This window comes from Stenella coeruleoalba, assembly GCF_951394435.1.
Source record: "Stenella coeruleoalba genome assembly, chromosome: 8".
NCBI classification, from domain to species: domain Eukaryota; kingdom Metazoa; phylum Chordata; class Mammalia; order Artiodactyla; family Delphinidae; genus Stenella; species Stenella coeruleoalba.
Genome location: NC_137154.1, coordinates 39,377,113 through 40,496,167, shown reverse-complemented (window position 1 = coordinate 40,496,167; position 1,119,055 = coordinate 39,377,113). Strand labels below are relative to the sequence as shown.

Here is a 1,119,055-nt window from a genome sequence, read left to right as displayed (position 1 = left end):
ATGAATAGAGCTGTTATAAACTTTTGTGTATAGATATTTGTGTGAAGATAAGTGTAGTGGGCCAAACTGGGGCCCCCAAGAAGATATGCCCATGTCTTCGTCCCTGGAAACTGTGAATGTTACCTTATCTGGAAAAAGGATCTTTGCTGATGTAATTAAATTAGGATCCTAAAATGAGCTCATCCTGGATTATCCAAGTCGGTCTTAAATCCAATGATGTGTTCTTATAAGAGATACACAAAGAGGAAGATACGCAGAAGAGAAGATGATGTGAAGACAGAGGTAGGGAGAGTCATAAACCGAGGAAGCCAAATCAGCCAGCAGCTCTCAGAAGCTAGAAGAGGCATGGAGTGGATTCTCCCCCAGGGTCTCTGGAGGGAGTGCAGCTCTCTGTCACCTAGATTTTGGAATGAGAGAATAAATTTCTGTTGTTTGAAGCCACTGAGTTTGTGGTAATTTGTTATGGCATCCCTAGGAAACTAATACAATACATTCCATTTCTTTTGGGTAAATACCTTGGAGTGGGATTGGTGAGTCATTTGGCAAGTGTCTATATTTTTTTCCTTAAGAAGTCTTTTATTTTTACAATTACCTTCTAATCTTTGTCCATATACGTTTACATTCTTGATAATTACTACCAAATAGTTTACACGTGGTATTGTGTATTTTGCTTGTTACTGCATTCAGTGTGATAAACATAATTGTATTGCTTAAGTAAGAAAAACTAATTTCGGAAACTTTGAAAAATCAATATATGAAAGAAGATTTCAATAAGCTTAATTCAACCACTATGATTTGTTTTTATTGTCTTCCTTTTATATGCATATTTTACATAGTTCTAAACTATATATTATGTTATATTTTTAAATAAAAACTTTTTATAAGAGAGTTTTAGGTTTGCAAAAAATTGAGAGGAAGGGACAGAGATTTTCCTATACCCTCTGCCTCACACATGCACAGCTTCCCGCATTATCAACATCACTCACCAGAACTATATATATATATATCTATATATCTATCTATATATATATAGAGATAGATAGATAGATTTTTTTTTTTTTTTTACCAAGGATGAACCTACACTGACACATGATAGTCACCCAAAGTCCATAGCATGCCTTAGAGTTCACTCTTGGTATTGTACATACTATGGATTTGAACAAAAGTATAATGATATATATCCATCATTATAATAGCATGTAGAGTATTTCACTGCTCTAAAAATCTTTTGTGCTCTGCCTGTTCAATATTCCCCTTGACTCCCCTGGCAAACACTGGTTTTGCCTTTTCCAGAGTGTCACATAGTTGGAATCATACAACATGCGGCCTTTTGAGATTGGCTTCTTTCCCCTCGTAACATGCACTTACGTTTCCACCATGTCTTTTCATGGCTTGGTAGCGCATTTCTTTTTAGCACTGAATAGTATTCCATTGTCTGAATGTACCACAGTTTATCCATTCATATACTGAAGGACATGTTGTTTGCTTCCAAGTTTTGGCAATTATAAATCAAGCTTCTATAAATATCTGTGTGCAGGTTTTTATGTGGACATATGTTTTCAACTAGTTTGGGTAAATACCAAGGACCGCGACTGCTGGATCATATGCTAAATGTATGTTTAGTTTTGTAAGAAACTACTAGAGAGCCTTCCAAAGTGGCTGGTAGCATTTGCATTCCCATCAGCAATGATGAGTGTTCTGCTACTTCACATTCTCGCCAAGTATTTGGTGTTGTCAGTGTTCTGGATTTTGTCCATTCCAATAGATGTCTAGTGGTGTCTCACTGCTGTTTTAATATACATTTTCCTGATGACATATGACTTGGATCATCCTTTCATATGCTTACTTGTCATCTGTATATCTTCTTTGGTGAGGTTTCTGTTAGGGTCTTTGGCCCATTTTCAAAGTTTTAAGAGTTCTTTGTATATTTTGGAGAATAGGCCTTTATCAGATGTGCCTTTTCCAAATATCATCTCCCAGTCTGTGACTTGTCTTCTAATTCTCTTGACACTGTTTTTTGCAGGGCAAAGATTTCAATTTAATGAAGTCCAACTTAATCAATTACTTCTTTCATGGATCATGTCTTTGGTGTTGTACCTAAAACAACATCACCTTACCCAAGGTAGGTTTTCTCCTATATAATCTTGTAGGAGTTTTATAGTTTTGCATGTTACATTTTGGCCTATGTTCCATTTTGAGCTAATTTTTGTGGAAGGTCTGTGTCTAGAATAATTTTTTAGCATGTGGATATCCAGTTGTTCCAACACCATTTGTTGAAGAAACTATCTTTACTCCATTGTACTGCCTTTTGTCAAAGATCAGTTGACTGTTTTTGTGAGGGTCTATTTCTGGGCTCTCTGTTCTGTTCCATTGATCTATTTGTCTATTCTTTCAACAGTTCCTCACTATCTTGATTACTGTAGATTTATAGTAAGTCTTGAAATTGAGTAATGTCAGTCCTCCAATTTCTTCTCCTTCAAGATTGGTGGCTGTTTTGAGTCTTTTGCCTCTCCATATGAACTTTAGAATCAGTTTGTCAACATCCATAAAATATCTTGCTAGGATTTTCATTGGGATTGCACTGAATCTATAGATAAAACTGGGAAGAACTGGCGTATTAATATTGAGTCACGAATATGGAACATCTCTCCATTTATTTAGCTCTTCTTTATATCTGATAATTTTCCTATCTTTGAAGTCTGCTGTGTCTGAAATTAATATATTTAGCCCAGCTTTCTTTTGATGAGTGTTAGCATTTACTTTTAAAATTGTGGTATAACTGATATACAAAATTATTAGTTTCAGGTGTACAACATAATGTTTTGATATTTGTATATATTAGAAAATGATTACTTACTTCTAGTTAACATCTGTCACCATACATAGTCACAGAATTTTTTCTTGTAATGAGAAATTTAAAGATTTACTCTCTTAACAACTTTTTTTTTTACATCTTTATTGGAGTATAATTGCTTTACATTGGTGTGTTAGTTTCTGCTTTATAACAAAATGAATCAGTTATACATATACATATGTTCCCATATCTCTTCCCTCTTGCATCTCCCTCCCTCGCACCCTCCCTATCCCACCACTCTAGGTGGTCACAGAGCACCGAGCTGATCTCCCTGTGCTATGCAGCTGCTTCCCACTAGCTATCCATTTTATGTTTGGTAGTGTATATATGTCCATGCCACTCTCTTGCTTTGTCACAGCTTACCCTTCCCCCTCCCCATATCCTCAAGTCCATTCTCTAGTAGGTCTGTGTCTTTATTCCTGTCTTACCCCTAGGTTCTTCATGACATTTTTTTTCTTAAATTCCGTATATATGTGTTAGCATACGGTATTTGTCTTTCTCTTTCTGACTTTCTTCACTCTGTATGACAGAATCTAGGTCCATCCACCTCATTACAAATAGCTCAATTTCATTTCTTTTTATGGCTGAGTAATATTCCATTGTATATATGTGCCACATCTTCTTTATCCATTCATCTGATGATGGACACTTAGGTTGTTTCCATGTCCTGGCTATTGTAAATAGAGCTGCAATGAACATTTTGGTACATGACTCTTTTTGAGTTATGGTCTTCTCAGGGTATATGCCCAGTAGTGGGATTGCTGGGTCATATGGTAGTTCTATTTGTAGATTTTTAAGGAACCTCCATACTGTTCTCCATAGTGGCTGTACCAATTCACATTCCCACCAGCAGTGCAAGAGTGTTCCCTTTTCTCCACACTCTCTCCAGTATTTATTGTTTCTAGATTTTTTGGTGATGGCCATTCTGACTGGTGTGAGATGATATCTCATTGTAGTTTTGATTTGCATTTCTCTAATGATTAATGGTGTTGAGCATTCTTTCATGTGTTTGTTGGCAGTCTGTATATCTTCTTTGGAGAAATGTCTATTTAGGTTTTCCGCCCATTTTTGGATTGGGTCGTTTTTTTGTTGTTGTTATTGAGCTGCATGAGCTGCTTGTAAATTTTGGAGATTAATCCTTTGTCAGTTGCTTCATTTGCAAATATCTTCTCCCGTTCTGAGGGTTGTCTTTTGGTCTTGTTTATGGTTTCCATTGCTGTGCAAAAGCTTTGAAGTTTCATTAGGTCCCATTTGTTTATTTTTGTTTTTATTTCTATTTGTCTACGAGGTGGGTCATGCTGTGATTTATGTGATAGAGTGTTCTGCCGATGTTTTCTTCTAAGAGTTTGATAGTTTCTGGCCTTACATTTAGGTCTTTAATCCATTTTGAGCTTATTTTTGTGTATGGTGTTAGGGAGTGATCTAATCTCATACTTTTACATGTACCTGTCCAGTTTTCCCAGCACCACTTATTGAAAAGGCTGTCCTTTCTCCACTGTGCATTCCTGCCTCCTTTATCAAAGATAAGGTGACCATATGTGCGTGGGTTTATCTCTGGGCTTTCTATCCTGTTCCATTGATCTATAGTTCTGTTTTTGTGCCAGTACCATACTGTCTTGATTACTGTAGCTTTGTAGTATAGTCTGAAGTCTGAGAGCCTGATTCCTCCAGCTCCATTTTTCATACTGAAGATTGCTTTGGCTATTCGGAGTCTTTTGTATTTCCATACAAATTGTGAAATTTTTTGTTGTAGTTCTGTGAAAAATGCCAGTGGTAGTTTGATGGGATTGCATTGAATCTGTAGATTGCTTTGGGTAGTAGAGTCATTTTCACAATGTCGATTCTTCCAATCCAAGAACATGATATATCTCTCCATCTATTTGTATCATCTTTAATTTCTTTCATCAGTGTCTTATAATTTTCTGCATACACATCTTTTGTCTCCTTAGGTAGGTTTATTCCTAGATATTTTATTCTTTTTGTTGCAATGGTAAATGGGAGGGTTTTCTTGATTTCACTTTCAGATTTTTCATCATTAGTGTATAGGAATGCCAGAGATTTCTGTGCATTAATTTTGTATCCTGCTACTTTACCAAATTCATTGATTAGCTCTAGTTGTTTTCTGGTAGCATCTTTAGGATTCTCTACGTATAGTATCATGTCATCTGCAAACAGGGACAGCTTTACTTCTTCTTTTCCGATTTGGATTCCTTTTATTTCCTTTTCTTCTCTGATTGCTGTGGCTAAGACTTCCAAAACTATGTTGAATAAGAGTGGTGAGAGTGGGCAACCTTGTCTTGTTCCTGATCTTAGTGGAACTGCTTTCAGTTTTTCACCATTGAGGACGATGTTGGCTGTGGGTTTGTCATATATGGCCTTTATTATGTTGAGGAAAGTTCCCTCTATGCCTACTTTCTGGAGAGTTTTTATCATAAGTGGGTGTTGAATTTTGTCGAAAGCTTTCTCTGCGTCTACTGAGGTGATCATATGGTTTTTCTCCTTCAATTTGTTAATATGGTGTATCACGTTGATTGATTTGCGTATGTTGAAGAATCCTTGCATTCCTGGAATAAACCCCACTTGATCATGGTGTATGATCCTTTTAATGTGCGGTTGGATTCTTTTTGCTAGTATTTTGTTGAGGATTTTTGCATCTATATTCATCAGTGATATTGGCCTGTAGTTTTCTTTCTTTGTGACATCCTTGTCTGGTTTTGGTCTCAGGGTGACGGTGGCCTCGTAGAATGAGTTTGGGAGTGTTCCTCCCTCTGCTATATTTTGGAAGAGTTTGAGAAGGATAGGTGTTAGCTCTTCTCTAAATGTTTGCTAAAATGTGCCTGTGAAGCCATCTGGTCCTGCGCTTTTGTTTGTTGGAAGATTTTTCATCACTGTTTCAATTTCAGTGCTTGTGATTGGTCTGTTCATATTTTCTATTTCTTCCTGATTCATTCTTGGAAGGTTATACCTTTCTAAGAATTTGTCCATTTCTTTCAGGTTGTCCATTTTGTTGGCATAGAGTTGCTTGTAGTCGTCTCTTAGGATGTTTTGTATTTCTTTGGTGTCTGTTGTAACTTCTCCTTTTTCATTTCTAATTTTATTGATTTGCATCCTCTCTCTCTTTTTCTTGATGAGTCTGGCTAATGGTTTATCAATTTTGTTTATCTTCTCAAAGAATCAGCTTTTAGTTTTATTGATCTTTGCTATCGTTTCCTTCATTTCTTTTTCATTTATTTCTGATCTGATCTTTATGATTTATTTCCTTCTACTAACTTTAGGGTTTTTTTGTTCTTCTTTCTCTAATTGCTTTAGGTGCAAGTTTAGGTTGTTTATTCGAGATGTTTCCTTTTCTTAAGGTAGGATTGTATTGCTATAAACTTCCCTCTTAGAACTGCTTTTGCTGCATCCCATAGGTTTTGGGTTGTTGTGTCTCCATTGTCATTTGTTTCTAGGTATTTTTTGATTTCCTCTTTGATTTCTTCAGTGATCACTTCGTTATTAAGTAGTGTATTGTTTAGCCTCCATGTGTTTATATTTTTTACAGATCTTTTCCTGTAATTGATATCTAGTCTCATAGCATTGTGGTCGGAAAAGATACTTGATATAATTTCAATTTTTGTAAATTTACCAAGGCTTGATTTGTGACCCAAGATATGATTTATCCTGCAGAATGTTCCATGAGCACTTGAGAAAAATGTGTATTCTGTTGTTTTTGGATGGAATGTCCTATAAATATCAATTAAGTCCATCTTGTTTAATTTATCACGTAAAGCTTGTGTTTCCTTATTTATTTTCATTTTGTATGATCTGTCCATTGGTGAAAGTGGGGTGTTAAAGTCCCCTACTATGAATGTGTTACTGTCAATTTCCCCTTTTATGGCTGTTAGTATTTGCCTTATGTATTGAGGTGCTCCTATGTTGGGTGCGTAAATATTTACAATTGTTATATCTTCTTCTTGGATCGATCCCTTGATCATCATGTAATGTCCTTTGTCTCTTCTAATAGTTTTTATTTTAAAGTCTATTTTGTCTGATATGAATATTGCTACTCCAGCTTTCTTTTGGTTTCCATTTTCATGGAATATCTTTTTCCATCCCCTTACTTTCAGTCTGTATGTGTCTCTAGGTCTGAAGTGGGTCTCTTGTAGGCAGCATATATATGGGTCTTGTTTTTGTATCCATTCAGTCAGTCTGTGTCTTTTGGTGGGAGCATTTAGTTCATTTACATTTAAGGTAATTATCGATATGTATGTTCCTATTCCCATTTTCTTAATTGTTTTGGGTTTGTTATTGTAGGTCTTTTCCTTCTCTTGTGTTTCTTGCCTAGAGAAGTTCCTTTAGCATTTGTTGTAAAGCTGGTTTGGTGGTGCTGCACTCTCTCAGCTTTTGCTTGTCTGTAAAGGTTTTAATTTCTCCATCAAATCTGAATGAGATCCTTGCTGGGTAGAGTAATCTTGGTTGTTAGTTTTTCTCCTTCATCACTTTAAATATGTCCTGCCAGTCCTTTCTGGCTTGCAGAGTTTCTGCTGAAAGGTCAGCTGTTAACCTTATGGGGATTCCCTTGTGTGTTATTTGTTGTTTTTCCCAGCTGCTTTTAATATGTTTTCTTTGTATTTAATTTTTGACAGTTTGATTAATATGTGTCTTGGCGTATTTCTCCTTGGATTTATCCTCTATGGGACTCCCTGTGCTTCCTGGACTTGATTAACTATTTCCTTTCCCATATTAGGGAAGTTTTCAACTATAATCTCTTCAAATATTTTCTCAGTCCCTTTCTTTTTCTCTTCTTCTTCTGGAACCCCTATAATTCGAATGTTGGTGTGTTTAATGTTGTCCCAGAGGTCTCTGAGACTGTCTTCAAGTCTTTTCATTCTTTTTTCTTTATTCTGCTCTGCAGTAGTTCTTTCCACTATTTTATCTTCCAGGTCACTTATCCATTCTTCTGCCTCAGTTATTCTGCTATTGATCCCATCTAGAGTATTTTTAATTTCATTTATTGTGTTGTTCATCATTGCTTGTTTCATCTTTAGTTCTTCTAGGTCCTTGTTAAATGTTTCTTGCATTTTCTCTATTCTATTTCCAAGAATTTGGATCATCTTTACTATCACTATTCTGAATTCTTTTTAAGGTAGACTGCCTATTTCCTCTTCATTTGTTAGGTCTAGTGGGTTTTTGTCTTGGTCCTTCATCTGCTGTGTGTTTTTCTGTCTTCTCATTTTGCTTATCTTACTCTGTGGTCTCCATTTTGCAGGCTGCAGGTTCGTAGTTCCCGTTGTTTTTGGTGTCTGTACCCAGTGGCTAAAGCTGGTTCAGTGGGTTGTGTAAGCTTCCTGGTGGAGGGGACTAGTGCCTGTGTTCTGGTGGATGAGGCTGGATCTTGTCTTTCTGGTGGGAAGGTCCACGTCTGGTGGTGTGTTTTGGGGTGTCTGTGGACTTGTTATGATTTTACACAGCCTCTCTGCTAATGGGTGGGGTTGTGTTCCTGTCTTGCTAGTTGTTTGGCATAGGATGTCCAGCACTGTAGCTTGCTGGTCGTTGAGTGAAGCTGGGTGCTGGTGTTGAGATGGAGATCTCTGGGAGAATTTTGCCATTTGATATTATGTGGAGCTGGGAGTCCTCTTGTGGACCAGTGCCCTGAAGTTGGCTCTCCCACCTCAGAGGCACAGCACTGACTCCTGGCTGCAGCACGAAGAGCCTTTCATGCACACGGCTCAGAATAAAAGGGAGAAAAAGTAGAAAGAAAGGAAGAAAGAAAGAAAGAAAGAAAGAAAGAAAGAAAGAAAGAAAGAAAGAAAGAAAGAAAGAAAGAAAGAGAGAGGGAAAGAAAGAAGGAAAGAAAGAAGATAAAATAAAGTAAGATAAAATAAAATATAGTTATTAAAATAAAAAATAATTATTAAGAAAAAAAAATTTTTTAAGGAAAAAAAAAAACCAAAGCGGATGGATAGAACCCTAGGACAAATGGTGGAAGCAAAGCTATACAGAAAAAATCTCACACAGAAGCATACACATACACACTCACAAAAAGAGGAAAAGGGAAAAAAATAATAAATCTTGCTCTCAAGTCCACCTCCTCAATTTGGGATGATTCGTTGTCTATTCATGTATTCCACAGATGCAGGGTACATCAAGTTGATTGTGGAGCTTTAATCCGCTGCTTCTGAGGCTGCTGGGAGAGATTTCCCTTTCTCTTCTGTGTTCTCACGGCTCCCAGGGGCTCAGCTTTGGATTTGGCCCCGCCTCTGCGTGTAGGTCGCTGGAGGGCTTCTGTTCTTCGCCCAGACACGACGGGGTTAAAGGAGCAGCTGCTTCGGGGACTCTGGCTCACTCAGGCTGGGGGTAGGGAGGGGTGCAGATGTGGGGTGAGCCTGTGGCGGCAGAGGCCAACGGGACGTTGCACCAGCCTGAGGCACGCCGTGCATTTTCCTGGGGAAGTTGTCCCTGGATCCTGGGACCCTGGCAGTGGCGGGCTGCACAGGCTCCCCGGAAGGGGGCTGTGGATAGTGACCTGTGCTCGCACACAGGCTTCTTGGTGGCAGCCGCAGCAGCCTTAGCGTCTCATGCCCGTCTCTGGGGTCCGCGCTTTTAGCCGCGGCTCCCGCCTGTCTCTGGAGCTCCTTTAAGCAGCGCTCTTAATCCCCTCTCCTCACGCACCAGGAAACAAAGAGGGAAGAAAAAGTCTCTTGCCTCTTCGGCAGGTCCAGACTTTTCCTCGGACTCCCTCCCGGCTAGTTGTGGTGCACTAACCCCCTGCAGGCTGTGTTCACGCCGCCAACCCCAGTCCTCTCGTGCTCTCTGACCGAAGCCTGAGCCTCAACTCCAGGCCCCGCCCGCCCCGGCGGGTGAGCAGACAAGCCTCTCGGGCTGGTGAGTGCCGATCGTCACCGATCCTCTGTGCGGGAATCTCTCCGCTTTGCCCTCCGCACCCCTGTGGCTGCGCTCTCCTCCGCGGCTCCGAAGGTATCCCCCTCCACCACCCGCAGTCTCCGCCCGCAAAGGGGCTTCTAGTGTGTGGAAACCTTTCCTCCTTCACAGCTCCCTCCCACTGGTGTAGGTCCCATCCCTATCCTTTTGTCTCTGTTTATTCTCTTTTCTTTTGCCCTACCCAGGTACGTGGGGACTTTCTTGCCTTTTAGGAGGTCTGAGGTCTTCTGCCAGCCTTCAGTAGGTGTTCTGTAGGAGTTGTTCCACGTGTAGATGTATTTCTGGTGTATCTGTGGGGAGGAAGGTGATCTCCGCGTCTTACTCTTCCACCATCTTCCCGATCGTCACAACTTTCAAATATGCAGTACAGTACTATTAATGACAGTTGCCATGCTATACATTACAACCATTTGTTTACTTTTAATTTGTATGCATCTTTATATTTAAAGTGGGTTGCTTATAGACAACATATAGTTGGGTTTTGTTCTTGTTCCACTCTGACAATCCATGTTTTTAAACTGGTACTTTTAGACTCGAAGTGATTATTAATATAGCTGGATTAATATCTACCATATTCACTATGGCTAGTATATATTTAACTTTATAAGAAACTGCCAAAATATTTCCTGAAGTGGCTGTACCATTTCGCATTTCCACCAGGCATGTATGAGTGTTCTAGTAACTCCACTAATGTGTACATAGTAGTAAATAATTGTGGTTTTAACTTAAATTTCCCTAATGACTATGACATTGAGCATCTTTTCCTGTGCTTATTTTCTATCGTTTTTCCCTTTTGTTGAAGTGTTTGTCCAAATCTTTTCCTCATTTTGTAGTGGATTGCTTGTTTTATTATTGTTGAATTTTGAGAGCTTTTTATATATTGTGGATGCAAAATTATTATCAGATATGTAATATCTGATAATGTTTTCCCCAATCTGTGGATTGCATTTTCATTTTCTTAGCAAAAGTTTTAAATTTTGCTGAAGTCTAATTTATCATTTTTTAAATGGGTTGTGCTTTGGTGTTGTGTCTTGTCTAAGAACTCTTTGCCCAACCCCAGATCCCAAGGTCACAGTGGCTTTGTCCTATACTTTTTCCTAAAAGATTTTTAGTTTTATGTTTTACATTTAGGTCTAGGATCCATTTTGAGTTAATTTCTGTATAAGGTGAGAGGTATAGGTCGAGACTAATTTCTTTGCCTATAGATGCCCAATTGTTCCAGTTGTTGAAAAGACTATTATTTAACCATTTAATTGCCTTTGCACCTTAGTTGAAAATCAATTGATCATATTTGTGCATGTGATTTCTGGACTCCCAATTCTGTCTCATTGATCAATGTAGTTATTCTTTTGCCAATACCGCACTGTCTTTTTTTTAAATTAATTTTTATTGGAGTATAGTTGATTTACAATATTGTGTTAGCTTCTGCTGTACAGCAAAGTGAATCAGTTATACATATACATATATCCACTCTTTCTTAGATTCTATTCCCAGATAGGTCATTACAGGTATCGAGTAGAGTTCCCTGTGCTATACAGTAGGTTCTTCTTTTTTTTTTTTTTTTTTTGCGGTACGCAGGCCTCTCACTGTTGTGGCCTCTCCCGTTGCGGAGCACAGGCTCCGGATGCGCAGGCTCAGCGGCCATGGCTCACGGGCCCAGCCTCTCTGCGGCATGTGGGATCTTCCCGGACCGGGGTATGAACCCGTGTCCCCTGCATCGGCAGGCGGACTCTCAACCACTGCGCCACCAGGGAAGCCCTACAGTAGGTTCTTATTAGTTATCTATTTTATATATATTCGTGCGTATATGTTAATCCCAATCTCCCAATTTATCCCTCTCCCCCTTTCCCCCTTGAATACCACATTGTCTTGATATACTTAGACACACTGTGGTGTTAAAGTAAGCATGGTAATCAGGTCGTGTGGGTCTTACAAAATTGTTTATTTGTATGTTTATTTAAGTATCTACATGTCCATTGGTCCACTCCCACTCAACTCTTATGTAGTTGTATAGAAATAGTGTTTAATGTGGGATGCAGGTGCTTCTTAGCATGATGTGGGGTGAGGATGTCAAAAATAAAAGCAGAGGGGCGGGCAGCATCTTAAAATACCCAGTCTCCCACCAGTCCCTCCCTCTGGGTGCAAAGCAGCCCCTTCTACACCAGAGGGCGCACCAAGCAGGCACTTAAGCTAGCTCTGCCAGGATCCCCTCTTCCCAGTTTGGTCCCAAGCTGGTCTCCCAGATTCACCTCTCCCTGCTCTCATAGCCTTGGTTTTCTGGCCCCTATATTTGGAATAATGACGCCTCCCACGCAGGTGTGAGGCAACGTCCTACCAAAGGTACTAAGGATTCCAGGGGCAGATGGTAGTCCTTAGGGAGGAGGGAGGCTGGAAGCTTCCTCTTGTCTGAGGGACCTTGCGAAAAGAGCAGCCGTAGTGAGACCCATTTTGTTGCCTTCTTGACTTCCCTCAAAGGACAAAGGCTGGGGCAGAGATGGAGGAGTGGCGGGAGTGGGAGGGGCATTAAGGGAGTGAACAGAGATCTCTGTATTTTGACACAGGACTGCTCCTGTGGGGGTTGAGTGAAGACAAAATAAGGGAGGTTTTTATGGAAGGCTGCGTCTTGGACTCAATGACAAAAGGCTGGTAGGGTTTGTTTTTTAATTAAAAATTAAATAACTTTTTCCTAATTATAAAATTAAAATACTCAATATGGAAAATTTAGCAACTACAGGAAAGACAACAACAACAACAAAAGGTGGGGAGAATAGTATGTTTCTTAGATATCTCATCATCCAGAGAAATCCACCGTTAGTAGGTTGGTATGTGTTATTTTTTTTAATATCTTATGTGCATATTTATAAAATTGTATCCCACCAAACTTCTTTGAAACCTGCCTTTTGCAGGGTCCATCTTTCCATGCCACTCCATGTTCTTCTACTGTATCATTCTTCATGTCCATTTCACATTCCATTGAATAAATGTGCCAGAGTTTATTTAATCAATCCCTTATATGCATGTAAATTATTTCCAGATTTTTATTCTTGTAAAAATGCTGTAACAATCAACTTTGGAGCTAAATTTCATAAAATACTCATATTTATTTCCTTAGGGGGAATGTGCATGAGCACAGTCTAGGATCATGTTAATCTAATTTTAATCTAATGGGATACCATTTTTTATTCTTTCTGGCAGTGGGATTGTAGAGTCAGAGAGTAAATGCATATGTAATTTTGCTAAGTATAAGTAATCTACCATTTTTCATCCCCCCCAGCCATGTGTAAGAGTTCTTGTTTCTCCCAGCCTTACCAGCTGGCTATGTTATCAAATTTCTGGATGACTAGACACAGGGGGACACAGAGCAACATAAACAACAGAAAACAGAAACAGACCCAGAGGCTCACACATAGGAGGAACAAATGGGAAGAGAAATGCCAGCTTAATATGGGGAGACACTTTCTGACAGTGGGAGCTGTCTAATGATAGCAGGGGCTTCTCGGGAAGTGATGGGCTCCCTGTCACTGCAAGTGTTTAAGGAGAGACCAGATGGCCATTCAGCAGAATGTGGTACAGGAGGCTTCAGCAACTTGGCGTCTGGATCAAGGACCTTTAACGCCTGGAGAAAAATCACACAACTATATTGATTGATTGCCTCAATTTAAATCTATGAGTTTTAATTAAGCCTTTATTGCTGCCAGGAAATTGTATGTCCTTAGTCCATTCACTCTCCCATTTACTTCTAGATCATTATTCACACCTTCTCCTCAAAACCTTGACACTTCCTCCACTGTCCTTATTCTCAGCCCCTGACTGTGCTTCTTACTTTCCTGATCAAATGACATCGATCAGAAGAGAGCCTCCCCAGACTCCACCTGAACACCTGTACACCACTGGTCTCTGCTCCCAGGTCCTCGTCTCCCGCTAGACTCCATAGGTGAACTTTCCGTGCTCCAAGCTAGAGCCATTTCTTCCACGTATGCACTGGGCCCCATCCCCTTTTCACTACTCAGGGCATTGCTCCAACTCTTCTCCACTATCCCCACCTTCATCTCCTCCTACTTCCCCTCCCTTCTTCGTACCCCTCCACGTCACTAGTCTCCTTACTTTTGCTCCAAAACACCAGGCACACTCTTGCCTTAGAGCCTTTGCTTTGACTGTTTCCTTTCTTTGGAAAGCTCTTCTCACAGATAACCATCTGCATAACACATAACTACTTTACCTCTATTTACATGGACTGAATTAAAAGACCAGTCTAACTACAGGCTCTTTACAAGAGGTATCTAAAACGTAAGAATACAGAAAGAGCCAAAGTAAAAGAATGAACAATCTTCCATGCAAACAGTAGCCAAAATAATGGTAGTGTAGCTATATTAATTTTGAATAAAACTGACGTTAAGGCAAAAAGCATCACTGAGATAAGGAAGGCCACCTTATAGTAGCAAAATTTAAAAATTTCCAACAGGATGTAATAATTCTAAATGTATATGAACCTAATAACAGCCTCAAAGTAATATAAAGCCTAAATCCACAATTCTGGTGGGACATTTTAACACATCTCTCTTATTAATTATCTCCTAGCATGAGATAGTCTATTTATATCTCTTTAGTAGACTGTGAGCATCCCAAGGTCACAGATTGCCTTGATCATTTATATTCTGAGCGATGTGCACAGGACTGGCCTTTATTCATTTTTTACTGGACTAAACTTCCTTCAGCATTGGTGAGGTTACTATCTTCTGAAGTAGCACATTCTTTCTGTGAGAGCATTCCCAGTGCTCTCACTCTTAGAAGGGTCTTAGTCTTCTGGATTAAAACCTGTCCTCTCCACTCTCCCAGCTTTCCTAATATGGTTTAGGCATGTATGGGTTTTGGAGGATTTCCCTCCAGGAATGGGTGTGTCTGAGACCAGATCTTTTAAACCATAGGTGGGTATTAATTGCAAGGAATTTAAAATAGATCATTTTTTTCTTTCCTACAGTCCTGGCTGGGCATGGTTTCTATTAGAAGAATCCTTTCTGGACAATTACCCATCCATCCTCAGTAATGTATCTGGGAGTTGGCATTAAGGCTTTTCAGTTATTCATATTGTCAGAATTTTTATCTCCTGGTGAAACTTCTGGAAGCTCTCATGGCAGCTGTTGCATGTGCTCAGGGGCAAAGCTAAAGCTTTTTTTTTTTTTTGGTACGGGGGCCTCTCACTGTTGTGGCCTCTCCCGTTGCGGAGCACAGGCTCCGGACGCGCAGGCTCAGCGGCCATGGCTCACGGGCCTAGCCGCTCCGCGGCACGTGGGATCTTCCCGGACTGGGGCACGAACCCGTGTCCCCTGCATCGGCAGGCGGACTCTCAACCACTGCACCACCAGGGAAGCCCCAAAGCTAAAGCTCTTGCCTTTGTCTTTGGCAGGCCCTTAGGCCAGGACTGTAAATCTGAGCCCATCGAGACCATTATAACAATTCACTGACTTTCTTGAGAGTTGTAGCACTTTTATAGAGATTTAAATGCGTGGGAGGCTGTGGGGATTGAAAGAGTTTGTAGGTCTTGGCTTTTCTCTGGGTTCCAGTTACTATCCATTTGTACTGTACACCCTCCCCCATAGCTTCTCCATCCTTCTCTGCTCTGCTCTGTGTCCAGAGGAGCTGGTCCTCAGATCACATCCCCTGGGTTATCTGGTTGGGTTTTTGCCAGTGGAGGTACTGGCTGGAGGTCAAATGGAGGAGCAGAGAGAGGTTAGAGAAGTTCTTTCCCACTTCGGTGCCATGGTTCTGAGACGACCTCTTCCATGGTTCCACCAGAGAACCCGTAAGCCATTTCCCCCCTTGCCCCTAGACTTAGAGGTGGTAGCATCTTCCCACAGTTGTCAGTACCTGGGCGCCTCAAACCAGTTGTTATTCTCTTACCCTTGACCATAAATAGCCTTTCAGGTCTCCAAGTCCCACCTAAGTGGACTTCTTTTCCTGCTGGGACCTGACTGGGAAACAAAAATATACAGAATATGCCTTCTGCCTGGAAGATGGTTCCTTTCTTTACTTTATGGGCTCGGAGTCCTTGTCAGATACACCTGAGAGGACTCTTGCACTAGGTCTCAGGTGACTCTCTGTGACTCAGAAAAGGAAAGACACTTCCTTAGGGTCACAGAGGTAAGAGAGAAGCCTCTGATTCTTATCCCCCGTGCTGTGCTCTTCCCACTAACGGCTGGGCTTCTCTCAGTGCTGCCTTCACCAAGGAGACATGGGGAGGGGGGATACATTAGGACTTTTAGAATTGTAAGCAAAAGCAAAAAAAAAAACTCAAGCCAGTTTAAGAGAAATAAGAAAAATGTTGTTAGAGTGTAGGGGTGTCTTGTGAAACCTCCAGGACAGGGAAGCTGTTGGGCCTCACGAACCAGGGGTGCAAACACCCTTCATAGGGAAGATTCTTAGAAACCCAAGTCCTTTTCCTTTCAGTGGCTGGGTTTTCTGTCTGGCTGCCTTTATCTTCTTGGCATCTGGTTCCTGGATGGTCTTGGCCACTTCTGTGCTCTGCCACAAGTGACAGCTACTTCCACCACCGTGCTCAGACCATTCCACAGAAGTTTGCTGAATATCTACTATGTGCCAGGCACTGCACTGGAAGGTAGGTCCTCCGTTCTTGTGGAGTGGGGCACTGGGGAGACAGATAATAGTCAAACAAATAAATAAACAAGGAAATTTCAGAGAGTGATAAGTGGTATTAACAGGCGAATGACAGGGGAGGGGCTCTTTTACTTTGGGTGGTCAGGGAAGAGCTCTCTTAGAAAGATGATGTGACCTGAGACCCTGGTGGAGAGAAGAATCAGGTAGAATTTTGTAAGCCAAAGAAAGGGTCTAGAACTTTTGTTCTAAGTGCAATAATAAGAAGCTGTTGGGCTTCCCTGGTGGCACAGTTGTTAAGAATCCTCCTGCCAGGTACATATATGCACTACCAAATGTAAAACCGATAGCTAGTGGGAAGCAGCTGCATAGCACAGGGAGATCAGCTCGCTGCTTCGTGACCACCTACAGGGGTGGGATAGGGAGGGTGGGAGGGAGGGAGGGAGACGCAAGAGGGAAGAGATATGGGGATATATGTATATGTATAGATGATTCACTTTGTTATAAAGCAGAAACTAACACCATTGTAAAGCAATTATACTCCAATAAAGATGTTAAAAAAAAAAAAAGAATCCGCCTGCCAATGCAGGGGACACGGGTTGGAGCCCTGGTCTGGGTAGATCCCACACGCCGTGGAGCAACTAAGCCCGTGTGCCACAACTACTGAGCCTGCGCTCTAGAGCCCGTGCACCACAGCTACTGAAGCCTGCGCGCCTAGAGCCCGTGCTCCACAACAAGACAAGCCACCGCAGTGAGAAGCCTGCGCACAGCAACGAAGAGTAGCCCCTGCTCACTGCAACTAGAGAAAGCCCGTGCGCAGCAATGAAGACCCAGTGCAGCCAAAAATAAACTAAAGAAAAAAAAAAAGCAGTTGAAGAATTTTAGGTTGGAGGAGGATGTGATCTCACTCACATTGCTAAAGGATGAGTCTGGCAACTTTGTGGTTAAGGGGTTTTAGATGGTCAGGGTTTCAACATGGAGGCAGAGCAGACAGGACAGACTGACTGGTTGGATGTTGGGGGCAGGGGGCTGGTGAGGTAAGAGGAATAAAAATTGCCTCAGGTCTTTTTTTTGATCAGCTGGGAAGAGGTGGTACCGTTTAATGACATGCCTTGATTTCAACCCACAGCCAGCTCCAGAGCCTCCCGTTCTCCAGGTGGGGAAAGGTCTTTCTTTACCAGGCTCACAGCTTCTGCAATGACTCCCAGTGCCCGCCCCGGCCACCTCTGTCCACAGGCCCCATTGCGTTCAGGAATCTGGGTCAGGTTCTTCCGGGGCTGGGAGGCAAGTCCTTCAGGGCAGCACCCTGCGGAGTGAGGTGATGTCCCAGCTGTTTCCCCTCTCACGATAGATGGTAAGCTCCCTGCAATCCCTGCCTTGGAACACTTCCTAGACGCGGGGTCAGCCCGTGTCCCCAGACTCCGATCTGGAGTCGCTAAGTCTGGCTTGTGTGATTGCTCTCACAGACTCCTGGTAAGATGTGTGTTTTTCAACTCTAGTCTGGCTACGATTGTCATTCCTAATCTGCTCCTTCTACTTCCCAGGGGAGCCGGGCTGTTCCTTCTTTGACTCCTCAAGCCCCTACCCCCATTTTTGCCCCTTTATTTGCCACAAGTCACCTGGCCTCCCACTGCAGAAAAGGCCCCTGCCCTGCCCCTCCCCCAGCCTATCTGAGCAAGCACCTGGCCTTCCTCTCAGCAGCAGGTGCACCTCTGCACTTGTGTTCTTGCACTGCACGCTGGGAAACTCGTGGACCTACGCTCAGACAGACCTGGGTCTGAATCTTTGATCTTCCACTCACTGGCTGTGTGATCTCAGGAGAGCTACTTAACCTCTCTTGCCCTCGTTCCTCACCTCTAAAGAGGGGATAGTAATAACTACATCACTGGATCGTGGTGAGACACAAACAAGGTAAGTCATAGAAAGTACTTAGTACAGCAGGTCTGTATATGGGAAGAAGTCAGTGACTGACTTCTTATGTAATAATAGTAGTTTTTTTTTTTTAATTTATTTATGGCTGCGTTGGGTTTTCGTTGCTGCGCGCGGGCTTTCTCTAGTTGCTGCGAGCGGGGGCTACTCTTGGTTGTGGTGCGTGGGCTTCTCATTATGGTGGCTTCCCTTGTTGTGGAGCACGGGCTCTAGGTGCGCAGGCTTCAGCAGTTGTGGTGCACGGGCTTAGTTGCTCCGCAGCATGTGGGATCTTCCTGGACCAGGGCTCGAACCCACGTCCTCTACACTGGCAGGCGGATTCTTAACGACTGCGCCACCAGGGAAGCCCATAGTAGATTTTTATTATTATTATTTTGCTCCTTTTCCCAAGACCTCACTTCTTCAGTTACCCTCGAAGCTCATCTTTCTCCCTGAACCCGGGGAGCACAAGAAGCAGAGGAAACAGTAGATTCATGCTGGAGAAGCCAAAGTGGTTTCTAGAGACAGGCCCTTAGCAGGCTTCCTTCCAGAAGGACACCTGAAGCTGTCCTCAGGCTGTCCAGAACAATCCCCTGAGATCCAAAGGGCCAAGGAATGTCCACTAAGTCACTCCCTTAATTAGGCACCAAAACAATGACAGAAGTAGCATTTTTCTGCCGTGTCTCTGCTGAGACTGTCCTGCTGTTTTTGGAAAGGGGCTACCCCTTAAACTTTGGAAAGAGGGCCTCTGTCTTAGCTTGGGATGCAGGGCCACAGCTCGGATGCCTGAGATTGCCCAGGAGTGTGGGGACAAGGATGCTAGCCAGGGAGGAGTGTGGCTGGCCACACAGTTGGCACCCTGATCGCTTTTCCTCCCGGCTCAACAGCGTTTGAATTCATTGTTAGGGAGGCAGAAGCTACAGCCCCTCCTGCTAGGATGGTGGTCCTCAGAGTGTAACGGGTATACTGATCACCTGGAAGGCTTGTTAAAACACAGCTTGCTGGACCCTAGCCCCAGAGCTTCTGATTCAGTAGTTGTTGGAGGAGGTCTGAGACTTTGCCTTTCCTATACGATGCCAGGAATTGCTGACGCTGCCGGTCTAGGACCACTCTTGGAAAACCACCACCCTGGAGAACTGCATATTTGCACACTCTCCTTTTGCATCCTGTCTGAGGGTGGGAAATATGGGAAAGAAAAAGGGGCAGGAATCTCGGGCTCTTATTTTCACTAACTTACTCTGTGGCTATGTTTCTCAAGATGATTTTGCTTGTAAGTAATGGGAAATAGCTTGTTACTTTAAGGAAGGGAATTTGCTGGGAGGAAAGTCAACTCTTCTCTGAATTTAATGAAGAGTTGAACAGTGAAGGCTTGGGATGGGCAGGGTAGTCCTAGGGCCAGAAGCAGCTGGAGTTCATGTGCTGAGGGCACTGCTGGCCAGGGCACTCCAGTCAGGTGATCTGGCCACTAATAACCTCTAGTCCAACTTATTAAAATTCTAAATGCTGATGAAAGTCAATCTGATTGGCTTACAAGGGGTGAGACCTTCCTGCCGTGCCTCTCTTAGCCAATGAGCCACAGCTGGTGTGTGGTGGAGAGGCTGCAGGAGAGGGTCAAGAAAAATACAGGGCTGCCTGCCAGCCCCCGCTGTCCTGAACTGAGCAGCCGTGATCCCACAAGGGGCCTACGACGGTGACCTCGACCAAGATTCCTTCCCTCCCTGGGCCTTAGTTTCCCTGTCAAATGAAGGGTTTGAGTTAGAACCTAATTACTAGATCAATTTTTTCTTAAAAAGCCCTGCATCATAATTGCTTGAGATACTTGAAAATAGAGGTGCACATGCCCCACAGCGGGCTGGGAAGTTGTCCACAACAGGCTTTCCAAAGCCAACCAAAGTGAAGCAAAACAAAATGCCCTGATTTGTAGTATTTGCCCAATTTCTGTGGTGTAAATAAATACCTCCATTATGGCCAATTTCAAGTTACCAGCATGAAGTCACTGAACATGGATTGGGAAGAGAGAGGTACCCAGGCTTCAGCTCACCACCAACCCACTGAATCAGAACCTCTGAGGGAGGCCTGGGAACCTGCATTTCACTCCCCTCCCCAACCCAGTGATTCTGGTGGGTAATAAAATTTCAGAACCCCTGCTCCCAGAGATCGCTGAGGGCCTTTCTGGTCCTTACATCCTTCATCCTAGTTACATTACAGGTTTTCACACTGGTTCTGGGAGTTGAGGGAAATTTCCCCTTTTGAGAGCATTGTAGAGGAAGGCCTGGAGAGAGATAGATGGCCCGAATGAGTCAATGGGGTGTCCACACCAGCCTATGGCCAGATTCCCCTCTCCCAGTCCTTCTTGAGTGGCCTATCCCACCATCACCCCTGGAGGCAAGACAGCATCTCCATGGGCATGTCTCAAGGCTGCAGGAGGGGACTGCAGGACTTAAGGTCACAGCCATGGGTACTGGATCCTTGCCCATCGCTCATATCTCTGGGTGGGCTGGCATTTCAGCTGCGATCGTCAGGACCTTCTGATCTGATATCTCAGTCCTCGGAAATGAGAGCCTGTCTGGTCATCAGCTATTTTTGTGCAGGTTCCTCATCTTGATAACCTTCTCTGAGTAGGTGGAGGACAGAGTGGAGGATGCTGTGTCTTACTTGAGATGGACTGAGGCAGAGAGAGCCATCACAAAGTCCAAGGGAGACTGACCAACAGAGGGCAGGGCCAGCGCAGAAGCTGGGGAGATGACAGCTGGGGAAAGGAAAGTACAGACTACTGACAGGAATGGAAATTCTTTCTTTAGGGGCCTTTCAGAAGAAACCATTTGCCCTCTAAAGTTAGGCTGCACCTTAGTTTTGAGCTGGAACGACCTCTGACTTTCTCTTATTCTATAAAGCAGTGGTTCTCAGAGCGTGACGCCCCCAGACCAGTACCATCCACATCAGCTGGGAACCTTTTAGAAATGCAGATTCTTGGGCTCTGAACGCCTCCTCCTCTTAGAGCCATTGCCTGGCTGCATGATTCCAGGTTAAATTGTGCACGTCTCTCTGGAAAAACCCCTTTCCAAAGTAGATGTCCCACAAGGTTGCCATGCTGAGCTGTTCTGAGACCACAGAATGGATGGGCTTGTGAGCAGGAGCAGTTGAGGAGTTCTGGGAGGGGAATGGGGTAGGAAATGACGAGAGACAATGGGGATCACACTGGCCATGGCAGGCCTTCTTGAGCAGTCTACTGGGGCTGCTGGGAATGAGCACCAGTGCCAGCACAGCCCCTGCTTGGAGATGTCTAACTTAGCATGGAAATTTCCAGCAGTGGACAAGTTCCTGGACTGCTAAATTCTTCTGTTCTCTTCTTTTGCAGTCCTGTTCTCCCAACTCCCAGGGCTCTGGACTTTGCGACTTGTCCTGTATCATAGCCCTGTGCCCACCCTCCTCCCAGCAAAGTCTTGCCACTTCTCTGCAAGATTGGAGCTGGCACCAGCTCCCTTGGGCAGCCCATGCTCTGTTCTGCCCGAGGCCTGGGCTCTGGTACATGTCTTGTCCTGTGGGTCCTGTGCAGCCTCATCTGGGCTGGGGGCCAGGAGCCCTCCTTGGCCAGCTCCTGACAGTGCCAGAGTCTTTGAGGTGCTACCTGCATGAGGTTCGTTCATGATCCCTTTAGAAGAGAGCACCTGAGACTTCTTCCGGTGACCATGTGCGGTGTGCTGGGCAAACTAGATTTGGAGCTGAGGCTGTGGGTTGACTGTAGTTCAGGCTGGCTGACTGAACTGTAAACCTGAAATCTGCCCTACATTTAGGTCTAACTTGTCCTTCCTGAAGTGACTCCTGAAGTTGGTGGAGCTGGGATGGGCCTTTTGGGAGGGAAGAAGAACACGGCGTCAGGCTAGAGGGGACCCTTGCCTGTTGCAGCTCTGAACCATTTCTGTGGCTTCTCCTTTGGTAGAAGGACCTATTTGTGGTTGTGCCCCTGAGAGTCTGCATGTATCTGTTTACCTGTATGTCTCCCTTTTCACTCATGAGGGCTCCCACACGTATCTATATAGAGTCTCCCTTCATCTCACAAGCTGTGAGGCCACAGGCATATGATTTAAACCATCTGGCCTCCATTCTCCTTGTCTGTATAATGGGAATAAAAATAACTTCTACAAAATGTTACCATGGTGGCAAAATGAAACAATGCACATAAGGCCCTGAGCATGGTTCCTGGTGCTCACGTGTTAGGCTATTATTACTAATGCAAGTTATTACTCCCTGTGCCTCAGTTTCCCCATGTGTAAATTAGGGATAATAGCTAACGTCCAGGAACCCAGTGTAATCGTGAGATTAGGGAAGTTGATAACTACAAAAAACTTAGCACCATGCAGTAAATGCTAGTGATTATAATACTTATTATCCTTCTGGGTATGTGTCTAGGTGAGACTCTCTGAGTTTGTGAATGACTCTGGGCATGTCTGTCTGCTGAGTGTGTATGTATGTACGTGTTTATATGGCCAAGCAGGCCTCCTGTCTCTGGGTGGAGTTTGCTGTTGGCCCAAGCCTGGACTCCCTGAGGCAGCCAGGGCCGGCGCCGGGGATGGAATTTCCATTAAGAATTAAGCAGGACGGCACTGGGAAGCCAGGCGGGCGGAGGGGAGGAGGCTGAGGGGGATGGTGCTCCAATTCGGAGCTCCCCCCGCAGCCTCAGTTCTGAGCTGCCTTGGAGAAGGCCTCTGCCACCTTTGCCTGGAGTCTCAGGCCTGCGGGGGCCATGGCACAGAAGGATGGGCAAGGAGAGAGGAGTTGCCTGCCAGGGCCCCTGTAAGGAGACTTGGAGTTGCTGCAGCCAAGACTGGAGCCATGAGAAGGCCCCCTGGGAATGGAGAGACGGCCAGCGAGGGTATAAGAGGCTGGGGCCTATGGGGCCGACATGAGCCCAGGAGGCTGGGCTGTGCTGTATGTATCTGGGAACGTGGATGTGTGTGTGTGCGTGTGTGTGTGTGTGTGTGTGTTTGGGAATGCAGGTGGGGGACATACATACCAAGTGTCCTAAAGGGAACATCTAAAAATCCAGGTCTGTTCCTCTCTTTACCTGAAACTCGGACCCAGAGTTTGTACCTGGGAATGAAATATTTCTGAAGTTTTTTGCTAGTATTTATCCTGTTCATGATCTAAGCCTCATTCCATTTCTAGCATACTAAAAACTATCTTAGCTATTCAGGTACTTTTGCATTCCTGAGCTCATCTCATACTTTCAACAACATATGAGCTAGGCAGAGATTATCATGATCCCCATTGTAAATATGGGAAAACTGAGCCTCAGAGAGTTTAAGTGACTTGTCCAAGGGCGCATAACTAGAATGTATAGAGGCAGTGTGCAAGGTTAGGTTTCTTTGAGGATAAAGTCCAGGCTCTTTTTTTTTTTGCGGTACGCGGGCCTCTCACTGTTGTGGCCTCTCGCGTTGCGGAGCACAGGCTCCGGTTGCGCAGGCTCAGCAGCCATGGCTCACGGGCCCAGGCGCTCCACGGCATGTGGGATCTTCCCGGACCGGGGTACGAACCCGTGTCCCCTGCATCGGCAGACGGACTCTCAACCACTGCACCACCAGGGAAGCCCCCCCCTCTTTTTTTTTTTACACTACCTGATCTACCAGAAATGGACTCAAAGATTCAGGAAACTGCCCATTTGAGGAAGGCTGTGGCTTCAGTGTTAACGCATAGCCAGGTGAATGGCTGGGCCTTCAAGCTCTGTCCCCGGGCCCTGAGACAGCCTTTGCTGAGATAGGAACTGAAGCCCCTCTCAAGGATCTGGGGAGTAGAATCAGGGTGTCTCCAATGGACGGAGGCTGCAGTCAAAGCTGGCTTGTCTGAGGAGGATGACTTGGGCATCTACAGAGTCTGGGGTCCCCAGAGAGCTGAGGCAGTTGAGTTAAGGTCAGGAGCTGCAATGTGTCCAGGGCCAGGGAGCAATCATCATTTTTAGCCAGGGCCTGAAAAAGGGAACACGGGTATTAGCGTCAAGGAAGAGAGGCTGAGATGGGACCTTGGAGTGATCATTGTGTCTTGGAGACAGAACCGGTTTTCCTGTCCCTGAACACAAAGCGTGAGCATATTGACATACAGTAGTTGCACATGAGGGATTTAGGTTAGATGCCAAGGAGAACTTCCTGCCAATGAGCAGGTTCAAATTTGGAAACAGTGCCCAAGGGAGGCTAGGGTCTGCTCTTCCTTGGTGGCCCCAGAGTAGGTAGAGGAACTCCAGGCCCCTGGTGGGGAATGATTCACGGCAGGGTGGAGGGGGTTGGATGGAATGCGACGTTCCTGAGCTTTGGGGTGGGAATCAGCCTTCTTCTCTAGACTTAGCCATCTGACACTAAGTGCAGAGCGGAAGTTTGATGTGCCCCAAGTTAAAACGAGTGTCTGCAACCATCTTCTGTCCTTTCTGGCAGGTCAGCGATCTTATGTGAGCGACTTAGGTTCCAAAGGGAAGCACCTGAGGGTCAATAAACCAAGTGGCGTTCCAGGCGTTTGGGGGCTGCTCAAAGTTCAGCGCTCCCTCCGCAGAGCGTGTGAACCGCACCCAAACCCCTCCTTGTTTTGTTTCAGTTCCAACGCACTCCCTTTACTCTCCAGATGTTGTCATGTGGGGCACATGTGGGCACCAGGGTCGGGACGGCTCCGAGGGTCCGGGGTGCTTACCCGCCGTGACTCCCGCCCGGCCCCGTGCGAGCCAGGTCTCTAATTAGACCTGACCGCGTCCCCATTCCAGGGCTCCCCACAGCCGAGAGCACAAAGTTTGCACTGCCAGGGGCACCAAAAGAGCCTCGCAGCCCGGCTGAGACTGCAGGCAGCGGTGGCTGACGCGGGGCAGAGGTTTGGCAGCGAGCGGACTGTTGCCGGAGGTCCTGCGGCGGCGGGCGGGAGCGGCGGGCGGGGGCAGAGCGGGGTGGGGCGCGGGCAGCCGGCGGCCCTCGGGCTGGGCCACCGAGCAGGTCACTTGCTCGCAGCCTCTGCAGCCCCAGCTGTGCCTGCCGCCGCTGGCCTGGCCGCTGCATGCAGCCGCGCACAGGCGCTCTCACTCGCTCGGAGTAAGTAGGCGGCGCTCCCCAGGCTGGATTCGGTGCCCAGCCCGGTCCGGGACAGAGCATGCTTGTGACTATTTAGATAGTAGGTGTAAGTGTATCAGTGTGAGTGCTTGTGAGTGGGAGCGAGCGCCAGTGGGAGGACGTGTGTCTGGGCTGGTATGTGAGCAGAGGGAACTTTCTAGCATATGTCCCAGGGTGTGAGTGTGTCATTATGTGTGGGAACTTCTGTGTAGGTGGGCCTGGAGTGCGCCCATAGGTGGCACGTGTGTCTGCGTGGCCCTTGCTGCCCCGTGTCTGTACGCTGGGTGTGCATTGGTGAGTGTGGTAGGCAGGCTCCTTGGGGCTGAGCGGGTCGTGTGTCGATGGCTGCATGTGTGTGAGTGAGCAGATGAAGACAGAAGCTGGGGATAAGGAGTGTTATCTGAACTCAGACTTCCTAGGGTGACCCGACTGGTCCCCAGCTGGGATGTCTTCTCTGTGGGTCACTCGGCTTTGGTTTCTCAGGACTCTGATCGGGGCAGGAGTTCAGCGCCAACACTGGACTGAATGGGGGGTCTGAGCCAGCCTGGCTGACTGGCCAGGGTTGCGGAGACAGCCCCGCTGTCACTGCAGGAGGAGGTGGGAGGACCACTCAGCCATGCCCACCCACAAACACAGGGCACCCACACCCACACACTCACAGCTGCTCATGTGTGCACACCTTCCCGCCACCCACACCAGTCTTGCACATGTTGTATCTCAGGAGGGCCGTGTAAACACTCACCTGCTTTCAGTATGTACATCTGAGGACATTGACACATATCCAACAGGTACCTCCGTGTGCAAAACGCATATGCACAAACATGCACCCTTGGCTTGACCCACTCTCAGCCTTTTAGGCCCCCTTTTCAGTCCCCTTTAGCCTACACGTGGCACCTTGGACAAGTCTAAGAAACTGGCTTTAGTAGGAAGTACCGTAAGCCGGGGGCTTTGGCTGGGGGGTCAGTGCAGGTGTTGATACAATGCCTTCAGAGTGTCCCATTTGATCTAGAACTGAGGCTGCTCTTGGAGTAGTCTTGCCTTTTTAGAAGTGAAAAGGACCGTCTGGCAAGGCAAGCAGGGCCAGTCTGGGATCTGAGGCAGAGCTCAGCACCTGTAATTTGCTCCACGCTCTAGTTTATTCTCTGGATTCCCCCTGCAGCAGAAAAGCAGTGAGCCTTCCGTGGGCTGGGCCCAGACAGTCATCTGACAGGCAGGAGAAGTGAGTTGAGCTGGGCTGATTTCTTCTCTTCTTTGGTTTTAGTCAACCCTGTTTTGAGTCTCCCATCTGCAGGTGAGGCTGAAAGGGAGAGCCTTTGCTTTGCTCCTTTCCAGTGGTTATCTCTTTTTTTGACAGAAACTTGTTCTCCCTGACCTCCTCCCCTTGGGGACTGGGGACACACGAAACTGTGCCCGGAAGAGTAGGTGCCCCAAATATTAGCTGGCTGCTGCTGTTACGGCTTCTAGACCTCTCCCATCCTGACCATTCTCCTGTGGACAGGTCTCAATGAGGTGCCCCTCACTAAATGTGCTTCCTCAGTTGGGAAGTTAGAAAGATGACACTGACTTTCTCTTTCTAAATGTTTATGGTTTGGTCTAAGGAGTGTCTGAGTTCTCACCCCACCAACTCCTCCAGTATGCAGGGGAGCAGATGGGCTTCATGCATTTCCTGAGGGGGTGCTGGAACCTACCTTTCCCTGGCCTGGTCCTCCACCTGACCTTTGGGGAGGATGGTTAAATAAGGGCAGGCTGTGGTCAGCTGGGCAGCCTTTTACAGAGTGAAGGTGGTGGGGAAGGAAGTCTCTGTGCCTCCCCTAGCCTTCTTATCTGTGGAGGCCCCCAGCCATCTTAAGACTCAGGAAAAGACTCTGGAAAATGAGGTACCCACTGTGGATCCCAGGCTGGTTCCCCAGTTTTAGTTCATCAAATACATATACCTACCAATCGGAATTTCAGAGCAACAATTAGGACTCATAGAGCATCAAGGCAACCCTATTAAGGTCACATAGTTCCAATTTAAAGAAGAGAAATCAGACAACCCCCAAAATGGTAATAATAACAACCACTATTTATTGAATCTATAATACATGCTTTATTTCATTTACTTTTCACAGCAACCTTATTAGGTTAATCGTCCCATTTTTTTTTTTCCTCTGACAAGGAAATTGAAGCTTAGAGTGCTCAAGGGATTTCTACAGGTCTGTGTGACCGCTGAGCTCATGACATCACCTGTGTGTTTACCTTCTTACTCTGGTTGCCAGGAAGCTCTTAGTTCATCATATTGCTTCATCCTAGTAAAAGTGTTCATTGGAAACATGGCTTTGAATTTTAATTTCTGCTTTAATAACTTTATATTATACCCATCTTTAGCTGTAAACTCCTACATCCTTCGTAGAGAGAGATCAGAATAAATAAATGAACAATCAGCAATTAAGCATTCTATTGGTCTCTGAGGATGAGAACCACGTTGCATGGAATTTTGGGGGGACATCTCCAATTTCAAATATTTCAACTGGTTTTCAAACCATATGTCTCAATTTTGGCTTCTGTATTTTGGGGCTCTGATTTGTGACCATGTCTTGGGGCTTTTCTTCCCAGCAGCTCTGGGAGAAAATGCCCATCTCTGTGCTGGCTCAGACAATGGGGATTGTTGTGAATGAATTGGGCCATTGATAAATGTCCCCTCCTCTGACTGCTTCAACTGCCAGCTTCTCCCTGTCTCAAAAGCATGAGTGTCTGGGTGCCTGAAGGAGTTTGACCCCTGCCCTATGCCTGGCCCTGGCCCTATGGCCACCCCTTCCTCATGTGACCCCGCCTAGGCTCAGGGCTCTGCTGAGAGGTCTGTGTCTCTTGGACCTAAGCTCTGCCTCCCTCAGAGCAGACCACGTGGACCACATGGTCTGTGATCAGGGATGGCCCTTTGGAGCCGGAGCTCAGGATGAAGAGCATGGGCACACGCGAAGGGCCCTTCTGCCCCCTCCCCTGGATCTGTGAGGCCATAGGCTAGTGCTCAGTTTTTCCTTGTCCCCATGAGGGGCTCTCAAGTCTGCCATGTGGTCAGAAAGTCATTTGTCACCTCTTATCTGCAAGAGATGTGTGTCACCAGGGTCATCTGAATGCAGGACAGGGCTCTAGCCACACTGCAAAGTTGGCGAGACCCCTAACTAATTTACTCTAAGACTGATTCTTTTAACCTGCCCAAGGCTATTAGTATTTGGAAAGGGGAGGAGTGGGGGGCAACGCTTAGCACTAAAGATTACTTACAAGGACTCTCGTGGTGGGCTTTCAGGCACTGTGTTGAGATCTTGCTTCTCATGATGCATTAAGTCACCCAATGCTGGCAGCTGTTTCCCATGTTCAAGATTAATCCTCCCAGAAGCACTTGGTTACAAAGGGGAGGAGGAATCGTTGGCCTGAGGCCTCAGGAGATGCCTGGCACTGGGCGGTGTGCTGGTGGGTCGGTGCGGGTGACGGGTTTGTACCTTCCCAGGCAAATGCCACCTCAAAAAAAAAGGTAAGACTAAGACTTGATTGATTGCATCTCTGCTGAGGATTCTGGGTGTTCCCTGGACTTTAAGCTCAACCAGGTGAAAACAGGTTTCAAATCCAGCAAGAGAGCACTGGGTGAGGCAGTCAGAACTTCTGTGGGGGAAGGCGTACTCACGCTTACTCACATTTTTTAGTGTCTGCTAAAGGCCAACCCCCTTGTTAGGCTCTTTGCATCTTTTGTTTCAGGAAACCTCTGGAACAATGCTGGGAGACAGGCGCTGCTATTTTAAAGATAGGGAAACTGAAGCACAGCAAGGTTAAATGATTAGCCCAAGGTCAGAGCCAGCAACAATTTCACCCCAGGTCTGTCTGACGCTGGAGTCTGTGGTGAAGACTGTGGTCTGTGGTCCACTGACCACTCCCCAGTTCAAAGGCCCTGAAAGCAGGGAAGTCCAGGCCTTTGGGCCAGCTGGGGAAGAGCTGAGGGCTTTGCCTTCTCTGGCTCTAGGACCTGAATATCATCAGCGTCACTGGCCTTTCCAGCCTCAGATGGAGACGGCTGCCCTGTGGGAAGCAGGGGTGGGGTGGGGAAGGCCTCCCAGGCCGGGCAGGGATACCCCTGCCAACCTCGCCCCCTCCCTGCCAACCACTTCCTTGGGGTGCGCTTCTGTGACTTCACTTCTTCCCTGGAGCAATCTCTGGGGACCGAGCCTACACCCAGACACTGTGATCCAGCCAGCCCAGTCCCCCGTCTTCCTGCTACATGGTGCCCTCAGTGCCAAGCTCTGGGGGAGTCCTGGATCCTCTGAGGATGTCTCTGGGCAGACCAGACCCTGTTCGGCGTGAGGCAGTGTCTAAGCGTCAGCAATTTGGCTGGGTAATTGTGTATAGTGTTCACTTTCTGCTGGAGAAATGGAGGTTTTGTCTTACAAACCAAATATCCTGGGTTTGGAAGCCATGTGAAATGCAGCCTGTCGTCTGGGCGTGTGGGCTGCCTTGTGGGTCTGTGTGTGGTGCTGGTTTAAAAGACATGGTCGAGGGACAGAACGATTGACTCAGGCCATATTGTTGCCTCTGATAGAGGGTCAGAGGTGGGCTGCATATACTGTCCACGTGCAGAGAAAAGAGCACGGGCTTTGCCATCAGACAGATCTGGCTCGGAGCCTGTTTCCACGTCTGTAAAAAGGCATTCCTTATGACGCAGTGGTGATGCTAGAACTGGAAAGTTTATTGAAGTGTAGTGTCCAGCACAGAACAGGTCAACTGTAAATGACGTATTCTTCCTTCTTGTCCCACCTACCTTCTGGGAAAGAACACTGGGCTGATGGCAAGAGATCTGGATTCCAGCCCTAGCTCAGCCTCTGGGTACATTGTTTTCTCTTACCCTCTCTGGGCCTCACTTTCCTCATGCATAAAATTAGAAGAACTAATTTCCCTTATTCTTCTGTATTTTTTGAGGATCGTGAAAGAGACTGAAGTCAGGGAGCTCTCTTGGAGGATGCAGAAAGTTTAGTCACTATTATTCATGTATCCATGCTGCAGTATTAACTGAGATCCTGTCATGTGCTAGGGCCCGTGCAGAGCACTGGGCATACAGGTGTCGGGAATATCCCAGTCCTCAAGGCAAGACAGGATTGTGAGCAAACAGTGACAAGCCTGTCTGTGGGACATGATCATGGCAGGTATTAGTGTATCAGAAGAGGAAGTGTCACCCCCAACTGGGGCAATCAGGGAGGCCTTACCAGAGGTGAAAATTCCTGGTCTGGATCTGGAAAGATAACAGGAAGATTCCGGGAGGATAAGAGGAGGACTTTCTAGGCCGAGAAGCCAGCACATGCTAAGGCACAGAAATGTTGCCTCGTGTGGTAAGCCTGGGGGACTTGAGGCAGCGAGGGTTTGGTCAGTAGTGATGAGAGAGAGATGGGAGACTTTACAAAGGGCTGTCGACGGGCGTCAGGCCTTGATGGCTGTGCTGAGGTGTTTTGATTTTTATCATGACAGTTGTGGGCAGCCCCTGAGGTATTTTAAGCAGCGGAGGGTCATGGTTGGATATGGGCTCACTTATTCATTCAGCAAACATAAAAACAAACAATTTTATGTCACCTTTAATTTTGATATCATATCAAATTAATGAAAATTTGCAAGACTGATAAAAGAAATCCTTCTTTATCTGTATCCCTTAATTGATTACAAGACACTGCATTTACTTCATTTTTATTCATTCTTTCTCTCTCCAACAATATAAAAAATACATTATTTTTTATTTATGTATACTTCAATTATCTGTATAATTTATACTTTATTATAATTATATATTTATGGTTTTATCATGTATATGTATATATGAATACATACATGTATATGAATACATATAAAATATTCATATTTCTGATCAATTTAAGAGTAAATCGGAGACATGGTGCCTCTGCCCGTAAATACTTAAGTGTGTATTTCCTTAAAAAAAAGATATACTCTTACTACAGTACAATTCTGTCCCAATAATGTCTCTATAGCTCTCCTGTCTCCCTCGCCCCATTCAGGGTCCAACCCACAGATGGCATTTTGTTATCATGTCTCCTGGGTCTTCTTTAATCCAGAGCAATTCCTCTGCTTTATCTTTCTTGACCTTTGTGTTTTGAATGGTATAGGCCAGTTATTATGTTGAATATCCCCCTCCATTTGGGTTTATCTGATGGTTCTACACGACTGGATCCAAGCTATGCATGTTGGGCAGTAGTAGCATGAGGTGAGGTTAGCATACCAGCGAGCACAGGCTGTGGGGACTGTCCCAGTGCTGGTGATGGAAGCTTTTGTCACTTGCTTGAGGTGATGTTCACCAGTTTCTCCTGTGAAATTACTGTTTTTCCCTTAGTAATCAATAAGTAATTTGTGGAGAGATACTTCGAGGTTTTGTAAACATCCTATTCCTCATCAAACGTTTAATCACTAATTTTATCATCATTGATACTTTTGAATCCATCATTGCTTCTCTATTTATTAGTTGGCATTTTTCTGTAGGAAAGATCTCTCCCTTCTCCCTTTCTTTCTGTCTTTCTCTTTATCTCTCTCCTCCCTTCCTCCCTCTCTCCCTTCTTCCCTTCCTTCATTACTATGAACTCATAAATTCTTACTTAATTTATTCAATGGGTTTAATCAATTTGTATATTTTATTTTGATGTTCAAAATGTACAAGATTTGATCAGTGGGAGGTTCTCAGTCTGGCTCTTGTTTCTTTTGACTTTTCCCCATGATTCTCTGAGCATTTGGTTACTGTTGCTTTAGCAAGATGTTCCAGGCTCATTTTGTTCTTTCCTTGCCCCAGCCCTGGAATTAGTCATTTCTCCAAGGAGACCTGGATCCTTTTAGTGGAGAATGGTATTAGAAACCAAGACCTGGGGCTACATGTGCTCCCTGTTACTGGCGTGTCATTGCATTTATGCCCTCTTAGCAAACAGAGCTAGTGTATATACTTATATGTCCATATTTATTTCTATAATAAAAAAATAAAACAAATTATTATAGGTTTTTAGAAAGAAGAACTCAAGTGATTGAGACAGAGAGTGAGGGGATAGGGTGGCTTAGATGGGTGGTGAGGGAGGGACTGTTTGAGGAGGCGATATTTAGAAAGACCTACAGTGTGGAATGGATGGATTGGAAGGAGAGAGAGCCTGGAGATTCTTTCAATTATCTAGGAAATAATTACAAGGACCTGAAATAAGACAGGCAAGAGAGGAAGTAGAATCAGGTAGCTGGTTGAATGCAGAAGGTGAGGGAGACGAAGGAGGGAGATAGACATCTCCAAGGCCTGTCAAGCTGAGTGTGTCCAAAACGGAATTTCTGCATTCTTGCTTGGCAGGGTCCTATTCATATGTGGTCCTCTCCAGGTATTTCAGATCTCATTGAATGGCTCCTTCATCTATACAGCTGCACAAGTCAGAGAGAGCTGGCAATCATCTTCAACACCTTTCTCTCTCAAAGCTCATATACAATTCACCACCAAGTCTGTTGATGTTGTCTTGAAAATCTCTCCCCAATCCGTCACTTCTCTCTGTCTCCACCAGTCTCACTCTAGTTCAAGGCACCATTTTCATCTTACCGGACTACTGTGAGAACTTCCTAACTGGTCTACTTATACTCCCTCCAATTTGTTGTCACACAGCAGCCAAATGTATTTTAAAACACAGCTCAGGGGCTTCCCTGGTGGTGTAGTGGTGAAGAATCCACCTGCCAATGCAGGGGACATGCATTGGCAGGTGGATACTTGGAGCCCCGGTCTGGGAAGATCCCACATGCCACGGAGCAGCTAATCCCGTGTGCCACAACTACTGAGTCTGCACTCTAGAGCCCGTGAGCCACAACTACTGAGCCTGTGTGCCACAACTACTGAAGCCTGCTCACCTAGAGCCCGGGCTCTGCAACAAGAGAAGCCACCACAATGAGAAACCTGGGCACCTCAACGAAGAGTAGCCCCCGCTCGCCACAGCTAGAGAAAGCCCAAGTGCAGCAACAAAGACCCAACACAGCCAAAAATAAATAAAATAAAATAAATTAATTTTTTAAAGGAAGCTTTTTTTAAAATTTATTATTTATTTATTTATTATTATTTTTTGCGGTACACGGGCCTCTCACTGCTGTGGCCTCTCCCGCTGCGGAGCACAGGCTCCGGGCGCGACTCAGCGGCCATGGCTCACGGGCCCAGCCGCTCCACGGCATGTGGGATCTTCCCGGACCAGGGCACGAACCCGTGTCCCCTGCATCGGCAGGTGGACTCTCTACCACTGCGCCACCAGGGAAGCCCTAAAAAAACCTTTTTTTAAAAAAAAAACAAAAACACAACTCATGTCATTTCCCTCCTTAAAAATACTTCAGTTGCTTCCTATTGATGTTAAGCTAAAGATCAACCTCTTTAATGAGCCTACAAAGTCTAATTTTTCTGACCCCTGCCTCCACTCCTACACCGTCTCACCCAGCTTCTTTCTTCACCCTTTCTCCTGGCCTTGTCTCAGTCCCTTGGGCTTGTCAGTTGGCAAGGCCACAGGCCTTTGCATTTGCTGTTCTTCTGCTTAGAACACTCTTCCTTCATGTCTTCACCTACTGAATTCCTATTTATATCTCAGCTCTCAGCTCAGCTGTCACTTCCATGATTAGGTCAAATCTCATTTTACAGGGCTTTACAACACCATGTACCCCTTCAAGGCTTCATCATAGTTGTGATTTTACATTTATTTACAATTTTTCATGATAATTAATGTTTACTTTTCCTATTTGATGATGAGTTTTGCTCATTACTTTATCCTAGTAGTTAGCATGTTACTGACACATGTCACAAATATTTGTTGGATGTATGAATGAATGAATGAAGTTTTATCAGCTGAGCAACCAGCTGGTGGTACCATTCAGTAGAATAAAAATTCTAGGGGAGAAATAGATCTGGGGAGAAAGATAATTCACTTTAGGACATGTTACATTTGAGGTACCTCTCAACCACGTCTGCCCCCCCAAACATCTTACCGTCTTCTGGGCAAACAAATTAGACTGTCGTTCAAGAGCTTTGAGGGGACTGGTGATAGGGGACAGCTAATTCCTGGGCAATTCCAAGGAGCTCCTGGAGAAGATAGCTAAATCACATGGCATCCCTGAGCTGTACCCCCCTTTCTGGTTTGTAGAGGATACAGGAGATCTGAGGGGCCTCCAGGTGGTTTGACCTGGCTTCTTGGCTGCTACAAAGGATTTAACAAACGTTTATGAAGGCTCCTTGGAACTTGAGAGTTACTTGCATGATTCCCATGGGTCAGGAATTGCCAACCTCCTCCCCACCCCTGAGACTGCACTAGATATAGGCCTAAAAGAGAATTCAGAGAGGGTCTTACTAAGCCCAGTGAGCTCTCCTTACAAAGATGCCAGTAGTCACTCCAGCTCACTCACTCCTGCATTCCTCACTCACTCGTTCAATATCTGTTTCGCCTTCACTCAGTCACTTACCCGCCCAACCACATGTATCCATCCACAAACAAGAGTTTATGTTGGATCTGTAGCAGGACTCAAGGCTGATGAGTCACCCTCCCTGCCCTCTCCTTCATCCCTCTTTCATATGGTCCTCACAGCCCAGGAGCCCAGATGAGGAGACATCAGGGTGGGGAGGTGTCACTTTACTGGTTGAAGGCCATGTGTGCTTGCAGGGTGTTATCAGGAAGAGAGGGAGATGCCACCACACCAACTGCTCCTCTTATTTCACCTCCTGCTTTTCTAGTGTCCCTTCCCCTCTTTCAATGGTGATGAGAGCTTAGGAATTAAGCTCCTTGGTCAGATAGCTAGGCTCTGCAGAGATACTTGGAGCTCAGGCTTGAAAGGGAAAGAGAGACAACAGCTCCCCATGAGCTCCACCATGGAGAAGAGGACACTTTTTTTTTCTTCTTCGTTTTCTACCAGGATTGCCCTTTTAACCCTGTGGAATTTGCAGAGAGGCTGGGGGGAGGGCGGGACAGTGGGATTTAAAATGTGGCATTTAGAAACCAGGCAGTAGACTAACCCTGGCCCCGCCCCTCCAGAAACTGCTCTTTCAGTTCTCTGAGGTTTGTCATTTACAAAGAGCCCCACAGAATGTGCGCTGTCCATCTGCCGTGACATCAGACAGGGTTGGGGCTGAGCAGACATAGGACAATGGCAGCCACATCAGATAAGAGCATCTTGGAAAAGTGCCCGAAGATGCCCAGGATCTAAGTTACAGACTCATTCACTCATTCCCTCTCTCACTCATTCATTCAACAACGATCTACTTAACACCTACTCTGTGCCAGGCATTGTTCTAGGCACTGAAGATATAGCAGTGAGCAAAACACATGCCCGAGTAGAATTGCTTTCTGATGTGGGAAGATAGTAAACAGGTTGATATATGCAAAGTGGTGATGAGTGCTGTGGAGAAATATAAAGTATGGTAAAGGGGTTCCAAGGGTAGGAGGGGACTTGTACATTTATACCAGGTCAAGAGGTTCTCTCTGATATGCAGATATTTAAACAGAGGCCAGGAGGCAGTGAAAGGGCAAGCTATGTGAAGACAGGGGTGGGGGGAGAGCAGTCAGCACTTCAGGATTCTGGGTGCCCTGTGGTCTGGGGGTTCGGAGTAAGCTTCTAGGGGGAGGCCACGTTTAAGCTGAATCTTGATGTGTGGGGACAGCAAGTCAGTCCTGAAGAATAACAGGGAACTTGCCTTGAAGCGTGAACATAAGGGACATGTCGGGGAGGACAGTTTGGTAAGGCCCAAAGAGGCAGGGTAGGCTGGAAACAGGGTCTGGAGAGTCATGAGTGCCAGGCTAAGGATTTCAGACCTGAGTTGAGGGACACTGGGGAGACATAATAGATTTTCAGCGACATGTCACAATGAGAGCTGTGTTTTAAGCAGCTGAAACTAATCTTAGAATAGGCTGGGGGCTGGGCAGCCAACAAGAAGACAATTGCCTCGCGTGAGCCTGCTTGGCCTCATGACCACCAAGGACCCTGAGGTTGGGGGGAACGCTGGATGGCCCCAGATGCACAGCGGGCAGGGATACAGTGATGTAGGGGCTATAATGGCCGACAGAAGCAGCAGGTAATGTGAGTGGTCATCACTGGGACAAACCCCAGACGTCTCCTGTAACTCAAAGCTGTCTTTGAGCAAAGAACACAGAGCAGCCTGGGTTCTAGGGCAGAGCAAGCTGGAGAAAAGAGTTTGGGTCTCATCTCTGGCCACAAATGGCTATTTTAGAAGCTTCTGGGAAGGGGGTCCTTGGATTGTAGGAACATTAGGTTCAGAGGAGAGCTTGTCTAATCCAGCCCTCTCCTCTCACAGATGGGAAATTGGAAGCCCAGAAAAGGGGCATAAATTGTCCAAGGCCATATAGAGCACGTGTGGCAGAGAAAGGTCAAGCATCTTATTTGAACTCATCTTGGAGGAATTACTATGTCTTATTTAATTACACATTTATATATACATCTTTCAGTGGAAGAGGAAATTCTAAGAAAAAGGCAATGTTTTATTCATCAACTTCTCTATCATCTGATACAGAGCCTGAACTTCTCTATCAGCCTGATACAGAGCAGATGCTCTCCTGACCTGGACCAAGGCTGATGTTAGCCTGGTCTCAGATGTGGGATAGGAGCTGCCTGTGAGTAGGGGAGAGCCTGGCTCTGGATCTCCCTCACGCACTCATGTGGCCTGGCCTGCGACCATCTCTACCTCAGTTATACTCACAGCCCTTGGCAAAGGGACCATGGATGTGAGAGAGTGTGGGGGCTGCTGTCACAAGGGTGCCTGCCAAGAGGGAGAGGTGACAGGTGTGGAGAGGGGCTGGGTGTCCTGGGCCTGAGGCCACTGCAAGAGAGAGAGGCCCTGCCCAGCTTGAGAGAGCAGACCACAGGGGGTTTCACAGTCGCTAGCTGGGCACCTGGGATGCATGTTTGCGGTGAAAGTGCAGTGCGTGGTCTGGCCTGAGGCTGGACCCCCAGGGATTTCACCAAACCCACTTTTATTCAGCCCAGGTTTTCAGCCCAACCCTGCTGTCCCAAGGAGCTGAAGGCCACAGTTTTAAGAAGAGGTCCTGTTCTTTCCCCACAGTATGCAGAAGTCTATGACTTAACAGCAGGATTTCAGACGGAATTGTCCTTTGATGTGCTTCCATCCTCACATTCAGGATCCTAGGGGGGGTGGGGGGCGGCTGAGCTAGAGACAGTTTCCTGAAAAGTCAGAGGGATTCAAGCCATAGCTCCTGCCAGCCCAGACCCCTGCATCTGTGCTGGATGAGTAATTGGTTCTTAAGCTCTTGGTCAACACAATCTGTTTGTCTTGCACTGTGGCGCTGGCAGAGGGATTTCCAGAGCGGAGTGAGTTCTATGCATCAGCACGCGGAACCTGTAGACCCAGGAAAATAAGCGTCCTAAGTTTGGCATCCCTCCATGAATGTCCTGGGGGAGGCAGTGGGGTTTTCTTCAGGTGTGGGGTCATCACCCTCTCGAAGGTAGCATCGCGGACTAGGCCAGGTTTTGAACAGAACCTGAGAGGAAGGGAAGAAGGAACTTGGATTCTAGTCTGGGTTCAGCTACAAATTGACTCTGTGACTTGGGCAAGTCTTTTGCCCTCTCTGAACCTCAGTTTCCTTTTCATGAACCACAGGGTTGGAAAAGAGGGTTCCTGAGGACCTGTCCTGTAATATTCCAGGTTTCTTGCTTACATAATACTAACAGAAATTTTGGTTAAGACCCTAACTTTGAGATTTCTATCCTCGCCCAGGTCTCTTTTACTTTGCCTGAAATTCCACCTTTGGTTCTTTTAAGAAGCTCTTATTTCCATATTGACTAACAAAATCCCTCTTATTTTTATGAGCTTGTATAGGGATACAAAGCAGTGTAATCTTCTAGTTGTATTTCAGCCTTTATAACAACTGTGCCAGGTAATCAAAGATATATTATTTCCAGTTTACATTTGAAAAAAAGAGTCCCAGAGAGGTTAAGTAGTTTGATGAAGTTCACAGTTAGTTGCTGGCAGAGCTGAGATGAGGCTGCAGGTTTCTTGGCTGTTGGCTTATGTTCTTTTGTGTTACCCTTTGGGTTTGGAAAGGGAGAGTTCTAAAGACTGCATGGGATGGGGGTTGTAGTGTTCATCAGGTGGCACAAGTATCAAGATGACAGCATCTGCCCCCGCATATCTCTACCACGTAGGCTGAAGTGTTCTTAGCCTGGGGCAGCCCACCCAACCCAGGCACAGTAGTGAGGGGCTGTGCTGGCCGCTCTGCCTGCTTATGCAAACGCAGGTCAGGGCAAAAAGCAGGCCCTCTGCAGCAACTTTCTCACTGATGATCCTGTGTTCTTGTCTGCCGTAGACTATTTTAGCAGGGTGGTGGGTATCCGGCAAAGCCCAGGTCTTTCTTTTTTTTCCTTTTTCTCCCAGCTTTATTGAGCTGTAATTGACATATAGCATTGTATAAGTTTAAGGTGTATAATGTGATCAGTTGATATACATATTTATTGTGAAGTGATTACCACAATAGGGTTAGTTATGCATCTATCACCACACGTTTACCTTTTTATTCATGTGGTGAAAATTTTGAAGATCTATTCAATACTTTCTTAGCAACTTTCAAATATACAATACAGTATTGTAAACTATAGTCACCATGCATACATTAACTCTCCAGAAATTATTCATCTTATAACTGAAAATTTGTACCCTTCAATCAGTATCTCCCCATATGCCCTAACCCTCAGCCCCGGGCAACGACCAATCTACTTTCTGTTTCTATAGTTCAGCTTTTTTAGATTCTACATATAAATGAGGTTATACAGTGTTTGTCTTTCTCTATATGACACTTTGCATAATGCTCTCAGGGGCTATCTATGTTGTCACAAGTGGCAGGATTTCCTTCTTTTTTTAATGGCTGAATAGTATCACATTGTGATATATATGTGTATATATATATATTTTTTTTTCTTTTCTTTTTCTTTCTTTCTTTATCCATTCATTCATTGAAGGACACTTAGGTTGTTTCCATGTCTTAGCTATGGCGAATAACGCTGCAGGGAATATAGGGGTGCAGATATCTCTTGGAGATAGTGATTTCATCTCCTTCAGACATACCTAGAAGTGGAATTGCTGGATCACATGGTAGTTCTATTTTGAATTTTTTTGAGAAACCTTCATACTGTTTTCCATAGTGGCTGCACCAATTTACATTTCCACTAATAATGCACAGTGGTTCCCTTTTCTCCACATCCTCACCAGCGCTTGTATCTTGTCTTTTTGATAATAACCATTCTAACAGGTATGAGGTGATATCTCATTGTGATTTTGATTTGCATTTCCTGATGATTGGCGTTAAATACCTTTCATGTACTTGTTGGTCATTTGTATGTCTTCTTTTGAAAAATGTCTATTCAAGCCCTCTGACCATTTTTTCAATTAGTTTTTTGTTTTGTTTTGTTATTGAGTTGTATGAGCTTCTTATATATTTTGGATATTAACTCCTTAGCAGTTAAATGGTTTGCAAATATTTTTCCCAGTTTCCTGTAGGTTGCCTTTCACTTTGTTGATTGTTTCTTTTGCTATTCAGAAATGTTTTGTTTGATATAGTCCCACTTGTTTATTTTTACTTCTGTTTCTTCTGGTGTCAGATCCAAAAAGTCATTGCCAAGACCAGCGTCAAGGGACTTTTATCCTAGGAGGTTTAGAGTTTTAGGACTGACATTTAAATTTTTAATTCATTTTGAGTTAATTTTTGTGAGTGGTAAAAGGTAGGGGTCCAACTTCATTCTCTTGCATATGAACATCCAGTTTTCCCAGTACCATTTATTGAAGAAACTCTCTTTTCCCCTTTGAGTATTCTTGGCTTCCTTGTCAAATATTAGTTGACCATATATGCAGGGGTTTACTTCTGGGTTCTTGATGTTTTTCCATTGATCTATGTGTCGGTTTTTATGCTAGTCCCATATGGTTTTGATGCTATAGCTTTGTAGTATAGTTGGAAATCTGAAAGGTGATGCTTCCAGCTTTGTTCTTCTTTCTCAATATTGCTTTGGCTATTTGGGGTCTTTTGAAGTGTTATATGAATGTTAGGATTTTTTTTTTTTAATTTCTGTTAAAAATGCCATTAGTTTTTTTTTTTTTTTTTGCCATTAGATTTTTGATGGGGATTACACTGAGTCTGTAGACAGCTTTGGGTAGTATGAACATTTTAACAATATTAATTCTTCTCCTCCATGAACATGGGTTATCCTTCCATTTATTTGTGTCTTCTTTAGTTTCTTTCATCCATGTCTTATAGTTGTCAGTGTACAGATATTTCACTTCTTTGGCTAAATTTATTCCTAAGTAATTTATTCTTTTTGATGCTATTGTAAATGGGATAGTTTTCTTTATTTTTCAAATAGTCTGTAGTTAGTGTATAAAAATGCAGCTGATTTTTGCATATTGATTTTGTATCCTGAAAGAAAAAAAATTACTGAATTCATTTATTAGTTCTAACACCTTTTTGGTGGAGTCTTCAGGGTTTTCTATATGTAAGATTATGCCATCTGCAAACAGAGACAGTTTCACTTCTCCTTTCTGATTTGAATGTCTTTTATTGTTAATTGTTATGCTTAATTGTTATGCTTAATTGTTCTGGCTAGGACTTTTAGTACCATGTTGAATAGGAGTGGTGACAGTGGGCACCTTTGTCTTGTTCTTGATCTTAGAAGAAAAGCTTTCAAACTTTCACCATTGAATATGATGTTAACTGTGAGTTTGTCGTATCTGGCCTTTATTATGTTGATGTATGTACCTTCTGTACTCAATTTGTTGAGAGCTTTTCTCATGAGAGGGTGTCAGATTTTGTCAGATGCTTCTTCTGCATCTATTGAGAGGAACATATGGTTTTTATCCTTTTTTTTATTAATGTGGTATATTATATTTATTGATATGTGTATGTTGAACCCTCCTTGCATCTCAGGATAAATCCCACTTGATTATTCAAACCGAATTTAACAGCACATTAAAAGGATCATATACCAGGTCTTCTTAATTAACTTTCCATTTCTCATTTTCAGAAGCTTTCTCATATGCTTGTCCTGGAGATGGGCTGGGCTTTTCTATCTGTAGAAGGGGGTTCTGAGAACAACCCTCTTAGCTGTTTCTCTCTTGCCCAAACCAGCTCAGTCTTTGCTCTGGGGCAAGAGGGAGGCTCAGGGGCAATAAGTGTGGGCAAGAAGGAGCTCTCCCCTCATATACCAGGCAGGAGCAACAGTGGGAATCACCCCAACCCCTCCCAATTCACTTTCTGCTTATGCTTTGGGATGTACATACATGCTTTCACTCTGTCTCTCCTGTTTCCTCCTCCTCTCTCATTAATCAAGTTTCCACACTTGCTTTGGTCTATTTTGGGGCTTGCTATTCAATTCTCTAAGTTTATTCCAGGGTCAATATCACATTGTATTTACTGTTTGAAAATAAATCTTACTATCTGGCAGGAAAATCCTCCCAATTTCTTTATTTTTTCAGGAGTAATCTTGGGTTTACTCATCAAGTGCTAGGAAAGAATCTTGTGGGGATTTGATTGGGATTGCATGGAATCTATAGGTCAATTTATGGCGAATTGACATTTTCCTGTCTATATACATGAAATACCTCTTCATTTATTTTGGCCTTCTTTAATATCTTTTAACAATATTTTATCATTTTCTCAATAAGGGACTTGCACATTTTAAGATTAATTTTTGTATACCTTATATATCTTTGTTGCTTTTGTTAATGCCCTCTCTTCTAAATTTCATTTTAGTTTTGTGCTGGTGTCTAGGACTATACTTGACTTTTGTATATATATTTTTAGCCACCTTTCTAAGCCTTTTCATGAATTAAAATAATTTCTTCGTAGATACTTTTGGTCTTTCCACATTGGTAATGAGGGTAACTTGCTAGTCCATGGTACATTTTTATAGGAATTTGGGAAAGATACCATGTCTGGGAAGACATAGACCCATGGAGACTTGGTTTGCCATGTGAACTGCAGGTCTGTGTCTGGTGGACCCAGCCCTGTGTATGGTGTGTGGCTGAGTGGTCACAGCAGAGGCCAACTTCAGCCTCCACTCACCCCCTTGGCTGTGTGCTGTTGCGGAAGCCCTGTGGAAAATCATATCAACTGTGAATAATGACAGTTTTGTTTCTTTCCATTCTTATACATTTTCTTTTTTTCTACACTAGCTAAGATTTTAATACAATAATGAATAGAAGTTGGTGGGAGGTGGCATTTTAATTTTGTTTCTGATCTCACAGGAAATGCTTTCAACATTAAATATGTTGTTCCTGTATATTTTTTTCTCAATAGATGCCCTTTAATTAGTTTAAAGAAGGTCTCTTTTACTCCTGGTTTTCTAAAGGTTTTGTTATGAACGGCTGTTGAATTTTATAAAATTATTCTTCTCCATCTATTGAGATAGTCATAAGGTTTTTCTTCTTTTACCTATTAATGTAGTGAGTTTCATTAATCTATTTTCTAATGTTAAAGCAGCCATGTATTTTTAGGCTAAACCCAACTTGGCCATGATTTATTATTCTTTTTATATATATAGCTGGATTCTGTTTACTAATATTTTATTTATTATATTTTTGTCTATGTCTATACATGAGGTTGTCCTAAAGATTTCCTATCTTGTGTTCTTTAGTTTCAGTATTAAAATTATGTCAGTCTTATAAAATGAAGTATGTTTTCTTTTATTCTTATTCTCTGGAATATCTTGACAAAGGAAGAGTTATCTTTCCTTTGATGATAGAAACTCATCTGTGAACTTCTCTGCACCTGGTGGTTTCCTTAAGGGAAGGGTTGTAACTATTGATTAATTTATTCAGTAGTTATAGATCTATTTCTTCTTGGTCATTTTTGGTAGATCGTATTTTTATAGGAATTTATCTAGTTTATTTATGATTTCAGTGAGACTGCAGAATATTCTTGTCCATATAATATTATCCATCATATTCTTTTATTTCTGCTGCATTTGTAGTAATAGACTCGCTTTTATTGCTAATATTGATTATTCGTGTTTCCTTTCTTTTTTCTGATTTTTTTCTGATCTTACCAGTAGTTCATCTATTTTATTTGTTTTTGAAAACTAACTCTATTGGTCATTTCATTTGTGTTTATGTTTTTGTTGTGTTTTGTTTAATGTTTGCTTCTATCTTAACTATTTTTCTCTTGCTACTTTCTTTGAAATTATTCTCTTCTTTTAAAAATCTCTCATGTTGTTAGAAGTTAGAATCCTTCCAATTTTCATATTTTCTAATTTAAGCATGCAATTTTTGCTCTTAATTTTACTTATCAGTATACTATATGATTTGTTTTTTTAAATTTTTTAGTACTTTAAAAAATTTATTTATTTTTGGCTGCATTGGACCTTCATTGCTGTGCATTGGCTTTCTCTAGTTGTGGTTGAGCAGGGGCTACTCTTTGTTGCTGTGCATTGGCTTCTCATTGCGGTGGCTTCTGTTGTTGCGGAGCATGAGCTCTAGGTGCGTGGGCTTCAGTAGTTGTGGCATGTGGGCTCAGTAGTTGTGGCTTGCGGGCTCTAGAGTGCAGGCTCAGTAGTTGTGGTGCATGGGCTTAGTTGCTCCATGGCACGTGGGATCTTCCTGTACCAGGGGTTGAACCCGTGTCCCCTGCATTGGCAGGTGGATTCTTAACCACTGCGCCACCAGGGAAGCCCCTATACTATATGATTTTTATATGTGTGTTTTCATAAGCATTCATGTTTATTTTCTAATTTCTGTTATAATTTCTCCTTTGACCTATGATTTGTGTGCTTAAAATATCCAAACATATGGAGGTCTTCATATTGGGGCAGAGATTACAATCTGTAGGATACCAGTCATTTGAAAATTGCTGAAACTTGCTTTAAGATCCAGTCACTAGTCATTAAAAAAAAATCATGGCTCATGAATCCTTGAAAAGAATGTGTATTCCTGATAAGTTGAATGCAGTGTTCTATTCATAAACATTAACTCTAACTTAATTGTGACATTCAAATCTTCTGTATCTTTACTGATATTTTTTGGCTTGAGCTGTCAATCAATGACAGAATTGTGTTGGAATCTCCATCTGTGATTCTGAACTCGTTCGCTTCTCCTTGAAATTTTATCAGTTTTTACTTTGTATATCTGTATTATTGTGATTATGTACATCATTATTATATCTTCTTGATGGGCTGAACTTTTTATTTTTACGTAGTGCATCTCTTTACCTCTATAATGCTTATTATCTTAAACTTTGTTTTGTATCATATGAATACACTGGCACCAGAATTCTTTAGGTAAATATTTCTATGGTGTATCATTTGTTGTCTTTAACTTCAAGCTGTCTTGGGTGCTTTGTTTTAGGGATATTTCTTGGAGCCAGCACATAACATACTTTCTCTCTTTCCTTCTCTCTCTCTCTCTCTCTCTCTCTCCCTCCCTCCCTCTCTTTCTCTTTTTTTCTCTTTCTCTCTCTCTGTCTGTAATGCGTGCTTTATAATCTTTACTTACAAGTGGCTAGTTTAGTTTCTCTCTCCTTACTGTCATTACTATTATTCACTGATACACCCCGCACCCCACACTTCTTTCCTCTTTTGGAATTTTTTATTACTTGTTTTTTTCCCCATCTACATATTTGAAGGGTAATATCTATCTATACCTCTATGTGTATTCTTTTGGTTGGTTACCCTAAATATTATAGCACAAATAATAACCTAATAAGGATAAAGTTAATTTACATTTCTATTTTCCTCCTCCCAAATAAAAGAAAATTAGAACACTTTAACTTATTTTAGTCATCCCCTTCTGAATTTACATATACATATACATATTTGAAATTTCTCTTTCTTTCCTTATCCCACAAATGAGGTATTATTATTGTTTCTTACAGTCAAGTTTTGTTTGTATTTACTCACCTAGTACACGTAAGTTTGCTCATCATTCATTCTTATATTTCAAACCTTCCTTCTAACATTACATTCTTTCTGCCTGAAATAATTCCTTTAGAATTTCCTTTGGTGTGGGATTTTTACTTCTTTGAAAATGTACTTATTATTTCCTTCTTATTCTTGAAAGAGAGTTTCTTTGGGGGTAGAATTTTAGGGTACTTATTTTCTGTAATCAGATATTTTCCCACTCTCTCCTGACTTTCATCATTGTTATTTAATGGTCACCTGTAAATCTAATTTCTCTCTTTCTCTGTCTGTCTCTGTTTCTCTTTTTATCTTTGGATGCTTTTAAAACTTCTCTGTCTTCTGTGCTCTTTAGTCTTACAAGTTATCTAGGATGTGTATATCTTTTGCATTTTTCCTGCTTGGGATTCATTGCGATTTCTGGATTTGAAAGTTGTTTTGTCTTTCAAAAATTTTGAGAAATGTTTCAGCCACTATTTTGGGGATATCACTTTTCCCCCTGTTCTCCCTCTTATCTCCCTTTAGAAATCTGAGTAAATACTTGTGAGGCTAATTTACTTTCTATTCCTTAGCTTTAGTTCTCTCCTGTTTTTGGTCTCTTTCTCTCTCTGGGCTGCATTTCAGATTATTTCATTTGATTTGTTTTTTTAATACACCAATCCAATCTTTAGCTGTGATTAATCTGTCCAGTGAGTTTTTCATTTTAATTACTATATTTTAAATTTATATAAGTTCTATCTGGTTCTTTCTGCAATCTGCTTGATCATATTTTATAGGCTCTGTTCCTTGAAAATGTTTCCAAGGCTGTCTTTTATTTCTTGAAGCTGAATTCTCTAATCGAGTTTTTTCCCTTCATAGACAATGTGAATTCAGGCTACAAACCTTTTTGAAGGTCATATTGTGATCATTAATTCTCAGGAGAGACTTTACTTCCCTTTAACCCAGCATCAAAGTTGGGAAAGACAACTTTTCTTGCACCTTCTGAATAGGAGATTTATTTCTCATTCACCTTTGCATTGGGTTTCTGACCTTCTAGACCACTATTTTATTGTTTCCGTAGCCCCTAGGCTTTGTCCCTTGTCTGCCCTACCCCATACCTACATGGAACAGAAGCTTAGGGAATACAGCATTCAGCAGATATTCTCAGGGCAAAAACTACCTTCAACTCTTGCTTGTTATTCTTGGTTCCTGCTTTTGCTTTCCTTTTGGTTTCTCCAGATTTCCTACATTTTTGCCAGCTAAGTGATACATTTTAAAAACATTAAAACATCTTTATCAATCCTTTAAAATTCTTCTTATGAAGAAGTATTTTAGGATATATGTTATACCATATTGCTGTACATAAAATTCCTGTGTGAACTTTCTCTATAAGAAGAGAAATCAATTATCAAGTAAAAATAAGATGCTAAAACATAGTGGCATAGTATGAATTTCCTTAAAGAGAGGGTACAGTCATTACCCTCACTCAACTTACTAGCTATGTACCATAGCAAATTATTGAATCTCTGGATCTTCATTTCCATGTCTTCAAAATGGGGATAATAGTAGTACTAATTATTTTGAATTTTTTTTGAGAAATAACTTATAAAAAGAACCTAGAAGTGTACTTGACATACAGTTAAGTGCCCAATACCATATTTCATTAAATTTAAGATGCCACAGATTGTAAGATGCCCTGTAACTTCATAAAAAAGAGAACATGCTTTCAATTAAACTACAACACAATGCAAAGATGCCATTGACTGAAATTACATCCCAATTTCATATGTTAAAATATGAAAAAAATGCATCTTAGAACCATCTGACCATACTAAATTTATTAATATGAATGGATACATATGAGCAAAGACTACAGTGATTGAGAAATGGAACCTTAGTCTCAATTGATAGGACTTTAAATGTTTGTAGGTATTTATTCCATTCTACCATTACCTCATCAACTCCTGGACTCTGGCTGTATTGTGCATGAGTTAGAGTCTGTGTCCAGAAGGCTAATTGTCAGTAGACAAACACAATATTCTACCATCTTCTCCAAGACTGAGGAGGAAGGGGGAAAACATATTTATTGAGAGACCTCTGTGCCTAGCACACTTATGAGTGACTTAAATATCATATTTACTTTAATTTTCACAATTAGGTTAATTAAGATTAGTTGGTGCAACAAACAACCCCCCAGATATTAGTGACTTAGCACACTATCTTTGTTTCTTGCTTACTACACGGACTGATATGGGTTGGGTGACTCTACTGTGATTCAGGACTCATCTTCTTCCTTCTTTTGGCTTTGCCATATTGGCCTTTCCAGATGCTCTGGCATCACTCAGGAGACAGAAAGGGGAAGAGAGAGGACCAGGAAGAAAGCATACCTTTCATTACAATATAATTTTTAAAAAATTTAAGACATCAGAGTTTGATTTATTCCTAGTAACTTGTTGGAAGAAGAAATTACTATAGGTTAGGGTGGTTGGAGGCCTCCCAGATGAAGTAGGATTAAAGCTGAGTCCTGAAACATTGATATTACTTAGAGATAGAAAAAGAAAGTTGAGGAGATTTCAGTCTGGATGTGCTGGAGTGGCATGACCAATGTGTAGAATTACGGAAGAGTAAGATGTTTTTGGAGAACCATGAAACAATCTCTTGGGGAATGACTAACATTTCCTGAGCTCCTACTCTGTGCTAGACACTGTGTAAAGTACTGCTCAGGTGCTACTGTGATGTACGGCTTCCTAAACATAATTGAGCCTCAGTAAGACAGTATTCTACGAATGGGCTGTTTTTCATGTTTGACCCACTCTGTGCCCCAATTAATTAACTCAGATAATCATATTTGGAACATGTGGTCCAAGCACCTGACACTGCACCCTCACATAGAGGATTCTTTATCTGAGGACGTTATGATAATGACAGTAGGATTTGTTGAGAATGACTGTGTTGTGCTCTCACTCTGGGTTATTCTATTTATAGTCAATGGCCCTAGAATGTGTTCTGGTTCCCTGTCTTTTGTTCCTTTTCATTAGTGAGCTGCTGAGAACCCTTTGCCCTTGTGGCTGAGCCAAAGTTCTGGTTCAGTCTGGACTCTCCTTCAAATGCCCCACACTACTTGGGTCACATAGGGTATGAACTGGGATGTTAATTGTTTCTTCATGGCCGATGTTACTGATTATAGAAAATGTCTTAGTGTCGTTGTTTGTGCTTATTCAAAGCATGGTCTCTATGTATGAGGTGTTTATCAAATCTCCTCCATGAGAAGCTTTTCTTCTTCTCAATATATGTAATATATCCTGCTTTTTAATCCCCTTTAGTGTGAAGCAGCTCTCTGGGCCCGAGGTCTGGGTAGGAAATGGATCTTTACTTAGGCACAAAGAGAGATATCATGAGACTTCCTGTGTGACACCTTTAACTTGTCTCCCTGGCTCTAAGTAGTTATGGTATTGTTATTTCACTTGCTCTTATAAGCATCATGCAGGGTACATGATCTTATGTGATTCTTACAACAACCCTGAAAATAGATTCAATTCCCATTTTCCAGATGAAGAGGCTGAATGTCAGAGAGCCCTAGTAAGAGACAAAACTGGGATTGGGATCCCAGTCCCGAGATTTTGGGTTTCCATAACCTCAACATGCTACTTTCCAGATGTTATTGAGTAACCTCCGGTTTGGAGGATTTGAGAAGGAAATAAAATCCGAGAAGGTCGGACTATCCTGGTTGTTGATGTAGCACTATGGTCTGCTCATGGCTTTAGAAGTAAGAGAAAATGACATTTGTGAAACTGCAAAAGAGTGTACCGTCTTCTCTCTTCTGTCCTCTTTCCCAAGGGTATATAGACCCCCCTCAAGCTGGGTCCTCATCATGACTCAGAGAGAGAAGTAGCTTGCCCAGTGTGACCTCTGAGCGTGATTTATGAAACAAGATGTATCCAAATTTTCACCACATTGGAGCTATTCAATTTTCTCTAATGGCCTTTATCTGAGAGTTATGTCTATTCGTGGCAGCCACGACCAGTAAGTCATTAGCTTAAAGTATACTGATTGTTAATTTTAGCATCCTGGGCCCTGGGCCCAGTGAGAGAGGACTCTTGCCTTTGCGAATTGAAGCTAAAGAACATTCGAGCAGTTGGCTGACATTTACATCAGGAAAAGTTAGAAAGAAGGGATAGTTAAAAAGTTAATGAGTAAGGAGCAGTTGACTAGCTGGACATAGTTCAGGAGGTAGCAGAATGGCCTCCATTTGGCTGCCTCTCTACACGTACTGTTTTCACCAGAAGAGAAGTGGAACCAATCTTTATATCAAGCACCCCTGGGTGCCAGGTACTTCACATACGTGATCTTACTGATCTGCCCAGCAGTGCCATGAGGAAGAAACCATCTCTTCCATTTCAACCTTATGATATAGGAATCCCACTTTACAGATAAGGAAACCTACTACCCAAGGTCACACAGCTAATAACTGATGGAGTTGGGATTTGAACCTTGGCAGTCTGCATTCTTAACCAGCAGAGCTCTGGATGGTGGTGGCCCAAAGGCCCAACCAAGTCTCCCTCAGGGGCTGCATACCACCTAAGGTCTTGGAGGTCTGGGGCACCATTTTCTCACTTATGACCCTTAGAAAATCAGCAGCTCAGGGCCAGCTCACAGATGCCAGTAACTGCAGTTTCCTTGTGTGGCTCAGGGCTTGGTGCTCCTCTCATGGGCATGTGGGGTGTCAGAGCCCTGGCGCTGGGAAGGGCCCACCCTGAGTCACAGGATGGGGGCATCCATGGCTTTCCTGGATCCAGGAGCCTGGACCTCCCTACAGGATTGTCTCTCACGCTCCTTCAGGGGAAGCTGCTGGGGGTTGGCTTTGACAAGTTGGAACCATTTGGGGGATGGGTGGTCATGTTAATCAGGGACTGGGACACATGGGCCTCAGCCAGGAAAGCTTGACGGGGCTCTTTTTCCTCCAACCTTTGGGGACTCATGGGCACCTCTGAGTCAACCTGCCTGTCCCATTCCAAGGCTGAGCTGAATCAGACTAGGAATCCCTGGAACTTCCCTGTCCACTGTCCATTCCCCTTTGCTTGGTAATCGTAGCAAAGGAGAGAGAGCAGGTGTAATTATCCCTGTTTTACAGATGGGGAACTGTGGTGCCATTGATTTCCTAGGGTAAATCGCTCTGAACCTGCATGGGTCTCTTCAGACTCTTAACAGGCAAAGTCTTCTTTGGATTTCCCATGGGAGGAGTTTATGGGAGTGAGGAGACCTGGGTGCAGGTCCCAGGTGTAGCTCAGCTTACTGTGTGACCTCAAGCAGATTTCTTCCCCTCTCTGAATGTCTCTCTATCTGTTCATGTTGACCTCTCTGTGCTTCAGTTTCCTCATCTGAAAACTGGGGACAATAATAGTAACTTACTTCATAGAGTTATTTTGAGGATTAACTGTAAAGCATTTAGAACAGTGCTTGACACACAGCACCTAATAAGTGTTTCTCCCTCCTCCTCATTTTTGTATTATTATTATCATTATTATTACAAGGGTGTAATCACTAATGCTTCCTATTAGTTTTAATACTCTAAGATTATGATGTGAGCTCCTCCAGGAAGGCTGCCTGGATTTTGGCTGGCGGCTATGGTCTTACCCCTGTCAAGTTCATGGACATATTTGTGCATATGGGATTCCTATTACTTTCCAGGTAGGGGCTGGAAAGTAGATGTATCCAGTTAATCAAGTGGAGGCTTGGGATCTTGTCTGTGCTTTATGGAAACTATTCTGGCCCCAGAATTCAGGAGCAGGGCTGAGGTCTGGGTGGGCCCCCTCTACCTGACGCACAGTCCTTCTGGGCTGTCCATCCAGGCTTTTCAGGGCCTGAGGGGACAAGGCTGGCTCTGTGAGCCCTGAGGTCTGTTCTGCCTACTTGCTGGGCTCCTTCGTCTGACAGCTGTGAGGGGCCCTTGGGGCCTCCTCCAGGGAGCCAGCGCTCTCTATATTTCATGAGGCTCCGTCCATTCAGCAGGGCTGGGTGGCAGCTTGCTTGGTTTCTTGCATCTCCCCTGGGAATAAGCGTTTTTAAAGTATCTGATCGCTGCAGGAGGCTGGCCGCCGCAGCTATCAGTACTGAAGTATCTCTGATGACTATTGCCACCCATGGGAGACAGGTCACACAGAGGCCCGGAGAGGGAGTGAGGAAGGAGGCCCGTTGTCGTGACTTCACAAAGCTCATGGCATCCCTCCTTTCCACCCCCAGGACCCCACCTCTCCAGCCCTAGGGACTTCGGGGTCCCCTGGGAGATGGTTAATGAACTCCGGCTGCTGGTCTCATTCCCTGAGGCCCATCCACTCCACTGTTCACCGTGGGAACTGAAATTCCACTCTGATTATTTCACTCTCCTGCTCAAACACCTTCAGTGGCTCCCATCATCCACAGGATAGAATCTAAAGAATCAGTTCCTTTCGTATATAGGACTATAGAGGCACCTTCCCTCCAGCCCTGGGAGAGTCCCTAATACCTGCTCCATTCTCTGGTCTCCTTGCTATGGCTCACACTGCTCTCCTGACACTGAATGTCCTTGTCCCATCTTCACCTGGCAAAAGCCCGCCCTGCATTTAAGACTCAGCTCCTCTAAGAAGTCTGGCCTATTCCCAGCTGAAAGCGACCACTACTTTTTCTGTATTTCCATGCCACTGGGATAGCTTTCTCTGAAATCTACCACCAGCCCAGAGGGCTCCAGCCTTCTAGAAACACTTGCAGTTCCCTAACCTTACCATGTTCAGGATTCTGTGCCTTACACATGCCCTTCCCTCTGCCCGCACATACTTCCTTCCCACCCCTTCTCCTTCCCTTATTCCCACATTCTTCTCTCAGCTTTGGGAGCATGTCCTGAGAAACCTTCCATGACCCCTCCCACCACCTTCCATTCTCACCTACTACTGCTTGGAGGCCCAATGGACCTCCCTTAGCATCCTCTTGGTTACCTGTTGTTGTAGTTTTCATGCAGCTTTGGGACTGTTGGTACGCCTGTCTGTCTGGAGAACCTGATGAGCATGGAGCTGGGGGTAGGGAGGGAGGCTGCCAACAGACAGGGAGGATTGCAAAAACTCAGGAGAGGCAGGTGGCTTTGTCTCATGGATGTTAGGAAGAAGAGCCCTTTCCACGCAGTGTGTATGGTTGCAAAAGGCCCTCCGACCTTTGTCTCACTGAATTCTCTCAACAGTGTGGTAGAAATAGGTACCTTTGTCTCCGGTTTACCAGTGCGGAAGCTGAAGTTCCTTCATCATTAATCATTAGAGAAATGCAAATCAAAGCTACAGTGAGATATCATCTCACACCAGTCAGAATGGCCATCACCAAAAAATCTAGAAACAATAAATGCTGGAGAGGGTGTGGAGAAAAGGGAACACTCTTGCACTGCTGGTGGGAATGTGAATTGGTACAGCCACTATGGAGAACAGTATGGAGGTTCCTTAAAAATCTACAAATAGAACTACCATATGACCCAGCAATCCCACTACTGGGCATATACCCTGAGAAGACCATAATTCAAAAAGAGTCATGTACCAAAATGTTCATTGCAGCTCTATTTACAATAGCCAGGACATGGAAACAACCTAAGTGTCCATCATCGGATGAATGGATAAAGAAGATGTGGCACATATATACAATGGAATATTACTCAGCCATAAAAAGAAACGAAATTGAGCTATTTGTAATGAGGTGGATGGACCTAGATTCTGTCATACAGAGTGAAGTAAGTCAGAAAGAGAAAGACAAATACCGTATGCTAACACATATATATGGAATTTAAGGGGAAAAAATGTCATGAAGAACCTAGGGGTAAGACAGGAATAAAGACACAGACCTACTAGAGAATGGACTTGAGGATATGGGGAGGGGGAAGGGTAAGCTGTGACAAACCGAGAGAGTGGCATGGACATATATACACTACCAAACGTAAAATAGATAGCTAGTGGGAAGCAGCCACATAGCACAGGGAGATCAGCTCGGTGCTTTGTGACCACCTGGGGGGGGATGGGGAGGGGGGGAGGGAGACGCAAGAAGGAAGAGATATGGGAACATATTTATATGTATAACTGATTCACTTTGTTATAAAGCAGGAACTAACACACCATTGTAAAGCAATTATACTCCAATAAAGATGTAAAAAAAAAAAGAACTCACCTAGTCAATCAACAAGTGTTAATTGATCTGATTGTTATGTACCAGGCACTGTCAGGAAGGGGGTGGGGTGGTGGGAGTGGGGAGGAGATACAGCGGGAGAGCAGGTCGGACCTAGTGCCCACCCCTGGGATGATCCTCAAGGGAGAAAGACGTTAAGCACTGATTTCACAGTGAATTGTTTAATTATAATTGTGATAAATTCCATGGAGGAGAAATAATGAGGGGGTACGGTATTGTATGATGAGGGACTTGACTGAATCCCTGGGTCAGTGCCTCTCCTACCCTCCCCCCCACCCCCCTTCCCCAGTTCCCATTCCTCTCTCTATTGCTGCTGCTGGAGCTTAACTGCTTCCCACAATATTTGCTGTTCTGCTCCCGTTGACAGCCCTAATGGATTCTGCAGATTAAACAATCCCAGCCCTGCCTTGAGCTGTACTCTGGCTTGGCCCATTAGACAACGGCAGAAGCCGCCCTTGCTCCTGGTTCTAATTGAATAATTTACTGTAAATAGCCTTCATTTCCTCCAGAGCCCAAGCTGGCTCCTTAGCCAAACGGAGGTGAGCAAGGGCTGCCTCTAATGGGATGCAGGAGCAGAAATGAGCAGTTGTCCCAGCAGGCATTGAATTAAATCAGAGACACTTAAGGCTTCAAGTCTTTCTTGAAAATGAGCCACTCCTGGTGGGGAGACACAGCCAAGAGTCCTGCAGAACCCAGGCTGCCAACTCTGGGGTAGGATTTCCAATGAATTAGGAAGGCCCTTGGGCTGGGGGTGGAGGTGATGGAGTTTCCTCTTTCCTGCTCACTCCTGCAGGTGTCCTTTTCACCTCTCTCGTGGGCAAGGTAGCATCTCTGCCTGAGATATATTTCTCAGCTCTTCCTTCCATGAGGAAGTATACTCCCACTTTGAGGCTAGCACGTGCCAAGTGCATGATATATTACATTGAATTATATTATATTATATTATATTATATTAATCTATAAGGGAGTTTCATGAGTGATCTCATTTAATGTTCATGAGGCTCCTAGGAGGCCGATATAATCAGAGAAACCACATTCATGAGGGATGATGCTTTCCCCAAGGTCATGTACTTATCAGGGACAGAATCAGGATTTGAATCCAGATCTACTAGACTCCAAAATTCAAGTTCATTCTGCAATACCAGTGAGGACAGATGGCATGGGGCAGAGGGGTTACCTTGAATTCATTCTTGGTTTCCTGACATGCTGAGCAGTTTTGGAGGGGTTCTACTCTCTCTGCTCAATAGGTTGAGTCTGGCTTAGGGCAGTGGGAGGGGGCAGCCACCCAGCACGCTTGAAACAGGTCTCTCTACAAAGCTGGTGACACTTTATTTATTTATTTATGTTTAACATCTTTATTGGAGTATAATTGCTTTACAATGGTGTGTTAGTTTCTGTTTTATAATAAAGTAAATCAGCTATACATATACAGATATCCCCATATCTCCTCCCTCTTGCGTCTCCCTCCCACCCTCCCCATCCCACCCCTCTAGGTAGTCACAAAGCACCGAGCTGATCTCCCTGGGCTATGTGGCTTCTTCCCACTAGCTATCTATTTTCCACTGTGTAGTGTATATATGTCCATGCCGCTCTCTCACTTCGAAAGCTGGTGACACTTTAGGCTTTAGCTGGGACTGTGGCTTCCCATCCCCTGATCCCTTTAGGACCCATAACTCTGTCCTTACGACTCACCAAAGGAACCAGCCAATGAGCAACTGGAGAGATGCCCCCACTGTCTGTGCCGCTCTTCCTCCCACCATTTGGGTGCAGTGTTTGGACGCTTCATTTTTTGAGCACTGTTCTGTCCTCTGGCTGTGTCACTGAGGTCCGACACTTAATGAAGCTGGAGGACTCATGGTTTCGGAGGTGGGAGCAGTGGGAGGCGCTGGTGAGAGGGAAGAGGGCTCATCTGTGTGTGAAGGGTAGGGGCTGGGTGTTGCCCCCATGGAACGGAGTCAGGCTTCCAGTTAGCAAATGCTGGACCTGTGTCACTTTTGTTGTGCTTATCACCTTCACCTGCTCCAGCACCTCATCTCCCCTCTGATCATAAAACCTGAATACCAGCCCTCTGTCACCTACTAGCTGTGTGATCTGGGGCAGTGCACGTAGTTCCCCTGAATTTCAGAGGTCTCATCTGCAACAAGGGGATGATGATAGTACTAAATGAGTTAATACTATATGAAGCATTTAGAACAGTGCCTGGCACATAGTACACACTCAAAAGATATTAGCAATTATTATTCTTTGCACTTTTATAACATCAGCCAGATTAGCTCTTGATAGTCCCTATCTCACCTTCCAGATTTTCTCTCTTACCTGTTCCCCATACCCAGTAAATATGAGCTGTGGCTCCTCTGAGAGCTAATCTGATTCACAATCCCAGCTTCAACCATGTAGGTGCACAGTCCCACACTGAGAAAGATGGGGTTTCAGACATCCGGGAGTTTGTCCCATTGAGGGAAAGAGGCATAAATAATACAGTCTGTGCATAGGGCAGTGATACACGTGCAGCCCAGATGTCCCCAGGAGGGCTCTCCAGCCTCTGGGAACACGTGCCATCACATGACCCAAGGTTTTGTTAGCAGGCAGCCTCCACTGGCCTAACTGCTGGGAAGCTGTGGATGACATGGAGGAATGAGGACATCTCAGCCGGATGTTTTAACAAAATCAAGATATATTAGGTTTATTGCATCCCCCTCAGCTGAGAGCCCAGCGGTTGCTAATGAAAAGGAAGAACTTGTTTGAGCGTGATTTGTTCCATCTGGGTTCTAGCCGGCTTCTCCCTGACGGGCTCATAGGCCAATGATTAGGAGTCTGTTCTAGAATTTCGTGGTCACCAAGATGTGTTTCTGGAATCTACCTCTTGGAAAATCAGAACATTCTCCTGCATTTAGGAACCCTTTCTCAGGGTCCCTCAGATACGACTTGATCAGATCCAGGAGGTCCTCCAGTATTCTAGGGTGTGCTCACAGAATCCTAACTTGTTCACACTTTAAAGGGCCTTGGAACTTCCTGTGTCCTTAAACTTTCCTTACTGTCACTTGCCTCAACCTTTTTGCTCTGCCCTCTTTCTTCTCCATGATGAAGATGGAGCTAAAATAAGATCTGCTTGCTCACTGAACTCTGATCACATCAAAGCATTCACTCTGAGATGGTGGTATTTCCCTTTTTGGTTCTTTCATCAGACTCATTGAAAACGGAACAAATACCTCATCTTGTTTCTAGCTTTTTTCTTTTGTGCCATTCTCTTCAGGCTGCTTACTCACTGGGTTCCAAAAATATACCTTCTCAATAATGAAAATAATGAAAGTAATAAAACTAATTATACTCCTGATGATAAAGAGGCCTCGTGGAGCACTGTTATTGTGCTAGGTGCTTTTTATGCTGTATCTAATTTTATGCATCTCCCCTGGCAAAGCTGACCACAGGACTGAACACAGCGCAGACTCTCAGGACATAATAATAACTATTTATTTAGCTCTCAATCTCGCCTGACACTTCTGCATTCCTGATCTTATGTCATTGTTATAATAGCCCTGTAAAACAGATACTATTATTCTCAGTTGCAGATGAAGAATTAGGGCTCAACATAAATGTATTAAAATTTCATTCCACTCATTATTTCTATAGACATATCTAGTGCTTGCTAAGTGCCCAGCCCTTGAAACCGAGTGGTCCCTGCCATCCAGGGTCTCACAGTCTAGTGGCGTCTGCAGAACAGGGAACAGGCAGTGACAGTGAGTCTCTGGAATGATCTAAAGCCCTAGTTTATTCTGGGCTTCTTCCTCCCTATACTTTTCAGATTCACATTTTTTGTCTTTTGTTCCAAGCATCACAAGGGGTACTTTATGTCCAGCCACATCACTGTTAATTAAAGTCCTCCTCCGTTCTTTTCTCATAAGGGTCACTTTTAATCATAATGTAAGAGTTTAGTTTTTCTGGGCTTGAATTGCTGCCCTCCTCAGCTGTATCCTCCCACAAGTTCAGACTTGTGTTTTCTCTGAATGTCTTGAAATCTGCTGTCCTCAAGCTCAGGATATGACAAGTGACAGACAACCATCTCTTGACCATTGCTTTACCCAGGCAAAGGTGACAGAATCTCCATTTTCCCCAAGGAGGGCTTCTTCACTGGCTTGGAGAAAGAGGTGGCAGAGAGGGAAGAATGGAGATGGGATTTCGAGGCAGGAGACAAACAGGTGGGCAGCTGATTGTATGGAGGAAGAAGAACACTGTTGTCTTGGTCTAACCTAGGAGGCACAGGCAAGCCAAGTGGGTGCTCAGTGCTGGGATTGGAGGCCCCGGAACCTGGATTGCCTTTATCAGTTAGGCTGCTTTTGGGTATACTAAACCAAAATCCTCACTTAGACAAGAAGTTTATACTTTACATACTAGGAAGCCCAGAGATGGGCCAGACTCAGCACTGGTTGATTGAGTGGCTCAGTGATCAAGAATGCAGGTGTTTTTCCTCTGTGTGCCTTCTTTCTTCTCCAGCTGGGTCCCCTCTTGATTGCAAAATGGTCTCTAGCAGCGATGGAGCGACGTGCTTCCTTGTTCAGGTCCAATGGGAGAGATACTACCTCATCTTGTGTCTGGCTTGCAGTTAAGGACAAAGTTAACTTTTCCTAGAAGCAATTCTGTCATGGCTCATTGGCTTTAATTGAGTCACATGCCTATTCCTAAACCAATTCCTGGCAGTTTGCGTGAAATTACATCATCTAAAGTGGAATGGATTTGGGGAAGCAACCACCATGCCTATTACAGGGTCACATTTCCCAGGCATAAGCAAAGTGAAGAACCTAGTACTGTCACAGTATATATTGATAGTAAGGGAATTAGCACGGAGAGTTGCCAGATTTAGCTAATAATACAGGATGCCCAGTAAAATGTGAATTTCAGGTAAACTCTAAACGTTTTAAGTATAAGTATGTCCTATGCAATATTTGCTAGTCTATGTGTCTCAATATTTGGTGTAAAGCAAAATGCGTTAGGTACGTTTTGGGCCATGAGACATAAGAAAAGATTCTAGGGGTTCATAGTGGGCTAGGGGCTTAGAATCAAGATCGGAGCTGAGTACTGCATTGCTTGTGTGAGGATAGTGGAGTATAAACTGGTTGAAACAGCAGAGGAGGGCCAGGGGGCCTTCCCTCCACACCTGAGATGAATCCCTGTGGCCAGGATTTGGGAGAGAAAATGATTGCGCCTCCTCACTCGGGCGGCCCTCGTTGACCCCACTCTGCCTTCTCTCTCCAGGGCCCCGACCGCTGTGGGCAGGCTTTGCTGCAGATTGGCGTCAACATGATGGCGCTGCCTGGAGGCCGCCACCTGGACTCCATCCCCCTGCCGGGTCAGCGGTAAGTCCCACTGCTGTGTCTCAGGGCAAGGCCTGCCCCATCTGGACTCTGGCTGAGGCCTAGCCCCAGGATCCTGAGGTTTGCAGGTGGCCCCTTCTGTCTGTACACTGTGCTGGGGAGGAGGCTTAGGACAAGATATCGGGGATGCCACAGTCACTCAGCAAATACAAATGGAACTGGGCCCTGGGGCACAGAGGAGTCAGCCACATCCTGCTCCAAGGAGCTAGTTTAAGATCCAGGCAGACAATGAAGCAAAGTGTCAAGTGAAGTGTGCTGCTAAGATAGGGGACCCCAGAGGCAGCTGTGGATCCCGCCAGGGCCAGGAGGCTGGAGCCACTGGGGGAAGTGGCCTCTCTGAGCCTCTTGGAAGAGGTCAGCCTACCATTAGGTGGCTTTCTCTCAGAGCACCAGGGACAGGAGTGGGCACAGAGCTGATCCTTGGGAAGCACTTGTTGCCCTGAGCGGCAGTGTGGGGAGGGTGGGGGAGGAGTACACTGAGCAGCAGGTGAGGCCCGGATGAGGAGCTGGGAAGGAAAGACCTGAGGCTCTAGAGCTGCCTTCACACAGGTGAAAGGGATGGGGAAGCAGGTGTAGATCTGACATGACTGGTCCTGGAGGCCTGAGACAGAAGCAAAGGTGGAGGCACCAGGGCAGCAAATCTGTGATGACCAACTGTCCCGGTTTTCCTGGGACTGTCCTGATTTTGGCTCTGAGATTCCTGTGTGCCTGGAAACTCCTCGGTCCTGGGCAAACTGGGATGGTTGGTCACTCTAATGCAGGTTTGATCTATGGAGGAACTTTGCAGTTTGAGTGCTCAAGGCTCAACCTTAGCCCTTCATTCCTTGCTCAGACATTTTGACGGGGATGTTTCGAGGCAGCAGAATCCAAGTAGCACTTGCAGGGCCGTCAAATCGTTGTTTTGTTCTGTAGTATTTTGCTTTAAATATATTATGGTACCACTACCACCTAATCTCTACTAACTCCTCACCTGAATTGCAGGGGGTTTCAACTCATTTACATCATGCATTTCTATATTGTTTGTTTGATTTTTGAGTATTATTTTATAATCAGAAAAGAGTGGAACCGTTCTAGATGAAGAGGAATCTTAGTCTTTCCATCACCTGTCCTGCCCAGGTAGTAGGTTGGAAACTGTGTATCCAGATGGGCAGCAGCAGCTGTGGCAATAGGGCTTTGGGACACCTCCACAGAACTCATGGGTGTTGGGATGGTCAGACCAGAGGCTGTGCTGGGGGCTGGGGAAGCTGTCATCACAGGGCTGTTTAGGACGGTGGTTAGGAGTTGGGACCCACTCCACCCAAACTTGATTCTTGGTTCTGCTACTTATTAGCTGTGACCTCGGGCTTCAGTTTATTGATCTATGAAATGGAGATATTTATACTTACCTCATCGGGTTGTGATGAGACTTTATAAAGATGTATAAAGATATATAAATCACCTGCCTGAAACAGAAACTGCTCAATCAACGTTAACTTCTTCTTTAAATAAAGAGTAAGTACTGCTCAATCAACGTTAACATCTTTAAATAAAGAGTATGTCCCCGGACTAGAGAATACGGAGCCAAGGTAGGTCACATCCTGGCACTCTTTCAGCCCCAGGGAACCACTGATCTCTCTCTTCCAAGCTCCTCAGAATTTTTAAAGATAAAAGAAAGTTAAATTACATAAAAATGATTTAGGAATCAGATCACTATGCTTGTCGAGTCAGTCAGGACAGGTTTTCTAACTTATATTGTACAGTAAATACCTTGGGAGGAAAACAGCAGACTAATATGGTTCCACAAACACTGCAACCTGCAAAAATGTTTGTTTAGAATGTCTTCAACCTTACAGTTCTGTTAGAGCAGGGCAGGCTGCAGAGAGAAGGTGGTATTTCCTTTCATATAGTCATAGCTTGGCATTGCCAGGGCAGACCTCCCCAGGATATTGGGGGAATCGAATCCTATTAATCCTCTACCACCCTATTGATCGTCTGTGTTCTAGAGGCATGTGCGCGAGCTACATTCACAGCGGAGGCTCATGTGTATTTACAGGACGTCAGAGGGGTCCATTTGTCTGATCTGATGCCACATTATGGGCAGACAATAGCAGCCACCTCTACTTTCCTCTTGCTCCAAGCTGTAGCCTCTCTCGTGGGGAACAGCACCGTAGTTATTGTCTCCAGATAAATAATTAATGCTGGATAATTGACTTTTTGTTGTGTTCCAGTGAGGCTGAATTTCACTCTGGAGTGCCATTGTTCACCTCAATGTACAAAATAAATAAATATGGTCAAGTTGTGTGGGATCATCTCACAGCCTGGGTGAATCCTGTGCGTTAGGCCTTTGGTATTTGAGATCCTTACAGGTAAATAGCATCAAATAGAGCTTTCCTAGGTGCAGGCTCCTGGAAGAGAACAGAGGGCAGGGAGCCACTGAGTCTGAGGCCAGGGGTTGGGATCCTGAGCTGAATTGGTGTGGGCGACAGGAAGGTGTGTGATAGTTCTCTCAACACTGACTGTGTCTGAATCTCCTGGGAGGTCTTCGTATTTAAAAATAATAAAACAGACAAGCCAAAGCACAAAACCCTACTCTTGGAAACTGTAATGCGGGAACTCTAAGTGGTTGAAAGCATATAGGCCTTGGAATCAGACTTGGGCTCAAATCCCAGCTCCGCTTCCTATCAGCTGTGTGACTTTGGCTGCCGCCTAACCTGTCCGAGCACCAGCTTTATTGTCTGTAACAGGGTGTCAGTCGTAAGTGCTTTTAAAGGTCATGTAGGTGCTGGGGTCCAGGAAGGAAGGTCTCTCTAGGCCTCAGGGTGCCAACCCACACGTCACCAGGCCATCCCTGTAACACTAACACACCCCTCCTCCCTCCCTCCCTCCGCAGTGGAAACCCTCGCAAGCTCAGGTTCAAATACTTCCCTGGAGGTTCAGGGACTTATTGGTGGGATTGCAGGGGACAGGGCCTCAGCACTCTGGGTAGCAGGAGACTGGCTGCTGTGTCTCTAGCTGATCTTTGCTTTCTTCTTGCGTCTCTGGGCTCCCCTCTTTGTGTCTGGTACAGTGATTCCCTCCATTGGCTCTGGGCTGGGTGGTAGTGGTGCTGGGACCCAGACATGGTGGTCCGGGTGTTGCCACCTGTCTGCCTGCTCCCAGGGTTGTGCTTTCTACCATCGCAGCGTAGCCCTCATCTTCTGCAGGGATCCTGACAGCCCAGTCCTTTGATTTGACCCTCTCTGTGGAGAGGTTCCTACAGGGTGGGTTAGAGGCCAGTCTGAGGGATGCACACAGGGCCACATCCAGACATGTCCTCCCTCCCTCCCTCCCTCCCTCCTTCCCTTCCTTCCTTCTTCCTTCCTTCCTTCTCTCCTTTCTTCCACTACTTCTCTTACCCACAGATCAAGCTGAGACACTGACATTTTCTCTCTGGTTTCCTGCCAGTGAGGGTGGGAATACTGATGAAAGGACTGGGCTTCACTAACCCCATAACAAAGTTGGCTCACTGTCATCCAGCATTTGCTAAAAGCTGGATGCTTTTACACATAGCAACTCAGTCCTCACGATAGCCCTTGTGTATACTTATTATTATCTCTCTTTTGCTAATGAGGGAGCCATAGTTTAGGTCCTCTGGGAAGCAGCCATTGAGATGGAGTTGAGATTTTAAGATGGTTATTAGGGAGTGCCTTTGGGATCAACACCTGTGGAAGGGAGAGGAAGGAAGCAGGCCTGGGCAGGGGGAGCTGGGGAGCCGTGATGCCTGCTTGATGATGACTCAGCTGACCTCACAGGGACCTTTGGGATCAGAGTCGTTCACTGGCCAGAGTGGCCAGAACCTTCATATCCCACCTTGATCTGTCGTTGGAGTGTGTGGGCAGGCATGACCTCAGGTGAGGTGCCTCTGAGGCAGTATCTGGGGGGGGGTCCGCCAGCTGGGGACAACAAGTCCTCCCCTGAGGGGGAATCTGAGAGGCACATACAACGTCCATCCCATGAGGAAATGAGGCTTGAGGAGTTAAGTCACCTACTTGTCCAGGACAGGCTGACAAGGATCAGAGCAGAGATACATGTTCCCAGATGGTGCTTGAACGTGAGTGCCGGCCAGCATTCTATCCTGGCTGTCTTTTCCACGACGTTCTTGAGGGCATTGCACAAGCAAATCATCCACTCATTCAAGTAGTTGTTTATTTACTAGCCTTCCACATAATTTCTCAAAATATGTATTGAGTGCAGATCACGTGCTTTGTGTGGGACTTGTGTGCTTAAGGACACGATTGTGACCAGATACGGCGTGGTCCCTTCCCTTGTGCAACTCACTAATTTATCTCTTGGCTTGATCAGGCCTGGTTTTGTAGCAAGTATACAACCTGGGGCTTTTATTTGGGGTGTCTCACTGTGAGGGAATCGCTTTCTCACAATGTTTCTGTTCAGCCTGGAATCTGAAACGAGCCAGGGCTGGATGCAGCTGCAGCTAGTGGCAGGCGGCCTCCTGGGTTGCCCCTGGCCTGCTGGCGAGGACCCGCCCAGCTTCCCTGAGCCAGTGGGGCCGTTGCAGCCCAGCCTGTCTCCAAGTAGATAATGGCTTGCATGTGTACACCCTTGGTCTGTGGCTGGTTTTCTGCTGCTGGGTTGCTTTCTGCGCCTGCGGTGAAATGTGCATACTGTAATTGTCAATGGGATAATTGGATATTTGTCTGTTGTTTAAACCAAAACGAAGGCTAATCAAAGCTAGAATCATATTCCCTTCCTTCTCCCATCTCCCAAGAGAAATCCACAGAAACACAGGGCGTGACCTTGTAAAGGCAGAGGGACGATGATTCAATAGATATTTTTAAGAGGAGAGGTTGGATTTAAATTCCCTTATGGTGCCGGGAACTGGGATCATAGAGGTATTCAATGTTGTTGCTGGAAGTTTCCTCAGAGCTCCCTGCATTATAAGATAGGGAAATTGAGGCCCAGAGAGGGAAATGGAGCTGCCAGAATACTCTTGAGGCCCTCTTCTGCCCTTTGGGGAGTCCTGCCTTTCCTGGGCTCTGTTTCTTAAGTTTATTCTCCCTCCTAGCCTCCAGCAAATTCTGGCAGCTCTGTGTCCTAGCCCCAGTGGAATCTTCTCATTAGCAATGATCTGTAATAGATATCAATTTCATTCATTCACCCATTCATTTGAATGAAATTTACTTGAGACTAAGAACTTACTCTGGGCCAGGCCTTGAGTAGTACTATAATGAGTTATGTAAATGTCATCCTTCCTACTCAGTAATAAATGTCCTGAGGGCCAAAGTCGTTTCTGATTCATATTTGTGCTCCTTTGGTTAAAATGCACACAGAATAAACTCAAAAACTGGTTGTTGAATGAATAAATGTTTAATAAATGTTTGAAAAATGACTAACAGCTGAGGAATTTCAGGTGACTGTGAGAAATTTAATTCCATAGCTTGGATTTTGTTCCTTTCTCCAAGACACTCCCCTGTCTGTCTCCAACAAGCTATTCTCATTCTTTATGGTGGAAAAGTGCCGCTTGGAGGGAAAGGATAAGCTAGAGTTTTACCTTGATTAATTTAAATACTGTTTCTGAATGGAAGTCAAAGATTTAACTGGTTGAAGGAATCAGACAGTTGGAGAGACTTTTTTTTTCTTCTAAAGAATAGCGATTTAGGGCTTCCCTGGTGGCGCAGTGGTTGAGAGTCCGCCTGCCGATGTAGGGGACACAGGTTCGTGCCCCGGTCCGGGAAGATCCCACATGCCGCGGAGCGGCTGGGCCCGTGAGCCATGGCCACTGAGCCTGTGCGTCCGGATCCTGTGCTCCGCAACGGGAGAGGCCCCAGCAGTGAGAGGCCCGCGTACCGCAAAAAAAAAAAAAGAATAGCGATTCAGAAATATTTTTAATCTTTGGTTTTAATTCATTGGGAAAAAATGTCACTGCAATTTCATCATTAAATGTCTTACAGGAGAGCACACTGTAGTGGGAGCAGCAACCAGGGACCAGAGGCTGGCCTTCCTTCCATCCTGTCTTCCTTCCTCTCTTCCTTCCTTTCCAGCCCTGGCTCTATGCTAACCTGCTGTGTGTTCTCAGACAATCCTTTTCCCTTTCTGAGCCTCAGTTTCTTAATCTGAGAATGAGGAGGTAGGCAAAAGTTTCCCCAGGGACCCTTTTAGCTCTAACTTCTAGAAGTCTGTGAGTGAGTATTGGATCGTCTTCCCTTTTCTGGACAGAAGTAGCCCACTTCAGTGCCTCAGGGCTATGAAAGAATCTCATTGACCAAAACAAACAGGGTCTTATTCCTTCCAACGAAAGTCGTGAAGAAGTTTAGTGTTGGCCTTGTAGCTGGGATGGAAACTGTAAGACATTTTAGTTTGGGAGCCCCTTCCAGCATTTGAGGGTGTGCCCTGTTCAGGTTTTATGGAAGCCCCGTGGTACAGCCTGGAGAAGTGCTCTTCTCCAGGGGAGGGGATAGTGCACCCTGCTTCGCTAGGTTATAATGTAGATAAATCCATGAAACCTAGCACTCCAACATGCTTCTTGATTTGAAGTTCTTATTTTGGACTGAATTCATTCCACCCCTCTGACTACTCTTAGCAACTTGCCGTCTTCCCAACATGTGGTTCCTCGCCTCCACTGTTCTGCACATGCTGTTTCTTCTGTCTGAAATCCTACCATCTTCCAACTCTGCTTCTTCTTCTGGTGAACTTGAAGGCGTCCTTCCAAGCGCTGGCGTGGGAAGCTTTCTCAGATACCCTAGTTTGAGATGAACATCCTTTCTGTGCTCTCAAAATTCTTTCTCCTTACTTCAAAACGCCATAGGGAGCATACTGAACCATAATTGCTTATTTACAGTCATTCATTTATTCATTCAGTAAATGTTTATTGAGTGCCTATGATGTGCCAGGTGCTGTGCTAGGTGGAGAGATTATGTCTCACTGTAATAGAAGGTCCTGCCCTCTTGGAGATCATATTCTTACCATCTCTCCTTTATAATCCCAACACCTAGCCCAATACCTTGGCCCACTGGGGTACTCGGTAAAGTTTGGAGGCCATTACCAAGTGTTCTTGGCATAGAAATGTATTCTTACAGAAGGCTCTCCACTTCGCACAGCAGGTGGAATAGAATAAGGCAGAGAAATCCAAATTCCAGATTTTGAAGGAATAATTAAAGTTTCATTCTGAGTGAAAAGTAGTTAAAATGAACCAACAAGAATGTAGGCAGAGATTTCCTTAAACTAATGACCCCCAGTGTTTTGGGGAACTCTGGATGCCAGGCCAGCAGGCTTATCTGGCAATGAGGAACTGGTATCAGCAACTGGGGACCAGGACATGTGTCTGCTGAACTGGGAAGAATTGTTCCCTTTGGCATCCGAAGGGTCAGACATAGTTACCTTCCCCCAGTGATGGGCTTTGAAGAATGAGGAGGGCAATCTAAGTGGCAAGAGCCGAGGCAGGGACAGTGAAGCGGGTGGGGAGACCCTTCGCAGCCAGAGTCCTGAGAGGGTCCCTCCGCACTCTGCACGGTCTCCCTGGCTTCCTGTTCTGGCAGTACTTCTGGTGCAAACTCGTCAGAGATCTGTGATGATGGGGCCAGTGGGCCAGGAGTTCTGTCCTGAATTTAAATAACACACACCCTACTCTCTCCCCAAAAGAAATAAGGCAAGAGTTTGAAAAATGACTAGGCATACTGTAGTATACAATCTTTAAATGATCACCATCTTTAAAAAGGCATTGATAATCACATCAGGGAAGTCCAGCATAGGAGAAAGAGCCCCAGCTATGGATTTGAGGGTGTGAATATCAGCTAAATTGCTGAAGACCATTAAAGAACACAGCATTTAGGGAAGACCAAGGTTCTGGTCTCAGACTGCATAGATTCTTGTTTCCACTTATCTACCACGAGACCTTGGCCAGGTCACTTCACCTCCCAAATCTCAGTTATGTGACCCTCATGGGATTGTTTTGAGGGTTAAGTAAGCATTAAGATTGGTTCTAGCATTTAGCACAGTGTCCAGAAAGTAATAAGCACTCAATCAATTTTAACTTTATTATGACTATTAACAATGAGGTCTTAGACAAGTTAAGTAATGCCTCTAAGCCTCAGTTTCTACATCTGTAAAATGGGTTGGTAATCGCCAACCATCAAACCACTGTGAGGGCTGAAGGAGAGAGTTCTTGGTGCCCAGAGGTGCTCTATTGTTTGTAATTCTCCCTGCTTGCTGTGTGGGTAGTTAATTCCTTCTGATTTTAGACATATTTTAGGAAGCCCATTTTTTTCATACTGTAATGCCTTAGTATAAGACTATGCTCCTCCCTTCCCCCACCCCAACTCCACCCTGGATAATTCCAGCTTAAAATAATTTATCCAACCAGTATCCTGGTATGTGAAGATGATTGTGGTTACATCTGGCTTTGTGTTTGGAAGCTGCCAGGCTCCAGAAAACCCAGATTTGGGGGCTTATTCACCTCCTTCCAGATGTCCAGGAAAGCCACCATCAGGGAGCAAGGAGCAGGGTGACTTGGGGAGTAGACATCTACTTCTCTCAGGGGCTCTTCCAGATACTGGACAGGGCTCCTGTGAGCCCCATTCACTGTTTGGGATGCCCTCCCTGCCCCACAGGCAAGGGGGCATCTTCCCAGCATCAGGCTTAGATTCCAGCTCACTGTGGAAATGGAGGAAATCCAACCCTGGTCCTGGCCCCTGGCCCCTCCAGCTCCTTGGCTGGAGACCCTACAGGCTCCTCACTGTGGTGGTTTCCACCGTGAAGGGTGTGTGACTCATTGCCAGTCCATCTGCTTTGACCTCAGTTTTCAATTCCTTCCTTTGTATGAGAGATCAGATCATCTGTACTCGCAATGGAAAGATTTCATGTATAGTGAGATGGCAGCTCCAAGTTCACGGCTGAGGATGGTTGAACCACTGGGAGTTGCGAGGTGGAGGGACAGCGGGCAGGGCCTGCTGCACAGCAAGAGCTGCCCTGTTTAACCAGATTTTTTATGTTGGGGTCAACCAGCAAATGCAGTAGGAAAGGTGGAGCCCTGAGAACCAGAGAGCTAATGACAGAGAACCTGATGAGCTATGCAATTATGGGATGCTCAGCACTGACGCAGTCCAAACCGTAAGGAGCCACAGTCCCCGGGCTCCAAAATTGAGAAGAACATCTCATTATGTGGCGGCACAGTGACGGCGGCTGGGAGTGGACCGGCTTGTGGCAGGGCTGTGCCGGCTTCACCAGGCCTGCTCTCCTCTCTGGGAAGGTGTGGGGCCTCTTTGAGGGACCCTTCTGTAGGGTCTAGACCCCACTTCTGCCGTGACCTCGCGTATCCCACTTGTCATCGTGCAACACCATGAAACCAAGCAAAATGAAAACTAACTCCTACCTGGATGGGTTTCCTGTCTCAGTCAGGGCAGCACCAGTCACACAGACCAGAGGCTGAGGAGGCAGCCTTGCTCCTTTCCCTCCTTCACCCTCGTATCTTCTCATCTCCCTCCCAGACCATTCACTTCTTCCCAGGTCACTGCCTTAGTTCAGCCTTCTGTCCTCTCTCTGCTGTATAACCATCATTTCCCGACAGGTCACCCTCCTGTATGGTATTTAACTCACTCCAGTCCATTTTCTACTGAGTCTCTGCACAGTTGTGTCACCGCCCTGCTCTAAAATGTTTTGAGTGTCTCTAAATTGCCTTCAGGATTAAACCCAAATCCCTAATCATGGTATTCAAGGTCTTTGATCAACTGGTCCCTGTCTCTCTCCTTAGGCCCCTTCCTGGCCACCGCTCATAGGCCCCTGATGCTTGATTCCAGTGAAACTTCTGGTCGTATTACTATTTTTATGTCTCTAGGCAGTTTTGCATTTATGTGGAAGTCCTTCTGTCCTTGTCGTCCTGGCCAACTCCTCTCCTCTAAGAACCAGGGCAAATGTCATTTCCTTTGTGTACATATTCCCAGGCGAAGTCAGGCCCTCTGTCTCCTATGATCCCAGACTCTCCTGCTCACAGCTTCTTGCTGCCAGTGTGGTGTTTAGTTGATGCGAGGAGAGGCTCTGGGCTCTAGAGCATGGGTCTGAGTGATGGTTCCACCACTTACCCACCCTGTGACCTCTCCCAACAGAAGTCTCCTCGTCTGTAAATGGGGGCAATAACAGTCTTCTCTCCCAGGGCTGTGGGGAGGATTAAGGAGTAATATATTGAGAGGGCTTAGAACACTGCCTGGATCATTGCTGGAACTCAACACATCAGCTACTGCTATAACTGTGACCAGATTGGATTCTTGGTGCTTTCTTGCCTGTTCGGGGTCTTGCCTGAGCTGTGTGAGCACTGGGATTTTCTCCTGTTCAGGTTTGTCCTCAGCTTCTAGAACAGGCTGGCGCTGAGAATACACACAGAAAACACCAGGACATCAGGATGCATGTACTGGCTGCAGGACCTGGTGGGACAGGCAGCTGCTTCTGGCCTCTGCATCTGGGGCTCTTTTGAAGCCAAATCCTAAGGATGCCTGGAGTCCGCCCACAACTGGGGATAGAGGACTCTTGGTCAGAGCCTGAGGCTGGGGATAGAGTGAGAGTGTGGTAGAGGAAGGGGGTCCAAGTGCTGGGGGCTGGAGGCTGATGGAGTCTATGGCAACGGTGTAGACCTGCTCTTGGAAACCCTCTAGTGGTTACTTCTGGACTCTCACCTGCCTTTTCCAGAATCCCGCAGAGGTACCAGGATGGCAGCTGACATGGAGGATATGTGAATTCTCCTAAATGTTCCACTTTGGCAAATGAAAATACTCTCCTTGAAGTAAAGAGGAAAGACAAACCTAAACCCTCTTTAGTCTACACATCAGGTCCTGTGTTACAGCCGTGAAACTTGAAGACAAGCAACGACTCAGCTCAGGCATGTGAGAATGCATTTATATCTTTACCTGACAGTATTAAACACGCCATCTGGACAGAGCACGGCCTTTCATAATGCAGTTTAGAGTGGCATTTAAGGACATGGGGTCTAGAGTCTGATGGGCTGGGTTCCGAGCCAAACTTTGCCACTTACAAGCTGGGTGATATCAGAGAGTTCATGTAAGCCTCTCTAAGCTTCAGTTTCCTCATTTGTAAAGATAAGCTGATGATAGTGCCCTGCTCTCAGGGTCACTGTGAGAACTGCATGAAGCCATCTCCTTGGTAGTTGGCACAGGGCTCAGCCTCAATAAATGTTAGCAGTAATGATTATGGAGCTTATCACAATAACCCGATGAGACGGTACGGCGGTACAGGTCATTGTTATTCCCATTTGATAGATTTTTAAACTTAATTCAGTTCCATAAATAGACACTGAGCATTTTCACTGTATCGGGCCCAGTGCGAGGGGAAGGATGCAGGGTAGGCCTGGTAGAGAGAAGCCCTGCCCTGCTTATGGTCTAGCAGATAAACAGGTAGTTAAATAATTGAGACCTGTGTCATGATGGGGGAAAGACAGGGTGCTCCAGACACATGGGACACATGGGACATAAGCTCATCTAGGAGTCAGAGACACCTACTTCAGGAGAGACATTTAGTCCAAGATTCCAAGGATACGTAGGCATCAGCAAGGTGAAGAGGAGATGGGGAGAGAGGGATCAGCATGTGAAAAGGCTGGGAGGCTGGAAGTCTCAGCAGAGGCGCTTGAAAGAACTTGGTGAGGCTGAGACAATGGTTTGGGAATGAGGAGGTCAGGGAACTGAGGCTCAGAGAGGGCAAGCGTCACATGCAAGGGCACACAGCTATTAAGAGGTGCAAGTGGGATGAGGCCAGAGTGATGGATCCGCATCAGGTGTTCTTACTGTGAGTAGCATCACGCCGGCTCTCATATGTATACTGACAATGCACGTACACACATGTATCCTTTTTAGAGTTTCAAAAGTAAGTTTTTCCTGAGTTAAGGGAAGGCCAGGGAGTACTAATTGTGTCTTCAAAATGCCAGAGTTTGATAAAGTTAATAAGAGGGGTTGCTCCTGAGTCATCAGAGAGGAGGCAGCTGTGAAATGTGTGCATGAAATTGGCTCCCTGGACTGGAAACAGTCACCTAGAGCCAAATTCATGTTCCCTGTCCTGAAACAGAAACGACAGCACACTCATGCGTGCTGGAAAGTCTGGGGAGGTAGTGAAGGCACAGGCTCTGGAGGCAGGCTGACCTGGATTGAGATCTAGACCCAGTCATTGATGACCTGCAGGGAGCTTTCTGAGCCTCACTTTTTCCTGTAAGACGGGGGATAATCAATAGCATTGTGTAACTGCGAGACAGATACTGTATGGGCAAGCGCTTGATATGTGTCTGGCATGCAGAAGGTACTCAAAAAATATTTCCTTTATAGCATGCTTGGAACTATGCTAGATTTTTAAAATATTGATTTGTTAGAGACTCCAAATCTCTTCCCTACCTTCAAGTCCTTCTATAGATTGCTGGAAGCCAAAACCTGGAGACATGGACAGGACAAAGTGACTATGATGCCAGTATCCATATCCCCTTCATAAATTACTCGCAGGTATTAGCTTCGAGGTGTATTCGTGGGCCAGCACTCCTGGGAATATCTGAAAAGCAGGATCAACTCTCTTACCGTGTTATACAGGACCGTTCAATTAACCGAAAATGTTATGGAACACATATGTCAAAAGGGCTAGGATGAATAATGAAAATGGGGATTTCTGGGGAGTGATCTGAAAACTCTTTCCAGTGCTGCAGCTTGGAGCAGAGGGTCACTGCAGGGAACACGGAGAGACAGAGGCCATCCCCAGCACAATAGGTGATGCAGGAAACATCGTGCAGATTCATCGAAGGAGAGATTACTTCCTTCCTGGTTCTGGCATTGCATGCATGGGTCAGCCACAAGTTAGGGGCAAGGCTGCTGTGAGCTGTCCAACACCATATGCTGGGGAAGGCTCCACCCTTAAAATGTGAGCTAGGAGTGGTTAGGGACAGAGATGGAGAATTGTCTGCCCCTTTCACAAAAGCCTCAACACGAAAAAGGCCTGTAATGCAGCTCAACGTGGCTCAGGAGCAGGGCAATGAAAACACTGGAAGATTTGAACGTGATCAGAGAAGCAACATTTCCTTTGGTCTCAGCTGGCTGGGTTTCACCAGTTCACCAGTGCCTTAGTGAAGAGAGGTGGGAAGTTAATTTCCTAACCATACTGTAAATTATTTACAGCTTGTTGCATAAATAATTATGCTTACATTAACTGTTCAATAAACAGTTTATAGTTCACCGCATAGCAGAGGTTAAGTCAGTCTAAATTCATTATGTGTGGTTTTTATAAAGCCCTTAGTGAGAGAGCCTTCCAGGTTGGGTTGTAGAACGGCGTAGGGGCCAGGTGGACCCAGCTGATGACAAGGCTCCTCGGATGTCTCGGGAGGAATCCTGCTGTTTACTCAGAGCGAAACCCCAGAGGGCTTGCAGTGGCTTTCAGGGCCCTCTAGGATCTAGCCTGAGTCCCTTCTCACTCCTACTGATCTTTCCCTTGCTCCACTCCATTCTGGCCGCGCTTACCTCTGTACTGTTTCTCCAGCGCCCAGGCTTACTCCCACAGGAGGCCTTTGCACCATCTTTTCCCTCTGCCCCGAAAGCACCCGTACATCAGCATGGTTGGTTTTCTCTGAAGCATTCCCTCTCAGCTTACCTTCTCAATGAGTCCTACCCTGACCCACTATTTGAAGTGGCTCTTCCCTCCCTGCCTCTCACATGAACAGTCTTGTCCCCACTTATTCTAACTCTTCTTTTGAATGGAAATTATCTGGTTTTAACATACTAGGCACTGTTAAATCGATTACGTTTATTACTATTGTCTGTTTTCCCTGCTGTAATGTACCTTTCATGGGGCAGGGCTGTTTGTTGGCTGTGTTCACTCTGTATCCCAAGCAGCTGGAACAGTTCCCGGCACAAAGTAGGCACTAAGGAAATACTGACTGAATGAATATTCAGAGTGGAATGTGTGAGGGTATGTGGGTCACACACTCTGCGTGCAGTCTGGGAGGGCCTGGAAGTTTGGGGAATGAAGTTCGATGGGAGGGCAGTCCAGTGAGAGGGATGGGCCTTCTTCAAAAGAAGAGACAGTCGTCCCATCAGACTCAACAAGTCTCAAGCCGAACCCGCCTTCCTGTTTTCTGAACTGGTTTCTCCTGTCCATTCATCTGCTTGAGTCAAAAATTTGGGTCACATCTTTGACTAGTCCCTGTTGTTCATCTTGCATCTGAATTGGTATTCAAGTCCTATCGATTTTATCTTAATTATTCTTGAGTGATTGTCTTCCAACACCACTGCTGCCACACAAATCAGGACTCCTCATCTTATTCTTGAACGTCATTTGGTTAAATATAATATCCTTGGTTTCTTTTCATATCGAATATTTTAAATATGTTACTGTACTTTTTTTCTGGTATAAAGGATTGCTCTAAGAAAGTTATCAGAGCATAATTTCCTGTCCCTTATAAATAACGTGCACTTTTTTTTTTTTTTTTTTTTGCGGTACGCGGGCCTCCCACCGCCGTGGCCTCTCCTGTTGCGGAGCACAGGCTCCGGACGCGCAGGCTCAGCGGCCACGGCTCACGGGCCCAGCCGCCCCGCGGCACGCGGGACCCTCCCAGACCGGGGCACAAACCCGTGCCCCCTGCACCGGCAGGCCGACTCCCAACCACTGCGCCACCAGGGAAGCCCTCTTTTTTTCTTTTAAAAGTCCAATAATCTTACTAGAATACACCTTGTATGCTTGTTTCCATATAGGTAGTATAGTCGGTATATATCATTTTTCTTAAAAATTTAAACTCATTTGATAATGGTTGTTGAAATATTGAAACAGTAATTTATAGTTTCCTTCTGTTTTTGAGTACATTCTCTTGGCGTTATCTCATCGTAGCAATATTATTCTGCTCTTTATTCTCTTTCTAAAATAACTATGCATGGGATGATACTTTAATAATTTTTTTCTGCTCATTTGTATGTGAAATTAGTTTCCATAAACTTTTAGAGGGAAGTAGGGCTCAGGAAATCTGTTCTAACTTCATAGAGCTCCGTCTTCTTTTGCTTTTGTGTAGGGTTCAAAATATAGTGATCTGCTTTCTAAGGTTCCTAGCTCTGTTCTGCCCCTCACATTGGTCTGAACTCTCTTCCTTCTGTCTCTATTATCTCTGTCCTTCTCAATTTCGATTTTACTCCCAAAAGTTTCTTCTTAAGGTGGTGTTTTGTTGTAGAAGAGATTCCTGTTGGGTCAGTTTTGAGAGTTCAGAGTACGTGCCTTGCACTCACCTCATTGGAGAGGCAAACCCCTTCTAATTTCAGTTATTATTCTCAAATCGTCACACTGTGCTTTCCAGTAAATACCCAGTGGCTACGTTGGGGTTCTCCTTTCCCATGTTCTCCAGATGCCGCCTTATTCTTTCCTTCTTCTTCCTCTCATACAGATGATACCGAGCAGTCTTGTACCTGCAGGTGGTTTGCCCCCCCCCCCCCGCCCCACGCTTGTATTTTGAGGTTTGTAGGAATGCTTTATCATCTAGCTTTGCTGTAAATATTATCCATGGGGTTTGGGCCTTGTTATCTAGTTGCTCTGTCAGTTTTTATATGGGAAATTGGAGTGATTGATAAACTATGCTGCCACTACTGTCATCTTTCCAGAATTCTTCCTTATTTCTCTCACGTTTAAGTAACTAAGTTCTGATGTTACCAGCTGCTTTAATTCAAATCACTCCAGAAATAACGAACACATGCAATATTGCCTATCAGGCATTATTCTAAGCAAATATTTACAAACGTTTGTATACATATGTATGTGTGTGAATATATATATTCATATATTCACTTCATTTAATAATCACAAAAAGCCTAGGAGTTAGGTACTATTATCATTCCCTTTTGCCATTGAGGAAGAGGAAACTGAAATACAAAGAGGCTTTCCCAAAGTTGTAGTTAGCAAGTGGCAGACTAGGATTTAATCCAGGCAATCTAGCTCCAGAGTTCATGCCCTGAGGGGAGCACTGGTACCCAACAGAAGCCACATGATGCCCAGAAGACCCAGTGTCATGCCTGGCTCTGATGCCGGCACAGTGGTACCTAGAAGATACAGCAGTAAGAGAAGAAGCAGCGACTATGACAGTCAGAGATGTCTAGTAGAGATCAGACAGCATGATATTACCCAGAAGGAAAGGCAGCCATGCTGGGTGGACCTGGCAGGACCTGGCAACTAGAATTATACCTAGTGTAAGGCTGCTAAAGGAAGAAGAGATGACAGAATTATCCAATGCTGCCTTGTGGTTGACTGAACCAGTCTTTTTTTTGGGGGGGGGGAATATATATATGAGACGAACTCTAGGAACTCCTGGAAATACTTGACACTCTGGTACATCATGTTAGGATGAGAATGAGGTTGGGCTATATTTGTTTATGTCTGTTTATCTCTTAGACAGTGTGAGCTTCCTAAGGGCAAGGGTCACCAGCACAAAGCCTGGCACATGATCAGCATCTGTAGTGTTTTACTGAATTGACCAGGTATTGTTTTAAACCTTATCAAACTGGTTGAGAATATTTTATGTTACAGGCATCATGTGGGGACAGGCCCTTCCTATGGGAACGCAGACCTCCCTTCAGCTACTTCTCCAAGGCTTAGCTATATATCTCCACACCTCACTGGAAAACCATTTGCCTGAAATTTCTGAGAATTGGCATAATGGTTGCTAAAGGTCCAAGCTCTACCCAACCAGAGCATGGCTTGGTGGAATATAGGAATGTTTGAACAATGCCTTTTACAAAGGTCTCTCTGATTCTGCTGACACCTGCTTTAAGTATTTCTATTTAAAACAAAAAAAGTTTATCATCATGTCTTTTGTGGTATCTAGTTACTTACCCAACCTCAAATTTTAACCACAGGGAAAAAAGTATCGCAATGAGCTGACCTATGCTTTTTCTGACATCCAAGCCAAAGACAGAGTCCACGTCTTCTGAAGTAGAGCCCCAGAAGAGAGGAAGGGGTGAGTTCAGGGATTCCAATCCATGTGCCAGGTCAGGGCGCTCATGCTCATCTTGCATGACACTCTGCTAGTTCTGGAAATATTTTCATCTGGCATGGCAAGGCTCACAGTCCGTTTCCCAGGTGGTCTCTGGTTTACTTGATTCAATTAAGTATATAATGACACCTGCTATATGTCAGGCCCTGTGCTGAGTGCTGGTGATGCTGAGATAGATCAGACAGTGCCTGCCTTTGAGAAGATCTCAAAGTCTGGTGGACGAGAGAGACAGGTGGAGAAACCATTTAGTACGGCCGCACATAGTCTATGAAATCAGGCTGCCTACATGGAGTTCTGGCTCTCTTAAGTCATGTAGGTCTTCTGCACCTCTGTATTCTCATCCGTAAAGTGGAGACAATAAGAGTGTTCACTTAATCAGGTTACTGTGAGAATAAAATACTACATGATAATTGTAGAGTCCTGGGGGCCAATAAACATTAGTTGTTATTACTGGTGGATTTTGTCTATTTTCCCTTTCCCTGTGACTTCAGAGCTGCTTTTCATCAATCCTCTATTACTTATTTTTTTGTGTTTTTTTTTTGCGGTACGCGGGCCCCTCAGTGCTGTGGCCTCTCCCGTTGCGGAGCACAGGCTCCGGACACGCAGGCTCAGTGGCCATGGCTCACGGGCCCAGCCGCTCCGTGGCATGTGGGATCTTCCTGGACCAGGGCACGAACCCGTGTCCCCTGCATCGGCAGGTGGACTCTCAACCACTGAGCCATCAGGGAAGCCCTACTTATTTGTTTTTTAGCTAAACACAATTATATTATTATCCCGATGGTTTAGTTGTAACTAGGGCAGATTGGGTACAAAGCAAGCTGGGCAAAGTCAGGCTTCATAGGTATATACATGCCTTGAGCATCAGCCCATTTTGCCCTCCACCTGCCGGTGGGCCAGAACCTCCGACGTCCTCTCTTCCCTGGTCAGAGCTGGCCTTGGACCTAAGTGGGATGAGCCACTGAGCGGGGTCAGGAGGAGGCAGGGGCCCATGGGCTTTACTACTCTGCTCATTTATTCTCTGTATGTTTGGTTGCTGCTGGGGGAGAAAGAGGAGGTATCTGTTTAAACAATCTCTGGAAATAGAAGTTATTTTAAGCTCATTCTTAAAAGAAAACCAGATTCTGCTTTCCCCACAGGCGCCCCTTGTCTGTCCTCATCTCTGAGGCTGTCACCCTGGAAGGCAGCTCCTGGAACTGCACGGCCGGGAGTGGGTTTGGCCTGAAAGCAGCAATTACATCTCTGGGGCCTGTGATCCTGGTCCTCCCGCTACCCAGAGCTTTAGGCAGAGCCAGGGCTCATAGCTTTCCTTCATCTTCCTGTTGCTGATAAGCAGCCCCTGAAGTTCTTTCTTGGGAAAATGGCCCTGCATATCTCCCTGTGTTAAGGCATCTTATCTTGCTCTCTGTTCTTCTTCAGGTAGAATAGGAAGCAGTGAAGCATGGCAGTTAAGAGTAGACTCTGGAACCAGAGAGACTAGGGTTTCAATCTCAGTGCTACTGCTTTTTCCCGGGGTGATTTTACTTCTCTGCATCTCAGTTTCCTCATCTGTACAATGGGAATGATAATAAGACCCAACTCAGATAGTTGTCCTGAGGAGTAGATCACATAGTTCATGTAAAGCACTTAGCATAGTGCTCAGCACATGGAATGTGCTCACTAAATTCTAGCCTCTATTATAATGATTAGAGGTGCTAAAGTGTTGCTATGGGGAAAGGCAGCAAAGAGGATGAACAGTTTTGAGCATCTCCTTTGTGCTATGCACTGTCCTAGGCCCTTTACGTTCACCATTTAATTTAATCCTTCCATCAACTCACTGTGGAAGGTTCTGTCATTATCTCTGTTTTACAGGTGAAGAAATTGAAGCTCAGAGAGGTTAAGAAACTTACTCAAAAGACGAATGTATGTTGTGAGAGTCAGGATACTGGTTATTCTGGTTGGGGAGTGTCCAGAAGGGGGTGCAAGGGAGGCTTCTGGGATGCTGCTAATATTCTATTTCTTTATCTGGTTCCTGGATACAAGGGTGTGTTGACCTTATGAAAATTCATGGAACTGCAGCTTGATATTATGATTTGTTCACTTTTATATACATATGTTAGTTCAATAAAAATATCAGAAAAAGGAAGAAAAAAAAAAGGCAACAGCAGTGGCAGCCTGCCTTCAATTACACAGATGACGAACAGCAGAGCCAGCTCTTTCTACCCCTGCGTGCAGACGTGCAAGCCTTGTTGGCCTGGACCTGCGGAAGCTCCTCTTACGCTCAAGGCCTTTACCTGATAAGCGGTTCTGTCCTGAGGAAGCTCTGGTTCCAGGCCTGTTCAGGCAATTAATGAGGGAGCGGCATCTTCCTGAGCCAGTCTGAGGGGCTGAACGCCAGAGGGAGGCCTCCCTGAGGTAGCTAAGCATAGAAGGCACAAGTCCAAGAGGCTGGCCTGGGATTCAGCCCTTGCTGGGCTCTAGGGCGGCTGATGGGGTCGACTGAAGGCAAAGCCAGCTAGGCTTCCACTGTTTCTTCCCCCTAGAGGACAACTTCCATCCCCTAGCCCAACTGCGGACCCTCTGTCCTTCCGCTTCAGGCTCCTTAGCCTTAACCCTCTGTCCTTAGCTTCAGGCTCCTTAGCCCCTAGCCCAACTGCGGACCCTCTGTCCTTCCGCTTCAGGCTCCTTCCCTCCCGTCCACTGGAGCTTTGATGCTCCAAGGCAGAGGTCCCCAAGCCCTGGGCTGTGGACCAGTACTGGTCTGAGGCCTGTTAGGAACCGGGCCGCAGAGCAGCAGGTGAGCGGCGAGAGAGTGAAACTTCATCTGCCGCTCGCCATCGCTCGCATTACCGCCCGAACCAGACCCCACACACCGACCCCCGCCACCGGTCCCTAGAGCAATTGTCTTCCACAGAACTGGTCCCTGGTGCCCAAAAGCTTGGGGACCGCTGCTCTAAGTCTTCTTTCTGCAGGCTCACGACACAAAGTCAGAGAGACAGACTGTCTCAGCCCATGCTTCTGGTTGGGGAAGAAGCAAGTGATGTGAGATTCTTTCTGGCGAGTTGGGGTAGAAAACACTCAGGCTTGTCTTCTGGACTCCACCTCCCTGCCGAACCTCATCTTTTTAAAAGAAATTAAAAAAAAATTTTTAAGTAGTTTTGGATTTACAGAAAGTTGCCAAGATAGTGCACGGTGTTTCTATATACCCCATACCCAGTTCCTCTGATTAGTGTCTAATAGCAGGTTGGTACATTGGCCACAACTAAGGAAGCAGCATTGGTGCTTTACTATTAACTAATTTCCAGACTTTATTCGGATTTCACTAGTTTTTCCACGAATGTCTTCTTTTGTTTCAGGATTCCATCCAGGACATCCTGTTACATGTCGTCATCGTCACGTCTCCTTAGTCTCCTCTGGCCTGTGACAGTTTCTCGGTCACCCCTTGCTTTTGATGACCCTGACCGTTTTGATGAGTCCTGGTCAGGTCTTTTGTACAACGTCCCTTGGTTTGGGTCCCCAGTGTTTTTCCTATGATGAGACTGAGTTATGGGTTTCAGGGAAAATGCTGCAGCGGTGAAGTGTCTTCATCACGTAGTATCAGGGGTACATGCTATCAACGTGGCGTATCAGCAGTGAGATTCACTTTGATCTCTTGGTTAAGGTGGTATTTGCCAGGTTTCTCCACTGCAAAGCTACTTCTTTTCTCCACTTAATAGACTCTTGCCTTTGGAATTGAGTGATTAAGTGCAGTCCATGCTCAAGCCCCACCCCACCCCATCCGTTTTTAATCATCGAGTTTCTCTGGCACAAAACCAGTAAACACACAAACTCATCTGAGTATTTACGCAGGTAGAGATACACAAACTCTCACCCAGACGCCCAGACACTGGCGCACAGACAATATAGACAGACACCCGAATGAGTTCATATCCACAAATACGGACACGCATGGGCACAAATGCACAAACATTGGGGAAATCAATAGTTTCGTCATTCCATTTCTCTTACCAGCAGAGTGATAAATCAGCTAGGATTTTAATCAACACAGCTTCTAAAATCCCACTTTCTTTCTAATTTTTAAAGATCTTAAAGAGCAAGAACTGAGTAATGCCTGCGTGTGAGTTGGGGGTGAAGGCGGGTGATGAAAATATGAGTTTGGAATCTAATCAGGCCTCCTGGGATGGGCTTACACCAGAGGCATGTGGTGGCTCTGACTCCCTTTTTCTCTCTACCTGGTTCTTCCACGGCCCTTTCCCACCCAGGCCAGAAGTAAGGGGGTGTGAGTAACTCCCCCATGAGGACCCCAGAGCTCTTCCACAGGGAGACATGCTAAGAGCCCACCCCAGCACCACGGGTTCCCTTTGTGCTGGGTGCTGGCTCCAGCTGCTGTGATTTAGGTAGGAGTCTTTCAACTCCACTGGTCTCTACCCCTGTTGCCCTGCCTGCCACCCTTGGATAGCTTCTTGTGGCTTTCAGCATAAATGCCCAACCCCTACTCTGGCTTCAAAGTTTTTCAAGATCAGGGCTTTCCCCCTTCTCCAGATCTGCCCTTCACAGCAGCCTCTTTTCCAGAATATATAATTCTAGCCCAACTAACCTACTCATTGTCCTGTTGTCTGCCGCACCCTGGAGGATTCTCCCACTGTCTTCGTGTGTCCGAACCCTACCCAGCTCTAATGCCTCTTTCTACATGAACCGTCCCCTGATCTCCAACTGAAAGGAGTAGCTCCCTTCTTTGAATTCCTAGAAAATCTTTTCTCTAAGGGATGGCACCGACTCAACTCTGCTTAGTTATTTGTGAATGTGTGCTTTAGAAAAGTTTCCTTTGGTTGCAAGCAATGGAAGTTAACTCTTGGCCTTATTTCCCAGTCCCCAAATGATGCTGGAGTTCCTGGTGGAACAACGGAATTTGCCGTCACGAACGTGACCTGCGTCCAAAAACTCCAGTCTGTGTAACTCTTGGTTCTAAGCTTCTCAGTTTGGGGAGAGGGAATTGGATTCATGCAGCTTGGTTCAGGAGCCCACCCATGGATTAACCACCAGCTATGGCCAAGGGTGTCTTCACACAGCGCAGACATCTCCCCTGGGGGACCACTCTGTGTTTGGGAGGAGGGGCCTTCCCCAAAGAGGAGAGAAACGCTGAAGTCTAGGTTGCCCCAAGAGGCAGCTAATAGAACTCGTCTTTGCTACTGATGGCAGAAGGAGGGAGAATGATGGGAAGACAAAAACAACAGATGTCCACAGCAAAGTGTTTATGGAGAGAATGAGTCAGTGAGTGAGTGACTAGTTCATTTGTTGCCCCCTAAAAGCCCCTAGGTCAGTTTGCCTCCCTGTTCTGTATCTCTAGAACATGAGGGTCATAGACTTTTCCATCCTCTATATCACCTTTCCAATCATGTTGTCGTGAATGAAAAACGTTGCCTGCCATGTCAGTAAACAAAGGATGTTGCAGCCATCAAGCCACTATAGCCGCCCGCAAAGGTGAGCCCCGAGGGAACTCAGGATGGAGAAAAACGGGCTGCCCGCAGTCAAGCCCTCAGCCTCTGCAGCCACCCTGAGGGGACGCAGGATGGGAAAGCACAGGATACTGGCCCTAGATAGCTAAGGTACATATCAAAGGAATGATTTCAGTGAGCCCAGACTCTTGCATCTTCCCATACACAGTAAAGTGCTAAATTCATTAACCTGAGATGTCTGGTTATCTTTATTTAACAGTAATGTTGTGATGTTCTGACTATTTGGTCTTTGTTGCAAAAACTCCTCTATATCCTGGTTCCTCCTTTACCTTTTTGGAGCAGTCTCTCAGAGCTGTCCTGAGAGGCTGCCTCCCAGACTGGAAGTCCTCAGTTTTGTCCGCCAAATAAAACATAATTCTCAATTTTTAGGTTGTGCATTCTTTTTAGTTGACATTGTTCGTGGGGCACTCCCTGGGGAGGTGGAATGGTGGAGGCATGTGGAGTCTTCTGCAGAGGTATGGCAGTAAATGCCTGCCGCTCTTTCAGATGTGTAGCTGGTATATGTCAGGCGCTGGTAATAAACCAGACACGAGGGATGTCCCTCACAGGACTTGGAGAGTTCAGACAAACATACAAATTGCAATAGAATGTTATTAGTGCTCCAATGGAGGATGCACAGAGAGGTGGGGGTCCTGGGGGGCAGCTGATAAGCTCTGACTGAGGCTCTTCAGAGAAAGTAACACGAGAGCCGGGTATTGCAGGGTTAATAGGAGCTTGCCAGGTAGAGAAGAAGGAAAGGGAATTCTGATCTGAGAGGAATTGTCTGTGCAAGGCCATGGGGGAGACTGTAAAAGAGAGCCACGCTTGAGAAACAGGAAGGTTGAGAGTGCCTGGAGTGTAGTGTGTCTATGGTGAGGGTGCTAAGATATGAGGGAAGGTGGAAAAGGGAGATGTGTGGGAAGGGAGGCTGGGGCCAGATCTTGGACACTCCCCATCTAAGCCTCAGGAATTTTAACTTATGGGGGAGTGGTCAGTGGGGGCACACTGAGGACTCACGCAGGGGAGTAACAAGATATATGTATAGAAAGTTCTCCTGCATTGTTCGGGGAATGGGATGCGTTGCTGCCTTGGAGAGCCAATATGGCAGCATCTATAGAATTTCACTCCTACTCCTGGGGGTCTAGGGCATAGAATGAAGATACTGGTTATATAAGGGCATATGTGTTTATAGTGGTCAAGAACTGGAAAAGTGAGTTCCCAGCAGTGGGAAAATGGTTTAATAAATTGTGGTATATCCACAAAGTGATTTTTCATCTATCTATCCATCTATCTATCATCTATTCAAATTCTTTACAAAATATAATAGCTATTTTTCATGAAGGGAGAGGGAGAAAGAAAGGATGTTGGTAAGCTTTTATTTTTAACAATTTAAAAAGCTATAAGAAACCACATGCACAATTTGCATAAACAGTATAAGCTTTGTGGTTAAAAATTACATTTAAAAACCTCATAGACAAACAGCTGCATTGTTCAGAAAGTCCTACTCCTCATTAAATAACAGTAAATATGAAGGCGTGATTTTAACCATGATAATTGGAGCATTCCGCTATCATTTCAGTCCTACTTGGTACCTTGGCCCTACTTACCTGGCCTCATCAATGCCTTCTGGGTGCTGGCTGTATTGACTCAGAATAAAAGCCAAATCCTCACCTTGTCCCACACAGCTCCATAGGGTCTGCTCACCTCCGCCCTCCACTGCTTTCACCTCAAGTCCTCCATCCCACTCTCTGCCAGGTTAACTCTTGTCTTTCTCACACATCTCAAGGACACTTATGCCTCAGGGCCTTTGCACTTGCTGTTCTCTCTCTCTGAAACAATTTCCCCCCAGATATCTACATTGCTCACTCCCTCGTGTCCTTCATGTCTTGGCTCAAAAGTCCCTTCCTCAGTGAGCCTTCTCTGAACCACTTATTTTACATTGCAATGCCTACTCCCCCTTTCACCCCCACAACTCTCTATCCTTTTTTCCTGTTCTTTTCCTTCAGAGCACTGACCACCTCCAACGTATTGTATGCATTGCTTATTTATTCTGGAAATTACTTTGGAAGTTGACTGTCCTCTCACTTGTTTGTAACCTTTACAAGGGAAATGACTTTTATCTACTTGCTTGCTCTTATAGCCCAGCTTAGAACAGTACTTGGTACATAGTAGGCACTGAATACTGTTTTGTGGAATGAGTGAATGACTAGTGGCAGGTGGAGAATGGCTGGAGGCGGGTAAGATTAGCAACAGAAAGACTAGTTGGAACACTGTTACAAGCCAAGGCAAAGGGACTTGAGCCCAGCCTTAAAGGTTAAGTGTGTATGTCTTCTTCTGTCATAATCTTCAAATGATGTTGAAATCTATTGTTTTTTAACTTCTCATTACTATGTCTTGATTCTTTAGGCAGATCAAAAGCTCCCTGAGAGGGGAGGTGTGGCATGTTGATCTCCACTTTTCCCACAGTGTCTGGCACTTATGTGATATTAAATATAATTCATTCAAGCAACGTTCAAAGCTTTGTTAATGATCTGATATTACTATTATTTGATTAAGTGAATTTTAGAGTGAATTTTATTTGACAAAGATCTTAAGATCTAATGGATATTCTCATGCTGTTGTACTAAATAGAGTTAATTTTGTTCCATTACAAAATTAGTATATATGCTTATGAAAGTAAATTTGGAAATTAGAGAAAGGTTGAAAACAAATGAAAAATCTTTTCGTTTCACCACCCATAAAAAACCACTAGCATTTTAATATTTCTTTTAAATATTTTTTCTAGAGATAGCTTTTAAACATAGTTATAATAATTGTGCTTACATTTCTGCATACTGCTTTGCATACTGTGGGTTTATTTTATTAGTGCACACATTTTTCTTTGCTATAAACTTTTGGAAAGCATTATTTTAAATAAATGCACATTATATAACCATGTAGCTGTACCATAGCTTACTTGACATAGCTAAAATTTGATATTTAAGCTATTTCTATTTTCCTCTTATTGTAAAGATAATCTGCTACTCTGTCAGATTTCATTGCCTGATTTGTTTGGTCATCTGCCCTCAAAACATCTTGCTATCTGTAAGATGGACATAATGAGAAATAAGAGGATTAAGGTAAGTGAATGCAAGAAACAGTGATGAGCATATAGTAGGTGTTTAGTAAACACCAGATGGCTTGGAATTGAAACCTTTGGAAATTGTGGAGTGTTAATAGCCTTCATGACGCTGTTCCCCGGCTGCAGGCTGCACCTGATGCAGGTGGATTCGGTCCAGCGCTGGATGGAGGACCTGAAGCTCATGACGGAGTGTGAGTGCATGTGTGTCCTGCAGGCAAAGCCCATCAGCCTGGAGGAGGATGCACAGGGCGACCTCATCCTGGCAGGTGGTTCTGGCCCCGGAGACCCCCTGCAGCTGCTGCTCAAGCGGGGCTGGGTCATCAGCACTGAGCTGCGTAGGATTGGGCAGAAGCTGGCCCAGGACCGCTGGGCGCGTGTCCACAGCATGAGCGTGCGACTGACCTGCCACGCCCGCTCCATGGTCAGCGAGTACAGCGCTGTTAGCAGGAGCTCCTCGCAGGAGATGGGCCAGGTGGGTTGCCTGGCATGGGCGTGGGTGGGCACTCGGAATGGGGTTGCCTTTTAGAAGAGTGGGTCTGAATTGTGTAGAGTCCTAACTCTTCTTGTCTCAGGGACCTCTCTCCACTTCCAATGAAGCAGGGAAGACAGTAAGGACCTTTACTGAGTATCTGCTCTGTTCTAGGAATTGTGCTAGATGTTTTGACATACACCTCATTTACCTTGAACAACCTCTGAGGCCAACATAACCACTGAGAGACACCGTGCAATGGTTAAATACACCCTCTTTAATGCCTGCCTGCTCAAGTGTCAGCTCTGTCTGCTGTGTGACCTTGCCAAGTTACTTAACTTCTCTGTGCCCCAGTTCCATCATCCTAATGAGTATAATAATAGCATTTATTTCATAGATGTGTTGTGAGGGCTGAGTCCTAATTAAATTAAATTAATTAAAAATATTAGCTAGTGTTGTTGTCCTCACTTTGTAGATGAGGAAACAGAAATTCAGAAAGCCTAAGTAACTTGCCCAAAGTTATGCAGTGAATGGTATAAGCCGGATTCAACCTAAGGCTGTGTAATTCCAAAGCCCATGGTTTTGAATCTCCTCCAAGTCCAAAGCAAACCACTGAAAATCCCCCTTTATTTCTCTTTCTTCTGGCATCTCTTTGCACCTTAGTGCTCTACCCTTTTCCTTGCTCCACTTTGCAGACAGTAAACTTCTATTCATTCTTTAAAACCCAGCTCAAATGCCCCTTCCTCTCTGAAGCTTCCCAGATCCCCCAGCATAACTAATTGCTCAGTTTTCTTTTTTTGAGCCCCCAAAGCAACTGATGATGATCTCTTTTGCCATCCATACCACACTGTGTTATAGTTTATGTGCCTGTTTTACAAATTGGCTGATTTGATTCTTCATCTTTATGCCCCAGAGGGTCCAGCTCAGCAGTTGGTCCTCGACCAGTGCTCACTGAATTGAATAAAATTGATCTATTTTTCTGCAGATTGAAAAGCTGCTAATGGAGAAGTGCTCAGAGCTGTCAGCGGTCACTGAGAGGTAAATCTGGCCTCTGGGTGAATCTAGACAGGGTCTGCCAGCCGGTCCTCAGGCAGGGAAAGGGGCTGGCATCTTCTCCCACAGGGACAGTGGGAGTGGGGAGGCCTGGTGGTGGTCTGGGAGTTTCCTTTTGCTGACTTTTATCAGCAACCTTAAAAGACTCCCTTGGGATTTTCTGCTCGCTTTTCAGGCCTGGGAGAATGTAAAAGGCAGAGGAGAGGCCTGGGCATAGGAAGAAAGAGGATTCTTGAGGGTTGGTAACAAGGAAAGAGTTTACCCCAGCTTTGGGAAGCCCCTTGATCTCCAAAGTCAAGACAAGGTGAAAGCAGACACACCTTTACACTCACATACACATTGACGAGGATTTCACAGACATGCACAGATATATAAACATACACTCACACGATCACAGAAATACACTCACAATCTCTTCTCCGTATCTCACATACATAAACACACATACGTCTACACTCAGAAACGTACACACACTCAACCTTGTCTGTATGCACACCTGGGTGCGTGTTGACACCCTCCCTCACCCCTTCCAGCCCCCAGGCCCTAGAAGAAAAGCCTGGAACTTGACATTCCTAGGACTGCCATGGAGTCTTTGGCCTTCCGTTGTGAAACATTCTCAGGTCATAGGGCTGGATTTGACCTTGGTCTTCCTGTGTGAGTGGAAAATCCCCAAAGGCTCCTGTCTGCACGCTTTAGGTAGCTATTTCTTAAAGGGTCACAGGCATTGCCATATACCTTTAGAGTGAGCAAGGCATACCTGGCACACCAGCAGCCCTCCTCTATGACTCCCGTCCACCATCCCTAGACCCTGGCTGCAATGATGGCAGGTTCTCCCAGGGAGAAGCCCAGAGGTATGGATTTGACTGCTTTCTGATGGCCTTTCTTCCTGGCAACATGGACTGTTAGCTCCTATTGCAGGCCAGCACTTCTTTGAACACTAGGAAGCCAGGGGACAAGCCAGCCTTGGAATATTCCATCTCTGACTCCCCAGGAGCTGATGTCATTTTCCCAGGCCACTTACATCGCCACCAGGCCTGTTGCAGGCCCGGATCTGTCCCCTAAAATGGCTCTGGGCTGAGTGCCTGCCCCTTACAGTGGCCCACCCAGGGTTTCTTTCTCCAGGTGCCTCCAGGTTGAGAATGAGCACATCCTGAAGTCGATGAAGGCCTGTGTGAGTGAGACCCTGAGCACGCTGGGCCAGCACTTTGGCCAGCTGCTGGAGCTGGCCCTGACCCGGGAGGTGCAGGTCAGTGTGGACTGGGCAGTGGAGGTGGGCAGAGGGACTGGGCCCGGCTCGGGGAAGCTCTAAAGTGGGCTTTCTTGGGGGACATCCTCCTCAGACCACCAAAGCGAACTCCAACACCTGAGAGACAGGACTGTCAGAGCTGAACGGAGCCTTCCTGACCATCTAGCCCAATTCTGCATTTTCAAGATGTGAAAACTAGAGCCCAGAGAGGGCAGATACTGACCTAAGGTCACACAACAAGGCAGCGGCAGGGCCCAGCGTCTCCCAGTTGCACTTTCAGTGTTGCTACCACCACCTTAAATCTTCTCTGTTGAGTTATTGTTCACAGTGCACACAATAGATCCTTATATTCCTGAAAGACTTAGGGCACCTGCTGGGAACAAGTCAATTCTGGATATCGTGGCAGTAGAGAAGAATCTAGGAAGGTCAGCTAGTCTAGCCCCTGCCTCTAGGGAAGATGGTACTTGATTTCAGAAAGAACGAGGGCTTTGGAACCTGACAGATCTACTTTCAAACTGTGGTTTATCATGGGACCTTGGTCAAATTCCTTAATCCATAGCCTCATTTTCCCCATATATAAAGTGAAGACCTTCCCTAGAAGAGAAGTGAGAGGACTAAGCAAACAACGTATGAAAAGTGCTTAGCACTTTTGGATTAAATACATATTATTTCCTTCTCTTGCCTTTTCCTATTTTTAAAAGCCTCCCAGAAAAGCTGATTCCATATGGTTTGCATTAGGAAAGGTATTTGCATGTTATTTATAGTTACAGAAATATTGTGTTACATATTTGCCATTCTTTTCCCACCACCAAATAAGAGCTTTCCACAAATAACAAATCCCTTCCCATATCGGCCTCTCTCCAAACTTGGCCTTTCTACCTATCCCAGAGTTTCCTTTCTCTCTTCCCAATGTGTCTGGCTCGTCCTGCACACAGCACAGGCCCTTCTGACCTGGTTCACTTGCTGGTCAGGGTAGCTGGCCCCGTGCAGCCTCACCCTCCCAACCCAGAAGGGTCTGCGGAGTTCACTCTCCCTGCCCCGAGAGTCTGGGACGAGGGAAGGGAAGGGCCAGGGCTGGGGCCCTGGAGCTGGCACGATGAGCAAATGTTGACAGTCACGTGTACCGGCAGGTGGTGGTTCAAGCTAAGGCCAGTGTCCCAAATGGAAGTCTAGAGGGACCCAGTGGAACATGGGGCCGAAGTGGGTGAAGAAATTGAAGGAGTGATGAGCGAGGGTATTGAAGTTAGCGGTGGGGAGGAGAGGGGCCTGGAGGAAGTTTTGAGCAGGAGCTCAGGTGCCCGCTGATGCTTTTTATGCCATTTTGGTGCCCTCTTGCCTGGCAGTACCAGGTTCATTAAAAGGGCTTAAAAGAGTTCTGTTGGATTGTAAATGGAAGCCAGCTGGGGTTGGAAGTGGTCCTTAGCTCTTTCCACCAGGGGCAAAGGGTAGCTTGTCTTTGATGCCCCAGGTCACAGATTCCTGGGAAAAGCTCCTTGGGCTGTCAGGAGCCTACTTGGGCTTTGTGGACTATGTACCTGATTTCCTGGGGCACTGCGTCCATTCTGCTTTTTCCTCATCCTGACCTTGTCTGGTGTGGAATTCCTGACCCGGTGCTTCTACTTCCCTGGCTAAATCCTGCCCCATTTCCAGTCTGGCCACCTGCCTCATTGATGCTCAGCTTGGGAGCTGTTGGATCAGCTGCTTTTCTCTTAGAATTGAGTCCCCCATTGGTCTCCCTCTCCTGGTGGGGGAAGCAGCGTCTGTCCTCCATTCCTCTGCATATTTGTTAGTTTCTTGACAACCCCCCTTCCCTCCCACATACCCAGTGGTGTCCTCTAAGCCCTCCTTTGGGCTGAGCTTGCTGTGCTCTTAATATTTCTTGGCTGACCTTTAGCATCCTTTTACATTAGAAAGTTTCCATACAAAACAGTGGTGACATAAAGAGATACACTGGCTGAAGGCAGGGTAATCTGTTCAGTGTTGTGAGCATGTGTTTCCTAAACAGGTAACTCAAATCCTGTTCTCTAGTATATTAGTAATTATACAAGGATCCTACACTTGGGGTATCTTGACATAAATGAAATTAAGCTTATTTTTTTGCATCAGCATTTCTCTTATGATGTGTTACTGTGTGTTGCAAGTCTTCTAAAAGGTCCTCACACATTCATAGTATTTCTTGTCTGACCTATAGTTTCCATAAACAGGGATTTTCTTTCTTTTGTCCATGAATATATATCTAGTGACTAGAACAGTACCTGGCATACAGCAGGCATCTAATAAAGATTTATTAATGAATGAATGTTAAGCAGTGTGTTCCAAACTTACCTAGTCACAGATCTTTTTTATTCTTAAAACACCCATTTATTCTGGGATGCTGGTGTTTCAGGAAATGCAATTTGGGAAATGCCTTTTTTGCACTAGGGAGCCATGTAGGCTTTTGAGCAGAGGAACAGTACTCTTTCCATCCGCCCTCCATGCCCACCACAAAAACACAACACATGGTGGAATGGTGCTTACAAGAAGGGCAGTGATAATATAGCACTACTCTGCACTGGTCTGCTCCATCCTGGAATGTTATGTCCAGCTCCAGACCCCAGATGTGTTATTGAGACAATGATTGTGCTCAGAGGAGCTTCCTAGGAGGACGGGGAAGGGCCGAAGATTAAGGTATGTGGGGAATAGCTGGAGGAGCAGGGATGTTTAAGAATGGAAACTCTGCTACCTCCAAAGGGAAGAAGGACCTTGGGCCAGTGAAGTGAATCTATAGGACATTCCATGGAAAAAGGGGTTGGCAAAGCAATAGGGCTGCCCTGCAGTAGAAGGGGCTGCCTTAGGAACTCCCCATCACTGAGGTGGGAAAGTCATGCCTGGGAGGATATCGGCAGTAGATGGAGGTTGGACTGAGTGACTTGCAAAGTTTCTTCCAATCTTGATAGTGTGTAATTCTATGAATATGGGGTAGTGGATTGAGCATGGCATTTGGAGGCATATCAGGGTTCAAACCCTGAACGAGCTACTTACTGCATCTACAAACTTGGGTAAGTTACTTAATGTCCTGTTTCCTCACCTCTACCTTGGGTTGTTGTTAGCATTAACTAAGACAACACAGGAGTCACTGGCACTCTTCTGATTGCATCAGTGGCTTTATTCACTACAGACCTGAGCTACCTTAAGAGAGGCTGACAACAAGCTTTGCTAAAAAGAGCCTCCTAATCCGCTAATCACTAATTGTTTATTGAGATAATTTAACTACTTGGTGGGCTTGGAAAGTTAAGGCTTAACTGTTAGGAGCCACCAATGGGAAATTAATGAACATTAAGGATTAAACTTTCTCGGATTAAAGGATTAGCCATGTGGGAGGTAAGAGAAAAAAGCTTGATTTAGAAAAGATGATTTACTTGAAGACGACTTCTAGGGGATTCTCTATTGAATAAATCAACTCTCACCTGTACCTCTGAATCCTCGATTCCGCTTCATGTGGATAGACTGTATATGCATTCATCCTTTCATGCCATCAATCAATGTTTATTTTCATTTAAAATATCACCTTTATTCTAATAAAACTGGTTAGGGACTGTATCTCTGGCTGTGTGGCTGAAGTGAACTTGTTAAAACTTCATCTCACCCCTAAACTTCCCCTTCCTGTCCCAGACAGAGCTGGTCAACCTCAGGTCTCACCTGGGGCACAAGCACCTATCTGGTGACAGAGGTCAGACCAGAGGGACACGTCCTAAGAGGCAAGAGGCAGCCGCTAAGCTAAACATACTCAGTTCCTTCTTCCAAACTCACTAACTCATCCTTGCCCTCTCGGCAAGGTGACATGGAAGGGTGGGGACTGAGGCCAGCAGAGGTGGTGTGGCTGAAATCTCTCCCTGGTGGAACAGAAGGAGTGGGGACCAAGTATTACCCCTCAGTGTTCACAGTTCTTGTCCTATTATCTTACTGGCCCCATCTATCTGGCTGTGGTCAGGCAGGAGTGTGGCTGGGCCCTTTGGAGGAGGAGGTCACCTGCCTGTGAGGCAGACTTTTCACACCTTCAGGAAGCCATCCCCCCAAATAACAAAGTCTACTCCTTTGTGGATCCTTCTGGAATCCCAGTGGGCAAATTAGACTTTGCTCCCAGAAGGCTTGGAAATGACTTAAAATATTACATTCATTAAATTGACTCTAAAGAGATTTTGTAACTAAAGCTCAAAATTTGCTTTCCTGTTCTTTTTCTCATTCTCAGATTTTGCTCAGCTATGTTGTCCAGTATAGGTAATCAGAGGCTGCAATGGGATTAAACAGTAAGATAAAGATAATCCAAACATACTTGCCAGGATGAGAAATATAAAGATGTTCAAAATGTTAAAATGGTCTTCTATCTCATTTTAAAGTTCCCTGGGAGAAAATAAAGCAAAAGAAAGAAAGAAAGAAAGAAAACCCAAATCTGAATCCCTCTACTCTTAGGAATAATTCAAAGCCCTCGATCCTTAGGTTAATAGAATTCTCTTTAATTTTCTTATTCTCCTCTTAGCCAGGAGGGTCTCATCCCAGTGTGTGTGTGTGGAGTCATGTTTCTTTGGGCAGCTACAGCCCAGGTTGTCTCTCCAGCAATGGGAGGGATTTTTTCAGGGCTTTTCAATTTGTACTGGTCTTTCCCCACGATACTTGAAAGGGTCCAAAGAGTTAGTACCTTGGATACACAATATTATCACAGCACTACTGCTGCACTCACAGAGAGTTAAAACAGGCCAATCTTCAATCCTTAGGGCAGGAATTCCAGTCAACATGTCTTCCTAAGACTCTGTCTTTAGGGTTGCTGAAGACCTTAACAGACACTCATCTGCAGTTGAGAGAAAGAGGGTGGGTGACAGATACTGTCTTGGTTGCATCTGCAACAGGATTTCAGTTTATTTCAGTTGTCCACAGTCCACAAGGATTTGTGAACATACATTCACGAGGGGAAAGCATCCACCACAGGTTAATTGTGGTACGATGCTTACCATATATGGGAGAAAAATGTCTCCTTTTTCATAGAAGGGCACGTGATACGTTTATCTTCTTCCTGCAAAGTCAGGCATTTGTAATTCCTTCACAAGGACTTGTTTGATTTGCACTCTTTGCCATCCAGCATTTTCAACATTTCTTAATTTCAAGAGTCCCTCCAAACTTTGCATTTCTGCCACCCCAGGCTACACTGATTTCGGCTGCTTGAAGTGACTTGGGCCAGTGGTCTACTGCTTCAGATGCATTGCATTCTCTGGGTTCCCAAAGATTTCCTAGGAGAAATGCAAGCACATATACTTTTAAGGAAATCAATTTCCAGATCTTCAGTTTTCATTTGTTTTCTTTCCTAGAAACAATCCTCCTAATAATACACACTTTTTACTAGCCCTTCTATTATTTTCCAAAAGAAAGGCATATTCCTCACCCATCCCAAATCTTATAGTGCATTGCCCCTTTTTGCAAAAACCTTGGAGTGCAAATGGGGAGATAAAACAAAAAAGAAGCCTACATTCATGAACCATAAACCTTTAGGCCTCCATGTATTTCCATGTTTTTAATATTTCTGTTGAGAAAAGCATTAGAAATTGTGTATTTTGTCCAGTGTGCAGATTTTCTGAATCTAGAAATGTGGTTGAATGGTAGTGTGTGTGTGTTTGTGTGTGTGTGTGTATGTGTGTATTGGAGGGTTGGTTGTGAAAGTTTCCAATTTATCTTATCCCTTCTATTTCCATTTATTCTCAAATCGTGCATACATCTTGAGGGACATTCTCCTTAGACAAAGCAAAGAGAGCACAGGTAGGACAAATCAAACACTCAAAATGGCTTTTGGGGGGCACTATTTTTTTTCTTTTTTTTTTTTTGCGGTACGCGGGCCTCTCACTGTTGTGGCCTCTCCCGCTGCGGAGCACAGGCTCTGGACGCGCAGGCTCAGTGGCCATGGCTCACGGGCTCAGCCGCTCCGTGGCATGCGGGATCTTCCCGGACCGGGGCACGAACCCGTGTCCCCTGCATCGGCAGGCGGACGCTCAACCACTGCGCCACCAGGGAAGCCCTGGGGGGCACTTTTTAAATGCAAGCAATTCCTTTCAGCTGTATCTTATGCTCAACTCTAAGTGATGTCTAAAGGTTAATGATGATGATTCTCTTAAATGTAACGAATATTTTTGAGAAAGACCACATTTTTCAAGATATACTGGGTAAAATTCACAGATACGAGTTTTGCATGATTTTTCTTTTCAGATTTGATGCACATTATTTAAGGCAGCAGTTAAAGACTATTTTGTCAAAACATTTTATGAAATATTTACACTAATTTCTACTTTCTGTTAGCAAAAGATATAGTTAATTGCTGGCAGCTGGACTAATTAGATTTAAGTATAAATACTTTTCTCCTTTAAATACATAGAGAAGTTCGATCATAAGAGCTGCAAAAGGACTTCCCTGGTGGCGCAGTGGTTAAGAATCCACCTGTCAATGTAGGGGACATGGGTTCGATCACTGGTCCGGGAAGATCCCACATGCCGTGGAGCAACTAAGCCCATGCGCCACAACTACTGAAGCCTGCGTGCCTAGAGCCTGTGTTCCAAATAAGAGAAGCCACCGCAATGAGAAGCCCGCGCACCGCAGTGAAGAGTAGCCCCCACTCGCCGCAGCTAGAGAAAGCCTGCGCACAGCAACGAAGACCAAACGCAGCCAAACATAAATAAATAAACTAATTAATTTTAAAAAATGGTCCACATCAAAAAAAAAACCTCAAAAAAAAAAGAGCTACAAAAAACAGTCGAATGATTTCAGATATTTTTATTCTCAGACCTTATTTAATTATTTCCTGAAATAAACACCAAAGTTCAATACATATACACATCTATTTACTGAAGGAATGCAGTGATTTTTATCCTATTTCCAGATTTATAATTACTTTACAATGTTAGCTATATATTACTTTGCATTATGAAAAGTTTAATAAATTGTTTTATCTTGGCTTTAGAATATACACAAGTAAATCAAATTTTATTTTAAGTCTATATTATTTTAATATTGACAGTTTTTAGCATTTCTCCTTACAGAATGATTTCCAAAATTATTTGTCAGCATTTTTTAGCATTTCTTGGAATACATATTAAAATTTTTTTAATTAAAAATGAAGTCAGGTCTGTATTGAGAAAAAGCTAAGTTGACTTGGCTGATTGGTTTGGCTTAAAGAATAGTCTTTGCCAATTAGGTTATAGGGTGGGTATTTTTCATAAATTAAATAAGCAAAAGCTGTAGCTTCAAGTTTTTTATTTGAAACACACAAAAATATTTTATTAAAATAGTATTGTTAATGAAATTAATAATATTTTGATTTTCTTAATCCTTTCTGAATAATTTGGATAATCCAAGGTGCTCTAAGTGAAAGAGTAGTGGGTATAATTAAGAGCTACTTAATATGTCTTGGTAAAGTACTTCTGGAATTCTTCCCAGAAATTGAGACAAGTGAATGAATGACTCTAATGATTGGGTGACAAATGTTTTGCAAGTCAAATGGTTTCCAGTTCTTTGCTTCTACCAATTTATAGGTGTTATCAGCTGGCAGATCATTAAAAATAGTGTTTGATGATAGATCACTGTATGATTACATAGCTCAGAATGTGCTCAAAGGGTGAGCAACTTGGCTATACATACTCTTCCCATTCCTCTCTTCACGGGATTTATGGGAACAAGATTTTTCAGGATTTACATCTAAAAATATAGCATTAAGCCAATATTCAATCATGGGTAAATGAATTAGAAAACCTACAAAGTTTACAAAGCCTCATTCATCTCATTAGGAGATATATTTATGATAAAATTTTAATTTTATGATTTATAATTATTTATCAAAATGTATCATCTATGTTGTATTGACCAATTGTACTGATGATAATTTTAATACTAATTCAAGCAAGGAGAGATGATTTTTAAACACTTAGAGCCTTATAGTCACAGGAATTAAAAGAAAATTTCAAATTTCAGTGATAAGCATGATTAAGTGTGATCAGTAAAATACTTTGAAACTTAAATGTACTACATTAAGATAAAATTCTGAGGGAGAATGGGGATGGGAATGTAAGTTTAAAGATGAAAAGAAAAGATGCAAAATGTTCAAATGTTAAAGAGATTGTTCATGTAATTTTAAATGGATGATGACGGTATCAAGTTGTTTTGGTATTTAGATTTCATGGGATACATCTAAAAGAGTGATGTAATCATTTTATTTTAGTCAATATTTATAGTCTGCTGGAAATTACATCCTTTCCAACTTTGTTCTTTAAACTTATGATGCAAAATTTTACCTGTCAAATTAAAAATGTGCAAGGGGTCATATATTTTAAAAAATTCTTTTAGGGTTAAATGAGAAAAAAAATTGACATAGGATACACAGGCGCTCTAGTTCTATAATATGGCTGCTGTCTCTGCCTCTCGCTGAGGATTGCTTAGGCCTTGAGACCCTGTCTTCTAGGAAGGGTTTTCTTTTTTCTTTTTTTTTTTTTGTGGTATGAGGGCCTCTCACTGTTGTGGCCTCTCGCGTTGCGGAGCACAGGCTCTGGACGTGCAGGCCCAGCGGCCATGGCTCCCGGGCCCCGCCGCTCTGCGGCATGTGGGATCTTCCCAGACCGGGGCACGAACCCGTGTCCCCTGCATCGGCAGGCAGACTCTCCACCACTGCACCACCAGGGAAGCCCCAGGGTTTTCTTGTTATGCTCCTGAAGTCTGTTGCCTTATGCACCTACTGAGAACCCGTCCCTCGGCCATGTGCTTCTCAGAACACCGTCTTCCCATACCTTTTGACTATTTTAGTCTTGAATAACATTTTTCTGCTATATCTTTTTTTTTTTTATTCCAGTAATGAATTATGTCTCCCTGTTAATCTCCCACTCCCTTCAGGGAGACTCAGCTGAGTTTCTCACCTTTTGCCCTGCTTCTCACGTGGGTCTCTTTTCTTATCTAACTCACAGAATGAGCACTATTTACTCATCTGAGCAGCATTCGCACTTTGACTCCTCTTTCCTTTCTGACACATTCTTTTGTTTTCCAAAAGTAATCTTTTAGATTTTAGGATTTTCCTTATTGGGAGAAATAAAATCAGTTAAGGTCTGGATCTGCCCTAAACCTTTAGTTCTAAGTGATCTTATCCATTTTTGCCTCTCTAAATTGGATATTCCCACCCAGGAGATATTTTCCCATCAGACCAGTAGCTAATCCAAGCCTGGATTCAGTTGTTATTTTGTCTGTCTCCTCTTTATTATGTCTAGTCTTTCTGAGCCTTTCTCCAAGTCCTAATTCATGCATTTCTCCAAAATGTTCTCTTGGGACACAGGCGATACTATATCCTTATGTTAAAACCTTTTCACTTGAAATTTATCTAGTAATCCTTTGAATATTTCATGCTGATCTCTGTAATTTTGTCCTGTATCTAGAACTCTATTAACACAACAGACAACTCTAACAACAATTTTTAATATTATATCTCACAATGTTAAGGGTAGAGAATTTCAGTAGGGCTTGGTTGAGTAATTCTTCTGCTCCCTGTGGCATCAGCAGAGGTCACTTGGAGGTATTCAGCTGGCAGATGGTTTAGAGAGTCTTAGAAAGCTTCCTCACATGTACGGTGCTTTGGAGGGGATGGCTGGAAAGCTGGTCTCAGCTGAGAGTAATTGATCAGGGGTCCTACACATGGCACACGGCATCTCCAGCATGACAGTCTCAGAGTTATCAAACTTCTTATCTGGTAGCTTAGGACTCTGAAAAGAATGCTCCAAGAAGCCTGAGTGGCAGCTTCAAGGTTTCTTATGACCTAGCCTTGGAAGTCCTGAAACGTTACTTCTACCGAGTGCTGGCTTCTGTTCATCAAGGAAGTCACTGAGGCCAGCCCAGATTCAAAAGGGGGGGAATTAGAACCCACCTCTCTATGGGAGGAGCAGTGAAGAATCTGTGGCCATCTTTAATCAACCCATGTATATGTAATCCCTTTGCATGGCTGGGCTGCCCTAACTATATCTAACTGTGGAGTCTCTGTCTGAAGCTTTAGAAAGAGGCTTCACAGTATTTTCTTGCCTCCTTCTGAGGAACTTATTCCAGGCTGATGTTTGAGAGTTTACCCCTGCTGATAAATTTCACTGGGCTGCAGTCACTCTTTCTGATGGAGAAACAAAAATATATCCCCCTTTTCAAATTCTTTATTTCGAGTAGTTAGATTGTGTGCATCTCCTTAACCACCCCCCCCCCCTTTTTTTAAATCCCTTTCTCCTCTTCTTCAAGATCCTATATTTTTTTGTTTCGTATCTGCCTGGTCTGTCATAAAAAAATTCTGTCATTCAGTTTAATCAGTCTATCTTCCTTCATTTTGTTTCCATTCTTTCACCACTCTTCTCATGATAGAGGGTGAAGCATAGTTTTGAAAATTCACCAATTCCTCCTCGGTTACCTGAAAAAACTTGATTTTAGAGACTGTGTTCATTTGAAACTAACACCAAGATAGGATTTGATAAGAAACATCTATGAAGGATAGAGGGAAGGAAGCAGGAGAAGCAGTGGAAAACCATGTTGCAGGGCTGATAACTGAGAGAGAAAAGGGGGAGGAAGACTTGAGTAGGAAGAGACGGAATTTTCAAGCCAAAGTCACCTGTGAGAGGAGGCCCCTGCCTGCAGTCATGGACTCACAGCAGTGCCCCTGCTGTGCTAAGTCACAGCTGGGAGTAGCTCAGGGGAAGTGTGGCCTCGGTAGGAACATGGTGGTGGATCTAGGTGGGGCTTTCTAGGTCAGCTCTGCCCCCTGCAGCAGAAGCTCTGGCTGCCACAGGGCAGAACATAGTAGATGCTAACGGAAGCCCGGGTGGAGAACTGTGCTCCAGTTTGGTGAGAGCTGCTCATGAGGCTGGATTTCCTCCTTGTTTTGAGACTTCCATCTCCACTAGCCCCTGGGAGGTCCTGCCGGCACTGAGGGACATGGATTCACTGACTTTGGTAAATAGGGAGTCAGATTCACAGGGGTTAAGGTCTAACTCCACCACGTACCATATGTGTAACCTTGGGCAGATTTCTGTGTCTGTTTTCTCAACTCGGAAGGAAATCTTGAACAAACTTTTGAGAGCCCTTCTAGCTCTGACGCCTTCCAGCTCTGACGCATTGTGATACTTAGAGCCTTGATGATTTCCGTGGAGCCTTTGATCTCTTCTCTTTCCAAATTTATCCTTGTGAAAAGGATGTTTACAACTTTTCATTGTCAGAGAGCTGACTCACTGAGACAAATCTGAAGTGTAATTATGGTATATGTGAGTATAGACGTTAACAAGAAATTATCCTCAGACATAAATGGTCTAATAGCAGAAAATGATTGCAAAAGACAGTGGGTTTGAATAGTTTAACATAATGCTAATTTGCTTCAAGTAAAAACACTGATCAGGAACATTAGGTAATTATCATTTAAGTACAGGACCCCAGGATATGAAATCTGCATTTTCATGTTAGCACTGATATCACTTATATAACTGCTTACAGCAAAGATAGGGAATGATTCTAAGTACATTCATTATACAGATTTGCAGTGACAAATCTTGGTTATTAATTTTACCTTTTGTTAAATATCTTACAAGCGGCATCTATCCAATCAGGAAATAATTTTTATATTTAATGTAGTTTGATTAATTACACACAATCTTAGACTGCTATATGTAGAAGATTGGCATATTGCTATGTGTGAAGAATTCTGAGTTTGAATAAAGAAGAAAAATGGAAGAGCTATTTACCTGGAGACTCAAACCCCTTTAATTTAAATCATTTTACAAATGGGGAAACTGAGGCCTAGGGGGCTTATCTCAATTGCCCAAGATCTCAAGATAAAAACTGTTAAGAATTTTATTTTGCTTCCATGTGCCAGATACCTTTAGAAGTTCTTTATATATATTAGCAACTTTAAAAGATGGGTACAACAACCATAAGAGATAGACACTGTGATTTCTGCCGTCTTACAGATGAGGAAACTAAGGTGCAGAAGGGCTGAGTTACTTGCTCTAGGGAGCTTAGAAGTGGCAGAGCCAGAATTTGAACCCAGGCAGTTTAGCTCTGGAGTCCATACTTTTAACCATATACATACTTGCTCATCAATGTAGTGTGTTAAAAAAGGCAGGCTGGCACTGGAACTGAGATCTCCTAGTTTCCTTGTGTCTTTTCCATAACACCAGTATGAATTTGAAACAAATCCCTTTTCATCTTTTAAAATAAACACGGCAACTGAAATTGCACAAGTGTCTTCCCAGAGGTCCTACTTTCTCGCACGAGGCCCCCAAAGGCAAGTCTCCCCAGTCTCCATCTCCACAACCTCCCAGGAGAAACTCAAGCAATGAACATTAATTAGCAGGTAGGAGTCATCTCTAATTGATGAATCACAACCTTCAAAACAAATGACTGATTATGAAGTGGTTTCAAGTTCCGTGAAAAGCTTTCTCCCAGAAATAAGCTAAACTCTTCTAGGAATAATCTTCATGTCCCATTTGTTGATGAATTTTCCATTTGCTCTTCTTCCTGAGCCTCCCAGGGTGCTGTGCTTGGTCATTCCCGGCCCTCTTACCACCAGCCTTAGATCCTTCAGCTGTCATTAGTGGCATTCCTCACTGAGCTACCCAGTCTTTGACAGGATACCAGGTTGCTGTGTTGGCCTGGCTGTCCACCTAAGGCAAATGTCCTCTGAGCAGGAAGATACTACAGAGTAGAATGTTTCTCTTGACTCATCTCCTGAACCCATCACCCAGCGGGACTTTGCCCTTAGCTAACGGCCATCCAAAATGAGCAAATTCTTTGGTCATATCTGTAGCAACTCATTGGTTTTCAACTTGATGGTTTGTTTATTTCACCGATGGTTTCTGTTCTCATCAGGAGCCAGTAGAATAGCAAAAAGTGCTTGCTGAGCCCGTCAGTGATGAGCTGAGCCCATCAGTGATGAGAGTTGATTTTCTGATTGACTAGAGTGGGGCGCATTGGTTGTCCATGCCCCAGGGGTATGAAATTATCCCATATTTCTGAAATGTAGCTCAGACCTCATCCTGATTCATGTCTTTCCCTAAGTTAGAAACTCATCACCCCCATCATGGGGTAGTGGAGATGGGGCAGGATTACCGATTTCAGGACACTCTTGGGTATTCCATTAAGGAAGGTGAGCAGAAGGTAGATGAGTGAGTAACCATCAGACTTTGCTCTCTTTTCTTAGGCACTGGTGAGAAAAATCGATGCCTCGGACAATATCTACACCACAGAATCCACCACAGGGAACCTGTTCAGCCTGACCCAAGAGGGGGCTCCCTTGTGCCGCATCATAGCGAAGGTGAGCTTCATGGATGGGGGCCAAGGTGATGGGCCTGGGGAGAGTGTGAGGAAGCTAGTTTGGTGGGGACAGCTGGCTTAGGAAGCCTGTCCTGGCTCTAGCATTTGCTTGTTATGTAACCTTGGAAGAGTTACCTCCCCTCTCTGGGCCTTGGTGTCTCCATCTTTAATAGTGGCTAACTCCTCGATTTCATTTCCCACTTGAGACAAGAAGATGGTGCCCCTGGAGCCTCTATCATCTTTCTTCACGAGGTGTCTGTTATAAATATCAACCCTCCTCCCTCATCTTCACATATCCCACCAAACCCAAACCCAACATACCTTCCACCTTAGGTTCTTGGCTGGATCTTAAAAATGCCTGCTGTCACTGCACTATGACATGAAGGAAAGACAAAATTGAGGGCGGTGGTTTTCATTAATTACATGGGAGTTGTAATTCATTAACTTCGTGGTCAATTTGCCCCTGCACTCATTCTAAGTGTTGGATCCAAACACTTAGAACAAATACAGGCAATTGGTAGCTCCCTAGGGGGCTTGCTAAGGCCTTCTGTTTTATTTTTGCCTCTTTTTTTTTTTTAAACTTGAGAAATGACATTACCATTGGGGATAGAATAATGATCTAACTGGAATCAAAGTTACATCCTTCAATAGACTTAAGATGTCAGTCACAAGAAGATGCTCCAGCTCTGTGGTTCCCAGTCCTAACCCTGCAGCACAATCCCTCAGGGAGTTTTTGGAAAACACAACATAAATGGTTTGTCGCCCTCCAAGATTTACCGAGGTCCTGGGGTAAGACCTGGGAATCCACATTTTAATAAGCTCTACAGGGGATTCTGAGGCATGGCCACTCTCAGACTCACTGATCTAAGCCTTTAAGGAGATCTGGAACAGGAGGGTAAATGCTTGTCAACTCTGGTCAAGGGAGAAGTAAATTGTGTGCAACAGCAATAGCTAACGTTTAAGGGCGCTCTCCACTGTGCTTAATGCCTTGCAAACGTTATTTCTTTTAAATCATAAAATCATCCAAACAAGTAGTTATCATGTTTTTCCCATCTATAGTTGAGGAAGTGGTTTGAGAGGCTGACTCAAGGTCACACGACTGATAAAGAGTGGAGTCAGAATTAGAACCCAAGTCTCTTTAATTCAGAGTTCATGATCCTAAAGCCCACAGTGGTGACTTCTGGTTCAATCCTTGGCCCTTCAGCTTCTTGGGCCAAAGTGTGACTCAAAAGTTCTCAACCCTGTAGGCATATTAGCATCACTAGGGAGCTTTAAAAGTCTCCACTAGTGGGCTTCCCTGGTGATGCAGTGGTTGAGAGTCCGCCTGCTGATGCAGGGGACACGGGTTCGTGCCCTGGTCCGGGAAGATGTCACATGCCGCGGAGCAGCTGGGTCCGTGAGCCATGGCCACTGAGCCTGTGTGTCCGGAGCCTGTGCTCCGCAAAAAAAAAAAAATCTCCACTAGTAAGTGGCCAAGGTGAATTTGAACCTGGCTGTTTGACAGCAAAGGCTATGCTCTTGTTTGCTGTCCTGAACTGCCTCTCAGCAGCCCGGCTCCCTCCTCTTCCTCCTGTCTGCCTTCTCCTCATCCCCATCCTCCCTTGCCTTCCTCCCCTCTCCACAATCTTTATTATCTACTGCATCCTTTCTATATGTCAAACACTGCACTAAGCTTTCCCTTCATCATCTCATCTGATCCTCCGGATAATCTAATGATGTGTTATAATTATAATTCCCATTTTTAAGAATAGGGAACAGAGGCTCAGAGAGAAGTTCATGCACATTAAATGCAGATGGGATTTTAACTAGATCTGCTGACTCCAGAATTTTAATATCAACCTTCTTCTGTCTCCAGTCCTTGGGGGAGAGTAGACGGAGGGTTGATGCAGAGAGATGATTCCATGATGACTCCCATCTTCCCAGTCTGGAAGATGCAGAGACTAGGTCCTCCAGCAAAATCGATGTTTGGGTTTCCAGTCCTGACAGTGACAAAGGGGCTGGGAGTTCCTGGTATGCCCTGCACAGCATCCTCACCTCCGATGCTCAGGAAATATGCCCAATATGGTAACAGATGTGGGGCAGCTTCCCCCAGTGGCCTTCCTCATTCACCTCCTTGGAGCCCGGTGTGGTCTGTCCTTGGGTCCTTCATCCATCTGAGCTACCCCCATGAGATGATTTGGGCAACCTGTCTGAGGTCTATCCTCTCATCCCCTTGGGTTCCTCTGATGGCCAAGAAATAAACCCAGTCCTCCCTATGACAGTGGTGGCAAATAATCCCATTCCTTCCTGAGTGCAGAGCACTGAAAACTCCCCTGTACGTTGTTGAAATTACCCCTTCCTCACCACTTCAGCTCCTCTATTATCCTCCTCCCACCACTAGCCTACACACCCCTCAAGTGGCCTCCTCCAGCTTTATGACAGCTTACCCTGAGCCTGTCTGAATAATGCATACCATTATACAGCTGGGCTCCGAGCCCAGAGCTTTCTATAAAATTAAACAACCTCCAGCCAACAGTGCGAATCCACAAGCTCAGGCAGCTCCTGGTCCCACTCTAAGCTGAGTGCTTCTTTTTGGTCCTCAATGGGGGCTTCACATTCCATCTCACTTTCTATCTCCTCTCCCTCCCACATATTCCAGCCCTTGGGACACCTTTCATGAGGGTATGAGACACCCTTCTAACCAGGATGCCTTCTGTGACCTGATCCCAACCTGGCTGTCCAGGTCCACCCACCCTCACTGGGTGCTCGGCCCTTTCACAACATTAACTCACTGCTCCTTCAACAGCTGAGTCATGTAGCTGTCTCGACCCCATTGTTAACCAAAGATTGCCAGCAGCAGAGCCAGGATTTGATCCAGAATCCCCTCAGTCTGGGTTCAGGATTCCCCCTTCTTCTCCTAGTAGCTAAAAATGCTAAGAAGACCATTTTTCACAGGCTTGGGAAAGGATGTAATGAGAATGCAGAGGCTTAAATATAGTTATGCTAGACTTGGCGTCTCCTGAGCCAAAGGAAGGCTGCCACACTGATCCTGGCTCTCTGCCTCCCATTCTTTGGCGTCATTTCTTCATTGTCTGCTCCAGACGTAAATATCTATCTAACATTGTACATATATAAATAAGATTTGTACTATATATGATTAAATACACACACATATAAACATGCATACATATATAAACATATAAACATATATATATATATATATATATATATATATATATATATATTTACATCTGGTGGGAGGTCATTAATAGCCAACAAGGCTGGCCAGGGAGACTTTAGGACTCCTGTTCTTTCTTCTTACTTTAAAGAGTAATTTGATCTTATGTCAGTGACTCTCTGGGTAAGGTCTTTATGTGCAACCCTTATCAGATGTCCCAGGAACCGTGGGAAAGTAGGCAGGCAGGGATAAAAGACTGTGGAGCAAGAATTCAGAGGGGTATGTGTCTTGTCCCCATACCAGAGCATATTTTTTATCAGAATAATGATGTGCATTTAAAATCACATCATTTTAAGTGACCCTTTGACCTTTCTATAACCATCCCCTTTCAAATTATGTCAGGAGTTCCTACTCTGTGCTCTTTTAACCCTGCAACCCCTCCCCATTTCAATACACAGCTACCCAGATTTCTTCCTGCTTTTAACGTTGTCTGCCAGACAAGGAGCTCAGCATGGACAGGGACTGAGGCAGTGCCCAGCAGAGGGTCTGGCATATAATAAACCATTAATATTTTTGTGCTGCCTGAACAAATGTACCAGTCCTTTCCCACCAAATAAACTACCCTAAAAGGAAGGAGGAATATTATAAAATGTCAGAAATTCTGAACTCCCCCAGAATTGGATACTCTCATCTTGGTCCCTGCAGTGGTGAGCAGGCAAACTCTTAGACTGCAAAGGGCCCGGGGCTTATCATCGTGGGGTGTGGGGAAGGGGAGATCTGGGGTGACATTGCAGTGAGGCTGTGCTGGGCCGTAGTGGTCATTGCTGCTTCTTCTGGTTACTCATACATGATCCTTTCAGTCATTCACTGCTACGTCCCTGGGGACACAGAACAGTGCCTGTTTCGTGCATAGTACATTTTTTGTTGAGAGAGTTCTGAAAAATCTGACTGGGGATGGTAATTTTGCTGAACCCACCTCCTTCTTCCTGTAACATCTTTCTCAGTTTGGGGAACCGAGGGCAGTGGGCATAGTTAGAGCCAGGAGTGGCGCGGTTACAGGCAAGTGCCCCTCAGGACCAAGTTCAGACCACTTGCTCGTGCATTCTTTCCTGCTGCCACTCCTAGGCACCCCTCCAGCCCTCAGGGAAGGGGAGAAGGAGGAAACAGGGCAAAGCCAGATGTGGGATAGCCAGCTTCCCCTGCTTTGGACGTGGATGTCCACGGTGGGGTTGCCCCCAGTTTGCTGGACGTGTGGTGAGTCGCCTTTGTGATCTGTTGTTCTCTCTCACTTTGCTCCGGGATCCAAGGCGGCTTCAGTGATTTTTCTGCAGAATAAATATGTCCAGTTAGGATGAGCACCTCACTCCCAGACTCTTTTCAGAAATCCTCTCAGACTTCTCCTGGGAGGTCACCACAAGGTCTCAAAAAGGAAAAGTACAGGTTCACATTCAAGAGCTCGGCAGATCAATCCTAAAGGTTTTTTTCTTTTTTCCTTTTACAAATTGGAGTGAAGCAGTGAAAACAAGACCAGTGTGGATTGGGGGTGATTATTTCACCCATCTGGACTTCAGTTTTTCCCACCCCCCAAATGGAAATAAATTATAGTATTGAGGTAAATAAGCTCCCTTTTCTGTGCCTGCCCTGGTGGTGGGAGCATCTGAGAAGTAACAGGTGGTCACCGGCATAGTGAGAACCAGCACGAGGCATCTAGCTTTCAGTTCCCTCCATCTGCCTCAGACTTGTTTCTAGAACCTGTTTCTGACAACTCTAGGCTTATTCCATGGCGGCTGCTGAGGGGTGTTGCCAGGAGTCTGGGAGCCGTGTTACCTGGGGTTGAGCCTGGCCCCAGCACGTGTGCCTGCCCTGGCCCCTCGCCTCCAGTTTAGATTACCAAGAGTGACATTATTCCTGGAGGTGGCATTTCACTGTAACACATGTGGGAGCTTGGGAGTGTGTGTGTGTGTGTGTGTGTGTGTGTGTGTGTGTGTAGAAACCAGAGGGGAGGAAACATTCTTTTTTACTACTACACTCCTGGGTTCTCTGGCTGGGGCCCTGTAAATTGGGCTGACAAAAGCCAGATTAACAAAATTAAAAAAAAAAAAACAGGTTTATTAGCACTTGCACTGTACTTATGCATGGGAATGGTCAGAGATGAGTAACTCAAAGGTTTGGTTAGAACTTGGGCTTAACGTAGCATCTTAGCAAAGGAACGGTATATTTTTAGAGAAGTGGTAAGACAAAGGAAGAGAACCTTGACTCTCTAGGGGTGGCAAATTGTGGGAAGACACATAGATGGGAAACTAATAGTAGATAAAGACTGAAGTCTGCTATGTGGATTCCTCTGGTTCCAAATCCAGGCTGATAAGGGTCTAATATTGTCTCCAGCGATTAACTCTTGTTCTTCCTAGTAGAGAGGGGAGAGGGGGTATAATCTTTTTAAATTTATGTCCTGCTTTTAGTCAAATAGGGAGAGGACAGAGATCTTATTTTGTATCTGCTTCTTCTTAATTGCCTTCAGCTCAAAATAATCTTTACACTAAAGCAGCATATTTTGGGGTGGCTATTCTGCCACCCTACAGACCCCAAAACACACCTGCTGAGTGAGGGGTATCAGTAATTCTTGAGTCGGCCCCTGGAGAGGTCACACGGTGAGTTCATGTGACATTTTCTTTTTCTTGGCAGGAGGGTGGGGTCGTGGCGCTCTTCAAGGTCTGCCGGCAGGACAGTTTCCGGTGCTTGTACCCCCAGGCGCTCCGCACGCTGGCCTCCATCTGCTGCGTGGAGGAGGGTGTCCACCAGCTGGAGAAGGTAAGGGTGCAGCTGGCTGGCTGGGTGGGGCCTGAGGTCCCTGAGCAGGTGGGTGAATGGGGAGAGCGACCTCCTGGTGGACGTCTGGCAAGAGCAAGTCCCGAGTCCCTCCTGTTCCCAGGCATCATTCATGTGGGGCTGCTGGGATCTTGACTGTGGTCGATGAAGACATGAAGGGGGCCGAGACTGAGGAGCTCAGCGGGAAAGGCAGGGTCCAGAGAGACACTCAGCACTTCCTGGGTGGAGTGGCCAACAGAGCCTGGTTGGCGGGGCAGGGTGGGAGGTGGGGGGGAACACAGCAGGAGGCAGGCAAGTCAGGTGGGGAGGGGTGTCGAGGTTAAGGGCGGTTGGTCCTTCTCTCGTGGCAGGACCCCAGCAGAAGGAAGAGGATCCAGCTCCTCCGGGGACAGGATAGGCATGAGCAGGGTGGGCATGGGTGCCTGGGCAAGCAGGTGGGCTCCACCCAAAGAGGGCTTGGGTAAGGGAAAGGGAAACTGGAGTCCAAGCACATGATGGGTCAACACCACTGGAGGTGGCCAAGATTGGAGGGCAGGTGATGACTTGACAGTCCCAGGTGCCTAGCTCCAGGCCAACCTAGGGCAACGTGACCGATTCCAGCTACCACCTCCCAATTACCCCAGCTTGTAGGGCTGAGGCTGCTTCAACACTTCTGCCTGAGTGGGTCTGCGCCTGCAGCTGGGTCCTCAGGGATGTTAGCAGGAGGGTTGGGAGGCTAGTGCCGACACTTGGGGATTTCTCAACCACATTTCAAGGAAAGATGCTGATTTTTTTTTATGGAAGAGAGATAGAAAGGCCTGGTATGACCTGGTGACAATTGTGGTGCCTGCAGGGTGAGGGGTAGTTACCTCGAGTCTGTTCTCGTGACTGGTCTAAATGGGGATGGGACAGCAAACTTCTCCCCTTCCTCTGCATCCATTTCCCGCAGTCTGGTCCTGGCTGCCCAGAAAACCTCCACCCTACCCTCAGTTTCTTTACTTTGGTCCGGACTCCTAGACAGATGGTCATTTTACATTCTACCCTGCTTCTTTCTAAATCTGCTCAGGTTATGGGACAGAGTCCCAGGATCACAGGCTCTGAGGTGCTTTTAGCTGAGGATGGAGGGTGCATGGGAAATCTGCTCAGTTTACAGATGAGAAGGCTATGGCTCAGAATGGGGAAGTAATTTGTCTGAGGTCACACAGCAAAGTGGTGAAGGAGCTAGTGCCAGCCCTCTGGACAGGGTGCCCCCTTCCCATGGGGTCAGAAGCCTTTGTGTGTGCTTGCTTAGGTGATAAAATGGAGGAGAGAGGCAGTGGCGAGACACACAGACTCCATGAAGTAAATGCATCGAGCATTTCCAGCTTCATGTGCTGAATAATCCTCTCTTCTCCCATAAAATCTTCTTCCTTAGACAGCGGGAAATGGCCATACGCGTTTGTTTCTCATCTTCTTTCATGCTGGTTGGCAGGAATAAGGGGAGGAAAAGGCAGAAGGGACTAGAATCACCAGTTCTCCAAAAGCAGTACATTTCTTGGCTTTAGAGAGTTTGCAGAGCAGCAGGGAAACCTCAATCCAGGGAAGAAAGACAGCAGGACTTTCTTTGCTCAGAGTGAAAACCTGTGCAGCTGGGAAGGCTGTGGAGGCAATTTCTCCCGCGGGGCTCCAACGCCAGAGGGCGCCAATGCGTCTTTCCCAGGCCAGGTGGGCCACCGGCCTGGGAGCCAGCCCCTACCCACCGAGCAAGAGGACGGGGGACACTCAGCGCCTGAGGGCTTACTAAGCGCCCCGTGCTGAGCTAGCCCCTTACACGCATTCCCTTCATTAACCCACCAGAACCTCGTGAGGTGAGCACGATTCATATCTTCACCTTGAAGACGAGGAATTGAGTCTCAGCCAGTGTAAGTGACTCACCTAAAATCACAGAGTAAGTTTTGGAGCCAGGATTTGGACCCCGTCTGCTTGTCTAATGCCCAGTCGACCTCACTGACTCACTGGTTTAATGGATACTCTCAGACTGCCAAAAAAAATCCCAGCCGCTAAACCCGGACCACCTTGCTCTTTCTGGCCAAAGTCCTAATTCTCCCGCCCCCAACTCGCACAGGAGAAGGTCACCGTCTCTGGGCTTTCCCCTCCTCCAGGTCAGATTACTTTCCACACGCAGATACTTCTGAAATAACTCTGTGCCCGGCAGTGAGCGGGAGGGAGTCTTGTCAGAAAGGAGCCCCCGTGTGGTCGGAAACAGCTACTACAGCTCTGCAGTCAGAACTTGCCAAGTGTCTTCACAGGCAGCCTGATTCCATTTGATATCTGCCTTGAGTGTGCAAGCATCCCCATTATACAGACAAAGAAACCGAGGCCCAGAGATGTGAAGTGACGTAACAGACAAAACCCCTGGTCCTCTTAGAGCTTACGTTTTAGCTCAGGGGGTGGCAAGTTATAGCCTGTGGGCCGAAGTCATCCTGCTGTCTTGTTTTTGACACGTACAGCCCATGAGTTAAGAATTTTTTTTTCATTTTTAAATGGCTGTAAAAATATCAGAAGAACATTTTGTGTCACATGAAAATTATGTGAAATTCAAATTTTTGATCCATAAAGTTTTAATGGATCACTGCCAGGCTCCTTTGTTTAGGTGTTCTCTATGTCTGCTTTTTCTCTACAACAGCATAATTAGATAATTGCAAGAGACCATGAGGCCCACAAAGTCAAAAACATTTACTATCTGGTCCTCTACAGAAAATGTTTATCGACCCCTATTCTATCAGGTAATAAGGACATCATGACAGTGACTAAAAGGATAATAACATTTATCGAATACTTGCTTTGGACAAGCACTTTGTTAAACCCCATCTTTCATGGCGTCACTTAATCGTTAATCCATTGGTGCTGTTATCATCCATGTGGTTTGTAGAAGGAAGGGAGACTCAGAGAAGTGAAGCAACTTGCTCAAGCGCACACAGCTAATAGATGGCCTGGCGATCATTTAATCCCAGCTCTGCTGAGCCAGAGTCAGCCTGGGCTGTGAACCATTATGCCAACCCAGGACTCAACTCCAATACGTGAGGCTAAGGTCCATGCTCTTTTCCTCCACGTCATGTTGCTTCCAAAGCTGTGAGATGTTCTAGAGACACCCAGGAGGGCCTGGATCCCCTGTCCCTCCCCCAGGTCCTGCCCACATGGGCTCTGTGATCCGGCTGCTGAGCGCTGGCCTCAGATGCTCTGGTGAGGTCACCCGTTGTCCACGTTTAGGACGGAAGGTGAAGAAATCCGGGGACAGGCTGATTCGCAGAAGCCGCAGCACGACAGGCAAGGCAGAGGCGAGGTGGGACGCAGGTGCCCTGGGGCTTTCGCCTGCTGCCCACTCACCCGGCACAGTTCATGCCCTCTTTAGATAATGTCAAAGTCCCAGCCTCCCCCTGATTTCCTGGCCTAGCCTCCTCCCTGAGACTCCCGTAATTAATTGGCAGCAAGAAATGTGCTGGATTTGGTTAAAGTCCATTTCTGTCATGCGGCTACCCACCACCGCTTCCCTCCAACCTTAAAGTGGTTCATTAAATCACCCACAGACCCCTGCGGAGTATGAGTCTAGTCAGGTCACCAGACAGCCCATCCGTCCTTGGTCCTGCTGCGTGATGCCCGAGCTCTGTTGGGCTTGGAGCATTCGAGGGGCCATAGATTCACCCAGTCACCTGTTTCTTCTTTCTGTGTCATCCAGTCGTTCACTTACTTTCAACTCACTCGTTTCCTTGCCTGCTCACTCAGTCCCTCACCATCTCATCACGCTACTAATTCATTCCGTCATCACACATTTGTTGTGAAGCAGCCCAGCTCCGGGAAAACTGTGGCCTTTGAGAGTCAGGCTCTTCTGTATGGGAATCCAGGCTTTCCCACCTACGAACTTGGACACGTTTCCCCCGGGCAAGTTACTTAACTTCTCAGAGGTGTGGTTTCTTCATCAATCAAATGCGCATGATGAAATCTACCTCCTAGGGCTGTCAGAGATAAATAGATTGCAGTAACCTGGTGCCTGGCGCCCACGAGGCGCTGAATAAATGGTAGCTATTCTGATTTTGGCGGGTGTGATGCCAGTTGCCGGGGTTTTGAATATGAGTGACCTGAAGAAGATGATGGTCTGGTGGAGAAGAGAGCTCTGGCATGCCAGCAGGAGGGGATAGCGTGACCAAAGATGCTGCCCAGGGCACAGTGTGGAGAAGTCAGTGGGGCTGGAGCACGAGTCCCTACAACCTTTCCATTTTACAGGTGAGGAAACTGAGACTCAGAGATCGTGTTCCCTCAGCTCATGAATGTGTAGTTTGGATTCAAACCCACGTCTGGCTGGTTTCTAAAGCCCATGTTCTTTATACTCTGTGACCCTGGGAAGAGCTGGCCCTTCTAAGGTGGGGACTGCAGGGCAATGGCTCCCAGGGAACCAGGCTCTGGGTACTGGTCCGGGAAGAGGGCAGACGTGGATATTCCCCGAGCAGGTTTGGAGCAGCGAGATGTCAAGACATAGCAAAGGCCTCTGCAGAGGTGCCTGAAGGGTCTTTCAAGTCTCCACGCTTTCTTTTCAGAGGTCTGGTTCATCCTGCCCACAGCCTCTCACCATCGTGCTCCTGCCAGGGCAGCGAGTTTCAGGAAGTCTATCCTGTGTCCTCAGCAGAGAGTCACCCCTCATTCCCCAGCCCCTGCGCTGGGCTCTGGGAGGAGAGACAGGCAGCTGTGTTCCCTGTCTCCCACATGGGCTGGCCAAGTGGTAGCCCCATGGCTATCAGAAGCTGCAGGCTGGTGGTACCACCTGTGCCTGGGGTGCTGGTGAAGGCAGCAGCAAGGAAGCAGTGGAGCTGGGCCCCGAGGACCAAGGTGGAGCCCCCAGGCAGGCCAGGGGAAAGTGGCCTCGGCAGAGGGACTCCACAGCTGGCTGGTAGGCCAGTGGGGCTCTAAGTCTTTTAGGAACTCCGTGCTCAGTGAGTTGGGGGAGCCCAGAAGAGGAGGCAGTGTTCTCTGAGACCCACTTTGGAGAAGATGGGATGAAGAAAATCAGGGCCAAAGAGGGAGTGAGGGCTTCAGAGCCACACAGCCCAGTGAGAGCAGATGGACCCAACTCTGTCTGGTGGCCAGGTGACCTAGCCCACCTGGACTGGTCAGGGCAGCCTTGGGGCAGAGTAGAGCTGGGAAGGTGGACTGGCATTACCAAGGGTGAGAACTGCTGGTTTTGGGGGAGGTTGAGAGGGGGCTAGAAAGTGAGTCCTCTCTGAACCTTGGTTTTCTCTTTATAAAACGGGACGCCACCTCCTCCGTGGGGCTGCCATGATGATGTGATGCAGCAATGCAGGTGGGGCCTGCTTGGAGGAAGAAATCGCCTGTGTCTGTTTCCCTTCCCTCTTTCCTGGCCTGTTTGTCTTCACATTTTCGGGTTGGTCTGGGGAAAATCCTGCAATGCTCCCAGAAAGCCTCAGTCCTGGGATTTTGCCATGGCCCTGGCAGAGTTCCAGGTTGTTCTGAGTGGGTAATGGGACCATCAGGGCACTATTGTTGCAGCAGTCAATGTTGGACAGAGCCAGGGGCCAGGATGGGGGGGGGGGGCTGGGGACTAGAGCTGGACTGGGGACTGGGGTCCAGGGAGCGGCTGGGCAGGAACCTAGAATCTAGGGCCGTAAGGGGTGGGGGGCATTCCAAACCCAATGCTCAGACAGCCTCAGACAACCTCCAAGACGGTTCTAGTAATTGCCTCTTCCAGACTTGAGACCAGAGACAATCTTGCTTTCAAAAGAGATTTTTTTTATTCCCACCCCCTCCCTCTTATTTCATTTTTTCAAATAAGGAATTCATCCTGTGTTGGAGCCAAGAGGAGAGCTTAATGAAAATCGATGGAGAAATTAATGATGAGCAGCGGGGAGGGGAGGAGGGCTCAACTTCAAGTCTGAGAAGGAAAGCGTCAGTGGCGAGGAATGGAGAAATTGCTGCCTGTCTCCAGGCAGCTCTCTCACCTCATCCCCGTTTCTTGGGATTGAGATGTCCTGACATCTGAAGGGCCAGGCTGCAGACAGGGAGGCCTGGACCCAGAGACCCTGGGTGGGAGGGAGCGGGTTCTGGGGGATGGTGGGGAGGCTCTGTCTCTCTAGCTGCTGCTTTACAGGACTTTCTCTCCACTGCTTGCCCCTTGTAGGGCTGCAGATGGTCAGAAATAAGTCAAATCTGCAAAAAAAGTAAACCGGTTTTTCTCATCCTTTTGCTCATTTGGTTCAAATGATCATTTTGCAAGGAAGGCAGGGAGAGATGGTCATGCCCATTTTACAGAAGGGGAAGTTGAGGCTGGAAGGCATAGAGACAGTGGCAGAGGCAGAGCCTGGGGCTGAGAACCCCATTTTTGCTTCTAGGTTCAGTTTGCTATGCCCCCCACCCCATTAGCCGAAAAGGACCATCGTGTGCAGACTCCAGAGCGAGGCAGCTACTTTGTCTTCATGGAGTCAGGTCTAAATAAGTAAGTGAGGCTGGGTGGGGAGAGAGGACCTATGGATGCCAGGCAAGAACTCTGCTTAATCTGACTTGAAGCGCCTTCTTTACCTTGTAGTAGTTCCTAGAGAGAGGGAGAGAGAAAATGCCTCGGAATGAGATCCAGATGTCTCCTCACCCTTCTTTGGGGCTCAACCCACCTACCCTTATCAGCTTCCGCCAGCTCTCATGCCCCCAGGTGTGGGCCTTCAACTGCCCTGGATGGCGGACTGTGCAGAGAACCCGAGGGTGCCAGGTCAGCTGTCTGTGCTGTGACTGTGGACAGGCAGACAGAAGTGGGGACTGACACTGTCACCTTCCTCAGACCTGCAAAGGGGCTTTCTAGAGGGGGTGTGGCTCATTCCCTTCCCCACCTGCCAAGTCTCCCAACGCCTTCCATCTGCCTTGAGGGTATGGGTGGGGGGACTTGAGGGAGGCCAGGATGTGAAGAGGAGAGAACAGAATTAGGCACTCTGCCCCCCTCCCCCCTCCTCTCCCTGTGAGATTCACTTAGAGATCAGGGGCCAGTATCGTCCAGACTGAAGGAAGGCCCTGCTGGCTCCGGGGCTGTGCTGCACTCCAAACCTGAGTTTGGAGAGGGCAGCCTCAGTCCTAAATGCAGCAGCGGGCGAAGGCTCAGCTCAGCCGGGCCTCGGGTCCCCATGCGCTGTGCAACAGCGCCACCTGGTGGAAAAGAGCAACAGCTGCAGCCCGGCCACGCCTCTTGTGTTGGGGAGAAGGGACGCTGTGCCGCAGGGAAGGAAGCCAGGGCTGCTCAGGGCACTGGACGGGGTGCAGAGGTGGGGCCTGCACCATCAGCACTGGCTTCCCCTTGGCTTCTGGAGTAGGGCCAGTGCCAGCTCGGAGGCCAGCAGGGGAAAGGAAGTTGCTATAGCAGGGAGGGGAGACAGTGAGGAGATTGAGGGAAGATAGAATGAGCAGGTTTCGGGGCAGAATTTAATGAGGGAGGGCCCATTTCCTGGGAACAGCCTGGCACCAACAGCACAGAGCAGGCCAGCCCTCAAAGCACAGAGGCACAGGAACCAGCAGCCGCCATCCCTTGACAGCAGGTGGTGGGTCCTTTGGTCACACACACAGAGACAGAGACGAGGAGAGCAAAGAATGATGAGAAAGAGGAAGAGACTTATAGGACAAGAGAAAGAAGGGCAATGAAAAGACCCACACAGATAATGAACACACAGTTTCCAAAGAAGTGTTTCATTCTCCCTTGGGCTACTTTAAAAGTACAAATATGGGCTTCCCTGGTGGCGCAGTGGTTGAGAGCCCGCTTGCCAACGCAGGGGACACGGGTTCGTGGCCGGTCCGGGAAGATCCCGCATGCCGCGGAGCGGCTGGGCCCGTGAGCCATGGCCACTGAGCCTGCGCGTCCGGAGCCTGTGCTCCGCAACGGGAGAGGCCACAGCAGTGAGAGGCCCATGTATCGCAAAATAAATAAGTAAATAAATAAAAGTACAAATAATTAGTTTGGGTCTTCCCTGGCAGTCCAGTGTTTAAGACTCTGTGCTTCCACTGCAGGGGTGCAGGGGATCCCATGTACCGCACCCAGCACGGCCAAAAAAAAAAAGAAAGTACAGATAATTAGTTTGAAGCCTTGTGATAGCTGGACATGCAGTGCCCTTCCTGTGGCCTGCTTGGACATAGAGTGATCTCTCATGATGGTTTTAATTTTCATCTCCCTGACAAGTAATAATTTTGAGCGATTTTTCTATGTCCTTATTGACCATTCGGTTATCTTCTGTGAAATGTCTGTTTGACACTTTTGCCCATTAAAAAAAAATGAGTTGTTTTTCTTATCAATCTATAAGCTTCAAAAATACATATTCTACATACAAACCCTTTGTCAGATACATGTATCGAGAGTACATATTCTCAGTCCGTGGTTTGCTTTTTCATTCTTTTAATGGTGTCTTCTGATGGATAGAAATTAACTTTGATAAAGTCCAATTTATTGATCTTTTCTTTTGTAGTTAGTGCTTCTTGTCTCCATTTAAGAAAGGTTTGTGTTCCCCCAAATCATGAAGAGAGTCTCCTATATTTTCTTCTAGGAGCTTTATTATTTTACTTTTCACATTTAGGTCAATGGTCTATTTCAAATTAAATTTTTTGGGTGTTCAGGATTCAGTGTTTTTCCATATGATATCCCATTGAGCCAGCACCATTTATCAAAAAGACCATCTTTTCACCACTGAATTAAAGTGGTGCTTTTGTTGTAGGTAAAGTGATGACGCAGGTATGAATCTGTTTCTGGCCTATTTTTCTGTTCAGTTAATCTTTCTTCCCATCCTTGTACCAACATGGCACTGGCTGAGTCCCTGCAGTCTATAATAAATTTTAATATTTGGTTGTATAGATCCTCCAATTTTGTTCTTGCTTAAGATTATCCTGGTAATTCTAAGTTCTTTACATTTCTATATATAATTTAAGATTTTGATTGGCATTTCTTTAAATCTGTAAATAAATTTTGGGATAATTGACTTCTTAAACAGTATAGGGTATTCCAGTCAATAAATGCAGCGTACCTGTCTAGTTATATAGACTGTATTTAATTTCAGCGATGTTTTAAGTTTTTAGTGTCGACATCTTGCATATCTTTTTTAAGACTTATTTCTAGGTATGTTTTTATGCTAATGTAAGTGTTATTTAAAATTTTTAATTTTCTAATTGTTTTTAATACATAGAAAATACAATTTTGAATATTGTGTCTAATGATCTTGTTAAATTCACTTTTTTTTTTTTTTTTTTTTTGCCTTACGCGGGCCTCTCACTGTTGTGGCCTCTCCTGTTGCGGAGCACAGGCTCCGGACGCGCAGGCTCAGCGGCCATGGCTCACGGGCCCAGCTGCTCCGTGGCATGTGGGATCTTCCTGGACCGGGGCACGAACCCGTGTCCCCTGCATCGGCAGGTGGACTCTCAACCACTGCACCACCAGGGAAGCCCCACTTATTAATTTTAATTTTAATGGTGTGTAGATTCTTTTGGATTTTATACAGGTTTGGATCATGTACACATGTACACAATCATGTGATCTATAAATTATGACAGTTTCTCTTTTGCAATCATTATACCTTTTTATTTCTTTCTGTTGTCTTGTTGCATTGGCTAGGGCCACTGTAAAATGTTAAGTAGGAGTGGCCATAAAGGCTACCTCTGTCTTGTTACTGATTTCAGGGGGAATGCTTTTGATATTTTATTCACTGTTACATTAAGTGGCTATTATCATTTTAAGGATTAGAATACTGAGGCTTAGAGAAGATGAGTAACTTGCTCATTTCACCAAGTCAGCAGGTAGCACAGTTAAGTTATGAACCCAGGTTTTTCTTACTCCTAGGCTTGTGCAACTTCCACTGTACCACAGCTACCTCTAGAAGAGAGGTGCTTAACCCAGGATCTCCATTAGAGTCACTTGAGGAGTCTTTAAAAATACTGAGGCCAAGACTCCACCCAAGACCAATTACATCAGAATTTCTGGTGGTGAAGCCCAGGCATTAGTATTTTAAAACTTCCCCATATGATTCTAATCATCTGAGAACCAGGCAAATAACCACTGGTCTAGAAGCCCATTGGCACAGTTCAGATCCCCAGCTGTGCCAGTAGCGCTTTGCTGAAAACTTGGCACTTTCACATCAGCAGATGCCTAGTGACCCTCACCCAAAGGGAAATGAACTTTTTCCTAGTGACCTTTTGACACCTTCTCACAAACTCCACTCCTTCCACTACCCAATGCCTCCAGAGCATCTTTTCGACAATCTGCTTTAAGGAAAATCACTTGCTTGACAGGGAAATTATTTTCCATTTATATTCTTAAGTGATTTAATTCTTGATTTCTTTCCACCTCAATAACTCACCTCACTGACTTTGCTGCCAAGCTGGTTATATAATCCTTTCCATCCATTGTTCCATTCCCTATTACATATTCATATTTGTTTTTGTCTATTTTGACATTTGGCTTTTAATCAAAGATTCTTGTTTGAAAAAGCAAAAGAAGTTGAGTGGGGTCTGGATGCGTTCATTTGGGAGGAAGATAGTGTTATCCTCCTGAAGGCCCGTTTCACCTTCTGTGGCTTTCTACTGGGCTCCCAGCTCTACCACCACTCCTTAGAACAAATACGTCATTTTATAAAGTGAGCCTTTAACCCCTTACATTGTTCACAGAATTTGTCCTGAACCTTGCCCTCATCAGATCCTGTTTCTGGCTCGTAGGTTCCTTTATTCCACCGAATGTTTTGCCCTGTCCCTTGGCCCACACTTGTCTTTGCTTCCCTGGGCACGACCCTGTTTCACTCTCTGACTGTACCTGAATTTTCCCTTTGGCTGTACTCTGGGCAGACAGATCCATCCATGAGCAGGATTGCAACTGCTTTGTGGTTCCCACTTGTCTTCTATTTTTTCTTCAGGCTTTTAGTGTCCAAGTGGACAGAAAGGTGAAGGAGGAAATGTGGGGGGTCTTTAGCTCATGCTCCCCCACTGAGGCTGAGTTATCACTGCATTTGCATGAATCTGTTTATCTGTTACAACAATCAACTCCTCTGCCTTTCCCTAAAAAGTAAACATGCAAAAAGGAATTAGGAAGGAGCAGACCAGCACCACTGATATATGATGGGCCTTTGTATACTAGCCAGTGTCCCTTTGATATTCACATCAAAGCCACCACTGATGCTTTTCCAAAAACCGGCAGGAGGACATTGCTCATAAATTGGACGTGATGTTTACAGTACACTTGGATTCCTCAACTGCGTGGTTTCCACACTCCTTCTCCCACTGCCCAGTAAGACTCTCCGAGCCCACCCATTCCCTCTGTAGCAGATTCCTGTTGCATCGATCCTACGGCCCAGGTAGTGACCAGGCCAGACCATCCTCACCAACACGTGAGCACGCTCCCGTGAGGAAAGCTTGTCCTCTGCCCAGGCCCATTCCACGCTAGGTAAAAGCTAATTACCTCTAAGTGCTTCCAGCAGCAATTTCTTTAGGGATGTGAAAGTGCTTTGATTAGATTGTTCTCTTGGCATCATTAAGTTTATGACTGAGGATGGGAAGTGGGCGTTTGGGGATGGAGACTTTCCAGAAATGGGATCAGGGTTGGAGGAAGTGGGATCAGGGTTGGAGGAAGCTGGCTCAGGCTGGGCTGCTCCCAGGCCCTCACTGGAGCTGAGCTGAGCGGCCCTCACTGACCTGGCCCTCTCACCGGCTTCTCACCTACGTTGCCTCACCAAAGGCCCCACAGAGGGGCCACAGGGCCAGGAGCGGGGAGACCAGGATGGGAGTCCCGGCCCTGGCGTTACCTTGCTTTGTGGCCTGGGCAGTCTCTTCCCCACCCTGTGCCTCTGTTTCCTCATCATTCAGCCCACACTTCACAAGTTAACCACTGTGTGTCAGGCCTCAGCTGGGTACTAGAGACCAGAGAAGATTCAGTACAGGAGCTGCTCTGAGCAGCTCAGATCTAGTGCAGGGATGGGCATGTAAGCTGGGGAGGATGATCCAGCACGATAAGTGCTCTAGTTGTGGACACACCAGAGTGGTGTGGCAGCTGGGAGAACAGAGACCCTCTGTCTGGGGGAGGAAGGTGCATGTTCACAGAGGAGGTGACTTCTCACCTGGGTCTGAGAGGGAGCGAGGAGGGAAGGCGGGGAAGATGAGCAGTTCAGCCGAAAGTGAACTGGGCTTGAGATGCCTGTGAAATGTCCCAGAAAATTCGTTTTAGAACTGAACATCAAGAGACCTAGTAGCAGGCTGGAAATGTAGATGTGGATCTTGGGAAAGGAGGTCAGGGCTGGAGGGCTAGGGGGTCATCATAGTGAGTCATTGAGGCCACTTGGGTTTGGGTGCTATTGACTGAGGTGGTACAAAGTGGGCTGATGGCAAAACCTGTGGCTAAGAAACAGCGGGGCTTCCCTGGTGGCGCAGTGGTTGAGAGTCCGCCTGCCGATGCAGGGGACACGGGTTCGTGCCCCGGTCCGGGAAGATCCCGCATGCCACGGAGCGGCTGAGCCCATGAGCCATGGCCACTGAGCCTGCGCGTCCGGAGCCTGTGCTCCGCAACGGGAGAGGTCACAACAGTGAGAGGCCCGCGTACCGCAAAAAAAAAAAAAAAAAAAAAAAAAGAAGCAGTTAGCTAGGAGGATGTGAGCCCAAAAGTGGGTATTGCGGAGGCCCAGGAAGGAGAGAGGCCTAGATAGAGAGAGTTCTCAGCAGGGGGAGATGATTCAGAAAGGTCAAATAAGAGAGGAATGGACAGGCTGGGTTTTGTACCAGTCAAGTTCCCCAATCCTTTTAAGCATATGATCTCTCCCTCCACCCCCCACCTTTGGTTTCTCTATGTGTCTGTCTTTCTCTGTCTCTTATTTTATTCCTGATTCATCTCTGTATCAGTCTGCCCAGTTTAGCATCTCTCACCATAAGGGGCTCAGTTACTGTTTGTTGAACATTAGAGATGCATGGGTGGTACTTTTTCTCTCTGTTCCCTTCTCAGGAATTGTAATTATTAATCTTATTGTTCCTGGTCAGGTATTAAAAGAGGAGTCACTGACCTTTTAGAAGTTCTAGTTCTGGGCTGCATGACCCAAAGTCGTCCAAGCAAGCGGGTAAACTTGTGGGCCCCAACCTACAGGGCTGAGGTTCTCCATGGGGTCTCAGGCCCAGAGGAGCCTGCAGAAAGGAGCCCTGGAGAGAAGCCCAGTTGGGAGACCTCAGCTGGGGCAGGCAAAGTGAGGCGAGCTAGGATTCAGGGTCCCAAGTCTAGGAGAGATGACTGCAACCGCCAGGGGGGGATAAGGTGGAGTGATGGTACCACCATGTGGCAAGCACTGTACCTGCATTCTCTTAGTTAACAATTCCAGATTGCAGCAGCCTCTGGGGTTGGTATTTTTATTCTCATTATATATAAAGGCTCAAAGTAGGTACCAAAAATTGTCTGGCTGGTAAGATATGGCAGCAGGATTCAGACCCAGGTAGGTGTGACTCCAGAGCCTGTGCATATTCTGACACTGCAGGCATTGGTTCAGGCACTGGGAGGCCCAGAGCCCTGTGGTAGAGGGCCCCTCAGGGGCTTCTGCTTGATAATCTGGACTGGGTTGGAGTTGCTGAGACGGTGATGGATACGGAGATCAATCTGGGCTGGTGGCAGCTTGCTAGCAGGAGGCCAAGTGGCCGGTCAGTGACATCAGAGCCAGAGGCCTGGACAGTTGGTCCACATGACAATCCAGAGTCACTTTCCTGGGGTCCATGTTCCCAAGCTGGCTGTTCTCCAAAGCTGCCCCTTCCTATAGTGGGCTTTGCTTACGATATCCCCTCCACCTGCAATGCCACTTCTTTACCTTCACTCGTCTAAAGTGTGTCCTCACTTAGGACACACCTAGGTCCCATTTTCTCTCTTGCATTTTTTCCCCTTTATTGAAAGCCTACTATGTGCAAGCCCTGGAGAAGTCACGGGTGCACAAGCTGTGGTCCCCAGGCTTGCAGAGCTTCCAGGAAGATGTCAGAGACAGCCAGACAGAAAAGGAAGTGGAGAATCACATCCCAGGGTGCTTCTCCAAATTGCTGGTGTATAAAGTCGGCTTCAGACCTTGTTAAAAAGCAGATTCCAGGCCTCGCCAGAGAGCCTGGTTGAATAGGTCTGGGTGAGGCCCAGGAATGTGTTTTGAAGAAACTCTTAGTGAATTTGGTGTCATCCACAGATGCCACTTGGAGAAACATGGCCATCCAGTGCGATAAATTCTGTTATGACAGTAGATGTGCCTGGACATGAGCTCCGAGGAGGGCCACCCTCCCCGAGTTGGGGTGTGGGCAGTAAGTCAGAGTGGCTTCCGGGAGGTCTCCCACGGAGCATCCTCACCAGAAGTCACATTGTCCAATAGTCACTTGAGGACGGGTCACTTGTCCCTGCCCCACTGCTCCAGTGCAAAGCCTGGCACTCAGCCTGTGCCCAGGAAGATTGTGCTCAGTGAGTTTGCTGAGTGGCAGTCTGGGCTGGGAAGCATGCCTAGTGTGCAGGGCCTGAGGGGCACAGACCCTCCGGGACCATCCACCTCTTGGCCTCTCTGGTGCATTCAGATTGGCCCATCTCCCAGCAGACGTTGGGGATGAGGTTTGGGTCTGACCACCGTTCCCAACTGGGTCTGAGATGCAACTCCGTCTGCATCCAAGATGAGATTAGGGAATAGGATTGGCTGAGACATTCCCCCACTAGAGACCCTGTTGCTCCCTAGCTACTGCCTTGGATGGTGCTGGAAGGAGGAAGGGGACGAACCGGATAAGCCTCAGAGGCGTCTTAGGTTGGCAGTAAGAGGGGTGCTCCCTGTTTCTAGGCCCAGAGTAGCCCCCGTGTCCTTCCCTGGGCCCAGGTGAGGCCTGTTAGTCAAACACCTGGCACGAGCCCAGTCCTGCAGGGGCTGCTGCCTCCTGTTTGCTCTTTTATTAAGCACATCCAGGTGAGTTTTATTGCGGACAGTTCCCCGGACTCCTGTTTCCACATTTGTCTCTTTTGAGTCTGAGATTGCCAAACGCTTTCACAATTAATGGACCTAAGACTCCCAAGAGCATTTAAGGGAGGCCCAGAACATGGTGGGGGTAATTAGTCAAACAAAATGTAGCCTCTGGAGAGCAGCCGAAGCTGAGTGGCAGGAAGTAAGGGAGCAGGGACAGGAGGCCGGCCCTCGGCAGGTGTAGGGCAGCAGCGCAGGCCCCTCCCCACCTCACCTCACCCCAGCTCTTTCCCTGCCTCGCCCCTCCCCACTCCGACCCCTCACAAGGGAAGGTCTCCTTGGCCCTTGGTGGCAGGGTCCCCAGGCAGGCGGATGTCCTGGGGCGTCGGAGGGCTGCAGGGGCACTGCTGAGCTAACCTTAGCAAGTTACTGCCTTTTCTCTAAACAAATCTCACCTGCTCACCTCTGCTGGAGGCTGGGGTCTGAGTTCAGGTGTCACGTCTTAGAAGGCAGTGTGATCCCTCTTCAAAACCATGGGCTTTGAGGCTAGACCACTGTGGTTCAAATCCCAGACCAACTGCTTTTAAAGTCTGCCATCTTGTGTAAGTCAATGAACCTTTCTGTGTCTCAGTTTCTTCATCTGTAAATTGAAGATAATAACAACACTGACCTCAGAAGCTTATTAAAAGGATGAATGGTATAATAACACATACGCTGTATACAACAGCACTGCCCTCAGAAGGCTGTTATGAGGACTAATGGTGTAGTAACACATGCACAGTGTAGCTGGCCTATAGCAAGCACTCAGTAAGCAGGAGTTACTAGGCCAAGAGCAGGTCCGACTGGAGCAGAACTGGAAGCTGCAGTCTTTATCTGGCATTCAGGTTCCACTCTGCCCAGGTCTGTTTCTCTCTGGGGGCAGAGAGAACAAGGCCTCCAGGGGAGCAGCCCTCTCTCTACGGGGGGAAGGTGGTGGAGGACAAGATGCGGGAGGAAAGATGCTGATGAGCTCAGCCTGCTGCCGACCCAAGGAAGGGAGGAGGGCGCCAACATTGTTAAGCATCACTTCTGGATCCAGCATCACCTGCTTCATCTCTTTAACTCCTCATACCTTGTTGGTGGATGAGAAAACAATCTCAAAGAGGCTGAGTGACCAAGCGAGAGGGAGCTAGGATGTGAACTCAGGGATGTGAGATTTCTAAGAGATTGTTCTTTCTACTACAATTCGCTCTGGTGGATGCCCTGGCCTAGCCCCTGGACGCCCGCTGATGTCCACTGTCTAAGATGCCACGGGAAGTCAATGATCTCTTTGGAGCCAAAGGATAAGCCCCCAGAGTCACTGGGGTCCAGGCTGGGCTGTGAGTCTCTCTCATTATTATCTTGAGCGTGTGCTCTCCCAGGATGCACAGGGCTGTGCCCTCTCTCCATCGGCAGGTGGATGGCGTTCTGTGCTTGGCCGACATCCTGACTGACGACAGCCACTCAGAAGCCACGCGGGCTGAGGCTGCGGCTGTGGTCGCCCAAGTCACCTCCCCACACCTGCCCTTCACCCAGCACCTCAGCAGCTTCCTGGAGAGCATGGAGGAGATCGTGACAGCTCTCGTTAGTGAGTCATCCGGGGCTGGCGGGTACTGTTGGGTGAGGAGGGCCTTGTCACAGTTGTCTTTAGGAAGGACAGGAAGGTCTCCCTGTCCACCCACCCCTCACCGCACCCACATATCTCCTGCACAGAGATCACACTAGCTGAAATCCCACCATTGAAGTATCAGAGTCAGGCCTTAAAGAGCTCTGTTGTCAAGTCTTCTATTAAAATGTTTGCAGCCCTCCAAGAAGCTCCTTGAATTGAGTTCAGATTGAGATTAATTGGCCTTTCAAATAGGAGAACAGGACAAGCCCCAGGGAAGAGTGGGGCCTCAAATGTTGAGGTTCAGATCCTTATCCAGAGAGATTCTGATGGGCTTTGTTCCTGAAATCTCAGTCTATGGTACCCGGTACCCAGCGAATGTGGCAGCAATGACTGGGGGCAAGCAGCTTCTCAGAGAGCAGCTGTTCCCCACCACCTGCTGCTTTCAGTCCCACCACTGGCCTCATTTCCTGGGGCCCTGAGAACTTTGACTCTTTTAGCGTCCCCTGTTCAGACCTGTGTGCTCCTGGCAGGAGAATCAGAGCCCCACATCTAGAATGCAATCTTCCTGCAAACACGCAGGAGCTAGGAGGACTCACCTGGATGACAGTCCTCAGGAAACTTGTTTTGCAAACTACATCCTTTCTTTGATAAGTTCTGGTAATGCTCTGGGTTTCTACTTCGATCCCTTTCTCTGTCACTTTTCTCTCTATCTTTATCTCATTGAAACTGAATGAAAATTGATCTCATCAGAAAATTTAGGGTTCGTGCTCGGAGTTACCAAAGCAGGGTTGGCAATATCTGGAATAGCACAAATTTAGGAGCAGCACAGAACAGTGAACTTGGAGTCAGAACACTTGGACTTGGATTTCTGTCTTTGATAAATCCAGCCAACAGAAAGCTCTTGACTGGCAGCCCTGTGCAGGCTGTGCGAGATTTTGCCCTGTCACATTGCAGAGCTCACTTTACAATTTTCCTATTATATGAAACAAGGGGTCAGGACCTGTTTCTCTCAAGGTTCCTCCTAGCTCTAGAATTTTCAGATCTGCAAGTACTTTGCACGCAGGAAGCATCAGTTAAGTTGATTTTTCATGGCTGACTCTAGTTACTGTGGTCGTGGCAATCCACAGGCCAGGCTGGGAGAAATCAACTTGTCAACATCTACATTGATTCAAATTTGAGAAAATGCAGAAGCCAATTGTTCAAAGTCTTGGCTGGAAGGAACGCAAGAGGCCATCAAGTTTAATGCCCACCCTATAAAAGAAGAAACCTAGGCCCAGAGGGGTTGAGGAACTTTCTCAAGGCCACATAACAGTGTTAGGATTCACTTACGCCAGCAGTGTGGTACTCAGTCATATGCCAGAGCTAGGCAGGAAACATAAATGAGGTGAAGAGGCCAGATGGAAGAAGAAAATAAGGAGATTTGAGTCCTGTATTGAAATTTAAAGCACGTGCAGTGACTAAAGAGGGGCAATCACTGATAAATTCCAGTTCATTGTTGCCATGTAGGAAAGGCCAATTTAAAAAAAAGACAAAAATCCTAAGTTTTATGGAAAACCTCCCCGTTTATAAATGATAGCAAATACTAAATCAAAACATATATATTCCAAACAACCTTTCATTATTGCCATATGTCCATTTTACTTTGCCCTGGCTGGATTTCTCCCTGGAGAAGAGGAGTCTCCCTATTTATTTCACCCTAATGAAGATGCGTGGTGGAGTCTTTTCTGAGACTCAGCAGATGGGATTTATCTTCTGGGCAGGTAGCCAGGGCTCTGTTCTTTGGTGGGAAATAGTCCTCCAATTTCTTGCCATTCCCTGGAAACATTTATAAATGAGTCACTGGAATCCTCAATTTAATCTTCCTAACACATCCCAGGTGATTCAGCCTGCAGTTCAAATAAATGTGCATTAAAATTAAAAGGCACTTAGGTGGTTGTGTTAATAATTGCTGCGTTGGCAGCAATGGTGACTCATAAGAATGAGGGTGGGTGTTCGGACCTAGAAGAAATCTTGCAACAAATTGGGCTGTGAGTTGTATGGTCCTACCTCAAACCCTGGACGTAGGGAGATGGCGTGGAAGGGCTGACCCTAGTGGTTCCCCCCAAATCAGAGGATAAAGCAGTCATTGGAAAGGGGAGATCAGAGTTCTTAATTCCTTGGCTAATGTGCTGCCCCAGCCCAGGGTGGCTAGATCAAGATGCTAAGTATTTTAATAGTCACACCTGGGCTGTGGGGAGCAGCATTGCCCAGAAGCAGGCATTGCCCTCCTGATAGAAATGAAACTAGATCTACAGAAGCATCACTGGGAATGAGGCAAAGAGGCCTAGAGACAAGAGGCAGCCTGGAATGTAGAAAGAGTGGGGACTTTGGAGTCAAGCAGTTTGATTCCAGCCCCCTCCCTCCCAAATTAGCATCATTCCTCAGTTCCACAATTTTGGGAAAATCATTTAACATTTGAATTCTCTGTTCCTTCATCAATAAAACTGTGATAAAAAATTGGGTTGTCGTGAGGATGGAATGAGTTAGTGAGGTCAAGAATGTACAGCTTCTGCTTCTGCTACTACCAGCTTCTCTGAGTCTTAGCTTCTGCATCTAAATGAAGGTGACCACTTTCTGCTCTAAGCGTGCTCAGAAATTAATGGCACTGTGTAAGACACACTACAGGGGTTCAACTAATGCTATTTTCTGTCCCTATAAAGGCAGGAACCAGAAACTGCATGCACTGGAAGGTGCCAAGAGCTGCCAGGTTTAATGCCAGAACCTAGAAGTAGACTCTTTGGAAGCAAGAACTAGAGATCAGGATAGAACACAGCTCAACTCTGCCCCTAAAGCTTTCTTTCTCTCTTGTGGCTGTTTTCTTGGAGTATGGCTTCTCTTCCTGTATTTTCATAGAGGTGCTGTCAGTAGGAGGGACCTGGACCCAGGAAGCACCTTGATTAGCGGTCAAGTTGGAGCTGAGGGTCAGAAGTCAGGTCCATTGGGTTGGGTGGGCAGCACCATGGATCCTTTTATGCCTCCTCCAAGGCAGGAGTCCATTCTAGGTCATGTGGAGCCCGTGGGGGAATGTATTAGGTGGGGAACGGATGCAGGGTTTGGGGGTGGTCCTCTCCTCCTTAAAGACCCTCAGTACAGTTACAGATGGTAAGTGGGGGGATACGGTTAGGATTGGGTTATGGCCACGAGGATCAGAGAGAAAGAGCCTGACTTTCAGAGGCTTGGTGTAGGACTCTTCTGCAGCCAGGTGACCCTGTTCCTGGGACCAAAAGGAAATCCTGAAACTTTGCTGATGGCAGCTGGAGAGGTAGTGTTTTTATGTTTTAACTTCAGCCTCTTCAAGGCAAATTCAGCAGGTCTAGTGTACGCTGCTGGAGACACACACATAGACTAGGAGCTCTTTCCTGACCAGGGCCTTTGTACATTCTGTTCCTTTGGCTTGCAGCATGCTGTTCCTCACAATATTCTCATGACTGCTTCATTTTTTTCCCCTCAGGTCTCAGCAGTAAAGTCACTTTCTTAGGGAGACCTTCCTTACGCACCCAACGGGCCTCTAGTTATTCTCCGTCTTAGCACTTGTTTATTTCCTCCTTCACATTTATCAGTTTGCAGTTATTTATATTAGCTTTTTAAAAATTCATTTTGTCTTGCCCGCTAGTAGGACGTAAGCTTAACAGGAGCAAAGACCTGACCTTTTGTTTTGTTCGCCGGCCCATCCCAAAACACCAGGGTGCCGGGTACATAGTGTTCACTCAGTAAATACCTGTTGGATGGAGTGATTAGGAAGCACACAAAAGGTTTCAAATGCCACCCCTGCTACATATGTAGGAAGATACATCTGCCTCTCCAGTAACTACTTTCTTCATCTGTAAAATGGGAATTATAACACCTGCCCACATTTTCTCCCAGAGCTATTGTGGAAACCAAATGAGGTAACTGATATGAAAGCGCTCGGCAGTGAAGCTGTTTTCTTTCTCTTCACCATCCAGAACTGTGCCAAGAGGCCTCGTCTGGGGAAGTCTTCCTGCTGGCCTCTGCGGCCCTTGCCAACATCACCTTCTTTGACACGATGGCCTGTGAGATGCTCCTGCAGCTGAAGGCCATCCGCGTCCTCCTGGAGGCCTGCAGCGACAAGCAGAGAGTAGACACGCCTTACACCCGGGACCAGGTGAGCAGCTCATGGGGAACCAGGCCCAGAACCTGTAAGCGTGAAGTCAGAGGGCAGGAGGCCAGGGCTTAGGTTCTGGGGGCAGCATGGCTGCAGCTCACTGTCGGTCCTGTTAGTAGCAATCTGGGGGAAGGTAAAGGAATATGTTTTCGACATACCTTGTTGCCCTTGGAGCACCTCCACAAGCCCATTCCCACCCTCTTCTCCCATCCCAACCACTAGAGAGACTTCCTCCATCTCCATCCAGACCTGTCCATCCTAAGACGCAGAGAGGTACCATGGGAAGATCCCTGGACCTCCTCCAAAGGTCTGTATCCAGCCGTGTGGGCACCTGCCTGTCTGACATTATACCTGCAGCGAGTTTCTTCCTTTCTCTGCCTCTGTGAAACAGGGTCTTGGAGCAGAGCCTTGCTTCTGGGCCTCAACCCCTATATCAGTCTCAGTTGGTTTTTTTTTTTCTGTATATTTGAGCTCCATGTAAAGTCTTGTTTGGGGAAAAAGGATTTTACTACTAAATGTGTTTGAAAACATTGAATGAGGGGGTTTTCAATGGCCTTTGAGCTCTGAGGTTATGGAATTCCATCCTGTCCCACCTCTGCTGTACTCAACCTCCCATTTCTCTTCCAGAGGTGGGGGCAGTGGATTGGTGGGTTTTAGTTCTCTGTAAATTCAACCAGGTGCCTGAACTCTGTGTTAGATGATCCTCCAGCCTCCAACCCAGCTCATCCCTGTCTGGAACCCAGCTCCCCAGCTCCACCTTTCGTCCAGCCTCATCGTCCAGTCAAAGCTGCCCCAACTTCACGTGCCAGCTCCTACCCCAGCAACTCTGGGAAAGCCTTCCCAGACGGCCCCAGCTCCCCGGGATCATCCTTTTCTTGGAGGCCACACCTCACAATGCAGTGTTGACTTTTCCAATGATATTTCTTCCTTCCCAGTTATTTCATGTTTATCCCCCTGAGGGCATGGTCTGTGTTCTATACTTCCCCGGGATTTCTTCAGCCTCTAGCCCAGAGCTGGCACCCTTGGCGAAATTCTATAAATGCTTGTTTAGGACGTGAAAGGGAAGAAGTAGGGTGGCACTACATCAGTTCTTTCTTGTCTTTAGAATCACCTGTGGAAAGGCAGCCAACCATAGAAACTCCCATTCAGAGAGAATTTCTAGTATATAAGCATTTGCATAGGAGGGTTCTACTAATATCGTGAGGCTGATAATATCTGCTGCATTTTACAGATAAGAGTATTGAGGTTCAAGAGAGTATTCCCCAAATCATCTGGTTGACAAGTAGCTAGCCAGCACTGAGTCCTGGCCTGACATAGACCTGGGTCTTTGACTCTCATCTGCTGCCATCTCTGAAAATGAAGAGGGGGTAGTGGAGCTATGGAGTCAGAGAGACTGAATGTCAACCTTGTCTGGGGCCATTTATTAATTGGGTGACTTTGGGAAGTCACAGCCTCCTGGGTGTTGGTTTTATCATCTACCTTGCAGTGTCCTTGTGAGGGCGAGTGAGATAATACACGTAAAGGACCTGATACAATGCTTTGTCCCTGCTAAGTCCTCAGTAAGTGACGACTATCATTATCTTTCAAACTTGATGTTGCAAGGAAGAGCACAGATAGCGAATTATCCAAAATCTTCAGTTTGGTCTTCCAAGCCTTGCTTGATGGAGTTCCAGACTTCCTTTCCTGTTCAATCTCTCACTTCTTAGTTGGACAAGCCCCATAAAGACAAGGTATGGAGTACAAAGAGATCAGGAGTGGTGGCTCACTGGGCTGGCTGTTGGCTGCTTGACGCCTGGCGGGGGCTGGCCCTTTGCAGTCACTGTCCTTGGCTGTGGGGCATGGGACTGGAGGGCTCACTCTGCAGGATCTGCCTTGTTCCCCCTCTTCTCTTCTTCAGCTAGACGCCTCCAGTTGCTGGGTCTCTCACCTACCTGACACGATTTTAGGTCCCTTTCCTTTCAAGTACCTCTCCTGTAGCCAACTCTGGTCATTTCATACAAAATCCAGTAGTGAGGCAGTAAGAACAGGGGTTAGGGGATCAGATGACATGCGGTTAAAGCTTCTCTACTACGTGATCATGTAACTCTGGGCAATTCACTCCGAGCCTCACCTTTCTCATCTGTGAGAAATAATTGAATAATACATACTTCACAGAGATAAAATAAGAATTGAATAAACTAATACAAACTTTTGGTACAGTTCCTGGAACACAGAAACTATGAAATAAATGGAAGCCACTGTCTGTTATTATTATTGGCCTTTGAATGTGTGGTACTCAGCCCTGAATGGGGAACCTTCAGAGGGGAGTGTCCTTATCTGTAAAGTGGGATGGTCTCCTCCAGCTTAGACATCCCATGGCTCTATATGTACAGACCCTTTTTCATCCTGAGGAGTGACTGGCCCCCTCTTGGAACCTCACTGATTCCTAGGAAGGAGGGGCTCAGGGTGGGGAGAGAATGGAGAATGTAGTCAAGCTCTATGCAAATGGAGTCAGGTGTTTTCCTGCCACACTCTCCCACTGCCCTGTCTCTGTCATCCCCCTATCTCCGCCCCCCCCCCCCCCCGCCCTTCCCACCACCCCACCGCTGAGCCAGGCTCTTCTCCTCTGTCCTCAGGATGGCCTCACCTTCAGCCCTGACTCAGAGCAACCACTTAGCTAGTGAGAGAAGACCCATTAAAGAAACAAATGGCTCTTTCCTTTGGCAGAGGGAGGATTAAGGTGATCAGAGGGCTCCCAGTAATGAAGACAAAGAAGATGAATTAGACTCTGAAGTGCTTACCGCCTCCTGAAACACTTAGGAGATTAAATGCCCCTGAGGCTTCCGGTAATGCATCTGCCAATGACGCCAGTGCTGTGCAGAGCCTCTGGGTCTTGGATCTATATTTGTCCGCCTCCCTTTGAACATCTCAGCGAGAACCCCTCTATCAACCCAGCAAACTGAGTCTACTTAATCTGTCCAACAAATTAAGCAGAGGGGCTCTTCCACGCCCCTCTGCTAATCTAGGGGAGCTGGATGTGGTCAGGCATCCAGAAGCACTTCCTGCCTAACAAGCCCTTTGTGGCCTGTGTTTTCATCCCCAGGAGGTATTTTCTAGGGGTCATGCTGCCCAGGGCATCCAGCTACAGGCGTGATAATAGGGTGGGGGGAAAGGGCTGGCTCATCTCTGCCCTGTCTGTCGAGCTGTGACAACCTAGGGTGAAAGGGATGCGGTTATCCTGTCTAAGCCACAGCAGAGACTTTCACTGAACATGACTTTATGGCCTTTAGAAATTAATTGCTTTCACAGAGGTGAACGGTGCTGGTATATTCACTTCTCATGAAGACACATGGTCTGCTTGGCATTTTAGAATGTCCAGATTTTGTAGCATTTCTGAGCCCTCGCTGTGAATACCATTATCGGGAGTCCATTTATCAGAAATGTCAGTTACCAGGGATTGCAATTTTGACTTACATTGCAAAAGCCCTCTATAGTTTATACAGCCCTATCACATACATATATGACATGGTAGAAACAGTACAGGCTTTGGGTTCAGGCAGACCTAAGTTCAAATCCTGACTCCATTTCCTAGCTGTGTGACCTTAGACAAATTGCTTAACCTCTCTGAGCCACAATTCCCTCATCTGTGAAATAGGGATACTAATATTTTCTCCCTCCTTGTGTCATTATGATGATTAGATGGCATAATGCTCGTAAAGTAGTTAGAACCAAAGAGATACTCAGTAATGAACAGGCCAGGGGTCTCTGATAGAACCAGAGATTGGGATGGGTCCAGACAGAGACTGTCAGGAATCTGATTGGGACAGGAAGGTAGGGTCAGCAAATGTGGTTAATGTGGTGGTGAGTGTAATGTGGCATGAGTCAATGCACGGTGTGTGTTGTTTCAATCTGTGTGTCAGTTTCTGCAGGTTGTACTGTGTATGTGTGCATGCGTGTGTGTGTGTGTGTGTGTGTGTGTGTGTGTGTGAGAGAGAGAGAGAGAGAGAGAGAGAGAGAGAGAGACTATAAGCCACTTAAAGCAGTGGAGTTCGTTTGCATATGACTATATATGCATATCTACCGATCCAGAGAGGCTTGGAGGAACCCAGGATCACAACACCCAGTCCTGATTTGCCCCAGGAACCTCTTCCTATAAAGCCAAGGGAAAACTAAGCCCAGAGAACATGGTCTGGTGTTTACATGCTCTCTAATACTGTGAGACTGACACCTCAAACTCGATGCAATTCCCAGGGAGAGAGTTTTGGTTTAGTTTACCAATGGCTTGGGACCTACATCTAAGGCATTTTTATGGCCTTTGTGGCTCTGTCTCCTAAACCCAGAGCTCAGCCCTCCAGTCTCGCGCCTTTGGTAGTGAGGAGGGAAAGCCAGGCCTGTGAGAAGACCAGGGACCAGAGAGAGTGGGAGCAGTGTCTGTCTCGGGGCCTAGGCAGGTGCCCTCCTGGTTTCCACGCTTGTCCAGCCCTCTCAGCTCCTGGGGGCCCGATCACACCTATCAGAGGGAGGGAGTGGGCTGGGCCTTCTCCCAGACCCCCTTGCCTCGCTGGCCTTGAGGGAGAAAGTGTGTTCAAGGAGACCACACCCTCCCTCTCTCCGAGCCCTTCATCCTTCAGACCACTGCTCTTGTCTTGATTCTTCCTGCTCTTTGATGGAGGAAGTGGTGTGGAGGAAAGAGGGCAGGACAGAGAAGCAGTGGGACTTCCTCTGCTGGCTGGTCTCAGAGCTGCGGTTGACATGGTTGCCAGAGCTTTAGAGAGTTAACACAGTGAGAGTAGAAATCTCAATATTCCATCAGTAGTTAAAGAGTAATTCTAATTTCAGTTCTATGAACTCTTGGCCTTTTTGTCCTAATTACTGCACAGCATAAAAGCAATCGTAACTTTTCATTAAATATATGTCAGGTTTCCTGCATTGTAAGCTCTATCAGATCAGAGCACCCGTCTCTATTTGGGTATCCTGGGTATTCCTCACTTGCCTTTTAAGTGGTATGGTCCTCAGTATTAGTTTATGACAGAGCAAAGGAAAGGCACAGAGGTAGAGTCCAGGTGTGATCAGGGCTGACTGCTGAGCCATTGTTACGGATGTGAGATGAGCCTGAGATTGGTATGTGGACAGGTGTTCCCGGAACAAGCACAGAGTAAACCTTTTCCTCCGCATGTCTGCTATCGTCAAAGGCTTTGCCATCCTCCCTCTTACCACATGGGGGCATTTCTTCTTGAATCAGTGACATGGGATTGCCCCTGTTACTCTGGTTCAATTTGCTATTTGCCTCAATGTTCCTAAGGTCTCTGGGAGGCCAGAGGAAAAACGATTTTAAAATGCCACAGAAAGTAATGAGCACAAAGTTTGTTGGGTTCTCTGCTGGGAAGGGCTTCTCCTGTTCTGGTACCTTGCCTCCCTTTGGGAGGGATCTCACATCAGCCTCACATCTTGGCGAAGCTGGGTGTTGTACCGGATGGTACTTGATACAATCTTTCAAGGCCTGGGTCCTTTCAGACTCTGTTCCCCGGGGCCAAATAGTATTCAGTTTATTTAACAAATGATCTTGGTGCTTGACAAAACATTGTCCCTTAATACTTATCACAGTCTTATTATCTTATTTTTATCTTTTGTAGTAGGCCAAATAATGCCCCCTCCCCAAACCTGTGAGTAGGCTACCTTAGCCTACTAAGGTAGGTTTGTGAAAGGGATATTTTCAGGTATGATTAAGGGTCTTGGTATAGGAACATTATCCTGGATTATCCATGTGGGCCCAGTGTAGCCACTGGGATTCTTATAAGAGGAAGGCAGAAGGGTCAGAGTCAGAGAGAATAAGATGTGACTGAGGAAGCAGAGGTCAGAGCAATGGGGTGCTGGGAGCCAAGCAGTGTGAGTAGCTTCTAGAAACTGGGAAAGGTAAGGACATAGATTCTCCCCTAAACCCACCAGGAGGAATGCAGCTCCGTCAACACCTTGATTTTAGCTCCATAAGACCCAATTAGGACTTCTGACCCCCAGAATTGCAAGATAAAATTGTGTTGTTTTAAGCCACTAAGTTTGTGGTAATTTATTTTAGCAGCAATAGAAAACGAATATACCTCATTAACCAAGGCACAGAAAGGTTAAGTAACATGGTCAAGATCAGATGGAAAGTAATGACAGAGCCAAGATTTGGAACAGGTTGGTCCATGCACGTAGCCACTATGCTATACTGCCTCTTACCTAGAACCTCTCTTGAGGCTGATACCCTCTGATTCCCCTAATAACTACAGAGGGATCAGTAGCCGCTCACTCAGGAGGAATAGGACTTAATTAAAAACCATCAGACAGGAATGACTTAGCCTGGGCCAGGGGAAAACTGTTTGTCTGGCTCCTGTACTCTCTCCACTGACAGCATTGCTATCTTGTAGCCAACAAGGTAAACCAGTTGTCCCTAAAATCTCATCCCTGGACTTGACTGTGAAGAGAAATATTGTTGATCTGCCTTCCTGTCTATACCAGGGCACATACAAGGATGTTTCAAAGGGGGGACTCAAAGCAGGGCATAATTGGCATTTATTCAAATTGTGCTTAATTGAATACTTCATCTGCACCTCAGAAAACCACATGGGGTACAGGTTCTGTAAAGAGGAAGTAATTTTCATTAACAGGATCTAAATTAGTCTGACACAAAGACCTACCTGTGCCTGTGACACAGCTAATAATTGCAGTGTAATGAACCTGATGCTGCAGACAAAGGTTTCCTTTTCCTTTTTTTTTTTTTTTTTCCGGTACGCGGGCCTCTTACTGTTGTGGCCTCTCCCGTTGCGGAGCACAGGCTCCGGACGCGCAGGCTCAGCGGCCATGGCTCATGGGCCGAGCCGCTCCGCGGCATGTGGGATCTTCCCGGATTGGGGCACGAACCTGTGTCCCCTGCATTGGCAGGCGGACTCTCAACCACTGCACCACCAGGGACGCCCTCCTTTTCCTTTTTTATGTTGCCTTTCTTTTCCTTCTTTCCTTCCTCCCTCCCTCTCTACCTTCCTTCTCTTTTGGTTCTGTATGTCAAGCAACCATCTTTATTCAGTGGCCAGGCTGATGATGGTTGGAGTGGAGCTGTCCCTTAGTGGTGAGAACAGAGCCTGTGCCCCCTGCTACTGCTCACAGCCCACAGAAGGCCAAGTGAACCGCAGTTTGGTACAGGCTTGGCCTTGTGTCTCCTTCCTCATAAGACTGCACAATTTATGCCTCTTGGGAACCTTCTATTTTTTATTTTTTAAACAAAATGCTATTGAATATTTGATGCTTTTTCTTTTTTAAAATAAATTTATTTATTTATTTTTGGCTGCATTGGGTCTTTGCTGCTGTGTGCAGGCTTTCTCTAGTTGTGTCGAGCAGGGGCTACTCTTCGTTGCGGTGCTCAGGCTTCTCAATGCGGTAGCCTCTCGTTGCGGAGCACGGGCTCTGTAGGCATGCAGGCTTCAATAGCTGTGGCACATGGGCTCAGTAGTTGTGGCTCGCCGGCTCTAGAGCACAGGCTCAGTAGTTGTGGTGCACGGGCTTAGTTGCTCCGCGGCACGTGGGATCTTCCTGGACCAGGGCTCGAACCCGTGTCGCCTGCGTCACCTGCATTGGCAGGTGGATTCTTAACCAGTGGGCCACCAGGGAAATCCCTTGGGAAGCTTCTATGTTTTGACTGCATCTTCTACCTGTATTTTTCTTCTAACTCTTTTCACTCAGCCCACAAACACGCACAATCCTGAAAGGGTAGGAAAAAAGAGCTTCCAAGGACTAACCCTCCTTCAGTCCTATTACCTTTCTAAAATGCAAATAGGAGTTTGTCACTCCCCTCATAAAATATCTGGTGGTGCAGAGTGGCCTTCAGGATGAAGCTTTTGGTGTAAGTCCTGTCCCTCCCCTGGCCACCCACCCCATCATACTTGCCCACCCAGGCCCCTTACCAGGTCCAAGCTGGAAGGGCTGACACATAAGGATGCCACAGCAGCCTAAGGAGGCATATCCCTTTCTAGCACGTATTTAGTGGGGAACGGAGGAGATAGATATTCTATAAATGTGGCAAACTTTTCCCTTCCTATAGAGATTTGTTACGTGCGTTTATTATCCAGAGTAATATGCCAATGTTGAACCCATTAAAATCTAGATAGTACGCTTTGTTGGTCAACATCACATTACTACTCATTATCCAGTTTCAGAACTAAGCTGCCTGAACTGTGTCAGGAGACTGTTAACTGGCACAGCCTCCAGTTATACCATGTGACAGGCTTTGAAGAAATCTTTCAAGAGAGATAGGCCTGCACCAAGGAAAACATATTATTTTATTTTATTATTGATTTTGATTACCACTTGAGAGTGCTGTCCACTTCCATGGAAGTGGGTGGATTTTCATTTTGCTAAATTTAATGTCAGGAGCAGTGTCATGGGTGGCATCTGAGTTAACAGGTGCCACGTTTCCAACATATTCCAGTGGTGTTTGGCACCCTCTACAGTTTGGGGTTGGTAGGAGGTCCCTTGTTGGCCCATCCTTAATCCAGTTTTGTGCTGTGAGTTCTCTGTGCAAACTTGACTGTGCCAGGGGGTGGGGTTGGGGTGGGCTGTTGGCTGCTCAGCCCACGAGGTTGTAACCAAGGGTCTGTGTTTACCTGGTGTCAGCATCCCTTTCCTACAGGCAGAGCCCTTCAGCCATGCCTGACAAGCAAGGCTTGCAGCCCACAGGCTTATAAAGTGTAGCTGAGCATGAACTCTCACCAGATTCCATACAATACCTGAAGCTTACGGCATAATGCTGCCTCCAGTTTCCTAGTCATGATCTCTGTCTTAATCTTAGTCTCCATTCATTTTGGGTTGAAAGTAGGTGGGGTTCCGCATCAGGGCAAGAAGCTGGGATTGGAGGGAACCCAATCCAGGGCAGGGGTTAGCCAAAAATCTGCCAGTTCTGTATGCATTTCAGGGCCTGGGGCCAAGCGACCCTGCAGAAAGATGATGAGGCTCCATCTTCACTCAGGTGACCCTGTTCTCACCTGCAGTGTCCTGGGGCCCCTGGGGGCCATCCCAGAGTCACATACTGAAGAATGGGCATCAGTCACTGGGGAAACACATCTGAGTGGCAGAAGCCCATGAGGATGGAAGAAAGTACCATGGAAGGATGGGCCAGGTGGACCATAAGGAGTCACGGGCTAAGGGAAAGCTTTGTAGAGCTCCTGGCTCACCTGTCAGTACAGGCGTTCCCATTTTCTTAGCTTCTCAATCCTCTTTTCCAGATTGTGACCATCTTGGCAAACATGTCTGTCCTAGAGCAGTGTGCCTCTGACATCATTCAGGAGAACGGTATGTCTTTTCAGTGGTGTGCACGCCGTACAGGTTATGTGGCTCTGTGGGACCCTGTGCCTTTGTGTTTGTGTGAAGGCCTATGTATTCGTGCATGTGGGTCTCCACACTTGCAGGAGCACATGAATGCGTGCTTATGTGGGCAAGTGGGCCAATATGTAAGTGTTTTCTTGCTTCCACGGGGCTTCAATCTAGTGGGAGGCAGACATGGAACAAAAGAAGAGAACATCAGATGCAGAAAGTAAAGCGGGGAAGAAGATAAGGTAAACCCAAGGTAGGAGGGTGGCAATTGGCTATTTCAGTCAGGGTGGTGAAGGGAAGACAGATTTCACTATGATCCAGAAGTAAAAATCTATTCCTACAAAGGATGCATTCCAACTTTAAATCATTCTCATCATATTGGGTTTGGCCACAGTGGAAAGCCGAAGGGTGGGGGATCAGGTCAGGGCAGCTGCATCCCTTGATGCCTCACCTGAGAGCATCTTTTTCCTCTTGCTCCCCTCCTCCCACCTCATGCGGACGGTGTCACCAAGGTTCGGGTGAGGTGCCCGGAAGCTGATCTAAGAGGTCTCCGCTGGAGGGCAGGTCAGCTGGCTGCCTTGCAGCTGGGAACAAAGTGGTGAGGGCTTCCTGTGACTGAGAAATAGGAGAGCAATTAGCAACCAGTTGGAAACCAAGAGATGCTAACGAGGAGTGTGCTGGGAGCCTAGGCAGCTGCCTCTGCGCCTGTTAAGCCCCTTCTCCCTGGTTGCCCCGCTGTTTTAACACATGTACACATTCCCCAACCCCCATTGCTCTATTACTAATGGAAAGGCATCATTCTGTGTTAATTTTATGTGATTGGGCTAATAATGAGAAACTTTGTTGAGCTGGCTGAGGGTGAGAGGCTGAAGGGGTGTCTTTTATGGCCTGTTCCTTCAGCACCCAGAGCCTGTAGTTCAAGTGGTCAGTGGGAGTGGGTCTCCATAGGCCAATGGATTTGGGATTGGAGTATCTGGCATCTGTGGAGGATTTTATGGTTTACAAAGTGCTATTGACGGGCTCATTCAGTAAAGTTATTGAGACCTACTAGGTTCTTGGCATTGTGCTGGACAGTGAGGACACAGAGGTAAGTTAAGTCCTTGCCTTTGTTCTAGAGTATCTCACACAGTCTAGAAGGAGACCCCACCTGGACAAAAGTGATAACGTGACAAAAGCGTGACATCTGCAGTAAAGTAATGCAGCAGAGGAAGGAGGGCATGGTGGTTGAGACTGTGAAGACTGGAAACGATTGCCTGGGCTTGAATCCTGGCTCTGTTATTTACTAGTTTTGTGACCTCCATTTTTCCATCTGCAAAATGGGAACAATAGTAATATCGACCTCACAGGGATGATGTGGGGATTAATATAAAGCATGTTAGAAGAGTGTCAGGCACAGAATGAGCTCTGTGCTATGTGTATCTGCTCTTTCAGGAAACAGTGGCTGTCTCATAGGGTTTAAGTGAAGAGAGTTTGATGAAGAAACTATTTAGCAAAGTGGGTCAGGATTTGAGGGACCAGCAGTGGAGGTGATTCAGCCAGGGATCACTGGAAGACAGTAGGACTCCTTGGTCTGGACAGGGCAAGCCTCATTATGCTTTGAAAGGAAGTCCTCCCACCAGGAGGACTCTGACATGCTTTGTCCTGAAGCCTGGTGATTTTGTCTCTGTCCTGCCCTAAACTGTGTGTGAGTGTTGGTGGTGGGGAGCTGGATGAATGGGCCATACTGGAAAGTCAGAATCTCTGACCACTGGTCACCCTTACACTGGGAGGCAGGCCAGGGCAGTCCAAGCTCTTATTTGTCAATCCAGTGGCATCAGTGTTGCCCTTTCAGCTAGTTTTGCTTCTCCCTCAGGGGCTGGGGCTGAGCTGGAGAGAATGTTGAGGAGGGAACATGGCCTTGGGACCTGGTCTCTAAGCTGTAACTGCCCACAACTCTCAGGCAACTTTTGTGGCACGGAGCCTGACCAGAACTTAGGAAACACATTCTGGATTTTGTAGGCAGCCCCAATTTCATTGCATCTTATCTTTTTCTAGATAAGACTTATAAGGTATACATTTAAAGGAAACTTTGTTTTTTATATATTTGTAAGGCTTCTAACATGAATACATTCACATTCATTCATTTGATATTCATTTCCAAATATTTGAGCTAAGCACTATTCCGAATACTTTGGATATACCCATTCAGGAAGTGGACAAAAATCCTTGCCCCCATGATGCTCACCTGGTCGTATATGAGAAACTATTTTTGGTCAGACTCTAGCTACGAAGCTGGGATTTGGAAAATGGCTTCTTTATGGGAACCTTGACCTGGAGGAATTAGTCAAATTTCTTAATCTTGTGGCACTTCCTGAAGTTGTCATTTTGGTGCCCCCTGTTTATGTCCCCATAGGCCATGCCATATATACTCAGGACATTAATAGCTATGACCTTGTCTTAGGGACATTGTGGGCATAAGAAGCCAGAAGACCGTGTTCCATTCAGTGGCCAGGGAAGGGGTTTGGAGAGAAGCCCCTTGCCCCAGGACCAGAGTTTGTGGTGGCAGAGCCAATAGGGGCTGAGAAAGGGAGGGCCTGCAGCATCCCCTGAGGCTGTAGGGGGGAGAAATGGGGCACTTACACAGCTCACCAGAGAGAGAAATGGCCCCTCCTCAGGACTGAATAACCTCAGGGTCCACAACTAAGTTACTCACTGCCCCCTGAACTGGGATCTAGGAGGCTTAGAAGTTGCATCTGGTTCAAGTAAGATTTGGAGAGGCACATGACTGACGTACTGGCCTGGAAGTGACTCCTATGTGACCTTGAGAAGTCACTTCATCTCTCCACACCTCAGGTACTCGTCTGTGAAATGGGGGAGAGAGGCAGGGGCTGGGCTAGAAGAACTCTAAGGACCCTTCGGATTCTATGGTCTAAGTTACAGGTTGCAAACTTAGATGCCTGCAGGACCCACACAGGTGATATAAATGGATGACGTGGCTCAACATGGACTGGATCAATCTCATTTCAAAGAGTAAGCTTATAATAAGCTTCAGCAAATTGTTGTTAAGCAGAAATGTGGGCCCAGTCTTCTCAGATCAGGAAGTAATTTTTCAGATGCCAGAAATCTGGATTTTTATAGAAATCTCCCAATTTGCATATTAGCAAAAACTTCTTAAAAAATTAGACACTGTGTAAAGCAAGAAAAAAAGCAAAAATACACCTGTGGGCCATATTTGGTTGAATTTCTAAGCTGGCAAGTGCCACTCTGTGCAGGAAAGAAGGGTGTGGGCTGGGGCAGCTGAGGAATACCTCCCACAGAAGATGGACTTTTACTACAACCTGCAGGATAGGAATGATTTAAATGGAGAGTGAGAGGCAAAAGGACATCCCCTGCAGAAAGAATCAGATGGGCAAAGGCATGACGTGGGAGTGGATGTGGGTGTGGTTTTGTAGGCCAATCAGAGGACAGATCTGGCTTCAGGGAAGGGTGGAGAGGTTCTCAGCTGACCAAATTCAAGCCTAAATGTCTCGGTCCAACTACTCCACTCCCTTCCAGTACATGATACCCCTCTAAAACATTTGATCTAGTGATTATCCAGTCTAGGTTTGGGTCACCTCCCACCAGCGGGACCCATTACCTCTGGACCTGTCTCAGATGCAACCAGCATCAGAGGTGAAGAGATGATGGAGGGTAACCAGATTATCTGGGTTCTGACACCAGCTCTACAGCTACTTACTGTGTGACCCTGGGCAAGATACTTCACCTCTCTCTGTGCCTCACAGTGAATTATTATATAGTGCTCAGTTTATGAGGCTATTGGGAGGTTTTAGGGTTCGTGCATTTACCGTGTGTTTCGCACAGCATCAGGGATGTAGTAAAAGCTGTTATAGCATTTAAAGGAAATTGAAAGGATATCCTCCAGCTGTCCCTTCCAGGGGTGTAGTGACTTGGTATGTGGAATCAGAGACTCCCCCAGGGCAGAAGGAGAAGAAGAGGAGGGCTTGTCCAAGTTCCTCCTGTGGTTGAGAGCCCCGAGTCATCCCAACAGCCTTTGCTTGAGCCTGCAGCTAGAGGAAGTCTCCCTGCTTGGGCACCTACCAACTGTTCATCGCTTTCCACGCAGGGGTCCAGCTTATCATGGGCCTGCTGTCTGAGAAGCCAAGGTCTGGGACCCCCGCCGAGGTGGCGGCCTGCGAGCGAGTCCAGCAGAAGGCTGCAGTGACCCTGGCCCGTCTCAGCCGAGACCCAGATGTGGCACGGGAGGCCGTGCGGCTGAGTTGTAAGTGGTGCTGGCTGTGTCAGGGGCGGAGAGGGGCGCCGGGGCTGGGAACGGTCCTGATTTCATGGTGGCGGTGGTGACAGAGGACTCAGAGCAGGGCCGACTGTGCCGGGAGATGCTGGCATGGGGGCCCAGGGTGCAGCCCCAACTTAGCCTCCTTTCCCCTGGGGCTGAAGCAAGAGAGAGGAGGAGTCTAGAGAGGTTTAAGTTGGCCAGAAGAGTGACTCACTTGTAGGCTTCCTGTTAACAAGGACCCCATTCACTCATTCATTTTCTCATTCATTCATTTACTCAGTTATTTGCATACTCATTTGTTTATTTATCCACACATTCATTCACTCATGAATTCATCATTTTGTTCATTCATTCATTAACTCATTCATTACTTCATTTATCCACCATTAACTTTCATTAAATCACACATTCATTCATTAACTCATTCATTACTTCATTTATCCACCATTAACTTTTTCATTAAATCACCCATTCGTTCATTCAGTCAGTCACTTATTTACCCAACAAATGTTTCCAGAGCACTCACTCTATGGTAGGCTCTGTTCTGAGTGCTGGGCATATAACACTGATTATAACCGCGTCCTAACCACAGCGGCCTATAGCCTAATGGAGGTGGTGGATATGGAAAGAAAAATTTACACTTGAGTATCACAGAGCAATGCTCAAAGGCTGTCAGTGACACAATTGGCACACAGAGGAAGTAGCCCACACTTATCCAGGTGGTTCAAATAATGTAACAAGGAGGTGACTCTTCAGCTGTGGCTCCGGGAGTTATTCGGCTGTGAGGGCTAGGAAAGGGCACCCAGGTAGAGGCAGGAGATGGCAGTGTTGCCAACCATCCAGGCACTTGGAGGACAGCAAGAGGTGGCCTTGGGGCAGCAGAGAGCTCTGGCTCCAAAATGACTTTACGGAGGATAAATACATACATACAGAATCTGTCTGCATACCTTTCATACCATCTTATAAGGAGTTATTTTTTTCCATTGTTAGAGTTTGAAAAAGTCAATTTGGGTTGAAAAGCAAAGTCATTTATTTGACTTTCCTCTGTAAAGGCTTAGGAAATATTAGTGTACTCAAATGTAGCCTTCTATAATCTTAGCCACAATATATTTTCTGACTCAAATGGGCAGCTGGGGGTGGAGAGGTACTAGGAAGTTGCTCTGATAAAGATGGAAATGTTAACTATAGCTGGTAAAATCAGAAGAAGCTGCATGGGAAGTTCCTTCTCAGGAAGACCTGCAATATCTTCTGTGGCTCATTCCTCCACACTGTGGGTGAACTCCATCCTGGCCAGTGTTCTGGCGCTTCGGGGTTTGGTTTTGATGCTCCAGCTCATCCTGGCCCTGACCAGGTCCATTTACACCTGAGGAAGCAGAAAGTCTTCCCTGCCGATTGGCAGCCGCCTCCCTCCACAGGACCCCGTGCAGAGGACTGTGTGTGAGAGATGGGAGCACCTCTGGGTCAGGCCTGGCCAGGCCCACCCCGACCTGGGTGTGAGGGTCTCCCCGTGTCTCACGCAGGTATGTCCCGCCTCATTGAACTCTGTCGCTCACCCTCCAAGAGGAACAGCAGTGACGCCGTGCTGGTGGCCTGCCTGGTGAGTTCCCAATCCTCCCCCAGCTTTCTTCCTGGGCTTTGGGGTTGCAGACCAGGGACCAGGGGAACAGGCTGTGCCACGACAGGCTTGGGTAAGCCGGACAACTTATTCTGGATTTCCATTTTTCTCTTTAAAAGAGTAATACTTGTTTCACTTAATTCATAAGATTGTGATGAAAATTATATGAGGTCATATACGTGAAAGGCAGAGGCCTGGGGAACCCCCATTACCACACATTTAGGACCTTTGAGGTCCTGGGGGATCTGACAGCAGGTCTAGACCAGAGGGGCCCAGCTGGCAGGATGCTGGGTGATGGTGGTGATGCTATGGTGCTTGCAGCATGTGGTAGCTAGGGTAAGATGTCTTCTGCCTGTTCCAAAGTGGACACTGTGAGAAAGCCTCCTTTCCTTCTCAGATAGAGCCGCTCTATTGGTTCTCTTCCAGCTTCGTAGCTCCCTCCTCCTTTGTGGAGTAGGACAGGACAGGACAGAGGATTATTCAGCCAGTCCCCAGGATCTTCACCCTCAACCAAGCTAGCACATCCTGGGAGGTCTCCACCCAACTTCTTGGTGCTTGGGTCCACCATGAAAGTACCAGCAGCACCAGATGGGGAACACCCAACCTGTCTCTATATCCTCCCTGCTGGGCTGTATTAAATCCTAGAGCAGAGCAGCTGGAAGCATCCAGGAGCAGGGAAGCCCACTGTAAAAGCCCTTTAACTTCCAGAAGGGGGTGCCAGATCTTTGATTTGTCCTCTTTGACTGTGCAGAAGGGATGGATCTAGAGGTCTTTCAAGCTGTTTCACAATAAAGTCCCTTCTCACCCCGTCCTTTTTTTTTTTTTTTTAACTGAGCTCATCCCATTTCTGGGAGCTCCTGACAGGCATTGTATGGTGGTAGGAGCAGCAGGCATTACAGTCAGACACACCTGTCTTGGTTTTACCATTAATGAGCCGTGTGACATTGGGTAGGTCACGAAGTGCTGTAAATTTTATTTGGTAAATATTTGCTAAGTGATTCTATGAGCCATGCACTCTTCTGGGCTTTGGGGATACAGATGTGGGGAGGAAAAAGACAAAAATTTCAGCTCTGTTGGGCCTTTTATTCTGGTACATGCAGAACAACCTTCACCCTTTTTGTGCCTTGGGTGATCTGAAGAAGCTTATGGACCCCTTCTCAGTATTAGGTTTTAAATGTATATAGTAAAATATATAGAATTAAAAGGAAAACCATCATATTAAAATAATTATTAGACTATCAAAGCAGGTGATATGTTAATATATATATATATATATATATATACTTTTAAATTAGCTCCTTAAATAAAAGCTAGCCTCAAGTCTTCACTAGCAATGAGCATAAATAATATTGAAGGTACCTCCAAAAATGTAATTTACTGAACCAAACTTGGGTCTGCTTGCCCATGCACAGTAAAGCCAATCGACTGACACCGGGTTGTGGTGAAGGAAAGTGCACTGGGTACTGCAGGTTGCCAAGTGAGGAGTCCAGGTAGATAGGGCTTAAAAGGCCCAAACTCTCTGAAGGCTTTCAGGGAAAGTTTTTTTAAAGACAGGGTCAGGGAGGGGGGTTGTGTGGTGTGTGATCAGCTCATGGACATCCTTCTGATTGGTTGGTGATGAGGTAAATCAGGAGTCAGCATCATCAACCTTCTGGTTCCAACAGGCCTGGGGTCTATGTGGGCAGCATACAGTTAACTTCTTCCACCTGGTGGAGGTTTCAGTATCTGTAAAAGAGTTCAAAGGACATGGCTCAGAATTTTATCTATATCCCCCGAGGAGGAACTAAAGGTCCTTGACTTTGTTTAATGGCTAAACTCTTATTAGTTTGTCTTGCTTGACTGTTTTCCTTTCTTTCTGCATTTTCTCACTTCTCTGATTAAATGTACTCTTTGGAACTCAGGGAAGCCTAGGAGACTAAAGTTTTTCTACAGACAAGAGACAGGTAGAGGATGTGGAGGGGGGTGCTGTTCCAGGAAGGTCCCATAGGGTCTGTGATTTCTATTGGTGAACAAGTAACAGGCACCGCTGAGACATCTCGATCTGTTGCTACATTCACACACAGCTGAAGGAAAGGCTGTTTCAGTTAGAGGCCAGTGAATGTAAAGCTGTAATTGTTTTCATGCAAGTTCACAGGCCTTCATTTTGTCTGGTCTAGTGAGTAAATGGAGACAGTTAATACCTGGCAAACACATAATCATTGGCCCCAACTACCTTATCTTCACAACTTGGGCAGCCAGCAACTGCCTGACACTGAATAGGGCTGAGAAAATGTTGAGAAACTATAAAGCTCCTTTCAGACACGTGGGCTTGCTATGACTCCTTTTCCATTTTTATCATGAGTTTGAAGGAGAGCACACAGAAGGGCGTGGCCTCTATTTTCAACCACTTGAAGGACTTTCTGGTGGTAAAGGGATTACATTTCTCCTTGTGGACAGGTTGTTGGATGCTGAATAGAGCCCCTTCCTTCTGAATCCATCCTTCATGTGGCTGCTGGCCTCATTTTCCTCATGACAGTTTACAATCATGACCTTTCCATGAGCACCCCTTCCCTGGTTCCCTGTTACCTATGGCCTACTGTCCACATACTTAGCCCTTCACAGCCTGGCTCTGACCCACCTGGGGTCTGAAGGCCGTCCACTGCCTCCAGGCCCTGTCCAGCTCGGGTCAGAATGCCCTGAACCACCCCGACACTGTGCTTTGGCCCTTGTCCCAAGCAGATGTCCTCTCTATAGCTCTGCCAGCACCGCCTTCAAGGCTCATATCAAAATCCTCCTCCTTGGGGCTTCCTGGGAGTTCTCTGCGGCTTGGACCTGCCTGCTCGTATTTTATTTTCCCCAGCAGGAAGCATGTTGTGTTATCCTGTGTTTTAGGTGTTATAAGGGGAGGCTCTTGGAATTCAAACACAGGCCTGCCTGATGCTGTATGTCTTGACTTTTTGCCCTGACCATCTTGTTTCCAGCCATGCTCTGTCCCCTTATGGCTTGTGGCCCTAGTCATGCTACCTTGGCTCATGGGAGGGGATCTGTATTTCTCCCCCTCTACCCTGGAACCTTCTCATGGCTGGGTCCCTTTTTCAGCTCTTGTATCTCCATGGGACCTTGGTTTGGTGACTGTTTCTTGCCTGGCTGAGGGACTGACGGACTTGTCTGCTCAGCCCCCAGCCCCCAGTGTTGGCGGGTGTTCGTGATTTGTCTCCCAGAAGGGGCTCCACACTTGAGTGCAGCCCCCTGGCTGGTGAGATGGGGGCTGCTTGGAGCCTGGCCTGGCGGATGGAGTTGGAGGCTACCTCTCCTGCCCCTCCCCAAGCCTTCTTCCCAGTTTTAAAGACTCTATTCAGGTGAAGGGAGGACATTTCAATTATCATCTCCCACATCTGGAAAAGTGGCAGCATGGATTGTCTCTTGCAAACAGAATTGATTTTTCCTTAATGAAGCGGCTGTCAGTGGGGTACGGGGCTTAATTCTTGCGTGTTTTCAGACTGTCTGGGAATGAGGTGCTGGGAAGGTTGTTAACCTTCTGAGGAAAGCGGAGGCCAAGTAAAAGGCTTCAGAAGGGTGAAGGACCCTTTGAGCTCCTGGATGCTGAGGAGGGGGTGCTCTGAGACCATTTGGGCTCATGATGAACCCTACACAGTTTCTGAGGACCCTGGCGAGAGGAGGGTATCTATTTGCCTTCGTGGTTTTTGGTGTCTGTTTCTAGTTCTCTCTCTCTCTCTTGTGTTTTGCTTTTGCTTTTCTCTCTGTCTAGAGGTTGCCTCCTCCCTTAGGGATGTTTCTCTCTCCTTCTTTCCCCTCCCCCATTCTTTTTAGCCCTTTAGTCCTCTCCCCCATCTCTACTACCTCTTCACCTCCTCCTATCTCTCTCCTATTATCCTCCCATCCCCAGGGTGTGCTCTCTTTTTCTCTGATACCATCTCTTTCTCTCTTGATCTCCCTGTTATGCTTGGTCTCTTCTCTTTCCCAAGTTCATCTCTCTCTCTCTTTTAAAAATTAATTAATTAATTAATTTTTGGCTGCGTTGGGTCTTTATTGCTGTGCGTGGGCTTTCTCTAGTTGCAGCGAGCGGGGGCTACTTTTCGTTTTGGTGAATGGGCTTCTCAGTGCGGTGGCTTCTCTTGTTGCAGAGCATGGGCTCTAGGCACATGGGCTTCAATAGTTGTGGCTCACAGACTCAGCAGTTGTGGCTTGCGGGCTCTAGAGCGCAGGCTCAGTAGTTGTGACGCACGGGCTTAGTTGCTCCGTGGCATGTGGGATCTTCCCAGACCAGGGCTCGAACCCGTGTCCCCTGCACTGGCAGACAGATTCTTAACCACTGCACCACCAGGGAAGCCCTCTCTCTTTTAATAGTTCCTTCTTGTTCTGTTTTTCTGATGCTGTCTCTTTTTTTCTGTCTATTATTTTCTTCTACATTCTCTCTTTTCATGGGTTTATTTTCTATCTATTTCTTTGTCTCTCTTTTTTTCTTCCCTCTCTTTTGCTTTATTTTTATGCTTGATGATGTAAAATACATCGATGGTTTTATATTCTCATATCTGTGGAAGATCCCTGGTTCCATTTTTACTGTAACAACTCAAAGGCAGTAAGGTTATTTCTCCCAGTTGGAGCCCAGAGGAATCAGAAAGTGCAATGGAGTTCAGCCTTTTAGCCCTTGGGGAAATCATACCCCAGGAGAGGCAGGACACACTAGTTAGAGACAGTCGCCTGGAGTCTCCTTCCTGCCACCATCGTCTAAGACCCTGCTCATGTGAACAGAGATGCATATCCCTTCTCCTTGAACCAGCTTGGACATGGCAGTGTCTGTTAGTCCAACAGACAACTTAAGCCATCCTCTCTTTTCACCAACTTGGCGATCTCTCAGCAATAGATTACTTCTCATGTCTAGGTAATGAGCTATATGTTTGCCTTGTACTCATTATAACCTAGTGTCCTGGGCTTGCAGCATCCTGTCTCTGTGTGTGTAGGTATGAAGGCCCTGGAGTTGGGCTGCTGTGTGATCTTGGGAAGGCCACTTTTGCTCTCTGAGTCTGTCTCCTTATTTCTAAATTGGATATCATGATACTTACCTTGCTGTATCCTGTGGGGATTAAATGAGATACTATGTAGACACTCAGTAAGAGTGGGCATTCCTCCTTCTTTGCTTCTTCTGCCACTCAAGATAGTCCCCTCTCTCTTTGTTTCCCAAGGGAAGGGCATCCTTAAGCTCCCACCTTGTTCCTTGCTCTGTTCAGGCTTGAGAAAGATGGAAGGAATTAATATTCATTGGGCACTTAGTATGCATGGCTTCAGGTAGGTACACAGGTAGGGACTAGGTAGGTACACAGCTCACGTTTATAGTTTCAGGTTACTCTAGCAGTAGAACTCAACATTTGTTTGGTTTTTTTTTTCAGCATAGCTTTGTAGATACAGAGAAAAATAAAACGGTCTCTATCCTTAAGGAGCTTAGAGTCTGGTGTGGGAATAAACACCTAAAAAACAGTTGGGGAGGGGTTTCACATCACGGGAAAGATCTGAGCAAGGGCACATGGATGTAAAACAAGATGGCATACTCAGGGAAGAGTGCAACACTCAGTGTATGGGGACCTGGGCAGTAGTTTCATTCTGCCTGCACTTCTCTTTCCTGTTCATCCCCATCTTGGTGGCAGAAATTCCATTTCCTTTAACTTTATGACCCTCCTTCTTCTCTCCCTCTCCCTTCCTTCCCATCCCAAAATGCTTTGCTCAGAACCTTGCTGAATTTATGGATAAATGAATAGCCCTCGCTGTTCTAAGGTTTCTATAAAGACCTGGAAGTGAGAATATAATTCCACTGATGCCTCTGGTAGTTCCAGTCTCTAAGATAAATCTTCAACTTAAATATGTCACTAAATTGACCAAATCCTTAAAATGACAGATCTTCAAAACAATCAGTTTCCTAAGATGACTGAAAAACCAAGATGGCAAGACTAATTAAGATCATGAAAACTTTCAGATGACATCCCCTTTAGTGATCAAGGTACCATTGAAATCAGGTGACTATGTAATAAGGTTGCTATGGTGACCAAGTGACAAAAAGGACCATATCACTAAGGTGTCAAGGTGATGATCAGCTCAAATTGGGCTGGTAAATGAGCCACTTACTGAAATGCAGCTCTCAGGGAAGTTGAAGGTGCAGTCTGATCTCTTCTGTTTTCTCCTCAGGCTGCTCTGCGTAGATTGGCCGGGGTCTGTCCTGAAGGCCTCCAGGACTCTGACTTCCAGCAGCTGGTCCAGCCCCGGCTTGTGGACTCTTTCTTACTCTGCAGCAACATGGAGGAGAGTTTTGTGTAGCAAGTATGGGAGACAAAAGGCATTCGGCCTCATTCTCAAGCCCCCTCTGAGTACATACCTGTTAACGCACCTGACCACACACCAGCCCCCTCACCTCCTTATTTATACTTAATTTATTTTTTATGTGAAATTAACAGAGGGCTAAACATTATAGCAACATCATCAGGCAGTTTGTGGTCCTTGGGAGTCTTTTTTGTTTTTATTTTTTGACTTCTGTGACTTTTCAGTTGCAGATGTTGAAATGCATAATGGCTAATATGACAGATTGTCATGGGTGATTTCACTTTCTTTTGCTTTCTCTACTCTCACTATATAACCTTGCTTCATTTTTTTTAAAACAAAATCTGGTAACAAGAGTATTTTAGCTGTCCAGCAGTTTTTCTTTTTTTAAAAGTTGGAATTGCTCTTTCTAAAATATTTTAAATGCATTTCATAGTTGGAAAGAATATACTGGAAGTTCTAGTTTTATTCTTTAATAAATGAAATCACATGAAACGTGTCTTGAATTTTCTGATTAAATTATGTCTTAGGCTAACTTCTTGCTTCCCAAGTTTTCATGCCACAAAAACTTTCTCAACGATTGAAACTGCATAGAAAGTATATTGTTTTCATAGCTGCATAAATGGGTTAATTTCTGAGTGATTTAGTGAGAAATCAAAAGTTTCCAAAGTCCCAGGAACTCAGTTTCCCTTAGCTTGCTCTTCTTTAACCTCATGGTAAACAGTATCATCAGATGAGGTTTTACTGAAAAATACCTCTTCAAAAGTATACTTGAAAGTAGTGGTGTGCTGGAGTTGGCTTATACCAGTTCACAAGGGACAGCTGTAAGGAATTCCTCCCAGCTCCACGTTCAGTAAGCTCATTTGGTACCTTGTAACTGGAAATACTGAGAGTATTTATACCACATAAATTGGAAGATGCTACAAATCAGAGGCTTTGTGTTATTTTTTTTTTCCACAGAGCTGTTTTACCAATATCATTGTTTGAAAGTATCACAAAAATCTATGAATATTTCTGAAAGATTTATTACTATTGTGATATGATTTTATGCAATTCAAGAAAGTTTTGAAATCCATTACATAAGAGGTTAAAAGAATTACATGATCATATCAATATATGCAGAAAAGCACTTGATAAAATACAATATCCTTTCATGATTTAAAAAAAAACTTTCAATAAACTAGGAATAAAGGGAAATTTCCTCAACTTGATCAAGATCATCTACAAAAAACCTACAGCTAACATCATCTATGAAGCTAAGAAACTCAAATATTTCACAAAAGATCAGGTACAAGGCAAGGATATTGTCTCTCATCACTCCTTTTCAACATCATACTGGACATTCTAGCTAATGCAATAAGATAAGGAAAAAAAACAAGTAGGTATGGTGATGGGTTAGCATACTTGAAAAACAGGATAACCACAAATCAAAAACATATAATAGACTCACAAGAAAACAAAAAGAAGAAAACACAAGCATAATACAAAAGAAAACCATCAACCACAAAAGAAAAACCGAAAAGAAAATAAAAAGGAACAAAGAAGAAATACAAAATCAAGTCAACAGAGATCCTAAGTGATATAATAGAACAGTAAGACTTAACTGATATGTTCAGGACATAGTATCCAGAAAACCAGAATACACATTCCTTTCAAGTGCACATGGAACATGCTCTAGGACCACAAACTAGGGCACAGAACAGACCTCAACAAATTTAAGAGTATAGAAATTATTTCAAGCATCTTTTCTGACCACAAAGGCGTGAACCTAGAAATCAACCACAGGAAAAGAAACAAGAAAAAAGGATTACATGGAGACTAAACCACATCCTACTAAAAAACCAATGGGTCAATGATTAAATCAAAGAGGAAATTTAAAAATACCTTGAGACAAATGACAATTAAAACACAACCATACAAAATCTATGGGATTCAGCAAAAGCAGCTCTTAAGGGGAGTTCATAGTGATACAGGCCTTCCTCAAAAATCAAGGAAAAATCTCAAATAAACAACCTAGCCTACCACCTAAAAGAAGTATAAAAGAAGAACAAACAAAACTTAAAGTCAGCAGAAGGGAAGAAACAATAAAGATCAGAGAGGAAATAAATAAAGATTAAAAATAGAAAAAAATCAATAAAACCAAGAGCTGGTTCTTTGAAAAGGCAAAGAAAATGGACAAACCTCTGGCCAGTCTCACTAAGAAGAAAAGAGAGAAAACCCAAATAAAATAAGAAATGAAAAAGGAGAAATACCAACTGATACCATAGAGATACAAAAAAACCATAAGAGAATACTATGAACAATTATATGCCAACAAATTTGACAACCTAGAAGAAATGGACATTCTAGAAGCATACAGTCCACTGAAATTGACTCAAGAAGAAATAGATAATTTAAACAGACCAATCAGTAGAAGTGAAATAGAAACTGTAATTAACAAAAAAAAAATCCCTGCAAACAGGACCAGATGGTTTCACTGGGGAATTCTACCAGATATACAAAGAAGAACTTACACCAATCCTTCTCAGACTCTTCCAAAAGATTGAAGAGGAGGGAACACTACTAAAGACATTCTATGAAGCCATCACTCTGATACCAAAACCAGATAAAGACACTATCAAAAAAGAAAATTACAGGACAATATCTTTGATGAATATAGATGCAAAGTTTCTCAACAAACTATCAGCAAACTGAATCCAACAACACATAAAAAAAGATCATACACCATGATGAAGTTAGATTCATCCCAGGGTCACAAGGATGGTTGAACATATGCAAATCAATCAATGTGATACACCACATCAACAAAAGCAAAGACAAAAAACACGTGATTGGGCTTCCCTGGTGGCGCAGTGGTTGAGAATCTGCTTGCCAACGTATGGGACACAGGTTCGAGCCCTGGTCTGGGAAGATCCCACATGCCACGGAGCAACTAGGCCCGTGAGCCACAACTACTGAGCCTGAGCATCTGGAGCCTGTGCTCCGCAACGAGAAGCTGCGACAGTGAGTGGCCTGCACACTGCGATGAAGAGTGGGCCCCGCTCTCCACAACTAGAGAAAGCCCTCGCACAGAAACAAAGACCCAACACAGCCAAAAATAAATAAATAAATTTATTTTAAAAAAAATTTTAAAAAACCATGATCATCTCAATAGCTGCAGAAGAAAGCATTTGATAAAATTCAACATCCTTTCATGATAAAAACTCTTACCAAAGTGGGTATAGAGGGAGCATATCTCAACATAATAAAGGCTATTTATGACAAACCTACAGTCAACATAACACTCAACAGTGAAAAGCTGAAAACCTTCCCAATAAAATCAGGAACAAGACAAGGATGCTCACTCTCACCACTTCTGTTTAACATAGTATTGGAAGTCCTAGTCACAGAATCAGACAAGAAAAAGAAATAAAAGGTGTCTAAATTGGAAAGGAAGAGGTAAAATTGTCCTTATATGCAGATGACATGATACTATATATAGCAAACCCTAAAGATGCCACCTAAAACCCATTAGAATTGATAAATGAATTCAGCAAGGTAGCAGGACACAAGATTGACATACAGAAAATATTTGCATTTCTTTACACTAACAATAAAATATCAAAAAGGGAAAGTAAAAAAACAATCCCTTTTAAAATCATATCAAAAAATAAAATAGGGCTTCCCTGGTGGCACAGTGGCTGAGAGTCCGCCTGCCGATGCAGGGGACACGGGTTCATGCACCGGTCTAGGAAGATCCCACATGCTGCGAAGTGGCTGGGCCCACGAGCCATGGCCACTGAGCCTGCGCGTCCGGAGCCTGTGCTCCGCAACGGGAGAGGCCACAGCAGTGAGAGGCCCGCGTACTGCAAAACATAATAATAATAAAATAAAATAAAATACTTAAGAATAAACCTGACCAAGGAGGAGAAAGACTTATATGCTGAGAACTATAAAACACTGATAAAAGAAACTGAGGATAATTCAAAGAAATGGAAAGATATCCCATGCTCTTGGACTGGAAAAATTAATATTGTTAAAATGGCCATACTACCTAAAGCAATCTACAGATTTAATGTGATCCCTATCAAATTGCCCATGACATTTTTTCACAGAACTAGAACAAAAAATCCTAAAATTTATATGGAACCATAAATGACCCAGAATTGCCAAAGCAATCCTAAAGAAAAAGAATAAAGCTGGAGTCATAACCCTCCCAGACTTCAGACAATACTACAAAGCCATGGTAATCAAAAGAGTGTTGTACTGGCACGAAAACAGGCATATAGGTCAATGGAGCAGAAAAGAGAGCCCAGAAAGAAACCCACACACCTGCAATCAGTTAATCTTTGACAAAGGTGGCAAGAATATACAATGGAGGAAAGAGTCACTTCAGCAAGTAGTGCTGGGCAAGTTGGACTGCTGCATGAAAATCAATGAAGTTAGAATACACCCTCAGACCATACACAAAAATAAACTCAAAATGGCTTAAATACAATATAAGACATGACACCACAAAACTCCTAGAAGGGGACATAGGCAAAATATTCTCTGAAATAAATTGTACCAATGCTTTCTTTTTCTATTATTTTATTTTTTTTGAATTTTATTCTTTTATACAGCAGGTTCTTATTAGTTATCTATTTTATACATATTAGTGTATATATGTCAATCCAAACTTCCCAATTCATCCCCCCCCCCGCGCTTTCCCCCCTTGGTGTCCATACGTTTGTACTCTACATCTGTCTCTATTTCTGCCTTGCAAACTGGTTCATCTATACCATTTTTCTAGATTCCACATATATGTATTAATATATGATATTTGATTTTCTCTTTCTGACTTACTTCACTCTGCGTGACAGTCTCTAGATCCATCCACGTCTCTACAAATGACCCAATTTCATTCATTCCATTGTATATATGTACCACGTCTTCTTTATCCATTCATCTGTTCATGGGCATTTAGGTTGCTTCCATGACCTGGCTATTGTAAATAGTGCTGCAATGAACACTGGGGTGCATGGGTCTTTTTGAATTATGGTTTTCTCTGGGTATATGCCCAGTAGTGATATTGTTGGGTCATATGATAGTTCTATTGTTAGTTTTTTAACGAACCTCCATACAGTTCTCCATAGTGATTGTATCAATTTACATTCCCACCAACAGTGCAAGAGGATTCCCTTTTCTGCACACGCTCTCTGGCATTTGCTGTTTGTAGATTTTCTGATTATGCCCATTCTAACCAGTGTGAGGTGATACCTCATTGTAGTTTTGATTTGCATTTCTCTAATAATGAGGGATGTTGAGCAGCTTTTCATGTTCCTCTTAGCCATCTGTACATCTTCTTTGGAGAAATGTCTATTTAGGTCTTCTACCTATTTTTTGATTGAGTTCTTTGTTTTTTAATATTGAGCTGCATGAGCTGTTTATATATTTTGGAGATTAATCCTTTGTCCATTGATTCATTTGCAAATATTTTCTCCCATTCTGAGGGTAGTCTTTTCATCTTGTTTATAGTTTCCTTTGCTGTGCAAAAGCTCTTAAGTTTCATTAGGTCCCATTTGTTTATTTTTGTTTTTGTTTCCATTACTCTGTGAGGTAGGTCAAAAAAGATCTTGCTGTGATTTATGTCAAAGAGTGTTCTTCCTATATTTTCCTCTAAGAGTCTTACATTTAGATCTCTAATCCATTTTGAGTTTATTTTTCTGTATGGTGTTAGGGGGTGTTCTAATTTCATTCTTTTACATGTGGCTGTCCAGTTTTCCCAGCACCACTTATTGAAGAGACTGTCTTTTCTCCATTGTATATCCTTGCCTCCTTTGTCATAGATTAGTTGACCATAGGTGCGTAGGTTTATCTCTGGGCTTTCTATCCTGTTCCATTGATCTATATTTCTGTTTTTGTGCCAGTACCATATTGTCTTGATCACTGTAGCTTTGTAGTATAGTCTGAAGTCAGGGAGTCTGATTCCTCAAGCTCCGTTTTTTTCCCCCAAGACTGCTTTGGCTATTCGGGGTCTTTTGTGTCTCTATACAAATTTTAAAACTTTTTGTTCTAGTTACATAAAAAATGCCACTGGTAATTTTGTAGGGATTGCATTGAATCCGTAGATTGCTTTGGGTAGTATAGTCATTTTCACAATATTGATTCTTCCAATTCAAGAACATGGTATATCTCTCCATCTGTTGGTATCATCTTTAATTTCTTTCATCCGTGTCTTATAGTTTTCTGCATACAGGTCTTTTGTCTCCCTAGGTAGGTTTCTTCCTAGGTATTTTATTCTTTTCATTGCAATGGTAAATGGGAGTGTTTCCTTAATTTCACTTTCAGATTTTTCATCATTAGTGTATAGGAATGCAAGAGATTTCTGAGCATTAATTTTGTATCCTGCAACTTTACTAAATTCATTGATTAGCTCTAGTAGTTTTCTGGTGGCATTTTTAGGATTCTCTATGTATAGTATCATGTCATCTAGCAAACAGTGACAGTTTTACTTCTTTTCCAATTTGTATTCTTTTATTTCTTTTTCTTCTCTGATTGCCATGGCTAGGACTTCCAAAACTATGTTGAATAATAGTGGTGAGAGTGGACCTCCTTGTCTTGTTCCTGATCTTAGAGGAAATGCTTTCAGTTTTTCACCATTGAGAATGATGTTTGCTGTGGTTTTGTCATATATGCCCTTTATTATGTTGAGGTAGGTCCCTTCTATGCCCACTTTCTGAAAAGTTATCATAAATGGGTGTTGAATTTTGTCAAAAGTTTTTTCTGCATCTATTGAGATGATCATATGGTTTTTATTCTTCAATTTGTTAATATAGTGTATCACACTGATTTACTTGCATATAGTGAAGAATCCTTGCATCCCTGGGATAAATCGCACTTGATCATGGTGTATGATCCTTTTAATGTGTTGTTGGATTCTGTTTGCTAGTATTTTGCTGAGGATTTTTGCATCTATATTCATCAGTGATATTGGTCTGTAATTTTCTTTTTTTGTAGTATCTTTGGTTTTGGTATCAGGGTGATGGTGGCCTCGTAGAATGAGTTTGGGAGTGTTCCTTCCTCTGCAATTTTTTGGAAGAGTTTGAGAAGGATGGGTGTTAGTTCTTCTGTCAATATTTGTTAGAATTCACCCGTGAACCCATCTGGTCCTGGATTTTTGTTTGTTGGAAGATTTTTAATCAGTTTCAATTTCATTACTTGTAATTTGTCTGTTCATGTTTTCTATTTCTTCCCGGTTCAGTCTTGGAAGGTTATAACTTTCTAAGAACTTGCCCATTTCTTCCAGGTTGTCCATTTTATTGGCATAGAGTTGCTTGTAGTAATCTCTTATGATGCTTTGTACTTCTGTGGTGTCCATTGTTAGTTCTTTTTCATTTCTAATTTTATTGATTTGTGTCCTCTTCCTATTTTTCTTGATGAGCCCAGCTAAAGTTTTATCAATTTTGTTTATCTGCCCAATGAATCAGTTTTTAGTTTTATTGATATTTGCTATTGTTTTCATTATGTCTATTTCATTTATTTCTGCTCTAACCTTGATGATTTCTTTCCTTCTGCTAACTTTGGGTTTTGTTTGTTCTTCTTTCTCTAGTTCCTTTAAGTGTAATGTTAGATTATTTATTTGAGGTTTTTCTTGTTTCTTGTGGTAGGATTGTATTGCTATAAACTTCCCCCTTAGAACTGCTTTTGCTGCATCCCATAGGTTTTGGATCATCGTGTTTCATTGTCATTTATCTCTAGGTATTTTTTGATTTCCTCTTTGATTTCTTCAGTGATATCTTGGTTACTTAGCAATGTATTGTTTAGCCTCCATGTGTTTGTGTTTTTTACCTTTTTTTTCCCTGTAACTGAATTCTAATCTCATAGTGTTGTGGTTGGAAAAGATGCTTGACATGATTTCAATTTTCTTAAATTTACCAAGGCTTGATTTGTGACCCAAGATGTGATCTATCCTGGAAAGTGTTCCATGTGCACTTGAAGAAAGTGTAATGTGCTGTTTTTGGATGGAATGTCCTATAAATATCAATTAAGTGTATCTGGTCTATTGTGTCATTTAAAGCTTGTGTTTCCTTATTAATTTTCTGTCTGATGATCTGTCCATTGGTGTAAGTGAGGTGTTAAAATCCCCCACTATTATTGTGTTCCTGTCAATTCCCTTTTTTATAGCTGTAAGCATTTGCTTTATGCATTGAGGTGATCCTATGTTGGGTGCATATATATTTATAATTGTTATATCTTCTTCTTGGATTGATCCCTTGATCATTATGTAGTGGCCTTTTTTGTCTCTTGTAACATTCTTTATTTTAAAGTCTATTTTATCTGATATGAGTATTGCTACTCCAGCTTTCTTTTGATTCCCATTTACATTGAATATCTTTTTCCATCCCCTCACTTTCAGTCTGTGTGTGTCCCTAGGTCTGAAATGGGTCTCTTGTAGACATCGTATATATGGGTCTTGTTTTTGTATCCATCCAGTAAGTCTGTGTCTTTTGGTTGGAGCACTTAATCCATTCACATTTAAGGTGATTATCGATATGTATGTTCCTATTACCATTTTCTTAATTGTTTTGTTTTTGTTTTTGTAGGTCCTTTTCTTCTCTTGTTTTTCCCACTTAGAGAAGTTCCTTTAGCACTTGCTGTAGAGCTGGTTTGGTGGTGCTGAATTCTCTTACCTTTTGCTTGTCTGTAAAGCTTTTGATTTCCCCATTGAATCTGAATGAGATCCTTGCCAGGTAGCATAATCTTGGCTGTAGTTTCTTCCCTTTCATCCCTTTAACTATATTATGCCACTCCCTTCTGGCTTGTAGTTTCTGCTGAGAAATCAGCTGTTAACCTTATGGGAGTTCCCTTGTATGTTATTTGTCATTTTTCCCTTGCTGCTTTTAATAATTTTTTTTGTCTTTAATTTTTGTCAGTTCGATTACTGTGTGTCTCAGCATGTTTCTCCTTGGGTTTTTCCTGCCTGGGACTCTCTGTGCTTCCTGGACTTTGGTGGCTATTTCATTTCCTGTGTTAGGGAAATTTTCTACTATAATCTCTTCAAATATCTTCTTAGATCCTTTTCTCTCTCTTCTCCTTCTGGGACCCCTACAATGTGAATGTTGGTAGTTTAATGTTGTCCCAGAGGTCTCTTAGGCTGTCTTCATTTCTTTTGATTCTTTTTTCTTTATTCTGTCCTGCAGCAGTGATTTCTACCATTCTGTCTTCCAGGTCACTTATCCATTCTTCTGCCTCAGTTATTCTGCTATTGATTCCTTCTAGTGTAGTTTTCACTTCAGTTATTGTATTGTTCATCTCTGTTTGTTCTTTAATTCTTATAATCTTTGTTAAACATTTCTTGCATCTTCTCGATCTTTGCTTCCATTCTTTTTCCAGTGTCCTGAATCATCTCTACTATCATTAGTCTGAATGCTTTTTCTGGAAGGTTGCCTATCTCCACTTCATTTAATTCTTTTCCTTGCATTTTATCTTGTTCCTTTGTGTGGTACATAACCCTCTGCCTTTTCATTTTGTCTATCTGTGAATGTGCTTTTCATTCTACAGGCTGCAGGACTGTAATTCTTCTTGCTTCTGCTGTCTGCCCTCTGATGGATAAGGCTATCTAAGAGGCTTGTTGCAAGCTTCCTTATGGGAGGGACTGGTGGTGGGTAGAGCTGGGTGTTTCTCTGGTGGGCAGAACTCAGTAAAACTTTAATACACTTGTCTGCTGATGGGTGGGGCTGAGTTCCCTCCCTGTTTGTTGTTTGGCCTGAGGCAATCCAGCACTGGTGGCTACAGGCTCTTTGGTGGGGCTAATGGCGGACTCTGGGAGGGCTCATGCCAACGAGTACTTCCCAGAACTTCTTCTGCCACTGTCCTTGTCCCCAAGGTGAGCCACAGCCACCACCCCCCACCCCCCACCGCCTCTGCAGTAGACCCTCTAACACTAGCAGGTAGCTCTAGTTCAGTCTCCTATGGGGTCACTGCTCCTTCCCCTGGGTCCTGATGTGCACACTACTTTGTATGTGCCCTCCAAGAGTGGAGTCTCTGTTTCCCCCAGTCCTGTCAAAGTCCTGCAATCAAATCCCACTGGCCTTCAAAGTCTGATTCTCTGGGAACTCCTCCTCCCATTGCCAGACTCCCAGGTTGGGAAACCTGGCATGGGGTTCAGAGCCTTCACTCCAGTCTGTGGACTTCTGTGGTATAATTGTTCTCCAGTTTGTGAGTCACCCACCCAGTGATTATGGGATTTGATTTTATTGTGATTTTGCCCCCTGACCATCTCATTGTTACTTCTCCTTTATCTTTGGATGTGAGGTATCTTTTTTGGTGAGTTCCAGTGTCTTCCTGTCAATGATTGTTCAGAAGTTAGTTGTGATTCTTGTGCTCTTGCAAGAGAGAGTGAACACACATCCTTCTACTCTGCAATCTTGAACCAATTTCGATTTGTACCAATGCTCTCTTAGGTCAGTCTCCCAAGGCAATAGAAATAAAAGAAAAATAAACAAATGGGATCTAATCAAATTTACAAGCTTTTGCACAGCAAAGGAAACCATAAACAAACTGAAAAGACAACCCACAGACTGGAAGAAAGTATTTGCAAATGATGTGACCAACAGGGCTTAATTTCCAAAATACTCAAACAACTCATACAACTCAATAACCAAAAACCAAACAACCTAATCAAAAAATGGGCAGAAGACATAAATAGACATTTATCCAAAGAATGCATACAGATGGCTAATAGGCACATAAAAATGCTCAACATTGTTAATTATTAGAGAAATGCAAATCAAAACTATAATGAGTTATCACCTCACACCAGTCAGAATGGCCATCAACAAAAAGTCTACAAATAAGAAATGCTGGAGAGGGTGTGGAGAAAAGGGAACCCTGCTACGCTCTTGGTGGGAATTTAAGTTGGTGCAGTGACTTTGGAGAGCAGTATGGAGTTTCCCTAAAAAGTTAAAAATAGAGTTATCTTATGATCCAGCAATCCCACTCCTGGGCATATATCTGGACAAAACTATAATTTGAAAAGATGTACCCCTATGTTCATAGCAGCACTATTCACGATAGGCAAGACATGGAAGCAACCTAAATGTCCAACAACAAATGAATGGATAAGGAAGATGTGGTATATATACACAAAGGAATATTACTCAGCCATAAAAAAGATGGAAATATTGACATCTGCAGCAGCATGGATGGACCTAGGAATTTTCATACTATGTGAAGTAAGTCAGACAGAGAAAGACAAATATCATGTGATATTGCTTGTATGTGGAATCAAAAAAATGATACAAATGAACTCATTCACAAAACAGAAAGAGACTCACAGACATAGAAAACAAATTTATGGTTACCAAAGGGGAAAGGGGGGGAGGGATAAATTAGGAGGTTGGGACTAACATATACAGAGTACTGTGTATAAAATAGATCTACTATATAGCACAGGGAACTATACTCAATATCTTGTAATAACCTATAAGGGAAAATAATATGAAAAAGAATATATATGTATATCTATAACTGAATCACTTTGCTGTACACCTGAAACTAACACAACATTGTAAATCAACTATACTTCAATAAAAAATAAATAAAAATAAAAGATTCCCATATATACTCTCCATTACAGATGGGGAAACTGAGACTTGATGGGGTTAAGTATGTTGCTAAATTCAAATAGTTATTACTAATGTGGGGATTGAAACCACATTTCTCTGACTTCAGAGGCTAATTAGAAGATAGCAGGACGTTAGCACCAGATACTTATAAGAAGGTAAATATGGCCCTGGATCTATGTAGAACAATCATCCTCTACCAAACATTATGAAGGTCTGCTCTGGGCCATGAAAGAAAAATAAAAAGGAATAAATGTTGGTATTACCTGTGAATTTAGACTGGAGGGTGGTGGTGGGTTAGTTGTCAGTAAACCACTCTCCTTAGAAAGCCTGTAAAGCACACTGGTTAAAACAAATATGAGCTCTGTAGCCCACCTCAGCTTGAATCCTGTCTCTGCTCCTTACTATCTGTGAGACCTCGATACATATCCTCTCTGTGCTTCTGCGTTCTCTGTAAGACAGGGTAATGATAGTGCTTTAATCATGGAGTTGTGAGAATTAAATGTGTTCATACATGGAAAAGGCTTAGACTAGTGCCTAATGACAAGTGCACAGTGAATGTGGCTACAGTTAAAGTTAACCAAATCCCACATTTGCATCTATGCAGGTTCCCTGACCCTTCTTACAGTGCCTCAAATATTAGACCCATAGCTTGTTAGGAACAGAGACTTTATCCCAAAAAGGATGTAGGGATTATCTAGTCCCATCTCTACATCCCATACTTAGGAGTAGAGAGGCTAGCCTAAAATTACACAGCAAATTAATGCAAGAGCTGGGACTTGGGTCCCAGAAAATTACAGCTACTATCACCACAGCTGTCATTTTTTGAGCACCTGCTCTGTGCCAGGCACTGTAACGTCCACGACTTTACTAAATTTTTAAAATGACTGTGCTAAGTAGTTATTATTAGTGCCTTACAAATAAGTAAACTGAGATTCAGAGAGACTCTATGTTGTGCCTAACATCACATAACTGGTAGACAGGATTTGAGCAAAGGCTGTCTGACACTAAACCCATCATCATTCTACTTTGGTGCACAAATGTTTTACACATAAACCCAAACACCATGTTTGATCTTAAAAACAGAAGTATAGCACTTTGTCAAATTCTGAGCTTTCTCTTTATTTGAAAAAAATGTAGTTTGCAATTTTAAAAAAATTTATTGAAGTATAGTTGATTTATAATGTTGTGTTTAATTTCTGCTGTACAGCAAAGTGACTCAGTTATACATATATATAATTTTTCATATTCTTTTCCATTATGGTTTATCACATGATATTGAATATAGTTCTTTGTGCTTTACAGTAGTACCTTACTGTTAGTTTGCATTTTTATTTAAATAATTTTTAAGCACTGATAAACTTTAGTTATTCATTTGTTAAAATTACAGTAATAGATATGAAGATTATTTCAGAGACAGTGAATGGGAATGAGACAATGAAATGTAACTTAAATAACCAAAGTAGAAATCCTGTGCAGTTTCTGATCAATACCAGGAAAATCTCTAAAATAGCTTCTCCTTAACCTAGTTTCAGAGTAAAGCATCAAAGACAAATCAAAGTAGATGCTGTATGTTATCAGTTCCAATTTTAAAGCCATGCCAGCTTTGGGGAACAATTGTTTTAAAATTCCTTTTTCGTTAGAGATCTCTGATGGTCCCTTTGTAGAGATTCTATTTATGTCCACAATCTTCTGTCTCCTTCCCTGTGATTTTTATCTGTGATTCTTTATACAGTTTGGGGCTATCCATGACTGATAAAAGCAAAAATTAGGGAATATTTATATGTGTGTGTTTGTGAGTCTCAGACTTGAGGCCCTCCAAGGAAACCGTGTAGTCCAAATAGAAACCCGTAACGGGCTATTTGCTTATTTTTCACATTTTGGCAACACATAAAAATGAGATCGGGCTTCCCTGATGGCGCAGTGGTTGAGAGTCCGCCTGCCGATGCGGGGGAAACGGGTTCGTGCTCTGGTCCGGGAGGATCCCACATGCCGCGGAGCGGCTGGGCCCGTGAGCCATGGCCGCTGGGCCTGCGCATCCGGAGCCTGTGCTCCGCAACGGGAGAGGCCACAGTGGTGAGAGGCCGCGTACCGCAAAAAAAAAAAAAAAAAAAAAAAAAAATGAGATCCTTATCATTTTACTTACATCATTTACATGGCATTTTCTTTAAAGTCCATGGTCTCTCTCCTCCACCCTGAGACTAAATTGGTCTCACTTCAGGCATATCAACCTTTCATACCGAGACATTTCTCACTTTGGTGCAGGCCATGGTGACCATGGATGGCAGGCAGGATATGGGGGTGACACTGAATGTGAGTGAGGCTCCTTGGATTTCTGCCCTCAGGGAAGGCCAGGAAAGAGAAAGAGAAGCTTTCAGAGTATTTTTCAGCTTTGTTTTTCAGGCCACTTCTGCCACTGCTCCAGCTGTGCTATGCTTTCACTTCGACCCATGCGTACCTCGAAGTACAAGTTGGGGAGAGGGGCATGCTAATTTTTGAGGTCTTTGAAAAATTTATTCTTCACATCTCAAACATGTTAAAATTTAATAATAAGCTTACCTATACTTCTACAGTGCCTCTCAAGTTAAAAGTTCATTTGGGAAGTTCTGTTTCGATGGTTTGTCTTCAGAAATGCACCATATGACCATCTGAGGAAACTCACTGCCTCACACCAAGTTGGCACTTTCCCTGTGGAAGTCCGTGCACACAATTTCCAAATTTTGAACAAGACATTTCAAAGGCCCGTGTAGCGGACAAGGAAAGTGGAGGTCTTTCCTTAAAATTCACATCCAATCTCATTTCCCAGCCCCAGAAAACAAATCCCATCTGGTTTTCCAGCATTTTCCTCAAGGGCCTGGTATTTGGAGCTTTCCCATGGGGTTCTTCAGAAAGTAATAAACATGGAGGACTGCAAAAGTAGAAGGTGCTCATGGATGCCAGATGTCACACCATCGAACAGGAAGAAAGTGGCCCTTGGCAAAGGCAGTCAATGTCTCTTTCTCTGAGATTGCTCCTAGGAAGGCTCCTATCACTCCATTCATGCTGGCAGCTCTGAGTCAAATGACCAGTAGACGTTTTCACTTTCTCTAAGAACTTGCCCAAGGTGTCCATCTCCTTATTTATCTCTTGGCACCTGTGTTCTATGGCCTTGTGGAGTAATTGCATGTGCTGGTGGGCTTTCTCCTCACTGCAGCTGACCATGTGAGCCCACCTCAGCTGTACTGTATACTCTGCCTTTAAGATCAAGACTTCCTTCACTTTGCTAAATCTCGTGTGAGTCATGGCTCAAACCCTGGACAGGGGAGGCCACAGAGCAGATGGGGTTCCAGGTTGTTCAATTGCAAGAATATCTGGGAGCCTTTCTGTAGTTTTCAAGTTACTATTTAACTCATTTTTGTAGGGTTGGCTGCTCACTGTGACTTCGGATCAGAGGACAGTGGGATCAACTTCCTGCCCCGAAGACCAGTCCAGGAGAGTCAGGGAGCAGGGCATATACCTCATCTCCAACCTCTGCCTTCCTTCTACAGGCACATCCCATGGAGCGGGATGGAACTCCCTAGAGTTCTCTCAAACCAAACTTGAACTTTTAATACTTATTCATCAATTAAAATATCTTTCCTCTCATCTTTGTTGTTTAGTGATATTCCCTAACAGTTAAGTGGCTCTCATTTTACTGCCTGAAACTTCCTTAACAATGGAACTAGCTAAGCCCTGAAATCATAAAATTGCAGGATCACAAAATACAATTAAAAATCCACATAATCTTTTCAAAGACTGGAACCAGAGAGCTCATGTAGTCCAAGCCCAAGATTCATATACCTATTATTATTTACTGATCATATGACATCTTGAACCTTGTAGATATTTTAAATTTTTGTATAGAGAGGATAGTGGTACATTTGTACAGTGAAGTACTATAAATGAAGTACTGGAAATTTGTCATACTGATACATTTCAAAACAACAATCCATATTTTAGACTAGAAAAAAGAGTTATGAAAGATACATACAGTTCAATAACACTTATATAAAAGTTTATACAGACTAGGAGACAAGATGGCAGAGTAGAAGGACTTGAGTTTAACTCCTCTCATGAAACCACCAAAATCACAACTAACTGCTGAACAAAGATCAACAAAAAAGACTGGAACATACCAAAAAAGATATTCTACATCCAAAGACAAAGAAGAAGCCACAATATGATAGTAGGAGGGGCACATTTGTGATAAAATCAAATCCCATACCTGACTGGTGGGCTACCCACAAACTGGAAAATAATTATATTCCAGAGATTCTCCCACAGGAGTGAGAATTCTGAGCCCCACATCAAGTTCCCCAGCCTGGGGGTCTGGCATTGGGAGGAGGAGACCCCAAAACATTTGGCTTTGAAAGTCAGTGGAACTTGATCACAGGAACTCCACAGGACTGAGGGAAACAGAAATGGCACTCTTGGAGTGTGCACACAAGGTCTCACTCACTGGTGTGAGATCTCCTGGAGGCCACCATTTTGTCACAAGTCCTGGCCCCAGCCAACAGCCTGTAGGCTCCAGTGCTGGGATGCCTCAGGCCAACCAACAGGGTGGGAACACAGCACCACCCAGCAGCAGACAGGCTGCCCCAAATTTTCCTGAGCCCACAGCCATCTCTAAATACAACACTTGACATGGCCCTGCCCACCAGAGGGACAAGACCCAGCTCCACTCACCAGTGGGCTGGCAGAAGTCCCTCCCACCAGGAAGCCTGCACAAGCCTCTTAGACCAGCCTCATTTACCAGGGGGAAGACATGAGAAGCAAGAGAAACTACAACCCTGCAGCCTATGGAATGGAAACCACAATCACAGAAGGTTAGACAAAATGAGATGACAAAGGAATATGTTCTAGATAAAGGAACAAGATAAAACCCCATAAGAACTAAGTGAAGTGGAGATAGGCAATCTACCAAAAAAATAATTAAATGTAATGATAGTAAAGATGATCCAAGATTTTGGAAAAAGAATGGAGACACCAACCGAGAAGATACAAGAAATGTTTAACAAAGAGCTAGAAGATATAAAGAACAAACAGATGAACAATACAATAACTGAAATGAAAAATACACTACAAGAAATCAATAGCAGAAAAAATGAGACAGAAGAATAGATAAGTGAGCTGGAAGACAAAATGGTGGAAATCACTGCTGCAGAACAGAATAAAGAAGAAGGAATGAAAAAAAATGAGGACAGTGTAAAGGATCTCTGGGACAACATTAAGCACACCAACATTCACATTATAGGGGTCCCAGAAGGAGAAGAGAGAGAGAGAGAGAGAGAGAGAGAGAGAGAGGACCTGAGAAAATATTTGAAGATAGCTGAAAACTTCCCTAACACAGAAAAGGAAATAGTCACCCACGTCCACGAAGCACAAAAAGTCCGAGGCAGGAGTAACCCAAGGAGGAATGTGCCGAGACACATAGTAATCAAACTGACAAAAATTAAAGACAAAGGGAAAATATTAAAAGCAACAAGGGAAAACAACAAATAACATAAGGGAATCCCCATAAAGTTATCAGCTGATTTTTCAGCAGAAACTCTGCAGGTCAGAAGGAAATGTCATGATATATTTAAAGTGATGAAAGGGGAAAATCTACAACAAATAATGCTCTACTCAGCAAGCCTCTAATTCATATTTGATGGAGAAATCAAAAGCTTTACAGACAATCAAAAGCTAAGAGAATTCAGTGCCACCAAATCAGCTTTACAACAAATGCTAAAGGAACTTCTATAGGTGGAAAAGAAAAGACCACAAATAGAAAAAAGAAAATTATGAATGAGAAATCTTACAGTAAAGGCAAACATACAGTAAAATAGCAAATTATCAACACAAAAATATGATATCAAAAGCAGCAATTGTGAGGAGAGTACAAATTCAGGATATTGGAATGCATTTGAAATTAAAAGACCAGCAACATAAAAGAATCTTGCATATATACAGACTGCTATATCAAAACCTCATGATAACCACAAACCAAAACTCTGTAATACATACACACACAAAAAAGAAAAGGAATCCAAACACGCCACTAAAGTTATCATCAAATCACAAGAGAAAAGAACAAAGGAGGAAGGGGAAAAAAAGACCTACAAAAACAAATCCAAAACAGTTAACAAAATGTCATTAAGAACATACATATCGGTAATTAACTTAAATGTAAATGGATTCAATATTCCAACCAAAAGACATTCACTGGCTGAATGGATGGAAAAACAACACCCCTATATATGCTGTCCACCAGAGACCCACTTCAGATCTTGGGACACATACAGACTGAAAGTGAAAAGATGGAAAAGGTATTCCATACAAATGGAAATCAAAAGAAAGCTGGAGTAGCAATATGCATATCAGACAAAATAGACTTTAAAATAAAGATTGTTATAAGCAACGAAGAAGGACACTACATAATGATCAAGGGATCAATCCAAGAAGGAGATATAGCAATTGTAAATATATATGCACCCAACATAGGCACACCTTATTGTATGAGGCAAATGCTAACAGCCATAAAATGAGAAATTGACAGTAACACAATAATAGCAGGGGACTTTAACACCACACTTACATCAATGAACAGATCATGCAGACAGAAAATCAATAATGAAGCACAGACCTTAAATGACACATTAGATCAGAGGGACTTAATTGATATTTATAGAACATTCCATTTGAAAGCAGCAGAACACACATTCGTCTCAAGTGCACATGGAACATTCTCCAAGATAGATCACATGCTGAGCCACAAAGCAAGCCTCAGTAAATTTAAGAAAATTGAAATTGTATCAAGCATCTTTTCTGACCAAAGTGCTATGAGATTAGAAATCAACTACAAGAAAAAAAAACTGCAAAAAACACAACCACGTAGAGGGTAAATAATATGCTACAAAACAAAACAAAAAGCACACTAATGGATCACTGAAGAAATCTAAGAGGAAATCAAAATATACCTAGAGACATGAATATGAAAACACAATGATTCAAAACCTATGGGATGCAGTAACAGCAGTTCTAAGAGGGAAGTTTATAGCAATACAATCGTACCTCAGGAAACAAGAAAAATCTCAAATAAACAACCTAACCTTACACCTAAAGTAACTAGAGAAAGAAGAACAAACAAAACCCAAAGCTAGTAGAAGGAAAGAAATCATAAAGATCAGAGCAGAAATAAATGAAATAGAGATGGAAAACAATAGCAAAAATCAGTGAAACTGGTTGTTTGAAAAGATAATCAAAACTGATAAACCTTTAGCCAGACTCATCAAGAAAAAGAGGGAGAGGACTCAAATCAATAAAATTAGAAATGAAAAAGAAGTTACAACTGACATCACAGAAATACAAAGGATCATAAGACACTACTACAAGCAATTATATGTCAATAAAATGGACAACCTAGAAGAAATGGACAAATTCTTAGGAAGGTTCAATCTTCCAAGACTGAACCAGGAAGAAATAGAAAATATGAAGAGACCAATCGCAAGTACTGAAATTGAAACTTGATTAAAATTCTCCCAACAGACAAAAGACCAGGACCAGATGGCATCACAGGCAAATTCTATCAAATATTGAGAAGACTTAACACCTACCCTTCTGAAATTATTCCAAAAAATTTCAGAGGAAGGAGCACTCCCAAACTCATTCTATAAGGTCGCCATCACCCCCGTTACCAAAACCAGACAAAGACACCACACTCACAAAAAAAATAACAAGCCAATATCACTGCTGAACATAGATGCAAAAATTCTCAACAAAATACTAGCAAACTGAATCTAGCAATACATTAAGAAGTTCATATACCATGATCAAGTGGAATTTATCCCAGGGATGCAAGAATTTGTCAATATTTGCAAATCAATCAGTATGATACACCACATTAAAAAATTGAAGACTAAAAACCATATGATTAATCTCAAAAGATGCAGAAAAACCTTTTGACAAAATTCAATGCCCTTTTATGATACAAACTCTCCAGAAAGTGGGCATAGAGGGAACCTACCTCAACATAATAAAGACCATACATGACAAAACCATAGCTAACATCATACTCAACAGTGAAAAGCTGAAAGCATTTCCTCTAAGATCAGGAACAAGACAAGGATGTCCACTCTTGCCACTTTTATTCAACATAGTTTTGGAAGTCTAGCCATGTCAATCAGAGATTAAAAAAAAAAGAAACAAAAGGAATCCAAATTGGAAAAAGAGTAACACTGTCACTGTTTGCAGATGACATGATACTATACATAAAAAATCCTAAAGATGCTACCAGAAAACTACTAGAGCTCATCAATTATTTGATAAAGTTGCAGCATACAAAATTAATACACAGAAATCTGTTTCATTTTTATACACTAACAACAAAAGATGCATTTACCATTGCATCAAAAAGAATAAATTTCCTAGGAATAAACCTACCTAAAGAGGCAAAAGACCTGTACTCCAAAAACTCTAAGATGCTCATGAAAGAAATTGAAGATGACACAAACAGATGGAAAGATATACCATGTTCTTGGATTGGAAGAATCAATATTGTCAAAATGACTATACTACCCAAAGCAATCTACAGATTCAATGCAATCCCTACCAAATTACCAATGGCATTTTTCACAGAAGGAGAACAAAAATTTTTAAATTTATATTGAAACAGAGATGATCCCAAAAGGCAAAGCAATTTTGAGAAAGAAAAGCAGAGCTGGAGGAATCAGGATCCCTGACATCAGACTATACTATAAACCTACAGTAATCAAAACAGTATGACACTGGCACAAAAACAGACATATAGATCAATGGAACAGAATAGAAAGCCCAGAAATAAACCCACACACCTATGGGCAATTAATTAATTGTTGTAGATTAATTAATTAAACAAAGGAGACAAGAATATTTAATGGAGAAAAGACAGTCGCTTCAATAAGTTGTGCTGGGAAACTGGATAGCCACATGTAAAAGAATGAAATTAGAACATTGTGTATTACCATACCCAAAAATAAATTCAAAGTGGATTAAAGACCTAACTGTAAGACTGGATACTATAAAACTTTTAGAGGAAAACATAGGCAGAACACTCTTTGACATAAATCACAGCAATATCTTTTTGGATCCACCTCCTAGAGTAAGGAAAATAAAAACAAAAATTAAAAAAATGGGACCTAATTAAACCTAAAAGCTTTTGCACAGCAAAGGAAACCATACACAAAATGAAAAGATAGCCCACAGAATGGGAGAAAATATTTGCAAATGAAGTGACCAACAAGGGATTAATCTCCAAAATATACAAACAGCTCATGCAGTTCGATATCAGAAAAACAAACAACCCAATCAAAAATGGGCAGAAGATCTAAATAGACATTTTTCCAAAGAAGACATACAGCTGGCCAAGAAGCACATGAAAAGATGCTCAACATTGCTAATTATTATAGAAGTGCAAATCAAAGCTACAATGAGATATTTCCTCACACTGGTCAGAATGGCCATCATCGAAATGTCTACAAACAATAAATGTTGGAGAGGGTGTGGAGAAAAGGGAACCTTACTACACTGTTGGTGGGAATGTAAATTGATACAGCCACTATGGAGAACAGCATGGAGGTTCCTTAAAAAACTAAAAATAGAATTACCATATGATCCAGAAATCCCACTACTGGGCATATACTCAGAGAAAACCATAATTCAAAAAGACACGTGCACCCCAATGTTCATTGCAGCACTAGTTACAATAGTCAGGTCATGGAAGCAACTTAAATGCCCATCAACAAACGAATGGATAAAGAAGATGTAGTACATATATACAATGGAATGAACGAAATTGGGTCATTTGTAGAGATGTGGATGGATATAGAGACTGTCATACAGAGTGAAGTAAGTCAGGAAGAGAAAAATAAATATCGTATATTAACACATGTATGTGGAACCTAGAAAAGAGGTACAGATGAACCGGTTTCCAGGGCAGAAATGGAGACACAGATGTGGAGAACAAATGTATGGACACCAAGGGGGTAAACTGGTAAGGGGTGGTGGTGGGATGAATTGGGAGATTGGGATTGGCATGTATACACTGATGTGTATAAAATGGATAACTAATAAGAACCTGCTGTATAAAAGAATAAAATAAAATCCAAAAAATAAAAATTAAAAAAAAATTCATACTGACATTTGCTGAACGCTTTGAATACCTCCCAGCCTAGGAACTAGGAATTCTGGAGCAGAACCCTCAAGAGTTTGCTTTCGATGCTTTCTGCCCTGGGCGGGTCTGGCAGCAGGCTGAGATATGCAACTTGAAATCAAATTTAAGATCTTTTGCTCACTGCCCACATTTAGCATAATACATCCATGGCAGAATGAGGCAGGACATCTAGGGTATAATTAACAATCACTATTCTGTGACAGTCTCAGCAACAAAAATGCCAAGTTGCTTGTCAAAATCCAAAGAGAGATGAAGAGGCCATGTGGTAACCATACACTACGAAGTCCTTGTTTTCTGGGCCCAACTCAGCAATTGCTCTGTCCTTGTGTAACAGGAAAGGAAATCCTGTCAGGTTCTGGTTCACTGGGCTCTAGATCACTTCCCGAATATCTCTCCAGAATCAAAATCCAATCTGACTAGGTTCTATGGACCCCTTGGTGAGTCAGTAAAGATGCAAATGGAGATCATGAACTGAGGAGAGGTAGTTCAGAGCACTAAGACACCAGGTTCCTTTACTTGGGGCTTGCTGTATACATGCTGATTGAAAGCTCTAATAGTCATTAGACTTTGTTGTTGCTTAATAAAGACAAGAAAGTCACTTATTCCTTAATAACCGCACTTTGTTTGATAGGGGAATTTTTATTTAAAAGTGGGATTATCTTTACAAATGAATGAAAAGAATTCCGTTGTGGTAAAAATGTTGAAAGCTGCTTCTGTAGATACTCATGAAATTATTTTCTCTTGGAAAGGAACTATTGATCGTGACATAAATAACTAATTTTTTCTCTCTTCTATCCCATACTCTCCCAATATAAGAAAGAGTTGTATGATGAGTTCAAATTAGATTTTTAGGCAAATATCACTCATTTTTTTCTATTGTTGGATAAAAGTCAGTTCTCAGATTTTTTTTTTTTTTTTCTGTTTAGGAGACAACTCAGATAATTGATAGTGGCTTCCTGCATGGCTGTATCAGTGGGATTTCTGATAAGAGCATGATGGTATACTCTTGGAGAGGCGACATATCAAAGTGGCTAAGGGCTTGCATTCTGGCTGCTCTGTTGCTTGCTTAATCTTGGACAAGTTTCTTCTTCATGCTTTAGTGTCTTTAGCTATAAAATACTAACTACACCTGCATCATGGAATTGTTCTTAGGAATAAATGAATGAATTTGGTAAAGATCTTAGAACGGTAACATATGTAGCTATTATTATTATTATTTAAATCATCATTAATTAGTAATGCCTGCCAGTGGTGAGGGAGGGAAGAGTAGTATAAGAAATATCAAGGATTTACTGTTTGCTCCTAGGGCATTGCTTGCTGTCTCTGATCTAAGTTCTTTTCTTCTACATTCTCAGTTTTGGTTTTAGTTTTTTTGGTTGTCAGTCTTTCTACACCTCCACACTAGTACACATTCCATTTTGGCCTCAGATAGTTGATTCTACTTTCCTACATCAGAGTGATACCTAACAGCAGACTTCTTGTTCTTTCTGTAATTCCCCAAATCCAGTTTTCACAGTACAGGGTAACACAGTCTCAACCACAGAAACCTCATCAGCTTTGTATTCTTCTGCCATTTGGTACCTAATTAAATACCTGTTTTGCATTTGATACTTTATACCTCATCTCTGGTACTTTCAATAATCTGACAAAGATTATTTACAAATGAGAAAAAGGAGGCTTAGAGAACTTAAGTGGTAATTCACCCCCAGTTAAACTGTAAACTTTGATATTTTTGGTTCCAAAGTTTGTGATTCTTCCTTTCTTACCGCATGCCACATTCTGGAACCTACTGTTGTCAGCACTTGGTTCTAGCAAGGTTAGGGCTCTGCAGTGTTTGCTCTAAGGAATATTGTGAGAGATGGGAACGTTAGCAGGAAAAGGGCAGACCTCCCAGAAAAGAAACAGGCAATTAAAGATCAAGTGCACTCAGGTGTAACCCACTTCTGTGCCAGGTATGGGAATCAGGCTGGACTGATTTGGGGTTGGTGAGGAAGATTCAGAACTCCAGATGGCATGAGCATCAGACATAGTGGGAACAGTGGGACTGGGTTTCAGTGCAGGGGACAGCAGCATGAATCAGGCAAGTAATCCTATCCTAATTATTGGAGTGTAGGATGGGGTTCCCATCTTGCTGGGTCCTAGTGCCTCAGAAGGTACTGAAGAGAGAGAAGAAAGAGGCAGGTGGTAGCTTGCCCTCCCCTTGGAGAATTCATCTTGAAGAGTAAGAGCACACGGAACTTCCATTTCTAGCAATGTCCCAGATACAGGGTACCCTGATGGGTCTCACTGAAAACAATAGATACATTATAGACAACACCTTATTAAAGGTTCTAATAAGGGAATAAGAAGCTATGAACCAAGTGAAAGTAGAAACCCAGGGGCAGGGTATTTTACCAGGAGGGTATTTGCTAAACCAGATGAAAAGGAGCTATGGCTTTCAGAGCCTTGTGTGGTATTGCTGAGTTAAAACCAAGTCCAGAGCCTGCTTGAAGTGCAGAGTCTAAAGAGAAGCTTGCCAACAAAAAGTTGGGGCTCTGGGGCTTCCCTGGTGGCGCAGTGGTTGAGAGTCCACCGGCAGATGCAAGGGACACGGGTTTGTGCCCCGGTCTGGGAGGATCCCACATGCTGCGGAGCGGCTGGGCCCGTGAGCCATGGCCACTGAGCCTGTGCGACTGGAGCCTGTGCTCCGCAACGGGAGAGGTCACAACAGCCAGAGGCCCGCGTACCGCAAACAAAACAAAACAAAACAAAAAAACAGTTGGGGCTCTAAAGGATTGCATCCTCAGTATAAATGTGAGCTATAAATAAGCCCAAACCTCTAACCCAGGAGACTGAAAGGAAACTGCCTGTCTTGATTCTTGGCACCAATACAGAGGGAAGTTTATGCCACAGGATGGTTCTCACATGAATTTGCAACCTGAATTTACATTACTTGGGTGAGTCAAAAAATATCCAAGCCAAGGATTTTAATTAAAGTGGTCCTTTAATCAGATGAAAATAAAGTTTTCTCTGGATGAAACAATTTCAAACGCCTTGAAGCATTTCTACAGGTACGGTTCCAAGATATATAAACCCAGTAAAAAAAAAAAAAAAAAGCCACAAACCCAACAAACCAAGAGGAAATTAAGCGCTGTAAGAAAGGGCCAGAAGAAAACAATAGAAGAAATAGACCTACATTGAATGTAGATATTCGAATCATCAAATACAGTATATTAATGAGAATATTTAATTTTTAGAGAAATAGAGGATTCACAATATTTGAAAAGAGCAAGACTGTTATAAATGATGAAATGGGTTTAAAATAGAAAAAATAAAACTTCTAAGAATAAAAAATAAAATAATTGAAATAAGAATTCCATAGATGGTTTTAAAAAGGTGATCATTTTGAAATGTATAGAAATACCAATCACTATGTTGTGTAACAGGAACTAACAGTGTCCTAGGACAATTATACTTCAAAAACAAACAAACTCGTAGAAAAAGATCAGATTTGTTACCAGAGGTGGGGGGGGGGGGAAGTGGATGAAGGCAGTCGAAAGGTACACACTTCCAGGCATAAGATAAATAAGTACTGGGAAGTAATGTACAACATGATAAATATCATTAACACTGCTGTGTGTTATATGACAGTTGTTAAGCGAGTAAATCCTGAGTTCTCATAAGAAAAAAATATTTTTTCTATTTCTTTAATTTTTGTTCTATATGAGATGATGGATTTTCACTAATCACTTCATGATATATGTAAATACAATCATTGTGCTATACACCTTAAACATATACAGTGCTTTATGTCAATTACATCTCAATAAAACTGGAAGAAAAAAAGCAGATTAGAAGCTGTTGAAGAGTGAACTGATAAACTGAAAGATATATCTGAAAAAAGTGTACATGTGAGAGTCTTTGATGGATAACATGTAAGAGAAGCTAAAAAAAATTGAATATAGAGTCAATAGTTTCAATATATACCAAACTGGAATTCCAGAAGAGGAAGAAAGCATTTGAAGATGTCAGGGCTCACAATTTCCCAACACTGATAAAAGATATCATAATGATTTCCCAGTAGGACAAATAAAAAGGAATACACACGTAGGGGCTTCCCTGGTGGCGCAGTGGTTGACAGTCCGCCTGCCGATGCAGGGGACATGGGTTCGTGCCCCGGTCTGGGAGGATCCCACATGCCGCAGAGCGGCTGGGCCCGTGAGCCATGGCCGCTGGGCCTGCGCGTCCGGAGCCTGTGCTCCGCAACGGGAGAGGCCACAACAGTGAGAGGCCCGCGTACCGCAAAAAAAAAAAAAAGGAATACACATGCAGATATATAAAAATGAAATCACAGAACATCAAAGATCTTACAGGTAGTCAGAGAAAAAAAATACTTAAAAAAAAAAGATAATTAGAACAACAGCTGGTTTTTCAACAGCAAAAATGAAAGCCATAGGTGAAATGAGATTGTCAATGTACTGAGTATTAGTTTTCTATTGCTGTCATAACAAATTACCACTAATTTAGCAGTTTAAAAATAACACAATGTATCATCTCACGGTTCTGTGGTCCCTAGTCCAGGCTGACTCCTCCAGTCTCTCTGCTCTGAGTTTTATAAGGCTGAAAACACGCTGTCAGCAAGCTGGCCTCTTATTGGGAAGCCCTGGGAAGAATCCATTTCCAAGCTCATTGAGGTTGCTGATATAAGCTAGTTCCTTACCTGTAGGACTGAAGTTCGTGTTTCCTTGCTGGCCCCTCAGATCCTAGAGGCTCTCTCTGCTCCTTGTGGATGGGTCCCTGTATCTCAGAGTCAGCAGCAGAGTCTCAAATCCTCCTCATGCTTGGAATCTCTCTGTCTTCTCTTCCTCTTCTGCTGCATATCTCTGACTTCAGCCCAGTAAGTTCTCTGCTTTTAAAGGCTCATGTGGTTAGATTGGACTCACCTGGATATCTCAGGCTACCAACCCCCACCCCCTCCCTTTTCTAGGATGAATAAGCTTAATTGCATCTGCAAACTCCCTTTTGCTGTGTGATGTAACATAGTCACAGGTTCTAGGCATTAGGGTGTGGGTCTCCTTGGGGAGGGAGCATTATTCTTCCTACTGTGCACTGAGAGAAAATAGCTACCTGGAAATAATTTTTAAGAATAGAAGGAGATAAACAATATCTATGAGAATTTGTCATCAAACAGCCCTCACTAAAGGAAATTCTAAAGACTGTTTTAAGCACAATAAATGTGATTCTAGAAGGAAGGTCTGAGGGATGAAGGATGAACAGTAAAGAAAGTGGCAAATGTGTGGGTACATTTTAGTGAACATTTTATAAAGCAATAGTAAGATTTTTTTGTGGATTAAGAAAACTAAAGTTAAATTAAAATATCTGTCAACAACAATGTATAAGTTGGGTGGAATGAGTGTATTATAAAATCTTTATATGTGTTCTTTGAATGCAAATAGACTTTCTGTAGTGTCTCTTTGTCACCAAATTTCTTTCTTGTTTTATCCATATAAGGTTTTGAAATCAAGGTCATGCTATATTCAATGAAAGTTATATAAATTTCTTTCTGGAATAATTTTTAAGGTAAGAAGATTTTGACTAATCAGTAAAGCTAATCAGTAAGATCTTAGTGGGAAGATTTTTTTTAAAAGGACCAATTCACTTTATTTAAGGATTATTGGACTATTCACCTTTTTTTTTAGAGTCAATTTTTGGTACACTGTATTTTTGAAGGGTTTTATAATTCATATTTCAATATTTATTGGCATAAAAATTTCAGAATATATCCTTACTATCTTTTAAATTCTACCAAATTCAAATTATGTCCTATGCTTCATTTCTAGTATTTTTGAGCTTTTATTTTTTATATCAATCAAGTTTGCCAGAAGTTTGTAAATTTTATTAGCACGTTCAAAGAACTAATTTTTGGTTTTGTGTATTCCCTTAATTTCATGTTTATTTTATATTTCATTGAAAACATCTTATTACTCCTTTAGTATGGTATTTGTAAGATATATGTTTTTCGTTTTTTCTTTAACTTTTAATCTATCTGTATTCCTATATTATAGCAATACATTTTTTTCTTTCAGTCACCATAGTAAAATTTATCTAAAATTTAGAAGTGCATAATATCTTTTGTCTAAATGAAATTTTCCAAGAGACTTGTGATTCTCTCAGTCTAGAATTATGTGCAGGGACTCACAAACAAAGTCCATCAGGCCTGAGACCACAGACATGTACTTGTTCAAGTTCTAACATGATTTCCAGGAACAGGAGGTGTTTACCAGAATATAAGGGTAAGGTCTCAAAATTCTTCTTAGATATGGAGAAAAAGTGAGAAGCCACCCAAGAGTTAATTTTATCCTTAGAGGCAGATGATTTGTATTTTTGGAGAAGTGAATAAAATAGGTTAAAATAAAGATCTTTCTAGAATGACACCAAGAGCAGAGCAATTTGTTGTGTAGGTTCAAAAGCTATCTGTCTATAAAAAGGTGGAGTCCAATTCATAGTCTCATGATGAAAATAAGTTATGCCCCTTTGAGTCACAGGAAAGGAGAAATGTCACACATCTCTACATCATTAGTGAAGGGATGAATACTCCAATACCAACAGAAGAAGGGATAAAAGAGGTATCAGGACTACTGTTCTTTGATGGAACATAATTGGATGTTCTTCAAGGCCCACTCTGATACTTTAAAGGCTATATACAAGCATTTCTGGGCACATTTATACTATTAAGAGTAGAAAAGAGAAGCCTCACACTTTTATCATATATAATATCACACTGAACTAAGGCCAAAACCAGCATCTTACCAACTGTTCATCAAAGAAGTATCATCGATGCTCACATGAAAGTAAGATGTTTTATGAGGTAGTTTGGATATCTCCGTAGGGCCAGCAGAAGATCCACATAATGAGTCTAGATCATTTCTTGGAAATGTTTTCTTTTCCAATTAAGAGTAGAAGAGGGAGACGTCACTTTTTTTTTTTTTATCAATGATATGGAATTTTGGAATACACTAGGATAAGTGCCATAAAAAGGAATATTGACCATTTCTCATTAATGAGACTACACCCAGATAAGACTAGATAGGACCTAGATAAGAGACAGATTGTTTTTCTAAGGCCCCATTGGAATAAACAAAAGCCTTTGTCCAGCATTTAATCTTGGGCACACATATTTTAGGATAACTTACAGAGTTGGATCACCTTCAGTGAAAGATACCACATTCATTCATAAAGATACACATTCATAAAGATACACATTCATAAAGAAGAAAGGTGGATAACAGTCATCCAGGAAGCACTGAGATAGACAAAGGCAGCTGTGGATTCATATATTCCAGATGTTCCTTAGGAAGTAGTAGAGGCATCCCACATTCTCCAGATCAGTTCTTGACCCACATTTTAAGTTACAGGTTGAAGGAACATGTCACTATTGTGTTCATATTTGGTCAGAGATGGAATTCAATGGATGGATGACATAATGTGATCTCAAAGAGCCACTTTGCACATTATTCAAGACTTGAATGTCAGGGACACATCAGAACAGACACTTTTCCAGATGCCTTGGGAACTGCAGTGGACTTCATAGACGTCTGTTAGAAATTTGCAGGTCATTTATTGGTTTCTTTTGTGGAATTCAAGGTTATTTAATTAATTAATTTATTTATTTAAACCATCTTTATTGGAGTATAATTGCTTTACAATGGTGTGTTAGTTTCTGCTTTATAACAAAGTGAATCAGTTATACATATACATATGTCCCCATATCTCTTCCTTCTTGCATCTCCCTCCCTCCCACCCTCCCTATGCCACCACTCTAGGTGGTCACAAAGCACTGAGCTGATCTCCCTGTGCTATGCGGCTGCTTCCCACTAGCTATCTATTTTATGTTTGGTAGTGTATATATGTCCATGCCACTCTCTCACTTTGTCCCAGCTTACCCTTCCCCCTCCCCGTATCCTCAAGTTCATTCTCTAGTAAGTCTGCATCTTTATTCCCATCTTGGTCCGAGGTTCTTCATGACCTTTTTTTTTTTTTAGATACCATATATATGTGTTAGCATACAGTATTTATTTTTCTCTTTCTGACTTACTTCACTCTGTATGACAGTCTCTAGGTCCCTCCACCTCATTACAAATAACTCAGTTTCATTCCTTTTTATGGCTGAGTAATATTCCATTGTATATATGTGCCACATCTTCTTTATCCATTCATCTGTTTTTTGTTTTTTTATTATGAATTTATTTTATATTTCTATCCTTGCAAAGGTAATACTCAGCTCATTAGAATGTGAAAAATACACTGTCAAATTTCAGAATTACATGGATGAAGAAATTCACCAAAGTGGCATCATATCATGTGTGTTATAGTTGTATTTACTATATTGACTATATTAACTATATTGTGTTAACAATATATTGTATAACTATATATTAAAAAGGCAAAATGCTGGAACTTATTTCAGAGAAAATAATTACGTTGGCAACCCCAAACAGTACATTGTAGATGGGTCCTAGGAAAAGAAGATTTAATTCACAGTGGACAAAAGGTTTAGCTTCTGTTTTCAGCCATGTGCTATTTCAAGAATTAAACATCATGAATAATACAGGATATAAGAGGAATAATGTAAAGATGCAAAAGCACATTTTGACTAGGAAAGAGAATTTAAGGTTTAAAGCCTTTTTTTTTTAAGGAAAACTGCCTTATTACAATGAGATAAGAAAATTGTTTCCTTTTCTTCCTTGCTTTCTTCTTCTTTTTTTTTAACATCTTTATTGGAGTATAATTGCTTTACAATGGTGTGTTAGTTTCTGCTTTATAACAAAGTGAATCAGTTATACATATACATATGTTCCCATATCTCTTCCCTCTTGCGTCTCCCTCCCTCCCACCCTCCCTATCCCACCCCTCTAGGTGGTCACAAAGCACTGAGCTGATCTCCGTGTGCTATGCGGCTGCTTCCCACTAGCTATCTATTTTACGTTTGGTCGTGTATATATGTCCATGCCACTCTCTCACTTTGTCAAAGCTTCCCCTTCCCCTTCCCCATATCTTCAAGTCCATTCTCGAGCAGGTCTGCGTCCTTATTCCCATCTTACCCCTAGGTTCTTCATGACCTTTTTTTCCCTTAGATTCCATTATATGTGTTAGCATACGGTATTTGTCTTTCTCTTTCTGACTTACTTCACTCTGTATGACAGACTCTAGGTCCATCCACCTCACTAAAAGTAACTTAATTTCGTTACTTTTTATGGCTGAATAATATTCCATTGTATATATGTGCCACATCTTCTTTATCCAATCATCTGTTGATGGAAACTTAGGTTGCTTCCATGTCCTGGCTATTGTAAATAGAGCTGCAAAGAACATTTTGGTACATGACTCTTTTTGAATTACGGTTTTCTCAGGGTATATGCCCAGTAGTGGGATTGCTGGGTCGTATGGTAGTTCTATTTGTAGTTTTTTAAGGAACGTCCATACTGTTCTCTATAGTGGCTGTATCAATTTACACTCCCACCAACAGTGCCAGAGGGTTCCCTTTTCTCCACACCCTCTCCAGCATTTATTGTTTGTAGAGTTTTTGATGATGGCCATTCTGACCAGTGTGAGATGATATCTCATTGTAGTTTTGATTTGCATTTCTCTAATGATGAATGATGTTGAGCATTCTTTCATGTGTCTGTTGGCAATCTGTATATCTTCTTTGGAGAAATGTCTATTTAGGTCTTCTGCCCATTTTTGGATTGGATTTTTTGTTTTTTTAATGTTGAGCTGCATAAGCTGCTTGTAAATTTTGGAGATTAATCTTTTGTCAATTGCTTCATTTGCAAATATTTTCTCCCATTCTGAGGGCTGTCTTTTCGTCTTGTTTATGGTTTCTTTTGCTGTGCAAAAGCTTTTAAGTTTCATTACGACCCATTTATTTATTTTTGTTTTTATTTCCATTTCTCTAGGAGGTGGGTCAAAAAAGGTCTTGCTGTGATTTATGTCCTAGAGTGTTCTGCCTATGTTTTCCTCTAAGAGTTTGATGGTGTCTGGCCTTACATTTAGATCTTTAATCCATTTTCAGTTTATTTATGTGTATGGAGTTAGGGAGTGTTCTAGTTTCATTCTTTTACATCTAGCTGTCCAGTTTTCCCAGCACAACTTTTTGAAGAGGCTGTCTTTTATCCACTGTATATTCTTGTCTCCTTCATCAAAGATAAGGTGACCGTGTGTGTGTGGGTTTATCTCTGGGCTTTCTATCCTGTTCCATTGATCTATATTTCTGTTTTTGTGCCAGTACCATACTTTCCTGATTACTGTAGCTTTGTAGTATAGTCTGAAGTCAGGGAGCCTGATTCCTCCAGCTCTGTTTTTCTTTCACAAGGTTGCTTTGGCTATTCGGGGTCTTTTGTGTTTCCATAAAAATTGTGAAATTTTTTGTTCTAGTTCTGTGAAAAATGCCAGTGGTAATTTGATAGGGATTGCATTAAATCTGTAGATTGCTTTGGGTAGTAGAGTCACTTTCAAATGTTGATTCTTCCAATCCAAGAACATGGTATATCTCTCCATCTGTTGGTATCATCTTTAATTTCTTTCATCAGTGTCTTATAATTTTCTGCATACAGGTCTTTTGTCTCCTTAGGTAGGTTTATTCCTAGATATTTTATTCGTTTTTTGTTGCAATGGTAAATGGGAGTGTTTTCTTAATTTCACTTTCAGATTTTTCATCATTAGTGTATAGAAATGCAAGAGATTTCTGTGCATTAATTTTGTATCCTGCTACTTTACCAAATTCATTGATTAGCTCTAGTAGTTTTCTGGTAGCATCTTTAGGAATCTCTATACATAGTATCATGTCATCTGCAAACAGTGACAGCTTTACTTATTGTTTTGCAATTTGGATTCCTTTTATTTCTTTTTCTTCTCTGATTGCTGTGGCTAAAACTTCCAAAACTATGTTGAATAATAGTGGTGAGAGTGAGCAACCTTGTCTTCTTCCTGATCTTAGTGGAAATGCTTTCAGTTTTTCACCATTGAGGACGATGTTGGCTGTGGGTTTGTCATATATAGCCTTTATTATGTTGAGGAAATTTCCCTCTATGCCTACTTTCTGCAGCGTTTTTATCATAAATGGGTGTTGAATTTTGTTGAAAGCTTTCTCTGCATCTATTGAGATGATCATATGGTTTTTCTCCTTCGATTTGTTAATATGGTGTATCACGTTGATTGATTTGCGTATATTGAAGAATCCTTGCATTCCTGGGATAAACCCCACTTGATCATAGTATATGATCCTTTTAATGTGCTGTTGGATTCTGTTTGCTAGTATTTTGTTGAGGATTTTTGCATCTATGTTCATCAGTTATATTGGCCTGTAGTTTTCTTTCTTTGTGACATCTTTGTCTGCTTTTGGTATCAGGGTGATGGTGGCCTCGTAGAATGAGTTTGGGAGTGTTCCTCCCTCTGTTATATTTTGGAAGAGTTTGAGAAGGATAGGTGTTAGCTTTTCTCTAAATGTTTGATAGAATTCGCCTGTGAAGCCATCTGGTCCTGAGCTTTTGTTTGTTGGAAGAGTTTTAATCACAGTTTCAATTTCAGTGCTTGTGATGGGTCTGTTTATATGTTCTATTTCTTCCTGGTTCAGTCTCGGAAGTTGTGCATTTCTAAGAATTTGTCCATTTCTTCCAGGATGTCCATTTTATTGGCATAGAGTTGCTTGTAGTAATCTCTCATGATCTTTTGTATTTCTGCAGTGTCAGTTGTTATTTCTCCTTTTTTATTTCTAATTCTATTGATTTGAGACTTCTCCCTTTTTTTCTTGATAAGTCTAGTTAATAGTTTATCAATTTTGTTTATCTTCTCAAAGAACCAGCTTTTAGTTTTATTGATCTTTGCTATCATTTCCTTCACTTCTTTTTCATTTATTTCTGATCTGATCTTTATGATTTCTTTCCTTCTGCTAACTTTGGGTTTTTTTTTTTTTTTTGTTCTTCTTTCTCTAATTGCTTTAGGTGTAAGATTATGTTGTTTATTTGAGCTGTTTCTTGTTTCTTAAGGTAGGATTGTATTGCTATAAACTTCCCTCTTAGAACTGCTTTTGCTGCATCCCATAGGTTTTGGGTCATCGTGTTTTCATTGTCATTTGTTTCTAGGTATTTTTTGATTTCCTCTTTGATTTCTTCAGTGATCTCTCGGTTATTAAGTAGTGTGTTGTTTAGCCTCCATGTGTTTGCATTTCTTACACATTTTTTCCTGTAATTGATATCTAGTCTCATAGCTTTGTGGTCAGAAAAGACACTTGATATTATTTCAATTTTCTTAAATTTACCAAAGCTTGATTTGTGACCCACGATATGATCTGTACTGGAGTATGTTCCATGAGCACTTGAGAAGAATGTGTATTCTGTTGTTTTTGGATGGAATGTCCTATAAATATCAAGAAAGTCCATCTTGTTTAATGTGTTATTTAAAGCTTGTGTTTCCTTACTTATTTTCGTTAGGGATGATCTGTCCATTGGTGAAAGTGGGGTGTTAAAGTCCCCTACTATGATTGTGTTACTGTCAATTTCCTGTTTTATGGCTGTTAGTATTTGCCTTATATATTGAGGTGTTCCTGTGTTGGGTGCATAAATATTTCCAATTGTTATATCTTCTTCTTGCATTGATCCCTTGATCATTATGCAGTGTTCTTCTTTGTCTCTTGGAATAGTCTTTGTTTTAAAGTCTACTTTATCTGATATGAGAATTGCTACTCCAGCTTGTGATTTCCATTTGCATGGAATATCTTTTTCCATCCCCTCACTTTCAGTCTGTATGTGTCCCTAGGCCTGAAGTGGGTCTCTTGTAGACAGCATATATACGGGTCTTGTTTTTGTATCCATTCAGCCAATCTATGTCTTTTGGTTGGAGCATTTAAACCATTTACATTTAAGGCAATTATCGATATGTATGTTCCTATTACCATTTTCTTAATTATTTTGGTTTATTCTTATAGTTATTTCCTTCTCTTGTGTTTCCTGCCTAGGGAAGTTCCTTTGGCATTTGCTGTAAAGCTGGTTTGGTGGTGCTGAATTCTCTTAGCTTTTGCTTGTCTGTAAAGGTTTTTATTTCTCTGTCAAATCTGAATGAGATCCTTGCCAGGTAGAGTAATCTTGGTTGTAGGTTTTTCTCCTTCATCACTTTAAATGTGTCCTGCCAGTCCCTTCTGGCTTGCAGAGTTTCTGCTGAAAGATCAGCTGTTAACCTTATGGGGATTCCCTTATGTGTTATTTGTTGTTTTTCCCTTGCTTCTTTTAATATTTGTTCTTTGTATTTAAGTTTTGATAGTTTGATTAATATGTGTCTTGGCATGTTTCTCCTTGGATTTACCCTGTATGGGATTCTCTGTGCTTTCTGGACTTGATTAACTATTTCCTTTCCCATATTAGGGAAGTTTTCAACTATAATCTCTTCAAATATTTTCTCAGTCCCTTTCTTTTTCTCTTCTTCTTCTGGGACCCTTATAATTTGAACGTTGGTGCATTTAATGTTGTCCCAGAGGTCTCTGAGACTGTCCTCAATTATTTTCATTCTTTTTTCTTTATTCTGATCTGCAGTAGTTATTTCCACTATTTTATCTTCCAAGTCATTTATCCGTTCTTTTGTCTCAGTTATTCTGCTATTGATCCCTTCTAGAGAATTTTTAATTTCATTTATTGTGTTGCTCATCACTGTTTGTTTGCTCTTTAGTTCTTCTAGGTCATTGTTAAACATTTCTTGTATTTTCTCTATTCTGTTTCCAAGATTTTGGATCATCTTTACTATCATTATTCTGAATTCCTTTTCAGGTAGACTGCCTATTTCCTCTTCATTTGTTAGGTCAGGTGGGTTTTTGCCTTGCTCCTTCATCTGCTGTGTGTTTCACTGTCTTCCCATTTTGCCTAACTTACTGTGTCTGGGGTCTCCTTTTTGCAGGCTGCAGGTTCGTAGTTCCCATTGTTTTTGGTGTCTTTCCCCAGTGGCTAAGTTTGGTTCAGTGGGTTGTGTAGGCTTCCTGGTGGAGGGGACTAGTGCCTGTGTTCTGGTGGGTGAGGCTGGATCTTGTCTTTCTGTTGGGCAGGTCCACGTCTGGTGGTGTGTTTTGGAGTGTCTGTGGCCTTATTATGATTTTACACAACCTCTCTGCTAATGGATGGGGCTGTGTTCCTGTCTTGCTAGATGTTTGGCATAGGGTGTCCAGCACTGGAGCTTGCTGGTCGTTGAGTGGAGCGGGTCTTGGCATTGAGAAGGAGATCTCTGGGAGATTTTCACCTTTTGATATTACACGGAGCTGGGAGGTCTCTTGTGGACTAGTGTCCTGAACTTGGCTCTCCCACCTCAGAGGCACAGCTCTGATGCCTGGCTGCAGCACCAAAATCCTGTCCTCCACACAGCTCAGAATAAAAGGGGGGAAAAATAGAAAGAAAGAAAGAAGAAGATAAAATAAAATAAAATAAAGTTATTAAAATAAAAAATAATTATTATGAGAAAATTTTTTAAATAATAAAAACAAACAAACAAAAAACGGACAGACAGAGTCTTAGGACAAATGGTAAAAGCAAAGCTATAGAAACAAAATCACACACAGAAGTATACACATACACACGCACAAAAAGAGAAAAAGGGAAAAAATACATATATCGTTGCTCCCAAAGTCCACCTCCTCAATTTGGGATGATTCATTGTCTATTCAGGTATTCCACAGATGCAGGGTACATCAAGTTGGTTGTGGAGATTTAATCCGTTGCTCCTGAGGCTGCTGGGAGAGATTTCCCTTTCTCTTCTTTATTTGCACAGCTCCCAGGGTTCAGCTTTGGATTTGGACCCGCCTCTGCGTGTAGGTTGCCTGAGGGCGTCTGTTCTTCGCTCAGACAGGACGGGGTTAAAGGAGCAGCTGATGGGTGCGGGGGGGAAAGGAGGGGTACGAATGCGGGGCGAGCCTGTGGCGGCAGAGGCCGGTGTGACGTTGCACCAGCCTGAGGCGCGCTGTGCATTCTCCTGGGGAAGTTGTCCCTGGATCCCGGGACCCTGGCATTGGCGGGCTGCACAGGCTCCCGGGAGGAGAGGTGTGGATAGTGACCTGTGCTTGCATACAGGCTTCTTGGTGGCAGCAGCAGCAGCCTTAGCGTCTCATGCTCGTCTCTGGGGTCCGCGCTGAAAGCCGTGGCTCACGCCAATCTCTGGATCTCATTTAGGCAGTGCTCTGAATGCCCTCCCCTCGTGCACCCTGAAACAATGGTCTCTTGCCTCTTAGGCAGGTCCAGACCTTTTCCCGGACTCCCTCCAGGCTAGCTGTGGTGCACTAGCCCCCTTCAGGCTGTGTTCACGCCACCAACCCCTGTCCTCTCCCTGGGATCCGAGCGAAGCCCAAGCCTCAGCTCCCAGCCCCGCCCGCCCCAGCGGGTGAGCAGACAAGCCTCTCAGGCTGGTGAGTGCTGGTTGGCAGTGATCCTCTGTGTGGGAATCTCTCCGCTTTGCCCTCCGCACCCTTGTTGCTGTGCTCTCCTCTGCGGCTCCGAAGCTCCCCCCCTCTGCCACCCGCAGTCTCCACCTGCGAAGGGGCTTCTAGTGTGTGGAAACCTTTCTCCTTCACAGCTCCCTCCCACTGGTGCAGGTCCCATCCCTATTCTTTTGTCTCTGTTTTTTCTTTTTTCTTTTGCCCTACCCAGGTACGTGGGGAGTTTTTTGCCTTTGGGGAGGTCTGAGGTCTTCTGCCAGCGTTCAGTAGGTGTTCTGTAGGAGTTGTTCCACATGTAGATGTATTTCTGATGTAGTTTTGGGGAGGAAGGTGATCTCCAGTTCTTACTCTTCCGCCATCTTGAAGCTCTCCCCTATTGTTACATATATTTAATAAACAGAGACTTCCTGGTGATGTCCCTCATCTGCGAGGAATGAAACACCAGGTTTTACAGGGGATGAGTTAAGAAGGACAAGTAGAACTTCTCTTAAATGGGTGGAACCAGGGGCTAGGAAAAAGGCCAATATTTCCCCCACATACCTGGGTTGCTATTGCAGACTCTATAAAATCCCATGTTTGATTACAGGTTATCTCAATATGCACATCCTGTTGGTATGAATGCACTTTTACAGTTGTATCCGAGATTAGTGAGCAATGGGATGCTCCAGCACACACAGTGAATGGCCAGTCTGAATACTGTTCATCATGGAGAGGAAGAGTCTCAGAAGAGAGGTATGTTTTTCTCCATATATTCTAGAAGTCCCATTTGTAACATCCGATCTACTCTTCCAACTACTTCATATAATTTTTCAAGTAAGGTTAGAATAGAAAGATTTCATGATTGACTAGTTACCTGATTGTTCAGACTCTATCTATGTGATATTTCAGTCACTCTGTCACAGCATTTTTAGAACAGTCCTATAACCTCAGCCTAACTCTTCTGAACAGTGGTCATGGAAGGCAAAATGTATATGATTTTACAGACAGCATATACACTGTTGCAGTTTTTCTTATAGCTTTAGTTTCTTGGGGAAAAAAATGATGTTTGAAATTAAAAATTATTCTAAATACCTACGTTACTAAATTCAAAATGATACAGAAAAATGTAACATCTGTTATTCATCGAGAACTACAGGGTAATCTGCAGTTTTTACATTTCTGCATTCATTTGAATCTGAATTCCTTGTGATAAAATATCCTAATTAACTAGTAGTCACTGCTTGTGAAACAATGATACTCTACTCAGTATGTCAACAATTTTGCCTTCAAAGGTATAGATATTTCATTAGCAGTTATTATTCTATCAGTACTGTAATACTTTTTCCCTTCCAGGTGCTCATTCAGAATACTCAGTTATTCTTTTGGAATGGTTACTTTGATTAAATCTTTGCCTATTACATATTAAAGTAACCTATTAAATATTCAATTAGCCACAATTATAAGACTTCATGGGTTTTTCTACATGTTCTGAGCCTTCATTTGAGGCACTGATGCCTATTTTTCTAATCTGTAATCAAATGGCCAAGGTCTCTTGACTATCTTTAGGCACTTACAGTGTAATGTTTTCACCTTCTCCATTCTATGGAGGCCTTTTTTTCTTCCTCAGCTGTGATATAGTCCTTCTTTTCTCCACCCATAGCCAATTGGAATTCTTGGTGTCTTTTGGATTTTGTTTCTTTTTCTTCAAAGTCTTTCATGGAAACTTCTTTAATAGTAGTTGGTGAATGAAGACCCTACTGTGAAAAGAAGATGGTTTGCAATAGTTAAAATAGGTCGTCTTTTGAACAGCATCCCACATGACATCTTCTTGTCTGTTTCTTTTGTTTAAGTCTTCATTGTTTAGACATGTCATTATAATCAGCTTTATCACAATACTAAAACAAGAGATTGCAACAAAAGAGATAAAGAATATCACAAACCCAAACTGCACATAAAAACTCAAATTCATTTTGCCTGGAACCACGTCATTTTAATATGTCTTTTTCCCCCTTCATTTTGGTCACAAGCATGGTTGCTAATAAAAGGCTTTTGTTTTAAAAAGAAAAATGGACATGGTCATCAGTTTGAGACCTTACCAGTAGTTCTGCTCCTTTAAAAACTCCAAACAGATCCAGAGACCAACAAGGAGACAGCATGCATGTTAATGATACTAATGACAATAAGTCGATCAGTGTGGATATGGCACGAGCTGAGCCCAGTCACATCATGCTGCTGTGTACAGCATGGTCTTACAAGACCCATCAATCTGAGAACTGAGATTTACAGGGTCTGCAAAGCACAGCCACAGTTCTCCCCTGCATTCAGAGAGTCCTCAAAATGAACCCCCAAAAGTCTTCATTGTTTAGCTCCACGGGAGTCAAAGTTTTGCCCATATAGCTAAGATTGGTGGTTTTCCAGAAATAAGAAAGCAACTTGTCTACATTGATGATCAGGTTAGCTTTTAAGCTGACCCCAGACTTCATTCCATGGCAAGTTTCCATCCATGACAGTTCACTTTTCACCAAGGAAGCTTTTCATTATATGTGCCTCCTGTAGGCATTATAGGTTCCCTATCCTTTCTCTCTCCACAGCTCTTCCTAGTAGAATTAGATGGGTCAAGCCATGGCCACTGGATTGCACAATTCCCAGGGTGTACTGTTCATATTGTAGCAGAGTTAAATGGTGCCCTGGGGGATTATCCAACACTGCATCCTTGGGCCAGGTTCTCCTCAAATTCCCCAGGGCCAAATTGTTGACTATCTGTATGTATGAAATTTTGCAAATCACCATGGTTCTTTGGTATAGTTAATCAAACTGAGTCTTCTTCAAGAGGGATGATCTTTTGGATTTTCATAATGCTAACTTCTTCATTATGCTGAAATTATTCACTAAATATTTGTATATAAATGCACTTCATGAGATGAAAATCTTTATATCAGGTGGCCTGGATGCTTTACTCTGTCCAAGAGGGTATTTTCCTGTGCTCCTGCAGCCGCCTTCATCTCAGATGGTGACAAGTCATCCTTTTAGGTGCTCTGGCTGAAAGACTTCTTTGATGGGTACCTGATCCTGCCTTTCTCTCAGAACTCATATTGAGTTCAATAGCACATCAGCTTATCTCCAACTTCCATTTAAATATCTGTATTACTTCTTTTGGACATGTTTTTTCTTTACTACATCCCATGAGAAAACTTTATAAATTGTATCTAAAATTGAGAGTTGAGTTGGAACTAACATTTAAAGAAAAAGAAAGGACAATGGTACTGAAACTATTCCAGTCCAGGGACAAACATGGAAGGCTTGCAATTTATTTCAAGAAATTAGTGTAGCATTAATGCAAATTCTGTCCTGGAAGCCTTGAACCCACAGCCTGAGGGTAGATATCCCATGTGGTGGGGTCATACCTCAGGTCCAAAGGGAGTTGTGTGGAGATCTGTTCTACTGTTGGAGGTACCTCCTGGTCAGAGATGACTGTTTTCTTTTTTGTTTTTTAAATCAGTCTGACAATATTTGTCTTTTTTTTAAATTTTATTTTATTTACTTTTTTATACACCAGGTTCTTATTAGTCATCCATTTTATATACATCAGTGTATACATGTCAATCCCAATCGCCCAATTCAGCAGAACACCATCCCCACCCCACCCCGCGACTTTCCCCCTTGGTGTCCATACATTTGTTCTCTACATCTATGTCTCAAATTCTGCCCTGCAAACCGGTTCATCTGTACCATTTTTCTAGGTTCCACATACATGCATTAATATACGATATTTGTTTTTCTCTTTCTCACCTACTTCACTCTGTATGACAGTCTCTAGATCCATCCACGTCTCAATAACTGACTCAATTTCATTCCTTTTTATGGCTGAGTAATATTCCATTCTATATATGTACCACAACTTCCTTATCCATTCATCTGTCAATGGGCATTTAGGTTGCTTCCATGACCTGGCTATTGTAAATAGTGCTGCAATGAACATTGGGGTGCATGTGTCTTTTGGAATTATGGTTTTCTCTGGGTATATGCCCAGTAGTGGGATTGCTGGATCATATGGTAATTCTATTTTTAGTTTTTTAAGGAACCTCCATACTGTTCTCCATAGTGGCTGTATCAGTTTACATTCCCACCAACAGTGCAAGAGGGTTCCCTTTTCTCCACACCCTCTCCAGCATTTGTTGCTTTTAGATTTTCTGATGATACCCATTCTAACTAGTGTGAGGTGATACCTCATTGTAGTTTTGATTTGCATTCTCTAATATTAGTGATGTTGAGCAGCTTTTCATGTGCTTCTTGGCATTCTGTATGTCTTCTTCGGAGAAATGTCTATTTAGGTTTTCTGCCCATTTTTGGATTGGGTTGTTTATTTCTTTAATATTGAACTGTATGAGCTGTTTATATACTTTGGAGATTAATCGTTTGTCTGTTGATTCATTTTCAAATATTTTCTCCCATTCTGAGGCTGTCTTTTCGTCTTGTTTATGGTTTGCTTTGCTGTGCAAAAGCTTTTAAGTTTCATTAGGTCCCATTTGTTTATTTTTGTTTTTATTTCCATTACTCTAGGAGGTGGATCAAAAAAGATCTTGCTGTGATTTATGTCAAAGAGTGTTCTTCCTACGTTTTCCTCTAAGAGTTTTATAGTGTCCAGTCTTACATTTAGGTCTCTAATCCACTTTGAGTTTATTTTTGTTTATGGTGTTAGGGAGTGTTCTAATTTCATTCTTTTACATGTAGCTGTCCAGTTTTCCCAGCACCACTTATTGAAGAGACTATCTTTTCTCCATTGTATATCCTTGCCTCCTTTGTCATAGATTAGTTGACCATAGGTGTGTGGGTTTCTCTCTGGGCTTTCCATCCTGTTCCATTGATCTATATTTCTGTTTTTGTGCCAGTACCATATTGTCTTGATTACTGTAGCTTTGTAGTATAGTCTGAAGTCATGGAGGCTGATTCCTCCAGCTCCATTTTTTTCCCTCAAGAATGCTTTGGCTATTGGGGGTCTTTTGTGACTCCATACAAATTTTAAGATATTTTGTTCTAGTTCAGTAAAAAATGCCATTGGTAATTTGATCGGGATTGTATTGAATCTGTAGATTGCTTTGGGTAGTATAGTCATTTTCACAATATTGATTCTTCCAGTCCAAGAACATGGTATATCTCTCCATCTGTTGGTATCATCTTTAATTTCTTTCATCAGTGTCTTATAGTTTTCTGCATACAGGTCTTTTGTCTCCCTAGGTAGGTTTCTTCCTAGGTATTTTATTCTTTTTGTTGCAATGGTAAATGGAAGTGTTTCCTTAATTTCTCTTTCAGATTTTTCATCATTAGTGTATAGGAATGCAAGAGATTTCTGTGCATTAATTTTGTATTCTGCAACTTTACCAAATTCATTGATTAGCTCTAGTAGTTTTCTGGTGGCATTTTTAGGATTCTCTATGTATAGTATCATGTCATCTGCAAACAGTGACAGTTTTACTTCTTCTTTTCCAATTTGTATTCCTTTTATTTCTTTTTCTTCTCTGATTGCCGTGGCTAGGACTTCCAAAACTATGTTGAATAATAGTGGTGAGAGTGGACCTCCTTGTCTTGTTCCTGATCTTAGAGGAAATGCTTTCAGTTTTTCACCATTGAGAATGATGTTTGCTGTGGTTTTGTCATATATGGCCTTTATTATGTTGAGGTAGGTTCCTTGTATGCCCACTTTCTGGAGAGTTTTTATCATAAATGGGTGTTGAATTTTGTCAAAAGCTTTTTCTGCATCTATCGAGATGATCATATGGTTTTTATTCTTCAATTTGTTAATATGGTGTATCACATTGATTTGCGTATACTGAAGAATCCTTGCATCCCTGGGATAAATCCCACTTCATCATGGTGTTCATACACGATATGAACATCATATGTTCATACATCGTACAACCTTTTAATGTGTTATTGGATTCTGTTTGCTAGTATTTTGTTGAGGATTTTTGCATCTATATTCATCAGTGATATTGGTCTGTAATTTTCTTTTTTTGTAGTATCTTTGTCTGGTTTTGGTATCAGGGTGATGGTGGCCTCATAGAATGAGTTTGGGAGTGTTCCTTCCTCTGCAATTTTTTGGAAGAGTTTGAGAAAGATGGGTGTTAGCTCTTCTCTAAATGTTTGATGGAATTCACCTGTGAAGCCATCTGGTTCTGAACTTTTGTTTGTTGGAAGATTTTTAATCACAGTTTCAATATCATTACTTGGGATTGGTCTGTTCATATTTTCTATTTCTTCCTGGTTCAGTCTGGAAGGTTATACCTTTCTAAGAATTTGTCCATTTCTTCCAGGTTGTCCATTTTCTTGGCATAGAGTTGCTTGTAGTAGTCTCTTAGGATGTTTTGTATTTCTGTGGTGTCTGTGGTAACTTCTCCTTTTTCATTTCTAATTTTATTGATTTGCATCCTCTCTCTCTTTTTCTTGATGAGTCTGGCTAATGGTTTATCAATTTTGTTTATCTTCTCAAAGAACCAGCCTTTAATTTTATTGATCTTTGCTATTGTTTTCTTTGTTTCTATTTCATTTATTTCTGTTTTGATCTTTATGATTTCTTTCCTTCTGCTAACTTTGGGTTTTGTTTGTTCTTCTTTCTCTAGTTCCTTTAGGTGTAGGGTTAGATTGTTTATTTGAGATTTTTCTTGTTTCTTGGGGTAGGCTTCTATAGCTGTAAACTTCCCTCTTCAACTGCTTTCACTGCATCCCATAGGTATTGGATCATTGTGTTTTCATTGTCATTTGTCTCTAGGTATTTTTTGATTTCCTCTTTGATTTCTTCAGTGATCTCTTGGTTATTTAGTAACGTATTGTTCAGCCTCCATGTGTTTGTGTTTTTTACGTTTTTTTCCCTGTAATTCATTTCTAATCTCATAGTGTCGTGGTCAGAAAAGATGCTTGATATGAGTTCAATTTTCTTAACTTTACTGAGGCTTGATTTGTGACCCAGGATGTGATCTATCCTGGAGAATGTTCTGTGCGCACTTGAGAAGAAAGTGTAATCTGCTGTTTTTGAATGGAATGTCCTATAAATATCAATTAAAACTATCTGGTTGATTGTGTCAATTAAATCTTCTGTTTCCTTATTTATTTTCATTTTGGATGATCTGTCCATTGGTGTAATTGAGGTGTTAAAGTCCCCCACTATTATTGTGTTACTGTTGCTTTCCTCTTTAGAGCTGTTAGCAGTTGCCTTATGTATTGAGGTGCTCCTATGTTGGGTGCATATATATTTGTAATTGTTATATCCTCTTCTTGGATTGATCCCTTGATCATTATGTAGTGTCCTTCCTTGTCTCTTGTAACTTTCTTTATTTTAAAGTCTATTTTATCTGAGTATTGCTGCTCCAGCTTTCTATTGATTTCCATTTGCATGGAATATCTTTTTCCATCCCCTCACTTTCAGTCTGTATGCGTCCCTAGATCTGAAGTTGGTCTCTTGTAGACAACATATATATGGGTCTTGTTTTTGTATCCATTCAGTCAATCTATGTCTTTTGGTTGGAGCATTTAAACCATTTACATTTAAGGCAATTATTGATATGTATGTTCCTATTACCATTTTCTTAATTGTTTTGGGTTTATTCTTGTAGTTTTTCCTTCTCTTGTGTTTCATGCCTAGGGAAGTTCCTTTAGCATTTGTTGTAAAGCTGGTTTGGTAGTGCTGAATTCTCTTAGCTTTTGCTTGTCTGTAAAGCTTTTGATTTCTCCGTCAAATCTGAATGAGATCCTTGCCAGGTAGAGTAATCTTGGTTGTAGGTTCTTCCCTTTTACCACTTTAAGTATATCATGCCACTCCCTTCTGACTTGTAGTTTCTGCTGAGAAATCAGCTGTTAACCTTATGGGAGTTCCCTTGTATGTTGTCATTTTTCCCTTGCTGCTTTCAATAATTTTTCTTTGTCTTTAATTTTTGCCAATTTGATTACTATGTGTCTCAGCATGTTTCTCTTTGGGTTTATCCTGTATGGGACTTACTGTGCTTCCTGGACTTGGGTGGCTATTTCCTTTCCCATGTTAGGGAAATTTTCGACTATAATCTCTTCAAATATTTTCTCTGGTTCTTTCCCTCTTCTCCTTCTGGGACCCCTATAATGTAAATGTTGTTGCATTTAATGTTATCCCAGAGGTCTCTTAGGCTGTCTTCATTTATTTTCATTCTTTTTTTTTATTCTGTTCCACAGCAGTGAATTCCACCATTCTGTCTTCCAGGTCACTTATCCGTTCTTCTGCCTCAGTAATTCTACTATTGATTCCTTCTAGTGTAGTTTTCATTTCAGTTATTGTATTGTTCATCTCTGTTTGTTTGCTCTTTAATTCTTCTAGGTCTTTGTTAAACATTTCTTGCATCTTCTCCATCTTTGTCTCCATTCTTTCTCCGAGGTCCTGAATCATCTTCACTGTCATTATTCTGAATTCTTTTTCTGGAAAGTTGCCTATCTCCACTTCATTTAGTTGCTTTTCTGGGGTTTTATCTTGTTCCTTCATCTGATACACAGCCCTCTGCCTTTTCATCTTGTCTATCTTTCTGTGAATGTGGTTTTTGTTCCACAGGCTGCAGGATTGTATTTCTTCTTGCTTCTGCTGTCTGCCCTCTGGTGGATGATGCTATCTAAGAGGCTTGTGTAAGTTTTCTGATGGGAGGGACTAGTGGTGGGTAGAGCTGACTGTTCAATATTTGTCTTTAAATAGATCAAATCTATCTATATTTATTATAACTATTTGTTTTTACCACCTTATTTTGTGTTTTCTATGTGTCTTACCTTTTCTTTCTTCTTGCCTTTTTTGAATTGAGTATTTTTTCCCTCATATTTTTCATGTTCATTTAATTTCTCTTCTTTTACTGGTTATCCTGGAAAAGCATCATGCATGGTTAACTTGTCAAAGTAAAAAAGTTGAACAATATATTTACTACCATCCCAAGCATTACAAGGACCTTAGAATATTTTACCTTCAACCAATCCTTGCCAGACAATTGTTATGGTTTTGGCCTATTTACCCTTGTGTTTTCCTAACCCATAAGACATAATTATATTGTTTTATATAATTAAGTTTTTTTAGATTTATATAATTACCAACTTCTATGCTCATCATTCCTACTTATATCTCAGACATTCCATCTTAAGTAAATTTTTTTAGAGAAATTTTTGCCCAAGTCTATCCGGAGACATTCACAAGGATGTGTACAGTAGCATCCTCTGCAATATCCCAGACTGGAGAAAATCCAAATGTCCATTCAGCAGTATTATGGGCAATTTGTTCCTTTCCGTGGAAATCTATAAGACAGTGAAAAATGATTGAACTCCAGCTGTGCAGAAAAATGAATAAATCTTGTTGAGCAAAAAAGGAATGTCACAAAGTTCATGCATCCATTTATATGAAGTTCAAAAATGCATAACTGAATACTATGTTGTTTAAGGATATAATAATATGTGGGAAAATCTAAAGAAGAATAAGGAAATACAAAATTCAAGATGACATTTACTTCTGAGGGGGATGGAATGGGGCTGGCATCTGAGAAGGGGACACAGGCACATACACTAATAATGTTCTTTTTTAAAAATTTGTTGATGAGTAAAAAAGTGTGTGCTCCATGCCTTCAAGTTGTAGCAGAGATATTTCATCTGTTCCCTCCCAGGTCTCTACCCCCTTGAACTTAGGCAAGGCCATGTGACTCTTCCAAGCCAATGAGCTGTAGGCAGAACTGGTGTGTGTGTGTGTGTGTGTGTGTGTGTGTGTGTGTGTATGCATGAGATTTCTGGGCCAAAGAATGGAAAAGTTGGTGTGTGATTTCCAGCTCTTTCCCTTCCATGGCTTCATGTTGAGATGAAGGGGCCACAATATCAAAGCAGCCCGAATCACTGAATTTCATTATTTTGAAGAGTTATCACAAGGAGGTATCTGGATCAGCAGTGGATTTTTGCAGAGTAAGAAATCCATGTTTGTTATGTTAAGCCACTGGCATTTCAGGCTTGTCACTGCAGTATAACCTGGCCTACATAGATGAATACACATGCTTTTACAAATGTTCTCTTGTGTTTACTCAATATTTAATAAAGTCAGTTTAGAAGGTCCACATTCAACATTTCAAACAATGCAAACAAGTAAAGAAAATGTGCTACCCAAGACTTGGGTATAAATCAGTCATAACGATTTCCAAATTCTTCCAGTTTGAATGATAATGAAAACTGATAGGCTGAACTGCTGACCTACTAGTCTAAAGAAGAGTGAGTGGGGCAGAGATAAGTGGTCATTCATTAGAATCAGTTGGATGGGGCTTGGCCCGGGATGGCATTTGCTGCCTCTGGCCTGCTTTGCATCCTGTTGAACTTGGCCACGTGTATACATCTGGGTTCCCCAGTGAAGCTGAACATTCCTTAAGGCAGGGATCATGGTGCCTTTTGTATCTCCCTGCTGTACGCATCTGGCTCCCGGTCTGTGAGTGACCCAGAAGTACTTGTTGCATTGAGCTCAGGAAGTCTACCTTTCCACTTCAGCTGAAATTCTTGACCGCCGCCGCATCCTCCCTACCTTCTCCTACTTTGCCACGCACATTTGGCCCGGAAGGCCTGCCCAACGAGACCCCGGGGACACAGTTTTCTAAGAAAAGCTGACTTCTCCTGCAGGGGGGATTTGCCAGCCGGTGGATGTCATGCGAGACAGATTGCAGACGCCTCGCAGCCGTGGCCATCAGAATCAGAAATGCTTGCCTGCCAATCAGCATTACTGTGAGGAGCTGTGACATGACAGTCGTCTGACTTGTCTTAATACGTTCTAATCTTGCAAACTAATTTTGCTCCCCCGCTTGGCCGTCCCTGCATTGTTCGTCCTGCCAGGGCTCTCACCATCCATCAATCTTAGTTAGTGGTCCGCTTCTTCTACCCTACAGCTCAGAGTGTCCCCGGTCCCACTGAGACACCCGTAACCCCTCGACAAAGTTTCCTTTGCAATCAACCCTGTAAGAATGTGGTCTTCTGGTTCAGAACAAAGATGCATGTCCTTGTCTAGGGGGGCTGACAAATGGCCATTGTCTGGTAATGTTTTTCAGGATGGCTTTTCTGGGGGGAAATATTCCCCCTGACATCAGGAGACCATTGTGGACCCAGTTGTCATTTATGAGCCAGTGAAACATGTTAAATTTGTTGGCGTCAAACTCACTGACCTTCCTTTGGACTTAAGTTTCCCCATCTGGATGTAGAGGTCTGGGCTACTTGATCTCCGAGGTATTTCTTGTCTCTGAAATTTGATGACTTTAGTCTGTCATTTTATGGCTACTGATTCTCCTGTGTCTGGTAACAGCCATTCTCTCCGTTCCCTTTAGGTTACTGTTGTAACATGTTTGAGGTGAATGGGATGTTACAAACCCCTTGAGGATCTGATGAAAAATATAAACTTCCTCCTTAGAAAAATGCAGTAACATAACATTTGTACTTGAAATTTCCTGAGGTTTGTAAACCCTAAGGCCCATGCATAGTCCCTAGATTGAGAGACAGTAATTTTAATTGTGTCCTGATTTTATCTCTTACTCTGCCATTTACTTTAATTTTAAACTGCAAACCATTTTTTTTTTGCATTTCCCCCCAACTTTTTGTTCTGAAAAACTTCAAAACTACAGAAAGATGGAAAGAAAAGTACAATGGCCATCCATATACCCTGCAGCTAGGTTCGCCAAATGTGACATTTGTTCTTTCTTTTCCCCCCTCCTCCTTCTTCCCCAACCCCTTCTTCTTCGTCACTGTCTACATCTCCTCCTCCTTTTCCTCCTCTCCTCTTCTGCCTCCTTCACTAACTTCATTTTCTTCTGAATCATCTGAAAATAAGTTGCAGAGATCATTTAAACACTTTTCAAATGCAGGTAGGCTCTAAATTTGAAATGGAGACATAGGTAACTATAATTGCCTTTGTCTGGGAAGTCCTCATAGGAAAGAATGGATGCACTTGGGGACTCCTGGACCCTCAGATCCAGCCTGACTTGGCCCCTCTGTCATGGAAGGGAGACATTCACTGCATGAAGTCACACATCCCAGCACACAACCAAAGAGCATTCATCTAGTGTATCCTAAGCACTTCTTATATAGCAAGCCTTCTGCTGGAGGCTGAGTCTTTGGAGATGAATGAAACCCAGCCCCTTCCCTGTACTCTTCACTGTCTCATGGGATGATAAGACAAAGGCACATATAATGGCAACAGAAAGCAGACCTGACCAGTGCCACATTAGTGCCACATTAGTGTCCTAGATAAAGTGCTGTAGGGAGGAACAAAACACTTCCACTGGGAATAAGGGTCTGGGGAGGGGGTAAAAAAGATCATGAAAGGGGTGACATTTACCCTAGTTCTTGAAGGATGGGTACTTGGTGTAGGTTACAGTGTGAGCAGAGACACAGAGATGGCTTGGAAGGGGTGCATATGAGCCATGAGGGACACAGATCTCCTTGAACTTGGATCATTTTCTCTCCTACTGGCCTGTCCCCAAATGAGTCCATGCCCTCTCCCGACACCCCCAAAAAACCCCTTTGGGAGCATCCCCATAAGGATGTGGCACTCATTCCTAGAACTCTTCTTTCTTTAGTGATGAGAGAGAGAAGCAGACTCTTTCTGCTTGCCGGACGCTTGGAAAAGGAGCAGGTGGTCTGTGTGGACTGGCCTCCCCGCCCCGGGCTTGACTCAGCTGCCTCCGCCAGGTCCGCCAGCCTTGAGTGTTCACCAGTTTGGAAATCCGCTGAAAAGCAAGAAACACGTGTAATTTTCTGAAGAGCCACAAGAGGGGGAAGTGTGAACACAAATGAAAAAAGGAAAGACCCAGGGGGAAAAAAAAAAAACCACCCCAGCTGGGAAATGAACAGCTTTTTGAGGCCCTCATTCCTGCTGCCAGGCTAGCAGTTTCAGTCTGTACTGTTTCTCTGTCTCTGTCTCTCTCTGTCACTGTTCTTTCTCTGCCCCTCTCTACTCGGCCTCTCACTTTCTCTCTGGAATTTCTTTGGAAAATATGTAAATCCATTTTGCTGCCTCTAGGTTTAAAAATCAATTGCACAATTCCGACATGGGGGAAAGCCCAAGATCTGAGGGGGTTTGACTTTAATCTTCATATCAGTCGATGGGGAGTTTTAGCAGCTAAACTCTTCTCTCCTCACAACAGCCAAACAGAAAAACCTAAATGAACAGCAGCGCAGTTTTGGTCACAGTAATGATAACAGCTAATACTTGTCTCAAATTCCTTGTGCCAGAAACTGCCCTCAGTGCTTTACGTGGATGAACCCCATTAATCCTCCTAGCTACCCCCTGAGGTAGGTACTATCATTATCATCATTTCAGCTGAGGCACAGAGATGTCAAAGAGTTTGGGCAATATCATACAGTTTTAGTGTCAGAGCTGAGATTTGAACTGGGCAGTTTGGTTCCAGGCTCTCTGCTCTCTTAACCTCTCCATTGTAGCTGGATCTTATGATTAATGAGTGTATAGTGTTCCCAACAACGGACATGGTGGCCCTAAAACAGTCTGCCACGGTCACAACAGATCTGAAAGCATATTTTAAGAGAGGTTGTTATACTGGGAGCTGCCGCAGATGAAGGGCAACCAGACTGATGAAAATAAGGTAATATGAGACTAATTGAATCAAGTGAGGGAGTTTAGTTCTCTAATATTTGCAGAGACTTTGAGACCTCTCTTCTTTCCCGGAGACTCAGTGACTTTCATCCTGAGGCCCATGGAGCTTTCCTGGGCAGGAGAACCATCTCCTGCTTGTTTGGTCCAAGCTTTCTGATTCTGATTTGTACCCAGACAGGCAGGTATCCCATGATCTGTGAAGAAGATTGATCTGAGGTCATTTTGTGCTCCACTCTGCTGTCCGATAAGGGTGTGTATACCAATGATGAAATGCAATCTGAGATTTACTCATGTGTCATTGCAGGCATACCAGGACAGCCTTTCTCTTAAAAAAGGTGCTGTTTTATTATTATAAACACAAAGCATGTTTAATACAGGAAATTTAGAAATTATAGAAAAGTATGGAGAAGAATCTCTCACATTGACCCACCACCCTGAGAAAGCCGGGGTTAACACTTTATTTTATTTCCTTCTGTTTTTTTTTTAATGCATATATCTTTGTCCACACTCTTCTTAATGGTCCTGAAAGGGGTCCTTCCTGGAAGAGCCATAAAGAAATCTGAGAGAAATGTCACAGTTCATTATGCAGCACGAGGCAGAGCTTCCTCCAGCCTCAGAAGAACGTCTCTGGTGGAGATATTTCCACATCATTCTGAAAGAGAGCAGTGATGTGATTTCTTCTAGGATCTCCTGTAGAGGGTAGGGATTTCTTGGGCATAGAACAGGGTGTGGGCTATTCAAACTTCATAGTACCAGAGAAAGGCATGGGGAAGAGGACATATTGCCTAGAGGCTGCTGTGGGCTAGGCACGGGGCTGGCACTGTACTCACTTGTTTACTTATTCAAGAAAGACCTGAGTACCTATAGTGATGAGCACTGGAGATGCTCATTGGACCTGCATGGATCCTGCCCCAACGGAGAAAACAGTCTTCAGAGGGAGGCTGGCAGTAATCAGTGGAGGAAATAGCCAAGAAGATAACTGGGAGGGATCTGGTCTAGCCTGAGGCAGGGGTGGGAGTGGTCAGGAAAAGCTTGCCCAAAGGAAGGGGGACTGGGTCCAAATTCTAAAGACTCCCTTTAATCCTCCCACTTTGCCCTACAGCAAAGACACCCCATCAGAAGTGGGAGCCAATTTTTCACGGGCTCTTTAACTCCTTAAGAGTCTAATTTAGCCCACAGCGTAGTGAAAGGAACATTAATCAAGATAAAAGAAGCTACATGCTGAGCTTGAAGCATAACCAAAGAAGAATCCAGAAGAGGGAGCAACTATATCTTGAAGGACAGTGAAAACTTTACAGGGGAGGTGATATTTGATATGGGTTTTAAAGGATGAATAGGAGTTTGTCAGTCAAAAGTTGTGGAGAAAGGTAATTCACTAGTATCAAGGAAAACATATGAAAGAACACAGAAATAAGAGACAGCAAGAGAGGAGATAGCAGGATACGGGAACAGGGAGTGGTGGAGGATAGGGTGGGGGATGACGAGGAGGGATAACAGGAGGTACACCTGGAAAGGTAGTCTAGATCCAGGGTGAAGATCTTTGGATGTCATGCTAAGAAGCTTGAACTTATATCTGTGGGGAAACGGGAATTAGCTGAGTTTTTCTTTTTAAACTTTAATTTCTTTATTATATGAGCAATATATATTTGTTTTTGAAGAATTGGATAATGCAGATAAACATAAAATCACTTGTAATACTACCAAAGATAACTACTGGCAAAAATTTGATCTTTGTCTCTCCAGAATTCTATTTATCTATTGATCTATCTCTCAGTCTATCCATCTTTTATCCATCTGTATCTTAAATAAGAACATACCATATATACAGTTTAGCTTTTTAAAATTTATTTAATAGAGGACAGACATTTTAAAATTGTCAACAAACATGTCCCCTGGTCTCATCCCTTTTATGACTGCATGGTATTTTATTGCATGGATGCATATATAATTTGTATTTAATCAGTCTTCTATTCTTAGGGACTTGGATGACTTTCAATTTTCTCTATTGTAAACAATTCTGTAACAAAACTCTTTGCAAGTAAATACCCGTATAATTTTCTGATTCTTTCCTTTGGATAAATCCACGGGAGTGTAATTTATAGCTCCTTAGAATTTTGGATGTTTAAATATTCAGGAAAGGTTTTAAACAGAGAAGCAGCTATAAGATTTTTTATGTAGAAAGATCACTCTGGCTGCTGGATGCTGGGAGAAGTCAGGGAAAAATCTGCTGCAGGAACTAAGTGAGGGATGATGAAGACTTGAGGAAGAGAAATGAGAGAGAAATTTAGGAGATAAAAATCGAGATAAAAATTGATAGAAATAATTGTAGTAAATGACAAAGTTAGAGAGCATAATGTAAATATCAAGTGGAAAAATTTAAGGCAGTGATATTCTCTCCTTTAAGAAATGGAGGAAGAGAAGTCTTATGGGCTTAATTGTGTTCCCCCCCAAATTCATATGCTGAAGTCCTAATCCCTAATACTTTAGAATGTAACTATTTGGAATGAGGTCTTTAAAGAAGTAATGAAGTTAAAATGAGGTCACTAGGGTGGGTCCTAACCAAATATAACTGGTGTCTATATAAAAAGAGGAAACTTGGACAAGGGTAGACACAGAGGGAAGACCATGTGAAGACAAGGGGAGAAGACAGTCATCCACAAGCCAAGCAGAGAGGTCTCAGAAGGAACCAACCCTGCCAACACTTTGATTTCTGATTTCTGGCCTCAAAATTGTGAGAAAATAAATTTCTATTGTTTAAGTCACCCAGTCTGTGGTACACTAGTCTCCCCTTATCCACGGTTTCGCTTGCCAGGTTTCAGTTATCTGCAGTCAACTGTGGTCAGAAAATATTAAATGGAAACTTCCAGAAATAAACAATTCATACGTTTTATATTGCTCACCATTCTGAGTAGCATGATGAAACTTTCACCACCCCATGCCATCCTGTTTCACGCCTTTCAGATGTGAACCGTCCCTGTGTCCAGCACAGCCTGCCCATTGGTCACTTAGTAGCCATCTAGGTTATCAGATCCGACTGTCCTGGTATCGCAGTGCTTGTGTTCAAGTCCTCCTTATTTTATTTAATAAAGGTTCCAAAGTGCAAGAATAGTGATGCTGGCGATTCAGATCTGCCAAAGAGAAGCCGTAAAGTGCTTTCTATAAGTGAAAAGGTGAAAGTTCTTAATAAGGAAAGAAAATAAAAATCATATGCCGAAGTTACTAAGATCTATGGTAAGAACGAATCACCTATCCGTGAAATTATGACGAAAGAAAAAGAAATCTGTGCTAGTTTTACTCTCCTTCCTCATACTGCAAAAGTTATGGCCACGTTGCATGATAGGTGCTTAAGTTAAGATGGAAAAGGCATTAATTTTATACAATAAGATGTTTTGAGAGCGAGAGAGAGACCACATTCATGTAACTTTTATTATAGTGTATTATTATAATTATTCTATTTCTTATTAGTTATTGTTATTAATCCCTTACTATCCTAATTTATAAACTAAACTTTATAGATATGTAGGTATAGGAAAAAACATAGTACGGCTGTCCCTCAGTACCCACAGGGCACTGGTCCCCTGTGGATACCAAAATCCACAGATGCTCAAGTCCCTTATGTGAAATGTCATAGTATTTGCATATAACCTATACACATCCTCCCTTATACGTTGAATCATCTCTAGATTACTTACAATACCTCATACAATGTAAATACTATGTAAATAGTTGCCAACACATGGCAAATTCAAGTTTTGCTTTTTGAAACTTTCTGGAATGTTTTTCTTTAATATTTTCAATCCATGATAGGTTGGATCAATGCGTGCACAACCCATGGATGCGGAGGGCCAACTGTATATTTAGGGTTTGGTACTATCTGTGGTTTTAGGCATTCACTGGGGGTCTTGAATCAGATGCCCTGAGGATAGGGGGGGCTACTATACTATGCTACCGTGGCCCTCACAAACTAACATCACTAGAAAACAAGGAGAAGGAGAGAAGGGTGGGTTGTAATTTAAAAATGTATTTTGAATCTTCCTTCTACGTTTTCTTCATAGCCACTAATGGGTTTGTAATATTTCTCCAGAAAAGAAACTCAGCAGTATAATCAAACTCTGTTTACTAAAGATATAAAAATAGTACAACTAATCAAATCAAAATGGTATTATCAAAGGAATTCCCATCAAGTTTTCTAACCATTTACTAGATAACTCTCTCATTTGATTAAAATTTTTTTCTTTTTTTATGAGCAATTGATCTTTGTAAATTTCCTGCATGTTCCCAAGGTTAAGTGTTTTAGCGTATAATTATCCTACATTGTGTTTGTGAACCTCCAACAAGCTGCCTTCCATTCTTTGTAGACAATTTCAGCCTTGGGTTTGTTTACCTGAGTATTAACACATTTAAATGCAACTGCAGAATTCTGATGCTTAATTTCGAGTTGATACGTTGAGATGTTTCAAGAGGAAATTAATGTAGCCGATAAAATAATTTCTATAATTTTTAGGTACTTTAATAGTGTATATAAGGTTACAGCAAGAATGTTATAGCATACAGTTTTGTTCATGAGATTATTAGAAACCTATTTATATCTGGCCCGAGTATTTCTGCTAAACATTCTGTAAAATGTTATCATTCAGGAAATCCTGCTAATTTCAGATGAAAGTGACAGATGGCATTTTCCCTGTGTGATGGCTACTTTGGGGGAGTCATGAGCTGGTTGGCTACTTCAGTTTCTGTAAGAGGGTTCATAGGCCCTCCCTGTTTCAGAAGAATCTGACTCAATCATCTGTCAAGGAAGAGTAACCTTTATCCTGAGCTGATGGGACAAACTATCCAAGTTTCTTCTGGCAAAAATTATTCTAAATTGAGCTCTGTTGGACTCTGGAGACTGGAGAAGCATCCTCATGGAACTTCTCTCTACCTTCTCTGTGCTGTGGAAAGTTCATGAGGCCTGAGGCTATGATTATCTGTGACTTAAGCTCAGGACCTCAGCTTCTCACTTTAGGAGGTTCCACTCCACTAACCATTTTCTGAACGCTTTGTGCCAGGTGCAGTCCTGGGCACTGGCAAGACCAACAGAAATAAATCACTTTCCTCAAAGAGCTCACAATTTTACCAACACTTTTATCATTTTCCTAATTGTCTCTGCCGAGCATGAGAGCTGGGTGATACTCTATATAAAAGATGTTTCCTGATCAAATACATGTGAGAAATTTAAGAAATGCCATATATTTTATCCCTTTCTAAGAGTCAAGGTTCTACTATAAAGATGCCCACTTAACAACTTCTAGGTAAAATATCTAGAAACAACCCAAGGAATACACTTCAGAAAATGCTAAGCTTGTGGCACCTTCCCTTTCTGGAATTTCTGCTGCCCTTGGTCAGAAGGGTAACTTCTACTGGTAACTCTGTCAAAGTTACATCTCACCTAATCTTTTGCCCAGCATTCTTGGGTCCTCGATTACGTAGCAAGTGTTTATGTAGGCCAAACATTTTTACAGCGACCCCAAGGGCTTCTTTGAATTCTTTTCCTGTTAGGGGGTGGTTTTATTGTTTTAAATATTGCTTACAGTCAGTGCGTCCCTGGCTGGGAATCTTTAGTTAAACTGAGATTTCACAGTAATAGGAACTGATTTAGTCTCTGGGGTTCATTGTGTACATCGTCAGTTGGGTTTTTGCTCAGGTTTACGCGGACAATTACGGTCCGACTGGTTTTAACCTCTCATTAGATGATGGACTCTCTGAAGGCAGGGACTGAGGTTCCTTTTCTATCTGTGTGTTGTTTGCCTGACCATCACTATATTCCCTCCTTCCCTCTGTGACTCATAGAGTACTTCCCATATCTGATGTCAAGACAATCATTTCTTTCAAGGCTGTGAGTTAGTAGCTCCCGCTTGCATGATTGTGACAATAAGGTATTCATCAAGGTCATAACATCCTTTCTCCTACCAATTTTATCTTCAACTTAAATGTCCTTCTTTTCTTGACTGAAGGTTAGGTGGAAGAAAGTGCTAGAAAACCTCAAACTTGGCCATCTTTCCGTTTTCTTAGCCTCCTTATTACTTGGGAATGTTATTTCCTGTTGTGTTTCTTGGCTCCTTAGCCCTGTTCCTGACTCATCACCATCCATCCCCTCAAACCTCATGTGTGTAACTTGCTGAGTCACCTCTGAGCACTACACTCGGTTACTGAAAGATGGAGAAGAGGAAATGAGCCTTTGAGACACTGAAAACTAATAATAACAAAAACTTGTTTGTGGATATCAAGGTTGCTCTTCCTTCTGCCTCATCAGCTCATGTTTGTGAAGCTATTTCAATCTGAAATGGCTCTATCTTGGGAGGCACAGAAAAGAATGAGACACAGCTGAGGCTTCTCCTGTCAATGTCTCAGGTGCCTCCACTCAGTGAGCTAGGCGCCCCATTCCCAATTGGGCAGCATTGTTCAGCCTACGAAGTTTGTGCTTGAGTCTCTTTGTGGCTCCAGGTATGATCCGTTCCTAGTTCATCCATTAGTCATAACTTATTTGCTGTGACCTCTGGGAGAAGAGCAAATGAAGAAAATACGGTTCCTTCCCTTGAAGGGCTCACAGTCCAATGGTGGAAGCAGATCCCTAGCAGATCACTGCAGCGTGTAAGTGTGCAAAAGGGAAAGGATGGAAGTGCGGGGTGGGGACAGAAAGGATGCCTAATGCAGCCTGGGATGGGGTGGGGGGTGTTAGCATCAGCATCATCTTTAACTAGAGCTTAAAGTAGGGGTCAATACAATTGGCAGATAGTAAAATAGTTTAGGATTTGGGACCACGGTGTCTCTGTCACAATTGCACAATTCTGCCATTATAGCAGGAAAACAGTCATAAAAAATATGTCAGCAAATGCGTGTGGCTGTGGCTATGCTCCAATAAAACTTTATTTTATGAAAACAGGTAGATGGGTTTGGTCTGCAGGCTGTAGTTTGCTGACATTTATCTTAAAGGTTAATAATGACGACAAATAGCTATATAATGCTTCCTACGTGCCAAACACAATGCATACCCATATGCATACGTAGGCACACACATGTGCTCATTTAATCCTCACACTAACCCTAGGATGCAGGTATCATAATCTCTATTTTAGAGTTGAGGAGTCTGAGGTATTAACGGGTTAAATTTGCGAAAGTGAAATAGCTGGCAAGTAGGGATTCCAACTCTAGGTTGGCCCTGGGGTCCATCCACTTAACCATTACAATATAAGGGCGTGGGCGTCTAGGCAGAGGCGGCAGCATAAGCAGAGACCCAAAGGCAGGAGACTGTATGAAGAGTGCATGGAGGGGTACGTGGGAGGCGGAGAAGGGCGAGAAATGAGGTAAGAAGGGGCAGATTGTGGGGGGCTTTGACCGCCATGCTGAGACTGAAGTACCATGCTGTTAAATACACAAGGCAGCACCCGCCACGGGGGAGGAGGTAGTACATTATTCTGAAATGTGACCCTTCTCGCGTGCATTCCTGGGAGCAATGCTTTGCCTGGAGGGAGCCGGAGTGAGTGCCAGGTTCCTGCAGAGGCAGGGAAAGCAGCCGGAAGGAGAGTCTTCTGGCAGAATTCCTGGTTCCTAGGGACCAGCACTGTTTGGGGGATAGCCCGGCCCCGGGAACTCTGGGAAGGTGGGAGCAGTCTGAGCATGGCTTCACTGGCCTCCCTCCTGGGTTGCCAGCCTGTTTGGCTTGGCAGAGGTAAAGCAGCACGGTTAGCCCATAAGGCCAAAATTCCTCTGCCAGACGTGAAGTTTAATAGTCATCAGAGCCCCGTAGCTGGGGAGAGTTTATAAATTCCCGTACTTAAGGCACAAGACTGTTTATTGAGGATTTTCTTTTTAATTTAAAGCTCCAGCTCAGGCCCCACCCACACCATTACCTTACTGAGTGAGTTATTTCTCTCTCCATCTTTTTAATGGGCCACAGTCACCCTGGTCTCTTGCCTCAGGCTCAGGGAGAGCTTTGCTGGAAATAAAAATGTCCAGCTTGGAAGGGAGCAGCCAGCTGCAGGCCAGGCTGGGCCAGTAATTGGCCGAGATGATACTGGAGGCTCGGCTAACAGGCCCAAATTGGTCCCTAATCAAGTCTAACCTGAGAGCTGCTCACTTCCCAGGGCTGCCAATTTTCTTCTCGGGGAGAAAGAGCTGCTGGGCAGGATTCCGTGCTGCCTACGTGAATGGTTCTACAATGGTTAAGGGCAGGAGCACAAACCCTCTTCAGAATCCGTTAGAGCATGTCATCTGCTTTGTCCTGGAAGGGATTCGGCTTCACTCAGCCCTTGGTTTCCTGGTGCCAAGGTCTCTGCCTAGCTTCAGGGAACTCTGGAGAGGCTGGAAGTCCATTTGATGCCAGGATTGCTGGCAATTGTAATAATCACCTTGACACCCCTTGCACTTGATGTACATCAGGGGACTCTTCACACACATGGACCCAAGGACAATTCTGTGTGTTGGCCCAGCAGGCATTATAATTCCCATTTTGCAGATGAAAGAGAATCCCCATTATACAGATGAGAGGGAAACCTCCACTTTGAGGATGAAGAAACAAACACTCAGAGAAGTCAAGCAACCTACCTGTCCAAGGTCCCACAGCAGCAGGTCCTGTGTGAAGCTGAGGCTAGACTCCAAGGTTCCTCTCTCTTGGTTTGGGCTCTTTTTCTTTGGTGCTTTTCTTCCATGTGAGCAGGCTGACTTGTGGATTTCTGGGCTGATGTGCTCTGATTAAACGGGCCCTGGGCCTGGCTTAGCCAGGGGCTGGGAGCAGCAGGAGATGTGTTGCTGGGACAGGTGGTGGCCTATGGGAGGGAATGTCACCAGAGGTCAGGGCATGTGGGTGTGTACAGGAGTAGAGAAGTGGGCATTGTTGCCAGGCAACTAATCCCACACTGCCCCAGTTACCTAGGTGATGGTGGAATGAAGAGGATCCGGATGGTCCCAGGACTGGGTATGAATTCCAGTCCTTCACTGCATCCAGGACTTGGGGGAAGGATTCCTCCTTCTTCCGCTGATTATCTTCCTCTAGTTAGCTGGTCCTCACTGCAGCGCCAGAATGCCCCTTCCTTCCAGTTATCACTCTTACTTCCTTTACCCCCATGAATGAATCTGCCTGTAGGTCCCACCCCCAACCCCAATCCCTGCCTCCCAGTTTGCCTCAGATTCTGAGCCCTGGAGGACAGAGCCCAAGCAAAATAAAGTCAATGTACATTTATCAATTTCCTGGTAAACAGGAAACCTGTCCTGGGTCTTCACATTCATTAACTCATCTAACCTGTGAGGTGGGCTTGTGCTGGCTCAGGCTGGCTTGCAAGAGCCAAGTGGGCACAGCTTCCCAACTCAGCATCCAATGATGCCATGTTGGTAACTTGAAGTCAGCTGTGATGAGAGTATTTACACCACAGAAACCAGAAAACACCACAAACCAGGACTTTTTTTAGTTCAGAAACCTGACTGTTAAACATTTACTGGCACACCATTTTAGTCTTCTACACAACTCAGTGAGAAAAGTCTTGCTATTTTCACTTCATAGGTGGAAAACGGAGACTGAGTGAGCATAATTAATTTGTTCAAGGGCATTCAAATAGCAAGTAGATTCAGCATTTGAACCAGTGCCAATCTGATCCCAAAGACTTTGCTCTTTTCATGCTACTCCATTTATTGTCCTGGTAATGCTTAAATTACAGGTATCAGAGATGGGGATGCTGCTGGTCTAAGTCACAAGCACAAGTCACATACAATTTTGAAAGCCCTTTTATATGTTCCAAATACTTTAATACTCATTATATTGCTTGATCTTCACAACCATCTTGTGAAGTAAGTATCATTAGTTCCACTTGAAGTTGAAGAAATTGACACCTGGTCACACCTGTAACAGATGGCGAATTTGAGACTGGGACCCTTGTAACTAGTTCTTGGTTTAGACTTCTTTCCATCATACAGCGTGGCCTCTAACCTTGACAAAACAGATCCTAGCTAATCAAACACTTCATCAAACTATAATTTTAATTTTTCCTCTGCTTTTTGTGGGGGGATATAAAACACAATGAAGCAGCCTCATATAAAGGATTTATTAGTAAGAAAGAAAAGATACAAACTAGGATCAGGCCATATCTAAGTCAACCAAGTCCCTGCCTTTTTCTGGGTCCTAATCTGTAACATGGTGGGAGCAGGGGAAAAGGAAGGAGTGGCAAGAAGACAAGGGCCCAGATAAGAGAACCTAGACATTCAGAGATTCTGGGATTCCCACCGCTTGTAGTCCTGGACAGTGAGAAGTGTGTTCAAAGAGGTCATTTTTGCAAGTGGTTCCTTCCTAGAAAGGCTCTAATTCACCACCTTCTTGGCACAGGCCAATACAGAAAAGAGATCCAGACATTGTTCCAAATTTATCAACTACCAAGGTTGAAATGGGAGGGCTTTCCCTTTACCTCTGAGTAAAATGGAGAAGAACATTCAAGAAAATCCCCAGGTTCAAGTTCTGGTTAACTAAGGTCGAACCATGGCTGGGTGAAGGCAGAACAAGCGAAAAGCTGTCTGTGGCCTTACGAGAAGAACTGTGGGAGTGGAGTCAGCATATACCACTGCAGCTCTGCCACGGATCGACCATGTTCACCTTGGCTTCTCTGAACTCCAGTTTCAGGCTTTATGAACAAGGGTGAATGTAATGGGCTATATATATATTTGTTTTGAGAATTTAAGAAAATGGGATAACCAGTGTAAAGGCTCACAGTGGGTATTCCATAAATGTATTGAATACATGTTTTTCCACTGAATATGTTATCCCATGGCTTGTTCTTGAGGAGTTAACTCTTGACTATTCTTTGTCAAAAATCCACTAGATGTGGCATAAAAAGGGGCAAGTTTGATTCAGCAATTCAACTGATTGTCCTCTTTTTTGCAAGCCTGTTTAGGGAATGGGGCCATTCTGCTTCCACCTCCCTGGTGGCATGGTGCCCAGCTGCTTTCTGTAGGCAATGGTGTGAAAAAGATTTTAATAGTCAGTCATGCCCTAGAGTGGGCAGAGCTTATAATTTTCCATGACTTACTATGCTCAGCCCCAATTACTCTTGATTGAATATATATATTTTTAAATCACCTCATTAATAGTGGTACTTGTGATTTCACCTTCTGTTTCTAATAGAAATCTACCATTTTTCATTTGATGGTTTCTTAGCCAAGTGGGAAAAGGACAGCTAGGATAAAAATTGATCCACTGAAAAGAGTTTATGAAAAATCTGGGCAGGAAAATGTTTTCAAAACTCATGTCAGTGACACAAAGGACTTACCCTGAGACCATTTTCTGTCCTTCTTCTACTATCTCACTATCCCAGTTATCCACCTTAGCCATTTTGGTAATCTTTTAGCCCATGAATTACTTTATTTGTGCAAGATAGTGAGCCCAAGAGCTGGAGGAAAAAGAGATTAAGAGAGTTAATGGACATGAAATGCTTGCAACTGTGCCCAACATGCAGAAATTTCATCAGTGCTCAGCCACAAGGATCTCCACTTTGAAAGTGAGTGGACAAACCTGCAAACTGAGGTGTTGGTACAGTTTGTCTTCCAGGTTTTCAGCTTGCCATCTTTATGTGCCCATACTTTCCACCTCTTCCTCAACTTTAGCCAGTTTCCCTGTATGCTCCCCACATCCTTCCCCTAAAATCCCACTCTAAGGAAAGGATCTGATGGATGTATTCACAGTGAGGAGTCCAGGAAGGATATTGTTCTGCATGATCCTGCAGTAGGAATGGGGTTGGAACCATTAGGTTCCCTTTAGAGAGAATATCCCATTGGAGTTTCAAGCCTATTGTAGTTGTAGGAATTCGCCTGGGAAAGTCACATAGTTTGGGGTAATGGAATAGGAGTTAACTCACGTAGTTTCACTGGTCACTGCAACTGGTCCTCATTGAACCAACAGGGCAATGAGCAGGTGGGCTGGGCAGGTCTCATTGAACCAACAGGGAAGGAAACAGGATGAAACAAGGTCACACACACCAGTGACCTAAGCATTTAATGAAATGATACATTCTTCTAGACCTCTGCCAAGTATGATGCCTTCCCAACACTCACTGGATATGGCTAGAGTCTCCCCATTTTCCCCAAAGAGCTTTAGAAATGTACTTCTGCTACAGTGCTCAACCAGGCCACATCTCCTGGGCTTTCTGAGTCTGCATCAGCCTTGATGAAACACTTTTAGCAGGGTTTTATGCAGCAATCTCTGTGTCATCAGTTCTCCAAATAAAAACAACCCCAAGAAATCCACAGAATGAATCAGCCTTCTCAACACTGCTCAGGTGTAGGCCTGTATATTTTGCAGGCTCAGTGTCCTTTGTCCCTGTGTCAACTCCTGTGCCAGTGGGCTCAGAGCCACCAGCAAGTGGCTGTAGTTACTTCTGCTGCCGTGGGCTCAGTATTGCCATGGATGCCCATCTGGGAGCTCTTGATGGGAAATTGGAAGAGAACTGAGACCTGAGTAGGGCTGAGAAAAACTATTCATGACATCTGCAGAGTCTGGTTGGGAGGAGTGTGACATACTGGGAAGAACACAGGCTCTGGAGTCAGGAGACCTGAGTTCAAACCCTGACTGCTTGTCACAAATCCTGTGTGAGTTGGACAAGTCTTTTCATCACTATGGACCTCAATTTTACTTATCTGTGACAAGGGAATGGTTATCTCTGCACTGATAATGCTTAAGACTTGCTTTGAGCATCAGATGAGATCCTAGCCTGATGCTAAGATCGAGGGGAAGATGCCTCTTGGCTCTGGGCTTGAGTTTTCCAAAGGAGTTGCAGAGAATCAGCTGACATTGCCTGAAGAGCAGGGAGGGGGTGAACTTGACGGCTGCTCTTCTCTCCCCAGGCCTGTGGAGCTGGGCAGAAAAGTGTCCCGAGAAAGTCTTCCCTGGCACCAGGTGAGATTTGCAAAGGTGGGACCCTTGGGCTGAGTGTAAGACTAGATTGTGGAGGGGAAATTGATAGAAATTACAACTGACAGGTCACAGATTTAAACATTTATTGACTCCAGCTAACTACGCATACTTATTCCAGTGCTACATACATTGACTTTGATCTCATACACACTCTCTCTCAAGATGTCACAAATGCTTGGATGTTACACACACTCAGCCTGTTACACAAACACACCCATGCAGATGTTACACATAATTTCTCAGATGTCACCCACACTCACTCAGATGTCACAGACACCCAATCATAGACTAGCCATACACGTCCTGTTCGGCTTCCCCACTGTCTTAGGTATTATTTGGTTACATGAGACCAAGCCCACTCAAACCAGTTTAGGCAAAAAGAGGATTTATTGGAAAGATTAAAGCTATGTCACAGAACTCAGCCAGGTCTCTTGAGGGAGTTGGGGTCCAGGGTGTGACTTTTCTCTCTTGTTCTGGTGGCAGAGGGAGGGGCACATAGGTTCTGCCTCTCTCTGAGCGTGTGGTTCATTCTTCTGTTTCTCCTCTGGCCAGTTTTCTTTTCCCTACCTCATTCAGGTCATCATAGCTGTACCTACATGTTAATTCAATTTTTATTATTATTATTTTTAATATCATGATAGATATTAATATCACCATGTGTCTCTGTTCTTAGAGACTAATCAAGGGCTACCCATGGGTCTTCCATTTTAGCATCTAAGGTAAACTTCATGTGTTTTCAATCATGAGGCAAAACTTTTCATTATAGAAAATTAGAAAAAAATATAGAAAATCAGCAAAAAGAAAATCAGTACCTATTGTTATACTCAGTGATAACTTCCACAAAAATTTTACTTATTTTCTGCTCATCTTTCTTTCTGTGTGATTATTTTTACAGTTGTGATCATATAAAATTAGTATAATTTATAAATAACAAATTTTTCATCTTCTGCGGAAATGTGGTTGAAGATATCTTCCTTGAAGCACATACTCTCAAGTGAGCCAATCAAGGCTCTCATGCCTTGGGATGGGCCCTGGTCCACCTTTGTCTCAGTGAAAGACCAGGGGTCTTTAGGCATCTCAGGTAAACTGTGTTTGACTAGGTTGGGCATCTTTCTTAACTCATTGACACACCTGCATGCCCAGGAATCCTGCTGGGCCTTCATCCCCATAATATTTCTGATTTGAGCAATTCCTGGCTTTCTAACCAGGGGTCCAGAGCTGAGTTTCAGGTTCTCAGGGAATCACTCCATAATTGTATGCCACATTTTGTAGGTTTTTATCTTTTCTGGAGATGAGACTCCACAGCTTTCATCAGATTCTCAGAGATATCCACGATTCAGAAATTCAAGAACTCCTTGTCCACCATCAATGGCAGAGACCATCCAGCCTGCAGAGGCCTCTGCCGTCCTGGTTTCCAGCCAGCAAGACCCAGCCCTAGCCAGAAAGAACACCCAGAGAAAGAAACCAGCTTATCCCTTCTTCCTCCAGTTTTCTTTTCTTAAACTTTTGTTTTCATTTTGAAGGTCTGATGCACATTATTCGAAACTGTTAAAAGGGGTGAGAACCTTCCCACACAGAAGAAAATGGAATTGGTATGCAAAGTAGGCCCAGTCTTGAATAATTAATTCTGATTTGCATGTTCAGATGAGCCTGAGAGCTGCCCTGGCAGCCAGGAGGGAATTCAGATGCAGGAAGGTGGAGGGTGGCTGCCCAGTGGGGGAGATTCGGCTTCTCTGGGGCCTCCACTGCTTTTCTCAAGTCAATTCTTTGGTCTATTGGAGCTGTGAAAACCCCAGGTGATGCAGAATTAAGGCCCAGGGAGGGAAGTGTCTTGCCCAAACTCACACAGCAGGTTAGTGACAGGAAGTATCACATGGTGGTTAATAGTATAGACCCAGGGATTCTTGGACCACCGAAATTCTCATCCCATTACTTACTAGTTATGTGACCTTGGCAAGTTACTTCTCTAGGCCTCGGTTTCCTAATCTGTAAAACAAGGTGAATAATAGTATTCACTTTACAAAGTTGCTGTAAGCATTCAATTCCACGTGCCTGGTAGAAATGGTGATTGCTCTTGTTGTGGCCCTTAGCATCGAATTCCTCTTCCTCCTCATCAGTATTTTTTAATGGTGGAACTATAATTAGAACTCAGATTTTCTTATCAAATCAGAGGCAGTGTAGGGTCTTTGGTGAGTCTTAGTGCCCCCCCCCAACCCCCTTCTAATTACCCTTGGATACTATTGTCAGGTAACAACAATAATAACATAATATAATAACATACATTCATTGGGCACTCATGTAATTTGCTAAGGACTTAACAGATCTTTAGACACCTGGGGGTGATGATTCACACGGATCCTAGACTCCAGTGTTGAGGCTGGAGAGGAGGCCCTGTCTGATGGGATGGGACTTTCTTGGAAGGTCTGACCAGCAGGGGATGTGGAGGCTGAAGCCTGAGCAGAGTACACACCCCTCCCTCAGCCCTACTGCAGAGGGGGCTGGCCAGATCCTCCCAGGACTCAGTGCTGGTCCGACTGCCAGACAGTCCTCAAGTCTGAGACCCACCGAAGCTCAATCAGGAAAATGGAGACACCAACAGACCCCAGGTGTGCATTCTGAGCAGAAGCACATGCCCTCATTGCTTCTACACTTGGAATGGAAAGGGAGTCCACGGAGGAAAGGCTCAGTTTTGGACCAGTGGGTGGAAGCTGTAGAGAGACAGATTTTAACTCTAGTTTAATTCTGTAGAACAAGAACTCTCTATAAAGATAGAATGGTCCACATTTGGGATGAATTTGTAGGCACTGAGAGGTTTTCAAGAGGACACCCTGGGATATTGCAAAGAGGTTGGATAAGATGATGCTTGAGGTCTGTAGGTCCCTGGAGTCTCTGTTCTAAATCTCCAGGATGGATGACGAGGCTCTCCTACTTTCAGAAGACATAGAACTAGGTCTTCTCTCCAAGCCCTGTAAGACTGGCGAGACCCCAGCCAGGGAGCTGGGCTGTCCCAGTAGCCCATGATAAAAGACAATCAACCCTCTTTTTGTATCATGAACCCCAGACTGGACAGATCTTTGCAGATGTGATAGGCTTAGCCACTTTTTGCCTAAGGGCTTATTCTCAGAAGGCAGAATAATATAACCTAAAGACTTAGAGTCACACACTCTGTGTTCAAATCCCAGCACTACCACTCGTAGTTTTGTGACCTTGGGTAACTTGCTAAACCTCTCTGCCCCACAGATTTCTTGGGGTTGTGTTATCCACTTGCTACATCTTTAAGAGTAGAGATAATGCTTGCATGGTGCCTGGCACAGCATTGGGGAATTCTATAATGTGCACTTATGCACGTACGCACATTATAGATATATATATTTATAAGACCATTGTGCAGACTACATAAGAAAACACACAGAAAAGCATAAATGTCACTTTCCTTTCCCCAGGCCTTTTTGGTGTGTCAAAGAATCTGTGTCCTCTGATGCATCACTCTGAGTACTCTAATCTTTCTTCAGGTTTTGCCTTTAGAAGTCCCTATTTCTGCTGATTCTGAGAGGGAGGCCAAGTCAGAACTACGATGCTGACTGAGGATTTGGATAAATGCAAGGGGAAGACACCTCTCAAATAGTGATGTCATTGCCTGCCAACAGACATGTGGGGAAATTTTAAGCATCTGCCGTAAGACCTCATGTCTCTGGAGCCCTGGGGCAATCCATTGTTCTGCAATAAGTATCGAAAAGTAGAAAGAGTGAGAACCAAAAGAAGTGTGCCTGCCCTTTACTACCCAACTTCTTTCTGCTTCTATTTCCTCTTCTCTAAAATAAGGGTAATAAATTCTACTTCTCAGAATTTTGATAAGGATTCTGTGAGATGACTGGTGGAAATATCTTGTCCAATGCTTAGTTGGCACTCAGTTTATGCTAGTGAATCTGAACCGAGGTAGTCGAACTTTCTGGATAGCCAAGGGCTAACCCTTTAAACTTTAAAAATGATTTTGCTGCAGATCTTTATACTTTTCTTCACCAGAGGAAACTAAGTGATTTAACCTCTCTTGGTGACTCAGGATCATCATGATGAACGCCAACAACTGCTCAGAGAGGACGTTTGGGAAAGTAGGTTGGCCTGTGTGCCTCCACGATAAATGGCCCCAGAATACAGTTCTGCCTCATCACTTCTGCTGATAAATCTGCAAATAGTAGCTTTCTCTACAAATTTGAGTGAGTGCCTCTCCTCTTCCATAGGCTAGGAAAAGAACATCCAAGAATTTTGTGAGTAAAATGAATTTTCAAATGCCTGAAAAGCTCCCCGTGGATAAAGTACACGGTTTGTGACAGCTCTTTTGGCCCAATTGTTTCCTCCCTTGTACCTATATGTGCTCTGAACACAAGTAGTATCAGTTATGACCCTTCCTCCACCTTGTGCAATCTTACACTGCTCTGATATAGCTTGCCTGTGAGCAATGCTAATGCCTTGACATTTTTTTAAACCATAATAGGATCAGGAATTGTTCTTTTGTGTCCATGCATGTGTGCACAATTGTATATGACTGAGATACAGCTATGTTCAGAAGTTACGGTAGTTTGGTTGACTTGTCTGTATCTGACACTCTTACATCTAGAAGAAGATTGTTTGGAAGCCCCTGACTTGAAAATTCTTAAGCTACTGAGCTTGTGCTCAAAATCACAGGGTAAATTCATCTTCCGTTAGCCTCTGGGAAGCTCTATGTTTCTGTAAATAAGAACCTCAGGCAATCATAGATACATGAAAGCTTGACTTACAAACTTGGGTTAGATTAGAAATGGGGGTGACAGATCTTTTAATCCAGAGTTGCTGCCAGGAACCTTCCAAAGTCATGGCCCTTTGCTCTCCATTTGCATCATTTATAGTCTAGATGAGTGGTGTCTGGTCTTGAGATATTTCCAGCCAGGGAGTGCTATGATTCCTGAGACACTAAGGCCTGGATATACAGAGGTGCATGCATGCATGTTTTGTTCAAAGCACACACACTGACACCACACAGACCCTAGACACAATCCACCTGCCATGCTCACAGCACATGTATGCACACAAAGGCATCTGGATGCATCTTCTTCACCTGTCTCCCCCTCTTTGCCTGGCTAACTCCTCCTTATCTTTGGGCCTCAGCTTACATCCCAGTTCTTCTGAGAAGTCTTTCCTAATTTCTCTTACTTTACGTTATATGTTCCTGTTATGCACACCCAAAATACTGTTTCCTTTTCCCATTTTAGCACTTGGCACAATGTACTCTGATTAGATACTAATTGATGTACAGAGTCTCCCTCCAGATCATAGTGCCCTGAGTAGAGATGCTTTCAAAGATTTTATAACCATTGTCACTTCACGTTATCTAGCACATAATAGGTGCTCAGTAAATATTGTTGAACGGATACAAGGAATAGTCATATGAACCCAAACAAACCCATAAAATCATTCCCATATACACCTTCTCAGAGATAGAAATGTATACACACAAGTGATATATGCACAGAGAAATGAGTTTATGCACCGTTACACACCCTATCCCCACAGAGCCGTGTACACAAGGCAGACACACACTCCCCCAGGCACACGTACAAAACAGGCCCCCCTGGGTACTATCATACACATACCCACAAACAAAACACACACACATACACAAATATACATGCACCTCAAGGAAGATATTTTCCTTGCACTTGTACTCACAACCTGTGCGTGCAAATCGGATTTTCAGAACGTTCTAATCCTTCGTTGACATTTATTAAGACAAAACAGAGGTAGGCAGACATAGCCTTTTGGCTGGGCAGACGCATCGTTGCTGCGATGTAATGTCAGAAACTGTTGATGCAGAATTAATGCTCACTTTTACGAGTTTATCTTATGTCATAGAGCTGAAAAAAACCTCGGTGTAAATATTCATCATATGGCTTAATTGGTTTGATGTACTGTAGCAACAAGCACAGCGCCAGACGCTTGCTATGGAGGCCTCCACGTTGTTTCAAAGTCTTTATTATTATGACAGCAAAGTCTTGTTCATTAAAGTTTCACAATCCATTTTCATTAGGTTGAAGCTGAGTCTGTAAATGAACAGTTGCTCTGAAAAACCAAGCCCTCACAGTTCTCGCTGGGGAGGCAGCGCGTCTGTATTAATTATCAGGACGCTGGTGTCGATCGACGATGTTAATTGCACTGATGGCTCGTTATTTGGGGAATTGCCATGCATTTCATGCAGGGATAATAAAAATGAATTTTTAAACAAAGAGACTTAAAATAATATCAAATCTGCAGAGAATACCAACATCAAAGGCGTATCTCAAAGCTTTGAATTTTATCTTTGTGGTCCAAAATGTTAAAGAGGCGCCCGCAATGCAGTTGGTTCCAGTTTGCAGTGAAGGAAAACAAAACAAGAGTTAATTAACTGTTATTACAAAGCTTTTCAACTTTAATTTGACTTTCAAATATTAGCATTTATCTATGAACTGTGCTTCTGGGTTTGACAAATTAGTTTTCACAGAACAAGTTTAATTAGGCGTCATTGTGCTTTTATGTCAGTTTTCAGAGCTCCAGACAATGAATGGATTAACTTATTAAAAGTCATCTGTTTAAAAGACTTTGTCGAATGGCAAATGGGTGGGCAAAGTTGCTTGGCTTTGCAAGAAGATGGGGAAAATGATATTGCCGGTTGGGTGTCGGGGGGTTGTAGATCAGATGAAAAGAGAGTTGGCATCCCTCCCAGCTGAAGCCTGCTTTTGGGGCACCTCTGTCTTCTAGCCCCTTCAGGTGGGGAGGGGTCTGTGGTCATTATACCAACACAGTGCCTAGGAAAACTGAGCTGAGGAAGCCTATCTGTACTGTAGAGGAAGGAAATGACATGGAGAGAGTCTGTACCATAGATAGCATTTAGGGGCAGTTCACAGGGCAATCTATACTTGACTTTGCATTATCTTCCATGATTCTCTAATTCAGAGGCCAGCAAACTTTTTCAGTAAAAGACCATACAATCTATGTCATAATCACTCAACTCTGCCATTGTCCTGTGAAAGCAGCCACAGACAATAATAGGTAAACAGATGGGAGTGGCTGTGCTCCGATAAAACTTTACTTACAAAAACAAGAGTTGGGGGCCATCCTTGGCCTGGGGCTCTGGTTTGCTGACCTGTGCTCTAGTTGAAAGTCTTGTGTTGGGCTGGCTGCACCGACAAAATACATTTAACAAAAGGGCATCTCTTCTCTACTCATGTTCTCCCAAGGAAGACCCATAACTTTTCATTCATCAAACATTTTCTGACTTTCATCTAAGGTACTAGGCATTGCTGGGCAAATGATGGTGCATGGATAGTTTTTTTTTTTTAAAAAGTGTCCTGACTTCAGGATATCACATTTGAATGGTGAAGATCTTTCTTTGGAATCTGCTATTACAGTGCCAGGATTTATTTTGTAGGAAAGCAAAATTTGCTTTGTACAAAGAGTCACCCCAAATGTGACTCTTTGGCATGAAGATTATTTGGGGCTGATTGTTTTTAAGAAACAAAATCTCAGGAAGAAACTTTGACCTTTCCCCTAACTACCTAAAAGAATTTAGACAGAGGAGCTGTTCTGAGAAGGGAAGTATCACCAGAGATATCTATACTATAATATGAACTAGGTATGGTAGGCAGGAAGGAACCTAGCAAAATCTGTTTGTTAAAATTCCTCTCTGGGGTCCCATTGTTTCTACATGGCCCAGCAAACATTTGTTTCCCAAACATTTGCTTTTTTTTCATCTTCCTGTGACTGCCTTCTTTCCCTTTGAAGTCCCAGATGCTGCCCCCTTCTCCTTAGTCCAGAAAGACATATATACCTCCTTTTGCCTGACTGTCTTTGGAATCTCCCACGTTTATGTGGATTCCCTGTGTGTATGTAATTAAATTTGCTTTTTCCCCTGTTAATTTGTTTTATGCCATTTAAATTCCGACAGCTCAAAGAACTACAAGGGGATGGGGTGAGTTTTCCCCTCCCCAACAATTTATTTTGACTTGTTGAATTAGATGACAGAGATTTAAAAAAAAATAAAGTTGAGCCTAGGATTAACCTGTAAATGCATCTGTGGAAGAAACTCATTTCTTATTACTATCTTTGCAGGCTTTTGTAATCACCCTACAAAGCAGATCATGAAAAAGGGAGAGACATATTTTACTTAGAAACAAGGGAACAGTCATGAAGGTAAGCTTGATCACTGTTAGTAGGAATACCTATAAACAGAGTTCTGTATTGGAACAAGGAGGTTTCTGCCCTTGGAGAGCTCATGATCTATAGAGGAGACAGACCTATTCAACTGCTGTCATTGAGGATGTGCAAACTGTTGTGAGAGCACAGAGGACAAAGAAGCCCATTGTACCTACCTGTCAGGGAAACCTACAGATAAGTGATTTAAGGATGGGTTTTGAAGAATGAGTAGGAGTTTTCCAAGCAGAGAAGATGGGGTAGAAGGCACGTCAAACAGAGGGAATAGCATGTGCAACAGTCTACTCACAAAAGATTGCTGTGATGTGGCCAAGGCACATGTCAGGGGGTGTGAGAGGAGGCATGCATTTCTCCTTTGACACACACCTGCGTGGGCCTTCCTTGCTGTCCTCACATGGGAGATGATCTCCTCACAAATATCCACATGGCTTGCTCCCTTGACTCCTATAGCTGTCTCCTCAAACAGCAACTCCTCAGAGACCTTCCCTGAGCACTATATTTAAAATAGCAAAGCCCATTCTGTCTCACCGTCACTTTGCTGGGGTTTATTTTCTTATTACCGCATGTATCATGTAGTATATGAGGTATTTAATTTGTATTTTGTTTGTGTCTCCCAACTAGACTATAAGTTCTGTAGTATACCCAGTGCCTGACACAGCATTTGCGTAAAATGGGTGCTTAGGAACTCATCAGATATCTACGCACCAGGAAGGGGAAGGGGGGTAGGGCTTTCCCTGGAGAGGCTCAACATCCAGTCCCGTTAGTCACATAGCAAGTGGTCACAACAGAGGGTGCTAAAAGCCAGAACAGATAATGGCCTTGAATGCCAAGTTAAGAAGGTTGGATGTTATCCCACGGGTAATGGGGTTGCCATGTAGGCCTTCCTGGGCCGGGGAGGGCAGGACTGGATTTAAGTATTCAGATCTCTGCTTATTTCCCCAGGGACTGTCAGGGGCCAAGAGAAGGTGTCCTGCTCCCGGCAGAGAGCTGAGTCGTTCTCCTCATGTCAGAGTGGCCTGTGAGAGCAGAGGATGCTGTGGCCTTGAGGATTTCCCTGGGAGCTCCAAGGACGTTCATTGCTTCAAACCTAGACCTCCTCACACAGGCCCTAGAGGGCTAGGGGCTCAGGGCCAGGACTAGGGTGTGACAAGGAGGCAAGCAGGTGTCATACTGAAGGAGGCACTCCCTCTTAGGTGCTGGGCTTGCACCTGCATGAACCTGTGAGGGAGCTCCTCCTTAAATGTACACTCTAAGCTCCTTGCCTGCCCCTCCCTAGACCCAGCCCTGGGGAGATGGCTGGTCTAGAAGGGGCATGGATTAAGTGGCGAGGCCTTTTGGCTCCCATTCAGAATGAAGAAACTGAGCTGTAAAAAGTAGATCTGGACCCTCCTGAGTTCCAGCTGCAGAAGGGATAATAGGCCTGGAAGGTGCGGGGGGGGGGGGGTGTCTTTTTTTTTTTTTCTTTTTTGGCTGTGTTGGGTCTTCGTTGCCGCGCAGGGGCTCTCTCTAGTTGCGGCCAGCGGGGGCCACTCCTCGTTGCAGTGCGCGGGCTTCTCATTGTGGTGGTTTCCCCTGTTGCAGAGCACAGGCTCTAGGCACGTGGACTCAGTAGTTGTGGCACGTGGGCTCTAGAGTGCAAGCCCAGTAGTTGTGGCGCACGGGCTTAGTTGCTCCGTGGCATGTGGGATCTTCCTGGACCAGGGCTTGAACCTGTGTCCCCAGCACTGGCAGGCAGATTCTTAACCACTGTGCCACCAGGGAAGTCCCGAAGGTGGGGGTCTTAAGGAGAGGGGGGCGGAGACAGATTCCAGGGGTGCATGTTCTAGCCTCAGAGCCATTGCTGTTCTCCCAGGTCTGGATTCTATTTCTCCAACTTCCCATTTCTGGACTCAGTACCTTCTGTGTCCCTCCCCCTGCCCCCATCCCTATAGATTCAGCCTGCTCATGTGTCCAGGCCAGTGGGTATACTGGGCAGGCAGGTTTGAATCAGCTCTGGTTCATCTCTGCCCTTGCTGGACACTGAGCTCCTGGGGCTGTACACGGAGTCTCTCATGGGGTTCTCTACCAAGCTTCTGCCTGCCCCTCCTTTTCATTCTTCTGCCCTGGGGTTTCCTGTGCTCAGAACTTGGCTTTGGTTTAGCTAGAGACCCACCCTTGCCTTCCTTGGGATGGGCTCTCATCCTTGGGTCATTCCTCCTGAGGATGGTTGCCCATCTACCTGCCCCTGTATGCCAGAGTCCCCTCCCCAGGGCCATGTTTCTCCATGGGAGCTGTCCTACTTGCAGGTTCCTCTAATGTCTAGAGACTTCTGTGTCTTGCTTGCCTCAGAGGCCAGGCCTTGGATGTGTTCAAGGTCAACCCACAGTTCCTTGCAGATTAGCCCTAGGAGTTTGCTATTAGTGTTAAACTCTGGACATAAAAATTATAGTCTGGCCGTAATACGACAGAGAAAGGGGAATATCAGACAGTATCTTGTGGATGGAATGGAGATAAATAAACATAACCATAGTCATGCAGTCACTAACTGTGCTTGAGATGAGTAGGAAAGCCTTCCTGCAGGTTCCCAATGTTTAAGATTGCTTCAGATACATCCCCTACCACTACCCCAGAGATGCCTCCACGAGAAGACAAACAAAATAATTTCATTTTATGCTTATGGCAATCTTTTGAGGATAGATTTATTATTCCCATTTCATAGATGTGGAAACTGAGGTTTGAAGAGGTGTGATGACTTGGATTAGAGAGCTGATAAATTGTCAGTCTGACCCCAAGACCGTGTTTCCCATATTTCATGGCTTCCCATATTGACCACACTCTGGAACTCACGCCAGGGGCATTTGAGCTGAGAGCTCGTTAGGGAAGTGAAGCACATAGGCACCTTCTTCTCGTGTCCTTGGTCATTCCGGGGCAAGACAATGATGACTTGGTGTACACATGCAAATGACATCCAGTTTCTCACTGCCAGATCCCCGAGCACAAGCACTTGTTGTTCATTTCTATAAATGTTAACATATCAGGATGTATTTTGACACACTACTAAGATAAGTGCTAGAGCTGACAATAATAATGTATAATTTATGTCTCTCATATTACGTTCCCATCACTGTGCTTACATTATTACATAAATTAGTTTAATGTATCTGACATTCATCAGATAATTTAAGCATTTGTTCTTTTGTCTCTGTCTCCTGCTCACAGGCTTCTAGGCTGGAGATCATGGCACCACGTTGGCACTGGTTTGCAGGAACACTGGGAAAGTTATGGAAGACTTTTCTGACGTGCATAGAGGAGATATACTTTCTGTGTGAATAACTGGGTCACAGGGTGCAGACAGCCCTGGAAGAAGCACTCACCTCTAAGATAAATTGCAAAAACGACCATGGATTCTTCCCATCCCAGTATTTACACTCCTATTTAATGTGATGTGGGAGCTTCTCCCACCCAGAGGTAGAGTCTAGCTCTCCACCTTTTGAATACGGGATTGGCTATGTGTCTGGCTTTTGCCAGAGGGCCACTGGCGGACTTGTGCACAGTGACTTGCCCTCTTGCTGCTTTTGGAAATTTGTACTTAGCATCATGTGAACAAGCGCCTGGTAGGGCATGGGCTGATGAGACCCATGACCTAGTTATCTCCTTTGCCCCAGTGATACTCTGCCATTTGCCAGACATGTGATTGAAGCCATTCCATGCTAGCTGACTGCAGCCACGTGCATGAGCCCAGCAGAGGCAGCAGAAGAACCACCCAGCAGTTCCCAGCCATTGCCGATCCACAGAATTCTGAGCTAAATGCGTGGCTGTTGTTTTAAGCCAATAAGTTTGGGGTGATTTCTTACACAACAAAAAATGACAGCTAGAAGGCTGAGGTTGATTGATAGGGGAGTCCTATTTATAGAGGATATTTCTTGAGTTCCTGTTATACCTCCAGGCTGGGCCAGGCACTTGAACGTATATTATCTCCTTTGGTCCTCACAATGGATATACTCTTTCCTTTCTGAAGTTAACGCTATTATTATCCCTATTTTACAGTAAAGAAGACTTGAGCTTTTGAATGTTTAGGTTACTTGCCCAAGATCACAAAGCTACTAAGTGGTAAAGCCAAGATTCAAACTCCAGTCTATCGTCCTGGACACCCTAACCCTGATCATTTATTGGGATTTTTTTTTTAAGGAGAAGAAAAGTTCAAAGTGATTAATTCTGAGTTTGCATTTTTGCCCAGGTGAAGAACATCCAGACAACAGCTCCAAGTGTTTGATACGATCATTAGTACAAGGATATTGGTAACAGTGCTTAACAATTGCATTATCCATCAATAAATTTAACCCAGGCTTATGAGTCAGTACTGATGTCTTTTTCTAGTTGAGGCAAATAGATTCAAAGAGGTTAAAAAATTTGCCCAAAGTAAGTAAGGGAGCCAGAACTTGAACTCAGAACTCCTGAATCCAAACCCCATGACTGTTCCTCTGAGCCAGGCCATCTCACTTTCCAGTTTTTACTGTGGGGCCTCAGGCTGGATGCCGTAACCCCCAATGATTTCATCATTGACCAAGATGAAGACAGTAGATCCAGAGACACTACCTGTGTGCAGGGCCCTGCAGTAGGCCCTGGCAGGTTGTAGGGACAAGTATGGCTTAGTCCCCACCCTCAGAGAGCTCACTTTCTGACTGGGGAGGTCATGCTCCACAGTATGTTACACTTGGATCTATGCAGTGTGCTTGTGGGGTAGCGTGTCGTCAGATGATCTGATGTATCGGCTCTTCTTTTCAAGTGATACCAATGCCTGTCCACTTAAATCAATCAACATGTCCATTTTCACCATCAATGCCTGTGACCTGCAGGGTGCCCCATGGGACCTCTCCAAAGTGCCTCACTCTGTTTTCATGTTCACAAGTGTGAAGAAGCAGTCAAAGATTTAAAACTGAAATGTCCAGTATTGGCAAAGATCAGGAGAAGCTGACAAAATTTGTAAGTTGATACAAAATTTTTTGGAGGGTGATTTGGATTAGGTAACAAGCCCTTAAAATATTCATATATTTGACCCTCAAATTCTAGAGATTTATCCTAAGGAAATCACCTACCATGAAGATGTGCAAAGATTTATTTATAATAATTTTTATGTTGATGACATTTAATTGAAAACAACCTAAATGTCCAATAATAGGTGTTGGCTAAATAAAATATGATACATTCACACAATGTGCTGTTAACCAGTGGATTAAAATGATGCAGTAGATGAATAACATGAGATCATGAAAAGAAAAGGCAAATTATAAAAATGGTATTGCAGGATGAATTCATGTAAACAAAGTATGTATAGAAAAATTCTGGAAGGTTGTGTACTAAAGTATTAACAATGGTCATTTCTGGTGGAGAGGTTAGGAAGAGGTTAGGAGTATTTTGTATTTTCTTCTGCATGTGTATTTGTATTTTTTCCATTTTCTTCACTGGTGGTGTTATGCTTTTGTAGTAAAAAGATAAAAGAATAAAAGCCTAATAAACAGCATTCAGCAGTTGAAATAAAATTTTCATAATATCTGTTTACTAAAATCTGGAAATGTGGGTGATACGCTCTAGTTTTAAATTTGACTGAATGCAGAATTTAAGAAGCGAGGGATGGGAGAAATGCTGTTAAGATATGGGTACCAATATTCCATTCTGTCTTCCCCCACGCCAAAGCTATCTGGCTTCTTCAGAGCTCATGTTGTCTCTTTTTTTGATTCAGAACAGATCTGACCATTATTTAGTGAAAAGAGAAGAGGTTTTGGCACACAGATATGGGCTCAAATCCTACCCTCTTCCTACCCGAGTGTTATTGGGCAAGTCACATCACTTCTCTGAGCATCCATTTCTTTATCTGTAAAGTATGAATATACAACCTACCTTGCAGCACTGTTGAGAGAATTAGACACACTGTGTGTATAGAGCCAAGCATAGTACCTGACATACAGTAGGTATTCAATAATTGTTATTATATTGTTGTTGCTTCGGTATTGTTATTATTGCAAAAGGAACCAGAGAGTGTGGATACTATGTGGATACTTTTTCTGGTGGGCAGATTCAATCAGCATAGAAACAGATTTTAAGGGAATGCCAGTTGGCTGTTGAGCCCAGGATTTATCTCCTCCTTGGCAGTGTCATTTTTGTTTGTTTGTGTTTGTTTTTCTGGCCTCATCACGTGGCATGTGGGATCTTATTTTCCCCACCAGGGATCGAACCAGTGCCCCCTTGACATGGAAGCACGGAGTCTTAACCACTGGACTGCCAGGGAAGTCCAGCAGTATCATTATATTTTATTTTATTTTATTTTTTATTTTTTTTACATCTTTATTGGAGTATAATTGCTTTACAATGGTGTGTTAGTTTCTGCTTTATAACAAAGTGAATCAGTTATACATATGTTCCCATATCTCTTCCCTTGTGTGTCTCCCTCCCTCCCACTTTCCCTATCATTTTAAATAGGCTCCTACACCCTTCCCAGGGCTCAACACAAAACATCTCCACTCCTGGGAAAGAATATATTTCCTTTTACAGGCAAATCAGGATTATTATCTTGCATATGTAGGAAAGTGTGTCATTTGCCCCTATAATAAACATGGCTTAGCCTAGAATGGGGCCTGGTGCCCCACTCTGCCTACCTGTGCTGATAGCAGATGTTGGTAATTGATCACTATGCCCTTTCCTATAGAGCCCAGGCACAGTCTTAGGGAATCTGCTCAACACCAAGTTTCCTACAGTTCTTGCAAATTGATCAGAGGTTGCAAACAAGAGGAAACCCACTTGCCTCTTTTGGATGAGAGCAGGGTTGGGGAGGGTGGAAGGGGAAAGGAAAGTTGAGAGTTCATCTATTTCAACCTCCTAACTTACTTCTGAGAGATTAGAAGAAGAGTTCTTCCTTTTCTGGGCCTCATTTTCTTCATCGATTCAATGAAGTCCTAGGAATAGATCAGGACTGGTGATAGGTTTCCTTTCATGAGTCTACTCTGATGAATCAGTATCTCTAGAGTATTTAGTGTAAAATGATTGAGGCCTCATTCTGTTTTGGCCAGAAGGGGCGCTGTGTTGGGTTTGCAGTGTCCCCGTGCCTGGAATGAGTTTCAGCAGAGGTAGGTGTGCCAGGTGTTTGCCATTCCTAGATTGGGCGGTTTCAGGTAGCTCTGAATGTATACTTTTCTAGGAAACTGAGGCCCAAAAAGGAAAGTGACTGGTCCAAATGAGTTTGTGGCAAAGTCAGGCCTGTTTCCGGGGGCTCCGCTCTGTGTCTGGGCCTCCTTCTACAAAGCCTCAAATCTGACGTTCCTGGGCAGCAGGCGTGCCCCTCAGGAGGAAATACAGGCTCTCGGCAAATGGGCAATGCCAGTCCTTCCTCCCCTGAACTGAGCTTGGCTGCCCCAAGGGCACTATCCCCTCTGCCTGATAGGCTTGACTGCAGCCCCGGGCCCTGGACCTGGGGGCCAGGCTGCACTGCTCCTCCAGAGCCCCACCCTGGGCTTCTCTCTGGATCCTTCCTAAAAGGCTTGGGGAAGTAAGTGATCAGATTCCAAAGACTTTCCCCTGGGGTGGAGTTGGGGGTGGGCGGCATTTCCCAGAGTGGGGCTTTGCCTAGGCAGGGGGCTCAGCTAAGAGCTACAGGCTCGCAGCAGGGGCTCCTTAAATATGCAGAGGGAGCAGCTGCCTTTGATCTCTCCAGAGAAGAAGCAGCCACTCCCCGCTGAGCTGGAGTGTGCATGTGTGCTTGAGGGTGGCATGTGCGTGTGGGTTCACATGTAAATGAAGGCAGACTGGACCCCAACATGTGCATGGTGCATGCATGTGTGCACAAACGGGCACCGCTACAGGTTCACATGTGTGCACATGCCTGTGTGTGTGCCTATCTGTGTATGTGTGCCTGTATTCATACCTGGGAGTTATCAAGTGTGTGTACACGTGTACGCCATGTGGTTTGTTGGGCTGAGCACATATCTGCACGTCAGTTCATCTGAGATATCTCTATAACACAATGATATTATCTGCCCAGCAATCCCCATTTGGGGCGACTTATAACAGTGTTACTCCTTATTCACGGTATTACCACTGAAGTCACCATAGTAGCACAACCTGGTCCTGCCTCCTGGCCCAATTTAATTTGTCTAAGGATGAGTCAATTCTAGTACCCACTCACCTGGTTACAATGGTCAGGAGACGGAGTGGTAGGCTGGATTACTGTTCAAACCTTTCTTTTTCCCCTTTCCCCCACTGATGTTAGGAATGACTGAATGACCTCCTTTGGCCAACGGAAATGAGAACCCAGGTGACACATGTCACACTTGAGTAGAAGTTCTAAGAGCCCTTGCCTGTCTTGCCACTTCTTCTCCTTTTCCTCTGCCATGAGACTTGTGATATTCAGGTAAAGGCTCTTCTGTCATCCTGGGTCCCAGACAGGAGATGCTGTAGAGCAGAGCCGTAGCCAGCCCATGAGAAACGTGTGATACAAGTAAAGTAAACCTTGTGGGAATAGACCATGGAGATTTTAGGGGTTTTCATTGTTGTTGTTACCTATATGTTGCAGCATAACCTATCCTAAGCTGACTAAACAAATGGGCACTGGGATCAATTTTCCCATCCCTTGGACTTTTGGTTTTGGAGCCAGAAAGCACTTTAGTAATTTCTATTTACCATGATCTGTGGCTAGAGATCAGGAAATGTCTGGTTACGTTTCCCATACATGAATAAAGGTCATATTTCCCTCATTTGGCTACACATATGCCTTTCACGCAAAGTCAGCCCAGATAGAAAGAGACCAGACAGATAGAGACCAAAGCAGGACATGAAATTGATAAAGTCCATAGTTCTGAGTTCGATTGTTCCTGAGACTCAGCTGTATCCTTGCTCTGCACCCAGCTTCACTATACCAGCTCATCTTGATTCTGTAAACAATGAATTCACCTTCTAATTAATGCCAACGTGAGTTGTTTCTGTCACTTGCACCAACTGTAATGTAATATGTGTGATTCTGTGTGACTACACACATATACGTTACAATGCTATGTATTTGCGTGTATATTTGTATATATTCATGTATGTGCTATCATTTACGGAATATGTGTGTCTGTGTATCCTCGTGTGTCTCTGTGTCCTGGTAATCATGTGCAGTTATATAGGTATATTTATGGTAGGTGGGTGAATTTTCCTGGCACATAGTAAGTGTTCAATAAATATTTTCAGAATAATTTATCTGTATTTCAACAGATGTGGCACAAACAGTGACTTAGAAAGAATGATGTCAGGAGGGGTTGGTTATGCATGGCAGTGTTCTGCTGGGACATCTCCCAGCTGCACTTGGACTCTGTGTGAGGACTACTCTCATACTTCCATTCCTCCCAAAGGGTTTACACATTGGCATGTCAGGTTGCCCCTTGGGCTTCTACCTGGCTGAGCTTCATCCTTCCTTGATCTCTAGACAGGAAGAAAAACAGCCTGGGCCCAACTTGCCAGTCCCTGGTGGTGGTGGGACAGTCACCATGGAGGCCCAGGAAAGGCCAGGATTTCAGGAGGCATTCCTGGAAGGACCACTTAGGTCCAGAGTCAGCATGGCTGATGTCACTCCCAGCCATCTGCTGGAGCTCTGGGTCAGGTGTTCATTGTTGAAACAGGGAATTTTAATTTATAGACTTTCTGCATTTGACTTTGCTAGTTTCACGATTAGGTGATTTGACAGAAACTTGGGACTTGACTTTTGCTAGTTGCACTGTATTTTCATGTGTTAGGAAAGTATTTTGAATTGGTGAGGTGGAAAGATTGAAGAGACAGCAGTGAAGGGTATGGGAGGCGAGATGGTAAGATTGCTACCAAGAAGGAAACATCACACTTGGGGGCTTTCTGGGTGAGAAACCAGAGCCTCCCGGGGCTTGAAGGAACTTTAAAGATCAGCTGGTCCAACCCCACCCCCATGCTCAACTCCCCTCTATAAATAGTAATTGTAATGACAGTGACTATAATAATAGCTACTATGTTGAGCTCCTACCAGCCTCAGAGGAAGCTGTCCTACTCAGGCTCCATTGGTTGCAGGGCATAGAGAGACCCAACCAAGATAGCTCGTGTCCCCTTCCCCTCTCCTCCCTTTCCCCTCTTCTCCTCTCCACTCCTCTCTTCCCCCTCCTTATGCTATGGGGATATAGGGAAGGACCATCCTTCTCCAACCAGAGCAGTGATTCTCAACTGGGAGTGATTTTGTCTCCCCCATGCCAGGGGGCATTTGGCAATGTCTGGAGACATATTTGGTTGTCACGACTGGGGTGGCATCAGATAGGGAAGGATAAGACGGGAGAACAGAGCAATAGTAATATATGGTTTGAGAGGAATATTTTGCTCTCAGAGTAAAAAATTAGGCTGCAGCGTGTGGTTTAGGCTCTTCACACAATAGCATTTTAAGGATATTTCTATTGCTTGTGGAAAGGATCCTGTCACTGGGACATTTGAAAGTCATGTTCTCAAGAGTTATAACCCATAACTGCCAGTGGGGCCCTACAGGGCATAGAGGAAGCTTTGGTGTGAACATCTTGGCACTAGGCATAACTTTTTCCAAGACTGTAGCCTGGCTATTGTATATTGAGAATTTCTCTAGGGTAATGTTGAATTTCATTTCCTCAGCAAGACTTGCTGGAAACTTCTGTCCTTGTTTAGTGGCCATGGGCCTTAGCCTTCAGGGAATGCTTAAAGATGGATCTGGAAGCGGCCAGTGTTTAGAAGAAACCCGAAGAGTGCAGGGAGGTTGTCAGATAAAGAGGGCCCATCTGGAGTCCAAGAGGTGGATGGGCCTAGAGAGCACTTTTCTGAGGATGCTGGTCAAGCATGAAGGGGGTCATTAGGAAGGGGATCCCAGGTGCCCTCACTGAGTTAGATGGGACAGTCCAGAATGGAAGCCTCCAAGTCTATCAGGAGGCACTTGTTATCTGGGGCTGCAGAGGCAGCTGATCAAAGAGAATGGATTGACACAGGATCAGACTACCTCCCAGTCTGTGTCCCCTCTCCTGTTTCCCTTTTCTCTCTCTGACTCTGACCTTTTGTCATTGTCTTTTTCTTCCTTCCTACTGCCTTGATCCTCTTTCTTTGTTGAAAGTGAGTTGAAGCCAGGTCATGGATACCAAGTTAAAGAACTGAATTTCATGCTAAATTTATTCATTAGTACACTCAGTAAATATCTATCACCTGCTAGTTCCTAGCACAGTGAGTAAAACAAATTAAATGGGTCAAGAATTATTTGTTAAATGAATATATGGATAAATGAATTTAAGTCTTAGTTTAAATGTTATCTCTTGAGAAGACTCTTTCTTAACCAAGTTATGGACAATAGTCTTCCATTTCAAGTCAATCACTATACCATTGCTACATTTCATTTCCTACATAATACAAATATCTGAAATTATGTTAAAATATATATTTTTTTGTTGGTATGTTGTGGTCTGTGTCCCTTACTAGAAAATAAGCTCTGGGAAATCAGGGAATATTTTTGGTTCACCTGGTCTGCCCAGTACCTGGGAGGATGTCAAGTATACAGTAGTAGGCACTTTCACATATTTACTAAATAAAGAGGTTTATTTGTTTCCTTCTCTTCTCTGGGTCAGGTGGTGTGTTAAGTACTGGGGATTCAGAGATGAGTGAGACATGGTCCCTGGTCAGAAGACTCTCCAACATGGGATAGAAATTCCTGGTAATTTTTGGAAGTGAAACGATTGGCGCTCCACTAGAGATTGACTCATCTGCCATCATGGAGCAAGTACTAGAGTAAGTAACCACTGACTGCTATAACAAACAACCCCAAAGATCAGTGACATAATCCAATAAAAATTCTGTTTTTCTCTCTTCACACACCTTTCAGTGAAGAACAGGCAGTTGTTTGCCAAATGTTGACTCGGGAACCTGGAGTCTTCCATTTTGTTGTCCCATTTTCAACATCAATATGTGGTCACTGTGAAATGGGAGGGGAGTGAAAGATGGCAAGTAGGGGATTTTTATGGGCCACACTGGAAGTGGCATGCATGACATTGCTCTACACTTCATTGGTCTGGACCCAGTCGTAGGCCCCATCTAACTGCAAAGGGGGATGAATGTTATCCATCTATGTCCCAGAAGGAAAAGGAAATGAATCTGGTGACCACACAGCTTTTTGTTTTTGCCATAGATAGGATGGAAGGGAGAGATCATGGACTAAAACAAGGAGACCACTTAGGAGAATTCATAAGAACCGGTACTAAGGTAATAGCAGTGGCTATAGGCATTGGAAGAGAATTGTTTAAGACTATTATGAAAGTCAAAAGTTAAAGTCACATAACAATGCACTGATTTGATGAGTCCTTTAGTAAAATCACCATGAAACTTGCATCAGAGATGTCTCCTGACTTGACTCTTGCTTCATCATTAGAAGTTATTCTGAGGAGGGCATTGTCCCTGCTGCTCTGTGAGTCCTGTTATTGATATAAAGTGACAAGGTTCTGTCTTACTGAAGTGATAATTGGAGCATGGACAAAGGATGAGAATTTGGGGCACAAAGGTTACCTCTTTTTCTGTGGTACTTCTATTTTTTTAGATTTTTAGATTTCACGTAAAGTCTTCACCAAAATGAGCGACTTCCCATTATGTGCCTAATTCTGTGCGAGATGCTGTGGGGATAGAAGAGGGGAAAGATATGAGCCTGGCTCTCAAATAACATGTTTTTCTTCAGGGAGCTTCCAGGAATTCATGTGACACCATTGTGGAAACCAAAGGCAACAAACTCTTGAGGTGCAGGTGCTAAGGGTTATGTGGATTGCTGGCAAGGTGAGATAAGTATAGGCAGCTGTTGATGGAAACAATTCTGAGGTAGGTGGCACTTGAGTTGGTTCTCCTAGAGTTTCCTCAGAAGACACCCCTCTCTTGTATATTCTGGGGGCTAACAGTGTGATTTTAGGGTCAGATAGGACTAAGTTTGGACCTGGGTTCTATCCCTTGCCAACTTTACAATATCTAGTAGGGTGAGTAAATGAGATACCATAAACACAGGGTACCTGGCACAGAGAAAATTCTCAACATGTGGGAGATGTTAGATTGTAAGAGAACAGTAAATGTATATTGCCTGAAGGCAGACTTCTTGGGTGTGAATCCCACCTCAGCCCCTTACTTTCTGTGTGATCTTGGGGCCAATCAGTTAACCTCTCTGTGACTCAGTTTCTTCATCTGTGAAACAGGTATCATGTTACTGCCTATCTTGTAGCATTGCAGTGAGTGGTATATCCATTAATATGTATAAAGAGCACATAACAGTACTATGTAAGTTGTGCTGTTGTTATCACTATTACAAAAATGTCATTTCACCTCCACAGATTATCACCCCTACACTGAAAAATAGAGGTCTTTCCTTCCTTGGAGAACTGCAGAATAATTTCAGACACATGCAGTGCACCTTATTCTGTGTGTGAATGTGTGTGTGTGTTTGCATGTGTGTGTACGTGTGAGCACCCATATGTGTGTGTGATGGGAAGTGATGGCCTGAACGATGGCACCTTTCTCACATTGTTACAATGACACATGCATTTTCTTCTTTTTTTTTTTTTTTGTGGTACGCGGGCCTCTCACTGTTGTGGCCTCTCCCGTTGCGGAGCACAGGCTCTGGACGCGCAGGCTCAGCGGCCATGGCTCACGGGCCCAGCCCCTCCGCGGCATGTGGGATCTTCCCGGACTGGGGCACGAACCCGTGTCCCCTGCATCGGCAGGCGGACTCTCAACCACTGCGCCACCGGGGAAGCCTGACACATGCATTTTCAATTAAACTGAGTTCCCGTTTCGCTCTATTCATTTGGCAGCAACCACAAGTTCACGGAAATATATGAATAGACAAGGGGAAGGTGCACAAAGAGGGGTGGGTGTGGGAGAGGCAGAGAATCAATTAACAGTTTGTCAAGACAAGGGTTTTAATGCTTCCCTTTTATAAAAAAAAAATAATGCTCTGGATCCTTGTCTGTCATGGATCATAACAGCTACAGCCATCGCTTATTGAATACTCACTCTGTGTCGGGCATGTTGCTAAGTGCTTTATAAATGCATTATCTCATTTAATCTTCATAATACCCTACTGGGTTTTCAATGGTCGGTCTCATTAAAAGAGCTTTAGGAGAGTAGCTGTCCTGAGGTCATATGGCCAGTATATGATGGAGCCAAGTTAAAAACACAAGCTTCTCTGACTCCAAAGGTCATGGTCTTAACTAGGGCTGATGTCCAGCCAGGAAATGCTAGGATGGCACAGGAGGTTTGTAACCACTGTCCTTTCTGATGCCTTGGCCCCCAGTTTTACTGGCTGTCAAATATTTCTATCACTGCTCTACTCAACCAGCAGGCAATATTACATTGTTATAATCAAAAGTGGGAGGGGGGGCTTCCCTGGTGGCGCAGTGGTTGAGAGTCCACCTGCCGAGGCAGGGGACACGGGTTCGTGCCCCGGTCCGGGAAGATCCCACATGCCTCAGAGCGGCTAGGCCCGTGAGCCATGGCCGCTGAGCCTGCGCGTCCGGAGCCTGTGCTCCGCAACGGGAGAGACCACAACAGTGAGAGGCCCGTGTACCGCAAAAAAAAAAAAAAAAGTGGGAGGGGGAAAAAAAAGACAAATTTGGAATATCTTCTTAGAATCTATGACACATTGATTTGAATCCAAAGAGAAATAAAGCTAAACTTAAAATGCACAAGATCTTAGGAATGAAGCGGTCAACAAGTGTGTCTGCAACACATAATCAGCCTGGCAGAAGGAAAGGGCATGTGGTAGGAGTCGGGGAGCTGGCTTATTAAAAACACTCCTCCCTCTCCCAGGAGAAGGTTGCTTTTGAAAAAAAAAGGGAAATGCAATAAATATATAAATAAATAAATAAATAAAGGAAAAATCACGCACCGTTCTCAAATTCTTAGCTCCTAGAGAAAACCTGGAGAACTATGGTTACCATTTTGGTGTGCTCTGTGTGTGTCTGGGTGTGCGTGTGTAATTCTAGAAATATATTTATATATTACTTCAGCTGTAGGCCGAGGGAGTTGATCTTAGAGGTCTCTTCCCTCGGAAAGCATTGCGACAATAATTCAACAGCTCCTCTCAGGGTGTCCAGTGGGAGAAGCTGGGGATGGACATTTTTGACTGTCTAGCTGGGCTCTGGTTTATCCCTAGTGAAAAGTTGTCTAAGGGGAAAATTTCTTAGTGCATAAAACTGAAAAGCAGAACTCAGTACAGTATATAATCCTAACAATGTCGTATGAAAATGCAGTAAAAATAGAGTCAATTATACACTGTCAAATCTTTTCTCTAAACAGCTGCTTAAAAGAATACGACAATTTTTCCTACAATGTAGTAAAAAATTTTAAAAAAGTTCTCTCACAATGCCAACTACACAGGGCCAAATTCATTAACACTTTATTACCTTAAACTCCATTGTAAGAGAAAACTAATATGACGCAACTAGTCACTTTTTTCTTTTCCCGGTTTTGTTACTGTGACACATTAAGATTTGGGCGCCTGCTAGTGTGTTGTGATCTACATTTAATGATCTTAACAGGGCCTTAGTAAGACATTGTTCGTTTCTCTTGCGCTGTCCCTGAGTGGGGTGTTACATGAACAGTGAGACCCAATTATATCATGGTGTAATTTACAAAGGAGGAAAAAAAGAGTTCTTTTCATGGTGTGTTCCCCAAGGAGACTAGGAGTATTGTAGCAGTTTCTTGGCTCTGCTTTGCAACAATATAATTAGCTATAATCTGAGCATTTGCATATAGTACATAGAGCAGGAATAATTCTCCGCTTGCTGGGTTAGGCTGTAAAAAGGTCTTTTGTAAGACAGGCGCTCTGATACACCTGATTTTACTTAGCACATTTGCATCTATGTGTGGCTGATCATCACAAATGGAAATAGTCACTCTCAACATGGAAGAAAAATGAGAAAATGCATTATAATGAAAGGTAATTTTTTTAACCAACAGATTTTTAATCAGGCCTACTGTGAACTCAGAATTGGGACAGAACCCTTATGCCTTTGAGATAAAAGTCTGGAGTTTATTTTCATCCAAACTTTGTCTAGCTTTGGAGTTAGCCTTATATTTTATACACCTTATAATTTATACCTGAGGATGACAAGTCCTTCAGAACCATGATATCCGGAGCCTCTAATCTAAACACAGGTCTTTACTTCCTTAAACAAAAATAAGCAAACAAGGAAACACTAGTTTGGGGGATTGAGGAACAGAAAGGAGAGTTTATTATTAGTTTGCTATCTCTTTCTTGTAAATTGTCCACTTTCTCCCACCCTCCCTCTCTCTCTCTCTTTCTCTCTTTCTCTCTCTTATATCCACCAAACTTGGTCATTAATCATAGGTCCATAAACTGGCATACTAGTTGATTTTATCAGCTGATTTTACCTCAGGGATCGTGGACGTATGGCTCCAAAGTTTAAGGCAAGAATCTCAGTCAAAATTACCCTTGAAAATCTCATAGAATCACACTCAAGAAATTTGAGAAGCTCCATTATGAGAGGCCAATGGGAAATGAGTGAAAATGAGGGGATAGTAGATTTAAAGCAATTTCTCATTTCAGGGTCCCTCCAGGACACACCCTAACCATTACTGGAATAGCCTCATGTTGAAGTACGCACAGCTCAGAACCCCTATCTCCCCATCTCTTTTCCTCCCTATTCCATCTAAACAGAAGGATTTAGTTGGCAGTAAGCGTGACCCTCATTCACTCCCACCAGAATGTAAGCTCCACTGGAATGTTGGTCATTTCAGCACTAGCACTGTTCTTGACACATAGTAGGCACTCGTTCAGTATTTATGCAAAGAATGATTAAAAAGATTTGCTAATCCTTCAACCTTCAGCCACAGGAAATATACTAGAAGACTATGGTGGATAGTCCATTGGGGAACAAGCCCCAGTGGTCATGTTCAACATCTCTATCTTACTGCTTTGATAATTCAAAAGATGGTAGAGATGGGCTGCCGATGTGTTTTCTCCAAAGTTTGATTTATTTCCTCATTGCAGGCTTGGAAATGTGAAATTCCATATCTTTGGAATGGATTGGAGCTCTGTTTTGGCCAATTTATGTATTGATTGGATATTGAGGGTTTGGGACTTCTAGAAATGTAAAATGTTACAAGGACTCTTAGAGATAATAGAGTCCAGGACTCCATTCACAGATGGGTGTTATGGGTTGAGTTGTGTCCCCCGCTAAAATTCATATATTGAAGTCCTAACCCCTTACACCTCTGAATGCAACCTTATTTGGAGATAGAGTGTTTATAGAGGTAATCAAGTTAAAATAAGGTCATTAGGGTGGGCTCTAATCCAATATGATTGATGTCCTTACAAAAAGGAAAAACTTGGACCCTGCGACACTTACAGAGGGTAGAAGATGTGGAAAGACACAGATAAAAGATGGCTTTCTACAAGCCAAGGAGAGAGAATTGGGACAGATCCTTCCCCCACAGCCTTCAGAAAGAACCAACTCTGCCGACACCTTTACTTTGGACCTGTAGCCTCCAGGACTGTGAAATTTCTGTGGTTTAACCCACCCCATCTGTGGTATTTTGTTATGGCAGCCCTGGAAAACTAATACAGTGGATAAACTGAGGCCCAAACTTGGGTACTACAAGTACCCAGGCCAGTTGTAGTTAGGCAGGACAGTCAATGCTTTTGGCCAGGCTTGATTAAATATAAAGAATCTCAGCACTAGAGGCTATTTTCAAGGCACTGTTTGGTCTCCTCCATATGTGATCCTTTCTTCAAAGAGCTAAGCTCTTTCTACTGTGATTCTGTTTTTTACTCAACCAGCATATTTGCAGAACATCAGTGAATTGTTCCTACCACCAAGTAGTAGGAAATGTTAGATTTATTTTCCCTATTTTTTTCAGCGATTTTTTTTTTTTTTTTGGGTGGAAGTTTTAAAAGCAAGCGCAGAAGGGAGCAAAGTATACAGGAAGTGGGAAGCAATGCAAAGAAATTCAAGCTATAATTTTTAATGACTTATGTACTAGCTTTTTAATTTTTAACTTTTAATAATTTTAATCTTACAGGAAAGTTTCAATAATCGTGAAAGAGCTCCTATATACCTTATACCTGGTTCACCAATCGTCAACATTTGCCTCATTTTGCCACAGTCCTTTATAGTTAATATATACCATATATAATTATAAATATGTAATTATGTATATATACATATATATATATATATATTCCTTTTTTCCTAAGTATTTCAGTGTGCTTTTCCCAAGAATGAGGCTATTTCCTTATGTAACTGCAGTATAATTATCAAAATCAAATTTAAGATCAATATTAATCTACAGACATTATTCAAATTTCACCAATTCTCTTAATAACGTCTTCTATAGCACTTTTTTTTCTGGCTTAGGATCCAATTCAGGATAACACATTGTATTTAAATTTTGTGATTCTTTAGTCTCCTTTTATCTGGAAAAGTTCCCTCGTCTGAAATATGGACGTATTTTTAAGAGTGTAAGTCATCTGTTTTGTACTGTGTCCCTCACTCTGGGTTTGTCTGATGTTTGCTCATGATTAGATTTAAGTGTACATCTCTGGTAGGAAACCACTGAGGTTCTGGTATGTTCACCCACAATGCTGGCTTTTCTCATTGACTTCCTTTCCCCCAACACCCTCTACTGTGTCGATGAAAAATAAAAACAACAGGGTAACAGTGAGTATAACTAAACATAACTTTGGGGAGGAAAATTCATTCTTTCATCCATTTATTCACCACACACAGGAATTTTATAATCTCTGAGCACCTTATTTGTACTTTTTGGAGGACAAATTTATTAGTTCTTGTTTTGTTTCAATGGATTTGGAAACCTGTTCAGGTTGTGAAATGCCTGGAAATCCGGGCCACCTTTACAGATCTTTGAAAGAACCTCTTTCTAAATGCATATACCAAAAAACAAACTGTAAAACCACTCCCATATCCTCACACTAAACAAGAAGCAAAACAATTCAATTGTCTCTGAGTTTTCCTGTTAATATCTTATTCCTTGCCTATTCATTTCGTTTCCTGGGAGCCCAGTCTAGCAGTTTAGAGGTAGACTGAAGTTTAAAAAAATTATGGGAAAAAAAGGTCATAGCTAAATAAGTGATTCTCATTACAAACTGGAGAAGTACAGCAGTGTTGGATTTTAACTGGAGAATCCACATTCAACTGGTGGGACACAAATGCCTGCAAAGAGCAAAGATGAGAACTATGGTTTTCTACCAGCATATCTTCCCAAAAGGTAGAGGGTGAATGGCTCACTAGTGTGTGGGAATCCTGGTTGCCCAGTCCCGTGGGGTGATTGGTGGGGCCTGGGGAGCTGGAACCCCTGGGCTGATTGCCTCAGACCTCTAGCAGCCTTGTAAATTTTCCCTTAAAATTATTATAATTTTCTGTGCCCATCATGAAGTAAAAAGACTGGGAAATGCTACAGTTACCTGCTTTATTTTATCTCTGAGAGGCAGGACCTGGGTCTTATTTGTCTTCTGCAATGCATAGATCAGGGCCAAGCACACAGTAGTTGCTCAAAATGTATTTATTGCATCAAAATCACTGAATGTTTGCTTCTTGCAGACATTGTGAGAAGCGCTGTGGTGATTAAGCAATGAGATACTGTCTGAGGGTCCACTTTGCCAACAGCTGTTGACTTAGAGGACAGAGAGTCTTTTAAAGCACAGCTTAAGGACACCTTGAATCTAAAATAGAGCAAATGACAAAGTGGTGAAAGAAGAGACACATAACACATTTCTGGAGAAAGACAGTGAACCCGATCCCTGACAGGATTAGCAGGTTAATTAAAGAATCTATCCTGATGACGCTGGTACATCTTCAATTCAGACTGACATTAACTCAAGGCATGGGCCCCAATCTATCTTTTCCACCAGCTGCCATGGATCTGAAATGCTTACCAGACAAGGTGATTCTTAAGAACCTCTTAGATATATGTAATGTAACCGTATCCCAGGTAGAAACCCATTGTAGAAAATCTCATGGATTAGCAGGAACAGGGTTATCTGATTAACTCTTGACTACCTATTAATGGTCAGTGGGTAAAATGGGCATTGGGAAGAGAAAGTTTAGATAGAGTGAGCAAATCAACACTCTCTGAGCATCTATAATGCTAGGCACAGTGCTAGGCACATCACACAACTTATTTCCCTTGATGTAGTGGCTAAGAGTGGCAACTATGCAGTCAGACAGACTTGGGTTCAAATCCCAGCTCTGCCGTATTCTGGCTGGATGACTCTGGGTAAGGCACTTTTCTGTAAGCCTTGGTTTCCTGAGGTGTATAACAAGGACAATAGTACCTTTGTATCAGCTTTACAGGGCTGCTATAACAAACTATAACAAACTTGGTGGCTAAAACAGCAGAAATGTATTTCCTTACAGTTCTGGAGGCCAGAAATCCAAAACCAAGGTGTCAGCAGGGTTGAGCTCCCTCTACAGCCTCTAGGGGAGAATCCTTCCTTGCCTCTTCCAGCTTCTAGTAACTCCAGATGCCCCTTGACTTGTGGATTCATCACTGTAATCTCTGCATCTACCTCCACATGACCTTCTCCTCAGTGTCTTCTTCTATTCTGTCTCTTATAAGAACATCCTTCAGTGAATTTAGGGGCTGCCTAGGTGAACCAGGAAGTTCTCATCTTGAGATCATTAACTTAATTATATCTGCAAAGACCTGTTTTCTAAATGAGGTCACAAGTTCTGGGGGTTATTATGTGGACATATCTCTTTGGGGCCACCATGAGTCCACTACAGTTTTCTTCCTACTTTTCCTTTGGTGTGAAGATTAGAGATAATATATAAATATATATATTTATATATAAGGCATTTATCTTAGCACAGTTCCTGGCACACAGTAAGCACTCAGTGAATATAACTATACAGAGCTGTGTCACACACAGTGCTATGAAGTCTGGGAAGTAGGTCTAACTAAACTCTTTTTATACATTGAAGGTGGTTCAGAGAGATTTATTACCTTTCCCGAGGTCACTAAACTGGGTTTCCTATCCAGTGTTCAGTAACCACAAAGTTTGTGTTTTGACCCCTCAACATGTAGAACATGTTGTATCCCCCAGTGCAGACCCCAAGACAAAGATTTGGGTACACGTAGATTATTTAGAAAGTGGTTCCAGGAAGAAGTGAGATAGTTGGGGGTGGTACAAGGAAAGGAGAGAAGCCAAGGAAAGGTTTGTTAGTGGGTTGGTTACTTCTGTGGGCACCTGGGCCTCAGTCCCACTGGGGCCTCCTGAGAGGTCGGTGTTTATGAGAAATGTCCATCAAGGCACAGGTGACCACCAGGGTGGGCTGGATATGGGAGGGGCACCAAGAGCATCTCCTACTCCCAGCAACTCTGTGATGGCAGAGTTCTTGGAGGATCAGGGTGAGAGGAAGTGCTGAAATGGAGAGAGAGAAAGAGCAGTAATAGTCCTAAAAAACTAACTTTGGGTAATTTTGCTTGGGCCACTCCTGTGAGGTTTGATGAGATCCCAGATTCTCAGTGCTGGAGTGGACCTTACAAGTCTATTGTCCGACCTATATAAGGTATTGCTGTACAATACCTTATATTCTCAGGTTTGTCCTCAGTGGTCATCTATAGCCACTACTTACATACTTGCAGGACCAGAGGGCTCACTACTTCCTGAGGTATTGCTCAGCCTGATTCATTGCTGTACAGATTTCATCGTGACCAAGATCTTTATGTTGAATCAAAATTTGACTCCTTGGGTCTTCCCCCAATGGGATCTAGTTCTTTTCCCTCACCCTCCTTCCTCCCTAAGAGATCTGCTTTTTTGTATGCAATTTTCATCTCTACAATCCTGCCCTGTCCCTGCCCTAGAGCTGTGGCTCGTTGGAGACTCTGTTCCACCCCCGCAGGGCTCTTGCTTATAATGGCCTAGAAAGTAACTTAAGTGGTTTTAGAATAAAATAAAACTGCACCCTCAGGGACAATTGGAGCATATGGTGCAGTAAGAAGAACTTCCATTCAACAAATGCTGAATAAGCACTTACTTTGTGTGAGATCCTCAGATCTGCGGCCAAGAGTCTGTTGGGAGATATGGACATTAAAAATGACTAAGTACAATGCCCAGGATAAAGGCAGCATAAAGGTTTCAAAAGGTCATTTTAGGAGGGGCAGAATGAGGTGCGCCATGCTTACCAAAGTCTGAAGGACTACGTGCTCTGAGCATAGACCTTTCATTAAGGGAGTTAGGGAGGACTTCATGGAGGAGGCATTTCAATTGGACTTTGAAGGTTGGTTAGGATGTTAACAGATTCTGGTATTGGCAGGAAAGGAATCTGACACAAGAAGTTCCTGGAGATGAGGCCACACATGTTTCTTCATTCAGGGAATAGCAAGTTGTCAGGTACTTCTAGAGTTTGGGGTATGAATGTATATGATGTGTTTACATTGTTAATAGCACGTGAGGCTGGCATGGTAGATGACAGAACCGTTTAGAATATTGTAGACCAGATGGTCTTGATTTATCCATTGGATGATAGGAAAGTTTTCAATGCTTTTGCAAAGGGAAGAGAAAGATTCAGTTTTATTTTTAAAGAGGTCATTCTAAGACCACTGTGGAGGACAGGTTGTGGGGAAATTGGAAACTGGGGGACAAGGTAAGAGGTGAGAGCAAAAATTCCATGTAGAAGACTTTACTCATCCATGCTTCTCTCCATCCTTCCATCCATCCACCCATCCAATTTTAAGCATTTACATGTTTATCATTGTGCTAAATATTAAGGCTTTGGAAGAAGGAAAGAGATTTTCTATCTTCCAGGGGCATATGATCTCACAGGGTTGAATGGGAGAAGTGAAGACGAGAGGAAAGATAAAAAGATGTTTCAGGGGCTTCCGTGGTGGCACAGTGGTTGAGAGTCCGCCTGCCGAGGCAGGGGACACGGGTTTGTGCCCCGGTCTGGGAAGATCCCACATGCCGCGGAGCGGCTGCGCCCATGAGCCATGGCCGCTGAGCCTGTGCGTCCGGAACCTGTTGCTCCGCAAAGGGAGAGATCACAACAGTGAGAGGCCCACGTACCGCAAAAAAAAAAAAAAAGTTTCAGAATTAAAGTAGACTCTCATCAGTGTCTAACTGCATGTGAATGGAAAATAAGAGGGAAAGTAGAAAAATGTCTTTACACTGGAAAGGGGTGCCTGAATTCTAGGCCCAACCATGCTACTCATTGTCTGTGTGACCTTGGACAAGTCCTAACCCCTCTCTGGTTGTATTTTTCTCATCCACAAAGTTTGGACTAGATGATTTCTTGCAGGACTTGACATTATAGGATTCTATTATTTTTTTACTCTGTCTGTTAATTAGTAAGAGAAAAAGCAAAGGTTAAGCACTGGTAGACCGCAGGGTGTTTGGGGTATAGGAAGTGAATCTGGGGCAGTGTGACTCTATGAGGAAATATATGGAGAGACAGATACCTAGTAAGGCTGGGTGGAATCTGGTTACAGGGGCTGTGACTGTCAGAGCAACAACCACAACTATCATTAAAGCTTTGTTCTCCCACTTCATCTTCTATTCCTGGACGTGCTTCCGCACTTCTGGCTCTGACCTCTCTGGTATGCCCCGAGCTCTCTGGTATGGAACAAGCGGCAGCTGTTCTGAAGCCAAATAACCACAGCTCACTCCCCTTCCTTTCTGAGAGGATCTGGGCCCTGAAAGGACTTGAGGCAGCTCCAGACTGACCAGTCCCAGACTAGCAGGGTGTGGATCAGGGGCCTCTTGGGCAAGGACGCTGGCCTTCCTCCTGCTCTGTAGGCTGGCTGCCTCTTCCCCCTGGGCTACAGCTTTTCACTTTTCTCCCCTTGACCTCTCCTCAGGGCTTTTGTCCAAGTTGGCAGAGAAGATACACTAAGATCATAGAGTCAGGGACCTAGGAGGACAGTAGTGGTCATTGATTCTAGTGGACTGAGACTTCCTTAAGGGCAAAGGCCATCCATCAGTGATTGCTGAATTCTCAGCCCCAACACAGATCCTGGTCCATAATAGGTGCTCAATCAATACTCAATGAAGGAAAGAATGACTGAATGAATGACTGGAAACAGTCAGGTACAAAGGATGAAACTGAGGTCCAGGATGGCCAAGTGGCTGCTGAGTTAGAGTCCAGTCTTAGTGCCACTCCTTCTTGGTTGTAGCTCTTTGAAATGAAGATCATAATACACGCCCTGCCAAGACAGCTGTTGTGAGGATTAAAAAGATATCACATCTAAAGCTTCTAGAATGGTGCTGAACAGAGTTCACACACAATTATTTTAGGCTCTACTGCAAGCCTGCCCAGAGTGTTGATGATAATACCCTGACCTTCGGAAAAGAAGAGCCTTTTTAGGAGCGACATGCAAGGAAATTCTTGTTTGAAAGGTTTTAAAGATTATAGAAAGCCTCATCCGTCTAAGGCAGCTCTGGATACAGCCTTGTTAGAGGGAGAGGGGTGGATGCAATGACCCTGGACCCTTTCCAATCCTTTTGGTTCTTGGAACCAAGGATGCATTTCTGATCCTGACCATTGGGTGGCACCAGCCCATCAGATTAGGTAACTTGAGGAGGTTGGTAGGGTCGCTCTGCTTCCCAGCAGGGGAATTGGAAGGGCTGGGGGTGGGGAGTGAGCAGTAGTGGGGTGGGGGAAGGAGCGGCTTAGAGAGTCCAGGTGTTTGTGCCTCTGCGTGCCTGTGTGTGTGAGCCTTTGTGCACGACTGGGGAGGGGAGTGGCCTGTATGAACATTATGAGGGTTTACGTGCATGTGTGTAAGTGTGTGTGTGTGCCTGTGTGTGAGAGACCTAACGACTTGGAGAAAGGGGGCCTTTGTTTCATTTCTGTTTATGTGCAGGGAAATCATTTGACCTAAATGAAATCGCTCTGCCCCAAGGATATTAGTATAAGGCAGTGGATAAAGTCAGGCTTGGGGATGTGGAATTTTCAAGATGTTAGAGCCATTAAAATTTGTTTCATCCACCCTCTCATTTTTCAGATGGGAAAAACTGAGGTCAGAAGGGGCTGTAACTGGGCCCGGGTATGCCACAGATCCTTGGTGGGCCAGGCCAGAGCTCTGGCTCCTTGATCCTCTCTACCAAGGTCTTCTGTTGGTTGTGCTTCTGGTAACCTCAGGAAAATGAGGCTAGGCCATCCAAACAAGCTGGGTGACCTCCAGGAAGGAAACCCAGCAAGGGGCCCATGAGCCCCTGCTCAGTGTAAACCATATTTCAGTGTGAGCATGCTGTCTTCTCTGGCCTATTCTTCACCCCTCACATCTAGTCCCAGAGCCAGTCCAGACAGCCCCTGCCAACTCTTGGGCAGAACCTTGAGGGCAGCTGACTTTGCTCAGTGTCCCATGATTGTCAGGTGACAGTGGGGACTAGAGGCTAAATTTCTGGTCTTGTACTCTGTGTCCTTTTCCTGCCATCTTTGTCTCTGTCTCATTCTCAGGGCTCTGTTCTATCCCTTCAGTAGCCTAGGGTTCAACCCTCTGGGGGTACCAGGCAACTCTGGCTCTACTTTGCAATGGCCCCTCAGAATGTCTCTATCCCCTTTAATAGGACCTGGGGTCATACCCAAAGTCTGATAATAGTCATAAAGATTTGTGCGTGGAATTGGCTCGAAGCTGGTAAGAATGACGATGGAAACTTTCATTTATTTTTTGAGTGTTTACTTTGTTCTAGGCACTGTTGCTGGGTTCTTTGGCTCCAGAGTCAGATTGCCTGGACTTGAATCTTAGCTGTGTCACTAATCGGCCCTGTGACCTTGAGCCAACCTCCTAACTTCTCAGTTTCTACGTTTTAAAATTGGAAATGACACCAGGGCCCACCACAAAGGGTTGCTGAGAGGTTTAAATGAATTGACACATAGAAAGTACCTGAAACTCATAAATCTCAATATATATGTTGTTATGCTTTAATTCTCAAAACAATCCTGCCAAAAATGTGAGGTATGGTGATCCCATTTTATGAATGAGGAAACTGAGACCCACGAAGGTAATGTGTATGGTTCAGGTACCACAGTTAGCAAGTGTGGAGATGCTAACAGAACCTAAGGGTGAAGATTCAGACCTTATGCCAGTCCTCGAAAATCCTTTATCGTCCAGACGGAAGAGTGGCCTCCTTTCCAAAAAAGTTTCAGTAAAAGCAGAATCAAATATTGCATGTATTTATATATTTATATATAAATATGAAAAAGTAAGAGAGAAATTAAAATGAAAAAGAGCTTCAAAACATGACCTCCTCCTAGACCTCATATTTTCAGCAAACTCTAAGTCTGTCTTAAATTCTAATAGGTGGTACCAGGGTGCTTTAGGACAGGCCTATATTCCAGAAACCCTTCCTGGTCGGCCAGGAGTTCTACACTCACAGCTCCCTCCCCTCCCAACACACCCATCCTTTGTCATTCAAATGCATCCCACAGGGTGGGTCTGGACTGTGTAGTATGATGGGTGCCCCAGAGACTCCCAACACAGTTTATAATCACTGACCCTTTATGGTCTCTGTGCAAATGCATAATAGGCTTTATATAAAACATAGTTATGAGCTCTCATTATGGCGGGAGGGAGAAATTACCCAGTTGCAGATGTGTGATGTCAGGCCACTAATGAACCAGTCTGGCAGCCTAGCAGGTCCCACCTGATCCAAGGAGGGGCCTCTGGGCAGCTTCACCCCAACCAGTGTGGAGCCTTTAAGATAAGGTGATGTTTGCTGGGCTGTAGCTTCCTTGTAGCTTCTTCCCAGGATCCCAAGTGGAGGCTGTCTTCATCCCAGCTGGACAATAAGCACCCAGCACATCTATATCCATTGATTCATCTATTAACCAATATCTTTGGAGCACCCCCTATGCATAGCACTGGGGAAACTTTGATAAACAGCATCAACTCTTTTCTCTGCTTTCATGGATCTTGCAGTTGACAATTTTCAGGTTTATAAGTGACATTAATGAGCTAAACCACTGTCTTTTGTGATCTAGAAGACCCATCTGAACCCCACTTGTGCAGAGCCAGCTGGGCGGATGGGATGGTGGCTGGAGTAGTTAGCAGCAACATTGAGTACTGGGAAGCCAGGGGTGGAGGTGAAAGGAAATAGGCAATTTGAATTGCTTGCAGAAACTTTAGGATTGGAAATAGGAACCAAATCAGACCAGACATCTAGGAGACAGTGAACTGAGTCACCAAGGTTCCATTTTTTTACCTATGGTTCATTCTTCACTTGGCAGCCAGAGTGATCTTTTAAATACTTAAACTATATCTCATTTCTGTCTTCTTTAAAGCTCTCCAATGGTTCTCCGTCATGCTAGAAATAAAATCCAAACTTCTTGACTGCTTCTCGGGCTTTGTGTCTTACCATTCTCCCTCCTGCTCATCTGCCCCACCTGCACTGGCCTGATTTCTGTCCTCGGGACACTGGCAAGCCTAGTCCAGCCTCAGGGAGTTTGCACTCACTTTATTCTCTGCCTGAGATGCCGTTTTCCCAGATTTCCTGAAAGTTGGCCGCTTATTATTCAGTGTCTACTTAAATATCACCTCTGAGAATCCTTCCCTAATCATCCTGTCAAAATCAGTTTCTCCCTGTACCTCATTCACTTTCCATGGTATCACCCTGTTTTATTTTCTTTATAGAAATTATCATGAGTTGAAGTTGTATCATTTGTTTATCGTTCATCTCCTCCCACCAGACTATAAGTTCCATGAAAGAAAGGGACTCATCTGGCTGTTCATTATGTATTCTTTAAGACTAGAAAATTGCGTGGTATACAGTCGGACCCCAGTCACATCTGTTGAATGTATGAATGAATGAATGAATGAATGAATATAAAGTAAACAGCAAGTATGGGAGTGAGATGAGAGAACTCAATGTAATTTCTGTCCGAGAACCTCTCTGGCCACTGACTCATTTTGATTTCTTATCAGCTGTGTGAGGGTCCTCTCATCTAAATATCCTAATAGATAGAAGATCTGAAGACTTGGGGAATCTGCCCAGTCATGAGAGTTCACTTAGAAACAGGCTTAAATGGTCACTGAGATATTCTTTACATCGTTTCTGGGTATCAATAACTTCTGAGTTGTGATGATGGAAGTTTTGATCTTTTCATCTTAGAATTGGTTATGGGATCACTGGAAAGACATTGCCTTACTGTGATACCCGAGATGTTTTCTGGGTCCAAACCTCATAGACCGGGGAAGCCTGCAGCCCAGCAGGAATGCTATCAGCAGTGTACTAGATGTCTGCTCTTATGACAGCAATAGGAAATGCAGAGAAAGTTTGCCATCATCCATTTTGAGCTCTTAAAAACCAATATTCTCTCAATATCCAGATATTACAATTCACCCATGATCTCAATGTCTCAACAGAGCAAATGAATTTTATTTGTCTGTCTTTTCTTCTAGGCTTTGTCCACCTAAATCAAATCCAATTATTTTCAAAATGTTCATGTGCAAGCCATCATTCAGTTGTTCAGGAAAATCTTACAAAAAGCTTAGTATATGTCAGTCCCGGGTAAGGCACTGGGGTGGAAAAGATGAATAGGACTTGACCACATTCTCCAAGTATATGTGGATCAGAAGGGAGGAAGACATGCCCCCAAGACAGAGTAGTATGATATCTGGAACCAGATCATGTGGGTTCAAACCCTGGCTGGGTGTCTCTGGGAAAGTTACTTAATAGCTTTCCATCTTATTAGCTTTCTCATCAGTAAATGAGAATGATGAAAATAATACCTCATAGGGCTGTTGGAAAGATTAAATAAGTTAATGTTTGAAAAGCGCTAGAACAGTGCCTGGGATGTGGTAAATGCTAATTATGTATCTACTAATATGATTGTTGATAAGGCAAAGTGCTATAGGCTTTGAAGAGAGATGCACAAGGTGTTATGGGGACATTTACCTGCTGCAGGAGGACAGGGAGTACTGCTTGCAGAAGATGAAGGTTTCCAAGGGGGAGGTAGCATGAGGTCAAGGCAAGAGTAGGGTTACTGGGAAAGAGAAGCTGCTTCTTCAATTCTGCCTTCATTATGTATCAGTTTTGTGGCTTTGGCCAAGTTGTTTCACCTTCTCTGTGAAATGGGTATTATCTCACAGGAGTACTGTGAAGATCAAATAAAATGACATTTATGAAGCTTCTGGTGCACGGTGGCTGCTGATCAAAGGGCACTAGTCGCTAGGTCCACAGGGAACTCATTGCAATGGGATGCTGTGATGCACAGAGTCCTGCCAGCCTTCTTTGGGAGTGGCTCTGCTGAAGGAAACTGCCTCTTCCAGGGTCATGCCTCTTTTCAGGGGCAGCCTGCATCCAAGGACTCTTGACCTGGGGGTTATAAGGGCCCAGCCCTTCACTGTATCTGGAGATAGCTCTGATGTGCAATGCCTGCTCCAGAGCTCCCCATGGGGTCACCTGAGGTCTTTATTGGGCCTGCATTACAGCTCAGTGTCTGCCTCTGCCCTTTCCTTCTCCCTTCATCTCCTGTGTTTGTCAGCTCAGGCTGCTATAACAGCATACCACAGAATGGGTGGCTTAAACAACAGAAATTTGTTATCTCACAGCCCTGGAGGCTGGAAGTACAAGATAAACTTCCTGGCTGGGATGGTTTCTGGTGAGGCCTCTCTTCATGGCTTATAGATAGCCACCTACTCACCGTGTCCTCCCGTGGTCTTTCCTCTGTGATTATGCAGAGAGATAGAGAGCAAGCGAGCACGCTCTGGTTTCTTCTTCTTCTCATAAGAACACCAGTCCTATCAAATTAGGGTACCACTTTTATGACTTTATTTAACCTTAGTTACCTCCTTAAAGGCCCTATCTCCAAATACAGTCACATTGGGGGTTAGAGCTTTAACATATGAGTTTTGGAGGGACACAGTTCAGCCTAAAACATCTCCCTTTCACAGATGTGGATCCTAAACGCACTCCATAATAACCTCCTCTCTCTTTTGTCTGTCTCAGTGTCTGCTTTCCCAGAACCCAAGCTGTGGACACACTTCTAAATCATCTTAGTGCACATAATGTCTGGAACATAGTAGTTACTCAGTTAATGTTTATGGAATCAGTTGATATTTGCATTTGAATTACAGTGTGAAGGATTACTCAGCACCAGTATTTGTTAACGGTCAACGAGAATAAAAGTCCAGCTGTTCTCTTATGAGTTTTTATTTAGATATTTATGTGTACAAACACCACAAACTTCAGCCCAGTGATCCTGGGGTCAAATAGCCTTTACTTAGAGAGTTAGGAAAGGGGTCTTCAGACTAGTCTAGGTCCCAGTTAGGAACGTCTGAAGGGAAGAATGGAGAAAGAAATTAGAAATTTCTTTTATCAACTGCTTTCTGTAAGTCAGGGCTGTGCCAAAAGCCTGGTTGGAACATGTTTTCTCACATACGTCTCACAACTACCCTATAAAGTAGGGACTTTTGTTCATTTCATTTGACAGATTGAGAAACTAAGGCTTCCTTCCCAAGGTCGCATGGCTAGCCAAGGGCAAGTTGAGAGGCAACTCTTATCCAGTATCAAAGTCCCTGAAAGGAGGTTAGGACTTTCTGATTCCACTCCCTTTCATCAGAGGCATTTGCTCCCGTCACTTCCTGCCTCTCCAGGCTGATAGTGACAGGCTTGCTCGCCCCCTCCCTCCCCATCAGCTCTGCACAGGCCCCATCCCAGCTGCTGTTTCCCAGAGGCCTTTGCAAGGCTGAGGCACCAGACCTCTGGTGCCTGACACTGGAAGTTAATGATTATCAGTTGAAACAAAACACTTGTTTACATGTTGCCAGCATCATTAGAGGTTTCAGCCCTACCTCTGCTGGGCCTCCTGCCAGATGTTTGGAGGGGGTTTTCACAAGCTGTGCAGTTTACTAAATACAAAAGCTCTCATATTAAGGCATTTTAGTATTAGGCAGTGCAATTCTGATAACGAGTAATTGAATTTCTTTATCTGGAGCAAAAGGGACCGAGACATTCTCAGAATTTGCTCAGCTGGGACTCATAGACGGTTGCTGAGGACATGGGGATTCTCTTCTTGAACCCTCCGCTGAGGAGAGCAGGTTAGTTTAATGATCCTTTGAGTGTTGTGTCTGGCTCCTGGTGGATGCTGATCCACTCTTCTTGGGGAAATCAGGGGAGACTTCACAGGAAAGTAACATATGCACTTGATGTTGAAGGATAATTTTCTTTTCCAGGTAGAAAGAAGGGAAGAGAAAGAGCATTCCAGAGGAGAGAACAGCATGTGCAAAGGCACTGAGGCCGGGAAGTCTGTCTTTTTGAGGACAGAAAGCAGCTCCTATAACACTAAGCGCTGGTTAGTGTCTGGCTGGTTCCAATCCAGACCATGGGTTCTCAGCCCTACTTGAATATTGGAATCATCTGAGAATCCTTAAAATTACCCAGTCCTCCTTTCCAGATCCTAATGTAAACAGTCTGGGATGGGATTCTGAGCATCAATATGTTTGAAAAGTTCTCCAGATTATTCTAATATGCACCCAAAGTAGAGACTGAGCCTTCCATCCTCATGGCCTCTCACTGTCCCAACTTTTGGAGAAACTTTGGTCAACTTTTCAAATTTGTTGCCGAGTGTGACTGAAGTGTGAGATGGGGCTTCCAGAGTGCTCAGCCTTGAGGGCAAACATTTCCCTTTGGGCTAGAGAGGCACGTGAGGCATCCTCTTCCCTGTCAGAGCCTGTTAGGCAAAGAATAACTTTTACAGGAAGAACTCAATGTTGACTAGCTCTGACCACATCAGTCACATAGGTAAACAAATACCAATAGGACCCCTGTGCCTTTACCTACAACTCTCCATCTGCTGACTTTCTGGATGAAGAAAAAAAGTGGTAAATTATTCAAGGTTGTGGAGAGCAGGTTTTGTAACTGAATTGTAAGACGGCTGAATAAGGAACTATGGTAGACTATACATATTTTATCCCTGTTTTTTTCACTCCCTTGCAGAAGTAGATTTCAGTTTTCGTGTCTCCCAAGCAGGACTGCTCACTTTGACATTCCCCGGGTGTCTGTAGTACTAGGCAATAATTAAATATCAGGTGCATAAGTTGCTCTTTAATTTGACATGTGTGCTCCAGGCAATAACGGCACGCAATGCCATGTGGGAGTGTAATTGCTAAGGAATAAAATCTTGTAGCAAGTGAGATCATTGTATCAGGTACGGTGTGACAGCTCATTTGATCATTATGCCCAGGCTAAAGAGTTTGCCTAATTAGTTTCCATTAAAACTCACCCTTTAATCAAGAGTTATTCTTGCATAAAGAATGTCACTCGGTCCAGATGAATGAACAATGGTTTCCCCTTGAGATTGGACTCTCGGCTGCACTGGGATGCCATATGGCTTCTCAAACAATCCACACCGAACCCTCAGCTGGAGAGCCCAAGCTGGAATGGCTGGTATGAATGGAGAGGGGGAAAGGCATTGGGAGGAGAGAATTAGATACTGCCAGCCCTGCTTGGGTGGGGCTTAGGGTCTAAGGGAAGCCCCCTGCCAGTCACAGACATCTAGGATTCCAGAGTCTTCCTTATGCAGAGAGAATGGGGACCACAGAGGGGAAGCTACTTGGTCACGGTCACACAGCAAGTTGTGCCATGGCTCAGTCTGGGACCAATTCCTCTGACTTGCAGCCTAAAGCTTTTCTTTCTTCTCCATCAAATGGTGACCTCAATTCTTAAGCTTCTTAGGAGTGAGGACATAGACCTTTCCCTCCTGACCCACTCTGAGTACTAGGCTTTGAGAAAGCAAGAATGAGAGTGAATCATGGGTACACTCAGCACTGTCGTTTTTTGTGTCCGTCTCCTTGGCCCCAGAGCCAACCTCCTCTCCATTTGAATTCCAGCTTTGCCTCTTAGCTGAATGACCTTGGGCAAGTCAACCTCTCTAAGATTTAGTTTCTTTATCTACAAGGTAGAAGTAATAATGCTTTCCTTCTGGATAAAAGGACACTTTTCTGGGTACATGACATCCAGAGATACCTCTCCCCAATTTGGGTTTCTCAAGCAACACTAGTGCTCCTGTATTCCTGGATCCCAGAACTGGGTGTTACTTAGAAGTCAGACTTTTGACAATTTGTTTCTGATGATGGTTATCTTCACCAGGTGGTTGACAGAAGCAATTTAACATCATATTCAGATCCCATTCAGAGTTATCTGATGTGCTAGCAGTGTCTGGTGGGAAGAAGATGTTACAGCTGAACTGGGATCTGACTAACAGTGAAAGCACCAAGCCAGTGTGACTGTGGGCCTTTCAGTTTTCCTCTCCGGGCCAATGATGTCCTACTTCTCCAGTGAAATGTTTCTGTCCTGAAAAAATATTTGCCAAGTTTACAAGGGGCATTATTGCTGCAATTCCATCCACTCCCATGAATGCACCCACCTCCATATGTTGATAATTTCCTAATTTGTATTATCAGTCTTGATCTCCTTATTTTTAACCCCAGACATTTTTTAAAAACATATTTATTGGAGTATAATTGCTTTACATTGCTGTGTTAGTTTCTGCTGTATAACAAAGTGAATCGGCTGTACATATACATATATCCCCATATCCTCTCCCTATTGCATCTCCCTCCTGCCCACCCCACCCTCCCTATCCCACCTCTCTAGGTGGACACAAAGCACTGAGCTGACCTCCTTGTGCTATGCAGCTGCTTCCCACCAGCTATCTTTTTACATTTGGTAGTGTATATATGTCAATTCTACTCTCTCACTTCGTCCCAGCTTACCCTTCCCTCTCCCTGTGTCCTCAAGTCCGTTCTATATGTCTGTGTCTTTATTCATGTCCTGCCACTAGGTTCTTCAGAACCACTTTTTTTTTTTTAGATTCCATACATATGTGTTAGCACACAGTATTTGATTTTCTCTTTCTGACTTACTTCACTCTGTATGACAGACTCTAAGTCCATCCACCTCACTACAAATAACTTAATTTCGTTTCTTTTTATGGCTGAGAAATATTCCATTGTATGTACATGCCACATCTTCTTTAACCATTCATCTGTTGATGGACATTTAGGTTGCTTCCATGTCCTGGCTAATGTAAATAGTGCTGCAATGAACACTGTGGTACATGACTCTGTTTGAATTATGGTTTTCTCAGGGTATACACTCAGGAGTGGGATTGCTGGGTCATATGGTAGTTCTATTTGTAGTTTTTTAAGGAACCTCCATACTGTTCTCCATAGTGGCTGTATCAATTTACATTCCCACCAACAGTGCAAGGGGGTTCCCTTTTCTCCACACCCTCTCTGGAATTTATTGTTTGTAGATTTTTTGATGATGGCCATTCTGACTGGTATAAGGTGATATCTCATTGTAGTTTTGATTTGCCTTTCTCTAATGATTAGTGATGTTGAGCATCCTTTCATGTGTTTATTGGCAATGTGTATATCTTCTTTGGAGAAATGTCTATTCAGGTGTTCTGCCCATTTTTGGATTGGGTTGTTTGGTGTTTTTTGATATTGAGCTGCATGAGCTGCTTGTATAATTTGGAGATTAATCCCTTGTCAGTTGCTTCGTTTGCAAATATTTTCCCCCATTTTGAGGGTTGTCTTTTTGTCTTGTTTATGGCTTCCTTTGCTGTGCAAAATCTTTCAAGTTTCATTAGGTCCCATTTGTTTATTTTTGTTTTTATTTCCATTTCTCTAAGAGGTGGGTCAAAAAGGATCTAGCTGTGATTCATGTCATAGAGTGTTCTTCCTGTTTTCCTCTAAGAGTTTTACAGTGTCCGGCCTTACATTTAGGTTTTTAACCCATTTTGAGTTTATTTTTGTGTATGGTGTTAGGGAGTGTTCTAATTTCATTCTTTTACATGTAGCTGTCCAGTTTTCACAGCACCACTTATTGAAGAGACTGTCTTTTATCCATTGTATATCCTTGCCTCCTTTGTCAGAGAATAGTTGACCATAGGTGCATGGGTTTATCACTGGGCTTTCTATCCTGTTCCATTGATCTATATTTCTGTTTTTGTGCCAGTACCATACTGTCTTGATTCCTGTAGCTTTGTAGTATAGTCTGAAGTCAGGGAGCCTGATTTCTCCAGCTCCATTTTCCTTTCTCAAGATTGCTTTGGCTATTTGGGGTCCCTTGTGTTTCCATACAAATTGTGAATTTTTTTGTTCTATCGCTGTGAAAAATGCCATTGGTACTTTGATAGGGATTACATTGAATCTGTAGATTGCTTTGAGTAGTTTAGTCATTTTCACAATGTTGATTCTTCCAATCCAAGAACATGGTATATCTCTCCATCTGTTGGTATCATCTTTAATTTCTTTCATCAGTGTCTTATAGTTCTCTGCATACAGGTCTTTTACCTCCTTAGGTAAGTTTATTCCTAGGTATTTTATTCTTTTCATTGCAGTGGTAAATGGGAGTGTTTCCTTAATTTCTCTTTCAGATTTTTCATCATTAGTGTATAGGAATGCAAGAGATTTCTGTGCATTAATTTTGTATCCTGCTACTTTACCAAATTCATTGATTAGCTCTAGTAGTTTTCTGGTAGCATCTTTAGGATTCTCTATGTATAGTATCATATCATCTGCAAACAGTGACAGTTTTACTTCTTCTTTTCCAATTTGGATTCCTTTTATTTCTTTTTGGTCTCTGATTGCTGTGGCTAAAACTTCCAAAACTATGTTGAGTAATAGCAGTGAGAATGGGAAACCTTCTCTTGTTCCTGATCTTAGAGGAAATGGTTTCAGTTTTTCACCATTGAGAATGATGTTGGCTGTGGGTTAGTCATATATGGCCTTTATTATGTTGAGGTAAGTTCTCTCTCTGCCTACTTTCTGGAGGGTTTTTATCATAAATGGGTGTTGAATTTTGTTGAAAGCTTTTTCTTCATCTATTGAGATGATCATATGGTTTTCATCCTTCAGTTTGTTAATATGCTGTATCATGTTGATTTGCGTATATTGAAGAATCCTTGCATTCCTGGGATAAACCCCACTGGATCATGGTGTATGATCCTTTTAATGTGCTGCTATATTCTGTTTGCTAGTATTCTGTTGAGGATTTTTGCATCTGATGAACTGATTTTTGCATCTGATGAACTGATGAATTTTTGCACTGATGAACAGCTATGTTCATCAGTGATATTGGCCTGTACTTTTCTTTTTTTGTGACATCTTTGCACGGTTTTCGTATTAGGGTGATGGTGGCCTCATAGAATGAGTTTGGGAGTGTTCCTCTCTCTGCTATATTTTGGAAGAATTTGAGAAGGATAGGTGTTAGCTCTTCTCTAAATGTTTGGTAGAATTCACCTGTGAAGCCCTCTGGCCCTGGGCTTTTGTTTGTTGGAAGATTTTTAAACACGGTTTCAATTTCAGTGCTTGTGATTGGTCTATTTATATTTTCTATTTCTTCCTGGTTCAGTCTTGGAAGGTTGTGCTTTTCTAAGAGTTTGTCCAGTTCTTCCAGGTTGTCCATTTTATTGTCATAAAGTTGCTTGTAGTAATCTCTCATGATCTTTTGTATTTCTGCAATGTCAGTTGTTACCTCTCCTATTTCATTTCTAATTCTGTTGTTTTGAGTCTTCTTCCTTTTTTTCTTGATTAGTCTGGTGAGTGGTTTATAAATCTGGTTTATCTTCTCAAAGAACCAGCTTTTGGTTTTATTGATCTTTGCTATTTTTCCTTCATTTCTTTTTCATTTATTTCTGATCTGATCTTTATGATTTCGTTCCTTCTGCTAACTTTGCGGTTTTTTTGTTGTTCTTCTTCTTCTTTCTCTAATTGCTTTAGGTGTAAGGTTAGGTTGTTTATTTGAGATTTTTCTTGTTTCTTGAGGTAGGATTTTATTGCTATAAGCTTCCCTCTTAGAACTGCTTTTGGTGCATCCCATAGGTTTTGGATTGTCGTGTTTTCATTGTCATTTGCTTCTAGGTATTTTTTGATTTCCTCTTTGATTTCTTAGTGATCTCTTGGTTATTTTATAGTGTATTGTTTAGCCTCCAAGTTTTTGTATTTTTTACAGTTTTTTTTTTCCTGTAATTGATATCTAGTTTCATAGCATTGTGGTTGGAAAATATACTTGATGCAATTTCAATTTTCTTAAATTTACCAAGGCTTGATTTGTGACCCAAAATATGAACTATCCTGGAGAATTTTCCCTCAGCACTTGAGAAGAAAATGTATTCTGTTGTTTTTGGATGGAATGTCCTATAAATACCAATTAAGTCCATCTTGTTTAATGTGTCATTTAAAGCTTGTGTTTCCTTATTTATTTTCATTTTGTATGATCTGTCCACTGGTGAAGGGGGGTGTTAAAGTCCCCTACTATGATTGTGTTACTCTTGATTTCCCCTTTTATGGCTGTTAGCATTTGCCTTATGTATTGAGGTGCTCCTATGTTGGGTGCATAAATATTTACAATTGTTATATCTCCTTGGATTGATCCCTTGATCATTATGTAGTGTCCTTCTTTGTCTCTTGTAATAGTATTTATTGTAAAGTCTATTTTGTCTGATATGAGAATTGCTACTGCAGCTTTCTTTTGGTTTCCATTTGCATGGAATATCTTTTTCCATCCCCTCACTTTCAGTCTGTATGTGTCCCTAGGTCTGAAATGGGTCTCTTGTAGACAGCATATATATGGATCTTGGTTTTGTATCTATTCAGCTAGTCTATGTCTTTTGTTTGGATCATTAATCCATTTACATTTAAGGTAGTTATCGATATGTATGTTCCTATTACCATTTTCTTAATTGTTTTGGGTTTCTTATTGTAGGTCTTTTCCTCCTCTTGTGTGTTCTGCCTAGAGAAGTTCCTTTAGCATTTGTTGTTAAGCTGGTTTGGTGGTGCTGAATTCTCTTAGAGTTTGCTTGTCTGTAAAGGTTTTAATTTCTCTGTCAAATCTGAATTAGATCCTTGCCGGGTAGAGTAATCTTGGTTGTAGGTGTTTCCCTTTCATCACTTTAAATAAGTCCTGCCACTCCCTTCTGGCTTGCAGAGTTTCTGCTGAAAGATCAGCTGTTAACCTTATGGGGATTCCCTTGTACATTATTTTTTGTTTTTCCCTTGCAGCTTTTAATATTTTTTCTTTGAATTTAATTTTTGATAGTTTTATTAATATCTGTCTTGGTGTGTTTCTCCTTGGATTTATCCTGTATGGGACTCTCTGCACTTCCTGGACTTGATTGACTATTTCCTGTATTAGGAAAGTTTTCAACTATAATCTCTTCAAATTTTTTCTCAGACCCTTCCTTTTTCTCTTCTTCTTCTGAGACCCCTATAATTTGAACTTTGGTGCGTTTAATGTTGTCCCAGAGGTCTCTGAGACTGTCCTCAATTCTTTTCATTCATTTTTCTTTATTCTTCTCTGCGGTATTTAGTTCCACTATTTTGTCTTCCAGGTCACTTATCTGTTCTTCTGCCTCTGTACTTGTGCCTTCTATTATTCTGCTATTGATTCCTTCTAGAGAATTTTTAATTTCATTTATTGTGTTGTTCATCATTGTTTGTTTGCCCTTTAGTTCTTCTACGTTCTTGTTAAACATTTGTTTTATTTTCTCCATTCTATTTCCAAGATTTTGGATCATCTTTACTCTCATTACTCTGAATTCTTTTTCAGGTAGACTGCCTATTTCCTCTTCATTTGTTTGGTCTGGTGGTTTTTTACCTTGCTCCTTCATCTGCTGCGTATTTCTCTGTCTTCTCATTTTGCTTAACTTACTGTGTTTGGGGTCTCCTTTTCACAGGCTGCAGGTTTGTAGTTCCTGTTGTTCTTGGTGTCTATCCCCCGTGGGTAAGTTTGGTTCAGTGGGTTGTGTAGGCTTCCTTGTGGAGGGGACTGGTGCCTGTGCTCTGTTGGATGAGTCAGGATCTTGTCTTTCTGGTGGGAAAGACTGCATCCAGTGGTGTGTTTTGGGGTGTCTGTGACCTTATTATGATTTTAGGCAGCTTCTCTGCTGATGGGTGGGTTTGTGTTCCTGTCTTGCTAGTTGTTTGGCTTAGGTTGTCCAGCACTGGAGCTTGCTAGTCATTGAGTGGAGCTGGGTCTTAGCACTGAGACAGAGATATCTGGAGAGGTCTCACCAATTGATATTACATTGGGCTGGGAGGTATCTGGTGGTCCAATGTCCAGCACTCGGCTCTCCCACCTCAGAGGCTCAGGCCTGATACCCAGCCAGAGCACCAAGACCCTGTCAGCCACACGGCTCAGGAGAAAAAGGAGAAAAAAAAGAAAGAAAGAAAAAAATAAAGTTATTAAAATTAAAAATAAAAAAATATATTATTAAAATAAAGAAATAAATAGCAATGAAAAAAAGAGAAGAGAGCAACAAAAGCAATAAACAAACCCACCAATGATCACAAGTACTAAAGACTAAACTAAGATAAACATACAAATCAGAAACTAGTCAGTCACATACTGCAAACCCCAGTCCACAGTTGCTCCCCAAGTCCACCGCCTCAATTTTGAGATGATTTGTTGTCTATTCAGGTATTCCACAGATGCAGGGTACATCAAGTTGGTTGTAAATATTTAATCCGCTGCTCCTGAGGCTGCTGGGAGAGATTTCCCTTTCTCTTCTTTGTTCACACAGCTCCTGGGGCTCAGCTTTGGATTTGGCCCTGCCTCTGCGTGCAGGTCGCCTGAAGGCATCTGTTCTTTGCTCAGACAGGACGGGGTTAAAGGAGCCGCTGATTCAGTGACTCTGGCTCACTCAGGCTGGGGGGGAGGGAGGGGCACGGAGTGCGGGGCGAACCTGCGGCAGCAGAGGCTGGCGTGACGTTGCACCAGCCTGAGGCGCGCCGTGCGTTCTCCCGGGGAAGTTGTCACTGGATCCCGGGACCCTGGCAGTGGCGGGCTGCACAGGCTCCCGGGAGGTGAGGTGTGGATAGTGACCTGTGCTTGCACACAGGCTTCTTGGTGGCGGCATCAGCCTTAGTGTCTCATGTGCTTCTCTGGGGTCCGCACTGAAAGCCGCGGCTCACGCCAGTCTCTGGATCTCGTTTAGGCGGTGCTCTGAATCCCCTCTCTTCATGCACCCCAAAACAATGGTCTCTTGCCTCTTAGGCAGGTCCAGACCTTTTCCTGGACTCCCTCCCGGCTAGCCGTGGTGCACTAACCCCCTGCAGGCTGTGTTCACGCTGCCAACCCTAGTCCTCTCCCTGGGATCCAAGCGAAGCCCGAACCTCAGCTCCCAGCCCCTGCCCTCCCCGGCGGGTGAGCAGACAAGCCTCTCGGGCTGGTGAGTGCCGGTCGGTACCGTTCCTCTCTGCACGAATCTCTCCGCTTTGCCCTCTGCAACCCCGTTGCTGCGCTCTCCTCCGTGGCTCCAAAGCTTCCCCCCAACCGGCCTCCTGTCTCTGCCCCGCGAAGGGGCTTCTAGTGTGTGGAAACCTTTCCTCCACAGCTCCCTCCCACTGGTGCAGGTCCCATCCCTATTCTTTTGTCTCTGTTTTTTCTTTTTTCTTTTGCCCTACCCAGGTACGTGGGGAGTTTCTTGCCTTTTGGGAAGTCTGAGGTCTTCTGCCAGCGTTCGGTAGGTGTTCTGTAGGAGTTGTTCCACGTGTAGATGTATTTCTTTTGTATTTTTGGGAAGGAAAGTGATCTCCACGTCTTACTCCTCCGCCATCTTAAAGGTCCTCTAACCCTAAACTTCTAATTGTCGACTGGACACTCTGAAACTTCAGAACAACCCACCTGATCCTGGATGTACAGCTCCCCTACTTCCCAACTTCACTTACTTTTAAAAAATTTTCACTGACTTTGGCAAACACTGAGACAATCCAAACTCAGCAACCTCAGAGCCACCATCAAGTGGGAGGATGTGTGAGACAGTGAAGTGGCTGAGCCTGGCAGTTGGAAGCCTGACCTGGGGCAACTCACTCAGCTGTCTGAGCTCAAGTTAGTTTCTTCATATTTAAGATGGGGTATAATTATACTATAGATCTCCCAAGACCCTTCCCGATCTGACTCTTGCTTGCCTTTCAACGTTAGCTTTCATTACCCTCCTTCAAATAACCTTTGCTCCAGACACACCAGACTACCTGCTAGTCCCTGGTCATAGTGATCATTTTTATTTATACCTCCATGCATTTGCACGTACTGTTTCCCTCTGTCTGAAATGTTTCTCCTTTGCATGCTCACCTAGCAAGCTCCTACTCTTCTTTTTGTCTCAGCTCAAGACTTCTCTGTCTTAAGCTTTCTGTGGGTTTCACAGCACTTTTCTCTCCTTCTCTCTGGGACTCCTATACTCCCCTTATTCTATCTTTAATATCTAGTCTATCTTTTCACATCCAAAAGCATCTTTTAGCTTTTCTTTTATATTTTCTATCATTTCCTCAGTCTGATCTTCTAATTCACTACTTCATTTTTCTTCAAATTCATCTTGCCATTTATCCCATTGACTGTATTATTTACTTTAGCTAGTTATACTATTTATACTTAACATTTCCACTTGGGATCTTCTTGATTTCTTGTTCTTGCTTCCTACGGATAACATTTTCTCCTCATATCTTCACACTTATTTTACATTTTTGGAAGATTTGTTTCAGTAATTCTGCTTCAGGTATCACTCTGTATGTTGCCTTTCTTCATAGTAATTATATGCTCAAATCTAGTTCTTTTGGTTTAAGAAGTTATGTTTCCCCGAGGCTATCAATCAATCACTTTGGTAATGCATATTGCAGAAAGAGGTCAAGTTCAGGTGTCTGTCTCCATGGGTTTAAGGAGAGGGGAACAGATGAGTTTGAGGGCAGAAAGTCCAAGGTTCCCCAGGTGCCCTAGTTGGAGTTCCACTTTAAATCTGCAAGGTGAATTGGCATGGGGAGAAGGTGGCTTCTTCAGGTTGTGTCAGGTCTGGGTTTGGGAGAGGGTGGGATTGAGGTATAAAAGCCTAAGGGCAGCAGAGCAGACCCGACCCATTTTCATGAACTTTTTTTTAAAGACTATTTTTCTTTAGGGCAGTTTTAGGTTCCCAAAAAAATTGAGAGGAAGATACAGAGATTTACCGTATACCTCCTGCTCCGACACCTGTACAGCTTCCCTCATTATCAGCATCATTCACCAGAGTAGTACATTTGTTACCAAGGATGAACCTACACTGACACATCATAATGACCCCAAATCCATAGTTCACCTTAGGGTTCACTCTTGGTGTTGTACATTTTATGGGTTTTAGGCAAATGTATAATGACATCCACCCATCATTATAATACCATACAGAATATCCTCAACGCCTTAAAAATACTCTGTGCTCTGCCTATTTATTCTTCTCGCCTTCCCATCCACCCTTGGCAACCATTGATCTTTTTATTGTCTCCATACTTTTGCCTTTTCCAGAATGTCATATGGTTGGAATTACACAGTATGTAGCTTCTTTGGATTGGCTTCTTTCACTTAGTAACATGTATTTAAAGTTCCGTGCGGAACAACATTTCAGTGCTGAATGATAGTGCATCATCTGGATGTACCACAGTATATTTATCCATTCACCTAATGAAGGTATCTTGCTTGCTTCCAAGTTTTGGCAGTTATGAATAAAACTGCTATAAACATTCGTGCAGGTTTTTGTGTGGACATGTTTTCAACTCCTTTGCTTAAATACCAAGGAGTGTGACTGCTGGATCGCATGGTGAGAGTATGTTTAGTTTAAGAAATTACCGAACTGTCTTCCAGATTGGCTGTACCATTTTGCATTCCTACAAGGAGTGGATGAGAGTTGCTGTTGCTCCACATCCTCAACAGAATTTGGTTTTGTCAGTGTTCTGGATTTTGGCCATTCTAATAGATGTGTGGTAGGATCTCATTGTTGTTTTAATTCATCAACTCTTCCCCCCCACCCCCACCAAGGACTTTCCTCCTGTCCTGTCGGGTCTGGACTTGGCTGGATAATGAAGGAGCAGGTGATGGTTTGTCCAAGGCAGTACAGCAGGGAGGTGAGAGCAAAACTTCAGAGCTTTCCTCCCACACATTGGGGGGCACCATCTTTGGGTATTGTCAGCTTCCAGCTGCAGCCACTCACCTCCTGACACACAACAGTTCCAGAACCTGTTCCCGGAGGGCTCACATTTTGTCATTATTATTATTGTTAATTCCTGGAACCTATATTTTCCTCTTGCTTCTACATTTTTTTCAGCATTAATTTTGGTGGAAGGAGGGGGAAAATAGTCAACTATTTTGGCAGAAGCCAAAGTTTTATATATCATAATACCTGATACAATCTCTACGAATGTATGTATGTCACATTTGTTAGGTGGCATAGTGGTTAAAAACAAGGACTCTGAAGTTAGACTGAGTTTTTAATTTCACTTTTTAAAAAATGTTAAATAAACTCTATGTAGATATAATTTACATCAGTAAAATTCACTAATTTTAAGGGTAGAGTGTGGTGATTTTTGACAAATACATACACCTGTGTAACTACTACCACAGTCTATATACTGAACATTACCAACACCCTCAAATTCCCTTGAATCCCTTCCTAGTCAGTATCTACCTTTTTCCCTAGCCCCAGGCAAATACTGATCTGTGTTCTTACACCATAGATTTACGTGTTTTTTCTGAAGTTTTATATAAATGGAATCGTATTGCATGTATGTTGTGTCTGGCTTCTTTTGCTCAGCATGAGGTTTTTTTAAAAAAATAATTAATTAATTAATATGGCTGCATCATGTCTTAGTTGCGTCATGCGGGATTTCACTGAGGCGTGAGGGATCTTTCATTGCAGCGAGTGGGCTTCTCTCTAGTTGTGGTGCAGCCTTCAGAGCACGTGGGCTCTGCAGTTTGCGGCACACAGTCTCTCCAGTTGAGGTGCATGAGCTCAGTAGTTGTGGCACGCAGGCTTAATTGCCCCGCGGCATGTGGAATCTTAGTTCCCTGACAAGGGATCGAACCCCTGTCCCCTGCATTGGAAGGCAGACCACTGGACCACCAGGGAAGTCCCAGTACGAGGTTTTTGAGATTTACCCGTGTTGTTGTATCAGTACTTTATTGCTTTTAGTTGCTGAGTAGAATTCTGTTGTATGAATGACCACAGTTTGTTCATATATGTTTCTATTGTTGGACATTTGGGTTATTTCTGACTTTCGGCTATAATAAATTCCCAGTCTGCCACTTTTTAGCTATATAACCTCAGGCAATTAAACTTTTCATTTGTTTCCCCATGTAAAATGGGGATAATACTGTACCTAGCTTATAAAGTTATTATGATGATCAAATGAGTTCATACATGCAAATTGTTTAGTCCCCAGCATATAACAAGCCCTCAATAAGTGCTGTTATTAAACTTGCATGCTGTACTTTTGTCTCCCACTTGAGTGTGAGATCTTTGAAAACAAGAACTAAGTTTTATTCTTCTTTATAACCCCAAATCCTGGGATGGTGCCCAGCATTCATTCCATTATTCATGTCTTCATTCATTCCTTCAGTCAATAAGTTTTAACTAAGACTATGTAGCACACTTCACGCTGGTTGCTAAGGCTATAATCAGGTCATGGTCATAGAGTTTCAAGCCTAAAGCGAGGGACAAACAAACCAGGTAGCTACAGTATAGCATGTTACGGCAAACCCAGGGGCTGAGAGTGTCATCTAATCCAGGCCTGGGAAGGAGCAGGGAAGAAAGTGATGGTTCAACAAGTATATATATGATGAATGAGAACTACCTAGCTTAACAGCTGGAGGAAGAGAAGAGTGTGACAGGTATAGGAACAGTCTGTACAAAGGCTCAGAGGCAAGAAAGGGTGTGCCTGCAAAAGGTATAGCATAAAGCTTTGATAACAGAATGAGTAATGAAGCTATTGTAATAGGCCAGGAAAGAGATATCAAAAACTTTGACATAGGTGGGCCTTCAGCAGATGAGAGATATTGATGTAATGGAAATGACTAAATAACTGATTGAGTGTGGTAGGAAAGAGGGCAAGGTCAAAGTACAGCTAAGGGGTTCTAAGCCCTGGGTGACTGGAAACATGAAATTGTCATTAAAAATCAGATGTTAGGAGGAAAGTAGGTTTTTTTTTTTTTTTTTTTTGGCCTGGGTAGTGATGGGTGTAAGGTCGGATCTTAACAAACGGCACCACGAAACAGAGGAAAGCTTCAAGTGAGCTTTATTAGGGAGCGCTCCTGGGCGAGGTTCACTGGTCCGAGAGAAAGGGGGCCAGAGAAGTCGTGCTCGGACGAGGGTTGGGCAAGATTTTATAGGGGAAGAAGGGAAAGGGGTGTGGTGAATCTGGGAGGGCGCAGGGTATTCCTTATTTGGTGGTCTTTTCGGGTATCCTGGGGGACCATTAGTCCCGCCCCTCGAAAGGCGGGAAGGCTGTGCTGGTTTCAAAATCCCCAGGTCAGTTCCTGGAACTGGGTGGTCCGGAATGTCTCCAGGGCAGTTTCTGGAACTAGGTGGTCCGGAGAATTTCGTTCTGATGCAACCTGTGAATCTGATTGTGTTCCCCTGCCTCGGGCCAGTTGGCCTTACAATGGGTTAAATACCTTTCTGGACATAGTGAACTTGAGGCACTAGTGAATTCCCTACATTGAGCATTGAGGTACTTGGGGGAAATTAGGGGAGATGTCAGAGATGGAGAAAATAATTTGAGTGGAGAGAAGCAAGTGCAGCCAACTTAGTGAACACCTCATGGGGGAATTGTAGGTAGAGCTCGACCCATTCAGGTCCAGGTACGTCTGATGAAATGATAGGGCAGCTGGCTTATAGGCACCTATTCACACAAGTTGATTATTTGCATTTGGGAAAGAAGCCTACTTGTGCCGTGAGGAGAAGGGGCAGAGTAGACCTTGCTCAAGTCTTCTGAGGTTCCTGGTCCCGCCTCAGTGATTCATGTTTAAGACTGGTGGAAAGAGGGACAAAGAAACTAGTTTTTAGAGACTAGTTTATGAGGCTCAATTACAAACAACATGGCTTGTAAGTCTGGGAGATGAAAGAATGAGAGAATGGTGAGAGAGGCCTTTTAAGAAAAACAAAACTTTTTTTTTTTTTTTTTGCCGTACTTGGGCCTCTCACTGCTGTGGCCTCTCCCACCGCGGAGCACAGGCTCCGGGCGCGCAGGCCCAGCGCCAGCGGCCATGGCTCATGGGCCCAGCCGCTCCCTGGCATGTGGGATCCTCCCGGACCGGGGCACGAACCCGCATCCCCTGCGTCGGCAAACGGACTCCCAACCACTGCGCCATCAGGGAAGCCCAAATCAAAACTTTTTATTTTGAAGTGATTTATAGACGGCTTGCAAAACTAGTGCAAAGAATGAGGAGTCCAGCACCTGGTTAAAACCTATGTGTTGGGCTTCCCGGGTGGCGCAGTGGTTGGGAGTCCGCTTGTCGATGCAGGGGACGCGGGCTCATGCCCCGGTTCGGGAGGATCCCACATGCCGCGGAGCGGCTGGGCCCGTGAGCCATGGCCGCTGGCGCTGGGCCTGCGCGTCCGGAGCCTGTGCTCCGCGGCGGGAGAGGCCACAGCAGTGAGAGGCCCGCGTACGGCAAAAAAAACACAAAACTATGTGTCATGTTTCAGGCCCACCCATAGCTAATTACAAACGCGTTACGTGGCAGGCCTCATGAGGAAGTGCTGCTCCCAGCCGACTTCATGCCCAACAATGCACTGCAGTCTCTGAAGGGAGCTGCAGTCAGGGTCTCAGGCCCCCCCCCCCCCCCCCCCCCCCCCCCCCCGCACTGGTCGCGATCTTTCTCATACTTAACATTCCTAGCCCAGGCACCATTGTTTCTTTTTATTTGAGGCTTTGGCTGAGGTTTTTTTTTTTTTTTTTTCAGATACCTCTGCTAAACGCTCTTTATTAGGGGGAGGAGAGGAAAACTTGAAGACATTTGCCCCACTCTGACTCTGTACCCACCCTGCCCCAGTTCTTTTTTACTCCTAACTTTCCTCACCTCCTACTGCTCCAGAGTCTACAAAACTACTGGGGCCTTTTGTTCTTGGGGCTCCCTCAACAGTGAGATGAACCCCACCATCCGCGCTGATTCACTTGACCTTCAACCTATGCATGGTTCCAGGGGGAGTCGTCGTTTTCTCCTCTTATATCATCAGAGTAAGTGATTAAAGGTTTAACTCTTTCATTTTTGGCTTGTTGCTTTAATCAGCTACTCAGACACCTGACAGCTCAGTGCTCTCTCCCAGCTCAGCTGAAGTCCTGACCATAGGCTTCACCTTGCTTCCCCCGCAAATGCAGGGCAGGCTGCATGGTGTACAACCTGTGTGGTCTCACTGGGCCCCATGCTCAGAAGGGCCCACGCTTGGTTTTATCCTCTGTTGCTGTCTTGAAATCTTTTAAATTTTCTACAAGTAGCCCCACGTTGTCATTTTACACTGGGCCCACCAAATTATGTAGCCAGTCCTGCCCTAATGTCAACATCTTACATAACTGTGGTACATTTATCTAAACTGAGAAATGGATGTAGTATTAACTAAACTACAGGCTTTATTTGGATTTTACCAGTTTTTTTTTTTAATTTACTAATGTCCTTTTTCCGTTCCAAGATCCAATTTGGAATACCATATTATATTTAGTTACTACATCTCCTAGTTTAATCTGTGACATTTACTTGGTCTTTCTTTGTCTTTGACGTAAAAACCTTTGCAAAGTTGGCCAGTTATTTTGTAGACTGTTTCTCAATTTGTGTTGGCCTGATGTTTTCTCTTGATTAGACTGAGGTTATGCATTTGGGGGAAGAATATCACAAAGGTGAAGTACCCTTATCACATCACATCACATCAGGAGGTACATGTTATCAATGTGATTTATTTCTGGTTTTGTCTTGGCCACTTGGTGAGGGTGGTGTCTGCCAGGTTTCCACAGTATGAAGTTTCTATATTCCCTGCTCTATACTCTATTTGTTACAAGTGAGTCACTAAATCCAGCCCATGCTCAGGGGCAGGGGAATTAAACCCCACCTCCCAGAGAGAGAAATATCAAACAATTTGTGAACAAATGTTAAAACCACCCCAGTAATAAATAAATACTTGTAGGAGACACTTTGAGACTGTACAAATAGCTTATTTTTCTTTAATGCTTTGTTCACTAATTTTAGCATTTCTCAGTGATCTTTGCCTGCAGCAATTATTACCATGGTGGTGGTGGTGTTCTAACGGTGATCTTTTATTTCAGCATGAACCTCACCTGGGAGCTTGTTGGAAATCCAAATTATCAAGCCCCACTCCAGACCTATCACGGCAGAGGCTCTAGGGGTGGGGCCCAGCAATGGTTTAATAACCCCTCCAGGTGATTCCAATGCCCACTAAAGTTTGAAAACCACTGATTCAGGGGATTCTTTAATAACAACTGTATGCCCATTCTAATTATTTATAGGAACACGAGTCCCAATGAAATCATGATCTTTCCTATAGTCCTCAATGGCTGTTCTATGGATGAAGGAATGAACTGGCTGATTGTTTAATTCAATTGAGTCAACCTGTATGGAGTGTCCCTACCTGCTGATCCAAGGTAGGTGATCCCAATGAAGCTAGATCAAGGACTCATAAATGGTGAGGGAAGGAGGGGCTGGAAAGAGGCTGAAAACGTGGGCTGGGCCAGATGAGGAGACAGCTCTGTTGTCTTGGGATCCACTCCCTGCTGGTTGCAGAGAACCGGTGTGCTGTGGATTGACAACCTATGGGACCCAGAGCACAAATTACATCTGAGTCTCCCCAGAAGGAAGTGGTCTAGAAATGTGATTAATAACACAGGCTTTGAAGTTATACAGTCTGGAGCTCAGATGCCATCTCTTCCACTTACGTGCAATTTTCAACTTGTTACTCTCTGTTAGCCTCAATTTCCTCATCTGTAAAACAGACAATAATAATCGCAGTGCTGACCAAGCCCTGACCATGTGTCAGGCACTTTGCTGAGTACTTGACATGAACTCACTCATTTACTTGTCATGACAGCTTTATGGAAATAGTAACATTAGTATTCTCATTTTATGGAGAGGAAACTGAGGTGTGGGGAGGAAAGAACTATTAAGCAGGGCAGATGGGATTCAAATGCAGCTTGCCTGTCTCTGGAGCCCACCTCTTAACCTGTCTGACTTTGTAGGATTTCTGTGAAGTTTGAAGTTAGGTCATATATGAAAAGCGTTCAGGCCAGTATTGCACTCCCAGAGAACCTTCACGAATGGTAATGGTGAGTTGTGATAACTCAAGGGTTCTGTGTGGATCTGTGGGGCTTGGGGAGCCCTGTACTAGAGTAAGAAACTTCCTATTATCTCTGGCTCTTTGGTTGGGTCTCCTGCATGCTCTAGGGCTATAATTGTCTCTTGTCACCTCTGTTCATAGGATCCTCAGAGGGTCCAACCTTCCCTAAAATGAGCCAGCTCTAAATGGACCTGGGGTGTGAAATTTGAGAAATTATGAAGAAAAGGCAGCATGATGAAATCACCCAGGAGTCAGGAGATTCTGGGCCTATCTTATCCCTAAGCCTGTGTGACCCTTGGCAAGGGCCTTCTGCTACCTTGATTTCAGTTTCTCCATTCCTGAGATGAGGAGGCTGGATTTTCTTATCTCCAAGTTTCCTCTCACCTCCTAGAGGAAAAAAGGTATCCAAGAATGCTGTAGAGTTTCAGAGCATTTCTCTTTCTGAGCATGGCTGTCCTTCTCACCGGGGGATTGGGCCTTTACTTATTTGGGCAGGTCTTTTTTTCCGGATTATGTGCCAGCCTCATTATACTTAGTTAATGCTTAGTAAACATTCCCAGCAATTCTAAACCTCTCATCTATGGGACCTGTAAGTAACCATACCAATGTAAATGATGCCATGCCTCATTAATTTGGGCTCAAAAAGTTCAGAATTAGAATCAACTTACACCTCAATAATGATGAATTTTGCTTTTACATTGTTTCTGAAGAATAACCAAGCATATGAAAAAAATGAAAGGAATCAAGGAGAAACAGCTGAACCACCTTACAATGATCCAACCCTGTGATTTGCAAAACACTATGTTTTTCCATTTAAACAAAATACTAGAAGCCACTTCAAATTCTTGTTTGAAAATGAGTGAGGAAATAATAAAATCAAATCAAAGAACTTATTAAATGTGCTCTTTATTCATTCAAGCAGGGTTTGAAAGGACCAACACCAGGCAAGCCTTAGTTATCCTAGTTTGGAGTTCCTCTAAATTCCTGGAAGAAATAATAGTATACTTATTCTAATGGCCTCTGTAATTGCAATTTACCTGAGGTAAAGAACAGTGGCAATCCCTGATATTAAGGACAACTAATGATATCTGGAAGGTGTGAGTCTCTGGTCTCCCCACAGTGGCCTTAGACTTCTTGAGGGTCTCATAATGGCCACATTGTTTTTCCAAGTCTATCTTCACCCTCACAGGTGGGAAGGCCCAGCCACCCCTCAGAGGTGAGAACAATTTTCACCCCATTTATCTCTTCGATATCAGCAATTTCTGTGTGTTCCTGACAGCAATGGATGTCATGCTGGCTAATCCTCTTCCCCTTGTGAAGGGACCTAACCAATTACCAGTGAAGTATTCTTGAAAGATCCAAGGGCAAAAGGTAGCTAATGATGCCTTTTATCAGATCTACCAATACATAAGAAAATGCACTTTGGAGAAAATACAGATTTCTCTTTACAGGTAAAGTTGTGTTACGTTTTTGAACGTGTATGTGAATGTATATGTTTTAAAAATTTTACCAGTATTAATACTAATGAATTAATTTCACTTTAAGGGCAACCTTCATCTTGTTATAGAGTCATGGGGGAATAAAAAAAATGGACTTGTAACTTCTCCTACACTTCATCCTTACAGTACTACTATCTCCCCTCCTCAGGCAGTCAGAGTGGTCTTTTGAAACATGACAGACCATATCCTGTCATACCTTAAAAATCTTCCCATGAAATCCCACGGCACTTAGGATAAAATTTGAACTTGTGCCTCACCGTGGCCTTCAAGGCCCTGCATGATTGGGCCTCTGTGCACCTCTCCAACCTGCTCTTGAGCCGGCCTCGTGTGTGCTCTGGCTCGCTGACCTTCTTTCTGACTTTTAAGCAAGCTGAGCCTGTGCTCCTCTCAGAGCCCGTGCACCTGCTGGTCCTGCAGCCTGCACACCACCCTCCTTTCTGAAGCAGGAACACTCCCATCTGGTCGCTCTGCTTCACTTCTCCTTGTTTGATGGTCTTCAGTGCATTTATTACTTTCTTAAATTGTCTCGTTTGTTCATGTGTTTAATGTCTGCCCTCCCCTCAATGTAAGCTTTGTGAGAGAGGACTCTCATCTCTCTTATCCACCACTGCATGCCCAGCACCTGGCAAAGTATCTGGACACTAACAGGTGCCCCATACAGTTGGCCTTTGAACAACATGGGTTTGACTGCACTGGTCCACTTATACACAGATTTTTTTTCTACATTATTACATTTTCTACATTATCTACATTGGTTGAGTGGATATGGAAGAACCACATATACTGAGGGCCAACTATAAGTTATATACAAATTTTCTACTGCGTGGAGGGTTGGTGCTCCTAACTCCCACATTGTTCAAGGGTCAACTGTATGTGTTTTTGAATGTCTGACAGAATTAATGGACATAAAATTGCCATCTTCATCTGCTGTGCTCTCCCTGGTGTAGTTTTTCTTTTTTGTATTCTAATTAAACTTTGGAGGAAGTACCAGCTGGCTGATCAAGTAAGAGTGAGTGCTATGTGGGTTATGGAAATCTGGCACAGAAACTGGCCAAGGCTGAATGAATCAGGTATTTAAGACTCAGGGGGCTATGGTATAAAAGCAGATCTCTCATCCTCAAGTTTGAGACTTGGGTGTCAGGGAGTTTACTGAAAGAAATATTTGCTGGACAGTCAAGAGTTATACATGTGTGCTTTCCAAACTGAATGAATGATGCCATGAACACAGGGGCCTCTGGAAGCTTCCTTTAGTGGACAAGCCCATTAATTAAATTTCTAAAATGCCTCCTGCCTCTCTTCTGACATTTTTTCCATTCTACTGCTCTAGTTAAGGTTCACTTTGTCCCTCTTCTGAAGGAGATGCTGAAGGCTCTTTCTTAAAAGTAAATGCAACTATGATAATCCCTTGTCCCTCATTGGATAAGCGGGGGAATCCTAGCCTGGGGCTGTGGGGACGGTATGTCAGTTACCATAAGATGGGATGAAAGGGTGTTTGGTGCCCTGCAGTTGTTGGTCCTTTGTGTCTATTCCCTTTGTGGCTGTTGACCCTCCTTTATGCCTGCTTGCTAAAGACAATTCACCCATACATTCACCTCTCCCGGCCCAAAGTCCCAGACTCACCAATTCTCACCAATCAGAATAGAGTAGCAGAGAGGAAGGTATTCTTTATCATTCAGCCTAGACACTGAAGATTTTTAGGAAATGTTATTGGCCCCAGGTTGCCTGCGGGAATCATGGTGCATGAACTGAATATCATGTCTTACTCCAAGAGATACTTTTAGGAAAAAGGCTTATATAAGATGTCTCCATAACATCTGGTGCAGGCATTAAAAGGAGAGACATAAGAAGAAAGGCTACAAATGTGATTTTTGTTCTTAACCTGAAGACTTTTCTTCAATGAGTTCCTATCTGGTAACTTTTATTTTTAAGAAATCATTTTCATTTTCATTTTTATTTTTATCTTTGTGAGCTCTTTGAATTCTGTGAAATAGCACTTCCCCATAAGTACATACGAATCTTCCATATAAATACAGGACCAAGGGTATCTCTTGTGTCTATGGATGTTATTTTCCATCTGGGCATCAGTAGGTGAGAGTAAGACTCAACTTACAGATAAATTGACACCTGGAGGCTTCTTATGCATCCCAATGATAGCAACTGTCCACGGAGTGGCTTTATCTTGTAAAGGCTTCCTTGAAGTTTATCTGCTTGTTTGCCTCTGGTCAGGCAGAACAGGGATCAGTGATAGTTGGTTCTTTCCTCTCTTTTTTTCATGTGGATCCGTCCACCCCTTTTTTTTTTTTTTTTTTTTTGCGGTACACGGGCCTCTCACTGCTGTGGCCTCTCCCGTTGCAGAGCACAGGCTCCGGACGCGCAGGCTCAGCGGCCATGGCTCACGGGCCCAGCCTCTCCGCGGCATGTGGGATCTTCCCGGATCAGGGCACGAACCCGTGTCCCCTGCATCGGCAGGCGGACTCTCAACCACTGAGCCACCAGGGAAGCCCTGTCCACCCCTCTTTTGTGCTCTAGGACACACATTAATGGATGGTCTGGGTTCATTACTGCAGAGAAACTTAGGGACAGAGAATGAGTAGGTAAGACTGCAGATTGTGGAGACAAGCTCTTGGGTTGATAGCGAGTATCCTGAGTGTTGCTTGATTTCTCTGTGTTTCAGTTTCCTCCTCTAAAAGGTGGGCATAATAACAATATTTACCTCATAAGACTGTGAGGGTCAAATAAGATGAAATATATACACTTTTTACAGCAACTAGTTGTAATTATTGGTATCATTGATAATGGAATAAAGATGATATTTCTGGGAGGTCAATGAACTCATAACATATTTCAGTTTTAAAACATGTATATTTCTGAGAACTCTGCATATAGTATTTTGTAAGTTATTTCTTTTAATGCAATGCACATTTTACAAAATCTACTTGCTTTGGGGAAGTTGATACACGGTTTTGAAGGTGGGTGTGGTATAGGAAGAGAGGGCCTCTTGCAAATGGGAACTTTCCCAGTCATATCCTATTACTGGTTCTTCTCTCTAAAGAAAATAAAATGAACAATGACCAATCTGGAGAAAAAAAAGGAGAGGAAAATTTAAACTCTTGTCTCTCAAGCTAGTTGCTCAATATCCCATCTCAGTTTCATTTTTATACCCACTTTTATCTTGCTCAATAAGTTTCAGTGCCAAAAGTCTGCAATTCCAATTCTCCAGGCTCTGCTCTGCTGTACGAATAACATGCAGCAGGGTCCTTTCCACACACCATTCTTTAAGACAGGGTGGGCAAAGCTGTCTCTTACCTGGTATGTGCACCCTTGGTTCCTAGGTCATGGTTACATTTGTCAGCTGGCCTCACTGTCTCCTAAGGGCTCAGCTCACCAACCTGGAGGAACCCTTTCAACCTGAGATAATAAAAACACTGATAGCTGATCATGTGCAAATGTTGAATTATAAATATTTTACAAAGCAGATAGTTTAGGCTCAATTGTGTATTTATCTTGGAAAGACTGTGGCCCAAGTACATACCTAGAATAGTGCCTGGCATATAGTGGGCACTCAATACATTTTTTTTTTAATTTATAAAATTTATTTATTTTTGGCTATGTTGGGTCTTCGTTGCTGTGCATGGGCTTTCTCTAGTTGCGGTAAGTGGGGGCTACTCTTCGTTGTGGTGAGCGGGCTTCTCATTGCAGTGGTTTCTCTTGTTGCAGAGCACGGGCTCTAGGCGCGCAGGCTTCAGTAGTTGTGGCTCACAGGCTTAGTTGCTCTGCAGCATGTGGGATCCTCCCGGACCAGGGATCGAGCCTGTGTCCCCTGCATTGGCAGGTGGATTCTCAACAACTGCGCCACCAGGGAAGCCCTACACTCAATACATTTTGAATAAAGAAACAGTGGATCTAAAATTTGCTACCATTTTTAAAGAATAAAGAGGAAAACAAACAAAACCATGGCCCTAAGCTCCATGTCCAGATAACTACTACTGTCCCCATATGAGTAATATATAAAGTGAAAAAAGTAAAACTAAACAAAAACGATTGAAGGAAAGTGCTGCCATTTCCCCCTTTGGCTCTCATTCCATCTCCCCAAAGGTAATCACTGTAAACAGTTTATTCAGTGATTCTTTCCCCAAAGCAATTATTTGTGTAAGAGCACATGTGAGTACATGGCGCCACATTATTTATATAACAAACTGCCGACACAGAGGAGCAAAGGTTTCCAAGGTGAGATCCGCTGACAACCAACACAAAGCCCAGCTGCCTCAGAAACACCTGGTTTGCTTATTAACAATAATAGATCCCAGTAGATGTGACTTGGTTGGTCTGGGCAGGCCCAGGAATTTGCATTTCATCAAGCATCTCCAGTGAAGCAACACAGTTGAAGGATCATTACTCCTGAAGGATCTACTAAAGTTCAAGGTGGTGGAGGTTTTACCACCAATCCCTTCTCATTACGGTATTGGGGGAACCCTTAGCCAATTGTGGGTAAACCAACATATCTCTGGTTTGTCACCATGTGCACCCTGACCTTATCAACCTGCTTTCCTCTTATTCCATTCTCTTCAGCACTCCTTCCTGTTCTATGTCTTCTACCATATTGGCTGAAATTATTGCTTCATTGTAATCGAAATGGCTGTTGACTGCAGATAATTCTCAGTTCTTCTGCCCCCAACTCCTCAATTTATGTCCAGCTTAAACTTTCTAGATGTAGTCATGGCCATTCCTATTCTGGATTTTTCTGCTGCACAGATCCATGCAATGTTAGAATTTCAAGTATTTGCTCTCTGTTAGCGATCGCCTTCTGAAAAATGTCTGCTTATTATTACTGTGGGAACATCTCTGTCCTTCTCTCTCTTCCTTTCACTCTCATCTGCTGGACTGAAGCCCAAGTCTGAACTTGGGTCTCTCTTTTTGCTGCTCTGCGCTAGTGGAACTTTTATAAGTTTTCCTGGATTGTTAGGCAGAAGAGGACAATCTCTAGGTTTAATGATATTGGAAACATTCTCTTCAATTGTATAGATGCCATGGGCTCCAAGGGCGACACTATTAAATACGGTCATAAAAGCTGGAGCCCAGGTTTTTTTCCCCTCTGTTCAACTCACTGAGGACAGTCTCGGCTTGGGCTGGTTAGACATCAGGTAATGAGCAGGAAGGAAGGTAAAGGGGAGGACTGCCAGCTCAGGCTCAGAAAACATCTGACTTTTATACACAAACTATCAACATAAAAGGGGATATATCCTAGCAAAGGAGCACATCCACCACCAGGATATACACGACCAAAGAATGCTTTCTCCAAGAAGATTTTGAGTGAAGGAGTGACACAGCTGATTTATGTTGAAAAGGACCACTCTGATTAAAGAATCAGCTGTAGGAGGGCCAGGGTGGAAGCAGGGGACCAGTTGGGTGGTGTCACAGTAAGACATTGAGGCTAGATATAATGGTGGCTGGCATCAGGTTGCTAGCAGCAAGGTAATGAGAGATGGCTGGAGGCACCCCAGAAACTGCCTGACTCCTGAGGTACACGGCTTCCTGAAATTCACAGACCATCAAATTCACCCAGTTCACGTTTCTATTCACATCAGAGGTGTTACTGACCCTTCTGAGTCGGTCCTCGACAGGGTCCTCCTGACTGGTGTCATCTGAGCCAACAGAACGTGACCAAGTTTTGTTCACAAGCAAAGAAAAGCTTTGTTCTTCTATGAAAGAATGGGGAGGGGCAAGCTCTCCCTCTATAGTACCTGGCACGTCGTGGGCAGGGCTGCTTTAAAGGGTTCAAGTGTGTGGGGTGGGCGGAGCTTCACGGAGCAGGCGCAGCTGTGCTGCTCGTGCTCCAGCTCGCAGTGCCGAACGCAGCCTCTCTGCGCGCGGCTCGCTGCCGCCGCCGCCACCATCTTGAATCGCAGTGTGGTGCACAGCGCTTCTGCAGTCGGTCACAAGCTGAGGCGCCGGCACAGCCGTTTCACCCTGGCAACTCTGGTCTGAAGTGCCGGGTGTGAGGCCTCTTCATGGAGTATCCTGTGAGCAAGTGAAACTAGATGAAGCACAGAGGAAAAAAAGGTTAGACTTTATTACCCAGATTCTATTTTTATTTCTCGAGAATTGTTAATTTACCTCGTCTGTCTTTTGTCCTGCTCCTCACGCTTGAGGGGCGCCGAGGAGCGCGGGTCCGTCTGTAACTGCTTCCGGGTGACTTGGGGCGTCGTCATAACCGCGGGTGGAGGAGCAGAGCTTCTCCCAGCTGCCTTTACACATGCATCATTGTCACAGGCCTCCGCCCGGGCTGTTCGCATCCCTGAGCGACCACCGTTTGGAGTTTTAGAAACTCTAAACTTTGGAGACCAAGGACACCAGACAGTTTAGGATGCGTGGCCCAAATGTTAGCAAGAGAATAATGGTCATGCACTAAAATTTTTCCTACCAATAAAGGTTTCTTGGTCTTTGCCTGTAGGTACAGGTGTGCCCTGATGTCGAGACTCTGCCGTGGCTGAATATCCCTGGTCACACTTTTGTGGTTTTTCAGGAGAGAAGCTTTGGGTCAGAGAGAGGTTCACACGAGGAGTCGGGGGGGTCTGTTGCCCCAGGTTGTCTCTCTGAGGTTGGGGGTCAGGGGCCCCCCCCTCACTCAAGTGTGATGCCCCCGTGGAGTGACCCCTGCAGCTTCAGGGCAGGATGGGTGGTGAGGATCACTGAGTGGGGTCCGGTCCTCTTAGGAGTGAGCTGATCTTGCATGTTGCCAGTTTTCCGGGTGTTTAGGTTCACCCAGTCTCCGGGGGGAAGGGGTGGAGGGCCAGGTCGGTGGGTGCAGGCGGCACCTTATCATCATATTACGTGAGGGCTTTCGTGGTTTCTCCTACCTGGAGGGTATACTTGGGTTGTTCCATTTCAAGGGGGCTAATGTGTCTCTTCTCTTGGGCTTGGGAATAGGTCTGCCATACATGACTTCAAATGCACTTAACTTTAACTTACCTCTTGGGGCTAGCTGCATGCAGTTAGAAGCAATTTAATCCAGTTTTCTTGAGTCTCCCAGCTTATAGCTTGACTAAGGTTCGTTTTCAGGTCTGATTAGATCTCTCTACTTTCCCCAGCAACTGGGGTTTCCAGGCTGAGTGCAAGGTCCATTTTATGCCCAGTGCCCTTGTTATCCTTTTTGTCACTTGTGGCACAAATGCTGGGTCATTATCACTTTGTAGGGATCCTGGGAGCTCAAACCTGGGGATTATCTCTTTTAGTAATACTTTAGCCACTGTGGCTACTGTTTGAATTCTAGTGGGGAATGCTTCTACCTACCCTGAAAATGTGTCCACTGGCACCAAGAGATACCTGAAATTGCTCAGTACTCTTGGCATGACAGTGAAATCAATCTGCCAGTCTTCCCCAGGATGTGTCCCTCTGGTCTGAATGGGGCTTATCTGGGAGCCTCTGGGGCGTCTGGTGTTGAGGTTGTTCATTGTGCAGATGGGGCAGGTCTCAACTATCCAACTGATTATACAGTACTTTTCATACCGGGAGTTACCATGACCTCAACTAACCAATTATACAGAGCTTCCCTCCTGTAGCGAGTTCCTTGATGAGCCTCTCTGATGGCTTGACAAGCTGCAGTTTGGGGAAAGAAGTATTGCCCATGTTCATTAACCAGCCACCCATGGCCTCTTAGATCTTTATTGAAGTCCTGTTTTGGGGCTTGTCTGTTTCTTCCTTTGTGTAAATTGAGGGATAATTGGATGGATTTGGCCTCTTAGATATGAGCGGTAGTTGCCAAGTTACTGGCTCTAGGGCTGCCCTTTTGGCAGTTGCCTCTGCCTTGTTGGTTTCCCTTCATTACCTCTGCATCCCCCTTTTGGTGACCCCAACAATGAATCATTGCCACTATTTTGGAAGCTCCACTGCTTCTAAGAGCTTCAACATGCTTAAACCACTTTTACCTGTTTATTCTCCCCTGTAAGCATACCTCTTTCCTAAATAGCCCTTTGTGGTTGTAGGATGGCATACACGTATCAGAAGTCAGTGTAAACATTTAAGATCTCCCTTGTCCTGAACTCTAAGGCTCAGGTGAGGGCTATCACCTCAGCCTTTTGGGCTGAAGTCCCTGGGGGTAGGCTTCTTGCATCTATGACTTGGGTCTGGGAGGTTACTGCATATGCTGTCAGCCTTTTTCCCTCTCTCATAAAACTCCCGTCTGTGAACCATTCTTTTTTGGCATTTGGGAGAGGCTCACTTCCTAGATCAGAAATAGATGGGGTGACTGGAATAGATCGTGTCCATTGTTTCTGTATGATCATACTCCAGGGTCCCCATTTCTGTGGGTAGCAGGGTGGTAGGATTTAGCCTGTGACAGGTTTTTATGGCAGCTACTGGGTTGTCTAAAAGCACATCCTGAACTTGAATTGAACTTCTGGGGGATAGCCATTCTTTTCCTTAGAACTTACTAAAGCGTGAACCTGGTGTGGAGTCTATATAGTGGTTGGCTGACGAAACATTAACTTTTCAGCCTCCTTTAGCAAGGTTGTAGTAGCTGCTACTGCCCATAGGAGTTTGATCCATCCCTTAGCAGTTTGATCTAATTGTTTAGAGAAATAAGCAACCAGTCCCAGTTTTTGAGCTAATAAGGTATCCCACTTTTTGAGCTAGTACCTTAAGGGTGATTCCTTTCTGTCTAGAATGTAAAGGTCAAAGGGTTTAGCTAAATCTGGAGGACCAGGGCAGAGGCCTGAAGTAATTGCTTTTTCAATTCTTGAAAGGCCCCTTCACATTCTGAATTCCATTCAAAAGGGTCATCATCCTTTCCTTTCAACTTTTCATAGAGAAGCCTAGCTATTAGACCATAGTTAGGGATGCAGATGTGGCAAAACCTGGCCATCCCCAGGAAACCCCTAAGCCATCTTCCACTTTTACGAGGGTGAGGCTGCAAATTACTTCTTTCCTTTCCTGGGGTAGGCTTCTTGGACCTTCTGTGAGAATGAAGGTCACCCTACTCTGTGATATTGGAGACATTTTCTTGGACATCTTATATCCTTTATCAACTACGTAGTTCAGGGTGGTTACAGTATTTTTGTCAGGCCTCCTTAGCAGAGCTGACCATCAGAATAGCTGGTTCCCTCCTCCAGGTGTAGATCTTTTAGGTCTTTAGCTAAAATTTCTTCAGAGATGGTGGGGGACGTTTTTAACCCCTGGGGCAAAACTGTCCAGCAGTATTGTTTTTGTTGCGTGTTTGGGTCCTGCCACTCAAAAGCAAATATTTCTTGTGACTCTGGGCTAATGGAATACAGAAGAAGGCATCTTTTAAATTCAATACATAATACCAGGTCCTGGTGGATGTTAGAGCTGCCAGCAGAGTATAGGGATTAGGGACTACGGGGTGTATATCCTTGGTGGCTTCATTGACTTCCCTGAGGTCCTGTATCATCCAGTACTCCTCACTGGGTTTCTTTATGAGGAGAATGGGGGTATTACAGGTGGATTGGCATGGTCTAATAAGGCCCTGGTCCATTAGGCCCTGTATAACAGGGGCAGTGCCCAACAAGGCCTCCCAGTGGAGAGGGTCAGGGGATGATACCTGAAAAACTTCCAGTTCTGCAGGATGTACCCTAACGGACTATCCTTTGGTGTGCTGGATATTTGGTTCCCCCTACCTTAGAGGTTCTGTTTTGGATTCGTTTCAAACTACGGGGAGTAGGCGGGAAGTTGGAGTGGTTTGTTGGTATGCAAGTGCCACAAAATTTGACCCCAAATAATATTTCCTCTCTGGGAAATTTGGAACCCTCACCAGACTATTAATGGATTCCTCAAAAGACCAAAATGAGGCGTCCAAATTACGTGGACTCTGATACAACTGTGGGTCGCCCTTGAATTTGTAATGGCCTGTGCTTGAGATAGTTAATCCCTCCTCAGTCAGAATATCCCACCAGAGTTTAGATGGGATTGCCTGTGAGTCAGAGCAACTTAGCTACGTTAGTTTCTGACCAACTTGGTCTGTTAGGGAGTGGCAGAGCTGCCTGAGGCGGAGGCATTCTCTTTCCTCCTTTCAGTGGAGAAGGAGGAGTTTTTGGACTTCCTCCCAGGTGAGAACTAAAAACGAGGAATTCCCACGGGGTGCTTTCCAAATCAAAGGGCAGTTGCAGTGCTGTGCTGATACCTGGAGGAGAACATGTGGAACCTCAGTTGGTAAAGAATCATCGAAGGTTCACCTCACAAGCAGAGAGGAGAGGAGAGGTTTGGTGGTGGGTGTCTCCTGTTCTTGCCTGAAGCTCACAGGGCTTACTGATAATGGGGCTCCTGGCCATGCAAGTGGTTCACAGGGCTCCCCAGCCTACTTCAGAGAAACTAGCACTTATCAGAAGAGGTCAAGTTACTGGTCCTGTACCTACTTTGGAAACTTTTTGTGTGTGGGCACCCTGGTACCTTTTCTTGAACTCAGATGGAGCATCCTTGTTCCATTTTGTCAGGTGGTCCTCATTACCTGGGCCTTTTCCCAGTCTTGCCTCTTGGCTTATGGAACTGGCCACTCTCTTTTTCTAAACTGAAAGTGACTATAGAGAATGCTACCATTGACTCCTGGAGGTCAGCAAGGAAGGCAAAAGCCCTGGTGTGGCCACTACTGCCTTGAAAAGGGGACAAGAGGGCAGCACTACCGGTGAGACAGTGGGCAAGACTGTCATGGCTCCCTCTTGTCCACAGGTCTGCACCATCCCCAGGCATCTGGCACTGTGGGAAGGCCAGCCAGAGGCAGTGGGCATACATGCATTAGTTTCAGTCTCCGATCCCCATTGATGCCATAGTGTTATCCCCTCAAGGGGGTGCAGTCCAGATGACAGTGGGGGCTACGCTGCACATGCACAACACCCAGGTATTGGGTTGCTGGACACAGTTGCTCTGAATTTGGCTGAAGGCTGCCGCCGTTCTGTCAGAGTGTACTCAAAGATCAGAGTCATTCATCCTCATGTGAACCTCCCAGAGCCTCCACTGTCGTCCTGCTGGAGCCAGGGCCAGTCTGGAGCCTAGTGGATAGGTGCAGGCAAAAGGTCCAAGGTCTGTCCCTTCATGGTTGCCCGAAATTTTGTTACCGACCCTCCCAAATCAGCTCCCACAAGGGTCCTTCTGCCCAGTGTCATTTGAGTCAATAGAACGAGACTGAGTTTGGTTCAGAAGCAAAGGAAAGCTTTATTCTTTGGTCAAATAATGGAGAGTTGCAAACTCGTACTCTAGAGCACATGCTCCCTCTGAAAGGCTGTTGGTGGAGCTGCTCTGTAGGGTTCTTGTCAGTGAGGAGAAGGCGGAGATCTGATGGGTCAGGTGCAGCTGTGCTCTCAGCTCCAGATCACAGTGCTGGGTGCAGCATCTCTGAGGTGTTGGGTGCAGCCGTTTCGCATGGGGAACTCTGGTCTGAAGGGCTGGGTGCAAGGCCTTTGCACTTGGCACCCTATGAGCAAGTGAAACTAGACTAAGCACAAAGGAAAAAAAAAAGTTGGACTTTATAACCTAGATTCTACTTTTATTTCCTGGGAATTGTTAATGGGCTTTGTGGGTGGTGAAGGCACTTTATCACAAGATCTCCTGAGACCTTCCTCTAACACGTTGAACAACATCTGGGCAAGAGAAGAACATCTGATACCCACAGTTCCCAAGTGGTTCAGATAATTTGAGTTCACAATTTGCAGTTTTTGAGCTATGTCAGTACACGCCTATGGAGTGGTGCAGTTGAGAAGCATCATAGTAGTGTGGGGAGACCTGATTTCTTGCTGTGGTCTCATTCCTGACCTGCTGTACACCATACATAGACCCCTTTTCTGGCCCCAACCTCTCTGCTATACAATGAGGGGCATGGAATGGATGCTGTCTGAGGATCCTTCTGCCTCTGACAGGCTGCAGTTCTTAATTTACTGAGACCCAGGCTCCTTGGTAAGGATTCTGGGAAGGATTTGGGCTGAGGCAACTGTTTTTTCTCATTTGTTTAAATTTCTATTTAAAAAATGAGAACAGCATCCCTGAGAACTTGCATCTCAAGTTTAAGAGCGAGTGATTGCACTCAAGCTGGTGTCACTTTGGAAGCTTTTATTCTGTATTCTTTATCAGAGAACAGTCAACCCAGTTCTACTTGGAACTTCATGGCAGTAAAGTCCTTGGGATGGAAAAAGCATTTTCCTTGCCTTTTTCATCTGGCTCAGGCCCTGGAGGACTCAGAGGCATCTGTGAGTCTGCCTTAGGACATGGCTATTTATACTGCTGGTTTATCCTTGGAAGTGATTGGAAATAATCTCTAAATGCCTTAGTGAGTATCCTCTGCAGTTTCTGCACAGCACAAATGAATGTCATACAGCTCTGAGGGATGCTAACTGCCACCTCCATGTTTGTGTGTGCCCAAGTCTGCCCAGAATAGGTGCATGTGGGTTGGTGTGCTGAGGTAGCCAGGGGTAAACATTAAGGGAGCCTTCCTTCTAGACATTTCTTGGGAGGGTTTCCTCCTGTCCATTCAAGAGAGGCAGCTGGTGGTGTGGCCTGCACCAGAAAACATCTTTGTAAATGCGTTCCACAAATTGTGGAGGCCAAGTGCTAATGAGGACTTTAGCTTGAACCAAGTCCCATGTCTCTTAAATACACCCAGGATGAGTTTGCAGTAGCAGTCTAGCCAATGCTGACTGAATAGTTAGAAGACCAGGAAAGTATGGTGATTCAGGCTTCTCAACACCTCACCTAGATGGTTCAGTGGTCAGACCTCCCCAGAATTCACAGGCTACCCTTGCCACCCAGACTCAGAACTCACCTGTAACTGAATACCAACTAAGATTTAGGCTTTCGTTTTTATTTTAATTTTTTTAATTAAAAATTTTTATTGAATAAGTTTGACATGTAACATTGTATAAGTTTAAGGTGTACAGTATGTTACTTTGATACATTTATATATTGTAATAGGATCGCTGATGTAGCTATATATATATATATATAATATTATTATACAATATTATTGTCTGTATTCATTATACTGTGTGTGAGCTCTCTGTGACTTATTTACTGCTGGTTACAAGTTTGTACCCTTAAACGTCATCACTTTTATCCACCGCCCTCCATCCCCGGTCCCTGGTAACTACCATTTTACTCTCTGATTTTATAGGTTTAATTTCTTTAGATTCCACATGTAAGCGATATCATACAGTACTTCTAACTAACATTTATTGAGCACTCTGTGCACAACACTTTACCTGATCACCTCACTTATCCACACTTGTGAGGTAGGCATTATTATTCCATTTATAGATAAGAACACTACGATTTGGAGATACAACTAAAATCACACAGTTAGTTATTGGCAGAGCATGGATGGTCTGACTCAAGAGACTACTTGAGATGCTTAGAACGTGTATCACCTAACCAGCTGATCTCCCTCAGGGGTCCACATAGCAGAGATGTGCTCAGAGACCACAGAGCAGAATGAAGCCACATGAGAGCCAGTGATTAGCAAGGGGCCCAAAGAAGGTCAAACAGAGTGAGGAGTTTGGGGGTCAAAGAAATTTTGTTTTCAAATACGTTTGTCTCATAGAGAGCAAATCTTTTTCTTATAATAAAAAAAAATTCCTTTCTATTCTAATTTCCCTGATTTTCATTTCTAATTTTATTCCTTTTTTTTTTTTTTTTAAATTTTATTTATTTATTTTTGGCTGTGTTGGGTCTTTGTTTCCGTGCGAGGGCTTTCTCTAGTTGTGGCAAGCGGGGGCCACTCTTCATCGCGGTGCGCGGGCCTCTCATTGTCGCGGCCTCTCTTGTTGTGGAGCACAGGCTCCAGATGCGCAGGCTCAGTAGTTGTGGCTCACGGGCCTAGTTGCCCCGCGGCATGTGGGATCTTCCCGGACCGGGGCACGAACCTGTGTCCCCTGCATTGGCAGGCAGGTTCTCAACCACTGCGCCACCAGGGAAGCCCTAATTTTATTCCTTTTATTCAGGAGTAAATAAGCTGGTGACTTACCTATTTCATTATTATTTCCCCCCAAAGAAATAGCTCTTGGATTTATTTCAATTCCTAGTGTATTTTCTAATTTATTGTTTTGTTTTTATTTTATTAGTTCCTTCTTTCTGTTTTCCTTAGGATTATTTCATTTTATTTTTAATTTCTTCAATTCAGTGTAATTCATTCAGCTTCATTCTTGTTTAATAATATAAGTTTTTATGACTATGTGTCTTTCTGTGTGCACTGTTTTGGCTGTATTACATAGATTACAATAAGTAGAGATTTTAGGATGCTTCATTCATTGAATAACCTGGATTCACTGAGATCCTACTTTGTGCCATATACTGTGCTACTGGCTAGGGATATGACCTTAGAAATCCCTGCCCTCAAGGAGTTAATTCAGATGAGGAAAATAAAATGAGTAAGTAAATAAAATAATGTCAGACAATGATAGGTGCTATGAATAAAATAAAGCAGAAGGAGAGTGATGGAGGAGGTGGGATAAGCTGAGAGTTAAACAGAGACCTGGAAAAGTGAGGAATCAATGAGAAGGGGAGGAATATCTCCAGCAGAGGGAATGGAACGTGCAAATGCTCCGACGCAGGACATGCTTGGTGTGTTTTAGGATCCCCAAGGAGGACAGTATGACAGAAAATGTTTAGGGAGAAGCGGATGGAGGGGACTGGAGAGGTGTGTAGGAGCCAGATCATGTGCATCAGTATAAGCCATGGCAGAGATTTTGGATATCATTATAGGCATGATAGGAAGCTATTAGAGGATTTTGAGTGTGGGAATGATGTGATCTAACTTATGGTTATTGATTGATTGGTTGACAGCTTTATTGAGGTATATAAAACTCACCAGTTTTAAATGAACAGTGTCATGAATTTTGTCAAATATATACAGTGGTGTAAACATAATCAATATATACAGAACATTTCCATACCTCAGAAAGTTTCCTTGTGCCCGTTGCAGTCAATCCCTGTTCCCACCCCCAGGCTCAGGCAACCACTGATCTGCTTTCAATGACTATAGTTTTACATTTTCTAAAATTTTAAAGGAACAGATCATATAGTGTTTTGCGTCTGACTACTTTCACTTAACAATACTTTTGAGATTCATCTATGTTATGTAATGTTATGTAGTTTGTTCTTTTTAGTGCTGAGAAACATTTCATTGTATGGATATACCACAATATATTTATTCACTTACCAGTTGATGGTGATTTCAGGTTTTTGGCTGTTATGAATAAAGCTTCTATGAACAGTAATGTACAAGTCTTTTTTTTTTTTTTTTGCGGTACGCGGGCCTCTCACTGTTGTGGCTTCTGCCGTTGCGGAGCACAGGCTCCGGACGCGCAGGCTCAGCGGCCATGGCTCACAGGCCTAGCCGCTCCCGGGCACGTGGGATCTTCCAGGACCGGGGCACGAACCCGTGTCCCCTGCATCGGCAGGCAGACTCCCAACCACTGCGCCACCAGAGAAGCCCTGTACAAGTCTTTGTGTGGACATATATTTTCATTTCTTATAGGAAAATTTGTACAAGGGGTAGTATTGCTGGGTCACGTAGTAAGTGTATACTTAAACTGCTGAACTGTTTTCCAAAGTGACTGCATCTTTTTGCTTTCCCACCAGCTATATGTGAGATTTCTAGTTGTTCTATATCCTAACACTTTGTATGTCTTTCTAATTCTAGTCATACTAGTGGGTGTTGGTATTTCATGCTTTTACTTTGCATTTCCCTAATGACTAATTATGTTGAGGATCTTTTTATGTGCTTATTTGCCATTCATATATCTTCTCTGGTAAAGTGTCTGTTCAAATATTTTGTCCATTATTTTACTGGTTGTTTCATTCTTATTAAAAGTTCTGAGAGTTCTTTGTATATTCTGATATAAGTCCTTTATCAGTCATGTGATTTGCAAATGTTTTCTCCAGTCTGTGAATTGCCTTTTTATTTTCTTTACAGTGCCTCTCAAACAACCAAAATTTTTAACTTTTAAATGTAGATGAAGTACAATTTATTATTTTTTTTATTTTATGTTTTGTGCTCTTTATGTTCTAAGAAATATTTGCCTACCCCAAGGTCACAGAGATTTTCTGCTATGTTTTCTTTTAGAAGTTTTATAGTTTTAGCTTTGATGTTTAGACCTGTGATCCAGTTTGTGTCAGTTTTTTGTGTGTATGACATGAGGTACGGGTTGAGGTTATTTTCCGCTTTTCCTTCCCTCACCTCCCCACCCTCCTCCCTCCCCCATCCCTCCCCACCGTCCTCCTTCACCTTCTTCTTCACATGGGGAAATCCAATTGTTCCACCAGTGAAAAAGAGTATTTTTCTCCATTGAAATACTTTCACATCTTTGTCAGAAATGAACTGAGGACATATGTGAGCTCTTTCTGGGCTCTCTATTCTATTCCACTGATTTATGTGCCTATTCTTACGCCATTGAAACAATGTCCTGATTACTATAATTTTATAATAAGTTTTGAAATCAGGGATTGGAGGTCCTACAATTTTTTTCTTGTTCAAAGTCGTTTTGGCTAATTTGGGTCCTTTGCATTTTCATATATAAAATCAAGCTGATTTTAGAATCAGCTTGCCTAGATTTGTGTTAAAAAAACCCATATTTTACTGGGACTGCTTTGAGTATATAGATAAATTTGGGGAGAATTTATATTTTAACACTATTGATTCTTCTGATCAATGAATATGACATAATTTGTCATCTAGTTTGGTCTTCTTTACTTTCTCTAATGTTTTACAGTTTTCTCTACATAGATATATTAAACATGTTTTGTTAAATTTACCTATAAGTTTTCATCTTTTTGTTGTTATTGTATTATATTGCTTTGCGTTTCAATTCCCAATTATTCATTTCTAGTGTATAGAAGAACAGTTGTTTTTTGTATATTGGCCCTGTATCCTGCAACTTTGATAAGCTCACTTATTATTTTTAGTGACAGTTTGGGGTAGATTCCTTGGGATTATCTACATAGGTAATCATGTCATCTTACAAAGACAGTTTTACTTCTTTCTTTTAAATATGTATGAATTTTATTTGTTTTCCTTTGTACTGGCTAGGAACTCCAGGAAAATTTAGAACAGAAATATACAAACAGATGTCATTGCCTTATTCCTGATATGTGGGGAATGTGTTTAGTTTTTTCCATTGAATCCTATGCTAGCTCTGGGTATTTCCACTGAGCCTCCCTTTTGTCTAGTTTGCTGAGTATAATGGATCAAATGTTTACATCCTCCCCCCACCCATTCATATGTTGAAATCCTAACTCGGAATGAAATGATGTTAGGAGATGGGGCCTTTGAGAAGTGATTAAATCATGAGGGCAGATCCCTCATAGATGGGATTAGTGCCCTTATAAATGAGACCCTAGAGAGCTGCCTTTCCCCTTTCACCATATTAAAACACAGGGAGAAGAAGGTCACCTATGAACCAGGAAACCCTCAGCAGATGCTAAATCTACTCGTGCCTTGATCTTGGACTTCCCACCCTCCAGAACTATGAGAAATAAATGTTTGTTGTTTAAGCCACCTAGTCAATGGTATTCTGTTATAGCAGTTCAAATGGTCTAAGACACTGAGGGTATTTAAAAAAAAAATCATAAATGGGTATTGAATTTGGTCAAATCTTTCTAGGCACCTATTGAATTTATAATATGGTTCTATTTTTGTGTGTTAATATGGATTATATTGATTAATTTTCAGACGTTAAACCAACATTACAGTTTTGGAAATATCCCACTTGAACATGATGGATTATTCTTTTTAAATATTGCTGTATCTGATTTGCTAACTTTTTAAAATTAAGATTTTATTTTTTTAAGCAATTTAAGGTTCATACCAAAGTTGAGGGGAAGATACAGAGATTTCCCATATACCCCTTACCCTAAACATGCACAGCCTTCCCCATTATCAACATCCCTCATCAGAGTGGTACATTTGTTACAGTTGATGAATCCAGATTGACACGTGGTAATCACCTAAAGTCCCTAGTTTACCTTAGGTTTCATTCTTGGTATTGTACATATTATGGGTTTGGACAAATGTGTACTGATATATATCCATCATTATGCTATTATACAGAGTATTTTCAGTGCCCTATAAACCCTCTGTGTGTTACCTATTCATCCCCCCCTCCAACCCCCTGCCCTTGGCTCCAGCTCATGACAACCACTGATCTCTTTACTGTCTCCATAGTTTTGCCTTTTTCGGAATGTCATATACTTGGAATTATACAGTGTATAACATTTTGAGTTTGGCTCCTTTCATTTAGTAATAAGCATTTAAGGTTCCGCCATGTATTTTCATGACTTGATAACTCATTTCTTTTTAGTGCTGAATAATATTCTATTGTCTGGATGTACCACAGTTTATTTATTCATTTACCTAATGAAGAACATCTTGGTTGCTTCCAACTTTTGGCAATTATGAAAAAAACTTGTATAAACATCGAACTCCAGTGTTTTGTGTGGACATAAGTTTTCAACTCCCTTGGGTAAATATCAAGTTTGATTGCTAGATCATATGATAAGAGTATATTTAGTTTTGTAAGAAACCATCAAAGTGGCAGTACCATTTTGCATTCCCACCAGGAGTGTATGAGAGTTCCTGTTGCTCCACATTCTAGCCAGCATTTGATGTTGTCAGTGTTTCAAGATATTGGCCATTCTAATAGGTGTGTAGTAGTATATTATTATTGTTTTTAATTTGCATTTCCTTGATGATATATGATGCAGAGCATCTGTTCATATGCTTATTTTCCATCTGTTAATCTTATTTGGTAGGTGTCTGTTAAGGTCTTTGGGCCATTTTAAAAATCAGGTTGTTTGTTTTCTTATTGTTGAGTTTTAAGAGTTCTTTGCATATTTGGGATAACAGTTCTTTACCAACTGTCTTTTGCAAATATTTTCTCCCAGTCTGTGGCTTGTCTTCTCATTTTCTTGGCCTTGTCTTTTACAGAGCAGAAGTTTATAATTTTTAATGAAGAGCCCAGTTTATCAATTATTTCTTTCATGAATCATGGCTTTTGTGTTGTATTTAAAAAGTCGTCGCCATACCCAAGGTCATCTAGGATTTCCTCCAATGTTATATTCTAAGAGTTTTATAGTTTTGTGTTTTCCATTTAGGTTTGTGATTCATTTTCAGTGAATTTTTGTGACGGGTGCAAGGTCTATGTCTAAATTCATTTTTTTTTTTTTTTTGCATGTGGATGTCCAGTTGTTCTAGCACCATTTGTTGAAAAGACTATTGTTCCTCCATTGCATTGCTTTTGCTTCTTTGTCAAAGATCACTTAATTATATTTATGTGGGTCTATTTTTGGGATCCCTATTATATTCCATTGAGCTATTTGTCTGTTCTTTCACCAGTACCACACTGTCTTGATTACTATAGTTGTAGGTAGTGTCAGTCTTCTAACATTATTCTTCTCCTTCAATATTTTGTTGGCTATTCTGGATATTTTGACTCTCCATAGGAACTTTAGAATCATTTTGCTTATATCCATAAAATAACTTGCTGGGATTTGCCTGGGATTGCATTGAATCTATAGATCAAGTTTCGAAGAACTAACATCTTGACAATATTGAGGCTTCTTATCCATAAACATGAAATAACTCTTTATTTATTTAGTTCTTCGATTTTATTCATCAGAGTTTTGTAGTTTCTCTCATATAGATCTTATACATGTTTTGTTAGATTATACCTAAGTTTTCATTTTGGGGTTGCTAATGTGTAATTCTTTTTTATAATTTCAAATTCCACTTGCTTGTTGCTGGTATATAGGAAAATGATTTACTTTTGTATATTAACTTTGTATCCTGCACCCTTGCTTTAATCACTTATTAGTTCCAGGAGCTTCTGTTTTTTTGTTTTGTTTTGTTTTGTCAGTTCTTTCAGGTTTTCTACATAGATGATCATGTCATCTGTGAACACAGTTTTCTGTTTTCCTTCCCAGTCTGTATACCTTTTATTTCCTTTTCTTGTCTTATTGGATTAGCTAGAACCTCCAGTACAATGTTGAAATAGAGTGGTTGCTAACATTTTTTAAAGGATTTTTGTGTCAATGTTTATGAAGAATATGAATCTGTGGTATTTTTTCTTGTAATTTCTTTGGTAGGTTTTGTTTTCGGGTAACATTGGCCTCCTAAAATAAGCCTGGATGTGTTTGCCGTTCTATTTTCTGAAAGAGTTTGTGTAGACTTAGCATTATTTCTTCCTTACATATTTGACAGAACCCTCAGTAAGTTTAATAGGTATAGAGCTATTCAGATTATCTATTTCTTCTTGAATGAGCTTTTAAAAAATATCTTTCATGGAATTTTTCCTTTCATCTAAGATATATAGAATTTGTTCATAATACTTTCTTATATTCATTATGTTTGAAGAGTGTGTAGATATATTCTGTCTTTCATTTCTGTTGTAGGCCTATTTGTCTTTTCTCTTTATTTCTGGATTGTCTGGCTAGGGATTTATCAGTTTAATTGATCTTTTCAAAAAGCCAGCCCTTGATTTTATTTTCTCAATTTTCCCCCTTGTTTTTTTTTGTTTTTGTTTTTTTTTTGGCTGTGCCACGTGGCATGTGGTATCTTAGTTCCCTGACCAGGGATTGAACCCCCGCCCACTGCAGTGGGATGGCAGAGTCTTAACCACTGGACCACAGGGGAAGTCCCCATCCCCCTTGTTTTAGTTTATGATTTCTACTGTTATATTTATTATTTTCTTCCTCTGCTTACTTTGAGTTTGACTTTCTCTTCTTTTTCTAGTTTATTAAGGTAGAATCTTAGATTATTAATTTGATACTCTTATTTTCTAATTTAAGCATTTAATATTATACATTTTCCTCTGACTCTTGTTTTAGCAGCATCTCACAGATTTTTGATATGTTGTGTTTTAACATTTGTTTCTTTCAGAATATTCTGTATTGACTGAAAAGCAAGATTGATCTTGACCAATTTGCTCAACTTAAAAAAAAACAGGGGTCCTTGAAAACTTCTCACATTTACCATCTAGGAACAAAATAATCAATGATCAACAACAAGGTCCTACTGTATTGCACAGGGTACTATGTTCAATATCCTGTGAGAAACCATAATGGAAAAGAGTATAAAAAAAGAAGCTATATGTATGTGTAACTGAATCACTTTGCTGTACAGCAGAAATAAATACAACATTGTGAATCAACTATACTTCAATAAAAAATCAATGATCAATACAAATCAACCATTTCTTTTGTAAGCCCAAAATTTACAGCCAGAATTTTTGGTAAATGCTATGTTTTGTACTCCATGGCTGAAACTGATATCTAGTACTTTGAACTAGAATAATCTTTCAGCTTTTGAACGTAATGATGACAATAATAAAGAGGATATTTCTGAAATACGGACATATGTTACCCCTAATTATGGTAAAAGTGATGGTGGTAGAAGGGAGAAAGGCATTAACATTTAGCAAGCATCTGTTATATGTCCAGATCTGGGCTAGGACACATTATCTCGTTTAGTCATTTCAATAATTCTGTGAGGTAGGTATTTAGAGATAAGGAAACTGAGGCTCAGAGGGTTGAAATTACGTTTCTAAGATTATATGTAATTCATTCTCAGGGTGGTGTGATTTCAGAGAGTAGCTTTTTTTTTTTTTTTTTTTTGCCACACCACGTGGCATGTGGGATCTTAGTTGCCCAACCAGGATTCGAACCTGAGTCCCCTGCATTGGAAGCACAGATTCTTAACCACTGGACTGCCAGGGAAGTCCCGAGACTAGTCTTTTTAATACTAAAGTGGAATATAGAAACAGTAAAAGAAAACAGAACAAAGTTAAGCATTTTTGTAGCAATTTTATGTGATAACCTCCTGAAGTAGCTCATGGTATAGCTATTCACAGGTTAGTAAAGAGGTCTTTGTTCAAAGTCTTCTTGTCTTAACCACTGCCTTGCTACTAATGGATTATGTTCTGTTCTCGCACTTGGCTTCTCCCTCCCTTCTTTGCCACATAAGTTTTATCCTTCATGCATTTAGAGAAAGCAGAAAAATAACCTGAACTATCTAACACTTCAAAAATAAAGAGCTTTATTCATTGTAACCACAAAGATATTGATTGGCACAGAATACTGTATTTGTCTGCTGGAAGTCAGATCCCAGTTTTGCTCAGTAGGCTATCAGAGGTTCCCGAACTCCTTTTCTTCTGTCTCAGCTGCATGTTTATCTTAGGGCTAGTATATAACTTCCAGGGAAAGAGAAATTACCGGGTGGAACTTTGTGGTTTCTGTGACATGGCATCTACTTTCTCTGGGTAAAATAACAGGGAAGTGAAACCAGTATGAGAATTCAAACTTGCAGAGGACAGTTTTATCATCCATACATCTATTTACTCATTTAACCTTTACTAAATAAAAATTAATTGAATGCCTGCTATGTACTAAGAACTGTACTAGGTGTTAAAAATCAGCAAATGACAAAACAGGAAACACCTGGCTTCCTTAAGTTTCTTTCTTTTTTTTTTTTTGCGGTACGCGGGCCTCTCACTGTTGTGGCCTCTCCCGTTGAGGAGCACAGGCTCCAGACGCACAGGCTCAGCGGCCATGGCTCACGGGCCCAGCCGCTCCGCAGCATGTGGGATCTTCCCGGACCGGGGCATGAACCTGTGTCCCCTGCATTGGCAGGCGGACTCTCAACCACTGCGCCACCAGGGAAGCCCCCTTAAGCTTATTTCTAATAGGTTATAATAAATAGAGGATATTGAGGACTAAAGTTATGCTAGTAATTATTCCAAGTGCTTTACATACATTACCTCACTATTGATATTCCACATTGGAGAAGAAATTGAGGGTGAGAAAAGTTAAGTAACTTACCCAAGGTCACGTAGCTGGAAAGAGCAGAGCTGGGATGTTCTCACATTGTATATACTCAGCGCCATCATTAACATTGATAAAATAAAGGGAAATAAAGGTGAGTCAGACATAGATCCTTCAAGAAGTTCACCAACTAGGAGAAGGGATAAGCTAAATCAACAACTATGACACATAGAAATAAGTGTCATTAGAAAGGTGCAGAAACAAGTAAAATTTAAGTGTAGAAGTGGAAAGAAGCATGTAATGTGAAGTTTTCAGGGAGACTGTCATGGAGGATGCTGTGTTTTTTTTTTTTTTTTTTTTTTTGCGTTACGCGGGCCTCTCACTGTTGTGGCCTCTCCCGTTGCGGAGCACAGGCTCCGGACGCGCAGGCTCAGTGGCCATGGCTCACGGGCCCAGCCGCTCCGCGGCATGCGGGATCCTCCCGGACCGGGGCACAAACCCGTGTCCCCTGCATCGGCAGGCGGACCCCCAACCACTGCGCCACCAGGGAAGCCCAAGATGCTGTGTTTGATTTGGGTTTGAGCACACAGAAATGAAGAATGAAGTAAATAAAGGAAAGTAAAGTCAAGGCACAGAAATCGGAAAGCACATTGAGAGCATATACATCAGTTTGACTAAAGCATAGGATACATGAAATACTAAGGGTATAAAGATGAATAGAGCTGAAAAAGTCCTAGACAAAATGTTGGCAAATTGTGAGCAACAGTGTAGTGAAGATATTACCACTACCTCACTGTAAGAACCTGTTCTTTAAGCATTTGAAAATGCATCATGTAACCATATCAGATTTCCAAAACACAGTTCAAGAAAGTCCATATCTATTTCAGATGGAAAAAACAAACAAAAACTCCTGTAAGTAATGTAGGTATATGATACAGTCCTATAGAATATTTACCCTAAATGAATAGCAAACATGAAACAGGTAGTGAAGTACTAAAACACAGGTTTCTCATTTTTTAAACATTTTTTTACACTCAGATGTACTTGAATGATACAACAAATTTTGCTGATGTTACATCACTCTGCAGTGATTCTAAATTGCAACTGACAGCACTTCAAGAATAGCTTATCAAAATCTCACAGGGGGAGGAGTATGATAGCTCTACTTCCATGTCCCGTGTACTGAGAGTGTATTACGCAGCCCCCTAATGGCTAGGTCCTTTTGGTTGAGAAACATTGCAGTTATCCCGATAAATAAGGGGTACTAAAAAAATGCCCACTGTCATCACTCTTATTTCACATTGTTTGAGAAGTTCTAGCTGATGCAATAAGAAAAGAAAAAAGGTATATATATTAGCAAAGAATAGACATAAAGATTTTTGGAAAAATCCAAGTGAACCAACTAAAAACACCACTCAATACAAAGATTCAATAAAAGTTCATTTATAAAATAATATTTAAAAGTAGATTTCATATGTACCAGAAAAAAAATGTAGTGAGACAGATACCATTTGTAAGAGCAAGAAAAACTTTAAAGGACTAGAAATAATACTAACAAGAGTAATTTTGCACGCCTTGTATTTGAACAAATCTATAAAACTTTACTGAGGAACATAAAAGAAGTCTCAAATAAATGGAAATGGAACAGTAGTCATGTTCCTGGATGAGAAGATTTAATAGGAAATGATGTCAATTCTTTCCAGTTTAATCTGCAAATTTAAACAGTTCAAATAAAAAAAACACTAAAGAGAGTTTTCTTTCTGAAACTTAGACTAAGTTATTTTACAATTCACATGGAAGATTATATGTAGGAAGATACTAGGAAAATTTTGAAAAATATGAACAGGAATGATGAAATTTCCCTTTTAGGCTGCTATAGGCTGAATATTTGTATCTTCTCAAAATTCATACACTGAAATCCTAACCCCCATTTTGATGGTGTTAGGAGGTGGGACATGTGGGAGGTAATCAGGCCTTGGGGACAGAGCCCTTATAAATGGGATTAACACCCTTATAAAAGAGACCCCAGAGAGCTCCCTTGCCCCTTCTGCCCTGTGAAGATATAGCAAAATTGTGACCATCTGTGAACCAGGAAGCAGCAGTTAAAACCACACTTATCCTTTCTGGATGACCTGACATTTTTATCCTAGCTCCATGACTGACACTGCCAAATGGCCTTAGTACCCTGACTAATGTTGCCTGTCTCAGTGGTTTTCAAATGCTGGTGTTGGCTTTGAAGGAATTTTTACTCATTTGTGGAAAAATGAGAGAAGTAGGGAAAATAGAGTGGTCTTCATGATCCAAAGCAAAAAAAATTAACCTTTTACTGAGATTTTGTTCATCTTAGATTTTAGTGTTTAAAATGATTTTCTGTGAAATGATGGATATGGTATTTGGATGTTTATTTTTATTATTAAATATTAATATACTAAGTTGAAAAAATAGAAAGTTGATAGCTTGGTGTTAGTGCCTCTAAGTTAATTTTTTGTTTATTTTAATGGCACACATAAACACACAACTTCCAAGTCTATGTGCCACTGGTCTATGCTTTGATCCATCTTGAAGTGGGTCAGAGAATCAAGGAATCTCAGAATTTTATGAATCTTAGCAACCAAGTATAACCTCTCTGCTAGGTTATCTTCTTAACGGCTCTGACAAAGGACATTGGGCTCCCTCCAAGGAAGGGATCATTGATTTTCACAAAGGATTCTATTCCATTTCTAGGCAGTTCCAATTGGAACATTTTCCTGTGGGACAGCAAAAAACATGATTTTTTTTTCTTTTCCAAAATACAGCCTTTCAGATATTTAAAGACAGCAGCCATATCCTGCCAAAAGCTTGTCTTCCCCCTGCTATATCACATCCCCTTCCTGTTTGCTCAGCCAACGGCCACCTGTCAGTGGTAGTTTCTATTGATACAAATACCAACAACCTTGGTTTACTTGATGATCACATTATATACTTTTTGCATATCAAACTTGTAACATTTAAACAGCTTAAGCTTATGTTTTTATCCGCAGTGACTGCTGCTGTTTAGCTAGGTATTCTCCATGTCTGTTTATGAGAAGCTGACTTTTTGAACCTATTGAAAACATTATATTTATCCTTGTCAGGTTGATAGTTGCCTATATTTTATTCAGTTATCTGACTACTCTCCCAACTTTTTGTCATTTACAAATTTTGATTGGCATGTTAGATACATCTATATAAGATTATGAGAAAAAGATTAAATAGGTTAGGGCTGAGGACAGAGCCCTATTACTAAATATGACCATAAACTCCAGAATTTCTTATCATGGTCCCAATTACAAATATTGTCTTCTATTATCTTCAGTTATTGGTACAACAAATAGTCAATGGACCTATAGGATTCCACTAGAGATTTTTTTTTGTCTATTAGTCATTATCACTTTTAATACAGATGTTCAGCAAATTCCCACATTTTCCTGATTGCAGACATATCACAATATAGTTTGTCAAACACCTGACTGAAAATAAGATATAGCTGTCTACTGACAACTCAGTGAAAAAAATGGCCGTTAGATTTGTTTGGCAAGATATGTCCTAATGGGACCTGGCCGTTATTGCTTATTTTCTAAGCTTTCAAAACCACTGATTTAATAGTTATTGTTTTGTTAGTGGTTGAAGAAACTAGCCTCAGAGTCTAGATCTACCTCTGCCTTTTTTGGAAAACCAACACATCATTCATTCATTCATTTATTAATATTTAACAAATATTTATTGAGTGTCGGTTATATGTCAGACACAGTTCTTGGTGCTAGCAATACAAGAGTTATCTTTACATGCATTCGTCTTCTCTTTAAGCACCTTTCCTTTAATTAATTTTTTTCATGATTTCTCAAAAAATCACTGTCATAAAGTAGTCCTATCCACATATTCTCTCAGGCCTGGAAACTTTTTTTTTTTTTTTTTTGTGGTACGTGGGCTTCTCACTGTTGTGGCCTCTCCCGTTGCGGAGCACAGGCTCCGGATGCACAGGCTCAGTGGCCATGGCTCACGGGCCCAGCCGCTCCGCGGCATGTGGGATCTTCCCGGACCGGGGCACGAACCCACGTCCCCTGCATCGACAGGCGGACTCTCAACTACTGCGCCACCAGGGAAGCCCTGGAAACTTTTAATATCTTACTCTGCTTAGCAGCTTTGATACCTCTGGTATCTTAGATTCATATTTTTTCTTCCACCTTCTTCCTTCTCTTTTCATCCTTTCTCCTTTATCTTCCCTTAATTCCTTCAGGCTTGTAGACTCCCTTCTCAAAGAAAAAATAGCCCGGTGAACAGGGCTATTTCAGTTGATTTTGCTGGAGCTGACAAATGCTCTCTAGGGATTGTACACTTGTTGGCAGTTGCGGGGCTGGGGCTGGGATTAAATATTGGAAGTCCCAGACACTACTTATTATTTATTTATTCTTTATTTGGTCTGTATAGAAGAAAAAAGGTAGAAAGGGAATGGAGATAGTCTTGTGAATGGATAGGGCCAAAGCTGATGAAGCCAGAATAATCTCTCCCCATTAATTCTTAGCATAGTCAACCATCTCCCCTGGTTCTCTACAATGCAAGCTCTTTAACTATCACTTAACGGGATAAACATTTTCCTCCCTGCAGTAGTGTGTGGCAAGGAATAATAGTGATATACAATACTTGAATCCAAGCAATTAACTCCACAGCATTTTATAAAAATGCAATTATTCTCTAAGTAGGAACTCTAGGGCCACTGGTGGAAGAGGTGGGCTTTGCATACTTGTACATGCGTCTGTCTTAAATGGGATGAAGGACTTTTTCTGTTTGTTCCATAACCTTGGCACATTGAACAAGTAAGGTTAGGGTTGATTTTCGCTTTGGGTGCTTGTGATGAGAGCCACACATTTACAGTGAAGATTTTGGAATGAATAGCTCATCATGGTGAATTTCAGTAACATTTGCAACTTTCTGAAAAAGGAAAAACATGCTGCTTTTCTAGAAGCTTTTTTTTCCAGTTTTACTCCCAGGTCCTCAACCTTCTCACTGGAATAAAATCCACATCTGTGTGTGTGCATATGCGCGCGTGTGCGCGCGCGCACACACACACACACACACACACACACACACACACACCACCACCCCCCCCCCCCCCCCCCCCCAGAGCTGTTGGGCTTGGAGAACATCATTAATAATGTAACCAAGTCTGGGTGCTTTTTAAAAGTCTGTTTCTTGCTTATAAATAAATGGTAATTTGTTTAAAAGCATCATTACACACAGTGTTCAGCCAGATCCCATGCATTCGATTATTTTAAATAAATGGACCATAAATGGAACAAGTTCTTTCTAATTTACAAATGATAGGAAACATTTTTCAAGAAAAAAAAAGGAAAAAGTGTAAAATTTGTTCTTAACTACATCTCATTAATGTGGAACTGTTCAATGACCTGTAAAGATTAAAGAATTAGTGAATTGGTAGAATTATCAGAATGAAAAATCTGTATAATTTTGGTTTCAATTTAAAAATCTACTAAACAGTCTAGCGACTTTAGTCTCAGATATTACTTTTTAATATCAGTTCCTACAAATGCAGTGGCATTGGGATTACAAATGAACTCAGTGGAAAGCAACAAATAGTATGTTTAAATTCACAGCACAACAGAGGAGCTAAGTGGGAAGGACGAATGCCTTGGGGGGGGGGATGGGTTATGTTTTTTCCAATAAAACAACTGAAGACATTTAATTAAGTGACCACTCTGCTAAGTGGAGCAAAAATTAATAGACATAAATGCATTTATGTCCAGGCAGTGGTGCCTTAATTAAGAAGGCTTCAAATGGAGAACCAGAGACAGAGCTATTGATATTTAACCAGCATCTTTAGAGCATCTTCTTTTTCTTAAAATTTTTCCAGCAATCACAAGTAGGAGAAGGGGCAGCAGGCAGGGAGTGGGGAAGGTCTGACACATTGGTTATAACTTAAAAGATGTAGCCATCCCAGGTGATGAGAGTCTGCTCATAGGTAAGGTGTGGCTTAAGTACCCCCTTCTCCATCCCTTTCTCACCTGCCCACATCAACCTCCTTACCTCATTATGACTCATCCCTATCAGCAAGGGATGGCTCTCTTCTGAGGTATGCCCAGGAGTCCTTTTCTGCTGGGAATCCACTTAAACTTTTTTTTTTTTTAACCTTTCCTGCTGGACTATAATCCTTTTGAGGTAATACATTATTTTTAAGATCCCTTCGTGACCCTCATCATACTAAGCTCAGGGTAGAAGTACAACGAATGTTTTTAATCTGAGATTCCAGACGCACTGCAGAACTTCGCAGAGGCAATCTGTGCTTGGGCCCTAGCCTCCTGCTCAGGAAAAGAAGGACTGGGAGGGGATTCCTTAGGGAGACGATTGGAACATACCATAGGAGGCTGGTGTAGACTGCCTGGCTTTTTGCAGGAGTCAGGACCAAGGGAAGCTTGTCACTCTCAGGAAGTCCAGTGACCTGGTGCCATAAAACTGGATATGTGTCTGAAGAACTAGGTGCTGTAACTATGGAGAGTTACATCTTTGCCCACCCTCCTGCCAGCTGGAGTCAGCAAGCTTGTAGTGCTTGCTGCTGGAAGGATGTCCAGTGGCTTTCCCTAAGGGCTCAGGTGACTGTGCAGTTCGGGAGACAAGAAACATTGCACCCCAAGCTCTTACTCCTTGACCCCCCCCCCCCACCAGGTGCCCTGAGAAATAGATGAGAGGTGGACAGGTTGCTAGGGCTCTGCTTGAACTGTGCGTACTTTGTGGGAAGGATTCTTCCGTCTGCTGAAGGGAAAGAAAGAATGTAGACCCTTTGCTTTGACAGTGACTCTTGGGAACTCTTTTTTTCCCCATCTTTGTTGAGGTATGGTTGACAAAAATTATATAGATTTAAGGTGTACAGCTCGATGTTTTGACCTCTTCCTACACACGATGGCTCATAGGACCATATAGGGCAGATAAGGGAATCCCAGAGCTTGGATCTTCACATTCACACTCACAAGTTGAACAAACAATTGCTGTCTGCCAGGTACCATGGCAGGCACTGGGGAGTACACACAGACAAGTCAGACAAGGTTTCTGCCCTCAGGGAGGTCAAAATCAAAAGAAAGTTCAGACAATTATAAAATCTAATCATGAAAGTCTTAGTCAGCGGCCCAGGAGTTTGGGTTGGTTGGGACTTCCTTCCTTCTAGCCTCCTTGAAACAAACCTAACCCCTTTGGATGTGAGATTTGCAGCCAGCACAAAGCCACCACTGCCATTACCAGGCATTCAGGATTCGGCTGGCTCACTCTTCACCACTCACTTTTGGCTGGTGCTTTAGCCTTGCCACTAATTATTCTCCTAATTTCCTTGACTATACCTTTTGCCAGGGCAGCAGCCCAGAAACTATCTCTTGGACACCTTTCACCTGTGCTGGATATTTTCCACTGCCCCTCAGTCTACTCACTCTCCTTCCACTCTGCAGGTAGACCTCAGAGATACTGTGGGTTTGGTTCCAGACCACTGTAATAAAGCAAATACTGCAATAAAGTGAGTCACACAAATTTTTTGGTTTCCCAGTGCATATAAAAGTTATGTTTAGGGCTTCCCTGGTGGCGCAGTGGTTGGGAGTCCGCCTGCCGATGCAGGGGACACGGGTTTGTGCCCCGGTCCGGGAAGATCCCACATGCCGCGGAGCGGCTGGGCCCGTGGGCCATGGCCGCTGAGCCTGCGTGTCCGGAGCCTGTGCTCCGCAACGGGAGAGGCCGCAACAGTGAGAGGCCCGCGTACTGCCAAAAAAAAAAAAAAAAAAAGTTATGTTTACACTATACTGTAGTGAATAGTAAGAGTGCAATAGTATTATGTCGAAAAAAAATGTACATCCCTTAATTAAAAAAATACTTGATTGCTAAAAAATGATAACCATCATCTAATAATGCAGGATTGCCACAAACCTTTAATTTGTAAAAAATGCAAATATCTTCAAAGCACAATTAAAGCGAAGCACAATAAAAGGAGGTATGCCGGTACTCTTTTCTCTGGGAATCTGACCCATCAGAGATGCCTCAGTGGACCCTTCGCTCCTTGAGGAAAGAATGAATTTGGGAGGAAAATGGGTCGGTGCGGGGCATTGTTCTCTGCTCCTTTCCTTCTGGATTACTGTGAGTGGGCTGTTTACCACAGCTCTTCTCAGAAGTCCCTCTCTACACAGCTTTTTGGTTAATCATTCCCTTCCCTTCCCCTTCTAGCCCAGAGGTGATAGCGGCTCCCAACTGCAGTAGTTCTAGAGTATTGCAGTCTCCTTTCCTTAAACCTTGCACACACCCTTACAAATAGTTCTTTTGTTAAACTCTCTAAATTACCAGGTCAAATGTGCTATCTCTTTGTCAGGTCCCTCACTGAGGCCACTCTTCCCACTTCATGTCCTTTGGTAATTTTTCTCCAGCCTTACAAACCATGACTATGATTAAGAGGGTCACTGCTTGGACCCTGGATCCCCACATTGTATCTCATGAGAATAGCCAGTGGCCTGCAGTTCACTTGGCGTTGTCCATTTTAACAAGATGAATAGGCCAGGAATGCTGCTAATATCCCACAATGCACAGGATAACCCCTCCAATAAAGAATTATCTGACCCAAAATGTCAATAGAGCAGAGGTTGAAAACCCCTGATCTATTGCACCGTTTCTGCTTGAGGAATTGGAAGAACTTATAGGGGTGTTTTGAGGGATTGATGTGTAAGGTTCCAGGACTCAGAGTATTCTGGATGAACACTTTTCTAAGAGAGACAGAGCAGGAGTCTGAGGAAGTGGCATTGAGTGTTCGACCTGAGAGATGAAGGCCCTGGGCACTGAATGTTGGTGCCACCCAGAGCTGCTTTGGTTGGGGGGCCAAAGCCCGGAGCCCAGGCTGAAACATGCTAGCCTGCTCCCTGCACACTCCTTGGCCTCTGTGTACCACTTCCTTCTCATGTTCATTCGAGGTTGGAACTTGAGTCCATCTGACTGCCAAGCCCACATTCCTCCTAACCTAGCCTGCCCACTCATGAGGCAAAGAGAAAAGAATTTTGAAGAGTGTGTAAAGATGTTGAGTTTTTGTTAATCAGAGAATAGAAATTCCAGACAAAAGAAAAAAGATCTGGGGAGAAGAAGATCATTGGAAGATCTAGAAAGAAGAGAGGAAACAAAGATGTCTTGGGCTGTAATCAAACAGGCTGAGCAAAATGAGCACGATCAAGGCCTGTGGGGATGTAATACGTGGATGGAACTGATTTGCCTTGGTAACCCAAATTTGTAAAAGTTGATTTGACGTCACAGAAACTCTGCCCTTTCAGTAATGAAGATGTTGCTTTTTGAGGACTTCCTCCGTGGATCCCTAGCATCTGCCTGTCCCTGGAGAAAGAATCTTTATTAATCATGCCCAGGTGGTTTTTAAGGAGAGAGGATCGGGGGCTCAGGAAGAGTTGACCTAGAGGTCGACACAGAAGATGGTTGCACTGGAGGATATATCCACAGACGCATGGCTTCCTCCGAGTGTGCAAGGGCTTCCAACATCCTTTGAAATATGTCAGTGGTCTGTCTGTAATAATTGATGTGCACGGTCCCCCAATCAGGGACCAAAGTCCAATGCCAATTGTTTCTTTTACTTTTTAATGGATTCGAACTCCATACCCGAACTTAGAAAATCAAAGCACTTCTGGAAGATATTTATTAGCGGCCAAATTATAAAAACACATAGCAAACCTTTAGTTTGCATTACAAGTGTTAATATATGCAGAGCCCCGTGAATAGCTCATCTTTCTGCCTCTCTTGTATCTTAAATTTTTCATTACAAATTTCCAGGGCTTCAAAGTAGACTCTCACAGCCAGCGCCTTTTTTCTCCCTTGCATGACAAAGAGCTGTCAAAAACGGTTCCTGGGCTGGCTAGTTTCTTCCCCTTTTTTCTCTCTTCTAAATGTCAAACAACTTAGCTTAAATAAAGCCCAGCATTCTTCGTCTGGTGCTTCTCAAAAGAAAAACACCACCACAGAAGGCATCTACAAAGCCCCTAATTAATGTTTCTCATTGATTTGGTTTTAGTGTGATGTATTTTATGAAAAAAATATGAATCCAGAAGGCACTCTCATTAAAATCATTAGCGGCTCAACATCGGCTGCAAACAGCCTGGTGCATGGTAGGGCTTAACAACCCAGACTCACAAAAACACACAGATACAGAAGCTACAACGTGCACCTGTGCATGCACATGACATACTTTCCAGGTCACGCAGGACACTCCTGGGTGTGTACACATGCAAAATAGTGTGCAAGATACGCATAAGATACCTGCACACAATGCATTCATTGATCACTGATGCCCAAGTGTACATACAGGTGCCTGACTGTTCATGGGGTGTACACGCAAGCACACCAATGGGCATGCATCTGATTACCCATGCACACCCAGAGTGCAGAATGCTGTATATACTCACACACAGAACGTGCACATACATGTGCACACTGATTATATGCCCATGAATATTTGTGTTTTGGAAGGAGAAGGAAAGAGTTACGTTTCTTGGGAAACGTAAGTTTTCCCAAACGTATGTTTGGGAAACGTATGTTTTTCCAAACGTATGTTTGGAAACATATGTTCCTGGGAGATATCAAGAAACACTAGCCGGTGGTTTCCACATTGCTCTATTGTCTCTTATTAAGACTTTTTTTTGTCCTTTCTTTTTCAGTTGGCTTCCTAATACTGTGGGCCAAAGATATTAGGACATGCACCTGTCCACCTCTTCTGCTGAGACTTGCGTTTTCTTGGGATGGGCTTGTACGTTTCTGGAGCTCTCTCTTCTGACTGGTTTCGAGACTCATGATGGGGGTGGAAAAGAGGAGAGAGGTTCTTGATCTTGATAGGGCAAGAAGGAGAACTCCATGCTTGGGAACTCCACGCCCAAAGATGTAGACTTCTTAGATGGCAGCTATTACCAGCGCCGGTTTTGGGGTTGGCAAAACCTCACATTTCGTTTCCTTTCTAGAAGTCAGTTCTCGGCTATACAAACCCTGTCTCCATCTCTCATCCTGTTTTTAAGGTGACCTTTGTTGTCTTCCAGGAGTGGACATTTTGAAGGGGCTTCCATGATTTATAGAGGGACCTGGAGGACCTTCTCAACCTCACCTCTAGGACATGTGCGCTCTCTGCTCTCATTGTGGTTTGCATGGATCTACCCTTTTTGTCTTAACAGCCAGCAAGGGGTGGGGCTAGGGAGGAGGGGGCTGAGATTATCCCAAGCATTCCTCCTCCCAGGCTGGCCTAGCTGGCTAGAGTTCAGCCTTAGAATTTGGGGCCATAGCTATTACTGTTATCAAAGAGCATTTTTAGGAACTTCCCTGGTGGTCCAGTGGTTAAGATTCTGCCCTTCCAATGCAGGGGGCATGAGTTCAATCCCTGGTTGGGGAACTAAGATTCTGCATGACAAAAAAAAAAATTTTTTTTTTTTACTCTCAAGTTAAGATGCTTTGTTGTTGTTTTTTGTACACATACTTCTTTCAAGGACTTTGCAGGGAGGAAGTTACTGAACCAAGGCATGGTTTATATATTTTCAGAGTCCATGTGTCAAGATATTATCTCACCCTAAATGATACATGAAACTTGGACTAGATGGTGATAAATTGAACAGCAAATCCTCTGAAATGAGACTCCATGTTTTACCTTTCCCTAGGGTATTTTCCCTTAAGGCCATGGGGAACCCAGGCTTTCTTTCAAGGACCCTCTTCTCCCCACTCCCCCTGGGTGCTGGTGGGGCCATAACTGCCCCTCTATACCTTACATACCCACATCTTCCTGCAAAGAAGTTGCTAACCTGAATGTAGAAAATATACGGGGGAGGGGCTCTGTGTTCAAGGAAAATATATAAGGTCAGAGCTCATGCAAATGCCCCCTTAACCTTCAACCTTCTCTTGAGCTTCCTGCCACCTCCTCACCTCTGTGACATGATCAATAGACTGGCATAGACGTCATTTCTCTCTTTCATTCCCTTAAGGTGTGAATGACTGTGGGAGCCCCAAGTTTTAGATTTGGAAGGAAGGAAGAAGACTGTGTTCAGTAGTAAGCCCTGTTCCATAATCCATTTTCACCAAACTCTGGGGCTTTGGGTTCTTGCTGGTCATTAACAATATAATTGATACTTTGCTTCTTATTTAACTAATGACCAGTGTATACCATCACTGAGAACCCCAGAAAGGAGTCGAAATGAGGACAACTTCAACCTAAGCATATATGAAACCAAACAACATTCAGTAGCGACCCATCGAGATAAAATAAGTAATGGCTACTTTAAGCATTAGAGATAGAGTGGGGGCAGGGGGAGTCATGCGCCAAAGCCTCTCCAAGTAATTAAAGAACAGTCTTCGTGTTTTGCCATTTGTAAATGTAAATATTTAAAAATTTACAAAGTGAATATTGGAATATTTACAAAGTAAAATTTGGAATATTTACAAAGTAAATATTGGAATCTTAATACTTGCGTCCTCTCAGCTAACTGTCCTTCTATGGGTTTTGCTCAAATATTGAAAATACTTGTGTAAGTCCTAGTGCAAAACTGCCACTGGAGTGATTTATGAAGAGGCATAACCTGCTGCCTCCCTGAATTCATGCATCCACCATCACAGTTCATATCAATTTTGCTCTGGTCCCCATTAGCAATATTGTCAAAAAAAAATCACAGAAAAATAACGACCCTGCAAGCCTAGAAATTTAGATCCGGATATGAGCAGTAAATCTGTATTAATTTAATAGTTAAAGTGCGTTAATGCTTTGTAATATTTTTTCTTTATAGAGAACACAATAGTGAGGTCATCTGTAATAAAGATGTTAATCCTGAGCCACCTGCTAGTTTGTTTTGCCTCTTGGGACAAGAGGACGTTAATGGATGAAATATGGCCTCATGCTCCTTAAAATGGTGTTTTATGGCAACCTCTATGCAGGGCTATAAAACACTCACTCTGAGTGATAAAGAGTCTCAAGAAGGGATATACACTTTCCATCATGTCTGATCTGACATTAGCTTTGCTTAACTTATTCCCCGTCCGCAGACATCCACTGAGCTGGGCAGCAAAGGGAGACCAGGAGCAGTCCCAGGGCTCAGAGAGTAGAACGAGTTGTCTGGCCTTCTGGACCAGTGCTTCTAGGGCTCAGGCCCCGGGGAAGATGTCCATTTTTCAATCTATTGCCTATTTTTCTCCTTGGCTCTTTGGTTTAGGAAAACGATCCAGTGTTCCATCACTGGGCAGGTTTTGTCACATGCACAAGAAAGAAAAAAAAGTCATATCATTCACCTATCTCTGAAAGTATTTCCCTTTTCACATTGCGGAGAATACACTTTGTTTAAATTTCAGTGGTTTCTTTCCAGAATAAATAAGTTAAGCCCCATGTAGAGCCTTCTCATTCCCTTTTCAGTACTCAAATTTCTTTCTTTCTTTTGGTTTGGAACAGGTCACTGACATACACAGTGACCTATTCAGATAATGTCAATCTCCAGGTTGGAAACCTTTGTTATCTCCGTAGGACCCCCAGAATTAAAGGTAATCAATTCACCTCGGCATTCAAGGTTCTTGGACCACAGCAGAGCGTAGTGTGGATGCAGGACACTTGCAGTTTGTCAAAGGGCAGGAATTCAAGGGCATGGCTTACATATCTGCCCTAGACACAGGTGGGAATTCTATCCTTGGTGTCTTTCCTAAGAGAACAGACTCCTAGTGGTCCTGGAGAGGGAAAGGCAGGGCTATCTAGAAGGTCAGTGTTAATGAACTCTCAGAGGGTTTGTTGCACAGACTCACTCATCAGTAATTGGGGGGTAGCAGGACAGGGGGTACAGCCCTTAGGTAAAAGGATGAAGTATACATATTATGAAGTACCACGAGGAAGGACAAGTGATTCACATGCAAGTGAGAGGCAGGCAAAGGAGGACAGTCTGCTCTCTACCTCAACATCCGCTCCCTGCTGAGAGCAGAGCATGGGAAACCCCTGCCAGCTGATATCTTGGCAGGATGCTTCTCCATGTTGGTGGTCTAGTAGAGTGAGAACAAAACAGTATAATATTTTTCGGAGGGGACTAATGGCTTGAGATCCGCCTAGAGGCACAAGGCACTAGCACTGCCTCTAACTGTACTTACTTTTCTGGTTGGGACAGATTTGCAAGGACGATATAGTCCACGGTTACCGTATGCACATTTGGAACACCTAGGCTGGCCCAAGGTGGATTCAGGTTGCACATCTGTGGTCATATCCCCTCTGAATGGCTGAGGAATTCTATCTTTGTCCCAAGACCAACTCACTGGATGTGCACAGGTGAGAAACTACAGGTGGTGAAGAGTCTCATCTTAGTTCCTCTTACCTTTAATTTTAAAGTCTGTCATCAGCTGCGTTGGTGAGAACTTCTAAAAGAGTGTAACACAGGCCAGTGTGGACGCAGTTTTTCTCTCGAACTTTATTTATTTTAGCTACCATTTATTGTTTATCAACTTGCTAAGCCCATCAAAAATATTATTAATCCTGAAAATACTACTTTAAGTAAATTGCTATTGCTAATCTCTTTTTACCAAGGAGGAACATGAAGCCAAGGAGGTGACTGTAATCCCCCAAGATCACAAAACTAGTCAGTGACAGAGTTAGGATTCCATCATAAGTCTGCCTGATTCCCGCACCTGTGATTAGAACCACTGACTGCACCACCCCCCACAGTGCCTGATTGCTTTGATCCTGTGGTCAGTGATCAATGTGTTTGTTGAATGAAATAGCATCAGTGACCATTTACAATCAGCACTGCCAGGTTAACACATCAGGTGGACTTCCATTTTTTTCTGTATTCATCTTTTCCAGGTCTGAATCCCTTGTGTGTCAGCTTTGAGGATTTGAAGGGCTTCCTGGAGAGATGTTGGCTTTCTTTTTGCCTCTTTTCTTTCTTCCTCTCCAAGGATCACAGCCTCTGGTGGCATTTGATTACATGTTCACTCCTAAATCTCGGCTTAGCTCCAGGCTTATTGTGATGGAATGGTTCTGTATTATTTTGCTAAGGGCCAGAGAGACCTGGGGTGTCCAGTGTCCATTTTATTAGCTCAGCCCTCCTGGCAACTACCAAGTAGAGACTGATTTCTGAAGTCCCTGGGCTGCTGAGTTTGGGGGAAAGGCCTGTGGGAATGAACACTTACTGAGTACTATTCTGTGTCAGATACTATGTTAAACTTTTAGCTATTAGCTTGATCTTCATCTTAAGCCTGTAAAGTGAGTATTGTGCCTTTATTTTATGAGGAGGAAACTGAGGTTCAGAGAGGTTTAATCACCTGTCAGAGGTCACCTATAGCAATCGAGCGGTAGAGTTAATTTGATTTGACCTTAAAGCACATGTTTTTCACTATACCATGTAAGGAAATTTGGATAAGCAAGAAAGATAACTGGATGTGTCCAATGGAAAAATAATATGCATTATTTAGAGAACACTTGCTTGAGGTTTATCTGATTTTAGCTTTTCATTGCCCTTGAGATACTGTACAATGTAAGTGTAGATAAGTGATAGCATTGCAAAATAATTCTTGTCTATAGAGATGCAAATAAACTCTATCCAGTATAGGTTTACTTAACTCTCCCCCTTCAATCCCTCAAAAAAAAAAATAACATCAATTTGTAAATTCATTTCAGCATTCCTTTACTCCATATCAATTTATAGTTCTTTGATTTCTCCTTTGAACAGATTGTAGCATCTTTTCCAATTTTTTCTTTCATATATGTTCATTTTATATTTTTTATTTATGTATATATGAAAGTCATGATATTGCCTTTTTTAGAAAATTATCTTTTAATAGCCATGTGGCCAAAAGGCAGGCTTCAGGATAGGATGGCTACCCAACCAGCCCGGTCTCTGCCCAGTTGGATTTTGTAAATTTAGAGCAGACAAGGGGAATTAAGAGACAAGAATGTCTGTTGTCTCCATCGTCCAAGATGGGCTAGATAGCCTAGTTATTGATTAAAGGACTCACAAACCACTGCTATTTATAAATCCAGGCCTCCAAAGAGAATGTTTGTTTTTCCTGCTTTTGATTATTGAACATGAGATGCCAGTGTTGTTTCGCCAACATCGGCACAATAGGTCTCTAATGAAACTCACTGAGCTACTAATAATTAAACCATCAGGCAGAAGTAACCAGTGCAGTGAGATATCAATTAACATTCTTCAATAATCACTCTTTTGTTTTGATTGTTTTAAGGAAAACTGTTTTTGATGTTATTTCTTCAATTTATCATACAGAACTTCTACCTCCGATGAAACTGAAGTCAGATATTTCCCAGTTCAAATCATTGTTCTTCCACTAACTACAGGATGAATCAGTTCACTTTTCTGAGACTGAATCCTTTAACATGGAAGGAGGAATTGATAATAATTACTTGGAAGAATTATTGTGAGGCTAAAATAGGGTGATATTAGTTTTAGAGCTGAATTTGTGCGTAGCATGTAACAGAGGTTCAGCACTTTACTTAGTTTTCTTTTTTTCCTCCCCCCCTTTCTTTCCTTCTTCCTTTCTTCCCTTCCTCTCTTCCTTCTTTCATCTTCTAGTCTGTTCTCATAAGCCTATTAGTCTCATCAGAGATCCTTACAAGTATCTCAAACTGTGTATCCGTACTCTCATCTTTGTAATTACAAGTTAGCCAGGACCCCTGCCGAAGGGATGGGTCTAGACATCTATGGATGTGCCCAGGACTTTGACAACAGATGATATTGGTCCAGTAGTAACCAATTCCTGAACTCGGTCAAGCCAATCAGAATCTCTAATATTGAGACTCTGTACTAAGAGAAAAAGACTAATTAGCTGGTGGTAGGGTCAGGGCAAGAGCTGGTACCAAGGCAAACCGAAAGCAGTGTTATCTGTCACTGTGATGGGAGAATGGGAATTGTGATATCAGGGGAAGCCATGATGCAGTGAGATGCAGACTCAAACAGTGATGAGAAACCATGTGGAGAGAGAAAGAGACAGAAATCTTCCAGGTGAATTTTCGACCTTTTTTAAGCCTAATTATACTTCCTTTAAGTGTTCTTTTGCTAAAGCAAATAAAAAATCCCCTGATTGAACAAACTAGGCACTCTGAGAATGGGGCAAGGAGAGAGAGAGAAGGGTAATAGGAAGGAGGCGTTTTATTCAAGGGTATGAAAATTGCACAGTAACATGAGAAAGTGTCATACTTGTAAGGGTGGGTCCAGTAAGCATGAAAGTGGGAGTAGGTGACAGGCCCTAGATGTGCAATGCCTGAGGCCGGCATCTAGGACCGATTTACTCATTTACAAAGAGCAAGGGTGATGGCCATTGGGAGGTGGCATGACAGGTATCATTAGCTCACTGCCTCTGGTGTGTGAGGGGGTGGGTGGGAGACAGTTTCACTTCATAGGGGCTGGAAGGCTCAGGTGGCATCTTCCTTGGGGAGGCTAGAGAAAGGCTCTTCCTAGTTTCAAGCTTTTAGTTATCTCTAAACTCATGCTTTTTTTCCCCCCAGGCATCTGTTAATGGCCAGTTGGGGCAGGGGCAGACAAATGATGTCTAAGAGAGAGAGGCATCAGTGAGGGAAAGAAGACACTGATGGGATGGAGGGATGTCAAACTTTGCCTAGTTTACAATTTAGGGGAGAGTGCTTTCCTGACCTGCCACTAAATTAAATTAAATACTGTCAACTCTGTTCAATTCAACAAACCCTTACTGAATGCCCAAAATATGCAGGGATATGTGCAGTGGCGAACCCAGGGATGATTCTCACTTCTCAAGCAAGGATATGACATGCTCACGAATAATTCTAATACACATCAGAATATCACGAAAAGTGATCAAGGACCTGATATAAAAGGGAAATTATACCACATTGGTGGGGACTTCATGGAGAAATTGAATTATAGATGACCCTTGAAGGGTAGATGGCGGGGGTAGATGGTGGTCTGAAACATGCCAGTGTGAGGGTGCAGAAAAGTACTCCAGGAGGAGGAAACATCATGTGGAAAAGTATTAAGAGAAAGTATGGGAATATTTGGAATGCAGGCAGTTCTTCGGGTGGAGTATAAGGGTGTAGACCATGGTAAGATTGGCCTGTTGTGGATCATTAATGCCTATAAGAGGAATTTGTTCTCAATCGGGCAGGCAAAGGGAAGCCTTCTTTGATTAGGGAGCAATATGATTAGAGGTGAAATTTAGGAAAATTAATTGGGCATCTGAGTATAGGAGAGGTTGAGAAAGGAAGAGACTTGATGCAAGTGAGCCAAATAGATGTCAGCTTGTGGACAGGAGCAAGTGTTTCAAAAATGGCTCAAGAAGCCCTTGTGGTGGTGGTGATGGGGAGAAGAGGGTGAAGTTCCAGGGTCCATCCTTGGTCCAATCAGAGCCATCAGAGCAGTTGAGCTTCTTTAAATTTCATAAAATGATGGTCAGAGTATGATTGTATTTGCACAGTGGTTTCCCAACTACAACAACGATAAAAATAAAGCAAAAACAAGAACACCTTAAGAATTCTGGTGGAGGCGAAATGATACTGACTGGCTTCCTTGGGAGTTCTGTGGGTCTGGAGTCTAAATTCTTGCTCGTAAATTCACTAGTGACATAATCTTTTGTGGCCTTAGTTTTCTCATTCTTAAAAATTAGATACTAGGGGCTTCCCTGGTGGCTCAGTGGTTGAGAGTCCACCTGCCGATGCAGGGGACACGGGTTCGTGCCCTGGTCCGGGAGGATCCCACATGCCACGGAGCGGCTGGGCCCCTGAGCCATGGCTGCTGAGCCTGCGTGTCCGGAGCCTGTGCTCCACAATGGGAGAGGCCACAGCAGTGAGAGGCCCGCGTACCGGGAAAAAAATAAATTAGATATTAAAACCTACCTCATGATATTGTTACAAGGACTAAATAGTATGATGTGTGGAAAAATTACCCCCAAGCCTGGCATAAAACAGACACTAAACAAATGTCCATTCCCTGTCTACCTTTCCTTAGGGAGGCGGGATGGGCAATTAAAATACTGTTTGATGGATGTCATAGGAGCCTATATACTTAAATGAATATGAATACAAATATTACATTGTTGCTATGCCATATTCCAGGCCTGTATGTATCAATCATAGCCTAAACAGAAGAAAGAAACCATTTCAGTGTTTATGTGGTGGATGGGTTTTAATACAGGAAATTTTGGAGGAGCTAAGTCAAACAGGACAGTAGTAGCCAGAGATTAGCAAAATAAGGAAGGCACTACTGTTCTGAGCCTGAAGGGACAGAGGGAGGAAGCAGCATTTTGGGTCACCCAGTGGAATCTGCAACCAAGACAGGCTTGTCTAGTATGATCTGAGGCCCAAGAGAAAAATTCAGTTGCTGCAAGAGAAGCTACCTGAGGCAGAGATACATCCTGGCCATTCCTTCCTCCTCCTCTCCAATCTCCCTCCAGTGCTTCCCATTCACTAAATCCATCTGGAGGCTAGATCATAAGGGAGCCTGGAAAGATAGCTTGCAGGGGTCAGCATCCATGTGCTGTAAGACCAGAGCCCCCCAAAAGGGAAAGGAATAGATATAAGGGTATACAGGCCCAGGATACTTGAGTAGGGTGTTGATATTGGGAAAGAATACAGTGGGCTATATAAGCCATTACGTTAGCCCCTGGGTCAGAGCAAGAAGCAAATAAAGCCCTTTTAAAATAGTCTGCTGCCTTTAGACAGCGCCGTAGATCCCTTTTCAGTGGTTGGACAGAAGGTGGTAATTATCTGCAGAGTTCTATACTTGCCCCCTTCAGGTCTGGGCCTATCCCAGATACAACTGTTATTTCATGCAAGAGTCAAATTAGAGAGAACAGCCGTATGAGTCCCCTCTCTTGGCTCTGGAGCTATTTTGTGGGAAAAAGGCATTGGTGGTTAGGGGGTTTCAGGGACTGGTTTGCTAGCAGCACCCTCTCGAGCCAGAAGACACTGTCCCTTAGAAATGACCATTTGGGAAGTCTCTTCCAGATGCATTGACCATTTTCTTCCTTAGTCTTTGCTATTAGGTCCCATGGGAATATGTTAGGGGAGCTCTACAGAGACAGAGCCTCAGAGCTGTGGGTGTCCTTAGAGAGTTTGGAGTTCAACCCTAGTTGAGACACAGCACAGTACAGCATCCAAAGTTGGCACTGCCTCAGTTCCCCTCATCTGTTTACTCCTGTAGGTCCCAGCCTAGGGGAGGGGAGGGTTCCCAGTGAAAACTCCAGCCTGGCTGAAGCAATGCAGATTCATGTCTTGGCTCTGCCTCACTCTCACTGTGCAACCTCAAGCCAACAGTTGGTTTCCCTTGGCCTCCATCTCCCCATTAGGAAGGAGTTGGCTTAGGTCACAACTGTGGGTTCTTCCAACTCCGTGTCAACCCAATGAAGAAATAGTAGAAAGATCTTGGTCAGTAAAGATGATATTGATAGCTATGGTTTATCCAGCATTCATGTGCTAAGAATTTTTCATGCATTGTTTCATTTAGTCTTCATTGAAGAGCCTCTCCTAAGTTGTGCAGTCCTGTTTGCAGCTGCCTGTTGTAGATAGTACTACAGGCCACTCTTAGCTTCTGGATCCATCAGAGCACCCCAGGATTTCAGGCCCAATTGCTTTCTCATTCTAAATCCCATGCTTCCTTTATTGAAACATTATAAATTCAACAGAGGCAGACAAGTACCATCAGGCATCCAGCTTTTGCTTCCCAGTCCAAACAGCCACAATATGTACACTCCTTTAGTCAGCCTGCTGTGTGCTCTGTGTAACTAATACCTTCTTTAGTCTCTACAACAAGGAATCAGGCCTGGCAGAGAGTGTCCCACTAAAGTATTTGCTTGTTGTTAACTTCCTTGTATAGCTTATCAATGAGGAATTGGTAGAAATAAGACACAGGGTATTTCGAGTTTGGCAAGCCGGAGCTGCACTGTGGAGTGGAACCAGAGGCCTGGATGGAATGGCCCAGCGAAAGCTCCCCTAGGTCAGTATTAACACAAACCCTGCACATCAGTCTAACCTGGCATCTCCAAGTAGTTAGGCTGGATCTACCTTGCATGTCCACATGGTGAGCCCTGAAGGTGTCTACCTGAAATGATTTAAGGGACTGAGGCCTGGAGCCAGGCACCCCATGCTGAATACTCAGTCCTCTAACCTGGTTCAAGGATATTCCACCCAGGGCAGCTGCCATCACTTCAACAGGTCCAGAGAAGGCCTGGTCTGATTTTTGTTGCTGAGGTCTGAAGGGAATGCAGATAGGTTTTTAGAGCCAACACCAGGTCACCCACAGGCCATTCTCTGCACATAGCTCTGACTTTCTCAGGAAATGGCCTAACAGCTTTTTCTTGGCTTTTCTTGGACTGCTAATGTAATAGTGCTTATTTTCAGAATCTTTGCGAGGCTGGGGGAAAGCATCAGCGTTTCATTGTAAATCCATTATGTCTTCTTTGGTTAGAAATTATCCCTGACAAGCAGTCCCACAGCAAAGTCAGTATTATTTTGCAGAATAAAAAGGGGGATTGGCCACTTCTTTTATTATTTTTTTATTATAACTGTCCTCCTTTTGGTTATGACATTCGATGTATTATTTAGCTTAAGTGCTTGGTTAAGGAAGAACCAGTGGGGAGTGGAGTGGGAACTGGAAGGGGCAGTTGCTTACACCCTGGTCTTCCTGCTCCTCGGCTTGGTAGCTGGGATGGAAATAAACTGTCAGGACCCTTTGGGGATCCCTACTTGTTACCCTCAGCAAGGAGATCATGTTCTGACTAAGGAACCTTCTGGACGTTTCTGGGTCAGCAGAACCTTGGTGCCTTTCATATACCAGAACCCTTGTGTCTTTATTAAATATTAATTTGCTGTCAATAATTAAATGCTGATTATTTGATCTCTAATGGGGTCAGGATTCCCACAGTCCCATATTAGTGTAATAATGCAAAAGTAAAAATTGCCTTTCAGATGGAAAAAAAATGTACTTATTATTCTTTCTTTGTTCGAAGTAAAATGGTTTGTCTTAAAGAGTAAACGCAGAATTTTCTTTAATCTTCGAATTAAATTAGTGCTAATTAGTTCTATTTTCTGTACAACATTCACATGCTAAAATCTCGGCCATTCCTTCAGCGTATTAATGGTGCCCTTTGGCTGTAATCAAGATTGTCTTACATTAAAAATGATACAGTTAACTCAATTATATTAAGATTCATTGTTCTCAAATCACAGGGTTATGACTAGAAGCTGTTGGAACTGTTGGAAGGGCTGAGATTGCCAGAGTGCAGAATAAAGTCATCCATCATTTCCATTTCAGAATCCTAAATGCTGGTGAGAGGTTCACAAAGCACATGAGGTTGCCAGGTATATCCCTGGTGTGGGTGGTCGGCACAGGTGCAGATTTCATGCCCATCCTGGAGACTGTGAAAACATTCATTCCTCTCCTTTGAAAGAGGAGGAAAAATGAGAAAAAGCCCAAGTGAGCCCTCACTCTGGGACAATACCATGTTTAGAGCTACCTGTTTCCTCCATACCCCTCACTAACTAGGGAGGTGGTGCCTGGATCCCGAGTCAGGCAATGACAGCAGCAACAACACATCAGCAATACGTGTATCTGCATCTGCTCCTGCTGCTGCTGCTACTATTACTATTACTACTCCACTACTATTACTACTACTACTTATTGAGGACTACTATGGGTGGCAAGTACTGTAAACCAAGTGTTGTGATATCACTTCGTTCAAACAATAGCCCTGCAAAGTCGTTATTATTTATTAGCCTTGTTTGACACTTGGCTGAGGTTCAGAGAATTTGGCTGATTTTCCCAACCTCACACAGGTAGTTAAGTGGCAGAATCCAGATTTAAACGAAGGTGTGTGTCTCTAAAACCCACACTCTTAACTGTGCTCTACTATCACAGAAATTCATTTTCAAGAGGCGTTTTTGTTTCCGCAACTGACAAGATGCCGTGTGTGTGTGTGTGTGTGTGTGTGTGTGTGTGTGTGTGTGTGTGTGTGTGTGTGTGTGTGTGTTGAGAGAGGAAAGAGAGACAGTAGGTCTGGAATTTCCGTCAGGGTAGCACAGTTACTCACATGGCCTTTCTTGGCAGAAGAATGATCCTTCTTCTCCCTCTGGGGCCTCATTTCTGTGTAGAATTGCCTAGAGAGGAAGAGGAAGATTCCGTTCCAAATCCCTAGCACTGTATAACAGGTGTGGTGTGCAATATACTAGCTCTACCCCTGAAAGAATCTGAAGGGCAAATTCTTAACTACAGCACGATTAGCCCAGACACCACCCATATAACACAGGCCCAAACCCTAACCTGAACTCAATTGCTAGGCCTCCCTGTACACAATACCTTTCAAGGTTGCTGATATCTTTGTGTAGGAACCTCAGCATTTGGAGTTCTGTGATCACGTGGATATACAGTAGCCATAATCTTGAAGAGAGGAGAACTCTTCTAGGATTTATTGAAAAGATATTTATTGCAGGATTTATTGCTTGGGGGGCCGAACCAGTTGGTTGAGCATCGTGAGTATCTTAATCTCATTCAATCCTCATAAGGGTCCTATGAGAGATGTATGGCATGTCCATTTCATAGATGAGAAAATGGAGTGTGAGAGAAGTAAAAAACTTCCCCAAGGTCTTAGAGTCAGAATTCCGTCTTATTCTACATTTTATATTCTTTCCACAACACCAGATACCTTGACTGGATAATTGTGTGCTTAGATTCTAGATAGGATAGAACCACATTAGAAATACAGATATAGATCAAAACCTGGTCTGTCTTGCTGAGGGTTCTCTTTCCAACTGAGGGCCATTGGAGGAAGGGCAGTGTTTCCTCAAGGACATCATTCACCAGGTTTAATCACACCATCACAATAGACTGAAGTAAATATGTATTTTCTTATGATTCCACACCTTAATAGGCTTTTTGATCAAACAGTGCAGATTCTGATAAGTTTCTAGTATATGTTTCCCCTATGTCCATTCTTCAAAACTTCCAGGCTTGAATTCTAGGTATTGACCAATAAATGAAGGTCTAATTCTGAATAAGAGCTGGACTGTTGGTACAGATGAGTTGGAGCTTGGCTTAACAGTGGTTCACTAGAAAATGCCTGTGGGCTTTGACTGAGCTACTCAGTAGTTTGCTCCGTATGTTCCGTTAGTCATTCTATAGCATACAGAACAAGGGATAGTCATCTCGTGTCTCTGAGGGAGAAAGTGGGAGAAGGGAAAATACACAAGTCATATAGAGAGAAACATAAAGATAGAGCAAAGGTAGTAATAGATGAGTGACAGAGAAAGAGACTGTGAAAGACGAGGAGGAGTGGGTGGAGAGAGAGACAGAGAGGGAGAATGAAAGAAAGAGATTGGTTCAGACAGAACTGCCTTTTGGACATTCTTATACAGCAATAGTGATAGGCAGCAAAATAAATATACATTAGTGCTATAGTATGAATATTTGTGTCCCCCCAAAATTCATATGTTGAAATCCTAGCCCTCAAAGGTGATGGTATTAGGAGGTGGTGCCTTTGAGAGGTGCTTAAGTCATGAGGGTAGAGCCCACATGAATGGGATTAGTGCCCTCGTAAAAGATGCTCCAGAGAGATCCTTAGCCCGTTCCAAACATGTGAGAACACAGAAAGAAGACAACATCTATGAACAGGGAAATAGGCCTTCACCAGACACCATACCTGATATGTTGGCATCATGATCTTGGACTTCCCAGCCTCTAGAATTATGAGGAATAAATTTTTGTTGCTTATAAGCCACCTAGTCTGTGGTATTTTATTATAGCAGCCTGAATAGACTGACAGTTTCATAATTTTAATAAGACCTTTCTTTCGTGTATGCTCATTTAACTAGATTTCTGAACAGTCTTTCTTGCATCAATCATTTCCATAACGTATCAGTTTTAAGTTTGGATTCTATTAAAGTGGATCTAGAATTTAATGATACATTCAAGGCCATCTGAAAGAAGACTCCTTCCAGATTTTACCACTTAACTTTCCAGAGCTGTTAGAGTTTTCTTACTTTTTTTTTTTTTGCTGTACGCGGGCCTCTCACTGTTGTGGCCTCTCCCGTTGCGGAGCACAGGCTCCGGATGCGCAGGCTCAGCGGCCATGGCTCACGGGCCCAGCCACTCCGCGGCATGTGGGATCTTCCCGGACCAGGGCACGAACCTGTGTCCCCTGCCTCGGCAGGCGGACTCTCAACCACTGCGCCACCAGGGAAGCCCTTTTCTTACTTTTAATTCACAGCAATATATAGTTATAGCAATTCTCCTTCCCAACTTTTCCAAAGTGTTTAACTTAGTTTTCATAGAAGCAAAATTTTCTTTTCTTACATTTTTATTTGATTGTGTGATATTTTATTAAGCATACAGTTAAAAACAAGTAGTATTGACACAAACAGTTTTGCAGAAGAGCATACCCAAATGATGAGAGCAGTTGTGTGGAGCCTGATGGGGAGCAGACTACTGGCTACAGAAATTCGGTGTGTGGAGGGAATCAGTCAGTGCTTTTCAGAGGGACTGAAGAGTGCCTTAATCCAGTGAGTCAGTTAAGTGGAGGTCGAATAAAAGTACTTTACACATGGGGCATGGCTGGGGCCGGAGCCTTGGTTGGGAGTCTGAGTAGCTCTTTTCAACGTGGCACATCACATTTTTGTCACAGTTGCCATGGCAGAGTTTCCAGGCTCTCATCCGGTCACTGTTTTCTCTTCTGATTTTTCACCTAACCTTTCAGTTACCCATGCTTAAAAGCAGAAGCAGATTTCTGAGTTAAAGTTTTGAAATTAGACACCAAATGCCCCATTTTCAAGTCCTAAGTTAAATGTTTTAGAAATATTTTTAATGGTTTAATAAAGATAAAAACCTGTACCTAGAAAATAAAGAGAATGTCATCCACAGAAATTTCTGCTGCATGGAATGTAGCTGGGGCCAGATTGAAGGAGGGCACAAAGTCTGACCCTCACATATTCTCCTGAGGAAGTGTTGTGGTGGCTTGGTAACAGGGTATTGAAGAAAGTTGTGCTCTTTCCTGTTTTAGAATGGCAGTGGTCAGCCGTGGGGATCATGTTCACAGCAGTTGCGGGGCACTGACCTGCAATGACATTTGTTGTGGTAGGTAGATCACCAGCATATGAACAAGCTACATGAAGATCCACACAGGAAGCTGGTGGGTGCCAGGGCTCAAAGCCAAGGGTCTGGGGTGCTTGAAATATTGATCAGTCCAAACAAAAAAACTAATATGGTCTGGTAGCTCTGCAGCACCTTCTGACAAACACCAGGATGTGCAGAGACACTTCTTACTGGGAGTGCTTTCAGGTTGGGCCCTTACCCCAAGCCTCCCAGGTGGCTGCATCTCTGAACAAATCATAACAAAATTACATCTATCCAGACCTACATCTTACAATCTAAAAGGAGAATTCTAACCACATCAGGTGGGACAGTGAGACAATCCAAAGGGAATATCTTCATCTACCCTCTCTTGATAAACATCTAGTCTTGAAAGAGCTTTTGTCGTTCAAGAATGGGAATGTAAAACACAACAGTAACAGAAAACACCTATTCAAAATGAAGTACAGAATGAAAAAGAAGAACATACCTCTGGATGGGCTGAGTAAAACCAGAAACAGAAGTAAATCTTTTACTCCTTCTGCTCTGGGGTTTTAATAAAATTCTGTATAAGACACAAGACTGAGAAACTAATGAATATGAGTGAGAGAAAGGCAAAACTGTAGAAGGGAACTGGATAAGATAAAGAAAGAATGCTGAAAACGCCCTGGCAAAACTTCAATTGTATTACAAGTTTTAAAGAACAAAATAAGCATTGCAAAAAATCTACTCAGTGGTGTAGGGGACAAATGTGAGAATCTTTCCTAAAATGTGAAGCAATAGGATAAAGAGATTAAAATATTAAGCTCTAAATAGATAGATGCAGAGGGCAGAGAATAGAAGTCTAATGTACAGATATTTTGGGTTTCCATAATAAGAACCAGAAAAAATGCTTCTGAAGCAGTAATAAAAGACACAAAATTTAAAAACTTTTGCACAGGGAAAGAAACCATCAACAAAACGAAAAGGTAGTCTATTGAATAGGAGATGATATTTGCAAATGATATGTCTGATAAGGGGTTAATATCCAAAATATATAAAGAATTCATATAACTCAATATATAAAAAAACAAACAATCTGATTAAAAAATGGGCAGAGGACCTGAATAGATATTTTTCCAAAGAAGATATACAGACAACCAACAAGCACATGAAAAGATGCTCAACACCACTAATCATGAGAGAAATGCAAATCAAAACCAGAATGAAATATCACTTCACACCTGTTAGAATGGCTATTATCAAAAAATAAGGAAAGAACAAGTGTTGGCAAGGATATGGAGAAAAGTGAACCCTCACACACTGTCGGTGGGAATGTAAAGTGCTGCAGCCACTGTGGAAAACAGTATGGAGGGTCCTCAAAAAATTAAAAATAGAACTACCATAAGATCCAGGAATTCTACTTCTGGGTATTTCTCTGAAGAAAATGAAAACACAAATTCAAAACGATATATGCACTCCTATGTTCATTGCAGCATTATTTACAATAGCCAAGATATGGTAGCAACCAAAATGTCCATCAGTAGATGAATGGATAAAGAAGATGTGGTACATATATACAATGGGATATTACTCAGCCATAAAAAGGAATGATATTGGGTCATTTGTTGAGACATGGATGGATCTAGAAACTGTCATACAGAGTGAAGTAAGTCAGAAAGAGAAAAACAAATATTGTATATTAACGCATATATGTGGAACCTAGAAAAATGGTACAGATGAACCAGTTTGCAGGGCAGAAATTGAGACACAGATGTAGAGAACAAACGTATGGACACCAAGGGGGGAAAGTGTCCTTCCTGGCATTGAGGAACAAAGAGCCACTGAAACCTGAAAACCTGACTCTTGATCAACAGTGCTTTCAGGGAAAGATCTTGATCAAAAGAGGGAAATGTAAAAATTAATAAACATAAACCTCAATTAAAACAGTTGGGAAGACAGGAGGAAGAGTTCTCACACCCTATGATGATAGCAGAGCACAGCAAGGAGAAGGAAGACTTCCTTTCCTTGCCTGGCAAGAGCTCAGCCAATTAGAAACTGTCACAGCTCAGCCAATGAAAAGCCACTATACTTCTAACTCTCAATTTCTTCTATGAACTCTTTGTTTACTGTAGCCCTCCAAACTTCGTTTTCCCCTCTTTAATAGAGTTCTCTCCTTGTTGTGCGGGGACTTGCATGTGACTCATCATGGTTGCATTCTCCAAATTGTAATTCTTTGTTGATCCCAAATAAACCCATTTTTGCTGGAGGAATAACAGGCAGTCTGTTTTATGTAAACAACCTTTTCATTTAAAGGAAGCACTTTACAGCTTCTTTTTGGCATATCTGAATTGCCAGCATCACTACTCTTGCACTTTGGGGCCATTATATTAATTAAAATAAGGGTTATCTGAACATAAACACTTCAGTACCGCAACAGATGATCTGATAACCAAGATGGCTACTAAGTGACTAATGGACAGTCAGGACAGTGGACAAAGGGATGATTCACATCCTACGTGGGATGCAGTGAGATGGCATGAGATTTCATCATGCTATTCATAAGGACATGCAATTTAAAACTTATAAATTGTTTATTTCTGGTATTGTCCATTTAATACTTTTTGACTACATTTGTCTGTGGAAACAAACTGCAGATAGCAAAATTACAGGTAAGGGGGGACTACTGTACAGAAATTACAAAGACAGAAAAATATTTCTAATTTCCTTTATCTGTTCCTTTATACATGAAAAGGTGGGCCTGGTGAACTAGATCATAGCAGTTTATTCAGGGGAGGTTTAGACCTGATAGAAAGAAAAAGAGGAAGGACTTCCCCTTCCATCCTGAGGGATTTGTGGAGATAAAGAAGAAAGAGGAAAAGTGTTCAAATTTCTCACTTCCCTGCCCATCATCTGCAATGCCCAATCTCAGAAAGGGGACATAGGAACACCCAGATTTGTTTTTGAGGCCATCAGCACAAGTGACACTTTTCTCTAGGCATCCTTTGAAGGTCCAACTTCCTAGAGGCTTTCAGAAAAGCCCTCCATGAGACATCTTCCTCTGTGGTGTGGGATGGTGGTGCAGTGGGGGCAGTGGGAGATGAGAGATAGGTAAGCCTAGGCAGTGCTCCTGGCTCTCTCTGCTCTGCTTGTATAATGCAGGTGGCTCAGGAGTTCTCATGTACCCTCAGAAGCTCAGGAGGTCTGAGAACTTCCTTGGATTGGCAGAAGACTATGGCCTGTCCAAAGATGCCATCTCAAGCAGGAATGGAAAAGGCTAGAACCTATTAGCCTCCCACCCCCATCCCCTGCTCTGTAGTTGGCTAGTTTTCCTTTTTCATTTGGTTTATATTTATTTGCATATTCTACTTTTATTTCCTGATTTGTCTTGCCAGAGAAATTTATCTTTTCTCATAGATGACTTTATCATACTGACAAGCCCTTCTTTCCCCCCACCCACTTTATCATTTTCTCCTAACTGAACTTATTTTAAAATCTAGACCTGTTAGTTCCACAGATACTCTCAGGAAGTCCACAAGCCCAAACTTCCTGATAACCCCCTAACTCCTTCTTTTGCTGAGGGAGATAGGAAGTACAGTTTTTGGAATTGATATTTCAGACCCACTCTAACCCATCCATCTAATTCAGCTCAAGATGTTGAATCTTCATTCTCTTTCCTGAATCTAATCCAGTCTCCCCACCTGGAAACCTTCCAGGGAAAGAACTGTTCCTCTGATTCTTTTTTCCCATCTTTTTATCTTGTTTTCCTCACCCTCCATTTGCTGCTTGTCACCTGTCTCTGGTGAAGTCCTCTAGAATAACTCTCCTTATTAGTTAATTTAGTAAACACATAGCCAGGTCTGAAGGGCTTGGAGGGGTGACAGGGATTTATTTGCAAGTTCATTATTTCTGCCTGCAAACAGCCACTCCTGCTCTAGCATGTGGCCCGTTTGGTTTGCTAAAAGTTCCTATTACTCAGGGTTAATTGCCTCTGGCACCACACTTTCCACTTTCTCCAGAGCACCACTGAGACTGGGTCCAGCCTTTCAAAGTCAAATTAGATTTTCTCCTCTATGAGTTATGCTATTGATATTTTTAATATTGCCTGAGAGCAGGGATGAAGTTTCCTTAGCTAATTCTGAGCCTGAAGTGGACGTGGCTTCAGAAGGTTTGGATTTAAATCTAAGCCTGCCTTAGTGGGAAGCAGCCACATAGCACAGGGAGATCAGCTCAGTGCTTTAAGACCACCTAGAGGGGTGGGATAGGGAGGGTGGGAGGGAGACGCAAGAGGGAGGGGATATGGGGATATGTGTATACATATAGCTGATTCACTTTGTGATACAGCAGAAACTAACACAACAATGTAAAGCAGTTATACTCCAGTAAAGATGTTAAAAATAAATAAATAAATAAACCTAAGCCTGCCTTTTTCTCAATACGTGGCCTCAAACAAATGACTTAATCTCCCTGAAGCTTGATTTGTTATCTGAAAAGAGAGATGCATGCCCTTTCGTCTCAGCATTGCCATAGAATTGAAGAGGCAATATCTACAATAGCACAGTTCTTAGCACACAGTTAATGCTCAGTAGATGGTTATTGAGTCTAGTCTAGTTGAAATGCCAAGATTATCCTGGGATCTGTCCTGGAGATCTGTCTCCTTGTTGTTCAGGTCTGTGCAATTCGATTATCATTCTGTGAGCCCTAATATTGAATCCTAGGTACTGTGCACAACAGGGATTTATGGAGATGAGTTAGACCTGGTCTCTGGTCCTGAATTCACAGTTCACTGAGAGAGGGACAGAGAGTTTGAAGGGACTGACAGAGGAAGGCCTTAATTAGATATGTCAGCTTGGGTACCCGCTTGGGTAAGCTGAACTACACTTTCCAGATTTCCTTTTCCTTTGTGTTTCCAGTTAGGGTGAAATTCTTGTGTGGATGCAGCCACACTCACTGTCACTTCCCTGGGCCCTGGCTGCCGCAGGACACCCACACCCACAATGTCAGAGGTCACAATAAGTGGGTTCCAGCTCATGCTTCTGGGTTCTGGTTTGTTCTTGCTATCCCCCACTTTACATCCATCTCCCCTTCCTGTCTGCACTGTTCAAGCTCAGGCATCAGATGTGAAGATGACAGCCTTACAGAGTCTGCTTAGCCATGTTACTCAAAGTTCTTCTTCTCTGACTGAACCCCGACTTAAACATCAGGCCAAAGGTTGGGGCAGGGGCCAAGGGGAGGAGTGGTCAGAGTGGCAATTTTCTGCCGATTGAGTCCTTGTGAGACTGGCATCCCAGGCCCAATGGAGATTCTGGAGCAGGAAGATTTCTATCATAATCCCGCCAATATTTTACAACTTCGATTTCTAACTTTATTTTAGTTATGGAATGCTTTCTTCAAATGAAAGCATTTGAAGCACTTCAGGTGCTCAATATAAAAGGCAAGTTATAGAGAGTTTAATTGTCTCTCCCCCAAACATATGCTCAAGTCCCAAACCCTGATACCTATGAGTGTGACCTTATTTAGAAATAGTCTTTGCAGATGTAATCAACTTAAGATACATTCATACTGGATTAGTGCAGATGCTAAATTCAGTGACTGGTGTTTTGTAAGAGAAAGGAGAGGAAGATCTCGACACAGAGACACAGACACATAGGGAAGAAGGCCAGGCAAAGACAGAGGCAGAGACTGAAGTGATGTGTCTACAAGCCAAAGAATGCCAAGGGTTGGTTGCAACCACCAGAAGCAAAGAGAGAGGCATGGGATGGATTGTCCCAGAGCTTCCAGAAGGAACCAACATAATCGGCACCTTGATTTCAGACTTCTAGCCTCCAGAGATGCAAGAGAATACCTTTCTGTTGTTTTAAGCCATCCAAATTGTGGTATTTTGTGTCAGCAGCCCTAGGAAACTGATACACAGATCAAAGCCAAGCTGGATTGGGGGTGGAGCCCCACTACTTGCTCTCATCTACTTCCCCAAACCCAGACGGCACCTGAGATGTTGCTGTGGATCTTGGACTCCTCAGGAAAAGCTTGAAAGTCCTTGTTTTAAAGTTTCTGGTTCACTAGTCCTCAAGGTCTGCCAATGGGCCCCTCACAGTAGGGGAACCTTGTACCCCTGACTCTCCAATCCCTGTAACACCCTGCAAAGTGAGCCTTTGACTGTTTCTATAAAGTGGGATGGTGTCTCTGGCAACCACATGTCTAGGGCAGGGCTGAGATTCCCAGAGTTAATCAACCCTCTGAGGACCCCAGCCTGGCTGCTCCCCAGGCTTGGTGAGCACCCCAAAGGCGTGATTATCTGATGGTTCTTTCACAACTAGCACTGGGGCCTTTTGCTTAATTAATCACAGAAACGTTCCTGCCTAACTTCAGACAACAAAATAATGAGCAGGCCTGCGAGAGGTTCAAAGACTCAGGAAAAACAAGCACTCCCTAAGGAAAGGGCCTGTTGGAACAGGGAGGTCAGGAAAATCTATTAGAACTGCTGCTTGCTTTTTGTTGCATGCCCCCTTCAATATAAATATAATGATAGTGTAAATGTGTGTATATAGAAGATTAACACATATACCACTTGGATTTTAGAACCATAAAATATTGCGTATTGAGAAGGGGTGCAGGGATTATCTGGGTTAACTTGCTCTTTTTATAGATGAAGACAATGAGGCCATTGGAGGTTAAGTGACTTGCCCAGGATCAGGTGACTGGAGCATGACAGAGCCAGCCTAGGACCCAGATCTCCCAGCTCTAAGTTTGTACAAGTGAGGATAGAGGATACTTGAGATGGAGGGTGCTTAGAAGTCACAGAGAAACACAAAGCCAGACGATGGTGGTTAGATAAGAAATTACCAGAGTTAGGGGGCAGATGTCAGATCAGAGCACAGAGCATGTCAGGGGGTAGAGGAAACGATAAGGCATTAACAAGTCAGAGGGTAGAGGTCAGGTGAAATCTTGTAGGACAGTTACAGGGTAGAGGCCAAATTAATGATAGTTGAAGGGTCTGAGCATGAGACTAGGTGTTCTAAGTTTAATGAGGCATGAAATCTATTTTCAAGGAACTCAGGACAGTTCAAGAATTAAGGAGAACGCATCTGGAATACCAGAAAGGGCTGAGTAAGTATAATAGGAGTAAATGCTGAGGAGCTGAGAGGGGTCCTTCCAGTGGCAATGTCATTGGAGCAGGAGATGTTAGGCGTGTGAATACTGGGGCATGGATGTGTCATGCAGAGGGAACAACTGAGCAGGGCATGATGGAGGGAAATACTGGAGAGTTAGGGAGACTGGGAATTCAGATTAACTAGAGCAGGAGTTGCATGATGGCAGCATCAAGTCTGTAGGGCTGATTGAAGAGGGCTTTCCTAGGGGCTTGGACTCTGTTTAGAAGACAGCAGGGAGCCACTGACCAGGACCACCCTTATCGTGTTCGCCATTATCGTGACCACCATTACTGTGCTTCGCATGGGGTGCCGTGTCTACAGGGCTGCTAAATTATGTCTATTATCATAGACATAATTTAGGTGAGAGCCTGAGGGAAGGAGCAGACTCTAGGCCTCTCTGCTGGATCCTGGAGCAGTATTGTTGAGCCCCTTCCTCATAAACCCACACTGGATCCATATCCGTTAGCACTCACATGTGTCTGAGGCTGTGCCCTAGACTGGTCATTCTCTAGATGTCCCATGAGGTTGCTTCTCAAGCCTAGCCCCCTTCGGAGGCCTGATTAATGCCCCCCACTCTACTATGCAGAGTTGCATAGAGTGTTAGGATTACACAATGATTTACTAATTTTTTTTTTTTAAACTTGAAGGATACCTTTGCCAGTAACATAGTTGAGCACAGTCCAGCTTAGGAAGAGTATTCTGGCAGCTGTATGCAGGATGAACTAGAGGTGGCAAGGCTTAAAGTGGTGAGCTGAACAAGGAGATGATGGTAGCAACTCAGGAGGCTGCTGGTGAAGCCAGTATATGAGGCGGTAAGGAGCAGAGGGAACGGGAATCTTAAAGACAGAGCAGAGTCAATCGCAGACTTCATACCTGCCCAGACTCCACATGTGATCTCACCTCACACATCTCACTTCTCTGTTTCACATGTTGAACCAACAGAACAACTCCGTGGATACACACCTCATCTATGCAAGGTTTTGAGTGTTTGGAGAAAAGCTACTTGTAAGAAAGATTAGGTAGCCAGGACATGGAAGCAACCTAAGTGTCCATCAACAGATGCATGGATAAAGAAGATGTGGCCATATATACAATGGAATATTACTCAGCCATAAAAAGAAACGAAATTGAGTTATTTGTAGTGAGGTGGATGGACCTGGCGTCTGTCATACAGAGTGAAGTAAGTCAGAAAGAGACAAATACTGTATGCTAACACATACATATGAAATCTAAAGAAAAAAATGGTTCTGAAGAACCTAGGGGCAGGACAGGAATAAAGACGCAGATGTAGAGAATGGACTTGAGGACACAGGGAGGGGGAAGGTTAAGCTGGGATGAAGTGGCATGGACATATATACACTGCCAAATGTAAAATAGATAGCTAGTGGAAGCAGCCGCAAAGCACAGGGAGATCAGCTCGGTGCTTTGTGACCACCTAGAGGGGTGGGATACGGAGGGTGGGAAGGAGACACAAGAGGGAGGGGATATGGGGATATATGTATACGTATAACTGATTCACTTTGTTATACAGCAGCAACTAACACAACAATGTAAAGCAATTATATTCCAATAAAGATGTTAAACAAACTATTGCAGAATTAAAAAACAAAAAAAGAAAAAAAAAGATTAGGCATAGTGTCCAAACCGTATACTGCTTTAACTGTAAATCATAAAATGTTTAGAAGAAGGATGATCTCACCCCTTTAGGAATGTGTGGTGCATGAAGTAAGATGCTAAGGAAGGTCTGTCTCTTCCTTCCTGTGGGCTGCACGTCACTGGGCAGAGTCTGTATTTGGGGAGACAGGCGTTCCCAGCAGCTGGGTGGTGGGTGGGCCAGGAATGACCTGATTGAGAGCATATAAGGAGCAGTTGCCAACGAGCGCATGTATTTATGAGGCAAAAAACTGCTGCTCTTTGAGAAACAGGCAAAGGCCAGGCAGCATAACCCAAAGGTTGCACCTGTGCCGTAGTAGGAATCATGGGGTAAGAAGGTAGGTGAGTAGGTAGATAAGAAAAGCTGGTTTCGGCTGTGAGGCTGGTGGTCAGTGAGTGCTGGTATGTCCAGCTTTTGCCACTGGAATAAGAGATTGGAGGACCTGGGATTGTTCCTTGTAAGCCACTAGCTAGCAGTGTAAATTCTAGTCTCTTTGGATCTCAGCTCCTACCATTTAAAAATGAGGGTTTGAAATGGATTTAGGTAATATCTAATAAACTCCTTTCGGCTCTGAAAGACTGCGATTTTTAATTTTCAAATATAAGGCAACTCTTAAATGCTGTTAAGACCATGCTGTTTCTAAAATAATATGTCTGTATCTGAAAAGTCTCTTTAAGTAGATCTTGTGCTGTGTCTCTGTCACTCTTCATAAGTCCAGCTGCTGGGCCTGTGCTCTTGTGATGTAGAACTGGCAGTTACTAATGGAATTAGAGGCCAGGGCCTTAGGGATGTTGAGTTGCCTCATTTAAACTGCACTGGTGATGAAAATAGCATTCAGCTGTTTTTAGTCCTGGCTGCATATGAGAATCCCCTGGGAATAATTTAGAAAACAGTGATACCTGGGTCCAACCCTCCAAGAGTCTGCTTTAATTGGCCAGGGTGAGCCCGAGATTTTGTTTTTTGGTTTTTGACGTTTGTTTGTTGTTTTTGTTTTAAATCTTCTCAAGTGAGTAGAATGTGCAACTGAAGACTAGAAGTAATGTTACAGATCACTGGATGGCCAGTAGTTTGCATCTGATATTCCCATTTCCCTTGATTAGGGCTAGTGCTGGCCTTTGAGCCACACCTATAGGGTCCAGTAGATGAGAGTGTGAAGTGGCATTGTCTGTCATGTCCTTGAACAAGAGGAGTGGTGGCCCCCAGAATGGGTGATCATCATCTCTGGGTGGAGAAGGGCCTGGGGAAAAGGTCTTAACATTTCAGATCTGCTAAATGACAAAGTGTAGTAAAATCTGGTGGCTCATGTTAACATGAGTATAGGCCCTCTTACAGATTGAGTTGGGGGCTCTATGTCCTCAACATGAGACATATTTTATCCTCTTACAGCATAATTTCATGGTGCTTAGCGCAGTGTTTATTTTTAAAAATGTATTTATGTGATTATTTAATTAGTATTGGCTACAAGGATCATGAGGAGGACAATGTTTTGCTCACCATTTCATGTCCAATGCCCAGGGGCTCAATAAACAGATGGCAAATGAATGAGTGAATGAAGACATTGTGTGGCAGGCTCTGTCTCAGGTACTGGCATTTGAAGCTCTTTTTGGAGGATCAGCCATGCGTCAGGGACAGGCTTTGTGCTTCCTGCTGTCTCAGGTGCTGGAGTGATGCAGCCAGAGGGCAGGTGGTTCACACAGCGTGCTGGCTTTTCCAAGCTCAGCTGAGTACCTGTTACAGTGGCAGCTCTCCCAAATAAATCAGAGATGTGACAGAAGACATGAAGAGGATGCTATTGAGTGTATGCATATCTGTATTTGCTCTGGTCTCAGGACACCCTGATATCTGCCAAATCTTTAAAGTGGATTTTCTGAAAGCAAAATTGAACTGGAGCAAAAACCCTAGGAGATGCCTTGCTTCTGCAGCCATGGCCTCATACACTTCATCAGGAACTTTCTTTGCCAGGGAAGAACAATAGGGACCACTGTGTCTTCTCCTCCCAGGGTGGCCTTCAGAGGAAAGCCCCGGGCCATGGTGTTGCAGCCTTGTGAAGGTGGGGAGAAAGAAAATGGTTCCCAGAGCAGGTATCAGTTACCTGACTCCCTCAGAAAGTTTTTAGTGGCTTCTCTCTCATTTCTGTCCAGGAATGTGGGAAGGAGGAGGGCTGGGTTTGCCTGGTCAAAGTACTACATTCAGGCAGTGGCTTTAAGGGAGGCACAGGGAGAATGCTTATGAAGTGATAATGGCTTTCTCATCACAGGGTGGAGAAGCCTGGCTCTGGGCCTGAGTCCCCAGCAGGGTACTGGAGTAGGTGTTTATAAACCTGTCCCTTCAGTACTTGGAAGCTTCCCATACTTGTCTGGGAGAATCCTGGACTCCTCATCTCTCTGTGGACATCTGCAAAGCAACTCCCACTTTACTGAAGATTCTTTAAGCAGTTCACTCATCCTGGCTATTTAGAGGCATTTAAAAAGTGAAGGAGGAGAAAAATAAAAGCCCCCTGACACTGATGAGACACTTCTCATACTTCAATAACTATAGATTCAAATAGAGTGTGGCTCTGGGCACGGACCCATCCTCCTGCTTAGGGTCATTACTGTTGCCGCTAGCCTACGTAAGGCTCAAGGGGCTGTTGGGCAAACACTTATGGAGCATTGTTTAAAGGGGTAAGATGACCCCTTCCTGAGAGAGCAGGTGGGCCCAGACTGGACAGTTGTCAGTGGGCCAGGTTAGCGGTGTGAGTCCCAGGGAGCCCAAGGAGAGACAGTCTAAGTGAGGAACTGCTGCAGAGTACTATAGGAGGAGCCAGACAAGGAACAAAATCCAAGTTCAAAGGGCCAAGTAGATGGAACCATGACTGACTTAGCTGATGGACCTGGATTGGAGTGAGGGGCAGTCGGCAAACCAGCAGAGATTCCTGAGGAGTGCTATATACGCTGTGGGGGAGCCTGGTTTGCTCTTAGATGCCAACAGATATGTCCATTTGGATACAAATGATGGGATAACAGTGGATGAAGAAAAGGGGTTCTGAGTTCTAATCCTAGATATATCCACTGCACTTGGGGATTTTGGTCAAATGGCCACAACCCCTTTCTGTACAATGAAGAGATTAGAAAGGTGGGTCCACAGGGTACCTCCAGCTCGGACATATTGGGGTCTCTGGATGAGTCCTCTTGGGCTTACTCCTGCATTTAATTTCTTTGAGTTTCCGCAAGCACTTTTTCTTGTTAAAATGATGACTCAGGGCTTCTGTCCTGAGTAAACAAAATAAAGCAAACATTTACAAAAAATAATCCTGGACCTCAAGGAATGGTTGTGTTGCTCTGAGGAACAGAAGAGCAACATTCCCCATCGTCTAGAGGCATTTTAGAGTTTGGGATGCATTTGATATGCAGGGAGGGCTCACTCTTAGAGCTGGAGATTGACCCCCAGGGATACTGAGAAGAACATACAAAACCTTGGAGGACACAAGAGGAGTTCCTAGCCAAGGCAGCTGTGGCAATAGAGAGAGGGCCAACTTGTAGCCCTTGAACCAGTGCAAGGCCCAATCTGGAAGATGAGACAGGGTTGAAAATGGGAGCAGGTAACCAGGTCAGAAGCTAGGAAGGTGTGGAGCAGCACAAACTAAAACGGAGAAAGGGGGTCTAGGTCCTAGCAAGTAGGTCAGACTTGAGATGAACAGTGCCAGTGCTGGAACCTAGGCAGTGGTACAGGGTGATACACAGGACCAGGCAGAGGTGAGAGAAGAGTTGCCTCTTGAGAAATCTGCACATCTCCTAGCTTAGACTTTTAGTGAGCTAAATATGGCTGGGGTAGCAGAAGTCCCTCCCACCATCTCCTCTGGATTGGTGAGATTTGGGAAGAAAGAGACGGAGTCACATTTGCTATATGGAAAACTCTGGAGTAAATGGAAGAGGTTGGGACTCCTAGTGTGATTTGGGCACACGTGAATAATAATCTTTCCTTTTCCTGTGATGTTTGGTCTTCAGGTTGAGCATGTGTCCTTGGTCTTACTCAGATCTATCTCATCCCATTGTTGGTCAGTCTGTCCCATTGCATTTCTGTCTGTTAGGATCCCTTCCTTCCATTTTGGCTCTCTTTGCCAATCATAAAACACTGATGCCAAGGGCAGGTACTCCTCCTCTCAAATGGGACTGCCCAGCTAACAGAACTCAGAGTGGGCACCTGGAATCCATGATTAAACTCTAATCCACCTATAGGAAGGAGAAGGAAGCTGGTGCTTCATACACATCCTTGTCAATTTCATACCCATCAAGGTCCTAAGGAATTAAAATTATTATTTTTGTCATTAGTAGTAGACCATATGGTAAGAGATTTACATGCCTGACATTTATTCTCCCCAACATCCCTATGAGATAGGAACAATTAATATATCAGTCTTACAGCTGAAGAACTGAAGCTTAGAAATGTCAAGTAAGTTGCTTAAAGTTACACAGCGCTGAGTGAAAACACAACCTCTCAGGCTCCAGAGTTAGTCCCTCATTCAGAGAGCTTAAGTGTTTGCCTGTGATCACATAGCTAATAAGAACTGAGATGCAATGAAAAGCTCTTGCTCTCTTCTGAGGGACAAGGGAATGCCTCTTCTCCTGCAATGGCATCTTTTGCTGGGAGGTGAAGGAGAAGTGTCATTATCATTAGGGGGCTGATCCCTGTCTCAGGCATTGGCTACTGAGGAGTCTCAAATGGGCAGGTCCAGAATCTATAAGTCCTCAGAGGTCAGAGCATGACTGAGCAGATCCCCCATGAGTTCTCAGCATGGTGTCATGTCTGTTTCCGCTGGAGTTGAACATATTTCTGCATCTGATCAAGCATGGATGCCCTGCCTTGAGCCCTGCTAGTCCTTGTCCTCTTAAACACAGCCCTCATGCTTGCCTGTGTGTTTTCAACGACCTCTGCTTTTCATGTCACCCTGCTCTGTTGCTACAGTTGGTGCTGCCTCACTACCCTCTATTCTCTCCCACTTTCTGCAGAGGCTCACTCTTTTGTTTTGGCCTCACTGTGTGTGTCTCCTGCTGTGAGTGCCTTAAAAAAAACTTAATTGATATTAAAAAATTAAAACTTGGGGAGGAGGGTGGAGATAGATAATTTACCTAGGGTTGCATATTCAAAAATGAGCACATAATTACTGTTTTTAAGTAAGGTGTCAGGAAGCAAGATTGATTTAAACTTGACATCTGTTTACACACAGTGAGCTGTCATTAGATGCATATGTAGGGTCAGAAGAGCTATGTTCTGTCACCATGACAGCTTAGTTTGGTTCTGGAAATTTGACTTCCTGTGTTTCTGCAAGGGGGCAGCAAGATAGCTTCCAAACGCGGCCCTCTCCCCCTCTCTCTCGATCAACCAACATTTTCCACACACGTACTACGTGCTTGATACTGTCCTAAGCACATGTGATAAAACAAGCAGTCTGAGGTAGTGGAGAAGAACATGACAAAGAGGTTAAAAAACATGGGCTTTGGAGTCAGAAAGATCTGATTCTGATTCCTAGCCGGCAAGTCAAGTCAACTCTCTAAGCCTCAATTTCCTTTTTCCATAAGGCAGAGATCATTACAATATTGCCCTCACAGGGCAACTATAGATGAAAGTGATAGGGATTCAGAACACTTAACCTAGGACCATACAAGAGTAGATGCTTAATAAATGGTGTTCATGGATATTATTAACATCAGACAGGACTCTGACCTCAGAGCACCTGGGATCTTGTCAAGGAAAGATCCGCTCACCAAGCGATCCAGTGAATGTTGGCTGGGCTTCATATGAAGCAGGAGTTCTGAGGATGGAAGTATCAGTTTTCTAGGAGGATGCAGAAAGATGTCAAGGATGAGGGGAGACTTGAGCAGGGCCCTCAGTAAGTTTCTGTGTAGGAGCAAAATATAACTTATGGGAAGTGGGATGTAAGACATCTGCCTGCCAAGCTGTTCCCAAGTGTGTTCTCCATGCAAATTCTTACTCAGCTTAAGTGAGTCCTTCTTAAAGGAAACTTCCCAGTCTCTCAATCAATCCTGAATGGGTCTGTCCTTATTCTCAGTGCATAAGCCTCATTCTATATCAGCACATCATTGATTTCCACTGTTTTATATTTAAATTGTTATGTTTGTCTCCTGTGGATATCTTTTCTTCCTTTTCCTTTCTTCAAATGTTTATATTTTTAAATCAAAGTTATACATGCACATACTTTAAAAGGCAAATGTATCTACATGGTGTGTTATATAAAAGAGCATTTTCCCGCACCCTCCTATCCTTTCCCCCCTCTCCAAAGGCAACCCTCACACCTCTTTTAGCCCATCATGTTGGCATTGACTTCCCTTCCTCTAAAAACATGGCTGTATTGCCTCCTCTTGACTTGTCGCTTTTGTCATTATTCCTTGACGTCCCCCTGTGCTGTGTGGAAGATGAGGTTTACCTTTCTTTCTCCTCCAGCCCTACCACTATACACACAGGCGTACCTCCTGTCCTCCCCATCCTTCCAATATAGCTTGTCATAACTTTGGTTAGATAAGTATCTAACCAAAAGATATCCACAGGAGACAAACATAACAATTTAAATATAAAACAGTAGAAATCAATGATGTGCTAATATAGAATGAGGCTTATGCACTGAGAATAAGGACAGACCCATTCAGGATTGGTTGAGAGACTGGGAAGTTTCCTTTAAGAAGGACTCACTTAAGCCAAGTAAGCATTTTCATGGAGAACACACTTGTATTTAAATGATTATGACTATGTATGGCAGTGAATTTTTTGTATCAACTTGGGTAGGGTATAGTGCCCAGATATTTGGTTAAACACAAGTCTAGATGTCACTGTGCAGGCATTTTTTTTTAGGTGAAATTAGCATTTAAATCAGTAGACTTTGAGTAAAACATAAGACCATCCATAATGTGGTTGGACCTCATCCGATCAGTTGAAGGTCTTAAGAGTAAAAGACGGATGTCCCCAAGCAGGAGGAAATTCTGCCTCCAGGTTGCTTTTGGACTTGGGCTGCAACTTCACCTCTTTGCTGGGTCTCTAGCCTTCTGGCCTGCCCTGCAGATTTTGGACTTGGCAAGTCCCACAGTCTTGTGAGCCAATTCCTTAAAATCGATCTCTCTGTCTCTCTAATATGTATGTATGTATGTATATATATGTATATCTATATATATAATACATAGATATAAATATATATCTCCCACTGGTTCTGTTTCTCTGCAGAACCCTGGCTAATATACTATGCAAACAGTATTCACAGCTGAGCCACGGAAGTAAACAATTACTTTTCTTTTTCTGCCAAACTTCTTTTTTCTAGAAGGAATAGTTGTCTTATTGTGTTGTTGATGTTTGCTTAGTTTTCCATTTACTCATCTCTAATCCAATCCCAATCTTGACTGATTGTCTAAATCTCCTCTTGAGACAGGCAGATGCGTGAGGTTTTCTCTTGATTTCATCTTTCTGAAGTATTCTCTAACAATGAGATGGCTTCATGGGCAACTGAGTAGTGGCACAGGACCCTCTGCTGGGTTTAATGCTCTGTTATTTTCACCCTTAAATTCTTAATAAATTTTTAATAAGGAGTCCTGTATTTTTATTTTGCACTGCACCCTCCAAATTATGTAGTCATTCATGTCTGCTAGAGCTTTCTGATTAGTTCTGACCTAGACAGGTGTGCATCAGTCAACCTGGTATTACCTAGGTATTTCCCTTCACCAATTATAGGGAATACCTGTATCCAATATTGCTCTCCTGTTCCCCCATGTAAATAAAAGTGTTTTAAAAGTAGATCCATGTTTTACTCAGTTTTATTCCCAAACACCTAGCAAAGTGTCTCAAGCATAGGAAAGTGCACACACACACACACACACACACACACACACACACACACACACGCACATACACATAATGAAGGTGAAACACTTAAGTAGATAGAATAGGAGGAGGGATGTAATAAGACTTTCTAGGAAGGAGAAATAGTATGAAGAAATCAGGGAGGTGTGGCTTCGTCTTCAGTGGATGGGAAGCAGTGAGGAAAGCAGCACAACTGTATCAGAACAGGGTATATTGGAACCAATGGGAAATTATGTTGAAAATTATGTGGGAGACAAATTGCAAAGAGGCTCGAATGCCAGACTAGGAATTTTCTATAGACTTGCTGGCCCCCAAGGACTTACTTCCCCATCTAATGACATCTGATACGTGTAGTTAGAGAAACTCCAGCTGGGTAGAATTTCACACTTTCCTTTTCTTGGCATTGAAATAGGTGAATGGAGTAGGATGGGTGGGGGGGAGCCTAGCAAGTTAAAAAGGGAGCGCATAAGAGAGTGTTTCCTGTGAATTTTAAAACTCAGTCTAGTACAGAAGCACAAGAAAAACCATTAGAACTCTGGAAGATAGCCAGGGTGGTCTGGATAATGCTAAGTCTAGGCAGAACAACCCCAAACTGGCAGGCTTGTTATCACTAAATTCACACGATTGAAGACCCACAATCCTTTGCACCTCGTAGGTGCTTCTGATCCTTATGGCACCCAACACCAAGAAAATTGGGCTTTCTGTCTGGAAATCTTCACACTGTGGTGACTGTTTCAGGTAAATATGAAGATTAGTGGGCTAATGGGGACCTCTTGCTGTTTGAACCTCAGCCACAACTTGTGTGATACAGAATCCTTCAGCTTTCTCCACATGCACGAAGAAATGAAAGCACCTTTCAGAATCCCTGGCAATATTTTTCCAAAATGTGTATCAGCATTCTAAAAGAAAGACATTTACAAGGTTTTGAAAAGAACTTAACTGATACCTGACAGAAATGCATAGATTTTCCATTCTAAAACATATGTGGAAATATATTCATTGTGGCACTAACAGCCAAAATCTGGAAACAATCCAAAAGTCTATCAACAGTAGAACTGATAAATAAATTGTGGTATTAGTCATACAATGGGATAGATACAGCTATAGAAATGAATAAGCCACAACATACAATAATATGAAGTAATCCCATAAGCATAATTGCACAACAGAAACCAAAATGTACATATTACATGGTTTCACTTATATAAAGAAAAATGTCTATTCAGATCCTCTGCCCACTTTTGAATTGGGTTATTTGTGTTGTTTTTTCTTTTCTGCTATTGAGTTATGTGAATTCCATGTATATTTTGGATATTAACCCCTTATCCGATATGTAGTTTGTAAATATTTTCTCCCATTCCATAGGTTGCCTTTTCTTTTTGTTGATGGTTTCCTTTGCTGTGCAGAATCTTTTTAGTTTAGTTTTAATTTGTTCTTGGTTTTATTACCTGCTTTTAAAGTCAAATCCAAAAAAGCATTTCCAAAATCAATGTCAAGGAGATCATTGACATTTTCTTCTAGGCATTTTACAGTTTCAGGTCTTATATTCAAGTCCATAATCCATTTTGAGGGGTCCAGGTTTCATTATTTTACATGTGGATATCCAGTTTTCCCAATACCATTTATTGAAGAGATTATCCTCTCCCCGTTGTATATTTTTGGCTGCTTTGTCAAAATTAATTGACAGTCTGTGGGTTTATTTCTGGGGTGTCTGTTCTGTTCCACTGATCTTTGTGTCTGTTTTTATGCCAATATCATGTTGTTTTCATTACTACAAGTTTCTAATATAGTTTAAAACAAAGAAGTGTGATGTCTCCAAGTTTGTTCTTTGTTTTCAAGATTACTTTGGCTATTTGAGGTCTTCTGTGATTCCATAGAAATTTTAGGATTGATTTTTGCTATTTCTATCAAAAATGCCATTGGAATTTTGATGGAGATTGCATTGAATCTGTAGATTGCTTTGGGTAGTATGAACATTTTAACAATATTCTTTTAATCTACAAATGTGGAATATCTTTTCATTTATTTGTATCTTCTTCAATTTCTTTATCATTGTTTTATGGTTCTTAGTATACAGACCTTCCACTTCCTTGATTAAATTTATTCCTGAGCTTTTATTCTTTTTGATCCTAATGTAAATGGGGTTGTTTTCTTAATTTCTCTTTCCCATAGTTCACTGTTAGTGTATAGATATGATACTGATTTTTGTATGTTGATTTTGTATTCTGCAACTTTACTGAATTTATTTTATAAATTCAGTGTTTTGGTGGAGTCTTTAGGATTTTCTATATATAATATCATGTCACCTATAAATAGAGATTACTTCTTCCTTTCCAATTTGGATGCCTTCTTTGTTTTGGTTATTCATTTGTTCAGCCAACTAGGAAATGATTAGAGGCTGGGATGAAGGTCTTTGAATATAAAATGTTTACTCAATTTCTGGGTGTTAACATTAGGACTTTTCCTAGAGGACAACTCAGATGATGTATGTATGCATTTGTAGGTAGTGCTGTAATTTTAGTTAAGCAGGTCTGAAGTCAGATGGACTTGGAATAAATCACTGAAAATCTCTCTTGGGGGATAGCCATTAGCAAGTACTCATGCTCTTAAGAACTGCTGCTTTGTTTGCTGAAGTCCTATAGGACCTGTGAACATAAACCCCATTGGCTTTCAGAGGTAGGTGATTTGGGGACTCCTCCCTTGGGTGGCAGACTTAAAAGTTGGGGCACTAGATATGTGGTCCAAACACTTTCCTCCTCAGGGAGAAGCTGGGAATTGGGGGTTTCCTCCTGATTGTATGGCTCTGTGCTGGGGGTGGGGTTTATGGTGAGAGTGTCTCACAGCCTTTCCTACCCATTTCAATATGGCTGTTTTCTCCCTTGCCTGATGTATAAGAGTCACTCAACTAGTTTCTGGATTTTTTCCAAGGGAATTGCTTCATGGGTACCTGAACATTTGGTGCATCCATGGGAGGAGGGAAATTCAGGTGTCTCCTATGTTGCATCTTGGTTGAGTTCCCTGGGCTTTTGTTATAGCACCTGAGAAGATATTGATGTCATTTACTGATTGGAATAGACTGGACAAGGAATGGGTTTTGGGCAAGATATAGGGAGAGCAAAATTGAGAGGGAAAAAATGACAAACTCAAAACTATCGATTTTGTTATTCCATTTTAGTAATATTAAAATTAAGATGTCTGTTGGACAGCCAAGTTAAGAATTCAAGTAGGTAATGGGAGATTGTTCTTTTTAATTCTGTTCCTGATTCTCATGATCATTGAATTTGATCATGTGTGTATCTCGAAATCAAATTAAAGTGGCTGAATGTTTGGAATATACCATCTGATTCTCTTAGGTTACAGGCTTATTCCTGTTCAGTTCCATCTAGACTTCAAAGATGGAGGTTGAGGATAGGGTTGTTTACCATAAGGAATTTTAAAGTATTACTAGTAGAAGAAAAGGGATGAAATTGGGCAGGAAAAATAATGGATGTTCCTTAGAAAATATTATTTTTAAAAGATGAAGATTATAATCTATGAGAAATATAACTGCTGTGAATTTTTACATGCTTAATAACAAAATCAACATATATAAAGCAAATAAGCAATCAGAAAATACAATAGTAAATATATAGAAACAAAATAAAAATAGAACATTTTCATAACACTCGGCTTAATATTTTCATATATGTAGTTCAATTTTATTAAAATTAAATTTTACTTTTAAACATTCCATATGGTTTCTGTTGGGTCCAGAGTCAATGCCCAGACATGGATAGCAAAATGCATAGTCAGGCATGTTTTGGGGCATGTATGATTACAGTCAGGAGAATAGGGACAGACAAAACAAAATAAATCTTGGGACCCCAAAAGTTGATTTGTAGAAAATCTCTAGTTGGTTCAGCCAAACTGGGTTGGAATGAATTAGAAGTCGGAATGAAGTTCTTTGAATATGAAATTTTTACTTGATTTCTGGGTGTTAATATATTAGGGCTTTTCCTAGAGGACAACTTAGATAATATATGCATTTGTAGGTAGTGCCACAATTTCAGTTAAGCAAGTCTGAAGACTGATGGACTTGCAATAAGTCGTTGAATATATCTCAGCTTCTGTTTTCTGATCTGAAAATGAACTTAGTAATGTCACCCACTTCATAGGGTCATTGTGAAGATTTAAATATATAAAACATATCAAGCATTTAATTTAGTGAGTAGCACATACTAAGTGCTCAACCATTGCCACCCATCCAACCACTGCAGGCTGGCTTTAGTTTTAACTTTAGCTCTAGTTTTAGGAACAAGCTTCTGGATCTCAACTGCCTAAGTTCAAATTCTGGCTTTGCTGTATGAGCTTAGACAAATCACTTCTCTTTTATTTTCTTTCCTCATCTGCAAAATGGAGATAAAATAGTACCTATCTTACATGTTTGTCTTGAGGCTTAATACCTAAACTTGTTAGAAGAGTTCCTGGTATATTTAGCAGTAAGTAATGGTCAGCAATTATTTTTGTTGTTGTTATTTTACTGTCTGAGTTTTCCAGAGTTCTGTCAAGTGTGATCTTAGAAGCAAAGAGTGAAATCACAGAGTGAAGCCAGGAATTAATTACTGGGCTTTCCAGTGAGCACAAGTGCCACTGAGCAGGAATGAAGTAGGAGCCAAGAATTTGGAACTAGCGGGGTATGTGAGTTAACAGAACTCAAAACTTGACAGGAGAAGAACAATTGTCTGAGCTCCTGGGTGTATGATAGTATGTATATATGAGCATGTGTAAGAAGCTATCATTTACTCTGCATCAGTAATAGATGATACACTGCTATTCATTTTCTAACCATTATCTAATTAAATCTTCCCAATAACCCTGAAAGTCAGGTATTATTATTTCAACGTATAATGAAGAAAACTAGCTTCAAGAGGTGAAGTCAATTTCTGAGGTCAAGCAGTTGGTACGTGGGGGACTGAGATTGAGATATAGACCCAACTCTCAAGCCCAGAAGCATCCTTCTCCACTAGCCTGCCTCCTACAGTGCTGAGAGCTGGGCAGTATGGGTATTACCCTTCCCCTTATTGGGGGAGTTGCCAGACCATATCGCAGAATGGGGCAGCCTGGGGTATAGTTTTGGCCAAAAACATACAAATGACTTGGATTCTTATGATAACGTAAGGCATTTATAGCAATTACTCAGTGTATTAATTGAGAGGAGAAACCCTCATGTCTTCAGAAAGTTCTCAGTGTCTACTTCCAAGATACAAGACTGCTCCCAACCAGGCCACAGCAGCACCTGGAGGACATTCTAACCTGACTCCTTCCCCTCAACTCTCCCCCACTCACCAGCATACATCTGTCACACCATAGGAATTCTGTTCCAAGGCCTTGGTGTTTTAGACTCAAGTTCCCTCATCTCTTGCAAGGCTACACTGCAAAAATAACTCCTTGATCACCATCGACTAAAACTTCTCTCTCCTTTATTTGGAACCGGAGAAGTTGTGTGATTGTTGCTACAGTTTGTGGACAACCAGGGACTTGTCTAATTTACTTCTTGGTGGACACTTTCCATCTTAGATGGTTGTATATATGGGTCTTTAATTGCATACATGTTCATGGGAGAAGAGTAGGTTAAACAAATCAAATTTGGGCCTTTTAGTCTGGTTCTTTTGGTAGGAAGCACATAATTGTCCAAGAGTTGAAAATCCTCTGGTTCCCAATGTCCAGGTGACAGTGACAGCAGTAGACTCTTCACTAAGTTCTTATAGAGTATTTGTTTGTTTTACAAAACTCTCATCATTATGCCAGTTGATCCATTCTCATATTCATTCTCATTCTTCCCCTCCCTCTCTTCTTCTGCCTCTCTTCTCTAGGGCATGATCAACTTCCCAGAAAAAGCTACAGTGTAATTCATAAGCCTAAATTGTTGTTAAGATTCACTGCATGGTGTATAGTTGCCAATTTAGGTTTTCTAAGAGAAAGAACAAAAATTATTAAAGCATTATCCAGCTTTGTTGAGACCTGGGCAGTTAGTTTCTTGAATGTTACAGAGCCATTTAAAGCATCCACTGCTTATTTGCAGAATTAAAAAGCTTTGGCTGTTATTTCTTGTTTAACAAACTTTGACCACACTCAGACTGGGAGCTCCATACAAAAGATGTACAGGCCTGAAAAAAAAATTAAAAAAAAAACCTGATTAAATTTTAACCAGCTGCTGGGCAGATAGTTTGCCTGAGGCACATTTGTCAGTTTCAAAGGGTCTTTTTATTAATTTTGCATTTTGTATTTTGTTAGTGGAAAGAGCTCCCTCTTTGGGGACTGCCAAAAGCTATAGGCTGTGAATCTTCAAGCAGCCCAAGGACGCTTCTGAGAATGCCAAGTAGATTTGGATTCCCAAGCATTCCCCATTACATGAGCTTTATCGGTCCTAAAAATATATTAACTTTAGGGGTGAGCTATTTGAATTAATGTTACAGGATCCCTACTGACTCTGCTTTGGTTAACATTAGTCTTGCTATTTGTCTGCAAGACTATGCATGACCTTGCTGTGTAAACTTGAGCAATTTGCTTGACCTCTCTGAGACTTAGGTTTTTGGTCTATAAAATAATAGGGTGAGAAGTTTATCTTTTTTTTTTTTTTTTTTTTTTTTGTTGCGGTACGCAGGCCTCTCACTGTTGTGGCCTCTCCTGTTGCGGAGCACAGGCTCCGGACGCGCAGGCTCAGCGGCCATGGCTCACGGGCCCAGCCGCTCTGCAGCATGTGGGATCTTCCCGGACCGGGGCACGAACCCGTGTCCCCTGCATCAGCAGGCGGACTCTCAACCACTGTGCCACCAGGGAAGCCCTGAGAAGTTTATCTTTGTGGTCCCTGCAGCACTGGATTAGCTGGTTTATGATTGGTTGGGGAGTTCTGACACAATAAAACTCGTATGTTTTTCTTTTTTTGTGATAATTATATTATTAATAGTAACTAGAATTTATTAAAATGTTTGTATGCCAAGTTCTATGTTCAGCACTTTATATATATTTTAAAATTAATTTTTTCAGAGAAAGCTTCTGAGACTGGCACTGTCAATTCCCATATTACAAATGAGGCAGCTTAGGGTATGAGACATCAAGAAATTTCACAAAGTTAAATAATAAGTGGCTGAAACAGGATTTGAAAACAAGCCTGCTTGATGCCAGAAGTTGATATTTAGAAAACAGTCTGTTTTTTGCTCCGGATGTAAAGGATCAGCTTCTGTTTCTGGGCTAGAAATGTGCTCTGACATCATACAAATATTTCCAAGTTTCACATTCACCTGGGATTGGTTGTGGTGAAAATACTATGCCAAATTCAAAGCTGTCCTGAAAGATTCAGACAGGCCTCTCCTGGCTTAGGCAACTCTAGGCTGGAGGGGACCGCCTGCAGCATAGAGACAATTTGTGAAAAGGAGGAAGAACTCAGGGGTTAAATGGAAAATACAAACCTCTTCTGTGATGCTGGGAATTTCATAAGTTCTACTCAGGCATCTTCAAACAGCATTAAATACAAAGTAGAAAAGTCTACCCTCAGGCTAGAATTTGTACACAACTTACCTGCAGGAGAATATGGCTAAATTTCTACCTGAAGACAAAGAATCAGGGCTTACATTTACAGAGCAGAAGGAAAAAGCAATATGTGTATAGATAGATATATATTTTTGAATGTATATTTCTGTTTTTGTATTGTAGCTTTTTATATATATTTTATACATATAGTTTCACCAGTGAGACTTTTTATGCCAAATCAATACCTGGCAGACTGACTTTTGCATTATTTAATGTCCTTACCTATTGGGTGGGACAAGGTACTATCAGCCTCAGTGTGGTCATACTTCCATGGTCTTAATTCCTGCAGAGGATTCTTTTACTTCACCTCTGAGAGCAGATCTTCTGGAGTATGCTGCCCTACCACGAATGTGGCTGTTTTACTTGCTGCTCATCTGGCTTGGGTTCTTCAATCATGTTGACTTAACCTATTGATTAAAAAGTTGGCGGGGAGGAGCAAATTGCACAGGGCTCTTCTGTGATACTTGGGGTGAGGAGTGGGCCATGTCCCAAAGGGGCTTTTTTGATTCTTTTTGAGCTAAACTCTCTTGGCTTTCTGCAATAATACTTGTCCCTGCTATTCAGTGTACTATGGAGTGTTTGCTTGGACTGGCCCAGGAACCCCAAAGAACTTCCACAGCAGTGTTAGTTAATGAAAGAGAAATACGTGCATCTGTAACAATATTTAAAAGTTATTTCATTTAGTAAATGCTTATAGACTTCAAAAAAACTTAGAAGAAAAGGAAACAAAATATGTTGGACATACAGTCACAGAAATTTAGGGATTTCAGGCTTAGGAAAATAACATAATTTACACACGATTATATGGAAAACTATACCATAGTTTTACCAGATCTGAAACTTAGGGTCTCCTTTGTTATTCTTGACCCAGTTCTCTTTGCACTGCATGTGCAAATCCCAATTTCAATATGTAGCTTGAGTCTATTATAGTAGATTCATATACGTTTAGAATTTCTGTCTTCATTGTGAAGTTAAACCTTTATCTTAAGTAGTCATCAATAAAAATACTTCCATATCTAATAATGCTTCTAGTATATTAGTTATCTTTGCTGAGTAACAAATAACCCCCAAATTAAAACAATACACACTTATTATCTCAGTTTCTATGAGGCAGGATCTGGGCGTGGCTTTGCCAGGTCCATGCTTCACAGTCTCTCACAAGGCTGCTATCAAGGTGTCAGACTGGGCTCATCTTGAAGGTCAGCCTGTGGTTGTCAGTAGCATTAGTTGATCCCTCATGGGAAGCTGGATGAAGGTCTCACTTACCTACTGGTGGTTGGCCAGAGATTGCTCTCAGTTCCTTGCCATGCAGGCCTCTCCAAGATGGCAGCTTGCTTGCTCAAGGTGTGCAAGCCAGAGAAGGAATAGAGAGTCTGTTAGCAAGACAGAAGTTATAATATTTTGTAGCGGGATCATGGAGGTGTCATTGTCTCAACGTTGCTGTGTTCTATTGATTAGAAGCAAGCTACTCAAGGAGAGAAGATGGTACAAGGTTGTGAATACAAGGAGGCAGGGCCTACCTTCAAGGACTCTTACCACATGTAGTTTGTCTGATAATAATACAAACACCCTTGCTTTTTTTCAGTTAATATTTGCCTGGTATCTCTTTTTCTATCTTTTTACTTAAAAGTTTCCAGTTCTCATGTTTTAGATATATCTCATGCAAAGAGCATATAACTAGATTTTGCTTTCTTATCCAAACTGAGGATTGCTGTCTTTAACTGGTACGTTTAATCTCTTTATGCTTATGAGGGTTATTGATATATTTGGACATGTTTTTACCTTTTTTTGTCCTGTATTTCTTTTTTATCTCCATTTTGCCTTTTTTTTTTTTTTTTTTTTTTTTTTTTTTGCAGTACGTGGGCTTCTCACTGTTGCGGCCTCGCCTGCCGCGGAGCACAGGCTCCGGACGTGCAGGCCCAGCGACCATGGCCCATGGACCCAGCCACTCCGTGGCATGTGGGATGCTCCCGGACTGGGGCATGAACCCGCGTCCCCTGCATCGGCAGGTGGACTCTCAACCACTGCGCCACCAGGGAAGCCCCATTTTGCTTTTTTTGCTTTTATTTCTGGATTGAGGAATTTTTTTTTTGTTTGCTGTTTTCTTTTTTGATATTTTCCTTCCAATAATATGGAAATTTTAAATTATTTTCCTGTTTTTGATGGTTATCTGTGATATTTGCCATTCATACACAGTGAAATCTGAAATTAATATTGTAATTCTCTTTCTGAACAACTCTCAATTTGAAACATTTTCCTGCTTATCAAGTATCTTAGTTCTCTTTTTAATATACAAACTAGATATTATTATTATTATTTTAAACAGAAAAGATTTGCTTATCTTTAATGTTTAATATTTCTTTTCTCATCCTATCTTCTTGCTTTTCAGAATGTCCTTCTGGGATAGCTTTTCTCCTCATTCTGGGATAGTTTTCCTTCTTCCTGTTTAAGATATATGAACATTTTTTTAGAGGTTTTTTAAAAGTGAATATATGTTGGTGATAAATTTTAATATAAGAATCTCTATTTTATCCATATTCTCAAAAGTAAGTTTTACTGCCTACACAAACCTAAGTTCACAGTTATTTTCACTTAACACTGAAGATACTTTGTTGTCTTTGAGCATCCATCATTTCAGTCAAGAAGTTTAGAGTCAGTGTGATGGTTAATTTTATGTGTCAGCTTGACTAGGCCATGAGGTGCCCATTTGGTCTAACATTATCCTGGGTGTTTCTGTGAGGGTGTTTTTTTTTTTTTTTTTATATATGATCCAATTTTTAAAAAAAATTTTATTTATTTATTTATTTTTGGCTGTGTTGGGTCTTCGTTTCTGTGCATGGGCTTTCTCTACTTGCGGCGAGCGGGGGCCACTCTTCATTGCGGTGCGCAGGCCTCTCACTGTTGCGGCCTCTCTTGTTGCAGAGCACAAGCTCCAGACGCGCAGGCTCAGTAGTTGTGGCTCACGGGCCCAGTTGCTCCGTGGCATGTGGGATCTTCCCAGACCAGGGCTCGAACCCCTGTCCCCTGCATTGGCAGACAGCCTCTCAACCACTGCACCACCAGGGAAGCCCCTGTGAGGGTGTTTTTGAATGCTACTAACATTTAAATCAGTAGACTGAGTGAAGCAGATTGCCCTCCCTAATGTGGATGGGCCTAATCCAATCAGTTGAAGGTCTGAACAGAACAAAAAGACTGACCCTCCCCTGAATAAGAGAGTATTCTTCTTGCCTGGCTGCCTTTGAACTGGGACATTGGTTCTTTTTCTGCCTTCAGACTCAAACGGAAACATTTCTGGTTCTGGAGACTGCCAGCCTGCTTTTTTGGGTCTCCAGCTTTAGATTTTAGGACTTGTCAGCCTCCATAATTGTGTAAGCCAATTTCTTATAAGAAAATCAATCTCTCTTTCTCTTTCTCTTTCTATCTGTCTGTTTATATATGTACATACACACACGCGCGCACACACACACACACACACACATATATATACACACACATGTATATACAAACATACAAACTGTTGGTTCTGTTTCACTGGAGAAACTTGACTAAATATAGTCAGTCATACTGTCATTTTTTTGTGAGTGACCTGCTTTTTTCCCTGCTCTCTGGCTGGTTTTGCTTCTTTGTCAGTGGCACTGCTTTACCCAGTGTAGATTTTTAAAAAAATTTGTCTTAGTTGTTAAATGTGGTGCTTCCTGCATCTATGGATTTATGTCTTTCATTAGTTATGCCTAATTCTCACCTACTTTAAAAATATTTATTTTCCATCATATCTCTATTCTCTCTTTCTGGGACTCTGATTAAATATGTATTAGACCTTCTCATTCTATCCACCATATATTTTAACTTTCCGTATTTTTGATGCTCTTGGTGTTACATTCTGTGTAATTATTTCAGATATATCTTCGCAAATTCTCTCTTCACTAATTTTCTCTTCAGTTTAATTGTATCTGTTATTTATCATATCAGTGAGTTTTTTTTAAAATTATTTTTAATAATTACAAATTTTTCTATTTTATACCTTTTCTGATCTTTCTGGCTATTTTATAGTGTTTAGTTACTTGCTTTTTTTATTTAAAAAATATTTCATATACAGTTCTCATATGTTTTATCTGATAACTGCAATATGTACAGTTCCTGATTGGCTTAGCCTAGGTTGTCTAGAAATCAAAGGTTATATGCAATTGTATTTTTAGGGAGCACAATCCTAGGGAGCAGGAATGAAGGCAGAGGGAGTGAGGCAGGGAAGAAGAGACAGTCTAAATGAGGATGTGTTACCAGCTGGCTGCCACTAAGTGCAATTGTTTGTTCCGTAGCATAGAACTATGCTATATAATAGCTTCTCAAGGAGCCATATAAACTTCTTCCCGGGATCATTTATCTAGAGGAAGGTATGAGAAAAAATTTGCCCATTGGCTCCTTCTCCTCTTGGTCAAAGGTTGACCCATGGGGCATCCACAATCCTGGTTTCCACATGTGTGGACACTGAGCAGGGTCTCTCAGTGTTTTTCACCTTTGTAGCAACAGGGAAGCCCTGGGTCAGGAGTTGAAAAGCATGAAGTAAGCATGAGGTGGGACATTTTCAGGCTGTACCTGCATGAAGTTAGTCAGAGCCCACTCAGAACTGGTCATGAGAGCAATGACCAGAATATGAGAAAGGTGAGGTCAGGTGCACCAGAATGGCTATCTAAGAGATGTGTGGTACAGGGTCTACATCTGGTATATGCTGTTTCTGCTGATTCTTACTCATGATGATTTATTTCTTTATATTCTTAATCTTTTATTATAAGTTCTTGGTTGCTTGATTTTAAACTTTGGGAATCCTGTGTAGCCTAAATCAAGGATGCTTTCTTCAAGAAAAAACTGTATTTGCTTCTTCTGGGAGCCAGAGGGTTACCGCCTACCTGGGACTCTTTAAACTTCTTCCTGGATTTCTAGCTTAGTGTGAATGTCTAAGGGCAAACAACTCTGGCCCAAGGCATATTCATCAGGATATATCACTAATATTGGCATTTACCTCAGAAAATCTGTGCCTTCCATATTTGCCTATAAATCTTGCTCATGTTTTTTGTCTTTTTTGCCTTTGAGTGGGAGGGCTGGTGCTTGGAGATTTCTCTTACTTTCTGAAGCCCAGAAGTGCACTCAGCAGTATGTTTTATACAACACATAGTTGGTGGGCATTGAGAGCACTGCTGAGTATCTGACTGCCATACTCTCGGGAGCCAAGTCACTCTTTCTTATTCTTTTACAAAACTGCAAAGGATGGGAATTACTGTGGCCAAAGAGGAACTTCAAGAGATGGTGGCATATAGCTTTGATCCCATTCTAGATATCAATTTAAAGGCTGCATTTTTGTTCTCCTGTCTACCACTAGGAATATGCTGAACCATTTCCTTGGAGGGCTGAGTTCAGGCTGGCCTTGGAAAGGAAAGGATCAAAACTAGTTCCTGCAAGCTGTTGCCTGGATCCTGCTGGGGAATTAGCCATGCTTGACACCCCTTCTCTGCAGGCTTGGCTCTGGAGCAGGTGTGTTTTCAAGACAGTGCTGACCACAGGTGTGAGTGACATGGGCAGACAAGTGTGAGATATGAAAAATACAGGCTTCAGCAGCATGGGCAGGTGTGTCAGAAGCTCACCTGCCACTGAACCCTAGGGGGCTGGACTCTTCCTGCTGGAATGGAGTGGGGTGAGCACAGAGGGAGAGCACAGCCCTGTGCTGATGCATGAGGGGGCTATTAGACCTAGGAGGTAGAGGTGGGACCTCCCTAACACTCGAAACTCTCAAGGGGCATTAAAACTGGAGGAAATGGAGGCAGGGCAGTTTGGCTGAGGACAGAAGCGAGAGAAGAAGATCTGGTCAGGAAATAGATTGTGTGCAAAGAGAATAAGATTAGGCAGAGTTTTGGAGCTGTAAAGAGACTTAAGTATCGTTTAGTCTAGTGGTTTCAACCCAGGACTCCTACCTTTGGTGGCGTGAGAAGCTTTTGTCTAGTGTAAGGGCATGCCTTTAAGTAACACTGAATCTCTAATAACAATGTTACTTCATTTTCAGATCTATTTCAGTTCTCCTATTTACCAAGAAGAAAGCTTTAGGTTATCGTTACTGTGTCTTTAACACCTCTCTGACAGGTGCTATTTTCACTTTTTAACAAAGCAAAAAGCATTTGGCAGGCAAAAAATGCCCAGCTAGGATTTAATGACATTATTTTGTATCAGTGAATTTTTTTTTCTTTTCGGTTACTTTTTAGGCTTGTTAAGTGATATGACAGCAATATAAAGTTTCCTTTGACAGTAAATCTAATTGAGTTTTTTAAAAGTGAGTCAATTTAAGGAAAATATTAAACAAAAATAATACGGATGATAATTAGATAGATAGTATGAGGATGACTAGGAATTAGGATCATTAGTCTGGTACAGTCCTCTGATTTTATGGTTCATGCACAGGAGAAATAGAGAGGAAATTACCTTCTCAGGGCCACACATCCCATTAGTATCAGAACAGGAAATGAAAACCAGGTTTCCCAACATGCAGTCCATATCTCTGTGCACCTTCCCAGGCTATGTCCCTACATTTAGCCACAGTGAATAAGGCGGTCTTTGCTTCTCATGGTGGAGGTAGAACCAAAAGTAAAAAGCCATAGTGCTCTGAGCTAAATGCCAATAAAAGAGCACAGCAAGGTATTTCGACATATAAAGCAGTGCCTTTTTGTTTTTTGCCAGTTTCCTCTCAGCATTCTCTAGCTCTTTTTAATCATGTTAGCCTTTCCTTATGTGTGCATTTCCTCAAGAAAAGATGTGACTGTCCTTAGTTTCAAAATGCTTGTGCTTTTAGGAGAAATAAGAGGACTGCAGGTATAGCCAAAATGTTAGATGCTTTGAAGAAAAAGATTCTCTCTCCTTCTCCTTGACTCCCAACTAGAAAGGATTCCCCTGGTCTTGGGAGTGTTGAAAAATGAAGGAAAATGCTGTGTGAGTAAAGGTGATGCTAGGTTCTGGAGAAGGAGGCTCAGACTCTGTCTCCCAGCCAGAGGAAGCCCTGGGGAACTCGGATTGCAGGTGGGTTTGTGGGATCTGAGAGTAGAGGGTCTCTGCTTCTCTGGCAAGGCCAAGGAGATGAATTGGCTACTTTGAGAGTGTCAAAGAGCTCCTGAACCGCAACACGGCTCACAAGTAAAGCGGGGAGTTACCATGCAGATGGGAATGGGGGAGGGATGGCTTTGCAGTGACAGCAGGGAGACATCAGTGAGGGTGAAATAAGATGAGGAGGATCTCAAAGGATAGTTGAATTAGAGGGGAAAGAAGTCACATTTCACAGCTGATTTGATGGATTGAAATTCACATCTGATTTGAGAAATATGAATTACGGGGTGTGTGTGTGTGTGTGTGTGTGTGTGTGTGTGTGTGTGTGTGTGTGTGTGTGTGTGTGTGTGTGTGTGTGTATGTGTATACGCGTGTACTCAGAGTGAAGAGCAGCTAGTTGCTAAATCCATGATTTGGGTCAACCCTTAGAGGATAAATAGGATTCCAAAAAGCAGAATCTTTGGGAAGGAATAGGCACGCAATCAACCAGTGATTTTTTTTTTTTTTTTTTTTGGTGAAGCAAAAGAATAAGTTTCCTAAGAGAAGTGCACACAAAATGCAGTGAGAGTTCAAAGGAAGGAGGGATTGATTCTCACTGGAGAGATGAGGGTACTTTCTCAGGGAATGAATGGGTCATGTTGCCCAGACTTGGACAGGTGAGTAGGGAAAACTCTCTGACTTTCAGTTCAGCGTCTGCAGAGGCAGATGCCTGGTATCCAGGAGGTGCAAATGAATCTCATGTAATGGCTTGATGCTCCCTATCTTCTACTGCTTTCTGTGGTCTTTGCAGAGATAGGATGATTTTTGGACATTGATCTACGAACAGATTATGAGGCCATGTGGTATAGGGACTTAAGAGTTCAACAAGTCAGGGCTCAAATGAATGGCCTCTCTGAGCCTCAGTTTTCTCATCCAGAGAATGGGAACAGTATAACCTCCCACATATGATTGTTGGGAGAAAAAGTTAGATAATAATAGACTTAAAGCCTGGGAAATAGTGCTTGTCATAGAGCCAGGTCCCAGTAGCGATCATCTTTTCTTCCTTCTCCTCCCAGAGAGGAGAGACTATTTCTCATCTCTGTATCCTTCACTGTGTCAGTATAGTGCCTTGTACATAGAAAGGGCAATAAAGAATTTCTTGTTTTGACGTGCTCTGATTTAAAGAGCATGTATAGGTGAAAAACAGGCAAAGAAAATCAGCACTGGTGTATCAGCCAGCTGTTAGATGAACAGATCAGAAAAAGTTTTCCATTAAGCCATGCAGTTTTTCTTTCTTTGGCTGTCAGTCAGCACAAAGGTAATCCCAAGAATCAAGGCACTGAAAAGTGAATTTCTGGCTGAACTGATCACAGCAGTCCTGACATCATACAGCTGCTGCTTTCCATAATCAATGCCAGAGCTTGGTTTATTCACCTTACGAGTCCCTCGTGAGATTCCAAACCCGGTACCTGACGGTAACATTTCCCCTAATTGATGCATGTTTGCTCAGGGAATTACATCCTGTTTGATTAGTTTTGGGTTTGATTTCCCTCCTCCCTGTGCTATGATTTTCATGGACAGAGCTGTTCTTTTGATGCTTTGCATGTGGTGGAAGGAGATGGAACTGTGGGCACTGAGCTGGGTCCTAACGCCAGCCTACTGGCTTTGGGGGAACATTTCTTAGGAAAAGACCAGGAAATGACTGACCTGGTGGATCTTGGTGGGACATTTTCACTTAGTGTTAGGAAGAGAAGGAGAGTAACACTGAGCATCCGACAGTGGATTAGACCGTTTATACCCAGAATTACATAGCCCTTATGTAAACTGAAGAAACTGAGGCTCAGAGAAAGAAAAACCATAAACCTGGTAAAGAGTGGAGCTTCTGTTCAAGTCAGGTTCTTTCCCTTCACCAAACTTTAAAAAAAAAATTAGACTAGAATAGTTTTGTAAAAACTTAGATTTTTTTGGAAAAGAAATTAATTGTCCATTGCCACATTTAGCTCTCTGATGTATTTTCTTGCTGTCTTTTTTCCATTTGCATGGTTTTGGATACAGTTTTGTAATTGTACCATTTGAAACATTATACTTCAAATCCTTAAAGAAATATTTTCTTAGCTATATTTTTGCCAGAGTTCCCAGAATTAAAATTTTTGCCTCCATTTATTGACTATTGGACAGTAGTTAAGGAAATTCTATACATAGAGATCTTCTAACTCTCATGTCCTAGCAGACCCTGGGGAGTTGTTTACTTAACCGACTACAAGGTACAGAATAGCGGCCTCACAGTGAAATAATTCTGTTGTGTCTTTCTGCCAAGGATTCCCAAATTGTAACTCCTTTTCAGGCCTGTTTGCTGGATTTCTTGAGTGACCTATCTAGTTTTACTTCCTGAAGCTATGTTTGCGCCTCAGCAAGAATGTTCAGTCTCGTTTCAGCAAGTAACTCCCCTTTACCTACAGGGTAGCAGAAAGCGCCATGACTCTGGGCAAACTACTTCAACTCAAGACACTTAGCGCATTTTCCCCAGGTATAAACAAAGGGGATAATAACACTTCTAGGCTTGGCTGGATATCAGTAAGATAATGTGGTCATCCTGCCTAAAACAATGGCCACATATGCTACTAAGAGAAGACTCTGTGTCCTCTCCTGGGTCCCTAGAAGCTCAGGGAGCCCCCCAGGGTGCAAAGATCTCCATAGGATCCAGGAGATGAAGAGATAATGGATATTGTCTGCCAGCAGTCAGCTGTTTTTGTTAAAGATGGGATGAAAGAAGGATAGAGTGAAGCCTCAGAAGAAGGATGGAGGGACCACACTCTCCAGATCCAGCCTCAAGAGTACCCGGGGAGGACCTGGAACAGGACACCCAGGACTGATACTGTGAAGCCAGGAAGCCAGTGAGACTAATAGATGATCTTTTAACCTCCGGCTGCTGTGCAAGGGCCCCAGAAACTGGTTGCAGGGCCTTTGGCTCTGAGTGTGAAATAGAGAAAGGTTGTGGTGTGACAGCACACACAAAAGGGCTGGTCTTGAGAAGCTGTACGAGGAGGGCCAGGAATTCTACAATAGCTGCACCACTGCAGGGGGTCCCCAGATCCAACTCTGTTAGGGGGAGGGCATTTATCGGCCCTGGCCTTGTCTGACTTTGGCATTTGCTGCTCAAGATCCATGCTTCAGAAAGGTCCAGCTTGGTGCTTTGGCATCCTACCTGCCCACTCTCCCAGTTCTTGTACCTGTCATGATACTCACGGAGCTGTCAGACCTCTCTGGCCACAGTCAGACTGCTTATAGGGGAAGAAAAAGGAGCTCATCAGAGTTGACCAAGATCTTGGAAAACTGCATTTTGAGATTCTTTGGAACATTCATGCTGATGCTTTGGTCAGGAGTAGGTGGTCCTGAGCTTCAAGATGACACTCTTACACACTTAAACCTGCAGGTTAACAGGGGCCATTAAAAATGGTGTGTAGAGAGTTTTCTAACTGTGCCCTGAATAAGGACTGGAGGTTAAGGGGGCAAGGTGGAGCAGCAGAGGAGGAAGGACCACTTACCCAGCCTGTAGGGAACTCACATTGTAATTTGAGAAGCCAATAGTAGGGTTACCACATCCTGGTTTGCCTAGGATGGTCCCAACTTACGCCTCTTAACCCTGTATACTTACTAATGGTGACCTCTTTCACTATAAAAACTTTCTTGATTTAAAAAAATAAACTAAAGGTTCACCCTGCTACTATTAGTAATAAGGTATTCTTAAATGAATATTCTGAAGGATAAGAAGACAAAATGCTCCAAGGGCTTGGGACAAAGAAGTTGCATTTCTCAGGATTTAGGGAACCTCAAGATGCCTGGAAGAGGACTTGCAGCATCCTAGTAAGTGAGGTAGCCCAGTGGTCAGAGCTTGTTTGGCATTTAACCAACAAGGACTTAACCTTGTCTGATATGAGCTAATGCAGCTGATACCCAGTACTATTGATGACAGAAACTTGTGATGCAGGTCTGCCCCATTAGACCTCTGGCTTTCTGTACACTGGCGTTTAACCAATTCTGTTGGCTAGTATAAGAGATTGGTATATGTTATCCTGCAGGCATTCATTTTAATGTACCATCCTTCGTGGCTTAAACAAGTTAGCCAGAGTATTGCAGTGTGGGATGAGGGTGGAGGGTGGTGATAAGAGATGGAGGATGGGGTGTGTGTGCAGCCATTGGCCCTGTTGAGCTGGGCCAGCAGATCTGCTCAGAGCTCATGTGATTTTGACCATTTATTTGTCTGGACACAGGATAGTCAGGGCTCCCATTTATTAAGGACGGAGGAGAAAGCACAGTAAGCATTGTTTCACTTAATGCAAATTGAAAGTACCCAGGGGGAAAGTAAATATATTCTGTGGAACTAGAAAGGTCATGTCATGTTTTCTGAGAGGGGGGAGTAATAAGTCACATCTCTGTGAAGCAGTTCTGAGGAAGCATAGAGGGATAATGGATAATGGAAGAACTAAACCCATTGTGGCTTTCCCTAATGCTTTTTATTCAATCAGTTGGCCTATCAATCCATCAACAAGCACATACTGAGGACCTAGTGTGGGCCAGCCCTTAAGATGGATAGAAATGATCCAAGCTATGGTCCTGTTGCTGAAACTCAGCCTCTGTTCACCGGTGCTGAATAGAAATGCAGAGACAGAGTTTTGGGTGAAGTAGAAAAGAGTAGCTTTTATTGCTATGCCAGGCAAAGGGGACCATAGCAGGCTAATGCCCTCAAGACTGTGTGACCCACCCTGGAGGAGCAGGGTGTGATCAGCTCGTGGACAGTTCTCGGATTGGCTGGCATCAAGGTGAAGTTTCAAGCATCATCAACCTTCTGGTTCCAACCGGTCCAGGGTCTATGTGCTTGTGGTCACAGTTTTCATCTGGAGAGGGTCAGCTTCCTGTAAAAACAACTTAGGAATGTGTCAGGCCTGTATCTGTATCTTTTAGGGGACTGGGTGTTTGGTGACTCTGCAGTATGGTAGAATTATAGTCTAAATTGTTACCAGTTCCCTAGCCCAACAGCTATTCTTTCTTTCTACATCTTCACATTTCCCAATCATTAACTCTTGAGTCAGCATTTTACTTCAGAAGACAAGGACATAGGGGCTTGTACACGGTTTCAGTCCCTCTTATCAAGGGGCTCATTATCCAGCTGGGAAGATGAGTAGAATATGCCAGCCCTTGTCTTCCCCAGCCACTATTAGCTGCAGACTCAACCATACTCAGTCCCTGACCCAGTTCCTACTGGACAGGAAATATTGAGTTAACGCTCAGCTCCTCCTGCATGCAGGGAAAGCCTGAGATCCAATGTGCTTGGGGTTTACCCCAGATCACCTTGACCTTTAATTGAAGACTGCTCCCAGCTCCTCCTCAGGCACAGGTTGGCCTCAGCTTCTATTTCAGCTTGACAGTTTTTGCAGAGGCAGTATGACTTATAGGACAACAGGTGGGCTTTGGAGTCTGGTGGTCCTGGTTTGAATCCTGCCTCTGTCACTTTCTACCTGTATTGATCCAATACATAACCCTTTTCTGCAAAAAGGAGATGATAATTTGCCACTTGAAGGATGTTATGAGGAATTAATGAGGTAACTGCCTATAGAGCCTAACACAGAGAAGGGATTCAACTGATGGTAGCTATTAGTGCTGTTATTATTATTATTAGTAGTAGTAGTAGTAGTACTAGTTCTAGTAGTAGGCAAAATAGTTGTAGATCTTCCCACAGAGAATGGATTCCTACTCTAGTGAATAAGGTCTGTTACCAGGTCTGTGGTCTTCCCAGCTTCTTTCTGTTGTGGCTAGATACGTCTTCTTCAGACACAATTTGATTTCTTCTTCCAAATACGCTGATCAGAACATCAGTCTGCTCCTGCTTGATGGTCAACACTAGCCTTAATCAATCATGAATTCACTGTACCTCCTAAAACATCTTGTTCAGAGCTCCTGGATAACCCAGCTGAGGACCAGCCTCAAAATTGGCATGGTTCTCCTAAAACGGTCCTATCTGGCCTCACCTACTTGTTCCTGTTGCCAAGACCCTGCCTTTCTTTGTGACAAATTCTATTTCCTTTAAGACAAATATTACCAGGAAATATGTGCTAACTGCTAGGACAGTGGCACAGAAGACTAGGTGATGGCTGCCTTTGGAAGGAAGCTGGACAGGAGCAGAATTTCCAAGGGCAGGGAGTTGCTAAATGGAGGTTTGAAATAGTAAATCAAGACAGGATTCTGGTGTGAACAGTGGTTTGGAAGAAAAACAACACAGCTGACCACAGTGTGGTCAGAACAGAGAGAAATAGAGACAGTCTGACTGGAGTGTTTTGAAGGTCACACAAAGGTGTTTGGATTTACTCCTAGACAAAGGAAAGATGTTGGACTTGAAAGTCCATGGGATTTTCCAATACAAAGATGCTTTAAAATAATCTATCTTGGAAGAATAGTCTATCCCTATAGCTTACCCAGAGCCAGTTAGTGGTCTAGAGCACTTGCCTCCTGTCCCCCTGTCCTGTATGCTGTTTATTTCCTTGAGTTCATGCCTGCTCAGTCAAGAAGCTCTTCCTCTCTGCCACCTTCCCTTACCTTCTTTTGAATTTCTTCACTGTTTTTGAAATCCACCCTGTAGCAAGAACATTCTCCCTTCACATGCATAGGTATCTATTTCATTTGTCTTCTTCTCCATTCAACTTTTAAAGTAGATTTTTCCCATTCTCTCTATGAACCAGAGATGTCAGACACAGTTGATTAGAATTTGATATCATCCTTGCTTTTCTGTAGAGAAATGAGATGGCCTGCCATGTCCAATTTGTTAAGTTCTGCAACTTTTCTTGATTAACTTTTCAGGTTTATATCATGACCACATCATGTTCTCAATAATTAAAAAAAATTCATCTGGGTTATTTTAGGAAAGATTTCATTCAACTTTACAAATATATTGCATTTTCCAATGTCTTAGTAATTAGGAGACTGGATAGGCTGAAATCTGATGGAAGTTATTTTGGCCCCACTAAGGATCTTGGGCCACAAATCCATATTCTAACTGCAGACTACAAGTGAAAGTTTGAATATTGCCTCTGAAGTAACCAGAACTTCCAAATCCCAAGTCAGGACGCAGAGTCTAAAAGAAACACTTTGTTTCTCCTTGTTTTTACAGTTATTTTTATTGAAACAAGTTATATTTATTGAACACTTAGTGATATTTCTTAATTAAAAATAATTAATTGCTGTATAAAATTGAAGCCCTCCTGGGAAATTCTTCCTCAGGGTCACACCTGGAGATTCATGGATCACTTCTCCATTTCTGAACACTTATGAATTCTCTCCCTGGCCATGGAATGTTGGAGTTTCTTGAAGCTTTTTCATGTTTCTCTTCTAACCCCATGCTTTACTCTTATATTAAGTAATCTTAACCACACATATGGCTTGAGTTACCATCTATTTACTATATGAGTCATATATCTTTTATATGAGTCATTTATCTTTTAAAAAAAATTTTATTTTTCATTATTTCCCTGCATCTTAACACCTTCATATGGCAGGGATTGGGGGCGGGGGGGAAGCATTTCATAGTGTAAGTCTTGATACAGTGGAACTTTCGACTTCCACAACCGAAGCTGGATGAGGGCAGTACAGAGTTCTGTACTGTGCAACTCCAAGGGGCTCTTATTCTCATCATAACATCTATGAATAGCTATATACTGCATAATTCTAGGGAATGTAGTCTATAAATAGCTGAGTTCTGTAAAACTCCAGGACATGCCATTTACTGAAGACTGAATGTTTGTGTCCCCCCCAAATTCATCTCTTGAAATCTAATGCTCAATGTTATGGTATTTTGAGATGGAGCCTTTGGGAGGTGATTAATTCATGAGAGTGGAACCCTAATGAACAGGATTAGTGCCCTTTTAAAAGAGACTCCAGAAGTTCTCTGCACCCTCCTCCATGTGAGGATATGATGAGAATAGAGCCGTCTACGAACTAGGAAGCAGGCCCTCACTAGACACCAAATCTGCTGGCACATTGATCTTGGACTTCCCAGCCCCCATAACTGTGAGAAACAAACTTCTATTGTTTATAAGTCACCTAGTCTATGGTATTTTTCTTATAGCAGCCCAAACTGACTAAATTAACATAAAACATGAACATGTACTCCAGATTTGAGCAATTCTGTGGCCCTGAGAAGATACTCCAGCCCACTGGTGGCTGGACTGTGGGTGTGTGACTTAAACTTGGCCAATAGTATACTCTCACCTAATGCTTTGAATCTTAACAAAGCGATGCAAAGATGCAAGGCAGTAGGGAATGTAACAGTAGAATTGCATGGTAACCACACCCAGGGGTGACAGCACTGGTACTCAGGGTCCAGCAGCAGCAGCAACAAGGCCCTGTGGCAGTGTTGTCTCGAAAGGGTGGTAACAGTGTAGCTGTGCCAGTGGTATCTTACCAGACTGATGCTGAAGCACCTTGACTGTGGGTTTTGCTGCTTCTCTCCTTTGCCTCTTACACACTGAGCAAGACCAGTTCTATAGCCTTTCTGTTGATTCTGTGGCCTATCTGGTATGCTTTCAGTGAATTGCTTTATGTTTAAATCAGAATTGCTTTATGTCTAAATTAGAATTGTTTGCAATTGAGAACCTTGTTATAGAAATTGGTAACAGAAAGAGGCATATGTAAGTGTATTTGATTTCTATTGTTGCACAACAAATTCCCACAAACTTAGCAGCCTCAAATAACAGATACTTGCTATCTCACAGTTTCTGTAGGTCAAAAGTCTGAACGTGGCTTATCTGAATTCTTTGCTTCAGGATCTCATCAGGCTATAATCTAGGTATTGGCCAGGGCTGAGGTTTCATCAGAAGCTTAACTGGAGAAGAATCTGCTTCCAAACTCATATTCAGGTTGTTTACAGAATTTATGTCCTTGCAGAGGAGCTCATGCAAGATTGCTTCTTCAAGGCCAGTGGGGGGGGTGGGTGGAGAGAGAGAGGAGAGACTTCTCCAAGTCATATACATACATATATATATGTATAATATAGTATGTATAGTGTATATAGTATATTGTAACAGATTCATGACAGTGAAAGCCCATGATTTTTGTCATATAAGGTAACCTTATCATGGGAATGGCATCTCATCACCTTTGCATGGTCTATTGGTTAGAAACAAGTCACAGCTCCTGCCCACACTCAAGGTTACACAAAGATGTGAACACCAAGTGATCTTTGGGGTGCCACCTTAGGATTTGCCACAGAAAGGAAGATGCTTTTGGCTATCTGGCTTGACTAGGATAGAAGGCATTAAAAACTTTTGTTAGTATTCAAGGATGGAAAACCTGGAGGCTCACCTCACATAGAGGCAGAGCAGTTATTACCTATAGGCGTGTGCAGTGATGTGGCCGCCAAGGCTTTGAAGACCATCTTGCTACTGACACACAACAGTACAAAGGAAAATATAAGACATTGGAGTGGAGTGGCTACTTCTGAAGGCACTGGACTGATTAATGAAGGAGAATGACATACCAAATCCCAAATTTTTGCTCAGATTTTTTGTTTTATGTATAGTCATACAAGGTCCTCAGGTAAATACAATTGGGGTATTGTATGACTGTGCTTTAAAAAAGTTTTTATGAAGAGTCGCAGGGAAGATAACCAAATTCAAGATGGCCGTATCAGTTGAATATGGATCAGCTCTTTTGTCACAATTAAAGCACTGATCGGTAAAGACTGAGTCTCTAAGACTTGGAAGGGTATATGTAGGAGGATTCAGAAAACATGGCATTGCCTTTATTATCCATGAGCCACTGTCCTCCTCTGACCCATCAAGCATCCTTTCCTCTTTGTCTCATGAGGCTATTTCTTCTTTATTTTTAGATTTTGAAAGAGGAATCAAACTGTCCTCATGTGTCACCACCCTTTATTATAGGCATATAACTAGAGTTAGACCCTAATATAACTCTAGGGTTCAGTTACAAATCAAACCTGTACCCACCACATACACATGAATTAAAGCACAAGATATCATCTCATAAGGAATGCCGAGTCCCATTTTTCTCACTTCCTCTGACCTATGAAGATTTTAAAACATAACTGCCTGATAGTGGTGAGAGTGTGTGTGAATAGACTTTCCCATATACAGGGAAAGAATGTTTAAATTTGCATAAACTTTCTGGATAATTTGGTAAAATACATCAAACAACTTAAAAATGTTTACACCCTTTGAATTAGTAATTCCATTTCTAAAAATAAATCCTAAGGATATAATAATGCAAATGTGTAGAGATTCAGCTGCAATGATGCTCATCATTCTATTAAAATAGCAGAAAATTGGATAAACTTAAATTTCCAACAGGAAAAGATTAGTTGAATAAATTTTGGTATATCTATGCAACTGAGATTCTTTACAGTTGTTAAAACATTATTATGGAAGAATATTTATTGGTATGGAAAGATTATGATATCTTTAAGATAATTCAACAGGTTATAAATAGCATGCACATAACTTACAGGTATGATTTCTTGTGTGTGTGTGTGTATGTGTGTGTGTGTGTGTGTGTGTGTGTGTGTGAGACAGAAGTAAGCTTGAACATATTCACACCAAAATGTTCACAGTGGTTATTTTCAAGAGAGGTATTATGAGTGATTTGGATTTTCTACTTTTTTCCTTACGTTTATTTCTAAATATTTCCAGAGAATTTGTATCACTTTTGTGTAAGAAATAAAAGTAATTGTAGCTACCCAAAGTCTCATTCTGCCAGAGAGATGGTCTTACTCTGATATTGGGTACAGTGGAAGGAGAGTCTTTCTGCTGCTCATTTCATCCAAGATGCTTATTTTACAAATGAGGAAATATAGGTCCACAGAGAGACTCCCACAGCAAGTCAGAACATATGGAAGAAATGCAGGTCAGAAACTCTGTGACTTTACAGTTTCCTTTTCTCAGAGATATCTTCTAAAACAAAGGCTCTAGAGTGATAATTTCAGCTTCTTGTTTACAAAGCATGCTTTTAGAACTTGAGGTGACGGGGAAGATGCCTCAGGAACTGTGGACATGGGCAGGGGGTGGGTGGAGCCCAGCCCACTTTGATTTCCTAACCAAGCTGCATCAAAAGCAGTTCCATTTTGTATTAGTCAAGGTTCTCCAGACAAAGGAGGCTGAGAAGTCCCAAACCAGGAGAGCTGGTGATTTAGTCCCAGTCTGAGTCCAGAGTCCTGAGAAACAGAACTGAAGATGTAAGTTTCAGGCCAGGTCTGAGGCCTGAGAACTAGGAGAGCCAATGGTATATGTTCCATTCTGAGTCCAAGTCTGAAAGCAGGAAAGGACCAATCAATGTCCCAGGTAGAGGAAGGCAGTTAAGCAGAGAGAGAGAGAGAATTCTTTCTTTCTCAGCCTTTTATTTTATTTAAGCCATCAGCTGACTGGATGCGGCCCACCCACACTGAAGAAAGCAATCTGCTTTACTCAGTCTACTAATTCAAGTTTAAATCTTATCCAAAGCACCCTGACACACCCCCAGAAATATATTTCACCAAATATCCTAGCATTCCATGGCATAGTCAAGTTGACACATAAAATTAACCATCACACATTTTTAGTGTTTTATTGTTTTTTTTAAATTGGGGAAAAACACAGTATTGTTTTCCTTCCATTAGTTAGTTAATATGATCTCCTAACATTAGTATGTGAGGATGCTTTAGGTTGGCAGTACTAGTAAATCTAACTCAAAATGATTTATAAAATGGGAGTTTATTTCCTCTCATAATTATGAAGCCATGATTATGATGTGGGGCAGGCTTCAGGCATTGTTTAGTTAGGACTTCTTTCATTCTGGTTTCTCTGATATACTCTAGCTTTTTCCTTCTTTATTTACTGGCTTCTTTCTCAGCCTGGCTTTCCTTATGATTATTTCTTACTTAGGTACAGGGAGAAACAGTGAATTGCCCCTCTATCCCGTCTTCCCTTCTCCAGCACCCCACTCCATGTCAACCATCCAACTAACTTCCTGATATTCACTCTGATTAGATCATTCCAGAGCCAATCATTGTAACCACTGGAATGTAATGCATCATTTGGTTTAGGCATCATTTTGGAAGAGGATGGATGGGGTTACCTTGATTGGCTTATTAGACCAGCAGTCTATGGCCACAGGCCAAATTCATCTTGCTCTTTGTTTTTGTAAATAAAGTTTTATTGGAACACAGCCTTATTTTACTTATTGCCCAAGACTGCTTGCATGATGCAGCTGCAGAATTGAGTACTATAGTCGTAACCGTCTGGCTCACAGAGCCTAATCTATTTACTATCTCACCCTTTACAGGAAAATTTGCTGATCTTTGGCTTAGATTAATCAAGTCCCATTCCTGGAGCTGGGGTAGAGTCAATCCTATCCAGACTTTAAAGCTGCTATAGAACAGGGAGAGTGGATACAGAGGAGAGAACCCCACTCCATAGTCTGTAGAGAATAATTCCTTTTCTGATGTTTGCATTGACAGATAATCCTGCAGGTCCGCCTCACACTGCACTTTCTCACCACAACAGGGTGGCTGTGTTCCGAAGTCCTCTCATTCTACAGTCCTACTTGGGGTTCAGTTTATCTCTAGCAAGTCCTGTCCCTACGCCACCTCCACCCCATCCCCTCCACTGTTGTCCTTTTCTTCTCTGGGTCTTCTGTTACTCTAGGCTACTCTGCTCAAGTGCCAGAAGTGCTTACTGAAAGTAAGACAAACACAGCTGGGATCACCCAGCCTTTCTTCCTTGCATAATGGGGCTGTAGACACCAAGCTACCCCAGATGCTCTGGTTAGCTTTCTCTGCTAAGTTTACCACCACTTTGTTGCCGTTGCTCTTAATATATTCAAATGCTGTTTCCTTCTCCAAAACCACTGTACCTGCTCTTATGGAGGTGTCAGTGAAAAAAGGTAATCAATAGTTGATCTAAGAAATAAATGGAACATTTTATTCGAGCCAACCTGAGGATTATAGTCTGGGAGACAGACTTTCAGAACGTTCTGAGGACTGTTAGAGATCAAAGCACAGTTATATAGGTTTTTGAGACAAAGGGTTATATGTCAAAGGAGGTACTGACAGCTTATACAATCTAAGTCTGCACTGCACAGTGAGTAGTGGGTCATCCTGACCCTTTACAAGATTAAGAAGGAATGTTATCTCCTAAGGAGGCCTGGTTAATGCAGAGGCACAACAGATGCTAAAGGGGAGGGAGGAGACCCAAAAAGGCAAGGAAACATCTTGTTTAAATTTTTCTTGTCTTGTGATAAAATATGAATTTTATTCATCAGAGATGACAATACTGACTAACATTTGTTGTATACTAGGCTAAGTGTGTGTATGCCTCATCTCTGCACCTTCCAAATCTCTAGGAAGTAAATCTTATTCACAGATATCCATTTTAGAGATGCAGCAATTGAGGCCTAACTAGATTTAATAATTTGCCCATTTAGTAATGGATGGGGTGGGGATTTGAAGCCGGGTCTGACTGAATCCGCAGTGCTGTGTGCTTAACTACTATACCATATTGTTTCTTCTTGTTTCCATCCACAAAAACAGCTGGCTTCAAGATATTCATCTGGTTCCTATCTAGTTTCTTCCCATTTCTAAGACCCTCAAGCAACCTAGGAAATTAGACTTGCAGCCATTCCATCCTTTACTATTGAGTTCTAATGTTGTCTTCTTACCAGGATTCAAGGGCACTCAGGCAAATAGGTTAAATCTCTTTGAACTAGAACTAGACTATGCCCTTGGAGATTCAATTTATAGACAACCAAATAAGGGAGAAACAGTTGACCAGAGGTAGACATTGGGTAACCAAACAACAGGTCCCCTATGTCTATCCTTATTTGTACCCCAGTATTCTCATCTTCTAGCAGGAGAGAAGCCCTGCCCAATGAGTCCTCAGTAGGGTTCCAGCATTCAGCCCACAGAGGGCTGAGGCAAGTCAGGTTCTCCAGAGAAACAGAACACATCTGTATCTATGTCTATATTGATTATATAGATATAGAATATTTAGATGATACAGAATATTTAGATATAAATATAGAGATATAGATATAAAGATAAGGGAATTGAAAGAGGTTTTGAGCAACTAGTTCATGCAATTATAAAGGCTGAGAAATCACACCATCTGCCATCTGCAAACTGGAGACCCAGGAAAGCCAGTGGTGTAATCGCAGTCTGAGTTTAAAGGCCTGAGAGCCAAAGGAGCTGATCAGGTATATTCCAATCCAAGGGCAGAAAACCTATGTCCCAGCTCAAAAGGCAGGCAGGAAGGAAACAAGTCCTCCCTTCCTCCTCTTTTTGTTCTATTCAGGCCCTCAGTGGATTGGGTGATGCAGCCCACCTTGGAGAGGGCAGTCTACTTTACTGAGTCCACCAATTCAAATGCTAATCTCACTGAGAAACACCCTCACAGAAAGGCTCAAAAGTAAGTTTAATCTTGGCACTCCATGGCCCAGTCAAGTTGACACATAAAATTAACAATCACAGACCTGTAGGTTACATAAAACCCAGAAAAATGAAGCTCAGAAAAGCGAAATCTTGCTCTGTGGACGCAGTGAGTTAGTGACAAAGCAGGAAAGCAGGATAACATAATGACTAAGAGCATGGGTATTAAGTTCAGGTCCATATTTGAGTCCCAGTTCTGTTATTCTCTAGCTCTGTAAACTGGCAAGATACCTCAATTCTCTCGATCTCACTTTTCTTTAAAATGGGGATAGCAATAACATCTACCACATGGGGTTACTGGGAAGACTGAGTGAGGTACAGCACATAGAGTCATTGCCTTAGTGCCAGGCACATACTGAGTGCTTATTAAATGCTAGCTGCAATTAGAAGCCAGGTGCTCTCATCTGCTATTGAGGGTTCCTTCTACTCGCTGGGTACTGTCTTTGGTTGAGGTTGTTCACATCTCTCATTTTCTTCCCCTGGCTCACCATGGGGTGCAGCCTTGTACCACCTCTTAGTGTCTCCTTGAATTTTTTAGCCCTGCCTCTGAGCTTAGTCAGGGATTCTGATGACACCAGTTGCCCATCATGGCTTCCATTAACTGTAAGCATTTGCCCTCTCCTCTTTCAGAAAGACCCTGTGACCTGGGAAATGAATGTCAAAACACCAGACTTGTTGGCAAACGGCTATTTTTTCCCCCACCTTTACTTAAGAGTTCTCAGAGGTCAAAAGAGAATAGATTTCAACATTTCCCAGTCAAGCGCAGCCCTCACAGGGCTCTACACTGGACCCACCGTGGGAGCTTTTTTACAACTTTCCCCAGCCTCTATCTGCAAATTGATCTAATAGTGACTTTCCTGTGAGGGAAGTCGCTATGCCTCCAGTCACAGTAGTCAGGAACAGCAGAATGCATCTTCCATTAGTTCTGATTAGTGGTTAAAACTACTTTTTTTTTCTTAGAAGGCGAAGGAAAAAGGAGTTTCTCCTTGGAGAAGAGAATTGAGTGGAACATTCAGTCTGTGTCTTTTTTCCCTGGGTTTGCAAGGTGTGATTGATGAAGTCAGCTCTCAGTAAAACCCATAACCAAACAGACAAATACCTAAAAATAAGTTCAAAGAGGGATAGAGAGAAGAAAAGGCTTTGGCCATAAATCACTCAGAGGGTTCTTCACACTAGCAGAATAGAAACAAGGCTGCCACTTTCTCAGAATCACAGACCACCACAGTCACAGGCAAAAACCTCCCACCCCTGCTGTTGTGGATGGGTAGACTGAGGCTTCGAGAAGGGCCGGCTGGGCTGTGGACCTCTGTCTACTCCCAGGCTTGGAGGTTGATACTGCACTGAACTTTCTCCATCACAGTGGAGACGGTGAATCTGACACGTGGCGTTAACATTTTCTGAAGCTGTTTCCCTCTTAAATAGGTCTAAAACATTGATCTCCCTGGTTTACTGGGAGGATTACTGAAAATACAGATGAAAATGTGCCTGGCAGAATCTGACACCAGCACTTCATAGGCTGACAGCACATGTATATTAAATCTAGACCAAGAACGCTGTAGTTGGCAGTACTTCTGGTGGTGAGGGGGATTATCTAATATTTTGGATTACTTCTGGTACCTTTCTCCTCTGTGAAATGCACCTTCATTTCCCTAATTGGATTTTGAGAACTCAGAGGTGCTCAAAACATTTATTGATTGTTTGAGTCCAGTTGTTTTGTCCCTGCTTCTTCCAGTGCCCACAGCTGACCTAGGGTATTTTATGGCTTTATCTACTGGCTGATTCAGAGGAGGTAAAAGATACCTTTTAACACTTGGGTTTTCTACTGTCCTAGTTTCCCTACCACAACCCTGTAAGGTGAATAGGGCAGATAGCATTCTCACTTTTATTTTTGAGGGATGAAACTTGAGATTCAGAAATTTTATTAACTTGTTCATCGTCACACAACACTTAAATGGAAGAGCTAGGGGCTAAAACCCTAAATTTTCTCAGTGGTTGACCAGGGATATGTCCACCACAAATGGGTCAAGAAACAGTAGCTTGTGTATGGCCTCCTCTGGCTGGTGATCTGTAGCTCTGCTCTGAATGTTATTGCCAGTGGACAAATCAAGTGAAATATTAACTGTCAAAATGCAATGTATTTGTAAATAGGAAGGTTAATTAGGTTAATGGAACCTAACATGGAGATGGTATTTTATAGTTTCTAAAATGCTTTCAGATGCATTATCTCACTTGATCTTAGAAACAGGCCTGAGGGTAAGTTTAATTTTTTATTCCCATTTACTGTTGCAAAAAATGAGCCTCAGAGTGGTGAAATGGCTTGTCCAAGAGCACATGGACCAAAAAATGTTTGAATCTATATTTGAATACTGTTCTTCCATCAATTCTATCATCTTTCCGCTAAACTAAACTGCATATAGCAGTGTACCTGTAAGTTATTGTTAGTAATAACCACCAATAAAGTTACTTATTTAGCACCTATTTATTCAGTTTCTACCGTGTGCCAAATCCCGTGCTGGGTGGAGTGTGATTACATCATTAATGAAATAAACCGATTCACCAAATAGGTACATTATGTTGATTAAATAAATAATACATTATGAGGTTATTATTATAAAAATGAGATAAATAACAGCTTGCACATCTCCCCTTTCATTTCCTGGGCCATGTGTTTTCTTGTTCTTTAGCATCATCGACTGACTCCTTAATGGCTTCCTTCCTGCATGTGCCTGAAGCCAACTGTGCTCAGTGCAAGGAGAGAGGAAAACCCATTGGGGTTCTGCTTCCCCCACCTCTGCCTCTAACCCTCCCACTTCCCTGTGATTCCCTGGGGAACTATGGGGGCTCTTTAACTGTGCTGTTTCTGTCCAATATCTTTGTAATGATGCCAGGCTTTGATTTCACATCTCCTCAGTATGCTGACTCCTGATCAGCCCTGTTGACTCTTTGTGCTAGTTACCTGGCTCTATGCCCAAGTTACCTAAACTCTCCCAACCTCAGTTTTCTTCACCTCTACATTGGGGGTAATAATACCTACCTCTTAGGATTCTACGGAGGATTAAATGGTTTGATACATACACAGTGCTTAGAATAAATGCTCAATAATTGCTAGCCATTCATATTTCTTTTATAACCTTCATATAAATGATCTCTTCTTCATGCCTTTCTGGGATCTTAGACCCAGGCTGGGTGTAGCACACACCCCTGCTTTTCTGTGAAAGAATCTGGACAGGATCCATGAGTAGCTAATCTTTCCAGAACAGCCTGTGTTGTGAAATTGCATATATACTGGCTAAGTACCACCTGTTAACCTCTTGTTCTCAAAACCCACTAGAACCAACCCTGGGTGCTTATGCTTAGAGCTCTGAGACCAGATCTCATCTTCCTCTTCCACATTAGAGAGGTTTCCCGGGATCCTATTCGCTCAGGACTTAGACTCTTGGGTACAGCCAGCCTGTTATAAACATATAGGACATTCCCTACCTCTGTAAGGCCGTTGGGAGTAGAGGGGTAGGGTGGTGGGAGTGGCCAGCTCTGTTTCCTTATATGGATTGCTTTTTGTTACACATCTGAGTTTATAAGGAAATGCAATTGAAGCTGCCATTATGTTTAAAAAAATCAAGACACTCAGTTATGAAACATAGAACATATAATTAACTTTATTGAGCAGAACAAAGCATTTTATAAAAACTCACTCAGACTGAATTAATATAAGGATACTTAGCATAATGTGTATAGTTTAAATTACCGCCTACTAATCATCAAGCAGTTGAGTGGTAAAGTTGTTAGACTTTCAATTTGTAAACAAGTAAAAGAAGGAAAGGCCTATTTTTACTTTCTGATGATTAGAGCATACATTTGTCCAACTGTGGTGTGGGTTCATGTCAGAGAGACAGGTTTCTGCTCTGAGTTTTGACATCTCAGGCTGGTAACATTGTTCTGCATGTCAGGTTCATGTCTACTTTGCATTATTAGTCAGTCTGGCTTCCTGTCCCATGCAGCCACTATTTCCTTATCCCTAATATCACCTAAACCTCACAAGGAGCCAAGCTCCCCTTCCTCCGACCCATATCCTAAGACCAATTCTGATCCCAGGTGAGAAAGATTTTAAGAATCATAATTCAGTGGCTCAGGCTAACTGCTTGGACTCAGTTTCAAGTTACTCTTTCTACCTGCTGACATACTTCGTTATATGGCCAGTTCACCCTTGTGGGTTTCCATGTATTTCTGATTCCAGGTGCACCACTCTGAGATTCTTCCTTCTTGATCTCCACTTCTACCTTCTTCATGTGAAAACGTTTCCATATCTCTGTTCTCTTCAAGAAGGCACACAAGGGATGAAAGTGTTACATCTTATCTTGTCCTGTTGGAGAGAGAGAGGAAAGATTTGGAATCAAGTGGGTAGAGACTAAGTTTGGGCACTGATCAGGCAAGTGAACTTGAATAAGTATATCAGAATAGGTGCATCAACTAGGAGTCTTGGTTATAAGTGACAGAAAATACTGCCCATACTGGTTTAATCAACAAAAGGGAATTTTTTCATCAACTGGAAAGTCTAAAGGCAGATCTTGCTTAGCTTCAGCTGGGCCCATGTGATGTCATTGGGATTTGACTTCTCTTCATTCTTCCTCTCTGCCATATGTTGTGATGACTCTGTTCTTAGGTAGGCTTGTCTCTCATGGATAGCTGAAATTGATTTTCACCTTACATCCTCTCAGCATAAGTTTCTCATTGGTCTAATTTGTTTTCAGGTACCTATCTGTGAACCTTGGCCAGACATTTACAGTGCACTGGTTGACATAAGCCAATCATGGTCACCTCAGGGTCTTAGTGTACTAATCTATAAAATAGACATTGGACTTGAACAGATATGGCAGAGTCTTATTCAGGGATCTAGTAGTTCTGCAGACCCCTTTTAGTGACTGCTGAGGCAGAGGGATGTGCTCCTGGCTTTTAGGAAGAGGGTGGCCTAAACCCTGTTTCCTTCTTCACCATTTCAATCATCAGGTCTTATTTCACCTGTTTTTGACATTGAAATTTTTAGTGACTGTATTGGTTAGCTTTTGCTGCATCTTGAAATATGCTAAAGCATGGTGGCTTAAAACAGTAGCAGTTTGTTTAGTTCATGCTTCTAAGGGTCAGCAATTTGTACTGAGCTCAGCTGGGTGGTACTTCTGCCTGTCTCATCAGGGCTCCCTCATGAGCCTGAGGCAGCTCTGCTGGGTGGTACTTCTGCCTGTCTCATCAGAGCTCCCTCTTGAGTCTGAGGGCAGCTGGTGGTCAGTTTATGAGAGCCTTGCCTGGGATGGCTGGGATGTTTGGACCGCTCTTTATACAGCCTACTTTTCTCCAGGAGATTAGCCTGGGCTTATTTACACGGTGATCTTAAGGTTCCCAAATGCAGGAAAATAGGACAAACTACAATGAGCAAATGCTTTCCAAGCATCTGCTTGCATCTTATTTACCAACATTCCACTGGTCGAAACAAAGAAGAGGGCCAAACAGATTTAAGGAGCGGAGACACAGACTCTATCTCTTGATAGGAAAAGCTGCAAAGTCACAATACAAAAGGCATGCATACAGGGATTAATTGGAGGAATATTTGGCCATTTTTGCAACCTACCAAGATAAACTTGAATATTCAAAGAAAGAGTGCCGTATGGTTAAAAAAGTTTGAGAACTCTGACCAGAGCATCTCTGAGAGGCTTTCTGAACTGATTGTCTCTAAATTTGATTACTCTTGTCTAGACCTTACTACTTGCCCGTTTTCCCCAGCCTCCCTCTCTGCTTTTCCCAGAATATGTCACAGCTTGGGGACCCAAAATATCAAGGCCAATTAGTCTGGTCCAGGTCTGTGACCTAATTCAGTGTAAGCCTCCAATTCATGCATACAGTAGGAAACTTGTTAATTTATAACCTGCCCCACTTTAAAAGTTCCAGTCTTAACTTGAGCCAGATTTTATGCTTTTTTTAAACTGAGGTCTTTGATCTATAGGCAAGAGCTTCGCATCTTAAATAAATAACAGGTCAAATTCATATTTAGAGACATGAACCAGGAGCAGCACAGTTTTCATTACTAACGCCTACTTTATGCTGGTTTCTAAATTAGAAACCCTTCCAAGGAGCCTGCGGGTTCTTCTTTTTCATGGCTTAGAAAGATTCTACCTGAGTGTCCTCAATGTCTCATCCATCCCTCAGCCTGACAATCTATAGGTTAGCCACAATGAACTGCTTTAGAGTTCCCTGAATGCCATGTGCTCTTCCCTGTCTCCCAACCTTCGTTGATATTTTTTCCTCTGCCTTCTAAATACTCAACTGGGTTCCCTTCTTGTGGATATTTCATTAAGGTTCTCAAGGTCCTAGTCTACATGCTACCTTTCACAATAAGTCTTACTGACTTAACACTCTACCAAGCCATGGTTAAAAGCTCTTTCTCTTTGTAACCTCGACACCTTATACTTAACCAGTCAAAGCAATTGTAAATTGCAGAAGTACTGTCCCATAAGTATTGTATACATAAGAGTATTGCCTCTTTTCTTGACTCTAGTCCCCTCTAGTCTGTGAGCTCTGAAAGACAGGGATTCATTCACACCTGTTGCGACACAGTTAGACATACAGCAGGTATGCTCACCTCTAAACCAATCAGTGGTAGGAGGAATGAGATTACATCTCAAGATTTACCTGGGAACCAGTGATAGGGCCACCAAACAGAAGGGTAGGCATGTAAACAAAATAACGGACTGCCAATAAGAAAAGGCAGGGTAGGGAGAATGGAGTTTTGGGTAAACAACTCTCAGAGTCTGCTGAAGTTTGCAAGTGGTGAAGCCAACATTCAAAAAGTAGGCAGTCTGACTTCAAAGTCTGCATTTCTATATAAATTTTAGATTTAGCATGTCAAGTTATCTAAAAATCATGCTAGACTTTTGATTGGGATTACATTGAATCCATAGATTAATCTGGGGAGAACTCACATTTTAACAATATTGAATGGCATATTTATTTTTACACTTATGTAGGTCTTCTATAATTTCTCAGCATTGTTTTTTGGATTTCTGTCTATAGATTCTGCACAGATTTGTGAAATTTAACCCTAAATTTTGGGTTTTGGTGGTATTATAAATAACATTGTTGGTTTTATTTTTTTAATTGCAATTTTTAATTATTTCTTTCAAATATTTTAATTATTTCTTTCTAGACTGTAGAAATGCCATTAATTTTTATATTTGAGCTAATAATGTCCTGTGACTTTACTAAGGTCACTTATTAGTTCAAATAATTTTTTGAAGATTTCGTGGGATTTTTTATGTAATTATGTCAACTATGGATGAGGACATTTTTATTCTGTTTCCAGTCTACATAATTTTAATTTCTTTTTCTTGTCTATTTCAACATCCAGGATGCCCAGTACAGTGTTGAATAGAAGTGATGAAATCAGACACCCTATCTTAGGAGGAAAATATTCAGTTTTTCATTATTAAATATGATATTAGCTGAAGGTCTTATACAGATCCCTTTTTCAGTTTGAGGAAGACTCATTCTATTTTTATTTTACTCAGAATTTTTTATCATAACTAAGTGTGAAATTTTGTCAAGTGCTTTTATTTATCTATTGAGATAATCTTACAGATTTTCTTTTAGAATCTGTTGACATGCCATGGTAAGTTATGTTGATTGATTTTTATTGATAGATGCTGAACCAATCCCACATTCTTGAAATAAACCCTACTTAGTCATGATATATTATCTTTTTACAGGATTTGATTTGTTAATACTTTGTTAAGAATTTTTGCTTCCCTGTCTATAAGTATTATTTTTCTGTAGTTTTCTTTTAATATCTTTATCGTGTTTTGGTATTGGAGTAAAAGAAGTCAGGAAGTGTCTTTCCTTTTCCAGTTTCTGGAAAAGTTTGTATAGACTTGGCATAATTTCTTCCTTAAAAATTTCCTGTATGCTGGAATTTGGCAGAGAGGCCATCTGAACCTGAAGGGCTTTTTGGGGGATGGGGTAAGGAGGAAGGATTTAACTATAGATATAAATTTTTAATGGCCATAGAGCTATTCAGATGATCTACTTCTTCTTGAGTGAGCTTTGATAATTTGTGTCTTTCAAGGAATGTGTCCATTTGATCTAAATTGTCAAATTTATTGACATAAAGTTTTTCATAACTTATCTTTTTAATATCTGTAGTTGTGTCCCCTCTTTCCTAACATTGGTCATTTGTGTCTTCTCTCTTTCTCTCTCTTTTTTGATAAGTCTGCCAAAAGGTTTAAGATCAATTTAATGATCTTTTCATAGAACCAGTCTTTGGTTTTATTGACTTTCCTCTCTGTAATTTTTCTTCTTTTGATATTGATGATTTTCTTTATTTTTATTATATCCTTTTTGCATGCTTCGAGTTTTACTCTTTTTATTAGCTTCTTGAGATCGAAACATGGATTATTGATTTGAGAATTTTCTTGATTTCTAATATAAGTATTTGTTGCTATTCACTGCCCTCTGAGCAAGAGGTTGAGAAATGTTTTATGTAAAAAGCCAGACAGTAAATATTTTAGACTTTATGGGCTATATATGGCCCCTGTTGAACAGTCTCCCCTCCTCCTCCTCCTTCTTCCTCTTTTTCTTTTTACAACCATTTAAAAATGAAAAAAAGATTATTAGCTTGAGGGTTATACCACCATAGTTTGTGCACCTCTGCTGTAAACACTGCATTAACTACATAATACAAATATTGATGTATTTTTATTTTCATTCAATTCAAAATATTTTCTAATTACTCTTGAGACTTCCTCATTGACCCATATGTTATTTAGGAATAGGTTGTTTAATTTCCAAATATTTGGATATTATGAAGATATCTCCCTGTTATTTACCTCTAATTTAATTTAATTTTTTGTTATAAAGCATACTTAGCATGATTTTAATTCTTTTAAATGTGTCAAGGTTTGCTTTAGGGCCCAGAATATGGTCTATCTTGGTGAACATTCATGTGCACTTGAAAAGAATATGTATCCTACTGTTGTTTGGTGCAGTGTTTTATATAAATGTCAATTAGATCAAATTATTTGATAGAACTGTTCGTGTTTTCTTTATCCTTACAGATTTTATGCCTACTTGTTCTATCTACTACTGAGCAAGTGGTGTTGAAGTCTCTAGCTCTAATTGTAGATTTGGATTTGTCTTTTAATCCTTTCAGTACTATCAGTTGTTTCTTTATATATTCTAAACCCCAGGTGTTAGATGGATACTGATTTGGCATTCTTATGTCTTCTTGGTCAATTCACTCCTTTTTGATTATTTAGTATCCATCTTTATCCCTAGTAATATTCTTTGTTCAAAGTCTGCTTTTCCCGGTATTGATATAGCCACTCCAGCTTTCTTTTGATTAGTGTTTGCATGGTATATTTTTTCCCATCCTTTTACTTTTATAGTATCTGTGCTTCTATATTTAAAGTAGACATCATGCAGTTGTTCCTTGTTTTTTATCCAATATTACATTTTTTTGCTTTTTAATCGGAGTATTTTGATCACTTATGTTTAATGTAGGTATTAATATTCTTAAATTAATTTTATCATCCTGCTTATTTCCTGTTTGTCTAGTTTGATATTTGTTATTTGATTCTTTTGTATTCTTTTCTGGCCTTTTTTGGGATTGGTTGATTTTTTTAATGATTTACTTTATCTCCATTATTTGTTTATTGGATATACCTCTTTGTGGTCACTTTAGTATACATAGTGATATATTCTGACCATATTTCTACCTCCACTGTCTGCCTCAGGCATAGGCAGAGCAAACAGTCTCATCTGTGTTTCTATTACAGTTTTGGAAGCAACAAATATTAACTTGAATGCCTAGTGACCCTGGTACGAAGAGATGAACAAGAAATAGCTCTTCTCTTTCAAAATGAACTATCTTAATCATAGAATTATTGTAATGTACAATAATTGTTATCTGTCTTTATTACTAGAATATGGCCATCTCAAAATTAGAGACAGTGTCTTTCTCCACATGTAATATAGATCCTAGCTGTGATGTAAGACAAAATTTGGTTCAAATTGCAGTACTGCTAACTGTGTCATTTTAGGGATGTTACATATGCCCAATGTCAATGGAAATAATCAATAACCAATCTATAATAAATATGGAGAAGAGTTTTATTCTAGCCACACTGAGGACTGTAGTCAGGAGACAGCCTGTCAGATAACTGAGGAACTGTTCCAAAGAAGGATGGTTTTCAGCACAGTTTTATATTTTGTCAGAACAAAGGACATCAAATATGATGGGGGTACATTCCTTCAAGATTTCAAAAAAGATCAGCACATACACAGCAAATCGTATGGCTCTGGCAGCTGGGAAGGAAGCCTTATTGCAGGATTACTAGCATTAATGTCACAGGAAGGGAAGCATTTATTTCTAGCTTCAAAACAGATATTCTTTACTTCTAGACAGTGCACCCTTTTCTTTAATGGTTAGAGCGTATGTAAAATGTATGCTTGATAGGCAGCTCTATTTAGCATAAAGTTCAAGCCAAATAATGGATAAGCCAGAATGACTTCCTCATACCTCAATAGATTCAATATCCAGAGGTCCAAATTGGACCAGTAGATTCAAGTGGTAACAGAATTCAGCTTTATACTGGCACAGGCTGGTGTCTGTGATTCAAATAAGACATTTGGAAAATGTAATTCATATTAGGAAACAGTATTAAGCATAACAGTTTGGAAGAGATGGGTAAGTCTGCACAGTGGCCAGAGTCATGGTGCTATCCAGGCTTAGAATGTAGGTGTTATTCCTTTGTTTAAAGTGGTCTTCCTGATACAGGTAAGTAAGCACTGGCTGATGTGTCCTCTGCTCAGAGATGGACAAAGATTGTTAACTAGGTAGGGAACTGAAGGTCAAGGGAGGTTGGAGGCATCACAACACTAGAAGGTTTTCTCTTTACTGCGGGAGCTCTATGACTCTTCCTTCTCAGCCGTGCCTTTCATCTCTTTCCCAGAAGTTTCCTTGGCTACTCGCCTGTCATCGTAAGCACCTTGCTCTGCTCTGTTAATGCTTGTAGCTTTCCAAGGTGATATTTGCATAGTGAATACCTGTCTAGCTCAATCTGTTATTAGTATATAGACAGCAGTAACTGAGCCAGACATGAAACCTTTTGAATACTGCTTCACCTGCTCACCAGAAGCCCCTCTGCCTGCTGGGTCTGCCTCCTGGTTCTTCCCTCATCGTCTCAGGGTGATCTCATGGCAGCTCCCAGTTCTTTGTTTTTCTGTTGCCCTGAGTTGTTATATGAAAGCATCACTCTTCTATACTGTCGTGGCTGATACTGTCATGATTGTACTTTAGAAGAAGGTGCTGAGGTCCCGGGAGGCTCAGGAGCAGGAATCCAATAACAGAAGAAACTGGGTTCAAACTTTGCAAGGGAAGTTGCTTTTGAAACGAGCTAAAAGGGTTGGCAAAGAAATTAGGGCCAAGTATGGTGGGTGAATTATAGGTGATAGTCCAGAATTAGAGGAGGAATGGAGATGATGAATTAGGTGCAGGACTTGAGGTGAAATCAGCTGAATGAGATTTGCCTGCTTCTGTTGTCTGCCCAGATCATTGAGTAAGCATAACCAACCCACACATCACATGCTCACTGCCTGTGAGGTAGCATTGCTCAGACCCTGCAACCACCCATCCCAGCCTTATTGATGTTCGGCTCCAGTTCTGCCCAGTGTTTCTTTCTTATTTCCAGTTCTGTATCTTTCTTGCCAGCATTAAATGATTAGGTACCCCTCCCTTTGTACTTCTTTATAATATTTTCTGGTTCTCAATATCTGTATCATACCAGGTCACTGCCCTGTTCTGGCTTTAAGGCAGGATCCAAATCTCCCTGTTGGTCAGCTGGTCAGTTGGCTTTGTTGATGCCCTAACCAGTCCTATCCAAGCTTCTTTGAACAGAAGTCCAGACAGCTACTACTGACAATCATTCAGTATTTTTTTATACTTAGTTACAAGCCTGTACTTGACAGATATGACTGTGTCATGGGCCCTGAGTGAGGGAGGCTAGGAAGGATGCAGTGGGTAGGTGACACTCATCTTTTCAAATTCTAATTCTTGCAGGAAGGCAGCAGCATAATGGCTAAGGCTATGCCTCCTAGAATGCACCCCAGAAAGCCTCTAGGATTTCAGCCTCTAGGGTTAAGATTCTAAAGAAGTTGCTGAGTTCTGAGGACATAACCTCTTCATTAATTGTGGTGTCATGATCCAGAGGCTCTAGGGGAGATTCTAGTTTATATGATTAGTTGTAAATCTGCTCCTAATGAGAGGGGCACATAAGATGATTGAGGGTCATGTGTGCCTTGGGCAGAAATCTGATGTGAAGCTAGTTTACAAATTGGAGCTGGCTCCAGATATTTCTTCCTTTCAACTGAGTTTGTAGAGGAGGTAGCTCACTTTAAAATATGTTGACTATATCTTCTAATTAAACGCTGAAAACTACTTTTTCATATATATTCAAAATGATAAAATAATTGCTAAATTATGTAGATTTTTATGGTGGGCTTTAAAACACGCCAATTTTTTTAAACTGGCACCTTTTGCTGATTCAAAGATGTTAATCACAGGGACCCTAATAGGCCTATCAGGCTTCCCTAATGTATTCAAATAAAATGAGCAAAATCATTAAATGCCCAAATATTGATTTAAAGTGCTCCAAGTGGTAATGAAATTTGGCTCTCCACTTGAGACAGGGCACACTGGCTGTGTACTTTAATTTCAGGGAAACTGCTGAAGTGTGAGAAGGGTGGAGATGAGTCAGAAAAAGAAGAGAGAGGGGAGAGAGAGAGAGCGAGCGAGCTGAGCTTAAGAAACGTAAGATACCAACCAGTGGGCTAGAATGAACCATTGGTTTAGACAGAGAGAAGGTAACAGTTGAAAGGATCTTATTAGCCCAATAAAATTGCATAAATATCCAAGGTTAGTGCTAAGACAGTAGGCTCAGATTGCCTTTAAAAAAAGTGATGAAGAGAGAAGAAAATGTCAGACATTGGGCTCCAGCTCTTTCCCTTTCAAGACCAGCATGAAATGAAATTCAAAAAGAATGTCAATCATAGATAAAGCAAGTCCATGCACACCCATGACCCAAACAACCATGTATTAGTTTCCTATTCCTGCCATAACAAATTACTCCAAATACTGTGGCTTAAGACAGCAGACATTTATTCTTTCAGAGTTTTGGGGAACATAAGTCTAAAATCAAGGTGTCTCCAGGGTTACACTCTCTCCAGAGGCACTAGAAAAGAATGTGTTCCGCTTCCAGCATTTGGTGGTTGCCAGCTTCCTTGGCTTATGGCTGCATCACACCAGTCTCTGCCTCTGCCCTCTCTTCTGTGTGTCTCTGTCTTCTCCTCTTCTGTCTATCTTATAAGGACACTTGTCATTGGATTTAGGGCCGACCTGGATAATCCAGGACGATCTCAAAATCCTCAACTTAACCACATCTGTAAAAAACCCCTTCTCCAAATAAGGTAACATTCATAGTTTCTGGGGATAAGGACATAGACATACCTTTTGAAGGGTCACCATTCAACCTGCTACAATTCATTTTGCTTTTAGCTCACCTTGGGCAAGTTTTCTAGGAGCACCATCTATGGGATGAAGAAGAACTAAGCGGTGTATTTTATGAAAAGTTAAAGGTCAAGGAAGAGCTAGTGCATTCATAAAGATGGATGAGGGAGAGTTTCTGGCAGAGGAAAAAGGTTATGACTAAGCCCGGAGGCGAGGGTGACAGATGGTGGGCATCTGGGAGAAGAAGGAAGAACAAGGGAGAGCAGAGAGCATGGGGGGCTGTGGTGATTGAGAGCCCATATAAAGTAGGGCCTGGCTGACTATACAGAGTTTGGTTATATGCTGAGGATAAGGGGAAGTCGCAGGCAGTTTTAATCTGAGAAGGGATGTAATTTGCATCTTAGGTGTAAGAAGGAGCCATGGAGGTAAGAAGATCAGTTGGGAACCTATTATAGTTGAGGAAACCTGGGCTGGGATTGTGGTGATAGACTGAAAGAGATGAGAATGTGTTTTTCTCATTGTTTAGGACATGAGATCAATAAGAGCAGATAATTAGCTGAATGAGGGTAGGAGAGGGAGTGGCAGTAGTCAGTGGTGACTCCTGTGTTGTGCTGTAAGCTTTGTAAGAGGTCTGGGGGCCAGCAACGCTGAAAGACCCTGTGCGGGGTGGGGCACCACATGGTCTTCCTGGTTCTTCTCTCCTCTATTCTGCTCTGTCACTGACCCTGACCTAAGGTCCTCTCTCAGACGGTCCAGTTCTTGTTTGGAAACTCACTTAAATCTGACCTATCCTTCTGTCTCTACCTTAAATTGATCCCTCGCTTTTGCCTCCCTGGAATAGGTCTTTAACCCAAGCCAGTTCTGGGCTTTGTTAATTTTTTTTGTCAGCATTAAATCCTATCCCCCTCTTCTGCCATGAGTTTGACAGCAAATACCTAGAAACAGCAGCTGGAAATTAGAAGGATTGCAAGATCAGATTATGGCTAGATCATGAGTCTAACTCTCCCCTGCCTTCTATGTTCCTATTAAAATTATCAAGAGAATAAATAAAAAACAGAAAAGCAAGCGTTACTGCTAGAAATTAGGGAAAGGTTACAGACATACAAAGTGTTAAAGACACAAAGTGGTTTTTAAAAAATTAATGAATCGCTTGTTTGGGCAGTACAAAATAATCTCCACATTGTTTCCTTTTAAACAGAAAGTGGAACCTTTTAAATATAGAATTGACCCTCGAACAACATGAGTTTGAACTTTGTGGGTCCACTTCTGTGTGGATTTTTTTCAAAAATCATACTATATAGTACTATACTATCTGGAGTTGGTAGACGCTATGGATGTGGAACCAGGGGTATGGAGGGCTGACTGTAAAGTTATATGTGAATCATCGACTGTGCCAGGTTGGTGCCCCAATCCTCCTAGTTTTCAAGGGTCAATTGTATTAGTTTTTCTCTTTTTTGACAGAATTCCAATCTGGCCTCAGGAACTGGTTCTCATTTTAAGATTCACATTTTAATAATGCATATACACCCATTACAGCCAAAAGAGGGTACTTGAATTCTGGACAGTTATTCATTATTGTGGTGTCCATACCTGCATTCGGTAAAAAACCTCTCGCTCTTCACACCAGAGTCCTTCTTTTCAGTCCAATTCTGGCCTTTTTTATACAAGCCAGGTCATAGATAATCATCAACTTCACTATTATCTCCGTAGAATTTTGACATCTTCATAATCTTTTTCATGTAGTTTGGTTACTCTGTGAACTGTTGGACTGTCTTACCCTTCAGCTTAAAAGAAAACAAATTCCCGAAACTATTCTAAATAACAGAGATGGTAGATAGATTCAAGAAAATTATCTGAGAAAAAGAAATAATTGGGGAAGGGGCATGGCAAGCAGATTCTGGAGGTCCAAAATATATAGGGCAATTCAAGAAGGAGAGAATTGTATAAACAGAAGAACAAGAGAGAAAAAAAAATACTCATGATGTAACAAAATTTGTCTTTGGATTACAGGGGCCTGCTGTGCACCAAGCAAACTGAATAAAAACAATTAAACATCTGGATTTATTCTTGTAACTTAAAAAAAATGCAGAAGTAAACAAAGCACAACAGGCATGTAGAGAAACAGTCATCAGAAAAGGAGGCAAACAACACAAGCTAGCCTGACACTCCTGGAAAAACAAGCAAACAAACCAACCCACTAAATTCCAGTAGTCAAAAAATTACTTCTACAGAATATAAGAAAAAGAATTAGGATTGTGACTGGAGGATATATAACAAATTAAGGACTTTCCTATAGGAATGAAAGAAAAATGTATTCCTGGTTCTGGAAGAGCTGAGCTGGTAAACTGCTCTTGAACCCTCTCTGAGGAAAAACAAAATGTGTGTGGTGGTGAAGTGAGGTGATGTTTATGACTTGAGGAAGTGTTTCAGCCAGGATATGAACTATAGTATAAAGAACTCGAACTGAAATATCACAGTATAAAATAACTAATGGTGAACAAAGAAAATCAACAAAGTGTAGATTTGTGTAGTATTGTACATAGACTCTAGATAGATGTATATTGAGAGGAGATAATTTTAAAATGATATGTACTGTCAGTAGTAATCCAATAATAATCAGGGTCTGAAATCCAAGATCACAGCATCAAAGGGAAAAGTATACTCAGCAAACTGGTAAATATAGAATGGATAAACAACAAGGTCCTATTGTACAGCACAGGGAGCTATATTCAATATCCTGTGATAAACCATAATGGAAAAGAATATAAGAAAGCATGTGTATATATATATATATATATGTATAACTGAGTCACTTTGCTGTACAGCAATAATTAACATGACATTGTAAATCAACTATGCTTCAATAAAAGACAAAATTTTTAAAAAGAGCACTGATTCATTCTCAACACTGATGAAAAGTCTTAAATAAAATGTAACTTGAGATAATTTCTAATAGAATAAAAAGTAATATATTCCTTTTGAAAGAGTAAAAAATAAAAATAAAAAAGACATTATTAGAAACAGCAATCATCAATCATAGCTCCCCTCTTAAAGGTTCCCTCTCTGAAAATCTGTACCCTGCTCAGAGCCCCAGCAGCCAGAATGTGCCACTGGACCCACACAACAGGATGAGTACTGAACCAAGGGGTGCAGTGCAGAGGCACCAGAGGGCTGAACCCCTCGTTCTTCTGCTTGGGAATTACATTCCCGCTGGAGTAGCTCTGTGGGTCAACTAAGCCTCAGGTGAGCTGGTAGGTAATAAGAGGTCAGAAGGCTGTGTGTAACTAGGAAAGGTGGTTTGCCAAAAGAAGCTTAAGGATGGAGCAGGCACCCAGAAGGGAGAGGTGAGTGTTTTGTGGCCATAGATATTGTCTTTCTATATCCTTTTCACCTCTTTCACCACACCGTTTCCAGCATTTATTGTTTCTAGATTTTTTTGATAATGGTCATTCTGACTGGTGTGAAGCGATACCTCGTAGTTTTGATTTGCCTTTCTCTAATAACAGGGCGGGAGGGAAGGGGGAAGCTGGGGCGAACTGAGAGTAGTATCGACATATATACACTACCGAATGTAAAATAGATAGCTAGTGGGAAGCAGCAGCATAGCACAGGGAGATCAGCTCGTGCTTTGCGATGACCTAGAGATGTGGGATAGGGAGGGTGGGAGGGAGGCTCAAGAGGGAGGGGATATGGGGATATATGTATGCATATAACTGATTCACTTTGTTGTACAACAGAAACTAACACAGTATTGTGAAGCAATTATACTCCAATAAAGATCTATTAAAGAAACCCAAAATACTACTTCACCTCTGAGGAAGTGTAATGCTTTCTGTTCCTTATAAATAAGATCCTTAAAACAAGTCATTAGGGCTTCCCTGGTGGCGCAGTGGTTGAGAGTCTGCCTGCCGATGCAAGGGACGCGGGTTCGTGCCCCGGTCCAGGAAGATCCCACATGCCACAGAGCGGCTAGGCCCGTGAGCCATGGCCGCTGAGCCTGTGCGTCCAGAGCCTGTGCTCCGCAACGGGAGAGGCCACAACAGTGAGAGGCCCGCGTACCGCAAAAAATAATAATAATAATAAAAAAAAATAAGTCATTACCCTTAGCAAAAGAGAAAGCAAGGAAACATAAAAGCAACAAATATTATAACATTAGTGATATAAAACTTAATAGCCCTCATATCAGATATAAATGAGTTAAAATTTCCTAGTAAAAATAACAATATAAGTAACAGTTCTCAGATTGCCCCCTCACTCCCATGAAAGTTGAAGAACCATCTGATTATAAGAATAAGACGGAGATGACTTTGGAAATTAAATGGCTCCTACACTCTGGGAGAGCTGGTATCTACTTCTATTCTGCTCTCCACCCTCCCGCCACTGTTTGGTACTTTTATTGTTATTAGTGCCTGAGCTCATCTTTTGAAAAACAATGAACATTTTCCTGATATGCTTCCTTCTTCCCGCCCCTTAACGAATTTGTGGTTTCCAGTAAATAATATCTTTGGTGTAAGGCGATGGATATCATGGTGAAGGCAAGAAGAAGAAACAGAGTCTCTGTAGATGTATTTTATTTTGGAAACACAGTGATGGCTTTTCAGTGTGTGTTCCATAAGTGTCCCCTGGGTCAGCTCAGGGGTTGCCAAGTGAACTTGGATAAGGAAGTAACAATTTACAGAGTGCCTACTAAGCATAGGCTCATTGCTTGGTCTTTTAAATACTTGTAACTATTCAATATCAGTGATTTTAGGCATCTGATAAAAGGTTGCTGCAGCCTTCTAAACTTTGGCTCAAGGATTGCTAAGGGATTTCTTGCTGTTTGCTCTGAGCCTTTTAAATTTTTTCTTCTCTCCATTTCTGTCTTGTTTGCTTTTATATCTGGTTTCTCTCTCTCTCCCTCTTTCCTTCCCTCCCTCCCTCCCTCTCATTTTCTCTCTCTCTTTCACTCTCTTGCTTGACTTGACTTGTATTGATGAGCCTTTCAAGGAGCATTTCCCCAGAATTCAAAGAAAACCATATTCCATTCATTGAGCAAGCAGGAACAAGCAACTACTACATGCCATGAACATTTGGTGCATTTTTTCCCCCCCAAAAGCCCTAAAGCCTCAAGCACCACCGCTGTGAATGAGGAAGAAGGCCTTTCCTTCCATATCCTGCCCCAATCTCAGGGTCACTCCCCAGTCTTATCCAGGCCCCTGCTTGCCGGGACAGGGGGATGGCCATCATGGCATCTGCACCTTAGATTTCAATCCTCATAATATTTAATCCTGAAACTTAGGTTTTAGTATCCCCGCTTTTACCAAGGAGGAACATGTGACCTAGACAAACAGAGTCAATTGCTCATGGTCCCACTGCTATAAAATAGAAGAGTCAGGATCTAAACCCAGATTTGCCTGATTCCAAAGCTTGTATGCTTCATACTCTACCACAAAATGTTCATTTATTTAAGAAGCCAAGTGAGAGAATCAAATTGAAACAAAGAGTTGTTGGTCCTCCTTGCCAATGGGTGCTGTCAAAGGAGAGCCTTCACGGTAGAACAACGAATGTAAGCATTAGAGTTCAGTGTTTCTGTGTTGTCTTCCTACCGGAAGGTGGTTCCAGAAAACCCAGCCCGTGTCTCATTTTCTCTCGTACCCCTGGACTGTGCCTAGCTTCTGGCACTTGATAAATGCTCGTGGATTTATGTGTGCCCTGTATAGGCACAGTGAGAGATGGGGCACACTGAGAAAGAGTGTAGCATCAGGCCCTGGGGTTCAACTTCTCTCCCCTCCAGTTACACACAACGCATGACCTGCCCCTCACCAGGCTGATCACATTCTTCAAGCGATTAATTATCGTGGTAGATGCCCCCCTCCCCACTGTGCCTCATATCTGCCCATTGGCATATTGTTGAGTTATAATGCATTACTAATTAAAGGTGGCCTCACGCTAGGCTGCTGGGTCTCTCATGTCAGGACCAGGCACAAAACTGGTTATCAGAACGTTTCCTCCTCCCCCAACCTGCCCTGCTCCCCCTTTCAGTTGTGTGTGTGTGTGCTAATTTCAAATCCTTTCCCTGCATCAGTGAGCAGATGAGATCCTCAGCCAGCTTTCATCTTTCAGAAAAATGAATGGTGCAAAGAGAACATTATCAAATGAGCTGTTGAAGAAGTCAGTGAATATGTCATTGAGTGTGACTGCTTCCCGAATGAATTTAGATTTATCTCTGTTATCTGCCCATTCCCTTCCACCAACCCCCCTTGCCAGGCTAGCCCTCAGGGCAGGCGGGTGCCCACCATGAATCCTGACCGACAGCTGTCTCTCCTGGCTGACAGGTCCAATAGGGCCTCAGAGCTTGTTCAGGAATTTGGTTTGTTAACATTATAAATGAGCTCATTGGGTAGCCCTGTTAAACACCTTGTATCTCCTGCTTCTGCAATTTCTTAGAGGATTCCGTTTCCATTAGGCAGATGTGGGGACAGGGCCACACTCACTCAAAAATTGTATTATCATGTCAAGAGCTGCTGAATGGCTGTGACAACACAAGCATCTATTTTCCTCTTACCTGGCTGTTTTATTGAAATTAGGGAACTCCAGTTCTTATACCATTCAGTCATTCATTTGTCAAATATTTTAGAACACCCAGTCATGTGAGGAATCATGTTAAGTGTATATATTGTTAAATAGAACAGACATGGTCCTTGCCCTTTTGTAGCATACACTTTAGTTTATGATCTACATCAGGAAGCAACTGCAGTTGATTCCAGGTTCTCAAAGGAATAGACTATCATAACCAAGAAAAGATGGTTTTGTTTAGGCAGAATGTCATCATCAGAACATGATCTTTGGGGCCAGGCAGGTCTATATCAATCTTCTTGGATAGGAAAGATATTATTGCCTCTGGAACAGGAACAGGATACCATGGATAAGAGTAGTCAGGAAAGAAGGAAACTTTAGAAATTAAAGATGTAAGAATAATATAAAAATCCAATAAAAAGGATGGAAGATAAAAGTAAGAAAGTAAAAAGAAAAGATAAAGAGATGGAAATTAGAAAAGATAAGAATATTAGAGATTAAAAATAGGGGTCTAGCACTTGCTTAACATAAGTCCCAGAGAAAGAAAACAGAGAAAAGAGAGGAGAGGAAGTTATCAGAAAAATCGTACAGGCAAATTTTCTACCATTAAAAAATACGTTTCCAGATTACAGGGGTTTACTGAGAGTTGAGAAATAGAATGAACAAAAGCCCAAACTGAGGGCACACCACTGTGAAATCTCAGGACACAAGGATAGAGAAGATTCTAGAAGCTACAGGGGTTATGGGAGAAGGGGAAGGAAGTCCCGTACTGAGGACTGGAAATAAGAAGGGCATCAGGTGTCTCAGCAGCAGCCTGGGGAGCTGGAAGACTTGCAGAGATGCTAGAAATTCAGAGAAAAGATAGCTTCAAATTCTGACCAAGCCAAGTGATCATCACATATGAGGAGAGAACAAAGGTATTTTCAGACAAACCAGGTTTCCAAAAAAAATTGTCTTCCATGTGTCCGCTCTCAGGATGCTCCTGTAGAATGTTCTTTGCAGAAGCAAAGGATAAAGCAGAAAAAGAGGAAAATGTAGCATTCAGGAAACAAGGGCTTATAAGAGAAACCATAGGATTCTGAGCAAGGGCTTGGAGAGCAGTGGGTGCAGTATACAAAAAATAGGCTTAGAATTCTGTCAGTCTGCAGATAAATGAGGGATATTAAGCACTACAGAAATATTTGTTAAAGAAATGTAAAAAAGAAAAAAATCACACACATGAAAACTGTACAGCCCATTTTCCAGGTATGGGCTCATCCCAGCTTACAAAATCACCTCATAAAGGGCATACTCTACATGATAGAGTTAAGAAGCATCATCTCTGCATGGCAGTTGGAGACCCTGGGGGACTTAGGCTTCCCATCTGTAGGACTAGAATCCTCTTTTCCCCCAGTACTGCCACCTTTCAGAGTGTAGACCTGAGTGTAGACCCATAAGGGAAATATTACCCTGGAAAAACAGAGCAGGTCTCAGCAAACTGTCCTGGGACAGAAAGTGGCAAAGTGACACACAGGGAATGCAGTGGCCTCATTCATTCATTTACCAATTATTGAGTACCTGCTGTGTGCCAGACCTTTTAGACAATATGGTGACCTCAGCTCCATAATGCCTGAATGTCTAGATGGAAAGGGGAGTTCATAGAACACAGCAAGGATGGTGAAAAGTCCCCTGCTTATTTTAGCCAAGCTGTGTGTGATCAGTGAGGATTCACAATGGAGAGATAGAAGGAAGGAATGAGGTAGAAACCCAGAAGCAGAGAGACAAAGACAGCAACAGACTCAGAGAGAGGGAGGTGGAGAGATATTAAGAAAGAGACAGAAGGAGAAAACAAGGATTTCGTCAGCAATGCATTCAGTAGTATAAGAGATAAAAAGGAATATCCAATTAACACACCATATAATTGCTTGCAGACATTCTTTTTTATTTAAAGATGAAATAGCTAAGAGTTCTAATCAAAACTAGGGTCGCAGCCTACATATTAAATGAAAGAAATTGATTGGGTTTTTATTATGCCCTGACTACTGCCAATGCGCCTAGATCACAGATTGCCATAAATTTATACTTATAAACTACTAATTGCCCAAGTCATAATGGTAACAATGGGATAATGAAATCATCCTGATCAAGCTGAAGCCAAATTCTGCTTGACAACATGGAGGCTTTGAGAGAGGGGACAGGAACGGAGGGATTGTGTGTGTGAACCCAGAATGCTCTATCATAATACACACCAGCAGCAAAAGCACAAAGACCTCTGAAGGTCCTGAGTTCTTTGCTAGGGGGGCTTCCCTTCTAACAAATCACTTAAGAAGGGGGGCGGTTACATTTATAATACAAGCACTCGTATCCTTTATTTGTCTTGAGAAACTAATGACTGACTTAATCACATTTGATTAAAGGAGATGCGTTGATGTAGTCATGTGTTTCTGATTGCATTAGGCTTGATTGAAAGTGGCAGGGAGAGTATGTAATAGTCTAACTGCCCCCTATATCTTGTCACTGGGGCTTGGCAGGCATGACGTGGGAGAATCCTGAGGGAATCATTGTGGTGAGCAGTGTCATCTTTCAACTTGGGGGAGGGGGTCTGGGGTAGTGAACTTCAACAAAAAGTCAGGGCTCTTGTATCAGAGCTGATGAAGGACTCAAAACTGACCTGCCAACACTTCCATATTTAGAGGACTGAAAAAAAAATAAGAGGAAGAATGTGCATGCACACACAAAAACATTCTCTCTCTAGAACATGTGGATGTTGAATGGCAAGCTGGGAAGATTTTAAAATATTTTTTATATTAATATGCACAAGAAGGCAAGGGCTTAGATTTAGTAATTAATAAGCAAATCCAATTTTTAAAATGAATTTATTGAGGACCTAACCTGCCTTGTTCCGAGAAAGATTTACATGGATGCAAAAAAATAATTGATCTGTAAGTCCTACATAAATGCAGATTGCTGTGATCATTCAGAGGTTTGGGACTATCAGCTCAGCCAAACCCAGATGCTGGCGTGGCTGTACTGGGCTTCTGACAACCATTCTCCTGTGTATACCTTCCAAGGAACTATGATTCCCACCCAAGGTCAGGCTGTCCTCATATCTCACCTTGACGACTGATGGGGAGGGCTTGTTAAAAATTAGATTTCTGGGTCCCCAACTCCCAGAGTCTTGGATTAAATCTGGTGTGGGACCTGAGAATTTGTGTTTCTGACGAGTCCCCCATGCTGGTGGTCCAGGCACTACATTTTGAGCACAGTGTGCTAGAGGAAATCTATATTTTGTTAATGCAGTCATGTTTCACACCTGCTTAAAATTCTTCAGGGTTTCCCAGTCATTTACAGAGTTAAGTTTACATGTATTATCATTTCATCTACAATCATTTTTGGAAGGTGACAGAGTTTGGGAACAGATAGACATGCCACATACATAACTAACCCCCTTATCCTGCCATCCCAAAGCTCTTTATCATCTAGCCTTAAATGACTTTTCTAATCAAAGTTTCTTAATATATTATGAAATAAATACATCGAATGTATGAAGAGTTTGCAATGGATAGAAAAATATAAAGAAGGAAACAAGAGTATATTTCCTGGTCAAGAAAAAAGTGTCTGCAGAGATAGACACTCAACCATTATTTATGATTTCCACTCGATGCTGGCATTCTGGATAATTTTCACCATTCTATTTGAACTTTTCTATATTGCTTTTTATGAAAAATGCTGCCATTTTCTATGAAAAAAAAAAAGAAGAGGAAATCATCTACAACCCCACCATCCAGAACAAAAAACAAAGCTAACTATTGAAACACTAATTCTTGTGCTTTTTCTTTAATGCAGCCAATATTTCCAAGTGAACAATACATAATTACCCAAGTTCAGCTTGACTCTTCTGCCCTTACCCTTCAGCTCTGTCCTATTTGTCATGAGCATCAGTATCAATAGTGACTCAGCGCTAATTGTTGGAGGTCCCAGGACTTATTTCCTGAGAAGCTCTGTAAAGGTTTCTGGGCTAGAAGACGAATCTCCAGCGCCAGCTCCTCCACGGGCATGCTGCAACACCTCACGGCGGACACAGGCTTTCGACGAGGCTTGATTTTACCTCACTCTCCAGCTGTGTACCAGTTAATTTGTCTGAACCTCAGGCTATAGAACAGTATTATAAATACTTAATGGCAGGGCTGACTATGGATTAAATAACATGTGGAAGTGCCTGGCCCACAGGAAGTATGCACTACACCCCAGCCTGTTTCGTGGACCATATACTAGAGACGTTCCCACCTACCTCAGTTCTGACGGGGCTGCATGACGTTTGGATGTGCCCTCCTACATTTTTTTTTTTAAGTAAAAAGCCTTTTGGAAGTGTGATTATTGCACCTGGATTTTGTTGGTAATGAACAGAGTCTATGAAGATGAAAATTCTGGTTTCCTATTCTCACCCAAACGCCCTCTTTGACCCACTCCCTGATCTGACCACTCCCTTACAAAGTTGTTTGGTGGCCTTCAATAGGCTGCACCCTCACCCTAGCCCTCAACTGGCCTCCCCTCCCACCTACCCATTTTTACCATGAGGCAGCTGGATTTGATTTTTTTTCCAAACCCCCCTCCCCTTTTAACCAGAGCTCTCTGAGTTCTAGCATTCTCTGATGCTATGAGCTTGTGAAACTGACAGATGAATTAATATAGAAGGAAGTAGAAGATATGATAATTGAAAGAAGGGAGGGAAGGTGGTCAGTGGGAGAGAAAAAGAAGTAAAAGGAGAAATGGAGAGAAACATGGAGCAATGAACAAACAAACCAAAATGCAGCCTTGCACATCAGCAAAAGAAAGAGGCATCAGGCGGCCCATCCGCAGAGAAGATGGACATATATTTTTCTGTAAAGCTATTTTTCACCCTCCCATACAATGAAGGCAGAGCCATAGTTAGAATTTTTAGGAGCTTCAAGCTCATTTAAACTTCATCGTTCCGTTTGACTAGCATTAAAATATCATATAGATTTTTCTCCAGCAGGTTTGTACATTGCCACATAATTGGCACCCTCAATAGCTGCTATTACTCTCTCTTCCACAATAGAGATGGTCAGAAAGTTCAGAGAAAAAAAAAATTCCCCTTCTGCATCTATTTGATTTCACAACACAGAATGAATATGAGACATGGATCTGGTTTGAAATAAATTATTAGAACCATATAATTTCTTGTCATATAATCGAGGGTACATTTCATGTGGAAAAAAAAGTGAGAAAATAATTTGCAAATAGGTTTCAGCATGAAAACATGCAAGAAGAATACCTTAAACAACTTCTGGTGATGAAAAATGTTTTATAAAATATGTGTTTGCTTAGTCTTGTCGTTTTTGCACTCTCTCCCCCACCCCTTTTTTTTCTTAGGGAAAAAATCATTTATGTTGCAGATAACTTCCCTTCACTCTAGTTATTGTTGCCATTCCTTGCATTTGAGGTCTCCGCAGTGTCTTCATTTCAGTTTTATTTTGCTGTTTGAGAATCAGATACCCAGAGTTAGGAGGAAGGTGTGGGTTCATCAGGGCTGATGTCCTGTCCAAAACTGAACACTTCTACGGCTTCTTGGGCACTTGGTCACTCTGCCTCTGATTGCATAGTTCCAGGGACTGGTCACCTACACACTCAGCAGGGAAGCATCTATTGTGGGAGGAGATAGCCTCAGTCTGGCGTCTGGGGCTGGATATGGCTCCTAGAAATATCATTTACCTGCTGTGTGACCAAGGACAAGTCATTTAACCCCTGTGAGCATTGGGTGCCTCATCTGTGAAGTGGGGATAACTTCTCTAACTCATGGAGGAGGTGTGAGATTTCAAAGAGAAAGTGGCTATGAAGGTCCTAGCACAGTACCTGGAATGCAGTAGGTGCTCAATAAAAGTGCAGCCTATTCTGCAGGCTGACACCATCCATTTCCTGCTTGACAGGGTCCCTATTCCCCAGTTAGTCTGAGGATGAGCTGAAATCTGTCCCCAGGGGACTTCTACCAACTGGTTGTTGTTCCTTCTTTGAAGACTGCACATGACAAAGCTGCATTTCTGTTTCTTCCGTATGAATGAAATTGTCAGACAAACATCACGTCCCTTTGACTCATCTCATCTCACTGAGCATCCCCAATGATGATTGAATGAGCACACTGAATAACTCAGATTGTGTTAGATATCACCAGAAACTAGCCTTAAAACATATCTAAAAGTTCATCTGTATGTGTGTAATAGAAACAGATTGTTGGGGAGGTCTGTGAAGGTATATTCTACAGACATGTCTGGCTTCAGAGGCCCAGTCTAGGAGGTCTGATAGAAACTTCTAGTTGCAAGAAGTATCTGATTCTTTATCCTATCATATTTCTCTTGCATCTGTAACAGCTTCATCCTCCAAGCACTTGCTACTAATGAATTATGCAACATACCTAAAAACAAACAACTAAGATATACAGTGACTTCTTTAAATGGTTTAATAAATACAGTATTAACCAAATGTTGATAAATAAGACTCATTTGGGGTCTTATCTCAAGAAAGGAAGAATCATTTGGAGGGAGTAGTGGTGATTAAAAGGTTGGGGCAAATGACCACCCATAATTCAGGAGCTTCTCAGGGACTCATAGGGGTCTACAGCTCCCCTCCAAGGGGGTTTTGTGAATATGCCTGCTGATTTTACCTCACTCAGATCTTTTATATCTTCTCCAGTCCCATTGTGACTGCTTTTTCTCAGGCCATTATCAAGTCTCTCTGGAAGAATGGAATAGCCAGTCTCTCTCCATCCAGGTGCAGCCGCCTCTAATCCACAGAGCTCCAGGATCACTTCTAAATCCAAGTGCATCACTCTTCTATTTAAAATCCTTTAAGGTCTGATTCCAGCTGATACCTCTGCCACCACCCTCCTTCCGTCTAACTTCTTTCTCACTGCACACACCTGGCTTGTTTCTGTCTCTACTGTGCTCATGCCATTTGCTGTGGGTGAGAAGCCCCTCCCTCCCCTTCTCCATTTGGAAAAATTCTTTTCCTCCATACCTCGGTTCAAATGTCACTTCCCCTGGGGACTCTCCATGACCTCTGCAGGTGGCCAAATCTCCCTTCTCGGTACCCCACAGCACCTGGTAGACTTCTGTATTAGAACTCAATACACCATAGCATGTGGCTGTTTCTTCTCTATTTGACTTTGAGTTCTCAGAGGGCAAAGATGGTATTTTGTTCATCTAAATTCCCATCCCTGCTTCTCATTCTTCTAACTTTACTTTTGACTACTACAGAACAGAGGATTTGTTTGGGAAATTGAGATTAAGTGGCAAAATAGGGATTTAATTTATAGCCCATCAGTCCTGGTAGGTACTGTATTTGATGCTTTAGGTTCACATTTCATTTAATTTGCTCCAAGCCCACGAGGTGGGTAACTTAGCACCATTTTACCAAAGAGGCCAGAGGTGGGGGGGTGGAGAGAGGGATGTTACAGAGTACGTTGGTGGAAAACCTTGTTCAAGAACGTTGAGTCCTGAATTTCCTGCCTTGGTATTCTGCCTGGGTTCTATTCCTCTCTCTTGCTCCTAGGTTCTCCCTTCTGTCTAGATTCTCTTTTCTGTCTAAACTTACCGTTCACTACCCTTCTGTCTTTCTCATTTTTTCCCTCTCCTCTCTTTCTTTCCCAATCTTTCTCTACACTAATTTTTATTTCCTTTTGCCTCCATTCCACCTCTTGCTCCAATTCCTATTTCCTCTTCTCCTTCCTTTCCCTTCAGATCTCTATTGTACTTTTGCCAGCGCAGTAGCATTTTCCTAAGAAAGCGGACTTAATCTGCTATCAGTCCTTTCTTGCTCTGTGCCCAGTCTTCACCCACTCCCAGTTCTTTGGCTGTGGATGAGTCTCTGGTCACTGTGCTCCACAACCTGACTCCCATTGTCGATACACACATAGCCCTCCTGACGTCTGGCTAGGTGGGCAGCTGTCCAAGGTCCACATCAAAGGATTACCCTCAGCAAAGAGAAGAGCTCAAAGACCAGATCATCTCCCTTTACCCAGCCAGTATCCCAATCCACTTAGATTAAGAGACCTATGCTATGACTTTCCCTTGGGAGCTAAAGTCTCATCAGGGTGGAGAATGATACTTAACACACAGAGTGAATGCCGATCACTACCTAAGCCGCAGAGTAAAATATGATGCAGAGGGTTCCACAGGCCAGATAATCATCAACTTCGGAGGATGGAAAAGTGATAGCTGCTTTTGGAACTCACTTGCTTGTAAAAACTTTTCTGTGAGGAAAGCTTGAAGTCCTATACGTTTAAAACACACTTGTTACGTGCTCTTTGAAACAAACACTAGAGAACCATTAAATGACACTTTTGGGGAGATGTGTTGATTATTTGATTGCAAACAATTTTGTTTAACTACTGATTAACATAAAAAGATGAAAAATTCTTGGAATGTATTTTGCATAGATTTGAACTTAAAGAATTTAATCAAAAGTAAATATAAGTTTGGGAAATTAAGCAATTTAATATTAGAGAGCTAAACACTAGACTAGTCTGATTAATACTTGTGGGTATTTTCTTTTTTCTTTTTCTTGTGGGGTAAGTCCTTGATGATTAAAACCCTGCAAGATCATTAAGGACATAGCATGGAGGAACTCAGTGCCCAGTGTCCAAAGGGAAGAGCAGAAGTAAAAGACCTGGTCCTGAAGAGTCTGGCTGGGAGATGTTTGCAGATAGAATTTGGGGATGGGGAAAGCAGAGCATCCCCTAGAGAAGTAGGGAAGTGAGAGAAAACTCAGTCATGAGAAAGTATGCAAAGGGAAATTTGGGAACTCTAGGAAAGGTGTACTCTGTAGCTCTGCTCCTTGGGACTGTGAACTCCTCAAGGGCCAGCCTGTGTCTAATTCATTTTTGCTACCCCAAAGCCTAACACAGTGCCTGGGCGTAGTAGACATTCAATAAATGTTCCCTGAGTAAATATTAGCTAATATTTCTTGAATGCTTGCTATATGTCAGGCTGGCCTAAGTGCTCTATATACATTAATTTGTTTAATTTTCACAACATCCCTAAGACAACGATACTTTCATTATTGCCATTTTAAAAGGAGGAAACAGGCACAAAGAGCTTAAGTAATTTATTCAAGGCTACATGGGTGGTAAGTGGCCCAGCCAGGATTTGAAGCTATAGAGTCTGGTTTTAGTGCTCACATTTTTGGTGATTTGTGACTTGTCACCAAAACGTAGGGAGTTCATGAACCATCAACCCTCTTGGTTCTTTGCCAGAGAAAGGGGAAATAGAATTCCATGATAATCTTGGGGGTGGTGGAATAGGGTCTTCCAGAGGCTATACTTTGTTTTCTGCCAGAAAAACAGGCAATTTAATCTCATTTAATCTTCTTAATAACCCTATGTGATAGGCAATATTATTTTCATTTAGAAAATTGAGACTCAGCAAGATAAAGAACATGTTCAAAGTCGCAAAGCTAGTGAATAGCAGAGTCAGTGTTCTTTTCATTACACCAAGGTTGTATGTCAGGTAAAAACTATAGTTCCTGGATTATCTCTGATCAGAAAATGAGGCTGGACCCCCCGCCCTCCCTCTGTGATACCCTCACCATCTGAAACTTGCTCAAGACAGTCCAGTGTGGTAGAAAGTGCAACAAAAGATAAAGGGACATTGCTTTACTGAAGAAAATGAGTGTGTTTAAAATAAGTGCCCTAGACACTGAGCCAAATGGTTAGAGAGACATGAAGGTGATTCTAAAAAGAAAAGAATTGAGTTGCTGCCTTCTGGGCTGAGCCATCATCCTGTCTGAGAGGTCCAGAGACCAGGATCCCAGCCTGTATTGTAATCACAGAAGAGTTCAGCTTCCCCAAAAGAAGCTCCCAAGAGGAATCCTGGACGCCATTCTCTTTAAGCAGAGTTGCTCTCTGCTTTGACACCTGGGTCTGAGGAAGCCCTTTGCAAGTCTGATTGGCTGAGCCCAGTCACACGACCAAATCCTAGCTCAGAACCTGGGCTCAGCCAGTCTCACAGCCCTTGACTTTGAACCTGGAGTGCAGAATGCAGAGAAGCAGACGTCATGGAGAATTTGCTGAGCATGATTCTTCGGCAGTTTTCTGAGCTCCTCAATATGCTTTCAGTAAGATACTCCCAAAGACAGATGAGGTGGTCAGGCTCATTCTGCAGCCCCGTTCTGCTGCCACGTTCAGGATTTGCCCAGATTCTTGTCAGGAGCCACACAGCCTTTAAAGCCCAAGTTGAGAAACGGGACTGGCAATTAAATAGGGAAACAAAAGCATCACCTGAAAGCTGCCTTGGTAGTATGGTACCGTGATTCTCAACACCTGAGTTGACTTCCATCCGTGTGCTCCTTTTGGAGCCACTAGCCTTCACTCTTGGAACTCATCCCTGGGCCTGTATTCATCCAGGATGCTTAGTTTCTGTCCCAGTTTGAGGAAATTGCCCATATTGGTATCTGAGTCTCCAGCCCTCCACTCACTCTACCGAATGGACCTTCAGGGGAATCTGACCCTCCCATGCATATCCACTTTCAGCTCACAGACAGCTCTCTTGAGATGGACTGAGCTTAACCACAGGGGAAGAAGGACCATAAACCTTCAAAAGCCAGGAGGAGACTTGGGCAGAAGCTTGCTTTACCTCTTAGTAGGTGTTTGTCTCAATCTCTCCAAATTTCAATATCAGTAAAATGGGAATAGAAATGGGACCTATCATAGGGTTGTACTGAAGCTTGAATGAGATAGTGTATTAAAAATCTGTTCAATAAATGATCTCTCACTTTCACTTGAATTTGTATCATGCATCTCTTTTCTGTCCATTGTGACACTAAAGAAACATCTTACTAGTGCTCCTCGAATCCCATAACTAATATACTTCATGTATACTAATATATTAGACCACATAATACACAATATACTTAGTTATTTTATACCTATTATTTCATTGGCTCTTAAGACGATTCTTTTGAAGAAAGCAGCAAGGGATTCATGTCTATTCTACTGAGGTCTGCATCTTTCAGCCTTTAAAATGCAAACAGTCTGCTCATGGGAGTGACCTGTTATTTGCTTAGAAATGTTCCCCGTTCAGCCATTTCCCAAGTTACTCATACTTTGTTGGCTTAAAGGTTTAGTCCACTTTTTGAACTGATGCCTTTGGATTTAGTGAACAGACTTTGAAATATCTACTTGATTTTACTTCTTGGGTAATCCTGTGGATTATTAAATCTCCTTATCAGACCATCAGAATTTCCCTGTTAGAGGCTACCCCGCTGCTCACTGGTTCCACTCACAACAGTCACGGGTAAGAGGCACCTGCCCCTTGGCAGCCCAGTTTCCAGCCTGACTTGGTGTTTCACCACTGGTGACCTCATTATACAGAAAACTCTTTCTGTTTAGACGGCTTTCCTAAGAGTTAATGCTGCTTCTTATAGCTCTTATACTTTTTGTGTCTTCTAATTCTCTATGGTTAGATCTTATGTATTGCTATGGTACACACACACAATCATTCCTTTCCTTCTCAGAAAGTAAACACATGGGCTCTGATGGCCTGCAGGCTCTTATCACTCTCGGTAAAATTGGAAGCCCATCCAAAATATAGGGTCTCTCTTCGTTCTCTGGTCTAGATCTCTAGTGGACAGTAGCTGATATTAACAGTGGTCCTAGGCTAGTCTGGGTTCTGGTCTAAGCTTTGTCTCTAACTCCCTGGAACTTGGGCACATTATTTCACCTCTGTAGATTTCAGTGTTTTCATCTGTAGCACTAGAATAATTATATATGCCTTGATTAATTCCCAGGGTAGTTGTGAAGATCCAAAGATATGTGAATATATTTTAAAAAATTATAAAGTAGCATATAAATGTGTGATGTTCATATTATTAAATTTAATGCTAATCAAAGTAATTGGCTAAGAACTAAAACGTACAGAGAAATGAACCATTTTAATTATTGGTCAGATGTTAACATTATCAGTTAATCGCTGAAATTCTGACTTTATGAAAATATTTTGGGAAGACTGGCTGATACTGAGCCAGTATTTATATTTTAGCAGAAATAACTAAGTAGATATTCAAGAAATATGAAATCAGGATTTCCTCTTTAGTGCTCTTTCCTCATCAGACAGGTAAATACAGAATGATGAATTACTACCCAGTTAAGAAATAACATGAAAGATTTTTTTTTTAATAGCTAAGGTTAGGAAAGAGCTTGTCACATTCCTTATATGTGCCTGTGGTGAGTTGGCTATATGAAATATGTTGCATCATTTAGTTTTGACAACTCTACCGTTCAGTAGTCATTATTGCCCCCATTTTACAGATGAAGAAATTGAGACTTGGAAACAAGTGACTTGCTTCTAGTCACAGTGTTAGTAGATGATAGAACTAGGATTCACACTCATGTCTATAGTTCCAAAAATCTCTGGACTTTTCAGCACCCCTTAGTCTCCCCCACCAGGTACTGAGGAGTCCAATATGCCACATAAGAAAGGATCTGGAGTGGTAGTAATTTCTGGGAAGGATAAGAAATTAGTGAGGACATCTGCGAAATCAGACAGACAGCTGCACAGACAGACAGGCAGACAGACAGCCACACACATACACACACATACACTCTTTTCCTTTCCCTAGTCACAGTTGTTAGTTCCACTTACATTCCAATCCAATGGAAAGGAAGAAACTTCTGTCTGTATTTTTTACTCAGGCACTCCAAGCATCTAGAACAGCATCTAATATATAACAGATCGCAATAAATATTTGCTAAATGGATGAATGAAATTCATTAGTTTACTTGGTAAATAGATGGACATGTGAATAGATTGGAAGAATAGGTATCAGTCTCTGGTACTATGTTTGCTTGATTCTGCGTAAGGTATTTGAAATGGTTAATGCCTGGTGCAGATGTTCCAATTCAACAATGTACTGGTCCTTTTCACAGCCCTGTAATCCTTCTCCTGAGATTGTTATTGCAAGCTGGAGATAAACATAGCACAGTTCAGTTCAGAATTGGGCTCCTCAGTCCCTTTGGTTCATTTCCTCCCAAATTCATGAATTCAGGAAGAGCTTGTCAACTCTCTGAACGAGACGACTGTGGCAGAACAAATTTATGAATCCAATCAGAAATGAACAGAAGTGATTCCAGTGGTTTGATGGATGTGCCTCAACAAATCCCTGCCTCCCCTGGAAGCCGGGCAGTTGAAGGAAGTTTGAAGAGAGGACATGAGAAATCTATTTGTGACGCACTATGCACCCCGAGTGAATGGGCCTGGAGGTAAGGAAGGCAGCAGGCTGCATCCATCAGCGTCGCCAACATCTGTCCTCCCTTCCAGCCGCTCCACTGAGGCCCACTGACCACAGTCTGTCACTAGATCGAGTGCTCAGATGTTCTGCTTGAGCAGAATGTTCACAGCACTAGTATCAGGGTGAACCCAAACATTAGAGGGAAAAATGGAACTAGGGCGGAGGAAGGGTATAGGGCAAGGCTAGCAAACTCCCCCAGTAATGGCCACCAGGTTGCTAAAGGAATCAGTGTTCCAGAGGACTGGATTCTGTGATGGAAAGACCTATTCCCACCCCCAACCCCCTTCACATCAGAAGTTGTGTTGACATGTGCCTGAGTTCATTCTACCCCAACTCAAGCATGCAGATTTCCCCATGCCTAACTGGTGCTGTTCAGCCACAACCAGCTTCTTGGGAATCATCATCTCAGCCAATGTATTGGATACTTCCTGTGTACCAGGTTCTGTGCTAGGCACTTCAAGACATGATGTCTTCGGATCCTCATGATTAGATAGAAGTCAGAATCACCTCTATTTCACAAATGGAGAAACTGATGCTTAATGAAGTTAAATAATTTATCTAGACTACACAGCTGGTAAGAGGGAGAGCAGAGATTCTGTCTTCCCTAGAGCCTGAACCCCAACTCACTGAGAATTGCCATTCTCTGAACTTGAACAACTGTGGGAATGCCCCATTCTCACCCCCAATCCTACAGGTTTGGCCTTTTAGCTTCTCCCAATTCCCAGTCTCCCTTATCTCAACATGGGCATTCAAATGCTTTGCACTTTGTCTACACCTATGATTTACCTCAACAACCATAGGTCCTCTGAGGCTTCTGGCCATGTTGTTCAATAGCTGCAGTTTTTCATGCACCTTCCAGTATTTCTGCATGACAGAAAAGCAAAGGGGAAGCAGAGAACTCTTTGACATTTGTGAATCAGGACTCACTGGAGTTAACGGTGTCATTAGGAATGAGCTGATGGGGTCTCTGAGAAATATGTAGCTCAGAGGGTTCTAAGAACAGTTGTAGAGTTCAAATCCTGATTTGACTGCTGTGTGACCTGGGCAAATTACTTAACTTCTTTGGTACTCTAACACCATGTCTGCAAAATGAGGAAAAGTGCTCTTACAAGACAGGACACCAGGTGCCTGTAAGGATGAAGTATGTGGGGTCCATGGCCCATTGCCTGATGCTTAGAAGATTAACCAACATTGATTTCCTTGAACCCATGTTATGAAACCCAGGCCCATTGCCTGATGCTTAGAAGATTAACCAACATTGATTTCCTTGAACCCATGTTCAAAACCCTTGAACCCATGTTATGAACCCATGTTATGAACCCATGTTATGATTTCCTTGAACCCATGTTATGAAACCCATGTTCATAACCCATGTTATGAACCCATGTTATGAAACCCATGTTATGAAAGGGATGGTTTCTAGAGAGTTCCTCACTGAGGAGTAGTCCCAATGAATAAAACATCAGGTCTTCTGTGCTAGGCTGATCCTCCTGCCCCAGAATCCAACCCCCAAAAGTACTCTCCTACCTTCCACCTGAGCTCAGATGTGCCAGTAGCATGGGGCTTACTGATCTTTGGCTCAGGGGACCCTCTAAAGGGGACACTCAAGAGGCCCTCAGAGGGCAGGCACTTCCTAGATATCCCCTTGGTGCCACAGCTCCTAGGATAGGATGTCGTGGACGTCTTCCAGCTCTTACCCAGACCTGCTTTTGCAATCTGCACAGACTGATGTCTCCTGGCTTCTTGGCGCAGAACAGAGAAACTGAAGAAGTTTCCCTGCTGTGGGAGCTCTCGGCCAGGTCCAAAGAGAAGAAGGAAAGGCAGGAGAAGGGAACTACTACTGACTGCATTCTGTTTCATGCCAGGTTCTGCCCTCCTCACTGCCTGCATTATCTCCAAAATCCCTAACAACAAGGCTTGTGGGGTGGGTATTGTCTCCCCCTTTTTACCAAGGTAGAAACTCAGAGACCTTAAGTGACGTGGCCACGGTCACACAAGTTTGAATCTAGATCTGTCAGAAGATAAGCCTTCTCCTTTAGCATGCTGCCTGACGTGGGAAGGGATGATAGGGAAGTGAAGGGACAGAGAGGAAAGGGACACTGGATTCTGATTCCAGGGCAGAGAACATGCGGCAGTGAGATCTATGGTTCTGAATGTCAGACTTGGGTCTCAGACATCCCCTTGCATGTACCTCTGAGTCTGTTTCCTTCGGCCAAGATTTCAGGAAGACAATTGTCAGATGAGGCTTGGACACCTGGTCTTCTCTGCTTGGACCCAGGGAAGGTCATCTCAATTAACTTTGTGGCACAACTCATTGGAATGAGAAGGGTATTCTTCAGTTGTTTTGTGGTGCAGAACAAATGCCTCATTAATCACAAATACATCAACCTGAGCCCAAGCACTAATAATGTGAGGGAGAATAATGAGTTGGCATCACCTGGGACACAACTGCAGCCACAGAGCCATTCTTCAAAGGAGCCCATCATGCTTGGACTTGGAAAATATTCACAGGAGGGGTGAAGGACAAGAGATGGGGGAGAGAGTTGCAGAGAGAGGAAGAGGGGCTCTAGCAGCTCTCCTTCAGAGAAATTGGGGAGCAAGGGAAAGCACAGCATTTTGAGGTCCATGATCCTGGGGCTAAGAAATAGAGTCAAGGACCAGACTATTTTGGGGTTTGGGACCCCAAACATCCCAGAAGCAAAAAATCTACTCCATGGGGCCACACTGCCGTGGGCTCTTGGTTCCAGCATAGCCTCTCTGGGCCCATCCAGACAAGAACACAGAGACAGAGATGGGACCTCTAGGTCATGAGCTGGTTTCAAATCCATAAGCTATCACTTCATTTGTTCCTTTGCTCATTCATTCATTCACTGATCTTATCACCCATTCAGTCAATAAATAGTCATTGTGGAGAGTCTTGACTTTGAACTGGAAAGACATCTGATGAATGTGGCCACCCTGGTTATCTCATACCAATCAAAAGCTCTGACTGACTGCTGGGTCGTCGTAGACTTCCCCTATGTTGAATCACAGGAGAATATCATCCCAATATCCCAATTAAATGAACCCAGTTTTAGCTATCTTTGATTTATAAAACTGAAAATAAATTACTACATAGTTGGTGCACTTTATTTGCAAACAAAAAATTTGAAACATAAGATTTAGTGGGGCTGGTGAGAATAAGACGTCCTTGGTGATAAAAAAAAAAAAAATCATCTGAATTAGCCCTAATCCCTCATTTTAAACATAAAGAGACCAGTGCCTTCTGAGAAGGAGGTTTTGCCCAAAATCAGCACAAAATCTGAGACAAAGAAGGAATTGAAACCCAGAGAGTCTTGACTCCTGGTTCCATCCCCTTTCCATCACATCATTTCATGAAACCTATCTGATGCAAGGAAGATAGGTGATCTTCCCAGTCACGATAGGACTGGCCTAAGCCCTTAGGAGACAGGCCAACTTTCCCAAGTAGAGTACATCCAGCCACTTGTTGGGGTGTCCATACGCTTGCTGGCTGTGCAGGAAGCTGTCCTAAGCTTCCACACTCCTGGGTCTCCTCAGCCTTCCTCAGCCTCATCGCAGGCCAGAAGCTGGCCCACCTCAGAGTGAAGCCACCCTTCCCTCTAACTCAGAACTCAGTCTCCAGCCATATGGGGGTCCCCTTGAAAGAACACGGGGCTCAGGAAAGAGCTTGGAGACTCTGACAGAAAATGTTGAAAGGCTGAGAAGATTTCACAGGAATCCAAAGTGAAGTAGATTAGAGTCAGCAGAAGAGAACCTTCAACTGAACAAAGATATCATCTGAGGAAGGAATTCTTTTTCTCAGTAGAAAGCATCTTTTATTTAGGTAACTGTTTCACAATACAGTGATAAATACACCTGTTGGTTTTAATATATTGAGTGAAGGCTATTAGGAGTTAAAAATATTTTTATTTTTAAAATGCAAAAAAAGTTTATATTTTAATCCAAAGGTCTAATGTGTAGTCAGTCAGACTTCAGCCCCCAAATATCACACATGAGAGAAGAAGTTGGGGAGGGGGCTTTGTTGTTGAAGTGATGGGTACGTGCAAACAAATAGTCTTTAACCTATCTTCAAATAGTCAAAATGTCTTCACCCAGGAAGGGATTCCTCTTTCAGTGACCTGGAGGGGAATGGAATGAATGCTGACTTCATATTTTGCTCCATATTAGGACCAAGTCTTATTTTACTTTGCGAGACAAGGCTTGTTGTAGGAATGGTCCTAGTATGGGACCAAATCTAGTCAGTACTTTTCAGTCCTTACTCTGCAGTCCTTGACTCTTGAGCATTCTTTCCTTTTTAAACTCTTTTCTTCCTACTGCCTCAGTGGTACTTAAATAACCGCGCGTGTGTGTTTGTGTTCCTGATGCTTTCCAACCCTCCACCCTTCTCCCATTCTCTTCGTTCAAGGCCCTAGGACTATTCCATACTCTCTTTCCTCATCTCCATTTAAAGCCTCTTACTGTATCACCATCTCCCTTAACATATAGACTCCTTAAAAATGGCTTTTTCCCCATGGTCTGTTCCATGCCTCTTTGTTCTCATCTTTCCCTATAGTCTCCTTGAATTATGTCTAGTATTTGGAATACACTTCTTTACTTCTTGCATCTAAGATTTTTCACATATAAGCCAGGTTTATAGATGAGGAAATCAGAGCTCTAAGAGATGAGATAATTTATACCTAAGGTCACATGATTGTTAGGAGGCGGCCAGAACACTGCTTTGGGTATCCTGGTTTCTTTCCTTGGAGTCTTGTGGGATCATGTAGCATGCAGGGTAGACAGATTTCGATAACCGGGCTCTCATCCAATATGGTGATGCTTTCTCCAATAGTATCCATGATTCTTTGCCCTGCCAGCAGGTGAACTGAAATCCACCCTGCTCTAGATGCAACACTGGGGAAGAGGAGAGGCTCACTGGTGCCACCTAGTGGTTAGTATACTCTATTTCACTGTGCCCTCCAGTGCAGGGGCAAAGGGTTTCCCTGTGCTTCACTCAACTGCAAGAATAACTACCCATCTGTGACCACCTAGATGGGTGGGATGGGTGGGGGGTTGGAGGGAGGTCCAAGAGGGAGGAGATATAGGTATACATATAGCTGATTCACTTCACTGTACAGCAGAAACTAACACAACATTGCAAAGCCATTATACTCCAGTAAAAGAAAGAAAGAAAGAAAGAAAGAAAGAAAAAAAAGTATGAGATTAAAAAAAAGAATAACTACCCATCTCACCCTCATCTTCTCCTCCTCCTTTTTACCTGCTGTCTCTTCTCCATCTTCTTCCACTTCTGTTGTCATCTTTCTACTCTCTCTTCTTTCTCTTTATAATCCTTCCTCCTTTTTTCCTTCTTTGCCTTCTTTTTAAACATTCCCTTTTTCTTTTCCCTGCAGTCCTCAGCAGGGCAGCGCTTTTGATCCTGACTCTCATTGGTCCTTGGCCTCTTACTTGTTATAACAGGAAATCAACCGCTCTCTCTTTTCTCCTCTGCCTCGCATTCAGTCTTCTGCAAAGGTCTCATCCTACAGCACTGTGCTGTGTGAGGCTTGAGGATCTAAGTCAGGACACATGTGTTTGTATCAGGGATTGCTTTAATTAGAGTCTATGAGACTTCAGGCAAGTCATTTCATTACTGAGTGCCTTTGCTGCCTTACCTGTTGTAGGGATGACCAAGACTACTTTGCTAGACTGAGGTGAGGATTAAATGAGACAAGACATGATGATGGCATCTTATCAGCTACAAGTTCTCAAAACCATGGGGCCTGGAACACCTGCTAATTCCTGTGGGGTAACCATCTTCCACGTGCCCCATCACCCAGCCTATATTCTAGGCACCACTGGTCCCTCACTGCCATCCTGCCCCATCATAGCATTCTGACCATTGCATTCGTGCCTTCGCCCACATCCAACTTGCGCATTTGTCGTCTGCCAGAGACCAACTCCTATGTCAGCTCTGCCAGAGGCCTTCCTTGCTGCAGCTCCTGAAACATCAGCATTCCCTCCAGCACTGTGTTCTTCACTCTATGCCAGTAGTCAGTTAGGTATAAGTAATAGACGAAGGAGAAATTATTTTCCTTTTAAATTCTCTGTGGCACTAACCTGGCTCTGAGTACAGAGGTGACTCTCAATGAGTACTTGATTTATTGATTTCCTAAAGCTCTCCAGAGTGCTGCTTAATTCTAGTGTGGGAAGTAGAAGCCTGAAGGCTCATGAGCTATGTCAACACCCCTCAATTTTTTCTGCAGAAAACAGTGCATGAAAGCATTAAAGGATCAGACAGAAATGGCTTTGAGCCCCAACTCCACTACTCCCTGGCGATGTGGTCTCAGGCATAATACTTAACTTCTCTGATCCTTATATTGCTTTTTTTTCCTGTAAAATGGGACTGTTACTAGTATCTACCTCATAGGTTTGTTGTGAGGATTAAATAAGATAATGGTTATTAGGTTCTTCCAAAAATGAGCAATAGATTCATTTTAGCTCCACCCTCTCTCCTTTTTCCTAAATGATTCATCTGTCATGATTCCCTTCCTCATAGTAGAGACTGGTCTGTCAGATGAATGGGAGAAATGAGGAATCTGTAAATACTGATGGGTCAAGAAGTCAAAGACATATTCAGAAGGGCAGTGACCTTACAGTCTAGTCATTTAGAGGCAGCCTTGCTGCTTTTTAATGCTAGAGACATTTTAACATGCCTTCTCCTCCCCATTTTCCCTTATCAAGGCATAGGGGGCTTCCCTGGTGGCGCAGTGGTTGAGAATCCGCCTGCCGATGCAGGGGACACGGGTTCATGCCCCGGTCCGGGAGGATTCCCGCGGCTGGGCCCGTGAGCCATGGCCGCTGGGCCTGCGTGTCCGGAGCCTGTGCTCCGTGGCGGGAGGGGCCACAACAGTGAGAGGCCTGCATACCGCAAAAAAAAAAAAAAAAAAAAAGGCATGGGTACAACGGATACAATCATTGCACACCTGTTCCTATCTCATCCTTGAGCCCAGCCCACATCAAAATGACCTTAGCAGAATCTCCACTGTTGTGCTAAAATATGTCTCAAGATGCAATTCCACCATTGGGGCAAGATGGGTTCCCCTACACCACCGAGCAATTCTTAGACACCAGCTGGGTATCCTATAATTCAACTCAATTCTCACACTATCTATGCAGAGATAGCTTCAGATTCCACAGGTTAACAGCTCAGTCCCACAAAACGGTCCCCACTTCAAATGCTGATCACAAGCCCAGATTGTTACCTGAACTTTTGACTGACTGGCTATAAATCACAGGTTCCCATAATCTCCTTTTGGGTTTGATTAATTTGCTAGAGCAGCTCACAGACTCAGGAAACCTGTTTACTCACTAGAATAACAGATTATTACGAAGGACATTAAAGGGTACAAACCAACAGCCAGATAAAGTGATTCATAGGGTGAGGTTCCAGACAAAGGAGTTTGTGTCCTCCTGGAGCTTGGGGCTCAGCCTGGTGGCAGGAGAACTTTTTCTAGTTCCCAACCTGGAAGCTCCCCATGTGCCCTCCTTTTGGGTTTTTGTGGAGGCTCCATTACACAGGCATTGTTGATTAAATCATTTTGGCCATCAGTGACTGATTCAACCTCCGGCTCCTCTCCATTTCCCAGAAATCAGGAGGCAAGACTGAGTTCCACCCCTCTATTCATGGTTGGTTCCCCTGATAGCCAACTTTTCCCATCCTTAGGTGTTTTCCAAAAGTCACCTCATTAACAGAAACCCAGTAGTGATGGTGGAAAAGGGCTTGTTAGGAATAACAAGACATTCATTTCAACTTTATGGCTCAGAAGAGTTTTCAGGAACTGAGGACAAGAGGCCAAATATCATAACAAAAGATTGCTCTTATCACTCAGGGAATTCCAAGGGTTTTGGGGAATTGTGAGCCAGGAGCTGTGGACAAAGACCAAATATGTATTTCTTATAAGTCACAATATCACCCCTGCCAGGGAAGGCAGTGCTCAGACCAAAAGGAGGCTGCTGGTGAGGGTTAAATACTGTTGAGATAGGGACCAAGCAGTTCTAGTAAGGGGCCCAGGCACAGAAGTGGAAACTAAAATACCAGAGGTATTTTAAAAACAGAAGTAGTTGCCACCTAGGAAGGCAAGTTAAGGAATGCCACCATCCCTCAAAGCAAGTAAAGTGGCTGATACCCCAGTGGGAAGGAAGGTATGGCCCCCAGAAATTCCTATTAACTTCTTTGGCCCCTAAATTGCAATTTTGGCAAGGTTTTTAAATTCATTTGCTCCATGAGAAGGAAGAAAAGAATTCTTTTTTTTTTTAAGAATTCTTTTTTAGATTGAAGTATAGTTGATTTACAATATTGTGTTTTAGGTGTATAGCAAAGTGATTCAGTTATATATATATATATATTATTTTCAGATTATTTTCCATGATAGATTATTATAAAATTATTATAAAATATTGAATATAATATATATAATATAATATATTATAATATAATTTCCTGTGCTATACAGTAAATACTTGTTGCTTATCTATTTTATGTATAATCACTTGTACCTTTTAATCCCATACTCCTTATTTATCCCCCCCCTTCCCCATTGGTAACCATAAGTTTGTTTTCTATGTCTGTGAGTCTATTTCCATTTTGTATATAAATTCATTTGTATTACTTTCAGATTCCACACATAAGTGATATATATTTGTCATTCTCTGTCTGACTTACTTCAGTTGGCATGATATTCTCTAGGTCCATCCATGTTGCTGCAAATGGCAATATATCATTCTTTATTATGGCTGAGTAATATTCCATTGTATATATGTACCACATCTTTTTTTTTTAAACATCTTTATTGGAGTATAATTGCTTTACAATGGTGTGTTAGTTTCTTCTTTATAACAAAGTGAATCAGCTATATGTATACATATATCCCCATATCTCTTCCCTCTTGTGTCTCCCTCCTTCCCACCCTCACTATCCCACCCCTCTAGTTGGTTACAAGTAGCACCGAGCTGATCTCCCTGGGCTATGCGGCTGCTTCCCACTAGCTATCAGTTTTACATTTGGTAGTGTATATATGTCCATGCCACTCTATCACTTTGTCCCAGCTTACCCTTCCCCCTCCCTGTGTTCTCAAGTCGCTTCTCTAGTAGGTCTGTGTCTTTATTCTCGTCCTGACCCTAGGTTCTTCATGACCTTTTTTTTTAGATTCCATATATATGTGTTAGCATATGGTATTTGTTTTTCTCTTTCTGACTTACTTCACTCTGTGTGACAGACTCTAGGTCCATCCACCTCACTACAAATAACTCAATTTCGTTTCCTTTTATGGCTGAGTAATATTCCATTGTATATATGTGCCACATCTTCTTTATCCATTCATCTGTTGATGGACACTTAGGTTGCTTCCATGTCCTGGCTATTGTAAACAGAGCTGCAATGAACATTGTGGTACATGACACTTTTTGAATTATGGTTTTCTCAGGGTATATGCCTAGAACTGGGTTTGCTGGGTCGTATGGTAGTTCTATTTTTAGTTTTCTAAGGAACCTCTGTACTGTTCTCCATAGTGGCTGTATCAAGTTACATTCCCACCAACAGTGCAAGAGGGTTCCCTTTTCTCCACACCCTCTCCAGCATTTATTGGTTGTAGATTTTATGATGAAGGCCATTCCGACTGGTGTGAGGTGATATCTCATTGTAGTTTTGATTTGCATTTCTCTAATGTTTAATGATGTTGAGCATTCTTTCCTGTGTTTGTTGGCAATCTGTATATCTTCTTTGGAGAAATGTCTAGTTAGGTCTTCTGTCCATTTTGGGATTGGGTTGTTTGTTTTTCTGATATTGAGCTGCATGAGCTACTTATAAATTTTGCAGATTAATCCTTTGTCAGTTGCTTCATTTGCAAATATTTTCTCCCATTCTGACGGTTGTTTTTTCATCTTGTTTACAGTTTCCTTTGCTGTGCAAAAGCTTTTAAGTTTCATTAGGTCCCATTTGTTTATTTTTGTTTTTATTTCCATTTCTTTAGGAGGTGGGTCAAAAAGAATCTTGCTGTGATTTATGTTATAGAATGTTCTGCCTATGTTTTCTTCTAATAGTTTTATAGTGTCTGGCCTTACATTAATCCATTTTGAGTTTATTTTTGAGTATGGTGTTAGGGAGTGTTCTAATTTCATTCTTTTACATGTATCTGTCCAGTTTTCCCAGCACCACTTATTGAAGAGGCTGTCCTTTCTCCACTGTACATTCCTGCCACCTTTATCAAAGATAAGGTGTCCATATGTGCGTGGGTTTATCTCTGGGCTTTCTATCCTGTTCCATTGATCTATCTTTCTGTTTTTGTGCCAGTACCATACTGTCTTGATTACTGTAGCTTTGTAGTATAGTCTGAAGTCAGGGAGCCTGATTCCACCAGCTCCGTTTTGCTTTCTCAATATTCCTTTGGCTATTCGGGGTCTTTTGTGTTTCCATACAGATTGTGAAATTCTTTGTTCTAGTTCTGTGAAAAATGCCAGTGGGTAGTATAGTCATTTTTACAAGGTAGGTTCTTCCAATCCAAAAACATGGTATGTCTCTCCATCTGTTTGTATCATCTTTAATTTCTTTCATCAGTGTCTTAATAGTTTTCTGCATTCAGGTCTTTTGTCTCCTTAGGTAGATTTATTCCTAGGTATTTTATTCTTTTTGTTGCAGTGATAAATGAGAGTGTTTCCTTAATTTCACTATCAGATTTTTCATCATTAGTATACAGGAATGCAAGAGATTTCTGTGCATTAATTTTGTATCCTGCGACTTTACCAAATTCATTGATTAGCTCTAGTAGTTTTCTGGTAGCATCTTTAGGATTCTCTATGTATAGTATCATGTCATCTGCAAACAGTGACAGCTTTACTTCTTTTCCGATTTGGATTCCTTTTATTTCTCTTTCTTCTCTGATTGCTGTGGCTAAAACTTCCAAAACAATGTTGAATAATAGTGGTGAGAGTGGGCAAAGTGTCTTGTTCCTGATCTTAGTGGAAATGGTTTCAGTTTTTCACCATTGAGGACAATGTTGGCTGTGTGTTTGTCATATATGGCCTTTATTATGTTGAGGTAAGTTCCCTCTATGCGTACTTTCTGGAGGGTTTTTTATCATAAATGGGTGTTGAATTTTGTCAAAAGCTTTTTCTGCATCTATTGAGATGATCATATGGTTTTTCTCCTTCAGTTTGTTAATATGGTGTATCACATTGATTGATTTGTGTATATTGAAGAATCATTGCATTCCTGGAATAAACCCCTCTTGATCATGGTGTATGATCCTTTTAATGTGCTTTGGATTCTGTTTGCTAGTATTTTGTTGAGGATTTTTGCGTCTATGTTTATCAGTGATATTGGCTGTAGTTCTCTTTCTTTGTGACATCTTTTTCTGGTTTTGGTATCAGGGTGATGGTGGCCTCATAAAATGAGTTTGGCAGTGTTCCTCCCTCTGCTATATTTTGGAACAGTTTGCGAAGGATAGGTGTTAGCTCTTCTCTAAATGTTTGATAGAATTCTCCTGTGAAGCCATCTGGTCCTGAGGTTTTGTTTGTTGGAAGGCTTTTAATCACAGTCTCAATTTCAGTGCTTGTGATTGGTGTGTTTATATTTTCTCTTTCTTCCTGGTTCAGTCTCAGAAGGTTGTGCTTTTCTAAGAATTTGTCCATTTCTTCCAGGTTGTCCATTTTATTGGCAAAGAGTTGCTTGTAGGAATCTTTCATGATCCTTTGTATTTCTGCAGTGTCAGTTGTTACTTCTTCTTCATTTCTAATTCTATTGATTTGAGTCTTCTCCCTTTTTATCTTGATGAGTCTGGCTAATGGTTTATCAACTTTGTTTATCTTCTCAAAGAACCAGCTTTTAGTTTCATTGATCTTTGCTATTCTTTCCTTCATTTCTTTTTCATTTATTTCTGATCTGATCTTTATGATTTCTTTCCTTCTGCTAACTTTGGGGTTTTTTTGTTCTTCTTTCTCTGATTGCTTTAGGTGTAAGGTTAGGTTGTTTATTTGAGATGCTTCTTATTTCTTAAGGTAGGATTGTACTGCTACAAACTTCCCTCTTAGAACTGCTTTTGTTGCATCCCATAGGTTTTGGATCGTCGTGTTTTCATTGTCATTTGCTTCTAGGTATTTTTGGATTTCCTCTTTGATTTCTTCAGTGATCTCTTGGTTATTAAGTAGTGTATTGTTGAGCCTCCATATGTTTGTATTTTTTACAGATCTTTTCCTGTAATTGATACTTAGTGTCATAGGGCTTTGGTCAGAAAAGATACATGATCGATTTCAATTTTATTAAATTTACCAAGGCTTGATTTGTGACCCAAGATATGATCTATCCTGGAGAATGTTCTATGAGCACTTGAGAAGAAAGTGTATTCTGTCTTTTTGGATGGAATGTCCTATAAGTATCAATTAAGTCCATCTTGTTTAATGTATTATTTAAAGCTTGCGTTTCCTTATTTGTTTTCATTTTGGATAATAGGTCCACTGGTGAAAGTGGGGTGTTAAAGTTCCCTACTATGATAGTGTTACTGTCGATTTCCTCTTTTATGGCTGTTAGCATTTGCCTTATGTATTGAGGTGCTCCTATGTTGGGTGCATAAATATTTATAATTGTTACGTCTTCTTCATGGATTGATCCCTTGTTCATTATGTCATGTCCTTCTTTGTCTCTTGTAATAGTCTTTGTTTTAAAGTCCATTTTGTGTGATATGGGAATTGCTACTCCAGGTTTCTTTTGATTTCTATTTGCATGGAATATCTTTTTCCATCCCCTGACTTTCAGTCTGTATGTGCCTCTAGGTCTGAAATGGGTCTCTTGTAGACAGCATATATACGCATCTTGTTTTTGTATCCATTCAGGCAGTCTGTGTCTTTTGGTTGGAGCATTTAATCCATTTACATTTAAGGTAATTATCGATACGTATGTTCCTATTACCATTTTCTTAATTGTTTGGGGTTTGTTTTTGTAGGGTTTTTCCTTCTCTTGTTTCCTGCCTAGAGAATTTCCTTTAGCTTTCGTTGTAAAGCTGGTTTGGTGGTGCTGAATTCCTTAGCTTTTGCTTATCTGTAAAAGTTTCAAGTTCTCCGTCAAATCTGAATGAGATCCTTTTGGGTACATTAATCTTGGTTGGAGGTTTTTCCCTTTCATCACTTTAAATATGTCCTACCACTCCCTCTGGCTTGCAGAGTTTCTGCTGAGAGATCAGCTGTTAACCTTATGGGGATTCTTTTATATGTTTTTTGTTGTTTTTCCCTTACTGCTTTTAATATTTTTTCTTTGTATTTAGTTTTTGATAGTTGATTAATATGTGTCTAGGTGTGTTTCTCCTTGGATTTATCCTGTATGGGACTCTCTGTGCTTCCTGGACTTGATTAACTATTTCCTTTCCCATATTAGGGAAGTTTTCAACTATAATCTCTTCAAATATTTTCTCAGTCCCTTTCTTTTTGTCTTCTTCTTCTGGGACCCCTGTAATTTGAATTTTGGTGCATTTAATGTTGTCCCAGAGATCTCTGAGACTGTCCTCAGTTTTTTCATTCTTTTTTCTTTATTCTGCTCTGCAATAGTTATTTCCACTATTTTATCTTCCAGGTTACTTATCCGTTCTTCAGCCTCAGTTATTCTCCTGTTGATTCCTTCTAGAGAATTTTTAATTTCACTTATTGTGTTGTTCATCATTGTTTGTTTGCTCTTTAGTTCTTCTAGGTCCTTGTTAAACGTTTCTTATATTTTCTCCATTCTAATTCCAAGATTTTGGATCATCTTTATTATCATTACTCTGAATTCTTTTTCAGGTAGACTGCCTATTTCCTCCTCATTTGTTAGGTCTGGTGGGTTTTTACCTTGCTCCTTCATCTGCTGTGTTTCTCTGTCTTCTCATTTTGCTTAACTTACTGTGTTTGGGGTCTCCTTTTCGCAGGCTGCAGGATTGTCGTCCCCATTGTTTTTGGTGTCTGCCTCTAGTGGCTAAGGTTGGTTCAGTGGGTTGTGTAGACTTCCTGGTGGAGGGGACTAGTGCCTATGTTCTGGTGGATGAGGCTGGATCTTGTCTTTCTGGTGGGCAGGACCGTGTCTGGTGGTGTGTTTTGGGGTGTCTGTGAGCTTATTATGATTTTAGGCAGCCTCCCTGCTAATGGTTGGGGTTGTGTTCCTGTCTTGCTAGTTGTTTGGCATGGGGTGTCCAGCACTGTAGCTTGCTGGTCGAGTGGAGCTGGGTCTCGGCATTGAGAAGGAGATCTCTGGGAGATTTTCGCCATTTGATATTTCGTGGAGCTGAGTGGTCTTTTTTGGACCAATGTCCTGAACTTGGCTCTCCCACCTCAGAGGCACAGGCCTGATGCCTGGCCAGAGCACCAAGACCCTGTCATCCACATGGCTCAGAATTAAAGGGAGAAAGAAAGAGAGAAAGAGAGAAAGAGGGAAAGAGAGAAAGAGAGGGAGGGAATAAAATTAAAAAGTTATTAATATGAAAAATAATTATTAAAAATTTTTAAAATAATTTAAAAAAAAAGAAAGAAAGGAATTAGAGAGCAACCAGACCAAAAAACAAATCACCAATGATAACAAGTGCTTGAAACTATACTAAAAAGAAAAGAAAAGAAAACGGACAGACAGAACCCTAGGACAAATGGTAAAAGCAAAGCTATACAGACAAAATCACGCACAGAAGCATACACATACACACTCACAAAAAGGGAAAAAGGAAAAAAATATATATATCGTTGCTCCCTAAGTCCATTGCCTCAATTTGGGATGGTTCGTTGTCTATTCAGGTATTCCACAGATGCAGGGTACATCAAGTTGATTGTGGAGATTTAATCTACTGCTCCTGAGGCTGCTGGGAGAAATTTTCCTTTTTGTTCACACAGCTCCTGGAGTTCAGCTTTGGATTGGCCCCGTCTCTTCGTGTAGGTCACCTGAGGGCGTTTGTTCCCGCTCAGAGAGGACAGGGTTAAAGTAACAGCTGATTAGGGGGCTCTGGCTCACTCAGGCCGGGGGGGAGGGAGGGGTATGGAGTGCGGGGTGAGCCTGCAACGGCAGAGGCCGGCTGATGTTACAACAGCCTGAGGAGCGCCGTGCGTTCTCCCGTGGAAATTGTCCCTGGATCACGGGACCCTGGCAGTCCTGGGCTGCACAGGCTCTCGGGACGGGAGGTGTGAATAGTGACCTGAGCTTGCACACAGGCTTCTTGGTGGCGGCAGCAGCAGCCTTAGTGTCTCACGCCTGTCTCTGGGGTCCATGCTGATAGCCGCGGCTCGCACCTGTCTCTGGAGCTCCTTTAAGCAGCTCTCTTAATCCCCTCTCCTCGCGCACCACAAAACAAAGTGTTAAGAAAACGTCTCTTGCCTCTTCAGCAGCTCCAGACGTTTTCCCAGACTCCCTCCTGGCTAGCTGTGGTGCACTAGCCCCCTTCAGGCTGTGTTCACCCAGCCAACCCCAGTCCTCTCCCTGGGATCTGACCTCTGAAGCCCGAGCCTCAGCTCTCAGCCCCCACCTGCCCCGGCGGGTGAGCAGATAAGCCTCTTGGGCTGGTGAGTGCTGGCCGGCACTGATCCTCTGTGCAGGAATCTCTCTGTTTTGCCCCCTGCACCCCTGTTGCTGTGCTCTCTTCCGCAGCTCCGAAGCTTCCCGCCTCTGCCACCCGCAGTCTCTGCCCTCGAAGGGGCTTCCTAGTGTGTGGAAACCTTTCCTCCTTCCCAGCTCCCTCCCACTGGTGCAGGTCCTGTCCCTATTCTTTTGTCTCTGTGTTTTCTTTTTTCTTTTGCCCTACTCAGGTACGTGGGGAGTTTCTTGCCTTTTGGGAAGTCTGAGGTCTTCTGCCAGCGTTCAGTAAGTGTTCTGTAGGAGTTGTTCCACATGTAGATGTATTTCTGATGTATTTGTGGAGAGGAAGGTGATCTCCACTTCTTACTCTTCCACCATCTTGAAGCTCCTCCTCTACCACATCTTCTTAAGCCAGTTGTCTGTTAATGGGCACTCGGGTTGTTTCCATGTCTTGGCAATTGTAAATAGTGCTGCTATGAACAGTGGGGTGCACCTATCTTTTCAAAGTACAGTTTTCCTCTTTTTCGGCTATATGCCCAGGAGTGGGATTGCTGGATCATATGGTAACTCTGATTTTAGTTTTTTTAAGGAAACTCAATACTGTTTTTGTTTTTCATAGTGGCTGCACAAATTTACACTTCCACCAATAGTGTAGGAGGGTTCTCTTTTCTCCATTCCCTCTCCAGCATATATTATTTGTAAACTTTTTGATGATGGCCATTCTGACCCATATGAGGTGATATCTCATTGTGGTTTTGATCTGCATTTCTCTGATAATTAGTGATGTTGAACATCTTTTCATGTGCCTGTTGGACACCTGTATGTCTTCTTTGAAGGGATGTCTATTTAGGTTTTCTGCCCATTTTTTGTTTGGGTTGTTTGTTTTTTTGATACTGAGTTATATGAGCTGTTTATGTATTTTGAATATTAACTCCTTTTTGGGTGTATTGTTTGCAAATTTTTTTCCCTTTCCATAGGTTGTCTTTTTTTTTTTGATGGTTTCCTCTGCTGTGTGAAAGCTTTTAAGTTTGATTAGTCCCATTTGTTTATTTTTGCTAAAAAAAGAACTCTTAATTGAATGCCTGCTGTGTGTTTGATGTAATCATATACATGTTATTTAATTACAAATACATCTATAAAATATATTTATAAAAATAGTGTGAAATAACCCCACTTCATATGACTCTGCCCTCATCTTGTTACCAAACCAAACTCAGGTCCACTTGTCTGTGCACAGCAAAGCCAATCATCTGACACCGGGTTGTGGTGAAGGAAAGTACAGTGTTTATTGCAGAACACCAAGCGAAGAGAATGGGCAGCTGACGCTCAAAAGACCTGAACTCCCTGATGGCTTCCAGGGGAGGGTTTTTAAAGGTAACATTTGGGGCGAAGGTTGCAGCTTGTAGACTTGCTTCTGATTGATTGGTAGTGAGGTGACAAGGTGATGTTTTGGGAATCTTAACCATCAAACTTCTGGTCCATCCAGTCTTGTGGTCAGCATGTAGTCATTATCCTCCACCTGGGTGGGGCATCTTTATTTCTGCAGAACAACTTGAAGATATACATCAGATTGTCATGTATATCCCTTGAAGAGGAACTAGGACTCTGTTCTGTCGATGAACTATTGTTGAAGCTATCACTGCTTTTCTTGCTTGACTTTTTCCTTCATTTCTGTGTTCCCTCACTTCCCTAATTAGTTACTCCTTGAGTCTGCTCTTTGGAACTCAAAGAAGGCCAGGAGTCTAAAGCTGTTTTCCACAAACAAGAAATGGGGGACATGGAAGGGCTTTTGTGCTCAGGAGAGCTCCACAGGGTCCTCTTCTGTTTCAGACCCCTTTTCTTTGATCTTCTCAATCCTGAGGGGAAAAAGAGTGGGACACAAAAGGGAATAGAGTTTTGGATAGAGATGTTAATCATAAACTCAGCAGGGAACTCGGTTTTACGGGGACTCGATTTCACTCTCCTGTACTCTGCTCTGCCCTCCCCCTCCCCCACTCTGCTCCACCACATTGACCTCCATCTTGTGCTTCAAACACTCCAATCTCACTCCTACCTCAGGGCCTTTGCACTTGCTGTTTCCTCTGCCTGGAATATTTTTACCCTACATGGCCTCATGGCCTGCTCGTTTCCTCCTTCAGGTCTGTATTTATATGTGCCATCTAATGAGAGAGGCCCAAATTATGGAGCTCACCCAGTACTCCATATCCCCTTCTTTACTTTCTTTTTCCCTCCTTGGTAGTCATGGCTGTGTACACACACACACACACACACACACACACACACACACATACATGTATATACTAGTGTGTGTGGGTATATATATATATATATATATATATATATATATATATATATATATATAAAACTTCTTTATTATGCTTTTTATATTTTACCATCCTCTGTTAGAACCTAAGCCCCTTTGAGGCAGGTCAGGGATATGTGCCTGGCACTTAGCATAACACTTGGCATATAGCAAACACTTGCAGAAAAGATAAATGTTTGTAGAAAGAATGAATGGATGGATGAATGAATGGGGATTATTCTTGTCATTTCATTGATGAGGAAACTGAGGCTTAGAGAGGTGAAACGCTATGGCCATGGGTATCTAGGCAGGGAGTGCCTAAACCAGGATCGAAGCACAATCTGCCCAGCCTGAGAGCAGCCATGGCCTTGGCCTCTCCATACCTCCCTCATCCAGGGCAATGAAACAGAGGCAACAGGGAATGGGATGCATTGGGCTGAAGTTAAGTGGGAAGGAGAAGTTGAGATGTTCCCACAAGACAAGTTTGAAGAAATAGAAATCAGTGCTTTGAACTCATTCCTACAAACTGTGTTGGGAGGCAAAGCTGGGGCAGCTAATGCCATAGCTTGTTTTCAAATTGAAAACCAGAAACGACCAGATATGAGGTTAATGGTTATGCGATCCACCTCATCCTCTGTGTGAATTAAATATTATCATCAGTCTCATTTTATAGGTGGGCGATTATATGCTCAGAGCATTTGAAACTCTTTTCCATGGCTACACAATCTGGGTCCTGAGACCCTCACCCCACACCCTTTCTTCTTCCCTACCCTGCCTTTCACCTGGTGCCTGATCCCTCTGACCACAGAGAGTGGCGTTCAGGCTGACCCCCAGCCCGCCTCACAAGCTCACCCCTACATGACTGGACGTGAGTTGCCAACTGGGCTCCGGGCTCCCAGCACGTGGCCAGCCTCTCTGGGCCAGTCAGCTTATTTTCTCCAGATGCAGGGAGGCATGGGAATCTCCATGGCAGGACATTCAGGTATTTTATCCTGTGAAATATCACAGAAGGCCCTACTTTGAAATCCTCACCCTCACCAATATGCAGAGGTGCTAGAGTCATTCCCATTAATCTGAATCAAGGGCAGGACAGCTGATGACACGAGTGTTGCTTAACCTTGACCCTGGGGATCTGGAGAGGGCATTCCCTGGTCCACCAGGAGAAATCGCCTCCACCAGGACCTTGGTAAGTAAGAACTTACCAAGTTTGCACTTACTTACCAAGTGCTCATTTGGATGGGAAATGGGTGGAAGTCTGTTCTGACTGTGAAGAAAGTGTTTACAAGGCTAACAAGAAGTACAGACAAGGACTGGAGGGGAATGCTGCTGCTTCTAATGTGCTTGATATGCTAATTACAAATTATGCGCATCTTTTTGTATTAAAGCAGGTCCCCTCAGGAATTTATGTTAGCTAGTTGTTCTGAGTACTTGAAAGATGGTCGATGGGATTTCTTTATATAATTTAGGCAAGTGTTACCATCTATTTAATCATTCAACTATTTATTCAATAAACGTTTACTGAATTCTTATTCTGTGACAGGGACTGTGCAGGACACTGGAGTGGAGGGAGGAAGTAGGGCATGAAACAGAGGAGGTCAGGAGCTTCTGTTGGGTGGGGAGGGAGGGGTGAACACTGTTCTGGCTGGACAGGGATGGTGTAGCCTGCTACCATTTCAGAAGCGGAGTGAGGATGTCTCAAAACATGTTGAAACATGGTGTCCATGCTCTGTCAGGCTGCAGGAGGTGGGGCTCTAGGCCGTACATTAATTGGTGCCCAGGTCCTGATAAGCCTCCCTTGAAATGCCAGAGAGATCTAGGTTCAAATCCTAACCCTGCCACTTAGTCGCTATGTGACATGGACAAGTCACATGACCTCCAGGAGACTCGGAGGATTTATCGGCAGAACAGGGATGCTAATTTGAACCTCAGGGGACTTTATGGATTAAATGAGAAAATGGACATAAAACGCTTGTCACAACATAGAAAACAGCATGTGATTGTCAGTGTCATCAGCCTTTACCTCTAAAGTGTAAGACATCCTGTAATATCCTGAGCTTTGATGTTATTACCTTTAGCACAGGTGTGCATGTGCATATATAGAAAAAACGATATATACGTATTTGTGTGTCAACACTTGCATATATCTTCACTACACACAAGTATATATGCCCATGAACCTGCAGGATAAGTATGAACGTATTCACAGATGCACACACATATCCACATGCATGTACACTTTATGGCCATTTTGCTCTTTAATCCTTTCTTCATCCACATGGACCCGGGCCTCCTTTAGTTTTCCAAATTCCAAATGTGAAGAACACCAGTTACAAGTTACTGAAGATCCTCTATGTTTCTTTCTTTGTCTGCTTTCACTCTCGCATTCACATGTGTTTCTTTATTTTCTCCCTGTAGCTCACTACCTTTCTCCGCTCCACACTCACCTCCCCTACAGGGAGACAGTCCACAGAAGACAGACATTCTTCTATCACTAGGAGGCTAGGGTTCTGAGTTTACTCAAATTGGGAATTTTCGCTCCCGCTTTTCAAGCTTTGCCTCTGGGATACCTTCTGGGATTGCTCGATTTCCCTCCAGTGAACTCCAGGTTCTAGCTCTATGGTGGGAGGAATTTGTCAGCTTAATTGTTGTACCCTATTCAACTCAGTCTCTGCCATCAACATTTCTCTTCATCCACACAAACACCTCTGGGCTTCTTCAGAATATTTGTAACTAAAGTTAGAAAGCTATCCTCTCTCTTCAGCTGTGAAATTTGCAAGATGGATTCCCCTCAGACCTTAAGCCATGCATAGATGGAAATGTATGAACTTGCATTCAGAGACATACACACACACTCTCACGTACCTTCTTTATTTTATCGTTGTTTCTTTCTACTGCCCTTTTGCCCCATTACTTCAAGTTCATGTGCTAGAAGACGGAACTTTGGTGAAAAAGCAAGTTGAACTTTACTACTTCGATGATGTATTTTTTTTTAAACTTTGAGGTTTTCTTCATGTGTATCTTTTTTTTTTTAATATTTATATATTTGGTTGCTCCAGGTCTTAGTTGTGGCACATGGGCTCCCTTAGTTGTGGAATGTGAACTCTTAGTCGCATCATGCATGTGGGAACTAGTTCCCTGACCAGGGATCGAACCCAGGCCCCCTGCATTGGGAGCGTGGAGTCTTATCCACTGCGCCACCAGGGAAGTCCCCAATGATGTATTTTATTCTGTTTCTCATTAAGTCTTTATTTCCACTCAAAGTGAACCTGAAATCCTCACTTTTTTCATTCTTCCTTCCATATATTTAGTGGAGATTGACATGTGAGTGAAATGGACGTAGGAGTTCGGTGAGGGAAATAGAGGACTGGTTCCCTCTGCAGAAAGGTTCTTAGGATCTTCCCCAGTGAGAATCAGTCTTGACTGTGAAGATTCCCTGGTGTCCTCCAAACCCCTGGAGCTGGCTCATGTAAGACACAACTCTTCCCATGTAAGGTAGGATGTAATTCTTACAACCATCCAGCGAGCATCTGGAGTGGAGTTCCAGTTCTAACGTACAGGACAGAGGTTAGCTCTAGGAATCAGAGAACAAGAAAGATGCCTTAATCTGTTCAGTAATTCAGCAAAATTTATTGAGCACCTGTTTTGCAGCAGACATCACACTAGATATTAAAGTTGGTTGACAAGACAGACTCAATTCCAGATAACACTTACAATCAAACGAGGGACCTGGGCATTAATGCAGCAGCACACTAACAGTGTTCCAGGTACAACTGTGATAAACACTAAGAAGAACAAAAGTGGGGTCTATGGCAGTGTAAAATAGGGATCTTGGCCAAGTGAGAGTTGCGATAGGGTGGGAGGAGTGTTACTTAGTGAAAATTCCCTGAGGGAGTGACGTTTTACAGTATGACTTTGAGGATACACAGAAGTTGGCCAGAGGAAGAAGTGAGGAGAACATTCCAGAAAGAGAAAGTAGCACATGCAAAAACCCTGATTCGCTAGGTGTCTAGCTCATCCACAGGGCATAGATGTCAAGTGATTGGAACATAGTGAGCAGGGCAGGGGGTTATGAGATGGAGCTGGGGACAGTGGTCGGGAGCTGAGCACTCTGTTACTTCCATAGTTCACCCTGACGACTCCTGGTGCTGCGGCCATGTCTACTGGATAAATGACACCAAGACGTATGCAGAGCAAAGGACAGCCTCTTGGATGCGAAGGTCCATCAGGATAAAAAAGATAAATATTTTATGTTCGCCTTTAGGCTTGTGCAAAATTATTTCTTTTTGTGGAAAGGCTATTTTCAAATGAAAACTTTACCTTTTTCCCTGTGTCAGAAGAGCCACATCAACATGTGATGTACCAAATCCCCTCTCTAGCTGTTGAAATGACCTTCTTAAATGGCTTTTCATTATCTCAGAAATTCCACCACAGGGCAGAGGCTCCTAGAAGCCAAACCTTTTACTTCCCAGGTTAGTGTGTATGTTTAATCCTCATCATAGCAATACAACTGTAAAGCATTTTAAGTAGTTTTATATCTGATCAAGTTGAACTAATCAGCATAGAGACCTTTAACCTGATTTACTTTCCAACAATCAACAAGCTAAAAATATTTGCTAATGAAGCTTTTTAACTACTTGTTAATGTGAAAAATAATTCTTTAAATTTCTATTATTTGTATGATAAAAATGACAGAATACTAGCCTGAAGAAGTTCAAACACATTTTCAGGAATTGGCTGCTTTACAAAAATCCATGGGTCCTTTGAATGTGACAGTTAGGCCAACTGAGGTTCTTCATGTAAATGCTGAAGAGATTGATGGCATTGTAAGAGAAGACAGAACATTAAACCCACACATGCCCTGGGCGTTTTGTCAGGCTCCAAATTCCCAGGCAACTCTTTCCCTTCCTGTCAGCAAAAATGAAGGTTTTGACGCAAGCTAGTAATTATAGAAGGTACCTTAGGTAGAACAAAGCCTGATCTATATTCACTCCTTAGCTGTGATTCCAAACCTCAACACCCATTTGAGTGTTATCACTTTTGCCTCTAACAACTGAAAAACTTTGTACAAAAGAGACCTCTGCTTCTCAGACTGGCTAGGAAAGAGCAGTTGAAATTTGTGGAAGATCCAAATTATTGATCTATTTTTTAAGCAAACGCAATTTGATTATTTATTTATTTATACATTTATTTCTTTTATTTAATTATTTTTGGCTGCATTGGGTCTTCGTTGCTGTGCGCGGGCTTTCTCTAGTTGTGGCGAGCGGGGGCTGTTCCTCATGGCTGTGTGCAGGCTTCTTTTTGTGGTGGCTTCTCTTGTTGTGGAGCACGGGCTCTAGGTGTGCAAGCTTCAGCAGTTGTGGCACGTGGTCTCAGTAGTTGTGGCTCGCAGGCTCTAGAGCGGAGGCTCAGTAGTTGTGGTACACAGGCTTAGCTGCTCCGCGGCATGTGGGATCTTCCCGGACCAGGCTCGAACCCGTGTCCCCTGCATTGGCAGGCGGATTCTTAACCACTGTACCATCAGGGAAGTCCCTAATTTGATTATTTAGAGTGCAGACCAGAATAGGACTGACTCGTGGGAAACGAATTCTGTAACTTCTGCTGTTTTCTCTCCTGGGCTCCCCAGCCTCCTGGCTCATTTGTCACAGCCCATACTATTTTTGCATATGATTTTTGGTTCACCTGTGTATCAGTTAGGAAAAAGATGACACACTTGGAGTGGGTAATTTGAGGAGACTTTAACAAAACACAAGCATTTACAAAGATGGGGACAGGGATTAAGGAGAACAAGAGCTGGTGCAGGACCCCAGAGCTGGTAATGATGGGGTACTCTTACCATGCCAGGCCTGAAGGGGTGAGGGGAGGGAGTGGCTACCTGACAGGAGTTTGACCTCTGATAGAGGGACTCAGCCAACCCTCGGTGTCTCTGCTTGGAGGAAGCTGGGAATAAATACCTGATCTCATTTCCCTTGCACGCTCTGACTCCCAGTGCTTCTAGTTGATCAAAGCAAACCAGAAGCCGGTAGACAAGGGAACACCCTGAAGTTCAGCAGCCTTCCAGAGCAGAGTGGGGTCAAGAAGAGTGGAAAGTGAATCTCAGGGACGTGGGGGTGGAGCATGGGTGAATGGAACGTCCTGCACAAACTGCTGGCCTCCTGCACTCGATCGTGAAAGCCTTTTAAACAGGGGATGTGTCTTTTATTTTGTAGCCCAAGCTCCAAACTCAAGCCCTGACACACAGAAAGGACTTAATAAATTCTGAGTCAATGAATGGATGTAAGGATGGTGAATGGATGGATGATTAAATGACTGGATGAATAAGCAAGTGACTGAATGAATGATGGTAAGATAAAGTTTTCCCTACTGGAGTCCTTTCTATGATCTGCTCTGGTAACTACCTCGGAACAATTTGTAATTAACATATCAAATTCTTCCAAAGGTCTTGAAAGACTTTGTCTCTTCTGCAGCTTAAGCAGTCTGCACAGAAGCTTGCGTACTGGATGAAATTGCTTCCTTCATAGCAGAGATAAAGCACCCCCTACCTCCTGTTCCAAAGACCTCAAATTCTGAATTAGGAGAGACATGAATTAATGAGCTCTGCGTGTAACAAGAAAAACCTCTTTTAATAACTGGGAGTTAACAGAGTTTGGATCCCTGCTGATCTTATTGGCAAAATTAAATAAAAGTGACATTCTGCTGGCCCAAGCAAATTAGCAGCCAGCCTGTGTAAAGGCTCAGTTAACCCGAGACATTGTGTGATGTATTAACCCATTGTTTGACGTACTTTCATAAGAGCAAGATGAAGTGTCCCATCCTTTAGACTCTGGTAATGTGCTTCATTGTTAAATTCAATAGGAAAAGCCATTCATACTGTGGTATGATTGAAAAGAAAATTGAATCCTTTTGATGTTATAAATGTGTCTATTACTGCGTGTGCACACAAATTTTCCATGGAAATTATGGTGAAAGTAGTGATTCTCCTCGAAAAATGCATTAGTGTTGACACGTTCAATTTTATCTGCATCAGAATATAAATACCCTTTAACCGCGGTCAAATTGTGTGGAATGTATATACCACATCTGCATAAGTCACTTGTCTATCCATCTATTGGAAAAAAGCATCGAGCTCTGAGAGCTATCCTGGTTCTCCACTTGCAGTTTTAAAAATATATATTATTGAAAGCATTGGTGCAGGATTTGTGTGAGGATCTTTCTAATTTAAAAAAGTTTCATAAAGCAAAGGTCTGTAATTTCATGTCTCGGTTACACAAAGCTAGTTTGAAGGCTTTGGGAAACCTGGCGAGTTGCAGTCTGCGTGTCATGCTAGCATTGGCCACCAGGCCATTATTGGCCATGCCCTGACCAAGTGGTCACGGAACCTTCTTACAAAGCAGTGGGTGATGTCAGGGACATATACTCAGCTTGGCTCTGTGGTTTCAAATCCCATTGTTTACAAGCTAAATGAGGACAGTAAAATGCCTGTCACCTCTTGCCTCCCTCTGCGTAAGATCTGCCGCTTTTCTGCTCTGCTCCTCCGTCCTCCTGACTGTCCTTCGGATCTGAAACTCAAGGGAGCCACTTCTCCTCTCTGGGTTTCAGTCTTCTCTTCTGCAATCAAGGTGGATGGTTTCTATGTCCTTCAAAGTTAAATGTTTGGTACTATTTGAACACATTATGCTCTTTTTTCCTTTCCTTCCTATATGTCAGGACTTTTTTGGTCACGAGCAGTAAAAAATTCAACACAGAATGGATTAAGAAATATGAGAATTCATTGCTCTTCCACCTTACCACCCCACCCTCCAAAAAAAAAACCTCAGGGGCAAATTTGGTGTTGGGCATTGACATCAGAATTGGCTTCTCCTTTAGGGTTGAGTCCATTTGCAAACTCTCTTGGTGATCTCTTCTCCTGGAGGCAAGACGGCCACACTCTTTGTTCACATCCTTCCTACTCCAAATTCAGCCACACAAAAAAATCATGAATGTATTTTTGAAAAATATTCCTGGACATGGCTCTCCTTGGCCCAAATTACGTCAGCATCTATCCCCGAACCAATCACCGCAGTCAGAGGCAGGCAGTGCTCTGATTTGCCAGGCTGGTGTCACATCCACCCTTGGAGTTAAAGGGCAAATAGACTGAGAAAGGGGGATGGGTAATCACTCCAAGAAAAATTATGTTCCTGTTATTAAAAGAAGGATAAACATGCAATGGAAGGGGATTGGGCAGGCACATCTGCTGTAACGTGTTCATGCGAGCAGTTCCTGTTTCCTGAAATACCTCTTTTTCCTTGTCAGTGCGATGAATCCTTGCTTATCCTTCAAGATCAAGTTCAAAAAACCCCTCCTCACTGAGCCCTCTCAAATCCCTACCTGACTTCTTTGCTGTCTTAGCACTGAAACATATCTCTGTTACAGAATCTGCAATACTTGTCCCATCCTTCCAACAAATATTTATTGAACACCTATTACGTACAAAGCACTTCAGGCTTACTTTCTCTAAGGATTTGGAATACCAGGCTCTCTCTGCCAACTGCATGACTTACAAGAAGAGAAATTGGGGCTAACTTAAGGAGGAGGGTGGTGGAAGTGTTGGCAGGGGAACAGAGAAACTAGCAGGAAAAGGTAAAAGAATAACAGAATAACTTGCTCTTCTAGGAGGGCACTGGCAAACCAAGACCGCTCAATACATACTATTATTGAGTATCTACTAAGAGCCAGATACTGTCTCGGTGCCTGGGGTAAATCAGTGAAAAAAACGTGCAGAAATATCTGTTCTTGTGGAGGGAATGTGGAAGAGGGCATTCCAGGCTAAAGAAACAGCCAGTGCAAAGCCCTGCACTAGGAGTGTGTTTGACTTATTAACAGATCAGCAAAATGGCTAGTGTGGCTGAGAGGGAGTATAGAAGGAGATGACATTAGAAAGATACCAGGGCCGGATCATGGAGGGACTAGTAGGCCATGATAAGGACTTTAGCCTTTACTCTTCAACCCACCATCCAAGTCCTGAAGCAATCCGGAACTGGACTAAAAAATGCATTATCAGTCCATGGAGATAATAGGGCTAGGATTAGACTTGAAGCAGGAATCCTGGGTTCTCACCAAATTATCACATTCCTCTCAGTATATCCCAGGCTATGAAAAATGGACTTCTGCCTGAGTTTCCCAATTAACAATTCTTATTGACCAGCTAGCTCTGCTGAGATCATGACATCTTTGACATAACCTATAGCTCTTGGGGGTGGCGGGGTGGAAGAAGGGTAGAGGAATGGGTAGAGTTTAATATTCAAGAACACGATCTGTGAGTCAAAGTGCTGGGTTTGGACCATGGCTCTGCCACTTATATGTGTATAGCACTGGATTGTTACTTGCTCTGAGTCTCATTTTCCTCATCTGTTAAATGGGAGCACGAAAACCTGTTCCACAATGCACTATATAAGAATGTATGTAAACAGCATAGCATAGAATTATCCCTCAGTAAATAATCATTATTACTACCTTGGATATTTCTTGCAAATCCTCTCTACCTGGGGTTGACAGAGTTCTTTATCCTTCCACTCACTGGCTGAGACCTGTTTTCTAAGCGCCATGAAGCTGCTGCATACTTGGACTTTCAGTGTCATCAGTCACCTGGGTTTTGGCCCTTTATCACCTTTGTTCCACTCCTTCCCAAGAGATGAGTTAGACCCTGTTGGCTCTTAAAGCCTGTCTGACTTATGTCCGATGGCACCATAACTATTTGGACGTGGAATATTTGGCTGCTGACCACTCCTCCAGTTGCGGAGAGCACCTGAGAATTGCCTTGTTTATACCCACATAGGTTCTGTCCTGCCTTGTCCCCATTCCCACCCTACAAGCTTGGCTGGTCCCAGCAGGACTTGTAGCCAAGCCTTAGCAGAATCATGCCACATGCCTGCTACATTCTTCCTCATCCAAAAAGCAGTTTCTCCAGGTGCTACATAAGTAACAAAACTCTTCCTTGGACTGTTTCATACAGATGTTGTCTCTAATTCACCTCCAGGCAAAACTGACCAGTGGCCCCTTTCCTAGGGAAAAACTTCCTTGTGTCATTCCTCTGCCTCTTGCTCCTTTCTCTCTCTCCATATGGAAGTCTCTGCCACTCTCCCCCTTGTATCATGTGAATGTTGCCTTGTCAATTGTTCAGAATCCAAGTCTGGGTGGGATATTTACCCAGAGCAAATTATGGCTGGATGCATTCCTATGTCAACATGTGCCATGCTTATTTCTTATAAAGTAGTTCATTATTCTGTGGGACATAAATAGTATTACCAGATTGATATGATTAAAGCTAGTGAGTTGTTAATTAGCATCTAATTAAAAGAGATGAGTTACATACCCATGTACAGTAGCTAATGTTATGTTTTCCTTGAAAAAGAAATGATTAAGTGTACAGCAATTGTGTTTTCAAAGAAACCATACCAAACCATATGTGAGGTTCTCTAGGGATGCAGGGCCAATGTCTACCCTGGGACATCAGAAAATTGAGTTTGCTGCTCCCCAAAGAAGCAGATGCCGACATGGGCTAGGATCTTCCTTGTCACAGGAAGCTGGCTAGAGCTTTGCATGGTTTCCAGAAATAGCAACAGAGGAGCCATCAAGGCAGCTTCGTAGAGCCCAAGCCCAGGCTCCAGAGCTGTGTATCCTTCTGTTCAACTTTCTACTGTGATTATCAACTCACACTGCCAAGTATTCTTACACTCTTTATCTAATTTAATTTTCAAAGAACCCATATCCCCATTTTATAAACCAGAAAACTAAACCTCAGGCAGGACTCAGTTGTGGCTCACTTGATAAGACCAGAGAATTTCTGAAGAAGCACCAGGACACATTCTGACGATCCAAGCCAAGGCCTTCTGAAACCTGATTTTTTTTTTTTTGTAAATTTATTTATTTATTTTTGGGTGTGTTGGGTCTTCGTTTCTGTGTGAGGGCTTTCTCTAGTTGAGGCAAGCGGGGGGCCACTCTTCATCGCGGTGCGCGGGCCTCTCACTGTCGCGGCCTCTCTTGTTGCGGAGCACAGGCTCCAGACGCGCAGGCTCAGTAGTTGTGGCTCATAGGCCCAGTTGTTCCGCGGCATGTGGGATCTTCCCAGACCAGGACTTGAACCCATGTCCCCTGCATTGGCAGGCAGATTCTCAACCACGGTACCACCAGGGAAGCCTGATTTTGATGTCACTATGTAACCTTCTCTCTCCCTATTCCATACTTTTCTCCAGCTGAACTGCTCTCCACTATGTCTTTCCTAATGGCCTCATTCTGCTCACAGCCAACTGAGAAGGCTTCCATGTGTCTACCTCCCACCTGAACTTCCCGGATGCAGGCCAATCCTAATTTCATCAACCTTGACTAACCTATACTCCAGTCACTCTCCCTCTCAGAGAATTCTTGGTAGATTTGTATAATAGAACTCAAATGGGAGGAAGATGAGTGTTCACTGGACTCCAGCTCTCCACAATGCAGAAGTTTCCATTACGACATCCCACAGGTGTAGCCACTGAGCCTGTTTTACAGTTTGTTGTAAGTGGGTTGTTTACATTTTTATTACTTATTGCCTCTGAGTATCCAAATAATACAGAAAAATGATCTGGAAAGAAGTGAAAGAAAATAGTGGTTACTCCTATAGAATGGATTAAGGTGGGAATAGGAAGAGAGCAGCTGAGAATGTCAAAGGGAACTTTTATTTTATTAGTACTTGTATCTTTTACATCACTATTATATTCATGTATTGCTTATGTAATAAAAAACAATAGAAAAAATCAGCATGTTCCCATTGGAGGAATCTTGTATATTTATAGAAAGGACAAATAAATAGAACAAAATATAACTCTCTTGCCTATAAATAACTGCTATTATCTATATATCTACATTTGGTATTTTTATTCTACTTTGTTTTTTATTAAATTTATATTAGATATTATGATACTGTATAAGAATTGGGAATCCTTATTTTTAATAGGTTAACATGCATCTCCAAACTTATTAAAAAGTTTTTATTAATATGAGTTTAATTATGGCATAATATTCTGTTGAGGGTTGAAACATCACTCATATAACCTTTCCCTGAGGTTGAACATGTATGTTTCTAATATTTTTGCAGTATAAATATTGCTGAGGAAAACATCTGTTTTTAATTGGGAAGTTTAAATTATTTATATTTCTTGTCATAACTGGTATGTTCATTTGTTCTTGTTCTATTATATTTGTTATATTTGATCCTTCCTTGCTGTTTTCTTTGGACCATCTTCTCTTTCATTACTTTTTCACTATGGTAGTTTTAAAGATATATATGTTGTTTTTAACTCTACTAATGTTTCTTTTTAAACTTAGTACTTAATGGTGAACTATTCAAAGTTCTCTTCTAAGGTTTCTAATCTTGTTCCTCCAGTACAATGATGACTAGCTAATCCTACGGTTAACTCATCTACCGAGTTCTTAATTTCAATCATTATATTCTATAATTTCAATTTGATATTTTTTCATAGATTGTTTTCTCTGGAATCTTAGCCAAACTGTTGCAGATTTTAGTAGATACTTTTTATGCGATTAAAAGAATTATACCATTGTTTTTCCTTAATATATTAAGGAAAAACCCGTACGCCCTTTTTGGCCAACCGAATCATTGGCAATGTTGAGTTTTACAGCTATGATATAAGGTATATTTAGATTCACAATTTTTATATCTTCATGGGGGAATTTGTCATTTGCCATTATGAATTATATATGTTTACTTCAGGTATATTTGCCTTAAAAATTTCCCTGTCTGGAATTACTGGTTATAATTCCTGGTTATATCAGCTTTTTGTTCTCTTCTTTTTGAAATACAAATGATATAGGCTGAAATGCGCTTCACTGAGTTTTAACGAATTCATATAAATATGAAGCTCATATCCCTATCAATATACAAAATATTTTCATCACTCCAGAGAGTTCTAAGTCAGTCTTTCTAAATCTTTTACAGTAGTAAAAAGAGATGAGTTATGTACCCATGTACCTTTTGCTCATTTACATATTACAGTATGTACAGTATATACTCTTTTCCATCAGCTTATTTCAATTAGAGTAACGTCTGTGAAATACATCCACATTGGTGCATGAATAAGAAACGTTTCTTTTTGTTTTGGTGTAATATTCCATCATATAAATATACCACAATTTATTTATGCACTCACCAGTTGATAGACATTTGTACTGTTTCCAGTTGAGACTACTATGAATAAAGATTCTATGAATATTCTTGTACAAGCATTTGTACAGACCTAAGTTTTCATTTCTTTTGAGTAAATGCTTAGGAAAGCGATTGCTAGTTCATAGGGTATGTATGTATATGCTTGATTTTTTTTTATTTTATTTTTTTTAACATCTTTATTGGGGTATAATTGCTTTACAATGGTGTGTTAGTTTCTGCTTTATAACAAAGTGAATCAGTTATACATATACATATGTTCCCATATCTCTTCCCTCTTGCATCTCCCTCCCTCCCACCCTCCCTATCCCACCCCTCCAGGCGGGCACAAAGCACCGAGCCGATATCCCTGTGCCATGCGGCTGCTTCCACTAGCTATCTACCTTACGTTTGTTAGTGTGTATATGTCCATGACTCTCTCTCGCCCTGTCACAGCTCACCCTTCCCCCTCCCCATATCCTCAAGTCCATTCTCCAGTAGGTCTGTGTCTTTATTCCTGTCTTACCCCTAGGTTCTTCATGACATTTTTTTTTCTTCTTAAATTCCATATATATGTGTTAGCATACGGTATTTGTCTTTTTCTTTTTCTTTCTGACTTACTTCACTCTGTATGACAGACTCTAGGTCTATCCACCTCATTACAAATAGCTCAATTTCGTTTCTTTTTATGGCTGAGTAATATTCCATTGTATATATGTGCCACATCTTCTTTATCCATTCATCCGATGATGGGCACTTAGGTTGTTTCCATCTCTGGGCTATTGTAAATAGAGCTGCAATGAACATTTTGGTACATGACTCTTTTTGAATTATGGTTTTCTCAGGGTATATGCCCAGTAGTGGGATTGCTGGGTCGTATGGTAGTTCTATTTGTAGTTTTTTAAGGAACCTCCATACTGTTCTCCATAGTGGCTGAACCAATTCACATTCCCACCAGCAGTGCATGAGTGTTCCCTTTTCTCCACACCCTCTCCAGCATTTATTGTTTCTAGATTTTTTGATGATGGCCATTCTGACCGGTGTGAGATGATAGCTCATTGTAGTTTTGATTTGCATTTCTCTAATGATTAATGATGTTGAGCATTCTTTCATGTGTTTGTTGGCAGTCTGTGTATCTTCTTTGGAGAAATGTCTATTTAGATCTTCTGCCTATTTGTGGATTGGTTTGTTTGTTTTTTTGTTATTGAGCTGCATGAGCTGCTTGTAAATTTTGGAGATTAATCCTTTGTCAGTTGCTTCATTTGCAAATATTTTCTCCCATTCTGAGGGTTGTCTTTTGGTCTTGTTTATGGTTTCCTTTGCTGTGCAAAAGCTTTGAAGTTTCATTAGGTCCCATTTGTTTATTTTTGTTTTTATTTCCATTACTCTAGGAGGTGGGTCAGAAAGGATCTTGCTGTGATTTATGTCATAGAGTGTTCTGCCTATGTTTTCATCTAAGAGTTTGATAGTTTCTGGCCTTACATTTAGGTCTTTAATCCATTTTGAGCTTATTTTTGTGTATGGTGTTAGGAAGTGATCTAATCTCATACTTTTACATGTATCTGTCCAGTTTTCCCAGCACCACTTATTGAAGAGTCTGTCCTTTCTCCACTGTACATTCCTGCCTCCTTTATCAAAGATAAGGTGACCATATGTGCGGGGGGGGGGTTATCTCTGGGCTTTCTATCCTCTTCCATTGATCTATCTTTCTGTTTTTGTGCCAGTACCATACTGTCTTGATTACTGTAGCTTTGTAGTATAGTCTGAAGTCAGGGAGCCTGATTCCTCTAGCTCCTTTTTTCGTTCTCAAGATTGCTCTGGCTATTCGGGGTCTTTTGTGTTTCCATACAAATTGTAAAATTTTTTGTTCTAGTTCTGTGAAAAATGCCAGTGGTAGTTTGATAGGGATTGCATTGAATCTATAGATTGCTTTGGGTAGTAGGGTGATTTTCACAATGTTGATTCTTCCAATCCAAGAACATGGTATATCTCTCCATCTATTTGTATCATCTTTCATTTCTTTCATCAGTGTCTTATAATTTTCTGCATACAGGTCTTTTGTCTCCTTAGGTAGGTTTATTCCTAAATATTTTATTCTTTTTGTTGCAGTGGTAAATGGGAGTGTTTTCTTGATTTCACTTTCAGATTTCTCATCATTAGTGTATAGGAATGCCAGAGATTTCTGTGCATTAATTTTGTATCCTGCTACTTTACCAAATTCATTGATTAGCTCTAGTAGTTTTCTGGTAGCATCTTTAGGATTCCCTATGTATAGTATCATGTCATCTGCAAACAGTGACAGTTTTACTTCTTCTTTTCCGATTTGGATTCCTTTTATTTCCTTTTCTTCTCTGATTGCTGTGGCTAAAACTTCCAAAACTATGTTGAATAAGAGTGGTGAGAGTGGCAACCTTGTCTTGTTCCTGATCTTAGTGGAAATGCTTTCAGTTTTTCACCATTGAGGATGATGTTGGCTGTGGGCTTGTCATATATGGCCTTTATTATGTTGAGGAACATTCCCTCTATCCCTACTTTCTGCAGGGTTTTTATCATAAATAGGTGTTGAATTTTGTCAAAAGCTTTCTCTGCATCTATTGAGATGATCATATGGTTTTTCTCCTTCAATTTGTTGATATGGTTTATCACATTGATAGATTTGCGTATATTGAAGAATCCTTGCATTCCTGGAATAAACCCCTCTTGATCATGGTGTATGATCCTTTTAATGTGCTTTGGATTCTGTTTGCTAGTATTTTGTTGAGGATTTTTGCATCTATGTTCATCAGTGATATTGGCCTGTAGTTTTCTTTCTTTGTGACATCCTTGTCTGGTTTTGGTATCAAGGTGATGGTGGCCTCGTAGAAGGAATTTGGGAGTGTTCCTCCCTCTGCTATATTTTGGAAGAGTTTGAGAAGGATAGGTGTTATCTCTTCTCTAAATGTTTGATAGAATTCGCCTGTGAAGCCATCTGGTCCTGGGCTTTTTTTTGTTGGAAGATTTTTAATCACAGTTTCAATTTCAGTGCTTGTGATTGGTCTGTTCATATTTTCTATTTCTTCCTGATTCAGTCTTGGCAGGTTGTGCATTTCTAAGAATTTGTCCATTTCTTCCAGATTGTCCATTTTATTGGCATAGAGTTGCTTGTAGTAATCTCTCATGATCTTTTGTATTTCTGCAGTGTCAGTTGTTACTTCTCCTTTTTCATTTCTAATTCTATTGATTTGAGTCTTCTCCCTTTTTTTCTTGATGAGTCTGGCTAGTGGTTTATCTATTTTGTTTATCTTCTCAAAGAACCAGCTTTTAGTTTTATTGATCTTTGCTATTGTTTCCTTCATTTCTTTTTCATTTATTTCTGATCTGATTTTTATGATTTGTTTCCTTCTGCTAGCTTTGGGGTTTTTTTGTTCTTCTTTCTCTAATTGCTTGAGGTGCAAGGTTAGGTTGTTTATTCGAGATGTTTCCTGCTTGTTAAGGTGGGCTTGTATTGCTATAAACTTCCCCCTTAGAACTGCTTTTGCTGCATCCCATAGGTTTTGGGTCGTTGTGTCTCCATTGTCATTTGTTTCTAGGTATTTTTTTATTTCCTCTTTGATTTCTTCAGTGATCACTTCATTATTAAGTAGTGTATTGTTTAGCCTCCATGTGTTTGTATTTTTTACAGTTTTTTCCTGTAATTGATACCTAGTCTCATGGCTTTGTGGTCAGAAAAGATACTTGATACAATTTCAGTTTTCTTAAATTTACCAAGGCTTGATTTGTGACCCAAGATATGATCTATCCTGGAGAATGTTCCATGAGCACTTGAGAAAAATGTGTATTCTGTTGTTTTTGGATGGAGTGTCCTATAAATATCAAGAAAGTCCATCTTGTTTAACGTATCATTTAAAGCTTGTGTTTCCTTATTTATTTTCATTTTGGATGATCTGTCCATGGGTGAAAGTGGGGTGTTAAAGTCCCCTACTATGAATGTGTTACTGTCGATTTCCCCTTTTATGGCTGTTAGTATTTGCCTTATGTATTGAGGTGCTCCTATGTTGGGTGCATAAATATTTACAATTGTTATATCTTCTTCTTGGATCGATCCCTTGATCATTATGTAGTGTCCTTCTTTGTCTCTTCTAATAGTCTTTATTTTAAAGTCTATTTTGTCTGATATGAGAATTGCTACTCTAGCTTTCTTTTGGTTTCCATTTGCATGGAATATCTTTTTCCTTCCCCTTACTTTCAGTCTGTATGTGTCTCTACGTCTGAAGTGGGTCTCTTGTAGACAGCATATATAACGGTCTTGTTTTTGTATCCATTCAGCCAATCTGTGTCTTTTGGTGGGAGCATTTAGTACATTTACATTTAAGGTAATTATCGATATGTATGTTCCTATTTCCATTTTCTAAATTGTTTTGGGTTCGTTATTATAGGTCTTTTCCTTCTCTTGTGTTTCTTGTCTAGAGAAGTTCCTTTAGCATTTGTTGTAAAGCTGGTTTGGTGGTGCTGAACTCTCTCCTCTTTTGCTTGTCTGTAAAGGTTTTAATTTCTCCATGAAATGTGAATGAGATCCTTCCTGGGTAGAGTAGTCTTGGTTGCAGGTTTTCCTCCTTCATCACTTTCAGTATGTCCTGCCACTCCCTTCTGGCTTGTAGGGTTTCTGCTGAGCGATCAGCTGTTAACCTTATGGGGATTCCCTTGTGTGTTATTTGTTGTTTTTCCCTTGCTGCTTTTAATATGCTTTCTTTGTATTTAATTTTTGACAGTTTGATTAATATGTGTCTTGGTGTATTTCTCCTTGGATTTATCCTGTATGGGACTCTCTGTGCTTCCTGGACTTGATTAACTATTTCCTTTCCCATATTAGGGAAGTTTTCAACTATAATCTCTTCAAATATTTTCTCAGTCCCTTTCTTTTTCTCTTCTTCTTCTGGAACCCCTATAATTCAAATGTTGGTGCATTTAATGTTGTCCTAGAGGTCTCTGAGACTGTCGTCAATTCTTTTCATTCTTTTTTCTTTATTCTGCTCTGCAGTAGTTATTTCCACTATTTTATCTTCCAGGTCACTTATCCGTTCTTCTGCCTCAGTTATTCTGCTATTGATCCCATCTAGAGTACTTTTAATTTCATTTATTGTGTTGTTCATCGTTGCTTGTTTCATCTTTATTTCTTCTAGGTCCTTGTTAACTGTTTCTTGCATTTTGTCCATTCTATTTCCAAGATTTCGGATCATCCTTACTATCATTATTCTGAATTCTTTTTCAGGTAGACTGCCTATTTCCTCTTCATTTGTTAGGTCTGGTGCATTTTTATCTTGCTCCTTTATCTGCTGTGTGTTTTTCTGTCTTCTCATTTTGCTTATCTTACTGTGTTTGGGGTCTCCTTTTTGCAGGGTGCAGGTTCATAGTTCCCGCTGTTTTTGATGTCTGTCTCCAGTGGCTAAGGTTGGTTCAGTGGGTTGTGTAGGCTTCCTGGTGGAGGGAACTAGTGCCTGTGTTCTGGTGGATGAGGCTGGATCTTGTCTCTCTAGTGGGCAGGTTCACGTCTGGTGGTGTGTTTTGGGGTGTCTGTGGCCTTATTATGATTTTAGGCAGCCTCTCTGCTAATGGGTGGGGTTGTGTTCCTGTTTCACTACTTGTTTGGCATAGGTTGTCCAGCAGTGTAGCTTACTGGTCGTTGAGTGAAGCTGGGTGCTGGTGTTAAGACAGAGGTCTCTGGGAGATTTTCGCCATTTGATATTATGTGGAGCTGGGAGGTCTCTTGTTGACCAGTGTCCTGAAGTTGGCTCTCCTACCTCAGAGGCAGAGCCCTGACTCCTGGCTGGAGCACCAAGAGCCTTTCATCCACACGGCTCAGAATAAAAGGGAGAAAAAGTAGAGAGAATTAGTAGAAGTATGAAGAAAGAAAGAAAGAGGGAAGGAAGGAAGAAAGAAAGAAGCAAAGAAGGAAAGAAGGCAAGAAGGAAAGAAAGGGAGGGAGGAATGAAGGAAGGAGGGAAGGAAGGAAAAAAGACAGAAAGAAGATACAGTAAAATAAAATAAAGTATAATAAAGTTATTGAATTAAAAAATAATTATTTAGAAAAAAAAAGGGGCGGATAGAACCTTAGGACAAATGTTGGAAGCAAAGCTATACAGACAAAATCTTACACAGAAGCATACACATACACATTCACAAAAAGAGGAAAAGGGGAAAAAATCATAGATCTTGCTCTCAGAGACCACCTCCTCAATTTGGGATGATTCGTTGTCTAAAGGAGGGAAGGAAGGAAGGAAAGAAAGAAAGAATGAAGGTAAAGTATAATAAAGTTATTAAAATTAATTATTAAGAAAAAAAATTTTTAAAAAAACCATGGACGGATAGAACCCTAGGACAAATGGTGGAAGCAAAACTATACAGACAAGATCTCACACAGAAGCATACACATACACATTCACAAAAAGAGGAAAAGGGGGAAAAATCATAGATCTTGCTCTCTAAGCCCACCTCCTCAATTTGGGATGACTCGTTGTCTATTCATGTATTCCACAGATGCAGGGTACATCAAGTTGATTGTGGAGCTTTAGTCCGCTGTTTCTGAGGCTGCTGGGAGAGATTTCCTTTTTTCTTCTTTGTTCTTACAGCGGCTCAGCTTTGGATTTGGCCCTGCCTCTGCGTGTAGGTCGTTGGAAGGCGTCTGTTTTTTGCTCAGACAGGACGGGGTTAAAGGAGCCGGCTCTGGCGCACTCAGGCGGGGGGCGGGGGGGGGAGGCACTGCGTGCGGGGCGGGCCTGCGGAGGCAGAGGCCGGCGTGATGTTGCACCAGCCTGAGGCCCGCCGTGCGTTCTCCCGGGGAGGTTGTCTCTGGATCCTGGGAACCTGGCAGTGGCAGGCTGCACAGGCTTTGCGGAAGAGGGGTGTGGATAGTGACCTGTGCTCGCACACAGGCCCCTTGGTGGCGGCAGCAGCAGCCTTAGCGTCTCCCGCCCGTCCCTGGGGTCGGTACTTTTAGCCGCGGCTCGCGCCCGTCTCTGGGGTCCGCGCCGCGGCTCCCGCCCGTCTCTGGGGTCCGCGCTTTTAGCCACGGCTCGCGCCCGTCTCTGGGGTCTGCGCTTTTAGCCGCGGCTCGCGCCCGTTTCTGGGGTTCGCGCTTTTAGCCACGGCTCGCGCTCGTTTCTGGAGTTCCTTTAAGCAGCGCTCTTAAACCCCTCTCCTCGCGCACCAGGAAACAAAGAGGGAAGAAAAAGTCTCTTGCCTCTTCGGCAGGTGCAGACTTTTCCCCGGACTCCCTCCCGGCTAGCCGTGGTGCACTAACCCCTTCAGGCTATGTTCAAGCCGCCAACCCCAGTCCTCTCCCTGCGCTCCGACCGAAACCCGAGCCTTAGCTCGCAGCCCCCGTCCGCCCCGGCGGGTGAGCAGACAAGCCTCTCGGGCTGGTGAGTGCCGGTCGGCACCGATCTTCTGTGCGGGAATCTCTCCGCTTTGCCCTCCGCGCCTGTTGCTGTGCACTCCTTCGCGGCTTCGAAGCTCCCCCCTCCGCCTCCCGCAGTCTCCGCCCGCGAAGGGGCTTCCTAGTGTGTGGAAACTTTTCCTCCTTCGCAGCTCCCTCCCACTGGTGCAAGTGTCGTCCCTATTTTTGTCTCTGTTTTTTCTTTTGCCGTACCCAGGTATGTGGGGAGTTTCTTGCCTTTTGGGAGGTCTGAGGTCTTCTGCCAGCGTTCAGTAGGTGTTCTGTAGGAGTTGTTCCACGTGTAGATGTATTTCCGGTATATCTGTGGGGAGGAAGGTGATCTCCGCGTCTTGCTCTTCCGCCATCTTCAAGGTCCCCTCTGATGCTTAATTTTATAAGAAACTGCCAAATTGTTTTTCAAAAAGACTGTACCATTTTACACCGCTACCAGAAATACATGAGTTCTGGTTGTTCTACATTCTCAAGCCAAGGAAGTTCATTCTATTTCCAGCTTCCTGAGATTATATCATGAATGTGTATTGAATACTTCAAATGTTTTTTCTGTAGATATTGAAATTATCACTTTTTTTCTTTAGTTCATGAATCTTCTTTAGTCTATCAATTAATATTTTAAAGTTACACAACCTTGTATTCCTAGAATACATTTCCCCTGGTCATGATACACTATCAGTTTTATATATTACTAGATTTGATTTGCTAATATTTTATTAACAACCTTTGTGTTCATGAGGATTATTGTTCTGTAATTTTCTTTTCTTGTAGTGTATTTGCCTGATTTTGGTATTAAGGTTTTCCTGGCCTTATAAAATGACTTGAAAAGTGTTTTTGTGATTTTTCTGGAGAGTTTTGGTAAAATTGCCATTATTTCTTTCTTAAAAATATGGTAAAATTTACTAATGAAGACACTGAGTATGGAGTTTTCTTTAAAATAATGTTGTCAGTTACAAGTTCAAGTTATTTAAACAGATATGGGACTATACAGCTATTAATCTTTTCTTGAGCTAGTTTTGACAATTTGCATCATTCAAGGAATTTGTCTAATTTATCCAAGATGTAAAATTTATTGGCATAAAATTTTTCATAATATGTCATTATCTTTTCGATATCTGCAGGATCCATAGTGATGTCCCCTCTGTCATTTTTTATATTGGCAAATTGTGATTTCTCTTTTCTTGATAGTTTAGCTAGAAGTTTATTTTGATAGTTTAGCTAGAAGTTTTTTTTTTGTTTTAGTTTTCCTTCAAATACCAGCTTTTGGTTACATTTTCTCTGTTGTTTATCTATTTTATATTTCATTGATTTGTTTTCCTCTTCATTATTTTCTTCCCTCTTAATTTGGTCTAATTTGCACTTCTTTTTCTAGCATCCTAAGGTGGGAGGTTAGATTACTGATTTGTTTTTCTTTTAAGTTAGTGTGATTAAAGTAGAATTTAAAATAAAGCAAAATCCATCAATTTTAGGGGAAGGGGTATATTGTTCAATGAGTTATGAAATGTGTATACACCTAGGTCTCTATCACTAAAATCAATACATTGAATATTTACATCTACTCAAAGGGTTTCCTCAAACTCCTTTTCAAGAAATCCCCCAACTTTACAGCAACCACCGTTGTGATTATTTTCCACAATGAATATTTTCTTCACTCAACACAATAATTTTGGGATTTATCAATGCTATTATACAAATTAATATTTTCTAGTATTCCACTTCATCAGTATACCAAAATTTGGGTGTTTTTGCTGACCTGTTGATAGATATTTGGGACGTTATAAATAAAGCTGATATTTTTCTTCCATTTTTATCTTTTCACCCCCTTTACCTGTTTCTCTGCCCCCCCCCCCCCCCCCGCAACCCCTTGCCTCCGGCAACCACCAGTCTGATCTCTATCTATAAGCTTATTTTTTTGCTTTTGTTTTTGTTTAGATTCTACATATAAGAAATATGATAGTTGTCTTTCTCTGACTTATTTCACTAAACGTTATGCCCTTGAGGTCCATCCATGTTGTCATAAATGGTAAGATTTCATTCTTTTTTTAGGCTGAATAATATTCTACTGTACATACAATATGCAGCAATTATTTCATCCATGCATCCATCGATGGATACTTAGGTTGTTTCCATATCTTGGCTATTGTAAATAAAGCTGCAGTGAATATGGGGGTGCACATAACTTTTTGACTTACTGTTTTCATTTTCTTCAGATAAATACCAAGGAGTACAATTGCTGGATCATATGGTAGTTCAATTTTTTTTTTTTTTGAAGATGTTGGAGGTAGGAGTTTATGAATTAATTTATTTATTTTTGCTGTGTTGGGCCTTCATTTCTGTGCGAGGGCTATCTCTAGTCGTGGCAAGCGGGGGCCACTCTTCATCGCGGTGCGTGGGACTCTCACTGTCGCGGCTTCTCTTGTTGCGGAGCACAGGCTCCAGACATGCAGGCTCAGTAGTTGTGGCTCACGGGCCTAGTTGCTCTGCGGCTTGTGGGATCCTCCCAGACCAGGGCTCGAACCCGTGTCCCCTGCATTGGCAGGCAGATTCTCAACCACTGCGCCACCAGGGAAGCCCTGGTAGTTCTACTGTTAATTTTTAAGGAACCTGCATACTGTTTTCCACAGTGGCTGCACCAATTTACATTCCCACCAAATGTGCGCAAGGGTTTCCTTTTCTTCACATCCTCACCAACACTTGTTATTTCTTGTCTTTTTGATAATAGCCATTCTAATAGATGTGAGGTGATACCTCATAATGGTTTTGAATGCATTTCCCTGATGATTAATATTTTGAGCATTCTTTCCTGTACTTGTTGGCCAACTTTATGTCTACTTTGGAAAAATGTCCATTCAGATTTTCTGCTCATGTTTAAAATCAGATTGTTTGCTATTGTGTTGTATGAGTTCTTTATATATTTTGGATATTAGCCCCTTATCAGATATAGGATATGAAAATATTTTCTCGCATTCAGTAGGTTGTCTTTTCATTTTGTTGATGGTTTGCTTTGCTGTGAAGAAGATTTTTAGTTTGATACAGTCCCACTTATTTATTTTTCCTTTTGTTGCTTTTGCTGTCAGATTAAAAAAATCATTGCCAAGACCTATGTTAAGGAGCTTTCTGCCTATATTTTCCTCCAGGAGTTTTATGATTTTAGGTCTTATGTTCAAATCTTTAATCCATTTTGAGTTAATTTTTGTGTATGATATAAGATGGTGGTTAAATTTCAGTCTTCTCCATATGGCTGTCCGGTTTTCCCAGCTCCATTTATTGAAAAGACTGTCCTTTCCCCAATGTATATTCTCAGCTCTTTTGTTGTAAATTAGTTGACCATATATATGTGGGTTTATTTCTTGGCTCTTAATTCTGTTTTATTGATCTTTGTGTCTGTTTTTATGCCAATACCATACTGTTTTGATTACTGTAATATAGTCTGAAATTAGGGAGCATGATGCCTTCTGCTTTGTTCAAATAACGGTGACTTGACCTGTCATGTACAAGCCTCTTTATGGATATATGGTTTTATTTCTCTTAAGTAATTATTAAAAAGAACTACTGAATCATATAAGTGTATGTATAACTTCATAAGAAATTGAAAAATATTTTCTAAAGTTATCATACTATTCTATACTCCTTCCAGCACTGTATGAAAGTTATAAATGTATGAAAGTTATAAATGCTCCACATCTTTACCAACACTTGATATTCACAGGTTTTAAAATTTGAGCCATTATAGTGAGTGTCTGGCAGTATCTCTTGATTTTAATTTGCATTTTCCTGATGGCTAATGTTACGGATCATCTTTTCTTGTGCTTATTGGCCATTCATATATCTTTTTTTGTGTGTGCGTTTGGAGTGTTCATTCAAATGTTTTGTTCATTTATTACTGGATTATTTATATTATTTTGATTGACTTGTAATATTTCTTCATATATTCTGGATACCAATATTTCATCAGATATATGTTTTATGAATATTTTCTCCCAGTCTGTGACTTGCTTTCTCATTTTCTTAATGGCTTTTTTGAAGAATAGAAGTTTTTAATTTTAATAGAATCCACTTCATTCATTCTTCCTTTTTATGGTTTGTGTTTTTATTGTCTTAAGTCATCTTTGCCTGCCATAAGATCACAAAGATTATTTTATGTTTTATTCTAAAAGTTTTATATTTTTAGCTTTATGTATACAGGTCTATGATCCATTCTCAGTTAATTTTTGTGTATAGCATGAAATGAGTCAAGGTTGTTTTTTATTGTTTGTTTGTTTACCACATGGTTATCCAATTGTTCCTTTTCCATTTGTTGAAAAGACTATCATTTTTCCACTGAATTACTCTTGTGTTTTTGTAAAAATTCAACTACCATATGCATGGGTCTCTTTCTGGGCTCTAATTTGTTTTGTTCATTTACTTGTCTCTCTTTATGAAAACACCATCAGGTCTTAATTACTGAGGATTTCTAATAGGTATTTAAATCAGATGGTATGGATTTTTCAACTTTGTTCTTCACTGTTAAATTCATTTTTGTTATTCTTTTCGTTTCATTGGTTTTCTCTATTGTTTGTTCATTTTATATTAATTTTTATTCTTATTATTATCATATTATTCTTTATACTTTGAGTTTAATTTCTTCTTTCTACCTTCTTGAGGTAGAAGCTGAGATCATTGATTTTAAATATTCTTTTTATTTTCTAAAATAAACAAAACTAACAAAAAGTTCTCCTGAAGCACTGCTTAGGTTAGTTGAATACACAAATTTTGTTATGTTTTATTTTTATTATTATTCAGTTCAAAATATTTTCTACTTTTCCTTGTGAATTTTTCTTTGACTTTTGTGTTATTTAGAAATGTGTTGCTTAATTTCCAAATATTTGAGGATTTTCTAGATATATTTGTGTTTGATCATTCATTTTTATTGTAATCCAATAACATATTGTACAGAAGTTAATTTTTTAAAATTTGCTTAGACTTTAATTCATGGTCCAGTATTTGGTATAGCTTGGTGACTGACTGTTTCATACACACTTGAAAAAAAAAATGTCTTCTGCAGCTGTTGAGTATAGTGGCATATAAATCTTAATCAGGCTACTTTGATTGATAGTGCCTTTCAAATCTTTTGTATTCTTCCTATGTTTTTGTTTACTTAGTTTGACTGTTGGAGGAATATTAAATTTTCCAACAGTCATTATGAATTTTCTATTTCTCCTTTCAGTTCTACCAGATTGTGTTATATGCATTTTGAACCTCTGTTATTACATGAATACTCATTCAGGATTGTTATGCTTTCTTAATGGACTGACACTTTCATCATTATGAAATGTCCCTCTTTATCTCTGGTAATAACTCTTTGTCTCAATGTCAGCTTTGTCTGGTATTAATATAGCCACTTCAGCTTCTGGTGATTAGTGTTTTCATGGTATACCATTTTCTATCTTTTACCTCTACGCTTCCTGTTTTTATATTTAAAATGTATATATTGTTGTATATTGCTTTCATATCCAATCTGCCAATCATTACCTTTTAACTAGGGTGTTAATGACATTTATATTAATATACTTACTAATACCACTACATTTAAATCTATCTTATAGTTTTTCTATTTATCACATCTGTTTTTTGACCATTTTTTTCTCCTTTTTTACCATTTTTTTGGACTAATTGAGAATTGTTTTTTAAACTCCACCTTTTCTCTTTTTTTTAACTATAACTCTTTGTTTTATTATAATTTTTTTAGTGGTTGCAGTAGGGCTTACACTATGTTTTCTTAATTTATTGTAATCTTCCATGAGTTAATATATCACTTCTCAGATAATGTACTAACATTACAAGAGTACCCTTCAATCTACCCCCATCTGTTGTGCTGTTGTTGTCATACATTTTATTTCTATGTATGTTATTATCCCACAATATATAAGTAGTTTTGCTTTATATAGTCAATTATCTCTTAAAGGAATTAAGTTTAAAAAAAAGGCTTATATTTACCTATACATTTACCATTTCTGGCACTCCTTTTTCCTTCATGTAGGTTTGATTTTCCAGATGGTGGAAATTGTTCATTTCCAAGAACTTCCTTTAATATTCCTTGTAGTGCAGGTCTGCTGGTGATGAATTCTCTTAGATTTTGCTTATTGGAAAATGTTTTCATTTTACCTTTATTTTTGAAAGATATTTTGTCTGGATAAAGAATTCTAGATTGACAGCTTTTTCTTTCAGCACTTTAAAGGTGGTGTTTCTCTGTTTTCTAGCTTGCTTTGTTTCTGATGAGAAGTTAGTGCACATGTTTATTCTGAGTGCCTCAGTGTGTGTGTGTGTGTGTGTGTGTGCGCGCGTGTGTGTTTTAAATGTGTCCTGGTTGTGGGTCATAGAGCCTCTTGAATCCGTAAGCTGATAGCTTTCTTCAGTTTTGGAAAATTCTTATCTAGTGTTACTTCAAATATTGCTTCTTCTAAATTCTCTTTCATCTTCTTCTGAAGCTTACAAATTCTTTTATACTCGACCTTTTCAAACTACCCATATATCTTGTGCACTGTGTCACTAATTTCCATTTCTATTTCATTATTTTTCTCTGTGCTTCATTCTACATATTTTACAAATATATATTCTAATTCATGATTCCTCTTTTTTGCTTCTAGTTACTATATTGTGAAACCATGTATCGAGTTCTTAATTTCAGTTGCTGTATTTTTCAGCTCTATAATTTCTATTTAATGATTTTTATAGATTCCAAGTCAATTTCTCTACCTTTTCTCCTATATTCTTGAACATATAAGTCATATCTGATAAAAAATAAAGGCCATATTAGATAATGCCAAACAACTAGATCGTTAAGTGTGCCTCTATTGCCTTTTTTCTCTTAATTTTTAGTCATTTGGTTCTTTTTCCTGAAATGCAATTTAATTTCTAATTGCTATTAGACATTTTTTTTAATAAAAATGGTAGAGGCTTTAGATGTATTATCTTCGTACATTTTTTTTTTTTTCTGAAAAGCTATGAGCAAGTCACTGTCATCCAACCACAGATTGAAGTCATTTGAGAGTGGATTTCAGGCGTCACAAGGGCTGGCTTATTTATGAGTTGTCTTAAGTATAGCTCTTCAGGTGTTTCAGCTGAAAGCCTAAGGTTTCCATGCTAGGTCTGGACTCCTACTTTTGTGGTTTTAGGGCCATGAAACTGCTGAAATTCTGTTTACCATTTTCATCCCTTAGCAGTCACTTTCTCCTTGTTGTATTTTGGTCTCTTTATGGGAGTATGTGCAACTTAAAATTCAGCTTAAGATTCAGCAAATTCCTTTGAAGGGAATGTTGGGCTCACTTCTCTGGATTCCTTTTACTTCTGGGATCTCGGCTCCTCCATCCTGGTTACCTTGAAAGCCTTGGACTCTAATTTTTGTCTTCTAGCACAATGAGACTGCCATAGACTTTAGGCTTCCACTTTCTGATCAGTATCTCTGCCCCACACTATGAATTTAAAAATACCCCACAGGGGGACTTCCCTGGTGACACAGTGGTTAAGAATCCGCCTGCCAATGCAGGGGACATGGATTAAAGCCCTGATCCGGGAAGATCCCACATGCCTCGGAGCAACTAACCCTGTGCGCCACAAGCACTGAGGCTGCACTCTAGGGCCTGAGAGCCACAACTACTGAGCCCATGTGCCACAACTACTGAAGCCCATGCACCTAGAGCCTGTGCTCCACAACTAGAGAAGCCACCGCAATGAGAAGCCTGTGCACAGCAATGAAGAGTAGGCCCTGCTCGCCACAACTAGAGAGAGCCTGTGTGCAGCAAAGAAGACACAATGCAGCCATAAACAAACAAACAAACAAACAAATAAATAAATAAATAATTTTTAAAAATGCCCCATAGGGAAAAAGCAGTGACGAATATAGGAGCCTCAATGTGTTTCTCTTCTCTCTGAAATCTTATGCTCTCATGTCTGTCTGCTTTGCTTGTTCTCTTATGCCTTCAAATGGCTAGATTTTTTTTTAGCATTTATCCAGTTTTTACAATTGTTATCTGTGGCAGAGCTGGCCTAATATAAGGTATTCTGTCATAGCCAGAGCAGAAGTCACTACTGTTATTTTTGTCAAAAAATATACTTGAGCCTATACTATGAAAGCATATATAATTATTTACCTCCTTCATTGAAGCTGGATAATACATCTTTTCCCACCCTTATTTTACCTACGACCACCAGTTTTAATTAGTGTAAGATAATTTTACCCAGTTAATTGTTGCTCCTTTTATAAATTAAGAATCTTCTCTTTCAAGAATTATTTATGACACTTTCATTCTGTTTTGTAACCGTATTTACCACAATTATTTAGAATAAATTATGTGCTTAAATGCTTTCAGTTGCTCATTACCAGTTCTTCCACACCATGACTTTACTATTTATGATTTTAAAATTTTGATTCTTTTTTTTCTTTTCAGCTGCCTGAAGTAGATCTTGTAGTAATTTTTCAGGAATAATGTATGAGTCAAGTACTTCATGAGTCCTTGCATAACTGAGATTATTCATCTGTTGACTTCATATATGAACCACAATTTTCAAGTATTTAATCATTTACCTAAAAAAAAAGAAAATCAAAGACTTACCTGGGCAAAGTATTGTGCTAGATGCTAGGAATACAGCCATATGTAAACTGTGCATGGTTGATGATATCATGGAGTTTACACTCTGGTGGGGAAAACAGACATTAATAGCTGATTCCACAATTAATTACTGGTGATCATAGTAACAAAGGAGACTAACAGAATTCTAGTCAGGAGAGGAGCAAGGGGACAGGAAAGGCTTCTCTGAAAGGGTAATAATTAAATGAAGACACCTAAACTGAACAAATGACCTCAGGTGTTTCTATTTGGGAAGGGGTGATAAATTCTAGGCAGAGGGGACAACATATGCAAGAACTTGAGGCTGGATGGAATATGAAAGAAAGACAGTGTAGATGGTAGGCAGGGTAAGGAAGAGAAGTGTGACATGTGACTGGTGAAATGGCCGAAGGCTGATGGCACAGAACCTCGAAGGCCTCATTCAGGATTTGAATTTTTATGCAGTGCAAAATTACTGAAGGGGTTGGAGCAGAGATGTGAAATGATCAGTCCTGACTTTTTAAAAACGTCACACTGATTGTACTGTGTTTAATGATTCAGAAAGGAGTAAGGAGATGAAGATGGACCAACCAGGAGGCTATTTGCTGTCGCAAAGGTTCCAATGAGAGATGATAGTGACTTGGGTCAGAGTGGTGGCAGTGGAAACTGTAAGAGGTGGATATATTTACGACATTGTTGGAGATATCTTTCGCTCTTCTCACGCACCCAACATCAAATCCATTAGCAGTCTGTCTGCTGTACCTTTGAAATATTTCCAATCCAATCACTTCTTACCACCCCCTCCACTTTCACCCCAGTCCAAGTCCCCATCATCTCTTGTCTGCAGGTTATTATTATTACATGATTATATTATTGTCGTAGCTTCCTAGCTATTCTTTCTGTATTTACTTTTGCTTCACTTCACAGAATGATCCTGTTAAAATGTAAATCAGACTAGGTCGTTCATTTCAAACCTCTCCAACAATTTCCTATTTCACTCAGACATTCTAACAATGCCCCACAAGACCAAACATGATCTAGCCTTGTTATTTCTGATATCTCTTGTCACTGTCTGTTTTGCTTATTCTAGTCCAGCTACACTGGCCTCCTTGTCATTCTGTCACCATACCCAGGGCCTTTGTGCTTGCTGTTCTCTTTTTGAGGAACACTCTTCCCCTAAATCTTTGCATGACCTGCTCCCATATATTATTCCAGGCTCTACTCAAAGGTGTCAGCTTAAGAGACATCCTCCCCGACCATCATATGAGAACTGCTCCACTGCCAGCCTCTATCCTCTGACCCTGCTTCATCTTCCTTCAGAGCACTGACGTGTTGGATAGTTTTGTATTTATTTGTATATTGTTTCTTTTCCTCAACTGGAATGTGAGCTCCTGGAGAGCAGATGTATTGCTGTGTTTATTGTTACATGGTCAGAAATATCCACCATGTAAATGATTTGGTTGAATGTGGCAGTGAGGAAAGGGACAGTGCTGAGGATGGCTCCCATGTTTCCGGCTTAGAAAGTAGGGTAACTGGGAGTGCTGTCCACTGAGATAGGGAAGTTGGAGGAGGAAGGATTTTGGAGAGATCGGGAGTTTGAAACTGGACAGGCTGAATTTAGATAACCTTAAAACATCAAAAGGAGATATCTAGTAGCCAAATGGACACATGGGCTTGTAAAGTGATCCATATATGGGGGTTCTCAGCCCTAGGTGACCAATTCCTCCCAGTTTGCTTAGGACTTTTCCTAATTTTAGCACTATGTTCCAAGTCTTGTTGAAACCCCTCAGCCATGGACAAACTGTGCTGTTTGGTCAACCTACAGTCATCACGTAGGTCATAGGTGGAAGTCATGGCATGACTGTCAGATCACAGGGAGAGTGTGCAGAGTGAGAAAAGATGCTTGTCCAAGCTTGAGCCCTGTGGAGCTCCAGTGATAAAGGCATGGTGGGCATGCTTCACCCCCCGTTGGGCTCTGGGCTCCCTGTGGGCTGGGAGGCATGATGCATGGTAGCTGCCCGATCGTATTTGTTATGAATGAAAAAAGAATTAAAGGTTGAATAAGTGAGGGACAAAGGAGGCTGAGAGAAATAGGAGTAAAGAAGAGTTTTAAAGTAAAGTTTTAAACATTGTGTTACTCCTATCCTCTGTTCAAAACTCTTCAAAGATTTTCTCAGGTAAAAATTCAAAAACCTTGCTTGCAAGGCCTTGTAGGCTCTACTTTCTCCAACCTCGTCCGTCACCTGCTTCTCTTTACCTTGTTGCCTTTGCTGCCGCAGGGCCTTTGTGCATCTCTGCCTGTTATGCTCTTCCCTAACTGCAATGCTGGTAGAAGAGGAAATTGGAAGCAAGAGGGATCTTTTCTATCTTTTAAAAACTCCCTCCCTCTCTTACGTGTGTGCGTGTGATAAGTTTCTCTAGTCATCTTGGTAGGTGTGTGTGTGTGTAGTGATATATCATTATGGTCTCAATTTGCACCTCTGTAACAAGAAATGAGGTTGAGTGTTTCTTTTGAACATTTGGACACCCCATTTTGTGAAGTGCCTCTTTAAGCCCTTTTTGTGTATTTTTCTATTGGATTGTTTTTCATTTTCTGATTGTTTTGTACAAATTCTTTACATTTCTGGATACTGAACTTTTGTCAGATATGTATTATAAATATCTTCTACTCTGTGGCTTTCCTTTTCCCCATTTTAATGGTATCATTGATAAATTCTTAATTTAAAAGTATTCCAGTGTACCAATCATCTTCTTCATGGTTTGTGCTTTATGTGTCCTACTAGAATAATTTTTTTTTTTTTTTGCCAACCTGAGGTCATGAAGATATTCTCCTATATTTTCATCTCGAAGCTTTATTGTTTTTCTTTTCACATGTAGAGCAGTGCTTTCTGGGACTCCATCCTTCCCATGCTGTACTACAGTGCGACTGTTCTTATACATCAAGTGACCATATGCGTGGGTCTGTTTCTAGATTTTTTATTCTGTTCCATTGGTTTCTTTGTCTATCTTTGGGCTAATACCACACTACGTTTACTACTGTAGCTTTATAACAAGTCTTGATGTGGCACAGGGTGTGCTAGACCTATGTTGATCCCATTGCCTCAAGTGTGAAATACAAACTCCTTACCAAGGCCTACAAGGCCCACATTCTTGTCCTTGCCTATGTCCCCAATCCCATCTCTCCACTCTCCTAACTCACTATGTCCCAGTAGGCGTTTCTGTTCCTTTGAAAACAGACATTCAAGGCTTGTTCCTGTCTTAGCACCTTTGCACTTGCTGTTCTGTTTCTCTGGATCTCTCTTCCCCAGATCATCACAGGGTTAGAGCCTTCTTGTTATTTCAGATGCCAGATGAAATGTCCCTTTCTCAGACTCTTCTGATCACCTTCCCTAAATAAATTTTCCCTCTCCCTTCTGCCCTTGCCCACACTCTGTCACCTTGCCCCGTGCAATTATAAGACTTACCAGTATCTGAAATAACATGTTTATTTATTTATTTGGCATATTATAGTTCTCCTTCCACTAAAATGTAACTTCCAACGGCCATAGGACCTTGTCAGTCTTTTGTATCCTTGCTGGATGCTTAGCTACTAGAATAGTGCTTGGCACATAGAAAGTTCTCAATAAATTTTGGTGGGAAGAATTTGCTTTTCTTTAATTCATAGGTCTCAGTATCCTCTGGAGACTTTCTTCCTCTTCTCGGTGAAGCTTTTGAGATATTTGAAAACAGCGACCATTTCTCCCTGAAACTTTCTCTTCTTAAAATTAAGTGTCTTTAGTTGCTTCCACTTATACATGGATGCATTTTGGCTTAGCTGTTTTGTTTAATCATACAGTGAGTTCATCAGCACTTTAGATCACACTTTGTACCTTCTCTCTGTGAACCTATTCCTACCATATACACACAAATACATCTTGCCTTGCCTGATGCTGCTTATGGCCAGGAGACTCAGGAAATGTTTGCCAAATGAAAGGCTGAAGGTAATGTGCTACAAGCAGAGAATCCCTGGTGCTCAGGCCTTGGAGGGTGAAAGGATCAACATGGCTTCCCTGGCCAGATTTATTACTCTCCCTTTCACTGAATTCTGTCGCCCACACTCCCAGGGCCTTTGTAAATCACTGGGTGTTATTCCTTCACTTACACATTTTTTATGACTGTCCTTTTAGGACCACATAAATCACATGTCAAATCAGGTTATTAGCGGGAGCTATTTTTTCTCTCCTGTCAACAACCTGGTATTTTAATTCACTTTGGACTTTTCTATTTCTATTTGTAACCCTTCTCTGGGATGTTGGATGCTGGCAGAAAGATTTGCTCAGAAGGAAAATCGGGGGGTGGGGGGGGGAGAGTTAGGCCAGATATCAGACAACAAGTGTATAGTCTTATAATTATGAGAATGGTGTAAATAAAGAACCTTCTACCTTTGTCACCGAAAGATGACCTTAATCCCTGGGTTAATCAGGAGGCTTTTCTTATTAGCTAAGGAAAAATGAAGAATTTCCCTCAGGAACATAGAACTGGAGAAATATTTGGTTTAGGGTGGAGATTAAAGGTCATTCCATCATTCAAGACATATTTGAGTGAACCAATAAGGAAATATGAAGAGGGAGGAAGTTACTTGTTTAAGTTAATGGCAGAGATGTGCTATGAACTCAGACCTCTTATTATTTTAGGTGTTAAAAAGAAATTTTAATGTCAAAATACTATAAAATACAAAAATTTTTAACTCCCTCATTTTCCCACTATCAACAATTGAAAGTGTTAACATTTTCACATACTTTTTACTTCTAGACCCCTTTGATTTCCATCTTCAGTCTGACCTTCACTCCCTCTCTATATATGGGCTCACTATTACGTTTTGTATATTTTCTTCCCAGACTTTTTTCTTTTCTTTCCTTTTCTTTTCTTTGCATTTATTTTTTGTGGCATTTGTTCCCGGGCCATAAATTTTTGTTTCTTCAGTTTCTTCTAGGCAACCTTCTCTTCTGGTTTAGGAACAATCTGTTCTTTTTCAGTAAGGATCAGTTCGACGTGGCAGGGAGAGCTCATGTATGGGTTGAGTCGACCATGAGCTCTGTAAGTCCTGCGCCGCATCTTGGGGGCTTTGTTCACCTGGATGTGCTCAGTGACCAGAGAATCTGCATCTAAGCCCTTAAGTTCAGCATTACTCTCTGCATTCTTGAGCATGTGCAGTAAAAATTCAGCACTCTTTTTGGGCCACCGACCGTGTGTCCAGCCCCACTGTTTGGCCTGGGCACACCTACCAACTCCACCATTGTAACCATGGAATGGCACACATTGCTTCTTTAAAGAGACATCCTTCAGATACTTGGTGGCTTTTCAGATATGCATACCCTTAATGACCTGGGCAGTTTCACCAGTGTTCTTAAAGTGAACACGAAGATTTGAACCTCTTGACTTGCATGATTTTGTGGGGTTTTCTGGATCAAGTGAATAGTGAACCATTTTTAGAGGTCACCTCAGGCCGCTTACCAGAAAAGTTCCCAGCCTTTTAAAATATGTACTTGTGCATTTTTGTGCATATCCATAGATTTCTATAGTAGTATTTTCTGTGTGCTTTTAAGATTTATATAATAATCACAATGTTTATAGCAGTATGCAACTTGTTTTTTTCACTCCACAGTGTTTTTTTAAGGTCTTTCCATGTTAATTCACATAAACCTACATGTTTATTTTAATTGCTGCATGGAAGTTATGTACCCCCAGTTTTTCCTTCATTCCTTTTTTTGATGCACATGTAGATTGTTTCTGACTTTTCCAATTATCAAATAATGATATTATGAACATTCATGTAATGGTCTCAGTGCTTATATGTATGATTATTTTTCTAGGTAAATAACTAGTCCTAGAAATGCTGGGTCAAGGGGTATGCACAGTTTTAGTTTTAATAGAAACAGTCAGGGCTTCCCTGGTGGCACAGTGGTTGAGAGTCCGCCTGCCGATGCAGGGGACACGGGTTCGTGCCCCGGTCCGGGAGGATCCCACATGGTGCGGAGTGGCTAGGCCCGTGAGCCATGGCCGGTGAGGCTGTGCGTCCGGAGCCTGTGCTCCACAACGGGAGAGGCCACAGCAGTGAGAGGCCCGAGTACCACAAAAAAAAAAAAACAAAAAAAAACAGTCAAAACTTCTCAAGAGTGGCTGTACAAACTGTATTAGCAGTGAATAGCAAATGCTTTTTTCAACAAGTCCTTGTTGAAACACTTAATATTATCAGAATATTTTAAGTTTTCCAATTTTACAAATTAAAAAAATTCTCATTTTTGTTTTAATTTCACTGAGCTTGAAATTAAGCTTTTCTTATGCTTACTGATGATATTTAAATTGTCCTATACCCTTTGTCCCATTTTTTATCTTTTTATTATTGCTTTGTGGGAATTCTTTATCTATTCTGGATCTTGAATGTTGGCTGGTTATTAGTCACTGCAAGTAACTCTCCCCATTTTATGGCTTGTCTTTCTGCTTTGTTTATAGCGTATCTTATTAAATGGACATTTTCAATTTTTAATGTAGTTAAATTTATCATTTTTTTCTTTATGACTTTGTACTTTTGCTGTCTTTTTAAAGAAATTTTTGTCACTTCTGATCAAATATGTTCTTTTTTTCTAATAATTTAAAGTTTGACTTCTAAATTTTGGAGTTTTAATAAATCTGGTATTTATTTTTATGTATAGTATGAGATAGGGATTTAACTTAATTTATTTTCTGTCTAGATAACCAATGTTCTACACCCATTAATTAAGACTATTATCTATTCTTTCTTCATTACTTAAAATGACACCTTTGTCAAATACTAGATTTCCATATATGTATGTCCTAGTCTTTGGACTCCCTGATTTATTCTATTCATCAATTAGTCTATTTTAACTTTGTTTTACTTTTAATATCTGGTAAACTGAGATACCTTACTTATTCTTATTTTCAAAATGGTCTTGGTAATGTTTCTTTTTAAAAATTAACTTTTAAAATTTATATATGAGAAAAACACACAGGTTTTAGATGTACCATCTGATGAGTTTTGATATAGCTATACATGTGTAACCACCACCACTACAAATATGTAGAACATTTCCATCATCCCAGAATATTCCCCTAGGGCCCCTGCAGTTAATATCCCACCCTACCCCAAAGCAGGACTGGAATATAATGAGTTGAGTAAGGCAACTAGGATGCAAAATTTAAGGAAGCATTTGCTCACAATTCTGCAAGTGAGTGCTTTCTTAAATCATGTGCGATAGGCTCTTCACTAGCCTAGCCCTAGTCCTGACCTTCCATCAAAGGCAACTGCTGTTCCAATTTCTATCATCATAAGAGAGTTTGTTAAGCTTGTTATGCACTTCATATAAATGAAATAATTAAGTACTCTTTTGTGTCTGACTTCCTTTGCTTAATGTGATGTCTATGAAATTCATCCATGTTGTTACGTGTATCACCAGTTGGTTAATTTCTATTGCCTACTAGTGTTCCATACTAGAATTTACCAAACAAAAAAATATTTATTCATTCATCTGTTAATGAACATATGGATTGTTTCCAGTTTTAGTTATTATGAATAAAGTTTCTGTGAATATTTGTACACGTCTTTTTTTGTGGACGTATATGTGCATTTCTCTTGAGTAATGTCTAGGAGAGGACTTTTCTGGGTCATAGAATAGGTGTTTGCTTAACTGTCAAAGAAACTGGCAAATTATTTTATAAAATGATTGGAAAATTTACTCTCCCACCAGCAATTGGAGACCTCCAGTTTTCCACATCCTTATTAACTAGTCATAGTTTGCATGAAGTTGCATTTCCCTGGCAGCTAAAGTCCAGAATCTTTTCATGTGTTTATTAGTCATCATAACTTCTGTGAAGTACCTGTATATTTATTTGATTGATTGTCTTCTAATTATTGATTTTTAGAAGTATTTTTTATATATTCTACAGACAAGTTCTTGTCAATTATTATTATGACTTTTTTTTATCCTGGTCAGTAGCTTGAGTTATTTTTAATGATGTCTTTTGAAAAGTAGAAGTTTATAATTTTAATAAAGTCCAATTTATTTTTTCTTTATTATTTTTGTGTCCTATCTGCCTACATCTGTGATTGCTAAGATTTCTCCTAAATTTTCTTCAGAAGTTTTATAATTTTAGTTTTTATGCTTTTAAGCTCTATGATTCACTTTGAATTAATATTGAGTATGGTATGAGGTAGGGGTCCAAGTCTGTTATTTCCCTGGATATGGATATCTAGTTATTTAGCACAATTTGAGGAAAGGGACATTATTTTCCCATTGAATTGCCTATTAAAATCAATTGAATGTATATGTGTGAGTCTATTTCTGAGCTCTCTACTCTGTTCCATTGATCTAATTTTCTAAACTTCCACCACTGTCATACTGTTTTGCTTTATAACAAGTGATGAAATCAGGTAAAGTAATTCTTCTAATTTTGATTTTCTTTTTAGTGACTATACATCAATTTGAAAAGAACTGACATCTTAACAATATTGAGTGTACCAATCCATGAATATGGTATATCTCTCCAAGTATTTCGATATTTAAAAAGTTTTTTTCAGGAATCTTTGTAGGTATTAGTGACAAAGTCTTACACATCTTTTATTTACATATTCCTAAATATTTTATATTTTTTGTGTTATTTTAAATACAATTTTTAAAATCAGTGTTTTTTATTACTAGCATGTAGAAATGCAATTTATTTTTGTATATTGCCATTTTATCTGTAACTTAGCTGAATTTACTTACTGATTTCAGCACTTTCTGTAGAGTTTTCAGGTCTTCCATGTAAACCAGCAATCTTCAAAACTTTTTTAAATCTCAAGAGTATTTTAGACTCTTACCAATTTTTGGGAAACCTAAAGAGCTTTTTAATATGGGTTAGATTAATTGTATACCTACCCATTTAGAAATATAATCAAAAATTATTTAAATATGTGTGCATCCTTTTAAAATAGCAATAAACCCATTGTACATAAACATAAATAACACATTTTTATTTTTAAAAAACTCTACTTTCCAAAACAAATAAAATGGTAGAATTGTTTCATATTTTTGTAAATTTCTTCAATGTCTAGCTTAACAGAAGATGGATGGATTCCTTTTTTTAAATTTATTAATTTATTTATTTTTGGCTGTGTTGGGTCTTTGTTGCTCTGCCCGGGCTTTCTGTAGTTGCGGCGAGCAGGGACTACTCTTCATTGCAGTGTGCAGGCTTCTCATTGCGGTGGCTTCTCTTGTCATGGAGCACAGGCTCTAGGTGCACAGGCTTCAGTAGTTGTGGCACGCAGCTAGGTAGTTGTGGCTTGTGGGCTCTAGAGTGCAGGTTCAGTAGTTGTGGTGCATGGGCTTAGTTGCTCTGTGGCATGTGGGGTCTTCCCAGACCAGGGCTTGGACTCATGTCCTCTGCATTGGCAGGTGGATTCTTAACTACTGTGCCACCAGGGAAACCCCCTGGATGGATTCTTGTATCTGTTTCTACATTCTCTCTGTTACAATATCACACATCATGCCTCTGGAGAACTACACTGTACACTCATGAGGCAATGTGGATAAAAAAAGCAAGTAACATCTTAGTATTACTTTGAAAATGTCTTTTGCCTCATGGACTCCCTAAAAGAGACTCAGGGACCTGCCAGGAATCCTTGGACAATACTTTAAGAAGCACTTTTGAGAGCAATTATATCAGCTATAAACAAACTAAATGAGTTTTACTCTCCCAATTCAATTTTTATATCATTTTTTTTCTTGTCCTTTTGCTTTGGCTAAGACCTCCACTACAATGTGTAACAGAAGTAAGGAGAGCAGACATCATCACCTTATTCCCAAACTTGGGGAAAAAGTTTTTAAAATATTACCATTTACTATGATGTTTTTGTAGATGCTTTTAAGTAGATTGAGGAAGTTTCCTGCATTGTAGTTTTCTGACGATTTTTCTTTTGTTTTGTTTTGTTTTATCATGAATGCCTATTAAATTTTGTCAAAATGCTCTTCAGTATCTATTGAGATGACTATATAATTTTCTTCCTTTTTCTGTTAACTATGGTAAATTACATTGATTTATTTATCATTGATGAATCAACCCCACAAATATGTACAAACCCCACTTTGTACATATTTTTATATATTGCTGGATTAAATTTACTAATGTTTTAGACAGCATTTTTGCACCAATGTTTGTAAGATTTATTGGCCTCTAATTTTCTTTTCTTGTAATATCCTTGCAATGTTATTGCATTTATGTTGACCTCACAAATTCACTGGGGAAACACTCACTCCTCTTTTATTTTCTGAATGAGTTTGGTTAGATTGCTATTATTTTTTTAAGGTTTTGATAGAATCCACCAGTGAAACCATCTGGGTCTACCTTTGTGTAAGTTCTGACTATAAACTTCTTTAATAGATATAGGCTGTTCACCTTTCCTATTTTTAGTTCTTGTGGCAGTTTTGGTAATTTGTGCTTTCCAAAAAAGTAGTCATTTTCTTCTATGTTGTTGAATGTATTTACATGAAGATGTTTACATTATTCTCTTATTACCCTTTAAAGTCTATCTTATCTTCAATAATATCTACTCTTGAATTTCTGGTATTGTTAATTTGTATTTTGTCATTAATTTTTTAAGGAATTTGTTAATATTAATAACAATTTTTAAGAAACAAATTTGGGTTTTGGTAATAGTCGCATTTTTTTTCTATCATTGATTTCTGTTTGCATCTGTACTTTTTTAATCATCAGATTTAACTTCCTTGTTTTTTGTTCCTTACTTCTTAATTCAAAGATTTAGTTCATTGATTTTGAATCATCTTCTTTTCTAATATAGGCATTTTAAATGCATACATTTATCTCTATGACTGCTCTGGTTGCCTCCTGTATTTCTTTTATCATCATTCAATGCAAAATAATTTTTGATTCCCTATTAATTTCTTATTTCATTTGTATATTATTTAGAAACGTGTTTAAATTGCAACTATTGGGGGATTTTAAAAGCATATATTACTGCTATGGTTTTCTGATTAAAACACCTGAGTTAGAAAATATACTCTATAAGATTTCAATCTTTTGATGAAAACATAGGATCTATCTTGGTGAACTTTTTCTTTTTTTAACATCTTTATTGCAGTATAATTCCTTCACAATGGTGTGTTAGTTTCTGCTTTATAACAAAGTGAATCAGCTATACGTATACATATATCCCCATACCCACTCCCTCTTGCGTCTCCCTCCCACCTTCCTTATCCCACTGCTCTAGGTGGACATAAAGCACCAAGCTGATCCCCTTGTGCTATGTGGCTGGTTCCCACTAGCTATCTATTTTACATTTGGTAGTGTATATATGTCCATGCCACTCTCTCACTTCATCCCAGCTTACCTTCCCCCTCCCCGTGTCCTCAAGTCCATTCTCTACATCTGCGTCTTTATTACTGTCCAGCCTGTAGGTTCTTCAGAACCTTTTTTTTTTTTTATTTTTTAGATTCCATATATATGTGTTACCAGACAGTGTTTGTCTTTCTCTTTCTGACTTACTTCACTCTACATGACAGACCCTAGGTCCAGCCACCTCAATACAAATAACTCAGTTTCGTTTCTTTCTATGGCTGAATAATATTCCATTGTGTTTATGTGCCACATCTTCTTTTTCCAGTCATCTGTCAAAGGACACTTAGGTTGCTTCCATGTCCTGGCTATTGTAAATAGAGCTGCAATGAACATTGTGGTACATGACACTTTTTGAATTATGGTTTTCTCAGGGTATATGCGCAATAGTGGGATTGCTGGGTCCTATGGTAGTTCTATTTTTAGTTTTTTAAGGAACCTCCATACTGTTCCCCATAGTGGCTGTATCAATTTACATTCCCACCAACAGTGCAAGAGGGTTCCCTTTTCTCCACACCCTCGCCAGCATTTCTTGTTTGTAGACTTTTTGATGATGGCTATTCTGACTGGTGTGAGGTGATACCTCATTTTAGTTTTGATTTGCATTCCTCTAATGGTTAATGATGTTGAGCATCCTTTCATGTGTTTGTTGGCAATCTGTATATCTTCTTTGGAGAAATGTCTATTTAGATCTTCAGCCCATTTTTGGATTGGACTGTTTGTTTTTTTTATATTGAGCTGCATCAGCTACTTGTAAATTTTGGAGATTAATCCTTTGTCAGTTGCTTTGTTTGCAAATATTTTCTCCCATTCTGAGGGCTGTCTTTTTGTCTTGTTTATGGTTTCCTTTGCTGTGCAAAAGCTTTTAGGTTTCATTAGGTCCCATTTGTTTATATTTGTTTTGATTTCCATTTCTCTAAAGGTGGGTCAAAAAGGATCCTGTGATTTATGTCATAGAGTGTTCTGCCTATGTTTTCGTTTAAGACTTTTATAGTGTCTGGCCTTATATTTAGCTCTTTAATCCATTTTGAGTTCAGTTTTGTTATATGGTGTTAGGGAGTGTTCTAATTTCATTCTTTTACATGTAGCTGTCCAGTTTTCGCAGCACCGCTTATTGAAGAGGCTGTCTTTTATTCATTATATATTCTTGCGTCCTTTATCAAAGATAAGGGGACGATATGTGCGTGGGTTTACCTCTGGGCTTTCTATTCTGTTCCACTGATCTCTATTTCTGTTTTTGTGCCAGTACCATACTGTCTTGATTACTGTAGCTTTGTAGTATAGTCTGAAATCCGGGAGCCTGATTTCTCCAGCTCCATTTTGCTTTCTCAAGATTGCTTTGGCTATTTGGGGTCTTTTGTGTTTCCATACAAATTGTGAATTTTTTTGTTCTAGTTCTGTGAAAAATGCCATTGGATTTTTGATAGCGATTGCATTGAATCTGAAGATGACTTTGTGTAATACAGTCATTTTCACAATGTTGATTCTTCCAATCCAGGAATGTAGTATGTCTCTCCATCTGTTTGTATCATCTTTAATTTCTTTCATCAGTGTCTTATAGTTTTCTGCAAACAGGTTTTTGTCTCCTTAGTTAGGTTTATTCCTGGGAATTTTATTCTTTTTGTTGCAGTGGTAAATGAGAGTGTTTCCTTTATTTCTCTTTCAGATTTTTCATCATTAGTGTATAGGAATGCCAGAGATTTCTGTGCGTTAATCTTGTATCCTGCACTTTACCAAATTCATTGATTAGCTCTAGTAGTTTTCTGGTAGCTTCTTTAGGATTCTCTATGTATAGTATTGTGTCATCTGTAAACAGTGACAAGTTTACTTCTTCTTTTCCAATTTGGATTCCTTTTATTTCTTTTTCTTCTCTGATTGCTGTGGCTAAAACTTTCAAAACTATGTTGAAGAATAGTGGTGAGGGTGGACAACCTTGTCTTGTTCCTGATCTTAGAGGAAATGGTTTCAGTTTTTCACCATTGAGGATGATGTTTGCTGTGGGTTTGTCATATATGGCCTTTATTATGTTGAGGTAAGTTCCCTCTATGCCTACCTTCTGGAGGGTTTTTATCATAAATGGGTGTTGAATTTTGTCAAAAGGTTTTTCTGCATGTATTGAGGTAATCGTATGATTTTTATTCTTCAATTTGTTAATATGTTTTATCACATTGATTGATTTGTGTATATTTTGAAGAATAATTGCCTTCTTGGGATAAACCCCACTTGATCATGGTTTATGATCCTTTTAATGTGCTGCTGGATTCTGTTTGCTAGTATTTTGTTGAGGATTTTTGCATCTGTGTTCATCAGTGATACTGGCCTGTACTTTCCTTTTTTTGTGCCATCCTTGTCTGGTTTTGGTATCAGGGTGATGGTGGCCTGTAGAATGAGTTTGGGAGTGTTCCTCCCTCTGCTATCTTTTGGAAGAATTTGAGAAGGATAGGTGTTAGCTCTTTTCTAAATGTTTGATAGAATTCACCTGTGAAGCCATCTGGCCCTGGGCTTTTGCTTGTTGGAAGATTTTTTTAAAAATATCTTTATTGGAGTATAATTGCTTTACAATGATGTGTTAGTTTCTGATTTATAATGAAGTGAATCAGCTATACATATACATATATCCCCATATCTCCTCCCTCTTGCATCTCCCTCACACCCTCCCTATCCCACACCTCTAAGTGGTCACAAAGCACCCAGCTGATCTTCCTGTGCTATGTGGCTGCTTCCCAGTAGCTAGCTGTTTTATAGTTGGTAGTATATATAAGCCCATGTCATTTCTCACTTTGTCCCAGCTTACTGTTCGAAGATTTTTAATCACAGTTTCAATTTCAGTGCTTGTGATTGGTCTCTTTATATTTTCTATTTCTTCCTGTTTCAGTCTTGGAAGATTGTGCTTTTCTAAGAATTTATCCATATCCTCCAGGTTGTCCATTTTATTAGCATAGGGTTGCTTGTAGTAATTTCTCATGATCCATTGTATTTCTGCAGTGTCACTTGTTACTTCTCCTTTTCTGTTTCTAATTCTGTTGATTTTTGTCTTGTCCCTTTTTTTCTTGATGAGTCTGGCTAATGGTTTATCAATTTTGTTTATCTTCTCAAAGAACCAGCCTTTAGTTTTATTGATCTTTACTATTGTTTCCTTCATTTCCTTTTCAGTTATTTCTGATCTGATCTTTATGATTTCTTTCCGTCTGCTAACTTTGGGGTTTTTAGTTCTTCTTTCTCTAGTTGCTTTAGGTGTAAGGTTAGGTTGTTTGAGATGTTTCTTGTTTCTTGAGGTAGGATTGTATTGCTATAAATTTCCCTCTTAGAAGTGCTTTTGCTGCATCCCATAGGTTTTGGGTCATCATGTTTTCATTGTCATTTGTTTCTAGGTATTTTGGGATTTCCTCTTTGATTTCTTCTGTGATCTCTTGGGTATTTAGTAGCATATTGTTTAGCCTCCATGTATTTTTGTTTTTTACATTTTTTTCCTGTAATTGATATCTAGTCTCATAGCGTTGTGGTCAGAAAAGATACTTGATAGATATGATTTCAGTTTTCTTAAATTTACCAGGGCTTGATTTGTGACCCAGTATATGATATATCCTAGAGAATGTTCCATGAGCACTTGAGAAGAAAGTGTATTCTGTTGTTTTTGGATGGAATGTCCTATAAATATCAAGAAAGTCCATCTTGTTTAATGTATCATTTAAAACTTGTGTTTCCTTATTTATTTTCCTTTTGGATGATCTGTCCATTGGTGAAAGTAGGGTGTTAAAGTCCCCTACTATGATTGTGTTACTGTCGATTTCCCCTTTTATGGCTGTTAGTATTTGCCTTATGTATTGAGGTGCTCCTATGTTGGGTGCATAAATATTTACAATTGTTATATCTTCTTCTTGGATCGACCTGTTGATCATTATGTAGTGTCCTTCTTTGTCTCTTGTAATAGTCTTTATTTTAATGTCTATTTTGTCTGATAAGAGAATTGCTACTTCAGCTTTCTTTTGATTTCCGTTTGCATGGAATATCTTTTTCCATCCCCTCACTTTCAGTCTGTATGTGTCCCTGGGTCTGAAGTGGGTCTCTTGTAGACAGCATATATACGGGTCTTGTTTATCCATTCAGCCAGTCTATGTCTTTTGGTTGGGACATTAATCCATTTACATTTAAGTTGGTTATCGATATGTATGTTCCTATTACCATTTTCTTAAGTGTTTTGGGTTTCTTATTGTTGGTCTTTTCCTTGTCTTGTGTGTCCTGCCTAGGGAAGTTCCTTTAGCATTTGTTGTAATGCTGGTTTGGTGGTCCTGAATTCTCTTAACTTTTGCTTGTCTGTAAAGGTCTTAATTTCTCCATCGAATCTGAGTGAGATCCTTGCTGGGTAGAGTAATTTTGGTTGTAGGTTTTTCCCTTTAACCACTTTAAATATGTCCTGGCACTCCTTTTAGGCTTGCAGAGTTTCTGCTGAAAAGATCAGCTGTTAACCTTATGGGGATTCCCTTGTATGTTATTTGTTGCTTTTCCCTTGCTGCTTTTAATATTTTTTCTTTGTATTTAATTTTTGATAGTTTGATTAATATGTGTCTTAGCATGTTTCTCCTTGGTATTATCCAGTATGGGGCTCTTTGCTTCTCCTGGAATTGATTATTTACTTTCCCATATTAGGGAAGCTTTCAACTATAATGTCTTCAAATATGTTCTGAATCCATTTTTTTTTCTCTTCTTCTGAGACCCCTAAAATTCGAATGTTGGTGCATTTAATGTAGTTTCAGTTGTCTCTGAGAGTGTCCTCAATTCTTTTCATTCTTTTTCCTTTATTCTGCTCTGCAATAGTTATTTCCACTGTTTTATCTTCCAGGTCAGTTATTCATTCTTCTGCCTCAGTTATTCTGCTATTGATTCCTTCTAGAGAATTTTTAATTTCATTTGTTGTGTTGTTCATCATTGTTTGTTTGCTATTTAGTTCTTCTAGGTCCTTGTTATATGTTTCTTGTATTTTCTCCATTCTGTTTGCAAGATTTTGGATCATCTTTACTATCATTACTCTGAATTATTTTTCTGGTTGACTGCCCATTTCTTCTTCATTTATTTGGTCTGGTGAGTTTTTACCTTGCTCCTTCATCTGCTTTGTATTTCTCTGTCTTCTCATTTTTCTTAACTTACTGTTTTTGGGTTCTCCTTTTCTCAGACTGCAGGTTCGTAGCTCCTGTTGTTTTTGGTGTCTGCCCCCAGTGGCTCAGGTCGGTTCAGTGGGTTGTGTGGGCTCCCTGATGGAGGGGATTGGTGCCTGTTTTCTGGTGGATGAGGCTGGATCTTGTCTTTCTGGTGGTCAGGACTGTGTCCAGTGGTGTGTTTTGGGGTGTCTGTGAACTTATTATGATTTTAGGAATCCTCTCTGCTAATGGGTGGGGTTGTGTTCCTGTCTTGGTAGTTGTTTGGCATAGGTATCCAGCACTGTAGCTTGCTGGTCGTTAAGTGCAGCTGGGTCTTCGCATTGAGATGGAGATCTGGGAGAGCTTTCGCCATTTGATATTATGTGGAGCCCTGAGGTCTCTGGTGGACCAATGTCCTGAACTTGGCTCTTCCACCTTAGAGGCTGTGGCCTGACAGCCGGCCGAAGCACCACGACCCTGTTAGCCTCATGCCTTAGAAAAAGACAGAGAGAGAGAGAGAGAGAGAGAGAGAGAGAGAGAGAAGTCATTAAAATAAAAAATAAAAAAAATAGTATAAAAAATTTAAAAAGTGATAAGATTGAAGAAAAAGAAGGAAAGAAAGAAGAGAGCAACCAAACCAAAAGACAAATCCACCAATGATAACACGCACTAAAAACTATACTAAAGAAAAAGCAGACAGAGAGAACCCTAGGACAAATGGTGAAAGCAAAGCTATACAGACAAAAACACACAAAGAAGCATACACATACACACTCACAAAAAGAGAAAAAAGAAAAAAAAGAAAAATTATGTACATGTTTTTTTTAAAAAAAGGAAGAGAACAACCAAACCAATAAACAAATCTACCAACGATAATAAGCTCTAAATTATAAACTAAGATAAACATAAAAACAGAAACAAATTAGATGCAGAGAGCAAACCCCAAGTCTACATTTGCTCCCAAAGTCCACTGCCTCCATTTTGGGATGATTCGTTTTCTATTCAGGTATTCCACAGATGCAGCGTACATCAAATTGATTGTGGAGCTTTAATCCACTGCTCCTGAGGCTGCTGGGAGAAATTTCCCTTCTTTGTTTGCACAGCTTCTGGGGTTCAGCTATGGATTTGGCCCCGCCTCTGCATGTAGGTCACCTGACGGCATCCCAGACAGGATGGGGTTAAAGTAGCAGCTGATTAGGGGGCTCTGGTTCACTCAGGCCAGGGGGAGGGAGGGGTACAGAATGAGGGGTGAGCCTGTGGTGGCAGAGGCTGGCGTAATGTTGCAACAGCCTGAGGTGTGCCGTGTGTTCTCCCACAGAAGTTGTCCCTGGATCACAGGACCCTGGCAGTGGTGGGCTGCACAGGCTCCTGGGAGGGGTGGTGTGGATAGTGACCTGTGCTTGCACACAGGCTTCTTGGTGGCTGCAGCAGCAGCCTTAGCATTTCATGCTCATCTCTGGTGTCTGTGCTCATAGCCACAGCTTGCACCCGTCTCTGGAGCTTGTTTAGGCGGTGCTCTGAATCCCCACTCCTGTGCACCCCGAAACAATGGTCTCTTGCCTCTTAGGCAACTACAGGCTTTTCCCTGGACTCCCTCGCAGCTAGCTGTGATGCACTAGCCCCTTTCAGGCTGTGTTCACACCACCAACCCCAGTCCTCTTCCTGGGATCTGAACTCCAAAGCCTGAGCCTCAGCTCCCAGCCCCAACCCGTCCCGGCAGGTGAGCAGACAAGCGTCTCAGGCTGGTGAGTGCTGGTCGGCAGTGATCCTTTGTGCAGGAATCTCTCTGCTTTGCCCTCTGCACCCCTGTTGCTGTGTTCTCCTCTGTGGCTCCAAAGCTTTCCCCCAACCCTCGCCCTGTCTCCGACAGTGAAGGGTCTTCCTAGTGAGTGGAAACTTTTCCTCCTTCACAGCTCCCTCCCCAAGGTGCAGGTCCCATCTCTATTCTTTTGTCTCTATTTTTTCTTTTTTCTTTTGCCCTACGTACGTACGTGGGGAGTTTCTTGTCTTTCGGGAAATTTGAGGTCTTCTGCCAGTGTTCAGTAGGTGTTCTGTAGGAGTTGTTCCACGTATAGATGTATTTCTGTTGTATTTGTGGGGAGGAAGGTGATCTCCACTTCTTACTCCTCCGCCATCTTGAAGGGCTCTCCTATCTTGGTGAACATTTTACATGCACATGAAAATAATATGTATTCTGCAGACATATTGATTAATTTTAAACTTTTAAACTAAGTATGCATATTAAAAATTTATAGGTAACTACTAAAAATCAAAATAGAATGGATAACTTATAAACCAAAGGAAGTAAAGGAAACTTGATGATATTAATAGAAAACAAGAATGAAAAACTAAACAATAAAGATACTGGTAAATAAAAATGACAACATAATAGAGTAAAAATAAATTAAAATATGTCAACAATTATAATGAGGTAAACAAATTTATTCTCCTATGAAAGATGGTAGTTGTCAGATTTAAAGAACACAGCAAAATTGTTATATGCTCTTTATAAGAAATGCAACTAAAATGCAAAACATAAAAGTTGAAAAAAAAGGAAAAGAAAAATATATTAGACAATTGTCAAATGAAATTATTATAGTTGTATTACTAACAGACAAAATAAGCCTTAATACAAAAACCAGTATTAGAAAGAGAGTAACTGTATAATGATAAGAGAAAAAAAATCAGTAAAATGTAAATATTTTAAACTCATACTCTTAATAATGTAACTTCAAAATAAATCATGGCACAATTGAAAGATATTTGAAGATAAATTGTTAAGTCCACAAATGCAATGAGAAGTGTTAATTCACCTCTCTCAGGGACTGATAGATAAAGCAGCCAGAAATTCTAAGGCTTTAACAACACAACTAAGGATCTATATCTAATTCTTATGCAGAACCCTAAATTCAGCTATCAGAGCAGTGGTTTTAAATTTGAATGATACCAAAATTGCCCGAAGAGTTTGTTAAAACAGAGTACTGTCTCTATCCCTAGAGATTCTGGGGTGGGACCTGAGCATTTGCATTTTTAACAACCTCCAGGTAATGCTGATGCTACTGGTCCAGGGAAAACGCTTTAAGAAACCATTATAGTAAAAAATACATTCCTTCAGGTACACATGAAATATTTTGAAAGGTTGAGCATCTACTGGTCCACAAAACATCTCAAAGCATATTCCGAGAAGTCGGTGTCATATATACCATGTACTCCGACTTCAATGAGGTTATAAATCAGTTTACAAAAGAGAACCCAAATCACCCGCAAGAACAGACATTAAACAAACACACATTAAAAAAAAACAACTCATGGGTCATAAAATAAATCATAATAAGAATTAGAAAATATTTAGCACTAAATGTTGCTAAATAAACTACAGGTCAAAACTTCTGGGGTGCAGCTAAATTATAGGATAAACAAAACTGAAAATAATAAATTGAAAACTTTTCTGACAAGGAAAAAAATGAGGGAGAGAAGGTATAAATGCAAAATGCCACAAATGAAAAAGCAGACCTAACAATAAATACAGTAGAGAGGTAAGAAATTGGGAGAAAACACCATGGCTGCCTGCATGGCCAAACATTTGGACACAAGGTTCGTCTTCCCAAGTCTGCTGCATTAGACTTATTGGGCCTTTTAAAAAATAGTGGTTCCTAGACCCCTCTCCAATGAAATAAATCAGAATCTCTGAGGGCCAAGCAGGTCATTAACCAGCAAGGAATTCCAATAGGCAACCAGAGTCCAGAGCCACTACCCTAAGCAGTTACAGGCTCAGGAGAGAAGCTCCCCCCATGCTGAGGCATCAGCCCTCTGAAGTATTGGTAAATCACAGAAGGCCCCTGCCCCCATCAACAAGACATGAGTAGCAGACCCCACAGAACCCTAAAATCTGTCACATGTCCTTCTCCATCTCCACTATGGTAAAACCTAATGTCACCATGATGCTTAAACAGCAGAGGCTACTCTTCCTCTGTGACTAATATTACTTCCACAGAAATGAGCATCATTTTCCAGCCAGTGGTCCTGGGTCTCTTTTCCTCTGAGTCAACAGTACATTTTTTATTCTCTCCTGTGTGATCCTGATTTATTCTTGAAATCAGAGTTGAGAAGACAAGTAGTACTTTCTTCAAAATAAACTTAATTAATGATGGTTGCTACATATGGAGCATTGTATATGTGATGCAGGGGAAGATTAAGACAGGCAAGTCCCTAAGACCTTACAGTCTGATTGAGTATCAAGGATTCGCATGCACACAAACACATGTGAATGCACACACATGCATGCACACGTGAGCAGACACACACATATTTATTGGGTTGTGTAAGACAGTCTTTGACTAAATGTGGGTTTGACTGGTGATATCAGTCAGGGAGCAGCTGTAGGAAAAAAAAGAAACCATTTTAACTATTTTAAGAAAAGAGAGATTTAATACAAGGAATTAGATGTTTGCAAAGTCCCTGGAAGGTCTCAAGGAGCAGGCTCTAGGCTAGATCTCCAGAGATGATTCTAGAGTGCCAATGCCTAACTGATCCACTGAGAGAGCTTCCATTTCTGCTTCATCATTTGGCAAGAAGCGATATCAGGAAACTTCTGGGCCAACTGCCAGCCCTAGGAGCACACCCACAGCGCAGTGATTTGTGAGTCATGAGCCTTGGCCAGAAGTGTTGGCTCCAAAACCAGGCTGTGGCTTCTAGATCTACTCCAGAAAAAACAAAACAAAACAAAACAAAACAGATGCTTCACTGTCATTCACAGATGCCATGCGTTCCCCCTAGTTAACTCATTTCCAAATTCTAGTCTCCCAAGAGTGCATTTTACTGTTGGAATCTAAGGCACAAGTGAAACCATAACTGTAAGGCAGTCTGGGAGGCAGCTGCTAGCTTTCCAGGCCTCCGAAGTCTGGAGGAGAGTGAGCCAGGCAAACTCCCTTACGGGAGGTGGGGCATCAGATAAAGAAGAAAACATGTGAACCAAACTCTTGAAACCTTGATGCCCTCCTCTCTTGCTCTCCCATTGGATAGATAACAAAACAAACTGGCCATCAGGACCCATCGACTTCTACTGCATAAAATATTTCACATGGGTCTCCTCTTTCATTTTCTTCTGCCAGTCTCTTTGATCAAAGTTTCTTCATATTTTGACCTAAGTCACTGCAAGAGCCTTCTGACAAATCTTTCCATTTATAATTTTATTACTATAAACCATTTTGCACAGTAATTCTACATGGATCTTTAAAAAATATAGTTCCTTGATCAATACATTCATCTAACTGTATCATAGTTGCTCGAGGTCATAAGCATTGGCTTCATTGTCTTTTGTTCTCATCTCTTGTCATATAGTAGATATTCAAAATCGTTGTTGAATGAATGAACAATAACAGCATTTCCCAAGTGTGATATGCGTATGAAAAATGATTTAAGGTGGTACATGGGTGAGTTATTTTTATTTTAACAGATATATCACTATATTAAATGTAATAGAAAATATAACCAGTACATCAAGCCTATGATATTATAGATGTCATTTAGGATGAGGCTAAAGTAAAGAGTGAGTGCATGTGAAGAAGACAAAAGGACATTAGAGTTAAACATGGGATGAAAATATCATAAAAATTCATGATGACAGAGTATGAATAACCAATATTGGAAGGAACTACTAGTGTTACTCTTTGGCTGAAAGACGTCCAAGGCCCCTAACACCTTGAGGATAACATCCAACCTCCTGAGTGGAAATCCTCTCCCACCTGTTTCCTAACTACCTACTCAGCCTCATCTTTTGTCACTTCCATTCCATTCCCCAAACTGTATATCCTACACAGCCACATGAAAATCCTTACTGCTCCCCCAATGTCATACACCCCCTTGTCTTTGCCCATGCAGCTTTCTGCCTGAAATGCTTGCTCTCCACTGCTTCTCTGTTGAGTAGGGGAATTCCTATTCATCCTTTAAAACCCAACTTAGATGTCCACATTGCAACTGTAGTAAGCTAAGATAGAGAAGCCATAGACAGACACAAGGTTGTATCCCAGAGAGGCCCTCCATGTGAAGTCAAGTTTATGTAATTTCATTATGATCTGATGAGAGGTCTTCCCATTTAGAGATGCCAAAACTCCATTTTTGTCAGCTCTCTCGGAACTGATTGAATTCAGAAGGAATGCCCCACATGAGCTCAATAAACTCTCCTGGTTCATCACTAGACACCATATCCATATCCATATATGTTATCACTAAGGCTCTTTCTTTCTCAGTGCCTTTGACCCTGTCCTCATGAGGATGAAGCACCAGTCTCTCTCCATGGGCTCACAAGTGACCCAGTCATCTCTGCAAAGTCTCAGGGGCTTCTAAGTATCAGTGCTTAGAATTGGCATTTCATAGCTAGAATAATACTATTTTTATTTTGCTTATTTTTTTGGAGTGTACAGAAGCTTAATTGAAGAAACGTTGAAAATATAAAAAATTATAAGAAATAGAAATAAATATATCACTCATCATCCCACTACCTAGAGGCAAAAAAAAAAAAAAATACTAATGTTTTGTCACATTTCCCCTCAGTCTTTTCTCCACTCCTTTCCGCCTCCCAGTTTTATATACTGTACTTTTATTCTGCTTTGCTCACTTACCATTACTCTTCTGTGTTATTAAAAATTCTTTTCAAACATTAATTGCGTTAATTAAGCATACCTTAACCACCAGCTATTTCACTATTTCCAGGATTTTTATTACACATAATGCTGCAATAAAAAATTTTGTGCATAAGTCCAGGGCTGCATTTTAGATTCTTTTCCTAGCACTGGTACCTAGTTGTGAAATCATTGGTTCATAAGTTATGAATATTTTAAGACCAAATTAGGAATACTTCTGCCTCTAGATTTCTATTTCAGGGCTTTTTCCACTTCAACAAATTATTATTCTCCTTTGTCAAAATCCCTGTGAAGAAAAAAATCACAGGAAGTTTGTCTCCCCAGACTGGCACAATATTCTCATAGCACACAATTGAAGCCACTGACACTCTAGAAGTCTCTTTAGAATCCCCCATAATGTGCTTCCTGAGTCCCTCTTGTCCTGATCTGGAAAATCCAGGTGTCCGTGCTATTGGTTTATACCTGCCTCACACTTTGGGGTTAATATCTTGGTGGGACTCTGCCATCTTTATGTTTATTTTTTCAGGTAAAGTTCTGCAGGAAATCTTGCAGTCTGGCAAGGATATTTTAACTGCCCCTCAGATATTCTGGAGCCTTCATTCCCTGGTTTCCACTGACCCCACTGGAAAGAGCTCATTGCTGCTGGACACAATTACTATAAGAACTTGTCCTTTCATTTCTGGGATGTAGGTGGCATAGTCACGTAGCTGATTCTGTACTGACTTCATGCAAATCACAATGGACTCCTCCTCTGTCTGGACACATGCTTGATGAGTGGGCTGCATTTTTGTGAGAAAAACAATGTGCACCTTCTTTCAGGTGGCTGTAGCCCTGCATCAAAGCACACTTGGAGTTCAGTCCTTGCCTGCCTCCCAGCTGGGCACCTCAGGGTCAGGGCAGTCTGCACAGGGAGGTCGGGCCCTTGGTATTATTCTCCCAGCCCGGGATTTTTCCTGGGTTATCAGTGTGACCCCTTTAAGACCCTTCTTTCAGCAGTCTTTGGATATAAGTGATGGTATACTCCTCAGATAATGTCTCTGGACAGAAAGGACAGCCTGACATGGAAGAAGGAAATAAAATGGCAAAGGTGAGAGAGATAAGGTCTTTCCTCCTATTCCTATGCCAAAGAGGATTCTGATGGGACTGTAAGAGTAGGTGTAGCCCTGCTTCTCCCTTATTCCCCTGGACCTTCCATTGTAGAGTCTGGCAGCCAGTCGCCAGCATCTGCATCTCTTTGCCTGAAGGTTTTTTTTGTGTGTGTATGTGATTGGAGCCCCATCACACCCTCATGCACAACAGGTCAGATCACTGGAGAATTAATGCCCCTCCTCCAGCAGCCCTTATCCAGTGAGTGCCAAGATGAGAATTGGTGTCAATGTAGCCCAGTTGTCTGGCCCCTCAGGTGCCATAACTCTGTAGTAAGCCCTCTACACAGGCCCCCAGGGCTCCCCAGCAGGAAGCCCAGTTCCCCACAATGGAAACTCACTTGGTACTATACTTTTTCTTGGCCTCTTCCATTTCTTATTTTACCTTCTCCTTTATTTGTTCCCTAGGATTACCTCCTGTATTAGTTTCTTTGGACTGCCATAACAAAATACCAAAGACTGAGTGGCTTAAAAAATAGAAATTTATTTTCTCATTGTTATGGAGACTGAGGGTCCAAGATCATGGTGTCTGCAGTGTTAGTTTCTCCTGAGGCCTCTCTCCATGGCTTGCAGATGGCCACCTTCTTGTGGTGTTCTCACGTGGTCTTTCATCTGTTCAGCATCCCTGGTGCTTCTGTGTATGTCCTAATCTCCTCCTTTTATAAGGACCTACCCTAATATTCTCGTTTTAACTTAATTACCTCTTTAAAGGCCCTGTCTCCTATTACAGTCATACTATGGGGTTAAGGCTTCAACATATGAATTTTGAGGAGAGTTCAATCAATAACAGCTATTCTACCAAGCTACTTGTTCCTGAATCCTTGTCCCAAAATATGACAGCAAATAAAATAGCCACTCTGAATTAGTGACTGCGGAGGAGCCTTTGGATTAGAGAGCATGGGGAGGGATCCAAACACCTTGCTGGGATTAGCAAGGCCCAGGAAAGAAGCCCATGTTGAAAATGTCTTATAAGTTTTGTTACCCTAGAGAAGGCTGGGGTGAGTGGAGAATTTACCAGCTTTGTACTCTGAGATATTGTTAAATATTGCATATTTTGATTATAAATCTTCCTAATATAGTTGTGCTGAGTAGCTCTTGCAAGATATGTGCTGGGAAAAGATCACCCCCTGGTTTATTGTAGTAATTATTTTCAATAAAAAAGATGTATATATTTAGAGAGATTATCTCTATCTGTCTATCTATCTATCTATCAATCAACAAAGCAGGTTAATTCCAAACTTCTTCAGCCAAGTTCTTTGGAGACCCGCAACGAATAACACAGAAAGAACAGGTAGTCGGTATCCCTGTACCTTGTTAATATGTTTAAAATTGGGTTAGACTCCATAAATAAATAAAGTTGGGTTTCTTGGAAGGTCCAGGACTTGCTTTTCTGAAAATTAGTAAGATTCCAGTGGATGCTGAGCAAATCTGCACAAATGGCAGAAATACACAAGGGAAGTCAAAAAGAGGCCCGGAATTCTGAAGTCAGAGGGCATAGTTGGGCAGCAGGCAGGTGGGCAGAGTTGGTAGCCATGGCTGTGGCTGCGCAGATGCCCCTCCAGTCTCGCCGGTCCCTGACCCTGTCTTCCATGTATAACGGTGCTTTGAGGCCTGGAAGTCGGCTGAGGGGCCACCCTTGCAATCAGTGAGCTCATTACCCTGGGAGATGGTTTATTCTCCTTTCAGCTCTTTTGCACATTTCATTTGCATTTCCCCAGACCTGTTTTTATTTCCATCAGCCTGGGCTGCCTCATAGTCAAGTTACCTCCTTGATATTGCTTCTGGTTGGGCCTGTTTGGGCTTGCTTTGGCAGCACAATCCCAAGTGTCATTCAGGCAATTAAATAAGGTATTTTATTTTATTCAAGGGGGCTGTATCATGCCTTTTTCAGGAGCTATTTGATGGGAAGTGGGGCAAAAAAATGTCCCTTGAAAATGGCATCCCATCTGTAGCCCGATGTGAAAGGATCACAGAATTAGCTTTTCTTTAACACTATTATATTCTTTCAATAGGGTGTAAAGTTTTAGGAGATGAACTTTCATGCTCCATGTCACGGGAGCAGATTGGTTTTGCATGTGTGACAGAGCAGGCCCTGAGACTCCAGCCATGGGGGGATAGTGCAGAAACACAGAATTCTTAAGTGAGTCAAATGTCTTTCCAAGGCCTGCATCTGCAAAAAAACTTTCCCTGGATTCTCCGTGTCTGTTTTCCCTAATTTGTTCACTTTCTTTTAACTCTAATTTGCAGAACTTTGGGCAGCTGTTCCCTGTTCTTGTCTAGAAGTCCACTTCTTTGTTAAAATGCGAATGGAACCATGATCCTATGCATGTTGAGTGCCAACTCCAAATGTAGGCCATTCCAGGTCTTTTTGTCTCTTCTTGCCTTCAGTTTCCTTGAAAAGGAATCTGCTTTGGTTTAGATTCATCTACCAGGAGACCGAGGTCCCAGACCTCCCTGTGTTTGAATTCACAGAGAGTAATCTATGGGTTTACAGCCTCACCTACTATGAGGTCATGGTTGGAACATAGGAGTCATTTATTTTGTGTCCTTTGCTCCTCTCCACCCTTCATTGTTTGTAGAATACTAAATTAATTTTTAGACTAAAACTTAAGGGATTTTGATACGAAAGTTGCCTGGAACCTGGAAAAAACCAGAATATAATATCTAGAATAATATTTGTTAAACCTTCTAAAAAATGGAACACCTTACAATAATTTATTCATAACTATAAAAATTTTCTTGCACAACAAACATAAGGTAAAAAAAATTCCAGGAGTATATAGGGCTAACAATAGTAAAGTCATCAAATTAGCTGTTAGAATAGCAAAGAGGAAACATTCTAATTGGCCTTAAAAACAGAAATTCTGGTACTATTTGAAATCACTTTGTTATTATACACAAAAAGCATTGTTTGTTTTCTTTCCTTTGTAAAGAATTACATAGCATATCTGAGTATATTAGCACTTGGCTTCCACAAGGTCTGTGTTCTAATAGATGTATATTTGTATGAAGCAAATCTCTCAATTCATGGTGAGGTGCAGTCTAGATACCAGTGTAACTACTATTGTACAAGCATTAGTTATAGAGAAGAACATTTTTGGAGAACTTCCTGGCACGAAGAATAGCAGGACTAATGGAAGGTGAAAAGACCTTTCAGAGGGGTTCTGAAAGGACGCTTTGAACACAGGAAAAGGCCAGAAAATGGTAAACTAAGCTGGCAATTCAGAAAGAAAAGAAAAATAAATTTCCCTTTCCCTTGTGTTTTTCTCTCATTATCCTTAGTGTGGAGGGAGTATAATTGAAACTCTTGGATGTTCAGTGTGTATATAGCATAGCTCCACTGCCTTCTGCCTCTGGGGGTTAGGTACTCACCAGAGTACCTAACTGGGGACTGGTCCCTGTGTTCTAGGTGTCTCAGGGTCCTTCCCCTGGGGCCCCAGTTATGCCACCAAAACTGACCTAGCTGATCACACTTTGGAACTGCCAGTCCATCAATAAGAAACATTATTGAAATCTCACTTAAGGCAAAGCACTGCTAAAGATGGAAAGAGTTTTAAAGAAGATGTCACTATGTTCAAGGAGATCCCAGTTGATTTGAGAAGATAAGGCATAATCATGTGGAAAATCAAATATGAAATTCGTAACGAGTTTAAAATATTAGTATAAAAAGTGCCAGAGAGGGCTGGATAGAACGCTTACCACTCCCCATCAGCCAGAGTGACTGAATCAACAAGCTGGCCTACATACTTCAAAAGATCTGCCTTCACATCCAAATTTTGCCCCACCCCATCACATGTTGGCTGCTAGTTGCCTGTTCTATAAGCCTTTGTTTCTTTAGGTACAAAATGCGCTTATATTACCCATAGGATTATTACCCTATGGATGTTATCATAGGATTATTAAGGATTACTAGAATAATGTACGTGAAGTCCCTGCTTTAAAGTATGAAACATAATACACATTCAAGAAATGTAGGGCTTCCCTGGTGGCGCAGTGATTGAGAGTCCGCCTACTGATGCGGGGGACACGGGTTCGTGCCCTGGTCTGGGAAGATCCCACATGCCACGGAGTGGCTGGGCCTGTGAGCGATGGCTGCTGAGCCTGCGCGTCCGGAGCCTGTGCTCCGCAATGGGAGAGGCCACAACAGTGAGGGGCCCACGTACTGCAAAAAAAAAAAAAAAAAAGAAATGTATTCACCTTCTTCCATCTACGTATATGTTGTCTTCAAAGGTTTAGGACAGCAGAGACTATGCAGGATTAAAAGTCCTGAGAAATAATACACTAGAATCCAGCTACCAGCAATTTTGTAACTACTAGTCATCAGATGGAAAATTCTGATTTAAAAAATCAACGTTCTATCCATCTCTCAGTAGAACCTAACTTTCACCCATCCCCACCTTACACTTACTATTTACACCCCTCAACTGAGTTCAGGCCAAGAAGTGCATTTGACCTGACACCTGAAGTAGGGATGTAAACACCATCATAGGTATCTAGTTCTAATGGATTATAGGATGGGGGAAGTTCTGGGGAAAGTGCTGCCCCAGTAGGAGGATAGGAATCTGCTCTAAGTTCTCATTGAACCAGTGGGTTCACTGCAACACCTCCCTGGCCCTGTCTCAGCCTCCAGCACAAGATAGAGCCTCCTGGGCTATTCCAGCTTGACCTCTGCATATTTGTACTGCCCACAATCCCATGGCCTTCCTCCACAGCCACCCTCTTGCCCACATTTTCAGCCAGCAATCACCAATCTTGAGTCCCCTGTCTGATCACATTCCTCTCTGAAGGTTTTCTGAGCTCCAACCAAACCCCAGCTAATAGACCATGGTCCCATCAATAGATGGGTCATGGTAACAGAAGTGTGATTAGTCACCTGTCCTCCTGGGTGATGTCTCGGTTCTTTGGTCTTCATGTTAAAATAGGCGGCTATCATAGTCTGGGTGAAGGGCATGGGAAATGATGATAATCACCAGGCTGAAAGGACAGAGGAGACCGGCATGTAGCTGATGAATCAGATAAGCCACTTATCCATGTAAAACCCTACAGGGGTTTCCTATGACACTTGACAGAAAATCCAAGCTCCTTCCCAGGGCCTGCAAGGCCCTAGATGAACTGCCCTGCTGCCCCCTCCAAACCTATCTGCCACTTGCTCTCTTTACTCACTCAGGTTCAGTCATGCTGCCCTTCTTTCTGTTTCCTGAGTACCTTACTCTTTCACAGCTCAGACCTTTCACTATTGTTTGCTCTCCCTAAAATTCACTTTTCCTAGACCTTCTCATAACTGACTTCCTGTCATTCAAGTCTCCGCTCAAGTGTCATGCCTCTGCAAAGTACTTTCCTGACCACTCTACCTGCCCAGTCACTGCCTAAACCATTACCCTGTTTTATTCTCATCATTGACCTTATCCCTCTGAAATGATCTTATTTATAGTTGTATACTTACTTAACATCTGTCTCTTCTACTAGAATGTCATTACAGTGAAGTCTGGGACTTGTGTTTCAATGCCTAGAACAGAGACTGGTACATAGAACAGTCTCCAAAACAATATCTGGGTGAACAATTCGCACTGTTCTAAAAGCACATCTGGCTGCCTCGTAAACTGACTGGCACTGAAAGAGCAGATCAAATAACCATAAGAGCAGCAAAGATTTCAAGTGGAGCAATGGAGGGTTGGACAGGCAAAGATTATCCAAGGAATTTTTTCCTTTGGCAACAAGATTCCAGCCACCAGGACTAAGCGTGGGGTCTTGAATGGACCAGGAAAGGGCAAGAGGGCCCCCACTCTGTCTCAGTCTACAGGAAGACTGGTATTAGGCAAGGGAATCAATCAGGACTAAGGAAAAAGGAAAAAGGTCTAATCCTGGAATGGACAAGCCAACCTAGAAGAGGAAAAGGAAGGTGTGTCATAGGCAAGACAGCTAACCAGCAATCAACCCTGAATGTACAGATTTCCAAATCTCATGGCAGGTGGCAATGGTTTGGTGAGAGTGAGCATTGCCGAACCTCGTCGGTGTTGACTCAGAAAACAGTGACCTAATTCTCTGTCCTGCCAAGAGGGGTCCAGGGATTGAGGGTAGAGAGTGAGGGATTCTAGGGAGGACAGAGCCACATAGAGGTGGGAGCTGACAGTTTCTAGCAGCCAGCCGCTGCAAGAGTTAATCAGCTCACAGTCCCAGAGGCAGCAGAAGATGAATAGCTGTGTGCTGTGATTACTCTTCCTTTTAAACTGTCGCATGGCTCCATGTTACAGGCAACACTTTCTGGAGTAAGTAAATCATGCCCAGCATTCATCTCACACATATAGACAAATATGAAATCAACATTTCTCCATGGTAGAAAGATCCTGCTGTGTCTGCTGCTGCTGGTGGGGTTCCTGAATGTCACTCCCTTCCTCTAAGGGAATAAACGGCTCAGAAGAAGGACCTGCTTCCTTGTCAGGGGCTCAGTTTAGGCATGGTTAGGAGTAACTGCCTAAAACAGAAACAGACCATTATGAAGTGGGGTCAGCTGTGCCAGTTCTGGGTAGTTTGAACTAGCTCCTGTGGAAGACTCTTCATAGCAGTACCTGCAGTGGATCTTTATTCAAACTTTAAGAGAGGATTAGTTGCGAGGTACTAAGTGTGTATTAAAGACTGTATAGTTCCCTAAATAGAGAACTTAAGCATACACGATATTTATTTGCCTTTAATTTACCTGTATAAACAGATTTCTCAGGCTGTATGTAGTCTGGCTATATGTGAACTGCAGAATCATATACAGCCTCTAGGCTGGAATGGAAACAATACAATGTCATAGAAATTGCACTGGATCTTGCCCCAACCTGTGGCTCCATGCTTCCAGCACGCCTGCATCTCAGGTGGTTATTCCAGGAGTTCCTGGGGGTTGCTTAAACAAGACTCACAAGTAAGCCCACTCTCACTGGGTGTGGCCCTGGCCCTGCATCCCTCTCCCAGCATCCACAGGGTCCTTCTGTATCCTGAAGAGCACACCATCATAATGGCACAAACAGCAGGATGCCAGAGATGCTCACTGTTTTGTCTTGTTGGCAGGAGTGCTTCTTCCCCTCTTCTTTCTTGTAATTTCGGGAAGGGTATTAATCGTAGTAATGATAACGATCATTGTAGTAATGATAGTTGTGAATTGTTGAACACGGTTACTATGTGTCACCATTCTAAGTGATTGACATGTGATTCATTTGATCCCCAGAACAACCCTACAAGACAAATGCTATTTTACTGATGAGGAGACTGAGGAACAGAGGAGGTAACTTGCCTAAGGCTACTTGTGGCATGGTATTCGACAGAGTTTTAGTGAAAGAACTGGGTTTTCTTACACACACACACACAAAGGAAGAGAAAGATATCCTCAGAAATAATTAATATTTATAAGCATGCACACAAATACATATATAAAGAAATGCTATACTCTACAAGATGCTTTTAGTGCAGTTTTCTCACTTCCAGTTTTTGGGGCATGATATTATATAATGAATATAGATCTCTCACCATCTTTTTAAACTACTACATGGTATTCCATTGTGTGATGATACCATAATGTACTTAATGAATATCTTATTTTGAATGTTAATAGGGTTTTCTAATTTTTCCTATTCGACTAATGCTGAAATGAACCTCTTTGGACCTGTATCTTTAGATACTTGTCCTATTATTTTCCTAAGATTAAATTCTAGAAAATGCCTTGCTGCATAAATGGAGATCCACATTTTCAGTTTTGGTAATATATTGCCCAACCATTCTCTAGAAAGTTTGTTGTATCAGTCTGAATTTATACCAAAGCATATGAGAATGTCTGTTTATTCATGCCCTAGCCAACATTGGATACTACCAATATTTTTCATCATTTTGAATTTAATAGGCAAGAAATGACATCTAACTGATGTTTTAATTTGTGTTTCCTTGATAGCTAATGAGGGTCAGCATTTTTTCAATGCTAAAAATGTATGTATCTATTCTTCTATGAATCGCCCCCCTGTCTTTGGGCCATTTTCTGTTGGAATATCCTCTTTTTCTTATAGATTTGCATGAGCCCTGAAAAGATTAAGGAAGCCAAACCTTTCTTTGTAATATCTCTTATGAATAATTTTCAGAGTTTGTCTTTTAATGTTGTTTATGGTATTTAGGTGGACAATTAGATTAGAGTTTATGTTTGCTATTCACAAGTTGTGGAATTTTATGTAGTCAAATACATTATTAATCTTTTCCTTTCAGCCATTGAGTCCACACATGTTAAGTCTTTCACCACCACTAGATTACATAAATACTTATTTATATATTCTGGTATTATAAATTAAGATATAAGACTCAAACCTGTTTTTTTAATGCTTATCTACTTGCCCCGATCATATTTTATTAAATAATCCATTTAATAAATAGTTGATTCTTTCCCTAATACTTTCAACTGACATCATTAATATACACCAAATTATTATACGTACTTAACTCAGCTTCTGCATTTTCTTTTTAGTTTTATGGATCTGTCTGACTACTTTGGTACCATACGACAGTGATAATTTAATTTCTGATAGGGGAAGTCAATCTCATTATTCATTTTTCTTGGTCTTTTCATGACCATTCTAACACAATTATTCTTCTAAATGAACTTTAGAATAATTTGGTCAAGTTCCAAACAAAAATCTCATCAAATTTTAATTGGGATTGCATTAAATTTATAAATTAATTTGGAGAGAAATGACATTTTTAAAATATTGAAGCTTCTCATCTAAAAACATGGAATGTCTCTTGATATATTAACATCTTTTATGTCTTTAAGTTACGTTTGTAATATTTCTATGGTAGATCTGTCGTATCTCTTATTAAGATTAGTTCTAGTTATTTAAAATTTTTGTTGCTACTGTTAATCTGATTTTTAAGAGTATTTGTAAGTAGCTATTTCTATAGTATAGAGAAGCTACTGATTTTTATGTTAATTTGGTAACTGGAAACTATGAAGTGCTTTCATTCTGTTTTTCAAATGATTCTCATTTTTTTCTAGGTAGACGATCTTAATCCTGAATAAATATAATTAATGTTGCCTCCTCTTTCATAATATTTATGGGACTTATGTTGGTAAAACAAATATTTTGACACGTGTCTTAACATGGAGACTCTTGGAATTCTTGAAAAAAAAATCATGCTTCTAATAAAATGTAGAATCATCACTTTCTTTTTAAACTAAATATTGTCTTTAACACACTCAGCTGACCATTAAACTTTCCCTAACTTCCATTCTAACTACTGGGGATTTACTTCCTATTGTATTTCATTCTTAAATTATTTTAAAATTTTAACAATGAGAAAGAGGAAGAGCAAGAGATTGAGATTGAAGTGGTCTAAATTGTGGACTCTGAAGCCAGACTGTCTAGGTTCAAATCCTGTCTCTGTTATTTATTAGTTTTTATTATTTGGGGCTAACTATTTCATTTAGATGTGGTTCCCAAATCTGTAACATGGGAAAATTATAGCACCTACTTAACATGGTTGATGTAAGAGATTTTACACACACACACACACACACACACACACACACACACACACACACACACACACACACACACACACCGTCAAATAGCAAGCTCTCAATAAACATTTACTATGCTTATTTTTATTTTGCTTAGTTCCCAAATTTTGCACTCACTTACTACTTGCTATCCATCGACAGGGCAATCTCAGCATGTCTTCATATCTGAAAACATGACTAAAGACAAATTCAACTCCAGAATCATTGATGATTAATGTTTATGTCACTGCAATTTCATGGGGAAACAAAGTGGTAAAACATTCCTGACATACTTTTGAAGTTCCTCCACTTTTTCCAAGGTTCTCCCTTCTGCAGTTGCCACATTTCTCACTGTCTCTCTCTCCCTCTGTCTCCAAATTTCTCCTTCCTACCTCCAAAACTAGTATTTTTTTTAAGTTTTATAATAGTAAATACACTGAGACAATTGTGAGATATTTAATTATATCCCATCCAATCTAAAGTTGAAATCATTACTACAACCCATATCATTTCCAAATCCTCCTCCCCCTGCCCTCTTTCTCTCTCCCTTGATATTTAATATGTTGCCAATCCAATAAGATTAACTCCTTAGGTACCTTAAAACAGAGATCATTTTTTACATTTCCAATGGGAAAACGATATGCACCATTATTAACCAACTCAATATATTTATGTAGTAAATATTATAATTGGATACAGATAATATGAAATGTAGCAAATAATGTGACATGTAGACCATTTATGTGAATTATCAGAGAATGAGAAGATTGTTCCAAATTATCAATGTTTCTTCCTGAGATGGGCAAGAAGACTACTGGGTGTGAAGGTTATCTTTCCAGTAGTGCCCAGCCACTAACCTATCCCTAAACTGAAAGATTAATGGTTTTATTTTTGTATCACATTAAAAAATTATTTGTATAAGGAGAGTGTCAATAGTATTTTGTATTTTCCTATATTTTCTCATGGGATCGTTCAGCTGCAGGATGATGCTTAATTATAGAAGAGATAGTAGATATGGATGTCACATCCTTGATAAGAATGACTCTAATGTTTCCCTGCAGAGCATCATGCTAGATGCCACCTCTTGGTTGAAGATCGGATTTTTCATTGCATTTAAAGGAAATTAATTTTTCCTACTATGGCAAAATTTTTAAAAGCAGAAATGGCTATTGAATTTCATCATATGCCTTTTTAATGACTACTGATATGATTATATGGCTTTGTATTATTGACATTTGTATGAGTCAATATTGATTGACTTTGTTATTCTAAATACCCTCTAATTCCCAATTAGAATTTACTGGTCATTCATTAACTTATCAAATATATATTGAATAACCATGGTTGATTATTTTTTAAATGCCAGTGCATTCATTTTGTTCAATTTTTGTAGGAATTTTTGTCTGTATTCATAAATATAGTTATTCTGTAAGAGTGTGTGTTTATACATTTGTGGTGCAGGTACTATTTTTGTCAATTTTTTGTCACTAAGTTTTTGTAACTAGCTTCGTGAAAGGAATTGAGAAGTTTTCTATATTTTTCAGTGCTCTGGAGAAAAGTATTATATTTGTAATAGTCTGTTTTTAGTCTGAAAATATAAGGTTTAGAACTCAGAAATATTTGAGTTTTTAAAGTTTTTTAGACCCCACCTGAGAAATTAATGGCTCTAGGAGTCTCAGTTTCTACTGCAGTGATTTATCTACTCTATTTATCTTGATAAGCTTTCTTTTTTAGAACAGTTTTAGATTTACAGAAAAAGTGTTAAGAGAGTACAGAGACTTTCCGTTTACCCCACACTCATCCCTTTTATTAACACCTTACATATATATGGTGCACTTATTACTATTAATGAACCAACATTGATACATTATTGACTAAATTCCATCCTCCACTAAAATTTTCTCAGTTTTTACCTAACATCCTTTTTCTGTTTCAGAATCCTATCCAGAATGCCACATTACACTTAGTCATCATGTTTCCTTAGGCCCCTCCCGGCTGTGACTTTTCTTAGTTTTGATGACCTTGACGGTTTTGAGGAGTTCTTTGTAGTCAGGTATTTTGTAGAATGTCCCTCTGCTGGGATTTATCAGATCTTTTCTCTTATGATAAGACTGGGTTTATGGGTTTATGGGAGGAAGATCCCAGAGGTAAAGTGCAATTTTCATTACATCATATCAAGGGTACATACACTATCAACATGACCTATCACTGTTGTTAACTGTGATCAACTGGCTGAGGCAGTGTTTGTCGGATTCCTCTACTGTAAAGGTACTCTGTTTCTCATCCCATACTGTACTCTTTGGAGGAAGTCCCAATGTGCAACCCATACTTAAGGAATGAGGAGTTGTGCTCCATCTCCTTGAGAGTGGAATGTCTACATAAAATATTTGGAATTCTTCTGCAAGAGAGATTTGTCTATTCTCCATTTATTTATTTATTCAATCATTTCTTGTATCAGTATGGACTCATGGATATTTATTTTATACTTGGGGCTATAATTGAATTTATTTATTTTGTTGCTCTAATTATTCCATCTTTGGCTATTGGGAGCTCTTCCGGTTGTCCCCTGTGTCCCTTTGACATATCAACGTCATTGTGTGGTTTTGGTTTTGCTTTTGTTTTAGCATTTTCTTTCTGGTACTACAAGATGCTCCAGGCTCATGGAATGAGGAGGTATTTCCTCTGCTTCTACTTCCCCATGGAGATTATGGAAAATTTGTATCATTTTTTTCCTTAAATGGTTGGTAGAATTCACCAGTGAAAAAGTCTGGGTTTGGTGTGTTCACTTTTGGAAGTTTATTACTTATTCATTCAATTTTTTAAGTAGATATAGGCTTATCCATGTGATCAATTTATTCTTGTGTGGGTTTTAGTAGTTCGTACTTTCCAAAGAATTAGTCTATTTCATATAAGTTATCAAATTTGTGAGCACAGGGTCATTTATAGTATTCCTTTATTATCCTTTAAATGTCCATGGTATCAAGAGTGATAACTTCTCTTTCATTCTGATATTAGTAATTTTGTCTTCTCTTTTTTTTTTTACTGGTTATTATAGCTAGAGGTTTTTCAATTTTATCGATCTTATTGTTTGTTGATTTTCTCTACTATTCAGTTGTTTTCAATTTCATTGCTGTCTTGTCTAGTTCTTATTATTCCTTTTCTTTTACTTGTTTAAGCTTAAATTATCTTTTTCTCTTGTTTCCTAAAGTGGAAACTTAGAATATTGATTTTAGGTCTTTCATATTTTCTAATATGGATTTTTTAAAAATTTATTTATTTTATTTTTGGCTGCGTTGTGCCTTCTTTGCTGCATGCGGGTTTTCTCTAGTTGTGGCAAGCAGGGGCTACTCTTCGTTGCAGTGCACGGGCTTCTCATTGCAGTGGCTTATCTTGTTGCGGAGCACGGGCTCTAGGCACATGGGCTTCAGTAGTTGTGGCTTGCGGGCTCTAGAATGCAGGCTCAGTAGTTGTGTTGCACGGGCTTAGTTGCTCTGCAGCACGTGGGATCTTCCTGGACCAGGGCTTGAACCTGTGTCCCCTGCATTGGCAGGCAGATTCTTAACCACTGTGCCACCAGGGAAGCCCTCTAATATGGATTTAATTCTATAAATTGCATCTGAATCACTGCTTTTGCTATAAAACACAAATTTTGTTTAAGTTGTATTTTCCTTTTCATTTACTGTTGACCCTTGAACAGAACAGGTTTGAACTGCATGGGTCCACTTATACATGGATATTTTTCAATAATAAATACTATAGTACTACATAGCCTGTGGTTGTTTGAATCCACAGACGTAGGGGAACTGTAGATACAGAGGGCCAGCTATGAGTTATACACAGTTTAACCTCCATGTTGTCCAAGGGTCAACTGTAATTCAAGATATTTTAAAATTTCTCTTGATACTTCTTCTTTGACCCACATGTTATTCAGAAGCATATTGTTTAATATCTAAATATTTGTGGATTTTCCAGCTATTTCTCTGTTATTGACTTTTAGTTTAATTCTATTATGATCTAACAACATATTTTGTATGTAATTTCTATTCTTCTGGATTTGTTAAAGTTTGTTTTATGACCTAGAATGTGATCTACCTTGGTATATTTACTATATGAACTTGAGAAGAATGTGTATTTTTCTGAATGGAATATTCTCTATGTCAATTATATCGCATTGATTAAAAACACTGTTCAGATCGATGATCTATTTACTGATTTTTCTGCCTGCTTGATCAATTACTAACAGATGAGTGTTGAAGTCTCCAGCTGTAATAGAGGCTAAGTGTATTTCTCTTCACTGTTCTATTAGTTTTGTGTCACATTTTTGATGCTCTGCTGTTTGGTGCATACATATTAAACATTGTATCTTTTTGGAGAGATGACCACTGTATGATTATGTAAGGCTCCTCTTTATCTGTGGTAATTTTCCTTATTCTGAAATCAGCTTTGCTTCTAATTAATAGAGCTGCTCTAGCTTTCTTTTGGTCAGTTGTTAACATGGCATATCTTTTTTCATCCCTTTACTTTAAACCTACCTGTGTGTTTATATTTAAAGTGAGTTTCTCATAGACAATATGTAGTTGGACTCTGTTGTGTTTTTTTTTAATGTACTCTAACAAACTGTCTTTTAATTCATGTATTTAGACCATTCACACTTGAAGTGATTATTGATATAGTTGGATTAATGTCTACTGTGTTTGTAATTGTGTCTATTCATTGTAGTTTTTTGTTTCATTTCCCCCCTCTTTTTATGCCTTCACTTATTTTAAATGAGCATTTTATACAATTTAATTGTATCTTCTCTCTTAGTATATCAATTATATTTCTTTAAAAACATTTTTTTATGATTTGCTATCACTTCATATGTGGGGCAGGTACCCAACAGAGTATTCCCAATTCCTACCTCCTGTCTCTTAAGACATTGTTGTCTTACATTTCACTTGTTCTTATTCTGTAATCATCCAAAATGTTGTATTATTACTTTAAACAAATTATTATCTTTTACATTAATTGGAATAAGAAAAATAAGAGATTTAATTTTACCTTCATTTATTCCTTCTCTGGTATTCTTCCTTTCTTTATATAGATCCAGATTTCTGGCCTATATTATTTTCTTCTCTCTGAAGAATTTTTAACAATTCTTACAGGGCAGGTCTGGTGACACTGAATTCCCCCAGTTTTTGTTTGTCTGAGAAAGTATTTATTTTTCCTTCTGTTTTGAAGGATAATTTTTCTGGCTATAGAATCCAAGATTGATTGTTTTTCTTTCAACACTTTAAATATTCTACCCCAGTCTCTTCTTGCTTTCATGGTTTCTGAAGAGATCTGTTAATGTCTAGTTTTATTGCATTGTATTGTTAAAACACAGAATATATAGTTTCACATATGAACAATTTGTTGAGGTTTTATTAGGCTAGATATAAATAATTTTGTGAAAATGCCATGAACTTGGAAAATAATGAGTCTTGTGTTTTTAGTACATATAATTCTCCATTTAGTTCAGTTAACTTATTCAAGTTAATTTTCACTTCATTCACTTGCTAAGTACTTATGCTATAAAAAAAAAATGTTTCTTTGAGTCTGTCACTACAATTGTACTTTCATTAACTTCTCTTCATAATTCTAATAGTGTTGTAAAATATTTTAATGCCATACTATCTGGTAGATTAAAATAAGTAATATGATTGCTTAATTTTAGATTGTATTGTCTGATCAATATTAAGTAACATTCTACTTTATTTTTCTTTGTTACATGAATCTTAATTTGGGTTGTAATAGAATTAGAGACATTTCTGATTGTGTGTGTGTATATGTGTTTCCTTAGTATGTCTCTACTCCTGGGAGGCTTTCTAGATCAACCTAGTCTTAGAACATTACCTATAAACAGTATTTAGACAGCTTCATAATTTTTGCATATTTTTCTTTTTAAAATTGTCTATTGATTAGGGAACTATCCACTCTATTTTATTCTAATAATGATTACCTGTATTTTTCTTAAAGCATGTTGAATTTTTATTTCCCCATCATGGTAAAGCACATAAGCATTACTTAGCAATTCCTCTATACCATTCCCACCCATAAATTCTAGTAGCCATGAGGAGAGGGACTGGTTCTCTGGTGTCTTCCACAAGAATTGTCATATGAATAAAGGCTTGTAACCTAAAACATAACAAAATAATATAACCCCATCCCTCTCCCATTTTCTTCTAAACAAAGGCAACCACTTCCAACTTTTTCAGCTGATTTTTTTAGCTCCATAACTTTAAATAGTACGAGTATACTGCTATTTGTCTTCTCAACAGAATTTAACCAGTCCTTATTTTAGTCTCATCTTAACACCATCCACCCAAATCCCATAGGTACTGGGGCTACTGATTCTTGAAAACTGAGAGTGTTCTGTGAAGTAAACTGTATTCTTTTTGACTTTCCCTGCTGGCAGTTAGGATCCTGCTTTCTTCAGTCTGTAGTGTCAGTTACACTCATCCACCTACTTCTTTGCTTCCCAAATTTTATTGCTATTATTTTCCTATTTTTTGTTGCCATTTTCAATTTTTATTTTTAAACATTATTTCACTCTCATTTTAGGGAGATTTCAAGAGGAAGTAAAACTAAAGGCATGTGTTCAATCTGCCATTTGTTGGCAATCTGTATATCTTCTTTAGAGAAATGTCTATTTAGGTCTTCTGCCCATTTTTGGATTAAGTTGTTTGTTTTTTTGTTATTGAGCTGCATGAGCTGCTTGTAAAATTTGGAGATTAATCCTTTGTCAGTTGCTTCATTTGCAAATATTTTCTCCCATTCTGAGGGTTGTCTTTTCGTCTTATTTATGGTTTCCTTTGCTGTGCAGAAGCTTTTAAGTTTCATTAGGTCCCATTTGTTTATTATTGTTTTTATTTCCATTTCTCTAGGAGGTGGGTCAAAAAGGATCTTGCTGTGATTTATGTCATAGAGTGTTCTGCCTATGTTTTCCTCTAAGAGTTTGATAGTTTCTGGCCTTACATTTAGATGTTTAATCCATTTTGAGCTTATTTTTGTGTATGGTGTTAGGGAGTGTTCTAATCTCATACTTTTACATGTAGCTGTCCAGTTTTCCCAGCACCACTTATTGAAGAGGCTGTCTTTTCTCCACTGTATATTCTTGCCTCCTTTATCAAAGATAAAGTGACCATACGTGCATGGGTTTATCTCTGGGCTTTCTATCCTGTTCCATTGAGCTATATTTCTGTTTTTGTGCCAGTACCGTACTGTCTTGATTACTGTAGCTTTGTAGTATAGTCTGAAGTCAGGGAGCCTGATTCCTCCAGCTCCATTTTTCGTTCTCAAGATTGCTTTGGCTTTTCGGGGTCTTGATTGCTTTGGCTATTTGGGGTCCTTTGTGTTTCCATACAAATTGTGAAATTTTTTGTTCTAGTTCTGTGAAAAATGCCAGTGAAATAGATAGCTAGTGGGAAGCAGCCGCATGGCACAGGGAGATCAGCTTGGTGCTTTGTGACCACCTAGAGGGGTGGGATAGGGAGGGTGGGATGGAGGGAGATGCAAGAGGGAAGAGATATGGGAACATATGTATGTGTAAAACTGATTCACTTTGTTATAAAGCAGAAACTAACACACCATTGTAAAGCAATTATACTCCAATAAAGATGTTTAAAAAAAATCTGTCATTTGTTTTTTATCAGAAATCCTCAAATATTTTTTTTTAAGTCCTGGAAATTCAAACATGTTACCAGGATACACCTTAGAGTATATCTTCTTTTATCAGTTCTACCTGGATGCTCAATCAGGGATTTGGTTCTACAGATCTAAATTTGTCCTTAGTGTAAGGAAATCATCTGGTTTTTTTTTTTTTTTTTTTTTTTTTTTTGCGGTATGTGGGCCTCTCACTGTTGTCGCCTCTCCCGTGTGGAGCACAGGCTCTGGATGCGCAGGCTCAGTGGCCATGGCTCACAGGCCTAGCCACTCCGCAGCATGTGGGATCTTCCTGGACTGGGGCATGAACCCGTGTCCCCTGCATCGGCAGGTGGACTCTCAACTACTGTGCCACCAGGGAAGCCCATCTATTCTTTCTTTGCTCTTCCAACTGCTTTGTTTCACTTTCTGGAATCCTATTCTTAGTCCGATTGAGCTGCTATAACAAAATACTACAGACTAAATGGCTTATAAACAACAGAAAACTTTCTCACAGTTCTGGAGGCTCAAGGTCCAAGATTAAAGCATTGGAAGATTTGATATCTAGTGAGAGTTCCCCTTCTAGTTCATAGGTGACCATCTTTTCACTGTGTCTTAACATGACAGGAGGGACAAAGAAGCTCTCGGGGTGTCTTTTATAAGGGCACTAGTCCCATTAATAAGGGCTCTGCCATGATAACCTAATCACCTCCCAAAGGCCCCACATCTTAATATGATCATGTTGGGGATTAGGTTTCAACATAGTGGATTTTGGGGGTACACAAACATCTAGTCTATAGCAAATAGATTATATCTCCTGGACCTATTACTTACTTCTATCATCTTTTTGCTCAGTATTTTCATCTGCTTTAACTTCTAAATTCTGGGATAATTTTTGTATTCAATGTCAATTTAATTTTCTGCAATATTTAAACAACTATCTACTACTTCATTGTGGGTTTTTTATGTTTGATAACCATATTTTTCGCTAAAAACTCTTTTCTGATCTCAGATCTTTGATGGATGCATTGTTCTCTTAAATCTCAATGAGAGCATGGATTATAGATATTTTAAAGTTCCTTCTTGGTAATGGAATGTATATATTTCATAAGAGAATATTGGCTGTGCCCCTTAAGAATGAGCCCCTTATATTTGAATCAGTGAATATTTTTATATGCCTATATTTATTTAATCAATTAATTTTTGAAGAAATTAAGTACAGCTGGGAAGCTTGTGGTGCTTTCTTTGGAGACCACTGGGAATAAGTAAAATGCATGAAATCCTAGAGGACTATATTATAGCTGAGAGCAAAACTGTGGTGGGGAACCATCCACTCTCAAACCAGGAAGTGGCTCAAATCTGCCTCTCCTTTCAGTGCAAAACCACTTTTTTTTTTTTTAACATCTTTATTAGGGTATACTTGCTTTAAAATGGTGTGTTAGTTTCTGCTTTATAACAAAGTGAATCAGCTATACATATACATATATCTCCATATCTCCTCCCTCTTGCGTCTCCCTCCCACCCTCCCTATCCCACCCCTCTAGGTGGTCACAAAGCACCGAGCTGATCTCCCTGTGCTATGTAGCTGCTTCCCACTAGCTATCTATTTTACATTGGGTAGTGTATATATGTCCATGCCCCTCTCTCACTTCGTCCCAGCTTACCCTTCCCCCTCCCCGTGTCCTCAAGTCCATTCTCTATGTCTGCATCTTTACTCCTGTCCTGGCCCTAGGTTCATCAGAAACTTTTTTTTTTTTAGAGTCCATATATATGTGTTAGCATACAGTATTTGTTTTTCTCTTTCTGACTTACTTCACTCTGTATTGACAGATTCTAGGTTCATCCACTTCACTACAAATAACTCAATTCATTTCTTTTTATGGCTGAGTAATATTCCATTGTGTATATGTGCCACATCTTCCTTAACCATTCATCTGTCGATGGACACTTAGGTTGCTTCCATGTCCTGGCTATTGTAAATAGAGCTGCAATGAACATTGTGGTACATGACTTTTTTTGAATTATGGTTTTCTCAGGGAATATACCCAGTAGTGGGATTGCTGAGTTGTATGGTAGTTCTATTTTTAGTTTTTTAAGGAACCTCCATACTGTTCTCCATAGTGGCTGTATCAAGTTACATTCCCACCAACAGTGCAAGAGGGTTCCCTTTTCTCCACACCCTCTCCAGCATTTCTTGTTTGTAGATTTTTTGATGATGGCCATTCTGACTGGTGTGAGGTGATACCTCATTGTAGTTTTGGCTTGCATTTCTCTAATGATTAATGATGTTGAGCATCCTTCCATGTGTTTGTTGGCAATCTGTATATCTTCTTTGGAGAAATATCTGCTTAGGTCTTCTGCCCATTTTTGGATTGGGCTGTTTGTTGTTTTGATATTGAGCTGCATCAGCTGCTTGTGAATTTTGGAGATTAATCCTTTGTCAGTTGCTCATTTGCAAATATTTTCTCCCATTCTGAGGGTTATCTTTTCATCTTCTTTATGGTTTCCTTTACTGTGCAAAAGCTTTTAAGTTTCATTAGGTCCCATTTGTGTATTTTTGTTTTTATTTCCATTTCTCTAGGAGGTGGGTCAAAAAGAATCTTGCTGTGATTTATGTCATAGAGTATTCTGCCTCTGTTTTCCTCTAAGAGTTTTATAGTGTTTGGCCTTATATTTAGGTTTTTAATCCATTCTGAGTTTACTTTTGTGTATGGTGTTACAGAGTGTTCTAATTTCATTCCTTTACATGTAGCCGTCCAGTTTTTCCAGCACCACTTATTGAAGAGGTTGCCTTTTCTCCATTGTATATTCTTGACTCCTTAGTCAAAAATAAGGTGACCATATGTGCATGGGTTTTTGTCTGGGCTTTCTATCCTGTTCTGTTGATCTATATTTCTGTTTTTTTGCTAGTACCATACTGTCTTGATTACTGTAGCTTTGTAGTATACTCTGAACTCAGGGAGCCTGATTCCTCCAGCTCTGTTTTTCTTTCTTAAGATTGCTTTGGCTATTTTGGGTCTTTTGTAATTCCATACAAATTGTGAAATTTTTTGTTCTAGTTCTGTGAAAAATGCCATTGGTAATTTGATAGGGGTTACACTGAAACTGTAGATTGCTTTGGGTAGTATAGTCATTTTCAGAATGTTGTTTGTTCCAATCCATGAACGTGGTACATCTCTCCATCTGTTTGTATCATCTTTAATTTCTTTCATCAGTGTCTTATAGTTTTCTGCATACAGGTTTTTGTCTCCTTAGGTAGGTTTATTCCTAGGTATTTTGTTCTTTTTGTTGCAGTGGTAAATGGGAATGTTTCCTTTATTTCTCTTTCAGATTTTTCATCATTAGTGTATAGGAATGCAAGAGATTTCTGTGCATTAATTTTGTGTCATGCTACTTTACCAAATACATTGATTAGCTCCAGTAGTTTTCTGGTGGCATCTTCAGGATTCTCTGTGTATAGTGTCATATCATCTGCAAACAGTGACAGCTTTACTTCTTTTCTGATTTGGATTCCTTTTATTTATTTTTCTTCTCTGATTGCTGTGGCTAAAACTTCCAAAACTATGTTGAATAATAGTGGTGACAGTGTACAACCTTGTCTTGTTGCTGATCTTAGAGCAAATGGCTTCAGCTTTTCACCACTGAGAACGATGTTGGCTGTGGGTTTGTCATTTATGGATGGCCTCTATTATGTTGAGGTAAGCTCCCTCTATGCCTACTTTCTGGAGGGTTTTTGTCATAAGTGGGTGTTAAATTTTGTCAAAAGCTTTTTCTGCATCTATTGAGAAGATCATATGGTTTTTCTCTTTCATTTTGTTAATATGTTTTATCACATTGATTGATTTGCGTATATTGAAGAATCCTTGCATTCCTGGGATAAAGCCCACTTGATCATGGTGTATGATTCTTTTAAAGTTCTGTTGGATTCTGTCTGCAGGTATTTTGTTGAGGATTTTTCCATCTATGTTCATCAGTGACATTGGCCTGTAGTTTTCTTTCGGTGTGGCATACTTCTCTGGTTTTGGTATCTGGGTGATGGTGGACTCGTAGAATGAGTTTGAGAGTGTTCCTCCCTCTGCTGTATTTTGGAACAGTTTGAGAAGGATAGGTGTTATCTCTTCTCTAAATGTTTGATAGAATTCTCCTTTGAATCCATCTGGTCCTGGGCTTTTACTAGTTGGAAGATTTTTAATACAGTCTCAATTTCAGTGCTTGTGATTGGTCTGTTTTTATTCTCTATTTCTTCCTGCTTCAGTCTCGGAACGTTGTGCTTTTCTAAGAATTTGTCCATTTCTTCCAGGTTGTCCATTTTATTGGCATATAGTTGCTTTTAGTAATCTCTCATGATCCTTTGTATTTCTGCAGTGTCAGCTGTTACTTCTCCTTTTTCATTTCTAATTCTACTGATTTGAGTCTTCTCTCTTTTTTTCTTGATGAGTCTGCGTAATAGTTTATCAATTTTGTTTGTCTTCTCAAAGAACCACCTTTTAGTTTTATTGATTTTTGCTATTGTTTCCTTCATTTCTTTTTCATTTATTTCTGATCTGATCTTTACGATTTCTTTCCTCTGCTGACTTTGGGGTTGTTTTGTTCTTCTTTCTCTAATTGATTTAGGTGTAAGTTTAGGTTGTTTATTTGAGATTTTTCTTGTATCCTGAGGTAGGATTGTATTGCTATAAACTTCCCTCTTAGAACTGCTTTTGCTGCATCCCATAGGTTTTGGGTCATCATGTTTTCATTGTCATTTGTTTCTAGGTATTTTTTAATTTCCTCTTTGATTTCCTCAGTGGTATCTTGGGTATGTAGTACTACACTGTTTAGCCTCCATGTATTATTATTTTTTACAGATTTTTTCCTGTAATTGATATCTAGTCTCATAGCGTTGTGGTCAGAAAAGATACTTGATACGATTTCAATTTTCTTAAATTTACCAAGGCTTGATTTGTGACCCAAGATATGATCTATCCTGGAGAATGTTCCATGAGCACCTGAGAAGAATGTGTATTCTGTTGCCTTTGGATGGAATGTCCTATAAATGTCAATTATGTCCATCTTGTTTAATGTATCATTTAAACCTTGTTTTTCCTTATTTATTTTTATTTTGGGCTATCTGTTCATTGGTGAAAGTGGTGTGTTAAAGTCCCCTACTATGATCGTGTTACTGTTGATTTCCTGTTTTATGGCTGTTAGCATTGGCTTATGTATTGAGGTGCTCCTATGTTGGGTGCATAAATATTTTCTATTGTTATATCTTCTTTTTGGATTGATCTCTTGATCATTATGTAGTGTCCTTCTTTGTCTCTTTTAATAGTCTTTATTTTAAAGTCTATTTTGTCTGATATGAGGATTGCTACTCCAGGTTTCTTTTGCTTTCCATTTGCATGGAATATCTTTTTCCATCCCCTCACTTTCTGTCTGTTTGTGTTCCTAGGTCTGAAGTGGTCTCTTGTAGACAGCATATATATGGATCCTGTTTTTGTGTCCATGTAGCCAGTCTATGTCTTTTGGTTGGAGCATTTAATCCATTTACATTTAAGGTAGTCATCGATACTTATGTTCCTATTACCATTTTCTTAATTGTTTTGGGTTTGTTATTGTAGGTCTTTTCCTTCTCTTGTGTTTCCCGCCTAGAAAAGTTCCTTTTAGCATTTGTTATAAAGCAGGTTTGGTGGTGCTGAATTCTGTTAGCTTTTCCTTGCCTGTAAAGTTTTTAATTTCTCTGTCAAATCTGGATGAGATCTTTGCTGTGTAGAGTAATTTTGGTTGTAGGGTTTTCCCTTTCATCACTTTAAGTATGTCTTGCCACTCCCTTCTGGCTTGCAGAGTTTCTGCTGAGAGACAGATCAGCTGTTAGGTAACCTTATGAGGATTACCTTGTATGTCATTTGTTGTTTTCCCCTTGCTGCTTTTAATATTTCTTCTTTGTATTTAATTTTTGATAGTTTGATTAATATGTGTCTTGGCATGTTTCTCCTTGGATTTATCTTTTATGGGACTCTCTGTGCTTCCTGGACTTGACTGAGTATTTCCTTTCCCATATTAGGGAAGTTTTCAACTATAATCTCTGCAAATACTTTCTCAGTCCCTTTGTTTTTCTCATCTTCTTTTGGGACCCCTATATTTCAAATGTTGGTGCACCTAATGTTGTCCCAGAGGTCTCTGAGACTGTCCTCAATTCTTTTCATTCTTTTTTCTTTATTCTGCTCTGCAGTAGTTATTTCCATTATTTTATCTTCCAGGTCACTTATCCATTCTTCTGTCTCAGTTATTCTGCTATTGATTCCTTCTAGAGAAGTTTTAATTTCACTTATTGTGTTGTTCATCATTGTTTGTTTGCTCTTTAGTTCTTCTAGGTACTTGTTAAACGTTTCTTGTATTTTCTCCAATCTGTTTCCATTATTTTGGATCATCTTTACTGTCATTACTCTGAATTCTTTTTCAGGTAGACTGCCTATTTCCTCTTCATTTGTTAGGTCTGGTGGGTTTTTATCTTGCTCCTTCATCTGCTGTGTGTTTTTCTGTCTTCTCATTTTGCTTATCTTACTGTGTTTGGGGTCTCCTTTTTGCAGGCTGCAGGTTTGTTGTTCCCATTGTTTTTGGTGTCTGCCTCCAGCAGCTAAGGTTGCTTCAGTGGGTTGTGTAGGCTTCCTGGTGGAGTGGTGTGGTGCCTGTGTTCTGGTGGATGAGGCTAGATGTTGTCTTTCCGGTGGGCAAGACCACATCTGGTGGTGTATTTTGGGGTGTCTGTGACCTTATTATAATTTTAGGCAGCCTCTCTGCTAATGGGTGGGGTTGTGTTCCTGTCTTGGTAGTTGTTTGTCATAGCGTGTCCAGCACTGTAGCTTGCTGGGCGTTGAGTGGAGCTGGGTCTTAGTGTTGAGATGGAGATCTCTGGGTGAGCTTTCCCCGTTTGATATTACTTGGAGCCGGGAGGTCTGTGGTGGACCAGTGTCCTGAACTCGGCTCTCCCACCTCAGAGGCACAGGCCTGACACCAGGCCAGAGCACCAAGATCTTGTCAGCCACAAGGCCCTAGGTTCAGTTCTGTGGCTACAACTCACAGCTCAGCTGTAGTGGCTGCACTGACTTAGATCGCTGGCCCTCTCTCCACATGGTCTTGTCTCAGACTTCTTTGAATCTGGCTTCTTCAGGAGTCCTTAAAGGCTGGGCAGGCACGGTCAACCTGCTGGGACTGGACAGCACAGGGCCAGGAGTGGATCCAAAACCACTTTAGAGTAGCTTCAGACCTGACTGCTCTTGAACATGCAGAACCCTCTATAGTGTACTTATCTGAATCCCTTCTCTCCTTCATGGCTCAGCTCCAGGCCCTATCTCTCCTTTGATATTTTTTTTCTCCAAAAGTTTGACTCTGTTGAGGATTAATGCAAATTCTCAGCTTTCCTGTTAGTTTTCCCAAGACAACTCAATGTAACAACTGTCTTCAATTTCATTACTGATGTTTGTATTATTATTAACCCCAATAGCTACTACAGTATTTTAATTAGCATATACATAGTCCAGTTCAATTCTTCTCATATCATTCCAGGAGGAGAGAATATCTTGTCATCTGAAATGGATGGTGACTGACTTTATTAAATGAATTGTTTAAAACACAAGAGTGAAAGTCTTTTGCAATGCATAAAAAGCCATATTGGTCTGATGATTATTTAGTGAAAATAACAGTGAAATTTGGCTTTTTTGTTTATTGTTGCTCAGAAATTCACTAATTCTGTAGCTCTCTCTGAAGATCACATAGTCCAAATCCACTCTCCCTTTTCTTATACCCTTGGGTCCAGATGTATTCAAAATTCCATTTTTTTAAAAAAAGAAATTATTTTATAAAGTTAATAAAGGAGATATATGTTTCATAACACTTTCGGCAGTGTTTGAGGTAAGACATCATGATCAAATTCACAAAAATGTGTGAATTCTGAGCGTAAATGGGATAAATAAGGATGATTAGCCTCTCCCAGATTAGGTCAAGTTTTGCTACCAAAGGAGCTGCAAAAAAACTTTGTATTTTCAGCGCTTTTATGGGCAAGACAGTATAAGCTTTTCCTTGCTTTGTTCAGTTTTCTTCCATTAGTTGGTTAAAATACAGTAATAAAACCTGACCTGGGAGGTGGAAATGAACAAAAGAGACAGCAGGGTCTCCCAGCAAAAGGTTGAGGTTAAAACGGTATTTGGAAACATCTTCCTGCTTGTTTTCATTGACTGTTTCTTTCCAGAAGAATAGTTTGGGATAACACTCTCAATTATAGTCTAAGGATATGAGATATCCGGATGTGTGACTGGGAAAAGGAATTTGATCTCTTGTGACCAAGAAATTTATCCCTTGGGGAGATGGCGCTCACAGGAGCAGACTCTTGAGTCTACAGAGATTTCTTTTCAGCTTCACCTTATCTTTTCTTCAACACTTCTGAAATTATCCTCAGTGTTAGCAGTTCTAGCTATTAGGTCCGTAGGAGAGTTTGATTCAATTTTCACTATCATTCATTGCCATCCCTGGGGAGTGTTTCCCAGCAGTCCTCACTAAACTTGTTATTTACAGGTCAGATTGTAGAGAAATGATTACACATATTAAGAACCCTCAAATGCAGATTGTCAAATTATTCCTGGAGCTGGGGGAGGAGAGAAAGTTGAGAAGGAAGGAAGGAAGGAAAGAAGAAAGAGAGGGAGGGATGGTGAGATATTTCCTAATCTCATTCATTCCTTTCTACAAATCAGTAAATAAGGCCCCAGAAAATTGAAGATTAAGCTCTGTGTTTAGAGTTCTAAGCTCAGGGACCGACAACAAGTCCTGAGCCTCCAGCTTGCCTCCTTATCTGCCCTTCTCTCCTTCTACTTTTTTATTTTTTCTTTTTTGAGGGTTTGCAGAGGTAGGGTAATGAAGGGACTTACTCTTGTGAAGTCTCACTGGCTCCTGTTCAAATAAAGTTTAAGGAAATGGAGTACTTCAGTGTTCTTGTTTCCAGAAATGAGGGAAGTGTTTGAATCTCGGTTCTACCGCTTCAGTTATGTCACCTGGCAGCTGAGATCCTTAATGATTTCTACCATCTCCAATACTAGCGCCTCAGAACTAGAAGTCAGGAGCCACTTCTTACTCTTGCAGGAAGAGGCAAGAAGGAGAATCAAAGGGAAACTCATCTGTGTGTCTTGCAGCCCAACTTCGCCCAGCATGAGGGACCCACCCCCTAGGTGAGCTGAGCATGCCCTGTGGCTGCAGGCAGCAATCACTCTGCACTCCACTTTCTTGTTCCAGCTCTGCCCTTGCTTTGGTCACTGGTTCTCCCAGCTTCAAAATCCCGCCTCTGCACCTCTGGACCTAAACCCTGCACTGTCACCTGTAGTGTTTGCATCTCAGATCTCCCCTGTGGGCTCTGCCTTTGACTATCAGACTCTTCCCTCTGAGGAAGTCCTTTGCACTCCAGTCTTGACTATTGGAGCCAGAGGCAGAGCTGGCAGAGAGCAGAGAAGACAAGTGCTCCCTTGAACAGTTTCATCCAAAGGCAGGACCTTTTCTGACCTTGTGACATATATGAAAAATGGTAAAAGACGGTGCCTCTTTCCCCCCCTGCCCATCAGGATGGAGGGACAAGGCTGTGCTTCTACCTGGAGCCCAGTTCTCCTGTGACCTGCCTCATTCAGTGACAGGGAAACCCAGACCTTTCCTCCAAGTTGTACCTGCTCTCAGAAGGGGAAGGAGAGGGTAAGAGGACACTCTGGCTGCTGCGGGTAAAGAACAGAGCCTTGATGCCTTCCCCTCCCCCCAGGGAGAGTACAACTCTAAGAGGCGCCCTCACTCCTGCCTGCATTTTAATTAATATCATCCCACCATCTATCAACCGCAAGTCAACATGCTTCACACCAGGGGAGAAAAACAATCCTCGCCTTGTCAGCCCTGCTTCTCCAGGAGCAGCTGAGGGTCTCAACACCCCCTGACTCTCTGCCACCTCTTTTTCCCTGGGGGCTGTTGACAGGGTGTGGTGCAGCTTGCTGTGGAGATGGCTTTGGCATCAGAAGGTGGCAGCAAGGGGACGTGGCAGAATGGGTAGGGCCGGCTATCGGTCAGGCACAGGCATTCAGTACAAACCCTGTGCTCAGGGTTTACCAGTCCTTGGAGCAATGCTATGTGATAGGGATGTCTACCCCCATCTTAATAAAGGGGGCACTGGGGTTTGGAGACATGCAGGGACCACTCCTCAGTGGTCATGCTGCTAATACAGGGCCAGGCTGCGCATCTGGACGCAGACCTGGCCCGTGGAGCCCTCAGGGTCTTTCTGCCCCACTTCCCCTGGCTTCCAGGGCAGTAGCCTGGGGAGGGGCTGGCCCTGACTGCTCTCTGGGCCGCAGAGGTGGTGGTGGTAGGGCCTTGCCTCATTACCCCCGCTCCCTCATCCGCGTCCATCACAGCCACACCCTTGGGACACTGCTCAGCCCCCTGGACTTTAGAATTTTGTTATCCCAGATGATCAACGCCTTTTTCTGAGATGTGAGAAAACGGCCGTGACTTTAGCAGCAGGGTGAGAGGAGCTCTGTCCATTAGATGGAGACAGAAGGTAAAAATAGGCAAGACCGCAAGGTTTAGTGTGGAAACCCCATAAGATATGTGTGCACATGTGCACACCCATGGAAGTGGGAGAGTTGGAGCAGTACGTGATTGTGATAAGTGTGTTATTGGTGTCTCTCCAGGCACAAGCAGAACAGCGTGCACTGTGTGTGCACAGGCTACCATTCTAGCCTGGAGACAACATTATAGAATAGGGTGGCACAGATCCACCCAGGCTGCTCTGTGTTTACCAAACCCCTCTGAGCCCCACTTTCCCCATCTGTAAAGAGGCAGTGAGGCGACTCAGTGGTACCATGGATGGAAATCCAGTATGGTACTTGGCACATGGTAAGCACTCAGTAAATTGTAGGTACTAACTAGTGCTAAATCCCACTAATTACCTTATCGTCTGTCTTTTCCAAGAAGATAAAAAGAAAGATTTTGTCAAATGTTTTGCTGTAATCCAGATATACTTGCTCTCCTATATTTCCACAGGCTACCAGCCTAGGAAGCAGAGAGAAGGAAATGAGTCTGTTCCTTTATAGCTAATTCTCAGGGAGCCCACGCTCAGTCTCAGGTACCACTGCCTCCCTAAGGTGCTCACAGAGACTCTGCCCTTAGCAATACTGCCCCATGTGAAATAGTTCCGAAGCCTGTAAGAAAGATCCTCACTCCACCTTCCTCTTCACGAGGATGAGAAGAGAGATGTCTTTCTGGGGCCTGTCTTCCTCTCCTGCTCTTCCTGGTGAAACCCTAGATTCTGGAAAATCTCCATCTGCCTTTAAAGCTGGCTTCTATCATCCTTATTAAAGAAAATCCCCTTCAGCTGGGCCCTCAGCTACTTAGGAACAATTGTCCAATTTCCAGCCTCACTTCCTTTTGTCACAGAATTGCCTGAGCAGGTGTCCTCTGCGCCTTCTGCTACTCGTAGGATAATGCCTTCCTTTGTGCTCAGCCTGGCAGGAGTGGCGGTCGTGGTGATGCTGCTGCTGAGGACTCTAGGGATTGAGTCTTTGCCAGCCCGGGATTTCTCTCCTGGGTGATGCGGATGGAGGTGCTGGGCCCTTCCCAAAGGATATAAGCCAAAAGAGCAGGTCTAAATGAGGTTCCCCCAAAACGGCAGAGGTTGGAAATAGCAATGGGGAACTTAAGAGTCAGAGAGAGGGACCCCACTCTGTCCTGGAGAACTTCTCAGGATTTCCTAACCTGGGTAAAGATGGTCGTCTCCCTCTTCAGAGTCTCTGAGCCTTCATGAATTATTCGATCTTAACTCCTATTGCCGCAGTACCTTTGTAGAGAGAATTCTGGTTTCCCAAATTTTGCAATGCTCTCTCTCTTTTTAATTCTTTTTGTTCCTTCCTGGATCCACTTTGATCTAGCTCCCTTGGAATAAAAGAGAGCTTCTCAGTTCAAGGGAATAAAAATGCTTCCTGGAGTGGGGAGGTTTTCACAATGGCCCCTCGTCAGTGCCAGGGCCCGGATGTGAAAGGACAGGAACTGTCTAGATGGTCCAGGAATATGGAGTAGAAAGAGGCAGGAATAAAAGTGGTAAAGGTGATGGAAACAAGAATAAAACACCTTCTCTTTCTACTTTTTCCTCAACCCATAGCCCTTTCCAGTGCAGATCATGGTGTTGGGGATGGTGGCAGGAGTGGGGCTGGAGCACTGTCAGGGAAATACAGACAGTGATGGTGACAAACGTGGTATTGGGAATGGGGTTGATGGCAGTGGTGATATTGACATTACTGAGGATGGGGGGATGATTAGAGCCATCCTCTGGAATATTCTCCCTACTCCATGTTAAAACGAGTCCTACCCATCTCATAATGCATAGTGGAAAGGAATATGGACTTAGGAGTCAGAATTTCTACGACTCTTGTAAACTTATAAATCTTACCTTTTTTGTTGTTCAGTTTGCTCATCTATAAAATATAGAGAGCAGAAGAGGTAAATTCACATAGCTCTGCCTGTTAATGATAGGATTTCAGGATTTCAGATTTAGTTCTAGTTCTGTTTTCTAACAAACGTGCCAGGACACAAATCTCCTGCCGATCTGTGTTTTGAGAACACTTGATGCCTAAACTATTCCTTTGGTCATTCATAGGCGGCTGTGCTGATAGCAGTGTCTTGGTCCGAGGCCTTGGGTTCCCATATGGCAAGGGCTACGTTTGGTTCTGTGTCTGGAACAAATCTCACATATAATAGATGTTCAGTACACGTCTGATGTTCCCTGGGGATAAAGATTCAACCAACAGTTGTTAAACACTTCCTGCATTCCAGACCCTGACCTAGGTCCTGGGGATAAAGAGATTTAAATGCACATTTTCTGACTGTGAGGCCCTCTGAGTGGAGGCAGCAGACATGTAAACAAGTAAAGCGCAATGTGATCAGTTTTATAACACACAGACGAACAAAGTGAAATGGACTTGCAGACAAGGAGGCCCAGGTAAGGTAGAATGCAATGATTTCACGTGAATCTTGGAAGATGATTCTTGTCTCTTCATTGACAAGGAGAAGAAGGCATTCAGGCAAAGAGAATTGAAATACCACGTGTAAAGGGTGAGAGTGTGTAACTAGGGAATAGTTGTCTGGTGTGAAGGCTGAAGCCTGTGTGCAAAGAGAGTTGAATTTTATCCTATGGGTACCAGTGAAGGATTTTAGACAGGAGAACCATATGTTCCCAGCCTTTTCAGAAAGGCCCTCTGATGACAGGATAGAGAGTAGACAGGGATTCAGTAAGAGGGAGGCAGAAAGATGCAATAGGAAAATCTCATGAGTCCAGGCTCTGTCTTGAGACCTGACTGAAAGGGGACAGAGATCAAAAATCAAGGGGCACTTAGGAGGAGGAATCTATAAAATTCAATGACTTATTGGATCTAGAGAGTGATGGACAGGGGGAAATTTGGAATGGTTCTAAAATTTTGCTAGGGTGAGAGTTTCTAATAGAATGTGTGGGAAGGAGGGTTGATGACAATGATGGGATTAAGATGAGACCATTTCTCTTTGCATCTTTGGTGTCAGTGTGGTGCAGATGCGTAGCAGCTACTTGGAGTGTGGACTTCTATATCGTCCCATCCTTTCCTTGCCCACATCTCGGCAGCTCCTGAGGTTCTACTGGCCTGCAAGAGCCAGGAACAGGCTGGAAGGACAGAGCAGAGCGGGGGCCTCATGGATCCAAGAAGTCATTGGTTTCATTTCTCAATGACCAAATGCCTCTGTCCAATAAGACCCATAACTAATCTCTTTCAAAGGCCCCAAAAGAGGTCTGAGTTTGATGCAGTTGAGTAGTGGGCTTCCTTTTTTTTTTAGGGTTTTTTTTTGGGGGGTGGGGGGACTGAAAGCAATTTCCATTTTATGCCTTCTGTCTCTTCATCCAAGCAAATGTGGGTGGGATCTGGCAACCTGAGTTCAATAGCCAGTCCTTTTGGTCTTTCAAAGGCTATGAATGTAATAAGAGCACTCAACCCTTCTGAAGATATGCAAATCCGTGCATTTAAAAGATTTACATTCATCCTTCACAGGCCCTGAAATATAAATATGAAATACCCAGAACCTTGTCACTTCAGTAATAATTAAGCTGATGGCCTATTATGTTCGATTGCAAATCAATATAGTATCTTTTGGTGCCACTTGAGTTCTTGAGGGTTGGCGCGGGGCCAGCTCCAGTTATACAATTGAATTGCTGCAGCTGCCTGGGAAACTTCGCTGCCATTCCCATTCAGGAAGAATAGGCGGGTAACAATGGTGACCAGCCTCCTTGCAGTAATTGTGTATGAGGACACATTTCCAATGGGGTTTTTGTTCAGCAGGTGCTGTTATTTTAGTTTAATTTGAAGTCTGAAATATGGAGGAGAGAAGGAGACTAATCTTAACAGCATCTAACCTACAGCTGTTCGAAAGAGGCCAGCAAACAGCATATGTTGCTTAGATGGAAATCATAATTGCTCATTCTCCCTGGGCTGTTGGCCCACCAACGTGGAGCCTCTGAAATTAGCCGGTATTTTTCTGGCATTTTCCCCGGTGGCGAGGTCTCTGCAGAGCTCGGGAAGAGCTATTCTAGAGTGGCTCGCCCCCCAGGAGGCTTTTGCTGCTGCTGTGTCTCCTCCTCCATCCTTCTTTCTCCTTCTTGGTCAGCTGAGGTGAGCTCCAGGAGCTATACAAGATGCATCCTGGGTTGGCTTCCTCATTTGAGGCTGCCATGGGGAGGCCTGAGGAGATGGACCCTGAAGAAGGCTGGTGGTGACCCTCGAGCCAGATTCCCTTGGGGGCAGAGTGACTCATAGCCCTCTGCCCCCGAGGGAGTCTGACTCAGTGGAGACACTCTGACTGGAATAAGAAATAACATCTGCAAGGCGTGCTCCCATCCACAACACACTTTCTCCTGCTTTGTGTTTTTATTTACATCCTCACCACACTCCCTGGAAGGAGACAGCACTATTCCCATTTTAGAGAGAGGGAAACTGAAGGGCAGGGACAAATCCAAAATAAAAATAGCCAGGACTGGAATATAAATCCTGGAACTTAAAATTCCATGTCCTTCTTCCCTGTTGGCGCATTGGTTAAGAATCTGCCTGCCAGTGCAGGGGTCATGGGTTCGAGCCCTGGTCCGGGAAGATTCCACATGCCATGGAGCAACTAAGCCCGTGCACCACAACTACTGAGCCTGCGCTCTAGAGCCCTCAAGCCACGACTACTGAAGCCCACGTGCCTAGAGCCCCTGCTCCACAACAGGGGAAGCCACTGCAATGAGAAGCCCGCTCCCCACAAGTAAAGAAAGCCCACGCGCAGCAACAAAGACCCAGTGCAGCCAAAAATAAATAGATAAATAGATAGATAAATAACTTTATTTTAAAAAATATTCCATGTCCTTTTCCTACACCAGCTGCCACCCTTTTTTACTCTAGTGACTTCCTTCAGCTCTCTGGTGGGTAAGAAGTCCTGAGAGATGGGCTTCCTTCAGCCTTTAAATCTATGGAAATGAACACAAGTCAAGGCCAGATTAAGCTGAACTCTGTACTGGGAACTGAAGTTTGCGTGATTTGGGGGCTGGGCTTAGGAAAGGTCAGAGGTATGGCGTACTAAACGCCTAACCCTCTTCCTTTCCTCCAGACCTTCCCTCCCTCCCTCCTTCCCTCCTTCTCCCTTTCCTTCCTTCTTTCTTTTCTTCTGTTCTTTCCTCCCTCCTCCCTTCCCTTCTCCCTTCCCTCCCTCCCAATCTCCTTCTTTCTCCTCCACACCCCTTCCTTCCCTCCTTCCTTCCACGTTTACTGAGCCACTATTCTAAGGCAGGTACTAGACTAAGCACTACAGGGAAAGCAAAGATAAACAGATAACCTGGCTGTCAACAAGTTAGTCCAGAAGTGATCGAAACCCTACAAAATAGCAAAACAGCTTGATTGTTGCCCTAAGAGTGGGATGTATGAAGTGCTGGGGTCCTGGCATAGAGGAAGTTTTCACAGGGGACATGACTATTGAGATACTCGATCATGGAGGATGTGCAAACATCTTGCAAGTGGACAAAAGGGGTCAGGGATTACAGAGCTGGCATGAGTCACTGGTTTCACCCTATCACGGGCGGATTGTTAGCAGGATATGAGGGGGTTAAGGGCTTAAGGAGTGGACTGACTTAGCAGGGCCAAGTTAGCTGCATCATATTCAGGGCTAGCAGTGCTGGGATGAACATGCAGTGTGAGGTATGACCTGAAGAAGGAAGGTGGGGACAGTGTGTAGCAGGGATCTGGCCCAGGTGTCTGTTGTCAATCTCTCCTGGCCTGAGAGGTTGGGGCCCTAATAGCTTGTCCTGCATGTGTTTGGAGCAGTGCTTCCACTCAGATGCTGCTGCCATCAGGAGAAGTGTGTGTGGTCCTCTGAGCTCAGGGACTTGGGACTCACAGTGGGTCTCTGCTCTCTGTCAGCAACCCTTTTACCTTCCTTTTTTTTGGCCAGAGACTCGCTTCCTCAGCCTAACCTTCATGCTCACCTCCTCCTTCCTCTGGAATGTTCCTGGCTAGGAGGTATTGTGTGATCCCTGAATCCATACCAGCCTCAGGCTCAGCTCCCAACCCCTGCATGTCTCATGGACCTGCCCCCTGCATTCTAGACTTGTTACAAATCCCACTGTCAGGATGTATGACTTTGGACTCATACAGCTCTGGGTGCTAGAGAGGAATCTAGAGAGGAAGCAGAAGATGGTGTTGAAGGGCATGGACTTTGCAGTCACACTGCCTGGGGCTGGAGCCTGATTTTGTCACTTGTAGCTATGTAACTATCACTTAATTGTTTCATCTGCCAATAGGAGAAAATAATCTCTAATGGATACGTTTATTGTGATGTCTAAATTAATTAATAAATTTAATACATTAACACAGGGCTTGGGACTAACAGCCAATAAATTGTAGTGGCTAGTAGTGATGTAGAAGTGGTAGTAGTAGTAGTAGGGAAGTAGCAGTGGTAGTGGCAGTAATAGTGGTGGTAATGGTGGTGGTGGTAGTAGTAGTAGTAGTAGTAGTAGTAGTAGTAATGGTAGTAATGGCAGTAATAGTGGTGGTAATGGTGGTGGTAGTAGTAGTAGTAATGGCAGTAATGGCAGTCATAGTAGTGCTAATGGTAGTGGTAGTGATAGTAGTGGTAATGGTGGTCCTGTGGATAACATAGGAATGTTTCTGCACCTCATCTTAACTGAAAACTGGGCAAATAATATCTCTGACTGCTGTAATAATGTTAACAAACAATCCAGTTCCGCAGACATTTACTGAGCACTCTGAATATGTGAAATTGTCTGTAGCCCAGAGTCTGTCACATGGAGTATCACTAAGTGTTAAATAAGTTTAAATGTGAACCCCCTTCATGGGATGAGTAACTGGTGTTCTCCTTCATGATTCTTTGCAGACAAAGCACTGGCTCTGGAGAGGAAGAAGGCCAGCTATGATGTGTAAACTGTACGGTGTAAAGCAAGAGCAGGGACTATTTCATCTCTTTCACCTCTGGGTCCTTGTGGCCCAGCGCCATGCCTGGCATGGCAAGTACTTAAGTAATGTGTGTGCTTAGTGAACGTTTGCTGAATGCAGGCTGAACAGTGCTGGACTGCCCAAGGCAAAGACCATGGAGATCCTAGAAGAGTCTCTACCAGAAGCAGTGATGACCATTTGGCCCTGAGCCTTTGGTTAGGACGGGAGGGGAAGAAACTCAACTCTGGGGGGGCCTGGGGGCCACCTTAGATGGAAGAGCTCTGGGCTCCCTTTGTGAATGTGGAGAGAATCTGCTACAGAACAGTTCCTCTGCCTCTATGTTTTTACTTTAGGCGAGCCAGACAGACCAAGGACGCGTGTGGGTGGGAATTTATTTTGGCAGCTCAAGTGAGGAAAGGAAGCCAAGAGCCTGAGGCTGTTCAGCAAAACAGCACATGTTAATCTCAATCTATCCTGGGTAATCCCAGCAAACATTTTGATCTCAGGAAAGGGTAATCCAGGATCAAACAGCTTCTGGAAGAGGCTTGTTCTTGATGTGGCTCCGTGATAAAGGAGGATGTGAGTGAGGGTCAGACCGGGAAGCCCATTCCACACGCCAGATTATGATGTCAGGGGAGAATGGGTCCCGTCACCTGCTGATGGCTGAGGTGACCTCTTTGCCTCCGTAAAAAGAGCACGGATGTTGGAACACATTGTAAGTAGAAAAACAAAATGAAAAAATAGAAGCAGCCTCTAAGAGAATAGCTCTGCTAGGCCCTGGTAGCTGGGTCATGAAGATACAGCTTCTGAGAGCAGGCTGTCTTCACCAGGAACAACCAACCAACTCCAGTCCCTAGGTCATGTCCCAAAGGCCTCGGCGTAGTGGAGGTGGACCCTAGCTGCTCTGGGAAGAGCCTCATGAGACACTGGCCCTCTGCTGATTGGTGTCTCTTCCTATGGATGTGCACCCCACCTTCCACCCCAAGAGGTGGGTGCATCCCCACCATTTCACAGGTAATCGATCACCAAAGAATCTGTAGTTCTGGTCGAGGTGGGGTTACTAGCCAATGGCCATATAGTCCCTTAAAAAATATATACATATATATGCATGTATCACAGCACTGTCAACATTAAAATCATTTTAAATATCAGATAACGTCTGTCTCTATTCCCCCTGTCACACACACCCACATACATACACACCATCCCACACGCATACATCCACCAGACACTCACTCCATTTTATAGGTGGGGAAACCAAGTTGCAGGGTGGGGAAGTGCCTTGTCAAAGCCTTTACAACAAGTTAGCATCAGGCAAAGCTGGACCATGACATACATCTTCCTGCTCCAGATTCACTGCTCTCTCTCCTCTACAGGGTGCCTCACACATTCAAGCCTTTTTTCCCCCCTTAATATGGCACTTCCAAGTCATCTGCATTTTCTCCAGGATGACTTTTACTTGTATCCAGTGGGCCAAAAATAATGTTAGCCTATGAGATAAATCATTACAGTCTCAAGATAAAGAGAATATTGTCACCATGGGCTCAGAAGAAATTAGGTAAAGGTTTAAAGAGGATATGTGTGTATGTGTGTGTGTATGTGTGTGTATGTATACATAATATGTGTATAAACATATATATGTAAAAATATATATGTATATATAAACATATATGTAAGAAGCTATACATAATATAGGTATGAATTCAAATCTTAATTTACCACGACAAGGTGAATACCTTTTGTGTAATTCACCTTTCCCAACTTTAATTTCCTCATGTATGGAAAAGAGATAATAATCCCTACTTCCCAGTGTTGCTGTGAAGGTCATATAGATCATGTGCTGTGTCAGGAATGTTTTTGGCTTTGAGTGACAGAAATATCTAGCTATAATGACTTAAACCCGTAGAGACTTAATTTTATCACACAAAGAGATATCTAGAGGCAAGGAACTGCTGGCTAACAGTTCAACTCTCTGGGACATTTATGCAGTTCTCTTCTCCTTCCCTTCATGGTTGCAGTATGGCTGCTGCAACTCCTTTCCTTCATGGTTGCAGTATGGCTGCTGCAACTCCTTCCATCACATCTGCAATCCAGTAGGAAGTGGTAAAGGGAAGGAGAAGTATCTGTGTCAGGAAATCAAAAGCTCTCCCAGAAGTCTCACAACAAGCTTCCACTTATTTGTCATGCCCAGGGCTGTGTCTTATGGCCACCTCAGGCTGGAAGCTGGCAAAGAAGTTGGGAATGTTCAGCCTACTATGTCTGTCAGCATAAAGCATCCATACTAGGACACGGTTATATTGGTGGTGAATGAATGCTCTCATTTAGCTCTTTCTGAAGACTCCTATGAATATGCCAGAACGGAGGAAACATGGTGGGAGTGGCAAAAGGTAGGGTGAGTTGCTGGTCATTTCCTGGGGAACTGGGTTATTTGTTGCCGGTCTTGCTTACTCAGGAGACTTCATTGGTCTGGAAATGAAGGCTATGTGGTCAGTAAGGTGAGCACTGCCATTGAGGACTAGCAAGGTGACAGACATTCCACTCGTCCCTACCCCCACCAGCACCGACTGGGCTGCAGGACACTTCCATCTGGGTCTTGGCCTTCAGCCATATCACACTCAACATGTTCACAAACACGTTGGCATTTTGGGGACACCAAATCACCTTCACCACTGGATGGCTGTCCATTGGGGCTGCGTCAGCCTCTTCCTTGATGAGGCTCTGACGTTCAGAGCCGCCCTCTTTGACTGTGAGGACTGTTTCTCAGCAGATGTTTGGCTTGTGTCACCCAGAGACAGGGAAGTGCTGATGGCAGAGGGACACTCAGGCAAGGAGGAGGGTAGTGTTCACACGAGGGGAGCACCGTCTCGTGAGGGGAGGCCGAATGAAATACAAAGTCTCTGAGATGTGGAGTATCATCTGGACAAAAACAAGGTGGGGTCTAATCCCCTCTGCCTCCCGCCTCTCCTCCTCCTTCTGGTCAGGCCAGAGACCTATTGCTTGGTCCTCTCCAATGTCTTATGCATGTCAGCTCCTCTTTTTCTCATCCCTTGCCCCTCTCACATGGATTACAGGGACAGCTTCACTCTGGGCTCCATGATTGCAGTCTCTCCTCTTCCAAACAGACAGTGGCCTGATGGTGCAGAAGGAGCGCTGAGCTTGCTGGAATCAGGAGGGCATAGTTCCAAGCGTGACTCATGTCCACTTCCCGGCCATGTGACTAAACCTCTTTGAGTCTCACGGAACTCATCTGTAAAATGGGAAAATAATACTGTCATTGAAGAATTGCCATCATGACTGAGTTAATATTTTTGAAAGACAATTCATGAGCTTCAAGGACTAATTTTATGGGGATTTGGGTAGAAAGAGACTGAAGGAGTGGGTGGGCTTGAGGTCTCTCACCTGGGCTTCAACAAGAGCAGTTCTTCTTCCATCTCTTTTGTATGTTGGGCTTTTGGAGAATTATTCACGTGATAAAATGTTTCTCTGCCAAAAAAACCCCAAAAATGAAAAAGAAAACCCAAATTAGAAAATTACCAATTTGTGTCTAGCGCTCAGTATGTATCAGGCACTTAGTAAATAGCGCTTTCTTCTCCCCAACCTCTTTTTCAAAAAACAGCAATTGCTATTTCCAACAGCTTTTGTTCCATGCACTTTTAAAAGTTAAAAAAAAAATACACTAAATGCTTGCCACTCACATCTAATTATGAGAATGATTGGTCCAGTGATTCTGTGTGTCGAGATCACAACTCAGGTGCTTATCTCTTAATCCATCAGTTTCAAATGATCATCCGGGGACTCATTTTTCTTTGGCGTGACTTCTTTTTGCAGCCAAAATTTCCTGGACCTGCCTGAACTCCCATCTCTACGCAACTCCCCTTTCACTTAGCTGACCTGATAAATGGCCAACAAGGTCTGGTTTCAGCAGTGGGCACATTTCACTAGAAAACAAAGTGACTGAAACCTGCTGAGATCTAATAAATATTCACTCATCTGCCTGAATAGATGCCAGTTACAGGAGAAGAAAAATACAGCTCCTGGAGTCAGGGAATTTGCCCTGGTCTAGGGCTCCTAGCACAAGTGTCAAAAGAAACGGGATAAAGTGAAGACAATCTTGCAATAGGAAAGACATCAGGGAACTAAGAAAGATGGGGTGCAGGTTTCTGTCCATGTGAAAGTGATACCCAGTCATCCCCATGTGTGAATTTGTCTCCCTTTTAGCAGAAATGGTGACTTGGATGTGGATTCTCCCTGTTAAGAGTTGCATAGCACATCCTTGGATTTCTCTGCAGTGCTTGGAAGAGGACCCTAAGATTCAGGAGCACTTATTGAGCAAGGCTTGGAGTGTTGGTGCTTTAGGAGATGCGGGGACACTCCTCACACCCCTGTGATCCCTTAGGAGGGGTGACAATTTCAGGCAAAGCCCAGAAAGATCCACGTGGGGCAGTGGCTAAAACCAAAGATTCTTGAACTCCAAAAGGGAAATCACCTCTGCCTAGAGGGGATTAAAGAAACTGTATGGCAGAAGTGGCATTTCAGATGGGTCCTGGGATATAGCGGTAGGATAAGGGCTCTTGAGGAAGAGGGGATTATATGAGCAAAGGATGCGGGGGAGGAGGGTGTGGGCTGTGCTCAGGATCCTGGAAAATCCTGTGGTTTGGAGACGGAAGATCAGGCTCTGGTCCAAACCTCCATCTGTTCATGAGGAAACAGGTTCAGAGGAAGGTTATGGGTGCAAATTCACATAGCCAATTACAGGCTTCTAACAAAGTTCCAGTGTGATAGCTAACAGTACAGGAAGCATCGGTGGACAATACAAGATTAGTTAATCGCTAACTGACCGAAAGAAACTTTTGAGTTTGGAGGAGATACAGTGCTGTAAGTGACAGCAGAAAGCCTCCCTGGAGAAAGTGCAAGGAGAGTTTCTCAAAGATGAGAGTAGAAGAGAAGAAACAGAGGACAGGAACTTCTAACTGTGGGACTAAGGCATTGGGTCAGGCACCATATTCTCTGACTTGATAAAAAAATTAATTGCAGTTACTATTTTTGTTGACTGATTATATGCCAGGTGTCTTATTTTACATCACCTACAATCTTTAAAATGGTTTCAAATAATTATTCCAGTTTTGCAGATGAGAGAACAAAGCGTCACAGAGGTTAAACACCTTGCCAAATCCACCCTGCTGTGTGGAATCAGAACCAGGAAAAAAAAGGGCCTGCCTTCTGTACCATATCAATTCCCATGTTGTTTTTGTCTGTGTGTTTATTTACTTAATAATTACAAAATAAATAGCATTCCATTTTATATATGTGAAAACAAGTTCAGAGTAGTTAAGAAATTTACCCAAGGTCACACAGCAAGAATGTGGCAGGCTCTGTCTAAAGACAGAACTGATGTCTTTTTTTTTTTTTTTTTTTAACCAGAGAATACATTCTTTCACCAGTGTGGGTTTGGATGGTCCCAGGGGCGAAGCAAGAATATAAACACATAGAGGCTGGAACAAAAGCATCCCCCTGCAGGATGTTGAAGCAACTTAACCCCCTGGCCATCAAACTCTGTATGGATGTGAAGGGTGCAAAACCTCAATCTTGGCTCCACCTCCTGTTTTCAGCCAATGTCTCCTCAGGCCTCGCTTAGGTATTTCTGCTCTTCCTACATTATGCTTTGGGTGATAAAAGAAAAATTCTCTTACTTCAGTCTCTCTGCTGATCTTGGACAGAGATTTGTACCAACTCTCTAGCTCCCTAATCTCTGAGCAATACATTTCCTTTCTCTGAGCCTCAGTTTCCTCCTCTGTAAAATGGGAGTGTCAGTCTCTACTTCAAGAATCGTGTGGGTAATAAACTAAACAATGTTCATTAAGGGTTAAGGACAGTGTCTGGCACATATTTGGCACCCTGTACACAGTTGTCGTAGCAGTAATATTATCAGTGGATAGTGTGGTTGTTAATATTACTATTTTCATCTACCTCAGTCAGTCAGTCTCCAGCCACCAGGATCCACTGAACCTGAACCAGCTGGCCAACAACCCTGCTGTTCTTTCCCTGCTGACAAGACTCCTTTTTGCTATGTGGCAAGAAGGATTGAGCTAGAAAGATGGGGGTGGGTGTGAGAGCGGGAGTGGGGTGTACCTGGTAGGGTGGCCAGGAGTTTCTTGGCAGTAATTCATGGAAGTGATGATGGGATCTGGGGTACGGGACAGCAGATGAAGGGGGGGTTGCCCCATGGCCAACTAAGAATCCCTGGGGAAACCAATTTATGAGAAGGAAATGAAGTCTCTTTCCTCTCCATTCTCCTTATTCCCGCCCATCCCTCCTTTACCAACTCTGGGCTCCAGCTGGTCTGGGAAGCAGCTCACCTCTGCCTGGTCATTAACAGTTCATTTGCTTAAATACCCATCATCATTACCGCCAACGGCTCCTTAGGGCACTATTGCATCCCAGGAACTGCAGCAGACATTCTCCTCTGACTGATGGCCCCGTGCTCAGCCCTGCCACCTGCTAATGACCCATGGGCTGACAGCCCAGCTTGGAGGCAGCAGGATGTGGAACACTGAAGGAGGTCTGCCTTTCTCCTTGTGAGTCCCTCTGACCCTCACAGTCCTGGAAATGACGATGCCCCCAGTCCTCCCGGGAATGAGCAAAGAACCTGAGAGAAGAAAAGTCCTCTAAGAGGCGGCCTCAGTGCCCTCCCTCCCAAGGCTCACCTCCTGAGAGCTCGTCTCTACCCAAGCCCCAGGGTATCTCCATCTTCCTTTTGCTTGTAGGGTGCTTCTCTTAAATGTGTTGGTAGGTGTGAATCCAAGAGAAAGGAAACTCCTCTGACTTGAGCACCACGTCCCGCCAGGTCATGTAGAAACTCTCTCCTCTCTCTTCATCTCCACATGTGGGTGGGTATACTTGTGCCCACTTTGCAGGTGAGGAATCTGAGGCTCCCAGAGTTTGAGTGAGCTTCCCAAGATCACACAGCTAGCAGGTGGCAGAGTCAGTGTTCAGACTCAATTTGGTCTGAATCTAAAGGTCATGCTTTTTCTTCGGCCCTCACTCTTCAAAGTGAGGGAAACTCGGGGACTTAGTGAAATTCAGAAGCTGATAGTAACAGACCAATTGAGTGGCCACCCTATCAGTGGAAGCATTTTCTCTTAAGACTTTTTCTCAATTCTGGAAACATTTGGTGGCTTTGTTTATTTGAGGGAAATCCCACTATTTTCCCTTTCCCCGACTTGCTGACCCCTGCCCTCTTCTGCATGACCTCATAGGACCCCGTTTAAGTTTATTCAGGAGGAGGGCACTGCCCTTAATTACCATAGAGGCTAACTTTCCTTTGTGTCAGATACTTTTCAAAGCCCTTTACAAGTGTTGTCATTGAATCTCCACAGCAAACCTATGAAGTAGGTCTGGTTAGTACACCCATTTGCAGATGAGGGAATTGAGGGTACAGAGGTTAAATAATTTGCTCAAAGTCAAAACTACTAAGCTAGAACCCTCAGAGGGCAAGGTGAGAGGGATATCTCTTTGGGGGCATCTTTCCTATGCCCTGTCATGGTGTGAACTCCTTAAACCAGCTATAGTTTAAGCTGTGGTGTCAGAAGTCGGGGATCAGATTGCTGTGGAATGAAGCAGGTTTAGAAGGGCCTGAAACCTGGATGTGCTTTGCGGTGGGGCTGCAGCATGGGGCCCAACCTGGTGAGGTGGGGAACGGGCATCTCACTGGACAGCTGGAACAGTAGGGCCAGGAGTGATGCTGAAGTCCATCCCCAGGGGCAGGAGGGAGCAGGGCAGGAAGCAGGGTCTGTGACAGCTGTGAAAGCTGTGTGAAGATCAGTCACAGGGCTGCAGGTCAGGCTCAGTGGAGGCCTGGCAACCTGGCAGCCTGGGCCAGATTCTGGCTCCAGGAAAAGAAATGCATTCAGAGGAAGGCCTTGGGTCCTGAGGGTGAATTTCTGGTCTGGCCCCCAAACCAGGCAGAGTCAGCCACCCCCTCCTCTGACTCCAGCTTATCACCCGCATCCCTGTTGTCACACTTACTTCTTTGTCAAAGTTGCAAAGCCGTCCATGGCATTCTTCAGCTTAAAATCTCTTAGTGGCTTCCTATAGGTCCACTGTCTATAAATGCCAAACTCCCTAAAATGATATACAAGGTCCTCCGTAATCCAGTCCTGGACTGCACCACCAGCCTCATCAGTCACCACCACTAGTAAGTTTTATTCCATCGACACAACACAACTTTCAGTCCGCATCACAAGAGGTCTCCTTTCATCATCTCATACCTGGTAAATATGGTTCCCTGGCTTGGAAAATATCCCCACCTCTCCACCCACAGCCCCGCTGCCTGATGTGTTCACACGTACTTCCTATTGCCTGGTGAACTCCAATTTATGCTTCAGCTCAGACATTGCTGTTATGGGGAGCCATTCTTAGCTCCGCCTCAATCCTAATGTCTAAGTCAAGTTTAAATGCCCTTGCTGTATTTCCTTTAGCCACTGGTATTTCCTCTAGCATAGCTCTTGCTCACTGGAATACGATTGCTTGTTTGTCTCTGATGGACCTTACACTTTCAATTCCATGAGGGCAGGCACTCTGTCTCTCTTTTTCATTGTTGTGTCGCCAGGGTCTGATGCATAGGAAGCGATCAAGCAATGTTGCTGAATGATTGAATGGCCTCCATGTTTTTGCATAGGAGACTGTTTCTTCTCTGGAGTGACTCAGAGACTGTTTCTGAGTCATCTTCAGGACTCAGGAGCCTCCCACAGGGCAGGTCCAGAGCAGGCAGAAATACACTTTGTGGTGTAGTAGGGTTTTTCAGAGAAATAGAAGCACCAATAGGAGATATCTAGATATATGTATATATCTGTGTAGATAGATAGATAGTTTATACGTGTGTGTGGTGTATGTGTGTGTATATATATATATATATATACAGGAATATGTATATGTTTGCATATACATAAAGAAATATATATATATTCTTTTTTTTGGCAATCAGTCACATATGACCTTGCATTATAATAAAAGAACCAACATTTATCGTATACCTACTGTGTGCCAGCCACAGAGGGGTAGTCAATATTATTCTTATTTTTAAGATGAGGAAACTAAAGTTTGGAGGGTTCAAGAATTTACCTAAGGTAAACTTCACAAGTAGGAGATCCAGGATCCAAATCTAGATTTGTTTGGTTCCAAACACAAGCTGTTGCCAGTATATCAAGCTATTTCCTTAACTGATAATATTTAAATAATTCATCCATGTGTGTTTCCCCCTTCTTTTTGGATTGCAAGCTGCTGAAAGGAAGGGACTTACATTTCTCTGGGTCTTTTGCTGTCCTTAGGATGGTGGCTAACACTTGCTAAAATAGAGATATACCTGGTTTTTGGAGGTTCGACACACCTGTGTGTGTGTGTGAAAGGGATGAAAATTTTCATGAAGACACCAGTTGCCTTTTTGGGAAGAAAGGATAAGGAACTAAACCTCTGCATGGGATAGATCACGAGAAGAATTCACTGGCTACATGACCTTGGGGGTGGACACTGGACCCAGAACTGGCCTGGCTATTCCTTTGGCAAGCTTGTGCCCTAGGGAAGTGGCTAAGTGAGTGAATTTAAAGAGGGGAGCCCAGGCCAGGGGAACAGGCTGAGCAGGTCCTTGGCCCCTTGAAGAACCACTGTGTCCTGGGCCATGTCTGCTGTAGCATCCATGGCACACTCTGTAGCAGGGCACTCAGCCACATGACTTCCAGTTCCACCGGCAGGGAGAGCTTATCCCAGCAGAGGGCGAAGGGGTCAACGGCAGAGAGCGGGCAGCTGTTTGGATCGCCCACATGTCTGCCTGGACAGCAGGCCTCAGGTTTACACCTCCTTTAATGTTGAAAGGCTAACGCAGATCACGAAACAAATCTCACTCTCTATCCTGCTGAGTGCAATGTAATGGCAGGGCTGTCAGAAAGACACTTGGCGGGATGCATCCTTCTACTTGGCATGATATAATTTGCACCACCTCTACAAACTTTTCCTAATTATTTCCTAAAAATAGTGTTTCAATTAGAAACTGACACAACTGCTGTTGGGGAAGGTGTGAACAGCCGTGAAATGCTCCGTAAGGGAAGGAACAGGTGAGACCCCAGTAGATCATCAAATGCCAAATGATATACTATAATGTATGGTAATTGGTTATTATTAAAATAGTCTATTGCTTATCACACAGTAGCTAAGTGGCCTTTCAGTTGCTCTATAATTACCCAGTGATGGGTGATCTGTTTTCTTCTTTGGGATCTGGGTACCAAAGGTATCAGAGCAGCATCTGTCACAACAGAGAAAGAGAGCACGAAGAGGGGAGGGTTTCTGCCAAGGTGGGGCTGAGCCGGGTTCTTTCAAAAATCCCTGGCAGGGCCAAATGCTCCGAGGGGTCCCCACGGGGCCAGGGAACAGAGGATGCAGTTCAGTCTCTGCAGGCCTTCCCCTGACTTCTGTGGCTTCTTGCTTGTCCTTGAAGCAAACTGTTTCGAAGCTTTCCAAAGGTTTTTGCTGACAGTGGAGACAAGAGGCATCTGTGTGGGCTGAGGCGGGGCTGGGGGTGCCACTGCCTGCTGCTGCTCCTTCCCTGAAACTAGTAGAGGATTCTGAGGCTCGGGGGGGATGTCTCTGGGGGTAGGAAGTGAGACTCAGTGGACATCAGAGAAGCCTGGATTGGATCCCCAGGGAGGTGGAGAGAGCAGGGAAGACTTGGCCCAAGACAGTACAAGAGAGGAGGAGAAGGCAAAGCCAAAGGAATCCAAGAGATGGAAGGTGCATAGCGGTTGGAGTCTCATCTCTCATTTCTCAGATGGGAAAGAGGGAGCCAGAGAGGGAGGGGCTTGTCCAGAGCCACATGCTGCAGTGATATGGTAATGTCCAGAGCTTGGGTGATAGTTCTGGTCTTCTGAACCCATCTGGACAGCCCCAAACCTGAGAGCACTGCCAACAGATTCGTTCGGAGGTTGGGATCACAGGAAAGTGGAGGGATGCAGGGCCCACAGTTCCCTCCTCCATCCCCTCCCTGTAGTCCAGCAGGACTCATCCTGGCCCTGGGGCAAGGTGAGAGGAAGGAACAGTTTCATGGAAAGAAGGACTAGGTACTCCAAAATCTGGGGTGGCGCACAAAGGGAATTCCTGCGGCTTCCGGGCTGGTTCATCTCTTCCTGAGTGGGTGGCCAGAGCTGTGGTTGGTGGGGATCAGACCTTGGCCAGTGAAATGCACACAAGTCAGGAGAAAATTACTCAGGAAAGGTCTCTGCCACCTTTTGCTTACTGGTTGTTGTTTTTTTTCTTTCTTAACATCTTTATTGGAGTATAATTGCTTTGCAATGGTGTGTTAGTTTCTGCTGTATAACAAAGTGAATCAGCTATACATATACATATATCCTTATATCCCCTCCCTCTTGCATCTCCATCCCACTCTCCCTATCCCACCACTCTAGGTGGTCACAAAGCACCGAGCTGATCTCCCTGTGCTATACAGCTGCTTCCCACTAGCTAGCTATTTTACATTTGGTAGTGTGTATATGTCCATGCCCCTGTCTCACTTCGTCTCAGCTTACCCTTCCCCCTCCCTGTGTCCTCAAGTCCATTCTCTCCATCTGCATCTATATTCCTGTCCTGCCCCTAGGTTCTTCGGAACCTTTTTTTTTTTTAAGATTCCATATATATGTGTTAGCATACAGTATTTATTTGTTTTTCTCTTTCTGTCTTACTTCACTCTGTATGACAGACTCTAGGTCCATCCACCTCACTACAAATAACTCAATTTCGTTTCTTTTTATGGCTGAGTAATATTCCATTGTATATATGTGCCACATCTTCTTTATCCAATCATCTGTCGATGGACACTTAGGTTGCTTCCATGTCTTGGCTATTGTAAATAGAGCTGCAGAGAACACTGTGGTACATGACTCGTTTTGAATTATGGTTTTCTCTAGATATATGCCCAGGAGTGCGATTGCAGGGTCATATGGTAGCTCTATTTTTGTTTTTTTTAAGGAACCTCCATACTATTCTCCATAGTGGCTGCATCAATTTACATTCCCACCAACAGTGCAAGAGGGTTCCCTTTTCTCCACACCCTCTCCAGCATTTATTGTTTGTAGACTTTTTTGATGATGGCCATTCTGACCTGTGTGAGGTGATACCTCATTGTAGTTTTGATCTGCATTTCTCTAATGATGTTACTGGTTGTTTTTATGTGCAGGGGTAGTTATTCTTTACAAGCCAAATAAACTCAGAGTCTCACACACTCTAGGGCCCTAATGAATGTTTGTTGAATGAATTTATAATGAATGGGAAGATGTATGAATGCTTAGCATTACAAACAAACCATCTCTATTTCCATTGTTCTAGAGCTGAAAGATCTGGCTTGTGTCACTTCTTCTGGAATGTTTTTCTGGACTTCATCAGGAAGAGCAGGACTATATTTCCACAGCACCGTGTACATGTGAGTATTGCCATATTGTGTTCTAGCTGTTGAGGCTCACCTCTCCCCCACTATATAGTTACTTTCTTCATCACTACATCCCCAGTAGTTAGCACGTGCCTGGCAGTGTAGATGTTCAGAAAATGTTTGTTGAGTGATTGGGTGTTCAAAACCACACACGCGCGCACACACACACACACACCATTCTAAACTGTGAAAACAAAGATAGAGAATTTGGGGAGAGAGAAGGCTATAAAGCTTCCATTCCCCATTCCAACCAGGAACTTGACTTTTTGGAGAAATTAATTTCCCCTGGTTATTTGCAACTTTGATGGGATGGTAAATTTGGATGCCTGTTCTCCCACCATGGGAGCCAAAGGAGCCCCTGAGGGCTTCTCAGTCAGACCCAGGGGTACATAAGTGACCAAGCTTGGCCAGTCGATGCCCTCTCAGAGGCATCTGATTTCTGAGTAAATAATACAAAGATGAAAGAGGTGGTCCTGTATCCCTTCAACTCTCTCCCAATTGCTCCTGCTATAAGAATATACTTGTAGTTCCTCATTCTGTATTATTTGCTTCAAGCCCATTTCCAAACTTGGGTCTCCAACTTTCCCATTGATTCATTAAGCTCCTGTTATACTTCCAGTAAATCCTCTTATATTTACATCAGCAAGAGTTGGTTTTGTTGCTTGCAACCAAGGTCTTCTGGCTGATATAGCCATAAATTCCCTCCTGAGCCAGAAAGAATAACCAACAGAGGGCCTAGCCTATCTATGGAATAAATAAGTTATGCCCAGTGGGTATTTGCTTATGGCTGCCGCTAAGAAATGTTCACTGAGATACTAATTTTTAACAAATATTGTTGAAGCCCAAGGGTTTGAAAACAAGTCCAGATTTCGCTCTTGGCATCTCCTAGATTAGGAGGAATGAAATATAGGTTCTGGAACCTGCCAAAGACATTTCAGTGGGCATTTAGACTCTGGGATGCTTGGGCCTGCCAACCTAGAGGGCCTTTTCTGCCTTTGCCAAGGGAAGGGTGCCAGGCTGCTCAAACAGACACACCTATGGTCAGCATCTCCCCCCAGTGTGCGTCTTGGTGACCAGGAAGGTGGTGAGTGAGGAGGCACCACATCTACGCACACCAGGAAAAGAAAAGGAAGCTGTGCATACGCATTTCCCTGCAGCCAGAGCCACTTGATTTTTCAGCCAAGCACTGACAATAAAGGAGTTTGGAAAACAAATCTTCCCAGAGAGCATTTCCCGTGGCCTTCACGCTGGCTGCGGAGTGGTGACTATTATTAGCATTAATAGAATATCCAGGGCAAGCGTAGTTTTGTTTGTTTTAAAGACACTAAAGATACTGGACAGGAGCATCCCATCCTCTCTGTGAAAACGATGAGAACTGAACCATATGGGTATAAACACAGCACTGCTTCAGGGGCCAGCACAGTCTTTGCACTGCACATCTCAACCCCACAAGGCTGATGCTGGGCTGTGGGGTTCAGGTGCTGAGCGGCCACCAGGGTACTAGTGGGGATTAGCTCTCAGTAACCCCAAAGTGCCTTACTGGAAGCCAGTTGTTCAGGGAAAAGCAAGTTATCCAAGGTCAGTGGAAGGAAAATTAGCTCATCCAATACACTACAACTTTATGGGGTAATAAGAATAGTTATGCCTCTATGTTCTGTAAAATCTCTGTCTGTGAGTTAAGGCTTCTTATACCCATTGGACAGAGGTGAAAGCCAAGGTCCAGAGAGGGTTAAGTGACTTGTCCAAAGTCATAATGATTAGTAGAGGACCTCAAACTTGGGGATTGTTCTCTGGTTCCAAATCCTGTTCTTTCTCTTGTGCCATGCTGATTCCCTGTGGTTTTGTGACTTGGGGAAATAATTTTTGTTTCTGGATCTCAATGGCTGCCCCAGTACAATGGAGCGATGTTTAACTTTCTTTGAATCCCTCCCCGCTAAAGTTATATTTCTTTAAGACTGAGGACACAAAACCTCTGTAGCCATAAAAGACAAGGCAACCACCTCCTGGTTGGTTTAAGCACCACAGAAAAAACCGAGCGCTCACTTGCAGATGGACACGAGCAGGTCTCCCCAGGAAGTAGATAGACATATAGGGACTAGTCTGATGAGACCACAATCTCTGATGCCGCGGGGAATTTAAGGGAGAGTGAAGGTTAGCTCCAGGAAAGCTGCAGGGTGGTGGAGCACCCTTCCCCTTGGAACCTCAGTTTCTGCATCTGCAAACTAGGGATGATACCACCTCCCTCCAAGGGTAAGGGTTAAATGGGATGACCAAAGGAAAGTTCAATCCATGTAGGTTTGAGGTCAAAGACAAGCTCCCTTCCAGCCCTTTACTGCACTCTCTTCCCAAAAAGTCTCCTCCTTCAGGAATCTTTGGATTTCCAGTTTCCTTCCCCAGGAGGGAAACACCTTTCTGTCTGGGACAAAATAGTGTGAGACGTTTCAATCCAAATTTCACTTCCCCAGAGGGGTCTGATTGACACTTTCTTTCCCCGCTCAGCTCAGAGATGCTGAGAGCACTGAGGAAACATCTGGGATTTTCACATGCTGCCCATGTCTTTTAAGGAACAGCTCTAAAATGTACTGGAGACTCCAGGGCTTAAAATAGGCCCTGTAAATTCTCCAGTGCCTAGAATTGAATAGCAGTTTGGGGAACAATAACTTCAGTAACATTGCATTTTAAAATTATAGTATTAATTGTGCCTAAGAGTCTCCATTTTCATTTAAGAAAGTGGCCTCCTCATAAGTACAATGGGAAGGATGCAGAAGAGAAAACAAAAAGAAGTCAGTTTTTCTCCAAACCCACAGAAGTATAAGACACAGTCTGTCCCTAGGCAGAGAATGGGGCTGGCCAAAGTTTCAGAGGAAAGGATCTCACCCACTCTGGCCTAGGGGCTCCCAGGGAGAGAGCCTCCTGCAATCATCCTTATGTTGCAGAGAACAGAGGCCCAGAGAAAGAAAAGATCCGTCCAATACAAATCCCCAATTATGCAATGATGTTCTTCAGCCACATGATTTTTAAGTTCTTCTTCCACCTTGGATGTCTCTCATTTTACAGATGAGGACGTTGAGGCTGAGGAAAGTAGGCGTCCAGGATTCTACCAACCCTATACACTTGAGCTTATTTGGCGGGACAAAATGAACCCTGGGCTTGAAGCTCTGCCTCTTGGCCATAGCATGGGTATCCAGGTCACTCAGGAAAAATGGCCACAAGCCATCCTGAAAGCCACCTGCACTCACTACCTATTGCTAGTACTTAGGGCCTCCCATTTCTCCAGTTTGCCTACAACACATTCACAGATATCTGGCTAACTATCAAGTCCACGGTTAGACATGTGGGTACCAGATGTGTGCAGCATTGTATACAGCTGTGCTTTTGCCAGATGTAGGAGGTACCAATTTCTACCCATATGACATCTGGGGAACAAGGCCCACAAGAGAAGAAACTCCTAACAAGGCACTAAGGCAAAGTGTCCATCTGGGTGACAGTAGCAATGCCCTCAACACTCACAATGAACCTAAGTAAAAGTGAGGAACTGAATTCTGGCCAAGACCTTCAAGAAATATTTATTGAGTGCTTATTCTGTGAGAAGCACCATGCTAAGTGCTAAACTAAAGACAAGTGAAAACAAGAGAGAAAGGGTCCCGCTTTGGAGGAAGGGAGGACCTGTGATTCTCAAGCAGCCAGGATGATCCTTTACGAAAATCAATCAGATCATATGTTTACCAGCTTAAAGTAAAAGCCACAGTCTTTACCATGGTACATAAACTTACCTTCTTCTACCTTCCGAACCTCAACTCCTATTACTCTTCCTCCTGTCCAATCCGCTCCAGCCTGATAGGTCTCTTTGCATTCCTAAAACACACTAAGCACGTTTCTACCTCAGGGCCTTGCACTTGCTGTTTTGTCTGGTGTCAGGCACATAGCAGTAACTCTTAGCTCTTAGTTGCCTTCCTTTCTTTTTCTTGCCTTCCATTCCCACTCCAATCCCTACCAAATACCTAAATTTTTAGGAACGAGTCATTATAAGTGATCAAAGAAGAAACAAGGTGGGTGGTGGCTTAGCTTTTCCCTGGTCTATCATAACCTCAGTGCTGTGCCTTGTGCCCACACTCAGCCCCAGCTTCAGATCCAGCCTTCGAGTTAGAAAGCAGACTGACCATGGGCTGGCCTGAAATTCCCACCAGCCTAAACAACTGGTCCTCTTCCCTACCCCGGAAGGGGTGAGTTGGGCCACAATCCAGATACATCCCAGGCAACAGGCCTGCTCTGTGACACTGTCAAGAAGCGAGGAGCCTTGGGAAGGTCACAGACATAAACAAGATAAAGCCTGTGAACTTCCAGGGCACTTGGGCCTGCGGACCAGAAGACTGTCAATGGCCCAGCTCCTGTCCTGATAACAGAGGGCAAAAACTTTCTAGGAGATGTATCTGTCCCTGAGCCCAAAGGGAGGGCAAAGGCTGAGCATCCTTTAGCAGCTGGGGACGGGGGCTAGGGGGAAGGGAGGAGAGAATGCCTCTGGAAGATTCTCCAGGGTGCACAGCCAGCCCCACTGCCCTGGCTGTCCCTGCAGCCCAGACAGGAGGCAAGGAATTCAGTCAAATTTGACAAGCGTGCACTAGCATCCCCTGCCTGTCTGGCACACAAAGGGTGAACAAGATGTGGGTGTCAGTAACCCACATGGAAAACAAGAGGGGAACAGAGGACAGGCTTAGGGTTCTGCCTGGGGTCATGGGAGTCCAGGAATATTTCAAGGAGAATAAGGCCCCTAAGCAGGGCTGTGAAGGTCTGGTATGATTGTAACAGGTGGAGAAGGCAGGGGCGAACACTCCCGGGCAGAGACTGGTGTGCTCTAAAGCACAGAGGAAGGCAATGGCAGATGTGTGCAAACTGACGTTAAGGCCTCTGAAGAGTTGCAGTGGGGGAAGAAAGCTGGAAGGGCAGCTCCAGGCTGGAATAGGAGGGGCAGTGGGAGCCTGGGCCAGCTCACCAGCAGGGCAGTAGCAGAACCAGCTGTGCTTTATACAGTGGAAGGAGGTGTGGAGTTGGGCAGACAGTGATGGGTTGTGATATTCCAAGGAAGACACTGGTGAAGCCTGGATTCCTGCAGTAGCCATGGGCTTGCTAGGAAAAGTTGCTGATTTTTTTATCCCTTTTCTGAGGCAGTCATTCCCAGCTGTGGGGTCACCTGAGTGTGTACTGAACACTCTGGAAATGGGTTCTGAGGCGGAAGGAGTTCCTAGGTATAAGTCTGTATCCCAACTCTGGTCAGGAAGAGGTTACCAGGAAACACAGGGGCCCAGCCAGGTAAGGGTCTGGCATCCGAAATGCTCTGGAACTGTCTGGGTGATCCTTGTGTAACATGGCTACAAACATATCCTCATCCTCCTTAAAACCCTCCACTGGTCCCATGTGTCACTTTCAGAATAAAGTCCCAGCTCTTTGGCTTGGCATTTAAAGCTTCATGAAGTCTGTACTTACCTCTCTCATCCCATCCCTTGGCCCCTTCCCCCCTATGGTGTGTGTCCGCACACTCAACTCACCTGGGGATGTTTCAGAAATTCCAAAGCCCAGACAACACTCTAGACCAACTGAATCCCATCTCCATGGAGAGGACCTAGCTCCTCAGGTGTCCCCAGACAAGCCCAGGAACATATTGTAGTTATAGGGCCTCCACCTAAGGTCCAGTCCCACCAGGTATATTAGCTAGCAATTTCCATCACAGACCACTTCAAAACCTCCACGGCTTACAACAAACATGAATGATTATGGTCACAGAAGTGCAGATGGCCTGTGATTTGGCTGATAAATGCTGGTGGCAGCTCTGCTTCAGGCCTCAGGTCAGCTGGTGTAGACCCCTGGCTGCACACTGCATCTGGGGGTTCCACAGGTCTCTCATCTTTCTGCAAGTAGCAGCTTCCCTGGGGCAAGTTTTCAAGATGATGACAGAAGTACAAGTGCCCCTTGAAATCTTGACTTTTAGCTGGCACCCTTTGCCTTCCTCTTACATCCCACTCGTCAAAATGGGTCAGATGGTCAAGGCCAGCATCAATGGGAATGGGAAATAAACTCCGCCCACTCTCCTGCTCAATGAGTCACATGGGAATAGGGAATGAGGAACTAAGAATAATCCAATCTACTTCACAGGTAATCTTGTGACGTTGGAGGGACCACTACTTTGAACTTGTCTCTTCATTTGTAGAATGCGAGAGTTGCCCTGGATGTTTCATAAATGCCCACAGAAACTGCCCATCCCAGCTCTTCTCATCCATGCATTTACAAATACATGCACAACCATCTGCTTGTGTCCATACAATACATTTTAACCGTGACTATTATTTTTGAATGCTTTGTAACTTCCAGAATGCTTCTGTATACTCACATAGGCCATATACTCATCTGCAGGTATATACACTTATAGACAGTCCTACACAGGAATATATTAACTTCTATTCAAATACACATTTTCCCGTGGACGTATCGCACATATACAAAAGCACACAGATGCACACTGCGCGCTTGCGTGCACTCACACACAGGCACATATCTTCTCAGACACGCTTATTTACAAACACAGCTTCCCCCACACTTATTCACCTTCACTCACTAACTCACATATGTTCTGTTCCTCTGTGAGCACGGCTGCTTAATCAGAATCAAGGCCTGCTAATGAGGCTGTTGCCTGGCCCCCTGGGAGCTGCATTAACTCTTTGCTGCCCCCATCAAGGCTGCTGCACCGAGTGCCGTCCATCTGGGGATCCCAGGGAAAAAAGGGGCAGCAGGGGAGACAGACAGAGCTGCTTTCTCTGCAGACCTGGCACTTGTTTGGAGAGACTGGACCGGGGAGCGAGAGAAGGAGACAGAGGCAACAACATTCTGGACCCTCTGACTTTGCTCCACACTTTCCTCTCCAACCCCATCCCCATTCCTCACGTCCAGTGTATCGGATAAGTAGGATAACCAAAAACCAGGACAGCGTTGAGAGAGACAGAGACATTATTAACAACTACCCTGAACAATAGAATTACCTGAAAAGGTCACAGGCAAACAGGGATGTGTGGTCCCCCTACTCAGGAGAGACTGGATCTTGCAGCGTAATTCTGAGCTCCTGTTTCAGCGCTCAAACTCAAGCTCCTGTTTCAACTTCTCACTCAGGTTGAAAAGAACTTTAATGGCAAATTTGCTCATTTTGCAGTTGAAGGCCCAGAGAATCTGAGACTCATCTAAGGTCACACAATGTGATGGTAACAAAACAGGGTGCAGAACTAAGTTTTTCAATCTTCCAGACCAGAGGTCTTCTTGGTCCTGGTCCGGTTCCTGGGAAACAGACTCATAGATTATCAGCTCAGTCTGCAAGTACTCACTGGGGGAAGAGGCAGGAGTGGGCAGAGGGACAGTGGTCTCCACTCATCCCATGGGACTGAGAGGGTCCTTCAGATTTGTCCCAAATTAGGAAAAAGGGGCCAACTCTTTGTGCCTCCCTGGGGGAGATGTGACCTTGGGTGTGGTGGTATCCTGTAGCTGAGAACAGTCCCCACAGAGGGACCCAGCCGTGAGCCCAGCAGCCACGTCCACTGACAGAAGACTTGGCCCTTAAGGGGGACGTGGGAAGCACACCCAGCCTCCACTACACCCTGAGCCTGGCTGTCCCTGAGCAGCAGTTGGCATCTGGCACCCATTTCACTGGCTGGAATGAAACCGCTGGGGAGGGGCCTGCCCAGTCCAGGCAGGCAAGGAAGGAGGGCTGTTCCTCTGGAGACTGAGTTCCCTGGCCTCCCAGCACTGCCACCTCTGCTGTTGCACTTTTTACTCAACAGAACAGTCACCGTTGCTTGGTTTGTTGTCCCCTCGATCCCTCTACACTGCGTGATGTGGAAAAAGGAGAGTTCAGGAGACCATTGCTCTGTGGTGAGCAGATCAGATTCTTGTGACAAAACAGTGCCTGGGTTTGTCTTCTGGTTCCAGGGATCCTCCCGTGGAATTTAGGGGAGCAGGGGCGGTAGGAGGAGCGCTGAAAGGGGCCCCCGGAGCATGGGCTGAGAGATACTCTGCAAATCCATTACAGAGCTGAAGATCAAACTCAAAATGAGAAATGTCAGGCTTCCCATTAAAGGAGAGATACTTTTCACACAGGCTTTGAGGTCCAACAAACCTGACTTCCAGTCCCAGCTGTTCTGCTGCCTACTGGGGGGCCTTCTGCACACTCCCAAGTCACCTGTTGTGAGAATTCTTTGAGGCAACCTGGAAACCAGCCTCGGGTCAGGAGCGGCAACATGCCAGCACTCTACCAAGCCTCGTTCATCCTGACCACAGCCTGCAAGGTGGTGCCACAATCCCATTTCACAGATGAGCAGAACTGAGCATTTTACAGGGCGCAGAACTGAGTCTGCGTGAGTACCAAGTCCTTGCTCTTTCCAGTATTCTTTACTGATTATTCCTGATGTGGGGCAGCTCCTTACATCAGTAGGGCTGGAATTTAAACAATCTGGCCTATAGCAGGTCTTGGTATTTTATTATATCCTATTGGGGGCAGTCACCAAGAGGGGCAAAATCCTCCTTCTTAAAAGCCCAAGAACTTCAGTGCCAAAAACAATGGCTCTGGAGTTTTTTACACACACACACACACACACACACACACACGCACAGTTTTTTCCTGAGGGCCCTGCAGATTTGTTTTTCACAAAAGAGGGTTAGAGCGTTCATAGGCATGGCACTGTTCTGGAGAGCAGGTCAAATGGATCGTCAAGTTTCCGGTGGAGGGAGGGCCCTCTGACTTTCCCAGTCAGTGGAATGCTGGCTGGGTTGGTGGTAGGGGTTACTCAGGGGTTACTGACTATAAATGCAACTCCTCAAATATGGATAGCTGACTCCCATGTGCCAGGCTTCCACTACGGAGTTCTTAGGCTACTGGGGAAAAAACAAATGTAAAAACAGGAAATTACAACATGTTAGTAAAATTCTACCATGGAGTCGTAGAAGCAAGTACAAAGTCTGCAGAAAACTTGGAAGCTAGCTCTGTTTTGGAGGCTCAGGGAAGATTTACTGAAAGAAGTAACAACTAATCTGGGTTTTGGAGGATGAATAGGAGTTTGTAGAAACTACTATTTAATTTTAATGATTTATTTTTCTGTTTAAAGAGTAGGGAGGAAGAAGCCAAGGAAGGTAGCTTATACATACTGTATACATACTATTTGTATACATGCATTTGACACTTTGTACACATTTGCATATTTTAATTTTTATAACAGTCCCATGAGACAGGGTTCTCACAGGGAGGAAACTTAGGATCAAAAAGGGTAGGTTTAGTCATTTACCCAAGGTCTCACAGCTAGCAAGCGCTGGGGCCAGAAACCCATCACAGTGCTTTTGGCTCTGACTCCCTGGCTCTTTCCTTGCTACTGGCTTCTGTAGCTGACAGGAGGTGTACATTAACAGAGTTTATCTGTGGAGAACTCTGCACTTTTTGAGATAGAATGATATTAAATCATTAGAAACTGATTTAGCAAATGATCTTATTTAGGATCAACCCTACAAAATTTCCTCATTTGGAAGCTTCAGTTCTCCAAATCCTTGTCCTACCTACCCAGTCCTTAGCCCGGCCCTGCAACTTGAGCAGGGAGGTCCCTTGTCTGGTACATCAGGGCAGAGCCAGTCTCTTGACTCGCATTCCACTGCTCTCTGCGTGACACCACGGTTTCCCATATCTCTTCCCTGTTGTATCCCTGGCACTAGGAGGAGGATTCTGAGGCCCTGGCAGATGCCAGGTGCCTTCTGCATCCTTGTGTAAGATAAAATGCCACTTAGTATGGGTTTGGCATCAAGCATATTCCTTTGTATAAATGGGTGTGGTTTGGAGTTCCTGTGCTGACCCCTTCTTGATTAAATGATGTTGGGCCATGTCACTTAACACTTTAGATTTTAAGTCATCTGAGAAATGGGGTGTGGGGATAAAGTCCTACCTCAGAGGACTAGCGTACAAAAAACACTTGGTACTTACTAGGTGCTCAGTAAACATGAGTTCACTTTTCTTCCTTATTCTTTGAAGAGGCATGGCCTGTGTCCAGGGTACACAGGGTTAACGTAACTCCCCCAGGGACCTAGGCATTTGACAAAATTAGGGCTTTTGCGTCGTTGTGCACTAATTATCTATGTACTGGAAAAGATCCTTGATTTAAAAACTGGTTTCAAAGAAGCTCTGAGGTCCTGGGAGGTGGTTCAAGGGTGGGGGACTCAGTGCTGGCCACACCACCACCCCCCAAGTCAACAAAAACAGCATCTCTTTGATGTGCTTTATGTGTTGGGCTTCCAGGTAGAATTTCATTTTAAGAGTGAGATCTAATGTTGAAAACAGAAAATTGAAAACCTCTGTTGGAGAGTAAGAGGGAGTTTAACACTGGAGCTTTGCATCTCAAAATGGGCTGCCTTCTGGCTCATGTTCCTCCCCTCGTGGCCTTCTTAACAGGGAAAGCCCTGATCCCACATCCTCCCACCTCCTCCCCCACATGGAGGCCAGTCACAAGAAGAAAGATGAGCGGAGATCCGTGCTGCTAACTGGGCCCTGACGCCCTGAGCCCTTCACACACACACAAAGGAGCTATTGCCTGGGTTTCAGTTTTTTTTTTTTTTTTTTTTTGGTCGCGTTTGGTCTTAGTTGAGGCATGCCGGATCTTTCGCTGTGACGTGAGCTCTTCGCTGCAGCGCACGGGCTTCTCTCTGTTTGTGGCGTGCGAGTTTTCTCTCTCTAGTTGTGGCGCGCGGGCTCCAGGGCATGTGGGCTCTGTAGTTGTGGTGTGCAGGCTTAGTTGCCCCGTGGCATGTGGGATCTTAGTTCCCTGACCAGGGATCGAACCCGCGTCCCCTGCACTGGAAGGTGGATTCTTTACCACTGGGCCACCAGGGAAGTCCTTGGGTTTCAGTTCTTGAAGGTTTTCTGTCCTAACCTGAGCTGTGGAGTCTTACTGGCTGATGTGGGCTAGAGATGGGGGAGAGGGAGGACGTGGGGCCTAAGGTGACAAGGTGAGGGCAGGGAAAAGTGTTGAAGGCTCTGTGACAATTATCTGTCCTGACACCAGCCTCCATCCAGGACGTGGGCCCTCTCTTGCCCTAGTCAGGCCTATTCCAGGCCAAGGAGTTCCACTCCTCCCTCCAAATCCTGACCTCCCCACGCACCCACCTGTTGCCCCGCTGGCAGGGCTTATGTGTTGCCCTTGGACAGGCTCTCAGATTAAGATTACCAGCTAGGTTTCCCTGTCTCTGTGTCCCACCCACCTGCTAGGTCAGCCTTCCCGTTAGAGCTAGGAGAGGGTGACCACCTCCTGTTCCAGGATTTCCCCAACATCAGGAGGAGCTCCTGGTGTCAGCTCCTACCCGGTCAGATGCCCCAACACATGCCAAGCCCTCAGGGCATCCCCAGACCAGTGCTCAACCTCCTCCTGCCTTCCAGACAACCCTCGTTAAATCTGGAGATGAATGGGAGAAGGCAGGCAGGGCCAGAGAGCACTTCCGTGAAGGTCCAGATGTGGGCACACATATTGGGTGTTCAAGCTTGACCAGGCCATGGAAGATGAAAGATCACATAGGGTCCAAACCTCAGGCTGTGTGTCTTTGGACAACTCATTTTACCTCTCTGTGCCAGAGGGTTTTTCATCTGCAAACTGGAGTTAAGGAAACACAATAACTACTTCAGGGGATTGTTGTGAGGAATAAATTAGATACTGCATATTAACCTCAGTGCCTGGGTACATAGCGAGACTTCAATAAAAGTGAGGCTCTTTCCACATCGCTGTGATGTTGTCCTTGTGCTGTGGTTGCTTTTCTTGCCATTAAGAAGGATGTGCGGCATCCCCAGGTAGGTCTCCTGTGCTTCTCCTTTTCCTCAAACTATTCATTAATATTCTGTGGACTAAGTCAGGGAGGCAGTAGCAACACACCAGGCTTAAAACTAATCAAGTTCCCGTCAGTCCGAATGAACTTTTCGCACCGATTCTCAGATCTTCTGCATCTTGTCACTGGCTGCATTTTCCACACTTAATGAAGTTTGGGCAGCCCTGGCTGGCCACTGCCGGCTCCTGCCTGGTCCCGGAGTATGACCTCCACGCAGTCACAGCTGCTCCCAGGCACTGCACTGCGAGCACCCCCATCACCCGTCTGCCTTCTCGTCGGGGGGTGATGAGACCCCAGCAGATTAACATGATATCCTTGTAATTCTGCATCCAAGACACATGTTATTTTCCTTCAACACATTTGGAAAGGGAGCAAGTTCTACTTTGTAAGGACCGTCACTTATTTTGAACTGGGAGAAAGTAATTTACTTGGTCAAAATTTGTGTTTTTCCATCAAGGGCACATATTTCCCTCTTGTAGTGGGACACAGGGCCTTCTGGATCCCCACATAGTCAATTTTCCAAGGTTATTCCAGTGTGAGGCTTTCTTCTTCAGTTTATTTCATAAACTAATCCAACAGCTAAGAAAATAAAATTCAAAAATAACCACACAAATGAAGGTGAAAGGCAAAGAGGCAGGTGTGTTAGCGTGGTTCTCCCATCTCCAGTGTTTCTGAAAGAACTCTAAGAATGTCCCTCATCTGACTGGAAGCCCATTCATATTTTTCTACCATAGAAATAAATGATTTGAAGGGCTCCTTCCAAGACCTGGGCCCTGGCTCTCTGCTTAGAAGCTCTGCTGGATTTCCCAGTGCCACCTACCACCCAACTAAGAGGGCTTCCCAGCATTTGTTTTCTAGTTTCTAGTGCTGGGCTGTCTGGCCTGGCATCCCCAACTTGGGGACAATTCTTAGAGGCTGAGATTGTTGTCAGTGGCAAACTGGAAGATTCAAGGCCTTGAATGGAGCTGCAAAATCTCAAGCCCTGGGAGATCATGCCTATAGGGACCACCATGGAGGGCCACTATCCCTGTTTCCACTTCTCATGGGCCATTTTCAACAGATGTTAAGTTCTTAGATCTAGAAGGCATGACCTCTAGGCCACACCTTCAGGCCTGTGAATGGTGAGCAACAGGGGAAACTGCCTCAGACATTCAGACATTCTCAATGTGACTCCAAGAGAAGAGGCAGGGGAAGGACCTCACTCAGGATCACACAAGCTAGTAACTATCATAACTGAACCTTGAATCCAAGTTTGTATGACTTCAAATTACGCCACACTACTCTGTTACTAGCTGAAAAGCAGGCTCAGTGCTGCAGGGGTCCTGGTGGATAGCTACTTTCCTCAAAGAATGAACTTGGTAGGTGACAGCCAGTTCCCCTGCCATCAGCTCACTTTCCCGTGGCTTCTCCAAAAGCCAGCCATCCCACTGGGTGGCTTTAACTTCTCAAAGTATTCCTGACACTCCAGCACTCACTTGCAAAGAAAAGCTAGTCCCCAATCCCCACATTGGACAGACCCTATAGGAACTTTTTTTCAAAGTCTAAGAGAAAATGAAAAAGCATTAAGGCCATGGTAGCTCACATCCCAGGGAGGGAGCATCACCGCTCCCACCTCCCGCAATGGCTGGGAATTGCATTTGTGTTTAATAACAACTTTGATCCCTCTGCCAGCGCAGCGGTCATTGAGAAATCCTGACATAAAGAAGGTATCTGGGAGATAAAGTTCTGCAAGCGATGATTACTAGCACTTAAGTTCTCTTTTTGTTGAAAGGAAGAATCCCAGAATGAACAGTGCATTGAATGATATGACAAGCAAGTACTTGATCCCTGTCCAGCTGGAGGGGGATTGTACCCATCAGCAGCTTTTTAGCTAAGGATGTCTTTATATTTCCCTTCTTTGTCTGGGCCTCTCTAGTTCCTCCTTTTACTTCATGTCAGCACTATATAGTAGGTATGCCAAGTGGTTTTGAAATTTAAATTACAGTCTCTTTTTCAGATGTTATTGGAAAGAACATGTAATTTATAACCACGTGTTAGGAGTACAGGATGTTCATGGTCCACTGCCAATTTTTCTTTTGTCAAGTTAATAAAACTTTCATAAAACACTTATACACTTGTATATTTCATGGTAAAGATTTTTTTATCTCATAGGCTAATGTAAAGATTTATTAAAACCATTTTTTTGTTAAGAGGAGTGTCAATAGTTTGCAGCTGAGTGTAATTTTGAATCCGTGGAAGATGACGGTCTGATGGAAAATGACAGTAACAGCTTTGTTGATTTAGCACTGAAAATAAAGGAGCCTTTCAAACGAGAGAATGCTCTAATATCCAGAGTGGGTTAGGACGCACTCAGGCCAACAGAGGCGAGCTGGAGGAGCCGGCCACCAGCACTCCAGCCCCTGGCAGGAGCGGAGGAGGAGTGGATGCAGCCCAGGTGGGAGGGTGAGCAGCGCCCCCCCCCGGGAATAGCTGGCGGGAGGGCTCTTGCTGGGGGGCGGAGGGAGGGGCCAGGAGGAGTGTTGAGGGCCTGAGTTGACTTCTTGTGGCAGAAAACTCTGGGATCTTCCTGTCCCCACAGGCACTCCTCGCCCTTCTAGCCCTCTCTGGGACCCCGTTTTTCCTGAAGGTCGAGGGCTACAGAACATGAACTAGTTTAATCTGGCCCGTCCCTTCCTCCCCTTCACCTTACTCACCACCTCCAGCAATCCACATCTACCCAAAACTGGTCCCTATCGAAAGACTGTGTGAAGGAGCCTCATTTAACTTTCTTCTGCCTGTACACCCCAGGCTCCTAGAAGACCCTTCGTGGATGTTTTTCTTTTGCAGCTGGTAAATGAGTGTGCTCTCTTGCATGGGGTTCAGCATCGAGTCTGAAACAGAATTTAATAATTTGGAGTAAATAGACTTCTTAGAACTTCTGTTTTCTCCTCCGTGCAATGCAGATGATAACTCGAATCTCCAAGTCCCTTTATGAGACCATTCTGAGATTTGCAGTTTGCAAAGCATATGGATGGGCTTTGCAGACTGCAGGCAGTGGACATGGGGACTCTTCATCTTGCAGGCTGGATCCATGGTCCTTTGGGAGGAATGTCAAGAGGATGGCAAGCCACTCGCACAAAGACCCCCATTCTCTCAAATGGTGAGATGGGCTGAATTTACAAACAGATTAAAAAGTTAAGAGGAAAGAAAGAGGCAGGGATGATTGTTAACTGTGTGCCATAGATCTTTCCATTACGAAGCCCTACTCTCGCCATTTTATAGATGATGAAAGTGGAAATACGAAAGGTTCCGCAATCAGCTTGAGATCACAAAACTAGTGAGACAAGCAGGTTTGACACTTAGGTCATCCTAACTCCTAAGATTGTTTTTTTTCCACTCCACAACAGCAACAGATGCTCTTAACTGGTTCCTAAATGCTAAGCACCCTGCTAGGCACTCTGCAAGCATTCTGTCCCTTAATCTCCATGCCACTCCTGCAGATTCACTCCTATCCTCATGCAAGGTGAGAATACTGAAAGGGCTGCACAGTTCAAAGTGAGTGGCCTCCACTCTGATCATGGCTGACCTACCCTTCAGAGTTATAATACCCGTAGAAAAGGAATGGGTGTGCTTCTGAGGAAGGGCTGCAGAGGGTGTGGGTACCTTTGGTGAAGTCCCAAAACTCTACATAGCTGCTTCTCCCCCAGGTGAGGGTTGGCCCCCAAGGTCTGGCTCAGGAACTGGGGCTTCAACATTCTCATTCCTCCCCATGGGTCTCTTCCCTGCCTCCCTCGCTCTGCTGTCCTTCCAGCCCCATTCAATGCAGTCCCCCTTCCTTGTTCTTTGTACCCTCCTGCCTTCTTTTCCTTGCCCACTCTCAACTGAGCTGGCACTCTCTGAAGCAGCATTTCTCCCGGTGACGCTCTCTGGCAGCACTGAAGCAAGGACCAGGCACATTCCCAACTTAGGGTCACTGGTTTTTTGGTTTTTTTAATGAGTCTGTAAAGCACAATATTTTTCTGATTTGTATTACTGTGCACGCTTAGAAGAATACAGTCTAAGTACAGAGGGAGTTAAACATCATAAAATAATTTTGTTCCTGGTAGGATCCCTCTCTAGCCACCTCTCTCACCCTATTTACTGACCAACTTCTATTCCTCATGGAGATATCTGCTGAAATGTCACCTCTTCAGACCTTTCCTGACCCCTCTGACTAAAGCAGGCCATCTCTTTCATATCATCTCTCATATCATCTTGTATTTTCCCATCACTTCTCACAAGTATAACTAAGTATTTATAAAATTATTTATTTGCTGTCCATATTGCCTGGTAGAACGTGAACTCTAAGAGTGGGGGAGCTACCTCAGTATTTTCATTGCTGTATCTTCAGTGCCCAAAATATTACCAGGTTAATCCTCCCCATGACCTCACACCACTGCCAAATCTTCCTCCCCTTCCAGATAAAAGCCCAGATGGCCTCCTGCCTTTACACCTGGTCCAGTTTGTGACTGTGCGCTGTGTCGCAAATGGCAGCCTCACAGAGTCCAGTTAGCAGAGATTCTGGTGACAGCTTTCACCTGTGTGCTTCTGAGGAGAAGGTGCAAACTCCTAGATGGTGGGAAGTGAGGGAAAATAGCTTACAGCCCAGCCTCCTTCCACATCTCAACAGCTCTGAAATATGGAGGCATAGGGAGCTCTCGGCTCCTGGGAGAAATTGTAGTAGAGAAATTGGGACTCCAGCACAAGAAGTCGCAGAGAAACAAATAGAAGACTCCTGTACAGTCTCTGTCATTGTCTTTCCGGGTACAGAACGAGCAGTTAGAACCAATGAGGCCAGCAGGTGCACAGTGTGGAGTGTGGATGTGGGAGTTTGGTTGAGCTAGGGCCCCTCTCCATCAGATCTGGGGGAGGCTGTGGTTCAGCTGAGCAAGCCATTTCAAGGTGTTTGCTTGAAATGTTTGCTCATGGCTGTTACTGCCGATTGGGCTTGCAGCTACTTTTGCTTCTAGAATGAGGCAATGTGGTCTAGTAGCAGGTGCTGCCTCTAGAGCCTCAGAGGGCAAGCCTGGGTGATGAGCACCAGTGGCTGGAGCCCTGGCCATGCCTGGAGCCTCCCGAGCATGCTCACAGCACGACCAGGCTGAGGCCCCTTGAGTGGGATCAGCCAGCTCCTCTTGCAAGGGCCTAGAACAGGGAGTGTTGGCAAGGTTGGAGGGTTCACCACTCACCATCTATCTAGCTTGAGATAATTTAGCAGAGCGGTCAAGAGTTCAGGTTCTGCAGTTAGATAGACCCTCAGCTTATTAACTTCATTTTGGAGAAATTACTTATCATCTCTATATCTTAGTTAAAATTATGAACAGGGCCAATTTCGTGAGCGTGTGACCTGTGAATCCACAAAAGCCCCCATGCTCAGAAGGGCCCTGCACTCACTTTAATGCTCTGCTCTCGCCACCGTGAAATTCTTCATGAGTTTTTAACAAGGAGCCTGTATTTTCATTTTGAACCAGGCTGGGCCTTGCAATTATGTAGCCAGTCCTTATTATAAAACAAATATTTATTACAAGACTGAAGGTGAGGAACAATAAGGCAGGTTCGTTCCTAGCATACATTAAGGGCCTAATATTAAGGGCCATTATTATTATTAGCTTCTGGGTTACCTACCAAGTATTTCATACATCTCCAGCTTCCTGGCAGGTGGTTGGTGAGAAAGGACATCTCTAGGCTTCAAAGACAATCATGGGCAGGGCCTCTTTAATCCTCGAATAGAAGTCAGGCTGAATAAAGAACCAGAGACCTTCGTTGTCCTCGTGGCATATTTCTCCAGGAACCCCATGGGGTGTGAATAGGGCCCACAGGTGGCAGGCTGTGGGAGGGACAGCAGGAGTCTCCTGGGTGACAGGCGGCCCAAGAACCAAGTTCATACTCTCCTCTCCTTGGGCCTCATTCTCAGCAGCAATGCCGCTCTGCTATACCCACGAAGTTGAACATTTCTGATGCTGTTTTGCCAAACCAATCTCTTAATCTCTGCTCTCCTGTGTCTATGAGTCAGCAACTGGTTGCACTTCCCAGCTGGGTACGTCCAAGGTAGCAGAAACAGGTGGCAGAAAATTGGCTTCACTCTCCGTTCACCTGGTTGAATGGCCCCATCTCCCCCCAGGCCACTCTGACCACCTCTGGTTCTTCTAACATGGGCAGCCATGGCCAGCAGTGGTAACTTTTTCCTTTACTCTTCTTATCTCTTTTCACCTCATTCCCTAACCTCTGTCTTAATCCAAGTACTGGAATGCCTTTGTCCATTTGGTTCTGACAATATCATCACCACTGCTCTGTCTCTTTGCTTTGTTCTCTAGAGAACAGGACTCCTTTATTGAAAGGAGGCATTTTCTATTATTTGGACCAAAATCTCTTCCTTTCTTCATAACAGCTGGAAGCATGGCACAGCCCCTAAAGTTTTTTTATGCAGTCACAGGTATTCTTTAACAGAGGGAGGGGCCAGGAGAATCAGGTCTCTTCCACTGTCAGGTATCTGAAGAGCCAGGGAGGCATAGCAGGTATCTGCAAAGCTAGGCTTTGCAAAAGGGCCTCTGAAATTCAGCCCAGTGCTTTTTCTTCCTGCTGCATGATGTTGTCTCTATTGAAAGATTCTCCTTCCCCAAACACAGAGTACAACAATCCCATTGAATGCATTGCCAATGATAAACTATGTACGAACAAATAACAACAGTGACAAAACCACACATAGAGACAAGGCAGTCTGTGTGGAGGAAGAAAGAGAAAAATAAATGAAATTAACAGTGGGAAACAAAAACAGAGGAAAACCCAGCAATTAGATTAATCATAGACTTCCAGGAAATTGGCCCAAATTTCTTTAAAATCTTGTTGATTGTTATTCAGATTGAAGGGTTCCCTCAGCAAGATCAGCCAGAGCCCACCAAACTTGCATACCAATATGCTACATCCTACGCGCCAGCCGCTCAGATCCCAGGGCTGTGTCCCTGCTACAGTGAATCACCTATGCAGGTGTGAAGTCCAGCTGGGGTCAGGAGGCAATATCTTTAGTCTAGGCTCTCCGGCCAAATCTGTCTGGGACTTTGAACAAATCACATCACTTTCTGGACCTTAGTTTCCATATCTGTTAAATAGGCAAGTTCTACCCTTCCTTCTTAAGTCAGTGGGTTTTGAGATGTTGAAGAAAGAAAATAGATGTGGAATTCCTGGGTAGACCAAAAGTGCTATGCAAGCACAACATAGAGCATCTTCAGAGTCAGAAAGAAAGCAGGATATTGCCCAAGGTTCACATACCACCCCCTCCATGCGCTGGGGTAGAGGAAATGCAGTGTGGGGCTGGATTGAGTGAGCTGCTACAAACAAGTTCCAAAGCCTTCAGATTCAGTAAAGCCCTCAGTACATCTTGACCCAAATATTCCTCCCTCTTTTATGATCTGCATTTAAAAGAAAATTGAATGACCTATCTCTGGCTTTATTAATGCTTAAATCATTAGGATCTTGGCTCCAGAATGCTCCTGGATTGCCAGAGGGATGTCAGAGCTTTCAAATGCCTGGAAGTCGCCCTTCACCCAGGGTGAAATAATCCAAGCATAAAATGGTTTAGGTTTGGTTTGAAGGATTGAATGCCTGAATTCCTCTTAGAACTGAATTCTTCAAATATGACCATTTTTGGCTCAATGTAAAAAAAAAAAAAAAAATTATTCACTGTCTACTAGGTGCTAGGCTCTGTGCTAAGTGCTCTGTATGCGTTATTTAATGTAATCCTTACAGCAACCCAATGTGGTAAGTTATATTAATGTTCCTCTTTTAAGGATGTAAAAATAGGACACGCTTCAAGTATTCTGGAAAAGATTTTGACCAATTTTTTTCTTGGCTTCTGTCTTTGAATCCCATGAAAAGAATAAATAATCTGATAACTGAAGAGGACTAAAACAGCCATCCAGTATTACATGTCCCTAAATATGTCTCCATTAAATTTAGTAAGTGTTAGCATTTGGGCATCAGATAAACTTGAGAAAAAAATAAATAGAATTATTCGCTGCAGGACTTTTCAGGGCCTTTGAAATAAATGTTCAGTGCAACTGTCTAAGAAGGGGATGCTGCGTGCAGCATTTTCCAGAATTATTTGGTGGTAGAAGATCTTTTTCCAAAGGATCTTACTATTCTTCAGAAAATCATTTATCATATATCATCATATCATTTTGTAAAACAGGAAACCATGGTTCAGTCGGGAGAAGTAACTTACCCATGTCATAGTGTATTCACGGTAGAGTCAAGACAGCAACCCAGATGTCCTGAGTTCAGGCCTAGGCCATGTTCCAGATTCCACTACAATAAAGGGAGGTGTAGTCAGAGGGCCAGTTGTGAGTCTTTCATAAGTTCAAGCCACGAGGGCCACACATAGCCTCATAGACCATAAATCACACATATGAGATTCAAATGGGCACAGGTATTGTAAGCTAGAAGAGAAGATATTATTTCAGTAAACTCTTTTGTGCTTGAGGGGGTTGTTTTAATTAGGGTTCTCCAGAGAAACAGGAAAAGAGAGAGAGATTTATTTTAAAAAATTGGCTCACGCAATTATAGAAGCTGGCAAGTCCAAAATCTGTAGGGCGGGCGAGCAGGCTGGAGACCCAGGGAGGAGCTGATGTTTCAGCTTGAGTTTGAAAGCAGTTCGGAGGCAGCATTTCCTTTTCCCTAGGGACCTCAGTCTGTTTTCTCTTAAGGTCCACCCACAGTATGGAAGGTGATCTGCTTTACTCAACATCTGCTGATTTTTTTTTTAAGATATTTTTGATGCGGACCATTTTTAAAGTCTTTATTGAATTTGTTACAATATTGCTTCTGTGTTATGGTTTGGTTTTTTTGGCCGCGAGGCATGTGGCATCTTAGCTCCCTGACCAGGGATTGAACATGAACCCCCTGCCTTGGGCTAAGTCTTAACCGCTGGACTGCCAGGGAAGTCCCAACGTCGGCTGATTTAAATGTTCGTCTATCTTAAAAATTACCTTCACGGCGACATCTACATTGGTGTTTGAGTAAATATCTGGGTACTGTGGCCCAGCCAGGATGATGTGTAAAATTAACCATCACAGGGGCCGTGTTCCTTCCTGCCCTTAAAATGCAGGTGACACCTCTCTGCATCATCCTCATCAACAGAATGTGAAAAGCACATCTGGAGATCACCCATCACTCGGGGCTTCCAACTGTGCCTGGCGTAGACTCAGTGGTCCTGTGGAGGTGCCTTGTGTGTTTCTTCATCAGTGGATGAGGCTAGACGCAGAGGCCAAGGAGGATGCCTGAGCTGGATATATTCAAGATTCCACCATGCTGCCCTCCCTCAACCAGAATAAGTCCATATTTATCTGCTACATATTAGACTTCCATTTAAACTGATGCTAAAATCTGTTAGAAATTCTCTCAACCTACATTAGCTTACTAGCTCCTGTAGACCCTTTCTACTCAGAGTGGATTCTGAGGACCAGCATCATTAGTACCACACAGGAGCTTGTTCGAAATACAGACGTTCAGGCACTATCCCAGAGCAACTGAACCAAAATCTACATTTTAACATGATCCCTGGGTGACTTGCAAGCACTTTTAAAGACTGAGGAATAAAGCTTTAGACTTCAAACTTTTGGGGAACAGAGACCAACACAGCACCAGACACATAGTAAGCAGTTGAGAATTCATTCTTTCCTGAACGATGCCCTGGCTTAGGAAACGAAGGCCCAGAGGGGAGAAAGGTATCACAATTAGTAGAGTATTGGTACCAGAAAACAAGATTCTCTGGTTTTGTGTTCCTTGTGCAGTAATATGATTCCTCCATGGAGAACCAAAGTTATGGTTGAAAACTTAAGTCTCCAGTCTGAACATTTCAGAAATCAAGATGTTCCAATAGAAGCATCCAAGTTCCTTGTGTTTATGGGAAAACTCCTTGTAAGGAGTTCTGTCCAGCAAACAGAATCATTTGGCAAGAGTAAGCAGGCTCCCCTGTGAGGCCCCTTGGCATGGAAGAAAACCAAACTGTTATCCCAAACTATTACCTTTACTTGCAGGTACATTCAAACTGAAGTAAAAATCCCCTTCTCTGAAACCGTGGGTTCATCTGAACTGCCCTTTCCACAAGGATGGGAGAGATTCTGAGCAGCTGATCAGCTGAGGAGTTAATTTGCAGCTGTGCTAAACTGCGAGCACTGAGGCTGTCATAGGGGAAAAAAAGAAGCAAGTGGAGAAATCTTTGATCCTCAGTTCAGCCAGCTTCTTCCGGAAACTTAAATGGGAGATCAAACAAGAACAGCAGTGCAGGCTCTGGGCTCTGTCCAGGGCTATAGGAATCCAATACTCCAATAATCATCCGAGTTCGACAGAAGTCAACCCAGGAAGCTCGCCAAGGAAAAGGCTTGCCTAAGAAGAGGACAGAAGCCATGACAAATGAGGCAGAGGGAGAGAGGGTTGCAAATGGCCTTGGGCTGCCTTCCTTGCAGTACTCCTCCTGTGCATTTCCTCCCTTACACGGCCAGCCTTCCTCACAAAACTTAAAAGAAACAAAGATGAATTTAAATAATCATCTGCATTTCTAGACTCAGCTAGTAGTTCAAGGGCCTGGTCTTGGATTTTCAGTGCTAAGGAGTCACACAGTCTCAGTGCAGGGAATGGACTTAAGTGCCATGGGCCATGCCAACACTTCTGTCTAGATCACATGTGATATTCACCATAAAGACGCTCACATCGGTTTAGCACCTTATAGTTTACGAAGCACTTCCATACTCATGATCTCATTTGCCCTGGGCTAGGTGGGGTATGTGTGTGCTCCAGGGGCTCTGGATTGATTGCTGGATGCCTCTTCATCCCATTTTCACTCCAAGAATCCTGGTCATAAGTGATATGCAGGACAACTTGATCAAAGTCCAGCAAACCCTGCAAGTGTGGGCACTTACAGCTACAACCAACGTAAAATCTCATTACAGTCACTGGAATACAGCCAACGGCACTAATATTGGGCAGAAGTCATGGCAGATAGGCAGAACAGCACCTTTCATAACTGTCTGAGTGTCCAGACTGATGCCACCTTACCTTGACACACCCAGACCCATTGCACAGAGCAGATACTAAGTAAAAGCTGTACCTTGGGACATAATATCTACTCATAGGCTTGGTACTGAACCAAGCTCTTCAACCCTCCTAGCTCTCAAATATCCCGGCCACCCGCGGCAATACTGATTCTTCCTTTCTTTCCTCTCCCCCAGATTTTCCCCTGCCCCTCACCACGATGTGCTTTACAACTCTGACCTCTTATTAATGTCAACCACAGCCTAGCTACCCTGCCCAAAGCTTATTTCAGTATCATTCTCTTCGTTCGATCTAGCCTATAGGACACTGTGCACCGAAAGACAAACGTATCAATCTTTGGGGTAAAAAAACCCCACAAAATTGTGAGAAATCTCCATAAATCCACAACTTGGCATGGTCCACTGCAGATCCACCCAGTAAAGACCACCAGAATCTAAAGAGAGAAACTAGCAAAACCCGGTGAGCTCTGGACCTGTTGTTAAGTGTGGTGGGCTAGTCAGTTCACCCATCGTTAGGTGAATTGACACAACTAATACTTACGGGTAATAAATAAAACATAGTCCTTTTCTTCAAGAGGCTTAGAGCCCATCAAGGAAGACAGACATTCAACATGCACTTAGTCCCAGGAGATGGTTCTTGTAATAGAGATTTCCCAAGTCTTTTGAAGGATGTTGCAGGTAGCACTGAACAGCCGCAGCAGGCACTGTTCACTTTAGAGGTGGCTAGTGTAGCTACTGGGAGGGGAAGTCCTCGGCACTAACTCCATAGAACCTGACCACATATGCCAGTATTCACCAACACATGATTGTCTCTGGCAGAGCTTGAGATTTTATCCTTATATGATGAGGCTGCAGAGCCCAATGAGGGCCCTCAAGTTTCCCAAACCCAGTATAGCTACTGGGGGCTCATAGAAAAGCAGGACAGATACAGTCTCTGAAGCATATGGTCTTTGCAGGACAGGCATTATTGGAGAGCCCATTTGGCTTTACAGTACAGAAAAGTTTGCAGGCTCTGTGCTCAGAGGATTGGAGCTCCAGATCTGCTGACTGCAAGCTTCACTGTCTTGGGCAACTCAACTTGTTAATCTTCATTCCTTCTTCTGTTCAAAGGGTACACTGATACCCTTCTCATAAAGTTTCTTGTGAAGATTAAGTGTAAAATGCCTGACATACCATCTGGCAGACAGTTGAAGCTTTTAAAATGTTTCTTCTTTTCTTTCTTCTTTCCCTTTTCCTAAGCTTGGTAGAGATTATAGAATGCAAGAGTTGGAAGAGAACAAGAGATCACCTAATCCAAGTTTTCTCATTTTATAGATGTGGAATCTGCAACACAGTTTGGAATTAATCTGCTTATCAATCATCAAAACATTCCAAAAAAAATGTTGAGCAACTATTATCTGCCTAAATTAAATCACTCTGACTATGTGGATGAGGCTTAATTGTCCCAGTAGTTTTATCATCTATAAAACAAGGATAGTAAAATTCCGACTCGTTAGGGCTAATGCAAGGTTTAAATTAAAAAGTATAGGTAAAGTAACAATAGTTCTGTTAAAATTTAAGTTTGTTTAATGTTACAGCTACCTTGAGGTAGAGAAAACAAAGAACTTGTATTTCTTCTATCTAGTATTTTTTTTCTTTTTTTTTTAATTATTGTTATCTAGTATTTTTAAAATCCGGGTTTTCTAGAAGTGGATGATCTCAAATGTCAAGAATTCTCACTGTTACCCTTTTAGAATAGCAAAATTGGTCAGGGATAGGAAACCTCCCTTCTTACACCCGATGGACATCTCAGAACTAAGGAGGAAGCTGCAGGCTCTCTGTTCTGCCTCTCCCTGCTCACCCCAACAGAGAGAGGGTGACTCTGGGGGTGCATTCGGAAGCAGACAGAACTGATGGCAGGGGCCCGAGTGTTCACTTTATGAAACTCTGGGGAAAGTTTACCCTTCTGGGGCTTTATCTGAGTCCCAAGGCAAGAGCCTCCTGAGATTTTGTCTGTCAACAGTTTACATTTCACTCAAACTTTCTCCAGGGAGATAGAACCATAACTATTGGTGGGATGTTCTTTGTACGGTAGCCTGAAATTATTATAATCATTGTTGGCAGGGTGTCCATTTTCATGACAGTCTGGCATCTGATATTTACTGAGCATCTACTATATACCAGGCATTGTGCTAGGCATGTTATATACACATTTTTATTCATTTATACTCACATCAACCTGTAAGGGAACCATTATTTTCCCCATTTTCCAAGTGAAACTCAGAAAGCTCTATTTGTACATGGCCACACAGCCAGCAAGTAGATCTGCAGTTCTGAATCAAATCTGACCCCCAGTCCCATCTGCTTTCTCCTGGATGCCTCAGCCTCAGATCTGCTCCTATAACTGGCTTTCTCTGGCTTCATAGCCCCGTTTGCTGGTTGTCTGATATCAGTGGATAGAAAGAATAGAAGTTCTAAACTTCAACATGTAAATATTACGATTATTTAGTTCTTTCTGCACATCAAGTGTTACCCACTCCTTAAGAAATAATCCAAAATGGGAACTAGAAGACCAGAAGGATATATCTGAATTAAAATTCTGTACTTGCCACTCACAAGCCGTGTGATTGGCCAATCTGTCAGGGCCTCGGCGTCCTTATCTATGGAATAGTAGGCAGAATCTCAGAAGATTCTTAACAGGTTTAAATGAGAAAATGTCCCAGGAACATTGTAAAGCTAGAAACATGATTTCCTTCCCGCTTTCAAAAGCAGGCACTCTGGAGTGAGTCTGGTTTATGTTACAGCTTTTTTACTATCTAAATATAGGAACTTAAATGCCCCTCTGTCTTGTAAAATGGGATAACAATAGTATTTACCTTATGGGATTGATTAATCGTGGGATGAATAACTGTAGATTATTAATACATGTAAAGTGCTTAGAATAACGCCTGGCACATAATAAGTTCTGTACAAGAGTTAGCTATTTTTATGATTTCTTTCCTTCTTCCCTCTCTCCCTCCCTATCCTCCTCTCTTTCACTCCTCGGAAGAACAGAAGGTCTCTTCCTGACAATACAATCCATTTGGAATTAGCAGTTTTTAGACCATTGACTTCCCCTCAGCATCGAAAGAGTTAAGATCCTTTCAAAACCAAATGCAGAGATGCATGCCCCTCCCTCTCCTTTGCAGAGGCTAAGGCCTTGATCATTTCTTAATGTAACTACTTCAGGAAATTTGTCACACTAATAATGTTAATATGCCTTATTTCTACACTGCTCACGCCCTGAGCTCTCAATCACTTCAAAACACAGTGATTGAAAATTTTCAAAAGTCTTTGATTTGGAAGTTGTTATGTAGAACACTAGTCAAGTATAAATATGGCAGAGTGATTTAAGGTGGTTGGAGCAATCCAAATGTTTAAGCTTGTTTCAGATAATTATCAATCTTTCTGCACTGCATTTTCAACACCCCCCTTCATTTGAAGGAGTGGCCCTCGCCAAGGCCTGGAGCACGTTGTTGAGGCTGCCGAGTGCCTCTCTGCTCCCCGCGCTGTGTCTTGTCATAATCATGTTATTAGACCCTGAATGGCTTGTGCTACTCCTGGTATCAGACTCAGGTCAGAGAGAGAACTGGTCACCCTGGATTCAAAAGCTCATTCTCAGTCTGCATCAATCCAGGCAAACTCTTTCTAGGCCAGGGCTCTGAGGCTGTACAGCCAAGGGGACAGTGCCCTCTGATGGCCTCACATTGGTCAGTTCAGATGCCTACACAGGGGCTCTGGTCGAGTATTTGCCTCGAAATTCCGGAAGGACCATATGATACTATTCTGGGCTGGGACCCCTTTGTGCACCACTTGTTACCTTATCCCAGCCACGCGCCCCCTCCAGCATTCTACTTGGATGGTGACAGATTCTAATGGGGTTCCCTGATCTCTGCACATCACACACCTCCCTCTTCCTGCCCTGGGGCTTCTCTGACATGGAGGTGAGAGGCAGCCATGCAACCTGCTAGCCATATGCACACACCACTGGAACCGCAGGCAAGCAAATGACCAGAGGACCACCCTCCACCAATGGAAAAGAAAAGCCGATGGAAAAATATGCTTTTCCTCTGTGCTCCAAGTTTTTAGTTCCAAGACACAGTTTCTGAGGCTCCTCCAAAGGCCCCAGTGGGATGAGCATCAGACGCTCACAGCAGTGGGCAGTTCCTGAGCACATACTCCTATGGCCGTTCCTTCCAATGCTGTTTCACTCCCTCAGGGCCCTCTCCAGTGCCCTCCCTGCCCAAATAAACTACCTGTATACATCTGCCTCTGCCTCAGACTCTGCTTCCAGGGGAACTCAGGAATCACCCATACCCAGGAGGATTAAGCTCTGAAAGATCCCAGGCCCCCCAGAAATGGACTTGGAAGGACCAGAACACATGGATTCCTGAGAACAAAAGGAACAGAGCCAGAGACACCATAGTGCAGAAGGACAAGGTGACCCAGCTGCCTGAGCATAGAGTGACGGGAAGGCAGCACCACCTCAGCATAAAGGGTCACTTGACACAATTTTTTTTCGGCACCAGAACACCAGCAGGCAGGATCACTGTAGTGAAATTAGTTCAGGTGGCACAGTTACCATAGCACAGGGGACCAGGGACCCAAGCAGAGTAAGACCAATAAACTTAATCACTTTGGACAGGAGCTTCAGGTAGAGCAGTTGTCTACATATAAATTGGCCTAGAGATTCCCCAGTTCAGAAGAAGCAGGCCCATGCTATCTGGGATGGAGATATCCGGGATGGGCAGTCTCGTCCCTACCTCTCCCTGCACCTCCACACGCCGGTATGACCCCCGCCCCCGTTGCTCCTACTGTTACTTGTGAAGAGCACATGAGGGATAGCGTGGGGTTGGGCTCAGACACCCCGAGTTAAAACTCCACTCTACCCCTGCACTGCCTGTGTGACTTGGACAATTCACAGAACTGTGTGAGACACACCTGCCTCTTCTATAAACGGAGGATAACAAAATGGGAGAGAGTAGATACCAAAGTCCTCTGTGAAACTGTAAAGTGTTGTGTACTTAATGTTGATATTACCATTCCCTATAAAACAGGTGTTTCACTGAGCCCAACAGGAATGTAAATTTATCATTGCTATCTTAATTATTATTAACTAAAATTTGCATAGCTCTAGTTTACAAAGTATTTTTACATTTTAAAACCTATTGGGTCACTTGATCCTGTCAAAAACTCACCTGGCAAGTTGTATCATTACCCGTCATTCTAGAGAAAAGGAAACTGCAACTCCGAAGGTGACTTTCTCAAGACACTCAGGCAGGAAGCAGCGGACCTGAGGCACAAAGCTGGACTTCTGGGTCCGCATCCTTACTGTGTTTTTACCCCAACACGCCAGAAAGGAGTGCTGAGCGCCGTGGCTCCATGTTTTTCAGCTTTAATTGGAGTGATGCCGGGAGATAGTAATTCTGCTTAAGAACAGTGAGATGATAATGTTCTGTCTCCGTGTTCCCTGAGGCCATTCCTGGGTAGCACTCACATCATGCTGTCGCATCGAGAAGCTTCTCAGGCCTATACTTAAGTAATAAGACATGACAGGCCGTGTATTTCTGGGACATTATTACATGCCCGGGGTGGTGGTAGGAGGCTGAGGATGAGGAAATTTCTTTGAGCGTCGCTTTGGCTATTATAAAATATCATGTATAAATCAAGATGGAGTGAAGGCTAGTCAAAGAGGCAGACAGCCGCTAAGAAGGCTGTGCTGGTATGGCTGTGACATCACCACCAGCCAATCCCACAGCTCCTCCGCCTTACCGAATCCCCAAGCGATTTGATCATTTGAGACCTAAGAACCATTCAGGTTCAAAGTCATCCTCAGGGTCCTGAAATTGTCAGGGCTGGATGCTGGAAGGTCAGCCCTCCCATTGTGTCCATCGTGAGATGGTGTGATGTGATCTAAGTGAATCTGGACTCGAGGATCTGGAAAAGACTGTCCCCCGGCACACTCTGGTCCTTGCCATCGGGTAATCGCTGGATTTGCACGTCTCACGGTCTTGCGGGTTGTGGTTGTGGTTTTGCACTCTATTTGGGGGAGAGGCCTTTACTCTCTGCCAGGTTAAATGACTAGCAGGCATTAAAGATGGCTGTCAGGCTGATCAGAAACAGACCTCTGGGCTGATCTGCAACTGAATCCCTGAGCTCTGATGTTCCAGCCAAGGTTAGGCAAATCCAGGCCGCACGCCTGGTCTCTTGGGATGTTCTCCTGTGCAGCATCCAGGCTGTGATTAGGAAAGGTAACATTTTCCAGAGACTTTGACCTCAGGGAACTGATAATCTGGGAAAAGGTATAAAATAAATACACTCAGATAAATCCAACATGGGGCAATAAAAAGAAATCTTAAGACCAAGTCACATTTACCTATATCCTCTGTGTGGCGCAAGTTGGAGATAATAGTTGCTCAGTCAATGCCTGTTGAAGGGATGAACGTGCCCTCAGAACACAAAGTGCTGAAGGAGTGCACATGCCCTAAGCCTCGGTTTTTCAGGCAGTAAAGAAAGGAAAGTGGGACTTAACTTTCCCTGCCTTTCTTGCATGGTTAGAGTGAGAATTAAAATACAAAAATTATATTGTAAGCTGAAAAGCACTACTCAATTGTAAGTGATTTGCAGTGAAGGATGTGATCACACATCTGGCTAACAGTAACTGGGAGAACTTAAAGAGAAGACTCTTGAAGGTTTGGGGGGCGGTTCATAAACATTTGCAGCCTCTGTCCTCTGCTCCCCATCTCCACTATCAGTAACTTGGACTAGACCCAATTTATGAAGGGGTTCCATCTATTATTGGTTCACTGGTAAGGTCAGCCTTGTATGCTCATTGAGTAAGGTATGAGATTTCATCTGGACTCGGTGAGGGAGTGCCATGATTGATTAATGATGTCTGCCATGGACCTGGGTTGGAGGCTAGCGGCATGTATGGCATTTATTTTGCCATTCTTTGCCTAGACCCTCATTTTCTCATTCAGTGCAACAGCTTCCTAACTGGCCTCCATCTTCTGTTATCATCCAGCCCCAATCCACTGTTGCTTCTGCCACCAAAGTAGTCTCTTTCCAAAACATAAATTGTCATATTCCCCTACTAAAATCATTCAGGGGTCTTCTCCTTCTTCCACAGAATGTAGCCAAACTCCTCAGCAAGGCCTATCACGCCCTCAGTGACTTAGCCCTACCCTGCTAAGTCATTCTGGTGCAGCACTCCCTAACTTACCTTAGCCACACCAAGACAGCATAGCTATCTTCCTCCCCAAGCACACCCTGCCCAACTCACTGCCTAAAATCTTCTCCTCATCCTTAGTCCCTAATGCATTTATTGTCACTTAGGTGATGTCTTCACTCATCACCTTCAGTAGAATTAATCTCTCCTCCTTCATCTCTACAGCATCCTATATAAATATCTATTACAGCATTTTTCCTATGAAAGGTATTTCTCTGCTTGCTTTCCTCCCTCACTAGACTGTGAACTTTGTAATACAGGAAACCATGTCTTACACATACACATTTGTATTTATCCTGGGTACTATGTCTGGGATAAAATACATGCTTAGAAAATATTTGAAAAACAAATAAATGAATTGTAGAATGTACTGATTGACCTAACATACATACACAGCCCTGTCTATGGAGCTCCTTCTTCATAAGTCACCATTCTTTGATCTGATTGAATCTAGGGAAGGTGCAGACCCAAGACAGCCATTCTGTAAACTGGGTAGCACCTCATGAACTGCTCCATCAGGAGAACTCTGATAAACAAGTTTATCATTGGTCATGAACTAACAAACCATGTTCTCTATCTGAACTTGAGATACAGATAGTCAGTTAATAGCAGGAATAGAAGGCAGAAGACACAAGGAAAAGGCCACCTTGGTCACCATGAGACATCAGAAGCCATGCGTAAACAGAAATTACAAGCAAGACAAAGATGAAATTTACATGGAGTAGAGAATAGGGTAATTGGTTAGTAGCTGTAAGAGGGTAGGAGTAATCAACTCTGGTCTCTGAGGGATGATCTCTAGAACTCTCTTGGATCCTGAACAACTTCCTGGTTTCTGCATTATATTCTAGCTGCGTTGTTTATTATGCCAACACAACTGAATGCTCTTCTGCTAAATTTAGACGGTCTATTTGGGAGGGTATCATTTAAAATACGAAGTACATTGTTCCATAAATAGTGCAGTGGGCTTTAAAGACCAGAGCCCTTTCTTTTCAACAGCTGACCTCAGAGCTAACCAGTGATGGTCAGGGGTGAAGCCCACACGGCTAGAGGGGAACCTGGTGCCCACTCCTGGTCTGAGCCTAACTCATGCCGGAACTCCTTAGGTGTGTAGATGCTGATTTCCACCTGGAGGTTCAACACATCCTCAAGTGTCTGGAGAGAAAAAGATCAATTTCAAATAGCTGAGTAGCTATTTGAATAGCTGAAAAGCTGTTCTTTATGAAATAACGAGCAGACATACACTATATGAATACTTCTCAGACTTTAATGGACACACACATCATCTGGGAAACTTGTTGAGATTCAGACTCTAATTCTGCTCGAATGGGGTGGGGCCTGAGATTCCTCATTTCTAACCAGCCTCCAGGTGGCGCTGATGCTAGTAGGTGAGGACTACACTTTGAGTAGCAAGGTTCCATGTGATGCCAGAGGGAAGAACTAGAGGCCACTGGAGGAAGTTAAAGAACAAGAGTTCTAACTAAAGAACTTTCCACCTGCTCAGAGCTCCGTGGAATGAAATGTGATGCTTTAGTATCAGGAAGGACCGAGCAGAAGTTAGGCAACAATTTGGCAGACGCATATTACAGAGAGAATGTCTGCTCTGTCTGGCGGGTAAACTACCACAGTCATTTTCAAACTTGTTTTAATGTACTCCCTAAAAGATTTTGAGCACTCTGTACCTACCTGACCATCTTTAGATTGACATCTAAATTTTTATATCATATATTTAAATACATTTATTTCTTAATAGAAAATAAAAATGTTAAATGGTTTATTAAATAAAGCAAAATGAAGATTAACTAATTTAAATAAATACTTTTTAGATCTAGCATGTAAGTTCCAGAGAGCAGGGGAATTTTTTGCCTCTTTTTTCACTGATGTGTACCCAGCATGTAAAAGATGCTTAATCCATGTTTGTTGAATAAACAAAGGCACAGCAGATCTGAAAGCAGACATGTGGAAATTTATCCATGGGCCTTATCTCATCTCAAAAAATGTGGTAGCCTCACAAAATATTCCAATTAAATTTTAAAAAATGATTAAACAACAGTGTTCTAAATTCAGTGCATCCCAAACTTGGTCAAAATACCAAGGTTTTAATGCTAAGTTTTACACTTGACAGAATTATGATCAAGACAGGAAAAGATTAAAAGCCCTATAAAAGATAAGATCCCTTGATACATTTTTTAAAATAAAAGCTTTTATTAAGAAATCCTTAGACACCCCAGGGCTGCCTCTCTCTGAACAAGGTCTGCTGCTGAATCCCCATCACTTGTCCCATCTACGTGTCAAAATGTCATGGAGATCTGAGTTAGGACTCCAAATGCCAGCGACATCTCTGGGATACTACAGCGTGCCTATTTTCCTACTCTCTGGTTGCCACATTCTGCCCACCAAGTGGAATTTTTCCTAGTGCCCACTCTACCCCTGGTAGGCAGCCAGTCCCAGGTCTTGTATGAGACCAAACTTTTCTATCAGCATGGGCAGGCAGCTGAGCGGTTGCTGGTGACAAATGCCCTCTGAGCATAAGCAGTTTCTTCTCACTGCCCTCTGACATCTCTCATGCTCTTAATCTCTTCCTTAGGACATTTTACTCTTACCTTTGGCATTCCCTCTCCTCTCTACATTGGCTTTATGAACTCCCACCCTTTACCAGTGGACCTATAGCTGGAAACTTTCTGAGTGATCCTATTTCTGTCCCCAACCTGGACTCACTTCCAGCTTCTGTCCTATTCACATTCCTGTGCAGACCCTTGAGCTCCAGAATTTCCTTCACACTCCCTTTCCCAGTCCTAACTCAGACCCCGGCCATTGTCCTTTCTCTCCCCAACCTTCCCCGGAGCCAGGGTTGCAGAAGGACATCTGGAGTCACCTGCACCAGGTGTCCTGCCAGCCTGCTGTAGTGGGAGGGGAGATACAGCCAGCCCATTTCTGTCTTTTTCCCCCTTGTTTATAGCCCATCTTGCTAGCAACAGGTCAGACTAAGACCCTAAGACCCTGCTACAGCCTTGCCCTGAAACGGAGGGAAATGGGACTGAGAATGAGCCCTGGCCAAATAAAAAAATATTTTGATTGTGCTTTTTTTTTTTTGAGATATACCATAACTCATCTGCCTGAAGAAAAGTGGTGATATTCCAGTGTCTGTGTGATAAGCCCATTAGACAAGCCCACAGACCATGGGAACCAAGAGAAAACGGCACTGAGAGGTTACATGAGTGTCGGACGCATTCCCGGACAGAACAAGTGTTATTGTGGGATGACACAGTCCAGAGCTCAGAGCAGATGCTAGTTTGTCCGGTTCTCAGAGAAGAGGCTGGCTGAAAATGGAGCTTTGAGACAGGGTCAAAAGCAGCAATGCTCTTTCTGGCTGGTAGCCCTCATCCAAGTCTTGTCTCCACAGAATATCAATGGGAAAAAGACAGAACCCAGAAAAATCTATGACTGTCTTTAGAATTAATTGTGATTGATATTGGTCCAAGGAAGTGAACGAATCCAGGATGGGGAGAGGGATGTCTGATCATAAGACTGAGTAGGGTATTTCCCAAATTTGCTTTCTGTTCCATTAAAATATCATCAAGACAAATTTTGAGGGAGATCTAAGGCAGTCACCCTGGAGCATTTGGAAAAGCAGATAGATATCTGGGCAAGAAAGAGGCTGTTGATTTAGATGTTCTCCACTGGATGGGGACAGTAGCAAGAATAGGGCAAACAGAATCCTCAGAGCTAATAAGAACATTGGAAATCATCAAATCTTGATTTCAGAGAGAAGGAAAGTGGGGCTCAGAGAGGAATGAGGACATGCCCAAGGTCACACAGTCACAAGGTACAGGGGGTGGGGGGGAAGGTGAGCCAGGACACGCACTCAGGTCTGTGGATGCCCAACCCCAGCCTTTTTCCTTTGCACTGAGCCTTGAAGGACAGCCTAGGAATTGGCGAGGACGCTGCTTCCCTTTTCTGCTGCTCTGGGGCTGGGGAGAAATGGGCCAGGTCCTAAATGCAGTTCTCAGAGAAGTCTGTAGCAGGTTGTCAAGTGCTCCTGCCAGGGCTGAGCTGGCAAAGGAGGGTGGGGAGAAGGCTTAGAAATCCTGAGCACTGAAAGGTGGCCTGTCATTGTAAAATTCCATTTCCTTTCAATTAGCAGCTGATTGCATTTGATGAGCTGCAACATTGTTTCCTCCGTGTAGATTAGGAGTCAGAGCAGTCAATGAGCTGTGAAATTCTCTCCCTGCTGAAACAATAGACAGTGATTAAAGCGCAGCTAATCCCATCATTATAGCTGGAGCCCACTGATCATTAGCTGCGAACCACATCCCAGAGAGCAGCTCCTGCCCAGCCTCAGCGGGTGGGATGCAGCAGGTAAATGCTACCAATATGCTGGCCTTCCTCCTCCCATGCCCAGGAGTCCTTGGTGAACCCAAGGGCTGGGGTGAAAACCAGGATGCCCCTGTGGAGGTGGGGAATGAGCCTGCCAAGGACAGCTTGATGTCAGTCCCAGAGAGCTGGGACTTTTGAGGCAGATGTAACAGATCTGGGATGAAATCCCACCACCTACTACCCCTTAGTTTGTCCTTTAACCTCTGAGCCTCAGAAAAATTATTTGCCCCAAATCCTTAATAATACCTTCCTCGTGTGGTTGTTCTGAGGATTAATGTCACAGCCTAGGTAAGATCTCTGGCATAACACTAAAAGTCAGTAATAACACTAACTAGCATTTCAAGTGTTTGCTACGTGCCCAGCACTGTTCTGAGGGCTTTATATGGATCAACTTGTCTAATCCTCATAATAGCCCCGATAAAGCAGATGCTATTATTATCCTGTTTTTCCAGCCAGGAACACAGGAGTTCAGTAACGTGCTCGGAATCACTTGGCCATGAGTGACGGCACTGCGATTTGGGCCAGGCAGGCCAGCTCAGAGGCCCTGCTGTTAATCACCGCAGTTTTCTGTTTCTCAGAAAATGTTAAAACTCCCTGTCTCCCTTTGCTAGGCCTGTAGTTTTCAAACTTGACTGTGCAGATTAGACAAGGAGAATACTAAACACACAGGCCATCAGGCCCAAGCCCCAGAGATTCTGATTCAGTAGATTAGGGACAAGACTCGGAACCTGGGTGTTAATAAGCACCATCATATGTGATTCTGGTGCCGTGGTCCAGGACCTACCTGGAGAAATGCTCTAGGTTCTGGGGAGCAGAAGTGTGGCTGGCCAGAGCCTGCATCTCACCCGGGCCTAGCATTCCATCCTTGCTAAAGAAAGCCACAGTTGCACTTAAAGAGAACAGAAGGAGGCAGAAGCACAGGCTCTGGGGCCACATATGTCAGAATTTGCATCTGTTTCTTCCCTTACAGGTGTGGCCATATAAATCATCCATAGCAGGTCAACTATGAGAGCAAAAGGGGGAATATTCATAATTACTCCCAGATAAATGGCACAAACTGGGACTGTCCCAGATGCTGGCCTGCTCGCCTTTCTTGGTTCTCTCTCCAGCCCTGAAGTCTGCTACAGCAGGTACCTACAGAGCATGACCAGCCTGAGCTCAGACAAGCAGGAAGGGTAGAGTTCTTGTCCCCAAAGCAGCATTAAACAATGACGGATGAGGAGTCTGTTGATAACTGCCCAAACATCCTTGCCCCTTCACTGGAATGATCACTCTGAAAATGTTCTATTCTGTCACCGAGAATTACCCCACAGGGCTGATCTCCAGGGCCCCCCATAATAAATAAAGTATAACAACTTGTATCGTCTTCTTTCTACTCCCTATTTTATGTTTCGCATCTTTGCTGGTTATTTCCTGGAATCCCCTCCCAAATGAATTACTAACCTCCACATCCTTTCCTCAGGGACTTTTTCTGTGTTCAGAACAGTCACCTTACCACTAACTACCTGTGGAACTCTGGGCAAGGAATTGCATTTTAGTTTCCTTAAGAACAAAACAGGGCTTCCCTGGTGGCGCAGTGGTTGGGAATCTGCCTGCCAATGCAGGGGACACGGGTTTGAGCCCTGGTCCGGGAAGATCCCACATGCCATGGGACAACTAGGTCCGTGAGCCACAAGTACTGAGCCTGCACATCTGGAGCCTGTGCTCCGCAACAAGAGAGGCCGTGATAGTGAGAGGCCCGCGCATCACGATGAAGAGTGGGCTTGTCGCTTGCCACAACTAGAGAAAGCCCTCTCAGAGAAACGAAGACCCAACACAGCCAAAAATAAATAAATTAGTTAATTAATTTTTTAAAAAAACGAACAAAATGAATCAGGCTCCCAGACTTCAGACTATACTACAAAGCTATAGTAATCAAGACAGTATGGTACTGGCACAAAAACAGAAATAGAGATCAATGGAACAGGATAAAAAGCCCAGAGATAAACCCATGCATATATGGTCACCTTATTTTTGATAAGGGAGGCAAGAATATACAATGGAGAAAATACAGACTCTTCAATAAGTGGTGCTCAGAAAACTGGACAGGTACATGTAACAATGAAATTAGAACACTCCTTAACACCGTACACAAAAATAAACTCAGAATGGATTAAAGACCTAAATATAAGGCCAGACACTATAAAACTCTTAGAGGAAAACATAGGCAGAACACTCTATGACATAAATCACAGCAAGATCCTTTTTGACCCACCTCCTAGGGAAATGGAAATAAAAACAAAAACAAATGGGACCTAATGAAACTTAAAAGCTTTTGCACAGCAAAAGAAACCATAACCAAGGTGAAAAGACAACCCTCAGAATGAGAGCAAATATTTACAAATGAAGCAACTGACAAAGGATTAATCTCCAAAATTTACAAGCAGCTCATGCAGCTCAATATCAAAAAAACAACCCAATCAAAAAATGGGCAGAAGACCTAAATAGACATTTCTCCAAAGAAGATATACAGATTGCCAACAAACACATGAAAGAATGCTCAACATCACTATCATTAGAGAAATGCAAATCAAAACTACAATGAGGTTGTACAAAACTACTACCTCACACCAGTCAGAGTGGCCGTCATCAAAACTACAAACAAATGCTGGCGAGGGTGTGGAGAAAAGGGAACCCTCTTGCACTGTTGGTGGGAATGTAAATTGATACAGCCACTATGGAGAACAGTATGGAGGTTCCTTAAAAAACGAAAAATAGAACTACCATAGGACCCAGCAATCCCACTACTGGGCATATACCCTGAGAAAACCATAATTCAAAATGAGTCATGTACCACAATGTTCATTTCAGCTCTATTTATAATAGCCAGGACATGGAAGCAACCTAAGTGTCCATCGACAGATGAATGGATAAAGAAGATGTGGCACATATATACAATGGAATATTACTCAGCCATAAAAAGAAATGAAATTGAGTTATTTGTAGTGAGATGGATGGATCTAGAGACCGTCAGAAAGAGAAAGTAAGTCAGAAAGAGAAAAACAGATACCATATGCTAACACATATATATGGAATCTAAAAAAAAAAGGTTCTGAAGAACCTACGGGCAGGACATGAATATAGATGCAGACGTAGAGAATGGACTTGAGGACACGGGGAGTGGGAAGGGTAAGCTGGGATGAAGTGAGAGAGGGGCATGGACATACGTACACTACCCAATGTAAAATAGATAGCTAGTGGAAAGCAACCGCATAGCACAGGGAGATCAGTTCGGAGCTTTGTGACCACTTAGAGAGGTAGGATAGGGAGGGTGGGAGGGAGACGCAAGAGGGAGGAGATATGGGGATATATGTATATGTATAGCTGATTCACTTTGTTATAAAGCAGAAACTAACACACCATTGTAAAGCAATTATACTCCAATAAAGATGTTAAAAAAAAACAAAATGAAAATAACAGTAGTGAACACATGTACGGTATAGGACGTAGCAAGCACCCGATAAATGTACAACTGTATTATGATTATTGTAAATAGTGAGGATATTGGTCATTGCTCTGATTCACATCAGGAAGCATCTTTTCTTTCCCATGCTGCTGTTGCCTCTTTCTGAATTGTTGCAATATGCTCCCATGGGGACATCACTTCCTCCGACATTCAAGGTAGCCTCCAGACCATGGCCAGGGTGCTGTCCCTTCATTTCACCACAACCTGCTATATACCAGGCAGAGTGCTGAGCTGTGAGAAACTATAATATATTGTTTTTAACTCTGTTTTGAGAAATGACTCAGAATGGCCACTTCTGAAGGAAAACACAGAATTTATTTACCACGTGTGAAAACCTAGAACTTAGATTGAAGATCAACACACATTTCTAAACTCCCGACTTGATCATCACTCCCTCTTTTAAATACTTTGCTGTCACTGAAAGAAGTCCAAATGTAGCTTTCAAGGTCACATCTTAACCTCTTAGCTGCTCAGCAGGTCTGCTAACACCGCTTCTGCTCAGAGCCCCTCCCTACAGAGAATATGCCACTTTCTATCCCCTCTGCAAGACGCCCGACCTCCTACTCTCCCTTTAAATGAAGTAAATGTGAGGTACAATCGCCTACTCCTTTTAATTTTTTGCCAAGCACAGTTGAACAGCTGATTTCAGTCATTTCTACCTATGGTTTCCTCCTTAAAGTTAATTAGTTTCTTTTCAAGTAATTGCAAATAGTACATTTTCCAGGCCCTTGGAGTCAAGGCTGACAACTAGCTGGTTGGAGTGGGCTCTTATCAATAGCTCACGGAAATTAGACATGCAAACATCACACTGGGGCCCCAGGGTTGCTCTAAGTTGTTTAGAATAAATAGCTCATGAAGTCCCAGGGCTCTTTTATGAATGGCCCCACTACTGTAAAAGCTTTGGGATGTAGTGGGCCACGTAGTAGTCAAGAGCTTCCTTCAGCTTCAGCAGGGCTCAGCTCCACACACACCAGATCTGCTATGTCCCAAGCACCATGTCCACTGCTGAGTGTGGTCCAGGGGACAGGGGCTGGGGTGGGGGCGGAGGAAGAGAAGAGATTAGGAAAGTTTAAAGAGGTGAACAGTGATGTTCACCGGAGGGGGATGGACAGGTTTCATGGAATAATAATAATCTCCCTCACCCCTGAGCCCAATTGATCAGTCACAGTACCCTGTCCTCCAGGAACCAAAGATAAATTTGTGCCTGTAAAGTTCTAGTTCGGCCTTTGGGACCTGATGAGTGCTTATTCTCAGATCTGCTAGTTTTCATCGCATCTGCGGTTATTTTTTGAGGAGGTTTCTTTTATTCTTCTTTCCCTTCAACTTTAACATTGTTAAAGGGATCTTGGGTGAGGAGGGTGGAGTTATTCAGACTCTCGGTTCATAGCATGCTGGCTGTCATCATCAGTCCACACAAGTCCCTTTATCCCTGGTTAGTTTCCTAACGATGCTATAACACATAGCTGCAAACTCAGTGGCTTAAAACAACACAAATTATTATTTTAGAGTTCTGTAGACCCGAAGTCTTATTTGGATCTCCCTGGGTTAAGGTGAAGGTCTTGGCAGGGTGCATTCCCTTCTGGAGGCTCTAGGAGAGAAGCAGTTTCCTTGCCTTTTCCAGCTTCTAGAGGCCTCCCACTTTCCTCAGCTCACGGTCCCCTCTCTCCATCTTCAAAGCCAACAACTTCAGACCTGGTTCTTCTTATGGTGTCATTTCTCTTAAATAGTCACATCTCCCTCTAACTCTCCTGCCTCCCTCTTCCACTTTTAAAGACCTTCGTGGTTACATTGGGCCCATCTGGATAATCCAGGATAATCTTCCTATCTGTTGATTAGCAATATTAATTCCACCTGCAACCTTAATTCCCCTTGTCATGTAACAAAACAGATTCACAGGTTCTGGGGATTCGGACGTGGCTATCTTTGAGGGTGGAGGTGGGAGCGTTATTCCGTCTACCACAATTCCCAGTCCTACTCCCATTTCTTGTCCTCGTCAGCATCTACACTAATGTATTTGATACATGCCCTGAAATATGCGTGTTTCCTTTTAAGTGGGCCATCGGTGTGTATGTCTTTAATTGGCATATATGGTATTTTTCTATGTTCTATCTACGGTATTGTTCTTACATTTTTCACTTGACACTATGTTTTTAAGGCCTTGCACGTTGTTGTGGACACACTGAGTTTGAGGCTACTAACAACTGCATGTTAGTCCACGGTTTGCTTCTGCTTCATGGTTCACCCCTCCACTGATGGACTTTTAGCCTGCCTTTACACCACTCTAAATAATGTCATGACAGGAATACTTGTTAAGGTTTCTATGGACCTACGCAAGAATTTCTCTGAAAAACACAATAAGGCTAGGATTGCTGGGTCCCGGGGTATATATCCCCTCCTAACTTTTACCAGCTAATATTCAGTTGCTCTTTGGGGGCTGTACTAGTTATACTAGCACTAGTTCAGCTGTTAAACCGCTCTTTACCATGATAGTAATGCAGTGTCTTCCCATGTCGGAGCAGAGCTGAGAGCCCTCTCTGCCTCTACCCAGTGTGTATTTTTGTTTCCTACACAGGTTTTGGGGTCACTACATTGACTTTCCTCCAGCAACATTTGTGTCCCCAACTACTCGTTCATGCGGGAAGCACCGTGCTAGCCTCTGGGGTCCATTAGAGAGGTCTGTTCTCTGGTTCTGCAAGTTCAGAGTTGTATTTCCATCCCTTCTCCTCCATCTTCTTGCCTCTGGATTCTGGTTTCATTAATTCAACAAAGATTTCTTAAGCACCTATTGGCTCTAGTGCATTATCCCCGATTCCCCACCCTAGATACTGAGGATGTGATGGGAAAAACTAAGAGGCTTACATTCTGGTAGCCTGTCAATTCAATCTCAGAACCTTAGCCTGCATTCACTCACTTCTCCCCAAAACCAATGTAGGCCAAGCCAACATCATTTCTCACCTGGACAGTTGCATTTGTCTGCTACTTGATCTACCTGTTTCTTTTCTTGACCCATCTAGTCCTTTCTCTAAATAGCAGGCAGAATAAATTTGAAAATACAGATCAGGGACCATCATTCCTCCATATCTCTTCACATTCTATCGATTATAGAATAAAATACATATCTCTGGCCTAGTTTACAAAGCTCCATGACAACTAGCTTCTGCTGGTCTCCCTGACCTCATCCCATGTCCCTCTTTTCTTCATTCACCATTTTGCAGCCGCATTGTCCTTTATCTTTCTGGAACAGGTCAGGTTTGTTCCCGCCTCTCGACCTTTGCACTGGCTGTTCCCTGTTCCTTGAATGCTCTTCCCTCTGAGCTGTGTATGGCTGGCTCCTTCCCATCACACGTACTTTGGTCCTGTTTTTATTCTATCAATAGTATTTATTTATTAGCACCGTTTATTTATCTATTTGTGCTTTTCTTGCCAGTCTTCCCCTATAGAGTGTGAGCTTCATGAGAATGCCTTTATCTGTCCTGTTCACTACTCTACCAGCACCTAATATACTGCCTGGCACTGAATAGGTACTTGACAACAAAAATTCTTTTGAGGAATAAATGAATGAATCTAAAGCAGTTGTACTCAAGCTTGGCTACTCATTAGAATCACTTGCAGGAAGCTATTAAAAATACTGATGTCCAGACCCCACCTGGACCTATTGAATCAGAATATCTGGGCGTAGGACTCAGGTACTGGCACTTGTAAAAGCATCCCAGACAAACATCCACCTAGAGCTGTAAGCTATCCATTTGAAAAATAAGAGCCCGTCTCAAGCAAGGCAATTTAGGAACTTTCCCTGGGATACTGTGTTCAATCTCGAGGGAGAGATAACCTTTCTCTTTGTTTCTAGTGTTAAGTGGAGGTGATACAAGCCGGCAGCTGTCTGTAGCCATGTCAGCCACCACTCTGCCACCATCCCTGGGCGCATGGAGGAAACCAAGTCATCATAGGAAAGAACAGGACCGACTCAAAGGGAAGCTGAGCCAATTCAAGGGGGAGGGAGGATTTGGCAGAGAGAGGTCAGAAAAATGCTGATGGCGTTGGGGAAGCCCCTAAGTCTCTGAGTCTAACCCCACTTAAATTGTCTTTTCTGCTCAAGAAAAGGGGATTAGGTTTCTGTCACTTGCAACTAAAAGAATCCTGATCAGTGCTCCATCCAAGCAAATGATTGTGGGTAGGAGAAAGATGATTTAAATGGAATCCAGAAGACAGAATATTAAGGCAGTGCCTTTATTGATACATTCACAGTTCCAAAGACAGCCAGTTGGTAAGCTAGAAATAATCCTTTGCTTCTCTTATTTCAGCTGATGTTAGTGTGTTTATGAAGTGTCACAGTTAAGTACTTCTACAGTCAACTGAAAAGTATTAGATCCCTTACTGTTTTTAATAAAGGGAACCAATTGGCAATGGTGCTGCACTGTACACTGCATGTGCTCAGCTCTCCGTGCTGAGGGGCTCCTCTCCCAGCCAGGGGCATGGAGAAAACTCACACATTGTTGTCTTACTTCCCTGTCCCCCGCACTCCTAATCGCATGGCTCCTTGCGAGCCTTCAGGAAGATGCTGAAACAGTAGAAGTTATGTAATGAGGCCGCAAGTTCCCACCTCAAGCAGAGAGGGGACTATATCTGTAGGAAGTTGCCCAAGATGCCAGTGTCCAAGGGGCACTAAAAGATTTAGAGATATGGAAGAAGATGGAGATTACCTTTGAGAGAGCTTTTCTGGAAGAGAATACTGTATATGATTGGAAAGTACCAGGCTGTACAGAGCAGATAAGAGGTCGGGCACACACCTTTGGAAGTAATTGCCTAAACTCTTTCAGCCTTGGAGGCTGAAGAGCTCAACCTCACAAAATCTCAGATATCAATATGTCTTATTCCTGCAATCTTCCTGAATTTCCCCAAAGATAAGCTATATAAAGAAGAGAAATAGATGGTAATGTCCCAGGAAGATTTCTTGCTAGGTCTGACTTCGGTATGGAGGCACTGAACAGAAACAGGGCACATAAAATCACTAGAGAAAAGTGTGGAAACCAAGTCTGTAACCTGGAGGTAAGAGCCAGGATATCCTGTTACCATTTTGTTAGATTTCTGCCACAAACAGTTATCGTGTTGTATAAATAGAGTAAACCCTAGCAATAATCCAAGTTAGCAGGCAGCTGTGGTTGATTTCTTAGACTTCTGGGGCTGCCATCACTCTCTGGTGATGGGCCAGTGGTTGAGGAGAGCTCTTAAATTGGATAGCAATCTGCAGGGCACAGCAGCAAAGCAGAGTCATCTTCCATAGGATTCAGTGCCTAAAACAAAGGGATACTTGATCACTCTCAGTACAGGGTAAAATCCCAAAGACCTGTGCTAAACAGCATCCTGAGGATGGTGGATTTGGTTAACTGAGGGACTTGTGTCTTGCTAAGGGAAGTATGCAAGTTTGAGGCCAAGCAGAATAGTTCAGTATGGCAGAAGAGAAGCTAGCCCTGCCCTGGTCGTCTCCACTCCCACACCCTTCATCCCGGCAGTGCTCAGCTTCTGCAGTAAGTAGGTGTCCAGCAACTATTTCACGCTTATGGGTTTGAAGAAGAGTCAAATTCCTACCTGCCTGAGGAGCTGCATATGACAGTTCCGTCCTGCTCGCAGACATTTGGCAGTCCCTTACTTCCTAAGGTCTGGCGTGGGAGAGGAGGTGGGGCAGAGAGTCACCCTTCCCAGGACAAACGCAAAGAGGAAAATTGCACCACAGTCTGTAGGTGTCTCTTTATTGCTTTTATAGTTCCAGTTTTTGAAACAGAAACTACCCAAGTCGATTAGCACTGTCTCCCGTGGGCTTTCTGTGAAAATGGTTGTATTTTATATATATATATATATATATATATATATATATATATATATATAATTTTTTTGGCTGTGTTGGGTCTTCATTTCTGCGCGAGGGCTTTCTCTAGTTGTGGCGAGCGGGGGCCACTCTTCATCGCAGTACGTGGGCCTCTCGCTGTCACAGCCTCTCTTGTTGCGGAGCACAGGCTCCAGATACACAGGCTCAGTAGTTGTGGCTCACAGGCCCAGTTGCCCCACGGCATGTGGGATCTTCCCGGACCAGGGCTCAAACCCGTGTCGCCTGCATTGGCAGGCGGATTCTTGACCACTGCACCACCAGGGAAGCCCGAAAATTGTTGTATTTTGACGGGGCTAAAGCCTGAGTAGAATTTTCCATCATCAACCAAAGCCCTGAAACCAATCTGATACAGATTCTTCTCTTGGACAAGCTCTCTGAGACCTAGACCCACATCATATATTCTGTGATTGACTCTCTAACTCAGATAAAATTCTTTTTTTTAAAACTCTTTTATTTCATATGTTTTTTACTGGTAGCTCTAATTATTATAACATACATACTTTATAGTCCATTTACAGTTAATTTCTCATTTTAAGCAAGACATAGAAGTCTTACTAAGATAAAATTCTAAAAACTACAACAACAACAAAAATCCCTCCTTTGGGAGGCATAAGCTTTCCAGTTTGGAAAGTGGAGGTCTGGTGATTCTGTCATTCTCCATAACTGGCACTCCCCGTGCTATAGCACAGCAGTCCCCAACCTTTTTGGCACCAGAGACTGGTTTTGTGGAAGACAGTTTTTCCATGGACCAGGGTGGGGGAGGATGGTTTCGAGATGATTCAAGCACATTACATTTATTGTGGACTTTATTTCTATTATTATTACATTGTAATATATAATGAAATAATTATACAACTCACCATAATGCAGAATCAGTGGGTGCCCTGAGCTTGTTTTCCTGCAACTAGTTGGTCCCATCTGGGGGTGCTAGCAGACAGTGACACCCGAAGTGTGTTGCTTATGTCCAGTGTACTCCATAAGATGCAGCTTAACTGTCACTTGCCACTCACTGATAGGGCTTTGATATGAGTCTGCAAGCAATTGATGGTCTCTGTGCAGTCAAACCTCTCCGCTAATGATAATCTGTATCTGCAGCCACTCCCCAGTGCTAGCATCCCTGCCTCAGCTCCACCTCACATCATCAGGCATTAGATTCTCAAAAGGAGTGCGCAACCTAGATCCCTCGCATGTGCAGTTCACAGTAGGGTTCGTGCACCTATGAGAATCTAATGCTGCTGCTGGTCTCACAGGAGAGGGGGCTCAGGCAGTAATGCAAGTGCTGGGGAGCAGCTATAAATACAGATGAAGCTTCACTCACTCGCCTGCCACTCACCTCCTGCTGTGTGGTCTGGTTCTGGTACTGGTCTATGGTCCGTGGGTTGGGGACCCCTGCTATAGCACAATCACCCACCTTTTGACCACACCTTAGGATCACTCCCTTGTTTAATGTTAGATCTCTAATGTCCACATGCATACCCACATACACGCAATTAAATACAAATAAAGATTTGAACAGTTAAATAAAACTGTAAAACAACTAAAAAATGAGATTTTTAAAAACAAATTTAGGGGTGTGATATTCATTCCCTTCCCTTCCCTTGTGTGATCTAAATATACTTCTCCACCCTCATCAACATTGTGCTTGGCTATGACACTTGCTTTCCAATAGGATATTAGTGGATGTGACATGAGCAAAGGCGTGAAATATTTTGTATGTCTGCCATTGCCATGAAAAAAACTTGCCCCAGCTAGCCCACTGATCCAAGGAGAATGACATGGAGCAGAACTGAACCCAAACTACACTTTAAAGCCAGACTCAGTGTAGGTCAGCTAATAGTCAATCCACAGATATCTAAATGATTACATTTTAAGCCACCACATCTTGGGGTGGTTTGTTATACAACTTTATTGTGACTATAGCTAAATAAGACAAGATGATAAAGATTTTCTAAAGCAACATGTGAAACTCAGAAGTCAAAAGGTAGAACACTGACAGATTTGATCATGTGTATTCTTAAAGCTGGGTAGGGATTTTTAAGAAAACAATACCATAAATAAGCTTACAAAATTAATCTGAACCAATAATGAGAAAATTATCTTTTGCAAAGTAGAGACCAGGTGGAAGAATGTGCAAAGGACAGTATGTGTAAAATGCATGTGTGGTGATAATCCTCATCCTTGTCGTTTATGGAACATTATACAGCTGATAAAAAGAATGAAAGCAATAAGTTGCGAACTATCATATAAGTATGTTCATGAGTAATGGAAGTTTCAGAACACATGATAGGTAAGATAATATATTGGAAAGGAATTTGGAAGGAAACCCACTACACTTGTTTTTAGGGATTGGAATTGGGAGAGGGGAAGTGAAGATGGGGACTTCCAATTTGGCTGCCTGTATCTTTGATCCTTTTCTATGACCATGTATTAGGTGTGCATTTGGTCTTAGATACTCTTTTGCCCAATTGTTCAATATTGTAATAGCACCATTATCATACTATTATCCTATGGTGACCCAGCCAGATGTGTGAGACCTCCACCTACACAATGGCCTACGACCCTTTGACGTTGTGCTTTTGGATAAATGCAATTTTTAGAATGTTCCACCAAGTATCTCCATATATTTAAAGTCTGTTGCGCTTTCTCCCAAGTTCAGTTTAACTTTCCTCCCAGTCACTACATCTTATTTGTTCTTTATTTTCCTCACAGTGAAGTTAGTTCATAATAGGTGCCTTTAATATTGGAGTAGACAGAAATGAAGGTGTGTAATTTCACTCTCCAATGGTACACTCTCAGAGCTGCAAGGGAGATCCCAGATCATCCTGTTAACCACCCCCCACCACCACCAGTCTTTACAGAAAGGAAAATGGGGCTGTCCCCTTTAGGGACAACGTCTTCCAGAGATCCCAGACCTGGGAGGTCAGCACCAGGACTCCGAAGTAGTGAGCTGGCTTAGTCTTCTTTTCTTTCTTCTGCCAGCTCAGTCCACAGTCCAGTTCTAAAGATGGTTGGTTCTTGGGGCTGGGAAAGCAACAAGGCAGCAGGATATGTTGGCAAGAGCACGAGCTTTGGAATCAGATAAATGTGGGTTCAAAATCCAGTTCTGGGATTTGTACAAACTGCACCATTGGGCACATTACTTAACATCTCTGAGCCTCCGTGCCCTCATTTATAAAAGAGTTGGTAATAGCTACCAAACAGAGTTATTGTGAGAGAAAAATGAGATAAGGTTTATAAGGCACTCAACGCAGTGCCTGGCAGAGAGCAGGAGCTAATTAAATGTGAGCTCCATTCTCTTCCCTGTGGAACACCTCAGTAGCTGCAATATTCCTTTATGCATCAAGGAATTAACACCACTGTTACGAGATTAATTCACAGCAATGCACATGAAAACAGTGATTCAAATCATGGAAAAAAACTATAATTAAAGTATCCAGTATTGTTTGATTACAGGATCGGCTTCACTCACTTTAGCACTTTGTGGGCAGAGAGCAGGCAGCCTGGGAGAGAAGCGGCTTGGTCTGGGGGAGGTTTCTGACCACTTCCCAGGGCCCTGCTGGGTAGTGACGACTCCCTGAATTCTGTTTTGCACCGCATCTTAATGAACATCATGCTTACTGAACATCTACTATGCGCCAGGCCCTTTAAATACTCGTTCTCGTTTTATTTGCCCCCAAATCTCAAAAGGTCCATATTCATAACTGCATTTGACAACCAAGAATGCTGAAGCTCATAGGTAAATTCAATAAGTTGCTCAAAATGTCATTCCCAGTAGGAGATGGAGCTAGGGTTTAGTTCAAGTCCATGGACTCCAAAGACCCCACATTCAATTCACCACACAGCCTGCCTCCTAGTTTAGGCACCAAATTTACAGCCAAGTATGTAACAGGCACTTTTTAAAATATTTTAAGTATTACAGGCAAGACTGCTAGTTAACATCTAATTCCCTGCTCCCCTTCTTCACTAACAAATCCTGTCTTTGAGTAGCAATATGCCCAACTATAGATCATTTTTCAGTTTCCTTTGAAGCTAAGGAGGCCCAAAAGATCTAAGAAATTGGAACTACCAGAAAATTTCCTAATCAAATCCTGACCTATATGAGAAACATGACTTCGTGTTTTCCATCGCCTCCTCTTTCCTTCTGCGTCCTGTCTAGAATGTGAACTAAGAGTCGGTGCTTGGCAGCCCTTTTGAACCATAAGGTTCATGAAGTGACTTTGAGAATGGAAGACAGTGCTAAATGCAGCAGAGCAGAAAATGTTCGAAGAAGCCAGTCCCCAGTGACAATGGAACTGCCGTGCCAATACTGGATTGCCAATTTTTGAATTTCTTTCAAAGGAGAGAGAAATAAGCCTCTACTAAGTTAAGTCATTTTTATTTTGTTATTGCCGCTGAACATAATCCCGATACACCTATCATATTTTATTTACTCCTCCAACAGTTCTACCAGGTAGGTATTATTTTTATTCCCAGGTTTTTTGGGTGAGATAACTGAAAGAGAAGTTAAGCCCTAGATCACTAAGCTACTAAGTAACAGTGGATGTGAACCCAAGCCAACTTCTCCAACACTCATACTCTTAATAATCATATTAGACTGCCGAGTTGGACTAAACATCAAAGACTATTTTTCCAAGCTGAAGAACTTTCATGTCTCAGTGGAATTTTTCTTCAGAATCAAACTTTATTTCTGGTGGTTTGAGCCCTATTTGCATCTGGCATGAGGTTAGTTTTTCACTTTGTAAGAAATAACATTCTAATGGGTTTTTAAGGGCCCAGAAGACTTGTTAGCCATTCCCTGGCTGCTGCAGGACAAACTCATTAAAAACATCTGAACAAAACCAACAGAACTTGAAGGGCAACAAGAAAATGAGGAAGACGCTCTGTGTGAGGGATTAGAGCATCTATACAGTAAATCACAAATGTCAAAAGACCCAGTCACCCAACTGGAGTTGGGACCCTGTATCCAGAACACTTAACCTGTTTGCATTCCCAGATCTCATGGCTTGGGAATGAGAATCGAAATCACATATTCATTACCAGAATTTATTCCAATAAAACAATTTGGATATCCCTGGAGTTTTCTCTTAACAGGATTTTACCTATGTGGAAAGAGAGTTTGCTAAGCAAATGAATGAAGCAAATAAAATTGGAGGAGACATGTTTACTGAGCTAAAGAGAACAAATTATTTTGCGGCACTGGGAAAGTACCCAATTACAGTAAAACATGGTTTCTTCAGAAGTCTATTGATTGGGACTTGCTATTAATTAGCATCTGTAAAATGGGGATAATCACACTGAAGTTTCAGGGTGGTGGTAAGGAATATGTGAGATACACCATGCAGAGATGACCTAGCATGGTAACTACCACTGAGTATGCTTTTATTCTTTTATGGGGCTCTAGGACCTGGAGCTGGGGATCATGTTCGCTCCTCCAGCCTCTGGGAAGATACAGAGATGATTTTAAAAATAATGAGAAGAGAAAAGCGACAAATCCTCAGTTGTTTTTACTTAACAATCCAGGCATAGAGCAGAGAGCATTGGTCCTAGTAGCTGCAAAATAATTTTGCGGGGTCTCTGGCTACCTGATTTTTGGAAGCCCATCTGAGCAAATCCCCTAGTCCCTGAACCATATCAAGAGACAGCACAGCATGTGGTGAACATCACTGGCTCCAGTACCAGTTGGTTTGGGTTTGAATCCTTGCTTTTCACCTGCTTGGCCAAGTTAGTTAAATGTCTGTGAAATGGAGCTATACCCATAGTTGGTTGCAGTAAGGGTTCAAGCAAATAACACATGTAAGGGATTAGAAGAAGATCTAGTACATAATTAGGGGTCAATAATTCTTGGTCCGTGTTAGTGACTAGAATTATTAGTGCGTGGTCTGGCATGGTTTCCTTCCTCCCCTTCCTTTCATACTGCCCCATCATGGTGGCTTCCACTCATGTGTGGTGGCAGCAAAGCAGACTTCATAAGAAAGTCAGGAGACTTGCGTAGAAATAGACCCAAAGGAAGCCTATAACAAAAGGTCTGGCAGGCTTCTGTTAAAAGATCTGAGCTTAAAATTTGGAGGCAGGTCAACCTGGGTTTAAAACCTGGGTTTTTTGTTGACTGGCTGGCTCTGTGACCTTAAGCAAGATCTCAGGGCCTCGGAATGTACATATATATTTATGTGTGCCTGTGAAAGTTTGCTAATTAAAGAGTAAAAGTGCAAGTAAAAGAACTCTACCTCTTGTGATCTTTAAACTTTGTAACTGGTGGTCTGCACAGTTCCAAGGCTGCTCTGAACTGATGGACAGTTTAGGTCCATGAAATTTTATTTGGGGGACCCAGTATAATAAACCATGCCAAACCTTACTGGCTTAGAACAACCACCATTTGCTTAGCTAATGACTCCGAGGGTTGCCAGTTTGGTCTGGGCTCAGCTGGGCAGTTCTTCTGCCGGTTGCAAATGGTTCATTCCCACACCTGCAGTAAACTGCAGTCAGCTGGTGGTTTTGCTTCTGGGAGTTAGCTGGCTCTTGGTTGGGGTGATGAAGGCAATGAGCTACATGGCTCTCATTATCCAGCAGGCTAGCCCAGGTTTAATTACATGGCGGCAGTCACGGGGTTGCAAGAGAGGATAAGTCCCAATATATAAGCACCTTTCAGGTTTCTACCTTGTGTCACAATGGCCAAAGCAAATCACATGCCCAAACCCAGAGTAAGTATATAGGAAACTTCCCAAGGGCATGGATGCAGGGTGGTGTGAACCCATCAGGAGACATTACTAAACAATCTACCACAAGCATAGTAGAACCTGTTCCGGGAGAAGAAGTTCTGAAATAGGCGTCTTGAACAGATGAGGCCCAAGTGACTTCCCTCTTAATGAACTCCAGGGAGAAATCATTCAGTCCATAAGTCTGGACAAATCGTTTGAATGATGAAGTTCTTCTCTTCCCAACCAATTGGAAGGTTGGATCTTGCATATAGATTTTCTTAATCTGTGAATTAGAACCCCAGAATAGGAGGTTTCTAAGTCTCTTTAAGCTCTGGCATTCTGTGAGTCTATGCTTTGCCATTCCACTTAGGGAATAGTTGGAGCCCAGCCCAAGAAAGCTCAGTTTTCTCTTCCAACAAGGTAGACAGGAAATTTCAGCCCAATGCAAGAAGCAACTGGTCAACCATGATTTTGTGATCATCAATTAAACTGCCTCAAGAAGTAGTGAGCTCTGTTATTGGAGGTGATCAAACACATACCAGACAGCCGTTTATTCAGAAATGACATGAAGCTGTGGTTCTAATTGTATGTGTGTATGAGAAAACATCAGAATTGTCTTATTGCTCCTAGGGATTCTGATGCCTGCCCCAGAGGCAGGACACACAGAGAAGTGGAATTAGTCCTCGTATTAGGTAAAAAAAAAAAAAAAAAATTTATTCAACAAAAATGACAACAAATGAGCATACACTATAAGCAGATTAAAGTACTTTCACATCCTATACTTTACTTTTTTATTGTCAGTAACTCCTTTTTACAAAGGAAAGAACAAAAAACTCAGAGAGGTAAAAATATTTGCTCGAAGTCATCCTCGAGTGTCTGAGGGGTTCTTTCAGTCTGTTCTTGGTGACCTGCTTTCTTTCCTTCTTTCCTTCCAGCATTGATTCATTTGTTCAGGCTGTCACTTGTTTGATGTTCATCCTAGGTGAAATTTCTGTTGAGTGTTGAGAAGACTAGGCATCCATTATTCTCAGAACACATATGCACCTAAAGTTCCACACCTTAAGGTTTTAGTGAGAATGAAATTAGATAATACATGTAAACCCTTGAGTGGTACCTGGTACCTAGAAATCATTCCATGAAGGCTGGCTAATACTATTTTGGGAAAAAAGACAGGGAGCTTTTGAAACTGAGGATGAGCTCAGAGAATCTGAGATCCCTGGTCAGAAAGAAACATGTACAAAAGGTTAGAGACAGTGACCAGAGCCCCGGATCCTTGAATCCTGTGATTGTTTCAGGAACCCTGAGGAGAGCGAAGGGCATGCGAGCAGAGGACACCTCAGGGGGAGGTGATGGAACAGGAGTGCAGCCTGGTGTTGCCCCCCTCATCCCCCCATCCCCACCCCCAGGCTCACCTCCTCACACCACTCAAGCCGTGACTGAGAAGTTCCTTGAACTTCTTTGGAGGCATCGAACATTTCTGGAGCTTGCCAAGAGAGTGCACCACCAAGACTACAGTGGGGACCTCTGCTCCCTTGAGATGGTGCCCAGGGAAAGCTTGCGATGGAGGAGTTAACCCTCTCCCTCAGCCCTGTGCTCTCACAGCCCCTCCAGATGGCTCTCTTGGGCAAGACCTAAGACAACCCCACACAGGCTGTCACTCACAGTGGACAACAACTGGTCCCCAGAAGACACTCAAGTAACTCTTGCCCTGGCAAACTCTGGGAGTGCAGGTCACACCCAGAAGCTTGCCACCTTCTCCTTCACTCTGAGGACAAACCAGCTAATCAGGTCTAGTTCTAAAGCATATCAGACTCCAGCCACCCCACATCAGGCTCTTTGCATGGTCTCCTGGAAGCCCCTCTCCCTTGTCCTGGTTGCAGATCCTCATGGAAAGATGTGCTCTCTGAGCAGGGGTGAGGGGTTGAGGGGAGGACAGAATTTCTTTTAAAAGAAGATCCTTTTCTGCAGTTGTTTGAAAGTAAAATACTGATAAGGCAGTTCTTAACAATGCTAGAGAAAGATTAGAGGGAGCAGAGTGCAGTGCACAATGGAAACATCAGATGAAAACAAAGAGGCAGGTAGAGCAGGGGGTCTACCTTTTCATGCACTTGCCCTCTGAAAAATCGACAGCCCTGGCCCAGTCCTGGCCTACCCTGCCTTCAGCTCACTAGCACCTCCTGCTGTTTCTTTTTTAAATTTTATTTTATTGAAGTATAGTTGATATATACAATATTACGTTAATTTCTGCTGTACAACGAAGTGACTCAGTTATACATACATATACATTCTTTTTCATGTTCTTTTCCATTATGTATCTCCTGCTGTTGAAGCCTGGCTCCTCCTGGCCCAGACCCACAGCTCCAGGCCCAGTTCTAGAGAGGAGTATCCCACAGAGGCTGCCTTCTCTCCAAATCTCTCTGCCACCTTGGAGCCATGGCTATGCAGAAGCAGTTTCAAGGACCCCAGATAAAAGATTTGGCACAAAGGAAAGCACCAGTACTCAGGGTCTGGCTTGTGCTTCCCAGTGTGCTGAGAGCTTTTTGTACAGGATTCCATCTAAATAGAGAGGTAGAAAAAAGATAATTCCATGCCATCCTTGGGGCAGCTTGGTGTCTTAGTTTACCAAATAATATTTTTCTGTTCTCTCTGCATGGTTCTTTCTGCCCTGAATGCCCTTCTCCAGCATCTTCACATTTGCTAACCCCATCCGTCCTTCCAGGCCCCACTTAAATACCACCATCTCCATGAAGCCTCCCTGATCTCTCCTCTGCCACCACCACCACCCAGTCAGAAATCATTTCATCCCATACTTATTCATGCTGTGCCCTAGCTTCCTCAACTGTAAGATGGTCATAATAATAGTACCCACTCTATAAGGTTATTGTGGGAATTAGTTAAGAACGTTCAGAATGAAGCTTAGCATATAGGCAAAAGTTCAATCATCATCATACTTGCTGCTGTTATCAATGGATTTGACCACTGTCCTTTGCTATACTATGAGATTTTGGAGGCAGGGCAGGGATAAGGTCTTATTTATCTCTGAACCCTAGAGGTTAGTAGACAGCCTTGATACCCAACAGATACTCAGGCTCAGAAGAATATTTGTGGGATGAGTGAGTGCACGAGTGGCAGGGGCCAATGGTAAGACTGATCCTTAAGCCAACAGACACACTGCTCCTTACCCCTCCATCTTGGCATCTTTCTGGGCCACCTAGTACTATGCCACTATTGTTCAAAAACTATTGTTCATCCTAGCCTTCAAACGGCCACCAGAGAGGTACGGCCGCTGCTGCACAAGCTGACAACATCATGGAAGCCGCTCTGGGGGCTCTGCACCTCCGGGGCTGGTAAAGATGGAACCTGTGCTCCTGGCAAAGGCAGGGCGCTCGGCGTTTCTGCAATCCCAGCCCTGCCTGGGGCCCCCATTATAGCAATAAGCGCGGCACATTTGACTTTTTACCTTGTCTCTCCTGCTTCTCAGCATGGACGCTTCCTAAGGGATGTCAGACTTTGAATTTCTTATCGTGTTGTTTATATCTAATAAGTGACTCGCCCTGTTTTTTTAAAAGTCAGCTTTTAAAAATACTGTGTTTGAACATCTGTCAAGGGCTGGGGATTAGCTGAATAGGCACTGGATGCCAGGATATTATATTCTCTCTTATCCTTTATACTGTAATTATCTTGATCCTCAAACAACTCAGCACCAGTTACAACCACTTTCGCAGACTTGTTGTTGCTGCAAATTCAAAAAATTATTTTATTTGAATCTAAATTAAACTGATATGTAACAAGGGTTTTTTTTTCATGCTAAGTCTCAAAAAACAGTATCTGCAGATGATTAAAAAAACAGTCAAACATGGACCATTTCAAAGTTTATTTCAAGAATAAACTCATGAAAATTCATCTAATTATGCAGCAGTGTACCAAAAATAATCTTTCCCAAACCTAAATGTGTTTAACAAAACACACAGTCAGCTAAGCCAAATGAAAGCAAACGTGTGTTTATGCCGCAGTCGCCCCTCCCCCTGGTGCTCAAGTGGGCACGAGGGCTTGGCAGGGTTCAGAAGCCTGTTGGAGGCGTCTGCGTGCTGAGCTGGGCTTCTCATTGTTTCCAGTGAGGGGCTGTTGGCACCCACTGGTCACAGAGATGGAGCCTGTTGTGAGTGGTCTCTGTGCGCAGAGCTGGGGTGTGGGAACTTAAGGGATCTCCTCTTAGAAACTTAGGGGACAGGCGACGCTACCAAAATACCATGCGCATGAATGCATGCACACTCAGGCTGCATCTGCCGCTTATTAACATTAACGGTGATGACAGCTACCATGTACTAAGCTCTTGCTCTGGGTCAGGTGTTTATTCAAGGGCCTTACATTCATTTTATCTACTGACCCATGGGACAAAACTGGGAGCTGGTTGTAGATGTAGACACTGAGGACCAAAGGTAAAGCATCTTCCTAAGGTCACACTAGTATCTGGCTGAGCTGCTATGAAATCTGTTTTTGTTTGTTTTTTGTTTTTTTGGCTGCACTGTGCAGCGTGTGGGATCTTAGTTCCCTGACCAGGGGATCCAACCCCTTGCATTGGAAGCTCGGAGTCTTAACCACTGGACCGCCAGGGAAGTCCTGGAATCTGTCTATTCTTTATCTGCTGTATCATACCATGTCTGTTCAGCCCTGGGCCAGCCTCTCTGGGGAATCCATGGGAATCCCAGCTCTCACAACTCAGACAAGCTCCTCATTGCTCTCAACATCTCAATATACTCATCTGCAGAATAGAGAACACAAAACTTAGGGCATAGTAAAGATTCAAAAAGTCATAAAATACTATTATTCCATTAGACTGTACACCCTCAGAGGGCAGACATGTATCTATTTTATTCATAATTGTATCCCTCGTATCTCCCATAATAGTAACTCTCCCAGTGTTTGGCACATAATGTTCACTAAAGTGTGGGAAGTGAAAGAATAGGAGGTGTGTCCTTCCTATATGTTGTCTGCAGTCTATAAGGGAAGAAAAACTAACCAGTGTGAGCAAAGGAGAGAACAAAATGTCAGCGAACATATCATTAAGGGAATGTGGATGACGTGTCAGGGACTCATCAGTAGTGTCATATTGGAATTGTACCTCGCCAAGCATTAGACATCGGGGTCTGGACCCAGAGCCCCAATTTCCTAGCTGTGTGGCGCAGGCAAGGTTTTGACCCGCTCTGAGCTTCTGTTGTCAGAGAGGAATCCTCACGATCTAACTCTCCTTTTCTCCTTGTACCGTTGTAAGGATCCCCTCAAATACAGAAAGCACTGTCACACACTGTATGAAACCATCATCATTTTTGACAACGAGAATGGGGAAATGAGGCTGAACCCACAGGAGGAAACAGCTAGAAGTTAAAACCATGAAGGAGGGCTCACATTTTGCTGTAAATTAGAATGGATTCCAGGAAGAGAACTGAAATCAAGGGTCTATACCAGGTTCAGATCCTGTTTCCAGAAGCCTGTAGCATCCTGGGGTTCTCACTCACTCTATCACTTGCCACCCAGTGGCAATATTAGGCACTCACTAAATATTTTTAAAATTTAGTTCATTTGTCTTAATTGAAATAAATGAATTGGATTGAATGGAATGGAATGGGTTCAAAACCTAACTAAAACTCACCTGCCCCCAACACAAATCAAATAAAATCACCGAATCAGCTATCTTCACAAGTTTCATGGTCTGTCCCACCACTGTACCTTTTCTCTAACTGAAGCAGAAAAGGAAGGAGCCTGGATTCTGGAAAGGTGCTTGAACACCCAGGAGGAAGGGACCTGGGACTTCCAGGGAAATAGGAAGGTCCCATATCCCTCAAATTACTTGAAACATGCATTCCAAAACTGGCTTAACAAACGGGGGTCTTTTATCCCAGCATTCATGTATTAATTCAGCGAATATTTTTAGTCCCTGCTGAGTGTCTGGCACTGTGCTAGTCCCTGGGTCTCCAGACTTTTCTTATTTTCTGTCTCTGTTACCTTGTGCAAGTCCCTTAAACTTTCTGATCCTCAATTTTTTTATCTGTAAAATTGACATCAATTTTTCATGCCTTCCAGAGTTGGTAGGAGGATCGAATGAGATTAAAATGCTTAGCACACTACCTGACATATAGTGACTACTTTAAAAGAAATAGTAGTTAAAGAATTAAAGATAAAAAAGAAAGATCTCTGGATCTAATAGTCGGATAAGTCATAGGGAGAACTAATTATAGTTGGAAGTTGAAGGCAGTGCATGCCCATGCAGAGAGAAAACCTTCCCCTGCCTACCCTTCCACTGCCATTGAGCCCAGTCTCCTGAGGCCCCCGTCGCTCTCCAGACCCACCTCTCACAGCCCTGCCCCCTGTCCCCACCACGTGCCCTCCTCTTCTGCCACACATGGGTTTGACTGGTTAGTTTTTGAAGAGGCCGTGTTCTTTCAGGCCTCCCTGCTACTTGGAAAAGCCCCAGTAATTCAGCAAGACCTGCCTAATGTCAGCCCCTCTGGGAGACCTTGTCCTCTTGTCCTGGCTGAAGTTTGTTCCCTCCCCTTACTCCTACAGAACTTGGACAGACAGTTGATGCAGTGTTCATTTTGTGGCCAGCTTTCCAGTAGACCGTGAGCTCCGCAAGGTAAGATCCTACCCTTCACTGATTCTTGTGTCTGTGGGGTCTAGACCAGTGCCTGACTCGGGGGCCTTTGGTGATGAATGGGATGGAGGGGGACAAGCAGACAGGCAAGAAGAGAACAAGAGATTCTGGACAGCAGTTCCCAAAGGTTTGGCTGTTAAGACTCACCTGGAGAAATTCTGCAAACAAAGCAAAAGAAAACCCACACACGTTTCCACCCTTCTGAGCTTCTGTCCATGGGAGGCGAGGGGCCCAGGAAAAGATGGATTCACCTTGAAGCTAATGAAACTTAACCTTCAGGATCCTTTACCTTCACAGCCCCTTCCAGGGTCCTGGGAGCTCCAGCAATTTCTTATTCTTAATTTTATATTTTTACAAAAGTGTCCTCCATATGGAATGAGCTCAGGCCCCACAAAACATTGACCAACCTCTGGCCCCAAGATCTGGAGTTTCAATAAGCTGGTCATGTGATTCCGATACACCAGGAGGGTTGGGGATCACTTGCTACTCAATGTGCGATTCACAGACCAGAATCATCAGCGTCGTGGGTGAGTGTGTTCGAAATGCAGGATCTCAGCCCTCCCCTCAGACCCACTGTATCTGAATCCCCATTTTCACAAGACCCCTGGGCTGATTCACATGAAAAATATCACATTCAACATAAAGTCTGTGAAGTGCTGCTCTAGTGGTTTCCCTGAGAGAAAAATTATTTCCAGCTGTGAGATCAGGGAGGCCTTCCTGGAGGAGATGATTTCTGAACGAGACCCTAGAGTAGAGGCAGTGTTTGGGTGTAAGGAAGTATATTCCAACAGAGAGAGCAGCATCAGGAGACTCACGCAGATGGGAAGTATAAGGACAAGTACAAGTACTCCAGGACCTTTCAGCTGGAATTGGACAAGAACGACGGTAGTTAAGCTGTCTGGAGTGGGAATGAGAGAGGCAGGCAGGCCATGGAGGCACACAAGTGCTGGGTTAAGACCTCTGGATTTTAATGCATAGAAATGTGAAGCCTTTGTGTTTGGATGCAAAAGATATGAGAGATCAAGCTGCAAAAGCAAAACTTCCCCTGGGAGAGGGAAGAGGGCAATGATATTCATTCATGCTCAGGTGCAGCCCTTCCTGAAAGAAGTAAAAGAAGGGTTAGGAAGCCAGGAGCGAGGGCTGACAGAAAGCCCTGGGAGGCAAGCATATTTTTTCCCACCCTGGAGGGCTGATGAGACACTCAATACTGCTCCCACATTGGAAACTCCATGAATATTGGCTGATTGTGGTTTAAAGGGGGGAATAAAACTGGTGTGGTCCAGACTGAGTCCTGTGAACTTCTCATCACTCCCCACTCCCTCCAGTCTCCACCCCTGCAGCTTCCTCCATTTAACTCATTCCTGTAGCCCAACAAAACCTCCCTGCAGGGTTGTTAGGAAGATTAAAGGGGATAATATAGCAAAGTACCAGGAATATATTAGGACCTGAAAAAGTGCATATAATCTTTTGAACTTGGAGCCAGAGCTCATGGTTCCCGCTTTTTTCTACCCTATACCTGGTTCAAGTTCTAACACAGAGTAGGTTTTCAATGAATGCTCGATGGAAAACATGGCCCCAATACCAGCTAATGGGAAACTCATTATCATTTGGCCTTACGGGTTTTGTCAAGGGTTGTGTTACTATACACACTTTAATAACGCGCCCCAGTAACAATTTAATGAGCACTTACTCTGTGTCAGTCGCTGTGCTAAGCATTTTATGTATATTATTTCATCTAATCCCATCGTACAGATGAGAAAGGGAAACTTAGAGATGTTGAGCATCTTGCTCAAAGTCCCATTGTTACTAAGAGACAGAGCTGGAGATAGAACTGAGCACAAGCGTGAGGTCAAAGCACCGCTCAACTGTGAAGCCTCTCATGGGTGTCATAGATGGAACAGGTTCCACCAGGAAATGTACATTTGGCTTCTCCCTACCCCCACCCCACCTTATGCAAACACTAGGGAGAGTCAACATCACAGTATTCTACTGATGGGATTGTAGACTCACAGTTAGAGATGGAGAAAAGATTAGGGAATAAAGGATTGATCAAGTTCAATTCTGCTGTCTTACGGATGCTAACATATAGGCCCAGAGAGGTTGCTTGAGTTGCTCAAGGTAACATAGCGTGAGAGTGAAAGGGTTGGGCTCCATGTAACGTTTCTTGGCTCTTACAATATGGTTCTTACATTAAGACAAAAACAAACATTAAAAAAAAAACAGGTTGTCTTGTTTTGCTCTACCCTCACCTTTTCAAATCCTTCCCCCTGCACCAGATCTCGCCTTCTCTCTCTTTTTAAAATTCCTTTATTTATTGGTTCAGCAAATGTTTACTGAGGCACTATAGTGAAATAAGTTACATTCAGGGAAGAGTCAGGACTTTAGGAATAAATAAGAGTTAAGGAGCAAGAAAGAAAAACAGAAAAAGAAAGGAACAATAAAAGGAATAACAAAAGTAGAAAGGAAGAGAGAAGGGAGAAGGAAGGGAGAAAGGAGAGAGGAAGGAAGGAAAGAGAAAACAACATTAATTGAGCACATTCTATGTGACAGGCACTCTTCTAACCGTGTTACATGTATTTATTTAAATCAAACAGAAACCTTATGAGGTAGTCACTTTCATTATCCCCATTTTGCAGATGAGGCACTTGTGTCACAGAGACCTTAAGTAAATTGCTCAAAGGCAGAGAGCTGGAAGGTGGCGAGGCCAATGCATACACCTAGCAGATCTGGCTCCAGAGACCTTGCTGGGGGCTACAGAGGTATTTGTGTTGAAATGTCCTCCAATTGCCCTGATGGCCACTGGAAGGGGAGTAGATGCCAACAGTAGGCACAACAGTGTTCCTGAGAGTCTTTTATCATCTTGTCCATAGTTATTCTCTGAAGAACCATCCTCACATGGTTTGCCATGGACCATCAGCCCCAGGGCATGAAGAGAGGCCTACGATGCACACAGGACAGTGGACAGAGCAGCCCAGAAGGGGGAATGGTCATGTGATTTAGAGCCAGGAGAGCAGGGACTTAGCTGTGTGCCAGCCACTCGCTAGCTGTGACAGATGACGAGTCAATCCACCTCTTTAACTACATGGCTCCTCTGCTGGAGAACGGGAACAATAGTCAGTTCTACCTTATGTAGTTTATAAAATCAAAAGGCAAAGACAAATCAAACATAGCCATCAACACTCCTCTGCTTATTTTGTGTAGAAGTTTGTTTAAAAAGAAAGAAACTGTGTGGGAGGCCTGAGTTTAGGATGAGGATGACAGAGAACTCAAAAGAAGAAGAAAGGTTTAGGAGATAGCTCTCTGTGGGTAACGCTAAGGGGATGAATTCTTTTGGAAGAACTAGAATGGACCCAGGTGATAGCTAATTGTCTCTGGAATAAATGAATGGTTAGTCATTCATTCATTCAATAAATATTTATTGAATGTCTCCCGTGTGCCAGTCACAGAGCTAGACACTGGGGTACAGTGGTTTAAAGAACGGACGTGGTCCTGATTTTCATAGAGCTTGCCGTCTGCAGAGAGTCAGACACTGAACAAATACATACGGAATTTAAACGCATTATAATAAACGGTGACATGCTACGAGGCAAAGGAAAAGAAGAATTTTCTGTAAGAGGGAGAACCAGCATTGGGCAGGTGGAGACATCCCAGAGGACTCAACAGCCTACCTTCCCCATTCTCCACTACTATCCTCACCGCGCCGGTCCCACCACCCTACATCCTGCCACCCACCGACTGCTATTCAGAAGATCATAGGCCTCTGCTCCCTACGGGTTTGTACTATCTTGGTTCAGGGAGCATCTTAGTCTGTTCAGGCTGCTATAACAAAATACCATAAACTGGGGTGCCTTATAAACAGCGAACATTTAGTTCTCACATTTCTGGAAGCTGGGAAATCCAAGAGCCGAGTGCTGGCAGATTCAGGAACCGCTTCTTCATTAATGGCAGTCTTCTCACTGTAACCTCCCATGGGGAAGGGGACAAGGGAGTTTTCTCAGGCCTCTTTTATAAGGGCACTAATCCCATTCATGGGGGCTCTGCCTTCATGACCTCAACTCCCAAAGATCCCACCTCTTAATACCATCCCCTTGCAGGTTAGGATTTCAGCCTGTGAATTTGGGGGGACACAAACATTCAGACCATAGAAATGAGCAGTCTTTTGAATGCCCAAGAAAAATACGTGCACAGGTCCCCAGGTGTCAAGGCTGCTTTCGTCATCAGCCTTCTTTGATGGGCTTCTTGTGTATCATTATTATTCCTACTTCTACAGATTAAAAAAAAAATGTTCACAATAGTACAATGACTTGTCTAAGGTGACACAGCAAGTAAGACCATACTAGGGTTTAGGATGCATGCTCTAAGGGAGGGTGACATAAGAGATCCTGACAGTTATAGAGAAGGCAGAGGGCATGCCTGACCCAGAATGAGGTCAGACTTCCAGGACTGGTGAAGTTCTAACCCTTTGGAAGCTAGAAATAGGGACAACGGCCATTCTCTGGAAGACCTATGACTGGTTCAGTTTGAGTGACCAGAAACAGCCCCCCAAACCCAGGGTCAGGATTTGCAGTTCTCTAAAGGGAGCTGTGGTCAGATGGGGAGGAAGGGGCTTTTCCTAGTACTCCTGTTTCTGGAGGGGCAGCCTACCTTCCCCATTCTCCACTACTATCCTCACCACAACGGTCCCACCACCTCGGCCACCCCCATAACAGTGCAAGCCAGAGAACCAGGGCTTCAGGTGGCCTGGTTAAGTTGCTCCCACACAGCTGCAAAACGACACTCACACAAAAGGAGCAGAGTATGAAGGGAGGCTCCAGGCAGGGGGACGTCAGCGCTGTCGCCGCTCCAGCCCCAGTGCTGAGCCGGCCTGGGAGTAGGCCCCTCCCCAGGAGGCTTCAGAGGCCTGCAGAGCCCGGTCCTGCAGTCCCCAGATGCGGACAGTAGGTGGCAGTGGGTGGTGAGAAATCTCGTCCTCGCCGGGCTGGGGCTCCCGAGTCCCAGCCGGGAGAAAAACGTGGCTGGGCTTCGGCCGCGCGGGAGAGAAACGCCCCCGGGGTGGGGCGAGGGGGCCGTCCCGGGACCCGGCGGCTCTGCCCCCGCCGAGGTCAGCGAGGACCAGGGAGGCGGACTCCCTGGGGCTCCCGGTGCCCATGCGGCTCTACTGTCACGGGGAGCCCTGGGGGACCCTGCACCCTGGTGAAGGCCCTGCCCACTGCCTTCCTAGCCAAAATGTGTGCCCGGCGTGGGAATTCATTTCCTACGCAAATAACTTTTTTTTTTAAAACTGAAGAAGAAACTGCCGTTCAGAGAGGCTAAGGGATTGCTGTAGCCACATAGCCGGCTGGCGCTGTGCAGGATTACAACCCAGTCCTATCTAATGAGTCGGTGCTTTTTTCTGTTCCAAGACCCAGTGGGGTATCCCCTTGCGAGAACGCCTGGGTTTAACGTGGGGTGGCCTCCGGTCTGCGTTTAAAACTGTTGGCTCAGCCACGGTGTGGCCCTGGGCCGGTTTTGATTCCTCCCTGCGGCAGCGTCCAGCGAGGGGAGTAGCTGCGATGGCCTCTGGGTGGCCTTCAAGCGCCCTAATTCGCTCCGCAAGCCCTGACTGCACACCCTCCCCCTGCCCAGCATCCGGCCTCTGAGCAAGGACCCTGACAGAGCCGGCCCCACCTCTGTCTGCCTCCTCTAATAAGTGATACCGGGTCTCAGCCCCCTTCGCAGCCTCTGACATTTTACATAACTTGTACTCTGGAGAATTCCTTAGGTCTTTACAGCCGCCCTGCGAGACTGGCAGAGAAGGGGTGTTTATATTTACAAAAGAGAAAACTGAGGCTTCGGAGAGGTGATTTGCCAGTCAGTGCGTGGCTGAGCGGGTCTTGAACCCCAGGTCTTCCAAGCTGACCGGGCGGGAGCAGGGGTGCTGGCGCGAGAGGGTTCTCCTAAAGGCCAGGCCACTTCAGCGCCTGCCTCTTCCAGTCCCGACAGCAGCAGGCGGGAGCCGCGGACAAATTAATTCACGCTATCTTTACATTATGTATAATGCTGCATGATTTTATTTTGCTTCGTTCCCGAAATCTTTTACAGTAATTAGTAGCCAAGTAAAATATAAAAATTAATGCAATATAACACTTTAATGGTAATAATACACCATCCTGTCTAATTAATAAAATCTGTTATTTCCAAGCACGATTATTTATTTGACAAATTGATAGCACACATCCTGTTCATACCCTCTTTCCCGGCTCCCATCCTTTCAGTTTATTGAATAAAATTGTAGCAGGAAAATAAACAGATTGTCTTCTGACCTGACAAGCAAGTGAGAAATAAACCCCTCGCTCATACATCTCTAATTGTTCTCAACAATATTCTCTAACACATGTCCAGGTCGGTTAGAAACAACTCTCAATTTCTCCATCCTTTTTTTTTTTTTCTTAATAACTGTATCTCATTATCAGGAAACGAGATCTACCTCCCCTTTTTCTTTGGGTAGTGTTTGTATTGGGGCAGATTGGGGAAATGAATTTTTTCACTGTGTTCAGACATTCTGACGGCTCGCTGACGGAGCGATTGCTCGGGCTCTGTTGAGAGAGGCGGTCTGGGCTGCTCTGAGCTACTGCTGCAGAGGAACCCACTTCACAGGCATCAGGAGAGGATCAGAAAGGGAGCAGGGAGGGAGTTCCCTGGTGGCCCAGTGGTTAGGATTCCCGGCTTTCACTGCCGTTGCCTGGCTTCATTCCCTGGTTGGAGAACTGAGATCCCACAAGCCGTGTGGCTCGGCAAAAAAAAAGAAAAAAGAAAAGCAGGGAGTAGGCTGGAAGGACTGTCATCAGGAGTTGGGAAAACAAAACCTGGAAAAGGGTTAAGGCAGGATACTCAGGCCTGGCAATATTTGTGGGTAGGGGCCGAGGAACAATGTCCAGCGTTACTGTGTGTGGAACTTGGGATGAACCACTGATCGAATTACAAACCCAAATGCGTATTATTTTATGTAACACAGGGACATTTTATATGCTGTGAAAATACGAAAGCATTTTAAGCTATAAATAGGGACTCTGAAGCAGAGATAGAGACACAGAGACAGATGGAGAGAAAGACACAGAGAAAGAGCAAGACAGAAAGAGAAAGAAAAAAAGAGGTAGAATCACCATCTGAGGGTTGTTTTGCAGCATTCTTCTCTGAAAGAAAAATTGTGATGTGATCTGTGTTTGGGGGAAAGATACGCTATGCCCAGCTTTCAAGCTACATTTGCTGTAGTAAAAAAGGAAAAATCTCCAAGAGCACACAGGTGAAGAAAGTCACTCTCACATGGAAACTGGCCTTAGTCCACAGGCAGAGATGTACATACCTGAGCACACACATAAGCACGTACGCATTCGTGCGCGCGCGCACGCGCACACACACACACACACACACACACACACACACACACACACACACACATATACAATCCACGATGCGTCTCCAGAGCCCTTTCTGATGTAAAACTCTATGATGTTATGGGCACTAGGCCCAAAACACACACACACACACACACACACTACAGACACAATGACACACAACGAATGCACACACATCCTGCTGAGCCCAGGCATTGCATCAGTGCACTCTTGCCCCATTGCTGAGACTTCCTGGGCCACCCTGCCTCACCATGAAGTCTCAGTACTCTGATCTTATTAAACTTCCCCCCACCTTTTCCTCTTGATCTACTCCCCTACCCCACCATCATTATCAGCTAATTCATTGTCTTAATAATAATTTTTAAAAGAATTTAAATAAGATTTGCTTGAGAGCATTTCCTAGTATCTTTGGAAACCCATAAAGTAGATGGTTACTTCAAGCTTTTTGCCAACACCCAGGTATACAGAAGGTGACTGATAAGTGCAGTTTGAGTACTTTACCTTGTATAAAGTGCTTCCCTATGAATTGTTGTGGGACAGGGGTTACTACACCCATTTTACAGAAGAGGAAACAGGTAGCCTCTTTCCAGGAGGAAACAGTTGGGATATTTATTGAAAAATAATATTTACTGAACACTTTCCATGGGTCAGATACTACCTACACACTTTATAGGCATTATTTCATTTAATCCTCACAGTAACTCCATTGTTCAGTTATTACTCCCAGTATGATAGATGTAGAGACTGCTATTCAGAAGGTTTGTGTAATTTGCCCCAAATTATACAGTTAATATATGATAGGGCTTGGGTTTGAACACTCACCTGTCTGGATTTGCAGTTCCTGAAAGTCCCATCTCTGATAGTCACCGGCTGAATGACTCTGAGCAAGTAACGTTACTGGGACTCAGTTTCCTCAACTATAAGACGATTAAAATTCTCACCTCGTGGGATTGATATGAAGGCTAAAGGAGACTAGGTATATAGATACAGATATAGATATAGATATAGATATCTATCTATATACATGTTTCATGCACAACAGAGTGCCAGGCATGCATTAGGAGTTTAATAAAGTCCATTGTTTTCCTTTTGTCCTTACGTCAGCCACTGCTCCAGAAATTGCCTAAAAGCTAACTCAGTTGGCTGGGGCTGCACCTAGTGGCAGTTCCAGGTTCCAAGCATTGGTTTTACCATTTGCAAAATAGGGAACGGATGAACAGCTTTTTGTGAAGACAAAATGAGTTAGAGCATGAGAGAGGTCAGCACAGTGCCTGGTATACAGTTGGTGCTAAGTAAATACTTGTGAAAGGAAAAAAGGGAGGGAGGGAGGAAAGGACCAGGGAAGTGGTGCACAGGTGTTTCGGAAGGACCTGTGCTCCAGTAGCTCTCAGGGCCAGGGGCCCGATCCCACCCCGGCTCCACCAGGCATTGGGCAGGAATGTTCCAAAGGATGGTGAGTGTCCTGCGGATCTGCTCAATGCCATCGATCAATATGCTTTATGATGTATCTAATTAAGCTTTTTAGCGAGGGATCACGAGATGACAATTTATCCCAGAGCCATCACTCATTAAGATGCTATTTCAGGAGATGACATCCTTCCAACCTTAATTGGCAGAGTTTGCGTGACTGGAATCCCTTGAGAGAAGAGATGCCCCTTGTCATTTTCTCGTCACCTCTGGGATAAGGGGCTCAGCGGGGCCCCGAGAGGCACATGAAATGAATTCGTTGGGTGTTGTAACAGCTCAGGCCCCAACTTCCCAGCTCTGGTCAGCTCCCACCAGCAGGTGGTGAGTCTTTGAGGGAAGGCAGGCAGCCTGTGGCTGTGCAGAGGCCCACATTCAGTCAGAAGCTCCTCCGATGTCTAGTCATGTTGGCTACGGAGGTGACTGCTCCTGCTGAAGCGTCAGTTTCCTCATCTGTAAAGAAGTCATAGTCTTCCCTCCCACCCCCCACCTCACAGAGTTGTTTGCACGATTAAAGGAGATTGTGGAGAGCTTTATAGAGTAGTGGAAAGAGCACGGACTTCGAAGTGAAAGCCTCTAGTTCAACACTCTGTTCTATGACCCACTAGCTGTGTGACTCTGGACAAATTACTTAGTATCTCTGAAACCCGGTTTTTTTTTTTCATGTGCAAAATGAATCAATAATAGTGTCTACTTCAACAGCTTGCTGGAAAGATTTTAAGAGTTTTATACTCAGCCTGGTTTCTGAGGATACTGGGGACACAGAGATGAAAAGTCATGGCAGTGTCCTAAGGGACCCTGTCATACCTTAATATCTGCAGAATAATATCTACACCAAGGACAAGTTACAAACCCAAAGAGGACCCGATTAAGCCATGCTGGCTATATTCTAGAAGACATAAGAGAGGAGGTGGCATTTTAGCTAGACCTTGAAATAGGAGAGCTTTTTCAGTTGAAGAACAGAGGAAAGGGCATCCCAGGATGAGGGAACAATCAGTATAAGCAAAGAGCCCATAGTTGGAGAAAGTTGCAGAGAGGAGTAGTTTGTGGGTGAATAAAGGAATGACGTAGTGAGAGAGGGAAAGAAGGCTAGGGGGCATGCCGAGGGCAGGTTTTAAAGTCCTTGAATGCTGTGCGAGAGCATTTGGACTTTACTATGAAGGTCACTGAAACCTCACAAAGGATGAGTTTAATGAAACCTTATGACAGAGCTTGGACCTCAGAGAAAGAAGGTATATTCGGGCACTTCTGCCAACAAAGGTGGTTTGGAACCTGCAGAGTGAATCTTACCTGTTCACTGTGACCTGAGAGATCAGAGCCCCAGGCATAAAATGCCATAGCCTTCTGGGGACCACACCACGAAACCAAAATGGCAATGGTACCCTGAATTTGGGACTGCTTTTCTCCTAGAGAAGGAGATTTGGAGAAGGAAACTAAATTAGTTGAGCTGCTAGCATGTATCAGGGATGTGGCGTTTAATTCTCAATTATGTGTGATTGTCCCCATTTACCAAATGATGCATTCGGGTCTCAGAAAAGGTCAGTGGCTTTCCTAAGGCAACCAGGTAATAAGAGCAGAGCCAGGATTTGATTTATGGTCTGCTGGTCCCAAAGCAGTGCTTCTACCACTGCATGCTCTCTCACCAAATGTTTTCACAGCTGAGACCTCCCATTTGGGCAATTTATCTCCATTTTTCGGAAGAGGATACTGAGACACAGAGAATTCTCCAAGAAGCATCTTGCCATGGACACCTTCCATAAGATAGCTTTCTGATAGAAAACAGAGATGGAATTCTGATCTGACAGCAATGGTGCTGAGGAACGTGGTTTCCTGGCACTCTGGGACAGAACTGATGGCCTAATTTCAATTTGTCTTTCCAGAAGCCATTTGCCTTTGCTCATTCCTGACTCTAAGGGCAGATGTGACCGCTCCTGGCTCTTTGATTTTTGAGAGGCTAGAGATATGGTGTGGAGCCACTTTCCTATTACATAATAAAATCATTCCCTTAACAAAAAAATGTTGGGGGGAGGACTCACAGTTTCCAATTCAAGTGCTTTTCAAAAGAATAGGGGAAAAACATAGTTAAAAATACTTGAAGGAAGAATGCATCCCTAAAAGTGAAATTATTCAGAAATAGGTATTTGTAATAGGGTTCAAAGTGTTCATGACAGCTACTACTTACACTGTTTAAAAAGTTGCAATTAGCAAAAGGCTTGGATGAAGAAAACATCATATCACAGGCATATTTATAAAACAACTTCCATCAGCCGAAGGAAAAATGGACAGAACTCTATTACAAGCTTTTTATATTTGAAGAGCAATTTCTAATAATATATCTAGAAGCCATTTCTGAAATTGACTTAGTGTGCATGATCTGGGATTAACGTTTTCTGCAAAATCACATGCTCGTTTGAACGTAAACATTTTGCACTTCCGTTCCACCTCCTGGTTTAGAAGAATGCACCTTCAATGTGTAAAATGATCTATCAAAATTAATTGTAAATGCCCTAATCCAATCAAGTCCACCTCATTAGGCCAACATTTAAATTATTAAGTTAAATAGTGGGATATTTCAATATAATCTTGTTATGCTGTTTTTACGGCAGTACAGATGCTGTCTACGGATGGGCTCAGCTTCCCAGCCTTGCCACTATTGTTGATAGCACTTACCACTTCCATCGCCAGATCTCACACCTGTAAGATATAGGTCCAGTCGCAAACACTCACTTTCTCATTCCCTCATACTTACTGACGGAGCACCTACTATGTGCCAGATTTCAGTTAGAGAAGATCTTCAGGATTATCTAGTCACCTGTTTTTGCAGATACAGGAACTGAGGTTCTGAGAGGTTGGGTAATTTTTCATGGATCACACAGCAAATGTGTGTCAGAGGTGCATGGAGAAGCCTGGCTTCCTGACTCTGCATCCATCCCTCTGCTCTCTTTTTCACTCTCTTGAATGGGTTTCCCTGCCCATCTCCCTTTCTACTTTAATTCAAATAGAAATATAGAAATAAAATAGATCAGGTCCATGCTGGACATGTTTTTAATAATTAGTATTTTGCAAAATGACACTTTTATCCTTCCCAATATCGTCCAAGATATATTCCCAACCTGGTTGTTCTCAGAGCTTTAAATAGCTTGTCCTTTCCAAATTCCTCCAGCCAGCAAACAGCTATTCATCATTAGATATTTCCTTGAAGGCCAGCCCAACAGAGACATGTTTGGAAGAAATAAGATCTGGATGTCTCAGATTCCAGCCCCTAAATTAGTCTCTGGGTATGTGTATGTTGCAGGGAGGAAGAACAAAGAGGAAACAAACAGGAACTAAAGCAGGCCTGAGGTCGAGGCATCACTAGGGGCGGGATGCCCACATTGGGATCCAGAAAATACACAATCCTGTCCTCACCAGAGCCCCTCTCTCCTTCCCCTCAAAGGAGTATGTCCATGCTCTCTAAAGATTCAGATTTCACCCCAGTTTTGAGGGCAGTTCTAAGGGACCTCTAGACCCTACCCTACTCTTTGCCAGTGAGTGAAATGAAGACCTTCCCTGTGTGCCCTTTTCACATGTGGACACAGTTCTCTTTTCCTTATCCCTGGGGCATGACTGAGACAGGGATAGAACTACCAGAGACATTCCCAAGGGGAACTAAGAACAGAGAGGATCATGAATCTGGGTGATCCACCTTGCAGAGTTTAGCTCGTTCTCTGATCCAGGCCCCAGGGCTGCATTATGACTTTCATGAGTCCTGGTAGGCACGTTTGCCTCCAAGGGTAACTTCCTCCATAAAACATTAAAAAAGTTAAAAACTTAAAATTATATTTTATGACCATCAATGTAAAGAGGAATATATTAATATCCTGAAATAAAACATTTTTTCAACCTAAAATTTTTGTTCTGATTTTAAAAGAAATTAAAATGTTTTTGTGACTCCCTCCCTAACATACCATGGGACCTGGGTGCTGAGCCTACCGTGGTTAATGGACAGATCGGCACTGCCAGGCCCAAGGGCATGAAGCCCAAGGAGAAGAGAGCCTCCCACTCTGCTTCCATTTGGTGGATGAACATCAACCTCAACAGCCTGGAAATACCCCGCTTCTTTGGATGTGGGCAAGAGGGAAGAGCTTTATCTCCCATCCTCTCATTTTCCATTTCCTGTCTGTGTACAAATTGAAAATCATTGGTGTAGGAAGATGAAACCCTCTTTAACAACAATCAAACTCAGGTTCTCCAAAGTTATCATTGGAGGAGGATGACCTTTGTTCCTTGTCCTCTCAGTTTGATTCCTTCTGACACCATCACACCAGTACTATGTGGAGACACATTCTTCACATACTAAAATGCAGCTCAGTTAGGGTTAGAATCGTCAAAAAGACCTTCCCAAGGGAAGTAAACATAGAGAATACTGTGAATTCATGATACTAAAGGACCCATAAGAACAGAAGATGTTTGTAGCTATGACTCAGCAGAGGAACCTGGGCTGCCTTTGTTTAAAGGGCTGTAGAAACTGGAACTTTATACACTACTGGTGGGAGTGTAAGTGGGTACAGCCACTCTGTAGAAGCATTGGCAGTATCTGCTAAAGTTGTCACATGACCTGACTTTTCGACTCCTAAGTAGTGCATTGAACCATGTGAAATTGCCAACGTTTGGCCGTTTTTGATGTACAAAAACGGCAATTTAATTTGATTCAATCTAACATATAACCAACAGAGATGCATATATACGTTCATCAAAAGTCATGTGTAAGATTGGTCGAGCAGCACCATTCATAGTAACCAAGCACTGGACACGGTGAAAAATCCATCAGCCATAGCATGGATAAGTAAATTATGGTTTGTTCATAGAACAGTGCATGTAGTGAGGATAAATAAATCACAACTACGTACAACAACTTGGAGAGCTCTCGCAAACACAATGCTGATTGAAAGAAGGCAAACACAAAAGGGTATATGTTGTATGATTCCATTGATATAAAATTCAAGCGCAAACACTACTGATCCCTGTTGTTAGAGGTCAGAAAGGGATTACTGTAGAAAAAGGGGACTAGGTATTGACCTAAAAGGCAAATGAGGGATGTTTTCTTGATCTGAGGACCAGTTTCATGGGCATGTGTACTTTGAGAAAATTCACCAAGCTACATGAGTTGCACATTTTTCTATACGTGCATTTTCCTTTCTTAAAAAGTTTAGCTAAAAAAAATGAGTAGCCTACAAGAGGACTCAGGCAGCTGTTAGGGCAGAGACCACACCAGCTGGCTCCAGGGGCGCCTGTACTCTGTCCTCCAGTTCTTGTTTGTGCCTTAGCAGATTTTTTGACCATTACCTAATACAGGCTCTGTGCCAACTGCTTCAAAGGCTATATCTCACTTAATCTCCAGTTTAACATCACGGTGGAGTCTATTATTGTTTTATTTTGAAAAATTTTTATTGAAGTATAGTTGATTTATAATATTGTGATAGTTTCAGGTGTACAGCAAAGATTCAATTATATATGTGTATGTTTTTTTCAGATTCTTTTCCATTATAGGTTATTACAAGATATTGAATATAGTTCCCTGTGTTATATAGTACAATAAATCCTTGTTGTTTATTTTATATATAGCAGTTTGTATCTGTTAGTCCCATACTTCTAATTTATTCCTTGCCACTTCCATTTCCCCTTTGGTAACCATAAGTTTGTTTTCTATGTCTGTGAGTCTGTTTCTGTTTTGTAAATAAATTCATTTGTATGATTTTTTAGATTCCACATGTAACTGATATAATAATATTTGTCTTTCTCTGTCTGACTTACTTCACTTGGTATGATATTCTCTAGGTCCATCCATGTTGCTGCGAATGGCAATATTTCATTCTTCTTTATGGCTGAGTAATATTCCATTGTATATATGTACCACATCTTCTTTATCCATTCATCTGTTGAATGCACACTTAGGTTGCTTCCCTGTCTTGGTTATTGTACATAGTGTTGCTGTGAACACTGGGGTGCGTGTATCTTTTCAAATTAAAAGTTTTTGTCTTTTCAGATATATGCCCAGGAGAGGGATTGCTGGGTCAAAGGGCAGCTCTGTTTTTAGTCTTTTTAAGGAAGCTTCATATTGCTTTTCATAGTGGCTGCACCAATTTACATTCAAGTTGGATCCTGTTATTAGCCCTATCTGATGGATGTAGAAACTGGGGCAACTGATGCTTGGAGAGGCTAAATAAATTGCCTAAATGCACACAGCTATAAGAAACCAGTATCTGATGCCAGGACCGTGTTCCTCCCAAGCCCTCACTCTTCTTTTTTTTTTTTTTTTTTTTTTTGCGATACACGGGCCTCTCACTATCACGGCCTCTCCTGTTGCGGAGCACAGGCTCTGGACGCGCAGGCTTAGCGGCCACTGCTCACAGGCCCAGCCGCTCCGCGGCATGTGGCATCTTCCCAGACCGGGGCACGAACCCGCGTCCCCTGCATCGGCAGGCGGACTCTCAATCACTGCGCCACCAGGGAAGCCCCCGAGCCCTCACTCTTAATGTCCACACTCCAGAATCAAAGTCATGGAGATCACCCCAGACAACTGAAGTTTACAACTCCCTTTGATTTGGGTCCAGATCCAGCCTATCTGGATCCCACCTTCTCTCACTGGTCCCTGGTCTTGTCCTGCCCAGCAGCATGGCTACCCACACACCTGTAAGATCCCTCAGAAGGGACCAGGGCCATGCAATTGGGGAGGTCACTTGCCCAATACAGCAGAGATGTGGTTTCCCCCTTGCTGCCTGTTAGACCAGGCCCAGCCAGCCCATAGGACCTCAGCATCCCTGTGGCTTATGCCAGGGACATCTCAGCTCCATCTTCTTGTGCTTATGTTCTTTATGGACTTCAGTTCTGAGTGTCCCTTTAAATGGATCTGTGTTGGTTTATGTGAAAATATAATATACGGAAAATTATGTAGCCATGGGCCACAACAAAGGCAAACCCAGCTTCTGCCTTCTCTGACCACAAACTCAACCTTGCCTGGCCCCGGGTCTTCCCACAGCACTGTTCCTGTTCCCTGTGAGTGTGGGAAGAAGTGCCAAGAAGAAAGGCAGGAAAGAGCACTTCCTGAGTGGACCGTGCGAGTCCGTTTATGTACTCTTTCCCTTTAATACACGCAGCACCCCTGGGAATTGGGTATCGTTATCCTCCTCTTATTGCTGAGGAACGTCAGGGAGGTTAACTGTGAGGGCTGTTGTTTTCCCTGGCATGGGATGGTGAGGCAGGCAGAACAAACCGATGAGCATTCGGGGCAGCCAAAACCCTTCCTCTCTCGTGGTCTATATTCAGCATTCCCAGAGGCCTTGCGTTGAATGTGGACCCACTCAGAGAGCTCACTGTCTCGTGATCTTGGTTACATTAGCAAGGCACATGCTGGAGCACACAGGAGAGAGCCAGTACCTCCTGTGAGGGACAAAGGAAGAGAGATATTAGCAGCTGGGAGTTCTGGGTTCCAGCTCGACCACTCACTCCATGTGGCCTTGGAAAAATTAGTTCCCCTCCTGGCCCTGAACTTTCACATCTGGGCAATGAGGGAATGGGATGTACTGATGTCTGCTGGTCTTCCCAGCTCTAGTCCTCTGGCATCTGTGAGGAGGTGTTCTTGGACCTGGACCCTGAAGTATTGGTACCACCAGGGAAATACTCTAAGTTTCCCCCAGAGCGGGAAAGTCAGGAAGGAACTTGCCCCCTTGGTCCCTGGCTCAGGTGGGAGTCTGAGTAACAGAGACAAGCAAGGCCTGATCTGGTAGGGTGGCAGACATGCAAGTACATGGGCAGCTGCAGGGTCTGTGGGCCAGGGCCCACCAAAGGCATGGGGTACTAGGCAGTCAGAGGAAGGATCAAGAAGGTGGGTCCTGAAAGGGGAATTAAAACAGCGCCAGATCCATGCCCACTCGCTGCAGCTTCCAACTTCATGTGTTCAATTCCTGGCCCCCACGCACCCCAGCTTATAACTCAGGGGTTCTTACTCTGGAATTCATGCTCTTTGAAGTTGTTTGCAAAATAATACTTGTAAGTAAATTATGAGCATGTTTCTGACTTATAAGGCACGAAGCTTTCATTAGATCCTGGAAGAGCTTAGACACACACGCACATGCACATACACACACAGTTAAGAACCTCTCTTCCAGTTCAAACACATCCCTTCTCCACTGCCCCCACCTCTTCCCCTTATACAGGCCTTCATCATGGGTGTCCCGGGCTATTGCAGTCATCTCCTATCTGGTCTCTTTGCCTCCAGCCTCATGTTTTTCCAATTCAGTTTCCACAGAACCCTCAACTCCCTCCCCTTCCACAAACTCAGCTTTATCAGCCTTCCTTGACTTTGCATTGTCTGTAGATAAAGTTCAGAGTGTTTAGCTCAGCCCACAAGGTTCTTCCAAATGTGGCCCCTGATTTCTTCTCCAGCCTCACCTCCCAACAATCCCCCTCCCTGTGCCCACTTAGCTCTAGTCACATCCCCGTGATATCTCAGCTCTACAACTTGCATATCCTATTCTCTCTGGTGGAATTCCCTGCCCTCTTAACTTGTTGAACTCTTAGGATGTAAATACCACGAGAAGAGCCTCAGTCTGTTTCATTCATTGCACTATCCCAATACACAGTGAGTGTCTGACACATGCAGACATTCAGTAAATATTTGCTGAGAACAAATAATTGATTGAATGAATCCTTCAGGATCCAGATCAAGAGTTCCTCCCTCCTGAAGCTTTCTCTGCCCCCATGGTGGAGGTGGTCATTCTGTTGGATCTATATCTCACTATATTGCAACTATTTTTTATTATATGCGACATTACTAGGTGACAGTATATTTGTCATTATTATATGTCACTGGACTGTAAACTCTAACTTCACAGACCCGATCTGATGATCTTTTGTATCTGCAGTACCCAGATCAAGGCTTGGCACCTACCAGTCGCTCCACATAAATGTCTCTTAAGGTGGGGGGGGGAGGAATGAACGAATGCCCACTAAAACTCAAATGCAAGCCAATCTTTGCCGATCAAAATCCTACCCATTCCTTGAGGTATGTCTCAAATTCTACTTCCTTCATGTATATGTTCCTTCCCTTGGCCCCAATTTGATATGATTTCCAGCTTCTCTGATTTCCCCTGGAGTTTTGTCAAACCCTCTCTCATGGAGTGATTTTATTCTCCCTAATGCTAACAACTTATCAGGAAGCTCTCCCTTGCTCGTTGACATACTCCTTGAACCCTGGAGGTGCATCTGTCTCCACCCCCACCCTTGCCTGCTAACCCAGCCCTTGCACAGTGCTCAGTGCTATGATACATTACGTGGGTTTGTTGCTAAATTGAGTTGCATATTTTCCCACGTTTTGGTTGGATCTACAGTTTCTTCTCCTTAGACATGTGATAGCTTCAGCTTTTTACAAAATCTTGTTCTACAAAGAAGAAAGAGAAAGACTCGCTGGCCAGTGCGGAAGCTTTGTAGGAGCGTTCAGCTCTTTGCATCCTTCCCATGCACACATCTCCAACCAAAACTGCTCACAGGAGAGCCAGCCAAACCCCCTAGAAAACTGACACAGCCAGGCTTTCACACTTCAGAAAAAATAAAGATTCAGACCGGGAAAAAAAATCATTATGGACTGCAGCCATCACACAGTGAGAAGCACTAATTATTCTGTGTAGCCTGAGTTTTTCTTAGTAGGCAAACTCTTTTGAATATTAACAAATATTTATTTAGGAATTAATAATTGACATCTATTAAAGCGTAATTTATGGAGAATGAATTCCTCTTGGTTTGGGTTCCCACTGCTGGGCTACATCTGGCTGCTCCAGGAGCGACTCTTTTCTTTTGTTAAAGCAAAATGCACGGGGAGAACTCGAGCTGGGAACAGGGACGCGCTTCAGTGGCTGCACAGAACAAAGTGTAGTAGGAGGGCGCCAGGTTAAGACTCAGCCCCGACACTGCCACTCCTGTTTGTGTGGCCTTGGGAGAGTTCTTACCCTCCAGAGCCTCCCTTCCAAGGCTAAGAAACAGTCATCTTTATGTCTACCTTTATTTAGGTGGACATGCTTGGTTCGAGTAAAGGAAATTATTTTGTGTTGGCTTGAGCAATTCAGGGGAATTTGGGTAAGCAGCTGGATCGTCTCCTGAAGCCCTGCCCAGGGGTATGGCTGGGCAGCAGGAGCCCCTGGGAGCCAGGGCTGGTGAGCTCTCAGCTCACTTTCTGGCTCTCACCTCTGCTCTTCTCCATGCACCTGCTGTTCTCATCCCTTCTTTGGACTCCATGACAAAAGCTGCCTCCTTGTAGCTCCTGAGCTTTCCCGATCCGGGTGCTGCCGTAGAAGACAGTGTGACTATCGCATTTTGTCCCCATTTCTATCTAGCTCTGAGTAGTGCTGACTGCTTAGTGGAGAGGTACCTGTCACACAACCAACCATGGACAGGAGCACAGGGTACTGTTTACTAAATCGCCTTCCAGGTACCACTGTTTATTCACTCATTCGTTCATTCATTCATTCAACAACCATTGACCAAGAGCCCACTCTGTGCCAGGAACTTTTCGGGTGCTGAGCAGTGAATGAGGCAGAGAGGTGTGTGGATCAGAGAGGTCACTCTTGTCCCCGAGAACAGGTCATTCCAAGAGAAGCAGCATCGGCAGAGAATCAACAGGAAACCATTCACTCATCTAATTCTGCGAGTCTGTGGGAAAAGCACAAGGAAAGCTCTAAGTCTTTGTAAAATTATAAGAGATTATTCTGTTATCAGACATTTTTAGGGAAAACTAATAAGAAGTTAGAGAAAGAGGAAATGGAAGAACGGAGAAAGAAGGCAAGAGAAAAAGGAAAGACCACGGAAATAGAAACAACAGGGAGGTTGATTTGGGACCAATATAAGACTTAGTTTTACACTTGGAGGCTTTGAAAATTAAAATGAACAGTGGTGAGCTCTCCATCACTGGAAAGTATTCAAGCCCAAACTAGATGACCTGCAGTCAGGGCTGATTTAAAGATCGCTCATAAACTGGGCAAGACATGGATCAGGTGACTGAAAGGTGCTGTCCCATTCCACAGTTTTGGGAACAGATTTGCATAGTCAAATTCAAGGTCTTAGGAAATGCCACACCTCTGGCCTTCAAGAACAGAGGGAGACTGTCACCCCTGGCCTCCCAAGACAAGAGCTTACACCTCATTTTAACATGAAATAAAAACAGCAATTCATCTCCTCTGGAATGCAAAACTGTGAATTTGAGTGAAATAGGCAGTTTTCATTATGTTAAAAGATCTACTCATTACAATCAGGATAAGAGGATGTGAATAAGACAAATTGATCACCACTTTAAATGTATTAATCAGCTTGCAACTCTTGTCACCAGTCAAAACAGAACAGCCAGACATTTATTCTGTCTCAGTTGTGTTTTAGAGCCCAGCTCAGGGGGTCACAGGATCAGTGAGCCTCCCTATGCAGTTTATGGGTAAGCAGTCTCAGCACATTGCAAAAGTTCTTGCCTGCTTACAATTTGACTAAGAAAACACAATTAAATAGGTTTACTCATTCTGCAAATATTTATCGAGTACATACTATGTGCCAGGCATTGTGTAAGGCTTTGGAGATGTATGATAAGTCAAAGTTGGCCCTGGCCCTCCACATTCTTATGGTTTAGTCAGCAGGCAGATGTGCAAGCAATTACAGTAAAGAGTAACTGGGGCTAAATCAGTGGTCAGCATGAAGTGCTATAGGACTAAGGACTAAGCTGGAAGTTGCGGTTGTGGTTGGATGTCCAAGCATGAAAAGGATACTCTGTACAGATCTGTCTAAGCTTTAGGTCTGGGAGGGAATGAAGGCTTTAGTGAGAAGAGAGGCTAGCCCATCTCCAGATTTAGGATATTGGAGGTGCAATAAAGAGGCCCAAATACTAAGTTCAGAAAGGACATGTCTTCTAGTCTATCTAGGTTCCTTTCCTAGCCCAAAGGAAAGCCGTGAACCTGGTCTTAACCCCTCCCAGGCAGTGCCTTAATTCTCTCTCTGTCCCTGACATAATGGCCCTTGGGCTTTGTGGACTAAGTAAGAGGCAGGTCGGGTTAGGGCCTAGGATCATTGGCAAAGAGAAGGAAGTTGATGGAAGGATTTGTTCAAACAATAGGCAGAAGGCCAGTCTCCCAGAAAGTGAGATTCTGGGGGGAGTTTGGACTGGGAGGAAGTCCAGCGGTTGGGCTGGGTTAAGCCCCAGCAGGATTCTCAGCTCTGGGACAGGCTCCCTTCCCAGAGAACACAATATCAATTCAAGGATTCGGGTGCAAGGGAACCCAGAACAGAGCCGCTTGCCAAGCCTGGGGCAGGAGGTGGCAGCGCAGCCAGAGTTGGAGCATGCCAAGAACAGGGCTCCGTGTTCAACACCAGCACCTTCAATGCCCCCTACCTGCGAATAGGAAGGCAAGGCTGAGCTGAAGTGTGTGGGTGACTAACCCTCCCCTGGGGTGGTAGGAGCTTTAGTAACAGAAAGCCTGACATATGACCACCAGCCCTTCCTCCTTCCAGTTAAGGCCAATGCTCAGAAGGTTGTCTAAAATCCTAGAGGTAGGTTCATGGGAAGCCTGATACCTAAATGAATTGAAACACTTCAGCTTGGGGCTGGGGACTCAGGTATCAGTGGGAAAGTGGGGAAGGGAGATGGAACCACCCAGAGAGGGGGAGCAGCCCAGGAGATTTCTTTAGCTGCCTTTGCTCCAAGCCTCGCGGAAAACGTAGAGGAACTATCTGAGGTTAAGAAAAGCCAGGTATCTTCTGGCAGGATCGCTTTTATTCTGAGCAATCCATGAAGCCAAACAATCAATCCACTGAGTTGAACTTTACAAGTTACTGATTGTTTTTTAACTTCAATTATCTGCTGTTGACAATTCCATTATGAGGAGGGAGAGAGGTGTAAATTCGATCTAGAGGCCTCTGGAGCAGGGCATTTATCTGGCTTTATGAGGCTGTGAGAGACCATAATGCATGTTTTATGGACCCATTCCCATTTTTAATCTGCTTTGATAAGATCACTATGCTAGAAGGATACAGAAACTCACTGGCAGGCCCGGCTCAAGGCAGAGACAATGATACTGGCTTGGGAAGGTTTTGCTCCCGAAGGTAGGACCCATGGGGAATTCCCTGCTTGTTGACTCTTAGGATCTTTGCTCCTTCAGGGCAGTCTTGTCCCATCCTCCCAGACACCCCCTTCATAAGATCCTGGGTGGTAGCAGGCATGAGAGGGCACAGACCTCAGTCTGTGACCGAGTAAATCGCCTTAACCTGTCCTTCAGGACATAGCAGAGCAGCATCTTCCAATGAGCAGCATATGTAGAGAATAGGAGAAAATAGAATTCACAGGCATAGGAACTGACAAGGTTCTAGGCACAGATTTCTGAGCCTAGCTCTTAGAGCCAAAGGTTAATTGAACCCCACCACCCCCAGCCTTGAACATCTCCAATCATCCGCCATCTTGGATCTTCCAACTGTATTCCCTGCTTCAGTTCTCCCATTGGAAGAGGGAGAGAGCATGAGTATTGCCTGAGACAGGGACAGCTGATTCCTGATAAATCTTAACATGCTCCCCACCATGATCTCCTCTGCAGTTAGCTTGGGGCTGCATGCCAGGTCCGTAGGCTGGGAGTGGAGTCGTCTGTGCTGTTTCCAGCTCAAAGCGGTTAAGAGTGAATTCTCCACACTTTCTTGCCCTTCCACAGTGTGGGAAATGAGGACTGTCAAGATATCAGAGATGAGCAGTGGGCATAGTTGTTACCCCTGGATCACTGTTGGAAAAGTGCTTCCAAGAATTCTGCCTGACCCGTATGGCACTTGGTTGAGTTCTGTCACTGAGATCTGGGGACTGTTTGCTCTTGCTGTCTGGGTTAGCCTAGCCCAACAAATACACCAAGCACCTTCTATGAGCCCAGGACTTCACTAGGTTACTTCCTGCACATTTTCTCAGAACAATCTTATGAATGTGTGCTCCAGGAGAGTTTTTACCTCGTACAGTTTGGAGGGTGATGGGATTTCTACATCCTCCAAGATCCTTTTTTCCTGTGCACCTCCAGATGTCATGCCAGACTCCTAGCTCTAGAGACTCTTGGGTTCTGCCTGTTTTTAAGGATTCTCCTGAGAATCCAGGCTGTTCTCCTGACCACATTTTGCCCTGAACTTGACAGTCTCTGGATGCTGGAAGAAGTCACCATTTTACTGAATTTAGTTTACTGGAAGGTGACTAAAGAGTGTATAAGTCAGACAAATCTGGGTTCAAATCTTAGCATTATCATTTCAGTCATTCATGCATGCATTCACAGTACCTAAAATGCTGTCAACACCCAGATGCACCTCTCCAACTTGGACTGTTACTCTAAACTCCAGTTCCACGTAACCCCCTGTCTTCTCGGCCTCTCAAACACAACTAGAGCTCTCTAACCCCAGAGCTTCCTCCAGGCTCCCCCTTTTCATTAAATGGTGTCTCCATGAGCCCAGATGCTCATATCAGAAGCATCCTTGAATCATTCCTCTTCCTTCTCACCTATAGTCTAACCGTCACCTATTTCTATAGATTCTATTCCAAATATCCCTTGAGTTCTTGTGTGCATTTCTATATCCACCGTTCTGGTCCAAGTTCCTATTCTCTCTCACCTGGTATAGATAAATAGCCTCTTTACTGTACTTCTAATTGCCCCCACTCTACTCATTCTCTGCCCAGAAGCCAAAGGATCTACTCAGAATGTATTTAAGGCTTTGAACTGCATTTAGTGGGGTAGAAATTCCAAATTCATGTGTAGCCCAGAGTGATCTGTGTACCCTCTCCTGACCTCATGCCCTCTTCTCTTTCTCTCTGTGCCAGCCTTCTTTCCATCCCTGATCAGTTTCTCAGATGGACCCCATCCTGCCTTTGCCTGGAGTACTAGCTTGCTCCTGGCCTGACCACCTTCTGTCATTATTTTAAAATTCAACTTATATGTCACACTCTCAGGGATGCTTTCACTAAACTCCTGATCTAGATTTAGTCCTCCAGTGTAACTTCTAATCACACCCTGTACTTTTCCCTTATTTCAGTTTGGACTTATATATTTATTTATGTGTTTATTTTTTTTAATGTCATCTCTTTGACTAGACCATAAGCTCCACAGGGGCAAAGATAACCCACAGTGTCTGGCACACAGCATGTGCTCTGTATATACTGTTGAATGGATGAAGGAGTGTTTATTGAGTGGAAGGCAGGTACTGCTGCTACAGGGGGAATAGGGGCCTAGCTTCAGGGGCCAACTAAGGTGTGCATATACAGGGACCCTACTGTAAGAAACGCTCTGAGAAGTCCATATTTATTTATAAGATATCAAAATGAGAAAGTGCTGATACAAAAATAGATTATTTGGGACACAGGCTTCTTCCTAGGAATCATTCAGTAGCTAACATTTACGCAGTGCTTACTATGTGTCAGGTGCTGTATCTAAATCAACTATTCATCCTCACCAAGACCCTAAGAGGTAGAGTCTGCTTTTGTGTCCATTTTTAAAATGGGGAATCTGAGACACAGAGGGGTTTAGTGACTTACCCAAGGTCACACAGCTAATAAGTGGCAGAGCCAAAATTCTTGCCTGGGCTTTCTGTATCCAGAGAGTGCTCTTAGCCACTTCATGCTATTCTAGGAAATGTTTCTTGCTGCTCTCTAAAATAGCAGATGACTGACAAATGAATTTTAGGCCCACAACTCAGATAGACACCAAAAATAGGGGCATAACATCAGAATTCTCAGACAGATTGTGAAATGCAGCTAGGACACAGCATTTCCTGACAGTGTCAGAAAGCTGGGGAGACCTGGGAAGACCTAGTCTGGCCATGTGACATTGGACAGGCCACTTCATTCTCCGAGGGGTTGGATTAGTTCATCTCTGAAGTTTCCTCAAATTTAATACTCCAGAATTGTGTGCTTGTCTAGGGAACAATGTTGAATAAAGTCCCGACCCTCTTTTCATTCATTCCCAAGAAATTAACTGAGCACCCTTTTTTACCCGATCATTTAGGTATAGGGCAAGATCAAATGAATCAGAGAGGGAGAGACCAAGGCAGAATTGAAGAAAGAGAGAGGGTGAAGCGAGGGGAGGAAAAGAAGGGAATAGAGGCAAAGAAGAGGAACAAGAGGACAGAGTGAAACTGAAAAGACAGGAAAAGGTGAACAAGGCTGCCTCCGCCAGGAGCTGCCTGCAACAAGAAGGCATGCGCGAGTTTGCAAATTGACTCAGTTTCTTCTCGCAGTGTTGACGGCCGTCAGAGGCTTTTGACTTGCTCTGAGCCAAGAGAGAGAAATAAAAAAGGATGATTTAAAAGCCACAAACATGCGGAGCAGAGATTGCAGATACAGAACAATAAATGTCCTGGTCAAGTTGCCGATTGGAGTATCTGTATTAGGCCGTGTTTGTAGTCTCCGCGTGGAGAGCGATGGAGAGCTTAGATTGTGGCCGGGGAAGTCACACAACAATGGGGCCTGATGTTTTGTTTCCACTTTTCAAAGGCGCTCCTTTTTTTCTTCCCGGTGATAAGGCCCAGGAAATGGTTAGTGACATGCTCGTGGGAACCTATGGAAAAGAATACACACTGTATCAATGGCGCAGCCGCAGGCCCAGGAGCAGAGCGGGTGGGTGGGGGGACTGCAGGCTCCCTGCATGGGCTGTGGCGGAGAGATAGCATTGAGCAGGCCGCCCGGAGCCGTGCGCCCCCAGTCTGGGGACCGAGCCCCTTTAGAGCCCCTTTATCCAGCCAGAATGGGTGGAAGGCCAGACAATGTAGCGCTATATTTGGTTTGACAACAAAGGGCCCTAGAAAGATTTGATAGTGCAGGGATGGTCGGAAAGGCGGTGCAGGATGCAGCACAATAAGAGCTTTGCAAAGGTATTTAGCCGGGCCCTTTATGCCGGGAACATGGCAGGGTTTGGATGTCGGCGTGATGTCTAATGGCTTTTGTCTGGACCAGGGCTCTATTTACCAGAGTGTGGTTCCTGGGCAGGGCTGACAGAAGTGCCAGGGTGGTCTTAGTGTCATCACACTTAGGAGCTACCTGAAGTCACACTCCACAACCTCAGTCCTCTTCTAACCCTGAGTCCAGGCTCCAGCAGGCCCAGAAAGCCCCAGGTCAAGGGAAAGTTGGAAGAGGAAGAGCTGGAGGTGGACTTTTGCAGGGAGTAGACTGTCAACTGAGACTTCCCAACAGGAAAGAGGCAACTGTACGTCCATCCTGGGACAGGCGTCCACAAGGATGGGGAGGGATGAAGGTGTAGCTTGAGAAGGGTAGAGCAGAAGGTTTTGAATGACATTGTTTACAAAGCCGATCTTAAGGAGTTCCTGCCAGAGAGAAGGCAACAAGAATAAAAGAGTCCAGGCCCTGGGTGATAAGGCTGACAAGAGTCTGGAGAAATAGCTCTGGGAGGTGTGTGTGTTGCCACGGGGGGTGGAGGGGAGGGGTGGTCCAGGCAGGACTTCTGCTGCCCTAGAACCTGGGGCCTTCTGGGAGGAGGGGGCAGAGTGAAGAAAGCAGCCCTAGAAACAGAAGGCAGTGGGGTCAGGTGGGGGCAGGCTGGCTGGACCAGAGGAGTGTTCTGGACCAGGTGTGTGGGAATGGGGCCTAGACGCTGACATATTTAGGGCTTCTGTCCTGGGGGGAGGAGCATCAGTGACTATTTTCAACCTCAATTCTGTCTTTTCTCTTTGAAAACTAATGCCTGGCTGCCCCTGTACAGGTTGCGAGAAAAGAATATGGCAAGCAGAAAGGGGATGAAGGCTAGGGCTGGGACAGGACCAGAGACATCTCAGAGTCGCTTTGCTCTGGCAGGTGACCTCAGGGGTCACGGGCCCATCAGACCAGTCCTGCCCTTGTAGCTAGAGAAGTCTGGAACAAAGCAGTCTTGATTGGAGGGGACATCCTGATCTGGGAGCACTTTCTTCCTATTGCCTTCTTTGCAAAGCAGGATTAACTTTGTGGATGTAGCTTGGGGCAAGTGTTTCCCCACTGAGAGGCATACCTAACTTCCCTCTGCTCCCTTACCAGGACCATGATATCCTCCAGAAGTGTTTCCTAGTGATTTCCTTCAATTTTGTTCGGTTTTTATCAGCTCCATCCATTCATCCATACAGTAAGGACTTACTTCACTCCTAGGTGCCAAGTGTTACGTCAGATACTAGAAATAGAGTACTTGTCCCTTAGTATCCACAGGGCATTGGTTCCAGGACCCCTGAGGATACCAAAATCCATGGACGCTCAAGTCCCTTATATAAAACGGCATAGTAGTTGCACCTAACATCCCATGTATTTTAAGTCATCTCTAGGTTAACTTATAATACCTAATACAATGTAAATGCTATGTAAATAGTTGTAAATACAAGGTAAATGCTAGGTAAATAGTTGACTGCACATGGCAAATTCAAGTTTTACTTTTTGGAACTTCCTGGGATTTTTTTCGAGTATTTTCAATCCGTGGTTAGTTGAATTCATGGTTGCAGAACTCATGGATATGAAAGGCCAACTGTATTGAACTCCCTAAGCCTGGCTCCTGAGTCCTCAGACTAGTAAGGAAGATAATGGTCTAAACACATAATGATCAGGACAAAATCAGAACAGCAGCTGTGTTACAGTAGCTCAGAGGAGGGAATATCGGATTCTGTCAAGGAAAGACCAAGAAGTCTTCAGAGGAAACATGACATTTAATAAAAGTGATCTAAATCTATGTTATGGGCTAAACAGTGTTCCCCCCTCAGATTTATATGTTGAAGTTCTAATATCCAGTATTTCAGAACGTAACTGGATTTGGAGATACATTCTTTAAAGAAGTAATTAAATTAAATGAGGTTACTGGGATGGCCCTAATTCAATATGACCGGTGTCTTCCTAAGAAGAGGAAATTTAGACACAAACACATTCAGAGGGAAGATGAGGTGAAGACACAGGGAGAAGATGGCCATCTACAAACCGAGGAACGAAGCCTAAAAGAGATCTTTACCTCATGGCCTCCAGAAGGAACCAACCCTGATGACACCTTGATCTCAGACTTCCAGCCTCCAGAAGTATGAGAAAATAAATTTCTGTTGTGTCAGCAATTCAGTCTGTGGTACTTTGTTATGGCAGCCCTAGAAAAAAAATACAGTTACCACCCCAAAACATTGTGACATTCTTTAAGGGAAGGAACTTTTCTTGAGTGTCTGGCACAGTGCTTGACACATGTAGGTGCTTAGTAGATGCTGACCCGAAAGGAACAGCAGGGCATTGTTAACTCCAATTATATCAGCCTCAAGTAGAACATGCACATCAGAGAGAGAACAGCCCTGTTCCTAAACAGTACTCAGTTTTCTATCTCAGTTTACATTATCCATCCGCAGTCAGTAAGTCAGTTAGCAATTTATTTAACATATATCGAGAACTAATTATGTGTTAGCCACTGGATAGTATAGTGGGAAGAAAGGTCCTCTTGGATGAAAAAGTTTTTCCTCAGCTTCCCCCCAAAGCAAGGAATGTCTCTCACCAGCGTCACATCTCTGTCTGCCACAGGGATGATGCTCCAGGACAAGTTTGGCACACTCTGGGCTGAAGTCCATGGCCCAGCCAGTCCTTAGCACAGGCTCAGCAGAGGGCTGAGGTAGCAGGTACAGGAACCATTAAGGGGCCTGGCAGGAGAGGAATTTCAGATGTGGGACTGATTGAACTCTGTGAATGTTTTCTTTCTTATGCTGGTGAGTATTCCTGTCCTGGAGTGAACCCAGGGCTGACAGGGATAGACCTATGGATCCCCAGGATACCGTCAGGAGTTTCAAGTTCTAACTGGTGGGCACCCAGCTGCTGGGACAGCTTAGTGATAGGAAGGATATGGAGCAATTGTGGTTGTTAATGAGGAATGGGGAGTCAGCCAAGAAGCACAGTGGTGGCATCTGCCATAACACTTCCTACAGCTTTGGAGATAAACACTATGGGTCAAATCCACATGCATTTACACACACACATGAGTACACACCAGCATATGCTCTCATTCACTCCTGGGAGCATGCACAGAGGTCAGCATGTAAAACATGCATGTTGACATGGCATTTGCACATATCACACTGGGCAGCAGTCATGGGCACAATACACTTACAGAGCCACACATGCTCGTGGACTCCACACAAGCACTTACCTTTCAAAGCATATGTTGACACATTAAAAATTAAGTCCAGCAATGTCCGGGCTATGAAAGTTATATGAGTTACTACAGAACATGAAATTCATCTCTCATCAGGATCTGTATCTTCTTCAACGCTTCCAAAAGTTCTCTTGGGACCAAAAACACAGGTTTTTCACCATTTGGGTTAGAGTTTCCTTGTCTTCCTTACAGATCTTTGAGAAAAGAAGTTGGAAATTGTCCTCAGTTCCTTTATAAGATACAAAGTGCCTGCCAACACTTCCCACCATTATTTATGATTTTTAGAAGCAGAAAGACAGTGTGACGCAAGTGGAAAAGCAGTGGACTAGGAATCAGAAGATTTAGATTCTAGTCCCAGTTTTGCCTCTCTCTTGCTAGAGAATTGATCTGGATCCAGGATGACAAGTTTCTTCTCAATCCCATCTCTGATGTCTGTGTTGAGTATTCTAAGGCTATGAACAGGCTCAAAAAGGCAGTGCCATGTTTGGTTAGTTATGTCAGACTTAGGCTCAGAATAAGGATGGTTCTGACCCTTCTATTTCTAATAGTCTCTAAGTATATAGTATGGTTATCATTACTCAGGAACTAGAGAAACAGAGCTCAGTCTACATCAAGTTGCTTCTGTATAGCACTGCCAGCTCATTGGTCAAGACGGGGACCACACATGCACCTCTTTCTTCTTCCCATCCTGTCCTTCCAGTTCTTCTTTAGCCTAAGAAATCCTTTGAGTCATTAATAATGGTTTTTTTTTGGTTTTGTGACCTGAATGACTTTTATTGAGACTTTACCACAGTGGCTGAGTGTATAATCCGTGTATTTAAATGGAAAGATGCCCCCAAGAGCTCCTCAAAGCTATATATTAAGGGCCCATCTTGTGGTTACCAAGAGAGATGGAGGGTTGCCTGCTATGCGATTTGCACAACACAACTCCCACTCCAGCTCTATGAGGCAGTGTTTGCCTCCTGGATCTGACAGCAGTTTTGGTCTCTGAACAACAGTTATACCCTCTAGGCTCTGGTTATGATTCACATTGATGGGAGAAGAGGGAGCAGAAAGACTGGGACCCCTTATGATTCTAACTATACCAATAGAAAAAGGCAACAACAATGAAAAATCCAGTTCAGACAGACCTAGGCCTTAAATTCTACGTGTTGACATACCAGCCTTCCTCCACTGGGTCAAATAGTTTCTCAAGAGTAATTGAGATGTTCCAATGTGCAACCACTACACTAGGCACTGGGTACTATATATCGCTTGTGTCATTTCATATGTTCCACATGCCTAGTAGGTGAGTAATACCTGCATTTTTCAAGTGAGAAAGCTGAGGAGGGAGGCTAAGTTAGACAGATAGGAAATGGTGGACCTGGAATCTGTACCCACATTGGCCTGACTCCACCATGATCTACTGCCACCTGGGTAGTATCACTGCAGATTCATGAAGGCTACCCTGGTTCACCATTCTCTAGTCGAGAATATACAGGTATTCTCCACAGTCATTTCCCACTGGGAGCGAGCCCCATTAACCAGAATTCTTCCTGGAGCAGTGGACTTGACTCTGAACAGAAAAACTTTGAGAACTGAACTATAGGATGGATCACCAGCCAGGTCCAGACCAGCCACCAGGTAGTGCACACACAAGACAGATCCAAACAGCGTTACAAGGTCTTTGAAAAACAAAACAAAACAACTGATATTGTCACCAAAACTCCTAAAAGACTATTTTTGGAACTTGTGACCTGAACCCAATAAGGTCAACTGAATGTTAAACTAAACAAACACATTTTACATAGTTTAAACATGACCCCTAATCTCATAACATAATATTCAAAATGGGAAAAACAAAATCCCAAACTGCTCAATGTATGAATAACTAAGAAAATCTAAACTCACAGGGGAATAGACATGGAACAGACAACCAATACGTTACCAAGATGACACAGATGTTGAAATTATCGAAGTCTGTGAAGCAGCCATTATAAGAACATTCCAAGAAGTAAGAATGAATAGTCTTGAAACAAATGGAAATATAGAAACCCTTGGGAGGAAGTAGAACATTTATGTAAGAACAAAATGGAAATTTCTGTCACATCTTACAGAAAAGCCCGAATGAACTTTTGGCCAACCCAATACAATAACCAAAACTACAATACAATAAACAAATACAATAACCAAAAATAACAACTCACTGGATGGGCTTAATAGCACAAAGGAAAAAGTCAGTGAACTTTAATATAGATCAATAAGAATTATCCAATTTGTAAAACAGAGAATAAAAAAGAGTACATGAATAAAAATGAAGATAGCCTCAGGGATATGTGAGATAATACCAAAAATTTCAACATTTGTGTCATTGGAGAAAGTGGAACAACATTTTTAAATTGCTGAAAGAAAAGAACTGCCAACTTAGAAGTAAAAATATGCTTTAGGAATGAAGGTGAGATAGGGAAATTTGTTGCCAATAGGTTGCCTTAAAAGAAGTGATATAGAAAAATTTTCAGATAAAAGGAAAATGATACTAAAGGGAAACTTAGAATGTCACAAATAAGGGGAAAGAAACTGTAGTGGTAAATATCTAGCTAAATATGATAAATTGTTATTCTCTTGAATTATTTAAAATATGTATGATGTTTGAAAGTAAAGGGCATAACATTTTTGATGGGGTTTTCAATGGATGTAGATATAACACTGAAGATAACTATGACATAAAGTGGGGAGGGTGAGTAACATATATGGTGATATGGTTTCTACATTCCACTTGATATGGAAACCACTGATTCTAGGTAGACTGTGAAGAGATAAGCATGTATGTTTTAATTCCTTAGTAACCACTAAAAATAAATATACAAAAATATATAGTTAAAACGCTATATATTTTAAAAAATATAGAAGGATCTGGCATTATAATAAAAGTATCAATTCACTAAGAAAATGTAACAAACTTAAATGTGTATGCATCTACCAATAGAGCTTCAAAATATATGAAGCAGGGATTTCCCTGGTGGCGCAGTGGTTGAGAACCCGCTTCCCAATGCAGGGGACACGGGTTCGAGCCTTGGTCCAGGAAGATCCCACATGCTGCGGAGCAAGTAAGCCCATGCACCGCAACTACTGAACCTGCACTCTAGAGCCTGCATGCCACAACCATTGAAGCCTGCGCGCCTAGAGCCCATGCTCCACAACAAGAGAAGCCACCACAATGAGAAGCCCATGCACCGCAATGAAGAGTAGCCCCCACTCGCCGCAACTAGAGAAAGCCCGTGCGTAGCAATGAAGACCCAAAGCAGCCATAAATAAATAAATTTATAAAATATATATATGAAGCAAAAATGGACTAAGTGAAAAATATAAACAAATTCACAATTACAGTTAGAGATTTTCAACATATCTCTCTCAATAATTGATAGAACAAATAGGCAGAAAATCAGAAATGGTATATAATAACTGAATAACACCATTGACCAGCTGGATCTAATTGACATTTAGCAAACACTTCACCTAACAGCAGAAGCCACATTCTTTTAAAGTTCGCCAGGATCACTTACCAAAATAGACCGTATCCTGGATAACTAAGCAAAACTTCACACATTTAAATCATTGAAAACATACAGAGTGAGTTATTTGACCAAAGTGAAATTAAACTTGAAATCAATAATGGAAAGATAACAGGAAAGTCTCTAAATACTTGAAAATTAAACAATATACTTCTAAATCATCTATAGATCAAAAAGGAAGTCTCAAGAAAAATTAGAAAATCTTTTGAATTGAGTAAATGAAAATACAACTTATCTAGATTTGTGAGATTCAGCTAAAGCATTGCTCAGAGGAATATTTATAGCAGTAGATGTTTATCTAAGCAAAGAAGAAATACCTCAAATCAATAAGCTAAGCTTCCACATTAACTCGAAAAAGAGCAAAATAAACCCAAAGCATGAAGAAGAACAAAAATGAAGAACAGAAATCAATAAAATTGAAAACAGAAAAAAAAAATAGAGAATTTCAATGAAACTAAAACCTTGTTCTTTGAAAAGATCAAAAAAAAATAATACACTTATAGCAATACTGACAATGAAAAGAAATAAAAGACTACAAATTGCCAATATCAGGAATGAAAGAGAGAATATCATGACAGATCCAACAGACAGGAGAAGGTTAATAAGTGTATTCTACAGACAATTCTATACATATACATTTGACAATTTATATGAAATGAAGCAATTCCTTGAAAACCAAGATGACGTAAATAATTTAAGTAGTTCTATAACTCTTTAAAAGTTTGAGTTCATACTTTAAAATCTTTGAAAAAAGAAATCTTCAGGCACACGTGATTTCACTGGCAAGACTAGCAAATATTTAAAGAACAAATAGCACAAATTCTACATGCTCTCTTCCAGAAAGTAAAAGAGGAGAGAAGACTTTCAATTCATTTTATGAGGTCCACATTACCCTGACACTAAAACAGACAAAGACATCATAAGGAAAAAACTCAAAACCAATAACCCTCATGAACATAGATGCAAAAATCCTAAACATAAAATTAGCAAATTGAATCTAAATGAAATATTAAAACCATGATCAATATGACTTATCCTGGGAATGTAGGACTGGTTCAGTATTCAAAAATCGATCAACATAGGACACCTTATTAATATTCTAAAAAATAAAGGCCATAAGATCCATCAACTTGACAAAATTCAGCATCCAATCATGATTTAAAAAAAAAGAGGTTCAGCAAACTAGAGACTAGGAGTAGAAGGAAACTCTCTCAAACTGATAAAGGGAATTTACAAGAACCTACAGCTATCATCATGCTTAATGGTAAAAAACGGAATGCTTTTCCCCTAAGATCAGGAACAAAGGAAGGATATCCACCTTTACCACCCTTGTCCAACATTGTTTTGGAAATCTTAGCCGTAGACATACCAAGTTCATGGATTGGAACACTTGACATAGACATAGTAAAGATGTCAATTGTCCCAAAATCCATTTATAGATTTTATGCAATTCCAAGCAAAATTCCAATGGGAATTTTTGTCAGTACACATAAGCTGAGTCTAAAATTTATGTGTACACACAAAAGAACTAGCACTGCCAGAATAATTTTCAAAAGAGGAATAAAATTGGAGAAATCACATTACTGTTTTTTAGATTTAATATAAAACTACTGTAATCAAGACAGTGGAAGAAATAAACACAATTGAATGGAATAGAGAATCCAGAGATAGACCCACAAAAATATGGCTAATTTATTTTTGACAAAAGTACAAAAGCTGCAATAGAAAAAAAGATATTATTTGCAATAAATTGCAGCAAATTGCATTGAAACAATTTGAAGTCCATTTACCAAAAAACAAAAGAACCAATGAACCTAAACCTCACACCTTATATAAAAATCAACTAAAATTGGATCATAGATCTAAGTGTAAAAAATAAAAGTATACAATTTTAGAATAAATTTAGGGGAAAACATCTGTGTGACCTTGGTTTTGATGATGAGTTTTTAGACATGAAACTAAACATTCATTTTATAAAACATTCATTGACAAATTAAATTTCATCAAAATTAAAAACTTTTTATCTGTGAAAGTGCTGTTGAGAAAATGAAAATATAAGCTATAGACTGGGAGAAAATATCGGCAAATCACAAATCTATCAATGTCATTTTATGCAGATTGTGCAAAGAATTCTCAGAATTCAAGACATAATTTTTAGAAAAAAGGAAAGAAAAGAAAAAGAACCCAGAATTTTAAAATTGGCAAAAGATATGTATGGACATTTCACTAAAAAGGATATACAGATTGCAAATAACATGAAAAGCTTTTCAACATCATAGCTGTCAGGAAAATGCAAATTAAAATCATGATAAGATAGCACTGCAAAACTATTAGAATAGCATTAAAAAAAATCTTGCCAATGTAAAGATTTTGTGAGAATTCAGAGCAACTAGAACTGCAAGAATTCAGAGCAATTAGAACTGTCATATATTTCAGATGGGACTCCAAAATGTTATAGCACTTGGGAAAAGTTTGGCAAACGGGGCTTCCCTGGTGGCACAGTGGTTGAGAGTCCGCCTGCTGATGCAGGGGACACGGGTTCGTGCTCTGGTCCAGGAAGATCCCACATGCCGCGGAGCGGCTGGACCCATGAGCCATGGCCACTGAGCCTACGCGTTCGGAGCCTGTGCTCCGCAATGGAAGAGGCCACAACAGTGAGAGGCCTGCGTACCGCAAAAAAAAAAAAAAAAAGGCAAAGGTACAGTGATGGAGTACAGATAAGTGGTTGCTAAGAGTTGGGAATGGGAGGAGGGTGACTACAAAAAGGTAGCATGAGGAAATTTGGGGAAGTGATGAAACTGTTTTTCATCTTGATTGTGTGGTGGTTATATGGGTATGTACATGTGTTAAAACTCATAAAACTTTACACCAGAAAAAGTAAATTCTACTGTATGCTAGTTTTTTTTTTTACATCTTTATTGGAGTATAATTGCTTTACAATGGTGTGTTAGTTTCTGCTTTATAACAAAGTGAATCAGTTATACATATGTTCCCATATCTCTTCCCTCTTGGGTCTCCCTCCCTCCTACCCTCCCTATCCCATCCCTCTAGGTGGTCACAAAGCACCGAGCTGATCTCCCTGTGCTATACGGCTGCTTCCCACTAGTATATGCTAGTATTAAAAGAAAAAAAGTAAAGTCTGTATTAAAAATGAAGAAAGATGTAAAAATAGTGATCTAAGGTTCATTCTTGAGAATTTAGACAAAGCAGAGAAAATTAAATCCAAAATAAACAGAAGAAAAATAATAAAAATGAGAGAGATTTTGCTTAAATAGAAAATTGACAAGCAGTAGAGAAAATCAACAAAATCAAACTTTTTTTAAAGGATTAATACAATTGATAAACTCTTAAGACTAGTAAAATAAATAAATAAATAAAACCCACAAACTATTAGTTTCGCGAATAAAAGGGAGACAACACTACAGATCTTATAGAGACATTGAAGAGATAAGAAAAGTTATAAACAAATTTTTGTCAATAAATTCAACCACTTAGGGAAAATGAACAAATGCCTTGAAAAACTGACTCAAAGAGAAATGGATACAAGAAGAAATCACAAATCTAAATTGCCCTAAATTGCTTTCATAATTAAAAACCTCCTCACAAAGAAAACTGTAAGCCCAGATTATTTTACTGGTGAATCTTATTGAATATTTAAGGAATTATAAAAAACAATTTTACATAAATTCAGAGGAGGAGGCAACCTCTTCAATCTGATAAAGTAAGCTAACATTTTGATGAAGTATGCCCACTTCTGCCCTAATATTAGATATCTGCTCTTACCAGTATATCTGCTCTTACTTCTTCAATTCAAATTGTACTGTAAGCCTAGCCAGTGCAATAAGGCAAGAAAATGAAATAAGTGTGAAATTTGGAAAGGAATAGGTAAAAATGTTTTTTGCACATGAAGTGATTGTGTACATAGGAAATACTATGAAAATCTACAAACAAAACTACTGAAACTATTTTAGAAACAATATCCAAAACAAAATGTGATAAACTACTGCTATAAACAACATAAATGAATCTCAAAAGCATTATGTTGTGTAAAAGAAGGCAAACATAAAGAATACATATTGTATGATTCCATTTATATGACAGCTAAGAACAAACAAAACTAATCTATAGTGATAGAAGTCAGAGAAGTGGTTAGGACACTCTTGGAAGTTGAGTGTAGGGAAGGCAAGGATTGCCTGGAAAGGGGCATGAAGGAATAAATCAATTTTATTTCTATATATAAGAGATGAACAATGGGAAATAATTATTTTAAAGTTTACATTGGCATGACAAAACACCAAATTTACAGTAGTAAATCCAAAAAAAGGCATACACGACCTCTATATTGAAAACTACAAAAAAATTGCTGACAGAAATGAATAAATAAATACAGATATGTAATACCATGTTCATGAATTGGAAAATGCAATATTATTAAGGTGTTTGTAGTCCTCACATTGATCTTTACAGTCAACATAATCCCATTTGAAATCTGGGCAAACTTTTTTGAAGAAACTGACAAAAGGATTCTAACAATATAGAAATTCAAAGATCTAGAATAGTCAAAACAATCTTGAAAAATGAAAAACAAATTTGAAGGACCTACATTAACTTTCCAACATATAGTTACACTACGGTAGTCAAGACAATATGCTTCTGGCAAAATAATAATCTAATTTGGCAAACACCAAAGGAAACAAAATACAGAGTCCAGAAATAGACTCTCACTTATATTGATCTGGATAAAATTGCCCCTTGCTTGGTCTGTCAAGTCCTTAAACCAGGCTGCAGGAGCACTTGGGGGTGAAGGAGCCCGTAGTGTTTTAAAGTGAACATCCGTGCACACTGATGTTTTTGCCTGACATGTATACCACAACTCACTGCATCAGAATTCTGCTGAATCCTGGAATTTGTAGAGTTGGGTTAGGATAGTCAGGTCTTTGTGCTTCTACATCTGCCAGTCTTTGACAGAGATGAGGTGAGGTGGTTTTCCATAGCTGAGGCAATCCCTGAAGACTGCCTGCCGATGGCCCTCCCAGCAATGAGTGCAGCAGGTCCTTCACTGCAGGGACCCCTGGAGCAACTCTCTTGTATTTTGTTCCTCCACACTCTTGCTGCTATCTCCAGCAGCTCTCCTGGTCGTGGGACTCATTCCTCTTCCTCCTTCTCCTTTTTCTTCTTCTATCACTCTTGGTATCCAAAATTTTATGAGTACAAAACAATCAAGATCAAATCATTTGATTTTTCAAGCTCCTCCTAATTAAAATTTCTCCCCTGGCCTGAATCTTAGATTGGAGAACCTGCAGGCTGGAAGGGGTTCTCCAGCCCCCTCCTTGCTCCTTGTTCCCTGCTTGCATTCCTCGTTCCATCTCCTCCTCTACTGCCCCTGGTCCTCCAGGTCCTCTCCACTGGAAAGGGTCTTGTGAAACCTGAAGGCAGTATGATGTTTGAGGTAGCTGTTTTCAGGAAGGATGCTCCTGAAAGTGCAGGGCATTTTTGAAAGAGCAAAGGGAAGATGCAGGTGGAAAAAATAACAGCCCAGAGGTTCAGCAGGTCTGGATATGATCCTGATTCTGCCATGCACCCTCACCATGTCCTACAGTCTCAGGCCTGGATAAAATCAGAGGTCATCTGTCACTGTCCCTCTTTGGACCTTAGCTGTGCCATCTCTAAATGGGGTGTTAATATGGTGTGTATAAGTGGTTGCTCATGTGTGCATCCAACTCTGTAATTCATTGGCTTGGTAGGAGCTAAGGCAGGAGTGGGGCTGCTTGTGCACTGGCTGGCCCACCTGCTTGCCACACACGGGCACACACACATTCTCTTCTCTCCTGCATGTAAGAGGGTCCTTCTCACATCTCACCAATGAGAGCTGTACATGTGCCATCCTCCCCACAGCCACCACCTCCTAGCCTCAGGGTGAAAGCTCTCTCCCAGTGGCACATGGGAATCAGAGCACTGTACAGATGGTTCTGAGTCAATAATGACAATTAACACAATGAAGACACGATAGATGGCTACACTTATTGTGCCAGGGACCATGCTAAGCTCTTCAGCATGCTATTGACTCCTCACAACAAGGCATAATATTTGCTACAAGTATCCTGTTTTACAGATTTAAAAACTGAGATCCAAAGAAAATACTTACAGTTTTACCCCAGTTCATTCTGTTGGTAGATGGAGAAGCCCAGTTTAGAATCCAGGCCATCTGACTACAGAGCCTGTGCTTTTCACTACCATGAAAGTGGACTTGCTACCTGAAACAATTGCTCTTTTTGGTCCAGACAAGCAGCTTGCCTTTTTTTTTTTTTTTTTTTTTTTTTGGCGGTACGCAGGCCTCTCACTGTTGTGGCCTCTCCCATTGCGGAGCACAGGCTCCAGACACGCAGGCTCAGTGGCCATGGCTCACGGGCCCAGCTGCTCCACGGCATGTGGAATCTTCCTGGACCGGGACACGAACCCATGTCCCCTGCATTGGCAGGCGGACTCTCAACCACTGCGCCACCAGGGAAGCCCGCAGCTGCCTTTTATTGTTCATTTCTTAGGCCAACAAAGAGAAAAGTAATAGGCGTTTAGTGTCTACTGTGTACCAAGTACCATGCCAAATATTTCACATCCAATCATCCCAGTTAGGCCTTACCCCCACTTTAGTGATGAGCAAGCTGAAGTTCAAGGAAGCCGAGAAACTTGCATGAAGTTACGCAGCTCGTTATGGGCACAGAGAACATTTCAACCGAGGCCTGACCCTGCTACTAAACCAGCCATTACTCTAACACGTTTTGGTGCCAATTGACTGAAGGGTAATTCAAAGCATATGTAGAATCCTTGCTTGCAGCCTGCAAAACTCATTAGCTCTCTCACATTCTCCCCCATTGTGACTAACTCATTGTCACCTCTGCAACTTTGCTCACACTGGCTTCCGCTCTCCCCACACATCCTCCCTGTGCCTTTCTGTCTAGCCAGTGACCTCATCCATCATGGAACTTCAGGCACTGCCTCTGCTAGGAAGCCTCCCTTGATCGCTTTAGGGCAGTGACTTCTCCTTCCTTTGAACTCTAAGCTTTCAAAGAGTACCTCATTTTCTTAACTTGTAAAATATTCCTTTTGAATTGTTAACTATCGTTTGTCCTTTTGATTTTTAATTTTAAAAATTTTTTAATTTTTAAAAAATTTTTTAATTTTGGCCGTACCACACGGCTTGTGGGATCTTGGTTCCCAGACCAGAGATCGAACCCAGGCCCATAGCAGTGAAAGTACAGAGTCTTAACCACTGGACCACCAGGGAATTCCCTCCTTTCGATTTTTTAAATGTAATGACTTGTTCCTAATGGTGTTGAAAGTTCCTAAATAACAGAGATGGTGTATGCACTGCACCCATATGTCCATGGTACATGGTGGCTTGGCGTGTCACCTCCTTTGAGGGGACTTTCCTGATTAACCCATCTACAATATCAGCTTCCATCACACTTTACCCTCTTGCCCTGCCTCCTTTTCCCAGCTGGTGTTCTCTAATATAGCTCTTTGTAAACTTCTTTATTGTCAGTTTTCACTAGAATGTAAATTCCGTGAGGGCAGTCACTTGGCTCTGTTCACTACTGGATCCAGAGTATCTAAAACTGGCTCACAGTAGGTGTTTAAATTTTTCTTGAATGGTTGACTCATGGGTGAGCAAGTGACAGACCCTAGAATAGCAGTCAAAGGACAATGGCCACTGTCAGTGGGGGTAACCACAGGGAATTATGGTGGTGATGTGAGTTCATGGGAAGAGGCTCATCAGAAGTACCAAGACCAGAAACTCAGAAAAACGTACCTGCTGGATATTTATGCCCTGCCTACACTTCTTACCCTGCTCTCTACCCTGGGAAAATGAGCTTTACAGACCCATTGCGTAGATTCCCTGGCCCTTTGGCTTCCAGTTGCTTTCAGCCAATGGGAGTCTTTATCAGTAGATTGGAAGGTGGAAGGAGAGAGAAATTGGAGTACTTATTCCTCCAGCTCCTTCCTTGCCATGTTTCTTTACTGAAGGTCTCACCCCCATCAGGAAGTCTCTCCTACAGGCACAACTCTCCCCAGGTCTGGTAACTGCTCCCTCCCCTTGCCCCTTCCCCTAGGAGCAGTGACAGCAATCCACAGTTGCTAGCCTCAGGGTACTTCAGCATTCCTTGTTAGTTGCCTTGACCCTGTCTACTCCTTTGTAAGTAGTCCCTTCATTAAATTCTTTCAATCATTCTTCTCAGACAGGTCAGACCCTGACAGACACAGCTCAAAAACACTTTGACTAGCAGCAGGGATGAGAGGTCAAGGAGGTAGGATCAGGGAGAAAGGGAATCATTGAAGAGTAGTGTTTCTGCCTGGAAATCCATTTGATAAGGGGGCAGGCCAGTTTCAGGTGAAGGGCTCACCCCTAAGACAACTCCTGGAGCAGCAACAGGGCCAAGTCTGGCTCTTAAAGAAGATTCCATCCATCAGGAGGTGGTGATGCAGATGGAATCCCAAAGTTAGGCTTATATGGTGCAAGTATTTGCATCAAGTTATTTAATAAAAGCCATGTCTATGGAAACGAACAACCCAAACAAAATGGTTAATGATTGGAACAGATTATAATCCCAGTTTCTGAGTTCTGAAGGTAGCCAGTCAAGATTTCTAGATGTTGGGCTGAAGCATCTTCAGATGGAGTGAGGGCAGGCAGTGGAATCTAATAGTCTTGCCTGGTTTGCAGTTCGAATGTCTCTGATGATCTTTCTGAGTGGCCCACAAGCAATAGGCATGAAGATTGTGCATGAGCTGTGGTGGCGATTCTCTGAAGTTAAATCAAGTCCCACTTTAGCTTGCCCAGCTTCGGGAAAAGGGAAATTTTAGTTCTCAATGGTTCCAAGTCAGAAGGGTGGGAGAAAAATTGGAAAAATTAGTTTCGAGAGTTGTAGCCAGATATCAGAGGAAACAAGAAGAGTTTAATATCCAGTCTAGTTTACAGGTAGAAAACAAAACCTCAAAGGCAATTAACGGCACTAGAATTTAATATCCACAGAGATGTATTAACAAAGCATAATACTTTTTCTCTCTACGGTCACCCCCGTTTCTGTCAAGAGATCATCAAGATAAGAGTAATTTTTTTGGTAAAATAAGTCTAGTCTCATTAAACTTGGCTTGGTTATTTACATATGTGCAGCAAGAATATTGATTGACCACAGACTCTTTTAAGTCTGCTTTGCTGGAATTTTTCATAAGAAATCTCAGATTGAACTTGTAAAAGCCTTCTGGAGGCTAAGAAGCTGATCCAAGGTCTTGACGTCAGATAATACCTATAGATTTGGGTAAATTTCTCTTTTCTCAAGGTCCCCAAAATATCCTTAGACTCCTGTGCCTGCCAGGATGTGACCTCCAGGTAAGGCTGCTGGGAATCCTATGAGTACCAGGCTGATCTTTCCAAGAGCTTTATTGGTGCCACAAAGTCAACCTTAGTTCCTTAAGGTGCTCTGGTCATATCTGAGTCTATGCATGTCTCTTTCAAATATGAGATTTCAGTCAAAGCCTTGGTAATATAATCAATGTTTCAAATTGTGCCTGGTTACAGACAGAACAGATTCATATTGAACTTATACAGATAACTCTATTGCCATAAAAATAAGAATATTCATTAAGAGTTTACTAATTCTGGAGGGATCAGGTAGGGAGAAAAAAATAAATGTTTCAATATTGCTTACAAAGGTATAATTTACCAAGTTGCTGTAAGTCATAGTTAGTTTAAAAGGTTTCCTTATATCTGGAAAATAAAAGATTAAAGAACCATCAATATTTTAAACAAAAATTCATAAAAATTATGATCATCCTCATTAGTTCATTCAGCCCCATGTAATTAATTCTTGTTAATCTTGATCTTCTGTTAGTAGTTTTATGAAACCATCAGTTTTTGTTTATTTCTTTGTTTCCCTAGAGATCTGTAATTTCTTACCCAGTTCAGTGGTATGAAAGTTATCAAAAACCTGTATTCTAGAGTACTTATCAGAGTCCCTTCCATGAAGCACTTTTGCAAAAGCACCAGAGTAAAACAATAAATGACAAAAGACTTAGAAATGGCCATGATTAAAGATCTGATTAGAGTTTACTACAATGCAATTGACAAGGTAATTTGGTTATTTCTATGACAGTGAACATATAATAACAGAATTACAAGGGATAACATTATACCAGAACAAATCAGATTTTCAGAAATTTCCTACAGTTTCTGGAACACTTATACAAATAACATATATTCACACCAATATATCAATAATATAGAAGGTTTAGCATCACTGAGTTGAAAATGCTTCACATGTAATTTAACATATCAATAAACCTAATTAGTTTAAGATATCCCCTTTTCCAAAGAGAGAGAACAAATCTTTTAAAACGTCCCAGGGGCCCTCTGGATAATCCCAAAGTTAGTTCAAGGACAAAAAAGATTTCATTTAGAATTTGATTTTAGGAAGTTTGTCAAAAATGTCAAAAGGTTTTGGACACTTGACTAAATAGATCACAAATAATTATGAAATAATACTAATTATTTATTTAAACAAAGTGACAATAAAAGATTTTAAAGGCAAATGCAGGAGGTTTCATAGTTCTGAGCAAAACTTAGCTCTTCATATTGAAAAGACTTTGTTTACTTAAGTAATCAAAGACCTGTTGATAAAGGTAACATGAAGCAGAGTAAGTTATTTTGGTAAGACACAAAGCCTTTGCTTTCCAGATAGATTACCCAAAAGGAAAAGCAAACAAATAAACCTCTCATAATCACTTATTAAGAGCAGACCAATAATCCAACTAAACTTTGTCCTTTTAACAAAGAGAAAACCAAATTCTAATTTTGCACCAGTGTCCTTTTGATACTCAAATTTTTTCATTCATTATTTTTTAAAACTTAATTAGATCAATTTCAATCTTATCCAGCCTGACAACACGTAAAATTCCTTTCCCACAAACCTTCAATAACTTTCTTTTTTTACATTCAGATTTTGTTCTGTTTTTCTTCTTTCCCATTATGAAATAACCAGTCTCACTTTAGGACAAAATTAATTCCTTTTCCTTTAACAAAAATGCATCCTTACACCTCATTCTTCCTACACCAAAACATATCCTACTTTCCTTGCATACAGAGTTCTTTTCCTCATTTTTCTAGTAATTTTAATTACATTATGTTAGAATTCATATCCCTTAGAAACCTTAATTTCCAGTGAAAACTAAGTAAGCAATTGTGAACCATCATTACAACTGGCAAATTTATGAGTATATTTTATAATTTCTAGAAACATACATGTCCTCATAACATCGTTTTTCAATGTGACACAGGACATGTTTACTAAGAGACTCAAATATCTAGTTTCTCTGTAGGAGTTTCAGTGCTTTTTGCATGATTTTGGCAGTCCCAATTAAAACATAGTAGAGCAGCCCTATAATTAGGGGGAGCTTTCTGTAAAAATAATTCTCTGGACTCAGCATCAAATGGGGCCTCTTCAGAGTTGGAAATGAAGAGGAGGTCATCTGGGTCACTGTGGTCATAGAAATGATAAACCCATTGGACCATGCCAATTTTGTGCAGTGGGAGATAGGCTTCATCTTAATATTTCCCATTCACTCTGAGCCTTAGCAGCAATCACTGTGATGGAAGGGTAGGCACAGAACCAAGCAATAAATACCCAAGTGAGGAGAGGGAGGGCCCTGGTACCAATATTGGTGGCTTTAATGTTCTTTGCCTTCCCCTTTCCCTTTTCTGCTCACTAGGGATATCAGTAATCCTGTCAACAATTCCCTTGGTGGCAGAGATGCCAGTGAGGAGTGTTTCTTAGTTCTTCCCCATTCAGGGGACAGCTGAGAGGGCTTAGGATCTGTGGTATTTCTGAGGAAATGAGCATATAGCCCAGATGGATCTTTAAGAAAATTATGGATTTTAGGGTCTCCGGAGAGTTTGGCCAGTTGATGCACTTTGGCAGCCATGAATAACAATTCAGAGCGTACTCCAAACAAACAAACAAAAAACCTGCAGTAGCCATTTACTTTCCTTCTTTCCTTCCTGCTGCATAAAATCTTTAAAAAAGGTTTGAATTTCAATTAAGATATAGTTTCTGATTTTAGTTTCTATTTCTTGATTTCCTCCTGTTACCTTCATCTTGTGTGTGGTTACCAGAAAATTTTGGATGATGTCACTGTGAGCCACCTTCATAGGTGGCCATTTTCTTTTCTAGGATATCCCAAAAGACCTTTCCAGTATTGTGGTTTGCTTACATTAATGTGATGGACAGAGTTTTGGGGAAAATCCCCAGACCTCTGGAGCATAAAGCCTGAGCCTTTGTATGTTGATATACCATGGTATTGAGCAATGCCAGGAAGCTCCCATGGCGTTTTGCATTTATCGAGGAGCTGTTGTACATCCGTGGGGTTCTTAGGAGGAGCTGGCACCAGATATTTAGGACGTCTGTATTCGTCCATTAATTTTTTAGCAACATCACACCAGAGATCAGACTCATAATATTCCTAATGGGTCAGGGGACAAAGAGTGACAGTAGTCAGTGAAGTGGTGACACAGAGATTATAGGTTTCTGCTGTAACTTTCCTCTGGTGGTGTCATTACTTTCCAGATGCAAGGCTCTTTCATTCTTCTGGGTTGGGACATGTAGTCTCGACATGACCCACTGACACAGTGGTTGCAGCTGGAGGCCTCCTGTCTTCCTCACTTACGGGAATCTTTTCCTCATGCCTTTAGCCCTGAGCCTTTCCTTGAGTGGTGACAATAGCCTTGCAATCCAATCTACCCTCCTTAGCTCTCTTTGGCCTTGAGGCATGAAGGACCCTTTCACAACATTACTAGGCTATTAAGGCCTTTATGGTTAGTGGTCTAACCTTCTTACTAGACCCTATGGCCTTGATCATGCTGCTCTGGGGAGATCATTGGATTATTACGGTAGCCATGACCTTTTAGGTTGGATACCACAGGCAACACACGACACAGGAAATATGCAAAAGCACGTAGCAGCATGACAGACCCCCGGCAAGCAGTGCTCCTTCCCCAGATGGGCTCTGAGTTAGGTGGTTCGTAAGCAAATTGTAGATGAAGGGTAATAGCTTCAGTTAATTGCAAGGAAAACCTTGTAATCCTGCTGACTATGCCAGTTGTTTTGTGCCAGTTTCAGGCTGTCAATAACCAGTGTTGTGACTGGACCAATCCTTGTGGTTCTTATTATGATTATAAGATGCCCTGCAGCAATAACGATCAAGAAACCTTGGAAAAAGTGTGTGGGGGGGGGTTATTATTTACAAGACCTGGAAATTACATAGCACACCTGGGGCCACACAGTGAGGCTGCAAGTAGAGAAAGAGCCTGCAGGCCTGGGGTTCTGCTTTAATTGGGGCCAAGGGTGGGGAGCTAAGGGTTTCATGGACTAATTCTATATTGGTGAATTTCTATAAGAGCAGGAATTTAAAACACCGGAAGAGAAAAAACAAGTGACCCAAATGACTGGTCACTGAAATCAGCCAAGATCTCTAAAACAAAGGAGCCTCAGTGAGGGGAGGCATCCTATGTTTAAGTCCTGTGGCTGGCCAGGTGTTTATTTGAGATAGACATCCTTGAAGTGCATGCCTCTTTGAAGTGGATGCCTCAGCAATCAAAGCTTAAGTCAGGCACTTGCATTACAAAAAAGAGAAAAAAAATCACAAAGGCTTCTCTTGTGGTTGACATCAAGCACTGGTCCAGCCCCTCTCTGCTGCCAACCACATTCCCCTTTCAGTGTGCCCTGTTCCTGACCCTTGGCTTTTAGTTTCTTTCTTTTGCTTTCTTGGCCTTGATCCTGCCTTTGGACTTAGTGACTTGACCTTCAATTCTCTCTAAGGACTTTGGCTCACACTCACCACTCTGTCTCCACCCCAGGAGGCATATGCAGGATATGCTGACCTAATGGCCCAGGCCCCACTTAACTGGGACCCCAGGATGTGTGTGAGTGTGTGAGTTTAAGCGTGTGCATGCACAAGGCTGAGTACACATGTTGGGGTGGGGGGAGGGCGTTGTCAAGTTGTCCGAGTCCAAATCTTTACTCCCCTCACTTATTAGATTCATGACTCCAAGCAAGTTACATATCCTTTCTGTTCCTCAGTCTTCTAATCTATTATCTATAAATCCATAAAGTGTGTGTGGGGGGGCGATTAAAAGTACATACGTTTTAAGGTTGTTGAGTGGTTACTAATTCTGTTCAGTAAATATTTCCAGTTGCCACTCCACTCTACTCCCCACTTTTGGGTCACACAGTAGGACTGTACCTCTTGAATCCTTTGTGAGAAGAAGGGTCATAAGGTTAGTTCTGGTCAATAATTTGGGAGCTGAAATGATGTGTGTCATTTAACTGCTGATGTGAGATCCTCTGGGACTTTCTTGTGCTCTGCCACAAAGGCTATGATCTAAATATTGGCTGCTGGGGTTGCAGGGTGAGGGTAACGTGGATCAGAGCCCCCACCAACTTACAGTGGACATGCAGCAAGGGAGAGAAATAAGCCTTGCCATTGGAAGCCACGAAGATTTGGGGGTTGTTTGTTACCACAGCATAACCCAGCCTGCCCTGACTGAAACAGTTGTTGTATGGACTGAGATGATGCATGTAACATATGCTCAGCCTAATGTCCAACACATAGAATATACTCACTAGATATCAGCTATTATTATCATTTGTGTGACTCTGTATATGTGGGTGTATGTATGTATGTGCCTTTCCTTTGTTAAACCAAACAGTTTGAATAACCTTCCATTCTCAGCAGTTGGGAAGGGAAATGGAGCTCAGCTATCAGGATAGTTTAAAGGTAGAGTTTCCTGCAGTGTTCTCTGACCTCAGTGTCACAAAAAAGACTTAGTAAATATGCCCCAAACATGTGAACAAGCAAGTTCTATCATCAACTCAACTTCCCCAATGCAGGCTAACATGCTAGCACACCCAGAGACTGCTCCTTTGGCTGTGGATGAGAGACAGAGAGAGGCTGTGTTGGATCCTCCTTCTGTACAGTCTGAATGATGGTTGGTCTGTGGGGACGAGAGAAGACCTCCAGTTAATTATTACTGGAGAAGATGAAATCATAAACAAAATTCCTTGTAATAAATTTTTCAAATGAGAGCCCATGTTTTATTTACAGGACTGGCCCATTTTGGGCTTTAAATCTAGGAACAAAAACAAACATGCTTTTTTATCAAACAGACGGGGAAGAAAGTACTCAATAGCCTTTCTTTCTCGCCTTGCCAAGGAGGACATGTGCTCTGAGCTACAGAGAGGAAGGCAGGCCCAGGCTCTGTTGGCTAGAAGAATTAATGGACTCATTTTGCTTTGCAGAGGAAGATTTAAGCTATTAATGATCCTTCCACATTGAGAGAAAAAAAAGAAAGAAAGAAAAGGGGAAATCAAAGGGTCCTGCTGAGATTCAGATGTTTCTACTTCTTAATTCAGCATGACACCTGGGTGGCAAGTAGAACATATGCAAAGTGTATACTTCTAGAACTAAAGCAGCTACCATCAGGCATGCTCCTACAGCTAAAAATGAGAAATCTACTTGAACTGAGCATTCTGCAGAAAAAGTGCAAGCAGTAGGAGATAGATTTTGACTTGGTGTCTCATTTGCCCTTTGTCTCCTTGTAGCAAAGTTGCTCTGAAACTTGGGGAAGAGGCACTTAATGTAAATTCACACCAGTTCTCATAGTCTCAGATCTAGTGGGCTCAGAAATGAGCCAAAAACGTCCAGAAAGGTCTCTTTTCTGACAAATACTGGTGATGAATCAGAGAATACACATCTACTGGAACAATAGAATGGTCCATTAAAAACTCAGCAAGGCACCAGTTTGGAGTGAACCCTTGAGAGGTTAGGTGGTTCTTTTCCAGTATGTGGTGTAAGCATAAACCAAAGAGTGACGTATGGTGCTCTGTCCCTGTATCTGTTTCCTGTGGCTGCTGTAACAAATTGCGAAAAACTTGGTGACTTAAAATAACAAAAATTTATTCTCTCACCACTCTAGAGGCCAGAAGTCTGAAATCAGTACCAACGGGCCAAAATCAAAGTGTTGGCAAGGTCATGCTCCCTCCAGAGAGTCTAGGAGTGAATTGTTTCTTGCCTCTCCCAGCTTCTAGTGGCTGCCAGCAATCCTTGGCTTGTGGCCACATCTTCCTGTCTCTGCCTCCATCCTCTCATTATCACCTCTTCTTCTGTCTGTATCTCTTCTCCCTCTGCTTCTCTGATAAGAACACTTAGGAATGCACTGAGGGCCCATCTGGATCATCCAGGGTAATCTCATCTCAAGATCCTTAACTTAATCATATCTGCAAATACACTTTATCCATATAAAATAATATACTGGAAAAACCTCAGTCTTCCACCTGTGCAGGAGAAATCCAGCTTCTCCCTAGTGTATGTTTCTTCCCATGAGCCTCCGTTACCACTCTCACAGAACACTTCACTTCTGGTTACCAAACATGTGGAGGTTTCTCCCACCAAAGTGGAGAACGAGCAATTCTCTCTGACATCAGCTGGGTGTCCTACAATTTAACTCAATTCTGACACTACCTGGAGACAACATCACATCAAACAGGTTAAGGGCTTAATCCTGCAAAATCTCCCCCCCTTCCACACACACTTCAAATGCCAATCACAAGCCCAAGTTATCACCTGAGCTTCTGACCAACTGGCTATAGATTGGAAATTCCAATGATCCCTTCTTTGGGTTTGATTAATTTGCTAGAGCAGCGCACAGAACTCAGGGAAATACTTACTTAGGTTTACGAGCTTATTAAGGATATGGTAGAGGATACAGATGAACAGCCAGGTGAAGAGATAACACAGGGTCTATGAGGGTCCTGAGCACAGGAGCTTCTGTCTCTGTGGAGTTGGGTCTGTCATCCTCCCAGTGTGGATGTGTTCACCAATTTGGAAGCTCTCTGAACTGCTTACTACTGAGAGTTCATGGAGCTTCCTCACATAGGCATGATCAGTTATTCACTCCATTTCCAGCTGCTCTCCTGTCTCTGGAGAAGGTGGGGGTGGGGCTGAAAGTTCCTGGCTTGTAATCAGAGCTTGGTCCTTCTGGTGACCAGGCCCCATGCATGAGTTCATCCAGGAGCCCACCCAGAGTCACGTCATGAGAAGAAAGGATTCTCCTAATGCTCTTATCACTTAGGAAATTACAAGGGTTTTAGGAGCCCCGTGTCAGGGACAGGCTCAAAGATAAATACTAGGACAAGAGATACTTCTAATATTCTTATCATTTAAGAAATTACATGGGTTTTAGGAGCTCTGTGCCAGAACTGAAGGCAGAGACTATATATATATATATATATACACACACATACACACACATATATAATTTTTCCCCTATTATCTAACAGGTGACATTTACAGGTTCCAGATACTGGCACCTGATATCTTTGAGGGCCATTATTGAGTCTATTACAATCTCCAATAGCTATAAAGTAAAGGTAAAGGAGCCAAATGGTAAAAGTAGAACTGGCCCCTCTTACTCCCAGTGACTAACCTGCAGATTTGTGTCTTTTGTCCCTGTGAGCTTAGGTTCTGCTGGGTTAGAGGTTCAGTTCTCTGGGAAAGTATGTTACCAATAGGGAACACAATAAGTGTTTTGCTAAAGCTGAAGTTCTGACTGTACCTGGTCACTTTGGGTTCCTCGTGCTTGTGGAGAGACAGGTAAAGAAAGAAGTTATTGCACCGGAGGCACGAAGGGTTGCTGCTATAAAATGGGAGCAGGGAGCAATGTGGCTAGAACCCAGAGGATTCACAAGGAGTGTCTTTGGGTTCTTCTGCACCCAGTGGAAATGGTGACTGGACAATGGCAGCATCCAAGGCCTGACAAGAGCAAGGCGACTAAAGGTTCAGACTCCTCAAGATGAAAGTCTAGATCAACAAAACGGACAGAAACCTTGAGCAGCTGAAGTGCTGACCAAGGGGGACGGAAATCTGGACTAGGTGGAAGGAGAGGGAGATGACCAAAATTAATTTTAAAAACACATTGGTGACTGGAGTCTTTTCAACCAAGCCTTTTGTATTAAGTGGTTTCAGAATTTGAAGCTAAAAAACACTCTGGAGTCTCAATTGACATGGAGGTAATGGGAGACCCAGGTTGACCAGAGCTGTGCCAAGGGTGGTCTCTAGAGACACCTTTGGTGCCTTCAGTGGGTACTGTGGGCACCATCTAGATCCCTGCTCCATGACTAAACCTTCCTTCCTTCCCCCAGCAGCTGAAAATACCACCTGCTGATGGTTTCTGCTGAGAAATTCTTGGAATTGCCGTCTGTTGAAGGGAACCCTAGTTTATGCCTTTTTTGGGGCAGCACACATTCAATAACCAGTTGATGTGACAGAACGAAGGTCAAGCCACCCTGGCTAGATTCAGAACATCTCTGAAGGACCATCCCAGCTCCAGAGAGCTTTCTGAGATCAGTGGAAGCCTCTATCGCAAGTGCATTAGCATTCACCTTCTGCCTGTGCCCAATTCGGCTTCCCTCACTCCCTTAGTTATTGTTCTCCAGAACATTTCTCAAGAAACTGGTACATTTCCACCTAAAGCCTATTCCCGGGAATCTCGACCAAAGACAGTCCCCCAAGTCACATCCTCTAAGCCCACCTCTGACCTCAGCCACATTTTCAGTGAACGCTTCATGCAAACTCAGACTCACCTCAAACGGGCCAGGTTCCATCTCAATCATGTGCTGTATGTCTTCACTTTCTGATGTGGAGTCCTCGCCAGCTCCATGAGAAGTAACTTGGCCTTTACACGTGCAGAGCTTGGAAGTACAGAGGAGCTAATGACCTCAAGGGAGGAAATCTCATCTGAGGGGATATGGGAGCCAGGAGATAAATTCCCCAGCCTCCTATCCTTCAGAGGAGTCATTCTGGGAGGCCTTCTGCAGCTTCCAGTGGAATATAGCTCCTAACACCCAAAGAGACCACCCCAACAATATATCGTTATATTGACTTTTCCTCCCTAGTCCCTGCTTACTGGATTAATCTCTTTACAATTCCTGAAAATAAATCTTTATCTCAGGCTCTGCTTGGGGAGAAACCAAATTTCTAAGTACCACTCTCAGCTAGGTGGCTGTTCCCCTTTCCTACAACTTTATCTTTTTCGAAGCAGGGAAATTTGGGGGGAGGGGGCTTACAAATTCTTCTTGATTCGTATATGATAAAGGGGGAAAATACCATGTGTCAAAACCTACTACGTGTTAGGATCTCTACCACAAATATAGCAATGAGTAAAATAAAACATTTTCCCTAGGGAAGTTGACAGTTTAGTAAGTGTGGGGTGGCCAGGGTAGGAAGGAGGGTTGAGATTCACATCTAAAGTGGGAGGAGACAAAGGAGGCACTGTTTCCATCTCATTGGAAAAACCAAGACAGCTTCATAGAGGAGGTGGCAATTGAGAAGGTCAGAGTGGAGTGAGGAGGATCTTCTGGATTGGGGGAACAGGATGAGCAAAGGCCCAGGAACCAAGAAGGACAGAGCTGGGTGGGATGACTTGGAAGAGCCCAGATTCGATGAGGTGTCAGGCACGTGAATGAGGTTCACTGAAGATAAAGCTGGAGGTGAGGTCTGTGTTGGCGACCCTCAGATGCCAGCAACGGGAGTCTGGGCTTTGTTCTTCTGTGAGAAGTAACCTTGGGGTGCATGTGCTGGCATTGGTAGACCATTCAGGGCACAGTCTTGGCACTCTGCAAGAAGGCTTTCCATTGACTCCAGGAGATGGCAGGCAGGGTAACCAGAGGAAACCATAATTCCAGAAGATACATGCACCCCAATGTTCATAGCAGCACTATTTACAAGAGCCAGGACATGGAAGCAACCTGAATGTCCATCAGCAGAGGAATGGATAAAGAAGATGTGGTACATGTATGCAATGGAATATTACTCAGCCATAAAAAGGAACAAAATTGGGTCATTTGTAGAGACGTGGATGGACTTAGAGACTGTCATACAGAGTGAAGTCGGAAAGAGAAAAACGAATATTGTATATTAACACATATGTGGAATCTGAAAAAATAGGTATAGACAATCTTATTTACAAAGCAGAAATAGAGACACAGATGTAGAGAACAAATGTATGGATACCAAGGGGGAAAGGTGGGGGAGTGGGATGAACTGGGAGATTGAGATTGACAGATATACACTATTGATACTATGTATAAAATAGATAACTAATGAGGACGTACAGTATAGCACAGTATAGCGTCTACTCAATGCTCTGTGGTGACCTAAACGGGAAGGAAATCCAAAAAAGAGGGGATATATGTATACATGTAGTTGATTCACTTAGCTGTACAGTAGAAACTAACACAAGATTGTAAAGCAGCTATACTCCAATAAAAATTTAAAAATAAATTTTAAAAAAAATTAGGCAACTTAAAAGAGATAACTAACATTTATTGAACCCATACTATATACCAAATACTGATCTTTATTTGCGTTATGTAATGTAATCCTCTCAACAACCTTTTGATAATGGTACTAATACTATCTCTACTTTACAGACAAGAGCACAGAGGTAGAAACAGGCTAAGTAAATTGCCCCCAATAGAGCTAGTAAGTGGCAAAGTTGTGAATGTGCCAAAGGCAGTCTGGCTCCTGTGTCCAGCACTTAACCTCATAGCACTTAACACTATGGCAGGGGTGTGTGAACAGGGAAAGTTGCCCACCATTCCAGTAAATAAAGAGTGTTGCCCACCATTCCAGTCCTACAGGGATCAAGCCATCAGCCACTGCAGCCACCCAAGCCCCATAGTGTGCCTTGAGGGGAATTCAGGATGGAGAAAACAGGAAGTATTCTGTGTTTTGGATACTGGCCCTAGATAGTTAAGGTGTATATCTAAGGAATAATTTCAGTGAACCCAGATCCTTGCACCTTCCCATACACAGAAAATCACTAAATCATTAACTTGAGATGTCTGTTCCCTGTGATTAGCAGTCATCTTCTGATGTGATGTTTGACTATCTCATTCCTGCCTTACCTCTTTGGAGCAGTTTTTCAGAGCTATTTGAGAGGCTGTGTCCTGGACTATAGTCCTCAGTAAGGCCTCAGTAAGTCCTCCAATTCTACTATGTGGGAAACGATCAAAACTTAACTTGCAGCTTTTAGGTTGTACATTTTTTTCAGTCAGCTGGTGGGATGAGAGCTAGGTAAGACTGGCAGTCAGCAGGAGGTATTGGGCAAAACCCTGTTTTCAACAGAGTGCTCTGCCCATTGTAGGGCTTAGGACTGGGAAACAGAATTAAGGACTGACCCCTAATTACAGGATTAGGTGAGGCGACTAGCATCATTTTTTGGCATTACTCAAAAGTCTCCTTAGCCTTCTCTAGTTTTGAACATACATAGCCCATCCATGTATAATCAAGCCTGTGGGTGGGGAAGAAATCCCATCCTGGGCCGGGATTCCGTGGCTCACCTCATAGCTGTTCACAACCGTTGCTACCACTGGTTTTGAATCTCCAACTTGCCATCTCTTCAAAGACCTATACCTCTAAGTAGCCCCGTTAATACCCTAATTATTTATTTATGAAGCATCTCCCAAGTGAAGATCTAGCTACTCCGTGTTGTTTACTCATTAATAATAACAATAGGTCACCCAAATACCTACATGCATCCTATCACTTAATTGTCACAACTGTATGAAATAGGTACAATATTATAACTACCTTCATATTTTAAATAAATAAGCTGAGTTACAAAGAGGCAAGATAGCAAATGTAAAGTCACTCTGTTGTAGAGGGTTCAAGAAATTGATGGAGCCATTTCACTAAGTCTGCTTGAAAGCACCATGAAGCTGCCAGGAACCAGGCTGGGGTGATTGCAAGATATCTGGACTCTTGTATCTGGAAGCCTCTCCCTCAGGCATGGCTCCCCACCAGCAAGAGCCATAAATATACTCTTGTTTAGCAAATGCCTCTTATAAGCCAGACGCTTGTCACACATTGTGTCATTTCACCCTTACAGTGCCCTGTGAAGAAGGAATGGCCACGGCTATCCTCATTTTGTAGACGAAGAACCTGAGGTTCAGAGAGACTTATTAAGCTAAGCGCACAGTTGTCCTCAAAGGGCTCATGGTCTAGACAGGGAGATAAACACATTGAAAGAAATGAACAGGTAATCAACATGACCAGCTAACTATTAAGTGCTGTGAGAGCCCCCCAGGAGGGAACAACTGACTCTGCATGGTGACAGCAGGAGGGGGTAGGAGGGTATAAAGGAAGAATCTGGAAAGGTGTCTGTCACGAAGTGGCACTTGTGCTGGGTTTCAAGGGACAGGAGGCATATGGGGGGGGCGGGGTAGAGAAAAGGCATTCCAAGCAGTACAGGGAATAACTAGTGTGAGAGTGGTGGGTATAGGTTGGTATATTCTAGAAGGGTGAATGGTCAAGCATGGCAAGAGCAATGGGTACAATGGGAGAGGTGACAGTGGAGAAGGAGGTGGGGGTCACATCCTAGAGGGCCCTGTGAATAATGCCAAGGAGTTTGGATGCTATCCTGGAAATGACGGGAAACATTTTAAGTTCTGGAGAAATGTGGTGAGATTTAGGTATGCACCTTCCACAGAGGGGAAGTGGAGATGGAAAGGGGAAGGAAGGAATAAAGAGAAGAAATATTTGCACAGTCAAATCAGTAAGTCCTCATGATGCTTTGGGGTGTGTCTGTAGGGGCTGTGAGAAAGGGCTTCAGAGCTGACTCTCCAGTTCCATGTTAGAAGGTTGGGTGAGTGGACGGTGGCAGTCATTGCCTTAAGGAGGAGCAGCTTGAGGAAGCGTGGCATAGATAATCATGAATCAGCCGAGCTTGAGGAACCAGGCACCCAGGGGAAGATGTCCAGGAAGTTGGTGGACCTGAGAGGTGAGAGAGAGAGAGATTGAAGAAATCCATTGAGCAGATGTTCATTGAGTGTCTACCATGTGGCAGGCACTCTGCTCAGTGTCCTACAAGGCACAGCATTGGCTGGGGATCCAGAGGGGAATAGCTCAGGGTCCCACTCAAGGAGCACACAGTCTGTAAAAGGAGTGGACCAGTAAGAGTCCTGCCATGTTGCAGGAGCCAAAGCATGTCCTGGATCTGAGGGTGGAGCATGAAAGAAGTAATGGCCAATTCTACTATGTGGGAAACGATCAAAGAAGGCTTTGAGATACGAGTGTTTGCATAGGAGGGGTCTTGAGATGTGAGAATAGGTGTTCACAGGCCAACAACGAAGGAAAGGGCATTCCAGACAGATGGAACAGCGGTGACAGGCACATAAAAGTGCACACAGGCCTACATGGCTATGGCCTGCAAATAGCGCAGTATGCCTGGAAGATGTAGACATGAGAGGTGGAGAGAGGAGGAGCTATGAGTTATGATACTGAGGAGGTAAGCAGAGGACAGGTGGTAGAGGGCCTGCAATGCCATGTTAAGTGGTTTGGACTATTCCCTGGATAATGGAATCCACTAAAGAAGTTTAAGCAGAGGAGTGACATGATTAAGTTTGGAATTTTGGAAGTCAGAGAGTAGCAGTTAAAATTATAGTAGTGGATATAATCTATCAGGAAAAAAAAAAAGGAAGAAGGAAAAATATTGAAGATTGGTTCCAGAGGTAAGCAGAGAACTTCATAGCACCCTGCCCAAGTTGGCTCCTGTACCAAATTATTAAACACTAACTTCTGTGGAGCACATACTCTGTGCCAGATGCTAGTCTAAGCACTTTATATGTATTACCTTATTTAATCCTCCTAATTATCCCATGCAGTAAATTAACTAGAACATGATAGGGCCAGGATATGGAGCTGAGATTTGAACCCAGGTTATACAACTTCAGAGCAGATGCGCCGTCACCACTGGACCACACAGCCTCCTGCAATGATGGTAGCTAACATTTGTGAGGGTTTAATAGATGCCTTAATAAGTGATTTATTTGCACTATCTAGTTCGGTCCTTACAACAAGCCCGTAAGAGATGAGAAAATGAAGACACAGATGGGCACATGCAAGTTCCTAAACTCGGCCAAGTAGGAAAAGCTACGTAGCCAAGTTTACTGCAAGTTTTCTGGCTCAGCAGGCTGTGCATGTGATGATTTTGCCCTGCCGACTCTAAGTGCTCCATAGATACTGGCTGGTTGAAAGAGCAGTGTTTCTAAGAATTGGTTTCTGCATCCCCAAGACACAGGTATCACCAGGCCAAACACTCAGAGGTGACTTTCCAGAGGCTGAGGTACAGGGAGTAGTGGGGCTGGCTCCTATTCCAACTTGCCTGCTTCTACAGCCTGACCCTTGTAGGGCGGGGTGGGCATCAAAGACTGCAGGGATGAGGTAGGGCCAGCCTGCTGTTCCCTTAGTGGCCAGGCCCCATCAAAGGCGCTTGTGTCAGGCTCTGCTCTCCTCCAAGGCTGGGCAGATCAAAGAGGCTTGCAGAAGCTGGGTTTCTGGGCAGCCCCAGTTCTGATCATCAATTGTCACTTTGGCAGTGACAGCAGAGGGTCCAACATGACAGGACTACCACAGCCAAGGCTCCTGGGGCAGACATCAGAGAGGCAGCTCCAAAGGCCAAGAAACTGCCTGAGGCTCCTTTGGGCGTCGATCCCTGGTGGGAAGAGAGGAAAGAACTGGAGAGGCCCCTAAGGAAAATGGAGCAGGTTCACTACAGGGAAGTTGCTGCAGGCGAGAAACCTGACCTTGGCATTTATATGCCTGCCTTGGAACCATGAGATCTGATTCCCTCCTGTAGCTGGGAGAATTGTCGACACGCTCACAGGCATTCACTCTCACACATATATTATGTATGCACACACACACACATGCATACACGTTACACACCTCTATATATTTATACACACACACACACACATGCACACACACATACATACACCTGAATCACCCACTGGGACATACATGCATTATAAACATACCCCAACACATGCAGACTCTCACACAAACTAAAACACATAAAAACATTTATGCCCATATGTTCCCTCATACTCATCATACTTGCCTACATACACATGCGTGCACATGCGTACACACAGCCGTACACACACCTAAAGATGCAAGTAACCATACACATGTGTGGTTACTCATACATGGGCGTGAAATCTTTATAATATAACCTGCCAGCTTCTAGAGCCCAGATCCAATGTTTTCCTCTCCGAAGGGTGAGAATAATACTTGTGCAGAGACTTTAAATATAGAAATAAGACTATTACACAGGTCCTGATGCCAGCCACTCTCCAACTCCTCTGTAGAAAAGTCTAGAGGAAACATCCAAAATTGTAGCACACAGCGTTTATGTCAGCTCTTGGAGAGGACTTTCTATCGTAAGAGCTATTAAAAATATTAGCACGTTAGAATTCTGTTCATTGAGGAATATTTGGTTGCCAGAAATTTGAACCAGTTGAAATAGCAATTCTGCCTCTGAAAAGAGTTACATGCTTTGAATTAATATATTATAGATAGATAAATGATAGATAGGTGATAGAAAATGACCTACTTGTAAATCAGAGGGATCTACTGTAATTTGGGGATCTGAAAACACTTTAGTTTAAAAGACAGTATCAGAGTTCAATTTAGCTAAAGAATTAACAAATAAGTGTAAATAGAGCAGTTTTGTACCAGAGTTTAGATCTTGTTGAAACACCCTCTCTTTCGTGATCAAAATCGCATGACTGAGAAAAATAGCATGGGGTCCTTTCAGACGAGTCCAATATCATCTCCTCTGAGAAGTCCTCCCTGATCCTCCCACCACCAGACTGGCATGGGCACCTGTAGTGGACAGTGTGGCTTGTCACCCAGGTTTCCCTTCAGGACAGAGGCACTCACTCCACCAGCTGCTGGAAGCATTGGCTGCTCATGGCTCCGAAATTGTTTCTTCAGCTAAAGGTAGCATCTCACCGTCCCCTCCCTGGGGACAGCCTGCATCCAATGACTGGTTGACGTGGAGGTATAAAGGTCCAGGCCCCTTGCCTCAGATGGGACAATGAGAAAGGGTTATCCCCACTCCAGAACTTTCAGCAGGATCAGCTGAGGCCTCTGTTGCAACTGCATCACAGTGCAATATCTCCCGCTCTTCATCTTCCTTCACTCGCTCACAGGTATTGTCCCTGAAAGCACTCCCCGATAAACCTCATACACCCAAATCTCAGACGCTCAGAATCAGTGTCCCAGAGAACCTGACGTATGGCAGCATCCTTCCTCAGTGACCCCACATCTCTATGTAGTTTCTTTTCCTCACAGCCGTGCCCAAACAACAGCAAATTTATTAAAACTGTATCCCAAGTCCCATTATCACCTCCACGGCTGCCACTCTGGTACGGAGCTGCAGTTACCTCCCCTCTGGCTCACTTGAACTTTGGACCAGTCTCCAAGCTGGTCACCATACTTCTTCTCTTGACCACTGCAGTCTATTCCTCAACATAATAATAAAGGTAATCCTGCCAAAACATAATTCATTCACATCATTTCTTTGATCAAAACTCTTCAGTGGCTTCCCATCTTATTAAAAATTAAAAAAACGAAAAACAAAAAGACAAGAGTCCTTGCCATGCCTGCAGAGCCTCCATTACCTGGCCCTCTGCTTGCTCTATGCCTTCATCTCTCGTCTCCCTTGTCCATTCCTCTCCAGCCCACTGCCTTTCCTGCTGCTCCTTGAACGCATCAAGCCTCTTCCTGCCACAGGATCTTTGCGCTTGATGGTCCCCCTTCCAGGACTCCTGGGATTTATTCCTTCCCTTCATTTGGTTCTCTCTCAACTGCTACCTCACTGAGAAGGCTTCTCTAGTTGTTATTTAAAACGCCACAGTCCCACACCTGTCACGTTCCGCCCCCTTTCCTTGCTGGCATTTCTTCGTAGCACTTTTGGCCACCTAACATATTATAGACTTATCTACTATCTGTATCTTCCCGACATGACAGCATCAGCTTTGACATGTTTGTTGCTATATCTCCAGTACCAGGCTCTCAATAGGTATTTGCTGAGTAAAGTAATTGGCTTATAATGAGCTTTTGTGCGTCTCTCTCCTCCGTTAGGCTGTAAGCAACCTGTGTTCAGTTCTGGGTCTTGTTTATTTCAGTATGGTGAGTACCTAGCCCAGAGCCTGGCCATACTCTAGGCACACAAGAATATTTGAGATGAATGAATGAATAAGTGACTGAGACTAATGATATGGCCTTCAGCAAGCAATACGTTGCCTCCTTAGGCCTCAGTGTTCTCCTGTGTAAAATGAAGAGAATACTAACCCCCGCCCCCTGCCAACCTACCTCAGAAGGTTGTTGTTAAAAGTTAACACTATACTATACCAACTTCAGAGGCACTTCTAAGAAGCCAAGGGTGCCATATCCATGCAAGTACTGGGTACCCAGGAAGATAAGTCAGTAAGTCAAGCAAGCTCCCCAGGCTCCAGGAGACCAGGACTTCAGCCCCCATCTGCAGACTACCTGGAGCCGTAGACATCAGGCCTTCAAGATATTCTTTTTGTAAAACAATGGCTTCTGTGTTTGCTGCCAGTTAATTTCAGATCTTCTCTTCAGTCAGCCAGCAGCTGTTTCCACTGTAAAAATAATACACCAATGACAGCAAAGAAAGTAGTGAAACAGGAAGAAAAAGCCCCCTAAAAATTCTAGAACTAAAGAGGGGTTCAGAAACTAGCATCTATGCTCTGCGGCTGCTTCCCACTAGCTATCTATTTTACGTTTGGTAGTGTATATATGTCCATGCCACTCTCTCGCTTTGTCACAGCTTACCCTTCCCCCTCCCCATATCCTCAAGTCCATCCTCTAGTAGGTCTTCTGGGTGCTTTGTGACCACCTAGAGGGGTGGGAGGGAGGGAGGGAGGGAGATGCAAGAGGGAAGAGATATGGGAACATATGTATATGTATAACTGATTCACTTTGTTATAAAGCAGAAACTAACACACCATTGTAAAGCAATTATACTCCAATAAAGATGTTTAAATAAATAAATAAATAAAAAGAAACTAGCATCTATTAGTCTACAGGCAAGGAACAGGCATAGAAATTCAGGCTTAGAGCAATCAAACAGTTCTCTGAAAGCAAGGGTGGTAGTGGTGATACAAATCACGTCTTATGCAAAACAGAGCCTCTTAGCCCTCTCCCCACAAAGCCAATGTTCCACGTTGCATGTTGGCTTGTCCCTGAGAAGAGTGCTTCAGGGGGTTTCACATATACATACACACTCAACCAACAACGCCAAGTCTATAAGCAAGAAAAAGCCCCCCTCCCAATTTCTACTCAACGTTACTAGTCCTGGTTAGTGGAATCTGAGGTTAAAATGAAACTCTTCTTACCAGTGATGCAGCTGGGGACATATCAAAGGTGTGAAAGCTGATATGCCATTTGTCTCACTGTCAGTGATTTAAGATGAACATGGCCCCCATGAATGCACTCGAGTTGTTATCCTGCATCCTAATCCTGCATCCACAGTCTTCCTATGACGTGCCTTGACACGTGCTTCGTTGGCCTCTGTGGAAAGCGCCCCCCGACACTTACTCTTCTGAGACTCCAGTGGGGATCTAGATTACTCCAAGCAGAGCCAATATCTTCACTACTCCATACCCTCACCCTCTTAACCACATCTTACCAGTCACCAAAACATTTGGATTCTGATTCTTGATGCTCTCTCCAATCCATCCCCTCCTTGCTTTCCCCAGTGCCACTGTTATGAATCAGACCCTCAAATATCCTGTATGTGTTAATGGAGTAATAATTTGAAATATTAACCCCAGTGCTTTTATTCCCGTTATTATTTCTATGCATCCCATGGTCTTTCCCCCATTAAAACTAGAACATAAAGCCTGAGCATCCATTGCCTCAAAGAAAGGTAGTTATAGCAGAAATGCAAGAAGTAAGTAAGTTTATCATTAGTTTAACAGCCAAAGTCTTAGCCTAAACAATAGATTAGGAAGGATATTTACTGAAAGCATAAAGCTTAACTGAGTTGAGAGAACTGGCAGAGAGTCAGAGAGGAAATGAATAAGGTAGATGCCTGTGTGGTTCTTTAAGAGGGGTCCCTGTGTTCTGCCAGCCTAGGCTGAACCCAGGGGTACAAAGTGGGGAAGGTGATAGTTCTTCCCTTTAGTTCTGGGATCTGTGGAGACCCTGTGCTCCACTTCCCACTTTCAGCCCAGGAAGATGGCAACCTGGAGGGTTCTCCTGCGATCCACAAGGGAACAGAAGAGTTGGTGTAATTACTTGGGATATTTAGGCATAAGGGCTAACTCAGACCCATTGAATTTTGCACAGTGGCCAGAAAGTCTCCAAAAGAATAGTCTGAAGGCCGTGGACCAAAGAGAACTTGCTGGGCTTCCCTGGTGGCGCAGTGGTTGAGAGTCCGCCTGCCGATGCAGGGGACACGGGTTCGTGCCCCGGTCTGGGAGGATCCCACATGCCGCGGAGCGGCTGGGCCCGTGAGCCATGGCCGCTGAGCCTGCGCGTCCGGAGCCTGTGCTCCATAACGGGAGAGGCCACAACAGTGAGAGGCCCACGTAGAGAGGCCGCGTACTGCAAAAAAAAAAAAAAAAAAAAAAAAAAAGAGAGACCTTGCTGTCTAGAAGATGAAAAGGCCACACAATGGCCTGTGTGGATCAATGACCTAGGCCACATAAGAGCCTGGATGTCCCAGCAGATGCCAGCATCAGTAGATGAGAGCCACTGCCACTCTCCCCCATCCCCACACTGTCCTCGCCCCATAGGTTGATGCTATAACCTCCCCCCTCCCAACTCCAGAACTTAGATATAACCACAGAGAGAAGAAAAAGAGGGAGAAATGTCAAGCTAAGATTCAGCTTCTGCCAAGAGAGGACTTGGGTTTAAGTTTATAGAAAATAACTTCATTTTTGCACACCCTTGCTTAGGAGATTCCAAAAGCTACCTAAAATCACTGCAGTTGTACCCTAACTGGTCTCTCTACCTCTACCCCTCACCCCTCCAGTCTATGCCAGGACCAGAGAGGCATTTATTTAACGTGGATATGACCATGCTTCTACTAGTGACAAGCCAGGTTTTCAAGATCTGCAGATCTGGGTTCAAATCCTGAGTCTAGATGTCAACTGTCCTTGGGGAAATTACTCAGCCTTTGCGAGCCTCATTTTCCTACCTTGTAAAGTAGAATAATCCCAGGGCCTACCTCACTGGATGCCATTAGGACTCCATGAGATGTTGTAGGTCTTGGCACAGATTAGGTGTCCAGGCAATATTTCTGGTCCCTAATGTATGATGGTGTCTATCACTTCCTTGGCTCTTTGCATGTGCCACTCCTCTCCTGCCTCCCAAAAGAAAAGCAGAAAATTCTCCCAACTATCACGTTATTCCTCAAGGCATTAGCAGGGCTAGCTTCTTCTGGGCCACCTAGGGTAGGTTTAGGGGCTTCTCAGTGGTGTACCTTCAGCTCCCCAAGCTCAACCTAATCATACCATCCATTGCACATTATCTGGTTACTTGTCAATGCTCTTCAAAAGCCAGAAGTAATCCTTGATCCCTACAGTGATGGCCCTGAACCCTCTTACAATCTTGAGCTCCCTTTTCCCAGAGAAGACCCAGGAGGCAAGAGGAAGCCCTTCTTTAAGACAATGGTAGGGAAGGGGTCAGAGGTCAAGTTAAGGAAGAGTTGGGCTTGTAATCTTGCCTATGGCTTCTGTGAGAGTCCTCCATGACCCATGGGCCCAGGGCAGCCTGGCATCCCAGCAGGCTGGAATGCAAGTTTTCCAGGTCAACTTTTATCTTCGTACATGGTGTTTGTCCCTTTGATCCTTGAGCAGATCAAACAAAGCTCACTAATCAATGGCTTCCCTCCTTGCCTTTCAGAGCAGATCATCAAACACAGCCTTCATCTCTCCCTGCTTCCCTCCCACCCTTCTTGTTTTCCAGTCAGTCATCTGCTCTAAAGACCCAGTCTGTGGCCCACCTATCACCCCTCCCAAGTACTGCAGATGGGATTGTTGAATGTCTTTCATTCAGATGAGTGTAGATCAATTTCAGTATTCACTCACTGTCACATCCTGGTACTTACCTCTCACCTAGGCCCTTGGGCAGGGGTGGAATGAAGCATAGACTGCAATTGCCTGGTCTTGGTGTAGAAAGCACTTGGTAATAAGAGAACCAGGAAAAAAAGAGACTTTTCTGAGCCTATTTCCCCTTTCGTGTAACTGGACTATTACTTCCTGCCCCCTCACAACCCCCAACTCACAAGGTCCAAGCGAGCAAGTTAATGGGTGTGAAGTTCACCAGGGAATGTGGCACTCTGGATGCACATTGGGTTTGGCTAGTCATAGTCTTTACATGTTGGGAAAGACTCTATTCCCAGTTTCCCCAGGACTTCCTGAGAAGCAGGAATTTCAGTGCTAAAACCAAGAAAATCCCAGGCCAAAGTGGATGAGTTAGTCACCCTACAAAGAGACAGCACTTGGGAATGGATGTTGTGGACTGAATTATGTCCCCCCAAAATTCATTTGTTGAAGGCTTACCCACCAGTACCTCGGAATATGACTATAATTAGATAGAGCCTTTAGAGAGGCGATTAAGCTTAAATGAGGTCATCAGGGTGGGCCTCAATCCAATTCAACTGGTATCCTCTTTTTAAGAGGACATTTGGACACAAAAAGACGCCAGGAACACACACAGAAAAGAACATGTGAGGACACAGCATGAAGGCGGCCATCCACGTGCCAAGGAGAGAGGCCTCAGAAGAAACCAGCCCTGCTGACACCTTGATCTTGAACTTCTGGACTCCAGGACTTTGCAAAAATAAATTTCTGTTGTTTAAGCTGCCCAGACTGTGGTATTTTGTTATGGCAGCCCAAGCTGACTAAAACAGTGTCCCACATACTCTATATCTAACTGTTGGAAAGTCACATACCAAGAAAACACACAGACATTAAAATGTTTCTATCTTGTCAAGTACACCTCTATAAAGACCTGAAAGGCCACGTAAGAGTTGAGAATTCTCAGGATTCTGTGCCACTCCTGGTTGGGTAGGGTATAGCCCGCCTCTGGCCCCCAGCCTATGGCCTGTCCCGTTATACTCCCACACCCTGTCTTCGTCTTACACCATGAGTAGCTTCCCAAGTCCATGTGTGGGAACCTGGCTCTGATTACAAACACCCCCCACAGACAGACACTCGCTGGCCACCCTTCAGGCCTAGGGGTGTGCACACTGAAGGTGGGCTCCGTCTCGGGGAGCATAGGCCACTGTCAGCTTAGAAGCAGACTCAGGGTCAGCAGGGCTGGGAATTGTGGATTCCCAGATGCCAACAGCATAACCTGCAAGGAGAGGATGAGGGTTCTAGGTTGACACATCCCCTCAGCCCATCAAATCCCTCTCTTTAGGGGAGTGGCCCCAGTAGAACAGAGTGGAGCCCTGTAAAGTGTGGGGATCAGGGCAGGGCTCCCAATTGCCCTGGTCTGAGGGCAGTACTTTCAGGAAACCAGATCCCATGCCTGTGCTGTAGCGTTCCACGCCAGTCCAGAAACAGGGGAGGAAGAAGGGACCAGTCAAGGGGAGAAGGGATTTGAATCCACACCTTCTGGTTCCAGAATCCGAGTTCTTAATGGATTCTTAAGAGCTTAAGAATTTGCACTGCTTCTTACCAAGAGCACTGCTTCTTACCTAGAGCAGTGGTCAGAGGAGACGGCCAGAGTGGGAGCCGTCAAAATAGCCTGATGTGTAGGAAACGGGTGGATGAACAGAGGTGGTTCCCTGAAGACGGGCATTCTGGGACACTCATGAGAAGGGACACGTCTCAAGAATTTGAACTCAGGATTTCTCCTGCCTACAAGATTTCTCCTGCCTACAAGATTTGTGCCCTCACTCATTAGAGCCCTGTCTTCTTGGGACAGTGATGATAATAAAAGTAATAAATTATCTCTCCATGTACATTAAGGAAAGAAACGTGAACATGCATGAAAGAAAGCTTTTGCACATAAGTCACACTCATGGAACAGTATCGGCTTCAGCTTAGGAGCAAGTAAACTGAGGCTCGGAGAGGAGAACTGGCTAATCAGAGGTGACAGAGTTCGAAATTTGACTCCAGAATCCAAGTGCATTTTAATCGTGGCACATTGAGACGATCCGCAGTGGCACTGAATTATGTCCATCCGTTTGGACAGGCATTTATTAAGGTTTCTGTGCCAGGCATTGATTAGCTGCCAGCATAGAGATGTGGACGAGATCTGTCTCTGCTCGAGTGACTCACAGACCACAGGGGAAATGGGCAGGTGAACTACAATCGCAGCAGTTGAGAAGTGCTGGCAATAAGGAAACGCAGGGAGGACCCAGAGGATGGTGTGTGAAGATCACCCCAGGAGATGATTCAACTGGACCTTCAAGGCTAAGGGGAAGTGGCAGACAACAGAGGGAAGAACCTGCTGGACAGGGAACAGGAGTGTTCTGGGGAAGGAGATCTGAGATAGAGGGCAATCCTGGTGCTGCTTGGAGTGCCCCAGCTTGGAGCAGGGGTGGGGTTGAGGGTGGGATCGTGGGGCCTATGAAAGTCTAGTTAGATATAAGGGAAGGTCTACTCAGATTTTAATCCAGGAAATGACCAAATCAGAGATGCACCGTTATCTGTATCAAGCACCTCTCACTTTGTACTGAAATGGCCTCTTTCTTTGTCTCTGTCCCCCTCCCCTGTCTTTTAGTTCCTCAAGGAATGAGTTTTATTATAGGCAGTGTCCCATGCAGTGTCTGGAATTCATTTACTGAATGAATGAATGAATGAATGAACAAACTCTGCTACCCAGTCGTATTCTCCTATTTTGGCTTCCTTTTCTTTCCTGTGCTGTTTCTGATTTTAGTTAAGGATTGAATGTGGGCTCCACACATAGGCCCTGAGGCTGTGAGTCTGTGTGTGTATGTTTTACATCAGCCAAACCAAATAAACAAACACATGGCAGAACCCCAGGCGTGCTGCTCCTACACTTGGCACCGCTAGCTGGCACGTGGCTGCCCCTTCCCAGACACCCCAGCTCCTCCCTCCAGAGTTACGATGCCGCCTAGAGGCTTGGCTGTGGACTTGGGAAGCCCCCTCCCCTCTCCGGCGGCAGCAGCAGCAGCAGGACTCCAAGCACACACTGACACGCTCCTTTTACTTGGAGGGAATTTGCAATCACTTTTGTCTTAAAACTCCGGAGAATTGGTTGGCAGCCCCTAAGACAATGAGGGCCCACCGACAGGGTGGTGACCACAGTACCAGGACAGATTTCTGACCTCCTGTCTCCAGCTGAGCTTCCTGGCTCCATTATACTCATTCCAACTGGATTAACTGCCCAACCCCTACTGACTGCCCTCGTGACCCCTACGGTTTCCTTCTGTGGGGCATGTCTGGCTCTTCAAGAGTCCCCAGATCTGTGGTCTCAGTACGGTGCTCACCCTCTGAGGTCTTCTTGTATTTCCCCCAAATCAGTAAATGACTGCCCTATTTCTAGGTCAGGAACTGGGGGCTAATTCTAGACTCCATTTCCCTCACTCCACAGCCCTAGTCACCAGGCATTGCAGAGTTGCCCACAGAGCTGCTTCACAAATCCATCTCCCTCTTTCTACCCCCTAGAGCTGCTGTCCTAGTTCACGTCCCCCTCATCTCTGTTTGGACATGTACAACTACCTCCTACTGGTCTCCTTGCCTCCGTCTCCCTTCTATGATCCCTTCTTTCTAGGCACCATATCAATCTCTCTAAATTACTGATGTGATTCAGTCACTCCTTGACCTAAAGACAAAAATAAAATAAAATAAAATATTAAAAAATAAAAAACCTTAAATGGTCCCTATAACAAAGACTGTATGTTGTTCTTCAATCTCCACTTTTCTCTAGTAATACAACACCCACATTTTAGGGGGCTACTCGAATTAAGACACATTTCCCAACTTCCTTTGCAGCAAGGTGTGGTCATGTGACTCAGGTCCAACCAATGAGATCTAGCTAGAAGTGCAGTATGCAACTTTTAGCAGTGTCCTTAAAGGGAAGTAGTGTGCAGTTCATCTTCCTTTCTTCCTTTCTGCAGGATGGAAAACAGATGTGATGGCTGGAGCTGGAGTAACCATCCTTGATCATAAAGTGCCCTTGGCAATGGAGGTCACACAGGGTAAGATAAAAGTGTATCATGGATCACCATACAAATCCTGCCTTTTTCTTCCAAACTTTCACATGAGAAAGAAACCAACTTCTATCCCAATGAAGTCACTGTTATTTCAGGGTTTTCTGACACTCCAGCTGATCCCAGTTTTAATGAATTACCACCTACAGATGGAATCTGGAGCACAAATGCAAGCAGGAGCCAGGTAGGCAGCATAGCTTAGTGATGCCTTCAGGGAACAGGAGACTAGGAATGGATTTGTTTATTCATTCATTTTTATTTATTTATTCATTCAGTTTTCCATTTAACAAGTATTTATAAAGCCCCATTATGTGCCAGGCACTCTTAGGCACCGGGAAGGCAAAGACAATCATATCTGGTCCCTTCTTAAAGGAGACCTAGTCTGATTGGGGAAGACATTTTAAACAGATAAATGTAGAAGAGTGTTATGGAGATTGTAATAGCGATGTAAAAATGTGGTAGAAGCACAAAAAAATTGAATTCTAAATAAAGATCTGAAAACAGAAACTTCAAAGAGAAGGTAACTTCTTCCTAAAAGATGAGTGATGAAGGGAATTATGGATAAACAAAGGTTAGGAGGATTCTATTCCCTGTTGTTGCAATTGCCTTCCCTTTCGGGGAATTGCAAACATTTTGGTGGAATAGAGCCCAGGTGGGCTCCGCCCAGAAGGCAATGGGGAGGAACATTAGTACAGCATAAGGAACTCTAGGACTTGATTCAGTTTGTTCTGCAGACTTTTTGCTCACTGAGCCCTTTACAGGATTTGATAACACTAGGGAATCATAGTTCCTTACCAACAGCACTACATTGTAGAAGAGCTGATGTTTAGCGACTGCAGGCACCATGTCTAAAGATCTGACACGTAGTAGGTGCTTAGTAAATTTGGGTGTAGTAAGAGAAGACTTCCTGAGGGGTTTTGTCTCTCCGTTACTCTCTTGCTCCAACACCCCAAGTAAAAAGTCCTGGAAGTTTGGGGGACATTACAAATATGTAAAAATCCAGTATTACATAGGACTGGCTAACCCAATCAGAAACTGGGTATAAACAATCCATTTGTCACTATCTGTGTAGACCCGGTGTACATCAGCCCTGCCTGGTGGAGACTCTTTAAAATAACAGTGTAAAAGTGACTTACCTGCATTTTTTATGAGCATTGAAAGAAAACGTCCAAAGCAAGAAATACAGAAAGCACAAGGCACATAGATGATGACCTCTCACTAATTTTCACTTTGCACTTGTTGCTACTTAATCTTGGGATGCATCCGTACTCTAATTTCACCGTAGTCCAATGGAGTCAGTTTCCAGGGGCTGGACGGGGTGAATTAGAACCCTGAGCAGATCAAGTCATCTCTGCGGCTCTCAGACTTCCCTCAGGGGCTCAGAGCCCAGCTCCCTGCACAGTGGTCCTTTTCACTCTTCAAACAGAGCATCGGATTCTCACTACAGACTCAGCATGACCCTTGCTCTTGCCCTTTCCATCTTTTACAATTTCTTGTGCTCCAAACGGCCCTAAAGATAACCATGGGGAACACATACCTGACATAGTTTCCTCTCTGAAGCACTGTACTCATGGGAGAACTCTCTTCAAAGAATGCTTTAAGAGAATAGAAAAGAACAAGGCTGGGCTGCATTCGTCTTCCAATAAGGACCTTGGAAATAACTCCTCCAGCTGCTCATTTCTAAAAGTGGAAAGCTGAGACCCAGAAAACTAGAGTGGGTTGCCTAAAACCACACAGAACACTTCAACACAATTCTTCAGCAGTTTGAAGTGTGTGTACTTTCCAGTCCTTTTCTCTGCCTACACCTTGTAAACATGTTCTGAACAGATGGAAGAGTGATCCACCCCAGTTAACCCTGGGCACACACAGAGTCCCCAAGCTAAGGGCACGGTTCAGGACAGAGCCCTCTGGGAGCCTCCTTGGTCCAAGCATGTCGGGAGACCTGAGTGGCTCTGGAAAGCCACGTGGATGGAGGGCCTGGAGTTGGGGTCAGCGAAGCAGCAGGGAGCCCAGGTGATGGGAGCAGGGCTGGCCTTCTCCTCCCTGGTCTGCAAGCTTTGAACCTCTTGGGCCCAGCAGGTGGGCATCAGGGTTGGGGGCATTACCATTTGTTTTTCCACTTTGATCTTTTGTCTTTTAAGTGTTGTGGAAGATCTTTTTGGCTGGAGCCTGAGAAACTGAGCATGAGAGGCTGTGGCTTCAATACTGTGAAACTCTTCTCTTTGCAAAGCCCACTGCCTATCTCATTGCATCCCCACAAGTCATTTCTTTGCCCTTCCTGCCTCTCAGTTTTCCTCATCTACAAAATAGGAGGGTTGGACTCATCCATTGATTTTCAGACTTCACCTTTTAGCAGCAGAACCTCACCTTTTCCCCCTCAATTTACCCCCAGAAACCCAACGCTCAAAGCAAAGCGCAGCTGCTCTGCCTGAAGCTGGAGGTGGGGGTTCTCTGTCTACTTGGGTAACCTCGAGGCCCCTTCTTTAGTCAGTTGACCCCCAGGTCCTGCTAGAAGCACTAAGAACACAGTTTGAAAATCTCAGGACTAGATGACCTTGAAGTCCCCTTCCGGTTCCCCTTTATAATTGTAAAGCGAAGCCCTAGGAATTGTGGGAAGGGGAGCCAGGACCTCTAATCTGATTATGTAAATGAACTGGCTGAAAGTCAGAAGTGGCACGTGACCAGCCTAAGTTATAGGGCGGCTCTGCCTCTTTCTGTCAAGTCTTACCCCCTGTTCTGCCTCCATGTAGAGACCATGCATGCAAGCATGCAGCCAAATAGAACTACTTAGAGTTCCCCAGACGTGACACTTTTACCCCTCTCTGCCCCTATTAACGCTCTGCCTTCTACTTGGAACGCAACTCATACTCTTTCCAGACTCTTGAATGGGCACGTGTTTAAACGGGATTCAGTAGCACCCCTTCTCTGAAGACTATCCCAAATCCCACGCCCTTTTCTTTGTGCACGCATAATTCTCTGGAGCTGCCTCTGCCGTAATAACAGTCCTTGGTGATTTATCCCCTTAACTCTTCCACTAGAGGACCCATAATATAAGTGACTTATATTTTCGGGACTTTTCAGGGTAGCTTGCACACAGTAGATATTCAAATATATGTAGTGAATGAATGGATAAAGGAATGAGGGGCATCGTTGGGACTGGCTGAAGTGCTGGCCTTCTGTCACCACGACTTCATCATCACAACAATCATGGAGCAATTTTCGTCTTCCCCTCTTTAATGTTGCCCAATATCTTCCTCCATAATATTTCCTAACATTCAGCTCCAAGAAGCAAAGGCAATTTAAATGTAAGGTTGTCCTCAGCTTGCTTAATACAAACAGCCTCATCTGCTAAGGATAGATCAGTGTGGTCAAAACTCAAAACCCACAGGGCAAATTTCCCCCAGGGAAGTCATTCAGCATAGGTCATAAAGGAAGAAAGAAATTTTTATCTATTGGTGCCCTTCTGTGTGATGGATGCTTTATGCAGGCAGGAGAACCAAGTACGCTACCCTCTTCATCCCTTTTGTCTTGCCTACTGTCACCATCCACATCCCCATCTGGGAGAACGTTGGTTTTTGGCACTTTGAAACATTAAGATATTCCTAACAAGATGACCCCTATTTGGGAAGTTTGTTAGCCTCGTGTAAGCTTCTCTGGAAATTATGAGATGAAAAGGAAAAAAGGACTTGCCTTCAGAGATCACTTCCAACTGCAGCAGTGGGTGTCCAGGGCCTGCAGTCTGGAGGAAGTGTCCAGCAGTGCCCAAGTGTCCTGAGACAGTGGCCTCAGCAGTGGTGTTCTAAGCCAGCCATTCCTGGGCAGGGTCTGGGCTGTACCAGCCATCTCTTGCTTTCTACTTAAGCCTCCTTGATCTCTCACCTCCTCAAAGTATGAGCTACCTGATAAAGTCTAATAAGTTCCTTTTGTGTTTCCACTTAAAAAATAAATAGAATTTGCCAACTTAGACTCAAGGGGTCATAACTTGGAACAGAATTTGCAGACTGGAGCACAGTGATAAAGCCCAGATTCTTCAGAGACAGGATAAGAAAGAAGGGAGGCCAAGATGGAGGGAGAGATCTGAGGAGCTCCATTCAAGGTGAACTTGACAGAACTAGAAGAGGACCTAAGGAGAACAGTTAAAACATGTTTGCACCATCTTCTATATTCCCAGTAGCTTTGCTGATGGACTGAGCACTCATGCAATTCTTACACTGGAAGACAAAGAACCAGCTTTGCATTTCCTCATGTCATTCTCACAACAGCCCTCAGAGGTAAGTCCTCCTGGTCTAGCACCACTCAGAGCACAAGAAGCCTTTCCTCAATGGCCTTGGGCCATCTGGCCTTTTCCTGGAGGCCAGGACCTTGGGCCAGAAGTGAGGGGCAAGTGGAGGTCTGGAGGAGGGCTTATGTTCTGATATTGAAAGAGAGAACAGAAAAGTAGTTCTCTAAGAGTTTTTGGGGTGATGGTGCTTCCATCACTGAGAAGTCTACCAAAGTCGGGCAGGAGGAGGCATTGTCTACAGAAACTTAGTTGAGAGGCTGGTGTTGGGGAGGAAGACATTTTCCTCTACGCTTCTAGGCTTTATTGGCTGGTCTAAGAGTTAAACTGACATGAGACAGATTAACAGGAGAAAATTAAAAGTTTAATAACATGTGTACATGGAGGAGACCCAGGAGAACTGAGTAACTCATCAAAACAGTCAAAGCCCTTGAGAAAGGAAATTCACATGGACGTGGAAAGCAAATGTTTGGCAAGTAAATGTTTGCTGGGCCTTGCAGAGACAGTGGGACACAGAGTGGATGGTGATCTCTAGGGCCCGCTGAGTGTCCCCTACCACACTTAGCCCATAGTTTTTGCAGATATCTCTGCTGATAGCTCTTTTCCAGGGATAGAAAAATTCCCTCTATCTAAATTCGATTAGGCAGTTAGTGAAGGAGGTCACTGAGTCTTTCGGGCCTTGATTGTTTTCAGCCTGAAATAATCCACATGCTAAAGATTTTGGGGTGGCAAGTTTTGCTCCCCTACACTGGTGAATTTGTTTAAGCCCCTTTCACGTGATGACAGGCCAGAGTTCAGATCCTGGAAGTGTACTGAGTTCGTACCATGTGCCAAGCACAGTGCTACAGTCTGCGGCAACAGCTGTGAGCAGGACATCCCTGCCCTTGACGGTCTGGAGAGCAGATGTACTGCTGCTGGGGGTTCCTGGGCTCTTGTCTCTTTCTCGCCAGAACATTGTTGGAATTCTTTATCAAAAGTGAACCAGAGGGATCTTGTGGTCCATTCTTTTGTCCTCATCCTCTGTTGTCTGTTGACTTGATTGTGTTTTTGTCTGAGAGCTGAAGCTCTTTGCAGTGTGTTCTCAGTCTTTCATCTGCAATTGCTCAAGCTTACTTTGCCTTCATCATTTTCCTGCATCAGCTGTGCTTACACTGCTCAGTTGTATTTACATTGCTTGAGCCTCTTCTGTCCTTGTTTGCCACAGAACCAGTACATGAAAATGCAGCTCCAAAACAATGGAAACAGACTACTGTTCTCTTCAGTGATGTCCCCCATTAATAACTGGCGCAACGGAGGATTCAATTAAATGAAATAATATATAAAATGTATTAAGATTGCGCCAGGCATGTGGGAGGCACTCAATATATGTTAGCCATTATCATTAGAAATCTGTATTCTTCAAGCTGACGTTACCTGGAAGAAGTCCATTATGCAGAGGTCCTTCTTGGCTCTCATTAGCAAATGGCCTCTTGACCATAGCAGCTGGGGTTTGGGCCACCTGCTTCCTGCTGCTGTTGGTTTCCCTGCTTAGCAGTGTCGTTCTCACCTTCAAGCAGATCATCCCTGCTCTTTACTCCTCACCACACACTTACCTTGAAGTGTCAGTGGGGGCAGAGAAACATGCATTCCCTATTAAATTTTAACCACACATTGGGGACAATGTGAGGTCATTTATCCATTCATCGAACATTGTGAGCACTTACTCTGTGCTGGGAGCTGTGCTGGGTGCTGAGGCTACATAGATAAATGAATCACAGCTCCTGCCCTTAGGAACTCCAACATGTAAACTAAGTGGAACATGTTAACTATGTCCAGGTGTGAACAAAGTGTCCCTTTGTGTTATGGCAAGTATTCCTGGAGACTCCTATTCAAATGAAATTATCCCACCTAAAAAGATGAGCCAGCAACAGCCCCCCCACCCCGTTTTCTCCAGAATCAAAACAAAATTGCATGGTACTTGTGATAGGTTACAGAATTTTTAAACAGCTATTAACTCACTCCCCCTACCTCCTCCTATGGGAAAGAGCTCTTTCTCCCCATTCATGTTGGGTATGGCTATGTGACCTGCTTTAGTAGAAGTGAGTGTTTAAGTTCTGAGCCCAAGCTTTGAGAAGTATCCTGTGTTTCTTATTGCTACTCTGAGAGGTTCCAACCCCCTCCATAAGAAGAACACAGCCCTGATAGCTGCTACCTTCTGTCCTGGACCCACAGTGAGATATATGGTACAGACCTGAACTTGCCCCCAAGCCTGAAGGAGAGCCATTACTATGACCTAAAGATGCATGTGCAAGAAATAATGATTATTTTTTATGTTCTGTAATTCTGTACTTGTTTGTTACACAGCAAAACTGACTAGTACTGTCTTCAAGACTCAGTGCTCTATATGACTACACCCACCCTCTCTGGCCTTCTCACACTTAACAATTCACCTGTTCCCAAGCCCACTGTGTGAGGTATTCCCTCTGCCTGGGCTTGTCTTCTTCACTTACTTATGGTTCAAAGCCTGGATCAGATGTTCACCTTTTTAATGATACCCTTCTTTTTTTTTTTTTTTTTTTTTTTGCGGTACGTGGGCCTCTCACTGTTGTGGCCTCTCCCGTTGCAGAGCACATGCTCCGGACGTGCAGGCTCAGCAGCCATGGCTCACGGGCCCAGCCGCTCCACGGCATGTGGGATCTTCCCAGACCGGGGCACGAACCCGTGTCCCCTGCATCGGCAGGCGGACTCTCGACCACTGCGCCACCAGGGAAGCCCAATGATACCCTTCTTAACCCCCAGCCCCAAAATAAAAATAAATATGATGATAATAATAACACTGATAATACATTGCTAATTCATTCAGTAAGTATTGATTGGCTGCCTGCTCCAGGCAGATCCACGTTCTCCCTGTGTGCCTCCCAAGGTCTTCATCCAAATTCATCAGGCCCTCACCACATTGCCTTGTAATTGGCTGTTTAGGAGGCCTGTTCTCCCACCAGCTGTTGCCTCTTCCAGGGCAGAGGCTGTCTTTTTTGTCTCTGTGTCTGGGAGTGAGGACAAGCACAAAGTAAATGTCAGTTAAATTCAATCTCCCTGTGAACAGTAGTTGACAGTGTATGTGGCCACTTCCCCGAATGAGAGAGAAAGAGGCCAGAAGGACCAACAGCTGGAGCTGATGCTGTTCCCACCTGCAGCCCTGGCCCTGCCTTGGGGCCAAACCAGATCTGACCGGGGCAGGAAGTCCTCAGGCATCTTCAGGATCTAGTCCAGTGGAGCTTCATGTTGATTCACCCTGTTTACTGGCCTCGTGTGTGAGTCATTTTCCCAGCACTGAGTGCAGGACTCCACTATTTTGCCTGGGTCGCCTCTCCACTGGCCTGACCTGGGAGGTGGTCTGTTTTACCCCCATGCCTCTGGGATGCCTCCCTCACAATTCCCACTAGCTAAAGCACCTCCACAAAGAGCAGGTTCTGAGCTAGGCCCTCTTGCTAGGAGCTGTCTGGACAGGACCGGTCTGTTTGGTCCCAAGTTCTGGTAGCTTCTCTAGGCACTAGGTTCCTCTAAAGAGGGATTTAGCTTTGTTTTTGCCAGTCCTTTCTCTTGTTACCACGGTTCTGCGCCTGGGACCCAGCTGGTCTCTGGGGCCTGCTCCCAGATGGCAGCCACCTCTGACTTTGAGAAGGAGAGTATAAAGTACCCACTAGGACTTGGTGAATGCGACCACCACTAAACACTCAGATCTTTGAAGACAGGGAGTTCATTCCAAAATAGAGATAGGGCCTGTCTTCTATATGCCACTGAAAAAATATTGAATGAATAAATGGAAGGATGAATGCCCAGCCTCAGAACGTACCTTCCAAAGGATAAGGGAACCAGAGTGAACACAGTATTTGATATTTCAGACTGAAACGTCATTTTTTTCTCTCTTATTCTCTGCTCAATCTATTCAGCACCTCTTGCTGATCCTAACTGTCATCCTAAGCCCTCCTGCATCCCACCACCCCCAATTCCCAACCTCCGACTCTTTTCCTGCCTCCACTATTTTGGCCAGTCCCTTCTGGCACAAGGCTTGTGTGGATGGATCTGCCAATGGTGAGGCATGGCCCCATCTGGTGAGTTCTGGGACCCTAGTCCTTAGGTCCTGCCCGTACTGGCAGGTCCTGGTAAGATCCCCCAGCCATTTATACTGTGTCTCTAGGGCCCAATTCTGTACCACTTGCCCTTCCCAAAACCATGATGCTGGGCTGGTTGAGGGGAGGAGACTGAGTGAGGCTTTGGTGGAACTCAGCACTTCCCCACTTCTCTCTAACATCCTGGTTAGCAGCCCTACCTCACTGCGGAATCCCGAGATGGGCCACAGAAAAGGAGAAAGCCCAGAAATCCTGTTCCATCCCTGTGCCACAGATCTCCATCCTCACAAGACCCTGAAGCAAGTGATTCTGCTAAGAACACTCAATGTAAGATCCTGCCCCATCTGGAGAAGTTGAGAAGTCTGAGACTATCCCCTACATCAAGCAAGAGGAAGGTCCCTTCAGAGGGAGTGTTGAATTTCAGACATGGGACCAGTGAGGGCTTCAGAGGGACACAAAGAGGCAGACAGCACAGGGAGCATAGCTCCTTTGCTCAACACACAGCTCTGGCTGTTTCAGCTACACCCAGATTAGCTGCTGAGGACCCCCAGCTCAGGGAGGCCCCAGGCTAGCAAGATGCCCCAAGAAACAAAGTCATGGAAGAAGAGAGGGCAGCCTGGACTAATCTGAGTCACACAATCTCAGAATCTTGGAACTGAGAGGAACAGAGCCACATTGCAATCCAGCCAGTCCTCTATAACTCCTCTGATAAAAGGCCATCCTATTTTAGAATACCTCAGGCAGCAGAGCCCTTATTACCTCACAAAACCATGCACATCTTCTTCTTCACACATTATATTCGCCCTTACATTGAGCTGAAACCTGCCTCCATGTGAGATGAAGTGTCAGACTGTCTCTCAGCTCTTCCATCTGAGCTCCCATGATGCCCCAGCTTTGGGAACATTTAATAATCCCCCAGTTTACTGCACTCTTCTAAAGCGGCCAGAAGGCTGTTTCTCTTTAAATGTCCCTCTGGGGCTAAGAAGAGTGTCTGGGAAGAAGATAACATTGTGAGTTGGGTCACTGAAACACCCTGATGTCTTCAAGGCATTTATTTATGGCCCTGTCCTAAAAAGAAGCCTCACCCCAGCCTTAGTTTGCTGGTTCCCTCCCACTCCTGGTCAGGGTAGGACATGTGGCAGCTGAGGGCAGCCCCACCCCACAGACCCCCCTTCTCCCCCTCCCCCGGCTCCACACCTGTGCACACACTTCCCATCCCTAACACCCCTTTGCCCCTGGGGCTGCCTTTTTTTACATGCAAATTTCACATAAAATCCTTCAAATGAAAACAGGTACTTTTCATTTTGCTCCCATAAACAGACACTTTCTAAATATTTAGACATCTGTATATAATGCCCTTAAACTGTTTGTTCTGAAGCATAAATAGGTATCTCCGTGTTTGAGTTAGTGCCTGATATGTTTCTCATTTAAAGAGAAAACGTAAAAAATAACTGGAATAACTACAGCCAGGAACAATGCTTACACAGCATGTCAGTGTCTTTTATTGTGTCTTAAAGTAAAAGCTTCAGCTGTAGGAGTATTTTCTTCCCTGTCAAACAGAAGCACAGCTCTTAACTTTTAACCCTTCACAGGACTTGGCTGCCTCAGGAAAGGGGGGCCAGCAAAGGACCCATTTTTTAGGGCCTGATTTGCTATCTCGTTGCATTCACAATTCCTAGGGGCAGTACACTGATTTCTCATCCTCAACTTTTCATTGAGGGGAATGAATTCCCATTTTATTCCCAAGGAGGAAAAAGTACAAACCCTTCTCCAGCCCCTAACTGCTTCTCGTGGAGCAGATGAAATGAGGAAGGACTCCAGCACTTAGATCTGCCCTTCTGAGTTCCCTCTTGTTGGAGTCTACCAGAGGGATCTGTGATTGTCCATCCACCTCTGCCAGAACTGGGTGGGGAAGTACAGTTCAGAGGGGGAGGAATTAGGGAGCCAGTATGGATAGACATCTAAGTTATTTCCTCCAATCAGCTTTATACTAATTTTTTTAACTCCATCTCTCTGATTCTGGTTGCTTTCTTAAATGGTCTAAACTACAGTATGAGTAGAAGTGGAATTAATATTACCCCCAATCCTTACTACCAAAAATGATATTCCAAACACTTGAAGCTCCCCTCTGAACACACAGATGAAACATTATATTTTTGCTGCATCTTTAAAATGGAGCTTATACAAGATCATTATTAGTGAATGGTGTTCCTGGGGACCTAATTCAGCCTTCACTGGATTGTCTTTAATTGTTCTTCCAAACAGTTACCTAGTCTTGCTTGGACCTCCTAGTGATGGGGCATTCTCTATTTTTAGGAGGTAGCCTCTTCCATTGTTGGACAGCTCTGACTGCTAGAACTTATTTATAAATAAGTTGAAATTTCCTGTAATGTCCACCCATTGGCCCTGCTATGGACTGAATTGTGTCCCCCCAAAATTTATATGCTGTAACCTTAACTCCAATGTGATGAGATTTTGCAGTGGGTAAGATGAGGTCATGGGGGTGGGGACCTCTTGATGGGATTAGTGCCCTTATAAAAAGAGACACCAGAGAGCTTGCTCTTTCCTCACAGGTACAAAGAAGAGGTCATGTGAGCACACAGCAAGCCAGTGTCACCCATAAGGTGACACTGAGGAAGCCTCAGACTAAAACTTACCTTATTGCCACCTTGATCTTGGATTTCTAAGCCTCCAAAACTTAAATTTCTATTTAAGAAATACCTGTCTATGGTATTTTGTTATAAGAACTTGAGCAGATGAAGATAGCTCCTGTTTATTCATTCTTTCACTTATCAAACATATAATGAAACTCTAGTCATGTAAGACACTCTGCTGGGTGCTTGAGATTAAAATAAAAATGAGGAAGTTTCCATTTCTGCAGAGTCAGTTTGGAAAACAGACCAAAAACCCAGTAATTTCAGCACAAAGTATACTTTAGTATAAAGACCACTGTGATCAAGTGAGGACCCAGCAGAAAGATCCGTTTGCCTCTGAGGCAAGGCCAGCCTCTGAATCCATGGAGGATGAGGGCAAACCATGCCGTCTCACTTCCATAGCATAGGACCCGATCTCCTCCAGGAAATGCGGAGCAGGGTAAGCATCCTCACAGAAGCAGTGTGGACCAGAGCCCCCAAGCCTGAAGGAGAGCCCAGAATCCCATGACAATCCAAACATTTGCAGAGTCAAGGAGTGGGTTCTTCCCCTTCATTTGGGGAGTGGCTGCAGGACGGACAATGGTGCCCATGAATCATGCACTCTCTGTCTCAATGCAGCAGCCAGAAGGATCCTTGTAAAACATTAGGGCACATCATTCCTCATCACATAGCCTTCCATGAACTCCAGATTGCTCAGAGGAAATGCCCAAATTCTCACATGGCCGATGAAGATGGTACAGTCCTGCCCCCATTACCTTTCTGATTATTCTCTTGATCTCCTGGTCACCCACTCCTCTCAGCCATGCTGGACTCCTTACAAAAATACCCCAGGTCTGCCCCACCTTAGGGCCTTATCATAGGCTGTTTCCTCTGCCTGGGACACTCTTCCCCAGAGAGAGCTATGTGGTGACCACCCTCCCCTCCTTGACATCTCTGCTAGAATATTGCCTTCTCGGTGAGCCCCCCCGACCACACTTTTAACTACAGAGCAGTCCCACACTGTCTATTTTTGTTTTCTCTTAACAGTTCTTATTTTCTAAAATAGCTTATTTGTTTATTATGTCTGTTTGTATTTCTGCCCCTCACCCCCTTGCAACACACACACATACATATGTACACACATACACAGATGTAAGTCCCTAAATGCAAAGCTTTTAATCTGTTTCATTCAGTGATACATTTCAATTATCTAGAGCTGTGCCTGGCACAGAGTGGGTACTTGCAATGGACTGAATTGTGTTCCCCAGAATTCATGTTGAAGCCCTAACCCCCAATCAGATGGTATGTGGAGATAAGGCCTTTGAGAGGTACTTAGGTTTAGATGAAGGTGGGGTCCCCATTATAGAATTCGCATCCTTATAAGAAAAGACCAGAGAGCCTCTGTGTGTGTGTGCATGTGTCAGTGTGTGTGTGTGTCATGTGAGGACACATCAGGAAGGTGGTGGAGAGCCAAAAACAGATTCTTCAGGAACTGAATTGATCTTGAATTTCCCAGCCTCTAGAACTGGGAGAAATAATATTTTATTATAGCAGCCTGAACAGACTAAGATAGTACTTAAAAAAAAAAAAAACTTGCCAAATGAATGAACAAATGAATAAGTGTAATCAAAGGGACAGCTCAAACCAAATACTGCTTTGATGTCAGACTTTTCTCTTGATTTCTCTTACAGCTTGTGGAAAACCAGAGCTTGCCAACCAATAATGCACACAATACACATATATAGTAAACCTCTCTGACTCATTTAAGCTCAAGTAAATTCCTCTGTTCATTTTTTTATTTAACAAATATTATTTCCTTCCTATCACAGACAAGCCTTCTAATCTGGCTACTAATCTTCTGCTTTGGTTTCCTTTTTACACACTTATTGCCTCTGATCAGAGCTTTGACTTGATGCTGCTATGACTTGGAGGGAACAAATGCAGTTTCTTTGTGGACAAGCAGGATGACAGCTCTTAGATCCAAAATCCAAGGAAGCCCATGTCTCCATCACCCACGGTGGCCTGATGCCTGCAGATAACTAACTCCATTAGCCCCTTCCTAGGCAGAGGGGGAAATCAACTCCCATGAAGATACCAGCTTGTGAAGTTGAAGGGTCTCATGGGACAAATCCCATATAAACACAAGAATACTTGGTGTGCAAATCTTTTCTTTTTCTTTTCTGAATTTCAGGCTTTTCATCTGTACAATGGAGATAAGAAGTGCCTACCCTATAGAGTTGTCATGAGGATTAAATGAGGTTGTCTATGGTGCAGACCCAGCACAGCATCTGGTTCATGACAAGGTTAGTTGCTAGTAGCTTTGATCTGAAGCAGCCAGAATGGTGCCTGAAGGTATGTTGATTTCATTAACTCAGGACTCTGTCCACCTACATCCTGGCAAGAATCTAGGATTTCATTCTTTGTTAAGCAGTGTTCTGTATAATTTACATATCCCTACAAAATAAGGGCTGGAAGTTTATTAAGGAGTGCCCTTGGGTTCAACACTTGAGAAAGGGAGGGGAAGAAAGTAACAGAAGGAGAAGTCTAGCTGTGGTGCAGGTCCAGTGGCAGCCTTGGGCAACCACTTGGAGGCTGTGGAGATGGAATTGCCCTTTAGGGTTGTCCTGGGTGGGCTGAGATGGCCAGGTCTTTACACTCCTGCACTGATCGATCACTGAATGTGGGCTTGGTGGGAAGGGTGTGACCTTGGACAAGGGGATCTCTACAGACAAGGCAGATCCTAAGGGATTGACAACTGAAGGCCCATCTGCCAACAGCAGTCTCAGTGGCTGAGGCAACAAGCTCTTCACTGAAGAGGGAACTGGGAGGCGCATCACAGCATCCCCACCGTATGCTCCCCAGCCAACTGGGCTTCAGCCTCAGCTTCCCATTCAGGGCACTAGTTACCCAAGCACACCTTCAACCCTAGTTCATTTGGCCATGGCCCAACAACTTTCAGGTTCTTCCTGACTTTGGGAAACTGGACAGAATCACTGTGTCCCAGCTCCTTGGCTGGCATCATGCTCTGAATGAGATGATCACTTCAGACCTGAATGCCAGTACCTGTTGGGCTTTGGCCATTATATGTTGCTTAGAAAGTACAGCTCTGTAACCTGCTGGGACCTCCTTGGACACTGACCCCAGCTAGGATAAAGCTTAATTTCTATACCCATGGCCTATGCACTGGGTCACCTCTCAGGCCACAAAACCCTCCACAGTCAAGTCGAATTCCTCGAGCCTTGTTTCTATTCAATGGGGCTGAGTCTGGGTTTATTCCATTCTCAATATATTTTTTTAATAGATCTTTATTGGAGTGTAATCGCTTCACAATACCGTGTTAGTTTCTGTTGCACAACAAAGCAAGTCAGCCATATGTAGACACATATCCCCATATCCCCTCCCTCTTGCGCCTTCCTCCCATCCTCCCTGTCCCACCCCTCTAGGTCATTGCAAAGAACCAACATTCTCAATATTTTTACAAAGTAATAGTAATAATACCAACACCTTTCATTTTTATGATACTTTATAATTTACCAGGTTCTTTACCACCCATGATCTGGGCTTTCTGTAGAGTACCCCCGGAAGATAAGCATCACTCCTGTTTCCCTTCTCTAGCTGAAGTTCAGGGTGACACAGTGACTGACGTAGCCCCAACAAGTGGAGTTAGAAGTGAACCCAAGGGCTTTGACTCCCAACTCTTCATGGCCTGCTGACTCCTGCTGCCACAGTCAGCTCAGCCTCGTGTCCTGTGTCCCCTCTCCTCTCCTTTTCTCTGCTCATTGCCCTCCCAGGTCTCCCTTCCTCCCAGCCTAGGTGCAAGCAGAAGCTCTTCTGAAGTTGCCTGGGTTAAACCAAAGGACAGATTATTTTTAAACTTTAGCAGAGAGGGGTGGATGCTGAGGATTTCAGTTGTCGTTTGCACTCAACAGAAAAGCCTATAGAGCGCCTTGTTTAACCCAAAAGAAAGACTACTAGGTTGTAAGACTTGAAACAGGCCAGGAGGCCCCTCCAGTAGGTGATCAGGCACCATGGGCAGCAGTGTGATGTGATGCGGTGTGGAGGGCTCTCAAGTTAAGTCGAAGTTGGGTGCAAATTTCATCCCCCTTCTTACTTATGTTTGTGACTTCTCTAAACCTTGGTTTCCTCATCTGTTCAATGAGGTTAATATTTTCTACCTCATAGAGCTTTGTATTTATTCAAAAAATGAATGCAAAGAACTGAGCCCAGTGCCTTGTTGTAGCATTCACTTGTTTCTCAGAAAATGGAAGCTCTCCCTCTTCTTCCTTTAACTCCACTCCTCCAACCCTGGCTGGGAAATATGATGGGAGTGAGTTTGAATGGGAAAGAAAAAAGAGTATTCCAGGAAGGAAGAGCAAAGTATGCTAAGACCTTAGTTGGGAAAGAGCTTGGTGTCCGCCTGTGGGAGGAACAGAGAGGTCAGGGTGGCTGTGTGTCAGGAGCAAGAAAGATGGTGGCCCAAACTATGTGGCCATTGGGCGGGTACTAGATCACACTAACACTTTGCCAGCCAGAAATTTGTTTTTATTCTGAATACAAGGAGAAGGCACCGGAAGGTTAAGAATAAGGGGAATGATGTGATTTGGTTCTCACTGTAAGAAGATCGCTTGGGCTATTGGTGGAAATGTTTACAAATCAAGCCTTCCCTCCTATGATATCAGCTCTTTGAGGGCAGGAAATAGAACTTGTATTAGTTAGTGTTTTAGTTTCCTAGGCCTGCTATCATAGTCCATTTGGGCTCTTATAACAAAGTACCAGAGACTGCGTGGCTTATAAACAACAGAAATTTCTCACAGTTCTTTTTGGAGGCTGGAAACTCCGATATCAAGGCACCAGCAAATGTGCTGCCTAGTGAGACCTTGCTTCCTGGTTTATAGATGGCTGTCTTCTCGCTGTGTCATCACATGGTGGAAGGGATGAGGGAGCTCTTTGAAGTCTCTTTTAAAAGGGCACTAGTCCCATTTATGGTGGCCCCAGCCTCATGACATAATCATCTCCCGAAGGCCCTACCTATTAATACCATCACATGGGAGAGTAGTTTCAATATATGAATTTTGGTGAGATATAAACATTCAGTTTATAGCAACTGGCATAACAAAATACCACAGTCTGGGAGGCTTAAACTACAGAAATTTATTTTCTCATAATTTTGGAGGTTGGAAGTCCAAGGGCAAGTGTCAGCAGGTTTGGTTTCTTCTGAGATCTCTCTCCTTGACTTGCTGGTGGTCACCTTCTCACTGTATCCTCATATCTATATGTTTCAGTGTGCATGTCTTAATTTCCTCTTTTTATAAACACACCAGTCATATTGGATTAGGGCCTACGCTAACAACTTCTTTTTAACTTAATTATGTCCTTAAAAGCCTTTTCTCCAAATACAATCACATTCTGAGGTCCTGGGGGAGGGCACAATTCACATTTTGTGTCCAATGATGGAATCCATCATACATGATTTTTTTTTTATGGGACGGGGGTAACATAATTTAGCCCATATTAGTTAGTTAGTTAGTTGATCACTCAGTCATTTAGTAGACTGAATAATAAAGCTAAAACAAACTAAATTTGTAATTCCTCTATATCGCACAGTGTAGTGTTGGGTTCCCATCAGGAATTCACTATAGGATTGTTGAACAGACTCAGATCTTTGGCATGTAAACAAACGTACAAAGGAAAGCTCTTATTTCGGTCCATATACTTTGGTGCCATGAGTATAAAGACTGTGTCATGAGACCGAGGACAGACTTTCATTCATAGGAATTCAGGTACCTACAAAACCTAAAGCATGGTCAAAACTTCTTACCTGGTATAAGAGGCCCCTTGTGTGGCATCTCTGACCCAGATCCTGCAGCTTTTGCTTCAGTAGCACCAGGCACGGAATCCATCACTCAGCAGGCAGCCCGTTCCATGCAGTTCTGGGTGTATTAAAAACAGGGCTAGCAAACTCAAGTTTTGATACTTGAGGTAAAGGATTGGGGTCAGGGGACATCTTTATTTCTCTAAAGGGGGCAACCGTTCACTTACCCCCAGCTAACTGCCTCCTTGTAGGAACATGGGGGCCAGTATTATCAGATTTCCCAGTTTTTCCATAGGGCTCAGAAATCTGGATTCTAATGTGAAATCTCTCAGACTTTAAAATTTAACAGCTAATCAATCTAAAAACAAAACTAAAAAAAATAAATAAGTAAACAAATGTACTATACAGGACAACAAAGAATATCAGTAGCCCACAATTTGTCATGGGCCACAATTTGGAGACCTCAGTTCAGGGCCACTACCAGATTATATGATGCCTTTGTGCAAATAGAAAAAGCACCGCCTTGAAGCAGATGCAACCCTGTAGTTGCACAGTTTGAGGAGCAATGTAAGGCCTAGATTTCAATCTTCACTCGTCCCCTCAGCTAGAGCCTCTGTGCAGTACACAAACTGCCTGACTACAGGCAGTTATATGCCTCTCTTTTGATCATAATGTGGAACTTAGTCACCCTACAGTTCACATCCATTCGTCCTATTTCAGACCAGTTATAAAACCCCATAGTGCCCATGACCCTCCTTGTTTAATCTTTTTATTACCAATCATACTTAAAATTACTCATTCAATGTTTATCTTTCCAACTAAATTACAGGCTCCAGGAGGTCAGGAGATCTCTTGTTGCCCAGTCTACTCTCAGTGATAAGCACAGAATCTGGCACATAGAAAACACTCAATAGATGTACATAGCCTGTTCCCTCAAGCACTGAGGGTAAACATAACCTTCTAAGATTCTGGGAACAAAACTGGTTTCGTCTTCTCTTGGGTTACCATGGGACCCCAAGGGGCCTCAGCTACGAAAGTGGCAGAGTATGGGGTTATGTAGACCTGCACCTTGGAATCCTTCTAGTCCTCATGACTGAGCTTCTTAACCCACACATGCACGTTCTGTCCTACCCCAAGACCAGATCACCTCTTAGAGAAGGAAAGAGTCCCATGGCAGCTGCTTCTGGTTTTTGCATGGAGATGAGCATGTTGGATGTCCCCAGGAGCAAGGAGTTTGCCTGACTGGTGCCATGGTCCTCTCCCCTGCCTCACCACCACCCATTGACCACAGATGGACTCCTACCTCTGAACTCTTAACTAGTTCATCCATGGGGGATCTGGAAACTACCCACTAAGATTTGAACCAGACTCCTGCCCTTCTCTCATGGGGATAGATATGCTGGGTCTTTAATTTTGTTTGGACTTTCTGTTAAAACGTGCGTGTCTTACCCACACTTTGCCTTGTAAACTGATTTTCTGGTTTGGAATCTGATCTAGTAGCTACTCCCAGAATAATCAACCCAGGATGGTGTGTCCATGTTCAGACCTTGGCTTCTTTTCAACCCTGAGGACCTAAGTGGACTCCTGGTCATAGCCAGGAGAAGTAGGGTGTTGGTTGGGGAAGTGGCAGCTTCTTTCCACCTTATAATGTGTAAAATATTTCATTTATCATTCCAACCTGTTTAAGAATTACTGATCTTAAAATCCCAGCTATGGAGCCCCAACGTTCTCTTTAGTAAAGGCTCACCCAGCCATTGTTACCAAAGCCCCAGGGTGGAAATAAAAACTCCTTCCTAGCCCAAATATAAGTATTACTGGGAAAGAGTCCATTGAAAAAAAAAAAAAAAGAAGAAGACACTCAATAAATATTTCTTTAGTAACAGAGGAAGAAAAATAGAACAAGTCAGCTCCCTCTTTCAGATTTGAGTGAAGCATAGATGGGAAGACAGTCATTATAGCTCCTTGATCTTCTCTACACAAAATGTGTTCAGTTCTTTCACTGACTCCTCATAGGGACTGGCTTCCAGACCACTCATCATCTTGGTGAGTTTCCTCAGGACCCAGTTTAGTTCATCAGAAATATTTTGAAAATGTGGTTTCAACACTTGAGTCTGTGACACTAGCAACCAATGGAATAGGAACTTGAATTTATGCTACCCGTCACTTTGCATCTGATACTTTATTCAATCCACAAGACAGCCCTCAAAGTAGGAATCACAAGGAGAAATGAGGGCTTCTGGAAGTTAAGTAACTTGTCTAACCAAAGTCTCATTGTTTGTAAGCAGAGGGACTGGGATTCAGACTTAAATTGCTCTGACTTCCCGAAGCCATGCGCTTTCTACTATGCCAGGCCTCTCTGTTCCATTAAGTTATATTTAGCCACCAAGTCAGGGACTGTCTTGGGTCTAAATATCTCAAGCATGAATGAGCTGAGATTTTCCAGGCTTGAAGGGTCAGAATTGGTAGTTGGGTCCATGGAGAGCAATGCACAGGCCACTCCATCGAAAACCATGCAGCAACCTCACAAAGGGAAAGATGTCTCGGGCCAGGACAGCTGAAAGGATGTTTATGGGAAGAAAACCTGGCGGAGATTAAATCCTGTGCACCAACAACACCCTTGATCCCAGACTGTTGTTTATGGCCAGAGCAGCAGAAAGCCAAACAAACTTTTTTTTCTTTTTCCTGGTAATAGCTTTTGGGATTTATCTTAGGACAAAGAAAAAGGGTTGCTGACCTGGGCCAACTGTCCCCACCTACCTCCCTCCACCCTCCAAAGAAACATAACCCCCGAATCACAAATGGAAATGAGGGCAGATGAAGTCCAAACGCCTCAGCTTTTCCCTTTCAGCCTGGTTTCCAGCCCTGGGTCTTTGGGAGTTGTCAGTGACTAGATGAAGTATTTGAATTTGGGGGTGATTGTTGTCATTCTGTCTCTTTATGAAAGACACTTTAAGACAGCTGGGAAAGAGAAGTGAAGCCAGAATTATTCTTATAGTCCAGTTATCTTTGAACAAGTCTCCAAAACCTCAGTTGGAAAAATATCAAAATAATGTTTGCAGAGCCAGCGAGCATAGTTTCTGTCATTTCCAATCTTATTTTTATCTTTAAAAAATTTACAAAGAAGACAAGCACATTAAAAAGAATTGGAAATTTTGCAGAAGCAAATTAAAAAACAGACAAACGTTACTTCTAGTCCCATCTTCCTTAACCAAATACTCTGCATTAGTGTGTGTTTTCTTCCCATCTTTTTTCTCTCCTGCATGTTACCAGGTTGCAGTCACAGTGTTCATACAACACTTGTTTAGGTCCACATATTTTCAATTAACATTATACCATAAACTTAAAAATTAGTCTCTATTATCATTGAGAGCTGCATAATATAGCTTAATTGTTCCTTGACTCCAGCATTTAAACTGCATTTTTATTAATGCATTAGATTGCTATTATTAATCTAATAGACTGCTAGTAAATTAATTATTGTTTAAATTTAGTTGTAGTTCTCAAAAACCAAAGCTATATGACAAAAGAACCCTTATTTTGTAGGGATATGTAAATTACACAGAATACTGATTAAAGAAGAATGAAATCCTAGATTCTTGGCATTAGCAGGAAATGTCAAAGTCAAATTTTGAATGAAAATTCAAAATTCCAATTGATGATGGTCTCCTTTATGTTTATGGTGAACATGTTCAGTCATGGGAAGCTCTCTCCCAAGAGAGGCAGCCAGTTCTGTCTTGAACAGCTCTGACGTCTTTCTATCTATAACTTCCACAGGGTAACAAGAAAATGTCTCCACCTCTTTCCATTAGTGGTAATCACTCTTCCCCCATCCCAATTAAGGGAGCAATCCCACACGTCACTTAATTTGTATCTAATCATTCCATAAGTGTTTATTGAGGGCCTCCTATATGTCAAACCCTTCAATAGGCATTGGAGATAGAAGGAGAACACAACATGCAAGGCCTTTTATTCTGGTGAAGACAGGTCTGGGAAGTAAAAGACATATAAAATGGGCACCTAACGCAGACCGGAGGCATGGGGAAGGCAGCCTAGAGGAAGTACCACTAAAGCTGAGATGAGAAGGCTGAGTTAGCCAGTCAGAAAGTATGGACAGTGTTTTAGGCAGAGGAAAGTGTGCGTGCGTGCAGAAGCCCATAATAGAGACACTAGTCAGAGACGCAGACACTAACCCAGAGATTCAGGCAGCATGGGTGTTGCTCACGCCCATCATGATAAAGATTTTTGTTGATGATTCTCCTGCTAGAGAAGCACATACTATCCTACGACCTCAGAGATTATCTAGATCACTGTTTCCCTGAGGGCACAAACAGCCTGCCGAGGAGGATTAGTTCCTTGGGTGATAAAGGCTTGTACTGGAAAAACAAGACTCCTATGTTTAAAGATATTCTGCAAACACAAGGTTAAACAAAGAGAAACAGATGTTTTCATTGCAGTATTTTTGGAGCCTTTCACAGGCACATCAGTGTTGTCATTCTCTAAGGAGCATTATTACACATGGTGTTTCCAAACATATTTTACCATGAAATCATTTTACGTGAAGTACCTAATGGGAATAGGTTTCCCTGGAACTTTCTTTATAACAATGCAGATATAGACTAATCCTGGATTTTTACAGATGAAGAAACTGAGACCTAGAGAGAAAAAATAACTTTCCCCAGATCACACAAAGGAATAGAACAGTAGCCAGCTTCTCATGACTCTCAGACCATTGCATGCTCCAATATAACTTAATATCTCACTAAGCTAATGTCACTATAAGCTCTTCTTCAGCGTGTACTGGGAACCTGGAATGTGTCCATTGCATTGCCCATGCCATATTTTGCCGTTCCCACAACTGTCCTGAGAAGTTCTGGTTTGCCTGCAGAGAATTTTAGTGGATACCCACACCTGCAGTTACAATTATGCCTGCCATGGGGGCGTCTTCCTGAGGACCTACTCATCCCTGACAGCTGTACCTAGGCTCCATATCCTATTGGGTCCTTCCTTGAAGAACCTTCTGTTCTGACGCCATTTCAAGACAGGTGGCAAAGGGGCCCCGGATTCAGGAGTCTTCTGAGTAAAAGGGCACTTCAGCAGTCATCCAGTGTAATTCCTCAGCCAATTGAGGTGCATTTATCCTCTATGCAAACCTTTCCAGGAATGGGGAGCTCTCTACCTCAACCTATTCTGGGTCTGGATGGCTTCCAGAAAGAACAATTCTATAGGCCCATTATAGAAGCCTAGTCGGCAACCAAGCATGGACTTCCCCTTTCACCCTAGAAGACGGTGGTTCGTGGGTACGAACGTGCACCCTCAGACACCACTGCTTCTCCTTCCCTGGCTTCCCAGCTGCACTGCAGAGGCAAGGATAGAAGCTGACTCTGGGAGCTCAGTGTTGGCAGCCAGCAATCACCATTTCTGACTTGAGTAGCAAATAGTTTGAAGTTGATTTGTCTCAAGAGAAGCAGCTATGGCTTTGTCTTTGATTGCTGTTAATTCTCTTAATGAGAAAATCTATAAAGAGAACTAGGAGGAAGAGAGATTTTTATTGTCTTTCTTTTATTTTAATGACAACAGGAGACATAATGAAGAAAAAAAAGGCTTTCTTGTGGGCACTGGGCCTATTCGCCACAAGAAGAGGCTGGCTGAGTCCCAGCTCCCCAGGAAGGAACTTGTGAGAAAATGAGACGGTGGGGGAACAATAAAACTTCTAGGAAAGGGCATGTGTCTTCAGAAGGAAAACAGGAGCAGCTGAGGGAACAGAGAGCTCCTGATGAAATCAAGATTTGTGTGTGGCTTAGGCCTGGGGCCTTGGGACAAGGGAAAGGAGAGGCTTGGTGAAAGAATCTTCCCTGAGAAAACACGGGAAGCTTATAGACACCATAAATTTGCACCGGGCCTTGTTCTTAACCTAGTCATCACACCTTGAGAGGCTGCAGTTGCCCTGTCGAGGAGAGGGCCGAGAGGTGAGAGTGAGGTGTGTTCATCCGTTTATCTGTCTGTCAGCAGCTGGTGTGGCCAAGCCCGCCCTAGGCCCTGACACTGTGGGCACAATTGTTTGCTTCTCTAGTGCCTGTGGGTTCTTACCTCCCTGGCTGCCCTCAGGTGCCATCCCAGAACAAGGTCATGACCATAAATCAGTCCCCCAGAGACCCAGGAGGAAGCTTCCAACTTCCAGACCTGGCCTAGCCCTTGCTGGCCTTGTCACAGGCCAGCCTAGAAGGACGTCAAAGGAAATCCAGCTGCTATCTAATGGATTCACGGACTGGTGGAATGTTAGGGCTGAAAGGCACCTCTGGGGTAATTCATTTGCTTGACCAACTAACAGATGAGGAAACTGAAGCACAGGCAGAGGGAGTCGTTTGCTCCTACTCGTATGGTTGGCAAGAGCCAGAGCCAGGTGTTGGACGTCATGTCAGCTCCCTTTCCTGGATTCACGACAGAATGGCACCAGGTATAAACAAAGAGAGTTATGCTGCCTTCTCACACATCCCCAGTCCACACAAACACACATGCCGACACACCATCAACTAGAGCTAGTGGGGAGAAGCATGACAACAGAGCTGGCCTCCACTTCAGGTAATCAGACACCTCCAGGTGACATCCTCAAAGCAGGATCACATTAAAAAATGAGGTAGTTATCAACATCACTGCTGGATAGGTTTCTGGGTTCCCAATATGCAATTTTCCTTAAGTATTCCTTTTATTGTGTGACCTTCTAGTCCAGAACATTCAGAAGCTCTCCATTGCCCAGCATATTAAGCCCCTGTATCGGTTTACATTCAGTCAAGAAAATTTAGCCTCTATGCTATTATGGGAAGAAGAGGATTAATACTGGAATTAGGACTTAAATGTAGGAAGAGTTGGGGGGGATGAAGACGTAGAAGGATCTACCATCTGAGGATCAGAGAAACATTCACTAGAATGAATCCTGATGAACTGGAGCAAGGGTGTTCTCCAACCACTGCTACCGTGAAGGGGTTGAGAGGGGTCTGAAAGCCTACAGTGTCTGACTACCACAACTTTCTGAAAAGAATGACCACTCCATTTCCACCTTCCAAATCTCATGCATCTTCTCATTGGCAAACTAACCCAAACTCCACAGGGAAGGAAATTCATCTTTAGAGGGATTTGGTAGTGATGCTGCCAAGACGGCAATAACACAGTCTTAATTCTGCAACCTGGTTTTAAAAGGCATTTACAGCTCAATCCCTCCAGTCTGATACCCCTTCTTAATAGACAGGGACATAGAAACATGGTGCCCCATGCCAGCAGTTATGTGTGTGTAGCTGAGGTTATCACAGGGACCTTATGTGGTCATCATTGCAGAACCCAGGTCAGTAGTCTAAATTTAGGTGATCACATCCTAGTGGAGCAAAATGAGATAAAAGAAGCCAAGATGGGCCCAGTGGCTGGGACCATGGGATACTGAGTGGGTGGTGAATAGAATAAGTCGAGGTGATGTGGAGCCAGAGGCCTGAGACAGATTCCCTAAGCTGGGTTTTAGGTGTCTTTGGGGTTTCTTTAGATCAGTGGTTCATAACAGTGGCTGTGGATCAGAATCACCTGGGGAGCTTTTACGAAATACCAATGTCCGGGGCCCAAGCACATGGCGAGTGTTATAAAGTACAAGAAAATGCTATTGGCTGAGAGTTGGGACTGTGTGGGGTAGGTAGAGGCTGACTAGGAGGCTTGCAGAGTAGGGAAGATTGGGATAATTTTAAAGAAATTGCTAGAAGAAATTGACCAAAGATGAGGTTAAAGACCATGAATTTCTAGAATACCAAAGTTTATGGTTATTTGTTTTTCTCCAACATTGCTCAGCTGCACAGGTGTAGTAGACTAAAAAGAATGTGAAATAGATCTAGAGTTGAAGTTTTATCAGGCAGATAAAGCAGAAAAATACAAGGGCAAGGAAACTGAGGATGCCTTTGAGAAAGTAATTGCAGTGATCAACCATGGGGTCCTCGATGGATAGGGAAATAGGAGAGAGAATGGCAGGACCAAGGAACAGTCTGTGCAGGGATGGTGACAAGGAGGAGATGAAATTGATAGCAGGGATTGGGAGTTGTGGTCAAAGTAAGAAGCAGAAGAGGGACTTTTCTGAGGGAACAATTCCAGGTGATAACATGTGTCTCTGAAGCGTTGTAGAGAGGGTGGTAAAAGAAATCAAGGAGGCCCAGAAATTAGGAAGCAGGTCATTTGATAGGTGACCTATGTAGATATTGAAATTGCCTGAGGTTGTGGAATGGAAGAATTATGGTTAAATCTCCAAATCCTCAATAACAGCAAGGAAGGGCCTGGACGTCAGCAGATGACAACTGTAGGTGGGGGACAAGGGTCTCAGAGTGGATACTCTTAGACTGCTTGGTCTCAGCCAATACGTAGCCACCAGACATGTGAACTGTGGTACTAACTGACCTTGTCTATAACTCAGAAGTCAACACCTGAGAATGTGTTTGGGACAAAGTAAACTACATTCATAAATTCTTATTATGTGCCAGGCCCTATATCAGGGGCTTAGGAAGGTACACAGATGAATCAGTGATGGACTAAAGAACATTCTCTCAGCTTGAAACATATTTTCTTCCATGACTCTTTCTGTGTTGTTTAACACTTACTGTATTCATTCTTATCAGGTACGTTATGCACAAAGTCATCATCTTATTTCTTGTTATATTTTGAAGCATGTCTTTGACAGGCAGAAAGGGAAGGAATGTCATCATGTGATTTTCCAAGCTTGGATTTGTAGTGGAGAGCTGGTGGCATTTCATACCTTCTTTACTGTCTTAAAGAATGTTGACTGGAAAACAAATGCACAACGTAAAAGTTGAGAATTATGTTTTATTCAGCAGCCTAACGGAGGACTATAGCCAGGGAAAGCAACCTCTCAAATAGCTCTGGCAGACTGTTCCAAAGTCTAAGGGCGGAGCTAGGATATATAGGAGTTTTTGATGAAACAGACAAACAAACAAAAACCATGTAGTCAAGCCTCAAAAGATTACTGCTAATCACAGAAACAGACATCTCAAGTTAATGATTTTAGTGCTTTTCTATGTATGGGAAGATGTGAGATTCTGAGTTCATTGAAATGATCCCTTTGACATGCCCTTTAGCTATCTAGGCCAGTATCCTGTTTTTCCCCTCGGGGAGCACCATGGGGCTGCCAGGTGGCTTTATGGCTGCAGCATCCTTCTTTGTTTACCAAGACAATAGACAACATTCTTTGTCTACAAGAAGAATAATGAAAAATCAGAAGCCCCAGCCTTCAAGAGAACACAGTTTTGCATGTTCCATCTGAACCATCTAGCCTCCAGGATGTGAAACTTACATTAAAGAATGTTAAAATGGATTCTTCTGTCTTAATTTTAGCTGAAGACAATATATGCAACATACCAGAGTGAGGTGAGAAGCCGCGAAGCAGGAATTGAAGAAAGATATGCAAAAGCCGGGCTATGTAACTCTTTCTTTTTTTTTTTTGTGCTATACGCGGGGATCTCACTGTTGTGGCCTCTCCCGTTGCGGAGCACAGGCTCTGGACGCGCAGGCTCAGCGGCCATGGCTCACGGGCCCAGCCGCTCTGCGGCATGTGGGATCTTCCCGGACCGGGGCACGAACCCGTGTCCCCTGCATTGGCAGGCGGATTCTCAACCACTGCGCCACCAGGGAAGCCCCAGGCTATGTAACTCTTAACTCTTACCCACGACAAAGATTAAAATGAGTTGAGTTGAAGATTAGAAATGGAGTTTTAGAGGAGTCTATGTGTTTTGAGTCTCAGCTCCCTAAGGGAGAAATTGGAAGGTTCTTCTACCTTTACCCTCAGGTCAAAAGAGAGGAACTTAAAGGAAATGACTAGTGAACCTTAATATGTGTCCTCTGGGCGTGGGGTGAGGGGATTTAGCAGTGCGGCTGTATCAAATACCTCTATAGGAACAGATATTACAGCCAGTATGCTGCTCACATGGAGGAGCAGAGGAGGGAGAGCTACATTTGGGGTAACCTCTTCAGATTGGAAGGAACAAAGAAAGCTGGACCCACTTGGGCCCGTGTAAGAGAGAGTCTGCATGGGGTCATCTTAAGTCTCATCTAAGAGGACCTGAAGGGATAGAGAGAACTTAGCAGAAACAAACTAGGGACACCATTAAGTGTCAGGAGGCTGCAAAGGAGTAAACAAGGAGCTGGAAGGAGCTGGAAGAGAGCCTTCATCAAGAGTGCAGCAGGGCTTCCCTGGTAGCGCAGTGGTTGAGAGTCCGCCTGCCGATGCAGGGGACGCGAGTTCGTGCCCCAGTCCGGGAAGATCCCACATGCCGCAGAGCGGCTGGGCCCGTGAGCCATGCATGGCCGCTGAGCCTGCACGTCTGGAGCCTGTGCTCCGCAACGGGAGAGGCCACAACAGTGAGAGGCCCACGTACCGCAAAAAAAAAAAAAAGAGTGCAGCAGATGAAGACCTCCAGCAATGAGGGTAGGGGTGGGATTCTCTGGAGACTCCAACCGTGTGTGCTCTCACTCAACAGGACTACTCATTTAAGAACTCTTTTGCATCTCTTCCCTCTTCTGGTTCATTGTGTTCCAGCTCCAGAGGTATAGAAAGCAGGAGGGGGAGAGAAGAGTAAAACTACTGTGTAGGGAAAGAAAAAGTGGCCACCCATACCCTGCTGTCTCACCACAGCCTGGCCTCTGCAGCAGACGCAAGGTAGGAGAAGGAGAAAAGTCATAACAGTAATCTAGATGGAAAATTTCACTGTTACATGAGATTGGATTATTTGCTTTATAAATTGAGAACATGTTTTGAGACTTTAAGTGACTGGTAAACATTTTTTATTACTTAAGAATAATTCAAGGGATAGCCCAAGTTTTCATCCAAGGGCAGAAAAGGAACTGGTCTCACAAAATAAGCTTAAAGAAGAGTAGGCACTAAAAATTAAGTTGGTTTCTAAGGGTTACAGAGGGTCATAAAGAAATTCTGAGGAGAGATTGGTGTATGCACCATCTTGAGTGTAGAGATGGTTTCATGAGTGTGTATATGTTGAAAGTTATCATTGTGTCTTCTAACATGTGAAGTTTATTTTATGCCAATTATATTCCCCAAGAAAGCTGTTACTAAAAAAATTTTGCTTTCTGAATTTACACCAGTTGAACTTGTTCACTGTAACACATGTGAAATTCCTTCCACTCCAACCTTCCTTCTGTCCAGATCATCCTGTCCTAGGGACAGACTTTCAGTAAGTGGGCTCCTGTGATACTTTAATTAAGTCTGGGCAAGAGTGACTATTCAAATCGTATGTATTTTTTTTTATGTAACACATTTTAAGTATTATTAAATGTGTTTCAGAGCAATGTTGATGGATAAAAAATTTGGACGGTAAAGATCTGAGAAGTCTTCATTTCCCTTCATAAGTCTTCTCACCATAACTTGCACTTTTCCTAATTTAACTTAATCCTGACTTTAATTCAGAATATCTGAATACACATGTGAACCCACAAAAACAAATCCTTCTAGGCTTCAATTTCTGTGAATATTATAGACCTAACTTTAGCCATGTGGAAGCCCAAGAGTCAACAGAATTACAAACTGTTATGAAGAGCGGAAGAATAAAAATGATTTACTTCCCTTCTTTCTTAATCTACCAACCAGGGACACAGCATTATTTTCTTAAATGTTATTTCCTCTGCTGGTGGTTTTATAGTGCTTCTGTTATACCCCCCATTTTTCTCATGAATAATATTTTATCACTCCCTAAGGAACTTTGTTTACATTCTATTATAAAGAGTCTGGAAAGGTTAGAAATCTTTTGAATCCAAATTGTTTAATTGGAGTGTCAGGAGAAAGTATCAGAAGTCACTCCCACTGACCCCCCATCTGTATTACAAGACGTGAGTTATCACGGTACTGGGACTGGAGTAGAATCAGGAGGACATTAGAAGAGCTACTATACTATTTTGTGGGATCTCATCCATAAAATTTCTGTTAATGTTTCCTCCCTGGGATTGTCTCGTAACCAGGTACCCATTATAGTTTGCTCCCTTGATGTCCGTGAAAGCTTCAGTCAAAACAATCTGCTAAGGTTCAGAAAGAGACACCTGTATCTGTCTTCCTTACATCATTATGGGACCCAAAGAAGAAATAATGAAATGAGGGTGGGGAAGGATCATGGTCATACTCTGCCTGCAAGGGACAAAGCACATTTTGTGTGGTAACCACGTTCCTGGGTTGGGATCCATCCACCCACTGGCACTTATTAAGTCCCTGTTATGTTGATGGTATTTTCTTAGTTATGGTAAGAATAGCTACAGACACTCTGTAATGACCTATATGAGAATAGGATCTAAAAAAGAGTGGATTCATGTATATGTATGACTGACTCACTTTGCTGTACAGTGAAAACTAACACAACATTGTAAATCAACTATACTCCAATAAAAATTAATTTAAAAAAGAAATTAAAAGAAAAGAATGGTTAGAGATTCCTATACCTCAGTTGTGGGGCAAAGATACTGCTTTGGGTTATATTCCTCCAAAGCAGATCTTATATACTGAGGAGAGGAACAGGGAAGTAAGACAAGGAGGAAAAAAGACAATGTCAGTGACCGAGCAGGTCACTGATGTAGACCTCAGCCCGTCAGCACAACTCCATCCCCTTCCCTTTGTGATTGTCCAGGGGTGGGCTTTGACTTAAGCTGGTCCAATTGGAGCCCAGATTGTTTGCTCCTTAGGGAAGAGATTCTGTGGACATGGACTGAGAGACAATACAGACCCAGGAGCTATTGGTAGACATCTCATGACCATGGAGCCAATCTTAAGGTGAAGATGAACTATGAAAGGTGAAACAAAGAGATGGAAAGAAGCTGGTTCTTGTTGATATCTTTGATCCCCTGAACTAAACCTGCTTCAGGACTTTTCCTTTACACGAGCCAAGGTACCATCTATTGATGAAGCCAGTTTGAGATGGTTCTGCTCCTTGCCACGTGAAGAATCTTAACAGATACATTGTTAGTGTATGCAAAGCATTTATTGTAGGACCTGACATATAATAAGTGAAACACAAATGGTGCATGTAATTACACAGAAGGAAATGATGGAGAGTGAAATTAAATCTTACATAAACCTCTCAAAGTTGTGTGTTACATTTGTATACACATGGGAATAAGAAGAAGGTATATAAAGACATGAAGAAGATAGTACATGATCAAAATTATCAGCTCCTGCCCATCTCAGCCAGCCAAGCCTGAGAAAATGAAGAGCTTCAACATACTCCTAAGTCAATGAGAATGCCCACTGGGTGGAACTGCCCATCACCCCAGCAAGTGTGATTAATCTTGCTAGCCAGGACATGGAGGAAGTTCCTACTCCCCTAATGCTCTCTGCAAAGGCACCCCTCAGGGGTCTACTTCCTCAGTTCCTGCTTAGCCTCTAGCTCCCTGCCAGGTCTGCAGCTTGAGCTGAAATCCACACACTCGGCCTGGACGCTAACAACTAGATCATCCCAGCTCCGTGCAACCAGCTCGGCTTATCTTTCACATGCATGCTCCTCCTTTTCCCAAGGAGCACCCACTGTGGCAGGGTGGCTGAAGTTGAGAACTAGCTCTCCCCCAGGATTGTGGGGTGGCGTCTGCTCTCCCTGAGTCCTTAGATTATTCTCAGTTCCCTGAACTGTTGCTTGTTAAGACAAGCAGTTAGGAAACAAAGCATCCACCACACTTACTGTCTGTGGAACTACCATCGATGGCCCAAGAATAGAACAACTTGAAGTTAGGGGCACAGCTCACCTGGCCTGCGCCATGAGTCAGAGTCACTCACCACCAGAATCATTTCCCAGTCTCCCAGGGCGTCCCCATCCCCCCATCCAGCCCCAAAGGCCAGAGAAAGTATCTCCCTTCTTTGTATCTAAGATTTGCTCTATTTCCCACTCCAGGACAGATTCACAATTGAAATTCTCATGATAGTCTCCATTATTTCTAATAGACAATTGGGAAAGCAAAATAATCTGAGATGGTTACATTTCCCCCCAAAGTTTAAGAGGTACAGTCATACACCATGGTTTCTCCATTACATAATTATATATAAATGTGTCTTCCCCTCTCTTTGGAAAGAAGGTCTTTGGAGGCAGGAATCATGCTATATCTAATTCATGCCAATATTCCTAGCTCCTGATTGTATATCTGGTACATAACATAAAGTCAATCAACATTTATTAAATAAATAGAAAGCTAGATAGGGGGATGGAGACATGGATAGATAGGTGGGTGGAGAGATGGATGATAAATAAATAAATCTGAAACTATCCCAGGAGCCAAAACAATGCCTCATGGGCCAAGCCCTTTGCCCTAGAAAAGAATAACAAACACCAGTATTTTCTATTAGAGCTTAGAAGACTTTCTTGTAGAAAATCATCTGTAGGCCACACCCCCCATTGCAATGTATAGATTCTTTTTTTTTTAAATTTATTTAATTTATTTATTTTTGGCTGCATTGGGTCTTCATTGCTGTGCACGGGCTTTCTCTAGTTGCTTCAAGCAGGGGCTACTCTTCATTGCAGTGCACAGGCTTCTCATTGCAGGGGCTTCTCTTGTTGCAGAGCACGGGCTCTAGGTGCGTGGGCTTCAGTAGTTGTGTCTCGCGGGCTCAGTAGTTGTAGCTTGTGGGCTCTAGAGCACAGGCTCAGTAGTTGTGGTGCATGGGCTTAGTTGCTCCACGGCATGTGGGATCTTCCCGGACCAGGGCTCAAACCTGTGTTCCCTGTGTTGGCAGGCAGATTCTTAACCACTGCACCACGAGGGAAGCCCCTGAAATGTATAGATTCTAATCTAATTTTATAGATGAGGAAACCAAAATTCAGAGAAGTTAAATAATTTGTCTAAGTCAAATAGCCAGCTAGCTACTGTTGCATCCCTGGCCTAAATCAAGTCCTATGCTCCAGGGTCCAGACTATCTACCACTGAATCACCTCTCGTAAGAGAGAGTGGGAAAACCTCTCATTTCTTGAAATTACATTAGACTTTTTACAGAAATAAATGTTTAGTGTATAGATTAAGGATCTGACGGTAACATGAAAGAGTACAGGGTAAAATGAACATAAAAACAGAGTGAGGTGTTGCAGAAGAAATGCACATTTGTATTTAATGTGATTTTACTTTCTTTTCTATTCTTTTTTTATAAACCACCAACTTGCAACAATTAGGTTATAGTTATAGGCAGCTTGGCGAAGGATGTTTTGAATTAACAACCAAATTGTCAGATTTCTTTGTGGAGCATTTTATTGTTGGGTACAGTTGGAGGGAATCAGTCCTGGGGGGAGGCCCATTTGTCATTCACATCATTCTGCTGAACAGATGACTTACCCACAAAGCATTCCTCTTGCCTTCCTCCTCCCAGCTCTCGGCACTCCAGCCATGCTTCCTTGAGCCACCAGGACTGTGCACAGAGTTTCAGAACTGGAAGGGACCTCAGACAGCAGTGAGTGTTAGCCTTGGTTCACATAGGAATCCCTCTTCAGTTCCTCCAACGTGAGGTCACACAGACTCTGCTTGATCATCTACCATAATAGGGTCTGTGTGAAGTGATGGAAGTTCAAATCCAAGCTCTTCGCTAGCTCTTCACTAGCTCTGGCATCTCAGATAAGCTCCATAACTTCTCTGAGTTTCAGTTCTCTCATCATATAAACTTTCAGAAACAAGGTGAAGACTTCATGATCAAAGGCACACAAAATGCCTCATACAGACCCTGGCTCATAGAAGGCGCTCAATAAACAGGAGTATTCCATTTCCCCTCCCTTCATTGTTGGAACCCTTAAAATGTTGTGGGAACATTTTCATTTGCATCTTTCTATTTCTAGGTTCTCTGACTGAAGAGCAAGTCTTCCTCATATTCACACTTCAGATATTGACAAACAGCTCTCATTGCCCTCATGCCATATTTTCTTCCACATTAAACAGCTCTGGGCTTTTCAGCTTTTTCTCGTGACATGGTTTGTCATCCCCCCTGTATCCTGGTCTCCCTGATCTGCATGTATCCTGCTTTACTAATGGTCCTGGTACAGTGTCATAATTCTAATCAACAGATCAGCTATGAGGGTGGTAAAGTTTGTCTCTCGCATCTCTCCATCTTTTCTTCTCCCACCACAATCCCAAACTCTTTGTGCCTTCATGTGCCCCTGACATACCTACTCACTGATGGCCCAGCATAAGGAAGGCCATATTGTTGAATTTGGTTCAGTTGCAAGAGAAGATAGTGAGAGGAAGGTGGGCCTCCCGATGTCCCCATGAGCAACTTCCCCCTGTGTCCCCATAGCACCAACCGTCCCCACCCTTCTTAACAGGGGAGGGCCCGTATCACCTCCCTTGCCTTCTGATGATGATGTTAAGGATAATTTCACTTCTCCAAGGGCTTCTGAGTTCCTCGAACACATGAGAAGAATCTGTGGGTTTTTCTACAATGCTTTTGATTCCTCTTAAGCATCAGGAGTTATTGCCAAGAGAGGTCAGTAGTTGGGGCATCAGCTAAAGTCGGTCCGTTCTCATTCCCATGCCAATTAGTGATGCATTAGTAAAAAGCTAAGGCAATGTTCAAAACCATAAATATGGGCCAAAGACTTTAATGTATATCCAAAGCATCTGAACATATAAAGAGATTTGCAATAAACTGAGGGCAGATTTCTGAGATTTCAGCAGCTCTTACTCTAATCTCTGATTTATTTATTATTGGAAAATCAAAGATCCCATATACTTTATGCCCAATGAAGTCTCCAAGCCAGGCCTTAAAATGTGTAGACCTAAAAGAGAGCTCAAGGGGGAGGTGTAGAATTTGGCATCAGCTCAAGCCTAAGGGCTCAAAACCAGGCCTGGGAAAGCCAGGGCTGGGCGATAGGAGGCAGCGTGTTTCCTAGGATCCCCAGCTTGGTTCAAAGCTGAGGCACCAAAGGTGAGTAGAGGTAAGTGGGACAGAAAAAAGCAATGAGCTCAGTGCACACTGCCGTAGTTCCTGTTGCCTTCCCTCCTCCTAGAAATGGGGTTAGAAGGCTGGCATGGGTCTTCATTCAAGCACTTAGAAGGGAGCAGACTGGAGAGTCATAGTCACAAATGATATCTTGCAAACTCAGGGGATTGAAAATCCAGCCTTTCTTTAAAACCAATGGTCAGTAGCAAAAACGCCTACTCACTTGGATCATTTGGAAGGTGAATACTACTCTGATTTAAAGACTGATGTTTAGAAGTGATCTAATAGTACATAATGCACTTTGAAACAGACTAAGCTGTCCTTTTGTTTTCAGGATGGAAGAAAGAAGTGCCTCTGCTCTTTCCTGCCTTTGGGCACAAGCTGAAGCCCAGAATAGTGAGAGAGGGTAGACTGACCCATCATCCTGGAACAAGCTAACATATGTCTTATTAAGGTATTCATTTCTTTCGAGCCGTTTATTTTGAGACATTTTATATATGTTCTAACAATTACTTCTTACAAAGTCCAGTCCTGTAAGGTCGAACTGACTTCTCCCCAATGAGAGCACCAAGATACAAAAAGTCTCAGAGTGATTTTCCCAAGGTCCCAGGGCTTGGTCACTAAATCCTGCATGATTTCCACTAGACAGTGTCAGTCAGCAGTGTCCTCCAAAGGCCTGGATCTCAAGGGGAGAAGAGGCAGCTTGGAGTAGAGGAAAGAACTTTAGTGGAATCTGTACTCACCAGGTGTGAGGTCTGGGCAAGTCATTTTCCCTCTCTCAGTCTCAGGTTTCCAATTTAGAAAATAAGAATGTCCTTCCTTACTTGACAGAGTTGCTGTGATGATCAAATGGGGTAACATGTAAGAACAGTCTGTGCGTGCTTAGTGTATATGGTCAATGTTCCATGTAAGTAAGCGGAATCTGATTCTGTCTCCAGAAACTAATTTCAACAAAGAAGCTGGGAAGAAGTTACACAGAAGAGGCACAGGGCATAGTAAGTGAGAGGAGGACCCATTGTCCATCCTGCAGGGCCCTCAGAGGCCAGCTGCCAGGGCTCTGACATCTGGACATATCTGGTAGAACTGGGAAAGCATACCAGAAGCTGTCTTGCCACTTCCTCGGCTTGTAGAGACCAAATATCCCACTGTGCGTGATGTCCAAGGAAGAACAAATATAGATGCCCTCATCTTCCCTGAATCATTGATTGTATTTGTCTTGTGAAAAGTCCTATTGCTGTCTTTATGGCAAACTGTAAAAAAGTATTTTTGCTCCTTGTTTATCCAAGAATAACACAATCCCCCCTAAATAGCTATTTTATTATGACCACAATCAAAGCTGAAAACAATTTCATTTTCCCCTTTGAGGTCCTTGGAAACGATTTTAATTTCATAATAAAGTGAGGCAGCCCAGGGTTTGCTTCCCAGAGACAGCAGACGAGGGGTATGAATCCAGGGACCCGGGAGTCAGAGCTGGGCCCATGCTGGGGGGCTTCCCCTCAGCCTGTGCTCCAGATGGTTTGGAAAGCATTGCAGAAACCATTTGCAGTGTTCTTCCTCAGCAGGCTCTGACCGTATAGGAGGGCAGAGCATGGATTCACATCACTTGGAAGCAGGAAAAAGAATACCCCATGCAGGAGAAATCTAGCACTTCAGCAGATCTCGGGCCATGGTGGGGATCCAGAGAGGAAAACGGATCTGTGACAGGGGATGGGTACTTCCCTGTACTGCCCACTCAGCAGCAAGGCTCCACCTGGGACCCCATGCAGGAGAATGGCCTCACCACTCCCACTGCCCCAAGTTAGAAGCCTGAGTCCTACTAGATATCCCCATGTCCCCACATGTCTTCAAGTGTCAAGTCTTCCTTATTTCTCTCTTGGTTTTTTCCCTAAATTCACCTCTCTCCCTGTGACCATCTTTACTCAGACACTATCATATCACTCTCATCTGGACAATTACAGCATCCCCTAATTTGTCTCTCTGCCTCCCCTTTGGTCCCACCCATTCTTCCTCCATGTCACCAGGCCTACCTTATATTTTAGTCCTCTACTAAAAATCTCCAAGATCTCTCAATTACCTGGAATTAAGTCCCAATTTCTTAGCCTGGTATACAAGATTAGGCATTATTTGGTCTCTGCATACCTCTTGTTACTTAGGAAGAATTATCCTTTTGTGAGATTATTTTATAAAAGTGAATCTAGATCCTTATCGACATATTTCCAGACATTTTATGATGAACATTTTCAAACACAGAAAAGTTGAAAGAATTGTACAGTGAAACCCATATACCTGCAACTTGGATTCTACAATTAACATTCTACAATATTTATCACATATTTATCCATTCATCCATCCCTCCATCCATGCATAAATTTAACTTACGTTTAATGCATTTCAAAATAAGTTCTGGACATCAGTGCTTTTCACTCCTTAACCTTCAGCATACATATCATATGACCATTAGATTGGTTTACATCACCCTTTTCCTCCAAAATGGCTTCTGAAAGCATAGATATACTAGGACTAACAGATTTGCAAAAGGCAAGTTAAGCATAAAAAATAAAGGCAAGAGGGCTTCCCTGGTGGCGCAGTGCTTGAGAGTCCGCCTGCCGATGCAGGGGACACGGGTTCGTGCCCCGGTCCGGGAAGATCTCACATGCCGCGGAGTGGCTAGGCCCGTGAGCCATGGCCGCTGAGCCTGCGTGTCTGGAGCCTGTGCTCCGCAACGAGAGAGGCCACAACAGTGAGAGGCCTGCGTACCGCAAAAAAAAAAAAATTAAATAAAGGCAAGATAGGGGAAGAGGTAAAGTTTATAAAGAATCTCTGACTGAAGAAAATTATGCAAATGAATGCAAAAATGCCTCTGAGCTTCCTAAAAACCAAAAATCATATTAGGTATATTGCTTTAATCTTCTTGTGGAAGGCCTAGTAGGGACACATTTTTCAAGTCTTGAAATCTTTGAATGTGTCAGAGGGGTATATTTTTTAAAGGGCACTTAGAAATGTAGGAAACAACGTTAATAGCATATAATGGTTAAGAACTCAGACTCAGGAGCTGGAGGTCTTGGGTTCAAATTTAGCTTCCACCACTTACCATGTGTGGGTGCTTACGCAAAGTCTTTTAACCATTCAGGTTCCTCATCTGCAAAATGAAGATCTCACAGGGCCACCTTCATGTTGTTTATTTGGTGACTTTAATCAGATAATACACTTAAATCACTTAATATAGTGCTGAGCACATAGTAAACACTCAATAATTATAGTTGCTATTTAAGCAATGAAAAGAAATGCTTCAGCGGAAGGTGAGATTATAAAATTAGAGCATGGTTTTATAAAAGATTTTATATGTGAGTGGACATGTGATAATCTTCAGAAAAATGTTTTCTTTCAATCTGGCTTAGCACAGTGAAAAATTTAGCTACTCTTTGAGGAATGTAGAAGATACCATTGATTGCTTACCCACTAATGATCCCTGCTTCTACTTCTAGAAGAATCTAAATTTTGTTCAGGTAACAGACACAATCTAGGGCAATATATTCACCCGTACAACATGAATCATTCCAGTTCAAAACCAATCATGCTAATTCCATTCCCATAATACAGTGATTGATCTAGAAACAAATAATTAGTCTTAAGGAGCAGCGTGCTGGAGTGAGTGTGCAGAGAACCATCTTGATAAAAAGAGAGAGAAAACTTCAAGGGAAAGGCCAATTTCTCACTTTCTGTTTTAGATGGTGTGTGAGGATGTGATGCATGGTACTGCAGCAGCCACTTTGTCACCATGAGGAGAAAGCCAAGGAATTGCAGAGAAGCTGACCCAAAGCTTTGTGTCCCACCTTCTTGTTATGTGAGCTGAGTGACTATCTCTAAGCCATTCTTAGATAGTCATTCTACAATATTCAGCTGTAAGCATTCTTAATTAATTATAAAACAAAGAGCTAATATTTCCCTTTAGCTTATCTCTATTGTTTACTGGCTTTCTCTGGCTGGTTTGACAATAGCTGAAAGGGCTTTAAAATGGGTTAGTCTTGGGGCTTCCCTGGTGGTGCAGTGGTTGAGAATCTGCCTGCTAATGCAGGGGACACGGGTTCGAGCCCTGGTCTGGGAAGATCCCACATGCTGTGGAATAGCTAGGCCCGTGAGCCACAACTACTGAGCCTGTGCGTCTGGAGCCTGTGCTCCGCAACAAGAGAGGCCGCGATAGTGAGAGGCCCGCACGCCGCAATGAAGAGTGGCCCCCGCTTGCCACAACTAGAGAAAGCCCTCGCACAGAAACGAAGACCCAACACAGCCAAAAATAAATAAGTTAATAAAATGGGTTAGTCTTACATTGTACATAATCACTGAGAGGAAATACCAGCCATGTTACAGGAACCCCAAGTTTGAGTAGATCATGGCGGTCATTTTCTGCAGCAGTTGCAGAAGCCCTGCTCACTGATTTTGGCAAATGTTTTGTCAAATAGACATACAGTAAGTCCCACTTACGAACTTTCAAGTTGAGAACTTTCAAAGATGCAAATGTGCCTCTGTATGCCACCTGTTGTACTGTACTACTGTACTTTTCAAGGTACTGTACTGTAAGATTAAAAATGTTTTCTGTGTGTTTGTTTGTTTCTTATGTATTATTTGTGTGAAGAGTATTATAAACCTATTACAGTACAGTACTATACAGCCGATTGTGTTAGTCGAGTACCTAGGCTAACTTTGTTGGACTTTTAAACAAATTGGACTTACAAACGCACTCTCAGAATGGAACTCATTCGTATGTAGGGGACTTACTGTACCACCAAATGGCCCATTACCCAGAAACTTTAACGAGAGAGTAAGCTTATAACCTGTCAAAGGCATTGCCTGGAAGCATCTGAAATAGTATCTTCAAGAGGCTCTTGCAATTAGGGATTCTTGCTAGCTGCTAGCAGAAAGACCAAGCAGCTGTGGCAGATGGGTAAGTCAAGCCCCATGAAGTAGGGAAATGTCTGTTTACCCTATGCTGTTAATTTATTGAAATCGATGTGTGAGGTCATAGAAACCAATTGTATATTTGGTCACCATATAGCAGGGTTTGAGTGGGAGGAATCAAATTCTATTGTCAAAGTTGGGGTACAAAAAAAAAGTTGGGGTACTAGTTGGTGTAAATGTAAGTATTCATAAGTGGGACCTGTATTCTGTGTTTGGTAACATATCTCCAAAATCATTATGGAAGTAAGGGGGAAATACATGGTTAAATATAAAAAATACCTGGAAACATGAAACTCTTCATGAATGCCTCAAATATGAGGGATACCTATGAGAGGGGCTGTGTGCACCCCAGCATAGTTGTGATCAATGTTCTCTGTAGAGCGTGAGGAGGGGAAACAGGGGAGGGAACTAACTTCAGATTGATGTGGCACAAACTGCTTGTTCTCCACCAAAACCCATTCCTTCTTCTTCCTGGGCACACAGCAAATGCACTTCCCAGTGGCCCTTGCAGTTGGGCATGACGATGTAACTAAGTTCTAGCCAGTGGGATATGAATGGAAGTCATATGTTTGCCATTTTCAGGCCTGAACAACAAAACCTCCCACATGGCCCACTCCATGCTCTTTCTGTTTCTGCCATTTTGTTGCAGACGATGGCCACACCCTACAAGACAACGGAGACTCCATAAGGAAGAGGGATGGATCCCTGAATTGCTGAGCGGAAGAGAGCTGTCAACCACACACCCTGGACACCTACTTGGGATTCCCACGTGAGTGTGAAATAAGATCACATTGTGTTTAAGCCGTCATACGTTGTTTGTATGTTGCAGCAGTTTAGCCTGCACTAAGGGGTACAATTGTGTATCTATTAAGTGCATGGATATTTTCCCCCTCTGGAGTCCCATATCTACTATAATATACATATGAATACATACAATAAGACCAATAGAAGTATATTGTGTTTTATATATATATATATATTGTGTATAAAGACTTTAGTCTTTAATAAGATAATTTCCCCTAGAAACTCGATTTTGTTAAAATAAATAAATGAATGAGTATTTGAAAAGCCTGGTAGGAGCAGAGGTGGCCTCCTGAGGCTTTGGACTCTACAGCCCCTTCCTGTCAGGCAAGAAGAGGGTCCAGAAGGGGAAAGAAGCAAACTAAATTGCGGAAGCCAAGGTACCAAATAGTGTTATTTTTCCCCCTTGGACCCCATATTATTAACCAAATTTGCGTTGCTCATGGATGCTTTTGCTTGAGTAGTACATCCCTAAAAATGTTTATTTCTAGAGGGCATCCATAAAGAAGTTTGGAGTTCTGCATTCACTTGGATATGGAGAAAGGGGCAGGCATTTCAAATACCCACTTAGAGCTCTTCCAGAAAAATGCACAAAGGGCTCTCAGAGTGCAGGAGAGGAAACGTTTTCCCTGGCAAAGTCAGAGAAATCTTCAAGGAGGAACTGAGTCATCTTGAGAGATGAGTCGGAACCCACCAGTCTAGAGAAGGAGCAAGGGCATTCCAGACAGAGAATATCAAATGGATTTCAGCCTTGTCAGGCCATGGCCTTCACGGATTTCCCTGATTACTGGGCCTAGGTGTCTGACCCTGTCGCCTTACCGTGGTAAATGCAGTTAACATCACTCTTAGTAGAGCGGCTTGTATCTCTGCGGTTACCTAAGGACAGGGATGTAAAACTCCTCAGATAAGGGGCTCGTGTGCATCTCAGCAATCCTGTCAGTTATCCCTGGGCTGATTTGCACGCCTGCTCCTTCTCAGCGTTAACACTGGCTGGTGAAGGAGACACTTCCTTTTATCGGTGCCTATTGTGTTGTCAGTCTTGGTTTACAACACAATAAGCTTACAGACATTTACAATTAATGAGCTTCTCACGCATGTTCACAAACACATTAAAAATGAGCAGGTAGCAAATTATCTATGGATCTCAATAATCTGCACTTACATACACATCCAGTTCTAGCCAGACTGGAATTGGCTGAAAGTCTGCCATTTGTCAGGTGATGTGTCAGCTTAATGGGCCCCGGAGCTCATTTATGGGTCACCATCTCCCACTAAACTGTCTAAATTGTCTGCCTGAGTTTCCAGAAATGCTTGCAGGGGTGGAGCCGGAACATGAGCCTTATCTGAACTTGACATCTGTGTGGGCCCCAGTTCTTAGGGAATCCATTATGGAATTCAGGGAAAAGTTCCCTGTTTTTTTTTTGTTTTTTTTGTTTTTTTCAAAATGTACATCCACGAGAAAGATACAAGTGTGGACAGTATGGGGAAAAGCACCCATGGATTTGGTTTGAGTCTCTTGGTTTACTTGCTCTGTAATTTGGAGGACGTTAATGTCTCTGAGCATCAGTTTCTTCATCTATAAGTGGAGATAATCACAGAAGATTTAACATAAGGATTAAGTGAAAGAAAGAATGCAAGGCATACCAAATTTACAAAGCACTATGTGCCAAGTGTTGTGAGCACTTTATGTTAACTCAGTTTATCCTCCTAACAATCTTATCTGAGGAAAGTACTCTTTTGTAATCCCATTCCGCAGCTGAGAAAACTGAGGCCCTGAAAGATTAAGTAATTTGTTTAAAGTCACATAGCTAGTAAGTGATGGACCTGAGATTCAAACATGGGCACTGTGATGCCAGAGACCTTTCTCTGTTGAAGAATACTATGCTGTGCTACCTGGTGCAGTACCTAGAAAGGGGTTAGTTCATGCTCTGTGAATGTAGGGAAACTAGAGAGATGAATAAGATATGCACCCCAACTTTAAGAAAATACCAGTCTGTCAGGGAGATTTGTCTTGACCAGTCTGTCAAAACCATTTGAGCCCTTGGTTAGCGTTATAACTGGGGCAACCGCATGCATCAGTTTTGATTGCTGCAAACAAATGACCACAAACTCAGTGGCTTAAACCAACACCCGTTTGTTAACTCACAGTGTCCATGGGTCAGGAGTGTAGGCACAGCTCAGTTGGGGCCTCTGCTCAGGGTCTCAAAGGCTGCACTCAAGAAGTCAGCGGTTTTCCTTTCTGGAGCTCAGGGTCCTCCTCCGGCCCACATGACTGCAGACAGAATTCAGTTCCTTGCATCTGCAAGACAGAGGCCTTCAGCTCCTAGAGGCTGCCCAGCTTTCCTGGCTGCAGTTCCTGTGGCTCTTTCCATAGGCTGCTCACTTCTTCAAGGCCCATAGGAGAATCTCTCTCTTTAGTCACTAAGACAGAGTCTTAGATAAGGTAACATAATCAAGGGAGTGACTATCCTGTCACCTTTGCCATATCCTGTTGGCCAGAAGCAAGTCACCATGCATGCCTTCATGCAAGGGGAGAGGATTAGAGAAGGACGCGACTCAATAGGGGTCACCGCAGGATGTGTCTGTCACACCACACAATCTATTGTTCAACTGGGACAATTTGGAGAGCAAAAAAGATGCTCTTAATAAATGCTGGAAGAACAGGAATAAACTGGAACTGTCCCAAGCAAAGTGAGACGCATGGTCATCCAAGCTAGAAACAGCACGAGCCACTTACTATGGGACCAGTGGAGACACAGTGTAATTCTGACCAGGTGGATCTGATAATACTCCTTTGAGCAGATGATTTCTCAATCAGGCTGTGAAGAATGGGTTAAATTTCTACAAGCAAATATGGGGTGGGGCAGGAGAGCATTCTTCCAGGTAGAGAAAGCATTTTGGGTGAAGAGGTAGCATTGAGAAGGAAACAGGCCAGGTTCTCAGAACGAGACATTCCAGGAGGGGCTTGTGAAATGTGTTTCAAGGCCTTTTATTCCAGGAAGTGGGCATAGGGGTCTGTCTTGCTCTGTGGTCTTTGGCTATGGTTTCTGAATAGAGGGCACCTCTCTAATCCTTAATGCTCTTGGATATTCTAGGAGACCCACAGATCAGGAGAGAGAGGCCCTCAGCTTTCTGTTTCCTGGGAGGGCTTCTCTTGTACATACCTGTGGCTCAGGAGCCCTTCACGTCATCACTGTTATGGAGAAAATTCTAGAGAAAGGAACGAAAAGGGGTCAGCTAATTCCATACATTTGATCAATGATTTGTTAGAATTGAGATTCAGTAGCCACATTATTCCACGGATCAGCTCTGCAATTGTCTTATTCAGAACTGTGGTAAGTGCAATTTCTCTGTGTCATTGTTTCTGCTGGGTTATTTCTGTGAAGCAGTGTGTGCCTGGCTAGCCTCCCTGCTTCAGGGGAGGTCTTGTTTATTTCCTATCCATCCGTCCCCTTCTGTGACTCAGTGTCTGCCATGAAAGGGGGGTTTCCTAACCTCCCACCACTTCATCCTTCACTTAGATAAGCAGGAGGGATCCTTGACATGGCCACCGATGGGCCCTCTGCTGTCACTAAACCACTGGCGGGCACCACATGGTTCCCTGGAGAACCACATCCAGGGAAGGGCCAGAGAAGGTGCCATGGAGGACGAGGCATGTGGTTCAGACAGGATCTGAGTCAGCCACTCAGGCTGGAGCAGAGAAGTCGGGATGGAGATATTGAGCCACATCTGTGCCAAACTGCCATGGCTTTGGCTTCCTGCTCAGGGGCGGCAGACTCGCCATGCCCTATAGCCACGGGGAGAGTGAAGCCAGTCCACGTGGTTGGAGCAAGGAAGGAAGAGGGAGAGCCAGACAAGTCCAAGGAGCTGCAGCACATGTCTTCTTCTCCACCATAAGGCAAAGGATACACATTTCCTGGGATGCATTTACTCCTTTACTCAACAGCTAGTGACTGAACTTCATCTGTGTGCCAGGCACTGGATGTTCAATGGTGACCAAGACAAAACCTCTGTCCTCGTAGATCTTACAGTCTCAGGTCGGGGCGGAGCAGAGATAAGGAAGAAAACAAATAAATACAAGGTAGAATAAATAAAATCGGGTGGGAGGTACCTGGTTAAATAAAGGGAAAGGAAATTTTCTCTAAGGAAGTGACATTTTACCTGAGATGAGTCAGAAACATCAACAGCATTGCAGAGAGAATGTGCACTAATACCCTACAGTGGGAAAGAGAAATTGGGAGAAAAACACAAAACAAAACTGTGTGGCTGGAGTTAAGGCGTGAGCGAGAGTGTGGGCTGAATGAAGTACAGCTGGAGGCAGGTCACAAATGCACCTCCACTCTCAGGGGGTGTTGAAAATGGGGGTGGCTATGCAGGTGTGAAGGCAGGAGGTATATTCCTATATCTCTAGACCTTCCTCCTGATTTTGCAGTGCACCTAAAACCGCTCTAAAATAAAGTTTAGGAGGAAGGAGGAAGTTGGGACTCTTTTTTGAAGGAAAAATACTGGATGACTTAGATACAAGCTGTATTCCCTGGTGAAAACAATCTGACAAGGAACAGCATTCCAGGGGTCAGAAAGCCACAGTCATCACCAGGGAGACTGACAGAGTGGCTAGACAAATATTCTGACTGTCAGGGGCAATAGCCACAGGATTCTCCTGAAAAGGCAAAGCAGGATGAGGAGCGCAGCCCCACCGGTGGATTTACAGGCAACAAGTGCCCTCTGGTCTTCAGAGGACAGTGCCTTCAGGGTAAAGGATCCATGGACCCCTAGTGAAAAACAGAGCTTTGGAAAATACATCTGAAGGGAAGAAGCGGGCAGGGAGGAGGTGAAATGGTCCAAGACTGGGGATGGGGCTTCCAGCAGGTGACATCAGGAGAGGGGTTTCCGGCTGCCTGGGGCAAGTGACACTCCCAGCAGGGCGGCCTGGAGGAGCACAGAGAGAGATGGGAGAGGTGTGCTTCCTTCCTTCCCCATGCTTCCAACAAGAGAATGGCCACATTCAGAGTTCTGGTCCATGAAGTGCAGACTCTTTTAACTGAAAGGAACTGTTGTTAGTTTTACCTCTTTCCCAGAAGGCATTTCCCCATGTAAAAACAAAAAGACCAATGGTGTGGCAGACACTTCTGCATGTAAATTCACTCCAAAGAAAGAGTTAAAGTGCTTTCTAATATAAATTGGTTTTCGGTATTTCAGTGCCAATATAATTAGATTGTAACAAGCAAAAGCCCTGTAACATAACACAGCGAAAATTTGAAAATTTGATTCTGTCTGGCAAACAACCAAGTCCCTGCGTGTGCGCAAACCTGACATTAATAAGCTACAAGAGATTACATGATTTAGAAAAGAAGCACTTGGTGTTACCAAATCAAATAATAGATCTCTAGGCTATAATTAGGAGAATTGGGACTCAACAATGAAGTCATAATACTGTAATTTAGCTGTGAGTAACAGAGCCATGGAGGCACATTAGGAGGTGGGTGGTGTCTCCGGGGTGTACAGCTCCTGGGGGGCGCCTGCTCAGGCACCCCACACGCAGACACCTGTTGGCACCACGATGCCACAGGATGGACCCTGGTCCGCCTTGGCTGAGTGGCAGGGGCTGGGGCCCTTGTACTTAAGATGCATGACTTTAAAGATGGAGCTCCCCAGGGACAGCTGAGGAAGGCAGAGAGGCCGCTAGAGCGATGCCGGCAAATTGCTGCCCCGCGGTGCTTTCCGGGCTAACAAAGGACACATTAAGAACGCAGAAACATAAACAAGGCAAAATAAACACTGGAAGAAATAAAAAGAGAGTGAGAAAGGCCAGCAGCCTCATTCACAGTCCCTGAGCTGCGGGGGATTGCCAGTTTGGGCGAACGCATTTTTCCTCTGAAATAGTTTCTGCAGAGGCTGTGCAGAACTTAACTACCTCCTGGCAGAGTAACACAATCCATGCTCTTAGGTCATCAAACCATATAATTTCACGTTGAAAAGAAACCTTAGCAGGGCTTCTTAATCTGGGGTCCCCCAAGGGGCCTGTGGATAGAACTGAATTTCAATGTAATTGGTTTTCATTGTAATCCTATGAATTTTATTTTATGCATTTCAAAACATTATTCTGAGAAGGGGGCTGTAGCAGATGTTGGAAGCGCCCCTCTGCATATCCCCAGACCTTTCTGGATGCTCCAGCTGGCTTCTAACTGCCAGTCTCTGCATCTCTGGGGCTGAGAACTCTCTACCCCACCAACTATGCAAAGCAGCATTGCTTGGTGCCCACGTGGTGTACAGGCTGGACGTGCCAGGGAGGTAATGCCCAGGAGCAGGTATGTCATTACCCCAGCTCCATTCCCCTTCAGGGGTGAAAATGCTGAGAAGTGGTTTTGCCCTCCTTGTCCCAAAATAGCCCGCAGGATTAAGCTCCAGTTGTCCATCTTTTTGGCGGCCTTTCCCTTCCCACTTCTCTGTGGTTATTTCCTATATCTCCCAAATAAATTACTTGCATTCAGGATCTGCTTCTGGAAGAGTCCAGACAAAGATAGGGCCAACAGGTAGGTCAACAGACTGCCAAAAGTGTCAAAAATAGATTAAGCAGCCCTGCAAAGTGTGATTCAGGTCTTCTCACCCTCATCACCATTTCACAGGTGAGGACACCAGAGCACAAAGAGCTAAGTGTCTTGCCTACAAAAGGGAGTTATGAAGTATGACAGTCACTTTCTATGGCTATTGTTGTTATGACGATTTTCCACACTCCATACTTTCAATTTAACTTTTCTTTTCTCCTCATTCTTTCCAAAATCCTCTCCAACAGCGGCCATTGGCCTACGACTGCTTGAAAGCAGGGTCCGTGGCTGGATGCCCTTTTGCTTTCTCCCTGAATGCAGGCATCTGGCAGGGGCTTGGTACTGCATGACCCTGTTCCTGTTCCCAGGCCTGAGCTGAGTTCTGGATGTAGGATCAGCCACAGCAAAGTGTGGGAGAAGAGTCTCTCCTATCACATTCAACACAAACACCTTTTCCATTCACTTACCCCTTCAGTCAGATGGTACCTGTGTCTAAGCTTTATCTGGTCCAGGATTCCACAGTGGGATTTAGCATGGGGGTGGCAAATAGTATTCTCTTTTGTTTGTTTGTTTGTTTTGGTCACACCGTGGCATGTGGGATCTTAGTCCCCTACCAGGGATTGAACCCACGTCCCCTGCTTTGGAAGCGCAGAGTCTTAACAACTGGACCTCCAGGGAAGTCCCAGTATTCTTGTTATATTTACATATTATATATTATTTACTTATAAAGGACATTGTTCCAATTATTATTTTAAACAGATTTTAGAAATACTACAATATAATAAAATGATACAAGGATATCAAGTAGAAGGAAAATAGAGATATAATTATAGTAGGAAGCTAGCGTTAAACTACGCAGAAACACACAGTAGTAGTAGTAGTAGTAGTAGTAGTAGTAGTAGTAGTAGTAGTAGTAGTAGTGGTGGTGGTGGTGGTAGTAGAAAGGCTCTTTAATATATTGATTATCTCATTTAATCCTCAAAAAAACCTCAGGAATTTGGTATTACTATTTTTAGATGGGGGGACTTCCTCAGATGAGAAAACTTCCAGGAAGCAGTTTAGTATTTTGCCATTCATTCCTCATTCTTAAAAGTTACCTCTTTTTCCTTTATTTTCCCTTCTCATAATAAAAGCCCCCTTCCCCTCTTCCATCCAAGTTGAAGGATTAATCTTGGCTTGCTGTTAGGGCAACAATCTGATTAAATTTTTTAACCTTATTTTGAATGATTTGTTAGATCTTCCTATGATTGCTTCTTAATTAATATGAATCTCTAAGTTTTATACATTTTGACACAGAAAATAAAGCAAAACAAAAGCCGTCTCAGGTATCAGGGGTAAATTGTCCTCAGGCAAGGTGACTTTCCCAGAATTCCACAAAGCCAGGAATTCCAGCCAGGTAGTAAGTATCAGAACAGGAAAGAAACAAACAAAAAAGAAAACCTAGGCCAGGCAGGCTTTATATGTGGGTCCTGAAAGGTGGTTCCTTTGACACAACAGCCTTGCCCTCCATTGTCTATTCCTCAGCACCTCAACGTGATGATTGAAAAGAAGAAATCCAACTATGTGATTTCCCTGCCCTAAAACTTTCAAAGCATTTTTATCAGAGAGGATTAAGATTCAGTCTTCTTAAAATAGCATTCATGGCCAGCTCCTGCCCATATAGCTTTACTTCCTTCCTCCCTCCTTTTTACTCTCCTCCAATCAAACTCTAACAAATGCCCCCAAATACACCATGTTTTCTTATACTTTTTCTCATGATGCTTCCTCTTTCTGAGGAACCACTTATACCTCTTTCTGTTCTCACCCTTCTAAAGGTTTGGCTGCCTATCCTCTGAGAACATACCGTAATAATATATTCAAGTATCTGACCTCTCCCCATTTCACACTTGTCTCCCCCTGTTTCACACTGCTCCAAGCAGATCCACTGTGATGCCTCCTCCTCCTCATAAAGGATTCAGCTCAAATGTCACTTTCTCAGGCAAGCCTTCTCCAACCACTTTAAATAATGTTTTTCACTCACGTGTTCTTAAAGTGGGAAAATATTTTGAAAAATAGTGATGTAGTTCCCTTTTTTGATTTTCTGTCCATGACCTTCTCCTTCATTTGTCATCTTCCGAACATGTGGAGGTGGGATGGGAGGGGGGTGAATTGCGAGGAGAATTAAGAATGTTGCAGAAGGGAAAGAAAAAAGGAAGGAAGGAAGTGAGTTGATTTGTTATCTTTACTATTTTGAATTTTTCAAAAAGTCAGGGCTTGCAAGTCAGACTTTTCAAGATTGTAGAGAAAGAGAGATTTCTAAATCCCTCCTGTTTAGCATGTCAAGTGCCAAGTGTGCTAGACTAGATCGTAGTCCCCACAGCCCCCCTCATGTTTAAGCCATGAGCACTTTTCCTGTTTTTTTTTTTTGAACACAACGAAGTTTTTATTTCTATGTTATTCCAAGTTTCTATAATTAGCATAAATTCATTTCATAATTATAAAAAATAAAAAGATCATGGCAAATGTCCACAATGGTTCTCTAGGAGTAGAAAATTTCTGATTGTTTCCTTAGAGCTTTTGTCCTTATTTTTGTTATTGATGACAATTTTTTAAACAAAATTTTTATTTTAGAAATTTTACATTTGTAGAAAAATTGTGAAGACAGTACAGAGAGTTCTCATATGCCCTACATGAAGTTGCCCCTATTATTGACATCTTACATTTGTATGGTACATTTGACACAATTAGTCAACAGTGATAGATTATTAACTAAAGTTCATACTTTATTCAGATTTCCTTCATTTTTGCCTACTATTCTTTTTCTGTTCCAGGATCTCATACAGGATAGTACATTACATGTAGTCATCCTGTCTTCTTAGGCTCCTCTTGACTATGACAGTTTCTCAGACTTTCCTTGTTTTTGTTGACCCAGGCAGTTTTGAGGAGTACTGGCTAGGTATTTTGTAGAATGTACCTTGATTGGGATTTGTCAGATGCTTTACTCATTAGTAATCTAGGTTATGTGTTTTTGCAGAGAAAAGCCACAAAGGTAAAGTGCCATTTTCATCACAGGAATATCAAGAATACCTGCCATTAACATGACTTATCATTGTTGCTATGAACCATGATCACTTGCTTGAGGTAGATAATTGTCAGGTTTCCTCACCGTCAGGTTCCTCTTCTTTCTCCCTTTCCATGCTGTGCTCTTTGGAAGGAAGTTACTATGTGTAACCCATACTTAAGGAGCAGGGGTTTATGCTCCACCTCCTTGAAAGCAGAGTATTTACATAAATAATCTAAAATTATTCTGCAAGGAGATTTGTCTCACTTCTCCATTTATTGTTTATTCAATTATTTATTTATATCCGTATGGAATCATGAATATTTTTTATTTGGGGTTATAATCCAATACTATTTTATTTACTTCTTGCTCAAATTGCTCCAGCTTTGACCACTGGGGGGCAATCTTTCAGTTGGCTCCTGTGTCCCTTTAACATAACCTCTATCATTTTGTGTGTGTGTGTTTGTGTGGCTTGAAATTTTTTAGCAATTCCTTAATTTCTCTCACTACGAGATATTTCAGGCCCATCTTATATATTTGCTGCCCCGCTTCTAGAACCAACCATTTCTCCTTTTATTGGAAAATGGTATTAGAAACTAAGAAGACCTAGGTACTAGGGGTGCTTATTGCTACTGGAGTGTCATTGCTTCTAGGCCTTCTCAGCTGACAGAGCAAGGAATTATATATGTGTATACTAACCTACATTTATACACTTATCTATAAATACTTCTTTATGTAACCATCTATATCTATATGAAGCTAAACATGAATTCATACTGATGTCTCCAACACTAATCAATTACCACATGGGTCATTCTAGTCTCTTTCCTTTGCTTATCTCTAACCTCCTACTCCAACAGTGAATCTGGCTCCCACCATCCACCATCCATTTATTCATTCAATTCTAGATACATGTATAGTGGTATCCGAATTGTTAACACATACTAGCATGGGGAACAATTTCATCAACTAGAATACAGTGCTTATGTACAGTTCATTGGACTTTAGTCTTCCAGAATCCTCTTATTTCCGAAGTTACTTCTGTCAGCACCTTTTTACCCCAACCCTTTCAATGAAGTTGTTTCATACATTTGTAAAACAGTCATGTTGTTCTGTCACATTCTACATTCCATCTTGGGGTCCCTGACCTCCTAAATGATTTTTAATTTGCATAATCAAGGATTATTCTTTTGCTATAAAACCTTTATAAAGGGTCTTTACAAACGCATAGTGTAAATGTACTCACCATTACAGCATCACACAGAATAGATTCACTACTCTACAAAAATCCCTTGGATAGGGACTTCCCTGGTGGTCCAGTGGTTAAGAATCCATCTTGCAATGCAGGGCATGCCAGTTCGATCCCTGGTTGGGGAACTAAGATCCCACATGCCGTGGGGCAACTAAGCCTGTGCGCCACAACTACTGAGACTGTGAGCCACAACTAGACAGAAGCCTACATATCACAAAAAAGAGCCCACATGCCACAACTAAGACCTGACACAGACAAAAAAAAAAAATCCCTTGGATATCATCTATTCAACCCTTCCTCTCTCCCCCCAAACCTCTCTTGACCACTGATCTTTTTACTGTCTTTGTACAATAGTTTTGCCTTTTCCAGAACATCTCATAATTGGAATAGAACTTTATGTGGTTCCATTTGTCTCCTCTCTGAGCATATCAATTATACTTCTTTAAAAAATAATTTTAGTAGTTTCCCTGGATCTTCCAGTATACATTTTTACCTAGTCTAATTGCACCTTCAAATAACACTATACTGCTTCATGTATATATAGAAAGACAAAGAGTATTCCCAATTCCTCCCTCCCTTCCCTTATGCATTGTCATCATTCATCTCACTTACCTGTATGTTATACATTGCTATACACCCAATACATTGTTACTATTATTACATTAAACAGCTATCAATCAAAAGTAAGAGAAATTAAAAATTTTTCACTTACCTTCATTTATTCTTCTATGTAAGTCCAAATTCTTACTTATAAAATTCTCCCTCTACCTGAAAAACTTCTTTTAACATTTCTTGTGATGAAGATTTGTTGGTAATGAATTCACTCAGTTTTTGTCTATCAGAAAATATTCTTATTTCTCTTTCACTTTTGAGGGATAGTTTTACTGGATATAGTATTCTAGTTTGGTATTTTTTCTTAAAGATTTAAATAGTTCACTCCATTCTCTTCTTACTTGCATGGTTTCTGAAATCTGCTACAATTCTTATCTTGTTCCTTAATAGGTAAGATTCTTCCCACCACCATCCTGCCCTGGTTTCTTTATTTTCTCTTTGTCCTTTTTTTTTTTTTTTTTTTTTTTTTTTGGTAGCTTGAATATGATATGCCTAGGTGTAGATTTTGGGTATTTATTGATGTTCTCTGAGCTTCCTGGATCTGTGAGTTGGAGTTTGTCATTAATTTTGGAAAATTCCCAGCCATTGTTACTTCAAATATTTCTTCTGCTCCATCCTCTCTTTCTTTTCCTTCTGGTATTCCAATACACATGAGGTATACTTTTGAAATTTCCCAACAGTTCTTGGTTATTCTGTTGCTCTTTTCCTTTTTCTTTTTTACATTCATTTTTCTCTTTGCATTTCACTTTCAGAAGTTTCTGTTGACCTGTTTGCAAGCTCACTGATAATTTCTTTGGCTGTGTCCAGTCTGCTGATAAGCTCATCAGGTTGTTCTTCATTTCTGTTACAGTCTATTGAATTTCTAGCATTTCCTTTTGATTCTATCTTAGAATTTCCAGATTCCTATGTATATTATATTACCCATCCTATCTTTCATGTTGTGTGCTTTTGCCATTAGGCCTTTAACATATTAATCATAGTTATTTTAAATGCCCTGCCTGATAACTCCAACATCTGTGTCATATCTGAATCTGGTTCTCGCGCTCACTTTGCCTCTTTGGACCAGGGTTTTACTTGACTTTTAGTATGCCTTGTAATTTTTTTGTTGTTGAAAGCCAGACATGTTGTATTGAGTAGTAGGAACTGAAGTAAATAGGCCTTTAGGTGAGAATTTATGTTAAGTTGGCTAGGATTTGGCTATGTTTAATGTTAGCTGTAGGTGCTAGAGATTTTAAATTTCCCCCATGTCTTTGGTTTTGTCTCCCTTGTTGTTTTTGGGCTTCCCTAAGTACTTTTCCTCAGGGAGAATCTTACAGTTCTTCCAAATAATATCCACCATTATTATGCTGGAGCCCTGTGGGTGTGGTGTCTAAGTAGGTAGGAGGGGAAGCATGGTATAATTTTATGATTAAATCTTGGTCTTTTAACAGGCCTGTGTCTCTGGGCTGTGACGTTTACAGTGTTTATGTATTGGTATGGCTTTTTGCCCTGTTAGGTGGGACAGGAGAACTAGAGAGGGCTGGAGCTGGCTGCTTGCCTTTCTCCTAGGTGGGATAAAATTCTGGATCCCTCCTGGAGAATTGGCCTTTGTTATGAGGAACGCTCTGTATATGTTTCACAATGATTACTCTTCCCCTTTCCCTGCCAGAGCCACCAGGGAATTCCTGGATCTTCACCATGAGAACCTAGAGGGGTTCCTAGAAGGAAAAACCATGAGAGTGTGTCTCCCCTAAGACTGCAGCCCCCAGGAGTTTTCCACCCTCTTGCTAGCTCACAGTCAGCCTCAAACAAATCATCAACATTACCATTTTAGTGTCCCTACAAGTTTATAGCTCCAGCAGCTCTGGCTCTAGGTAAGTAGATCTCACCTGTATCTCTCTGGATTCACCCGTCTCTCCACATCTTGGGGTGTTGGTTTACCCTGTTACTACAGGTCTCTGATGGGTCTAAGAAAAGTCATTGATTATTGGTTTTCTCAGCTTTTCTAGTTGTAAGAATGGAAGTGACGACTTGTAAGCTCTTTACAGTCATGAGGCTTTTAACCTTAGAGTAGAAGGAGGTTATGATGTAGAAGAAGGAGAATTCTATTCTCTTCTACCTGAGGGATTTTGAGAGAAAAAATAGAGACAGAGGGAGAGAAACAGAAGGTCTGATGTCAGGGTTTTCATTTGTCCCCCTCCTCATCTGAAGGCTGAACTTTAAAGAGAGAGGCTTAGAAACCGATTGGGGTGAAGAGAGCATGGACAGGGGGTTTTCTGCCCTGCTTCCCTCATAGGACTCTGGGGAAGGAGCACCTCCTGGCAGCTGTCCCCTCCCCTGCCTCTCTGACAGTGCAAAAGGGTTAGTAGAAGGAGGTGCCAGCTTACAGCTCTGCTAGGCTTCTCTTGGTTTCCGTGGGGTATGTAAAAAACTCAGCAGTTCCTGAACAGTGACTCAAAAGGCAGTTGATTTGCAAGCCAGTAGACCTGCCATGGAGTCTGCCATAACAGTGGTAGCAGTGACTCCCAGCAGAGGACACAAGTGGAGGCCATGGCTGGTGGTATCTCGGCAGAGGCAGAGCCTCAAATGCATATGCAGTGCCAAGGAGTGCTGAGATGAAGACCAGTTAGCCAGAGAGGGCTGGCAAGTCCAGATTAAGCTGAGAGAGAAGCGAAGCCAAGAAAACACTCAGGCACAAATGGGATGAATGTCATCCGAGAGAAGAAGACATTGCTTCAAAGACCAGAGAAGCTGGAGGACAGTACAAGAATGCCTCAAGGATCTAAAGACCCCTTCTTCTAGAATAGCACAGGGTCCCAGATAAGACACACTCCTCTAAGTTTTTGCCTTGATTTGCAGTCAAAGGTAGGGCAGCAAAATCCTACAGACTTTTTAGATTTTTGCATCAGATCAAAATTACAGATTGGACTAAGAAAGTTAATTATTTTGCGTGCTAACCATCAGGAAACACAAGAAGAATGGCAAAGAAGTTTTAGATAAAAGACATTGCTCTCTGCGCATCTGAGTATAGTGGGCAATTTGTGACTCCACTGCATTCTCCATTCCATTACTCTAATGCGTGTTCTTTATAACATCTTTTATTCTCTAAAGGCATCTTATTTATTTGTCTGATTAGGCTGTCTACCTAGCAGAAAGAGAACTTAGAAAAAACAGTAGCCTGGCCTGTCAGTCACCACTGGGTCCCTAGCCCCTAGGACAGGGTCTGGCACATTGAAGGTGCTGAATTAATACTTATCAAATAAATGGTGGTCTTTATCAGGTGAGACAAGTGGGTATAGGATTTTGAACCTTCAATTATTATATTAACTAATTATATTAACTAATATATATTAAGTGCTATCTCTTGATTCATTTAAATACTTATAGCAACACCATGAAGTCAGTACTATTATTATCCAGTTTCCAAATGAGGAAATGGAGACACAGAGAAGTCAGGCAATCTTTCCAAAGTCACAGAGCTTAGAAGAGCAAACAAGGCAATCTGACTGCAAAGCCTGCGTGCCCATAGACCACACCACGCTGCCTCTCAAAGTCTCCTGTGTGGCCTCAGCTCACCGCCTCCTTCCCCTCCTCCCTCACACCAGATGAGCCACAGACGGCTAAGTAGGCAGCGAACACTCCTCAAGATGTTTTCATCGATTTTGCCAACACTCAGCTGCTTTATCGGCTCTGATGAAACATTTGTGACAACCACAGCAATTGCAATGATCATTTCCATGCTGAAAACATTTGCCTACAAAGCAGACATTTTCTCTTCAAAGTAAACATTGGTGCTGCTGAGAAGCTGCCACCCACGCCCATACATGCTGCTTCCTTAGAATTCTGAACGCCTCCAAGGCAGAATCCCCCCACATCACTGATGGCAACACACAAGAGGAGGTGGACTTCTCCAGGTGACCTCACCTGTCACTCCCAGGCCAGTCATGAGGTGTCGCTCTTCATCCCCATCTCCATCCCCCCAAACCAGCACTTGCTTCACACACCCTAGTAACAGCAGGCAACAGGGATTAACCCTTCCTTATGATGTGTCTACTTCCTGTCTTGACGAGGCGTGATATGGCTGATGCTTTATTGATCTTAAGCCCAGCACTTAGTTCCTTTGTTTAATTAATTAGTTAATAGTAAACAGAAGAAGACCGTGAAACCCCCTGAAGCTGGTCCTTTTAGTGTCCAGAGGGAAATGAGACAGAAGGCAATAGAGCTGGATAGAAGGAGAGCTTCCCAAAGTATGTTTCAGTAAGTCCTACTCTAAAGGATATTAATAAGGCATTTGGGGTGGGGTGGGGTGGGGAGGCCCTCATTGCCAAATAAGATTAATAAATGCAGAGTTAAGCTGAATTTAAAGTAAAAGGATTTCTCGTCTGCAGGACTTTTCAGAGCCTTTGGCATGCCTAGGTGCATGGTGAATCTCTAAAAGGGCCATGCCACGTGTAGCATTTTGCGAATGCATTTGACTACAGAGACATTTCTTTGCCAGGCTCTTCAGGGTCCTAGTGGACATAAAACCAACTGAAGAAATGCCGTCTGCATAGGCAAGGGGAGAACGTCCATGGTCTAACAGTGCTTTGCATGGGCGTGTATGGGCAGACCACCGGGAGCCTACCGTTGGCACGGATGAAGTCTTTTTGAGAATGGAAAGACCCTCTTTAGGCCCAGATGGCATCTCTGTAGGAACAGTCTCCCAGATACATGGAAGAATGTGCTGTAGACAGGACCCAATGGACAGTTACTTGCAGGCATCATGCTGGGTCCTCTCAGGCAGCTAATTTAGCCCCTGACAGCCCTGTGAGATTGGCATTATCTTCCTATTGCACAGAAGAGAAATTCAAGGAGGCTGGGCAGTGGGCTTAAGCAGACAATATAAAAGTCTTCTGGATACCAATCCAGCCTTCTCTACTTCTCCTAGCTACTCAGATAAAAAGTAAAACCCAAAAGGTTGGGTCAAATTTGGGAGCAGTTACCTCTCTTTCAAAGGTCTGGTATCTGCAAGACCCACTCTCTCCTGCAGAACCTGACCAGAAGTGACCTTTACCTACAGGGCAGCCAGTAGGCAGGATGGGGACCCCCTCCCCAAGGCAGACAGAAGCCTCTCCTCGTACTTCATCTACACACCAAATCACGAACTCTGCCCGCGCTCTTAAGTGATTGTGACTGTTTCGTTTTCGAAATATCACTCGGCCTGTTTGAGTAATTTTATACTTAAATTATTTAAATGCAATCTATCCATTGAAGCAGTTTCCCCTGCACAGGAGAAGTGTTTTCTTTTTTAGGGAACTGAAGCATGATAAATAAATGAATAAAGACTTGTAGCAGTGTCTCTCTCTCTCTCCTGAAGAAAGCACTTCGGCTGCAAGTCCCTTCTGTCAGAAATCTTGGAACTCATAATATTCCCTGTGGTTCTGCCGCTCAGCATTAAAAATAACCAAAGACTCAAGTCACAGGTTTTTTTTTTTTCCTAGACACGAAGCACATTTTACGCCACAATGCCCGGGATGACACAGGGACTTCTCAGAGCTCGCTAACATTCTCCTCTGCCTCTCTCCCCAGGCCTGCAAGCAGTTAGAATGGCTTAGTGGTGATCACAAATGCTGTCCCATTTGGAAAGCACTTCTTTAAGGCAGCACAGATTAAAATTCATGAAAGGAGGCTTGCTTGCATAAATAAATTAAAAGCTGCAAAACTAAAGTTTAAACACCCATACACAACTAGCATTTTGCAAACACCATATGCATCGTGGTTCTTAATTCTGAGCTGTCATGCAAGAAGTCGGGAAAGAGGCCTCATTGGGTTTGAACGCATAAAACGGGAAGCACCTTGATCACCTTGGGCACAAAGGAGCCTCAGCCGCAAAGTGTGAACTAATTGATTTGAACCTTGTCTAAATGCATATGGATTTTAGGAGAGCATGCCAATATCTGGAGAGTATTGTAAAAAGGAACCGAGAGAGAGAATGAGCACAGGCTTTGTGATCAGACGATGCCAGGTTCAAAACCTAATTCTTGAAATGACTTTGTTGCCTTGCATAGATCATGGGAAGTCTTGGATACCCAGTTTTCTCAACTGTAAAACAGATGTAAGAAAATTAACCTCTAACCTTAGACTGTTGTGTGGACAGTAAATGACATGCTTGCCTAAAGCAGCTGGCAGAGAGGAGGCACCCACGAGCTGTGAATCCCCTTCTTCCTGCTTTTATCTTACATTCATACAGTGGTGGCATTGTGGAAGGGGATGAGCTCTGGGGTTAGAAGCTTCAGGGCTGAACCCCAGCTCTGCCGCTCACTGGCTGTGTGACCTCAAAGAACTCATTTCCTCTCTCGGAGCCTCAGTTTCTTCATTTGTAAAGATAGGATGGTAACATTACCTCTCTCCCTCACGTACATAACATCTGCGAGGTATCTGGTCCTGGCAACACTACAGGGTAGGAATGGTCAGCAACTTTATCTCCATTTCCTTAGTAAAGAAACTGATGCTATCTTAGAGGGGGCAGAGTGAGCCCAAAGTGACTTGTCAGATGAGTGGCAGACCTAGGACCAAAGGGCAGATGAGCCTAACTCTCCTGCCAAGGCATCCTGGGCCCTCCTCCCACTTCAGTACCTTCTAGCTGCCCCATAGCTGCTCAGGGTCTGCTAGGGAAGCACCTGGTCCCAGATGTAGGCATTTAGGGGTCTTCCCCACCCTGACGGAATGAATATATCTTCATCCCTGTGCTCCAAAGCCTTGCTGCCAAATTCTGATTATTCAGTGCAATTGGGAACAATGGGTTGAATTTCAGTCCCTCCTAAGTAACGAGTATGCTTCTTGGTATGATTTCCTGAATTCCCAAGCTGCTAGTTTCAGACAAGGTGAGTGCTAGAGCCAGAGTTCCACAACGCTGGCATATGGGAATAGTGATCTCATGGGGTAACTGCCTGAGTCGGCTTGGAATATGTTGCCCTTTATGAGTTACTCTAGTAGGAGAATCATATCAGGAGCCTGGAAGTACCCATCTGTCATCCTCTAGCTAGAGCTCTCCAGCAAGATGTTAAACCTCAGGACTCAACAAGAATCAAGCTCAGGCCCAGTGGGGGCAGATTCTGAAACACAGATCGTATCTGCCAGTAGTCTTGGAGGCAAGCAACAGAAATAAAATTCTAGCTTTTATACTCAAATTAAAAGTGTGAAAGTGTAGACTGGTAATCTGAAATCCTCCTGCTACAACATATCTAGAGATGCTGGAAAGAAATGATAAACACAGTATATGTGAGCTTGTAAGAGTTTGTGAGAAAGTGAAAGAAATCCCAAAGTGGATTAAAATGAAGAAGAAACTATACCCCTATAACTGCCTTGGTAAATAGGTGGGGGTGGGGAGGTGGGAAGGGGCCTGAGGCAGGGTCAGTCTCATTGACCTAAAGGTTTGGATTTACTGCCTACATTGGAACAAAAGACCAAGCCCTGGGCCTGCACAATCTGACTCTTGAAAAAAGTCCCGAAAAAAAGCCAGGACCCTCAAGGTGTTACACTATGAATAAAAGAAGTGACTTAAAAATCTACTCAATTCATTCTGTGTACAAGGTAGCTTATCTTGATTGAGTTCTAGGAGAGAAAATATGATCTTCTCTAAGACTATGTAACCATAAGGGTATAACTCACACAAGTTTGGAGTTTAAATTTAAACTATCCATGTTGCTTGGTGACCCTGCCCTCCCAACTCAAGAAACTAACAAAAAAATTAGATCCCAAAAAAGGGATACTTTGGGGCACCTAGTAGAAGCAAGACTCAAAAACTCTTTTAAAGGATGGCCCTTCAATCCAGGTAGTATGGAATTTATACAAATAAAACCCCACTACGTGTGGGCACATAATTCAATATTATGAAATATTTGAGTATAGGGGAGACTCTCTGTTGCTTATCCCAAGGATTTCCATCCTCCCTTGCTTAGGTCCCTGGCAACTGCGGGTAGCCATATGCCTAAGTTCTGACCAATAGGTTATAAGCAGAAGTATTATAGGAGAGCTTCCAGGAAATTTCCTCAGAAGACAGCTGCCATGTGCCTTTTGCTCCTTCTTCTTGCCCATTCTGCTCTTTGGAGCATGGATGTGATGGCTATTGTTCCATCTTGGACCACGAGGACTACTGTGGAGTGGCACCATATCAACGTATATCACACCAGGACTTTTATATGAGAGAGAAATAGACTTCTATTGTATGAGTCATTATTTTCCTTATTTTTGTAATTCACAGTAAAACCACATCCTAACTTACGCAATGAGGGAGAAAATCTACCACAAGTCTAGTCAGCAGGTAAAATAAACAACAAGGCTGTTCTCAAAAAAATTAGATGATATAAATATTGGAAAGTGATTACAAAATAATTGTCTATGTAGTTAGAGGCGTAAAAGAAGAAATGGACTATATTTTTTAAAAAAAAGTAAGACATTAAGGAAAACGCAGATTTTTAAAGAACCAGTAATTGTAATAGAAATTAAAAATGAAGTCATTGAAGCAAACAAAAACCCCCAATGGATGAATTAAATAACCCATTATGCAGAAAGGAAGAAAGAGTTGGTGAACTTGAAGGTATAGCTGAGAAAATTATATAGAATGCAACACAAAAAGAAAAAGAAATGGAAAAAATATAAAGGAAAGTTGAAAGATGTAAAGATCAGAATGAAACTGTCCAACACACATCTATTAGGAGTTCCAAGACAGTATAGAGACTGGGGGAGAGACAATATCTGAATAGCTAGTGGCTGAGAATATTCTATAATTAACAAAAGCCATAAGAAAGAGATCAGATAGACAGATAGTATAACTAGATATCCACAGAGATAACACTATAATGAAACTGTGGAACTCCCCAAAGAAATCTCAAAAGCAGCGAGAGAAGGAATAGATTAACTGACAGAAGATTTCTCAATAGAAACAAGAAAAAACAGAATACAGTAGAATAATATCTTCAAAGTGCTGAGTGACAATAATTGTCAACCTAAATTTCTATGTCCAGCTAAATATCATTTTTCAATCACAAGATTGAGGACAAAGACATTTCTGGACATACTAAAACTAAGAGAATTACCACTAATAGATTTTCATTAGAAAAATTACTAAACATTATATTTGAGAACATTTAAAGAGTGAATGATGACCAAGTTGCAAAAATGAACGGTGAGCAATGCATTCGGAAAACATGTGAGTAAATCTAAATAAACATTAAATTATTAACTTTTTAAATAGATAATATTAATTAGGAGGTATAAAAACAAGGTCAAACTAAACTACAGGACAAGAATGACATGTGAATTGGGAGAAGTGTGATTGGCACTAAAGCAGTCTAAGATCCCCTTTTTTGCTGTTATGTTTACACCCTGGTGACATCAGGCAAGCATGTTAAAAATTAAGGGTAATAATTAAAAGAATAAATATAGTATAAAAAGTTTCCAAACAAGTACTGGGGGTAGGAGGATTAAAAAAATAAACATTGTCAATTTATTAGAAGACAGGGATTGAGAAAACAAGAAACAGCATAGAAAAATAAGAGGAAATAGAAAAAGTGAGAAAATAGAAATAGAATTTATATATATTTAATATAGATTATATATAGATTTATATACATATATAAAATTATATATATATGGGGGATTGCTGAATATATATATATATCCCCAAATAGAAACATACTAAAAATATAAACATTCTCAAAAATATAAACATAAAACATAATAAATCCATAACCTAAAAGAGAGTATCAGGTTAGATTTAAGATAGAAGCTTATTGGGAAATTAAACTACCTCCAATAAAGTCAGATTTGTAAATTCAGGCTTTGATGAGACCCTTCTCCTCTAAACACATTGGTAATATTAGGCCTTTTGGGGGCAAATGCATAATCCCTGCCCCCATCCAAGTTCAGTACAAACTGAGAAACAGACATAACAGTCAGACATGTGGAGATCAAAGCATCACTTTTATTACTGATAATAGCTCTGTTGTGTTCTCAGGTGTGTGACAACATAGGCTTCCTTATTCTGAACCCCCGAACTTAGACTGACTTGCCCACGCAGTGACAGAGTGCTAGGCTGCCTTAAGCCTTCCCCTAAGGGACCGAGTCTGCCGTGTTAAAAGTTATGACATTGGGAAGGAGAGAAGAATCCATGTTTTCTGCAAGAGATAAATAAACAAAAGAGAGAGAGGGAGGAAGGGTCTGAGCTGACCATGCTCAGCTTCAGCACCCAAAGTCTCTGGCCTTTGGAATGAAGGGTGGGGCGAGAGAGCAGGCATGCTCCTGCAGTGGGGCACCAGCCACAGGGCACCATGAAGTCTGGAGAGAGTAGATTCCTATCCAACAGCCTTCATAGGCAAAAAATAAAAACCGAGAAGCAAAAGCAGCATAGCCAGGCTAAGAAACAAACATAGCTGTGTACCAGAAACAGAGCAGAAAGGTAAACCCCTAGTGGGTAGGTCACATGGGCCTGTGGTGCTTCAGGTCAGAAAACAAGCCGTGATGTTCAGTTTAGTTCCAGCAGGGCAAAGGGGACTTAAAGTGCTCAGTACAAGATGAAGAAGTGTGCTGTGGTGTGCTGCTCAACTTGGAAAAGAAAACTGAAAATGTTTCCAACCATCGACTGAAGCTGGGGAGGTTAGTAGACACATGTATAGCCTCTTAATGAGGAAAGTGCTGGCTCAGTGGCTTGCTCATCAATAAACCCAATATTCCCATGTGCTGGAAGCCCTGAAGTATTGCCATGTGACAGGAGACCTGATTCTTGACTGGGGATGTGAGGCCCAGTAAAAGTGACCAGGAGAGCCTCCATGTAGGGAAAGGGAAGCATCCAGAAGGAGAAGGAAAATTAGCCTAAAATAAAACCTCCAACTTAAAATGATCATATTAACCAAAAGTATAAAATATACTTTAAGAATCCAAACCTAAAAAAGACAGAGAACAAAATTAAAAGTTAGTACGTGTATTCTCCCCATGTAAAATTGATTTTATTAAATTGGTCTGCCAAAGATATTAAAGCATGAGTATTTAAAATTCTCAAAGAAAGCAACTAAGAAATACATTCCATTAAATAAAGAGCAAGAAATGAAGAAACCAAAAAAATCAGGAAATGAATGAAACACATATGTGAAAGGGAACCAACTCACATTCTTAGAAGTAAATAGTCATTAAAATAAAATACTAAGTAAATAAATTCTGAGTCAGACACAGTTGAAATGAGAATTAACAAACTACAAGATAACCACAAGGAATTCACCCAGACCTCAGCAAAAAAGAGAAAAAAAAATTGTTTTTTTTTAATTGGTGGAAAGAACTGTTAAGAGACACAGAGAAGCTTCAACATACATCTAATTGGAGGTTCTGATAAAAGAATAAAGGAAATGAAAGTGAAGAAACATTTGATAGAACAAATGTCTCCAGGACTGAAGAAAGATGTGCCGACTTTTGGTTAAGGACAGAGGACTGGATGCACTCATTAAACTTTCATCATTCCCTAAATCTCACTAAAATGATAGTAGAGTGATTTTAGAAGCCATATGTTAGCAAAGGAAAAAAAAAGAAAAGGAGGGAAGGAAATAGCAACAAAATTTTGGAAGCTAGAAATCAAAGAAGAAAAATCTGACTTTGTAAACTTGAAAAAGCTGAATCTTAAACCAGTAGTGGGAAGAGTCAAGACTCAGTTAATATCACGGAGCTATCCAAAGGCTCAGGAATTCACAGCAGCTAAGAACTTCTGAAAACCTCAGTGAAGATGGGGCTAAAAATAGGTGAATTGGTTGAAAGTCTGTTTAAAGATCAGTTAGACCCCATACTACTCTTCACAGCCAGGCAAACGCTGCTGCTCACCCAGCGGAAGATTGGACTGTCGTTCTCTGAAACAGTAGTCCTCACAGTATAGTCTCAGGACCAGCAGCTTTGGCATCACCTAAGAATTTATCACACATGCAAATTATTGGGCCCCACCTCTGACTTCCTGAAGCAGAAACTTCAAATCTGTGACTTAACGGGCCCTCCAGGTGAAGTCTGAGAACCACTGTTCTAAAACAAAGGGCTTTTGAACTGCAGGGCATTAAACACAATTGAGATAGATGCACATACTAAAAATAGGGAGATTTAGGAAAAGTTTATTACAAAATGTTGAGCCTGAGAATTATGTCCTCCTTGACTCCAGAATACTAGCAGGTAGAATGTATACAATCCCAGGAAAGAGACCGATCTTCTCTGGGAAATCTGACAAACACAAAGGGAGATATCTTAAGATGCTGACATGGAGGGTTCTACAAGTTAAAGCCCACCCAGATCACCCTACTTTAAAACTCACAGTTGACAAGTCTCATATGTGCTTACCTCCTCTATTCAACTTTGACGTCCCCCATTCTGCAATATGATCAGACCACTGAGGACCGTCAGAAATCCATCCAGACAACTGGTGAAAGCTTCTGACATCATAGATATTAAAAGGAAAATATGGTGAACATACAGGACACAGAGACTGGGGAGAAGCAAACTTTGAAAAATACCGATCATTCATAGCTTTTGAAAATTAATATTGCGACCATGCAGAGAAAAATGGAAATTGAGAAGATTCAAGGAACAAAAGGGAGATCTTGGAAATTAAAACTAGGATAAAAGAAATGAAAAACACAACAGAAAATTTTAAATGTAACATCTCCAAGAAAGCAGACAAAGATGAAGAGAGGAAAAATTAGAAAGTAAAATATAAAGTAAATTAAAGCATAAATCTAAGAGATCTAATAACCAAATAGAATTTCTAGGAAATTTGAGGAAATAAGATGAATGCAGCCCACAAAAATGTAATTCAAAAAACTTTCCCAGTACTAGAGAACATGAGTTTCTTGATTAAAAGGTGCACCAGAACAATGGAATTTTTTAAAACAGACTTACAACAAGGCATATTATTGTGAAATTTCCAAATAATAGGGACCATTAAAAGAATTCCCTAAGTTTCCAGAGGGAATAAAAAAGGTCACCCAGGCTTGGGAATTAGAATGGCTACAGGCCCATATCAAACTGGAAGTTGGAAGACAATGATGCAATGCCTTCAAAATTCCAAGGGGAAATAATTTCCAACCTCAAATTCTATTCCCAGACAAACTATAAATAGATAAAATAAATAAAAAGTACAAGGGTAAAATAAAACATTTTTAGAACAGCACAGTCACAAAAAAATTACCTTCCATTCAACTTTCTCAGGAAGCCACTAGAGGATGCACTCCAATAAAATGAGGGAATAAGAGGATATCATGGGGTACAGTAAAGGGGAGGAGCAGCCTAGGACGGAGGTGAAGGCAGCCCCTAAGATGATGCAAAGGCAAGTCCCAGAAAAATCGTTATGCACGAAGCAAAGGTGATTGAAGTGTCAGGAGGTTCATGGAGAAAAAATGCTGGAAAACTTGATGTAAATGGAAATCTTGAGGGGAGAATTAGACATTTGGCAAAGAGTTTGGAATTTCATTACTGATTTGTACATGCAATCCTGAGCAAATGAAAAATATGACAAATATTAACTCTAGGAAAAACCAAACCTGAGGGAAGGAAAAATAATCAGTTTGCTAAATGAATCACCTGTAAAGATCATTACATGGAGATAAGAATATAAGCACTGAATATTTATCTCTCAAAATTTTAATATTACTGTATTGTAATTAGAAGGATGTGCCGTATGGGAAGAGTGTGAGGTGGGTTAGGGGGAGCAAAGATTGTTAACTTCTCCTTTTCCGTTGTGGGAAGTCCTCAGATAATGCTTAAGCTGAACACTCAAAAAGTAGCGATATGAGCATGTTGCTGAGAGGTGTGGGGTAAATAACAAAACTGTCAGATTTTAGGGTACGGTGCTTGCCTCTGGGAAGGTGGGGGTGACCACATGGGGACAGGATGCTTCTCTTTGATGTAGCTGACTTTATAAAGTTGTTGAGTTCTCCAAATTTTGTCCATAATTAACTTAAAAATATAAAACAAAAGAAAAATTTAAAGGGGAAATACAGCTCAGATAAAGGCCTGTGATTTGGGTTAGGACTTTACCTAAAGTATTATAATCTTGTGGGGACAATGTATTCCAGGAAGATGTGTTAATATTCTGCTTACTTAAATCAGTTCATTTTCGTAACTATATTTTTAGTGGGGAGAAAAAGGTTATTTTGCAGATGAAGTGAAATGTTCCAAGGACAAGTTGGTCTTTTGACTGCTCTGGGAAGACAAAGTAGGGGAGAAGGACAGGAACCCTTTCTTTCGGTTGCTGGGAGACCTTTCTGGAGTAATGTGAGAACACCATTTGAGACATGCCTGATGATGTCAAACCAGCAAGAGGCCTCATCTTCCACTTTATATTCTGAAGTAGGAAAGAAAACAGATGAAATAGCTTTTTCATTATTTTCCATGTCCCAAAAGGAAATTCACTTCAATTTTAATAACATCTCTTTCTTATTTATCATCATACAAACCTTATAAAAATTGCAAACTCCAAATTTGGGGGGATAGTCTGCAAGATGAAAAAGAAAATGTTTCTGTCATCTAGTCTTTTTTTTTATTATTAAACTAAAAATAAAACCTACGTTATTTTGAAGGAGAAAACAGATGGATAATAGCTAATTCAGCGAATGGCCGTAAAGTCTCAGGAACCTGGCTCAGGGCTACACAGCCAGGAACAACACCCAAGGTCACAGCACAGACACAAGTCCTGCCTCACCTTGCCCTGACCTTTCAGCTTACACCAGTGACACAGCCAGCCCTGTCCAATGTCCACCACCACTCCCACACAGCCACGAGTGATGCTGCACTCTTCCACCACCAGGCTACAAGAAACACTTCCTCCTGGTCCCTGCCTCTTGCATCACTAGAAATGATTTGAAGGCCAGGTAGTACTTCTACACCTGGGGCACATAACAATTCCAGAGTTACAGAGAAAGCTAGGAGAAAGAGTATCTGGCATTTTCAACTACCCACTAAGACTCCTAAGTGGAAGAGGGGCTTGATATGAACAGCAGTGACATACAATATATATGCAATGATATAAGAGCAATAATGACTATCATACTTTGAGCCCCATTAGATGGTAGTGAGGCATATAGACTCTGTGGTCAGACTAACTGGGTTTAAACCCTAGCCCTTCCTTTCCTTAGCTATTCAGGCAAGCAGATTCCTTCCTCAAGGCCTTTGTTTCCCGCCGTTCCCTTTCTCTGGGATTCACTTCTCTCCAATATGGGGTTCTTCACCTGCCTTATTATCTCAGTAAGGCATGCTGTTCAAAGCCACATCCTCCCTGACATTCCCAAGCCCCCTTCCAGGATTTATGTTTCTTCCTAGAACTCATCATCATGGGATAACCTATATGGTTGACCTGTTGATCTTTTCCCTTCTTCTTTCTTCCCTCCTCCCCCACCCCGCTTGGAGGTAAGCCCCATGAGAGCAGGGATTTTGTCTGTAGAGTTTATTGCTGTATTCCCCAAAAGCCAGAAGAGTACCTGGAACCTAGTGGACATTCTGTAAGTATCTGGTGGCTGAATGAATTGGCTTTGAACCTTCCCTCATCAACTGTAAAATGGGGTTAATAATATTAGCTAGAGGAGAGGATTGTGCGAAAAATTAAATAAGACTTTTTGTGTGTAGGAGAGTGAGTGTCCCCTAACTCAGCCACCTTGCATTCCTTGCTTCCATCTCAAACCCCACCCCAGACTGAGTCAGACGGAAACACCTACCACTTTAGGAAAACTGTCTTGGTAGAGCCAGAGAACAGGTATCACATTCTGGGGTTTTAGGTTCAAAACTCTCAGTCCAGGAGTAAGACAGAAAATATTCAGGAAAATCTGTGATCCACTGGAACCAGTTTTTCCTGCCTTACCACCCATCCATAAAATCTTCCAAGGTGTGGAGGAAGTGGAGAGCATGTGAGAGGAAGCAATAGGGCTCTCATAAGTGGCTCTTCCATGCTGCACCATCCTCCCTGCCCCCGAGTGTCTGTTGCAAAAGGGGAAGAGTGGTCAGGATACTCAGGCAGAAGCTGTGGGCACTCAAGAGTCTCCAGTGGCCCCAGCATGTCACTGGAAAGCAGCCAGCATTTCCTGTACCCCATAGCATTGTGTTAGGAGAGAAAGAAGCCACAGCAGAAAACAACAGAGACCATGCAGCCAGGGACAAGGTGGGACACAGCAGTGCCTGCATGCCTGGGGCAAGGATGCCAGTGACCAAAGAACTAGGAGATACATCTTGGCAGATGCCATCATTGGCAAAAGAATGACCTGCAGCCAGAAGCCTCAGCCTTTCCCCCACCCACACTCATGCCAGGATACTACTCAGAACCAGAAGGCAAACACCACACCAAGGGGAAGGAGAGAAAGGGAAACATTCTGAATTTACTGAGCTTAAGCCCAATGCAACTTAGAAAACACTGAAGTGACTGATTCCCCTGCCAGGACTAGAATTGGGTGTCTGCCATCACACACAATGGGAGCTTGAAATAAAGTTTTATAAACAAGTAATTAATAAATAAAAATAATAAAAATGAAGATTATAGAAAAATACACAGAGAGTTATATTTATTTGACTTGCAGAATGTGTGGCCTATGAAAACCACCCCTACTCAAACATGTGAAAGACGTTTCACAGTGTCTGGTGCTCAGTAAGCAACAAAGTAAACGGCAGATGCTGTTAGCACTGACACCACCAGCTAGATACCAGGCCACTCATTTGACACGCATCATCTCTAACTCCCCCAGCAATCCTGCAAGGAATCTTACAAGACAGGGAATTATTATTTATAATTCTTATAAGACATTATTATTTCTATTTTGTATTTAGTAAAAATGGGACTTGGAAAGATTCAGTGATTTGGCCAAAATCCCATGCTTGGGAGAGGTCAGAGGTGGGGTTTGAACCTGGGTTGCCTGTTTCTCTCCTAGGTGCTCAGACAACACACTGAATCATAGGGGAGGGCAGTCCTGCTCAGTTAGATAGGTGTTTGCTCTGTTGACAGGCTAGATGGGGCTGCCCTGAACTGGGGGGCTTCTAACAGTTAAGGCAGGGGTCCTAGGCAGTGAGAGGAAGTTCAAATCCACCTGGCCTTTCCAGGGCTACCCAGGTAGACAGGCATTGCTTCATGATGTAGAGAGAATCCAGGGGCCTGTGGACTTTGAACTGGAACACTGGTGGGTATTCCCTCAAGGGTCTTCTTTTTTGTTGTTTTTGTTTTGAATTGTCTATTTACTTATTAATATTCAGCTTTGATCCAAAAATTTAGGAATAAGCTCTGATGATCTAATTCTTTCACAGCATTAACAAATGAGCTTTTTTTCCTTTTCCATTATGGTTTATTACAGGATATTGAATAGAGTTCCCTGTGCTATACAATAGGACCTTGTTGTTTATCCATTCTATATATAATAGTTTGCATCTGCTAGTGCCAAACTCCCAATCCATCCCTCCCTTCCCCCACCCCCTGGCTACCACAAGTCTGTTCTCTATGTCTGTGAGTCTGTTTCTGTTTTATAGATAAATTCATTCATATCATATTTTAGATTCCAAATGTAAGTGATATCACATGGTATTTGTCTTTCTCTTCCTGACTTCGCTTTGTATGATAATCTCTAGGTCCATCCATGTCACTGCAAATGGCATTATTTCATTATTTTTTGTGGCTGAGTACTGTTCCATTATATATATATATCTTCTTTATCCCTTCATCTATCAATGGACATTTAGATCGTTTCCATGTCTTGCCTATTGTAACTAGTGCTGCTGTGAACATAAAGGTGCATGTATCTTTTCGAATTATAGTTTTGTCCAGATAGATGCCCAGTAGTGGGGTTGCTGGATCATATGGCAACTCTATTTTTAGTTTTATGAGGAACCTCCGTATTGTTCCCCGTAGTGGCTGCACCAATTTACAGTCCCACCAGCAGTGTAGGAAGGTTCCCTTTTCTCCACACCCTCTCCAGCATTTGTTATTTGTAGACTTTTTAATGATGGCCATTCTGACCAGTTTGAGGTGGTATCTCATTGTAGTTTTAATGCGCATTTCTCTAATAATTAGTAATGTTGAGCATCTTTTCATGTGTCTATTGGCCATCTGTATGTATTCTTTGGAGAAATGTCTATTTAGGTCTTCAACCCATTTTTTTTGATTGGGTTGTTTGGTTTTTTGTTACTGAGTTGTATGAGCTGTTTGTATATTTTAGAAGTTAAGCCCTTGTTGGTCGCCTCATCTGCAAACATTTCCTCCCAGTCCATAGGTTGACTTTTCATTTTGCTTAAGGTTTCCTTTGCTGCACAAAAGCTTATAAATTTGATTAGGTCCCATTTGTTTATTTTTGCTTTTATTTCTATCGCTTTGGTAGACTGACCTAAGAAAACACTGGTACGATTTATGTAAGAGAATGTTTTGCCTATCTTCTCTTCTTGGAGTTTTATGGTGTCATGTCTTATATTTAAGTCTGTAAGACATTTTGAGTTCATTTTTGTATATGGTGTGAGGGTGTGTTTTAACTTCATTGATTTACATGCAGCTGTCCAACTTTCCCAACACCACTTGCTGAAGAGACTGTCTTTTTCCCATTGTATATTCTTGCCATCTTTGTCAAAGATTAATTGACCATAGGTAGGTGGGTTTATTTCTGGACTGTCTATTCTGTTCTATTGATTCATATGTCTATTTTTGTGCCAATACCAGGCTGTTGTTTATTTTTAAGACTTTTTTTGTTGTGGACCATTTTTAAAGCCTTTATTGAATTTGTTACAATATTGCTTCTGTTTTATGTTTTGGTTTTTTGGCTGCAAGGCATGTGGAATCTCAGCTCTCTGACCAGGGATAGAACCCACACCCCCTACATTGGAAGGCAGAGTCTTCACCACTGGACCACCAGGGAAGTCCCAATACCAGGCTGTTTTGATTACTGTAGCTTTGTTGTATTGTCCAAAGTCTGGGAGGGTCATGCCTCCTGCTTTGTTCTTTTTCCTCAGGATTGCTTTGGCAATTCTGGGTCTTTTATGGTTCCATATAAATTTTAGGATTATTTGTTCTAGTTCTGTGAAAAATGTCATGGGTAATTTGATAGGGATTGCATTAAATCTGTAGATTGCTTTGAATAGCATCCTTCAAGGGTCTTCTAATCAATCACTCAGGCCCAAGATCCTTGAGACAAAAAAGTAAGGATGAGAAGGGCAAAGTCCTCTGCTCGGAAGCCTAAAAAATGAATAGGGACACCAGTGGGTGGAAGTCCTTTCCATGTCAGCTGGGGAAGTATCTGGGCAGCACAATCTAACTGCAGTGGCAATGATGGGTTGGCCCCACTTCATGAGAGCAAGAGAGGCCCAAACAGGGACTCAGCATCCAGGGCAGGAGCTACAGAACCCAAATGCCCACGAAGGAGCGCCAGCGAGTCACGTGGGTCTGTGCTGGAGCTATGAGGGAACCGGCTGGGGAAGTCAGGTGACAGCTCCTTGGGCATGAGGAGATGAGGATTTGGGACAGTGAAGCTGTAGACTGTGGAGGAGTTTCTGTTTTTCACAAGGACCAAGTACCAAAGCCACAAAAGCGGGTACCAGAGTTAAGGCCAGCTAAAACTGCCTGATAAAGTTCCACCCCTTCCCTGTCTTATAAGATCTCAATGTCCATACATAATGGAGGGTGGGGTTAGGATTCTTTGAATGGAAACTTTCTAGACAGAAGCACAGGAGGGCAGAAACAGACTCCTTAGCACTACGATACTTCAAGAGATGAAGTGAAAGACTGGCCAGTGACATGTGCTAACCCCAATCAGCAAAAGAAAGGGGTCTCTATGTCCAAGACACAGGCTGGAGTGTGTGTGTGCTCTAAAAGGGGGAGGGGGCGTGTGTAGGGAGGTGGTGGCCAAACCTGCTTCAAAGTACACCACCAAAAACCTTGTGCCACCGCCCACCCCACCAATAGTGGCTTCTCTGAACCATGATGTCTTCATTCTCATAAAAGCTCACCACTCTGACAGAGAAAGAAATTGCCCAGAGCCAAAGCATCAGTTAGCTCTCAAAGAGCTCCAAGATAATAACTGGGCTTTACTGAGCTCTTACCACGTGCCAGGCCCCATTCCAGGTATGATTCGGTCCTTACGCCATGGAATCCATACAACTACTCTCGGAGGTAGGTACCATTTATTATCCCCATTTTACAGTTAAGGAAACCAAAGCACAGAGAGGTTAACACAGATTACAGAGCTTGAGGTCACACAGCTAGGAAGTGACCAAGCTGGGATTCGAGCCCAGCAAGCTTGGCTCTAGCACTGAGAGCTTGTCTACCTCACCACACTGCCTCACCTGTGCTTAATTCTATCAGAGCCCTCAAGCCAGTGTGTTGCCCTTTTCTGTTCTGCCCTTGGTCATGAGCTCCTTGAAGGCAGACACCACATCTTAAAAAATATGACTCTAGTAGGCGTTCAGTAAATGCTGAGTTGGACCGATGCGTTTAAGCAATCCTTATAAGGCTTGCACTATTGCAGAGGAGAAAGGTGACTAGGAAAAAGAATATTTGTTGAACTCTTGCCATGTAAACAGCACCATGCCAAGAATATTGCATTTATTTCCCCCCTTAATTCCTTAGAATTCTCTGAGAGGTAAATACCCTTATTAGCCCAGTTTTGCAGAAGAGAAACTGAGGCACAGAAAATTTAAGTGGCGTGGACAAGCCCCCACAGCTAGGATTCTCATCTAGACATTTGACGTTGCCCATGCACTTAATTATGACCCGAGGTATTGCTCTGGGCTACAATGGGCTACAGGAATGAGGCAGGACAACGAACAGTCTAAGGAGGAGGAGATGCTTTCCAGCCAGAGGATCAAGGAAGTCATTTTGGAGGAAGCGGCATGTGGCCTAGATCTTGAAGGATGGGTAGGATCTGGACATGCAGAGATGGCAGGGTGGGCATTGCATGCAGAGGAAATTGTGCGAGCAAACACACAGGCAGAAAAATGCAGCATGTGCAAGAAAATTAGAATTCTCTTCACTTGGCTGCAGGATGAGTGAAGAGGAATGACTGAGGTTCAGTCAGGAAGGAAGATGGGAGCCAAACTGAGGAGAGTTTGAATGATAAGCCTGATGGAGTTACTAGGCAATAGGGAGCCATTGAATGCTTTTGAAGAAGGAGTGATATATTAGAGCTGTGCTTGGGATGACTTAGCAATCAGAAGGAGGGTAGTTGAAGGCAGGGAGACAGGGGCAGGATAAAGAGCAATTAGGACTCCTAGAAAAATGAGCCCAGGGTCTTAACCAGGCAGGGAGAGGAGAGAATGGAAGTAATAGATAATCTGAAGCCAGAACCCATTACTTAGCTCTGGGTAAGGTGTGAGAGCTGTGATGGAGGAAGGAGTTAAGAGAGATGTTAAGATTTTCCTCGGGACTCAGAGAATGACAGTTCTCTTAGCAGAAGACGTGTACGTGGGAACTCAGACCTTGTCAGGGCTGGTGGGTGAGTGAGGCTAATGAGGCGAACCCCTCACACTGAGAGCATCTCCTAAAGGGTCAAATCTAAATTCCAGGCCATCTGCCCCCTCAGCCAGGAGAGCTCCAATTGGTTAGTCAGGGCTCCACTTCCACTGCTTAAGCAAATTCTCCTTCTAGATTTGATTTATGCGGGGCAGTGTATATCCGATATTCATGTCAGGCATCAATAGCTGCCCGACACACACACACACACACACACACACACACACGCACGCACGCACGCACGCCCACCACAATTAATGACCAGCAGCTTAATGAAACCCCCTCCTCTGTGTGAGCATTAGCGAGTTGATCCAGTAATAGAAGACAAGCCGTACAAATTGAAAACTAAAAACTTCCAGATTTCATCCTGCTTTTCCTTATGTCACTTATTTTATGCTGCATGAATTGGATATTAGTTTCCCCGTTTCGCTGAAATGTCGGATCACTGGGGTAGCTTGAGCAGACTCAATTTCGCTTCGAGTAATAGAGTGAGATTATTCAAAATTATTTCCAGTGGGCTGAGCCTGCCTGTTCCTTCTGTTATGAGAATAGAAGTAAACAACTCGCCACCCTCCTCGCAAGCTGACATCCTTGACACGGCGCCCCTTTGCCTAGCTCCTTAATCGCCAGAGCATTTTGGTTTTAGCCACGCTCAATTAATTCATCCAGGAAAGGGTCCAGTCAGAAAGAGTTGATTTAAAGTGAGATAAACTGGGCATCTGCTTGGAAAACCAGATGATCCCAAATATGTCTTTCAGAGTAAGAAAATGAAGAGCTCTCTCCACGTTTAGAGCAGTAACTTCTCAGCAGCATTTTCTTTTTCCTTGAGAGTTGAAGCAGTAGCAGTGGCTGAAGTGATCAGTGGGCTTCCTCTCCTGGAGTGTGATGGGGCTGTGCTCCTGGGGCTGAAGAGACCTCCAAGCCACCCACCACCTCCGCTTGCCTCTGAGTCTGGCAGGATCAGGTGAGAAGGGGTGGGAGTCAGAGTAGGGTTTTTATCCGCAACTAGATACACAGCTGGTCCCTCTCGCCACTGAACACAAAAGAGCTGAGCTAGCACATGGGAAAGTGGGATGTCAACATTTTTTGCTCAAATTTGATAAGCAGCGGAAGATTAGCACCTTCCTCAAGTCTCTGTTTCCAACAATGTTCCTTTCAAGGCATCCAAATCTGGCAGAAAATCCAGACCCTACAGACAGCCCTGAAGCTTGTGGGGAGAGGAGAAGGGTGGGAGGAATCTAGCATGGGAGGGAAGATATATGGTGACAAACCCCAAACCCACAGCTTTAAATGCAGCAACGTTCACTTGGGGGATGAAGGAAGCTCTACCACGTGGATTTTCCACCGTGGGAGCCCTCCTTGGGCTGGTTTCAGGGTGTTCCCAGCTAAGAAAGGAGGCCAGACAGCAAAGCATCTGTCCAGTGGGCAGGCAGACCCAGGCCCCTGGTGGCCTCGAGTCACCCCGGGCATCCTGCTTCACTGTGCCGAAAGCATTACATGGCACAAACGAGCTGCGGAAATCAGGGACCAATCAGAGCATTAAAAACAGGCTTTTCTGGGCTCCCAGGGAAGGCTAGGATTTCGGCTCTGCTGCCATCTCCTCACATTTTCCACTGATGTCACCCCAGGCAAATAATTGGTGGAGAGGAGACTTAAAGGGGAAGAGAGGGGCTGTGTGAACAGAGCAGCAGGATGGAGAGAAAAACAGGGCTGGGACTGGCCCCAGCTGTGACCATGGGGATCTCACCCTCACTTGGGAAACAGGCATGCGGGCCAGCCATTTGCTGCAAAATGAAACCTTTCTCTTGTTCCTTGATCAAAAACATGCTAGAGAAGTTTGCTTCTCTCAGGAGTGGAGAGACTGCTTCTCGCCAGCCCTGGCCATGGCTCCCACTGTCCCAGACCATGCTCCCACTGGTGCAGCCAGCACACACAAGGCTGCTGATCGGAAAGGGGGTTCTGGCCCTGCCTCTACTGCCCTGTGCGATGCTGGGAGATCCTGGGCCCTCTCTGGCCTCTGCTGCAATGAGTGTGCTTGGCCTTCAACTTTGACTGGGTAATCAGCTGTTCAGTGAACTTCTTCAAACCAGCTGAAATTCAAGAAATATTAATTAAATGTCTCCTATGTGCCAGGCATTGTGCTAGATACCTTCACATTAATCACCGACGTATTTATTTTTAAAAAATTATGAGTGGCCTGTGTTGTGTGATCACTTTGCTAAGCTAGGGGTGGGGGGTGAGGGTGGATAAAGCAATAAGCAAGACAGATGCCTCTCTTACCTCTCAGAGCTTATGTTCAAACTCCCCCATTCACACCTGGCAATACCATGATATAGTATATTAGCTGCATTTTACAAATGAGATGATAGCAGCTCAGAGAGGTAGAGTGACTTGCCCAAGGTCACAGAGCACTCAAGAGCAGAGTCAGGAGAGGAAAATCGGTCTTCTGGCTTTAAACTCACATCTTTTCCCATTATGCCATCCTGAATTCCCATGCACAGAGTAGCAGGAGATGCTGAAACAATCTCACCAGCCATCAGGAAGAAAGGAGAGACAGAGGGAAGAGAGAGGGAGAGAGAGTGGGAGGGAGGGGAGAGAAGAGAGTCAGCTTCTGCTTTGAAATTCTCACAGCAAAATATTTCTTTAAATGCTGTCTCCAGCCATCACTCTCCAAGAGGCCAAAGCTCTGACCTGCCCACATTCTATTCCTCTATTCCAAATGTTTCTTATACCAACCAGGCAAGAAATGCTGAAGAGGCCGACCAAAAAACTAAGGCTCTAATAATAATAATAGGCTTACATTAAACCAAATACAGTCATTCTGAAATGACCTAAGAGAAATAGCAGAGGAGAAATGCCCCTGGGCTCACACTCTGTTTATGCACCGTACATTATACCTTTTCATCACAATTACCTAAAGTGGTACATTTGTACTTCCATAATGTATGGAATTCATTACATAGTTTTGCAATGAAATTATCACACTGTGCCTGGGACATCTGCACCCTGTCATACATCATTCTATTCATTTCTAGTTAATTTAATCCCAATATCTGCCCACATGATAAGACAGATGTTCAGCTACACTGCAGCTTCAGTGGTTTTCTGCCTTGAAGAAACTTGAAGCCGTTGAAAGAAATGACATCTTTCAGACACAAAGCTTACAGTATTACGAAGTTTGGGGGTTTTGCCACTTGACTATTACCAACTTTATTATCGTTGGTCTATCGCAGTAACCTCTGCCATGAGGATCAACATGTGAGATTAACAGAGGCATAAGTCTAATGGGAGTATTTCTACAAGTATTTCTATAGCCACTGAAGATGAATCCCCATCAAAACTGGTTTAAGAATATCTGCGTGTCACTCAAGTAGAAAGAAAATCTAGACATTTCACACGTTATATTAGTCACATTTGCTGTTCACGGGGAGAGGGAAGGAGGCCATTGCTGCTTGAGTTTTTAACCGTTGGCCAGCATCAGTCTGGACGCCTGGCTCACATGATCTCCTCCACTCTGCATTGCCATCCTGGGAGGTGACCACTATGTGACTTCCCCACCAGAGTCTGTGACTTGTATCCCTCCATGACTTCCACTACTTCCCTGATCAAGTGCCCCATATGAGCAAGTGCACGGGCCTTGGAGACCGCTCTCTGTGGGTGTGAATTATGGCTCTTCCACTCACTGTCTGGGTAACTTAGGGTGAGTTACTCAACCCCCTCGGAGCCTCGAATTCAATATTTGCATAAGGTAAATAATGACAATTATTTCATAGTGATGTGACGATTAAGTGAGATAATACCTGTAAAGTATTGAGCACAGGGCTTAGCTCAATAATATCAATAATACTTTTAACAATAAAAGTAGCACTTTTCATATAGGAAAAATGTCTCGCATAGTTCCTACATGGTGGGTAGCCTCCAAGGATGTTACAGACATTATTCCACAATAAATCCTGTTATACGGAAAATAATTTTTACTCCCCAGAAGCCCCAAGTTAAAATCATTTTTGATTTTTTGTGATGGTCAAGTACTGTCCTTATTAGATCACAAAAATATTGCCGTGGACCCTGGAATTCTGTGTGCATTAAAGCAGCTTTAGGTAAGGGAGTCAGAGTGAAATAAAAACATCATCTGGAGCAGGGACAGAAGGGCATAAATGCATCATTTGTACAGCCTTCAAGTAGGCTGTCCCCTGAGGACCGAAGGAATCATTGCACTATAGAAAAAGAAACATTGTTTCCAACTCCATTTATTTAAGAAACATTCAGTGAGTAGTGAGCCCCAGCTAAATGCCAGAAACTGTGCTGGGCTATTTCGTGAGACAGGACTGATAAAGATACAGATTCTGTATTAATATGATCATGATGATACTTATATTGTATATGTACATTATATATATATACACATATACATATTTTTATATGTGCTATCATTTTAGTATAGGGATATATTTTAGAACAAAATCAGGGACTAGCTCATGGGTCTAGACGGGCCTCTTCATATTTTGAGATCCCCTACTACCTTAGCAGGCAAGTTGCAGACATGACGCTTAGGAGGTATAATGTAGCTTTGCAAGAGAACCTTGCAAATCCAACCTGTTGAACTTTGTCAGCAGAAAACTTTCGACCTCCTTTTTCCACCATCTGGCGAAATATCGTTCAATATAGGCTTTCCATTCTCTGTTCTTACTTCTTTTCTGTTCTGCTCTGAACTCCCTTATTTATATACTCATGCATTTATGGCTCTTATCTTCTTCATTGTACTTTAAACAGACCTTCTAAATACATACATGTATACAGTGTTTTCCTTAATTTTCTTCCTTCTAACTTGGTCATAGGCACAGGGAGTAGCTTTTTGTTTGTTTCACTGAAGGAGTGCTTCAAGTCTGGCTCTATCTGCCACCCAATTCCACCACTGAAATTTACTCCTTCTTGAGGTGCTCTTCAGTGACCTTGAGAGGAATGGTACACTCAACAGCTAACCTACAGAGGACCTGTAGTCAGGGAAGGGACAAGGAAGGTACATACACTGTCTCTGTTTTCTCTCATTTAATAAGAAGTCAGAAGGCATGTGGCACGGGGTGGGCCAGTAGGAGATAATGATTCAAACACTGAGCCAAAATGGATTAAGTGTCTCAGTGTTTGAGATGCTGGACAATGTTATGGGAGGTGGGGCGTGGGAATGGAATTCACCCTCAGGCAAGCAATCCTGACCACCAGGCCTTCCCAGCCAGCAGAATCAATGAAAAGCCAAGATACAGAATGACCTGGTTCCCTGGCCAGAGTCAGGAGTCCTGTTCCTGCGATGGCTGCCCTACATGGTATAGAATATCAGAGATGAAAGTGGCCTTAGGGATAGCTAGTCCAATCCTCTTTTACAGAAGAGAAACATGAGACTGAAAAGTATCTGTTTCCTAATCTAACACCTCTTCTCCCTGTACGCATCCTTTTGTCTTTGTGTCCCAAATGCCTAGCCCAGTGGTAGGCCCGTGGCAGAAGCTCAGTGACAGTTCAATGAACTAAAGTGAGGCAAGGCCCAGAGAGCTCCAAGGGCTTACCACATAGTGACAGAGTCCTCAATGGAACCCAGATTCCCCAGCCCAGATGCCCTTATTCCTGGTTCTGGTCACCAGACAGATTCACCTTCCCAGAGCCATGAACCCAGAACGCCTTGTGGTCAGGAATGACATGCTGGAGGGCCAGTCTTATCTCTTCCATCACTCACCATATTGCTCATCATTCCAAGCCCTGCCACATGTACCTCATCAGGAATCCAAGGTCCAGTCCCTTTGCTCTCTAGGTGTGTTTTTCACCATCTGTAGCTTGAGGGGATTGGTCTACATCACTTGAATATATGTTCCAAGACTATATATTTCTGTTCACTTCTGAGTCCCCAGTACCCATCACATAGTAGGTTCTTCACAAATATATATAAATATAAATGAACAAGTGAATGAATAAACCAGGCATTCAAGGAGGTTTCAGCTCGTGGGCCAACAACTATTAGAAACAAATTCCTAGAGTTCTGTTTAAGAAGATATCTAGGGCAGTTCCTGGGCTTTCTGGGAAAGAAGGTTGTAATTAATTAGTAAGACCTGGCCTGGGCTCAGGGACACATGGTATGGCTCGGGTATTCACTGTCGCCAGACAACATAATTAGGTGGTGCGAAGAAGAGAGTAAGGAGAGGGTGCATTGTGGTTTTACAGAAGGACACAAAGAGTGAAAATAAGAACCAAATGTGAGATGAAAAATAAAAGCCACTGTCTTCCACCTCCAAATGACTCTGCTGACGACGCCGAGTCATCGGCATCCTTGGCGTTCTAAGTGGCGTTTCCCTTCTGCCCACATTTGGCTTTCACTCGAGGCCTAGCTAAGTGCTCCCATGAGCCCCCGGTATCTCTGATGTCTAAGTGGCGGAATCTGATCACACTGGCAGCAACATTTCCAAACAAGAGTGGAGCCCTGCCTGGAGACTGGTTCTGGTTACAAGGAGATACCTAGCTCAGGCTCTGGAGTCAAACAGATCTGGCTTCAGCAACCAGCTCTGCAAATGATGCCTTGCTTGACACAGTTACAAGCTGCATATCTTCTTTGTGCAAAATGGAAAAACTTACAATGCTACCACACCTTAGGAGTGGACAAAATGAAACAATCCCTTTAAAGGGATTAGCGTGCTTTGTACCTTTGGGTCAGGATATCGTCGTCTCCCTAACTCTCTTCTGCTTTAGGCCAGCCATTTATAAGCAGCACCAATATTGCTCCCAAAGAGCCACCATTGCTTAAGTGGATGGAAAAAAGGGGTCTCTCCTCTGTGGTTTGCTGCAACAGTAGCTACTTTTCCTAGATCCTGGAAGCCAGCTTAATATTGAGTTCCCTGGCTGGGGGCCTCCAGATAAGCCCTGAGCATACTGAACTCCAGCTGTTGAGCTGAGGAACAGCTGGAAATTACACAATTGACACCTAAATGGAGGCGGTGATCCCTGCACAATCACCTCTCGATTACCTGCACAGAACTTCTGCCTCAGCCGTGCTGATTCTTCTGTGGTTGCCCAGGCCCGTGCTGACTTCCCAAGCTGGTCTGGTGTCTGTATGGTGCTGGTCATGGTGGGCTGTGTGTGTGTGTGTGTGTGTGTGTGTGTGTGTGTGTGTGTGTACAGAGCTGACTATATGCATAGTCAAATTCATATGCAGCCTGGGGAGTGCATATTGATTTTTATCATCTGTGCCTCTGCTTCCTTATCAAGAAACCCAGAGCATTCCTCCAAATAGTCATACACTGGGCAGAGCAAAACCATTCTTGGTTACTTTTCAGCCCTGGGGCCTGTACCAGCGATTGTTCCTGAGACTCTGTCGGGGGTGGGGGGTAGGGGGGAAGAATGGCGCGATAGGAAAAGCATAAACTTCCGCTATGGCCAAGTCCAATTCCCAGCTCTGTCATGTCCAGCTCTACGACCTTGGGCAAGTTATTTATTTTCTCTGTCTTACAGAATCCTTTCCCAAGGTCACATTTGGGATTCCTGATTCTAAAGCCCTTCAGTCCAGCCCCTGGGTGATAGTGCCTTTCACCCTTCTGCACCAATCTAACCTCATCCCATACAGGTATCTGCACCTACAGGCCTCGCCTACATCCCTCCATCCCACCCCGCTAGCACTCCCTCCAAAACAAACCGGGGATGTCTTTGTGGTCCAGATAGAGACGGAAGCCAGTCTGTCTTTTCCTTATAAAAGGCAAGGGAAAGCAAATAAGCTTTGATGGTATAATTACTACCTGCCAAGGGCCCTAGTTGCTGAGACATCCACCAAGCGTCATTCCTGATTTATAGATGAGGTTTCTGAGAATCACAGAGGTAGAATGACTTACCTGCTTCGGTGGCCAGCCAGGGTAGAGAAGCAGCATCTCAGACAGATGGCAACATTGCGAAACACTGGCCTGAAGCTCACCCCCTAATTCTGTGGCAGTGACCTGGGAGGAGGCCTGTGAGGGTGACCACAGACCCAAGGTGACCGCAGGAGCAGGACTTCAGTTGGACCTGGAAGGAACTACATGGCAGAAACCAGAACAAGTGGGAAGGAAAGGCTCTGTGTCCCCACATCGCCCTGCCAAGGAGGGGAGGGATGGGACAGGCGACTGGGGAGTGAGGAAGGCTGGAATGAGGCTGGGGACTTCCCCCATTAGTTTTCATTGCGATTGAGACCTATCGCCTGGCTTCCTTGAAGCACCAGAAAGAGCCCCATCTTCCATGTGCATTCAGAGAATATGTATCGGGTGTGTGCTCTGGCCAGGCAATTGTTTGACTCAGGGGATACAACAGTGAGCAAGACAGAAAAGGTCCCTGCCACAGGGGCTCTCGTTCCTGTGAAACCAGACAGATGATAAACACATGGATTGGTGGTTCTGACCTTGGGCTGGTATTGCCTGCCAGGTGGGACGTCTCATGTTCGTGGGAGATATGGGGCAGGGCGGTGGGGGGAGGGTTGGTTGTCATAAAGACTCTCCCTCCCCACCTCATCCTCACTCTGGCATTCAGGCTGGGAATGGGAAATGCCGAGCGTGCTGCAATGAAAGACTTGTTTCTGCATGGTGAAGATTTGCCCTGCTCCAAATGCCAGAAGCACCCTGGTTGGGGACACTGTAGTTGGAAACACATAAAGAAAAAGAGGACTCTAGACAGTGAAAAATGCTGTACAGGAAAGAAACAGGATAATGAGATAGAGGGGCCAATGGGATCTATTCTGCATTGGATGATGTAGTAGGTTGAATAAGATGTCCCTGTCCTAATGTCCAGAACCTGTGAATGTGAACCTTATTTGGAAAAAGGGGCTTTGCCGATGTGCTGAGTTAAGGATCTTGACATGAAAACATCACCCTGCATGAACCAGGTGGGCCTTAAATCCAATGACATGTGTCTTTATAAGATAATTGCAGAAGGATATTTGAGTCAGACAGCAGAGGAGACACAGACACACAGAGGTGACAGTCATGTGAAGATGATGGCAGAGATTGGAGTGGTGTGTCTACAAGCCAAGATGGCCCCAGCCATCAGAAGTGAGGAGAGACGTGGAACAGGTCCCTCCCCAGAGCCTCTGCAGAGAGTGGGGCCTCCGGAACTATAAGAGCCAATGAATCTAAGGAGGTCACAGTTATGCTGAGACCTGACTGCTAGGAGGGACCAGCCACACAGAGAGACACCAACACACTCCACAAACTTATGTCTCTAGAAATGAGGAGAAACAATGTCCCCAGGTCAAAAAGGTCCATGCAAGGGGCAGAATAGAGTATCTTAACTGTATGGGCCCAGACCTGATTCCTGGGGTTTCAATCCTGGCTTGACTAATGAGTAGCTGGGTGACTGTGGGCAAGTTGTGATCTGAGCCTCTTTTCCTCATCTGGAAACAAGCTTAATAGTGTGCTCCTCCTGAGTTGAAAGGAATGGGTTAACAATCCTTAACTCCATGCTTGGCACAGAGCGTAAGCTCTCAATAAATGTTAGCATAATCACTATTATTAGTGTTATTATTTCAATTTGAAGTCACAAATGGCCATAATTCTCTTTCTTGATCACAAAGACTTAAGTGGGAAGGCGGAAGCTGTTTGTAAAACTATGGAAGAACCACCTTTGGCCAGCTGAGTCTTCAGGATGGAGGCTTCCCATTTCAAGTCCGCAGTCTTGATGGGGGCGAGAAGGTGGCCACCAGCTCACAGCTCCTGGGAGGACAGGGCCAGAGGATGACAGCTCGGTTGGAGGTGCACACGGCTTGCAGATTCCTGCCTTTCTGAGATCTGCATACGTGCCACCCAGCTCCCCCTTTAAAGGCATAAAGCTGCCTGATAAACAGATAACTGACAGATCTCTGATCTTGCACCTGAGGGCCAGAGGGAAGGGAGAGGCCCACTGTGGCTCCCTTTACAGGAGCCGAGGAGCTGGCTTGGCACGCGCAGTCCTGCACCACACCCTCCCCTCTTCAAGCATTTGAGGGCTCCAAGAAGTGTCTCCTGGTGCAGAAGAAGAGGCTTCAAGAGGAGGGGCTGCTGTCCTCTGCAAGTCACTCTCAGAGAGGCGCCACACTGATTCCCAGCCTGCAATCGGCAAGTCCATGCACTGTGCCCCTCCCCACTCCAACACAAGGCTGGACAAGGTCACGTTGGGTCCCCGTGGGATCAGCTGAGAGAAGATGCCAGCCTCAGGCTGAGGAGGGGAGGCCACTGGGACATGTTGAGGGCTGAACAAAGGTTGAGGTGAGGGCTTCCCTGTTGGCGCAGTGGTTGAGAGTCCGCCTGCCGATGCAGGGGACACGGGTTCGTGCCCCGGTCCAGGAAGATCTCACATGTCGCAGAGCGGCTGGGCCCGTGAGCCATGGCCGCTGAGCCTGCGCGTCTGGAGCCTGTGCTCCGCAACAGGAGAGGCCACAGCAGCGAGAGGCCCGCATACCGCAAAAAAAAAAAAAAAAAAAAGGTTGAGGTAAGGACTTGATTAGGAGGCAGATTCATTTAGCACACGAGTAGTCATGGTGGACTGGCTACATTCCAGATCTGTGCTAGGTTCTGGGATAGAAATATAAGCTGAATTAGACAGGCCCACCCTCCTGGAGCTGATGCTCCAGTGCAAATCTGAGTCTAACCTAATAATGGCACAATTGCAAGTCAGATCAGCTTGCTCAGGCCACTCCAGTTTCCCCAGTGCTCCCCCTGGGGCTTCTTGGCATGCTCCAGACCCCCCTAGACTCTGCAGTTAGCCCTCAAAGTCCAGCCCTGATCTCCACCAGCCAGACACGTGACTCTTTCCGCTGTGTTTCTGTCCTGGGCCCAGAGAGGGGTCTCCCCTTGTAACTCTCTCTGGCCTTAGTCTCTGAATTAGTCTTTCCCTCCAAGATGTGCAAATTGTTTTCCTCTTTATGGGTTTTCCAAAAGAGAAAAGGTAACAATTACTTAAACAAGAGGAGACTGATCACTTTTAAACCGAAAATTCTGTACTTATCAAGCACAGATAAGTTTCCAGGTGTGGGCTGAGTGTACCACCAAGATTCACACAAACATTCCACCCTTTTTTTCTCTCATAGTTATAAGGTTGTCAGGTGCTGGCTTCTGTTCCCCAGAGTGCAGCCAAAAACGATAACTCAGAGGCTCATTTCTGCTGATGAGGTGAAAAAAAAACACTCCCCAGTTCTAGACTGCCAACAATTCCAAAGGTTCCTTTGCTTATGTTAATTTTACTATTTCTACAGAGTAGGAAGAGTTGCCATTTTAAAAAGTGTCTGACTGTTTATACACTGGTCAGTCCCACCATGGAGGCAGGCACCCTTAACGGTGGCTGGCAAACAAGGGTGGTTATGCAAATCCGGTAATTATCATGATTTGAGGTAACAGGATCATTTGGGATTGGCTGCTGCCTTTGACAATGGGTGGCATTACCAGCAGGCCTGAAAGCTAATATGGTTCTAAGATTAAAGTATCACATGCAGGGTTATGAGTAAAAGTGTACCTTATTCTCTATTGTTTGCCAAGACATCTCCCAGTATCTCTTAGGGCTGAGAACTAAGATTAAGTTCTGGATTACAAAGGTCCACCGATGGGCACGCCATCTCAGGTATTTCAAGTGCCAGACTTGTGTGTATGAATGTGCGAACGGTATGTACGAGTGTGTGTGTGTGTTACATGTATGCAGTATACATAATAAGCATTAGAAATGGGCTTTGTAGACTGCCTCCCATCTACCTGACAAAGATTAGAAGGTCCAGGTCCATGCACTCGGACATACAGACGTAAATAAGACACAAAGAATTCACACCTAGTCAGGGAGACTCAGTAGGTGCACAAATAACGATGGCACACAGCATCACAGGAGTGTCGTGAATGAGGTCCAACCAGAACAACACAGGATTCTGGAGGGAGGGGAAAACATTACCTCTGGTTGAATTCATGGGGCCTCAGAGGTTTCATCTGTCTTTGAGTGTTTCACTGTACAGGTGAGGTCCTTTTAAGCAGACTGCATGGCATGGACAAAGGTGTGGAGGGGTAAGGGAGGAGAAAGGTCAGAGAACGGTGAGACAAGCCGTCATGAAACCCGTCGCAGGTAACAGGTGCTCATTTCAGGGGCGTCTCCTGGAGACTTCATCCTAAAGCACCCTTTGCATCCTTCAACCCGTCACTTCCACTTCTTAAACATTCTTCATTCTCCTTCTCAGCTGTAATGACTATAACAGCATCTCCACCTGGACTCCTACAGGAGCTTTAACTGCCCTGCAAGTGGTCAGGCCAGGCTTCAGGACCGGCTACCTGAGGAGGTAACAAGACCCTAATCCCCATAAATATTTAAGCCAAGGGAGAACATCTCCTTTTCTGAAATATTATAAATAACACATTTCTGGACATTATAAACCAAAACAGGGAGCAAATATTAGTTGTTGATGTTAGGGTGGTAGCAGTCACATAATGGATGACGACATAGGGAATGTGTTCATCACAGGAGGGGGTGGACTAGAGACTCATCAACCTGAGAAAAGGAAGCTGGTTTCCAAGAGAATAAGTGACTGGCTCAAGGTCATCCAGCTAATGAATGGTGGGACCCACATCTTCTGAGTCGTTTTCGCAGCCCGTGCTGCCTAAATAGTGTTGAACATTCAAACCTAAGAACGATATCCATTTCCATCTGCCTAAATAAATGACAATTTTCTAAAAATGGCACTACTGGGTGTTAGCACTGATGTTAGAAATCCCAAAGTTAAAAACAGTTTTCAAACATGCTGGATTTTTCCTTCAAAAGTTGTGTTCAGATGATTCTGTAATTTGGGCAATTAATGCACTCTCATTATGTGTCCCTTGACACTGACTTCCTGTCCGTTTGGAGACGTCTAGTGTAGCAGTTGAGGACTCTGGAACTTAATATCCTGGTTTTGATCGACACACTAAGGTAAAGGGCCTTAAGCAGGATTCTTAACCTTTCTGTATCTCAGTTTTCTCATCTAGAAAATAGTGATAAAAACAGTACCTAGCTTATAAGATTGTCGTGAGGATAAAAAGAGTTAGTACATATTAATAGTTAGAACAGTGCCTGGCATGTGCTAAGAGTATAATAAAAGCTTGCTACTATTATCATCATCAGTAATTTTGTTATTTTACATGGCGGAAGCTCTCAACCCCTATATTAATGGCTCAGAACTGATCAGAATCACACATGCCACAAACGATCCTTGTCCGTGCATCTCTACTCCTTGTGACTAGAGCTGGGTGACTCAAAACCCTAAATCAATTAGGGTCCAGGCACAGAAAGAGGTGGCATACTCAAGCAGGTAATGGAGGAACTATTTATAGAGGTGTGGGAAGGTCTGAAAGGCCAAGTGGATAGGGGTGTGGTCGGGGGAGCCAAAAGAGGGAGCTAGAACTGTCAAAGGGTCACCTGATAGGAGCTGCAGCCTTCAGAAAGGGGTGTAACCGCCCACGGTACCCTGGCAGAGGCAGAGCCAGGCCCCATGTTCCATCCTCCCGCTGGTGCTTCCGTTGACCAACCACAGCCAGAGGGCAAGAGAGTCTGTAAAGCAGTCAAGAGAGTTAGCCTCCTGGGGCACGGAGCTGGACAGAGACTGGTGGAAGGGCTGGAGGGGCCCATGGGGAATATCCAGCACAAGATCCTTTCTCACTTTGCTATGATGTCCTATAGAAAATGTACCAATGATAGCAATACAAACCTAACCATAATTAGGGGGATAGGAGTTGTTCCTTAAGCCTTCCCAACTGGAACGTGACTTTTGAAAAACTTTTTGGCTCAGTATTTTCCATACAATATTAAATCCTACTAGAGTTTTGTTGCAATTAGACTAGTGAACTAAATGAAACACACACCAGACTGCAAAAGATAAGAGACTTGGCACCTAAATTCTGAGTTTAAATATCAGCTCTACTCCATGTCACCGGAATGACCCTGGGGACTGAATGAACTAAATGCAGTGAGAACAGGTGAAGTAAGATATGAGAAACAGCGTAAGCAACAGGTCTTGATGAATGCCTACATGTTGGGGGTATGTACTGAAGGGTAAGGTGGAAGAAGCCAGGAAGATGGCGAAGCCATGGACCGAGTTAGGGGATCCAGGGGAGAAGATGGTTTTTCGTTCCTTGCAGGAGCACCTATATTATTCCCACTCTTTCTTCAAAGCCCGAAAGTCCTTCACTTTCCTGGTTAAATGGACTCAGGGGGAAATATTCATGCCGGTGGCCTCGTGGCAGCTGAGGTCTGTACTGACCCAGGTCGCCAGGACACAGCTGCCACCTTGGAAACTCAGTACGTAGTTTGGACTGATTCCCCTATTAACTAGGAATTTGCAGTCTCAGGAGAGGGATAATTAGCACAAGTGATGCAATTTGGCTCATCCTCAACTGAAAGCTAAAAGGAGACAATCAACATCAAAAAGCCTCTTGGTCCAGCAGTCTGCAAGGAAGTGACTAAGGATGGAGGGATTTTGATTTTGTGCTTTTAGTTTTCAGCTGAACCAGTCCCTAATTGGAACAATATCATTAATTGCACGTTTGTCCCCATGTGGTCTCCGGGCCCCTTAATCTGCTGCAGATAAGGATCCCTACCATAGGGCAGTTTATCACCGTGTCCTGTGTCTCGTGTTGTAGTTGAAGGCAGTGTGGGATGGCATGTTTCACTGCTAGGATAGCAAATGCAGCTGGCAAATTTACTGGGTTTACCCCTCCCTATCCAAACAGATTGCTCTTCTCTTCCTCCCTCACTGATGGCATCCCGTGCAAAGAACTGCAATAATTAAGACGTCTGGTCACCAGTGTCCAAAAAGGAGGGAGCTGTGCTTTAATAGCTAACTCCCAGTGGAAAAACTTCCCAAGAATTTGCTTGGGTCAAAGACTTTTCAGACTCTCCCGAAGCAAGCAATAAACTTCTCTTGAGCCCCTGCGGTGTGCTGGAATTGTGGGGACACAATACACATTAAAACACAGCCTCTGCCATCAAATAGGTTAGATTTAAGTTAGGAAGCAAATGCATACACATAAGCAGGTGACGAACAATGTAAGCCAACCAGAGGATCTAGGCTTCATCCGAGCTCCACTGAGCTTAGGATCATGGAATACCTCTGAGCCACTATCTTCCCCTGTAAAAGGGCATCCTAGGACTATTGTGAGAATTAAAATAGAGATTGCTTGTGAAAGCGTCTTTAAAACAAATGTAGGGCTTCCCTGGTGGGGCAGTGGTTGAGAGTCTGCCTGCCGATGCAGGGGACACGGGTTTGTGCCCCGGTACGGGAAGATCCCACATGCCGCAGAGCAGCTGGGCCCGTGAGCCATGGCTGCTGAGCCTGCGCGTCCGGAGCCTGTGCTCCACAACGGGAGAGGCCACAACAGTGAGAGGCCCGCATACCGAAAAAAAAAAACATATGTATTCATTATTACTATTACTTACTGTGATTTACAAAAGTAAATCGGAAATAACTTAATTTTCCAATGACGCCAAGTGCAAAAGTAATTTTTGGCATTAACCATTCATAGAAACTATCTAATCATCTACAAAGCTGCTTGGAATAACCAGAAAATACTCCTGTTATACTCTTAAGAAAAATCAGGAATAAAAACTTCAGCGTGGTTCAATTTCAAGTTTGTAAAAACAATTTATAGGAAAAAATGCAAAGAGAAACACCAAAAACGTTAAATATTAAATGTTAAAATGACATCTTCCTTGGTAGCAATAAGATCACCTAGCACCCAGATCTTGGTTTCTAAATACCATTCCCCACTAGCAGGGACCAGGAATCCTTAGAAAAATGTCTGGCTCCAGAGCTGAAACTGAGACAGCATAAGATGTGCTTGGGATATTGTCTTATCTCAAACAATATGGAAGTGCTCAAAAAATGATAGGGAGGTTTCAAAAGGACAGAGAGCCCATTTTGAAGCAACTCCCACTGGCCAAACCTAGGATAAATGATGGCGATGGAGAATCTGAATAAATGACGGTAATGGATTGTTACCCATGGAGTAAAATAAGAATCCATGAACTCATACTGAAATTAATTAAATAATCTCAGCATGGTACAATTTCAAGTTTGTAAAAATACTGTATAGGGGAAAATGTGTTAATTAATGAATTTAATTAAATACAAAAATTGAAAAGAATGGAAAGTTCTTCCTTACAGTAGAATTTCAACTAATCAATAAATAAAAAATCATAATATTAGAAATCACTATTTGACAACCATAGTAATAAGTTATTCAAGAAAGAATTATCAATATATGCTAAAACTAACATATGAAAACTTCAATGAGAAACATGATATCTACTTTGTCTCAAAGCATCTTCTCACAAAATGCTCCCTAATTTCAAAGGGAAAAAGAGTAACTTTATATGAAACAGCCTGTAGATACCACCTTAACCAAGTGATCTAAGTTAACATCCATAGTAATGGGACATATCCACATCCTGTGGCTGATGTAATGTAATGATAAGAACACTATATTTTATTTCTCTGATGTTCATGACAAAAATGCATAATTTGAATCCGTTATTTAAAAAGTCACATCAAATTGAGGGATGGTATACAAAACTGACCCGTATTGTCCAAGAATGTCAGATCATGAAAGGAAGAAAATTTAAAAACTGAGGAAACTAACTGTTCCAGTTTGAGAGACTAAAGAGACATGAAAACTAAGTATAGGGCTTCCCTGGTGGCGCAGTGGTTGAGAGTCCGCCTGCCGAGGCAGGGGACATGGGTTCGTGCCCTGGTCTGGGAAGGTCCCACATGCCTCGGAGTGGCTAGGCCCGTGAGCCATGGCCGCTGAGCCTGCGTGTCCTGAGCCTGCGTGTCCGGAGCCTGTGCTCCGCAATGGGAGAGGCCACAACAGTGAGAGACCCGCATAACGCAAAAACAAACAAACAAACAAAAAACCTAAGTACAATGCATGATCATAGATTAGATCTTGGAGTGGATTTTTTTCTTTTGCCATAAAAGACATTATTGAGACAATTAGAGATATTTGACTAAGGTTATATATTAGACAGTAGCATTGCATCAGCATTAATTTCCTAATTTGGCTAAAGGAACATTTGTTATATAAGACATTATGTTTTTTTAAAGGAAATAAATACATCCTTAAGTATTTATGAATAAAAGCCATCATGTCTCCAATTCATTCTAAATTGGTTCAGAAAGAGTAATGATTGGCACACACACACACGTGTGTGTAGATGTATACATATGGCAAGAATGATGATACGTATGTGATAAAATGTAAACATTTAGGGAATCTGCGAGGTAATGTAGAATTATTTACACTATTGTTACAATTTCTCTGTAAATTTAAATTATTGAAAGTAAAATGTTGAAAATATAGTAATATTGGACAATGGGGTCATTTTTTCTTCTTTATACTTTCCTGTAGTTCTCATATATTCTGTAGTTAATGTGTGAGATGGATAGAAGCATACGTACATACACACGTATGTGAAATAAGGTTTTTATATCATTCCATTAACACTGCTCTCATTGTACTTCATACACTCTTGTACTGTAGTACATTACTGTATTGTACATTAATACATTGTACTGCGATACAATACATATCCAATGTAATACAAATTATGACAGTTTCCTTCAGAAAAATAGCATCATCAGTCAGCTATGGGACTTCAGTAAGCCTAGAAAAACAAAACTCCCAGAAGTTCAGAGACTTCTTACAACAGAGCCTTACTTCTCAACTCACGTTACCTGTGGACTGTTAGTTGGCTGCATTCTGGGGCTCAGCTGCATATGGCTTTCGTATCCTGGAAGTAAGCATTCTCTATATTGGTGTCATGGCAAAGACAAAAGATCAAGAGAGCTAGTAGAAAAATGCAAAGAAAAAAAGAAAAGAAAAATGCAATGGTTCTTAAAACTTCTGTTTACACATGGCACATGACAATTTTTCTCACATTTCATTAAGCAGTGAAATTACATGACCAAGTGGAAAATGGGGCAAAGAACTATATTTATCCCATAGGGAAGCTCTCCAAATCACATGACAAGAGGCAGGGATATATAATCTTCTTGGAAAGGAGGAATCAAAAGTTGGGAACAGAGATACAGTATTCCACAATGAGTATCTTGATCATAAATATTTGCTTCCCTCCCTTCTGCACACAAAATATACCACTCCTCAAAGGAAAAGCCCCAAAAGTCTAATGGGATATGACAGTAAGTGGAAAGCCCAGGTTCTTATAATAGTCTCTACGTTAAAGGTGGTCAAATGTGGCTCCTCTTGATCGAGAGACCCATGAACCAAAATAAAACAAAAGACAGTTAACTTTTCTTCCCCCCAATTCAACATGCATTGGTGGAACAGAAGCAGGATAACTGCAATGAATTCTCCCATTTGTAAAGGAGAATAATAACGTAGAAGCATCAAGCGATCACTTGTCCACAGCAATTCTGAAATATGTCTGGGCAAATACAGTTAAACCCATATGCTGAAGTAAGGAATATTCTTTGATTAAATACCAGGTCTTCTTCTCCCTGGGTGCAGTCATTGCTCTCCATGGCTCTTGGCTTCATACTTTGATAATTTCTTCCTTTTCCATTATCTTCTTGATACATCTGTAGAGACCATTAAGGAACCTTCTGTCCTTGGGAGCTGAGTGGCAGAAATTTGGGGGCCTTAAAGTTAGTTTATGTCTTTAACAGTTACAGTCTCTTAATTCATGCTGGTGGCTCTTTTGGAAATAAAAATCTCTCAAAACCATCATTGGCTATTCACCAACCAACATGATGTGCCAACAACTACACCCAGAATTCTTTTGAAGACATGCCTCTCTTTCTAGAATTAATTAGAGGTGCTTCAAACTTATCATGCTTCCATGAGAGAGCAAACCCTTCGTTTCCTTTCCCTGAACCAATGTAAATAATTTATTCAGAATCACCTTAATTCATTTAAACGTTTTAACAGAGGATATGGAGGTTACACCCTTAATTTGGACTTTGCTTGGGGCCTTCATAAAATTATCTTTTGTTGCTCAGCACATTTTTCAGTTTAACTTTTACAGGTTGCATATGAGAATCACTTATATCCTACAAGTCCTGAAAGTTCTGGATTCTCTCTTTTCCCTTTTATTCCTGCTTGAAAACTGGACAATTACTTCTGAGCTCATCTCTTTCTTATAGTACCTTGTCACATGCCGCCAAGAACCAAAAAGTACACAGGTCTCATTCTGTTTGCCAAACTCTTCACCTAAAGCCACACCTTCATTAGGTAAATTATTATCCTCCAAGTTATCTCAGGAAATAGTTTTACCAAATGTTTAGCCACTGCCTGACATGAGTCACTTTGTTGTCAACTTCAATAATAATTTCCTCCCTGCCCACTGCTTGACTGTGAGCCAGTGCCACATAATTTGGTTGTTTTTGTTTCATTTTGTTTTGTTATGGTAACACCCCACTCTGGTACCAATTTCTGTATTAGTCAGCTTTCACTGGGTATGACCATGGTAACAGCCCCAAATCTCAGTGACTTCCAAAAACAGTGGTTTATTTTTGTTCATGTGTAATGTGAGCCTTACACCCAGTGAAGACTGACTTATACACTTCTATACTAGAAGTGTGAGCTCAAAGGAAAAGCTCCAAAGCTTCAGAGATGGTGTAGTAACAAGAAGAAGTTCTACAAGAGGGGAAAAACTGCCTCCTCCTGCTGTATTCCCTAATACAGTGAATGACTTCACCATCTATCGGGCTTCCTGAAGCTACAAATACATAGATGAGTAATCCTCTACTTCTCCCTCTCCTTCATCCCCTGCATCCTCCAGGCTTCAAATAAAAATATTCTTGGCAACTAGAACATTACCTGACTTATTGTGTAGTCTCTCAATAGTTGTTGTTTAAGTTAATGTACAAAATTATCTGATTAAAAGAAAATCTAATGCTTATTAAATCCCTACTCTGTAGCAGGGACTAGCATCCCATAGCTGTTAAGTGATAGTACAAGGAACCAAACCCAGGTCTTTCTCACTGAAATGCCCCTGTTCTTACAATATACTTTATACCTCTGTCATTGCTTTGGGACTAACGGGAGGTCCATAAAAACAGGCATAGGCAGATCCTCGTTTGCCATTATCCCATCTCCGTGCATTCAAACATGCTGTCTACAAGGGGCAACATGGCCTACTTATTCATTAAGGCTAACAGGGAACACACGTCCAGGGTCATCTTTATCTTCATCTGAAGGACTTCAGAGCGTCTCTTTGATTTAAGGGAATCTTCTTGCCAAGTATTAGTACCTCCCTCCAAACTCTAGGATTACCCAGGAGGGAGAGCCTTATGTTGCTGCTTTAATTACCTGGCCATTCTTCTCACTAACTAGGAAATTATGAGAGAAACACAGCACTGAGAGCACTGTATCTAAGACAGTGTTTACAGATCATAGTAGCTAGTCGTCAAGGATAAGAAGACCCCCAGCATTCATGCCCTGATATAGTCTCCCCCAGCACTGAATCTGGCTTGGTCTGTGGCTTGCTTTAATGGATAGAATGTGGTATTATGCTGTGCCAATTCTGAACTTAAGCTTTCAGAATGCCTCACAACCACTTTTGTACTTTTAGGAGCCCTGAGCTGCTATGTAAGAAATCTTGTTACCTGCTGGAAGGCACACTTGCAGAAACCAAGTGGAGAGGCCACTCAGAGAGGAAGAGGTCCCAGATTACATGAAGACAGAAAGAAAGACCCGGCTATCTCAGCATCCCAGCTGAGTTCGGCCTTCTAGTCAACCTTTCCTCATTTCCACGGCCATTGTGAAAAGTCAGATGAAATAATGGTTGGAAGGGTGCTGTCTGATCTCTGCCCGAGCACACAGGTTTGTGTTATCACACATTCAATCAACCATAAGTGTGTGTTGAGCATTGAGTTCAGCCAGACAGTAGTAGATGGAATAGGAAAGGGGATGTCAAGTCTATCCTGGAGGACCTTCCACTGGAGAACAAAACAAACTCATGCACAGAGATGACACTGTGTGCTCAGATATTCTCCCTCTCAGCTCTTGGCAGAAGCACAGGGATGGAAGGGAAGCAAGGACGATCAGGGGTGGGTGACAGGGCGGAGGGGTCTGTGCCTCTGAAGGTCAGAACACATCATGAAGCAGTCACACCACCTCTCCTAAGGGAGACAGATTCGTTATGGCACATTCTGGGGAAATCAACTAACTTGTCATGGGCTTTTCTGGTGAAACTTGATTTCAGACATAGGACCTTAGAGGAGAGAAAGCAAGGTGACGTGACAGTATCCCCAAGGTGCTAGAATTCTGGTAGACCCTTCTCCAGGGGACACAGGGAATTTTTGAAGCCAATTATACTCTAAATTAACTTGCAGCTCCTGGAAATGCCTTCTAGTCTTCAGAGAGAGATCAAGAGTTCCTGGAAAAGAGCCACGACAGGGGCAAGATGAGGGACACACTAACAGGAAGAGGGCCGCATGGCTTTACAATGTGTGCGGTCAAGAACTAAAAAGGAAATAAATAAGGGAAAGTTAAATTCACTCCCAGCTACAGTGGCCACAGCAGCCCTCAGGGATCAAGGCGGCTCCACAGGCTGCCGGAACCACTAAACTGGGTCCTGGACAACCTGCCAGGGCTCACCCTGTCCTGCGTTCTCGGTAACCCCTCCACATGGCTGATCCTGCCCCATGAAAGAGGCTAGACGTACAGAATTCTAGAATAAGCAGAGCTTCAACGTTCCAGCCAAAACCTTGCTGCTTTCTGAGCATCTCAGCATGGTTCATGGGTATAAGTTGGACAGACTTATCTCAAGACATGCTGGGACCTCAGCAGTACAGACTGATGGCCTAGGAAAGAAGAGCCCTGACTGCTCCAAGAGGAACGCCAAAGGACCTTCAGAGATGCCCAAGTGAGTGTGGTGAGCCCAAACTTGAATTAGGCTGCAATTTCTGTCAAAGAAAATCTACTGAGTGGGTCAGTGTAACAACAAGAAACCCGCTTGGAATGGATCCATGTATCAGGAATAATGGTACATCATCAATGCAGAGGGCGCATGGGGCTGTGAATGACGACCAGGCCCACTGACTAATGGGCTGAAAGCAAGAAGGCCAATTCTAGGCTCCACTCAATAGAGGAGATGATCCTACAAATGTCCTGCCAAGTCTTGATCAGAATTTCCTCAGGGCATAGGACTGATGGAAGACACCAGTGTCTACAACTTGGGAAGTCAGGGATTGATCATCTCAGTGATGGAGTGCTCGCATTTGCCTCCCGTTTTCTGGAAATTTCCATATTAGACCCATTCAATCCCTGCGTACACATAACCATATCAAAGCTTGGCTCATACCCTGGAGGACCAGCTCTCTATACGTATACATCTCTGTATTTAATGCACTTTAAATTCCACTTCAGTGCTCTGACTAATGACTCAACATCTCTCTCCTGCCAATGCTTAGAACCAAAGACCCCGTCTCAGATGGAAACTTTACCTTGACCATGTTGATCCGCCCCTTGAAGGTCTATAAGTCAGTCAAAGATTCCCTCATTAGTCTACCCCAGCAAGTTACACGAGAAGATTTCTTATCCTATTTACCCCTTTCATACATGCCTAGGCCTCTTTTCCACCCAGGTAAACCCCATATCCCTCACAGGGATAGTTCAAAAGTGAGGTGGAAGCACAGCTCAAACAGACACCAAAGGACCATAAAATTATTTTAGTTGTCAAACTTTTTTTTTCCAAACCATATTTTCCACAGTGGACTGGCATGTATATATAACAGATATGTGCCGAGCTGCTCCAGATGAACAAGGGGCAGGGGAAGGAGATCCTTAGGCCTCCAAGGGACTCAGGGGCTATCAGAGCAAAGGAGGAGAGCCACCGACCTAGACTGTGTCGCTTAATTTACAAAGGAGAGCACTGAGCCCTGAGAACGGAAGGAGTTTGCCCGGAGTCACAGAATAAATCGGTGCTAGAGCCTAAACTAGAAACACTGTCTGCTCTGACTTTATACATGGAGATCTCTATGCTCTCTCTCTCTCTAAAATTTATCCAGGACATCCATGGAATCAGATAATCAAGTTGTTCAAATATATCCATTTGACTTGATCCATCTTATTTGGGAAATGTGTGAAATAACAAATCCCACATAATGTCAAACCGTATTTTATTAAATTTCATTGGATCCCTAGTAGGATCATCGTAAATCTTTTATTTTAGGAAAATCAGAAAATGCTCCAATTGAATAAAAAGTATAAGTTGATTACATTAGAGAAAAGGAAACCCTCCTACGCTGTTGGTGGGAATATAAAGTGGTAGAGCCACTATGGAGAATGGTATGGAGGTTCCTTAAAAAACTAAAAATAGAGCTACCATATGGCCCTGCTATCCCACTCCTGGGCATATATCTGGAGAAGAACATGGTCCGAAAGGATACATGCATCCCAATATTCATTGCAGCACTGTTTACAATAGCCGAGACATGGAAGCAACCTAAATGTCCGTTGACAGAGGAATTGATAAAGAAGATGTGGTACATAGATACAATGGAATACTACTCAGCCATGAAAAAGAATGAAATAATACCATTTGCAGCAACATGGGTGGACCTAGAGATTGTCATACTGAGTGAAGTAAATCAGACAGAGAAAGAGAAATATCATATGATATTGCTTGTATGCAGAATCTAAAAAGAAATGATACAAATGAACATATTTACAAAACAGAAACAGACTCACAGACTTAGAGAATGAACATATGGTTACTGGGGTGGAAGGGTGGAGGGAAGGGATAGTTAGGGAGTTTGGGATTGGCATGTACACACTGCTATGTTTAAAAAGGATAACCAACAAGGACCTACTGCATAGCACAGGGAACTCTGCTCAATGTTATGTGGCAGCCTGGATGGGAGGAGAGTCCGGGGGGGAGAATGGATACATGTATAGGTATGGCTGGGTCCCTTTGCTGTGCACCTGAAACTATCACAAGATTGTTAATCGGCTATACTCCAATATAAAATAAAAAGTTAAAAAAAACTTTCATTGGATCCCTGTTAGGGTCATCATAAATATTTTAGGAAAATCAGAAAATGCTCAAATTGAATAAAAAGAATAAGTTGATTACATTAGAGAAATAATTCAAATGTGCTTTGAAAATGCATTTTGCTTGTTTATTCATTTATTTATTATTGGCTACATTGGGTTTCTGTTGCTGCACGAAGGCTTTCTCTAGTTGCAGTGAGCGGGAAGTACTCTTTGTTGCGGTGACAGACTTCTCATTGTGGTGGCTTCTCCTATTGCAGAGCACGGGCTCTGGAGTGCAGGCTCAGTAGTTGTGGCGCACCAGCTTAGTTGCTCCGCAGCGTGTGGCATCTTTGCGGACCAGGGATCAAACCCGTGCCCCTCTGCGTTGGCAGGCAGATTCTTAACCACTGTGCTACGTGGGAAGTCTGAAAATGCATTTTTCTAATAAGTCATTGAAATCATCTTTCTATGGAAAACTAAGTTATTAATTTAAATAGACTTAATGTATCTGTTCGTGATCAATGTAAAGAGCTGGAATCGGCACTTGTTCGAAGCACATGTAGAAAATTTAGCAGAATATGAGATTTAGTAATAGCTGCACAGAAGGGTTAAATTAGTCTAGGGACTCAAGTTTTATAACGTGCATATGGTGACCATATTTTCTAAACAAAAAATCAGGACACATGGTTGACAAGTAAGAATACCCTTATGGGGACAATGGTCTGTTCCAGAGAACCTGGTCTGTTCCAGAGAACCTGGAACATATGGTCCAGGCTGCAGAAGCAATTTTGTGAGGCTTGTCTCCTTCACAATTAATCGTCTTATTCATGGGTTGAGAAACCAATGTGTATTCCCAGTGTCTGTGTTCTTAACTTTCACTTTGTCCTCCTCAGGCAAACTTTATTAAGAAAAAGAAAAGTCTTTAAAAAGTTAAAGTTCTATAGAAACATGAAAGTCCATAATTATTAACAACACTATAAAATATATAATTTATGTATTGATATACTGGGCCAAATATTTGTTTACTTATCCATTCAATAAATAGTTTATCTGCTCATTTTGTATTAGGTACTGTTCTGGGCACTGAGGTTACAGTGATGAATCAACCCTGATCCTTTCCCTCGTGGAGCTTACAGTCTAAAAGACAGTACACTATCATAAGAATAATCATGGCTTACTAGTCATAGTCATAGTAAATAGTCCACTTGCCATCCTTTCAACCAATTTTGTGTGATGTAGCAGATCGTGCATGCCTATATTATCAGACCTAAATTTATATACGTACTAGCTGTGTAAGTTGGAACGAGTCACTTCATTGCTTTGCGCCTCAGTCCCCTAATCTACGTGGGGATAATTAATAGCTTCTCTTCATAGGATAAAAGAGAATGGGATGTGCGTATAAAATGCTTTTACTGAGACAGTCTGCAGTTTTATTCTTTACAATAAAGGTAAACAAATAAAATGCAAAAATAATCTCGGTTTATTAAGGCGTCCAGATAAACAAACTTTGCAGAATACATTATGAGCTCCCTAGAGTACACAGCCCTCGTATACATGCGCTTACACAGCTCTTAGTCCAATTCACTCAGATTCAGAAAGAAGTAACTTGCTTCAAGTAAAGAACTCGCCTGTCTTCACTACTGTTTGTATACATCTCTAGTATAAATGTGCTCAAAGGTATCCCACTGAAGCTTGAAACACCAAGCAGTGGGTATGGCCTAGCAGTCATCAGCGTTCCTGCAAAGAGCTAGGTCCCCATGCACTAAACAGGAACCTTTTTGCAGGTGGGAGAGGGCTCCCCACTTTCTTTAGGGGATCTAGATTTGAAGAATGATTGATAGTTGTCTCACCCTAGGAGTTAGATGGTGAAATGGCTTTTGTCAGAAGGAGGCAGGTCTGGAGGTAGGATGGTGTAGGTCTCTGAGTAAAATCTTGCCAGCCAGATATGATAGTTTTCCAACTTATTCTCTGGATGCATTTCCCTTTTCTCATCCCCAGCTTTAATAAAATTACAAAAGCAGCCAAGCCTTTTTTATAGCTTTGCAGAAGAGTATTAAGACAACATCTAGCAGGACACTTTCGGCCCTTACCACACCGCAAACACACTCTAAAATGTTTTCTATACATCTTTCTGAATGCCCGGGATAGCACATCCCTTATATTATGTCCTGGTGGGTTAGTCCTTAACCAGAGAAATGGCTGTGGTTGGTCTTCAGACAAAAGAGATATGGGGGAGGTCTTGATGGAACAAGATGATACATCAACACCCCTGCATCTCCCTCATGCTTATGACATCATCAGGTAGCCCAAGACTGTACCAGTTGCCTAAATTCAGCCCGTTGTGGTCTTCCTCCCCTTTTCCTGCATGCCAGTAGTCAAAGGAGTGCGTGTAGCCCCACCTGAACCAGCCCGTGGTTGCAGAGGAACGGGAGTTATTCTGCATGCAACACAAAGTCCTGAAGAAGTCGTAACTGAGTGATGAAGAAAACGGTAGGGGTCACCAGAGGCAGGAAGCACGTGACTCGGCCAGCATCTCGGCAGCAGCGCGTCAGCCTGTGGTTCTCAGCTGGCCGCACTCCAGAGGGCCAGACTCCAGACATGTAGGCAGCGCAGACAGAAAAGTAATTCTCTGGAGGCCAGAAAAGCCAACCGGGCACCTGGGATCTTAGCCACCATTGACATGTACAGCATTCTTGCCATAACAACTGGTTAAAGGTAATAAACCCCCTCTTATTTAAATGGCAAGTGACTAGGACTGTTCGTTTTTGCTTTCAACAGAAGTGTAAAAGAAAAGGATTCAAAGGGAAGAAAAATAACCCTGACTCATTCCCTGAGCAGTGAGGCAAGAATTAGAAGAGACAGCCTATGTTTACATAGAGCCCATCGATAGGTCCCCAAACGGGTCTCCTTGCTTTCATTGTCCCCACACATTTCTTCTGTCAAAACTCTTAAGCAGGAGATTTTCTTTGGGGAAACATGATAAAAATTATGATTGCTAAGCTATCCTGCTTTTTAAATTTATAGACTCGAACTCCCTATGCGTACTCCTTCAGGGACCATGTACATTTATTCTGACATCACATATGCTCAAATGACAGACGTGCCCACTCAAGTGTCACACCTATTACCTGCATGATGAGAACTGAGGTACCCACAGATGGGTGACCAGCTGCTGATGAGGGAAAGTTCTGCTCTTTCTTGGAAGTTCCTCTTCTCAGAAAACTCTTTTCTTCCTCCTCCTTCCTCACAAAAGTTTTATTGTCCTCATCATTTTATGTTACCATGTCCCATGTTATAATAGGACCAGACCTCCTCTGTCTTCATTGACTGCAGCCTCATCTAAAAATCTAAGGACCAGCCATGTAGTTAAAGTTTTAACTCTCAGGTAGATTGCTTTTTACCAGTAGACTTTTGTATTTGTCGTTGGTCGTTTCCAAGTAACTTTCAGCCATCTTCAGGAATTGTGTCTACTCTCTCTCCTTCTCTCTCTCTCTCTCTCTCTCTCTCTCTCTCACACACACACACACACACACACGCACTGAAATACAAACACCATTCATGCCACTGGTTGGTTGACTCCCATCTTATAATTGTCTTAGAACAGATGCCTGTAAGTCAGCCTCAGCTCCCTTTTTGAAAAAATGCCAATCCCTCCTGCCTTTCAGCCTGGGTAAGCCCACCTGCATTACTAAAAGTTACCACATCATTTGCCCTGGAAAACTCCATGGACCTCGAACAGATATTCAAAGTGTTTAGGGGGAAAATAAAATACATTAACGGCATTGCCAAATAACTGTGGGGAGGGAGCCTCAGAAGTCACCACGGGCCTGACTGGAAGCCTATGAATCTTTGCAAAGTAAAATCCTTTTAGCCCAGGATCCCTCCAGGCCACAGAAACTGCCCTTGAGTACATAAAGATGGATCTGAGGCTACTGGCCACACCTCGGGCTGCAGGAGAACTTGTGCATTTTTTAAAATGATGTTTATCGGGTCTACGTTGTTTTTCTAGCTCAAAACTGAGACATGAAAATGGAATTTTTAGCCAGTAACTCATACATTTAGATTCCTGGTTTTTAGGTTTTGGAAAAAATGCACCTAGTTGTTTTCTTATTACAATACTGCTGGTTTTGTTCACCGGTCCATGTTTTTCTTGGACTGTGGTGGAGTGGAATGTTTTAAATTATGGGCTTTTGCTTTTTACCCTCCGATGTCTACTAAATAAGTCCATCGTCTAATTCTAAAATTGTGAGGCAGCAAACATGCACTTGTAGCCAACAAAGCTACATTTTTATTCCAGAAAGGGTATTTCTGTTCTAAATTTACAGCAAAATAGCTCTGGAGACAAAGGCAGGATTTCAGCCAAACCAGACGTGCTTCTTTATAATGGCATGTGGCTTCCAGTGCGTTGCTAAGTAGTCTACCTTACTGAATGTTTCTCTTCATTATTAAAATCTATCGTAAAGTGTTTTGAACCTTCAGCTGATGTTAAAAAAAAACATTGGCTATGTTTTGATTTAGCCATTAAAACAAAGCTCAACAACAAAGACAAACCCACCACTCTGCGGGATAAAGAAATCTGATATTATTTGGAATCAAAGACTAAGTCATATTTTAGGCTTTTGTTACCAACAATGTTACAAATCCAAAGCAGTCGTAAATTAAATTTAAGTGAAATGGATTAAATCGCTCTTGGTAGAGCTACTGCAGTTTGGCTAGACTCCCCGTCCCTCTCTTTTCTGCTGTAATCCTTTCAGGCAAGGGGCTAGGGGTGGACACTGCATGGCCTTCAGTGCCCCTCCTGATCTGAGATTTCAGGGACTTTATAATTCTGAAACTGCAAGCTACTCTGAATCAGTAAGTCTAAGCTTCTCTGATTCTCTGCCTACCTGACTCTCAGACATCATGGCAGGTCACTGGGGTGAACTCCTAGCCTTCAAAAGGAGCTACGGGTCATGAGGAAGCAGAGAACCCGGGTAAATGCCACCTCGCCTTCTAAGCAGGCATCGAATTATTGATCCTGATCCTGCCAACTCCTGGGGAAGTCAAAGGTAAAATGAGAAGAACTTATTAGAACTTTTGACCCTAAGTTGCTTATAAGTAAACAACAGTGAGAACAAAGCCATGTCAAGGTTTAAACTCTTAAGTTTCAAATGTAGACTTGAAAGAACCTTGGCAATCTTTCCCTTCTTCCAATGTCTTTCCTTTTGTTTTTCGTTTAGAGTTTGAATTAGTCAGCTTCGCTACTGCTGGAAAACTGTGAATTGGGACGAGCATGATTGTGTTGCTGTTTGGATGTTGATGATGGTATGTCTTGGAGGAGGGAAGGGGTGTACAGTGCCCGCCACCTCCCAGCACTCGGATTAGCTTCAGTTAATAAAAGGCCAGACTCTTGCTTGGCACCAGAGCCGAAGAGACAAGCACATACTTTCCTGTGTCGTTAGAACATCGCGTGAAACCAGTTCCACTTACAAAGACTCCTTTCTTCCATCCTTGCTCTAAGCCACATTTCCCCATTTCATATCTACTATTTACAGATTAGTACTAGAATTTGGGATCCTGATTGAAAGTCCTACTATTGGGAGAGAGGGGAGGGAAAACAAGCCTCATGTTAGTAAAACGTATTCTGCAGGAATCTAACTGGTCTGCCCTGCTATCCTCCTCCAGTCCCTGTCTTCTGCTACTGCTTTAGCTCCTGCTAGTTTTTGACCTTGGCTATCACTCAAATGCTAGCTCTGGTATGCACTGTGCAGGCAGGCCCTTAAGTTGTCCATCAGATGTAGCTTCTCCTGATGCCTCCCCAGCCCTTCCTGAATAACCATGATATTTGTCTGCTGTAACTTCAGAATCCACTTGCCCTGTTAAGCCATACTCTAGTCTGGGTGGGAAACCATAGAGTTCTCAGTCTTTTGGCGCTAAGAGAGAAAGGAACAATTTTTGCTTTAGCCAAATTGCTATAGGATTCTAAACTTGGGTGTTATATATTATAATCAGGTTGACAGATGGCAGCAATGTGTGGTTTGAAAGACACAAAATAACCCTCTCTTCCCTCTTCCCCCCAATACTGATCATGTCCTAGGGTCGGGAACCCTCGACACTTGTTCTGACCCTGGGTCACCCTGTGGAAGGTCCTCATGGAAATGATGCAGGTAAGCTTTCTGGGAAGTGTGCATTAGCCTGAATTTGTTTTATATAGAATTGCAGAGAATAGAATCTCAGCATTTAGATCAGGCCCTCAGAGTTTCTTGCTCTATCTACTCAAACTACCATAAACCCCACGGAAATCTCACTCTGCTTTGCACAGTTCTGCTCCTTACAAACTCAATCCTGGTGTTAACAGTGATCGTCTCTAGATGCTATAGGGTCATGGCTGATTTTTAAATTCTCTTTATACTTTTGTTTTTGTATGTTATAAAATTCTGTAATGAGCAAATATTATTTAATTTCTGTAAAAAAGTAAGCTTCATTGTTTTAAAACCAGGAAAAAGAAAGTTCTTTCCTATATGAGCCAAATTCTGCATCCCTGACATTTTCCCTCATAGGTTTTGTTCTGACATCTGATCAGTGAGCCTAATTCCTCTTCCCTTGACAACCATTCATATACCTTAAAGTATCAAGTACATTCTTGATTCTGCTCTTTCTAAATGTCTGCCCCTATTTTCATATAGTTTCTGGTGCCTTCTCCAGCCTGGCCAAACACTAAATGATCTCTAGCCTACCTGCAGTATTTAATAGTGGTTTAGATCTGAATACAGTACAGCTAGTGTGCATTTGCTCAGTGCAGATAACAGCGCAATATCACCTCCTTTAATCTGAGCAATCTACTACTATAAATATAGCCTTTAGCTATCACAACACACTTTGGTTTCTATTGACTGTTTAATTCATCTAAAATGCTTAGGACACCCCGCAACACATATGTAAACAAGATTTTTTCCGGCTTAAATTGAACGATTGATTTTTCAAAGCTAAATAAAAGACACTGCGTCCATCTTGTAACATTACCTCTTGTACTTTGGGCTCTTTATTTTAGCCCTTTAATGTTATTCTGATTCCTGGTCCTACCACCTAAGCCTCAGTGATCACTCTGAGCTTTGTGTCACCTGTGAATGTGCTGCTCATGAACTGACAAGCCTAAGATGGGCTGGGAGACTCACCACTTGGAGGGACTGCCCTTTGAGCCAACAGGTGATTCTGAACATACTGGAAAAAACACTGGCTAGAAGATGCTAATTAGCATAACCAAGTCTCTGTTTCCTCATTTTGTGATTTTTAATTTCTTCTTTTCAAGATTTTTGTGAGGATTAAATAATTTTAAGATAATGCCTTGAAAGATGTCTGTCACACAGAGGGTGCTCTTTACTACTAGCTTCACTTCCCATGTTGGTAAATTTGTTCAAGTAGTTGGGAACCAATGTAACCATGTAATAATCTAGCCCACACTTGGCTAAAAGTCTTGCAAGAAACCATCTCTGCCCTGCCTATGGTAACCCTTCTCAGAGTCTCCCAAAATACAGAATAACAGGACAGCCTTCAGAGATGCACTTGAAACATCACTTTGAACTTTCACTTTTTCACAATGGCCTTGTATCAATTGTCACAATGGTATGAAGTTTAAAATGTAATAATAATGGCATCTTATATTTATGCAGATTTGGGGGGTTTCTAAGATACTTTTGTGTGCATGATCAAGTCATCTGTTACAGCAATTCGGTTCGTTAGGATCCCTAACCCCCCACATTACAGATTAGCAACCGGATATCTGAAGAGTTCCAATGACTCGCTCAAAGCCGTGTAATCAATGACTGAGCTGGTACAAAACCCAGGTCTTGTGATGATTGGTTTTGTCCTCTTACTTTCATTCCACCCAAGTTTATTTTGGTTCTCAGAATGACCAAATGTCCCAAGGGTTACCTCTGAGTAGATCCCTATAAGAGGGCTTGGTTTAATAAAATGGGACCCATTTCTTTCTGACTTACACAAATTCATTTATCCAATTAGCCTAAGCAAAGAACAAAATTCTAAGGACTGATAACTTTTCATTAGGGGAGCAGAAAGAGGGACAAGTCAAAGGTACAAGGAGTCAATTTAGACTGAGATATGACAGCAAAAAACCCAGAAAATGAAGTGAGGCAAAGTGCTAGTGAAGAGCAAAGGAGCACTGAGGACAATCTTTGTTAACATCACGCCTGTTTCCCAAAGCCACTACTACGTGTCATTTTTAGATCTATATTCTTCTGCCCCAAATCCTAAATAGCACCTTTCAGCTCTCCAATATTCTCCATAAGCCTTCGCTCACTCCTCCAAGGAACTGTATCACTCACATGCATGCATTTGCAAAGTCTTGCTCATGGACAGTGCCAAGGAAAATACATCCACGATGTGGCCGTGGTCAGGGTCTGGAAGACATGTTTTAACACCATGGTTCTCAAGCTTTTCATTGCCAAGGACCACTTTTCATGTATTCCCCCAGGCACCTCAGAAAGTCCTACAATGGCAGCAGCAGACAATCAGAACTTCTGATCCACATGAGATATCCAGGGTTACCAGACACACTCAAAGAAATTCCATTCCAAAGCACAGAAATTTGACGTATTTGTAGGCTGTTTGACTTTATTTGGGGCAAGTGTACATTTTCCATTAGCCTTATTTATTTATCTGAATATTTATTTGTATGTATTCATGCCCCATTTCTTCCCACTAAGAGTTTGAAGTGACCGTATAGCAAAAATACAAACATTGAAATAAAAACAAAATGAAATGAAAAAGTTGGGAAATGCAAGTATACATGGAAAATCAAGACCAAGAAAAAGAAGGCTGGAAATATGCAACCATTAGGATCAACGTGAGTGCTGTGAAAGGGCATCTTATTTCATTAAGACTGTCCTGTAACCCAGGGCAAAAATGGGAAACAAAACCAGTTCTTTGGTTTTCGCTATTCAAAAGGGAGTCTCGTGTGGGACTTTCTGCAGCGTTGGATGTAGGCCTGAAACTTCTGCTTTAACCTAATATTTTCAGACCTCAGGGCTTCTATACAATAAAGCCAAAGATTCATTCTTGTCTGGGCACCTGCTCCCCAACCTAACAAGTCTTTAATGAGTCCACCAGTAGTAACAGCAAAGGAAACAGACCCCTGGACCACACAGCTCTCCTGTTTTCTCCCCTAAATTAGAATTTGTAGGGAGAGAGCAGGATACCACCCCTCCCCACAGCCACAGGCAAACTTTATAAAAAGGATGTGAAACCCAAGAAATCATTCCATTACTGTTGTGTATATACCTAGGGGCTCACACATGCTAGAAACTCTGCCAGGATATTTACATCTACAAGTAAGCAACTTGCGAAAAGTTTAGAAAAACAGCGATAGAATTAATATTCATTCCTGGGCTTTGGGAAAGTAAGAAATTTCAATAAAAAGTGCTGAAGTGAGCTGAAAAATACAATAAACCAGGGTCAGCAAACATTTTCTATAAAGTCTTATAGATAGCAAATATTATAGATGGTAAATATTTTAGATTTTGCAAACCATACATTTCCATCACAAATATTAAACTCTATCACTGTGGTGCAAAAGCAGACATAGACAATATGCAAATGAACAGATGTGGCTACATTCCAAAAAAATTTTTATTTACAAAAGCAGGCCAAGGGCTGTATTTGGCCCACAGGCCATGGTTTGGGGACCCCTGCTATAAATGGAAACAGAAATAACATGCTATGCCTCTGAACAATGACCCTAAACAAACAACTTTACGAGTTGCCATGCATTAAAGACTCCATTGGCTGTTTCTAAAACTCTTGGAGTTTCTGGCATCTCTACTTTCACTTCTTTTCAAGCTTCTTCCAAAGGTGCTGGGTCTGATACTAGTTTTCTTGCACAAGAATGGAGAATTATGAAACATGCATTCCAGTGAACACACTGATGACACACTGCCTGACACACACTAGGTATTTTATCTATTGACTTCTCACAGTCCTTTTCAAAAATGCTGACTGCATTTGGGGGAGGGAGAATATGATTATCTTCATCAGGTTATCAGCCCAGCATGAGATCTTGGGCAAGTCACTTGATCTGCCCCAGACCCATATTTTTTTTTAATTAATTAATTTATTTATTTACCCTTGGCTGTGTTGGGTCTTCGTTTCTATGCGAGGGCTTTCTCTAGTTGCGGCGAGCGGGGGCCACTCTTCATCGCGGTGCGCAGGCCTCTCACTGTCGCGGCCTCTCTTGTTGCGGAGCGCAGGCTCAGTAGTTGTGGCTCACGGGCCCAGTTACTCCGTGGCATGTGGGATCTTCCCAGACCAGGGCTCGAACCCGTGTCCCCTGCATTGGCAGACAGATTCTCAACCACTGCGCCACCAGGGAAGCCCCAGACCCATATTTTTTTTAATTAAAAACATTCTATTACACAATACAGTGTTACCAACTATAGTCACCATGTTTTATATTAAATCCTCAAAACTTATGCACCTTCTAACTGAAAGTTTGTACCCTCTTACCAAACTCTCCCTATTTCCCCCACCTCAGCCCGCAGCCCCTGGCAACCACTTTTCTACTCTCTGTTTCTATGATTTTGACGTTTTTCGTTTTGTTTTTGTTTTTAGATTTCACATATAAGCGTTGCCGTGCAGTATTTGTCTTTCACTGTCTGCTTATTTCACTAAGCATAATGCCCCCAAGGTTCATCCATGTTGTCACAAATGGCAGGATTTCCTTCTTTCTCATAACTGAATAGTATCCTATTGTATATATGTACCACATCTTCTTTATCCATTCATCTGTTGACAGGCACTTAGGTTGTTTCCATATCTTGGCTATTGTGAATAATGCTGCAACAAACCTGGGAGTGCAGATATTTCTTCAAGGTCCTGTTCTTACTTCCTTTGGATATATACTCCAAAGTGGAATTGCTGGATCACATGGTAGATCTATTTTTAATTTGCGGGGGTAACCTCCATATTGTTGTCCATGGTGGCTGCACAAATTTACATTCCCACCAACAGTGCACAAGAGTTCCTTTTTCTCCACATCTTCTCCAACACTTGTTATCTCATCCTTTAATGATAGCCATTCTAACAGGTATGAGATAATATCTCACTGGGGTTTTGATTTGCATTTCCCTGATGATCATGACACTGAGTACCTTTTCAAGTGCATGTTGGCCATCAGTACATCTTCTTTGGAAAAATGTGTATTCAGTTCCTCTGCACATTTTTTTTTTTTTTTTTTTTTTGCGGTACGCGGGCCTCTCACTGTTGTGGCCTCTCCCGTTGTGGAGCACAGGCTCCGGACGCGCAGGCCCAGCGGCCATGGTTCACGGGCCCAGCCGCTCCGCGGCATGTGGGATCTTCCCAGACTGGGGCACGAACCCGTGTCCCCTGCATCGACAGGCAGACTCTCAACCACTGCGCCACCAGGGAAGCCCCCTCTGCCCATTTTTAATCTGATTGTTTGGGTTTTCATTTTTATATTGAGTTGTATGAGTTCTATATATATTTGGATATTAACCCCTTATTAATATATAATTTGTAAATATTTTCTCCCATTCTGTAGATTGCATTTTCATTTCATTGATGGTTTCCTTTGCTGTGCAGAAGACTTTTGGTTTGGTTGATGTCGTTTGTTTATTTTTACTTTTGCTGTCTGTGCTTTTGAGTCAAATCCAAAAAATCTTTGCCAATACCAGTGTCAAGGACTTACCCCATTTTATTCTAGGAGTTTTATACTTTCATGCCTTATATTCACATCTTTAATCTTTTTTGAGTTGGTTTTGTGTACAGTATAATATAGGAGTCCAGTTTTATTATTTTGCATGTGGCTGTCTGTCTAGTTTTCCCAGCAATTTTATTGAAGAGACTATCCTCTTCCCATTGTATATTCTTGATTCCTTTGTCATGAATTAATGAATTAATTAAGCATATATGTATGGATTTATTTCTGGGCTCTCTATTCTGTTCCATTGATCTATGTGTCTATTTTTATGCCAATACTGTACTGTTTTGATCACTGAAGCTTTCTTTGTAATATAGTTCAAAATCAGGAAGTGTGATGTCTCCAGCTTTGTCTTTCTTTCTCAAGATTGTTTTGGCTGTTTAAGGTCTTTTGTGGTTCCATACAAATTTTAGGGTTGTTTTTCTATTTCTGTGAAAAATGTTATTGGTATTTTGATAGGGAATCCCTGGAATAAATCTCACTTGATCATGATGCATGATCCTTTTAATGTATTGTTGAACTTGGTTTGCTAGTATGTTGTTGATGTTTGCATCTATAATCATCAGGGATATTGGCATCTAAGTTTCTTTTCTTTTTGTATCTTTGTCTGGTCTAGATGTCAGAATAATGCTGGCCTCATAAAATGAGTTTGAAAGTGTCCTCTCCACTTCTATTTTTTGGAAGATTTTGAGAAGGACCTTTATTAATTCTTCTTTAAATGTTTGGTAGAATTCACCAGTGATGCCATCGGTCCTGGGCTTTTCTTTGTTGGGAGGTTTTTGATTCAATATCCTTACTAGTATTGATCTGTTCAGATTTTCTATTTCTTCGTTACTTAGTCTTGGTAGGTTGTATGTTTCTCGAAATTTATCCGTTTCTTCTAGGTTGTCCAAATTTTGGTGTATAATTCTTCATATAGTCTCTTAATCATCATTTGTATTAGTGTGCTATCAGTTGTAATGTCTCCTCTTTCATTTCTCACTTTATTTATTTGAATCCTCTCTTTTCTTGGTAAGTCTAGCTAAAGGTTTTTTTTTAATCTTTTTTAAAAAACAGCTTTTACTTTTGTAGAGTTTTCTTCCTATTGTTTTTCTGGTCTCTATTTCATTTATTTCCATTCTGATCTCTGTCATTTCCTTCCTTCTACTAATTTTGGCTTTAGGTTGTTCTTTTTTCTAGTTCCTTGAGGTGTAAATTTAGGTTGTTTATTTGTGCTCTTTCTTTTTTCTTAATATAGGCATTTATCACTATGAACTTCCCTTTTAGAACTGCTTTTGCTGCATCCCGTAAGTTTTGGTATGTAGTATTTCCATTTTCACAGCCTCAAAATATTGTTTTATTTCTTCTTTGACCCACTGGTTGTTCAGTAGCATGTTGTTTAATCTCCACATATTTGTGAGTTTTCCAGTTTTCTTCTTGTAGTTGATTTCTAGTTTCATACCATGGTAGTCAAAAATATGATATGATTTTAGTCTTCTTAAATTTATTAAGCACTTATTTTGTGGCCTAACATACAATCTATTTTGGAGAATGCTCCATGTGTGCTTGAGAAAAAAATAGATATTCTGCTGCTGTTGGAGAAACTTGTTCTGTCAGTGTCAGTTAAGTTCATCTGGTCTAACGTAGTTTAATATTTCCTTATTGATTTTCTGTCTGGATGAACTATCCATTGTTGAAAGAGTGGTATTGAAGTCCCCTAATATTATTGTATTGTTGTCTGTTTCACACTTCAGGTCTGTTAGTATTTACTTTATATATTTCGGTGCTCCCTTGATAGCCTTTGATTCCAGATAAAAAATCAAACAAACCAGGGTTCATGCTCTAACATTTAACTGATAGTGGGTCCTGGGGAATTCCACTTCATTTTGCCGAGTCTCAGTTTCTTTTTGTGTCAAATGAGGATAAAAATATAAGAAGTTAAATGAAATAACACATCTAGCATAGTGCCCGGCATATAATCAAAGTTCAAAAAGTGTAAATTCTGCCACCCGCATCTCTATCTTCACTGATCTGTGAACTGGAAGTGGTGGCTGCTTTTCTTTTTTTTCAGGCTGCGGACGCGCAGGCTCAGCGGCCATGGCTTACGGGCCCAGCCGCTCCGCGGTATGTGGGATCTTCCCGGACCGGGGCACGAACCCGTGTCCCCTGCATCGGCAGGCGGACTCCCAACCACTGCACCACCAGGGAAGCCCCAGTGGCTGCTTTTCTTATGGGCCATTTTCAAGAAGCCTGAAGATGCCTTTTGTAAGTAGTGGGGAGATGAGAAGCTGGCCTGCAGCCACCCTGACTGCCACGGCCCTGTCACCTCTCTCCAACTCTCCCCCTGGTTTCTTAGAAGATCTGTCTTCCTTCTCTCCATATCTTTCTCCATATCTGCACTACAAGCCTGGGGACTTATTATCAAACCAGGGGCTTGGCTATGAGTCTACCCAACAAGCAATAACTTGTAGAGTCCTTGAAATTCTCCTTTGGATCAATCCAGTGCCCTTGGATACAGTAACTTACAAACAATTTTCCTATTGGTTCTTTGTTAGGAACAACATGGAAGAGCATCTGTCTTGTATTGAGGAAGAATTCACTGTGCATACTGGACTGGAATACAATAGTTGGGGAGAATACTAGAGGTAGAGGTCCGAGAATTCCTCTGCATCCCTCACAAATGACAAATAGTCACTGATTTAACATTTCCAGCAGTGGGGACTTTACTACCTTAAAAAGCAGCAATTTGGAACAATACTGAGAATTATATAGTTCATTTCCATTGCCCATGCTGTTTAAGTCCTTTAAGTTCCTGATTCTTGTTAAACCAAGATATTTACTATTACTTCCAGCTCTAATTGTCCACAAATTGAGTACCATGACATCTGTGACTTTATCTATGACCTCAGCAAAAAATGTGGGCCTGAACAGTAACCATGGACAGGGTCTGTTGCCTGCCCTCATTCTCCTCCTGCCACTTTGGGTAGAATCATTCAGCCGGGTATGAGACTCACGTACACCCACAGGGCATGCTTCCTAAAGATCTGTGAACTATACCATATTCAGAGGCAGAATCTCCCCGAATAACTCAAAAAGACTAAGAACAAAAGGAGATTTAATCAGTTGGCCCTGACCAACCAGCCTAAGACCTTAGGCTGGATTCCAGGGAAATCAGGCTATGGACAAAAGATAGCAATAAGTCTCAGTCTGAAGCTACTCTGGGCTGGATCATTGGTGGGGTTGGTTTATATTCATAGTGCAAATTGCCGTGGAAGAATAGTGTGACCTAGTAGATTGATCTTCAAACTTGGCTGGAAGCCTGATATATAAAATAGACTAAAGCAGATTTGCTCTGTTTGAATTCCATCTGCATGGACCCCTCGCTACCCATGAAGGCCCCTCAAGCAAATCAGAGACACTCTAGGAGAAACACATCAGAGAGCAACTTGCGAATGATGGTTGCCAGACCAGTCTCAGGGCTGCCATTGACTCACTGTCTGCCTCTGCTCACATCACTTTCCTTTTTGTTTTTTAATTTTTATTTTATATTAGAGTATAGTTAATTTGCAATGTGTGTTAGTTTCAGGTGTACAGAAAAGTGATTCAGGTATACATATACCTATTCTTTTTCAGATTCTTTTCCCATTTAGATTATTACAGAATTTTGAGTGGCATTCCCTGTACTATACAGTAAGTCCTTGTTGATTATCTATTTTATATATAGTAGTGTGTATATGTTAATCCCAAACTCCTAACTTATTCCTCCCCCACCCCCACCTTTTCCTCTGGTAACCATTAGTTTGTTTTCTAAGTCTGTGAGTCTGTTTCTGTTTTGTTCATAAGTTCATTTGTATTATCTTTTTAGATTCCACCTGTAGGTGGTATCACATGATATTTGCCTTTCTCTGTCTGACTTACTTCACTTAGTATGATAATCTCTAGGTCCATCCATGTAGCTGCAAATGGCATTATTTCATTATTTTTTATGGCTGAGTAGTATTTCATTGTGTATATGTACCAGATCTTCTTTATCCATTCATCTGTCAATGCACATTTAGGTTGCTTCCATGTCTTGGCTATTATAAATAGCGCTGCAATGAACATTGGGGTGCATGTATCTTTTTTTTTTTAATTTATTTTGGCTGTGTTGGGTCTTCGTTGCTGTGCAAGGGCTTTCTCTAGTTGTGGCGAGTGGGAGCTACTCTTTGTTGTGGTGCGTGGCTTCTCTTGTTGCGGAGCATGGGCTCTAGGCATGTGGGCTTCAGTAGTTGTGGCACATGGGCTCAGTAGTTATGGCACGCAGGCTCTAGAGTGCAGGCTCAGTAGTTGTGACGCATGGGCTTAGTTCCTTCGCAGCATGTGGGATTTTCCCGGACCAGGGCTCAAACCCATGTCCCCTGCATTGGCAGGCGGATTCTTAACCACTGTTGCACCAGGGAAGCCCCCATGTATCTTTTTGAAGTATGGTTTTCCCGAGATATATGCCCAGGAGTGGGATTGCTGGATTGCTCTATTTTTAGTTTTTTAAGGAAATTCCATACTGTTCTCCATAGTGTCTGTACCAATTTATATTCCCACCAATAGTGTAGGAGGGTTCCCTTTTCTCCACACCCTCTCCAGCGTTTATTGTTTGTAGACTTTCTGATGATGACCATTCTGACTGGTGTGAGGTGATACTTCATTGTATTTTTGATTTGTATTTCTCTAATGATTAGCAGTGTTGAACATCTTTTCATGTGCTTTTTGGCCATCTGTAGGTCTTCTTTGGAGAAATGTCTGTTTAGATCTTCTGCCCATTTTGTGATTGGGTTTTTTGTTTGCTTTATTATATTGAGCTGCATGAGCTATCTGTATACTTCTGAGCATGATTTTCCTGAACTATAAGGTGAAGTTTTGTTTTATCTCAGTAATACTATGGCTCCTTATATTATATCACTACATCTACTAAACCATCTTGTGATTACATTTGGGCCACGAGAGAGTGACCCCTCCACCATAATAACAATGGGAATATTTGGGAAGAAAAAAAAATGATTCTAAATTATACAACAGTCTTACCGGCCCAAAGCACAATTCTTTATACAACTCAACTTGAAGCAATTGTTTCTACTTTAAAATCTTTGCGTAACAGGAAATCTGGTAGGAGAAAATTAAGCATTTTTCCAGTTAAGATAATTCCAAGTAAATGCAATGTTTTGTTCACAAAATAATTTTAACAGAGCCATTGCTTTGCAATGAGGCCTCTGAAGATTTTATTTTTAAATAAAAAACTTGGTGTGGTATTTTTGTTTTATGTTTTGTTTTGTTTTTTGTTTTGTCTACACAGGTAAGTGTACCTCCATTGTAGAAAATCCAATATTACATAAAGGTATACAAAAGACAACAAAAATCTGACAAACAAACAAACAAAGCAACAAAAACCATCACCATCCAGAGAAACCAGCATCAAGCTTTTGATAACTATTTTACTAGACCCCTCAACATCTAATCCTTATTTTTTCACTCAACAGTAATATATAGAAATTTACATGTTTTAAGGGTAAGATAGATTTTAATGGAATTTGAGAAGCCACTAAAAAGATATAAATCTATATAAGTAACTTTCATCTACACTCCATAGGACAGATGTACCAAATTTTACTTATATACTCCACTTTCTGTGACTATTTCTACTGTTTCACTATTATACACAACTCTTTAATGAACATGCCTGTGTGATTACATTCATTTTCAGTTATCTCCATAGAATGAAGTCATATTAGAAGGATCTCAGGACATGTACATTTTAAATCTTTATGCACCCTATCATCCAGGAAGACTGTACTAGCTTTTATATCTATCAACTTGTACTTAATGTTCCTGTTTCCCTATATCCTTTTCAACCCTGGATATTATCTCTATTTTCCCTCTTTACTGATCTGATACGGTACAGCAAAAACAAGTCATAGGTTCTACATGCATTTATTTTATTGGAGGCTAAGTTGAATATCTCTTCTGATGTTTATGGGCTATTCATATTCATTATTTCCTCAATGGCTGCCTGTAATTTTTATCCAATTTGGCATTGAATCGTATGGTATTTTTCTTACTTGAGAATGTTTCACAGTTTGATTTTAGAACTTTGACTTTCTATATTTTTCTCTATATAGAAATGTTTAACACAATCAGTCTCTTCCTTTATGGTTTATGAGTTATGGCCTCCATATCCCTAAGAAAATAAAAAATATTCATCACCATTTTTAATAACATGACTTTAATATTTACATTTATGTAATAGCTATCTGAAATTAATTTCTAATTAATAAAACAATATTAATCATCTTCATCATTTTCACTGTTTATTATTTCCACTGTTAACACTATTTATTAAACAGTCTATATTTCCTATCATCAATCTGAAATACCATTTTGTCATATAATACAGTCCCATATTTATGTAAATCTACTTATTAACTAATCAGTTATCTTTCTAGCCTAAAGTAATATCACATTGTTTTATTAATAGAGCTTATAGATTTTTAAAAAAATATTTTGTGTGGTATTGTTCTTCCTAATCTTGCATATTTGATTTCAAAGATGAATTTTAGAGTAATTTTAACAAATTTCCATTACCAAGACAGTGTATAAATTGTTTTGGATTTTGTTAAATTTAACAGACTACAATATTAAGACTGTTAATATCAGAACAAGGAAGTAACTTCATTTTTTTCTTTTTTTTTGATATTTTTCAGTATTGTGTATCAGTTTTCTTCAAACACACTTTGCACACTTCTTGATGAATTTATTATGTATTTCATGGCCTTTTGCTACAATGAATGGAATCTTTATTAGATTATATGTGCTGTTTATTGTTGATATATAAGATAGGTATTGTTGGGCTTCCCTGGTGGCACAGTGGTTGAGAGTCCGCCTGCCAATGCAGGGGACACGGGTTCGTGCCCTGGTCTGGGAAGATCCCACATGCTGCAGAGCTGCTAGGCCCGTGAGCCATGGCCGCTGAGCCTGCGCGTCCGGAGCCTGTGCTCCGCAGCGGGAGAGGCCACAGCAGTGAGAGGCCCGCGTACCGCAAAAAAAAAAAAAAAGAAAAGTAATGTCTTTTTTACATTAATCTTTAAATTATCTTCTTGGCTGAACACTTGATATTTTCTAACAGATTGTTGATTATTTCAAGTTTTCCAGCTATCCAACCATATGATCTGCAAGCAGTGATGGCTGTTTCCTTTCATCTTTACAGTATCTCATACTCCTTGTGGAGATGGTAGGTGTGTTAGTTTTTTATGGCTGCCATAACCATCTGCCACAAACTTAGTGACTTAAACTATACACATTTACTGTCTTACAGATCTGTAGGTAAGAAGTCCAAAACTTCTGTAGGTAAGAAGTCCAAAACGTTTTTCCCAGGTATCACTGGGAAAAAAATCAAGGTATTGGCCCAACAAAGGCATTCCTCACCTTTGTTACAGTGTTTTTGATCTCTGGCATTTCTTCTTGGTTCTTTCTTAGGATTTCTGTCTCTCTGCTTACATTGCCCATCTGTTCTTGCATGCTGTCTACTTTATCCATTAGATCCCGTAACATATTTTCCACAGTTGTTTTCAATTCCCAGTCTGATAACTCCAACATCCCTGTCATGTATGCTTCTGATGCGTGCTCTGTATATTCACATCGTGTTTTTTGCCTTTTAGTAGGCCTTGTAAGTTTTTCTTGATAGGTGGGCTTGATGTACTAGATAAAAAGACCTGCTATATGTAGGCCTTTAGTAATGTGGCGGTGAGGTGTGGTGAGAGGGGAAATGTTCTATAGTCCTATGATTTTGGCTAGTTTTTTAGTGAGCCTCTAAACTGTGGATTTCACAAGTGTTTCTATTTTTTTTTCCCCCTCCCTGAGGTGAGAGATAATTGCTAGTGTCGTGGAGTTGGATATTTTCCTTCTCCCTCATCAGGCTCTGATAATACCTCAGCAGATTAGGCTCTAATTAACTGGTTTCTTCTGAGGACAGGCCTCGTTCAGAACAACAGAGTGCTCTGGCTCCTTTTCCCATCCCCCTGCCAGAAGCACGAGGGGATTTTTCTCTGATATTTACTGTGGGAACCTGGTTGAACTCCTAGAGGTAAAACATAAAATTGTGGGGCCGCCCTGTGATTGATTCCCCTGGAGTTTTTAACTCTTAGAGTCATCCACACTGACCCTCCAGCAATTCATCAATTACAATTCAAGTTTTCCTCCTTGGCACTCGTTCCCGGCCCTGGTTCCCACTGAGGTTTCCCCTTGTGAGTCTCTGCTCCAGTAAGCCATTACTCCTTGTATTTGCCTGTCTGTCTCTCCAATCTTGGGGGCAGGGGTTTGCCCTATGTTCTCATCTCTCTTAAAATCTAGGAGATTTTTTGGGTTTTTCGGTCTGTTCAGCTTTTTCCTTACTTTTAGGGCAGAGTGGTGATTTCCAAGATCCTTGCATGTAGAACTGGAAACCTTTCCAAGATTCTGAATTATATTCATAGCTGCCATAGTGCTAACTCATATTTGCTTTCCTGGCATAAATCATTCTTGATCATGGCATAGAGCATAACCTCCAGGAGAGACAGGAATTTTATGTTATAGTCATTGTTATATCTCTAAAACAAGAACATAATAGAAGCTCAATAAAGATTTGGTAAATCGATCTGAGTTGTTAATATTCAATTTGTTTTGGATTTTTATATCAATATTTATAAATGAGATCAAACTACATCCTTCAAAACCACATCTATTGACAGTCATCAATCCTACCCTTACCCTCATGGTAAAATAAGATATGAAATATAATGACTCTGGGATACTCTGGGATTCCCCCTCCCCAGTCTATTATAATGTTATTTTCAGGATCTTGTTATTATCATTTTGTTTTTAATTTAACATTATTTTTTTTAATTATAACATTTAAAACCATTTCTAACTACAATACCTTTAGGTATAATTATACATTTATCATACTTAATTTTCAATTCCCTTTCATACTCAGATTTTCCCATTCTTCAGCTTTTTTACTACTCTTAAAAAGTTCCTGGCTGTCTAAGTTGTATTTTTCGGTACATTTCTCAGGAGGAGTACATGGATAAAATATTCCCCAAGACGTTTTATATTTGAGAATAACTTTCTGTTGGTTTTACTTACACATTTAACTAGTTATCTGCATTGGCCAAAACGTTCATTCGGTTTTTTTCCATAAGATGGTTCTAGTAGCACTTAGTCATCTTTCACTTCATTCGAAACAATTTTGTTAGATTGTATGTGACAGCTGTCATATCAGTGTGCATTTAAAAAAAGACATCAAAATTGGTGAATTTTTGTGTAGCCATTTGAGTATTGAAGATGGAAGAAAAAAAGCAACATTTTCAGCTTTATTATTTCAAGAAAGGTAAAAAACGCTACCAAAACACACAAAAAGGATTTGTGCAGTGTATGGAGAAAGTTCTGTCGACTGATCGAACGTGTCTAAAGTGGTTTGGAAGTTTCGTGCTGGAGATTACTCGCTGGACAATGCTCCACGGTTGGGTAGACGAGTTGAAGTTGACAGCGATCAAATTGAGACATTAATTGAGAACAATCAATGTTGTACCACGTGGGAGATAGCCGACATATTCAAAATATCCAAATCAATCGTTGAAAATCATTTGCACCAGCTTGGTTATGTTCATCGCTTTGATGTTTGGGTTCCACATAAGTTAAGTGAAAAAAACCTTCTTGACCGTATTTCCGCATGCAGTTATCTACTTAAATATAACAAAAATGTTCTGTTTTTAAAACAAATTGTGACGGGAGATGAAAAGTGGATACTGTACAACAATGTGGAACAGAAGAGATTGTGGGGCAAGCAAAATGAACCACCACCAACCACACCAAAGGCCAGTCTTCATCCAAAGAAGGTGATGCTGTATATATGGTGGAATTGGAAGGGAGTCCTCTATTATGAGCTTCTTCCAGAAAACCAAACGATTAATTCCAAAAAGTACTGCTCCCAATTTGACCAACTGAAAGCAGCACTCAACGAAAAGTGTCCGGAATTAGTCAACAGAAAATGCATAATCTTCCATCAGGTTAACGCAAGACCGCGTGCTCCTTTGATGTCCAGGCAAAAACTGTTACAGCTTGGCTGGGAAGTTCTGATTCATCTGCCATATTCACCAGACATTGCACCTTCAGATTTCCATTTATTTCAGTATTTACAAAATTCTCTTAATGGAAAAAATTTCAATTCCCTGGAAGACTGTAAAAGGCACCTGAGGGCTTCCTTGGTGGCGCAGTGGTTAAAAATCCACCTGCCAATGCAGGAGACACAGGTTCGAGCCCTGGTCCGGGAAGATCCCACATGCCACAGAGCAACTAAGCCCATGCACCGCAACTACTGAGCCTGTGCTCTAGAGCCTGCGAGCCACAACTACTGAGCCCATTTGTCACAACTACTGAAGCCCACACGCCCTAGAGCCTGTGCTCTGCAACAAGAGAACCTGCTGCAATGAGAAGCCCGTGCACCTCAAGGAAGAGTAGCTCCCACTCGCCACAACTAAAGAAAGCCCACGCGCAGCAACGAAGACCCAAAGCAGCCAAAGATAATTTAAAAAAAAAAAAAAAGGCACTTGGAACAGTTCTTTGCTCAAAAAGATAAGCTTTGGGAATATGGAATCATGAAGTTGCCTGAAAAATGGCAGGCGGTAGTGGAACAAAAGGGTGAATACATTGTTTAATAAAGTTCTTGGTGAAAATGAAAAATATGTCTTTTATTTTTCTTAAAAACCGAAGGCAATTTTTGACTAACACACTAGAATTCCTATTTCTTGCACAATTGCTTTCTAGCATCTTGAACTCAACCTAATTTATTTGCCCTTTTAGGTAACCTGTCCTGAGTTTAATAGCTTTTTTTTTTTTTTCATTTTCTTTGAAATCTAGTCGCTTCACTAGACTATATTTGAGGGATTTTTTCTATCTGCTAAGTTTCCTGGAATAGGGTGAACGCTTCAAATTAGAAAATCAGTCATTCCTTCAAATCTGAAAGGTTTTCTTCTCTTAGGTCTTAGAACGCATTTCTATTCTGTTTACAGTGCTTCCTTTCCTCAAATGTCATGCGTTGCTCTCCAGTGTCAGTTCTCCCTGTCATGTTATTATATTGGTGAATACTTTCATCTTTTCCTATTTGCTCTGCATCCTGTTTTTATTTTCCCCCAGTGCTGTGTCCACACACCATTGACTTAATATTTTCAGATATTAATTTTGGTCTTTGAAAGTGTATTTTAAAGTTTCCAGTATATTATTTTTCACTTTAATTCATTTCCTTACTTTTACCAGCTTCCTTTCTATTTTAATCAGTTGCATAAATATCAATATATCTCTCATTCCATAAAGTCTATGTTTGCCTTGAGAGTGTAGTTACAACTAAAATGTTCTTCTATTTTCTTGAATACATTTTTTTGAAATTTATTTGTATTTTTCATGTTATTTTCCATTTATTCATGTATTTGTTTATTTTTGCTAATTCTTATTGTGGTTTCCTATTGCAGGGATTTCTTTTTCCTCATCTTTGAACAGAGCCATTGTATCTCAAGCTGCTCTTTTTCCAAGTTGTTGTGGATTTACTGTTGCCGTGAGCACTGTGTAAATCTTTTCCTTGGAATATGAGCTGAAGCACTGGATATTTTGGGTTTTTTTTCTCCAGTCACATAAATGTCCAAAGGGTGTGGACAAGGAGCTTGGGCTTTGTGTAACCAGAATTAAAGAATTTTGTCTTTGTTCTTTTTCTCTCTACTTTCTGGAAGTAACTGAGAATCACACCACCATATCGATGACTCAATTCCCCCGTCTCAAGGAGGAATGGGTGGTGAGCTTTGGACTTGGGTTTGTACCCTTCTCTGGGTGACTGGCTATAAGAAGGTGCTGTCCTTATTTCTGTCCTTGTTTCTCACGTGATTTTTTAAAAATTTATTTATTTATTTACTTATTTTTGTCTGTGTTGAGTCTTCGTTTCTGTGCGTGGGCTTTCTCTAGTTGGGGCAAGCGGGGGCCACTCTTTATCGTGGTGTGCGGGCCTCTCACTGTCGCGGCCTCTCTTGTTGCGGAGCACAGGCTCCAGACGCGCAGGCTCAGTACTTGTGGCTCACGGACCCAGTTGCTCTGTGGCATGTGGAATCTTCCCAGACCAGGGTTTGAACCCGTGTCCCCTGCATTGGCAGGCAGACTCTCAACCACTGCGCCACCAGGGAAGCCCTCTCACATGATTTTGATTTGAGTTTGACATGCATTGATTGCCACACCCTACCGAGCCTCTGTTTGCTGCTGTTGGATCAGCACAAACAGGGAATCTTAAGAAATGATTCCTCCATTTCTCTCATACCATCTGCCCTGCCAAAGGCCAGAGGAAAAGCTGACAGCAATCCAAGCCCAGGCCTATAGGGCTTTTGAAAATCAACAGTGAGAAAAAGCTTCTTCAACAGAAGATAGTCCCCATTTTCCCAGTGGAACAACCTGAACCTTAGTCCTAATCTCTCCAACTCTGAAAATCAACAACATTCAGCTTTACCTCCCCTTACTTCCTGTTCTGTTGCAATTTTGTTTCTAAGGGGAGTCATGCATCTGTGCAGCCAGCATCTTCTTTCAATTCTGTCCAAATTGTTCTAAATCTGAAAACCCTTTCACAACACTCACAGAGTATGAGATTGGGATAGTTCGCTAGTTTTGCGTTAATGGTTTAGCTTTGCTTCAATTTTTTTCACTCTTGTTATTTTGGGAAGAAGAAAGTTTTATAAATCTTCTTTTTGGAAGATCTATCATTGATTTCTTTTTCATACTCTAATTCCAAAACCTTTTTCTTCTTTTTTATTCTTCGGTTCAACCTGTACTGTTTTACAGTGTACTTTAATAAAATTACAGCATACTCAAAAACATACTATCATTTTTTGCTTTCTGCTTATGACTCAGACTCACTGTATAATCTTCTTTATACACTTCACCCCTCTGGGCATTATTTTGCTCAGGTACTAAGTAACCCTTTGGCATTAGGTGGTCTCTCAGCATGCTGGCAGTACTAGAAGTCCATGAAATGGTAAATACTAAACCTGGATTTCTGAGAATTGCCATCGTCCTTGGTTTCTAGGCTGCCCGGGGGGGCACTGGAAGGGCAGAAAGTTGTTGGGTTCTTACGTGTAACTAAATCATCTTGGATCTGAGAGCACACAAACTGCGAACAGTAAAGGGGATACATCTTGAATCCCCAGCCATGAGACTGCAGGAGTCTGACAGACAATCCCAAAGGGAAACAATGGTTCTGATTTCAGCCATTGGCCTAGAAAGTTAACACATCCACTTGGCAAGACTTCCAAAATCATAGCAAAAGGAGAAGACTCTGAATCTGAAATTCACATCTAAAAATATGTATTATTTGAGAGTTGTGGAGAAACTTGATCCAACGAAAATCATTCTGCTGTCCATTGGCACTGGTTCATGGTGAGCAAATCATGGCCAATCCAACCTTATCTAAATATAGTTTAAGAAAATAGACAAATGTCAATCCCCCCAAAATTTCATAGAACCCAATCCTGTTTTGGAAGCAGCTCCACCTCCAAGGGTGGGGAGTAGGCTGCCCTGCTCCACAAAGTTCTCATCTTATTTCACTTTTCCGAAGTGTGGAGCCAGACAGTAACCCTGTCACTAAACGATGTCAGGCCTTTGGATTTCTTGACAGACAAGATTCTCCAGAGCTTGGCATTCCTGTGGTCTGAGTGGACATGAAAAAGCAGAGAGGGAGGTGGCAAAGCAAGAGCCAGGTTGGGAGTCCAGCAGGACCTGGAGGGAGACCTGTGCTTCGGGGCTGGCTAGATTGTTGGTTTGTTTTGAGCTCTAATGCCTGGTAACCCTGAGGTCAGCAGGAGTCTCCCTGCACCGTTACAGTCTAGACGAAAATGAGTCAAAATCTCATTTCATGTCTTGTGTGAGGCTACTGCAAATTCCCAGGGGACTTACGTGCTTTGGTCGTATTTGCCTTGAGCTTCCTGCTTTTGTGGGTGTGGTCTCTTTTGTAGCAACTCAGGTATGACATTCATCCTTTTTATGAAATTTCGCTGAAAACTGATTCTCACAAAACACTTGTGATTTAGGGGTGGGGCTGAGATGAATAAGGGTTTCCATCATGGCTAAATTAATGACTTCAAATTAGATATTGGGCATTTCTTTACCAAAAATCACCCTTACCACTCTGCCTTTAGGAGTATTCCCTGGTCACTCCCCACTTGGTTTCCTGCTTCGCGCAATCTGTATTAGTCAGGGTAGACTAGATGCTGTAACAAGCAACCCCAATATCTCAGTAGTTTAAAAAAAAAAAAATGTGTTTCTTACCCACATCACAGTCCAGATGGATATTCAGAGGGAGGTTGTATGCAGTGACCCAAGAACTGACTCTCTTTTTCTCTAGTGGTTCCATCTCAGAGTTTTCCTCTGGATCTTCTGCATTCAACTGGGAGACAAGGAAGTGAGTATGAAAAACTGAATATAGAGAACCTCACAGAATGTCTCAGGGGCCAGGCCAGAAAATGGCACACACTATTTCTGCCAACATTCCATGGGGCAGAACTTAGTCACCTGGCCCATGCAACTGTAGAGGAAGCTGGGAAATAGAGTAATAAGTGGTCCCCGAGGGAAAATGAAAAGTTGGTGAAAATACAGCAATTTTCCTACCATACCATCTTTTTGGTTCCTCCCTCATACTTCTCCTTTTCCCTCCTCCTTCCCTATCTATCTCTCATTATTTCATACAGAATAGTTTAGGCATTCTTTTGTTCTTTTGCAGTGTTCTTTCCCACCAAACATGGTCATGATCTCAGAAATCTACTCCATACAGCAGACGCTACCACCAGAGTTGGGCTAAGAATTCAGAATCATTTGCTATATAATCCAATTACCTCATTTCACAGAAAAGGGACTTGAGACTCTTAGGTTTTGTAAGCAGAGGAGCTTAAATCTGAATCAACATCTTGAGCTCAGCAGTCTTTCCACTACACTGTAAACTGTCATCTCTTCAGTGAGATTGTGAGCTCAACATCAGACGAAAGCTCTGTCTATATCCACCTCCAACCAGCCCAGCACCTAGCACGGCGAAAAATATGTCAGGGTGACAGTATACTTAGTAACTGTTGAAAGGAGCAACATTCTCAATAGGACAACAGAGGGGTGTTCTACGTTGGTGGCCATGAAATGCCTCCCAAGGCAATACAATTTCATATACCTGGGTTTAACTGAGGCCAGTTGGAAATGATAGAGCATCTTTTGATCCAATTAAAAATATTGCCCACAAACTGTGAAAGTTTTCACCGCGTTCTTCAGACCAGAGCACTGTTTTATAGCCAAGTTTCTGAACTCTTTTTTTTTTTCAAAGGAGATTTTTATCATGGAAAGTGTGACAACAGAACTCCAGGGGCGTGAACATGCTGTTGTAATTACTCCTCCAGACACAATGAAACCAACCCAAGTTAATTATTTATCAAAACCAACCCACTCTCTGAAAACATCTTTGTTTTGGCAGAATTTTTTTCTTTCTCCAGGAAATAGGTCAATAGTTTTTCCTCCCACATTTCTTTATCATGGTATCTGACTTTCAGATTTAGCTATGTCAAATCTTGAGACATTTGCCAAGCACCCAGGTGGGCTGGCAAGGGTGCAACAAGAGTCCTGGGGCTTCTGTTTCCTAGATTCTTCCCATTTCAGCATTCCTCATCAATAAGAGTGAGCCTGAAAAAAGAAAAGGAGGCAATGTGTTGTTTAAGTTATCTTCTATATGTCAGGCCCTATAAGAGGCACAATGTTACATTGTTTTGCTTAATCCTGTGCGACAGTTGTGAGTATGCCCACTTTACAGATAATGGATTTAGGCTCAGAGAGGTTAAATAATTTTCACACACCATTCTCTATATCTATTCCACGTACATCGTTTTCCATGTCTGATAAGGAAGAGTATGAACTGTGTAAATGAAGTTGCTGTTGAACTAAGACTTGACCCTGATGATTTAGGGAAGCTGATGGGACCAGATATGAGAGATGGCATCACATACACCAAATGAGTTCATCTGTATTAATTTGGTATCTCTGATGTCATTACTCCAGTTTTGCCCTACAGACGTTCCTAAGTCCCCATGATAAGTTCTTTACTTTTGTGCTGCCCATGTCTGTGCTCACCGGTTTGAATCAGATGCAACAGAAAAGATCAGTTGAAAAGAAATACGAGAAAAGTAGGTAAAGAAACAAGAAGAAAGGTATGCTAGAGAAGAAGAGAAGAAAAAGGACCTGAACCTTGAGACTTCCTAGACTTTTAAGATCTTACTGTGAACAGCATGTTCTATAGCTAAAGCACTGAGCTGGGGGTAAGGAGATTTGGGGATGAAGCGAGCTCTGCCACGCGTCACTATTTTAGCTCAGGTCAGCCTTCTGTCTGGGCCTCAGTTTTCCCATCTGGTATAATCAGTATGAATTTCTCTACAACTCTCGGAGCCAGACCTCCAAACTCAGTTTCAAGTACTAGAGCTTCTAGCCACCAGATAGATGATACATTCGGTGTCACACTCTTGAGCACTTTACCCTCCAATTGTCCAAGGACCTTGAGGGCTTGCATATTCTAAAAGGTTCTACAGCGCATCCACTTCTGAGCAAGGCCTCTCTGCCTGCTTTAGCTGCCATCCTAGCCGGCAAAGCTTCTCCCTGCCACACAATGCCACTGTAGAGCACTGGCCCACTCCTCTGCCGCTGGCATTGCTGGTACATGCAGAACAATGTCTGGCTTGTCTCAGCTCTGGCACGGGCCAATATAATCCTCCAAGGAAGGGTGGACACTGGGTGACTCCACGCCCACAGGGCCTCACTTACCCAGGGGCTGCTCCCCACTGAATCCTGTAGGTGGTATCTCTTCGAGCCCAGTCTTTGCAATAACACCCAGCCATTCCATCTTCATCCTGCCCAGCCTCAGAGACGCTGTGCCCACGACGAACCATTATACACAAACGGATGAAGTTTTCCTGGGCTTAAACTCAAAGCAAGGCTAAACACTTGTAAAGATTTCTGAGCCCTTTTTCGTAGATTTAGTACATCTAGGATAGAACTTAAGACACCAGAGATGATTCTCGTACAGTGTGTCCTGAGTTCCCAAATTAGAGAAAAAGTGATTTAGAAACACAAATTGTTCTATCTACTTACTGAGTTTATGTGAGGTGAGGGGGAGTATCTTGCATGAGCCGACCATCTAGGTTCTAGCCCACCCCGTGCTGAGCACTGATAGAAGCTTTCTGGTCACTCTCCTGTTAAAGCAACAAGAGCCAAAACAGCAATTGATGCCTTAGTGGGTCATTTACCATTTCAGGATACCTGATTTCCATGCAAAAGTCGACCTGGAAGTTCCCTCTGAGATTCCTCCAGCTCTGTTATTTGAAGTCATACAGGGGAAAGAATGGGAGATATTTTCACAGCGAGTTACTCTGAAGCAAAGGACTGTGGTGAGAACTAACACAAGGAAGAATGACTCTATTTGTCAAGGATAACTTGAGACTTTAACCAGAAGAACATATACTTGTTTTTTTTTACAATTTTTATATAGCTATCACTATTGTGGCAGATCAAATAGTACCCACCAAATATGCATGTCCTTGCTTTCATTACTTAGCTTCTCTGGCAGTTAGGCTTAGGCATGTAGCTAGTTCAAAACAGGGGACCGTGAGTAGAAGTGACATGTGTCATTTCTGAGTCAAGGCAGTTTTAAGCCTGTGTACCTCCTCCATGTCTCTCTTCCATTGCCGCAGGACCCTTGGAGACCTTGCATTCCGGACTGTGAGGTTACAAGTCTGTGGAGCCTTTGTCAGCTTAGGTCCCTGAGTGCCTATGTGGAGCAGAGTCCCTTGATTACTGCTGTTGATCATATCAAATGAGTGAAAAAGTAAACTTTTATATTATGAAGCCACTGAGACGCCAGAGTTAAAGTGTTACTGTAGCATATCCTAGTCTATCCTGACTAATATAGCTAGAGTGGTAGAAAAAATTACTAAAAACTAATCAATTTAGTAAATCAATGCTGCAGAAAAATTGGATTAGTAGGCTAAATGTTTTAGTCAGTCTTGGGAAGTGTCAGCATGTGGCAGGTCTTCTAACTAATCTGTGTGCCCAATCTGTCATATCTTAGTACGAAGGGGTAGGGAATGGAACTACCATTTGTGGAATTTCTTTATGCTAGGGACTTTGTATAAATTACTGCACTTAATCCTCCCGATATCCTTTGAGTTAGGTCTTATGACCAATTTATACAAGAGAAAAGAGGTTTGATGGTCATACATTCATAGGTAAGAGGTATAGCCAGGATTTGAAGGCAGGAGGGCCTGACATCAGTGCTCTCTTTATTATATTACATTGTGACTCCCTAACTCTAGAAAAACAGAACTCCAAACTGGCACTAACTTCTAATGATTTTGAGGTGGGGGCTGGGATGGCTCAAGTCCTCTTCATCTTGCTGCCTGGAGTTTACAAAGGCCTCCCCAACAAGCTTCTGTACATCTGATCTCTCCCTCTTTAAAAATTCCCCCTGGCACACCAGCTACAAGATCATTCTAAAACACAAAGCCTGCTGCCTCCAGGCTGGAAAAGCTCTTTGGCTCCTCTTGTTCAAGTTCAAACTCCTTGGCTTGGCAGATAAAGCCTTTCTTGTCATCCTTTTTTCTGCTACTGCCCCACTGAACCTGAGGTGCTCCCCAGGCACAGGGCCTCCGTGCTCTTTCACCTCCACACCTTTGCTCAGCTCTGCACTCTACTAGGAATACACGTCCTCCCCAGTACCTACTGTTTTTCTCCATATTTTTCAAGATCCAGATCAAGTGATGATTTGTGTTTCAAACCTTCCCTAACAGGATTAGTAGCCACCTTCATAGCTTCCCTCGCACCAAATATATATATATATATATATATATATATATATATATATATATATATAGGATCCCATGGGAATTTAGTCTCATTTGGGGGGCTTCTGTCTTCTCCTTGGCATAAGGGTTAATTAAACGTGTGTAACTCTTGGATTGATTGCTGCTTCCATCTCTTGGAGGCTGTATGACCTTGGGAAAATGACCTATCAAATTTTTAGTTTCCTCATCTGTAAAATTGGAATAAACAATAATGCTGAGCTATAGGTCTGTTTCAGTGGATGAAATGCAATAAATAATACAATGCAAGTGCTTACTTTGGTGCTCGCATATAGTAAGGGTTAAATAAATATATTTTATTTACTATTTTATTTATTCTTTTATCCCTCAGCCTTAGATAGGTAGGTCCCCAGGAAATATTTGTTAAGTGAATAAAAGATCAAATGAATAATTCAGTTCATTCTGATGAATGAGCAGAGTGAGAAGACTTACTAAGTACACAGAGATCTCCTGGAAATCTTAGTCTCAAATAGGAAGATCACTCTTTCAGTTGTGTGTGTGTGTGGGGGGGGGGGGGTGTGCGCACGCGCGCGCTTTCAACTCTTCAGCAAAACTTAGGCAGCAATTTGTATTTAATTTCAAAGTGAGAATTGCTTAGATGAGCTGAGGATTTTCTTCCTGAAATCCAGAGCTGAGGATTTTCTGTTCCAAATCCAAAATCAGGACTGCATAGATCTTGCAAAACATCCCTTGCGTTCATCCCTAATCAGTCTCTCTTTGGTGGAGTCAGTCATCCGTAGAGCATGGACTCTAACACCTGTCGTAAGGTGCTGTGTATTTGGTGGCATCAGGATTCATCCAGATGACCAGCTGAGCACATCCCAATTCCCAGAGACCGTCTAGAGTCTGGCTAGCCAGTCAAGAGGGAACAAAAACATCTCTCTCGGGAGATGTCATTCTTTCTTTCTCCAGTCTGTGTGATTTAGCAGGACCATCAAGTGGTCAGATGAGATAAGATGAGATGCGATAAGGCTGATGGTGCCAAGCGTCATTCATAAAGGGCTTTCCCTTCCGGGCATTTCTATCTCTTTCTTACACTGCTTGTTTCCAAGACCCAGCCTGCTTTCTAGACCTCTTTCTCAGGTTCTTGTCTCTCAATAGTGAAGTCAGGCACATACCCTCACCTTCTCTTACACTCCTTTCTATTTCCGGTACAATCTGTCAGTGGAAAGCAATTAGTGATATCTCTCTGTATCAGGAATCCTTACAGTTGTAAGTAACATCATTTAAAAAAAAAAAAACCCAGAAATCTCAAACCAACTTCCTGCATTATAAGTTCACTTAATAGAAAAGCTTTGAGGTCGGGGAGCGGCAACGCTGCTCCTCTGCCGTCCTCCAGGTCCTGCTCTCCTCTTGGTCTTGGTTTTGCCTGTACGATGGCTTCCCTCAAGTTTGTGGGATGACCACCAGCAGCAGCTGGGGCCACATGCTTCCTAGAGAGAGGAAAGTCCCACACACATCAACGCACATAGCTTCACTTCACTCCACTGGGACTCCAGTATAAACACCGAAATCTCCTTGGCTTGAGCCTGGGTGGGAAGGAGGGCCCATCCACAGAGGTGGGCACTGGATCAGTCCCTCCCAAACTGCAAGGCTGACACCGGATGGGGGACGCAGCACACTGCCCTGCACATTTCTTCCCTCACTCTCAGTCGCTTTTATTTGCTGTGCTCAACTTCAAATGAATTCCCACACTCATTTTTTTCTGATTTATTTTGTTTATAAAAATAATACATGCTTATTTTAACTGAAGAGAAAATTTAAAAAATAAAATAAAAATAGAATGATCAAAAATGTCCACTAAGCAGAGGAAACACAAACATTTTGGCAGGTGTGCTTTTCTGCTGTGAGTTTTTGATACATGGTCATATTCACTCTACGTGCATACAGGTTTGATTGAACACTGTGATCCTAGCATCTCCATAGGTTGTTGGAAATATTCTAAGGGCTACATATTCTCACATATAGAGGAACAATTTACTTTAACGTTCCTCTATGGTGGTACAACGGGTTTTTCTAAATATTCATTATGAGAAATAGTACGTTAACAAATATCTTTAGATTCCAGATTATGTCCTTACGACAAATTCCCAGATACGTATTCCCAAATTATTTTCCAAAATGAGTGCCTCATAGTAAACGTCTCTCCACAGTATAAGAAGGTGGCTGTTTCACTGTCTTTCCACCTGCACCAGGGATTGTTTGTAATTTTTACTAATTTGGGTGGAAAAAGGGGGAGAGGAGCATCCTGTTGCTGTTTTCATTTTCATTGCTCTGAATAGTATCACAGATACTTTTTTTGAATGTTAATTAATCATATATTTCCTCTCTTTATGCATGTTCATATACTTTCCCCATTTTCCATTGAGACCTTAGTGTTTTACTTATCAATTTTCATAAAATTTCCATACTCCAGCAAAGATATTAATCCTTTGACATTTGTGCCAATTTTCCATTTTCCACTTTAATTTGTTTATGTTAATTTTCACATACAGAAGTGTTATATTTTTATGTAGTCAAATATATCAATCTTTCCTTTTGGTATTTGTGTTGGTTTTAAGATTATAAAGCCATTCCTAATTCAGATATTTAATCAAATTTTAATTTAAATTTTTCTTTCATTTCTGTGGTTTGATCTTAACTGCTAATCCTAGGTACTTCAAGTGTCCTTCCTGGACAAGGTCTTTACTTAAGCATGTCTCAGTGAATGCCAGTTTAATACAGGACAGATCTGTCCTCTATATATAAAGAGGTTGGCTGACCCATGAAATCATCTGCTCTGAGAAATCTCTTCTCCTGTGTAGGTGGCTTGAAGGAGACAAGGCAGCCAGCAATGAAAGAAGATCGATGTAGGGTCCTGATACTTGTTTCCATCTCTGATGCTCAGTTTCCCCATTTGTAACATAGGAGCGTTTGACCAGGTTTTTTTTTTTTTTTTTTTTTTTTAGTTTTTATTGGAGTATAGTTGCTTTACAGTATTGTGTTATTTTTCTACTGTACAGCAAAGCAAATCAGCTGTACGTATACATATATCCACTGTTTTTTGGATTTCCTCCCCATTTAGGTCCCATATGACCAGGTTTTCTTTAAGGTATGTCTCAGGTCTGACTTTTGTGTTTCCAGAAAATACTTTTTTGTTTCTATGTATGTCCTTATGGTTTCTTCCTTCCCTAATTCCTTCTCCTACTCCTAGGATGACTTGCATGAGATCAAAATCAGATGCACCTCTGTTTACAATGTGTATTTTATGGTGCTTGACCCCCAGTTTACACGGGCTCTGCTATCCAAATCCAACCCATCTACTGAGGGAAGTAGCCATACATTGTTCTTAGTACCAGGTGACCAGCAACTAGCTGAACGGTGGACCTCCTATCCAAGGGGGTTTGCCCATTGGCCAGACTCTACCCCCATGAGGGTGTCATGAAGGACATTCTCCAGTGGGACCAACAGTAATTAGCTAAGCCAGTCACACAGACACCCTCCACAACTTGGGCTGCAGCGTACAGACATGACTGTCCACTGATCTTGGGATCTGATTGGAGCAGGTGGAAGTAGAGATGCCATGAACACATGACTTCTCGCAGCTCATGAAAGAGAGACGGGGAGAGAAGTGGGTCCGTAGGCTGTCTTGGTTTGAAGCTTATGCAAGTTCAATTCTGGTCTACACTCATCCTAACAATAAACCTCTCTTGTCTTAAGATGGTTTTTGTTTTTTGACAACAATAATCTGAGTAACATTCCCCAGATGGTTTCCTTCCCACTCTTATTCACATCCTTTCATTACTCTGTCTGGGGCGGGGCTCTGCTGCTTCTGCATTACACCATCAGCCAGGAGACTTTGAGCGTTTGGGGAATTGAGGTGACTAATTGGACACAGGGAAGACGTGACACTGAGAATGTGCACACAGACACATACTCCCAGCTTTCACTCCCACTAATGGTCTGATGCTTCATGTATACTCGGAACATCCTCCCAACCTCAGCTTGTCCCAGAGAGCTCTTTAACTTGGCAGGATGTACTTAACTGTGGAAAGGTACTCGTTGCCTTCTTATGCCAGCCTTCCTGAGAATTGTTTTATAGAAGTGTTATCATTGTGCCCAGGGCTGGCCCCAGGCAAGACTGGGAAGTGGGAGAAGTTAGCATTTGGCTCTCCACACACCTCTCTGGGCCCGCTCCCTCCTGCTGACTGCCAGCTGTGCCCGTGCCCTGCATCTTGCCATTAAAAACTGCCCTGACTGTCTCCGGCTTCTTCAGAGCCCTGCTCTCAGCTTGAAATATACCAGAGGGTTTTCCTTAACAGGAATCTCCTAAGAGTCAGTGCCTTAACCCCAAATATTTTCAAGTCTGAAAGATGACTTTGAATAGTAAGAAACTTGTCTGTTTAAAGGAACCAGCAAACACACAGAGCCAGCCCAAACCCTCATGCCAGTCGCAGCTAGGAGCCTGACGCCTTGCCCTGGTGCTCACTGTGCTCCTTTCTGGCTTTTTCTGTTTGTCTCCATGGTGTGATGCCTCCATTTCTCATGCAGAGGTCTGCCCTCCCTGTCACCCCAGTTCTCAGGGCTATGATCCTGGACAGGACCACTTCCTCCCCTCCCCTCATTCCTCATGCCCTCCCCAGCCTGGTCACCTCTCTAAAATAGCCACACCCTCATCTCACCCCATGGGCAGGGCTCTGCACTGGGGTTCTGACCAGGTCCCCCTGCGGGATCTGGACAGAAGTGACTCTAACACAGGAACCCCAGACTGTCAGGTAGGCTCCTGGCAAAACTCTCATGTCTTACCATCCTGGGGGTAGAACAGATCCAAGCCTCAGTCTCCTTACTTATGAAATGAAAGTAATAACAGTAGCCACTTCCTAGCATTCCTATGGGAGGTGAGCATTTAGTAATGTAATAGACATGAACAGTGCCTGGCACAGAGTAGGTGCTCTGAATCTTGCCTAGTAATAGTAGTAGTTACATTATTCATAGTGATATTAACCTGTGTTAGATCCCCTGCGCCAGGCCCTGCACGTGAACTGTGTAGGGGCTCTGGGCCAGGTGGGGGCAGCAGAGAGCTATATGAGGACAAGCTGGGACCAGTGGGCCACCTGGGAGTCCCCGGTGGAGGGTTGGCGTCCAAGGCCAGTCACTGGGAAGAGCATAGCAAGATAAGACATGGAGCTGGGTGGAGTCTATTCCAACAGCCATCCTTCTGGCCTCCCGGCCTCCTGTCTTACTGCCGCCAATTTCCCTTTCACCCTTTGCTACAGTGGTCTTTCAAAATTGCAATTCCAATGTAGTCACTCCCTTGATTAAAACCATTGTATGATTCTTCTGCCCATGGGGAATGACCAATGCCGTTAGGCTGCTATTCAAGGCCCTCCAAAAACAGACCATCACATCCCTATATCTTGCCCTTAACTCCACTCATCTTCCCACATTGGCCAAGCCAGCTATTCCCAAACACACCGCCAGTTTTCTTGTCTTTACTAAGGGCGTTCACTGGCCTTTTCTCTGCATGTCAAAATCCTGCTCGTTTAGCTCCAATGCCCTCTTTGCCATGAAGAATTCCTGGTTTACCCCGGCACTTACTAAAACACATCTCTCTTCAGATCTCGCTCAGTCCTTCACGTCTGCCTTTCTAGTGGCATTTGTCATGGCCAGCATTATTCTAGAATGATAGAGATGACATCTCGCCTTCCCTGATGCAATGATTTCTCAGACTCTGTCTCCTTTTCTGTAAGAGGGAGTAAAAACCGCTTCTCTGTAGTATTGTTGAAGGATACAGAAGGTGATGCATGAAGAGTACCTCGAACTGGGCCGGGTGCATGAGAAGGGCTCAGTTAGCAAGGTCTCATCATTATATCATCATCATCACCTTCATCACCATCGTTATCACTAGAGGGACACTGCCCCTGAATGGTCAAGGATCTACAGGCTTAAGTCCTCAGCCTGCCCCAAAGACAAACTAATTTACAAAAAATAAATAAATAAACAAACTACTAAAAACCTTTTGTTTGGGGCAGGAATGGCAAATTTAGATCACAGGGCTGGAGGGAGCCTGCCAGGAGCCACAGAGCCACGGAGAGGTAGGAAAACCTCCTGTGGAGGAGAAGTGAGCGCAGGTAAAAGAACAAACCAGTACGGTGACAAGAGAAGAAACTTTTTGTTGTTGTTTAAAAAGACAGTGATGTTTTCAATAAAAATTTCAACCCGGAAATTAAAATTTAAACAACGTAAGTGCCTCCGAGAATCGAGCAGCAGCGAGCAGTCCCTTAATGGTGCTATGCACAGCCTTTATTTTTTAATGTGGAGAAGGAAAGGATTTGTCATTAAAGTTTAAAAATAATCAGAATCAAAATCCCTTTTGTTCCTGCAGGCTGGCAGAGCTGAGGGGCCGATTGTGTGCGCTGAGTGGGTGTCCAGGAAACAGTAGTCATTTGTGTGCGTGTGACAGGAGTCGAGTCCAAATCTAAATTTAAGCAAGTGTTGGCCTTCTTGGAACCCATAATTTTTGGATCAATTATCCTGGACTAAGTGTCTGAGTTTCTTGCTCTCTCTCTCTGCTACATTTAATAATTACAGCACTTGAGCCAAGAATTTGCCGACCAGCTGTGGTGCCCTAACTGTCTGGTTCACTCATAATTTCTGGAACTTGATACAATCATGGCCTTTGAGCCAATTAGGGCAATATTTGGTGTGTTGGAAGTCTGCTCCCCACCCTCCCACCATCTCACCCGGGTGAGAAACAAACAGCCCGTGTCTATCCTGCAAGAGAAATCGTGTGTTCTCAGATCTTACCCGGCCATCGCACACATGGATTCTGCCTATCCCATTCCTCCCCACAGCTTGAGAAAGAACGGCACGACTGGTGGGCTGGAAAGAACCTGATCTAAGAGTCCGATAGCCCAACCCTACCCTTAAGCCAGCTGTGTGACCTTGGCTTAATGGCCTACCCTCTCTGAGTCTTAGTTTTCTGTCGGTAGGTAGCCAGACTACTTGAGTTCAAATCCTGTCTCCATCACATTCTAGTTGTGCAACATTGGGCTAATTACTTCATCTCTCTGAGCCTTAATTTTCTCATTGGCAGAATGGGGATGATGATAATATTAACTATCACATATAGTTTGCGAGAATTTAATGAATTAATACAATTAAAATCAAACACAAACACACTCCTAGAACTTAAATGCCATAAGGGCATGTTTTTTGTCTAGTTTGTATGCTGTTGTATCCCTAGGACATAGAATAGTGTCAATAATTTTCCATGGATGAATGAATGTATAGAATTTATTTTTATTTGTTCCCTATTCACTCTCAGGTTATGTCCAGAAATGATTTGTTATGATTCATGTTTACTACAGGGCAGTCATAATGAAACCAGAACATCAAAGACCAGGATAAAGAAGAACAATCAAAAGTGTGATGTCCTTTCACTTAGAGCTTCCTGGCCACCAAAGGTAAACCAAGCAGCCTAAGAGACTCCTTCCAAATCTAACATTCCAGGAATCTGACTTTTAGAGTCAGAGCCAATAGTTCTGACTTTCATGTGACCTTTGGCAACTCTCTCACCCTCTCCTAAGTCTCAGTTTTTCCATCTGTAAAATGTGAGAACTCAACCAAAGGAGCTAAGATTCTTTATTGGATTTTAGCTTTTCTTTTCGCATTTGGCCATAGGGAGATAAAAATAAAAGAGATTTGATTTCTATCATCAAAGAGTTTATGAACCTGCAGGAGAAATAAGGTTCATACATACATAACTCTCTAATTCAAGCTGGAAAATGGTACTTTAAGAATGTTACCAAACGCTAAAGGAATGATGAAGAAAGATAAATATGCCTGCTTAGGAGGACTTGATAATAGCTTTAGAAAAAAGCTACAGATTGTGATGAACCATGAAGAATATTAACAGATATTCACAAGAAAAGAATTCCTAACAAGTGAGAAGATGGGAAAAAGTAAATAGGTATAAAATTGCAGCTTAGCTAATAAAGTGAATGTAATGTACTGGGCAGAGATGTGGAAGGGCAGATGTGTGTGCTGCTAACTCCCCACCCTCACCTATGGCAGACCTCACCAATCAATCTCAGAGCTTCATCCTGCTGAGTCAGGATGTAGCCTCAGAATCTTTCTCAACACGGTGTTCCAGGCAGCCACTCCCAAGTGATCACAGTGGATACACAGAATGAGACCTCTTTACTATCTCGATTTAAGGTATATATAAGCCAGTAGTGGAAAAGAAGACTAGACCAAAGTGCAGAGGGCCTTGAACGTCAAAATCAAGAATACGAATAATGAAAACATTCTGCTGAATGTGGATTCAGCTGCTCCTTACATTGGTATGATAACCACGTAGTCTGTGGGCAACACACATTATTGTAAAATATATACACTGAGCCTGGAGGAAACGAATCCCTCCCCGCCGAGGCTTTCCGCCATCATCTGGGACGTAATCCACCGCCCAGGCGGCACAGTGCCTGGCTTGTGCTTAAACAAGGATTGTACTGTAGCAGTGTTCTCACATCACACTGCGGAAAGGAAAGCAGCGCTGGAGACCTTTGCCAAAGTTGTCAAAGGGGCTGCCCTAAAACGTAAATGTGGCCTCTGCACATTCTTAAAGCGACGCTAGTGATCATCTCTGTGGTACCAGGGCCGGCACAATTATCCTGTTACCATCCAATGGCTGCCCTGGATGAATGTGTCCCTGTGATGGTTCCATTTAACTTTCTCCAGGAAAAGGAAAATCTATCGAAAGGAACGTGAAACAGAATTCCATGAGCTCATGTCTGGTGGGGAAAGAAAAAGGCATCTGAGGGTGATGGGAAGTGAATCATATTGTTTCTCGGCTCCAAGCGTAATCCTATCCTCCTGCCCTCCTCCAGGGAACCTCCACTGTCAGCCTCAGTATGTGGGGACATTCTGGCAGCAGGGAGTCAAGGGAACCCAGCCATGGAGTGGCCAAGACCTCAGCTCCAGGCCCTGTGTTTTTAAGTGGGTTTCTCTTTATATCAGCATTTGTTCATACCCTACCTCCTTACGAAACAGTTTCCAGGTGCGTCACTTAAACACTTAACATAATATAAGGAAATAAAATTAAAATAAAAGATGCAAAAAATAAATAAATAAAAATAAAAGATGCACACCTATTAAGAAGACAAGATTAGGGGTATGTAAGGCGCAGGATTATAAAAATGAAACCTGAATTAAGGCAGGCCATGTCATCTTTCTGAGCCTCAGTTTCTACAACATAAAATAGAAGAATAATACCTTATTTATAAGATTGTCATGACGACAAACAATTATTCCAAAAAAAAAAGGAAAATGGGTCAGAATGGGAAGATTACTGAACAGGTTGTCAGGAGACCCAGGTCTAGTCCAGCACTGCATGTGAATCAGCTGCTCCCTGGGGCTTCTCCCAGCTTGAAGAGTCTCTCATTCCATGAGGTAGGGATGCCTGAGAGGGCATAGAGGAGCAGGAAAGGCAGCAGGGAGGGCTGAGGAGTAGTGAAGTATCTAAAGTATCATTATTAATTGTATCTTTGGAATATTTTTTCTCATGACTACATCAGGGACAATCATTAATGTAGCAGATATCATGTGACTATCTCGTCTGTACCTGGTCTAGAGGGACAAACTTCCATGTGGGTGTTCTAGTGCCTTCTCACGCCAAGAGGTAGGAAGGACCGACCCAGAAAACTGCAATGCAAAGCTTCTTGAGCTGAAGAAATATGTAGATAGAGGAGTACAGGGCAGAGTAAGAGAGGGAGCCTGTCCTTTAGATAAAGGAAAGTTTCCTGGGAAGAAGAAATTGAGTTTTACCCCAACAGGTAAAGTGTCCAGGTAGGATGTTTCGAGTGGAAGAGATTAGGTAGGTCAAAGTGGAAAGACTGAAAAACACATGGGATTTGTGAAAAGAGTCGACATTTACTGGGTTTTCATAAGCTCATCATCAATTTCCTTTCTTTGGCTAACAGCATCTAAATTCACCTTTCAGGAGTACCCAGTCCCCTACTGTCAGTCCACCTGGTTTGGATAAGACTGATCCCACCCCACCTAGCTCCAGGGGAAATATATGGTCCTGACCCAGCAAATTAGGGTATTTCATTCCCCTTGCCACAATGATTGGTTTAAGGATGGGCATGTGACTCGAGTAGAACCATTGAGACTCACACTGAACCTTTTGCTGGATTCCATCTTCCCACTGGACTTCGACGGAATGCTATTCAGAAGCTGTTAAGAGTTAGTGGATGTCTTGTCATGAAATGAATCACCCTGAGAAGGAAGTCAGTACAAATAAAAGTAGTGCTAAGAAATAAAGCATGGCGATTTCTCAGCGTCATTTGAATACCTAAATCCAGCCATACCTGGAGACTACACCTCCTGGCTTTTTTAGTTTTATGAGTTTAAAATTTCCCTTTTATTCTTAAGCCAGTTTGATTTAAATTTTTATCATTAACATCTGAAAGGATCTAGTGTAATATAAGGACCCTGGTCCAGAGGGGCTAAGGATATTAGCCATGGTTGACAGGACTGCCACTGTAACCATTGAGGGAGTAGATTTTCAGGAAAAAGACCAAGCTGTCAAGGACCAAGAGAACCTAACCTAAAGGGACTAAGTGCATGTGAATCTGGGAGTAGAGTGGAAGATTCATTAGATGAAAATGCTGTTTTACTATTGTTGGAGAAACACTTCTCTGTCAACGTGAGAGAAATTGAGATGGAGCAAAGTCAAGGAAAGTAAAGGCTTCTCTCATATACAGGTCTCCCATCAGGTCCTTAAGCAGCTACTTCTGGCGTATCCAGGAAGCAGCAAGTCTTTCATTCATGTTACCGTGGCTATGGCAGCCATGTCATTCAGTAAAGAGCACAGACTTTGAAATCAAACTCACTTGATTTCAGATCTCACTGGTTATAAACTCTCACTTTCTGTTAATTCAGTGTCCTTAGCAAGTGAAGGCTCAAAGTAGTTTAAGGCCACTTAAATGAGTAGCTTTATCCTTCTAAGCCTCAGATTCCTCCTCAGTAAATGTGAATGGTGATACCCACCATCATCTCTCCCTGGAGATACCTAATTGGTCTTAACTTATTTTCAACCATGCAGCCAAAACAAACTTTTTAAAGACAAGTCAGCTACGTCACTCCCATTAAAACATTTTCATGTTTCCTGTCATCATTAGGGTGGTGATCCAAATTCATGAAATGGCCCTCAAGTCTCTGCATTGTCTAAAATCAAATCCTGCTTATCATTTGAGTCACCTAGATACTTTCCTCCTTGTTTCACTCAGTTCCTTGAAAAACTGTTAATGGTAAAACTATAATAATTAATAATAAGTGTGATACAGCACATTAACAAAGTGAAGGATAAAAATCATATGATCATCTCAGTAGATGCAGAAAAAAAGCACTTGGCAAAACTCAACATCCTTTCACGAAAAACGCTCAACAGAGTAGGTATAGAGGGAACCTACCCCAAAATAATAAAGGCCATTTATGGTGAGTCCACAGCTAACATCATATTCAAGGGTGAAAAGCTAAAATCTTTTCCTCTAAGATCAGGAACAAGACAAGGATGCTCACTTCTGCTACTTTTATTCAATATAGTACTGGAAATCCTAGTCAGAGCAATTAGGCAAGAAAAAGAAAGAAAACAATTCAAATCAGGAAGGAAAAAGTAAAATTGTGTCTATTTGAAAAAGGCATGATATTATATATAGAAAACCCTAAAGACTCCACCAGAAATAATAAAGGAATTCAGTAAAGTTGCAGAATATAAAATCACTGTACAAAAATCAGTTGCATTTATATACACTGAAGACAAACTATCAAAAAGAGAAATTAAGAAAATAATCTTATTTACATTAACATCAAAAAGAATAAAACACTTAGGAATAAATTTAACCAAGGAGGTGAAAGATCTGCACATTGAAAAATAGAAGACATTGATGAAAGAAGTTGAAGAAGACACAAATAAATGGAATGATATTCCATGCTTATGGATTGACAGAATGAATATTATTAAAATGTCCATACTACCCAAAGTAATCTACAGATTCAATGCTCTCTCTATCAAAATTCCAATGGCATTTTTCATAGAAATAGAGAAGATAATCCCAAAATTTAAAAGGAACCACAAAAGACCCCAAACAGCCAAAACAATCTTAAAAAGAAGGACAGAGCTGGAGCCAGCACACTTCTGATTTAAAACTATACTACAAAGTTATAGTAATCAAAACAGCATGGTTTGGGCACAAAAACAGACACGTCAATGGAATAGAATAAAGTTCAAAAAATAAACCCATACATATATGGTCAATCAATTTACGATAACATGGATAGAAATTGAGGGCATTATACTAAGTGAAATAAGTCAGACAGAGAAAGACAAATAGTGTGTAATATCACTTTGACATGAAATCTAAAAAAGCCAAACTCATAGAAATAGAGACTAGAAAGGTGGTTATTACCAGGGGCAGGGGGTGGGAGAAATGGGAAGCTGTTGGACAAAGAGTACAAACTTTCAGTTATAAGATGAGTAAGTTTGGGGGATCTAATGTACAGCATGTTGATTATATTTAGTAATACTCTATTATGTACTTGAAAGTTACTAAGATAGTAGATCTTAAATGTTCTCACCACAAAAAAGAAATGGTAATTATGTGACATGATAGATGTGTTAGCTAACCTATGATGGTAATTATTTGCAATATATAAGTGTATCAAATCAACATGTTGTATACCTTAAATTACACAATGCTATCTATCAATTATACCTCAATAAAACTGCAACAAATAGTTAATAATAAATAATAATAGTTAATAATAAAAACTAACATTTATTGAGCACATACAAGATGCCAGGCACTGCTCTAAATGCTTTACTTGAAACAACTCATCTAATCCTTATGACAAACCCATGAAGTAGGTACTGTCATTACCCCCACTTTATAGATGGGAAAACTGAAACACAGAGAGGTTAAATAAGGTGTCCAATGTCATCCAGTAAAGAATCATTATAGTCAGGTTGCAAACCTAGATGTCAGTATCCAGAGCCCATAGGTTAATTACTACATTATGCTACCTCTCTAAATGCATTCCACAGGCTTTTCCCCATTTTGTAGCTGTGGTAGACTGAATAATGGTCCCCAGCTATATTCACGTCATAATCTCCAGACTCTGTGAACGCTACCTTATATGGTAAAAGGGACTTTGCAGAAGTGATTAAGGATCTTTACTTTAAATGAGATTTATCCTAGATTACCTGGGTTGACCCTAATGTTATCACAAGTGTCTTTATAAGAGGGAAGCCAGGGAGATTTGACTACAGAGAGGAGAAGGCAATGTGAGGATGGAGGCAGAGACTGGAGTAATGCAGCCAGAAGCCAAGGAGTGCTGGCAGCCACCAGAAACTAAAAGAAGCAAGCAACAAACTCTTCCAGTCTCCAGAAAGAACCAGTCCTGCCAACAGCTTGATTCTCCCTCAGTAAAACTGATTTTGGACTTCTGACCTCCAGAATTTGTAAAAGAATAAATTTGTTTTATTTTAAGCCATCAAGTTTGTAGTAATTTGTTACAGCAGCGATAGGAAACTAATAGAGTGGCACCAACACAACTTGTTTTTTCTGGCGCATCCATTGCCTTTCTTAACTCCCACTTATTCTTCAGCTCATACCTTCAATTTCACCTTCTCAAGGCATCCTTCCTTGACACCTTAACCTTATATTTGCCCATTATATCCTCACACAACACCCCAGACTTCTCCTTAATACTCACTGCATTTGCGATTGTCGCTCATGTGAGTAAATCCAAGGGACAGAGTACAGTGTGTGTCTGCCTTATTCCTCATTGTATCCCAAGAGTCTAGCTCAAGGCCTAGCATGTTATAGGTTCTCAATAAATATTTGGTGAAATGAATACATACATATATATATACATACATAGTTGTTCATAGGACTATTGGATGCTTTCTAAAGATTATGAATGTGTAGAACTTGGTACAGGGCCTGACATTTAATAAGTTCCTGAGAAGTAGAGACCTATGTGAGATCTGGGACTTATCTGTGTGTCTTTTGAACAAAATCACAGACCTGATCTTAGAAAAGTCCCAGGAGGAGTGCTCTGTTGTTGTATCTCCTTTTTCCTAACACTCTAAGCACTACTCTTTACTGCAAATTCTGGTAGTCACCCAGGCTTGACGACTACACTGAGTATTTTAGAAGGGAAAGGATCAGGGCATCCCAGAATACAATGAAACATGGAGGACTGCAGCAAAGCTACCTTCTGCTTTAAGACTACAGCAAGCCCTTTGGGCCAATCAGCATGGTAGCCAGAATGGGTAATTCCAGCCCTTCCTCACCTTTCTAGTGTGTGTGTGAGCCTCCAGCTGGGCCAGGGACTGATTTTCCAGGCCCAGAGGAATTCTCATCATTTCTCAGGGATCCGTTAGCTTGAGTTCGGTCCTTGCGCCAAGGCTCTGACAGCTTTATTAGCGCCTATAATTCAATGTAAGCATCAACGTGTTGGGAAACACTTTGAGGCTATCTTTTAAAGTCAACTTAATTCCCTTTCAAATGCCTCTTTGTTTGCCAAAGTGCCAGCCAGAAGACTTCCAGGTAGGCAGGAGATGAGCTCCAGACAGGGGATCAGCAGGACGTGTCTGCCGGGCGCCCAAGTCACTTTGCTGGTAGCTGATGTCATTTCCAGTTAGTGGGCTGCTGGCAGAGGTGCCTGCAGATGCTCAGATGACATCACTGGGGACCAGCCTGTCACCAAGGGAGATAATAAATGGAGCCCAACCCTGAGTCCCCACTACCCCAGGAAGTAACAATTCATTTTGTGGCTTTGCTGTGGTTCTAGAGAGTAGACACCCTGTGCTCCCACCCTGGCCAAGCCCCAGACAGCCAGTTCACACTCTCCTGCTGGCTGCTTTGTTTAAACAAAACAGAATGGGACATGCTGAGTTCACCCAAAAGTGCTCAGCAACTCCATAACAATAGAAACTGGGAAAATGTGATATAGCAGAGTTTACTGGTCATCTGCCCAGCAGCCATTTACCCTTTCTCCTGAGCTGGTAGAACCCAATTTTGCTCACATCCGCACCCTCCTCTAGGACAGAGTGGCCTATCCCCACCTTCGAGGGGTGGATCCTCATGGGTCTAAGCCAATCATTCATTCATTCATTGTTCATTCATTCATTCAACAAACATTATGTAGCACCAATTTTGTGTTTGGCATTGTTCTAGACACTGAGGGTAAGGTCATGAAAATATCAGACAAAGTCTTTGCCTTCATGAGACCTCAATTCTAGTTGGGGTGATAGGAAATAAACACACAAATATATATTATATAATAAATATACAATGTCAAGCCAAGCAATGATGGGTTTTATGAAGAAAATAAATCCAGATAAAGGGATAGAGAGAAACAGGCTCACTGTTTTAGATAAGGGGGCAGAGGGAGGTGATTATTTCAGCAGAGATATGAATGAAGGGAGGGCACCAGCCATGTGAATCTCGGGGGTTGGGGAGTGAGGTGGGAAACATTCCAGTCAGAGGAAGAACAGGTGCAAAAAGTCCCAGGGCAGGGATGAACCTACATCTTGAGACCAGCTAGAAGGTCAGTGCAGCTGCAGTATTGTGAGCAGGGACTGAGTCATGGAAAGGACTTTGGATTTTTTTCTAAATGTGATAATGAATTATGGGGGGCTCTTCGCTAAGAGAGAGAATTGATCTGATTTACATTTTCACAGGATTACCATGGCTGCCATGTGGAAAGCCGACTCAGGTAGGACAAGACGGGGAGCAGGAGACCAGTGAGCATGGTGAACCAGCGTGGTAGCCAGGGAGGGGGTGATAACTGGTTGAATTTGGGAACTATTTTGAAGGCAGAGGCAAAAGAATTTGCTGATGAATTTGGTGAAAAGAATGAAAGTTTGGGGCCCACACAACTGAGTAAATAAGAGTGCCATTAACTGAGATAAAGAACACCAGAGGAGGGCTTCCCTGGTGGCACAGTGGTTGAGAATCCGCCTGCCAATGCAGGGGACATGGGTTCCAGCCCTGTTCCGGGAAGATCCCACATGCTGTGGAGCAACTAAGCCCATGCGCCACAGCTACTGAGCCTGCGCTCTACAGCCCGCGAGCCACAACTACTGAAGCCTGTGTGCTACAACTAGTGAAGCCCGCGCGCCTAGAGCCCGTGCTCCGCAACAAGAGAAGCCACCACAATGAGAAGCCTGCGCACCACAACAAAGAGTAGCTCCCGCTCGCTGCACCTAGAGGAAGCCCACGCTCAGCAACAAAGACCCAATGCAGCCAAAAATATATAAATTTAAAATTAAAAAAAAAGAACACCAGAGGAGGAGCATTTCTGAGTGGGAAGAGATCCAGAGCTTGGGTTGATACATGCTGGGTTTGGGGTGCCTACTAGATACCAAGGTGCAGATTTTTAAGTAGTCAGCAGGTGGATGCAGGAGCATGGCGATCAGGAGAATGGTTGGTCCTAGTTCCCTGACCAGTGCATTGGTTAGACTTCAGCATGAGATGCAATTCTAGACGATGAGACATGGCTGAAGGAGGCCTCTGGGCAAGGCTTCCTCATTTCTAATGAGGAATGAAGCTTGGTTGGTTGGATGAATGAATGAATGAATCTCTAAGTTTCCATTCATCTCTGATGGTCATTCAAAAATTTTAGATGCACTGGAATTGGAGTTAGGAGACCTGGGTTCTATCCCTGGCTCTTTTATGAACTAACTGGAACCCTGGTCGTGGGTATACCCTCTCTGAGCCTCAGTTTCTCTATCTGCACAATGAGGAAGTTGGGCCAGATAGTCTCTGTGGGCTCGCCTGGCCCTGCCACTCTACCCAGTTGTAAGAACATGGGCTTTGGAGCCAAAAGCTCTGGGAGAAATAACTTTTCCCTGCTTGGTGTGTGACCTCTGGCACCTCAGGGCTCTTCCCTGTCACCATTTCCTCATCTCTGGAATAAAGATTTCTGGTCCCGTCCAACACGAATTTCCATTAAGTCATGGCATATTTGCCTGGTGACTTGTGTTGATAGAAATAGTGAAAACCTCGAGGCGAGAAGTATTTATAAGGAATCCAACTCCTCCATGCAAAAACACACATACACACAACCTGGGAGGGGACACCAAGCCTTTCCTTTCAGACCAGCTGCACCCTGGTTCCTTATGCGTACTTCCTCTGCTCAGGGTGGGCACTAGGTTCTTCTTGAGGGGGGCTCTTGGCTTCCCTTGCCCCTCATCCCCAGGAGCTAAGAGCTACACGAAGAATACCAAAGCTTAGCCCTGCTGGGACACGCCTGTGGTTCTACCACAGGGCTTGGGGATGAGTGAAAGGAATTAAGACTCTAAAGCCCCTGGCCTAGGCCCACAGTGAGCATGCAGACTGCTTTGTACCTTGGCCCCCAGGCCCCAGAGGCATTAATGGCAGAGTATAAGGCCGTTTTAGGTCTCACATTTTTCAGGTGCTCAAAGGTAGTGATTTCTGGGCTATTTAATTCATTTAAAAGGTCTAACAGTAATTTCTCAGCTTTGAAAGTAAATTAAAAATAAAATAAAAAAACCTACTGGGAACCCTCCTCTTCCTATCGTTAAGCCCACCTAGCCAAACTAAAATATCTTTGGTCTGAAATTATCAATATATCGGTTCCGTGTTGTTAGTGTCATCTGATCAGTACTATATATGAAGGTGGATTAATAGGGAATGGGCAAATAAGTATATTATGACTTAATCAGTGCTTTATGTTTGAAGACTTGATCTTTCAAAACTCAGAAGGAGGGATTACTAAAAGAGGTCTTCAGTATCAGAAAGGCTGGGAGGCAGCAAGTAAAATGTTGAATGTTTTCACAGGGGGCTGCTGATGACTATATCCCTCCCTTTGATGTCTGGGCTCTGAGAACCTCTGAGCTGTGCCGGAGTGTCCCCAAGGCACAGAGCCAAGGGAGAAAGGGGAAGAGACACTGTGCTAACAGTGACTGATGTCACTTCCAGTTAACTGGCTCCTGGCAGATATACTACAGATGTTCAAATGACCTCATTAGGGACCTGGGTGTCAACAACAAGACAGATACAAACAGAGCCCTGCTTAAGATTCCTGCACATTCCATGGCTTTGGAATCCCTTAACTCATTTCCCAAGCTTTCTAAAAGGTAGGAATTTCAGGCCATGGTATGTGGCCTCATACAGAGCTTTAGAGAAGAGGGAGCTTGTACTAGCTAAGTAGGCTGGCTTTGCTGCAATAACAAAGAACACCCAAAGCCCTCCCTCACTCCCCACCCCATTTTACTTCATGAGTTGTCTTCATCCTTGGCTACATCAGATGGGCTCCCTCCAGGCAACATGGAAATAGTAAGTATGGCCTCCAGACGTGTCCTGGCTTGCATTTAACCAGGCTTCGACCCCAAAGAAAAGAGAGAGCTAGCATCTCTCAGTCACCATATGCAAAATCCTGAGGAAGGACTTTGGCCCAGGTTGGATCAGGCATTGTTTTATCACCGTGGCCAGGGGCATAAGATACGATGCATGAAAATTAAAAATAAAACATCTGAAACAATCAGGGCATTGTTGCATAAATTCCAGTTTGTCCCCTAGTGCAGATTTTAATAAAACAGAATTAATTTAATCTGTGTGTTAGCCTGCTCTGTGAATGTAGAAAGTCACAGAAAATTGTAACCTGACAAGATAAAAGAATATCTACTTTAAAAAAAAAAAAAGATACTATGCATGGCCAGGCCAGGGTTCATACATCTTCCTCCCCTACTAGACTATGAGATTGGAACAGGGTCTCACTCTGCTTCCTGTCTGCAGCCTTTCCCGCCCTGTAAGGCACAGTCAGTCAGCCTCAGTTGAGTCGAATATATTAGCAAACCTGAAGGTTTTCTCTGGCAGACCCACTCAGCACAAACCAGGAAGAAATAACTAAACGTAGAAAGACTGATAACAGAGGCGATTCATAAACTGACTAGCCAACTGGTCAAAATTGTGTTACATTCAACAGCAGCAGCAATTCTGAGAGTGCCCTGGAGATGTTTCGTCTAATAAACTCTTTCCAGAGCTGATAATGAAAAATTTCTTGCATGGTGGTTTACAAAGCATTTTTACGTCGTGTATTTTACTTCGATACGATTCAGCAAATAATAATGAGAGTCTTCCAAGTGCCAGGCACTGTGCTCAATGGTGGCCTATGGCAGTAGAAGCAGACATGGTCCTTGTCCTCAGAAAACTCTCAGTGTAGTTCTAAAGAAAGATTAAATGATTGAAGAGAAAATAATAGCTGATGTTCTAATACCTAGCCTTCACTGTGTGTCAGGCACTAGGCTAAGTGACCACACATATTAACTCAATTAATCCTTACAATAGTCCTTTGAGAATACTATTATTAGCCTTGGAAGTTGGGTAACTCATCCAGGGTCACCAGCCAGCAGGTAACAAAGCCAGAAATCAAACCCATGTAGCTTGGCTCCCGAGTCCATGCTCTTAGCCATAGCGCTGACACCACCGGCCAATGGCAGTGTTATGAGAGTTAAAATGGAAAGTGGATGGATCAAGAAGGCTCTGGCATTTAACCCAGTCAGGAGGTCAGGAAAACCTTCTTAACTGAAGCCTGCAGGATGAGCACATGTTAATGTCGCAAAGACAGGACACCGAGAGCTCCACAGGGCACACACCGACCGGCCCCGTCTTATACTGTTGGAAAAAATCAGGCTGGACGATACTGCAGGACTTTTCCAAGATCACACAGCAAGTAAGGGTTGATTCGGGTCTTAGAGTCAGGCCTGGTGGTATCTAGAATCCAGTGTCTTTCCCACCAGGCTGAGCCCAAAGACTGGAGTGGTGGCTTCTCTAAGCTGAGCTCACGAGTCTCCAGGGAACTCCAGATATAACACGCCCTGGCCTTCTCCCAGTGGCCTCAGCATAAATAACCAACAGGTTGACTGACGCACATCTTCTAAACCACATCCTATAAAGAACTTAGAAGCAAGTTGCCCTTCTGGTGATAGCACTAAGGGAACACGTTTGTTCACCTTAGAAGTTAGAATGACCTTGTCTTGAAAATTGTGAAATAACAATCAGAAGTTATTTGCTTATGTTTATATTTAGAATTAGGTATTCATATGAGCAGATGCAAAATAAGGGAGGGGGTTACAATACTGGTTACTGATGAAGAGCCTTCAGAGAGGTGGATTATTATTCATTCAGCTGTAATGATTAACAGTTAAAAATCCACTCTTGCTGTTCTCTATGTCTGGGGGAAGAATAGAAGCTTTTGTTTTTGGGGTGTGTTTTTTTTTTTTTTTCTGAAATGAAAAGCTACATCTTTCTTTCCAGGGAATGCATTAGAATGAGGGGTTTCCTCGGAGCTGGAAATAAGCCAGGATATTTTGGAGTCAAGGTCCCCTGCCCCTCCCCCTCGCCACTACCCTTGCAGGCTGAGAGCTCAGCTGGGAGGGAAGGGGGGCTGACTCCACCCGGAAGTACCGCTGAAGGGGCCCAGTGTAGGTGGCGGGGTGGGGGGAGGGAGGGAGGTGGCAAGAGCAGGGCCACAAAGCAGAACTAATAACAGCTGATCCTTAGCCTTTATCAAGGACTCACTGTGGCCAGACACTGATCTGTGTGCTTCACATCCATTAGCTCATTTAATTAGGTTGGTATAATTAGTACCCACATTTTGCAGGTAAGGAAGCTGAGACACAGTGCTTCACCTGCTCAAGACCATATTCCTAGAAGGTAGAGGAGCCAGAATTCCAGCATGGTGACTCTAGCGTCAGCACCCTCCACCGGGCTGCTGCCGCAAACCGGTCAGCCCGAAATCATCACCCTGCTGATGTAGCTTTTGAGACCCTCTCAGGGTCCTCCAGAGAGCACCTCTGTTACGAGTTCTGCTGGCCCTGAACTTGATGCTCTGCAGTCATTTCTTGTTTATAGACATCTCTGTACAAACTGTCAGCTTAATTTTGGCCCCAGAACTTCCTTCCCTGGCAAACGGGGGTAGGGTGGGGGAAGGAGAGAGAAAGAGAAAGACAGAGAGAGACTAGTTAATTACTTTTGAAGAAGTCAGACAGCATTATAACCAGTCTCTTACCCAAGTGATGAAAAAGCTATTGTTGGGGCATCTTGGCACCAGAAAGGAAGGGAGAGATTTTCCTGAATCATTTCTCATTTTTTATTTAGCCTTCACACTTTTCCTGGGGCCTCTGGGCAGCCTTCCAGACCCCATCTCCAGGATTGACTCTGAGTTCCCGCAGTAAATGATCTGTCCCTCGCAGACTGGGGAAGGGGCGGGCTGAGGCCCGGACAGGCCGTGCTTGGCTCAGCCCCCTGACATTGTACACGCTAATGCAATGTGAAGGAGCACGTCTAAATAGCCTGTCCAACTTTTTTGATGTTCTTGAACCCACAGATGGGATTCATTTCCACACTGTTCGCAAAATGTAAACGATACAAGGACATTAAAGAGCATTAAACTACTTGATGACATTTTGGTCACATTAATGAAAAGTGGCATTTTTTAAACTACCAGAAAGAAAGAGAAAGAGGGTGGGGTCAGAGAGGGGAGGGATGAAGAGGAAGAGAGACGAAGTAGGGAGGGGGAAGGAGGCATAGGAGAGAGATTGAATCCATCTAAAGTGTAGAAGAAATGTGGAAGTCCCAGCTCTTATCAGCCAAGTTGGGACTTCACTGAGTAGGACCTAAGAAGCAGACATTTTCAGCGACTGGACAGATCAGCCGAATATCCCAACACCTATAGAGTAAGCGGTGCAGACATACTAATACATTAACGTTTCCTTCCAGACTGACTAGTGTGGCCAAGGCACCACTGGGAAACAAGAGAGGACAAGAAGAATGTCAAACTTACCTCCTCCAGGCAGCCTTCCCTGACTGCCCCCCGCCCCGGCTAGATTAGGTGTCTCTCCTCTGGACTCCCAGAGACCCTAAGCTTACCCTAATCGTAGCCCATATCAACTTGTCATTTCATCACTGATTGACTTGCTGGAACCCCGCCCAGACTATGGGCTCCTTGAAGGCATAAAATAAGGAGTGGATGCATAGGTCTGAAGAAATAAATTTGCCAGGGCTCAAATCCCAGCTTGGCTCATGTATTGGCTTTATGACCTGGAGCAAGTTAATTAACCTCCCTGAGCCTCAGCTATGTCTTCTGTAAAATGAGGTAAGAAGAAACCTAGCTCATAGAGTTGTAGTGATTCCTAAATGAGGTAATAAGTGGAAACTACATAGCACTAGGCCTGGTATTCATACACTCAACACATGCTATAGATTAACACCAGCACCCCAAGTCCTTGGCACATAGAAGGCGCTCAGTAAATATTGTTGAAGAAATGAGTCTCAACAGACTGAGGCAGAAAAAATTCACTTATCAAGGGGACTAAGGAATTGGTCATGGAGCCACAGAAAGTGAAAATGGGTGACAGAGACATTTTAAAACTTCTCGAGTCCTGGGCACCTTATTTTAAAATAAAGCACATTTAGCACCATGGAGTCTCTCGGGAATATCTGGCGAGATGTCCTGCTCAGTCCTCCAACCAAGCACCGGCTGGTGAATGGGGGTGAGTAGCCCCTTCCCCCCGGCAGCCCCTACCCCCTCCCTACGCCCACCGCCTTGGCAGGGCTCTCTCCTTCCAGCCCTGATGGTTACATTAATTGCTAATGACAATGGCAACCTTCACTCTGTGTGGTTTCCTGCCCAGATTCTGGATCTTTTACAAGGCTCCCTTTTCTTTTTTCCCAGATAGGAAATGCAACCCGAGACGTGTGAAGAAAAAAACACTGCGCTTATTGTCATAGCCTCCACTCCTCCCTGGGCTCCCAGGCCGTCTGTGTGTGCTCTGGGGTGTCTGCCCCGCCACAGGGAAGAATAAACCCAGACTCAAATCATAGGAAATTCATCAAATGTGCTTCTCAGAGCTCTGTCTTTCAAGGTCTGTTTCCCTGCCATATGATCTCTATAAACCAAATCACTGTTAGCCAGGGCACAGGACCAGAGGCGCCGGAGGCTCATGGATAATGAATGCCAAATGCATGTGACAATAGACTGATCAGGGAGCTGAATGAAAATGTCTGAGTCGTGCTTTTATATATGTATACATGCACACGTACATACACGCATGCACCTCTGTGTATGCCCCACACACGCACACCACACACACAGGACATCCTAACAGTGCTCCTTGGTGCCAGACTCAGTTAACTCACCTTTGAATAACTTCGTTAGATTATCAAGGCAAAGAAGAATAAAATGAAAGAGAAAAAAGTAGAGCTGGGGTCCCCCGTTTAGCTGGGGATACTTGACAGGGAAGAATCTCAGATTTGACCTAGGAATTCATAATGCCTTTTGCTCAGGGACTAGCATAAGGGGCTTCAACTGAAAAATGAGAAACAAGGACTCACTCATTCTGGGCACCAAGGCAAGTGCCCTCCATTGAAGGAAATATTGCATCATCTTTCCCAGTAATGGTTTTGACTCCTCCTGGCTCTGAGCGACCCCAACCCTGGATAGCTAGTTACCCGTGGGGCAGGGTAAGAGAAGAGAAGATGGGACAGAAACTAGCAGGCCACCAGCTAAAAGCAAAAAGGTAATTAATGTTATAGCCTTTTAGATTCTAGAAAATACTGCACTTAAAACTGCAAGTCAACAAAGCGGCTGTCGGCACCGATAAATGCTTCCATATTCACAGGCATCAGCAATCTTCCCCTTACAAAAAAAGTAATAATACATACATATTAATGGATCACATTTTGTCCTTTGGGGAGCATAATTTTTAAAAGGGCCGAGGCAGCAATAATAGTTCCTTTAAAAATTCTAAATGCTGTAATTGTTTTCTCTGAATTATGGTGCTAGGATTTAATTAGTGATGAATGTTCGGTATGGGGTTTGGAGATTTTTGATGAATTCAGCCAAACAGAAGAGTAGTCTTGTCCTCACTGCTCTCTCCCCATCCGTCCCCCGCCCCCTTCCCCGCCCCAGGACCCTGAAGTCTGCGTGTGCATGAGATCGTGTCCATGTAGGAATTTCCTTTTCTGCAGTTGGGCCGTACTTAAGAAGGAGATTGCTTTAACCACAGTTCAACGACGAACATGAAACATGGTCAGTGAGGTCATGCAATTCAGCACAAGTTTTGAGGTTTTCCAGTTATAAGGCAGGAAAATAATAAAATGCAAATGGTAGAAATTTCTTCTTGGCAATGTTCTTATCGCTAGAAAGAAGTTGCCCGGGACTTGGGTCTTGGGTCTTGGCTTTCGGGCCTAAGGGGCTCATGCGCGACAGGGCTCAAGGTGTGTGTGTGTGGTGTGGGGAGTGGGGAAGTGGTTCTTCAGTCATTCAGTGAATTACCATTAAGCAAAGCCTCCTGGGTCCAGATTCTCGGAGCTGGGCACCAAGCACACAGCCCTGGCAGTGGAGAACTCGCGGGAGAATAAACACAATGGCTTTGTTCTTCTCCAAACCATTTCCTTGTAAAAGCAGCTGGAGGGAAGCCCAGACCAGCGGCCATCCACTCAGGCCAAATCGACGTGGCCTACACAGCAGGGCCCCTGGGGGTCCGAGCCACCCCTCTCCTCCACCTTCAGGACTTATTTCATTTGAGACCTGGAAGCTATTCCTGGGTTCCCAGTATCCTCTATTAACATGCAAATGCCCCTGGGAAAGGTCACACCTTGAGACCCCTTCAGCTAACCTCTTGCTCACCAGTTACTTCTTAGCAAGGATTAGCAGAAATAGAACACCGAAAAGGCTGATGGGGTGGGGGGAAGGTTAGGGCTGGTGGGGACAGGAGGTAAAAGACCTCTTCCTCCTGCCAAGATTTTCCTGGGCAATCAATTTGCTTTAACTCAACACAACAAATCAAGAGGGAGGGGATATGGGGATATATGTATACATATAGCTGATTCACTTTGTTATACAGCAGAAACTAACACACCATTGTAAAGCAATTACACTCCAATAAAGATGTTAAAAATAAAAAATTAAAAAAAACAAATCAATATATTTATTTCAATGAAGGTTGATTTTTTTAAACTGTAAAACGAAACAAAATCCATTTACATACCTTTCATCTCTGCTTTGATTATGCAGTAAGTATCACCTGCTTCTCAATTTTGCCCAAATAATAAAAATGCTGCCTCCCAACATGGCAGGCCACAGCAGTCAGTGGAGACTTTTTCCACTCAATCTAGCATCCTGTCTTGTTTCTCCCCATCATTTCCCGCCTCCTCCCTGCCATCATTCTTGCCTCCTATCTCTTCTTAGCATAACCCATTTCCTCTTCCTCATTTTCCACCACTGTAGGCTTCTCCAGAGTGCTGTTGAGGCCCATTGGGCCAGCTGCTACAGAACCTTCATCATTCTTCTCAGTGAAGCCATTAAAATGTCATCTGGAGAGGGTCATGGTTAAGAGCATAGGATCCTGAATCAGCCAGAAAGACTCGGGTTCAAATCCTGGTTCTGCCACTTCTAGATACTGGAGGCAAGTGACTTATACTCTCTAGTCATCAGTTTCCTTCACTGTGTATCTTTTGAAAGTAATAAATGAAATTTTATACATATATATAATATATACTATATAAGTAGTATATATTATATAAATATTACATATACTATATAAGTAGTATATAGTATATAAATATTACATATACGAGTAGTATATATTATATAAATATTACACATACAAGTAGTATATTATATAAATATTACATATACAAGTAGTATATATTATACAAATATTACATATACTATATAAGTAGTATATATTAAATAAATATTACATATACAAGTAGTATATATTATATAAATATTACATATACTATATAAGTAGTATATATTATATAAATATTACATATACTATATTAGTATACATTTTATAAATATTACATATACTATATAAGTAGTATACATTATTTAAATATTACATATACTATATAAGTAGTACATATTATATAAATATTACATATACTATATAAGTAGTATACATTATTTAAATATTATATATATAGTGCCTAGCATATTGCCAGGTACACAGTTAAGTGTTAAATATTTGCAGTCACTATTGTTATATATTATATCATATCTATTACATAATCCCATTTCCTTATAATCAAATTACTTTATGAAATGGATTCCAAAATAATATTCATGTAGTTTTTTATGCATACCAGTAAGTGTAAGTCTCCAAAGTTACTCCCTTAGGGAAATGATTACTTATAACTTTGCTGCCCTTGATCATAATTGTTATTCATTTATTCTATTATTCATTCAACAATTATTTCATGTGGCCCCACTATGTTCCAAGCACTGACCTAGGTACTTAGGACCCAGAGGTAAGCTCACTTGATCCCTGACTTCCAGGAGCTCACATCTAATGGGTCAAAGCAGAGTGAGCAATAGCAGGTGTCCATAAAGAGCTATAAGAAAACACTCAGTAAAGAATGAACTGTCTGGGGTAGCTGGTGAAGACATCCAGAGAGGCATTGGAGCTGAGTATCAAAGGATGATAATATTTGTTGCAATCTATTAAGACTCATCTATGTGCCAGTCATTGAGCTAGAAGTTTTATCATTTTAATGTATTCCACATAATAATCATGTAAGGTAAATATTACTGTCATTTTGTGGGTGAGAACACTGAGTCTCAGGGAGGTTAAGCAGTGTGCCTATAATCTTACACCTGGTATGTAATAACTGAGATTTTAACCCAGGTCAGTGGGCTTTCCAAGCTCATGCTCTTCCTTGCAACCTAATGGGCCAATTCCAAAGTCACTCAGGCCAGAAAAAGGGAAAAATGGTCTTCTTGTTTATAGGCACATCTTCAGTTTTTGTTTTTTATCATGTAATATTTGATACATACAAAATGATTTGTAATGTATTTAAATTTATTACATAGAAATGCATATTTATTTTAGAAAATATTGCAAAACATAGAATTACACACACACACACACACACACACACACACACACCCACCAAATATATTTATTTTTAGGTAAATTCCTTGCCAAGCATTTTTATACTTAGAGGAGGAAGGTTACATCTATACACAAATATGATCATATTTTGATACATACTTGTAACTTCCTTTTTCCACTTAACGACAGATCAAGAACACGTTTTGATGCCAGCAATATACATCTATACCATCCTTATTAATCACTGTTAAATGTTCTTTGAACGGAGAGATGTCATTTATTTAACCTATTCTCTCTTCAGAAAGCTAGCTTAATTTCAAAGCTAGCATACTTCCATTAACAACTGATGAAAATGGCCTGACATTTTTTTATATTGCTATGTTCACCATTTTATCTTACTGATTTTATGAGCTTTTTATATACTAAGGCTATGAACCTTTTGTCTTTCATATATTCTATGGTATATTTGCTATAGAGAAATATTTGTTTCATATTGTGAAATCTATAAACTTGCTAATAGTTTCTGCTGTTGATGCAATATTTAGGAAAGACTTCCCTAACCATATCCTAATTTTCCCATATTTTGTGGCCTTAGTTTATATATATATATATATATATATATATATATATATATATTTTTTTTTTTTTTTTTTTTTTTTTTTTTTTGCGGTACGCGGGGCTCTCACTGTTGTGGCCTCTCCCGTTGCGGAGCACAGACTCCGGACGCGCAGGCTCAGCGGCCATGGCTCACGGGCCCAGCTGCTCTGCGGCATGTGGGATCCTCCCGGACCGGGGCACGAACCCATGTCCCCTGCATCGGCAGGCGGACTCTCAACCACTGCGCCACCAGGGAAGCCCTATATTTTATTTTTAACTTCTCTAGAATTTAATGTGGTATATGTTAAGAGGAGAGAGTCCAAATTAATATGTTTCTAGGTACCACATTTTGCCCAGCCTTCACACATGAAATACTACTTCTATTATACACCAAATAATAGGATTGAGGAGCTTTCTGTTATTCTGCACTGATCTACTTGCTTATTTTCATTCACAGGCCACACGGCTTTAATTATTACTGCTCTGTAGTATATTTAATGTCTGGCAGTGCTAGTCTCTTCTCATCATTTTCTTTTTCAAGATTTTTATATAGTCTTTTTCTGGTTTTCTTTCTTTCAAAAGTGAGGGTATGGGGAGGGAGGATAACTTTTAATAGTATGGCAGTAATATGAATTATAAGATGTATTGTGTTTTTAAAAAATCAGTCTCACAACTTCAAAGCCACACCCAGTTCATTTCCATACTGAATGGTGTTATTCTGGTACTTAGAGTCAGGCATGCCCAATCTATCACTAGATCTCTTATGTCCTGTTTGCCAAGAACCTTGGCAGGAGGTTTTGTTCATTCTGTCCATATGAAAAGGCAATATAACATAGGGGTTGAGAGCACAGGATCTAGCTGTGTGACCTTGGCCAAGCTATTTAACCTCTCTGAGCCTCCATGTCCACATTTGCGATGAAGGGGGGTGGACAACACACTGCCTCGTAACATACACGAAACATATGGAAAGCACTTGGAAGAGTGCCTGTCACAGAGAAAATAGTTTGTGAAGGTTAACGAGCATTGTCATGTCCCAATGGTCTTGTCATTCCAGGGTTTTGCTAATTTGTCTTGACTTGGAAAAGGGAGATTGAAAGGAAGACATTAATTTAGGAAACATGAGTTAAGTAAAATAAAATTTCACAAGCCTTTTCATATGTTTATAGGGATGAGTAGTTGTCATTAAGTTGTTATTCCTCATGGTGTCCAGAAAGCTGACATTTAAAGCAAGCTGTGGCCTGCACATAGAGGGGGGGGCATGTGGTGTCTGAAGATGGTGTGCCACGTGAGGACCCGGAACAATCCAGCTCATCTGAACCCACTGCAGATTCTACTTAAGGCCCTCGTCGTGGCCTTTGTCAATCCTGACAGCTCAGACTTGCCCTCACCCTCAGCTTTCCCTGCCACCTCTGCTCAGAGCAGATGTCCTCTGCTGCCAGCTGAGAATCTGAGCCTGGGGGCGGGCCTGAGCTCTGCAGTCAGACTGCTGGTTAAAACTCCAGCCCTGCCACAAACCACTTCAGTATTAAAACTGGAGTTCTCCTCAACTGAAAAATGGAGACGTTATGCCTTCTCTGCCAGGTTACCGTGGGGATTAGGTGAGACTCATACACATAAAAGCATTTCATGGAATGTCAGGCATAAAGTAGGTGCTCAATAAATGTTACTGTATCAATAGGGAATGTTTGCTTCTAAGTAACAGAAAACCCAATTCAAACTGGCTTATACAATAAAGGAAAATTATTGGTTTATATAACTGGAGATTCAAGAAAAATCTGGGCTTTAGGAGCAGTTTGATTCAGTGGCCTAACCAAGAATTTGTTCATTTGTTTCCTCTCTCTTCACCCTGCCCATCATAGATTCAGCTTTACCCTAAGGCTGTCTCCCTCTCATGGTCCCCAGAATGGGTGTAAGCATCCAGAGAGAACAAAAAAGGACCACACCCAGAAATTTCTCCCAGATGTGTGAGGAAGAGCGCTCCTAGGAATCCTTAGCAAATTCCTCCTCTTGTAGCTCAATAGCCAGCAGGAGCTTATGGGCCTGTCCCCGAACCAATAACTATGGCCAGAGGTGGGACTGTACATGCTAGCTTAGGTCTGGACCACAGCCCTAGGTGTAGAGTCACCTTTGGTGCCAGTGCAGGAACTGTGTAGAGGCAGGAAGGTGGAAACGACCCACAGTCAGAGTACTTCCCAAGAGAAGGAGTGGGAATGAGGGAACATCTATAATGTCCACCTCTCCTTTTCGCAGTCCCCGGCAGGACCTAATTGAGTGGAGAGCCAAGTCTCCACTGGAACTTGAGACCTCAAACTTTTGATTGAGTCCTGGGTCTGTGAGGAGAGAAGTGCTCAACCCCCCACGCAGGGACTGAAAGCATTCTTCCTAAACAGCAGGGAAAATAGCAATAATGATACTGTGCATGGTTTTTAAAAAGTTAATATTAAAAAAGCCTTTGTGAAAGAACAAAACTCTTCTTGTTCCACACCACTTGAGAAGTAGTTATCTGGATGTGTGCTGTAGACCAAGGATCAGGTCATAGGCACAGCTGGTGTTTTTCTTTTCAACTCCTTCCATCCCTGGGACTTAGGTCTTTAGGTGGCTGCCTTTCTCTCTACTTCTCTCCCTGCTTCCCTTTCTTCCTCTGTTTATGTTTTATTAGCCTCATGTACCTGGGAAGAAATCTGGAAGGGGAGGGTCAGTGGGCCCAGGGCCTGAGGGAGGCCGCCTTCCTTGCCAGCCTGTCCCCCACAGTTGGGGGCAGCTTCATCCCCCGAGAGGTTCAATGGCTGAGCCCAAGTGAGCCCTTCACACCTCCGGGTTGCTAAGTGACAAACGCTTCAAGTTTGGAAATCTTTATCCACACCGGATATATTATCCTGGCAAATTGGACTTTCAGATCTGGCAGCAATGGAAAGAGTAAATTTTTTTAAAAATAGAGACAATTTAGATGATTTCAAAGACATCTGGTCTCTTTTTCCAGCGATGTATGACTCTTCTCTTTCACTGAGCACATTGAATCCAGCCACTTCGCGGGTACAAAAGCACAGGGTCCCTGAAGAAAGAAGAGTTTCAGTTGCAAAAGCAGACTCACAGAAAGTGCTGCCAGTTGGAAAGGCCTAGAACCAACTAAGGTCACATCACCAGGCACATGCTCTTCCCTCTTCCCTCTATCTGAACCTTCTTTTAACCTGCTTTCCTCCAAGTTCTCTTTCTTCTCTCTGATCCTCTCTGCTACTAACTCCCTTCCTGCTCTATCTTGCCCTCCTCTCTCTCTCTCTCTCTCTCTCTCTCTCTCTCTTCCCACCACCCCCTGCCCGCCTGCTTTTTCTCATTCCCACCTTTGTCTCTTTAAACTCCCATCTAGTCTCCTCCCCTTCTCCCCATCCTTCTTTCCCCCGAGTTGAGACAGCACAGGGACAAGAAGCAGTAGAATGGCTCACAGCCAAGATTCTTGGTCTTCTTGCCCATCACTCTCAGCAGGGCATAGAGTTGGTCATGCCTCTTTCCTTCCTAAATTAGAGTTGGGGTAATCGCAGGGCAGACTATCCCTCCCCCAGGTCCTTTTTTTTAAAAAAAATTTTCAAGACAAACCCAAACACCAAATACCTTCTCCACCTGCTTGCTAATATCTAGAATTCTTCCAACAGAGTACATTACATTCCACAATCAAAGACCAAGTTTCAAACCTAAATAATAAACAACTCACATCTGGGCAGCTCTTAACAGTTTTCCAAACACGTCCAGCTGTTTCCAACCAATTCCCTCATTTGACCCCCACAATAATCTGGAGTTGGAAGCATTATTATACTATCATCTGCATTTCAAAATGAGGAGACTGAGGCTCAGAGACGTTCAGTGCCTTTCCAAAGGTTGTTCTAACCCAGTTCTGTTTGAATCTAACATCTCCCCACCCCCACCCCAACCCACTTCTCTGAGAGGGAACCACAGTGATCTGACAGGAGGGGAAACCTTCCTCTAATTTCTTCAGACCCAAGATGCCCCCCCAATTCCTATGTCTCTGAGATCTCTGTAGTTATTGCTGTGGAAACCTGTCAGTAGGGTAGACTGCCACCAGGTGGCAAATGGTACTCTGGTTTCAGGTTAAGCTCCAGATTTTTACCTTAACTATGGGAGTCAAGTGTTTTTCTATATTTTAGCATTTTATAATCAAAGTTATAGTTCACTAAAAAATTAGGTAAACAGAGTAGTATCCTCATCTATGCAGATGATACAGATAAGACGTATATTTAGAAGAATAAATATACAGGTTGACTGTACGCCTATTAAAACTTTTTTTTACTAGTAACAAGCACAACTCAGTCTAATTCTGCCTACAATGTCACAGCCTACTTCAAGTTTCCAAGATGTTGGCCAAGGTACTCCAGGGTTACTGCCTTCCCATCCTGGCCACTCAATTCCCCAAACAGCAGCCCAATAAGAGAAGGCAGAATGCTTCTCAAACTTAAAACGATGTCAGAATCACTTGGGGGGCTTATTAAAGCATAAATGTCCTGATCTCAATTCCTGAGTTTCTGATTCAGTAGGTGTGGAATGGGGCCTGAGAATCTGTATTTCTAACAGATTCCTAGGTGATGATGCCACTGGTCTGGGGACCACATTTTGAAAACCACTACACCACGGCAAGTCACTCTATCTAGCTCTCATAGGTGCCTCCTTTTCTCTGACCTCTCACCAGCACCATGGAGGTAGGAGTTTGAGCTCCCTGGTCTCCCAGGCACAGTATGGGGTCCTATGGTGAATGATTAACCAACAGCCTTAAATACTGTGGCTGGCACCAAACTAACTTTGTGTCACTTTTAACATATATTTCTGCTGCTCAGTGCTACCTTCTGATTAGACATTCTCTGATATCAATGCCTGTCAGAGCTCTGTGTACCATTAATTATAATGATAGAAAATACTAGCATTTATTAAAGCTGTCAGCACTGAGGTCATTATTGCTTTCATTGCCTCATCTGATCCTCACAACAATTCTACGAGCGAGCTACCATTGTCAACCCCCTTGTACAGATGAAAAAATAGAGGATCAAGATTATAAAACTTCCCTGGTGGCGCAGTGGTTGAGAATCTGCCTGCCAATGCAGGGGACAGGGGTTCGAGCCCTGGTCTGGGAGGATCCCACATGCCGCGGAGCAACTAGGCCCGTTAGCCACTACTGAGCCTGCACGTCTGGAGCCTGTGCTCCACAACAAGAGAGGCCGCGACAGTGAGAGGCCCGCACACCGCGATGAAGAGTGGCCCCCGCTTGCCACAACTAGAGAAAGCTCTCGCACAGAAACGAAGACCCAACACAGCAAAAATAAAATAAATAAATTAATAAACTCCTACCCCCAACATCTTCTTAAAAAAAAAAAAAACATTATAAAACCAGTAAGTTGCAGAGCCTGGACGAAACACCAGTTTGTATCTCTCAGCCTCTGTAGATACTGATCCTAAGTTTTCAGTTTGGATACTACAAATTGGATTCCTGGTTCCCTCAGGTCAGTTTCTTTGCGCTCCTGTAGTGTAGCCCTAGCATTTCCCCCACTGTCTATGTCCAAGCCTTCCAGCCAGTCAGGATGCCCCATGGAGTTCCCGATCTAAGTCTCAGTTCACTATACTGGACAGGGAAACAGCCTCTTTCAGAGAGATAAATTCAAATGTATTCCCTAGATGGTACTTTCTAAGGCAGAGAAACGGAATCAGACACTTTATAATGAGCTTCTACAAATGTGATGTTGGGGAGTTGAAACAGCATCATAAAAATTCCTCTCTTATTTATGAAAGAACTATGCAGACATGTTATTGAAAGAAGAAAGAAAGTGAGGCAGGAGAGGGAAGGAAGGAGGGAGGGAAAGAGGAAGGAAGAAAGGAAGGAAAAGGAAAGAAGGGAGAGAGAGAGATGCAAAGAACCAACCTAGGAGAAAAAAATAGTAAAGAAACAAAAGAAAATTCTTCACAGTTCTTTCATGCTACAGGACATCTTAATAAGAATATAAATTCAGGAGCCAGTCGGGCTGAAAGACAAGATAATGAGATTAAAAACAAAACGGGAGATTGAGGATCTAAGGAAACAAATTGAGGACACAAACCACATCATTCTAGAGCTAATACAAAAATTAGAGCGAGGAACAGGTATATTCCACTGAAAATAAATTATTTATATGGAGGAGACCTTGAGATAATCACGGCAAATGAAGATTAAAACAAAGATATTTGAAACAAGTACAGAGAAGCTAATAGATTTTTTTAAAGTCTAATAAATAAAAAATAAGAAATATCCAACCCAAAGGTAACACTTTTTAAAGTTATCTAAATAAAGGAAAGAATTGAATATGCAAATTGAAAGACATACCATGTTCTTGGAAAATTTAATACTGACAGCTCAAGATAGAGCTATACTAGTTAGATAAGGACACTTCATTCAGTCAGGACAAGCAAATCATTACAAGGGGTTAAAATCAAGCTCGCCTCAGCCTTCTCCACAGCAACATTTAATGCCAAAATACAGTGTTCACGATGATCTAAGAGAAAGAAAGTGCACCCCAGGATGTTGTAGCCACACAAGAACGTTGTTAAATATAAAAGAAACAGACTTTCTCAAACCTGAAAAACCCAGGAATACAGCACCCACGAGCCCTTCTTGAACAAAACTGTGTGACAGTGACATTCTGCCAATTAAGAAACAAAGAAGGGGGAAAAAGGAGCTTAGGGACTGAAACACCCTGAGGGGGCACTAGTGGTAGGCAATAAATCTATTTAATATGTATACTAATATTAAGTACTGCCTCTCAATGAAGCCTGCCCAGACTGCCTTATTGACTCTGGCGGGATGTGCTCCACCGCACCCCAGCATGCTGCATCTCCTTTCCTCCGCTTTACTTGTTGCTTTTATTCTATAGCACACATCACTTTTTAATATACCATATGTTTTACTCTTTTGTTCTTTATTATCTGTCCCCACCCCATAGAAGGTAAGTCAGTCAGGAGAGCTGGGATTGAATAGCTGCATGAAATGTGGGAACCGTTCTAGTTAGCAGAGCTGATAGTCAGAGCTGTACATCTGAAAAATGTAAAACAAATTATGTCGCTAACAAAATTCAAATTGTGTGGGGAGGGGCTCTGGAAGAGATGTGAGAGTACTAATGTCCTAACCTTTCATAGCCCAAACACAATTGATACTTAAAATTAAAACATGTAGTTTAAAAAGAAACAATGGCTGCACCCTCTTGATGTATTCGTAATCACTTTGATCAACCTTAAAAAGATTTTTCATGAAATACTATCCTACAGTGGAGAAGCATGTATTCAATAATCTGTAGTTTGACCCTGGCATATTTTCTTCTGTTAATTCCAGGTAAGTTAAAGGTAGTACTTCAGATTTTAAAACAATATTTAGAATTATCCCATTTTTATTAAAGTGTTTTTAGATATCTGTTTCTCTGTCTACGTACACAAATACAAAGATAACAGATGACGTTCATTCTCAACAAGGGTTATTTCTGAGCAGTAGTTTGTGGAGTTATTTTACTACTTTTATCTTTAAACTCTATTATGAGGTTTATAAAAAGCTTGTATCTTTTTTCAAATACAATTGAATGGTTCGTTTTGTTTTAAAAAGGGAGAGACTGGCGGCATATATGTCATCTAGAAATAGCTATAGAGACAGAGACATAGATATGGATATAGATATAGATGTAGATACAGATATTTAGCACCCATGGTGTGAATAACAGAGCTTGAGCTTCAACGTTCAGCTGACTTGCACTTCCTTCTGTCTACAAGACACTTGCTACATGGAAGGAAGGAAACCAGTGCCGACTGGAGAACCCACTGAGTGCTTCTCCACCAACTTTTGGGGGAGGAATAATCTCACTTAGATGAAAAATTTGAGGCTCAGATAGGCTGTGATTTGTCTGATTTTGTGCAAGTAGGAGGGATAATAATAATGGTAATAACTGCGTACTGAGTACTTACCATGGGTCAGGCCCCATGCTAGGCATATCTATGAAGAATCCCCTTTTTAATCCTCATGACAGCCTATGATACCAGCAATTTTTACTCTTATTTTTAAAATGTGTCTCAGAGAGAATTGTACAGCCAAATGTCACGCAGCTAGAAAGTGGCCTGTCCCACGCCCGAACCCACGTCATGCCATTCCCTTTACCCTGTGCTCTCTCTAGGCTGGAAGAGGAGTGGCCTGTGCTGTTCACCCACAGAGGCCGTGTCCGGCGGCCCCTGTGATCACAAGTCGGCTGCTTGTCAAGAGCACACGGGGGGCTCTGCTGATGACCGCAGTAATGCATCCCCTCGTCCCCTCCTGGGTGCCCCTGCAGAACTGAACAGGCAAACGACAGCTCCGGTGATTACCTGAGATGCTCCAGGGCCAGTCTGGGAACTCATGGCCCCTCTCAGCAGGTATTTCTTGGCTCCTCTGACACAAGAAACGCTCAGTCAAGAAGGAGGTCTGAGTGATGGTTGGTGGGAGTGCAGACAACGGATCCCTCAGCTGAGGGTCAGGAGATCTGGATTCTAGTTCCTCCTCTACCATTCCTCTCTGGTGTGACCCTGGGGAAGTCGCTTGATGTCTCTGAGCCTCATTTTCCCCATAAATAACATGAAAAGTTTTTACTACTGGACAATTTCCGAAGTTCCCAGCTCAATACTTCTGTGATTCAGTCAGAGAATGAGATGTCTTTTTTTGGTAGAGTCTGTGGGGTTGGGGGGCAGAGTCTGTGGGGTTGGGGGGCACCTTTGAGAAGGTGAAAAGGCGGCTAGGAAGCCAAGCCAGCAGGGAGCAGGGGGGCCTGGATTCTCCCCAGATGGAAAAAGGGTGACTTCAACAGAACAAGCCTTCGAGGCTGTGGGAAGGGGTCTCTGTCGCAGGCCTCACTTTCTCTGACAGGTGGGTCTTGGCAGCTGGACCACAGGCCTTTATGAGTATCTGCTAATCACGGCCTGGGCATGAGCGCCCAAGAGGTGTCACGTGCAGAATGAGATGCTTTTTTACGATGCAGTAAAAGAGAGGAAATCGCCTTGGCCTCTTGCCTCGTCCTCCGCTCCGTAAGGAAGCAGGCAAGCTGAGTCCAGCCACTCGTTGGCTAGGGCTCTGAGAGCTCACAGTTTCTACCCAGGGGCTGCCATTTCCTTAGAGGGCTGCAGGGAGGAGCTGGAAGCGGGGGCAGGAGAGACAGGCCCACTTTCCAGAATTTTAGGAGAGGCCAGGGATTGCTAAAACCCGGAGACACTAAAAGTTTAGAAGAGCTAGGGTCACATACACTGCATTAGCAACGATCTATACTCACAGTTGGAGAGTAAATCACTGGCCCCACTTGGGAAAGGAATTTCTCTCCAAATGCTATTATTGGAACAATGTTATATTTTCTCTGAAAAGTAGACCATGCCCAGAACCATGGCTCTTCCCACTGACCACTCCCTCTCACTGTTAGGATATCTAGTGATGATTTTCACCTCAAAGATAAAATAGTGGATTCAACCACCATTTACCGCTGCCAGCTGTGTGCCAGGGACTGGGTTGAGCACATAGGCATTCGTAAGAATAAAAGCAATAAATTAACGCTGAACTGGTAGCTTTACACATATTACCTTAGTTAATCCTTATAACAACGCAGATTCGATCCAACGAAAAATGAAGTTGACGTTATTATCAAACCCCATTTTATAGATGAGAACATTAGTTCCAGAGACGTGAAGTAACATGCCCAAGGCCACACAGCTAGCAAGTAGCAGAGCCAGGATGACTCCTGTGTGTGTGCTTTTAACCCGTCCCTTAGCTGCCTCTCATAACTTACCATTGTAAGTATAGGTCTCCAGGTTCTCCTTCCTTCAAGGATCATTTTAATCTTAATACACACGGGGAAACCATTCTCTCTCTCCTCCAAAGTGTTAGGAAGAAATCTCTTGCCCTTTGCTTCACCCTCTCCTAGGCTCCCTCTTAGGCTGGCTGGTTTGTCTGATGGGCAGACGGGCAGGAATGTGTCTTCCCTTGGTCCGTCCCTTTGTAATAGGAGGAGGTGATGGGTGGCTTCACTAGTTAGGGCTGTTGATCCCTCCTGTTGTCAGGTGAGGGCACTGTGATCCTCCATGCCAGCAGCCCAGGGTGACTTGCAGACCCAGTTCTCCCCTCAGGCAGCTGACAGCTAGACTAAAGGGCAGAATGAGACTCTCATTCCGGTGGCAGCTGCCTCGTCAGCAGGACTGCTGAGCCTGCACCTTGACCCTTGTGTCTATTTCTCAGAGTCCAGAGTGGGGAGGAGGTGACCAATTAGCTCTGCAAAACAGAAACAACTCCCAGCTCCAGAGTTCAAGCTCCGTTCCTGGGCGACTCCAGAAAGCCTGTCCTTCCAGCAGGTTCCCAAGCTGAGGTACTCCTGAAGGGCCACTTGTGCGGGTGAGGGTCGCCCCAGTCTTCCACTCCCACCTCACACTGCTACAGCTGCGCTCTCCCCGCAGCCCTTTGCCCCAAGTATAAACATTGGCTCTGATGTAATTTTCAAGCACTTGGTAAGACCAGGAAGGACTGAACAATTAGCATAATGTTGGTGAGGATTTGAGAATAATCAGAAGACAAAACATGAAAAAAGGAAAAAAACACCTCAGCTGAATTCAGGGCATCACGGCTCCTGAAGACCACCAGGTGTGTCTCCATGGGGAACCTCTCTGACCTCCCTTCTTTAGACCGCCCCTTCTCCACCTGCCACCATATTGCAGGCATCCCCCTACCAGGGAGTGCCTTTGACCATGTGCTTCTATCCTTTCAAAACTTTTCAGACTAATAAAGAGGGGAGGAAAAATTCTCCACCTCCAGTCTCCTCATCAGTCTTGCCATCATTATTCAAGTCATTTTCTGGAGTGCTTCTCCATTTGGGCACCTCAGCTTTATCCCTGGACCAGTAAGAAGGAGAAACAAAGAAATAAAACAAACCATTTTCCCCACGTCAAGCAGCCCGCATGTTGGCACCATCCAGAAAGTTATCCACTGAGAAGCATTCCCGGTACAAAGCAGTTTCTCTTCTCGTTTTCTCAACTTTACCATTTGGGAACAGGAGCTGGGTGTCCCCTTTACATGATCCAAAACTCCATCAAAATGTTTGTCCAAGATCAAAAGTATGGGCTTCCTGCAAAAATGACCCTATTCCCCAGGAGCTGCAGGAAGGATTGCAGGTAGATGTCACAAAAGGAGCTTGTCACTACTACACATGGTCCCAGTGTATCTACAGAGGGGCTCTGTGAGGTTATTGTTTTCCTCATTTTGCAGCTGAGAGATCTGAGGCTCAGAGAATTTAAACACCTTATCCATGGTATCTTTGCAGGCAACTGTTAAAATAGCGAATACACAAGAAATCGGTCAGAACTCTCGACACCAGAATCTGCTTGGAAAAGACAAATCACAACTCCCAGGCCTCATGAGAGCCGAATGAGTTCCATCCTTTCCAGACTCCTTATCGGTACAGGGAGGGGTGGAGGAGGTGAAGATGGTGTCTGCAGGCTGCCTGATGGGGCGGCCTCTGGGATTTTGATTTTGGGATGGCAACAGAATGTCCACCTCACTCCCCTGAGAAAAGCCCTTCCAGACCCAGAATTCTATAGTCTACAATTGGTCATCTGTCTCAGGTGAACTCTGACTGCCCCTTGGTGTCAAGGACCAAGGTTGTACGATCCCAGGTCAGTCATTTTGAAGCCATGGGTTACATCTTTACCAGGGAAGCCTCAAATGCAGTTGCTGCCTGAGATTTCTGTCGTGCTAGTGCTTTGGTTCAAAATTCAATCTTTTTTCCTGGACGAAGGGTGGGAGGAGGTGGCAAGGCACAGAGTTGGATTTTTGAGAGGAAGAATCGAGACTAAAGAAAAGCTTGTAGGCAGCGTAGGAAAGGTGGGGAAATGGCACTTGTACTTAAGCCCAGCAATGTGCATTTCTTCCTACAATAGTTATGTCACCAAGGACTCCCACCACCTACCCCTCCCTGTCCTGGCCTCTGGACCCAGTCTCCTCCCAGCCCATGATCCACACCCCACCCTTTTTCCAACCATGTTAAACACCCTTTCAAGACTCTTTTTTCTGGCCACTTTTCTCTTTGTCTGAAATACCCTTCCTTCTCCTCTTCTTCTGATTAATTCTTATTTATCTTCCAAAGGGCAGGTGGGCTAGGGATCACCTCCTCCAGGAAGCCTTCCCTGATCCATCCTCTGTCTGGGTTCCCATAGCATTCTGTGAGCATGCATGCTTCCACATGTGTGCCTATGTTGCACTGTCCTTCTGTCTATGTTGCTCCATACTGTTGATAATGCAACCTTAGGATGCATTATTAATAGCATGAAATCTCATCAGACATGTCTAAGCCAAGTCAATCAGAGAGGATGTTTTTAAAAATATAGGCCCCAATATCGCAGTAACTTCTCCAATCTCCTTCCAATTCTATTTCTCTCATTACCATAATGACCTACCACTAAAGGGGGAAAAGAAAGAGATGTTATGATGTCCATTAATCCTGTTTCTTCCTTTAGTATTCTACATAGGTTTACAACCTTATCACCCCATGCCATGCATCAAACAGTCTGAATTACCCAAAACATATATACATTTAACAATTGCAGTGACTTGGCACTAGCCAATCAGAACTGATGCTAGCCTATCAAGAAAGGTCCTGGGGCCCCTGCATACCTTTTGAGGCCTGCATACCTCAAAAATAAAAAAAATAAATAAATCCATTCTTTTCCATTTTTTTTAAATTAAACAAATAATGCATGTACACATTCTTATTGTAAGAGTTAAGACTATACAGATAAAGGGAAAATCCCCTCTAGCCATACTTCCTCCCTTCTAACTTCCCCCAGAGGTGAGCACTGTCATTACTTTGGTCTGTGTCCTTCCATACTCTCAATATGTATCTACATGCATATCCATGTGTATAGAAAAATAATGGTTTTCTTTTTTTTGTTTGTTTTTTGCGGTACGCGGGCCTCTCACTGTTGTGGCCTCTCCCGTTGCGGAGCACAGGCTCCGGACGTGCAGGCTCAGCGGCCATGGCTCACGGGCCCAGCCGCTCCACGGTATGTGGAATCCTCCCGGACCCAGGCACGAACCCATGTCCCCTGCAACAGCAGGCAGACTCCCAACCACTGCGCCACCAGGGAAGCCCAATGGTTTTGTTTTGTTGTGTGCTTTTGTTTTGTTTTTACGTGTCATTACATCAATTATTCTACAGTTTGCTTTCTTTACTTAAAAATATGTTTTGTAGATCTTTCCATCTAACTCATTGTTTTTAGCTCTGGCTTAAATTCCATAGATTAAAGATCTCGTAATTTACTTAACCATCCTTACAAATGGGCATGGCTGTGGTTTCCAGTTTTTCACTTTCACAGACACTTTCAATGAGCATTATTCAACATGCATCTTTGTGCACCTGCATTTTTCTGCAGTAGATTCTTAGAAGTTCCCTTGCTGAGTAAAAAGTTATCTGTAATTTTACATTCATTGTCACTTTGCTCTTCTATCAGTAGTGTGTGACAATACTTATTTCCCAAAACTCTTGCCAAAAGTAGATATCATCAGTATTTAATTTTCCCCAATATGATGGGTAAAACATGATTTCTCTTTATTATTTTAATTTGCAATTTTCTCATCATTAGTGAAGCTGAGCATCTTCTCATAAGTTTATAGATCATTCTCTGTCTGTGGATTGCCCACTGGTACCCTGTGGTGGTCAGACCTCTAACTGGCTCCCAATGTCCCTCACCCCTTGGTATTCATGCTCTTGTAATCCCCTTCCTTTGAGGATAGGCTGGACCTAGTGGCTTGCTTCTAATGAATAGAACTGGACAAAGATGATAGTTTGTCACTTCCAAGGTTAGGTTACAAAGGACTTTGACTTTCATCTTGTTAGCACTCTTTCTGTCTTTCTGGCTTTTCTTCAATCTGATGAAGCAAGCTGCCGTATTTCAAGCTGTCCTGTGGAGAAGCCCACATGGCAAGGAACTGAGCGTGGCTTCCCGCCAACAGCCAGAGAGTAGCTGAGGCTCTCAATCCAACAACTGTGAGGAACAGAATCATGTTAACAGTCATGTGAGTGAGCTTGGAAGCTGGTCGTTCCCCACTCGAGCCTGAGTTGAATGCAGCCCCAGCAGACACCCTGAGTGCAGTTTTGCTTGAGACCTCAAGGAGGCAGACCCAACTAAGCCATGCCTGGATTCTGGACCTACACAAACTGTGAGATCATAAATTTCTTAAGTCACTAAATATGAAGGCAATTTGTTATGTAGCAGTAGATAACTAATACATACCCTTTGCCCATTTTTCTCTCTTTTGATTTGCAGGCGCTCTAAACAACACAGTTGAAGATCTCTTGCATGTTATATATGTTACAAATATTTTCTGCCAATCTTTTGCTTATCATTAACTTTGTTTATGTTCTGTCTTTTATTACACAGAACTTTTCATTTTTGATGTCTTCAAGTGTATCAATCTTTTCTTCTATGGCTTTGAATTTTTGCCTCTTGCTTATAAAGATGTTGGCTACCCCAGAGTTGTAAACATAAAATTATTTGTTTCTATCTTTCTCCCAACCTCCACTTAAATTCCATGAAGGCAGTGGCTCTGAGTCTTGCCCATCTCTGGATTCACAGCCTGAATGCAGTGCCTCACAGGGAGCTGGCATTCCTGCAGAAAGACTTTGCAAGTCTGCATTCCTCCCTCTCAACAGTCTCCATGGTGTCTAATCGCCATTCCTGGGCTGCGTGTATGTATAGCTCCACTTGCTCTTTGCTAAGACAGAGAACAGACACCCTTCTAGCCCCTTCTGTAGCTTTTTCCCATCACCCCCATCAAGCACTCTAATGCACACGCTTTGTAACTACACAGTCTTGGCGCTTAAATATTGCCATTGCCGGCGCGCTGAAGATCTCACATTCTAAAAGGAATAAAATAATCTGAAGAGTTCACTTAAAATGCTGGTGCCAAGAAATTCGGTGCCAAGAAATGTAAAAATGGATAGTCCAAATTAAATTTGCAGAAGACACAACCTGAGGAGAGGCTATCTGAGCTGCAAACACAACCTCCAAACCCTACCCACACCTTAGACATTAACATGAGGTCAGAGGCTAATAGGAGTAATGGCAGGGGTAGAGAGAATTCCAAGGGGTGGTGGGAAGCCAGGCCAGCCGTGGATTTTGAACACATGGCACAAGAAAATAAATTGAGACCTGGAGGGATGAAAAAGTGCACCAGGCCCCTGGAATACAATAGAATATAGAAAGGGGTGATTGGACATTATACACTTTACACTGTCGTCATGTATATATATATATATATCTCAATATAAAAGCTGAATCCCAGAGAGGGGAGCTGCATTGTCCATGCGTGAGAGCTGGAGGGATTAGAACCCAGGTTTCAGCTCACTGGTCAAGGCTCTTTCTGCACAGCTGAAGGGAAGAAGTCCAGGAAGGAGTCCTGGCTCCAAGCAGAGGGATGAATATCTCACTCCACATTTCTAAAAACACGGAGTAAGATAGTCCTATTCCTGGGAAGTGGGGCGCGGGGGTGAGCCAGTGCTAGCGTCCAGCGTTTACTCCCCAGATCTTCCTGGGAGAAACCAGTTGTTGAAAATCTGGTAGCTGGGAACTTCACTCAGGCTGTTTGGACCCTGGGTCCACTCTCCCCACAGGCAGAAGTTGGCTCTGGCCAAGAAGCATCGGGGCCCAGCCAACCAGGCCTGGTGCACCAGGGTCAGCATTGCCCTAAGAGGAAGAACAAGCACACAGCAGACTAGAGGGACGGTGGGGAGTGGATTCTAGATCTGGGGGATGCAAGAAGGAGTCAACATCTGATCAGCACCACCCTAGCCTCTAGGATGCTTTGTACAAGTTAGAAAAAGACACTCCTTCATTGAGGTACTTTACTACCTGCCATCTGCCAGAGAAGTATAATAAATATAAAAATCTGCAATGGATGACACGCATTAGAGCTTCACAATGCACATCCAGAACAATTGTGTGAGTCAGCCTGTGAGCCACAATGCTTCTTCTTCTTCTTTTTTTTTTTTTTTGTGGTACACGGGCCTCTCACTGTTGTGGCCTCTCCCGTTGTGGAGCACAGGCCCCGGACACACAGGCTCAACGGCCATGTCTCATGGGCCCAGCCGCTCTGCGACATGTGGGATCTTCCCGGACCGGGGCACGAACCCATGTCCCCTGCATCGGCAGGCGGACTCTCAACCACTGCACCACCAGGGAAGCCCCGCCACCCTTATTCTTCTCAATCCAGTTATAAAGCTGCTGTTTTTGGAACCAGTAGAGCCAAGGATATTCTAATCCCAGGATTCATGGGCATTCATGATGCCTCTGGCCTTCAAGTTCTTCCATGTCTAGATGGGTGCTACATCTTAAGAAGCAAATAGACTTTCCTCCTAGATTCTACAAGGTTCAGAGATCACCCAATCAGGAAACACTGAAAGAACAAAGCCTTGCCTTCATCAGTCCCCAGCCCCTTGCGAAAGCATGAGCAAAAAGGATAATTCCCCCTGAGCCAGGTGTAGGCCAGGACTTCCTTGGCCATGGCAGACCAGTCTGTGCTGCCATTGACCTTTGCAGAAATGGAGGTGGTTGTCTACAAGTGGGCCAGTTCATTGCCTGAACTTACTGAAGTATGCATACTACAGGTCAAGAGAATAAAACATCAAAAAGAAACATCCTGATTTCAAGCTGTACTATAAAGCTATAGTAATCAAAACAGTATGGTATTGACATAAAAATAGGCACATAGATCAATGGAACAGAATCAAGAGCCCAGAAATAAATCCTTGGCTATATGGTCAATTAATTTATAACAAATGAGCCAAGAATATACAATGGGGAAAGGACAGTCTCTTCAATAATGGTGTTAGGAAAATTGGACACCACATGCAAAAGAATGAAACTGGACCACTATCTCATACCATACACAAAAATCAACTCAAAATGGAAAGACTTGAATATAAGATCTGAAACCATAAAACTACTAGAAGAAAACATAGGGAGAAACATAATCTCCTAGACATCTGTCTTGGCAGTGATTTTTTTTTTTTGACAGCAAAAGCAAAGACAACAAAATCGAAAATAAACAAGTGGGACATCAAAATTAAAATTAAACAAATGGGACATCAAACTGAAAACCTTCTATACAGCAAAGGAAATCATCAACAAAATGAAAAGGCAGCCTACTGAATGGGAGAAAGAATTTGCAAGTCATGTATCTGATAAGGTGTTGATAGCCAAAATACATAAAAGGATGGGGGGGGGGGAGGAAATGCAAGCACTGGCTGGCTTTTTAGTACAGACTTACAGAAAAAGCTGGAGGAAAAATAGATTAGATTAGATGCCCAGGCTACACGCATTCATCCAAACACAGCTAATTGTCTTTACTTGTGTGGCTCTGCCATGAAAAGATTTTTCATGTTATCTGGTCTTCAGAATCACCTGAAAGAAAGCAGGAATATTCATTCTTATTCTATAGATGAGAAAATGGGCATAGAAGCAGAAAGACTTGGCCAAAATCACACCCTGCGCTGGTAACCAGGTTGGATTGGAACCTAGATTCCTCACCCAGTGCTCTCTCTGGCACACTGCTTCCCTGTGCCCCTGTCCTTCAGGGCCCCCTCAGCCAGCACAGGCTCGCATACCATTTCCAGGCATCTCACAGGCTCTTCCACTCACCCTGGCTTGCCTACGAGCAGAGGAGCTGGACATCCTAGGAAATGGAAGAGGAGGCCAGGGCTTTGGTGGGTTGTGGAGGGTGAGGCTAGTCACTGCCCAAGAAGCTACCACTTTGCATCCAGCCCTACCAGGACCTGAAGACAGACCGTATCCCATAGGCTCCATTTTCTTCCTCCAGTGGCAGAATGAGTAGGTGAATTCTATTACACGTGTCGCTTCTCTTCCACAGTGAAAAGACAAAAGCATAAAGGAAGTGGTTGAGGCTTTGGTTTAAAAATAGTCCCCTCTCATACATTTATGGGGAGAAAAGAGAAAGAAAAAGAAACTAACATTTTAAGTCACCAGCTATGAGCCAGGAAAGTTCACACTTAAAAACTCACAAACTCTCCTACCAAAATAGTTAAAATCAAACAGATTATCAATACCAGGTGTTGGTAACGATGAGGAGCAACTGGAATGCCCATACATGGTTCATGGGAGTATAAATTGTTACATCCCCTTTGGAAAACTGGTAGAATTGACCAAAGCTAATCAAATACATTCCCTATGACCTAGCAATTACACACCTGGGTTTACACTTGATAGAAATGAGTTCTCAGTCCTCCAAAAGAAAGATACAAGAATCATCATAGTACCTCTACTTATGTTAGCCCCAAACTGGAAACAGTCCAAATGTCCATCAGCAGTAGAATAGAGAAATAATGGTATTTTTATATAACAGTGAAAAGGGACAAACTATTCGTAGATACGACATGGATGATTCTCACAGACATAATATTGAGCAAAAGGAGCCAGACACAAAAGGGTGCATACTGTATGATTCTATTCACAGAAACTTGAGAACAAGCAAAATTAATAGATGGTGATGGAATTCAGAACAGTGGTTATCTCTGAAAGGAACACAAGGGATCCTTCTGGGGTGCTGGAAATTGTCTATATCTCATTTGGGATGAGTGGTGGTTATAAGGGTGTATACGTGTGTAAAAATTCATCAAGCTGTACACTTAAGATATATGCACTGTTACACCTCAATGAATGAGAGCAAAAAGGAAAACTCACAAACACTATATGACAATGATTGGGTCTCAAAGTAGGTTTCCTAATGCAACAGCAGCAGCACCAGGGAACTTGTTAGAAATGCAGTCTTTGACCCCAACGAAACCTACTGAATCAGATGGGGATGGAGTCTAGCAATCTGTGTTTTAATAAGCCAGGATGATTCTCATGCGTGCTAAAGTTTGAGCACCGCTGCCATAAGCTCTAGGTACTATTAGCCGCACTTTACATATGAAAAAACTAAGGCTTATAGAGGGAAAGTAACATGTCCAAGTTCAGGCAACCACTAAGAAGGCTGACCTAGAATTTGAAGCCATATCTGGTTCAGTCCTGTGCTTCTCTGACCCAGTCTCACCACCCTCCTCTATGGAAATACGGCTCAGCTGGGGGGGGGGGATATGATGTGAGGCTGCATGATATTACTTCCATCAATAAAAAGAGAAGTCTAACTCTGGGTTCTTGTGGGGCAGACAGGACAGAAAGGCATGAAGTTCAATTCCACAGGTTTTTGGAATGGATAAAGCCAGCTGAGACGTATTTTCTTGGTTTCCCAAACTGGTCTGATGGAGGAAGGATTGCTGGAGGGGAAGCTAGAGACAAAGACAGAGCCCAAGGTTTGGTGAGCCTTTTCAACTACGTTCAGGAGTTTGGATCTTGACCCAAGTGCAGCAGGGAGCCGTCATCTGCCCCCTCCACCCAACTATATAAGCTTCCTGAGGGGAATCACCAGGTCTGTTTTAGTCACTAACATACACCCTGTCCCTAGCACTGTGCCTAGCTGGAGCTAAAGAGATTTGTTGAACTGATTATTTGATGCCAGAGGTGAAATGATGCATTTTCTGTGTCTAAAAGCTAGCTCTGGCTGAAGTGTGGAGAATCCACTTGAAGAGATCAGAGTTGGAGGCAATGGGACAGACTGTTTAGAAAACTGGTGCAGTGATTCAGGCAAAAGTGGAGGGGGCTTGAGGAGCTCTGGACTGGCCAACAGTGTTCTCATCTCAGCTCTGCTTACCTCAGGCCACTTCCCTTCACTGGCCTCCGTGCCCCTGTCTCTCCTAAATAAGGGGTATGTCTAGCTGACCTGGTAGGGCACTTACAGTGCTCACATTCTGAGTGCTTTTATCAACCCGGACAGACAGACAAACATGCATTTGCAGGAGACAGGAGGTTACTTCAGGCATGGAAATTTAGCTCCTGCCAGATTTTTGGTTGGGTGCCTCTGACTTCATGTGGTTGAGCTTCATGAAAGCAAATTGGAGGACAAAGAATATTAACTTTAATATCTATTCAAGGGTCCTTTATTAGCAGAACTATTAGTGAGAGGAGGTGGGGGGGGGGAATCTAGACATTTCTGAAATATCTGTTTTCTTCCTGCAAGACAGGGAACAGAATTCAAGCTTTCAAATTGTTTATAAAGTAATCAGCATTAATTTGTTCTGTTCAGGTTTTAATTATACACTGTAGGCCATTCTGACAGGACACCACCACCGCCAAGTCTGTCAGGAGATAATTTCCCACCAGGATGACCACGCACCTCATGAATTATACATGAAACTTTGTTTCCTTGTGACTGTTGCTAAAAGATGCTGTCAGCCTCCTGAAATCTCAAAAGATCTGCAATTGTTTTTCAATAAGTGTAATTAGCAGGAAGTAGGTGGGGAGGTGTTAAGAATGACTTCCCAGGGATGTGAGATGCTGAGAGATGCTGAAAGGGTTCTTCCTCAGCTGGTGACCCCAGTGGGCTCCTTACAAAGTCTGGGCGTACAAAGTCTCAGCAGGTGGAAGTCAGGTCGGGATACTAATTCCCACATAACAAACAGGCAGCAAGATTTACACTTGTTCCCCCGGTGACTGAGCCCCAGCAAGGCAGCCAGAGACTCCAGACATGATTCTGTTATTCAATTGGAAGAAGAGTTTGATAGCTATGCTAATGACTTTTATCTGTGAAAACATAACTAATAGCTTGGTTTACATTTGCGTACATTTATGAGCATAATTTTAGCACATAATTTTATTGCACAATAAAACATAATACAGCATTAGTCAGCTTCACCAAAAAAAAAAAAAAAAGAGGATACCTTAGAGTGATCTGCACGTAAACCCTCATACCGCATTTATATGACAGTATCATTTAAAATGTCGACCCATTTGAATTAATGAAAGAGTTTCCCCGTTAACAATTAGCTGCATAAGGCCCTTTCCTGTAGACATACTATTTGGGGGTGATGCTTATGATTTGCTGCGTAATTCATCACAGCATTGATTGCTAAAGGTTGTTTCTCAGCACTGTCATTCTTACAGTTAAATTGGATTGAATGGAGGTGATACTTCTCAGGTCGCATGCACAAGCCTTCTTGGAGCCCGTGCAGTGTGGCTCCCATTTGAGGCATGCAGACACAACAACCAGGCCAAAGGAACTCACTTTGGGCTTGAGGAGGACCTTGCAGATGACATGGGAACACCCCTCTGCACAAGAGATCTAATGGAGCAGAGCTCAGAGACGGGGCACAGCGGGCAGGGAAGGCTGGGACATCCAGACTGGAGGCTGGGTTGCAAACGACCAATGTGAAATGAAGAGACAGCAATGGTTGGGATGTCGTAAAGGAAGGAATCTGCATGACCTTGGCTGAAGGCAGAGTCAGAAAGAAGCAAGGAGGTTTGGTGACGGTCAAAGTCAAACACAGCTAGTGCTTCCAGGATAGCCTATAGAAGTGCACTGGATGGACTGGATGTGTTTAGTCAAGATTCCTACTTGCAAAACAGCAACCCAAGTCAAATAAGCTCAAGCAAAGATGGAACTTTTAGGCTCATGAAACATCAGCTGACTCCAGGTGCTCCAAGAATACCCCCAGAGTTCAGTTTCTCCCAACCTCTCTCTCTCTCTCTCTCTCTCTCTCTCTCCCTCCCTCTCTCTCTTTCTCTTTCCCTCCTTCTCCATTGTTTTCCATTGTGCCTGAAGCATTCTCTATTAGGGTCTCTCCAGGGATCAGAAGATAGCCCTTGAGGGGCTCAGGCTTACATGATAAAAACAGCTCATGATCACAAGTTAGTCCCTGCGGGAGTCCGTCCAGCCCCACACACCATGTCCAGGGGTCTGAGGTGCTCTGCCTGGGGTCCCTGCTCTCCCTGTGGTGAGAATGTTGACACCCTTGATCAGCCTCATCAAAATCACAAGGACTTAGACTCTTCCTGAAGGAAGGGAGGTGAACAGGCAAGAGAGCAATGGCGGACTCATCCCTTCCCCCAGGGCTGTGGTGCAAGGGGCTGGAGAGCGCTTACCATCCTCGGGGGGCCACCATGGAGGTGCCTGAAGAAGGCGCTGCGGAGGAGAGCGCGCTGCATCTGGATGGGGCCAGAGAGCACCGCCAGGCACTGACTCCCTGGAGGAAGCAGGGCTGCTCACCTTGAGACCGGAGACCCTAGGGATGGTGACGGCTCTCTGCAAATATCAGAAGCCTGTGCATCCCGTGTAACTCCAAAGGGGGAAAAGAGCCGTGGGCGACGTTACAGGTAAACAAGCAAGTTTGTCTCAATATCTGGCGCCTTGAGGTCTCAACAGGCAGACAGACTCTAACCAGACAGGCTGCCCTAGGGCTGGCAGCTCCTCATCTACGAATAAATGCAAGCAAGCAAACAGGGGCCAGAAAATCCCCCCTGCCAAGATGCTGTAGAGGAGAAATCAGAATGAGAGAGAATGCTCTAGATGACCATCTCCCATGAGCACAGGGATGGGGTGGTGCCTGCTAGCTACGGCCTCAAAGCCCTGGTGTCTTCAGGTTGAAGAAGTGAGGCTGAGATGCATGTGTCTGAAGCCTCTGAATATTAAATGATAAAGTAAAATAAATAAAGCTGGAATGTGTGCATATAAATTACCCTCCCCAGGCAATACTGGAGAGAGGGTTGGGAGAGACCCATGCTTGACAGAACACAGGCTGGACTGCTGTATGAGTTTCACAGGGCTGCCTTTTGTAACCAATTATCACAAATCGGGTATCTTGAAACAACAGAAATTTATTCTCACAGTTCTGGAGCCTAGAAGTCCAAAATCAAGGTGTCAGCCGGGCCATGCTTCCTCTGGAGGCTCTAGGAGAGAACCCTTTCATGCTCCTTCCAGCTCTGGTGGTCCTTGGTGTTCCCTGTGGTTACATCGCTCCATCTCGTCTCCATCTTCATGTGCCTTCCTGTCTTTTCTGGTCGTGTCTTCTGCTCTTCTGTCTCTTGTAAGGACACTTGTAATGGGTTTAGGATCCACTGAGGTAACCCAGGATGAGCTCATCTCGAGATTTTTAACTTAATTCCATCTGCCGAGTTTCTTTTTCCAAATAAGTTCCCATTCACGGGTTCTGGGTGGGCGTATCTTTTTTTGGGGGGGGTGTTGTGGGTAGCACCGTTCTACCTAGTACAACGGGCAACTGGCCAGATTTGCGGACATCACAAGAGGACATCCTGGGCATGGTGGGAGGTGCTGGCTGAGAGGAGAGAAGCTGACCTCAGGCAGAGCTCACGCGAGCTCCCTGGCCTCCTTGGAAACTCAGAGCCTGCAAAGGATGCCCAGGATAGGAGGAAGAGTAAAGATGTCTTATGTGCTTGAATGCCCTTAAGGAAGGGAAATAAAATACCATGGAATGTTAGGTATCTATGAATCTCTTAATCGAATATTAAATCTAATATAACTCCTGGTAAAAGTGCTTATTTGTATTTCAGATTTCCCAAGAGTGTTGGGAAATGGCATATGCCATGAAATTAATTATCTGACTAATCCATGAGAAGTAGCACAAGGAGAGGCCCCCACCTGTATAATCAATAATCACTGTGAATGTGAACAGTGAAGGTCACTCTAAAACTTCCTGGTGTAATAACCCACAGTGTCTGAAGAGTGTCTCCATCTACCCTGATTGTCAAGTTCCCTGTTGTACACTATCCTCCTTCGGGGGCTAAATCTAACCTTGAGGTTGTATTTGCATCCTTGTCATCACCATTCCTATTGAGGACACCATCATTGCCATTTTTAATGAGCTCCCTTGATACAATGAGTCTGAAGGGGCCACTGAAAGCAGGTGAAGACAGTTGTGATGCAGCAAAAGGAGTCCTAGACTTGGAACCATTTCATTGTATCATCCTGCTGGCCCTTTGGGGCAGGTAATATTGTTCCCATTTTACAGAGAGGAAAATGGAGGCTCTGAGAGGTGATGTGACCACTCAAGTACTCACAGCTAATAAGCTGAGATTTAAATCCAAGTCTTTTTTTTATTTCGATATTCTTTCTGTCTTAGATCTGCTTACAGCACATGGGCCGGTAATGATTTCGAGCTGGGCCTGTGGCCTGGTATCCAACTCATTCTGCAGGTCCAGACTGTGCTCTCTGGTTGGTCTTTCCTCATTGTATCGATGAAGTAGTGGTTAATAGAGGCTCCTATTACCAGTGTCACTATAAGCAAGCCAGGAGAGGCAATGCGTCTTATTACTTTTACTGAGTTGGCTGATTTCAAAGAGAAACTTACAGTATTTTCCCAAAATATCTAAAGAGATAAGGTAGCCTGTGAGGTGTATAGAAAGAACGCTGCCTGAAAGTCCAGGCAGGACTGGACTTTGGATGCCTGGCTCTGCCAGGTCTAGGAACAGCCATGGTTTGAAGATTCCTATCTTAATGGTATTCTAAAAGCCCCTTTTTCCCTCCTGGCTCCCACAATTACAGAGAGGCCCAGAAACTTCCCACTGTGTTTATTGTTTAGGAAACTGTCGTCTGGTCCCAAGTTATCTTGTCCCGCTTTTTCTGTTTTTCTGCCTTTTACAATTTCTTGTCTCTGGTCCTTTGTTCAGCAGCTCCTCTTTGTAATTAACCCTTTTTTGTGTCTCTGGTGGGATGCAGACCAGCCCTTTAGAGGCTTCTAATGACACCCACTTTGGCTCCTGCTGTGGCCCAGGAGATAATGGCCTCGAAAGCTTTCTCAGCAGCACGTGTAGCCTCTTGGTCACAGCCCTCTGTGTCCCAGTACCACCAGGCTAGGTTTTGTATTAACAGATACTCAGAAAACGAGAGATACTTAGAAATACTCAGATACTTAGAAAACGAGACAAAGAAAGATGACTTAGCCCGTTATGTCTAAGAGACCCAGCACCGTATAAGTGTCTTTCCATCCCTGAAGCCGAATGTTCAGTAGGCTCAAGTGCACTTCTCTTAGACCCCCTAGGAGGTACGGTTCAACCTTGATTAACCAGAGTGTACGGGAAAGGGCAAGGGGGGAGAGAGGGCAGACTGGGGGTAATTGGAAAGTTCTATCTTACAGAAAGTTAACCAAAAAAGCTTTTTCCCCCCCAATCTATATTTCAGCTTTTTCCTGAAACACTTTGAGAAATCATGTATTTCCATATCAGGGTGGGTTAGTGAACGTGGTCATTGCTCCCTTCTTAATTTCTTCAAGAAGCGGAATCTTCCTCTCTGCCCCTGGAGCACTGAGTTTGAGTCTGGTAGCCCTAAGCTCAGGTGGTTTACTGTCGTCTTTTGTATCCATCCTTATTTCTCTGCACCTTATGAATATAAGACCTCTACATGTCTTATATTCAGGTACCAAAAGCAGGATGTTGTGGCCCTGCCGTTTGGGCCACAAGGATATTTGTTCTTGTACCATCATACTTAATGCCTCTGTTGCCTTTGAATGGGAAAGTCAAGTATACATTCTGCTTCTAAGAGATTTAATTGTGCCAAGAATAGACAGCTTATTCATGCTACAAAAATGCCTTAAGTGCCGACTATGGGCCAGGCACTGTTTCAGGTAGAGCCGCTACATCGTATTCTAAATTCCATGCTATGTAAAGGGTGCTCCCTAGAGTTGTACAATGTCTTCGCCCAGGTTCTAGATGCTTGGGGCACAAAACTAAACAGAAATGGCCAAATCCCTCACTTTTGTGGCGCTTACAACTCAATGTGCAGAGACAGACAATCCAGTTCACAAATATAAGGAAAATATAGAGTAAGTCATATGGTAATAAATGCTGTGGGGGAAATAAAGCCAGGAAAGGGGATAAGAGTGGTGGTGTAGGGGGTGCTTTCCAAGAGAATATTCCTAGAAGGTTTCGCTGAGAGGGTAGCATTTGAGCAAAGACCTGAAGGATGAAGGATCAGGCTCTGTGGGTCTCTGGAGTAAGAGTGGCTCAGGGAGAGGGAACAGCCCTGCAGCTGGAGCGCGTCAAGTGTGTGAAGGATCAACAGAGGCCAGTGTGGCTGAAGTAGAGAGCGAGGGGAGGGCAGTAGGAGAGGAGGTCTGGCAGGTCCTGGGGACCATGTTCATTATGTAAGGCCAAGTGAAAGTGGAGCTTAATGCAGAGAAGCAACAAGGCTCTCGGACTGGATATTGGGACAGAAAGAGGTATCGAGCCGCCTCAGTCCTTCAAGCACTGAATGTACATGTTAAGGATGTTCAAGGGGTGCATGGCCAGGTGGCGAGTATGTAAGGAGACCACCAAGAAGATCCATGCAGCCTGTTCTTGAGCAAGGGAGGCATCCCTCTTATTAGAGTGGGAGGAGAATTTGGAGAGTCATCTTCTTGCTGCCTTCAGTTCGCGAGTAGGAGCTCGGAAAACCACAGAGGAGGACAGACTTGCCAAAGGCCACACTGGGATCAGTGGCAAAACCGGGTCTAGAACCCAGGACCCTTGGAGCACAGTGATCTTTCTTCCATCACTTTCAGCCTCCACCCCCTGAATTGGACCATAAAATTATATCTGGTCAGCCTCCTCACAGGATCGTTGTGGGGAGTCCACATAACCTACACTGAGATGAAGTGGTGGGTACCACTGGGACGTCAGTCATGTCTTGGTGTGCCCAGAGGCGTTGGGCAGGGAACACGGGCTCCTCTTTCTCTTTGGAGACAAAGAGAATGTAAGCAGGAGGAAGTAAGGGGCAAAAACATGGAAGGGGTGGTAACATAATGCTTGATGGGGATCTTGGTCACCCAATCAAGCCAAAGAAAATTTAGCGTGAGTCCCATGGAGAGAAGAGCTACAGCAGAAGAGGGAGGAATGGGTTTCCAGAGGGACTTGATGAAACGTAGTCCATGACCAGCACAGTCTGCGACCCAAGCAACACAGATGTGGGTGGAGAGAGGACAGAAGGAAGACCTCCTACATGGAGCCCAGTCATGTTTCAGCCTCTGAAGGGTGGCCGATGGAGGAGCTTTGCAGACCTGGCCCTACTCACCGATGTGAAATCCCCAATGTCTGCCGTGAGCAGAAGGGCAAGAGAGGAAGACTCTCCCACAGGCTGCATGTGGTCACCACAGCCAAACGGCTGGCTCAGGAGCTGCTTGGTAAACATCCTGAGGACCTCCACACAGGACCAGGGAGTCCTGCAGGATGGGGCAGGAGCCAATGAAACATGAGGTCTGACCACCACAGAAACCCCATCTAGGTTTACAGGCTGGAGAGAACTTGAACAGAGTTGGAATATGCTTGTCTGGCACACAATAGGTGCTCAGTTAATCATCTTCTTGAACCCAGCACTCATGGAACTTCCAAAGCAGGGCCCCAGACTAAAGCCCTTTCAGTTGCTGTGACTAAGAGTAAATTCCACAGAAAGATGACTTGGTGAACAGGAGGATTATAAATCTCTGGACGGCCCTGTCTGGTCAAGAATGACCCCCACTATGAACCCTGAGGCGGTTGCCAAGATTGGAATTTGCATGTGTTTGGTGTGTGAGTGTGTGTGTGTATGTGTGTGTGTGAGTGTGTGTGTGTATGTGCACCTACCAAGCTTACATGACTAGTAGTTAGGGGTGGGGGGATTAGAAAGAAAAGGTCAGGAAGAGAGAAAGACAGTGGGTCAGCAGGAGCAGAGCAGAGAGCCTTGAAGTCCAGACTGAATCAGAGGCCTGAGGTCCACGCACCCACTGGGAAGGCCACATCTAGGCCTCAGAGGCATGTCTGGCTTGAGCTGGAAAGGAAATAAAAGGAAGCTGGGGACCCATTTGGTCTCAGGCCAGGCAGCTAATTGTTTCTGACATGGGCCAGAGTTCTGCCAATAATTGCTGGGCTCATCCCACATTTGAAGTAAAAAAAAAAAAAAAAAAAAAAAAGGAGGGGGTTTTACTAACATCTCTTCCAGATTTCTTTTTTGCTTTCAGGCGGGCCTTGGTCCCATTATCTTGGCGCATTTGACTTTAGTGACGGGAGCTGGATGGGCTTAATGGTGAAGCAGCTCAAAGGGATCCCCCTGGAGCCATCCCTGCTCCCTCAGTCTTCAAAGGGCCCCTGGGCCCCTCTGCCCCTCTGGACAGGCAGGGAGAGGAACTGCCCTGCAGCCACGACTCTCACCCACGCTCCAGCCCCCAACCTGGAGCCCCCAGCCCAGTGCCTCTTGCACATCCTGTCTAGTCTTTAAAAATCACCTTAACATGCTGTCGTCATCACCCCTCTTCTAGTCTCCCACATTCCTCCAAGAGTCTCGGGGCTAATTCTCCAATTGCCATCTTGGTGCCTGGGGATGTGACAGAGCAGAAGGACTCAGGGATTAAGCAGCATCCGCTGTGCCTCTCACTGGCTGCAGATGGCCATTGAGAAGTTAGTTACCTTCAGTGAATCTCAGTTTTCTGAACCTCAAGTCAGACGTAACAGTAACCATCTCTCAGTGACGCATGTGGAGCCCAGCACAGTGTCTGAAACATAGTACATGCTTAATAAACTCAGCCCCACTCCCCATGAGGGCAGAGAGTTTCATCTGTTTTATTCACTGTTGCAATCCCAGCACCTAGATTGATGCCTGGCACAGGGCAGTAGCTCAGTAAACATTTCTGAAAGGGATGAAGGGACTGGGGAGAAATTCTAACCAGCCGAAATAGAAGCCACCCCATTCAGCTTCTCTCACTAAACTTACCCTAGTGCTCCCTTCCTATCCAGAAACCCAGCCTCCTCAAACATTACTGCATTTCCCTCCTTCCCTTCAGAGCAGCCTCCTGCACCCAGCATCCTTGCTCTCTTCCTCTCCCTGCACGCTCACCTGCCTTGAGGTACACGGGATTGTCCTCATTTTACATATGAGGAGACGGAGACCTAGAGCGGGAAACTGCACGTTCAGTGAGTAGAGAAGCTGGGATTTGAACCCAGTTCATCCTGGCTCTGGTGCTTCTGTTTTCCATCCCTGTCCTGTCCTCCTGTCCTTCCGCTCCTCAAGCCACTGCCCAGGATCTGCTGGTCCCAAGCTTGGTGCCCTCAGCCCATCACGGGGAGGCAGCTGCCCCTGCCTGATCACCCTTCTCGAAGTCCTCTCTGCCCTCAGCTCCCAGGGCTCAGGGTGTCCAGTGTAGGGTTTCAGGGGAATTTCTATCATAATTAGTCACATCTCTTTTCTCGCTCTGAGTTAGAGTCAATTAAGAAATAGGATGCGAGTCAGGCAGCTGGTGTGATAGTTTGAAAGTTCAGTAAATTCTCGCTCCCCTCCGGTTCCCTGAACAGATTTCCGTGGTCCACTGAGGCTGGGCTTGGCCAAATGACTGGCTTTGGCGGGTGGAATGTTTGCAAATGTGATACAAGAAGAGGCCTTTGTGTGCTGAGCAGTTTGGCTGGGCTCTTGCACATCTGCCACCACCGTGGCTCTAGCCCAGGTGGTCCACTGGCCCTGGAGGAAGGAAAGATACAGGGAGCAGACCTGAACCCAACCCACAGCCTTGGGGCTGACCCCGACTCTACTGACCAACACCCAGATGTCCCACAAACACAGGAGCAAGAAGAGAGTGCGGTTTGAAACCGCTAAGCTACAGGGTTTCTAGCTTTATTATAGTGACAAATAAATAAAAGATCCAGATGGAGATCCAGAAACCAGATTCCTGACTGATAAGGCTGCCATCCTCCCCACGGCCACAGCAGTCTCCAGCCACCCTCGTCACTCGTTGACTGTGCCCAGGGAGGGGGCACAGAGCCAAACACACCCAACCTGCATCCGGCAGCCTTGACCAGAGAAATAGAGATGTTGTGCAGCTGGATCCTCGGTAAGTGGAGGCTCAAGACCCCTCCTGTTTCCACATTTGTTACTGAAAATCTCTATGAAACGTCACCGTCTACTTAGGCGGCTGAGAGCTGCCCAGGCCGCAGAGGGAGTGAATGTCAGGATGGGGGTCGGGCTGTGGTGGGGTGTGCCGGCCCCAGCCCCTCTTTCTAGTTACTGCTCTTTGGGGGGATGCTGCGTGCTTTCAACTGACTCCCGGATCTCAACTTGATTTGTGATCAGTCGGCTTTCAACGGAGAGGTAAGCGTGGAGGAAAAAAAGCAAAGCACACTGAGATTTCCTGTAAAAGCAAGAAAAAGACCGCTCTTGTATGTCAGTGAGCTGTGGTGAAGTGGTCAAGGGCTTCCAGTTTCTCAGGGGTGCCCTCTCTGACCCAGGCAGGTCTTCCAGCCTGGTAGCTTTGCTCTCCTCCACAATGTGGAGATAGTGATGGATCCCTGCCCGCCCACAGAGCTGTGGTGACAGAAAGTGAATGACAGAAAGCAAGATGTGGACACACCAGGAAAGTCATCACACCTTGCAGATACAAAACAGTAAAACAGTTCTCACCTCTGGCAACCTTGGTCTCACTTTAAAAGTCAACAAGTTTGGACTTCCCTTGTGGCACAGTGGTTGGGAGTCCGCCTGTCGATGCAGGGGACACGGGTTCGTGCCCCGGTCCAGGAGGATCCCGCATGCCGCGGAGCAACTGGGCCCGTTAACCATGACCGCTGAGCCCGTAAGTCCGGAGCCTGTGCTCCGCAGCGGGAGAGGCCACAGCAGTGAGAGGCCCGCGTACCGTAAAAAAAAAAAAGTCAACAAGTTTAAATAAAATGTCACTAAATTGTATTTCTTTAACAAGAATGCCTATTCTGGTCCTTGTTCTTCCTAAAAGAACTGGCCTTTCTATTTTTGCCATGTTCAAAAGACCACAGGCTTAAGAGACAGAGAAATGTGGGTCCAAATCCTCTTCAAGTACTAATAAGCTGCATGACTGTGGGCAAGTCAAGTAATGTCATATAGCCTGAATTTCCTCATCTGTAAAATGGGTACAATAGTAAATGTTCCTTCAGATTGCTGTGAAGGTCAAAGCAGATGTTGGTATCAAAAGTACTTTATGATTTGGAAGTGACGTGTAGGTGACAGGTGTCATTATTATTATTTTTCAAGCATTTGTCAAAACCTATGATATATAAATGTCCTATGCTCCATCCTCATCAGGATCAGGCAATTTGGGGGCAACTTCTACTATTTACCCAGTAATCTCTGCTCTCCCTCTTTAAGGGCACCTTTTACAGACAAGAAGTTCGACATCTCTCCTCGGTAGCTAGAACTGAAGAAAGAAGAAAGTGGCCAGAGACAGTGAGGGGTGGAAGGAACTGCAGCCCCTGAGGTGCCTGCAACATCACCTGGTTTTCCAGAAACTCCCAACTATGCTGGGTCTCCTCAGGGACCAACAAGACGAGGTGTAGAAATTGCTACTGGGTAATAGTCATAAAAATAACACTGTGAAAAATCCACATTGTGAATAACAAGGAGAAGTTAATGCAAAGACTCATTGCCCCTCGTTAGCGAAAACTTGGGCGCAACTTTTCCAGGCTCCCGGGAAGGCTTTGGAGAACGCTGCTTCCACCCAGAAGCACTTCATCATTTATATGAATGAAAATGAGTGCAAACAGATTGTCGGGATGTCTGTTAACATCACCTCTTTTTTCTTGCAAGGAATCCCCTCCGTAATTACATTTTGCCTGTCAGTTCATAAATTTTTCTTATTACAAACTGGTCGTTATTGATGGCTTTTTAAAAGTACAAAAACTGAGCCCAAAGCAGTAGATCTCTCGGTAAATTCAAAACATACTCTCTTTGGTCCCAATCACTGGTGAGGAGTGAAGGGGAAAGTCTCCTCGTTCGTTGTGAGCAGAAGCAGGCCTGACATACGTTTCGGTTTAGAGACTTGGCTTTGAGGGATGCATGTTTTAAGCCACAGTGAAAATAATAAATAAAGGATAAACTTATTTGGCAAATGCTGACACTCTGCAAGCCAGCATCCTGCCATTGTTCTCTAGCTGGGTCGCACCGCGCAAAGACTTCTATTTGGGTTCCTGGCATTTATGACCAAATGTCATGATGAGCAAAGGGAGGGAGGCGGTGGGGGACACGGGCGGGATAATAAAGACTTGCAGTCAGAGTTTTTAAGTAACCAGTAGATCGTGTTCAAATCCTTTTAAAATGAGGTTCTGTGGTTCTATATTTAGACCTATCTGGTTAAAACGTGAAAGAGCCAAATTTCAAGTGATTTCTGCCTTCTGGGGAGAGAATGGGTGTTCCTCATTGTTCACAGTCTGCGAGAAGTTTCTAGAACTTTTACTGATCACAAGTAAGGGGCCATATCAACGGTGGGGGGAGGAGGGCAGGAGAGTGGACATCCAGGGGACCTTCCCCACCCCTCCAGCCCAGCCCCCTGAACATGCAGAAAGCAAAGCAGGCTGGTAGCCCCCTAACCCACTCCCTTACGCTGCAACTGTGCAAAATGGGTGGGGAGGAAGCGCAAATGCAAACCTGGACGTGTGTGATCCATTCCTGATTGGAGCTGGATGGAACCAAGTAGTCAAAGCAAGACACAATGTGGTCTAGGTCGGGCTGCCAGGCTTGGACTGCTCACTCGCTAAACGCAGGCAGCAGCTACTGATCTGGCCGAGAAACAATGCCCCATTCAGCTCTCAGTATCTGTTCTTAATATCAAGATGCAAAACCGGGGTCCCCATCGGTGAGGAAGCAGAGTCCGGGCCAGGAGAGCAATTACACCTTAGCCAATCAAGTGAACAGAATGGGAGATATAAAAACATTTTTCAAGTGGAAATAATTCAAGAGCTTTCTAAATATCTTAACAGCGTACTTGGCCACACTTGGGATTAGGAAGCAGTATTTTATGTTGGGCAGCAGGGCCTTTGTTTTGTGTGCGTGTGTTTTTCTCGTTAGCCAGGGATCTGAAGAGAGGACTGCGTTCTGTCAGAGTGTGGCACGGACCCCTCCAGCCCCCGGCGGGGCACGGCAGCACCAGCATTTGGCAAGAAGACAGGGGAGTCGGTGATGAACCAGACCTAGTCCCATGTCACGTCTTGACAGCTTCGAAGCCTACCCCGCCCACACTCATGGGTTCCCCCAGCCTCACCCTGCTTGGTTTATGGGAGAGGGCTGCCCTCAGAGCAAAACCCAGGAGACAGGCAGAAGGTCCAGAACACACAGGCTTTGGCCGTGGCCCCCAGAGCAGGGTGAGACTGGAACTGGGTCACCCTCTGTTTTCTGTCAGCTCCCAGATAAGATGAGAAAAAGTTGGCTCTGCTGGGAGGAGCCTGTAATCCCAGCAGAATCCCTCAGTCGGCCCTAAAGTTGGCCTCCGGGCAATAAATCTGCATCCTGTGAGAAGCAGCCCTGCTCTGCCCGGCCTCACGGCGCCCCACTTGAGTTCTGAGACGATTCTCTGTGCTGGGCACTGGGGCCAGAGAGGAACAAGCTAGGGCTGGAGAGAGGCTGGGAGGAAAGAGACCATGATGATGGCAAAAATAATGAAGAGGAGAGAACATTTATAAGGCCACCTTGAGAACTTCACAAACAATCACTCCTTTAATCCTCTACCCTGTGAGATTGGTATTACCATCATCTGCAATTTACAGATAGTGAAACCAAGGCTCAGAGAAGTTAAGTAACTTGCCCAAGGTCACACAGGCCGAGTCAGATTTTTTTTTTTTTTTTTTTGCGGTACGCGGGCCTCTCACTGTTGTGGCCACTATTGTGGCCTCTCCCGTTGTGGACCACAGGCTCCATGCTTTACTGAGGGAGGTGGTGGGCAGGGGCAGACTCAGACATCATCACTCACTAACCTTAATTCCCATTCTCAAGGGGGCTCTCCTGTCCTCCTCAAACCACGACCTTGGGGCAGATGTTCGACTTCTCTCCCTCTCCCCATCACCCATCTCCTTCAGGAGCCACACAAGTCTCAGTAGAGCGAGCACAGACATTGAAGTCACAAAGACTCAGGTGCAAAAATCAGTTTCATTACTCCCTACCTGTGTGACCTTGGGCAGGTTGCTTAACTTCTCTGAGCTGCATTTTCTTCATCAGTCAAATGGAGATGAGAATAGCTATCTCGTAAATGGATGAGATAATACGTGTCTAATGCCTAACGCAGTGTTCCCTTCCCTGACCACCTTCCATCACTGATCACCAGGCCTGGGACCCAGGTGTTTGGGAATGATGTGGATGGTGCCAACCCAGGACAAGATTACCTGGGGGATGCTGACTCCAGCCCCACAGGGAATGCCATGGGGCCAGTGCAAGGATAGGATCATCACTCAGGGTCTTCAGGCACACAAGACCTGACCCATTGTATTCCTATCACTGCACGAGCTGAAACCAAAGCCCAGTTTCCCTCTGGGCTCAGACTCATGCCAACAACTGCAGGTGGGGCCCAGGAGCACACCCCTTCTAGGGTCCCAGTGGCCCCAGGTGGAGCTGCCCAGCCGGGCTGGTGGTCCACATCAAACCAAAAGAGACATGGGAAAGAGTAACACCCAGAATCCTTTGCTTCTGGGATTGAAGTCATCAGCCCCCAGGTGATGACTTATTCTGGGTTGGCATCATTCCTGTTATTCCCAAACACCCTCTGAGCCACTGCTTCCCACACCCTGGCCCAACACAGTGAAAAGGATCCTAGGCAGACTTTCAGGGACCACACCTAAGAACAGGCATCGCCTCCCCACACACAGGACAAACATCACACACAGGCATCACACAAGCCACATCCTGGCAGAGTCAGAAGGGCAGGGAGAGGAAGCAGAGCAGCCTGAGAGCGCTGCTGCCCGCATAGACCAGGTCTCCCTTCCCTGATCCGCCTTGTGCCATCGCCCAAAGCTCCGAAGTCATCTAGCACATTGCCTTCCCAGGCAGGAGTTCCTTCCAGAACCTACTCCTCAAACACCTTCAAGGATGCCTCCTCTCTCTCGGAGTAAGCGTAATTATACTTATAATCACTGCTATTTGTTGTGTGCGTGCTATGTGCTAAATATTTTATGTAATCGATTACCCAAATTGACCCTCGGAAAAATCCTAGGAGACAGAACACATTAGCATCCTCTTGTTTTTTTTTTTTTTTGCGGTACGCGGGCCTCTCGCTGTTGTGGCCTCTCCCATTGCGGAGCACAGGCTACGGACGCACAGGCTCAGCGGCCATGGCTCACGGGCCCAGCCGCTCCACGGCATGTGGGATCTCCCCGGACCGGGGCACGAACCCGTGTCCCCTGCATCGGTAGGCAGACTCTCAATCACTGCGCCACCAGGGAAGCCCTAGCATCCTCTTTTATAGATGAGGAAGCTGAGGCTCAGAGACAAAGAGGAAAATATTTGCTCAAGGCCACACAAGGAGCAATGTAGAGGATTCCCACTGAGATCCCTTTAATTTCAAGGTCATGTTCATAGCCACTTGGCTAACAGATGTCATCATCAGAAAGATTCCTCTACCTTCTTAGTTCTGTTGCTTAACCAATTATGTCTATGTTCCTGATCAATTTGGGGACCACATGCAAACACTGCGATTTCACTGGAGATGATCAATATGGAGGTTGGCAGGATTATCACCTCCCTCATTCAGCACACTCTACCTACACTGATATGACCCCAAGACATCAGCTCTCTAGGCAACCTTCCTCCACTGCTGACACACACTGATATCAGCACGAGAATCTAAACATTTTTCACCTTCACAGATTTCCAGAGGGACTGGGAGTGGACCTGCCCCCTTCCTGATGGGGGTCTCAGAGTTAGGATACAGCAGAGCAGTCCCTGGAATCTTCTCTGCCGGTTCAGACTGTCCGCACTGCTTTTCCTTTGCCCTGAGCCTGTAAACTCCACATTCCTCATTAACAGCAGAGTCAATAATTGCACTTCTTCGACTAGCAAGAGTCAGACCCATCCCCAGGCACCCCAGATGCCCCAGACCTGTGTACTTTTTCAGAATTTATATTTTAAAAGAATAATGATGGCTTATTCCAAATGGCAGATCTGTCCTCCTGACCCGTAGCTTTGGTTTTAGCTCCTGAGCTCAAGTCAGAGGCCTGGAGCCAAAGGGCCTTCCTGCAGATTCAGAAAGTTCTCTCTGGCCATAAGGCAGCCCCCTCCTCATTCTTTCCCTCGTAAATGATATGAAAATTCTCCCTAATTAGAGTCTCCCTTTAAGTTCTGTCGACTGCTAATGAGTAAGAAAGAAGAGGCACTTGGGAGCCCTGAAGAAATTATTTGAAAGCAAAACCAAGTAGCCTCAGTAAAACATCGCCATTTCAGTCAAAGGGATTTCTTCCCCTTACACACAACCACCTGACACAGCCCAGCTGGCAGCATATTGAGAAATTAGAGAACGGGCCTCTATTATTCCTGGGCTTCTTTTGCTTCGCAGACTGTCTCCTTATCAACCTGACCCTACCACGACCCCCGGTCTCTGTCAGCCAAGGCAGGAGCTGGTATCCCCTCTTGCCCAGGGGTCCAGAGAAGGTAAGTTAATTGCTTGAGGTTGCACAGTAAGTTGACAGCCGGCAAGACCTGGGTCCTAGGGCTATGCATTCAAGGTCATTTCATTCCATCACTAATAATTCTGAGTGATCACTGCGGGGCAGGAATGATGCTTTGCAGGCACTAGCTCATTCATTCATTCCTTCACCAGTTATTGAGCAGAGACTTATTCAATTGCTGGACCTACAGCAGTGATTTAAACAAAGTTCCTGCTCTGCGGAAGCTTACCTTCTAGCCGGGGAGCCAACAATAGACAAATGTATGTGACAATGTCAGCCGCTGGGGATAAGGGAATTGAGAAAGCCTGAAAGTGCTGTTCAGAGAGGAAATCAGGAGTCATCTTTGGGAGGAGGTGGTAGAGATTTGAGCAGAGATTAATTAAGGGTGGAGACAAGCTTTGCCATTATCTGGGGGCAAGGCACTCAGGTAGAGGGAACAGCAAGTACAAAGGCCCTGAGGCAGGACCCTGCTGTTTAGGGATGGCAAGGAAGCAGGCCGCTGGCTGAGTGCAGGAGGGGAATCTAACTGGAGATGAAAAGAGGCCGAGGGCAGATCCCACAGGGCCTGGAGCCCACGGGGAGGACTTCAGATTTTATTCTAAACTCTCTGTGTTGTGTGCTCAAGAAAACAAGTTCCAATTTCAGTTTCAAAGGGCTAATCTGGCCCCTCTTTGGAGAACAGTCTGGAGGAGGTCAAGGGTGGAGGCTGGGAGCTGAGCAAGGGGCAGATGAGATCATCAAATCCTTCGGCAACCCTAGAAGATAAGTCGTATTATTACGAGGCAACTGAGGCTCCGGGAGATCACAGAACTCGCTTCAGGTTTTACACCAGGACGCGGACGGGCTGGGAAAGAACCCACATTTGACCCCGAGCCTGAGCTGCCCCAGGACTGCAAGCTCAAAGAGCAAAAGACACCACGGAAAAGGGCGGGTGCTGGCTGCCGTCTTTAAGGAATAAAGCTCTCTCATTTCAGGCCTGCCTCTAGCCAGCCCCCGGAGCCCTGGTTCACTTGAGAACCACCATTTATCGGGGCTTCGCTGTGTCCCAGGCACAGGCCGGGGCTTTGACGTACAGGATCTCATTTAATCCTCACTGTAGCCCAGGGATCTGGGTATTATTATCCCTGTGTTACCAGATGAAAAAGATCTCATTTTCTCAGTGGAGATAGTGAAAACATTCCAAAGCTGCTTTGGGGTTTAATTCACAGAAACCTCAGCATTTAATCTACTAAAACCAGAGAGAAATCCCCTCTTTGGTTGGCCCTGGGAGCCTGGGTCTGCCCACAGTCCATGGCGGAGAACTGGCCGTTCTCACTTGCACACGTGCACATGCTCACACACTCCACGCTGCACCCAACCCGTCCGAACAATGCCAGCCCCTGTGAGTCCTGGGTGGCTCCCTCTCGCCCTTCTCCTCAGAGGGCTCTTGTCCCCTAAAGCCCCTCTCTCTCGTCTATACTCACACAGCTGATGGCCTCCCTCAGGCCACTTGGCAGCCCCTAACCACCCCCACCCGCCCACCCTGAAGGGCTCCCCCTGGCTGCAGTGACACTCACACGCCTCCATCCTTCTGCACCCTGGCCTGGCCCTCTCCCCTGCCTGCTCTTTCATCTGCATCAAAACTTACGAGATCGGGCTTCCCTGGTGGCGCAGTGGTTGAGAGTCCGCCTGCCGATGCAGGGGACACGGGTTCGTGCCCCGGTCAAGGAAGATCCCACATGCCGCGGAGCGGCTGGGCCCGTGAGCCATGGCCGCTGAGCCTGCACGTCCGGAGCCTGTGCTCCGCAACGGGAGAGGCCACAACAGTGAGAGGCCCATGTACCGCAAAAACAAAAAACAAAAAACTTACCAGATCTGAATCACTTTGCTGTGCACTAGAAACTAACACAACATCATAAATCAACTATACTTCAATTAAAAACAAACAAACAAACAAAAAACCTTACCAGATCTGTGTCGCTTTTTTACCAGGATCTGGTAAATGTGATCTGACAAGCTGCGCTGGGCTTTGTGGTGTATGGCTGCCAGGAAGCTACTGATACCGAAATCACAGGTAATCCTTTTGTCTTTCAAAAGAAACCTTCTGAGACAATCATTTGGTTCAAGGCAGGGAAGATAATAAGGAATGTTGCTAAGTGCAGCGGACAGTGAGGAAAGGGATGCTTCAGGAGGAGGCTGCAGGTGAGCTTTTGGGATGTTTCCTAAAATTCTGCTATTCCAAGACTCCTGTCCTTGGAGAGAAATTCAATCTGATAAGGATTTAAGCACTGATTATGGGCTGGGCACTCTGCGTAAGGAGTTCAAAGTCTAGCAATTGTAGACAATTACCATGGCAGCGTGATCTGCACAGCCCTGGAACTATAGGAGAGCTGAGGGAAAGGGGTTAAGTCTACCTTGGGATGGTTCATAAGCTTTGGGAGCGGTTTTTTTTTTTTTTTTAACATCTTTATTGGGGTATAATTGCTTTACAGTGGTGTGTTAGTTTCTGCTTTATAACAAAGTGTATCAGTTATACATATACATATGTTCCCATATCTCTTCCCTCTTGCAATTCCCTCCCTCCCACCCTCCCTATCCCACCCCTCCAGGCGGTCACAAAGCACCAAGCTGATCTCCCTGTGCTATGCAGCTGCTTCCCACTAGCTATCTACCTTACGTTTGTTAGTGTATATATGTCCATGCCTCTCTCTCGTCCTGTCACAGCTCACCCTTCCCCCTGGGAGCGGGTTTTGAAGTATAAATGTAAATGTATTTATGTGGGTGATGATGAGAGAAGAGCATTCCAGGCAGAATAAATTGTGGGGACAAAGGTCAAGAGGATTGTGGCCTGGGGGACCTTGGCATTGCAAGTGTGGACACGGAGGTGGGCAGAAGTAAGAAGATGGTTTTTCCCGGTAATGTGTTTACACTCTAAGTTTTCAGTGAATTCCTCAGCAAACTCCAATTCCCAGCCTCCCCCTGGGGTGACAGGGTATAGCAGGAACTGCAGCGGCTTCAGCAAGTGGATGGCTTTCTGATGGGGTCACTACCATGCTCAAAAACCCTCCTTGGCTCCCCAGTACCTAGGGAATCGAGTTCATATGAACAAAGATTGAGGCACCTGCTAAGTTCCCAGCAGCCTCTCCAACTTCGAACTCTTCCCCCACATCTCCTGCCTTCAGCATGAAGCTGTCTTTGATTCTTCCCTGCTGGAAGGGGACCTCTTTTATGACACTGTAATGGGCCGCCCTGTGTCAGAAACCTCTGTGCAAGCTGCCATCTGGGGCCAGCATGGTCCAGTGGGAAAAAGCAAAAGCTCAGGGGTCCTCATGATGCATTGTGTTAGGGGCTGCGGTGGAGATGAGCAGGGCTGGTGCAGTGCAGCACAGTGGTTAAGTCCGTGGGCTCTGGAAACAAGGTTCCCAGTACCGGCAGAACACACACAGTCTTGGGGTGAAGTTATTAAACCTCAATGGCTGGCTTAACCCTCAGAGATTCTAATTTTATTGCTTTAGGGAAAGATCTAGAAATGGTTATGTTTTAAAAGTTCTCCGGGTAATACAAATGGGCCACCAAGGTCAAAACCACTGATCTAGAGCCTGACTGTGGAGGTCAAGTCCCAGCTCCGCCATCACCAGCTGGGGACCTCAGGCAGGTCACCAAGTCTCAATTTTTGAAACTGGCAAAGGGGATAGATAATACAGCACCTCCTCTGAGGAGTGCCGGGAGACTAAATTAGATAATGCGCGTTCAGCTCGGGGCAGAAGCGCTGCGTGAGTAAACGCTTAGTATTAGCTCTCATTAGTATTGCTTTAGGCGGGTGTGCTCCACTCAGCTCTCCCCCGCAGAGCCCACCACAAAAGAGGCGCCTGGGAGGTAAGTGTTGTATTAGAATCTGTTTAATTGCACTCCTTGGGTTGCCAAGCGCTGTCCAGGCAGAGCCCTGCCCTGGCCACTTCCTTCTGAGGCTTCCCTGAGAACTCACGCTCATTCCTCAGCAGGTTGGCAACCTGGGTCCTCTCTGGGACCCTTTCAAGATCAGCTCAAGTGCAAACAGGTGAGAGCTCAAGGCGACCCCAGGACCCCTCTGTCTTCTCGCTCTTGGCCTCCTCACAGCATGGTCTGTCCTGTAACAGGACCCCAAACCCCAAGCGTGTCCCTGGTGTGTTCTCAGGACACAAGCCCAAGCATCCCAACCCCTTAAAGGCTGACCACTCTGGTCGGTGGCAGGGGGAGCCCACCCAGGCCTCTCTCCTCTCTCTTGGTCCCTCTGGCCTCAGGTCAATGAATAGTAAGATTCTGATGAGCGAAAGAATTGGTTTAGATATGCTCATCTCATCCTTCCCCGGGACCCTGCCAATCCAAAAACCTGTGTCCTGGCACCCTGGAAACAAAACTTCACATTTTCTGGGAAGGCTGGAGGATGCCTACAGGCCTTCTGCTGTTACATTTATCAAGAGCTGTAAAAGGTAAGAAGATGTTAAGTGTGGCAGTTCGATTGCCAGGTCATTTGTTGTTGCTAAGGCTTTATGGTGCAAATGAAAGAAATCTCTGTAGGGGAAGGGAAAGCCTTCATCCCTCCCCTCATCCCTCCAAGCAGCCTCTTCCTCACTCCTGTCACCAAGAGGACATCTCCTAATCTGCTAGATGGGCTGCGTTTCCTGATCAGCAGGGTCACTGCCTGGGGAGACCTGACACCCACGGGGCCTCTCTCTCTGCTTCCTGTGGCTTCTTGGCAGGATTGGTAGGGGACCGATGGCTGCCACTCTTTAGGGCAGGTCCTGCAACTCTTCTCTGCGTTTCTTACATGTGCTACAGAGTGCCGCTAACGTGTGGTCCATGGACCAGGGTCAGTCTGTGAACTGGTTTTCACTGGTCTGCAACGAGATTAGGAGCCGCGCCTGAATGCAAGAGCACCGTGTCACTAAGCACACTGTTTCGCTCGGCTGACATTTTCCCCAGCAAGACCGTCTTGATAAAGAAATCGGGGTGTTGGTGTACGTTCTCCATACGATGCTCATCTCATTGCAGAAGGGTAACGCTCTGCTGTAGGGCACCCCCTGCTGCAGAAGGGGTGCCTGGCTGGTGGTGAGGTTCAGATCTGAGCTCAGATGGAGGGAAAGAGGTCCCGCCAATGTTCCACCCCTGCCTCAGCAGGCCTCTCATGGGGAGGCATCAGGCATGGCCCAGCTCATAATCAAGTGGTATTTGTTCCTTTTCCTTGTGTGTAACCAACCCAACAGCCCAGCTGGACAGAGGGGAGACTGGCTTACTGGAATTCAGGCTTAAATACAATCCTTATCGTCCCAATCCCCCTAACTGCATTTGTATTGAAAAATGTATTGATATGTAGTATGTCCAAGGTTACCACGAAAGAGCCAACCGGTGTTAGATGAATCGTCCACATCAGACAGAATCCTTGCTGCGGGTGGACCCAGGAGACCAAAACTCAGGAAGTATTCAGAACAAAATCCCACCCCAAATACATGCATCTACAGAGGTGCAGAGAGAAAGCCACCACTTTGGGTAACCTCCCTGGTCTTCCAGGGACCACAGCTAAGCCCTGGATCAGTTACGGCAAGGCTTGTTATAATAATCAACAATGAGGCTTCCGAGCACGGTGGTGACCACCACACACCCTTGCTTGATTCCTTTCACTGCCAGGGCAGGTAGTTGAGGTTCTCTAGTCTCTCAGAATACTCAGTTTAGCACATACTATACACATGACCCTAGACTCAATTTCTCCGTTTGTGAAAGCAGATATCATGGAGAGGCAGATGTGGGTGCTATGCAGGGAAGCGCTTTTGACGGCAGTACCGCGGCTGGGGACGGGGGCGCTAACGCCGCCTGGACTCTGAGGCAGCCAGACGGCAGCTGGATGTCTCCTCGGTAAGAATGACACCGAACAAAGCTGGTGGCTCCTGAAGTCCCCTCAAAAACAGTTGGCAATTCTCTGACCTTCCTTTCTGGACACCAATAGATCACAACAGCCAGGGCTACAGGGAAAACCCACCAGCCTTTAACCAGACACTCCGGCCGCCGTGTCTCCATGGCCTGGTTTGGTTTGAGGGGTCCTCCATATGCGTGCATGGCTGTTCATTTTCACTTACTTTTACTGGACTCAGTGACATGCTGTGCACAATGATGTCCAGGTTGCTGAGAGGCTTCCTGTCTCCATGCCTGAGCCAGGGGGAGCTAGCACCTCCAGAGGAAAGTGGCTCAGACCCAGGTCCCAATGAGATAGCCAGCCATCCCCCAGGCATGTCAGGAGCGGGGGGAAAGGGCCAAGCCATCTTTCTGTCCTCCAGTGCCAGCGCAGTCATTTCCTAGGGCTGCCTGGGTGGTACTTTGAGACCACCGACTGGAGAGCTTAAACCAACAGAAATTTATTCCCTCGTGGCTCTGGAGGCCAGAAGTACCAGCTGGGCTGTGCTCCCCACAAAGTCTCTAAGAGAAAATCCTTCCTTGCCTCTTCCAGACTCTGGAGGCTCCCGGTGTTCCTTAGCTTGCGGTCGCATCACTCCAATCTCTGCCTCTTCCTCACATGCCTTCTCCTCTTCTCTTGCCTCCTCTTCTGTCTCTTACGAGGACAGTAGTCATTGGATTTAAAAGGGCCCACCCAGGTCACCATCCAGGATGATCTCATCTCAAGATTCTTGATGACATCTGAAAAGACCCTTCTTCCAAATAAGGTCAGATTCACAGGTGCCAGAGACCAGGACGTGGACGCATCTTTTTGGGGAGGGGGCCACAATTCACCCACTACACCGGCTGAATGCCACCGACAGCGAGATCAGCACCTAACGTAGAGATAATGCATGTTGCTGAGTGAAAGGGTGAATCTGTTTTGTTCCCTTCAAAGACATTGCCTGATGCTCGGACCCTGTGCCAACTCCTACGGACACTAAATGAGTGAGACACAGCCCTGAACTTGAGGAGCTCAAAGTCTACAGTGGGAGATAGAATCAGACCGAGCATGAATGTTAGCTTCACCTCCTCCCAACTGGGCAGCCGAGAAGCTCCTTCCCTATCTGTAGAACAAAGAAAATAATACCAAGGGCCCGGGAGGCAGAGGGGGAGGGGAGGTATGATGTTTCCTTGCTTATGGAGGGACCCACAGACCCCTCTCTCTGCCATCGCTCGACCTCAGAAAGTGAGAAGGAATTCTCTGACTGGTCAAAGTAGGACTAATGTGGCCAAGCTCCCTCAGCATCTCTCTTTACCTGAGGAGGTGGCTTGCCCGCAGAGAACATGCATTTTATCTCTCAACAATTTAGAGGTCAGGGCTCTGCCCCACTCCCTCCCCATGCAGCCTGTCCCAGCGCCGTGTGCCTGTGTCTGGGAAAGGAACTGAATAACTGTGAGCTTCAGAATCAGAAAGCCACTTGCCTGCAGATACCAGCTTTACTCTCAGTGGTAAGCAGGATATTTAGTGTCAGTAGTAAGCGTCGTATCAGTGGTAAGCACCATATTTGATCTCTTATTTGCCCTGCGCTTTTTTTTTTTTTTCCTGCGTTACGCGGGCCTCTCACTGTTGTGGCCTCTCCTCTTGCGGAGCACAGGCTCCGGACGCGCAGGCTCAGCGGCCATGGCTCACGGGCCGAGCCGCCCCGCGGCATGTGGGATCTTCCCGGACCAGGGCACGAACCCGTGTCCCCTGCATCGGCAGGCGGACTCTCAACCACTGCGCCACCAGGGAAGCCCTGCCCCGCGCTTTTGCCTTATCTCTCAGCTGGTTCAGAGCAAGTGAGGGAAAGAGCAGTCGTGTTTATGAAGCCCTCTGAAACCCTTGCAACAATTATTGTAGACGGCTGTTGGAAATTTTAAATAAGACAATTCACGTAAAGTTCTTGCATCTGGGACATCGGTAAGTGATCAGCAAGGGCAACCATGCCGTTCTCCATCCCTTCTGCCCACAGCACCCCCTCCAAGCCCCTGAATCAAGGAGGTGCCGAGCCGGGCATGGAGGCCACCCGGCTTCTGGACTCCCTGAGCCCACTGGTCCCGCAGCCAGGGCTCCACTTCAGATGCCGCCTTCTCCCTAGTGGCCCACAGCCTGGGTGGTAATCAGAGATTCCAGCCGAGTCTTTGATGCCACAGCCGGCGCGGCGAGCCGGGCACTGTTTGAAGCGCCTGCCTGTGTAATAAGGACTTCTAATTCGCTCAAACCAAAGCAACATTTTTTAGTAAAGATCATTTTTGGAATGAAAAATAAATTGTGACTGGAGGGTCTGGGTTTGTTTCAAAAAGGGAGATCACCCACAAGCATCGCGTTCTCTAAGAAGCCACCCGCCTGCCTGTTTTAAGATGGAAAGCACGCCACTCAGAATTTCAAAGTGCTGTTAATTAAGAGCAGTTTATTAAAATGTCAATCTTTTAAACCAAAACAACTCTCGTCCCCAGCCTGCCGATTGGGCTTCCCAGCCATTCTTCCCACCCCAGATAAGCCAGCAGGTAGCTTCACCAAGGCGCGTGGAAAAGTATCTGTCTGTATACTGCTCTCAGAAAACTGGGCCCAAGGTTGGCCCCTGACACCTGTCATTCCTTTGCAAGCTCAGCCCACGGAGCCTGTCTTGCATGAGACAAGATGATACAGGGACGAAATGTGTGGACTCAGGAGCCAGACTGCCCAGGTGGAACCCCAGCCCTGCCTCGCCAGCTGTGTAACCTTGAGCAAGTAGTTAAAACAGTTCACCATTTTTAATCCTCAGCTTCTTTTTGTATAAAATGGGGGTGATGATAATAGTAGCCACCTCACAGGTTGCTGTGAGGATTAAAAGAGGTAATACTTATACAGCATTTAGACTGATGCCTGCACACAGTAAGTGCTAAATGAGCATTAGCCCCATTCTTTCTCAGAGTCTCCATGAGCAGACGCTAAATCTCACTTCTTCCTTTACAAATATGTCTCTTTCAAGGCAGGAAATGAGCCTCATTCAGTTTTGTCACTCCAGCAATCAAGATTTTGCACACAGTAGGTAGGGAGTAAATGTACGTCAAACGAATGAGACAATAAATGAACGAATGCGTGCAGCACCCTCACAGGTGCTTGTGGCGGGACATCAGCTGCCCTGCAGAAATCTGTGATCTGAGAGCAGCCAAAAGAGAACGGGCTGTGTGGTGGCAGCTTCTGACGCTGCTCTCAGTGACCCTCTCTCCCCGCCCCCCACCCCGCCGGGTGTTCATACCCTCGTGTAATCCCCTCCTCTGGGTGTGGCTGGACCTAGGTACATTGTCCTCGTGACAGAATACAGCAGACTGTGCTGGGAGGCCGTGTCCAGGATTAAATTATAAAGACTGACTTCCATCCCTCTGGCTCTCTCTTGCCTTCCCAGCTTGCTTGCTTTGATGAAGTGAGCTGCCGTGTTGGAGAGACCCCTGTGGCAAAGAACTGGCGACCATCTCTGGCCAACAGCCAGCAAGGATGGAATCTCGCCAATAGCCACACAAGTGAGCACGGAGTGGATCTTTCACTGGGTGAGCCTTCAGGTGACCGTAGCGCCAGCCAGCACCTTGACTGCAGCCTGTGAGAGACCCTGAAGCCGAGGGCCCAGTTAAACGGCACCCAGATTTCTGACCTATGGAAACAGTGAGATAATTAGCGTTATTTCCAGGCACAGTTTTGGGGTAATTTGTTATACAGTAATAGAAAACGAATACAGGCTTGTGAGGGAGAGGAAGAACCTGGGGGAGGGGGTACCTGCCACCTTACCTGGAATCTACCCTGCAGCTTACTCTCTCCAAGGGACCCCAGGGAAAAGCTCACAGGTCAGGAGGCCTAGGTTTGAGTCCCAGATCTGCTGCTCTCAAATGTGTAATTTTGGGGAGTTTCCTTAATCTGTCCAAGCCCCTGTCTCTGTCTATAAGGGAAGATCACAATTCCTACCTATGGGTGGGTTGAAAAGATTGTGAAAATTCCTGACGGGGCTTTCTAGACTTTTCAAGGTAGAAGCAGCTGGAAGCGACCTATGCCCTCACTCTCATGGCCACCTGAGGGCCCCAGCTGCCCCTTCAATGATTTAACACATAACCTTGGAGCAGCTATTGTGTGCCAGGCTCTGTGCAAAGCACAAGAGATACAGAAGTAAACAAAACAGCACAGTCCCTGCCCTCATGGAGTTTACTCTCTAGTGGAGAGACAGACGTTGACCTAGTAAGGGCAAGAGTGAGATGCAACAATGGAAGTCCAGGGCTCTGAGAGGGTTGATGTGCAGGGTCTGGGGACACAGGCCAGTGTGGCAAGGGAGAGAAGGCTCCCTGAAGAAGTGGCCTTTGAGCTCAGAACCAAAGTTCACTGAAGTTAAGCTGCATGAAGAAAATGGTGGAAGGATCAGCGTGTCCGAAGGCCCCGCTGAGAAATAGCAGAGCAAGTTCGGATTCAAGAATTATTTATTTAACATATACTGTATGCCGGACACTGTTCTAGGCGTTGATGATACGGCATTAATCAAAATACAAATTTCCTTCTCTCAAGAGCCTTTATTCTAATGGGGGAAGAAAGACACGAAATAAATGTAATAAAAAAGATAATTTCAGACCGTGATAAAGCCCGGACAGAAAATAAATAATCCCTCAGATAAAGGGATGAATAGGGGCTGAGTGAGGGGAGGGACATGCATGCAGCTGGTGTGTTCAGGAAAAGCCTCAAGAGATGACTTTTGAACTGAAATGCCTGAAGAAATGAGGCTTTTGAGGTTCTGGGGGAACAGTATCCCCTGCACGGGACACAGTAAGTAGAACGGTCCCCAGACCAGAATGACATGGTGTGTTCTAGAACCAGCAAGAAGGCCTGGGGACTGGAGTGGAGAAGTCAAGGAGAAAATGGCCAGAAACAAGGCTGGTGGGGTGGACAGGGAAGGTCATGTAGAGCCTTGCAGCCCAGGGGAGAAGGTTGGACTTTTTATCCAGGCACCAACAGGAGCTGCTGAAAGGTCAGGAGCGGCGGACGTGACATGACAATGTTTGAGTTCCAGAAACATACTGCATGGAGAACACTCAGGCAAGGGTGGGTCATCGGGCTGGGTGGCCGGGAGGAGCTGCCCCAGGACAGGTATGAGAGAAAGAGAGGGTGGCAGCAGGGACGAAGGTGCAGGCTGGCTTCTCGCGCCTGGGACTCACGTCAGCCCTGCCTCACCTTGCCACAAGGAACACCCAGCCTGGAGCCCCCCCTGGTCTCTGACAAGTCCCCTCCACCCAGGACTGCTCCTGCAGAGGGTCCCTTCCCCAGATGGGCCGGAGAATCACCACCAGTCTCCCCAGATCTCTAGATCTGTGATGCCACCCTCCCCCGTAACAGACCTTCCATCAGAGGTCTCTGCATAAAGGACGGCAGTGTAGGCTCCAGACACCAATTGCCAGGGTTCAAATCACCTCTCTACCACTTAACAGCTGTGGGATCTTGGGCAAGTTACTTAACCTCTCTGTGCTTCCGTTCCCTCCACAGTCAAATGGGCATAGTAATACAACTTCCCAGGGCCATCAGTCCCAGAGATTAAGGGAGGTTAAGTGCTGGAGCCCTGGCACAGGGAGTGCTCCCCGGCGTGAGTGACAGCAGGATTAAAGGGCCCGCAAGCTGCCCTTCTCGGTGACCTCCTCTTCACCGAGCTTCAAATCCCCAGGGTTTAGAAAAACAAATGACAAATGATGTCTCCCCCCACCCAGTGCCTCTACCCGATTGGGCCTGACTTAACAGGTTCCCCAAGGAACCCAAGGATTTCTTACCTGCCCCTTCCTGCACTGGGCCCAGCGCACCTCCACCCAGGTGTACACGCTGTAAGCTGTGAACAGGGCAGGTGTGTGAAGACCTGACACCTGCCCTCTGTGCCCCTCTTTTCAGCAAGGCCCTCCTGTGGGTGGGTTTGGCGGGGAGCTGGGACTGTCTCTGCCCTGCTCTCTGATGGATCCTAACACCCACCCAGGGCTCGTTCGCTCTGCCTTAAATGAACGAACGAATAAATACATGAATGAGGGAAATGAGTGAAAGAATGAACGTTTCTTCTCCACGATACGTGGGTTTCTTAAGGGCAGTCATTCACTTATTTCACACGTATTTGTCATGTGTGCGTCTTCTCAAGGTACTCCGGATCCAGGTGCTACCCCACCCTGCTCCCAGCGGCCTGACCTGGACTGCATTATCCAGGAGCCCTTGTTCCTTGTCTTCCGGAGACCAAATGGCAAGAGCAGAGGGAGACTCCTGCCCGGCCAGGCGGCACTTGGGCAGGGGCCCTGCTCTGTCCAGCGGCATCCTGGAAGCCGCTCTCTGCCACGTGGGGCTGGTAAGGGCCCTGCTGGAACCAGCCCTGGGGCGCTTCACACCTTGTTGGTTCCCCTTAACTATGCGCCCGGTCTGTAAATAGTCTCTTCATTACATTCTCTTCAAAGCCCAACCCCCCACTTTGGCCCCTGCCTTTGGCGCAGGGCACCCCGTGCCTCTGGCCAGGTTCCCGAGCCATATAGCCTGCTCTGTCCCAGACTTTCTTCCAGTCACTGAAGCAACGTGGAGGGGGGGAATAATTCCTGTCTTCTGGAACTTCAATTTAGTGGGAAAACACTGACAAGAAGTATAATAAGTAAATAAAGTATATATTATATAGTAGTGAACGTTAAGAGAAGGGGGATGGGAATTCTTGTGGGCGACGGTGGGTTGCCATTTTAGAGAAGGAAGCAAGGGAGGCCTCACTGAGGGTAATGTTCAAAGACCTCGTGTAAGTGAAGGGACGTGGATTCTGAAGGAAGAAAAGCTGAGGGAAGAGAAGTGCAAAGGCTGTGAGGCAGCAGTGTGTTCTCCTTGTTCAAGGCATGAGGTACAGCCCAGCCTTTTCTTTCTTACAGCACGGGGCGCCCAGTGGGCTTTAGTGAATGTTGTCCTTGAAAGGGAGAGGGAAGGACACAGGGAGGCGATAGTGGGTGGAGGGAGCATTGACTGGCAAAGTTCTCATCACCATGCCAACCACAGGGCTTTTCGCAGGTCCCCAACGCATTAAGTGACTGGCTCAGCTTCTCACCTCATGGGTCTAGGTCATCCCCAGGTGGGGCGCACATCTGCCCACTGATAACTAACCCCCCCCCCATGGCCATCTCTTCTGGGGCTCCTCTTGGTGGAAACTCCCTACCACCTAGATTGTACAACTAGCCCTCAAGGGAGCTAGTGCCCAAGGTTCCCAGGGGCAGCTCCAGGCTGGGAAGAAGCCCACTACCTAGGGGGATCTGGTTCCAGGGACCTCAGGTCTGCCCTCCTCCCCAGGCCCACTGCCCCAGGGTCCCCTTGGCTGACCACAGGCAAGACCAGGGCCCCTGCGGAGGGGAGGATGCAGGGAGGAAGGGAAGGGGAGCCAGCAGAGGGTGGCCTTGCCCTTGCCAGGGAGCCTGTCCCTGGGGACTCGCTCTCCCTTTGGTGATTGCTTCCCAGGCTCCCTGGAGCCAGAGGAGGATGGAATGTTCTTATCGCTTCCCAGAGGGAAGGCTTTCTTCTTCCTTCACAAAAATGTTAAGCTTCATAATCCGATAGGAAACCTGGACAGGCTGCAGCTGGTGGCCTGGGTCCTACTTCTGGGAGCCATGGGGACGGGGGTGGGGGGAGGGAGGGGAAGGGGGGAGGGGAGGGAGAGGAAATAGCCTTGTTGAGCGAGACCAGGGAAGGGTGACCAGGGGTGTGAGCAGGGAACCTGGAGACCCTCCCCCAACAAGTGGGAAACCTTGGGGATCCACCTGAGACCCCAAGACTGTGAGAGATGTCCTTCTCCCCAGCCCACCACAGCCCTGACCATGAAGGGGGGGGGTTCCCCACCAGGGCAGAGGTAGCCCTGCCACCTCGAGGTCGCTGGCCTGCTCACACACCTTCACAGAGAGCAGGCTCCCTCTCTGCGCTGGGCAGGTGGTCACGTCCCTGGTGGGGAGCTGGGTCTGGAAAAGTCTCTCCTCACAGAGCTACAATCACAGGTCAGAGACCTGCACAGGAGAGGACAGGACAGGTGACCTCAGTGGGGCCAGCCTCCTCAGAAGGCCAGGGTTCATGAGGCTAGGACTGTGATTTCCTAGGGACTGGCCTACTTCCCGAAATGGGACAGGTTGAGGAGACGCCGGGAGGCTCAGAAATACAATGAGAGCCAGTGAAGATGATACCCACGAGGGGACGTGTGCCTTCCATTCATTCATTCATTCTGCAGAGGTTCATTCAATGACTGTCGAGTGGGAAGCTGGGGAGAGGACAGCTGGGCACTAACCAACGAGCAGTTGCTACCCTTCTGCTTCCGTCCTGCCCCAGGCCCCCGTGAAACATCCCAGGTTGGCCTCTGGAGCTGTGAATGTCTGTGCGGACCATACGCTCTGGGAGGCCAACAGGCCCAGCCATTTCCTCCTCTGGATCCCCAGGGAAGAGCAGCTCCTCCCCCCGGGCAATCTGGTCAGGGGACTAGGTGTGCTGGGGGGACCCAGGGCCAGACCCCTCAGAGTCAGGGTGCCCTCTCCCCTCTTCACCTCCTTCCATAGGGGGTGACCATAGTGGCGATCCCCGGCCCTGCTGGCTACTGGACCCCAGGAATAACTGTGCCCAAAAGACAGCAATTGATGCTCAGGCCCAGCTTCAGTCCTGTGCCTGACCAGTCAGCCTAGGTGGGAACAGCCCATCCTGAGGCTGGGCATCCAGTGGACAGTCTTCCCAGCTCACCTTGCTTCAGGTGTGAAGCAAGGCAGACTCTCCCGTCAACTGACTTTTTAAAATCAACACGGTATTGGGATCTCTTTCCATGCACACACTCATTTCAGCCTTAGCTCCACATATAAGTACACATATATGTAGATTAAAAAAAAAAACCTTTTAATAATGTTTATCTAAGTTCCATATAAGAAGACTCTCCAGTTTCTAACTTACAGAATTATATATTGCTTGAATTTTTATAAAGTATGCATTACTTTTACAATAAAAAACAGCAAGGACATTTCTATTCGAAATTTAAAATACATTAATACGTTGTTTAAAAAAACAACATTAGTTTGTGTGGTGGAACAGTGAGATAACTGAGAGGAAAGACCATGTCACTGGGGGCTTCAGGAGGGGGGATGTTCAATTCCACGCCACGCCCCCCATGCGCCCCAGCCACGCCACCAGACACAGAACAACTCATGCCCAGCCAGAGCACTGACTCTCCTTACGTGAGCCAGCGAGGGAAGGGTCCGTCCTGGACACAAGGCACTGCACAGGGGTCAAAGCCAAGCTAACAGGGCAAATAGCCACTCTCCACGTAAGACCAGACTGTGTTATCCTCGGGAGAGATGAATGTTCACCTGGGCCAGGTGTGCGTGCTGTCGGTGTCATCCAGGGAGGGAGCCAGCGGCAGCTCAGCAGCTCTGAAGGCACTTCAGACAGACCCCGTGGCCGCCTCTGAGCTGCAGGAAGGGATCAGAGATGAGCCGTCCTTGCACCCGCTCAAAGCTGGGAGGTGCCCAAGTTCTCAAAAAAATAAATAAAATTAAAAAGCAGAGTCGGGAGGGTTGGGATGAGTGGCTTCCAGGGTAAAGAAGGTGCCTGACTGCAGGTCTTGGTAGAGGAGCTGCATGGAAATGAAGAAAAGCTGAGGCATCTGTGGCTCCCGGCTGACTGTCCCACTCTTGGGAGAGATAAAGGAAGAGACAAGGAAGAAAAAGACCTCCGCGCTGCTCTTTGGAACTGGGCTCTGCACACCTCTGCAGCAGTTGTCTGTCGCCTTCGCACACATCTGTGTGTTTGCGGGACTCCCCACTCCGGGTCCTGGTTGGGGACCAGCTCTCTGTATGGAAGCCAGAAGCACACCCCACCCCCGGCCACCAAAGCTTTCCCAGCCTCCTTGCTGCCAAAGCTCAAGCCCGTGACCTCATTCTGTTGACCCGACTCACCCGCATGAAACTTTGAACCTTTGCATTGAAAGGAAATGACACAACAAAGCCAACACGGCCTGGAGCCCCTTCCAGCAAGGGTGCAGGAGCCGCCGCGCCCAGCTTCCGGAAGAGCTGGGGCTAAGGTTCTGGGACATCCGGTACCGGTGCTGGCAGTGACATAGTGCTGACGGCAGTGTCATCGCCCTGCAGTGACGGCCTCGGGGCTCTCCCAGCCCCGTCAGTTCTGAGAAGCGATTTGGGGGGTTGTTCCTGGCTGAGGGACCTCCAGGCCAGGAGCTCTGGCCTAGAGATTCCGCAAATTTCCCAACACCATTTAATACATCTCCATTTTACCCAAATAAGCCAGAGCTAGTTTCTGTGTTTGCAAGATGGAAGCCAGGCCTGAATCAGAAGCCTGTGTGTGTTTGGTCCGAGGAGGGACATGAAGGGACAGTAACTGCTCCAAGCCACCGTGGACATGTCACCTCGTGGAGACCTAGTAACACTGGTTATCAGCATCAACGGAGAAGACCTCTCTCCCCACGTCACCCCTCCTGCCTCCACAAGAAACAGTAAAACAAACTCCTGAGCTGCATCTGCAGGATGACTCAGAAGCCTCAGGTTCTGCAAGCCCAGAGGAAGCTAATGTCCCCTTCCCCACAGCGGCCTTTCGCCAGTCTGAGGGGCCTCAGCGCCGCCTGGTCCCATACCCCCCAGTGGGGTGGGCACTTTCACAGCACACCCCTGTGAATAGCATCTGAACTCCAGGGACGGGAGTCCCGTAGCACTCAGTGTGGATGGTGTCCCTGCAGTGTACAACGCAAGACGGTGGCCCTGGCTGTCATGGGGCAGCAGAGAAGGGAGTCCTGATTTAAGACCCACAGGGCTCTGGGAACCATACGCTATCTGGGAGGGAGTATGCAAGGACTTTTCTATAGTCAGAGCATTCTGGCCTTCCAGCACGCACATCCCTGTGTCCCGCCCCAGATGTCACAGTCTTTCTGAGAGACTCCTTGCCTCCCTTGGCCTGGACCCCTGCTCCCTACACACACCCCTTCCCTTAATGCCTCCTCCTGAGTTGGAATGTCCGCATGTGAGCGTCTGTCTCGGGGGGGCTAGTGGACGAATGGTGTGTGGGTGTGTGGGTGTGAGCCCACCCATGCTGGAGAAGCACAAGCCCTATCTCTCTGGAGGCTGCCTGGGCCTGAGATGCTATCAGCAGCTCCTCACCCTTGCTCCACCGAAGCCAACATAAACAGAGCCACAGAGCCTCCCCCAAGCCGGGCCACCCTAGAATGCCCACGTCTCCTTCCCACCCTCTTGGGCAGCTACCCATGGAGCCAAGAGCCAGGTATCAGGCTTCAGCTGGCTGGACTCCCAGCAGCCCCTGCTGGTCTGCCCTGGGCCTGTAGCGCAGCCTGGGCAGGGGGGCCTCAGAGCTCAGCCCATTAGTGTCCCCCCAGCCACCCTCCCCGCCGGCCCCAGGGTGCTGGCTTGGCAGAGAAGCAGGGTGCGTGGATGGGGGTGCCCTGACTCACTGCACTCCCCAAGACCTCCAAGTCTGCCCCAGGATCCTTTCCATGAAGCAACGGGAAACCGGAGCGTTCGGGCCAGAAACAGAACATTTTGAACAATTTGAGGGGAAAAAATTATTCAGACCAATTTCAAGACATCTGAGAGCTCCAGGGGAAAATCACAGCCACCTCTTCAGGCACTATTGTGTGTTCGCGCCAAACCCCAAACAGCTTGGACTGAAGTAGCACAAAGGCTGCGAGTCCTCACGTCCCTCCAGCTGGGAACTGGCCTGACTCCCGGGCCTCTGGTCTTCTGGGCCACTGGGCTTGCCCCTTCCTCCATGACTCCACTTTTCTGGAGGCCCATGGCGCATGGCTGAAGCTAAAGCTCCTGGTACAACCCACCAGCTGGAGTCATCTTCCTGCCTTTAGAGCTCAGCTCAGACATGCTTCCTCCTTGAAGCTCTCCTGGCTCTCCGAGGCAGCGAGCCCTGATGTATCGACTGAGCCACAGGGACCTGAGGAGTACCTGTTATGGAGCCCCTCCAGGTACCGGGCTTGGAGCTGCGAGCCACAGATAGGTCACCCCCTTTAAAGGGCACCACCGCCTTACGAGTGGGTATCATCTCTCATGTCACAGATGGGACACAGAGCCTCAGAGCTGAAGTCGCTCACCCAAAGTCACAGCTAGTAGGTACTGGAGCTGGAGTTTAGAACCAGGCAGTGTGGAGCCAGAGGCTCTGCCCAAACCATTTCACACCACCTCTCCAGCAGCTGCCCTGAGAGGGGAGGGGCCAGCTCTGCTGCGGGAGAAGGGAGAGTCGGGAATGGCTTGATGGAAACTTCCACAGGGGAGCCAGGTATTAAAGGGTGCATAGACATTCACCAGGTAAATACAGCAGGGAAGAGCCTTCCTTGTGAAAATCACGGCAGGTACAAAGGCCTAGAAAGGAGAAATGGCAGAGGGCTACGGCTCTGGGTTCCTGCACGTGCGGTGTAAGGGAAGGACCCGAGGGATGAGGCTGGAGAGTCAGGCCAGACTCCAGCAGCTCCACTGACCGCCACCCCCTAGACACACACACACACACACACACACACACACACACACACACACACACCCCGACCCGGCCCAGGGACTCGGCCTGCGTTCTCCAGCTGAGGAAGCACCATGGCTGCGATACAGGAGGGAGGTGGAGCACTCAGATCGGACTGGAGACCCATCCCTCACGGACCCCCGTGCAGCCCCGGCAGGGTCACTCACAGCTAGTCACCGGAGACACATGATCAACACTCAGGGTCTGACAGGACACAAAGGACACCTCTGGGAAGGCTTTAGGAGGCATGCTTTTATTTAAAATATATTGTTCAGGGCTTCCCTGGTGGCGCAGTGGTTGGGAGTCCGCTTGCCAATGTAAGGGACACGGGTTCGAGCCCTGGTCTGGGAAGATCCCACACGCTGTGGAGCGGCTGGGCCCGTGCATCACAACTACAGAGCCTGCACTCTAGAGCCCGTGAGCCACAACTACCAAGCCGTCATGCCACAACTACTGAGCCTGCGCTCTAGAGCCCACGAGCCACAACTACTGAAGCCTGCACGCCTAGGGCCCGTGCTCCGCAACAAGAGAAGCCACCGCAATGAGAGGCCCGGGCACTGCAGCGAAGAGTAGCCCCCGCTCGCGGCAACTAGGGAAAGCCCGTGCACAGCAACAAAAGACCCAATGCAGCCAAAACAAATAAATAAATAAAATTTTAAAAATTAAATAAATAAATAAATAAAATATATTGTTCAGTTTCTATGGCATTTGATCATATTCAATTGGAAGACAGTGCTTTGGTTTAGTTTTAATTTTTTTCCCTTTAAAAGCTCTATACGCGCTTATAACAAAAAAATGTTTTTTCAATCAGAAATGTATGAAGTAAGATGAAGAAGTTACCCTCCTCTCTGTTCTCATCCACTTCCCTCCCCAGAGGTCATCACTACAATAAATGTGCTCCTTCCTCCCAACACAGCCAAAAATAAATAAAATAAATAAATTTTTAAAAATTCTGGCATACAGAAATAGTATATTTTAATAAATAAATGTGGTATTTCCTAAACTTCTCTATTTGCAAAAACATGCACGTGGCTCTGCCCACGATTAGGAGTTTTTTCTTAAGAGCTGCACATATTCTTCTGCATCTTGCTCTTTTTCTCACACAATAATACATGGTGAATATCGTTATTCACCCATTCAATAAATATTCACCGGTACTCTAACTTGTGTTCCAGGCCCCGGTCTGGGAGGCTGAGCAGCGCACAGCAGAGACTAGACGGGAAGTCAGCCTCCTGCTGTGTAGCTTCCACAGTCCATCGGGACTGAGAAATGCAGGCAGCCTCTAGTAGCTAGAAAAGGCCAGGAAACTGATTCACCCCAGAGCCTCCAGGAAGTAACACATCACTGCTGACAACTTGATTTAGCCCGTGAGACCTGTGTCAGACTTCTGAACTATAGAGCTGTAAGATAACAAATTTGTGTTGTTTCAAGCCACCATGTTTTTGGTCATTTGTTACGGCAGTAAATAGGAGACTACTACAGGAGGGTAATCCAGGAGTTCAAGGGAGAGAGGCTGGGGCTTGGTCCTGGGTGCTGAGAGACAAGCAGACAGATCAATTTTGGTATCTTGCATTACAAAGAGAGAGGCTCATGGGGGGAGACTTGGGGCTCACCTGGACGTGGACGCTGAAGGAAAGGAAGTTGAAGATGACTCAGGGTTTAAGATGGGCAGCGGGAGACAGTGGCACTTTACTCTGCACAACTTGTGAGAGCAGGATTCTGTCTCGTTCACTGCTGTGTCCCCAGCACCCATCAGAGTGCCTGGAACATAGCAGGTGCTCAGTAAATACTTGTTGAAAGAATTCATTAAGTAAATAAAGGGAGAATCTAGGAAGCTCATGTTTGGGGGGAAAGACAATGAGTTCCAAGGTCAGCGTCACATGTCCCAAGCTGCTCTGTGGGCCCCCTGCAGCCATCAGGAAGATCTGTCAGGAGCAATGAACACATCTCTGGGATGCGCAAGATGAGCCACTGCAGAGGGGCCCCCATCTGACCTGGCCTGTGAGGCTAAGCTCAGAGGGTGCGGCCAGCCAGGGGTCCCCAAGGCAGGCAGGCAGATGGCGGCGGCTCTGTGCTGACATTACCCACTAATAGGAGGTCCTTATCACCCGGGATGGAGCCGGGTACTCTACTTAATTCAGGAGAAAGCTGCTCTCCGGGAGCCAGGTGCCAATTTGCAGCAATCACAATAAGAAACATCCTCTCTCTGGCTGATGCAAGCTAACAAGGTAACAGGGCATTGTGCAGTGGGGAGAGATCAAAAGGTTTTTTTTCCCCAAGCCCATGGTGGGCACTTAATCCATCTTTTGCTCCCTCTCTCTCCCTCCATTACAGCCCACGGATGCACTATTTACGGGCCCTGCATCAGCTGCCTTTTCAGATATCACACTTGCTCAAAACCACTTCAGAAGGAAAGTGAATTAGAAATGAATTTGAGACCCAGGCAGTGGCTTTCACCGCCTCCCTGCCCGCGGGTCAGCAGCACCTTCCTGCCTGGAGGCAGGAGCCCAGGTCCACACCCTCTCAGCCCCCGAGGCGAATGACTCCGTTCCAGACCCTGTGGACACACTGGCTCCAGCCCATGAGGCTGGCTTGGAATTAGCAAGGTGGAGGGCAGGCTGAGGGCAGGTGTGGATAAGGAGATTGAGCAGGTAACGCCACCTGGGCAAATGCAGGAAGCCAGGCTGAGGAAAAGCAGCAGATCTGGGCTGTGGATCTTGGGGGAGGGGCCATTTTGGACAGCCTGCCCTTTGTAGGACCTTCCGTAGGAGCCTTCCCACTTTTCTCAGTCCCTCCCACCTGCAGGGAGCACAGGGCCACTGCTAGGCTAAGGCGGCTGCCTGGGCAGTACCGAGGCCCCAGGCCAGCGTCAGCTCCCTCCCTCCCTCACCGGACTCCTCCAGGAATGCAACTACCCCTCCCTGATGCACCGGCATCTTCCAGGTGTGGGAGTCCAGGGAGGGCAGAGGGAGTGTGGGAATGTGGGGGTTTTCTGTCCCCGGAGTGGGGGAAAATTTCAATATGGGAGAATGTTCCATCAGAAATCCCTACCCGGTCTCCTCCTTTTACAGGTAGGACCATCTGTGAACTAAGTGACTTACCTGGAGTCCCTAAAGCCTGGCCTAGGACCTGACATTTCTGACCCACAACCAAAGGCTTTTGCCTCCATTGGATAGGTTTCAAAATCTAGGCTGAGGTTCCTGTCTGGAGGGGAGAAGAGGACCCCACCCCTGCTCCAGCTCCATTTTAATCGTCATATTTATTAGGGTTTCCCCTAAAAGTTTGAAAGCAGATGAACTATTAAGTGAGGGGAGAAGCCATAGGGCCTCCATCAGACCTTCTCTACCGACTGCCTGTGTGGGAAGCGGACTTTCAAGCAGCTTCCAATAGGCCCCGCTTCCGAGTGTTCACGCTTGTGTGATTCCCTCCCCCTGGGTGTGGGCTGGACCTCGTGACTCACTTCTAACAAATAGAATATGGCCAAAGTGATGGGACGTCACTCCTAGATGAGGTTACAAAAAGATTCTACTTCTGCCTTGCTGGCCCTCCCTGGCCTCTCTCCACCCTCCCTCGGAAGGAAGCCAGGCGCCATGCTGGGATCTCCTGTGGGGAGGCCTCTTGGCAAGGAACTGGCATCTCTGGCCAACAGCCCGCGAGATCCTAAGGTCTGTCAACAGCCACATGCGTGAGCTGGGAAGCAGATCCTCTCCAATCGCGCCTTAAAAAGACTGCAGCCCCAGCTGGCACCCCAATCGTGTCCTTGTCAGAGACCTTGAGAATTTTCAAGGACCCAACTAAGGTGCACCTGGTTTCCTGACCCATAGGGGCTGCATGGTGATACACGTTTGTCGTTTCAAGCTGCTACGTTTTGGAGTAATTTGTAACAGTGCAGTTGATGGCTAGTACAGTGTCCTTTTTAGAAGGCCGCTTTTCATGAGACGGGCCAAGCACAAAAGAGAGCAGAGGCAGCTGTGAGGTTGTCACCTGGTCGTATTGGATAAAGTCAGGAGACCTAGGCTCTGTTTGGGGCTCTGTCATCGACCCACACTTTGGTCTTGGATATGACCCTAACCATTCATGGGCCTTAGTTCCCCAACCACTGGGGAGGACTCTGGGATGCTCCAACGGCCTGTGCCTGAGAACCAGGAAAGGGAAGCTTGCAGGCCCGAGATGACTATGTTCGGCATGAGGAAGGGGATATGGAAGGTGCCTGACCGTCCGCACCACCGCTTGTGCTCTTTTCCCCAGACCTGAACCCCATGGCGTGAGTCAATGGCGTCAGTCTTCAGTGACACCCTCTGATCTCAGAGGCCCGGGGGGTCTCCAGATCTGGTGGGAGGAGACTCAAGACACTGAGGGTCCCTTGGAAGGAAGAGAGCCACGCTCCCTGCCCTCGCGGCCCCGTGCCCTCTCCATGCGGCGTGTCTCCTGCCTTTGGCCCCAAGGAGCCCTGAATGGATCTCTTCCAGTCCCTTCCCCTCAAGGACCCAGATGGTCTCCAGCTCAGCATTCCCCTGGGAGAGCACCCTTGGGGGCCCAGGTGCCAAGAGGAGGCTCCAGAGGCAAGCCACCCCCTTGCTTTTTCCCAGGCCCCCAGCAGCAGCACGGGCCTCCCACTCTGTACCCCAGGTGGGGGCTGGGTCTCTTCTCTCTGCACCAGGCCTGGGACGGTCCCCAAGGTCCCACTTCCCTCCCTTGAGCAGCCAGAAAGCCTGGGAAAAGCCAGGCCACTTTAACACTCCTGAGGGATAAAAACAAGCCCAAATAAGGGTCCATTTCTACCACATTCCTTCAGGCTGCAAGGGAATGCCAGGCCAGGGCAGTCCCCCCACGGCCGCCTCCCCTTCACCAGGGCCAGGCCAGGCCTGACGTCTCAAGGCCGGGCCGAGCTGGCAGGACTGCCCCAGCAAGCTCTGTCATCCTGCCCCAGCAAGCTCTGTCATCCGTGAGTCTGTCATCTCGCTCACAGGCCCGGGGCGGGGGCTCCCGGGGGACCTCCGCTGAAGGGCCGGGACTAGTCAGAGCTCCCACAGGGGTTCCCGGAGCCCTGACAGGCTATCGTCACTCGGTTCTGCGTCACTCCAGAGGGTTCTTGCCACCTCTTAGGCTGTCGCTGATTCAGCCGCCCCACTCTCTCTCAGAAGCTACTCAGTCCTAAGTCAGGGTTTCTCAACCTCAGCACTGCGGACATAGGGGCTGGAAAATTCTTTCTGGGCGCGGAGGGGGCTGGCTGTCCTGTGTGTCACGGAGTGTTTAGGAAGCACCTCTGGCTTCTACCCACTAGATGTCGGTAGCACACCCCCACCCCAATGGGTTGTAACAACCCCCAATTCCTCCAGATATGACAGGTATCACCCCCAGCTGAGAATCAGTGTTCTAAATGGATTTAAAGGCCTCTGGCTGGTCTCTGATCGAGGTCTCTGGCTGCAGGGCTTTGGAGGAAGAAAGGCAGGTGGCAGAGAGGAAGGAAATCTCACTGGACCCATGATATACACACACACACCCCTCTCAGGGTCAGAGCTGATAATTGAGGCGTCCCCTAACTTGAGAGGCCAGTATTAACATCCCTGCTTTGTCAGTGAAGCTCAGAGTGGCTACATGGCTTGCCCAAGGCCACACAGCTCAGCAGAGGCAGAGATGGGCCTCCAGCCCAGGGCCATGGGCCCCCAAACCTGTGCTCTATGCCACGCTGTCCTCCCTGGTCTACAGATGAAAGACTGCATCTTCCTCACTGACCTACTTTGGGGTGCCAGGTCCCCACATTCCCCAGCTCAGGCTGGGTCTCCTGAGCCTCCTGGGCTGACTTTCCCCTCCCCGACGCTGTGCTGTCCTGATCGCGGGTGATCGATTTGCATACCGTATCGATCTCAAGGGCCTGTGTAATATGTTTGACTTGTGGCACTTTGCATAATTTTCTGATTAAGTTACTTATTTAACCTATTGACCTTTTCTTTTAATTAGAGTATCTGGGTACTGCAAATGTTGAGTAGTAATCAAGTTGTGCATTTCCCCGAGTGGAATTCACATCCTCACCACTTCCCTGCTCCTTCATGACTCCAGCTTCCTCTGCAGTGGCTCATATTGAACCAGCTGCCCCCTCCCCACCGCTTTTCCCCAGAGGTGTGAGAGCTGCACACGTGAGGCCAGGCCTTCTCTGGCCTCTGCTGTCCAGAAGGTCCCCAGAGCTCAGGAAGGGGCCAAGACAGGGGGCAGCCTTGCTGGAATAAATATTCCCAGCTGAGTGGACAAATCAAGGCAGGGGTGTGGATCAGAGGTATGGACACTGTATCAGTTAGCTATTATGCGTAACAAACCGCCCCAAAATGTAGTAGCCTGAAACCCACCAATGGATTATTTTCTTAGGCATCTGCGTATTGGTAGGACAGTTCTGAGGATTTGCACCAGGCTCCAGTGATTTGGGCTAAGCTCACTCATCCATCTGCAGCCAGTCAGTGATCTGGGATAAGTGTGGTCTTTTCTGCCTGTCTCCCATGGTCTCCAGCAGCTAACCTGGGCATGACCTTTTGTTCCTTCATCACAAGGAGGAACAAAAGTGACAAGAGAGCAAGCCCCAATGCACAAGTGCTCGTGAAGGCTCTGCTTGCGTTGCACCTATTACCAGGCCATTGGCTAAAGCAAGGCATCAGCTGAGCCCAGAGTCAAGGATATAGCGGAAAGCTCTGCCCACAAACGGAGTGAAGGTCCAGGCCAGGTGAGCCTCCCCTGTCCACCTCGGAGGAAGAGGTGCCCACTTAGAGTCTCGACACAAGTGCAAAGCAAGGTGATCCTCCTCCTGGCTCTCCCACCCTGAACACCCACCCCAAACGCCAAAGCCCAGTGTGGTGAGCCTGGGGCCCAGGGAACGGAGGACAGGTACAGTTTGCTACAACTTCTTGTCCTGGCATCTGCTTCTTAGAGGGTTTGGATTAAGATACCCTTTCAAGGGCTCTTAAAAATCTTGCAGCTCTTCCGGTTGCACTGGGGCAGGCGGAGGCTGAGAGAGGCTGTCTCAGGTCCTCTGTACCCCTGACCACCACCCTCTCCCCCAGCGTGGCCACATCGTCTCCCCTCCGCCTGCACTGGCCCAGGGAACGCTGACAAGGCTCCTGCCTCCCAGGGCTCCATGCAGGACGGGGCACAGGTCCCTCCTACTCTCTCCCTAAGCCTCTCTGAAAGGGCAAGAGTCAGCCCCAGGGAGGCCCCAAGACCATCTTTCAGAAACCACCGCCGCCCTCGGCATCTAAGTACCGCTTCTCCCCTCTGTGGTAGAAACTGCCCACCGTCCACCAACATCCACCCTCTGCTCCCCCCACAGTAAGAGCTTTACATTTTGTTTTATAGCTATTATAAACTATAGCTATTATATATTTTATATAAACACGTAAATATATATCATGTATTGTGCTATTATAGTATGAGATGTTACTGACATACAATATTTTATATTGTATGTTTTGCATATATTTGTTGCATATATTTAAAGCGCATGATTTGATGAGTTTGACACGTGTACATACCCATGAAACCACCACTACTATCAAGACGATTATAGCCAACACCCCAAAGGTAGTTTTTTGCCCGTTTGCAGTCAGTCCCTTCCTTGATCCCTCCTTCCCATGGCCCTCATCCCCAGGCAGCCAATGATCTTTCTGTTCCTAAAGATTAGATGGCATTTTCTAAAGTTTTACATAAGTGGGCTCACACAGGAGGTACTCTTTTGTCTGGCTTCTTTTGCTCATGGTAATTATTTTGAGATTCATCCCTGTTGCTGCGTGTACCAACAGTTCATTCCTTTTTATTGCCGAGTAGTAGTTCATCATGTGTTTTTTTGCTTTTTGGTCACACCGTGAGGTTTGTGGGATCTTAGTTCCCTGACCAGGGATTGAACCAGGGGCCTCAGCAGTAAAAGCGCAGAGTCCTAACCACTGGACCACCAGGGAATTCCCTCCATCATATGGATGGACCACATTCTGTTTATCCATTCACTTCTTGATGGAGAAAGTTGAATTGTTTCCAATTCAAGTTTGGGGCAATTACAAATAAAGTTGCTACCTCCACACAAGTCTTTGTACAGACGTATGTTTTCATTCTCTTGGGTAAATATATAGAAGTGGATTGTCTGGGCCACAGGGTAGGTGTATGTTTAGGCTTCTACGAAACTGCCAAGCCATTTTTCTAAGTGGTTATAATTTTACATTCCTGCAAGTGGTGTCTGAGAATTCCAGTTGCTCTACATCTTCATCAACACATGGTATGATCAACTCTTTTATTTTTAGCCATTCTAGTGGGAGTTTAGTAGCATCTCACTATGGTTTTAATTTGAATTTCTCTACTGACTAATGAGCATGTTTTTATGTCCACAGCTCCTCTTTTAAACTGGGCATAGGATTGCTCAACTACAGACTATGTCGTTCAGCCTCCCTTGCAGCTAAGTGGAATCATATGATTAATAAAATGTGAGAGAAATTAATTTTTTAAACTTCACTCCTGCTTCCTTAAAACAAAATTGCTTGCCCTCATTCCATAGTTTGTATCAACCTGTGTTTGCTGCAGTAATACTGCATAAAACCACCCCAAAATTCAGTGGTAAACAAACGTGAGTATTTATTTCTTGCTGACAGATCTGCAGGTCTCAAAGCAGCTGCTCTGTTCCCAGCCATGGGTCAAGTTCAGGTCTGCCCCACATGTCTCATTCCCACGCCCAAGCTCCAGAGACAGCAGTCACCTTGGGCAGGTTCTGCTCACAGCTGAGGTCAGAAGCTCCCAGAGGATCAAACAGAAACTCATGATGCCTGTTAAGGCCTAGACTTGGAACTAGGGCAGGGAAGTTTATTCCTCTTGCGGCGATAGACCAAAAAGAAGTGAACATTTGCTGGGCAATGTAATCTCCCAGTGAACTCTTCCCCCTCCCACAAGGTAGAACACAGGTGAGTCTGTGACCCACACTTGACCATGAAGCTGAGGTTATTATTCTAGGGGTGGTGGAGCCACAGGACGGAGGGCACCTGGGTCCCTGAGAGTCCTTGTAGAGCCGAACTGCCCGCACATCTGTTCCGCTCTCAACCTGAGTATGTTGAAGTGAGGATGCGATCATCTCCATCTTCTTTATGACGCTGCATTTTTAACCCTCTTTGTTTCCGCAACCTAGACTTCAGCCTAATATATGCTCCGTCTTTTCCTTTTCTGACACAGGGAAAATTTGTTTTTGTTTTGCTTTGCTTTAATCTCTTCTCAGGTGGAAAAAAAATTACCCAAGCATTCTTTCATGATTAGCAGCCAGAAGAGGGAAGGTCCCGGGGTCAAAATGCAAAAGTTAATACTTCACATTACCATCCAGCCACATGACCTACCCTGCTGGGCGTTTCCAAGAATTCCGGAAACTGACTTGCCATGTTCAGAGCTCGGCCTTCCCTGCTCTCCTGCCCATCCAGCGCATTCACCTTCCTCCCACACAGAGCTCCCGGCTCTGCTGCCCCCAGTCCCTCCCTCCCCGGGCCTGTGGCTGGTTTTGCAGAGCCAGGTGCCAGCGCTGGCCCTGGTATCCTTGCCTCTGACTAGCAGTGCCTCCACCCAGCCTCGCTCCACTCAACAAACACGAAATAGCAGGCTAGGGCATCTGAAGTTCTGCTCTCATTAGCACACTGGGAGGTAAGTGCAGGCAACCAGGGAGAATTTACCCTGCAGCAACAGGCTTCTCTGGAGAAGCCAAACACACCCCAGCAGGTAGCGAGTGCAGAGGCTGGGGGCCTCTAAGTGCCTCTGAAAACGTTCCTTTTCCCTCTGCACAGAGCCAGCCCCTTCCTCCCTTGCCCTGTGTCTTCTGCAGCCCCAGCCCCGTTTTCGTGCCCCTTCAGCGGGCGCAGCTGTCAAGCTCTTCCCCAGGGGAGTTTCCTGAGAGCCTGGGAAACGGCCCAGCCTCATCTGGGGCTTCTTCTCCTCCATGCACACTCTCTGGTCACTAGCAACTCCACCGCGTTGCAGGAAAGCCCCGGATCTCACTGCCTGCTCTCCTCCCTGCCCTCAATGCCCTTACCCTACTCTCCACCTGGGCAAACTCCTTCCCATCCTCCAAGTTCTGATTAAATGACACCTCCTTGAAGAAGCTTGCCCTCGGCCTCCATACACAGTGGTTATATCCTCCTCTGGCTTCCACTGACCCACGGGCAACTCTGTTCTAGTTCCAGCCCCTCTGTATCATCGTGAGGTGTTTAAGTATTTTCCCCACCAATCAGTCTGTGCCTGCTTTGAGGTAAAGGTCAAAGTCTTTTGTTGGTATTTGGGTCTCCAGCACCTGGCCTAGTGCCAAATAAATGACAAGTATTGAGTCCATGTTTATTGATGCCTGGAGCAATGAATGAGCAAAAACACACACTGAAGAAATAAAGAGCCAGTTGGATGCCAGTCTGCTTGGATGCACTTTCCCTCTCTAGCACTTATTTCTGTTGAAGTATGTCTTATATGTTTACTTTCAATCTCCTCTTCCACCCTGCTTGTGAACTCTGTGAAGACACAGGCTGAGTCTGTTTCATTCACTGGGTATCTTCAGTACCCAGTTTAGGGCCTGGACCTTAGAAGGTGCACAATAAATATCTGTTGTAGAAATGAAAAAAGTGAACACATACTGGATTGGAGGATAACAGGATGTTTGAGTGGGTACCAGGATAAAAGCAGGAAAGGTCCAGTCTAGTTTTATAATCTGGAGAGACCTGGCCACTTCCTCTTGAGGAAAAAGAGTTTAACTGGCGTCTTGGTTTCATAAAGATAAGGTCCAGGCTTAATCTAAAAGTGGAGGTTAAGGAAATTCAGGGCCAACCTTCTTTACAAAATAATTATTAAGCGTCTGCCCTATGACAAGGACCTGTATCTGAACTTTTTTTTTTTAATATTAAAAGAATGGCAGTTTTTCCTTTGGTTCTGTTTTGTTACTCCTGATGAGTGGTAGAGGTGTCATGGCCTTGGGCCCAGAGAGAAAAAAGAGATGAGAGAAGATGCCGAGCTGAGGGAAAGCAGCAACGCCCCTCCCTGGCCCCTCCTCCCAGGACGAGGGAGAAAGAGGCAGGGACAGGGCTCCTTGTGACGGGCTATAGATAATGGCCATGGGAACTCTGATACTGAAGGTTTAATTCTAAGTTCTTTCTGTGGGCCACAATTTCCTTAGAATCTCCCCAATACAATCCATTACCCGTGACAACTGTATGTCGGGGTGGGGGGGGGGGCCTTGGAGAGTAAGGCAGTCTGCTGTGTCCATGCTTGGAGCAAACGGTTATGGGGGGAGGAGAGGGGCCAGAGCAGCAAGGACAGCTGGAGAGGATGAAGGGGGAAGCCTGCAAGTGCAGCTCACAGAAGGAGGTGACAAGCAACACCCACCCCAAGGAAACACTCCCCAGAAAGCCTCAGGGAGATTCAAGAGGGGCTGAGACTTCCTCCAGTCAGGCAGAGTGAGGGCCTCTGGTATCATACTAGAACAGTAAAGGAAAGAAGGTTGCAAGAGCCCAGAGTATGGGAAGGCACAGATTATTAAAGGATGGTTGGATAGATGGATGGACGGAAGGATAGATGGAGGGGTGGATGGGTATATGGGGAGATCGGTAGAAGAAGAGGTGGATGGAACGGAGAATGAGTGGGAAAATGAATGGATACGTGGCCATTATTACTTTTTCTGCTTACAGGTATGTGGACCCAAACAGAGAGACTGGCCACTTGGATGTCAGAGTTATAAAGGAAACGGGTGAACGTGTTGCCCATCTGGAACTCACTTCACTGCCTAGAGTTCTAAAAAATAAGCTTGTCTCTCCTGCTTCCTGGCCCTCTGCCCTGGCAAGCCCGGTCCCAGGCTGGTGCGTGGATATGCCTCAATCAGCCCAGGGGAGGAAATCTCCTAGTTAAAATATTCAACGGCAGCAGCTAAGAATGCACACTGATTAGCCAAGTGCATCCCAGGCCCGGCTACTCCACTCCACCGCAGAGGCCTGATTAGTGAAGGAGGAGGCTCAATCAGCGCAGCCTGCAGGCCCTAGACAGGGCCCTGGCACTGCCAGCTCCTCACGGCCTGTCCCTCCGGGGGGGCGGGGGCAGGCGGAGGGAGGGGCCATTGCTGAGCCCCAGAAAGTCAGCCTGCTCCAGGTCTCCTGCCGCCTCTCTAAGACCAGGACCTTATCAGCACCTCACAGTCTGCCAGGCTGAGTTTCCTATCATTGAATCATTTCATCATCACAGCACTTTGAAGCTAATATTATTACTACCCCCATTGTACAGATGAGGAGACTGAGGCTCCGTGAAGTCAGGTAGGCTACAGAACTAGAATTCAAACCCAAGTCTTAAGTCCACATGTAATACTATCCCTGCTACAAGTGTCTATCTGACAGTGAGGGCGCCCAGCCTTTCCATCCAGAAGGGCTGGGCAGATAGGATGAGGCTGATAAGGGAGTCCCTCCTTTGTGGGTTCATCATGGCTTCTGCAAAGAAGACAGCCACACAGACGTCTATTCCTGGACCTACCTGCAGCTCCCAGATAAACCCTTCAAGACCCTCAGAAAGGGACCCTCCATGTCACAGATGAGAAAACTGAGGCTCAAAACAATATTTTCCTCAAGGTTGTTTATCAAATAGCTGATCCACACAGGTGGAATTTGAATCCAAAGCCTGTGCAGTGCTACTTTACCATATGAAGCTACCTCATGGGCCTGGAGTTTTGGAGTAACTGACCCACCATATCACCCTTATAATAGTTAAGACTCTAACTACTGGTTACAAATGGAAGAAACTCTAACCCAAACTAGAGTAAGAAAGGGTAACTAACTGGCTCACAAAACTGAAAAGTCTGAAGGGAGTTTCAGCTGCAGCTTGACTGGACTTCAAACCATAACCGCAGGGCTTGTTTTTTGTCTTTCAGCTGTCCTCTTCTTAAACTTCTCATGGTAGCACCCTGCAGAAAAACAGTCCTGACCTGCAGGCACTGGGGGTTCTACTCAAAGGGGAAAATCACATATCTTTGTCCCAGGAGTCTCACCTAAAGTGTCTTTTATCTCATTGGGTCTGTGAGGGTCACGTGCCCATCCATGAACCAATCAGTGTGGCCTCAGGAATGCCAGGGGGCGGTGCTTATTTCCCACCCGAAAAGTGCTGAAAGTTGGGGCGATGAGATTTCCCAAAGGTAATGCCAAGCGTCTTTAACAAAAGAAAGGTGCAGGGATGTTGTGGGCAGAATAACAGGCAACCCCTAGCTCCCAGTGCCTGTCCTCTGCCTCAGGCTCAGCCTCTTGGAAGCCCTTCTCTGTGTAAATGCTGGAAACCCACCACTGAAGCGCACGCAGCCCATGGAAGAATGGCTTCTGTAGGACCGCTTATTCCTTTTCCAAACGGACTTTGTTCTTGAAATCTTTTAATGAGGAGCAAGCCGGCATCACACATCTATCTGGATGTGGACTCAGGGTCAGAGGCATTTGATGATTTATTAACTGACCCACCAAATCTCGTGCCTCCCTGCGGCCCATGCTAACGGGCCATTTCATTTATTACTCGGCAAAGTTTGAGTCCATGAAACAGATTCTTTCAATGACTTGTTGCAGTGGAATTTGGCAGTTCAAGTCAAAGAGCACTTATTAAGCACCAATTATATGTCATGGACATTGGGAGTGCAGAGACAGAGGTCACCCAGATCCGGCAGATGGGACAGGCTTGTGACAATGTTTTCAGTGTTCTGCAGACAATACTGTATTAGTTGCCAGGGCTGCCATAAGGAATTACCACAAACAGAGTGGCTTGAAACAACTGAACTGTGTTCATTCACAGTTCTGGAGGCCAGAAATCCGAAATCAAGGTGTTGGCAGGGTTGATTCCTTCTGGAAGCTCTGAGATCGAATCTGTTCCACGTCTCCCTCTTGGCTTCTGGTGTCAGCTGGTAATTACCGGCCTCTCTAGGCTGGTAGACACCTCACTCCAGTCTCTGTCTCCATTTCATGTGGCCGGCCCCTCTGTGTCTGTGTCAAATCTCCCTCTGCCTTTTCTCTTATAAGGACAGTCGTCCTTGGATTTAGGGCCCACCCTACTCCAGGATGATCTCACCTGGTGATCCTTAATTTCATCTGCAGAGACCCTTTTCCCAAATAAGGTCACATTCACAGGTTCCAGAGGGACATAACATTTGGGGTCCACCATTCTACCCAGAGTTAACAGTGTGCAGGGTACAGAGAGGCATCAGAGAAGGGAGTGGTTTCTGTCTTTAGAAGGTGAGGGCAGCGGTGTCCTCACAGAGGAAGGCACGGTGTTGCTCTCCAAGAGGAGAAGAGGAGTCTACGAGGGAACACAGGTAGCAAGGGCTTTGCAGGAAAGAGCAGGGACTGAGGCAAAGGGAAGAGAAGGAGCAATCACCTTCAGGGAATGAATAGTGTGGTGTGGCTGGGGCGTGGAGGGAGAGTGACAGAAAATGAGGCTGGAGACGGAGGTGGGGCTGGACTTGAGCAGCGCCGAAGAGCCTTGCAAAAGAGTCTGGACTTGATCCTACAGGCAGCACAGAGCCACGGAAGAGGGAACCTGTTTGTTCTGTACTCGGCTCTACTCGGAGGCTCTTTTCTCGTGGAGTTTATGCATCTCCTTTGCAATCTTGGCAAATCATAGATTGTGAGCTATTTGAGGGTAAGATTCATTTTTGATTTACCACTGTATCTAGCACAATGCCCATGTGTACCACAGAGCACGTGCTCAGAAAACATGTCCTGTCTGATGAATGGGCCGAGTGAACTGAGAAGGCGATTGCTGAGGGCAGGTGGCCTCCAGCCCTCACCCATCAGAGGCCGTGTGGGAATAAAGGACAGAACCTGTGTTTATGAAACTCTGTCCAAATCGCAGTTCTGCCGCTTAGGAGCTCTGTGACCTCAGGCAACCCCTTCACTTTCTGGTTCTCAGTTTGCTCCTCTGAACGATGGAAATAATCATCACTGACATAAACACCGCAGGTTAATGTCTGAACCTCAGGCGTGTGTGGCCTGCCCCATGTGGCCTCCAATAAACAGGAGTTGGATCTGAAGAGGCTGAATTGCTGAAGGAGTGGAGTCCAGAGCTGGGCTGGTCGTGGGATCAGCTTCAGCAGCTCAGAGGCCAGAGGCTCGGTGGCCCGCCAATGACGCATCTGGCATTAGGGCAGCCCCTGGCTGTGGCGGTGTCAGTGTTGACGCTTCTGTGACAAGTCATGGAGCCGCCCCTACACTTGCTCACGTAGGTTGTGTGGTTGTCTGTCTAATGGAACCAGGAAGAGTTTCTCAGCTCCAAAGCTGGAGGGTGGCCTCCAGAAAGGCCAAGGTGCAACCCTGCCCCAGCACAAAGGACTGGGAGCCCCCCCTCCGCCCCGCAACCGACCCAGGTCCATCCGGCCTGTCTCCCAGCTCCCAGCTTCACAGACTGCCCAGGAGGCCCAGGGATAAAGTTTCCATGGTGCCTTGTGCTCCAGAATCCTCTTCTAGGGCGCGGTCCTGGCTCTGCTCATGCTGCACCTCTGTCAACTAGGGACCCCCCCACAGCGGCCTCCCTGACCACACCCTCCTCCCACCTCCCGTTCCATTTCAGTACCAGGTTAACACCATCCTGCTCTCCTTGGTGTCAGCTCACTGCTGCAGAGCCGCAGCTCCTAGGGAAGCTGGGACCATCAGAACGTTTGCCTTGAGGACCTGGATTTGGGGCACTGAGTCCGTCGTCTGCGGGACCAGTTGACAGGGCTCTAGCATCTGTTGGCACTTGGAGCTCACACCAGAGCCTCACACAAGCCCCAGACGTGAGAACAAATGGTCCTGCAGAGAGGAGAACGAGGCACAAGCAGGCGCTAAAAGTGAGAGAAAGCGACTGCGGAGAGGCTCTCGGAAATTGCTCCCGCTACATCCTGCGAGCCCAGCTGTCCCTCCTTGTACCAGAAGTAGAGCGAGTGGGTTTCGGTCTCCTACAGCTTGGAAATCCCTGCCACAAATACGCTTCCCCTCCTGGCTAAACCTGACTCTGCCTAAAAGGACCAGCTCGGTTGTTCATTCGAGACACCCATGCCTGGCGCTGTGCAGTCGGTGCTGATGCAGGAGGATGACAGACAACATGTACTGCACCTCTGAAGTGCCTGGCGAGTGTTGATTCTTTAAGCTTTTGCAGCAGTACACTGAAGGTCCAATTTAAGGTCCAATTTTCAGATGAGGGACCCGAGGAACACACAGAGGTGTTAAGCAATTATGCCAAGGGGACCTGGCATTACATAGAGGGGTTGGCCTCTGGTTGCAGAGTCCACATGAGGAGCCCCTGGCCATGCTGCTGGTCTGGGACATAGACGTCAGTTAAGACTGGTTTCTTCCCCGGGAACCCAGTGATGAGCTGGCAGAGCAGGAGATACTTTGTAACCGTTGAGATAAGCAGAAAAGACAGGAATGTTGCAAGAGCCATGGGTCACACAAGAGGGAACCACCAACAACCCGGGACAGTCAGAGGTCTTTACTGGAGGGTGGCCATCGAGCTGGACACTGAAGGATGTGTAGACGACATCAGGGTAGAGATGGAGGAGAGATCATCATAGACAAAGGGAACAGATGGTGCAAAGGTGAGCAGAGAGGAAAGCCCACTGTGCCTTTTCTAGCCCACATTGACCTTATTCTCTTCTGAATCCTACTGCACTGACTGGGGATGCTCACAGGCTGATCAAATAAATGCCCAGTGGACAGGTGCTGTGCAAGTCTCCGCTGTATCCACAGAGGCACATTTGCATGGCTGGTCCCTGCCTCTTTAAACCAGGTGTCCCACCCCAGGACTGTGTAGCAAGCTGATTCCCAAGAGGAACAATGACTATTGCCTCAAAGCCTTTCTGTCTTGGCCCAATTCCAGAGATACCAACCACTTGTGGCATGTCCTACCTTCAGCCCCTCCCTCTCCCTTCAGGCCTGCCATCTGGTCCTTCTCTCAATGCTCATCTCACCCAGGAAGTGCCTCTGTCCACTCAGGTAAGACACATGTCTGAACCACCCAGCACCCAGGAGCCTGCCCTGTCCCCAGCCCACGTGGCTTCTAATGCCCTGGCCCACCTGCCCTGTTCCCACCAAAAGGGCTCAGTTAGAGTGCAAAATTTGTGTGCTGCTTCTCCACCTGGCAGTAAAGCCCCAATAAACTCTGAAAAGCCCTCCCATTGGATCCTGCACTAATTACAACAAACAGAATTCTTAATGTATTTCTGGACTCCCTGGAAAGTGAGGGAAATTTCCATGGCCAGACGTGGACAAAAAAGAGAGCAAGATCGGCAAACTCACACGTAAAATGCAGAGTTTCCTGGAGGGCAAGTGTCAACACTGTGGTGAGGAGACTAGCCCTGTGCAGCAAACAAGGTCAGAGATCGGACCAAGACTCCAACTTTAATCAGGGGACCTCTGAAGGGGACTCAAGTGAATTCAGATCTCTAGGCCTCCTTGGCTCTCAGCAGAAGTACATATCAATCCTCTCTGAAAAACTAACCTACCAGTCTAGGTCTGACAGGATTATCAGATAAGTTCAATTCAAAATGAGCTCACAATGGAAACTAACAAACATATACGAAATGGGTGAGAATCAGCTGAATGACAGATTTAGACCCTCAGATGCTTTAGATGTTGGAATTGTAATATAATTAGATACAATAACCCTGTATTAAATAACCCTAATAAAGAGCTAAAATATGGAGCTAGAAATGTGCAGGGACCAAGAAACTATCAAAACTAGTCAGGCAAATATGAAAATGGGTAACATAGAACTTGTAGAAGTGAAAAATAAATTTTTTGAAATTTAAAATTAAACAGTGGATCAGACACAATTGAATAGAGAATTAGTGATCTGGAAGTTGATGACATTTATGAGAATGTAACTCAGAGAGGGAGATGGATGAGAGGGTAAGTGATATGAAAGATGAAATGAGAAGGAGTAATGGGAAATGAAAGAGAGCCAATATTCAAAGAAGTAATGGCTGAGAAAATTTCCAGAACTGATGAAAATGTATAAATCTGCAAATGCAGAAACATAAATATATCAAACAAGGCTAAATAAATAAATCCATATAATATTGTAGTGAGCATGCAGATGTCATGCAATGACAAAGAGAAGATCTTAAATACAGCAAGAGAACAAAGCAGGTCATCCCCAAAGGAATGACAATTAGATTGACAGCAAAGTTCTCGACAGTAATGGAAGCCAGAATATAGTAGAATAAGATCATCAAAGTGCTGGGAGAAAATAATAGCCAAAGACAAAGACAAACAAAAACCTTCAAGGATGAGGGCAAAATACATTTTTTTCCAGATAAACCAAAACAGTTTACAACCAGTGACCTTTACAATCAGTGACCTTTACTAAAACAACTTCTGAATAACTTCAGAAGAGGAACACAGTCTCAGATGAAGTGCAAGAAAGAATGAAGAAACTGGTGAACATGAAGGTAAACACAAACCAGACATTATCTCTATTATTAAGTATAATAATAATGACCAGCACAACAATAACAATATAAAAAATACAAATATGAAGTTTAAAAAGCACAGACCTAAAATACTCAATGCCAATGCCATGTCACTCAGGAGAAGGGTGACTCCATTAAAGCATTTGAACATTCTTCTGTTATTTCCTGTACTGTTGAGAAGAAATGTTTAACAATGTCAAGTACAAGGTAAAAAGCAAATGTAGTCATTAAAAGAATAGAAATTAAATGTATAACTTACAAAAGTGTAGAAGGAAAAAAGTTTTAAAGTTAAACCAACGAGGGGAGTTGAGGAAGATGGCGGAAGAGTAAGATGTGGAGATCACCTTCCTCCCCACAGATACATCAGAAATACATCTACACCTGGAACTGCTCCTATAGAACACCCACTGAACGCTGGCAGAAGACCTCAGACCTCCCAAAAGGCAAGAAACTCCCCACGTACCTGGGTGGGGCAAAAGATAAAGTTAAACCAACAATAACCATAAAAAGCAAGAAGAATAAAGCAAGAGAAAAGAAGTACAGAAAAGACTAGGCAAAGAGTAGGTACAGAGTAACCTGTAAGAAACAAATACATCAATAAACACAACAAATATAAAGGGACTAAAGTCACGTGTTAAAATATAGAGCTTACCATACTGGATAGAAAATATAACTATATGCTGTTTCAAAGAGATAAGTCTAAAACATAAGGACACAAATAGGTTGAAAATAAAAGGATGGAAAAAAGTATACTAGATCAAGTTTAAATACATCTGGGATAGCTATATTGATATAAAAATACACTTTAAGATAAAGAGCCCAGAAGTTATTACATTTTAACAGGTTTAATCTCCAGGAAGTTATACAGGCTATTAACTTACATTCACCTAATGAAATAAGTTTCAACTTGTTAGAAATATAGAGAGAAGATGAAAACTTACCTTCAGAGTGGGAGAGTTCAACACATCTCTCTATTGACAGATGAAGCAAATAAAAATTGAGGAAAGATACAGACATTTAAACAACCTAATCCACTAGCTTAGTTAAAACCCTATTCCCAGTCATTGGTTGGTGCATAACTCTTCAAGCACATAAAGATCATTTATAAAAAATCATCAACAACATTAAGCTATAGAGTAGTTCTCAACCAATTGCAAACACATTCCTATCATGCAAGGAAGGTGTAAGTCAATAACAAAAAGATAACCAAAGCAACCACCTCCAGCAGCGTGCTGGCTAGGCAGATCCACTTCACCGTACTGTTCGGGGCTGCGATCTCCTCCACATGGATGCCTGCCCATTCCTTAGGATACTGTTGTCATGTGCATGGGTGAAGATTGGTCACAGACACCTTTGTCTGCCAGCTTGTGGAAAGAGAAAGCGTCCGGAGCAAGCAATTTTATTTTAAACTCACGTTGGTGCACATTTAATCACATGGAGCGGCCACACTTAACTCAATGGAGGCTGAAAATGTCATCTCTGGCTGTGCAATCGTGTCCAGGAAAAGGCAGAGATCAGAGCTGGAGGACCAACTGGCAGTTTGCCACACTCCTGATTCATTCTCTGAAGTATAATATTGTTACCCAAACCACAAAAGAATAGTAGGGAAAAAAAAAAAAAAAAGAAATAACTGGCCAATCTCACTCATGAAAAGAGATATAAAAGTCCGAAACAGGAATGGGAAAAAATCCTATTCCAGCTACTTAGAAAACATATAAACAGAATTAACAGATTTTTAAAAAATGATCATCTCAGAGTGGATCTACAGCCAGTTGCTGTTTGCAGAGGAGAAAATGAAGACAATGAGAAGCTGACTCATCCAAGTCCCCACCTCCACGCTACCCCGTTGGATGCTGCCCAGACGTGTAAAGCAGCCAGGACACTCATAGGGGACACACCCTTGGTGGGGACATCAATCATTTCCATTTCTCTGCGTCCGGTACAAACCAGACAAGGCCTTGGTCTTCTAGTCTTTTTTTTTTTTTTTTTTGCGGTACACGGGCCTCTCACTGTTGCAGCCTCTCCCATTGCGGAGCACAGGCTCCGGACGCGCAGGCTCAGCGGCCATGGCTCACGGGCCCAGCCGCTCCGCGGCATGCGGGATCTTCCCGGACCGGAGTACGAACCCGCATCCCCTGCATCGGCAGGCGGACTCTCAACCACTGCGCCACCAGGGAAGCCCCTTCTAGTCTTTTTAACTAGCTTCATGAGTGCTGGAACAGAAACCTGACAGGCATTATTCCTTCAGTTCTCACAGAAACCCAGTGAGGTCGGTGGTATTCGCAGATAAAGAAGCCAGAGCTGGCCTCTTGGATTACTGTGGCCATCTACTCATCCCTAGAGATCCACCCACTGTTGGGTCCCTAGACCTGTTGCCTGCAGAACTGTACCACTACTTCCCTGTGGGAAAACTTCACGTTCCTGAAGGTGTCTCTGGGGCCAAGGGACGGCCTTGTTCTGAGAAGCCCCAGAGGGCAGAGGCTGCAGGCCGGAGGTTGAAGGGCAGCAGGCTGGATTCAGCAAGTGTGATTCCTCCAGCTGTCCCTGGAAGGAAGCACCCCTCCCCAGCCCCGGCCTGCTACTTTGATGCCCCCATGTAAACCCTAGAGCAGGATTATAGCTCTCTTTTCCTCTACACACCACCTCATGAAACACACACACACACACTTCACACATTATTTATAGACTTATGGATGGATAAGAGGCTCTGCTGGAGGGGAAAGAGGCCTGGACTGGAAATCAGACACGCTGACTTTGGCTGTGTCACTCACTCACATGTCGTCTTGGACACATCACTTCACCCTCTGAGCCTCATCTACGATGCACACCCTGAGGCTTCCATGAAGTGCTAGATGTAGAGGGATGTATTGGTGTCAAAGTGAGAAGATGCTACTGGCAGTTTTAATATTTTTCAATCCAGGAGTTAGGTCTGCTCTCTGGCCCAGCAGCCTCTCTTGCGCATCAGCTTTTTGGGGATGGCCAAGGGACCCACAAGTCCTATCTGTATTAAGTAGGATAGAGGTTCGGCTGTTGTAACAAAACCTCAAAATAACAGTAGCTTAAGTAAGATAGAGTGGATTTCTCTTTCATATAACAAGCAACCCGGGCTTGGTGTCAGGGCTCCATCATGTCAGTGGCCCAGGATTCTTCCATCTGTTGCTCTGCCAACTCTTGGGTGTTGCCCTCGCCATCTGGTTCAAATGGCTGCCACCACAACTGTGTTCCAGGAAGCAGCCTGGAGGAACAAAGGCTCACCTTTCCCCTTAATGGCATAATCCAGAAATTGTTCACACCACTTCCACTCAACCCCACAACTTAGTTGTATGACCACACAATGGAGACAGGATCTACGGTCTTTAGATGAGAGCCATCTATCCAGCTGAAAATTCTACTAATATTGAAAAAGGGGGACAGACACTGGAGGACAGTTTTCAGTCTTTCCATACCATCCCTCTCTTTCCACACTTAAGGGGAATGAGGAACTTCTTGGACTGAAAATGAGCTTTCTAGTGGTGTTCTAGATTGGCATGCATGTTGAATTTGCAGTGACGCTTAGAGGCTCTATTTGGAGACACTAAGAGAATTCAACGAATAAACACAGTCTGACACAGATCAGCTCTGGAGCATATCCTCCTCCCTGCTCTCAGAGGAGAAACCTGAACCAGCTGTTAAAGGACAGAGCAGGAATCAACAAGCGTCAGCAAAGTGGGGGGCCTTCCTAACAGCTAGAGGTGTGTCTGCTCAGCTGGACTCGCCCGGACCCTGGAGGACCTGCCCTCAGTCACCCCACCTCTCACCAACTAGGAGCAGAAATAAGTATCTGGACACTTCACTAGTTTTTGCCACCTGCAAACGGCAGTGACTGAGAACCTGCTGGGAACAGGGCACAAAGCTCAGAGCTGGGGCTCAAGGTCTTCCTCACCGTCCATGGGAGGCTATGCCATCAGAATCGCTGGCAGGTGCAGGGCCTCTAGGACACCAGGACTGGCAACGTGTGTGTCCAGGGGGACGGAGCCGGGGCTCACAAGTCCCTCAAAGAGAGCTGCAGAGCCCTGTCGAGGCCTGACTGATCAACAAAAAGGGCCAAACTCAGCCTCTGGTGACAGAGGTGCTGGGGGATGATACTCCACTCTCCCAGGGCCCTCGTGCAAAGGAGACAATCAGAACTCCAATATTAGCTTAGCCATTTATAATGGGCTGCTTGTACCAGGCAGCAAGGTAAAGGTTTGATGTATGTGTTATAGAGAGAAATCTCATATTTATCATTCACAAAAACCCAGTGGGGAACGAGGTAACTAAAGCTAAAAGGAGTAAAAGAAGTTGCTGAAATCACATGGCCAGTAAGAGGTGTGTGGCAGGAGGCAAAGCTGGATCCTGTCGGACTCCCAGGCTGGCAAGCTTCGCCACCAGCACGCCGGAAGCCAGCACAGTGGGAGGCCATGGGCTTTAGTCAGCTGGGCCTCGGTACAAGTCCCGGCCCTCCACTCACACCAGCAGTCTCTCTAAGCCCTCACTGCCTCCACTGTCTCAAGGGTCCAGTAGTGGCCAACCCGCCTTGGCTTCGGACCGTGGTACTGACACGACACGTAAGTGAAGAAGCCCAGGTCTTCTCTAGCCCGCGAGGAATGGCACGCACTGGAGGAGTGGAATGTTCAGTCCCCGTGATGCTCTCCCATCTCAACTGTGAACTCCACACACGGCAGGGACCTCACTCACCCAGGACCTCACTGCTCTAACCCGGCGTCTCCCCAGCTGCCCCACTCCACTGTTTTCTCTTTGTTTTTGTTTTGTTTTGTTTTGTTTGTTTTAAACCCAGCTTTATTGTTCCTCTTAGCTCTTCTCATCACCTGATGTATCATATATCTGTGCATTCATTTGTGTTTTGTCACGCACTAGAATGGAGGCTCAGTGAGGACAAGGGTTTTTTCTGGTTTTACTTACTATTGTACCCTTAATGCCCAGATAAGAACCTGGCAAGGGGTGAGTACCAGTAAAATGAATGAACGGATCTATCCATCAATCAATATCTAGCAGATTGTACAAACAGGCACTCGGTAAATTCATTGAATGAATCAATTACTCAATGTCTAGCAGATGGTACACATGCCATTAATTCCCAGGCTCCCACCTCTAGGGACAGGCTGAATAAACCCTTATGTGCATATGTGCCCACAAAGACACATTCAAAAGGTGTGAGGGCTGAGGCTGCTCAGAACCTTAGAACTTTCTGGCTGTTGTGGATTGGCTTACTCCCAACTTGAGAAAACTGAGAAGTAACACCATCAGAGGGACACAGCTCCAGGGAAAGGGGAAACTTGCTCCCCAGACACCACAATTCAAGTACATCTTCTCACTCCCTTCCAGGAGCCCCTTTCTCTCCCGGCAGAGTATGAACCAGCCTTCAGAGTCTGGGCTCCCACTCCCTGTGTCCACAGCCCCTGAGCCCCTCTAGATGACAGCTTCCTCAGCCCTGGAGAATGGGACACTCAGGCACTTGGCATCCCCCAAACAGGCCTCTACTCCTTCCGCAGCACAGTGGGTTCTGGAACGTCCCGAGGAATGGTCTTCTTTGGCCAGCGAGGGCAAACCCCAAGAATCAGATAAACACCAGTGGCCTGGACTCCACCCCTCTCGGGGCTGATTCATGAGGCCCAGGCGTGCCCATTAGCTGCCAGGCCGGCCCTGTGCGCTCAGAAAAAATATTGCCGCTGCTCTGGAGGCGGCTGCAGCGTTTCTCAGAAGAGCCGCGGCCATAATAACCTGGCGTCCGCCTCCCCGCCCGGGAGCCCATCAGTTATTATCTGCAGCACAAACACCTACCACTTTGTACTAACATTCTGGCAGTTTCATACAAACAGAGCACTTAGCGCTGCCCCATAACTCTGCGCTCTTGCTGGGCCCCAGCTCCCAGCTGGCACGGGCAGCCAAGTGGTCTGCAGCAAAAAAGTGCGAAAGCAAATGTAACGTTTGGGGTTGTTTTTATGGGCTTCTCTGCAGCCCCGCGACTCCCCCGGCTCCCGTGGCAGACACACAAGTATGAGTTCAGACCCTGCACGACACAGTTTTCGGACAGGCCCCGGTGACGCCAGCTCCGGGGATTACAACAGGACGCATTGTGCGGCATTTTCCGTCCTCGGCCGGGGGCTTCCGCTGCAGGCGCCGGGGATCCGCAGGCTTCGCGTCCGCCCACTGCCTACGCGTGGCCGGGCCCGCTGTCCTCGCAGCTGGGCACCCCTGGCACATGCTGATCCTGCAGCAAGGACAGAAAGCCCCGAACGCGGCCGCTGGCTGCCCAGATATTTGCCACCCCTGTCCTAGTCCATCCAGGAGCCCAGGACCTGAGCGCAGTTCCAAGGCCTTGTAGCTTTTCCTGGCAGAGGTGGGAGGACTCTGGAGGCCACAGGAAGAGGTAGAGAGTGACTTCTTGGGCCTGGAGGCTGGTTCGCTGCCCACTGCCTGGGTTCTACCAGCCTCGAGACTGGAGAGGTGACCCCAGGGCCAGGTGGATGGTCTGGCTGCCTCCTGTCCCCTTTCTGAGCCCCTCCTCTCTGGCCCGTTCAACTAGCTGTTGCCTCTTTCTAATGCTCTCCGGATCCTTCAAAAGCTAAAACTGTTTAAGAGAGGTATTGGGAAGGCCCTGCTAGGTGTCAGGTGCTGTACTGAGCACTTTCATGGCTCTTAAATTCCCCTAAAAGCCCTGTGAGAAGGTAGCATTGTCTCCATCTGAAAGGTAAAAACACTTGTGCTCAGAGAGGTTAAGTGACCTGTCCAGGGTCACATAGCTTATGAATGGGACAGAAACCCAGACCTGCCTCAATCCAAAGGACTGCTTTTGCCTTCTTCTGCCTCCTGGGGAGCAATGAGGTAGCACAAGAGAGCTTCTTGAAAAGCCCAGAAGACCCTTGCTGACTTGGGGCTGACACCATGCATGTGCTGTATGACACTGGGCAACTGTCCTCTCCTCTCTGGTCTAGAGTATCAGCGTCCGTGCAGTAAAGAGCATGGATCTGATGTTCCCTTAGGTCTCCCTTGTCTCTTATACAGCCTTCACTCGGGCCTCCCCATCCACCCCAAGGTTGCTGCACTGGCCTCCAATGGCCTACCTGTCTGCAATAGGCACCCCACTGCGCACCCACAGAAGCCCACAAGGTCTGTGTAACCGGCCACTACATAATAGCCACACTCTTTGGCTTGGTGTTCGAGGCATGTCAAAGTCTGTCCCCCTTTCTCAGCCACAAAGCATGCTGGGACCCCAGGCCCAGAAGACCAGAGAAAGGGGAAAGAAGCTAGATCCAGGGTGGGCAAGGAGATGGAGGCTGACCTGGGCCAGGGCTGCACTGAGCTTGGTAGAAGATCCAGGTACTGGGACTCTCGGCGTCAGGGTGATGGGCAGTGTGTTGGGCACTCAAGGCCAGGCTCAGGCACAACTGGAGAGACAGCAGAGGCCAACTGCAGCTTGGCTCTATCTTGGGTCTAAGCCTGCTGCTGGAGGTTCAGGCCAGGGCTTGGCTCCTGAGGCAACCAAAGGGCTAATCAGGGAAACCGAGGCAGCCAACCATTCTCAAGAATGAGAGTGGGGTTAGAAATTCCCCATTAGTCCTCAACTAGTCCCAGTTTGTTGCCCACCTTAACTCCCACCTCCCAGGATGGGCTGGGGGCTGAGACCTTTCATGTGCAGCCTGCCTCAGTCAGGACGGACCTAGGAGCCCGTGGAACACACCATAGGTGTGGTGGCCCTTTGTGCTGGGATTCCTGCTGTGTCCTCTGCCTTCAGCTGCAGTGTCTCCTCCTGCCCCGCCACCAAATGGTACTCATTTCTCAAGACTCAATCTCTTCTCCCTCATTTCCACCCTCTGCTCCTCCTCCTCCAGGAAGACCCCCACAAAGCCGGCCCCAATCTCCCAGGCCTCGTTGGCAGGTCACTCACACTGCCTTGTCTAATTTTACAGTGTTTTCTCAAAGGAGACCTCAGAGTCCCTCAGGAATTCACACGGAGCCTTCTCCTTTTGAATCTTCTCATGTATTCACTCTCTCACTCATTCACCAACAGCAAAGACTTTTCTGAGACAAGCCATATGCTAAGTGGCAGAGATAAGAGGACAAAGATGACCTTAGTCAAGGGGTCATCAGACCTGAAATCAGATTATAGATTTTTTTGAGTTCGGAGTCCATTGGGGTGGAGGCAAGAGTGACGAGGACTCAGAGAAAGAGCTCATACAAAAGTTCTTAAAGGTGGTAACACGGGCTGGTACAACTCTGGGATGTCTAAAGGGCCAAGGGGGAGAGAGAGGGACAGGGGAAGAGCAGGCTGTAAAGGCAGGCCCAGGCCCTCACCGGACAAGCTGAACAGCCCCCAAAGGGCTTTGGTCCTGAAAGTGACCGGAAGCCACGGGAGGTGAAATAGCTGGTCAGGTTCCCCCCTGGAAAAAAATCTCTAAGAGCTTTGAAGCCCTCACTGTCTAGGTGACCTTGGGTGGGTATCTTAATGGCTCTGAGTTTCAGCTTCCTCATCAGCAAAATGGGAGAAATTACGCCTGCCCTTTATGAAGCACTATTGCTTGGCAAAGGTTGTTGACAATAATGATGATACTAATCAAATAGGGGGATATTAAGAGACCTCCCCTCAATCTCCCCAAGTCATCCAGAGGGACCTGGGAGCCAGAGCCCCTCAGAAACCGGCCAGGGCCCTGAGTCTCCTTGCCCAGTGGAAACCTCAGCCTCAGGGTGGCCCGCCGGCCCTCTCCCTGCCCAGCTGCCCAGGCCTGGGAATAGACAGGCCCAGCCCAGCCTAATTACTCCCATCCTGGCATCTGCCTTTGGTTAAATGCACAGATCCTCTCACAGGCTTGGAACATCAGCAGTAAACAGAGCATCTGCATGGCGGATGCTGACGTTTAAAAATAGCCCAGCCTTGGGAACCGCACTTCCCTGCCCTGGGAAGTTCCTGGAACGGGAGAAGGACCATCTATCGCGAATTTAGCCCTCCAGCAACACACTCTGAGTCCCCAGGCCAGGGCAAGAGAGGGGCTGTCTAGCTGGTGCAGTTCCACAATCAGCCACCAGGTGGCGCCGGGGCCGCCGCCTGGGGGCCCGGGAGGGGCTCTGGGACGCCCCAGCCTTTGGCAATGCCCTGTTCTCCCACCACTTGGCCTTGGGAGTTGGCTGCGGGCAGCGGCTTGGCAGCCTGCGGCTGGGGGCGGATGGCGAGGCTGGTGTGGGGTTTCAGCCTCTCCGGAGGGCCCTCACGGCTGTGTGCTGAGCAAACGTTCGGGCCTGATGTCGGCAACATGCGGAACCAATTTTCGGGGAACTCGGCAGCCAAACCATCCACCTTCGGGCGGGAAGCAGGATCGCTGTCGGCCCTGGGGGCTCTGTGTCTCCCGTTTGGAAAATTAGAGAGGTCTCCTCGCGGTGGGGGGCAAGGCCGGCCTGGCTGTGCGGGGCCTGAGAATACAGAGTCTGGGCAAGCGCTGAACTCATCTGCCCTGGGCTGGGGAATTACAGTCTGGGCTCAGCTACGACTTTTTAATGAAGCATCTACTATGTGCCCAGCATTGCCCTGCATTTTCCATGCATTTTCTTACCTAATCCTCACAACCAGCAAGTCTCAGGGAGTGTCAGCCAGGGCACCGCACACTGCCCCAGTCTTTAATGGGCACTAAAATGTCACTAGAATAAACCAGAAATGCGAAGCTAATTCAGGTCCCCGCACACAGAGAGGAGAGGAAACTGATTTTTCTACCACCCAAGCACCCCCAACTTCCTAAATCTCCTTGGGTAACACCAGAGGGGCCTGGAGGCCAGAGCCCTCAGAGCACCAGCCAGGGCCCAGAATGTCCTTGCCTGGTTGAAACCTCAGCATCATCTCTTAAACTATCCCCCACTAAGTGAACATAGAACAAATGTTTAAAGCGTACATCTTTGAAACACAGAATTGTCAACTTTTCCGCGTTTCTCGTTGTCTGGCCCTGGACACTACTGTAATCACTCCCATTTTACAGATGAGAAAACTGAGACCCAGGGAGTCCCTACGGGAGGTGGAGGGCTGTAACTGGAAGAGGAGTAGATGGTATGACAGGCAGGCAAAATCAGTAGATGGTTCTCTCTACTTCATGAACTTGTACATCGATCTGAGACTCCATTTCCTCATCCACATGGTAGGAATCATAACAGACTCTCCCTCTGTGAGAATCAGGTGATGTTCAGAAACTCTGAAGTGCTGTGCATGTAAATTAGTTCCGGTATCGACTGTGGTATGGGCTGTGGGGTAGAGGAGTTGGGGAGGAGACTGAGGGGGCAGAAGAACCCTTGGAAGAGCAAGTATTCCCAGGAGGTATTCCAGGACTAAACAGAAAGAAGCCAAAGGAAGAAGGATAAACAAGACGGTGGCCTCCAACCAAAACACTTGACAGAACTTCCCTGAGAAAGGAGAACGACTCCATAAGATAAACGAAGAGGGTCCTCTCCTTACCTACTCCCTCTGCCCCCACCCTCATCCTTCCAGCTCCTCAGGCATGGAATTTGGCCGCCCCTGAATGTCGGTGATAATGAATGTAGGTGGCACTGAGCAGGTTTGGAAGGTCTCAGGGGTGTCCGTGGGAGCAAGCAGTCCAACCCCTGAGTGTGCAGCTCCTGGGTGTGCAGAACGACCAGAGACACCTGAGTCCTAGTGAGTGAGGGTGCGCGTAACACTTGGCGGCTGTGTGAAGCTAGTGGAGGTCGACACATCGTCTCTGACAGCTCACTGTGCCTGGGATGATTTGCTTCAACTCCTACTGATGCGTCTTGCACTGTCTCCCTTCTCAGAAAGAGGCCGTGTCCCTCTCCCCTTCCCCCACTGCGTGGGCAGAAAGAACAGGATCCTGCGGAGGGGGCGCATGGCAGTGGGGTGCTGGGAGTAGGTGCTGGGGGCCATTTCAACACTGGGAGAGGGCTGAGGAGGAGGCCTGGGGGCAAGACGGGGAGAGGGGACAGCCCACTTCTCAGTTCTCTGCCAGGCTGTGGCTGTCCTCTCCTCCTACTCCCAGCTGGGTGAAGTTGCATATCGGGCTCATTATAATGGCACCCGCATCTGATATGAGCTTGTATGCAGAGGTCATCTCAAAATCAGGCAGGAGGAATAATCACAGAGTGTGAGGGAATCTTATTATGTAATTACTCACGAGCTTGACCCTTAAGATTCCATATTTCACATTCAGCATTGCGCTTCATTCTCCCAGAGGAGGTTATGATTTCCATCATGTGGCCTTGGAAGCTGAGGCTAACGCAGTGTGCTCTGCAGAGGTCAGTGAACATTTGCTCAAGTGCCTCTGGCCAGGCCACCACCTACTGAGCGAAGCTCTAGGCGCTTACCTGGGCTTTCCAGGCCACACGGATCAGACACATCTAATCTGCCTCATCCGTCACCTAGGCCTCTCCACCCATCCTGGATCTAGCTACGCACCATGTCTTTCTGTTCTTTAAAAAATTCTTCTGGAAGACCCTTCCCCCCTTTTCCGCCTGATGAACTCCTACTCTGTTTTCAAGACCTGCTCAGATATCAGCACATCTTGTTCCCCATGGCAGAGTTGGGGCTCCGGTCTCGGTGTGTCCACTGCAATGCTCACTGAGCCCTACTGAAATTCTGACGCGACCTTAGGAGCTGAGATTCATAGAGGCCTTCTTGAGACCCATACTGCACTGGGTACTTTATACATACTTTACCTGTGCATTCCCTAAGGGCCGGCACTAGCGTGAGGCAGATGAAGCACTCTCTTTGGGTGCAAAATTTAAGGGGGTGCCCCCGAAACTCAGTAATCAAGGTAAATAATGTTTGAATGCATTATTTTAAAAAATCAAAAACAGCCCCTGTTTGAAACATGCAGTATGCTCATGCGCACACCAGCCAACATTTGCCTTTTGGACACGTCTGGCTTTTTCCCTAGTAAGGGCCCTTTGTGACCAGGGAAATGTTTCTCAGTCCAAAGAGATATTGGGAAGATGTCTCAAAAACAAAAAAACGAAAACAATTAAGTTTAAAATACTTTCCAGGTGATTCCTGGCGATGCTAGAATTGGTTAATCATTGACCTGAAGTATTCCGCTCCTGGGGCTTCTGAAGAACTTAACTCCTTATTCCCCTTCATGTCAGCAAAACGACAGCCAGAGTTGCCATAGATTCAGCCAATCCCAACTTTCTCTTCTGCTGAAGAGGCTTTCAAAGGCTTCCCTTAGAAATGGATGATTGGGCTTCCCTGGTGGCGCAGTGGTTAAGAATCTGCCTGCCAGTGCAGGGGACACAGGTTCAAGCCCTGGTCCGGGAAGATCCCACATGCCGTGGAGCAACTAAGCCCGTGTGCCACAACTACTGAACCTGCTCTCTAGAGCCCGTGAGCCACAACTACCGAGCCCACGTGCTGCAACTACTGAAGTCTGTGCGTGTAGAGCCCGTGTTCCACAACAAGAGAAGCCAGCGCGATGAGAAGCCCGCGCACCACAAGGAAGAGTAGCCCCTGCTCTCCGCAACTAGAGAAAGCCTGCACGCAGCAACAAAAACCCAACGCAGCCAAAAATAAAAATAAATTAATTAATAAAAAAAAAAGGAAGTGACCATTAAGTCTGTCTGAAGGACAGATAAAAGTGAACCAGAAAAGATTTGAGGAAGAGGGTTCCATTAAGTGGGAACAACATATGCAAAGCTTGAAAAGCTCTTTTAATCCAAAGTAAGTAGAAGGAAGGAAATAATAAAGATGAGAGTGGACATCAATGAAATAGAAAACAGACAAGCAATTGAGAAAAATCAATAAAACCAAAAGCTGTTTCCTTGAAAAGATCAATAAAATTGATAAACTTCTAGCAAGACTGAGCAAGAAAAAAGAAGAGAAAGCAAAAGATACCCATATTAAGAATGAAAGAGGGAAAGAGAATAAGGAAATACTATGCAAAGTCTCTTTGATTTTGATCAATGACGTAAATTTGAAAATTTAGATGAAAAGGACAAAATAATTAAAAAACAAATTACCAAACTTACTTAAAAAATAGAAACTATGCATCATTCCATATCTTTCCAATAAGTTGATTTCATAATTAAAAGCCTTCCCCCTAAGAAAATTCCAGGTCTAGAGGTGTCACTGGTAAATTTTCTCAAATATTTATAAAAAAAATACTAAGCTTATTCAAGCTCATTTTTAAGAGTATGGCATTATCCTGATACCAAAACCAGACAAAGACATTACAAGAAAAGAAAAATCACAGACCAGCATTCTTCATGGTTATGGACACAAGAATCCTTAACATAATATTAGCAAGTCAAATCTAACGATGTATAAAAAGAAAAACACATCATTATCAAGTGAGCTTTATTCTAGGAGTGCAAGGTTGGTTTAATATTTGGAAAGCAATCAATATAATTCACTATTTGTATACTGCTAGTCAATGTGTACGTTCATTTTTATTTTGTTTTTATTTTTGCTTATTTTCTCAAAAGCCACTGTTATATTCAGTGGCCTATTGGAATTGATATTTGTTCTTTCTGCTCACTCAGCACTTCTCCCATCACCACCTTAACCTTACAACACACACATGCCCATCATTGGCTCCTGCTTCACTCATGCTTGTCTGCCAGATCCCTAATTCTAGGCTTTATCCACCTTCATTCCCATCCTCCCCTACCCAGACCTCTATAAGCATCAGTTTCCCTCATAAGCATCCGTTGGCTGCTCATTCTCAGCTCACATATTCACCTTCCCACTTTGTTCAATCTCTTGGCTTTCAGCAGGTGAGCCCCATCCCTCCAGCTCCATCTGGGGAACCAAGTCCAGACAAGCCAGGCCCTCCCCATGGAGGATGGGGTAGGTATTCAGACACTGGCCACTTCTTGCACTGATGGCTGAGAGGCCTTGGTGGGCAAGGTTCTTCCCAATGGACCCTTCTTGCTTTCTCTATTTGCCTGTCTTAGGGAGTCCCAACAAGAGACCCAGAGCAGATACTTTCCTACCCACCAACCCCCAGGAGCCTAGTATTATCCTCATACCTCACTGAGCACCCTCACACAGCCTCTTCCCGAAGTATTTGCCTTTGTGGATTCCCAAGTTCCCACAGAGCCTATAAAAGGGGAATAGTACCCAAGAAAACTGTTTTGAAATTCATAGGCTCCCTTAAATTTTCATGGGATGAGGGAACAGATTTTTAAAGGAAAGGTTAGGAATATGAATATCTCCTGGCATAATTCATCACATTTCAGTTCAGCCCTATAGGATATCTTTGGAATTGATTAATGGAATCCAGCTTCTAAGTAACTGGCATCTGCTGACTCATTGAAACTGAAAATTTGGCAGTTCGAGGGCTTTGAGGGTAGAACTAGGACGCAGGCGGCCACTGAGCCTGCTTTGAAAGTTGTAAAAGCATTGTCTGAAGTTTCCCTAACATGCTTTTGTATACGCTACTTCTAGAATAACCTTGCCACTCTCCTTTTCACCAGATTACTCTAAGTCATCCTTCAGGTCTGCAATGTTCAATATGGTAGCCACTAGACTCGTGTGGCTTTTTAAATTTAAATTAAGTAAACTAAAATTTAAAATTCAGCTCCTCAGTCTCACTGATCATATTTCAATAGGGCTCAATAGACACGTGGCTAGTGGCCATGACTTGGGTCATTGCACACATAGAATGTTCCCATCATTGCAGAAAGTTGTGTTTGACAGCCTTGCTCTAGCCTAGGTAATCACTAAGCCCCTTCAGAATGATGTTGAGCTAATTTTTGTGAGTCTTTTGTGAGCTCCATGGAGGCTGTAGGGCAGTGTAGGGACTAACAGCCTGTAACCCCCAGTGTGTCCTGCACAGTGTTGAACTTGGGATTAGCTTTCTAAAGATACTCACAGTTCTAAGAAGGGTCAGTTCAGTTCAATATGATTGGTGGAGCATCTGTGCCGTACTGGGCCCTATGCCAGGGGCTAGAGGTTTTAAAATGATGGGACAAGGGCTGTGCCCTCAGGGAGCTCACTGACTGGGATGGAAGGCAGATCATATAAGCATATAACGACCCGACGGACACCAAGCAGAGGAGAGAGCGCATGGTAGGGGCCTTGGAAGCACAAATGAGCAGAGATGATCACTGGCAGGGGAGCTGGGAAAAGCTTTAGAAAATAGCCCATGTCCAAGTAGCTTCTGAATGATGAATGGGAGTTACCCTGATGGCCTGATGAAGAAGGGCAATTCAGAAAAGATGCGCAGCATGTTCAAAAGCAAAGGGGCAAGGCATGTTACAGTGCACCAGGGAACCTCAAGCCACTTGATGTTGGTGACCGAACATCAGGTCTCAACCCCGACTCGATGCTTGGCACGGGTTAGCTGCTTAATAAACATGAAAATAATATGAATTTTGGTTCTAAAACTCAGGTATGCAGAAACTGTAACTTCAGACCCCAGCTGAGTTTCTCTTTTGAACCCTCTTTACGCCAGGATGTCAGGAACTCAAAATAAAGGGATCCTGGGTGACAGCGTTGGAGATGCTGGACTACGCCTCACCAGAAGGTAGTTCTACTTCTGGATGTTGGTTTTGTGAATCATTTAATTCTTTTTCTATTTAAGCTACTTTGATTTGGGTTTTCTACCATAAGGGATCCATTTCCAGGGAAGGAAATTGAGACCTTGATCATTCAAGCAGGTAGCTTTTATTCTTAGTGTGCAGCGGAATCACTTGGAGCGCTTAACCCGTGTTAAAACACGGGTTCCTGGCCCCGCCCTCAGAGACTCAGATTCAATAGGTCTGAGGTGTTGCTTGGAATCGGAACTTCTAGCAGGCACCCAGATGATGGATGATGCTGGTTCAGGAACCACATTCTGAGAGCACTGGCTTAGCCCCTCACCCAGCGTCACTTTACTAGGAAGTGGCAACCTGGGATTTGAACCTGGCTCTGTCCGATTCCAAGCTTAGCACTTTTCAACTCACCATCTTTAGTAAACAGCATGAGAGAGTATATTATCAGCAGGATATTGAATGTATTTGTCTTGCTTACAACCAGAAGACCGTCTCTAAGGGGAAGACAATGCATCACGTTTAACTTGTTCATAGAATAACGTGCAATAATTTTCAGCCACACTCGCTTGATTATTCTCCCTTTAAAATGCCAGCTTTGTTTCTGGCCCAGCTATCTTTCACCTACAAAAGGCATCTCCCTCTTTGCATACACAGTACTTCATTATGTGGGCCACTTAATTACATGTGTAAAATGGAATGAAATTTCATATGTCCATATGGGGTCGTGTTAGGTAATATTTTTATAACGTTGCCTCCAGCCATTGTGTGAAAGTTATAACGTCATTGCCGCATAATTTCTTGGAAATTCCCACCTAAGACTGTATGGGTAATGCTGAAAGCAAATAAACTTATTCTACCCTTCCTTTTCCCCCGTTCCCTCCCCCAACAATCTAATCAGCTGCTCCTAGGGAGAAGTTAAATACATGGACAACTCTGGAAGGTTCAGGACCTAAAATTGAGCTGAGCCTCCAAGGCCATCCCAAATGGTGCAGAGAAGGGATTTCCTGTCTTGACCAAGGGAAAGGGGCTATGGCTCCTTCCCTTCCCACCCTCCTGGCATTTGGAGTATCAGGCTAGGTGCTTCGTTTTCTCTGTAGGGATGGAGGAGGAGAAGAAGAGAAGAAGGATGTGAACAGATGACAGCCTGGAGGGTAGTGAGAGGCACCTCCTGGAGGGCACCCAAGAGTGAAGGAAGGGAAGGCTGCAAGCCAGGGGTGTGCAACAGCAAAGCCATCGAGAGGCCTAGAATCAGATCTGGGTTGGAGTCTGGGTGGAATCCAATCCACTTAAGAGGCGGAATGCAAGTTCACGAGGGCTGAACTATTATGTTTAGCTCAGTTCAATAAACATTTACGGATGCTGACTCGCATGCTGCTCCCTGCACTAAGTGCTGAGGACAGTGAGACAAATGAGGTGCTTCCCTGAGTAGACATCACTGCCAGGCAGCTGTGCTGGACACTGGTAGGTAGTCGTTATGTCCACCACATTTAGATTTTCAGCAGAAGAGTAATAGGATCAGATTTGCAGTTTAGAAAGACCATCTTGGCTGCAGTTGTGGTGGGGAGCTTGGAGGCATGAGGTCCGGGGGGTACATTACCGCAAGGTCCAGAAATGAGATCCCAACGTTCTGAACCAAGGCAGGGCCATCCAGGAAGAAGGGGAGGGCACAGTTGAGGGACACTGTGGAGATAAAAGCTGTAAGATATGGGAAGGACAATGGAAGAGTCTAGGATGCTCCCAAGTTTCAGGTTCAGATGATTGACTTCAGTGTTAACTCACTCATCCTCTGCAGCCAGCACAGTTTGAGGCACATAATGGTTTTTTAACCAATTATTTCTATGATGAGTTAAAACAATCATCATCAAATTATTTAATCTGTCTGAGCCTTTCTTTCCATTTCCAAGAACCTCACTGTTGTGAGGATTAAGTTCAAGAGTGTAGGTAGAAGTGCCTAGCTCTGTATCTGGCCCACGGTAGGTACAAAAGAACTTTAAGTTCTTCACCCTCTAAAAAAAAAATCACTAAGGATTCAGAAAACATCTAAAAATGTCAGCTTTTTCCTGCAATGTCACTAAAATATTTGTAAAGGGTTGTTTTTAAAGTCATAAGCCCAGAGGACAAAGGGAACGGTAAAGAAGACCTTACCACTAAAATTTTAGAAGGCAGAAAGACTGTGAAATGGAAATGATTTAGCAGGCCCAGGAAAGCACATGCCCAAGCCAGCAGTCGGCAACCACAGAAGCAAAATGACTTGCATGGCAGAACCCTCTAAATTTTAGAGTCTAGAGGCTCAGGAATCACTACTGATGTCCCTGTAAGTGAAAGTAAAGGTGAGGCTAAAATAGAAGAATTGGTTGAAAGTCTGTTTAAGAAGTGGATCGTCTCCCTGACTCTGAACAGACACCTTGACTGCCCTTCCCCCCTCTAGCAAAGACTGGAGACTTAGTCTCTACGAGGGTGAAGCAGAGAATCTCTAGGTATCTGTGACCAAAAATGAGGCATTAAATGGAAGTTAATATCTGAATATTTCCCAGTTCTGTCCCCAGGGGGCTGGCAGTCAGGCTTAGACCTACAAGGCAGGAGACTGGAAGGTCTTTTCTGGATGAATCTTAGAGAAGATCCAAAGATGCTGACATCAGAAGTTCTCCAAGGAAACAGAGCAGCCATGTCACTTACAGTAAAGATAAGAAGTGACACGCCTTCCCTCAGACATATTACGTTCCACTGGGGTTTTTTGTACCCTACTTAAACATAAACAGAGAGCTGAGGTCCACCAAACACATTAGCAAAGTCTCTAGTATCTAAAAAAGACAACAAAATAAGCAACCAAAACATAAGCTGCACAAGGACCTAGATCTTTGTTTTGCTTGCTGAATTAGTCCAAGTTTTGTAGCTGCCTAGCATATAGTAAATGCTCAATAAATACTAGTTGAATGAATGAATGAAGCAATTAAGAGGAAACAGTGATCATGTAAGGAGAAGAAATTAACATTTTCATAGGGATAAGAGAAGTTATAGCCTTCATAATACAAAACCAGCGTGCTATAAAAAAGGAAACTTTCAGGCAACAAAGAAAAGCACTTAGAAATTAAATATATGATACAGAAATGAAAAACTCAATTCACATGTGGAAGATTAAGTTTAAGATATTTCTCCAAAACATAGAGAAAAATTACAAAAAAAAATGGAAAAGAAAAATAAAATGAAAACACCACATCAGGAGGTTCAGCATCTGAATTTATGAGTTCCTCAGAAAGACATAGAGAAAATGTGAGGAGAAAGTCATTGAAGAAATAGTTCAAGATAACTTTCCAGAACTGAAGGATATGAATTTCCAGTCTGAAAGGGCCCACTGAGTACTTAGTATAGTGCGGTGACTATGTACCCATACCAAGGCACATCATCATAAAATTTCAGAATGCTGAGGACAAGGAGATGCTACAAGTTATGAGAGACAGAGAGAGAGAGAGAGATGTTGCAAACCAAGGAAAAAAATCAGAATGCATAGGATTTTTCAACAGCTATGCTGAGAGATAGATGACAATGAGGCAATACCTTCAAATCTTTACTGAGAAACTATTTCCAACCTAGAATTCTATTCAGCCAAATTATTAACAGTAGAATAAATATTAAGTGTAGAATAAATATATTTTAGACAAAGTCTGAAGAAAAATGTATCTCTCAGACACCCTTTCTCAAGAGGCACCTGCAGGATGTGCTCCACCAAAACAAGGAAGCAAACAATGAAAGAGAAAGAAAAGGTATCCAATGCAGATATGATGGGGGATGGAAGAGCCCAGGACCAAAGTTGTGCAGTAGGCCTATCAAGCAACTGAGCTATTTTGAAACTGAAAATAGTTCTTCAGGAAGATAAAACTGATAAAAGACTGATGTGTTTTAACACATTGTGAGGATATTTACACAGATGGAAACGCTATGTTCGTGATTAGTACGTAGACAACTTCATGAAAGAAAGAAACTAGATAAAATTCTGAACGATAGGAAAAATAACTCATGCAGGAAAGAGAAAATAATCATAATTTTCTACGTGTCTCAGCTGTGAGCTCTGACTGAAAAGTAGGGATACAAAGTATGAGCCCAGAGTAGGAAATCTGTCGTTAATTCTTAAAATTGGAAAATGAGGAAGCAGCTATATAAGCCCTCTTTTTTTGTGGAACTTAAAACTGAGAGAATATGTCTGGAGCTGCAGAGGAATAGCTCATGGAGAGAGACTACCTGGGAGCAAGGCCAACCAGAGCAGAGAGGTGAGATAGAGACATCAAGTCTAGATGGCCCTGTTTGAACACCTGTATCCAGCCATGCCTGAAGCCATGATATCCTTGCACTTTTTCAGTTATGTAAGCCACTAAATCCCTTTTGCCCGCAGAAGCATCTAAATTGGGTTTCTGTCACTTATAATCAACAAAATCTAAATAACGCAGTATTTGATCTCACCAAAGATTTGTGGGGTTTTGTTTTGTTTTATTTTATTTGGAAAAGGAGATTTCCCAGCTCTCTTCAACTCTCTGAATTATCCCCCCGGATAACCAATCAGAAAACTTGATGCAATTCACATTATCTGAGCGGTCTGACCCTCAGGATTGCAATAGAGAGATTAATCAATATTCAACCTTCTTTAATGTGTCCTGTATTTCTTTAGTCTATCATTGCAGAGTTGACTGAAATTTAGGGTTAAATTGAATTTCCTCCAAACAGCATCTTAAAATTTGTGAAATTAATTTCAATTCCAAATTTTGATTGGACAATTTAACTCTTCTGGTCCTCACTTCCCAGACTTTCTTGGTTAAATTAATTGGACTTTAGCCATTTCTTGCAGTAGAGTTGCAAAAATAGAGAGTCCCAGATATTACACTCTGCTTGGCAAGCATTTGAAATTCAACAGCTTGAAAAATGATCCAGTTTCTTGAGCTGTATTTATAGCTGCAGTATTTATCCCCTGGTATGTCTTATCTGACACAATTTAAGGTCCAGACCACTTGTCTTTTCCACAGCTCTGTCCAGGGCAAGCGTGTTTGGCCGACATCAGCCAGCACATCAACTACCTGTCTTCCTGGCACTCACAAAGGGTCCAGATTACCTCTGCAGGTGGAGAAGTAAAGGTGCCCCCATACCCAGACCTAAGGCTGCCTTGGGAATTTACTTCCAAACAGAGTTCTAACCCATATATTTAGCAGGTGTTCTTTTCAGTATTAATAAACAAGTGCTTCTTCTAAGTGAATTGATTTTTTAATGTGTAAAAGTGCATTTAGATGATTTCATAAAGGTTTTTCTCCAAATATAGAATATATGAGTACTTTTTGCAATTAAATATATTCTAACTCAAGGGTGAATCAGGGCAGTGAATGTCATATCAGGGAAGAACGAACAATTGGCTTATCTGGGGATCAGTATCCTGATTATTATTTGTGGTCAAATAATTGTTTGTTTTGTCCTAACTTTCCTACCTGCCTGTGTTGTTCATTAATAATATGTGTGTCTTTCATTCCCAAAAATGTATCTAAACTCTACATTTTGCATTTAATGATAAGGATCCAGCCTCATTTATTCTTTTCATATAATGACACTTGTAATGGAAATACTAATGGAGCTTTTATTAAAATTAACATATAATGATATTTTAAAATAGAATTATAAATAAGATTTAAATAAAATAATGTGCTAAATATCCTTGCTTCTTTAGATCTGGTTTGGGTATGTATAATAATATCCGTTAGCTGATTAATATTAATCCAAGGTCAGAAATTTAATAGATTGTCTTCAGGTTGACACTGTTTTTCTCGATTTAACTTTTTGGATTTAACTGATGATATAGGACATATTTAGGGACTGCTAGAACATCAAACTATCATTTCCCAAGTCTAAAAAATGTTGATTTTTTTGTGTATTTTATGACTCCTAGTACTGATTATTACCATTTTAAAACATCTTTTGTTGTATTGATGAGAGTAGTGTTGACAGAAATATCGATACAGGTAGAATATTAGCAAAAGGGGATAGACCGGTACTTTGCTAATTATTGACAACATTAGTTTGACAGGCTTCTATAGAAATGAATATAAGTCAAATTCTATTGCACATACTTTGAGTGACTCGCTTGCTCTATCTATCTGCCTATCTATCTATCATCTATCTATCTATCTATCTCTCTATACTGGAATTTGACTGGTTTGAGTATTTCCAGAATAACAGACTGCCTCTGAGAGGAAAAAAAAAAAGAAAACTTTAAGGAGGATCTTGCTTGTAATGCTTGCTACTCAGTTACCATTTGTTCTAGAGTATCCTGGTGCGTCAGTGAGCTTCCTGCCCGAAGCTGACCTCTCTAGGGATCTCTGGACCATGGTAACCACATACTGGTAATGGCAGGAATGGACCAAAGCTTGGGGTTTTATCCTCTCAACTTAGCGTATCCAAGTAAATTTCAAACACATATACCAACATTGTACCATGTGCAAGGCCCTATGCAGATGAGGTGGTAGTTGGAGGTGGGGCACAAGGGTCACAGATAGACAGATATCAGAGTACAGCATATGGTATTTTCCAAAGATGGCTACAGCAACATATCCAGTCCCATTTACTCTTCAGAGCTTTATCACTCTCCCATTGAGAGGTGGAGTTGTTTTCCTCTCTCCTTGAATTGGGCACAACTTTGTGACTGCGTCGGTGGACAGAATGCAGTGGAAGTGATGCTGCATGACTTCTGGGGCTAGACCATAAAAGAGGACTCAACCTGGCCCTCACTCCTTCTGTTCTGGTCTGCTCGCCCTTGACACCCACCACCATGTTATGAGGCAGCCCAAGGTACATGAGGAGGCCACACATACGTGTTCTGGCCAATAGCTCCAGCCAACAGCTGGCATCAACTGCCAAACATGAGAGCAAATGAGCCTTCATTTTATCCCAGCCCCAGTGTTTGAGTTTCCCAGCTGAGGTCCCAGACATTGTGAAGTAGGAAAAAGCCTTCTGTTGTGCTCTGTTCAAATCTGTGAACTCACAGAATTTGTGAGGATAATAAATGGTTGTTTTATATCACTAAGTTTGGGGGAAAACTGTTACTAAGCCATAGTAATCAGAATGCAGAGCTCAAGACACAGTAAGGAAACAGTTACAAACTCCATGGTAAGGGCCAAACCTCAAAGTGAACTTGATACAGAGCATGCCTTCTCAACAGGGGCAATATTGTGCCCCCAGTGGGGCAAAAATTGGCTCCTGGAAGGTGAAAAATCTTTTTTTAATGAATAAAGCATAGATACACATAGAGTACATAAGCAGGTAGTGTATTTGTAGTATTTACATTCCATGGGTGGTGGAGGACTATTGGTGAGGAAAATGTCTAAAAAGCCTCCTTAAGTGGTGATAATGAAGAAGAAAAAAAGATCGAGAAACTTTGAACTGGAGTAAGAGAGAGATTCATTCTGAGCTAGCAAAATCTGAGAGGCAGCCCATCCAAGCAGAAGACATTCTGACTTACTGGGAGACCCTGACCAAGCAACTTGATTTCTCCCAGTTTCAGTATCTTCTTCTGTGAAACAGGGAAAATGATAGCTAGCATTCCGAGCTGTTGTTAAGGGTTAAATGAAACGTTTAGTAAAGTTTCTGCTATATAGTAGACTCAGCATTTTGTAGAGGTTGTTGAAGGAGATGCGCTTTGAGTTGGCCCTGAAAGGAAAGATGGTGATTGATAGATATGGGGGAAGGGCAATTTAGACAGGGGACATGAATTGACCAAAAGTCTAAAGAGGTGGGAGAACACATTACAAATTAATAGTCTGATGTGTCTAGAGAGCTAGAAGCCTTGGGGTTAGGAGATAGGATGAAAAAAAAATAGCCAGTAGCATAGTATGGAGGACTTTGAATTTAAGGATAAAGAGTTCATTCCTTCTTTTTTTGAATTGTTTTAATAATACACACACGTATGGAGCACCTAGTGTGTGCCAGGACTATTGGATTAAAAAAAGTGAATGTGACAAAGGAATCCATCAGATTCCTGTGACACAATATGACGTATGTGACAAATGCAATCAGATCATTTCAGTGCAATTCACGTTTTCTGGGTAAAAGAATTTTTGACAGAAGATTTCCCACAAGAGGTGACATTTAGGCTGGACTTTGAAGTATGGGAGGTGACGGTGGCAAGAGAAGTGAGAGGGGGACACTTCAGGGTGTGGCATGTACAGGTAATGACGAGCAGCGTGCTTGTGTCAGGAGCATGAAGGTGTGTGGACTGGAAAGGGAGATCGGGGCCTGTGCGCATCGGGAACGCACCTGCATGAATGCCAACGGTTCAGGCTTTGTGTCGTGTGTGCTGCGTCATGACTAAAGCTGTGAGGGGAAGATCCTTCTGGGGAGCAGTGAGGAGGGGACAGGTGGAAGTGGAAGAGGGAGCAGAGAGTGGATAGACCGTCAGAGCAGGTGGCAGAGACAGAGCTCACAGTGGCTGATAGAGAGGGGGCAGGATCAGGGCTGCCTGCCAGGGCGTGAGTTTATAAAACCTGCTGGATGAATAACCCACACGGGGTCCTAGGAGCCCTAGTACCAGTGCCAAGGTGACATGTAATCAGACCCCTTTCCTGATCACTCCCTTTCCTGGGTGTCTCAGTCTGTCTCCCACTCCCACAGTTAGGAATGGAGCCCCAGAATCTGCATCTCTCCTCATTGATCTACTCAATGGCCACTCAGCCTGGTGCCAAAATACAAAAATTGGGTAGGTGGACAATTGACAGAGGGACCATAGAACAAGCTCTTAAGAGAGTCACCCTGTTGGCCTGGGGTCCCTCTTGGGCTCTCAGTCAGGGCCGAGCACCAGGCCCAGCCAGAGCAGGGGATGACAGTGGCAGAGCTCTCAGAGGCCACTGTCCCTAGATGCCTCAATGCTCCCACAGTGACACAGCTCAGGACGCCTGGTGGTAACTAGAGTCTAGATTCAGTGCTGTGATCTCCACAGACCCTTGTGGGCCACATGCAATACTGTCAACTGTTTTAAAAATTGGAACATACAAGTGTTCATTCTGACACTGCCATTTAATCTCCGTGTGGCTTTAGGTGGGTCGTTTCCTGGCTCTGGGGCCGTCACAATTCAAATGAGCACAATAATCCTTAACCTCTCCGTGCCATGGTATGTCACTGACTAAGAAGAGGTAGATAATAGTTATCAGAGTCTCCTGTGTACCAGAGCCTGCTACTCAGCCTGGCCCATGTAGTGCTTTAATGCTTCGCAGGTGATGCTGAGGCTGACCTGTGGACCATATTTTGAGTAAGCAAGGCTCTAGAGCATTATTAAGGGAAGAGTCATTACTACCTGGACTGTGGGTTTCTTTTGTTGAAGAAGGAGAGGGTACTAAGTGAACAGGTTGCAAGGCCACTGCCCTTCCTCTCCCCAGCAGGCAGAGTAGCTAAGTATCCCTCCCTTTCTGCGGTGGATATCCAGGGCGTAGGCCTGCCTGTACCCCTCATCCCTGGGCAGAGTGAAGGGTAACCTTGGGCCCTGGGATGTCAAGGAAAGAGTAGGACAAACCCATAAAACGTCCTATTTCTGGTCTGTCTTTTCCACACTCTAGCCAGGTTGCGCAGGAAGAAGGACAGAGCAGTGACTCTAGGCTCAGAAACTTGGGCATCCAACAGGATGACTCCTCCCCATAGCATGGGGACTCAATGCCCTCAGGTCTGATCAGGAAACAACATCACACTGACTTGAAATGGTTCCCCCCAAATGACCAGAGATGCTTCAAATAAAAATGTTCTCCAAACGAAGTAGCTAATACCAAGGTACCCCTACAGGCTCCCTCATCCCCACCATCTAAGACCCTGATACTCACAGGCATCTGTACCACACATGGAGGCCAAGTTGCCACCATTCACACATTCATTCCACAAACAAGTGTTGAGCACTTACTCTATGCCAAGCACTGTGCTGGGAGCTGGGAGGACCAAGGTACAGTCCTTGGTTTCAGTAGCTTGTTATCTAGCAGAAAAGACAGACACAGAAACAGATTATTACAATGTGGTAAACATGATCATAGAGGTCCTTTCAACGTACCTTGGGAGCCCCGAGGGAGAGCCTGAAACTATCTGGGGAGCTGGGAAAGGCCTGATGAGGTGGTGATATCTGGGGTGGGGTTTGAAAAAGGATAGGAAATTTTCCAAACAGAAAAGAGAACATATTTACTCCAAGCCAAAGAAGAAGTGAGAGTCCCAGGGTCGTGGGTCGGCCCCAGGGTGCGAGAGAAGCAATGAAGTCGCGGGCATGTACGGCCACAGTGGAAAATGAGGCTGGCAGGTCTGAGGGCACTTGAGCGTCAGGGTAGGAAGTTTGGATTTTATCTGGTCAGCTATGGAAACCCAGAATATTTTAGGAGAGATTATGAGAGGGAGGACAGATCAGATCTGTGTTTTAGAAAGAAAACCAAAGGCAGTGGTGAGGATACACTAGAAATGAGAAATCTGTGTCCTGGAGACCAGCTTGGAGGAAGGGAGGGTAATCACAGACAGGACCAGATTCCGAACTGAGGCTCAGCCGGTGGCACCGATGCTCTCCCCTAGCTGAGACATTCTCTGATCAGAGGAGGCAGGCTCACTCGCGTGCTCTGTGTACAGGCCTGCCGCTCAGTGTTTTACACGTGCCATTTCATTGAATTCCCCCAATAACCTTGAGTGGTAGGGACTTATCGCCCCTTTTTACAGAGGAGAAAGCTCAGAGGAGTTACTTAGGGAAGGTCACAGAGCTGGCAAGTGGCAGAGCCAGGTCGTGTGACTCCAAAGCAATCCCCTACGCTTAAAACCCACGGGGCGGGAGGGAGGGACCTGGAAAGCTAGGTTTTCGGGACTGACAACAGATTGCATCAAATTGACAGTTTGACTGTGATAAAGAAAAGTTCCACAAATCCTTGGCTTTTCTCTAATGAGGCATTTGTCACAGGAAATATCAAAGAAGAAGTCGCTAGGCCTCCCCTCTGTCTCCCCTGAGCCCTTTGCTTCCTTCTCCGGGTGTCGGTCACTAACCTCTGGATCCATAGCCCTGGCTTGGCCAGTCTCCTTTAAGGGCCCGCCTCACTTTGGTCCGCTACCCCACCTCCAGGCCTCGGACCCTTAGAGGCTGGTATCATTCGCTCCCGGGCCAACTCATAGCTGGGCAAGGAGACCGGGAACTCTCCTTCTCTGAGGCAGAAGTAGCTGAGAAATCAGCCAACCACTCCCAACCACAGCGGAGGCAATGGTTCCAGAAGCGCAGCATTTTCCACTCTTGGCTGCTAGGCTCGTAGAAGTTGATGTCATGTGAGAGGTTGGCCCTCGAGATTCGTTCATACCCGGGAATGCTGGGAGTTTTTATAAACTGTTTCACTCTCATGAAGAAGTCAGGCAAATAGGAAGTGACATCCTTTCCCATCTTCTCTTGACAGAAATCCACCTTGGATCCTGTTCCTACCATCTAAATCCACAAGCATTTCCTGCTGCCGCAGCGCATGCTCCACAGTGAAGAAAGCAGGCCAGTCTTCCAGGCTAAGGGGTTTGAAGACTTACCTCCCAGCGAAGGTAGAAGCACCGGCGGGAGCAGGAAGGCTCTGCAGGCTCCAGCAGCAGGCAGCGTGGGCCAGGGCTGCACGAGCCGAGGGCTGACCAGGCTTCAGGCTAGGAAGAGTTGCCAGGGCACAGACAAGGCCGTACACGGAGGTCATAAAACAAAATTTATCTTTAATTTGTAAGTGTCAACAGCAGTACAAAAGATGGAGTGATGACGACTAGATTAAGGGTAGAGAGGACAGTCTTGAGGTAAATGAGCATAAATAGGCAGTTCTTATAGACACTCCCCTGAGGGGCCTAGGCCCCGTCATGGCATATACATTATCACCCAAAGATGGCATGTTTAACATATCAGGAAAGCACCTTGTGCAAAAAGGAAAAAAAAAAAGTAGCTAAGGTGCCAACATACACCAGGATAGATAAAGACAGTGTCTTTCAATTTTGTCTTTTCCCTTAATTATGAGGCAGAGGAGGGGAAGACTTTGAAAAGTACCACTGAAAGATTATTCAATGTTGAGTTTTATCTCACGTCAATACTGCACAACGAAATCCAAGAAGTGTGTGTATGCAACAAAGCTAAGAACAATGATTCATTCCTTGAAATTTGAAGATATTCTCTTTTTTTCTCATTTCTTTAATCCTTAGCAAACTTTTTTTTCCATTATCAAGAGGAGAGTGTGAGAAAGATGTGATGGCAACCCTTAAGGTCATTTAAAAACTTTACACTGGACTGTACAAGATTTTTTTTTTTGATAAACTATTTACATTTTCAGACTTTCAAACATATTCAAAGCAGCAATAGACACTAGTTTTTATGGTTTTTGTTGTTTTTCTAATTGCCCAAATAGTTACCAGCCACGGGCCAAGTAGGTACCTGCATTATACACAGAATTTCTACAAAGAATATCTGCAGTTAAAATTTGCTCAAGGGTGTATTCAACGCCCTTAGCGTCCCAAGGGCCGCACCCGCAGTGTCGCTAGAGGAACCAGCACAGCACCTTGACAACAGAGTTGCAGTTGTCCCAACAGCCCTACACAAACTTTACACTTTGAAACAGCAGCCAGCATTCAGTCCAGCATGTCAGTGAATTGTGCTGATTAAATTAACACAGAATACAATCTCACAATATACATCACAAACAAATTACAATGTCGGGAAATAAAAGAGTTACAGTAAGATAAGTTATGTAGTAACAGCTTATAAGCTCGTCTAAGGTAATAAAAAGTTTACATGGCAAATACAATAATGAATGAACATAAATGCTAAGCATTCTAATTTGCTACAAGCTGGAAAGGGTACAATAAAGACTGCACTTTTCCAAAAAGCAAAAACACGTATGACAAAGGAAGACAAACGGAGAATGCACATGAGCAGGTCTGCAAGTGTGCAGCATACAAAACAGTTAAATATTTGCACATTCCCCATATTCCAAGAGCACCGGCACTGAGGCCTCACTTTCTGCTTGTGGTTCTTCAGGAATAAGAAGCTACTGAGCAAGATATGTCACTGAGTTGCCTTTAAGCTTTCATATTGCCACGGACACCAATTAGAAGAGGATCTGCACTAAGCTTTACCTTTTTGCCCCTCCCCCTCCCCCCTCTAGCCCTGCCCCAAAGGTACCAGCATTCCAAATACTTGTTCATGGGCTTTTGGGAAGAAATCTGTCCCCAAAAGAAAAGATGGCATGGGGATGAAAGGGAAATGTGTTTGCATATCAATATTTTCAGTGATATTAGCAGAGGGTTACACTCAATAGTACATGGCATCAGAAACAGAACATAATCGGCAGGAATAGCAGATAGAAGTTGTTTATTAAGGAAGAAAACATGTCAGGGGACAGATGACTTAAGGAAATGATGCAAGTGCTTTTGAAAAAGGACAAATGAGGTCATACAATATTATTATACTTTGAGAAGTGAGTTTAAGTGCCAACTCAGTCCTTAAACAGACGTGTACAAAATCAGGCAAGGCTACAGCAACCATTTTTGTCATTTTCTCATTAGAAAGGAAGACCCAGTAATAAAGTCAATACATTCCTCTAGCTGCATTCTTTGCAGTTGTTGGCACTTGGTACAGGACTTCTCATACGGTTTAAAACTACGAACTGATTCTTTTTCTTTTCCCTAATGAGTAGGTAGAGGTCACCTCTTTGCAAGACGAGTAAATTGAGAGAAGCAGCCTCAGCTGTGGTGTTCAAGTGACCGGGCTGCCTTCCTACTGGGGTTAGATGGGCTTCCTCAAAACAATTCCTGCTTTCAGCTAGTGCCTGTGCTCCCCGCTCAGGAGGGTGTGCTCCGGAGAAGCAGCCTGGCTTCATAAGGAAAAGAAAGAAGCCTTTAATTTCAGCCCTAGAGTGATCACACCCTTTTCAAACACCCCAGGCTCCAGTGGGGCTAATGTTCAGGGGAGGCCAGAATTTGACAAGCTCAATAGCACTGTGAGCCCGCACCTGAATTTAGAACTTGGCCTGAGAGATGGTGTCAGGACCCTGGCAAATCAAATCAGGCCTGAGGACAAGGCTGGGGTGTATCAAATACCAAATGAAGCAAACTGATGTGCCCCTAAAAGGGTGAGCTGAATACAGGTGAAAACAACAAAGCTTTCGTACCTTCCTGGAAAAGATACTGCATCGCATCTGCCAATGAAACAGAAAAACTGCCTGTCTGGCTGCTCCTGTCCACAGATTAACCTTTTCTTTCTCTCTCACTTTCTTTCTTTCTTTTTTTTTTTCTTTCTTCCTTTCTTCCTTCCTTCCTTCCTTTCTTCCTTCCTTCCTTTCTTTCTTTCTTTTTCTTTCTTTCTTTCTTTTCTTTCTTTCTTTCTTTCCTTTTGCTTTTCTTTCTTCCTCTTTCCCTTTCTTTCTTTCTTTCTCTCTTTCTTTCTTTCTTTCTTTTTCTTCCTTTCCTTCCTTCCTATTCCATATGGTCCATTTTTTAGGACAGGATTGTCTGCCAGTGTCCCTATTCTAAGTGACAAGGAAAATCCTGATCCTGCAAGTTCTTTAACAAAATGGAGGTAACTTTTACCTTTGATTTGAAGATACTATGAAATAGGGAGCGATGGGAAAAAAAAAGTTGATTAACATTCTTTAATTGGCATGGTGGGACCTTCATTAATGGCCAATCTCAGAGAACGATTTTTGCCTTTCTAATGGCATTCATGCTTCATGCTATTAAACGGTCACAGAACTACCTTCTAAGGTTTATGTGGATTCACAAAGCAAATTGACTCTCTCCCAGCTGTGCTGGAAATTCACCATGTTCAATTCATCAACTTTCTATAAGAAAAAAAAGTGAAAGTCTGAGTCTGTGGACAGTGGGTTCTAAACTGTATGAGAACCCAAGTGATGGGTTTTGCTGCTCCAGCTACAGATGGGACTCTGCTTTCTCACCGTGGCTGATAATTCACTACCCCATGAGGTACAGTGACTCGTCAACTTCTAGTCTGGACCAACATATATGGATAGAGAACAAAAAGGAAATACATAACTTATATTTCACTAAATATTCATGAGCCAAAAATAAATTCTATTTCTATGTTATATTTACACAATTAGAAAAATCTAAAATGAGATGGTGAAGTCATAAAAACTTTGTTTAAGCCCCACTGAAAATAAAATGACGTGATCCCTATGATTGTCATTCTTAATTTCCATGGATATTTAGAGCCAAACTTGGCTAATAAATAGAATAAACTGCTTATGTGCAGAATTTAGATTCAAATACAGCATCACTGTTTGACCCAATGAAAGAGACGTTTACAATCAGATCATTCCTGAATAGCCTTTCATTTTTAAGAACATGGCTAGAAGTAACTGAACCCCAGTACTGAGGCAGAGCTGGAGCTAAAACAAAGTGTTCATACACACATGTATTTTGCATAAATAAATGAAATAACAAGACATAAAAATGACTCAAATCCGGCAACTGTGAGGCAAGCCCACACGAGTCGAAACAGATGACTTTTGTTCATGTAGTTTTCGTACAACAGCTTCACATTAGTCAGAAGTGATAAAAAATACCATTTATATCCAGTGCTTATAACACTTATGAAACAACATCTGTGAGTGTGTGTGTTTTTTGTTTTTTTTTGTTGATTTCTTTTTTTGTTTCTTTTTTTTTTTTTTTTTAACTACAAGCAAAATCAAGTTTCAGTCCTAAAGAACAGTCCTTTGTTCTCCACCAGCCCAGAATATTATTTTGGCATGGTCATAAAAACAAACAAAATTAACCTACTATTCTAAATGTCTGCCTTTGTGCAAAATTAATTACATACAATACAATGCTAGCCATACAGCACTCTACTTATGCAACAAAATTAAAAAGGAGCGGGAGAGGGCAAAAGCAAGAGTCAAAGAGAAAGAGAAAACAACGTGAGAATGAACTGAGGAGGAGAGGTATATAATCAAAAGAAACCAGTAAGACAATAATAAATACTCTTTTTTTTTTTTTTTTTTTAGGAAAACGACCTCCTCCTCATTTGAAATAAATGTACAAAAACAAAGTTCCAATCCCCAATCAATATTAAGAACCAAACATTCCTATCAGTACCTTAATCAGTTGATAGAGAGCACTCCTAGCTAATGACACAGACAGGAAAGTCTTGGCTAGACCTATTTATTGCTATTAGGTATGGCCTTGAGCACTCTTAAATAAATATGAAGGTACACTATTTTCTTCCAAGTGACAAAATGGCTCAAGAAATCTGATGGGGCCGTTCCTATGTCCTGGTGATCAGATTCTGGTTGTCCCATGAGGTGAACTGTCCCATCTGCTGACATTCTCCCATCAAACTACTCTGGGTGAGGCTTCCCCACAGGCAATCAGTCCTGGTCTCAGGAAGGTCAAAATGGCATGGCTGAGCTCCCTGCAGTTAGGAGATGGGGAATGAAGCCTCACTGCTTCCCAGCCCATCAGTGCACCTCCAGAAAAATCCTTGTGTGACAAGGGCAGTTAATCTTGTTCACACATAGGCATGACCCCCATGCAGCCACAGATGGAGGGAATGAGCCAGAGGAACTCGTCTGCTGCCCCAGGAGTGATCTGTTCCCCAGAGTTAACAGTAGGAACATCCCATTTAGGGAATGTATTTCTCCTCCTTCTCCTTCTCTATGGTTTTCTTTCATTCTCTGGATGTATCATGACTATTTGCCTCTATCTTTGCTTTGAGGCTGTCACGTGGCTTCTTGCATCCTGGGGATTTTGCAAAGAACTCCCTAGATGTGCGAGATGGGACAAGGCAGCTCAGTATAAAGGCGCCAGCCCATGACAGCATCCCTGTGGACTCCTACATGGACCACAGCTTTGGGCTTTAGGATTGGCTGCGGGACTCCCCTGCCTGGCAGTCACCACTGTTGACCCTTGCTGCTGAATGGCATTGAGGGGAAATGCCACTGATGCAGATCCTACCACTTGTTGCCTAATTGAATTAGGGGAAAATTCTGGCAAAAGATTCAAAGTCACGGGGAACCTCAGGGGCAATACCTGTTGAAGTGTAAATCTCTACACCTGTATCCAAATACACAGCTCTATAGCCATATATACACTGATGTTCAAAAACAACAATATAGGTATTTAGTAGTATCTTGTTTCAGAAATGCATCCAGATGTTCTGGGGACATAAAATCACTATGTACACCTTTGTATCTAGCAGGAGAAGGAGGTGAAAAGGGCTGAAAAGTTCTTTGGGGAAGGAGGGTAAGAAAAAAGAATTATTAAATTAATGCCACCAACAATTTTTTTAAATAAATAGTAAGTGGACCCTTGACATTCTGGAATGAATAAATTATTTAAGAGAAAATGTGTTAAGACTGAATGTCAGGGTTAAAGGCAAAGGGATAATGGATGTAGTGAGAGGTGGTCTCAGGCAGAGAAGACCACCATGTCGGTATCTGGTGTGGTGATCGCTCTGGTGCGTGGACGTCGTACCACGTCACACACTGATGGCACGTCAAGAGGCAAACACAATTGGGTACATGCACTGTGGCAACCTTGTTCATTCCTTACAATATCTTGTCTCCAGATTCCTGAGTACTTCACCATTTTCTGAAAAAAAAAAAGTGTGGTTTGCTATTTTATTTTAAGATGCCAAAGATTGTCTAAGACTTTGCAGTGTCTCCTTTAAGACTTTCAAAATATTAAGATTCAAAAGTTATGAAAAAGTTTGGCACATTCAAAGTTTAACTCTACACATGGAAAAATGGAATTCTGAGGCCTTTTGAATATGCTCTACATGCAGCTGCACACGCCGTGGACTTGTTCTGTTTCACAATATGAAATTCTCAGTTGTTTTCTAAAATAATTCAGAATAAAAACACATTCACAACTTGTAGGCTGGCACAGCATACCTGAGTGAGAATGTTTAACCCCATCTAAAACAGTAACTTAAACCTTTATCAACATCCAAAAGAAAAAAAGTAAGACAAAATATAAGACTTGTAAGACAGCTATGGGTTGAGATAAGTTTTCAAGTCCTGGTGTCTCATATTTAATATGTCTTCACCTAAATTAAAAAACAACAACAACAATAACAATAACGACAAAAAACTCAAGTTCATGAAAAATCTGGGAAAACTTAATCTGTCTCACGCTTTACGAAACAATTAAGACCATTCTGCTGATGTAATTGTGGAGCCACAAATGCATGCGGGCTCTTTAAGAACTTTTCTGTTGGGGGAGGGGAGGTGAAATGTCAGAGTATTTTAATTCAGCAAACAAACACTCCTCAGTTGGCACTGACAGCTTCCGGGGCTTCATTTTCACTGCTATAGTCTGATTTGGGATCATCTTCATAGTCGTCATACATTTCCATCTCATCCTCTCCATTAATCATTTCATTTCCAGCTAGGCTTCCGCCGTCTGTCTTCATTCCATAAGTGCTCTGGATGACCGGGAGGCTGGGCTCTGGACTGGCGGAGGTGCTAGAGCAGTCAGATGTCATCTGAGGTGATGGTGTGGTAGTTGCCATAGTAATAGCACCAGGATACACAACACCTGTTCCTGTGGTGATTGGAATCTGAGGCTGCTGCCTGTATAGATTCAAAAAATAAAATAAAAGAGGGAAATATCTATATACGTATGTTCTTCCGTGTGGCATCGGAATTCACCCCTCACACATTCTAAAAGGGGGCTCTGTTTGAAATTCTAAGCAAATGACAAAATGTGACAAAGGTGTTTCCTGGAGGAGTCCTGCAAATCTCTCTGATGATGTGATTGGTGTTAAGCAACAATGGAGCAATTTATCCATGGCTTTGCAACATGAAAGCAAAGCTCTGATAACCCCTTGGCATTTGGAACAAATACTATAGTTAATTCCACAAAGTTACATGTGAGATCATTTTTTAAGATCTCCCAGGACATGACAAAAAAATAGGCTGGTAATATGAGACATACTATAATGATACTGTTAAGCAGGTTTGTGTCTTCACCTTGGTCTGAGAACTGTACAAAGGAAAGATCAAGATGAGAAAGGATCCAGTATATCCCAGAGTCAGATTCGGCAAAGCGTGTATTTGGTATCCGTGTAAATGTCTACTTATTTCCGTGGCTGAACTTGTAGGGAAGCTCCTTGAAGCTTCTACTTCCTAATTATGAAAGGATCATCTTGGATGTCGTTAGTCCTGTGGCCCTGGGCTGGAGCTGGGGTTGGAGGAGTCAGGAGTGAAGAACAGTGAAAGCTCCACCACTTAACAGAATAACACGCTGCCTCATCCTAGATCCCAGCGGGTGCCAGGGCATGGTCACACCAGCTCAGTCCGTCGTCATGACACTCTAGTTCAAATAAACTTACCAGACCCTTTACAAAGGGCAGTCTCTCCCTCTGCAGGGAGACATGGCTATCTGTCTCTCAGTTTCCCTTGAGGCATTGTAACTGGTTGAAAGAATGGAAGACCTACTACCTAGCTCAAAGACTAGGACTGAAACAATATTCTCACGGATGCAATATTCACCAAGTGTTTCTCAATCTCTATGTACAGTATTATTAATTCACCTCAAAATGTCACTGTAACTCTCTTTTCTGAGCCTCAGTTTCCATCTATTTATAAAAGCTGGGGTCAGGGAAGTCCTGGGAAGTCCTTCCACCTGTTAATACTTGGCCTCAGGTCAGTCCATCACTTGAAGCATTCTTATTGACGCCCCCCCCTACATTGAAACTTTTATCCACCTCAATCTAAAAGCAAAATACGCTGAATTTGTGAAGAGCTAGCTTAGTTACCAGCTATTCTTTGACACGTCCTGAAGGAGCATAACTTCTCAAAAATGTCTGCATGCCTTCCAGCCTGGTAGAAGGAGAAATGATGGAAATGGCCTAGAATCACACTGTGGGATATCTGATAATGCTATTTTTAACAACCTCTTTCAAACACTAGGAGGCATAATAATGATGCCTTAACCTTTGACTAACATAATATATAAATATTTACATATATATTACCTCATTCAGTTAACATGGCAACCCCATGAGGTATTATTATGCCCAGTTTTCAGATGAAGAAAATGAGGCCTTGCTTAAGGTCCTGCATTCAATAATCAACACTGCTGGGATTTGAACCTAGGTCACCTGACTTGAATTCCATCACTCTTTCCTTCCTAGATATTCAATATACAGATACACTATGCTCACTATATCCCATAAAAATTCCTGATTTCTATAGAGCCTGTAGGTATCCAGTTGATACTACGTGCCTGATATTGATGCATTTTCTATGATGTTCATGGTTATTTTTTTGATTGCCCCAAAGAAGATGATAGAGGAATCTAAGTCTATGTATAGAAACATCTGATAAGATACTGGTTTTGCTTTCATAGAATCAAATTCTAAAAACAGTATACTTCTTGCTTCCTAAGTTTTAGGCAAATTAACACAAATTAAATTTTATGCTAACCTACCCAAGGCAGTAAGAGCCTCATTAAATATTTTACTGAATTTGGATAATTGCAATAAAAATATTTTTGCCTTAATCACGTAATGAGTGTCGAGTGAAAACTTTTACTGCACTATTAACCCATTTTACAGATTTCCCAATATGGTGAGCTAATCTATAATATAAATTCTACATACCATATGCAAACCATCAAATGATACATTTTCTTTTCATGAAGGACATTTTCTTTTTGCAAAGAATAGATGGTCATTTTTTTGCAGTATTTTAAAATCAAAATATCTATATATATTAAATAAATTTGAATTGACCTCTTATTATGTGCTATGGACAATGCTTAGATGTTTCCACGTTATCTCCTTTAATCCTCACAATAAGCCTGAGAGATAAATAAAGGTGCAAAACTGAACTCCTGATCATTCTCCCATGTACTGGGCTCCTCTCATGGCCTTTCAGATCTTGGTTAATGATTACTTCATCTTTCTGACTGCTGGGGCCAATCCTATATCCCTATATCCAATCCATCAGCAAATCCTACTGGTTCACTCTCAGGATCATATCCAAAATCCCTCCACTTTTGCCACCTCTACCTCTACAAACCTGGTTCAAGCCACCACCAATGCTAATCTGGTTTACTGTAAGAGCCTGCCTCCTTAGTTCAGGGCACATCCCCTTCAGACAATATTTCAACACAGTAGATAGAGTGATCTTTTTAAAACCTAAGTCAGATCACAAGACTCTTCTGCTTATAACTCTTCAATGTCTTTCCATCTGACCCAGATTCAAATTCAAAGTCTTCACAATGGCCAACAAGTCCTTTCAGCATGTGGCTCTCTACTACCTCTGAAATCTAGTACTCATCCCACCTACTCATTCTGCTCTTATTGCTCTGGCCTCATTATTTCTTGAACAAGCCAGGCACAACCTCTCCTCGAGATCTTTGCAATTGCTGTTCTCTCTGCCTAGTTCTCCCAGATATCTGCATGGCTAGCTCCCTCACCTCCTCAGGTCTTTGCTCAAGTTAACCTTCTCAGTGAGGTTTTCTATAGCCACTCAGTTTAAAATTGCAATCCATCCTCTAAAACTCCCTACCCCTTTCCCTCCTTTAGTTTGTTCTAAGGCATTTATTATTATTTGATATTTATTTATTTATTCATTCATTTACTCATTCATTGTCTGACATCCCCCACTAGAATGGAAGCTTCATGAAGATAGGATTTTTCACTGATGTAGTCCCAGAGCTGAAGCAGTGCCTGGGACATAGGAAGCACTCAACAAAAATCTGTTGAATACATGGAATGAGAGAATGAACTAGTGAATGAGAAGGAAAACAAATGAAAAGTCTGGGTAACCTGTTCTACAAAAGAAAAGATATAATGAGCTTAGATATATGAGAGAGAGGGTAGTGGAGAAGGAATGTGAATATAATCATCTTTAAATGCTTGAATGATTTTCTTCACAAAAAAGTAAGAGATTTGTTCCAGAAGTGACCAAAGAAGAGGATCGGAACCTATCTACAAAGTAGCAGAAAGGCAGAGTATGGCCTACTTAAGAAGAAAGAACTTTCTAGCATTAGGGGTGTTCCACAAAGAAACTAGCTCCCTTGAAAAGTGGTGAGCTCTCTAGCCCTCAAAGAAAGAGTTCAAGCTAAACTTAGAAAGGACTCCTACAATGGCTGGCTATTTGAAAGATATAACTTCTGAGGCCCCTTCTATGTGACCACTGATTCTGTGGATGCAGAATCATAAGCTAGCTGTCATGTTGGTCTTGCTCTCGTTGTCATTATCAGCATAAAAAGAGACTAAAAAAATGAAGTGAGCATAGGTAATTATAATTGAAGAAATCTGGCTTTCAAGGGTTTCCAAAATATTATTCCACCCTACATATTTTACTTTTCTTACTGCCAGAAAAAATTCCTAGGATAGCCTCCTTATTTATTTTTGAACATTTTCACATTTCCCCCATTTGTTCATGCTCTCCTTCATGCTAAAATAGGAATCTTTACCTGTACTTTCCACCAGCCTGACTCTACCCAAACCTCAAGTCCCCTTCCTCAAGAATGGCCTACGCGTGGCCCTAATGCATAGTAATCTCCCTCCCTCAGAGCTTTACTTGCTCTTGTCTATATAATCAAAATTAGTATTCCATTATACATTATGTGGAGCACTATGCAATGTATTCTGTGTGTGCATGTGTGTATAACAAACTATTATTTGATAACCTATTCATGTATATGTCTGAATTCTCTGACTATAGCATTCTCTGAAAGCTCACTGTGTACAGAATTAATACCTCATGTACTATATTAATTTAGTACAGTACTAGGGACACAGCTGGTTTCAAATAGGCCCTTACCAACTGACTGACTAATCAATTAACAAAATGGAAAATCTGGCCAGCAGGCTCAAGCTTTGTCTATCGGAAGCTACTTTCCTAAAAAGCATTTTTCCTTCCTTTACAGATCAATTGCAAAGTCAAAATTCAAACACTGCAGATTTCACAAACAGGGATAGCTGGCAAGCATTGGACTTTACAAATAATGAAGGTGCACATCAAAACAAAAGTTGTAGATACTTGTAAAAGTACACGCATGCAGCTGATATGAGTAGAGATGGCTAAGAACCCTCCCTCCCAGCCCAAGTAAAGAGTTTGAGCTGTTCCTGATAGAGTCCAGCATTGTTGCATGGTTTCCAAATCACAAGAAGAGTCCTGGAGTATAGTCTAGCTTTGCCAATTGCAATGGAACTATTTATTTATGTTGTCAAAGCTCCTGTTTGCTGATCCTTTACAGTATCTATAAATGAAGGCAATGAAGTTTGCTTCATTAGGAGATTAAACCTATAAATTGCACATCTTTTTACATTACCTATTAGAGATTCTGATCTGGCTTTCTCTACAGGACAATGCTAAAAATAGCATGTCTAGTCTATGCTACTCAGTTAAATTTGTAAGTATCTTATAGGTTTTATTCAACTTCTTTGAGATTAAGATCAAAATGGCAAATGTTCAAATCACTTATACCACAATGCAGGAGAACATAATTCTTTATAATATGAAATATATACCTGACACATAGCATTATTTCTCTAGGATAATAATATTTACTCTAATTTGGGACTTACTATATGCCAGACATTGTTCCAAGCACTTTAGATACATTAAGTTATTCAATCTTCAGAAAGGTCTGATGTTGTAGGTATTACTGTCATCCCCATTTTACATATGAGGAAACTGAGGTACACAGAGTTTAAATAAGTTTCCCAAGGGCAAGTGGGGAGTTCAGAGGAATAAGAATTGCTGTGCACTAGTTCCTAGAGCCAGGAAGAAGCAGAGCTAGTATTTGAGCCAGAACAGTCTGGCTCCAGAATTGACATTCTTAACCACTACACTATACAGCCTCTAAGAAATTTGTAGGCTCTAATTGAGAGGTATGTGTAAGGGTGAAAAGGAAATATGTTTCACATAAGCCTGGTCTAAATCTCAGCTCTGCTATTTACTAGCTGTGTGGACTTGGACAAATTATTTAACATCTCTGAATATTGTGTTTTTCAACCTCATAGAGAAGATGATAGTGCCTATCTTATAAGTTTGTTGTATCTGCAATAATCTGTATAATTCACTCAGCATAAGTAAGTATTCAATAATTTACCATTATTGTTACTTAAAAAGTAGCCCCAAATTTTAATAGTTTTTAGTATCTGCGTAATTCTCTATTAGCTCACACGTAAATTACTGAATACGCTTTAAATAAATTGGAAATACATTACATTTGGCCATAGTTCTTTGGGAAAAGACAATGTTGTAGCAATATGTACCCTAATAAGTATCATCTTAACATTAATAGTACTCCTATCAGGATTATTACAGAACTCTGATACTTAACCTATCAATTGAAGGGGTTAAATCCAAGGTTAGAGCTAATATTACTCCATTTCATATACTGATAAATTCATTTCATAATAGCTAAGTAAAAAAAAAAACCTAACTCACTGAATTTCCAGTTGTATCATCAGTAAAATGTATGACAATGTTGAGCAATATATGTAATTTTATTGGCTTGAAAGTTATGCACGTCTTTTCAAAATCAGCTATAAAAATTGATCTCACCCCCATTCCCTCAAGAAGTCAATAGCAATCTTTGAATTTCTTGTTTGTCTTTCCCTCTTGTAAATAACCTCGTATCTAATGAAGATCAGTTTGCAAAGATGAATCCCAGGGAGTTAATAATCTATCAAATACAACTACTTAAAAGAAAATACGAATCCTTAAGTGGAAATAATACCTGGCTTTATGTAGCAAGTATTATCAAAACTGGGCAGAGGAGAATACTGAGCACTGGAGATTTAAGAGTAAGATATTCTGGCCATTGCCTGCACATCCATAGCCCTATTCCACAGTCTAAAATGAGCCTTCCACAAAGGACCTCTACGCCATCAGAATCCTTAGTCTCTAAATTTCCAAGCTCCTTTTATGCTACTGTATACCACAACAAAAGACCTTATTTTCTCTAGGTTCTAGGAGGTCTTCCTCAAATGGCACAGTCATACTCACAACTGTGCAGAATAGGACTCTGAGGCATATTTTGAAGCAATGTTGTGAAGACAATTCCTCAGTCATTTGGCATGACAGAGGCAGAGACCTGATTTAATCCTTTGCTCTTGCTCCCCTTTCAGTAGCCATAGGACCTCTTGAAGCCTCCATTTCTTTATCTTATTTAGAGGATTATATACTTTGTACACCTAAAACACCTCGTATACAGTAGGCATTCAATAAGTGGTAGATGCTATTGAGTTGTTTTAGAGTTTCATTTTACATGCATTGTTATGTGTTGAGGTATTTCGGTCCAGAGCTGGTATCAATGTTCCCTTTGGTAAAGAGGACTAAATTAAATAGAATTACTGCATCTCATATTTTCAAATAAGTATCAGGGAACTAAAATGGTACCTTTGATAATCTTTCAGACTATGGCAAAAGAGACCCACTATGCAACACAGGGGACATGACTGAGAGAAGGGTGGGAATGACAAAACATCTCAAATTTAAATTTTTGATTCTCCGCTCAAAAGAGACTATATACCTTTTCAGAGATAGACTAACAGGATTAAAAGAAGACATTACACAGTCTTAAATTTATATTTTGTTACCTACAACTATACTTCCTAGAATACACTGTGACTTGGTATATTTAATAAATTCTCTAATTAACATGTGAGCAGCCCAATTATATTGTATTGTACTTTTGGTGTTAAAGGCATTACTTTTTAAAATGCAAACATTTGTAACACAGAAGAATTTGATATCCTATTTTGGCATGTCTTCAGCTGTTAATACACTGGGATCCTCAAATAACAAAGTGATTTAAGCCTCACTTTACCTCGAAAAGGTTCTGCCATAGTGTAAAGAAATTCATTGATTAGCTAGTGTGATATAAAATATAGTTTTACTCTGATAGCAAATCCATATTTAATAGTAATAATAATGACAGGAATTCACCTTTATTGATATTGTACTAAGCATTATACAAAGTACTTTTAAAAGCACTGCCTCATTGAATCTTCTCAACAATCGTATGAGATAGGTACTATTATTCGTTTCACTTCACACATGAGAAAACAGAAGCTTAGAAAAGTTAAATAACTTGCCCAAATAGGTCGCACAGCGTCTCAAACTCAGTGGTCAAACGCAGAAGCCGATGCTCCTCCCCAGAACACTCTAGTGTATTGTATAGTGACCCAGACTGCTCTCATTGGCCTTTTTTTTTTTTTTTTTGTATTCTGACTATTTACTTTTCCAAATTAGTTGCATGTTTTTAAACACATGCTTCTGAAACCAGCCTTGTGTTTCATGAGGTTATTTTCTGAGTGTCCTTAAAAATAAATGGTTCTTTACTCCTCCTTTAAGGCATCTCTTTTCTTCACCTCCAAGTGAAGCTTTCTTGTTTCCCTGGCACAGCACAGCTCCTCAATTCCCCTTCCAGTTAACAGTGAACACAGCTTCCTTTTTGCTTCCTCCACTTCTCTCTCTCAAGCCCTTTCCCAAGTGTCTCCCCAGTCTGATGCCAGCTGCCTCAGGCCACTGCCTCCAGACGGCCCTCTGGTTTGCCACCCCTGTGCTGCTAGGTCTGAGTGTGCTGGAACCTACAGACATCTGCACCCCGCTCTGCTGACCACTGTGGTTACAAGAGGCCTCTTTCGAGTGCAGACAGCCAGTCAGCCAAGTGGAAATTTATACCAGAAATCTATTACCTAATTTTTAAACAAAATGACATGAAATCAGACTTGAAGATATCAAAAACATGTCTAGTTTCTGATTTAAGCAAGAAAATCCACATTGTTACTGCTTCTACCACAGAATAATTTACTGCAACAGGAGTTCTGGATCTTATGCCAAAAATGAGGTCCTCTAACCAATGTCAAGGCCAATTATCTTGTGGTAAATCCCACAACAAAAGCAGACTATTGTGATTAGAGTCAGAAGCACCACCCAGAGAAGCTAGAAAGCTTCTGGGGATTTCTTAAGGTTAGTTTTTACTCTTTTTTTCTCCCTGTGTGTCTGCTTAAATAAACTACCAGAAACTTTGTGTGTGGGCACTGGACATCCTAGATTACTTTGAGAGACAATGAAAGGGGTTATCAGTTGGGAGTGATCTGTTGCCTGTTTGTTTTGATTTGAGCAGAAGCCATGCTGCAAGGCTGTGCGCTTGTGACAGGCCCCTTCGGTATGTCACAACCTCTTCCCTTCCCTAATCTCCTTCCCCCAAACACTGCCAGTAGCCATCCTGTGGTTTCTTACCGCGGGAAAGCCCAGGTGGTTAAATGCAGGAACACTTACCCCACGGTAAAGAACTGCCTCATCTCCTGTCTCCGAGATCTCATCAGTTGCTTATACTCCCCAATCCGGAGCTTTTTGCCATCAACAATGCAGGTGCGTTTCGGTCGAGGTTTGTATTTATAGTTCGGGTACTTCTCTAAGTGGATCTTGCTTAGCCGGGCCTGCTCCTCATAATAAGGTTGCTTCTCTTGGTTGGACATGGATTTCCAGCGAGACCCTAGACACAAAAATAGCCTTAAGTACCCAAGTGGTCAAGGCAACATACAACATACTCCTGGCAAATAACTAGATATACCTTCCCACCACCTCATTCACCTGTGCTCTGGGTAGCTCCTATTACCACATACCATCGAGCCACGCAACTCGTGTTTTAGACTATAGAGCAAAGAATAATTTGGATGTGATACATTTATTATATTATTTCCCTCAATAACTTAAAGCTGATGCTTCCATAAGTATATTGTTTTAAAACACGTCTTTGCTTCTTAAGATCGTCTCCTGCACCAAGGTTGTTTCCCCATCCATCTGCCTAGGGTTAAAAACCTAGACTTCCTAAGTATACTTTGGAGTATGACAGAATTCTCAGGAAAAACTCTCTTGGTTCCAGAAATTCAAACATCTCCCACACTCCAAGCATCTTTAGTGAAGCTGTCCTTTGATAAGATGTTAGATGTTGATATTCTTCCAAATATAAAAACCTAAGGTGCACACTGTACCCCCGGCCTAGGGTAATTAAAAGTCTACACTCTGCTTAAGAAGTTATAGCTTTAGAACCGGAAGGTACAGTGGAATTATATATATATATATATATACATATATATATATATACACATATATATATATACATATATACCATTTTCAAGTACTATAAACATTCATTCAAAGCCATACCAATGAAAGTACAAAAATTTTTAATATGGTTTATACAGGAAGAAGGAAAAGTATTCACTTCTCTAATATTGTTTATAAAGAATTATCTAAACACTTGACGAAGAAGGGATGTGTTTTTTTACGTGTATCAAATTGCATTTTTGTGTCTCGCTGGTGAATAAAGCGGTAACAGCTGTGCTGACTGGATGTCAGCTATTCTTCAGTGGAGATTTTTCATACATAAACAAATGGAAAAGTTGTACAAATATTCTATGCAGCCAGCAATATCCTGGTCTGTTTTAATAGCACATCCATTCCTGTTTTTCCTGATTGTTGTGCAAAAGTTGTGTAGAGAGTCTACACGGACAGGTTCTCTGTGTTCGGCTGGCTCCTAGCAGCTTAGAGTCCCAGTTAAGGTTTTTGGTGCTCTTAAAATCTTGTGCTTAAAAGTTTACATTTTAATGAATATACTTACTATACTCTTAATTTTTTTCACGAATGCACACCAATAATATAGATTCCCCACAGATGCCAAAATGGAAACAGAGAGGTTCTGTGCCCACTGGAGAGCTTACTCATACTGCTAATAAAATGGTCAAAAAGGGGAAAATTTCCAAGTTAGATATCAAAATTTAGGGACAGGGAAATAATGATTTTCTTTTGAGTGTCTATTAATTAGAAAAAATTTTAATATATATATTAGGACCATTTTGGTTTGAAAGGTATTTAAATTTATAAGAATAATGCCCCTATGTGTATCTCTGAAACTCTAAAAATAAAACCCCACTTAACTGTAATGACAGTTAGTATCCATCTTGAAATTCAAAAGTCAAAAAGAAAAAAAGGAAAAACTTGTATTTTAACATTTCAACACTATTTGATCTTATGTATCTTTAAAATTTTCTTAGGGGTCGCTGCCTCAAAATGTCTCAGAATCAAGTTAAATTATTTATACAGTGATAAAACATGTGTATTTGTGTATGTCCAGATCACTGATATTTACTCAGGTTAAATATTTATTGCTTTTGAACAAAACATTTAAAAAATGAAAACCACAGTTTAAGTCTCTAATGTTTTTCGGCTTCTTAAACGGCTGCCTTTGAGATTTTGTCACATCATGACAGCTTAAATAGAACAGTGCCTTCTGTGTTTTTTCTTTTTAAAGAGGAAACATGTTGACTGTAATGCTGCATGTTGAATAAAATACGTTCAATATGTTAAGCACAATAGTTCCAAACTGTATAATCTGCACTAGGCAAGCTTTACACTAATAGAACAAGGCTTGAGTTTAATCCGGAGAAACGGGAGAATCACTCTGGCAAGTTACCACAAAATGGGCCTCTGCCCTGTGGTCTCTGTGTTCAACTCACTGCTATGAAATTTGAACTAGTCATATCTTATTAAAGTAAATGTAGTTTTATTTTACAAGTTTTAAAGTTATCATTAGAGGCACTGTTCTACACTCCATAAATTTCACACTATTTGGGGGCTCACCCCTAGCCCTTGGTGAGTTCTTTCAGAGGGACATATGAGCCCAAGAATTCTAAAGCAGAAAACCGTAGGGTCTATGAGTGTTCCCAGCGTTTCACAGCAACTTACGAATTTTAAAAGACTGAATTAAGAAAAGGAGATAAAGCTTGTCTCCATGATTCTTATTTTGCAGTGACCTCTCAGAGTTGTCCTATTAACACATACAATAGACAGTTTTGTCTCTAAAACAAGTGTTTAGTCAGTCCTGCCCTGGCACCTGGTGGATGTACTAACTCCTAAACCTAAAGGCTCCGGTGCAGGGTGGGAAATGCAGAGATGACGACAGTCTCCTAGGGCAGCTTGCTGAGCTCCACCTAACTTCCGCAAACCACAGTCTCCCTTAGGTGTCACATTAGGCCCCTTCTTTCCACTCGTTAGAAGATCAGCATCAGCGGCTGCACTCACCTAAGATTTTGCTAATGTTGGAGTTATGCATGTCAGGAAAGGCCTGAAGGATTTTCCTCCTCTCATCCTTGGCCCAAACCATGAATGCATTCATTGGTCGCTTGATGTGTGGCTCACTGCTGGCCCGGCCACGGGCATCCCTGTAGACTCGTGCTTCAGCCACAGTGGCACCTCCTGTTGGCCAACAATAATACTGCTGTAGTTTAGCTGCAGAGCCATTCATTGCTTTACTTCCTGTAATGTCAGGGCAGGAAGAACAAGATGGGTGCAAAGCATTATTATCTGGAGACTGTTAACATAGCTGGCCACCTGGTTCAGCTGTTTTCCCTAGGCCCTTCTCTTCTTTTTAAATGAACTCTTGGAAGCAGAAGACAGTTTTAGATGACAGTTCTACAGGCTCTTCTGAGGTAGGCCTCAAAGACACACTGGGCAGAATTAATTTTGCATGTTTTTATATACCTAGTACATTTTTACCACAATCAATTCCAGGTAACCTTTCCTGCGTGATTTCTCCCTTCAAAGCAGGCTCTTACCTATCATTTTAGCCTCATTTGCCAAACATTGTAGCCACTTCAAACTATCTCTTACCCCCAATAGCACTCTCTTTCACAATACTGTGCCTTGGCCAGTGCTCCCCTCACTGCCTGGAAGCCCCTTCTCCTACTTCTTCATGCTAAATCCCACTCATTCTTTAAGGCCTATTCAAATGTTGTGTGTTGCATGAATTAATTAGTAATTCAATGATAACTATTAACTGAGCAATTACTATGAGTTAGGCTTTATGCCAGGTGCTAGGTATACAAAAGTGAATAAAACAGCACCTGCTTTTAAAGGAGCTCACAGTTCAGGGAGGAGACAGACCCCAAACAGACAATTGTAACAGAGTGTATGGTAAGTGCTCTAATATTGAAGTAAACAGGGCATCAAGAGGGTGCCAGCAGACGGGACAGTGAGCTAATGCCTCCTAGGAGAGGTGACATCTAAGCTGAGTCTTGGAGGATGAATAGGAATTAGCACGTGAATGGGGGCGGGTAGTAAAGACGATGGGAAGGGTAATTCAAGCCAAAGGAAGGGCATTTGCAATGATGTCTCCCAGGATGCATTCATTCCTCTTTCTTTTAATGTTACATGCTCCAAAGAAATTACTTGCTTATGTGGCTATCTCTCTCTAATATTTCCATTCCATCCCCAGGAATATGAGACCCCTAAAGTTAGTGTTTATGTTGCACTCATTTTTGTATCCCCAGGATTTTCCATGTAATAGATACTCAAATACTTATTAAGTAAAGGACTGTTCAGTTTTCAACTCATATGCAAAACTAGTAGACTAAAAGGCAGTCATTTCAAGGGTCCTGATATATTTTTCTGCTGTGTGAGCATAGTTCTTTAACATCCTCTATGAAACTAAGTCTAAATCCCTGATATTTTATAGTTTCCAAAGAAGTGACCATAGTAACCTACTAGATTGAAACCTTCTTGAGGATATGGCAGGAACTGGCTCTCCTTCACTGCTGTATCCCTAGGTTCCAATAAAGCACATGGCATCCAGAGTTTCAGTTAGTAAAATACATTCAGTTAATGAATGGTTGAATAAATGAATCAATGAATGAACATAGCTCTTGCTTGCTTTCATACCCCCTACCAGCATGATACACTGATGGGTGCTTTACAGGTGGCAACTACTATATATCTCCCTATAGATTGAGAACCCCTAGAGTTAAATGTAAGGTTGGACTGATGGCCTCAGCCAGGGCTTCTACTGCATAAACAGGAAAGCCTACTCCCAAAAGTTTAGAAGCAAAATATGCATTAAAACCTACATCTCTACATTTTGGAAAAAGTAAATCCTTTCAGCTCAGTGGAGTGATTATACAGGAACAACATGATCCAATCCATCTCTGCCCTTCTACTCTATTTCTAGCTACCTTGATGAAGTAGAAATTTGTTTGTGTCAGAGCTAGGAATAAATTAGAACATTAAAGTGCACTATTATTTGGCAAATATGGTCATCATTTATTGCAAACAAAAGACAGAATAAAAGGGCTGAACTGGCTAATACTGTCAATTCTTTTCTAAACATGAAGAAGGGCAGAGGGGCCCCTTTCTGAAGACCATGCAAAATAAAATATTTTATAAACAGCCTTTCTTTTAGGCTGACTAGACAGAATGATCCCTTACATGAAAAGTCTCAGATCCCAAGATGCATAACTAATATGCTACCTTTTCGCCACCATACCCACAGTACATTAATTTCATTTAAAATGCACTGACCATACAGGATAAATTGATTTCACTTTATATGGGTTTGACAGCCATGTTTATTGTGCAGTGAAATGTAGTGTAGCTTCCAGCTGACAATATCCATCAACACAGGGCAATATGCTGACTGCTGGGCCAGACGAAGGCATACATTACTCTGGAAGTGAAACACTCATTCAGATACGACAGTGTCTTCTCCTGAGGATCACCATAGTAATTTATGATGCCCTCAGTGCCATTACTTTACAACTGACATGAATTCAGCAATTTATATACTTGCATGCATACATATAAAAGGAGACAGGCTTGTGGAGACTGTCAGATGCAAAAACATTTCAATATTATTCTAAGTTAACTACTTTGCTACAGGTGATTAACATTTGAGATCTGCTTTTACTGTCATAGCTTTTCTTCACCTCTAGCAACACCAAATAGCCAGCTTCCATTTATTTGTTCACTTACAAGCTGTATTTCATTGTTAACAGGCAGTTTTAATCTCCTACAGACTGATCATCGTAGATTTTTAGACTCTGGTTTTAGTAGATCTTCTACTCCATACCAATTGATACTCCCAGACATGTCCAAACCTAACCCAACCTCTCTCCCTCTCATTCCATACTGTAGTCTTAACATATCCTTCCTACTCACTTCTACCTGACTAAATTCCACCCTCTCCAAGGTATAGAGTTCAGGGCCCACCCTACCAACTGTCCTACACTGACCTTGTCTGTCCTCCCATAGTACATATTATTTACATGACACTGACTGACACTGAATTAATTACACAGCAGATCTCTATTCTCACAAGAAATACACCCAGAAATTGAGAAATTCAAGCACAGTACATAGTATAAAAATGTGAATTAAGGGAAAATAGAAAACACCAGGGTGTATGCACATCTTGTTTTTCTTGTCTCCTTTTCTCTCTCCCAAGCAGAGTCAACTGCAAAATGAATGGGACATTCCAAGTTAAAACTAGAAATGTTGTATTAATGAACCAATATTTAGGAAGAAGAAGAGACTTATCCAGAGAGATCAAAAGTTTTGAAGCTACTTTTAAATTGGATCTGATATATGATCAGAGTCAGAATTTTAAGAAAATATAAAGGGACCCTAACATCAAAAGAATATTTAGAAAGTGTCCCTTAACTTCCCAAAACTGCTTCATGAAACAAACTGGTGAGGGAATTATTGTTATAGCAATAAAAATACATATGCCTGTATATATGTGTATAAACTCAGAAATTTAAAAAGAGATTGTATTTTAGGAAATCCCTTTTAAACAGATAAGGAAAACGCTATATAATAATATAGAATTATTTTTAAAAGGTATGCTATTAATCTGAATATTTGAAGCCTAAAATTGACTTTCTGCTATAATTAACTTAAGAATCTACATATCAAATGTGACTTCATGCTGCTCATTTATTTTCAGAAATAACATCAAGTTAAAAAGGGGCGGTGGGGGGGAGGTAATTCATTCTAAAGTAGCCAATGCTCTGTGTCAGAATCCAGAGTTATCCTAGAGAATTGCTCATAATTCTAAGAGGCAGATTCTTTTACTTTTGATAGCAGAGGAATCATTTGTGAGTTCAATGTTCATAATATGTCTTCTCATGGAAAGCAGTTGGAAGAAGTCTAGACCTACAGCTATGTACTTGGAGACTACTGCTTTCCAGCTGGCCTAAGAGTCTTTAATTACCAGCAACACCATTCCTAAATAACGGAAGGTCAACAGTACCACACTAGGCAACAAGGGAAAGCACTGGTCCCCTTTACTCCAGGAATTCCTGCTCTCTCTATTTCCCTGAGTTTAATTCATCCTTCATCTCCCATATCACAGTCTGTATAAAGGCAAACTTTCAGTTAGATGAAAAAAGATAGTCTATGAGGAAAAAACAGAAACTGCCAAGGCAAAAACTTTCTTAGGGATCTGTGATTCAGACGATTGAAAGAGAATACAGAAAGCTGAGTTTTTCCAGGTGGGCTGGAAAGAAGGCCAGTTTAACCATCATAGCCTATGGCAATGGTCCTGAACTAATCCTAGAGAGGCCCCCTTTCTGGGTAAATGCCAAGGGTTATGTGAGTGAATGAGTAAGCGTTTTGTGTGGATTTGTGCATATATAAAGTTCTCCCTAAGGTGGAACTCTAGCAAATTCTATAATGTGCTTAGGAATCATTTATTTATGCATCAATTCAGCAAACACTTCTGACAAATTTCAGACGTACCCAGCATTGTGATGGAGTATACAGAGATAAATAACACATGTGACTTGTTTTTAAGGAATTTGGTCCAGTGTGGGAAACAGATGCATAAACAGAAAATTACAAAACAGTGTAAGTGCTAACATGGGTAATTTCAAGGTGCTAGGAAAGCAGAGAAGGGAAGCTATTAATGTTGTTGGAATGGACACATATGAATAACACGGAAGCTTCAGAGAGGAAGTACTGCTTGAGCAGTATCTTAAAGGAAGAGTAAGAACTTACCAGCAGGTATGAGTGTGAAAGCATTCTAGGTTGGAGAATGTGTGAATATAAAGGCACAGAGTTATAACAAAAGCACAGAGGGTTTTAGGGAATAAAAAGAATCTGGCTATGGCTTGAGTTTTTTAAAAAAAACAGGGGAATACCAAGAGATTAAATTCGGAAAGTAAGTAGGGGCAAGATTGCTAAGTACCTTGACTTCAAAGCCAAGAAGTCTTTAAGGTTTTTATTATAAAAAAGCAGGGTAGTGACAAGAACAAATGTGTTCTACAAGAGATCAAAATGGAAGCTAAATGAGAAATTACCACTGAATAGTCTCAATGATTACCAGTGAATTGGCAATAAAGAATACAGAAAAATAAGGTGAATAAATACCTCCTCACAGGCCCATTAAAACTTACATTTTGTCAGACAGAATGAATGTAATATAAGTAAAATATAGCACAAAAGATTGTCTTCTGGGATCCAGTTCTGGTAATGGCAGAATAACGTATATCAGACTAACTTTCAAGCAGATAATAATTATAACTGCTGGAAAAAATATGAAAAAAAAACCAGTTGAAGGTACTTGAGATCTACCAAAATTAAGAAGAAACTGGAGAGGATTCAATCTTAGAAAGGAAGAAATGTCACTGAGTAAACCCCCTGTTTTCATAGTTTTTCCATGAAGACACTCCCCAGTCTGAGTAGCATGGAGTGGCTAGAATGCAAACAGAAAGTCAGTCTTACTTGGCCTAATGTATCAGAAGAGACAGTTTGAGGCTTCTGAGTGCCTGACACCTGAACTTCACATGTATAGGGATGACATCAATGATTCTGGTGGAAACCAGGGCTGTATATCTGAAAACTCTGAGCAGAAATTTCAGCTGATGCCCACTGCAAGGGAAACAGAATTTGGATTTGAATCCTACAAAGTTAGAAAGTATTCATGAAAACTTCAGGCTTTCCACTGAAACCCCAGAGGGACCACTCTTTAGGAATAAAGACTGTATGCTAAGACTAAGGATTCATCTTAGGACTGAAGACAAAACTCAGTCACTACCTAACGGTGCAAAACTAAGCCTCCACAAGTTCAATGTGACCAGCAAGTATTTTAACTGCCTCCTAGCACAAAAATAAACATTCTTAACAGAGGAAGATAATAGAAGCCAGAGTCTCTACAATTTATAATCCACACTGTACAGTGTATAATAAAAAAAAACATTAGTTGTGCAAACAACCAGGAAAATGTGACCCAGAGACACCCCCCCCCGAAAAAAAATATCAACAGAAAGAAACTGCAATGGCTCAAACAGTGTAATTAGCAAACAAGGACTTTAAAGTAGCCATTAAAAATATGTTCAAGGATATAAAGGAAAATAATATCATAATTAATGCATAAATGGGGGAACTCAGCAGAGAAATGAAACTATAAAATGAAACAGGGAAATTCTAGAACTGAAAGACGTATTTGAGATGAAAATACACTGAATGGACTTCATAGCATTTTCAAGTGCAGAATAAAGGGTCAGTGACCTTAAAAATACATCAAAAGAAATTAGCTAGTCTCAAAAACAGAAAGAAAAAAAGCTGAAAAAGTAGGCAGAGACTTTGCAATACGTAAAACGATATACTGTCCTAAGTGTAACTGGAGTTCTAGAAAGAGAGGAGAGAGAATCATGACTGAAAACTACTTGAAGAAACACGGGCTGAAAATTACCCGAATCTGGTGAGAAAAATCACCTTATAGGTTCAAGACATTCGGACAAATGCAGGCAGGATAAATACAAAGAAAACCATACCTAAACACTAGTCAAACTGCTGAAAACCAAAGACAAAGGGAAAATGCCAGAGAAAAAGGACACATAATATATACAATGAAACAATAATGCAAATTATGGCTGATTATTATTAGAAACAATGAAGACTGGAAGCCTATGGAATATCATTAGACTGCTAAAAGAAAAAAAATCAACGTAGTCTTATCCAATGAACATATGCTTCAAAAATGAATGTAAAATACACTTTCAGACAAAAGCTGAGAGAATGCATTACCTGCAGACCCAGACCAAAAGAGACATTCAAGGAAATTATTCAAGATGAAGAGAAATAACATCTGATGGAAACTTAGATATATAGGAAGAAAAGAAGAGCACTGAAAATGATAAATATGTGACTAAATTAAGAAATTTTTTTTCTTCTCTGGATTTCATAATAAACGGCTGATTGTTTAATGTTTTTAAAAGACAAGGGACTATTTAATACAAAATACAGCATTGCATCGTGGGATTTATAATATATGAAGAGGTAAAACACATGAGAAAAATGGCTGGCACAAAGGACAAAGGTAGTAAATATTAAATGTTGCTTGAGTAGTAGTATAATTTTAACTGTAAGGATATTCAAATTAAGAATGAACAGTGAATCTAGAAAAAACAATTTTTAAAAAAATACAAAGAGGTATAGCTAAAACACCAGTAGAGTAATTCAAATGGAAGACTAAAAAGAGGATTCAGAAGGAAACAGTAAAAAGATCAGTGGTTGTAAAGGGGAGGGAGAGATGAATAGGCGAACACAGAGGATTTTGGGGGCAATGAAAATACTCTGTATACCATAATGATAGATACATGTTCTACATTTGTCCAAACCCAAGGAATGTACAATATCAAGAATGAACCCTAATATAAACGATGGATTTGGAGTGGTTATGATGTGTCAACATAGGTTCATCAGTTATAACAAGTGCACCACTCTGGTGGGATGTTGATGATGAAAGAGGCTATGCATGTGTGAAGGCAGGGAGTATATGGGAAATCTCTATCTTTCCCTCAGTTTTACTGTGAAACTTAAACTGCCCTAAAAAAAAAAAGAAAAAAGTTTTCATAATAGTAGCTTAGAAAAAGGATTCAATGAAGCAAAAGGAAAAAAAGTAATAACAGAAAGCCAAAAACTGAGGGAACAAATAGAAAAATAGCAAATTGCAAGACTTACTCCCATCAAAATTAATAATTACATTAAATATAAATGAATTAAATAATCCAGTTAAAATTGGAGATTTTCAGAATGGATAAAGAGTAGAAATCAGTGAATAGGAAACAATTTACAAAGCCAAACACTGGTAATTTGAAAAGATCAATAAAATTGATAAACCCCTAGTGAGACTGATCTACAAAAAGGGAAAACAAAAATACCAATATTTGGATTGAAAGAGGGGATATCACTATAGATACTATTCACTTTAAAAGGATAGAAAGCAAATACTGTGAATAACTTAATTCCAATAAATTTGACAACTTAGATGAAAAGAACAAATTCCTTGAAGGACACAAACTGCTAAAATTCACTCAAGAATACATAAGAAGTCTGAATACTCCTATAGCTAATAAAGAAATTCAATTTATAGCCAACAACCTTCCCACAAAGGAAACTCCAATCTCAAATGGATTCACTGGTAAATTCTTCCAAACATTTAAGGAAAAACTAATAGTAGTCTTACAGAAACTAAGAAAGTAGAGGAAGAAAGAATACTTCCCAAATTCATTTTATGAAGTAACATCAAACCCTGACAGAGATTTGAACATAAGTGCAAAAATTCTTAATAAAATATTAGCAAATTAAACCCAGTAATATGTAAAATGGATAATAAAACATGACCAAGTATGATTTATCTCAGGATAAATTAAGTTAAAATGTAATAGTAATTTAATATTTGAAATCAGGCAATGTAATTTAACAAAACAAAGGGGAAAAAACATGATCATCACAATAGATTCAGAAGATGGTTTTGACAAAATGCAATACCCATTCATGATAAAAACTCTCAGGAAACTAATAATAGATAGGAATTTCCTCAGTCTGATAAAGAACTTTTAAGGAAAACCTGTAGGATATCATACTTAATAGTGAACTACTGAATGCTTTCCTCCAAGATGAAGAGCAAGGCAAGGGATGTCCACTCTTACCACTATTAATCAACATTCTTCTGCAGGTAAAGAAATAAAAAGCAGGCAAAATGGAAAATAATAAGTAATGTTATGTGTATTCATAGATAATATAATTGTTTACAAAGAAAATCCTAAGAAATCTGCAAAATAATTACTAGAACTAAAAAGTAAATTTACCATTATTGCAATATACAATATAAAAATATAAAAATCAACTGTACTTCTATATACTAGCAGTGATTTAAAAAATAATTTCTTAAGTTTACATTCATAATAGCATCAGAAAATAAAATTCTTAGGAATAAATTTAACCAAAAAAGTGTGCAAGACCTCTACACTGAAAACAATATAACATTTGTGAGTTCAATAAAGTAAACCTAAATAAATGGAGGAATACACCATGTTCATGGATCTGAAGACTCAATATTGTTAAGATGTCAATTCTTTCCAAATTTATCTATAGATTCAACCCTTTCCTATTAAAATTGCAAAAGACTGTTTTTAGAAATTGATGAGATGATTTTTAAAACTATATGAAAAATAAAGCAGTAAAAACATCCAAAACAAACTTGAAGAAAGTTGGAGGATTCAAACTACCTGATTTCAAGACTTACAGTAAAAAATACCTTGTGACATTGTAAAAACTAGAGTAATAAAGACAGTGTGGGATTGTTAAAAGAATAAACAAATGTATTATATTAACACATATATGTGGAATCTGAAAAAATTGGAATGCACGATCGTATTTACAAAGCAGAAATAGAGACACGGACATAGAGAAAAAACGTATGGATACCAAGGGGGAAGGGGGGGGAGTGGGATGAATTGGGAGATTGGGATTGACATATATACACTATCGATATATATATATATATATATATATATATATATATATATATATATACATACACATATACACTATGTATAAAACAGATAACTAATGAGAACCTACTGCATAGCACAGGGAACTCTACTCAATACTCTGTGGTGACCTAAATGGGAAGGAAATCCAAAAAAGAGGGGATATATGTATACGTATAGCTGATTCACTTTGCTGTACAGTAGAAACTAACACAACATTGTAAAGCAACTATACGCCAATAAAAATTTTTAAAAAGAATAGACAAATAGATCAGTGGAACAGAATAAACAGTCTAGAATTAAATCTTCCTCACATATATGGTTAATTTTCAATAAAGACCTAAGCTGTTAAAAATGATCTTTTTTTTCAACAAAACAGTGCTAGAAAAGTGGACAAATATGGGGAAAAAAGTAAACTTTGACCTCTTACCACACATTACACCCAACAGTTAATTGAGATGAATCATGATTTGAAACAAAAACAAAAATTATAAAAAAAAAAACCAAAAAACAAAAATTATAACACTCCTCAAGGAATATCTTGGAGAATATTTTAGTGACCTTGTAGTAAGCAAAGATTCTTAGATATGGCAGATAAAGCACTAAATATACAAGAAAAATAATAAATTGAACTTTATCAAAATTAAGACTCCGCTTATCAAAAGTGATTATTAAGAAAATGAAATGTTAAGGCCCAGACTGGGGAAAAATACACGTCTGACAAGACTTGTATCAAGAATATATAAAGAACTTTTACCAAAAACAAAAAGTAAACAATCTAATTTAAAAATAGGCAAAAAGACTCATAAAAAAAACTTTACAGAAGAAGATACAGTTATGGCCATTGAGCACATGAAAAGGTATTCCATGTCATTAGTCATCGGGAAAAGGCAATTAAAGCCACATACCATTTTGCACCCACTAGAATGGATTACAACACTAAATGTTGGCAAGGATATGGAGCAACTGGAACTCAAACATATTGATAGCAGAAGTGTAAAGTGGCATAACCATTTTGGAAAACAGCTTGGCAGTTTCTTTTAAAGTAAAATATACATTCATCGATGACCTGCAATTCCATTCCTAAATACTTACCCAAAACAAATGAGAACTTTTCAGAATATAATAGCACTTTTATTCAGAATAACCAAAGGCTGAAAATAACTGGAAAATGGACAAACTGTGGTATATACATACAATGGGATACTATCCACAATAAAACTACTTCAGTGCTTAGTTCAAAAAAGGTAAAAACAAAAGTACCAAAGTAAAACAGAAAACCAAACAAACGAATGTAAGTGATATTTTTCTGAAAGATTCTTTTCTCTGTAAACCTGAGTGTGTGGCATATTCAGGCCATTGTGAACTCAAAAAAAAAAAAGAGTCATTTAGCAAAAAGAATTATTAAAAGGGGAAAAAATGCTACAATTGGTTGCTTACTAATAAAAAGAGACAAATATAATATACACCATTGGGTTCTTGACAATCACACTATTTTAGACTACTTTAGTCTATCAACAGAATAATTAATTTTCTCCTGTGGGATTTTGAAAGAGTTACATGACACATCTGAGTTAACAGAGAAAATGATCATGAGTGCATCAGAAACAAAAATGTAGAAGATAAAGGAATATTAGAAGCAGACATGAAAAATTAGGAAAGGAGGAAGTTATTAATATGACATAGGTTGGATTTTTTTCACCAAGTTTATTCCACCAAATGTATCTTAATATTGTAGAGGTCTAATTCACTATGTTGTAGGGATGGCTGACAGCTGTCCGTCTATGATTATGGAAGTTCTGCTAACTTTGCACTCCAACTTACTGCCAGAATGTGAACTTACTTTCATTATAAGAAGGCTACTTGAAATTCAAATTTGATTTCTTCTTGGAAAATAAAAGAGATGGATGATTTGGCTATCCTAGTGGTTTACTTGGCAGGAAAATACATTCCGTGGCTGAGCGAGAACCTTTATCATTAGAGAACTGATGTGTTCATCTTCAGAGAAGGAGGGATACCAGCAGTGGAAGAGTATGGTTTGAGCTCTGTGTCTTTTATAGAGGATTAGCTAGATAGGTTAGCAAAGAATGATTTACTGATGGGTGTCATGATTTAAAGACAGCAAATGCAAAATATGGATGCATAGTTCTTCTGAACTAGAGGTCGGTTCAGAAGAAAAATAAGGAACCAGAGGTACAGGAACAAAAGATGAATAACCTGTGGTACTTTGATTAAAGTGTTAATTCTTCATTTGACCAATGCAGGGGAAAGCCATAGGAAAATTTTCATTTCCCTATTTTCATTTTAAGCTTCTTTAATCCCTACCTACCTCAAATGCCCTACTTACCTCAAGTATTGAACTTACCTATACCAAGAAATTTACTGAATAAATTAGATAGATGGATGATAGATAGATAGATAGATAGAGATAAAGATATAAACATATGTAGTGTACACATAAAGAAAAAATTCCGCTGGACAATTTGGAAACAGACATTTCACTAATTAGAGTATCAAAGTAATTATTTTAAAGAACAGTTTATGTTTTTCACTAGTCTAGACCAGAGATCAGTTTCCAGAATAGAAACACCAAGTGTACTAAGGAATTTTACCTACAATAACATTTACAAAGTGCTTTCAGGAAATACATTATCTCAATCCTCCTTACAATCCTTTGAAATGGGTAAGAGGGTAAATATATTCACTTCACTTTATAGATGAGAAAACCAAGGCTCAGAGAAGGTGAGTTACCAGCCTCTGAAATAACCGGCTGCTAGTATATTGCTAACAAGGAACAAAGCCAGATCTAGAACCTAGGTCTTCTGACTTTAAGTCTAGTGCATTTCTCCTACACCAAAGCTACCCCAGGCGCTATTCGGTGACATGAAATAACTCTGAATCTCAAAGCCCACCATTCCTTGGCTGGAACATTGCTTTCCCCCTGTAAGGATGCCATTTCCCTGTACTGTTAAGCACATTAAAGGAGCCTATTACCAGTTATGAAGTTCATGCCACTATCTAATTGGTCCAAAGATGCAAGAGCATGCAAAGAAAGCACTAAGGAGTGAAATTACAGCAGGGATTAAAACAAAGCTAAATTAATGCATTCCTTGGTTGCAGGATTATGAGCAAGTGCTGTTGTAGATAAGGCTTCTATTTTTTCCTATTGGAAACTCCATTCTCTTTAAAAGATCAACAAGAAGAACCAAAAGGGAATTCCCTAAGGTCAGCTCTGAGGAAACATAAACCTCTAATTCAATAACTCTGCTACTGCTCTGAAAAAAAGGCTTTATTATTGCAACATCCATATGGAGCCAATTGGACATTAATGACTAATCAATCCCTCCCCTTTCTATTCTACTTAAAGTGTCACAAACCATGTTTAGATTAGCCCATTTCCTGCTTAGGATTGCTCAAGATGTCTTTTGTTCTTTCAGGACCAGCCTGATGGAGGCAGCTTAAACAAACACCACGACCAGAGTGGCGCAGGAGTTATAAAGTGCCATATGTGAGTGAACAAAGGGGCTATACTAAAGCCTTTTGTGGTATTTGTTCATGTTTTTCATCTGAGCTTAAAAAGGCTTAATGACTTTGTGGTGAGCTGATGCATGTGGCTCGTGGCTTTGCAAAATGAAGGAAATTCTAACCAGTGATACACCAGGCTGTGTTTTCAAGGGTCTCCTGCTTGCAGTTTTGGTGCCCATGTTTACTTTTTTTTTTTTTTTTTTTTTAAATTCTCAAGTTATATTTGCTTTACACAGACAGCTCAACAGAGCCCTTTATCTTATTTCAACTACAGGATCCTAGGGCAACTGAGATAACTTATGTGATTCTTTATTTTAATGACCTGAAAGTAGCACAGAACATCAAATACTCTACTTATTATCTATTTGCTATTTGTATGCACAGGAGAGGGCTTACAAGCTGTTGAGTCCAGGCAAAAAGGCATTATTTAAGTTTGAACCAGAGACCACTGTGGAGGAAATAAGACAAAAATAGGTTCTGGCTCCTTAAGTTTTCAGGAGAACCAGTCTCAGATTCAAGCAGATTCCCTTGGAGAATACAGAGGCTGGTGAAAAGCTGGTAGACTAAAGAATTCATGTTGCTCAGCAGTTTCTAGCTTCATCCAACTCAATATACTACCATAGACTCTACATGAAATTAAGAAGCACAAACCAAGATGAAGCAAATCTCAGATTAGTTAACAAAGATACTACTAAATCCCACCTCTCATTTCCACCCTTATCACTCATCAATTGCCTTGGCCTCATTCTCTCTGGTGGACTATTTTAAATACCAGCCTTCTAGCTGACTTTTATTTCCAATTTTGAGTCCCCAGTCTCTACTTAAATACCTCTTCCTAATTTCAGCCAGGGTAATCCATCACAAATGCAATTCTGACCAGAGCACTCCTATATTAAAGTCTTCAGTGGCTCCCTAATGCCCAAAAGATGAAGTCCAAACTCCTTAGTATGGTATTCAAGGCTCTCCATGACCTGGCTCTCTACTATGTCTCCAGTTTCATCTCTAGCTACTCTACTTGAAATTTTTTTGCTTTATAATACTGAACTACTTCTGGTTCTCTATATACCATGTTGCTTTATACTAGGAGTCCATGCTTTCCCTTTTCCTGGAATTTCCTCTCCATCTTGCAATCAACTCATTCTTTGACTCACATCAGGGATCATCTTACCCAGACAGTCTTACCCAGTTCGTCAGGTTGGGCTAAGTATTTTAGGCTCCCACAGCACCCTGTGCCTGCCTCTATCTTACATTTACTATATTTTATCCATATTGCCAATTGTATCTGCCCACCTTCTTCACTAGACTATGCACCTTAAAAGGGCAGGAACAACACTGTGTCTTATTCATAACTGCTTTGCTAGGGTCTGGTGCATAAGCTGGCATAAGGTAAGTACTCAAATGTCATAGCAGAGAGCATTTGACATCTTCGACAGTGAAAATTTTAGAGTGAGATTCAGATGTCTACATGTTGCATTAGAACCTGGGAATTTCTGAAATCAGATTTTGTATAAATCCCATTTATTTCTTATATTCTGTTAAGTACTTTGCCTTACTTGAACCCTCTATAAAATAAAAATGGCTTTAATGGGAAAATGTACCCACAGCTGTTTGGAAGTCAGAGATCATTGGTTCTAATCTTACTTCTTTTATTGACTTTCCACACTGTACAAATCTGAAATCCTGGCCTCCCACTTCCGGGGAAATCCTGAAAGGATGATAAGGCATGTCAGAGCTTTTTGGAAATATTAAATCTGAAAGCTATTCTAATGCTGTCGGGTTTGTGTAAATATATACAACTGAAGCATATATTCAAATAGGCATATGATGGGACCTTCCCGATAGAGTCAATATGAAATGGATAAAACATGCTCATAGAATTAGAGAATTTTAACATGAGAGGGATATTAAAGATCATCTAATCCACGTCTGAGGTTAGAGAAGTTAAATTGCCCAAATCTCATAGTTAGTAAATGGCAAAATCACAATGAACTCAAATGTAACTATTCCCAAAGTTTCACACTTGCCATCAAAGTAAATTTCTAAAATGGTCAGCTGAATTGTTTCAATGGTATCCAGACTTAGATTAAAAACTCTTAACAAAATTAATTTAGTTGGTCTTTCTTCTTCATTTCATTTGTCCCAGGGAATCTGCCTTTTACTAGAATGAGAGACGCAGATCACAGGTGCAGTAGAAACTAATTTTTTTAAGGTTAGGGATATGGAAATACACAGTATTAGAAGGAGAGGGCACAAGGATTTGGGGTAATCAACTCAATTTTGTAGTATATCAAAACTTCTTTGCCCTGAGAATCTGGTGAAAGTATTTGAAAGGTATTTAATATTTGTGTGGCTTGAAAGATTGAAAAAAAAAAACTTTCACAGGTTTCTATTTCTCATTAAATTTTTCTACTTTTTAATGAAAACCAACAGGAAAAAACTACTTCAACAAAGGCAATCAACTGAATCAGCTCATCTTGGAGAAGAATGGGAGTCAGTGTGGCTCAGATGCTATGTAGACAGACAGATGTGGGTTTGAATTTTGATTTGCTCTTTCCTAAGTAACCTTGGGTAAATTATTTCCCTTCTCTAAACTACAGTTTCATCTCCTTATAAAAGAGAGCTAATAATTTCTGCTTGTCTGGATCCTTGTGAGGATTAAGTGGGAACATAAATTTCCCAGCAGTGACTGGAACCCAGTACCCACTCATTAAACAGTAGCTGCCTTTAGAAATAGTAGCAGTAGTAATGGCAGTAGAAGTAGTGGAATGTCTATTCCAGTACCAAGAACAAGCAGGTGCTTAACTCATATTTGTTCCCTTTCTAGTCTTTCCCCGTACCTGGGTGATACTCCCTATACTGCACAGTCCTGTCCTTCAGCATAGTTATAAAATGAGCCCTTAGCTGGAGAGTGCAATTTACTACTTAATGGAGCCTCTTTTCTGACCCAAAGCTAAAAATATATTTCAAGAGTGTCCCTATGATATAGAACTAAAATGTATCGAATATGCATTAAGACACAATCAAAAAGACCATCTCACACCTCCCCAGTTCCCACCTGTGGGGCCTGTAACCAGACTATGCTGCTCAGTCCAAGCCAGAAAAAAAGAAAAAAAAAAGAAGAAACCCTTATCTTGAGAATTTATAGATCAGCTTTTTATAAAGGACTCACTGGAATAGCAAAGAATTAGGATTACTGACTGTATAATAAATATAGGACAGGGAAGTCTCAGGGACATTTGACAATTGTTTTTCCTTTCTGCTCTACCAGCAGTTCTGTGACTCTGCAGCATGGAGTAGCTGCTCTTACCATTTTTCATTTTGTCCTCACGCAGGATCAACCTTCCTAGTGAAAAGTCAGCGTATATTGAAGAAGCATGAAGTGATTTCTCTGCCATGAAAGTAAATATACATAAGCCAGTAAGGTGCAATTTTTATTTTTAGTAAAAATTTCAAATGGCTGAATATACTGTTTATGAAATTCTTCTCTCCAGGGCTGTGACTTGGGATATTGAGTTTTAGTTCAGAATTACTTGTTACAGCCTACTCCTAAATTTAACAGTTTACAGTATAACGCAAATATTGATGGGTTCTTACACAATCTCTTCCCTCTGGTACCATGACCTAATTTGGGACATCATGTCTAAGGGTAAATATCCACTGAACAAAATCATTTAAAAAAGATCACTCTCCTCTAGTGAGAGGCCAAAGTACAAGACTGATCTGTAAGGCATCGAACAGTCACAGCAGACAAAGTAAAATCATACGTAAACGAGTATTATACCCAGGAGGAGAAGAGGTATTTTTAAAATGACTTGAATAAAAACCCTCCTAACACCTAGTCAGCTCTCCCATGATGTAATATGAAAAGACAGCCATTGAATAGTCCCTCTGAAAGGACATTAAAGAGAACAGAGGAATAAAGAGACTAACAGACCACCAAGACCAACCTAACTTCTGCTTTTCCATTATTTTTAACCTCTATACATAATCTAAGTCAATCTTGAACGACTAAAGTTTAATGCCTATTTAGTTGGTGGCAAAGTCCAAATTCCTCAGCCTGACTCTCAAGGCCCTCCACAGTATGGAGCCCAGCTATTTTTATAACATATTCAATTCAACAAATATTCACTGAGTATAAATATATGGAAAGCTTTGTATTGGGCTTGGTGGAGAACACAGAGTTGAGAAGTGACTCTTTCATTCTGGAACTTCCTTGTGAATGTCTGTGTACTTTACCATTTCTGTGTCTGCTTGGATTATTCCCTCAACTGAAAGTTCTTCTCCTTCTCTTTGTTTTTCCAAACCTAGGCTTATCTCCAGCTATATTTCTATCAGACCTTCCAGAATCATGGCTGTCAACAAAGCACTGTAGGTTCCTCTTCTAAATAGCACTCTTTTCTGTTTCTCTAATGATGTACTATAACATATAACATCTTAGGTTGTTCTGCTTTCTGTGTATGCTAATATTATTATCCCAACTGCATTACTAGCTCTTGAAGAATACAGTATAGTCCATCTTTTAAAAAATCCTTCTCTCTGTGCTCGTAACAGTGCTGTGTATATAAGAGATAATTAGTAAATTATAACTTGAACATGTGGGTAAAACTAAAGATTGGGGGACTCTGAGTAGGGATAGACCCCGTTGGGAATGACCTGGCTATCAGAACTTGTGGCTCAGTCTACAGAGAACCACCTCTAAAGAGGATGAAATGACAGATAGTGTGTGTAAACAAACAGTGATAGAGTAAAATGAGACAGTGTATCTAAAAGAAGGAGATATTCAAAGGTAAGAATTTCTTAGTTAAAGAAAAAAAAGATAGGGAAGTCAGTAACAGAAAATAGGGGAGAGCTGGTCGGTTATTGAATTTTGTGAATAAGTTAGAAGCACAGTTATCAGAACTTGAAAAGAGGGAAAGGACCAATTGGGGGGAAAAAAAGGGAAAAAACGGTTGTTCTCAAGTTCGGTCTTGACCTTAAGCAGAGAGAATTTAAAGAGCACACCAAATTGGCCTGAGACTCTTTAAATTCCACCAGCCTAAGGTTGGGCTGAATTCTATAGCCTGCAGATGGGAAGTCAAGTGGCTCTTGCTGCCAAGAGAAGAGGATTCTAGGGACAGGGAACTAGACAAGGTCCACACCTCAACAGTCACTACACAGTTAGTCCAGACACGGCAGATAGACCTCTATCAGCCAGCGTTTATTCTAATACGTTGGTTTATGTGAGGCAGACATATGTACTGCTGAGGAACCATAGACTGATCTTGCAGTCCCATTGGGAACACGTGCCGGCTGTTCTTGTCTTGGATCTGATTTTCATGGTAGATGGCGTTAAATCTTTTGTCACCCAGTTGCTACAGCAAGATGGGGGAGCACTTCTGTGTGATTCAGTAATGGCATAGACAAGCATTTCTTCCCCAGAATGGAGGATATTCAGTCAGAAAACCAGATAATTTTGTGTGTGTGGTGACACTGTCAATGATACCTCTTTAGAGGAGGCAGCCCAATGAGAAACCAGCTCTTGGACAGGGCTAGGCTCCTCACGAAAGGGAGGCTGGGTCTTTGATTGGGCTTCTCTAGCTTAAGCAACTCTAAGAAGCAGGTTGAATTCGCTTTATGGAGTATTAGGGGATGGAGTTATACAAGAATCTTGACATTTCACTCTCTTATCCCATCAGGACTATCCATCACTTGGAAAGTGCAATGGAAATTGTTTTCTACCAACATTAAAAGTTATTTGGGAGCGTTTAAGACACAGCAAATATATTTCTTTAAGAGAAGTTTATTTGCTTGTTTAAGAGAGCTGCACTTTATATATAGTGCTGATATAAACTGGTGCACAGGATCCTCTAAAACTGTTTATATCCACAGTAAAATACATTTTTGTGATACCACAGAGTTAGTCCAGAGCCAAGGGCTTTTTGAACTCTGCTTATCTCCCAGCCTGTGTGGCTGTTACTCAGTTTTCACTATGTCTGGGGTCTCCCTGGCCACCCATCCTGGCCTCAGACCTCAGCCTGCTGGTTCCATACAGACTGCTTTGCCTATTCATTTTTCTGAGATGCCTGGAAATGCTATTTTAGGCAGCTATGGAAGGCCAGACCCATAAGCCCACAGCAAAGCTCTGGTTGGTGCTCCCTCTGGATTTCCCTGGGTCTTTTATTTTAATATGTATAATTCCCCAACTTTTATTCTTGGTATACAATCTAGTACTTGGATACCTTCTTGGACAAAGACATCTCATCTCTGATATATTTCAATAATAATTTCACTTATTTTAAAGATGGTATGGTCCCCAATTTACACTTGTTACTTTCTAGTTGACTTAAAGGTGAATGATTTCAATTGTACAGCAGTAAGATAAGAGTTTAAAAACCAGAAATCATCTACACCAACTTCCTCATCTACAGCTGAGAAAATTCAGGGAAAGAAATTGACTTGCTTAGGGTAGAACAACCGGAATTTAAGTTTCCTAACCCTTGAGGAAATATCTGAAGGGGTGTCATGTGGAGAAATGGTAAGCTTTATTTTGTTGGAATCCAAAAGTCAGACTAGAACCAATGAGTAGAAGTTATAAGGAAGCAAAGACAAATAACAAAGAATTAAAAATTAGAACCGGAACGAGCTTCTCAAGAAGTAGTCAGTTTTCTGTCATGAGACTATTAGAGGCATTTGAACAGAAGTGAGATGACTACTTGTCAGGAACATAAAAAGGGATTTCTTGGATGGAATTGTAAATTTGATTACATGTCTCTCCTTTATTCCAATTCTGCGAATCTAAATGTTGTGATGTGAAGCACTGTATTCTGGTGGGCTTGAACAAATAATGACCTTTACATTCCAAAGTGTAAGCAGATGTAGCCTTTAAATCCCTCCCCAGATTATACTACAGCTTTCCTCTGATGCCTTGAATGAGCCGTGTATCATCAGGTCAATCTTCCTTTTCTACCAGGAGTAAGGATTCAGGGAGGGGAAAGGAAATGTGAAAAGCTTCAAAGATTTCCCAGAGTATGGATCAAAGGGTAAGCAGGATTTTTAGGAGAAGACATTCACATTAAGTGGTGCATTTTTTAAGGAAAAAGAGGAAAAGTTGCAGTCCCTGTTATTTGTCTATAAACAGAGAGCTTAAGTTGACAATAATAAAGCTATCCTGAGATTTAAAACTTAGAAGCAATCAGAAGTTCACAAAAAAAATGAAGCTTTCAGAAGGGTTAAGGCGATCTTGGCTGGGATCCAATTCACAAATTCAGCACAAATCTATAAAACCTTTCTAAGCAAATCTGAGAACCTGAGAGCAACCCCTTCTAAAAGGGGTTATTCTTGGTGCACATATCCATTTCCATTCAAAGCAATGCAAGTTTTTAATACATGGAGGACAGCACATCATTACAGTTCCAACCCAGGGTCCAAAAGCCTGCCTAATGGTAATCACTTTCAGAGCTCATCCCTTTTAGAGCTCATATTCCACTATGTTCCACGTCAAAATGAGGTGTGAAAAAGCAAAACAAAACAAAACAAAATGAGGTGTTGCCTCTCTCTGAGGCTGGGACACAATAATTGAATTTGAGAATTAAAAGAGGTGTTAGAAGAAGGTTTTCTTACCCAAACTATTCTGAAAAACAGAAAAAAAGAAAAGTGTCCCTTTAGAGGCCCCAGGTGTGTGAGAGAGAGGAAACAGGATGGAGAGAATATAAAAAATAAGGCGGGCTACAACTACCGTTGCTGGGGGGAAGAGAAGAAGAAGGCGGGGGGGGGGGGGCGGTCCATCTGTGAAAGGTAATTAGGAAATGCTACTGGAGAGATCTTCTCATTAATAAAAAGAAAAGATCATTCTCATTAATAAAAAGAAAAGATCAAAGACTTGAACATTCGATTCAGCAAGTGGTACAAATATACTCTCAAAGATATTGGTCTCCCCTTTTATTTCTCTGAAGAAAAAACCAAGTGAAAGCTACTGTGGACAGATCACCTTTCTTGTAATAAACACACTCTATGTTTCATGAAGACCCTAATAACAATCTTGCATTTGGAGGGGACCCTAGAAATAATGGAATCCAACATACCTCTTTTAAAAGATAAAGTTAAGCCCAGGGGCATTCGTCACTTATTTGCCTTCATTTAGCAAAGGAACTTTAATCCAAATTTCCCAATAACCAGACCAGAGCCCTTTCTACTATACCTTGCAACCCTGAAATTAGGAGGGTTGAGATAAGAATTGCACTCTTGCCCAAGGAGAACAAGGAGAGGGGAAACACCGTATGAAAAGTCCATAAAAAGTTAAACATCTGTTCGTCATTCTTAATACGTGGTGACAGACTCAATTAATTGAGTCCTCTCTTCCTTACATGCCCTACACAGGAGCTAACAACTTTTGTGCTCTTAATACATATAAAGCCAACAAATGCTCCAAAATATAACAAGACCTTAAACATGTTTCCTAAGCCCCCAGCACCGATGAATTTGTAGTTTTATAAATATCGTGGTGAACAAGAAATGCTGTCTTGTCATATTCAAGCCAAATAACAGCTGGACTTTAAAAATAAAATTTTGAAGACATTTGCCTTTTATATTTTTAATTTCTGTTTTCCTGGCTTACGGTTTTGTCATTTGATTTTGATGAGTGGTTAATACACACGCACAGCTGCCTCTTTTGGTGACCTTTCCCTTGCTGCTTCCATGTTCAAAGCTATGAAGCAGGTCTACAAGTTGCTTACTAAGTGATATTGGCATTTTCGCAACTGGCAGCAGACATTTTCCTGGAAAGCCAGGCTTACTTTAGTCACTTCAGAAGCCACACAGGAGAATGGGGAGCAAGGAGAAGAAGGGCATAGCCCCTTAAAGCTGCCATTATGCGTTATTCACAATAGCCAAGACACAGAAATCAACCTAAGTATATATCAGCAGATGAATGGATAAAGAGACTGTTTTATATATACATATATATAAATTCATGTGATAAATGATATTATGTATTACATACAGTACATAATATGTTATATAGTTATATATACATATTTTGAATGTGATAAAAATATTATTCATCCATAAAAGGGAAGAAGGAAACCCTGTCATTTGCAACAACATGGATGACCTTGAAGGCATTACGCTAAGTGAAGTCAGACAGAGAAAGACAAATACTATATGATCTCACACATACGTGGAATCTAAAAAGCCTGAAGTCATAGAAACAGAGAATACAATGGTGGTTTCCAGGGACTAGACAGTGGGGGAAGTGGGGTGATGTTGGTCAAAGAGTACAAACTTCCAGTCATAAAGATGAATGAATAAGCTCTGGGGATCTAATATACAGCAGGGTGACTATAGTTAAAAATATTGTCTTATATACTTGAAAGTTGTTAACAGAGTAGTTTTTAAATTTTCTCATCAAAAAAAGGTAACCTGTGAGGTGCAGAGGTGTTAACTAACCTTACTGTGGTAATCATTTCCCAATATATACGTGTATCAAATCGTCACATTGTACACCTTAAATCTGCACCAATGTTATTTGTCAATTATATGTCAATAAAGCTGGAAAAAGATTTTAACTGGTCCAAAGCCGGAGGAAACATGGAGATGATCATGTGTGGACTAAGAAGGGATGACATCCTGGGTGAGAGCTACAAAACTTACCTGTCAATGGAGCTTACCGAAGTAGCTTTCGCCCTGAACCTCTGTGAGGAACAATGAAGTCTTGATCTTCTTAGTACTTTTCTCAGTGATAATTATATCTGTCTTATGTATCTATGTATGCATTACCCTTTTAATCTTCTGTGTTTCTTCACTAGACTTTAAGTTCCAAGAGGTCAGGAACATATTTGTTTTGCTTCCTTTGCTTTATCCAGTGTCTAGTTCAGGGACCGGCACACAGAACAGGCACTCAAGAAATGTTTGTCTGTTTGTTTGTTTGTTTGTTTGTTTTTAGACCAAGACTGACTGAAGGAGTGAATAAATTTTTTAGGTATTCTTTCACTTCATTTCCTTCTTACTCTTCCTCTTAAGGGAAATATGGAGGAGCAAAGTGGAGAAAGTATGTGTACCTGTTATCTACTCTGACTTTAATATGAACTGCAACTCCAGCAGGCTTTGCAATCAGCTTACGCTTGAACAGATGCCAGGAAATATCCTGAAGTCAGCAGAAGGCTGCTGCGCATCCCAGCAGTCCTCACAAAGGCACTGCACTTCTGTTGGTTTTAGAGCAGGTAACTTGACTCCATTCATGAACTCAGTCCCCCAAAAGCACACGAGGGCTCAATGGCAACTCTGGGCAAGCTTCTGAAGGGAGGTTTTCACACGCTCCTTAAGCTCCTGGGCCACTACAGCCCTTCTACTGTTACAGTCATCAGGCATTGCTGCTATGTGTGACAGAGTAACACGAGAGCTGGTGCATGGCATGACTTGCTATATTTAGGGGAGAGGAAATGGGCCATATACTGAGGAAGGTCACAAGGAGTTTGTTCAGAAAAATGAAGGCACCACTTCTGCATCCGTGTATACAGGGGGCGCAGGATAGCACAGTACTTCATGGCTTGCGTTCTGGAGCCAGGCTGCCTGGGATCAACTCTCAGCTCTACCCTTACTAGCTATGTGACCTGTGGCAAGTTACTTAACTATTCTCACCCTTAATTTTCTCATCCGTAAAATGGAAAAAAAAATACCTTCTTTACAGAGTTGTATATGATTTAAATGAGAAAACATGTGTTAAAAGCTTAGCGTATTCTCTGGCATATAAATGCTTGATAAATGTTTGCTCAAAAAAAGCAAAGTAACTAGGAAATTGGTTTGAATCCAGACAATCTGGATACTGAATGGAAGTTCCACAGATTTTTCTATACAGTATGTTTCTCTACAGTTAAGCTTTTCACTTTTTCTTTTCATAATGGTTAATAACTCTGACCACGATTTTTAACTTACCAAGCACATGATATCATCAACTAGATTATTAGCATTACTGAGAGGCAAATGACTTTATACCTATTGTACAGTTAAGAAGTAAGTGAAGGGCTTCCCTGGTGGTGCAGTGGTTGAGAGTCCGCCTGCCGATGCAGGGGACACGGGTTCGTGCCCCGGTCTGGGAAGATCCCACATGCCGCGGAGCAGCTGGGCCCGTGAGCCATGGCCGCTGAGCCTGCGCCTCCGGAGCCTGTGCTCCGCAACGGGAGAGGCCACAACAGTGAGAGGCCCGCGTACCGCAAAAAAAACCAAAAAAAAACAAAAGCAAGAAGTAAGTGAAGAAAGCTGAATGACAGATTAAGAAAACTCTGTTAGAACAAGGATAAGGCAATAGAACTCTGTAACTCCTAGTCTACAGAAAAATTAACAGACTGAATACTCCAAAGTGATGAAAAGTATTATTTCACTGTGTCTGGTCAAAGATTAAGGTACTCTGTAGTACCATCTTCCAACAAAATTGAGATGTGCCACACCTGAATAACTAGTTCCCTAGACCACGGAACCTCAATCCTCACCAGGGGGGAAATCATGTACTTCTAAGTGCCTATAAAAATGTCAGTGTCACCGTGCTCTCAGTACACATTCTGCATGGAAGACAGTGAGTATATTTCTGGTTTTGAGTCCTCTTTATTCCTCCTTTCCTGCTCCCCCACTTCCTTTTCCTCTTCCCTTCCCTTCCTTCCCCACTCCCCTCACACATGCACATACCAATCAGAGTTTATTTTAACACCTTGTACCCAGGACTATCATTAAACATTAGTCTCTCCCACTGGCATGAAAAACCTGCCTTCTGAAAACTCTCTGAAGTACTTCCTAATGTCTGATACTACCCATCTCTTAGTGCTCATGCCAGGGATTTCTGAACTGCCTCGGATGGCCCCAAGCTATCACTAGAAGCCATGCTCAGTTCAGATGCTGCTATGAAATGTCTTCATGTGTTTTCAAGGGATTAGGGTCCTGGAAGGAATCCTGCCAATAAAAGGGATAATAGTAAGATTTTTCCCCTCAAGCTAAAGGACTTTAGCTGGGACCTGAGATGGATGAAGTATTGTGTTACTCTAAAGAGAACAAATAATCTTCCCTGACTGGTGGGAGGGATTCTGACACAGGAACAGCTAACGGGAAGACCAGTCCCTGCTCTGGGATGACACAGTAAATAACCAGGCAACGCTACTACTAAAGTGCTGACTTAACTCATAGATTGTAAACAGCCTCTGGGGAGCAATCTCTGCTGTTTTGCTGCTTGTGTATTTAAAACAAACAAACAGAAAAGAAAGAGGAGCGGACAGGCTGATGGTGCTGTGGGTAAACACATTGAGAGTAAAGCTAGTCTTTTCCATCCTGACTTTCAAAAGACTGTATAACGGTTAGTACCCAGACACAGGCTGGGCCTTGCCCAAGCAATTATTAATTTTATGCTAGATCTGCTTCAAACTATAATTTAGTTTCCAAAACGGTTTGATTGCACCTGGGAATCACTTGATTTGGGGGTAAAAAATCCTCCTTTGTATGTTTGTCCCTTTTTTTTTTTAATAAGAATGTCATGAGGTGGATGAAACACAGAATTCTGTTGTTCATTGAAATGTAGAGGGTTCTTTTATTTTAAAACTTTAAAATGGCACCTTGAAGTATTTGGATTGCTATGTGTTCAGTAACACACAATCTAGCTGAATTTCAAAGTTCTCAACTATAACATATAATGAAGCCTAACATTTTTCTGATTTGCCAAGAAAATTGATCTGGTGACTCCCAAGAAAGACCATGAAGATCCTACATCTGCCTCAGGCACACCTCTAGAAACACACAGAGCAGCAGAACAGAAAAGCCACTCACCCTCTGCATCTTCTGGCCGAGTAAGATCGATGACACCTGGGCCCAGCTTTCCATCTTCACTTGACTTTCCTGTTAACTGGGGCCCCAAATTTTCAAAGCGTGTTCTTTCCTAGAGGAAAGAATAATCAGAGACTTATACTAGCTTCCAAAGCAGCCACTTTTTCCTTCCAGTTTCTATCTTTCTTAATGGACAAAACTTGGATTTACAAACATCATTTCTGACCAACTTGAGCTCAGAAAACTTTTCAGGAAGATTCCACTAAAGCCTGTTTATGGCACTGACAGTGTTGACAGCACCTAAACCATAGTACCTATAAGGAAAGGAAATCTGTGGCAGGTAACCTGCCAGGGCTGTACTGCACATCTCTCTGTTGGATTTGCTCCAGTATTCTAAAAGGAATGCAAATGAAAGGTGTGAGCCAAAACTGCAAAATTTGAAAGAGCAGTTTCCATTAAAATATACTGTTATTCAATGGGAGAGGAATTTTCCTTTTTAGAGATCATAGTTTGCATTGGTACTCCTGGAAAAATACGAATCAGAATTTTAGGCAAGAAGATTTCAGAAACAAATATTTCGAAGCAGGCAGACTAGATGATGGCTTTGATACTATTATTTTGCTGTGGAGTTTGAACTGTAACTTCCTGGTAAGTGAAAAGGAGAACATTACTCCTAGTCAGGCCTTGAGTCAGGAAAGTTAAACACTCTTGCCATTATAGTAGGGAAACACAAAGATGCTTTAATTGTTAGCCTGTTCTTCTAGGATCAGGAGTCTGAAACATCACAGTGAACTCTCCTCCTGTAGCTCTCTGGATCAGTAGCAGAGGGCTCATTGATCATAATTAACATGGTGTTCCTGTCTGCAGAAACACAGCGCGTGTCCCCTTCTCTCCTCCTTGCTACTCTCCAGACTCAAACTTGGCTTTGTGCTGTGCTTATGAATGAATGAAACCTTGTTGTTCATTACTATGAAACAATATTAAATGTCATGTCAGCTTGAATTTACAGACATGAAATAGCAGCTTCCAGCTCCGGGAATGGTTTCTGCATGTTATACTTAATGCATTATGCAGCAGTAGAGGACTGATTGCTGTTCAGTCTATTGTTCAATGACCTAGTTCTGTACTAGGCATGTTCGGCATTAGACGGAAACACTCTGAGTGTTCTCTTCTGTAAGATGTTTAGAAACTTGGAAATATTCTTAAAGAGCAAACATACAATTACTTGATAGAGGCTGTGTCTCATTTGTACAGTCTCACTACATTTGTGCTTTCTAATATGATTATTTTTGAATATCATTATATTTCTATAATTAATTCCCATCAGTCAAATTGTGCAGGAAGTCTTCCAGTTCCCCTTCATCATGGAATATGTTGAAATCTGTGTTGGAAGAAAACACAGTATAAACCTTGCTTTAATCTAGCAACATTTCTATGAAAGACTGCAACAAAATTATGATCATGAATTTCCCCAACTGGGTAATACTAACTAGTTACAATAGCGGTATGTGGGGAAACCTCTGAAACACCACACTTATAAAAAACAGAGTGAAAATAAAAAGCAAATTAGGTATGGTTCCCCAATATCTTCTTATGTGACACTGCCGCTGCACAAGAACAAATTAACCCAGATGCAGGCCACAACAAAGAGCAACCACAAGCCAGACGAGAGTTTCACACATTGTAGGGGGGAGGACAGCTGTTTTTAATCAGCCAATTTCTATTTTTGAGTAGCACTTTTGGTTGTCATGATGTAAAGAAAAAGAATTAAAGTGAAAATAAGCAGTACCAGGGAAAGCAAAATATTCAACCTTTGTTTTATCACATTGTTTCGCATTTCAAATGTTTGCATGTGAATGCTTTCCCTATGTTAAATGCAGAAGGAGTTTTGATGTGACACCTGCAATCTTCTTGGAAGAACAACCTTTATCTGTATTTTCATGGGGGGAAAAACAACTTTCTCTGAAAATCAACAGACTGTGCTACCTATCAATATGCATATTTCAAGTATCTTTCTAGTCATTCATTCTCTTTGATTTTACCGGAAAAATATTCTCAGTAAAAAAAAATAAATAAAGTTCCTGAAAGAATATCAATATTTTGACAAGGAAGGAGAAGAGGGAAAATTACATGCCATGGTTTGTAAAATCCTAAGACAACAAAGCTTACATGATGATAATATCTTTTCTTTTATAAAAAGTGAAGTGCACTCACAATTCAGTATTATCAGCTTGTTTTTAATCATAACAAAAAACATTCAGAACATTCAACAACATATTCACAGTGTCTTTGAAGTCATACATTTTTCTGACTTCATTGAAAAAAAAATTATTCTGCAGAGATACTTTCCTTATAAAATATCAATATTTTGACAGAGTAGAAGTCGAGGAAGAATATCCCATGAAACACTTGTTAAATAGGCAGAAAATAAATCGATGATAAAAATTGTTTTGGGCAGTGGGCTGCATTTTATATTTGGTAATATTAAGCACTTGTGTTTGAGATTAAAGAAGGACCCTGCAAAGCCATGCCCTTTCATATAAATTTCTACCTAGTCTCCCAGAAGATTTCCTTCTTTTCTTCAAAGAATAGCTCAGAATATTTATTTGCCAGCCACATAACCATAAGATAAGAGGGTCTGATGTCTACAAGTTAGCTCTGGGCAGCTGAGCTAAGCAAAGATTTTACCAGTGAGGTTGAACATGAGCCTAGTAAATACAGAATGTGGACAGAGGCACAGAGAGAATTTCAAGGATACTTTAGTTCCAAGAGGCCCTCAACTTCTGGCCATTAAGTGCCAATGGGTATGCCCCAATAAGGAAAACATAGACAGTGGGTGGCAAGCTCTTAACTACAAGTTTTCCATGCACTTGAACTAGCTCTCGCAAATTACATAGCTCGCAAGTAGATATTTTGGAGATATAAACAAAACACCTCAATGCTAATTTTAATCTCAACCCCTCCAGGCAGGAAAACTTCCCAGTCTTCATGATGACAGTGAAATGTGCGTTTTACATGCAGTGATGTGATCAGACACTTACTTATGCACTGTCAGTCACAAACATGCAGGCAACATAAAAGTTATTGAAAAAAATTAAAGTCAGCTCTGCTGTGTTGTAGGACTATTGGCTCTCTAAGTGCTTTGAAATTATGATGTATGAGGTAGATGTTGCATATTAAATAAAGATATTTAAATGATAAAGCCCCCTTTAGTGAGAGCTGATGAATGTTAAATGTTACAAGCCACAAGACGGTAGCATTCATCATCTTCACATATTATCAGAGTCAATGACGGGGCAGCCTCACTGATGACAGATAGACTGCTGCATTATTATCCCTTATTTCCAGTGTCACTGAACAAACCATTCAACTCCTCAGGCATTATTTTTAACTTTGCATTAAATTAGTAACTTTTCCCTCCCTACCATGGCAAGATTGATCATTTCTGTCTTTGCACGGGTGGAGAGAGAGAATGAATTTGGGATAACTGAAAAAACAGAGGTTTATTTTCGTCTAGTAAAAAAAATCAACTCCCTCTCACTGGCAACAAATGTAAAATTGTGATATGGGGAAAGAACAGCAATGAAACAGTAAGCACATAATAATGGCTTTTCTTTGCACTTAGATAAAAGCTGAATTTTTGATGTGCACAGTATATTTTAATAAAATTTTATATACTATGTTTTATACACTTACTGGCTATTCCATAATAATGTGTGTGCTAACAGTAAAATTGCTCTTAAATTTATGTGTGTTATTTATATGTTCCCACGTAACAATGCTTTTTGTTGTAAAAAAAAATTCTGTTTATTAATGTAATTTTACAACCACTGCATCCAAGGTCCGTGGTAAATTAATGACATTTTTATTATTTTATAGTGTCATTAAATTTTTACTGATCACTCCATCAAACAGAGGCAGTAAAGGCCATAATGTAAACTGGGACACTTAGAGCAGGCAGCAGGAAGACATTCCATATAGTCTGAAGAAAACTGCTAGCAATAAATGATATTTATACCATCTTTAAGCATGTGAGAATACTTGGATAAGTTTGGCAAAACTGTTTCAGTAGTAGAGTGGATTGTGTACTTAAATAACTGTTTGCTTGCCAGTGAGACAAGCCTTTTCCAAACCATATGTGAGATGACTGATTACAGCCATCTCCTGAAAAACAACATGTGAAAGGTAACAATGCACTGGGCACCCTCCCTCTGGATTTCCAAGACTGACCAACCTATACCCTCCTCAAATGATTTCAACATGGTCCTCTTTTCCACAAACTGAAGTGGAAAATTGTACATGCTGAGAGAGGCTTTTTGTTTGTTGCCTTACAAACAAATATATTTCATTTGACAGGCAGACATGGCTGGAAAATGATGTGATGCATTTTATTCCAGTGGTCTCAATGAGAGGTACTTTACCGATCTGTATTCAAAGGTCTTTTCCAAAGAATGTCTGAATATGAGGTCATCCATAGCAATCACAGAACACACACCTAAGAGGCCATTACTTATATTTCAGCTAAAATGGGTAAAAAAAATCTCATGTAACTTTCACATGTAAGTTTCATTTTAATTAGTATACTCTACACTAGCTCTCAAATATTCTGTTCATAGAATATTAGTATATATATTTTATACAAATATTTTATAATATTCTACAAATACATACATATTATATATATCATACTTCTATTTGCTATACAGAAGATAGAAAATAGAAAATTCTATGCTCATTTAATCACAAATTTAGAACCACCTATCTCCTACATGGGGATTTTGGTATGAATATTTTTTGAGTAAATAAGAATTTTGCTGTTATGTCCTAAAATACTTATTTAAATACTAAAGAACATTTAAAACCATTCAAATTTGTAATAATAAGGAATTTTGCAGGGAAGATTAATACTACAGTGCTACCAATCATGTTTCTGTGTATTCCTGAAGCAGTTTTCTAAGAGAAATAACAAATATATGCATTATGAATAGAAATTCTCTAAGGCCACCACAATATTCTGGGATACTACCTACCCTTAAAGTTTCCGCTATGTCTGAGTTGTTGAATACTATCCAAAAGAAGGTTTGCCCTTTCATCCCGGCTCCAAGCTTTAGTGTCTTTCCAATCCTGGAAAACTCTTTCTCAAAAGTAAAGACTTCCCTGCAAAAGCAGCTTTCACCTTACACAACTCCCCTTCCCATCCTCTGTTTACATCAATACCAACTGGTCAGTACTATTTGTCTCAGTGCTTTCCTTGCCCCTCTGTGCCCACTTAATCTTCCAGGCTTGCTGATTTTTCTTCTGCAGAGCCTCTTGCACTGGTCCTTTCCCTCCATGCCCTCCCTCATCACCGATCCCAGCACAGACCCTCACACCTGCACTCCTACATTACTGCCGCACCTCCTCTCTGGTCTGTCTGAAACTTGACACTGACCCCCGCATCTGCTCTCACTCCTCACAGGGTTCCACTTCATGGCTCTGATTTAAAACCTTCCATGGTTTCCTATTTTCTATTGCATTTTATCCAAACTCCTCTACTTGGAGGAGTTTCAAGGTCCTTTATACACTATTCCCCACACGTCTTTTGAAACTCAATTTCCTACAACTCTCCCATCATACATCCTCTGCTCAGGTATAATAATACCATGATAAGGCCTGCTTCCTCTTCCCCATGCCCACTAGAATGATGCTTCCTTCTCTCTTCTTCCTTGCCAAGTTCTATTCATATTGAAAAGTCCAAGTTGTCCATTACCTCTATAACCTCTCTGATCTACTTTCTGATATGCAAAAATTCCTAACTTTCCTTATATAATTAGTCCCTAGTTACATACTATTATTAAAGAATTGAGCTTTGCTTCATGTGCACCTCCAACTCTCCCCTAACAACATCAAAAGATTCTTCAAGCCAGGGATTGTGTCTTGCACCTTTTCTATATATCTTACGTAGCATTTACTGTTAGTGTCCATAAATACTTTCAGGTTTTTACAAGCCCACATAATTGATTAATTCACGTAAATCACAACACCCTGTACAAGTGTGTCCAAAAGGAACAAGAACTACCAATTTTATAATATTTCAAGTTTGTGAAAAAGATTTTAGACTCAACACTCCACACTGTATCGATGATGTCTCTTTGGGCAATAATCATCAAAGCAAGGAAATCTGGAAAAATACCATAAATATTTTGCAAAAGAGGGAAGTGAGCCATTTTAGAAGAACACAATAGAATAATACAATTTAATTATATAACAATATGAAAAAGAGGTTTTTGAGTCTGACTTGGAATTTCTGCAGCTTAACACCTGCATCTTTGCAAAGTCTTTGCAAAACACAGGCAAAAGAGGACAATACCCACCACAAATGCTTGGCTTAAAAAGCAGTACACATTTAAAAATAAAAAGTTTTTTGTTTGTCTGTTTGTTTATTTTTAAACAGGACAATGCTAAGTATAATGTTGAGAGAGAGTCTATACCTTACTCTGAAAGACTTGCCCTAATTCCTGGCTCTGGACGTATCTTGCCATGATGTGATTCTCAAGAAATACTACTTAAGCACATGTTATTTACTTTCTATTGACTTAACAAGCTATCACTTTATTAGCCTTTATTTTACATCCTTTATTATAAATTTAGTAATTTAATGAAGGATCGAAAATGTAAGCTTTACACTGGAAAGTAACCACAAGTACTTTTAAAAAGGTGATTCTTTTTATGGAAGAAAACAGCTCCCCTGTTTTGTTCCATTACCACACCATGTTTATAGAAAAATGCATTAAAATTATGGGTTTATGTATCTATTTACATGTCTCCCCAACTTACTCTCTAAGGTATGGTGTCCATGTCTTAACAACTGTATCGTCAGTGCTTCTCATGATGTTGGCACATACTAGACACTTTGGTTGCTAAATCCTGATAATGCTGTTAACACTATTTCCTTCTCTTTTTTCATTTTAATTTTACTTTAAAATTAAATTAATTTTCAGATCTTTTTTGAAAACACTGAGATACAGATGATTAAAAGGTAGATAAATACAAAGGAAGATATGTAAATTGGTTGAACAATAGAGTCATCTCTTGGTCAGGGTTGGCTTAGGGCTGAAATATAGGAAGTCTGCCTAGCTATCACTATTCAAAAGGGCTCTGCAAAAATACTCCCTAAAATGTCAACCACAACCATTTCCAAATATTCTTCTTACACACTCTTACATTGCTGAGCAATCCATCATTAGCAATTTATTCTTGGAATTAATTCATAATGTCAATACTTCATGAGAATACAATAGAATAAACTGTTAAACAAAATCATATTAATTTCAGTTTAATTCCTCTAGAGAAACAAGAATATCTCTAGGAAAAATAATCCAGATGAAACTACATGAACAGAGACATAAAGAATTTGATCAAGGGGGTTCTTTAGGTACTGTAATCCCAAAGAAAATAATTTCAAAAGAGTCTGGGAATAACGAAGCTAAGCAAAGATAGCTGTTAAGCACTGAACTGTGTCCTCTTAAAATTCATGTGTTGAAGCCCTAACCCCTCATACCTCAGAATGTGATTGTGTTTGAAGGTAGGGTCTTTAAAGAGGTAGTTAAATTCAAATGAGGTTATTGTAGCTTTGTAGTATAGTCTGAAGTCAGGGAGCCTGATTCCTCCAGCTCTGTTCTTCTTTCTCAAGATTTCTTTCGCTATTCAGGGTCTTTTGTGTTTCCACACAAAATGTAAAAATTTTTGTTCTAATTCTGTGAAAAACTGCCCTTGGTAATTTGATAGGGATTGCACTGAATCTGTAGATTGCTTTGGGTAGTACAGTCATTTTCACACTATTGATTCTTCCAATCCAAGAACATGGCATATCTCTCCATCTGTTTGTATCATCTTTGATTTCTTTCATCAGTATCTTATAGTTTTCTGAGTACAGGTCTTTTGCCTCCTTATGTAGGTTTATTCCTAGGTATTTTATTCTTTTTGATGTGATGGTAAATGGGATTGTTTCCTTAATCTCTCTGATCTTTCGTTGTTAGTGTATAGGAATGCAAGAGATTTCTGTGTATTAATTTTGTATCCTGCAACTTTACCAAATTCATTGATGAACTCTAGTAGTTTTCTGGTAGCATCTTTAGAATTTTCTATGTATAGCAACCTAAATGTCCATCAACAGAGGAATGGATAAAGAAGATGTGGTACATATATACAATGGAATATTATTCAGCCATAAAAAGGAACGAAACAGTGCCATTTGCAGAGATGTGGGTGGACCTAGAGATTGTCATACAGAGTGAAGTAAGTCAGAAAGAGAAAAACAAATATCGCATAATATCGCTTACATGTGGAATCTAGAAAAATGGTACAGATGAACTTATTTGCAAAGCAGAAATAGAGTCACAGATGTAGAGAACAAACTTATGGTTACCAATGGGGGAAGGGGGGATTGGGATGAATGGGGAGATTGGGATTGACATATATACACTACTATGTATAAAACAGATAACTAATGAGAACCTACTGTATAGAACAGGGAACTCTACTCAGTGCTCTGTGGTGACCTAAATGGGAAGGAAATCTAAAAAAGAGTGGATATATGTGTACGTATAACTGATTCACTTTGCTGTACAGCAGAAACTAACACAACATTGTAAAGCATCTATAAGCCAATAAAAATTTAAAAAATAAACTGTCAATAGAGCTAAGGCTGAAAAACTTTGAATTAGTATAGCTTTTTTTTTTTAACTCATCCCATAGGTATATATTTGTGATCTTTCCATTATAACCCTCACAGTGATATTTTTGAAAGTGACCTTTAAAAATTGTCTACAATATAGTTCAACATTTTCAATTCTGAATTCAAACCTACAGGAAAAATGAATAAACCTGTATTAAACAAAAAATAAAATGAGGCCATTAGGGTGGGCCCTAATCCAATCTGACTAGTGTCTTTATAAAAGGTGTAGATTAGGACATACAGAGAGACATCAGAGTTGTGTGCTCACAGAGGGAAGACCATGTGAGGACACAGTGAGAAGGCGACCATCTGCAAGCAAAGGAGAGAGACCTCAGGAGAAACCAATTCTTCCAACACCTTGATCTTGGACTCTTAAACTCCAGAATTGTAAGAAAAAAATATCTGTGGTTTAAGCCACACTGTCTGTGGTATTTTGTTATGGCAGCCCTAGCAAACTAATACAGTGGCAACTTCTGCTTCTTGTGTTATAAAAGGCTCTTGTCACTGGCCAAAAAATATCAAAGTAATAAGGAAACAAACATGAGGTCCTACTAGCCTCAGAAACAATACTTTAGAAGCTTTTGCCATTAGTATCTAGAAGTGATTCTATCTATTAACAACTATAGCTAGCTAGGATTCTTCAAAAGAGAAAGTTCGCCCTTAAAGGGAGGAAAGACTTGTAAGGGCTAGGCAAAAGTTTTCAAAATTCCAGAAACTCATAATTGAGGCAAGACATAGAATCAATAAAGACTGACACAGCTGTTCAGATCACCTCTCAGGAGGCTGATACATGCCACTGGACCACAAGTTCCTTGGGGGAGGGAAAGTGGCTCTTGATCCTCTCTACCTCCAGCTAGGACTGGATCCTATAAGCACAGAAGAAGCATGCAGCACATGCCTGCTGAAATGGACTAGTGTCTGCAGAACTTCTTGTGGATATGTTTTATGGAGCTTTCAAAAACATTCACAAATGATGTATGACAAGTTCCCCTCAGGATTTGAAGAGTACACCAAGCTAAGCAAGTTCTCTCTCCACACTCCTGGCAAGGACAGTATCCTGTATATCTCCTGTAACATACACTTAGACTCTTGTCACTGATCATCAGATGATAAATGATAAAGTAGCGTTAACTCTTAAGATATGAGACCCTTTTAGGCTTGGGAGCCACTGAGTTAAATTAGTTTCATCAGGATTATAGTGCAAATGCTTTCTGTCTCATTCATATGGTTCTAATACAGTTTTAACCAATTGCAAGGTTATTTATAAGTTTGCAACTCCCAAGTAGAGTTATAAAGTGTTCAGATTTAAGCAAATCCAGTTGTGTGGCAGCCCAACTCCTACTTATATGTGGTTTCCAACTTTTTATTCCTATACAGAGGCATGATACATATTTGTTCCTGAATATTCTCTGATTAACTATTTGTTTCAGTAACAAGGTCACAAAAAGCTCCATTGTAAAATTATACAAACTCCTATTAAAACTGAATACATGATTTAAAAACTGGAGAATTTTATCTCCACTTAAACCACCAGCAAGACTTTATATATTCTAACATTTATCACATGAACAAAGAGTATCACAATAAAATTAATGACCAGCTAAGCAAATGTCCTTGTCCAAAAATTCTTGGGAATTCTGTTTGTTCAAATCTAGGTACTTGATTTCAGATACCTACTTAATTTACAATCTATACTTTTAATATTGTTTGTGGAGACACAGGTGAAGTTTATTCAAGTTATTCAAAGCTATCTAAACCAAGAATGAATATTTTCTTCAAAAATATACCTTCTATTTCAATGTTAGCTGGCAAACTGATAAATTTGAAGAGTTTTTCCTCAGAAACATAAACACAAAAAATGGAAAAAATGTAAGGTATTACCACCATGTATTTGTTTTAACTTGTGAGATATATAAATATATCACATCTCCTAAGAGATTTTCCTATAATTAAATATGTGTTCTGCAAAAATAACACGTATCTTAAAAAGAAAAATAAGGGGCATGAGAAGGCTTTAGTGCTGGAAGGAAACGTAAAGGCCTCTTCACTCAGACAGCACAGAGACCAAGGAGGTTAGGATGCCTACCCCAAATCCCTCAGCTGACTGGTAACAGATCCAGGACACACCACTTAGCCTCACAGCACTTAGCCTGCAGACTCCCAGTCTCCTTCCCCTTCCACTGAACTATTCTGCATCACACGTGCTCTTTACAAACAATGCTAGTTCCTGATTACTCCACCTGTAAAACGAGGGCGCTGAACCAACTTATCTCTATGGTTTCTTCCAGCTCTGAAATCTTACAGTTCTACGATACTCAACTTTTTTACTCCTGAGACCCACACTGCAGCACACATTAGTAAAGTCACTTTGCCATGTTATAAAAAATTGTGAGCAATTATTCACATTCTCAACAAAAATCACTCAAAGATAATTCATTTGTCAAACAAGCCTACCAAACCATGCTCACACTTAGCCAGAAAGCATTTATTTGCTACTTCGGAAGTTCCATCTCCAACTTAGGCAAAAGTGATAGAAGGAAAGGGACCGAAAGCAAGGGAAAGGCAAAGGAAAGAGGCAAGTAAAATCAAGGGAAAACGTTTTATCTAAATTTGGTGCAAATATGTTCCTAGTTTGATATTCCTTATGGTGGCACTAACACAGAATATATCCATTTTTGTCTGAATGCAAAGTAACATAAAGATTGCTAGTAAGAAGAGGGCCTCTCTTCAGAAAAAACTAACTCCTTGATGTCAGGATTTTGCATATTCTATTGTTATCCTCCTCTAGGAAATAGAAAGTACTAATAAAGTCATGTGAACTCACAAATGACGTTTCAAATAAAGAATAAAAATAAAAATAACCCAAGACTATGTCTGATTATTTGTGAAAGAAGCTTTCTTCATGATTACGTAAAATTAAAATTTAGAAACTATGTTTCATTTCATGAAAATTAAAATATCTTAAAATTGGAATTTTTCAAATGAGTTTAAAAGAAGAAGAAAATATTTAGGACCCTATTCAAAATAGTACTCCAACATGGCAACATTACAAAGGACAAAAGATAGTGTCCAACTGTGGCGATATGTGTTAATTGTATGGTTTTCCAAAGATGTGGGAGAACTGATATCAATTACAGTATAATTACCATTACTTCCAACAGAGTTAACATGTAGTTACCACAAAATAACATACAATTAACTGGTGTCACACTGCACACCAGACTAAATAAGATACAAATTAAAAATTCCCAAATGTAGCCATAATACTCTTCTATCGCTTAAAAAGAAATAAAACAAATTTTCTCTGATAATGTCACAGCATTTTTCAGGAATTGGTGTAAATATTCCAAAGAGGAAGAAACCAAGACATGTAAGTTAGAAAGAATCATTTTTAACTATACAATGAAAAGCTGCATACGGAGAGAGAGGTAGCAGCAAAAATTTAATAACCTAAAGCTGTTGTAAATGAAATTAGAATTTTCCTCATGTTTTTTTCAGTTCCTGAAAATTAGAGAGTTATATTTTAAAACCAAGTTCAAGAACACAGTTAGTTTTTACTGATACCTAATATTTTTTAGTTATCTATCAAACACAGGACAGGAGCCTGCTTTAGTTAAGCGCTGCTAGAGAGGGACACAGAAATGAGTGAGGCTCAGTCTAAGAAGGGAGCGTACACAAATTTCTAGTTATTTGCTATGGGAAGCGGTAATTCAATTCTCTTATCAGGAGGAGGACTGAAGGGACAAAGAATGCTACAGTTCAATCTGAAGAAGTAAAATTCCTCCTTGGAATGTCTCAAGTCAGAAACAAAAACACAGGATGCCTCCACACGCTGCGTTTGAGAAGGGCACGTGTGAGAACACGTACATGCCGAATGCTCATCTAGGTTTAATTAGAAGAGAACTGAAAATGGCAGGGTGCAATGCTGTGAAGTTGATGAGAGGACAAAGGGAAAGTAGTTGTATTTTCAATACAGCTACAGTGTATCTGCTATATCTGTTTCAAACATCTGGGCTTCCAATTATTTATTGAACTCATGTGTAAGAGTTATTTGGGAATACTGCAAACGGTTATAGAACAGGAACACGCAAACTGCTTTGTAAAATACTTTCAGGATGGAACTCCTGCTAAAGTCTTGAACAAATGAGTGAAAACTGCTAGGAGATTATTATCTTTTATTAAATGTGTGAAAACCATGAAGAGGTTAATATGCTAAGAATAAATTCTGTAAACGGCATGCTATTAATATAACAGACAATATTTTATTAGAAACTTATGTTTTGCAGATTTTCAAAAATTTAGTTAATTTCCTATATCTGACTTTTTTGTATCTAAATGCTTACTTGAGATGAAGTGAGGCCAGACACATTTGTAAAAAACTGCACATGTTGTTTGAAGATTACATAAGCATATGCATAGACCCACAAAGCTTTCAGGGCAGTTTGTCCTCTGTGTAGTCAATATTTTCCCTTTTTCTCTGAATGTGGAGCTTGGAAATAGATGCATTACTCTTGCACCCAGTTCCATGTTTTACTCTATTAAATTCATGACCCTTTTGTGAGGCTCCGAAGGACAGCAAACTGGTTAGGAAGGATGACAACAGAACAATGATGGGTACATCATAATGCCATGTTATTTCCTCTTGTTCCCACATCACTGCTACATTCCTCTGATTATTGCAGACTCAAAAATTGTGCTGATCACGGTGTGTGTTAGGTAGCACTGCCAACTCCGAGAAGCTAATATCCCAGATAAAGTACATTATGCATGTGATGTAAATGAGGTATGTGCTCACCACATATCCGCCCTTTGTCATCAGGGAGCCGGCAAACAGGGAGGACGGGGGCAGGGGCTTATTATTCCTTCCACTGTGTCCACAAACAGCAAAAAAAAAAAAAAAGAAAAAGAAAAAAAAAGCTGCTCTTCACAGCTGACCTTAATTGTCACAAACTTAAAATATTTTACATTTAAAGTATATTTTGGGTAGCACTTTTCATTTGCTGTTATTATGTTAGAAAGAAAGAAAAGGACTGTCATCTCCACATTCAGAAATTAGACATTGAAATACAGTCTATTATAGATCATAATAGTGAGGGTAAAGACTGCACCAACTTTATTTCTCAAAAACTCAGAAATCGATCTTTGGCTTTTTGTTTCAACAATTAAATATCAAGATAATAATAGCATTGGAGCTGAATTTATGATTTAGTGAATAAATTAGAATTCAGTCTTATAATTCAATTTTGGGGATTTAATAGTAAGATATTTACTGATTTCCTGGTCTAAAAGTAGGAGCTTCAATATAAGTAAACAGTCTTTCTGGTAGAACGAGGGATGGTGCTTAGACCAGAGTTAAATTTTTTTTTAATGAAATGAAAGTGACACCTCCCAGGGCTCTCTTACTGAACCATCAATAAGCAAGCACACATTTATTCCTAATGCTGCGGTAGCTGCTCTCCCTGTTCCTTTCCATCACCTGCTTAGACAAGGACAAACCTAGAAAATCAACCAGAGCAGGATACAAGGCAGAGAGATTGTTCACTCAATCCCAAAGATTGTCTAATGAGAGTTAACTACAATGGATTTGCACAGTCTCAAGGAAAAAAAAAAAAAAGTTATTCGTAGAACAAATAACTTCCCATGTGAACATTATATTTAGCAGAGTTTTTAAATCTCTGTAGAATTTTAAATGGCACTTTCAGATCAATTAATAATAAGAAAAGAAGATCATGAGTTTAACAAGTATACAAGGTACAAAGTTCTAAGATTATAGCTCTTATTTAAAACTCTACTGCATATATTGACACAAAGGAGAGCACAACCTAAAAAAAAGACTAAATCTTCTTTTAACTGATTAAGTAAAATATATTCACATTTATGATTAAACTTTTAGTTTTCCATAGCCAAAGTGACCAAAAGAAGAGCAAAACAAAAAAGAAAAAATTGCTGATAGGGCTGGCCAGCCTTCTTGCCTACATCAGGACTCACATATTAAAATTTACAATTTATATAAGGGCTCAAGTTGTGGATTGTATTCTCTTTTTGGTAATATGATATGAAAAGCCAGATTATTCGATTTTTCAGACAAAACAAACAAGTCTTAACATAAATATTATCTATTTAGGTACTGTTTGGTTTGAAATATTAGTTTTCCCTTGAAGATCAGCTAATATGTTTCCAGCACTCATCCTTTGTAATTTAAGTTGTTTTAAAATTCATTACCCATTGTTTTAAACAAGCATATACTTTTCCTTTTGATAAATCGATTTGACTGCAAACTTCATTCTTTAGTATAGTTTCCACATGAAGATAAATAAATATTAAATATTCCCTTAAACATCACCTCTAGAAAATTTTTATCTCATTAAGCTACCTTTTAAAATTATATGTTTATAGAAATGATTCTGGAAAACCAGTTTGTACAAAGATAGGTGAAATTCATTGATTCATGCAGCATCGTGATATTGCTGTATTGTGCTGGTCAGTAAACTCATCTACATTTAGCTACTTCTTATTTCTCAGCTAATTCTTTCAGAAGAAATAAATGCTTCCTATAAACTCCAGAGATCTGTGGTACAACAGACCTGATTTACTTCAAATAGACTTCATTTCCTTTCTACATCCTCTCCTTCCCACCACCACCCACAAAGATGATAAACAAAAAATTGTTTTATTTATGGAATAACAGTGATGACATGCTACTTATTTATGCTATCAGCCTAAGGCAGCTTTGAGTCCAAGCCATTCCAACAAAACAGGAGGCAGAAGGCAAACAGCTTAAAACTTCCGTTCAAAGTGGAAATCACTGACTCAGTTACCCTGCTCTTCACGCAATAAATATGGCCCATATTCAGCCTTGGTGACCACCAGGATCTGATAAACTGTAGAGTCTTTTTACACACATCTCATTTGTAAGGCATGATCATCCTAATTTTACAGAATATACTGAGGCTCAGTAACGTTAGAGACTTTCTGGAGACCGCACAGATAATGAGAGTCAGAGGTAGGCCTAAAAGACAGTCTTCAGATTTAAAACCCAACTTGAATATCTTCTACTCTTTTGAACAGCTTAACTTATGAGATGACCCAGTTTTAGGTACAGGTCATGAAATCAAGATCAGGATCCATGCTGCCTTCTAAAGCCTTGTAAGTCAGTAATTATTTTATAAATTTAACTTTCTGGAGCTATTTAGGTCTAAGACTTTACTGCATTGCCATTTTAATAAATAAAATCAGCATTAGATTCTGAATAAATTTGTACTGGTTATCTCTCAGTCCCCCTAGGCTATGATACCTTCACCTTCTTCATGTATGGTCAATTCTTAGGCAGAGTCTTAGAGGCCCTATCGTTGAAGATGCACACTCAGGAACTCTTGTTACACTAGAGTAGCCTAGGGAGATACAGGTATTACACACCAGAGCCCTGCCACAGAAGAATGCAGAGATAGCAGCTGCCCTGTAACTATAAGAGCTTGGAGAAAAATCTTCATCGGTCATCAGAGACTGCACCTTAACTGCAGTAGGCTGCAAGATTGCGGTAAGAGTGGAAGATGAGATGTGAAAGAGGGAAGAAGGAAGGGAAGGAGGGAAGGAAAAGGAGGAAGAAGAGGGAGGGAACCAGCAGTGGAGAGAGACGAGGAGACAGGGAAAGAAGGAGGTTAGGGAAAGAGAAAGGAAAGGACAGAAATACACTCTCATACATATAAGGAGGCAGAGACAGAGAAGTACAGACTGTGGGAAACTGATCAACAACCTCCAAAACAGAAGACAGAAGAGAAGCAGCAATGAGGTAGAGTAACTGGAACAGAAAAAGAAGATTTCAAAATTCTTCTAACTACAGTCTAGTAAGAAGCAACTCTCCTACAGTGTGAATTTCCCGTCTGAGGAAGACCATATACACAAAAGCGTAGACAGACTCAGATGAAAACAAATTTTTATCGCCATAAGAGTAACTATTTCTTCCAAAGTCTGGTCTCTAGCCACAAGCAAGCAATCAATGAATAATGATGGAGCATTTTAGGCTCAGTGTTAGGGAGACCACGAAGAGTAAGGCATGGACTCTTCCTTCAAGTTACTGATAATAGTGACCTCACAGTGAGGTATGGTGGGAAGTATAGAATTTATATAGAGAAGAGCCGGTATTTGAACCTGAAGTTACCTTCATGATTCTCAGTGGTTTTGATTTTTGTTTTTTAATCTGCAATGGAGGATGACAATAATCTCTATCTCATAGATGATAATTTTTTATATAAAAATATTTATCATCTATAAATGCCTATAAGTTAATGATAATTATTTCAAGTTTTAATTTGGATTTACTATCGTATACCACCCTGAAGTTTCTCCCACTGAGAAGAGAACCACGTAGCATTTGCTTCTATGGTTCTTATGTAACAAACAGGTCAACTTTCTGAAAGCTTATTTATACAGAGAAATACACTCAATTTACCTCAGCCACCACTACCATCATTAGTATTCATCCTCTATCCACCCTGTCTCTCATATGCAGACACACACACACACTCACTCACACACACACACACACAACACACACACACACACACACACACACACACACACACACACACACACTGGGCTACATTTCTTAGCCAAGTAGTCAAGGCTTCTAGCATCTGAACCCTGCCCCCTCTCTAACCCAGAGCCCGCTCCTCTCCTGAGTGAACTGTCCACCAGCCGTTGTTCTCCTCATGAGGAGGCCCATGCCCCATCCAGACTCATGCTAGGACCGCATGTGCTGCTCACTCCGCTCTGCACGCTCTGCCCTTCCTGTCCTTTCTTTAGGCCTTTCGAGTCTCTCCTGCTCCACAGAACCTCTCTTCCACCTCAGTCAGTGATTGGCAGGGTCTCTTTGATTTTCATGAGCTTAATTACCCTTGCAGCTCCTTTCACTCATTTGTCACTTTGGACCCCACCTTGTCAGGTTTCCTTTTATGCATCTGTCCTATAGCCCAAATCAGATTGTATTTTTCTTTCAAGACAGAAAGGGACTAGTCAATATTTCTCTGAATCCCAAGTATCTACCATAAGCCACACACATCTGATGGTGAGCACTTCGACCTAATGTCCTGTTCTCTCACATGGTTGCAAACAACAATAGGGGAGCCAGAATAACATGTGTCTGCATCGACCTTACTTCAGGTACAGTCTCCTATTTAATTTTTTCCACAGTCTTATATGGTATATTCATCATTTCCACCTTCCAAGGGAGTACACAAAGGCACAGAAAAGTAACAGGACCCAGATGACCCAGCTAGTTATACACATTGTTTTGAAGTAAGAAGATCACCAATTAGTCTGTGAAGCTGATTTTTGGACCTGGATATGACTGATTTCAAAGAGCCCTGTTCCTTCTTCCATTACCAGTGTTCTGCCTAGACCTGGGGAAATCATTTTACAACAATCAAACTAATGGTCTAGAATAAGAAAAATTAAACTTGTTGCCAACCTCCCTTTTATGAATGTTGTTAAAATTGGAGAATTCACCTTCTTAAAGGAATAGAAAGTTCTTGATAAGCTGATGTGATTTTTCATATGAGTTCACTAAAATAATTCTTTAAAGAAGATGCTTGCATTCTTGTCCCCATTTTACAGATGGAAAAATTGACATTAATTTTAATATTAGTACTTTAATATCAACATAAACAAAAAGACCCCAAATTTATGGTTTCTCTTTTCATAAAATTTACATTGATCTTCGGCATGGGAAGAAGACAATGGTAGACTGATCTTCTTCATTGGAAACTACAGGGGACTCTTGCAGCCTAGAGAGTATAGGGAACTAAAGCTCCTGGGCAATGCATTGTACAAGACACCCTTCATGTTATTTCAGAACCAATACTGTTGAAGTTATTTCTAAAAAGATATAAAGTGTAAATCAGGGTTGCACCAAAAATAAAGCAAGCATTTCCATCCACAGTGGGAAGACAGCACTTTGGGAAATTCTAATCTTAGTTGCAAATGTCAAAGATGGCAAACTGGATCTGAGCTAAAAGTGAACTTCTGCCAGAGTGCTCCCAATGGCACATTTTGACAACCAGATTTAAGACAATGCTGAGAGGGAAACAGTGATGGAAAGAATGCATAAAGTACATCTATGTGCAGAGTTTTCATATATATTCTCCATACCCAGCCCTATACCTACAAGCTGACAATGAGAATAATCAAGTATATCAATACCTAACTCCATAAAGAAAAAAGACTAGAACACATATGCAGAGACTTACACAAGCAGGCACACACACACTGATATACAGACATGTACACACCAAGGTCAACAGACACAGAAATACAAACATAGATTCAGAGAAAGTCACAGACATAGACACACAGATATACTTGCAGACACACAAACCCAGACAGACAGACACACATTCAGACAGACCCACAAACACAGAGATACTGACAAACACACAGGCACTCAGAGACGCACACAGTCAGACAGACATACACAGTAGACAGCTACTCCCACAGATAGAGACAGACTCAAGGACAGACACACATGTACACACACATGTGCACACACACAGGTAGCAGGCACACACACAGTCAGACTCAGAGATAGAAAGTTATGCACAGGGATCAGAGACTCACACAGATAGATAAGCAAACCCCCCCACAGATTTATACTCACAATGAGAAAGACACACACAAGCACTCACAGAGATGCAGCACACTCATACACATACACACATACACTCATGTACAACCATAGCTAACATGTGGTCTCTGAGCTTGTATTCAAGACTCAGCAGAACACATGGGCAGAGATTGGTATTGGAGAGGAAGGTGAAGTTTGTCTGCTATTGTGGAAGAATGTGAAATTTGAAATCAGGGACTTTGAAGAGCCTCAACTTTGATACTACCTGCATAAACGTAAGCAAATGATCTGAGCTCCGAACCTCATCTTCATCTGTGAGAGGAATGATAAAAATTCTACCTCTGAGGATGGATGTTGGGATTAAGTGTGATAATGAGTGTGGAAAAAATGTTTTTCAAAGAATTAAAAAGACTGACATTTTAGTGGTTATTATTATCACGTTCCTAAAACTGCAACCAGCAAAGAAAGATCTTAGGAAAAGAAAGAGTAAAAGTGTCATCCACCTCATCCACTGTATCTACTGCTACAAAGGCTTAAGTGAGTCTTTAAAAAATTTTGAGCTATAAGGAACTAAACTTCCATATCAAATATAAGCACAGAAAATTCTGTTACTGGCATCTACCTATATCAGCTAATATTATGAGTGCCTACTGTATGCCACACATGCCTGAAAAATGAAATGTCCCATTTAACCAAATATTCTGATTATCACACATAACTTAATGTCACACTTGACACCACTATTGGCAAGAATTATAATGTAACAATACAAGCAGCACTAAGACTGAATTTAGCACATTTTATGATGCTTCAGAGTCACCGCCATAAACAGCTTAGGAGCACCTAAACCTCACCCCAGAAACTGGAAAGCACAAAGGACTCAGTGCCAGGGACATGGGGTCTGGTCATGGTCTCACTCATGCCTTGTTATTGGATTGGGCAAATCACTTCACTTCTTTCCGCTGCAGTTTCCTCATCTATAAAATGCAGGGCTATGGGCTTCCCTGGTGGCGCAGTGGTTGAGCGTCCGCCTGCCGATGCAAGGGACATGGGTTTGTGCCCTGGTCCGGGAGGATCCCACATGCAGCGGAGCGGCTGGGCCCATGAGCCATGGCCGCTGAGCCTGCGCGTCCGGAGCCTGTGCTCCGCAATGGGAGAGGCCACAACGGTGAGAGGCCCGCGTACGGCAAAAAAAAAAAAAAAATTCAGGGCTATACTAAATGATCTCTCAGGGCTCTTTTGGCTCCAATTCAATTATCTAATAGTGTGATAGACTGAAGAACTGCTGGCTAATAGTGTTTCTGTGGAGAGAATGCTGAATATACTAGTTTTTACTACACTTCTATAAAAGTGAAAAAATTCATAACTTCATATCTCTGAGGGGAAAAGATTTATCATTGTTGGACCAGAGAAAGAAAATATGATCAACTTATTGTGATGTTAAGTATTACATAAGAGTGGAAATAGACTAAGGGATCTTTCTAAGGTCCCCAGAAATCCAAGGACAGAGCAGACATTAGATCCCTAATCCCCAAGGCAAAGGTCCCTGAGGAAAACCTTCAGGATGTACAAAGCCAACATCTATGAAGTGGGAAGCCCAAGTCTGGAGAAAGTTCACATGATTTAAGCAAAGCACCCTCCTCCCAGCTCAGGGAAATGCAGGTGGATCCAGTTCCCCAAAGGCAAGCAGATAATAAAATAATACAGTGTGTTTTCAAGTGGTAGCTTATGTCTCTCTGAGGAGTCTAAAAATGAGAATCTAGACAGATTCTTTGTTAGACGTAGGAGGCAGTTTGCATTGTCTCAAGGAGCTTTGTGAAAACTTAGGAAAATAGTTTAGAACCTGCTCAGCCTTCCTAAGTCTGTGTTTTAAAACTGAGCCCAACTTCAAATGTTCAAGTTTTACTAGGTTTTTAAAAATATAATTTGTCATTTAAATGGTCTGAGTCTTACCTTTAAAAATTTCTCTGCAATCAACTGACTTGAAACCCAATATTTTGTTCCAATTGAGAATCATAGCTATATATATTTTTCTTTAATATGCATTTTTAAAAATAACTGAAAAATTTCTGACATGTGTTTTGAATTTTCTGCAACTCAGATACTTTTAAATTGTTTAGTACATTGAATGGATCCTAAAGGCTATCTAGGTGGAACTGATCTACTTGGAGTCTGAGAGTTCTTCAGGAATTTTTTATGAATTTTCTGATGTGGGGTGATACACTTGATGCTAAATTTGTAACACATCCTTCCTCTGAATATTGGTTGTCTTTCCACTGGAAAAGTCCTGCTTCCATGACACTAGAACAGGCTCTAAGCTCAGGAAGGATAGGAATACAAAAGAATCTAAGGCAGATTTAAATAAATTTCAAATGGAGCTCCACCTACAGAAATATTCTCAAAAATCCTACAGAAGAGAAGGGAATGGATTTTTTAAAGGCATGGTCCAAGGCACTTGCCTTGTAGGCTTTTGGTTAATTCTCCAACCAATGAAACTATTATTAATCAGGTTTGAAGACACTGAGGCTCAGAGAGGCTATAGAGCTAGTGAGCAGTAGAATCAGAACCTGAAGTCCAGCTCAGTCTGACTGCAAAGCACATGTTCTTTTCACTTTTCCACATTTCTCTAAAGGTCTCTCCTATCCTTTCTTTAAACTACCATGTTATTCTTCTTAAAATGTAACTCAGATTAAATGTGCCCCATTCACAAACACTTTTAATGGCTCACAATCATCTATAAAGATAAACCTAAACGAGCCATGGCAATGATCTGTTTCAGCCTGCCTTTCTATCAATTATATTTCAGGCACTCGAAGAGGGCTGGTACATGGATTATTTTATTGGATCTTCACAACAACCCCTTGTGCTTAGAAACTATAAATAATCCCATATCTTTTATGGAGAAACTGGGGAAGTCTAACTTCAAATCCTTTGCTCTTGTCCACAACCTTAATCAAGTGGATGGAGAAGCTAGGAAGGAAGGGAGGATGGTTGGAAGAGATGAGGGGAAGGAGAGAGAGAGAGAGAAGGGAGAGAAACAGGGAAAGAGGGAGGAAGGGAGGAAATATTTATTAAATGCCTAATACGTATATAAGATATTTACCAGGAGGTTGAATATTGTGACTTAATTCTCTAATCCTAACGTTTTTACTGTTGAGGAAAGTGAGGTTCTGAGATATGTTAATTTAGTAAGCCCGGATTGAACCTTGGTTACCTTTCCACTACACAAGTCAAATACTGTGCTTTGTAATTAGTAAGTACCTAATTAAAATGAAATGGAATTGAAAAAAAGTGTTCATGAGATAAAGAAGAATGCAGTGTCAGTCACAATACTCAAACTAAGGCAAATGAAGCTAGTTAAAAATGAATGGATCTAACAGATAAATGACAAGGTCTGTTAAGAAACAGCCTGCAAAGTTATTGTAGTTCTTAAACTGAATATTATAGGAACATTCTTGAGTATGTCTCAAGCTTTTATGAAGACACATAGGAGAACACCCATGTTTCTTCTGAGAAACTGTTTTATCTATAGTAGAAATACTGTGGATCTTATAACACATTTTCTTTTTGCTTGGTTACCAAGAAGCTCATGGTCAAGTCTGTGGCCCATCTCTAGCAATTATGTAAATATGTATGACAAAAGCAACTATATTCCAATTTAAAAAAATGTTCATGACAAGACTTTTTGTTCACTTACCTTACCCCAGCTTTATCTTATTTACCTTATTTTCCTATCCTTAATTTTTCTTTCCTACTATCTCCTCTCTATTTAGTTTGGTCTTTTTTTTTTTTTTTCCATTTCACAAGGAAGTCACTTAAGAATAGGCTACAGTCTATACCACTGACTCTTCTTCTATTTAGTTTTTATCTTGTTTTTATTACATGTATCACTGCAAACCACCCAAAATTGTTTTTACATAAAGGTAAGGTATAAATATAAGTAATAGAATTTTATTAACTTTTTGCTCAATTCAAATAGAATAAAACCAATAATCATATCTGTTTACAATGTTTGATCAGTGAAGGCTGTTCTTAAAGTTAAGGGGAATACACTTAAAACACACACTGTATGTACATATATTCCATGATCTAGAATAACATGTATTCAAAGTATGCCTCTGGCAAGCTCAAAGACCCTTTTAGAGGGTCCACTAGACCAAAACTAGTCTCATAATAATACTAAGACATTATTTGTCTTTTTCATTCTTATTCTTTCATGAGTGTACAACGGAATTTCTCAGAAGTTACATGGCTGACATTACTGAATCTTGCCACTGCTCAGTACTGTGAATAGACTCTGCTCAATCAACTGAACTGAGGACATGTTAATCGTCAGGTGATGGGGACAGAATGCCTTCAATGAGCCATCTGCATGAAGTGCCTAATGGCTACTCTGCCAAGTAGGAGAAGAGGGAGGATTGGAATAAAGAACCATGTGGCTGACAGGGTCTTTGTGCTCCGGACGGGTGTCAGGTCTGTGTCTCAGAGGTGGGAGAGCCGAGTTCAGGACATTGGTCCACCAGAGACCTCCCAGCTCCACATAATATCAGACGGCAAAAGCTGTCCCACAGGTCTCCATATCAATGCTAAGACCCAGCTCCACTCAACAATCAGCAAGCTACAGTACTGGACACCCAATGCCAAACAACTAGTAAGACAGGAACACAACACCACCCATTAGCAGACAGGCTGCATAAAATCATAATAAGCTCACAGGCACCCCAAAATACACCACCAGACACGGTCCTGCCCACCAGAAAGACAAGATCCAGCCTCATCCACCAGAACACAGGCACCAGTTCCCTCCACCAGGAAGCCTACACAACCCATTGAACCAACCTTAGCTACTGGGGGCAGACACAAAAACAATGGGAACTACAAACCTGCAGCCTGCAAAAGGGAGACCCCAAACACAGTAATTTAAGCAAAATGAGAAGACAGAGAAACACAGCAGATGAAGGAGGAAGGTAAAAACCCATCAGACCAAAAAATGAAGAGGAAATAGGCAATCTATCTGAAAAAGAATTCAGAGTAATGATAGTAAAGATGATCCAAAATTTTGTAAACAGAATGGACAAAATACAAGGAACATTTAACAAGGAACTAGAAGAACTAAAGAGCAAACAAACAATGATGAACAACACAATAAATGAAATTTAAAATTCCCCAGAAGGAAATCAATAACAGAATAACTGAGGCAGAACGGATAAGTGACCTGGAAGTCAAGATAGTGGAAATAACTACCATAGAGCAGAATAAAGAAAAAAAAAAATGAAAAGAATTGAGGATAGTCTCAGAGACCTCTGGGACAACATTAAATGCACCAACGTTCAAATTATAGGGGTCCCAGAAGAAAAAGAGAAAAAAAAACAGAAACTGAGAAAATATTTGAAAATATATGAAGAGATTATAGTTGAAAACTTCCCTAATATAGGAGAGGAAATAGTCAGTCAAGTCCAGGAAGCACAGAGAGTCCCATACAGGATAAATCTAAGGAAAAACACACCAAGGCACATATTAATCAAATTTTCAAAAATTAAACACAAAGAAATATAAAAAGCAGCAAGGGAAAAATAAAAAAAAAAAATATAAGGGAATCCCCACAAGGTTACCAGCTGATCTTTCAGCAGAAACTCTTCAAGCCAGAAGGGAGTGGCAAGACATATTTAAAGACATGAAAGGGAAAAACATACAACCAAGATTACTCTACCCAGCAAGGATTTCATTCAGATTCAACAGAGAAATTAAAACCTTTACAGACAAGCAAAAGCTAAGAGAATTCGGCACCACCAAACCAGCTTTATTTATTATTTATTTTTTTGCGGTATGTGGGCCTCTCACTATTGTGGCCTCTCCCATTGCGGAGCACAGGCTCCGGATGCGCAGGCTCAGTGGCCATGGCTCACGGGCCCAGCCGCTCCACAGCATGTGGGATCTTCCTGGACCGGGGCACAAACCCCTGTCCCCTGCATTGGCAGATGGACTCTCAACCACTGCACCACCAGGGAAACCCCAAACCAGCTTTACAACAAATGCTAAAGGAACTTCTCTAGGCAAGAAACACAAGAGAAGGAAAAGACCTATAATAACAAACCCAAAACAGTTAAGAACATGGTAATAGGAACATACATATTGATAATTACCTTAAATGTAAATGGATTAAATGCTCCAACCAAAAGACAGAGACTGGCTGAATGGCTACAAAAACAAGACCCATATATATGCTGTCTACAAGAGACCCACTTCAGACCTAGGGACACACACAGACTGAAAGTGAGGGAATGGAAAAAGATATTCCATGCAAATGGAAATCAAAAGAAAGCTGGAGTAGCAATTCTCATATCAGACAAAATAGACTTTAAAAAAAGACTATTAACAAAAGACAAAGAAGGATACTACATAATGATCAAGGGATCAATCCAAGAAGAAGATATAACAATTGTAAATATTTATGCACCCAACATAGGAGTACCTCAATACATAAGGCAAATGCTAACAGCCATAAAAGGGGAAATCGACAGTAACACAATCATAGTAAGAACTTTAACACCCCACTTTCACCAATCGACAGATCATCCAAAATGAAAATAAATAAGGAAACACAAGCTTTAAATGACACATTAAACAAGAGGGACTTAATTGATATTTATAGGACATTCCATTCAAAAACAACAGAATAGACTTTCTTCTCAAGTGCTCATGGAACATTCTCCAGGATACATCATATCCTGGGTCACAAATCAAGCCTTGGTAAATTTCAGAAAATTGAAATTGTATCAAGTATCTTTTCCAACCACAATGCTATCAGACTAGATATCAATTACAGGAAAAAAACTGTAAAAAATACAAACACATGGAGGCTAAACAATACACCAGTTAATAACCAAGACATCACTGAATAAATCAAAGAGGAAATCAAACAATACCTAGAAAAAAATGACAATCAAAACATGACAACCCAAAACTTATGGGATGCAGAAAAACCAGTTCTAAGAGGGAAGTTTATAGCAATACAATCCTACCTCAAGAAAGAAGAAACATCTCAAATAAACAACCTAACCTTACACCTAAAGCAATTAGAGAAAAAGAACAAGAAAACCCCAAAGTTGGCAGAAGGAAAGAAACCATAAAGATCAGATCAGAAATAAATGAAAAAGAAATGAAGGAAACAATAGCAAAGATCAATAAAACTAAAAGCTGGCTCTTTGAGAAGATAAACAAAATTGTTAAACCATTACCCAGACTCATCAAGAAAAAACAGGAGAAGACTCAAATCAACAGAATTAGAAATGAAAAAGGAGAAGTAACAACTGACACTGCAGAAATACAAAGGATCATGAGAGATTACTACAAGCAACTATATGCCAATAAAATGGACAACCTGGAAGAAATGGACAAATTCTTAGAAGAGCACAACATTCCAAGATTGAAGCCAGAAGATTTAGAAAATATAAACAGACCAATCACAAGCACTGAAATTGAGACTGTGACTAAAAATCTTCCAACAAACAAAAGCCCAGGACCAGTTGGCTTCACAGGTGAATTCTATCAAACATTTAGAGAAGAGCTAACACCTATCCTTCTCAAACTCTTCCAAAATATAGCAGAGGGAGGAACACTCCCCAACTCATTCTACGAGGCCACCATCACCCTGAGACCAAAACCAGACAAAGATGTCACAAAGAAAGAAAACTACAGGCTAATATCACCGATGGACACAGATGCAAAAATCCTCAACAAAATACTAGCAAACAGAATCCAACAGCACATTAAAAGGATCATACACTATGATCAAGTGGAGTTTATCCCAGGAATGCAAGGATTCTTCAATATACCCAAATCAATCAATGTGATAAACCACATTAACAAACTGAAGGAGAAAAACCATACGATCATCTCAATAGATGCAGAAAAAGCTTTTGACAAAATTCAACACCCATTTATGATAAAAACCCTGCAGAAAGTAGGCATAGAGGGAAATTTCCTCAACATAATAAAGACCATATATGACAAACCCACAGTCAGCATCGTTCTTAATGGTGCAAAACAGAAACCATTTCCTCTAAGATCAGGAACAAGACAAGGTTGTTCACTCTCACCACTATTATTCAACATAGTTTTGGAAGTTTTAGCCACAGCAATCAGAGAAGAAAAAGAAATAAAAGGAATCAAATCGGAAAAGAAGAAGTAAAGCTGTCACTGTTTGCAGATGACATGATACTATACATAGAGAATTCTAAAGATGCTACCAGAAAACTACAAGAGCTAATCAATGAATTTGGTAAAGTAGCAGGACACAAAATTAATGCTTAGAAATCTCTTGCATTCCTATACACTAATGATGAAAATCTGAAAGAGAAATTAAGGAAACACTCCCATTTATCATTGCAACAAAAAGAATAAAATACCTAGGAATAAACCTATATAAGGAGACAAAAGACCTGCATGCAGAAAACTATAAGACACTGATGAAAGAAATTAAAGATGATACAAACAGATGGAGAGATATACCATGTTTCTGGATTGGAAGAATCAACATTGTGAAAATGACTATACTACCCAAAGCCATCTACAGATTCAATGCAGTCCCTATCAAACTACCACTGCATTTTTCACAGAACTAGAACAAAAAAGTTCACAATTTGAATGGAAACACAAAAGACCCCGAAAAGCCAAAGCAATCTTGAGAACGAAAAATAGAGCTGGAGGAATCAGGCTCCCAAACTTCAGACTATACTACAAAGCTACAGTAACCAAGACAGTATGGTACTGGCACAAAAACAGAAATATAGATCAATGGAACAGGATAGAAAGCCCAGAGATAAACTCACACACATATGGTCACCTTATTTTTGAAAAAGGAGGCAAGAATATACAATGGAGAAAAGACAACTTCTTCAAAAACTGGTGCTGGGAAAACAGGACAGCTACATGTAAAAGAATGAAATTAGAACACTCCCTAACACCATACACAAAAATAAACTCAAAATGGATTAAAGATCTAAATGTAAGGCCAGACACTGTAAAACTCTTAGAGGAAAACATAGGCAGAACACTCTATGACATAAATCACAGTAAGATCGTTTTTGACCCCCCTCCTAGAGAAATGGAAATAAAAACAAAAATAAACAAATGGGACCTAATGAAAACTTAAAACCTTTTGCATATCAAAGGAAACCATAAACAAGATGAAAAGACAACCCTCAGAATGGGAAAAAATATTTGCAAATGAAGCAACAGACAAAGGATTAATCTCCAAAATTTACAAGCAGCTCATGCAGCTCAGTATCAAAAAAACAAACAACCCAATCCAAAAATGGGCCAAAGACCTAAACAGACATTTCTCCAAAAAGATATACAGATTGCCAACAAACATATGAAAGGATGTGCAACATCACTAATCATTAGAGAAATGCAAATCAAAACTACAATGAGGTATCACCTCACACCAGTCAGAATGGCCATCATCAAAATATCCATAAACAATGCTGGAGAGGGTGTGGAGAAAAGGGAACCCTCTTGCACTATTGGTGGGAATGTAAATAGATACAGCCACTACGGAGAACAAAATGGAGGTTCCTTTAAAAAGTAAAAATAGAACTCCCATATGACCCAGCAATCCCACTACTGGGCATATAGCCTGAGAAAACTGTAATTCAAAAAGAGTCATGTACCACAAGTTCATTGCAGCTCTATTTACAATAGCCAGGATATGGAAGCAACCTGAGTGTCCACTGATAGATGAATGGATAAAGAAGATGTGGCACATGTATACAATGCAATATTACTCAGCCATAAAAAAGAAACGAAATTGAGTTATTTGTAGTGAGGTGGATGTACCTAGAGTCTGTCGTACAGAGTGAAGTAAGTCAGAAAGAGAAAAACAAATACTGTATGCTAAAACATACATACGGAATCTAAAAAAAAAAAAAAGTAAAATGGTTTTGAAGAACCTAGGGGCAGGACAGGAATAAAGACACAGATGTAGAGAAGAGACTTGAGGACACGGGGAGGGGGAAGGGTAAGCTGGGACGAAGTGAGAGAGTGGCATGGACTTATATATACTACCAAATGTAAAATAGATAGCTAGTGGGAAGCAGCTGCATAGCCCAGGGAGATCAGCTCCATGCTTTGTGACCACCTAGAGGGGTGGGATAGGGAGGGTGGGAGGGAGACGCAAGAGGGAGGAGATATGGGGATATATGTATATGTATAGCTGATTCACTTTGTTGTAAAGTAGAAACTAACACACCACTGTAAAGCAATTATACTCCATGAAAGATGTTGAAAGAAAGAAAGAAAGGAAGGAGAAAGAAAGAAAGTTACATGGCTTTGAGGGAAAGCAACAGACTGAATTCAGAAGCAGAAATAAGAATCAAGCTTATCTACTACTAAGCCAGACATTAGAGAGATTTGCAAAAAGCTAAAACAAAGCCATTCTTCTTACTATTTTGTTATTTTGAAAAATATACTTAATACTAAAAAATGTTATTTATATTAACATCTAATGGTTTTATTATGATTTTTAAATGAATAAATAATTTTTAAGTTTTAATATTATAAACATTTATATATATATATAAATATTTGTGTGTGTGTGTGTGTGTGTGTGTAAAGGGGCCCTGGGATCAAAAAAGTTGAAAATAGGGGCTTCCCTGGTGGCGCAGTGGTTGAGAGTCCACCTGCCGATGCAGGGGACACGGGTTTGTGCCCCGGTCCGGGAAGATCCCACATGCCGCGGAGCAGCTGGGCCCGTAAGCCATGGCCGCTGAGCCTGCGCGTCCGGAGCCTGTGCTCCGCAACGGGAGAGGCCACAACAGTTAGAGGCCTGCGTACCACAAAAAAAAAAAAAAAAAAAAAGTTGAAAATAGCTGATCTAGAAGGACTAAGAGATTAGATCTAGAAGGATTAAGGATTAGAAAGTACTTGCCATAGTGGGAGGTTAGGGCTATAACATTCTTATTATTAATAAATGTGCTCCATACATACCCAAACCAACAACTCTTTACGCAAAATTATTAACTGTGATGTGTCAAATTTTAACCCTTTCACTGGGAGATCCTTTAACTGGACGTGGCCGTTTTTTAAAAAATCTTGCTTTACAATGGTGTGTTAGTTTCTGCTATATCACAAAGTGAATCAGCTATACATATACATATATCCCCAAATCCCCTCCCTCTTTCATCTCCCTCCCACCCTCCCTATCCCACCCCTCCAGGTGGTCGCAAAGCACGGAGCTGATCTCCCTGGGCTATACTGCTGCTTCCCACTAGCTATCTGTTTTACATTTGGTAGTGTATGTATGTCCATGCCACTCTCTCACTTTGTCCCATCTTACCCCTTCCCCTCCCCGTGTCCTCAAGTCCATTCTCGACGTCTACGTCTTTATTGGACATGGCCTTTTGATTTAAAACATTTGTTGTAAACAAAACTAAAAGTCTTATATTTACTTCTCCCCCCACCCCAACCCTAGAAAGTATCTTGAACCTTTTAAACTGAGATAAATTCTCACCATTCATTCCATTTAACCTGCGGAGAAGAGAAGAGCCAAACAAGTTTGTTGTTGTTTTTTATGAATTGGGTCTTAAACTAGTAGCTAGGCAACCAATCAAATAATCCTGACAACAAAAATAAAAGGAACTTAACAATAACATTGAACTTAATGATAGCCAGGAGTCTACATACAGCACTGTTTAGTTGTTCAATGTTATTGGTTCAAATGTAAAGTCTAACACTAATAAAACTTACATTTTTTTCTAATTTATGGCATTTTTGACCTTTGTATGCTGTTTTGGAAAACACTATCACAAGTATACATATAGTTAGTTACTCCTTTACAAGAAATACACATGAAGCATATATATCTAGGTAGACTTCTTTATCTCGTGATTTTTAGCATTCACTTCATTGAAATTGATGTTTGAAACTCAGATGTATGTCTTGTTTTAGATTTTAGCTAAAATTGCCCTGTCAATCTCACAGAGATGTAGGGAACAAATGAGACGATAGAGAGGTAATGATGGAGCAAAGTGATCTAGAGCTGGTGTTAGGTCCCTAATCTGCAAAACAAGGACAATATTATCTATATCCCTGAATTTGGAAAGGTTCAAGAGAGATAACATATGTGATAATATTTTTTTTTTGCAGTACGTGGGCCTCTTACTGTTGTGGCCTCTCCCGTTGTGGAGCACAGGCTCCAGACGCACAGGCTCAGCGGCCATGGCTCACGGGCCCAGCCGCTCCGCGGCATGTGGGACCTTCCCGGACCGGGGCAGGAACCCGCGTCCCCTGCATCGGCAGGCAGACTCTCAACCACTGCGCCACCAGGGAAGCCCCTGTGATAATATTTTTGAACCATAGAAGCACTATAAAAATGTTTCTTGTCAGGATGTGAAAAGTACTACATAAAAACCAACTATTGGGACTTGCCTGGTGGTACAGTGGTTAAGAATCTGCCTGTCAATGCAGGGGACACAGGTTCAAGCCCTGGTCCAGGAGGATCCCACATTCCACAGAGCAACTAAGCCCATGCGCCACAACTACTGAAGCACGCACGCCTAGAGCCCATGCTCCACAACAAGAGAAGCCACCACAGTGAGAAGTCCACACACCACAACAAAGAGCAGCCCCCGCTCACCACAACTAGAGAAAGCCCGCATGCAGCAATGAAGACCCTACGCAGCCAAAAATAAATAAATTAACTGAATAAATTTTTAAAAAACCCAACTATTCGGCTTCCCTGGTGGCGCAGTGGTTGAGAGTCCACCTGCCGATGCAGGGGACACGGGTTCGTGCCCCGGTCCGGGAAGATCCCACATGCCGCGGAGCGGCTGGGCCCGTGAGCCATGGCTGCTGAGCCTGCGCATGCGGAGCCTGTGCTCCGCAACGGGAGAGGCCACATCAGTGAGAGGCCCGCGTACCGCAAAAAAACCCCCAAAAAAACCCAACTATTGCTCTGCTTTGCAAAAGAGGATGCTATAATTAGAATTTGTCCCCTTACTGTAAAATCTCTAATATGCCCAAACTGCTCATAGTACAAGCTGTCAATATCTTGGGAATAAGTTGACATACACAAAAGCATAACTGAACATGTTAGTCAACTGCTCACAAAAATTACCGTCCTGATTAATCAATACTATGTACTCCTTTGGAGTAAATAACCTCACTAGTTTGTGTGCTATATAAGAAACTCATTTATTCCAAACACACTTTGCTAAATAATTTGCTCACAATCCCCTTTCACTTATTGTTGTACAGCTATATTGATCTTCTGTCTGAACTTATCCTGTCATGCAACAATGAATATCTGAATCAATTGTATAAGTAACAAGGAGCTGTGGCAACTGACAGTGTGAAGCAGAAGACGTCTAGTCTGTTTTTCATTTCCAATAAAAGGGGGCAGTATTACATCAGTGTAATACTGATGTACTATTCTGATGTTTTTGCAAAGTATGGGTGAGAAGCAAGAATCTACACTTGTAAAAAATGAACAACTGCTTTCTTGAACAAACAGGAACAAGTTTACAATGTGCCTTAGTGACCGGATTATTATTTTCCTATTTACTTGATTGAAAAAATATAATTTTGGCATGAGAAATGCATATAGTTATCAAGAATCAGGTTAAGTATTCTCAAAAGCCATAGATTGAAATTCTGATTTTTCTGGAAATATATTAAAGTATATATTAAATTAGTAGGAGCAAAAGCTCCCTAGCACACTAATATAAAATCTGAACATTATCATGTTGGCTATGAGCAGATCCTAGCAAGTAACTAGTTAAAGTAGTTAAAGTAACCACCAGTTACTTTAAGAGTGAAAAAGAAAAATGCATATCTTGAGTTTGTAAGAAGGTGCCTGTTAGCTTCTAACCAACCTTCTACTCTATCTTAAGACATTTTGGCTCCAAGGAGCAGTAGGTTAATCCATTCGCCTTTGGAGAGTGTCAAAGAGTGAAAATTTAATAAAGTTAACAACAGGTTTGACCACCTGTCTGAGGTTCTAAAGTGGAAAAGGACCTAATATTAATGGAGCACCTCCTGTGCCAGATATGTGCTCTACATATGTTTTCCCTCAAAATGATCCTTCAAGGAAAGGATAATTATCTCCATTTTATAGGTATGTTCATTGAGACTCACAGAGGTTAAGTAACTTATTTAAATAACACTGTTAGAAAACAGGACAGGCTGCTTCCAAAATTAATCCTAGAAACTGAGACACAGGATTAACTAAGCCCAAAACCCATGCTCTTTCCAATACACCATGTGGCCTCTAATTCTATTACTGCTCCTGGTCTAGCCACCTCTTCTGTCTCTTTGTCTGTACTAGCATCATGTGATCTTCTGTTTTCTGACTGATATCTTTCCAGAGCCACAACCAATGGACATCATGGTAGGGAAGAATGCCCTACCCAGACATAAGGTGAAAAGTATACAGGAAGCAGGGGTCTCAGTGCTTTTCTGCTTCACTGTTTCTGTTTATTTTTACCCTGTCTTATTCCATCAAAGGTTTTGTATTGCAAATGTAAAAAGTACTTCTGTATGTAATAAGCTTAAAGATCTCATAGAAAATTAGTAAATGAATTTAATACTGTTCTATAAATAGAAATATCATTGATTAAGAATTAGGAAAGCTGAGATTTAATTCCTGCTCTGACATGAATCCACTATGTGAACATGGGTAAGTCATTTTCTTTCTTTAGGTCTCAGTTTTCCTGTCTGTGAATTGAAGCTATTGGGCCAGGTCAAATGTTATATCCCCTCCAGTTCTTTCACTCTACAGTTTTAATCCCACAAATATACTTCAGAGGCAGATAGAGTGTGATAATAGTGTTCATGGTAGCTCATTTTGACATCCGATAAGGTCAAGAATTTTTCTTAAGAGATTCGCAGAAGATGAAGGGAACAGCAGCTCAGGCCACATATATAATGTGTAATCGGCCTATTTATGAGCAACTCTGATCAGTAGGTAATCAGTTTTCTGGCTCCTCAAGGTTACTAAGATGACCAAAATAACCAGATACCTAAGTTACAAAATACCTATGCAGGAAAGTGCTCTAACCAATCACCGAGTCAGCATTCAAACATCAAGGAAGTCAGAAAAGTTACAAGACGCACTTTAACACTAAGAAGGCCCACCCTGCCTTGCCTCTCTTCTCGCCAGATGCGCTTAGCTTAGCTCTAAGGACATTTGGAAGCTGCCTATCTAAAATTCTGCAGTGTATTGTTCTGACTGAAATTCTGTCTTAGAGATGTCAAACAACAAAATTTGGCAAGCAATTAGCCTATAATATGACCTAATTGCCCTGGTACTATGGGAGGTGGTTGGTGTTCTTGCTGTGGAAAGCTAAAACCCAGGGAAGTACCTTAGACTTCGGCTAGCAAGACACTCATGATCCATGCACAGCAGCTGTGTTGAAATGATGGAGCATAACAATTCCTAAGGCGCCGTTACAGTCTATTGTCCCTACAATCTATATATTTAACAGACCCTAAATATCCGGTGACACAGCCAACCAGAACAACTCCATTGGTGCCGTTCTGGCTGATCAAGTCAACAATGTTTCATTTTAAAGTGTCAAAATAGGGGTTTACCCAGTAAAGTGAAATACGCCATGGGTAAACATGTATTCATATGGACATATATGTGATTCTGTATGTGTCATAAAGACATAAGCACCCCTATGCCTGTGTAGTAAATGTTTCCCCTCAGTTATGAAACATACAAAGCATGTTTTATATACATCTAATGTTAGTAAATGTCACAAAAACAACTCTACAATGGACATTGTGATGCATTGCCCAGATACCCCTTCAGGACTGATTTATTTCCTCAGCTGCAGGGAACGTTGTTGCTCACCCTTAGCTCTTGGCCCTCTTCGGCACTGCCTCAACTAAAGAGAGTCACATCACCTAAGGTTATGTCCCCTTCCCAGGGTAACCCTCATCCAATGACTGGTTGATACAAGTGTATAAAAGTTCACCCCCTCCATCCAACTTGGGACAATTCTGCATGGCCATGGCCATCTCAAAGCTTCATATGAGGTTGGCTAAGGCTTTGGTTAAGACTGCATCACAGTCCTATTCTGCTTTCATCCTTTCCCTTCTACAGGTGGCAATCAGAAAGAGCACCCCCCTCAATAAACCTGCTCGTTAATCTCCATCTCACAGTCTGCTTCTCAGGGAACTCAAATCTGTGACATGCTCATTTGTAAAAAAAATGTCCAAATAGGAGCGTGATGAGCTATATATGCTTTATAAATTACAAGGTGTCATGACAGAAGCACTGAGAAAAAATCTCTAAAACCGTATTATGGTTTACAAGAATAAATTCAGAAATCTAATTTATGGATCCTTACATTTAAGGAAACTGAGGTAATTCCAAAGAGGACAATTCTGAAGACAGTTAAACTGACTTTGCCACAATCCATTTTACCAATCTTATTGCACATTATATATTTACCCTCTTTGATCTCAGAAGAAAATATGATTCTCAGAAGAAAAAGTAGTGTCTTCTGAAACCTCATAAAATTAAGATGGATATTTTGATTATAAGAGAGCCACATTGACTATCACAGGAGCCCTTTAACATTGTTCTTAATTTACTCTTCTGGCTGCAACAAACCTAGCAAACAAGGATAGATACATACTGGGTCTAGAAACTAAACAAAGCCTACACATCCACAAATATACATTCAAAAGAGCGACATTATTTGGGAGGGAGATCATGTAAAGGAGAACTTGTGAGCACAACATCCCTGAATATAATGGACTTTTCTGATGCCCCAAATTCAACCCCAATAAAGTCATCTACTGAGACAACAACTCCCTTCAACTAGGAAACCAGGGTTTTCTGATTCTGTACAAGCCACTTTGCCACTTATCTTCAGGAGCTCAATTACATTCAGTGTGATATGTTTTAGGACAAGTTTAGATTCATTATTATTATTTTTCAACCTTAACCTTATCTCTCATCTCTCTCTCATGGCTTCCAACACAAATTCAGGTGTTATTATTCTGGAGCCTCAGACTTCCTTCCTCCATATGAATTTTAAAAAGTCAATGAGAAATACTTAAAATTAACCTGTAGTATTTGAAGTTAATAGAGTCTTAAGCTTGAACTTCAACCAATGATATAAATTCAACCATATAGGGTCACTGTGTCAGACAAAGAGAGAGAGTCACTGCAGGAAGCAAGGGATGTCCAGTGTCAATTTACTCCTAGGTTTAGTGCAAACCTATCAGGATGCCGCTAGTGTAAGCCTGCTCAATGTGACGGGGGAGCTTCACTGAAAGGCACAGTTGCTGCAACAATATGGAATTTATTTCTTATTTTCCCCCCAAGTTAAATGGCATATACACATTCTGTTTTAAATATTCTCTATGTTAATATTCCAAACAAAAATTTCTAGATGCGTTTTTCAAAGAAATATCTCATTCATAACATTAATCAAAGGCAAATGATTCTTCATAATTTAAAAACAAGTATGATTATTTAAATAAAATAACTTGGTTTTTTGTGGAATAAAGTTTCTGAAATGTATTAATTCTAAATATATTTATTTAGCCCAGTGATTTTTCAACTAGGGGTAATTTTGTCCTCCCTCCCCCAATAGGGGACATTTAGCAATGTCTGGAGACATTTTCGGTTGTCACAAAAGGAGTGGTGCTACTACTGGCATCTAATGAGTAGAGGCCAGATTAGCCACCCATGACAAAGAATTCTCCAGCCAAAAACGCCAAAAATGCTGAGGCTGAGAAACCGTGATCTAACTTAATAAATCTGAAGTTGCCATAGTTTTGTGCATCAACTCAGTTAGAAAGGAGTTTAACTATGTGAGTTGGTCAACATGCCAACTTCTGAAAAATCTAACTCCGTTTCCTTCTGCTGACCCTTCCATTATTATGTGAGGAGCTCATATCTGTGACAAAATAGTACATTTGTTCTATATATTCAAAGATCACCCATAGTTTAGTCTACAAGTTATGGGAAACATAAGAAAGTGCCTACTCTGTACCAGGAGCTTTGCTAGGTATATTCATATATATCTTATTTCATTGTAACCCAGATTACTACCCTCACATTACAGATGAAGAACTTGAGATTCAGAGAAGTTATTCAACGTACCAAATATCACACAGCTGGTAAGTGACAACTCGGTGCCTACCATTCCAAGTGAGAATATATAGTTTTAAACTCATTAATACTTTCTTGCATATGCAAAGAAAACTTCTGAATCATTATGATAGTTAATGGGGTGAGGAGGGTAATTAGCTTTTGACCATGTATCTGTCTGTATTATTAGAATTTTCAGTAAGCATATACTACTGTCATTTGAAAACTCATACATTTTAAAAGACTCAGTTAAACAAATCACTAACATTCTTCTCATATTAATTTTAGGATTAACCATTGACAAAACTATAAGGTAGGAGACGGTCTCTGGTGCATGTACCCATTCTCTTGCTTTTAACCCAATTTCCCACCCAGTATCCCTATGCCAAAATGTGTTTACCTATCTAGGTCCCCCAAAAATATCTTACAGTTATTCACATTAAGCTTAAATATGTTACTATTTCATGGTGCTCACTGAGTATAGTATAGTGTCTTAGGTCAAAAGATTGACTGTGTTTATCTCTAGTATCAGAGTGGTAGAAAAGGTTTGGGGGCAAAGCTTTTCTTTTCTTGTGGTCCTGAAACCTTACTGTATATGTAACCATCTACTGAGGCAGTTCTTAAAGAGGGGCTCTGCTCTGTGAGCCCACTGCCAAAGATGGAGCACTTAACGGGGAGTGGGGCACCTAAGGGACTGAGCAGAACCGGTGACTGGCATGTGCATAGCAGGTCCCCAATATATAAAAGTTTATGGCTTAACCAACACCAAAAGACCCACCATTCCCCCAGACAGTTTCTCTCTTACCTGGTGTGAACCTCCCGCCAAGAGATCAATCAAGGGGGAGGAGGGAGGAGGCAAATAATGATTAATTTAACATATTATATATTTATATAATCTGTCTATTTATCTATAGGAAATGGGGTCTTTGCAGATATAATCAAGTTAAAATAAGGTCACACTGGATTAGGATGGACCCTAAATCCAATGACTGACGTCCTTATAAGAAGAGGGAGATTTGGAGACAGGGGGACATACACAGAGGGAAGATGGCCGTGTGAAGAGGGAGGCAGAAACTGGAGCGATGCAGAGACAAGCCAAGGAATGGCAAGGATCATTCATTCATCAAATAATCAGAATTTTTCACCCAGTGTATGACAATAGTCTCTCAACTGGTCTGCCTATTTTCATTCTTAACCTCCTGCAGTCTGTTCTTGCACATTAGGCAGAATGATCCTTTTATATGTAAATCAGATCATGTCAATGCCCTGGACAAAACAAGTCTAGGAATTCCCATAGGACTCAGGTGAAACACAAAGCCTTTCCAAGGCCTACAGGTCTAACACACTCTACCCCAGGCTATCACTTTACTTCACGTTCCACTGCTCTCCCTTCCCTCTAGCTGCTCTTGCCACGCTGGCCTCCTTGTTGCTGGTCCTACACTCTAAGAGCTTCTAAGCTTATTGTTCCCACTGCCTGGATGCTCTTCATGTGGCCTGCACAGGGGTTCCTTCAGATCTCTCTACTCCGTAACACTTTCGCAGAGTCCCTACCAACCTATTGAAAAGAACAATCCTGTAACTCCCTATTCCCTTAACTTGCTTCCATTTTTCTCATGGCATTGAGTCACCTCCTGATGTTATTGACATTACTCATTATATATTTAACTGTTTATTTTTTCCTCATCTGTGTTCCCCTATTAGAATGTAAGCTCTATAAGAACAGAGATTTTTGTCTGATTTGTTCACTGTTGTATCTCCGGTGCCTAGAACAGTGTCTATTACAGAATAAGCACTTGATAAATAATTTGTTGAATCAAAAAATAAATGAATGCATTTTGTAAGTTGCTTTGTTTTCTATTTTGCCCAGGCAGATAGGAAGCTTAGTAATAGATTGAATGATGAGTCATGGTAATGTATTAGCCTTCACTGTGAGCATATATGCTTCTTCCTTTTTTAATATTCTGATAGTCTTGTAACTTCATACATCCCCTTTATTATAAGATATTTCTAAATCTTTTGGAATGGGACAGATAAACACCAATAGACAGGTAGGTTGGGTGCCTGGTTGGGTACCTGGGAGGCGACCCACACTAAGTGGGAAAGGGTGTATTTGTTAATCAGCACTAATGATTAAGTGTGATGCAAGAAAGCCCTCAAGCTAGGACCCCAAATCTTTGGCTGCAGTTTGATGCTTGGGAGCTTAGAAAGAGCCAGATAAAAATGAGTCAATGGGTCTAGCAGAGCCAGAGAAGGAGGGAAGCAAGTTTTACCTTTTCATTCCTGCAGTTGTTCAGCCCCATATTATTCATGGTAGACAGTTTCCCATCAACACCATGCGGCTGTTGCTGCTGTTGCTCCCGCTGGATCTGTTCGCGCATCTTCCGAGCCTCCTGAATAGCTTTCATCACCGTATCCTGATCCCCAAACAGGGCAGGGGAGTTGAGACTGGACAGGATATCTGCATATACAGGATGCATTATTAGAGGCTTGTAAGGTTAGACTCTTAAAAAATACTGCTACTACCCACTCCCCTGTATAATACCACATTCTCTGAAGAAGGAAGAGACACATTTGCTATTAAGAAAACTGCAACACAGCACAGAAATCCAGGGTAACGAGCTGTGCTGGGGTTTTTTTTAGCCCTCGGAGGACCAGCGTTTCAGTTTATCTGGGTTCTGTCAACACAACTCCTCACAGATGAAGGTTCCTAGATTCATATATATATATATATATATATATATATATATATATATATATTCTGGCTATATCTAACAGTTAGTGGGGCAGTACTGGTGAAGAAAGGGGTGGGGATGTGTGCAGAGACATCTGTGCAGGCTGACCATTATATTATATCTGGTGTGCTAATACAGCAAAGTTGTTTCTGGCCCAGCCAAAAAAAATCTGTGAGGCTACATGTGTCCTTCAGCAGATATCTGTATCTGTGTGTTCATACGTCCACTGCAGGAGAGAAGGGGTGGGAAGGAACATACCACATTCTCTGTTCCCCAATCACTGGCTGGTTAATGAAGCATTCTACTCATCATGCTGCCTCAGTTATTTACTAAGAGAATGACAACCCATTTCCTGCCCCCAACTGGAACACCCACTGTTCTCAGTTCCCTGTCTTCGTGATAGTAAGGCTGTATGTGTGGGAATGGATTTCACCTAAGTATACAGCTTCAAATAAAGTGAAAACATTTACTTTCATTATATTCCATGCAACACAGAAGGACAAAATTCAAAATTAAACTAATTTTCCTCCATATCTTGCATTTTACTGTAGGTTAAAATTAATACTTTAGATGAGGCTTTCCAATTTTAGGCAAAAAGAGGGCAATTGCTTGCTGACTGATAGATTTCAGCTGCTGTGATAAAGTTTAATGAGGTCAGCTTGCATGTATCCTGGTATGAGCATTTCATAGCACATGCGTGTGTGTGTGTGTGTGTATGTGTGTATATCTGTGTGTGTGTGCACACACCTCACAGAGACAGAAGGGACAGAGGAAATCAGACTACAATCAAGCTCACATCACACGTCTATGTGTGTGCAGTGCATGTGTGTATGTACTTGAGTTTAGAAAATATCACCAACACTATCTATGGAAAAGTTCTAGAAAGTTAAACAGCCACTTTTTAGGATATAGAAAACCCATATCTTTTGCTCTGAAGCTTTTCTGATTAAAAAAAAAATTCTATCCAGTATTGTCTGGACAACAGTGCTATTACTTCAGCTCATTTCTAGCTCACGATCTAAAGAATACGCTCTGCTGAGGTATAAACTCCCATAAGAGCAGGGCCTGTGAAACAGTCGTCTTTGTCCCTCACAATGCTCAGTACAGAAGACAAATGCTTTCCAAACAAAATTCAGAAGTGGATTATAGGAGGGCCATTTCAAGATCAAGCCTATTATTTATCCTCATGTTGGCTTTTTTTCCCCCTCATCTCACGACTTTCAACAATTCAGCAATCATATTCACATGCTGGAAATGATTCATTTCTCTTTCCCACAGCAATCCCACTGACTTGGAGTGAAAACCTCTGGGCCCCTGAAAGAGGCATCCTAACTCAAAAAGAGAATAGGCTGCTGTATGGATCCTAATGTCCCCAATTTCAATGAGGAAGATTTACATCTCATCATCAGAAGATTCACTTAGATTCAGCATAGCTCAGCATATATTCCAACTGTGAGTTTATAAAAAGAGCACTGAGTTATATGTCAGAGGACCTGGATTCTAGTTTTGACTCTGCTAATTAATACCTACATGGCTGTGGGCAAGTCATTTTAACTGTAAGACCACAATTTATTATACAATGAGAGTAATAATAATACACTACCTAACTCATTGGATTATTGTGTAAAATCAAATGAGATAAGATAGGCAAAATGGTTTTTTAAATTGTAAATGGCTACACTTACACATTATTTTATTTATTACAGGAAGCAATTCAGGCTATAGGATTCAACAACACAAGGAAGGTAATATGGTGAAGAAATGCTAGTTCTAGTCCTTAATCCCTTTGAAATTTTGTGTCTTTATTTGAAAATTAAGAGACTTATAGAGCATAGTAACAATAATGTTCATATTTATTTGGCTGTCTGCTACTACATGCTTTCGTGCTTTCGCAATTACTGTCTCATTCCACATGCATATGTAAATGTGTTGCTGTTCGGTTGTCCAGTCTTTTTAAATTGCATGCCTTCTGGGTGCCAGATGCCATGTTAGGCACTTTATATATTTTTTTCTCTTTTAATTCTCATAACAACCTATGAGCTAGGTAATAATATTTCCCTTCCAGATATTAGGAAACTGAGTTCAAAAATATTAAATAATTTTCACAGGGTCACATAACTAGTAAGTAAAAGCTCTCTCTCAGTCCAAGTCTGCCTGATGCCAAATCCCATTTTTTTCTCTATACTTCTCATACCTGGGTATGAATATCCCTAGAGATACCTGGCAATACATCAGAGAATGTAAGGAGGCAGAGGATCACTATGACATATCTTACTAGACATTAACTTTATTTCATATGATGGCAATCAAGTGTGTCATTCATATTTGCTTCAATGCAAAACTGATATGGGATAAGATGTAAAATTCACAAACATTTTACAAAGAAAATATAAAATGTCAAATAAATTTTGGACTTTTGGCAGGCAGCTTTTAGGCCAGCTTCCTTTAGGCCCTTGGAGGCTTCATGTTCACTCTTAATCTGCCTAGAGTTGCTTCAGCAGCAAAGCACTGACCAAACACAGAAATTTCTGTCTATGAGTGTTGGATCTAACTCATCATCATCTGAAGAACCCAACCCAGCAGGATTTATATTATAACCTTTTCTAAAAGTTCTAGTCACCCAAGACACTATAACTGGGTTATGTTTCAGCAGAAAAGATTTTACTTTTACTTTATTTACTTTCACTTTTTTTTTTCTTGGACTAAGGAACACTTTGGAAACAAGAATCAGTCATCAGTAAACATGTTTTGCTTTCTTTTACCTAATTCATAAGTCTCTTCCTGGTGTTGACCTTTCCATTTACCTAAAGAGGATCCTCTTCCCAAGCTTCCTCCAATGGGGCTGGGGATGCTGCTTTTGTTAGGCAGATTGACAGGGCTGGTTTTGCTGGCTGGAAAGAGGCTTTGGGTGGGAGATGTTGGAGACTTTACAGGCTCAGCTGTCTTGGGTCGGGATGAGAGATTCAGCGGCTGTGCTGCTGCTTCATCCTACAAGTTTACCATAAATAATTATTTATTTTTAAATGAAGCATGTTATCACTTAGTAAGCCACAGTTATTTTATACCTCAGAGACAATGCCACATTCTCCTGCAATAATAACAAAAGAAGCTAATGATCTACCTCCTTGAAGATTCATCAGAAGGAAACCTCATTAATTTCCCTGTGTTATGTTTCTATTTACATTAACTGTGTAGTTGGATCATTCTTTTTGCCAAATTAAAATCTGAATTAGCTCACATTACAGCTTAATTTCCTAATGTGTTTTCAGGGATCTAAATTAACCTAGGGCATTTACAAAGAATTATTTAAAATTTCAGTAGCTCTGTAGTGCTTCTGTGTTTTTCTCTCTGAAAAGTTCCTGGAACTATAAATAGGCTCTGCCACTAATTTTTTAATATATATTTTAAATCAAACAATAGCAAGTACTTTAAAAATGGAAACACAAAGCCTTCCTCTGCTCTTCTGGACCTTTGCCCAGGGAGCCGCATGCCACAGCATGGCTTCTATGTGGCTTCCTGGGTGTGGGCACTCTTCATGGTCTATATTCTGGTCTCTATTTATGTTTAAAATTAATTTTTGCAAAGAGCAAGCACACATTATAATTATGTTTTACATACCATGCTATATACAATTTATTTTTCATGTCTAAAGTGATGTCTCTTTATATTCTTTGCTACATATATTTACAGAATGTCTATTTTAAGATGCCTGTTTTTCTATACTGAGCACAGTATTCAAATACCTGGCTTGTAACTCTGGTTTTAGCAGGAGCTTGAAAGCTAAGCTCCTCACCTTTATTTTGTTTCATTTATCCTGCCATAAAACACCCTTAACAACACTTCCATCATTCTAGAAATTTAATTGTAATATGAGCATATTCATTTAAATGTTCAGTTTCAAAATCTGCATTATTGTGTTTAAAATAAATTGTCATCAAATGTTAACTCCTGTTTTGCTTCTGAGAAGACACAGAGAACTTGCTTTTAATGTTATTGTTTAAAACACACAGTAGAGCTTGGAAACTGAACTTTCTCCCCTGCGGCAAACATGTGACCTCTCTGGGCTCGATTTCTTCATCTATAGAAAAAAGGGTCTGATTCTAGCTGATCTCTAAGGTCTCTCCCAGTACTAATGGTCACTGTTTAAGAGGGAACAAAAAGGGATGCCAGAAAACAGTACTCAGGAAGGAGGATTAGAAAGAGAAAACGAAAATAACATGCACAGAGGAACCTTTATGTACTAACACCATGCTAGACGTTTTCACAAATATTAGCTCATTTAACTACCAATAACTCTATGAGGCTGGGCAGTAGTATTCTAAATTTACAAAGGAAGAAGCAGTCAGAGTGATAAAATGACTGTCCAAAGTCATACGTGGAGGGACAAAATTTGAATTATAGTTTATTGGGCTCCAAATCCCAGGCCCTTTTTCTACTAAACTATCAGCTAAAATAAGTCACTTGATAATGTAGGGATACCCTAGCTTTATTCTGTTGTTTTGTTTGTTTGTTTGTCTTGGTAGGAAATAAGTAATCTGGCACATCTATGGTGCAATGCACTTTCATCTCTATCCAGACATAGGATAGGTTCTCAGGAAACATAGTTGTATCCATTACAAATGTCAAAATTATCTGATATGCTTAATTACAATTTACTTGCCTTTGCTCTGAACTCAAAGGATATTAGACTAGTTAGTTCCTTTACTCCTATCTAAATAATAGTGATTTATAAACTAGGTATTTAGTTAGTTTTCTCCACATTTCTTTTACTTGGGGTTTACCAAGCTTCATAAGGTACCTGGGTTCAGAGTTTTCCTCAAATTTGGAAAAATTTCAGCCATTACTTCTTCAAATATATTTTTCTTCCCTTCCTTCTCCTCCTGGGGCTCCAGTTGCATATATGAGGCCATTTGATGTTCCACAGCACCGATAGTCTTTTTTCTATGTATTTCATTTTGGACAGTTTCATTGTTATGTCATCAAGTTCACTAGTCTTTTCTTCTATAATATCTAATCTGTTGCTATTGCAAAACAGTACTAATCCAGAGTACTTTTCGTCTCAAACACTGTATTTTTCATCTCCAGACATTCAATATAAGTTTTCCATGTCTTGTCCTATAATGTTCATGTTTTCCTCTATATTCTTGAATATATGGAGTTTATAACACCTGGTTTTACTCAGTTTTGAATATTAGGCAAACTTCACATATATTATGGGTTTGGTTCCAGACCACTGCAGTAAATCAAATATCACAATAAAGCGAGTCACATGAATTTTTGGTTTCCCAGTCCACATAAAACTTACGTTTATACACTACTGTAGTCTATTAAGTGTGCAATAGCATTATGCCTAAAAAAACAACGTATATACCTTAATTAAAAAATACTTTATTGCTAAAAATATGCTAACCATCATCTGACTATGCAGGGTTGCCACCAACATTCAATTTGTAAAAAGTGCAATAGCTGTGAAACACAATAAAATGAAGCTCAATAAAAAAGGTTATGGGACTTCCCTGGTGGCACAGTGGTTAAGAATCTGCCTGCCAATGCAGGGGACAAGGGTTCGAGCCCTGGTCCGGGAAGATCCCACATGCCGCGGAGCAACTAAGCCTGTGCACCACAACTACTGAGCCTCTGCTCTAGAGCCCGCGAGCCATGACTACTGAGCCTGCGCGCCACAACTACTGAAGCCCATGTGCCTAGAGCTTGTGCTCTGCAACAAGAGAAGCCACCGCAATGAGAAGCCCGCGCACCGCAACGAAGAGTAGCCCCACTCTCCACAACCAGAGAAAGCCCACACGCAGCAACAAAGACCCAACACAACCAAAAATAAAAACAAATAAATTTATAAAAAATAAATAAATAAAAAAGGTATGACTGTATATTCTAATTTATTATTTATTCTTATAATTCAGTAATTGCCATTTCCACCAACAATGCCACTGAGCATGGGAAGCACCTATTAACTCCCAGTCAGGTCAGTCCCTTTCCACAATGGCAGGCCTGTTGTTGGTCCTCACAGCCTGTCCTGGCCCAAGAGAAACTTTGTGGGTGAACAGGAGCAGATATGCTTACCTCTTCACTTGGCTATAGTTGGAAGTCCCTTATAAGAGCTGTTTTTACTGTCTTATCTACTAATTCTATCATCTGTGTTATTTTGGGGGTTGTTTCTAATGACTGATTATTCTTTTCATCATTGTTCATATTTTCTTGCTTCTATGAAAGCCTGGTAATTATTGAATACATGCTCCACATTGTGAATTTTACAGTGCTGGGTTTCATAGTTTGTATATTCCTTTAAGTATGTGTGGACTTTGTTCTGAGACACAGAAAGCCTTACTAAGCTTACTTTTAAGCTTTGTTAGGCAGGTCCAGAGCAGTCATTAATCTAGGGATAATCTGGCCCCACTAGTGAGGTAATACCCTGCTGGGGACTCTACTTGGTGCCCATGTGTCAAGTGATCTTTCCAGTCTGGCCAGTGGGGACACAAATCATTCTCAGTTCTTTGTGAACCTTGCAATGGTTTTGTCTGCTACATCTGGTCTTTTTCCCTGGCCTCAGGTAGTTTCCTCACATGCAGTACTCAGCTAAATACAGGGGAACCTTCTGCAGATTTCCAGTGCTCTCTCTCTCTATGCAGCTCCCTCCTCTGGTACTCTACCTCACAAGTTCCATCTACTTGGCATCCTTAAACTCTAAACGCTTGTCTCTCTACTCGGGAAGCCTTCCAAACTGCATGTGGCTACACGTCCCGCCCCACCCGCCCGCCCCCGCACTATTGCCTGGAAATTCTCTCTAGACAGTAAGATGGAACAACTGTGTTGCTTGCCTCACTTGTTTCTCTTCTATCAGGGGTCACTGTCCTGTACTCCTATTGGAAATGTCTGAAACTACTGTTCTATATATTGTGTCTTGAGTTTTACTTGTTTAAGTTTGGAGAGTAAGTAAATCCCTGTTCCTCCATAATGGTTTTAAATGGAAATCTTCTAGGTTTCTTTTAGGATCTCTCTCGGTATACAACCAGATAGTTCAGTTACAACCACTACTACCACCCATCACCATCTTCTTTATTAGCATCAGATTATCATCAACGTCATCGCTATACTAACATTTATGGAATAGTCACTATATTCTAGAAGATGTATTATCTCATTTAAGACCCGTAAAAATATTAACTTCCATTTTACAGAGGCAAAAACTAAGGCTGAAAGAAGTAACTTGCCCAAGGTGACACATCTAGTAAAAGTGACAGAACTGACATTTGAACAGAAACATCCTTCCTGCTGATGTTGACAATTATAGCAAATAAAAATTCTGGGGGAAAAAAGGAAAGGAAGACCATCTATTTTTATTTTTGTTACCTTCAGCTAACAATGCCCTATGTCACGTAGTCGTGTTATGTACAGAGGGAAAGAATGACTACAGAGAGAAACATGAAATATTTTAGTGACCATAATTCTTTCAATTAGCAAAATATAAGATTATTTTCAGAACTTCTGTAATAATAGGTAGGAGCTATTTTAAAAATTTAAAACATTTGCTTTATGTCTTGGTCTATATATTTTTACTCACACATACAATAAACAGTCTAATAAGTATAATAAATGCCTCCTTTGTTATTAACATAAAGTATAGTCAAGTCAAATTATATAGAGAACTCCCTAAGAATTTGCATGTGGTCAAGTGAGTAATAAAATTCAGTTGGCCCACAAAACTGGAATGGTAAAAGCAAATAGAAACTTGAATCTAACCAGGGAACATTTTACTCATCCAGTAAAGGCTTGGTTTGGTGCAGTTCCATTTGGCCAACCCACTTATAAAATGACTTTTTCATGTTAAAATATCTAATACTCAATACCTCAAGTCACTGATGTTTGATATGCTTATACTCCAACAACTATAATTAAACAAAGTGCCTTGGTTTGAGTGGTAGTGTTCTCTTATTCACAAAAAGAAACTCTTGGAACACAAAATAAATAGTCTGTTTCCATAAGTTAATACTATCTTATTAAATGTAAACCGCCTATTGTCATATCTCAATATTTCTAACAACAAAGCATAAATGTTCATCTACTTCTTTGGAGAATCTAAAGGCATGGGTGGCATTAAATTAATTCCTTTGGGTGGGCACTGGCAGAACTATCCATCCTAATTATGTTTACTATTTTATCTTTGGTATTTGGGATCCATATTTTTTAAGGGCTTTTCTGAAATCTCAAAGTCCCTATCTGCAAGTTTTAGAAAATAAAACAATTTCAGTAATTCTGTGGCCTTCAATGCTGTTTTGTTGGCCTTAGATGTTTCCCACGTAATGAGTTAAAAAATAATTGCAAAATTTCTCCAAGTGCAGTACTTTGGGCACATTACAATAATACATCTGTGCTTAACATATCCCGCAAAGTAGGTAAGTCAGTGATACAAAACAATTGTTTCTTTGAGCTGTCTGAATTTGTTAATTCAATACAGGAAGCACAGGCAATCGCAAAAGCCTGTAAGTACCAGCTGCAGCACAAAGTTAGACTGGATCATCAATTCCCCTCTGTCACCAAGCACCTCCTGGCTACCCCATTTTAAGACACTGAAAATCAGTGAGGAAAGGATCTATTAATGTTTCAGTCATAACTTGGGCAATCCTGTTTATCCTATCACAACTATATATGGCATCAAAGCATGATTACGTTATGACACCACTCATTCCTCAGAGCCACCACATTTATAACTATTTTTGAAGGAGAGAGCTTTATCAACAAACCATATAAAGTCTAGCACTGGCTTCTATTTTGTCAATCTAAAGTTTTGAGATCCTCCTCCTCTAGCACTGTAAGTTGGCTCCCCACCTGTTTAAGGAAGTTAGAGAGAAGTGTCACAAGACTATGACAAAGACTGGTAATAAAACCATGGCCATTCATGCCAATGAACATTAAAAAATAAACGCCAGAATCCAAAGGGGAAAAATCCTTGAGAAGTAAGTATGCAGATATAGGTGAAGATCTCACAATATGGCACTATTGTTATCAAAAGGGAAACACCTGTTTCTCAGTGCTCAATCATGAAATTTACAATAAAGAGGAGCATTTTGGGGTTCCTTTAGGCTGTTTTGCTTCCTGCCGTTTATTCCCAACACAGCCTGGTTCACTACCTTTCTTGTGAAGCTATTTTCCAAACTGTTTCCATAATCCTGCAAAGTAAATACCTTAACTTGAGTTACAGGGCTGGTCCCTCTCTTTTCATTTTTTATCCCAGTAGGTGAGACTGCCCCTGCTGTGTTTGGTGGCTGTGGAGTTGATGGCATCTTTGCTCCAGGTGACACCTGCATGCTGGCCAGCTGAGCGGCATAGAGCTGCTGCAAAAGAGGGAAGACAAACATCATCTCTTTAAATGCAGCTGAAATGGAGTGTCAAAAAAAACTTACCGTATTGTTAGATAATTGTTTCTCTGACAGCCTTGCAATTTCTCTTTCACTATTTTAAAAGAGGAAAATGAAAGAGAATAAACAGTATAACAGAAAGAAAGAGCAATGATATGGGAGTCATTATTCTGTTCCTGGTCCTTCTAGAAATAAGTTTATGACCCTAAACAAAGGATTGAATTGCTCTAGGACTCAATGTCTTCAATCATACAAAAAGGAATTTGACTAAATGGTCTCAAATATTCTTCCTAGTACCTAAAATCTTCATAAAAGTTCTTTAAAAGTCGGTATGTCCATTCATGTAATTTTAATATTCATGAACTAAGAAACTGATCTAAACTTTCCTAGGGATTTCTGGAAGAACATCATTCTAATCCAATACTGACTAAACTTCTCTGGGGATGCTGACCCTTCTGGATGATAAGACTGCTGCCCTCAAGATCCCTGAGGCCCAATGCCAGTCCCTCCTTCCTCAGGGTCTTATTTCTATGCAGCATATAACATAATCCAAAAGAGAATATAGCCAGATTTGTGGGGGAACAAAATCAAGCTTCTTTTTCCTAGCACAGGATGTGAAATCCTTAACTGTAGAGTTATTAGCTTTGGGGTGAAATTGGTGATAAATGAATGTGTTAATCTGCTATGGCTAACCAGAATTCAGATACCTCAATTTTAACAGAATTTCATGCTTGAAAATGCCATTCAAATATCTTCTTTTCTTCTTATCATCAAGAATTAAGCCATCAAGATTATGACTACCTTAATAGTCATATTTCTATCATAATAAATAGAAAGCTTCCTAGTTCATTAACCACAGAGAAAATAGCTCAAACTTTGCCATATTAGTAGGGGAGGAAAAACAGGTGGTTTGTATGTAATTTCCAGCATTACTAACATTCAGATGGACAAATAAAAAAAATTACAGACCTTTCAGCACATGTAATTAAATGAAAGCTTAATAAAGAATAACTTGCAAGAGCCAGATGTGCTTATGTCATGATTGTTGCTTTCCTTGGACCAATTTTTCTAATGTAACAAGCCTCTAAAGAAATTAAAGTTTCATAATTCTGTATGTGCAATGACTCAGTGGCAAGAAAAATTCACAAGTAAGAGTCAGTCAAACTGCTAGAACTTCGGGGGAAAGAAAGGACTATCTTGTTTCCTTTTTCCTTGTTTCCTTTTATATCTTTTTCCTTTAAAATCCATCCAGGTGTCTTCAAAGGGAGTGGGGCGCGGGGGTGGGGGGTGGATGCTGGGCCAGTGAAGAAAAGTCCTACACTGAACGGAGGGGAAAAGTACTGGCTATATGGTGGCTGGTATCATGACCAATATGCCTTACTATTGAATATTAAAGAGTCAGGAAATCTTCAAGAGACAAGAGTCCTTAGACATCATTTATGCCTTCATTTTACCTCATGATTCACAAGATCAGAAGAAAGTCAATTTGACTCAATCTTGAGTCCTTCAAGGAACTTCAATTAGTGAAGAAAAGCAGAAAAACAAATCTTTGGACACAAATCTATTTTTTAAAAGGCTGACTAAATTCAGAAATCCTTCAAAATAATTGAACAATATAGTTGCCTTGGAGAAACAGAGTAGCGTTCATTGCTCCCTCTGAAGTTTCGACAATCATCTATTTTACATCCCGTTCTAAAAGCTTGTACCTAAGAGAGGCAAGCTGCCTTAGAACTGTTGATTCCTTGGAATTCCTTGTGCCTTCTGGTTACTGATATGTTAGAGGCAGGAAGAAGTATAGCCACAGTCTGTAAAACTCACAGACCTGGGTAAACTGGACAGTAGAATATCGATAAGATTTAGTAGAATGAGCCTTGAAATAGAAATCAGAAATTAGAGTCCAATGCAGAGATAGAAAGTGCTCATGAAAATAAAAATTTTCACATTCTGCCTAACAAAATTTATTAGTTTAGATAGAAGTATAGAGCTTTTCAGATTGAAGACTTTAGATCTGACTTGGAGAAAAGAATGCCGTTCATTGAATAGGCATAGGTTTATAGAACAATTTCACAAATAGCTCGTCTTCTAAGCGAACATTAATTGAATATGTTCCATATGCCAGGCTCTGTATTAGGAGCTGAGGAGGATTCAAAGTCTTGGAACAAGCATATAGCTCTGGGGGAGATGGAAGATAAAGATCCTTAACAGTTGATTTGCACCTTTCCTGCAATGCTTATCCCTTTTTTTAACTTTGTGTTTAATTATGCACATGCCTTATCATGCTTGATAGACTGTAAGCTTACTGAAGTCATGATCAGCCTAATTGTTATTATTATTTTTTTTTTGTGGTACGCGGGCCCTTCACTGTTGTGGCCTCTCCCGTTGCGGAGCACAGGCTCCGGGTGCACAGGCTCAGCGGCCATGGCTCACGGGCCCAGCCACTCCGCGGCATGTGGGATCTTCCCGGACCGGGGCGCGAACCTGTGTCCCCTGCATCGGCAGGTGGACTCTCAACCACTGCGCCACCAGGGAAGCCCAACCTAATTATTTTTGAATGCCTAGCATCAACAATAGTGACTTGCAAATAAGAGATAACCAATCAATATTTTCTGAGTTAATGTGCTAAATATAAAATCCCTGGATGTTAGGGAGGAGAGATATTCTCTCTATAAATGAGGCAACAGCAGTGGTATACGATTATATTTATTGTAAATGTAATGAATAATTTCATGGTGTTGAGTTTTAAGAAATAAAGGGAAAATAAATTCAGTGCAAATTAAATTATACTGTTTTACAAGAAATTATTCTTTTGAAGTCATTTTTAGAATGTTGACTAGATAGCTCCTCAATAACTGCTAGCTTCACTAACCCATCTTACACTTTTCTAACACAAATTGTAGTATTAATTTTTCTTCTCAGCCTAGTTACTTATAAATTTAAAGTTTCCCTAAATGCTACTGCATCCTTTTCTGAAAGAATATAAAATACTAGTTATTCAAATAAATAGCTTTATAAGTTAGAAAACTCCTTTGCAAACTAATGGTTTAGGAAGGAAAAAGGTTAAACTCTGATTAACTATTACATAAGCATTTACAAAAGTCATTCCATGTAAGATTCTCAGAACACAGTTCATAGTCATAATGATGATAATAATATTAATTTCCAAACAACATTGAGGTTTAAAAAATCAACAATGCAGTAAAGCTTATAACAGGCTTAGCCAAAGTCCTTTAAACGTTTATACTTTGGTGAAGACTGTTTTTGTAAGTATAGGTTCTCCCATTTCAATTCTGAAAAATGTTCAGTGGTTGTTTGGGATATTGAATTGTCTCTTTATCCAAAATATATAAAGACATGCAGAGCATACATGTAAAAATGAGCCTTGTTAAATATTTTTCAAAATTATAAAATCACTCATATTTTATAGGAGCACTTTAAGAAATGCTTGTACTATTTTATGGCTAAATAAACCCTACCTTTATTATTAGTTCAGTTTTAATAAAGTAGCCAGCACTAAAATTTTGGTAAGCTGAACAATAACATACTTAGTACCTGGAATTGAAAGGGGCTTAACAGATCATTTAGTCTAGTCTGACCTCTTCATTACACTGATAAGCTGAGGTCTAGAGAACAGAAGTAGCACGCCCAAGATCGTATAGTTAGTACTGGAGCTAGAATAAGAATTCTCTAGCTCTCATTCCAGCATTATCATTTAAAGTAGAAATGGATATATGAACCAGCCTTGGTACTTTTCAAGCACATTTCCAGTACAGATGAAATTTTCAATGGCAAATCTTTATTAAATGTGTACTATTAACTAAACACTGTGCTAAACAATGGAGGTGCAACAACAAGCAGCTCAGAAATAGTCCCTGCCTTAATGGAGGTATTAAACAAAGGCTTAGGTAGTAACTATGAATTACAGTTGGAATAAGTGCTGAGAAAGAAAAATATAGAACGTCAGGTGGCTGTCTAACAAAGGTATTTAATGTAGCCTGAAGGACTACAAGGATCAGAATAGCTTCTCTAAGGAAGTAATGCTTCAACAACTATCCATGTGGAAAGGTTGATAAAGAACATTCCCAAAAGAAGACACATCAGTTATTATGGCTCTGAGGCAGGAAAGAAGATGAACTTAGAAAAGGCCAACATGGTGCGACTGCTGAGTGAGCATAGAGCGGCATGAGAAGAGGCGAAAGAGGGGTAGGGTCTTATCAGGCCACATTAATAATTTCAGACTTTATCCCCAAAAGAGAAGTACCTAGAAAGAGCAATGAACTAGAACCAAGACACAAAGACTCTCTTCTATGCTTTATCACTAACTCATTGACCAATCTTTTTTTTTCCGTTGCGGAGCACAGGCTCCGGACGCGCAGGCTCAGCGGCCATGGCTCACGGGCCCAGCCGCTCCGCAGCATGTGGGATCCTCCCGGACTGGGGCACGAACCCGTGTCCCCTGCATCGGCAGGCGGACTCTCAACCACTGCGCCACCAGGGAAGCCCCTCACTGACCAATCTTTTAAGCACAGGATTAAGAAAGTCCTATGAAGATCTCACAAACCCACAAATACATATTACCTCTAGTAGTGTTTCTGGAGTTCTGTGTCCTGAGACTAGCCTTGGATCCTAGTGACACTTTAATAACTAAGTCTGCTTAGATTCAGCACAAAACAGTAGGTCCTACCAACCAAACTCAGCCTTGTGGTAAAATTCTTGAGTGTCTTTGAGTACACACGCTGGCCTATGGCCAAGACCTAAGAAATGTTTTGTGTCAGGGTCATTTTACAACATTATTGTATTTGGGAAGAAAGGCATGCTTTCCCCCCCAAGGAGTCAAATTTACGTCAAATTATAATGGATGGTGTCACAGTGCATCTAATATTTCCCATAATGTGAAATACATATATATTCTTTTATACCTGCTTTCTGTGATAAAATCACATAAGATCTCCAAAGGAGAGCACCATAAAAAAAAGGTGAAAGGTCTTTTATTCTCATAATCACGATTTTCACATAATCACTCATCCAGTCATCACCCCCATTCATTCGTGTGTTAATTCAACAAACATATATTGAGCACCAGCTCAGTCAGGTACTGTGCTAGGTATTTTACTTTATTATTTTATTTCATCTTCAAAATAGCTATATATGATAGGAATTATTATCTATTTTAGAGTCAGTCTCACTTTAAAGCCCATGTGCTTTCTGCTTTTATATGTTAAAATAAGCTATACAATGAATCACAATGAAACGCATTTCCTATTCCTAACCACCAGACAAGAATCACTGTCCAGGAAGAGAGATTCTGATATTGCTGCTCTTCTGAGCTCTTTTGACATCTTCCAGATGTCTCACAGCTACTTTTTCTAAAATGGCATTTCACAATCCTCAAATGGAGAAAGAAGAGTTAAGGGTACTACCAGCCACCTTGAAGGAGCAAGGGGCACAATTTTTAGCTAAACTCCCTGCTCCAACCAATCTTTGAGCCATAATAGAAGACGCCTGAAATACCCTAGTGACATGTTTATCAGACTGATAAAGTAAAGAGAACAATGCAGACTATGGGTAGAAATAGGAGAACTTGATAGAAAGAGAAATTGACAGGGGCTTTAAATTGGCACCAGTGTGCTCTAGTATATGGAAACCAAAGTAAAAAAGCAGGCACAACTTCACTTGCTGTATTCTCTTTGGAGTAAATTCTCCTGTGTTTTGTCATTTCAATTAGAAAGGGCATTTTAAAGTGGCCTGTTGGAATCTGACCCAGAGAGAAAGAAAACAAAATTCTCCCTCAAATACAACTTGCCTATTGGTAGATAATGAAGAAAGGAAGAAAAGAGAAAAATGCTATTCTATAAAAACAGATTCAATAGGCACTAACTTGAAGATTTCAACTCTCACCTTTATATTTACCTGATTTGCTATGGTTCCAAGTAATATCTGAGAACCCCAGGCCTCTAGCCCAGGTTAACTCAGATGCTGTTGCTGTGTTTCCCTGACACTACCTCAGGGGCACAGTAAGGAAATGTTGGAGAAACAAGCAGGGTGGGTAAGGGGGCAACCTTAAGAAAATGTCATTATTTACTTGATTGATGCTGCCTAACACTAGGCCCCAAGCCTGGCTCAGTTCTCCAGGGATATCCTGGATTTTGTTACCCTCTCAAAACAATACTGATGACCATTCCTCTGCCTACCAAGCAAGGCATGCTATAAAGCTGGATAAGTTCAGCTGTGAGGCTGTGAGAAGGTGAAACGGAGACAGGGGTAATTAAGCAGCTTGATTTAGTGCTTGTTCAGCACAGGGAAGAAACTGGGTCAGTAACAAGTCACTACAGACTGAAAGAGGGGTGGGGGAGAGAGCTTAAAAATAATTTGAAGGCGATCACAAATACTTTTACTTCTCATAAACCTCCAATGTCAACAAAATGATCCAGGAAATATAGCTGTGGTTTTATGGAAGGAAAGAACTGAAGTCCTTGTTTTCAGCATAGAAGCTACTTGTTTAGCTATATCCCTAATATTTGATACCAAAGAAAATTGGCTGTGAGGATAGGAGGTGAGAGGAGGAATAGGGGAAGAACTACTACTCCCACTTGTCACATATTGGGTTAATTTCCAAGTTAATCTCCTTGCCCCTCCTGCATATTTTTCTATTGCCATATTTTCCTTTCCTATTAACCCCTCTTGTTTATCATAATTCTACTCATCTTTTGAGTCTCAACTCAAAAATCACCTTCTCCTTAAAGACTTACCTGACCACTGCCTCCTTTGTGTTCCCACTATATCTCATTCTCTATCTCTGTGTACTTTCACCAAATTATGAGTTCCTTAAGGGAAGAACTGAGTCTTATTTGCTTTTATGTCCCTAGCACCTAACTTAATGCCTGACAATTAATAGATGCTCTGTTAACATGGACCATTAAAACCCCTTCATTTACCTTGTCTCTGTCTTCTTAAAATTACTATAATTTCTGCCCACACCATTTTCTTAGTATACTTTTCCTCACACCCTCTCCAAAAAGAACCCCAGAGGTGGAGGTCAGTTCTCTTCATTTCTGTCTTTTTGGACCAATAAGCATGTGAATTCACCATGTAATGCTTTGATTTTCTTGCAAAGAAACACCAGATAACACAATGTTAGCAGAAGGAAGAATTGTATACATGATCTAATCCAATTCTTTTGCTTTACAGATGAAGAAAACTAAAGCCTAGAAAAGGAAGTGATTTGCATAAGCACATCAACTTGTGAGCAGTGGGTAGAAAGAAATCTAGAACCCAAGGTTCCCTATTTTCCCCATTTGGTGTTCACAAGGACTCATTTCTCTTTGTGTTCTGTTCTCTTGGGGAACTAACTGCAAATAGAGTTTGTACTTTCTATCAGAGCTTTTAGTTTGGACTACATAAAAGGGATGTTTTTCCACCATTCCCCTAAGATTTAAAGAGAAATTCATCCTACATGTACTTAAAAAGTCATCACTGGGCACCCAAGAATGATTTATGTTGTAGAATTTTATTTTAATATTTGTCTGAAAATGTACACATTTTAAAATGCAACCATAGTAATAATAATAATTAACCATAGTTAATTATAACTACATTAAGGTTTCTACAGATGTTTAAAATGAAAGTTTATGCAAAAATAAATAAAGGGACAAATTTGTCTCAGGTGAGAGCAGATCTATTTCACCCCCTTTGAGACTTCTGCCATTTGTCTTCCCACAAAAAACCAAGGGAAAAATGGGACAAGCATTGACTGTAAGCCACTGGAGAGCCAAGACCTGTTTAATTCATTTCATTATCCCCTGCAGCCGGCTTAAGAATGTCAAGTAAAGAAAAATGAATTCAAAAAAGAGTTTTCCTGGCTAGAGATCATCTTGCCTATTTTCCCAAGCACTGAGTAGCTTGCTCCTCTGACATAACTCATTGTGCTAATGGGACGGGGAATAGGGGGAACACGTTGGGTGTGGAGGAGAGGAGAAGCTGTGAAAAACAGAAAAAAGAATAGGAAAGAGGCTCAGGTCAAAGGTCCTACCCTTGAACAAAGAGAATATTTTTAAAAACCGGGAACCCATCAAATAACAGAGCACCCTGTCGTCTGCCATGAAAAAAAAAAATCGGAATTCATTCTCTGATTGCACCAATTATATTGGAATGCACTCAGAAGAGCATTTCCTTATGGAACATAGTTGCCCAGTGCAAATAACTAAAAATAAACAAATCCACCCCCAATAGTTTTAGCAAGAGAACTCAGTCTCTCGCTGCTTCTTCCAAGTATTTTTCTTTCAGGGTGCTAAAAAAATATGTAAATACATAATGCTTTATTTACAGAAATAAAAGTGCAGTCATTGAAACAACTGGTAATTTGGTTCTTGAAGCGAGATATTCGAAGAGGTGATACCGAGGGCAGTTGGAAATAGGCATTACGGGAATGAATCTTACTGTTTTCCTCTGTTTCCAAGAGCTGGGCAGGCAATGCTGAAGACATCCAGCTCTCTGAATGTGCTCCAAGTGGTACAGCTTGCATTTGTAATGCTCCTTTAACTCTCTAGTCGCAAAGCCACAGCTCATCAGAGAAGTCTTAAACAAATGCATCTTGACTGTACCGATAGGATATAAATACTCATCAATGAGTCCAGAAGTTGGATGTGAAATCCAAGCATTATTTCCCATAAACTAAGTCACAAGGAATTTTTCAGTGGGTATATATATTTGAGTGCATGTGCTGAGTTTAATAAAATACTTTCAGTAAATGAATATATGTTAGGTTCCCAATACTTAAAAGCATTGTTTCTTTGTAACTGAAAGGTGAATTTCAGTTCAAGCTCATTCAAAAACTATTTATTGAGTGGCTACTACTGGCCAGGTACTATGCAAGAAATATAGAGGAGGTCAGAAAAACTAAAAGAAGAGGACATTTGAATACAGACCCAAAAGAACTGAGGGAGCAAACCAGGTCATTATCTGGGGATAGCATCGCAGACAGAAGCAAAGGATAGGTGAAAAGTCCTAAGGCCAAGGGTGTGCTTGTGCTTAGAATGTTTGAGAAACAGCAAGGAGGCCAGTGTGGCTACAGCTGAGTGAGCTGGGCAAAGGGTAATAGGTCAGGTGTCAAAAAGATAGCAAGGGGGCCAGATCATGCAGACTTTGTGTACTATCAGACAGACTTTGGATTCCATTCTGAGTTTCTGGGTTTCTAGGAAACACCGTTACAACAACATGGCAGACCTGGAAATCCCTCAGCAATACCCACAGGAAAATCTGGAGATATGCCAGGGCTGCCTTGCCTTGGCCCATGATGATTGCCAAGAAACCAGATGCTATTGCTTGGAAAATATTCTACAACTGCCCAGCTTCTATGCTTTTCGATTTCCATCCATAAGGAAGCCTCCAGAAACAACACGGAATGAAGACAAATATGGGTAAGTATGCAATGAAAAAAGTTTTAAAATTTTTATAAATATATATTTGGGAAAAAAATGCATGAAAGTGTAATATTTTCTAAATGCTAATTTTTCCCTTTAATGAATGGACAGAACAAATTTTGCTGGTTGGAAATAAATGTGTTTATTATATGAAAATGTTTTTACTGTTTTTAAACTGTAAACTGTTTTAAACTGGCTTATAATTTCTCAGGAGACTTTGGAAGGTTGAACACTAGAATTATGCTAATGAACAAAATTTTATACCTACAATGAAATGTACAGATTTATTTTTTAAATCTCATATTTAATAATAACACGAGGGACTTCCCTGGTGGTCCAGTGGTAAAGAATCAGCCTTACAACGCAGGGGACGCATCTTCGATCCCTGGTCAGGGAACTGAGATCCCACATGCCGCTGGGAAGCTAAGCCCACGTGCCATGACTACTGAGCTTTCACGCCTCAGCTAGAAAGCCTGCGGGCCGCAAACTACAGAGCCCACATGCCCTGGAGCCTGCGTGCCACAACTAGGGAAGAGAAAACCCACACACCACAACTAAAGAGAAGCCCGTGCACCAAAACGAAGTGCCCATGTGCCGCAACTAAGTCCTGACGCAGTCAAGAATAATAAATAAAATAAATTAAAAAATCTTAAAAAAAAATAATAACATGAAATGTGCATTTGTAATACATATTGAGAGATAAGGATGTATTTTGTTTTTTATTTTATTTTGGTTTTTTTTGCGGCACGCGGGCCTCTCTGCTGTGGCCTCTCCCGCCGCGGAGCACAGGCTCCGGACGCGCAGGCTCAGCGGCCATGGCCCACGGGCCCAGCCGCTCCGCGGCACGTGGGATCCTCCCAGATCGGGCACGAACCCGCGTCACCTGAATCGGCAGGCGGACTCCCAACAACTGCATCACCAGGGAAGCCCCAAGGATGTATTTTGAATTCACTTTTAAGTGATCCAGTAAACTCGGTAAGAAATAATGCAAACTATCCTATTCCTCCCTTACTCTTATATTTTCTTCTGTATTTTAAAATTCAAATAAATGTTTTACATTGTTTCATAGTCACCTCCACGAACTATCATTTTCAGCCTGCAAATTATTAGTATTGCCACTTGGAGAACTTCAGTGTATTTTGCAGTATTTAAATATGCCATCTGTATCCTACAGTAATACCTATGGCTAACTCTCTAATTAGCAGAAATGAATGATACCTTATACACAGCAGTCATAGTAAAAATCATTCAAATAGTTTGTAATAAACATATAATGAGCTTTAATGTCACTAGATATGATACTGACACCTATCTCAATAATCCACCTTGGAGAATCATTCTAGCAGATGAAGTGGGTAATGGTTAATATAAAGGACTGAAGAAGAAACTTAGAAAACTAAGGTTTATATGCTTAGTTTAGGAGAGGGAGGACAACACGGTGACTAAGTGTGCACACTCTTCAGTCACAACCTACTAATTATGTGATCTCGGGCAAGTTTTTTAATCTCTCAGTGCCTTAAATTTCCACATCTTTGAAATGGGAAAATAAGAGCACCTACTCCAAAAGATTTGTTGTATGGAATAAATAAATAAGTTAATGCACATAAAATACTTATAACAGGGGCTCACCATAAAGACTCAAAACCTGTAGGTTCTTAAATCCTTATCGGTATATTCTCTTTAACAGATGTCACTCCAAAGATCTTATTCAGAAAATACTTGGCATTTTTATTCAATTTAGCAAAAATGTATTAGGAATACAAAGATGAAGAAGATAGGCTGTCTTTCAGGTACTCAAAGCAAGAATAGGAAGGAGAGAGGAAGAAAGACACAATATGATACATTTACAAATTACTACTGAAACACCATCACTGGGAACAATTAGTTTTTTTTTTCTCCCAGATTTGTTGAGATATAATTAGTAAATAAAGTTGTGTAACTTTAACGTGGACACGTGACAATTTAATATATGTATCTATTGTGAAATGATTACCACAATAAGGTTAGTTAACACATCCATAACAAATAGAGTTTTGACTGAGGAGAGTAAGGTAGGTTTTACTTAAAGTGAAGCCCAAAAAAGAGATCTTATGTTAGCTAAAAGTTTAAAAATAATCCTGTAAAATTATTTAACAACAACAACTACAAAAGTCCTGAGCAGAATGGACACCAATCCCTGCAACACAGGGAATGTTTAGGCTATTAGAATTTCTGTTCTGCTTTTAGTAGTATCTCCCCTCCCAGCCCATTCCTTTGGGCTAGTACCCAAAGACTGCTCCATAGAACTAAAATGTTCACACTAAGGGCCAAATGTAGCTTTGAGAAAGGCTTAGGGTTTATAAAATGTACCACTTCTCTGGAAAAAGGGAAACCACCCTTGGCTATTCATTTAGGGAACAGGAACTTTGCTTTGTTCTTGTTTTCATTGTCCATTGTTGGACAGAGAAAACCCCTTAAGCATTCAAAGTTCTAACTTAGGGGGGGATTTTCGAAATCTCAATCTCTCCTCTAAGCCTACCGTAACACCTCTAGAAAACGCTCGCTACACGATGTAAAATCACAACTTTAGTTTGTTAAGAGGGCATAATTCCAAGCGGACCATGGAATATTTATGTCTCTCTGCAGCTCTTTGAAGGAATAATCTTATGTTTTTGTGCCTGTCGTGGGTCAGAGGTTCAAATCAGCACTTCTTTCTGTCACTTCTTATATGTTTTACTATAATTTACAGCTCAGCAAGAGGACTCATAAAACAAAAGTGTCTATTTTATTTCAGCAACTAATTCTAGTTAATCAAAGATTTCCAGCCAAACAACCCAGCATGAAACTCTGCATGGAAAATACGAGGAGAACAAAGCATTTTGTCAAATAACACATCTCATGATGTAAACACATATGTCTCTTAAAGGAAATTTTATCGTTTCCACATTATCGGCATACAAAAGGAGCATTCTTGTCGCAGACCTGGTGCGACTGTGGAGTCATCGTCATTGGAAACAAGAGCCTGATTAGGTTCCCACACAGATATGAATAGACTTTCCTTTCTTAGTGAAATAGCTGCTTTTATTCCTTTTTACAACAGACTGGTAATTGTCACCCTAAAAACACTGAATTGTACTAGGGCAACATTTGTTTCTGCTCTTTTTTCCCATCTTTTTAGAATCAGCCAATAACATTACTATCCCTTCTGGTTGGTCCTCTTCTGGAAAGTCTGAGTTAATCCACAGCTGTGTGAATGTGAAAAAGGGACACAGCAGGCTAAGTCTGTTGGGTCTCTTGTCTACTAATAAAGTGCACAGTCTGCAGGACAGATGTTAAGAAGATCTGTTAAATAAGTCAGTGGCAGAGATCCTGACCTCTGCCAAGGAACATTTTATTATTCCAGAAAGGGGCATAATTGCAAGGCATTAACAATTAGAAGAACCGTAGCTTTTCTTTATAGATTTTACTCCTTGCTTCATCATTTGGTTGAAATATAGTATCAAGGCCCATTCACTGAGAAGCAATGTGCTAAATATGACGGGGTTTAGTACAAACTGCAGATTACAAGATTTCCCCAAATCCCAGGGAAATGGTTGGACCTTGGCTTTGCTTCAATCTTAAACAGTTTTGTTTATTCTGCATGTATCATTACACTATTTGTACAGTTTCACTTGCCACAGGGTACCATTGCACTAAAGGGACTAGGAATCTTAACAAACGTAGTTTCCTAACTATTGAATCTAGTGTAATGGGAAATGTAAAGTAGAGATCAAATTAATAGAGGAATATCACATCATAAAGTTGTTCTCTATACTGCTTAGTCAGGAGGGAGGGCAGAGTCCCTAAAGCACATTTCAGGTGTGGCCACGGAGGATAACTGAACAAACACAACTGCCAGGGGGTGGAGCTAGGGGCACAGAACACCGAATTTCCAGAAAGTGGAATCAGAACCAAATCAGAAACATTACCCATGCCTAGTGGTATCTCAGAATTACCACTTTACCACTTATGGTTTGAATAAATTATGTCTACCACATGCATTGCAAATTCCCAAGTGTGGTGTAAAAGACACTTTGTGATCTGACCCCTCGCTTACCTTTCCAATCTCACCTCCTATTGCTCTTGTACACTCAGCCTGCGCCAGACCATTGGTTGTTTTCTGAGTGTGCCATGCTGTCTAGTGCTTCTACACCGTTGGGCAGACTGTGCTCTTTATCTGGAGTGCTTTTTATCTCCTCTGTATCTCTGCCACTCTGATTCCTTCTCCCATAAACCTAGAGAACTTCTACTCTCCTTTCGAGATTCATTTTAACATCACCTCATCCATGAAGATTGCCAATACTTCCCCAGGCAGAGCTTAACACTTTCTCCTCCCACAGCATTTTTATTTTGGAAACACATATACTTTAATAATTATCACATTGTTTACCAGACCGTGGGCCCTCTGAGGGCAGGGATCAAGTTCTATCCAGTTTAGTATCCCCCAAATAGAGAAGAGTACTTATTACACAGTAGGCACTTAATAAACACGTGGGGAATTAATGTATGAGTGAACGAATTAAACAATTAATCATTTTTCATGTTTATATAAATTTACACTCTGGCCTTGTCACTACTACCAGTACTGTTACAGGGGCTTATACTTTAATATGCCTTATTTTGTTTTTTAAAGGAGAATCTTCATTAAGTTGGGACATTCAATTGTAAAACATACATCTCTACAGAACCTCATCCCTGCCCACCCCAACTTAGAATCAGCAGAAGCATGAGATCTATCTTCGTCTTGGCCATACGTTTAAATTCAGTTTTTCATCCAAAATTTATTCACAAGAAGTCATAAAATTTAGTTCTTCACACTGTTCCCTCACAATTCTACACACCCTAACTCAGGCCACTTAACAAGCTGTGTAGCTTTGGTCAAGTCAATCTATCTCTCAGTCTCTTCAACTATAAAACCAAAAGATTCATATGATACTTGACAGTATGTGAAGCATCTTTCACAAGCATTTTCTTATTTATTTCTCACAACTGCTCTATGGGGATAGGTATCCCTATATCCATTTAATAGAATTTGGGTATAGAAAGATTAATTTGCTCAAGCTCATGGAGCTAATGGTAGAGTTAGGATCTCACCTAACTCTAGGGCTCTAAACGCCTTTCTGACTCTGAAAATCTATGCAGTTTGACAATCTCATTGTCTATTTGTGAAGGCTTTTCTTTCAATATTGTGTCACTCTTTCTTTTTTTTAATTAATTAATTTTATTTATTTATTTAGGCTGCGTTGGGTCTTCGCTGCTGTGTGTGGGCTTTCTCTACTTGCAGCAAGCAGGGGGCTACTCTTCATTGCGGTGTACAGACTTCTCATTGCAGTGGCTTCTCTTGTTGCGGAGCATGGGCTCTAGGTGCGTGGGCTTCAGTAGCTGTGGTGCGTGGGCTCAGTAGTTGTGGCTCGTGGGCTCTAGAGAGCAGGTTCAGTAGTTGTGGTGCACGGGCTTAGTTGCTCCACGGCATGTGGGATCTTCCCGGACCAGGGCTGGAACCCATGTCCCCTGCAGGTGGATCCTCAACCACTGCACCACCAGGGAAGTCCTGTGGCACTTTTTCTTGATTGGTGGCAAGTCCAGTTTAAAGTACCTTAATTGCTGCCTGATCATCACTTCTTGCTAAAGAGCCCTGCACTGGGCCTCATGCTTTTTTAACTTAGGTGAGGTCATCAGGCATAGGCATTAAGAGAAAAAGATTTCAAAGAACCTATACAAAACCAGCTTGGCCAACCAATAAATGAGTATACTTGAATGCACACGTACCAAATGGTCAGCCATACCTCATCTGTTCTTATCACTTTGAAGTATTGCTCATTTAATTGCTTTCGTCCCTAGGCTATTACTATACTATAAGAGGACAGGAACTTGTTTAGCTTGCTTGCCTAACAGAGTACCTTAAGTACATAGTACGTGTTCTAAAAATATGTTGAATTAATGAAGTAATAAGAGAGATACAAGTATAAGGATGTGGAGAGAAATGGTGTTTATGTTACTTCATTTAATCCTCACAACGTGGGAGGTTTCATTATCCCCATTTCATAGCTGAGGAGACTGAAGTTTAGAGGACATTAGCTCATGGTCACATAGTTCTTTTAACCGAAGAGGTCTTGTGGAACCGATTTCTTGAAACCTCAAGCCATTCACTATCGTATAGACAGAAAGCATGTCAGAGAACAAGCTAGCTACTAAATAAAGAGTGAGCATGTTGTTCGAATACACAGTGGCAAATCATCACCTGATGATATACGTCATTTTCCTGTTTCACAGTGAGGTATATCTATATTTGGTGTTAAGTGTTCATAATCAGTAAACGTGGCAGAGGTGGATCTAAAATCAGGAATAGTATGGTTGGATATAAATGAGTTATATATGACTATTTTGTTCTGCAACTAAGCAATGCCTCTTTATTAAAACCATTGATAAATGGATGGAAAAGTGGAGGACTTTCACCCAAATCAGTCACATCTAGGCCTCTACTTTCTCAACAAAGCTTCTCATTCTTGCTCTCACTCTCTCTGTTGTGCTATGTCTAAGCCAGTGATATAACTATGCATTTATTATTCAGGGACTGCCCCTTGGGCCCTGGAGCAAACACTTCCTAGGAGGTGAGGAAGGCGTTCTGAGCAGGTGAGCACTTCAGAGAGGAGTATCTTTTTCTACGTGGTCTAAGGAGCTCCTAAACTCTGGAGGGCAATCCCAGTACACTGAGGACTGGTTGGGGCACATGCTCCACTCCATTTAGTGACAGTGAGTGTTTCTCCTTCCTTTTTTTTTTTTTTTTTTTTGAATTATTTGCTTTTTTATTTTTAAGCAGATCTAGCAATAATCCATTGAGAATGTGACGCTAAACCACTTTTCCTATAGAGTTTTTAAACTGGGCCTCTGAGAAGGAGTTTGATACAATTCAATGACTGAAGTAATACCTTTGTCCATTTGAGCATTAAATGGCCCGTTGAAATACAGCTTAGTTAGAGGGAATTTCAGAAAATAGTACTTTCTAATTTTTTTTTTTTTTTAAATTTCTCTCCCAGTTGACTAGAGCAGAGCTTGGAAAACGCAGCTCAATCGTTTTCCACAGCCTCTCAGGTCAGTCTCTCACCAGTGTTAATTAAATATAACCCCCTTAGAATACTAAAGGTTAAGTGAGAGCAGCACAGCGTTCTTCTCCAATATATTACTGTGAACACAAATGGCCATAATCTGTTTATAAGAAGGCTTCTTTGAACACAGAGGTCTCACTAATGAAAAATTATAAGAGGAAAAGCAACATAATGTGACAACTGTTCATCACAAAATACATTTTAAACTACCCATTTCCACATCTTTTGTGCTTAAATAACACATATCATAAAGGAAATTGGTGTAATAGATGGTTTCAGCTCTGGGTAGCAAATGCAGACCAGTTTTCAGTGTGATAAAGTGAAACTGAAAAAGCCAGTGCATGATTCAGTCAATCTCTTAAAGTCTTCCTTCCCCTCAAGCCAGAGAACTTTTCCCCAGCAACTACAAGCATCAGTACATTTTCTCTTTTTTTAGCAGATGCTGTATCTTCAGTGGCACACCTTGACCAAACTTTCTAAAATTAGAAAACTGCTGAAATAATGGTTCTATACTAGCCGTTTTAAATTAGAAAAGTCTCTTTAAGCTACTGGGTTTATGGCTCTAAAAAGTTTCATATACTGTCCAGAGGTGTCTGTAAATTAAATCATTTAAAATAAAGCTCTTTAATGCTCTATAATTAGTCTTGTCTCTCTGAACATGGCTTTACTGTAAATGCTCCTTCCTGACTCTTCTATTGTCCCAAGATTGCGGAGAAGAAAGCAGCCAAGCGATAATTCAATATTATTGCCGCTTCGGTGCCCTAATCGCTTAAAGAGCAGCAAAGACTCTACGCTCTCTGCCCCACAGCTCCCGCAGCCTCCTGGCCCGAGGCAGGCTTCCCGACCCAGCAAAGTCCAGATGTCAGGAGGAATCCCCAGCTCCTGATGCAGCAGGCGCACCATTCCAGTGTGGTCGAGCATCTGCTTCATCTGCTGGCATGCAACCGGCCGGATGCACTCAGACAGCAGCACAGGCTAGGCACGGGTAAGGACACACTCCCCAGCTACTCCAGGAGACTCATCAAAACTGAAATGTTAAGACAGGCCCAGAAACTCTCAAAAGAATAGAGCTCAGCATTCAGCAAAAACATTCTAAGCATTTTCCTCAAAAGGAAGCTACAGAATAAGACATATTTCATGATAATTCTTATATTGGTTAATTCTATTAGGCTTGAAGCTTCTTCTGGACAGTTAACTAGAAATTTGGAAAAATACATGAACTCTTTGAGATCCCAAGAATGTGATGCTGGCTTTGAATTTTTCCCCTTTATAGTTCAATTAGATTATTTTTAATTCACTTGAATATTATAATAAGAGGAGAATAAGTCATTCAGGAAAGCTTCTAAATGACTGTGCTTCCTACATACCTACATACAGCACAGTTTAAAGCAAAGAATCCTGATCAAGAAGTAAATTTTAAAATGCACTTAAACCATGCATTATGGCCCTGTTTTGTTTAATAGATAAGTAATCTGGTCCAACACTTCCATCTGAGCCTCATTTTCTTCTTCTAAAATATGGGGATAATATTAAAGCATATTTATTATAAAGCCTAAATATAAATTGCTTATTAAACTTTAAAATACTATGCAATACGTATTATATACGTGTATGTATATGTATATATGTAGGTATACGTATATACATATACATACATACATATAATATTCATACTATTCTTAAATCTGTTTTGTTTAGTTTTGTTTTTAGAAAGAAAGGCAGGCTTCCTTTGTAATATCCAAGTCACACATCAAATACAGGTTCTCTGCCAAGAGTGATTCCACTCATCCTATGGGATCTCAACAAATAGCATCCTATAAAAACTAATAAACAGCTCCCATGTCCTCACCAAATTTCATATTTACTTCACTTGGAAATATAGATTTATACACTATTATAGTCAGAAATAATATTACTTTACCAAAAGCCAGAGTATATGGTGTGCTTAATACAATTGAGAAAATGAGCCTGAGGAGAACTGTGACTGTTCTAGCCAGAAGTGACTGACTAGAATAAAAGTCTTAGTTTTGAAGATCAAAGTGAAGCAAAGAACTCAGGATAAACAATCATATAGGTCTCAGTCTTTTTAAACCTGCACATACAGGTTCAGGTGGACAGGTAGATAGGTAGGTGGGATATTTCTGTTAAGACGAGTAAGATTTGCAATCCCAACTCTTTATTAAATATTTCTTTCCCTATTTTCCCTTTCCCCAGCTAGCATGTAAACTCCCTAGGACAAAGACTTTGTTTCACACAGGTTTTCTAAACCTCAGCACTACTGATAGCTGGGACTGGATACTTTTTGGTTGTGAGGGGCTAAACTGTGCATTATAAGATATTCAACAGCATCCTTGACCTCTACCCACTAGAGCCAGTAGCATCTCCACCCCCACCCCAAGTCATAACAATCAAAACTGTCTCCAGACGCTGTCAACTGAACTCTGGTGGGCAACATTGCCTCCGGTTGAGGACTACTGGTCTAGAACAGTACCTGGCACGTTATAGCCACTAAATAAATACTTGTTAAATAACTGAATAAGTAAATTTATTGTTTCGATTTTCACACAAACTTTTTCAAATTTCCTAAGCATGATCATTTATAAGCTTCCTTTTTAAAAAAAGATTTTGATGCAACTCCAAGAGACAATAAATTTCATGACATTGTCACAGTCATTCAAAGCTAACAGGTATAATTTCAAGTAATAGGAATTTTAAAAGAAAAGATGTAATACTTCATTATTTGTTTAATTTAAATGAATAAGTGAATTAGAGTGAAAACCTGATAAATATCCCCCAAATGGATTTTCTAGATTAAAAGCAACTCTGTTCCAATCTGGCTTCAAATGAGCACTGTATGTTTGCACTTTGGAGGGTTTGAGATAGTTAACACATATACATTTTAAGCAATAAAATTTGTATCCATATCTATCTTTTTTTTTTTTTTTTTTTTTTTTTTTTTGCAGTACGCGGGCCTCTCACTGCTGTGGCCTATCCTGTTGCGGAGCACAGGCTCCAGACGCGCAGGCTCAGCGGCCATGGCTCACGGGCCCAGCCGCTCTGCGGCATGTGGGATCTTCCCGGACCAAGGCACGAACCCGCGTCCCCTGCATCGGCAGGCGGACTCTCAACCACTGCGCCACCAGGGAAGGCCCCATATCTTTTTTTTTTTTTTTTTTTTTTTAGTTCATTCTGCTCCAGAGTAAACTGCATTAGGGACATTACTGATACCAAGGATCATGGTCTAGGTTAATATATATTATGACATCAAAGGTTGTTTACAGGTATTATAGCTGGTGCTATAACAGAAACATACAGTAAGAAATGAACTCAGTGCCATATACTGGAAATTAAGAATTTTCACTGAGTCTTTACTTCACCAAATGACCAAGAGGGTGGAAGCCTTGGGAAATAAATTTAGCTGTTTCCTCCATTTTTGTCTATTAAAAGGAAATGTAAATATTTAGCTAAACCAGCATTAAATGACTGTAAATATAAAGGAATTGGTACTTATACAGCTGGAAAGAAAAGAATGTTAAATTAATTCCTCTCAGTGTGACTCAAGATGGCTGTACTGATGTCACCAGTTATGAAAGGAATGAAAGAAGGAAACATATGACTTTTTTATCCATACAGCAACCAGTACAGTAGATGTTTAGTACACAGTAGGTGTTTAGTGCTTGTTTACATTTAATAGAGAAAATAATCCATTATTAGTGCCATTTAGGCTTGGAAGATATATAAGGGAATCTGGTTATTATCTTAATCCTAATGATCTAGAACAGTCAAAATAAAGCAAGATGGTTTCAAATCAGTACAGAGAGCTTAAATTGTTATAAATATTCCCTGAATTTCCATTTTATATGGATTTGCATAAACATGCATACCTGTAGGATATGCACTTTTCTACAAGTAAAACAGAAAGGAAGAATTGGCAGAATAGTAGTAAGTATCTGCTAGCTCTACTGGTCAGAAGTTTTATCACTCACTGGGGCACACCTATGAGGGGAATCTATCCAGCTATGTGTAGCTTCTCAACGCTTTTTAATTAAAATATCACTTAAAAATACTTTTGGGGCTTCCCTGGTGGTGCAGTGGTTGGGAGTCCGCCTGCCGAAGCAGGGGACACGGGTTTGTGCCCCAGTCCGTGAGGATCCCACATGCCGTGGAGCAGCTGGGCCCGTGAGCCATGGCCGCTGAGCCTGCGCATCCGGAGCCTGTGCTCTGCAACGGGAGAGGCCACAACAGTGAGAGGCCTGCGTACCACAAAAAACAAAAAAAAAAACAAAAAAAAAAACTTTTGGATTAGAAGAATTAAAATTGTTAAAATGTCCATGCTACTCAAAGTGATCTACAGAGTCAATGCAATCCCTATCAAAGTCCTAATGGAATTTTTTACAGAAAAAAAAAAAAATCCTAAAATTCACATGCAACCACAAAAGACCCCAAATATCCAAAGCAAACTTGAACAAGAACTAGAGGCCTCACACCTCTTGATTTCAAAATATATCACAAAGCTATAGTAATAAAAAAAATGATACTGACATACAATGACTATATAGACCAATGGGAATAGAATAGAGAGCCCAGAAATAAGCCTACACAAATACAGTCAAATGATCTTTGACAATGGTAACAAGAATACCCAGTGGGGAAAGGATAGTCTCTTCAATAAATGGCATTGGGAAAACTGAATATTCACAAGCAAAATAATGAAATTGGACCTTTATCTTAAACCATACAAAAAAAAATTACCTTGAAATGGAAGACTTAAATTTAAAAGACTTAAATGTAAGGCCTGAAACTTTTGGATATATCTCCAAAGGAATTGATATCAAGATTTCAAAGAGGTATCTTCACTCCCATGTTCACTGCAGCATTATTCACAATAGTTAAGGCATGAAAGCAACCTAAATGTCCATTGATGGATGAATGGATAAAGAAAATGTAATATGTAAATAAAATGGAATATTATTGAGCCTTAAAGAAGAAGGAGGAATTTCTGCCATTTGCAACAACATGGATGAACTTGGAAGATATTATGCTAAGTTAAACCAGACACAGAAGATAAATACTATGTGATACCACTTATATGAGGAATCTAAAATAGTCAAACTCATAGAATCAGAGAGTAGAATGGTGGTTGCCAGGGGGTGGGAGAGGGGAAATGGGAAGTATTAGTCAAGGGCACAAAGTTTCAGTTATGCAAAGTAAGTAAATCCTAGACATCTACTGTATAGCATAAAGCCTATAGTTAATAACACTGTATTGTATATTTAAAAACTCGCTAAGAGGGTAGATCTTACGTTAAATGTTCTTATCACACAAAATAGTAATAATAATAATTATTATTATTATAATAATGGTGAGAGGAAACTTCTGTAGGTGATGGGTGTTTATGGCATAGATTGTGGTATGGTTTCACAGGTACATACTTATCTCCAAACTCATCCAGTTGTATATATTAAGTATGTACAGCTTTTGTATGTCACTCATACTTCAATAAAATGGTTTAAAAATGTTTTTGTTCTGCTCAGTCTCTTCTGTTACACAACATGTCAAAATATTTCATCACATCTTTTTCTGATTTAAATTTCCTGAATGTTGCATATCCTGACTTATTCTGTGGTTGGAAACTGGAGTGAAGCATTTTCTAAAACACTAGAATGTTTTGCTTTCAAACCTTCCCCTATGTTCTTAATCACATCATCTCTCTTAATTTCAAGGTAGCTCATTATAACACATAAGCATACAATATATGATACATGATACCAACCAAACAATACCTCAAAACTCCAGTTTGGTAAAAACAGGAATAGAAATACCTGTCATTATTTTAGAAACCACTGCATGTTACAAGCAGTCTGTTTAAATACAAGTATTCAGATACTGGGAGTTCCCTGTTGTGTGTATTAATTAGTGAGGCTGGAGCTAAATGAATGTTGGTGGAGATGTTACACGAGGAAAGATAGAGGACGGCACTGATTTTGTAATTCCAAGGTCTTGGACTCCTACTAAACCATCTCTGTGAGTACAGCTAACCATCCCATCAATCAAATAGCTTAAACACAGTGATTAACAGAGCTTGGTGAGAAGAGCCATACTCTCTCAACTTTTAGATACTACCTGAAAATCAACTGAAGATAAAATTTCTAAGAGAAAATCAAGTTTACCCAATGTTTTAAGTGCTAGTAATGTTGTAAGTGGTAGTATAAACTTATTCTGCTTCATTGAATAAAATAAGTCAGATTCCCAAACACTAGGAAATGTCTTAATATTTTGCATCCTTCTCTGATCTGCCTATATTTTGTTAATCTCCATCAAGATTCACTTGACATCTGCCATTTTTCCGAAGAAGCCTACCTAGAAATGAAAAGTTGTTTACATGAAATAATCCCTCCTAAAGACAGAGCACGTGGCTGAACATATCCAAAAAAAAAAAAAAAAAAATTTCCAAAGAAGCTTGAGTCCCAGATTGCCACCAAAAGAGGGAATTCATTAATTCATTCATTTTACCAACTACTGTCGCAGGCAACATTGAAGATTCAACAGTAAACAAAATAGACAAAAATCCCTGAATCAGTGACACATTCTGAATCAGAGCTAGATGAGAGTAGAGCTGCCCCTCAGAAGCACTTAGGCAGCAAAGCTAGAGTAGAAATGACTGCTTATTGGAATGTTGGTAAGGTTTTTCCTATTCTGATAATGAATTTTTGTGGAAATCTAATACATGCCTCGTTAACCCATTTATTATTCACAACAACCCTGGGAATAAATATTATCCCCTTTTTACAATGAACAAACTGAAAAAAGGTTATTTGAGAACAGTATAGGACAACATAGCAAGTAATAGCGGAAACTCTAATCCAAGATTCTGATTCCAAAATGGAGCTCATTCCATTAGTCCACAGCTCATCTAATCCCAGCTGTAATGGTCCTCCCAAATTCCATCACACTCTTAAAGTCAAAGTAGGTGAGAAAAGGCTGATTATGAGAAAAGTAAGCATTTCCCCTCAAAGCACAACCTCCTGGTTGGCATCCTCAGAACAAGCTTTGAATCAGTGCATTCCTTTTTCTCTATCAGGTAGCTAGTAATAGGTCACTCTAATCAACTCTTTATTCACCCCTCTATTAGAAATCACAACCTAAAAAGCCCACTCAGCCCAGCTAACTCACCCTCTCATTCCTCCACAGAACTGAGGCATGTTTACAATTTCAAACAAGACGACAGGGTTTGAGCCAGAGAAGAGCATCTATATATAATATCATAAAGATTCAGGCTGGAACTAAAATAGAAATAGAGCATTCTCAATGTTGATGGGCACTTCTTCACTTTCCAGTTGTAGCATGAAAACTGACAATATCATTTAAATAAAATATGTGTTTGTATTCACTTTTGCAAAATTTCAATTGTTCTCCTCCATCTTTGCAAACTTCGCAAGACTTTAATAGTTTCATTTAAGAATAACTTATGGTTGATTGATAGGTTTTTCTAGTGTTTTAAGGCTCTGATTATACTCCTTTCCTCAAATCTTCCCAAAACTACACATAATACCCATCAAATAAAAGTGAAAATATATTTATATTGATTTTTAAAATTTTCATATTTACTTCCTTTCATTTAGGCTACCACCCATACTGTCATTATAAGAACTTGGTTAAAATATGTTCCAACTAAAGCTTGGTAGTCTTTGAATGCTAGATAAAAATCATTCTCTGCAGCTAATGAAGACAGAAACTCTGCCTGTAACAATATTAAGTTTGTTTTCTCTGGTGATTCAGAGAAGTGAGCAATCTGTCAGTAATACATTGAGTGAAATTACTTGTCTTGTAGGAATAACTGCTGACAGTCACTTTATTTCAGGGCTGACCCAAACATCTCCCTGCTGACAAACAAATTACTATGTCTAACTTTGAAAAGGTAACTAGCTTGTTTCTAATTTTGATTGGCCTCTCAGAATCCCTTATACATACACTCAGTCCCATCCTTCATTGTATTAAAAAAAAAAAAAAGCAACAAAAAGTGTTTTGGGGGGACAGGTTTGAATTAATGAGTTAAAAAAAAAAGTAAAGGAAGAAAACCCTATCGTTTGGAACTAAGAAAAAGAACTGTTATTGCTTCATTCCAAGACTGTTACACAGATAAAACTAGTAAGTGTGTCTACTCTACATTAAGACTGGCAGTGCCACCAATGACTGACTGGGTGAGTGAACACATTACCGAGACAGTATTGTAGGAATTAATTTTCTTCAATAAAGTGATTTTTAAGGCTCATGTATTTCACAATCTAAACATATGTCACTGTTTCATAAACAAAATAAATGGATTAAAATAATACATTACCAATATGCTGACATGTGGAGATATTTTAATTAGAAATTCTTAAACTGTGTGATATTTAGCTGTTGTATTTGCTAGAGAAGCATGCATCATTTAATAAGAAAGCATGAGACAGGTGCATTACTTTGCATGATATGGTACCAGATTGGATTTCATATAAACTATGAGGCAACATTACTTCCAATTAAAAAACAAAACCAAATTACTTTAGGTACCTATCACATTGAAAGTAACAACAAAAAATGAATCAGTACATTAAAATCACTCTTTCGTTTAAAAAAAAGTGTCATTCTGAGCTTAGTTTCTGAGACAATATTTCTTCAGAACAATCTAACATCTTAGCTATTTAAAGGCCATATTTACATGACTGCCTCATTATACTGGTCCCCCCCTTTTGACTTACTTGAAGGATCAATGCTAACATAGCTGAGGAAAGCAAATGGCAACTGGTCCTGAAATTTATACGGGTAGAGAACTGGAATAAGTAGCAATATAATATATTGTTTACTGTAGCAAGTGCCCTCTGTTCTCTAAAGGTCAAAAGCACTGTAACCTTAGAGTTACAGTTTCTGATTGTTCCCAGGGTTAAATACATTATCAAAATTAATGGTTCAAGCCCCTCAACCTTCAGATATATGAGTATTCATGCCTCCATCTGCTGAAGTGTTCAACTAAAAATAGCATTCTTTGGCCTTCTCTCTCCTAATATTGTGCTCCTGAGGCAGAGAAAACCATGCCTTAGATCAGCATGGAGTACCAAAAAAAAAACAAAAAGCAAAAAACTTTTCTGTGTCTTTCTTATTTTAAAGAAAGAACTGGAATATACTAACGTAAGGAGGATCTTTCCACTTTAAATACCTTTTCTCTACCTGATAACAAAATTTCAGGCTTCCAGAGTATAACTATACTGTTAAGATTACCCAGGCTCATTAATGTTAAAAGTGACAACCTTTGAAGGACAAATTAACTGTACGTCAGGTAGAGAGGACCACTTCTGAGCAATGCAGCAGGGTGTGCGTGGAGGTGGTGGTGGTATATATGTGTTATGGTCCTTCTTCCTAAGAATCTCTGATTAGAAATAAAACCCATTAACATAATTGTAATGCTTAGTATCCACAATTTATCATGATCCTATTTATCATGATCCTATCCACAGCTGACACAGCTGTGACATTTAGCTTGTCAAAGGAATGGAGAAAACCCTGGCTAGAAAAGAAAGTAGACTTTAAAATCAATAAAGCAAGATATTATTAAATTTTCTCTCTACTTTTGCTCAAGATTTAAAATGTTAGTGTCTATAGCAGGTTAGATATGGGTGTCCACTGTGCAGTTCATGGAAGTCCCAATAAACATGCTATACTCATACCAGGATAGTTTGAGAAACCTGCCTTTCAAACCACGTCAATCTTTTCTAAGCAAAGGTTTCCTGACATGCATGGAAAGGTACAAAAAGTGGAAGCTAGAGAACAGAGCAAGAATAAAAAAACAACAAAAAAACCCAGGAAACTCTCAAACCACCCCAAACTTACACTGCAAAGCTATGAGGGCCCCCTGCCTTACCAGATTCTGTATTTAGTCTCATTAAAGTGGCAGGCATGTGGCATATGTTGTGCTCCTAGATCCGCATTGCTACAGCACTACACGGATCTGGCACTCACATATATGACATCATGGTTTCCAGAAACCCAACAGAAGCCAGATTTGACAGCATCAGGGGTCTGTGATGGTGGGGGGAAGAGAAGTCAACCTAAGTGAAAATTAGTAAAAGAACACACGGGGTAGAAAACTGGCTAAGGGAAGGTTGATGGGATAGAACTCAACACCTCAAGAGAAAATAAAAGTCAAGAGGAGAGGAAGTTTTGAATTTGAGCCAAGGCCACTTGCTTTTACATTCTTTCAAGCACTTAAAAATTTAACAAACTACCTGTCCTGAGTAGGTAAGCTTGCTAACTGTCATCACACAGAAAGGCTTGTTCTTAACGTCCAGCTGTCTCACTGCTTGCCAATCCTAAGCACAGTAGATTTTTAGAACGTCCAGAAATACGGCACCTTCTCTACAGCCAAAAGAAAGCCTTAGAAAAGAAATCCCTTCTGGCTGTATAGAAGACCGCAGATATTCTAACAGTATATGCCTTGTCATGTCTGGGTGGAAACCCCCTATATACTTCTTATAATCAAAGGGAAAGGGAAAGGAAGAAGGCAAGCAACAAGGTCTGAACTCTTCCTTAGGCTACTTCCAAGGTGTCCTTTGATCTTGTCCTCTTCCTTCTTCTTAGAAGTGAGCTTTCTCTATCATTTTCCAAAAATGCAGATTTAAAAGCAACAGAGAAGATAATGTCAAAGGGACACTTTATTGATCACATAGTAGTTGATATGTATAGACGGGCAGAGCCAATAGGAGCTGAATATACAACTTTGTTAGATGTAATTTGTTTTCTTCTGTTTAAACTGGGTTTACCATCCTAGGTTAGAACATAAATGTAGTATTAGATCTAACCCAGAAAGTTAAAGTGTATTTCAGTGTGAGATAACCTGTCTCCTTGTTTTGTGACTCAACAGAGAGCTAGCAACCCTCCAGCATCTGATAGTACCCCGAGAGGTACTCCAATGATATAGGAGAGGAATTAAGCATGATAATGGAGAGAGGAGGACTGGGTCCCTATAGGAGAAAGGGGTTTGGTTTTCAAAAGAGCCGTATGAGCCATCCTCTCCCATGTAGTAAGAATATCCCACAAAAACAACAAAGAGCTTTATTGAAAGTTAAATATGAAGGGGCTACTATAATAGTTTATGTCAGGCCCAGGCACCCAACCTCACTTCAGCCAGAGAAAACTAAATTTGAAAACCTGAATTTGGTAGAGTTAGAAATCCTGGATAATAACTCTGACTCCAAGAATATTTCGTAACCTTGGTTAAATAACCTGACCTCTCTGAACCTCCATTGTTTTGTCTGTGAAAGCAGAATTATGTTTTATCAACTCCATAGGGTTGTTACATGGTCAAATGAGGTTTTTTTCTTTTAATGTTTAAGTGTTTTTTAACTCCTATACAGCATTATACATTAAAAAAAAAGAGTAAGGGAAATAAAGATGGTTTTGAAAGCACTCATAACGTAAAGAATTTGCCTAAATATATAGCAATAAACAATGTATTTCAGAGGCGTTGGTCTGGGGTTTGCCTTTTTCTCTGAAAGAAAAAGGAGCAAAAATGAGCCTCCTTAGGAATGAGAAAAAGAGAAAGATTATGTTTTAGTGTTTAGGTTGAGTGTTTGCTACTTTTTAAAAAAAGCCTAGAATATGACTGAACAATCCAGTCCCCCACCCAATGAAGCACCAATGGAAGCATTCATACCTCAATCTGTTTGTGGTTGTAAGAGTGGCCACCACCATGTTCAAAGGTGTCCAAACTCCTGCCAAAACGGTCACTTAGGCCCTTTAGCCTTGGGTTAATTTGTGGGTGGGAGACATGACCTTTCTGTTTAGTAGCATATTCAGAAAAAAAAAAAAAAAAAGACAAAACATACTGTCAGAACTCATGAAACAGAACACATATTTCTAAACCCAGGGTATTGACCACACCAAAGAATAGAAAGTAGGTTTAGGACCCAGATACTCTCTTTCACAGAAACTTGATTATAGGATCAAACTGCTTTCTTATTTTTGCCTCTGACTCAAGAAGACACACAATAGCATAGCTATGGAAAAAGGAGAAATAGATTAGATTGATTATGAGTGAGGTTTCTTTTTATATTTTTACCAACTGCAGTAAGTTCCCCTGTCAGTAGTAGAGAAGGTGAGGGTTTAGAAGAGAGGTAGGGTTGCTGCTTTCATTAGGCAAAATGTCTAGCTCTGCTAGGCAGTCCATAATGGACAACATCTTCAAGACTTTCTGAATGAGGCTTATGACAAAAACTTCTCAAAGTACTGCAAAAATTCTTTATTTGTAGACCCAGTTGAAGGTACTCAAAATGATACTTTTTCACGGTAAAATATCTGTACATTTTTTACATTCAAGTCATATGAGTAATAGCAAAGAAGAAACAAAAATGCCTAGTTAGATGCTATTCCCTAGACTATTTAAGAAAATTCAAAAAAAAATCACAGTAAATTATAAGAATAAAAAACTATCTCTATCCACTGTATTGAAATTCAAGTTACCATACATTTTCTAAATGTTCAAATACTGAAGGTTTAACCATTATTTTAATGATATTATCTTTTTGTTTTTGTTAAAATATACACTCATAGTTATAGTCAATTTCCCATTAAGATGGCAGTGCTAGAAGGGTATAAAGATTACTTAGTCCTATTGTTAACCCCCCCGCACCATTTTACTATGAAGAAGAGAAGGTGCAAGTGATTTTTTAATTTAGCTTCCAAAACACTTTCTCTCCAATTTTAGTTCCATAGGTAAAGAACTCTAACCCAGAATTTGGTCAGACACCATGCCCAGACTTTTGACCTGGCATGAGGATGAGGACGAGAATACACATATTCAGGAGCAAAGTGTTCACATTTTCCAAATAGTTAAAGTAATTTGGTAATAACAACCCCCTATTCCATGAGCTGCAAGAAGGAAAATATCCAACATTGTTTTCTGTTTTGATGCTTACGTGTAAAAGCTAATTGGACATGAATGGAGACGTGGACGAAGAATTGATAAGGAAAAAGCTTACATACCCAATAACAACCATAACAATCAGTCATAAAAAATTGTAAAACCATTAACTTACCGATCGAGAACATACAGTACTAAGTCATAATGTCATTTTTTCCTTTAAAAATATTGACATGACAGTTTTCTCTTCTACTTGCAGTATGGTAAGTACATAAGGTGTTAATCCTTCTAGGCTATGCTTAAAAAATTATTTAATATCCAGGCCATTATTTAGCATACAGCTGGTTAGCAGTTTTCCACTAAAGTACTGGCTCGTATCACACATTTTTTTCTTCTGGCACTCACCTGGAGCTGTAAAGGGCTGAGTCCAGAAGCAGCAGCAGCTGCCATTGTTGATGGAATGAACTGTACAGGGTAGTTATCACCTGTCGGAAAGAACAATGCATACAGGTTTAGACAATGAACAGGGAATCACAGCAGGCAAGTACAAACATGGTCCTTGGATTGCCGGAGCTTTACAACATTGCTCTAAGCCCAAACATCTGCAGAAACAAAAGGCTTAGTTGGGCACAGACTTGCACTGCTGCCTTGGAACTTTTTGTTAACAGATAGCTGGTAGGCAAACTGGCAAAACATGAATGTGATGTTAAAAAAATTAAATGTGCAATTCAAGCATGTTCACTCCATTACAAATCTTGTAATACATCATTTTTTTAAGAGTAAAAAAATATCTTAAAGCCAGGCTGACATTCAGTTCACTGAGAAAGCATTAAGGCTTTTACATTAAAACAACAAAACGTTTTGCCTTGGTAGGCAAGGCAGAGTATTACAGTCCAAAAAAGATTAAGAATTACTGACTGTCCATAACCCTAACGTTTATTTTATAAAAAATAGAGGAAAAAAATTAAATGCAACCTCTTTAATTTGATAGGGGTAAGAGAGAAGCTAATCTTATCTGCCAACATTCTATGAAATGCCTGGTATCCCAAATAGAGCGGAAACTATGTTTTTCTGCGCTAACTTCCGGTGGAACCTAGTACAGAATCATGCACACACACTAGGCACTCATCACTTATTCTCTGATGATGATTTGATTAAATAAACACACATTTTACATGGGATATCTGCATTTAATGTCTGGTCGAGATTGAGCATGGTTTAGCAGAGATCAATGCTACGTCTTAATGTGTTTCTGGCTCCAGACCACTCCTAAACAGGGGGGCTGAAGTACCTTCTGTGACCTAAGAACATAGGCTGTATGAAGCGAACAACCTGAAGAACCAAGAGAAAGTGATGAGGAATGTATTGTGATAGTGGCAGTTGAAATCAAAACTAATACTTACGGATAAATTACACAATATCAGTGATTTCATGGAGTATCACTTTGACTTCAGCCACTTATTTTTAGGCTATATTTTAATAGGCTGTTCCTCCACACATTTTTGACATTTACAATAATCATGCTGTTTTGCATGAACTTTTCCACACTAAAAGCTGAATATAATAATGAAAAGTATAGAAAGAATCACAGTAATAAAGGTAGTCAACTAGAAAGCAATGAAACCCCTTTTTTTTTCTGCATGGACACTAATACCTGGAGCCTTCCTGGTGCCCCTGGTTCGTTGGAACTCATCCTGTTTGCCACATGAAGTTGCACTCAGCTGGCCCAATGTAAATGTTAAGTTGCTTTCACTTTTAACAAATTGTAAGCTTCTAATCTACACAGTCTCTTTGCATCCTATCCATAATACCTCATCAGACCATTGAGCACAGTGTGCGCTTGTACACAGTCCAGTAACAATTGGCTTCTGATTGCATACGGAGCGCTGCTACAATGCATTCACTAACACTATACTGTGCTAGTCTCCTATGGAGTAATGTTCAAAATATCTGATCTTGTTTTTCCCCTTCCATGAGGTTGATTTTGGTTTGCAGTGCTACATGAGCTTTTTAAAAAAGATAACTAGGCCAAATTATTTTTTATGGTAAATGACTGCTGCTTTATGCTTAAATAATTCTACTGATCCTCTTGATATTTAAACTAAATTATCTGAAGAAAGAATATCCTAATCTAAGTCAAACAGTATTTCTTTGGTTGACATCTTATCAGGTTAAAAAAATCACAAAACGATGCTGAATTAATGATGCTTCAAAAATAGAGAAAAAAAAATCACCATTCCAACCATCAACATGGGCTGCCTCTCAGAACATTTTAGAGCTGTTCTTTCTTTAAATATCATGCATTATTCATACTAACTCTAAGCCATAACCCTCCTCCCTGTAAGTTTAATACCAGTTGTTTTATTTGTACTAAAACATTTTTCATGTCAAACATATTTAAAAAAATCAAACTCTAAAAGAATTCCCTGGGGCACTCCTTTTTTCATAGCTGTCATGCTTCTATGCTATGAAATAGCTGATTTTTTTTTTTATAGTTTTTGGCTTGCCAGTTAATTTATTACCATCTCTACCACACCCTGTAGTACTCTCCAGCTCACCTGCTGGCTACAAACAGCTTTCTTTCCACTGCTGACAAGCATATTTTTAAAATGTTTTTAACCTTTCTGCTGGTTTGAATCTGTATATCTGAATATAATCTTTGGAAAGCTATGTCTCCAGAACATATTGTATCAATACCAAAAGTAAAAATGAATACATTAGAGCAACTGAGTATATCACAGGGAATGATCAGAAGAGAGAGAAAAAGGAAAAGGCCAGAGAGGGAGAAGGTAAGGGTGAAGAAGAGGGGGGTTAAAAGTAGAAGAGAAGATTTAAGAGGGAGAGGGATTTAGAGTACTGTGAAGTTTAATTCTTTTAAAAAGTTACAAGCTTTCCCCCCTCCCCCTCGCCTTTAATTGTCTCTGTGTAAGAGTCGATCAAGAAAAAGTTCTCAGTGGCTGACTTGGCAAGGAATCAGTCAACATGTTGTAGCAATTTTTTTCAAATTTGTCTCTGGATTTGAAATGCTTGCGTGAGGACCCATTCTCTTTAAATCTGTACAAAAGAAGATGAAGCCTGTTGAAACAGGTTGGTTTTAGGCACTACTGTAATCTGGCCCTTGCTGCCTCTAGTATAAGTAGACAACCTCCAAATGCCAATTTGGGAAATAATGCCCATTACATAAATCCATCTTTCCAGGCTTCTAGGTTTTCCAACTGATTATTTTTATCTGGAGCTTACAGAGCAAATATGAAACAGGAGTTACAGCCTATAGGACATTTGCCTGACATTAGTTTCACTTGCCACAATAACCAACATTGCTTTGGGATCAAAGCAGCTCCACAGCAAGAGTCCCTGAATGACAGGAAGTATATTTTCTAATTTTCAGGGAAACCGAAAGGAAGCCGAAACTTATTAAGACTTAAACACAGGAAAAGGAGGAGCTTGTATCATGAACCTAGGACCCATTAGACTCAGACTACCTCCTGCAAGAATACTCCTAGTTTGTGTAATTCGGATACAAACTTCACTTTTATTAAAAAGTAAAAAATCCCATGGGTAAAATTCTGTCCATTTACTTTGATTCCTCAGAAAGACGAGGGACTGGGATGGTTGCAGTCTTCTGAGATACTAACTTCAGATATTAACCTATTTAGAGAGTTTGGGAGGAGTAGAGAAGAAAAATACGTTAAACTAGGAGACAGGACTCAAAGATTCTTCAGTTACTGGCTCAAAGTCTCATACCTTATTTTCCACCCTCCAAAACAGAAGAAAGATATACTACACATCCCTCATCTCACAGATCATTGTCTGGTGGTATCACAGGATGATGGTAAGGTATATGAATTGCCAGATAACTCATAGATACACCCCACTTTTATGAGCTATTATCATTTTTGCTACAATATGGAAATATTTCAATTACAGCCAAGAGTATAGACTTGGACATGCCACATTGCATCTTGCCTGGATGAATGTATTCAGAATAGCAAAATATTATAACTTCTCTGTATTCTGAGGGAATGCCATAATCAATCTGAATTTATCTTTGTGAGACAGCACACTGCAGCAAAAGTTAGTAGGCAATGAGTGACACATTTAGAATCTTAAAAAGAAAACAAAATCTTTAATTTGTTCTGAGAACAATTGGAGAAAAAAATTGCCATGGATCATAGTATATATTGCTGAGATCACCATGCTCTTATTTCTCCTGCTAAATTTCTCCTCTATTCATCAAAGAATAGACCAATGATGAGAAGAGTCTTGATCTCAAGACTTTTTCTAAGAGCATCTGCATTGTTTTTCATACCTTTAAAGAAGCTAAGAATCAAGGATCAGTCTTAATTTCTTTACTTATTTCACAGATGCATCCAAACTCTTGGCTAATCATACGAAAATCATGGGATTTGTCACAATAGCAATTAAATAAGTGAGTATGGACAAAATGATATACATGTATCCCCATTACAAGAAATTAACTTAAAATAACAACTTAAAGTTCATGACTTAGTAACTCACCAATAATATAGCCTCCATATATGAAGAAGGGCACAGTTAAAATAATCTCAATCACCATAAAGCTAGGTTAGTTTATACAGGTGAGCATATATAGTTCCTTCTTGGACCTCACCACTCTTATTTAAAAAGGGGAGTACTAACCTGAAGAACCTCAGAAATGCTTTGATTTCAAGTAGATGGATTTAATTAATAAAGTATTCCAGCAACAGTCGTACATGCCTCTGTTTTAAATAGTCAAGAAGAGCTAGAAATGGCTAGCTTCACAAGATGTCATCTAGATAATCCCATACATATAAATCACATTTTTTATACACACACACTCACAAAAGCTAGACTTTTCTTCATATCTTACACACTTAGATCATGCCTGCAAGAGTATAAAATGTCAAATATTCAGAATTTCAGTCTGAATTCTACCTCCACTAATTTCTAGATGTGAAAGTTTGGAAAGAGTTAATTTACTTCTTTGACTTTTAGTTTCTTTTTTTCTTTTAACAAAATATAGATAATGCCACTTATATCTTAGAGTTGTTATAAAAATTAAATGAGAATATATATGTATATTCATATATATGTATACATATACATTTATATATATAGATATCAGCAAATAAATGGTGCTCAATAAATGCTAACTGAAACAAAGGAATTAAAAAGAAGTATTAGGTAGCAACTGTACATCAGCAAATTAGACAATCTAGAAGAAATGGACAAATTCCTTGAAACATACAAATTATGTAAACTGTCTCAAGGAGAAATAGATAATATAAACAAACCCATAACAAGAGATTGAATCAGTAATCAAAAACCTCCCAATAAAGAAAATTCCTGGACTGAATTTTTGGCTTCACCAATAAAGTCTACTGAATATTTAATAAAAATTAACACTAATCCTTACAAAATCTTCAAAAATATTGAAGAGGAAACACTTCCTAACTCTGAGGTAATGAGGCCAGTGTAAACTTGATAACAAAGCCAGATAAAGACATCACAGGAAAAGAAAATTATAGACCAATATTCTGTATGAATATTAAAATCCTCAACAAAATATTGAATCCAACAGCATATCAAAAGGATTATTCACCATGACAAAGTAGGATTTATCCCAGGAATGCAAGGGTGGTTCAACATTAAAAATAAAAAAATCAATGCAATACATAACATTAATAGAACAATGGGGGAAAAACCCACATGATCATCTCAATTGATGCAGAAAAGGCATTTGACAAAATCCAACATCTTTTCATGATAAAAATTCTCAGAAAAAACTAGGAATAGAGGGAAAGTTCATCAACATGAGAAAGGGTAACATGATAAATGAAAAACTCACAGCTAACATCACACTCAGTGTTAAAAGACTGAAAGCTTTTCTACTAAGATCGGGGACAATTATACCCACTTTCACTGTTGCTATACAACACTGTACTAGAAGTTCTAGTTAGTATTAGAAAGAAAGAAAGAAAGAAAGAAAGAAAGAAGAGAGAGAGGGAGGAAGGGAGGGAAGGAGGGAGGGAGGGGATAAGGAAGGAAGGGAGGAAGGGAGAAAGAAAGAGGCAAACAGGTAAAACTAGGTAAACAGGTAAAAATAGGTAAAACTATGTCTATTTGCATATGAAGTGGTCCTATATGTAGAAAATTCCAAAGAATTCATAAGAAAGCTACAAGAGCTAATAAATAAATTCAGCAGTTTCAGGGTAGAAGATTAACACACAAAAATCAACTGTGTTTCTATATACTAGCAATGAACAATCCAAAAGGAAGTTAAGAAAGCAATTCTACTTACAATAGCATCTAAAAGAATCAAATACTTAGAAATAAACTTAACTAAAGAGGCAAAGACTTGTACACTGAAAAACTATAAAACATTTCTGAAAGAAATTTTTAAAGATCTAAATAAATAGAAAGGCATCCATGTTCATAGACAGGAAGACTTCACATTGTTAAGATCAACAAAGCAATCTACAGACTCAGTGAAATCTCTACCAAAATTCCAACCATCTTTTTTTACAGAAATGGAAGCCAATCCTCAAATTTATATGGAATTGCATGGGGCCCCAATAGCCCAAACAATTTTGAAAAAGACAAATAAAGTTGGAAGACTCATACTTTCTGATTTCAAAATTTACTACAAAGTTAGAGTAATTAAAACAGTATGATACTGGCATAAGAACAGATATATAGACTAATGAAACAGAATAGAGAGCCCAGAAATAAACCCTTACATATAGTTAATTGATTTTTTACAAGGGTACCAAGACCATTCATTGGGGAAAAGACATCTTTTCAACAAATGGTGCTGGAAAAACTGATATCCACATGCAAAAGAATGAAGTTGGACCCTTAATTTATACCATATATAAAAATTAACTGGAAAGGATCAAAGACCTAAACTTAAGTACTAAAACTATAAAACTCTTAGAAGAAAACATAGGAGTAAATCTTTGGATTTGGCAATGATTTCATGGATATGACAGCAAAAGCACAGGCAACAAAAGAAAAAATAGATAAATCAGACTTCATCAAAATTAAACAATTTTGTGCATCAAAGGATACTATCGAGTAAGTGAAAAGACAACCTACAAAATGAGAAAAAAAACTTGCAAATCATATATTTGATACAGGATTAATATCTAGAATATATAAGAACTCCTGAAACTCAATAAAGACAAAACAAACAACCCAATTCAAAAATAGGCAATGTACTTAGACATTTCCAAGGAAGATATACAAATTTCCAATGGGCACGTGAAAAGATGCTCAAAATCATTAATCATCAGGGAAATGAAAAACAAAACCACAGTGAGATACCACTTCGCATCTACTAGGATGGTTATAATTTTTTTTAAAAAATGGAAAATAACAAGTATTGGTTAGGATATAAAGAAATTGCAACACTCTTGCATTACTGGTGGGAGTGTAAAAGGTGCAGCCCGTATAGAAATCAGTTTGATGGTATCTCAAAGGGCTAAACATAGAACTACCATATGATACAACAATTCCATTCCTACGTGTATATCTAAAAGAACTGCAAGCAGGGACACAAACAGGTATTTGTATACCAATGTTCACAGCAGCATTATTCACAATAGCCAAAATGTGGAAACAACAGAAATATCCATCAACAGATGAATGGATAAACAAACAAATATATAGACGTAGACATATATATACAATGGGATATTATTCAGCCATAAAAAAGAATGGACTTTTGATACATACTACAATATGGAGGGACCTTGAAAACATTATGCTTAGTGAAATAAGCCAGATGCAGAGGGACAAATATTGTATGATTCCATTTATATGAAGTACCTAGAATAGGCAAATTCATATAGAAAAATAGTAAAATAGAGGTTACCAGGGATGCAGGGTAGGAGGATAGAGAGTTATTGTTTAATGGCCACAGAGTTTTTGTTGGAGATGATTGAAAGTTTGTGGTATAGATATCAGTAATGGTTACAAAAAACTGCAAATGTATTAATATCACTGAGTTGTACATTGAAAAATGGTTAAAATAATAAATATTATTTTGTGTATATTTTACCACAATTTTTTTCTTAAAGAAACAGCAGGTATACTAGTAAAATTGCTTTTGGTCATCAGGCAGAGAGATAATATATCTCAGTCAAAAGCTCGGTTTTGGGACCACATTTCTAATGGATAAGAATGCAGTTTAATGTAGTTAAATTTACTTAGTTTCATGGACAGACTTTATCCCCAAACATAGTGTTTTAGAATTTTCAAATAACTTTCATACATTTTAACAAATTTAATCTTCACACCCATGCTGAGCAGCGGACAACTCATGACATATTTTTTTTAGATGACAAAAATGAAAGGCTCAGCAAGGTTAAGTGATATGTTCAAGTAAGAATTAAATAAAATAATGTAAAATATTTAACACAGTGTTTGGCACAAAGTAATTATTCAATAAACTTTAGCTGTTATCATATTATAAATAGTAAGTAAGTGTAGGAGTCATGAGCAGGCAGACATCCTACTTCTAGGATCTCCTGGGAAACTTTAAGGGTGCTACTCCAGCAGCAATCATTTTAAAAATCCCAACTACACGAAGTCCATGGGTCAGCTGCATCATCCCTGGCACACAAAGGATGCTATCCAGTGTTTTTATTTTACAGTCAATTCAATCACTCTGATATACACATTGGCAGCTACGAAAGAGGCTTAATCTTTTAGTTTTCTCAGTCATAGGTACTCAATTGTATTCATCTCACCCTGGATTGCTGTATCTCTCAGCATCATGATGTGAAAGAGCAAAGCAACCAAACTTCTCTGGTTTATGTTATGGGCCCTGATAAGTTCCTTTTTAGAAAGATGTCTCTAATTAGAGAACCAGTTTTTTTTTTTTTTAAATAGGTGGGGTTTAATTAGGGATTACAACTCAATAAAAGAATTTCAGCAGAGATTATTCTGATAGATGTTCCCCTGAAACTGTACAATCCCCGTCAGCAACATGCCTCCTCAGCAACTCACCGGAGTGGGAGAGCTTGCTTGGTGTTCACTACCCATGGGGCCCTGAAATGTCCAGAATAATGGGTCAAATTATCTGAAGAGGAGAAGGTTGATAGCCCTAAATATATTTGTTTAGAATGTACTAATATGGATTCAGAAACAGTCAACTTTAACAGGAAACATCAGCCCAAGGTGGTCCTTGCTTTCTGGAAATGAAGATAATTATTCAATCAGTTGAAGGCACAAACACTATGGAATTGTTTCAGGTTATGGGAAGGTGAAAAAAGAGCAAAAAGAGAGCCATTTATTTTGTAATTCATTAAAAACCAATGTAGCACTTATTCTTCTTCTTGCTTAGGGGATCAAACTATAAAGTTACACCACCATTTCAAGGCTTTTATATGTGACAACACTACTCCTCTAAAATTTCAGTCATTGTCTCACAAGTGAAATTATAGCTATAGCTCAGTTTGGGGCAAAAAAGTTTTCCTTGTCCAGACACCAGTCAAACAGTATTCTCCTTTCCCAGTTTCTGTGAATGACAAGAACACTGCATAGACTGTCTCCTAAGTATGGAATGTCTCTCCCAGAAGCATATGAACATATAATTTTAATCCTTTTAAAGTATAATTTTTATATACAATAAAACCTGAATTAGCCAAAGTATTTAAGAATTTAGAGTTCTGGTTAATTCAATTCTCTGACATAACTTAGGGGTCGCCAGATAATAACTTTTTTACCAGGCTTGCTTGTGATTAAAAATCATCGTACATGTCCAAATCCACTGTCCTGCCCTAAACAACAGGTTTTAGCCAACGTAATCAAATCCAGCTTTGCTACCCCAAGACACTACTCTATGCTTCACAGATACTGTTCAGCAGGGGTAACTCACTACTGCACAATATTGCCTCAATGTCTAGATTCTCCTTACTTACATACTGCAATCTCAGTGATACTGTGTGAGAAGACATTTTATAAAATGGTCCAAACTCACTGACTATATAACAATATCTTCCCCCATAAAAAACAGTATTATTCCCCCAGACCAAACAAATGAAGAGGAAATAGGCAGTCGACCTGAAAAAGAATTCAAAATAATGAAAGTAAAGATGATCCAAAATCTTGGAAATAGAATGTAGAAAATACAAGAAACGTTTAACAAAGAACTAGAAGAACTAAAGAGAAAACAAACAATGATGAACAACACAATAAACGAAATTAAAAATTCTCTAGAAGGAATCAATAGTAGAATAACTGAGGCAGAAGAACGGATAGGTGACCTGGAAGATAAAATAATGGAAATAACTACCACAGAGAAGAATAAGGAAAAAAAAATGAAAACAATTGAGGACAGTCTCAGAGACCTCTGGGACAACATTAACTACACCAACATTCGAATTATAGGGGTCCCCGAAGAAGAAGAGAAAAAAAGGGACTGAGAAAATATTTGAAGACATCATAGTTGCAAACGTCCCTAATATGGGAAAAAAAATAGTCAATCAAGTCCAGGAAGCACAGAGAGTCCCATACAGGATAAATCCAAGGAGAAACACACCAAGACACATATTAATCAAACTATCAAAAATTAAATACAAAGAAAAAATGTTAAAAGCGGCAAGGGAAAAGCAACAAATAACATACAAGGGAATCCCCATAAGGTTACCAGCTGATCTTTCAGCAGAAACTCTGCAAGCCAGAAGGGAGTGGCAGGACATATTTAAAGTGATGAAAGGGGAAAACCTACAACCAAGGTTACTCTACCCAGCAAGGATCGCATTCAGATTCAACTCAACAGAGAAATTAAAACCTTTACAGACAAGGAAAAGCTAAGAGAATTCAGCACCACCAAACCAGCTTTACAACAAATGCTAAAGGAACTTCTCTAGAGAAGCAGGAAACACAAGAGAAGGAAAAGACCTACAATAACAAACCCCAAACAGTTAAGAACATGGTAATAGGAACATACATATCGATAATTACCTTAAATGTAAATGGATTAAATGCTCCAACCAAAAGACATAGACTGGCTGAATGGCTACAAAAACAAGACCCATATATATGCTGTCTACAAGAGACCCACTTCAGACCTAGGGACACATACAGACTGAAAGTGAGGGGGTGGAAAAAGATATTCCATGCAAGTGGAAATCAAAAGAAAGCTGGAGTAGCCATTCTCATATCAGACAAAATAGACTTTAAAAAAAGACTATTACAAGAGACAAAGAAGGACACTACATAATGATCGAGGGATCAATCCAAAAAGAAGATAAAACAGTTGTAAATATTTATGCACCCAATATAGGAGCACCTCAGCACATAAGGAAAATGCTAAAAGCCATAAAAGGGGAAATTGACAGTAACACAATCATAGTAGGGGACTTTAACACCCCACTTTCACCAACTGACAGATCATCCAAAATGAAAATAAATAAGGAAACACAAGCTTTAAATGACACATTAAACAAGATGTACTTAATTGATATTTACAGGACATTCCATTCAAAAACAACAGAATACACTCTCTTCTCAAGTGCTCATGGAACATTCTCCAGGATAGATCATATCTTGGGTCACAAATCAAGCCTCAATAAATTTAAGAAAACTGAAATCATATTAAGTATCTTTTTCAACCACAGCACTATGAGACTAGATATCAATTACAGGAAAAAACTGTAAAAAATACAAACACATGGAGGCTAAACAATACACCAGTTAATAACCAAGAGACCACTGAAGAAATCAAAGAGGAAATCAAAAATTACCTAGAAACAAATGACAATGAAAACACGATGACCCAAAACCTATGGGATGCAGAAAAACCAGTTCTAAGAGTGAAGTTTATAACAATACAATCCTACCTTAAGAAACAGGAAACATCTCAAATAAACAACATAACCTTGCACCTAAAGCAATTAGAGGAAGAAGAACAAAAAACCCCCAAAGTTAGCAGAAGGAAAGAAATCATAAAGATCAGATCAGAAATAAATAAAAGAGAAATGAAGGAAACAACAGCAAAGATCAATAAAACTAAAAGCTGGTTCTTTGAGAAGATTAACAAAATTGATAAAGCATTAGCCAGACTCATCAAGAAAAAAAGGAAGAAGACTCAAATCAACAGAATAAGAAATGAAAAAGGAGAAGTAACAACTGACACTGTAGATATACAAAAGATCATGAGAGATTACTACAAGCAACTATATGCCAATAAAATGGACAATCTGGAAGAAATGGACAAATTCTTAGAAAAGCACAACCTTCCGAGACTGAAGCAGGAAGAAATAGAAAATATAAACAGACCCATCACAAGCACTGAAATTGAGACTGTGATTAAAAATCTTCCAACAAACAAAAGCCCAGGACCAGATGGCTTCACAGGCGAATTCTATCAAACATTTAGAAAAGAGCTAACACCTATCCTTCTCAAACTCTTCCATAATATAGCAGAGGGAGGAACACTCCCAAACTCATTCTACGAGACCACCAGCACCCTGATACCAAAACCAGACAAAGATCTAACCAAAAAGGAAACTACAGGCCAGTATCACTGATGAACATGGATGGAAAAATCCTCAACAAAATATTAGCAAACAGAATCCAACAGCACAATAAAATGATCATACACCACAATTAAGTGGGGTTTACCCCAGGAATGCAAGGATTCTTCAATATACGCAAATCAATCAATGTGATAAACCATATTAACAAATTGAAGGAGAAAAACCTTACGATCATCTCAATAGATGCAGAAAAAGCTTTTGACAAAATTCAACACGCATTTATGATAAAAACCCTCCAGAAAGTAGGCATGGAGGGAACTTACCTCAACATAATAAAGGCCGTATATGACAAACCCACAGCCAACATCATTATCAATGGTGAAAAACTGAATCCATTTCACTAAGATCAGGAACAAGACAAGGTTGCCTACTCTCACAACTATTATTCAACATAGTCATGAAAGTTTTAGCCCCAGCAATAAGAGAAGATAAAGAAATAAAAGGAATCCAAATCAGAAAAGAAGTAATACTGTCATTATTTGCAGATGGCATGATACTATATATAGAGAATCCTGAAGATGCTACCAGAAAACTACTAGAGCTAAGCAATGAATTTGGTAAAGTAGCAGGATACAAAATTAATGCTCAGAAATCTCTTGCAGTCCTATACACTAACAATAAAAAATCTGAAAGAGAAATTAAGGAAACACTCCCATTTACCACTGCAACAAGAAGAATAAAATACCTAGGAAGAAACCTACCTAAGGAGACAAAAGACCTGTATGCAGAAAACTATAAGACACTGGTGAAAGAAATTAAAGATGATACAAACAGATGGAGAAATATACCATGTTCTTGGATTGGAAGAATCAACATTGTGAAAATGACTATACTACCCAAAGCCATCTACAGATTCAATGCAATCCCTAACAAACTACCAATGGCATTTTTCACAGAACTAGAACAAAAAAATTCACAATTTGAATGGAAACACAAAAGACCCCGAATAGCCAAAGCAATCTTGAGAAAGAAAAACGGAGCTGGAGGAATCAGGCTCCCTGACTTCAGACCATACTACAAAGCTACAATAATCAAGACAGTATGGTACTGGCACAAAAACAGAAATATAGATCAATGGAACAGGATAGAAAGCCTAGAGATAAACCCAGGCACATATGGTAAGCTTACCTTTGAAAAAGGAGGCAAGAGTACACAATGGAGAAAAGACAGCCTCTTCAATAAGTGGTGCTGGGAAAACTGGACAGCTACATGTAAAAGAATGAAATTAGAACACTCCCTAACACTATACACAAAAATAAACTCAGAATGGATTAAAGACCTAAATGTAAGACCTGACACTATAAATCTCTTAGAGGAAAACATAGGCAGAATACTCTATGACATAAATCACAGAGTAATGGAAATAAAAACAAAACTAAACAAATGGGACCTAATGAAACTTAAAAGCTTTTGCACAGCAAAGGAAGTCATAAACAAGACAAAAAGACAACCTTAGAATGGGATAAAATATTTGCAAACAAAGCAACGGACAAAGGATTAATCTCCAAAATATACAAAACAGCTCACGCAGCTCAATATCAAAAAAACAAACAACCCAATCCAAAACTGAGCAGAAGACCTAAATAGACATTCCTCCAAAGAAGGTATACACGTTGCCAACAAACACATGAAAGGATGCTCAACATCACTAATCATTAGAGAAATGTAAATCAAAAACTACAACGAGGTATCACCTCAAACCAGTCAGAATGGCCATCATCAAAAAATCTACAAACAGGGCTTCCCTGGCGGCGCAGTGGTTGAGAGTCCGCCTGCCGATGCAGGGGACACAGGTTCATGCCCCGGTCCGGGAGGATCTCACATGCCGCGGAGCGGCTGGGCCTGTGAGCCATGGCCGCTGAGCCTGCGCATCTGGAGCTTGTGCTCTGCAACGGGAGAGGCCACAAAAGTGAGAGGCCTGCGTACCGCAAAAAAAAAAAAAAATCTACAGACAATAAATGCTGGAGAGGGTGTGGAGAAAAGGCAACCCTCTTGCACTGTTGGTGGGAATGTAAACTGATACAGCCACTATGCAGAACAAAATGGAAGTTCTTAAAAAACTAAAAATAGAACTACCATACGACCCAGCAATCCCAGTACTGGACATGTACCCCGACAAAACCATAATTCAAAAAGAGTCATGTACCACAATATTCACTGCAGCTCTATTTACAATAGCCAGGACATGGATGCAACCTAAGTGTCCCTCGACAGATGAATGGATAAAAAAGATGTGTCACATATATACAATGGAATATTACTCAGCCTTTAAAAGAAACGAAATTGAGTTATTTGTAGTGAGCTGGATGGACCTAGAGTCTGTCATACAGAGTGAAGTAAGTCTGAAAGAGAAAAACAAATACTGTATGCTAACACATATATATGGAATCTAAAAAAAAAAAAAGGTTCTGAAGAACCTACGGGCAGGACAGGAATAAAGACGTAGACGTAGAGAATGGACTTGAGGGCACAGGGAGGGAGAAGGGTAAGCTGGGATGAAGTGAGAGGGTGGCATGGAAATATATATACACCACCAAATGTAAAATAGATAGCTAGTGGAAAGCAGCCGCATAGCACAGGGAGATCAGCTCGGTGTTTTGTGTCCACCTAGAGGGGTGGGATATGGAGGTGGGAGGGAGACGCAAGAGGGAGGAGATATGGGGATATATGTATATGTATAGCTGACTCATTTTGTTATACATCAGAAACTAACATACCATTGTAAAGTAATTATATTGCAATACAGATGTTAGAAAACAAGAAAACAGTATTAGCGTCTTAACAAAGTTACATAACATGTCGATTATGTTGATATCTGTGTCTAGAAGAAAATAAGGCCCATAACCTGATTTTGAAATATGGAGAATTTTAAATTTAAAAACATGGAAATTAAATAGTTTCCACATACAGTTCATTTAAAAGGATTCCAAAACTGGTGTAGGGATAACAACTCAGATTCAGGTTAAACCAGTAAACTTAGTTTACACCAACATTCTGAAGGAAGTCAAGGTGAAGAAAGTTTAAAACTACTTATAGAGATCAGAGAAGAAGTGAACCACTGCACTGACAGAAAGATATTCTCTGACCAAATATTATCCTGTCCTTAATATGGATACTAATTTCACAGAATATAACTTGCTCTAAAAATTCTGCTCTAGAAAAATCAACTTTTAACTTTGAGTAACACAATTTTCTTTCACTGTGGTATCCAAAAACCGTTGTTACTCCTAGTTTTGACTGCTTTATAGCTGAGGAATTTTGAAAGTCAGTCCTTAAATTAGCCAATCGCTTAAGATCTCTATTCTTTGAATAATTTGGGTTGTGACACAGACATCTTTCCTTTCCTCACAAGGAAGGGGGTTTTCTACCAAAAGCATAAGAGTAATTGATGGCAAAAAATAGATGTTAAACCCCACTAGGTTTGTTTTTATGCTATTTAGTAACATTCCTTACAGAGAATTTTAGTAAAGTGATTTATACTTTATTATTGCTTTAAGCATATTAAAATACCTTTGTTCACTTTATAAACCCATACACAAAGAAACCGCTGCAGTCAGATTTGTTGCACTCAGACTGGGTGGTTAATATAATCAGGTTAATATGTTAAAAAGAACTTGACACAGAAATTATTAATGAGTAGAACAAGGTCACTACTTCTGAGCTGAGGTCAGTTACAAAGAATGCACAAATGAAATTCAGGTTGACTTTTTATTTACTTGACTATCTTCTTACATTGGATTCCTTTGGCAACATATCTTTAAACATTTAAAGACCTGTTTACAAGGATGCTCTGAAAGAAGCTTCAAACCATTATGCCCCTAATTGAATTCCCCAGGAGTCCAGTAAACTCAGAGGAATAAAGAAAAATCATAACATTTGCTAAATCATCTCAAAACATACTTCACTGCAAGGTTATGTGTCCTGTTTTTTGCGGTTCAAAGATGAATAAGAAAATACAACTGACTGCTTCATTATTTAGGCTAAAATCAAAAAGAATTTTACCTATTAGTAGCAAGCTAATTAAATCAGTCTAGTTTTAACTCTTCTTCCAAGAGAAATCAGACAACAAACAATAATAGCATTTTATACTGTATGCGACCACTCTCCTAGAGTATAAAAGCTCTCAGGAGGAGCAAAGTATCTTTAACCAAAGACAATTATTCACAGTAAAGGTATGAGAGAGAGCTGACAAAAATTTGTAGTCCTGAGGGAAAGTAGCATTTTATCTGTGAATTCAGAACAAACTCAAGTGGAAGAAGAGAAAGTAAAAGTTTTTAGCAACCAATTCGTTTACTAACATGCCCCCTTCACAATTCTAATTTTACTTTAAAATAGCTTTTATGATCTTTTTATTCATAGTTCCTTCATATGCTTCTGTGCTTGTTGTGATTACTAAGCAAAAACATATGGATCTTAGCATTCCCAAAAGAATGTGAAATCCCTTTCTACTTACCTGGTTTGTATGTTATTCCAGGGGGGAAGAGGAATCCCTGTTGGGCAGCAGCAGCTGCTGCCAGGGTCCGCTGGTCATGTGGAAAAATTGGGATCATGAGCGGAGGCATGTGACCCTGAACCTGCTAAACAGAAGAGAGCCTATGATCAGACAGAGAGCAAATGTATGCCAAGGAGTATTTGTTTTTCACCAATGGTGGTGTGCTGGTACCCAAACAGCCACCCACTTTTAACCTCATTCCAAATCTGCTCCCTGAGAAAAATTCAGGCTAAATTCACCAAATCCCTTTCAGATTCCACTGGTACACCAAGGACATAACCTCATTGTGAATTTGCCTCATCCCTGCTTCCACTAAATTATAGTTACTGGTTATCTTTTATCTTGACTTTTTTTCCTTTTATTTTCTTTCTTTTTTTAAAACAAAGAACTAGAAGAAATGTTTTCTTCTGTCACCTTACAATGTTGAAAGGTTTTGCCCTTTCACCTGCTTTGCATTCTGTACTTTATTTTGAAAATAGTACTTAGTATCTTTGGTCAGAAAGTGATGTCTAATTTTTATATATTCCAAAAGCTGCAGCTCCCCAGTTTAGGCATCTTATTTCAAAGCCTCGCTGCATTATGTTAAACATATAGCTCTTCAGATTTAAGGCTACTACATCTTGGCTCCCAATTAAACTAATATTCTTTGCCATCCACACCTCGATGTAACACATAAATTGCTTGTCTGGCTAAGCAGTTTTACAGCTTTATGCACTACCATGTAGCTGAGTAATTATGGAGTTGTATTCAGAGAGCACTTCATAATAAATCCTACTATATCAAATTTCATTTGACCTCCATAAATGTATCAAAGAGCACAAAAATGCAAAACAGAAAATCTTCACTCTATATCAGCATTTGTATTCCCTATAAAGAAAATAAGAACTATGACAGAATCATGTCTGTGAAAATCACATTTTAATTTCCTAGCTCCCTCCCTTACTCTATGCATGCTGCCCTGATTCCAATAGCATCACAGGAAGGTTCTGTGCTGGCTTTTAGGGCATGATTTTATAAATTAAACTATAGGACTTTTGTTATTTAAAGATCAAAACTAGGATGTACTAAGAGGAATGATCTTTAAGTTCAAACTGGGTCTTTGCCCTCCTTACTAGTATAAAAGATCTGCATTATATCCTGTTTAAGATACAAACCTTTCCCAGTAATTCTACCAACCCCAAACTCTTCCCCCGTTTAAATTCCTAAATCTTCTCTTTAGGCAAAATTCCATATACTGGCTGATGACCCTGTTTAAATAGCACCAACTTGCCTTGTCCTGTCCCTGTTCCCTCCACAGCCAGGGACATATTGCAAAAATGTTCCTGTGTCGGTCTAAGAGGTTTCATTTACCAACAGTTTCTCTCTAGGGAAAGCCCTAAGATGTGGGTTAATAAAGGGCAAGCAAAAAATAAACACTTTACAGTATTTTTCAGAATTCATTTCTCAGGAAAATCAACTTATAATAAAAAGGTCTTTGTGCAATTACTACCTTGCCAGTGGGGCGTGAAAGAAACTGGCTTTGGGCAGCTATTTCTTCCATTTTAGCTGAGGTAAGCCCAAGTTTTGTACATTAGAGTACCAACTTATCCTGCTTAAACTGGAGCTGATCCCCTAGCGCCCAGGTCTCGCCTTTAACCCTGAAGAAAAGCACTAGGTTTGCTGTTCAACTCCAGCTTGTTGTGACCTGATGCAAACCTGAGATGTCAAAGATGACAGCGCTGTTCTATGTCAGAAAATTAAAAAATGATATTTTTGTGGGTGACTATTGTGCAGTGCAAGAGTATATCAAAGGAAATCACTTCATTTACTTCTAGAAATATAGTCCTAGCATGTACCCAGAACACAGCACAGATGCTTCACATTCTAAAGAAAGGAAACAAGAAACTGAGGAGTCTAGGTATCAAATTTATTTATTCTTTCCTTTTTTCATTTAACAAACATTTATTAAGTTATCATTATGTGTGGATCTTGAAAAGTAGCTGGAAAAATGGGGGCTATTTTGCTTGGGAGAGAGAAGATATATGCTTATGTTCAAATATTTGAAAGAATTATGTATGGAAGAAGAACCAGATTAAGTCTGAGCAGTTACAAAGGGCAGATCTAGGCTCAAAAGAAAGAGATTTTAGGGAAGTTGAATGCAAAGAATTTTCTAATAATGAGCTATTCAATAATCACTGTGATTAAAGAGGTCGTGTGTGCCATTTCCCAAGAGGTGGTCAAGTAAAGGCTGTATACTCATCTGTTAGAGATGCTTTAAAGGATATGCATAACTAAAACCCTGATTAGGTAATGACCTATAGTGCTTTTTCAACTTTATAATTCTATGATTGTTTAAAAATCAACATTAGGAAGATAATGGCATATAGTCATTCCTTTACTCATTCATTCAACACATATTTTTATTCAGAATCTACTATGCCTACAAAGGCTTTGTTGTCAAACGAATCTGAGCTTAAATCTGTACACTGCCATTTCTATGGCTGTGTGATCTTGAGCAGTTACTTAGCCTTCCTGAGTCTATTTCCTCATGCAAAAACCAAAGCTAATGATACTACCTTACATGGTTGTTGTGAGGATTAAATAAACAAGAAAAGTAATGCTTGTGGCACAGTGACTGGCATATAATAGGCACTAAGTAAATGTTAGATCCTTGCTTTTCTCTTATATAGTTTGCAATTCAGTACTAGAAAATTATCAAATTACTGATAAAACAAGAAACAGTGGATCTTAACCCATAACTCTACTTCAAAAAAAGAAAACATGAGCCAAATAAATAATTCAGTTTGGCAGGCAGAGGCTTGTTTGTTCTTAGCAGACCCATGCCTCACAGAGCATTATTCCATCCCAAATATCCAGAAAACCAAGAAAAAGAAGGTGGGATTAAAAAGCTCATTTGAAGATGTAATTTGGGATCTTTAGTGTTATTCATTAAACAGCATGTTCGAATGAAAACATAATTTTATTTTTACATTGGTGCCCAAGCTCTTCAGATCTTAAGACAACATAAAGGGATCAATGGCAATTAGGCATCAGACCTTAATTATTGAAACTTGGTGTCTGAAGATATTTCCTTTGTAATTAGCAACGCACATGAGATAATTAAGTAGGCCACCTAAGGTCATTTTTTTTTTAAACTTTTTATTTTATGTTGGAGTATAGCTGATTAACAATGTTGTGATAGTTTCAGGTGCACAGCAAAGCAAGTCAGCCATACATATACATGTATCCATTCTCCCCCAGACTCCCCTCCCATCCAGGCCGCCACATAACATTGCGCAGAGTTCCCTGTGCTATATAGTAGGTCCTAAGGTCATTTTTAATGCCAAAGAGCTGCAGGTGCTTCATATTAACAAAAGCTGTAAGAATTTAGGGAAGCTCTTTTCTGTCCATCACCCTCTACAAGGTAGGATATTTTAGAAAGTTTCAATGCTAACTATTAGGTAAGACGCAGTTTCAACAAACTGAGGGACAAAGTAAATAAGGAGGGGGACAGAAGGCATTGTGAAAGCAATGATAATGATGGAATCACAGAGTTGACATGGAGCTTAGAGTTTATCTAACCTAGTAGTTCTCGAAGTGTGGTACCTGACCAGCAGCATCTAACTTCAAAAAGCAAATTATCAGACTCCACCCCAGACCTATGAACCAGAAACTCTGGAGGTTGGGTCCAACAGTCCAAAATTTAGACTAAAATTTAATCCAGAGAAGTGATTCTCAAACTTCTATGGACTTCAGAATCAACCAGAGGGCTTATTAAAACAAAAATTGTTCAATCCCACACTCAGAGTCCCTGAATCAGTAGATCTGAGGGGGAAACCTGAGAGTGTACTGTTCTAACAAGTTCCCAGGTGAAGCTCGTTAGGGCTGTTGGTCTGGTGACCATTCTCTGAGAATCACTAATCCAATTCAAACCTCACAATTTACACATAGGGAACCAGGCGGCTTAGAGAAGGTAAGGCTCTCACTGTCATAGGCAGTGTGGAGGTCACACTGCCTATAACAGAGCTGGATCTAGAATCCAGAACTGCTAACCACCCTGTCCAGTGCTTTTTCCATTATATCACATGGACTTCATTGATAGAAAAGAGAGAAATCATGTCTGTACACTCTTTGTATAGAGAAAATCTGGGGGGCTGCAACTGAAAATAATTTTATATTTCAGAGGTGTGTCTCTGGAGGTGACTGGGAGTATAGATATTATGTTGTTCAGTTTTAGTCTGTTCTTTCTCTCTTATTTTATACCCAGAATATTTGATCTCAAATCTATTGTCATTAATTCCAGTTAATTCATTAGCAATAATCATTTAGCTCCAAATGATAAAGTTGCCCTTAACTCATTTTAAGTAAAATAATAATATGAAAACTCAAAATGCCCTTTATTAAATACAAGCCAAAGTATCCGGTAGCCATTTAGAACATAGGCTGAGAGATGATGAAAAGCTCCTCTTTTATCTCTAATTACAGAAATCATCATCATCATCATCATCATCACAGCAACTAATATGTTACAGTATTTCCTATATGTCAAGCACTGGGAAGTGATTCACATGCTCTATCTCATTTAATTCTCAAAACTTTGTGAGGTACCTACTGTTATTATCCTCATTTATTTAATGACAAAGACAAAACCACGAGAGGTTAGGTAACTTAGTCAATTAAAAAGTGGTAGAGCCAAGATTCAAGGGCAGGTATGTCAGGCTCAAAGTCTATACTTTTAAGTACTATATTATATTAATCATAAAGTCATCTTTTGCTAAACAGACCTAAATGAGATAAGGAATATAATTCTTTGTGATAACAATTATTTGATTGAAAGTTTTATAAATATAATTGTAAATTTACATGTGGCTGTAACAAATAATACAGAAAGATCCCATGTTCGCTTAACTCAGTTTCCCCCAATGGTAACATCTTGAAAAATTATAGAACAATATTACAACCAGGGCACTGACATTGATACAATCCAAAAATCTTATTCAGATTTCACCAGTGGGATACCATTTAAAAGAAATTATGTGTCTTAAAAACTAGCAAGGGGGCTTCCCTGGTGGCGCAGTGGTTGAGAGTCCACCTGCTGATGCAGGGGACACGGGTTCGTGCCCGGGTCCGGGAAGATCCCACATGCTGCGGAGCGGCTGGGCCCGTGAGTCATGGCCGCTGGGCCTGCGCGTCCGGAGACTGTGCTCCACAACGGGAGAGGCCACAACAGTAAGAGGCCTGCGTACCGCAAAAAAAAAAAGAAAAAAAAAAAAAAACTAGCAAGGGTAATGAAGGTCTATGAATACTTACGACTGCTATCTTTCATACAAAGCTCACCAGTATGACCCAGTGCAAATAATGTGAGTGGAAATCATGAATTAAAGCAACAATTTCTCCTTTCATAGCTTGCCATTTATTTTACTTACTAGAATATTGGTTGAAGGTGGAACAAAAATGGAAAGCAAGGGCAAGGTGTGGGGGAGAGGTAAGGAAAGAGGGCTTGGTGGCCACACAAGAATCACATAAATATCCAAAATATTTCTCTTCTATGGAAGTTGTGAATTAAGTTTACTGCACTGCATGTCAGTGCCTAAGGCAGATAAAGAATTTTAAAAATACAGAAAAGCCCCACCCTGCTCTGAAGAATGTAAGCCTGCCTTTCCTCTTCCTTCCCATCATCCTATTTTCCTATTTGGTGACGTGCCAGGAAAGGCAGTCACATTGTAAACAGCAACCTTCAAAAATATTTTACTGAAGAATAAGAAATAATAGAATTCCCCTCACTCCATCAAAGAGTGACCAGTCTCCACATGTCTTTTCCAGGAAGTTATCAAAATTTCAAATAGCATCTTTTTTTCTTGAAAGTGTAGTTTTCCCTTAGCCCAAATTCAGAGATTCTTTAATTATCCCATAGGTAAAAGTAAAACTGATTTTGTTAATATAAAGAGTAAAACAATGTGACCAAAAATAATCTCTGAGCGTGAAACTGCATTATTTTTATTGCTTTGGAAGTCAGCACTAACTGGGTATGTAAGTTGAATGACTAATGAGAAACCAGGAACCCCATCATAGGTGAAGCCTAGTCAGTGCATCAGGAAAGAAACAAACTGTATCCCCTAAAGCACAACTGTCCATTAATTCTAAACTTCCACAATCCCAGACCAAAGCATTTCCCTTCTGCAGAGGGTAGGGAACACATTCTTGATCAAATAGGCTACATGCCCAGAAATTTTAATTGCTACGGTGTTCCTCACATCTTTCAGACAATCAAGACAGCAGCAGATGCATGTGAAACACTTAGGTTCTGACTCTTCCTATTCATAAAACAGCATTGTTGCATCAACACTTATGCCCTTTGTTTTCTCTGTGCTAAGTTGTTGATGATGCCATTTTTTGCCATCTGCCCCAGAGCTTCATTAAAGATACATGAATGGGCTAACTGGCCTGATATCTTGTGAGGAACAGGTGCTATTGTTTGTCCCTGAAGACTTGCACTAAAGATATGACTCAGAATACTTGAGAAAGAGCATCTGCAGCAGTCAGTCAGAGGGCAACTTGGCAGAGACCTGGCTACGTGCTAATATGCAGAGTGACACTCGGGGGCTCATTTTCTTTCACGAGGATTATTTAACTTTTCCTAGTGATAGGAAATAAGTATTTATTGAAAATCATGAACATATTAATGTCTATTACTAAGTTAAACACAGTGAGCAAGTGAAGATCTTTTTAATGCCTTATTTCTAGAAAATCATTCCTCATGTGATTTAATTGGATAAAGCTTCTTTAATCTGTTGGAAGGAATGTTTCCAACATTTGTAAATCATGACAGAGGGAGGGAAAGACAGAGACAGAAAATACAGAGAGAGGAAGAGCCATCAGAGAGGGAGAGGCAGGGCATACAAACAGAAAGAGGCGGGTGTAGGGGTGTGGGTGGAATTTCCTTAAAGGCCCTATTCTTTATTGCAAAGAATAGCTGAGTCATTTGCATAACGTGTTACCATTATAAAAGCTGCAGTGTCTAGAGTGAAAGAAATAAAGTCCCCAGAACCTTACATGAAAAGCCTTCAAGGTCATGGAGGTATCTTCTTACTGCCAAAAAATGCATGCCAGATCTCAGTTAATTCTGGAGAGTTAGGAGGGAAAAGGTCTCATTTGATAGGATAAATTAGTGCTTTAACACAAACCTTTTAGTTTCAAAACTTTTTTTTTTTTTTGGTCGAAAATGTTAAGACTCTGCTTTGCCCTGACTTAAAAAGCAAAATAATGCAGTGGTCAACATTTTGAACTTCTCTTGGTTGACCATAGTTTGAAGTATACTAAGGAACTTTGTATACAGCCTACCTGACTATTCTCTAATTGTTTCGATTCATTAATCATCTCTCACCAAGTAAACTGAGTGTCCTGAATGGCTTGTGACATTTATATTTCTATACACCCCATTGTTCTTATCACAGGGCTAAGAATATAGTAGGCATTTTGTGTCAACTAATCAACGTGAGAACCATCAAGGACTTAAGAACTGGTTTTCTGAGCACTAATTTCCATAGGGTAGTATTATTGTTAATACAACTGCAAAAAGTATAGAGCTGTAGTTGTTCTCATTAAAGAAGAGAATTCAAGAATGACTTTTAAATAAATCTTGATAGCACTTTGTCTGCTTTTCATTTGTCTTATTTAGCAAATCTCTGGCTGCTATAGCTAATGGAGGATTGCAAATCCTTGCTTGTAGGGAATCCAGCTAGCTCTAGCAGGAGAATAATCACACTGAAATTTTATCAGGAGCAATTCTGGGACACAAATTTTCTGAGTATTTAAGAACACAGAGTCCAATTTTCCCAGATATTTTCCACCAACATCCAATGGATAATCATTGTACAAATAATGTAAGAAAAAGATCCTGTAGCTAGTGGGAAGCAGCCGCACAGCACAGGGAGATCAGTTCTGTGCTTTGTGACCACCTAGAGGGGTGGGATAGGGAGGGGATATGGGGATATATATATATATGTATAGCTGATTCACTTTGTGATACAGCAGAAACTAACACACCATTATAAAGCAATTATACTCCAATAAAGATGTTAGAAAAAACTGCTGTTTTGTTTGTTTTTGTTTGTTGAAGACAAGATGTTTTCTCTCTCTCAAACTCCCACAAGGATAATATACAAAACACTTTGTTACCATTGTTAACGTTCATCTTTAATATAATTCAGTTTCTTCCTAGAATTTTGTATATTGATGCCACCACTCTTTTCAAAATCTTCACTAAAGGGCTAGGAAAAACCCTGAAAAGGTAGAACAAACTCAAGATATTGCAGTTTAAAGGCATCCTTTTTAAAAACTCAGGCTTTAGTCTTTCAAAGTCATATGTTTTAGTTTGAACATTAATGAAGAACTAACTTTATGTTTGTAATATGTATTTTTCTGTATGTATATTACACTTAAATGAAAAGTTAATTTTAAGAAAAATGGAAAATAGCTTCAGTAGTTTACTTGTCTTTACTAATTTACACTATTAAATATATCTAATAAAATATCTAAAATATTCATAGGAAAAATGGAGACGATACGTATTGTCACTAGCTTCACTATGTCCCCACCCTCACTACCAAGAGTAACACATGGAAGCAAAGAAACTCCTTTTTTAGGTTGGTCTTTCAGATAGCTATTTCAAATCCACTTCACAGTCTAGTACTTTCCAGCTCCCTTCCTTGGTTACGCAGGAGAGAAATGATCATTGAGAGTAGGAGTACAATGGCTCCATTTATCAGGTCAATAGCACATTTAAAAAATCTCCTTTAGGTATATATTCAGAGAGAAATGTTAATGGCCCTGAAAGGGCCAGTCCTGTCCTTTGTGTTAACACCTTTTTATATTCTCAGCATACTGTATACACTCCGTTCTATTTGTATTTTCTAAAATGGACAAATATCTCATTAATCCACCAGGATCATCAGTAGTCAAACGTCACTACTTTATCTCTCATTCATTTGTACATGTTCTGCTTAAATATTGAATTTTCAAAGAAAAGAACACGGATTTAGTACTAATGTAATCATGATTCCTAGCATCTCTTACTTGTCTCCTTACTCCTTGAAATAAAGAGCTCCACACATACAAAATGACCTCTTAGGCCTCTAAGAGGCATGCTACTCTGCAAGGGAAGTCAGTAGTGCCTGTCTTCATTCAACTATTCAACAGCCTTTCACTGAGCACCTAGCACAATCTGCCCGGTACTATGCTGGGCACTAGGAATAAAAAGATGCCTAAGAGAAGTCCATAGCTTTGTTTTATCAGGTAGCAGTGTTACGTTTGTCTTCACTTACATAGTAGTAGAAATCATCCAGTTTGTCAGCTTACTTTGGAATAGGGTCAACAGAGAAAGGAAAGATTTGCTTGAAAAGGAAAATAAATTACAACAAAAATTCCATTACGTATCTTTCCATAGTCTTCCTATAGTCTAAAACCAAGAAAAATTTTGAGAGTATTTATGAGGACAAAAGTCAGATTACTTCATAAAATGGATGACAAATGTTAATTAAATGTGTTTAAATTATCTTACTATGCTTTAAGAAACTCTCACCAGGAGGGAAGTAGTATGTCCTGGCCATAAAGAAATTAATAAAACATGTTATGCAAAAGTAAAATTTATGGTTCATTTGGAATTAGATATGTACCACCTTTTCAATCCATACAAATGCATAATCTTGTCAATTAAATATTATTGTTAAGGTCTAGTAGTATGTTAAAATCACTTTAAAGTGCAACTAAGGAAAATTCGTGTGTGTTTATTACTCCTTAAGGATCTATTAGTGGGTATTTTATTCAGATTCGTGCTGTAAAATCTGCATAAACTCAGCATATTGTTATCCCCATGTGTGCATTTGTTTGGTTAAAGCAGAACAGCAAATCTCAATTTTTGCAACTTCTGAAAAAGTCAAGAGAACTAAAACAGTCTTAATTTTAATCAGATACAAACAGTTATCACTACAGAAGTGAAGAGTTGACTATTATGCAAATAGTCTCAGTTAGTCGTCACCAGGCCATCACAGAAGACTGAGCTAGTCAATTATTTTAGGTATTTCCAAAGACTAGTGAAGATGAATGTTTCTTATTCCACCCTGTCTTATTTCCACAGAAGTATGAAACATATTAGAGACTAATGATTGTTTTTCTCAGATGGAAACCCCATTAAATACACAATGATCAAAGTGTTTTGCCAAGATGGAAATTAATTTTTTTTAATTCTGCATAAATGTCACATAAATATAGTAACATTTGTGAAGAATGTGGCATTCCTTTGTTTCTAACAACCAAATTCAGATATAAAGCTTTCACAAACTTTTGACCTGTAATGAAGGCAATCTGGCTTTTACCCCTGAAGTATTTTACACAGCCTTATTCTGTTACCAATGACCAGAGTTCAATTATTAAATTCCTCCTCCAGAAATGCAGGTTTACCTCTTAAACTACAGGTTTTGTTAAAATTATGCACAAGCAACTTAAAGGCAGGGACTTTGTATCTTAGTAAAAATCCCTCTCTTGCACAGAGTAGGGACTCAACAAATATTTGTAACATAAATGCATTAAAGAACTTTCATTGTTATTTTAAAACTAAGCTACAATAATTTTGATAATTTTTACATCTTCTGAATCAATTTGAAGTCCTGTTATCATTTGAAATCCTCAAATCGAGGCAATAGAAATATACCTCTGCTTCAAACATACTTCATTACAGCCATCTTTTCTTTTGGCACGCCACAGTCTGACTTTGAAGTCCACTAGTTGGTAAGAAAATATAAAAATTGATTTTGTTCATTTATTTGAAGATATTTTTAATGACTGAGCTCTCCTAGTATATCTGTTAAAATTCCTCTATAGTATAATTTAGAGATGCCTCTAAGCTTCTTTAATAATTTCATCATCATCAGTTATAATCCTGAACCGACGGAAATAAGCTGTTCTCATCAGAAGAGCCAGAAATACAGTTTTCCAAAATAATTTTTAAAATGTTTGTTTTATCACAGTGGGCTGGTTATGCAATATAGAATGAATGACAGAAAAACATTTAAGCATCACCTATCGTGCAGAGAAGAAACAGTTTCTTTCTTAAGCTAGAAGGGCTAAGAAACATAAACTCTGAACAGAACATAAATAAGATGTCTAAACTATTGACAGCTGGGTCCCAGCCATGGCAAGATAACCCTCCCTGGAAATATCAGTGAGAGACCTTGCCCGTATATGTTCAGGGGGGCAGGATGCAGAGAGGTAAAGTAAGGTGATCTTTATAGGAAATAAACACTGAGTAAAGGCATAAATAGTGACTATAGCCACAAATCAAATAGCCTTCAGGTGTTTACTCTTTATTATACTCTAGCCTTTTTAGAGCAAAAAGTTAATAACATGGAACTTTAATTCATTTTGGAATGTAATCTACAACTCTTGCCCCACCCTCAGCATACACACTTACACACATACACACACTCACACATACTTCTACACTTGCTATGCCAACTAAATGCACAAGTATGTCAACACTGAAGCTGGTATAAGGATAAGCTAACATGTTGATTCAAAAAGAGCAATTTTATTTTTATATTTTAATTTCATAATATGTTCATATTAAATAACTTAGATACAATAAAGCAATGTTCCTATTAAAGAAGGTAAGGTCCAAACTCCCTAGCCTGGGCTGGCAGTGAAATCACTCTATAACATATTCTTAACAAACCTCTCAAACCTCTTTCCTACTACCCTTTATCCTCTTTCTTCCTCTTGCTTTCAATAGCTTCTAAGTTTCTGTGCATGACGCTTTTCTCACTTACCATGTAGAATGATCTTTCCTTTCCCCTTTGCCATCCCAAACCTGACCTACCGTTCAAAGTGCAGCTCAAAACTCCTCTATGAAAGTTCCCCAGGTATAAATTTCTTTCCCTCTGTCAAAATTTACACTGCATACACTGTGTTGAATTATTTAATGGTTTTCAGTTCAATATTTGACACCATTCTAGGCACTGGGGACACAGAAGTAGAGAAAATTTCCTACCATTATCTCCTAGGGAAGACAGACAACGTACAAATGAATGTAATATGTATGTATGTGTCTGTATACACACACCCATGAGCAAATATATATTAAATATAATAAATGCCAGTTGATAATAGATGCTATGAGGAAAAATAAAGTTAAGATAATGAGATAGAGTATGAGGGGTAGAGGGTGGGAAGCAGGAGGTAGTCAGTAGGGAGTAGAAAAGACTATTTGGGATAGTGGTGGTCAAAAAAGGCTTCTCTGAGGAGACAATATAGCTCAGGGTTAAATGAACTGAAGTTGCATGAGATCTGATTTAGGTTTATAAATATCACTCTGGTGGCTGTGAGAAAATTTGACTTTATTAGGGCCAGAATGAAAGCTGAGAGACCAGTTTAGAAACTACCTCAACAGTCCAAAAGTGGGGATAACAGTGAACTTTTTCCATTTTATATATCTCTCTGCTCAAGCAGAAGGAAGACATCTTGCAGACAGATTCTTAGCACGCTACTAGGACAGTGCCTCCAAATATGAAAGGCAAAATGTCATTATCTGACTGATTATCTGACTGATTAACTGACTGACTAAAACAGACCTGTCCAGTGATTTCATGAGACAAGAAGCATAGCATTTTCAAGTTTCAAGCACTTGCACCTTTTTATGCCCATAGGGGAGAAGAGTATAAGAAATTAAAACCTAAGTGGCTACTGCTGAATCACTATTAATTCTTTTCCCCAAATAGTATGTCTGAATAAAATTTTAAGCAGCCGAGAAGCTTACTGACAAAAACTAAAAATGTAAATCCTTAATTCAGTCTCTGTGTGGGAAAAATAGGAGTATTTTAAATGACATTCAAGCTACCTATGAGAAAAAAAAAATCAACTGTTAGTAAAGATCAGAAGAGTAGAAAATTTAATATATGCAAACTGGCTCAAAACACTGGTTAAATTAAACTTCTCTTGCTTTTTTTTTTTGGTAGTTGAGACTAATGTTATATTTGCCAAATGAAATGGAATTTACAATACAGAGTCAGATGCTGCAGCAAATTCACCTCAAATAATATTCTTTGCTGTTACAAAGAACAATAGGCCAATAGCATAATTTGAATGATTAGTAATAACTCATGTAATCACAGCTGAAAGGGAATAGAAACTCAAGCCCAAAACGAAACAAAATGGTCCATTCAGGTCAATTAAAAAAAACACAGAACTCAAAATGGAAAATTATCATATTGAATTTTCCACACATTCTTTTTTTTTTTTGCGGTACGCGGGCCTCTCACTGTTGTGGCCTCTCCCGTTGCGGAGCACAGGCTCAGCGGCCATGGCTCACGAGCCCAGCCGCTCCGTGGCATGTGGGATCTTCCCGGACCGGGGCACGAAGCCGTGTCCCCTGCATCGGCAGGCGGACTCTCAACCACTGTGCCACCAGGGAAGCCCCCCCAACTTGACCAATTTTAAGACAGTTCAACTTAACTTTATAAATTTCTGTGGGTAAGAAAGTGAAACAAGGAGAGAAACAGAACCGCCCTTGCATCCCCCGCCCCCGCAAAAAAGAAAAATATATGTCCCATGATATGTGAGTCACATGGTAAAGTATCTATCCATAGATTTAATTTTTGACTTTAGCTTGGGTTAAAACTTGAATGCCTAAAAACGTAGTTACAAATTTGTGAGCAGGCATTTTCCTTAACCCTACTATCGCATCCACAAGGATCTAGAATAATGGTGATCAAAACTATAGATATTTATTTTTAGTTCCAAATGACAATTCCCAAGTATGAATGACACAAAGCCCAGCTTTGAGTCTCTTCAACTCTTCTCAATTTAACAATATAAAAGGTCAGTTTAGCTCCTTTAAAACTGCACTATGATTGTATTTTCCATGGTAGAACAAGGCGTGGAATCTACATAGACATTATCAGCCAATAACAATAGGTCTTTGTCCAGCTGTGACTACTTCCCTCCTCTACAACCATTTCTTATCTGGCCCAGGAAATGCCTGTTTTAACTGACAGGTAGGAGATTAAATCTACAGCTGCCGAAACACAATCTCAGCTCTGTTAGATAGGCTTTCATTGAAAAGCACTACAAACACATAATTTGTTTATGTTGTACCAGCAATCTCTGACAAAGCAGACTGTCTAGCTGAGACAAATGTGGTTAAACCCATTTATTGTATTATTTCTGCTACACAGAACAAGCTCTTAAAACACAGAAACTAGACAAGGCACAAAGCTCTAGCTGTCTAAAGAAATCAAGAAGAGATGACTTCTTGTTACACTAGCCCTTTTTATACAGAAAGCATGTTCTCCCCTGGAAAACATCTATTCCATTTTTATTTTAAGTGAGTGGTTCAATTATGTTTATGTTTTCAGTTTTTGAAGTTTCTTTTGTTGCTTCCAGCATAAACAGGCATAAAATCACCTAATCACTAAATGTCTCTAGATTTAAGAACATGATGAATATTTATAGCAAGTGCTATATCACCCCTTCAAAAAAATACCCATAATGATAAATTCTAATGACAATTGACCCTCTTTCAATATTTATTGCAAATTCTGATAATGTTATTCGACTTCTTTATTTCACTTGATGTAAAAACAGCTTTGCAACTTATAAAGAATATGAATAGCAGTTTCCTTAAAATTAAGGAGTCATGCACAGAGATACCTAATTTTATAAAATAAATGTCAAGGGGGGAGGTTCTAACAACAACAGCAACAATAAAATCTGCTAGTTACGTGGCCATAAATTACTTGCTCCAGGTTAATATTAATAAGTAGAAATAAATTTTATTATTTTATATCTAAAATTTATTCTTTAGGTATACTCATTCAACTCTAGCTAGCATTCTGAGTATACTGTATATACATAAACTGTAAAATTACTATAACTAAAGATTAAAGTCTACATCTACCTTCACTAAATTCTAAAAGTTATAATCAATGATAATGAAACAACAGATGGTACACAATATGTTTTAAAAATAAGAAAACAGATGCTGTAACTCAAACTTGTCAAAAATTTTTAGGAAGAGTAGCATAATAAAGATTATAAAACTATATTTGAAATATGGCCAAAAGGATTATGGTTAGCCACTCTCAAACATGTCACCATTCCCTAAAATCTTATTTTATTTTTCCTTAATCATCATCATAAAACAGGCAAGTGAGAAAATAATCTTCCAAGTTGGAACATATGGGCCACTTGGAACTCAGTTAGTCTTAAAATACAGAAAGTATGCAATAAACTAGCTGAATCCATGGGGTCTCCCTCAAACAGCATGGATAATGAGGAGAATCCATAACAGACATAAACAAACCCAGAAAGATGTCTAGACCCCACATCATTATGTATGATATATGCCCAAGATATATGGGCATACATTTGAATGTTCAAGTTCAAACTTGGCTTCTATTAGACTGATTCAGTCACAGCATGGGGTTTCTTTAATAAACAAACCTTACTGTTAGAAAATATTGGAGACTCAAATCATGTATTATGCCCCAGCTAGTTAAAGATGTGGTGCTCTAAAGCCCTATATCCCTTGAAGCTTTCTTACAACAGAATGTAAATAATAAAGGAAAACTACATCTAGAAAAACATATAGAAGTCTTAGATTTTTGCATTACAAGTTGGGAGCAGATACTACACAAAGCTAACATTTCAACTAATTTTTAAATTCCCATTAAAAATTAGAAATGAGTTGAACAATGTGGGCCTTAGTTTTTTATTTTCCATGATTCTGAAGAATGTTGAATGCTTTCAGATAAAAGATGTAACCAGGGTTATTTATTTCACTACAATAAGTTCTTTGCCATATTTGATATATACACACATGTATAATATAAATAGCTTTACTTCACTTTAGGATCAGACTTTAGAAACAGAATGGTCTTAGAAACCCATTTTTCCAATACTTTCATTTTAAACATAAATATAATAAGGCCCAGGAAGGAGAAGTGATTTGTCAAGGTCACAAAATTTGAGAATGGCTAAGCCAAAGTTAAAAACAAGGTCTTTACTCCAAGTGTGCTGATTTCACAAAATTATAAAATCAGAGATTTTTAGGAATGGAAATAGATTTAGAAACTATGTAATCCAGTGATTCTCACCTGGACAAGGAGTTCTGGTGAGCTTTTTCAGAAATACATATGCTCTCTCGTTCCTTGACAAGTACTACTGATCAGGCCTAACTACCACATTTTATAGAGGAGAAAACTGAGGCACGAAAGGATAATGTGACTTCCGCATGGCAACATAACTAGTTAAAAACAGCTAAGATTTGGAACTAGGTCTAATTCCCAGTTCAGGAATTTTCATTTTTCTTTCCTCATTTTCTTTCTGTCTCCTTTAAGGTAAAACCTAAATATAAATACACCCTTTCTGTTCTCAACTTTGGTCTAAACATTTTTTCTTAAACATAAATTTACATCATGTGACAGAGGATGAAAGCAAATCTCAATCTTCTACAAAGACATTCTGGCACAGTAACTCTGATAATTGTCTCTCTTCCTCTTTTCCCCCACTTCACAACCTTCAAGTTTGTATGCCTGTGACATACATTAAAATCAATCATGTATTATTCTTTTTTTCTTAAGGTAGTGAAACCATAAACTCCTCTGAGAAGAGAATCATAACTTCTTCTCTCATATTCCTTACAATATACAGAACACAAAGACAGCTTTTAGCGAAATATAAATTGAGTTATCTGTTTGCAAAATATAAATTGAGTTATTTTTCCGAAGGTCAGGGTATTAGTTTTAAAAAGCATAAAAGTAGATTGACTAAGTAGAATGCAACAGTATATAAAAAGGATAATAAATCATGACCAAGTAAAGTTTATTTTGGGAATGCAAAGTTGGTTTAACATTTCAAAATCAATCATTATAATTCATCATTATAAGAGAACAAAGTAGGAAAAACATGATCATTTCAACAGATGCAGAAAAAGCATTTGCAAAAAATTACTACTCATTCATGATAAATACTTTCAGCAAATTTGAATCAAAGGGAACTTCTTTAATCTGATTAAAGGTATATTTGAAAACCCTACAGCTAACATTGTCATCAATGGTGAAAGTCTCCCTGTTTTCTACCTAAGGCAAAAATGTCTGCTCTCACCATTTCTATTCAATATTGTACTGGATTTCCTAGCCAGTGCAATAAGCAAAGGAAAAGAAATCAAATGAACATAGATTGGAAATAAATAAGTGAAATTGTTTTTAGCTACAGAAAATATGATCATGACCATAGAAAACCTTAAGGAAATCTAAAAGAATAACCTACCAGAACTAATAAGTAAATCAAGAAAAGTCACAACATACAAGGTCAATAACAAAAATCACTTGTCTTTCTTGGTTTTAGCAATATCCTTCTGGATATATCTCCACAGGCAAGGGAAACAAAAGCAAAAATAAACAAATGAGATTACATTAAGTTAAAAATCTTCCACACAGCAAAGGAAACTGTCAACAAAACGAAAAGACAATGTAACAGATGGGAGAAGATATCTGCAAATCATAGATCTGATAAGGGGTTACATCCAAAATATAAAATATACAACTCAACAACAAAAACAAACAGCCTGATTAAAAAATGGGCATAGGATATGAATAGGCATTTTTCCAAAGAACACATACAGATGGTTAACAGGCACATGAAAAGATGTTCAACATCACTAATTACTAGGGAAATGCAAATCAAAACCATAATGAGATATTACCTCATACCTGTCAGAATGGCTATTACCAAAAAGATGACAAATAACAAGTGTTGTAGAGGATGTAGAGAAAAGGGAACCCTCATACACTACTGGTGGGAATGTAAATTGGTGTAACCACTATGAAAAACAGTATGGAGATTCCACAAAAAATTAAGAGTAGAACCACCATATGATCCAACTATTCCACTTCTGGATATTTATCTGAAGAATACAAAAACATTAATTCAAAAAGATACATGCACCCCTATGTTCACTGCAGCATCATTTATAATAACCAAGATATGGAAACAACCTAAGTGCCTACTGATGGATGAATGGATAAAGAAGATGTGGTATAAATATGATGGAATATCACTCAGCCATAAAAAAGATGAAATCTTGCCATTTGCAACAACATGGATGGACCTTGAGGGTATTATGCTAAGTGAAATAAGTCAGACAGAGAAAGACAAATACTGTATGATTTCACTCACATATGGAATATTTAAAAAAATGAAAAACAAAACAAACACATAGATATGGAGAACTGAGCAGTGGTTACCAGAGAGGAAGGGGAGGTAGGGAGAGGACAAAATGGGTAAAGGGGGTCAATTGCATGGTGATGGAAGCAAAACTTTTAGGAGTGAGCAAGCTAAACTTTTGGGGGTGAGCAAGCTGTAGTGTATACAGAAGTCAAAATATAATGTTGTACACATGAAATGAATATAATTTTATAAGCCAATATTACCTCAATTTAAAAGAGAAAGAAAAAAGATTTGTGGAAAGAAAAAAGATTTGGAGGGTGGGCAAAATGGGTGAAGGGAGTCACAAGGTACAAACTTCCAGTTATAAAATAAGTAAGTCCTGGGGATGTAATGTACACCATGGTGACTATAGCTAATACTGTACTGCATATTTGAAAGTTGCTGAGACAGTTGATTTTAAAAGTTCCCATCACAAGAAAAAAAATTTGTCATTATGTTTCTTGATGGATGCTAACTAGATTTATTGTGGTGACCATTTCACAATATTTACAAACATCAAATCATTATGTTGTATACCCAAAACTAATATAATGTTATGTGTCAATTATACGTCAATTAAAAAAAGACTTAAAAAATCACTTGTCTTTCTATATACTAGAGAAACTAGAATAAACAATTAGAAAAGGGAATTTTTAAAAAACTCTATTTTCATTAGCACAAAAAATAAAATGCCTAGAAAAACATAACCAAAGTATACAAGGCCTCTACACTGAAAGCCATAAAAACATTGCAAAAGGAAATTTTTAAAATACCAGAAAAAATGGAGTTAGATTTGGAATGGAAGCCTTCATGGAATGGAAGTCTCAATATTGTTACAATAGCAGTTCTCCCCAAATCAATGTAGAGATTCAATGCAATCTCAATTAAAATCCCGAAGGACATTTTGAAGATAGTGTCAAACTGATTCTAAAATTTACATGGAAAAAAATAGCCAAAACAATTTTGAAAAAGGAAAACAAAACTGGAGAACTATCGTAAGATTTCAAGACTTATTATAATGCTACAATAATCAATTAGGGTAGTATTGGCATAAGGATATACATGTAAATAAATAAAATAGAATATAGAGTCCAGAAAGAAATCCACACTTGACTTTCACAATGATGCCAATATAATTCGATGGGGAAAGGATAGTCTCTTAAACAGCTTTTGCTAGAAATGGATATCAGTGTGGGGAAAAATAAACCTAGACCTTTATCTGTCACCAAACACAAAATTTAACTAAAAATGGATTAAGACCTAAATGTATAAGCTAAAACTAGAAAACTTCTAGAAGTAAACATAGGAGAAAATCTTTGTAATACTGTATTAGGTAAATATTTAAAAAACGGAACACAAAAACATGAACCAGAAAGAAAACAAAAAAGATAAATGTCATCAAAATTATAAACTTTGCTCTTTCAAAGACACTGTTAAAAAGACAAAAAAGCAAGTCACACACAAAAATACATGAATGGCCAGTAAGTACATAAGAGGATATCACCAATCAATCACCAATCATCAGAGAAATGAATATCAAAACCACAATGTGATACCCCTAAAACCCACTGGAATGGTTAAAATTAAAAAGATTAACAATACCAAGTGTTGATGAGGATGCAGAACAACTGGAACTCTCATTCTGGAATTCCCATTGCTGGTGGGAATTAAAAATGATACAGCCACTTTCCTATAAAGGTAAACATGCAATTTCTATATAGTCCAGCAATCAATCCGCTCAGATATATATACAAGAAAAATGAAAATATATGTCTACATCACACTTGTAACATTATTCGTAATACTGTAGTCAATAATGGGAATCAATCCAATATCCATTAACTGGTCAAATTATGATATGTCCATTCTGTGGAATACTACTTAGCAATATAAAGAAACAAAATATAGATAGATCCAGTAACATGAAAGAATCTAAAAATCATGCTAAATGAAAGAAATTGAACATAAAACAGTAAGTACTATATGATTCCTTTTATATGAAATTCTAGAAAAGGAGAAATTATAGTGACAGAAAGCAGATCAATAAATGGACCCAGAATGTCACAGAGGGGATCTGACTGCAAAGGGACATGAGGAAACTTTTCAAGGCTAAAAAGTTGTATTTGGCTGTACACAATTTCCAGAATTCATCAAACACTTAAATTTTATTGTATGTAATTTATACATCAATAAAGCAGGATAAAAACAATTTTCAAAAGTGGAAAAATTTTCAACTGTCCTATGAAGTAGGCATTAATTTCCTATTTTACAGATGTGATAACTAAGATTAAGGAATATTAAATAATGTACCAAACACTATAGCTAGTAAGTTGCAGAGTTAGAATTCAAACCTGTATCTTCAGCCCATATTCTTTCCAAAATGATAAGGGGCTTTCTTTTGCAGGTAAAAGGTATTAACAACATCCTTGAGAAAAGGAAAATTCTACTTTAGCATTAAACAGAAAAAGGGTACTGCTGGGAAGTCTGGACTCACACTGTAGACCCCCTGCACTATCAGGTTGCCTGGAGTTTTTTGTTGTTGTTGTTTCATTCACATTAACTTGTTAAAATGACAGCCTTGTCCCACCTACTCTTAGCTTGGAAAGAAAGGCAACTTATACCACAAGGGCACCCAAATTCACCAAGCACTGTAAATCCAAGCAGCCTATTCCTTAGTCTCAGGAGCTGACCTCCCCAAATGGCATGTGGATAGAAGAAGCAAGAGTAGATACATTTCAATCATTTCTAAAAGTTTTATTGTAACAAGAAATATCATGAAAAGTGCATCATTTCATTCAGAATCAGTTGTATTTATGGTAGTATAAGACTTGGAATAAGTGAATTAATGCTAAAAGACCTAGATCAGAGTCAGTAACGTCAACAAATTGCTTAACTTTACTTCTCTTCTCAGTAAAAGAGCAATAATAATACCTACCTCAGTAAAGCCCTTAGCACATAGTAGACACTACCCACTGAATTTAAATTTGATCATTTCAAACCAGTATAGTGATCTCTTAAACAAAGAGGCGCACCTCCTTTTGGAGAACATTTCAGAATCGTGTGTGTGTGTGTGTGTGTGTGTGTGTGTGTGTGTGTGTTTGTATGCGTTCTTCATTACCCATGTTCTTTCTTCTTGGAGATTCATTATGCCCTAAGTGAAAGAGTGATCCTGCCCCAGGATAAGCTTTGGGGTGGTGGTATACATATGACTTGAGAATTGCCAAAGCACATTTGTGAAGAGTAAATGGGAGAAAAAGCTCTGAGGTACACAGCTGGGTTTATCTTATCCTATAAAGGTTTACAAGAAGAAAAATTAAAGAAGGATCTTGCAAAAAAGGAAGAGCAATATTTCACAGAAATATCTAAGGAAGGTTAATAGCAGAGATTGTGAATTATATTATCAGGCACACAAATTAGAGGTACATACCAAAGAAGACCTAATGACAGATGTTAATCTAACTTGATTCTCATGACATTATAACAATATTACCGTGTTATTATATTGCTTTAAGCCACTATGGTAATTGCATGGGTGATAATAATAATAACAGTACTGCTAATAATAGTGGCAACACTGATATATCACTTGCAATGTCCCAGGCACTCTTCTAAGTGCTTTACATACAGGAACTCAATTAGTTCTTAGAACCCCTTCATGAGGTAAGTACTGTTAGTTTCTCTGTTTTACAGGTGAGGCACAGAGAAGCTCAGTAGCTTGCCTCAAGTTCAGGCTGCTAATAAGTGGAGGGTACAGGCAGTCTTGTTCCAGAGTCCTACTCTTAACCAATGTGCCCCATGATGTAGACATTTTCAAGGTTGGTACCTTGGGCCACATTGTGGGGAAATGAGAAGGAAGTAAGGAGAGCCTTGAAAATGTATTAGAGAGGGTGTATAAAGTTTGAAATAGTATACATAAGTGCACAGGCTCTCCATGCCATAAACAGCATTTCATCAACATATATTTGTGATTCCAGTTTTACTGTATCTACAATAAGGAAAACAAAGCAGGGAAATGTGGCCCATTTTAGAAGTGACTGACCTTGTGCTCTCACTGTCACACGGCCTAGAAAAAACTCACAAATATTTAAAGTATGTATCTTGGAAGATAAAAATCCTTTTCTTGTGTCATAATATTAACTTAATTGAAAATTTATAAAACATTAAAGAATTGTATGAAGTTATTTTCTCTTATCCAGAGGGCACATGGGTTTTAAAAGGTTAAGAAATACTGGATGATAAAAAGTCCATTGCTTAGATGTTAAAAGACTAGGCTGAAATACTGGTTCTTCTATTATCTTACTTATGAGCCAGTAAATTTCAATTTTCTTGTATAAAAATGAGAGAATAATATTTCTACTGCCTATTTTAAGGAATCAAGGTGGAAACTATTTAAGCAGTTGTGGAAATTATCTGAAAAATATGAATTACTATACAAATGTACATTATTTCCTCTACATTTCCTATAGATACCTAGCTGTAAACCAGGAAATGTTTTACTTGAGGCTTCATCTTAGGCCTACATACAGCATTGTTTCTAGGAATAAAGAAGCTAAGAAATGAGACTTGGGACTTCTTGAAGACCTACTGCATTCCAGAAAATACATGCTAGATACTTTCACACTTTATCTCAAGTAATCCACACAACAACACAGTTCAGTAAGATATCATTATGCCTTTTTATTGGTTCAGAAAGTTTAAGCCCACAGAGTTATCAGATTGACAAAGCGAGGATTAAAAATCAAGTGATTCTGATGCCTTCTTACCAAAGTGCCTTTCAGCATTAGGGAGATTAAGATTTAATCAGCCAAGCAACTACCACTAAACGGAATTTTCCTGTGATCATTAATGTTTTTCTAACTTTCTAAAATTTGAAACGATCCAATTGTTGATCCAAGTTTAAATCTGGCTCCATCATGGTTGGACATTACATGGTCATTTTTTTTGGTCAAAAATGGAAATAGTGAATCAGTTATTTCTTCCAACCTCAATATTCTATTAGAATGCACGAGTATGCTATGTTCATCTCTTGATGATGAATCTCTTGGCAGGATACTATTAGAAGTTTATTTCATCAACACTGAAATCACATCAACAGTGACATTTCTGGATCTCAGAAGCTGAAAAGAACAAATTGATTAAAAAAATTTTAAGGAGCACCAGTAACCATGGCCTAGACCCAATTATTTAATCATTTACAGGGTTCCTCCAAACATGAAGCTTAATTCATTCAAATGCAATTGAAGAGGGCATAAAAATGGATCAATAATGTGTTCTTTTTAAGCATTCCTTGTAAGAAACTTCTAAGTAACGGTGAGATCACAATTTTTAGCCAACTATCATAGTGACTAACACTTTCTGTTCTTAAACTCTTTGAATCAAAGTTAATTCCTTTTTTTTTGTATTTTAAGTATTTTATTTTTTTATTTTGAAATAATTTCATATTTATAGAAAAGATTCAGGAACATTGCAAAGAACTGAAATATACCCTTGAAAGACCCTACTGAAGTTTTGCCAAGTGTCCCAGTATATCCTGCATAGCAATAAAATCCAGGTCAGGATCATGTGTTGTCATGTCTCTTCAGTCTCCTTCAATCTGGAAGAGTTATTCAGTTCCTCATTGACCTTTACAACACTAACAATATTAAAGATTTCAAGAGAGTTATTTTGTAGACTGTCCCTAAATTGGTTTTTTTTCTGATGTTTCTTTATGATTTAATTCAAGTTAGGCATTTTTGGCAGAAATATCACAGAAGTGATGCTATGCTCTTCTCACTGTATCCCATCAAGTAGCTTATGATATCAATTTTTCCCATCATTGTTAATGTCACCTGAGTAATGTGGTATCCGTCAGGTTTCCCACTATACTTTAAACTTTTCCCTCTTCGTTTTCCTAAGTATTGTGCAGCAGACACTCTGAGACTATATAAACATTCTATTCCTCATCCAACTCTCATTCAACAGTTTAACATCTCTTCATGTTTCTTCTGAATTCATTATTGCTATGATGGTGGCCAAGGGGTGATTTTCTTTCAACAATTTCTTGTACATTTGTTAGTTGGCACTCTACTGTAACAAAGAGCTTTCTCTTCGCTCTTTCACTTATTTTTTATATATATATATATATATATATATATATATATATATATATATCTATATCTCAGTATGGACCTGTGGATTCTTACTGTGTTAAATGTAATAAATCCATTCTTATTTTTTTGTTTTTATTTTTACCACGTGCCAGATATGGACACAGGTTGCCCCTTCAAGGCTGGATTATGCCCCTATAATTCTTTTAAGTCCTTTTTCACTTTCTGGAACAATAAGACATTCCAGACTTATCCTGTATTTTTCCTGCTCCAGACCAGGAGAATGTATTTAGAAGTCAAGGTCTGGGTGCAAAGTATACTCATTACCACTGGGGTGTACTTTGCTCCTAGGTCCTCTCAGTAGACCTTAGAAATATATTTATGTATATATTACACAGATAAACACATTTATACTAATATTTACTTCTAGCTATATCTAGATATATCTATATGTAGATATTGAGATAGACACATATAAAACCATGAAATCACATTAATAACTTACAATCCAGCACCACAGAGTTTATTCTTGTCTTCCTCTTAAGTGTATTTTTAACTCTCTCTTCTAAAAACATTTAAAACCCTATCAAAATTCCACTGGCATTTTTCACAGAAATAGAACAAACAATCTTAAAATTTGTATGGAACCACAAAAGACCCTGAATAGCCAAAGCAATCTTGAGAAAGAAGAACAAACTTAGAGGCATCACACTCACTGATTCCAAACTATATTGCAAAGCTATAGTGACCAAAACAGTATGTTACTGGCATAAAAACAAACACACAGATCAATGGAACACAATAAACAGCCCAGAAATAAACCCACACACATATGGTCAATTAACTTCTGACAAAGGAGTCAAGATTATACAATGGAGAAAGGACAGTCTCTTCAATTAATGGTGCTGGGAAAACTGGACAGCCACATGCAGAAGAATGAAACTGGACCACCATCTTACACCATACACAAATATTAACTCAAAATAGATTAAAGGCTTGTAAGACCTAAAACCATAAAACTCCTGGAAGAAAACATAGGTGGTAAGCTCAGTGACATCAGTCTTGGCAATAACTTTTTGAATTTGACACCAAAAGCAAAGGCAACAAAAGAAAAAATAAACAAGTGGGACTACATCAAACTAAAAAGCTTCTGCACGGCAAAGGAAACCATCAACAAAATGAAAAGGCACCTACCTAACAGGAGGAAATATTTGCAAGTCACATATCTGATAAGGAGATAAAATCAATATATATATATTAAAAAACTCATATAATTCAACAACAACAACAAAAAATGTAACTTAAAAATGGGTAGAGGATCTGAACAGATATTTTCCAAAGAAGACATGGAGATGGCCAACACATACATGAAAATGTGCTCAATATCACTAATCATCAGGGAAATGCAAATCAAAACCACAATGAGATGTCTCCTCACACATGTTAGAATGGTTATTATCAAAAAGACAAGAAATAAGTGTTAGTGAGAATGTCTTACCCTTGTGCACAGTTGGTGGGAATATAAATTGGTGCAGCCACTATGGAAAACAGTATGGGGGTCAACAGTACGGGAGTTCCTCAAAAACTTAAAAATAGAACTTTCATATGATCCAGCAATTCAACTTGGGGGTATTTATCTGAAGAAAACAAAAACACCAACTGGTAAAGATATGGGCATCCCCATGTTTATTGCAGCATTATTTACAATAGCCAAGGTATGGAAACAACTTAAGTGAGTGTCTGTAGATGAACAAATGAATGAATAAAGAAGATTTGTATATATACAATGGAATATTATTCAATCATAAAAAACAAGGAAATTCTGTCATTTGCAACAATACAAATGACTTTGAGGGCATTATGCTAAGTGAAGTAAGTCAGACAGAGAAAGACAAATACCATATGATCTCACTTATTTGTGGAATCTTAGGGGGGAAAAAAAGCTCAAGTTCATAGATACAGAGAACAGACTGGCGGTTGCCAGAGGCGGGAGTTGGGGAGTGGGCAAAATGGGTGAAAAAGGTCAAAAGGTACAAACTTCCAGTTATAAAATAAGTAAGTCCTGGGGATATAGTGTACAGCATGGTGACTATAATCAATAATGCTGCATTGCATATTTGAAAGCTGCTAAGAGAGTAAACTTTAAAAGTTCTCAGCACAAGAAAAAACAATTTTTTAAATATGTATGGTGACGAATGTTAACTAGACTTATTGGGTAATCATTTTGCAATATATACAAATATTGAATTATTCTGTTGTGTACCTGAAACTAAAATAAAATTATACCTTAATTTAAAACTTTTAATTAAATAAAAAACCTAGCTCCCATTATATATTCGTATGTATATGTATGTTTATACATATATATGTATGTATACATATTTGTATATATGTATGTATTTATGTGTATATAAATATATATACTTATTTTTTCTATTTCCTATATGTTATGTGTTACCAACCAATCTCCTGACCCTGCCAAGTCACTTACCCATTTGGTAGCCTTCACCTAGTTGGCCCCAACTCTTATTGAGCTATTACTATGATGAACTACTTTTCTTACAGAGGCCTCAATCCCCACCAGGCTGCCATGCAACTCAGCTACCTTCCTCAATTGGGCCTGCCTAATACCTCTTTGATTGAACTATAAAGAGAAGGAGGAAAAGAGGGAAAAAGAGCACTATTATCTTTTGATTTATGTCCTTACTTCCTATTAATTAGGCACTGCTACTTCCTCCCTTTTATGTAACTGGGAAGCAGCATGGTATAGTTGAAATATCACAGGTTTTGATGCTGCAGACACCTAAGTTTGATACTTGGCTCTAACTAACTAGATGTGTAACCTTAGTTTCCTCATCTGTCAAATGGTGATGATAAAATCTACACTGTTGCATATTTACAAAGATTAATGAAAATACACATAAAGAAACTGATTTGGTGCTCAGCAGATAAGACCATAAATGAGAACTATTATCAAATTGTTAAGCTTAGATGGTAAGCACTAAAATAAAGGTATGTATATAATTAATTATGCGTTGGTATTAAAGCTAGCAGGATGAATACCAGGGAAGATAACAAAAGGATTAACTTTTGCACTAGATCCTGATACCCAAGAACCTGGCTATGGGGCCTCCAGTGCTATGTTCTTCCAAGAATAGGGAAGAAATGTGGGAAATAAAGGAGAAACAATTAAAAAAATGTTTTTAAAAAAGAAATTTAAGGAAGATCAGAACAGGTGCTCAATAAGTATTAGGAAAAAAATGTCTCTTCATGCTCAGCCTATGAGAGAGATAAGACAGTGAAGGTCATCCTATGGTTGCAAGTAGCATTTGGATTTCTCACTTAGATTTCCATTTAAAAACACTCTCATGAGAAAACAGTACTTCCACATTAAGAATGAACATTAGATTATAGTTATTCAGGTATTGTGAGTACCTAAAAAGGTGATGAGTTATTTAGTAAAGTTACTAGCCCTAATTGCTTCATCTTTCCCAATAAAATATGAATAAAACCATAGTGTCTTAGAAACCAAATACCTTCATGTCACCTAGATATCTTTTAAGAGTCCACAAGAAGTTCTTTCATTTGGTGCTGGGAAAACTGGACAACTATATGTAAAAGAACGAAATTAGAACACTCCCTAACACCATACACAAAGAGAAACTCAAAATGGATTAAAGACCTAAATGTAAGACCAGACACTATAAAACTCTTAGAGGAAACATAGAAAGAACACTCTTTGACATAAATCACAGCAAGATCTTTTTTGACCCACCTCCTAGAGTAATAAAAATAAAACCAAAAATAAATAAATGGGACCTAATGAAACTTAAAAGCTTTTGCACAGCAAAGGAAACCATAAACAAGACAAAAAGACAACCCTCAGAATGGGAGAAAATATTTGCAAACGAAGCAACAGACAAGGAATTAATCTCCAAAATATACAAACAGCTCATGCAGCTCAATATCAAAACAACAAACAACCCAATCAAAAAATGGGCCGAAGATCTAATAGACATTTCTCCAAAGAAGATATACAGATGGTCAAGAGGCACATGAATCACCAATTATTAGAGAAATGCAAATCAAAACTACAATGATGTATCACCTCACAATGGTCAGAATGGCCATCATCAAAAACTCTACAAACAATAAATGCTGGAGAGGGTGTGGAGAAAAGGGAACCCTCTTGCACTGTTGGTGGGAATGTAAATTGATACAGCCACTATGGAGAACAGTATGGAGGTTCCTTAAAAATCTAAAAATAGAATCACCATATGGTTTAGCAATCCCACTACTGGGCATATGCCCAGAGAAAACCATAATTCAAAAAGACACATGCAGCCCAATGTTCATTGCAGCACTATTTACAATAGCCAGGTCATGGAAACAACCTAAATGTCCATTGACAGATGAATGGATAAAGAAGATGTGGTACATATATACAATGGAATATTACTCAGCCATAAAAAGGAACGAAATTGTGTCATTTGTACAGACATGGATGGACCTAGAGACTGTTGTACAGAGTGAAGTAAGTCAGAAAGAGAAAAACAAGTATCGTATATAAATGCATATATGTGGAATCTAGAAAAACTGTACAAATGAACCTGTTTGCAAGGCAGAAATAGAGACACAGACGTAGAGAACAAACGTATGGACACCAACGGGGGAAAGGAGAGGTAGCACGAATTGGGAGATTGGGATTGACAAATATACACTAATATGTATAAAATAGATAAGCAATGAGAACCTGCTGTATAGCACAGGGAACTCTACTCAATGCTCTGTGGTGACCTAAATGGGAAGGAAATCCAAAAAAGAGGGGATATATGTATACATATAGCTGATTCACTTCACTGTACAGCAGAAACTAACACAACATTGTAAAGCAACTATATCCCAGTTTAAAAAGAAAAAAAAAACCCAAACCTAAGCTCAAGCTATAACTCATCAAAAATAAATAAATAAAACTGAGAATCAAAAAAGAAAAATAAAAAAGAAGTTCTTTCACGAATGTTTCCTTGAAGGGAAAAGGGTAGTGGAGTTTGAAACAGTTAAGCAGAGCACTGCCAATCTTGCTTTTTAAGCCACTTCCTTCCCCAAGTCCTGCTTAATCCCTTCCCCCCACCAAAGAAAGCTTAGATGAACACAGTAAAGTTTCCTTCTTTTTATTGTACTTCTCACATTTCTTATCTCCTTCCCTCCACATGAAATAAAAAATAACTTGGTTCACTTCAGCGCCCTGAAGAGCACAGCCAGTTTACCACTCTGATGTTCCAGGTCAGATTTAAATCTTTCAAAGTTACCCTCCTCTTCCCTAAATTTTGTTATTCAGTGTGAAATTTAAAACTTGCTAATGACTGCAAACCAGAAATTCAGCCTGGCACTAAGATGTGAATTACCACGCACCTCTTAGTCTTTCACACACCTTTCAAAGGAGATTAATCATTGCTTCATAACTACTTGGTTATAGCATCCTTTTATACAAACACCAGTTGCTACTTAGCAAATTATAAAAAACAAATGCTCTGTAATACCTTCTATAGCCACTGAAATGTGGCTCTGTACCACTGCCTGAGCCTGCCTTTTAGCTGATTAACAGATATGATGAATGCAACCTTGTAGATCCTTAACATTTAAAGACAACATTCTAAGGAAATTTAAAGTACTTTCGGCCAATCAGTTATTAAGACCACCCATAGCCGTTTTTTTAAAAAAATTCTTGTTTAAATAATATGGAAGGAAATTTAGTGTATACTCTCTTCTTCCTGTATTTTCCAGCTAGATTAAGCTGTTGTCTTCACAATTGCCTGCCAGCTGCTGTGACTTGTGAAAACAACAGACCCTGCTCTGTTGTCTGGAGAAAGGCGGGATTGTTATGAGTAACTTTATTGCAGGCACATGAGTGTGTTAAGACTTTAAAACACGCTCAAATGTCATGTGCACACCCAATGACGGGCAAGAATAATTATGAAAAAACAAGAAATCTATGTCTATGAAACCGTGTTGGACAAAATGGGCCATTCATTGTGTTCCCCTGGGAATGCCTGGACTCTGCAGTCAGAAAACAAAAAAGGCACTTTTTTCCTGCCGTAGGCTGAATGCTTAGCTTTGCCATCTGAGCCCTAAAAAAACACCGGCCCCTCTAGTGCTGGCGCACCCACGCACACTAAAAAATATTAATGCCTCTCTAGCCTTACTTTTTTCCAGGCATCCCTTCTGTGTAGGCTGTAGCCAATATAATGTCAACACAAAGACAAAATAGTTTATCTAACATCAGTCCCCCACAATTTCCCTCTTGTCCTCAGTTAATTGCCCTTCCCCCAACATTAAGAAAGGAAAAAAAAAAAAAAGATAACCCTTACTCCAAAGGAAAACTTGTCTCTGGCGCAGATTTTATTCTCAGCAATATTCCCCTCTGTTCTTACATGTTTGCTACTGTTAATGTTTTTACCAAATACTATATAAGCATGCTCATTTCCCTCCAAATTGTTTCTTCTTCCCTAGGAGACTGCTGAAAGTTATTTTGTTGGATAGTTTTCTGTCAGCTCCTCAAAAATGCCCCTTTTCAAAGTTAACTACTATATTTCCTTCCTGTCAGTGTGTGAACAACAAATGAAACTCCAAATCATTTCAGCTCCAATACATTTTACTACACCCATTTCACTAGAAGGTCAAGGTTTTTATGTTTTATTATAATGTCAACCACAGTTATTTTACGTTAACAGAAAAGATAAGTTATTCACTGATTTTCCTAGATGGATACACTGCACTTTGACGGTCTACTGTAGACTCTACTGTAATTTCCTTGGCAGCTGAACCAGCAGGAAAAAATATCCAATAAACAGATTTCCAAAACAGTGAGCTTTTTGCCCAGGATCTTCAATACTGAAACTTTTCAGTACATTCCAGAAGAGTCTGGGAGAGTATGCGCTTCACTACAAAGTAGAGAAATAGGAGGCTGATAGAGTGTTAGACCATAAATTCCCACTCCATCTTCCTTCCCAGAGCTCAGCTCATTACTCTTGTATTCCCACCCAGCAACCACTGACTTCAGAGCCTGTAGATAAACTAGAGGCAAAGCTGGAAAAATGAAAAACACTTCTTTGGTCGCTTTACAAAATTTAGTCATAGAACACTTATGTCAATTCCTTTGACTAGAAAAAGGTATTTTAAAACTCATCAAGTTTAAACGTGTGCCTCATCTTTAGCTAATAAGCAAATGACTTGGAAAGGCAACAGCTGGAGAAATGAGACATAAATTTTGCCTGACAATAAAATGTGGTTATCTTTTATTTAGCTAACTGGTGTTAACGACTCAGTAGTAGCCAATGCCAAAAGAGAGGCAAATGTAGTACGTGTGTACATAGCAGTAGAAACCAAGATATATTTAGTCGACCAACTGGCTGTTTTGACTATACTACTCCCAAAGCAATTGATTTGACTGAAGTAACCAGTTAATTTTGAACTTACAATTGAATTAGTAAGTTAGAAAGCATTTTAGAGATTACCTAGTTACTAAATCCTAAGCCTCAATATACTTATGTTAACAAAGATTGTGCAAGTTTGTGGTGAAGCCAGTGTATGGGATGCAGTCAGAGGCATAAAATAATAATAATTCACTATAGGAATGACTTAAAAGAGTTGGCATTAATTACATAGGTAAAGAAGGTGACATTTCTCTAAACTGGAAAGAAATACTTTTACAGTAACTACTGTCCAGAAGGAGGGAAATATGAAAGTTGCCAGGCCAAACTGCAGGCCCAGAGTTCATCTCAAATATTTTCGCACAAATAGGAATGGCCTTGCACCAGCAATGCTCCTATGGTGGTATTTTTCAGAGATGCTAGGGCCCAATCAGCACTCATGTGAGACTACTTCATGGAAGCCACTACGAGATGGACACGTGTAATATTTCATCCTTCTCTCAAATGTGAAGTTGGTTTCAGGAAGTTTTCTGCTCCAAACAGTCGTAACAAGAATTCCTCCCTCCCCTGGATCCTAAAATCTATAAACACATGAAACTCACACTGAAGTAGTACTGAGCAAGGAGTCTAGAACTAGCTCTGTCTCCCAGGCTTAAGGATAATGTACTTAACCTAGCCAGCCATCAGACCAGCCATGAATTTGTTTTAACAATTCAACAACATCACCATTCCTCATTCATCCACTTAGCTTAATTTTCCAAGCATCACTTTCACTGCTGAGGTTGTCTCTATTAAGCCATTTTTTTTGCATCATTAACTTTTAACCAGGCATCGATAGCTTTATTGTTTAAATTGCGTATGACTTTATTTAACGTCAGCATTTCTTCTAGCTCCTGACAAGAAGTCACATTTTATAACTAATTAAATTGATCCCCGGGAAGCAAAAGCCACTAAACGGAATTATTCCTACCCAAGTGTCAATATATTAAATCAAAGGGCTAATGAGTTGGGTCACTGCTTCTTTTATTGGGAGGCTACAGCAGAATAGGACTCGTATTATCCTCTATTTTCTGCCTTAACAATCAATTTTATTTAAACCAAAGGCAGCTAATTAATACTTTTGGATCTTACAGTAAATAATATCTTCTTTGTAACACAAATAGGGAATGGAAAATTTTCTTTGATGACATATGCAATATATTTTTTGCATATTTTTATGACATCAGGTCACAAACATATAAGATGATCTAAAAGGTGTTTTGCAAGCAAATGATTTTGAGAATTTCTAGGTTTCAACTATTAGCATTATGGGTTTAAATCAAGATGAAAATTTGCCTCTTAGAGCTGACAATAGTGCCTAACGAAAGTGATTAAGAAATGACTAAATTTGTCCTGTCAGCCTTTCCTATCGCTCTTGCAGCTGCTGAGTAATACTTTGAATGATTTCACTATTTACATCTGGACACTACTTTTAAAATTCATCACCTAATAAATCATACCACCCACTGTTTTTGACATAACTTAGCTTCTTTGATAAAATCCCTGTAGACAGTGGAAAACACCCTGTTTTACTGTTGACTTCAGTTAATCTCATCCACTCGATTTATTCAGAGATAAATTTTCATGCCTAATTATTTATATCTGTGAATTTTACATTTTATTTGGGGGACTTCACCCCATAATTTATCATTTCAGTATTTGGAGAGAAAATACACTCATAAAATTGGTTATGGAACCTCTTAGATCTTCACTGATCTATAAATCATGCCTATAAGTACAAGTATGTAAAAATATGGCAAGTTGAAAAATTCAGTCCTATAAAATTAGTCCTGGTAGCAATTATCTTATGACAGTAAGGAGACCACCTCTAGGAAACACAGTGGTAAGATAGTAATAAAAATGAGGGTACAAAGAAGATATGTACAACCAATTGCAACTGCTGGATAACAAATTCAAGCAATGTCTTCAATTTTGGGGTGAGGACTTCATTTTGTATATCTGGCAATTAGCCAAAATAACACCAGTTTAAAAGTAGCCCTGAGATCTTTTGGATTGAATTAACCTTATTTATCACATAATAGGCTGTCAAAAGTCAATTTTGTCTGTAATACTTAACTTTGTTGATTTACCACCAGGATCAAATACATCATAGGGAACACCACAGATGTTTTTAACAAAAACATGTTCTTTCACCCACACATAGTTTGCTTTTTCAAACATTGAATTAGGGTTTCTTTCTTTGTAGACACAGTGGTTCTTTTTCGAAGCAACCTTAAATAGTCATTTTTATCCATTTATAGATGTGTGTGCTTTGGAGGTCAAGCATGTGCTGTTGTTTCTTACCACAAATGTTTTTCTTCATTTTCAATGGTCAGAAGTCTCAGGCGGGTTTGACCCCACCCACAGACAGCTCTGTTCAGTATCTGGAGAACCCAAGGTTGGCTAGAGATCACTGAAATACAGATGCTTACTTCACAAACAAATAAAAAGGTATCCTAACACAGACATGGAATTTGACACTGGACCTTCAATAAGTTACAGAAATAAAACCAAAAAAAATTACTAACTATCGTTTTCTTTGGAATGTGTGTGTATTTTTTATATATATATATAAATTTATTTATTTATTTTTGGCTGTGCTGGGTCTTTGCTGCTGCACGTGGGCTTTCTCTAGTTGTGGCGAGCGGGGGCTACTCTTCGTTGCGGTGCGCAGGCTTCTCATTGCAATGGCTTCTCTTGTTGCAGAGCACAGGCTCTAGGTGCACGGGCTTCAGTAGTTGTGGCATACAGGCTTAGCTGCTCTGCGACATGCGGGATCTTCCCAGACCAGGGCTTGAACCCATGTCCCCTGCACTGGCAGGCGATTCTTAACCACTGCGCCACCAGGGAAGCCCTGGAATGTGTGTGTATTTAAATGTAAAGAATGTAAATGTAAATCTGTCCTCATTAATACAGGCTACTACTGTAAACAGACATACTGAGATATTCTTGATAAACACTTGATTTTATTATGTAATAGCAACTGAATTAACAGTATCACATTTCCCTCTACCTCCTAGCTTCTTGTTTTAATTTAGACACGTTTAATTTAGAAACAAAGCTATCAGGGTTGTTATAGTAGTTACTTTTTCAAGGCAGAGAAAGTCACAGTCTCAGGAAAGGGAAAGATTTTGTGCCAAATTTGTTTGGCAATGTGTTACCCTACAAAGAAGAAATAGGGAAACATAGAGTAAGTTTTTCTAACCCTGTGAACAAAAGGGTAAACTGCCTTTGATAGGACTGACTAGACAAAATAAATATCTTAACGGATCACCCCCAAAGAGAAGAGGATATGAAACCATCCTGGCCACTAAAAACAATATGAGAAACTGAACACATCTGAACCTGCAACTCACTGGGCCCTTCAGAACTCTACCCATCTCATTGTGTCTCAGAGAGTACAATCAGCAGTAATGACTATAGTTCTCTGGTCTCCTGCCCAAAACATGCTTAAATCTTCCAGTTGCCACTTCTGCCAAAATGCCTACAGAAGTGAAGAGGCTAGTAAGGCAGATATGTGGCCCTAAACTCAAACAGTGTTAACAAGATGTAAGTAAGTTTTCTGGCTTGCACACTTCTGATAAGATGCTAAGTAAAATCTACATATTTTGAAAGACAAAATGCAAAATCCCAAAGTGAAATGTGATAGAGTTCAACTTCTTTCTCTACAGAATTTCACGTAATATCACCAATTAATCCTAAATCAAGCATCATTTTAAGTTCTACTTTTCTGATAACACAGTATGGTACTATACCCAAACCTTTGGGTAATGTTACCCAACGATAAAAAGGAATGTCAGAGTGAAGAAAGACTGAAATTTATTCCTCTTGGCTCAGATCACATTCCCATCTTTGTTGTTGTGACTGAATGCTACCAAAAGCCTTGTTATCTGTTTTCTATATTTTGATGTTGGACAAATGCAATTCATAGCGAAGATAGCCTGAGACCAACAATGAACATACATCACATATCTTACTTAATATTATCAAAGAACTGTACTGTAATCAAGATCCTAAGTGGAGTTTACAAATACTACATGAAAAAAATTAAACTAAGAAGTACAATTGAAAAGTATAAATGGAAAAATAAAAGGAGGAAGCATTTGCTAACAATCATCACAATAGAATAAGAATACTCCCCACAGTGAACATGCTCCAGTAAATTACAGAAAGCTCACCAATCTCTCGTGTAACTCCCCTTTTATGCTACATATCCTTGTGCCACATCTTTTTACTGTCCTAGAGAGTTTTGCTTTAAATTGTATGGAACTTACAGAAATGAACTATTGATGCTTCTCTCTGGTGTTCCCATTTTACCTTTTAAGTGACTCTTGTTCATCCCTTAATCAGACCTTTTCTAATCACCTCTTAATTAAATTAAGTACAATGGTCTTTTGAATCACTCAACCATAGTTTAATGATTTTTCAAAGTCACTTAATATTTGCCCATGAAAAATATGCAAAGCAGCTTTACATAAAGACAAAACAAAAGAATTCTAGTGATATACACATCAAATTTTCCTGTCCCCATTCCTCCACATATAACTTTGCATAAACAGCCACAGACTAGCACACAAGGTACCTATCTACCTTGATAAATCTGCACCTTGAATTTGTAACCAGGCATTTCCTGGGCAACCAGTCTTTCAGGGAGTGTTCAAATATTTGTAGTGGGCCAGTTTGAGCTGCACATATTTTAGTTCTTATTCATGCATTCCTAATTTACAAGTTGTGAACCTGGTAAATTCCCATTTTGAGACTACTGCTCCTTCTTTTCTGTATGTGGTCCTTGAATTACCCTCTTACCTGTGGAGTATGAGTTACACTGATTGTCCAAAAAAAAAAAAGTATTTTTTTTCCCCTTTGAAATTATTTCCTAGGTTAATCTGTTTCTGTGTCCAATTCCCAATTTGACAAATGAGTCTATAGGTCTCTCAATCAAAAATTCTGCTCTGATACAAATGAAATTATTTACAAAACAGAAACAGACTCACAGACATAGGAAACAAAGTTACAGTTACCGAAAGGGAAGGTGGGGAGGGATAAATTAGGAGCTTGGGATTAACAGATACATATTACTATATATAAAATAGGTAAACAACAGGGACGTACTGTATAGCACAGGGAACTATATTCAGTATCTTGTAATAACCAATAATGGAAAAGAACCTGAAAAAAGTATATATATACATATATATATATAACTGAATCACTTTGCTGTATACCTGAAACTAACACAACACTGTAAATCAACTATACTTCAGTAAAAAAGTCAATTGTTCTATACTCCAAATGAAAAAAAAATCTGCTCTGAGAGATGTAGAGCTACAGCTCTAGCTTCACAAAGACAGAGGCAGTAGCACACTGTGGTTAAGAGCACAGATTCTACAGCTAGACTAAGTTTAAATCCCAGTTCTTATTAAATGCATGACCTTCGGCAAATTACTCAACCTATCTGCCTCACTTTTCTCATTTAAAAATGGGGATAACATTATCGACCTCATAGGGTTATTTTGAGGGTACAATGAGTTAATGTATCTAGAGCCTTAAAATAGCATCCAACACATAGTAAACACTATGTAAGTGTTTGCTGTTGTTGTTAATTAGGTTAGAATTCTGGCCTGGCCACTTATACCTTGGGCAAGTTTCTTGACCTTTCTTAAACCTCTATTTTCTCAATGGCAAACAGGGAATTATTGTGTTAAGTAACACACATTTCCTCCATAGAATTTACCACTTACCTATTCATTGCTTTACAATCTCTAATCCCCCAAACTTTGTCAGTTTTGTTCACTGCTATATTACCAATGCTTGAAAGTGTCTATTACATAGTATGTGTCCCCAAAATATTTGTGGAATTAAATAAATACCAATCCTATTGAACAGAGCTCTCAACTCTGTCAGTGTAAAAGGATGAGGATTCGTTTAAATTTCTTCTCCTACATCCAGTCAATCACTAATCCTATAGATTTTATTTCCTCAGCCCCACTCACATCCATCTTCTCATCTCTATTCCCCCTGCTACTGCCATAGCTCAGATCCTGTCATTTATTCTTTGGATAAATGTTCTCTTTGACTCTACTTCCAGCCTCCTCAAAACTGTTCTCCACTGCTGCCGTCAGAGTGATTTTTCTGAAATGTAAATGTCATTTCATTTCCTTCCTTAAATTCTTTAAATGATTGCTCTTAATTTGTTATACAAGGTCCTTCAAGATCTGGTGCACAGTTCCAACACAGCTTCATTTTGCCACACCTGCATTTGTGCATTACCAGCCTGTCTGAGTAACTAATTTATTTGCAGTTCCCCAACATGCAGTGTTCTTCATCCTTGTACAGAGCCTTTGTACAGATTCTTCTCTCTGTATGGAAACCTCCCATCTTGGTTCATTCCTACTTCTACTTAAAAATTCGGAACCAACTCACATGTCACTTCTTTGAGCAAACCTCTCTTGACCTGTCAGTTTAGATTACATGCCTCTTCTCTGCTCCCCTGTGGTAGTCAGCGAATACATCTTTAACATTTAGCACACTACATTATTGTCACTTACTAGATTGTGAACTCCCAAAGGTAAGTAATGTGTCATTCTTCTTTATATTCTTGGTCCTCAGATCATGCCCAAAGAGTAGAAGAAATTTAATAAATAAAGTTTATTAAATTCATTCAATTCAAAAATTGTTGAATTAATAAAGCTCCTTCCTGAATTTAAATATCTCTCTCCTTACTTGGATGCTTTCAATGCATCTAGACACTGTATCACCAGATCTACCCAAATGTCCACTTATTTCTAATTTTTCTACTTTCTTAAAGCCAACATCACAAAAACTCACTATACCCCTTGGTATGTGTATCACGCTCTTATAGCTTTCATAGTGTATGACACCCAGGTGTTGTCTTGCTCTGTTTGGTTCAGAATTAAACTTGTAAGACACTGTGCCCTTCTTTGGCACCAAATGTATCAAAGAAAGAACAAACAAATAAGTAAATCTCATGGGCAATTATTTCTTTTCCCATATCTCCTGAGTCGCAATTTATTTTCATCTCAACTATAATTTATGTATAAACAACATTATGAGGAATTTGCTATTTCTTTATATTTTTGGCAGGAAAAATATATGACATATGTGTGTATGTATGTGCGTTGAGAGGGGATATCCAGGCAAAATGGAGAAATTGTGGGTAGGGTGTCTAGAAGTGATGAAAGAGTATTTCTTGCCTGCTTGTTGCTTTCCCGGGGGTTCTTTTAGAAATCTCAGAAAAAGATCTTGGTAAATGTGATATGAGTATTGATATAAAATTATTTTGCTCCATATAAACTTATTCATCATTATTATCAACACTATGTCCTTTAGCAATTTACAGTTGCCAGAGTACTTCTCTATAGATTCACTCTACCAATTCTCACAACAGTCCCATGAAGCTGGAGATATGCGGGGGTGTGTGTGTGTGTGTGTGTGTGTGTGTGTGTGTGTGTGTGTGTGATCATCTGTTTACAGAAAAGGCTCAAAAGGTTAAATAATTTGACTAAGATCACATGCCAAATAGATAGCAGAGACAGACTTTGAAACTTTGTTTTTGAATATTTGCCACCTCTTTTCTTTAATGTCTTTTCCCTTAACTTAAGCTTCAAATTAATACATTTTTCTTAAAAATAGCTTGAACAAGCAGTTAATTAAGGTTAGGTAAACACATTACAATTTGAAACTTTCTCTTTTTTTACATTTACAACTCTCCCTGTGATGGGGGCTTTTACTGTCAAGTCCACTTACTTCAGTCTTCCCAGACTGCTCTCCCACTGTCCTTTTTATGCTCTTATTGTAAGAAAATTAGAAAATAAAAAGAAAGATAACAGGGAGCAGTGGGAAGGATAGCAAAGAGAGAGAAGAAATTAAATATTCTAGCATCAGCTTCTATGGACTCACTTAAATCAGAGAAAGTTACTGGTATGATGGAATGCATGGTAGGACATGATCCTCTATAGGGGAAATTATGCCTAGCATCATTGGCATCAAGCCTTTTTATACCTTGCACTTTAAAAAAAGGCATAAAACATGAAATAAGTGTATCGCTCACAGGAGAAAGACAATGCACATAGTCCCCAGAAGCTCACTTTATGCCTGAAACAAACTACCAAAAACGCTACAGAAGTCTACACCTCTAAGAGTAGGCTTTTACCAGATCATTTTATTAGTGCTACTTATATTAGCCAAAATTATCTAATACTAATTCCTTATCCAAAATTACTGATAGTTCTTAGCTGTGACTAAATCCTATTCTCCTATCACTTCTCTAATTCAGACAAAAATAATTTTTAGTATACATGCTAAAGTTAAGCTCATTAAAGATTCAGGAATTTAGGATAAATATTACTGTTTTTCATATTTGTTATATTTTCCACCTATCTTCTTTTTCAACATTTTCATACAACTACCCAAAGCAGTTATGTGAAGAAATTGGGGTATTCACTGAAAAATATATTTTGCTTCCTTCCTTTTAATTTTTTTATTAGGCCTTATAGTATCAGAAGGGAATTTGATAGAGAAATATTAGGTGATGTGAACTTGTGACCTGATAGAAAAAATAAGGCAAAAAGACCTTCATGCAGTATTCTGAGTAATATAAGATCTAAAATATATACCTATAGATTTTATTTTATTTTTATTTATTTATTTTTTTAATGACTGCTTTTTTTTTTTTTTTTGGCTGCATTGGGTCTTCGTTGCAGTGCGTGGGCTTCTCATTGCCGTGGCTTCTCTTGTTGCGGAGCACGGACTCCAGGCACACGGGCTTCAGTAATTGTGGCACACAGACTTAGTAGTTGTGGCTCGTAGGCTCTAGAGCGCAGGCTCTGTAGTTGTGGTGCACGGGCTAAGTTGCTCTGCGGCATGTGGGATCTTCCCGGAACAGGGCTTGAACCTGTGTCCTCTGCATTGGCAGGCAGATTCTTAAACACTGCACCACCAGGGAAGTCCTATACCTATAGATTTTAGTAAACTGGTAATTATGCATACAAATTTGGAATCCTTTAAATTTTTGACCAAGTGGAGTTTTGGATTAAATTTGAAATATAATAAAATTTGTAACATACATATTTACTATTAAAATAATCTCCCTTTTACTGCCTTTTATTGGCTTACGGAACAATCAGACTTTTGATAAGTCTGTTTCTACCTATGAAAATCTACTTAATGCATCAGAACATTGGGATAAGTGAAACTTCATTACCAAATGTTTGTAAGTGGCAGAATTTGGGGAGGAGGTACTAAAACATGGAGCAAAACCACTTAAGCAGCTTCTTCATAACAGCTCAGGCCATAGACAAAGTCATGGGGAAAAAATGCAGGGCTCCATGGTATTAGCAAGATCTGGTAAAATTGCCTTAGCATAATACTAATGTATATGTATGGTGTGCTGCAAGTTGAGTTCTCTAAAAGCAGACACTGTGACAGGGTTTAGGGTACAAGATACTTACTAGGAAACAACACCTGTAATGGGAAGGAGGAAGAGACAAGATTGGGCAGAGGAAGAAGCTGAACTATGACACTGGCTGAACAAAATTCCATCCAGCTCAGCAGGAAGCTCTGGAGTAAGTATCTAGCTTCAGGCCTAAAAGCCCCAATGTCCTTCACTCAAATAGGAGAGCCCTGGGAAGGAAATGGCAGCTGAGGCAAAGCTGAAAGAGCTGACAGATGGAGGCTGTCTGCTTCCTGTACTCTTGTAGCTGGGCAGCAAGCACTTCACCGAAGAGGGGTCTGGATAGTGAATGCATCTCCATGTCTACCATAATGACTTCTCTTAAATACCAGTTTGTGGCATTATACTAAGTGTGGAAAATTACTTAGAAGGGAAGGGGGCTAGTGTGGTTACTTTTAACCTAAAGGTAAATAATAAGAAGAATCTTTTATATTCAAATAGAGTAGTTTGCAAATCTATCAGAGAGCACAGAAGATATACTAACTGTCAGAATGAAATTATATACTAAAGAGAAAAATTAATTGTTGAGTATTTCATTTTCTTAAGCTAGATTCTGTTCAGATTTCTAAATTTTTCTTCTTTCCTCAAGTCTACAAAAGCAGAACAGGGAGCCCAGGGGGCTAATTATTTCTGACTGTAAATTACTTAAAAAAATTTCTAAATTAGAAAAAAATCTTTGGAGCTGAGCTCCCTTTTTAATTCTTCGATTAACTCCAAATTCTCAGCAAAACTACAAAAAAGATTTTAACTCTTGATCCAAAACCAATGATACTGATTAATTAAATAACATCCAGTACCTTTAGCTCAAGAATCAATGATTCAAAGGTTTGATAGCTTTGCTTTTTAATATTTTTGCCTTTATCACAGCCAGTTGTATGCTGGCAAATTAGCTCTCAAAGGGGAAAAAAGGTGATTTAGAGCATTTGCCAATTTCCATGGTGTACTCACACCGTAATTGTTTTCAACCCACCAACATAACGTCACATAAGGAGGAGCTAGGGAAAGATGCTCACAATTGGCTCTTAAGCAGTAGTATGAGTTGGCTCCAGCACACCACTAATACACTGCACCTATTCCTTTCTTTTCTCCTTGTTTTCAGATTTTGTGGGAACCACACTACTTGTCATTTGGCAATGAATCTATTATTTTTAACATATATATTATAAAAGCCTTAAACATAAAACAGAATTATTTCAGTAGCTAGCAGGCTGTAACAGGTGATCCCCTAAATCCACATATGATATCAAATTTCTTTACATTATTTGTCATAAAAAGTCCATGGTTGAACATTTGGTGCACCTCACTAGGAATAAAAAAGAAAAACAATGGAAACTAAATCACAAAAACAAATAACAACAGCAAAACAAAACAAGAATACCTCCAAAGTCAATTCTGAAATAAAGCACAAATAGAGTAAGATTCCGAAGAGAAAAAAGCAAGACAAAGAAAAAATAAAATGTTAGGCAAATTTATTGGCACCACAACCCTTCCCCCTCAAGGTAAAAGCTGTTCTATCATCAATAAATACTGCTCATTCTGATAGTCTAGTAAGAGCTCTACCATATAACCTAGTGTTAATGCTTCTCAGTCTGCTTTCTTTCTGTCATTTGAAATACCATAATACCTGGCACTTGGTGGTAATTACTGGAAAAATGAATTATAGACTTTTGCTTTTTTAAAAAAATTGGGGCATAGCTGATTCACAGTGCTGTGCTACACTTTTGTTGCTCTCACTTGGCCTTGCCCTTAGCATGTTTCTCTGACACTCACTTTCAAACATACTAACCTATGGCAGGGAGCTAGACTTACAGCTATTTTATCAGACTCTGATTGCTCATGGTCTTTACTCTTATACCCCTTCCTGTAACTATGAAAATAAATTAATAGAGCCTCTTGTTTCTTTCATGTCCTAAATTTAATGCAAGGATTTTATGCAGTTACATAAATGGAGCATTAAGATCCTTCAAGTTTTACATGTAGCTGTAATAATTGTTCCTTGCATGGAAAAATCATAACTTTAAGTTCATAGGGACAGCAACCTTGTCAAACTAGAAAGCTGTATGAATTTCAAAATTTTACCTAGATATTCCTGCTTATAATTGCAACTAGCTATACCTTGTATTCTTCAAAACAGGGAGAATTAGGTTCAGAAGTTGAATAAGATGTCCATTTACCCCAGAGTGTTTTGGTTTCTTTGGAGATCTTTAAAGTCCTACATTCTTTTTTTTTTTTAATTTTTTTTTTTTAAAGGAACTAATTTTTTTTATCTTTATTTGTTTTTGGCTGCATTGGGTCTTTGTTGCTGCGCACAGGCTTTCTCTAGTTGCGGCAAGCAGGAGCTACTCTTCATTGCGGTGCGCAGGCTTCTCATTGCAGTGGCTTCTCTTGTTGCAGAGCACGGGCTCTAGGCGCGCAGGCTTCAGTAGTTGTGGCACACAGGCTCAGTAGCTGTGGCTCGCAGGCTCTGGAGCACAGGCTCAGTAGTTGTGGCGCACGGGCTTAGCTGCTCCATGGCATGTGGGATCCTCCCAGACCAGGGCTCGAACCCGTGTCCCTTGCATTGGCAGGCAGACTCTCAACCACTGTGCCACCAAGGAAGCCCTAAAGTCCTACATTCTAAACCTAACTCTGTTAATAACTAGGACATAATATGTTATCTTGGAAAACTCCATCTCTATCAGCCTGGGCTTCCTTAAGTGTAAAATAAATGGTTTGACCTGGGTCAGTGTTTTCCAGACTTTGTGGTTGTGACCAATTAGTGGGACAGAGCTAGCATTTAAAAAACAGAATAGGGAAGAAGAGAAAAAGAGAGATAAAAAGAAAACAGAAAGAAAGGGAAGGAGGAGAGAGAGGGAAAAGAGGGTAGAAGTAGAGAAAGAGATGATGAAAGAAATAAGAGGGAAATAGAGAAAAGAGTGAAGAGAGATAAGAGAGAAAAGATAATGAGAGAGAAAATGGAGAAGACAAGAGAAAATGAAAAAGAATAGAAAAGAGAGTGAAAAGAGTAGAAGAAAAGAGGACCAGAGAAGAGGATGAAAAAAGAGGGAGAGAAGACAAAGAAGAAATGGAAAAAGAAAAGAAGCTCTCATACAAAGAGCCCATGTAGTAAGACAAGAACCATTTAATGAAATTTCTGTTTCTGTTATATATACATATGTGTGTTGTGCTACATGTGTATATTGGGTGGTGATGTAAAATATATACTTCCTACTGTGTTAGTTTGGGAAAAAAATTGCAACTGCATGGTCTAAGTTATCCTCAAGATCCCTTCCAGCCAAACCGTCCAGTTCCCTATAGATTTCTGTATTATACCTTTAAAATGAACGTTTTAATTAAAAGGAGAATTAGGTGATAGAAAACAAATATATTAAACAGATTACAACTACTGATAGAACATATAATCCTAACCTTTCAGAAGGTTAGGCATCATCAACCAAAGAAAGGTCTAAAACCAGGCTTTCTCAGCCAACATCTCAGGAAAAACAAAATCTTAAGAGAGGAAAAAACTTTTTCCAGATCAAGTCTCAGGATGAAAAGTGTCTCTCCCTCAAAGTGAAAAACAAATCTTGCCAATAAATCTTGAGTAAAGTCCTCCTAAATCATAGATTAAAACATTCTCCCAGAGCCTTGACACCATATGGATTTGGCTTCTAAAACTAACCCAAAGACAATGCTAATCCCAGCAAGATAACAACCTGCAGACTCTTCCTCCATGGCTCCTATGAACTGCAGCTCATCACGTGGTGTGTATTGTGCCCTCTGTGAAAAGTTTGGGCATTGATAGGTATACTTGTGACTCAACCACAGAACGAGCTAATATTGTTTAAGTGCTCTATTTCTGAAAAGATTGTTTGCAAGACAAAGAAAAGTTGAGTCTCCAGCAATTCTCAAATAACATATTAACTATACCTTGCTGAAAAGTACAGTATATTACCATGTTCAATTTAAGGCAAGTAAAAAGTATGTAAAGTAGTCTCTTATTTGGTCTGTAACTTTTTACTTCCAATATTTATAGGCAATGGACCTGTAGCATTTAGCCATTCCACTTATAATCAGTGTTTTTGTACTTGCTGATAAGATGCTCTGCAGTTGCTCTCACATTTTAAAATATATGAACATTTTGTTTCCTTAGCTCCTTTAAGAGTTCTTTGAGAGAAAACCGTATGTCTCATATTTCCTATATTACCTTCATACACCTAGCTTTCTGTTATGTTACACAGAGAAGATATTCAGTGAAGGCTGTGAAATTAACTGCTCCCTTTGTTTCTTTATTGCTACCAGTGGTTTTTCCTATAGCTGATTACTAAAATAACAAATAGTAAAATAGTCCTTAAAAAATCTCCTTTTGGAGGAATAATTTTCAGTGAATTTTCTTGGGAGTTCCAGCAAGTGCTACTATTCTACTTAGTGTAATTACTGTCAAACCACAAATACTACCATCACATTTAAGGAATATACCCTGAATGTTGATAAAGCTAAAATACTTAGGCTATGATCAGCTAACAAGGCTAATTAAAGAATAGCATCAAGTGAAAAAAACTCAACATTTTATTTAACATGATTATTGTTCAACTGTCTCTCTAAACTGCGAGCTTCTTAAAGGCAGAGACACTATCTTTTCCCCTTGGTGTCTCCAGCGCCAGTACTAAGGCACTTAATAGATGTTTAAATAATCGAATCAGATCTACCACTTTCAAGATTTCTGGTTTTAACAGAATATAAGCAAAAATTACAGAAGTTATAAAGCTTAAAAAAGAGACTAGACAGTAAAAACCATAGCCCTTACTATTATTTTTTGAAGTTTCCCCAAGGAACCACAGAATTACTGACTTTCAAAAACTGTAGTAAATTTCGATAATGCTAAATGAAGAATTCTAGACACCTAGAATATAAGGAGGTAATATCTATAAAGGACTTATAAATGTCCTTAGCATATAATAAGTACTCAACATTAATTTTTTAATGAATATAAATTATTCACTAATTTAAAGATAAAAATGAGGGCCAATGAAATTTTGTAGTATAAATGAATTCACAGTCCTATTTGCTTTTTCTAAGCATTTTAATTAATAACAGAGTCAATCCAAACATGTCATTAAAATGATTTTTTTAGATAGATCACCAAGAAATTTTTTTTCACTTATAAAATGTATACCGTTTATTTCATTAAGACTACCACTTGGATAGCTTATATTGGATATTGGATAGCTTAACCTCAGTTGGAAGATCAATGCCTAGGGAATTCGACAAACCAACTCCTAATTTTCCATCATTCTATTTAATTCATGGAGTCAAGAGCTAAATATTTTAGTACAATTTGTTTCAGATATGTTTTTGAAATATTTCCTTCATTAAGTGATGAGCATACCAAAAAAGAACAATTTTGATCGTCTCCTTTGTCCATTAAAATGATTTCAGATTTCAATTATTCAATTCAACAATATTCACTGAACATCCACCATGTACAAGGCTCCAAGCTGTGTATTTTGGGAATATAAAAATGAGTGTGATCTCTGTCTTCAAAGATACTATGATCTTGTAGGAGGGATAAGACATGCACAAATAGCTAAAATATGGTGTATGTAGAAAGTACTGTAAGAAAAGCACAAGGGGCTGTGTAAACTCAGAAGAGAAAAAGATGATTTTGGTTGGGGTAGGGGACGGAGTGGTGATAATCAGTGAAGTTTCCATGGAACAAGGCCTTAGTGGAATTCTAGGCTTTTAAGTGCAAAGATGAATGTGAGGAGAAAAATGGGCATTTCTAGTAGAAAAAACAATATGATGATTGACTTGAAGATGGGAAAGCACAAATCATGTTCAACAAAGACAAGTTTGATTAACTAGCTAGCAAAAAGTAAAGCTGGAAATGAGCATAGGAACCGCCTTACGGAGAACCACAAAATTCAAGCTAAGAACTTTGAACTTTAAAATCCATTCACACACTGACACTCCAAAATGTACATTTCTAGTCCTTATCTCTTTTTTGAGTTCTAGACTTGTATGTCCTGCTGCCTACTCAAGATCTCCAACTGGATCTCTAGGAGGTATTTAAACTTAACAATTCAACACTAAACTCTTGAATTCCTTCCCACTCCCTCTGACCCCACCTCACGCCCCAGTCCCTCACACTCACCCTCTGCTGATACTTGATCCTACAATTTCCCCAGTGAATGGTAACTCCATTTTTCCATTTGCTTAGGTCAAAATCCTTGAAGTCACCCTTGACTTTCCTATTTCCCTTTCACTCTAAGTCTCTTTGGCTACTTTCACAATATATCTAGAATCTACCTCTTCTCACTACTTCCACTGCCCTGGTCCAAGTTACCAACATTTCTTGCCTAAATAAGCCTTCTCAGGGTCTCCCAGTTTCTACTCTTGCCCCCTTTTGTAACAAAATAGCCAGAACGATCCCATTAAAATCCAAATCAGATCATGCCTCTCTTTTCAATGGCCTCCTATCCCACTTAAAGGTCAAAGTCCTGACAATGATGTAAAAGACCCTCTCTATTCTCATTTCCTACCCTTCTCCCTTCTGTTCACACCTTAAACTTATGCCCATACTCACCAGCCATACCGGTCCCTTGATGTTTCTTAAATCGAGATGGCTTCCTCCCACCTTAAGGGTCTTCGCATCTGCTGTGACCTCTGCCTGAAAGGGTCTTATTACACATACCCATATTACTTGCTTCCTCAATTGCTTCAGGTCTTTGTTCAAATGTTACCTTCTTCATATGTACTTACTCAAACACACCATTTTAAAATTTCAATATCTCTTTCCCACTTCCCTATTTTTCCTTCATAACAGTTCTTATAACATGCCATAATTTTACTTTTCTCATTTATGCTTGCCTCCCCCCGATAGAATACAAGCTCAGCAGGGCAGCAATTTTTGTAGACTGCATTATCCTCAAAGACTAGAAGGTTGTCAGAAACATAACAAGTGCTTTATGATAATTTTTTAAATAAATCAAAATCATAGTCAACAAGACACCACTAGAAATTCCTGAGCAGAAGAAACGCACAAGAAGAAGTGTGATTTAGGAAGAATACATTGGAATGAGTGTGTAGAGTGAAGTGGAGGGGGACGGACTGAGGTGAGGAGATAATTTATATTTCAGCAGTGTGGGCATGAGCTGATGCTAACCTGAACTATGTTAGTAACAACGGGAATGAAAAACAGAAGACAGATATGAGACATTTGCAAGTAAATTGTACTAGAATTGGCAATTCTATGGTGCATGGAGGAAATGCAGGGATCAAGTATGACTTGAAGTGACGATGTTATTTATAAGAGCAGGAAATATAAAAAGCGAGGCAGACAACAAGTATAGTGAAAAAATGCTCAACATCACTAGTCATTAGGGAAATGCAAATCAAAACCATGAGATATCACCTCACACCTGTTAGAATGGCCATCACCAAAAAGACAAGAGATAACAAATGCAATGAAGATGTGGAAAAAAGTTAACCCTTGTACACTGCTGATAGGAGTGTAAACTGGTACAGCCACTATGCAAAACAGTATGCAGGATCCTCAAAATATTAAAAATAGAGCTACCATATGATTCAACAATTCCACTTCGGAGAATCTATCCGGAGGAAACAAAAACATTAACTTGATATCTGCACCCCCCTGTTCATAACAGCATTATTTACAATAGCCAGGACATGGAAACAACCTATGTCTATCAATGGATGAATGGATAATGAAGTTGTGGTATATATACAATGGAATATTATTCAGTCATAAAAAATGAGGAAAGCCTGCCATTTGTAACAACATGGATGGACCCTGATGGCATTATGCTAAATGAAATAAGTTAAACTGAGGAAGACAAATACTGTATGATCTCACTTATATGTGGAATCTAAAAAAAACCCAAAACAACAGCATAGAAAAAGAGAGCAGATTTGTGGTTATCAGTGAGGGGAGGGGTAACTGGAAGAAGATGAAAAGGTACAAATTTCCAGTTATAAGATAAATATTGAATAAGTACTAGGGATGTAATATACAACATGATGACTATAGTTAACACTGCTGTATAATATATACAAAAATTGTTAAGAGAGCAAATCCTAAGGGTCCTTATCACTAGGAAAAACATTTTTTTTCTTTTTCTTTTAATGTACCTATATCAGATGATGGGTGCTAACTAAACTCATTGTAGTAATCATTTCACAAGATATGTAAGTCAAACTATTATGCGGTATACCTTGAATTTATATAGTGATGCACGAAAATTATATCTCAGTAAAACTGGGGAAAAAGAGAGGCAGATTTATATTGAAATGATATTGATTGCTCATTTTGGATAACATTGTAAACAAAAAAGGGAAAGTATAATAAATTTAACCTAATTAATTCACGTCAGAAATAAGGAGCCTAAAATTTTCTTTGACACTCATTTCTGAAGATCCTACTGTTTTTCATATTCAAATGCACTCCAAATCTGGAACAAAGATGGTTAGTCATTAGTTTAAGTGGTTTGGCATGTGTTACTTCTACTAAAACATGGCTTCTTATGGAAAGCACTGTACATACTTCTGAGTAGCAAGCAAGGATGCTAAGGAAAAGCACCTGGGAGGAAATGGCTTTTACTTTTTTCTTCTCTAAGTCACACAGTCACCATTTCACATTCTAAGTGAATAAACCACCCCATTCTCCTTCAGAGTTAGACCGTGATGGCTGTACACAGGGCTCAGACATTTTCAGGAGTTACCTGTACACTAGCAGAAATAGTCATGCAGGTGGAAATGATGCTTTTTCTACTACAACTGCTAATGACATATGAAAATTCTGATTCACTCATGAAGGCCAATTTGATAATCGAATGCAGTCAGAAGAGTTATCTGTCAGCTGTCCGTCATTACAAATAAAATCAGCAGTTTTCTCACCTTTTCTGCTGTGCCTGTCATGTATGGTAGAAAGTTGTTCCCATGAAATGATAATGTTGCATGCCTGGCTTTGTACCAGTCAAGGTACGATATTTGAGTATTTCCTGATTTTTCTATATTCAAAATGCAGATTTCTAATAATGTTTTTAGGGGGTATTTTTCAATAAATCTATTGTAAATACTCTGCAACCATGTCATTTATTTTATTTCAGAGATCCATTTTAAATTATTATTAAAACACTGGAGTTGGAAAAAAACTTCATTTACAGATAAGGCATTTGAGGCCTCAGAGATAAAATGATTTGCCAAAGGTCATTCAGCAAACTATTGGTGATCATCAAGAGAATCTAGGTTGCTTTTTTAGTTCTAAAATAAATCAAGAGGCAAAAGCAGGAAATGATCCAGTTTATAAAACCTTTTTAAGAAAATATGAAAGGTCTAAGTGTAGGTATACCTGTAACCTCCTATATATGCCTCTTTAACAATATGGATTTTTTTTCCCAGACGTGAGAGTCCAGAAATTGAGAGAAACTAATCATAGTTTGAAACACCACAGCAAATGTAGAAATAAAGATCCCCTTCACATTTTAAGCAATTACTGTCTAAAGAAAAGGTTCACAGTGTTGCCAAGGATGCTGCTTAGTAAATAGTTTAAATTCCTTCCACTTGAGAGAGAAAGGATCCAAAGTATATTAGCCTCCCCCCTCCCCCTCTAGTGAATTAATATTCCATGATATACACCACTGCTGATGGGGGCAACTCTTTTCAATGAGCAGAGATCAGTAAATGGCTATTTCACAAAGAATAAAAATATAACCTTGCAATTTTAATGTGTGTTTATGTTTTTGTTTTTTTTTTAAAGTGGCAGATCCAAGTTAATAAACCTTGCTTAGGGAAAAAATAAAATAGTTGCTAAGCCATGGTGAGTAATTAGCCTTTTAGCATCCCCTTTCTTCAAGAATGCTTCCTCCTGCGCTGGTTCTTTTAAATAGCTCCAGTCCTGGCTGTCTTTGTTGGGCTTGGAAATTGTTCACATATGAGAGAAATTAAGCTCTCATTTAACAGAGACACATGCCTGTCAAGACCAGAGGAACAAAGACTAGTCCCTGGGGCCTGTTCAGCTCCCAGAGGCTGCCACTCATTCTGTTAGCAATGCTTACCCTTTATAGAATGTGTATAAAACCCAATAAATCATTTCATCTGCTGAGCTTAATACACGAGAGCGCTGACCATTTTTCAAAGTGTTTTCTCTTATACAACTTCACAGGTAGTTAGTTAAATTTAAAAAAAAAAAGAAAAAAAAAGATCTCCTATTGCTTATTTTTTTCAGAATGTAGTAAGACTTTTTTAGTCAAAAAGGTAATGAGAATGTTCCCAAACACTGTCAGCATAAATGAAGAGGCATTATCTCCTTAGATTTCTTCCCATATATCTTTCCTACATTTTATGGTTAATAATTAGAACACCCATTTTGTGAATTACCAGTGCATCTCCCAGCTGCTTTTAAACCCAGATTCAGGAGCTAGCTCTGGCAAAAATGAAATGGTTAAGGATCAGAATGGGACAGACTTGCTGTTCTATTTAAATTCAATACATTTTGTCCCTCTGCAAACACACAGCCAACATTTTCTTTCAGGGTGGAGATTAAAACTACTATTTAACAGCCAGCTCTTTAGGAAAGTGAAACGGCCTTCTTATAAACTAAACCAAAATACCCCTTCACACAATCTCATTTCCAAAGAAAATAGATGATCTTTAAGCCTTCTTAAGGAGAAAAGACAATGTTAACTTTTTAATAGAAATTTTCTCTGTATTGTCCCCCACCTCATTCTCTCACCTACTCCTCCTGCTGGGGGGAAATATGGAGTCTATGGTGAAAGACTAAAGACTAGACTTTAAAAGCCTTCCAGTTTAGACCAACTCATCCAAAATAGGGCAAAGGGCTGCGGAAAAATGAGTACCCGTCCATATTACTAAAATAAATACTTCACTAAAAAGTAAAACGCTTGTTTAACCTGACTGTGTTGCATGAAGAGCAAACTTACCAAAGATTTACCCTAGCAATGTTAATCTTTCCACAGAAACACTGGGAGTTCCAGGGCTGACAGCTTCAATTCCCAAGATGCTATGAACCCCCAAATAATAAGAAGCTGGTAGCACAAGGAACTTCACCCTGCTCCGCAGGGGGAGAAAAAGCAGATCTGGATTTGATAAGTAAAACCAGATCTACACAATGGTTATATGGTAAAGCCCTGCAATTAATGGAGACCATAAACAGTTCAAGAAGCCGGCACAGCAGTAGTTTCTCCAGAATACGTTTCACTCATATCCAGTTAGATATTAATCAAATGTACAACTGGCACAAATGTTTTGTGCAAACAAAGATGACTGTACATGTGCCTTTGTATAAAAGAAAAAGAAAACAAAATAGAAGTGCATCAGACTCTTTTACATTCATATTTATGTATAATTCCTGAATGATTTAGCATTTTCAAATGATAAATTATCTTCATTTTTAAACCGCAAATCACATCCTGCAAGCCTTAGCAGATGCAGATGTCAAAATACGGTAGTACAACAAAATTAATTAAATAACCCTTGAAAAAATAAAACAAAGTTTATTTATAAAAAATGACATTAAGGTGAACTGCCTAATAAGAACATGGATTTGCTTAAATAAAACATTATATGGTTCTGTTTTAGATTCATCCCTAAAGTCCTGAAAGATATTAGAATTTTAGTGAGTAATTACCCTATTTACTTCAAACAAAATGGGAGGAAATCTGAAAACCATATTAAACTACCACACATCAGAAATGAAATTCTCTCATTCTTTATCTTGCAACCCAATAAATAAATAGTAGTTGGAAAATTTATTGGGACTAAGAGATGAAACCTAACAAGCTAGAAATGAGGAAATGGCCAAAAGAACATCCACATCAACATTGTGCTTCAAGCAGTAAACCCACTTCTAGGAAGCATGACCAAGAAGTCTCCCCTTCACAGCTTAATTGTTTTCAGACAGTCTAAACCACACTCAGCACTGCCCCCACAGTCAGACAAAGTTCTAACTACCTAACACATCTCTTTTCAAATGAAAATGCAACACTTGGGGTGAAAACAAGAGAGACTAGGAAAAGGTGTTGTATGTTATACATGCCACTGACATAATACTTCACTAGGATATGCTGTAATTTCCTGCAATTAATACTTTAGCAAAGCTATAAGGATTTTTTTCCCCCAAAAATTGTAATATTTCACTTGCAACACTAAAATTAAGTTTGTGTCACCCATTCCATTATACAGCTCTAATGCCAGGAGTTTGTCATTGGCTGCAGAAATCTGTTTGGTGTGGCCTGAAAGCAGGCATTTACAGGCCCTCTTCCTAAAAGTGTTTTTCTAAAAATCCCCCTTAGCCATTATTTCATGTGGCAGGAATTACAAGCCATCACAATACTCCACAAAGGAAACATGAATTTGACCTCATAATTCAAAACCTTTCGATGGTTTAAAATGCAAACATTCCTAAGTGGACATGGCTTATGCTGTGGCCAACTTGACATTTGCCTGAAAGCTTTGTAGGCAAGACTACCTACAAAGCTCTCCATTTTCTAAGGACCAGAGTTAATTTCCATCATCTAGAATCAAAGGAGGTCAGAGTCACAAAGAATTTCAGCATTTTGTACAATGATCCTTGTTCCTAAATATATGGAAAATGAAAATCAATGCAGAAGAATTATTTGCTAGAGGTAATGGCATTCCTAGCAAACCAAAGACTAGGGGCAGACATCTTGGGTCCAAGTCTACACTTCTTTCTGCCATTCTACGCTTCCCTAATCCTATTCTGTCTCTCAGTTGGGGCTGCATATCTTCCATAGAAGGGGGAAGAAAAAGTTCTGCTGAGAGTAGATCAATAATTATCTGCACATCTTCTCTTTTCCTGGGCTTGAAATCGTGGCCTTTCTGAGCCAAAGGGAACATACACGTCTATGGAATTAATTCAGTGACATTGCCAAAGTTGAGAAAATGAGTAAGAGATGGAGCAGGCATAGATAATGAAATAGCCTGAAAGCAATGGAAAGATCTATACCTGCGTATGTTTTCCAGCTATCTGGAGACCTGGTTGTTTTTTGATTAACCGAATGCTCTATTCAAGAAACCAGAAATCAGTTATGACAGTCAAGTTGTAAGATTTGACAATCTGTTTGGTGATCACAATCTATACACTAACAACAAAAAATCAGGAGGAGATATTAAGGAAACGATCCCATTTACCATCACAACAAAAAGAATAAAATACTTAGGAACAAACCTACCTAAGGAGGCAAAAGACTGGTACTCAGAAAAGCATAAAACACTGATGAAAGAAATCAAAGATCACATGAACACATGGAGAAATATACCATGCTCTTGGATTGGAAGAATCAATATTGTGAAAATAACTATACTACCCAAAGCAATCTACAGATTCAGTGCAATCCCTTTCAAACTACCAATGGCATTCGTCACAGAATTAGAACAAAAAATTTTACAGTTTGTATGGAAACACAAAAGACCCCAAATAGCCAAAGCAATCTTGAGAAAGAAAAACGGAGCTGGAGGAATCAGGTTCCCCAACTTCAAACTATACTACAAAGCTACAGTATTCAAGACAGTATGGTACTGGCACAAAAACAGAAATATAGAACAACGGTACAGGATAGAAAGCCCAGAGATAAACACACGCACCTATGGTCACCTAATTTATGACAAAGGAGATAAGAACATACAATGGAGAAGAGACAGTCTCTTCAATAAGTGGTGCTGGGAAAACTGGACAGCTACATGTAAAAGAATGAAATTAGAACTTTACCTAATACCATACACAAAAATAAACTCAAAATGGATTAAAGACCTAAATGTAAGACCAGACACTATAAAACTCTTAGAGGAAAACATAGGAAAAACACTCTTTGACATAAACCACAGCAAGATCTTTTTTGACCCACCTCCTAGAGTAATGAAAATAAAAACAAAAATAAATAAATGGGACCTAATGAAACTTAAAAGCTTTTGCACAGCAAAGGAAACCATAAACAAGACGAAAAGACAACCCTCAGAATGGCAGAAAATATTTGCAAATGAAGCAATGGACAAAGGATTAACCTCCAAAATATACAAGCAGCTCAATATCAAAAAAAAACAAACAACTCAATTAAAAAATGGGCAGAAGACCTATATAGACATTTCTCCAAAGAAGATATACAGATGGCCAAAAGGCAAATGAAAAGATGCTCAACAACACTAATTATTAGAGAAATGCAAATCAAAACTACAATGAGGCAGTTTCTGACCTCACACTGGTCAGAATGGCCATCATGAAAAAAATCTACAAGCGATAAATGCTGGAGGTGGAGAAAAGGGAAACCCTTTTGCACTGTTGGTGGGAATGTAAATTGATACAGCCACTATGGAGAACAGTATGGAGGTTCCTTAAAAGACTAAAAATAGAACTACCATATGACCCAGCAATCCCACTACTGGGCATATACCCTGAGAAAACCATAATTCAAAAGGACACATGTACCCCAACTTTCACTGGAGCACTATTTACAGTAGACAGGACATGGAAACAACCTAAGTGTCCAATGATAGATGAATGGAGAAAGAAGATGTGGAACACATATACAATGGAATATTACTCAGCCATAAAAAGGAACAAAATTGGGTCATTTGTACAGATGTGGATGGATCTAGAGTCTGTCATACAGAGTGAAGTAAGCCAGAAAGAGAAAAACAAATGTATAGTAATGCATATATGTGGAATCTAGAAAAATGGTACAGATGAACCTATTTGTAGGCCAGGAATAGAGACGCAGATGTAGAGAACGGACATGTGGACACAGTGGGGGAAGGGAAGGGAGGGAGATTAGGTTTGACATAAATACAGTACCACGTGTAAAATAGAGAGCTAGTAGGAACCTGCTGTATAGCACAGGGAGTGCAGCTCAGTGCTCTGTCAGGACCTAGATGGGTGGGATGGGGAGGGGTGGGAGGGAGGTCCAAGAAGGAGGGGATATAGGTATACATACAGCTGATTCATTTAATTGTACAGCAGAAACTAACACAACGTTGTAAAGCAATTTTACTCCAATAAAAAAAAAAGAAACCAGAAATCAGTTATGACTGTCAAGTTGTAAGATTTGATGATCTGTGTGGTGATCACAACCTACAAGGTGATCACAGAACGATAGATATCTCCTCCTTTTCTGTTACCTGCATTTTTTAAAGTAAAATAATAATAATAAAGTTAATTATAAAAGCAATGCACCCTCTTCCACTCTTTTTTAAAATGCCTATTTTTTATGTAGCTGAGATTATACTGTATTTACATTATTATGTTCTAGGGGTTTTTTTCCACCTGATGTTACATTGAAAGCATTATCCTAAATCATGAAAACTTATTTGTCAGTATCGCGTTTAACAGTCTATAACAGCTGATCACATGAATATACCATAATAAATTTAACAATTTTCTTAATATTGAAAACCAGGGTTCTTTCAATGTATATTTAAAAATTTTAACTAATTTTCTTATACAAAAGCAGTAAGTGTTAGAAAAAAATTTTAAAACTAACCTAAAACAATAAAAAATAGTTTATAATTCTACTACCCAAAGTCATTTGCCTTTGTACTCTTAACCACTTGAGGTATACTATATATCACAAATCTGGGTCTCCATGGTCAGAGTCCAATTGTATTGAGAAGGAAAGATATTGTATTGATATGGAGGCCAAGGTCCTAAACATAGAGTTCAGATTACATCTTCTACTGAACTGCCAATAACCTGAGCTTTCCTCCCACAAGGGATCCCTAGGAATTCCAGGGTATATTTCGACCCTAAAATGGAGTCCATGAAAGGGCCCTGCCAGAGACCAGTGTATGTGATGATACACAATAAATGAAATCAGACAGTCTTAACAGAGAAATATCTGTTGTGTGGAGGCCAACTTCAAAAGCCCAACTTCATTTTTCTTTGCCCAGGTGTCCACCCTTGCATTACACATATTCCAGCCACAAGCTGGAAGTCCTCCAATGGTAGACTACATGTTTGCTCTATGACTGTGGATCTGACCTGGTCTAACTTATCTGCTAAGACTAACCTCTGGCTGGAACCCAATATCTCACTTTTGCCTACTCCTCTGGGCTTTTCCACAGATAAATTTCAGGTCACCTAACAGTTTCACCACTCCATCTAACCTTCAAACATAAAATCTAGAAATCTGAGTCTGCACAAAGAATTACACAGAATAGAGTGGAGAGGAAACTTGGAACTAGTTTTTCTTTTTCTCAAACCTCTGTTATTTATCACTAAAGAAGGTAACAGCTTCCTACCCATGTGCACTTTCTTGCTCTCCATCACCTTCTGCTTCTAAGCTCATTCTTCTACCACTATAACCATGTTGCTTCCTTCAAACCCCAGCCTCCAGCTACTAAACTGATTATTTGAGAGCCATCATAACATTCAAAATTCTCACCGAAATGCAGGTCGGGGGAAGGAGGGGCTGACAGCCACAGAAATAAAGGTCCTTTAGAACAAACAAATACCTGAAGCAGCAGCTGGAGATCCTTCTTCTCCCAGAAGTTTCAGTTCTCTGATTGTCTCCTTAGACACCATTCAGTTATACTAATCCTAAAGTGCCCTGTATTTAACTAATTCTATACATATTAACAAACAATTTCTGCCACATCCAGCCTTAAAAACGCTAAACTAGGACTTACATCTTTTATTAAATAACAGTACATAAGTTATGTTTTTCCATTTGGGTAACTGGTTCCTGACATCATCACAACTTTTGAAATGGAACAAAAGTTATTGGACAATCAAAAGTAAAATCAGTTTTCTTGGGTTTCCCTCTCCCCCTTTTCCTATGAATAATACAACTAAAGAATGTATAAGGAAGAGCCAACATTTGCGTGGCTGGGAAATGAATGATGTTATTACAGCACAAAACAAGCATGGCCTGTTAGAGTTCTTTAGAACAGTAACTCCACCTTGTCAACATGTTCAAGCAGCAGCCAAGTCAGCCTAGCTGAGAGCTCTTTCCAGCTGCACTAATCTCAGCCACTGTAGAAAACTCATCTGTAGACATTTTAAGATAAAAATCTTCCACTGAAGTGTGTGTTTAACAAAAGTCATGACTGTGACCTGAGGTTGGACTTTACTCTTTATTCTGATCTGTGAATTCCTTAACTTTCATTGTTTACTGTTACAACTTTAATATTTTCTTAATGGATTGGGTGGCAGATAAAATGAATTCAGTGTCTCACAGTGAGACATTACACATTTTGCATCATTTATTTTCTTTTATTCTGAAGAAGTAAAAATATCTGACTCTAACATTAATAACTTTAAGTGGGAGTTACCTTATGTGAATTAAAAATGGTTATGTCAGTATATCCTTTCAAAATTTAAAAGATATTTCCCTGTGCTATATCAAGTGTCACACAGTATATCAATTTTTATTTCCCATCTCTCAAGTCTGGTATGCATACTGTTTAACTTCTTAAATTCTAAGTATAGACATAATTCACAAAAGCTGGGCAAATGCTTGACTTACAGGAGATGGCATACATAAGATTTATATGAACAACTTTATTTTAAACAAGAAGACTTTTGCATTTTGTGCTGCTACATCGCTAACTTCATCTGTGTATTTAAAAAAAGCTATAAAATAAATTGGAAAGGTTCATTTACTATCCCACAGGCATTACTGATCTAATAGAAAAGCCCATTTTAGTGTGAAAAGTAAGAATTTGACCCTATTTTCCAGAATAAAATGCCACATCCCCTTTTAGACATTCTCCAGGCAGCTCTAATTCTTGGTCAACCATTTCTGAGTACCTGATAAACCTTACTGTTCTCTTACTGAGAACTGAAATAGCTCTCATTTGGCAGCCAGAGAAAATTTTTGCTTTCTTTTCCTCTAGATTACCCTGGTGATAATAATTGATTATAGCGCATCCACATTGATTATCCTATATTCACGTCACTAATTTGTGGGTTCTAAATGTGCATATGTATGTAGACATAAACATGCTTACACGTGTAGACACAAAATATGTACATGTGCGTTTCTCTCTTTTTTTTTAATAGCTCTATATTGGAGTATAATTGCTTCACAATACGGTGTTAGTTTCTGTTGCACAACAAAGCAAATCAGCCATATGCATACACATGTCCCCATATCCCCTCCCTCTTGAGCCTCCCTCCCATCCTCCCTATCCCACCCCTCTAGGTCATCGCAAAGCACCGAGCTAATCTCCCTGTTCTATGCTGCTGCTTCCCACCAGCCAACTATCTTACATTTGGTAGTGTATATGTGTCGATGCTACTCTCACTTCGCCCCAGCTTCACCCTCCCACCCCATGTTCTCAAGTCCATTTTCTATGTCTACCTTTTTATTCCTGCCCGGCAACTAGGTTCATCAGAACCTTTTTTTTTTTTTAGATTCCATATATATGCGTTAGCATACGGTATTTGTTTTTCTCTTTCTGACATACTTCACTCTGTATGACAGACTCTAGGTCCATCCACCTCACTACAAATAACTCAATTTCGAACAGCTCATGGAGCTCAATATCAAAAAAACAATCCAGTTAAAAAATGGGCAGAAGACCTAAATAGACATTTCACCAAGGAAGATATACAGATGGGCAAGAGGCACATGAAAAGATGCTCAACATCACTAATTATTAGAGAAATGCAAATCAAAACTACAATGAGGTATCATCTCACGCCAGTCAGAATGTCCATTAACAAAAAATCTAGAAACAATAAATGCTGGTGTGGTGAAAAGGGAACCCTCCTACACTTTTGGTGGGTATGTAAATTGATACAACCACTATGGAAAGCAGTATGGAGGTTCCTTAAAAAACTAAAAATAGAACCACCATATGACTCAGCAATCCCACTACTGGGCATATACCCTGTTTCTCTTTTAAGGACTCTGAAATTATTCCTATAGCTCGTACATAAGAATGACAACAACAATAATGATAGTGATAGATAAAATGCATTGAGCACTTAGTAGGGTTTTTTAAGATGATGATCTCTAATCCCAGAACTGGTAAGGTACTATCATTATTCATCTTTTAGGAACTAGGAGATGCAGGCTCAGAAACATTAGGTAACTTTTGTCACAGCTAGTAAGTAGCAAAACATGTCACAGAGCTAATAAGTAGTAGAACTGGAATTTAAATCTTGATTTATTTGTCCCTGATACTTGTGCTGCTTCTACAAAAATTTTAAATTACATACACTCTGAAGCAATGCATTTTATCCTTTTTACCTCCTATTTATATGAACAAATCTAGCTTAAAAGTGCATTCAGATTCATACATTCCTCATATATGTGAAATGTAATCAATTTCACAGAAAAAATAATTTTAAACACCTTAAAAAATGACAGGTTGATGTCCTGGGTCAAAACTCATTCTGTTTAGATAGTGGAAGTCAAAAAGCTTCTGAGTATTTATTTTCTAAAAGTTTTTGTCTTATTGTGAAAGACTACGCTTCATTTTTATTTTAAATACCTTCTCCCAAAGGCACAAATCTAATGTCAACACATTCCTGTCTTGCCAATATACCCATATGTAAATAAAAATCAAGTTATTAGAAAACTAACTAAATTTATTAAAATTATTTAAACCATGATCCATTATAAGCTTTCTAGCTATTAAGTAAAATAGCTATGACCAAAGTCAAAAGTATATTTCAACTGCTCAAGGATTATTTGTTATGCCCCAACCCTCAGTCCATTTTTATATAGATAGATAGATAGATAGATAGATAGATAGATAGATAGATGAATAGTCCAAACAATTTAGAGTTCACATTTAATCATTTAATCTTCATGACACTATACAGAGCAGTTTTTCTTAATCCTGATTGTCTGCTAGAATCATCTAGAGAGCTTTTAACAGTCCCCATCTGGGACTGTACCCCAGACCAATTAAATCGGAACCTCTACAGTGGGACCAAGGCATCAGTATTTTTAAAAGGCTTCCAAGTGATTACAAGGTACAATCAAGGTTGAGAACCACTGGCATCAAATGCTGTCACTCACTGCTCCCTTTTATCAGCTGCAGAAGGTAGCTATAAAAACAGGTATTAACATTAAAGGGGACTGATCCTCAATATAGAGACATATCACTTTTAAGCCCCCAGAAAGTAATATAATTAGCTAAGAAGTTTATATGTAAAAACCAAGAGTCACTCAGCCATAAATACATTTCATACCACATTACAAAAAGATTCCGGTTATGTTCTTTTTATCTCTTTCCTTGTGGGCATGCAGCCACAGTTATAGTAGTCCTGAGATATAAACTGATTCTAATGGGCAATCTTCAATTTTTTTCCATTTAAGGATAAAGAGAATGTAATGAGATTTTAGATGTTAGGTATTATTATCCACATTTTACAAACTGGAAAACTAAAGTGCACTAAGATTTATTCAAATCACAAAAAGGGCAAATTGAGATACATCCTGGAATGTTGGAAATAGTACTAGACTAGAAGTCAAAGAAAGCTGGGTTCCACTCATGGCTCTGACAACATGTAGCTTTTTAAACCTGGACGAGTCTGTTGTCTATGCCTCAGTTTCCTTGTATAAAGTAAAGGATTTGGACTAGCGAAAGAGTTCCAAAGAAATTTCAAAGAAAAACAAAAGTGGGGGACTTACACATATTTGGGAACTTTTTATTTTACCAACTAAAACTACTGGAAAACAAAGAAACAAAGCACATACCATCTATTATCACCTGTACTTCATAAAAGGAAAGGACATTTTAATTCCAAAAAAGTAGAAAAAACATAATCTCAGGGTTATTTTTAACTCACTATATTGCTGTACGATAGGAACAGCTACCTACCCTACCCCCAATCAGTGAGGGAGAACCACGAGGACCTCTAGAGGATGTGTCCAAGTTTAACATTCTGTGAAAGTAGAAGAATGGAGGGGAAACATTTAACATCTCTCAGTGTAGTGCTCTTTCAATAGTTTCTTAAAATTCCATCATTAAAGAACTACCTTTATAATTTTTGCCATATCCAAGTACTCAGTTCTTATTTACTTAAAGTTTTATTTAAATTGACTTTTTTTTTGGCTTCCCTGGTGGCATAGTGGTTGAGAGTCCGCCTGCCCATGCAGGGGACATGGGTTCGTGCCCCGGTCTGGAAGGATCCCACATGCCACGGAGCGGCTGGGCCCGTGAGCCATGGCCGCTGAGCCTGCGCGTCCGGAGCCTGTGCTCTGCAACGGGAGAGGCCACCACAGTGAGAGGCCCGCGTACCGCAAAAAAAAAAAAAAAAAAAAAAAAAAGACTTTTTTTTTTTTGCTTAAATACATTTATTTCAATAGCACTACCTCAAATAGAAAACCAATAGAAAATCGCTTGTCATAATTAGTAGATAACCAGATAACAATGAAAATAAAAGTTTTATTTGATTTTATTTAAATTCTAAGCTAAGCACTATTGCCTCCAAAGGCTCTGAGACTAAGATGATCTCTCTCTCTTATAAAGAGAGATTAGCACATCCTAGAAAGGTATTAAAGTGTGCTAACACTAAACTGAGCCCTGAATGTAATCAGAGAGATCAAAGGAAAAACAGAAAAGAGCTGCTTTTTCCTTGGGGAATTGATACAGTGTTATGTAATGTCATGTGCTGGCACCACCTGGATCAACTGCCCACTGGGCTCCATAGCCTCCTGCCCGTGAAGAGGTAATGCACTCTCTCATTTTCATTAATCCCAGAAGGAAGCAGAGACTTTGGTTTCCCTGCATTTTCAGTATCACTGATTTGAGAGGGAGCTGGGGAGTAAAGTCTGAGAGATAAGAAGTAGATAAGATAGAGGACGGAGGGTCATCAAAGAGGGTTGGGGAAATTGAAGGATAGTGCATGAAAAGCATTGAGATTCACCATCAGGCTCTTGTCAGCTGAATGAGATCTTTGCCATAAGGCCACATTTAGAAAATAAGTAGCAAGCTGATTAATAATTCCGTATAGCAGCTCAAAGGACCTGGTCCAGTATCACCTCTTTTTACTTCTAGATCCACTCCAACTTTAACAGTCTAGCATGATTAACTCACGCAGAGTTTCTAATCCACAGTGATAATTTATATTTTTTATCTAAGGCCCTTGCTATTCATGAATTATAGCAGCTTTACCTTTTCTTTCTTTTTTTTTTTTTTTAGCGGTACGTGGGCTTCTCACTGTTGTGGTCTCTCCTGCTGCGGAGCACGGGCTCCGGACGCGCAGGCTCAGCGGCCATGGCTCATGGGCCCAGCTGCTCCGCGGCATGTGGGATCCTCCCGGACCAGGGCACGAACCCGTGTCCCCTGCATCGGCAGGTGGACTCTCAACCACTGTGCCACCAGGGAAGCCCCCCTATTCTTTATAATTCAGAAACTTCATTATTAAAATGTTAGAAGCAGGCTATACAGCATCTATCATTACTTAAAAAGTTAATTCGATTACATAAAAGAAATAATTAGATTTGCATTTTTATCTTGGTTTTAAACATCCAAAGAAGATCATAACAGCCTGCCCATGGGCAATTAAAAATCGCATACAGCAGAAAAATAGAGAGAGGAGAGAGGGTCTGTTTTTCCTGGCTAATTCATGGTTGAAGATAGAATTACAAAATATTTTAAGGGTTTGCTGAAGCTGGGGGCTAATCCTAGACTTCTAAGCTTTGTTTATAACTCTCATTTCATTGCAGGAGAGTATCAGATACATGTACAATGCCAATAGAAGTATCAAATTACTTTCAGTGGGTTTATTTGGTCCTGTTCAGAGGCTGTTGAAAGGAGATCTGTTACCTGATCAATAACACCAGAAAAAGGACTATTTGCTAGAGCCAAAACAGGAGCAGTGTAATTGCTTTTTGTTTATCAATGCTAAATACAATTAACAAAGAGATACAACATATACAACACAAGACAGACGAACTATGTGAGACTGGCAGGCCCCTTACTTTACTTACTGTTCAGCCAGTTCCAAAGGACAATAAATGCAAGGTCCAGCTCTTAAAATTAGAGGTCATTTAGATACTTAATGATGAAGCATATCTTCAAATATATATCTATTATTATTATGCTGGCAAAAAATTAATTAACCAGGTCATGCAGGCCATGATGGCTAATGTACAAAGTAATTATTTCTGATCTTTAGACAACTACTTCACATGAAAAGGTAGTCCTTATTCTGCTCAGCAGATACCTGAAATGCCTGTAGTTAATCATACTGAAGGAAACAAAAGGCAAGGTTTATCTCCTTAAAAGGTGAGAGTACATTTCAAATTATTCTGTTTACTGGTTTAAGAACAATCACCTCCCTGCTCATAATATTGATATGTCTACTGGTTACGTAGGAAGAAAGGAGAACACATATTTAACGGCACTCAACCACATGACAAATACACAGAGACACACAAAATATGTGAATAGCACAAATGAATATATTATAATCAAAAAAGAAAACACTATGTATGAAAAATACTCACATACGCTAAAGAACAGAGTGAAGCTTCAGTGAGGAGACAAACATTTGGCTGTGTAAATAAGCAGTATGTGTTAGAGCATTTAAAAGAGAAAGTTTTCAGACAAGAGAGAGTATCTGCAAAGCAGCAGCAATGGCATTAGTTCAGGCCTTCCACAGGTTGAGTTCACCATCTAATTCATGTATTAAATTGTGAGGGAAGGACAATGAATATTATATACTAATCATAAAGATTAACAAAGAACTGAGCTAAGAATTTCAAGTTTCACAATTTCACCCAAAAAAGGTATATGTATATGAATTGACTAAATCATTGGCTCTGGCCCAGGAGGCCAAGTGCCCAAATAAAATCCCAACCAATCAGTCCCTTCTTAAGAGACCATTGTTGTTTGGTCAGCGACGTGAGGCGAGGACGCCACCTGTACAGAGGGGTCTAAAGAGATATGAATATTTGGATCACACCATTCATGTCTGAAAAAGTAAGTTTCTCACAGTGATAATAAGGTGAATTCTCTTGCAAAGATTCAGTTCTAGCAACAAAATGCCATCGTTAAATATGTTCCTACTGACATGCTATCAAAACCAAAGAATGTGGTATATTGTATCCATGAAGAATATCTTTAGATTCAAAAACCATGACATGGTCAAATGAGGTTAGATGAATAAATATATGGACGGATCAAGAAATCAAGATTTATAAAATATTTTCCGGTTTGCTTAGATTAGACTTACATTTAATGTTTGATTAAAATGCTATAAATATGTGTTGATATGCCCAATGGATTCAAACTGAATTTTGTTTCCTAGTCAACATAACTCATAAGTAAAATGCTTCAAAAGATTGGCTAAGATACTATGGTGTGGGAGAAAGAGGAAGAAATTACTAAAGCAGTTATTTGTCCTTTGGAATTATAACATGAGTATCAACATTCCCAAATCCAAGGATCCATATTCCATGATCTATTAGTTTTGCTATCCACAAAGTTGATAAAAACTGTGCTATTTCTGTCTTGGAAATATCAAAAATGTCTATTTTGGGCTCCATATCCGGGGAATTACTTAATATGTAACAAATTAGAGGAATCGCCATTTTCCCCAAAGCACCAACAGAGGGATTTGAATTCACTAAGCAAACAGCCTCCTAAAAGATCTGTTGACATTAAAGAATTTTAATAATCATTTAAAGTTATTAACCTGATTTTTAAATAGTAAAAATTGACTCATCGAAAGTGTAAAAACATTAGTTCACAAAATCATTCATCTTATGGTTTCAACATGGCTTAAAGACCATATATGGTCTTAAAAGTATCCCTTTAAAAATTTAATTAGAATCTACCAAGGCAAAATTACATTAAAATTATATTAAAGGAAAAACTATATAAATGAAATAATTTTTAACTAGAATAAGTTTTGAAGGACTGCAAATAAAATAAGCACGTGGACTTTTACAATACTATCTGTTTTTTTTTTTTTTTTTGGCGGTACACAGGCCTCTCGCTGTTGTGGCCTCTCCCGTTGCAGAGCACAGGCTCCAGACGCGCAGGCTCAGCAGCCATGACTCACGGGCCCAGCCGCTCCACGGTGTGTGGGATCTTCCCGGACCAGGGCACGAACCCGTATCCCCTGCATCGGCAGATGGACTCTCAACCACTGCGCCACCAGGGAAGCCCTGCAATACTATCTTAATCATGCCTTTTCCTATCGCTAATGAAAGATCCTGCTTTTCAGTGTGCAAACCACCCAGGTTTTCATTTGTTTCCATTATAACAGACCCAGATGTGTTTGTGTGTGGTTGTTATAAGAGGTTAGACACTCTTCCCTTTCTTTCTAGTACAGCTTGCAAATTTCAAAACAACAGTACTAATTCAGAAGTCAGCATTCTGAACTAGAAGTAAAGAATAATCTTTAAATGTATTATTTAGATCTATGTATCCCACCTGATACTTGGGATCTATGGCCAATTGCCATGGCTTAATCTTGCTGACCATGTTAGCAAATAGGTTCTAGGATACAAGATTTTAAAAGAAGGAAAAAGTTCAAACTTGGGATCTCAAATTGTCGCTGTATTCATTTGTTTTCAGAAGAGAAAGGTTTTGTATTTACTATCTTATTCTGTTTTGTTTTCAAAAGGGAGAATGTTTCATGATAGCAAAATGTTCGAAGCATTTCTTAAATCTCGTATTTTGCTCAAATTAAAATTAGTCTAACAACAGTCTCTCTCCTAAATTTGATCACGCCTATGGTTGGTCAAAAAACTTATTTGAAAATACAGTTAACCCATTCCCCTTCCAAAAAAACAACTAAAAGTCTGAATATCAAATACATGCTTTGTAAGTGTCAGAGATTAATATGTTTTGTGCAAGGAGAAGTGTTTTTCAGTATTTAAAAAATTCTTTGAATGGTCTCATGCTCGATAAAATAAATACTGACAAGATATGCAGTGAAGCTGTAGCTCAGGACAGAATAAACTATAAATATAGTTATTGCCTCCTCTTATTTTTTAAAATATGAATTCCTGTTACAAAGAATCCCATATTTCTAAAATTAATGTAACTATTTTGAATCTCTCTATGATTTTATAATTTATACTGCTGAGATCAAGGTCTGATTAGCTTCAATTTTTAAAAATTTAAACAATGAGAAATATCTACAAATTTAAAAGCAATTAAACTTCTATTAAAACACTTGAAAAACCAACTTTCTTGTTTTCTCAGATTGAACATTCTGATGAATAATATTTTAAGATCATGACCTATAGTTTCCTGAAAAAGATATCAACTTTATATAGTCAAGTTATAACTATAAAATCATATGTAATCAATAAATGCCTATAATATTTCATTAAAATACTTTGATTTTGTTGCTATTCATCTGAGATCCTCAGTACAACAGGCAAATGTCAATTAAGACAGCCAGTTCCTGCAAACAACTTTGGACTAAGAAGTGAAATATATTCAAAATAAACAAAGAAGTAAGTAATAAAGAGGTAGTAAAAACATTAATAGTAAGTAACTGATATGAGAACATCTCAGGGAATTTCTTCCATTTCTGCTTTACAAATAGGAGAAACAGAGAGAACTAAATGATCGGGTTAGGTTATTTAACACCTACTGAGTTCTTAGAGAGGGATCTAGAGAAAAATGTAGGAAGCCACAGGCTAAAAATCTTGACCTTAGCAGTGGGAGACACACTGAAAATTCTAATAAGGGCAGAACAAGGGAACACCTGGACAGTTATTTAATTAAGGATCTCAGCATGAGTCATGAGATACCAGGATGAGAAATTATTTCAAGATTTAATTATAAAGGCTGACTGTCCCAAATGCCAGAGATATACCGTCTCCTCTATGTTTGGATTCTTTATTTTGAAACATACAGACTTGAGTATGGAATATAGAATCAGAACTAACTAAAACAGCAACAATAACAACAAACACTGGTTAAGACCTCCTAGTAAAGACAGCTAGAAGAAATGCCAAATTAGGTACAGGTACTTCTTCAGGCACCAAATTGGTATTTTAAATGCAGTGACTACTACCTGGAACACTAAGTGTGATTACAAAATGAAGCAAAAATCTAAGTTAAAATCACTGGCTTTCATCAGTGAGGTGAAATAAGGTATGACTTTATGTAAATGATTTTTTTTAAATATAGGAAGGTGTGATACTAATCTCAAGGAAAGGACTAATATAATTCAGAATATACTGCCCCAACTAGGCTGAATCATAGATCCCAGTGGTTAGAAAATATCTACAGCAACCAAGAGAAACCCAGAGACTGTGGTGGATACTTATAACTCTGGGATCAATATTCCTGAGGATTAATCACCAGACAACCAGTTGCTTATTCTAAGGCTTTCTAGAAGTCACACACCTATGTTCCTATTCAAAAATGGAGACCACTTCCCTTACCTATGTCAAAAAGCTGTTAGCTGAATTAACCATCAAATCTCTAAAGGAATGACAGAAATCAGAATTCTTTCCCAGGCCCATGCAATTATGACCTATATATTGTGTTAACCTGCCACAAAAAAAAAAAAAAAAAAGAGAAAAGAAAAGAAATGAAGAAAAAGAAAAGAAAGAAAAGAAATTTCTAAAGTGTGTTACAATTATTCAAGAACAAGTTTTTCTTCCTTTCTAGACTACAAACTTCTTGAAGACAGACAATTACTTATTAATCTTTATGTTCTCTTCAGCACCTAGCAGAAATGCAGTTAATATCTGTTAAAGAACAAATTAATTATTACCAACCTTTTCCTAGGTCATAAGATTCTTCTCATAATTGGCCCAGACAGTCCTAACAAGCAAATAAACATAAGCTTCTACCCATGATCCTATTAGATGGTAAAATATAAAGCAGCAGGTAGTTTGTGACAATAAACTAGCATGTGTATGCTACCTTGGAAACCATTAGGTTTCCACCAGGTTGTGTTAGGCAAATGGCAGAAGGAAAAAAAGATAAGGTTTATTCTGCTTACGCATCACATCAGAAAAGAATGCTTAGACTACCACCAAGTCGATATTTTCTACATCCACTCATACAATTGTATACAACATCCCTGAATAACAAACAGCTCTATTGGTGCTGTTTATAAGAGAAGGGTGCATTTGCAGCATTTTAAATTCCATTTTCAACGAGAAAAGTATCTAAGTATAATCAGACGAGAGTAATAAAATACACTGACCTGGATCTGTTGCTGCAGGAGATTAATTTTGTGCTGCTGTTGCAGAAGTTGCTGCTGTTGTCTTGCAATCTATCAGAAATAAAGTTTCATTAAGTTAAAATGAAATGCTTACACTTTTGCCATTACCTCAGGTACCTCTCCTGGTATTACAAGGATGCTTTACTGTACGTCTACATGAAAGAGTTCCTATAAAATGAGAGAGGCAGAATCAGAAAGTTGGAGAAAAGGAAATATTTCAAACAGGTACCATCTCTCTGCTTGCCCCTAAATCTTTACCTGTACATGAAAACTACCCCCTTGTATTACATTTGTGAGCAGTTCATCTATATCTGCACTGGTCATCTGGAAAGAATGGGAATTTCAAAATCTCATCCTTGAAGAATAAAAACAGGAAAACTCTGCCTACATTTTTCTAAGGAGCTTAATTTGTATTTAAAAAGTAAAATCTGTAAGCAAAGATAGGAAAGAACTTTCTATTACTTATAATATGGCCTACTTTGGTGACACCTTTTCTACTGTAAAGACTTTCAGAACTGATAACACAAATATTGTCAAGGGAGTGCCAAAAAAATACAGCAAAAGGCAAAAACCTTTATCTTTTTTTGTTGATATAATGTGGAATGTACAAAGCATTTTTAAAAACAAACACAATTTAATATTTATTCACATCCTTTTGAGGGTAATGTGTTAGTTTTACAGTACAGGATCCACATACAAGTTTTGTATTCCCTGCTTCACCCAACAATCAAATTCAACATCTTAGCACATCATCTCATCTGTAAAAAGAAACATTAACTACTTAATGCAAGCCCTACTGAAGACTGAATCTGCCCCTCAGGAGAGCAGGGAACTTCTGTAGGATAATGGTGTTTACTACAAAACAGGAGTTAGGTGTCAGGCTACTTATTACCTCAAAATCTGAGCTGCTGGAGTTTGAAGCCCATTGGAATGCCCCTTAGTGAGAACACACTCACTGCCAACCTAGGAAGCCAGAAAAAAAAATGGCCAGAAAGCACTTAGAAGGACTTGGTTTAGTGGTGCCCTATAGGCAAGAGTTATGTTCTTCCTATTTCTTCTATTTCCAAAATATTCTAGAATGGACAATGTTGGAAGTAGAAATGGATGTGAACCAGCCCTCAGCTGTATACTTCCTGAGTCCTTTCAATATTTTAGCATAGAGTAGAGGGACACACCCAAATCACATTCCTTTCAGCAGAAGATGACAAATAGCAATCTGCCCCCAAATGTGGCTCAATGGTTTCTGGTGATGACTGGTTCATTCTAGAAGTCATGATAAAGCTACCCCTAACGAAGGGTACAGGTTGAGAAATGGGATCACTTCTCCCCAAAGCTTTTTATAAGCAAAATGGAAACAGTATGTAATCAGTTTGGAAAGGCCCACTCTGCTTATCACCGTTCAAATCAGAAATGGACAACTCACTCTGCAATTCTAGGTATACATGCTGGATCTCTGAATATTTATTTCCTCTTAGCCATCCAGTGAAACACCACTAGACATCTAATATTGATGGTCCCTCCTAAATGATAAAGTGCTGCATAGAAATGCATCCAAAACACCACAGTGCAATTACTATCATCCACTCTAGATGTATGGGTTTGACACAGTGAAGTATGGTACATAAGCACCATGTGGCTCAAATTCTGAATTTTATTTGCCAATCGGTTGAGCTACATGCTCGCTTCATTGAGCATGACAACCTAGTTTTAAGTGTCATTTAATTTTCATTTTGAAATATAATTACAAAGTGTTCACTGTAAGATATCACTCGTCTGCAAATGTGTCAAGATTAATTTGTGCTAGCTTATTCACAAGTGTCAATAGTTAATTACTGTGTCATCTCTGGATAGCTAAATGACATTCTAACTTCTGATTTTTTACAGTGTTCCTTTATGTTATTTTCCATTAGGGGCTGAGTCCATATTCCTACATGTGGGCAAATATTCAAGCATATAAAATACCAGACGTCACAACTCATTAAAATCAACAGAGCATATATTGCTCTATATACCCCTATAAAATACATTTAACTGAAAAGATAATTCCAGTAATAATGTCAGATTCCTAAAAACTGCACATTAATTTGGGTCTATCTGTTCTAAAGCATCAGGGACTACTCTATAGGATCATTGTTATTAGATTAATGCACTCTTATGAGACAGGAAAAACATTTGGGAAAGTGATTTATTTTTTAAAAGATACACACAAACTTTGCTATTTTTCTCACTTCTAAATCAATGAAGTCAAATTCTTCCATGAGCCATGTGTTAATTTGTTTTTAATGATTTACCTATGCTATAAATAAAGTGACCATATAATTTATCATCCAAACCAGGACAACTTTTGCAAGTGGAAGAGGGGAGTATTAATAATTGCTTTGGACAACAGACATTAGCCAGAGCTATTCTGGAAAAACTGAGACATATGGTCACCCTAGCTTGAACCAGTGAACTGAAAGATTCTCAAAGTTTTTCTAGACCAGGATCCTCCTTTTCTGGATGAGAGAAGAGTAAGGCCCAGAGAGAAGCGATTTACTCATGGTTAAGCTACATTGGGAATATACGTGATGCCTACATGAACAAGTCTCCCCAAGTAATTAATCAAATCCAAATGTTCTGGAACAATGTTATCATTTCAGTTATGCCCAGTTGCTATGACGCCTTTCTTTGTCCTCCACATATCCCCTCAGTATTCTCGGTGACCCTGGATTTCCAGAAGGCTTCTTTCTTTCATTCTTTTTTTGGGAAGGCTTATGACAAATAAACCAATCAATGTGATTACTCGCTGAGCTTGGCACATTCCACACCTCCAGTTCATCAGCTCCTTTTGCAGGGCTCACCTGTTCTTGCTGTTGGCGAGCAAGGTCCATTTGCTGCCGTTGTTTCTCAATTTGTGAGGCTGCCAGTTTTTTCTGTTCATCATGAGCTGCCAGGAGCTGCTCCCGTAAACTGATCAGCTGGGTAATCATGGTAGAGAGCTGCCGTTCTTTTTCTGCCAGGCTCTCAGGTGTACCTAAAATGGAAGCGAAAAGATATCTCACAAGTTTGAGACAATTCTGAATGAATTAGGGAAGCGAGTGGGTGGGCAGATTTAGAAAGGGACTACCCTAAGACACTTAAATATCTGGGACAATAACTAGAGGTCACTGTAAGTGCAGGAACTCTATGGAGTAGCAATGGAATGAACGCTAGGGTTAGTCATCACCCCTGCCAAGAGAAAGGACTGTTGCCAATAAAATTCTCACTCACTCTTCCCTCTTGCTCTTTAAAACAAAACAAAAGAAAACAAAACAGAACAACCTACTCCATTCTCTCCCTTTCACCACATTCCCCTTCCCTCCCCACCCAAATCTATCTGCTCAAGCTAGTAATCTTATGCTATTTAGTACCAAAGATTAGAAACTATGGGTTGTATTAATATTCTATAATCAACCTCTACCCTCAATGACTGACAGAGGACCTAAGACATAATAGGTGCTTAAATAATGTTACTTAGGAATTTTCTGATCACTGCCCTCATAAAATTTTTCTATTGTGTAAAGATCTGTCTCTGAATCTCAGAAGTCAGGGGTCACTCTTGGCCATGGGATGAGTGCTACAGAAAGAAAAAAAATCTGTCTTGCCTCAGGTAAGAAAGAATTGAAACTGATTTTTTTTTTCTGGTGAGGGGATCAAGCTAAAGTTCCCAAGTTCATCCTTAAAGGCAATAATGTTGCTTGGGGGGCTCCCTCACCCCTTTGTCACTCTTCAAAAGGAAAAAACACATTCGAGGTTGAAAAGGTTATGATGTCGCTGCACACCTACGATATGCACTAATGGTGCTGAACAGTCTATCTATGGGCAAATTGCACAGCTCTCCTAAGTAAAGGGTACAGGATCCTTTTGTGAATCTAAATTAGAGCATTTTGCCATAGCATAAGATAAGAATTTCAACACACAACCCACTGTATTTGAGCACACAGGTTTCATTATGAAGAAATGATCTATGCTTTGAAAGCTTTTCAGAAAGATGCCACCAGCTGTCAAAAGAGATAAAGATTGCCAGTTTTTGTGTGTGTGGAAGAGGAGACTTCCAATCTCCTTATGAAACCCCCCTCACTCCTGCTAGGAAAGCACCAGGACAATTTGAGAAACTGAACATATTTTAATTAGGAATGGGCCTATTTTTTGAGTGGGTCCATGGGAAAAGCAAGCCTTCAGGTGATGCTGGCTAGCACTTACTAGTATATGATTCCCACAAGGTAAGGCTGATAAGTTACAATATTTAGAATTACCTTGGTATTCTTAATGCCAATTCAAGTCCTTAAAAATAAATAAGTAAATACATAAATAAACTGTCAATATCCCATATCCCTTAAAGATTTACTGAGCTGAAAGGTGGCCTAAACTAAAAATTAAAAGAAAAATAAGATAGTGAAATGATGTTAGAAAATGTACTCCACTGGTAAGGAAACAAATACTGCATCAAGGATAGTGACCAGCTGTTCTTTCTAGCTACTGAAAGTGATTTTTTTTTTAATGAGTTTTTATTTCAGCAATAGGAATTTCAGCTTGGTGAAAGAAAGAACTTCTTGATCCAGAAATGTTAAAATACAAAATCAGGTTCTTGGAGGGGATCATAAAAATCTCCTCCAAATCACAACATGCTCAACTAATATAAATGTTAATGATATATAGGAATGAGAAGACATAAAACAAGTATGGAGTTTACTTACTCATTTCATTAAATTTTAATTTAAAAAATATTTCTTGAATCTCAGGTACTATATCAAGAACTAAGGATACCAATACCATACCAAGAAAAAGCAAAGTTCCCTTTCACCTTAATCAAATAATCACACATATAAATGTAAACAATAACTAAATAAGAATTATAAACAGGATAGACATTTGGGGGGAGATTTAACCAAGTTTGGGAGGCTCAAGTGTAGGGAAGTTATGCCTGACAAAGTATCAAGTTAACAGAGTTAACTAGGCAAAGAGTTGGAGGGTGGTCAAGGAGCTTTTCAGTAGGAGAAAACAATATAGGCAAAGGCCCTGTGAGGGGGCAGGTGGTGGTGGAGAGTGTCAGTGTGTTCCAGAAATTGAAAGAAGGTAGTAAAACGTAAATAAGAAAAACAAAGGAGAGTAGAGGACCAAATGAGGCTAGAAAGGTAGGAAAAGGTCACACCATTCAGCTCCTTATAGACCACTGGATGAACTTCATGTTTATTCTAAGAAAATTTCAAAATCACTAAAGTACTTTAAACAAGAGATGATGTGGGTGTTCTGGCTACAGTGTGGAGAATAGTTTGGAAAGTTATGAGAATAGATAAATGGGGTTTATTGCATATACTTTTTGGCAACATTCTGATCTACATGTAATTATCTTGTTATACCTATGTATATGAGGTGAGTTAAGAGAAGACTTACTGGATACTGGGAAAGTTACTGTACCATAATTCTTTGTCAATAAAGAAGAGCATTCATTGGAAATTTTGGGCAAGGACCAATACAAGAGTCAAATTTGGTATTTAGATCCTCCAGTAAAGACTGGAAAATTTTCTCTTCTCTCCCAGGTTAAACTTTGTCTTTTCAAAAATCTTCAATATATTTCCCTTTCTCCTCTGCATAGGAAACAGAGAAGCTGAAGATAACACACAAATGGCTTCTTAGCCTCTTCTGTTCAAGGTGAAGCCAACAGGTCTATAAATGCATTGGTGCTTCCAATACTAATAGACATGTATTTCTGAATTTACAGAATAACACCATTTAACTGAATCTTTTTACAAACCAGCATGACACTCAAGTTGTTTAATTATAAAAATTCAATAACACCTAAATAAGTCTTTCATTGAACTTAAAACATACATGTTTAAGAAGAAAACAAGCCAGAGATCAGTATGTTTGAATTGAAGAGTTGGGTGCTCATATAAGGCTGTCATTATCTTTTCCTTAAATTTGAGAAGCACATATATATTTTGAATAGATGTGAGTGGCATGACAAATGCAGTTGGAATGAAATGTAGTAGTAAAACAAATCTAAAGTTGCCCTTGAAATGGGAAATACACATATGGATATATATGTATACACACACAACACATTAGCCTACACATTTAGAGAATGTAAGCTGTTGTATGGTTTAAATTGATTTCTAGTTAATTTGATCCCCAAGGGACTATATATATATATATATATATATATATATATATATATATATGTGTGTGTGTGTGTGTGTGTGTGTGTGTGTGTGTGTGTGTGTGTGTAGTCATTTTTCTGTTCTATACTCATTGTATTTGTTCACATATAGTGGTTTAAACCCAGGTATTTAAAATCCATGGTGCTGGATTTTTGTTTTAATTAACAGCAAATATGTATGCAGCTATAATAAAAGCAACATCAAGTCTAAATCACGCAGACCAACCAACCTGCGAACACAAGTTATCTCATCTCAAAAGTACTAGTTTAACTGAACATGAAACTTTGCCATAGCAAAGGAACTACAACTGCGAGAGTTGCTGAAAAAGCAGACAATTTATGGGACATAGTGGGGCAGCCTAAATACATATTAAGGAAGGCAAACGACCATACATTGGGTTGGCCAAAAAGTTCGTTTGGTTAATGAATACATTGTTCAGTAAAGTTCTTTGTGAAAATGAAAAATGTGTCTTTTATTTTTACTTAAAACCGAATGAACTTTTTGGGCAACCCAATAGAATGCTCTTATGAGGTAGGCTAACTCTATGTAGAAAATCTTGTGTTAAATAACGCTTTGAGGTTTGATAAAATCCACTTCGAAAAACAGCAGATGAGATCCTGAGGATCTGCCCAGGCCAGCAGAGGTCATCAGTAGCTGCCTACATCATCCGTTTCACATCCTTCAGGCTATCTTAAAATGATTCTCTAAAAAGCATTGCCAGAAAATAGTCTCTCCACAAAAACATAAGTAGTTTCATAAACCAAAAAAAGGGAACCAGAAAAAAGAGCTTCCATACACAGCTTCTCTACAGGTTAGGGCGCCTGCTTTTATCCAATATCACACACAGTGTGCGCCTGACACTCTCCGCTGTAAACTGTATCTATTCTCCAACTACAAAGACAGTGCAGTAGGGGGGTTTTTTGGTGTTTTGTTTTTTTTTTTCCATGGGGTCGTCTTTATCCCCAAACCACATCTGTCTTGAGTTTCTCTTAGATTAGTCAGGTGGATCAGTGCTCCCCAGGGCCTGCTCCAGCTGAAGTATTTTAATTTGACTAAACACCTGATTTATTTTATCTCTCCGATGAGAAAGGCAGTTTGTCTTAATAGAGCCTGTCAGCCCACAGCCCCATTCACAGCAATTTACAGGCAGCCAGGGACGCTGGAAGAGAAGAGTGCCGTGATTCTGTATTTTATCCTCCTCCAGAAAGCACCTAAAAGCAGCTATTCACTGCTACTGCATGTGGCATTTTAGAACTGAATTAGCTTTTTATTCAAGTAACTACACTTGTTGTGAATAGCTTATCTGTAAAATTGCTACATTCACTACTGATTTTATTAACCTTTGGCTCTATCACAAAATGGTCTTCAGTTAGGAAAGACCTTTAAAATTGACACATTTTTTTCTTAGGGGGCTTTATTCCAGTGACTTCAGATTTACTGAGTTTGATCCATTGAATTTTTACCAGTTGTACTTAAAATTTTGAGTCTCAATAGGAAGTCAATAGTGCATAAATAAGGAAACACTTTTCAAAATGTAAATACAGCAGCAATTTCCCTCATCAAAAGTTTTCAAATACCATCTTTCACCACAACAGTTTCAAAATCAGCCCTCTAGCCTTTTTTGGTCATAATCTGAAGAACTTGAAAAAAATTAACTAAAATAGACTATTTATTTTAAACTTTACAAACTATAACTACCTGTCCCTAGGCCCAAAGCCAACAGAGAAAATTCAAAATAGATGAGAATTTAGGTAAAATAATAAGACAATTAGGATAAATCCCTTCTTGATACAGAATGAAAAATTAAAATTAAAAGTCGTTTAAAATTTATTTAAGTCTTTTTTTTCATCAGCTCATAAAAGTTAGTACCACAACCTGCTAGTTAATTTTGCCCATGTAAAATATACATAATTACAATCAGTGGTGCTAGAAATAAGACTGGGCATTGGGAAGTCCCTAAAGACTCCACATCTGGACAAGGGAGGCACCTTGCAGAGCACTTCACTAAATGGATTTGCCTCACCTCTATTACAATATTCCCGTACCTAGGACTTTTACAATATAAAAGTCTTAAACGGGTCACTCTCTTAATGGCTGTCCCCTGAAAGTGGATCACTGTTATGTGGTGATGGCTAAGTTTTTCTAATGAAAAAACCCAGAAACAAGCACAGCAGTGGAAAGAGAGACAGAGAAAACTAGAAATGGGGGTGTGGGAGAGAGAAAAAGAAAGAAAGAAGGTGGGAGGGGAGAAACAAAGAGGGAAGTAGAGAGAAAGGGAAAGAGAACAAGCAAGGACGGCTAAATTAATTTTTGTGAATTTCTCTGCATGTTTTTTATTTCTTCATATTTATGAAATGAAGGGCAATAGTGTTAAAACACAATGTTTACCAAGCCAAATAAAACTAACATTAACAAATGGCATTATCTAGAAATGTGTCCTAGCAAATTGAAAATAAGACTTCTATCTAACCATTCTCCTTTACTGGATCACATACTGCTTTAACAAAGTTAATAGGACTTAACAATGAAATTACAAGAAGCCTGGGCATGAACAGTGTGTTTGGAACGATGGGGAGGGGTGGCAATAACACCGGAGTGGAATTCTGATAGAGATATACTTTTCCACATCAATCCTGGCAAGGATTAAAGAACTTAACAATAATTCCAAGCAGCATCAGTCAAGGAACTCAGCCAACAACCCAGAAAGATTTTAAATTCAGTTGAAAAGAAAAGCTCTTAAGAGTCAATTCCCTGGTCAGTTCTAATTGTTTTAATGGACATTGTTTGAGAAGAAAGACAAAATACAATGCTAGTCATAAAATAAAGCTGCATTTGATCTTTCTGCCCACAGGTAACCTGGTTAAACTGCTGTGTCTCATACTGCAGCCTCCTCACACATCAGATGGGCTGTGATGTCTCCACTTCACAAGCTCAGTCCATCATTTAGCATTGGCCTTTTTTGATATAGCCTTCTTTTAAATGTCACAAAATAGGACAGCAAAAAGTCAACAGAAATAAATAGGGTAAGCTGAAGAAACTAACAGTCTATCAGAAGGTCCCCTGATAAAAGTTACTTTGTGGTGACTGCCTGAGAAAGGAACCCCTGTCCCAGTATACTAGCAGCTAATTTGAGTTCTGAATCCAACAGCAGTTTTAAAAGCTTTCCACTCTAAAGGGCCCCAGTGCATCATAAAGATAAAGGATTTCAGTACAAAACCACCACAAAGACCTCTATTATCTTATCAGTCTTTGGTTACAACAGCTGAACCAATATGACTAAATTCTGAATGACTTTTTTCAAAAGAGCAAAATACTGGAATTTCTTTGTTTTCTCATCAGTCAGCTATTGTCATTGCTCCCATATGCTACTATCCACTCCTTAGTAAATAAAAAGTTTAATAAATGCAGCAACTGTGCTCTTAGGAATCACTTAGGGACCACTACACAGGAAGTGTGGCTCAGGATTGAGGTACAGGCTGGGTTTGTTTTCACCCAATGTATGATAATTTCCTTCTTAAAATGTAAACAGCTCTCACTTAAAATGTCATTAAAATCTTACCGTGTGTGAACAAGAGAGGGATACCCGGGAACTCCCTAAATTAAGTTCAATTCTCCTGTCTATTCCAGGCACACTCACTTCTCCTTCAGCTTCCCCTCTTTCTAGCTGCAAAAGGAAGTCTATTCCTGGATCAACTGAGGTCTATTCATGTTGCAGATCCCAAAAGACCAAGAACAATCCATGGAATTCTGCCATCTAGGCTCCTAACCTCACAGCTGGGCCTTTAGCCCATTGTGCTTTATTAGCTCATCCTTTTGGGGTCCGGAAATGAAGGTATCCTGAAATATCTCTCCTTCAGTAATAAGACAGACTACTGTCACATTACTGCTCTCTATGGATAATACTTGGTCAATGGCTACATCTCTACAATTCACATACAAAAAGAGTAATTTATAATCTTTCAGAAACATGAATTCTTTGGTTCTTTGGGGGAAAAAAATTATTTTTTTCAATATTGCCACCAAGTATAATAGGATTGGCTCTTTCTCCAGAAGTTCCATCAGAGCCAGAAGATAGGAAAGGAAGAATTAAGAAAAATAGACCTTACTTAACAAGGTATTGTCTTTTTTTAAATTTATTTATTTATTTTTGGCTGCATTGGGTCTTTGTTCCTGTGCACGGGCTTTCTCTAGTTGTGTCGAGCAGGGGCTACTCTTCGTTGCAGTCTGCAGGCTTCTCATTGTGGTGGCTTCTCTTGTTGTGGAGCATGGGCTCTAGGCACGTGGGCTTCAGTAGTTGCAGCACACAGGCTCAGTAGTTGTGGTGCACGGGCTTAGTTGCTCAGCGGCATGTGGGATCTTCCCGGACCAGGGCTGGAACCTGTGTCCCCTGCACTGGCAGACGAATTCTTAACCACTGCGCCACGAGGGAAGCCCCAAGGTATTGTCTTAAAAGACTTTATGTGGTATCTAATTTGATCATCATCCTAAATGTTGCTTTATTTTCATTTCACAGATGAAATACTAAAAGTAAAGAAACTTGACCAAGTCAGTGTATTTGATTGTATCTGAATTCAGGTCTTCTGATTCCTAATCCAAGGAAGTCTGGGGCCTAAGGGAAAACTAGCTATCTTCCCTTGCCTCAGACTTGAAATACATTGCAGGGAATTTCTAAAAGTTAGGAGCAATGCTCTAAGGGACCTAGAATTTTAATGCCACATAAGGCTTAGAAATATACAACTTCTTAGTAAGGGTTTGTTTACAAAATAAGAAGTTTAAAAGATAGGCTGGACAATTAGACAACCAAAAAGGTGAATAAGTTGATCTTTGATACCTTATAGATGTAAAAACAGATCTTGATATTAGGTGATACACCTGGAGTTACTCAGGAAATTAGCACCTAGCCTGGTAGTCAAGATCCTCTGTTATGTTTATTCCCCAAACCTCTTTCTCCTTAGTCTCCTCAATGAGAATATGGCCTCCTGGTTCTGAGCAAATACAAAGATTATGCAGACCATGACATTCCCAAAAATTCTAGATACAATATTTACAACACCCATGAAAGGCTGAAAAATATACTCAAATATTTCACACATCACAGTGCACTGCTGTCATGGGGTACAGTGTGCCTGCACGCTGAGATAGTAAGGTGCTAGCCAAGACGAAGTTACCTGGAGAAATCTAGGAAGTGTCCCTGGCAAGGTCTGAGGAACCTCTCAGATATAACTAAGGCTTAGGACAGTTGCCTGTACAAACACACCATATACCTTGCCCATTTCTAGGTTGTATTTGTGATTTGCCTAGTGTAAATCAGGGGAACCCCTGTCCTAGCCCAATATGCCTTATTGTACAATAATAATTGCTTAAACTTACATAGCAATTGCTTGATGCTAGAAAGAGCTATATATGTTAACTCATTTATTCCTCATAACAATCTTATGTAGTAGGTCATATTGCTTTCTGCATTTTAAAGATGAGGAAACTGAGGCATAAAACGGTCAAGGAATTGCCCAAGTCCTAAGCTTTTAAATCACATATCTAAGATTCAAAATCAGGCAGTTTGGCCATAGTCTCTGTCCTCTTAACCACGATGATAAATGGAAAACGGGACTCCTAAATGATCCACCTTCTCAAAACTACTTCACCCAGTCAACAAAGTAGCTGAAATTCTCCTTATAATCTGTTTTTGGTTTGTTTTTTTTTAATACTATGTTTCATGG

At 42.1% G+C, this 1,119,055-nt stretch overlaps 2 protein-coding genes, 1 long non-coding RNA gene and 1 pseudogene across 16 annotated transcripts in view; 2 read left to right on the top strand and 2 right to left on the bottom strand.

Annotated features, from left to right (window-relative positions):
* Window positions 1-23,125: 23,125 nt before the first annotated feature.
* INSC (INSC spindle orientation adaptor protein) lies at window positions 23,126-149,270 on the top strand (the record flags this gene model as incomplete). Of its 2 annotated transcripts, XM_079929648.1 has the most annotated exons (13): window positions 23,126-23,221; window positions 58,693-58,793; window positions 84,499-84,844; window positions 85,827-85,879; window positions 87,017-87,140; window positions 100,354-100,467; window positions 106,306-106,431; window positions 122,793-122,964; window positions 126,969-127,147; window positions 136,381-136,447; window positions 140,571-140,726; window positions 142,262-142,338; window positions 148,534-149,270. In XM_079929648.1, 13 exons carry the CDS (start codon window positions 23,126-23,128, stop codon window positions 148,660-148,662), a joined length of 1,740 nt encoding a protein of 579 aa, XP_079785774.1. In that variant the 3' UTR covers window positions 148,663-149,270. The 2 variants fall into 2 exon arrangements, with proteins under 2 accessions (XP_079785774.1, XP_079785775.1); XM_079929649.1 differs by lacking the exons at window positions 23,126-23,221; window positions 106,306-106,431 and having other exon boundaries at window positions 58,616-58,793.
* A 127,841-nt stretch (window positions 149,271-277,111) lies between these two features.
* On the top strand, window positions 277,112-745,296 carry LOC307190202. 4 transcript variants are annotated; one of them, XR_013829440.1, is made up of 13 exons: window positions 277,112-277,264; window positions 517,523-517,614; window positions 574,835-574,904; window positions 642,508-642,588; window positions 655,813-655,924; window positions 676,701-676,820; window positions 680,095-680,210; window positions 681,972-682,091; window positions 727,199-727,297; window positions 741,359-741,701; window positions 743,896-744,034; window positions 744,206-744,290; window positions 745,063-745,296. It is a non-coding gene; the product is annotated as an uncharacterized lncRNA (long non-coding RNA). The 4 variants fall into 4 exon arrangements; XR_013829439.1 differs by lacking the exon at window positions 680,095-680,210; XR_013829441.1 differs by lacking the exons at window positions 680,095-680,210; window positions 745,063-745,296 and having other exon boundaries at window positions 743,896-744,326.
* LOC307190952 (large ribosomal subunit protein uL22-like) lies at window positions 451,064-451,867 on the bottom strand (annotated as a pseudogene). Its single transcript has one exon. The product of its transcript is annotated as a large ribosomal subunit protein uL22-like (transcript).
* A 158,814-nt stretch (window positions 745,297-904,110) lies between the features above and the next one.
* SOX6 (SRY-box transcription factor 6) overlaps window positions 904,111-1,119,055 on the bottom strand; it is a gene marked incomplete at its 3' end in the record, with an annotated part of 516,843 nt that continues 301,898 nt past the window's right edge. For 4 of the 9 annotated variants that reach the window (XM_079928497.1, XM_079928501.1, XM_079928498.1 and 1 more), the window contains 12 exons: window positions 1,110,000-1,110,172; window positions 1,107,142-1,107,210; window positions 1,037,719-1,037,842; window positions 1,021,123-1,021,202; window positions 1,019,512-1,019,634; window positions 991,109-991,258; window positions 984,674-984,899; window positions 981,450-981,637; window positions 941,737-941,845; window positions 915,905-916,138; window positions 913,100-913,316; window positions 904,111-904,414 (listed from right to left, as the gene is read on the bottom strand). In XM_079928497.1, coding sequence (XP_079784623.1) covers window positions 904,111-904,414; window positions 913,100-913,316; window positions 915,905-916,138; window positions 941,737-941,845; window positions 981,450-981,637; window positions 984,674-984,899; window positions 991,109-991,258; window positions 1,019,512-1,019,634; window positions 1,021,123-1,021,202; window positions 1,037,719-1,037,842; window positions 1,107,142-1,107,210; window positions 1,110,000-1,110,172 — 1,997 coding nt within the window. The remainder of the gene's footprint in view (window positions 904,415-913,099; window positions 913,317-915,904; window positions 916,139-941,736; window positions 941,846-981,449; window positions 981,638-984,673; window positions 984,900-991,108; window positions 991,259-1,019,511; window positions 1,019,635-1,021,122; window positions 1,021,203-1,037,718; window positions 1,037,843-1,107,141; window positions 1,107,211-1,109,999; window positions 1,110,173-1,119,055) is intronic. The other 5 variants (XM_079928500.1, XM_079928502.1, XM_079928499.1 and 2 more) reach the window with 5 other exon arrangements.